Here is a 1,012,376-nt window from a genome sequence, read left to right as displayed (position 1 = left end):
TGTTTCTCTGTAAAAGTGAGCTATTTGCTAGTTGGTTGAGAGGCTCTGTTCTTCAGATACAGTTCAGTTTTTAAAATCATAGACAACAAAATAATCTCTGTTGAACAAGTATATATGCTAGATTCTGCTAGGTTTTGTGTATGTGGTAGTGACAAATACATTCTTCGTAAAATTTATGGTAGTGGGGACAGCATGCTGAACAAACATGTTATAGGCTATGATGGAAAAGTACAGAGTGCTGTGAAGAAACTAATGTAAATTTAGAAAATGTCAAAGAAGGCCTTTTGTGGAAATAGCATTTGAAGAGACCAAAAGGATAAGTATTCGAAGTACAAAGTAGTCAATATGCAAAGACCCAGATGCTGCAAAGAATTTGGGAAGTTTGAGCAACTGAACAAAATGAGTGAGGGGCTGGCGAGGCTGGTGAGGCCGATGAGGTTGGCAAGAAATTGGAAGAAGGCGAAGCCAAACAACCAAACCATGTTTTTTGCATGAAAGAAGAGGACTGTAGGCCAGAACGTGTAAGTATTCTCAGGAAACGTAGCAAGAGCATGGAACAACTGCTGAAACAAAATGTGCACTCTCACCTGTGAAACTTAGTGGGCAGGAAATGAATGATAGAATAAGATATTTCAGTGGGGAGCGGACCTAGTTAGTATATACATCTTATATATGAATCAAGTGTACAGTTGAATGGGGATGCCAATACTTCACAAATGAGTATACGAATATAATGCCATTCCAATCAGAATTACCATGTCAGATTCTTCGTAACTGGACAAAATTATATTGAGGCTTTGGTGGGAAAAGGAATGAGCAAAAACTCCTAAGATATTTTTGAAAAAGAAATGTGGAGAGACAGGGTTTTCCCCACTAGGTATTAAAACATTGTAAAGCTATTATAATCAAAGTATGTGGATTGTCATGGGGAAGAACAATATATAAAGGAAATGGACTGGACATTTCAGAAATAGATGCGGTATGTAGCGGAACTTAATAATGGATATTTCATTTCATTGGAAAAAGAATACATTAAAAAGTGATAGCAAAACAATCTCAAAATATGAACTTAACCTAGAATAAAAATCTAAATTATAACAGTTTTAATTAATAAAAGTAATGTAGGTAAATATAGAATCTTAGAAAGAGCCTTCTAAAGAAGAGCAGGAAACTTGGAAACCCTAAAGAAAAATGTACAGATTTGACCAAATTCAAAGTTTTAAAAATACTAGGGACAAAGTTTAAAAAAAAAAAAGCCAACCTGAGAAAGCAGAAGACAAACTTGGGAAAAACATTTCAACACATAACCTTAAAACACAAAGAGCTGGCACAGATAAGACCATGACAACTAACAGAAAGATGGGCAAAATTACAGCAGTCAATCCAAAGAAAAATAAATGTAAATGGCCCAAAACATGAAATGGTGTTCACCTTCCCCTTACAGGCAGGAAAATTTAAGTTAAGGCAATGAGATGCCATGTTTCATCCCTCAGATTGGTAAATGTGAAAAATAAAATCAGTACTACCAAGGGTATGGAGAAATAGGCATGGTCATAAACTGCTAGTGAGAATGGAATCACTACTATTTGGGGGTAAGCAATTTGGCAATTTCTATTACAATTTGTATTTGCAAATCCTTCGACCCACCAGCAGTCCCACTACCCCACTCCACCCCACCCCACCTCACTTCAAGGGAGAAAACCCCCTATTTAGCATGTAATAGCGTAATTAGACCATATGAATATCCATTAATAGTGTAGTAAGGTCTTCTATGAAACCTTTAAGACATATATGCATATTGACTATAAAGATGACCATGACATGTTGACACGAACACAGCAAGTTTTCTAGGTATGACACCATTTGGAAGGAGTTGGGGAGGGAGGAGGAAAATTTTAAACTATATTTGTTGGTCTAAATCTAAGACAAAGTATGTAAGGCTATATGTCAAACAGTCAACACCGGTCACTAAGAGAGGACTTTGTGATTATCCTTATACATCTTTGTATTTTGATTTTTTAAGCGTATAATTTAAAGTATTTTTTGTTTGTTTTTTGGGGGGGGATTAGGTTTGTTTGTTTGTGTTATTTTTTATTTAACGGATGTACTGGGGATCGAACCCATGACCTCATGCATGCTAGGCGTGTGCTCTAACACTGAGGTATACCCTCCCCTAATTTTAAGTATTTTCAAGAAATGAGATTTACCATTTACTGAGAATAAATTGCCATTTCAAGTATACCTGAGAACTGAGTATATTCAGTGATTAATAATTTTAGAAGTCCACATCACACATTGTAATCAGTATGTATCAGCGCTTTACATAAATACAATTGGGATGTTGGCATTCGACATCATTTGAAAGGCTTGATCTTAGAAACCCTGTGAGTGAACATCCACAGTGAACACAAAGGTTGTGAAAGAAGGGAAAACTATGCTTTCATTAGATTCTGCAGTTACATATTATATAAGCTGCCTATTTGGAAACTGCTTCTGGAATTTTGGGGAGACTATTAGCTCTGTAACTAGTTTCCCACTGTTTATTTATTCATTCGTTCACTCACTTAAAGTTAAAGGATAGTTTTGTTTGAAAGCACCAACATATACCATTAGCCTTGATGTTCATTTAGAACAGCATCCACCTTCATAGTATCTGCCTAAGAAGGAAAATAAGATTTGTATCACTTCTGTGCACAGCATCAGTCCATCTTTCTTCCTTGCCTTCCTTAGGAGACTTCTCCTGATTTTGTTTTATTTTTTATCAAAACATACATATGATTTTTACTTAAGCAACTTTATTGAGATCTAATTTATACCATAAAATTTACTTGTTTAAAGAAAACAACTTGATGATTTAGTAAGTTTACAGAATGGTGCAGCCATGACTGTAATCTCTACTTATAGAGCGTTTTCATCATCCCATAAAAATCCTTTATGCCCATTTGCAGTCACTCCTCTTTCTTACTTCCACCTCACAAATCTACTTTCTGTCTCAATAGAATTGTCTTTCCTGGACATTTCACATAAATGAAATCATGCAATATGCAGTCTTTTTCATCTGGCAATTTTCATTGAATATAATGTTTTGAGCCTGTACCATGTACTTCATTTCTTTTTATTACTGAATAGTTTTTCATTGTATGTATTTCTTCATTTGTTCAGGGACAATTGGATTATTTCCAGTTTTTGGTTCTTATGGAAAATGCTGCTGTGAGCATTTGTGTGTAAGTTTTTGGACATACATTTTCATTTGTATTGAGTAGATATCCGGGAGTGGAATTTCTGGATCATATTGTACATTTATATTTACATTTTTGAAGAAACTTTCAAAGTGACTGCAGCACTTTACATGCCCACCAGCAAATGTCTATGACTTCCTGCTTCTTCATATCCTAGTCAATACTTGTATCTTTTGATTATACCTATTCAAGGTGTGAAGTGTTGTTTTAACTTGCATTTTCCTAATGTGACTTATGATGTTCCAACATCTCTTCATGGCCATTTGTATATTCTTGGTGACATGTCTATTCAAAGATTTTGCCCATTATGGAATTACGTTATTTGTTTCTTGGTTGTAAGAGATTATTAAATATTTTGGATACCAGTTCTTGATCCCATTGATCTGCTTTGGCAACTCTGTTTTGATACTTTAACTTTATGGTATGTTTTGAAATTGGGATATATAAATCCTCTAACTTTGTTCTTTAGCAATATTATTTTGTCTATTCTAGGTCTTTTGCATTCCATATAAATTTTAGGATTAGAAGTGATGTCAATAAAATGGCAGAATGCACAGCTCCAAACATCCACAGAAACATTAAAAAAAAAAAGCAGGAGCTATTAGAACTTTTTCAGAACATGGAAAGCATATTTAAAACAACAAAGAAAACACTGAATCAGGGAAAAGGCAAATTAAAACTAGGAGAACTTTGTAGTGTTTTTACTTGCCCTTGTCCAATTTCTTCCCCAGCTAAGTGACAGTCTTGAAGACAGCAACCTTTGTTTCCAGCATGGGACCCTGGACATTGGTTCTGGAAAGGAGTAGAGCAGACCTTATCTGTACATTATTGTGTGTTTCTGTTTAAACCTGTCAGGTAATCTGAAGGACTAACGCAAGGCATTCATCTCTGTTTTGCCTAACTTGGAACTCAACTAGGGTGGAAAGTAGAGTAGACATTGTAAGGCAAGTGAAGACCCACAGCTGCCTAGGATAAATGATTACAGTGGAGGCATATAGCATGGTACTGGCACACATCAACTGCCCCTACCCAGCAAAAAAAAAAAAAACCCAGATAGATGAATGGGACAGAATAAAGAGCCCCAAAATAAATTTATGGTCAGTTAATCTACAACACAGGAGGCAAGAATACACAATGGAGAAAAGACAGTGTCTTCAAGAAGTGGTGATGGGAAACTGGACAGCTACATGTAAAAGAATGAAATTGGAACATTTCCACACCATACACAAAAATAAACTCAAAATGTATTAAAGAGATAATTGTAAGAATGGAAACTATAAAAATCCTTAAGAGAACATATATTTAAAATATACACAAAAGAAGCTGATAAGAGAATCAGAACAGAACACTACAGAAAAACAACTAAACAAGAGGTGACAGTAATGGAGGAAAATGAAGGATGAAAAGAGGTATTAGACAAAAAAGAAATAGCAAAATGGCAAAAGTAAGTCCTTCTTTACCAGTAATTAGTGTAAACGTATAAACTCTTCAATCAAAAGGAAAAGACTGGCAGAATGGATCTTTTAAAAAGTGATCTTATGGTATGCTATCTGGAAGTGACTTACTTTCAATCCGAAGATACAAATAGGTTGAAAGTGAAAGGATGGAAAAATATATTCTAATATCACACAAAATAGGTTGAGTCAAAACTATTACAGGAGACAAAAGACATATATTGATAAAAGAGTCAATTTATTGAGATGTAACAATTATAAACATGTTCTCACCAAACAACAGAGTCTCTAAATATATGAAGCAAATGTTCACAGGTTTGAAAGAAGAAATAGTTCTCCAATAATAATAAGTGGAGGCTTCAATACCCTACTTTCAATAATTTATAGAATAGTTAGACAAAAGATCAATAAGGAAATAGAACCACACCATAAACCAGCTAGACCTAATAGACATTAATAGAACACTATATCCAAAAATAGAATATACCTTCTTCTCAAGTGTACGTGGAACATTTTCCAGGACAGATCATATGTTAGGTCACAAAGCAAGTCTCAGATTTAAAAATATTAAAATCCTACAACATATCTTCTTTGATCACAATGGCATGATGCTATAAATCAATAACAGAAGGAAAACTGAAAAAATCACAAATATGTGGAAAGTCAAAATTAAACAGATTAGAAGAAATCACAAGGGAAATTAGAATATACTTAGAGATGAATGGAAACAAAAGCACAACATGCCAAAACTTACATGGATGCAGCAAAGGTAGTGCTCCATAGTAAATTTATAGTAGTAAAAAGAGATCTCAAATCAACAACCTAACTTTACCCCTTAAGGAGCTAGAAAAAGAAAGTAAACTAAACCCAAACCCTGTAGAAGGATGGAAATAAAAATTAGAGTGGAGCTAAAATAGAGAAAATCGATGGTATCGAAAGTTGGCTCTTTTTTTAATTTGAGGTTTTTAATTTTTTCATGTCCTAGGTAGCAGCGTAGGCTCTTTCATTTGGGAGGGTTCTGGTCTTAAGCTCTGTGAAAATATTTCCTTGATAATTTCTTCTACTCGAATTTTTCAGCTCTGTCTCCAGAATGCTTTTTAGTTAGATGATGGACCTCCAAGATTTATTACTCAATGTCTCTTTCTTTAAAAAAAGTCATTTTCTTTATTTTTTTATTCTCCATAAAGTATTTCACAATTCTCCCCCCAATCCTATCAAATTTAAAATTTTAGCAATCATATTCCTCATTTCCAAGAGCTTTGGAAAGATTGCTTTTTCATGTTTATGGATGTAATTATTTTGACCTATCAGTTGTCAGAAGTTATTTTGTTAGCTTGTTTTAGGTTCCTTTGTGTTCCCTAAATTCTATTCCCTCTGGAATAATTTCTTCTGCTTAATTTGGTCTTTGTCTTTCATGCTGCAATATTTTTCAACTCTCTGGTGATCCTTGGTTGGCTCTTCATAACTAAGACTAAGGAAATGGAGAGCTCTAAGTAGATGTTCTTGGGGAAGTTTGCTAACTGGTATACTGTATTTTGCGGTGTCAAGTAGAGAACCAACTAGTATGCTGGTGATCCCTAAGGAATAGAATGTAGGATTCTTTGGAATCATTTCATTTCTTTAGAGAAGCACCTCTAGCTTTTTGCCTAAGAAGTTGATGCCTGGTTGTCAGGTTTTCTTTTTGTCAGGATACGGATGTTAACTCTTCTGTATAGAGACTTTCAATTAATTTTTTTTACGAGTCCCACATCCCACTACAGCCCTATGCCATATCTGGGTTTCTGCATCCTGAACACCTTCAGGGTCTGTGATGCTGCTAATCTTCCTCCTTGGCTACATCCTCAGGTTCTTCTCTTTCTCCTTCTCCTTCTCCTCCTCCTCCTTCTCCTTCTTCTTTTTTTTTTTTCCAACAATGATGCAATTATTGAGCAGATGCAATTCTTAACTGGTCCCACAAATAACCTTTTAAGTAAGTATAAGATGGTTTGCCAACACCAGCAACAAGACTGGTAGTGGAGCTAAGAACAGGCGACAAGCCTTCTTAAGGCTGATCTTGATACCCTGCCCTAGTCTGACAAACTTAATTGAAAAGAATTTACAGCATGTGAATATTTTAGGATTGTAGTCATCCAGACACACACTTAAAAGTAGTCCTCTTACCATTATTTTAGTCAGAAAGAGCTATATAAAAACGTCAAATATTGTTTTGTTCAAATGCCATGCTATTTTGTTTTTAAAAGCCTTCTTTCAAAGCCACCTCTCTTCACGACAGTAATGCTCTGGCAGTGAATTAAGTGGTCTAGGATTTGCTGAAATGGTGGCTAATTTCTGGTCCCAATCTGGAATTTAAAACAAATAAATTATTTTAATATTACCCACTCTGAAATTTTAACACATTGTCCTTTCAGCAAAAATTGTATGCAGTAACAAAATAATTTACGGGATTTAAGACAAAGGAATATATTCAAAAGATGTAGAGAAAAGAACTTGGTCAAAAGTTTACTTCTCTGCTTCAGTCTCTGATCAAGACATACTATTGAATTATGCCAAAATGTTAATAAAATGAAATAAATTTACATTTTGACATCCTAATTCTAGACACTCCCTCAAAAAAAAAAACCCTCTTTAAACCCTACATTATAAACAGGCCACTTTGGATCATCTTTTGTATTAAACTACAGTTGTTACTAGCCCTAAATTCATACCCATTGGAGTCCCCTCATGTCTTACAACCCCTTGTCTACAATCAGTAACAGTTCTGCTTATCTAAAGGTAAGGTTCAAGGAGCTTGGGTTGAATACTGCAGTCATCACATCTATACCTAATGAACCAAAGACTAGAGCGTTTCAATGATAGAGCTGTAATCAAACTTTATCACATACAGTGCTATGTCCTGTATTAGGTGTGTTACTTAAATTAACCCTATTATTCACAGTAACCCTCAGAGGCTACCGACATCATCACCACCTCAAAAAGATTAATTAACTTGCCCAAGTTTACAGAATTTGTGGGAAGAGCCCACATTTCACCCAGGATTAGCAGGCCCCAAAGTTCCTAATCTTTTCACTGTTCTATTCCACCTTCCACAGCACTTCAACAGCATGGAAAGAAAGAAACATTTCTTGATATTAAGAATGGGTAACATGTTGTTAACCCAGGCATTAAAATCTGCCATCTCTGTAAGACTTTAAAAATCTAATTTAATTAAGTGTGATCTTATCTGTAGTCAGTAACCATGTGACTTCTCGAAGTTTACTGTTGGGTTAAACAGTAACTCTGACCTATAGGGGATTTCATTGTATTCCAGGGAACTATATGAAAGTAGTTCAGAAGTGTTAGGAATACTACTTAACAGCCTTAGTGATCCTTGTTGTAGAAGTTATCATGGAGCTGAATCATATACACATTTAACCAGGTAAATTCTACAATAAATGTTTTGAGACTACACAGCAACATTTTGGGGGGATTCCTTCTGCCATTGCACTTAGTGAGTACATACGTCCACAAGTAGTGGATGCTATCAAGCCTGAACTATACTGTACAGATTTGGGGGCGGGGAATACTATGGAAAGAACTTGTGATATGATTTTTTGGATTTCCTTATCGTTTGACAAAGGGAAATTATTGTTCATGTGGATTTGTGGTGATGGCTTTGAAAGTCATCACTGAAAAATAAAGTGAAGAATTAATTGAGAACCAAAGATAAAATTTAACCAACTTGCTGAAGAATCCCATGTGTTCCAAACACTTTAATGATGTAATATCATTTAATATTATCATTTTGAGCAATTTAAGAAATTTAAATGATGACTTTGATTATATGTGATTAATAGCTTATGCACTGATTTAAGAAATAAATCCCAGTATAAGATGTAATTCTCTTTTATTAGGTTTTTTAAAACAAATATTTATTATGTTTATTCTTGATCAATAATAATAATAATAGCTAACATTTTTGGAGGCTTTTTAATGTTATGTACAGGTACAATGCTAGAGTCTTTAAGTGGACATATCAATTCTATTAGGTAGATACTATTTTTATCCTTTTTGCACGTGAGAAAATGGAAGGTCAGAGAGTCTATGAGTCACATTGCTACAAAAAGCATATATTTTATTTTGGAAGAATGAATTTTTTTGAATTATTTGGCACCAGGTTGCATAAAATCAGGGCAACTTTCATCTGAGGGGCCATCTCACCCTCCCAGGCTCATAACAGAGTCTTCATGTCTTCCACTGTGTCTTGCTCATAATCAGTACTTAATAAATATTTCCTAAATAAATAAGTGAACATCTATGTGCTGAGGAAACATTTTTACTGAGTGAGAATTTCTAAGGTAATAACTATGATCTGTCATGATCTATATAGAATCTGTTCTTCAGTCATTCCCAAATAAGAAATAAGAACTGAACGTGAAATACAAATCATTGCTAATCTAAACATACGCTCTGCCCTGAAAATCTGATGACAAAGACTGGTCAAATGGATAAGATTTAAAAAAAAAAACCAAACTTACCCTTTGATAAACAACCAACAATATTTACTTTATCTTATCCTGTGAAAATCCCTTCCTCCAAATACTCCTCTAAAGAGTCAGTTTCTCAAATTCAACAAAAGCTCAATCCAGTCCCTGCTCCTTTCCCTGTCAAGTGCTCAGATTTGTGGCAACCCTCTGTTAGGTCCCTGGCAGACCAGCCTTTGCCTACTTGATTGATGTTGTTTATAAAATAATTGCCACCTAAGTCTCTCTCAAATCCATCTAAATTTCCCATCATCAGTTGCCTAAACCACTGGTCCCTAACTTGGCTGCACGATGGAATTATCTGGGTAATTTTAAAAGTCACTGATGCTTGGAAACTCCTCCCTCACACCAGGAGATTCTGACTTAATTAGTATTAAGTGCATCTGGATTTTAAAAAGTGATGTAGCCAAGGTTAAGAAACTTCATCCTAACTACTGCAATTACATCCTGACTCTCCATATTCAATTTTTGCCCCACTCTACTCCCTATCCTGCCTGCTTCTTTTCTCCAGTTAGAGTAATCTGTTCAAAATGCAATTTTAATCAAGTTCCCTCCACCCTCCTTAAAACTTTTCACTAGTTTCTCATTAATCTCAGGCTAAAGTCCCCAAACCTGAAAATGGCCTGTGAAGCCCTACTTGTTCTGATCTTGCTGCCTCTCTGGTCACATCCTGCTCCACCCTTATTGATTTCTGTGCTCCAACACATTCACTTTTTTCTTTTAATTTCCTCAAACATGTCATGATCCTACCACAGTGCCTTTGTACATGCTGTACTCCCTGAGAAGCTCTTCCCCCATTCCTTGCATAGTTTACTTTTAGCTCATCTTTCAGCTCTCACCTCATCATTTTTCTGACCTATTATATGCTGCTATAGCACCTCCTGTACTCTGCTTCATAGGACTTATGGCAGGTGAAATTTTATGCTGATTTCTGTGCTGGTTCCCCACCGAAGCTCCTTGAATGTAGAAACTTTGTGTTTATTTCTTTCTCACCTGGTATTGCACACTGACTGGCATATAAGTAGGCTCTCAAATTATTTACTGAAAGAATATGTAAAAATGAGTGAAAATGTACTTGACATCAAATCTATCACCAAGTCCACCTGATGTCACCTCCAAAATGTCCCTGGAACCCATTTATTTCTTTTTCATCCTTCCTGCTGGTCCAAGCCACCATCATCTCTGGTCTCAACTACTAGTTTGGTCTGCACACCCTCCCTTTTGTTTCTCTCCAAACAATGTTTATTTCTCTCTTAACCACAGCCAGACTGACATTTTTTAAAATACAAATCATGTGTCACTCCTCTGTTCAAGATTCTTCCAAGTCTTTCCATTGCTCTTAGAAGAGAATCCAAACATCTTACTGCTCTTATCCTCACTGAAGACCCACCAAGCTACACTGGCCTCCTTTCTGTTCCTCAAACCTGCCAAGCCCTTTCCAGCTGCCAAGCTTTAGCACTTACTGTTTATTTCTCCTGAAATGTTCTTTACATGATTCATTCTTATTTTCCAGGGCTCAGCTAAAATTGTATAGTGGTTTTCCCTGCCTGCACTAATAAAAGTAACCTCCCTTAGCTACACTCATCACTGTTTATTCCCTTTACAGCCCTACTACCATCTAATTTTTTAAAAAAGTGTACCTGGTTATGCTTTCTTTGCCTGTCCATAATGTCAGCTCTAGGAAAGCAGATGTCTTGTTTATCCTGATCACTGTACCCTCGGCAGACAGCACAGAATCTGGTTTGTACTGGGTGTTCACTCAATGACTGAATTGTCTTATGGTTGGTTGCCAGCTTCCAAGGTGGATCCCAATGATTCTTCCCCGCCTCCCGGTATCCCTGCCTTGGGTTCTCCCCTCACACACTGATTCAGGGCTGGCTGTGTGTGACTTTTGAACTTAAGTCTAAACTGATGGCTTACCAGCTGCCTTCTTGAGTAGGTTTCTATGTCTTTAAGCCCCTGTGTCCTCTTCTGCTAAATGGAGTTCATAACAGTGTCTCCTTTGAGGAAGCTATGATGACTCACTGCAGCCATGACTGTGTGTACACATGTGTGAATAAGTCACTGAGCAGAGTTTGGGGCCTATGACAGATATTTTAAATTCTAACAACTATCCTATAATGCAGACTTTGACTCTGCATTTTACAGAGCCACAAAAAGGTTTGGGAAGTCAAGTGTCTTGGCCAACCCCACATAGCTAGAGTGTGCCAGGCCCTTAGGGCCCCCCAAGGCCTGAATCCTGCTCACTGCTTCACTCAGCTGCGTCCTGTGGTCTTGCCACAGCCTCCCAGCTGCTCTCCTCACCTGCTGCCTGTGTCTTCTCCAGCCCAGGCTAAGCAGCCTGACAGACCAGCATCCTCTGATCCTGACTGGGTCACTCTCTTGACTCTGATTGGACCACGGCTCTGGTTGTCCAAATTCAATTTTCCAAACTCCTGCAGCTCCTTTCAGTCCAGGCATTCTCTCCTGCTCTGCCAGTCCGCACTGTATGTCCCACTCCCTGGTCTGCCTTGCCCAGTCAGGCCAGGGTCCTCACGGCTGGGGGCCTCCCTGCTCTCCCACTCCCCACAAATCTCCTCCTCCTCCTCCTTATCCACTGCTCCTGTTACAGTGTTCCCATCTGGGGTTTCCCCCGGTTTTTCACCGTGCAAATCTTTTTTTTTTTACGTTTATAACTTTATAACACAGACTATTTTACTATTGTCAGGAATTGTACTTATGTGGCTTTTTAATACAAAATCACATAGTTACAATTTAAGTAAGGGCTAATCAGCCTTTCACAGACTCTAGTTTTTACCAATAGCATCAAGTTTTCTTTTATCTTTCCTTTTAACACCTTTATTGTGGTATGGTTCCTGTACAGTAAACTGCACATATTTCAGATGTACAGTTTGATGAATTTTGATAGCTGTCCACACCCATGAAACCACCACCACAATCAAGATAGCTAACATTTACATCACTCCCCAACAGGTGCAAATTTTGAACTCCTGATTCATCCCTTCCCACCTGCTTTACCTCCTGGTAACCGTAGTTTGTTCTCTGCCTCCACCATGCAAATCTTATCCGTCCAGGCCCGGTTTAATTCCCCACTGGTGCATGCTGCTTTCCTGGCTCTTTGAGGCCCCAAGTGACCTCATCTTTCAACTTCTGCTCCCCTACTTGGTACTTCATGATTCTCTGATAGTTTGATTATTCCTTCATCTTCCCAATTAGATTGTGAGCTCCCTGTGGCTGAGGTCACAGACTGGACTTCCTTTTACTTCACCCCACCTGGCCCATGTGGGGACATAGTAGACGGTAAATATTACTTTGCTAAACATCCATCTGGTTCTTCAGGTTTGGAAAGAATTAGGAATTGTCTTCTAAAATAAGCAAGGGAGAAACCTTTTGTGTCTGTCTAACAGGATTTTCACACAGCAGGAGAACTGTAATGAAGTGTTTACTATCACTTTGGAAACTAGAGGCTACTTAGATTCCCTCATGCAAGGGAATCAGATTTCACATTGGATCAGTCTTGGTTTTTTTTTTTTTTTCTGCTTATTCTACAGGGACAGGAACCCCACTGACACTTCCTGACCACCTCATCTTTTCAACCTCTCCCCAGCACCTGGCAGTGTCCCCCATCTCACCCCGGCTCCCTTTAACCTCACCTTCCCAGGGTGAGGGACCCTAACTGCTACCATTCTGCCCCTCCTCCTCCAAATGACTTAATCTCAGCCCTCCTCCCCTCCCCTCAGCAACCTCTCTTCTCAGGCTCCAACCTCCCCTCCCCTCCCAGAACCCGGCTTTGCCCTGCTTGTAACCTCTTATCCTGAACTGTCCATCTCCAGCCCCAGTCCCAGCTTCATCTATTACCACCCGTATGCCTGGCTCAGCTCCCCCAAGATCTGCCTTGTCCTGTCAGGTTCCCACTCTTCCTAACTCCAGTTGTGTGCTGCTGCCTTGGGAACTGAATCAGTCCCAGCCCTGCTGGGGAGAAAAGAAGGCAGGGCAGATTCTTCCCATTCCTTATGCCACTCCTCCACACCATCTTTCCACTAGGTTTCTTATTTTTTATTTTAAAAAAAATGGCTCGCTTTAAAGAAAATAGTAGGACAAGGGATGCTCAGCTGTGACAGAGGCTATCCAGCTTAAAGATCAAGCCCAGAGCCTGGCCTGGAGCTAACTTCTGTGTCTGAAATGGCCTGGGTCTGAATTCTGCTTCCATGTATTGCAGGGTGATTTGGGGCTAGTGAATTAACTGTCTCTGCAACTCAGCCCCTGTAAAGTGGGGAGAATACTGTCACTTACCTCAGAGAGCTGTTTTAAGGACAAAATATGTGCCTACCACAGGGTTAGAGCCCTAGAAATATTGGGGTATAGTAATTTAAAAAGTCTGTCAATGAAGTAATTCATTCTGTGACTAAAATTCAAAGCATCAATGACTATAGGTAATTAGATTGATCAATTCACTCATTCATTCGTTCATTTATTTTAATGGCGACACTGGGGATTGAACCCATGACCTCACGTATGTTGAGCATGTACTCTACCACTGAGCTATATCTTCCCCCTGGAATACAGGTAGTCTTTAAACTGCTGTCTGTGTGTACCCCCAGGATCATATCTTGGGGAGCCTTGGGCCCTCAGTCCACTCACACATGCTGCAGCATAGAGAAAAAGGGAATTTGGAGTTTTTGAAACATAACTCCCAACGTTGAATAATTGTCATAAACCCATTTAAAATAGCTGAATGGGGGGAAGGCCCCCTCAGCAGTATGTTTAGTCACAATAACAAATGTGTTGAGTGACAAGAAGGCCCAAGGAGTGGGCAGACTTAGGCTTGCTTCCTGCCGAGAACATTTATGCATTTTCATCCTTGATGTCTCCCGTACAGGGAGCTAGGAAAGGAGGAAGCAGCCCAGGTGTAGATCTCTAAATTCTTCTTTCTGCACCCAAACACACACATACTCCTCTCCCCAATGTGACTGGTCCCAGACATGCTCCCTGAGATGGCAAGATGCTCAAGGGAGATGCTCATCTGTGGCGCAGGCAAGGTTGATCTCAGAGTCAGAGCACTTGATCTGACTTACCAATCTTGTAAAATGGCAGAGAATAGTCTCTTTGGTAAGTGGTTTCTTTATACCATGGTTCAGCAGGCTTTGAATGTCTTCGAAAACAAATATATCTAGTGAGAGTCTGTTGGTCTAATTGAGGTTGATACTGACTTTTTCTCTTGGATGGAATTTCCAAGTCTATGAGAGGTCTAAATGAAAATAGAAACAGCTTGCTGAATACTCATGCAGTAGAAGAAAAACATTCCATTTTTTTCATCAGCTGAAATCCATTCTCCAGAAGTGGCCAGGAGACTACCTAGATAGTCTTGGCAATACCCCATAACTCCAAGGCTAACCCCAGCAAAGTTGTCAGTAGGTGGGATTTCAGGAATTTCAGATGCCTGTTCTTCCCTTTAACATCCTTCCTCCTTCCCAGTCACAGGTCACAGAAGGTGACCTGCATCAAAACTTCCACTGGATCTGCTCATGCATGGCTACTGCCCATACTCCAGACCTTCCCATACTCCAGACCTTCTCAGTGCTCCTTTGGAATGTAATTTTTCTATGGATGTTTGGTTCCATCAAGGAACCAGTGCTTTCTTTTGACTAGACTAACCACTATGGTATGGTGTGTACTGGTATTCGATGAACTTGAAATTGATAAACCCTTCCTGTACCTCCACTCAGATGACTAACCTCTGAAGGTGAAGGTAAGTGTAATACCGAAATATTTTCATACACTTGTGGGAGTATACATTCAATGGTGCAATTTGTTTGAGAACACTTCAGTGATATGTAATAATACGTTTAAAATGTGTATATATGTTGTCCTAGAAACCCCAGAAATTAGGAATATCAACAAAGACTTAGCTCTAAGTTGCTTGCCAAAGTATTTTTATGATAATTAAAAAGAATGGAAACAACCTTTATATGGGAAAAAATAAGGAATTACCACAGACAGGAATGCCATTCCACCATTAAAAGTGATGCTGTAGAACTATAATTTTTGAGATGGAAGAAAGTCCACAATATATTATTTTATCTAAAGAAAGATTGAATTGTACAGTTTAAATGAATGAATCATATGGTATGTGAATTATCTCAATAAAGCTGTTATAGAAAAAAAGGTTTCAATCAACAAAATATTAGAAAATGGATTTCAACAATACATTAAAAGGATCATATACCATGACTGAGGGGGTTTAGTCCAGGATGCAAGGATGGCTCAATATCCACAAATCAATCAATGTCATGCACCACATTAACAAAATGAAAGAGAAAAATCATATTATCATCATGCACAAAAAGCACTGACAAAATTCAAAATCATTTATGATAAAACTTTCAACAAGCTGGGTATGTACTTCAACATAATAAAGGCCATGTATGCCAAACCCACAGCTCACATCATACTCAATGATGAAATGTTTTTCCTCTAAGATCAGGAACAAGATAAGGATGCCAATCTCCCCACTTTTATTCAACATAGTATTGGAAGTCATATCCAGGGTAATTAAGCAAGAAAAATAAATAAAAGGCATTTAAATAGGAGAGGAAGAAGTAAAGTTGTCTTTATTTGCAGATGACATGATCTTATATATGGAAAACCTTAAAGATGCTATCAAAAAAGTGTTAGAACTAATAAACAAACTCAGTAAAGTTTCAAGATATAAAATAAATATAAAATATCTATTGTTTCTTCTATGCACTAATAATAAACTATATGGAAGGGAACTTAAGAAAATAACCCCATTTGCAATTTCATCAAAATAATAAAATACTCAGGAATAAATTGAACAAAGGAGGTGAAAGATTTGTACACTGAAAGTTACAACACTGATGAAAGAAATTGAAGAAAAATAAATATAAAGGTATTATTTGCTCACAGATCAAAAGGATTGATATTGTAAAAATTTCCATACTGTCAAAGCAATCTACAGATTCAGTGCAATTCATATCAAAATTCCAATGGCATTTTTCACAGACATAGACAAATAATTCTAAAATTTGTATGGAATCACAAAAGACCCCAGAAAGCCAAAGCAATCTTGAGGAAGAACAAAGCTGGAAAATCACATTTCCTGATTTCAAACTGAATTATAAAGCTATAATAATCAAAATAATATAGTATTGGTATATAAATAAACATATATATCAATGGAACAGAACAGTGAGCCCAGAAATACATCCATGCATATATGGTCAATTAATTTATGACAAGAATCTGAGTATGTGTGTGTGGTACTGGAAAGGGGAGTGACAACGGATGGGCGGAGAGGTGCTCTGTGTGGATAAGTGTGGAGGTGAACCAAGAATTCCCTCCCACTTCTACTTGCTATTGTTTTTTTAAAATATATTTTTATTGAAGTACAGTCAATTTATAATGTTGGATCAATTTCTGGTGTACAGTATAATACTTCAGTCAATAGGGAGATACATACATTCTTTCTCATATTCTTCTTCACCATAGGTTACAAGATACTGAATACAGTTCCCTGTGCTATACAGTATAAAACTGTTGTTTATTTTATATATATTAGTCAGTATCTGCAAATCTCAAACTCCCAATTGATCCCTTCCCACCCCCTTCCCCTCCTACTTGCTATTGTTTTGTGCTTAATAGGTACTTGGTCCTGTAAAGTGGGTACCTTATATGGTGGGCAGGAGCACGTCTTTCCCTACAAAAGCTTGTCTCCTGCTGTCAATCAAAACATTAGCTGTCTGATGAATGTGTCAGTCTCTTTGTGAGTTTGGGTTCTGTGTGACTGTCACTCAGTCTGGTCATTTCTTTGCTATTGACAGCTGTGGCTTCTGAACCAGACCCTGGCGATTGCCCCTAGACCTACCCCTGCTGGACTGGCACCTTCTCTGCCTTTGCTCTGGGTGTTTCTCCAGAACCAGAATATGCTCCATTTTCAAGTAATACATTAGTATTCTGAAGACAAGATTTTCACTCAAAGGAGAGACTTTAGTTCCATCAAGTTGTTGGAGGAATATATCTGAGGAAGGTAAGCCATTAGTTTCTCTAAGGCTAACCTTGGGCAGGCACAAGTCTTGTCAGAGTCAAGGAAAGTCAAGATTCCCTTTGCCTGAGCTGTCCTGTGGCAGGAGGAGGAGGGTGAGGCATTGGAGTTAGGAGAACGGTCAGAGTCCACAGAACACACGTGGGGAGTGCCCTGGGGAGCCGGCTTCAGGCAGTAGGGCTCGGCTGTTTCCTTCTTTGGTTTCCCCTGGCAGGGGACAGCACCCTAACAGGAGTTTAATGTAAGTATGTATCTGAGTTAGAACAACGAGTCTAGAACTGGGAAGCAGAAAATGTGGATCAATTCACGTCCCAGCTTTTACACAACCAGCTATCCTTCAGGCAAGACGTGTCACTTCTCTGGGCTATGCGTTGTTTATCTAATTAGATCGGAATGTCCTCTAAAGCTATTTCCAGTTTGATCGCCTATTACGTTTGGACTATGTGCTGCTTTATAGTTGCCACGTCTCCTTTTCTTTGGAGAATAGTCAGGACATGACTATATCAAATGCAATTAAGAGAAGAAAAGAAGTTTGTAAGATATACTAGATGATGATAGCAATTTTTATTTTCCTATAGTCTGGAATTTTACATCAATTATTTTATTTAACAGATAAGACAACTGATTCTCAGAGAAGGAATGAAAATTGTCTAAGATTAAACATTTCCTAAGTTACTCAGATTGCTGCTTTAAGTGCTGTGGTTTCCAGCCTCCTCAAACTAGAAAATAACATCAAAGGGCCATTTTTTTTCCCTTTTTGTTAAAATCACATACAGGAAGGCATAAATCATTTAGGCAAAATTTGTAATTTTATTGAGGAGGAAATTGAGTCTCAGGAAGTTAAAATGCTAAACTCATGATATTTCTTAAATTTCTTTAATGGGTTAATAAAACTTAATTTTTATTGCTAATTATAAAAGTAATATAAGTTATCAAGCACCCAATATTCATAGTAGCACTATTTACAATGGCCAAGACATGGAAACAGCCTAAATGTCCATCAGCGGATGACTGGATAAAGAAGATGTGGTATATATATATATATATATATATATATATATATATATATATACACACACAATGGAATGTTACTCAGCCTTATAAAGAATGAAATAATACCATTTGTAGCAATGTGGATGGACCTAGAGATTATCATATTGAGTGAAGTAAGTCAGACAGAAAGACAAATACCATATGATATCACTTATATGTGGACTCTAAAAAAAGATACAAATTTTATTTACAAATCAAAAACAGACTCACTGACCTAGAAAACAAACTATGGTTACCAAAGGGGAAAAGGCGGGGAGGGATAAATTAGGTGTTGGAGATTAACAGACACCTATTACTATATTTAAAATAGATAAACAACAAGCACCTAATGTATAGAACAGGGAACTATATGCAATTTCTTGTAATAACATATAATGGAAAAGAATCTGAAAAGAAAAAATATATATGTATTTATATGTATAACTGAATCCCTTGGCTGTACACCTGAAACTAACATTGTAAATCAACCACACTTCAACAAAAATTTTTTAAAAGTAATACATGTACTTTTTGGAAAAATCTGGAAAACAGAGAAAAATAAAATACAAATATCTATATCTCACCACTCATAAAAGAAACCATTGTTAATAGTCTGTCGTATTTCCTGCCAAACTTTTCTATCCATTACATAATAGTAATTAAGACTGTTTTTATTATCATTACAAATTGTGATTCTTATTTTTTATTTATTCCAATTTTAGTGAAATTTTTGGAAATTAAAATTTAAGAAGGTGTCTCACCTGGGAGATCTCTTCACAGTATAATCATAATGGACTCTTGCGAGCTGCCCAGGGTAATAGCCTTGGAGATCCTTTCCTTGATGGGGGATGAATATACTAGTGGGGAAAGTAAGGTGGTGAGAGAAAAGCAGTTATTATGATTAGTTCTTTACAGAGGAATACCAGCTGTGGTAAAATAAAAAATACATTCAGTCTTTATCCCCAGTTCCTGGCACAAAGCTCCTAAAATCCTTGGACTCTCTTGATAGGAGTGTCTTCTGTTACCCATTTTTTTCAGGGTTGAGTTTTCAGGATTCATAAGGAACTCTCTGACATGTCAGGTATTACATTCAAAATATCAGGGGAAAAAAAAAAAGAGAATATGTAAGACCAGTGAGGCAAATGTTGATAATTGTTGAAAGATGGGCATGGGTAAATGGGGCTTCTTTACAGTTTATTTTTTCACTTTTGATATTTTTACAGACTTCCTCAATATTTCGTTTGTTTGTTTTTTAAACTCTGATAAGCATATTGAGGCTAAAAATGAAAAGGCATTGTGAAGGTCAGAGCACAAGGCGCCTGTAAGCCTGGCAGAGGGACTCTGGCCCTGCCTGTGAGGGCTGGGTTACCAGAAGTTTGGAAGCGCAAGCGTAAGTGAACCGGATGGACAGTGGGAGGAAGTGCTTCTAAGGCGTGAAGGCGAGCAGGGTGTGGACAGCTGAAACCCAGCGGGGTCGGGGGAGAGGGGGCAAGGGCTAGAGGTGCCCCAACGTTACACTCTGAAACGCATTTTATATTTAATCACTCTTCTTTTAGATTACAGTGATAGCATTATATTGATATTTTAAAATTAGGTGTAGTTGGATGATGTTATTGAGACAGATTTTATTTCAGAGTAGTAGGGATATGATAAAATATTTGTTAAGGGAAAAAGGGAGTGTGTTGTCTGAAAGGTTGAAAAACCACTGATGTAGGAGATAGGAAATTTCTGCAAGATTTTTAAGAAGATTAATCATGTAAGGCAACTGTTTAAAGAAAGATTTGGCCAGTGGCAGCGTGGAAAACAAATCTGAGGACAATCTGACCGGAAGTAGGAAGACTGGTTTGGGAGGCAGTGGTAGTGATGCATGTGGGACGTGGGAAACTTGGAACTTTGTGGTAGGGAGGAGAGGACTGACTGAGGCTGCTATCAGGAGGGAGGAAGGAGGGTGAAAAGGAAGGAAGGGTCCAAGACAAGGCGGAGGCATCAGGTGTTGGGCAGAGCGCTGCTGTTTTCCAGGAGAGGGAACATGGGAAGGTGAGACCTGTCGAGAGGATGACTATAGCGTTTGTGGTATGTGAGATCTTCCGGCACCTTCCTTCCGCAGATTCTGAGCGCTTAGTAAGTGTCATAAGAATTCAAGGGGAAGGGTCAGTAGGAAGTAGTATGTAGTTTTGCATGAAGTAGCTCGCCAAATACATAGTTTTGATGATGCCTGGAACTTAAACTATGCCTCCCGGCCAAACAGCATTTATTGAATGTACATAATGTTTCCTGCATGTGTGAGGTTCGCAGATTCGAAACTGACTGAGAAGCAGTCCTTGACCTCATGATGCTCTTCATGTGCGGAAATAGTGATCTGAATGAAGGGTCAATGGGAGGAGGAGGGTGCAGCTCAGTGATAGAGCGCATGCTTAGCATGCACAAGGTCCTGGGTTCAATCCTCAGTACCTCCATTAAAAAGCAAATAAATAAGCCTAATTACTTTGCCTCTCCTCAAACAAATTTAAAATAAAGGGTCAATGAAGCACAAGGGAAGGGTGTCTAGGGTTTGGCAAGTAAACGGGAGGGGGAGGGAATTATAGAAGTCAAGACTTGGACAAAGTTGGGATCAGAGGAGTGTGTGTGGGGGCCAGGGAGGACCTTGCTATCGAGCTAGCATGGAAGGCAAGTGCTGTAAGCAGGGTGGGTCTGTCTGTCTATTCAAACAGGACCTCGGGGAGCTCAGATTTTCAGAAAAACCACAGGCTGTCTGGGCCTGCCCAGTGGCTGGGCTAATATGACTGAGCCCTGAATAGTAAATAGCAGTAGGGGATTAAGACAGAAGAAGAAAGAGGAACTGGCACCATAATGGGGAACAAATGACGTTTCTGACGTCCTGGGAGTAGGAGACACAGCTTTCTCGGGCCCCCATCCAGTTTCTGAGCCCCACCTTGGAAAGATTACCCAACAGGCATGTTCTGCTTTGCTAGGCTTCCAGCTGGAGCTCCAGAGTGACTGGTTTCCCACAGCTGCTGTCCAGTTTGAACTGGGCTGTGCTTTGACTGTGGGTTCTTCACTGGGGTGGGTATAAGAAGTACCTGCTGAATCCAAGGGCTGACGCAGGCACCGCTCCTTGGAAGCAGGATGTACACGCTGTTTTGAGAATGGAAGCCGTTCTCCAGCACCAGGTAACACGCCCTGCCTGAAGTCCCCAGGCGTCTCTCTTGGGAGGTTTTGGAGGGGAGAGAGAGGAAAGTGTGTACGCAGGTGGGTGTTCTAGACCATTTTATTGACTTGGCTTTCAAGGTCCCTGAAGCAGCTGTAGAAAGGCCTTTCCTTCTCCTTGGGTGGGAGCAGGAGTCCAGGTGCGCCTGATTCCACCGCACAGTGTTTACCAGTCCCTGACAACTTGGCTCTTTGAGGTGATACGTTCAGTCCAGACAAGAGCAAACCTGTCCCCTGGTGGGGTGAATGTAACCGGAGCAGGATACGGGCTTAGCCCAGACAAAATCCAGTAGCACAGCAGGGGTCAGGAGTGGTCATCCCTCAAGGGCCTGAGGTGGCCCGTGCTACCCTAATGATGCAGCCGTTACATCTGCGTCGGGCCTCCTGCATTACAAAGCGTCTTTACAGAGATGATCTCATCTCCTTCTTACAGTCGCCTTGCCAGGGAAACATGATCAACACCTCCTTACAGAAGAGGAGACTGAGGCTCAGAGAAATTAAGTGGACTTTCTATCACCCGCTGATAAACGCCGGAAGCATGAATCAAACCCAGTTTCCTAAACTCCACGTCACAGCCAGAGCCATCTCTGGGTTTGTGCGCTGACTTCCGAAGAGTTCAGTGTTATTTTTGCGTGAACTCTGATGCCTCACTCATAGGCAGACAGGAAGTAGGTGTCCGGTACCAAAGGAATAGGAGGAGAAGCAGACATGGCAGTGTAACCAGAAGCTGCTCTCAATTTAATCAAACACTAAAACTTATTTCAGGCTCTGAAGTGTCTGCAGTGTGCTAGCTAGGGACGCAGTGACGGTGAATATTGCCTTTCCACCTGAGAGTTCACCATCTGGTAATAAAAGCCATATTCCTTAACCAATATATAGCATGCAGTGAGTGCTGTACCACTCAGGAAATGGAGGCTCAGGGGAATAAGTAGCTTACCAAGACATGGGCTAATAAGCACAGAAGGTGGGAGACCAGCATCCCCATGCTCTCATCCCCCAGTCTCTACTGGCACCACAGTGTCTCCTCAAGGAAGAGGGGAGCCCCAGTTTCCTCACCAGTAAAGTGGGGGTGATGCTATCTCATGATGATTGCATGAGAGTCAACAAGTCATGTGTAAACGTCCTTGGGGACGAAAGTATCGCCTACGTGTTAGATGTTGCTGTCCTTCAAGGCAGGAAGGTCTGACGCCCACAGCTGCCCCCTGATCTCTCACAGACTGCTTCAGTCGGTGTTTTAAAAATCCATTTCAGTCTGACATGAATTCCACATCCATTATCTTCCACACCACACTGGGTTTAGTCCAACTGAAGTGATCTTTTCAAGGAGCATCCTGGGCTCCACCAACCAGCCCAGAACTCAGCCTTGCCCCTGAGCGACAGGGGTAATAAAATTTGCATCTGATATATTTCTTATTATGAGACTTTAGTGTGGTCAATGCTACTTGTGAACCGTTTCATATTTAATTTTATTAGGTGCCCCCTACTGGTTTGTAATCCAGTTTTCCCTCCTCTAGCCCAAGGGTTAGGCACTCAAGGATGAACAGGATAAATGCTTCCAGAGAGGAGCAGCAGAGGGCAGGCCTTCTGCAGGTACTGTCAGTCCCCAGGAGGCCAAACCGCAAAGACATGACAGAAATGAGTTTTTCTCATTGATTCATTCATTTTTATTTTTCCAACAAATGTGCACAAAGGACCTACCAAATGTGGCAGTCTGCTAGGGAAAGTGGCCTACGCCGGCGGGGTGTGGACAGACAAACAAGCCCTGCCCTTGGGGTTGACCCAGAGGTGTCAAGGGCAGTGACCAAGAGTGCAGGTGTTGGCGCTGGACTAGTGGGTTCAAACCCTACCTCTGCCAGTTTCCTACTATGTAATCTCAGGACGGTTACTTTCTCACTCTGTGCCTCAGTTTCCTCTCAGTCGCTGTGAAGATTAAATGAGTTAATATGCACTTAGAACAGTGCTTGCCAGTAAGAGCTGCACAAGTGTTAACTATTATTCCAGGAGGTGAGGCAGACAGGAAATAAACACAAAATAATTGGAAGCTGTGACCAGAGTCACAAAAGGAAACCAAAAAGGGTGTGAGATAGAGAATAATGAAGGTAGAGAGTGGGGCAGAAGGAGAAGACCTCCCCCGGCCGGGATGGTCAGGGTGGCCCCATCTGCCCTCTGGGAGCTGACAGCAGAGCTGAGCCGCAAGGGTGGAAGGGGGCTAGGTAAGCAGAGTATGGCTGCAGGAGATGGTGGGGAAGGCAGTGAGCCAGGGAGAAGGAACGAGACCAGAAGCCCCAAGGGGTAAGAGAGTGTGGCCTGTGGAAGGAAGAAAGACAGTGGGGCTGGAGCTAAGAGAAGACTGGAGAGCCAGGCAGGGCCAGTTCATGTAGGGCTTTGCTGGCCCTGGCCACAGGTTTGGGTTTCATGCAGAATGAAATGGTTGCAGAGCTTTGTGCCACAGAAGACTTTGATCCCATTTGCGTTTTATGGCGCTCACTCTGGAGAATTATAGTAGGAGGACAAGAGTGGCGATGGTTGTAGATGAACGGGGACGAGGCAATGGTGGTTTGGATCCAGTGGTGGCAGTAGAGGTGGAGAAAAGCATTCGATGGGAGACAGATCCTGGGGGCAGAACCGAGGAACTTGCTGAAGGCTTGGTCCCACTACTGTTGCAAAGGCAGGAAAGGCACAGAAAGTGGACAGAGATCCTCCCTACTGTGAGCACTGCAGGTGGAGGGTCATGTGCATGCACAGTGGGCCGTCTCCCGCTCTGACTCCCCACTGCCAGGCTTGGGCCAGGCCCGGGACTCTGACTCCAGGCAGCAGCAGCCAATGAAGGTTTGTTTCCATTTTCCCCAGGAGATGAGACCACAGTTAAAGAGGCCCAACAGTGGACAAAACAGACGCCAAACACACACAGGAAGACCGAGGACTTGTAGGGAGGCAGAAGTCAGGAAATAGTGGAACCCATCCCTGTTCCTCTCCACCCTGCTCCCACGACATGTGAGTTACAGGGAGGGAAGAAGAGGTGCTCTGCTTTCTCTAAGAGGGCTCTTGAAGCATCTAGGAATGGAGCATCCTTCCTTCACCCCTCCGGTGACTTCTGGAAGCAAAAGGACTTATCTTTGTTGACTAAACATTGTTAAAAATAACTAAATACTGAAATAAACATGAAGCTTGGTCAAAATCACAAAGTCAATATGGCTGCGGGAGGTTGACCCCAAAGTCACTTGCTGTGTGAGCGTTTCTGCCCCAATTCCACAGCTTCCCAATCCTTGCAAGACCCCACAGCCAGTGGTGAAGGGAGGGTGGGGTTAGAATTTAAGACTGTTACCCAGTATCTCTCAGAAAGTTGAATTTAGCACACTAAAACATGTCTAGGAGTTTTATTCTTGGGCCATCGATGATCTTGGGGAAAGAGTGAAACTCTGCTTAGTTTCCGTCTGTGCAGTTGCCTCCCCATGTTGCAAAAGTGTGGGAGGGGTTTGTTTTATCCCAAGCAGAGCAAATGGGTCCCTTCTGAAATTTGGGCTTGGGTTTCTTGCTAGAGCTCTTCCCAAGCAAAACCCACTATCCTTCTAATTGTTTGGGAATTTGGAATTGCCTGTTTGCTTGGATTCTGCCATGAATGTGGGATTTTTTTCCTTTTTTTACTACTTTCTCTAAACTCAAAGGAACTTCACTAGAATCTCTGGCAGCATTTCTCCCTCAGTCAGGGAGCAGCAGGGTGAGGAATTCCAGTTCCCCAGGTGTCATCTGTCTGCCCTGCTGCAGCTCTAGAGGCATCTTCATCTGGAAGAACATTACCTGGGTGGGATCCCCGGGCGGCGGTCAAAAAATTCTCGTAGCCGGATGGCAGCCATGATGGATAGGATTCTGGAAAAAAAAAATTAGAGTGAAGATTCATGCTGCAAGTTTACACACATTTGCAGGCGTGAGCTATCTGGTACTACGAAGTCTGTCTTGAAAGTAGAAGGACTATCCAAAGCTTCTGCTAGACTATTTAAGGAAGGAAACAGACTATTAAAGAAGCAAGAAGAAATGGAAAGCATAAGCCAATACATGTAGATACACCTTTCCTTAGAAATAAAGAGTCCTGTGTGAGTTGGGCACTTAGCCTCCACCTCGTCCTTCTTAGGGCGCCTTCCTGCTGCACCGGCTTGCAGGCTAAGCGCTGCGTCTTCATACTCTCTCACAGCTAGAGTTCTGGAAATGAGTTAGGGTCCTCCAATCAGATGTCATTGAGCGAGATTTGGAAGATGAAAACGAGACAGAGGCTGTGTCCTGCTGCTTTGACTTTGTTTTACTGGCAAGCAAGGCTGTGATGATGTGGTATGTCTCTTTCTGCAGCAGAAATGCTAGTGTCCAATCTCCAACTTTGAGGGTGTTGAGAGGCGATAGTGTTGAAGGCAGCACTGGAGGCTGTGTTGTGGTGTTCAAGCGTGAATGTGGAGGGGGGCTGCAGTGGCAGTGCTGGTGGCTTTGGGACTAGGTTCTTGAACTCACTTGTTTGGAAGTAGTTTCCTGATCAGGACACATGTAGCTGCTTCCACAATGAGTCAGTTTTGTGAAGGTGTTCTAGAAGCTTCCTGGGCGCTTTCCCCAGAGCCTGCTCCTCCAGCCCTTCCCATGATTTTGTGAGCACCTCATTATCTACATCCAACCCTTTCTGTTTTCTATACTGACCCCAGATTTGAACATATAATATATAATGTTTCTAGTCTAAAATTTCGTATTGCACCTGACTGTCCACTGGAGAGTACTTGCCCCAGAAAACCTTGTCTAAATATTCACTTGAGAAAGAGTCTACAAATGGGGAGGAAACTGAGTGCCTGGGGGACAGAGGCAAGAGAAAGCCTTACTTTTTTTTACAGTTTACCTTTTGTGCACCTTAGGACTTTTGTACTATGCATATATATTACGTATATGCAAAGATAGCTGGGCCTCTGATCTGCATAAACATGATGTAGCCAGAGGACATTGGACCTGTGGCAAGTCATTTCCACACTGCAGTGAACTGAGTGTGCAATTCATATGTTGAATTTCCTATGTTGAAATTCCTGTGTTGAAGCCCTAATCCCAAGGTGATGGTATGTGGAGGTGGGGCCTTGGGGCTGTAAATACGTTATGAGTGTGGCGCCCTCATGAATGGAACTAGTGCTCCTATGAAAGGGACCCCAGGGCGCTCCCTGGCCGTCTGTCTGCCATGTGGGGATACAAGAAGTTGGCAGCCTGCAACCTGGAAGGAGTCTCACCAGAACCCGACCACGCTGGGCCCCCGATCTCCATCTTCAAGCTTCTAGATCTGTGAGAAAGAAATTTCTGTTCTTTACGAGTCACTCAGCCTGTAGTAATTTGTCACAGCAGTGTGAACAGACTAAGGCATTTGCTTAATGCCTTACAGTATTGATGACTGATGATTGCAAAATATTGACAATTACAATATCTTTCTGGAGGGTTAAGTGATGCAGAAATGTATTTGTGAGTGTTTTGTAACCTAAAAAGCACCCTTGAGAAAGGACAATATATGAGTTTCTGCTTATGAGCTTGTATTATGTATCAGGGAAAATGTGTTAACTCATAAGAGCATCTCAGACACCCTACAAAGTGTTATCACTACTGACAAAAGACTGAGGCACTGAGAAGTAAAATAACTTCCGAGGGACCAAGGTTAGAACCCTCTGGCTCCAGCAGCATTAATCTTAATGACTACACTAAATTGAAGCAACCACGGAGCACCCAGACCTTCAGCCAAAACAAAACTGGGACGTCCCCAGACAAGCAGTAACCAGGAGGAAGAAAGAATTGGAGAAAAGAGTGTGATGCCTCCCTCTCTTCCCTTCTATAAATTGTTAACTTACTGTCCACAGGCCAGCTGGCTGCTTTATTTCATCTCTGTGTTTTCAAGCAACTTGAAACATTTCAAACAAGATTATTTTATAACAGAACAATTTGGCTATCCAGCAGAGCCTGTTTATTACAAAGTGTGTTTTTACTTTTATCACTGCTGTTATTATTTACAAAAAAGAAAGGAAGAAAGAACAAAAGAGAAAAATCTGAGTAAACACAATTGAGTTCTTGCTTAGACTCAGAAAACATGGTGACTGCTGGGATTTGGGTTCACTAAAAGTGACATGCTGGAGAGAAGAATGCAAGATATTCAGGACATTTGTGCTTCTAACAAAGACAACACCAAGTGTGCCTTTGATGAGAGAGTGATTGCTCAGTGCCTAGGAATTCTGAATCAGCACCATAAGGAACACCAGTCCTGGGTGGCCGTGACTTGGCTATGGGGTGAAAACATTTTCAGAGGAACACATTAATAGCCCACTTTAAGTCTAAGTCTAAGTTTCCAGAATAATCAGAAGACCTTCTCTGGAAATGGTGACATTGCCATTCTGCACCTTTAGCGAGTGCCTCTACCATGTGTATAGAGTACCAAATCACATTTTTTTGTGATTAGTTATCATCTCTTGAACACGTAAGAAAATGTAGTTTGCAGTAAGTTATGTCAGTGCATTTTATTTCAGTTAATCTTAAAAAATAGGATCACATACCAAATCCGAATGCAACAATTATGAACACATGTTAAACTTGCATTCGTGTCCGAACACACAACCAACATCGCACAACTGTTGTTCTCGGCACCGTGAACAGTGCAACTTTTATTTTCTTTAAAATGTATAGTTTTAAAAGATGCCTTAATGGAAGATTCTCCCTCTGATGTTTCCTTCAAAAAATTCTTCCAGAGCAAACAGGAGTTCTATCTATACCTTCATCCTACCTTTCATTCAGGTTTTCATATTAACCCTAGGAAACCTTGGACATTTTTTTTAAAACTGAAATACAATCTGCTCAGAGTAAATAATGCTGTAAAATAATATGAAAACCACCCATAAATAACTATTTTCATTCTCTCTCTCTCTCTCTCTATATATATATCTGTGTGTGTGTGTATATATACATATATACACACATACATATATACACACACACACACACATATATATATTTATTTACACACACACACACACACACACTTAAATACTTGAAACCACAGCAGACATTCTATTTTTTTTTTTTTTTGGTTTTCATGTAGCAATTTATCATGAAAAATTCTGAATTCTGATATTTAATGTTCTTTTGTGTTGTTTGGTGAGACCCACCCATCACTCTGTTTAAAATAGTACTTCCTCCACTCCCACCCCTGGACTTCTTATCCGTGCCCTATGCTTAATTTTTCTCTGCAACTTTCACCGTCCTCTGCCAAACTGTATGTTTACTGATGTATCCTGTTTCTGTCTTGTCTTTCCCATTAGAGAGGGATCTCCAGGAGGGCAGGGAGCTTTGTCTGTTGTGTTCACTGCTGCATCTCTAGGGCCAAAGATAATAACCAGCACGTGGTAGACTTGTAATAAGTATTTATTGAGTAACAGAATGTGCCGTCATTTATGAAACCCAGTCCCCTAATGTTGGACATTTTGGGCATACTGAACATCTACATGAATATATTTTGATCTTCTTCAATTTATTTCTTAAGATACCTTCCTAAAAGTGAGTCAAGATTTAGGCATCTTCATGGCTCTTACTTAGGAGGATTTTGGCCACCTCCATTAATTAATGCTGTCTCATAAATCAGTATGGTTATACCCTCAAGGCACAGAAATTAAAATTTAATAATAAAAATTTTTATAATGCTGATATTCAGAAGGTGAACTAAGGTAAATGAATAAAAGATGTACCTTGCAGCAAACTTCCTCAACGTTAAAACTCAACATGCTGACTTCAGGAACAAATATGTGAGATTTATTTTGCCAACTTTCTCAGCAACTTTTTGGTCTTAGAGAATATATTATGGATCAAATCAGAATACAATAACATAGTCAAAACCCTGATAAAATCTTCCTATTTATGGTAATATTTCTTAGCAAGCCATGAAGGAACTTCCTCAACCTGATAGGAAACATCTGTAAAAACCTACAGCTAACATCATAATGCGGAAAGGCTAATTTGTTCTTAACATCAGAAATGAAACATGACCATTACTCTCACCACTCCTGCTCAGCGTGGTCCTGGAAGTCCTATTCAGTGCAATACGTCAAGAAAGTGAAATGAAAGGCAGACCGATGGGAAAGGAAGAAAACTCTGCCTGTTCACAAATGACGTAATTGTCTGTGTAGAAAATCTCAAGGAATCTACAAATACATTCTTAAAGACAACAACTGTTTTTTTTTTTTAAACAAGATCACAGGATACAAAGTCAACACATGAAAAATAATTCTACTTTTATACTTAAACTAAAAATTTGGAACCAAAATGTAAAACACAACTATTTTCAATAGCTCAAAAAACGAAAAAGAAGCTTTTGTCTTCTTGAATCACACAGGGTCAGATACCTTAATACAAGCATACCTTATTTCTAAGAAAAAAAAGTTGAGCTAAAACTATTCAAATAATTCAAAGTTGAGAGGTATGACTGTTCACTTTTCAACAGAATTCTTGGCTTTACAAAATGTTTTGCCACTAAGTTTCTTTAGCTTGTGAGCTCCTTGTCTCTAGAGCATTCAAAGTGCAACCGGCCATTTAGTAATACAATCACGAAGTGAGAGGAGAGAGAGGCAGGAGCAGTAACAACCATAGAGCTGTTACCTGCTTGGGCTGCAGTGGGTGGAGGCCTCCTTGTTCTTAAAAGCAGTCCTCCGAGGACAGCAGTTACTTTAGCTGCCTCCTGGTGTTGGAGGAACTGCAAAGGCTCACTGCAGAGTTATAGGACTTGATCCTTTTACATCACTCAGAGGGTATTGTGATGCACTGTGGGCTAGAAAGTTTTGCTAGGTAATGCCTTTCAGGTCTTGGGCTTATAAAAAGCAGAGATCCTTTGGTCTTTATGTGAGACCCACATAAAAGAAAGGTCTTTATGTGAGACCCACATGAAAGAAAGAATAAAAATTGGTATGAAAAGGAAAACCATGTGGGCAACTAACCCAGATTATTTAAACACAAGAATTCTCTTTTTTTAAAAATAAAGATTATTCTAAAGGCAGCAGAAGGTCAAAGATCTGGGAGGTGCTTTATTGCAAGCTAAAACTGAGGAAGTAGGGGTTGGCATGAGGGACAAAAATATCCAGCTCTGCTTGGTCCAAGACTAGATCAGGCTCCATCCTGCTATTACTGAAGGCATCAAAGGAGACATTTAATTGTTTAGAAATACAGTTCAGAACAATTCACGGAGCGTCCCAGCAGCACCACCATACAGAATAGCAAGTCATAACAGAAGAACAGATTGGCAAGTATGTTCATTCAGACAAACTTTTATCAAAAACAAAAACAAATAAAACACCAGTGTTATCCACAGTAGGCTGTGGATACAGGAACACTTTTCAGTTAAATAGTGTAAAGTTTTTTTTTTTAAAAATTGAAGTATAATTGCCTTCAATAGTGTATATGATAGGTGATTCAGTATTTTTATATGTTATGAAATGATCACATGGTAAGTCTGTCTCCATACAAAGTTATTACAATATTATTGACTGAATTTCCTATGCTGTACATTACACCCCTTATGACTTATTTTATAACTGGAAGTTTGTACCTCTCAATGCCCTTCACCAGTTTTGCCCATCCCCACAACCCTGTGGCAACCACCAGGTTGTTCTCTGTATCTGTGAGTTTGTTTCTGTTTTATTTGTTCATTTGTTTTGTTTTTTAGATTCCACATATAAGTGAAATTGTTCAGAATCTGTCTTTCTCTTTCTGACTTATTTCACTTAGCAAAATACCCTCTCAGTCCATCCATGTTTTCAAAGAAGAGAAGGTTTCATTCTTTTTTTATGGCTGAGTAATATTTCGTTATACACATACACACACACACACCACTACTTCACCCATTTGTAGAGCAGCGGGCACAGCTATCTTCCATGTCTTGGCTATTGTAAACAATGCTGCAGTGAACATTGAGGTGCATATATTTTTTTGAATTAGTGTTTTTGTTTTTTGTCAGGTAAATGCCCAGGAATGGAATTGCTGGATCACATGGTAGTTCTACTTTAAGTTTTTTTGAGAAACCTGCATACTGTTTTCCATAATGGTTGCACAAAATTTACACTCCCATCAACAGTGCATGAGGATTCCCTTTTTTCCACATCCTTGCCAACACTTGTTATTTCTTATCTTTTTGATGATACAGGCAGAGATTGTTTGATTATGCTTCACATATACTTTGTTTTTTACAAAGTATAGGTTTGTGGCAACTCTGCATCGTGGGTAGTCAAGGTTGACTACCACTTGAAATGATGGCTGAGGATGGCTAAAGAACTTGTCTGTAGTCAAATAACCAGGCTATAATGAATCTAGGATTTGAACCCAGCTTTGTCTGACACTGAAGTCCAGGTTGAATTACATTTTAACTAAAAATGTTTTAATTCTTAACTTTAAGAATAATAACTTATGTTCTTTATGAAGGAGAAAAACCAACCAACCAAACAAAAAATTCCCTTGTTCTTCATGAAAATGTACCCAGCACAACAAGAAAGAAAGGTAAAAGATGAACACAAATCTTATTAGTTAGAAATTATCATTGTTCACAATAGGTGAATATCAATTTAGATGTCATGTTAAACCTATAAACAGATTGCCATCAAGAGTTGATAGCTTTATAAATAGGAATAATTTTGGAAAACTGGGGTCATAATATACAATGCCATATAAGTAAAAAATTAAAATATAACTTAAGTAATTAAAAACTACTTAAATAAAGAGTCTAGTCAAAAGTTATGACGACTAATCTACACAGTATAAGTCATCATGTGGATTAGTCATCTAAACCCCTCTCACAATAGGGACTGCTTTTACATAAAAATGCTCACTGATACAAATTTTTTCAAGCTTGTGTCAAGCTTACTGACCTCTAATACATAGTTATCTATTCTCTTTAGCTTTACAATATCCTCCAAATTAAACGTCCCCTCCTGGGTTTTTTGTAAATAGTAAGCTAGAAGGGCGCTAGTGGTACCATTCTCCAAAATTCGGTTGTAAAGCTATCAGTCCACCATTCCATCATGTCCTATTGTCATTTGACTCCCTTAAAAGTCAAAGTATTGCTAGGCCATCCTAACCACTCTCCAGGGAAGCAATCATCACCTTTTCTCATGATGCCCAAATCTTACCTTCTAGTCATCTTCTCTCCACTTAATCTCACATTTCTTCCTGGGTGACATCAGAGAGCTCTGAGCTCTCCCTTCCTCATCTGCACAGAGCATCTAAATATTATTGTAAAATAGCACATGTTCTCATAATTCAGATAAACACAGTTTGCAACATTAAAACAATCAGAAATCCTTCAATCCAGGAACACTACTGTTAATATTTGAGCTCATTAAAAACATCCCAGTCCTTATTGGGGCAGGGTGCCGTGGTCTATTTAGATCCCCATGAGGGTTGGAACAAGAGCAGCCTCCACTTCTAGTGACCCACACTGTGTTCTAGGACAGAACAACTGTGCTGAGTATTCCTCAGCTACTTTCCTGAGACCTCCCCTTTCCTTGTCACCTTGAATATGGAGCTAGCCCTACGTGGCAAGTTCCCCTGCCATTCCTTTGGTCCCCTTGCTGGCTTTCTCTACTTCTCTATCCTAAAGGTGCCTTTCAAGCAAATGAGCCCTTTAGCCACAAAGAGGGTGAGGGTCCCTGGAGTGGAGAACGTGGTATCCTGCCCAGGCTCTCCCCCTTGGGACAGAGGCATTTCCACATCTGCTTAGAGTATATATTGCCTCTCGCTACCTCACAACTGAGTCTCCCTCCACAAGCTGCCCTTGGCTGAAGAATACAGTCTTCCAGACTTTAAGCTCCCACCTGTAGGCAGCCTACCTCCAGTGACACCTGGCCTCAGTTTGGACAACTCTGAAGGGCCAGCCCAGCTCCCATGGTTCCTGTGAAACCAACTGGCTGAGCTTGAACTGTGGTGTCTGAGCTCACTTTCTCCCTCTACTCAGTCCTGCTCCCTTTGTTCCAATACAGAGGTAGTTCCTGAGACTCTTCCCCAATAAACCACCTCCATACAATTCTCTGTCTCAGGATCTGTTCCCCAGTGAACCTGACTTAAAAGAGTTGGCTTGAGGAGTTGTCAGAGGAGAGGTTTTGAAGTGAAGTTTGGAATTTCATCACCCACTGGCAGACTATTGGTGAGGACTTCAGCACCGGTGGCAGGTGCAGCAGGCATGGCTGTGGCATTCTGTAGGAGAAGAATTGTTAGGACTTTCATTTACGGGATAGGGGAGGAAGGGAACCTACTGGCAGATGCAGTTTCTCAGGCAATAGGGAGGTTGGAGGAAGAAGTAATTATGACAGCAAGGAAGCTGGATGGCTCTTGATGTGGACAGCTGTGTTTTTCAGTAAGACAGTGAGCCTCTGAGGGTCATTAATCATTAATTTAGACAAAATGTGGAAGCAGAGGACCCCTTTTGCAACACATAGAAAGGTGCTCAATTGCTGTGGCAAGAGGGTAGAAACAGATGAGAATCAAGCTCAGGACTTAAGTGTAATGGGGGTGGAGCCCAGAGAAAAGCGCCAACAAGTTTGCTGTGTCAATGTCAAGGCCATAAATGGAAAGGAGTGGCAACCTAAGATCTGGGATAGGAAAAAGGGTCAATGCACTTGGGAACCTTGAAAAATCAGACTCATCGGAATTTCTGGGCCTGCGCAAGTGGCTCCTCCCTTTTAAGGGTTATTGTTCCTCTCGTGCTTAAAGGCAATGCAGAGACCATCTTCTTTCTTCAGAATCTACCCATTTTCCCTATTCTGGCCACCAGACAATACTTAGACCAAGGAAGAATATAACCTTCAGGGGAAGTGCTGGACCTGCTAAGAGAGGAAAGAAATTATGAGTCAAAAGAATACAACCTGAATTCGAATCATAAGGACAAGACTAGGCAAGCTTAAATATTTCTATAAAATAACTGGCCTAAACTCTTCAAAGACGTTACAGAAGATACAGAAAGGCTGAGAAGCTCTTCTAGGTTAAAAGACTAAGGAATAAGACAAACAAAAGCACGATGTGATCTTGGACTGAATCCTGGCCAGATTGTCAGAGGGCTCTCCAGCCGATCCAGGCTGCACCTGCTGGAGCCCCAAGTCAAGGCAGTGCCCGCGGACATATCCCAGGTCAGCCCTTTCCCAAGAATTTCCCTCCTAAAAAGAGTTGCCTCTGCCAAGACACCACATTCTTCCTGGCGCAGCCCACATCCAGTGGCCCGTTAATGTTGGCTATGAAGTCCAGACTCCTGGCCCCCATTGGGAACATCTCCAAGGTTCCCATTCCAGCTCCCATGCCATTGGCTGAGGCCTTTGAGGCAAGTGACTCACAGCTCAGCTTATCCCTTTGCCAGGTCCTGTTTCCTTCACTCCCTTAGAAGTGTTGCTACAGGAACATACGCCAAAACCTCCCCCAAGCAAATGTCTGTCTCAGATGTATTTTCTGGGAAACTCTATGTAAGAGACCAACCCAAAGCTGAAAGACCACTCCCTTTAAAAGAACCACAGCTCTTGGATTCTCCATCTGCCTCCAGCAAATGCTGGGGAGGGGAGGAGGAAATGGTGGCCAAAGATTATTCCATTCAAACAAGGCTTAAAAGAAGAAAAAAAAAAGTTTCTTCCCTGTGATGAAAACAATTCTTCTCAAGCTTCTGGTGTCTTGCAATTGGATGAAAAACAATCTGAAATTTTAGGAACTATTTGACACAATACTCCTCATTAACAATTAAAAAATTTCTGTTTGTCAGGCAAATATTACATAAATATTTAAGGAGCACCTGCCAGGTGCACTGGCTGCAAGGAGTGAGGAAAAGCTAGGAGGGCTGGAGTCACACACAGGCCAGAATTGCAGCTCTGCTGGTCGACTCTGCACCGGGCTACAAAATAAGGCAAAAAAGCTCTAGAAAGGCAGGCACCAGGACAGGTCTCGGGATCCAGAAGTGGGGTTCCTGGCCCCCTGGGCACTGAAATTGATATGACGATGACACAGCTCATCTGTCGGGGTTAGGATCACATAGCATGGACACAGGCCCTGGGGAAATAGGATCAGGCAGCCACTCCAACTGCCTTCGACTTACGTAATGATGACAATTACTGTTTTGTTATATGAGGCTTATGTAAGAGTGATTTACTTGCTTTAATTGTTTCATGTGTCAGCAGACCAAGAGATGGGAAAGTCTCTGAAGAATCCCCAAACAATAGGATGTCTCCTGAGTCATAAAATCATTGTATGCGTGTTATGGACTGAACGAGTGTGTCACCTCGAAATTCGCGTGCTGAAACCCTAGTCCCCAGTGTGATGGTTTTGGGGTTGGGGCCTTTAGGATATAATTTGCGTTAGATGAGGTCATGAGGATAAGACACCAATGATGGGTATAAAGTTTTTTTAAGGAGATGAAGTGTGAGAGAGAGGGAGCGCTCTGCACGTACACGGAGGGAAAGCCCCGTAAGGACACAGCAGAGGGCAGGTCAAGAAGAAAGCTCTCACCAAGAACCAAATCAGCCAGCACCTTGACCTTGGACTTCCCAGCCTCCAAACTGTGAGAAATACATCTCCGTTGTTTCAGCTGCCCTGTCTGTGGTCCTTTACTACGGCAGCCCGAGCTAAGACCATACATATCATTATCCTGCCTTCCAGCCCTGACCCTCTGCCCCCTGATGAATTAAGTCCCTGACAGCTCAGTCACCCAGGCCCTACATCTGGGAATCGCTGATGAGTCCCGCGCTCTCTGCTCTCACCTCCAGTATCTTACTGCCTGGTTTCAGTTCTTCCTCTCACTCGTCTCACTGTGCTGTTCTCACCTCCCCCTTAACTTTGGTGCCAAGGACCAGCACAGGTCTCAGGATCCAGAAGCAGGGGTTCCTGGTCCCCACCTCCTGGCTGCCTCCCCACCACACAGCCCCATTCCTTCTTGGCTAACAAAACCCCAGTTTTGTCAGGGCTGCAATTGGCCCAGCCCCAGTGGATGACTCATGACTCATTTCAGCCAGTGGTGGCTTTTCTGTCCTTCCTCTTGGTGCCTTGTGATGTAGTTCAGGTCAGTGGGACATAATAGGGACTGCTGGGGGTTGCTGAGCAATATTGTCCTCACTGTGGGTGAGACATCTTTCCCCATGCACCCCTTCCTTGCTTCCTGACTGAGACCACATCTCGGAGCCCGGCAGACACTTTGGTGTCGATGAAGGCCATGCTGTCATATGTGCTGTCGCCTGGATCTGGGACACTTCTCCCCCTTTGTCTGCCTGGCTGATTTCCATTCATTCTTCATCTAGGGAGCCTGCCCCACCCACCTGACTCTGTACACTCCTGGGCACTATGGACTGTTTATTTGTGTCTTAGCCCATGTACGCCTGACATTTTTAAAGTCCGCATGCATCTTCTCATCTTTGTGAGAAGCAGCATAAGTTAGTCAAGTTAGTTAAGAGCAAGAAATCTGGCCTTTCAAAGACTTGGGTTCAAATTCTCACTGTGCTACTTTAATGGTCTCATTGGTCATTTCTTAATCTCTAGGCCTTCATGTTGCCTTTGGTTTGAGAAGTGGTAATAACAATATGGTCTATATCAGAGGATTTTTGTGGAGAATAAAGAATCCATGTATATAAATTATGTAGCTAGCATGTGCTTGGTTCATGGTAACATCTCATCAGGCTTTAACTACTGTTACTATTTCTGCTCTGGTACCTACACGAAATCACTTGCTGAGTGGTTGAGCTCTGATTCCTAATTCAGTTCAGAACCACTGACTCCAAGTCCAGTGCTCTTTTTCCTGGACTGTAGTTTAGGGGAATGTAGTTTAGGGGAATTAAAGAAACGAATGCTTTGCTGATGTCTTGGGCTCAATGAGCTGCTGTTGTGGGCTGTGTAGTGACACGTGCATGTGTCCTAACTGGCATCACTCAGTTAGACCCAGATGTTACTTGATCATCCAGGCACTTAGAATCTGGGAAAGAGTGCCTCTAGCCCAATGCCATTACATGAGGAAGCCCAAAACCCTCTCAAGATTTCAGTGAATTGGGGCTGGAGAGGTACCAGGGTGGTTATGTTCTTATGTCATTTTTCACTTTAAATTACAGCTTCTTCAATTTGTGGGTGTGATATAGACTGCTATTTGTCCCCCAACATCCCTTCTGTCCTTCCTCCATGGTGACAGAATCTTAATTTTTAGCTGAGGTCAGGATTGACAAAACCAAAATTCATATATTTTCTCAGCTTCCTTTCTATTTGTTCAAGAAAATATGTATCAAGACTAAGACACTGGGATGGAGCACAGGGTGGGGAAGTTGTTCTCTCTGGCAAGGAACCCGTTCCAGCATGGATACTAGACTCTGGGAATCAGTTTTGGGAGATGAGAAATGTAGTAGGTTTTTTAAAGCCAAAAGAGTAAGTACTACTTCCATCTTGTATTAGAAAATCAGGGTCTGAGGCTGCTGATTGGCTGGTGACATGTAGAATTTGCTGGTTAAGGAAGCACTGAGCTGTCTGGGAGCTATGCCGTCTATATGGGTCCCCACCTTGCGGTCGTGGCCTCCAGTGGCCTCTGCTCAAGTGAGGGTCTCAGTGCCCAGTGAGTGAGGTCTGCATCAGTGTCAGAAGCTGGGTCAATGTTTGTGCATCTACTTGTGGCTATGTGTCTAATTCTGGCCAAAGAAATGCGAGTGGAAGTGTTCTGTGCCATCTCGGGAAAATATCTTCAGAGAAAGAGGCATGGTCTTCTCCTTCCTGTTGGATACACGTGAAGATAAGATGCAGGGATTTGAGCAGTCCTGGGACCATGTGGTAGAAGCTCTGCATTTAGGATGGTATAATAGTACATTTGAGGAAGGCTCGCTCCCTCACGATTGTGGAGCCACCAAAACGATGCTTGACTGCTTTCCCTTGAATTTTGTTTAGGTGAAAGTGCACTAAGCTTCGGTCTTCTTTAAGCCTGTCTCTGCAGAGCCAAACCCACGTACGTGCTGAGCAGGACAAGAGCCACCTTCCTTAAAGGTAATCTTGTTTTTAAATAGGACTTTTCCATTCACTCACTCCTCTTCATTCATTCATTCTTTGAAAACTGTTAAGTATTATATACCAATACTTCCTTCACCATATACTTAGGAAAAGACAGGAAGCTGAGTATAAAACCAGTGGCACTTGAGAAAGAGTTGGGTGTCATTGTGACTAACATCCTTTTTTAGTTCCCAAGCCTAGTGTGGCCTCTAGGAAGCAAAGATTGACTAATCACATGGTTGTCACAACACAATCAGAATTTACAGTCATGGTTAGAGCTAATAATAACCATGGCAGGATATGAGCATTTGTGCCGTTTTATTGTGGGAACTTGTTTTGTTTCTCTTCCTTTCTTTGCAGCTTCATGTAGCCTGGTAGGTGAGAGCAAATGCTTCCCCATGCCTCCTAGGAGGCTTTGAAGACTAGGTCCAGCATTTGGGATGATAATCACTTGAATTTTGGCTCCTTGCTACCATGTCATTGGAAGGTGGCAAGACCCTAGAGAAAAAATGCCTTGGATGGGAACCTGGAATGTGGACCACCATTAAAATTAAGTGCATGGAAAAGCAAGAAACGCGAAAAATCCATTTATGTAAGTTTTGGAACAAAAGTTATACTCGCTCTGTCACTTCCATTGGTTGAGCACTTACTAAGATTCTTTTTCTTAATTCTCACAATGATATGAGGTGGGTGTGGCCAAATCCATTTTGCAATGGAAGCAGATGAAGCTTGGAAACATTCAGTAACTTGCCTGTAGTTACACAAGCAGTAAAGATAAAGGTAGGCTCTGAACGTAGGTCTGTAATACCCAAAGGTCTTGCTTTGAACCCTTATTTTTCTCTGCCTCCATCAAACATCCTTTGAGTACAGTGGGGAGACTGGGTCAGAAGACTGGGGTTGGAAATCAGTAGCACTTTAACTTTGGATATTTAAACTCTCTGGACTTACTTCCTCATTGGCAGCATCATGTCTTCCTGTGCCCATTGGCAGTAGGAATCATTGTCCCACGACCCAGTCCTCCTGCTTCCGTGGTGTCCCATCTTGTAATCTCATGTAATGGCTAAGTAACATGGAGAAAACTCCTGGGAGGATTTTACTGGGCAACAGGATAGATGCTTTGTGGGGGGTTCTTGCAGAAAGGAACTGCAGGTAAATCACAGTTCCTCTCCCATCCCAGCTCCCTTGGACCGCAGCCCTGGTCCTGGAGTTGGGTGACTCAGCACTTGTGATGGGAGACAAGGCTGAAGTTGCCAGAGGAAACCAAACAATTCTTATTTACCAAGCTGTCAAAATCCTATCATTGCAATTAAGGAGATAGGCAATTAACTGTGTCTTAATTACAGCAGCTGCCACTTCATCTGAATGCTGTAATTTGCACAGAGAATGGGAGGAGACTTTAAATTAATGTGTGTCTTTAAACAACGAAAAACATTGATGGAGCCTAAAGAAAATTGTCAGCAGTGGTCGCTGAGGCCCCTCCTGAAAAGAGGCATTGTTACAAGATGTGCTTACAGAATGCCACGATTTTCCTCTGCCTTTGTTGCCTAATGGTTGCATTCTTAATAAATGCCAGAATGACATTATTATAGCCTATTTTGTATACAATGCAATTTAGTGATTTCAATAGCAATATCATCTGTGAAACCCTCTGCGTGTGTCATCTCAGTTGTTTTTTCAAAGTCAGCTTTAAAACAAAGATTTTTTTCTTTAAAACAGTGAGTCCAGACTCATGGACAGAGAAACCAGCTTTTAAATTTAAGATTTTAAAGGGCAGTCTGATTTGTGTCTGTACAAGCACCCTCTAAGGTGAGGTTTATCATCACACTCTATATACGATGACACAGAGGCTCAGAGTAGCTAAGAAACTTGCTCAGGGTCACAGAGCAAGTTATGAAGTGGCCAAGCCTAGGCATGACTCCAGAGTTTGTTTTTTTTCTCCAAAGGCTGGTTGACAACATGAGCTCAAGGTACAACAGAGAGGGACACCCCAAACAGGGGAGAGGACAGAACTGTGACAAACCTAAGGTGAGCAGCACTTAGAAGCAAGTTGTAGGGCATCAGGGAGGGTGGCTGGCAGGTCAGGCCAGACTCAGCTGCGTTTAGAGCTGTGCTTCAGTTCCTGGAGCCCCCCATGGGGAGTGATGGGAACAGAAAGGCTTCAAGCCAAACTGGCCGTGCTTCAGCCTCTGCTCCTCCACTTCCGAGCTGGGTGACCTTGGGAAATGTCCTTATTGTCTGTCAGTTTCATTGGCTTCCGTGTTCTTCCTCTGTATCTGGGGACGAGATCAGCCTTGCATGACTGCTTGAGGACAGACAGGGATAATGCACCTCCAAGTGGCCGGCACACTGAAGCCATCCAGCACAGGTTAGCTCATCCCTCCTCTTCCCCAGAAAGGGACCCAGCTCAGATCCAGGAGACATGGGTGCTGGGGCAATGTTTGGGGCAGTTGCCAGGAAAATGAAAAAGCCAGGGGCCTATGGTAAGAACTAGACCATGTGCTGGGGGAGGGGGACTCAGTCTTAGGAACAAAGTTGGGGGGGGCATGGCTCTGTGCCTGCAAACCACCCCACCCCAGCTGGGACCATCGCTTCTCTTATCTGATTGAACTTTGATTTCTCTCCCAGAAAGACAGAGTTTTCAGTACAATATAATAACTTAGAGATTACATAACAGTAGAGTTGATGCTGTAAGAGTTGAGAGTTGAGAGTTACAGACGGGACCCTCCCTGACCTTGCCAACCATGGGCCCTAATGCTCTACTGCCTTCCCGGGGCCCCCTCTTCACTCCTCCCACCAAGGGCAGTATCCAGGAAAAGAGCTAATGTTTATCATCTGGATCCTAACGTCATCTGAGGGTTGGTTTGCCTCTCCCAGAAGAGTGAGCATTTTGGCTTCTCAGTTTGTAAGCCACATAATTATAGAGGCGTCCTTCATCTAACCACCAGCAGCAGTGCTGAGCCAGGAGACCGTGACGCTCTGTCTCGGAGGAGCTTCCCAGAAGGGGAGGGCAGAAGATGTAAGGGCACAGGTGGTGGTGGCACAGAGGGTGCAAGACGGAGGAAGGGCCTGGGGGAATCACCCTGGTGAGCCTGCTGTCTTAAGAACCGATTCTCTGATTCTTCAGTTGCAGGGGATTGCCCGTGCTGGGCACGACTCTGCAGCTTGTTAGTCTCCGTATATTGTATATTCAGATTTAGCACAGAAGAAACAAATGTTTACAGGCTCTAGCCAACTAGAATCCGCATTAGGTAGACTCAGGGTCCCTGCCCATCATCCTGTCACTCAGCTGTATGAAGCCACCAGAAAATCTCCCTTGTCTTTACAGAATCACAGGAAGTAGAGCTGGATGGACCTTGGAGAACATCTGGTTAAATGAGGAAACTGCGTAAGACCACAGTAAAGTTTATTCATTCATTCAGTATTTATTACTGTAGCACCTACTATGTGCTGGGCCAAGTATACTGTGGTTACAAAACAGGCTGCAGGCAGATCTAGAGCCAGTCCTCGTTTTTCTTAACCCTGTCTTTCACTTTTTTGGACCTCATGGGAAAGCCAGTGAGCCCCCTGAGGGTTTTTTCTAAGGGGTTTTGTTAAAACAATTTAATGAGATTCCCAGGACGGGAAAACCCCTTTCGCCTGCTCTGAGTGAAAGGCTTGGAAACAGACCAGGAGAAGAAACAGAGGAAGGTTTGAGAAGAGTTAAAGGATTTCTGAAAAAGGGGTCAGAAAACTCAGAAGCCTTGAAGTGAGGGGCCAGGCAGATGTGTGTCAGTGACAGAAGCGGTCATGAGCCTGCAGGGGGCGCTGCGGATTTGGAGGTTGTGTAGCCGGGTGGAGGGGCAGCTGCCGCTCAGCTCTGCACTATTGTGGCTCCTGTGGGAAAGTGGGCCCAGTGTAACCAGGTCTTCCAATTTTTCCAGAGAAAACAGATTTCTAGTGGGAACCTTCCTGACTTCCAGTACACTGAGTAAGCGGAACAGGGCATGTGGTTGAATTTGTCCCATCAGCCAGCCATCCGTTATCACCTTTGTGAATCTCAAATTTAAAAACTACTTAGATACATCAAAGAAAAACAGACTACCTCTCTTCTTCTTTAATCCCATTCTGCATATCCTGCAGGGTTATATTCGTTTCTTTAAGAAGGGTCTCCAAGTTCATTCTTCACAGTGATGTAAATAAAATTTTTAATTTAGTGATAATACAATGCCATTAGCAGAATTCATTCTAGGAGGGATATTGGGGGGGGGGCTGCAACAACTGAAGATATGGGGCTTCAAATGCCAAGGAAAGTCCACCTGGTTGAGACATGTGCTCATGTGAGTAACACCGTCCTTTCACGCTCTTTTCTCCTTAGGTTCCCACATTGCCCCTTTGACAATGAGAAAATATTCAAGAGAATCCTACCATCTTCCTAGACGACGAAACTGGAGCTGCTTCAGAGCTATCTGTCAGCCTCTGCAGACTGGCACTCCTAGCTAATCCCCAGGGCTCCCGGGGCCAGGGTGTCGGAGGTTTGTTGGTGCCCTGGGAGAGGTGACCCTAGGGAACAGGTGTGGCCCTCTCCAGTCAAGCAGAAGACAGGGGCTTGTCCGGGATGTCAAAGATTTTAAATATTTGCAGAGAGTTAATCCCTTCTTTATTTGTGAAGCTAAGACTATTATTTTTAAAATACTTTTTACCTGCCGATGTGGAATTTAGGAATCCTAATTTAGGAATTACTTGGGAGTCACTCCTCACAAGAAGCAGTGGGTGCTTAGAGATGGCCGCTTCTGTTAACTCGCTTGCGACTGTCATTTTAACATCTTTTTTTGAGTCCTTCATTGTCTGCTGAATAATGACCAAAGTCCATGATCTGACATTCTTGGCCTTCTGTCAGCTGGCCACAGTCTCATCCACTCCACCTCTCCACAGACCCCATAATCCAATTATCCCTGACTATTGACAGTTCCGGAACACATCATAAAGTTTCAGTGCTTTTATTGCTCCAACCTGATATGCCTTGTTTTTTTTTTCATTTTCCAGTTATTAAATTTCACTTATTTACTTTCTTAAACATTTAATGAGCATTGGGAATACAAACATGAATGGACCTTGTCCTCCAGAAATTTAGACTCTAAACAAGGGAGACTGACATAGGAATAAACAAACTCTCTTACTTGTCATCTTCCTCAGGGTTCTGATATTCCTGTCCTCTGGAAAGTTTTCAATGACCAGTGAAAACTGGGTCATGTGCCACAATTATAGTAATTGCCTGATTCTCTAGTCTTTCTCTCCCCCTTAGGCTGTAGGCTTTTTAAGAGAGGAGATGTTTTTATTCATAATGGCTTTTTCCTTTCTTAGGAGAGTGGTTGTTCGGCACCTGTTATTGGGCAAGGAGTGAGAGAATGAATTGCTCGACTGGAGGAAGCACAGGGTGTTAGGAGAGCAAATAGAGGACATGCTCCTCCCAGGCATAAAACCAAAGAAGATTGTCCAGAGGATGCCTAAGCTGAGTTCAGAGGATGGCCGAAAGTAAGAATCATCAACCAACAACTTCAGGTTTCTGGTTCCACAAGTAAGGTGCTTGGAAATTGCCACTCGCTCCACTATAACAAGTAAAAAGCTGAACAAACTGAAGAAGTGACAATTCTTAGTTCGTAAGAGATGTGAAGTCACAGGCCATACTGCTGCGTCCAAAATTAGAGAGACAGAAAGGTGAATACAGAGAATTCCAACTTATCAGAGCAGAATCTTGTGAGCAGAAACTCCTCTGTACTTAAAGGATGCTCGATGGGAACCAGGGCTGGGGTAGGAAAACCGGAGCTGTGATTGACAGTTACTGGAGGCTCAGTGTGGACAAGTATATGCAAGATAAGAACTCCAGGGGAACCCAATCTTATGGGCCCATACTCTTGTGAGAATACTTCTAAATTCATTCTGTGAGGCCAGCATTACCCTAATATCAAAACCAGACAAATACATTACAAGAAAGAAAACTGCAGTCTGATATCTCTCATGAGCATAGACACAAAACTCCTCAACAAAATACTAGCGAATTGAACCCAACAATGTATAAAAAGAATTAAGTATCACGACCAAGTGGGATTTATCACAGGTATGCAATTCTGGTTCAACATTTGAAAATCAAGTAATGTAATCTATCACATCAACAGACTAAAGAAGAAAATCTCAAGATGAAATCAATAGATGCAGAAAAAGTAGTTGACAAATCCAATACCTACTCATGATAAAACTCACAGTGAACTAGGAATGGAAGGGAACTTTCTCAGTCTGATCAAGGATAACAATCTACAGCTAACATCATACTCAATGGAGAAACTGGAAGCCTTCTCTTTAAGATCATGTACAAAGCAAGAATGTTCCTTCTTACCGATTATTTTCAACTTAGTATTGGACGTCCTAGGTCATGCAATAAGATGAGAAAAGGAAACAAAAGGTATACTGATTGGGAAGGAAGAAATAAAACTGTATGCAAATGACATGATCATCTATGTAGAAAATCTGAAAGAACTGATTGAAAAACCAAAAACACCTCCTGGTAATAATAAGCAATTAGAACAAGGTTAAAAGACATAGGTTACTATACAAAAGTCAATTGCTTTCCTATATACCAGCAATAAACAAGCAGAATTTGAAACTGAAAACACAGTACTATTTACATTAGCATCCCCCCAAATGAAAAACAGGTATAAATCTAACAATGTATGTATAAGATTGATGTATAAGTTCTTTTAAATAATCTCTGAAGGGGTTACATAACCAGGAAAATACATAAAAAACATAAATGAGTATGCACTGAGACATAGAACTTCAAATACAGGAAGCAAAAGTTGACTGAATGGAAGAGGTAGGTAAACAATTCCACAATCATTGTTAGAAATTTTAATACCTCTTATATCAGCAATTAATCATAGAAGAACTAGACAAAAATCAGAAATAACTTACTTGTTACTGATAGAACATTAAACTCAAAAATAGTAGAATATAAATTCAATTGCAAATGACATATTTACCAGGATAGTCTATATTCTAGATAATAAAATAAATCTCAATAATATTCAAAGGATTGAAATCATACCAAGTATATTGTGTGGCCACAATGGAATTCATTACAAATTGATAAAAATAAAATAACTAAGAGAAAGCCCAAGTGCTTGAAAATTAAACATTAAATTTCTAAATAATTATTAAGTTTTAAAAACCAGGATAAATTAGAGAATGTTCTAAACTGAATGAAAACAAGTATACAAACCATTAACACTTGTGAGATTCTGCTGAAGCAGTACTTAGAGGGAAATACATAGCTTTAAATGTCTATAATAGAAAAGGAGAAAGGTTTCAAATCAATGATCAGAGCTATAAGCTTAGAAACTAGAAAAAGAAGAACAAATTTAATCCAGATAAAGACAAGAAATAATAAAAATTAAAGCAGAAATCAATAAAAGAGAAAACGGAACTATAGAAAGAATTGATAAAACCAAACCTGACTCTGTAAAAAGATTTTTTTTAATTGATAAATTTCTAGCCAGACTGATGAAGAAAGAGCAGAGACATAAATTCTCAATTTCAGGAATGAAACACAAGACATCACTACAGATCCTCCAGACATTAAAGAAATAATAAGAAAATACTATAAACAATTTTATGCCAATAAATTTGACATCCTAGATGAAATGGACAAAATTCTTGGAATACACAAATTACCAAAATTGACCAAAGAAGAAATAGAAAACTTAAGCAGCCTTATATTAATTAAAGAAATTGAATTCATGATTAAAAAAAGGTCTCACAAAGAAAACCCTAGGTCTGGATTGATTCACTGGTGAATTTTTTTAAACACTTAAGGGAGTGATAATATCAATCTTACACAAACCCTTTAAGAAAATAGAGGATGGAATACTTTGTAAGTAATTTTATAAAGCCAGCATTGCCTAGATTCCAAAACCAGACAAAGAGCTCACAAGAAAACTTCAGAGCAGTATTTCTCATGAACATAGACATGAAAATCCTCAAAAACATTACCAAATTCAATTCAACAATATGTAAAATGAATAAGCTGTATTTATCCTGGGAATACAAGATTGCTTTAACATCTCAAAATGGATCCATGAAATTGAAACTATTAATAGAATAATGGAGAAAAACCATATGACCATTTCAATAAAGGCAGAAAAAGCATGTGACATATTTCAACACCCTTTCATAAGAAATCTAGTAGGAAACTAAGAATAGAAGGGAACTTTCTCAATTTGAACAAGGCTATCTGACTAAAAGTGTGTATGAAAAAACCTACAGCTAATGTCAGTGCTTCTGCCTAAGATCAGGAGCAAGGCCAGGACATCGTCATTCACCACTTCTACTTAACATTGTATTGGATGTACTTGGCAGTAATAATTAGACCAAAAAAGATACAAAAGGTATATATATATATATATATACATATATATATATATATATATGTATATATACATGTATATTGGAAAAGAAGTAGTAAAATTCTGGTGGGAATGCAAAATGGGACAGCCACTTTGGAAAAAAGTGCGGTGGCCTCTTGTTAGTTAACCAGACTTACCGTATGACCTTGTAATTCCACTGCTAGATATTTATTCAAAAGAAATGACAATGTATTCCACACAAAGATGTGCATATGAATATTCACAGCCACATTATTCATTTCATCTAGGATGTCAAACAGTGGAAGCAACTCAAATGTCTGTCAGTTAGTGAGTGGATAAATAATTATGGTATACCCATATTATAGGCTACCACTTAGCAATAGAAAAGAAAAAAAATTAATGCATGCAACTAAATTGGTTGAATTTCAAGGACATTAGGTTGAGTGAAAGAAGTCAAACTGCAAACTGTATGATATTACTATCATGAGAGAAAATAGATCAGTGGTTGAGGGTAGGGTGAAGGGAAGAACTATAAAGGGGGCACAGGAATCTTTGTTTTAAAGTTTTTTTGGGGAGGGGAGGTAATTAAGTTTATTTATTTAATTTTTTTTTAAATGGAGGTACTGGGAATTGAACCCAGGACCTCAGGCATGCTAAGCATGTGCTTTACCACTTAAACTATACCCTTCCCACTAGCGAATTTTTCAAAGTGAGAGAACTATTGTATATCTTATAGTGGTGATGTTTCCATGGTTTTGTACCATTATCAAAGCTTATCAAACCGCACACTTAAAGTGGATGAATGTTTTGATATGTAATACCTTAACTTGGAAAAAAAGAAATTTTTTAAGTGATTGAGCAAGAGCTTGGCTACAACAAATCTGGTCTGACTCACTAGCTGTGGGCAGTGGGAAATTTATTTATCCTCTTAGAGCTCAGTTTCCACTTCCATAAAATGGAAATAAGTGATCTATTTTACAGTTATTCCAGTGAATAAATGGGGTGAGGAATGTACCTGCCACCAGGTAGATGCTCAGTACACATCAGCCATGGAAATAGTGGGAACCCAGCTGGAGAGGTAGAAAGCATGTCTCAGGCTGAGCAAGCAGCAGGTGCAGAGGCATAGAGGTGAGTGAGTGGGGACAGCAGGTGGTTCAGTCTGGCGGAGGGAGTGGAGAGAGTGGGGAACTTGGGAAATGAGGATAAACAGCAGCCAGGAGGCAGCCTTCCATGGCCTCTGTCTACCACATTAATGAATTAGGATTCTGTTCGGGAGGAGAGTTAGTCAAGTGGTGGTAGATGTAGTGCTTAATTGAGTCTGGGAGCCACACTGGACTTGAATCCTGGTTTTGTCACTTACTAGCTGTGAAAATGTAGGAAGTGCCTTAAGTTCTCAGTAATTTTCTCACCTGTAAAAAGGAAATAAGAGCCGTGTCAACTTCCCTAGATTGTTACGGGGATTAAATGAATGATGTGGTTTCCACAGTCCCGGGCACATCAGAAGCACTCAATGTGATTCAACTTATTTTCTGGTGTGGAAAGTGGTTTGCAGACATCTGGTGGCAGGGAGATCTGGGAGAAAATGTTTTCCTTATCTAAGTGAGAACGGAAGGTGATCCGAGCTAGGATTGTGATCATAAAGACAGAAGAAGAGACAAGCTGGAAACATACCCAGGAGGTAGAATCCACACAACTCTGGGACTGACTGGACAGTCATGAGAGCGGGGAAGCAATCAAGGATGACCTCAGTGGGGTTTCTGGTCTGATGGGCGTGCCCCTTGGGAGACAGAAGACCTCCAGTTCCCATGCCAACTCGTCCCTGAAGGATATTACTGTACTTGCTATGAGCAAAACACCTTTCTCCTCCCTTCCTCCCTGGTACCCCAACAAATGCATATTACGTTGGATGGTTGCTTGGTGGAAGTAAGAGGGTATCAGTGAGTCTGGAATGAGCAGTGGCAACTCTTGGATATTGAGAAAAGGAAAGACCACATTTAAGATATAAAATGAAAGGACTGACTTCATCATGAAAGGAAGTTTACATCATCTCACTGTATCTCCTCTGTGTTCCCCTTTGTGATGCCAAGAAATACTGAAAAACAAGCTAAATGAGGAATACCTCTGGAAAAAGGGAAGGGAATCTTATTATAATACAAAGTGAAACCTGCAAGTCTGCCCCTTGGAAAACAACAGAGAAGATCTAGCTCCTTCTGGCCAAGTGTGGCTACACAAAACATCACAGCAGATACACGACACTCAAGTGTCCTGTGGCCTCCTATGTGGAAAATGACTCATGTATTACATGAATGTATAATATATAATATTATATAATAGATATACTATGTTATATTTGTTGCTTGCTTGGCTGAGTTTCCTGAAATATTTACTTTTCCTTCATGTACTGATTATCTTGTATCAGAAGGTTAGTTTTTAAAAAATATGTCCTTGAAAATTGGCTTGTCACAATCTGTTAATATACATGCTTGTTTGGCTAAGTTTATTGAAATATTTACTTTTCCTTCAGGCACTGATTACCTTATCCCAGAAGGTTAGTTTTCAAAAAAAATATGTCCTTGAAAATTGGGTTGTCTTTTAAAATCTGTATAATGTATATATCAGAAATAGAATGTACTCTAGTGAGATAGACAATTTAACCCATAAAAACAGACTGGGAGAAGATTTTCAACAAAATAATAATAATAATAATAATAATAATAATAATAATAATAATAATAAATAATAATGGGAAACATTGGTTGAACTGTTGTTTTATTCTCAGTACTTGGCATATATTAGAATATTTGGTCTTTACCATTTTTACAGATTTGGAAATTGAGGCACAGAGAGCATACTTTGCTCAACTTTGAAACTTTCCCACAATTCCTCCAAAATGGATTTGCTTAATGAGAAAAAAAGGAAATGATGACGAAAAGTCACATTTTCTGTGGTGCAGGGAAGCTGCTTTAATCAGCTTTCTGGAAGCCGGCTTGATGCGACTCCTCGTTAAGCAGCCTGAGTTGCTTTTTCTCTCCTGCAAGTCAACTGGTCAGGGAGATTTGAGTCAGGACTGACTCACAGCTGTGGTATGTTCTGCAACCAGAAAACAAACTTTGTTTTTTAAGCCACCAAGGAACTGTCTGTATAAACTAAATGGACCTCTGTCATTATATGTCATGTCTGATTCATGGTCTTTTGAATAGTTCACTTGTAAATGATCATTCTGTTTATAACAGAGTTGGTACACTAGATAGTCTTTGCATTTAAATTGGTCTTTCCCAGTCTGTCCTGGCACCATTCTTTGACTGTCTCCTCAAAAGACAATGAAAAAATTTACGGATAACTCCAAAGCTGGACAAACCAGTTCAACGGGCCTCAGTGCAAGAGGGAAAAGGAAGGGGTTCAAGCAGCAAGATGATTCTTTTCTGATTATTGATGTAAGAACTGTGGTTTTGTACAAACACTACCTCTGGTCTTTTTGAGTTACTCCTAAAACCCAAAAAGTCCAACCAGGTCTTGGGACAGAGAAAATCCAGGGAGGAAAGATCAAAATTATTCCTATTAAGGTTTTTGGTTTTTTGTTTCTGTTTTCCCAGACTCAAGAACACTACCCAAAGATGTTAACAGTAATGACAATGTTCTAAATAAAGAGATTGAGCAGCCTTGTCTAAATGCCAACTAGACCATCAAACAACGCACTTTCAGTGATCATAGAATCACAGAGTCACGGGTTAGAAGCACTCTCAGAGAGCCCCTGGTGCACCCCCCTGTGTATTAGGAGAGACAGAAGCCAAGGAAACAGCAGTGACCTGTCAAGGTCACAGAGCTTAATCTTCTCAATCAGACTCCATACTCTTTTGTGTATTGAATGTCCGTGATTAAATGTGATAGGAGGATAGAGAGCTATAAACAAGAGGTATAAGATAGCTCTTTTAAAATAACATTTTTATATACCATTTTCTCATTAGAAATTTGTCCGAGCTGGAGGCACCATTGAGCCTTTGAGAGACTTACAAATCGGGAAACCCTTCATATATTTGAACACACATTGGTTTATATACTGGCCTAGGAAGGCAAGTTTAAGTGTCTCAGGGTCTGTAGGTTGAATTTCATGATTGCTTTCTTTAGGGCTGTCATTTCTACACACTTCGTTTATGTTCTTCTCCTCATCTGCCCGCTTCACGGAGTTGCCATCCTGCCAGTGAAGCATCCAGCTTAGAGGTGGCCCTGAACCTAGTTAGGAAGAAATGTTGGGGAGAGTGGGCCCTCTAGAAACCACATCCAGGACCCAATGCCAGTTTGGAGCTTCCTTTTTTGCTCTGAGTTTAGATGAGCAAGTGAAAGACAATTATGTTAATCCTCCTCAAAGGAATCAACTTCCAATATTTTCCTCTAAATTATGAGCCAGGTGTCCCACTATCATTGATTGAACAACTGATGCTTTACTTTTATCATATGATTTTATTACAGAGAGTGAGAGAGTCTTTTTTTTCCTTTTTCAGTTTTATTAGGTAGAATTATTACAATTCGACCGCACATACACATTATATTGCATGTCAATACATATAGACAGGATACTGCACATTTTTCGCTTACATGTATGTACTGATTATTGTTTCTAAGAACAGATTAGAGCTTTAACTTGTTAAACTTACATAGTTATCAAAGGAATAAAGCCAATTACAAAATAAGAATCAACAGAATGCGGTAATCCAATCATAAAGGACAGTCAAATGTGCTTACACATATTCAAGAACTCAATCATCTTAGTTATAAATAAGTATATTTTTTAATACTATTTCTTTCATCTGGCAATTCTGCAATTATTGTACACAGTTTTAGTTATTGTGGTTTTGTGGACAAGGCCCCCTCATTAGCTGGACGGGCAAATAGAGACAGAGTGTGTTGTCCTGAGAGACCTGTGGGTACTGGCCCCTTGGCACTGATTCGTCGTGCACAAGGACCCCCAAAGAATCGCTGGGATGCTCTGTTGCTCTAGTTTGACTGTGGCCAATGGATCTTTCCGCCAGACCTCTCCACAGAGAGTAAGTTAATCACAATGGAGGCTTGCCCTACATTTTAAAATTCTAAAACTGCAGGTCAACATGAACACGATCCATTTCTCACTGGAAATAAACATGGCAACAGCCCTCACACCACACCCCGACTCCTCCTGGGCTGCAAATCAGGACATGTTCATCATAGCAGTTATTTGCACTTTGTCTCAGGTGTCTGCCAAGCCAAATCCATTGGTCTATTTTGGCATGTAAGTTCCATTTAAAATGTGTTTTTGTTTAATTGGACTGTCCGCTGTTGTTTGCTGTCTGACTCAGTTCTAGCTTCCTCTTTGTCACTTCTCCTTTCATGGTTCCTTGAGCTCATTACCTTTCTTCTTGTCATGGGCAGCCACATCGTTGGTCCTACTCACCTCACAAATCCCCTGAGCATAACCCAACAGTTTTCACTTGAAAATACAACAAGGTTGCCAGATAAAACACAGAATGCCTTGCACTATTTGCAACATGCTTCACATAGGGCACCATGCAATATTTGGGATATACTTGTACTAAAAATTATTTGCAATTTATCTAAAATTCAAATTTAACTTGGCATCTGTATTCTTACTTGCTAAATCGTGCCACCTGAAAACACAACTACCTCTGTCCCTCAGATTTATAATAATGTTCAAATAGTGCTAATGTCCAACTCATGACCTTGGCCTCCCTTCACTTCTCTGTCTCCAAAAACCATGTCCTTTAACTGTTAAGAACACTGGTGTATGTATGTGTGTGTGTGCGTGTCTGTGTGTGTGTACAGGAAACAAATGGGGTGGGGGGACAACAAGATAAACCCAAACATATATTATTAGTACACTGTTGATATTTATAATAAAATTTAATGTTATTAATTTGAAAAATTGATTTTTTTTCTGACTTACAAGCAAAATGGTAAAAAAAGAAAACCCACAATATCTGGCCTCCTCTTGGGCTCTCTTGCCCACAGGCTGATGTTAACTGCCTCTGAGCACCTCTGGAACATCATCCCGAGGGAATGTGCTGGAATTTTTGTGGGCCACGAACGTACCAGGGCTACTGTACACATCATTTTGGTCTTGGGAGTCACAATGACCCCCTATTGGCCTCCCAGTGTGTGAGTTTAGGCTGAACTTGAAACAGTTCCTTTTATTCACATCTGAGATGGCCTTGCTCCAGAGAAACCAGGCAACCTTGACACTGATCAGTGGCTGTGGAAACATAAGCCAAATTCCTTTGTGGCAAGACTTCCTGTGAAAAATATCTTCAGGGCCTCGCCAATGATCCACTTGCACTGAAAAATGTTTTCTCATAAATGCCCTCTGTGTTGGAAAGGAAATACTCCTCCCCACAAAACTCTTTAAAAAATGAGCCAGGATGGTTGAAGGAGGGTTTCATTCACTTTTTAACCTACTTTCAGAATCTCAAATGGCAACTCACTGATCACGTGATGAGTGTCTCTAAACAGGTGAGATGTTAACGTGGCATCGCCTTTGTTCTCCCAGCTGATGACCAAACCTGGTGGGTAAGGTTGGCCAACAACTTCTTTCCAGTACTTTGAAACAAAATTTCAGTCTTCTGTATTGTGAACTTTCAGATCCTGCTCTTAAATAAGTGTGAGAAAAATTCCATTCAGGTTAGCATATCTGTCTCCAGAAAAATTACCTGTGGGAAGAAGGTGCTCTCAATCCTACTCCTTGCCTTTTAGATCCATCACAAATCCAGGTAGTTAAGGTCCTCAAGTTAACTAATTCTATCTTGGGTAATGCAATATAAATACAAGTTAAATATTCATAAAAGAGAGACCATATGTCCAAGCAGACAGCATGCACTTTGATAGGGGAACGAGCATGTTAAGATAAATCATGTCCAGATTGCAAGATGCAGGTCTCCATCCTCATTCCCCTGCAGATCTGAAGGACTCTGGGAGCGCTGCTGGCAGAGAGCCTTCAGATGCCTGCCTTCTCTAGAAATTACCCTTGATTACAGAGGGCTAACTTGCCCAAGGTCGCATCCTCTTCCTGGGGCAGCCTGTATTCAATGACTGTTCTTTGCAGGGGTATAAAGGCTCAGACGCCTTGTCCCACGTCATGACAACTCTGAAGGGGCATCCCAGTATCAAAGCTCCCCATGGGGTTGACTCAGGTCTTCTTTGTTGAGATCACAGCACAATCCAACTTCTCCTTCCAATCATTTCCTTCTCTTCCTCCAGGAATGTTAATCCTAAGAACACTCTGTAATAAGCTTCCTGCATGCTGATCTCCATCTTATGGTCTTTTTCCTAGGGAATCAACCTGTAAGTGTTGCTACCAGGAACAGCCCAAGAGGCAGATGCTAAGATGGGATTCTGCAGCTGAACTGTCTGCTGTCCAGCTGGCAAAGTTGACCTCGTAACTGTTGGTGGTTGGGGCACAGCTTAGCCCTGGTAAAATGTAGCAATGCAGTTGTTAAAACTTTGGCCAGTCATGAATTTGAAATTTGGATGGTAGATCAGTGGGAGGAAATACACTAGTAGGTGAAATGTAATAGACATTTAAGACACATGAGGGGAAGGAATTAGAGAGACAATGGATTTGGATGGCTGTTCCAGGGGGCAACTGATGCTTTGAAAAATAAAAGGCTGACAATGATTTCACAGATTACAAGGTGGGTATGAAAGTCAGAGGCCTTCTTGGGAGCATATAAAGGAATCTGTAACTCCCGTAGCCTGAGGCCAGAAAAAGCTGAGGCTCGCTCTAAGGTTTAATTGTAAGAGCAGCAGAGCCCTGGAGGGGCTTGGACACTCAGCCTAGGTGGCTTTGCTCTGTCCGGGTCAGGACTCTGATTAGTAAAAAATGGAATCTGGAAACATGAAGTGGGACAGCTGGTTTGATGCACTTGAAAATCCCTATTCCCTGAACACTCTGAACCTGTGGAGTTGGCTCCCTCCTCCACCTGAAGGGCTAACATCCAACCTACCTGCTTGAAGACACTGCAGAGGCCAGTCCTCTGCATTGGCATCAGGCACTCTCATAGTGCCTGCCCTCACCTGTCCCCCTGGCCATCAGGCCAATAACTAGCATGAAGTGACATTGTTCCCCAGCTGGGGAAGTGCTGGACTTGCTAGGAAGGAAGGAGAGAAAGAACCACATACTGAAGAAGCTGCAGGGCTCAGAGTTTTCTGTCTTTCATGTCCTTCAGGTTTATGGAGTATAGGCCTTTTGTTCTGTAAGATGACCACAGACTTGGTTCTATTTGATACTTCCTTTTAGTCAGAACTTGCTGTGCATTCTTGGCAGCAACACCACAGAGAGGATGCCGGGCTGGGCTTTTCCTCTTATAGCACGTGACAACACATGATGTCATCCTGTCCCACCAATGGTGACATTAGTCCTGATCACTGGTTCATGTTGGCATCTTCCAGATTTCTCACCCATCAAGTTACTATTTTCTCCTTTGAAATGGTAAGCATTTTGTGGGGAGACTTTCTGAGATGATACCAACACCCTGGTCCTTATCAATCTCCACTCATCAGCCTTAGCATGTTTTTTTTTTTTAAACACTTTTATTGTGGTATGGTTCCTGTACAGTAAGCCACACATATTTCAGATGTACAATTTGATGAATTTTGATAGATGTATATGCCCATGAAACTACCACCACAATCAAGATAGCTAACATTTCCATCACTCCCCAAGAGGTGCAAATTTCAAATTCCCAATTTATCCATTCCCACCCCCTTTACCCCCGGTAACCATAAGTTTGTTCTCTATGTCTGTGAGTCCCATCAGCCTTAGCATGTTGACTGCTATCGGAATAAGTCATCACCATGATGGTGTCATCTGGTGGTTTTCAATTTCCATCATTCCTTCCACACTTATTACTTGGCAGCCTATTGTAAGAAACAGCTTTCACACACATACATGTCCTATTTATGTATTTATTCCTTTATTTATCAATACAGATTCCTATTTTATTTAATAAGTGAAAATAAGATATTATATCATTTTGACGTTTAGGTTGTCCCAGATTTAGGCAGTGGGATCTCCTGCAGCTGGCCGCTCTGTCCTTCGACATGTCCTTGTCATTCTTTAAGCATCTCCTTACTTTCTGGTACAAGAAGATATTCCAGGCTCACCTTGTTCCTGTTCCATCCTTGGAATCAGCCATTCCTCATTCCTTTTAGTGAAGAATGGTATTTAGAAACCAGAGTTAGAGGTTTCCTGTGCTCATTACTACTGGGATGTTATTATCTCTGAGCCCTCTCAGCTGATGCTTGACTTTGCACTATATATATATATATACACACAACCCCTGCCACATATATAACTGTATCTGTGTGTGTATCTCTGTATCTGTGTATCATCTCTATCTATGTATATAAATCTATATTCTTATATATTTAAAAACTGTGAATTCATACTGTACTTCCTATTCAAGCCAATGCCTCAAAAATTCCTCAAGTTTCTTTTCAATCTTTCCCTCTCACTTCCTGTCACTTCTCCAACCTGGCTCCCACTATCCTCTCTACACGTACGCACCTGCTCAAGTGACTTGTTTGCTCATTGTACCCTATTCCAAGCTCATCGCTGCCTCTGTGGGGACAGCTCCCACCACCACCTCCATGCAGCTCCCCCATCAGACACAGAGGCCTCTGAGAGAGGAAGGGAGGGGAAAGAGAGCTCGAAAGCAGTTTCAAAGAAAAACATGGAAAAGATAAACTCAACTCTCCAGGAAGCCAATTGCAGAATGTGAACTTTGATTTTATAGCATGTGTTTTGCCCTTAATGAGAGGAGGTAAAAGGCAATACGTGATATTCAGTCAGAAGCAGAGAGGCCTGAATTACCCCCTGGTTCTGCCATGATTTTCACGATTAAATAAAGCCAAATAGAGAAAGAAAGTGGGCCGGTGTGAGAAGAAAGAGGGGGAAAGAAGGGTGGCAGAGATAAGGCACTGACATCGACTTTTCAGAAAGTCCTGGAGGCAAAATTCCTTCCCAGGTCCTCCTCCACTTGACACTGGGGCCATCCAAAATCTGCCTGTTACCCGCCCTGGGCCCAGCCTTTCCTTTTCCCAGCACCTCTCCTCCTAGACCACCGACACTGATGTCCGCTCAACACAGCCCCTCCCCACAGGCCCTGAGAGCCGACCCATTTTCCTTTCATCCTCTGGGCTCACACTGCCATCTTTAGCTCTTTGGATTTTCCTCTGCCTGAATTCTTGTGCTGTAGAAAGCAAGGTACACTTGGAGTCAGGCAACCCTAAAATTTTAAATCCTACCTTTTCCACTTTCTAACTCTGTGTCCTTGGGCAAAGTATTCTCTGAATATCTATTTCAATACCTTTAAAATACACATGACCATAGAGAGCTCACAGGGCTGCTGGAGTAGTGAGTGGTAAAAACAAGCTTTCCCTTTTTCCTTATTCAAATCAAGATGGCTGATCTTGGGCTGCTTTCAAGTCCCCATTTATCAGAAGCAAAACTCCAGTGCAGTCTTGGCAAAGACTCAGAGAAATGACCTTGTTTGTCTACGGTGAAAAACTTTCTTAAGAAAACATTAGATATTAGGAAGGCGATAGAGCTAGTGGCAAGAGAAATCTTAGCCAAAAGAAACGCCCATGACTCAGTGACCCGGAGAAAACTGATAAGGAGGAGTTTACTCTTGTTTTGAAAGAAAGGAGAAACAAATTACACAATACGACAAGAATTATATACTGAAGTGTGTAATTAAGTGGTTTCTGGCAGAAAGAGTCTAAGGTTCAAAGAGCTATGTCTAGTCCTAATTCTCAAATCTGCTTCGGTACAATTTCTAGTATTCCCTATTCTTATTACTTCCTGGGTTGTGCTGTAAATCACAGGGCCATTAGGGGAAAACGTTACTGGAAAAACCTGCGTGGGCTAACAGCGGGGGCTCTGGCTGCCACCTTCCCTGGGACAGCCTCTTTCTACTGTCTTTGTCCGAGAGACACTTTCTCTTTCCAGTGTGGGCGAGGACTTCTAAAGGAAGTGAGACCAGGCACCTGGAATGTGTCACTAGAAACAAGAATGAATCCTCTTCCTTCCTCTGAGCAATGACCACCCTTTGTTTTGGCAAAGATGCTGATTTGCAAATCTGATGTAAGGGGTGGGGGGCGGTGTCTCCAACCCATCCTGGGAGGTTTCAGGACTGGAGTAACTCAAGTCTCCTTATAAACCAGCCTGCCCGGAGGAAGGCTTGGAGGCTCAGGCCGCTCCTAGAGTCTCTAACATAGCCACCTCCTGACGCTTTGCTTTTTTCGGCGCGGTCCAATCAAAGAGCCTGATTTCTCAGCAGCACTAAAAAGTTGCTCTGTGACTTTCTGACGTGCAGATTTGGTTTCAGGAGGAAATCAAGTTGCTCTCAGTAAACTGCTTCTGTAATTGAGGCTGGCTGCCTCCAGGTGGCACCAGTGTGCCATCGTCCTGACCTGGATCTACCCTGGGATAGAAGCAAGAACAGTTTTGGGGGGACACAAACGTGGACCATTGCAGTGGCCATACACTTTATCATCCTGGGAGATTTTATTAGTGAAGTAACTCAAGAATCTCCTTACTGTAAACTAGTGTTTCCTGGAGACCTGCCATTTAATGATTAGAACAAAACTTACTTTTTTTTCTATCACTGCCTTCAAATACAGTGGTATTTGAAGGTATTGGTCAGATATTCTTTCTCCCTCTTGAATAATCTCTTAGGCAAGGCCTGTAATTTTTCCAGTCACAAAAATCCCAAGCTTTCAAGAATTGGAATATTCTCGAGGGGGAAGGGTGGGGCTCAGTGGTAGAACGCACACTTAGCATGCATGAGGTCCTGAGTTCAATCCCCAGCACTTCCATTAAAATAAATAAATAAACCTAATTACCTCCCCCCAAAAATAAAAAAATAAAAATACAAAAAACATTAAAAAAAAATTGGAATAGTCTCACTTCCAAATGCGAAGTCAGAGCTCTGTTTACCAGCTGATTCTAAGCTGAATTCTGACCAGCAGCAGCAGGGAAGTTCTGACCTTCCCTGTGGGTCCAGCACCTTGGCTCACTCTGCTGCCTCTGGGTTCTCCAGTTGGGTGGAGGAGGGGTGAGAGTAAACTGACACTTCCAGTGGGGAAGGGGGTGCTAGTAATAATTATGCGAGGGCAGCTGGCGTAAGCGCACACTCTCCACCAGACGAGTTGTAAAGCCAGCCCTCAAGGCCTCTGTGGCCAGGCCCCTGCTGTTTTTGTGGCCATATTTGGCCCCCAAATATTTGTCCCTCTCACTTCTGAGAAATAAAAAATAAAGATAAAAATAAATGTAATATAGCATAAATAAAAATACAATATAATAAAAATATAAATAATTTTAAAAGTCCCTCTCACTTATGAGAAATAAACAATAAAATGAAAATAAATATAATAAAAATAATATAAATAAAAATATAATATAATAAAAACATATAAATGAAAAAATTTAAAAAATATTTGTCCCCATCACTTCTGAGAGGAAAGTTCCGGTGTCTGGGCCAAGATACACTGCCTCTCCCTGCCCCTCCAACTCCCTCAGGCTTCCTTGATTCCTTGGGAAACTGTGATAAAGTGTGAAGACACAAGACCAGGATGCTGGTGATCTGGGGAACTTAGTCTTAGCTCTGTATCTTCTCTGCTGTGTGACTGTGGGCAAATCACATGTCCTCTCTGAGCCTTGCCTTCTTTACCTATAGACGGGAAATAATGCCATCTACATCACTACTAAGTGACATCAGTTCTGGGAAAGTGTGATGTGAACCGCATGTGACCATTCAGCGACTAAGATTATTTTCCTTGCCCTTTTTTTCTGGTCTCATCTATTTCCAGAGGAAAAGGGAATCATGAAATTAGTGTAGAGGGAGTGGGGGAAACAGCGCAAGGATCTGTGTTTTTCTTTCTCTGACTTTCTTGCGGATTCACGTGATTCCTCATGTCCCCATCAGCCCACACGGGGAGGTTAACTCTGCAGGATGGAGGGGTCTCAGGAACTCTGGCAGACTGTCCAGTGATTATCACTTGTACCCAGAGCAGTGCCAGGCACAGAACAGGAGCCCAGTCAATATTTGCTAAATGACTGCAGTTTGTAACATAACAAACAAAAGTATGTTGACTGTCCTATTTCTTTTCTTACATTTTTTTCTGTTTTATTGAAGTATAGTCAGTTTACAATGTTGTGCCCATTTCTGGTGTACAGCATAATGTTTCAGTCATACATATACATACATATATTCCTTTTCATTATAGGTTACTATTGACATTGAATATAGTTCCTGTGCTATACAGTAGAAACTTGTTGTTTATCTATTTTATATATGGTTCTTCATATCTGCAAATCTCAAACTCCCAATTTACCCCTTCCCACTCCTTTTCCGCCCTGCTAACCATAAGTTTGTTTTCTATGTCTGTGAGTTTCCTTCTGTTTTGTAAGTAAGTTCATTTGTGTCTTTCTTTTTTGTTAGATATCACATATAAGTGATACCATGTGCTACTTTTCTTTCTCTTTCTGTCTTACTTCACTTAGAATAATGATCTTCAGGTCCATCCATTTCAGCAAATGGCATTATTTTATTCTTCTTTATGGCTGAGTAGTATTCCATTGTATAAATATACGACAACTTCTTTATTCCAGTTGTCAGTTGATAGACATTTATGTTGCTTCCATGTCTTGGCTATTGCAAATAGTGCTGTTATGAACACTGGGGTGCATGTATCTTTTCAAATTAAAGTTCCCTCTAGATACATGCCCAGGAGTGGGATTGCTGGATCATAGGGTAAGCCTATTTTTAGTTTTTAAAGGAATCTCCATACTGTTTTCTGTCATGGCTGCTTGACTGCTATTTCTAAGCCCATCTCCAACTTCCTTGCCTCCATCTGAGAGTCACTGCTCTGAGCTTGTTCAAAACATGTTTGTTAAGTTCCAATTCTGTGCCAGATTCCAGTGGGAGAACCAAGGAGGGGCAGATACAAAGATGAATGAGAAGACCTTTGTCCCTTAAAATTTAAAGTCTAAAAGGGGAGAAAGGATGCAAATGTAAATGAATATTCCCCTTCCCTTTACTTTCTCCAAATGAGAAAGTACCACAAATGTCTTTAGCCCTTAGGAAACACAGAAGGTCCATGCCTTTCCCAGACTAAATCATATACAAAAATGTACAGTTAAGAAAAACTTTTTAAAACTCTCGTTTTGTAAACATTTGATTTTGCCTTTTTATTTTTTGTCTTAAACTATCTGATCAAGGCTTGCTTGCAACATATTTCTAATTTTCTAACAGTAGTCAGCCCTAAAAATGACATCGGATACAAGCTCTTTATATTCTCACCCTGGTTGTTAACTTGCAGTGAAGATCCTTCAGAGTTTAAACAGCCGTCTAACTCAAAATGGGAATTAAGAACAGCCAATTACCCTTGATTGCCAAAAAGGTCCGGGACTCCTGTGATGAACAGCTTCTCCTCTCTTACTGTGACAATCAAATGGACAGAACCTTTCAGCTGGAGACAGAAATGGTTTTGTGTGTTAAATGTACCTGCAGATTCATAGCAGGTAAGATGCTGACTGGGAGGAAACAGGGCAACTGCGAGCAGGCAAGGTGGCCTTCAGTATAGGCAGAGGTGGGAGACGTGACGTCAGAATGACAACTAGAGAAATGACTTGAATTCAGTCGAAGAGCTAAGGAGGCAGCAGTGGGTCTCGAAGAGATATATTGATAGTGAGGCAGTTTGGATACTTTGGAAAGAGATTGATCTCAGAGCCTGTGGGAGTCAGGGATGCCAGGCAGCACCTGGTCTGGAGTGTCAGGCATCCCCTTGTCTGAATTTTGTCTGGGTTCTAGTCCTGACTCTACTCAGTCACACTGATAGTCACGGCAATTTTCCAGACCCTAGTGTACTCAGCTGCTTAATAGATGGTTAGGTCAGACCAGTGGTTCTCAGCCTTTACCACAAATTAGAATCACCCAGGGAGTTTCCAAAATCTTCTGCCTCATGGGCTCCATCTCCAGACATTCTGATGTAATTGGGGTGGGGCAGGGCACAGGTGTGGGTATAACTTTAACAATTGTATTCAGATATAGTTCATATGACAAAAAACTCACCCTTTGAAAGTGTACAATTCAATGCATTTTAGGATATGCACAGAGTTGTATAATCTTCACCTCTATGTAATTTTAGAACATTTTTTTCATCCCAAAAAGAAACCCATGTGCCTATTAGCAGTCACTCTCTGTCTCCCCTTCCACTAAGCCCTAGGCAACTACTAATCTACTTTGTCTCCATAGATTGGCCTATTCTAGACATTTCAAAAACAGAATCATATAATACGTGGTCCTTTGTGACTGGCTTCTTTCCCTTAGTATAATGGTTTCAAGGTTTCCCATGTCGTAGCCTGTATCAGTACTTTATTTCTTTTTTATGGCCCAATAATATTTCATTGTATGGATATACCATATGTTAAGCATGGATAGATTTTTAAATTACTTTAAAAAAATTTATTTTTTTGGGCAGTTTTAGGTTCGCAGAAAAATTGAGAGGAAGGTACAGAGATTTCCTGTATCCCCTGGGCCCTACACATCCATAGCCTCCCCCACTATTCACAACCCCCATCAGGTTGTATGTTTGTTACAACTGATGGGCCAATAGTGACATGTCATAATCACCCAAAGTCTGTGGTTTACCTTATGGTTCACTCTTGGTGTTGTACGTTCTATGGGCTTGGACAAATATGTAATGACATGTATCCATAATTCTAGTGTCATACAGATTAGTTTCACTCTAAAAATTGTTCTGTGCTCCACCTATTCATCCTTACCTCCCCTTGAATTCCTGGCAACTGCTGATCTTTTCGCTCTGTCCATAGTTCTGCCCTTTCCAGAATATCATATGGATGGTTTTAAAGTTCTAATGTTCAGCCATGATTAATAACCAGTAGCTGGTCGTTAAGACCCTGTGAGCTCCACAGTGCTTGTGGGTGGGACAGGAAAGCCAACCAGAGCGTCTGTCTGGCAAAGCCAGTCTCCAGCATTACCGTATCTGTGTCCTCACTTACTGCTGAGAAAGGAGCTCATACCTCCAGTTTGTGCCCCGTTTTGCAGTGAGGTTGTCTGTTACGCCCGGGGAGTTGCCGGTTGTGAGGCTGTGGATGAGGAACAACATGCAAGGGCCCAGGCTGAAGACATCCCAGTTCAGTGTCTTTGGTGAGGAGCCAGAAAGTCACAAGTCCTGAAAAAAATGTACTTCTAACACCTGAAGATGATTCCATGGAGTTTAAGAGGCTCCCCTGTTGTGTAAAACACAGATTTAGTTGTGAAGACATCCAGATAAATTCACTGGCCGAGCACATTTGCAGCTGTGCTGAGGTCCTCTCCTGGAGCCTTTGTTTGGCCCTTTGGCCTGCTGTCCGTTCAGCAGAAGACCCCAACCGGGCTTTTACCAGTTAGAGGGGTTGGTGACAAGTCACTGAAATTGCCATTCACCGGGTCAGAAAAGATGGCTGCATCTGTTCCCATCATGTTTGGACTTTTACTGTAGCCAGGGGTGTTTCAGCAGCTTCAGACCATTAATGGGAAGTGGGTTAATACTTCTGTCTCTGCTTTTTATTTTTTAACCTGGGAAGAACCTCAGTGACTTCCAGCACTGTCACAAAGCAAGATGAAGACACATGAAGGCACAAAATTCACCAAGGGGGCCGTGAAGGCCTCTCCCATTGTCCTGGGGTTACTGCCTCCTGCTTTTCACTCAGCCCCACTAGCCTCCCCTCCAATCAGCAGTCCCTGTGATCTTCGTAAAATATACATCAGAGAATGTTTCTTCCTCTTCTGGGTTTAATAACCCCTCAATGGCTTTCCTATACTTAGGATGAAATCTGAGACAATTAATCTGGCTAGACAACCCTTGGGAATCTGGTCCCTGCACTTGCTTTTCTCTCTCTTTTTCCACCAATTTATACACAACCTTCTGTCTCCATGTCAATGTCTTTCCCTGAGAGACACCTTCTCTTTCCCCTTCACCCACTGTCTAAATTAAACCCCATTTTTACTTTTTCTCATGGCAGGCTTTGATGGCTTTGCACAGCTCCCCACCCTTTGTGATTCTGTGTTTCTTTGCACAGCTCCCCACCCTTTGTGATTCTGTATTTCTTGTGTTAGACAGTCCCCACTGGTTGGTGAGTTCCATGTTGAATTTGTTCTTACTCTGTTCTCCTGCGCAGGGCCTGGCTGTGATTTCAAACTCAAAAATCCTTGTTGCAGAAGGGGTTGAATGCATTAATGCATGGAGGGATTCCTAGGAATCCTGAGTCCTGGAGGTGGGTGCTATTCAGGACTGCGAGCGCTTGGGAGAGCCAGGAAGGTTATAAGAAAAGAAGAGAAGTGAGGCCCAGAGATATGTTAGTTACCTACAAACAGTGATAGAAACAGGAGGCCAACACTGAGTGGGTGTTTAGGACCAGGGAACAAAGGGTAGGACACCAAACAGGTTGTCAAGAGAACAAGTCACGCAACCAAGGCAGCTCCTGTAGTTAGGGCAGGAAAGGTGTGTCAGGGAGAAGGTAGGAGAAAGTGTGTCTGTGAGGAATTTAGGGCAGCTCCGCAGGCCTCAGGACACAGCTCTGTCACCTGGGGAGCTGAGTGGAAGGTCAGAGGAAGCCTTGTGGATATTACTGCCATTGGAGTCATAGGAGACTTTCCTCTGTACATTGAATGCCAGAACATAAACCTGGCATTCCAAGGATCTACCTCGTCTGTAGGTAACTTGAAGCACTGAGGATGGTCAGAGGCCATAGGAGCCCAGGAGCCACAAATTGGCACCCAGTGCAGAGGGGACTGGGGAACATACGGGTAACCTGCTCTTAAAGTCTCCTCAGGGGCCAACAGTGTGGCCGTGGTCTGGCTCCTCTGTATCTGGATGGCGGAGGCAGCCTGATGTATTGGAAGGCCCCTGCTAGAGATATCTGCCAGGTGCGTGGGTGGGTTGGACATGGCGCGGAACCCCCACTGGGCCTGGGAGAGTCAGGGAGAGGCCTCAGAGGAGTCTGGGCTTGGCTGATACCTGAGGACTGATTTGTCAGGAGCAGAGCTGGACGCAGGTGAGCAGGAGCTCTGAGTTGCCCGGACAGAGCAGCTGAGGCTCCTCCTACCCTTTTTCCGAGGAGGATGGGCTACACAGGGGCCCATCCCTTGGGAGAGAAAGGCCCTCCTTTACCCCGACTCCCCACTTCCTTTACCCACAGGGGGCCTGCGATTTTCCCAGACAGCCCCTCTAAACAGCCGGCATCCAAGGCTGGCTGCCTGGTCCCAGCAAGCCAGTGCAGAAAGGACACCGTGGAACCTCCTCTGAGCCCTGATGCATGGAGGCCCAGGAGGGACCCACCTTGCACAACAAGGGCAAGGTGGGAAGAGCATTCCAGGCAGAAAGGTGCAAAGGCAAAAGCGAGAGGTGGAGTCTGATGGGGCCATGGTGCCCATTGTTTGGGGGGATGTTTAGAATTATGGACAAAAAGACTTCAGTACCATTGAGGATCTCTGTGGGGAGGAAGGGAGGGAAGGAGGGAAAGAGGGATATGGTCATGTTCCTGTATGCAACATCTTCATTTCTTCAAATAGCTCTTTCAGCTAGCTAGTGGGGTTCTCATTTTGAAAGATGAGGAAATATTCGAAGAAGGTGAACATCTTGATCAAGCTCACACAGCCAGTAAGTTGCAGAGCCAGGACTCAAGCTTATTTTCCTGACCTGGGCAACTCTGTTCTCTTTCCATGGCCCTCTGTCACCAGAGAAGGACATCATGGAAAACAGGTGTGACGAGAACATAGCATCAATTTGTGATGTCTTTGTCAAAGATGAATAAACTGAACCCACTCATAAGGAAATGTTGGACAAACCCCCATTGAGGGACATCCTACAAAGCAGTCTTCAAAAGTGTCAAGGTCATGAAAGTCAAGGAAAGACTGAGAACTTTCCAGACTGAAGGAGACTAAAGCCACCTGACCAATATATGCAACTCATGATTCTGAATAGGATCCTTTGTTATAAAGAATGTTACTAGGACAACTGGCGAAACTTGGATGAAATCTGAGGATGGGTTAGTACAGACATAACAATTCCTGATTTGGTTTTTTTTTAATTGAGGTTATATAGGAGAATGTCCTCATTTTGGGGCAATAGACACTAATATGTTTGGGGAAGATGGTGCTGTAGGTGGGCAAATCACTCTCAATTGGTTCGGGAAAATGTTTTTTGTATTGTGTTTGTATCTTAGTCAGTTTGGGCTGCTATATCAGGATACCACAAACTGGGCAGTTTAAAAAACAGAAGTCTATATTTCTCACAGTTCTGGAGGGTGGAAGTCCAAGGTCAGGGTGCCAGTGTAGCCAGGTACTTGGCAAAGACTGCTTTCTGGTTTGCAGGTGGCCACAACCTCACGTACGGCAGAGAGCAGAGAGAGACAGCAAGCCCAAGTGTCTCTTCTTATAAGGGCACAAATCCCATTCAGGGAGGCTCCACCCTCATCACCCAGTCAACTCCCAAAGGCTGCACCTCCTGATACCATCACCTTGGGGTTAGGGTTTTAATACATGAATCTGGGGGGACACAAACATTTGGTCCATAGCAACTTGCAACTTTTTTTGTAAAATTTTAATTGTTTAAAACATTATTCAAAATTCTGGTGGTTGGTTCCCAATTAAATGTTGATTTAATTGGTAGGGGGTATAGCCTGGTCTGCAGGATTTAAAAAGTCTCCCCAGGTGTCTAATGTGCATTTGGAAACTACTAGGTTACATCATTTCTGCAATATAATCTGGTAATTTTCTATGATGTGATCTTTCTCTTCATCTGAAAACCCTACACTGGTCTATGTTTTCAGAGGGTAGCGAGCCATCGCCGTCCTTCCACATAAGCTCAGGAAAAGGCCAGCCTGTGCGAGATGGGTGAGGGTGAGCTTCCCTCTTGGGCACGTAAGTGCTGGCAGCTGGCCAGGACAGCCTCATATGGACCAGGAAGGCCTTGACACCTGCGACTGAGCCCTACATCAATGACAGTATCTCAGATGATGGCTGACAAACTCACTTGTCTGGTAGGACCGGGCTGCAAGTCCTGGCTTTGTCACTCACTGGCTGGGAGACATGGGTTATTGCCTTCCGTTCACGGGGCTTAGATTCATCCCACATACATCCTCATAGGATTACTGTGAGGATTAAATGAAGCCATTAGTGCATGAAAATCACCTAGCACAGTGCCCAGAATGGAATAAACCATGTGGGCTATGTAACAGAATGTAAGTATAATGCACAAAAAAGGTATGTGGTTTCCCGAAAATATTGATATTACCAAGTTTTTGACTCTGTGTATGTGTGTGTGTGTGTCCGTGTCCTGGGAGGGGCTTCAGCCCAAGAAGGGGAATAATTTTCTGACAGCTACATCAGTTAAGAGAGCTAAGACCCCGAGTAGGGGGGAATCACCTTGCCATCTGTCCTTCCCTCCCTGCAGGCTAACCTGGCAAAGTCTTGAGAGGTGAGTGTGGGGCCCGAGATGGGAGCCTAGCTGTGGCCAAACTCCCTTTGGCTGCGCTCTCTCCATGACCCCAGCATTAGAGAAAAATCCCTGCTCTCCGGAGGTTTAAGGTCCACAGGGAAGTGGTGAAATTAGTGAAGGAAACAGGGCAGCAGTGGCAGAAAGACACCCCAGGACACTCTAATCTGCCTTCTCGTCTGAAGGTTTTGAAGGGCAGGGAGAGTCCACTTTGGACTCTGTGTCTTCGGGGTGGATCTTGCCAGTGGAGAGCTGCGAAGAACAGTTGTTTGAAGGGGAAAGGAGGTTAATTGTTTTAACTTGAGCAGAGTAAACTTGGAAAGTGAGAAATCCTCCCTCTTCCAATAGGTCTCTGGTCCAAAACCACACCTGGCCTCGCATCCTTCTAATGATAGTCCCCACAGAGTTCCAGGTGTTCAGCCCAGTGACGGATGGGGGAGCCCTGCCGACTTCAGAGGGACAAGATGGAGGCTATATATAAATCCGACCAAGTTTCAAAAGGTAAAAAGACGCATGCCCGATTACGAAAGCTTTGACTGCTCTGGGAGAGTGCCGGCGCTTTTCGTCCTGCCTTTGTTCCCTCTTGGAAGACAAGGCGGCCCCGTGGCCACAGTTCCCCATCTGTGAAATGGGGTGAGATTATCCGCCCCGTGGGACTCATCTCTGTGAGGTACCCCCGAAGGCCCCTGGGCACAACAGCTCGGTGCACTCTGATGAGTCGGTGCCAGCGTTTCCAATGGCAAAGGTGCCAGGGCCAGCGGACGCCTCAGGTGGTGTCTGAGAGCTGGTGGCAGGCCACGCCTGCGCGTGGTTGGTGAGGGCTGCCAGGGAGGGCTGCAAGGTGGAGGCAGCTGTGGGGAGAGGTCAGCGGGTGGCCGAGGCAGGAGGCAGGCAAGACGGTGCCTCTTGGACGGTGGTGGCTGGCACCTGGCTCAGCTCTCAGGCTCCGCTGCAGTCACTGAACCACACGTGTCGACAGAAGGAAGCTCGCACTTGATAGTGCCAGGAGGAGGAAACCAGAAAAGTCGTGGAAGGTGAATGCAAAGCCACTTAGCAAGACACAGACTCTGGAATTAAGATATGCCCTGTACCATATCACTCATATGTGAAATCTAAAAAAAATAAAAAGGAAAAAGAAGACACTATGAACTCATCTACAAAACAGAAAGACTGGCAGACATAATAAACAAACTTATGGTTACAGAGGGGGAGAAGAGAGTAGGAAGGGATAAATTGGGAGTTCGAGATTTGCAAATATTAACTACTATATATAAAAGAGATAAAACCCAAATTTCTGTATAGCATAGGGAACTATATTCAATATCTTATAGTAACCCATAATGAAAAAAAATATGAAAACAAATATATGTATGCATATGCATAACTGGGACATTGTGCTGTACACCAGGAATTGACACATTGTAACTGACTATACTTCAATTTAAAACAAAACATGTGCCATGTTAGAGCTGATGGTCTGGGGCAAATCCCAGGCTCCTCAGAGGAACGAAGGGCGAGAGACCACCTTTCCTAATTTCTTTATTTTCTAAAGGAGGGAACTCCGGCTCAGAGAGCATTGGTGACTTGCCCAAAGTCTCACAGCTAAACAGCAACAGAACAACTAGTGATTTCCTACTTGTTTACTCTTTTCACTGTAACTCAGCCTCCCTGAATGGTGGAGCATATGCCAAACTTTTGGAGTCGGTTTTCTCCCGAACGAATGTGACTTAAAGAGGCAACGTGGACTGGTGGATAGAACAAGGAATGGAACTCTGGTCTTTGGGTCCTTGCTCATACTCTGCTCCTAAACCAGAAGATAGTCTTAGAAAGGGCATTTAGTGCAATAATTAAAAGCTTGGCTTAGCCACAAAGTCTTGCCCAACTCCTGGGGGGACAGGGTGCACCTCCCCTGGAGGAGCACTGGCCCTGAGTGGGAAGGCGAGGGCTGCGAGTGACACGGCCCGGGGAGGACTTTCCGGTAACTACCCCTCAGCCCTGTGCCTGGAACACACACTTCACAAGGAAAACAGGGTGACCTTCCAGGGAGCCCAAGGGCTGTAATCATTCTTCCTCCAAGCTCAGGGCCCCGTGGGCAGCTGCTGCCCAGCTGGTGGGCGTTATCAGGAGCTGTGGTGACAAGCCTGGTGGCAGGAGTGGTGGGGGCTCAGCAGTGCTGCATCGCAGCCTGGAATGACCATAGTGACAAGGTGGCACCACCCCGCCCACAACCAAAGGCCCTTCCCTTAACCTGTACTGAGCTGTCAGGCCACAACATCGGAGCGATTCCAGGCACTGTTTCTCCCCTGGGATGCCTGTTGGTTGGATGAACTTGAGTAAGTCACTTTACGTCTCTGAGCTTCAGTTCCCCAAACTGCAAATGTACGGTAACATCTTAGAGGAGTTGAGATTATCATAAGAATTAAAGGAGATAACATGTAAAAATACCTAAAATAGTCCTAGAATCTCAGAAGTTGCTTAACAAATAGTATTTCCTTCCATTTCCCTTTTAGGATTAAATATCACTGAAATTGTCACCCATGCCCTTGGTTGTCTTCCATGGGGCAAATAAGCACATCACACACACACACACACACACACACACACTCTCTCTCTCTCTCTTATACACCAGTTCTACAAGGAATCCTAGCTTGTCAGTGCTTCTGGGCACCTTGGCAGTGCCCCAGGACAGAGGTCTCATCACACAGGTGGTGAGGCTTGGCCAGGGTTGTGCAGGTACAAGTTCCATAACCTGCGTTTCATGCGAAGTCACGCCTGGGTCTCCAAATCAGTTGTGGGATGTTTGGGGAGTGTGATCTTACTGTTTGGTGGTTGGTGTTGAGAAAATGTGTTTTGTCATCCTCTTGACATCAACCAGGGCTAGTGAGGGCACATGAGTGCTGACCCAGAATGTCTGATAGAATTTCCCCCTCAAATATTTCTCAGGTTGTAATAGGTCAAGCCTGGCTTCCTGCAGCTCAACCTGGCAGCAGAGAGATTTGAAACTATGACATTACAACCTTCTGTGCACGTTGATGAGGTTTGCTTAGTTTTGTACAGGTTGGTGGGAGCAGGGGCAGGAGTCAGGTCTCAGAGAATTTGTCCTGGCTCATACCAGTAATTCATGGGGGACATGGAAAGGAGATGTCGTCTCACCCCCACCCCCCACAGGCACACGCATGCACATACGTGCACACACGCACGTTCTCCTGGGTAGAATTGCCAGCACATCTGTAATCCAGCTGTCACCTCTTTGACTTGGTAAAAGGGAACTCATTTCAAAAAAGAGCCTATGTGTATTTTTTTTTCTATTTCCTATCTTTCTCCTCTGGTTTTTCTTTCCTTTCTTGTTTTTATCCTTGATAGGAGATTGAAAATCCCTGAAAGTGATTGGCTCCTTTCTTGTCTCTGCTAAACAAATGTTGCCTCTACCTAAACTGATATAAGTAAATCAAGACCAAACATCACTGAAGGGCAGCACCCCTCTTGCTCTCTCTCCTGTGCCTGCCAAGTAAGCCGCCTAACACAAACACGCTCCACTCCCACGCTTCAGAAGGGATGTTGATTTTTCCTAACTGTAACAGAACTTTGCTCATTATGGAGAACTTGAAAATTATGTGTAAGGAAAACAAAGCAAAGACAAGTCGCGAATCATCCCACAAGCTCCGGAAAGCTCTGGATTAACACTTTGGCCCTTTTTCTTCAAAGATCACTTACTGAAACAAAAAACAAACCCGAAATATTACCAACAGTAACATTTTCATTTTGATTTTTTTTCTTTTCTGACATTAGAGCAGATTTTCCATGTCATTAAATAGCCTTAACAATGTCATTTATCATGACTGCATATTATTCCTTCATTTAGCTTTCCCTCTACTTCTTTAACCGGTTCCTCTTCTTGCTTCCACTTTCCAACACTATATGTAATTCTGTGATGAACATCCTTGCACACAAACTCCTGTCCACATCCCAGACATCAGTTGAGAGTGTCCAGGTGAAATGGTCTGAAAACTGCCAATTCTGAGGCTAGTGGACGCCAAAGTCATCTTCAAGGTGGCTGCTAATTGTTGGGGTCCTGGGTCCCCTGGGCTCCTCTGCCCTGTGCTGCCTCAGTCTGGGACCACGTTAACCCTGACGAGGAGCTCAGCTCCTTCTCTGGTTTTCACAAGAGAAATCATGCACACAAAGCAGTGTCTGTTTGGAAGATGTTGCTGAAGATTTTGGGGGAATCCTGGATGGTGCCGCTTGGCGGTCCTTTCTCTCCCTCCCTGTTCCACTCGTCTTGGCCCAGTCCTCCACTTCGATCATGTAGCCCTATGACCTCGCTGTTGGCAGACAGGAGGTCACCTGACACCCAGGCTCTTAAGACTGGGGCTGACCGTCTTCCCAGGCTCTAATCAAGGCCTTTTTTGTCAGCAAAGACAGTTCTCACCCTGAGAGGATTCTGGTGCCAGCAGTGAATTCTCACTTGTGGAAGAGATTGGAACAGAGCAGGGAAATGACTGGGTTGAATGATACGAAACTCAGCATTGAAAGGTGTTTAAAGGCAAGAATTGAAAAAGTCAGAAGAGATTCTAGTCTCTGGCTAAGCCACCCTGCACCCCAGCCCCCTCCCCCCCCCCGCCATGCCCAGGGGACCCAGTGATGTGTCATGTTACTGGTGTATATCCTCTTCTCTCTCCAGAAGATACAGGATGTTAACTCAGCTTATTATGTTCATCATTTCCCAATATGGACATATATCAGATCATTATATCGTACACCTAAAACTAATACAATGTTATATGTCAATTATAGCTCAATAAAAAAATAAACTTCCAGTTCAAATGAAGAGTCTCTTCAAACATATCAGACTCCTCTTTTTAGTAATTCCCTTCCCTTTCCAAGGAAGAGAACTGGCTCTCTAGTTTTGTATTGTTATTGGTTTCGGACTCTGGTGTAAAATGCCACTAAGTTCTTCTTCTGGCCCATATGGTGGGAAAACAGGCTAATGAGAGTTCATTTAGGAAGAATTTGGGTGTAAAAGTGAAGACAGAGAGACAGATAGAGAGATCCTCCCAGGGCACTCGTAAGCTTCAGGACACAAATGACACTTAGAAGAGTGCAGGTGGGGATGGGGCCGATTTCAGGGTCAGGTGAGGCATGATCCACACCGTATACTGGGCAGTGGGTACTGAACCCTCTGTTGCATCATTAACTCATTCATTTGACCCACACGCATTATGGGCGCCTCTTGTATAGCATGGGAGGCAAACGTGAACAAACATTAGGACCCATACCGGTGGACCCTTGTGAATTTCCCTAGGGTTCTCTAGGATTCATTCCGTAACGCAATGCAACTCACAAATTAAGTAAGTCACACCCCTCCACAAGACTTCTGTCACTTCAGACGCCAGCCACAGCTGTGGGGGTTCCCAGGTTCTGCACCTTTGAACAAATGGCTAAAAATGGGGGGGTTCCCACTACTATCTGAGGTTCCACAATTTGCAGGAATGACTCATAGAACACAGGGAAGTGCTATATGTACCATAAGGCTTATTGTGAAGGATGCCTCTCAGGACCAGCCAGGATGAGGCTGGGAGGGTCTGAATTGTGCATCTGGTGTCCTCAGGATGCGTTACTGTGCCGGCACTTCAACGTAGGACTGCCACCTGGGGAAGCCTGCCCATCTGGGGAGTCCAGAGTTCTTATTGGGGTTTAGGTACACTAGGGGTATAGGGGTAATTAATCAAATCATTGGCCACAGTGATTGAACCCCATCTCCCCTCCCCAGAGGCCAGGCTGCTGTCACATGGCTCAAAGCTCCAACTCTCTAATCACCTGTCAGTCTTTCCAGCTCCACCAGCCCTGCTCCTGGAACCAAATATGAACCCACCACCAGTCACCTCATTAGCTGAAACTCAGGTGTGGTCCGAGGGGCCCACATGAATAACGACTCCCATGACTCCAGGAGTTCCAAGGGTTTAGAGGCTTCCTACCAGCAACCAGGGACGAAGAGCAGTCAAAACTTCATTACACAACACGTACCACATTTCCTCTACTTCTTCTCCTTAGACTTTTGTGAGATCTGATATATAGGACAGGTATTTTCACTACTGGATTGTATCAATAAGTGTATCTTAAGTAAATCTTTAAAAAAAAAACCCTAAAAATAAGTGTATTTATCCAAATACAGTAGTTCATTGGTTCGGTTTTAAAGCTAACCGTGCCCCCTCTTCCACTGTCACCAATCACCGCTGAACGTGTGCCTGTGGGAGCAGCATGTCTGACACCCCCACACTGACCCTGTCAATCTCTTGCACATGACTGGCACTCAAACCCACATGCCTGAATTTCCAAGGTCCGTCTTTTTCAACACATCACGGAAAACGAGTAATTTTGTCAGCAGGCTCACTGTGCCCGACAGTTACCTTTGTCTTGTCAGGTCGGAGGAACTGCGGCTCAGAGTTTGGCCACCACGCCTTTGACTCCCACTGTCACTTGGCTGAGGGTGTGGGACAGCTCTGAAGAAAAGCCTCACCCTCTGATACCTTCCTGGAGGATGACCCCGACTGCCACTCCCTCCCAGGGACAACAGGAGGTAGAACCACCCATCTACAGAGATGGCCTGAGGAGGAGAAAGATGCTGGAAGACTCTGGGGCAACCCAGTAAGAGTGAGGTGGGGGAATGCATGAGCTCTCTGGTTTTGGAGTCCTGACATGTCACTCCTAGGCCCTGGGAAGGTGACCCTCATTCTGCAGGGTGGGGACACGGCCTTTCCTTCCACCCTCCCCTTCCCCCCGTCATGGAGACATAGTCTGCTTCCCTCCTCTGTGTCCCTCACCTGCTAACACACAGGCCCACAGGGGACAGTCAGGAGGGTAAAGGTGGCTTCCTGAGGGCAGGCCTGATGAATAAAACTTGGAAACAGGTGGAAGGAGCCCAGCCCTGGGGGCAGATGGCCTCGAAATCTGAATCACAGCTCCTCACCACTCACCCAAGGATTTGATGTCTCTCTGGCTGGCATGCTATTTTCTCTCTGCAAAACTATTGATCCTACTGCCAAATGCACCCTGAGCCTGCCGCCTGCATCGGGGAGATGAGTGATAAACTGTGGAACTGGAGGACATAGAAGGGCCGGCCCGGGGCCTGGAAACCTCTGCGCTCAGACTAGTGCCTTGGACATTTTTACCAGTAGACCCAGCACTGGCTGGTCTGCCGACGCAGGCAGGATGAAAACTGAGCACGAGGTGAGGACTGCAACATTTGGGTCTGTTCGCCCGTCCAGAACAACGCACTAGAAATTCTCCGCTTCCTCCAAACAGCTGCGCAGAAGCAGCGGCCAAACTCATCTGTGTCTGATGAGTCATCTTGCATCACTGCCCGGTGCCGCGCAGGCATCCCACGGGCGCTTCCCTAGCCGCTGTGTCTGGCTCCGGCTTTTTCCAGCAGACGAGGGAGCCAAATATCCAAGCCCCAGCACGAATCGAACTTTGCGATTCCAGGTGAGCAAAATTTAACCTCCAAAGACTCATCTCTGTTCCTCATCCCTCATTATCCACTTGCTGGGCCTAAGAGGAAAGGCGGAAGAAACTGGTTTTACTCAAATCGGGAAAGTGGAAGCTAAGGCGATTGGCCGTCTGTGCATTTAGAAAAGCATACGACAGTGTGATGTCCTCTGCTTTCTTATCCTAGGCCTGAGGCTTTATACCCACGAAGGTCAGGCAGCGGAACAGGCTTGGAACCTCGGACAAAGTTTTACCAGGTATAATGAATCTACTTCTTTAGAGATAAAGTTCACAGGCCACTTTTTAGATGCACGGTTTTATTTAATCTTCTCAAAACTCTCAGAACCAAGCATTTATTATGACCTCCACTTTACAGATGAGAAAACAGGTTTGTAAACATGAAATTTGCTCAAGCGTGATGTCACAAATGGTTGACTGGCACTGAGATACAGAACAGCACTGTGACTCCAAAGCCAGTCTATGTTTTCCCCGTACAATCCAGGCTCTCTCCCCAAGATGTCTTAAATGAAAGCCTGTCTAAATATTTGGAAGATTCCTTCAAACAACCTGTGTTTTATGAGGCTTAGAGATTGATTTTATCCAAACCTGCACATCCCCATGATGGCCACAAGATGGCAGGGTAGCCTCGGTGATCGGGGAGTTGGCGCCATTCCTTGCGCCGGTAGAGGGCTGCAGATCCTTGTTTCAAAAAGTGAGATGTGAAAACAAAAAAGGAAAACAAAACAAAACAATAAAACTTCAGTGTCTACACTGATGAAATGGGATGGTGGGAGGTTTGTTTTTCTTCTTTCTTTTTCTTTTTCAAATTAGGCAGCGAGAGTCCAAACAAACAAGTCTCCATTTTCACCGCTGTGTTTGCTTTTGGAGGCACGAGGTCAGGGCTTGGGCCAGCGCCTAGCCTACATTATTCATCGTCCAGCTCCAGCGCTGGAACAAATGTGAAGAAATGAAGTGGCTTCAGTCGAGGGGAAACAGTGTTGTTATTGTTGCTGGTGACAGTTCTATTCGCCAACAAACATAAAAACATACTTTGGAACCCGGAATGGGCTTGTCAGAGGGAACTTTTGTTCCATGTTTGGGCTGGGACGTTTCCAGATAGAAATCAGGCTGGCATTTGAACTTCAGGAGGCAGGGAGAGAGCTCGGCACAGCAGCCGCTGACCCGCAAGGCCGGGCCATCAGCTGCAGTTTTCGTCTGGGTGTTGTTTGACTGCTGTCCACGAGGCTCCGCGCTGCCAGCCGGGGTCACTGCCCTGCATGGGTATTACGGGGAGGAGTGCGGGGCATGCGCTCCAGGACGATGTGCTGTCCACAAAGGGGAGGAACAGTTGGGATTCTGAGCTTTTGGAAGGTGGTCCTCACTTTGGGGCTTTCGGATAGGGACAGCGGTCCTGATTCTGCAGGATTTATTTGCTGGCAGGTCCCAATCATCCTGAGATTGCTGGCAGCACCCTAGCCAGGGCCCTTTTGCTACGAGGACTAATTACTCGAGGGATGAAGCCGTCCTTGCTGTGTCTGCTGGTGCCAGGTGAGGGCAAGTAAACTCATGTTGATGTCCCCCTAGAAGGCATAACTCAAGGGCCAATCCCCATATCTCCACTCTTGCCACATAAATCAGGGTGAAGGGCCTGTCTAGAGCTGTCCGGGGCTGCCTTCTCTCTCCACTGATGGACTGGACTTTCACTAACATGGCATCTATTCGGAAAGAAGAGAGCGTGCTGAATTGTGACCCCGGCGAAGTCACTAAGACACCGTGGAACTAGAAGCACCCCGTGAATGTAAACTCACTGCTTCTCACATAGCCTTGCCCAAGGCCACAGTCACACAATGTCAAGTCTCACTTTACATTAAGCTTTAAAGCAGGAAAGGCATCTTAGAGATGACACAGCCCAAAACTTCCATGTCTGTGTCAGTGAGATCCCCACTGGAGTAGTTCAAGAGGTGGTAGATGAACTGAGAGCCCTTTATTTTACAAATAAAGTGACAGCCCCCCCAGAAGTGTGGCGATTGTCCCAAAAATACACCCAGCTGGTGACCAGCCAGGGACTGGAACACAGTGCAGACTCTCAGGTCGGGGCTGCTTCCACCCCATCTTGCTTCCTCGCATCTTAAAACCCTCATGATTATTTTAAAGCCTTATTCTAATCTGCAGTTTGCTTCAGGACTACACTGTAGCAAAACAGACACCACCCCAAGACAGACCTCTTATTTCCAACCTCCAGATTCAACGAAGTCTCAATTCCAACCACAGGACTTTGTAACCCTCAGCTGACTCTAGAGCTAAAAAGTTTAATTTCCAGCACTCGGCCTCAGATTTATGGATATTTGTTACAGAGGAATGAAAGGTATTCAATAAAGCAGAGTTGACAATTTTTTTTTTCTGGAAAGGGCCAGATCATAAATATTTTAGGCTTTGGGGGCCATACCTTCTCTGTCATAACGACTCAGCTTTGTGGTTCTGGCATGAAAGCAGCCATAGAGGACTCATGGATGGATGAGCAGGACGGCAGTGCAATAGAACTTCACTTACAGAAATGACCAGAGGGTCGGGGTCAGGGTGGGGTGCAGATTTGGTCCTTGCTCCAAAGTTCGCTGACCTTCTCCAATAGAAGACTTGGTCCCTGACATCTGCAGCAAGCTCCACATCTAGGCAGAGGACACGTTTCATCTTGGCAGAGTATATTGGCATTCAGCTCTCTCCACCCACCTTAGTAAATAGAATTCTTAATTTTTTCAATCAGGGACTTGATAGTCCTAATAAGGTGATTTATTGTGTGGGGCTCTGGTGTTGATGTATTATGCAATTTGAGCCTGTGAGTTAAGTTGGTCAAGCCAACATGATAACAAACCTTAGAGATGAGGAAATTGAGGAGGAGGATTGGGGAATTGATGTCTAAGACCTTTTTGACTGTCTACGGTGTGCCTGAGGCTGGGTTTATGCCAGGAACTGTCCTATAGCATCTCATTGAATCCTCACCACTTCCCATTAATGGTCTGAAACTGCTGCAACACCTCTGGCTACAGTAAAATTCCAACCAAGTTGGGTACAGACGCAATCATCTTTTCTGACCTGGTGTATGGCAATTTCAGTGTCTTGGCACCAACTCTTCTAACTGGCCAAAGCCCCATTGGGGTCTTCTGCTGAATGGACAGCAGGCCAAAGGGCCAAACAAAAGCTCCAGGAGAGGACCTCAGCACAGCTGCGAATGTGCTCGGCCAGTGCGTTTATTCGGATGCCTTCACAACTAAATCTGTGTTTGTCGATACATAGAAAGATTAAATAATGCGCTCATGTCTTACTGTAGTGAGCAGCAGAATTTCCCCTGTACCATATTGAATGTTTTTTAAAAAAATATTTTCTTCTTTTTATTTTTTTTTGGGGGAGGAGGTAATTAGGTTTTATTTTATCTGTCTATCTATCTTTCTTTTTAGAGGAGGTACTGGGGGTTGAACCCAGGACCTCAGGCGTACTAAGCATGTGCTTCACCACTGAGCTCTGCCTCCTCCCCACCTTGAATGGCTAATTCTTGGGAACAATCACCTGTTCTAGGGCAAGGTGGGCATATTAATAACCTGTGTGCACTTAACTTCTGCACAGTCAGAAGTGCTCAATATGTGTTTGTTGTGTGTTAAGTGAGTTCTTGATGGAATGACAAGACCTTTTCATTAGAAATGTCTAATGTTTTCTTAAAAATAACTGTCTGCTCCTGCCCCACGTTGACTTGATCCCAGCTCTGGGCTTCTAGGTGCAGGATTTCCTCTTTACTGCCCATGATGTAGGAGCCACCCCACACCCAGAAACCTCCTAGGCCGCAGTCTGGGCTGGGGGTGCCGGGTCGTGGGAGGAGATGTCTGGATGCAGGGCTCCTGGTTCCCCCAAGGTCCCACCTTCTACTCTGAGTGGGCAGGAGAAACGCACTGATACAAACAGAAAGTGCCATCTGGAACCTCAAGGGCGTATGCTTTCTCGAAATTGGTGGCAGGTTTAGCCATTCTCTGATAAACATGAGGGTCTTCAGGCCAGTGTGGATGTGGGCGTTGGGCCCTGCCGCCCGTGTCTTGTGACTTTGGAGAAATGGGTGGTTTCAGTTTTCTCCTAGGTGGGCCTGGGCCATTCCCGGAGCTGTGTGTTCTCCGCGTGCAGGGCCAAGGGGTGGTGAGAGCTTTTCAGGTAGAGATGTGATGACTGTGTCTGCAGTGAGGATGGGTGTTCCCACGGGTCCAGGGCCATCCTGTGTATGACAAGCTCCCAAGACCTATCTGCACCTGCACTGCTTTGTCTGGGGACCAGACCTCAGTTCAAGGGGAATCTGAGACAGCAAAGAGATGGGGGACTTTGGGTTCTGACAGCATTGGGGAAGACGCACTGTTTCAGGATTTTGTCAGGGGAAGTGATGGAGGAGGTGGGTGTAAATTCCTGAAGCTGCAGGGAACTGCCCACCTCGACCTCAGCCCCCCCCCCCCCGTGACAGGACCCCGACAACGACAGACCCACCATCTTTTGTTTTCTGTCTATGAAATAAGGACACAGGATGATAATTTCAAAAGTATCTCCACTCCAAAGACTCTGAGGCTGAATGCCTGGAGGGTCAGTCCTCCTTTATTTTTTTTCAAATGTATTTTTTTATTTAAAAAAAGTCTTAGTTTAAAAAATTTAATCATTTTTGGCCGCTTTATGATAGAAAGAATGAATCCTTAGTCATATTTGGTGTTATCCAGTATTTATTAAAAACAAACAAAAACCTTACAAATCAAGGAGAGACAGATGACCCAACAAGATAACCCAACAGGAAAAGGGGCTAAAGATGCTTTACAGAAGAGGAAGGCCAAACGGCCACTTGACAAACAGAGCCGTGCCAGACGTCACCCATCATCAGGGACATGTACAAAACAGCGATGAGACATGGCCCACAGGGTGGTGAGGACGCGCAGGGTGGGGAACACCAAGAGCGGGTGCCCATAGCGTGTGAGCGCCTCGGTCTCCCCACGGCCTTATCACACGTGGGGTTGTCACTGTCTTGCTTCATCTGCTTTCACAGGGGTCCATTCTAGGTAGTTCCTTTAAAAAATGTTTCCTGCTAAAATTTGCTTTAAGAAGCGATGAATATATATCATGTGAAGCTTCTGTTTCTTCGTGAGAATAAGTAGATTTGATCAGAGCACTTTGATTTCAACACTGACTTATTTGTTTCAGATCTTTTTTTTTTTTTTTAAGAAAAAATGAAAACAGGGGCAGCCCTCTGTGAAGCCTTCCACAGCCTGTATCTGCTGGCTCTGTGATACCTGCTTATTCTGACTTGTGTTATCATTTCCACGAATGTTTTAATGTCCTCTCTACCCCTAATGGTACATAATACTGGTTTTCACGTTTGAGGCTGTATCTCCATGTTATCATACTGTACATATCCTCAAATGACATGTTTTTCTTGTTTTTTAAAATTTGGTGGGTTCTCTGTGTTATAATATATAGCTCTGGTTTATTCATTTTAATTACTATATAGTATTCTGTTGAACCACAGTTTATTTATCCATTATCTCACTGATGGATTTAAGCTGTCTCGGTCTCCCCCAGCTCCGCCCATTACGAACAGTCCATCTCTGTGCATCGCCCGGAGTGGAATTCCTGAATCACACGTGCCTCTAGCTTGCTAGCTATGCTCTTCAAAGGGCCTGTACAAATGTTCACTCCCCTTGCAACGGATGTGAAGCCCCGTTTCTCTTGCCTACCTCCTCACCAGCACTTAATGTTGTTAGCCTTCTGTTTGCCAATCTGTTTGGTGGGAAATTGTATTTCAGTGGTGATTTAATTGGCCATTTCCTGATTGGCAGCTTGGTTAAGCTCTTTTCATGGCCCCTTGGTGGCCTCTTGTGAAAGGCACGTCCACATCTTTTGTCCATTTTTTCAACTAGATTGTTTTTCTTACTGATTTGAAGAGTTCCTCATATATTCTAGATTTTCATCCTTTTTCACTTATACATATCACAGATATTTTCCCTCAGTCTGAGCAGCCTGTAATTTGTCTCTTACTTTGCTTAAGCTGTCTTTTTTGGATAAAAGTTATTAATAACAATATAGTCAAATTTATCAGTCTTTTTCTTTATGATTTGTCCTTTTTGTATCTAGTTTAAAAATCCTTTCCTATTCTGACAATGTAAAAATATTCCCTTCTATTTCCTTCTAAAAGTTTTGAAGTTTTGATTTTTTTCATTTAGGTATTTAATCCATATGTAATTCCTTTAAAAAAATTTTTCATTAAGGATCTACTTTTGTTTTTCCAAATGAGATAACCTATTTGTCCAGTACCATTTATTAGATAGTTTATTCTTTCCCCCACAGATGCAAAATGCCATTTGTGTCACATATATGGAGTTTACAGATATGCCTGGGGCTGTTTCTCAGCCTCTGTTTGTCTTTTTTTTTGGCCTCTGCACACTGATTCCACATTCTCTTAAGTACAGGAGGTTAATAAATATTTTTAATATTTGATATGAATTGCTGCCTTTCTTTGTTTTCAAAGTTGACTGTAGCTGTTCTTGGCCTTGTGTTCTTCCATATGCATTTTTGGATCAGTGTGTCAAGTTTTATCTAAATGCACTAGATACAGAGAACTCTGGAGAATCTGTGGATAATTGACATATTTATGAAATGTAGTCTTCTCATCCATGAATGTGATCTAATTCTCCATTTATTTCGGCTTTCTTTTATGCTTTTTGATAATATTTTGTAACTTTCTTCAAAGGACCTTGAACCTTGTTAGAGGGAAAATTGTCCTTTGATCCTGAGTTCCGTGAGGAAGAATTTCCCGAAGTGCACTCTGTTCTTTCTTCCACTTCACCTGGGAGAGGTGGAATGACTCATCTGGTGTCAAATTTGCAAAGACCAACTCAGTTTAGTGCCATCTTGTTTTCTTTTGGGGGAATAAGAAGCCTGTAGCAAGCAGACAATTTTCTTTTTTTCTCTAAAGTGGGCTTTTTTTTTGCTGAAAGTTCTGTTGAATACAAGTCGTGACAGTAGCATCCTTCTTTCATTGCTGGCCTCACAGAAGTCTCAACAGTCTCAAGGGTGATGTTTCCTTTAGGTTTCTTGGTAGATACCTTTTATTAGTCCTTTGATTTCTAGGTTGCCAAGAGTTTACATCATGAATGGATGCTGAATTTTATCAAATTATTTTCTACATTTATTAAAATAATCACATGCTTTTTCTCCCGTATTCTGTTTACAGGTGAATTAAGTTGATTTTTCACTTGTAACTTTTAATTTTGGTGTGATTTAAAACTGATATAAAAGTTGAATTGTACAAGGAAATCTTATTACTCTATTCATATTTACCAGTTGTTTATCTTTTGCCTCATTTGCTTTATCATTTTATATATATATATATATATATATATATATATATATATATATATGTATATAACTTATGTTTTTCTGAACCATTTTAGACGAGATTGGAGATATTGTAAAATATTATCCCTAAATACTTCGGTGAAATTTGCTAAGGACAAAGACATTCTCTTATGCAACTAGAATTCAATAATCAAGTCAAGTAATTTAACACTGATCCGTTACTCTTCCTTTGTGTGCATATTAAACCAACCCTGCATTCTTAGAATAAACCACTAAGACATGATATTTTATCCTCATTTTGTGTCATTGGATTTTACTAGCTTTTAAAAAAAATGTGTTTATGAGAGAGCTTGGCCCTATAATTTTCTTCTTAGTAATGACCTTGCTCGGTTTTAAAAAGTTGGAAAGTATTCTCTTTTGTTCCATTCCCTGGAAGAGTTGTTAACCATTGGTACTTTTTCTTCATTAAATGTTATAAAGAATTTACCCCTGAAGGGGAGGGAAGGTTTTAAATTTGGGATTCAATTTAATAGATACAAGACTAAATTTTATCTCTTTCTGTGTCTGTTTAGTAAATGTTTTTCTAAACTGTCATTTAATTTTCTAGTTTATTGTCATAAAGTTGCTCATAATATTATCCTATTATCTTTTTAATATATGAGAATATATAGCCATGTCCCCTTTTTCATTCCTGATGCTTTGTGCCTTCTCTGGCTTTATTTATTTATTTGTGCCTTCTGTGGCTTTTTTCTTTGGTTAGTCTTGCTACAGATTTATTATTTTTGTTAGTCTTTAAATAACCAACTTTTGGCCCTGCTCTTTCTCTATTATAAATAGAGAAACATTATTTCTGTTTTTCTGGTTTTCTTTTCTTCTTTTTGCTTTCTTTGGGTTTAATTTGCTATTCTTTTTCTTTTCTTAACTTCTTAAGCTACGTACTAATAACATTGATTTTCAGCCTTTCTTCTTTTCTAATATATGCTTTAAGGCTATAAATTTTCCTTTAAGCACAGCTTTAGCAGCTTTCCATAAGTTTTGATATATAGAATTCATCATAATTTCAAAATATTTTCTAATTTCTAATATGATTTCTTCTTTGACTCTTAAATAATGTAGCAGTTTATTACTTAGTTTCTAAATATCTGTGGGGATTTTCTAGTTTTTATGTAACGAGTTTAGTTTAATTTTACTGTAGTCAGCTATGATTTCTATACTTTCACATCTTTTGAGACTTGCTTTATAGTCATTATTGGTAAAGGGTGCAGGTTATTTGAAAAGAACACATACTTCAGTTCTTAGGTGCAATATTTTAAATATGCCAATTAATACAGCTTTGTTAATAATTTTGTTCAATTTTTTAATATTCTTACCTTTTTTTTGGGGTCTTCTTAATCGATCAGCTAATGAGAGAGATATGTTAATACCTCTCTATGACTTTGGATTTGATCATTTCTCCTTTAGTTATGTCAGTTTTTGTCTTATATACTTTTGGTTTATGTTATAAGCTATATATAAATTAAAATTATTGTACTTTCCTGATGAATTGAACTTTATATATGGCTGAAAAATTTCAATCTGATAATCTTTGTTTTTTGTGAGTTTAATCAGATTTCACTTTGGTGATGTATTGTGACTTATGTTTTCCAATCTTTTTCTTTAAGTACTTTTTTTTGGCCTATTTTTTCCCCCTAATTCTTCATAAGAAGTTGATTGCTTCAACTTTGTTCCTCTTGCTGGTTTGGAATTCTTCAAATATCTATTGATCATAATCACATCTCCTTTTTGCTATAATTGTAAACAACTTCAGCTTTACTTTTTAATTAAAAAATGGATTTTTTTGGTATTTTTAAAATTCTCCCTAGTTATAATTGATATTCCATCCATTTCCATACTCAGTTTATTTTCTTGCTTTCATACCATAGTTTATCATTGGGTTTAGTTTTATTTCCTTTTCTCTTGCTAAGGAACATCTTTCAGTGACAATCTGGGAGTGTGAACAGTTAATCTTGTATATCTGAAAATATCTTAAATCACTTTCGTTGTAAAATGGTAGTTGAGCTCAGTGTAAAAGTCTCAGCTGATGCTTAGTTTCCCTCAGCACTTCGAAGATTTTACTCATTGTCTTCTGACCTCTTTTGGGGCTGATATGAAATTTGCTAAGTGTCTAATTATTATTTCTTTGTAAATAATTTTCCCTTTTCTCTTGTGACTTTTAAGAGGTTATCTGTGTAGTTCTGTAGTTTCACTATGATGAGTCTAGATGTATGTTTATTCTAGAGAGTTGAAGAACACTGCTCTTATACTCCCTCTATCTCTTTCTACATATATATAATATATATAATATATATGTTATATATGTATATATTCTATATATATATTATATATGTAGACTTTTTTCCTCTGTGTTTTGTGTGAATTCTTCAGTATTACTTTCTAATTAGCATATTCTCTTCTCTATAGATTCCAGTCTAGAATTGATTTCATATATTGAGTTTAAAAAAAAAAGAACCTATTTCTGTACCCTGAGCTTTCAGGTTGACTATTTTTATGTATGCCTGTACTTCTTTTATTTCTTCCTTCTTCACATTTTCTTGGTCTTTTAAAATGAAAGTTATTATTTCATTTATGTCTTTTTGTATTATAAACATACTTTTTTAAATTAAAAAAAGTATTTTCTAGGCTATTCCATAAAATTGATTTAATCAGAAGTGAATCTGCATTTAGATTCTTAATTTCATTCCCACTGGATTTCTTCTTTGGTTTGGGATTTTGGTTTGTACACTTACTGTGAGTGGGAGATTTTTGTCTGTTGTTTTTTTTTTTCTCTCCACCCTACCTTCCCCACACTTTCCTCTCCTTATAGTGATTTTACAGTTGGCCAGAGCTATTGTGATCCAGGCCTCTAATCCTTAGCCATTTCTACTATTTCAGGACTTTCCTTTCATTGTAATATTGGGGATATCATATTCACAGTCACTAAATTTGATTGAGGTTCTTTGTCACAAAGCATTTTGCTTGTCTTCCTAGCTCCCTAGGTTATAAAGCCAGAGCCCTAGACACTCTCTTGTCAGCAGCCTCTTTTTTCAGATTTCTTTCACGAAGAAGGCCCATTCCAGCTCTTGCCTTTCTCAAAGAAAATGACTCTAGTTCCTGTATCTGGGAGCACCAGTAATCCCCTCATTCTGCAGGAGTGAAATTCTAGACCATTGCTACCTGCAGGCCTGTGGTTTCAGCTGCTGCTCACCACTTTTGTTTCCATTACAGGGGTATTATTCTGAGGCCAGTTATTTTGCTTTTGTTTTGTTTCTTACCTGCCATTGCTATGTCTCTGCAGCAAAGGGGTGTGGGACGCAGCGTGAACTCACTGCACTGGCTTGATCAGAGTTCTAGCCTGTTCTTGAAGATCTCCTCATCCCTCTTCCAGTGAGTGTGCACCCTTATGTGCAGGTAGTTTTGGGATGGCCTCGATGCTGGGCCTGGGTGATAACAGAAAACCCCTTCTTCTACTCTCAGCTCCCAAAGGATATCCTGTGTTATTTTTCGGGAACCTCTGCCTGGGAAAGGAGAGATCAGCTGCAAAGGCCGGTACTTCACTGTAGGGGTGATAGTGGGAGTTGGGGGTGGTGGGATGGAGGGTAAGGGGTGGGCTTCTTCATCACCCTTCTCTGACCCCCCAAACATTCCAGAGAAAAACAAACTATAGATATGGAAATATTCAAGGAACAAGAAATCAGTTGTCTAATTGTGTCGCTTCTTTATATTTCTTATGACACAAGACAATCTCAAAAATTCCCAATTAGAAAATAAAAAGGAAGAAACACAAACATTTTTTATGTAATTGACTAGAATATGGAGTTGAATTGGAAGTTATGATTTCTGCTGGAGTTATTTTATATTACTTGTTCCTAATGAATAATTTTCCTTAAAGAATATTTGAAAGAAACTAGCATATCTAAATGATCTAACTTGGTTAATAATTGGTTCATGATATTTCTTAAATGAAAAATTTCTAGCTAGTTTGAATTATAACTAATCACTACATTGTGTAAAAATCTGTAATTGGAACAAATCTAGATGAAATCTTTTTTCCAGGATAAAGCTGAATATAATGGCTGGTTCAGCGTGAACTCTCATTATAGCCTATTAAGACAATATAGAGGCACATTCAATGTTGTGTGTGTGTGTGTGTGTGTGTGACTACAAGGGGTTAAAAGCCCAGGTTCTCTTAATTCTGAAAGCATGTGGTGGCCAGCCCAGAGCCAGATTGAGCCACGTTAATTTCCCAGAAGATTTCAAAGAATTATCTTTTGAAAAGGGGAAGTTTGGCTAATAAAAACCAGGATAACCTCCGGCAGTCACATGGAGAAGAATAGAAACAAATTACTCCTGGCTTGTTCAACATTGTTGCTGGGGGCTTTCCACGACCAAGCCAGACTGCTTTGTTTTACTTTACTCCAAAGAGAAAAGTTATTTCAGTAATGTCCTGGGAAACGTAAGGGTGCAAAGCTGTGCCAAATGCTCATCTGTGCCCCTTTTCTTAGCTTTAGCTCTTTGGGAGGACTGTAAGGGCTTTGGTACCATCAGGTCCTGAATCTGGATTCCTATTTTGCCATTGATATTCAGAAAAATCAGAGAAATCTATGTTTCCACTCTGAGCTTCAGTGTCTGCATCTCTTATAGAAGATCATTGATGCCTACCTCATGGCCATGATGGTGAAGATTTGGGTATGATATGGGCTCTCATGCACCTGGATATAGAAGGCACTGAAAAAAATGCATAGGGATTCCTGGATTCCCCTTGTGGAATCAGCTCCTCTCTTCCTCTCTGACATTTTTTCCTGAAATCTTACCTCTTTTGTAAGTAGATTCTTGAAAGTTGGAGCCAGACGATTATGATAGGTTTTGTGTGAAGATTAAGGAGTTTTAAAATAAAATATCAGTTATCTATTGGCTGTATAACAAATGACCCCAAAGCCTAGCATCTTAAAACAACCATTTTACTATGCTCATAGATTCTGTAGGTCAGGAATTCAAAAACAGCTCAGGTCCATGATGCTACGGCCTCAACTGGGAGAACTCAAAGAATGGGGGTGACTCACCAGCTTCAGGAAGAAGTCTTGTGCAGGTTTCCTCACTCACATGCCCTGCTAGGAACACCTACACATGGCATCTCCATGTGGCTTGGGCCTCCTCAGAGTGGCAACTAAGTGTCTGAAGGCAAGTTTCTCAAGAGAACCAGGCAAAAACTGTAACACTCTTCTGGTCCTAACCCTGGGAGTCACATAACATCACTTCTGCTGGGTCTTAGTTCCCTCCAGGTTCTAGAGGAGGAAGAAAAGACTCCACCTCTTAATGGGAGGAAAGTCAAAATCCCATCGTAAGAACACAAGGACTAGGTGCTCTTGTGATAGAGTCTTTGGAAAATCCAATTTGCCGCAGGAGTGAGTCAATAAGAAGTCCTTGAGATTTTTGACGGGATCTGGTAAGAGTGTGAAAGATACATTTGCAGAATAGCTACAAAGCCATTGACACAGTGATTCAGGTGGAAATAATGAAGCCTGGGGAAAAGCAGTGACAGAGAGAATGGAGAGAAGGGGGTGGATGTAAGAGTAGACATTAGGATAGGACAAATCTCCTGCAGGCAATGAGGAAGAAAATGAAAAGGGAAAAGAGGAGACAGGAGACTCTGAGGTTTTGTACATGGATGCTCAGAAGGGTGGGGTGCCGTTACCTGGAATAGGGAAGTCACAGAGAAAAGCAGGAACCCCCTCTTCCTTCTTTACTCACCACAGACTTTCTCATCTTCCAAGAATTCATGTACGTAGAGTCTCAGTCTGTTTTGCAAACATGCTCTTTACTCTTCGTAGATTTGCATGTTCACTCAGGTCCTGAGGTCTCAGTAAGTCCCTAAAGGGCTGGAATGATGACTCTTTGAGAGGTGACATCAGGGTTTTGAGTCAAGATCTTGTGTTAACTAGGGTTACCTCTATTACTAAAAATCCAGGAAGAAACATCTGCCCATGTGGAGCCTCTACAAAATGTTTTAATACCATAATGAAAGGTAGGATTCAAACATTCCTTGGGGAAGAATCTCGGGTTTCTTTCTGATAGCATCATCTGTCCTTGGAGATCAAGCCCTTGGGAGGTGCACATTTTGTAGCATTTTTGACTCCGCTGGCAGTATCCTCTTCTTCCTTGGTCTCTGCTATCCAAGGTACAGAGATAGTTTAAATGATGACTTTGTTTCACTTCATTCCAGAGTATTTTGTGTTCAAAAGAGACGTCACAATGAAATTAGTTATAAGATCATTCTAAAACATTCCAAACGAATGGCATCCTTCTGGTGACCAGGGGAAGCTAAGCAGTTATTCCAAAGAAATTGCCACTGCTCAAACGTTTCAGGAACTGACCTTTACGAATTGCTTGCCGAGTCACCCCATGAACATCATCATTACATACCTTGTTTTTGACCCCAGCTGCCTTACCCACTCTAAAGTCAGAATTTTAAAATTTGCAAGTGACAGGAATTAACTCAGCTTAAGTAAAGAAGCACATTTATTGGTTCACATAACTGGAAAGGCTAGAATGAACCAGCGTCAGGTATGACTGGACTCAGAAATTTAAATGGTATCATCAGATCTCTGTCCTTTTCAGTTCTCTCTGTGGGTTCAACTCATTTTCATACAGCTTCCTGCAATGTGCCCGGGGAGATGGCTACCAGCAACCCCAAGACTGCGTCATCCCAGGTTAGTGACCTCAGGGAAAGCTGGGCCTGCTCCCCACAACCCCCACTTCCCCATTCCCACCATTGTTCTTCTGTCATTCCCAGGCAGGAACCGGATTGTCCCAGGCTGAGCCAAATGTGCCTTGCTGTGGCTTAGGGGAAAAGATTTGTTACTAGGAAAAAAAAAAAGCAGGCAAAGCACATGCTCTAGGAAGATAAAAATAGTAGTGGCTAGTGTCTGTCTCATCTGCTTTGGTCAGCACTCTTGACACTGATTAACCTTTAATTGTCCCCAAAACCTACCCTGGGAGCTTGTTAGAAATGCAGACTCTCAAGACCCATCCCAGCCCTAGTGAATCAGAGCCCGCAGTTCAGCAAGATCCTCTGATGAGTCTCATGTATGTTGAATTTGGAAACAGCTGGGCCGAAGGAGAAAGGCTGGGCCGTGGCTCGGAAGGAGCATTTGGAAGAGGAGTCGGAGAAGGTTCTGGGTGTGGCAGCCTAATAGGAGCGGGCGACCAGCCTGCCTGGACTAACACCACAAGGAAGGCAGTGGCCTGGGCACCGCTCTGATGCCCGAGTCAGGGAGGCGGAGACTAGACTGTGGCCCGGGGTCCGAGTCAGGCTGAATGAAAGAGGCGATGCTGGTTCTATTCACCTTTTGAGCCAGGCGCTCTTGGAACCCCCGGTGCAGTGGAGTGGATCCCGGAGCCCGGGGCTGGTGGTGGGGGGGGACCGAGTCTGCCGAGGTACCTTCAGTGGCTTCCACAGAGAAGAGAAGAAACTTCAAGGCCAGGGGAGTCCATTCTAGGGCTTTTATCATGCAGGCAAAAGGTGACTGGACTTCTCTCTCTCTCTCTCATGTTTTTTAAAAAATAAACCTTTACTACAGTCAGTTATTAGCGTGATTCTGAAATTCAGATCTGATCTAGTTGCAAATAGAGCCACTTTATGCATAAGAGTTTATGCAAAACACAGTCATACCTAGACAGACTTTACCCTTTCCCGAGCGCCTTAGTCATAGGAGTTAGATGTAAAAATTAGATAAATTCTCAGTACAATCAGGTCCCCTCTCTTTTCTCTACTTATTTGAAAGAGAGTATTGCTGTCAGAAGGGCTGCAGAAATGAAAGCCAATGGAAGTGTAATTAGATAGAAAGGTTTAGAGGACCCAAGGAGGTCTGGACCAAAGACTGGAATTGCTTCCTGCTGCCTGTCTCGAGGCTATGAGGTCTTGGAAACACAACACTGGAATGTGGTACAGGCTGTCATCCAAAGTGATGGGGAGCAGATTTTCCCTGGGTCTCCAGGCTACTCCGTCCTTTCACAAATGAGTCTCCTACACAGTGTCCTTCCCATGTGTCTCTGCTCGGGTTGCCACACAATCTTAAGAGCATGGGAGGTGCTTTTGCATTGAGAGTCCTACCAAGTCCAAGAGTGGGGGGTGAGGGCACAGTTTCCAGAATGAGACCCATTGGGTTTGAATCCTTTCTTTGCCACTTATTAGATGCATGGGCAATGCTGGGCAAATTATATAACTTGAGTCTCCTCAATGATAAAATAGGGTTAGCAAAAGGAGCGTTGTGAAGACTAGATGAGGAAATGTGTCTGGAATGAGGCACCTGGCACAAAGGAGGTATCACCTCTGCTCGTCAAAGCACTTAGCTCCCCGCTCAGGGCTGTTATTATCCCCTAACCTTTGTTCAGTTTTGTCTGATACTCTCCCTCAAGATGCTGCGTGATCAGCATTCCACTCACACATGGTGAATATGAATTAACATGAACTTAGGCTTGAGAATTTCAAGACGTCCCTTTTTTTTTCAGATCACTGGAGACACTTGGAGGTTTTAGAGAAATGCGGCATCCTGAACGAATTCAGAATCCACAATATGTAGTTATTGGTCTTGATCGCATTAGGAAGAAGGTTCTGGCACTCACATGCATTCTTTCAGGGCCCTGTGGCTTGTCTTGCAAACCACCTCTTCCCTTGCACAACCAAACAGGACTCAGGGGACTGGGGCTTCGTGCTTCTCTTAGAGAGATCACTTTATTCCCTTTTGATATTTTTAGTGGGCCTGTGCTCACAGGCAACAACTATTTGGGTTCCTGGCGTGTTCATTTTTGCTTTATTCATCCCACACAGCTGTTGAGCGCCACCTCTGGGAAAGGCAGGGTGCCGCGCACGGCGGGGAGAAGAAAATGCCAACTGGAGGTGCCCACTCCCTCCTGCACCCTCGGTCTCCATCACTGCCTCGGCTGCACTTGGGAACCAGCATGTAGGACTCGATGCATCTTCCCTTTACTCCGTACCGCCTCTTCCCTCAAGGCTTCCCGGCTGCCGGAAAGACGACGATTCCCCAAAGCAGCGTGCTGAACTCTTTTCCAAACCCAGGACGTAGGGTCTCAAGTCTGGTGGCCACACTCACTGGCTGTTGGCTGAGCCTCATTGTCAGGGCCCTTTGTGTGTCTCTCTGGTGAGCTGCAGCCAGTGCCCGCCCACCAGCCTTTCTGCAGGGCTGCGGGGATCTGGGCTTGGGTTTGTTTGCTTATTTGTTTCTTTACTGGCAGTTTTTTCTGAGAAGACGTTGGCCCACTCTTCTTTACTGACTTGCCCAAGCAAGTCTCTCCCCCCAGAACGTTCTGCTCCTCTGACTTCCCTGCCCTCATCTGTCTGTTAACGTGACTTCCTAGCAGGTTCAGTTCAAGTGCTTCTGCGAGAAGCCTTTTGAGCACAGCGCGCGCGACCTGTGCCAGAAACATTTCTTGACCTTGAGCTCCCTCGAGTCTGCGTGGCCCGAATGAGTCCAGGTTCAGGACTCTTTAGGGTCCGTGTCGGGGTTACCTGAGTGCCAGCTGCACCCCCCCTTCCCCTTTCGGGAAGCCCCCAAAGTGCAAGGAGCATTCTGTATCTATCTCACAGAGCCTCCAGCAAAGATTTCATCAGCTGGGTGACCGTAGGCGACCGACTTTCCCTCTTCGTCTGTGAACCCAGCCTTGTTGATGAATTCATCTGACAACCTGGCTCAGGGCTCCCCACACTTAGCACTGGGGGTTTTCACTTTCCTTGCTCTCACTTTGTGCTTCTTTGATGTTCAACGTAGATTTCCTAAATGAATGAGTTAATTAATAAATACGTAAACCAGATGGTTTTCTATTCTGAAGTGCTCACAGCCCCGTTGATGTTTATCTTCATTGATGCCGAGAACGTGATTACTACGTGGAAGACTGTCACTGTGGGCGAATTCTTCTATCTCTCCCTCCTGGGCATTGGTTAGGGTTTAGGTGGGGCAAAAGAGTAATTCAACATATGTAAACACTGGCTGTGATTCTTTTCAACTCTTGCAAACCTGATAGTAGAAAAAGGCTATTACATTGTTGTTTTAATTTGCATTTCTCTGATTACTGGTGATGTGAAGCACTGGTGAAAAAGAAACAGAAATGAGTGTTTTAAACTACTTGGAAGCTGAGGGGTACTTCTGTGAGAAGCCAGGCACAGGACTTAGAATGGCCAGGCATGCAGGCTGATTCACTCAAATTCCCAGCACTTTCCAGGTGGTGAGGTCACACAGAATGCAGTAGACCAATTGTGTGGCCAGAAGAGACTGGTGTTTCAGCAAAGGCAGCTCCCTGGCAAGCCCCAGGGACACTTACCTGGTCCTCTGACCTGTCTGTGTTGTGCTTTGTTTCTGTCAGCAGCCACAGCCCTCCAGAAACTTCCCTCCTTGGAAATCTTTCTCCTGGTCCCTGGCCAATGGCCACATTCCTGGGGCCATCTTACCTCCACTCACCGGGAGAACCCTTGAGCCTGTCTCTCCTGCCCAGAGTCGGGACTTGACTCTTCAAGATCCAGGGAGTGAGTGACCACCTTCCCTCAGTCCAAGGGTCACCTTTTAGGTTCTCACTCCTATGTCAGGACTGACTTCTTCCCAAGATGCATGACAGTGAGAGCAAATACACTGTCCCCCTGACCAGACTGCCCCTGCTACCTGAGAAGTCTGGCCTTAGCTTTGGCCTTTTCCTGGAACAGCCTTCACAGTACAATGACCTGGGAGGATCCTGCCTTTGGATCTTTTGTAGAAGGTCAAAGTGGGCTTCAGCAACTGCTGTCTGGCCTTTCTGGGGGAGTCTTGCCTGCCTGAAGTGATGCCTGGCTTCCTACCCTCCCCCCCCCCCCCAGTGTCTGGTACCAGTCCCCTGTGAGCCAGTACTTGGAGAAGAAACTTACAAACATACTAACCAAGAGCCAGAAAATACATTTCAGAGACCATATAATCTAAACCCACTTTTAGGAAAGTTAGGAGAATGTGCCCACCACGAACAACCTTTTACATGATGACACATAGCAATTCGACCTTCCTGTTCTGGAACTGGATCTGGAACGGCCCACTGAAGTCTATTTTCCTAATATAAGGGAGCAGAGATGAATTCAAACTTCTTCATGTCTAGACAAATCAGTTCACTACAAAAGATGTTGGCTTTTCCCTGGCTTCTAATGATCAGCATTACACACATGCTGGTAGACAGATAGACAGAGATGGGTGTACACACACGTGTGTGTCTGTGAGGTTTCTTCCAGGTTCCACATTTCCATGTGCACCTCACTCTTCATTGTCATTTCTCGTGGTGATTCCGTCAGGCAGGAAGCAGCTAAGGTCAGCGTTGGAACTGGATTCAGGATGCCCCTGAGGAGGGTTCCCACCTGCCCAGCGCCAGACCTGCCCACACTTGAATAATGGGGACCGAGGTGCTATATGGCTTCAAGGATGGCTGTCAACCTGGAGCAGCCCCTGACCCTCTCTTCCAGGTGATCACCATGTAGCAAATCAATCAATAAACATTTTTTAAGTATCGTTAAGTACCAGGCACTGACTTGGCCTTGGCGAGAAATGGAAAAAGGAAGATGGAACAATTGAAATTTACCTTTATTCATGTAGAAAGAGAGCTGCCAGAATTTAATCAATTTCATGGAAGGCAGTAAATTGTGCACCTTAAACACCTTTCTAAGACAAGCATCATGACTTCTGATAACTAGCTGAGTGAGGCACTTCACCCCAATAATTAACTGCCTGGGCTGAAATTCTGGCTGTGCCACTTACTAGCTGAGTGGCCTTGGCCGCGTTAATGCCACTGGGTTTCGGTTCCACCTCGGTAGAATGTGGTGAGAGGAGCTACTTCAGCCTCTGTAGGGCTGCTGTGAGGATCCAAGGATATTATTCACATAGAGCACTTCAAGTGGTCCCTGAATGTGAGTTACAATTACCATTAACCTCCCTTCTGGCTGTGGACGTCCAGGTCCTTGGCAACCCTGACTCGGAGCTTAAATGGAGAGGGAGGCAGGGAAGGCCGTGGATGGGCAGAAGAAGAGAGCTATGTGATGCCAGAGATCAAGGCGCTTTCGGGCCAGCTCTGCCTTGGAGTTTGTCTTTCTTTGTTGTGAAAATGTTCAAACACACAAAACAGTGGAGAGAAATGTGCAACGGACATTTACCAACCCATTTCCTGGACATGACAGTGGTTAACATTTTGCCATATTTACCTGACCTATTTTTTTTGAATTTTACTGAAGTATTTTAAAATGAATTGGAAATATTACATTTCACTCCTAAATTCTTCACTGTGTTTCTTTAAAGGACATTTTCTTCCAGAACAACCATATCATTGTCTCGCCTAACAAATTAACCGAACACCCAGGCATCTTGGAGGGTTTCAAATGAACCTTTTGATTTCAAGATCGACTATGCTGGGGAGGAGACCACTTTGAGGACAAGATACGAGTGACTGTGTGTAGGAAAGAGTGTTCCAGGGGTTGGGATCGGGAGGGGCGTGTGTTAGCCAGTGTCCCTCTTGTCCTGCTGGAAAAACATAACCTGGTCTGAGGTCCTTTGTGTGAATGTGCTCATTCCAATTTGCTTCTTTTGAAAGGAGGAAAACATGTTTTTGAAGGCTGCTTGACAGACAGGGAAGATATTAATAAATGACATGCAAATTTCTTAATTTCGCTTTGGCTGGATATGTGATTGCTACTTCTGAAATACAGGCTGGTGATGGAACTTCTTTTTTAAAAAAGATTTCTTGAGCTCTGACCGTGTGTGTGTTGGGTTGTCCAGCTCAGCTCGGCCAGGGGCAGGATCATTCTGACCTGAGTGGAGGTAAATAAGGACACATTCGAATGAAAACTGGTCCTAAAGAAGAAGTGGAGAGCTTAATTTTGAGACTGTCTCTTGGGTGGAGATACCACAAAGGTTTGACTGAAAAGCTGGAAAGTTCTTTTTATAGCTCTGTTGCCTGCCATGAGGAAGGCGACTTCATTGATTGGCCTTTTGCACTTAGCTCCTGTTTCTCCTTCAAGTCCACGTGCAGTGGGATGGGAGCCACTCTCCACTGCCCCGGCTGGGGTGCCCCGGGCTTCCTGGTTCAAACCACTCTTCCCCCTTCTCCCAAGAAGAGGTCTGAGGCCCCTTCCCATCAGTGTATGAAATATACAGGGTCCCCTCTGGTCGAAGTGTCGGCCTGTGGTGTTGGCGTGGGGGCCCCGGTGCACAGTAGTTCAGGACATGAGCTCTGGATGGAGACTTCTTGGATGCAAAGCCTGCTTCCACCACGTCCTGCTGGTTCCCCTTCTCTCCAGGGCAGTGAGGAGCCAGCCTTCCATATATGCTGCTCTCTTATAGTTACATGTTTGGGAAGATATTTTCATTTGTTCTGGAAAAGATTATTCTTCCCCAAGAATGAGTGAATCACTTTCTTCTGTAAAGAAGAAACACTGCAACTACAGTTGAGGGTGAATCTTAACACAAGATGACCATGTGTTTCCTGCTGGGTGTTCTCATCTGCCTGGCTTATTTAACTTTAGTAGAAGGAACTCAGTTTTCATCTCCCCTTCTTTTAATAGACATGTTTTCTCTTGCCTGTGGAGTTTGCATACTTAGAATAAAACCCCACGGAATCTCAGGTTAAAGAGAGAAAGACGACTGGTTATGCAGAGGAGGGTTTTGGGATGATCTGGAGGTCATGACCAAGCATAAGCCAAATACAATTTGATTGGGTAAAGCTATTATTTAACAAACAACCCAGCACTTATAAATCCCACTACTGGATTTGTAAGTAATCCTGTACAGTAATCCGTAAATTTAAAATGATATCGCCAGCTATTAACAAGTCATCAGCTTTGAATAATCTGTTAAACAGTGTTTGTAGATGCCAATAATGACTTGGAAAAATGTGAATATTTAAGTTTAGGCCCAGCCTTTCTGACATTGTTCAGTAGTCTGCTGGTCTTGGGCAGGAATCTCCTCAAGTAAGAGGATGACGAGTGAGGCCAGGGCACAATTCTAGAAAGTTGCTTATGCAGATCATGAGAGTACAGGCTTGTCAAAAGATTGAGAATTGGGAGTCAGTTCTGAGAGGTCTAGCCCATGGTTTAAATCATTGGGAAAGGGAAATTTAAGTAGACTTGGGTAATATTCAGCATGAGGGAGAACAAGAGCACACAAAAGGGAAAAGGAATCCTTTTCTTTACTGAGCCATAAATGAAAGCTATGTACTCAAACGCGAGCCACATGGATGGACTGCCTTATTGGCAATGTCTGGTAATGGCTTCCTTAAGTACCATTGGACCGGAAGTAGGAGATGCACCTGTAATCTCATTCTTTCCTTCATTTAAGACCACGGGCATCATAGACCTTGGGTTTCTTGCCTTTGGTCAGATGCCATGTCACTGTAGCCACGGACTGTCTGTGAACCCAGTGGAAACTGTCTGGTAGGAGGGAGCCTGACTTACACACATGTATCAAAATTCCTTGCCAGCTCCCAGCCACTGTGGCAGATCCTGCTAACTATTCACCCAGCATCTAGGACTTCTTCAGACTTCCTGTCTTCGAGAGCTTTAATTTTATACGGGGTAGCAATACAGCTGACCAGCAACACTCCTCTTATTCTTCATCGCACCTGCCAGGATCCGCTTAGCACAGTGAGGCTAAGGAGATGTGGGAAGAAGTCCCTGGGAGTGCATCCTTTTTAAAGAAAAAGGCTGAGCTTTACCAAGAAAAAGCCTCTTTTACCCTTAGTTCCCCACCTCACCCCCAGTATGCAGATGTCAAAGGTAGAGGTGACAGTTGGCAAATGAGTAGGAAAGCCTGACCATGTAAAGTATAGAGTGAGGAGCAGAAGGACGGAAAGGGTCCGGTCACTGAGAGCATCACTGAGGCGCTGCACCTGCCGTGGACTGCCACCTCCGCACCTTGTTGTGGGAGAGAAATAAAGCTGATTTCTTTAAGCCACGTTAGCAGTGTTTTCTGTTCACTGTAGCCAAATGCGTTTGTAACTGATACTGATCCAAAGAAAAGTTCTTCCAGAAAACCTGAGCCAAAGTCACTTAGCAATTTATTAGCTGCTTTTTCTAGGAAACAGCCCATTTTTCAGCCCTAAAAATCCAACATAAAGGAAGATTTTACTGTTTCTTTTTGTTTTCCTTTTCAGACCAGGTGATTGCAGATATCAGTAAGCTTTCAAGTGTGAGGAGCAACCGTTCTGTGCTTTTGACACTGTATCACTTCATCCTTCTGTTGTCACTATCTTAATGAAAAAAAGCAAGGTGACTGCAAGATCTCTGCTTTGTTTCTTTACTTTCTCCATTGCTGCCAAAGCCCTTCTGTAAGGGGCACCCAGAATAAGGTCACATCCCTTTATACAGCATGACCTTGGCCACAGGTCAGACAGAGGAAAAGCATAAAGAAGACCATCAAACTTCTCCGTGTATGTTTCCATTGCCTCCGCAGATCCTTTACCGTTCACAAGGGAGGTGTGCTCATCCTGAGATGCTTGACAACCACCTAAGCTGCGCGCCAGAGAGACGGAGGTTTGTGACAAAGTCCACGATAACTAGACGGATTCGTTTCCCAGCATAAATTGGCCAGAGCTGGTCTTTTTCAACCCAAATAATTAAACCGTGTTGTCAGACTCCGGATGAGAACCAGAAAGTATACCAGAATGCTTCTATGGACATTTGATCAACTTTTCATCTTTATTGGCTATGAGAATAACCCCAGAGCAGGATGGGTGTCACCTGAAGATAGAGTGCTGTGTGTTGACTGTAAGTCTGAGGAAAGCCAAGGTCTGTCGACAGCGCCTGGGCTGTGTCTTGGCCATCTGTCAGTGGTGTCAGCTGTTACTCAAAGTGGCTCATCTGGGTCACAAGGGCTTAAGGACTAATGGTCATAGGACTGGCCAAGCAGGTTTTGCAGGTCCAGAAAAAGCAAAAATAAGTAAGTAAGTAAGTAAGTAAGTAAGTAAGTAAGTAAGTAAGTAAGTAAATAAAAGCCAAGAAATGTAAATCTTTAGTCCAAGGGGCCAAAGGCACGCCCAGGACATCCACAGGCTTTCACAAAGACTGGAGTGGAATTATGGAGGCAGCAGTGTTTCCAGAGCCTGGGAGCTGTTTCACAAGCAACTGTCGTTGAAGAATTCTGATGCATTTCAAGAAGCCCATTTTAAGCTCATCCCACCAGCACTTCAGATTTAAAGAGCCCCGCCTCGCTTGCTGGGGAACCCTTCCCGGGAGAAGACCAGCAGAGGATCTGAAAGTCTGCAGAGCCCTGATCCAGACCCACTGCCACCGCCTTGCTGCTCTGAGAGACTCTTGTCCTTGAAACCCTACCTGTCTACACTGGGCACATGATAAACCTGGAGTATTTTCCTGGAGCATTAATTTTACTTAATGATGAATAATCAAGAACATTTTTATGCTTAAAAAATAGGTTGTGGACTATAATGCAAAATTTGCATGAATTTTAAGGAGAAACATAAGTCTTCAAAGAAATCTGCATTGTTGGTGAGTTATGTCAGGGACTCAGCTCCACTGTCCTCTGGACCGGCAGGAATGCTCTGGTGGAAAAGCTTTGAACATGGTAAACGGGGGACCGTGCTTTATAGGATGCAGAAACCTGTACGGATGTAATCTTTGGATTAGCTTCTCCTCAAGGAGCGAGCCATGTGCTGTTTGTCTTTCTCTCCCTAAAAAATACAGAAGATAACAAGGAAAATAAGAGGAAAATCACTCAAGACCTCATCCTCTCTGAAGACAACCACAGGTGACATTTGGGTGGACAACTTTCAGGGTGCCCCCAATATACACGGCAGAGATGTGTGGATTTCATTTTGCATGAAGTGTGATGGTATTTGTCTGTGTGCTTCTACAATGGGCAGGAAACTTTTTAAGTTTTCAGACGAGTTGAACATTTCCAGATACCCTCTCACAGAATACCAATGCGAGTAGAGAAAGCCTTTCACATTTACCGAGATGTAATAAATACTATCTCTCGCTTTCTTTTTTAATCCACAGCAACAAGATGGGACTGTAGGTGCTCCATGCACGACTGGAGGATGTGTTTCCAATGCTGAAAGTTAACATGCCATCGTCTGCCAGGTCAGGACAGTGCACGGCGGGAAGGGGCTCTCTGGTCTTTCTGGTTGTGTGGCCTGGATGGCCAGCACATTACTCCTCAGCATCCTGCTGGGTTTCACTGTCACCAAAGGCCTCCCGTGGCCTGCAGTGGTGGGATGAGACCCCTCGGGGTGACCCTAGAGAGCCAAGCCCATCTGCCCTCGCTGACGCTTCCCGATGTGACACCCGCCTGCTGGGGTGGATGCGTGCCAAGAGCAGCCAACTGTATGAGGCCCAAGCGAGGGGAGTGGAGCAGGGAGGCAGAGGGGCCCTGCACGGAGGTGCTGATACAGCTGCTGCCCACATGGCCTGGGCGGCTCTGCTGGGAGACCCCACCTGGACCCAACTGCCCAGCCTGAGGGCATGGGCGGCTTTAAACAAAATCTTTGTTCTGAGAGTGACTTTACAAGGTGGTTTCCTAAACAGTGGCGGGGCTTCAGGTGGGGACAGTGGCCTCCAGCCTCTTTCCTCTGTGTTCTGTGGGTGCTGCTGGAGGGTGAAGGCTCAGGCTGCAGGCTCTGCCCTGACTTTCGATGCCTGCTAGAATGTTCTCCCCACACCCTGTCACTTCTCTCACACCCTCTCTCTCTGTCACACACACACAATGCCTTTCCTACCCTGAAATCCATGAGTGGGAATTTTAGGTGCCAGCTTTCCTTTGAGCTGGTAAAAAGGATGATCTCCTTAAAAGCAACCCATAATAGTGAGTCCTGGAGGAAAATGGGGAAACTAACTCCCAAGGCCTGGAAATGATGCAGTATGCATCAGGACCAAGATGTGGGCTTTTGCGTCATCCTGGAGAGGGCCGGAGTCATTCCATCTATAAGGTGAAAACCAGGGCCTCCGCCCTCACCTAACGCATCTGTGAAAAGGGGGAACCGCCTCAGAGGATAGGAAAGATCTGATGCATCAGTACCCTGAGCACTAACAGAGGGCCTGATCCACAGAAAGGGCTCGGTAGGTGGCGGCTGGCTAGAAAAATCTACCTAGGGCCAACTTTACCAAGCCCCAGCTCCAAGGAACTCGGCTGAATCTGGATGTAACCCTTGAAGCCTTGTCCTATGCCCCCACTATTCCCCAAACCTCCCTCCTGCTCCTGGCCACACCTGCATCCAGTCAGGGCCACACACTAGCATGACTCCACCCCCCAGCATTTTCTGTGTTGGTTTTGGCTCTCGCTGGCCTTCCAGCTCTCCAGCAGCTAAGGTTGATACTTGTCTGTCCTAGCACAGTCATTAGCCGACGACTCTGTATTGGGGGCAGTGGAGCTAACTGGCTAAGAACACAGGAATTACATTTAGACAGGAATAGATTTGAATTCCGACTCTGCCAATAGACGCCTATGCAACTGTATGCAAGGTTTTGTGACCTTTCTTGGATCTTAGTTTCCTGTACAGTAAAATGGGAGTAATACTTGCATATTACTCATAATAATAATTTATACTTATAATGCTTATAATAATTAAGTTAGCAATATTTGCAAATATTTGTAAAGCACATGATAGACAATATGAGGTATTATTCATCTTATCAATACTTGCAGTATTACTGTATTTAAATTAATTAAGTGCTGAAAATGAAACGTGACGGGACTGGTGGGTTTTGACCCACATAAAAGAAAGCCGGAGCTGGTTACCATGTGCACATGCTCAGGGTGCACCTTGGGCTCGTTCTCATTTTTAAGGTGGATACAGAGGAAGGAGAGGGAAACGGCCTCAACTCTGGCAAAGTGGGGACAAGTCCTCTGTGACTCGAAGGGACTCCCTGCTTTGCTCAAAGTGCCCCTTGTTGCCTGGTGGCAAGTTTTGTTCTCCAAGACCAGTGACTGACTCCTGTTCATGATGCTTTTGGGGAAAGACATTAGATCCATACAAGGTTAATTACTATTATGCAAAGAAATGAGCCCACACACCGTTCACAATCCTTTTGGGTGGCACACGTGTTCATTTCTCTTTCTTTTAAAAAAAATCATGCCTCTTTTTATTTATTTGATATCTTCTCTTGTCTTCTCCGCTCTGTTTCTGTAAAGAATGAAAATGCAGCCTCCACCATGGTGGATCATGTAACTCTGTATAAGCTCTTCCAAGGGTCTCCATTCCGTTCAGGCCCTAACAATAGCCCACGAAGCTGCAGGACCTGGCCTCTCACCCCTGGCTCACCTCCGACGCATGTATACAACAGAGATGCCTGGATTTCCTTTTACGTGACAGGTTCACATGAGACATCTTATAGAAGCTGCTTTCTTCACCCAATGCTGCACACATTTCTATGTCAAGGTACATAAATCTTTAACCCCGCTTCTAACAGCCTTTAGTGGGATAATGGTCTTCCACTGTATGGAGCCAGTCTCCACTGATAACATCTTTAGGCTGTTTCCAGCTCTTTGCTATTAGATGAGATTGTGTATATAAGCTACTCCTTGGGCACATCCCAGGCAGCTCTTGTCACCTATGGCGTTACCACTATGGAAATCTGTCATCATCATCATCTCCCTCCCCATGCCCAGCCCTGAAAACACTGTCTTAAAGGCTCCCCAAGCCCAGTTCTTAGTATCAACCAAATCGGGTCTATTTAGTCCATCTACCACATCTGAGGGAGGGCTTGTGTACTTATTTTTGATTTCCTAGAAAAAATCAGAATACTTTTATATTTTATCTGGCCTCAATTGTCTGTGCCTCTCCCTTACTCCATCCACTCCCTTTCTGATGACTGTAGGTCCCAGAGAATCATGCCTCTCCTGCTGGATACAGTCTTGATGAACCTGGGGTGGGGGTGGTAGGCGGACTAGTCATTAAAACTCAGGGTGAGAAACCGCCAGTCTCTACTTCCATTCTTCCTTCTGCGCTCCTGGCCCCACCAGCCTCCAGGTCGCAGGTCTGGAAGCTCCTGGGGTTGGTGCAAAAGCCTCTCACAGGACTGATCCATCTTCAGTGAGGGTACCAATGAACCTCCAGCAGGAGGTGTGTGTTATCTCAGTGGCCTTAAATATCCCCTTTCCTTTGTTTCAGGATACAGTGGGGAGCAAAGCTTTGACATAATAGACTTCAATGCCAGGTGGACGGACTTCTTTTTTTTTTTTTAATTTCCTTTTATTTTGTTCCATCATTGAGCTTGTTAGGGTGACTTCTTTTTGCTAAACCCTGTGGCACTGGGTCCAAGCATGCCTCACTATTATTAACCTATTGGACAGCTGAGGGCGTAGAAGCACCCAGAAGCTACATGACCCGCCCAGGATCATGTGGCAGTGCCCCACAAGCCTGGGACTCAGGCTTCTGATGGCGGACCTGCCCTTGGCTCAGGAGGAGCTGCCAGCAGGCACCAGAGGCGGCTCATGTTACGTGACCAGGTCGCACGCTGAGGGTGGGCTGCCCTCCTCCTCCTTGGCTTAATCTCAAACAGCCGTGGAAGGAGGTGGCAAGGAACCCTGGTGGTCTTGTTTTAGGAGGTCTCTAGAGATCAGTGTTGACATCTTTCTTAGGTCTGTCATTGGCATGGGTGGATTAGGAGATCCCAGGCTGGGTAACTCAATAGTGCACCGTGGCCCTCCGCTGACAACACAGATACTGAAGGGCATCAGCTGTTGAGCCCCGAGTGATAAAGTTATAGGGAAAGAGGAGGCGGGGGCTGCCAGAGGGGAACTAACCCACTGAAAGTTTGCTCTGAGCCAGGCACTGTGCTGGCCCTTTCATGTGCACCTCTCCTCTGCAACCCCAGGTACCCAATCAGCCGACTCTTCCCCCTCCTTTGGGTTGAGGAAATAGGATGATTGAAACTGCTAAGTGGGAAGTAGCTATTATGCAATGGAGATAGACAGGCTTTTAATGCATTTGTGTCCCGAGTCCAAAGTTAAGCTCTTTCCTCGTTACCACATCGCCCATCAGAGGCACCCCAGGACAGCCTGAGTTCTGCAGTAAATCTCTTTGGAGTGAGCCACCTTTCTGCGAAGGAGTGCTGCTAAATCTCACACGGACTCATCAGCCCCACTTCCTTCCTTTCCCAGCTGCCATGTCATCTGAGGAGAGCAATGTCAAAACTTGGTGCTTTTCTTTGAAACTCTTAGTGAGTCTCCCTCCAGACTGCAGTTGGCTCAAGGGCATGATTTTGGCTGCAATCCCGCAGAGTTTCATTTTCACTTTTTTATTGAAAAATCGAAATCTGGGGAATTAGAACCTTTCCATATTGATTTTTCAGGGGCAAGTGAAAATTACATTCCGTACGGAACCAAGAAGGTGCCACCTTGAGTGGCGGCGGGGCTGACGTCGGAGTGGCGTGCAGAAAGGGGCACACGGATACAGTCTCTGTGTAATCTTTCAAAGTGTTGAAGCCACAACTCATTTTTGATCTGCATAAAATGATTTCTGAAATCAAAACTTTATTTTGTTTCTTCAGTTGAAAAGAAAATTGAAGATAGAGAGCTAAGTGGAAAGAGGTTTGGAAACTGAGTCTCTGATTTCTCCTTCCAGTACATCAGGGGTGGGGTTGAGTCCACGCTTGGCTCCTCACCTCCTCTAAGCCTGGTGCTGGGGACTGTGAAGACAGAGTTGTGCTTTATTCATTCACTTTGAGACTCGGACAGTTCTGAGCCCAGATCTTGTTCTGCCCTTTTGCAAGTTATTCAATGTCCTGAGCTGTGTTTTTTTTATCAGTGTGCATTAGGGATAGTACAGAAACTACCCATAAGGCTGCGGCGATGACTGACTGAATAAACATTTATTGACTGACAGTGAATAAACAAGACCCATGTAAAGCGTTTGGGTTTGATAAAATAGGTGTCTATTGTGTGCCATCACCACGTCACCTTTCTCAGCAGGGCCAGCCCCCTAAGAAGTTTGAAGTATCACAGAGCATTCAGGGCAGGTGGACCTATCTGAGGCTTGCACTGCCATTTTGTGTTTTATTTCCTTTTTCCTGTTCCATTAGGGCGAATGCGGAGGAAAACCTGCCACCCCGTACACGCAGGCTTCTCCTTGGGAAAGATGCTCTGTGAGTTAAGATTTGGAAGCAATTCCATATTCTTTTCTTTGCCTCCTCCCACCGCCCTATTTAGCACCTGTGAAATATCCTGTCTTTCCCTTTTTCGTATGCAGGCTAATTGTGAACATCAGCCAAAGCCCTGAAAGTGATTCTAGCTGGAAATGAGCAGGTCTCTGAAGCGGAAGAAGAGATGGACTCTGGAGAAGAGGGTGTCTGCAGCCGTGGGGGTGAAGGTGACCACCCCGGGGAGAGGGGCAGTGCCGAGCCAAACTTCAGACGCCTCTGGGGGATGCCGGGCACCCCATCGGCCTGGCATCCACAAATGTTTCAGCCAGATGTGCAGCCCTTGGAATGAGCAGTCAGCAACTGCTTTGAAGATAAAAAGCCCTGGGAGCCCACAGAGCGCCTCTGTTACTGGCGGGAGTGCGCCTTCTCCGCACCAGCACTGCTCACGGCTCTGCTCCAGCTGGTGAAAGGCAAACCCAGCCGGAAATGCCAAGTGCAAGGAAGGGGAGCAAGTGAAATGCTGGGGGTGGGAGAAGGGAAGGGGTGGGTGCCTGTGCTTTGAAATTCTGTCCCGGAAAGGCCTCTTCAGTGGATCCCCTTCCAACCTGCCCCAGTACAACAACTGGACGTGGCATGTGACAGGCGCTGCCGACAGGTCACATTTCACACACGCAGCTGTAATATCTGGCACGCAGGTGTTTGGTTCTGTGTTTGCCAGCTGCTCTGCAGCGCCCTGCTTTTCTGGATGGGATGGGGGAGGGGGAACCTCACACTTGTTGCTGCCAAAAGTGAGGAGGGGTTAGAAATTCCTGCCAGTGGGCCAGGTGCTCAGCGTTGGAGTCAGTGCTTGAGTGTCCCCGTGCCTGCCTCAAAGGTCCTGGGGACAGGGAGTGGGTCTGCATGGGAGGGGGAGCAAGGTGACCGGGAAGCCTCCAGCAAGCCGGCCAGGCCCCAGGAAGATCCGTCGGGAGCGAGTGAGCAAGAGGAGAGTTGGCCCCTGGGCTCTCGAGTTGGGAAGATAAGAGTTCAGATCCCAACTCCACCTCTGAGTAATTGTGAACTCTTGGCCAAGTTTCTTAACCTGTCTGGGCCTCAGTGTCCTAGTCTATAAAATGGATTGTGGAACACCTGGTCCATGGGCCGCTGGAAGGATTCCATGAGACAGGGTGTAAAGCACGCAGGGAAGCAGTGCTGCTTTTGCTGTCCCCACCTGGAAAGCGGGTCAGGCAGGCGCCTCCCAGGCTCCTGGGCCAGCACCCTGGACCATTGCGCACGGCAAGCAAGCCTGGCCCAGCGGTTCTGCGTCTCAGGGTGGATGGGCGGGCCCAGGTGGTCCCAGTGTCCAGACACAGATACTTGGTTTCCTGCTCTTTCTTCTTCCTCAGAGAGGAAGACGACTGTGTACTCAGAAAACTAAAGTCACTGAGAAAGCACAAAGCAGGGCGTTTGGGCTTGCGCCTCCCACCTCCAGCCCCCCAGCCTCCCCAACCCAGAACTCACCAGAGATTGTTCATGGCTGTGGCTGTTACTCGGAGGTGTCTCTCCCTCCTCCGCTGGACTCTCTGGAGGCCGTGGGCCACGTCCACTTTGCCCGCCACTCCTTTCCATTCTCTGCAGGCAAGAAGGTTGGAAAAACGTTTGCTGAGGGAGCAAAGGCCTAAGTGTGTGGATGAGTAGAAGGAGGTCCTCACTTCTTCTGCCTCTCTCATCCCTATTTAAAAAAAATTTTGGGGGGCAAATTTATGGTTACTAGGGTAGGGGGGAGAGGAGAGGGAGGGATAAATTGAGAGCTTGGGATTGGCTTATTAAACTACTATGTACCAAACAGATAAAAACAAAGTCCTAGTCTATATCACAGGAGATTATATTCTATGGCTTGTAGTAACATGTAATGAAAAAGAATATGAAAAAGAATATATATATATAAAACTGAATCACTATGCTGTAACCAGAAACTAATACAATATTGTAAATCAAAAAATAAAAATTTAAAAAATTTAAAAAATTTTTTATTGACGTATAGTTGATGTACAATATTATATCAGTTACAGGTGTACAACACAGTGCTTTACAATTTTTTAAAGGTTATACTACATTTGTAGTTATTATAAAATGTTGGCTGTATTCCTTGTGTTGTACAGTATTTCCTCATAGCTTATTTATTTTATACATAATAGCTTGTACGTCTTAGTCCCCTACTCCTATATTGACCTTCCCCCCCTTCCCTCTCCCCACTGGTAACCACTAGTCTGTTCTTTTTTGTTATATTTACTAATTTGTTGTATTTTTCAGATTCCACATGTAAGTGATATCATACTTGTCTTTGTCTGACTTCTTTCACCTCACTTGGCACAATACCCTCCAAGTCCATCCATGTAGTTACAAATGGCATAATTTCATTCTTCTTATGACTCAGTAGTATTCCATTGTGTATATATATATATACACACCACCTCTTCTTTATCCATTCATCTGTTGAGGGACACTTAGATGGCTTCCATACTATCCCTATTTAAGGACAGGAAACACGCATGTTCAAAGGGTGGGCTGTGGCCATGCGTCCAGCCCCACATCACTCCCAGCTCTCAGACCTGCCCTCACCACCTGTCCCACCACTTCCCCCTGCCTCCTGATACTGGATACCAGGATACCGGGAGATGGGGCTGCCCAGGTCAGCAGGAGGTTGCAGGAGGCAGAGAATGATGGGGATCCCGTGGGCAGGGGCCATGCTAAGCTCTGCATTTGGACATGGGGCTAGTATTGTCTTTGTTTTTTGTTTTTTAATTGAAATATAGTCAGTTTATGATGTTGTGTCAATGCTCTTTCTGAGTGCACTTTCTGGAAGTTGCAAACTGTTGAATGAGCATCCTCTGTTCTCGATCCCTCTCATGCAGATTTAAAAAAAATCACCAGTGTCCCATTTCTCTCTAGGACCTTGTTCCCCCTCTAGTGGGGCTGGGCAGCTAGGAGCGCGCCTGCTGCAGTCCCCTCCACGGCCAGGCCTCGTTCATGCCTGACTTGTACGCTCTAAGATGTCCCTCCCAGAAGGGCCTCTCTCTCTGGCTAAAACTCTCCCACTGCCCCTCTGTGATCACTGCCAGTGCCCAATTAATATTCTCGTCTGGCAAGGGGGAGAAATCCGGGAAAAGGACACTGGTGTTTATTTAGCACCTATTATGTGTCAGACACTGTGTTAAGCACTTCGTAATCAGCATGTCCTCGAGGTGGTTGACATAACTGTCCCCACTTTACAGGTAAGAAAACTGAAGAAAAGAGATACTAGACAATTTTCCACATCACGTAGTTGGTAAGTGGTAGGACTGGGGTTTGAATCCCAGGGTGCAGGATGCCTCCGCCTTTGCTCTTTCTGTGCCATTCAGCGTCGTCACTAAGCAACCTCACACAGTAACTCATGTGGATGAACTAACTGCTGGGACCATGGCCTGAATCCTTTCTTTCCTGGTACCAGTGTCTTCTTGGGTGATAATGCCATTCATTTCTTCAGTTATTCATCCAACAAGTAGATACTGAGAACCTCCTGTGTACCAGGCTCTGGTCTAGTAGCTGGAGATAAAGGGGTAAAGTGAGTCCCCTCCAAAGAACTTATAATACAGTTGAGAGGCAAGCACTAGATGGATAAGCGCACGACTCAGTTAATTGACTGATTATCACTGTATTAAGCGCTATTAAGAAAACGTACACGGTGCTGGGAAAAGCTTATCTGGGAGAATCAAGGAAGGCTTCCCAGAGGAGGAGAAATTACTCCCATTTTTGCTATCAACCAGGCAAGTGTCTCGAAAAGCAGAAATTTGGGGTGAGGACAACCCCACAGTGGGGAGAGAAGCGCCCTAATTGCCCATTTCCGACAGAAGTGGGCTGCTCAGGCATCGTCCAGCTCCCTGGTTTTAGCTCTGAAGGGAGTAACAGGCACGTTCTGAAATACCGAAGGAAGGAAAAACCCACACCAGGGCAGAATCAGGGCTCTCTTGGCACCAGCCCGCCAGCGTGGCAAGGCTGCTTCTGTTGGGTCTGTATTTTTCCTGGAGCCTGAGGGATTGTCTCAGTGACCCTCACACGCCACTCCACCAGGAGTGGAAAATCACTTGTTGAAAACATAAACAGAGCTTATGGTAATTGGCAAGAGACAGCTAGTCACCATTCTCTCTCCCCTTGCCCTTGCTCTGGTCCTGTTTGTGAGACGTACTGTCTGTGTTTTCTATCACATTTTGCTTCGCTCTTGAAAACAGAACAGCTCCTATCAGTCCTTGACTAACCCATGTGGAATCCCTCTGTGTCACAGGCCGCAGAGCAGCCCCTTCGGTGAGGTGACAGTACAGAGAAGAGAGAAGCAGGGGACAAAGCCAGGCTTCCCCAGCCCCTCCCTCCATCCCTGAAAGCGTTGGTTTCTGATGTGGTAGGACAAGGCCCCTTGGCTTCCCTCCTCCCCACCGAGTGAAAACTGCCAGGATTCCTCTCCTGCCACATCCTGAAGCCTCCCCCAGAGTTGTTCTGGGCACGCTGAACGTCAGGTCACTGTTCGTTTTTGTTCCTTGAAAGGTAGGAGCTAGCCAGAGGCACACAGGTGATGTTCAGCCCCCTTTCTTATCAGTGAGCTATATGGGGTACTCCGGGCTGCATAGAGGAAACAGCAAGACGTTTTCCACAGAACCCTAGACAGGAGCAGTAGTCTCCAAATGCGTCCTCCACAAGCAGGGCGTCCAGCCGGGTCCAACACGGGCACGCGCGCTCCCCCTGCCCTCTCAGCCCTGACTGCTCTGGGACCGTAAGGACTCAGGAGACCACAGCTGCTCCTTCCACCGCGACTGACAGCGCCTGGGCTTCCAAGCAGCCAGCCGTCCTGAACTTCAGTTCAGTCCCAGGAAGGGAACAGGGTGACTCAGGTTGGGTTCTTGGTTTCTAGAAGACTTCCTGGTGACCTTAGCTGACTTAGGCTCCCCCACACGATGCTTCCTGACCTGGTGAGACAACAAAATATTAACCCATTGGCTGGTCCAGTTGTCTTGTTTCCAAGGTCTCGAGTGGCTGTTTGGATCTAGCCTCTTAGGACTCCTGTCTCTTCTTCTTGGCTTGGACGCTCATTCACACTTCTGCTTTTAGCAATCTTTCTAATCTATAAGCCTCAATATCCACGGCTATAAATTGGACTTTACCCTGAAGATGAATGAATTTTGCCAAGTGTTCCATTTCTGAATTGAAAGATATAAGGACTGCCCGGTCATCTGTCCCAGTAGTTACCCTGTGGATGCCTTTGGTTTTCCTCGGGACCATTTCTTCATACCTCAAGGGGCTATCTTTTCTGTTGGTGACTTTACAGATGGGGGTAGGGGTGGGACAGGGAAGTCTCATGAGATCTTAAGACAGGAAGAATTGATGGCAGGTTGTCTGCCCTACACCCCAGCATACTGTGAAATCGGCCCAAGTTTAAGCAACCATCTGATGTGTCTTCTCAGCCCTCAGGATCTGGAGATTTGCAAGAAAAATTGCTTTTGGGGGGAAGGGAGACTTAAGTCTCCCTTTTTCCCTTGCCTTCTATACCTGGCCAATCTTTGTGGTCTGTAAGTATCCAGGAAGAGCTCTAGAATTCTGTTTATGGATCCTTCCTCCTTCTAAAAAGGATATGCGTGTGTGTGTACAGATACATTTGACTAAGTTATTAGCAGGGGAACTGATGACTCTAAACAACAAAAGACATAGTGTCCTGGGACTGACTCTTGAGGCCTCATGTCTTCTGGGCACTTTCCAGCTCGCAGTGAGAAGGGCCCTGTGAGGATCAGACTTTTGGTTACATCCAGCCTCTTCGAAAATGAAAATTCACTGTTTGGAAATTGACTCATCCTTTCCCAGAGAAGAATGGAATGGACCACTCTGTAGAGCCACGTCAAGGGGACATACCAAACACACTGGGCATAAAAGACTTTTCTCGAAGCGGACTTGTGTGTCTTGTTTTCTGCTCTAGCGTTTGCCATATTATGCATTTGAGATCACTGGCGAGTTCTACTTCCTTTTTGCTTGAGAAAGTTAAGAAGACTGACTGTCTGTTGAAGTACAGGCGGAATTGGTTTGTAATCAACTCCCAGTGATAGACAGATCTGCACTATTAGTAGGACGTCTCTGAGACTTGCCACAGATACCAGAAGTTTTCTTCAGTTCAATAAAAATTGAGCCGAAGTCTATCACTGACCATTCATTCTAGGTCCACTCTTCAGAGCTGCAGGGAATTAGCCTCCCCACCCCCTACCCAACGCCGCCCCTGGATATTGGAGACAGTCATGGTGTGTCCTGAAAACCTAAGTGCTCTTCTCCAGGACGGCTATCATCCACGGAGTCCAAACCACTTAGAAAGGGCTCCTTCCGGTTTTCTTCCTGACCAAGGACTCTTGCTGCTGGGCGGGATCGGGGCAGGGGGTGTGCGGCCGGCTCCAGGATCTCTCTGCTGGGATTCCAGCCCTGCTGAGCAGACTTCATTCCTCTTCCACCAACTCTAATGCTTCCTCTCCTCACTGCAAATAATTGAGAATTGATTACACGGCCTTAATAACTGGACTGTTTGGAGGCTGGGGGTTCTCAGCTCCATCTCTGGGTTTCTGTGAAAGAGCCAATTAGGATAAAAGTCTGCAGCAGAAACGTGAATGCAGGGAGACAGAAGTGTATAAGGACTCTTGGATCAGGATGCAACACCTAAGTAAGGAAAAGAGGAGATTCTGGGGGTGCCCTTAGTCCACAGAGTTTGTAGTTAGCAGGAGAATGGAGCAGTGTTCTTTCTCCCTTGAATCATTTTGTTGGGGTAGTGGTGAATGTTCTGACACAAATGCTCAGAAATTCAGGCCCTTGACCAAGGAGATTCTTGAGAAAAGAGCAGTCCCACATTAACATGGGGCCATGGTCTGGCTGTTAATTGCCCTTCAAAGCCTTCAAATCAGCATCCTAATTCCTCTTTAATTCCATCACCACAGTGATTTAAATCTGCGGATTTCTCATTGCAAATGCTCCTATTTTTGACACGTACAACCACAGGGAGAAAGTTGCGTGCATTTAATGGTCAGATTTTATTCTACTTCTGGGTGCTGTCAACTTTGGGGAGAGTAGACAGTATTCTCTGAGTGTCCTTAATCAGAATTCTCAGAGCACACAGGGCTGGATCATGGAACCACCATTAGCAGAGGCTCCTTTCTCCCTGGCGGAGGAGCATGTCAGCTTTCAGGTTCCCTCCTTCCCACTCTCACGACCCAAGCCACACCCTCGAGCTGAGACGATCAGCCCTATTACTACACTCCTTCCAGACCTCCCTGCTTCTCTTCTTCCCGATGCGCTCTTCCCACTGGTCAAAGTTTCTTAAGCATTGCTTTGTGTAGGTCACTCCCCTCCTCAAATGACCATCATAGTAGCTTTTCTTAAATTCTCTAAAGATTAATAAGCATTCCATGAAAAAAAGATTTTGTAGACAAAACAAAATTAAAGAGTTTCTTTACAGCAGGACTTTTTGGAGCCTTAAGATGCTAATAAGCATTGCGAATTTTCAAGCATTTCCCCCAAATTTACTTGACTGGGATCCTGGCAGGAAACAGATGGCTCATTCAAAGGAGTAATTGCAGGGACTATTAGCAAAAGTGTGAACAGATTAAGGAAACCAACAAGGGGATGATGGAGCACTCAGGGACTAGCAACAGAGGGAATTTGGGAAAAGGACGAGGGCAGAGCCCAGGACAGGGATGGGCTTGGAAAGGCACTGCCTGACGGGAGCTGAAACCTCCCATAGAGGCACTGGCCACTGCTAAACTCAGTGTGAAGGGAGGGGCCAGGGGAATAAATGCCCCTGCCTCTTTCTCCTCTTGCTCCAATCCCAACCCTAAGCCAAAGGGCACAGGAGTCCAAACCATAGAGGTCAGCCTTATAGGGCACAGGTGGAAAACAGAGAGAGAAGAGGGTGAAAAGGGGACATTTGGCACAACTTCCACCTCCAGGGAACATCTGTTAACATCCGATGGAAGACTGGGTTTTCCAGAACAGCATTGTCCAATGCCGGCCGAAAACATCCAGTCCACACATTTAGGTTAGGTGTTTCAGCCCCTCCATCAGCTGCTCATATAACTAGCCGCCTAGCTCTTCACCCCCGCCCTGCTCTGCCTCCGTGTGGCCTCAGGAGCACATGTTGTCTCCTGTCTCAGAATTCTCCTCTTCCTGCTGAGAGACCCTTTCATTTGCAAGTCCTCAGCTCAAGCCCACCCCATTTCCCTCCTCCTTGGGGGAGTTTCCGTGGCCACCTTGGGTGCAAGTTCGTTCTCACTGTCCTTGGCAATAGGGACCACAGTTTCCAAATTAGAATAGACACTGGAAAAGGATTTTGAGTGGCTTCCAAAAGTGAGAGACAACCTGAGAACTAGTGCTTAGATGCTAAATATCGGAAGGGCTGGATATTGGTGGCTCCAGGGGCAGGGCGCTGGAGACCCGGCTCTCCTGGGAAACTCAGAGGACTTTCCATCCAGGATACTGATTTTGCGGTTTACACTCAGGGCCCGGATTTCCACTTAATCTTTACCAATGTTATGTCTTTTCTCTCTAGAAAAAGCTCTGTGATCCCCGAGTCCACAGATGTTTGCCATTTTTCTCCTTGCCCTGAGTTGCCGTAACAGCACCAGTGCGTGCCTCGCCGGGGCCCCAGCGGTGCTGGGGACAGGGCGGAAAGAAGGAGCCAGCAGTGGAGCTGCGACCCAGAAATGAGATGCCGTCCCTATCTGGGCAGTTAATTTGGGAGGCCGGGCTGAGGCAGCGTCCAGTCTCCCGCCACGGTCAGAGCCATGTTGGGGAGGGTGGGGCGGGAGCTGCTTGGGATGCAGGGGAGGGTCTGTCCCCAGCAGCAGCCCAGCCTTGCCGGCTTGTCCCCTCACCTTCCTCCTTCGCGGCTTAGGAGCGGGAACAACGCTCCCTTTCACAGCGCTGCTCCACGCCATTCTGCTCCCTTGTCTGAGTCGCAGTCTAACTGGACGGCAGGCGAAAGAACCTCTGGCCGCCTCCTCCCTATTCAGCAAGAGGCTGTTGGGGGAGAGTGTGACATTTCGTGGGAACTGGGGACTCAGGAATGTTAATCTCCCTTCCCTGTGCTTACGTAAACACCCCCGCTTCAGTATTCCAATGATTCCCACATTATCTGAGTTTTTCCAAATTACCTGGTGGGCGGGTGTGCGAGGCACTGTTCACCTGGAGCTTAACCGCTGCGCCGAGACCTCCCACCCGAGGGCTCCCCCCACCTTCGAGGTAAGGCTCACCAGCGAGGTCTAGGTTTGTAAGGGAATCAGCGAGAAAGAATTGTGCCCCCTGCATCACCAAGGTTTTGATGAGACTTGAGGCCCTCAGCTCTACCTGGTTGTTTAGGAAGCTCTTGTCTAAACCTCAGTCTTGATGGTCGTGATGAATCTGGGGAACACGCTTTGCTTGGCAACGAGCTGACTGTGTAGGGGTGGGGGAGGGGTGGACAAGCTTGATGCAAAATAACCCTTTTTGTCCCAGGGACTGATTTTCAACTAGGAAACTCAAAAATGGCTTTTTGCTACTTTTCCCTCTCCTCTTTAAATGCCCCTTCCCCTTTCGGGTGGGGTTAGAAGACAGAGAGATCATTTAAGGGCCGGGCTGCCTTCCCCCACCTGGCAGAGGGCGTCATCCGGGAGGCACTTCTGCCTTTAGTTGGACACAGAACCCTCCTGCCCAGGGTGGCCCAAGAGCAGAGGGACTGCCCTCTCTGTGTCACTCAGGCTGCCCAGGTCTCCTTCCCCGGGACAGGGAGCGGAGGAGAGCAGACCCCTGACAGTGGGACAGGTGCCGCTGTCCTGAAGTTTCCATGGGGCGCAGGAGTTAGCGGAGACCCGTGTCTTCCTCCGCTCTGCACAAACCTGGGGACTCTACCACCCAGCCCTGCAGACAGGGGACGGCTGCTTAAGCAGCACAGCCAGCTGAGCTCCTCTCCACCTCTGGGGCAGGAAGCCACCTCGTGCCAGTGGATTTCCAAGAGGAGTGATGCTTCCCTGGTGTCAATACCTCACCTGGCTTCTCTCCTTCCTTGGTTAAAAGTGCAGGAAGCTCTGGCCCCAGGAGCCTGGTGAATCCTCCTCCCAACATGGGCACAAATGGAACTACTTTTCCTGAAAAGAAGGTGCTGCTTCTCCCCAGCCCAACCCCACCCCTGCCTGTCTCCTTCCCCCGGGAGACACGTCTCCACCCTGGAGTGGCCCCTCCTCCTCCTCTGCTCCGTCCCTCTCCTGGTCCTTGGGGCACCCTATTTCCCCAGCACTGGCTGCCACCTCAGTCTTTTCCACATAACTGGACCTGTTCATGTGCTGTAACCCAGGGGAAACCTGGGGTCCTGTTTTCCTGGGGGACTAGTTAGAGACTCCACACTCTTTGGTAAGCTCTTTCTTGGGATCCGTCACCCTGTGACTTTGTGGGAGAGGGGCGGGACAGCAGCTTGGAGGCTATTTGTGTACCATTTTCCCATTCCTTTTCAACTGAGCACATGTTTTGGATGTCAGCCATTCGCAAGGCACTGAGCTCAGAACTTCAGGGGAACCCAAAATGCTTAAGATAGAGTCCCTGCTCTCAAGGAGTCTGACATTTAGAGGAGATAATAAAACAAATGTACTAGTACCTCCAGGCCCAGAGAGCCAGTCCCAGCCCCAGGGATGAGAGCCAGCCTAGAAAGGCGGGCCTTGGGGAGGTGGTGATGTGGCCAAGGAGGGACTGCAGGAGCAGCGGGTCTGGAGGGGCAGCCTGCTGTGCAAACAGCAGCCACCCGTTACTCAGTGGGAGGGAGTAGCTAGACCTCAGAGCTGCGACTGTGAGTGTTTTTGAATTCTGCAGCTCCCCAGTCCCACTGCCCCCTCCCAGGCACATTCCTGCTCATTGAAATCCAAGACAACGTGATGGGAGGGGGTGGGGAGGGCACAGCTCAGTGATAGAGAGCATGCCTAGCATAGATGAGGTCCTGGGTTCAACCCCCAGCACTTCCATCAAAAAATAAATAAATAAACCTAATTACCCCCCCCCCGCCCCCAAATAAAACGAAAAACCAAGGCAAACGGGATGAGTACAAGTCCTGTCTGGGGAGCTCAGAGGGAGAAGTTCTGGATCTGAGATGGAGCCAGAATGTCTGTTTTCCTGGGAAACACCCTTGGTAATGTGGGAACTCTTCTGCCAACAGGAGATGCACAAATTAAGAAAGAAGGGCTTCCTCTCTTTCCTTTTCCCTTTGTGGCGGGATCTTCTTACTCTGCCCAAGTGCAGTGGTGCAGGTGCAAAGAGCACTGCATTTTGTTTCTGTAGTGATTCTGCTTCGGTCACCCTCTGGCCTCTTTAATTTGACAAAGAATCTCAATGCAGCAAATGCTGCACGTCCCCTCACTTACTACAGTGCATTCTTCCTCCCAGACCCACGACTGGCAAGACTTGGTCTCCCAGCTCCTCCACACCCAAGTCACATTCGGCCTCCGCTCACAAGGGCACACACTGTAGTCCCCTAACAGATCAGTGTGGCCCGACAGGCCCCTCTCACAGTCGGCACTTTGTGCATCTCCGGGGGGGGGGGGTCCCTCTCGCTCCAGACAATCGGCAGGTGGAATCAATAGCCTCACCGTCTCCTGGGAAGGGCGCCTTCGTTCATTCCAGCCACACTGGAGCCTCCTCACTCAACCCTGCCAAGGGTTTCTCCTGCAAGGGCGAGGTCAGAGCCACCCCTGGGTGGGGAGGGGCAGAGGAGGGTTTCTGATGCCACAACACTGACAAAAGGACTGGGAGGAGATGGCGGCTGACTTCTAACCCTCCTCCAATGACCCAGGCTTTGTGAGTAGGAAACAAAGAAAAAGGGAGCGGTGGGGGAAGCCCATGGCTGTTATTTCTTTATTTATTGAGATATAATTGATATATAACATTATATCAGCTTCAGGTGGAAGCATAATGATTTGATATTTGTATATGTTCCAAAACGATCAGCACCATAAATCTATTTAACATCTATCACCATATATAAAATTACACATTTTTTTGTGATGAGAGATTTATTTTATTTTGATTATTTGGTTAAGAACTATTGACCAGAAGGATTGAGTGAAATCTCTATTAATTGGATGTGAAGGAGGATGAGTGCAAGTGTGCCGAAGTCTCGGTGCGCCCCGGGGCCGTATTTCCTGCTCGGTGGTGCTGTGACATTCTGTGCTGTTCCTCAAACTTCTCTCCCACCTGTACCTGCCCACAAGCTCCAAAAAGCACTGGATGGCATACACTTTTACATTATGTAGAACATGTCTTATTGTACAGTATTTCTATCAACGCCCATCCCACATTTAAATTCCATGTCTTTTTGGAATCGTTCACATTTAAAAACCAAAAACAGAAATTGATTTTGAAAACTTTTTGAGAATTTCAGCATTCATCCCAAGATAACTAAACCCCTTGGCCCACTGGTGTCATGAGCCGAAGGCTGGGAATCCGTCCTCCAGGAGGGCAGAGACGGACCCCAGCTTGGTGTCTCAGCTCCCTTAGCCGGCCTGTAACAGGCCTGAGATGTGCAGTGTCTCCGTCTGCTGAGCTACCAGAACAAAATACCACAGACCTGGCGTGCTTAGATAATGGAAGCTGATTTTCTCACAGTTCTGGACGCTGGAAGTCCAAGATCAAAATGGCAACATGGTCGGGTTCTGGTGAGAGCTCTCTTCCTGGCTTGCGGAAGGCTGCCGTCTTGCTGTGTCCTCACATGGTCGGGAGACAGCAAGCTGTCTGGTGTCTCTTCTTATAAGGACACTAGTCCCATCATGGGCCCTACATTCATGGCATCCTGCTCATTGAAATCCAAGACAACGGGATGGGAGGCGGCGGAGAAGGCACAGCTCAGGGGCAGAGAGCATGCCTAGCATGCATGAGGTCCTGGGTTCAACCCCCAGCACCTCCATCAAAAAATAAATAAATAAACCTAATTATCTGCCCGTCCCCTGATACCAAATACCAGCACTCTTGGACTTAGGGGCTTCAGCATACAAATTTGGGAGGACACAGTTCAGTCCATAGCAGGCAGGTTTTGTGTGTTTTAATGTTGCTCTGGTGGTAGTGGCAAAATGCAAGCTGATTTGTCAGAGTCCCTGCGGTGTGCAAATCCCGGGAGGAGGTGCATGTGCACAACGTTTTATTGATCATACACACACACACACACACACACACACACATACGGTCTCATTGGATCCCCACAGGGCAGGTGCACTTGTCCTCAGTTTCAAAGAAGGGTACTGAGGTTCGCCAGGGTAAAGGGTCCATAGTCCCCCCTGAAGTTGGAGCTGAGGTGCCAAGGGAACTCTGTCTCTTGTTGGCACCTTTATTTCCTTTTTACCAGGCATCGTGCTTCTGGAACCTCCTCTCTAGATGGGAGGCCAAGATAAGAACAAAAGAAAAGTGGAAAACAGTGAGAATTCACTAAGGACAGCTGCACAGAGAACTATGTCATGTCCCGCGTTGTGGGACAAGTTTGCTAGTGGCATAGCTGGGACAGGGTCGTTTATTAGGAAAATCCTCACTCCTTCTGACTGCTTGGGTTCAAACTTCTTTCCTCCTAAAGCTCTGGGAACCTAACTCCCTGGTCAGGGGAGGAAGGCCCAGGAAAGCAGGCGACTGTCCTCAGCTCATGACTGGCCCCCTGGGCCACCTAAGACGCCCCCTGCCTCAGGCTCCACACAGCCCTCTGGCCAGAGGTCATGGGCAACTTACTGAAGTTGTTGCTTGCGCCCTTTAGCTACTGGTTCCTGATGGAGTCTCCCCTTAAAGACTCTTGGCAACAGTTATAGCTTCTAGTTTCTGTTTTTAGAAATGGCAAAAACAACCAGAAGGGACAGCGCTTCTCTGATAAGGGGCCACCTGACAGACATCAGCTTCCCATCCTCACAGCTGCTACTAGGGGGCTCATGTCATCGCCCAGGCAGGCACGGGCACCTGGGGTCACACTCCTGTCTCTGCCAACAACACCTGTCTTGCACAGTGTCCCCTCTGCCAACTTTGCCTAGTCTCCTGGCTACTCAGTGGTCCAAATCAGAATATATATCTGCCAATGGAAATATCACAAATGTATTCGCATATAACTTTATAGGCTGATATATGCAGTACATACACATATGCAGGTATATGTGTACCTTTATGTATATATGTACATACACACATGTATATGCGTGCATAGGTAAACATGTACACGCACATGTGTGTATGTATCTACCCTAACAGTGTCTGAATGCACCCTGGCACTGTGCTAGACCCTATTCTCATGCCATCTCTGTGAAGCAGGAATGGCCCATTCTACAGATGAAGAAACTGAGAGTGGGACACATTAGTTGGCTGCCCAGGGTTATATGGCCAGTATGTAGCAGAGCGGGATAGAATCCAGTGTGTCCTTGCTCCAAGGACAGTGCTCTACTCTGTGCCGGCTGCTGGGATGAGACCCCCGCCCTCCAGGCCCCCAGGCAAGCGCAGGCTTGGAGTCCCCTCAGGGTTAACCGATGTGGCTGAGCAACTCGCTCTTTTCCCCAACTTGACCGCTTTTCATTCCTACTCTCTCACGTTAACCAAACAAACAAAAAGCGTGGCTTATGGTGCACGGGGCTTGATTTGTCTTAACATATAGTCCGCACCTATTCCTCAGGAATCCATGAAGTTTAACCGGGCACAGGCCCTAGACCATGTCCGAGGACGGGCCTGAGCCACCGGGGCCCGGGTTCATCCACAGTTCACGTGGCAGAAAGGAGTGAGTCACTCGTCAATGGCACAGCCAGGGCTGGATTACCCTGCGGCTTCCTTCCTTAAATGGGCAGAGATTCCAACTGCTGCGTGAATAACAAAGACCGTAATGTCCCGCTCGCCAATGGGGAGCAGGCCAGCCAGCAAAGGAACCGCAGCAGCTGTTTTTTTCCAGCGTGCTGAAGGCTGCAACCCTAGCCCCCCTCAGCTGTCACGGTCGGACCTTGTGGGGTCCGGCAGAGAGCACAGATGGCCCAGGGCCACTGGTCCCAGCCCTGGAAAACCGCAAGCGGAATCCGTGTCCTGCGGACAGGGCTCCCCCAGCGAGCGCGGCGGCCAGCTCCCTGCCCGGGGAAGCGCTGCTCTTTCAGTTGAAGGGACACTGTTAGTTGGCGATGCTCTGGCAGTGGAAGGACACTTAGGATGCCCAGGACACAAACCTTATCTTTTCCCTCAAACCCTGAACGCCTTTTCTATGCCTCACTTTCTCTTTCCTGCCTTTTCGTTTCTGAGTCTCCCGTTTGTCGGTTTTTGGAGTACTGGCTCAGTGTCAGGTACTTATGAAATGTTTAATGTAGTAAACGGTCTTGGTGCATTGTGTTTTCTTGTTAATTAAGCTACCACAGAGGAATACAAAAGATCACCCCTTCTCGACTGACTGCAGATTCTTTTCCACAAAAAGTCCATGAAAAACCGAGTCTTCACATGTATTACAATCACCTATAAAAGCTCATCATTCTTCTCATGAAAAGGAAAAAAGGATCAATGGTATAGCAGAAAGAACACTAGAAAGGGGGGCATTGGGATCAGAACAGATTAGAGGTTAAGAACACGTGTTCTGGAACCAGTGCCCAGGGCTCCCAGTGCCAACCACATCACTTTCGTGTGGGACCCTGGGCAAGTCCCTTAAGCAATCGGAACCTCTGTCTCTCACCCGTGGAATGGGAACGGTAGTACTGAGCCTCCTAGGGCTATTGTGAGGACGACATGGGGAAACACGGAATACTCCGTAGTGAGCAAGAGCTCAGGACACGTGCGTTCCATTCCCTTCTTCCCCAGCGCCCCCAAAGTACTGATGTTTTCCAACTCGAGTGCAGACGTCACTTAAATAGGCCTTGGCAGATAATTTAAGGTAAGTTGGCTGCCGGGAGGAGTCTGCTGCAATCCTGAGGCCTCTCCATATTAATAGGACTAATTGTGTCAAAGCTGATGGAGCCTTTGGTTCCCGGCCAGAGTGCGGAGGCATGAGGCCCTCTTTCATGCTTGTGAATGGCTGGGTTTGGTGAGCTTCTTTGATGAGCTTTTTTTGTCTGTATTCAATGGGGTCAGTGTCCCTTCCCTAGAATGGGAATGAGGTCAGTGTCCCTTCCCTAGAAATACCACACCCACATCTTTGCCCCTCAGAAAGGCTGCTTTGTTGTTGTGGCTAATGTTTTATCTAAACTTTCTTTAAATTGACCTCCTTTCTCCACAGTGTATGTTAAAATTCTGGGTGTTGATCAAATGTTTCTGAAAGGAGCCCTAATGCCTTTGCTTAAATGCTAAAGAAACAACTCTCTTGCTGGGGGAGGGCCCTCCTCTGACAAACCCAAAGCTCTGCAGAGCACAAGGGACCTGACCACTGTGCTTTCTGCAGATGGACAGAATCCCAGGGTCTCTCCCCGGAGAAGCGGGCAAGCACAGTACCTGCTCCTCCACATTCTAGCTCCAGCTCCTCGCTCTTCGTCAATCTGCCTTGCAAGGCGCTCCTGTACCGAGACTCAACTACTGGTCCAGGATGAACGAACATGTTGACTTCCAGTAAGTCCTTGGCTACCCAGCTCCTTGCTCCCACCCGGTGCTGAGGGCTGTTGCATGGCATTAGTGTGTGGCTGAGAACCCAATGAAGCTATTGTGGTTTGAACCTAGTGAGCATGACCTGACACTCCACAAGGCTTGTTGGGTTTCAGTGGCTAAAACTGTCCAGTGTGCTCATAGTTATTTCTTGACACAGATTTCACCCTCTAAAATCACCTCGCAAATAAGGATTGTGATCCCATTTTGAGGATGGACTTGAGAAAGAAAGAGAGGGCTCTGTGAGAATACAAACCGAAATGTTAGGAGTTCCATCTCCATTGTGGGACTGCAGTTCATCTAACTGATTAACTAATTCATTTTAGCTTAGCTGTATTTTCTAAACTTTCCCTACTGGACATGTTTCATTCTTGTAATAAAAAGAGATAAAAACTTATGTTTTAAAGTAAAGATTACTAAGCCAGTAGCCCCCAAATACATTATTCTTTCCTCTTGGATGAGTTGAGTCCCACAGCTTTCTCTTTCTTCAGGTATAAATTATGATTTGCTCTGTGTGAGTTGGTGAGTGCCATTTACAAGGCTATTTTAAACTAACAAGCTTATTTTGGAAGGTTATGATAGACTTAGAGGGAATTACGGGATTTGAGTTGGGCAATGTCTTGGATGCAGTGCCTGTTTTGATGGACAAAGAGAAGAAATGACTAAGTGCCTTGCTGGCTGAAAGGAAGTAGGATCAGGCCTCCTCAGATTTACAATGGATTCAATATGTCAATGAAAAAAGTCCAGCACCCCTTAAACAGGCTAGGCATGGACCATAGCCTCCTTATATTTCTTTTTCCAAGACTACTTGGTTATGGAAGGTGTTTGGTTTGATTAGGACCCTTGCAAGTGTGTCTGATGAGGTGTGTCTTGTGCGGGGCTAACTCATTTTTCAGAACCTCAAGGCAGTATTTGTAACATAAGAGAGACATGTTAAGGGTGACTTTCGTCGATGGAGGCTGAAAGCTCTGCACGGTGGTACTCAGATCGCACGCTAGGAAGGCACGGAGGTGCTCTGTGACCGGCACTGAAGCCCGGAGAAGGTAGGGGGCGCTGTGGTGGGGTTCTCACTTGTTCCCTGTACCCGCTGTCAGGACTGTGTCTACTCTTTCAGCTCTGTCCATAAATAGTGAGACTTGCTGATCCAGTGTTTCATTGAGTCTTTTCTGTCTGCCTTCCCTCTGTCCCAGAGAGATGCAGACACATCAGCCCGTGCTCGCAGGCTCCGGGTGCTGAACGGCCGGCGCTGAGGGTTGGACCTGGAGAGGCAGCATCCGAGCCTGGGATGCAGGTAAGGCTTGATGGACCCCGGCTCTGGGCGGGCTGGGTGAGCCCTGCATTTTGGAAAGGCTTAGGAGGTGTTGGGAGAAATTGGCAAGGTTCAGGCCAGCTGCAGAGAATCGGTGCTTCTCCACCCGCTTGGACTTGGTGAACTTCATAGGGGTAGGAGGCTGGAGCCAGGATTATAACTAAATAGGCTTCCAGAATATCATGGGGCTAGCCTAAGGGAGAATTGCTGCAGGATCGCTTTCAGAATGGCTGGGGAAAGGGTTTTGATGTTTTGACTGGAAATGGTAATTTATTGTCTCTGTGTAAAAAGCACACATGCAATCACATTACTGCTACATATTTAAACGGTTTTGTGTGTAGAACCAACAGGGAGGCTTGGGATCTAGTGCTTTCAGAAGAATCTTAACTCTGGTACCTGTATGCTAAGGCAATTTTTAAAAAGAGAGCATTTAGTATCAGACACTGTTCATCCAGCAATTAGAATTAAATGGAAAATTATTTCCAATATCTGACCTGATATGGCACATTGGTGGCACTTTGCTTTATGTAATAGGAGTTTCCATCAAAGTTGCTTGTAAATTGTTTTGTGGAGGTGGTGGCAGTGGAAATGCTGTTTTTTTGTTGACTTACTTGCAAGTTCATAGACTGCCAAAATTACAAAAATAAATCTTAATTTGGCCCATTATAAATTTGGAATTTGTGATAACTCAAATGCGGTCTATGAAAATTTATCTTTGTCTGCTTAGCTCGCTGTTTCCTCACAGAGGATGCAAACTAATAGAACCACAATGATGAAAACACCCTGATGAACAATGTTTGAAATTCTAGATGGAAGAAATTATTTCCAAGCAACTTCAAATATTTTAGAAGAACTAATTACAGGAAAATTACTATTGTCCTAAGTAAACAAACATGTATTGAATACTTCACGGGTTTTATGAGAGGGATTTAAAGAGAAATAAGACAGTTTCTACTCAGCACTTAAAATCAGTGCCTTGGGCTCAAATAAATTGAATACAAGACAGAATGCTTTAAATCCATTCCTTTCAATTCCCAACCTTCTTAAAAGGGGATACTACAGTTCTTGCTGTATCTGCTGCACCTCATACCTCAAACCAATGAAGCCTGATTTCTAACCCTACCAGTCGACATATTCAGCTTTCACAAGCCAACAGGCAACCAATAGCCTATCCGCAGTTCTCTTCTTGCTTAGAATTTTAGTATCATTTGCTGCTATTCACTGTTTTCAACTTCTTGTTGCTCTTTCACAGTAGTCTGTTTTCTCCTTTCTGATTTCCATCCGACCTCTGTAAACACTCTTTTCGAGTCTTTTACTAGTTGTTCTGCCAGTCTTATTAATGCCACTGTTTTCCGAGGGTTCCATTCACATGTTTCTCACATCACTTTCTCTGAAGAAGCTCATAAGCTCCCGTCACTTCAACCACAAGGGATATATACCATGACGCAGAAATCAGCCCTTAGCACGAACCTCTCCACAGACCCAAAGCTTCTGTGCAGTAAGTGACACAAAAAGAGGAAGGCTGATATGGCAGCAGTGTGAGTAACAGTGACTGGATGCGGGGCACGACAGGGAAGGCAGGAAGGCTGAGTCTTCTGTGTTTAGGGGAGAGGTTACAAGATGCTTCATACATATTAATCTGCGGTATCATTTACTTTACTTCCGTTATGCCCTTTGCCACGATATCTTGAGTTACCTGTTTGTATGCCTGCCTCCTTTACCAGTGAGCTTTTTGGACTATGACTTTCATTTCTGTATCTTTTCGTCTGTAAGTGTAGTAGTATGATTTGCTTGTATAATAAGGAAGACCAAATCTAACTCCGCAAGGGATCTGTTTCTCTTACTTTAACCTTTGTGTTCTACTGCTTTTGCTGCAAGTTGGTTACTAAAGGGATGTTGCCTATGAATTTAAATTATACGTAATGGCCCATCTCTGGGAACCTGAGTGTTAAGCTGAAAGACTTTTGTTTGGCTCACAGGAAACATCCTGACCAGGCCCACCTATGAATGACTGCAGGCAGGAAGAAATTAACACATCCCCTCTGGAGGCTGACCGGAACCAAGAAATGTTTGACTTTACTCCCTCCCCTTTTAGTATAAAAGAAGCCTGAATTCTGACTCACGCAAGATGGTTCTTTGGTTCACTAGTCCACCATCTTTTCTGTCTGCTGGCTTTCCAAATAGTCATTATGCCTTGCTCCAACAACTTGTCTCTTAATTTATTGGCTTGTTGTGTAGTAAGCAGTATGAGTATGAGTGGGATGGAAGGAGGAGCGAGGGAGGCATTGATACTGATAGTACTTGCTGACCAGTTGGATGCGGAACCTGAGGCGGTGGGAACAGATGAGGACTCAGAGCATCAGATCAGAGTGACTGGCAATGGTGAGACCATTAACCGAGATCAGGGGCACAGAAGGAACGGGGCAGTGGAGCCAACACATTGGGTTTGGGATACAGAGAGACTGAGGCACAGTGAAATTTGGATGCGGAAATACTGGTGAGGCAGAAGGCAGCACAAAACTGTACTAATCGATTGTGAGTTATTCCATAGATCTAAACTCACTAAAACTAGGGAATTCAAACAATTATATTGCTGATTGAATGATGGCATCTGTGGGTTTAGGTAGATCCTTGCAAATCATCTAGTCCAATCATCGGTCAAATGCTTTAATCTTCTCTAGAACTTTCTGCCTGACCTTCCTGCACCGTGGTCTCAGTGGGTGAGCTTTCTCAGTATTTACAGCCTTTCTCCTTTTTGATTCACCTTTAAAGACTGTGGTCTCTTTTACTGTCAGTTTTAAGTTTACCTGGCCTTTTAAAATTTTTATTTTTAAAAATCAGCCAGTTGGAGAAATCTTTTCTTGAACATTTATTTACCTGACTTGGGTGTCCTTAATTTTATTATTGGACCATCTGAAAATAAGGTTCTCCAGAAGAGAAGCTTTGGATGAATTGGCAGACCAAAGGTAAGGACTGGGTTAGCTCATAGCAACTACATCTTCTTATCTCCAAGGTTTCTACTATTCTTGGATTTTCTTAGGGGAGCAGGAAGCAGACTGCCTGGGAGGGGTCTCAGCTGCTTTACCTACCAGCTGAGAGATAGTAGGCAGGGGAACTTAAACACCCAGAGCTTTGGCTCCTTCCAGTGAATGGAGATACTGCTGGGATTAACCTCATAGGGCCATTGGGACGACTGAATGTGAAATGCTTAAATGGTCTTTGTCACATCGTAAGTCTAAATAAATATTAGCCCTTATTATTCCTATCTTGGGCATACCCACCTGCTCAAGAGCAATCAGCACTAGGGGAAACATCAAGAGAATGAGGAAAAATGGCAGAAGCAGTCCTTGCTTCATCTAAGGACAAAGAAAGGAAATGACTAGAATCAGTGAGGTCTAAATGAAATGGAGAGGAAGCTTCAGCCCTGAGCCAGCAGCCACTCCTCTCACAGTTTTCCAAGGGAGAGAATTACGGGAAGATGCAGCTTCCGGCATTTAGAAGTGAGAATGTTTTCATCGTCATTGTGAGCCTATTTTAAATAGTTTGGCTAATTAGGTGATGATTAAATTACACTGCTCCCATATGTTGGTGCTTTCTTCTGCAGAGTATGTCTGCCTGAAAAATTGTAGGTGAATTATATGTTTGGGAAGGAATTCTTTGACACTTTGCGCGTAATAAGCACTCAAGTATATTGAATGGTACATTATTTTATAAAGCCAACAATAATAATAACAGCTAACATGTTTAAGCACTTACTATGTGCTTTGCATAATTATCTCATTTAATCCTATGAAGCTGGTACCATTATGATTTCCAATTAACTCTTGAGGAAACCGAAGTCCACAAAGCAATGAATCCTTTCTATTGTCAAGATCTCTTGGTCCTATTTTCATTTGCATGTTTGGATTTTTGTTGTTGGGTATTCTTAGAACAGAATGCACCTGCAGGAGAAATGATAGAAATGACTTTCGATGGCTGCTAAAGAATCAGGAGGCATGGCATATGGCTCAGCTGAGGATAGGAACCATGGAAGTGGTATGTGACTCTCAAGAGTAGGACGGGCAGAGAAGGCATGAGGAGGAGGAAGGATGAGCACGACTGAGCAGAAAACAGGCTCACAGAGCGCCCTGGGCAGAGCAGTTCTGGGTAAGCTCGAGTGATGCTGGCCTTCTCGTCACTGAGAAGAGTACTAGCCCGTTACCCAGTCAGCCTGTCCAGCTTCATCTATCATTTCCTCCTTCAAGCCCTACTTTCCCAAAGCAGCAAACTACTAATATGCCAACTAATATGTAAATTAATGCCAAAAGACACTATGTCTTTTCACCCGTCTCTGTTCTGACACACGGTACACCTTCTATCTAAAACGCACTTCTTCACGGCCCTAGATGGTTAACTTGATAAAGCCACTACTGATTTTGTGCCCATTCCCTTACCAAACATTTAACATAGATTATCTCTAACGCTTATAACAATTCTGCAAGGTAGGCATTATTATTTCCACTTTGCAGACAGAGGAACAGAGGCCCACCAAGGCTAAATAATGAACCCAAGCTTACACTATTAGGTCAGAGCTAGAATGTAAGTCTACTGATTTTATAGTCAGTCACTTTCTCCTTTTTCTTTCTGTTAGAAAACCCTGGTCACCCTTTGAAAATGCAGCCCTAATACCATTTTCTCTGTGAAGCCTTTATAGAATTCCTCAGATAATTGCATATTTCCCTATAGTCTTCTATTACTCTGTTCACACCAGTAAAAACAGTCTTATTAAGGCTGTATTTTAATAATATGTCTGCATGGCTATCTTGCTCCTCCAGGATAGGTTTTATAAAGAGAAGGGGGTATATCTTTATGTATCTTTATAACAGTATCTTCCCTCTCTCCCTTCTTCCAACCAAGCCTCCCACATTGTCTGTCATATAATATGCCCTTCATAAATTATTATTGAATTAATGAGTAAATTAATTAATGCTCAGGAGCTCATTTGTGAAACTGTGAACTTCCTCCTCTTTGTCAGATTATTGATTCTGCCTCTAAGTATGTTCCCTGTCTGCATCCCACACTAGCGTGATGAGCATTAACCAGATGGCCAGCCATGGAGGCGTCCATCCTTGGAACCCAAAGCCCACTTCCCAAGCCAGTGTGCTGGAAACAATTGGAGAACGTACCAGGCCCTTGGCCACCTCTTCTGGGGCCCCAGCAGCAGCAGCACCAAATCTAAAGATTGTGTGAAACTCTCGTTAACCCTTCAGCACCTGATTTGGCAGTAGAAGTCCTCGGCTTCCCTAACCCAGACCCATCTTATAGCAGTTGCTGCGTCAGCTCCCGGCAACGGTATTCAGCACAGACACGCGGCAAGTGCAGTGGCTGCTCTGCCTGATGCTTTCCCCAAATGTATGCTGCAGCCAAACATCCAAGCCCCAACACTAATCTGAAGATTATGACTTAATGTAAGTTGAGTCACTTAATCTCCCAGAATTGCACCCACGTTTCTTGTCAATCATTCCCTGGCCTCTCTGTCCGTCTTTGACATACACGTTCTTTTAGATTCCATCCGCCTCTCCTTCTTCAAAACAGGATGTGGCATGTTTCCAGAACAGTTGTCCAGAAACAGATGATTAGATAATGAACTGAGCCAGCCGCCATCATCAAAAGGGTTAATACTCCCTCCCCAGCGACTGGCCAAAGCTGAGCCGCCGCTCAGCTGCACATAGTGACACGTCTATACAGTCAAAATAGTGCCCCCTGGGTCCTGAAGGGGTGTTCTCACCAATATTTTGGCCATAACGTGCAATGGAATAAGTCATTCAGCTTTGATTCTCAGAGTTGTTCGACAAGGAACACAGGCTTCTTGCTAGAGTGACTATCTAACCTGGTTTATGCTGGTTGTCCCCGTGTCACCCTGTCCAGGTTTGCATTTATCACAGACAGAAATGTCCAGATTTGGAAGATATCAGTTTCCCCGTTTCTCGCTGGCTCCTCACCCAGCACAGAGCACTCAGGGGGTACAAGTCCAGCTGTGCAACAGCTGTAGCCAGGGAGTGTATTGTACCATGCATCTGGGCGTGGGAAGAAACCTGGCCAACAAAGGGCAAGCGATTCAGCAAGTGTGTGCAGACAAATGGGGGTCTTGTCAAGTCAAGCAGATCTGGGTCCAGGCACAGGTAGGGAGGCTGCTGTTGTGGGATGATGGAAGAAGAGCCACCTAAAGGTGGTCCCTAACCCCACACTGGCACTTCCTGGGAGCCTTTGGAAGGCTGTGTATTTTTTTCTAGCTAAAGACATGATGTAAATGCTTATGGAGGGGCCATTAATTGATTAACAGATGAGTATGAATTAGCTGTTATGATTAAGTGATTAATACCTATTGTGAACTAGCTGAGCCCAAAGAGAATAGAGTCTGATAGAAAGAGACTAAATATTTTGCCTATGACATGATGAAGTTTTTAGGTAAATGTGTGGCATCTCATTTGCGTGTGATTTCTTCTATTATTTTGTCATGGGGAAAGAAGAAATGGTGAGAGGGAAACCAATCTTTAATAAACTGAGATGCATGGTCCACACTGTCACACTAATTCTCCCTGCAGCTCCGTGAGGAAAGGGCTGTTATTATCCCTTTATAGATGAGGTGGCGGGGCTTGGGGACACCAAGCAAATTGTCCAAGATGGCAGAACCAGGACTGACAGACAGGATGGACCCAGATTCCTTCACCTTCCCACAGGTCACTGGTGATGAGAAATTTAAAGAGAAATTGTGACTTGTTCTTAAAAGTGTTGTGAGAATTGGTGGTGATTGTGAAAGTGTTAAGGAGGAAAATGTGAAGTTGGTGATGATCATTTTAAATACTACGATGATCATATTTAAATACTGAGCTTTTCACATTGATTATTTTATTTAATCTTTACAAAATGCCTGGGTGGTAGGTGTTATTAATCTAATTTTTGCAAATGGGAACACCAAGACCGTGACTGGATGGTTGTGCCAGAATTTGAGCTCAGCGCTTTCTGATTACAAAGAGCTCAGCTCTATCGGGGTTCCTGGCCCCGGTCTGCATGGACCCCTGGTCGGCTGAAGAGAGACCCAGGGACAGAAAAAAAACTTCCAACTGGAGCCTGAGGCCAAGAGAACTTGAAGTGACAAACTCTAGGAACAGAGCTGGAGACAGAACTTACTGTTCTCCATTAGGATTTTTGACTCAAAAAGAAAAATTCTATAACAATGTCTAGCATTAAAATTAGTGCCTTATATTATCTGTAAGAATGAAGAATTGGGTCTAAGAATATGTATTTTTTCTTAAATTTTATTCTCTGTATAATTTTTGTCAATGAAGATTCATGATCATGTTTAGCTAACTTGATTACTATTGACATAGGGGGAAAAAGATATCTGAACCCTTTTAAGGTCTCTTATAGGAAGAGACTGAGTACCTAATGGACACTATGAGACCTGTGGGTGCTGAGGGGTGGAGAATCCAGGATGAGTCTGGAGTGCTGAAATACAATGTGTTTCTTTCTAAAATTGCCTACGGATGGGGACACAACCCAATCCAGAATATTGTACTTGAGAAAAGCAAATCAAATGCATAAACACAAAATGTGATAGTACGAACTTTCTTAAGTGAAGGAAGGACAAAAAGTGACCTGGACAGACATCATTGTCATCAGCGCATCAGCATTAGCAAAATTATGGAGGGGAGGTACTTCCCCTCCCATTCTTCCTGTTCTGGTTTTCAGTGCTCCCTTCCCTGAGTGTTAAGTGCTCAGGGCTGCCTCTGGGGATCCCAAAGCCTCACTGAGTGAAGATTTTGCCTTTGCTGCAGGCTTCTTCCCCCATCATCAGACACTGAATCTTTCTTTGGGGACAGATTTCAAGTTAACTCATCAGATAAACAAATCCATACAGGTACTTAGCAAGTTGCTATTAAGCATTAGACAGGGAGGAAGGTGTAGCTCAAGTGGTAGAGTGCATGCTTAGCATGCGTGAGGGCGTGGGTTTAATCCCCAGAACTGCCTCAAAGAATAACTAAACAAATAAACCTAATTACCTCCCTCCACCAAAAATAATAAGTAACCAAACATTAAAACAGGAGTCCCTTCAGTCCTTAGATGTGCCACTAATGCAGTTCTTTTTACAGACAAGTGAAGCTGGTGAGGTTTAGGGTGCTGCTCTGTGCAGGTTGGGACAGGCCCTCAGGGAGGTCCTGAGCCAGGGAGAAGTAGGGGTGCTGGCAGGACAAAGAATGTGGAGTTGGGGGGATGGGGGTGTGAGCACCATGCGGAACGGTAGGTAGAGAATCCGTCGAGAGCACGATTCCCACGTATACCCAGCCTCTGACCTCAGACAAGACACCTTGCTGACTCCAGGCTTCTTTTCTGCAATAATTTGTGTCACAGCCCCATTTGGATAAGGGCCCAGAGGAGGCATCCTGGTTGTTTGCCTCAAACCCCTGAGCTTCCAGAAGGCGGGAGCACGTCATACCTCATGTGGAGTTAGCGCCTTGCTCACACTGGTGGTGATGTGGATTAACGCCACCAGCCAGAGTGAGCAGGCAAGTGTTCAGAAATCACCTGTCCTTAACTAGGGGCTCAGTTCTGTTATCTGAGTAACTCTGTGATCCATACCCCTGCAGGCCAGATTTTCCTTCCTGTCGTAAACGTTTGGGCTCTGATTTTCCACGTATCCCTATGTATCTCTAATTTTATCACATATATTCTTGTCATCCACTCATAAAATAAGTCTATGTATAAATAAAGCAAAAATAAAGTGCTCAGATTTGTAGGTTTATCACAAGCTATCTCCTGGCCATATTTAAAATCTTTTTAAAAGAAGCCCGACAATGTTATGACAGACCGTTTGCTGGACCTCCTCTTTGTCACATTATATTGGGATGAGACCATCTAGACGCACTTGTGGTGGGCATGCTTTCCCCTGGAATTCCATCTACCCAGTCCTTATTTTCTACACTTAATGCCTTAGGAAATCTCTACAAAAGTCCCCTGACAAACAGTAGTGCTCTGAATGCCACAAATGCATTTGAGCTTTGGATTTTTCAATATTTGCAAATAAGTTTGAAAGATTTCTTACCCCAAGGGATAGGGCAGAAATTCTGTGGAAAACTAGGGCACAACAGCATGAGGGGACCGGGGCCCAGGTCCCTGGAGCAGAAGAGCAGGTAAATCGAAGCCTGGTTTGTGCCAGGGTTGGCCACACTGTCCCTGTCACTGGGGTTGGGAGGCAGCTGAAGCCAGGTGGGTGAGGAGCGGAGCGGCTGCGAGCTCTCTAAGGTAGCCAGATGGCAGGGAGCTGCCTGCTGGGCACGAGGATGGCCAGCCGAGGCATGGGCACTTTTTGCTGGAATTTGCTCTCTGTTCTCAGGGCGCCAGGTGACACAGGTCATCTTCCGCTTCAAGCCAAGTTACAGGACAACAGGAGAAATCTGCCACCTGGCCGAGACACCTCGGTGAACAGCCCTCGCACGGACTGAGCTGCAAGTCAATTCTCAGAGAACAAAACTCTTTCTTGTCTGGTCCTAAAGGGCTCCTCCTGTCTCGTCCTGTGCATGAGCTTAGCTGCCTGCAGGGCTTTGAGAGCTGAACTTTAAGATCATCGACCAGCTGAACCTTCCAGATGACCCTGAGGTGTCTCACAGTTGTGCTGCGGCCGTCACTCCATCCCCACCCCGCGCCCACCGCAGCCCCTTTCTCCGGCCATCTGTTTGCTGGGGTGCTGCTTCTTGAAGGACTGGGAGTCACAATAGATTTAGCAGGGGTTGAACAAAATGAGTTGATGAAGAAAGACAATTTTATACGAGGAATAGTAGCCTCAAAAAGAGAAGGTCGGTGTGAAGGCAAGAATGCTGTCTGACAGTGGCCACCAGCTCTTCTAGCCAGGGAATCAGGCCCCCGTGGTTTGAACCAGGAAAGGAAGGATTTCAGTAAGATTTGCTTTACAGCCAAGTTGCCTTCCAATATGAAAGACCACAGCCTTTCTGACCTAAAATTCCCCAACTCTAGTTACTTCTCAGTGACTGGCAGGTGCTAAAAATAACATTGGAATCGGAGAACTGGACCAGGATCTTAGGGTTACTCAGGCCAACCCCTCCCTTTAGGGATCTAAGGCCCAGATCAGTGTTAGGTGCTTATAATGGAATTTTCCCCTATAGATTTTATTAATATTTATCAATGTTTGCATATGTTTTCGGGCCCTCCCCTACCTTCCCATCCCTACCAATAATTGAGAAAGGCCCTGTGCTCTGCAAATCACTGCAGAGAAAATGGATGGTCAACTTCTCATTAAGGGATTTGTGAGTTTATTGATCTGAACTCCTCGTGGTGGGCAATAAACCTTCAAGGGCGAGACTGGGAACTGTGGCTCAGGATAAAGTCTGGATTCTTAGTCCTGTGAGACTAGTCCTCTGTTTTCACGAACACATCTCTAAGTCACTGGAGAATACATCCTGACTTGGGGCCTAAGGTGAGGAACCCTTATAGGTGTTAGTCAATCTAGGAATAAGACCAAAGATGGGACAATCAGAGGGACACCTGGGAACCAACCTGCTGGGGCTGAAGAGAGTTGTCCGAGTTGGAGGGGGATCCTGGAGATAAGAGAGCTGCAGGGGCACGAGGCGTGTTCTGAGGAGGGCCGAGGTGCCGGGGAGGGTCTCCCTGCAGCACCAGCAGGACACAGGCCCTGTGCGCCAGGCCTCCGCGTGCTCACGTGTGTGTGCTGCCGGGAAGTGGCCAGGCTCCGACCCCAGGGAGGTGCCCAGCAGGTGAGAGAGAATGGGCATGGCCTCCAGACTGAAGGACAAGCACATAGATGAGGCGAGATGAGGGTGAAGAAGGGGCCGGCCACGTGATGGCCTTGGGGAATGTCCTCTGCCCCGCCGGTTCTGTTAGAGCTCAGAGCACTGCCCCAGTCATGTCAGCTTCCACCTAAAGGACGCCTGACAGGCACCGGGAGACTTGGGGTGTGTGCAGAGCTGGTGGGAGGGCTGTAGTTTGAGCAGTGGGGTCTCAACAGCCTCTGGGGCTGGATGCCTTCGTCCAGGGGTTCTCTGAGGCAGACACCCAGAAACCTCAAAACAGCATTTCTGATGTGTGGAGGCTCCAGGCAAGTTGCCCATGAGAAAGAAATCCCGGGCCTAGCTGGAGCCACCAGTCCAGAGCTGGAGCCAGGTGACCCCCCAGGAAGCCATGACGTCACAGGCACTGCTGGGGCTTCAAGAACTCGGTAGGGGCACAGGTTTGTGGACTGACCTGGATTGGGAGGGATACAGATTTTTAATCCCATGTGAAAGGAATGGCCTAGCATTTGGGGGAGAGTGGCTGTGCCGTGTAGGGTGGTGGAGGAAACACTGGACTGGCAGTCAGACCGCCTCCCTCTCAGGGTCTCCGTTCTCAATCTGTAAAGTGGGCTGTTGGTCCAGGCAGATGGCATTTAAGAACTCTGCAGTTCTTGAAGTCAACATTGTTCCTCATCACATGGGATCCATCATTCTGAACCTGGAGAAGCAGCAAAGAACGTCTGGGAATGCTAGATCAGGTGCCGAATAGACAGCAATCCCATAGAATGGACCCTCAAGGAATTCAGACTTCTCCAAGTAATAGCAACGTGATACTCACCCCAGCAGTCTCTTTTCAAAGGTAGGGGAGGGGCAAGGGATGGTAAACACCTGGAGAGGGGCAACCTTCTCTGCACAAGCGCTGACTCCAGCCCAAGACTAGCCCATAAGAGTTGGTGTCCGTGATGTAAAGCTTGAAACTTGATCTTTAACTAGGGAACAGAATGGGGGTGCAGTTCCTGAGAAAGCAGACTGAACAGAAATTAGCCTTCACCAGCTGCTCCTGTAATTACATTTAAATTCAGTTAAACTAATTTCTTACACTTGATAAAAGCAGTTGTCTTTCCAAATTATTCTTAGACTCTGCTACTCCTAACACAATATAAATATTCTATGGTCAGGTTAGGAAAGTCTTTCTCTCTGGGTCTCTCCATCACTCCTGTTCTGCTGGGTCCTTTGCTGGGACACAGTATTTTGTTAAGAGCTCAGAAAGCTAAACTGCCCCATTAGCATAAGATTTTGTGACTCATTGACTCACAGATTGTAAATCAGACTAATGTTGGATTTTAATTAATTATATTAATTTTAGGGGAAACAACAAAACTGAGAAGTCTGCAGTGCTTCATTTACTGAGAAAGCCTGAAATGTCTTTTATTTTTAGCAAGAGCCATAAAAACATCTCATCCTGAAATAATGTAAAAATCAAGGAAGGGTTGTATTACTCAGCGTGATCACGCCCTTTAAAAGGCTTTGACATTTTCTTTATTTTTGTAAGTTTTTTTTTGAAAGAAAAGAATATATATATATATTTGTATTACATACACATCCACATAGGCATACTCTACACCAGACCCTCTCTGTCACAGTATTCACTACTGACTGTAATTCAGTACAAGGTGTCTCTGTCTTAGAGCCTCTCAAAGGGAGGTTAATTACTTGAATTATCATAAAGAACTTGCAATTAGTTAGCTTCATATAAGAGACTGCCCCAGGGTAAGAAAGGTGTGTGTTGTATACACATACATAATTTATTCATTGTTTATTATTCATTTGCATTTATTCATTTTCTCAAGCTAACCTGTATTAGCACTTTCTATGGAGCTGGTACCTGTGCAGGCACTGAGAGCATAAAGGTGAACTTCAGGAGACCGTAGTTTAGAAGTGGAGATAAATTGGGTTAAACGTGGTTAAGTAGCATAATGGAATTAAGGACACAAAGCTTTGGGAGCCAGGAGAGAGCATCTGGGAGCACCTAGGAGCAATGGGGAAAACTCAGAGTTGGTGCACAAGGGAAAGCGAATAGTGAAGCTCTATAGATTTTTAGCTCAGGGAGTAACTATCACCCGCCTTGTGTATGCCAGATGCTGGCCAGGTGTTTGGGAATCCAGAGGTGAACAAGCTAGACACCACCATCCCTCTTTTGGAGTTGACAATTGAATTGGGAAATGTTCATCAAATTTTAACACAGGAATTCAATTGCTATTCTGGTAAGAGCCTTTAAAGAAAAGCACAGGTGTTTGAGGAGTATACTTTGTGGCGGAGCTAAGCTGTATGGTGAAAGTAAGGGCAGGTTTCCCTGAGAAAGTGACACTGGAGCAGAGACCTGACCGGTAAGTAGGGAGGCCAGTCAGGAGGAGGGGTGGTGGAAAGAGCACTCCGGGCAGAAGGAACAGATATGCAAAGCACTAATGCATGAGGAAGCTTGGTCCTTGTTAGAAACTGAAAAGAAGCCAGAGAGATTAGAACATAGTGAAGTGGGTTGGTGTCTTAAAACCAGGGCTGGAGAGGTGGTGGCAGCTGGATCATGTAAGACTTAGGCTTTAAGGTAAGAGCAATAGAAGCATAACAACACACTCAAAAATAAAAATTAATAAGGAATTTGGGAAGGAGAATTATGAATTTAAAGGCACCCAGCATGTGCCTGAGGTTTAAGAAAATTAAACCTCATTCTCCTTCTTTCTATACCAAGCTTAGGTCCTTCTAGGCTAAACTATGTACTCTGGAATCATGGTTTCTAGGAGTGTATTTGGTTCTGTTGGTTTTGATTTTGATTCCTAACCTAGTTTTCAACTTGTCCCTAGCCTCTGTGACAACCTATGATTTCTGTTGTGGTTAGCCAGCTGGCAGATGGAATAGCTCACTCATTCAAATATTCATTCAACAAATGCTTATTGAACACCACTTTTGTGCAGCAATCCATTCCTAATTGAGCTTACAGCATCACAAAGGTATATGATACATGCATAAAAATTATAATATTGAATATTATAACGAAGGCCCTAGGCAGTGCACAAAGGCAAAGGAAAGAGGAGAAAAAGGTAAGAATGTGTTCATAAGAAATCTAAAATAACTTACAGATAAATTATTAGGATTAATAAAGGGCTTTAACCAAAGCATCTGGATGCAATAGCAGTATACAAAACTCAATTTTATTCCTATAAATCAGCAAAAAAATGTGTAAAAAAGACGCAATTAATGTACATATTTTTAAATATATGCAAATATCTATGGACGAAATTTTAAAACTGAGTTGAGAGATATTAAAGAAAACCTAAACAAATTGAGAAATATACCATATTCATGGATGGAAAGACCCAATACCAGAAAGAAGCTAATTTTCCTAAAGTGACTTGTGGATTCCATGTAATTTAAATTCTAGTCAAAATACAAGCAAGGTGGGTTTGTTGTTGTTGTTGTTGTTGTTGTTGAATTTGACAAGTTGATTCTAAAACTTAGATGTAAACACAAAGAATACCTGACTCTCTTGAAGAAAACACGATAAGGAGGACTTGCTCTACCAGACACCAGGTTTTGCTTTAAGTTCTTGTAGAGGCAGTGTGATATTAGCACAGAGATAGACGAATAGACCAATGGAGTAGAATAGAGAGAACAGAAAAAGGATATGCATATGTGCGGACACTTCATGCATGATAGAGGTGCACGGTGGATCAGTGAGGAAAGGAATGCCTTTCCAGTGATGGGTTCAAGTAGATTAAAGATCTAAATGTGAAAGGGAAAACTATACGTTTTTAGATCATAAATACAGAATATCTTCATAGAAGAAATATAAGGAATATTTCCTTAAACAAGATTCAAAGATGAAAGATTTATGAATTTGGCTACATTAGAATTAAAACCTTCTGCTTATCAAAGGACACCATAAAAATAATAAAAAGGTTCAACTTTAAGATGGAAGACGATATAAATATTATACTTTATAGTATTTGTAATTTATGACTGATAGCAAATTGAGAATATATTTTAAAAACTACTCCATATCAGTAAGAAAAACTCAATCTAATAGGAAAATGAGCATAACTCAACAAATTACAAGAGAAGAAATCCAAATGGCCAATAAATATGTATAAAGTATTTTATTAGTAACCAGGGAAATGCAAATTAAAACCACAAAGAGCTAACATTATACACTTATCAGGCTGGCAAGAATGAAAAACTTGACAAGGCCAAGTACCAGCAAAGATATGTAACACTGAAAAGTCTCATACACTGTAGGGAGGGGAAGGACCTGGAGTATAAACTGGTATAACTGATTTGGACAACTATGTGGCATCACCCACTACAGCTGAAGATGTACACAGCTTATAACTCAATGCCTCTATGACTACTCATGTCCTAGAGAAACTCATGTGTGTATTCCCCAGGATATATATATCAGAATGTTTAAGGTAGACTTGTTTATAATTAACTAAAGCTGGAAATAAGCCAAATTTTCTTCTACCAAGAATGGATAAATAAATGGGATATTAATACAAAAGGAGACCACATATCAATAAAAACAGATGCAGCAACAGAAAAGACTCTCAAATAACCTTAAACAAAAAATATAAGATAAAAAGAATATATGCAATCTGATGTCCATTCACGTAAAATTTAAAAACAGGTAAAACCAAACCATATTGTTTATGGAGACATAGCAAAGTGGTAAAACTCTTAAATAAAGCCAGAAAAGAATTATCACAAAAGTCAGAACAGTAGCTCTTTCCAGGGCAGAGGGAGAGTGATGTGACGGGGAAGAGTGTCCAGGGGGCTTCCAGACTGCTGGCAACCTTCTGATTTCTGACCCAAGTGGCAGTCACAGTAAGTTCACTTTATTGTTATATGTTAAACTGTACCTATGTTAATTATTTTGTGAATGAATATCACAACAAAAAAATCTTTTGAACCATATGTATAATTTGAGAGTTCCCAAGGATTTCCTGTATTCTGGAATTACTCTTCCCTTTATTGATCAAATAAGAGTAGTAAGTCTCCATCATGTGTGACTCTGAAGAGTCTAGCCTTCTAGACTAAAAATGCTTTTAAGTCTCCTGATCATTTTAAGTGGCCTCTTATTCCAAACTACCACCCCAGGCTACACCTGGGCTACTGATTGCTGCCCACCTTGCAATGATGGAGCTGTAACAAAGGGGCCTCAAAACAGGAGACTGGGTGCTCTCCACTACTCCCATTCCAAGCACAGGCACAGCAGCTACCAATCTTTTTTGATCAGGCAACCCATCATTGAGGTATTTTTGAGCATACACAAATACATGAATATTTACTTATTTATAATTTTTATCCATATACCACCATTTTAAACTAACATTTCAAGTGGATGTAAACCTGCATTTCAAAAATGTTGACTTTTATGGTCACTATCTTGACAGATCTGATTAGTCATCATTATTTCCTTCCTTTAAATATGTTTGATGAAGACCATTTTCTTGCAGTCAGTTTTTTGTGTTATCAGTGGTAACTTCAATGCTCAGTTTCTTGCAGGACTTTTTTTAAACCACTTGCTTAATTTTTTTTTTAATGAGGATGAACTTAATTAAAACTAGATGATATAAGCCATAACCTCACTCAGCCGCCCATGTGTAAATTGCAATACATCTCAATAGGTCAGAAGTAATGGATGATGCTATCCTAGTTATCTTTTGCAAGTACACTCAAAAAACTTCATGACTTAAAAACATTTACTATCTTGTAGTTTCTGTGGGTCAGAATTCCAGGTATGGATTAGTGAGGTGCCTTTGCCTCTGTCTCTTGTGAGGCTGAAATATCATCCAGGGCTGCATTGTCATCCAAAGGCTTGCTGGGATGGGGGCAGGGATAGGGAAAGGGCTCTTATCTATTTCCAAGCTCACTTATGTGGTGATCGGCAAGCCTCAGTCCCTTGCCAGCTGGCCTCTCCATGGAATTGCCTTATAATATCCTCCAGGTGAGCAATTTAAGAGAGAACCCAAAACAACAGTCATATTTTGACCAACTCTCAGACAGGGCCAGCTTCATGATCATATTGCCTATGCAGTCTCACGGGATCCAGGGCTTAGAAGGGCCCTATGCATGGTTTAATGCTCTGCTGTGCCATCTTGAAATTCTTAACAATTTTTGAACAAGGAATCCTACATTTTCATTTTGCACTGAACCCTACAAATTACATACCCAAGAAGCCATATTTTTGCTAAATGTCACTCAAAGATTATAGCTACTTTTCTCCAGGTGAGGACACCTAAATAAGGGTAATCAGATCCTCTCTCAGGAATTTCCACTAGAGTTGGAAACTAGGAAGAGGAGTCAAGTCACAAAAATGGAAGAACTCTGGAGAAAGGATCCAGAGAATGCTGCTTTTGAAGTCACCAGAGCAATGGTGGCACTTCCCAAGTCCTGGACATTCAGCTCTTCCTTAGAGTCTGTGATCTATCCCAGGCTCTTTCCAATAAATTTCTATTTTTACTTCAACCAACTGTGTTTGGGTTCTGTCCCTAGTAAGCAAAGAATCTTAATGGATTCAGCCAACTTTGTTGGTTGGTCTTGCTTCAGCTAAAACTGTACAATAGCTTCCCACCCACTTGGTGGTGCGCTGGGGGTGGCTTGCTCACACTTGAGAGAGTCAACTTTGTGCATTTCTTCCCCATATCATGTTCAATGATGTCATAAAGATGGCTTGAAATCAGTCTTGGTGGGATGATTTACACCACAGAAATCACAAAATGCTGCAAATCAGGAATTTCCACCCTGCAGAGAGCCAGTTGTTAACCGTTATCACTGAATCTAGTCCTGCTTTAGGATACAATGAAGGAGTTCCCTGGGACTAGACTCTGTTAGAATACAGCAGAGAGAAAAGAGACAGCCCCACAAACCTAACAAAAAATCCAAATCCTTAAAACTCAGGGTGCAGTGGCTGCCTTCACGTAGTCTTTCCAGCTCATAGTAAGAATCGCTCTTACCACACAGTTGCCTTTAGCAACCATGAGCCCTCCCCTCCCATTTTTTGGAACAGGGGTGAACACATCACCTGAGGCAGACCAATCAGATTTTAACTCCTGGAACTTGAAATTAGGAATTGATAATTTCCTGTTCAAGATGGCAGGAGGAACAAAGTGTTTGTTTCTATTCTCTCCTGAGAGTCCAACAGAATATATAAGAATAAATCCATAGATAAGAGAAAAATCATCAGAAGTTGAGGTAGTTCAACAAATTTCTGGAGCCTGAAAAGTCTGGAAGCCTATGGACAACCAAACAGAGTGAGGAAGTCTTAGCCCGAACAACCCAGGGGCTACTACACAGAGAGGCCGACTTGCTGCAAGCTCAGTTGGTATGTACACAATCCTACTTTCTAAATGAACTGCATCACATGTTCCCACCCTCTCCTCTCACCCTCCCTAGGAAGGCAGCTTGGTTCTCTACCCATAAGCAAAACAAAAGGGGGCTCAACCTAAGAAAATGAGGGTTTCTAGGATAGACTCAGTGCCTCTGGATGAAGAAAGCACCATTCTTGCATTTGAAGGCTGTATCCCAGCCCCAAATCTGGTTCTCCTCCTTGCCAACTCCTCCTTCACTTATTCTGTCAATTGTTGGGCCCTGCTCACATCTGTAAATTTCCCAATCATCCTATTTATAAGACCAGGAAAACAACAGAGAAAACCAGCTAGCAACCTAGAAACAAATCAAGCTACTCTCCCCTTAATTATGAACAGATAAGCAAAGCTAACTAGACCTCAGGAAAAAAAATGAGTAGCATGCAAAGGAGACAAAACAGAATGAAACACAATAAACTGACCCTGAAAAAAAGAGATAATTAAAGGAATACAAGAGAAAGTTGAAAAGTGAATAAGTACACAATAGAACAGCTCATTCGTATTCTAAGCGAGATATGAAAAGGACAGGATTCATATAGCAAGAACAGGATGCTTTGAGAAAGGAACAAAGCAAACGGACAAGAAGTGCAAACGAGACAAGAAGGAGCCCTGGCATGATGACTGCATGGTCGCCAAAGCAAAATTCCAGTAAGGAGCTGGCCATTTCCTGTGTATAGAATGGAATTAAAGAACATTTTAAAACTCAGGATTCGGGATGACTGTCTGCCGGCTGTGAAGGCAGCAGCAAAGAAAGTCCACCTTCAGAGAAGAGTGAGAGAACAGAGCGAAAACAGCAAACACAGAGGACGACAGAGCAAGGGCACAGCTGGATTCCCAATTTCCTTCCAGTTCCTATTTCTTGCTCCTTGACAAGTCCTCCTGCCTTTGGGTTCTGGGAGATACCCTGCTAACTTCTTAATAAAATGCCCCTCTTGGCTCAAACTAGGTCAAGTTGGGTTTTGTCAGACAGGAGACAAAAGAGTCTGAACTAAGACAACCAGGTTGGGAAACCGGAAAGCGATCCAGTCTTAAGTCCCCAAGGATCAAATGTAACTAAACGGAGGTTCAGAAGACGAGGCAACCCCAACGACAATCTTGCGCCCTTGTTCTCGAGGTCAGCTTTTCTTAAAGACTACACCGACGTTCAAATGGTAAAGTTGGACAGCGGACGCCCCACATGCAGTGTTTTCTGCATTTACATTTATTTTCTTAACATCTTGAAAGAAAGATGGGGCTAAGCCTGCCAAATCTCTAAGCACCTTATAACAACCTATTCAGACATCATAGGGGAGGATTAATTTAGCCGTTTCACACATTAACGCAGGAGCAAACAAACTAAACCACCTTTTCATGTATCTTAGGCAGCCTGAGAATTTTAAATGCAAGTGTGGATTTGCCTGAAGATAATACATTTTCTTCCTTAAAGCTAAACTTTGGTGGGGGGTGGGGTGTGGGGTGGAAAAAAACCCCAAAGAAAAAGACCTCTGAATAAGCAATATGAATCGGGAGGATATTCCATCAGCCTCCTAGTTCTCCATCTTTCTCCTCCAGATGTTTTCCCAAAATGTCCTTCCTTCACTTGGCCCTCTGGAAGGCCCTGTAAACAAAGTGCAAAAGAGAGAGAAGGGGACCTTGCCATGTTCTGATCACGAAGAACGTTTGTGGCCCTGGTGTGGTCCAGGTAAAGAAGAGAAATAAAGCTCTGGTGGGAGAAAAAGAAAAAAAAAAAGTAAGTTATCGTGAAAATGGAGATCTCACAAAATGAAAAATGCAGCTATTGGGGGAAACAGGGCTTTCTGATCCTAAGACCAGCTTTGCCTTTTTCAAGCACACAGTCATTTTATTTTTCTTTGTTGCTTTTGGTCTTGTTGGTTTGTTTACTTGAGACGAGTTGCCTTCTCAGCCCAGCCACAGTCCATGAATTTGTTGTTTAACCCCAATCCAATTGAGAGTTGCAGGAAAGCGAAGAGGCAACATCTCACACCCAAGTGGCCTGCACCGTAAACAAAGGGGAGTCTCGCTGTGCCAGCTCTTGGCTTCAACCGGGCCCAGCGGGAGACTGAAGTCCCGGTGCCAGGGTGAGCGCAGCCACCAAAGCAGATGCTGGGCAACCAAGAAGAACTATTGGTTTCAAATGTTCAGATTCCTCAGGGTGGCCACCCTCCTCCCCGTAGTGGGAGGGCGGAGGTAGCTGGGAACTGTGTTGCCCACTGCTGGCTGCCAGCACAGCTCTAGATGGGAGAGTTGTCACCAGTTCCTGGCTCCATGCAGGAGGTTTGTTAGGACTCAGCATTGTCTCTTTATGAAGATTTATGGAGAAGCTGATGAACATTAGGCTGTGAAGCAGAACTCAGGTGAGCTCTCTCCCCCACGTGGAGGATTCAGGAAGGCGGTTTGGATGATCAAGAATGATTCCCTTTCCCCTCTGGTTCCCATTGGTATCCCAGCCCTGGGCTTGGCCCAGGAGGCAAAGCCAAGGTGAAGCGCGTGTGGCTTTCTGGCTACATCCATTCTTCTTCAGAGAGAAAGAGAGAGATTGGCACTTTTCGTGGCATCTCACACAGAGGGGAAAGGCCAAGATAAATGGATAGTTTCAAGGTCATTAGCTTCCTGAGCTCACAGTTTGCTTTTTTCTGCCAGAGGACGGCTTGGAGAGGTTATAAATGTTTTGCGGCTGGACCAGGGGAGTCCATTGTTGGACCTGGGGCTCTGAGACCTGCTGCCAGTGGCAAATTTGGACCCTGGGGCTGTGAAGTAGGCCTTCCCTCCCTTCACATGCATGCCCTGAAAAAGCAGGAGCAGCAGAATGTGAGGTACAGTCTCTTGGAAATTCTAGAGCGCCCCACCACCCAGGTGCCTGGCCTTTGGAGAAGGGGCCTAGGAGAGACCCAGGGAAGAACTTAGAAATGCTCCAGTAAGTCTTTCTAACCTAAGAGAAGGTGGGGCATGAGTTAGGCAAGCAAGGATTTACAAGAAGAAGGAATAGAAATGGGTGGCCTGAAAATGCTGGGGTAGAGGTGAGGAGGAAGGGCACGGGGGAGGGAGATGGGGACTTAGGGATCCTCATTCAGACTCCATTGTGATCCGAGGTTTAGTGTGTTTCTCTCTCTCTCTCTTTTTTTTCAATTTTTATTTATTTATTTTAATCTGGGGGGGCGTTAACTAGGTTTACTTATTTATTTATTGTTAGAGGAGGTACTGAAGATTGAACCCAGAACCTTGTGTATGCTAAGCACGCACTCTACCACTTAAGTTCCCCCTTAGTTTTGTTTCTCTTAATCACTTCCTGGGCTCATCAAATTCTCTTTTAACTATATACCACATCCTCACTTCTCTTTATAAATTCAGAATTTTTATTGTCATAAATATATGACAGAAAAGAAAACGCAAAGTTTAACTTTCAGCTGTTTCCATGGTCTCAACTTTATCCCCAAGGCTTGAAGTTGTACATGGACAGTTTCCCACCTGTGTGGGCAAGCTATGACGCTGGGCTTTCTTTTGTCCACGTTACATGATTTATGTACATGTTTCCATAGTTTAGCACAGACTCCATTCATATCCATTTAAGTGGCCATCAGATAGTTCACTGTGGTGATATCATAGGGCCTTGGTCATTCCACGATTTCTGGATATCTTGGTTGAATATTTATATCTGTGTATCTATACCTACAATTTTTTCTCAAGGTGAAATTTATATATATACATACATATATATGTCATTGTTTGTTTTAATGTGCATATTTGAAGAAAATTTCTTATGAGAGTTAGTCCTTTTTTTTTTTTTGCATCACTTCTCTGGGTTATATTCTTAAGAGTTTCAATTACCAGCTCAAAAAATAGAAATCTTTCATAACCCTCCTTAGCTACCACCCCTTGGTTATTGGAGAAACAGAAACCAAACCCTGGTGTGTGGTGCTGGTAGCAGCATGCAGATGAAGGCAGTTTCTCTCTTCACGGTCAACATTGGTTGTTCTCGTCTTTCATTTACTTTTGGGAAGGCTGCCCTCTTCCAGTTCTTTTTCGTTCCAGGTGCCTTTTCTCCCAGGCACTCATGTTTTCCAGCCACCCTCATGTGTATCGTTCCCTCTCCTACAACTTGCTGCTTAGTGAGGCCCAGGGCGCCCTGTGCGCTTGGCAGAGGACTGGCCGCACACCAGCTGCCACTAGACTGGCCTAGGGATGTGCTGCCACCCATTAAACAGCCACACGTGAGGCATGACCTCCAGATGCAGGGTTTCTGGGCAGGAAGGCCTCCTCACTTCTGCTCTGGGCTTAGCCTGGGTGTTTTCCAAATTCACCTTCAGGATGTGGAAGGGGAGTTGGTGGGGGTGGGAGGTGAAGCGCTGACCATGGCTCATTTCTCCTCTCTGCTTCACCGTTTTGGAGATGGATAGGCAGGGAGCAGGGATGACATGATTTCCGGGGGCTCTGACTCCTCCTGGTTCACTGCTCAGAAGAGAAAAGGTAACCCTGCAGATGCAGGCATGCTGCTCCCATTGAGATGAATGGGGACAGGCAGTTCCCACACATTCTGCAGGACTGAAAATGTGCACCAGGGCTGGTTTTTCTCTCGTCGGTGGTGAGGGTAGGGTGGGTTAGGGCCCTGGAGAGAGCACTCAAACCAGAGATTTCTTGCAGTGTGGCGCCTTCCCAGGATTCTAGATCCACTGAGAATTTCACTCAATCCCTCACTCACAGTGTTGACCACTTTGGGATTCAGCCAACGAGCAGGCACTGATAGAGTGAAAACAAACAAACCACGCTAGAAATGGCGCTGCCAGGGTCCCTGGAGCCCGTTGGTACCCATATATTGCTTGGATCTGTCTGTAATTGTGGGTGTATGACGTCCATAAATGTGTAATCTGAGCAATTTAATTTGTGGGTGTGTTAGGAAAAAGCAGCTAGACCTCCAAAGTAGACCAAGGGCGCAGCATTGGGCCTGCAGAGTTGCGGCCAGAGCAGCCCTTTCCATCTTCCTCTGGAGCACATCATCGGGTCTGTGCATCTCACTATGTACCCTGTACAGGCGGATGGAGGAGGAGGGTGCAATACACAAGTGCAGAAGCAAAGACATAGTTACTGTCCTCACTTTAGTGATGAGGAGACTGCGGTCAAGGAAAAGATCAACATCTGGCCTCAATGAAGAGGGTATTTAACTGGACACCTGGACCAGAATCAGGCCTCTGCCTGTCTTATAAGGTGGCAATTACTAATTCTTGCTCACGATTTCATAGGGCTATTTTTGAGAAATTAAAGCAACCTAAAGAACTTACATTTTGTAACTATGTATGGTGATGGATGTTAGCTAGACTTACATGGTGATCATTTTGTATATATGTTTCATGATATATACAAATATTGAATCACTGTGTTACATAACTGAAACTAAAATAATGTGACATTTCAATTATACTTCAATTAAAAAAAAAAAAGAACTTCTCTGCTATCAGGGTAGCATAGCATCAGACTGTTCCAGGGGCAAGTACTGGAATCTCTTCTGGGAGAATTTTATAGGAGGAACAGATCAACTACCTGGTCTAGACTGTCTCACCCAATCACCAGACGTCACATTATGTTGTGTAGCTTTATGCTGTTCCCAGAGCATTTCCATTTGTATCACCTCATTGGATTCTTGTAACAACGTGTAGATATAGGTGTTATCGCATTTACTGATGTGGAAACTGGGCTGCAAAGTAGACTTGTTTTCTCTTTGATCACTCAGCTAGTAAGCCTCAAAACCAAGGTCAGAATATTCAGTGTTTCCCATAAGCAGCCAACACGAAGGATTAGGCAAGTCCCTGACACTGTGGTGGCCTGGAGATCATTATAATAGCTAACTTCACTGAAGCACTGATGTGCCAGGTGTTAAGTCAGCTGATTCTCACAGCAACCCAGGAAAAGGCACTACCCTCATCTTTATTTTTCAGATGAGAAAACGGAGGTACAGAGAAAGTAATAATTTGGTCAAGGTCACCCAGCTGTTAGTTGCAGAGGCAAGATTTGAACCCAGGTGGTCTGACGTTAGATCTTAACCACTAACCACCGTTTCCAAGAAGATGCGTGTGATCGTGATGATCACGTGGCTTCTGGAGGGTCTGCTTGCTTCTTTGAGGACAAGATCAGATTTGGCCCTAAAAATCAGGGGAATGCCTCTCCCACAGAGGCAGGATGGGCCAATACAGGAACTGGTCCCACATATCAGAAGCCTTTGTGATCTTCAGCCCTGAACTCCTCAGAACAAAAAGAACAGAACCTTTAAAGCTGAACCAGAATAAGTGAGAATGAACTGGGGAACTGTGGTCTTTGCTCAGCCCTTGATGACAGTCAAGATTCTCAAAGGCAAAAACAGCACAGGCAGCACCTCAGAAAAGTGTGCCTGGGCTTGGCTGTGAGGGCAGGTCCTGCTGCAGCCTGTGGTGTCCCTCAGGGAGAAGAGACAGCCCTATAAAACACAGCAACACAGGCAGAATAACTCAGAAACAGTTAATAACTCGGATGCATCAATAGTCAGCTAGTAGCCCTGACCCAGTTGGGGACTCCGTTAGCCAAAAGAAAAGAAATGGCTTTTGCAGTTTTTTTGAAACTGCTTGCTGTGGGCTGGGAGCTGCCATCCCCCAAATGTCAGTGAGGGACAGGGGTCTGGAGAGTTGCTGGATGAAGCGACTTGGCCCTGGGAGCGGAAGGTAACTTGGCACAGCTCCGTGAGGCCTGAGCTGCTGAGGGAACACGCATGACTGCTCCCGGCAGCAGCATGGCTTCTGACACCGAGCCCAGGAGGCCTGGCGGCGCAGAGATTGGGGTTTGGCGCGAGAGCCCCAGAGTTGGACAATTGGATTGTTCACAGTTTGGCCACTTTGGGCTGTGACGAGTTCCGGCTTCTGCTGGATGCCTCTGTTCCTTTTCAGAATCGTCTCCACTCAGGGTCCCCTTACCTTTCCTTCTGTTTTCATCCTTGTCTTACACAAAAGATGAGGCTAAATGTTCAGGGAACTCCTATCTCCATATCCAGCCCATTAGCTTATTCGTTTATTAACTCATCCATTAATCAGTCACAATTCATAATTCCATCATTTACTAGCCCCTGACTATGTGCCAAGCCCTGTGCCAGGCACCATAGATGCAGCACAAGTATGAGTAAGACAGAGTTCCTCCCTCCAGGTAGTTTCTAGACTGTTCATCTTGGAGGTCCAAAGCAAAAAATCAGTTTTAGCAAGAAAATAATTAATCAAGAATCTGTGAACTACCATCAGAGTTGGAAGAGACAGTGGATTCTAGTTACTTCATAGTCCCCGAGAGAATTGTCCCTGGTTGCTGTCCCACGACATGACCATCCTCACTTCTCTGTGAATTCAGAGAGGTGACATGAGTTGGAATTGGAGCAGTTCCCTGGCTGTCCTAGTGACTTCTACCTGAGGCTTGCCTGCCTCTCCTGGTTGGATAAGGACCTCAGAGGGAAGACGATGTGGAAGCCCGCACACCCAGGTCTCCCACTGGCAGGGAGGAAACGCGGGAGTGCGTGGTAGCAACTAACTGGGAGGAAGCATTTTTTAAAAGACATCTCATTACGGAGAATACTTTTATGAGTGTCTGCTACACTAAGGGATTTTGTATCCATTGCCTGCAGTCTCGGAACAAGGCTGCCCGGTGAGCACGGTTCTCTCCATCTTGCACGTGGAGCAACTTGAAGCCCAGAGAAGTTAAATAACCTGTTAAATAACCTGAGTAGTTAGGGACCTAGCAAGTATTTGAACTCTTGTAGCAGAGATTCCCCAAAGATAGACAGGAGGGTCTGGTCAGCTGTGATTGTATAACGAGGCCACCTAGACTTGGGCAAAAAGGTTCAATAAAAGAATTTCCATGGAGGGATCAGCCCCCTAAACTGAGATTCTTGATGAAAGGAGGATTCTGAGTTTTGTTTTGTTGGCTTCTGGTTTCTGTTCATTTATTTAACGAGAGGGTGTGGAGAACCAGAGCTCGGCCCTGTGATCCTGGATGAGAGAAATAGCTGGAAGCTGTCTGAGTGGCTATAGCTGGAATTAGCTTATTAGATTTACCTGATCTGTTGCAGGCCAAGCACCTCAAGAGAGGACATGTAAATATGATGGAGACAGAGGAAGGGCCTTCCTGAGAGTGCACACGCCAACGGAAGGGGCCTTGGGGGGCTTGGCAGCCGGAAGAGGTGGGAGAGCCCTGGGTTACAGAACCGGGGGTGAGGGATATTCATGACGTCAGGTGAAGTGGATGGTGCCAGAAAATCCCAGTGGTGTCACCGTTCTTAGAGCTAGTCTTCGAGATGGCAGGGCGTCTCCCGCTCACAGATCACAGAGCTTTAGTCCTTGAGAGAAACATTCCCGTAGATCATAATCCCTCTACCTCCTAAGAGGAATCACCTTTAAAAATTTTAAGACTCGGGATGTCCTAGAGAAAACATTCTAAAGGAGTTCAGTCTCGTGGTGTTAGGCTCACCCAGAAGTATCTAGAATGTAAAGAGCAATAGAAATAAATCTTATAGGCTCGTTCCAATTCTGAAGCTAAACCCTATATAATTATTCCAGCCTTTCCCAACTTCTTGTTTTCCCACCTTGGAGATTACTAAGGGTTCTAGGCGCCTGGAAGACACCCAGCTCTCTGAATTTCCCAACCCTGGTCACTACATCTAGGAGCAGCAAGGTGAGTGGTGGCAGCCACCATGGTACTGGGCATTTTGGAACTGATTTTAAGTTTCCATAGATGCACCATTTAAGGGGACACAAATATAGCTTATAAGTTCAAAACAAAAAAATTTTCATGACTCTTTCAAGAACTTATAGGAGAAGGGACAGCTGATACCTACTATTACAAACACTGAACTGAGAAGCATCATGCTAGTGGTACTGGCTATCGCTCTTGAGTTCTCGAATCAACTCTTTTCAAGCCCAGAAACAGCGATCTCTCAGGCATTGTGCTTGTGAGTCTACATTGCTCATTTGAGTACCTCTGATGCTCACTTTATCAGTTCCTCATCTTCTCCTTATTGGAATGCTGATGACTACTCTGAAAGGCAATTTAAAATGATCAAGGGGGGGAGGGTATAGCTCAGTGGTAGAGTGTGTGCTTCGCATGCACAAGGTGCTGGGTTCAATCCCCAGTACCTCTATTAAAAAATAAATAAATAAAAAACTTAACTACCTCACCATCCAAAAATAAAATAAAAATAAAATAAAACGATTAATTATCCCCTACAGCCGATCTCAACTTACTTTTGGGTTCTGTGAACTGAATTTTGATTGCTAGGAGCTATTTCCTTTTTATCCAAGTCGAAAGAATATGGAAACATTTCTGCCTTGCCCTTCACATTTGATTGATACTTTTCACTTTGAAAGCTAATTATATCTGATGCGAAGGAAAAATGGGATTCAGAAATATGGATGTTCTTTTCATGAATTTTCACTCTGAAAATGTGGGTCATCTGTTCGCTTTTTTCATACCTCAGGTTACTAACTGATCAGCTAAGGTCACATTCCACTCCTTATCCTCTAAGACGAGAGAGTGATGGAACTGACCATTATAACCCATGATCTCACAGACTCTCAGCCCAGGAAGGACCCCCAAGGTCACTCTGTCTGACCCTTCACTCATGGCAGGATGCTCTCCACAGTGTCCGTGGCACGTGGTGTTCAGCCCCTGGGTAAACTCTTCCAGGGATTGGAGCCCTCCATATTCAAGGCAACCATCTCATTTCTTAATAGGTCTACTTGTTAGAACCTTCTTCCTTACACTCAGACACCTTCCTATGATATCTACCTATTGGTTTTAGTTCTGCCTTTTGAAGCAAAGCCAAATAGATGAAATTTCCACTCTTCATTTGAATTCTTTTACAGCCATATTTGTAAGTTGTCTACGGCACATTTTGAGGAACAGTCTGAGAAAAATAAATGTATTGTCACTTCTGTTGTGGTCATTTCTGTTATTAGTGAAATCTCAATTAAACAAACAAAACATGTTCTAATGAAGCAAGAAGCCTATTGAGTATGCTTGTTCAATACATTAGACTTCTGAGACACAGGTAACCCAATTTCTGTAGCACACATCACTAAATTCTGCCTGGATGGTGGCTTCTTTTCCATCTGCAATGTTTACACAGCTAATGAGATAGCTGCATTTTCAGTCTGACCAGGAAGCCAAGTCTCAAAAGACTTTTAGATGAGATATCTTGGATATGTTTATAGATGTTAGCACTTACCATCAAGAGATTATAGCACCAGCTGGGAGAGGTTTTTTTTTTTATCAAATCCTCCACCTTAAGGAATGAAAGAAGTATTGTTCATTTATTTGCTCAACGACTATTTGTTGAGTATCTCTTAGGTGCCACGCAATGTTCTAAATGTTTGTGTTACATCAGAGAACAAACAGACAAAAATCCTTGTCCATACAAGGCTTACATTCTGGTGAGGAGATGTTTTTAAATGTGCAATAAAACATCAAAATAAATAAGTCAATTACATTGTAGGTTAAAAGGTGGCAGGTACTCCAAAGAATGAAACCAGAACAAGGTTAGGGGCAGGAACACTGGGAGGGTGGGGGTGAAGGTTGCAGTTGTAAATAGGGTGTTAAGGTGGGCCTCCTGAGAATGTGACAGTTTGACAAAGAGATTTCTTAGGAATGACCAGGAAGTAGGAAGAAAACCACGGGAAAATAAAATATAAAAATGTTGTCTTGAGCGTTTTAAAAGTCAGGATAGAAATCATTGAAGGGTTACCTTTAAAATGTTTATTGTGATTTGGCCATTGTGAACTAGCTTTGTGAAAGGAGGTCTTGTCTTGGGTGTGAGTGTGGGTCTGCAGGCTGAGAAGGGAAGATTGCTGGGTGGAGTGTGGCGATGTCCGTAGGGTAGAGTGATACAAAGCCAGGAGGTGTTTTTGTGACACTCTGGAAGACGAGAGAGGTAACCGGCATGGTCAGAGTCACACCCAAATGAACAGCTGACAGCAAGGAGGATGGACCTGATCCAGGCTGGGGCCTCTGCAGCACAGAAGAGGAGAGTGGGGCCCACCAGTGTAACAAAAGACGAGAGGAAGGCAGAACAAAGAACTCTCAGTTCTGCCTGTTTTAACTGAGGGGGAAGTTAAAATATACACCTCTGGTGATATCTTTCTGCACTGTTCCGAATAAATTAGGGAGATAAATCAGAGACACTCTCCCAAATTGAGCTGAGAAGGAGGTGCTGGCACATTCTCTTAGTTTCTACCAAGGTTAGAAATGTTGTGCCTAGAACCTAAATCCTCGGGAAACTCACTGCCAAGCCAGTACACAGGATATAAATTCAAAAGCAGGCCTTGGGTCGAGAAAGAAGAGGGTGGAGCCTTTGCCAGGAGAAACCATCATCTCAAGAGTTAAAGGTCTATCGAAAAAAAGATTTAAAAATAGGGAGCACAAATGAGGGACTGTCATTCTTTTGAGTCTTTGGAACCATCCTCATGTCAGATCACTACAGCGACTGCATGGGATCGTTTCCTTGGGCACCTAAATGAGTTTTGAGTGCTCTATTGCGAGAGACCCACAGAGAAACCAGGGCTCTAGGGGAACTTAGGTCATAGGGATGCAGAGTTTAATGAATGGAATCCCCCTAAACGATGCTCTTATTCTTCAGGACTTAGGACAGCTCATTCAAACCATTAGACGCTCTTACAAGGTATTCAGGGGCCAAGAAAATACTTGAGAACTGAAAAATGCATTGTTTCAAAAGAAAACTATAAAATTGAAATGGATAAATCCTTAATGTGTGGAACATGACATGAGAACCACCACTTCTTTAATTGCTAAATTTAGTATTAAGAAAAATTACACTGTGCTTGAAACCGATGTCTAGATTTTCTCTTTACAAAAATTCCTGTGTAGAACCAAGGGCTGCCAGGAAACCATCACCAATCATGATTTAAATTACTCAGAGCCGAATAATTTCAAAAGCAAAGTTGCAATTTAAAAATTTATTTTTATAGCAAAAAAATACTCTTTAATGTGGGATGTGGGTACGTTATAATCTGTGTGGCATACAGTGGGATTGGCACCTCCAGGAGCAAGTCTAGGGACTAAGAAGGGGTAAACATAGCCCTGACCTGAGGCCATATGTTGGATGTCTGTGGGACCAGCACCCATTTAGTCTGTAGGTAGGAAGCCAAGGTAAATAAAGAGAAAAAGAACAGTTACATGACAGGCTCTAGAGAGAAGGTCTTCAGTTCACGCACGAGGGTTCTGCAGTAGGAAAGCCTCTTTACGACAGCTTCCTGTGCGTTAACTCTGCCCAGTCTCCACCCTCACCTCTACCCCGCACTTCTTCCTATAACATGGTCTCATTCAGTAGCTCCTTTCTGGAGCACATTCTCACATAGCAGTCCTTTCCAGAATGCTACAGTGACAGAGTTCTCAAAGGCTTTGATGGATGGGATTTGAAACGCTCTTTCTTTTTGGAAATATTTATATTTGATCCTTTTTGGACAGACCGCACATAACTGGAGCTTATCACATTGCTGGAAATCACGGGCAGGCTCTAAGAGGGAGCAACTCTGAGTCGGTCCAGGCCTGGGAGAGTAAAGATTAATATCCACTTGTGCTTTGCCATCCTCAACCCGTGATAACTGTAAATAATGTTTGGAAGAGATTGGGGTGCATCACGGTCTATTACACGGTGGCGGTGATTTTGATTATTGTGTCTTCAATGGTGATTTATTATTCTCCGCAGTAACACAAATCATGGGCCTTTGCTGGACACTCTGGAATGTACGTGTGATCTGCTGATGGTAGTGGTAATGAATTTGTATTTATATCATAACGTTTTTAACCTGAGCTAAATCTGACCTCCTGCCCCAATTTGGAAATGTATTGAACATAAAGTTTTGAAAATTTCTTTGGTTTTACTGGTATTATAATACAACCCTCTCTTCCACTTTTTGGGAGGACTAATGAAAAGCACTACAAATAGTGAGAAGGTCAAATTTGAGATAAAAACATTTTTCTCAATTTTCCCTTACCTGTTATTCTTTTTGCATAAATATTTTAGTGAGTACATGATGAGTAAAGACTTGCCTTGGCCCAGCAATCAACATCTTTGTCAAGCAGAAGGGAGCCCTGACAGTTTGATCTTTCCAAATCTGAAAATTAAGAAGAGTCTACTACTAATCTCTCCTTGGGTCTTTACTTGAAGTATTTGCAAGTTTAGTAAGAAGTGTTTGCGTCTGTGTGTATAGACACTTGTCCCGTGAATGGGGCAGGCAACTGAACCCAGGCCTTTCTAGGCTCCCTTTAAAGCAATGATTTTCTCTGAAACAGGGCCTGGGGACTGGAAAAGGTCTTTGGGAAGTGTTACATGAAGATGCTATGTTTCTTTGGATCACTTTCCTTTCTATGAAGTGTGAGAGCAGTGAAATACCAAAGAAATAAAAATAAAATTTCCTGTCTGGAATGATCTTTCATATTCTATTCAAATTGATTGCCTTTTTCTATTCATATGAGAAACCCAAGGCTTTTGGGTTAAGAAATAATATTTGAGTTGCAATGATTACGTTTAAATGGATCACTTAGAGAGGAAACAGCTGCCATTTAGACCAAAAACTTGTTTCTTTTACGTATTTGTCCTAGATGCTCAGTTTTGAGACAGAAAATGAAACGAAGCTCCAACCTGGCAAAGCAATGAGGAGGGTGAATTTCCCCCCAGGTCCCACCTCCTTAGAACACTGGGCTCTACATCCCTCAGTCAGTGCCGGGCCCCAGGCTTGCCTTACCTGACGCCCTCACCATGTCCTTGCTCGCCCACACATTGTCCCTTGTTTTCAAATGCCTGTCAACAAGCTAAGATGACAAATTTGCCTGTGATAATGTGCCGAAGCATTATGCATTTTAGCCGAAGCCTCCTGGAATCAGCTCTGTTTGTGCCGCCGAAGCCTGCGGTGACTTCGAGGGCAGAATTTCAGGTGAGCGTGAATCCAGGGAAAAGAGGAAGCACTTAGGTATTGGGTAGTCCCCTCATCTCACCTGGCAAAGAAGAAACCAACCCTTTCCTGCCTGGTTTTTCTAGTTTTTAGATGTAGAATTCGGAGTCACTCTCAAAACAACGGAAATTTCACCAGGATTATCAAAAGTGATATTCACTTGCTAATTGAAACAGATGAAGAGGAATGACAATGAATTTTCACTGAGTACCCGTACTTTGCACAGTACTCCGTCATCTATAGTGGGTTATTAATACCACCCTGGAGCCTTGGCAAACACAATTCTTCTCCACATTCTACTTTTCCATAAACATCTTGTCTCATCCAACCTCACATAACTCCTAATACTTTATATAACCATGAAATTCAACACTCCACCTTCATTGGCTAGTTCTTCTTTTGCAAAGCCCAATCTTTCTTAAACTCCCTTCATATGACAACAACATTAATTGCTATTTTATGCACATTCACAGACAGACTTCTTCACAACTTTACTTCTTGGTAACTTACAAGTGCACTAGTTGACAGCATCCTCAATTAGCAGAGTCATTTCCATATCCTGGACATATACATTGATCAGAAAAGATGACAATTTATTTTTAGACAGACGCAGACTGCATATTTTAAATATATTTCCCATTTGGCAAAAATAGTGTTGTAGCTAATGTATGTACAATATTTCCAAAAACATTGGTACTTTCCCATAAATATCTTCCATATTTTTTTTCCAGTGAGTAATAAAAAAGGTTGAGGTGGGATGTGTTTTATCCCACCACATTATATCATTCCTATTTTTCCTCTTTGTTGGATGGCAATCAGGGGCCCTGATGCCAAGCTTTGGAAGCAACAGCATCTGGCTCCTTGGCAGATCCTGCAGGCAGACTTGTTGCCAGCCTCTAAGCTGTGTCTGGGTCTGTTGCATGGTTTGGCTGCAGATGGACTCTCTGGGTTGCCTCGTGCTTCTGGAAGCCAGTCCTGGCTTTCCTTTAATTCTGAGGACTTTACTCATTTTTATTCATTTGTGAAGAAGGGCCCATCCAAATGCTTTATGAAACCAACACTGGAGAACATTAATGGATCAAATTTTGCCTTTGAAAAGGCAGAGGTCAGTGTGTATTTGGACAGGAGACACGGCCTTCTGAAGATGGGTCTACACATGTCCGTGTGTCTTTCCATGAACTTCTATTCTAAGGAGTTGGAAAGAGTCCAATTATGTGTTACCATCCCCCAGGATGAGGTTGCGTGGTTACCTGGAAAGACAGAAATATGGGAGAGCTCAGACTTCCTCAGATCAGCACAACCTCCCATTTCATTTGTCTTTTCAATGAATTGGACCCTGAGGAAATGAAGATGGAGGTCCTCTCATCTTCACCCCTGTTCTAATCATTGCCCATATGAGTCTGGGGTTCCATCATGGCTAGAAAGAAGAGTGAGTATTAAGTCTTAATTTAGTCTCAACTAAGCACACATATCAAAGCCAGATCACTTCCCTTAGTGTTCCCCAAGACTCCGGCCTCTAGGGAAAGGCTACTAAATGTTCTTATTGGCCATTTGTATGTCTTCATTGGAGAACTGCTTGTTTAGGTCTTCTGCCCATTTTTGAATTGTCACTGTTGATTTTTTTATCACTACAACCCCTAAATATCTTTATGCCCTGTACACACAAACATATCCACACCCTACTTAAAATATAATTTATTTTTGTTTTAAGGATCATAAGAATTTTATAAGTGCATTCACTCCCTCATCGATCCATTTGTTAGCAGCTGTTTACTGAGCACCTATTACTTGCTAAACAGCAAATCTTGCTCTCATGGAGTTTACATTCTACTGGGGGAAGTTGGGAAATAAAACAATTATCAGATCAATTAACAAGATAATTTTGATAGCAATAGTGCTTTGAGGAAAATAAAGCAGAGTCATCTGATGAAGAGTGTTTGTAGGGTAAGAGGAAAGCTACTTAAGATTGACTTGAAGGATTATTCAAGGAAGCAACCTTAGAACTAAGACCTAAATGACACGGAAAGGGAGCCAGCTAATCTGGGAGAATAGTGTTCCTGGAAGAAGAAATACAAGGGCAGAGGCACCATGGTAGGAATAATCTTGGCACATCTGAGGAACAGAAGGACATGAGATATCACATTAGAGAGTGAGCGAGAAGTCCTATGAGAGAGGTAAGCAGGGGTAGATCATGGAGGAAGTGCTGTGTCACTGTGGGTCACAGTGAAATGCTGGGAGTTTATTCTGAGAGCAGTGGGCAGCCACTGGAAGTTTTAAGCAGGGGAATGACATGATCTCATTTATATGTTTAAAAAAGTCACTCTGACTACTCTAAAGGAGATGAAGAGCAGAAGCCGTGAACCAGTTAGAAGGTTTTTACAATAGTGCCACAGATGGTTTCATACAATAATGCTAGTAATACCTATGTTTATTGAGTGCTTACCATGTTTTGGGGGCTGGTCATGCTTTATATTAGATCATCCTGGAAGATAACTTAAGAGAGATCTTCCCTATTTAGAAAATATTTGCAAATGATGCAAATGACACAGGCTTAAGTTCCAGAATATACAAACAGCTCAAAAAACTTAATAACAAAAAACCAAACAACCCAATCCAAAAATGGGCAGAAGACCCAAACAAGCAATTCTCTAATGAAGAAATGCAAATAATGGCCAATAGGCACATGAAAAAATGCTCAATATTGCTAATTATCAGAGAAATGTAAGTCAAAACCACAATGAGGTATCACTGAAGTATCACATCATACCAGTCAGAAAGGCCATCATTAAAAAGTCCACAAATGATAAATACTGGAGAAGGTATGGAGAAAAGGGAACCTCCTACACTGTTGGTAGGACTGTAGTTTGGTGCAGCCATTATGGAAAACAGTATGGAGGTTCCTTTAAAAATTAAAAACAGAGTTACCATATGATCCAGCAATCCCACTCCTGGGCATATATCCAGAGGGAACTCTAATTCATAAAGATACATGAACCCCAATGTTCACAGCAGCACTATTTACAATAGCCAAGACATGGAGGCAACCTAAATATCCATTAACAGATGACTGGATAAAGAAGTTGTGGTATATTTATACAGTGGAATACTACTCACCTATAAAAAATAATAAAATAATGCCATTTGCAGCAACATGGATGGACCTGGAGATGGTCATTCTAAGTGGAGTACACCAGAAAGAGAAAGAAAAATACCATATGATATCACTTATATGTGGAATCTTGAAAAAAGACACAAATGAGCTTATTTACAAACCAGAAAGAGACTCACAGACATAGAAAACAAACTTATGGTGGGGAAAAGGGGTGGGAAGGGAGTCTGAGATTTGCAGATACTAACTACTGTATGTAACATATATTAAACAACAAGTTTCTTCTCTATAGCACAGGGAACTATATTTAATATCTTGTAGTAACCTATAATGAAAAAGAATATGAAAAGAAATATATGTATGTATATGGATGACTGAAACATTATGCTGTACACCAGAAACTGACTCAATTAAATAAATAAATAAATGAGTTATCTTCCCCATTTAATAGGTGAAAAAACATAAGATTTCAACCTGTAAATGTCTAATTCAGGTAGGCATGCTGCCTCTTCATGCTATGAAACCAAACCAGAGTAGAAAGCCTTTCTGGGGATGCCTTCAAATAGGACAGATACATAGGTAAAAAGGACATGTTTAGATATCAAAGCCTTACCAGTAAAATGAACAGTTCTTTCACAAACCCTAATTGGGATTTTTAAAAATCATGGCAGATTGCTCTCAGAAAACACAAAGAACTCAGACAGCAAGCAGTTAATCACGGCTTTGAACACCTTTTTGTACAATGGTAAGAGTCATGAATGAAATTCTGTTTTTAGGTCAGAACAGCTGGGCTTTCCTAGAAGACTTCACCTAGGCTTCTCCTTCATCCCTAAACTCCAGTAGCTCTTTGAATGCCTCGGTATACCCCTGGGGTATGGAAAAGATGAATTTCTTTCCTTGAATTTACCAGGTGATATATTTCACATCTCTTTTAGTCTCCAAAGTTATCCATTTACTTGAGTTGAAAGCTTCTGGAGATTTGAGGAAAGTAAGTTCTAATATACCACAAAATGGGAAAGGGCTCAGTCAGCAAATATGGATATTTACTGTTGACTGTGGTTGCACATGTAACCAAACCCACAGAGGAACAGTAAGAGACAGGGTAGCTCACGGGGGAAATCTGCAGCGCAGCGTGCGCATGCCAGCTGACTTCTCTACCAGATTTTCCTGTCTGCGCTGACCTTGGACGAGAGAACATTGCTCTCGGATCATCACAACGTAGTTAGCTTCACCAACCCTTTTTTCTCTTTTTAAAATCATTACAAATGTCAGTTGCCCATTACCTTTATATTGGGTCCCACTTCTGGTTTCTTACCATTTTCTAAAATAGCCGATTTGTTCTCTTAAACTTGGATTAAACATCATCAACCCCCTTCAATTAGTCTGAATGAGTCTAACCCAATTAATGTAAAGTTTTTATCCTTATAAAGCAAGTAGAGGCCTCTATCAAGGTGATGGGTTCATTTGAACTACTTATTATTTATAACTAAGATGACTGATTTCTTGAATATGTGTAAGCACATTTGACTGTCCTTTATGATTGGATTATCTCATTCTGTTGATTCTTATTTTGTAGTTGGCTTTATTCCTTTGATAACTATGTAAGTTAAAAAAGCTAAAGATCTAATCTGTTCTTAGAAACAATAATTAGCACATATATGTAAACTAAAAAGAATGTGCAGTATCCTGTCTATACATATTTACATGCAATATAATATGTACGTGCAGTCGAACTATAATAATTCTACCTAATAAAACCGAAAAAAGAGAAAAAAATGATGTGTTCATTTAGACTCAAGTAATCAAATCCATTGACTCAATCAGAATCTTTTAATCAAATAGTTGACTGAATTAACTGGTCATTTGCCTGAATATATCAATTAATTTAATCAAGAAAATAGAATCAAATATCTATCTATCTATCTATCTATCTATCGATAGATAGATAGATAGATAGATAGATAGATAGATAGATAGATATATATAGATGCTCAACCCTAGTATATAAATCACTTTCATTTGAAATCCAATTTTTAACTAATTGGACAAAATCTTTTCCTTTATACTAAAGCTTTGTATACTCCACCTAGGAGGGAATACTTCCTCAAAATTCTGCCACTTGTTTTCTGTCAGTTTGAAATATTACAAAATCTTCCCTACAATTTAACAATGAAATGTAGCTAGTTTCATAGCCTTATTACCACAAACTTTAATGACCTTGAGATTACTCATTTAAGCATGAGCAGTAACTATTACTATTCTAATAAAAATACCACAAAGTAAAAATGGAGGATGGCTTTGAAGACTGAAGTGTCTTTAATAAATGGCTCAGAACCTTCCTAGGACATTTAACTTTTCTGGCCTCAAAACTAATAGCTTTTGTGTTTCTTCCTTTGCATGTGGAGTTCTTCAAAAACATGATATTTAACTTAAGGTGGTTAGGATCAGTCCAGGAGAGAGGTCTGGCCAGATAGGTGGCTGTCAGGGTCCCCAGCATTCCACAAGGTCTTTTCCATCATTGATGGTAACTTTTGGTTGGGTTATAGCATGTGTTACGTGGGTCCCACACGATGGCATTTTCCAGACAGCTTTGTAGCACTGTTTACAATTATAAATCTTTCAGAGCCACTTGACCTCCTGGACAGATCATCCCTATGGTATGATCTTTACTCCTAGGAGACCCCGCAAACAAACACCATAGGATCTGTGGAATGCTCGGAAGGTCTGTGGCTCCCCGCAAAGAGCCCTGATGACACTGGAGCAATAGGTCAGAGTACATGCTAGTTGTCCCGATGAACTTTGGTAAATATTAAGAAACTTGAAGTTTGCTCTCTTTCCCCACCTCAAAGTTCCCATCAATTTCCTGCTTTCAGTGACACTTGTGATGTTCAGAGGACCCTGCTTTTGGGAAAGATTCGAGGAAGCTGTTTTTATTCTACACCTTACATATCATAAGCCTTAGAGGTGCAGTCAGTGTCCTTGCTCCCTTACCTGCTTCCTCTTTCCTCCTCAAAACCTTCCTTTGAAATAAGTGTCATCAGACTTCATTACTTATTACTCCTCATTTCTTGAGTTTACTGACCCCACAGGGTTCTCTTGGTCATTCAGAGATGGCGTGGGCAACTTGCTCACACTGCCCTCTCCCCCACTGACATCACTCCTGGTGACTTCATCCTCTATGTTGATAACCCAGCTAACATCCAGGCCTCTCATTTCTTTGGTCTCCTTTTCTCTAAAGACCTTTTCCTCTAGAGGTCAGCTATACACTCCCATGGCCATATCCTTGTCATTAACAATCACTGTACAACTTCCAAACTCTCAAGTTGATGCATCTCCCTCTTTGACCACCATCTCCTATCCCTCCTGCTAAGGTTCTACTACCCCCTCCCACAGTACTGTGACGCCAGCCCGACTGACAATCCATTGGCCTCCCTCCACTCCTTCACTATTCATCACCACCACCACCACCTCCCCCACACACATTCTCACTTCCTTTCTTAGCTTGGCAGTATAAACACTCCTTTGCAAATGTCCTTAACAACTGGGCTTCTTTCTTCATCTATCATGCATGCTTATTAAAATTCTAATACTTGCTCGACCTACCTATCCACTTATTCTTTGCTGGGTCTCAGGAGCTGAAAGTTACTGGGCTGAAAAAACTTTGCTTCCTTTTAGGTGACGTATACCTGCTCCTCTCCAAGGCTAGGTCCTCCATTTACAATCTGAATCTCACCCTTTGTGCTCTTCTCTTCTCAAGGACTTTGAGCTCCTGCAATTATTTCCTTTCTCTCTTTCTTCTTTAATTTCTATGTCTTATATTCACTTCCATCAGCCAATAAACAAGAATCGATAGCATCCATGTTAAAAAACAGTCTTTTGACGACTCTTCCCATTCTAGGTGCAGCCTTATTTCTGGACTTACCTTCAGAGGAAAAGCTTTGAAATGATTGTTATGACTATCCTTTCCCTTTGCTCACTTCTCAATCTCTCTTAAAACCAGTCCAATCAAATTTGTGTCCCCTTAATTGACCCAGGTTACCACTGCCAAAACCAGGAAATAGCTCTCTGCCTGCCTCCCACCAGACCTCTCAGCAGCATTTAGCATGAGTGACATCTCCTCCCTCTGGAAGTACTTTCTTCCCTGAGCCTCCAGGAAGCTACTTAGCTTGACTGAACTCCAACCCCAGCGGCTCTGCCTTATGCCCCTCTCATGGCTCCTCCTCTCCACTTTTCTCTAAGTGTTGGGGTGCCCAGAACTCTGTTCTTGACTCTCTAATTAATCATCCAGTCTCATAGATTTAAGACTTATCTTTATGCTGTTGACCATGACATTTATTTATCCAGTTCTGATATCCTTTTGAGCTCCAGATTCAAATACTTATCTCAGCATCCTCACTCAGATGACTAACAGGTACCTCACCATCAACAGTGTCAACAGTGAACTCAGTTTTTTCCTCCCCTTGGATCACTTCCTCTCCAACATGACCAAGCTTTCCCTCTTTTCCACAGATAGCATCATTATTCACTCAATGGGTCTGGCTAAAGACTTTGGCGTTTTGATTTCTTCTCCTTCTTTCAAACTCTATATCCATGGTACGATTTCTAAAATATATCTCCAGACTGACCACATCTCACCATCTCAGCTGCTACAATCATAGTGTCCAATGTCCCATGGTCTCTCACTCTAATTAATTGTTTCCCTGCCCTCTATTGTCTATCTTGCACAGGGTAGATGAAGTAATTTTTCTAAAGTATAAATCGGATTTATGTCACTCCCCTGCTAAAGTTCTACTATGTCTTTTATTTTTTCATTTTTATTTTTAATTCTTTTTTCTTTCTTTCTTTCTTTTTTTTTGGTTGAGGAGAGGTGATTAGGTTTATTTATTTAATGGAGGTACTGAGGATTCAACCCAGGACCTTGTGCATGCTAGGCATGAGCTCTACCACTGAGCTATACCCTCCCCCCTTACTATGTCTTTTAATCATGCTTAACATGAATTCAATGTGGCCACTGTAATCCAGAGCCTGCCGTCTGCTCTAACCTCCCTGAAGCCCCTCTTCCTATTGCTCTCTTTCCTCCAGCCTCACTGTCCTTTCAGCCACATTCTTTCTCATCTCATCATTGCACCTGCTGTCCTGACAGTTCGGAGGACTCTTCTTCCCTCAGATCTTTGAGTGCCAGTCTCCCTTTCATTCTAGCTTCAGCTCACATGCCCCTTGGAGGAGACTTCCTCATGCCCCTGCTCAGGCAGTGCCCTGTCTTCCAGCCCCATTCCCCAGGTGCTTTATCTTATAGCGAGCACCCTATTTCAGGGCACTTAGAATTACCCAAAATGATCACATTTGTTTGTTTCTTGTGTTTGCTCCCTGTGTTCCTCAATTAAAATGTAAGATGTCCGACAAACTAAAAGCTAAGCTTGTATTTTCTTCCATCTATCACAGAAAAATGTAGTAAGGTTGAATAACATGGACATGCCTCTTTCATATGATTATTCTCATCAGCAATTGTCTCACTAAGGAAAACATAAGAAAACAGCCCAGGTACTACCTGACAAGGCTCAGAGTGAAATATGAATAGATCATAGGCGTATCTATATACGTATAATTGGTGTCTTTTGTATTTCATGACGATTAATCGGCAAGAACAGATGTTCAGAGAGTAGTGACCACCTCCTTGAGAGGCTTTAGTAGAGTCTACAGCTTAGTTTGGCCTCAATCATGGGAGAATATTTAAATACACGATTAGGATGGGTGTGTTGCTGTGGGGTCCTCCAGCAAGGTTTGGCTTGCTTACTTTCCAAATTGTAACTTTTGTTCAGACTGACACTAAATGTACAGTTGGCCCTCTGTATCCGCAAGTTCAGCATCCATGAGTGCAACCCATCATGGATCAAAAATATTTTTTAAAAATTCCAGAAAGTTCCAGAAAGCAGACCTTGAATTTGGCACAGCCTGACGACTATTTACGTAGTGCTTACATTGTATTTACAACTACTTACATAGAATTTACATTATATTAGGTATATAAGTAATCTAGAGTTAATTTAAAGTATGTGGGAGGATGTGCATAAGTCAGTATGTAAGTACAGTAAGTATTACACATATATTTTTACTGTATATGTTATATACATAATAGCAAGTACCATCTTCTATAAGGGACTTGAGCATCTGCAGATTTTGGTATCTGTGGTGGGCCCTGGCACCCATCCCCTGTAGATATGGAAGGTCAACTGCAATTGATACTTCCTGAAAGATACAGGGCTCTCCCTGGTTTGGGGGGTGTGTAGGCCTGTCTGCCTAGGCTAGGGGGAGCCTGAGTTCTGACAATGGAGATTCCTGAAGCATGAGACAAGGTAATCTATGCCCAGTGAAGCCTATGAAAGGTGCTTGGTGACTAATCCCCAGGGACTACCCTAGAAGCGAGGCCAGTATGGGCAATGCCAAAAGCTAAGGAGATGGTGTCATGTGGCTAGAAACACCTTCAGCAAGGCCTAAGAATATTAAGAGATACGAACTGCAGAAGCAGGGGTAATGGCAAAGGCATTCAAAAAATCCCTCTGCACTGGGAGTGCATGCAAGAGGAAATCCTATCTAGGAGGGGAAGTGAGTCAGAGTTTGCTTACAGCACTGGAGAACGAGGACAATGGTGTTTTGTAAGAGACTTAGTTTATATCCTTGGATTTTAAAAAATTCTCAGGTTTTTTTCATCTTCCACTGTTGAACCCTAGAAAAGGTGTCTCAGGAAGGGTCTTAAGGAGAATCTGTCTTTGGAGGGAGGAACAGGTCAGGGGCCACACTGAGGGGCAGCCTCTCTGGACAGGACTAGGAGGGGCCCTTGAAGGCATTTCCCGTGTACCCAGGGCCTTTCTGAGGAGCTGGCGGTGGTTCAAGAACTATGCTTTATCCCATCTTTAAAATATAAAACTGATGCTGGCTATAGTGCATTTAGGGAGGTGATCTCTTGTTTACATTGTACTTAATTCCTAACGCCACTTACAGTAAATGCTTGAAATAAATTGTGGGAAATCGCTTAAATAACTTGCAAACATTCATCTAATGCTTAAACAAAGGCCACCTAAAGACCAGGAAGAGGAAGCAGTGTGCATGTACCTGGTAAGCCCCAGGGAGCAGGGTGAGGAACACGCATGGGGAGATCGCCCATCTGGGCTTTAAGCAAATTCTATCCTATCTTCCTTTCTCAGAATGCTTTATCCAGCTTCATCTCAAACTCACTCTCAGAAAGAGAGGAAGAATCCCTTTTCATTGTTCATAAAGTAATCAATGGAAATACCTCTGTGAATGCTAGGGAGCTCCCTTTATCCTTTAAGGATAAACCCTGCTTGTACCATTTCTTCCTGGCTGTGGAGGTCTTGTGACTCGTTCTGCCATTTGGTATGAAATTCTCACGTGAACCATCGACGGCCTTGGAGGAGAGAAGAAGCCTGATGCCAGTGCTCATCTCCTCAGGAGGAAATGGCAAACTAAGTGTAAATGCAAGCAAACCAACCCACCAGTGCTGGAGCAGACAGCATGCAGGGAGCCACGGAGGGAAGCAGCACCTGCCCCTCACCTCCCCTCACATGGCCTTCCGGGGTCTTCCCATGTCTACCTCTCCCAGTCTCGTGTGTAGGACTTCAGATGTCCGTCCTATTGAGACAGGAGGGAGGGCGGCAGGGCACAACCACTGAAGGAATGAGACCACAACTGAGGACAGGACAAATTGGTCAGAACCAAGATGGCCGAAGAGTCAACTTCCAGTAGACCTCGAGCCTCACGGCACACCCACAGGCACCATGACAGTTCCTAGGTTGACCATAAATGGTCCCAAAGTGAGCGGGGGCCCAATTCCTGGAAACCTCTGACCCTTCCCCAAAGTAGCTGGAATAATCCTCCTGTTCATTAGCACATGAAATTACAAAGCCTATAAAAATAAACAACTCTGCACCTTGTGGCTGCTCTCTTGCTTTCTGAGATGGCCCTCACTCTGCCTATGGAGAGCATATCTCTCTAAATAAACTTGCTTTCACTTTACTATGCCTTGCTCTTTCCTGCGTGAGGCAAGAACCTATTCTCCGGCAACACTATGATGTCAAGGGGTGATAAGAAGCTATTAATTACCCTGATGGGTTCAGGCTCTTACTATGTGCTATCACCTTGAAAGATGATTTTGAGTGTGATTTAGCAAAGCTTATTTGATTCAATAATCACTTGCCACTCTCTATGGGTCAGCTTTGTGGAATCCCTGGGGATCCAGAGAAAGAACAGGTACAGTGCCTGCTCTCAAGGAGCTCATGTCAGTGGGAAACACAGCCCAGCTCATCAACATGACAATTTTGCGGACCATGAGCTATGCAGCGTATGGGGGGGTGGTGGTACAGAACAGGGTAAATGTAAGGATGCTTAAGCTGAGTTTTCAGGGAGAGATAGAAGTTATCCAAGAGAATGGGAGAAAATACACCTTGGACTGGGAAGAACTGGCGCTCGAGCTGGGCTGTGTGAGGGAACCAGGCCCTTTCAGAGATCTGGCTGGAGGGCAGGTGGGTGTGGGCGCCTGAGGGAAGCTGAAGTAGGCAGGGGCAGAGATCCTCCCAGGCTATCCCAAGAATGTGGGCAATTACACTGAAAGCTGTGGGGAACCTGGTATGCACAGGCTTATATTTTTAGAAAATTCATCCTGGGAGCAGATTAGACACAGAATAGAGAGGAACAAATTTCAAGGTTTAGGATAAGGATGAAGGTGTGGGATTGAAAGATACTTCATGAATAGAAAGGCTCAGAATTGATTATCCACTGTAGAAAAGAAGGAAAAGGAGTTGCTATGGTGCCCAGGTTTCTGATTTAGAGAAGCCCACCTTTGCTGATCAATCCAACATTGAAAGATATTTTTTAAAGGAGACAAGTCAACTTGAAAAGTTTCCAAAGTTTCCCAACATTATAAAATTTCTAAGATAAACTCAAATATCTTAATTGGACAAGATTATTCTGGGTTTCATTCTGACTTTGAATCAAGAAGCAGAGAGCTTTGAGTACCCAGGAGGAATTTGGATTGCAGAGTTAAGTTATGATGGCTTGATGCTCTCACGGTATATTCCAATCCGCACTCAAATGGGGTGTGACCTTGAACGCACAAAAGACGGGGATCCCAAGAATAGAGATTCTGTGGTCCCTCAAGTGAGGTAGATAAATATGAATGTCAAGCCACGCCACTGCATGAAAGGCTTTAAAATGCCTGAGAGTTCCGAAGCGCCCTGGGCCTCACTAGAGCACAGCGAAATGATAATGAAGACGACCAGTCGCGGGACCACCCACCCGCGGCTTTATTGCTGTAACTAGGAATGAAGGGTCTCCCTGGAACTATTGACACTGGATGGCATTGTCATTTTTAGCACATGCTAAAGCTGTGCTAGTGAAAGGAACTGTCTCTGTTAAACCAGAGCCAGACTATTTATGGACAGGCCTGCTCCCACCCCATTCTTGTGCCCTGGCCATAGGTAAGAGAAAATGGAAAAATGGCTGCTTGGGTGCCACACATTTTCCCCTATCCCCTGTCCATGCTTAATTAGCCGAGGAAGAAATACGCTTCAGAGGCTTCTTTTTGGAGAGCCTCGAGCTCAACTTCAACTCAGGCTCCTACTTACCCCTTTACTCCCTTGTCTTCGGGCAAACCTTCAGTCCCAGTGCCCACTCAGGCCACCCACAAAGCCACAGGTCAAAGGACGACCATTAACCCTGACGCAAGTGTCTCTCTCCACCTCTAAATAGAGACAAAAATCACTTGTTTTAGTGTCTGGAATGCAAATATTAGATAATAACTTCACTGTCCCTGCTTTAGAAATAATCACACGTGTGTTTGTGAGCACAGACAGGCGTGTGTCCTCATAGCCCAAAACGCTCCCACAATCTATGCTCTGGAAAGTGAGTGCAAGGAAACAGATTTTGTGTCTGTCTTTTCATTATCCCATAGCTAAGAATGCTCGATGCATGAAGAGTGTGGTGAAGCTGTAGTGGTCTTTAAGTGCTTCCCGCTGACTTTTCAACTTGACCGTCCACATAGATAGACAGGAAGGAAGGCGGAGGGTGAGATGTAGGTGGTCACTTTTGGTTTCGGCACAGTCCTGGGGGCAGGCCAAGGAAAAGGACTTTGGGGTCAAGTAAGTTTATGCATTTTCTTTTCCTCTAAGAAGTTTCTTTCATCTCAAGTGTTCCATTCAGCTGAACACATGGTTTTTTTGTTTATTTTTTAAGGTGATTTCTAGAATGAGGGTTACGTTCATTCAAGGAATGCTGGAGTGAGTGAGGGCTGACAGAGCTGCCCCAGTGTGGGGTCCCTTCACGGCACCTCATAGGGTTGCTTCACATGGTAGGAATTCTGTCAGGACTGACAGACAGAGAGGAAGTCCTCAGGACCAAGAAAATTTGCAAAGATTGAGAGCTATCTGATAAGAACTGAGGCCAGAAACACGCTGGTGTAAAACAAGAATGAACAATCTCTGGCGAGAAGGTTCATCATTTCACTGGGAGCTGGGGGATGTTAACATGAGGGGTGAAGGCATCAGGGAACAGCAGTTTCAAGACACCCATGGAGCCATCGCTCATGCCCCTTACACTGTAATCAGCCACGGAGACAGTGCCACCACCACGGTGAAGCATGTTGGCGGGAGGAGTAGGCTCTGGGGTGAGACACATCTGGCTTGGATTTTACCTTTGCCTTTCAAGAGCTGTGTAACCACACATATCTCAGTCTTGTCAAGCCTCAGTGTCCTCATCAATAAAACTGGGTATGAAAATATATACTTTCTCATGGAATTACTGTGAAGTGCTGTAAAAGACTGCCTGGAACATCACAGTTCAATAATGTTAGTTATTAGCATATGATTATACTAAACGGGGCCAGAGACAGGGACACGGATAGCGGATGGTCCTGGGCTGGGGCACAGAGGAGGGAACACATGCGTGAGGGTCCTGAATTTTGATCAGATTTGTGACTTCCAAATTAGGCACAGCTTTGGAATAAGATACCTATTCTGGATGTCACTGGCCTTGTTCCTCTCCGACCTCCCACGCGCACTCTGCCCACCTGCTTCACTGCTAATCCCACTGCATGAGGGTTCACAGGACCATGTCAGGTTCCTGTCACCACAAGAGAGGCAATCTCTAACACATTTTATCTTCAGTTCCCTAAACTAAGAGGAAAAGTTCATGCCTGAGAACCCAGTGCCCTTACGTCGCCACTTTCCGCCATTTTTCACATTGTCTGCAGCACAAAGTTTGCTATGTTTCTAGCAAGAGCCACATAACCAACAGGCTTGAGGTTATAGACTGCTAAGAAAACTCCCCACTCTCCTACTAAGAGGAACTTTTCTTTGACTAGAACTCAGCAAGAAGCTTTCTGGGTTACAGTTCTGACTTTGAATGAGCCTGGATGTGTCTACAGCTCTTGGACAGGAGAGTTAACAGGTTGGGAAGAAAATCCTGGCAAATACGCATAGCTTCCCATTTGCTAGGACTTCAGGATGGAGGAGAAGGGATGGGGCATAGGAAGAGGGGTGAAGAGGAGAGAGGAAGAGGGTAGGTAAAGAAGGCAGTCAGGAGTGTGACAAAATTACATATGGACTTATGATAGATGGATTCTGACATGGCTTTAGGACAGAAAATCTCTGAGTTGAGAAATAGTAACTTTTTTTAATCTAATGACTCCAACTGATAATTTTTATTGGTAAATTTGGTTATTTTGACACCCATAATTTCTAAAGATGAATATGTATTTCATCTCTGATGTGAAAAATTGTGCATTTCATTACAGAATGCAAAATTGAGGATACAGGATGGTAAAAAAACTTCATATTTGTACCAAAACAATGATTCTCTCTTACCTACTGTCACGTAAAACAGTCTGGGCCTGTGTATAATGTCTGGATTTTTCTTGTTACAATATTGGGTGCATCTAAAAGCCATGGGGTTGTGAGATTATAACTAAGAATCCTTGATATAAATTCTATGGTGTTCTCTGATTTTTTTTTTTTGCTAGCTTTTGAAATTTAAGGTTGTATAAAACTGAGTTAATAGGCACTTGCATACATGCAAAGTCTCGGAATACTTTTAATTGGTTTAAAAATGTCTCAGAAAATCCTCAGTATTCTAAACCAACACTATTGTCACCTATTAGATCTAAGCTGCTCAACAGCAGTCAGACATAATCGCATTATTCACAATAGCCAAAAGGTAGAAACAACCCAAGTGTCCAATGACAGATGAGTGGATAAACAGAATGTGGTATGTGTACAGTGGGATTCTATTCAGCCATAAAAAGGAATGAATTCTGATATTTGTTACAACATGAATGAATCTTGAAAACATTATGCTAAATTAAATAGGCAAGTCACAAAAAAGACAAATATTGTATAATATTGTCACATCTATGAGATGCCTAGAATAAGCAAATCCATAGAAACAGAATGAATGAAGATTATTAGGGGCTTGGGGGAGGGGAGGTATTGTCTAGTGGTTATAGTGTTTCTGTTGCAAGTGATGAAAACGTTCTGGAAATAGACAGTAGTGATGGTTATACAACATTATGAAAGTACTCAATGCCATTGCATTATACACTTAAAAATGGTTCAAATGGTAAATTTTATGTACAGTTTACCTCAACTAAAGATGGGGGGGAGGGAGGAAGGAAGGAAAGAAGGAGGGGAGGAAAGAAGAAAGAGAGGAAAGACAAAACCAGAGAAGTGCTACTTGACTCTCACTACTTGGGACCTGTTCTTTGCATCTAAAATTTCTGAAGGACAGAAGTTTGTTTTGTACCTCTGTGTTCTAATAAAAGGCTAAACTACTCCTCACAAAACAGGATCAGGATCCCCAGAGAGTGAACTAGGCAAAGAGATAAAGAAAGATATTCCTAAAACATTCAGATTGCTGCTCATTAAGGCTGAGGGAAAAAGGTGGAGGATGGTTGGGTCTAAAATAAAGACAGAAAAAAAAATTTAAAAGAGAAAAGGATCAGCAATGAGAAATACAGCGATGAAAACTGAGTAGGGAAACTAGCTGTGGAATAATATTAGACGCTGTGTACGTAGCTCTAAAGTTTCTTGCCCATACATTTTTTCTTAGTCCCTTGGGGAGAAGCTGAAGTTTTTCCTTTTCAAACATCTAGTGCTATTTTTTTTTTTAAATACCACTAAGCCGTCAGTATCTTAGCCTACTCTAAACATTCACTCGTAGTGGTTAAGATTATGTATACAAGGGAGCCAACTCAATTTCCCCTCAAGGTCACTGTGGATGAGACCTCTAAACTTGGGAAACTGCTCAAGACCATCAGTCTAGTCAAACAAACTTGGAATTACTTAGAAGCAAAATTCTTCAGTCTAAGAAATATGTCCCAAACTACAGTTGTGGTTGGTACCCTTGGAGATGACATCAGGAAGACCACAGTAGGCAAGACTGAGAGAAGATTGTCTGATGGGCTTTGAGCATTCCAGCTAACATCAAGCAGTTCACTACTAGGGGCTAGAGTTTTGAGTGTTCATTTAAATAACAAGGCAACAACCAAGATGCAGGGTGAGTACTCATTTAGAAGGAACTAACAAAATTCAATTAAAGTTAGTTTTTGGTGATGGGATGCCCATATGCCTTGTTACTACAAACTCTCACCATCCCCCATAAGATGGGAAGAAGGACAATAAACAAATCTACCTATGATATCTATTCCCCCTGGAGACCCTGGCTTTGGGGAAAGAACCAAGAATGCAGGCGGTTGGAGTTACACAGCAGAAGAGCTCAAGGAAGGTATGTATCCAGGCTTTCTCTGCTTAAATTGATAGCTACCATAGCTAGAGTCCTATCGGAGGTTGTTAACCATGAAACGGGGCCATGCAGATTTCGAAAGCACTCTAATGGAGTTGAGCAGAAGAGGAACAGCAGAATTGCCTCTATACCCATTACAGATACCGGTGGGATTTTAGAGATGTCCTTCATGCTGACTGAGCTGAGAAGGAACTCCTCTGTGACCAGAAGCCTTGTCCGAATCACTCACACGTGAAGATCACTTTTGGCTGGTGGTTGCAGCTGCTATCGACAGAGCTTTGTGGGCTCTGCCTGCTGGCCTGCCTTGCACAATGGGGAGTCATTCTGTCCCTCCCTACCGAGGCCTGGGTCAGGCGGTCTGTTTGCTGCTACCGCTGCAGCCACTGCTGCTGCTGCTCCTCAGCTGTCCAGAGCAAGGCCATGTGTGTGAAGCTGGGCACAGTGTGCCTTTGAGGTGGCTCTTTGGCCCATTCATTGCAGCTGTTCCACCTGTGCTGGCACGGAGCAGCTGCTGGCCCCTACACACATCCTGCCCACAGAACCCAGCATGGGCTCCATGCCCTTCAGTTCCGGGAGGCTGCTTAAGGCACCCCTTGCTGTTCACTGCGACCGTGTCTTGTGGCCAGCACTTGCAGCGAACTTTCTGCCAGCTGTTTAGCATTGCACAGGCCCAAGTCATGAGTCTGATGTCTATGCGGGCTGATCAGTTGCCCACACTGGTTCTGTGACCCCAGAAGGTTCAATTAACTAGAAACCTCATATATGTGAGCCCCTGATTGCAGGGGAGAGTGGCCCAGAGAACATGCAAAAATGACCCAGAATTTTCCCTCCATGAGCAATGGGATGGTAGGAGCTCTCCTATTCCCCACGCAGCATACTGGCCTCACTGTCCCTCTGGTGACCTTCAGTGGTGCATTTGGTCATGCCTTAATTAAAGGTTCTACCTCTTAGCAAATTTTTGACTGCACAAAAAAATTTATTGATACTTTAAAATCTTATATAATTTGTGTAAATCACCAGCTATGTGGAGCATTTCACTGAAGAGAAAACGAACCTAGTTCTTGCCTAATTTAGTAATGGACTGAAGTTATAAATTAGATAAAAGTAACCTTCATGGACTCTATGTCTATTACGGACTTCAGGATATATACTGTTCCTACAGCATTGTCTCAAGGGCTAAGAGTTATATTTATAGTATATTGAATTGAAAATATTTCCTCAGAGGGAGTGATATTACTAAGAGGACAACATAGGTCATTCTGACTTCAGTTCCCCTCATAGAAAGATCAACTCTCCACCATCCATAAACAAGACAGCATTGTGAAAATCCCAGAACCCAGGAGTAAGGCCGAAACATCCCCCTTGGGGAACTGAACTGAGAAAGACCACATCAGAAGGGTAAGAGGGGCAGCTACACTCTGACTGCACTGCCCCTCCCCCAGGCCAGCACAGTGCTCCATCAGGAGGGCCCCCAGGCCTCAGTTTCTCCAGTGTAAGAAACAGAGCCTCATAAGGTGGACATCCAGCTCCCTGAACATTGCAGGATGCTTTCCAGGGTGCCCACCTGGGTCTCACTTTCTGGGGATTACTGGAGGAATCTGCAGGGCTTGACCACTGGGGATCAGACAGAGATGGAGAAGGGAGGTAGGGCTTATAGAAATCAGCACTCGGATATTAGTAGATCACATTTCTGCTTGCAGTGTCCCCTAAATGGACATCCCACCAGTGGCTCTGCACATTTTCAGAGCCAAGTCAGTGTCCTTGTACAGCAGAGATCCTGGTTGTCAGTTCTGCCTGATTTGGGTTCCCAGCTAATGAGCTGTACTGGTCATGGTTCTACCTGGGTAGGGAATCAAATTTGCAGCACCACTCAACTGCCGAATATAGCTTCTAGTACTGCCTGACCAAGAAGCCTGGTCAAAGAATTCAGGCAGCTGTGTAGCCAGTCCATCCGACAGCCCCATTTGGGAAGGGAGCCAAGCCAGCAGCCCTGTTCAACAGTTAATATGACCTCTGATATAGTCCTGCATTGCCAGAGAGCTGAACAGTGGCCCTGTGCAGCCTTGGAGCCCAGCCTATGGTAGCATCCAGCCATGCAGCCCAGCCTCTGGCTCGGCTGGATTACTAAACACAACCTGTAGCCTTGCCCAGGCAGACAGCCTGGATGGCAACCCTGCCCAGCTGTGGACTACAGCTTCTAGCCCCACCGAACTGAGAATATATCTGGAGTCCCCTTTCAACCACAGAGCCCAGCCTGAAGCCATGACTAACTTTAGGGCACAGTCTGAAGCCCCATCTAATTGCAGAGCACAGCCTAGGGCCCCATCCAACTGCGAAGCCCTGCCTGTGGCCCTGCATGAACACAGAGTCCAGCCAGTGGCCCCACACTACTGCAGAGTACAGCCAGCCTGATCAATCAAGGAGCCCATTCAGTGGCCTTGCTTGAACACAGATCCCAACCAGGAGACCCATGGAACCACAGAACTCAATGAGTGGCACACCCCCAACCCCAGAGCATGGGTTGTGGCATTTCCCAACTAAAGATACCAGTAGCAAATCCCATTTGGCCACAGATGCTGCCAGCTGACTCATCTAGTAACCCAAGCTGAGCTGACTGGTGAAGTCAGCCAAAATGAACCTGCGAAGTCTGGAAGAGGAGACAACTTGCTCAAATGCATCAATACAAAAAGGAAGGAATCAAGGATCATAGAGAATTAAGTAAACATGACAACACCAAAGGAAACTAATAAAGCTCCAAAACTGACCCTAAAGAAATGGAGATCTATAAACTGTGTGACAAAGAATTCAGAATAATCCTCTTAAAGAACTTCAGTGACCTCCAAGAATACACAGACAGACAACTAAATGAAATTAGGAAAACAAAGCATAAACCAAAGAAGTTCAACAGGAAATAGAAACCACAAACAAATAAACAACAACAAAAAACACCAACCCCAAACAGAAATCCTACACCTGAAGAATACCGTGACTGAAGAATTCAACAGAGAGCTTCAATAGCAGACTTAACTAAACAGAATAAAGAATCAGTGGACTAGAAGATAGGCTATTTGAAATTATCCAGTCAGGAGTAAAATGAAAAAAGAATAAAAAAAAAATGAAGAAAGATTACAGAACTCATGGGACATCAGTAAAAGAAATAATATACACATTATGGAAATCCCAGAAGGAGAAGAGAGAGAGAGAATGGGACAGAATGTCTAATTAAAGTAACAATAGCTGAAAATTTTCTAAATTTGGGGACAGATATGGATGTCCAGATTCATGAGACCCAAAGGACCCCACATAATTTGAAACTGAAAAGGGCCACACTTAAGACTTCTTATAATTAAATTGTCAAAAGTCAAAAATAAAAAGAGATGTTCTTCAAGTGGAAATAAAAAGGTACTAATTAACATTATAAAAACATATGAATGTATAAAACTCACTGATAGTGACAAATATGTAGTCAAAGTCAGATTCTCTAATATTGCAATGGTGGTGTGTAATTCACTTACAACTTTAGTTTAAAAGTTAAAAAAAATATAAAAAATAACTAAAACTACAATAATTTGTTATTGGATACAGAATTTAAAATATATATAAATTACAACATCAATAATCTAAAATGTGAGGAAGAGAAAAGTAAAAGTATAAAGTTTCTGTATGCTATCAAAGTTAAGTTTTATCAGCTTAAAATATGACATTATAAATATAATATATTTTAGGTAAGCCTTATGGTAACCACAAAGGAAAAGCCTATGGTAGGCATATAAATCACTATGATAAAGGAGTCAAAGCATATTGCCCCAAAAAGTCATCAGATCACAAAGGAAGACAGCAAGAGAGGAACCAAGGAACAAAAGATTTACAAAACAATCAAAAAAAGTTAACAAAATGGCAATAGTAGTAGTAGTAGTCTTTATTATCAAAATTTACTTTAAACATAAATGGATTAACTCTCTAATTGAAAGACATAGAATGGCTAAATGGATTTTAAAAAAAAAAACAAGATTTAATGATATGCTGTCCACAAGAGACTCATTTCAGCTTTAAGGATGCACATAGCCAGAAAGTGAAGATGGGAAAAAGATATTTCAAGTAAATAATGCTGAAAAACCAAACCAAAACAAAACACCTAGATGTAGCTATACTTACATCAGACAAAATAAACTTTAAGCCAAAAATAGTCAGAAGACTCCACCAAAAAAAAAAAAAAACCTGTTAGAAATAATCAACAAATTCATTAAAACTGAAGCATACAAAATCAACATCCATAAATCAATTACATTTCTATACACTAACAATAAAACACTTGATATAGGATTTAAAAAAAAATCTCATTCATAATAGCATCAAAACCAAGGAAATAGTTAGGAGTAAATTTAACCAAGAAAATGAAAGATCTGTACACTGAAAACTATCAGACTTTGAGGAAAGAAATTTAGGAAGACACAAATAAATGGAAAGATATTCTGTGTTCATGGGTCAGAAGAATTAATATTGTAAAAATGTCCATACTACCCAAAGCCATCTATAGACTCAATGCAATCCCTAGCAAGATTTCAATAGTATCTTTTAAAGAAATAGAAAAAGCTAATGTTTGTATGGAATTACAAAGACCCCAAATAGATAAGGCAATCCTGAAAAAGGAGGACAAAGCTGGAGGCATCACACTTCCTGATTTCAAACTACATTACAGAGTAGTATTAATCAAAACAGTATGATATTGGTGTAAAAACAGACACATAGACAAATGGAGCAGAACAGACAGTCCAGAAATAAAAGGATGTGTATCTGGTCTATTAATATTTAACAAGAGAACCAAGAATACTCAATGGGGAAAAGAGATTCTCAAAAAATTCAGAACAGAACAACCATATGATTTAGTAATTCCACTTCTGGGTGAAAAGCAAAGTCATCAATGGAAATCAAATCACTGTCTGTCAAAGCTATCTGCACCTTCATATTCATTGCTGAATTGTTTATAATAGCCAAGGAATGGAAACAACCTAAGTGATCATGGATGAATGAGTGGATAAAGATATGATATATGTATATATAGACACACAAACTCACACAACAATGGAATATTGTTCAACCATTAAAAAGAAGGAAATCTTTCCATTTGTGACAACATGGATGAATCCTGAGGGCATTATGCTAAGTGAAATAAGGCAGACAGAAAAAGATAAATAGTGTATGATCTCACTCATATATGGAATCTAAAAACAAAAAACAAAAAATCCAAACTCATAGAAACAGAGAGGAGATTGGTGGTTGTTGCCAGGGGCAGATTAGGGCAGAGGTGACGGTGGTCAAGAGCACAAACTTACAGTAATAAGATGAATAAATTGGGGGTGTATAGCTCAGTGGTAGAGTGCATACCTAGCAGGCACAAAGTCCTGGGTTCAATTCCCAGTACCTCCATTAAAATAAGTAAATAAGCAAATAAATAAACTTAGTTACCCCCTCCCCCCAAAACAAAACAAAACCAATAAAAATAAAATGTTAAAAAAAAGATGAATAAAGTATGTATGGGAGACAATAATTAACAATACTGTATTGTGTATTTGAAATTCGCTCTTTTAAGAGACCAGATCCTAAGTTTTCACCACAACAAAAAATTGTAATAATGTGAGGTGATGAAAATTCAAACTAACCTACTGTGGTAAGTATTTCACAATATATACACATATCAAATTATTACATTGTACACCTTAAACTTACACAATGTTATATGTCAATTATATCTCAGTAAAGTGGAGCGATAAAGAAAATATTTCCCCAGAATTTCAGATTCAGTTTTTTAAAACAAGCTAGCTTCAAGGCCATTAGTGTCTTAAAAGCTGCCTGAATAAAATAAGAAAATTGATATTAACAATCCTCTTTATATAAAAGGAGCTCATCCAGTTATAAAAAGGTGAAACAATCGAAGAAAAAACATATTATTCAAAAAATTATCATTTTAGTGAGACTTGACCCTTATCTTCAAGGTACTCCCAGCAAAACAAGAGAAAATGTTAATAAATCACTGAAAATTGCAATTCTTAATTTGAATTTTCTGGTCGTTACAGAGACTTAAAAATTAATACTTGATTTGTTAAAACTAAAAATTCACAAGTTCAAAAACCTAATTTTAAGCTTTTAGGTTCCACTTACAAATCTTTTTATTCTATTTATATATCTACTACATTCTGCAACCACTTACATTATGAAATTTTTCATGAGTAAATTGAATTCTCTTAAATATTTTAAATAGTATTTACAAAAATAATACAGTCAATTTCTTTTTTTACTGCTTCAATTGTCCGATTAATAAACAAAAATTTCCCAAGTACATATGTTGTTCTTTTAAATCTAGTAAAAGGAAACTTGCATGTATGATGAATCTTAAGCTCTTATGAACTTTTTCCATGTTGTTTAGAACTTTGGTAATATACTTGTCAACTTAAAAATCATAATCAAAATTATCTAAATTTCATATTTTGAAACAAAAAGTGAAATTAGAATGACATTCTGTTACATATTGAAATGTTTATTTCTCTTAAACATTCCAATATTCAATAGAGCAAATATACATAAATTATTTCCAAATTTAGCTAAAATCTTAATATATTTTATTTATTTAAACATTTAAAATATTTAATTCTGTGTCTTCCCAGAATTTAAAAAAACTTACTAAAGTAACAGCTTTGTCATCCCAACCCAAGCAAGTATATTGAGGCTTCTGAACTTTTTGTCAGACCCTGGGATTTGATCCTAGGCAACTCTTAAAACATTACGTGAAGCTCTCAAAACAATCAGAAGAAAAGTAATTCCTTGGTGAATCATGTTAACAAAACGATTAAAAGTAATACTAAGTTGGAAACATTTTAAATGGTAGGATAATGGAGGGCCTGTGGGTAATTTAACCCCAATGTTTCATATAAACATTTGTCACATACATTCAGCATAATTACTTTGGGTATGACATTTAAAAAGTACAAAGTGTAGGAAAAAAATTTTTTTTTATCACTGGGGAATTCTGACTCCAAGTCTTACATGAAAGGTAGATAAGTTTATTGCCAGATTTATGATATTCTGGTTTATAGCAACATTTTAAAAAATTCAGATTGTAAACATGGTAAATATCACCAGAGGCTTCTGACTCCTAACCTTAGTCTGAATATGTCCTGTCAAGTTTATCGATTTATCTATCTATCTATTCATCTATCTATTCATCTTTTAAATCTAGTAAAAGGAAACTTGCATGTATGATGAATCTATCTATTCATAGATTTATGATTTTATGATGCCCTGATTTATAGTAACTGGAGAACTTACTATATAGCACTCTGGCTTTTATCATAATCATCTTTGAATGTTTATTTATGATCACATTAATACTGTGCTTTCATATTTCGGTGCTTCTGAAAATTTTACTGCCGGTGAGGAAAGAATCCATGGGCCATCTGCTCTGCGGATAATCCCTGGCCTTCTAAAGTGACTGGTCTCATCAGAATTTATTGCTGTGGTGCTATAACTTCACATAAGACAACAACGAGGGGCTGTGGATTTTAATTAAGTAGATATAAGCAACTGACGAATTCCATAAACCGCATTCCTAGATTATTACAAATATGAAGAGTAAATCGAAACCTGAACTCAGCGGCCACACGCAGCCGTCCACAGATCACATCCTGAGACGATGGTGTTGTAGAGCTGTTACAGGAAGTAAGGGGGTTACCCAGTGGGCCAGGTGCGCAAAGTGTCACCCTTAGTCTGGGACTTGTACGCTATTCCCATTCCGGCTGGAAACACCCACAGGGAAGTGCTTTCCGGGGACCAGGGGCCCGGCGCGGGGAAAGCAGCTCCGAATGTGCCGGTTCTGGCCTGCATGGACTCTCCACAGAGGTCAAATTAATTCAGGCCGAGATGCGAATTAAAACCCAGAGCCAACCCCCTTCGCCTTGTGGGAAAGCACACAGAACTCAGAATTCATCATGTTCCCTGACTCGCCGCACACGCACTCGAAGGAGAAAGCAGACCTATTTGCCGTTTTCTCAGAAGTGTGGGTTCTCCGAAGATAAGGCGCCCGAGTCACTGTCATGCCTGCATCTTCGCTTAGTCATACTGAAGAGGAGTTGGGTTTTGAAATGTCAGAACATTGGCCTCAGCCGAGTGGGCGTGGTCCCCGTTTGTGCAGCTCGGCATTTGGGGAAGCAGAGCTGGTTATGAGATGAGTGGTTCAGCTGGAATCCCTACCTGGGTCTCCAGCTCTCCTGAGGAAGTCAGTGCGCCTGTAGCGACTCGGGTAATTAAACAAAGCACAGAAAACCCACACAGCCTGCTGTGCCTTTAAGCGGGGGTGTGACTTCCGGACTTACATTCGCTTCTGGAGCTGGTCCTTCCCTGAGGCTTCTCCCTGTGCCTTGGAGTCTGAGCTCTCTCCACTGCTGCTTCTCAGAGGGTGAATCAGATAGATTCAGGATAGTCACGCTCCATCAAATGAGGCATCTAGCCGACCACGCTTGTTGGTATGTGGGGTGGACTGATGGGCGAAGCCATAGGCTAAAAATTCAAAGTTTGTGGGGTTTGATCCCTGCTGTGCTGTGTGTGACCCCAGGTCAGCCTCTTGCCATTCCTTCTGCTTCGGTGTCCACATCTGTAAAAGGGGAGGAAGGGCTGCACAGCTGGGAACTATTAGGAACGTGTTGCTGTTGAACTGATGGATGGGAGGCCCTCAGCACTCTGTCACCTGCTCCCTAGAGGATGCGGAATCCAGGACATGACGCTCCCATGGTTTTCTTAGATCCTCCACATAAATGTCTCATCCCACTTCTGGGTAAAACCTCATCTTATTCCTCCATTCTTGGGCATCTCTGTCCAGGCAGTGCCCTTGATGCAACCACCATTGGAAGTCAGTGACAGGCTGAAATTACAGCAAGGGAGGGGCTAACATGGTGAAGAAAATGGAAGACTACAGACAGAGAGGCAGAAAATAAAGCTGTACCCAGGCTGGAGAAGCGCTCAGTGTCTTAGGGACACCATGGACCTTAAAGTGAGACAGACCTGGGTTCGAACCCCCATGCAGCTGTGACTCAACTGCCCTCCACCTCGTTTTCTCCGTCAGTAAGATGAAAATGACAGTAGCGCCTACTTTAGGGCATTGCTGGGTAGATGAGGCCCTGGGTGGGTGAGAGCCCCAGCATGTTGTTGGCATTTGATGAATGATATCTAGTTAGGATTATGACTATGCTCACCCAATGCTGCAGTGAAAATGTAGAGGGTTTCTATTAGTTGCCATTCTGCCTTTTCTGTATTCATCTCGTGCTCTAAACTGGGAAGCAAGATCTAGCTGGGAAAGGGAGGTCTGGTTTCATTGTGCATTCTGTGAACACCTTGGAAATTCACCTGCCCTCTCTGTGTTTCAGTGTGGCTCCATTCACAATAGAGCATCAGCTTTTGCTCTTCTGTGGGAGCTGATTTCCTCTGGAGAAAAGACACAGAGTGGCCAGAGCAGCCTCTAGAAGCAGCTGATTATAGGTTCAGATGTGCCCTGGAGGGAGGACATGGCCGGGGAGAGTGTTACAGGGAGACAGCCCACCACGTGACGTTATATAGCTTGTCTGGTTCACTCTCTGAGTTGCTAACTTCTTAGGGGCAGGGATCCAACTTCGCAGGAGCTTGAAAGAGGTATGTATGTAAAGTACTCAGCACAGTGACTGGCACAGAGTTCTCATGAAATGATGCCTATTCAAATGCTGATTATGATGTTCATGGAGAATATGATGTTTATATCCTTAGGGTTTGGCTTTTAGGAGGCACTCAATAAATGTTTGTTGAACTTTTTTTAAAGTCTGTGGTGATCAGTTATAGAGTCTATTCCTGTACTGACTAGCTGGCTTGACATTCTTGATCCTACAAAGTAAAGAGTAATGGAAAAAAATTCTATTTTGTCTGAAACTCCAGGAAATGTGGTGGCTAAATCTGGGGGGATGGTTTTCCATCATCCAAGACTGAAAGGCAAACACAGAGGAAATCCCTCACAACTCTCCCTAAGTCACCCAGTGCCTAAAGCGTCCAGATGCAGTCATTTCTCAGCAAAGTGGAAGCTGAAAAGTTGTTTCGTTTCCAATGAACAACGTTCTTGCATATCCATTAATATTATGTTGAACTACTTCAATCATCCTTTATTTATAGGTCAAAGATGGTCAGATTTTGGCATCATAACAAGAGGTGACTTTTCACATTATTCAGTTGAAGAAGAAATTGGTTGCTAACATAAATGATTTCAATGTCCAATTTGTCAAATGAGAACCTTGTAAGAGTACCATCTATGCTCACAGTGTTGTGACCAAAATGATCTACATTTTCCCTTTCTTAACAACAACAGCCTGGATACATGTTTGAAAAGATTTTAGCCTTAGTTTTATGATTTATTATTTTCTAAAGATTACTGTGGGAATTACATTATCATTGAACGATTCTTTTTTAGGTTAGCAGAGACCCAGACAGAACTTAGTACATACCAGGCTCCGTTCTAGGCTCTTTGTACCTATTAACTCATTTATTCTCTTCACAATTCTATGAGATAGGTACTACTATTACTCCTGTTTTACAAAAAGGAACTGAGGCATAGAGAGGTTAGAGTAACTTCCCTAAGGTCACACAAATATTATTAAATAATCGAGGCAAGCTACACTTCTCACTGCCATACTCTTTGTGCCAAAGATGGGCACTAAAATAAGGATTAATGAAACACATGGGTGGGCTAAAACGGAATTTTTCATGTCTATCAAAAACTGTCAAATAAATCGGGAGACTATCCAGTCTATATAGCTTAATATATTAAGGTAAATAGCCAAGGAACAATTCAAGCATTTAAAAATGGTTTTATTAACATGTATTCTGGTTTTGGTGTGATATTTGTGTTAAATAAAAAGATCCCAAAGAAATCTAAGGAAGCTTGGGGCCAGAGAAAAGTATCGCTGAATTGCAGCTCTACTACTTACCAGCTGCAAGACCTTGGAGAATGTCCTGGCCTTCCTGAGCCTCCATTTTTCTTCCGTAGAGTGGATGTCAAATAACACTTAACTTAGAAAGTTGTAGTGATGATAAGAAATAACTTATACAGTGTCTGGCACGTGGATGGTAATTAATACATGCTCATTCCATCCCCACCAACTTCCAGAACTATCAGGATTGGCACATAATATGTCCACTCCACTCAAAGCAAATTCTTCTTAAATAAAATTCTAGCACGTGATGTTTTTTCTCTGAATGTCTTCTCAACAATTGCAAGAAGTTGATTCTAATACATTAAAATTGTGAATTGTTTGTTTAGAGGATACTTGGCAAAGAAGGGAGTTTGGAAATTTAAAATAAAGATGCAAGAGTAGAGGTTTTGCAACAAAATTTTAGGAAAGAAAGGCAGCTAAGAGAAAGGAAACTAGGTTCTTAAAATTAGACTTCTTTGTTAGAAAGGAGGGAGTCAAGCTATGCCTGTGAGGCTGGGAGGCGTTCACAGCCAGTGTTATGTGACCTTATAACCAGATGGGTTGTGGCAAGTTGCATAAAGCCTTTTCTAATTCAATAACCCTAACTTCTATAAACACTGCGAAACCTGGAATGTGGGAATCAAAATGATACAATTTAAAGTATTTGGGTATTTGAAAGGAGAATCAGGTACAGAATTAGTATCATTATTATTGTAAGAAGGAAATACGAATATACAGCCATCTGATTAAAATGTTTGAAAAAGAATTCCTAGCAAACAAAGCATTGTAGATAAAAGTTAATTTCGTAGTATTTATTATTACCAGTTTGAGCAATGCCAAAAAACACCATTGGTGTTTATCATTCATTGCTGTGCTATTCCATTTTAGGGGACATAAAAACATGTACAAAGCTTTTATAAATTCAATCTGTGACCTCTGTCCCAGTAATCCTACTTTTCCCACAAGATCTTCAGTTTCTCGGCTGTGGATTTTCTCCCCTTCAAAGTAGGAAACTAACTCTCACCATCTGAGGAACCACTAAGTATTACATCATATTACTTGTATATTTCAGGTGACTTGGGGAGATGTTTTGTGACACTTAATTGATATATCACATGAAAGCTTTGAAATTCTATGACTATGAGGAAGGACACTCCGAATGAGTTGTTCACCCCTGATTTGGATGCTCAGTAAAGACTTGGTGAAAGAATGGTGTTCGACTGTTCCTTTCCTTTGGTCACTTGAAATAGCTCGACATCATTAGATGACCTGCCAGGAAACTTAGTGCCAACCTCTATGCTCCGTGGGTAAAGCTTTCTCAACAGGATTTCTTGACCTAATTTTGGTCTTTCTCTTCTTGGCTATTAACTGTCTTTTTTCTTCAATTGTCTGTTAATGGTTTGGGGCATTACTGTACCTATGCTTTTGGTAAAAGTTGCTGAAATCCTCCACCCCTCTTTTTAAAGATGCTCATCATGTATAAATAATAAACAGCCATTTCAAATCCTAATATAGATGAGCCTAGGAGACACTTTTTAGTTCAGGTCTTTGTATTTACTCATTTCCTTCTTCTTCTTCTTCTTTTTTTTTTTTTTTTTGAAAGTTTTGGTTTTCAGGACATTTATGGAAGATCCATGTTTCACTGTGCATTTATTTAGTTGACTGAACACGTTTACATGCAGTGGTTTTGCCTGCATTTGTAGTCTCGGTTTTTCAGTTGTGCTGTTGATATTTGCAATTCATATAGATGCAAATCATAGTTTAGCAAATAGCATTTTAGTCTGTGGTGAGTTACAGACTCATCATGAATAGCAGTAATAGCATGAAAGAAAAATTTCCAAATTTATGTACAGGGAGCAAATGCTGAAGTCACAAATTAAAAGACAAGAAGCAACCAAAGTAGCCATAAAAACTTTTGGCTTGCCTTCAACCCAAATCCTAACCCATATCGGAACAAAGGGTATATCTAATCAAGTAATGAAGCTTTCTGGAGAACCAGACCCTGCATCTAACAAGATACTAATTTCTAAACAGCTTAATTGAATTAATGGGAAGATTATTCACTTGGCAGGACGTTGTGTGTGTGTGTGTGTGTGTGTGTGTGTGTGTGTGTGTGTGTAGAGGGGGTGGAAGTTGTTGATCACAGAGCAGCCAGATTCAGGCGCAATTGGCTACTGCTGTCAATTTAATTAGTAGTATAGATCCTGTCTCAAGTAGTTCTTCATTCCAGTATTTGGTGTTAAAAGAAGTATCAATCATCCTTAGTCTGTTTGGTTGAGTGCATAAAGTTATTGTCTGCTTTTCAAAGACATTGTGTCTCTCCCATTCATTCACTCACTCAAAACAAGCACCCACCATGTAGCTAGGAACTAGGGGTGCCAAATGATGCAGAACCTTAGAAGGCAGATGTTCAAGGTCATTTAGACGGACTCAAAGGAGATCTCCTTACTTTGCCTCCAAAGAGACTTCCTTTATGGCTTCCCTGATCATTTGGGGTTTTATTTTGAAAATGTGTGCATAACAACTTATCAAAATGTTAATGTCAGACTCAGGAATTAAAAAAAATCTTTGCTTTACCCTCTGGTTTGTGGCATTTAAAATTACGTTTCCTGAAATGCTTTGAATTACATTTTCCCAGATTATCTTTTAACATAGCAGAAGTAGAGTTGAGATTTCTCTTTGAGGTAGTCCCACAGAACAGTCCAGCCTCATAGCACACTGAGCTGATGACAGCCAGTCTGGTCTGATTTGAAGAGGTTCGGGGCACAGCTCCCTAGTCCCCAAATCCCCAACTCTCGCCTTAGCCACGTACATACAATTCTTTTCAATGTTTAAAGTATAAGCAATAGCACCTAAAAGTGATTTATGCCATAATGTCAACTCCTTAAACAGGATATCCTGGTTCTCTACTGGTGCATAACAAATTGCCCATAAGTGGTCTAAAATGTCAAGAACAATCATTGCTGCTTTTCCTTCTTCTTCTCCTCCTCCTCCTCCTCCTTCCTCCTCCTCCTCCTACTACTACATGATGATGGCTGTCTCTCACAGGTTTGGGGGTTGACCAAGCTCAGAAAACTCAGAAAGACAGTTTTCACTCAAGGTGTCTCTCCTGGGACTGTAGTCAGACACAGTGACTAAGGGCATCTCAAAGGCTTCCTCCCTCACATGTCTGGTAGCTGATGCTGGCTGTCAGCTGGTATGTTAAACATACCTTTTTATTCTGATGCTTTGCCATCTGGGGCCTTACTGACCCTGGAGGGACTGCCCTCCCAGAGCTCGCTGGGTCCTAGAGAGGGTAAACAACTTTCACAGGCAACTTAGCCACCTCCTTTATGGGCTCTCACACTCTGGACTTCTAGCTACCTGCCTTCATCACCCCAGGGGCAGCTATCAGACAACTAGAGACAAGTCCTGCATCCTAGAGCCCACCGAAATTACTCAGACTAGCCATTCCGAAGCCTGATCACCCTGCCTCACCGGCTCCTTCTTGTGGAAACCTCAGTAAAGGCTCTTGCCCACATTTTCCCCTCGCTCCCTCTGCCTCCTGACTGCCCTGGTGCTTCCGTGTCATCCTGTGTGGCCTCCCATGTCTTCTGTTTCTAGAGATCTGTAAATAGAAAAACTTCTTCCTTCATGACTCATTCTTGTGTCTGCAAGTCTTAACATATCTGATTAAAATAAATCCTGGGTACCTTTAAAAAATCTGGAACCTGAGCTGTTAGCCAGATCAGCTACACGTGGCACCTCCATGTGGCTTGGGCTTCCTCACATGATGGCAGCTGCATTGCAAGGACAGGACTCCCAGGAGAGGCAGAGTTAGGTGGGAGCAGTATCACGCCTGTAACCGAGCCTCAGAAGTCTGCCAGCCTTCCTCCTGTCACATTCTCTTTGTGAGAAGTTAGTCAGTAAGCCCAACCTTCAGTCAAAGGGAAAGGGACGGAACTCCGTCCTCTCAATGGGAGGAGTGCCAAGGAATTTGCAGCCATGTTTTAAAACCACCACAGGTGGATTTTATTCATGATCTGTTCATAGCTCCCTGAATAACTAATGAACTCAGGTTGAGAAGGAGAGTTTTGCTCAGTTCAGACGTTTCCACATGTGGAAGTCAGGTTCAGTTTTCTAAGTGCTGTTTTTATCATCCAGCCTTCACTATTTCATTGTGGCAATGTACATATTTTTAAAATTATACCTCTTTAAAGATTTTACCATTCCTCACATTGGGATCGTTAATGCCTTGTGTTAAATTATTTAAAATAATTCAAAATTATTCTCAGTTCAAATTTGAAATTTTATTTTTCATCTTCCTGTCAAGCCACTTTCTTAACACAATTTGGAGAAAACTATTCACTTCGGGAACTGATTGTGGGCCAAAATTAAAAATAAACAAACATTAAAAAATCAATCAATTAAAATATTATTAAAATTAGGTTCTGTGGAATGTGGGAAGTGGAAAGCAGGATTATAGCTGTGTTACTTAGAAGAATTTATGTTTTCCTACTTTAATTGTTGCTTTTATTTTCATCAGTTTATTTCAAAGAGGAAAGAATTTGAAGAAAATGGTAGCGAGAGCATCATCCAGTCTCCTAACTGATACTCAAGTGATAATTCAAATTCTTTTTAAGACAGTAGATAGGGAGAGAGGATGGCTGCTGCATGGTGGTTTGGTTTCATTGTAAGCAAGACGGAGTAGCTGAATTTTCTTCGAGGAAGTGCGATAGGAGCATCAAAGATGGTTGAATAGCCAAAATGAAATGAGCGTTAGGGTTTGGAATGAAAGAGGACAGTCGAGGCCTGAGTCATGGAGATACATCAGTAAAACCAAAGCAAGAAGGGAGATGTGACTTAGTAAAGTGCTGAAGGGAGAAAGAAAACACTCTCCAAGGAAACATGCATGAAAACTAGAGAAAATCGCTCTCCTCTTTTCAGGTGGGTCTTATGGGCAGAAGACTTTGAAAAGGCAAGCCTTTTTAGTAACAGCTTGGTACTCCGTTTAACAAAAGGATATTTTTTAAATCTATAGGTTCTGAAGGCTTCGCCCTTTGAGGAATTTTTCAGATCATTGTGGAGGTAGTGACTCTCCTCCTTTTGACATAATAAAGTAAAGGACAATTACAGAAGGATCGAAATCATGTTTGGTAACACTGAAAAAAATGAAAGGAGGAAGTCTCCTAAGAAGTCAGTCTCCCCAACTCCAGGATGGACCACATCCAAACTTAGATCCCTTGGCTGACGCCGCCCTCCTCCTTTCAAGGCTATGAGAAGCACAGGGAGAGATGGTGCCAGGAAGGGACTCAAGTCTCCTCTATGACTCTCCAATAAGAACACATCTTCCTTTCTTCATCCAGTCAATGAAGTAGCGTTACTTTAGCCTTTATTAGGAACCCTCTCTTCAGTTTCATTTGTGAAATGAAATGTCTCTATTTGTTTTAATTTTCCCTGAAGTCATGAAGACCAATCCTAGTTCTAGAGAGCACTGATTCCCTTATGATTTTCATTTGCTGACTTCTCTTTGTTTGGACATCCAAACGTCAAGTTCTTTGTTTAAACTAGGGGGCTCTCTGCAGATTATTATCTTTGACTCACAAGACACTCTGACCCTCAAGATCTTTTTCTGTTCTACTCCAAAATAATAATAACCACTCTCCATCTTTTCTTATATTTATGAGGGAGCTTCTGTCCCTCATTTTTTAAATGCTGTAAATTACAGAGTAATTCAGAGGAAACGATTTTACTTTGCATTAGAATTTTTGTTGCCTTATGGCTCCTACTAATTAAAGCTCATAATGGGCAGGAACTATTATTATTATGTCTTTTATCATGTTCAGTCAAGAGCCTTTGACAACAGTACATAATATGGAGTCTATGTGGATGTCGTGTATCTATTATACTGTAGCGTAATCACTATGTATACTTGTCTATCTTCCTAACTAGACTGTGTTTCATGTGACTTCCTGCACCCAATAACTGGCACCTAGAACATGGGCAAAACATGATTTTGAATGAGACGTTGGTTGATTAAACTTTTGTTGGCTGGATGGACAGCACATTAACTTGTAAAACTAACCAGAACTCGAATAAATTTGAATTTACACAGGTTTACTCTCCCTGTCTTCTTTTGGCAGTCTTTAATCTGATTAAAATTTTCTCCATTTAATTACCTTTTCATTAATTAATCAATTTTAATTAATGAATCCATTTAATTAAGCTAACTTTTAAATGTTTCGTTTACAAATGAAAAGGGAGGGCAGGGAGGGGCTGGGAACCTGAGCGGGCGCCGGCCTCGCTCTGCACTGGGTGTGCCTGGGCGCTGGTGCTCTGGTACATCATACGCTGCAAGTCAGTGGGCACCGAAATAGCCGCAGAAACACGATGCTTCTGTGCTCTTTGTTTCTAAATAACAGCAGCAGAGTGCTTTGGGGAGAGGTCGTGAGCTGCGTGGAGGAGGAAGTGGATGTGCAATGCCTAAGGAGGTGGAGATGTTGGAACGAAAGGCCTGGGGATGCGGTGACGAGGGTCCAGGGCCCTGCTGCCTGCCGCCTCGACCGCGCTAGGGCACTTTCCTTCACTAGGGACGTCTAGGGGTTGAATTGCTTAATTTTTTAAAATATACTTTTATTGAAGTATAATAAGTTTATAATATTGTATCAATTTCTGGTGTACAGCACAATGCTTCAGTCATATGGGAACATACATATATTCATTTTCATATTCCTTTTCACTGTAAGTTACTGCAAGATATTGAATATAGTCCCTGTGCTATACAGTGTGAACTTGTTTATCTAGTTTATATATATTAGTTAGTCTTTGCAAATCTTGAACTCCGAATTTATCCCTTCCCACCTTCTTCCCCCTGGTAATCATAAGTTTGTTTTCTATGTCTGTGAGTCTGTTTCTGTTTTGTAAGTAAATTCATCTTTTTTTGTTTTTTTTAGATTCCACATGTAAGTGATGTCATGTGGTATTTTTCTTTCTCTTTCTGACTTACTTCACTTGGAATGACAATCTCCAGGTTCACCCATCTTGCTACAAATGGCAGTATTTTATTCCTTTTTATGGCTGAGTAGTATTCCATTGTGTAAATTATACCACAGTTTCTTAATCCAGTCATTTGTCGATGGACATTATGTTGTTTCCATGTCTTGGCAATTGTAAATAGTGCTGTTGTGAACACTGGGGTGCACGTGTCTTTTTGAATTAAGGTTCCCTCTGGATATATGCCCAGGAGTGGGATTGCTGGATCAAAGGGAACCCTCCTACACATAGTTTGGTGCAGCCGTTATGGAAATCAGTATGAATTGCTTCCTTTTTGAAACGCCTTCCAGCTCTAAATGATCTTGATTCTATGTGAAGTCAAAATAAACAAAATGGATATCTCCTTATGCATATGTTCTTCTAAATAACCCAGCAGGAAAGATGAGGCCTGTGTTTCCAGCTCACTGCTTTAGGGGCACCAACTCACAAACTGTTCTCTGGTCTGAGAGACATTGTCTGAGTGCCTTGTGAAGGTGAGTGTAGTCGTGTATGGGCCACGGTGCGTATGTGTGAGAGACCGACAGACAGGACCATGGGGAGGTCCTCATGTCTGGTCTACTTTCCTGACTGTAGGAGAGTATGGCTCTCAGCACCATTCCATTCATGATCTGGTTGAGTCTATCATTTGCAAACCTCTACAATATTTTAGATGCAAATGTTTCCGAAACACTGCCTCTCCTGATTTCTTTTAAGAAGGAAGAAAAGAATTATCTGCATCCTTGTAACACTCCATTCCAAGAGGTGGATTCTTCACCTCTTTGTCCTTAATCCTACAGTGGCAGAGGTCTGCCTGCACTTTGCTGTTGTCATCTTTGTTTTTTTATCTTAAAATGCTAGTCAAGAAAAGTGACCAACAGATTCAAAGAAAAAGAGTAAAAAGAATATGAAAACAAATACATGCCTGTATACAGATGACTCAAAACACTATGCTATACCCCAGAAATTGATACATTGTAAACTGACTGTATTTCATTGAAAAAAAAAAAAAGAAAAGAAGGAGGTGTGGTTAACACAGAAGCTGGTATTGGGGGGAACACTTAACAAGTCCAAAATGGAAATCTTAAGTGCCATTTGTCTGGAAAAGAGAGGGGCAGGAAGACAGATGTTTCTCTCGGTATGTTTATTTGCAGACACCATCGCTGCTCTATGTCACCACCTGAGAGGCCAGTGCAGAGCAAGACAGCTGTGCATTACCTACTCTTGTGACCTCCCCCAGGACCCAGGGAAGGAAATAGTAGCTTGCATTTTCCCCCCTTTAATTTAGAGCCATGGCTTTTAGAATAAGGATATTGAACAATCATTTGTTTCTAATGTCATGAGACAGACCTCCCTTTTCTTTCTTTCAGACCAGTATCTTACCCTGTTGATCTCGGTGGGTAGAAACTTTGGAAGCAGCTGAAAATGAAGCAGGGAAAATGGGCAATGTCAGGGTCAAATATGTATCTCCCTTCTTTTAGTCTATTTTGAAACATACATGTCATTTTTTTTCACAGAGGCCCGACTAATTCATGCCAGGGTTTTGTTGTATGTTGGCATCTTTATACATTGGTCATGACTTTCAGATTTTCTAATTCACTGAGAATGTGAGCATCTTTTCCAGGCTCATTCAAGCCCACCCTTGATGGCTGGACCTGAGCAACTGACGGTCCAGGAAATGCTGCATTCTTGTGTGTGTTGGGCAGGATTTCCTGCAAAGGGTCAAGAAAACATATTTTCCCATGGCTTTGTTTCCCAAGCCCTTGGGTCCAACTGGAGACCCTGTTAGTTGCTGCCATGGCAACGAAGGAAGATGTGCAGGTCAGTCATTGGCACTGATGGTCACCATCCTAACAAAAGTAAGGGATAAGAAAAGGTGTTTCTGAATCTGCCCCTGAGGTCCCCACACTCTGCTCCCCTTCCATTCACCTACTTGGTAAAATGGGAAAACCGCAGCTTGAACAAAAGGAAGCAACAAAATATGAACCAATACGCTGGAGGCGCATTTGGTTTATTAGCGCTCTTGCTTGATAGCATTTTTATGATACTTCTCCTTACGAATAGTAGGAAAGAGTATCAGTGTGCAGGTAATGGGAGGAAAGGGTTGGAAATGACTCTGTGGATCTTGAAGTGATTGTCTCAGTCTTGCCTATAAGAGATAGAGTTCTAAAAGGGTTAATGCGGATGTCGTGATGGGGAGTCAGAAGATGGACTAATGATCTAGAATGTGGGATGTCTGTCCCCGGTTTGTACACTGTCCAACATTGAGTTGGCAACAATAAAACTATCAACAGAAGCAGTGAGCAGAAAACCTTGGATATTTCAAGCTCCACCACCTGGAGCTTGCTCCCTGAACTGCAGGCTTCTGTCTGCTGGCTTGTCCCTGATCATTCAACCACTGTCTTCCTACTCCCTTGAGGCCCTTTAAGCATCTTGAACTTCTGTGACTTTACAGAATTTGTTTGTGGCGATTTGGAGATGGGCATCCTCAGGGAATACGCTGGGGCCATTTGCTAGGTCAGTGTTTCCCAGAATGGCTCCATAGGGAAGCGACATTTCAAGGGCTTCCTTCCTTATGTCTGAGAACAACTCATTTGCTACGGTCCTGAGGGCAGAGTAGAGGTCAATACCCACCAGAATACTGGGGATTGGGAAGGCTGGTACCAAGGCTGAAAATGAAAGTAAGCTACATAGAAAAATATTCTCAGGAGGGTTGCATGTTGGTTCTTGACAAAGGACCTGCCTGGCTTTTAGCAAGAGTTAATGCTGATAATCTGTCAAACAAATAACAAAAGAAAACAAAAAGGAACATGAGAATAGGCCAGGAGTAAAAGGATCTTTCACTAGCATTATGGCAGCTTGGTGTTTCCTAGGTTGGAGAGGAAGATAAATCACCTGTCACACCATCACTAATGGGACCCCGTGACACTCTTCTCTTGTCAATCAATAAAGTCACAAGAAGGAAGCTACGAGGCTAAGAACAGCGTTTAAGATAAACCCAAAAGGTCAGCAGTAAGGTCTCCAGTCTGGAGAACTCTCCATTAATACTATTAGGATGGAAAAAAACACCTTATTTTTTATTCTCATGCACATTTTCAGAAATGCTGCTTTAATTAGGCAGTGATAAATTGACCTGGAATAATTTTACATACATGTGCACTCACAGTAGTATCCTGCAATGATGACTGGAATAAAAAGCTAGATCCCATTCTCAGACAAGTTCTTAAGTCTGCATCTCCAGGAGCTTGGGTGAAGGGACGAGGCTGAACAGCACTCAGTTTAATGCTTTCCATCCAATACGTGTTCCAGATTCTGATTTTTTTCTACCAAAGTTACATAAAGAAATTTGCATTCTCATCATTAAAAAACCCACAAAATCTAGAAATTAAAGCAACCCAGGCAGTAGGTTATAAATGCCTAAAGATGATTCCATTAATAAAAAGTACAAAACAGTCAAAACTCCTCTGTGCTGTTACAAGTCAGGATAGTAATCACCCTTGTTTGGGGGACTGTGGTTAAGGGACTACTGTGCTGGTCGCTTTCTGGGTTTTTCCAATCTGGGTGATGATTATATGAGTATATTCAGTTGTAATCATGTCAACTTATGTATACTTTTTGCACATATGTTAAATTTCAATTAAATTTTAAATAATTACCCAAAGATAAGGTAAAGGTGAAAGTACAGGCATTCAGAGGGATTAGACACCAGGATCTGGCTGATAATTTGGAGAGAGTAAGATTGAAGCTGGAATTAGACTGATGGGAAGGATTTGAATCTGCGGAGCCAAACTCAGTCTTGAGACCAGAACAATTCCTAGCACACGGCAGGCTCTCAATAAATGGTTGTTAAGTAAGGGAGTGAATGAATGAATTAAATATGCACTCTTTACAAACAAAATATTCAGTAACACAATTTTATAGATGAGGCAACTAGGTGAAGCTTCCAACGTGTCAGAGTCTAAACCTACCTCTCAGTGACTGCAGTATAGGAAGTCAGCTTGCTCTTGTGATGCAGTTTTTCTAAAGTTCAAGCCCTCCCATGATGTGCAAGTATATATGTATATATGTCTAGTAACACTTAGAGATACACGTAATCTCTCACTTGGAGCCAGTTTTTGTTTGGCAGGTTCACGCAAAGCTGTGAACTAGGCAGACACCTGACACACTCTCCAAACCGATACACAAGCTCATCCCAGATCCTGAACTCTCAAGGGCAGGGACCCTGTTTTTTCCTTCTGTCATCACTAAGACCTGACACAGAGGCTGGCACACAATGAATGCTCAGAGAATTTTAGCCGAATGAATGAGCGAACCCGAGTCCTTTGTGCCGGCTGATCCCATCCCAAGATCTTGTTCCACCTCCTTTGTGGGCTCAATCGCTAAAGGCAAAAGCTAATGGATTTTTCCAGTGTTTGGGGCTGGAGAGGAGAGGATGGGGAAACATACAAGTCCTCTGCCCGAGTCTGAGATTCCAAAGGTATCTGCCCTTAATGTGGTCATTGCAAGTCCAGGTCTGGTCCTCAGATTTGTAAGTCTAGGAAGCTGGTTATTTTATATTAGTTCACCCAGGAGTGATAGCCTCTGGAAAATGACTCACAATAATCAACACACACAAACACTCAAAACTTGATTTTTAAGCAAGAATCTGGAAGCAAATTTGCACTTAAGATGAGAACATTCACATCATGACACCAGTACTTTTTACTTCTAGTCCAGAAGTTTTCTTGAGAAATTAAATTAGCCTGAGACGGTTGTTTGGTGAATATGGTCAGAGCAAAGGGAGCTGGATGATCGGCTGAACATGGGTTTAAATTTTATTAAACACCTACTGTATGTCAAGCACTGTGACAGATTCTAGGTACTTTCACATGTTATCTCACTCAACCTTATTTAACCCTCATAGCAATCTTGTATAATTAATGTTCTCGTGTTATAGGTTAGTTAATCAAGGCTCAGAGTGGTTCATTGATATTCCTAGCATCTCCATTGAGCGTAAATAGATAAGCAACAAATATTTACAATATGAAGGCGTAAAATAGCCAGTAGAAACCTGTTCCCCAGCAAACAAGTAGTAGAGATATAAATTGAACCCAGGTCCTCTGATCTCAAGTTCATTACTCTTGAGATTGTGATAGCCTGGCATGCTCACGGACAAAAGAAAAGCTGACCTGCCACCTAGATTGGAATATCTCTATCAAGGGACTCCTTTCCCCAGCTAGTGGTAGAGATACACTGACAAGTTATTTTTCTCAGGTATGCATTCATTCATTTCTTCTGTAGGTTTTTTAGTGAACGCTCATTATGCAACCAGCACCACAGTTCACTGTTCTGAGGTCGATGGTATGGAAAGCCCAGTAACTTCTGTTCTGCATGGTTGTTATAAGTAATAATATTGTCAGGACAAAGAGATTAAAGACACAGTTCCTGACCACAAGCAACTCAGTCCAGTGGGGGAAAGACAAGAAACCAAGTAAATATGGCATGGTTTCCTAGGGAATTTGCCTTGGACAAATTTGGGTCGCTATAACAAAGTGCCGTAGACTGAGTGGCTTATAAACAACAGAAATTTACTTCTCACAGTTCTGGAGGCTGGAAGCCTGAGATCAGGGTGCCCATATGGCCAGGTTCTGGCAAGAGCTCTCTTCCCAACTGCAGACTGTGACTTTACATTGTGTCCTCCCAAGGCGGAGAGCAGAGAGGGGATGATCACAACTCTTATAAGGGAACTAATCCCATTCATGAGGGCTTCACCCTCATGATGTCATCTCTAACCCTAATTACCTCCCACAGGTCCCACCTGTGGCAGGGTTTCAACAAACGAATTTTGGAGGGACACATTCAGTCCTTAACAGAATTCATGGATGAGCCTTGAGAGAATATTATTTTTCTGTTGTTTTGCCTTTCAATGGCTTTGATAGTTGCTTTTATTTTTTTTTAAAAATCATGTTTAATATCAACCTTGTTGTTATGGTACCATTTTGCTTCTCATAAATGCAAACAATGCTATGGAACATGGTCATGTAAGGCAAAAATCGTCATCACCCCCATGATACAGCAATGAGATTAGTTTCCTATAGATAATAATGAAAGGAAATATATCCTGGCATCTCTGCCTTTTTAATCAGGCCCAAGTTAAGTTGGGGGAAATGTCATGGAAAAGAAACAACTGATTAAGTCTTCTGCATCTTTGTTTCTACTTTTACTACTGACCATCATGGGATACAAAAGCCACAGAGTTCTTATGTGGCCCAGATCCTCCCAGTGGAAATACAAATCCCATTAAACTGTCCATCCTCTCAGCACATCAGGCAAGCTAGATATTTTTGGCTGGAACCTTACCAAAATGTGGCTGTGCCTCTATAAACACAAAAAACATTGTTTTCATGCGTCTATCAAAGCTGCTTTTAGTATTTCTAAGGAAAAGAAGCCACATACAATTATGAAACCAAGTGTCCTGGAAAATATTTAAAAGGCTTCTAGTTTGGATGAGAGAAGGAATATTGAAACTGTATCCCTGACATATAAAGTCATCTATTCCAGAATCACCAGCAGTTCTTTCAATCATTTCTTTTAGCCATTTGACGAATGTCATGGAAGATTTGGCTAATACGCCATTGCCCTTGAAGACAGTTACTGACATCTTTCAATGCATCTAACTCTTGGCTTTTGTCCATTAAGTATACTCCGATACAAGAGAACTCTTGTATTGTGAGTCCCTTTTGGAACCTCAGAGGCCATTGACATCTCCCAAATTGCTAAAAGTTTCTTTGCCAAACAAAGGTCTGATCTGGATGCAAAATTTTGGTACTGTACTTGTTGAACTGATGAAGCACATGCTATGCTTGGCATCAACTTGGTTTGGCTTCTTTGGCAAATAACGAAACACAACATACCATTGTGTCTCATTGCTTTTGGCATTGGCATGCACTCACATCTAAAACTTGGCCAACAGTTTTGAAATTGTGTCCACTACTGTGTAAAATGTATCAATTTCATCAGCTTCAGAACCTTGATTATCCATTAACTATGTGTAATGGAGAAGAGATACTACTCAAGAGACTTTGTTAAGGAAGTGGAGAATATGGCATTCCTCCTTTACCCATATAAAGTCAGTTTCTCCCCAGATCTCAAGTCTTAAAGTATTTGGCTGAAACCCAGGCAGAAGTTATTTGTTATTGTTTGCTTGTTTGCATTGAGAAGAAAGAAAGGCTTTCTTTCAGAGCACAGAGATTATTCATGGGCTTGAGTTACTTGGTAGATTTTTTTTTTCATGATAACAATATTAATCTTTCCAGTCAAGGCCCTACAGTCATCACATGGGTGCTACCACTCTGGAGGAAGAGAATGAAGGCAGACAATTGCATAAACTTGTCAGTTCTGGAGGAAGTATTTCTGTAGGTTGAAGTCAAAAGGGCCAAAACTAATGAATGTCTTTGAAAAAAGATAATCTGTTGGGTGGTAGTTAGCCCCCCAGAATGGCCCTCCATGAGGCTCACCTCCTCACTGTCATGTCCCCTCCTACAACAAGTAAAGATGATCCATGTAATCAATACAATATTACAGATACATTGGCATGTAATTTCTGATGCTAGGTCATAAATGAAATTTGGCTTCTGTATTTATTTATGTTGATTCTTATGAGCTTCCATTCCTAAGTGTGCTATTTCATAGCATTACACTCCCAAACAGGAGGTGCATCTTCTCTGAGGCTTATTGCTCCCAATACACCAGGTACCTGGAATCCACAAGAAGGAAGTCCTGGTAACCAGTAAAGGGGTTGGGGAAAGACAAAAGGTGGCTCCAGCAACCGGTGACGCACTTGGGGATGCTGTCTAGCAACACAGCATTGTGGGAATTTCCTCCGTCTGCTCTGACGTTGCCCAGTTGTGCCTGCTCCTCTGTCTGGGAGAAAATCTGTTCAAGAAGAACCACTGAGACTAAGCTTTAGGGTCAGGATTTTATAAATCTACTTTTAGTGTAAAACATGATCAAATTTTGTCTAGATATGAGGAAAAGAATTTTTGATCTTTCTCCTAGGCTGAAAGCTATTTTATACATTCAAGCTTCACATTTTACTTTCCTTTATTAATTAGCAGGGGCATCTGCATTAACATAGGATCATTAATTTATGATCTAGTGAATCTTGTCTACCTCTGACTTCCCTGATGAAAGAGAATGAAGCAAAAAGGAACCATTTGATCAAGGCTTCTCCCACAGATTTAAAAGATGGCCCTTGAATAACATTAAAGATATTGATTTTGTTTTTGTCTTCTTAGTTTGTTGTGAGATAAACATATTAACCAAAAATGCAGGCATTAAAATTTAGATTTTGTATTACTACTTGCTAAATCATTAACATGAAAGCGTGTTGTCATTCTCTTCAAATTCTAAATAAAACCAAATGTCAGTCATGCCAACCCAAGGTGTACCATTCTTGAAATTCAAATCACAACTTCCTCTGAGGGACTGTCATTAAAATATAATTAAAATGATAAATAGTTTTGTTACACTTACTCATTTGGGGCACAGTCTCATCCTTCCATATCCCTTTTCTTCTCTGTCTGGGTATGAGTTTTAGTGAGTTTTCCTGGTACAGCATTCTGGCGTCATTAGTCAGTCATTAATTCCAAATAGAATCCTCAGAAACAAAAAGAAACATGAATAACAAGTGTATTAGTTTCTTCTTGCTGCTGTAACAAGTTACCATAAACTCAGGGCTTTAAAACAACTGTTGCCTTATGGCTCTGGAGGGCTGAAGTCTGACCCAGGCCTCACTGGACTAAAATCATGGTGTCCACCGGGTTCTGTTCCTTTCTGGAGAGTTCAGTGGACAGTCCACTTCCTTGCCTTTTCCAGGTTATTGAGGCCACGGCATTCCTCGGGTCATGACTTCCTTTCTCCATTTTCAAAGCCAGCAACAGTGAGTTGACTCCTCATACCACATCTTCTGACCCTTTCTCTGTAGTCACATCTCCCTCTGACCCTTCTGACTCCCTCTTTCACATTTAAGGACTCCTGTGATTACTTTGGTTCACCTGAATAATCCAGGATACCCTCCCCATCACAAAACACTTGATTTAATCACATCTGTGAAGGGTTTTTTTTGTTTGTTTGATTTTTGTGGGGTTTTGTTGTGTAAAATAACATAGTCACAGTTCTAGGGATTAGGGTTTGGGCATCCTTGGGGACCTTTATCCTGCCTCCCACAACAATTTTTAGCCCGTCTAAAAATAACATTCCAACATTCATTTAGAATGCAGTGCATTCTTCCTCCTAAAAAATTGTGTTTCATAAGTTAAAAGAAGCAAATGGATCTCCAGGTCTGCACTCACTAAACTTATCAGAGACAGAAAAACCATACGTAAGCAGACCACGGCTGCTGATGGCAGAAGTAGCCGCTTTCTTTGCAGTGGACGTCCCTCTGATTTGACCATGAAAAGAAGAGCAGGGAGTGCACAGTCCATGAAATGGCACTCTCTGGAGAGACCAGGCAGTTCACAGTAGAACTACTGTTGCTGTTTTTAAGATTCCATTGCAGTACAATGCATTAGTCCTGTAAGTGTTGCTGTTACATTTAGAAATTTTTATTTTTAAGAATATTTGATCCGTAGGGAAGAAATATATGTCTTGACTTTGTTACACATGAAAGAAATAGAAAGGGTGGCCAAAACTTCTTTCCCTTTGGCATCATTTTAGTCTCTTTCCCCGAGAGGTAGGCACATACAGATCCACATTTGGGATTATGTTAACCATTTTCTTCCCAATAGTCATTATTTAGGGACTTGACTAAGCAATACATTTCTTAACCATGCCCTTTTTCTAATAATATGTTTAACATGTTTCATATGCAAAGTCATGTGTTCTTAGTTGCATGATGTACAATTGGTATTCCATAAAATTAGAGAGGTTGCATAACTCCAACGGTATGGTATTTGTTCATTAATATACATATATGAAATTATATGTAATTGTCTATTTGAAATAAATATGAAAATCATTCAATTTTGATGAGATTAGGAAAACAATCAAAATTAAATAGCTACAATTACAAAGGACACTTGTTTAACCAGCCAAAAGTTTCTGTTAAATATACATTCCATATGTGTATGTAATATACCTGAAAATGCTACCTTGAATTCCCAATGTGACATAAGATGAAACAGTGTCCTTTTGGGCTTCTCTGACAGAAATCAAGGCAAAAGTCAGTAAAGAAAGATTTATTTCTCTGCTGGGCAAATGGTACAGATTTCCTTTTGATGCTCAATGGTTTCCAACACAGTTAGAAGGAGCTCTGGTGTTGCAAACTCCACCCTTGATCATAAACATAAAGTTACAACGAGGAGAAATGTAAGACATGTGCAGCCCACATTTCTATTCCTATAAAAGTATCTCGGACAAATGAGAAAGAAAGAGTGTTTTTTCAAATCCTACAGGTGGTTTCAGTTACTCAGTATGTTTGTCTAATTGCTCAGCTGTTACCTACACAATATTGAAAGAAGATATTCTTTTGTGAAGTTTCTTAATCAGCGTCCCGATATTGCCCACATCCTCTTTAGCATAAATCCTCATTTTTTTTTTGCATACAAAAAGCTGAATTATGCCACGTTCTTGTTTTACCCTTTGCCATCCAGTCTCAAGAAGCTGAACCTGACAAGCATAGCATTAAAAAAAAATGGTCAGGGGACTGCCACCAGCTGTTGCTAATAAAACAACTGTAGCTCCTGCATTGGTGGCTTCATTCTCTAACTTCCTATCTCCGTGGTGCTGGCAGTAATTGGGATGGGGGGTTACAGGGGCATTTCTCTCTCTCGAGGGAGACAATAAGAATATTAATATTAATGCAATACCTGCTCCTTCAGATGGGAATGGATAAGATGAAATGATTTAAAGAAGGCTTGATCAATCATTCCACTTCTTGGCAAGAAAATGATGCCTTTGCATGTAAGAAAGAACATCTGGGGAGAATCCCAGTGGTTAAAAGAACTGGGTGGTTGGGAACCAAAAATTCACCTCCTAATAGAGTTAGATACCCCCTTCCCAACCCCCTTTGGGACTTCTGGCCCTGCAAGGGGGCAAAAGCAAAACTTTGAAATGCTTCACTTGAAAATATGTGCTTACATTTCAGCACTCTTTTTGTGACCTTGCTGTGTACTGATTTATGAGCAGGGTCTAGGAAGGCATCTGGGGAAGCTGGGCAACTTGTCTGATTCTGAAGAAAGGGTGGCCACCCTGGGAGCCTCTTTGACTCTGTGACCCCACATCTGGCCCACAAAGCTCTTTCTGCTCCCATGGCGGCTTGAGAAGTGTTTGCAACCAAGAGCTTTTTGGAGCAATGTAGACAGTAAGCCAAACCTTTCAAGTTTGGGAGAGCCAAGAGGTTGCTTCTTGCCTATGACAGAGCACTAGCAAGGCTGCAGCTCAAAGGACTGTGCCCACGGCAGAGAGACACGGGTCTCTTAATACATTAAATATTTCAAGATTTTGCTACTGACAGCACAGTGGAGCCTTGTGCAGGAGACAAAGATGTGTGGCCTCAGGGAGGGGGTGGGACCCTCTGCTCCTTTTACTGTTCTCTCTCTGAATAGTGGTGACCCTGCATGGAGACATTTGTGACCTGCATCCCCTTGCCAGATGCCAGATGGCCATTAGTTAACCAGTGACATTCCTGCCCCCGCCATCCACTCTCCCAGCTCTGGGAATTGGGGCTGGGGGTACACAGCAAAGTGGGGCTCACCAGCACAAAATCAGCACAGGAGACAAATGTGGAAGATGGCAGAAAGGCAAAGGCACCCAACTCCAAGTCAGAATGAAGAAGAGGGAGGTATTCAAAGGGAGTCTTCCAGCCTAGCATGAGTTTTAGAGACCACAGTCGCACAGTTGTAAGGATGCAGCCCATCTTCCCCAAAAGCATCCGCTCACACAGAGCTCACTCCCCAGTCTTTATGTTTGTTTGTGATACCTTAACTAGACGCCCCCCTAAAACACCCTTGGTACCTTTAATATGTGAGGCTCAGCCTGGGACTGCCATCTGCGTCCCTGGCAGGACAACCTGGGAACCACTTTATCAGTTACCACTGTTCCTGGCCCTCTCTCCTTGTCTCTTAGTCCCTCCTGTTCCTTACCTTATCAACATGCTATTCTTTGATGTTGTATTCTTGTGAAGTATTTAAAACATCACGAACATCATCCAGGAGCACTTTTATATGTCCCTTTGTACATGATGTGACATTTCTTGTTTAAAGAGAATTTCCTTGTTTCCCCCTTTGGAATGTAAGCTCCACACTGTCGCTGAGTTCCCAGTGCCTAGAACTGGCATTTAGGTGCTTAATCCATACTTGTTGGCTGAATGAATTAATGAATGAATATAAGTCAATTGTCTACCGTCTAAGAGCATAGAGCCTAAGAAAGTGCACATTTGACCAAAGGCAGAAGGCTGACATACAACCAGGCAGTAAAAACTGGCCAAGTTCCATTTCAAAGGATGATGATTGATTCCACTAACTATTGTTGTTCCATTTTTGGACCACAAGCAGGTGAGATGCTTCAAAATCCTTCATGGAAACATGCATCCATACACGTGATTTCTAAAGAAACACTATTCTACTCTTTAGTACATTATGTTATTGCTATGGAAACAGCAATATTTTAAAGAACACTGGAACTTTCCAAATACAGTATTTATTCTTCTTGTACCAGCAAAATAATGTGTTTCGCCCAAGAACTTGTTAGATGGCCTGCAGCTAAATATAAAGAGACAGATTCTCATCATGTGTAAGTCTATGGGAAAATTTGGACACCAGCTTTTCCAGATATATTTTAAAATAAACTCAGTGCTAAACTCTAGACATAATTGGGGACTTCAATGAAACACTTAATATGTTAGATTTGTTTTTCAGTTGGAAAAACTATTTATACTTGAACCCCAGAACCCCCTCTGCAGGATGGCAAGCTGGCATTGCCTTTGAATTTTCAGAGAATTTTCACTTCACTTGTTACTTTTGTCTCTTAGTTCGTCAGTACCTCTGTCATGCTCAGCTGGCCAGTGTGGCCCTGGCTCTCCTGGACTGGCATCAAGTTTTTGCCAAAAGGTTATGAGAAAAAGTGTACCCCCCTATCTAGGCTCTAATAGCACAAAAAAGAGGGACCAGGTGGGACTGGATGAGTGTTATCAAAGGTCACTCAATTCTAGTTCACACACATGGATGTTCAGTAAGTACCCATTGACAATATCCACTTGTACAATTTTGCCTTCCTTACTGATCTGTTTCTAAAGCAAACCTAGATGGATGCATTTTAAAAACCTCTCTTTCTGCTGATAAAAAAGTGGGAGCAATCTGTTAGGATGTACAATTCCAGCATTGTGGTTATCATAATTTCTACCTCATATTATGTGCAAAACTGATACTGTTTTAGCATTTATTTTTAGTCCAAATAGGTTATCCATGTGCAGAGGTGGTAACACTTCTTTCCTAGTGATGGAAGGAAGATAGACTGGACGCCAGCAAGACCTGGGTTTGGCCTCTACCTTTGCCACTTGTGAGCCTTCTGCCTGAGCAAATCACTGCCTCCCTCAGCCTCCCACACTACCCCAACTTAGCAGGTTACTCAAATGAGAACATACACAAAGAACCTAAAGTAGGTCTCAGCAAACACTCATTCTCTTCTTGTCCTTGGTAATATAAAATAACCACTGCATTTCTCTTTATTTTTATCAGCCTGTTCAAGTCCAAGTGTCTTTAAAGCTTCCAGCAGTTATAAGATATTAGAGTCATGTTTCCATGGACATAGTTCACTTAAACCAAGTATTTCTCCTGTTAGTAATTTAGTTGGGGTAAAAGATAAGACACATTTCACACAATGTATTGCTGGCATTATTATAATTTGTAATTATGTGGCATCTTCTATGCAAGAGCTCAGAGGGCTTAACAAATAAAAATTTTTGCAATCTATATAGATATACAATATATTTCATTTCAAGTAAACGAATTAAGTGATTCGCACATGATTTTATACTACTTTGGTAACAATGTAAGAGGAAAGGCAAAACTTTTATATTCTATCTATACTGCATGGATGGCAGGTACGTGCTGTATATTCCCCACTCACCTCTTCAGTGACCTCACCAGCCATCACACATTGACCGCAACACTATTTCATGTTGATCCTCAGAATTTTTAACACAAAGCTCCAAGCAGCCACCATCAAGCAAGCAGAGTTGGTTTATTAGTTTAAGTATATTTGACTTTCTTGAATTAGACTATTTTCCAAGTGTTGTCTACGTTAGGAATGAATTCACGAAAGGGAGCAAGAGCTTCATTTGAATGCTTCCTTGCTATTATTTTCTAATGTTCACTAAAATGTATCCTTGAAAATTTACTTACTTGTCAGTTTTAATTGGAGCTGGCACAATTAAATGCTCAATATATTAATTCTCAGGGAAACAAAATTTGCTGAAAACCCTCCCTCCCTCTTATTCAAAGAAAATAGTAACTATCTAGTTCTCCAAGACGTCCCTCAAACCCAGCAAGGGCTTCCATCTTTTTACTTACTGTGTTTCAGTACTGATCCCTTGCTCCTTCCACTTGCTCCATGGCCTGGCTCCATCATGTTTCCTCCATCTTCATGTTTCTTTTTCCTGGATCTTCCCCTACTGAGATTTTTAGAGGCAATCACCATCCTGTCTGGTTCCACTGTAAATGCGTGATTCTAATTTCAGCCGGGCCCTCAGGACTGCTCAGCAATTCTTCCACATAAACAGAGTTGGCCTCTTTCCCCATTGATTTCATCAGAGGAGTCTGAATCTTCATCAGTCTCAGCCTTCACCCCCTGGCTCCTTCGACTCAACAGATGCCAACCTGTCATTGAGAACACAGATGCCATTAGGTATGGACTCCCAGCTCCCCTGAGCTCTGCCCGAACCCCTGCACACACTTGTTCTTGGCTCCACCTCATCTTATTTCTCCACAACGTCCCTCCCCTTGGCCCCGTGCCCCACACCTGATCCAGAACTCTACGACTCTATGCCATTGTTTTCCCACCCCTCCCCCAACACACCTTTAAAATAGTTTCTTGGACCGATGCCCCGAGCCTAGAAATGAGATCAAGAGTATTCCCCACCAAAAATAAACAAGCAAGGAAGCAAGCAACAAGGCACTTTCTTTGAACTTGAGCCTAACCCTGGTGCTTCATCCCACCTCTGTGCTTTCTCCTCATGCTCCCTCTGCCTGAGAGAAAACCTACCTATTTCTGTACATCCAAACCCTGCCTATTCCATAAAGCTCAAACTGAATGCATTTTCCTTTCCCACCTCCCCAAATGCAAATAGTGATTTGCTTCCCTGAACTTGCCTATCAACCTGTGCCTGTCTTACCAAGAGCACCTCTTCTCTCTGGTGGTGTCCTACGTTTCTGTCCGCCCTCGTAACTACTGGAAGTTAAACAAGGTCAGAAACTGTGTCTGAGTATCTTTGTATTCCCCAAAGTGCCCAACACATGCTTATACACTGTCGGTTGTTTTAGAGAGATTAGGACTCTGAGGCAGGAAGCTGTTAGAGACACGCCTCACATCGCAAAGCAGGCAAATTACAAAGTTATCACTGAAACTGTTCTCTTTCAACTCCTCATACAAGCCTTGTGGTCTTAAGAAGTTCATGGCAACTAGGTCAAAATTACATCATTTTTGTGGTCTGTAGCAAGTTTCTTTAAATGTCTGTTTTCCAAAGGCTTTTCAAACACTTGTGTTTCATGTTGCACATAAATAAATGTTGAATGAATGAGTAAGAGAGTAAGTTTTGGATGATGACAACCATAAAACTTAAATTTGTCAAGGGTAGAAAAATCAGAAGTGTTTTGGCGAGAGGGAACCCCCAGGGGATCAGGCTATGGACTCAAGACTGCTAGCAAAGAGAAGAGCTGCCCCCCTGGCCAGCTGCGAGGCTGCATTCTTTTTGTCGTGCTCCGTTTCCACATTTAGGATTTCGACAGTTTAACACATTTTGAAAATTACAATGTAAGTGTCCTTTGTTTTCTGAATTTGGTTGTCAAATGCTGATCTTAAGGTCTGAGATAAAATTATTACCTGTCAGAGGGGAATATTAGGAGATGATTTATTTTCTGTTCCCAACTTTCATACTGAGGAAGCATCTTCAGACGTTGAGCCAGGAGAGCAATTTCAGACAATTAAAGAAAACAGGTCAAGACCACTTTATTACCCATTTTCCACGAGGCCAGGTGGAATGTAAATTTCCACATGGGTACAGTTGGAGACATCTCTGCCAAAGAGAATTCGGGCTCCTTTGCTGCTTTTCAAGTTATTTACGCTAATTGATGCTCACCTGGATCTAAGTTTTATTATGTTTGACAATGATAGGATTATGTAAAAATCTCATGGCACCACACGTATTTTCAGGAGATCAAAGTACAACCTGTGGATAATAAGCAGGTTGTCAATGCTGAGGAATGTACACTTTGCTATGGGTGGTACGTTTTGTGATTCTGAATAGAGCTGGTTTAAAACATTCACTTGAACCCAAAAGAAGAGTCTATTATCCAAAGAGTATAAGCATTCTATTGCATCTTAAGAGAGAGAGAGAAAAGAGGTTTAGTAGCAGACAAGAAAAGGAGTGTTAGTTAGCCCTCAGCAGAATTTCCAGTAATTGCCTCGCTGAAAAGGCTCTAAATAGAGTAATCACATAACGGTAAACTTAATGGTATAAAGAAATGATGGAGCACATTTAAGTGGGACAACTGAAGACTGGACGTATTTGTTTTTCATTCCTCACTGAAAGGCAGGGGCTGTGTTCTGTTATCCGTGGGAAGGAGCTACTGGATTGAATATGGAGATTAAAATACATCATAATAGCTTTAGTCAAATGAACAGATTTTATATATAAGAGGGATCTGTAAGCATAATTTAAGGGATGTTTTGCATCGAAATGAAGTATCAGCTACAACTCCAGTTCCCAACTACCTTATACAACTTGTCTGCCCAAGATGGATATTTTAATCTCTAATTTATTAAAAGATGAAATGTTGGAATGTTGGATAGATTGAAATCATTTGTCAGATCACGAAGTCCTCATAACATTTCTCAGCCTTAATAACACATCTGCTCTTAGAATGTGGTCTCTTGATAATAGCTGTCTGAAAGTGTCTGAATTTAGGGATTATTTGAGACAACAGATTTCCTTCTATTTGGAATCGAATGAGGCATCTGCTCCCTCACCGTTAGCTTTGTGCGATAGTCTCAAGGCATTCATAAAAGGGCAGATCATTTTGAACATTATGAGGAGGGAAACAAAGACCTTTGTTGACAACATGAGATTTGGAAAGAGGAAATAAAAACCCTTAAAGGCTGTATTTTATGTTTAGAAATATTATTCCATCGTTCCTTATTCCATAGGGACAACAAGGTAGCTATCATTGAAGGGGTAATACACACTCACAAACCAAAAATTTGGAGAAGACCTTGATAGAGCACTAAGTAGAAATTTGCAAAATTTTATCAAATTTGATTCAGTACCACCAACAGAACTCAGTGGAAATGGATGACTCTACTCCTTCCAAAGACCATAAGCCAAATTAAGTGTCCAACTGCAAGAGTAGACTGAACAGAATGAAAAATAATATGTAAAAAAACCTTCTCCATTTTACTTCCAAGAGAGAATATTCCAAAAGATGAAACCATAACAAAACCTTTACACAACTTCAAGGATAAACTATATATATATATTTATATATATGTATATAAAGAAAGGAAGAAGGCACCCACCACAGCTGCTTCAAGACACTAGACAGACCCAGCCTTCCTGCCCGCCCGTGTGCCCAAATGATAGCCATGCAGCACGGACCCTAATCACAGAGGCAGCCTGCAATCCCACCTGCTGGAGCTGCCAAGAACTTGTTCTGTGGGGGTAAAACTGGGAAATGCTGCTCACTGACAGGATTAAAAAAAATAAAAACCAGTTTAAAAAAAAGAACAAACAGGAAGAAATACAGGTCAAGAGCTCAAACATCTTTGAAGGTACACAACTGATAAGAAAGACCATTATCACCTTCTTTACTGCATTTTGCTAGAAAAATTATTCTTGACTGCATTTCATTATAAAAATTATCATGTATCTAGTTGGGCAAGTTCAGCTTTAAATCATGGCGTTGCCCTTTTATTTCCACACACACTCACAAAAATAGTCTTTACATTTAGAAAAAAGTAAAAGGAAAATGTTAGCTAAGTTTCCAGATATTTGCATATTGTCATCCCACTGCTAGCTTCGCAGATGGCATTAATGGGTATATAACAACAATGAGATAACATTTTTTACTATAAAAACCAAGCTCTTCCTGTGAATCAGGCCATATTACAGATACATATACAAATATATGTACAAATAATACATACATTAGACATATGGCATTTTTCACAGAGCTAGATTCTCAGATTGTATAACTGTCCCAATGTGAGCCTAACAGTGAAGCGTAAAAATTGGGTCCTGTCTGAAAAAATACAACTGTCCAATAACTTACCGTATAGGACAAGACCTGACTGTTTGGGAATAACTGAAGGTGTTATGAGAAACACCTCCCCAGGTGTCTTTTGTTTTTCAAAGTGTCCTTATTCTTTGATCTTTCTGTTACATTTGACACCTCTGAGTACCTTCCCTTGGGGAACCCTATTGCCTTTGGATTTTTTGCCACACTTGTTATTTCTGGACAACTCTTTCTCTGAATCCAGGTTTTCTTTTTCTCCAGAAGGGTTCTCAATGGGCTGAAGGGGCAGGAACCACATTCTGGGGGGAACTTGAACATATGTGGGGCCCTTTCCAGTTGTCCAGTGAAATGCTACTGGCATTTAATGGGAGGGAGGTGGCAGGAAGTGAGAGGAGAAAGAATGCTTATCTTCTGGGCTACACAGAGCAATTCCACAGGACGAAGACTTGTTATTCCAAATGCAAACAGCATTATATTTTGGGGGAACACTCAGTGGGAAAAGCAAATTCTTGACCTTTCATTCATTATTTCTGAGTCCCTACCTTTGAGCAATTGGCTTCAACTGGGGTCAAATCTCCCACATACGCACAAGACCCCCAAGACTGTCTCTCCTACTCAGTTCCTCAGTGTTCCTCCAGACCCTCCATGCCAGTTGCTGCTGAAGATGTCCTCGTGGGCAGTTCTGACTATGATCCACCCAGAAGTCTGGCAGGTGGCTATTCTTTCTTCTTTTCCTTTCTCCTCGCATCCAAATGATTTTTCTGCCAGTTCTCTTTATCTGTAATGTCTTTTGGAAACGTTTCTTTTTCATTGCCACATTAGTCCCTTAGCAGGCACCTCTGTCCACCCCATATCTATCCTGACTGGCTTCCCAAAGGAAATCTCTGCCCTTTACCACCCGTCCTCTACCCTATGGCTATAGTGATTTTTATGGAACACTCCCTGGCCTTTTGGATAATCTATTATGACAGATCTTGCCTATTATTTCTCATTGTGACTCTCCCTCTCACCCTCAATGACTGTCATATCTCTTTCCCCCTTTCCCTTCTTTATCTCTTACTGTCCCCTTGTTTAGACCTTCTGTCCCAGCCAAGCTTATCTGCTTAACAGCATACTGTGAGTTTTTCATTCCTCCCTCAGTCTCTCTGTATCTCTCACTAATGCTAACCCCAGCTCCTCTCCTTCCTTAAGGGATCAGTACCAGTGCTGTGCGGAGTCAAATGAGAGCTTGAGAAAAAAGGCAAAATCTGTAATACCCATCCTATCTTTCTTTAAATGTTTGACATTTTGTTGATTATTAATTTTTGCATTAATTGTGATCTTTAAAATATGGCACTAAAATATTCTTTATGTTGATTACTGAGTTTTTGGCACCCCCTTAAATTTTTTTTTAATTGAAGTATAGTCAATTACAATGTGTCAATTTCTAGTTTACAGCATAATGTTTCATATATATATATTATATACATATATTCATTTTCATTATAGGTTACTACAAGATATTGAATATAGTTCCCTGTGCTATACAGAAGAAATTTGGGGTTTTTATCTATTTTTTATATATAGCAGTTAATATTTACAAGCCTTGAACTCTCAATTTATGCCTTCCTGCCTCCTTTCCCCCGGTAACCGTAAGATTGCTTACTATGTCTGTGAGTCTGTTTCGGTTTTGTAGATGAGTGCATTAGTGTCTTCTTTTTTTTTTAGATTCCACATAAAAGCGATATCATGGCATTACTCTTTCTCTTTCTGGCTTACTTCACTTAGAATGATGATCTCCAGGTCCATCCATGTTGCTGCAAATGGCATTATTTTATTCTTTTTTACGGCTGAGTAGTATTTCATTGTATAAATATACCACAGATTCTTCACTCAGTCATCTGTCAATGGACATTTAGGTTGTTTCCATGTCTTGGCTATTGTAAATAGTGCTGCTATGAACATTGGGTGGCACCCCCTTAAATTTGGCACCAGAGGCAAATTCCTCACCTTCCTTGCCCTAGTCCTAGTCCTAGTGTGGTTTCCTCTCCTCCCACTCTGCTCCTCCCACAAGGCAACCCTGGGGAAGACTTTCAGTGCTGAGAGCCCCCTTGATCTAACCCTTGCCTGCCGTCAACTGCAGTGTGGTTGGTTACATGTTGCCGAGGTTATATGTTACCTACCTTGCCATCCGCAGGTTTAGGGTACTTTGTCGCCCTCTAGGACCAAGGCTTCTATGTTATGCTCATCACAGGGCTAAATACCCTGCCCTCCACTCCATGGATGCTTAATAAAGTTTCACGAGCATCACAGAATGTAAGAACCGGACAGCAACTGAAATGACAGCAAAGACATCAGGAAGCAGTCATAGGAATGCTGGCTTCAGAGAACATCTGAGAAACAGACAGAACATCCTCACGTTCCTCCGCTGTCATCTGTGAATAGGTTAGGTTTATCTCATCGAGAGGCCTAGGGGATCCCTTTTCCAGGAATAGAAATGTAGAAGAGGCATTGGTACCGTCATTGTGCTGGTGGTCACGTGGAGGTGAGTCCAAGCAGCTCCTGAGCTGTGCTGGGTCCCCTCCCATGAGGAGCTTCCAACACTGCCTCTCCCAGCAGCCGGGCACACTTTCAGTTCCAACTGGCCATCTCTTTCACGGCGACGAAGGTTTAGAACAGCGACTCCGACCTCAGCACAAAAACACATGGCTGTCCAAGAACAAGGTGAAGCACTTCCGAGGCATGTGGCAGAATAAATTAGCTTCATCTCAGTAAAGAAAGAAGACGTACCATGGAAGACATACCAAAGCATGTGAAACTGAGAGTGAGACTTGAGGCCCTGAACAGGCCTTCGGTGACAGTTTTGAAATGAATAGAATCAGGTGTCTGGACTATTTAACTCCAAATTTCTAAAAGTTCCGTTCTCTGCCCCTCCCCCCAAACAAGATTTAATTGAGTCCTGATACTCAAAGGATGGGCAGCTGGGAATCTGGGTCAAACCTGCTTCCTTTCTCCTCTGTGCCTCCTTCTCTGTCTGCCTGCCTCCTCCTCGCTCGCTTCCCTTTCCAATTTCTCTTCTCTTCCTTCCCACCCAAATCACCTTTCACCTCTCCAGACACGGTTAAGAGCTCTAACAGTCAAAGAGCAAAACTGAGCGCCCTTGGTGGCAGTAAATGATTTCTCTCCCTACATACTTTTCTAAATAGTTTCAATGTAAAGTAATTTTTATGCTGAGCAAACACATAAATTATCTATGGGGCCGTTCCAGGAACTTTGAAAACACAGTAACTTCTTTCGGGTTTGATTATTTTGAACATTAGACAGGTGGCAATTTAAAAAAATCTTTTTCAACTAAAAAAGAACAAGAAAAAGGATATCAGTAAATATGAATTCTCTGTTGCTTTTACATTGGGACCCATCCAACGACCCGGTTCTGATAGGGTTGTTCAAAAGGCATGAAGCTGTCTGCCCCGTGTGAAAGGCAGTGGATTTAGGCGAGTTCCCTCGGGATGCTGGGGGGCGGGGCGGACAGCAGGGGAGGGTCTCCACGCGCTCTGTGTGACCCATCTCCCCTCCCCACGGGGTCCCTCCCCCCAGGCGTTACTAGCTCACTGGCAATAGAGCTTCTAGCGCAAAATGTTGAATTTACTGAACAAAAGTTCTATTTAAAAGCAGCTGGTAAGCATTTCTGTACCGTCAATATTTGAAAAGCCAAGAAGGAAGACATTTGACAATCATTACATATCTGTCCAAACAATGTTTTGTATTTTCTGACCTCCAAACGAGGACATTTATAGAAACCAATGCAAAGCATGGATAGCAGTTTGGCGAGCTCAGATGTTAAAAGGAAACACATGGAAAGTGGTTCGTTACAACATAAATAATACGTATACAGAAAAAAAGGGAGGTGGAGCACACGACCCAGGGAGATAACCAGAGAGTTTCAGGGACATATGAGAACGATGTAAGGGAGTGCGTTCGTGTCCTGTGGCTGCTACAACCACCAGCTTGGTGGCTTCAAATAATAGCGTGTATTCTCTCACAGTTCTGGAGGCCAAAGTCCAAAAATCAGTGTCACTGGGCTGCCGTCAAGGTGTGCTCCCCACGGGGACTCCAGGGGAGCATCAATCCTGGCCTCCTGCGGTCTCTGGGGACGGCCACCATTCACTGTGCAACGGCAGCGTCGCCCCAGCCTCTGCGGGTCACATTGCCTCCTCCTCTTCCATCTGGGTCAGATTGTCCTCCGCCTCTTTATCAGGACACGTGGGTTGTATTTAGGGCCCACCAGGAGAGTCTCTCCATCTCAAGATCCTTAGATAAAGCACAGTTAGAAAGCCTCTTTCCCCTATAAAGTAACTTTACAGATTTTAAGGATTAGGACCTGATATTTTTGAGGGCCGTTGTTCAGAGGCTGAAGCCCAGGATGAGCTTTGAAAACACCAAGGAGGACAGAAGTGGCTTTTGGGGCCACATTTAGAGAGAGATGATGGATGATGGACAAAAACGGCTTCTTTGTCAGCAGTGAAAAAAGGGGGAGCTACTCATTTCTATTTGGCTTCTGGTTTTCCCAAAAGGGAGAATGGTTTTCACATTTGAAGTGGGTGAACACATCAGCAGACAACTAAACACCAAGTTGAGTGAGGAATCACTAAGGGTGGGTTTGGCCATTTTTTGTGAATTCAAAAATCTAGAAAAAGTGACAGGTGTGGCCTCAGGAGTCCACTGTCAGGAAACTCTCTGTGTTGTGTGATTTCTCATTCTTCAGGTTGTGGCTCAAATGTCATTTCTTCAAAGAGGGGTCCCCGATCACCCTAAGGATTTATCTGTCCCACCACTGGCCTGTGAACTCCACAGGACAAAAATTATTTTCTTTTTAGTCGCCAGTGTATAGCCAGCACATGACACAGTCCTTGGTACATAGGAAATGTTTCATAACTACTGTCAAATGAATAATAGTAGCTAACAATGTAGCACTTTGTACGTTAACACTCTTCTGAGTGCTTTATAGGTATTAAGTCACTTAGGAAGAAAGGGAGGGGAAACAGAGGGAGGAGGAAGAGAGAATAAGAAAAAGCAGGCATAAGAAGATAGAGGACAACAGGGGACTATATTCAATAACTTTTAGCAACCTACAATGAAAAAGAGTATGAAAGGAATATGTGCGTGTATGTGTGTGACTGAAACATTATTCTGTGCACCAGAGACTGACACAACACGGTGAATGGACTAGACTCTAATTAAAAAATAAAAAGATTAACAAAAGGAGGACGACCAAGAAATGGAAAACCTAAAAATTGGTAAATCTCCCTAAAAATCTAGAATGAATTACTAAACAGAGAGAGAGACTGTGAATAAGCTCAGAATGAATCTATAAAAAGGCCTGAATTTAGGTTCCCCCAAAACTTTTATATGAAAAGGATGACTAGGACTATATGGGAAACAAAATAAAAATGGAATCCAGAGCCCTGAGCCTGTTGTAAGCTTACCATGCCGGGCGAAAATGTCCTCAGCATCTAATGGGCCAGTCGCTGGAGCAGCGTCCCAGCGACGGGGATAACGGAAAGCACAGGCCACACGGCAGAGCAGGAAGCCCATGAGCCAAGGTGACGAAGGTGCTGAGAGCAAATGACTTAAAAATTCTCCGGTTTTATTTATTTACCTATGTAATACCATGCCTGAAAATGTTATTATGAGGATTGAAATCAATCAAGAGTGAAGGGCCTGGTGCACGGTAAGTTATAAATTATGTGAGAAGCACACTTCCTTTCTCTTCCTTTAATTTCTGTTGTGCTCTGTGCAAGGCCAACCATGGATGGAGCCGCGAGTTTACATTTGGTTACTACACCTGAAGGAACAGAATGACAAACTATAGGTATTGCCAGATGAAGAATACTAGATAGCTGGAAACTACATCTTATTGGGACAATAATATCTTACATTTCTGTAACATTTCACAATTTTCAGAGAGTTTGATTCTCAAAACAAGTAAGCAGACAACTAGTAAGATGACGTTTTATTCATGAACCTATAAATGCCCAGAGAGGTTAAGTGACCCACCAAATGTCACGTGGCTCATAAACAACCAAAATGGGACACAAATGCAAGTTTACTGAGCACTCGCCTAGCGATTTCTTTATCGCCTCCCTTACAAGCAATACAAGAAGGGACTGGAAAATATTCTGGAGATGTCTAAGGAAAGACATGATTACTGCCTTAAAATATTAGAAAGACTGTCCTGTAGTGAAGGGAATAGAACACTCCCCTCTAAGTACAGACCAGGATTAATAGGTGGAGATTACAGCCAGACAAGCTTTGGCTCAATATCGGGAGAAACTCTGGAACCATTAGAGGCAAGATACAGTAGACTAAAGTTGACTAGGGAGATAGTCAGGGATGTTTGCTTTGGGATATCAGTTGAATCAGATCCACTCAATTATTCCATTGTTGAATACATAATTATTGAGCAAAACTGTACGCTACGCATTGTGGGAGCTAGAGAGATAATTAAGATGCTGTCCTTGACTATGCAGATCACCTCAAACGCCCCCTGCAACTTTAGAAATCATGTGAGTGTTTGACATTTTTATTTAAACAGATTTTAAGACATTTGGGAAAACACAATTGGCATAACAGTGGAGACTTCAGCAACTGACAGAGTGATGCTTACATCCACCTAAATGTTGCTTTATTTTCCAATATTGAATGGCCATATGAACCAGCGGGGCCCTGTGAGCACTGTGTTCATCTTGCTAAATGAGAAACAGACAATGTGACAGGGTGACAGTTGTTTTTCTACGTCCTCCTTCTGAGGGACTCATCCTACTTGCTCTTGGACAATCTAGAATGCTGGCTGTAATTTGTAGGGAGGGCAGGTCAGTGTATTTAATTCTCCATGCTTTTGAAATTTAAAAATGTAACCATGTGCTATTCTAAAGCATTTCAATATTTGCATTTCTAATTCCTATAAATTACAAGCGTTTATTTTATGAAACTTGGAAAGATCACTATTTGTCTCAAATTATACCAGTTATGCCGGCATCACACCAGAACACAGAATTATGGAACATATGAGATAGAAACCTGACACTCAGTTCTCCGCGATGTGTTAAATGGAGAAAAAAAATTGTACTGCTGTATAAAAAGCTGGATAATCAGTCTCTCAAATCTTAAATTTTAAGATTCAATCAATAAAGAAAACAATTGAAAAGTTACACTCAAATCAGAACCTCTGAAGAGGGTCCAGACATAATAGAAACTTGAGTAATGAAATGAAAACAAACACTCTTTCAAACCGCTATGGAATTTATCAGCTGGATTAAATATGGATTTTGCTGAAATCCACAACTCATGTATATTTCTCTTGAAATAATGTGTTGAAGTGTGTCTGGGTGTTAGGGAATTGTTGTTGTTGCTGCTTCTTAAAAAAAACAAAACCAGACTAACGCACTTAATGGCACATGGGAAATAATATATTCTATGATCGAAAGGGAAAAAGACAAAGATGATCTTTTCCAGTAAATTAGTTTTAAAAGCTAGACCTGGTCCACAGGCAATTCCCAGGTCGCTAGATTTTCCCAGGATTTCCCACATTTATTAATGTCAAAATAATGATGCATCTGGTAACCGTAAGCCATCAGAGCCTTGAGATAGTACCAAAAAAGAGCTCTTTGGATCAGCCAAATTTTATTAAAATTCTTACTTCCCACGACTGATTTATCTCTGGCATGCTCTCTCATGTCTCCCCCCAGAATGCCCACATGTATGATGATCACAAATTAGAGTAGATTTCTTGCCACAGTGGGACTAGCAGCACCTTCCAGAGACGTTGGTTAAGTAGACCTCGCATTCCTGATTCAACTGGTACGGGCATTGGGATTTCTTTTCCTCGAATAATGATTAAGTACTTTAAGGCGTGACAATTTAAAATCTTCTTTATTTCCAGAGACTATTATTTTATTTCTCAAGCTTTCTGAATGGAAATGAGCTACATACGTTTGGTTACTAGGATCTCAAATGACTTGTTGCTAAAAGAACAGGAAGCCACGGGACTAGTTAGAACTGTATGATATGTGCAGAATCCTATAGCAGAAGACCCTGCCCTTGAATCGTCTCTACTTCTGTTCAAAGGAAAATCTATCCTACAGTGAAGTAGATTCTGTCACTTTCCTTCAAGACGCATTCCTGTTACCCACAACTCTGTACTGTGGGAAAATATTTGATGTATTTAGTCTAAATCCTTTATATTCCAGCAAATGTTTATTTATTCCCCTCCAGTTTAAGAAGAACATGTTACTGTCCTCTGTGTGTGATCACTATGTCCACGAAGATTAGAATCAACCCTCCAGCCAGCAGTAGAATCTTCCCCTCAAAGTCCTGCTCAGATGTTCTCACTATGAATGATTTGCTTCAAAGTCTAAATTCCACGGTTAACGCTTTAAGAAATCTCAACTACACATTTTTATGTTTCACGTAATAATTAAAAGTACTGTTTAGGTGTCAGGCTGTCGTCCCTCTTCTGACTGTGATTTATTAACTGTGTGATCTCAGGCAAATGACAGCAGGAGTAACACCAGCTTGCACAGTTTGTTCAGAAAATGCAGTGAGATAATGCACAGAAAATGCTTCTCATACTGCCTAGAACATGGTGATTAATATCACTTCAGTAATTTATAAGCTTGATTATCCAGTCTAGATTCAGATGCTGGGTTGGAATTATCGTGGGCTGGAAAGTTAGCCTCCTTGTGCACCAACTTCAAGACACAAATGATATCCAGGTTGAGATTAAATATTGGTTCACATCGAGTGATTGTAAATCACTCCTTAATAACATTATAATAACACTATAAACACCAACAATACCCTAGGACCTTGGAAAGTTTTGAGCAGACGTGATCTAAGTGATCTGAGAAATGATCCACTTTTAATGGATTTTACTGGCAGGTGGGGCTTTGGGCTCTCTACGTCAGTCCAGTGCTTTGCAAATGTTTGTTTATTGACAAATGTTAACATTTTCTTTAACTTGTCTAAGGGAGAGTAAGATGAGTGTCCCTGACCAAATCAAGTGACAAATAAGGGAAAGTAAGGCCTTAGAGAAGAGACTTCCAAGCTGTAGTTAGAAATGTGAGGACTGTAGAAAGGGTTGATGTGGCAGGGAGTGTGGCAACCATGAGATGGGGCCCCGGAAGGTGAGATGGCCAACAGCCTGACTTTGAGTCCAGTCTTGATTTGGGAGGACAGACAGAAACATGGGTTGAGTGGGAAGGATATCGCTCAAGTGGTGGAGCACAGGCTTAGTATGCACAAGGACCTCGGTTCAATCCCCAGTACCTCCTCTAAAACTAACTAAATAAATAAAACTTTTACCTACCCCCACCGCAAAAAAAAAAGAAAGGAAGAAAGGAAGAAAGAAAGGAAGAAAGGAAGAAAGAAAGAAAGAGAGAGAGAAAGAGAGAGAGAAAGAGAGAGGGAAAGAAAGAAAGAAAGAAAGAAAGAAAGAAAGAAAGAAAGAAAGAAAGAAAGAAAGAAAGAAAGAAAGAAAGAAAAAAAGAAAGAAAGAAAGAAAGAAAGAAAGAAAGAAAGAAAGAAAGAAAGAAAGAAAGAAAGAAAGAAAGAAAGTGTGAGTTGACCAATGAATGGAAGAAGGGAGAGCCTCAGAAACGCAGTCACAAGCATCCTTGGAGTTGGGGAAAGCTTGGCTTCTCCTTGCCTCTCAGAGGGGGCTTCATGTATTGAGCTGGGGCTGGGGAAAACACTGCACTAAATGAACTGTCCAAAGAACCAACTATCACACGATACTTTTAAAGAGACTCTCTAGGCTACTTTATATAATTGGGGCACAACACTTTTAGTGTGCTGGCAAGGAACCTTGCTTCCTTATACTGTTCTTGCAGGATCTAAGCTCGGGGTTAGTAATGGAGTCTGCCCTCAACCCTGGGATCTGGGATCTCGCTCAGATCTGCACAAATGCAGGTAAGAGCCATTATCCCTAGCTGTCTGCTTTTCTTTACATCCTCCCTCCTGCCTTTCTCTCTTCCTTCCTTTCCTCATGCAGATATGGAGTAGCTTTTCTCATTATTCAGTTCCGGGTCCTCCACAGGTTTTTAAGAGTCTGAAACGTACCCCGATGATGAGAATCTTTTCAACACAAAGTGCTCAATATGGAACATTTATTGAAGCAAGAGAAACAGGAGCTTTCCTAATTTTATTTTAAAAATAGTATAATATGTATGTAAATGGATAGGTAGGGAGTGAGAGAGAATTATGGATAGATCTAACTATAGCTCGGGAATCAGAAAGGAAACTTTGCTTTTTTAAAGCTATTTCTCAGAATGTCATATACTTTGTAGTATTTACCAGTAAAGTAGACAAGATTGTGAAGCTGATCATTTTTAAAATCTATTGTATCTCACTCTACAGGCATTGCCAAAAAAAGGAAAAGACTTTTGGTTTCAAATTTTAAAAAATAAAATTTCTGAAGGTAAACTGTACTTTCAATAATTATTAGATGTTCTTCCTAGGGAAGCCTTGGCAAAGGAGGTAAAATTACTTTTACTGGAAAGTAGAATACTAAAAAGATAGAAGGCTGAGTTATCTACTCACGGGGGCATCGAATCCTGGTTTTGACGAAAGTCTCCTTTTAACATCTCTGGGTCTCATCTCCTAGACTCAGGGAGTGTCAGGACCTTGAGTGTTCCCTGGTTCCATCTTGTGCTTTCACACTGAGGACCTAAGACCCCCAGATAGTAGGTGACTTGTACAAGATCCCCCAGTTAGTGACTAGTAAAGCCAGGACTGGTGGGGAGGGGAGGCGTCTCTTGAGATCCAGTTCAATGCTTTTCCCACTACAATATGCATCTTCTCTTGACAGAAATGGAACCTGCATCAAAAGCCTCCTGGGAGATGCCATGTGGGTTGTTTTTTTTTTTCAAGTGTGATGCATTTTTTATTCCACTTTGAGAAAAATGCTGCCAAGCCATTCTCTAGGGAGTGGGGCTTCTGTAAGGAGAGGAGGGCTTTCGTGCTTGGAGATCACAATGAATAATCACTCATTTAGCACCTAGACTGCATCCCAAAGGCCACAACTACCCTGGGGAAGATGATCAGATGGAGAGCATCCGAACTGGATTCAGGAGAAAAAGACACAGAGAAAAGTTGAGGAATTTAGCAGCCAAGGGATGTTGAAGTAGAATTGAAAAGTGAGCAAGATGAGAGAATGAACGCGCTGTGGGTAACAGAAGAGAAGCTCAGATTATCTTTATCTCATATAAATATTATCTTTATAAGTAGACAGAAAATATTTATCCTTTATATCCATTGAGAGCTCAGTAAAGAACTAGACAGATTTTTTTTTTGGCTATCCTAGGGGCTTGGGAATCCAGGATTTTTCCATGTGTGTGTTTTTCATCCATTAAACCCTTGGGGAGTGAGGGACCGTGTAGGAGAATAAAGGAGTCTGGATGGCATCAGACAAGAAGAAAAGCAAAAAGAGATGATAGAACTGAAACATAACGGCCCGATGGGGACAAGTACAAAGTGTTTTGTGCCCAGATCAGTAGTGAACCGGTGATCAGTTTCCTTTAAAAAAAGAATTCTGAGGATTTTCCCCTTGTTTTAGAATGATCTCAATTCAATTTCCTTTATTTTACCAAAAAAGATAGCTTTAAATTAATCTAAGCTTACAGAAAATGAGTCCAGGTGTTCCACTTGGTACACCGAAGTTTCAGGTAAGACTTTTTAGGGTTGTTTTATTTTACAGACAGTATTAGATATAACAACATCTAGCATATTTCTTCACCGGTAGTAGAGGCCGACTAGATACTGGTTAGTAGCCGTCCAATGCTTTGTTAATGGACTTAAGATAGTAGCACTTGTGTGATGCCAAGTTCCTGGCATGTACATATTCAGGACATATCCCTAAACATTGACCCAGAGTATAAGAAATCTCATGAGATCTCATATCTAACTGATTTTGTCTTTCTTTTTTCACCAATGTTGAGAGAAGAGTCTTTTCAGCTATTCTGAGGAATCATGCTATTTGACACTTCTGAAGTTTCTCTCCACACCCCCTGACCACAGAACAATGCAGTGGTGGGAAAGAGCACTTTCTTTGGACCAAGCTCACATTTATCCCGGGAGTAAGGCTACACATACCCTCGTGATGGCTGCACAGTGTAAGACGAAATAAAAGACAGGTCTTGCTGAAGCTTCTTCCTAAGGGCCTTAGATCCTGTCTCTAAACGCAGGCTGTCTGGGTCCCTCTTGGACAACTGCCTGTTGCCTGCTGCCTACGGGAGAGCTGGGCAAATGCAAGCGCCTGCAATGTTCTTCAGGTTTCCAGAGTGTTCCAGGGAAGGGTATGAGTTTGCATTGAAAAAGCATTCCCTCGTTCTGACCAAATTTTCGGTTCCAACTTCCCCAAAAGAGAGTGTTGGAAAAACCAAAACCATTTCTATTGACATGAAAACACACTCAATAGATAAAAAATTTAAACCTCCATCCGGATACGTATGACATTTCCACTATACATTCGACAAACCCACCAACCCCGCACGTGGCTTTTTGGGACCCCCGCGTCATTTATTTCTCATCCCACAAGTCCCCTAGGCTGAGACAAGCAAACTCCTGAGATTTACTGAGTAACCACACCCTCTCACAGTGAGGGGTTTCCAGAAAAGTGAAAAGGTGGCATTACATCTCATCCACGACTGGGGCAAAAAGTTTTCTTTGTATCTTAAAATTTACTTTTGATGAATTTTACTTTTTTTCTTTTATTTCTCATAAATAGCTATGAACAGATAACTTACGTCTTTCAAATGCAGCCTTTTAAGCAGTCCTAGCAGTTCTTGTCATCATCATCATCTGACCCCCATCATCGTCCTCCTCATTATTCTCACTGTTATTCCCAAATCCAAGGAACTGTGCTTCCTCGTGGTTTATTTGGAATAGTTTAAACTAGATCATCCTTCAAAACACTGCTATATTTTGTGGTCCATTTGAATTAAAATGCTTAAGATTCAGTATCAACAAGCAGCAAATGACCTTTTTAAATACACCTAATTTACTGAGTCCATTAGGTTTATGATAATAAATAAAACCTCTGCAATGCTTCATAATAACAATGATGCCTTTCAAATGATTCTGTATTTAATGGTCAATTTCAGAGCATTAAATGTGTTAACAATCAATTTCCTGGATACGATTGTGCTTCAGTTTATAAATATCAAATTATATAGGTCATAGTGTTACCTGGGCAGGCCAGTTACAGGATTTATACTGATGTTCTGTAGAATAATTGCCAGGCATTATATCATGCATATTTTTTTTTAACTCTGATTCTCAGCAGGTTACTAGGCTTTTGCACTGACACTTCTCTCTAACTTTTTCCCCCTCAGGATCAGGTAATTAAAAGGGTATTGATGCAAAGGGAAGCCGAGCACCACATGGCTTGGCAAAGTGTCTCCATAAAGTCCTGTCCTGTAGCTGTGGATACAAACTCAAGCTGGTCGTGTGCAGAACTCCAGCATGCTGAGCCCCCTACCCCTCGGCACAGCCAAATGTTTCAGCAGCTGCCCTTTTGTCCTGTTTCTTAAATAAACAAAGAACAGATACAAATTAATGACCTAGATTTATGGCAAAACACACTGCCTTCCCAGAGCAAATAGCCTTAAAAGAACAGATGCTAAAATCACATTTCTTACTCACAGACCCCCAGAGAAGATAGTTCTGTGAGCACGTTCGTTCCTCTTCTACAGAAATTAATAATCGGTAGAATGTAAGCGTGATGTGCAATGTCTTGCTTACCCCGATTTCACAAGCTTCCAGGCTGGGGCAGAGCCCATGGTTTGTTCCATGATCTGCTGCCCCATTTTGCTCAGGATCTTAATAGTTTTGTTTCACTTTTTCATTTTACGTGACTTTTTGCTAAGAATGATCAAAAGATCATCTTCATAGGATTTTAAATAATACTTAAAACGTAGATTTGGCTCACAGCATTGCCACAATGCTTTCTAAAGAGTGGCAGGAATGTCAGGAAATTTCCTTTGTTTTACTCTGAACCACAGGAAAGAATTATATGAAGATGGGGTTATTTCCTTCACATTCGGTTCAAAATTTGCTTTCTGCTTTTCTTTCTTGGTTTCTGTTTTAGCCAATGCCAGCTACACATAACAAAAACCTGACAGAAACAATGAAAACCTTGCTGCTGATTTTGCATCCAGAGACTTAGCAGCAGCTTCTAATTTATGGCAAATGGGAACGAAGCTAGGTCACCTCCAGGCAGGCATTAGAATGAAAAGGTACAGTATGTCATTGGCCACACATTGTGCATTCCCTTTATCCCACACTGTACAATATTTCCAATCTTATTCAATAATTTAATATACATTTTCTTGTCAAGCTTCTTGGCAGCAGGCTATGCAGCTTGCAAGATGGACTGAGAATGCCACAGGTGGGCTGATTAGCGGGTGGCATTTCTGAATTCTAACAAGCTGTTAGCATTATGTCTGTTTGCTTTAGGTACAGATGTGAAATGATTTGACAGTAGATTTCAAAAGTGTGTGAGTACATTTTTGTATGTCACACTATGGAAATGCGTTTTTTTAAAATTTCACACATTGATGGTATGTATTGTATTTATTAATTTCAGAAAGTATATGTCACTGACATGGCATAAAAATTAAAAAGCACTATCCACAATGTATAAAACGAACAGATTGAATAAACATCCCACCCCCGGTTAATCAGAAAGTCTTATCTCGTGCTTCAGAAAAAGTCAGAGGTTGGAAGAGCTCAGCCAGGAAATAAGAGTCTTCGAAAAGTTTGTTTTAATTGGGTTTATAGTGTGATGGTGGTTTTTCTTAAAGGAAGAAAAAAAGAAGAAGCAGCAGCAGCAGCAAAAGGGAAAACAACGACCACACACAGCAAATGGCGTGCGGAACCCTTGCCAGGCACGTTAAGTGACATCTGCCCTTGTCTAAAATTTCAAAGGTGATTTCAGGATTTATAAAGGGAAGTCTGCTTAACATATATAAAGGAAATTTAAAATAAATCTTAGAAATTTACATTTTGGGGTATGCTTAAAGCTATGATACAGGTTTGGAATCAGAGACAGATACTCAAAAGTTAGGGATGGTATCTAAAGGTAATTCCAGGTGAAGGTGCAGGGTGGGGGTGGGGGGTGTCTTTCTGAGGACGGGTCTGCAGGGGCACAGGAGGAATTCAAAGGCAGATATTTGTGAGTATGGATATGCACGACTGGGACATTGTGCTGTACACCAGAAATTGGCACATTATAATTGACTGTACTTCAGTTAAAAAAAAAAGGGGTCAGATATTTGTGTTCAACCTTGTGGGGGCCATTCTGCTTGGAAGCTATGGTAGAGGATGATGATGGCTCCACTGCTTTCCCATGCATTTCTTCCCCAGTCCTTGGGGAATCCATCCCCACAAAAACAGCCACACCTGTGCCTATGGACTAGCTTTACAGTAGATGTTGGTGAAACGATGCCTCCGTCTTTCTCTGATAGGATCTGAGAAGTGGATTACAATCCAGTAGGGTCAGAGGAAGTCTTCAGTATCTGAGCGCAGCAGATACTCAGAGTAATCCCACTGCCCATAGAGGACACCAGGGAACGTAAGGAGGAAGCCCCCGGAGACCTTGGCCAGAATCTGCAGCCCTCGGTTCCGAGCTGAGGCTGCAGGATGGAAGTGCTGGTGGGCACTTACACACCGAGCGTCAGACATCACCGCAGCCAGCACCAGGCAACGTGAAAGGGGATTTTGTCTCCCTCGTTATCAGGGATGTAAAGAGCTCTAACCTCTATTACAGAATAGCTGATACAACAGTCTGATTTTAAAGGTGAAAAAACCGTGGCTTAGAGAAATCAAATCATCTTACGAGCAGTGCTTCGTTCGTTCCTCCCAGCAGTGCTGTGAGGTGAGCTGACATTGCATGCTTCCTACGTGAGAAGATCGACTCGGGGTGAGCTGTTTGTTCACGGTCACACGGCTAGGCTTTGAAACTCCGTGTCCACTGCTGCAAAGCAGACACTGAACATCTATGTAACAGTAACTGCCATTCAACCAGTGTGTATTGGGCACCAGCGTTGTGCCAGGCACTTTTTGAGGTACTGAAATTAGGTAGTGAAAAAAATCAACAAAACCCATGCCCAGGGCAGCCTACCTTCTGATGGGAGAGACAAAATGAAGTGTCTTATGCCAACTTTGAGAAGGTGAAAGGACTCGAGAAAAATGAAGCCGACAAGGGTACTTTGGAGTGTGGTGGGTGGGATGACTGTGGTCAGGGAGGGTGTCCCTGGAGGAAGAGAGGCAGGAGCCAGGCAGAAATGGGGACCCAGTACAAACCCTGAGGTGGGAGCAGGGCCAGTAAGATCATGGAACAGCAACGATGCCGTGGGGCTGGAACAGCATGATCGGCCCCAAAGGTGCTGGGTGGGCCTGAGGTCTGAGGTCATGGTAGAGATAGAAAGCATGTGAAGGGTTACAGGAACCTCGCTGTTGTGAAAATTCCTTATATTCCATTCCTATCGGGGAAAGCATTTCAAATTCTGCGTAAGAGACTTCAAAGTGAGTTTTTGGAGCCCAACTGACTTTAAAATGGGAGCCTGCCATTGGAGCCCATAGAAAATGGGCTGAAAACAATCCTGTCCTGAGTTCAAGCACCTTGCATCCAAAACATACTCTTACACAAAGTGGCTCTTTTTAACTTTTGCCATGATTTTCCCCAGTGTATCACGCCTCCTTCTCTTACCAGGTAAGGGTGTGTTCCTTAGACATTTCCATCCATCAACATCAATAATATAAAAAAAATAATAATCCTGGCTCCTAGACCTTAGAGACTGGGTTTTCGTATCTTTTTTTTTCTACTACTTTTTGTCACTAATTAGCTTTTGGCTAATAAAATAATTTTGTGCACACTTCTATATTCTACCATATCAAATATACCCAAATCTCAAAAGTAGGAAGAAAAAGAGTGCAAAAAGGAGCTCACACAGAGATCCTTGACAGCCCGGCCCAGGTGCGGATCTGTGTGGCCACCCTTATCCTTGGTGCCTGGAGTATTGTAGGCGCTTGGTAAAAATCTCCTGAATGTTAAAGGCATTTTCATCAGAAAAAAAGGAAAGCATATAGAAAGGAAAGTTATTTCTAATTTTACCTTCTCAATACAACTGTAATGCGGGTTATTTCCTCCTTCACGGTACAAGATACTTCCAGAAATAGCACGTGCGGGAGAAATGCGACACCACCTTTGAAGGGCCTGCAGCCAACAGAAGATCTGTCTCTCCCAGGTCAGCATCTTGGGAGGGGTTTATAAACAGAAAGTCCATTGGGTGTTATTCCTGGGTGACGGGCTTTGATGTCGCCTACTGTCCAGGGACGCTCAGGGAGAAGTCAGTGTCCACAAACATTGCCTGACCCCGTGCGTTTGTCCAGCTGCTGCAGGTTGTCTCCGCCTCCCTGCTGGAGCCCAGCTGCTTCTTGCTGCTGTCGCGTGCCTGACATCACTCACCCTAACGGTCAGTCTGGAGGTCCCAGCAAGTACTGCTCCCCACCCTCAACATCACCACACATGATACCTTTAAAGTCACGAAATAAATATCAGTCTATGTTTATTCTTGGCGCGCGCGCACACACACAGAATCTCCCTTAGAAAACAACTCTGATAGTGTTAAAGATGTTTCTTAATTGCGACGTGCCCACGTCTGTGCAGAAAGAGACCACTGCTGGTTAGTCTTGTGGAGGACCGGCACTTGAGTGATGCATTTGGAGAGATGATGGATTTGCGCTGCTCCATCCCACTCCCAGCTTGCCTGGTCCCCTCTGTGACCAATGGCAGGCATTTGCGAGACAGCTGGCGAGGTGAGGGGTACAGGCTGAGGCTGTGCGAGAGCTCACTGGCCTCTGCACGGATCAAAGACTCATTAGCTTCCCGCTCTCACCAAATCAACTTATTGGCTCAGACAATCTGTATTGCTTTAAGCCTTTAGACAGCCAAAAGATTGATTTGTCAGTGAGGCAGGGTTAGGATTTGATTTTTGACAGGTCCCATCCAAAGAAAAAAGGTACACATTATCAAAGGCATCCATATTGCATATGTTGTAATTCTAGTTTTTCTGGCAAATACAAATTAAGAATTATTTCCCAAAGTACCGACTTCGGGTTATAAAATATGACAAATAGCACACAAGGAAATTCAGAAAGTATTTGACCAGGAAGATCTGGTGACAGACTACTTAAAATATGACTTTATGGTGTATGACGTTTCAAGAATTTCCTGAAAGATTTATAAGATTATAGGATTTACAGCGTGGCTCTGCATGTTTTCTACGCTATTGACTAATATTGTGTGTGTGGCTCAGTGGACAAAAGGAAAGTTGAAAATTCAAAAGACATTGAGCTTTAATTTAGATTTTACCACTAACTAACTGTGTGTCTCATAGGAGTTATTTTTACTCCTTTGTCTTCTAATTTCGCTGGAAATAAGATAGGAATACAATAGTCAGTCATTAACCTTTTAAAAGGTAAACTGTGGAAGAATAATTTTAAAAATTGGGGGAAAAAAACTCTTTATGAAATATTAAAGTCCAGCTACAAGACAATGAGAATTGCTTTTATCCATCGGAGGAACTTTACCGTTGATGTGAAAAGCTTCACGTTTTGGCTGTGTTAAGTTTGTCCATCCTGACAGTTCTCTGTGTAGGCTGTTCGGTCTGCTGGAAATAGCTAAAGCATCAACCTTTCTCCTGCTCACTTTCCTTTTAAGAATCTTCCAGTTCCCATTACGTGATTGCCTGTTTTCCAGTGGGAGCCTGACACATTCTGGTTGGTTCTCAGTACTCAGAGCGCCGGGAACCACGCAGACCCTCCACAGAGCCTCTGGCAGTGGTGCTGCCCAGGGAGCTGGCACCAGGGGAAAGCTCATGGGACAAGGTCTGCCTCTCCAGTGCGTGGAGATGTTAAGCCTAGGATGGCCAGACTCTTGGTTTTGTGCTGTCAAATATAGTAGTTGGGGAGGAGGGAGGAAGAACAGTTGTTGGGATAACAGTGATATCCCAAAAGGAAGTCATGGAAGGTATATAAACATTTTTATTTTTTAAGATTTTTAAAAACCCTCACGTTGCATGGAGTGCAAGCAAGAAACAGCTGTTGAGTGGAGGGGATAATGGATGGAGGGTCTGGTGAGCAGCTCAGAGGAGATGGCTCTGGGGTCCTGGGCAGGAGCGAGGATGCTCCTGCCAGGGAGAAGGGAGTGTGTCAGGCCAATAAATCAAGTCTGGGATTCCAACCTTTGGGTTTGCAGTGAGGATTTGCTTCTCGGTGGGTTGCATTTTCTCACTAATAATTTTCTTCAGTGGAAAAGAGAAAAAAAGAGCAAGAAACTTGAGGACCGTTTATATTATGAGCCACTTGGGGGTCACATCTGAATTAAACACTGCTCATTTTAAAGTCGACCTCTAATGCAGGGCCTTCTGCCTTTTCACTCTTTTCTAAGCCTGTAATTAGGCACTTGAATTCCTAACCACACTATATTTGCCAGAGAATGGGTGTATAGTTGTTTATATGACTTAAAATTGACTTTACAATTGGAGATGCTCACGCTATGAGTCCTTAGATGTCTACTGAGCCTAGATGTTTTAGATTCCACATTCTAGCATCTTTTTTGCATGACTCCCTGTATACTATTTTATGCAAATTAGTTTGTCTACAGGCACATTAGCATTTTTAATAGTTTAAAATCCTTCATTTGAGAATATATAAATTAGATTTTTCAGATGTCTTGCCATGTATTCATACTTATTTATACAAGGTTAAATTTCTATTAGTCTAATAAACCAGTTCACTTCTTAAATGATAATGAAATATGTAAAAGGGTTTTTAGTGAACAACATGCTCTCACATCCAGATTGAGCATGTTTCTAGTGTTGGGTTGGTTTTTTTCTTTTTTTTATCCTATACATTTGACTAAAAATAGTTTACCACAAGCAAAGTCTGCTTTCATTTAATTATACTTTAAAAATCCATCATCTGCCTGCAATTAGTTACAGTAACATTAGAACTTGAAACTATAGTCAGCAAAAGAGAAATCCTAATTAAAAGGAATTTCACCATCAGGCTGCAGAAATGCATCCATTTACTGGTCTCTTCACCTTCACTTCCTGTGCTGGGTATTTCATAGTTAACGGTGAAAGGGAAGGATTTGGAGGCAACCTGGTGCTCCGTGAGGTGGGGCGGAGGGCTCTGCTGGGCGCCGAGGGATGACGGCATCCTCTTGATGCTGATACAGAAAGAAGGGTCATAGCCATGCCAGGACAGTGACAGCAGGGGCAGCTGCCACCCCCACTGGCACATGCCACTTGACTCAGTGCCTAAAGATAACAAAACAGAGCCATAGGAAAACAGAAGAATTCCATTAGCCGGAGCAGTCATCCTCCGGGAGAGGTGAGCAGGCTTCAACCTGCCAAAGTTCCGTGAGTAATGAACGCGGCCCCAGAAAATTCATGGATTCCACAGTTTTCAACCACCCTACAAGGTTTTTCTATGCCTATCAGCAATTTTAAATGTCTGCTTCTTTGTTGCGTCCTCCACTGCCATGCTGAATTGGCAGCTTGGAAAGCCGAATCTCCTCTTTCCTGGAGGGGCTGCTCCCCTTGGTGAAAAGAGCTGGGTTTATTTAGTATAGAAAAGGAGAGGAAAAGGGAAAAGGAATAAACTAAGTAGAGGCAGCGGGGATGCAACAGAGAAAAGGTTTGGAACAATGAAGTTAGTCTAATGCAGAGGAAAGGAATGGACAATAGGCAAAAAGAATCGTACCTGCCTTCTTCCAGACAGCTTCTTGGCTTATTCAGAAAAGATATGGAAAAGGGAAATCACAGTGTACAAAGCGAAAAATCCTCCAAGCAAAGAGAAGAATGACTATGGCACTGAGATAAAAGGGTGAGGTACACGAAAGTCAGAACTTTGAAAGAACAATGGGAAACACCACCCGAAGTGCACTAGGTATCTAAATGTATAAACGTGAAAGTCAAGGAGCAGAAGGAGAGCATTCAAAAGGAGTTTAAATCTTAATCTAAATTATCTGGCAATTTTCCAGTTACCTGAGCTTCTGGATAATTCAGGCTTAACCTGGAAACCATTAACTGTCTGGGTAATGGCAGATAACTATTTAACACAGCTAACTATTTTCTTAAAGACTGAGGAATTCTTGTTGACTTTAAGTCATCATAAACTCCAGTTCTTATTTTTTCTCCAGAAACTCATTTCCTCTAGTTGAGTGCAGTGTTTACGAGCGTGAGCTCTGAAGTCGCACACTTTCAAGCTCAGATGCCAGCCCCATTCCTCCTAGTTGTAGGAGTTACAGTTATGTAACTAGTCATGCTTATATAACTAGTTATAGGCAGGTTGCTTAAAATTCATCTGTATAACAGGGACAATAATAGTAACTTATTTATAGGCTTGTCATGAGGATAAAATGAGATAACGGATAATTAACGCAGTCAGCACTCAATAAATCTTAGTCATTTTACTATTATTATATTATTACTACTTCTATTCTGTACAAGGAGACATAAATGAGCTATTATCCATTAGCTCCAATATTTTTCCGTATCATTTCTTGCTATTATAAACTTGTTTTCTTGGAGGTGCAATTGTCTCTGTCTTTAAAATGGAATATACCAGGAGATGGGCTAGACAGGACAGGACAGGAGGGAGAATTTGATCAGTTCAGGATTACAGAGAGGCAGGTTAATTTTCACTGATATTTCCAATGTGATGAATCATAGTGTATTTAGGCACAAAGTCATATTTGCACATTTTTTTTTTGCCATTGTCCTAATCGTAAAATGGAAATCCACCACCACTCTCTGCTTTATGTCTGTCTCCCAATACTGAGTTTTCAAAATAACTCCATGTGTGGCCAGTTAATTCTAGGAGAGCCTGAAATTCTCAAATTATTTTTAAAACATCGTGTAGCCTATATCACTTTCTAAAAAGAATACAAAAACACAGTGAAAAAACAAACAATCAAAACTTTACTCTGTCTAATTTTTTGTGAGCCACCAATTCAGGGGCCGCTACAGAGAGCCTGGCTTCTCAAGAGCCCAGGACTCCCCTCTGCCTCTGAGAATGGAATTCAGTGTGTGTGTGCTCGCAGGGCCAGGGAACCAGGGTCACTGGGTAGACAGAGACTAGGAAGGTTTCCGCTGGAATCAGAGACCTGACTAAACTCAGTGTACATACTTGTATGATAGGAAACTTGACTTCCCAGCTACGACAGGATCTTGGGAAAACACAGGTTTGCAGTCTCCATTTAGAAGATGGCATTTCACGGCCCAGAGACTTCTCACACGACACGGGGAGCAAGTATCCTCTGAGCCCTCCAGGTGCATCCTCCTTCCCCAGGAGCATCCCGACCTCGCACTGAGAAATCGACAAAAATCACAGTGCAAGAGGGTATGACAGCAGCTTGATTAATGAGGAGTGTCACAACAGATGGAAACTTGTAGATGGAACTTTCTGTAGCATGAGTCTATCACCGAGTCAGCCTCTTGATGAGACAGAAGGATGGTTAGCTTCCATGGAGTTAGTCCTTACTTAATAGACTCAAACCGCTGAATTTTTACCCACCCCTTTTGATCATTTTCACAAACCTCCCGTGACTTACTCCGTGGGCGTGTCATGCTCCTGAGGGCAGCAGGCTGTGCGCTCCAGGCGTGTGCCTGTGTCCCTTGGAAAAGTGACTGCACGAGGGGTGTCCTCAGCCGTTCATCTTCCCAGCGGGTCCACATGCGTGGACCCCTGCTGCTGGGAGAAAGCGAGTTTTACACCCACCCCCAGAATGGTTTGTGATCATTTGGGTTGTTTTGCTTCATCCCTGCTTTTTGTTGTTTGGGTTCGTTTACAGTGCAGATCCCTCAGCAGACGCTAGCAGTGATTTCTGGAAAACAGAGCCAGTCTCTTCTTATTCCCTCCCTCCCCGCATGGCCCAGCTCAGCATGGACTAGAAAGGACCTGGCCCTCCTCCTTTTGCTGCTGCCGGAAGGAGAAACAGCCCTGTGGCCCCTCACGGGAAGGCTGGGGAGGGCGGGAGGGCCCCCAAGAATCAGCCTGGAGACAGAGGGAGGTGATGGCAGCCCAGGCAGCCAGAAGTGTGGAAGGCTTCTCTTTCGATCCAAAGAGCCTTCCAGAGCTGGCTAAGGATGTGCATTGGTGCCTGAGTCTTCAAACACCCCTCTGCTCTCCCTTTCTCAAACCAAGGGGAGCGCCCTCCAGCAACACTACTTAATTACCCTTTTCTTCTGAGAAGCTAGAAAACTCCCTCAGCCGAGTAGTCAACAAATTGAGCCTGAATTGCCAGCAGATTCCTGTCATGCAGACAATTCAGAGTATTAATTATACTACAGAATGCTGTGCCCCACTCCCAAAAAACTGAAACCAAAGAAGACTACACTTGCTGAGAAAGCTGAACACAGGGGCCCTGTCAGAGAGGGGCTTCAGGTGGAGAAGAAGAAGAGCCATTGCCTTTCTGGACCAGTGAGTGTTAGACCACTCACCACCTACCAGTCCTGGGTAAGGACCACGGGGCTGAGCTGGGGACCAGAAGATCTGGATTCCAGCACCTGCCCTGCTCCTCGCCTGCATGCCTTGGACCTGTCATTCATCCCTGCTCACAGGTTCCCCAACTGTAAAATCTGAGTAAGGACTTCATGAGACCAGGGGGGAGAAGGCACGAGATAACACAAGTGGAAGTGCCTGGTAAACTCTAAAGGGCTGTGCACACCTAAGGTCTTTGTCCATGCCTAGAGCGCATGGCTGTGTTTCCTTGGCATGAACCTGTGGGATGTAGGAGCAGGTGAGGGAAGGAGGGACCCTCCCAGGCTGCACCATCCCCTCTGTAACTTGTGTCTGCTTCTCGGGCCCCATCAGTGGTGAGATTGCCAAGGCAGACTGTGAAAAAAAGACGGCAAGGGCTATTTCACATTAAATAAAGAAATGGAATGGTTGAGACTGGATGTAGGAATTTTGGAATCAGAGACACCGAGTTCAAAACCTTTCTCAGTCCCTCGTCTGCAACATTGGCAACTTATTTAACCTCACAAAGCCTCCATTTCCTCAACTGTAAAGTGGGGGTGATAATGACGTTGCCCCTAAGGGATTGTGGTGACGACTAAATGAGAGAATGCTGATTAAGCACGGGCCCCAGCATTTGGCACAGATTCGGGGCCCATAAGTGTCACCCGGCCTTCGTCCTGTGGAGCCCTTCTGCTCTGCTCGTAAATCCAGCAGGTTTGGTGGTGTTCATTCTCTGAGCTACTTCCTCAAGCCATCCAAAGTTTAGTACAAATGACACCACCACTGTAAAACTTGCCTTGATCCAGTCCCAAACCATGCTCCCAGGCTTGTGCTAACCTCAGGGTTAAGTTCAGGGCCAGCTTCGTGGGCCTCGGACCTGAGCAGCTGGACAGGGCCCCGTGCTCTTCAAGGCCCCACACTCGGGTTAACGCTCTGGTGCTGCCGCTGTCTTTTTGAACCTGTCTTTGACCCGAGTACAAGTGCTGTGAACGTTAGTATTCAAAAAAAGTTAACTGAATTAAGTTATGATCCTGGCTTTGAAGAAACATTAACAGCCAACTGTCGATTCTCAGGTTTTACTGCCGGTTCCCTGTGAAATCAAAGTCTCCTTGTGATACTGTGGCTATATGAAAGACACACGGCAAAAGCTGTAAGTTTCTCTCACTTCAAGCTATGTGTCTGGCCCTGGTTAGAATACTTTGAATTGAAAGGGTACGGCCGCTAGTGGACATGGACTAAAACTCCCAGATTCTTCATGACCCTTAGACAAAATGCTGAAGACCCAGACTTGAGATTTGTTAAGAAGGAAGTTGTCATAGAGTTCTAAAGGACACATAGCAAATTAAGGGGTCTGTATTTTCAGAAAAAAATAATTTTGAATATAGGAGACTTCTATTTTTAACTCCCTCTCAAATGAACCATTTATAAAAGGTTAGCTGAAATAAATAGCCTGGCAAGAATGGTGCCCACTACTTGGGACAGAAGTTAAAGGCTTCTAGAATAAGTAATATACTTACCATCTTTTAAAGCAGATAGGGTTACTGGAGCATAGGCTGGGAGTGCCCTAGAGTCTACAAAATGCAGAAATGGATGAAATAATTTGCCCACTTGTCAACAGGATGATGGCAATGCTCATTTAGTCATAGATGAACCTGTCCCTAAATCTGAAAAACAGGCATTTTTTATTGGCTGAGTCCCAAACCTTCTTCTGAGATCTACCCTGATCTTCCTTGGGGGGAAAATGATTCGACTTAGTTGTTTTAATCACTGCTTTGGAAGAATAACATGTACCTAAAGGGGTCAACATAAGTGAGCAGCTGGCACCACGACACGGTCACTCCTCCCACTGGCCCCACCACCATCCACTTCCACGTTCTTGGCTTTCGGTCCCCAGCTGCTGGCTCTGGCCTCTCTTTCCTTCTTGGGAAGCATGTCCATAGCTAGACAGGCCGCTTCTAACACAATCAGCACAGATCACTAGGTAAACAAGTAAGGCTGAGACAGGTTCAGATTTGAGGGACAAGCCATCGATGAAACAAGCACAAAAGCATAGCAGGTAGTGAAGCAATTATCGATGTGTCCTGATAGCTAATGAGTACAAGGTGTCAGACAGTGCATCTTTTGAGAAGAGAAATTAAGAGGTCTTCACCACCCTTGATGACATGTCTCTTTGGGTTGGACTAGCAAACAGCAATAAGGTTATCAGAATTGAAAGGCAGGTGAGAAAGAGGAGGTTCCAGCCGAGAAGAGCTATCGGGAAGGCCTGGAAGGAAGATGGGGAACTGTAAGTAGCACACTTGGATTAGGGTGGAGAGTATGAAGTTGAATGGGAGAGGGGAGGAGGGAATAAAACCTAAGGAATTCAATCGAGTCATATGATAAATGCCCATGAATTCAAGGAGATGAAGTAAGTACTCCAGCAGGCAATGGGGGTCCACCAAAAGTCTCCCAGCAAGCGACTAATACTTTTAGGACTGCAACTAGAAAATGAAGGCGACAGTGGTGCTTGATGATTGGAGAAAGACAAGAACAGGGAGAGAGGCCAGTGAGGAGGCTTTGGCGACAGCAGACGGAAGGGGAGACTGAGGAGCAGAGTTCCAGTGGGAATGGCATGGAAAAGGTTGAGTCTGTGACCTTGGAAACAGAGTGTGTGTGGGTGAGGGTCCTCAGGGAGAAGGGGGACCCAGAGACGGGGATTTTGAGCCCCAGGGACTGGGAAGCAGAGGTGTCTGGTGAATGAGGTAGATGGGAGGTTTTGGCATGTGGTGTTTAAGATGCTGGAAGCAATTGAAAATTGGCAGAATCTAGATATGACTTCATCTGAATTACATTTCAGATATTAACACACCAACTGTTTCAACTTTATTTCTTTGTTACCCACCAATGTTTCTCCAAGAGAGTATGTCCAGGCTTGATTTCTCAGACCTGAGGTAGCCTCGGCAATGTTTAGTCGGGCTCTGATACACTGGGCTGTCTTAGAGGTGAAGTTTCCCCAAAAAGACTCCGAGCGGAGACTGTAACGCCTTTAGACCTCAGGTAACTTGTGAAGTTAGCACAATCGCTATTTTTTCCTCTTTACCCCACTTCCCCTCCCTCAATCTCATCCTTCCAATTAAACAACACATACACACACTACTGAGTTTCTGTTATTCCAAGCCCAGTGGTAACATCTGTGAGGGATAGACACAGACGGGAGTAAGACGCTGTACTCTCTTCAGAAGAGCTTACAGTCTGGTAAGGACTCCAGGAGTTGTCTTCGCTGATGCTTACTGAGCACCCACTACACACTGACACAGATTTAAAGAGGCAGTGCTGCCTAGTGGTTAGGCATGGATTGTAGTAGCTAATGTGCAGACCCTGGAGCTGAATGATCTGGACTCAAAATTCTTGCTCTAGGGCTTATTTATCATGAGAACTTCAAAAAATTATTAAGCATCTTGGTGCCTCAGTTTTCCTATCTGTAAAGTGGGAGTAATAATAATTACTTCATAGGGTTTTATGAAGATTAAATAAGTCAATAAACTTAATCTACCATTATGTGTTAGGAGCTCATACTTGTTCCTAGAACAAGATAAGCACTCAATATATGTTCGCTCTTATTGTTAGACAGTGTCTTCATGAATGTGATCTCATGTAATCCTTGTATTAGTTCTGCCAAACTTGTATTATTTTCCTCATTCACGAATGAGGACTGCAAGACTCAGAAGACTAGCTGACTTGCTCCAGGTTGCCATTAAATGGAGGAGTCATGACATGAATCAAGGTAAGTCCACAGCTCATTCAACAGTACTGCAATACATCTTGTCACAGGGTAGAGTGACTTAAAGAAGGATGCTGTAAATCTCAATATGATCTAAAATCTCAAAACTGAAGACATTTTAAAATGGCTGATAATGAAATAATCAAGAATGATTAGAGCTGCTAATGCAATTTCCTAATTTAAACTTACTCCACAAATAACCTTTTAAGATTATTTCATTATGATAATAAATTAGATTGACCAGGTATTTTCCTCTTTGATTTCATGAACTATCTCTGGAGACATAGTTTATTGAAAAATCAGCTCCTAGTTTCCTATGGCTGAAACCGGTTTGCCAAAATTAATAAATAAACTGATGAAGTTTTACAAGATGTCAAGTTATAGTCAAGTGTCTTAAGGCTCTGTATGCATGTTAACAAGGAATATATATATACATACACACACAGAGGTACCTAAGGTCAGTTATGAGCTGCGAGCATGAGCTCTGTGTTACACAAAATGAGTCACATCATAGGAGTTGGCTCTTCCTGTCCACTGAGCTGATGTGAAGAAGTCCAGGCCAGGATGACTTTCCCTTGGCCCCTCCATACCACTTTTACATTCGTCCTTTAAGGTTCCTTTCAAGCACTACCTTTAATTTGCCATCTGGTCATCCTCTAAGGAGTCAGCTTGCTCAGCAGAGGTCAGGTAAGATGTTTGCCTGAAGTGGCCTTCAACTCACATAATCCAAAGCGAGAACGTCAACCCCAGCCAAAAGTGAAAACCAGCGGTCAGTACAAAAGAGTTGTACCAAGACAAAGACACAAAGATGAAACTACAAATGACAAGTGGGAGAGAAATCTGAAATCAGGATGATTCAGAATGGTTCAAGAGAATGGGTGTGTTAAGGAGAAATCATTCCTTACATGCAGGAGAAATTCCAGGCTCATTCTTACTGAGTGCTAACCTAGATCTGGACAAGAGAGTAGCTATTTAAATACATGTCTTCTCTACGCTGAACTGTAAGCCTTTCAAAAGCATGATGTGTATCTTGTCATTTTTGTATCTCCCATAGAGTCTGACATATGGCAGACACTTCGCAAATATTTGTTGAATGAATTAAGGAATGATGGATAGAGCTGAGAACGCATTACCAGCACAATTACTACCTCAATCAGTAATAGCACCGATCACTTTTTAGACATTTGCTATGTGCCCAAAATTGTGCTAAGCACCTGACATGTATAATTTTTAAATTCTCACAAAAACCTTGTAGGCAGATACTATTCTTAGCCCCATTTTACAGATGAAGAAACTGAGGCTTAGAGAAGTGATCTTTTCTAAAATTGCATACTATCCCACATCTGTCTGACCCCTCGGTCCATGAACTTGACCACTTAATTATATTGTTTTGGAAGCCCAGCCTTGTTTGACCCTAAATTGGATTTTAAAAACTGTAGAGAATTCCCTAATTTCCCCTTCAACCCTGCCACCGAAACTGAGCTCAGTACTCCTCTTCTTTTTGGGCAGGTCTCCACCAGTAACCTCAACACATTGTCAAATAATTATGCTTAGATGAGCATCTTGACCATAGGAACTCTTGAGCACTTGTGTTCGCCTACCATGAGCAGCATAATGTCTGGAAAAGAGTAAATGCTGAATAAATGTTCATGGAGTTGATTAGTTATTGATTTCTGAATAAATGATGTTCATCTACAAGACTATATTTACTAGCTACCATTTTGATTTTCAGCCACGGATTCCCTCACATAGATACTGAAAGGCCAAGAGATAAGATAATCTAGGCTGTTTCAGCACCTCTCAGCAGCTACCTTTGGGGCTGGATTTATTGTCTTCTTGGGTGAAATGTTGGCCTTCCACTTTGCTGAGCTGTCAAGAGCCGTGATTTTAGGTGTGGGGCTGTTGATTGCCCCCCAGACTTTACTCTTTGGTTCAAAAGTGTCATCTGGCACTGGACTAGATCTGTTACGAAGTGTTCACAGGACCTCTGGACCCCCAAGGAGGTAGGGCAGGACAGGCTAGCAGAAACAAGAGTCACCCTGTTGCCACCTTTAGAATTAGAATAGTAAAATAAAGGAAGAAATTTTAAACTATAAAAAAATTCAAGCTTTTAAAAATAATGGTAGTAATAAGAGCATCCTAAAGTACTGGTTAACAGCACAGGCTTTGGAGTTAATCAAACTTGTTTCAAATTCTGATTCCTCACTCATTTCCTGTGTTATGTAGGGCAAGTTACAGTTCTAAGCCTCAGTTCTCTAGTTTGTGAAATGGAACTGACAATGACTACCTGGTACGGTAAGCATTAGATAATGCACATGAAATATTTAACTCAGCACCCATTATATAGCAAAGGCCCAATAAAAGACAGTTGCTATTCAAACAGTTAAAGTTTATTCATTTACTTAATAAATATTAATTCAGCACCTACTGCACACCAGGCACTGTACTTTACCCGTCAACATAGACCAGCAAGCAAATACACACAGGGTCTGGACCCTCACAGAGCTTTGTGGTGAACTGTAAAAGTAGCTGCAAACTCCTCACCGCCTTGTAGCCACACCCCCACCACACTCTTTGACTTTAAACTTGCTCATGTGACTTGCTTTGGCCAATGGGATGTTAGCCAACATGATATAAGCAGAGGCTTTGATCCATCCAGCTGCTCTTAGAACCCCTGCTGCCTGGTACCACCATGTGAAGAAGCCCAAGCCAGCCTGCTGGATGCTGACAGACTTAAGGCCTAATTGCTGCTGTCTCCTTACCCAGCAGCCGCCAACCTCTAAAACGGGAGCAGGGCCATCGGTAGGCTCATTGCCTCCAGTTGACCCACCAGCCAACCACAGAAGAGTTAGAGTGCTCAGCAGAAATCAGCTGATCAGGGCAAGACCAGAAAAGCTATCTGGCCAGCTCACATGACTGTGAGCTAAACAAGTAAGTGTTCGTTGTTTTAAACAGTTCAGTTTTGGGGTGGTTTCTTACACAGCCAGAGCTAAGTGATACAAGCACAGAGGTCCAAAACCTTTTTCTGCAGAGGATCAGATGTTAATATTTTGACTCTGTAAGCCACCAGGTCTTTGTTGAAACTACTCAGCTCTGCTGTCGTAGCCAGAAGGAGCCACAGACAATATGGAAACAAATGGTAATGTCTGATTTGGCCCGAGGGCTATTGCTTGCTGACCCCTGCTCTAGCACAAGAAACAGACATTACTCACATAATCACACCAAAAACACATGCGTATAATCTGCAATAGCTGCTGAGCAGCAGGGCTCACCATGCCTTCAGAACGAGTAACTGGAGACCTTGTCCTAAGCTGGTGGTTCACTTGCAGTGTCTTGGTTACATGTCTCCAGAAGCAAACCTTGAGAAAAGAATTTGAGTGCAAGGAGTCTGTCTGGGAGGTGACCCCAGGAAGTATGGCGGAAGAGTGGAGACAAGAGACAAAGAAAAAGGCCAACATGAAGCAAGTTTATAAGCAAGTTACCCTGGTGGCAAGTGAAGCTGGGCCTCTGGGCGATGTCCTAGGTCACTGCGGGGCGAGGAAGCTGGGCTGTGTGTTCTCCGGCTGCCATTGCTGCTGCGAGGTGGCTCCCAGAGGTCTTCACTCTCCGATGTTCTGACCTGGCCTCACGCGCCCCCCCCGCAGCCAGCAGGAGCCCTCAGGCAGAAGGTGACAGTTCACAGTGAGAGCCTGAGCTGGTCGCGGGATGTGGCAAGGGCTCTGGGTGGGCACCCAGAGCAACTGCTGCAGAGGCTTCCCTGTGGGAGTCCGGGTTGAGAGACAAGCAGGATTTCAGGTGGAGAAACCACGGCTGAAGCAAAGATGTGGAGGAGGTCACCTAGGGGGAAGGATGTGTAGAGACATGAAGTCTAGCACCAGGTGTTTCAGGGAAACTGACACCACACGTAGGATGAGCCTGAAAGGGGGTCGTATTAGTCCCTTGGCCGCCGAAACGAAGTACTGCCAGCTCCGTGCCTTTGAATAACAGAAATTTATTCTCTCACCATGTGGTAGGCCAAAAATCCACAGTCACGGTGTCAGCGGGGGCACCCTTTCTCTGCAGGGTCTACAGAAGGGTCCCTCCTGCTCTTCCCAGCATCTGGCCACTCCTAGCAATCCTTGGGAGTCCTTGTTTTATGGATGCATCACTAAAATCTCTGCCTCCATCACCACATAGCCATCTTCCCTTTGTTTATGTCTGGCTCCAAATTTCTCTCTTCTTATAATGACACCAGTCGTTGGATGAGGGCCCACCCTAGAGACCTCATTAACATGATTATATGTGTAAAGACCCTATTTCCAAATAAGGTCCCATTCCCGGGTACTGGAAGTTAGGGCTTGAACATACCTTTTGGGGGACATAACTCAACCCACAACAGTGACTGAGAGGGAGCAGCCACAGAGAGGAAGAAAATCAGAAGAGGTCACCCAGAACAGTGCTTTGAGGAGGAGGGAGCGATCCTCATAAACAAGGTGAAGACCATTCATCGGGTTTAGACATGTGGACAGTGTGGTTCTTACCAAGATCTGATTCTGTGGCCAAATGGAAGCTTAACAGCAGTGAATAAGAGAAGAGGAAATGGAAGTAGCGAGCAGTCAGCTCTGTCAAGATGCTGGATAGTGAAAGGGAAGAAACAGAGAAGCAAGAGTTCGTGGGGTGGAGGGAGGATATTTTTTAAGACGGCAGAGATGGGAAGACAGGAAGGACCCTGTTTTGAAGGAGACGCTGAATACAGAGGTGACTAGTGAAATGCCAGATCCTGAAGAGACAGGAGGACGTGGGTTCCTGGGACCAGGCCTCTCTGCTGTAAGAGGCAGGAAGGACGGTGGAGGCGTGAGGAGTGCTGGCCCCAGAGCCACCTCCTCTACGCTTTATGCCCTTGCTCTTTCCACCCAATGAGCTCATTTGCCAGTCTAAGGACAATCCACCTGGTAACAACCACCAACGGATCTGCGCCCAGGGCTCCACATTTTCCTAGTATTCCCTTTTCACTTGTGATCCTTTACCAACGCTTATCAGTAAATGTCTTTTGTGTCTCCCAAGGCTCTAGAAGGATTACCCTGAGAGGAGGGAGCAGAAGGGTGCAGGGCTTTGGTAGAGGCATGCATTATTTACTGATCTCAACCGGAAGGCAGGACAGCATCACTATCTGCACTTTACACAGAAGGAAACTTGACTCCAAGAAATCAAGGGTTTTAGACAAGATCACGTGGATTTAAACCTCCATCCTTCGATATCTTCTCGGGGCCCTTTCTACTGCAAACAGCTGCCTCTATCGATGTGATATTAACAGAAATTTAGAAGTTAGATTGGAAGGAGGGTGTAGCTCAAGTGGTAGAGCATGTGCTTAGCATGCATGAGGTCCTGGGTTCAACCCCCAATACCTCCTCTAAAAATAAATAAATAAACCAAATTACCTCCCCCGCCAACAAAAAAATCTTTAAAAATTAAAAACAAGGAAATTACATCAGAACAGGAATACCGTGGTTTCCAGGAGGAAATGGGACTCTTTTTTCTCTAATATTTGTAAAGTAACAAGAAGTATTTATGGCCTTGCCTTTTTAGGAATAATGAAGGGGGCTGATGTCTTGGGAACTAAATTTGCCTTCTTTAAGAAGGCCATACAACCAAAAGATCCAGGTGAAAGTGAGTAAGAGCTATTTTCCCATAAGCTTAGAGCATGATCTATCCTGCGAACATTTACTCAGCTCCTACTATGTGCCAGGAATTATTTTTGAGACTAAGGGATAAAAGTGAGGCAGGCATCATCACTGTTCTCCAAGGCCTCAGAATCTGGGCAATAGGCAGACACGTGTGTGGCCAGGCTACCCTGGTCATGTGGAATCGTGAGCCCTAGGATACACGCATGTGTTTGGGGAATAAGGATACTTCAAGGATGTTGGTGACAAGAGAGGGGAGGGAGAAGATTGGCCCCAAGAGAGAAGGAAGAGAAATCAGACTAAGGGGGTAATAATAATAACAATACTAGAATACATCTGTGTGGCATTTACACTTTACTAAACACATATAAATTTTTCTCCACTTAATCTTTACAGCAACCCTTTGAGAAGTCTCCCCACACAGGTAGCTCTGTGCAATGAGCTTTCCCTAAACATGTATTCAAAATGAATAAAGTAAGAAATCTACCCATATTATACTACATATTCATGAGGCTTGTCTTTCTGAATTTCACTTGACAGATTTTGCCTAGTTTGGGGGGACTCTAATTTGCTCCACACTGCCTTGTCTAAACGGTTCCTAATTCTGCCGACTGAGCTCTGAAAGCTGGTTGAAGTCAGCTTCCTCAGCCAAACGAGTGTTATCCACTATCACACGGATGCAGTCCTTCCTGGTCTTTTGTTACCTGATCACCGGTGTGGACACCGAGAGCTGACAGCTTCACCTGGAAAACTCATTTAGGTGGAGTTCTCAGCGAGTCTCCTAATGATGAACTTCCTTCTTAAGGAAGTGATTCACACACCACAGTTCATGCATGCATCCATTCATTCAACAACTATTGAATATTGAATGCCCACTGCATACAAGACACACAGACAGACCTTGTAAAGGGCTCAGATAACAAGATTTGCACAAGGTCTTTGGAGTCTCCTGGGAGAAGAGGATGAGTGTACAAATAAATAGCTGGTGTGCAGGTCAAACTGATAAGTGAGAAAAGGGAGCTAGGGTCATATGTTCTTTTATTTCTTCAACCATCATTCATTAAGCCCCAGTGATGGGAAAGGAACTATGCCAAGTTCTCTCCCATGTGCTACCCTATTTAATCCTCACAACAAGGAGACAGAAGCTCTTAGCTCCATTTTACAGATGGGGAAACCAAGGCTGTCCTTACTTCCTTCCATTTGGATGGGCTTCATGGAAGAAGGTTTTTGCTTCTTTGTTTGGGGCTTTCTTTGCTGTTTTGTTTATTTTTGCTGTTGTTTAAGTCTGAGGTTTTGAACAGGATTTGAACATCTCAACCTAGGAGGATTTAACATGAAGCTGAAGATGCCTGACCTTCCAGGACCCGAGCTTTCACAGGTTCCTTTCAGGGTCCTAGGAGGAGCCATACACATGTGTTCACGTTTCTCTATGTTTTTGTAAAATTTGCCCAAGTGATGTCTTTTAGCATTCTTTTTCTTAAGAAGATTGTCCTAAGTGGTGCAAACTTCAGGTCCCACAAAATCTGGATACATCTCTGCGTTTAAAGATAGAATGAAGGGCCTGCAGAAAAGAGGAAACTGCTGATCAAGGCAGTGAAGTGGAGAAAGGTGGGCGGCCCACGTGGGAGGAGTGCGTGTGGCCCTGTTTGCGTGGGAGCAGGTCAAGGCAAGGCTGGAATGGATGAGATGAGGACCGTCCCAACCCTGCATCTGCCCGGTCCTGGGCTGATCTCTCTACGCAGGTGCAGATTCCCCCGCCGCCAACAACATTCTCTGTAGATCGCCCGTAGACCCCTCCCTCCAGAGCCTTCGCCTGCTCCTGCTCCACCAGCCCCTTCCCAATATGACGTGCTCATGGTTGCCCTTCTGAGGAAGGAAGGGAGGGAGGGAGGTGGCAGGGAGAAAAGAAAAAACCTCTTTCGAAGATGTTTCCTCTCCAGACTCAGTCCTTCCACTTCCTCCCCAGTCTTGGCTGAAGTTCTTGACAGAGATCGTCTTCTCTTAGTGTTTCCACTGTCTCACCCCGGATGACTTCTCAGCCCACTGCAGCCTGGCTTCTCCCCCACCAGCACCACCTCCTCCAGGAAGGAAACTGCTCCTGCCAAGGTTGTCAACAACCCTCTTGCTCAAGACAAGGACCTGTGCTCTTCCATCCTCATCATCTTGGCGTCCTGACTTTGACGACCCCTCCCAGGCTCTCCTCCTGCCTCTGTGCCTCTTCCCTCTTCGTCTCTGTTGCAGGCTCTCCTTCCCATATCCAGGCTTAAACCCTGGCGTTGCGCAGGTCTGCTTCCGGCTCCCTGCTTTTCCCCAGTCATGAGAAGTACTTCTCCCATGTGTGTCACAGGTGCTGAATCTCCCTACATCCGAAGCTGAGCTCAGCATCTCGTACCACCTCCCTGACCCAGCTCTGCCTAGACCTGTGACCTGCCCATGCGATGCCCCCAGCCCAGGAAAGTCATTGTCCACTAGCTGCCCAAGCCAGAAACCTGAGAAATGGGCTCGTGACCCACCTCACCCTCCCCCTATCCTTGCAGTCATTGCCCAGACCTGCCCTCGCCATCCCAGATCTCTCACATCTGTCCCCTTCCGTCCACTTCTAATGCCACGATTCTTGCCTAGATTCCTGGAAGCGCCTCCTGACTAGTCCCCTTGCCTGTCTCGCCCCTTGTCCTCGCCCCTTTCTCCCAACTACAAACAAAAAGGTCTTTCTAAAATGCGAATCTATTCACACTTCTCTTCTGCTTTCTTTGGGGGCCTCCCGATGCTCTCAGGACGAGCCTGAACTCCCCACAGGGCCCTCAAGCCTTCTGTAGTCAGGACCCTTCCCTGCCGCGGTCACTGCCCTCTCGCAGGCTGGAGCCCCGCTGAGCAGCTCATAGGCGCGTGCCTCCGGGGCTTTCGTTGTCCTGCGCCCCCTCTGTTTCCCTGCCCACTCCTCACCCACCAGCCTGGCCTCCATCTCGCTCCTCCTGTGCCTTCTTCAGGTGACTGCACGTGACTGTAGACAAGCTACTTTTCCCAGGAAGCCTTCCCTGATTTCCTGGGACCGGATTAGTGCTTGGGCTACGTAGTTCCAAGCACCTCACCTGGGGACCCTGCTACCCCCTTAGATCCTTGAGAGAATGCCCTGGGAGTTTATCGTTTTGTATCCACAGCGGGGACATGGCCTCAGTGCCTGGCACATGGAGAGATATGTGTTGACAAAACAATGGATGAAAAGTTGGAGGAAACCAGTTGCCCATGTGCACTGAACGCCAGGCTGGGGCGTTTGGGTTTTCCTCCGTAAGTGAAGTGAGTCGATGCAGGATTTGGAGCAAGGGAGAGGGCTGACCGGGGCTTTAGAAAGTTCACTCTGGTGGTACAGTGGTTGGCAGCTTGGTGAAAAAACAGATGACTCCTAAAGCAGGAAGTCCAGTTAGCAGGGCCTTGTGGCAGTCCAGGCAGGAGGTGACCAAACAGGGACAGAGGCAGAGAGACGGCAGCAGGGGGGAGAAACAACGCGAAAATCCCATTGACAGACCCTCATCGCTGAGTAGCGTGCAGCTAGGGGAAGAGGGGGCGTGTGCCGAGCAAAGAAGCCGGCGTGGTGAAATTTCAGTCCCGGTGACCAGGGGACGGTCTGAGACCTGTTCTCTTTGTCCTCTGAAGTTTCAGGGTCCGAGACTTTCTGCTTCTGCCCCAAATCCTTAAGTGGAGAGCAGATATGTGCATAGCATTGGGTTTTTATTGCTGTTTTTGTTGTTATTTATCCAAACAGAACCTGAATTAGGAAATCAACAGTGGCTGCCCTCATGTCTCTCTATACTGGGAATGTACTCTCAGCCCCACCAGGGCTGGAGAGAATATCTATGGTAGAGGATTGTGGGCTTGGTATTTATTTAGTTTTTCAGTCTTTAAATGCTCTGCTCATTCCATTTGGGTGGAGCTGTCCCCCAGTTCACCTTTCCTGGGCAGCCACAGGGCCACTATGCCACAGCCGGCCAGGGGACAGCAGCCGCCACACCCGCCAGAGACTGGACTATCGTCAGGAGGTCCAGCAGGCTCTCCGCTGGGTGGAGTTGGCAAGGAGCTCACGTCTTCTCCTCTGCTTTCCACCAAATGCAAACTTCAGGGCACAAGGTTAATTCGAACACGATTTGTCGTCATCCGGCATAGCCTCGCCGGGGTTCCCGTGTTCAGCTGTTTCTCCAAGCTCAATGTTTCAGAAGCACTTATCTCTGTTGGACAAGCTATCACTCATGAAAGCAGGAAGGATAAAGGCAGGAATGTTTTCACTGAGTTAAACTGCTCTGTGCTGCCCTCCCAGGTAAGAGCACAGGACACACAGGTCTAGGAGGGCGGCAGTCAAGAGTGCGGACCTAGAGATCAGCCCACCTGGAACTGAAGCCCAGTTTTGCCTTTTACTGGCACCAGGACCTTAGGCAAGTCATTCAACTTTCTAAACCTCAATTTTTCTTATCCGTGAAATGGGTGTGATTAAAGTAATCGTGCCCAGGGTTCTTATGAGCATTAGGTGAAACAATCTGCATAAAGCACTGAGCATTCAGCATGCTGTACCCCTTACACAGTGTGATTTCTCAACCTGCAGATCCCTTCAGTGGGAGAAATGATTCTAATGGCCGTCTGATCCCCATTCCAGATCTTTAAGGTTCCCCATCCCCACTGGCTGCTGCTGCTTCTTCCTTTTTATTTATTTTTTTTAATTCATGAAGTTGTATTTCTTCTTAAAAAGGGCTTCCAAAATGTAACAGCCTCTGGAGAGGATTAGTAATAGTCTTTTCTTGTCTTTTTTTTAACTTTCAAAAATTGTGGTAAAATACAAATATAAAATTTACCATTAGTGACATTGAGTCCATTTATAATGTGCAACCAATACCCAAAAGGAAACCCCGTGCCACTAGCAGTCACCCTCCCCATCCTCTACCCCTGCCCCAGCCCCTGGCAACCACTAATCTGCTTTCTGTTTCTATGGATTTGTCTCTTTGGACATTTCATATGAAATGGAATGCTTCTTTTAGTCCTAAGGCAAAGTTTCATTTCCACTTGGAAGCAGTAAGCTCAGTCAGGAGGGGTCTTCAGCCTGGCTCTGCCACTTTTGACTGTGTGATGTGGGCAAGTTATTTAACATTTCTACAACTTGGTTTCCTTCCCTAGAAAGCAAGGAGGACGATCATAGGACCCTCACGCAGGGCTGTGTGAGGAGTAAATGACATGACATATGTCCAGTACTGTGTGCTGTCTGCGATCACTAATGTTATTTTCAATCACACAAGTCATGCAGGCTCTTTGGAAAAGATCTGGAGAACAGAAATGTACACATAAGACAAGAAAACTGCCCACGTCCCCCAACTACACTGCTTGTTGAAGGTCAGTGACCACATCTTACCTTAGTGTGGGTGGCGGCAGCCCCAATAGCAGGTGTTGGGGCAGTGGACCTGAGCCTGCCTCTCTGCACTGTCACTCCAAGGGTGACCTTGGGCAAGGTACTTAACTCCTGTGAACCTTGTTTTCTCATTTGTCACACATGGGAAAACATCTACCGCAGGAGTTCGATGTGAGACGTAAAAGAGATGTTCAACGACAAGGGTCTGACCACAGCAGGATCTCAGCAGCCAAGGGCGTGCGTGCCTGGGCCCGGCCGGGAGAGGTGGCATGTGAGGAGGGCACTCAACTACAGGGACTGCATGCAGCGGTCATGTGGATGCAGGGAGAAGGTGGGGATGCGGAAGGGCCTTCAGGGTTTCCAGAGGGAGAGACAAGAGAAAAGACTGTGCAGGGGAAGGTGCTGACCACGGCAGGGCTGGGAGCTGTTTTAACCCCTCACTGACCTTCATACTCATTGCTCTATCCTGCTATCTCAGTCACCCTTCTCCAGCCCCTGTGTTCCTGGGAAAGTGGGCAGTGATGGTGCCGAGGATGTGAGAGTCATGGGCATGGCCGCAGCTTTAGCAGTAGTAACAGCTGACATCAAGTGGAGGGTTGCCGGGGGCCCCCGAGCTGAGTGCTTCCTGTGCCCTTTCTCACTTCATCCTCAACATCCTCAAAGGAGGCGGGTTGGGGCGCTCCTGCTATAACAGCCCTTGAGGATGGGAGACCATACAGTGGGTGCTGAAGTGCTGAAGTGGGGGCGCTGGTCTCCACGGGCTGCTCTCCCAGCCACACATCCGTGGAACCAGAGGAGCCAGAGCATCTGAGCTCGGAACAACAAAGAAGGCCAACGCACAGACTGATGTTCGATTCAGAAAGACTCTAGAAAGTAACAGGTCGGTTTCCCTCGGGTATTGGAAACTGCTCTTTGAAACTCAAACTCCTAGGCCAAAGCCACATGCTTCTTTCAGAAAGCCAAAGCAAGGCCACTTCGGCTCAGAATATGCCAAACTTCAATTAAATGTAAACTGATCCTTTAATGCACAGCAGACCTAAAACGGCCAAGCTTGCTCGCTGGGTTTCACCCACAGGGCACTGGGGAATTCTGACTCCTGGCAAAGGAGGGGCCTATCGATTGGCTGTGGGTATCCCAGAGCATGTAAACTGTTGGAAATAATTGCCCCACAGTTTGCTCCATCAACTAGGAGGTGATGCGACCATTCCTAGCACTTCCATAGGTCACAGATGATGGTGACCTATGGTACAGTCTTGAGTAGCACTGGATGGCAGAAGGAGCACCAGGCAAAAGCAAGTTTCATCTCCCCACCATAAACCAGCTGTGTGACCTTAGGCCAGTCACTTAACCTCTCTGGGTCTCAATTTTCATCCCTGATAATGAAGAATTTCACTGAAAGAATCTAACTTCACGTCTGGTTCTAAATTCCTTTTTTAGGCCTTCTCACATTGCCCTCTGGAATAACAAATGAGGCCAAAAGAAGCTGCGGTTATATACCCTTCCACCTGAGCCACACACCCAGCCAGCAAGGCCTCATGCAGCCCACTGGAGGCATACCTAAATTGTGGGGGTATGTCCAATGAATGAACACTGTATCACAAAAGTTCTAGAATCACTCAAATTTTTCAAGTATAAAGAACTGAATTCTTGTGCAGAAGGAAGAACATTTTCATGCCCCATATTCCCTTTCATCTGTTTTTAAACTTGAATTTTCACAAGTGGATTTAATAGACTTCGGAGTTAGCAGAACTGCATGGAACCCTGGTTCCTGGAGAAGTTACTTTCTGAACTTCAGTTTCCTCATTTATAAAATGAGTATTTATACCTTTCAGAAAACACTGTTGGAGAGATCAGTAGGGACTTACATTGGGTGACAAAGAATGCATTAAACACGAGAAGCCCATTAAATGTCTGGTTTTTTTGTGTTGGTTTTAAAGCAAGATACATGCCTGTGTACTCACCTTTTTCTCTCTAGTCTCTTTTAGATCCTCCAGGATAGGGACAAATTTCTTCTGTTTCTTGGTAAAGCACACAGTGCTCTGCACTACGCTGAGTGGAATAAATGAATTCGTTGATCAATGAAATTACTCTTTTGTTCTTCCCTAAGGTTCTGACTTTCCAGAGTTCACACCATTTCTTCCTCTTCGAAGTGGCAGGTGTAGAGCTGTCTTTCATGACCTTTACCACAAGTCTTGGAAACTGTTCCTTTATGACGAAGACTCCTGGTGTCTCTATCTCCCAGCATGCCCATGGAGAACCACGAGGCTCCAGGCAGCCTGAAGGTGGAAAGCAGAGCCCCCCCACACACTGCTCCAAAGAGCATGCCAAGTCCCCTCCGCAGGCTTGAAGTGTGGCAGACCCTTTACACTTTGTGCTTGTCCAGTCTCAGAAAACCATACAGGGTTTTGTGCTCATGATCCCAGGGCATCACTGTAAGCACGTCCAGTTTTAGCCCTGCCCTCTCCATTTCCCAGACTATGAGCAATAAGAGCAATGGGTGTGAATAGGGGGAGGTGGCAAGAGATTGGGTGAAGGAGAATGTTGCAAACGGGATTGGGAATAGGCCTGAGAGGTAGGACGCCAGGCTGTGCTTTCCAAGGGGAGACCGTTCCACCTCCTGGGACTCGGGTAGCATTTCCTGTTTCCCCTTAGCCCAGGGTTAGACTAGAGGAGCTAACTCCAGCTCCTCCTCATTTAGCCACAGAGATTTCCAAGCCAGAGAGTGAAGCTGTAAAAATCAGTGGATCAGGAAGGTCCACAAACTACTTGGTTGATATTTTTAGGACATAACTTCTCCCCAGAACAGAATATACATTCTTTTCAAGCGCACATGGAACATTCCCTAGGATAGACCACATACTTGGACACAAAAGAAGCCTCAAAAAATTTAAGAGGATAGAAATTATTTCAAGCATCTTTTCTGACCACAGTGGCATGAAACTAGAAATCAACCACAGAAAAACAAATGAGAAAAATACGACTGCATGGAGACTAAACAACATGCTACTAAAAACCCAATGGGTCAACGATGAAGTCAAAAAAGAAATTCAAAAATATCTTCAGACAAACAACAGTAAAAACACAACCACACAAAATCTATGGGATACAGCAAAAGCAGTCCTAAGAGGGAAGTTCATAGTGATACAGGCATTCCTCAGAAAAGAAGAATGATCTCAACTAAACAAACTAATCTACCACCTAAAAGAATTAGAAAAAGGAGAACAAACAAAACCTGAAGTCAGCAGAAGGAAAGAAATAATAAAGATCAGGGAGGAAATAAATAAACTAGAGATTAAAAAAAAATAGAAAAAAATCAATCAAACCAAGAGCGGGTTTTTTGAAAGAGTAAACAAAATCGACAAACCTCTGGCCAGGCTCACCAAGAATAAAGGAGAGAGGACCCAAATAAACAAACTAAGAAAGGAACGTCCCAGAGCAGAGGGAAGGTTGGTTGCCGGTGGGATTAGCAAACAGCAGGAGTTGGGAACCACAGTGATAGCCAGCTTTGTGTGCTAGCACAGTGCCTGGACCACTCTGGATGTTTGTTGAATGAGCAGAGGTGGAGATGCAGGAAGAAATGAGCGAGTAATTGCAGCTGGAATTAAATTAAACAAGTGCTTCAGGTCCCTCTTCAAGGGGCTGAGACCACTGTCTCATAGCTCATGCTGCTTGGGAGTGACAAGTGGGAGAATATTTGTGAAGGTTCTGGGACTGTGGAGAGGGGAACTTGTGGGCAGGTCCCAGGAGACAAAAGCTGCAGGTGGGGGGAGCCAGCTGCCCAGGAAGCAGGTGGGAGAGAAGAAGGAGGTGGGCGTGCAGCTGAAGCCCAGGGGAAGTCCCGGCAAGAAAAGGGGCTGGTCAAACAGGGGAAGGAGGGTAAACTGGCACATTTGGGGCATCCACATGGTCCTGGGCCCTGGCCAAGCACCCTGGGTATGTCATCAACTAGTTCCCCAGGCCCCTGTGAAATTAATATTATCATCTCCATTTTATTGAGGAGAAAACTGAGGCTCAGAGAAAATCAGAAATAAAGGTCAAGAAGCTGTAAAATGGAAGTGTTAGGATTTGAACCCAGGTTTAGCCAATTCCAAAGCCAACATCCTTTCTGTCTCCCAGGGCTGTGTCCTGTCCTGGGAAAATGTAACGTGGAGAACACACAACAATGATGCACATTGTCCATGACACTCTCTCTGTCTCCATCCTGCTGCCCACCAGCTACAGCCATTCAGTCCCACGGACTGTTGACCGGCTCTCCTGAGTAGATCTACGGTCCACTTTTCATCCCTGGCTCAGCCACTGCCTCAGCCCAGCCCCCCTCACTCTCACCTGAACCACGACAATAGTCTCCTGACAGACCACCACCAGCTTCTATCTCACTGCCCACCCACAGTCCCCTTCCACCAAACAACCAGAGTGTCTTCCAGAACGCAAAGTGCAATGTCACTGGTCTACTCCAGGATGACTTCAGATTCCCTAGGACCCAGCCTTGTCCATCAGTCCAGAGTATCTGGCACTATGCTCCCCTCTGTACTGGACTAGATGGAAGCCCCCAAAAAGACATGTCCACTTCCTAACACCCTGACCCTGTGAATGTTACCATCTTTGCATATGTAATCAAGTTAGGATCTGGAGATGAGGAGATCACCCTAGATTACCCAGCTGGTCTCTAATCCCAAGGACAAGCATCCTCATGAGAAGCAAAAGAGAAGGAGACACAGACATGGAGTAGAAAAGCCACGTGAAGATGGAGGCAGAGATGGAGTGTACAGCTCCAAGGAACTCCTGGAGCTGCCAGAAACTGGAATTTAAGAGTCAAGGAAGCACTCCTGGGCATATACCCAGAGGAAAATATAATTCATAAAGGCACATGTACCCCAATGTTCCTAGCAGATCTATGTACAATAGCCAAGACATGAAAACAACCCAAATGTCCATCGACAGATGACTGGATAAAGAAGCTGTGGTACACAATGGAATACTACTCAGTCATAAAAAAGAATAAAATAATGCCATTTGCAGCAACATGGATGGACTTGGTGATTGTCATTCTAAGTGAAGTAAGCCAGAAAGAGAAAGAATAATGCCATATGAAATCGCTTATATGTGGAATCTTTAAAAAAAAAAAGGACACAAATGAGCTAAGCTACAAAAAAGAAACAGATTCACAGACATAGAGAACAAACTTATGGTTACCAGGGGTAAAGGGGGTGGGAAGGGATAAATTGGGAGTTTGAACATTTCACCTCTTGGTGAGTGATGGAAATGTTAGCTATCTTGATTCTGGCAGTGGTTTCATTGGTGTATACATCTATCAAAATTCATCAAATTGTACATTTGAAATATGTATAGTTTACTGTACAGGAACTATACCACAATAAAGGTGTTAAAAAAAAGAGAGAGAGAGAGAGTCAAGGAAGGAGTACGGCCCTGCTGACACCTTGATTTTGGACTCCCAGCTCTAGAACTGTGAGACAATAAATTCCTGTTGTTTGAAGCCACCCAGTTTGTGGTATTTGTTATGGCTGCCCTGGGAAACTCACATGCCTTCCCCTACGGTGCTCTAGCCTTATTGACTGGCCTGAGAAAGAACTAAAGTTTTCCTGAAAGCTGCCTGGTTCTCTTTCTGTGCCTTTGCACATGCTGATCCCTCTGCCCAGAACACTTTTCCACCCTCTTATTATGCGAGTAACTCCTCTCTTACCACTTCTGCTGAAAACTCTTCTCTGACATGTCAGCCAGGCTGGATGCCCTTCCTGCGTGTCCCTACTTACTCTGTACTACTCTATGCATAATACATATGATATTTACCATGATTTTTTGTTTGTTTTATTAACCAGTAACTAAGTTCTACGAGGGCAGGGATGCTGTACCCTCTGAGTCATATGCACAGTTGTCACTTAATAAATATTTGACCTCTACCATGTCACTTTTTCCCCTATCCTCCCACATCCAGGTAAAATTAGCCTTCCCTAGGCAGGAACCCATAAATATAAACTACCCCTCTCCTTGGCTCCCTGGGGAAATCTTCCTCCCCTGTGTTTAGGCCCCACAAAACAGTTTCACTCCCAGCTCTGGGAGGCTTGAATGAAGGCTCATACAAAATTGGCCATAAAGAAGTCATTATACGGCTCCAAGCCTGCCCGAGCATAGCATCCCACTTCTCGGGTCACAGTGACTGGCTTGTGGATAAGCACATCATCTAGGTCAGGTCAGAGCTCTTTTATTGGGATTTAAACACATGGATGTTCAGAGGATGCCATCCTCTCCCTTGGGGGTCACTGGCTGGGACAAAGCCAGCTACCACCATCTCCATTCATACCCAGTCCCCACATTGTGTGAGGAAAGCTTGTTTTAGGCTATAAATATGGAAGTAAACCCAAGAGTGGGTGGGGAGGAAAAAAGAGCTGGTCATCTGAGTCCAGTGCCCAGTCCCCCCTAGACCTCCCCAACACGTGAGTTAATGAATTCTCTGCTTTTTTCAAGCCAGTCTGAGTCCATTTCCTATTGCCTGTAACTGAAAGGGTCCTGGCAGATGGAATGCTTCTGCTGCTGGAAAGGCACCATCTCACCAGTCCACATGGCCCTTCCAAAGCGGAGCTGCAGAAACACCTGTGTTAGTGCATCAATGCCTGCGCGAGCCCCCAGCCATGAAGCGGCTCTGCCTGCCTTCAAAGCGCAAACTCTTCTCTATCCTGGCTTCCCACGTGCCTTCACAAGGCAAGTGGTGGGGGAGGAGGGAGACCAGCAAAGGCTGGAAACGAGGTAACATCTTTTGCCAGTCCCTGATGTTCCCCAAATGCAGGCCACGTGACTGAGCAAAACCAGCAACAATAAAACCCACGGTGTCTAAAATATTCATCTTCAAGTTCTACAGTCTGTGACCACCTGAATCAATTAGCCTTATGCTTCTCCACCTTGGCCTTGAGGACAAAACTCTAACCAGGAACTTCGTTCCAACTCTGATTATTTTGTATCTTTAAGGGAATGCTGTAGGCATCTCCCTAATGCAATGAGTAGCTAAGGAGTGACAAGAGTGAGGAGTGATGAGCCACGTGTCCACACAGTCTGTACCTGCCATCTAAAACAATCTGAGTGTTTCTCTGGCATTGGCATTGAGGAGCCAGGTCTCCCTCCCACAGGCAGGTGCATTTCCCGACTGGGACAGTGGGACACTGTGACAGGGGAAACACCTGAGAGGGTTAACACAACTTTGCTGGAAGCCAATACTCTGGCTTGGAGAGCTTCATTTGCAGTAACCAACATCGGCAGCCTCTGGCCCCTCCACACTCTAGACTCATGAGTTCCTGCATCCCCGGATTGAGAACACACATCTCTTGCCTGCTACAGAGCTCTCCAGTGAGCCATCTCCTTCCTCCATCCCCAACTAGGAGAAAAGGAGAGGCATCTTCTCTCTTCATTGTGCTCCACTACCTGATCACCCTCCTCCCATGCCCACAGGGCACTTGGATCACTGCGAAACACCTGAGACATAAGGCCAGCAGCTGAGTTCCATGGCCTCACCAGCATGAGTTGGGTAAGGATTTCCTCAAATTTTCATCAACATGCTCCAAGATTACCAAATGACAGGCAACTGGAGGGAGATTCGATGAAGTAAGTTCAATGAAAATTAATTTCTATTTTACAGTACTTTAAAAAACATAGATGAGTTCACTTAACCGTTGGTCATGGGTTAGAAATTAATAACTGATGTTAGACCACAAGGATGAATATATTATTATTATTCTCACTTGCAGATAAATAATAGTTCCTCTTTAATTTAGTACAGACATATAATGGGCCCCTATTATTTTGTCAGCTCAGCACTAGCCTCATTTCAGGGAACTACCTCCCCGTCCCTTGGGGACTGCACCCTTGCCCCTCCAAGTGCACACGGCCACCACAGGGACTGCAGGTTAGTACAACGGCTGTGCCCTTGGCACAGCCCATTGGCCCAGCAGTGGGCGACCAATCCAAATAGGCCAATCAGAATTCTCTCCCAGAATTTGGGAACTGCAACTGACAAAAGAAGTCAGCCTTTCCCTGGGTGTCTGAAAATGAAGACATATAAATGCAGAAGCAGTTGGCAGCCTTGTTCCGCCATGTGGACTGAGGAATAGAAAATGCCAATCAGCAGAAAGAGAATCGGAGGCAAGGAAAGGAGAGCAAATCCTGACAGCCTCTGAGCTCCCACTTCGAGCTGCTCCCAAGGCCTGTCCATATTCCTCTTTTGGATTCCATTGAATCCACGTAGACTTATAATAAAATTCTTGTTTGGCTTAAGCCAGCTTAAGTTGGATTCCAGTCCCTTGCAACCAAAAGAGTTTTAACTAATATAAGAATGCAGTCCTATTTCAGTCTCACTTACATGCTAAATCTTGAATTCCTCAACCATTTTACTTTGTGACTTCAGAATGAAAAAAATAAAAGCGAAAATATTTGAGTTAGACTCTAGTACAAATTAGTCCACGATCATTCTCTTGGGCTGTTGTTTTTTTTTTCACACAACAATCTAGTAGGGTTTTCCTCCGTGCCGAAATGTATTAAGTACATACCAGAAAGACAGGGAATGACTAGGTCAGTGGTCTGGCTTCCAATGACAGGACATGGAATTTTTATGACAGCCACCAAGAACTTACACCTCCCTAGTTTTAGAGTCCATTTCTGAGTGTGGTGTGTTCTCTTTTCGCGATCTGCCTAACTTCCATGATCTTTGATCTCTAGACCTATGTATGACCAGTCCCCTCAGAAACTCCAAATTCCGTGAACCACGCCCACAGCAACGGCCCTGGTGCACTCCTTCCTGTGGAAGCTGCCTGTCTACTAGAACTAGCCTTTTCATGTGCAAGGCCCTGTCCTGTCCTAAGAGGGTGGCAAGGGAGCTGTCCAAACAGGACTCCATAGAGTTGCTGAACATGAGAACCTTTGCGGGACAGACGGGGATGACTCCTTAGCCAGGAGCCCTCTGTACTTGTTCACCGATAGTTAAAACAATGAACAACAACAAAGGTGGTATCATTCCCATCTATTTTCCCAAAAGTAGTGTGTAGTGTAAAACAGCACAGAACTGCATAAGCTCTTGCCTGATACCTAGTTGGGACCTCTCAAGTTTCTCCCATGAAAAATTAGAAATTAGCACAAAACACGCTGGGCTGGACCAAAGACAAGGAGGCGTGTGTCCAGTGTGTGCACCTATAAATATAACTTGAAATGAAAAATCCAAAGGCCAGTGGAAATGCTCACCAGCCCTGCCAGGGCCCTCCCTTGTCTGAGTGAGTGTGCCTTTGAGCACCATGAGCCTCAGAAGCCTGAGTGGCAAATTAGTCACCATTTCCACTTTAATTGGAAAATATTTCCTTGTTAGCAGCCCAAGTTTAATCAGCATTTCAGTTAAACAGGTAAAAAAAAAATCTGAGAATTAAGAGCTATAAAGAACCTCAGAGTATTTGACCCTAGAGTTTATTTTAAAGATGAAGAAAAAGAAGCCCAGAGAGATGAGGTCACTCCTCGAAGAGGCACAGCCAGTAGTGAGCAGAGAACTGGGGAGCAGAAGTGCCTCACCCCACGCCTGGCTCCAGGCTCGGAGAAGCAGGCACCAGGGAGAAGCATCGCCCTGCTCCAGACAGCCCCGCACACGTGGAGGCCCAGATATCCAAGAAATTAAGGGTACTGGCCCTTCTAAATTCTCCAGGGACGAAGTTCCAAGGCGCTGGGGGCCAGTGCTGAGGATTTTCAAAGGCCTGCAGCCGAGCCTGGCTCCAGGGACACGGGCCAGATGTCCTCATGTCCCCTCTGCAGACGCAGGGCCGCCTGCTGCAGGCCACCCCGCGCGGCCGGCGGCACAGCCGCATCAGGCTCCCCCAAACCTGGGCACGCGTTCAGAACACACCTAGGGGGCCGCGGAAAAGTCCCGCCCCAGGGGGAAGTGCAGGGGCATCCCTTGCCTCCTCCGCAGCCTTCCTCCCCTGCTCCCTTGCTCAGGCAAGCAGAAGAAAACAAAACCTTGGGCAAACCGAAGTCAGGCTGACGCATAACCACATTATGAAGAAAGGGCCCAATTGCTAAGCAGCTTGAGTGGGATCGTGAGAAAATGTGGGGCTTTCACAGGGCAGGTGGAGTTTAGTGCAAATCCAGAGGGTCTTGCTAATCATTGGAGATGGCACCTTTGTTCAGTTTCAGTACGCGAAATTTCAGGGGCACTTTTTTTCCCTTAGAAAAGAGACTAAGAAAAATATAAATTTGTTAAGCTCAAGACATGAAGCAAACGGATGCCAGGCCTTCTCAGCTTTCTGAGTTAAAGATGACGATGAAATTTGGCATCACCTGAAGCCAAAGCTCACCTGAGTAGAATTCTGGATTTTCAGTGAATCCCCACTTATGTCTCCAGAGAGAAGGCTGATTCTCCTAGACACACACACACACAGAGAAATAGTTACTTCCTTCTCCTTGGCCTTGATCTCCTAGTGAACAATTGATATGCCCAGGACCTGTGGGGTTTGGAGCTTCTGCCCAGAGAAGAAGGATGTGGAGGGTTTATGTGCAGGATTTCTCCATCCTATTATTCCACTCTCCATGTAGGGTTTGAGTGTCAGCCACTACCTGAACAGAGGTGGCAATTCCATATAGGCTGGCTAAGAGAAGAAAACTGTTCTCACTCGGGTTCTATAAATTACTCATATTCTCACTTTAATATCAAGTATGATATGTATTAGAGTGCATGGTTTTGGCTAGAATCAATTTGGAAGGCTGTCAAATAAAAAACAAAATAGGAAAATAAATCCAAAGTAAAATTTATGACATGATTTTATTCCCATTACATTCCACTTAACAAATGCATATGTTTTACAATATCTTTAATAATAATTATTAAACATAGTAAAATACTTCCAAACTTGGCTCATTGCATAATTGTACTTTGAGTGAAAAAAAAAATTATCTGAAGCCTTGTCAATATGCCACTTCCTCCTCCCCCAGCTTTTAACAGAAGCAGCCTCCAGTGGAATAATCCAAGCTGTGTTCAAGAAGTTGGCAAGTAGGTCCAATTAAATGTGGTTTTACTGTATTCTGGCGTTTGCATATCTAGTTTGCCAAGAAGTAATCTTTCACAAAAAAAAAAAAATCTGTACTGGCCCAGACACAGCCTGGATGGTGCAATGCATCACATAACTTTACCCCATGACTAAGATAATCTTTTTTTCTTCAATAGCTGTGGAAAACGTATCATCCATCCATCATATTCCTATATGAATCACAAAACACTATCCTTTATGGAGCCTCTTACATTTACACATGACAAACTGAAATTCATCTTAATAGCTCTGTTTATTTTAATTATTAAACACAAAGGGGGTTACTTGTAAGCCACCTGAGCTCAATGTATTTATTCAGGTGTACTCCAGTCGGATTACCTGAATGAGGCTATAAAAGACCCTATTGACTATGAAATGCCGGCTTGTCCAAGCAGCAGTCATCCACATTCACAAACCCAGGGACCTGAAACTCAGGGACGGACTTGCTCCTCTGAGCTGAAATCCTGGGCCATTCTTTGCTGATGTTTTACACACCCCTGATCCCTTATGGAGGAGCTGCCTCTCATAGCCCCTTCCAGCTAACCCACGCACTCCGTGAACCATCAGCCGTAACCAAAGTCCAGATGGAAAGCTGTCAACAAAGAGACTCCTTCCGCTCTGCCTACCGCATGATTCGTCCCTGGCATGAAGACAGGCCGGAGATGGCCCCACCACCTTGACTCCCATAGGTGAGCCAGGGAGGAGCACAGGTGCCCATTCCTCGGGTCAGCAGGGAGGGATTGGGTCAGAAAATGTCGAAAAATAAACAACCTGGCCCTTGTTATCCACCATCGCAAGCTCATTAAAAACACATGCAGAAATGGTTAAACAAAATCCTCTAAACCTTTTACAAAATTGCCAGTCTATTAGAAGGACTGAGCTCACAGCAAACTCTCCTTCCAATGTGTGCAATGGAGCAGCTAATGTCCTTTGGACTCTGGTCTATGGCATCAAGCAGAGGGAGGTGGGGGCGGGGGGGCTTGTTTGTTTTTGGTTCTTGTTGTTGTTTTTTTTAACTTTTTAAAAACCAAACTCTTAAATATATCAACCAAACGGACTGTTTCACCAAACATGTATTGTTGAAGACTGCCTTGTAAAAAAAAAAATCTATAAAAATTATAAAATAAAAAGGGAGATTTGTGTCATTTTATCAAGGAGAGCAAGAAGGAAGAGAAAACCAGATGACTGTGGCACAAATGCTTTTGTGAAGTTGCACTGCATCAAAGAGCGAAGTGGACACGCTGAACGGGGATTCTGAAGCCTGTTACGTGGAACAGTTGGATTGTAAGCTTGATCTGGGCAATATTTACTCAAAGTTTCCTTATAAGGAACAGAGCATTGCATTCCATTGAGTCGTGGACTTTCACCAGGTGCATCTTCCTCCAAGCGGATTTATTCCCCGTGATGCCATTTGATCTTAGATTTGCATTGTACCACAACGTGCCTCTAACAACACATAAAATAGCACCTCGGTGATGTGAGGCCTGAGATGGAGATGCTCTGAGCTCAGATCTGACATGTGCCACCTTCTCCTGGTGAGATCGGAGTAACTCATTTAAATCTCTGGGTAAATCTTTTAATATGCGTGCTTCCCTGGGGAGCTGTGCTTGTTCGTTATCATGGTATGTATTAATCATACTGTTTTTTTTATATTATGATGCAAGATTAAACACAAGCTGAAGCTTTTGGTCTCGATCTCTCAAGCCATCAGAGAAAAAAATACCTGTGTCCAGCTTAGGTTTCTGGATTAGATTAATCAGATAGAGAGTTGAAAGGGCTTTGGAAGATTTGTCACAAGGAACCAGAAGTATGATGTAAGTTACATGAAGTTCACGGCAAACCTAAGCGTGTACACACCTACAGACCTACCTGAGACTGCAGGATCTTTTTCATTCCCTATTGGACTTGAACTTTCACGTTTCATGTAGAAATTGCTTCCCTCAGGGCCGGCTTAAAACTGAAATAAAGTTGAGACTATTAATGCTCAATGAGTTTAAATCATAAAAATCCACATTAAAAAAATCCACCTTGGTAAGAAGGCTTTGTGATAAGGAGAAACTTCATCTTGGTGTAAAAAAGAATAATCATTCTAATAGTGATGTCACTGCAAATGTGCATAGCACCTTTTTTCTGAGAGCCGAACGCTTCTGCATAGTCATTTTCACACTATTCTGAGGAAGGTGAGAAGGGCGTTTTCCCGGTCTTTCTTACAAACGGAGACAAGAAGTAGCAGGGTGGGGTTCCTCCCATGTCACATTGGTAGACCTTCCCTCACTTTCTCTGAAGCCTTCATTCCGGCAGATGATACTGAGACAAGGAGGTCAGAAACATTCCAAGAAACCAAGGCCAGTTTTCAGATTAAGTGGAAAATTATTCAATTCTCCCGTTTCAGCAGCAAACAAGTTTTGAGGTTCTTGTCTGGCTGCCACCCTTTGCCGTACATCCATGTTTCTTCTCTCCCTCTTGGACATCCAGCAACAGCTCTGTCAGCCCTGCAGTTACTCGCTTGCAAGTAGCAGTGCCTCGTTGTGGTTGAACAAGAAAGATGTTTGGAAACCCAAGCAACCCTTTCGTGGCTGGGAGCAGAGAGAGAGAGCGTGTCAGTCAGTAGAATCCTGCCAGGGTCTCAGTTCTTGGGGACCCCAAAGTAGAAGGGTCGAAATATGTCCTCCTCTGACACCAGGAGAGAGTACTCTGCTGTAACTTTTTTTTTGAATAGGATAGGATCCGTGTCAGGAAGAGAAATAGCACAATTCTGCTCTTCGGTTCAATTTATAAATATATAGAGCAGACAATGGTAAGTGTGGTAAGTGCCATCGTGGTAAATATATATTACATAATGCAAACTCTACCACCTGGGCATCACCAGAATGTTGATTTCAGATTCAGATTTGATCAAAGATGTGCCCCGAACAAGGCATTCAACCTCCATGTGCCTCTAAAGAGAAAAAAACCCTCATGCCTAGAATAACAGATAACCAAAGGTTTGGGGAACATACGAAACACTTGCAAAGTGCTCCAGACCCCTTCCCTTCCCTGATGCCTCGCCCCGCCCTGCTCCTCCACTGTTACGATGAATAAACTGGAAGTCACTTTTGCCCCTGCCAGCTTTAAGTTTTTGTGATTGTAGGAAGAACATGTGATAAAGCAATCCATAAGGGGAGACTGTCAGACATACAACATAGGTCTTCAAGGAATGGGGAATAATTGGGCCGTTCTGATCATTAGATTTTTACGATTTCAATAAAAAAATTAACTCATTATTTCAAAAGCAACCAGTCCAGGATGCAAATTTTAAAATTCAGGATACAGATGTAAGCTAGAAACTGTTTTTGCTTATAAGACTTAATAATTTTGTTATTTTAGGAGAGAGAGAAAAAATTATATATGTATTATTAAAGAAGAATAACAATGTGAGGATTGACTGCCTCACACTTTGAGGGCGTTGTTTGACTTTGAAACAGAAACACTTCAATCATTTAAAATCCTTCTATGCTGGTCAAGCCTACCAACTGCCTGTATTTTGACTCGAGTATTCTTTTTACTGCAAGATAAGCACCTTTACAAAGCACATAGAATAAATGTTGACAAACCCACCCCCCTTCCGCTTTTGCACAGAAGTGATTCTAGTACTGCTTTGAGGCATCCCTCAAGTAAAATCACATATAAATAGAACGTGAGAAATTACCACGTTTTCTAGACTTCACACTTAGGATGAAAAACAAAACTTCATTGTGCCTCAACGTATCTTTTAATTTTTTTTCTCTAAACCTAAGCATTTCATCAAGTTTGATGTGGCTTATTATAATGAGCCCCTGGAAATGCCTCAGCTCCTGGGTCCGCAGGCTCCAGCCTCCCTCACTGGCTATATGTATGTGGTTTGCTGATGCAGACCTGTAAATGGGGCCAAGCTCAACCGTAGTTTTCATTTCAAATGTATGTCAGTTTTTTTCAGAATGATAGAAATTCAGACACAAAAACAACTTGGTTGGAAAATTCCATTGTGCGATGGTGTCAAAATCACTCAATATACAAAGTTTACCCTCCTATAATTAATAAAAGGACATTGAGAAAAACAGAGCAGGCTATAAAGTATGAATGTAAGTTTGAGTCTCGACAAAAGTAAAAACCTAAAGGAATAGTCCATCTGCCAGCCTTCGGCTTCTTTCCTGTTGATTCAGATGCAAAATCATGGGGATTTTGAAGAGATAATAAATTTTACAGTAAATGCATGTGTATAATGTCTATGCTTTGAATATAAACCTATCCCATTTCTCCCTCTTGTCTCGTGCTTCAGAGACCCTCTTTCTCAAAGGCAGTTATAGAAATAATCTTAGAAATTAGATTTTCTTGGAATACAATTCTATGCTCAAATTTATTCTATTTGATGAGGATTTTGAGTACACAGAGAAACAATTTTAAATGAGAAGACGTGGATTTTTTTTTTAATACTAAATACAAATAGATGGCATTAACTTCTGTGGCTATGACTCACAAGCAATAAATGCTTTTCTTAAATGTTTTAATTATCTATGATTGTCCCATTGTGCTTTTCTAGAACGTATCCAAACAGAGCATCCTAGGAAGCATTGTTGTCTGTAACTAGTAAATTTGCAATAGGCATATCAATATTATCAAACAGCTCGTTTACATGACACAGTTTCAAAGAAATGGTTCACAGAAAAGGTATATTCATATATGTATCTTTTATATATTATATGTATATATACATATAAGTTTTAGTCTGTTTTTAAGAGCAAGTTTAAGAGATTCAGATGAAAACCTTAATGCTCGTACTCTGATCACAGATCATCTCAGAGCAGTAGACGTACACAAATAAAAGTCAGGGTGTTTAGTGATCCTCTCAGAGGTGAAGTGTGCACTGCACTAAGTATGCTTTTTTTTAATGAAATCAATATGTCCTTATTTATATATAGTTTTAAGTCATCTATATATTTAAATTGTACATGGTTAAGACATATTCTTTTAAGCTCTGTCACATATCAAAAGTTAGCTTTGGGTTGGCACAGCTCACGTCATTTAGGTTATGCTATTCTTTCAAGTTCAGTGTCGTTGCACTATATGCATAATATATGAAACAACAGAGTTAATCTATCTTACAAATGTTTACCAATAAGCAAATACATTTTCCCATGTACCACTTCATATTAACTATAAATATACTTTTTATAAACTTGAGAATTCAGGCCAGTATGACTTTTTTAAAATTCCTATATAGTCATACTAAACATGCATATTGCCATTGAATAAAAACTACTTGATTTAATGATTAACTACAGAGATTATAACAAACTGTAAATAAGTCATTTCTGTGAATGGACTCTCTATCTGTGTCACACGGCCTCTCAAAGCCACTCTAAATATCCTCACTGAAACTGTTACTGACTAATGTGCTACATTTTAAAGCCAAATTGGGTTTTCACTCCTCTCCTGCCAAACGAACTAGAGAGAATTGCTTCCTATAGCAAATTGTGAGCTCAACGGCAAACCCATTCCTGAAGACAATTAGCAAAAGGGGGCAAGTGCTTGAAAATTCAAGAGCAATTTCAGTTTTGAAAGAATTGTTTTGCAAACTACCCTTCACTCAAAGGAAAGTACCATGTTCACAGAAATCTAGGGATCGTGATTAACAGAAAACTAGTAAATGTTAGAATGGAATCAGGAAAGTTAACTGGGTAATTCATTTCCCTCAAAAAAACCAAAAATCTGAATTCTTTCAAGTGCTTGAATATTTTAGGAAAAAGCTGTTCTATGAATCTGAATTATCTGGATAATTAATTCAACAAATTATTTAGTGTAAACAGATAATTACAAGGTAATTGGGCTCCAAAGAAAAACTTTTCAAGTTACCATTTCATTTCTATGATCTCTTGCCTCCTTGTTACAACGTTTTAAATTTGGAATTCAGTTGCTGTCACAATAAATTACAAAAATTAATTAATAAAGATTTTTAAGAAATCAGTTTTCAAAATACTTAAAGTTTAATTTCTAAAATGTCTCTGTGAATGAATTAATATTCCTAAAAACCTCCGGTGTCATCAGCATGATCTGACTGCTTTAGCTCTCCTTTTATAATACTAAGAAAATCTAAGAAGGGGTGGGTAAGGCTAGTAACATAAAATGTTTCTTTTTGTGTAATTACAGTGATGAAGTCAAGAGATAAGTGGTTCTACATTTTGGATCAAAGGATCACATACAAAGATACTTTGCCATCTTCCTGCAAGCCAAAGGTGGAAGATTTTTATAATGTAAGGGACAAATTCCTGTCAGTGTGATAAACTTGGAGGATAGCCAAAATAAAACTCCTAAAAGCTATTTGTTTTTTAAAAAATAAAGTGATTGCTGTAGATTTTAAAATGGTATTATCTCTAGCAGTTTAATGGCAAATGACTTTAAAGAAAAGGATTGAGCTCTTCTGTCCTGGAATTCAAAATTCACATTTACTCAACTCATTGTGCCTTATCAGCAATTTTAAACATTGGAACGATTATAACGAAAATTTAGATCAATGTCTACAAATTAAAACTAGAATTATCTGAGTTTCCTATCCAGATGCATGGAAAAGTTTCCTTCATTATATTAGAAACCAAAGAATGTTTTTAAACTTTGTAAGAATAAACTGTAGTCAATACAGTCCAGGAAATTTTGAGATCTTAAGATTTTTAAAAACGTATCTGGTACAATGGAATTTTTAAAGTCAAGTTTTATATATTTTGTGTTTTATTGATAAAACTTAGGAGATTCAAGATTTTTTAAGTAATATTGCTTCTTGGGTTAAAAGGCAATTGCTTTCTTTGATAACAGTTCAAAACTTTTGTTTACCTGGATAATGAATATTTCAAACATTTTAATGTGAGCTGTTATATAGTTTTAATATAGTGTTCACTTTTTCCTAACCTTACAATAACCTGTTTGTAGATCATTGTGACCAGTCTGTTAAAGAAAAACTACCTGATTCACCTATTAATCTGATAGCATAAGTAACTAGAAAGGAAATCCAAAACCAGTATCCTTAACACTGTGTATTTCTTGGATATTCCCTAGGGTACACCTTGCACACAATTCTGGGCCCACATTAATGTAGGGCATAATTGATTAGCTAAAAGAAACAGATGTTTTCAAGAATAAATGAAACCACATATTTAAAATATGTATCAGTCAGATGTCAAAGGGGAGATCAATTTGAATGGTTTCCAACATGATTACATGAAAAATTAATTTCCTTTTTTTTTAAAATGTAATGAATAAACAACTGATTCCTTCACTGACCAAATATGGTGATTTGTATAACTTCCAGTTTTGCAAGGAATATTTTAAGACATTATTTCTTCCTAATTTCATGTCAAAATACTGGTTTTATAAATGTATCTAGTTGAGTTTAAGTCAACGCTCCTCATTTAACATTAGATGTTAGTCAGTGGAACTACATTGTAACTCTCAACATCCTCAGAAAGCTTTAAGATACTGTGAACTGAAAACAGATTCCCTCCCACCCCCCATCATTTATCTGCTTATAACTGCCCAAGAAATTTTTTTTGTGGAGCTCAAATGTACATTCCCCTTTCATGTGAAAGAATGTTTGATTGGTTAAAACCAAGTGAGTTGCATGTAACAGAAATCCCGTTTCAACAAAAAAAGAGAAATGTAGGATCCCAAATTGTAAATTACTGATGGTGCTTTATGATAAAATCTTTTGGGATTCCCATCCAAAGCTATCAGGGAACTTAACAATTGGTACATTTTCAAGCTCCAGACCTTGTATCTCACTTCTATAACCTTACTATAGGTCATTTAATAAAAATGTATTTAATTTTGACAATAATCGTGTAAAACAGAATTTCCACAGGTAACTTTAAGGCTGGAAGTTATAGATTTCAGGATTTACAAAAACTCTCTCAGGTCTGAGATGGCCCTGCTCACACTTAGGACCACATGCAACAATTCCTCTACAGGACCGATCGGCACGTGAGTGTTCTAACAATCCTATAGGTCAGCCAGCAGTGTTCTCACCCTGATACTCCCAAGTCAAGCATGAAGTTGGGATGATCACAAAAATTAGGAAACAATTTTTCTAATGATTGCATGTACTTACAATTTTAAGTCAAAACTTAAGAATTAAAACCTGAGAACTTTCGAGTTCTCCTTGCAACAAAAAGGATGTGTAACAGCTAATCTTGAACAATCGAATGCCTGCTAATTCGATTGCCTAGAATTCCAGTCATTAGCCAAGCAGTTTTCCAAATTAAGACATCCGGTCTCCTTCAATTTTCCATTTAGACAGAACACAGAAGAATAGATTTGACCAATCAACTTAGGATAAAATTACTCATGAAAATGACTTATGGTGAATGGATTAGTAGTTGTATGGCGAACTATGAAAACTCTCTGCTGCCCACTTGAAGTTTCATGGATTTACAAATTTCTAGGGAATTACCTTAATGTTCTTGATGCAGACTATAGCAAATGGGTCACATTTTTTTAAATGTGCATTTAGTATCTTCTTAAATGACTAGAAGCAAAATGTTTGTACACTTCCATTTGAGTGATTTAAGGCACTCTAATAATCTATAAGCTCTGAATAGAACTGATATTAAAAATAAAGATGCCATGTATGATACACATTTAGGACCTATGTAGTACATAATCACAATTAAAAAAAAAAAAACCACACCAGAAATTCTCAGTTCATATAATTTATTGCAGTTAGCACACAGTTTAAAAATTCACCAACACACCAATAGTACAAAACTAAACAGCATTATAAGTTATTCCCCCCTCAGGAAAATAAAACATACTATGATTGTCAAAGCTAGATGTCAGTCTAAGTTTTAGAACAAAGGAAGAATGTGGAACTAATAAAAGGAAAAAGCAATCACTCACAATGACCACAAAAAAGAAAATCCCAAAGAAAGTCCGTTTTCTCACAGACATTGATTGTCTTCTCTAAATTAATAAAAATTATTTTAACATAAATTGTATTTTAAAAAAACTAGAAACTCTTCAAGTAACTAAAGATAATGCTCCAAGGCCATTTTCACAGCTTTTTTTTTTGTTTGTTTGCTTTAAATGCCATTACAGCCAAATTAACACACATTTGACCAAATATTTCCAAAACAGTCCAGCAACACACAATGGAGTTTTCCATTCAGTATCTTAAGCACAAAAATAGGCTATGTTTACAGTAGTTAAGGCGATCAAATTTTAAACAAAAGCAATCAAAAAAAAAAAAAAAGGGAAAAACAGCAAACGTTTTCCATGCTACTCCCATAGACCTTATTTGTAAGTGCAAGACAGGAAAACAAACACTGTGCAAAATGCTTTTGCCCTGGGTGCTGGTCATTAAAACCACACGTTGGGCTGCAGCCTCTGCTGCCGTGATACACATAGTCTACTAACCCCCTTCCCCATGTCAATCAAGGCAGTCCAGTCCTTTCAGCCTGGGGCTTTTTCAGTCCATAGAATCTTTTCATGAGTTGAGGGAGGGGGGATGGGGGTGGGGAGGGGAAGGGAGGGAGGGAGGAAGGGAAAGGAAGAAGAGGAGAAAAAGAAAAGAGGAGCAAAAAAAAAAAAGAGAATGACCTATTGTCAATTTGTGCAGTAGTTACTCTAAAAACGCTCAACTGGGTAAATGTGTACACCTAAAGTTTGAGCTGGCCTGGGTTTTGTGCAATTAGGAGTTCTGTTATAAATGCACACTGCACATGCAAATCTTTAAGCCGTTTGTAAACATTTATATTTTCCTTGTTATATAGCGAAGTTATCAATTTGCAGCTTAAGTTTTTATTCAGCTTAACAGTTTCAACTTAAAGACAGTGGGAAAGTCAATTTAAATTATATAAAATAAAAATAAAAACAGTGCATTAACGTTCTTCATAACACCAGGGTTTTTTTCCAAATGGTGCTATTTTTCTAAGGAAATTAAATAATTTTAAACTCACTCGTTAAAGTTATACAATGCAAACAAAGACAAAAAATATATTGAAACTCATGCATTTCTGTAGCGTTAATATTTACTTTTCAAGACTCAACTAAGAGCATCAACACAACCTGTCAAGTCCTTTGACACCCCCCCCAGCCCATGTAATCAGTTACAGTATACAATAACAGTAATTCACATTTTTCAACACACAGTTCAACACTGCTGAAGCTGCAATATCCTTTTTCATCCCAAGCAAACCTTCACAAAGACAGCGTCCCAGTGATCCCAGTGTACTTTCAGAATTTCTCTCATTGGGAACCGTCAGAAAACCAGAAGTTGCCACAGAAAGTTTTAAGTCAACTGCTTGTTTAAAAATAGATAATCCAGCATTTCAGAAATTTTCCATTTGGGTCTAAAAGCATTCAGGTTTCCAACAGCCAGAAAAGATTCATGCAATTTGAGACATATAAAGAGGCTCATAAAACTGGAGGGAGTTTCTACTTTAAAAAAAAAAAAAAAGAAAAGAAAGTGGAAAAAAAAAAAAGAGCTCAAAAGACATCGCAGTGCTGACAAAATTAAGCCCTATGAGAGCATTTTGTGATAGGACCATTTGTTTCAAAGGTTCTTACTGGCTTACTTCCCCTACCCCCTCGAAAGAAAAACACCTCTCTATTCTCTGACTTGCTCTAAAGTTTCTTTTATCCGAATGCTAAATTAGTGAGATTCTCATGCTATTCTAAAGTGCAAAAAACAAGTTAATATCCCAACCTTTCAGTTCCAGGAAACAAGACTGCTTTTAGACCGTACCACAACTATATAGAGATCTATTTATATATAGGTATATATATATTATTTATATATATATATATATATATAAAATTATTTCCAGAGTTCTTGAGAGCTATCTTCTAAGGTCCAGTCTCTGACAGCGGGCAGGCTCAGCGCCTCGCTTTTGACCGACAAGGAGTTCACCAACTCACAGTGGAACTTGCGGATGTGCCGGTACAGGTCCCCGGACTGCGTGAACCTGCGCTCGCACCACTTGCAGGCGTGCGGCTTCTCGCGCGTGTGCACCACGGCGTGGCGGCTCAGGTTGTGCGAGTACTGGAAGCTCTTGCCGCACTGCGTGCACGTGTAGGGCTTCTCGCCCGAGTGAGTCCTCTCGTGGCGCTTGAGGGTGTACATGCAGGAGAACGTCTTCCCGCACAGCGAGCAGGTGGGCACGTTGACGTCGGCGGCCGGCTTGCTGCGCAGGCCGTCCTGCTCGCGGAAGTGCGTGCTCAGGTGGATCTGCAGGATGTGCGGGCTGGGGAAGACCTTGTTGCACAGGGGGCACATGAAGATCTGGCCGGCCGGGCTCAGGATGTTGGAGACGTAGGGCAGCAGGCTGCTCTCCATGCCGCCCTCCACCGGGACCCGCTCGCTCTCGGGGGTCATCATCTCATCGTCGCTGGCTTTGTCCTCCCGCTCCAGCTCCCTCAAGACCGAGTCCTCCCTCAGAGGAGCCAGATGGGCCGGCTCATACTGTACCCTGTTATTAGTGCTCACACTCTCTTTCACAGTGCTATGTTCCATGTCATAGTCATTAGTGCCAACATCACTCTCATCACAGGAAGCCTCTTTCTCCACCTTCACCTGCACCAGGTTGCTTCTCAGCACGTCCTGTGAAGAGAAATAAGAGCTGTTCAGATTTTCAACTCCTGAAAGGCTGGACTTGACAGACAGGTCCAGCACACAGTCAACATCTGCTGAATCCCTCACGGAGGTGACAGACCTCTGGGACAAAGACTCTGTTGAGCTGCAGGGGCTGGCTACTGTTTTTCCAGCTGCTGTGGCGTGTGGCTCTGCCTCTCCGCCAGCCTGGGGGATGCCTGCTGAGTCCGAGGGCAATCGCATCCACATGTTCCCAGGCTCGGCCGCCAAGTCCCTTTTGCTGGGCAGGATGTTCAATTTTTCATCTTCCCCTTCATCTTCATCACTGGGCAAATCGCCTGCCATGTGGCTGCTGCCATCGGAGAGACTCTCGACTTTGTCCGAACAACTTGAAGCATCTTCTTCCTTTTTGGTGCTGTCTGCCTCCGTGGTGGCTTTCTCTTTCAGCTTCTTTTTGCAGACTTTGACAATGTCATACATGTGGAGATAACTGGCAGCTGCTAGCACGTCTTCAATGGGCAAGTCTTTGAACTGGAGTTTCCCTTCATACATGAATTCAAGCAGGAGAGCGAAGGCTGGGGCTGTAACAATGTCGCTGTTCAGATGAACAATGTCTCTTTTGTCCAGCTGGTCCTTGTAAAAGAGGTGGAAATACATGCTGCATGAAGCCAGTACAGCTCGGTGCGCTCGGAACTGGGCATCTCCCACCAGAACAGTGCAGTCACAAAGAAAACCCTGATGTCTCTGCTCGCTCAGACACTGCAGCAAATGTCTACTATGGTCTGGAAACTCCATACTGTCTTCATAACCTGGAATGAGAGAAATTTCTCATGAGAGCCTGGTCAGGAACAACTTTTCAATGCTCTAGTCCCCATTTAAGAAAAAAAAACAAAAATCAGCTTGGGCTGTTGAGGTACACGTCCCTGAATTTTAATCAGGCTTATGACCCAAGCACTACCAAATCACACACAGAAAACCTAAACGCAAGAAGAAAAATGCACACTTTTGAAACTTCTTACCCCAGCCAAACAGTCTGTGATGCATCTCCACCTTCCTTTAACTTTAGTCAAGTTTTTAAAGCCTTAATTTCAGTACAGTCTCTTACTGAGAAGACGAATTTAGGTCTCTTTCAGAGGAAATTTAATTAACTCTACTCATCAAATTATGTCCTACAAAACCTACAAAATAGCTTTAATTTCAAAGGGAACGACACATATAATGAACAAAGAAAAGTCCCAAACACATTCTGGAAGGTTCAGAAAACTTGTTCAATCATCCTTTTTTTTATTTTATTTTGATACTCGACTGCACTTAGGAAGCACAATTTAAACACACACATTTGGCTGAATCAAGAAAAAAAATGAAATCACATAATTAGTCCAGAAATTAGCAAACAACTTACTTTTAAAGTCAGAGTGTTACAACAACAAAAGCCCTGTGTATAAAAACAGATGTTAATGCCTTAAGATTTGCAGGTAGAGCACACATGTACGAGATCAGAAGGAACTACACCAACAGATGGAAAAGATCATCTTTACTATGAACAAATCCAAAAAATTTTTTTAATGGAGAAAAAAATGGTTATATTTCTTTGTAAAATCTGTACATCTAGGCTATTAGGAACCAGAAGGGCTTTATTTAACTCTGAAAATTCTCACCTAAACTTTGATCTGGTGCAAAGCAAAATGAGTTCCATATTAAAATTAATGCAAACTTAAATAAAGGCATATTACGTTCAAATGAAACTCAAAAGCTTTACAAGTTCGACATCCCCCCCCCCAAAAAAAAGCCTTGCTAGAAAAAGAGAAACTATTTTTTTTGACTCTGCCTTACCTCAGTCAACAGAAAATACTTTGTTTCAACATAACTTGATATATTTTGTTTTCCAACTAGCTTCTATTCTTTCAAATATGCATTGTTGCCCTTGTTTTCTGGTGAAGGAGGGTGAAATGGAGGCAGAGGAGAGACGCAGACATACAAAGGGGCAAAATAAAACTCCTTAAAAATAAAGAACACCCGACTTCCCCTTTCCTATGGCCAGAAGCAAGATTCCACACCATACATCTCAAAAAGTGCATTTGGGGAATGGTTACGGATTAATTTAATATTTAAAAATTACTTCCCTGCTTCTTCTACACTTTGCCCAAGATGGACTAAAACTTTCATCCTAACCCAATACATTCTGCAAGATGCCACAGCTAGAATAAACCAAGATTTACAATACAATCACTTTAAGTGCCCCACAGCTAACATCAATCCTAATCCTTGAGAGGGCTAAAAATAAAGATTGGAGGGCAGCTCACAAGGTAGCCGTGATCAAATTAGGAGGCTGAGAGGACAGAGAGGGACGAAGAAGGAAGCTTATAAACATCTGATCCAGCTGACTGTGGCCATATGGCAGCTGCTGCCCAGATAAAGAGATTAAGAATAGAGGAGTGCGATTACAGCTGTCTGGCCAATTCAGGCAGCTCAAATCTACAAGTTCTAAATTAGTCGCTAACACAAAAACTCCTGCAAATAATTATCGTTACGCTGAAATAAAAGATCTCTTAAATATATATTTGAAAGAGAAATGAGGAAACTCGTCAAACTATTCTCCAGGGGACAAAAGTTTTTTTTTTTTTTTCTTTTTAAAAAACCTTCGGTTTCAAAAGCACTACAGCTGTATGTTTCAGTAGTGCTGCTGAATGTTTTGAAGAATAAAGTTTCACAGTGGAATTAATTACACAATCTAGCTTCTTAATGAGAATAATCTTCTCATATAAGTTTGGATGCTGGATTCCAAACAGTTTACTATTTCTCCCCCCACCCCACCCCCCCGCACCAAAAGCAAAAGGAATCTAAATAGCAGTGAACAACAACAAAAAAGCATTTTAATCCAAAGTGATCTCAAAAAGCAATATTTCAAAGCCTTTCTTAACATTTCAAAACTTGAAATATTTTTGTGTATTAAAGGTATTTACCCACTCAAGCAAAAGGGCTAAAAATTAAAACTAAACAAGCCCAAGACTTTCAACTCCAATAAGATGTTCGCTGAGTACTCGATTTCATATTTTATTCCTCAACTGGGTTAGAAAAGTAATGTGATTTTTTAAAATTCAATAAACAAAACACCAAAACAGAAATATGCTCAATCTAATCTCTTGCTACTCCTACCTTTAGGACACATAAACCTGATTAAGTCCTTTCCTCTGAGTCTTGCTGGCTCCAGGTCTGTTACATCGGTGGAAAAAAAGCAGACTAAGAGAGACAGATGCAAAGTGGAGATGATGTTAGAGAGGAATGAGATACCTTCTCCACCACAGATCCGCACACACTAACTCCCTGTCTGTGTGTTAGAATAAAAGGCTGAGGGATGGCAGGCTGTCAGCTGCTCTGACATCATGTTCAGATGGAAATGCTACCTCCAGCTGTGCTCCTTTTAATGCCATATGCTACTCCTCTACACTCCTGCCACCAGCTTTTTCTTAGGAGAACTTTTCTCTTCTGTTAGTATAAACAAAATACTTCAAAGTCTCCTTTTTTTCCCCAAACTTTCTAACAGAAGAAATTGAAAAACTCAGCATATGGAGTTCTACTGTATTTATGGAATAGCAACACTTCTGTCTTAAGTTGGTGGACTGGCTTACATACTGACAGCACACTCAAGCCACGGTGCTAGTCAGGAAATCCAGATTCACTTTTATTCAACTCCAACGTTTAGTTTCAAAGGCCGTATAGGGATATTTTTAAACCCACCCATTTGACATCTCCAGTCCCATTTTAACATTTTTACGGCACTTTCATTTTTTCTTTTCTGCTGAGATAATGGCATACGTGTCTCAGAATGTTGGAAAACTATTCAGAACTACTACTTCAACCTGGTTCACCTTATGATTTCACTCTTACATAACTACTTATCTACAACTACCTTCTCAGTAAAATTTCTCATACTGCCAGTTGATGCAAATTTCAACTCTCAGTATCAACAAGCCGAAACTGCACTTTCTGAAATCCTGGAAAGTACTTCAGTTCAACGAGACAAATTAATAAACTGACACAACCTGCTACTGCCACTTAAAATGAAAGCTGTATCTGCCTATCTGTCTATCTGATCTGACTTTCTGCTCAGAAAGAGCAGAACTTTGTCTTCCCCTTGATCTGTGTCCCATAGCAATCTTTTTCTTGGGTCACTCTGTAATGTTCATGATCACAAGAAAACCTTTCAGGGAGAAAGGGGCAAGGGGTGAGGGTAGCCAGGGCTAGTAAGCTGGGGAGCTTTTTTTAGCGAGATTGGGGGTTTTCTTCGAATGGCTGGTGAAATTGTAACGTAACCCCGGCTGGCCTGACCAGTGCCCTGCAAGGGGCTGCGACATCTGTGAATGTCAAAGGCGTCTCCACAGACTCTGGGGAGGGTGAGGAGCAGAAAAGGTGCTGGGGCCTGAGGCGCAAGTATTGCAGTCCTGGTGATAACCACTCCGTTCTCATTAGAAAACCATGGCAAAGAATCCAAGAAAGAGTGGCAAAGAATCCAAGAAAGAATAACAAAGACCAAGGTTTCTATCCTCTGCTTCTTGCCTTCCCAAAGTCACAAGCCCAACTTTCTCTAACTTCGCGATAAATGGTGTAATTATGAACGCCTATTTCAGGAGGCACTCTTTGGAAATAAAATTCCTTCTCAGTCACACCGCCTATTCTGCACAAATGCCCTCGCCCCATTCCAATATACCAGACATTAATCACCCCATTTACCCAGTGGGGTGGGGGGCGAGTGACAGTTTAATGAGTCCCGAGCACCGCAATGGGCCAGCGACTCCCACTCCACAAATCAACCCCTCTGCGCCTCGTAGCCGCGGGTCCGGAGAGGTTTTGTGAGGTTAGGTTTTGTTTTTCAAGGAGGTGGGGGCGGGGGTGCGGAGCCGGGAGGGGGGAAGAAATGCAAATCTTTACGTAGTTGGCTGTGCAAAAGACACAGGGGAAAGAGGAAGGTTAAACCACAGGGAAGGAGGTGGAGGGCGTAGAGCCGGTGCAGCAGGAAAACACCTTAAACAACAGACAAGAAAACAGACCCGGGTCACGGCAACAACAAAAGAAAAGTCGTAAGAAGCCGGGGGAGGGTGGCTGCCACCGCTTCCCTGCCGCCACTGCGCGAGCCCCCGGCAACTGCCCCGGCCGGGGAGGGGCCTCCCCCCGGGCGCCGCCGCAGCTGCACGGGTCCCCGGAGCCGCGGCCGTCCCGGCGCCTTGCAGCTGCACCGCTCCCAAGCCCCCGCCCCGCGCCCCCCGCCCCGTGAGGCGCCGCCGCAGCTGCACCGGCCGGAGCGCGCCCTGCGCCGCAGCTGCACCGGCCGCACCCCGCCCGACCCGCAGCTGCGGCGGCCCGGCCCCCGCCGCTGCGGCGCCCCCCGCCGCCCCCAGCTCCACCCGCACAAACTAACTCCACTCGCGGGGCCCGGCCGCCCGCCCGCCCGCACTGCCCCGCCGGCCGGGGCCGCACAGCCCGCGCCCCACTCGCCAGGGCCCGGGCGCGGAGGGGGCGCCGGGTCGGGGCCGGGGGCCGGCGCCGGGACTCACACGGAGCGGCCCTAAGTCACCGCGTCCCCGCCGCCGCCACCGCCGCGTCCTCCGCCTCCCGGCCGCCGCCGCTGCCGCCGCCGGACTTGGTGGGCTTCCTCCTCCGCGGGCCCCCCTCCCTCCCTCCCGGCCCCCCCGCCCCCCAAACCCGGCACCGTCGCCCGCTCCCCCTGCCCCCTCCCTCCCTCCCGCCCGCCCACCCCCGCTGGCAGCCGGAGGAGCGCGGCGGAGCGAAGAGGCCCCACTCTCAACGGCTCCCCATGGCAGCAGCCCAGCGGCGGCCGCAGCCTGCCAGACACAGCGAGGGAGCGAGCGAGCAAGGAGCGAGCGCGGAGCCCGGGCCGGGGGGCGGGGGGGGGAGGGGGGTGGCCGGGGGGGAGGGGCGGGGGACGCACCACGCACGCACGCGGCGGCGCCGGCCAGATGTTCCCCCCCTGCCTCCCTCCCTCCCGGCGCTGGGCTGCTGCGATTGACCGAAAGCGGCCGGACCGGGCTCCCCGCCCGCCCCCAGCACACAGTCTCCTCCAATAGGAGGGCGGCTTCTCAGGGGGGCGGAGGCAGCGGCGGGCAATGGTCCGACTGACAAGAGGGCCCAGCCAATGTGAGAGGCGAACCGGAGCAGCCGCTCGCGCGTGCCAATCGCAGGCAGGAGCTGTTGGGGTGGGCGGGCCCGGGCGGGCGGGGCTGGTAGCGCGGCGGTGCGGGCGGAGTCGTCGGGCGGGCGCAGCGGCGGTGGCGGCTGCGGCGCCCCTCTGGGGGACTTGGCCGTGAGAAAGTGAAAGGAGCCCGCGGGCGGCGGCGACAGCTGCGCTGGGAGGGGCTTGTTTCCCGGCTGGGAGGCCTCGCGCGCTCTAGGGGTGCGGAGCAAGCTTTTCGGTGTGCGCCGTGACAACCATAAATACACTTTTAAACGTAGTGGGGCTGGGCTGCTCAAAGTTACGCAGGTATCCGCGGAGGCAAGGCATCCGGGACACAGATGACCAGAGTCCGGCATTAGTCCCTCTGCTCCCGCTGCTGTGGGTGGCGACGCCCAGGCCTTAGCCTCCCGGAGCGCAGAGGGTAGGACGAGGGAACATCCTCGCCGCGTCCCGCGCTGTCTCAGCTGCAGGTGCAGGTGCGCGTCGGGCTCTGCGGACGCCTCCGGCTCAGATCGGCAGTTTCTGGGCGTCATTCTCGTGGCATTAGGCACAGGGAAGCGTCCGTGTTTCTCGCAGAACCCTCATGTCACGTGTACTTAATCTGTTACAAGTAGCCATTCTCAAGTGACCAAATTCTAGAGAACTACAGTAAAATTGATACTTGTAGAGGCTCTAGCCTGATTTCTTAATTGGTGGTCTCAAGCCACAAAGTTAAACTACCGAGAGAAGATGTTAAGACTGTTTGAATCGCTTCTCCTTTTCTTCAAATAAACTTTTATTCGATTCCTATTCTTTGCCATTAAACTGTGTTTATCATGGCCACGAAGATATGTAGAAACTTCTACTTCAAGAAACTGAAAATCTTGTTGAAGAGGCAAGAATTACAAGTAAAAAGTTGAAATAACAAGGGGAAAATTCGCTTTAAGACTATAAAATAGAAAACTAAAGAGTGAGGAAATCAGTACACTAGTTAGTAATAGTCAAGTGGAATGTGTTTATTCTTTGCTAACTGAACTGGGACTGGTATTCTGTTGCTAACCAACTTGCCAGGAGACTTTTCAACTGGGTAAAATGTGCTTTCACTTTGTTCCAGGTCAAATGGATAAACTAAGTTCAATGTGTTGTGTGGGCAAATCAGACACTGAATTACTAACGAAGTAAAAACTGGAGTGCCCAAAATTCCTGGAGCTGAAATGCTATTGGAATATCCTGTTAAAAACAATAGTGATGTTCTCTACTCTTCACTCAACTTTTTGATGTGCCCTTGTGATTGATAACAGATCAAGGCCATCCTGTGACAATTAGACTTTTTTTATTCCATGAATCATATTGTTGTATCTGTGCTTTTGGTGAATTCTAGATCTTTTAGTCTGTTGGTAGAAGGCCCGATTTCAGTCTGACCTTGTTTCAAGTTAGGGAAATGCATTACTGTTCTTGGTGAAGGAAATACACTATTTAAAAAACAGGTGAAAAGAAGTAACATGCTTTGCCAGCAAGTTCAGGAAAAAAGAGGAAAAAGAAATATTTGCATTCTCAAAGTTGTTTCTCACCTACTAAAAGTGAAAAATAAGGAAAGTAACAGATCTCTGGACAAAAAGACAAAGTAATTGATAGTGTCACCATATTAAATAATAAATTCATGAGAAAGAGCAGTTAGATTATCCACAAAAAATGTGGAAACTCAGCTCTGTGGCATGTAGAGCAAAGTCACATCTCTAACAAAAGGTTTTACCAAAGGCACCTACAGGTAGAGTAACAGCCCCAGAGATGTGCGGGGGGAGACACTGATGCATCAAAAGTTATGAGCACTGTTTTTCAGATTTAACAGTCATCACTAGGATCCATCTTGGAAGCTGAGTAATGTCGCCAGGAAATATAGATAAAACAGATATTTAAAGAAACAAGTATGTAGTCCCTCAGTTATGTAAAAGATTTTCTAAACTTATGAAAATGCATGGAATATTCAAACATTGTCCGAATCAATAAAAACATTTCTGGAGTATTTATTGTGTTTAAGAAAGGTACTCTGATACAGAAGATGACAAAAGTATGAGACAGCTTCTCTCCTTCTTAGGGTTTAAATTTAGTTGGGAAAGAAATGGCGTAAGTATAGAAAATCTGAAACAATACAGAAGCTAAATAATATAATGGGATATGAATATCAGAGCTAAATTTAATATTAAATTTTTATAACCATCTTGTCCCTAGTCTCTGGTTACAGTTGCATTTTCTCTGCCCATTTTTTCACATTAAAAACATTTCTTTACTCTGACTTTTTATGTGTCAGTAAATCATAAACTTACATAGAAATGATGCTTTTGATCATCTTTGGAAAGTCATCAGCATACAAATTGTAAATAAATAAAATAAGACCGATGTCAGAGGTATCACAATACAGAATGATGCCTATTTTTACTGAGCACCAATTGGAACCATAGAAGGTAATAAGTCAGACTCTAAAGAGCCCCCTCAAGTCAACTCCTCAAAATAGGGTCTCTTTACCTCTACACAACAGGCTTAGTAAGGTAGCAAGATCCAGGGCTACCTGACAGAGTTTGAGTGCCAATAATCTTTTTTTCCCTTCCACAGTGGAAAAAAGAAGTGCAAAAATTACAGTCTCTAAACTATTAGAAAAAAATATACCATTGCTTCCCTCTGGGGGAGTCCCAGTCCTATACAGTTCCAATTAATCCATACTTTTCTGGGAGTCCTGAAATTAAAAATGATACAAGTCAATCTAACCATTCATGGTTAGATTTCTTGCAAGAGAACAAGATTTATGTTTTACAAACACATGCACTTCAACCAATAACAATTTAACACTGTAAAACATCGAAGGGCCAAATAAAATTTAATTTGATGAGCAACTCCTTAAAATAAGAGTCTGATTTTTAAATGTGAACAACAGATCAAATCTCTGGGGAAAAGAAAATCAGTGTCTTTATTATACTTTGTGCAATAAGTCATGTTGAAGAGGTTATCTATGAAATGAATTTTTAAATGCTGACTTTATAAACTTCGAGTGTAATTGGAGTTTTTTCCTTAAAAAATATTAGGGAGGCAAGCATTAGTAATAAAAGACCAGATATTCCAAGGTATAGTATTTTAAATATAAAAACTTTAAAATGTAGCAAAACGTGAGTAGAAGTTAACCTGATTTTGAATCTAGAGAAAAATATGCTAAAATGAAAATTTTGTTGAAGCTTCCATTAAGCCCACTCACTTTCAATGTCATAGCACACATGAAATTTTATTAACCTGTTTAGATACTCTCTCATTCTCTTCTCACTTTTAGAAATGAACAGTTTGAAATGGCCTAAAGGGAGAAATACAGCTGAGACAATAGTAAAAAAAGCAAAACTGACTGCAACACATACCACTATGATAAAATGAGCAGGGAGAGTATTTCCTAAAACATAGTTTTAAATATATTTATATTTATATTTATAATTCTGCAAAGCACATTATATACCAAATAATTTCCTGGGTTATAAATTCTGTAATACTTGAATCTATTAAATTTTTGAACTGTGATAAGCCATAAATAGAAGATAACTCATCCTGATTCTCAGCCCTGAAGACAGAAATAATGTTATCATAAACACTTGAGGAAAGGCCCTTAGCAGATTTACGCAGGGCACTGGGGATAGACACCCCCCCCCACCACCACCACCGCCCACCACTCCCGCAGCCCCCACCCTCCATACTGAAAGCAGAATGAGCCTACACCAGTAATTCAAACCTGTTTGAGGTCTGTTAAGGGCAGAGAGGAGCAAAAGATACAGTCTTCCCAGACTGCTTTTCTTGTGTAGCCAGTTTTCAGTTGCTTACTGTAATTCAGTGCTTTTACATGACCACCATAAATCCAGAGACAGCATAAAGCATAACGGCCAAAGGGCTGATGGTTCAGACTTGGTCTCAACTAAGCCTGGCCACTCTGGACAATTTAGAAAGAAAGTAAAGAACCACCGAGTCCACACCTCCTCTTTCTCTCCCTCCATCCCCTCATTAAATGCATTATACCGTAGTGCACATGGAAGGAAAAAAGTGCCTACAGTGGTGCTTTTCCACTTTGTGCTATAAGATATTCATTATTCTATTGGTATACGATCCCAAGCAACCTTCGAACCCCAGGTTGGCTCTCTTCCTTGCTACACAGAATGCCTTGCCTGCCATCCATTGATTGAGTTCAATCAGTTAAAAACGATTTAAATACCTTCCTAAACAAAGTAAAATTTGTATAGACAAGTCTACCACCCTTAAAAATTGCACAGTACCTCCAAAATCCAAATGTTGGAGTTGTTCGGCTGTTTTGTAAGTTATATTAATTTGGATAATTAAAAGATGCATTCATTTTATCTGTGGATTTTCTCGATTTAATTATTAAAATTAATATGATGAAACATATGACTTTTTCAGATGAATAGATCCTGTTAAAGAAAGATTTAATATGAGCCTATGATATTCATGCCCCATGTTTTAAATAGCACAGATCTTTGAGTATTGATTGTTCTAAAATTCTGTAAAATACATAGAGACAGATAGTTTGTTTTGTTCAAAATAAAAGAATAAAACTTTCTAATATTTAAATATTAATATTCTTAATTATATCAGTGGCTTAAATTGGGACTTGTAGAAATTCAGGTGCAAATGAACTTAGAAAAGGTAAACAGAACAAGAGATTACCAGTAAGCATTGACACTGCACACCTACTATATGATAAATGTGCTTCTGACCAAAAGAGAGAAAATTTGTCTGCATTCCAGTACAAGGAGAAATTTCTCCCTCCTTCTAGGCCTGCTCCATCCTCTAAAGCAGGACCTTCTTGGACTTTAAACCGGCAGAAAGGAAAATGTTACATCCAAAAATTATCTGCTGAGAACTTACAATACATCAGAGAAATATGGAACTGCATTCTCACAGTTCTTGCAAAATTTCCACCATGTACTAGATGCCAATGGTACATATTAAGGGCTTCATTATGCATAAATGTCATTGTGAACCTACTAGACAAAGATAACATTTCATTTCTCATTCATGGCTAATAAATACATACCAACCCTAACTATCATAATAATAGAAAATTGTCACAATAAAAACCTTTCTTATAAAGAAATTCTTAAAAATTTAACACAAAAGTCTTGATACATACCAAATTCAAACTATTCCTGGTAATAAGAGCAGACAGAAGGTTAAATCTCACTCCAGAAATTTACTTCGCCCTTAGCGATAACATGCAACTCAGGAAGTTACTTCCCTTACAAAGAACTAACATCTATGCTTAAGACTAAAATGATTATTTTTAAAGTACCCATTTTACAATGCAAATGTGTATCTAAATTAAACTCAGTAAGAAAAAAAAAATAAGCATTTTAAATTGAAGCTGCAGTAATGACTTTATGGGAGACAATAGGAAAAGCGGTTCCTGCATATGAACTCAGAAGAAAACAGATTTCAAATTTCTTCTGTGTGTCTTGAAGATTTCTTTGTTCCCTTGCTCTGTACCTTAATGTTTTGGCACATGTTTAACTGAGAACCCATTGCTCTGAAGTTGTTTTACAAAACTAAGGCTGTTAACAAGGTCATAGCGGCGGGGGGTGGGGGGGGGAGGCAAACTGACAGCTCATCTACATTGCCAAGCTATGCCTTAGCACTTGCAATATGGGACAGATGCAGGAACACAGACTTACTAAGGCGGAACAACAACAAAGTCTTTGTAACATTGTAAAATGCACAGTTGAGCATTTTAGACAGAAACAATTGACAGGGATGAGCAATTTAAGAGAGGGGTAGGGCTAAAGGTAACATAGAGGGGAGAGGTAGGCTGTAAAGGAAAGTGAGAAGATAGTGGCAGTTAGAGGGACAATTGAAGAGAGGTGGAGAAAAGGAAGGATCCCAACGGGAAGTCTGTGGAAGAGGCCTTGGTGGTGGAGATGCTGCTGATGGAGGTGGTGGCAGCAGAAAGGTAAATAAAACGGAGATGTCGGCACTTCCTCCTCTGCTCTGATGAACCTATGCCAGTATTATTTGTCAAATCATATCTTGCTCGTTGTCCTTAAGTCATACTTTCTGAAAGCGCTAGCCCCAAAGTAAAGAGAATTAGAATATACTGGACATTTAACTCTTTCCAGAAATTGAGTTGCCACAATCGGGGCAGCTCTGTGTGTGTGTGTGTGTGTGTGTGTGTGCACATGCGCCCATGCACGCACCCACCTTCATGTGCATTTAGGTCGGTCATTAATTTGGCTGGTTTTTCTGTTAAAACCTGTTGATATAAACTAGATTTTCTTAACAGAGAGCCAGAGCTTCATAGCACACTCATTACATAGATTTGGTTGATCTTACAGAGAAACTGTGTGGATGTACTGACATTTCATCGAGGCATAGGAAACATTTATTAACCTCACTAATCACATATCAGAAATTAATTCATTCAACAGTCCCCAAACATCTAACACACATAGGGCCTGGTATTCAGCATATCAGCCTCCACATAAAACATGTGGCCTGGATCATAACCAGATGCATGAAATAACACTGGAAAGAAAGAGGATTGAACAACTTCAATAAAGTGAACCGGGAGAATTCCCATGAGCTAAGATACCAGCTCTGTTTTTATTTACCATCTTCCTTGATAATATATAAGATCCTTGAGGATGAGAACTTTTTCTATGACATTAACAACTGTACCTTTCACACCTAGAATGGTGCTGGGCACATAATAAGAATTCAAGATTTATGGGCAGAGAAGGAAGAAGGGCAGAGTAAGTGTCGGAGAGGGGGGAGGGAAAGGAAGGAGGAAGGGAGACCTTTGTATTTTTCCAGAGACTGGAGGGAACAGCAGTGCTTTCCATGTTCAACTGCTCCCTTCAAACTCAGGAAAAGGCCAGAAGCATAGCTTGCTCTGTAGACGACCAGACAAGTGTCCGTTTACTTCTTAGAGGTACTCTGACCCAGTATAGACAACCCGGGTGGATGAGGTGGAAACTTCACTCCTGGTAGAATCATAGCAGTTTTCTAGCATATGTAAGTAGTATTCCATCTGTGAGGCGTTTAGAAATGAGCTGTTCCTCAAAACATCTCTTACAGGCAGGGAATGTGTTGTTATTTTCATTACTTGGAGGAGAATGTTGATACAGAACTGCTAAGTGGCTTATCCAAGGCCCCAAATTAGGATAGATGCGTTGCAGGGCTAGTTAGTCATCGATTCATTGTCATTGCTCTTCAGATATTTAGGCCACTCTGAAACTAAAAGAAAAGCTTCCGTTGTTTTTAAACAAGTCAAAATCTGCTATGCTTTGGAAAAATACAATCTATTGGGTCTTTATGTGTAAGGATAAAGCCCGTGACCTAAACTGAACCAACAGACAAGCTAAAAACATAACGAAAGAACTTATTCCTGACTTTTCAAGTGTAACTTCAACTAAAGACATACGCCATTGGTGGACAGAATTGAAAATGCCTCTAAGCAAGAGATGTTTTCCCTTTCTGGGAATCCTATTAAGACCGTAGGATCCTAATAGCAGTAAATCTGGTGCAGAGGTGTCTATAAAACCGTATATATGGGTGCATCCCGTGACTATGAAAGATAAAAGATTATATTTTCATTTGCATGGTTTGCTGGGTTTTATTTGGCAGATACAATAACACAGGCTACGCAGAGCCCATAAAACAAAGTGAGAACAGCAGCTCGTTTGGTGGCAGAATGTAATGGTTATGGCTAAAGGGCTTACATAATTCATCTCAAACCCTTATGCCTATATTTACTGTTGTTTAAATGAAAACCAAACTCTCAGGGCCGTTAAGGGGGGAACCAATCAGAAACCTGAGATCCTTTCTTCTTGCACGGTTTCTGAGATGATCAGTCTGCAACACTTACAAACAGCTACAGAAATAGCCAAGAATAAGCATACGCTACCTAAGCATGTTAGTACTTCATGTCTCCAATCCTGCTCCTGTAAACAACTCTAAAACTCCCTGCTCTTTATTCTGACTCAGAATTCCTAGTTAGACTCAGAGAAGCCTCAGAGCAATTGTAAGTCATGGTTAAAAGATAATGTTTAGCTTTCAGATGATGTTTCATACAAAGTAATACTTTGACAGGGGGAAGGGTACAGTGAGAAGGGGCAATATAAAAGGAGGGTTGAAGTATGTGATATTAGCCCAAATCATTTCACGCAAGCATAGTGTCACTAAATATTTTCTGAAGTATTTCTATTAGACAATATTTCTAAAAGATTTTAAATTCAGGATTTTTAATCTTGTCATTTTGCAAGAGTGAAAACTTTGGCTCTCAATTGTGAGTGCTCAAGACTGGATTTTTCTGTTTTAGAGGATTTTGTTTGTTTGTTTTGGGTTTTTTTCTAAGAATCAGCTCTGAAATATAATTTGTATTTTTTTAATGGTATTGTGTTTTCAGTTTGTAGGTTTTTTCCTTTTTTTTATGGAGATACTGGGAATTGAACCTGAGACCTGCATGCTAAGCATATGTGCTCTACCACTGAGCCATACCCCCACCCCTCTGAAATATAATTTGTTAGGGAAGTCTGTACCGTATTATCAAATGTATATTTAGATATGGTTTAAAAATATCAGTGATTATCACACCAACTTAGTGAAAATGGAATGGAGCTATATGACTTAAAACAGGTCTGTAAAATAACTATGATTTTGTTTTCTGCAGGTCTCATAGACAGAACATATATCAGATTGATATATAAACATACATTTTATAATGTTGATTAAAATTGTATGCTGTTCAGTGAGATAGAAATGTTAACATTTCTGGGCTATTGTAATATTTGTAACTAAAGTAGTCTTGAAAAGAAAAGAATTAACTCAATCATTTTAAATGACCAGCTTATCTTCTCCATATAAATTAAATAAATATGAAAATAAATAAAAACATGTGGCCTAAATTTTACCCACCATGAGCAAGTAGCTATTTTTGAAACTGGGTCATCCCTCTTGATTTTAGAAATTCTTTATTATTTTTAGGTAAATCAATATGGATATTAAAGTGATTAGCTTTCCAAATTTGAAGTTTTTATACCATTTAGATTGTCACAATATACATACACGCACCAATTTGGAGGGGAAAAAACAAATTTCTTTAAAAAGTTATTTTAAACCACTACTAACTACAAATAAACAATTCATTTTCTAAATAATGAGATAATCGATAGACTTCATCTTGCTTTGGTAGTAAGCCCGAGCAGTTTGTGCGTGTCTGTGTGTAAGCATCACTGTAATTGCATATTCCTCAAGTTTAACAGGCAACGACTTTGAGGAAAAAAAACAAGGAACATTAAGAAACAAGTAGGATATTATACATTTTCTTTTGAGGGGGAATAATTAAGTTTGTTTATTTGTGTATTTATTTATTTTAATGGTGGTACTGAGGATTGAACCCAGGACCTCATACATGCTACGCATGCACTTTGCCACTGAGCTAGCTATATGCTTCCTGCTACATTTTCATTTGAAACCAAAATGTTGTCATAAATGTATTATAGCCTTGTGTACTGACTCTTGTCAAGAAGATGTTTTATTGCTAATCCATCTTCATCTTCCAATCAACTGATTTGGATGGACTTTCAGTGGCTACAGGGAGACTCTGATGAGTGGAAAGAAAAAAAAATGGTAAACTAACACTGATTAAGAGATTTTCAGAAAGAGAGAGAAGAAGATCTCAAAAGGGAAAAAAAATAAAGGAGAATGGAGAGAACCAAATAAAATTGGCAAGGTTTTAGGAATAACAAGTTTGCAGTTAATTCGTTTTTTCCCAATATATAAATTTTAATTGGAAAAACATGCCCTAATATTTTAATGTAAAAGAAAAGCTCCCTTCACTAAACTAAAAGCAGGAACTTAATACCTTGTAAACATGAATAGGCAAATTCTAAATCTTGACAGCTAAGTGGGCTCCATTCCACTAAGAGGTATGTGGACTTCCGAAACAGGAGAGAAGCGAGGAGGAAAACCATTTTTTTTTTCTTTCAAAGACATTCTAGCATGAAGCAGCATCACATTCTGAAATGCCTGTCATTGAGGCAAGTAGGTGTTAATTTGGTCAGAGTGAATATCCAGTCCATGATCCTAAACGATTGATTTCTGTTTTTCTTCCACCTCCATGCTATATGCCTTCAAGCCTCCCCTCATCACAAATATTTTTCTTTTAGTTCTTTTATTTTTGAATGCTTAAAGCATATTATTATTATTATTTTTAGTATTGCAATCTCCAATAGTCCTTATTTTCACTCAAAATTACAATACAGGGGACTATGGCCAATGCTATGCAGATGGTCAAACAGATAATAAAGACTCAGTTCATGAATAATATCCACTCAGAAAGAGGACAAAAGCAACAGGAAAAAAGAGCCCAAATTGGACAAATGTGCATGCTATATTTAAAAAAACACACACGCAATCATTGTCAGAGATCATTAAGGGTGCCCTGTAGTTTTAATAATATGCCAGTGGCACCAATTTGATGTGACTGTTTGCTCTTATAGTCAATAAAAAAAGTCATAACTGCTATCAAATTTAAATTTAATTTATTTTCTACACAGCCCTTTCTGTTTTCCTTGTTTTTTTCTCTTTTATAACATTAACACTTTTTTTGTTAAAAAATGTGTGAAAGATTAATTTGTAGAATGAGGGGAGCTGTGGGTGCACAGCACAGGACAGATGGCGTGGGTGGGACGTGACAGTTTTCGTCTGTGGCATCATTTTGTTGTTGCTATTGCAAGTGAGCAAAATAAAGCTACTGCCACCACGATCATTTCTTGGGGACCCCTCTGATAAGGTGTGTTGCTTTCTTCCTGTCTGGCCCTGCAGCTTGGGGGCACAGTCACCCTGCACGCTTTAACCAGCCTGCTCGTGACCGTTGTTAGCCTGAGAGCACTGGAATTTTTAAATTGCATGTATATAGAATCCTACCCAACTTTTGTATACAACAGAATGAAAAGTACTCTTTCTTGGTGAGCTATTTTGAAACAAATTAATGCTCTGTCCTCTCTGAGATCCTGTCTTATAAACCCAAACGCATGAAACGATAGATGCTAAAAAGAATGATTTTTTAAGGAGGGGATTTTTTTTTTGGTTTTTGTACCAGTCTAAAATTCTACTCACACTCACGGGGAGGAGAAATGGTGCAGATTTATATTCCAAGGTTCCCTTTTTGCCTTGGAATAACCCAAATTTACACATAAATGTTGGAGAAGTTCGCTATTGTAAAGGTTCTTATTGAAGAGTAAAGCATTTCCACAGAAAATCACTGTCATATGGCACACACAGACATTCTGGGAAAAAGTAAAACTTTGAGAAGGAGGAAAAGGGGAATTCAGGACAGCACGTGGGAGGGAAGATGCGAGTTCTTTTTAAGCACAAAAGAGATCCATTAACAATATCTTTATCAGTTTTCTTCTTCCTTGTTAACTGAACCAACTAGCAGTGCCCAGAATACACGAACATGATTGCAAATAAAAAAGAGGGAAGTGAATAGGGAAGGCATATGAAAACGGTTGGTGGTTAATTCATGGCAAGACAAGATGTGCCTGAAGGAAAATCTTCACCAAAGCTTTGCAGCAACTATTGCTTCTGTCCAGGAAGGCAAGACGGTCCACAAAAGGATGTTAGCGGCCGTGGGGTGGACCGTGTAATTCCTCAGCTGGTGGAGAGGGTATCCATGTCTTTTTATATTATTATATTATTTTAAATTATTTTATAATTTTTATATTGTCACTTTATATTGTCTTTATGTCCTTTTATATTATTACATTATTTTTAAAGTTAGACTGTAGGCTTTCCCAGAGAGGGATTGCTCCTCATCTGTCTGTGCCCCACAAGTGCGCTTACTGGCCAACCGGCCCCCTGGGATCATGGATATGGTGAGGGACCAGGACTGAGGCAGCACGACTCGGTGGTTACAAGCATGGGTTTGAGGGGCTGACCATCTGCACTGAATGTCAGGCTGCCCCTAACTCTGGAACTGTAACCAAGTGACTTTAACATGTCCCTTAGTTTCCACGTCTGTAAAAACAGAGATGCCAATAATAGAATGTACCTTCATTACAGGGTTCGCGGGGAATTCAAGAAGAGAGTCCTTTGTAAAGCATTTGGACAGCGCCTGGCGGGGAATTAATTAACTGTTGTTTCCTAGGAAGGAGGCCCTTTTTGGACTTTCCCAGCACCTGATGCCCAGGGGCACACAAAACTCCACATCTTTGGTGTGAAACGTCTTTTCCTCTGTTTCATTAGGGACTAGTGCGGGCAGATACAGTGTTGGAATGTACATGAATGGATGGTGCATGAGGGAAAGTAGATACACATTTAAAACCAAATATACAGGGGGAAGGGTATAGCTCAGTGGTAGAGCATGTGCCTAGCATGCACAACGTCCTGGGTTCAATCCCCAGTACCTCCATCTAAATAAATAAATAAATAAAAACATAACGACCTCCCCACAAAATTAAAAAAAAGAAAAAAGGGAGAAAAACCCAAATATACAGTATTACATGGGGGAATGGTGTCACTGACGTCATAGAAAATAGGGGAGAATGGGATATATGTGGTTTAGACCTGTAAAATAGAGTACACAGAAAAGAAACATGATAATGAAGATTGTCTGCTGCATATCTAATTTAAAGAGAGTTGTCTATTTTGCATTTGTTCTACCAGAATTTCTCCATGATTCAATACACTAGTGGGTATTATAGAAATGGGGGATAGCAAGATTTTGCTGTTTCCTCAAACACACATACAGGCGTCAACAGACTCAGAATACAGAGGACCTGTCCCTAAGTCAATACCACGGTCACAGCACTAGCCCTGCTTAAACTGAAACAGTTGCAGACCCTGTTGTTTATACCCATACGTGCATATAATGACTGATTTCTATGCCTCCTAGTGCACAAATGTAATGTCCAACGCAGTTAGGTTTATGTCCAAAAACGCTGGAGAACAGTTAACTCACTGACTCCAGAGGAATTCTGATAGATTGAGACTAGGGTAGAAATGATAAGCTATATGAATTATACTCATTTTTAAATAAAAATAAAAATGTCTGCCTACATACACAGATGTATGTCTAAAATTGCTTTTGTATAAGTCAATTCTTCCTTCACAGTAAGAAGTCTGTGTTAAATGTGATAAAGGCTTCTGGAGGTCTACGTCAGTAGCTGCTCTTCCTTTCTTCTTTAGTAATAAAACTCTCAATCTTTGCTAAGCACATGGCAGCTTGAAATAAAAACTACATTTCCCAGCTTCCTGTGCAGCTGGATATATCCATATGATAAGTCTGGGACAATGAAATAAAAGTGGAAGTGTTTTGGGGCAGTTTATAAGAAGCCCCCTCTAAAAATAGTTATTATGTCTTTAGACTCCTTTCTTTCTTCTTTGTCCCTTTCTACTGGCTGGAAAATGGATGTGATGGCTGGACTTTGGGCTGATATAATGGACCACAAGAATGAGAGCTCCACTACATGGAGGCTGGAGAAGGGAGCTGGAAGAAGCTTTAGAATTTAATGACTTCCTACAGTAACGTATCATCCCAGGACTCCTTACTTCTCAACTTTGTTTCTCTAGGAGATAAATCATGTTTAGCTTGTTTAAGGTCTGGTTGTTGAGACTTTCTTCACATGCAGCTGAATTTAATTCTAACTGATGTTTTCTATGTGACTTTTCCTAAAGCACAATGGAAGGTAGGTATGTATTACCACCAAGATTTGCACCTTTAAATGGAATATAACATTGTGTAAATATAGCAACTTAACAAGGGCTAAATTTAAATAGTAGATTCTAACATACTTACAAAAACGCATAGTTAATACACATAAAATTATTAGAGTAAGTAATGCTAGCTGTTAAAACAATCAACCCCTACTCCCTACCTTAGTGGCTTAATTTTAAAAACAGTTACTTCTGACGTAGTAGTCCACTGTTGGGTTGGGACTGGTTGGGTCAGAGGAAGGACCTGGAGCCTCTGTTCCATGCAGGTATTCAGACACCAGGGCTTTTTCTATCTTAAGCCACCAGAGACTCAGGCCATTTCCATACGTGGCCTCCCAAGTCTCAACAGAACAGAAAGAGAGTGTACAGGGTCAGTTGTGGGAAACATTTAATGGGCCAGGCCTGGAGTGGGATTTGACACTTCTGCCCACATTCCATTAGCCGGAACTCAGTCACATGGCCTCAAACTGACTGCAAGAGAGTGTGGAAATGTAGTTGAGTTGTGTTCCCAGGAAGAAGAGAAGGAACAAGCACACTAGCTCCCTCTTACCTAATAGATACATAGAAGAATATAACTTCCAACATCCCTGTTTCTAACTTCTTATCTAAGGCCAGATTAAACAGTCTACATGCTCAACACAGTTCATCACGTAACAAAGTATTCTTCATAGGCCATTTTGATGTTGTTGAACATCTGAGAGTCAAACAGTTCTGATTATGGAAGATGAATTCCCCAAACAGCATGGCTTCAGTCACAACCCCTGGCCAACTACTGCTCTCTTCGTTCCTACTATTTCTCTTTCTCCTTGTTCATGTGCTTTTCCCATGATGAGAGGTAATTCATTTTTTTTTTTTAAGGAGTATTGGGGATTGAACCCAGGACCTCATGCATGCTAAGCATGTGCTCTACCACTAAGCTATGCCTGCCCAAGAGGTAATTCTTTAACATTGATGGAAGACATTAAGAAAAATTTCCACAGGGATTTATATGCCTGAGCAAAACAGTTAAATGATGGTCTGGGAATTTATTGCTGGAAATGACAATGGACCATTAAGGCAATTAGAGCTTTTCCATTTCCTCTTATACTACTTTTGTATATTTTGTAGGCTTTGTGATTTTGTGCTCCTGATATTTGTATAAAATAAGATCATTTAGGACATTTTTAATAAGGCCAGACCCTCCAAAAAACAAACAGATTGAGAGAGAGAGAGAGAGAGATAATAGATAGATAGATAGATACAGATAAGTGGATGGGTGTGTAGGTAGGTGGGTGGATAGATAGACAAAACTCGATTTTTAATTTATTTAATCATGATGGTTTTATTGAACCAACATTCTCCTGGAATTCTAGGTAATTATTAATGATACCCCATTTGAGGAAACATGATTGGGATAAAGAATAATAGATTCAAGAAGAATAAATTCCAAGATTCTGTTTCAGCTGAATTACTAGTTTGTGGCCTGTGTAATAAGACAAGTTATTTCATCACATTTTATCTTGAGAATCTTCATTTTTATAAAAAATCTGAAACTTCCATTTTCAAAACTGTCCTGAAGGTATTGTTACTATTAACTATTATTTACTTTCATGACTTGATTTTGGAGTTTAGCTCTTTTCCAGAGGTTTGAGGCATATGAAAGGCAGAAAGTAAGTTTTAGAGTATTTGTCTATTTCCCAAGTGAACTATAAAGCAAGTTTTAATGTTTGAGATTGTTTACTGGAAATATGAGTGAACTTTGAATTTTTGTATTAATGAAATGTGAAGTGTTGATGTTCCTATAGAATAAAAAAATGGACACAAATGATTTTGTAAAACCAGGAAGAATTTTAAGTTAAAAATGAGAAGACTTTCGATTGATTTCTGTATGTTTCAAGGAAAACACAATTGAGGATTATTGGATTTAGGGTAACTGGGGCCACATGTTAGGATTATTTGTTACATGTCTGGGAGTCTGGCACATAGTAAGCACTCAAGTAGGTTTTGAATGAATGTGTGAATGACCAGGACCCTAGAGGACTAAGAGAAGAGGGCGAGTAGGGAGACAAGAGTTGGGGTGGTGGTCTTCACCTTCAGAGAGAAGTGAGAGAACCCTCAGGGATGCCTGGGCCCGCAACTCCAGCAGGATGCACGCTTGGACAAATGGGACTCCAGCATCTCTAAAGGGCTGTAGTGAATAAGGTTCCCAGTATGATTAGAGTCAATAGTCCACTCTTACCTACCACAAGGAAGTCACCAAGCACCTGCCAGGGTTTTGTGGCTTGTGGAAAGAGATTTCTCAGCCTAAACCTCTGAGGTTTAGGAAAACCATTAGGAATTCTTTGGTGGTGCTTTTTTGTGTGGATCCAGAACTGAGCTAATCCTGTTCCTTCAAAATTTTTCCCACATGTTCAGGCTTGGAGAACTGGCCACGGGCATGGGTCACTCAATCACAACCCTTAGTACTCAGTAGAATTACCTGGGAGCTTTTCCCAAAATACCAATGGCAGGGTCCCACTTCAGACTCATCGAATCCAAATCTCCAAGAGGGTCTGGACATAGGATCTGGGGATGTGCGCTTTGAAATCCCCCTGTTGAATCTGCTACTTGCAGACTGGCCTGCCTCACCTCTGCAGCTGAACAAAACCTAACGTCATTTGGGGCTTTGAAGGCAGTTGTCACAGCTTTTGGTCACCAGCTTGATATAAAAGGACTAAATCCGTGTCCTCATTCATCAGCTATTGAATGATCACAAGTAAAGTGCTAACCTTATTGCAGTCTCTGCCCCCACCTTGAAGAGCTGGGTAGTCTGAGCAGCTCTGGAATGTACCATTGTATTAAACACTTCCAACTTACCTATCTCACTCCTAATCATTTGCACTGAGTTCCTATGAACATATGGGCACTAGAAAAAAGAAAGACTGAATAAGCGTAGGTGGACTATTAATAATTAGAAAACCGTAATGAACAGTCTGGGTACTCATTTAATACCATTAAGAGAGTGAATGTATTTCTTAGTAAATGAAAGGTTAGAGTATGATGAAACATGATCAATTTTTTCATTTAGACAATTCAGAAAGTAGATTATATCTAGTTAAGACAATCTGGTTTATAACCAAAGGTACTTTCAAACAAGAAGCCAGTCAAAGTCAAAATATTGAATTGCAATTATAAGACTATCAAATAACTAAAAAAAAAAGGGACCATTCCCATCACCATTTTCCAGATTCCTTTTATTATCACCAGCCCTGCAATAAAGTGCAGACAGAAAGAAAAAAGGACGACTTGGGATTAATGTTGTATGGTATTTTTTATTTAGCCCGCTGTCTTTTTGAAATACTGATTTCCATCTATTCTAAGTCTTTTGATATAGATCAGTTAAACTTGAATGAACAGAGTCTGCCCGTCTGGTTTGCCTTATCCTAATAACAAGAATGGAATGTGCTTTTTTTTCCCCTTCAGTAGTTTATAAATAGTCCATTATAAAAGTGCCCATTACCTTTTTATACGTACTAAGCTCCTTATTGAAAAATTACACCCCCTCAAACCTGCAGGCCTTTCTGCATCTAAATGAAGCTCTTTGCATTTAAGTGTGTATGGCAAGAAAAATCGGCAAATACTAATGTTCAAACCCCAAGGGGGCAGCCTGCACACAGATGAAAATATGACCATGCATGTATACAATTTTTGTTGCATGGCACCAGGCCTGGAGGAAAAAACAAAACCTGCATAAAGATTTCACTCAGAGAAGTGAAAGAACCCAGTACTCGGGTGTATTCAAGCTCATATGTAAACTCAAAAGAGAACATTGTAAAATGACTGTAACTCAATAAAAAATGTTAAAAAAAAAAAAAAAAAGAGAGAGAGAGAGAGAGAGAAAGAGAACCTGGTACTTGGGTGTATCCAAGCTTGTGTATAAACTCAGAAGAGTCAGTAGGAATCCTGACACTGTTTCAAACCACAATCTAAGATTAACAGTGCGTGAACCACAGCACATTTTTGTTAAACTCGCATTTGCTTAATAATACATATCACCAACTTCGCAGGCAGATGTTGAGGCAACAGAGACAACAAGTTATTTTTAGGAATCTAGCGGAGAACCATTTGCTCACTCATGAGTAGGTTCTCAGAAAGCCAAAGCCAAAATAGCAAGACAGACCATCATTTGGGCAGTGGTTATAAGGCCAAACCGCCTCACAGAGGGGGTGCCATCAACCGCACAGGAAACTAGCTGAGAGACAACGTGTGGTTAACACAGGCCCATTACCATGACGAGAAAAACAGCCGGGAGCCTAAACGCTGAGGCGGTCTGTGCATTTTATATTCAAAGAATGGCTTATGGATGAGTTTGGCTAAAGATTTAGCCAAAGGGTCTACCACGCAAAATTTGTCTGAAGACAAACTTTGTCTGAAGACAAATTTGCTTCTTAGGAAAGAGATTTAGGTAAGGGGCAAAACAGCAGCAGCAACTACGTCTAAAACTGAAATGCAATTTGCCGAGTTCCCATTGTTTCCTAACTGCTACCAGGGCGGCAAGAGCCTAGCTTCCAGTTCTCATCCGGATGAATTATGGCAAGTCCGAAGCCATTTCAGGCTTATAGAATGCCTTTTCGATGTGATGTAACAGGGGCCTGCTGGGAGAGAATAGCAGGAAGAAATTGCCTCATGAAGTTAAGGATACAGGATGCCTCATTCATTCAGTTTATTCGTTCAAGAAGGCTTTGTTTAACTCTTTCCAAGGGCAGGTGTGAGGGGCACCAAGACCCACACACACTGTCCCTGTCTTCTAGGCTCGTTTATTCATATGGTGGTTGAAGAATCACCACCATCATCACCACCATTATCATCACGTAAACAAATACTCCACACAGCAGATACAGTTCCCTGAGTTTCCCCTTGGAGAAAGGGGCCAAAATATCTACCTTGACTCCTCATTGCTGTTCGCATTTGGATTAAGGTCCTCATTTCAACGAGTACAACAGAAACAGGGCTGATGGCCACACTTCCCCTGAGGGAGAGCCACGTGACGGGTTCTGCCTGATGGGCTGTGCATCTGTGACTCTTACACGTTGAAACTCAGAAGAGGCAGCACTCAATCCTCCCGCTGTCTCTTCTCTGCCAGGACAGTTAAGGAGGACTCACAAAGAGATGGCAGAGGTGCAAGAGCAGCCTTGATAGTCGAGTTACAGCTTGTGGACTGGGAGGGCCACCAGCCCACAGTGGACTTCCTGAGTGAGAAACAGACCTTTGTGGTTAGTCACTGAGACTTGGGGGCTGTTTTTTTCCCTGCAGTTTAGCCCCCAAATAAACATTTGTTTTGCCTAGGACTTTTAGATGAGATAAGAAATCACCCACTCTGTAGAAATAGAAGGAACTTTACAGATGAATAATAGACTCACCCAGTGCAGAGAAATCTCCCAATAGAAAAAAAAAAATTCTGCTTGTGTTTTATTCCCCTTCAATCAACCCCACCCTCTCGGACACTTTCCAGGATGCTAGGCGGTGGCCGGGGCCGCCTCCGTCGTGCCTGGTGTCCTGGGGCACTCAGGTACCTCCAGGTATTCTGGCCTCATTGTGCTCCTGTCTCTTTTCTTGTAAGTTTAGTGAAGGCACTACTGGGATTTGCCAAGCGAAAACTTATGACTGAGAAATGAAGATTAAATAAGTACAAATGGATAAAACACATGGATTTGTTGAGTTTGATTTCTAATCAAAGTGTATCTGACCCTCCTCTTCCAAAACATTGGCAGGATGGTTTTTGATCCTTGTGTCCTGAATCCATTTAGTTAAGACCAACCTGAAACAGAAAGGGGCAATCTGAAACACCTCGTGACTTGGCTAAAGGCTAGTTTTATTTATTCACCCCAAATTATGACAACATAAGACACACTCCTTTCTATGGAACAATCATATTCCTTATGAACAAAATAACTCTCCGAGAGCAATATTCTCATCAGTAATTAATTTGTGATTTTAAAGCACTTTGTATGTTGAAAGTAATAACTACAGCATTGTGAACAATAATAGTCATCACCATATTTTAAGCCTATTCATGCACAGAAGAGAGTAAGGAGGTTCTTTATAATGTAAATTACTCCTGAGCTCTAGAAATTCGGTTTAGTCTTATAAACATCACTTAATTTCAAATTCTCCTATTAAGATATATAATTGTTGGGGCAACAAGCTCTATACTTAACTGCCGATTCTTTCAAAATAAAACGGTATTGAATCTCACTCTGGGTGAGAGAAAAGTGACCACGCTGGAAAGTTAAGACGCTTAGGGCAAAGTTTAACACCCTGGAAGAAGCAAATCACATGTATTACTTGTTAAAAAAAAATTTTTTAAGTGCTTGTCTTCGTGTCTACTATGTTAACCCACAATAAACCCAGTGTTTACTAGGGGTGTGCTATAGTGGTTAAAAGCACAGATTCTGAAGTTGAAGTGGGTTTTAACTCTGCCTCTGCCACATAAGTAGATGTGTGACTCTGACCAAGTTCTTTAACCGTCCTGGGCCTCACCTTACTTGTAAAATGCAGATTATAACTGTCCCTACTTTAAAGCAGCCCCTGATACAGTACATGCGATTATAGCATTTTTTAAGGAAAAATGCACTCATAAACTAGCTGTGAAATAGAAAAAAGGTGAAAAATACCAATCCTTGATTCTCTTAATATTCCAAAGTTGAATGCAGAAAAGTTTCCCCTGCCAGTTCCCATTATAGCCTCCAAAAAGCAATGGACACAGAAACTGGCTCTTTGGGAAACTCAAGTTCAGGGGACTCTCAGATTTTGGGTAATTACATAAGGGTAAATCATTCCCTCAAATATGCCAAAGTTGAACTAAAGATTTTCCAGGGCCAGCAGAGTCTGCTGGGACACCGCTGGGGGAACTGAGCCCCATTCCAGCAAGTCCTGCACAGGGGCCGCCTGAGTCCTGGCGTCGGGAGTGGAGGTTCACACTCACATAGCTGCAGCTACAGAATCCAGAAAGTTCTACAACCAAACGTTGCCTGTCTGTTTTTAATAAGGGAAGAACAAACTCACTTGGCTTCAAAACTCATCCAGAATGAAGATGAGGCTCTTTGGAGTCTTTATTCACCCCTCGTAGTGTGAACCTCCGTATATTTCACCACTGATATCACAACGCATCTATTTATGTATGTTTCCCCAGACCTTGTTGGAATGTTATATGATTTCTGCTCCATGTTACCTTCCTAAAATCTGAAAAACCCTGAATTCCATCTGGCCTCAAGGACTTCAGGTAAGGGACCCTGACCTCTGACATGAGATGCTTTCTGCTTGAAAATGGGGAAGTCATTGACAACTCTGTGCTCTCTCCAGTGTTGAGATGTGAGCGCTGTGGAATCTTTTCTCTTGCCTCCACAAAGCGAGAAGGTGGGAAAACAAGTGAGAGAGAGAGAGGAGAGTCTTTGACAAACTATTAGAATTGTTCTGGATGTCTTTTCTCCCAGACTGCTGCAAGAAGGTCGGTGTAGAGATTTACAAGGAGTGCCTGGATGGGGACCAGGACATAGAAAGCACAGATGATCAAACCCAAGAGGCTCAGCAGCAGCGATACCCCCTCCTCAGTAAGCCACGGGTTGTGAGTTAGCCCTAAGGAATGTGAGGAGTGCACTGGCCAGACACGGACCACACAGGGGTCTAACAGAAAGGCTCTACTGCCACCCAAACCACGTTTGTGTTTGCATCTGATCACTCAGCTCAGCACTCTCTCCACCTTTCTTACTTGGAATATCCCAGAGGGCAACCAAGTAGTTAAAGAGATGGGCAGCCAATTCCTCCTGTTCATCATGAGGTTCTGCATCCTGTTACTGCTGATCATTTTTAGCAGTTGGACCAGGTGGCCTCTAAACTTGTCATCTCTAAGCTCACAATTTTTACAAAATGATGTATCCCAAGATGCCCAAGGGGCACTGCTACTCTTGAAATCTAGATGATTGAGACTCAGACCCCCAAATCCACACCGTGTCAAAGTCAAAACCCCTCCCCAAGGTGTCTCTGAATTCCTGCTGGAGAAGACCTGTCTTTCTCATGATAGCCTTTTCCTACATGTGCTGTCTCTGTTCTGTGACTCACATGTGAAACTTGATTTCTACTCTCAGAAAACACACGTACAGAGCAAATTAAGTATGTAGTAGATTTCTGTAAAGTTCTGAGGGAGGCAAGGGGCAGGTTTACTTTGCTATACCTCAAATAAGTTCAAGTGCATCAAAAATAAAACCATCCACCCTATTATAGGGACATATTTAGCTGGTCCTCATCATCTTACTAATGACTCTAAGCCAGTACTATCCAACAGAAAAATAATCCACATAACACAATTCAAGATTTTTCTAGTGGCCATATTTAAAAGGTAATTTATTAATATTCACATATTTTATTCAACCCAATGTTATTATTGGGAATTTTAGAATTTCAACATGGAATCCATATTTTAAAAGTATTAGTGAGATCTTTTACTTCTTGTTTTCATAAAATCTTCCAACACAGTGTGTATTTAACACTCACAGCACATCTCAATTTGAACTTGCCCCTTTCAAGTGCTCAGTGGCCAGATGTGGCTGTGGCCGCCTTATTGGACCGAGCAGGCCTCACCTGGTCTCCCATCCAGCCCGCCTCTCTTCCAGATCCCTTCCTCACCCTCCCACAAATAGTCCCAGGGAATTCTCCGTTCCTCTCGATGATACAAAACCTTTCTCCAGCTTCTGTGCCTATATTCCAAGCCCGTTTCTGCTTAGTTAACTCCTACTTTAAAAGAGCCACTTTACTTGGAAGTAAGTTGGGCTTTCAATAGCAAAGTCTTTTCTCCTCTTACATTAGATAGGGACACTTAAGTCCCAAAGTTAAAGATTCATCACAGACACACGGCAAGACCATGGCAGTGCGGGTAAGCTCCTGAAGGGTTGCCTTTCAGCTTTAAAAGTGAAGAGCACAGGGCCGTGGACTCCAGTCCTGTTCTCCTGGTTCTCTCTCTGGGCCCATCATCGGCCTCTCTCAGCTCTCCAAGTCTTGGGCTCAGCAGGGCCTTTGCTCTCTTCTCTCCGTGTACTCTCCCAAGTGATTGAATCTTCTCAGTCTTCAGCCTGCACCCCAGCTGTCTGTGGGGTTCACCTTCTCCCCCCCAACCCTGCCCTTCTTACCATGTGCCCACACCTGCTCCTCTGAGGCCATCTTCTCTATCAACCCAGAACCTGGGTCACCTTTGGTCCTGGACCTCTGGGGCCAACATCCTGCCAGTCACCACGCCACATTGACTACCAGCTTTAAAGTAATTTAAAGACTTATAATGGAATTTTCACTAAGTTTGTCAACACTATTCAAATGTCTCATAGAACTTGAGTCATAATATTAAAACTCCCAGTTTACTAAGTTAAAAGAACTTTAAAATCACGGGAAGGCTTTGGTTGTCAGATTCATTAAATTGCCAGATCTGGCATTTGAAGTTGCTTAGAAGGAAAATTAAGGGTGTTAAACGTATCACTGTAGCTTAAGGGAAACGAACAGTTCGTGTCAGTGGCACTAGTGGGTTGAAGGGAATTTAGTCCTTTCTGCTGGAGATGATCAAAACTAATGGAAAATGTTTCTTCCTATTTTATACCAAATATACTAAATTTACAAACAGAATAACTAGACTTGTACTATAAACGTAAAGGCTTTAGGAAACCGAGCTTTCAAACGTGTCATTTTAGTAAGCTGAATATTAATTTAAACCCCAGGTCTATTGTGTTCTTTGAATAGGGCTGGGCAGCTTCTCGCCACTTCAAGCATCCATGACGGTTCCTGCTGGGCCTCTGCGCTGCTGAGTTTATCAAAGAAGGCCAGGGTCAGGAAGTTTCCAGTGTGAATGATGGCTTGGCGGTGCCACAGGAAGGCAAGGAGGGGGGCCGGGGGCTGGGGCAGGGAGGAGGGGGTGGAGCAGAGGAAGGTTAGCTACCCAAGCCCAACTCCCCTCAGCCTTGAGAAGAGCTGGAATCCAGAAAACAGAAAGTCTTTTATCAAAGTGCTCTTTCTACACATGCTTAGGCTTGGCCTTGTCCTCAGAGCTCCTCGTGGGCGCTGTCTCATCGGCTCTCACGGACACTCATTAGCTCCAGTTGTACAGTTGTGGCAACTGAAGCTCTGTGAGGTGAGGTTTAGGACATGCTGTTTTTGCCGATTTGAGCTGCTAAAAACATCCCAGCCTGGTGGCCTAACCGACAGGCATTTATTCCTCGCAGTTCTGAAAACTGGGAAGTCCAAGGTCTTGGCAATGGCAGAGCTAGTGCCTGGTTCATAGACGGTCTCTTCTCCCTGTGTCCTCATGTGGTGGGAGAGATGAGGGAGCTCCCTGGGGTCTCTTTTAAAGGGCACTCATCCCAATTATGAAGGCTCCACCCTCATCACCTAAGCGCCTCTCAAAGGCCCCACGTCCAAATACCATCACACTGGGGACTAGTTTTCAATGTAAGAATTTTGGGAGAACACAAACATTCAGTCTATGACACACACTCAAATCCCAGGACAGGGGCAACAGAACCTGAGCTGAGTTCCTGGCCTCCTGGTTCTCCTGTCACTGCCAGCACATTGCACTGTCTACAGAACTCAAACACGCTTTAATGGAGATGCAGAAGGGTCCTATCTAGACAAATAAATCCGTAAGTAAATATTATGTAGCCATCCTGAGATAAGGCTTGAAAAGTACTCCTCATGGCTTCAGTGCTTCTGTTCAATGAATGTGACTATTGTCTCTCTCAGTGGATTCCATTTTAATGACACAGCACTGTCCCCAGCAGGAGACTGTCTGCTGAGTGCAAGTAGGGCCAACGGTATTTAAATCACATTAGACATCACAGACACTCCAAGATGGAAGGAGAATTCCCTAATTAAAGTTTTGTTAGATGGCTGTCCTAACCATTATTAATTTTTATCAAAGCAAGACTTCTATAGGATGATTCAGGGCACCACCTTCACAGATAAAACTCTGCTTTTGAGGAAAATGGGGGGCATAGCACAGAGGGAAGGATATTTCACAGATGCTTAATGAAATAAGAGGCGGAAAAGAAAATAAAGCAGGAAAGCAGTTAACCCGTTCATATTTTTGTTTCAAATCAATTATAATTAGGAGACAAAATCGAAGATTAATAAATTAGACCCATTATCAGTTGTCATTTTAGTCACCAAGCCATATGCCCATCATGCCTCTTTGATAATAGCTGAACACAAGAATAGGGACAAGAATGACAAATTGTCATGTTACTGGCAAAAACAGTTTTTCCTACCCCACAGAGCAAACCTTTGTCACTTATCTGAGTGATAAAAACAATGTTATAGGTAGGGTTGTTAGTTATAGCAAAAATAATGTAGGACATTCAGTTAAATTTGAATTTCAAGTAAAAGACAGGTACTTTTTAGTATTGGTATATCCCAAACATTGCACAGAACATAATGCAATATTTAGGACAGATTATACTAAAAATTATTATTAAAATTTTTTTACTGTTTGTGTCCAATGCCATTTTAGCTGGGAATCCTGTATTTTATCTGGCAATCCTAATTGTATGGCCTTTGGGTTTACGTGAGCCTAATATGTATTTTTTTTTTGAATTAGCGTTAATAGAAATAAAAAAGAAACTTGTAGCACAGGCAGTCCTCTTCAGCTGCCGTTTCACGGTTGGATCAAGAGATCTTTCCTAACCTTGTAGAGTTTCCATCCTAGGGAAATGGGGCGTGGAGGGACTTGCCCAGGGTCACCCTGCTCATATGCCACGGAGCTAGACCCAGGTCTGCAGGAGTGCAAAGTCTGCTCTTCACCATGGCCCTGCATCACTGCTCAGATGCTAAGTTAGTAATGCAGGCGACCATTTTTTTTTTCTTCCAGTAAAATACATAGAACATAAAATTTACTGTCTGAACTACTTTTAAGTGTGCAGTTCAGTTGTGTTGAGTACATTCACATGTCTGTGCAACCAATCTTCAGAATTCTCTTCATCTTGCAAAACTAAAACTCTGTCAGCATTAAATAACACCCCATTCCTATCCCCTGGCTACCACCATTCTACTTTCTCTGTCAATGAATTTTGCTATTCTAGAATCCTTCATATAAGTGGAATCATACGGTATTTGTCTTTTTATGACTGGCTATTTCACTTAGCATAATGTCCCCGGAATTCATCCATGTTGTAGCCTGTGTGAGAATTTCTTTCCTTTCAGTGGCTGTGTGATATCTCATTGTGTGTATATACCACATTTTGTTCGTCTGTTCATCTGTCAGTGGACACTTGGATTGCTTTTAGTGTTTGGCTATTGTGAATAATGCTGCTATGGACATGGGTGTACAGATATCTGTTTGAATCCATGCTTTTAATTCTTTTGGGTGTGTACTCAGAAGTGAAGCTGTTGAATCATATGATAATTCTATTTTAATTTTTTTGAGGAACTGCCGTACTGTATTCCACAGTGGCTGCACCATTTTATGTTCCTACCAACAGTGCACAAGAGTTTCCAGTTTCTCCATATTCTCACCACTTGTTATTTTCTGGGGTTTTTTGTTTGTTTGTTTTTTATAGTAGCCATCATAATGGATGTAAGGAATCATTGCCTTTTGTGTCCATGACAAAATCAAATACAAACTATATTTGATTTTTTTAACTGATTTAACTATTTATTTTGTTGGAATCTGCAGAGACTGTTTTACTGAACTATTTGTTCTATTTGATACTAAAATCAACACCAACATCAGCTATTAAAAATAATTTAATTATTATTAAATTACCTAACAATATAATAATTTATTATGAAATATAACTGATGTTGGTTACAGACTATTTTAATATAGTATTTAAAATTTTTTCATTGAAGTATAGTTGATTTACAGTGTTTCAGATGTATAGCCAAGTGCTTCAGTCATACGTATATGTATAAACCTATTCTTTTTCAGATTCTTTTCCATTATAGGTTATTTCAAGGTATTGAATAGAGTTCCCTCTGCTATACAGTAGGCCCTTGTTGGCCATCTATTTCCTATATTGGTTATCCATTCCATATATGTTCATCTCAAACTCCTAATTTATCCCTCCCCCTCCCTTCCCCTTTGTCAACCATAAGTTTGTTTCCTATGTGTGCTATTTCTGTTTTGTAAATAAGTTCCTTTGTATCTGTTTTTTTTTTAGATTCCACATATAAGTAATATGTTATTTGTCTTTCTCCGTCTGACTTACTTCACTTAGTATGATAATCTTAGGTTCATCCGTGTTGCTGCAAATGGCATGATTTCATTCCCTTTTATGGCTGAGTAATATTCAATTGTTTATATATATATCATTATATATATATATATCTCATATCTTCTTTATCCAGTCATCTGTTAATGGGCATTTAGATTGCTCCCGAGTCTTGGCTATTGTAAATAGTGCAGCTATGAACATTGGAGTGCATGTATCTTTTCCAGTTAGTTTCCTCCAGATATATATCCAGAAGCAGGGTTGCTGGGTCATATGTTAAATCTATTTTTAGTTTTTTAAGGAACCTCCACACTGTTTTCCATAATGGCTGCACCAAATTCACATTCCCACCAACAGTGTAGGAGGGTTCCTTTTTCTCCATACCCTCTCCAGCATTTATTATTTGTAGACTTTTTGATGATGGTGATTCTGCATATTATTAATAATACAAGCCAGTGTGCACTGAACTGAACCATTTCATAATTTCACTAGCTATATATGAGGGTTTTAGTTTTCCAAATCCTTTGCAACACTTATTATTATCTGACTTTTTTATTTTAGTCATTCTAGTGGCTATGAAGTGGTATCTTGTGGTTACAATTTGCATTTCCCTGGTGACTAATAATGTCAAGCATCTTTTCATGTGTTTATTGACTATTTATATATCTTCCTTGGAGGAATGTCTATCCAGACCCTTTAACCATTTTGAAATTGGGTTATTTGCCTTTTTATTATTGAGCTGTATGAATTATTTATATATTCAAGATACAGATCCCTTGATACAAATCAAACATGTGATTTGTATATATTTTTTCTATTCTGTAGATTGTCTTTTCATTTTCTTGATGGTGTCTTTTGAGCATAAAAGTTTTAAATTTTGATGACGTTCACCTTATCTGTTTTTTTCTTTTGTTGCTCATGCTTTGGATGTTATATCTAAGAATCCTTTACCAAATCCAAGGTCACAAAGATTTCTCCTAAGAGTTTTATAGCTTAGCTCTTACATTTGGGTCTTGGATCCCGTTTGAGTTAATGTTCGTACACAGTGTGAGTTAAAAGTCCAGTTTCCTTCTTTGGCATGTGGCTATTCCAGTTGTTCCAGCACCATTTGTTGAACAGCTTGTTCAATCCCCATGGAATGGTCTTCATACCCTTGTTTAAAACCAGCTGACCATAGGTGTATGGATATTTCTGGACTCTCAGTTCTCTTCCCTTGACCATATGTCTATCCTGGTGCCAGTACTACACTGTCTTGATTACTGTTGCTCTGTAGTGAGTCTTAAAATCAGGAAGTGTGAGTCTTACTACTGTGCTCTTCTTTTTCAGGATTGTTTTGACTATTCTAGGTCTCTTTCAGTTCCATATAAATTGAGAATTAACCTGTCAGCTTCCACAAAGAATTCAGCTGGGATTCTGGTAAGGTTTGCCTTGAATCTGTGGATTAGTTCGAGGAGTATTGCCATCTTAACATTGTCTTCTGACGCACGGACATGGGGTGTTTTTTCCACTTATTTAGATCTTCTCTAATTTCTTTCAAATATGTTTTATAATTTTCAACGTATAAGTTTCGTACTTCTTTTGTCAAATTTATCCCTAAGTGTTTTTATTCTTTTTAATGCCATTGTGAACTGAATTTTTTCTTAATTGCAATTTTGGACTTGTTTGTTTATTGCAAGTGTATTGGTATACAATTGATTTTTGGTGTATTGATCTTGCATCCTACACCTTGTTAGATTTATTTATTAATCCTAACAATTTGAGGGCTTGTTGTTGGGTTAAGTGATTTTTTTTAAGATCAGAACTTTAAATCTTCTTGATTTTGTGGGAGAATGATTTATCTCATGAGATGTGCTTTCAGAGAATAACTTACTACCTTTGTGGACTATAAGATGAGACCCAAAATCTAATTAAAAATGTGAAGAAAATCTGAAAACCATCAATGCAAACCCTAAGATAAAAGCTAATAGGCCGTTATGGAGAAATCTCTCATTTTTGAGTAATATTAGGATAGAAGGTACTGGTTGTTGCTTAGGAAAGGTAAAATGGTTCACCAGAGCAATATGATCCAATCCAACGTCCTGTGATAGATGGAAATGTTTCATATCTACCTTGTCCAAAACAGTAGCCTCTGGCCACATGTGAATATTTAAATTTAAATAAACTGAAATTTTAGTTCCTCAGTCACACTGGCCACATTTCAAGCGCTCATTAGCCATATATATCTAGTATTGGATAGCCCAGGTATAGGATATTTCCATCATCACAGAAAGTTCTATGGGAGGGAGATGAGAGGAGAAAAACATTTCCATTTTTAAATGATTCTTAAATAGAGCAAATTGAGTACATAAGGTAATCCAATTAATGCCTATATCTATCACTATTACAGAGATGTTAGAAGAAAAAGATGTTCACAATTTAATGGTGCTCCTTTACTCCTCAAGGAAGGTGGAAATGTGAATGAGGGAGCAAAAAGAGTTGTATATTCCAGAGTCACGATTTTGAAAATCTAATGTTATTTTAAGGAAAAAAGGAAAGAAAAAAAAAGTCGTGTTATAATAATTCTTTGTGAAGTCCTGTAGCCTTTTGTTGCAGTGACTAAGACCTGGGTTCAAGCCCAAACTCTGCACTTACAAGTTTGACTTTGTCAAATTACTTAACCTCTCTGTGTTCAGGTTCTCTCTTCTATAAAATGAGAAAAAGCATGTCAAGCACTTAGATGTGAATCTAGCGAATGGTAAGCATCAATACATATGAGCTATTATTATTACTAAAGGGTGAGATGTTATTGTACGTAGGAGAGATTTGTGTTTAAAACCCTTCAAATGGCTTCTCACAGCATAGACCCCAAGGTCCTCAGTATGGCCCGCAGGGCACAAGTTTGGTCTGTATTTAATGCTCAAGTTTCCTCTCTCTGGGACCCACCCTGAGCTTTATTAACCCCTTGCAGCTTGTAGTTTTTCCAGACACCATGTTGTTCTGCATTCCCACGACCTGCTGACGCCATTCCTTCTGTCTGGAAGCCCTCTCCAGTTTTCTTGGTCCAGTCAACATGTCCTGTTCTTTTAGTACTCAAAGAGGTTGGGTTAGGGGCCTCTCCCATGGACTTTCATTGCTTCCATACCTACTGTGTTGATTGAAATTAACTGTTTAGGTGCCTGTCTCCATTAATAAGTAGAGAACACTAACTACGTGCCAGATATGGTGTTATGCTTTGAGGGTATAAGGAGGAATGACACATAATGGTCCCTGCCCCTCCCTATGAAGCAGAATTTGGAGACAGGAAAGGACCATATCGGACCATATCTCCGGTGTCTCTTTTTATCTTCAAAGCATAGCACATACTCTGCACATAGTAGGTGCTTAAAATGTCGAACCAGCCAGAATCTGACATGTAAAGGACAGCCTAGCCCATTACCAAACTTTCTCCTAACGTGTTCTGGTGAGTGTTTTAAAGGAGGAATAAGAGTTAATGAGCAGCGTGAAGTCCTGGTAAAACTACATAGTGTCTCAGGCACACTCCATCCTTTCGGCTCTCTCTAGCACTGCGTGAGGCCACCAGTCCTCAGATACCCAGCATTGTCTCAGCTACCTGTGGGCTCCTGGCTCCTTCTCCATGACAACATTTTCTCCCTTCTGCTGAAATAGTTTTATTAAATAAATTAATTCCTTTCCAATTAAACAAAAAAACTCACTTAATCAAAAATTTATTATATATTGCTTTTTCTATAGCATCAACCTTTCTGACATAGAAGTCTGGATGTAAAATCTCCTCTCTTACACCAAACATAGAGCTCTTGCTGTCTGGGATACACAGATGACACTACCTCAAATCGAGAATTACCCCCTTGCCTAGTACAGAAGCAATATCAAGACCATAGCAAATTTCTAACAGAATTACTTCAGAGTCCTGATGATTTAAAGTTAATCTGGTTAATACAAAGTGAAACTGGTTAAAGAGATAAGCTTCCTAAAGAAGATTCACTTAAGAGGAAATTATAATGCTGGCAATAAAAACTACCAGCCATATGGAGAGACAAGGCTATAAGAAGAGACATTCCAGGGGCCAGTAGAACCTTTCAGCATCTTCAATTATAGCAATTTGTATTTTTCCTGGATGGGCATTAGTGGGTCAGTGCACACATGTAATATTGGATGAGTAATAATATTTAACATTTTCCTGGATAATATATTCTTACTAAGACAATTCATGGGCCCCACAGGTAGTGAAGGTTACTTCATAATGACTAGAGAGCCACAGGACACCAACTTCTGGGTTTTTTCTAATACACAGCCTAAAAGAATCAGCAACAACAAGTGTGTGACATGTTGGGTAAAGATGCATAACTGTCCCCACCATGCTGTCAATTCCATGAAGGCAGAGCCCCAGGCTCGTCCCTCCCTGGACCTATAATGCCTAATGTGGTGCTTGGCCCAGAGAAAGAACCCAGAACTTCTTGCTGAATGGGAGATGGAAGAAGCCCAGGAAAGAAGAGGAGGGATAAAACGGAATCAAGAATCATCTGATAGTCACTACCCAGGGACTTAGAGAGAACGTAAGTGGTACCATCCTTGCCAACCAACTATGAATGGAATTCCCTTTGGCAAATGGTATAACAGTTAAATTAAATCAGTTTTTACCGAAAGCTCTGCTGTTTCACTTACTTATCTCTTCAGAAGTTGCATAGACTATTGTACATTTTATCATCTCTAGGAGCAATTAACACTGTTATAATTGAAAAAGTTGTCATAACAACCCTTTCCAGTTGTTCATAACTTTCTAAAATACCAGCCTTTCATTTAGTTTTCTCCATTTGTTATAAATTCAAAGGCAACCCTTGGAAATTTGAGAAATAATTCTCATGTTACTATTAATTTAATAAAAATTAAATCCAAAACACAAAGTAAAAATGAATTACCAAACCAAATATCTTCCCAAGGTGAAACAACAAGAATCTGATGCTCAAGTCAAGAAATACGAATGATTCTCTTTTTCTGAATCTTCAAAAATACATTTTTGTTACAAATTCTACTTTGCCTTTTTACACAGGCCTAATGATATTTTATCTTCAAACTACCCCAAGCTGTGGTGCTAAGTAATGTTTTCCTTCAAGAAGGATATAATTTCATATTCAACCAGCACAGCATTTTCAGGCTTACCAATTAGGTCCGCAGAAGGAATTATCACCCTTCTCGTTAGGATCTGTCTTACCTAGCAAAACTGCTAGGAAACGCCTACAGAAAGGTTAGGGAAGCAATCCTGTAAAGCGAAGGAAACTGGATGCTAAATTTTGAGAGCACCATTAATACTTGCTGTGCTCTGCATTAATAATTAGTATTCCTGCCTGAAGAGGAGATATTTCCAAACTTGGATTTTGGCAATGATTAAATTTGGAGTGTAATTTTGCCTCTTCATCTTTGTTGGCGCTGGCACTGAGCTGGCTCTTTTATGGCTGGCTCTGTTGAACAATAAAAGTAACCATTTGAAAAGTCAAACAACAGGAGTGGTTTTTAGGAAACCAGCAGCCAAACTGATTCACCGCACTGGCCTCCTTCCCAGGGATAAAGCCAGGTTAGGTAGTTGGAGGAGCAGTTGTCCGGGGTGAGAGCAGAATGGTTACAAAATTCAGGATTCCCAACTGCCTGGCTGGGCAGGCGAGTTCAAGAATGTCTAGGATGAGAGCAATAATGGAGGTGACTGGACCAGAGCAAGCCCTGAATTAAGTTGGTACATTCAAAGTTGCCATAGAAACCTTGTCTGAATGTCCTCACTTCTGCAGAATTGATTTGATGTTTAAATGTTAATATGCCTTCTTACATTTAATGATATGTGAAATAGAAAGCAGATGAATATGGACAAAGGAAAACATACCCCAGTGTCTGAACCACTCAAGAATGGAATACTTTTCTAAGTTGTCCTTTTAAACTGATGACAGAAGAGGTGGCGTGGGGAGCTGTTTGGGAGAGTCTTTCTGCCTTTGCGTCAAACGCCGCCCTCTGAAAGGCACTGCTGTAATTCAGCCACCCAGCTTGCACTTGAAGCCAAATGAAATGCAAAGTTGCCTTTCAAAAGCAAACCTCACTGAGGAAATGCCAGTTAGCAATTGTGAGAAGTTCCAGCTACTGTATTTTCGCATATTCCGTTTTATCACTCAAAGTCCGTGAGAAAACATTTGGAGGCTCTTTAATGCTGGTTACATTATCAATTAATCCATAGTATGTTTTAAATAAATATTTCTATTAAATGTAACAAAAACCAGCATTTGAATGGCTTGCACCTAAATTATCATCATCATTGCAAAGCAGATGCGGATCGCAAGACGAGGCAGACAATCGGCACTGTAATTTGCCCAGTAACATTGTTTTAGATCTAATTAGTGCTTATGCAGATCCTTTACAAAAATGTGAAAACTGCACCAGGATGTAATTGTTTAATGAATTTAGTGCAAAGCACATCTGCATAAATTCCATTTTCGCTGAAAAAACGAAGTTCAACTGCTATTTGCTCCAGAGCCAAAACATTGTGAATTGTGCCCACTGTGCTTTAGCCCTGCTCTGCTGGCTTGGAGATTTCAAATAAATACTACGAAGTTAAAGCCTCCAGCTGCAGACCAACCCATCTGTAGATGTTTGTTATATTTGGCAGTATTGTAGAATGATTGTGCCTTCCTGCTGGGGGAAGAAAAAGAAGGGGAAAAACAAGGTTCTGTCAGCATAAAAAAAAAAAGGGTAAAAGTTTGAAATGTGCATCACCCAACAAAACTACAGTTTTGCATCTGCGTCTAGTTTACCTAGCTGTGAATCGTATACACCTGTTCACGTTTAGCCTACCATGTAAGCTGAATAATATCCTTTTTCTTGGTTCTCCCCAACATTTAATTTTCTGTGAAAATCACAGAAAACTAAATTGGACACAAGTTTGATGCAAGTGGAATCTGAGCCTCTGTTTTGAGGTTTTCAGAGATGTTACTAGTCACTTTTGCGATCAGTGTTTGAATAGAAAAATCCGTGACTTCTACAAAAAGAGGTGAGTTAGTCCTGGATATTTCCATGATCTGCTGGAAAGGTAACACTTCCTAGTGTCTGGTTTTTTGTTTTATCTGTTTGGCTTCTGGTTTTTACTTGTTGGTTAGTTAGTTTTGTTGTTGTTGTTGTTGTTGGTTTTCATGCAGCATAAATGAACTGCAGAACCAAAGCTTTCGTTCTGTGAAATGACTCCTGTACGGAGTCATGTGGGGCTGCAGGATGGGCAGTGTGGAGATGTTTGGGCCGGAGCTGGAAGAATTTTGTCCAGTGATAAATTGCAAATACCGTTCTCCACCACTCACCTGAATGTTCCAATTAGGCTTAAAACAACCCTGAAAAGCTTGCAGTCAACGTTCTGGTTAAACCATTAGTGTTTATTATGTTTTTGTTGGTTGTCAATTGAAGGTCCAGTCTCAGGCTGTCTTCAGTTAAGGTTCCCTGGGAAACAGACTCTGAGGAGGCAGAGATGTGCCTGCAGGGAGTTTATGGGGGAGTGAGGAAGGGGGAAGACCCACACCTGAGGGGGTGGGGGGAGGAGCAGGACTGAGTAGAGGAGGTGACAGAGGCCTCAGCCAACTGCACTTGGTGCTTGGAAGCTGGAGTGTCTGTCCCTTGAGAGTTGGCTGAATGGAGGCAAGAGCCCTGGGCCTTCCCACCTCCATATCAAGCAGGCATTACGTGTGGGCTTTCCCTGGGGGGCATAGCCTGGGTGAGGCAGCTCTGCTCTGCTCCTGGGGGCTGGGCGATGAGTGCCCGGGCCCCGAGGGGGATCTTGGCAGTGAATCACCACATGCGCTCCAGTCCTGTCCTTACACTCTCCAGTCCATGTTGTCTAGTAAATTCACCCCATCTGGGCACCAAGCGTCCAGATTCTCATTGGTCTCTTTTCCTGCAGAAATGTCACGAGGAAGATGAGTGTGATGAATAATGGACTGCAACTGCTCCCCGTCTCCGCCCGCCCCACTACCCACCCTGTGTTCCCCTCCCTCTCAGCTGGCACCCTTGCTAGTACAGCTGCTTCCCTGCGGAGTGAGCCCGAGCCCCAGGTCTTAGCCCCCGCTCACCTGCACTTCCCGGGCTGTTGGTGCTGAGCTTGTCTCTCGTCGGTGTTTCCCAAGGGCACCAATAGACACCAACATAGGTCACCCGATGGCAAGCAGATTCTCCCCTGCCCCGCTGTCGGGCAGCAACCCCACCTCCCCCTGATGGTCAGAGTCTATTACTCCCACCAAGATGGTGACCCCTTGCCTTGCCTTGCCTAATAGTCTCTGGACACAAAGATGCTAGAAGAACAGATGTCAGCTGTACCTTAAAGTTCAGTGAAACTCTGTAATCTGCCCCCTGGTGGAAGCATGCCCTTTCTTGGAACCAAAACCTCTAACCCTGCAGAATCCAGCGCAGAAGGGATGGAAGGCACCAACTCCCCAAGCAGTCACTGGGAGCTGTTTCCCACTTTTGCTCTATGGTTCCTAGACCAATGTACCTCCTAGGGACACCATACCATATAATTGTCGTTGACTTAAGGTCCTCGAGGATGGTGTCCCATACTTAAAAGGGATTATCTTCAAGCCAAGTGACTGAACTGCCCCTTTACAAGACTGGGGCATCCCTTGATTGGGCCGGCAGCTTCTAGATGGTGTAGTATGTGATAGGACTAGTAGAGCCCGCCCGTGGTCAGATGCTTCCTGCTGATATTTGCTGAGGCCCTGAAGGCAGAAACACTAACCCATACCTGGAATATGTGTCAGTTCTAATCAAGAGAAACCAAGAGAAATCCAGAGTGGAGAAAATGCAGTGTAATTAAGCTCCCACTAAGTGGCTATTTGGTCTCTCTGAGGCCCGGTGCTCCATCTGGGTACAGCATTGGTCTCTGTGGTTTGTGGGTTGGACATTTAGCAGTGGCAATGACCCAGCTAGCCTTGGTGAGCCGAATCTCGTGCTGCTGAGCCCAGACATGGCCTCCATCCCTAAAGTGGCAGCTACTGTGTTTTAAGCAGCAATGGTACCAGCCCTTGGGTAGCCAGTGCTAGAGGCTGGCTTCCATCAACTGGTAAGTCGTCTTATTTTAGTCACTTAGGGCCTCTTCTGTAGTATGTGCTCCCTGGTGGGCATTAAAGGCTGATAAAAAGCTCTGCCCACTTGCATAGTGCTACACACATCCCCAGAGTCCTTGTAGGGACTGGCTTCTCCCAGGTCGCTGGCCTAGCCTTGTGCCATTGCTCATGAGTCTCTGCACGGGTTACTTCTTTTTCCTCAAAAGGAGATAATCACAATGAGTATATTCAAAGCTCTTCCTGTTGGGGAGCGTTTCGCCTTACCTCTGCCATTCAAGGTCACTCCCAGGAGAGGCTGTGTTGCAACCACTGTCTACTTTCGGCTTGCACCCACAAGCTAATCTGACTTGTCTATAAACTGAGCTCGGCCTTTATCTTCCTCTGTCAATTCATTATTAAGGGATCACCCAGCTCTCATGAGCATACAAGTGATCATCACAGGTTTGAGCTGAGGGAGAGGAGCTGGTATGACAGTGGTGGGAGACATGAATGTCTTGGCCACCTGCTTATGAAACTTCCTTCTGCCCACTTCCCCTGCTCATGCCTCATCCTGAATGTAGCACTGCTGTCTTATGATGGATTGCTCCTAGGTCTACCTGACCTTGTGATTTGGTGAGTCAGACAGAACCTGGATTATCATAGGCAGTTCTGGCCGCATGGTCACTCAATGCCCCATGGTTAGGCAGTCCATCTCAACTAGGGCCCGTTAGCATGCCAGGAGCTATTTTTTCAAATGGTATATAATCCCCTACTGCAGATGGCATGGCCTTGCTCCAGAACCCTAAGGGTCTGCATCATGAATCTCCCATTGGGCTTGTCATAAACTCCACGTGGCACCTTTTCCCACCACCGATACCTCTAATGACAGAGGGTCTGCTAGTCGTATGGTCCAAGCAACAGGGCTGCTTGCATCAGAACCTAGACCTGACACAGAGCCCTTTCCTGACACAGTCTTCCATGTCACTTGGTAAATGTGTCAGAGTAGTATTTCCATTAGAGGAAATGCTGCCTGCAGAACCCAGAGAGGCTTAATACCAAGTGATATGCTTCCTTTTAGCAAAGGGCAGCATACAATGCAATAACTTGCCCTTTACTAAATATTCACAAATCCAAGGGGCTCCTGAATCCTCTTAGGTTTTATCTCCCACCTTCTGGAGCACATGCATCATCAGGGTCTCTAATTACTTATCACATCTTGCTCATGTGGACCGATTAACTCGATGTCATCAGATCAGTAAACCAGTGTGATAGTCTCACGTGTCCAGATAGTTCATGTCACCTTTGGACTAAATTATTGCAGAGAGCAGAACAGGTTCACTCAAGGGCCTGCAGCAAGACTGTCGATGTGTATTGTGGCCCAGTCCACATGAATGTGAACTGCTTCTGGTGATAGGACTGGGTAAGAACACACTTGCCAGATCAGGGCCACAAAGCATGTATGAAGTTGTGTTTCTCTGCTCTAAAAAACTAATAAAGGGGCAAAACAAAAAATGAAAACAAAAAAACCCCCAACATACGTGGAATAACAGCAGGAATTGGGACGATTACTTGGTTGAGTTTGCAATAGTTCATACCCTCCAGAATCCGTCTGGTTTTTGTAGGGCCCAGACTGGTGGATTAAATGGGGGCTGTGATGAGAACCACTGCCCCCGGATACTCTAGGTCTTTCTGGGTGACGCTAATCTCTATTATCCTCCCTAGGATATAAGATTGTTTTCATTTAATATTTTGGCTCAGGAAGGGGAGCCAGTTTCAGAGGCTTCCTGTTTGGCCTTCTCTACTACAATAGTTATTGCTCCACAAATTCACAAACTAAAGAGTCAACATGAGGTTCTGTCAATGACCAGTATGCCTATTCCAACTCTACATTCGGCACTGAGGAGGTGATCACTCAATGAATCCATGGACCCAGCGGGCCCACTGTGAATCAGACCAAGTGGCAGTGCCCATGACATGACAACATCTGATGGAAGGGAAGGAACTGATTTTTGTTGTGTTTCTTTGCAAGTGTGAGGAGTGGAGACCCCCTGGCCAGGGTTGGGTGACATGTCTGTTCTTGAGCCACTCCCTGAGAAGGGACAAGATGACCACAAGGGCCCACAGGAACCAGGACTTCCCCGGAGTCTCCTGGAGGGGGCATCTGAGCCAGCTGGGCTCTTTCAGCCCCTAAGAAGAGGTGAGCAACAACAGGCCATGCTCCTTCACAAGCGAACACAAAAACGCGAAGCTAAGGACCTTCCTGCTCCTATTGGTCACATCTGTTTCCCCGGGCCGACTACACCTCCCTGGTCCCTCTTCACTCCATTTTGTTTGCTGGACCATTTCTCCAGCTCGTGCAAGTCATTTTGAAGGTTAATCCTTAAGGATTCTATAAGCAGCAGACATACTGTTTTTTCTTTTTTGTGGCTGCTGAATGGCTGTACCACTCACTCCAATCAAACGGAAGAAGGAAAGCTGCTTGGCTCTGCTCCCTGCATTGGGCTAGTCTGGAGGCACTCATATGCAGTGCTTTCCTGATAAGCTTGGATAAGGCTGAAATATTCCCCACCCCTGGCTTTTCATCAGAAAAACGTAGATGACCTGTGCATATGAACAGATCCTCCATGAAAATCCCTAAACATCCTTCCAGTGTCTCAATCCCACTACGCCATTGCATCTTGTCAAGTTCAGTGTCTCCAAGTGGTGTAAATGTTACTAAGTTAAGTTGCTAGGTTTTCTACATGCCTTCTAATAGGTTATAGAATAAGCATTTGTAAATGATTACAACTAGCTACCTGGGTCTTACAGTCCTACCTGTCCTGTTTTTTTAATTGAAGTATATTTGATCTACAATGTTGTCTGCCTATCTTCTTTTGTAAGTGAGATGACACCTTTTTAAAAATAATACTTTATTTTTTAGAACACTTTTAGATTTACAGAAAAATTGAGAAGATGGCAAAGCGTTCCCATATACCCCTTTACCCAGTTTTCTGTTTCTTTACTATCTTGCATGACTATGGTGCCAGTGTTACCATTAATGAACCAATATTGATATGCTGTTACTAACCAAAGTCCATAGTTTATTCAGATTGCTCTATTTTTTACATAAAATCCTTTTTCTGTTCCAGAAGCCCATCCAAGATACCACATTACGTTTACTTGTCATGTCTCCTGAGGCCGTGACAGTTTCTCAGACTTTCCTGGGTTTTAAGACCTTGACAGTTTGGAGGAGTACTAGCAAAGGATTCTGTAGGAGGGATTTTCCTAGTGTTCAGCTCATGATTATACCAGGATGATGAGTTTAGGGGGGAGGAAGACCACACAGGTACGTGCTGTTTTCCTCACATCACATCAAGGGTACACACGATCAACAGGACTTAAGACTGTTGATACTAACCTTGACCTCCTGCCTGGGGTTGTGCATGCCGAGTTTCTCCACAGTACATGGACTTCCCCCCATTTTCCATACTGTCCTCTCCACAGACATCACTACAAGCAGCCCACACATTCCCCTCGAGGGTGGAGTAGTTACATAAATTGTTTGGAATTCTTCTGAACAGGAGATGTGTCTCTTTCCCCCATTTATTTATTTACTCAATCATTCATTTATATCTGTATGGACTCATGGATATTTATTTTATTTTATGTTTTGTACTAATACGACACTTTTTTTGTTGCTCAAATTGTTCCAACTTTGGCCATTGGGGGAGATAATACGTTTTTTTTTAAATCTATATTCCATTGAGTTTTATGAGAGCTGTTGTAACCAAAAAATTCTAATTGATGTAGCTTTTCAAAAGAAGATCTTGCTAGAGCATAAGTTAGTAATAAATTAGCTGTGTAGTGCTTTCCAAAAATTCAGCAAAGTATACATAAAGAGGTATGTTACCTGAAAACTTCACATTTACCCTTCTTTCTGTATTGCTTGGCCTGATCTAGGTATAAACAACAAACAAATCATCTTGCTCAGGAATAAAATACTTGTCCTTGACCTTCTGCCAACTGACTGAGAGGCATCGTACATACACTGGTCGGCTTAGCCAGACCAAAAATTGAAACAGCATAGTCAACCACGTGATAGTCCTCCATCATATGTATAGATAACATTGGTAATGAACTATTTTTGTTAAAAAGAGTGAAATAGCAGGAAGAGAGACATAATTCTGGGAAAATACACATCAACTAATATCCTATTTTAATATTTGACATCAGGATTTCTTTGGAGACCCTCATGTACCTGATCCCTAACGTCAGGCAAGTCTCTGAGCCCAACAGGAGTTTCCTGAGCTAATCAAAGAGGGTGCTGCTATCTCACTACTAGAGCCACAGAGTTTATTTGTAACGTTAATTTAAAATGATAACTCCAAAAGTGCTTTTAGAAATTTAAATACTATATAAATCCCCAGTGCAAGTACTATGATAAAGTTAACTTTCAATTATCCCAATTTGTGGACTGATCAGGGGAACGGATAGAATTGAGAACCTATCACTTTGGTTTCTTTGCAGCCCTGGAAATCTCAGACACACCAGGAATTTTGTACAGATGAGATCAAGAAAATGAACAGTGAGAGCAGGTGAGAAACAGAAAACAAGTCAGGAAATGGTAGCAGTGTGTGTGTGAGTCTGTGTGAATGTGTGTTTCTATGTCTGTGTCCCTGTGTAAATGGGTGCATGTGAGCCTGTGTGTGAGTCTGTATGTGAATGTGTGTGTGTCCATGTGTAGATGTGTGTGTGTGTGTGAGTCTGTGTGTGTAACAGAGATGTGCCTTTATCTAGCCCTGCCTGGCGCTGGTAGTGGCAGTGGAGATGTCGGACAAATAGAGGGTGAGGGGACAGTGAGAGTGAAAAGAAGGGAGGAGAGGATAGATGGAGACTAGAATTCAGCTGCTCTTTTTTTTTTTCTGGCCTCAGTGGGCAGAGCCACCTCTCTTAACCAGCTACATCCCCACTCACGGTCCAGAGGCTCGCGGCAAAGTGCAGGGCCAGGGGCACTCACCAGCTCCCAGGAAGAGCTCTGGTCCCAGTGCCTGAAATGGCTGTGAGGGCAGAGAAGGGCTCTCCTTCCCTAGAGACTTACCGGGTTACTGCACACGTCTGAGCCGAGTCCGGAGGGAGTGGGCAGGGGAAAAATCAGAGTGACATAATCAGATGTTAATGGAAGCAAACTTGGTTAAAGCATGGGTATTTCTAGTGACTTAAGGACAGTTGACAGGGAGGAGTAATCTTAAAATATTTTAATAATTGGCTATTTTAAAAATCACACTAAAATCTAGATTTCTGACTTCCCTTGAAAGTGTGAGATCTGGCCAGTCTCATGATGCATTCTCCCATGAGGACTCCATGCCAGAGCTGAATGGTGGCAGCCTTCACATCAGCCAGGAGTCTCTGGTTTCCCAGTGTCCCCACACACCTGCTATTGTTCCCAACCTATTCACCCATTTAAAATACCTGTGTGGCCTCAAGTAGCATTTGGAGCTTACAAATCCCGTTTCGTGAGGGGGGGGGTGGAGGTTAAAAAACAGTCATGAGAGGCAAGAGAAAGAGCTACTAAGAGGCTTGTTAAGGGAACCAGGATGATGGGAGAATCAGCTAAAAGCCTAAAAAAAAGAGGAAAATGGAGCCTTTAAAAAGTTAGAATCTTATAGATGAATAATACAAATTAGGTATTGGGAAATACTTCTGACTAAAGATTTTTGAGAAAGAACTTTGGGAAAATCCAACAGTTATATTTCTGTGGTGCTAAAACACAGCTACACAGAAAGGGAACTAGATGTGTTTCATAATGATGGAGTTTGTAAAGGCACACATTGACAAAGTTTAATTAAGGCTCAGGAGTGTAAGAAACTCTGAAATGAGAATTCCTCTTAGTTTGCACTATTATTATAGAAAAAATCTTTTTCAATTAGCCAGAAATCAGTTTCCTGTGCTCAGTTCAGCAGTGGGTTCAAATCAATTGGGTAGATTTCAATTTCTGAAAAAGAAAGAACCCAAGCCCTGGTGTGTATCTTTCCATCTTAAAAAAAAAAAGTGATTAAATTACAGTCCTGGGTATTAGAATTGTAAAAGAAAGAATATAAAAGGGGTATCTAAGTAAAACAGCCCAATTTGATTTAAAATATTCCACATATGCCCACAAAGCTCTTAATATTTAGGCATAAAATTACTGCAAATGAACTGGAGCCACATGTGGCCAGAGAGGCTGACGGTGAAATCAGCAAGAAACTGCTTATTCAGCCTCTTCAAACAAAAATGAATTGTTTTGATGAATGAGAATTCTTTAATGAATTACCATATGACTTGCCAATAATTTTTTCAATGTCAGGCAGAGAAAGTTTTCATTTGTCTTTTGTTCCGGCTACAGGCTGCAGCTACTTAAAGATAATGGAGGGTCATGGAGGCTGGGACAACACACCCCATTACGGCTCCCCAGAGGCAGGCTGTGCCTACAGGGAACCCAAGAGAAGAGGGTGGGGTGGGTGTGGCTCTCCTCAAACCTCCAAATCTCTGCCTGGTTTTTGTTTCCTCTTCACGGTGATGTGTGGCGGCATTTAATGAATCCAGCGGGCAACATCTGGATACCAGCAGGGTTGAGCCCAGCGTTCATACAGTCCACCTGTTAGCACAAGTGCTGGGTCACCATGTTTGAAACTCTAGGTTCATAGGTCAGGGACAGTGTATGAAAAACTTGAGGCGTGACAGTGAGAAGAGGGGTGGCTGCTGGAGCCAGAGTTGGAAAGGAGAACTGAAGGGCTCCTGAGGGCCCCAGCAAGGCCCCCAACTCAAAGCACCATCACAGCCAAAGGTCTAGAGCCAGGAGGGCAACATGCAACCAAGACGTGAAACCCAGATGCCACACCAGGCACTTCTCGAGGGCTCAGGTGAGCCAGAGCTCGGTGTGGGCACACACGGCATTGAGTGGATCCACCGTGTGCATCCTTTTAGGCTTGACCTTTGAAGGCTGCAACCTTAGCCCCTCTTTAATGGACATCTATGGTCTTTCCTGCCCTGTATCCATTCCTCTCCCCACTCGGAGTCCAACTGGGTTTTGTGGGGCTGGCCACAGCCCTGGCTTTTGAGGTGGTTTGTAACCCAGGCCAATTGGAACAAATGGGACTCAAAGCTAGGACTTTTGTTAGAACTGTTGGGGAAGGGAAATTTTGCTGGGCATCCTGAGAAGGTAAGACTTGGTAAAGCCATAGCTATTGACAGCCATTTGTTACCATGAGCTTCCCTAGAACAAAACTGACCCACAGAAAAGATGGGCCGGAGCTCCTAAGAGACCAGCTGCACCCCATACCCTAAGTACCTGACGTCAAGCTCCCCTATATGAATCCTGAATTCCCATCTTCGCTCCAGTCATTCTGAACTGGGATTTCACTCCTTTGCAACTAAAAAAGTCCTGACTAATGCTTTATCTTGGAGCTGTGGAATCCTAAGAGTGAATCAGGAAACAGTGCTGGACAAAAAGGGGAAATTAATAGTGAGTTTGAGAGAAAGAGATGAAAACACATGTCTTAGGTGAAATGCTACCATCTCAGCGAGCCTGCATCTCTGTCAGAGGGAATCTTTATGGTTTACTCCTTTACAAAACGTGCTCTGCATTTCATTAGGCTGATCAAATCAATTTAAGCTCATCAGTCTTAACAAGAGACCCGCCTTGGTTAATGAGAAACAACCACAATGAAACATGACATAGCCATCACTTAGCCATGAATTATTTCCCATTTGCTAGAAACAAGGGAACTATTTAACCAGTTTGGTGTTGTGACTAATAAAATGTACTGATCAGTAGAAATTTAAAACTTATCGTTGTAGGGGCAGGTATAGCTCAGTGGTAGAGCACATGCTCTGCATGCACAAGATAGACAGACAGCTAGGAAGATATCTCTAGAGAACTCTAAGACATAGGGGAAGCCTGTGACCTTATAAATTAATTGCAGTGATTGTGAAATTGTCCCATAAACTTTCTGCTCATGAGGGAAATGGTGCTGCTCTTTCTCTCTAGTTGGTTGGGACCTCTGGGCCATTGTGAATGTTGATGTTGATGGATATCAGGGATGAGGCTTCATGGTCATCAGTGAATCTTGCTTTGGAGACAGGAATGTGGCTGGAATGATGATAAAAACAGGATCCAGCTCCCAAGAGGTGGGATGAAGAGCTGGCAAGAAGCAAGGAAAAGGGCAGCCAGGCTGGGCTTAGGGGCCAGCTTTGTCCTGGTACGAACTGGAGAGAAAGCCAGGACCCAAGCAGGAGACGGTTAAGGCCAGCTATGACACAGGCTGGGGCTCTAATTAAAAGCTTCTAAAGGAGCACAGTTATGACCACATCGGAGTTCCCTGGTATGGAGATCAGTTTTCAATATCTTACCAAGTTGGGATTCCATGGTTTTGGATTTGGACACAGCAACGCATCTGGGAGCAAGTCACAGCAGGACCAGGGACTAATAGACACTAAAGGAAAAAGGGACGTGCATTAGATTACAAACTTTAGTTGTCTTTCCTTGCCCCATCGCCCTCTAAAATATATAAATATACATACACAACTTTTGTGGCGAAAACACTGTCTTAACTAAATCCCAGAAGAAATTCATCACATGTGTGAGTAAGGATACAGGCACATCAAGTGATATCATGGATCAAGTCCAGAATTTTGAAGACAAAACAAGCACTTTTTCAACCACGTTTATTTAGAAAGTCTGAACAGACAGCCTTAAGTTGTGACATATCAAAGGCATTCCTTAAGGGGGCTGAGATAATATGATCCAAGAGCTTTTCTTTCTGATTGTCTAATTTCACACAGAAATAGTTCTTGGAGGAATAAATACCAGTTCTCAAAGTGTAGCCTGTGGATGACCTGGAAGGGCTTTTTTACAAAATGTGGCTTCCTGAGTTTTATCCCAAAACTACTGAATCAGAATCTCTGGAAATGGGGCCAAACATGCATTTAAACAAATCCTCCAGTTGATTCTGATGTGCAGTAACGTTGTGCATAACAATGTGCCTACGGACATAAACATGATCATTTATCTGTCTCTCAAAGATCAGGTGCCTACAAGCGAATCCTGGCAGCCCCTGGTTTTCACTGATTCTTGAATTAATTTCTAATCACTGTCTTTAGTGCAGAGATTTGGGATTGTTTGTTCGAGTGAGAACCATATGCTTTAAAACCAGACGTGAAGGAGGCAGAGTTGTCATTCTGTTGTGAACGTTCAGGAATAAGACATATATTTTCACCAAGTGAGAAGTTCAACTTCCTGCATGAGCTGGAAACCGCACTGACTCATCATCAAGTACTTGGACAAGTTCTTGGTCCGCATCTGCAGTGAGCCTTGCAGAAGAGAAGGCTGGTGGGCTTACCAGTCTTTCTCAGCGGAGGGCAGTTTCGCCCTCCAGGAGACAGCTGGTGACGCCTGCAGGAATATTTGGTTATCATAACTGGAGGAAGGCATCGCAACTAGAGTAAAACAGGCATCAGGTGGGTAGAGGCCAGGGAGGCTGCTACCCATCCCACGATGCAAACGACAGCAAAGAATTACAGATCCAGAATGTCTGCACTATTGCTATTGAGAAACCTCCAGGGTGAAGGGTGGTTCACCCGTAAGGAGTGAACCCATAAAGAGTGGATTGATCCGGTAGATGGACAATACACCTTCCCACGCTGGAAAGCCAGGGGCGCGGTGGGACAAGAAAGTGGAGTCAGGCAGCCAGACACTCCCAGAATGACGTCATGAGCCCTTGTTTGCAGGTCCATTTCCCCCACTGAATAACGAACTCTTTTAGGACAGTTTACTTCATCTCCAGGTGGATTTTGTTCATCATTGCTAATTGTTTGTTCTTTCAGAAAATATTTATTGTTTGCCCATTTTATGCTAGAGGCTAGAAATTCAACCGCAAACTTGCCCCATAGCCCACGATCGAAAAACTCTTGTTGAACAATTTGCCCATTAAATTTGAGAATTTTTGCTGTGTAAGAATATATGATGAGTCAGGTGCTATAGGGTTGTTGGATTTTATTATGTAGTGACACCGATGTTTATGGTGTAGAAAATGCAGGTAAATATATACTGATCCAATGAGAGCCGACAGACAAACAAGCCAAACTGGGAATCCCTATTTTAAGAGTCCAGAGAAGTGTCTCAAATCGATGTGCAAGCAGGTGCTAGGAGTGAGTCCAGGACCACAGGCGCCTGCCGTTTATCGAGCTCTTACCTTCACCCTCACTCCTCCACCCCCACCCAAGGAAGCATAGCGCCAGGCAGCTTAAAATATGACATCCCGTGTGGCAGATACAGACCTGGTCACAGCTTCTTAGAGGCCTTCCCAATGAACAAGGGAGGGCGGCATGCATACAAAGGCAGGACAGGGGATGAAGCATAAGAATATAGAGGGCTGGCTGGGGGAAGAGAGGTAGAGTGAGCCCAGCCCTATGGAAGGACATCTGATTAACTCTCAGGATCAATTCTCTGCTTTTCCATTCAAGAACCAAACTCCCCAAATTTTAGTGGGGCAATGGCTACCCAGATAAACGACTTTACTTCCCCCACCTCCCTGGCCACAGATGTGGCCCTATGATCAGATGCTGGCCAATAGGATGTGAGTGAAAATAGCATCTACCACCTCGGGGTTGCATTATTAAAAGGAAGCTGTTGGCCCTGGGCTGTGGTTTTAGTGTTGGTTTCCCCCCCAAATTGACCTGTTGAAGCCCTAAACCCAGGTGTGATATTAGGAGGTGGGACCTTTGGGAGGTAATTACGTTTAGACAAGGCCGTGAAGGTAGGGCCCCACGACAGGATTAGGACCTTTATAAGGAGGAAAGAGATCAGAGCTCTGTCCTCTCTCCATCATGTGAGGATGCAGCAGGAAGATGGCCATCCCCAAGCCAGGAAGAGAGGACCCTCAGCAGAACCCCATCCCGTCGCATCCTGATCTCCGACTTCCAGCCTCCAGCCTGAGAGAAACAAGTGTCTGTTGTTTAAGGCACCCAGTCCATGATGTTCTGTTACAGCAGACCGAGCTGACTGACAAGCACTCTGCTTCCTTTTCCCCTCTTCCCGAGGCCTGGCCTTGGGAGCCAGTTTTGATCCTGCACATGGAGACAGCACCCCGAGGGATGGCAGGCAACATGAGAGAAGGGACCTGGGCCTCGGGGTGGCATTGTGGCTCCAGCCACTACACCGATCCGGATGCCCACTGAGCTCTGACTTTTCTGTAGAAGAGCAATGACTCTTCTATCTGGTTTAGCCCTCTTTCTCATCTATGTGAAAACAGCCAAACCAATATACTAATGAATAAAAAATTGTTTCAAGCTGTAAATTTTTAATGAAAATGCACACAAATCCCTGGTGACCCACCCCCTGCTGGTCCTGATACAGAGTGGGTGCCCATCATACCAGAGAAGTCAGCAATGGTTTGCAAATCGCGGTGTAGGGACTGGCTATGTCAACCAGCCAAAGCGTTCGTCGCAAACTTGGAAGGGCTCTGACCTCTGTCATTTTTCCCAGATGATCCTGATGTGCGGCTCCTGGCCCACAACGCTGGTCTCAGGTGTGTGCGGGCCCCTCTCTGCTTTCCGCCCCTCGTGGCGCAGGCTGCCCTGGAACATCGCTTCTGCCCTCCTCCTCTGGCTTGGCATCTGCTGGTGTTCTTCCCTCTGGCTCATCATCTTTGGCTCTCCACCTGCTCCTCAGCAAGTTCGCAGCTTCCCCAGGGGTAGGATCACTGCCCCTCCAAATACGAGGCCCTGGTCCCCCCAGCTTCAGCCTGGACAAACTCTCGCCAGAGCAGTCTCCCCTCCAGGAAGAGGACTGGAACATGGAGAGAAGGTGACAACCAGGGCCCCGGCTGGCCGATGTCTTGCCCTGCAATGGTGAGGGAGAACCGGCCAGCCTCTTTTATAAGCCCCAGAGAGCCAAGGCCAGCTGTCTGGGGCTTGGCAGCCCCCAGGGTGCGGGGGTTTCCTGTGGTGCCAGGGGCACGCCGCAGGCATGGTAGAGGTCCCTGTGCCGTCCCTCAGGAAATGCGCTGCCACCCACAGAAAGCCGAACCCTGGAGGGTTCTCGATCACTTCCTAAATTACTCCAGGGTACTTCTTGGAGATGCCCTGGTAAAGATCCCCAGGGAAACCCTCCAAGTCACTGGTCTCCTCAGAATCCCCTGGAGGGTTTGATACCACCCGGATTGCTGGCCCCCACCCCGGGGTTTCCTAGTCACCAGTTCTTGGGTGGAGCCTGAGAATGTTCGTGTCTGACAAGTTCTAGGTGACACCAAGGCTGCTGGTCCAGGGACCACACTCAGAACCACTGCTCTCAGTGTCTGATGCCTCGGGCGGAGAAGGTAGCCGTGGAAACTCCTCTATGCAGCTCATGCAGTTTTAGGCTGAGTAATTCTCTACAGGTTAAAAAAAAAAAAAATCGTGCAAAGGAGCGGGAAGGGAACCCAGAAAGGAGAGGACATCACAGACCACAGAATCCGACAGAACTCTTGGATCTGATTCTGTCCTAGCCTGGCTGTGTGATCAGTATCTCTGAACCTTCGTATTCTTTTCTGTGAAAATGGGGGGTACAGAGGGGAGGGTATAGCTCAGTGGTAGAGCACGTGCTTAGAATGTATGAGGTCCTAGGTTCAATTCCCAGTACTTTCATTAAAATAAATACATAAACCTAATTTTCTCCCCTCCTCAAACATAAGAAATAACCACAATAATTAAAAATAAAATTTTTTTTTAAAAAATGGGGATACAATACCCGTTTAATAGGATTGTTGAGACAATTGAATTACTCAGTGTCTAGGAGGCTCATGCCATACGGGCCTCAGGCACACAGCTGGCAACCGGGACAGGGTATTTAAGCCACTTCCGTTTCCCACAGTGTTCCCCAGACAGTTTTATGACAGTATTCTGAAAATCCTGAGGCACTAGACCCCAGGTATGGATTGACCCCTTTCTTATTTCTGAGTGTCAAAGTAAGGGGAAAGGCTTACCTTCTTAATTTACACTGTAACATTCTCTAGACGTTACTTTCTACTTAATATTTGGTGTGATCAACTCTCCTACCAAACAGAGAGAATTAATTCCATTTGCTCTAAAATTACCTACAAAAGGTATATTTTCTAGGAGGATGTGCTTATAACGTCTGTGATTTACACCAGCAGCTTGCTCGCCGGGTGGGAGTTTTAGTGATCCTCTCCAGCAAAAGAGTGAGAGGAAGAGAAGTAAAAGTCTGTAAAGTTGAAGTCTATAAAATTCTAGCCCGATTCTCCCCAACAGTTTCAAGGGACCTGCTGACACTCACTCCCAAAAGAAGCCACTGAAGCAAGGGGCTCAGTCCCCTGCTTCTGTTGTGCTCCCAGCTCCTGTCCCTAGAAACTCTAGGTAATCAATCACACCTCCTTTAGGATTTATTTTTAGTCTAAATTAATCTTTTTAAATCTCGTTTATCCTTTTACATTCTATCTTATTTTTTTTGCATTCTTTTTTTTAATTGAAGTATAGTCAGTTTACAATGTTGTGTCAATTTCTGGTGTACAGCATGTTTCAGCCATACATATACATACATTTATTTGTTTTCATATTCCTTTTCATTATAGGCTATTACAAGGTATTAAATGTAGTTCCCCGTGCTATACAGTAGGACCTTGTTGTTTATCTATGTTATATAGAGAGAGTATTTAGTACCTGCAAATCTCAAACTCCCACCCTCATTATCCCCTGGTTACTATAAGTGTGTTCTCTATGTTTGTTTCTGTTTTGTAAATATATGTCTTTTGTTTTTTTTTTTTGATTCCACATATAAGTGATATCATATGGTATTTTTCTTTCTCTTTCTGGCTTACTTCACTTAGAATGACGATCTTTAGGTCCATCCATATTGCTGCAAATGGCATTATTTTATTCTTTTTTATGGCTTAGTAGTATTCTAGTGTGTGTGTGTGTGTGTGTGTGTGTGTGTGTGTATACACATCACATCTTCTTTATTTATTTATCTGTCAATGGACATTTGGGTTGCTTCCATGTCTTGGCTATTGTAAATAGTGCTGCTGTGAACATTGTGGTGCATATGTCTTTTCAAATTATATTTTTCTCTGGATATATGCCCAGGAGTCTCCCTTAGTTTTTAAGAGTTGATTGTACAGTGTATGGACTACCGAAATGTTTTGCTTCTGCTTTTTCTTTTCCTGGAAGCCATTTTTTTTACATCTTCAAAAACCTAATAGTGTTTTGTACACATTGGGCTCCATAAATATCATTGTCCGGCTGAATAATCTCTTCTGCCTGCCTTTTCAAAATTTTCCTGTTCATAAGCTCTAGAGGAGTCAGAAAAGACAAAAGCAAAAGACACTCCAAAGAGGCAGTGCTTGTTAGCCAATTCTGATAGATGTGTGGAGGAGGGACTTACTTACAAAGCCAGAGAGGTGGAAGCTAGTGGCTTGGTAACCCTATCAAAGAATTTCCAAAACTAAACCATTCAGGTTCTTCTCTTCCCATCATCACTGGGGTGGGGCTCAGTAATTTCATGGCCCTTCTCAATTATTTTACCTGACCTTCCCATACTGGTCATCAACTAGTTTAGCAAACTTTTTTCTCCAGAGCAGGGCCCTGAGCAATGAGTTAGTGCTCTTCAGAGGTAACCAAAGTGGTCAATGAGAGGCACAAGGTGGAACCCAGGTTGTCTATCGGGGTAACAGGGGAGCAGAAGTAGAGAGAGGACATAGCTTGACTATAAGCATCATAATTCACAGCCTAACTTCTTCCGTTGTTCGCCCTCTCAGTGAATAATAGCACCATCATCCATCAAGTTGATCAAGCCAGAAATCCAGACGTGATTTCTGGCACCTCTCTCTCCCTAAAAATCTCCCCATATTCAATCTAGCATCATGTCCTACCAATGCAATTTTACCTCTTAACTATCTCTCATATCTCCATTTCCTGTTACTTCTACACCACCCAGTTCAAACCGTTGTCTCTTCTCTGGAAACTGACAGTCTCCCATCTGGCCTGCCTGCAGCCATGCCTGTCCCCTTCCAATCTCTCCTCCACACTGCAGCAGAGTGGCCTTTCAACAAGCCATCTGATGGTGTTACATCTCTTCTTAGAATCATTCAGTGACTTCCACGTGCTTTTAGGACAAAGGCAAAACTTCATCTAGCCCTGGATGGTTTGGTCTCTGCCTACCTTTCCAGTCTTACCACTCACACAGTGCCTGATAGATACCCTCAATATTTGCTGAGTAGCAAATACTCCACATCTAGCCACAGATCAAATAACTAAATCAATAAACGAACAGAGAAATGAGTATGCCACCTTCCCCTTAGGACTTTGCAAAATAATCTCTCTATCCACCAATGGAATCTTGAAGGGATCTTCATATATGACAACAGACACAGGGTTCTCATTAAAAGTTAAGTTCTACTGTGTTCCAGTATTCTGAATCTTAATTTGCTTCACTCATCCCACACCTATCTCTTGGCTCCCTTTTCAAAACCCATCCTGGTGACAGTTCTATCATCTCATGCATTTATCTTGATACATAATCTTATTTCTCAGGATTTAACCCAGCTGTCTTCTGAATACATTTTAATTCTCTATCATGGCTCCTGTGCCCCTCCAATGTTGCCTGTCGCTTGGAGCCATCCTTTCCTTGTTCCTGCATGGGCAGCTCTGATCTGGTTTGCCCTAGAATCACAGGATAGACCCACACATAGCCAAAGCCCTGAATTTTTTGGATGCCAGGGCCACCAACCCTAGAGACACTAGTTCAGTGTCTCTTGGAAAGATCCTAGAATCTGCATTTTAACTAGCTTTTTGGATAATTTACTGCGCTGCATCTGGGCTGCAGCAACCCCAGAATTTGCCCAGGAGCCCCTCTGCTGATGCTCTGCTCTCAGCTCCATGTGTGCAGGCCAGGATGCCAACTCTTCTATATCAGAGTCTAAAAGGATAGTCTAAAGAAATAGCCATCCCTCTGATACAGTATTTCTTAAACCATCAAAGTGTTGTTGAACAAAGCTTCATAGATAACATAGCCCAAACTTCAACAAAGGCCAGAATTTTAATAGAACAAGAAGACAGTAGGACTCTTTTTTCAGGCTCTATGCTCAATGTCATGAGATATATGATCAGTTTGTACTTTAAAACTCTGGTTATCACTCACATAAAAGAATGTCTTGTGAAGATTCTTAGCATAGAGGCTGGCACAGTATAGGTGATCAATAAATGTTTTTTGAATGAAGAAATGATTCAAAAGTATAGTCCCCCAACAAAAACCACCCTCTCCAATGATAGAATTAATGGATTGTCTTTGAAATCAGGGCTGGAAATGGCCCAGGCAGATGTTCTTACAGGCATCTTCTCATTTTCTATATTTAGAAGTTGAGACCCAAACACCAGCCAACTGAATCCTTTCTGTCTGAGAGTGGACTTATTGGTTGGGCTCAGTATCTGGGCTTCTGCTGAGATGAAATATTAATCAGATCATTGAGTTTTGAAATGATCTCTTTTTGTATGTAAAAGCTATTAAAGTACACTTAAAATCCAATGGCTTGCACATTTTACTCTGAATGCCCTACCAATCAATTGTTGGAGTAGCCTTGGTTTGAAGTCAAATGAATGTTTCTTTCATATTTGGAAAGACAAGTGATAACATGTTAAGACTGAAAAAATGGCAAAGTAGCATGTGCTGCTGACTCTCTCTCCTGGATCTAATCCTGGATGGAGACATTGTAGAAGAGATGGAAAGGCTTAGGTGGGAGGGCCATAAAGTGGAACTCAACAAATAACACAGGAGGAGTGTGGTCTGGAGTCAGAGAAGGCCAGAGCCACTGGATCTCTTCCTTCCTCTTGTTTCCGTTCCCTTCCTTGCATCTGCCTGTGAAGATCATTTCTCGCAGCAATATTAACCCTACACCTAGGAGAGGTGGAACTGGACAGGTAACCCGAGGGCAATGTCAGTGCCCACCAGAATAGGAGACACAGAAGAAAGGCAGGCTGGTTGGCTGGCAGGAGTCCAAGTTCTCCCTGTCACCCAGCCATGACCACTTTCCTGGGACAGAAGTACTGGGAGATTCCCTGAGGGACAGATGATGCTAAAGTAGGGAAACAGGGAGTGGCTGAGCAAGCGTGCAATGCAAAGGTCTGTTCACCTGAGGAGAAGCCCCATCCTCCAAACCTAAACTAGCCTAGAAAACACAGGCAAGGTTTTCTCACTCCTCCAAGGCAAACATTGGTAGTCAACGCAGTTGAGAGCCCTAACAGAAGACAAACTCAGAGAAAAATAAGACAACTGTTTCCCGGAAGAAGCAAAAGTAATAGGAAAGACAGAACAAGAATTTAAAATAAGCATAATTAATAACCCCCAACATAAAGGAGGAAATTGGACACTTGTGAGAGGAACAAGTGACTATGAAGATAAAGCTATTAAAACATTGCACACAGAAAAATATAATTTTCCAGGTAAAGGATTCAATGGGTAAATTAAGTTTCAGAATGGATACGGTTGAAAAGAAAGATTTAATGAGCTGGAAGATCAAATCAAAGGACTCTCAAGGAAAGCATCAAGAAAGGGAAGAATCAGAGAAACGTTAAGAGGTATAGAAAACAAAAGTAAACACGTCACTATCTGCATAATAGGGATCTCTAAAGGAGAGAAATAAATAAACAAGGAGAAACAATATTTGAAGAAATAATTTCCAAGAATTAGAGAAAGATAGAATGTTTAGATTGAAAGGTCTCAACCAGTGCTAAACAAGACTAAAAAGGGTGGGGAAAAACACAACTAGATGCATCCTAGTGAAATGTAAGAATATCAAAGATAAAGAGAACATTCTGAAAGCTTACAGGAAGAACTAGCAGGTCCCCTTAAAAGGAATGGGAACCAGACTGCTACCAGGATTCTAGATAACAGTGAAGAGCTATCTTTAAATTACAGAAGATAAGAAGCTTTGACCCTAAACACTTCTATTCAGCCAATCTTTTGTTTAAATATGAGGACAAAATGAAGATATTATGAAACATACTGGGTCTATGGAAAATTTATATCACAGATTTATACCTCTTTGCAAGACTTCTTAAGGGATACACTTGAAGAAGGAAAATTAATCCAGAAAGAAGCAATGACACGAAATTTTTTTTAAAAGTACTAATATGTGATATATATAACATGGACGAACCTTGAAAACATGATGCTTAATGAAAGAAGCTAGTCTAAAAGGCCACATATTAAATGATTCCTTTAATATGAAATGTTCCGAAAAAGAAAATACACAGAGACAGAAAGCAGCTTAGTGATTGGCAGGGGTTGAGGGAGGAGGTGAGGAGTGGTTGCTAAAGGATATGGGGTTTCTATTTTGGGGTGATGAAAATATTTTGGAATAGACAGTGGCAACAGTTGCACAACCTTGTGAATCTACTAAAAGGCACTAAATTGTACACTTTAAAGGTAATTTTTAAATAAATGAAAAAACAACATTAGGAAAGTTTAAAAAAAAAAAAGAGCAATGATAACGCCTGTCCCACCACACAGCCCCTCTATGGATGTAGAGGCTGAAACAGCTTCTCCCAAAAGCCAGGCGCTTCATCTGGAGCCCCCACAAAGCAAGGATGAGGGGACTGAAAGCACTTTGATTCAAAGAGCCCTGGCACGTTAGCTAGATTCCTTCTACCAACTGTAACAAGGAAGGAGCAGCCCGCCTTTACAAATACACCGATATAGAGAGAACCGCTTTGGAACCAACGGCTGCTCCAGGAGCAGTGGGCAAGCTGTGCACTTTGGATATGACTCCTAGAGAAGCCTCTGCCCAGTAGAACTTGTCCCTCTGCAGCTGAAGGCACATTGGGATCCGTCACCCCCACCCCATCACATCCACAGGGAAATTCCATCAAAATCCTACTGAGAGGGTTAGAAGACAAATAGATGGGCATGTGGAGGGGAGGGGACTCAAATAATGCACTGCCTCTGGGGGCCGAGTGGCTGTGCTTTATCAGCAACCCAAGCCCTGTGGAAGACCACCCTGTTACACAGGATAATAATAACTCATCCCTAGGGCTTGTCCTATGGGATGAATGAGAAAGCATATTTAAGTGGTGTCTGGTACACTGTCATAATCAATAAACAACTGATACAGGGATGAGGAATGACCGTGCCCAGCCCAGTGTCTAACTCACGGCTGTCATTCAGCAAAGGCAGCTCTTAGGGCAGGGAGAAACAGAAGATCCAGGTCTGAAGGAGGAGTGTCAGGGACAGCGAGGAACTTCTGAGGGTTCTCTACAATATCCATGAAAATACCATGTGTAAAATAAATTCATTTGGGGAAATGTCATTATTTAATAAAAGAAGTCCTTGCTGATAAAACATTCATCATAGATTTGTTTTAAAAACTAAATATTTTTCCAAAAAAGAATACAACCCAAAGCACTCTAGATTTAATGAAATGCCTTGATGATAATAAAACTCTTGATCAAGCCCCTCCAAAAAACTAAATATTTTTCTAAATAACATTCCACAAATCACAAATTTATTTACATCCCACTTCCCTAAGCAAATCTATTGCTTTGAATAAGTCTCACCTGTATTAATATTTTAAATATTTTAATAACATTTTAAAAAGGTGAATGAATGCTTACTACTTCACTGTGGAAAATGAGAAGAAATCAGCTTAATTACCATAGGAAGGACTTAGTGTAGGCATGAGGAAAAGCAGATTAGGGGCAGCCATGAACACGAAGAAATTCCCAATTAACTTTGTTACGTGAATATCTTCACATAAATCATTAAAGACACCACAAAGACACCTGGTTTCATGGGTTATTTAGGAATCAAGAGTCAATTAGTGGAAATTCCTTGATATTGACAATTTTTATATTTTACAAATGCACTTCCAGTCTGGTTTTGATAAACATGTAGATCTGAAAGGAATCTGGTCATTTCATTGAATTCTATCATTTTCACAAGTGGAATCTGAGAGCCCAGCAGACTGAGCTGATAAAGGTTGCACCGCCAGTTAACCGTGTGCTCAGGACTGGCATCCAGTTTTCCTGATCACTATTTCAGTGCTCTTTCGGCCACATGATATTATTACCACACTTTTCTTCTCTTTCACTGCTGTTCTCCTAAGTCTTTATTCATTCAGTTACATCCTCTACATTGAATCCAAATTCAACCCAAATACTTTCCCTTTTCAAGCTTTCTTGCTCAGCATCAATGGTCCCCTGTTGCTCAGAACCTAATCTCACTGGGTAAGGGCTGTTATGTCCTCCAATATTTCACTTGATGGAATATATCTTCAATATATTTAATAACAATATTCATGATATTTGATTATAGTCATGAGGTGCTGTAGGTGTAAATTATGACTTTTACCATTGAAACCCTAATTTTTAGAAATGGGAAGAGTGGTGTGGGAAAAATATTCTCACCACTGGTGAAAAATCACGTTTTCACAGGGTTTGCAAACAGGGAAATATTTGTGGTTTTGTCTCATATGTTTTGCTTTTTTTGGCAAAAGCAAAAGGCAGTTTTCTTTGCAATAAAAACGGCCTTTCGTTTTCGCCAATGCTTCACATCCATTTTTGCCAAGCAAAAAGCTGTTTTCCCAGGAGAAAACAGCTCAAGCTGAAATAAAAGTGAAGCACAATTTATAAAATTTCCCTCTTTGAAAACAAAAATCATTCCACTCAATGCAAATGCCACCTAAGGGGCCTTGCACAGAGAAAGATAATGGGAGGACCATGGCTAAAACACACATATAAACAAGCTTTCTAGGAGATACAAAAACAAGTCCAAAGTCATATGGATAGAAGGTTTTTAATCATGCCCAGAATTAACACTGAGAGCCCAGTTTTCACCTCTGTAATCAAAAATGTGCCTCAAATTTAACTCAACACACTCTTGGTTGTATCCATCTGTGCCATTCACTTGGGATGGCTTCTGTGTTAATAACATCTTCCATCTTATTATCATACCATGATCCATTTTGATACTTAGCAAAATCATACAAATTAGAAAGAACAGGCATTGTCTCCTGTTTATATAATTTTCACCAGACATTTAAGGGAGAAGGTGTGCTGTTCAGACAGTCAGCCCCAATGAGGAGACTGAAGCTCACTAGCATTTCTTTGTCACCGTGATAGTGCCAGAACCTGGACTAGAACCTAGGTGTTTTGATTCTTTCTTTGTGCTTGACCCTGACACACTTTACAATAAACTCTGATCAGAAGTTCTTAATATGGCCATGGAATTTGTTTTTATTTTTGTTCCATTGTGTTTCCTTTACATTTTCCATAGTGTGTTGACATTTAATATCCTCTGATGTGTCATGGTATATTTGTCAGCAGGTAATCTCTGCTGTTAGAAAGACAAGTCCCTTAGAAAATTTTTGTTTGGAAAAAACCAGAAATTTCAGGCAGCCATGCCAATTGCAAATAGATGATATAGCAATGGTCACCTTTATTGGCCATTTATTTTTATGAACAGCAATATATAATGAGCTATTCCTTGAGACTTAGCCTTTGGGGAAATTTTTTTATTGAATGTTTTCAAACAAAAGATGTAATTCAATTGCAAAATGATCCTCAAGTTCTTAACTTATTTTGAAAAAGGTTTTTGACTCTAAAATTCCACATTTATCAGAACTATTAATTTATAACTTGTAATGTCACATTCAAGCAACCACAAAAGATAAGAATAAGTATTTTACATATATTACAACCTACATGTGGACATTCAGGTAAATCTTGCTGGTGTGCCACAGATGTATTTTTACTTTTCCCCTCTATTTATCCTAGCCCTAGACACTTCTTTTGAACAAGAGCTTGAGTTATATCTGCTTGAAAGTGTCAGACTTCTCTGATCTTCTATCTTTCCGAATTTCTCTGCCCATTATAATCTGTGCTACAAAACTTCCTACTATGTCACAGAAATTTATTCTTAAAATGGTAAATTTTGTATGTGTATTTATCACATCAAAAAATTTGGGGAAAATATGAATTTATTTTAACCAAGGCCATGTTTAAGTCTAAAGAGCTTAAAAATAAAGCATTTTTGTAATTGTTTCCTTAAAAATTTACCACTTAATTGTATTACTTCTTGGATTGTTTCACGTGTGTACATTATTTATTATAGCTTCTTAACTAGATTGATTGCAAGCTTCCTGAAAGTTTGAATCATGTCTAAACATTTCTAAGTCTTTCTCAACACTTATAAGAGTGCTGTGACAGAGCAGATAATAAATCAGTAATTGCTGATTTATTAAGAAGGATTTAGTTGGACACATCTCAATTTGATGCTTCTCTTAAAGTTTTATTAAATATTGAGAAGATAGTCCCATGGAAAGTCACAAAATCTCATTTTATCTCAAAACCCTCAAAAATTATTATCTAATCACTTGATTCTGTAACAAAATTACCCTTTATATTTGTAAGGAGGAGATCTCACAGAAGCAGAAATGGAGCATACCCTGTAGTAGTAAACAGCAATTTGCAGTAACTAACTGTAGGGTGTGGTACCTTGGACAGCGCCTTGGCACGTTTTGTGATACAACACTCACTTGAGTGGTATATTTGATTAAGTGAGGCTTCAGAAAGCAAGCAACTAAGAAATGGGCAGCGGTGGAAGCAGCATGACAGACAGCAGAACAGTAACACTCAATTAGTGCATTAGTGCACTTCAGAAGCCCCTCGGGCACCACTCGGAAGCCTTGGGCTTCCTGTCTCCTTGTGTATCTTGAGAGGCTGGGGGCTCCCTAGAGTCTACATCAGTCAGATGATGGCAGGACATCTGGAGCATGTCTGCTGATGCCGAGTCGCCCTACACTGACAAGAGGAGAGGAGATCGGGCCAGCTCCAGCCACATGGCTCTAATATGAGTACACTGCTTGCCCTCCTGCATGCACTGTAGAAAGGCCTTCAGTTCAGCAAGGGCAGGATGGTGCCTGTCACCCTTCCCTCTCCAAAGTGAATGTTAAGAAGCTGACATTTATCAAAGTGAACAGACACCTGCTGCCAGTAAAGTATACCCTGAATAAGGGCACATAGAAAAGCATCTAGAGAGTTTGTGATGAGAAACAGGGGCTCTTGAGACCAAGTGCCTCCAAATGCAAGCTTTCCCTCACATTGTGCATGACATTTTATTACAACTAGCTATATCCCTGCAAGAAGGGAATTCTGTGTCCATGATCTTACTTTGCGGAGATAGAGGAAATGAATGCAGGTTTCTTCTTGAAATATATTCTAGAGTCTCAGCCTTTTGTTTCTTCTTTCTCACATACAGCAGTTCATTTATATTCTACTGGGCTTCTGCACATAAAATTCATCTCTGTGTAGGTGGAAGTAGCCCCAACTTACTTCCGTGCTGTTCACAGAGTTATTTTCATTATTGGTACATGATGTGCTATCTCTGTAACTCACTGTACTTAGAGGAACAAGTGTTGGACTCTGAAGGGGTAAAATCCAGTTTAATTGCCTTAACTCTCCTGCTGCCAGCAGGGTAAACATTGCTTTTCATCGCTTCTCATCAAATCCCTCTACCACCAAACGTAGGTCTCTACCTTCAATAATAAAACTGGTGTGAACTTCCATGACTTAGAATTCAGGTTGTGCTCAATGCTCTCCATTTCCATCACATATAACAGAAAAAGTAAAACTAATTTGGTGTGTTCCATAGCCCCTGCTGAGGAACTCACTTGGGCATCATGAAAGATCTGAAACTTAATTGCAACAGTCTACAGGTAAGGATTTGGTCTGGTTTTGGGAGAGATAGCTAGCGCTTATTGAGTGACTTCCATGTGCTAGACATTTTCACAGGTTTTAATTCATTCATTAGGTTCACAATAGTTCTGGAAAGTGAATATTACTAAGCTCCTCTTGTGGATGAGAAAACAGAGGCCTAGAGAGGTTAAATAACTTGCCAGCCGTCATGCAGCTGAAAAGTGGCAGAGCCTAGATTTAAAGTCAGGACTGCCTCTGCCAGGGTCCAAGTCCTTTCCACTCTGCTATGCTGCCTCTCCCGGTTGGTGCAGGCCCTGCCAGACAAGTGTCACATCAAGCATCATTTGGAGTGCAGCAAAGGAGAAAGCCGAGTGCGCCCTGGTCAGAAAGTCATAAATGCTCTCCGTTCTTCCTTACCCATAACGTGGTGGCACTTGCAGAAGGAAGCGGGCCTCCTGCCCATCAAACCCCTTTGGAGGAGGCTGAGTACAGCTGGGTCACTACACATTCTTGCTATCATGTTTCTCAGGCACCATAAGGTACCATTAGCCTTCATTTAGTCTTTAATGTCTGACTCTGGCTTTCCAGCTTACTGGGATAAAAGGAGATATCTGAGAGGGATGCAAAAAAAAAAAAAAAATCCCTCCTCAAAACCAAGACCTCAGATCAGAGAGCTTGAGAGTTCTCAGTCTCCATGGGCCCTGGAACCAACCTGTCCAAGTTCAAACATGGCTTTGCTGCTTACTAGATGATTAATTTCAGGCAAACTGCTTCCCTTTTCTGTGTCTTGGTCTCCTCATCTATATAAATGGGAAGAATGACAGTATATATTTCACAGCATTGTGGTGGAGATTTAATAAGTTAGTAAATACACAGCACTTAGATGATACCTGCTGCTTAGAAAGGGTGTTTAGTTATTGTTGCCTCGTAGGCAGATTGTCCCTGTGCACTGTGGCAATGACCCATGGAGAGATTTCCTTGCTTCCCCTAGAACCACAGCAAGGCTGATCAGGAGTCCTTACAAGTACCTGGGAAGTTGAGCTTTTGTTTTCTGTTTGATATGCCCTTGAAGCAGTCCTGGATTCTTTCCTTTGTATCCATGGGTGTATTCCTCATTTCAGGCTTCTGTTATTTGGAAATGGGAAGGGGCAATGCTACATGCCTTGTGCTGGTAACTCTCTTCAGTTGAGAACAGAACCAATTTCACATCCTTCCCACTGGCCTTTCCCTGGAATCCATCGTGATCATATTCCATTTTATTCAGCCTATTTCATGGGCTGTGGATCTGTTCTATGTTCTACAATATTTTTCGAAGATCCAGAAGAATCACTGAAATGAAAGATCCTGAGATCTTGACCTCAAGGACCTTCTGGCCTGTATCCTTTTGTCAGCCTTCCAATTTCCTTTGCATCTACAAGAATTCAATCTATTGATTTGTTGCTTTTCTGATGATGGTACCTTAGCATCCACATACATATTCAGCTGAGCTTGCTGAAGCTGGCAGCATTTATTATGTCCTGATAGTGTGGTGCAGCTGTAGTTAAGAAACATGACTGAGTGTATTCTAAGACAATTATTTTTAATATCTCTTTCCTCCTCCATTTATACAAGTAGAAGTGTTTGGAAAATGTGTAATGAGAGGTTTCTGTAAAATCTTATCCAATATTTAAGAATTATTGGCCCATCTTTATGGGCCAAGTATTGTTCTCAGCACTGCTCTCATGCTTTGCTCTCATGGAACATGCATTCTAGGAGAGGAAACAGCCAATGAACAGTCACTAAACAATCAAGATACTGTGGGTAAGGTACTGTGGAGAAAAAGGAGGAAGAGGTAGAGGACGAGGAAGGAAAGGGGGCAAGGAGATCCGGGCAATAGGACAGAGAATAAGTTATAGAAAAGGCGGCAGCACAGGGCTATTTAAGCTAGAGGACGTGGGGAAGTCCTTTAGGAAGCAGTGACATTTGAGACCTAAAAGAAGAGAGAGCCAGCCACTTAAGTGTCAGGGGAATAGTCTTCCAGGGTGAAGGGACAGCAAGTGCAAAGTCCCTGGGGCAGAAAAGAGCATACTCTTCAAGTCAGAGAAAGCGTTCCAGTGTGGCTGAAGTAGGAGGAGAGTGGTACAGCACACAGCTGGAGGTGTAGAAAGCAACCAGATCAGGCAGGGCCTTGGGGGCCATGGTAAAGAGTTTGCATTTGGTGGTGAAAACATGTCTGGCATGTTAGCAACTTGTACTGCATGCCAGGAACCACACACAGATCTTTCCTTCCTTTGATCTGGCATACTCTTCCTCCAACTTTCACAACCATTTGCTACACCAAAATTTTCAACAGTGCTAAAGTAAAGAAGAAAAAGCATAGGAAGGAAGCAAGTTTTAGAGAAACATTGCCAAATCTGGATGGAAAGGGAAAAAAATAAATCTTTACTGAGTGCTCATATTCTTAAAGCTGTGGTGCCTTGCATCTGGTCTGTTATGAAGGCAAAGATTGGTCAGTTAACAGCAATTTAAGTTCCTTTGAGTAACAGTTTTAATTGTTTTAAAGCAAATCATTGGTATCAGATAGGGCAGTTTATCTGTTACAGACACATTCAAATTCCCAGACATAATTCATAAATTAAGTAGTATAAATAACATAGATTTTTCCTGGTTCCAGAATCTGAACTTAAAATCGGATGAGACAAGGGCAGCTAATTCCTCAGTTATGTGCCCAAAAATCCAATGTTCAGAAGCAAAAACTGGAGTAGAAAGGTAGCAGAAACCCCTTAGATAAACTAGGTATTAAACGATGCCTTAGATAATTGCTCTGTGTAATTTGTTAGTTTATGCATTAACTGTTATTGCACCATTAAGACAGCATCTATTTTTTTGTCGAATGTGGAACAAACTGCTATTTTAAATAGCTAATCAAACAGTATTTAGAAAATTAATGTCATTTATTTTTAAGGTCTTTCCTTTCATTGTTTGCTTTAATTTATTGAAGGTTCTGCTCTGCTCTCTGTAACATTCAGAATGAAAAGAATAAGAAAACCTTCAACAGCAAGACCACATGAGAACAAATCACTTCCTCACCACAGTGAACAGAAGAAGGGAAACTCCTTGATTTAGGAATAAGAATGTCCTCACTCACAGATTTAATTAAATAACTAAATGTTAATAAAGGTTAACATTTGCTTACTTAGGAAGCGATACATTCCCCATGCTCATTTTCCAAATAAGAAACTTAAAAATCGTAAGGATTCAGGAAATAATCTCCAAGACAATGCATTTTACAAACTCTAGCCAGGAAGAAGTCATCCCACCTTCTTCTCTTTTTTGTAAAAGTAATGCTATTCATTGTCCTTCCATGTATTTGGAGCCAGGAAGTAAAGATCTCCCCAAATTTAGAGAATAAAATCCCTTTTCTAACAGTTCCTCTTAGAATGGGCTCCAAATTGCAAAATAAAAAATACAGCATACATCTCTTCTCCGTATTTATATCTTCTGTATTTACATCAGAAGTGAATTTTAATTTAGGAAGCACAGTAACTTGTATTTTAAGAACAAATTAGCCTCATTAGCTAGTGCAAAATGCTGCTTCTCCAGCTATCATTTTGAGATTTTTTAAAAATTAGATTCATCCTTCCTTTGCCTTCAGAAGCCAATCATCAGACGAAGTGACAGCCTCCAGCTACGCATAGAGAATATGGTAGATCAACTGTTGCTTTCGGTCACTGCCTTTGCACGTACCGGAGCACCCCAAAGGGTGGAAAAGATAAGCCATCTGCCACAAGCACTTACACAGGGAGTATACTAAAACTAAATTTAAAAACGATCACCTCTGAGTGGAACTTTGCAGAAAAACAGGCATCCGGGGAGATTTCTGGGGTTCTGACAGATGAACAGTTCCACTTAATTCTTCAGTGTTGAAGGGTCATGGCCAGGGTAAATCTAATAGCTTTGGAATGAAAAGTATGATAACAATGTAAGTCATATTTTCCCAGCCCTGGCCCTCCTTTCACTCTCCTAAAAAGATATTTTAATAATCTCATAGCTGTTATTCCCAGGAAGTTTTCCTTCTTGTAAATGTCAGTCCTGCATTTTTGAACTACAGTATATACATTCATGCTAGTTACCCTTTAGTAATTCTTAACTCATAGGTAAAAGGTCAGGAAAATACCCTTAAGTTTAAATGCTCCATTCTTGTTTTCTTTTAAGCCAAATCACCCAGTCCATTTTTCTCATAAATCAGCCTATTGCTTGTTGATCACTGCTGTTGCTTTATGCTGATTTCCCTCTGGTTCCTCTATATCTGTCTACTCCCAGGATACACAGACCTGAATGCAATATTCCAGGTATGTTTCTGCCAAATGCACTAAATTACTCCACCTCTCCCTCATGATGTGAAGTCTCTACACATACAGCCCCAAATCACATTAACTTCTCTGGCATATTGCAAACACGTCTAATTTGTTGTCTACTCTCTCTCGGTCTTTCTGGCATTACTGCTTTCTGGATATTTCCCTCTTGCTGCTTACTTTCATAGCTTGTTTTTTCCCTCCAAAGCACTGGGGCTACACCTATCTGCCTTAATTCTCATTTTGTTTGATCTTTTCCATATTTTTAACCTCAGAAACCCTGTGTAGCATTTTTCTTTATTCCCTGGTGTTTCCAGTGCTTCTTGATTTAATTTCGTCTGTAAATCTAATTAACATGCTGTTTACTACATTTTTTTCCAGGTTACAAATGGACATGCTCAGAAAAAAACAGTACTAGCAGGGATTCCCTTCCCAGCCCTCTCCTACTGGGAGAGCCTCAGAAAGTGCAATTAACTTTCTCCAGCTCAGGGACGGCTGCTTCAGTCACTTTGCACCATTTTGATGGACAGCTGGGTCTCTCCCCTAATCAGCCAATTTGGAACTAGAACAATTACAAAAGATAGCAATTACTGAATGCAGTCTGTTATTGTAAAGATGGAGGTTGAGAGGAGGAAAAGGAAAGAAGAAATGGCCCGAGTTTAGAGTCAGATGATTAAAAAAAATAGATCTCAGCTCTATTATGGGAGTAGACCTAATCAGCGGGACTCTGAAAAGCAAAGACTCTCCTAGGTTCAAGGAGGTGAAAATGCAGACCTGGTTATTTTTTTAAACATCTTTATTGCGGTATTATTCCTGTACAGTAAACTACACATATTTCAGATGTACAATTAGATAAATTTTGATAGATGTATACACAGTGAAACCATCACCACAATCAAGATAGATAACATTTCCATTACTGCCAAAGAGGTGAAAATTTCAAATTCCTAATTTATTCGTTCCTACCCCCTCTACCCCTTGGTAACCATAAGTTTTTTTTCTATGTCTGTGAGTCTGTTTCTGTTTTATAGATAAGTTCATTTGTGTCCTTTTTTTTAAGATACCACATACAAGTGATATCATATGGTATTTTTCTTTCTTTTTATGGCTTACTTCACTTAGAATGACAATCTCCAGGTCTATCCACGTGGCTGCAAATGGCATTATTTTATTCTTTTTTATGGCAGAGTGGTATTCCATTATATATATATACATATATATATATACATATGTGTATACACACACACACACACACACACACACACACACACACAGCTTCTTTATTCAGTCATCTGTTGATGGACATTTGGGTTGTTTTCATGTCTTAGCTATTGTACATAGTGCTGCTGTGAACACTGGGGTGCATGTGTCTTTTTAAATTATATTTTCCTCCAGATATATGCCCAGGAGTGGGATTGCTGGATCATATGGTAAGTTTATTTTTAGTTTTTTAAGGAACCTCCATACTGTCCTCCATAGTGGCTGCACCGATCAGACCAGGTTTTCCAGCAAGCCTCCAGCTCATCTCCTGGTCTTCTAGTAAACAAAGTCCGATGACTGGTATTCATTTTTGTTGTTCTTAAAGATTCCAAGAGTTTCTTACAGTTATGCTCTGATATTTAAACAATTACTCTTAAGTTCTTTCCTTACGTCTTTGATTATTTTTGTTATAATTTAAATATATTTCACTTTTCAAAATGTGGATATAAAGACTGGCCAGATCTTTTTTACAATGATTATAACCATAGAGCTTTGAAGAGATAGTCTGGCAGGGTGTCTTCTTTGGGTCAGTAATTCTCGATTCTTGAAATTTCCCTAATTTTACTTTAGCAGTTGTCTCAAAAGCACAATATACCTTCTCCATAACCAGTGAAAAGACCCCAAAATGGGATACTAATCAATGAGAAAGCACTATTTCTCACCTTTAATGGTCATAGTCTTATAAAAACATCATAAGAAAAAAAGTGTCTCTATTTAAATATGAAATTAATTGGAATGGTTTCTAATTTAAATGTTTTTTTTTTCTAATTGAGTCAGTGGAAGAAGTCATGTCAAAAACTAGTGAAGCTTAATAAAGACATTTTTCCTGATATAGGTTGGATATTCACCAGGAAAAAAGAAGGAGATGAACTAAAACAAAATGGGTTGAAGGTTGAGGGGGAAGATACCTCACTAGAAGATCTTATGAATATTGGACAAAAGTGTTGTAACTTATTCCTCTCCAACTTGCTTCTGTTCTCATAAATGAAAGAAAAGGAAGAGGAAACCACATAAAATCCGGCTTCCTGTGAGTGAAAAAAGGAGGAAAAGGGTTTTAGATGGGAGATGCCCATGAGAGATGGGAATTATGAAGGTAATCAAATGTTCTCTGTCAGGTTAACAGAAAACAGATCGTGGAAGTTTCTGACACCAAAACTTATGGGACCCCTGAAGCAGGTAGAAACTGGAAGCTTCCACAACACTTGGCACAGGCCTGGACTTCAGAGTAACTGTAGCTCCACAGGTGAAAGTAAGTTAAATATTTTCTCCCTAGAGCAGAATGCAATAAGTCCAAATTGGATTTAGTAGTGATCCTAATTACTGGCTTTGTCCTTTATTGGTTTTGTGGCCCTGCTTAAGACATTTGATCTCTCTCCATCCATATCAGCTTTCTTCTCTGTTCAAATATCCTCCCCTACAGGGTTGTAGTAATGATCAAATGAAATAGAGGAAGTAAAACCTCAAACTTTGTACAGAACTAAGATGTTTTCTTAATTAAGGTTTCACAAAAACTAGAATGTTTTATTGTTTAAGAGTGTTTATGGTTACTATTTTATATTCATTAGTTCTAGATCAGTGATATCAACACTTTCATTTTCAAGCAGACCAAGAAATTGAAAAGAATGAAAAATTTTAAAGCATTTGAAATGTTTGTTAAATACATGATTGTATATAACTCCGATTGTATTTATTCTGTAACAATCTATTAAAAACAATCAAATTTAGTATGCAGTTTTTCATAGGCTTTCAATCTGAATGCTGGTATTTTGGAATATTCTCTCATTTAAGTACTTCTAAATATTTTGCTATATTTCCATTTATTCCATTTCTTTCTCAATGATGTGAGAAAAAAAAGCAAGTCATGTAATATCTACCACATTGGAGTTATCAAATATTTGACAATCACAATGATGAATTTCCAAACAATAGGATAGTTAAATTAACTCAGTCATCAGCATTCCTGAAACAACTGGACCTATCAACTAGTTAAATATAAATGAACAGTTGACCCACTTTGGTTGCAAAGATGACTGAAATTAACCAGACTTCAAATATGTACTCTGATTACTGCAATTGCTAACTGATCAGTGATCTAATCTATTAGTCAATCTGGAAATGGCCTGTGCATTTGGATGCACAAAGCATATTATAATTTAGATTTAGCCTCCAACAATGTATAGGCTAGTAAAACACATGTAAAGCTATGGAAAAATTCTGTGTGTGTGTGTGTATGTGTGTACATGGAAGGTTGATATAACAGTTCTCTAATAAGTGAATATCAAAGAATTTTTGTTAAAAATTAAAGGACTCTGCAGAAATTATACAAAGATAATGATATATCCATATGTGAAAAGAAGCTTGGGAATAGATTAATATCATCTTAAGAATCAAGAGCACATACACTTGAACTCACGGATCAGTCTTAGCATCAATAAAAGAGGGAAAGCAAGATATTATATGCCCCATAACATGAGGCAATAGGAAGTAATGACACAGCGCCAACTATGAAATGCTTCCAAAACTCTAACCTGAGTCCGATCAAGCCTAGAGCTCTAAACACAGGTTTACAGGAGACACTGGGATAGAAGATACCAGGAAGTGATTGGTCAGACTCACAATGTAAGACATTCTAAGGACAAATGACCTGGTTTATCCCACTAATCAGTGAAATGGAAAGGAGAGAATAAAATAAACTTAAAAGATATAATTAGGACCATGTTTGGATCCTGATTCAAGCAAACTAATAAACACACCCTCGAGATAGCAGGGGACTCTGAAGATAGATTAGAAATTAGATGACATTGAAGAAATAGTTATTTTTGGTCATTGTGTTTATAAAATTGCCCTTATTTGCTAGGAATGAATATTGACATATTTTAAGGTGAAATAATATTTTGAATTTTCTTTAAAATACTCCAGGAAAGGGAGAGTGGGAAAGTGTGTGAGTGGATGGCGGGGGAAAGATGAAACAAAATTGGCAAAATGTTAATCATCATTAAGTCTTGGTAATGGAAACCTGAGAATTCAGTATTCTAAGTCTATTTATTTCTTCTGTATGGTTTAAATTTTCTCATATGAAAACATTTTTAAAAAAGTAAATGTATCTAGGCTTCAATGAATTATTAATTTACATAACAGAATGATAGTTACTAGCACAATAGTTTTGGAGAATAGGTTATAGCTTATGTCTTGATTGCCTTGCAAGTTCTGAACCACAAATCACAAAAAATAAGCTCACTTCTAAACTGTAATGAAACAATAGCCTAACAGTCTCCATGGAGACCTACTTTTGTTTCTCCCTTCAAAAAAATTCCACCTAATTTGTACCTGCCTCTCCGTCTCTCTTTTCCCGCTTCTAACAGACCAACAGGAGTGGGTCATGTTATAGTTATGTCATTGCATCCGGATCGTCAGCACACAGCCTCTTGGGTTGGGGCTAGGAAGGGAAAGCATGCTCTTCTTACAAGCAAGCTTGGTGTGGACTCAACACACAAGTTGATGCTCATGATGCCAAAGAAGAACTGAGGCTGGGGTCTAGTTAGGGACATGTAGCTGAGGCATCAGGAGACTGCAGGGAGGTGGAAGCAGATGATGTCCTAATAGAAAATGTCCTCGCTTCTTGACACTAATATATCATTTTCCCTTGAATTTTTGTTAACATTTACAAATGGTTTTATTTCCGATGGCTATGCTGTATTTTTGTTCACCACTTCTCCAGCGTAACAGAAATTTTTTAAGCCTAGGGAAAAGATATATCCCAGGTTGCCATGTGCAGAGAAAAGAAGCTGCCCTGGGGACAGTGGAGAGGCAGAATGTGGAGAAACTGTTTGAAGGGTGGAATGAAAGCACATGCTGATGTCTTGGAGCTAGAGAAGGAAAAGGATATTTACATAAGATGAGACGCCAATAAATTGGAAAGTTCAACGTGCTTAGAAATAGATAGTGGCTGGGACAATGCTAGAGGAATCACATTGCTGCAGCAGATTGCATCCTTCATGTTTAATTTTCATTTAATTCCTGAGGAAGGCAGAGGCTCAAAGGATGACTCACCCTCATCCTCATCTTTCAGAGAAACTTTTGCCGACCCATCAAACGTCAAGGCTTGGAAATACCCCTATTTGTTACTCCCCTAACAAATTTCCAATGAAATGAAAATAAACTGATCGTTTTTCTTAAGGCATTTGTTGATTAGAAGTAATGTTCATCTGAGTTTCAGCCACGAAACGGTATTTCAGAACAAGTGAAAAGGTACAGGATGGACATTTCCAGCCTGTTCATTGAAACCGATTCATATGTTAATCATTTTTGTGCCTGGAGAGAACAGGAAGCCCTCTACATCCCCTTCTATCTCTTAGTTGCTCTATGTCACAAAAGTACTGTTAACAAATTAAGGTATTTTATCTTTTTTAAGCAGAAGTCATCTCAGTCAAAAAATGAACTAAAGTTAAGTGATAGAATCAAAGTTCTGAATAATAAGAATAGTTTAATTAGGTTCAAGATGAGGTTAGAACAAAGTAGAAGTAAAGGAGAACTTGAAATCAAATATTTAAATAACTTTAAACAGTTTTTTTTTAAATTAAATATAGGGACAATATGCAGAGCCATCTGGAAACAAAAACAGCATGTTTTTAATGATCAAGAACTTGACATCCAGTGAGAAATAATTAACCTTTATTGTAGTGGTTTCCCCAGAGTCTCAAAACACATATAAGACATTCACTGCATTGCATTGATCGTGAATAGAAGCTGATTTATTTTGCTGATTCTAGTTCAAGATAAATTGGAAATCCTGAAGAATTTTGGATTTACTTGGGGACATAGAGTAGATGACATCCAACTAATCTTTCTCATCTACAATTTCCCTTGGGGAGAAGTTGACTAAAATGTGTGTGTCAAGTTTGAGGCTTGAAGGAGAACCAAGACCTGATTACTTTGTTTCTTCCTACTAGAAAATTATTCATTAAAGTGGAGGGTAATTATTGATTTTTTAGAAGTTCTGAATATTGATATTTCTGAGACCATAAATTCATTTATTCAACAAGAATTTATCGAGCATCTATTGGGTTTAAGAGACTATGCATATAGATTTAAGAGCCCACTTCTTAAACCTTTGCTTTTATTATTTTATAGTTAGGTGATAGTTTTGGCTTTCCTATAATATGAACAGACTTTTGTTACAAAAAAAAAAATTAGAAGAAAACAGTGATTTCCAGCCACTAACAAACAAGTTGCTTCCAACTTTTTCCTGATATTAAATGTCTTTGCCCAAAAGATTATACTATATTGTATTTTTAATTCGAGCCCAAATTATAGCATTTTAGATGAAATTAGAGCCAAGTCCCATTGGTATTTGAAAGTGGCAATATCATGATTTCTCCGTATTATGTATTCCAGCATTTTTTTCTTATCCCAACCTGTTCTGTAGACAGGTTTCCAATTCTGCATCATGTCTTCAAGTGTGATTCTGCAGGAAATTTCATATAATTGGGAAATATTCACCATATTTCAGAAACAAATAGCCCTCTAATTTGACAACAAATTTTGGGTTAAATGCAAAGTGTATTTTTATTTCCAAGAATCTGACCTTTAGTTCCCACAAAACTCCCATGAAGAAATTCCATTCATAAATTTTATCTATATCAGAACAAAAATATCTAATTGGCTCTTCTATGAATTCTGTATTTATCAATTATGGCTTTCTCGGGGAAATTCTAATTTGCAAAAATGCTCTATATTCCAAGCTTTAACAGTTGGAGGTGGATGTCCTTAAGGATGGAGGGGGAAAAAGTTCTTTTTTAAATGGCACATTTACTAATTATAAAATGCTCTTATCTCCCCGCAGCCAAAGCCAAAATGAACATGTGCCTTGTACTAAGAAATCCCAGGATTGTCACAACTTGTGCCAGCTGTTGAGGTTATGACACCTGTGCCAGCATCGCCAGCTCTGCCCACTGTCATCTGTTCCAACTGTTCCATCTGCACTGTTTGTACCAATTCTCCCATTTCTGCATCTGTACCTTCTGCAGAAATGTTTCCAACAATGCCAGCTGTGTCATTGGTGCCAAATATGCCAGATGTTCTATTTGTCCACCCTGGGCCAAATCAATGCAGTTTTGTGCTCATTAGTTTTAGCTGGTAGATTTCTATTTTACAATTTTTGATATGTATTTAGATTGAATCCAGGCAAAACTCTCCCTTACAACAATTTTACATCAATCTATCCATCTTTTGCCACCACAACTTTTTTATCTAATGACATTAAAGTCAGTCCATGTCGTCTTGATCGTATTAAACCAGTCTGTGATAACCAGTTCAGCATTTATTGTGGTAGGGCATTTCCCACAATGTAAAACTATATAGAAGCAAACATTGCAAAAGCCATGGAACACAACAGTAAATTGGCAAAGTAATTAAAAAAGAATAAACTTTGTTCTGATAAACAAATTGAGGATGCTCAAAAATCAATATGTCAAGCCGATTAGAGTAATCTATGGCATAATGTTCTATTAGGCTGCCTGTTTATTGGTCTTTTAATTGACAGAGTTACACATGCGAATTAATGTGTTTGTCATACACTCCCATTTTCTGGGTTCTGCTCTGCAGAGTATTAACCAAGGGTGCACACGGGTGGTTGGGCCAGACCTACTGCTCTTGCTCCTTCCTGGTAGAGCTAGGAAAACTCGGGCCTGTCTCTGGCCAGAAGCTAGCTTCTCTTTCCTCTCTCAAAGGTCAATTCTACCAGTGCCAACAGAAACCATTCTATGTATAAGAATGCTCCCTCAGCTTCAAAGTTGAGGGGGTAGTATTTTCATATTCACAACCTTATTATTCCACATCACCACAAACCAAAAAGTAGTTTTTCTCTTTTCTTAATTCAGGAAAGCTTTTTTTTTTTTCCTTAAGGAGCACTAACACTTAATTCCTGAATTTTAACCCAAGTTCTTTCCTCTCAAGTCATTTTCCAGTGTGGAGGATGAACCTAGAGTTTATCCTTTGTAACTGATGCTTTATCAGGAATGTGCGGTCCAGAGGACAGGATGCTACCTCTTGTTTACTCAGTCTGGATTATTGAACTTGCCCTTTCCAATGATGAAAGTTGCATCTGTTCACTGTGCTTGAAAGTGTTAATGATGGAGTTCTTGATAATGGGTAAGATGTCAATTCACGATTACATCCAGGGAAGATTTGCATTCAGTCTATATATGGGACAAGGTATAGTGAGGAAATGTCCCAGTAGCTTTATTACATTTTCAAAATCTGTACTGAAAACAATAAGTTTCCACAGTGAATCACGAAATCACCCTAAAACAAAAGAACTCTCTAGGTCTTGGGCTGAAAATTCTAGGGTCTTCATTTCATCCCCAACTAAGGTCTGTATGTTGAGGCTGCAGCCCCACATGGGCAACAGTCTCAGTTCATGCCAGTGTTCTTGTATTTGTCGAACACCCCACACTCTATTCCATGACATAGCTCTCTTCTGGGGTCAGTGATTTTTCCTCAGTATTCCAAGTCCTTCATTCTCCTACCCAAATTTTATCTGTTTCTAATCTTTTCACTCTGTACCTTTTCCTAATCTTCTCTGAACATGGAAAGAAGGTTGAATAAATATCAGTTCATTAAAATGGTGGTTTTCTATCAAAATATGCCCAGTTCCCAGGTTGGGGGATCCAGCCTGAGTCCGCTGATCCTACTTCTAGAAGTGCCGCAAACTTTTTGATTCTAATTTCCTACGTTACTAGATGCCAGGAGGGAACATCCTTAATTAGGTTTAAAATAGTTTTATGATTCGTTGGGAGTGCACCCTGTACCTTCTCAGAACATTTTAATTAATACAACTTCTGCTCCCTGCTGACAAAGACATTTCCAAGGGAGCTTTGGCCCGACAAATTTACCGCCTTCATTGATGTGAGTCATTTGAATACTTGGAGGAATCCATAAACTTCATGGTTTCATGTAGAAGAGACTGGAGGAATCCATAAACTTCATGGTTTCATGTAGAAGAGACAGCTGAGTGTTAGACGTGCCAGGTAGACCTATACAGCTGAGAATATCCTTGACCATCTATCTGGCCTCTTTTGCATAAGTTCTTTTTTTTTATTATTGAAATATAGTCAGTTTATAATGTTGTGCCAATTTCTGGTGTACAGCATAATGTTTCAATCATACATATACATACATATATTCCTTTTCATATTCTATTTCATTATAGGTTACTACAAGATGTTGAATATAGTTCCCTCTGCTATGCAATAGAAACATGTTGTTTATTGATTTTATATACAGTAGTTAGTATCTGCAAATCTTAAACTCCCAGTTTATCCCTTCACACCCCCTCTCTCCCTGGCAACCATAAGTTTGTTTTCTATGTCTTTCAGTCTGTCTTGTTTTGTAGATTAAGTTCATTAGTGTCTTCTTTTTTGTTTTTTTTAGATTCCACATACGAGTGATATACAGTATTTATCTTTCTCTTTCTGGCATACGTCACTTAGAATAACAATTTCCAAGTCCATCCATGTTGCTGCAAATGGCATTATTTTATTCTTTTTTATGGCTGAGTGGTATTCCATTGTATAAATATACTATAGCTTCTTTATCCAGTCATCTGTTGAAGGATATTTAGGTTGTTTCCATGTCTTGGCTATTGTAAATAGTGCTGCTATGAATATTGGGGTGCATGTATCTTTTTGAATTAGAGTTTCCTCCAGATATATGACCAGGAGTAGCACTGGGGGAACAAATGGCAAGTCTATTTTTAGTTTTTTGAGAAATCTCCATACTGTTTTTCATAATGGCTGCACCAAACTACATGCCCAACACTGTAGGAGGGTTCCCTTTTCTCCACATCCTCTCCAGCATTTATTGTTTGTGAGCTTTTTAATGATGGCCATTCTGACCGGTGTGAGGTGATACCTCATGTAGTTTTGATTTGTGTTTCTCTGATAATTAGCGATATTGAACATCTTTTCATGTGCCTACTGGCTTCTGTTTGTCTTCACTGGACAAATGTCTCTTTAGGTCTTCTGTCCATTTTTTGGTCAGGTTGTCTGAGTTTTTTGTTTTTGAGTTGTATGAGCTGTTTGTAAATTCTGAAAGTTAATCTCTTGTCAGTCCTGTTGTTTGCAAATATTTTCTCTGATTCTATAGGTTGTCTTTTTGTTTTGTTTATGGTTTTCTTTGCTGTGCAACATCTTGTAAGTTTGATTAAGTTTCATTTGTTTATTTTTGCTTTTACTTCTATTGCTTTGGGAGACTAACCTGGGAAAACATTGTTATGATTTATGTCAGAGAATGTTTTGCCTATGTTGTTTCTAGGTATCCTAGCTTATGTTTAAGTCTTAATCCATTTTCAGTTTATTTCTGTATATGGTATTAGAGTAAGTTCTAATTTCATTTTTACATGTAGCTGTCCGATTTTCCCAGCACCACATACTGAAGAGACTGTCTTTTCTCCATTGTATATTCTTGCCTCCTTTTTCAAAGATTAATTGACTGCAGTTGTGTGGCTTTGTTCCTAGGCTCCCAATTCTGTTCCATTGATCCATATGTCATTTTTTGTGCCAATACCATGCTGTTTTGACTACTGTATCTCTGTAGTATTGTCTGAAGTCTGGGAGGGTTATTCCTCCAGTTTTGTTCTTTTTCTTCAGTATTGCTTTGGCAATTCTGGATCTTTTGTGATTCCATATAAATTTTAGGATGATTTGTCTTGTTTCTATGAAAAATGTCCTGGGTAATTTCATTGTTTTGGGTAGTGTGGTCATTTTAACAACATTAATTCTTCCAATTCAAGAACATGGGATATCTTTTGATTTCTTTAAGTCATCTTTCATTTCCTTTATTAATGTTTTATAGTTTTCCATGTATAAGTCTTTCACCTCCTTTGTGAGTTTTATTCCTAAGTATTTTTTTTATGAAATTTTAAAAGGGAATATTTTTTTAACTTTCCTTATCTGATATTTCATTGTTAGTGTAAAGAAATGCAACCGATTTCTGTATGTTCATCTTGCTACCTTGCTGAATTCATTTATCAGCTCTAGTAGTTTTTGTACAGTCTTTATGGTTTTTTATATACACTATCATGTCATCTGCATATAATGGCAATTTTATCTCTTCCCTTCCAGTTTGGATACCTGTTACTTCTTTTTCCTGTCTGATTGCTGTGGCTAGGACTTCCAACACTATGTTGAATAGAGGTGATGAGAGTGGGCATCCTAATGTTCTAGATTTTAGCAGAAAGGCTTTCAGCTTTTCACCATTGAGGGTTGGCTGTGGGTTTGTCATAAAGAGTTTTTATGATGTTGAGATATGTTTCCTCTGTACTCACTTTGGCAAGAGTTTTTATCATGAATGGATGCTGAATTTTTAAAATGCTTTTTCTGCATCTATTGAGATTATCATGTGGTTTTTGTCTTTTCTTTTGGTGATGTGGTATATCCATTGATTGATTTACATATGTTGAACCATCCTTGTGACCCTGGGAAGAACTCAACTCCTTTGTGATGTATGATCTTTTTTATGTGTTTGATTCAATTTGCTAATATTTTGTTGAGAATTGTTGCATCTATATTCATCAAAGATATTGGCCTATAATTTTCTTTGTTGGTACTGTCTTTGTTTGGTTTTGGTACCAGAGTAATGGTGGCTTCATAGAATAAGTTTGGGAGTGTTCCTTCCTCTTCAGTCTTTTGGAAGACTTTGTGAAGATCATTATGAGTTCTTTGTATGTTTAATAGAATACCCCCAGTGAAGCTATCTGGTCCTGAACTTTTGTTTGCAAGGAGTTTTCTTTATTACAGATTCTATTTCACTTCATAGTGAGTGGTTTGTTCAAATTATCTATTTCTTATTGATTCACTTTTGGTGAACTGTATGTTTCTAGAAACTTGTCCATTTCTTCTAGGTTGTCCAATTTGTTGGCATATAATTGTTCATAGTATTCTCTTATGGTTTTTGTACTTCTGTGGAGTTGGTTGTAATCGCTCCACTTTCATTTCTTATTTTGTTTGTTTGAGTTTTCTCTCTTTTCTTCTTGGTGAGCCTAGCCAAAGGTTTGTTGATTTTGTTTACTCTTTCAAAAAATCAGCTCTTGGTTTTATTGACTTTTTTCTATTGTTTTTTAAATCTCCACTTTATTTATTTCCTCCCTGATCTTTATTATTTCTTTCCTTCTGCTAACATTAGGTTTTGTTTGCTCTTTCTCTAATTATTTAGGTGGTAGGTTAGGTTGTTTATTTGAGATTTTTCTGGTTTTTTGAGGAAGGCCTGTTTTGCTATGAACTTCCCTATTAGAACTGCTTTTGTTGCATCCCATAGATTTTGTGTGGTTGTGTTTTCATTGTCATTTGTCTCAAGGTATTTTTTAATTTCCTCTTTGACTTCATCATTGACCCATTTCTTTTTCAGTAGCATATTGTTTAGTCTCCATGCAATCATTTTTTTCTCATCTCTCTTTCTGTTGATTTTCAGTTTTTTATACCACTGTGGTCAGAAAAGATGCTTGAAATAATTTATATCCTCTTAAATTTGTTGAGGCTTGTTTTTTTTCTGAATATGTGATCTATACTAGAGAATGTTCCATGTGCAGTCAAAAAGAATGTATATTCTGTTTCTTAAGGGTCTGACAGCTAGTAAACAGTCTATGTTAACTATTATCATCATCATTATTAGAATGCTTGAATCTGTGTGATTTTCACTTCTCTAGGATCATACTAGCTGAAATCTTGCAAACCTCAGCATCAATTTAAAGATACCCTTTTATCCTTGGCTATAAATCATCTTACTTTCATATTTATATTTTGACTATCAACTATGTCTTATGAAAAGTGAATATGAGTCTAGAATTAAGCCACAGCTCAGTTACTTGGTTTTTGGTATCTACCTTGCACATAATGCAGACATTCAGTCTGTGCAGAGAACTCTGAGGTACCCATGTGAATGGAAGAAAGCAAAGGCATGATTAATCTAGACCAATAAAGGACACAAAACAGCATTATTTGGCTTTAGAAAGAAAGCACACTTTCAATCAGCAGCCCACTCACTCACTCATTCCTCTACTCATGCAGACACTTTCCAGTTACCTCTTTTTGCCAACCACAAGCATGTGGGTTCTTGCCCAGCAATAGAAAGAATAAGGCCACAGGGGTTCCAGAAGAAAAAAATCTAGCCCAAATAGATTGAGCTAGCCATGTTGGGAAATTAGGAGAAGACAGAAAGGAAGTATCATAGTTACGTACTAAGACTAATATCTCATACTTGTAAAGCACTTTACACTTAGTTTTTTACTATCATCTTCTGATTCTAGGCTTTAGTATTTGGTGGCACATTAGAATCACCTGGGTAAAGGGAGTTTGAAAAATAGGCTGCCAGACTAATCAAGTCGGAATCTCTTGGGGATGAAGACCATGGATGTGTGTTTTTAAGAGTCTCACCAGACCATTTGGATGCACTAGGATGGTTAAGAGACCATCCTTATAAGCCTAGTCAATATACTTCCCTCTTCATTAAAGCAACCTCCTAATATAGGAATTTAAATAAATTTAAATTAAATAATTAGAGGTTCAGAATTCTGAGCTTCAAACATGAAATATTACCTCATTAGAAAGGTTTGGGTTAGACTGGGTTAATTTTTCTAGGCTTCTGTTTTCAGATTCATTTCTTGTCTCATCTTGATACATTTAAGTTGGACTGAATCACAAAGCCAGAGATAGAACATTAGCTCCTGAGTTTGCTCCATATGCTCCTGGAGGAGTTGGCCTCATTGTTAACCTTGTTACAACTCAAGATCCATCATAACAAGTGTTGTGATGAGTGATGATACAGACGGAAACGTGTTAGAGAGAGAGGTCACAGCGCTGGTATTTAGTGTTATCACAAATACTCAGCAATACCTAAACCTCACTCTTAGTATTGTAAGTATCAATCTGCAGTGTGTAGGACATAAACTAGATAGCTTTTTTCAAGCAAATCTTTCAAGTCATGTTTAAAACAGTCTTCAGAACTTTTATGCATGGAAGCAGAGTTTCCCAACCTGTGGGCAATGGCATACCACTGTGTCCCAAATGGCTCATGGGTGTGCCAACAAAGTGACCCTTTTAATCTTGGGGCAGCCAGAGCTTCTGGCCAGTTGCCTTCAGGCATTAGCAGCTTCACCCATTGGCCTTATGAGTATTACCATTTTCTATATGTTCCATGACATGAAGAATATTGGAGAACACTGAGTAGCACAAGCCAAGTACTAGAGCAGCATGCTCTAGACAAGTTATTTTGTTTAATGTCCCAAGTTTTAATTTTAGATATTAATACCAAGCAGCTATCACCTATAACTGCTAGTTCACAAAAGGAGGGGATTATCAAGCTCTTTGTTTAGAAAATGCTTTTGTTTTAAAGTTGTTTACATCACAAAAGTGAGTACAGTCCAAACATAGAGTACCAATAAAACATTTTATCAAGAAGAATTGAACTTTTCTTTCTGGTTTTTATTCTGTCAAATTGTCAATCTTACTGAAAAGCTGAAATAACATCACCATGAATATCCACGCCTCCTTTACCCACAGTCACAAAGTGTTTCCATTTGGCCACATTTGCTTGATCTCTAACTTTTCTTTCAGTGGAACCATTTGAAAGTTGCAGATGTCACACCACCTTGCCCCTAAAAACCTTGTCATGCTCCCCTAAGAAAAAAATCCTCCAAAACAACCACAGTACTGCTGGTCCATCTGAGAAAATTAGCCTGAATTCAATGTTATCTAACAAACAGTTCATATTCAAATTTCCCCAGTTGTTTCCAAAATTTCCTTCATAAATTTTTTCTCCCATCCAAGATTCAATCCAGTTCCATACATTGCATTTGGTTGTTACATATCTTTGATATTTTAAAATCTAGACTAGCCCCCCCAGCATGTTTTTTTTTTTTAAATATCATTTGTTTTTCACTACGATGACTCTTTTTAAAAATCCAGGCAAGTCATCTTGCAGAATATCCTACATTCTGGATTTGTCTGTTTACTCAAGCTTAGATTCAGTTAGAAAGAGCATTTTCAAATTCCTGAATATACAGAAGAGATATAATCTAGACTAAGTGAATACATTGAACTTAATGGAGAAACCCTCTGCACAGTCTCTATTTTACTGCCTGGGGAGTGTCAGTAACTTAGTTGCAGAATGGTACCTTCCACAGGCCAGCATTAGGTAAGCATCATCCTACAGAAGAAAAATGACTCCACCACAGACTATCTGCCAACACTTGGTGCCACTAGAAGAAGATGCCAGGTCTTCAGAAGAACAGCCTAAGGTTCTACTGGGTTTTACTTTCAGGTGCTGGGGCAGTTGCTCATCCCAATAACTTGGTTAGGCTGAAATGGCCTTATCTTATCCTGGATACTCTCTCTGATCAAAGTGAAACGTGCCAGGGCCCAAGGTCTACTAAACAGTTAATAAACATAGACAAATTCAGCACCTGCTGACTTGCTGAGGAGCTCTACACTGTACCAATGTTCAAGAGCATCCATGATAGGACTGGAGCAAGGCTGACATCACCTACCTGCCTGCTTCACAAACTTGCCTAGCACCAGGAATGTCCTAAGTATCATATGCCCCATTTGTTGCAGGCCTTTTCAGTCATGGACAGTAAAATGAAACACATTCAAGCATTAGCAAAAAGCTCAGTGGTGGTACCCTGACTTTCATCAAGGCATTTCCTTAGTTACGCTGATTAGGATTACAGTGTATGACCAGAGTTCAGGATGGGGACCGACTCCAGGATGGAGTCCAGGCAGGGCTATTGTTTCCTCCCTGGGGCAGACAGGTTCCTCCGCCTGCGAATCTTGTGGGGTTCTCCTCCCAGGGTATCTGTCCTTCACTCCATCAGGGACTTCCCCTCCACCTGATGAAGTGCATTTAGTGGCCAGGGAAGAAGAAAGAGCTGCAGCTGCCTCTCTCTTAATGGCTGGTAGGTCCACTCCACTACCGAGTCTGCGCCTCCACCCTGGTGATGGGTGTGCAGAGCGGAGCACAAGACAAGGCCAGGGTGCACCCAAGTTTCACAACACAGATGCCAATTAATTTTAAATGGACTCTCATCTGCTTCTAAAAAAAAAAGGATTTGTCCAAGGCTTACAATAACAGATACTTCTCTACAACAACCAAGACATGGAAACAACCCAAATGTGCATCAACAAATGACTGAACAAAGAAGATATGGTATATATACAATGGAATACTACTCAACCATAAAAAAGAATAAAATAACACCATTTGCACAAAATGGATGGACCTGGAGATTGTCATTCTAAGTGAAGCAAGTGAGAAGGAGAAATAAAAATACCATATGATATCGCTTATATGTGGAATCTGAAAAAAAGGACACTGCACTCCTCTCTAGCCCATCCATTAGGTTGTTTCACAGAAGTCCAGTAAACTAAGACTTTAACTTTTAGCTGCTGATCCCTCGAATTCTGTGCATCCCATGAGATAAGAAGTCATTGGTACCATCCAACTTGCCTGTCTCAGAAATAAGCATAGGTATTTGTAAATCCTTCAAAGGCAACACAGGATTAGCGACCCAGCATCTAATATATTGGGAGAAGGGAGGTGTATTGGTTCTTAAGGCTGCCACAATAAAGCACCACAAACTGGATGGCTTAAAACAACAGAACTGTATTTTCTCACAGTTCTGGAGGCTTGGAGTCCCAGGTCAAGTTGTCTGTAAAGTCATACTCCCTCAGAAGTTTCTAGAGGAGGATCCTTCCTTGTCTTTCTAGCTTCCAGTGGTTAACAGCCATCCTGGGCATCCTTTGGCTCGTGGCAACCAATCCTGTCTCTGTCAAGAACATGTGGTTCTCCTTGTGTGTCTGTGTCTTTACTCAAATATCCCTCTTCTTATAAGAACACCCGTCACTGAGTTAGGGCCTGGCCTAATCTAGTATAACCTCACCTTGACCTGACTGCACTTGCAAAGACCCAATTTCTAAATAAGGTTACATTCACAGGTAGCAAGTGCTCGAACACATATTTTTGGAGGACACAATTCAATCCACAGGGGAAGGAAACTGCAGTTTTTTTGGCCTTTCCTCTTTGTAATAAAAGGCGACTGAAATGGTTTGTAATGAACCCAGAATGCTACAAATTTTCTCCAGGAAAATAAAAATGTGTGAAGTTATAGGAAATAGAGATTTTGCTTATAATTTTAAGACAAACCCTAAAAACTTAAAATATATAAAAATCTGAAAATGTTATTAGCAGTATTTGATTTTATTTTGAACTTTTAACATGTGAGTCAAACATGCTAATCGGATTGATGAAGACTTGCAGAGACAGAAACACCATATGGTGACACTTGGGTAGATAACTGTGCGGACATGAAAGTGGAAGCGAAAACTATTCTTTGGGCCCCAAAGATCAGATATTGGCAGTAATGCTTTTAGCACCTCCAGAGATTCAGTTATTTCAAACATGTAAGATTGCCATTGCAGAAACACAGCACCTAGAGTCAGAAAGCCAAGGTTAGATAGTTATTTGCAACCTTGTGAACGATCCTCGCGTCAAGCATGAGAAATGCAACACGTGCCTCATGTAACCAAACGCTGGGTCTGGATGCCCAGATCAGATGCATGATCTAAATGAGCAAAGGCAATGCTCCGTATTGCTTTGAAAAAATTACCACAGGTGTTATGCTTTCACCCAATCACCTTTTTTAGTAAAACCAAATGGCTGTATCACCTTTCAATCCAGATCATCACGGTAAAATGTTTTCAAAGCACTTTGCCGTGTTTTACTTCCTGAGACCACACCCTGCCTGGACAGGCACTGTTGCAATCGTCATTTTCTCAAAGAGCCAGAAGGATGAGCATTAGCCCCAGGAGACTGGGATCTTGAGCAAATGGATTTATAGTCACTTTAAAACTGCAGACACTGCAAGCCCCTCCAGTTAACACCCACATATCACTGCAGGTATAAAGGGCAACAGGGCTGGCAGAAAGCAAACTTTGCCAATACTGTTACTCTACCTTTGGCTTTCTCAAAGCCAGCATCCCTGTGCACTGCTCTCCACCAAGGTAGATCTCACAGATAAATTAGCATTCACCTGTTCTATCATTCATCTGGGCTCCTCTGAAATAGTTCCAACTTAGCTTCTTCAGGGATCATCTGGTCCAGGGCAGAAAACACTCAAGACTTGTGAGCCAAGCCTCCCAAGTCACTGGCCATCACCTCGCTTGGTCAAGGATACTTTTCACAGGTTGTCCTCTGGTGGATATGCTAAGATTTCTGTGTCTCATAGGGTTTCTTTTGCCAGGTGGAACCAGCATTGAAGATTCTCAACTTTTAAGTCACTCCTTGCTTTCTCCCAGATCCTCCTTCCAAATGCCTGACTGTGTGCTGCGCAGCCCTAACTGCACTGAGCACTTTTCCCGCTGGGTGACGGACTCCCCCAGGGAATCCACTCTTAGCCATCCCTGCCCCCAGGGCCTAATTCAGCGTCTGGCACACGGTAAATGCCCAGACAGCTTTTGCTCAATGAAAAAATATTTCTGGAAAGAACAGTACCCGAGGCCTGCCTTTACAATCAGGATATACATTCACTGTATTGAAGTTTATCAAAACAGTTATGTCACAAGTCACTAAGGGAATGAGATACGATTTGGGTGTATGTCTTTTCATAAGGACCACAGGATGAATGGAGTTAGAGGTTTAGGGATCTATTTAGGAAAAGTAGAGATTTAATGGCAAATTCCAATCATCAACCAGGTAGAAAGAAGGGTTGGGACGGGGGTGGGGGGGGCTGACTACCGGGGCCGCCTGAGGGCACTGGGGGCCTTGAAAGGTGGGCAGAGACTTCAAGATGGAGAAGTCAAGGGGCCTGGAAACAAGCATTTCTCCACTTTCACAAGTGCCTTAAGGCTGTTCCTCCTATTGCTCTTCTGAGCAGATCAGGCTAGTTTAAATGGAAGGGGTTTAACATGCTTTGTACTTTGTGTAGCCTAAGGAGTACCTGTCACTTGTTAATTACCAACAGGGATGACAAGCCCCTTTTATGGGGGAAGTTACTTTTAAGCAAAGGCCCTGAGTCAAGAAAGCATCCAATTAAGTAAATAAATAAAAATCTAATTGCCCCCCCTCAAAAGGAAGCATCCTGCTGCCCTTCAGCAGAGGGGACGGAAGACCCCCCCAACTTGTCTGGCTTGGTTCTCTCTTCAACCTTTCCCCATGCAGCAGCCATATTCCAGTTTTGCTCTGGTGGCTTCTCTGGCAACTAACTCTGACCCATCTGGCTCTTTCTCCTCACCCACTGTCTACCACAGTAGGAACAACATGTGACCCAAGACTGGTGCCTTTTTCCTGTGTTGAGTAAAGTTAAGTCCTGACTCGTGCGAGGGGACTTGCACACAGTCAGAGGTGCCACGAAGTAAACGAAGTTTAAGATTCAGGGCTCTTCTTTTGCCCAGGATTCCTCTGAGAGGGTTCTGGGAGGGTCGTTAGCAGTTCTGCATTTGTCCTTGTGAAATGTTCGCATATGTGCACACATCCACATACATACATAGACTTACATTCCACAAACTTTGGGATCCGTCCCATACCAAGATCTGTCCCATCTCACATAAAAGCCCCGCACTACACTGTCAGGCAGCCTAGAAAATTCCACTCCCCAGATCCACTCCCCGTAGGCTCTTCCCTGGGCCCCTCCACTGACAATAGCCCTCTATGTCTCCCCATCTGTTTATCACAGATTACGACTTGTCTCTGATCTCTCTGAGCTTTTCTTGACCAGAATCTGGGGTTGTGCAGATAAGAGCTTTGTCTTCGCCTTGGCTTGCTTCTTTGTTTTTTCTAAGACTTCCTCTTTCTAGTCATTTTTCCCCCACTGAGAATCCAGTTCTCTCTTGCTTTTAAAGGCACATGTCATGGTACAAAATAGAATTCTATTAGGTAGTTAAAATCACTCCCGAATGAAAGTCTTAATGTGAAACCAGGCAGCAGAATTCAAGGTCAGTCTGAGAAGACAGGTTCCTGAGCATTTTTACCTCCCTTTCGAATGATAACCTGAATTAAATTCCAGATTACTAGATAACTTCTGTTACGCAGTTCATCTTCACGTGGGCATTTCTCCCTGCCCTTGGGTGATATTAGGGAAGCAGCTCTCACAATCTCATCTTCTAAAAGCCTTCTTTAAATCCATCGAAGGAATAAGCTCTTTGCTGCTCCAGGGCATTTGAACCCACTTTTCCCACAGCCCAAAGCACTCTTATCCCACACTTATGAGGAGGCTGATTCCTTCTCATCCTCCGTGACTCAGTAATAAACATGACTATCTAAACTAAGTCCACTGTCCTCTCCTTGCACATTTTGTTTCCTTATCAGAATATGTAACTTTTTTTTTTCTTTTCTGTGCTTTCCTTCAAACCATAAGCTCCATGCAGGTAAGGACAATGACACTGCATTTGCAGCACAAAGCACAGTCTGAAGACAGACTGTCATTGTTACAACAGGCTAGATCACCTGACTTGTCCTGGCTTTTCTCACAGTCCAGACAAGAGAGGTTTAGAACATTGCCCCAGGCTCCTGGGAGAGTTCTTCCCAGGTGGCTGGGAACAAGGGAGCTCTGTTACTGTCATTGTCTCTTTCAGAGCCCAGCGTCCTTTGGGGCATTACTGTGATGGCATGGCACCTCCAGGGCCTCCCTTCTCTACTTCCCATGACTTCCCCAGGAGGCTACCTCTGATGCACTTGCTCAGTGACTCAGAAAGGGTGGGCCAAGTGCAATGGACACCACATCAGACTGAATGGTCTTACCAAATTCCAGCTAGGACTTCCCTCCACTTAGGACAATGGAGTTTCGGGAGACACAGGCGTTATTCACACAAGGCTTCTCCCCAGCAGAGACGGGGTGCCAATGGTCCACTTCAACTCCAGGGACAGTTCCTCTGGGCCTGAGGTGGTCCCTAGTGCTGAACAAGCTTTCTGGGATTCAGACCCCTGCCCCACCTGTCCTTTCTTACAGCTTTGTGCCACAATTCCTCTATCATAACTTCAGAGGTTCAGAAAGCCATTAGCAGGTTATATTGGATTCAAGGCCAGGCTTCACTCAGCCCTGGTGACCTGGTGACCCTCCCATGGAATCTGGTACTTCAGACTTACACCTGGGTACACTGGGAATGTAGAGGGGTGGCGGGGAGCAGGCTCAGAGTCTCAGCTTATTCCATTAGGAATTTATTGGTCAAGTCTAGGTTAGTCTTGGCCAAATATTAACTTGGAAGTTGTCTGTTCTGACTGCCTTCTCCTTCTGTTCCTTCCTCCAGAATGGAATATTTATATGGATGTTGGCTCAGAATATGTTAGAAGCTAGGGCTTGCCTCTAAGATTAATGGGAACAAGTAGGGTCATTAGATGTATTGGAAGTTTCTAGGACCAGGTCATCCATTAGTCTTTAAGGATCTGAACATCTTTAGACACTTGGTGTCAAAACAAGGCTCAGAAAGAGGGACTGTTCCCCCTGAAACATTCACCCTAAGGCAGCTGCATCATATTTAGTGGTTTTGAGGCCAGTCCAACTCTGTAGTCAATGAGCCTCAGGATAACGATGGAGCTTGCTCAGAAGGCATCAACCCAGACATCCCTACCCAGAATAGCTGGGGAAAAACTGCCAGCAAGGGTTCATATTTGATGCAGAACAAACTGTTTCTGGGGAGTTTTGCCCTGCAGTCAGAGTACTTGCAACCTAAGGGAGTTAGCAGATCAGTGACAGCTGGTTAGTGCAGAAAGTAAGTGCAAAGAGGCCTTTCTTGGACATCAGCATCTCATTGTGTTATACTTGTATTTTTGGTATCCATTGATTGAGAAGAAACATATTGACAAAAAGATGCTATGAATTCAGTAATGCCTTTAAATGGATTTATATCTAGTTAAATTAGATAAGAAGAGTCTAGACACATTTTTCAAACATAATGTGGACATTTACATATGACGTTCCACATTTAGTCTACATTCAATTTAATTCAGTCTATGATGGACACACAGATGCCTGAACCCTTGCAACACCTCAGCACTGTCCAGGCATCACAACCCTCTTATTCTGACCATCAGTGTAAGATGCAATGTTCAAAGGCCTAGCCCTTCAAGCATGACACAGACAGACATCAACAGATTTGTTCAATGGGTGACAAACCCAGGCAGTTGTCATGCCCTCAAGAATCAGAAACCAGGTGGATGCTGACACTGTTGACCAAGCTAGGGGAGGAAAAGGGTGCATAGATCAGCTCCAGGAAGGAACTGGCAAGAGCCACGTATGGTATGAAGAAATCCATCCGGTGGACTAGGGCTCAGGGCAGGATTCTGCTTAGTAGAGGCTACTGGAGCTAGGAAGGCCAGAACAAGGGAAGCATCTGATGAATGAAGCATCATGGGTTGTGGTGGCAAGCAACACTTCTGGGGCAAGCAGCAACCCTCTACAGGAGGCCAGGGCCTACACTTCGAGCTGGTTGGCAGCAAAGGACATTGGTGGACTTGAAAAGCTAGCAGCCGTGGCATAGCAGGGCATCTGAATGACTTCTCGGAGATACTGGATGGTGCTTAGGCTGAGATCCCAGACACCCTTCTACCACCAGGATTGATTCAGGATGTGGGGCTAGACTGAGCCAGCCAGGCACTGGGGCCTCAGAACATTCAGCTGAGGGACTGAAGATAATGATTTCAGAGGCAACAAGACACTGCTGACATGCCCGAGAGCCTGACAGAGCATCCCAGCCTCGTAACCCAATGTCACCAGGCTCAGAACACATCAGCACACACACTCCAAGATTCTGAGAACTCAAGCAAGTTACTTTGGAAAAAAGAGAGAGAGACATGGAATATATCTGAGTCTCCTCTCTTTTTGCACTTTCTGTGCATAATTGCATTCAGTGGGGGAAAACATTAATACTTGGGGACTCACTTCCAAAAAAAGAAAAACGAGAGTGAAACAGCTTTATGGGCAGAATCTTTGTGGGCTCTCTTGATTCAAATCCTTATTGTAATTCAGGAGCCAAAAGCTTTTCCACACCGCCCCCACAACTCAGACTGAAGCTGCCTCTCCAGACTGGAAGAAACAGCTCCTAGAAACAGCCCCCCTCCCCAAGCCCTACAGAAACCGTTCCACATCCTTTGTCTGTGCCTCAAAAACAGGATGATTAATGTGGATGGTGGTGATGCTTAAAAAAGAATCCCTGAGACCCAGGGATGTTATCTAACTGCAAGTGTCTCAAAAATGCTTTTCACAAACCTCAAAGCACTCTCCATCAAACACAGCCAATGGGGCAGCCACGAAAGGCCAGGACAATAAACTGAGATGAGTAGAGTTCAGAATAGTAAAAAGTTCCAGGAATGGCCTAACGTCAAAACAATGCATCGGGGTAGGGAAGAGATTCTGCCCTGAGGCTAGCAGTCATGGATGATAATAAACACAAACTTCAGAAAGAAGGAAAAAGCCCAAGCAGGGCAAGCACATGGCTGCTCAGAGCCTCATTAAGACTCTGAGAGGCGAAACCCACTGCCAAACTCACTTGAAAAGGATCACTTTTGGGCAAGAGAGGATGATAGTTAACTCAAGCGGAAATTTTCAGGTGAATCTCCTAATCTTCTATCTGTTCTGTGCTTGTTCAAATCCGTTAGAGACAGTAAAGAACCCTACTTAGACTGAAGTTTCCACACGGCCCATGCACTCAGGGAGTCACCTTCAGGTGGAACCCTGACCCAGGCACCCCTTCTTCAACTCAGATGGGGTAGTCTTCTCAAAGCATGAAAGAAAGCCTGTCCTCTTTCCTTCCTGCCACTTGCATCATTGGACGGAGAACAAGAACAGCACCAGGAGCTGGGCATTTGCTGTCTGCTGAGTGTGAGCTCTGTGCCACGTGCTGTCCGTGCGCCTTCGTGGTTTCTGATGTACCTTCCCTAACCCCTCCACGCCTCCCCTCTTTCTTCCTAAGGGAACCCTGATCAACCTCTCCTTCATGAACTTAATTAGGCAACACATGAGAAACTGACTCCATCCCCACCTCCAGAGGCAGGTGCTGATAGAGGTAGGCTCAAAAGAATCATAGTGAGCTCATCCTCCTGGCCAGAGATTGGCTCAGGAACACAGACTCATGCTCATGGTTTCCTCTAGTGGCTATTACTGGTCTAGGGGTGAGCTTGTGTCCTCAACTGGCCCGCTCAGCCTGAAGGGGGGGACTTCCGACTCGTGCTCTCTCTGTCCCTTCCCCTCCTGCCCTCTCTCTGTCCCTCCATCTGAGAGTGAACGTGGAAGCCCAGTGCACCTGTTGCCGCTGTCGTCACCTTAGCATCACAAGGGAAGCCATTCTGAGAACAAAGCTGACACATAGACACAGGTTAGGTAAGGAATCACTGAGAAGTGGAGCCGGGAGCCCTAATCAGAGTATTCCTGCAGCCTACCTGGATCCGAACTTCCTGATATGTGAGATGCCGTGTGCCTTATTATTTAAGCCAGTTTGAATCAAATAGGATGTTACTTGCAACCAAAAGCATCCTGATACATCTAGAGTACAAGTTTTCCTTTTCCTCCCTCCTCCACCAGCCCCTGTATTTTTTTTTTTCATTCCTTTCTTCCATTCTAAGGAGGCAGTCTAGCTCTGCTGCTTTTCTAGCTGTGTGACCTAAGGCAAATCCTTCAACCTCCCTGGTCTTCAGTGTCCTCATATTTAATAAAAGAGTAGGACTAGAATGATCTGTAAGATCTCTTTAAACTCTAATATTTCTAGTACAAAGATTAAATAATATGATATTTCTCCTAAAAAGACAAGGGTCATATCAAGTAGGTAAACCACTGAGATTAGTTCAAATTAGTTCAAGCTTAAGGCAGAGAGTGGCCAAGACAATTAAAAAAGATGGCTTGAGAAGACATGAAGCAACCTCCCATACACAGCAAACTTCAAGTCAATGAACCCAGAAAACCAATGAGGTGAAAACCATGTACCCCTGGGAATGAATGAGGTGAAAATAAATTGACCACAAAATCATATGTTCCCATATACTCAGCCAAATGTACACTTCATTCCCAATCACTCTGTTTTCCTCCTGGCTCTGATTACCTAAAGAAAGACAAGGAGAAAAGGATCGAGTGTCTTATTCATGAGAAAGACAGCAGAAAGCATGGGAATGATCAGAGAAAGAAGGAACGTTATATGAGCCAAGGGGCTCTGAGAGTCAATCTCTGCAGCATTTTTTCCTTCTGCATTCACATGGGCATTTTTTTCATTTTGTGTCTCCAGTTATTGCAGACCACAAGGACCAAAGGCTGTTTCAGTTCAGACTAGTTCAGTCCAGTAAAAGATTGTTTTGGGAGGCATGCTGCCCCTACTTACATATTGCCTCCAAAAAGACCGAGATGTAGCAGAGGAATAAGGAGCACAAGCAATTGGGTGGCAGACAATTTGGGGGTGAGAGCAGGACAATATTGTGTTTAAGGATCCAGGGGACAAGCAAGGCATTCTATGTCCTAGTAGTGACAGCAGTGAGAGCTTAGGAGCAGTGCCTTTGGGACCCAAGTCAGGAGGGGAGGAGGATACTTATTTGCATGGTTTTGGATCCCGTACAGTGGAGACACTCCATCATTTAGCATAGTCCTGGCATAAAAAGTTCTACAAATAGTTGTTGCATTGATGACTACAGTGAGTAAAAATACATCTAGGTCAATGAAGATACTTTATGGCAACAAAGTATAGGGGAAGTAGAAACAAGGTAGGAGTAGTTGGAATTGTACCTGGAAAGAATAATGGAGTCCAGTGTAGCAGAAAAATATTTATACTGTGGTTTTCAACCTGCATGTAGAATCCCCTGGGGAGACTGAAAAGATAACAGTCATGATGCCTCAACCCCACCATAAGGATTTTGGTTCCACGGGGTTAACGTTTGCAGGGATTCAGGGAGGGAGGGAGCTATTGGTTCAAATTAGCTATTACTGGTGGCTCTTCACGTTCACAGGGTTCTGACAAGTAGCTGCAGATGCTTTTTATAGTATGAGGGTGTCTGTACTTCTGTCTCTGCACACCACCACCAGAACTACCTTCCCAAAGCCCTCTCCTCCGTAACCTCAATGGTTTCCCACTACTTGCAGGTTAAAAAAAAAAAAAAGGAACAAATTAATGGCTTTCTTCTGCCTTTCCTTCTTGTGACTCATCAATAGCAGTGTCTCTTTACACTTAGACTTGTCCCAGGAAGATTTCTGAACTCCAAAAATAAAGATTAAAAAGAAAAAGAAAAAAAAAACAGAAAATTGAGTTATGAGCATTTGCTTCAAAGGGCCAGAAACAGACCAACTTAAAGATTCCTCTCTTGGTGGACGTATCTGTAGGAAAAAAAGAAGGACTAGAATAGAAGTTCTGGTTAAAGATCATTAGATTCTTGACTGACAGTCAGCTGAGCGGGTGGGAAGCTAATCTCCCAGAGGCAGGCTCTCTTTAAGCTCATTAAAGTTTATTTTAAAATTACTTAAGCATTTTATCAGGAATATTAATTTCTTCCCCAAAGGAACTTGAGAAACACATCATGCAAAAAGGTCTATCCAGACTAGGTTTAGGACAATTTTTCATTTCCAGTGAAAATCTTACAACTCTCAGAGAATACTCCTTCTTTGAAGCAAAGAAAATCATTCTGGCACCATCTCATACTCAATCCTAAAACCAATGAGCAATGTTTTCAGACTTTCTAGAAAAAAAGTTGACTGATCCAAGATTTCTATACCTGACAATAAATTATTCATATGTAAGGGTAAACTAAAAATATTTTTGTTATGCAAGGATTCTAAATGGATCTCATTTTATTCTCTTTCTGAAAAACTCACTCCAGGAAGTGCTCTGGCAAAACAAAAATTAAATTGCAACAACAATTCTAGAAAGAGTGAAGCAAACTGTATAAGAAGTATGGTAAGTAATTGACTAAGTAAAATTTAAAGTTAAATATGTAATGATAATGTTATTGTAAAATGTAAAATAAGTGCTAACAAACGATAAATGCTGGAGAGGGTGTGAAGAAAAGGGAACCGTCCTACACTGTTGGTGGGAATGCAGTTTGGTGCAGCTGTTATGGAAAACAGTATGGAGATTCCTCAAAAGACTAAAAACAGACTTATCATATGATCCAGCAATCCCATTCCTGGGCATATATCCAGAAGGAACCTTAATTCAAAAAGATACATGCACCCCAATGTTCATAACAGCACTATTTACAATAGCCAAAACATGGAAACAACCTAAATGTCCTTTGACAGATGACTAGATAAAGAAGCAGTGGTATATTTATACAATGGAGATTGTCATTCTAAGTGAAGTATGCCAGAAAGAGGAAGAAAAATACCATATGATATCACTTGTATGTGGAATCTAAAAAAAGACATATGAACTTATTTACAAAACAGAAACAGATTCACAGACATAGAAAACAAACTTATGGTTACCAGGGGGGAAGAGAGTGGGAAGGGATAAATTGGGAATTTGAGATTTGCAGATAGTAATATATATAAAATATATAAATAACAAGTTCATACTGTATAGCACAGAGAACTGTACTCAATATCTTGTAGTAACTTATGGTGAAAAAGAATATGGAAATGAATATATGTATGTTCATGTATGACTGAAGCATTGTGCTATACACCAGAAACTGACAACATTGTAAGCTGGTTATACTTAAATAAAAATATATATTAAAATATAAAATAAGAAATGCTAAAAATATTTCTTTAAAAATAGAAGCAGCATGTAAGAAACAGCAGCACCACTCTCTCCACTGTCTTCTGTGACATCCATTCCCTCTCTGTTGTTTTGTAGTGTGGCACAAGGGAATATATGGGTAAGTGGCCCATGAGTCTTCTGCCTGGTGGACTTTTTTTTTTTTTTTTGCATACTGGTCTTAGCTTATAGCAAAATACCTCCTTCCTCCAGCAGCACCGAAGATAGAGATGCTTCAACTCATTCCTAGACATAGCATTCTTTTTAGCCCTAAAAAGACATTCAATAAATAAAGCAAGAGATTACTAAGGATATAAATATGAAAATAACCAGCATCTTAGAGTTTTGCCCTCCTAACCTCAAAGAACAGAGCAAAGTTCAACTCCTCCAAAATGTCTTCTATAAAAAGGCCATAGGAGGAATTACCTGACAGAGTGGATAATCCATACACACACACAGACACACAGACACATACACACGAAAGGAATTAACTAGGCACAACCAACTGAGCTGATTTACCTTTCCACTGCAGTAATTTGGAAGGATACATTTGGTAGATCATGGGCAACCACAGTGACTCAAGATTCTTTTCACCTGATTTGTCAGAACAGTTAGAACCCCGCCTACTTTAGTAGGAGCGCTCTGCTCCTTACCTGTAAGCTTGGAGCAGAGATGTTTGGGTGAGGAGAGCCAGGTGGGAGGGGGTTGTGAATACCCCACAGGAAGTGGGGGTGGGCACCTGCCAGGCCATATACTGTTCAGTCTCAGGCTGTCTCAGCCTGTCCCAGCCATACCGGTGGAGCCACTCCCTACTGCCCGCAGCTGACAGTCTTCCGCCCTACCCTTTATCTCTAGCTAAAGAAAATCTGAAATTCAGAGGACCCAACTGAAATGCGGCAATGGTTGTAAGTTACGAATTTATCTTGCTTCATACCACTCACAGGCGTTGAAAATGTTAAGCTAAGAACCTCATTCCTTAGATGCACACATACACACAACACCCCCCCCCCAATACTACTATATTAGTCCGTTCCAACATTCTGAATAACCAAAGGCTACACTGACAGAAGCAAAAAGTGACCTGAGCTCGTGTGGCTCCTACCAACTAACTTTCAATTCAGCTTTTTAGTAGGTGCCATAGGCGGAGATCGGGTTCTAACCCCAGTCCTGTCGGTAACTGTCTTCTCCCCTCGGCCCTCTCATTTGTAAAAATCATAGCTAAGGTCGCTTTCCTGCGACAGCGAGTCTTTGAGCGGTCTGCAGGAGAGTGGAGCCACTATCCCAGTACATCTGCATCTGCTTGGCGTTTTCTCTTCGGCATGTTTTCATCCGCCTTTTTCACTACAGTCTCTCTTAAGCATCCAGCAGTTCAGCCCGCATGCCGTGTAGCGGAGGGCGCAGTCAGAATTCAAAGCAGGGAGAAGAGAGCCCCCAGCTCCGCTCGGCCCGCGCTCCGGGAGGCCGAGAGGGCGGACACCGAGGGCGCGGCGGGAGGGCGCCGGGGCCGCGGGGCTCCGCCGGCGCTTGGGCGGCCCGGGTCGGGAATGTTCCCCCGCTGCTCCCGCTCGCACCACGGCGATCGTGGAAGGAATGAGAGGAATGAGCCGGGGTGACAGCCCCGCATTATCAGCCGCCTGCCCCCCCTCTCCCCAGCGGGACCGTAATCCCCTCTTTGTGCTCTGGGCGGGCGCCGAGCCGGCGTAATTCTCTCCCTCCGCGGGCCCCCGCCTCGCGCGGGGAGCCCCCTATGCGGAGCGCCAGCAGCTGGGACGCTGGCAGAGATGCCAGCGAGTTCCCGGGCCCACCGGGTCCGCAGCTCTTCCCACACCCCCTGCCCCGGGCGACGCGTTCCCAGGAGAGAGAGGAAGTTGCCCAACCGGATCCTGGGCCTGAGAGAGCTCGGACTGACGCCTGCCATCCGCACCCACACGCGAAAACACTTTTAGCCCCTTGAAAGTGAAAGTGCCTCTGCTTCAAAACAAACAAACAAAACCCTGATTCCTTGCTAAGAGGTCCCAGGGGAAGGGCTAGCATTAGCTCTCTTTCACATTGCTTATTGCTCAGGATGACAAGAATTGGTCCCAAATTCCAGGGACAGGAATAGAACAGGAGCGCTGGGATTGAACTTTGCACCCTGAGATGACTATGGGTCTGTGATGTTCTATGGATGCAGCAGCGTAAAATTTGGGCTAAAAAGGGCCTGCAAGAAAGAAAGGAAAAGAAAGATTCAGAGGAAGGTGAAGAAAAGCAACCAGTCAGTAAAAATGATAAACCATCACTGAACACTACCTGTAGTCCAGGTGAACTGCTCAAACGTGCTACGACGTCATTTAATCTCACTGCAATGCTACAGTCTGAGTTGGATAATGTCGTGAGTCCCATTTTGCAGGTGGAGACACCAAAGCAGAGAGGTATTAAAAAAACCGTGCCACTGAATGAAGATTTGACCCAAAAGTCTAGCTCCAGAGCTGTAAGGAACTCCCCTTAGTACTGTTCCTTTTCAATTTTGCAAAAACAGGCCCTGAGGAATTTGCCTGAATTTAGGCAAATTCTGGCTCCACCAATTAGAGGAATCACTTAATCTCTGAGTGCCAGTTTCTGTATCAGGAATGGTGGCTTTTCAGGAATGTTGTGAAAATCAAATGAGATCATGTATTTGCATATATTTGCAAAGTAGAAGCCATTTACCAAATATGAAATAATTTCATGTTGTCTTAATCCATCCGTGGAGTGGAGGCCTTAAAAATATCTCCTGAGAAGGGCACCCAAGTACACTCATTAACCCTCAGAGAAATTTCCACTTCTGCCTCCATTATTTATTACACAGACCTTGAAAATGTTTCTATTCCAAGTAGTTCTCCTTCCCCTTTAACTGACTTCTTTGTTCAATACCTTGAATATACTACTGAATTTAGGTTGCTTCCCACAGGTATTGCCTTGCAACTCAGAAACAAATTACTAAACATCATATTGGTTCTACGGTTAATATCCTGGTTGGAGTCGGGGTGGGGAGGGAGAAGCCCAGTTTCTCTTTTAAACTTGGGGCCTGAGCTTATTAGGCTTGTCTTTTGTTTTTGTTTTTTTTTTTTTTAATTGAGGAGGGCCTGAGTTTAGGAAACCACTAACTACTTTAACTAGCTTTTTTTTTGGAGGGGGGAATTAGGTTTAATTATTTAAATATTTATATGGTGGTACTGGGGATTGAACCCATGAGGTCATGCATGTTAAGCATGCACTCTAGCACTGAGCTACACCCTACCCCCCACCAACTAGTTCTTTATTCACTGCCTAGGTATCCACTCCATTCTATTGTGTGTGTGTATGTGGTTGGCTGGGGTGAGGGGTGGCCTTAGGCACACACCTGCTTTTTTAACACTGAATGAAGGAGCCTCTGAGAAAATCAGTCAGGAAAGCTCAGTGGAGAGCCTTCAGGAGAGGAGAGAGGGGGCATGCACATGGCTGGAATTGTGGTTTCCATAGTTCCATCCTAGCCATGGTTTGCTAGGGCTGCCAGAACTATGTACCATAGACTGAGTGGCTTCAACAACAGAAATTTATTTTATTTACTTACTTCAGAACTTTTATTAAGACCTGAGAGTTAGGTAAAATTTGCATCTTTTTAAAAAGTGGCATGCTTTTTCCCCCATGGAAATGTGAATTCTGAAATTGAAAATATTTTATAACTTACTATATTTCCTTTTTGACGTGGTAACCAGGAAACTTAGATCCAAATTTGTCAGTCTTGCTAGCAGTATAAGATTTTATGACCCTGTATATCACATATTATCTTGGATTATGGTCTTCCAATCGAATCCATATTTTCTCTAGCTCTGATTCTAGATTTGTGTTTTCTCTCTTATTAGACAATATACAGTCAGCATACAGCACCCAGTCCGTTGTGGAATGTGGTAAGGAATATAAATAAACAAAATTAATTAAGTTTTCTACAGTTCTCTAACTGGGACCAATAACAAACATCACCCAAGGATGAGTAGCCTGTGCTATGGGTCTGGTTCTTCCATTTACCTGTGAAACACTGACATATAGGAATTCAATGAGAATTAACAGTATCGCTGCTCTAGAGAACTTTAAGCTACTTCAGAAGCAGAGAATTTATTGATAAAACTACTACAACCAAGGAAGTCAGTATTCTTTTGAAACCAAGTAACAGTTCAGCTCAATGTCTTCCCCCAAGCCCTGCCTGGCTCTGCTCCCATCCCAGCCCCAGTGCTCCTGTGGCTTTATTTTCACAAGGTTTTGTTGTTGTTGTTGCCCCCCCACACCCCACCCCCTGACCATAACTCACAAATTTGTCCCTTGAGGCTTTAAATTCAGAATATCTAGTTGGCAAAGCTAAATCCAAATGATCAGAAGCAATATAATTTATTATTAGTGTTATTAGACACATTGCAGAGCCTGCTTTTGTCTCATAATGGACTACAAGAAAGTAAGGTACCGCTGTCCAAATATTTTCCATTAAGATGGCAGGAGATCAGACCGCATGAGGGCTAGTGCCACCTGAAGCTAAATTATCACTTAATATACATAGTGAGCAGCTGATGTCCAGAAGTCAGCATCAAGCTTCTTGCTAACATGATGAGCAGTGGCCATCTGTCCCCACAAAGCCCAGCAGCGTGACCTTCAGTCCCAGGCGTTGCTAGCCTAGCTCTTTCCCATGATGAAGGATGGAAAAAAAGAGCTGCTCTAATAATTTTCTGTTATTAGCAACCACAAAAACCAAAGTGCTCGTCTCTATTTTTATTACAAATTTTCTACTAAAAAAAAATAGAGGAAGAATCAACAGGAATCTGGACAGCAAGTTAAAGCTTAGAGATGTGTGATTCTATTTTCTTAAAAGGAAGATGTATGCATATAATTAATATGCCATCAAAGAGCAAAGCAGAGCACCAGAAATTCCTTCATGTTTTATTAATCTAAACTACATGAAAATATCTAGCTGGAAAAAAAGCCACAGCTCAAAATCTCAGGCCACTAAATCTCTATTGACAAATAGCAAGTCACTCTAAACTCTGTGACTACTGTTGTTGGCATAGAGAAAGTAAACAATGACAGGGGTAGGTGAGAACAAATCACTACAAAGATATAACCTTGCCAGTGAGGGGTTGGTAATCTAGATTGACTCATTAAATTCTTATGTGAATTGAATGCATTCCCCCATTTGTCTCCTGCATTCTTCTCTGTGTCTGTCATACAAGGGATCGTTAGCATCATCAGAACAAAAAAGAGGGGGAAAAAAAGTAAGCGGCTGCTTCTCAGTGGGAATCCATCATTTGACAGAGAGGAAGATAACCATGTCCAAGATCAACAAAACCAGACATTATAAGATGTTTCTTTAAGCCTGAGTGGTTCTCACAATATCAAGCAAATATGTATGCAGTGTGTTATTTTTGTAAAGAATTCCATTTTTCCATAACCTTTTGCTTAACTCTCAGGATTAAAAAAAAAAGTTTTTTATTTTTCATGTAAGTCATTTCCTAAGAACTTGGTTTAATAGATCATTTAAGGAAATAGGAAACACATAAGAGTTTTTGGTGTATCCGTTAGGATGAGTTGGAGCATGAGGAAAAAAACAATCAGCCATGGCCTAACTGTTGGTCTCACAAGAGTCTAGAAGGATGGGTGGCTTCAGCGCAGTTCCGCAGCTGGAAGATACCCTCGAGGGTCCAAACTCTTTCCATTCTTCTATTCCACCACCTCTGTGTATTGGCTTTGCATTCTCGTATTTGTCAGATCGGAGACCAAGGTTGGCTAGCAAAGCTTCAGGCATTGGTTCTCTCACTGGCATTCCAGCAAGGAGGAAAGGGCAGAGGCGTGAGTTTTGTCCTTGCTAGGCTCCCTCTTATTCAGGAAGAGAAACCCTCTCTAGTTATTCCCTTGAATCTTCCTGGTAGAACAGGGTCCCTTGTCTATCCATAGGCAAGTCACTAGTGAAAATGAAAACAGGTTTAGGCCAGTCATAATTCACTCCCCAGTGAAATCTCTGATACCTGTCTGAGGGAAGATATGGGCAAATGGCTGTTGGGAAGGTAAGGAATACAGTCTATGCCAGTGGGACGGGTCCCCACTCTCCACCATCACGTGGAATTTCCTTAGACCTAGTCAAAAACGGCCCCTGTGAAATAGCTGCACACCAGATAGGGTATTACAGTCAAAATCTGTTCCCTTTCTGTCTTTCCAGGCATTTTCCTACCATTTTGTATTCTTCTGCTGGTTATAGCTCTGTGATTTTTCTTCGGGCAGCATCTGTCTGTGACTCCTATGTTTGCCTCTGAGCCTTCACTCCTATCACCTCCCATGTTTGACTAGCTTTGCCCTTGTACATCTACTGATCCACTTCTATTCCACTAAAAATAAAAGACTCAGGTGAGTGTGCTTGTAGTTCCTCCATTCAGGTTGATATTGTTAAAGCTGGGACTTCAGTCTCTAGGATCAGAGCTGACAACAGCAAGGCGAGTTCCCTCAATAGCAACAGAGATGAAGGCAGAGGGCAGAGATCAGGACTCTGAGGGAGCTTGTTACTGGGCTGTACAGACTTGGCCACGAGTGGCCCTTGCTCATTTATCTTCCGTGACTGTCTCTTAGATGTGTTTAGTTGGGAAGAAAACAATCTTCTTTGAAAGAAGGGTTCTTAGCAGACTGTCAGTCAGCAGCTGCTGCCTTCTGCTCCTTCCCTGATGGCAGGACCCAGCTCCACACCAGGACTCCAGGACAAACCTGACCTGAGGCAGGACGAGCTCCGTCAGCTCTGTTCCACACCTGTGGCTCCTATTGCTTGTCTGATCCTAAGAGAACATTGTCAGAAAACTGGTAGTTTCAAAAAAAAAAAAGAAGAAGAAAGAAAAGAAAAGAAAGAAAGAAAAAGAAAGCCAGCCAGCCAGCCAACCATATCTGATCTGTCTGGGTGGTTTGATGGCAAAGGAAGATTCTTCCTGTGGGAAGGGCAGCGGGATCTGAAGCCAGGAGTGTTCTCTGTGAATGCTCTTGGATTATCAGCCTCACCACAACCCAAGCTGGCTTTGCTGCAACAGATCGGGGAGGGGGCTGTACTCCCACCCCAGGGCCTGAGTGTCACCACCTCCAATTTCCTTTTGCTATCCAATGTCCCAGCTAAGGCGAGGGTGAATAAGACTCTTCTAAAGAAACCAGGAAAAGGAAATAAACAGAAATGATTACCACTAGATGACTTAGCTTACTACAAATGTGGCTATTGTCTCTTGGGGTCCACTTCCAGCCTGGCTCTAGCTCACCTTCGGATATATCCAAAGCCATCTGCCACAAAATGCAAAATAGGGGCTCTCTGGAGGGCCAGAGGCTGACAGCAACACAAGACTCTAAAGAAGTGCTTCTCAGCCGAGGGTGGTTTTGCCCCCAAGGGACATTTGGCAATGTCGGGGCCATTTTGGTTTGTTACAACTAGGGTGATGCCACTGACATCTAATCAGTAGTGGCCAAGGCGCTGCTAAACATCCTGCAGTCACAAGGCGGGCCTCACAGCAGAGAATTACCTGCCCACATGCAGCGGTGCTGAGGCCGAGAGAACCTACCCTAGAGACACTGGCCCTCCTTCTCAGGAAGAACTGGGGGGCTGTGGCCTTGGCTCCCCCACATTAGCCCATCATCTACCTGGAGGCTTCTTTTTTTAAAGACCTTTTTAAAGATCTATTATTTTTAAAAATTTATTATTATATTATTTAATTATTTTATTTTGGCCAGGGCGAGGAGTGGGTAATTAGGTTTATTTGTTTTTAGAGGAGGGATTAAACCCAGGACCTCGTGCATACCAAGCATGCACTCTACCACTTGAGCTATACCCTCCCCTCACTACCTGGAGGCTTCTAAGGGAGGTAAGGGGGCACAAAGACTATATTCAATATCTTGTAGTAACCTATAATGAAAAAGAATATGAAAATGAATATATGTATGTGTATGTATGACTGAAACATTAGGCTGTACACCAGAAATTGACACATTGTAACTGACTATACTTCAATTAAAAAAAGAAAAGAAAAGAAAGTCATTGGCAAACTCTGAGGTTCATGGGAGAGGGAGGAAGGGCTTCTCCATCACCTTAAGTCTAAGTAAGAGGCAGTTTCAAGAAACCTATTCCACCAGCTTGATATGGATCTTCTGGACCTGAGGGGAAACTGGCTTTTCCAGAGTAAAAATCTAAACATAAGAGGCTGACTAGAGCTGGCAGAGCAGAGAGAAGTAGCCACACAGGGAGCAAGCTACACTTCTTTCAACAGCAGAGTAGGGCTGGCCTGGGGTTGTCTTAAAAAAAAAAAGGAAAAAGACCCTAGTGACAAGGACCCTTTGGAGGAGTAGACTTCTTACCCCAGCACAGGATGAACTGCCAGAATCTCAGGGGAAGTGGCACAGATAAGGTGGGCTGTAGGATGGGCACAATTCCCTGGGGTCTGAAGAGAGCCCACCGCTTTCTCTCCCACAGCCGGAAGTGAACACACTGGAACGAAGTTTTCATGAGTGCTTTACATAGGGATAGCCTTGAATCTGCCCATGTGTGTTCCTTTTTAACTTGGTGCTTGGTCATTAGTAATGAATTACTTGTGAAAATACCTTACAACAAGTATTAACAATCTGACAATTGAGAACCAATGTCATCTATTGACAGAGAGCTTTGACCTGTATTCAAATCCTGGCTCTGCCAATTACTAGCAGGGCCTTACCCTTGTGTTTCAGACTATTTATCTGTACAGCAGTTCTTCAGTTGTTATGTGGATTAATAAGATAAAGAATTTGGCACAGAATAAGTATTCAATACACAGCAACCTTCTATGTGTATGGATGTGGCCTAAAATGGAACCCATAGATTTGCAACACATAGAAATTTTCCCTACTTCCTCCTGGGCTCTTATTGTAGAAAAGAAAATTATGAGACTCTCTGCTCCTGTTGCCAGACTAATGTACATGCCACAGTGTGTCCCAAGGCTACATGTATCTGCTAGGATGCTTTCAATTACAAGAACAGAAAACCAAACTAAATGTACCTTGAACTATAGAACATTTACTATCCCACATAACAGGACCAAAGGTGGAACAGCTCTAGGCTCAATCAGCAAACAGATCTATGCAATCAAGAGTCTTTCTTTCCACTCTCCCCTTCCCAGTTCTGTGCTTTTGTCCTCAGGATTATCGTTTCATGTCTTAAGGTGGCTGTAGTAGCTTGGAGAATTCTATGCTTACACAATAACATAAAGAGGTAGGAAAATGAGGACATTTCCTAGTGTTTTCTTTTGAAAAGCAAAGAACTCCTTCACAGAAGATCACTACTCATAAATCTTCCTTTCACATCTAATTGGTTGGAATTGTATCACATGCTCATGTTTAACCAATCACTGACAAAGGGAAACAGGACCACCAGGAAAAGCTTGGGCCAATCAAGATTCATCCCAGGAGTAGTATATGACCACTTCCCTGAGTAAAAGGACAATGGAGAATGAGTAGACAAACAATTGTGGTTGTTACACCATTCAAAATATTTCTAGGCTAAGACACTGTGAGAGCCCCATCAATCACATCCTCCATGCTGGCTAAATAAAGTCTATTACAATGGCCACAGATAGCAATGGGGTGGGAATATGTGAGCTTGGAGTTTTTACCAGCAAACTGACCATCGGAAAAGTTAGCTTTCTTTGTCTGTTTTTGGATAGCCCTTCTCGACTTTGTCTAGTTTGGCTAGACATGTGGTGTTTTTTAAAATTTTCATTTAAGTAATGACTTAATTGCTTTTATCAAAATGATATATACTCATTACTTTTTCAAATGAGCAATATAGGATAGTACAAAGGGAAAATAAGCAACAAATCACCCCAAATCCCACTCCCCAGAACTAACCAGCGTTAACATTTGATGAGCAAAATTGAAAACGTCACTATGCATGTGAGATGGATATGGAAATGGAGAGCTAAATAGAAAGAAATAATTTAATGAAGATGGCATGCTATTTATTCTCTTAATATTAATTTAAATATTAAATTTAATTTTACTTGAATTTAAGCAGCAGGAAAAATAACTTGAAGTGACACTGAAAGTATTGTGGGATTTTAGACAAATATTTCTTGCCCACAAGATACATTGTTTCCTAAAATAGCTAAGATTTTTTAAAAAAGAGAATAAAGTGGGGGGGGGTATAGCTCAAGTGGTAGAGCACATGCTCAGTATGCACAGGGTCCTGGGTTCAATCCCCAGCACCTCCTCTAAAGTCAGTAAATAAATCTAATTACCACCCCCACCAAAAGACAAACAAAACAAAAATAAAATTAAAAGAGAATAAAGTGTTTAAGAAATTAGACTATCTTTTATTTTTTAAATACAAGTTTAATTTTAGATGGTAAGGATTGATAGATGAGATAATTAGCTTCCTCCCATTGCTATCCCCAAGTTTCGACTGGTGATATTATTTTCATTTTGTCCTAGTTTTGTGATGTTTGCACTATTCTCAGTCACCATAATTCTGGGGCCAGGTGTTTTGAACAAATCTCCCCTTCTTCCTTCAGGCCTTTTTGAAGCAAAGTGCCTGGAGGCAATGCCTCCTACCCAGACTTCATTCGCTCTTCTTGGATCCTCCAGGTGGGCAAATGGCGATCTCACTGATGTCCAGCTGCAAACTGTCATTCCTTGTCCTGAGCTTTTAAATATTATTCTTTTCTCTCAGACTAACCAGGTCCTATCTGTTCTTTGAAGGCTATTTTAAGTTCCACATCCCTAGGATGTCTTTTCTGCCCACTCCATTTCACATCTTAATTTTTACCTTTTCTCTAAAGCCCTCCTAAATTTCCTGTCTGTATCATTCATTTTATTATTCAAATATTCTACTGCTTGTTTCCTATGTCTACATATCACTTCCTCAGGGAAGTCCTAAGTTCCTTGAGGGCAGGGACCAAATCTAATGCTGCATTTTTTGTCCAAACAGGGCACTGAGCATTCAAGACACACTCAGTAGACCTTTGCTCAGTTGAACTGGCCAGCTGCAGAGTAAAACAAAAGCAACAGACTCTGGTATGAGAGACTTAAAAAAGGACAGATATATCCCTGCTTGCTAGCCACAGATAGCAAATGGCTGCCAAGCTCCCAGAAACCCTTTGGTAGAACACACAGAAGCATGTCTCTTGGCCTCTTGAATGGAGATGATCTATCACAGGAAGTCATAAGTTGATTGGATCATTTTCTATAGCACCCACCTGAAGAAATCCAGACATTTTAATGCTGAAAGTTATTGGTCAATGGAAGGATGGTATTTTTGATCTAGGAAAATCCATATTTATTCACTAATTTGACAAATATTGAACAATTACAATATTGTAATTGAACAAGTACTATGTGCTAGATTCTTACATTGCTGGACTTGATATATATAAATGCTAGCTTCTTGTGTCATTGAACACCATACATATGGTCTCTGTCCTCAAGGAGAATAAGGGAGTGAAAATGACAGACAGTAAACAAATAAAAACCATGGGGTGGGTAATTCAAAAAACAAAACAAAACTGCAAGTGCTAACAGAGGCCAGGATCTAAGGGAACCCACCTGGTCTAAGGATCCAAAAAGCCTTCCCCAAGGGAGGGCTACTAACCAAGAGCTGAAGAGGGAGTACAGTTCCCTTAATTGAATTAGAGAAAACTCCACTGAAAAGTTAGATTTAAGGAAATCTTTGCATGCAGGTGTGGAGTTAAATGTTAATGCAGACAGAAGGAATAGCTTCTTTAAATGTTCAGCAATGAATTAAGGATAAGGAAATGAAAATAACCAGAGGTGACATGTGTTGCCTTAGTATTTGTCAGAAGGCTTGAAGCTTTCATTATGAAACAGAAACTCAAGCTTCAGTATTTCCTTAGTTGAGAAAATTAATAAATCTCTCCATATATTTCAACACTAGATATCATTGGCTAGTTACAAGGCTTAAAATAGAGAGGGTCAGTTGATTATCATTCAATTCTGTACTATAACTTTCCCCCATCAAGTATCTTGAAAGCTTATTCTGTCACTGTTGATAGCATGAAAAGCCTTTATGGCTACATTTAAAAAATAATGTACATACAAAATAAGTATATTTACTTAGAAAATAAATATTCATATATTAATCCAGCTTTTTATTAAAGAAAAATTTACCTTTTATCTAAGACTTTGCATCAAGCACTTCACAGTCCACAGAAAAACAGGTATCTCTCATTATGTTAACTAAATATATTCCATCAGTATGTGTGTATGTGTATTGCTGGAGTGGGGCCCTAAATCAAGTACTATAATATGTGTTTTCTCCGCCACTGATTTCTGCGAGTGATAAAAATATCAAACTAAAGGAAAAAATAAATTCTAGAAACAAAGACCTTCTATACGTTTGTTGCAGAAATACCAACTATATGCTTTTGGAACAACACACCATTGACCAAATAAGGTCCTTCTCACCTCTGCTCTACTTGAACGTGCTTTCCATTAGCCCCAAACCATCTTGCTCCTACCCCCAGTCACTCTGCTTTAAGTGGGATCAAAGGCTCAGCTGACTGGCACAGAGTCAACTAATTGGCTTGTTAAATACGGGTTCCTTACCCCCCCTCAGAAATTCTGAGTCATTGAGTGGGGGATGAATCCATGGAATATGAATTTTGGTCACTTCCCTAAATCATTCTGAAGTGTGGGCAAATTGGGGGACCAGCCCTAAAAACCTCCTCAAATGACACTTTTCCCTTGAAGCTTTGCCTAATCCTCTCAGCTGCCATCTCTCTTCTCCCGAACCATATATATATATATATATTTGTGTAGATAGTTATACATATAAAGCAGAATCTCCGTCACATTACTCTTCCTAGTCTTAGCACGAGGCTCAGAATATTGCAATCCTTCAGACATGTTTGTGGATTGAATCAATAAATGAACAAATCAGGAAAACCAGTTCAGGTCTTGTGAAGATGAAGAGGTTAAGATGGGCGTGGTCCTTGGGCACTCAGGCGGGCTCTTCAGCAGCAGGTCCCTTTCCTGCAACCCCGGCCCTTCTTCTAGGAGCCCTGACTTCAGGCTCAGTTCTCAGGACTGTTTTCTCTCCTTTTGACCAGCAGTGGGGTTGCAATATGTAAACTTCACAATTTGCAATTATGCGCAGTATTGCAGACTTGAGATTCCAGGTCCTGAACCAGATCACATTTGAATGAAAGAGAAACACGTGTATCTGTGGGGAGAATTCTGAGTAAATTTTGATAGGGTTCTACCAATAAATTTATCTCCTGCTTTCCACAAACGCCACAATCCAGTTGTCTTTTTCTGAGGATTCCCTGCTTAAGGAGATGTGTACGAACAGTTATCTACTAACACTCTTCTGAAATCCTCACAATAATAGGAAGGCAAAAGGGACTGCAGAAAGAAAGAAGAATACAAGAGAGATGACGGTGTAAACAAGAGCGTCGCAGCATCCCTGAACTAAGTGGGGTTTCAGTGGGCGCCAGGGCAGCGTCCGCGGCACCTCTGCGGCGGCACTTCACTGCGCTGCTGTCTGTGAGAGGACTGAATAAATGGGAGGGAACGGGGCCCCTTCCAAAAACAATTTCAAAGCACCGGGAGGACGTAGCTGTTTAGGAATGCCTGCATCGCGATTCTTATTTACCACTGCAGAGCTTAAGCCTGGCTGCGTACGCGATCACAATATAAACAGGAAGGATTAGAGTGACCCCACGTCCCGAAAGACTGAAGCAGTCCGGGAAAAGCTCTGGTTACCTCGCATCCTGAGTAGCCTGCCCCTTGATGACAAATGTCCCAGATCCGGGCGTTCTTTTGTGGTTCATGGGAAAGCACGGCTAATCCGTGCAGCCCCGCGCGCACGCACATCGCCCATTCAGGCCCTCGCACAAAGCGCCGGAGCCCCGCGCCGCCCCGGCCCCCTCCGGCCCCTCGGCCCGCTTCCCCCGCGCGCCTCGGCGGCTCCACGCAGAAGGGGGCGGCCCCGGAGAGCGCAAGAGGGGAGAGCCGACTGCGTTTCCACATCCTCCGTCGCGAGGCTTAGGAAAAAAGAGGGAAAGAAAACATCGGGTGGGTCTTTTTCCTCAAAGCAGTTCTTGCTCTGTTCTCCCTGGGATTGGCCCCACTTTTTAAGCCCTCCACCCTCTGCTCCCCTCTCCTTTTCCATCCTCTTGGTTCGTTTAGCACTTCCAATGCTCCAGGCTCTATTCTCAGAGTTTTACAGAAAGTGAACTAGTCGTCCTAAGAACTCTACGAGGTCGGTCTATTTTACAGATGAGGAAACCGAGGCACAAACTAACTCTGGAGGCACTGGACGCGAAATCGGGTTTCTTGAGCGCATGTCGCTCACCACTAAGCTGCACGTTGCTGCGGCTGTCACTGGCACAGAACTTGTCTGTAACCTGCACGGGAGTCACCTTGACATAAACACATCTATGTTTCCATATCAACTGCCTCATTTGGAGAGAGTGAGGAGTTCACATGCCAGTCAAGTGGAGAAGATGAGGTGGAAGAGGCAGGAGAGATGGCTCTCAATTGTTCACTAGCAACGCCTGGCGCAGATGGAAGTTCCTTGCTTCTGAAAGGGCACAGGTTCAGTGAGAACCTCCCCATCCACCAGCCCCCGTTTCCCTGTTAAAGTCTCCACTTCTGAGAAAGGGGCTTAAAAACCAAGCTGCAAAGACAGGAGCCCTCTGTCCCAGACATTTTCAGTTACGTGGATGAACAGAGGGTGCTTTACAGAGGTTTCTTAGTTGTCGACAAGTGATCTCCTTGGCATCTTGGAAAATGCCCGAAATAGTAAGCTATGTTCCTGGGAATAATTTGATAACTCAGAAAACAAACAGGCAGTGAACAAAATACAGAAAGTCCAGGCAGATTTGTTAAGATTTGAGGGTATATGTATCAGGAAACTGTACTGAGTAGGTGGGTGGGGGGGAGGAGAGTTTCACCTTCATTAGTGATTAAAGAAATGAAATGACACAGCAAAGAGATGCTGAATTTTAATCTGCCCGTCCTTCCAAAAAATACCTAATGAAGTAGAGTATGCCACCTTACACACCGCTGGTGGAAGTGCAAATTGGAGCAAACATTTGAGAAATGATGTGGAAACACTTATCAAAAGACTTAAAAGGTGTATATTTTTGACTCAGCAGGTCTATTTATGAAGTTTTATCCTAAGGTAATAAATTTAAATATGCCAAATAATTTGGATAGAAGAAGAGTCAATACAGCACTCTCCATAATACCAAGAGTGGAAACAGCTGTATATGTCCCTCAGTAGGATTCTGTTTAAATAAGTTATAGAAATCCTTGCAAAGGAAAACTGCTTACAACGTATTGATAACAGAAGACAAGCAGATGTTAAAAGAATGTGCCTATCCCAATACTTTTTTTTGAAAGAAGAAAGTCTATAGAAATATGTCAGGAAGGGCGTGCAAAATGTTTGCTCAATGATTGTGAGTTTTATTTTCTGCTTCCTGTTTTCATGTATTTTCTAATTATCTTCAACTAATTTGCATTATGAGTAATTAAGAAAAACAAAATGTTTATTTTTTAGAAGAAACCAATTTCTCTGTTTCGTCCATAATGATTAAATAAGAGCAGCCTTTGAGTCCAACGTGGGACAGTCCTCCACTTGGCAAGCACATTCCTCAGGCTTTATGACTTTCATCATGGGACATAAATCTTGCCACACGGTGTCTGGTACCCAAGCATAAGAATGTCCTTCAATCAGCAACAGAGTACATATGCAGGGCTTAGGCTGTCATCAGGGAACTTAACTGGTAAGGGTTGATATCTGACGCTTGGCAAATCCCATCCAAGAGCAGTGAAATTGAAAGAAGGCAGTCTAAGGGGCTGCTGCCCACTGCTCCTGTGTAGGTATTAGGACAGCACCACTCCACACCAGTAAGACCATTAGCTTTGCACACAGACCTCATCAAATCAGTGTTCCACAGAAATGCCTTCGCTGAGTTATGTTATCATGTTCTACCCTAGGCTTCTATCTGGGTTTAAAATGAAATGGTCACATGACGAATCCCTTTCCTATAAATCCTTTGCTGCAGATATTTATGTCTCATAATAGCTCTGTGTATTGATTACCTCGTGATAAAAATCCCTTCAGAGTAATAGTGTTTAAACTGGCTCTCAGGAGCTACTGGGGGTGCTGAGGGACCAAACCCCTCTTCCACTAGGGGACTCTGCTTTTGCTTGTTCTGCCACAGATACCAAATATAAGGCAGTCCCCGTCCCCCAAAATTAACTCTCAAAAAAGAGGAATTCCCCTCATATGTAAGCCCTTAAAAACTTTCTCATATTACCAGCTAACTGAACCAATTATTTTTACCCACGAAATATTAATTTAAAAAGGATGTGAAGTACGACCTCACAACTGAAAGTCTCTGGATGCCAAAGAAATAAACCTTTTAAAGATCATTTTTTTAAAAGCAATAAAATAAGTGATTATGTTGGAAGATCACAAATACATATTGCATTTGTTTCCTAGGACTGTCTTAACAAAATATCACAAACTGGGTGACTTACAGCAACAGAAATGTATTGTCTCACTATTCTGGACGCTAGAAATCTGAAACTAAGGTGTTGACAGGACCATGCTCCTCCTGAAACCTGTAGAGGGGAAATACCTCCTTGCCTTTTGTAGCTTCTGGTGTTTGTTGGCAATTCTTGGCTTTCCTTGGCTTATACTTGCAAGACCCACATCTCTGCCTCCATCACCACACGGCCATATTTCCCCTGTGTATCTCCCCACTGTTCTTCGATATTGGATTAAAGGCACATAGTATTCGGGTATGACCTCATCTTAACTAATTAGATCAACAAGGACCCTTTTCCGAATAAAGTCACATTCCAAGAGATTAAGAGTTAGGACTTCAACATATCTTTCGCGAGGACACAGTTCAACCATAACATACACCTACAGAACAAAGTTTTAAAAACCAACTGTCTGGTTTTGGGTAAATGATATTCATGAATTGTGGCAAAGTTCTAATGATTGCATCATGCGTAGATGCAAAATCTGCTGTATCCCAAATAAATTAAATAAAAAGATAATATTCTCTAAAAACATGTTGTAGGTGATTCAAAAAGCCATTCTCTTTGGTGATGACACCATATGATAGTTAATTTTTTCTGTCAACTTGATGGGTCACAGGATACCCAGATTAAATGTTAATTCTGGGTATGTCTATAAGGATGTTTCAGATGAGATAGCATTTGAATTGGTAGGCTCAGTAAAGTAGACTGTCCTCTCCAATGTGAGTGGGCAATACCCAATCTATTGAGGGCTGAAGTAGAACAAAAGGTGGAGGAAGGAGGAATTTGCCATTTTTTTCCTGCCTCACTGATTGAGCTGGGACATCTCATCTTTTCCTGACCTCAAACTGAGATTTACTCTATGGGTTCCCCTGGTTTTCAGGCATTCAGACTTAGACTGAATTATAGCACCTGCTTTCCTGGGTCTCCAGCCTGCAGATAGCAGATCATAGGACTTCTCAGCCTCCATAATTGCACAAGCCAATTCCTTGTAATATCTCTCCCTCTCTATCTCTCTCCATATATATACATATCAAAACCACATTGAGATATCACTTCACATCTGTTAGAATGACTATTTTCAAAAAGACAAGAAATGACAAGTGTTGGTGAGGACGTGGATAAAAAGCAACCCTTGTGGTTGATGGGAATGTAAATTAGAGCAGCCATTATGGACAACAGTATGGAGGTTCCTCAAAAAATTAAAGATAGAACTATCATATGATCCAGCAGTTCCACTTCTGGTTATTTATCCAAAGAAAATGAAAACACTAACTCAAAAAGATATATGCACCCTTATGTCCATTGCAGCATTATGTACAATAGCCAAGATAGGGAAACAACCTTAATGTCCATCAGTGGATGAATAGATAGAGAAAATGTGAATAAAATCTTGCCATTTGTGATAATATGGATATACTTTGAGGACATTATGCTAAGTGAAGTAAGTCAGACAGAGAAAGACAAATATCATATGATCTCAGTAAAATATACGTGGGATCTAACAAACAAACGCACAAACCAAGCTCATAAAAACAAGAACAGATTGATGGCTGTTAGAGATGAGAAGTGGGAGGTGGGCCAAATGGGTGAAGAGAATCAAAAGCTACAAACTCCCAGTCATAAAATAAGTCATGGGGACATAAATGTACAACACAGTGACTATAGTTAGTAATACTATATTGCATATTTGAAAGTTGCCATGAAAGTAAATCTTAAAAGTTCTTATCACAAGAAAAAAGTTCTATAACTATATATGGTCACAGATGTTAACAAGACTTAATGTGGTGATCATTTTACAATCTGTACAAATATCGAATCATTATGTTATATACCTGAAACTAATATAATATGTCAATCATATCTCAATAAAAGAAACTACAAAAAAACTGTCTTCAATTCTGTTTAGAAGTGGATAAATTAATTCACAAGGCGTAATAAGAGGTAAGTAATAAGAGATTATGAAAAGAAAGGACAATTGAATGAGGGATTATTGGTATGCAATACTTAGCATCCCCAAACTGTTAATCTTTAGGAATCAATGATATGGCTAAGAATCAATCATGGCCAACCTGCACAGAAATGGACTAGAATAGAAAAAAAGAAGAAAAGAGTGTGTTTCTACTCAATCCATTAAAACAAACTCCCAAGCCATGATTATGGACACAGGGATTGAGCAATCCCCAGGATTGTTGGCCTCACTGTTCTGGGTCCCAGAGTCCATGGTCTGTCCATATGATGACTCACTGGGTGAACTAATAGTTTTTTCTCATCTTCTTCCCTATCCTTTATCACAAACCTACTCTTTCACTATTCTCCTTGACAGAAAATGGCACACCATCTTGGTTAGTCAAACACACAAATCAATCTTGGCTCCTCCATCTGCATCATTCCTATCAAATTAATCTCCAAGACCTGGCAATTCTACCTCATCAGTATCTTTTAAATCTACATGTTTGTTTCCATAAACACTACTATGGCCCTCGTATTAAAAATAAAGAGTAGCGTTTATTGAGCACTTAATTTATCTCAGGCACAATTTAAACTCTATTTGTATTGACTGTTTTAATTCTGACTACAGCTCTCCATGGTAGGTACAATTACTACCCTGATTTTACAGATGAGGAAATGGAGGCACATAGATATTAAGTTACATACTCAAGGTCACACAGTAAAAAAGTGAGAGCCTGAATTCAAACCACAGAAGACTGTCTTCTGAGACTTAATGACAGTCCTATGCCGCCCAGCGAGCCTACTGCTCTTCCCTAAAGTTTGCTTCCTCTATGACAGCTGAGAGAGAGCTGATTTTATTCCTCACACCTCTTTACCCTTTTTCTCCCTTGTTACTCTCAGGTGATCACCTTGTCTTCTTCAAGAAAATAGAAGCCACAGAATCCACAAACCAGCATTCATCAGTAAGTACCCAGCTTTGCTATCTCCCTGGTTATAATGGAAGAAGTGTCCATTGACCCACAGGGAGTCCATGGAGAGATTCAGGAGTTCTGTGAACTTTTTCTTCTTTTTTTAGTTTTTACTTTATTTTATTTTTGAGGGGGAGTTAATTAAGTTTACTTATTTATTTATTTATATTTAGAGGAAGTACTGGGGATTGAACCCAGGACCTCATGCATGCTAAGCATGCGCTCTACCATATGAATTACATCCTCCCAAGAGTTTTGTGAACTTAAATGGGAAAAATATTAAATATCTATTTTCAAGGAATTTTGTGAACTTAAATGGGAAAAAATGTTAAATCTCTGTTTTCATTAATTGAACAAGTCACAGAAATATTAGCAAGACTTTTTATCTTTATCACCAGTAGAAATCAGAAATGTTTTGATTATCTCCAAATAGCATTGATGCTTCATCATGACTTAAAAATTATACTAGTTATTAAATCCACTGCTAGATCTCATAACATAATACATTAATAAACATTCACATTATTTTATAAAAAACTTCTTTTTTTTCCTTTTTACTATTTTTACTATCAACCCCTTCCCGCAAACTCCAGATTCATAGCCAACTGCCTCCTGTCATCTCTAGTTGAGTGTTTAACAAATAACTCAGGGGGGAGCGCCATGCTTAGTATGCATGAGGTCATGGGTTTGATCCTCAGTACATCTATTAATTTAAAATATAGTAACAAGTAAATAAATAAACTTAATGACCCCCCCCAAAAAACCCCAAAAATAAATTTTAGAAAAGAATGCTGAAAAAAAAACAATAAAAAAACAAATAACTCAAGTATATCCAAAACAGAGCTTTTGATTCTCCTGCCCAAACCCGATGCTCCCTTGGTCATCCACATCTCAGTAGGAGGCTCTGACTTGCACTCAGTTGCTTACACTAAAACCTAGGAGCCCCCTTCATTCCTCCCTTTCAGTCCTCATTACCAATTTCAGTAAGTTATGTACCTGCCAACGCTTTAGTTCCCCCTCAAGCTCCCCCTACCCCCCAGCATCCTGCCCTCCCCTAACACTACACTCAGCCTCATAGGTCTTCTTTCTGTCCCCAAACACTCCAGGTTGGCTCTCCTTTTGGGATCTTTGCTCTCATTGCTGCCTCCATTGGTATGTCCGGATTCTCACATGGCTTTACTTCCATATCCTTCAGGTCTCAGCTCCAATGTCATCAGTAGCATATTTTACAACCTGTAACTTGTGCTTCCATGTGTCTTGCTTATTCCTTTTTTAAAAAAATTTTTAGAACATTTATTTTTTGTACAATTGTATTTATTTATTTATTTATTGAGGGAGGGAGGCAATTAGGTTTATTTACTTATTTTTAGATGGAGGTACTGGGGATTGAACCCAGGACTTCATGCATGCTAAGCACTCATCTGACCACTGAGCTATACCCTTCCCCCGTATACCCTAACATACCCTATTTCTTGTCTGTCTCTGCTCTAGATCAAGATCCACGAGGGCAAGGATCTTGTCTGTCCTGTCCACTGTTGTATACCCAGAGCCTGGATGTGGACACATAATAAATCAATAACAATGTATTGAATTAATAAATGTTCAATCAATGAATTACTATGTAGCCATTTTGAAGAGTCATTAAAATAGTGCAAGTTCACCCCTTGGCACGATCCCCACACACGAGCTCCATCACTTTTCCCCACTGAATCCTCACTTCCTCACTGTAACACCACCGTGGGGGTGACTTAAGGGGCCCTGACAAATGCCTTCTCCTGATGATACAAACATAAAGCTGGAATTCAATTTAAATCACAGAAAAGGACACTGTGTGCACAGATAAGCATCCCTTGGGCAAAAGTAAACTAAATGCAGGATGAATATATCAGAATAAACGCAGGCCAGAAAGAGTATGGATGTTGGAGGGAGGTTGTCCTGCATTCAAGTCCCTGTTCTTTTCCTTCTCAGATTTGCTTGTTGGCAATTTCTCCAAGGTCTCTGAGCCTCAGTGTCCTTAGCTGCACCCAAGGACAACAATACCTATGTTGCAGGTTGTGATAGCCTAGTGATGTAACAGATTAAGAGTATTTACACATAGCAGATCCTTCAATAGTATCATTTTCATTGGCCACTATGGCAAGTCCCCTTAAAAAAGCCAGCAGTTAGAGTTACAAGTAACCTGACAGAGCTCCTGTTTTGTCTCATTTTTGAGATTTAATATCAAACATAATAAAGTTTTTTGGTTTTTGTGTTCAATCCACATACTTCACAGAATAGGCTGCTGCAAACAAGATTTTACCAAATATTTCTTTATGTTACAAAAAGCTTTTTTCTTTCTTGCCAGCATTGCATTTGAATGAATCCTTTTCCCAGTAATTCATGTCTGTATTCAGCTTAGAGTCCCACTGTTTGTTAGGGATAATTTTCAAATCTTTTGACACAGGGTGACATGCAGTTCCCATTGATAAATAGCAGCCTCGATGCTTTTACTGCCTGTGTACTATTTTGGCAGATCACCACCCTGAAGAAGTTTTTGTGTTTAAGAAAAATAATTTGTCTAACAGGAGAGAGTATTTTCAAGCCACACTTCTAAAAAATGTCAAATAACAAGAATAAAGGGGAAAAAATGAGCTTCAGAGTAAAAGAGATAGCAGCTGAATAAAAGAAACCTCAAAATAAAAAGAATAGAAAAGATCAAGAGAAAACAGAAAAAAGAACAGGAATCTAAACATGTATTAGAAGTAGGAAATGAAAGTGTAACTTCATTCTTATCCAGTTGTGAGAGTTTTAAATGACATGACAGTGTTCGTGAAACAGGAAAAGAGATATTTCAAACTAGTGTCTTCACCCTTTGAAAAACTGTCTCTTTCTGAAAAATTTCAGGATAACAAGAACCAATGGCTAGAGTTAATACACAGATACAAGACCTTCACTGCAGGTGATTTTCCATTTGTAATTTTGATAAAAATTATAACTTCAAATAAATGAAGATAAGAAATTAAGTTATAGTCGAACCCCTAGCTGTACCAAAATGGTAATTTAGGAGATTCTGTTTAGTGAAATAATTTTATTAGTGCTCAAAGGTAAAATCTGTAAGCCCCACCACAATTATTCATTCACAATTTTGACCTGCAGCCTTTGTTTTGTTTGTCTGCTTATTTTCATGATAATTGGATTTTTTTTTAAAAAGAATCCAAAACAGTTGTTGACTTAAGAAGGCAGTTTCTTATTGACCAAAGCCCCCAAGACCCATTTCTTATTTAAACGGAAACTCTTTCCCCAAGAATTTATTTCTTAGCAACTTTTCTCAGTTTACGTAAATCTATCCTTAAGCTTCTTTTTTAAGATCTCTTGCCATTCCACTCCTTAATGTTGGTTTATTAATGCTACTCCTCATTGCAGCTCCTTGTCTTAAAAAATGTATCATCTTTCCTACCAAAAACACCTTCACAAGGGCTACAAACTAGGACTTTCATCCAAGCAACCCACTCCTGCAGCTATTTAAATCTACATGCACTGAGTTTTGCTTATACATACTAAAGTTTTTACTAATGAAGCTCTTTGGTTTTGCAGCTCGTTGTGGAAAGGAGGTTAATTTGGGTGAAGACTTAGGAACCCTCTAAGAATGTTATCCTTAACTATCCTTCCAGGGTAGTTAACACTTCAGTTATTTTGTCTAAAGTCAAGACATTCTTAGAACTTCTGAAACATTTTGGCAGAATTACTTAGGTGACTAATAATTATGCATAATGTATGACTGTTATACATACTGTAGCATTAAATAATACAGAAAAAAACAAAAGCCATGTCAAACCATAAAGCAATCAGTTGCAATGAAATTTGGAATTTTCAGAAAAGTGTCAAAGGATGCTGGCTTCAAGTGAAAGATTATCATATTAATTCTATCTCTATGTCTGTTATGGTTCTCATGATGAAATCGTCCAAGAGACTAATATTATTGGTCCAAGCTGATTTTTATCATAAACTGTACAAAGCACATTGGTTCTATTATCTATTAGACATGACACAAGTTCTTGATAATAAAGACACACGTATAATGAGAGAGACAATCACAGCAGCTGGAACACTAAGGATCCCAAGTCAGGCACTCAGTTCTTTGGGGGGGGGGAATATTTTAAGAATCATAAATGGAGGCATTTATAAACAGGAGAGGAAAACATGAATTTTGATTGTTTAGGACCATACTAGCTAGTTGCAAGAGCTTATAATAATTGCTCACAACCTGTAACAAATTTCTTGAGAGCCCTTATACCTAAAAATGCCATATCTGTATATATGTGTTGCTTAATATTAAGTTGAAATTAAAAATTAAGTTATTCTGATGTATTCTCTATTTAAGATTTTTTTTTAAAAAAAAATAGGTATCTGGAAACCTCATTTAATGCTCTGAACACAGAAAGAAATTAAAATTTACTGGTCTAAAGCTGGCCTGCCTCCTTATAGCTCAATCACATTCTCAGTAATTGAAATTATATAAAATAAATTGGGTCATTTTCTTCAGAGTTTGAGTAGTGTATGTTATAGTCCAGACCTTCACTCATGACTTTTGCCTTCTTTCTCCTGCCCTCATTTATTGGTTTTAAATGCATTAAGAGAGGCTAACATACCTTATACATCTACTGTGTTCTAGAGGTGACATGATAAGCACTTTATATATATTCTTTCACCTGCTACAGTTTCCATTTTATACATAAGAAGCTTGAGGCTCCTAGAGAAGCCTCACTTGCCCAAGATCACCCAGGTTCTAAGGGTGGACTTGGATTTGAGTCTCTGGTGAGGCAGTCAAGATTCTTAGCTATAAAAATAAAAACTGACTAGCTGGTTTTTGCAAAAAGAAATTTTATTAAAAGGAAAATAGGCTATGTACAGAATTTCTAGGAGGGCTACAAAAACAGCCACAGAAAAACAGCCTGGAGTGAAGGAAGTTATGCAGGCAGAATCACAGCCCAAATCATGCCCCAAAACTCATCTGGCTGATTCCTCTGTGCAGTCACGTTAGACACAAGTCACTTGCAGCCCCAACAGTGCCAGCACCAGGCACCATACACTGATGTCAGCCCCACTGTTCTTGGAGCCCTGGAAACTGGGTGTCACAGCTACCACTGCTACCACCAGAAAGAATCTGCTTTTTTGGATCCCCAAATCCCAATCAGAAGTCTGAGGCAGGTGAGCCCAATTAACTGAATCTAGGTCGTGTGCCTGGGCCCCAAGAGCAGAGAAGGCTGAGAAACGAGTAGTCTGGCCCTTTTAGCTTCAATAATGGGAGGTGGGCTCTAACTTGTACCAAGACTCCTATGGTGAGAAATTTCCTCCAAAGAGGAAAAAGATCATTTCCTTTTGTTCATCACCATGTCTCAAGAATTTAGCACAATATGGACACTAAGTAGATGCTCAATAAATTTGTGTGACACGAACAAATAAATGTATGATCCAGTTGTCTCTGAGAGAGGCACAAGGCAAAGCAAGGCAACATCCTCAGTAGTTGATAACACTATGGGAATGGGCCAACAGGTAAACCATGCTCACTGAAGTTCTGGGTAGTGGAGTGGGAGAAACCAGAGCCCCTGCTCTGGACGATGAGGCTGAAACTGACAAGGCTGGGACTGGGCTGCTTCCTTATTTCCTGGGCATGCTATTCTCCTGGAAGAGAATGCCTGAAAGAACCCCGAAACCTCGGTACTTGTTCCTATCACTGTTGTCAACTAGATCGGAAAAAACTCACTGGAAAGTATGGAGAAAGCAGTCAGTTCTTGCTATGTCCTTTGGGTTTTTACTGGCATTATCTCATGTAACCATTAGAACAACCCTGTGAAGTAGCTATTTGCAGCTCCATTTTACAGAAAAGAAGAGTTGAGGCTTAGGGGGCGTGCCTACAGGTACATAACTAGGAATTGGCAGGACTTGTCTTATTATTAATAACTAGGCAACACTATACAACGGAAGCCTAAACTGTAAAATTAGGTTATTGTGAAAGGCATTTCTGTTACAAAATTTACTAGTTTCACTGTCAACTTATCCCATTATTTGTTATTTCATATTTTTACAGAAGAAATCAGCCTCCGCTTGAGCTGGCTCCAGAGAGGGAAATGGAGAGCTGAGCTTGATGCTCTCCAAGGTTCTGAAAACCAATGTTTGAAATTTAAAATTTAACTGCCTGAGTAAAGGTAGCATCATTTTATATTGGCTCTTCAATTTTTACACCCAGGGCAAAGCCATCTGTGAGCGGATGAAAATGAAATAATTATGAAATTTAGGCAGTTTTTAAGAAACTAAGTTTTCAACACACCCACATTCATTCACTAAAATTAAGGGATATGAACTCTGAAAACAGACTTCCTTTATACATTTTTGGCTTTCCTCCACAGTTATGAAAGTCAATCCATGCCAGCAATGTCTAAAATCACGATGGGAATTTTCTGAGTGCTGCAGTAAATATATTCTCCTGGTTATGCATCATCAGTCCTGGAACGTTGCAGAGGCCAGGGTAAGCATCTGGAACCAGAGTACCTGGTGGCATAGGCAAGTAACAGCCAGTGAGGTAAGGATCAGAGTTAGAATTGGCAGCAAAAGAGTTTGGAAGAAGAAAAGAAATCAAAAGGAAAGGAAGGGAGTAAAGATCTGAAATAAAGAGGAAAAAAATCTAAATGCTTGAACGAGGCCAGTCAGAAAGGAGCTGTTGCTGTGGCCAGTGGCAAGTCGTGGCTTTCAATTCATGGGGAGAAAGGTATCATCTGCTCTCTCTTTACGCCTAATACCAACTGCAGTGATGCTGTTTCTTTCCAAGTCTTTCTACATAGCTCCACGGGGGTTGACATTGGGCTGGACTGACATCTGCTGCTACTTCTTGCTACATTCTGTGCTATTTGGAGATACTCTATTGATATCATCCTTCTCTGACCTTGCTTCACTCTGCCCCTCCCACCCCTCCTTCCGCTGTCCTATTTGTAGCAGCCGCTTTAGTCCACTAACAAGAGAGCTCATTTATCTATTGGTCCTGCTCTTGCTTTTGTTTCTCTTGTCATTTGGAGTTTAGCTTCTTGATATAAAGCCAGCACGAATTCTCTCTTGTCCTTGAGAAACTGTTGAACATAGCTGACTTGCTACAAACAAACAGCAGGTAAAAGCAGAAGCTAATTCTATATTTCATCATAGTCTGTTTAGCAGCCTTAAACTTCAGCTAAGCAAATAACCATTTTGCTTTGCAGAAATTGTCATCCTGCCCTTATAATCACAATCCCAAGTCACTAAGTTACAGAGACCACATGTGTTTAGAATAAATAAATAAAAAGGACTGAGCTCCTGTCATATGGATTCTGGCTTAGGCTGCTTGGACTCTGCCATTGCAGCTGAAGATGGGTTGCTGCTTACAGAATACTAATTGCTATTACTATTCTGAACTGCTCTCTCTTGTGAAAGAAAAAAATATGAGAGAAAAGCTTATTTGGGTGGTCACTCAAAATCATAAGCTGAGCTGGGAGAAATTCTGTGTACCAAATATATATATCTCCAGAATTTTTACTGAAATGCCCTTGGGTTTGTACCAAGTCAGAAGTATCATGACTTTTTAGTTGTCATTTAAGTTTTGTGTGCTAATTTGTCACAGCAGTCTGTCAGCAATATTTACTGAGGACTCAATGTACACAGAACAGTAGAAGACTGATCTTATTGTTTGCTTGACTCTATTTAGATAGAACAAACTGATCTAAAAGTCTGTTTACCAGAGATTCACCACAGATCATGTATTCTTTGATGTATCTTCTCTTAGTGGCTTTAGCAAACTTGATAAGAGGAAAAGTATTAATTCTTGTACCTGGATACAGGTTTTTTCTGGTTTGGTGACAAAGCTATGAATCTGGAGTCAGGGGACCTAGGATTAATTCCTCGCCCTATTATTTACAAGTTGCTTGAACTTAAACAAGCAACTTACTATTTTTGAGCTCTAGTTTACCATCGCACAGAATTATCATGAGGATTAAGTAAGACCATGATGTGAAAGCTTTGTAAACTGTAAAATATCTTACAACATAAGGGATTAGAAACTATGATGATAATTTAACACAGTGACTATGAAAAGTACACGCTGTTAGGAATACGGATCACATTTCAGAGGATGACCACTCTAAGTTGTCAACCTACTTCCCCTCAAATACAAGTTAACACTATTATAATAAATTCAAAATATGCTTCAATTTTCTCCTTCTGGGGTTTCATTTCATAGGATGAATTAAAACGGAAAAATCACCAGTAGGGAAAGGAAGTAACTCAGTTCAGCAAAGCTCTTTTCTTTTTAACAATATCTTTTATAAAGCACATACTGTAAAGAGGATCATCAAAATTATCTGGAATATATCTGAAAGTGTCTCACTAAGAAACGAAGCAGTTCTACACATTTTCTGATTAGTTACCTCCTCCCGGGCACCAGTGTCAAATAGGACCATTAGGGCGACTTCTAGAGAGACACATTCTCAATGAAGAGAGCTCTAAGAGGCACCAAAGAGCATTCTCTTCAGATGCATGTTCTCCGGGAGACAGTACATTCCCTGTTTCTGGCAGTGATCTGGCAAAAGCTAAGTGAAATTACCACTGAAGAATTGAGAAGGGGATTGAAATACCGGCCAGAAGTCTGGATTAGATCAGCAGTTCCCAGTTCAAGTTCGCCATCGCCCACCCCCCAAAAAGCCAACTATCACCATAATTTCACTTTAAAAAGAAAAGGATTATCTTCACACAAAAAAGGAAGATAGCTATAATCACAGAATAAAGAACAGCCCTACAAATGTAATCATTTAGTTTATTTTAAAAAATCACTACACTGTCCTCAGATTTTCCTTTTATTGCAAATCAGAAAGACATCCTCTGAAGCTAGTACCAGTTGTTGGGTCAATATTTGGTAGCAGTCCAGGAGTCCTTTCAACTTGGAGATACTATGATCAGAAAAGTGTATTAAAATTATTTATTATTCTTTGAGCACAAAATAATACTTTTTGGTTAGAGTGTGTGAGCAGCTATTTGTAAAACTATGGATAATTTCAAATTTTGAGAACCTCTGCAATCATTCAGAGTTTGATGAAAGGACTAGATTCTTTGATCACTTAATTCTGGTTACTCACCACTATACAATGAATTCACTTAAACAGCTAACAGAAAAAGAGGAAAAGAAAAATAAACTAGAAAAAAAATCTGTTGTTGATTTTTCTATTATAAAATTTCACAAGCTATTCAGATACTGTAAAGGAGGGCATTTGACATTTTCCCCCAGGTGGAAGGTCCAACTTCTTAGGATGCTGTACCAGTGATTTCAGTTGCTCTTTGCCAGGAGTGTGGGATTCATCTGCTGTTTTCCATTTCTATTAGCTGTGAGTTTCTCCGCATTCAAGTTCCATCTGAGACATTGACTAAACTTAGCTCATTCCAGAGAGAACAGCTCCCACTGGGAAGGTGTCACTAGGTAAAATCTCATGACCTATGTACCTGAGAAATGCAAAGCTCTGCAATTTTGTTCATTGTGAAAGAGAAAAAATATGTTAAAATTTCTATCTTTGTTTTTCCTGTTCATAACCAGATATCCACTAGGCTGGACTATTTTATATGGAAGCTCAAGAATCAGGGTAAATTGTTTCTCAACAGAACAAAGAATTTTTTAAAAAAACAAGTGATGTATTTCCTACAAATGGAGTGCACAAGGTATTTGAATAATATTTCAAAACTTTTCAAATGTGTGATACATAGCACTTCCATTTAGTGTCCCCGGCACTCTCTGCCCAGTGCAGTGGCTGAGATGCACAGTAACTGTTTCTGTCCAAATCGGGTTTGCTTTTTTAAAGCTCCTGAAGGGACCGAGTTGATTTCTTGTCCTTATTTTCTCCCTGTTTCGGCCTATCCTGAACATCAGCAAATGTAGGATAATGAGCTCAGGGAAAATTAACCCATACTACACTAACTCTCATACACTCATTCACTCACTCCTTTATGCTACAAGGACTTGCTTAATGTCTACGCCATGCAAAGTAGTGTGCGAAATTCTGGGATCTCTTAAATGAAAAAAGAGTTCACAGCCACAGTGCGATGGGATCTAAGTTAGCATCTATCAACCCAAAAGTGGTCAGGATGGCTTCCCAAAATAAAAATTTATTCCTTTTACTACAGTCCACTGTAAGAAATAAAATTTTTATCCCAATCCTGTACTCAGAAACACACATACACACACCTCCACGCACACGCATACAAACATATGCAACCAACACTCAACTGAAACAAAAGGATAAGTCAAACTTATCCTTCTATGTGTTATACAGTAATATTTTCTGTTCTATTTCATTTAATTTTTTTAAAGACTGACACAACCGACTGAATAGATTTCACAGCCCACTTGTCACAACCTGCAGTTTGAAAAACAGAGGTCTGGGATAGGCGAGCATGCAGCTAAAAATATCAGAAAAGTTGCCAAGAACTATATTGGAAATAAAAACAAAAACATTGCTAAAATAGTGTTTGAGTACTTAGGCTGATGTACCTTTACAAAGATTCTAACCACAGGAAAACATGGGACAGTCTTTGACTTGGAAGTGATAAGCTTAGATTTAATGAAGTACCATTTCACAAAGGGCATGAACTAAAGGGTAGTAAACCTAACACCTTGATTACACTGCAAGTGGTGGTAAATATAGGGAAAAAATGGCTAAAAAATCATTCGAATTTAATCTCTTCTCCTACGTCTGTTCAACACACTTGCACACGACATACTACATCTTTAACAGCCTAAAGAGAAAATGAAGGTGATGCAAATATCTGGTACTGTTGAAGATTTCAGACACACATCCAAATCTTGCAAGAAGCAGCAGAGAGGAATCGGAGATGTAAATATAATTTTTACAAATACATCTGGAGACTGATTGATAAGCTACCTCACACAGGTCTAAGATACCAGTGCTTTATTTGCATCATATTTTTCTCAGGGGTGGAACTGCCTTTACTTCATCTCCGTCTCTATTGGCTTATCTACCTCGGTTGCTCCCCGGACTGCTTTTCTTCCGTTCTGCACATTCTCCGTAGGTGATCCACCCATTCTCTCGCTTTGAACTTTCTCCAGAATGCACTGACTAGATTACCAACCTAGTCTTCCCCAGATACATTCGTCAGCTTCCTGTTGGGTCAATCAATCCAGAGGCTCAATGAATGTCTGAAAAGCAAACATATCTAAAGCCCAGCTCCCTTTGTCCCCCATAACGAATCAGCGTCTTCTTTTTCTCTGCTTCCCAACAGACTAAATATTACTGGATAGAACCAGCCCATTTCCACCTTGGAGCCCCTTCTTCTACATATACATTGTCTCTGTTTTGTTCTGGATCCTCCCCACCTCACACTGTGCAAAAGTCTTTCAGCTGGTCTCCTACGTCTGGCTTGTGCCCTGTAGCACAGGCCCAGGGGAGGAGCCTTTCGGAGCCACTCTCCTCTCTGACCAGCATGAGAGTGCCTGCCATGCCTACAGCAACCTTCCTGGAAGTTTCTTAATCCAATTGCTTATGTGTTTTACCACATCCCCACAGCTGAGGAAAGAATCTGACCCAAAGGCAGCCAACTGTAGGCCTCTGAGGAGGTTCAGCATCAGAGTGCCACCCAAACTGGAGTAGGCAGTGAGAAGTGGGGTGGTCCACACTGGACTAAAACTGGCTGCCAATCAAATCTTCCCTCTTGAGGAGCCAACACACATACACAGAGGCTGCATGTCTGCATAGGAAGCACCAGAGACAGCCTAAAGCAGGACGGGCAATGAGACAGTGCAGGGACCCAAGCACAGAACGCTGTTTTGACTTTCACAAGGTCTTGCTGTGCAGTGGTTGACGTGGTTACATGTCTTCCCTACTTTCCCCATGAATTCTTCAATAGTCCCACATGAATGAAGTAAGTCTATCACTGAAAACTTGGAAGAGCCTAACACTGCTCACTTTTTCCAATCTGTCTCCTACACGGCTGCTAATGATTCTCTAAAATACAAATGTGGGGGTGAAGTCCTGTCTCACAATTCTTTACAGCTTCTCCTCCACATAGGAGAAGAATTTCAAGCCCTGAGCATGTCATGACATTGGCCCTGCCTTTTCTGCCTGGGCGTCAGCTCCTGCTTCTCAGCCCAGGTGAACTCTAACGTATGCTGGAACCTCTCACACATGTGACACTATAGACACCCTTCCCTCTGCCTCGATCCCACTCCAGGAGACTTACTCAGTTGTCAAGTTTCAGCCTCCACACTTCCCATCAGGAACACCTTTTCTGTCTCCCAGACAGTACCTTCTATAAAATTCCATGCAGGCAATCGTCACATACATTGTTAACTTTAACAGATCTGTATCTACTCTGTCTGCAGCTAGGAAGGGAGGGCAGGACTTTGTTTTGTAATTCCTAGCAGTCTTTAATTATTTCCCTTACTAAACAAATGCTTACTGAACATTTTCTATGCACCAGCCTCTGAAAATACAACACTAAACAAGATGGGCACAGTCTTTGCCTTCCCAGAGCCTGGCAGGGAAGATGAGCGTCAAACAGCACCATGTGATGGTATTATGTCACAGGTATATACAGGGCACCATGGCAGACAGCAGCACAGTTGGCCTAGAGATATTCACAAGAGACCTAAGCAGGGAGCAACAAGGCGGGAGCGAGCGGTGCACAGTGGTCAACTCACTGAGGGCTGTCTTGGTCATGCTATCAATGCGGCATTTTATTCTAAGGGCAGTGATGGCTTCTAAGCAGGACATCGAGTTTTACTTTTAATAACCAATTGCTTGAATATCAATCACAGGGGAAAGGCAGAGAGGCAAGTCAGAATCGCTTGGGTAAGCTATGGTGGCAGTGGAGGTGAGAGAAGTGAGTGCAATTGGGAGATTAAGAAGTTGAATGATCGACTGATTCAGTTTAGGTGTGGTGGCTCTGTAATGTGTTGACCTGGCTGGGTTGAACTGCCTTTCCTAGAATTCCCTTTCCTGCATGTGTCCTGTCTTGTGAGCCACAAGAGACATTCTTATGGGAGAGCTGGAGGATGGAAGCTGTTAAACTGATTAAACAAGGAGGCCATTAGACTGGGGTGGCTCTAATGCTTTCCTGGCCTACATAAGCAGACCAAAACCTATGTCTGTAAATGCCTCAAGGTTATGAAATCCAGACGCTGAGAACAGCCAATCACAGCAGCCAGCTAGGCCTTAAGCCATGACCAAAAAATAATTTCCTTTCTTTGCTTTCAGCACTTTGTCTGTATAATATCTTTCCCTTGGCTCCTGTTGGCACAGTGTTGCTAACCACTGCCTGATTGGAACTGATAATAAATAAACTCTTAAGATTTTCAATATGCCTCACTTCATATTTTAGCAACGTGAAGCAACAACCATTTTGTAACTCACACACGTTGTCACTTACCTGCAGGCTCATCATAGTGTTGTGCGAGGCAGTGGCCCAGCCAGCACATGCCCCACCCCGCCCTGGACCCCTCTCTGCTCCTCACACCCCTGGTCCAGCTGTGGTGGCAGCACTCTGGCTTGTGCAGATACTCACACCATCAAGGTTAGAGGCAATGAAATCTGGCATGGGGTTCAGTTTGTCCTGAGAAGCTCCAGATCATGCTTATGAGTTCCAGATTGCTTTTATTCTTTCTTTACATTCATCCTTCCTTCCTGGCTGCCCACCTGTGGACTTTAAGCTCCAACATCAGATGCAAAGAAAATAGACTTTCAGAGACTCAACCCAGATTTACATTGTGTGGGATCAAATTCCTGTAAAAAATCCCTTAATATATATGTGTGTACGTATGTATATGTAAATGTCTACGTACTTCTATCTATAGATAAATATATGTGTAATGTACAAATATGGCAGTTCTTTTCTCTGTTTTGAACTCAGATTGATACAGTACAGGTTAAGGGAGAGATGGGAATCAAGAATAATTTCTAGATTTCAGACTTGGGCAACTGGATGGATGGTGATGTTACTTATAGAAATAGGGCCCCTGGGCAAAGAACGGGTTTGAGGGGAAGATTAAGAATTCCGTTTTGTACCTACTGAGTCTGCAGAACATGCAAAATGTTCAGATGAACAAGGAACCCAACAGGGCAGGTCCAAGCCTGACACTTAGGCAAACAGCATCAAACAAACCCAATTGCCATAACAGAATTTCAAAAGAAAAAGAACCCAACCAAAGCCTCTTTAATAAATTTTAAGAATTCTATACAATAAAAATCTTAAGTATTAATTTTTCCTCTTATTTAGTGTATAGTAATCCTTTGAAAACGTCAATTATTTGAGAAGCTAGTTTAGTGTTTTGGATCATGGTAATGGCACTTAGTTTGCTAGCTGTTTATTGATAACCCAACTTTCTAATCATTTGCATAACTTACAAGTTTCAGTGAGCCTACAAAAATAATATCAACCTTTATGTTTAATAAAGATAGCATCCTCCTGTATGGTCCTAATTAGACATTTGATAGTCTCATCACATTTCCCCTCCCACTTCACCAGGTTAAGAGAAGACAAGAATCTGCTTTTACAAATGTCCTCTAAAGATCCCTCCCAAAGAGAGATGCTCATGGTAATAAACAAATGGAGTAAGAAGAGAAGGAAAGTATACGTCTTAACTTTATTATACCCATTAACCTATTTTTATCATGTCTGTCTGATGTCACATTTTTGAAAAATAATTGTGCCCTGAATTATTTTAGATCTCAGGTTTTCAGAATAGGGTTCCTTTATCAAGTGACAACAATGGCCTAGCAACTTGTCCAAATTATTACATCTTTCAGAATGTTTTTGTTATTCTAAGGGAATAGTATACACTTGGAGAGCCTGTCTGATTACAAAAGTGCTCCTAAGAGTTTCTTTACAGCTTTAAATAGTTGCATGGTTCGCATTTGCATGTAACCACTTTCAATCTCAGAATTCCAATATAAAAAGAACCCACCCCAAAACTCCTTTAATAAATTTGAAGAATTCTGTAACATAAAAATCTTAAGCCTTAAGTTTTTTCCATATCCTTTTGCATAGTGAAAATACTACACGATTTCATGATCCTTCATAATAGATACTTAGTTCACTCTCATTGCTCTGCGTGAGAAAGGTCAGTATTCAGTTCTCATATTTTCCAGGGAGAAAGAAATACTCAGAAGTTATGTCACATGCGGTAACATAGTAAGCAGCTGTGTCAAAACTAGAATTCACAACTTTTCATTCACAATACCCAGGGTACTCAAGCCACAGTCCTCAAAATTACGCTTACCCAGTAATAAACGTCAACTCTATTATACATCTGAATTGCAAAATGAAATCTGCTATAGAATTCCATCTACTGCTTCCACTAGAAAATCAGAGAACACATCTAGGAGAACACAAATATCAAAAAACGTAGATGATCTTTTTGGAAATTGAAAACAGCTTAATTAAACCAAGGGGCAGGTAAAGCAATTCTGTTATTTAATAACAACCCTCAGCTGTTTAAAATAACCATCTTAATAATCAATACTGTGTTGAGACTTTCACTATAGCATTTATTTTAAGGAACGTCTTGTTTTGAACAATCATTTTAAATCCTAGTAAACTGAAGAATTAATTAGCAAGCACGGAGGCTCAGTACACTAATGCTTTAGTCTGTCCAACCATCTGCTCAGGAGCACCCTCCTCAAATCTTGGCATTACTGAGGATGGGGGGGAGGACAGTACTGTCAACGCTTGTGCTGGTAGACAGGTTGCTCCTCATGACTTAACCATTCCATCTTCCAAATACTCAGGAAGAAACTCAGTCTCAGGAATAAGCTCATGCAAGTTCTGCCTCCTTCTGCACTTACAGTCAAAACCACAGTAAGGCCAAGCTTTCTTTTAGGGTGAGGACCTGTTTAAAAACGACTTATATACCCAATGAGTAATGTCCCTTTCAAAACAGGTACTGCAGGAAGTTCTAGTCTTAATCCAATAATTATTCTACTCAGATCAATTTTTAAATCCCCTATTTGGAATTTTGTTTTGCATATTCATTCTTAAACAGGGGGGAAAATGCTAATCTATTTAATAGTTAGATATTAATGTAAAACGTTACATAATCATAAACCAATGAGACAAAGTCTATTGTATAGTTTGTAAACTGACTCGGGAGGCAACTCAAAAATGGAGTTCAAAGAAAAAAATGTTGAGTAAAAGACCACATGATCTGAATAAGCACACAGCTTCCTATGGTGGCTGTTCATATTTGGGTGTAAAGAACTGATAGCTTTGTTGAAAAAAATTCTCACTGTCCTTTAATAAACCCAACATATTTACCAATTGAAGTGTACACTGCTTCGTCTGTTCACCCCCATCCTCTCCTCTCCTGATGACAGAACAATGCTTTCCCTTGGGAATGATCCCCTCACCCACCTTCAGTCTATTTATAAATGCTCCTGGGGAGGGTAGACGACTCAGACCAGACCAATCAGGCACATTCCATCACTATGGCTACAATTCAAAGATAAGCCCCAGACCCAAGCCTGAGATTTAATTCCAGGACTTTGGCTAAAACTACTGGGAGAGAGAAACTTGCTTTCTTTTGGGGTTACCAAGTTAAAATATAAATCTGTAACTGCTAGGAACCATTGTATGGGGCGACCTTCCTGAGGATGAAGTCATATAGAGTAAGGCAGAGCCGAAAGATGCAGAAAGCATCCTGATGACATCATTTGAGTAGTTGGATCCAGCTCTGCCTGAAGCCAAGTTCCTGAACTTTTCAGTTTTATGGGCCATTCATTCTTTTTTTTCCCCCATTTATACGCACTTAAATGTGTTTCCCAGTGTAATGGGTTCGGTCAACAAGAAGAAGAAAAAACAGGAAATGTTACAGCTTATCGGTATAATGTGGTTTATGTTTTGCCCACCTACCTTGTCATGAAATTTTAGCTTGACATCTTTAATCATGCATGTATTTTTCATTTTCAATTTCATAGTTACACAAAGTGTTTTCAATTTCTGGTCTGGAGTGCTGGAGTTTTTAATTTTTGACCTACAGTGCTGGAGTTTTATTCGTAGGGGTAGGGAGGAAAAGGGGATTAATTTGAAGACTATTTTCATCAGCGACTCCTTAAGTTAAGAAAATTTTGTATTAAGATATATTCAAAGTCAGCAATGACACTATAAGAGGCTAAAAGAATTTAAACCAGAAATCAGCCTGACAACTTTTACCTTCCCTCCTCTTTGCCAATCAGAGTAGTAGCCCTTAGAGTCTTTCTGGCAGGGTATTTCCTGGGCTATCAGGAGAAACACTCCTGGTCTATCATATCTCAGCACAGTGAACCCATTGCAGGCTGTTTTCCTCTGAAAATCTGATCAATACATCTGTTTCCCCACGGGTAGAGAAAGAACAAACAGCAAGTCCTGATAAACTTTCTCTGGCATTGCTCATTTCCTCAAATGCTATACATGGCGCACACTTATTACTTTAGTCCTCTGCTATTAATAAGACTTCTTGAGGAAATACTAAAAGCTCTAATTCTGTCCAGATGCAAGCAGAATGCAACACCAGCACCTCATCCCTGATGTTCTAGCAAAATTATCAACAGTACAACGTGACTCATATGTTCTCAAGCGTTCCTCTCTGTCCTAAGATCTGAAACCAGGGAAATTGGAGCAGGTTGCCTTCTGGAAATTGATTTTTCAGCTACTGTAACTCATATCATGGCTGTAATATATTTTCTCTCCTTGCAGAGGAAGCAGTTAGCATTAAAGAATTAGCTCAGGAGTTCAGTTCCACATCCTTACAATCCCTTGGAGGAAAATTATGCTGCTACTTGCTGCAAGCACGGAGTGTCAGCAAAACAAGATTTGCAAACAAGTCCTTTGCTGCAGATTCCACAATACTACTACTCCACATACGAAGAGTCAAAAAAGCATTCTGTCAGGCCCTATGCAGAGAAATGCGCACGCATCAGGCAGTGTCTTTTGTGTTGAACCAAATCCTCAAAAAGATGCAATGCAGTGATGAACCTATGATTTCCATCTGTTCCTTTTTCTGCAGGAAACCGAATCTCCTGGTGCCCAGTTGCTCAGTGAAAACTGCCCACACCCTCTACCCCCTCACCCCTCGTCATTCCTCCCACCGTTCCCTTCTGTAATGGTACTCTGGAAAGTATGTGATTCTGAGAGGTAATATTATTGGATACCTTGAGTTAAATTTGAGTTAATATTATTGAGAGGTAATAGTACTGGATACCTTGAGTTAAATTATAGCTCCCAGAGGAAAACAGCAACTCCTCGGAAGTTTGAAAAGGGCAGGGTTTTTCCAGAACATCCTTTTTCTTATTGAGTCATTTTGGGGAGGGTAGTTAAAAGATGGGGAAAGATAAAAGTTTTACAAAAAGGGTGATACAAAAAGATGTTGATACAAAATGTTGTTAAGGAAAATATTGTGCAGTCAAAAAGCTGCAGCTTCTTCTTGAATTCATTTCAAATAAAGCTCTCTGTTAAAGATCTTTGAAAATAAACTTATATGTATCACCCTAATAGTTGGTTTGAGTTTTCTTTTGTCATTATCTAATTTCCAATTTTGAGGAAAATACTAGTATTTATAGATTGTATTCACAAATTATGCAAATCGAAAATAAAATAGACCTTTCATTACAATGTTCATATCACCACATACAGTGACTAATTTTCAAATTAGTAAAGGAAGTTAGAACTATGAGTCAGTGAGAGGATCACCCTAATGAATGAAAATAAAATTTATGCTTCTCCCGGATGGGCTGTATTTTATTTTTAAAATATTTATTAAGGCTTATTACTTTCAATCCTGAATTTTGCTAATAGTTTTTCCCCATATGCGTCTGAACTCTTCAGTATGTTTAGTGTTTATAAACGCACGATCTAATATTGAGTCAGACATGAAGTAGACCTTGACAGATAACACAGATTTACAAACAGTACGGTATATTCTAATTCACACAGGAGTACAGGAGATCACCACATTCTATTGCCACACTTGAGAATCATTTCAATATTTAACACAACCCTTAAGGCAGGAAAATAGTTCTGTGCTGCTAACCTAATCAGCACCTACTAAGCTATAAAAGCAGTGATGAAACCATTTATTTATCTATATTTTAAGATCTTGTCAAATTTTACATGTACTTAGATTTGTGTAGCAGGTCTTACTCTACTTAAAATAAATAAGCTTATTATAGATGGCTGCAAGTGTTCGAATATACTTAAGCAGTGTTTATGTATTCAGCAAGCATTCTTGAGCATCTACTATGTGTCTGGCACTATTCCAGGTGCTGTGATGACCAAAGAAAAAGGCACAGTCTCTGTGTTCAAGGAGGGGTATCCGGTGTAGAGATGATTGTGTAGACTGACGTGACACAGGAACACCACGATGTGCTTTCCAAAAGCAGAAAGAAATGGCCACTGAGTGAACAGTGCACACATTAGAAATGATAAGGCTCAGTTTCAAAGAGCAAAGAATTGGGCTGATGGGGGGTCTCCCTTCAAGTTAAAAAAAAAATAGAACTAAGATTCTTGTGACCAACATATGGAGATGAATAGCACGGCTGCAATCTTTTTCTTAAAGAGAAAAGAGAAAGATGTTAAGAATCCACAGGGACTCAATTTAGTAGCAAAGTGAAGTAGAGGCTGAGAGCATATGACATGTGCTAGGAAGGGGTCTGCAAGGACCTAAAACCACAGTTCAGGAGCCGTATAGAAAAGCCCAAGTATATGTAATACAAACCTAAGTAGATGAACAGTGTGGAATCAGGGAGCACAACAAAGTCACCTTTAATGAGGGCAGCTGAGTATTGTACCCAGAAACCTTGTAATGCCAGCATGGCTCAAAGTTCTGGCTGAATGTCTCAGAGCCTTGTAGAAGCGGTCTCACTCCAAAAGAGATTCAGGATGAGTTTCAGTTTCCTTCCTTCTATTGGCTATTGATGATTTTTAAAAGAAAATTGGGGCTGGGATAAATGGTGATCACAAAAATTTAATATAAAGCTGCTACAGTTGCCTGAGTTATTATATTTCTTTAAATTTTACTCTGATATAGTCAACAAACTGCACTGTTTTGGAACACACATGCAAAGTCATCGCAATAAAGAAATATATCAGCATAAAAATATATGTGATTGAAATAAATAAACTTTTCAATTCAGTAACTATGCTTACGGGATGCCTGGATGTTTGGGGGCCATAGTACCATAAATCAGTAAGCCCTCTGCACACCCATACCTATAAAGGCAGCTTAGCTCAACTGCAGGCAAGATGAAAAAAGCCAACATTGCTGATTTTTGCTACATGCCAGCCACTGTATTAATTATTTTAATGCTGCATTTTAGTTAATTAACTCAATTACCTTAGGACATAGGAACCATAATTCTCATCATCTTATATATGGGGAAATTGAGAAGAAATTTGCATTTGGTAAGTGGCAAAGCCAGAATTCCAGAACCCACAGTGCAAAGGTATCTCCTTTTTTGAGGTATAAGCAGCAGGTTGATACCTGCTTCTGAATTAAAAAAAGAGAGAAAATGATTGAGAGTAAGAGCATGAAAGTGGAATAGGAAGGAAAGTAGTGAAGAACAGAGAGACAAAGAGCAGAGATCAAAAAAAGGAACATTACAAAAATGGTGTCACCGAAATCATTTTAGCGGTGATTTCCCCACCTTACTCCCTTCTTGCCTCATCCCATCACTGATCTATTCATTTGCTCCAAGACACTTATCACAATCTGTAGCTTTCCTTCATATTTAAACTTGATTACCCCCCACACTTAGAAAGTCTGTTTTCCCCCTAATGAACATACAGCACAGAGCACTGCCTAGCAGTTATCAGCAAGCAAGAAGCATTTCTTGAATTAATTTAATCAGTCAATTAAATAATTTTCAGAGTTAGAGGCTTAGTTGCAGTCACATTTTCACCCATCAGCTAAGAATTACACCTGCTCTTCTCCAACAACAGGAGGAACTCCCTGGAGCCTAGTCTTGGTTTCTGCCACCTGGGCTGGTCATTCCTACTTGCTTAGCTGACAAGACTCAAGGACACATGGAAAGGAGGGGGTTGTGGTAAAGGGAAGAAGTATGGACCTCCTTGAGATCAAAGATGGATTACATTGATTAGCAGATTCTACACTCCTCAAATTTGTCCTAAAAATAGTTTCAGAATTGCCTTCCCAGAAGAGGTGAGCTTTGTTTGAGGAGGTAGGAGAAAGGAGATGTCACATGCATGAGAGGACTGTGTTAACACCACGTAGGGCCACGTGGAAGCACCTGAGGAGGTGGAAGTATGAGGGGAGAGTGGGAGTGGTGAGCAGTGTGATTTAGAGTAGAGGCAGCAAATGTGGGAGGGGGAGGAAATGACAGCACACAGTTGAACAGTGGGCTAAACAATCTGGCAGTAAACTGGGAGCTAACAAGGCCCACCTGGAGCGGTTAGTGACAAAAGAGACATTTGTAGCTCACCAAGAAGATTTAATTGAGGAGAAAATAATATGATGTTTGGCTAGCATGAGACTCATGCTGTATCTTGGACTCAGCTTCTTTTGGAATTTTGAAATGGGCAAAATGACTGACAGGTTTGTGCTTCTGGACTGAAAACTTGTTTCTTTGGTGATATTTTAGCACCCATGCCAGCACCACTGTCATTTGCTCCATAATGATTTTGTCTTGACTTTCATGTTTCTTAACATGAGACATTTTATCACTACTATCTTCCTTATTAAAATTGTTTTGTTTTATGCTTTGATTAACTTCTTGGCACAGATGTATTTTTTTATGCTAGTCATAGATTTGTTCCTTTAAACTTTTTATTTTCAATCTTTTCCATGGTATTCAACTTTGCCTAGTTATTCTTTTTGCTATATACTTATAAAACCTGTCTTCCATTTTTAGTCAGAGAGGATTCATTCACCTTAGAGATTCCAACACTCATTTTTTTAAAAGCCTACAGTCCATCTGTTACCATCTCTTCTGATATTAAATTTTATTACCCTTTGTTGTTTCCTCCAACTTTTGGCAGAAGAGACTATTCTACAATAAGCTCACTTACTTCATATGACAAGAAATGTACCAAGTTTTTATCAGCTTTCACAACAGACAAATCATTAAGCATGCCTCCAAATGTTTGCATTCACCACTTGTTTCTATCACGGATGCAGTGTGTAGGGTGAGGGAGAAGAGATCATAAATATACAGGAAAGACTTGGAAAGTGGAGTGCTGTATTAGTTATCTATTGCTCTATAGCAAAGTACCCCAATTTAGCAGCTTAAAACTACATGCACTCATTATCTCACAAGTTCTGTAGATTAGGAGTCTGGACCCCGCTTAGCTGAGCCTTCTACTCAGGGTCTCATGAGGCTGTAACCAAGGCGTCAGCCCGGCTGCTTCCTTTCTGACACTCAAGGTCCTCTTCCAAGTTCATGTGGTTGTTGGCAGAATTCCACTCCTTGCAGCGATAGGACTGAGGTCCATTCTCCTGCTGGCTGTCAGCAGGACTGCTTCGACTCCTAGAAGCCACATGTCCTCTCACAGGCCCTCTCACATGACAGTTTACGTATTCTAGGGCAGCAGGAAAATCTCATTCCATTCTGATAAGGCAATCTTACATAACCTAAGGTAATCACCAGAGTAACTATCACCATCACCTTTGTGACACATCACTTTTGCTATGTCAGTGAAGACAATCCCTTTCAGTAGTAACATGGTACTCCTCCCTCTCCCCTTTGGGGTTGTATCATCGAGAGATACAAGACTTCCATGACCATCCATCATCCTCTGGACTGAACTGTGCCCCCCAAAATTCTTATGTTGAAGTCCTAGCTCCCAAATGTGACTGAACTTTCAGATGGAGCCTATAAGGAGGTAATTAAGGTTAAATGAGGTCATAGGGGTGGGACCTAGATATAATATAATTAGTGTCTTTATAAGAAGGGACCTAGAGAGCATGTTCTCTCTCTCACTCTCCCTCTCTCCTATGTGAAGACATAGCAAGAAAGTGGTCATCTGCAAGCCAGGCAGAGAGCTCTCATCAGGAACTGAATTTTGCACAAACCTTGAACTTGGACTTTTAGGCTCCAGAACTGTAAGAAAATAAATTTTTGTTGTTTAATCCAACCAGTCTCTGATATTTTATTACAGTAGCCTAAGCAGACTAAAACATGTCAGTAATAAGGCCAACCTCCCCCAACCTCAGTGGCAGTGGAGGCCAAGTGGGGAGCAATAATGGGACATGGCTGCAGCATCTAGCCCTGGTATATCAGCAGAGATGTGGTGAGCAGCACCCCCCCCAGCAATAATGAGGAACCCTCCCCAATAAGGAAAAAAACTGGAAAGTCTCAGCAAAGAAATCGAACATCTCAGCAAAAAAAAAATCATAAAATATAAAGAAGAAATAAATGGAGATTTTCAGACTAAAAAATACAATAACTGAAATAAAAAACTCAACTAATGAGCTCAACAGCAAAATAGAGAGGACAGAGGAAAGAATTAGTGAACTTGAATGTAAAACAATATGAATAAGCAATCTGAACAATTAAAAAATATACTGCAAAATTTTTAAATGAACAGACTCAAAGATCTGTGGGACTACAACAAAAGACTTAGTATTCATATCATTGGAGTTCTGAAGAAGGGAAAGGAAACAAGGTTGAAAAATATTGAAAGCAATAATGCTGGAACACTTCCAAAAGTTGACAAGAGACATAAACCTACAGATTCAAGAAGCTGAACAAGCCCGAAACCAAATAACAAACAGAAAAACAAAGCAAACAAACAAAACCCAAAGAAACTATTGTCAAGACACATCATAAAATTGTAGCAATGTTTTCTTAGGTCAGTCTTCCAAGGCAATAAAAATAAAAGCAAAAATTAAAAAGTGGAACCCAATCAAATCTATAAGCTTTTGCACAGCAAAGGAAACCATAAAGAAAACAAAAAGACAACTTATAGAATCAGAGAAAATATTTGCAAATGATGTGACTGACAAGAGATTAATTTCTAAAATATACAAACAGCTCACACAACTCAATAACACAAAAACAAACAACCCAATCAAATGGACAGAAGACCTAAATAGACACTTCTCCAAACAGATGGCCAATAGGCACATGAAAAGATGCTCAACATTGCTAATGATTAGAGAAATGCAAACCAAAAGTACCTGAGTTATCACCTCACACCAGTCAGAATGGCCATCATCAAAAAGTCCACAAATGATAAATGCTGGAGAGGGTGTAGAGGAAAGGGAACCCTCCTACACTATTGGTGGGAATGTAAATTGGTGCAACCACTATGGAAAACAGTATGGAGGTTCCTTAAAAAACTAAAAACAGTGTTACCATATGATCCAGCAATCTCACTCCTGGCCATATATCCAGAGAAAACTAATTCAAAGAGATATATGCACCCCAATGTTCATAGCAGCACTTTTTACAATTGTCAATACATGGAAACAATCTAAATGTCCACTGAGAGATGAATGGATAAAGAAGATGTGGTGTGTGTGTGTGTGTGTGTATAAAGTGTATGTATGTATATGTATATACACACACATACATACATATATAATAGAATATTACTCAGCTATAAAAAAGAATGAAATAATGCCATTTGTAGCAACATGGATGTACCTAGAGATTATCTTATTGAGTGAAGTAAGTCAGAGAAAGACAAATATCGCATGGTATCACTTATATGTGGAATCCAAAAAAATGATACAAATGAACTTATTTACAAAACAGAAAAGAGACTCACAAAGAAAACAAATGTATGGTTACCAAAGGGGAAAAGTGGGGTATAGATAAATTAGGAGTTTGGGATTAGTAGATACACACTACTATATATAAAATAGAAAAACAACAAAGTCCTACTGTATAGCACAGTGAACTATATTCAATATCTTGTATAATGTGTAATGGATAAGAATCTGAAAAAGAATATATATATATTTATATATACCACATCTATATGTATATATACATATATACATATACACATATGAATCACTTTGCTGTACACCTGATATTAACACAACATTGTAAATAAACTATACTTCAATATTTTAAAAAAAGATTATTATAGTCAAGCTTTTGAAAACTAAAAAGAAATAAAAATTGTTGAAAACAGTGAGAGAGGCATAACCTCACATACAGGAGAAAAACATTTCAAAGGACAGAGACACCTCATCAGAAACCATGGAGGCATAAATGGCATAATATTTTTCAAGCTGTCAAATCAAAAATCGTACACTCAGCAAAAATATTCTTCAGGAATGAAGGGAAAATCAAGACATTTTCAGACTAAGAAAAATAAAGGAATTTGTCACCAGAAGACCTGCTCTAAAAATGACTGAAAGGAGTTCTTTAAACAGAAAAGAAATGGTAAAAGAAAGAATCTTGGAACATCAGAAAGGAAGAACTCTGGAAAGAGTAAAGACGTGGTAAAAATAAAAGATTTTCCTTCTCACTTTGAGTTTTTCTAAATTTTGCTTGATAGCAGAAGCAAACATTATAACATTGTCTGACTTGGTTCTCAGCATATTTTGGGGAATATTTAAGCCAGTTATTGTATAAGGAAGTAAGAGAATGTAAGTGGAATGTAATGTAAAGGGAAAATAAGACTTCTACATTTCACTCAAACTAGTAAAATGTCAAGACCAAATGGTCTGTGATAAATTATGTATACACAGTTGGCTCTACTATTCCACAGGTTCCACATCCATAAATGTGGAAAGCCAACTGCACTCCACCATTTTATATAAGGGACTTAAGCATCCATGGATTTTGGTATCTGTAGGGATCTTAGGACCAATCCCCTACAGATATTGAAGATGACTGTATAATGCAATACACAGAGCAACTGCTGAAAAAAGCTACACATAAAGATAAACTCAAAAATACTATAGATAAGTCAAAATGGAATTCTAAAAATGTTTAAGTAACCCACATGAAAGCAGGATAAAGTAACAGAAAAAAGATAGAACAAATAGAAAACTGGAAATTAAATTGTATATTTAGCTTTAAAAATCAGTAATTACCTTAAAGGTAAATTGTCTAAATTTACCAATTAAAGATAGAGATTGGCCAAGTGGATGAGAAAGCAAAATAAACTATATGCTGTGTGCAAGAAGCTCACCCCAAATATAATAATGTAGGTAGACAGAAAGTAAAATAATGGGGAAAGATATACCATGCAATTGTTAATCAAAAGAAAGCAAGAACGGCTATATTAATATCAGATAAAGTAGACTTCAGAGCAAATTACCTATTAAAGCAGACTTCAGAAATAATTACTTATGAAGTCTATTAAAGTAGATTTCAGAGCAAAGAAAATTTCCAGGAACAGAGAAGGGCACTATATAATGATAGTTTTAAAAAGTCAATCCACCAAGAAGATGTACCAAACAACAGAACTGCAAAATAAGTGAAACAAAAACTGATAAAAATTAAATAAGATACAAACAAACCCACAGTTGTTGGAAACATTAACACACCTCTCTTACAAAATGATAGAACAATTAGGCAGAAAATCAGCAAGGATATTAAAAAATTCAACAATACTATCAATCACAGGACCTAGCTGATACTTACAGAACATATCATGCAACGACAGCAAAATACAGTCTTTTCAAGTACCCACAAAACAAATATCAAAACAGACCCTATTCTAGACTATAAAACAAGCCTCAGAATTTTTAAAGAATTGAAATCATACAAAGTATGTTCTCTGACCACAATGGAATCAAAGTAGAAATCACTAACAGAAAGATAGAGGAAAATTGTCAAACACTTCGAAACTAAACAACACACATATAAATAATCTATGTGCCAAAGAGGAAGTCTCAAGGAAAATTTAAAAAATATGCAAAACTGAATGAAAATGGAAATACAACACATCAAAATTTATGGAATGCAGCTAGAGCAAAGCTGAGAGGGAAAATTATAGCACAAAATTCATATCTTAGACAAGAGGGGAAGTCTCAAATCAATCATCTAAGGTCCCATCTTAAGAAATTAGAAAAAGAAGAGCAAGAAGAAGGAAGGAAGTTATAAATATATAATCAATGAAACCCAAAGCAGAAAAACAACAGAGAAATTCAAGGAAACAAAAAGCTGGTTCTTTAAAAAGATCAATAAAGTCAACAAACTCCTAGCAAAACTGACAGAAAAAGAGATATGTAACTTACCAATATCAGGAACAAAACATGGAATATAACTACAGATCCTGCAGGCACCAAAAGGATAAGTCTTAAGATGAAATGAGTCAGTTCCTTGAAAAGCAAGAAATATCATAACTCACCTAACATGAGATACTTTGAATAGCCCTACAACCATTAAGGAAATTTGTGATTTCAAAACTCTAATAAAAGAAATCTCCACGTCCAAGTTGTTTCACTGGGGAATTCTACCAAGTGTTTAACACCTACAAACACTTATTTTACACAATCTCTTCCAGAAAGTTGAAAAGAAATGAACACTTCTCAGATTATTATGGGAAGTCAGTATAATGCTGATACCAAAACTGGACAAGGACAGCACAGAAAAAGAGAACTGCTGTCTGATATTTCTCATGAATATAGAAATCCTTGATAAAAATATTATCAGATAGAATTCAGCAAAATATAAAAAGAATTACACACCGTGACCAAGGAAGTTTTATTCCAGAGATACAAAGCTGGTTCAATATTTGAAATCAATAAATGTAATTCATGTTAATAGGTTAAAGAAGAAAAAACATGACATTGTATAAATTGATATAGAAAAAGCATTTGACAAAATTCAACAAACATTCTTGATTAAAAACTCTCAGAAAATTAAGAATAGAAGGAAAACTCTTCAACCTGATAATCTACAAGAAACCCTAAGCTAACATCATACTTAATGGTGAAGACTAAATTCTTTCCTCCTAAGATTAAGAATAACATAAAGATGCTAATAGGACATAGGGATTGTGTTGTAATAAACTTTAGTGAACTAGTCTGGGTCCTATAAACTCTCAAAATTAATAAAACAATCCCCCACCACCGCCACATTAAGACAAAGCCCCACATTTAGGACAAGCTGCTGAAAGGAGAATCCAAACTGAGCAGGATACAAACCAGAATGGCAAATAAAGAACCAGTTAAAAGTCAGGAAGGGAAGTAAGAGACAGGAGACTTATATCAGAAATTACTTTCAATCATTTTGGAAAAAAAAATCACATAGAAGCAAGAGTTCAAGAGCTATAAAGTAAGAAAAAACCTTTTGCCTCTCTCCTAAAAGAACAGGAAAGCTCATTTCATTTAAAAATAAGCATCAGATAAAAGATTATAGCTGAATCTTACACAAAGAACTTATTGTAAGGAAAAAATCAGAATGAGTAGAATAGCATACTTGTGGACAAAAAAAAAATCATACCATAAAAAGCCTATAAAAATGAAAACTATATTCTGATACTTTAAAAAACTAAAATTAAAACATGATAGAAATTATGAAAAAATATAAATAAGAATTAGAAAAATTTAAAAATCAAGTAATTGCTGAAAACAAATATTTAAAAAGCCAGGTGACATAACTCAAAAAAGAATGAGAGAGAAAAATAGTTTTTAAAGCAACAATTAAACCAGAGTAACACACAATGGATAATGCTTTAAGAGAAATAAAAGATTGAAAATAGAAAGTTTTGAAAAATAAAGAAGAAATTTAAAAATGGATAATAAGGATTTGAAAGAACTAGACACAGAAGATAGACCAAAAAAGACAACATACATATAACAGGAAAGGAGAAAACCAAAGCAATGGAACAGAGCAATGTTAAAAATTAAAACATTATAATATAATAACATGATACACTAAACCATTTTGTAACAAAGAATGAAAAGGCAGGTTATCACCTGACTTTTCTACAGCGATGTTTTATGCCGAAGAGAGTGGACTTACATGTATAAGACACTCAGAAGAAAACTGAAATCGTGGACTTAATATCCAGGCAAAATTAATTTCAAGAATGAAGGTCACAGAGAAACTGCTATAAACGTGCAAGAACTCACATAATACTGTTCCCATAAGGACTTCCAGAAAAATCTACTAGAGCTTCAAAGAATCAAAAAGACCAAAGAGACATCAAGGTAAGGACTAGTGTTGAGCATTATATAAATAAATATTCATATGTAGAACCAAGATTAAATGATAAGATCCACAATCATGGTATCTGACAAGGTTGAATTAAGAACAAAAAGCATAAACAGATATAAAAAATTTATAATGGCAAAGACTCTAATCATGATTAAGATATAATAGTTATTAATAGTTATATGCCCAATGTAACAGCAACAATTTTCATAGTTTAAGCCATAAGTGATAAAAGGAGAATTAAGGCAGAAACACCCCAATCAACTACACTTCAATTTTAAAAAATGACTTAAACAGGAAGAAAAAAATACACCAATATTAGAAGAATTTAACACACTTCTCAGTCCAAAATAGATCAAGAGGATAAAAAATTTAGTGAAGACACAGAAGACCTAAATAACAAAACAATGAGATAGATTTTTAGATATATGTATCGAGCTCTCATGTCTAATGCTAGAGAATATACCTACTTCTCCAGTATAAATTAACACTCATGAAAATTTATTGTATTTTAGGCCATAAAGAAATCAATAAATTCCAAAAATTATCTGACAATAATAAAATCCAACTAAAAAATAAAGGGAAATCTTTTCCTCCTGAAAAATTTAAACATGCCAGTAAACAAGACTTGGGCCAAAGAGGAAACACAGAGAGAAACTGTAGAATTTATTTTAAGTCATTATCTTGATACAAAGATGTATCAAAATGTGGAGTAGAACTAACATATTCATCAATGGAAATAATATAGCATTAAATACCTATACTAATAAACGTTTTAAAAAAGTAAACAAAAACCCCACTTAAAAAACTTATAAAAAGATAAGCTCCCCCCAAAAAAGCAGGAAGAAAGAATAAAAACAAAAGTAGAAATTTATGTCAGAAAACAGAAAAGCAATAGGATTAATAAATAAACCCGAAACCTGATTTTATAATCAAAAATTTTTTAAAAGACAAACTATGTATTAGTTATGGATGACTGTGTAACAAATTATCCCAAAATTTAGCATCTTAAGACAAGCAATATTTATCATCTCAGGCATGGCTTACCTCAGTGTCTTTAGATCAGAGACTCTCAAAAGAATACAGTAAAGGTGTCAGCCTGAGCTGTAGTCATCTCAAGGCTCACTTGGGGGAAGATCTGCTCCCCAAAATGCTTGCTTCTCCTTGGTATCCCCTTCTTTCAACTTCTGTGTTTTTAACTTTACAGTCGTCCTTCCTTATCTGAGGCTACGCATCCCCAGATTCAACCAACCGCAGATCGTGTAGTATTATAATGAGTATTTAGTGAAAAAAATCTGCATATATGTGGACCTGCCCAGTTCAAACACCATTGTTCAAGAGTCAACTGTATTACTATTATCTCTGTTTTACAGATGGCAAAACTGAAGTCTCATTATATATTTTGCCCAATTTCACATAGCTGGTACATAGTAAAGCTGGGACTCAAACCAAAATCCCAAGTCTTCAATCCTTTGTTCATGCCACTCTAGTATATATTTATTTGCAGGCTTTTCTAGAAAACATACTAATAATCCTAAGCCTTCTTCCTTAATGCTCTGAAGAAGCTAATGAACAAGTAACCTCAAACTACATTTATCTTCTCTTTTCCTTTTGACAAAAGTAGTCTTAAAACTGTACATGGTATCATCATACTTTCCCTGAGTTCTTTATATTTACTGAATTTGTAATAGTTCCTCACATTTAAGTCTTTCCCCAATCCAAGTTTGTGTCCTTAGAAATTTCTTAGTGATTTCTCTCATTTTGTACCCCTAGGATTAGTCTTTTACCTTAATTAAAATATATCATATATATTATCATATAGTGTAACATGGTAGGCAAGGTTCTCACCTCCATGATATAACTAAAGATAAAGAAGCATAAAATGTTATATAGTTAATTAATATTTTATCGTTAGAAAAAAGCACTCCTTCTCCATAGTATTCATTGGAATGTGGGTCATTGGAAAAGGAGTTATTTATGAAATGGCAAAATAATGCAAAATGATATTCATTAATAAGACAAATGTAACAATTTATCTGTAAATTGTTACATTTATAAATATGCATACACACATGTGCCGCAGAGTTACTCTACTGAAAACAAATTTGGAGCTTAATAAAATTTATATTAAAGTTCTGAATACATTTTTAAGTAAGAAGTATTGATCAACCTAGAAAAAGTGAAAAGTTCTCTCGCTACAAAATATAAATGCAGTAACAGAAGTTCCAGTTTCTGGTACAGGTGGATTTCCACATGAGGAACTTCTTTGGCATACATATCCTGTGACCCAGTATTTCTGTTCTTAGGTATCTACCCAAATGAAATGCATACATATGTGTACCAAACAACATACAAGGATGTTCACAGAAGCACTGTTGATAACAGCTCCAAACTGAAAATAATCTAACTGTCCATCAACAATGGAATGGATTTCATTTCTCAATGTGACATATTCATGCAATGGAATACTGTGTGGTGCAGACTGTATGACAATGTACAGAATGTTGCTATGGGCAACAACACATGAATCTTACATACTATTGAGAGAAATAAGCCAGATTTTTAAAAATATATATAGTATGTTCCACTTACATAAACTTAAAAAATCAGGCAAAACTAATTTATGATATTAGTAGTTAGGATAGTGGTTATCTTTGGGGAGAAAGGTAGGGTGAGAGAAAGAGAGAAAATCAACTGATACCAGGAATGAAAAAGAGGACACTACAGATTCTTCAGACATTAAAAAGAAAAGGACGTATTATTTTAAAAACCTTTATGCCATGAAATTTGAAAGTTTAGATGAAAAAGATAAACTCTTAAAAAATCATGATACATTCATACAATGAAATATTGCATAGCAATAAGAATGAAAAATACAGCTGCTCACAACAATATGAACGAATTTTAAATACATACTACTGAGACCAAGGAGAAACTCCAACAAAAAAAAAACTTATTTATGGACTGACAAATTGGAGGAAACACTATAATGAAAACCAAGGAAGTGATTATCCCAAAAGACAGGGTAGTGGTTACACGTGAGGAAGGAAGCTATGTGGATGGGGAAAAGCACTCTGGATTCAAGGTTGCTGCAAGGTTATGTTCTCTTTTTTGGACTTGGACGGTAGTTACATAGGTGTTTGCTTTAAAATCATTGGTCAACCTATACATATGTTTTATGTACTTTCTGCAAAAATATTATATTTCACAATTTAAAAGTGAAGATAAATAGTCATTACAGGACTAAAAAGCCAGTCCTATGTGCACTCTTCATTTTGCACATATTAATTTGATCTCTCTCTCTGTCCCTCTCATGTAAATATGTGTTGCACACTCTAACTAAAATACATTCTCTTCTAAGTGAAGCAGTTGAGATGATTTTGTCTCCTCTTGGAATTAGAACTTTGATTCCTATAATAAGTATATAGCAAGTGTATAGCCTATACATATATTTATCTCAGCAGTCCTTTTAGTTACGAATTTATGAAGACAAGAGAATCAAATGTTAATTTAAGCAGATATAGGTATTCTTATAAATTACAAACATTGTTTTGATGTTAAATTCTAATTTCTCCTCACTAATGAGCTGTTGAAAACTCTCAGCCAAGAGGGCTAAAGTAGATTCTTTCTGTGGTCCAGTCCACGCAACTCTTCTCTTTCTGCAAAGGTTCTGCTATCTCTTCTATGTCCCACACCCTTATTGGACTACACTGTTCTGTTACTTTCTTATATTTGGTTCTTATCACTATTTGTGGAAAATGCTTGCTATTTCTATAACTGCTCAGAGTTCACTTATTTTAAATTTTTTTTTTTGGCAGGAAGAGAGCTTCTAGCTGAGGGTTTAAGTCAAGAAAATGTTTTTCTATCGCATATAAATGTGGTCACCTTGACACCCTGGCTCATTGTTATTCATCCCCTCTTGGGCTTGCTAGTTAACCTTTTTCTTTTTCAGTTTCTTGGTGTTTTCCCTTTCTTTTTTTGTAATTTTATAAACTTGACATATAACATTGTGCAAATTTAAGATGTACAGTGTGTTACTTTGATACATTTCTATGCTGTAATATGATCAGTATTGTAGCAATATTTATCACATTACATAATTATAGTACAATATTGTTGTGTATATTCATTACACCGTACGTTAGGTCTCCGAGGTTTATTTAGAAATTTGTACCCTTAAATAACATCTATTTTATTCCCCAATGCCCTACATTTTGTTCTCTGTTTTTTACGAGTTTGACTTTTTCATTTCCACTATGCTACAGGCTCTGTCATAGCACAATTTGACAACTGGAGGGCTGTTTTTAATGTGGTAGTTAGAATTAAACACCAATTAAATTGGAGAAAGGCATCAGGTTAATAAAAAGAAAATTGAGAAAGAAAAATCTAAGTTGATCTAAAAAGAAGTTTTGCATTTAAATATACTGTATTGTTGAGCTATGTCTTCAATTGAAGTTTGAATTAAAGTCTATTTCAAAGGATCGGCCTCTATTCTGTGGCAAAAGTGTTGTTTTTTTCCCCAAAGTCAGCACACTAATCATGTAATTGGTAAATGAATATAAAAAAATACTCTAGGGTCAGGATTAAAGAAAACCTTCTGATGAGCATAGAAACAAAGAAAAAGAAAGTGAGGGGAAAAGATCAGGTACTATTTGAAACCTAATGTTTTGGAAAAGAGCTTTGGTTGTTGGGGTGGTAACCCTCTAAGCAGTCACTGGGCAGTCAGGAGGGTGCTCTGAAGGCATATCTTGACAATTTTGAAAGTAATTCTGGCATTTGCAATGGAATAAAGTACTTAATGAGAAGCAGACTTACCTCTTGTTCTGTTTCCCACAGCTTGGGATATCCATTTAAGAATAATTGGCAATAGGGTAATTATTATTTAATTTTTAATGATTTTCTTAGAGCTATTTGGGTTAATATCTTGTACACCTAAAAAAGAAAACCCTCTTCCTCTTTTTGAATTATGATTTTATCATTTGAAAATACATTGGTTGAATTGGGGAAGTACTCAAACGTAACCAGATTCAAATGCTGAATAGATGGGTTGACAAATGAGGACACTGTTACCAGTTTAATCCCCATATGGACCAATTAGTTTCACATAGAGAAGAACTCTGTTCCAAAGCCACAGATTGCACCATTAACCCCAGTCAGCCGTCTCCAAATTGTGTGTCATTGATCACAAGAGGCCCAGGTATGAGTGTCAATAGCTCAGAGCAAACCCACCATCACCTCTGCGAGCAGAGCCATTCTCTAATCTCATACATCCTTTATCAAATAGATGGCAAGGAATATTACAGTAAGATGGAGAAGTTGAAGGCCTCTCTGTTCCCTCATTTCCTGAACCCTGTCATCTTACTATGAAAGGTGAAAAATTACAAAAGCATTGCTTCCATTTTTGTAGGAAATCTTGATGAGGAAACTGGTAATAGCATTATCGATAAGAAATATAACTGGCAAGCAACAAACCGTTTATGGATTCACTTTGGATGGTGCCTTAGAAATCCTGAGATTGGCCGAATCAGATAGAACAGCCAAATACAAGCTTGCTAGCTCTCGAAACCTTACTGCTCTAGGTTAGTTTGCGAAGTAGTGAAAATGAGTATCAGAAGTAGAACTATATTAAACATGAAATCTGTAAAATATGACACCTGAAATAATCCGTCTAAAATGTAAATGCTTCTTAAATCTCATTCATTCTCAGAACAAACGAAATCTTACCTAATTAAATTTCTTGCTATGGAAAAAGCTTCAGAGCCATCTCTAACTTGGGACTAAGCCTAAAAAATTATCTCAAAGGGTAATTTGGGATGAAATGAGGTCAAATTAAAGTAATTTAAAAATAGGCACTAATAAAAATAGTGTCATCCTTACCAACACTTCTGCAAACCTATAATAGATGTTTTGATATGTGGATCCATTTAGCATACTTATCTTTTGGTAATAAAATGTAATTAAGTTAATGGCAAAACTAATTTTAGCAAAAAGCTGATGCAGTTCTTCTTTGTAACAGAGCCAACACTCTTGATTCTTTATGAATCTTTTGAATTAAGCCAAAAATTTGGAGAATAAGGAACAATGACTTAAATCTAATGACTGGGAATCTGAGTAGATTCCGTTTGTGATTCACTCCTTCTCTCAGGCAGGAACTGCTTTACATGTAGGACTAAAGTTCATGGACACTTTCGAAATGTTGGAACCATTATATTTGGCTGTAGCTTGTATTCCACATCATGTTTACTTTTCACATTCCTTGTCACTCTTGCCATTTCTTACCTCCAAAGCCACCCAAACACTAAAAAGTGTTTCTTGACCACTTCCCCTCTTTCCTCGTGGATTTGGATCTCAATTCAAAAATACACACAAAAGATAGGCATTGGAAGAGAAAATAGCAGCTTTATGTTAGCACAAGTTGGGTTGGAGAATGTGCATTTAGGCCTGTAGACAAGTCAGCTTGCTAATACTTCACCCTCAAACCAGAGAACCACAAGGCACACCTGAGGGGTAGGCCTCTTTTGGCATGGGGGGGGGCAGGTCCCAAACAGAGGACCTGAGAAGGAACTAAGTACCTGCAGGAAGTTTTGGGGGAATGCCTGTGGGGGAGCAAAAGACATAGGACTGGACAGAGGGTAGAGTGTAGCACAATCACATCTAAGACTTCAGCTGATCCTGTGTGTGCACGTGTGTGTGTGTGTGTGTGTGTGTGTGTAATGGAGGGTGTGCTGGGAGAGCAGCAGAGGGGTCTCGGAGGATGCATGGTCTTGTAGACTAGTCCTGAACTGAGGCAAGGAGCTAGACCTTACATCCCCGACTGAAGAGTCATTGGGAAGAGGGTGTAATCTGGGGTAAATCTGCTCTCTCAGTAGAGGGCAATTCCTGGAAAGGGGACTTAATTAAGAAGTGTCAATGACCAACATTCTGAGCAGCTGGAGAAATGTCTGCTTCAGTCCTCAGAGGAGGGGTTGCAGATCTGGGCATAATGCCACTACAATGTTGAAGGAACTCAATCAAATGCATGACATATACCACCTTCTGTTCAAGGCACTAAAACACAAGTTATGATTCAGTTTTCGTCCTACATGCATCCTACAAACATTGCCACTTGGCCCTTCCTCTTTCATGCCATGAAGCACTGATGCTTTCAAATTTCTCCCACCCGTCTACAAAACTCTATCTATGCAAATCCTTTCCATGTTCATGCTTATCTTGGAGAAGTACCTACCTTCAATTCAAAGCTTATCCCTTTATTTTTATTCACCTCCCACATCCTTTAGAATCACTCCTTGATATATATTTCCCCTTCTTCATTTTCAGTATCTTTCCCTCAACTAGCTCTTTTTGCTTTCCCCATTTATATTCTCATTCTTTAAAACAGTCTCATCACCCTGGATTCCCTTCTGGATACTCCTCCTCTTCCCTGTCAAACCTTTTGAAAGAACAGAGTGGTCTGGTAAAAATAACACTGGCTTTGGTGTAAAACAGACCCTGGTGTGAGCCCTGGCTTTCCCCCTGCTAGCCTGGAAAAGTTCCTTAATCTCTTTGAACCTATTTCATCACTTATAAGGTGGGAATGGCAACTCTGATTTAATGAAGTTGTAACAAAGGCTAGGTATCATATGTCATAGAATAGATATGGTCAGCATGAATTTAATTTCCCAAATTCAAGTAAAGAAATGTAACTTGATTTCTAGAACTGTAGTTATTTCTATATTGAATCTCCATTTGGCCAGGTGGGTTAGGAACTTTCTTTCTGGGGTTGTGATGAAGTTCTAGACAAGGCAGTGGGGGGAATGGCTCACGCACACGGTACCAACTGACGAGAAGAGAAAGGGCTACTGGTCTCACTGTACACACTACCGTCCTCTGAGATGCTGGTCATCTCAATTGCCCTTTGCTGCTGAGCTATCCCTTGGTCCCTTCAGTGTCACTTGCTGATGTGCTGACCCTGAAGCGTTGATCCTGCACTGTAGTCAGGCTTGGGGATCTTAGATGTCCGCCTAAACCTCAGAGATCCTGGTTGCCCAGGAATTGCTGTGTTGCTGCCCGGGCCACACTGGGCCCCAGGAAGCTCTGTGGGGCCTGAATGCCTACACGAACCATAGGGACAAGTCAACCTCTGGTCCTTCCCTCCAGCCAGGCTCTCACAAAGAAGGAAACACAACTTTCCTCTTTTTTTGGAATCCTGAATGCTGTCAGGTTATTCACTCATTTCGCGCTTAGGCTGGCCCCATAGGACAGGGTATAGAGTTAGTCCTTCCCCAGAAACCCACCCAGCCACTCCTATACTCCTTTCCCCTGCTGGCCTGAGCTTCCTCGTGGGGATAGTGGTAGTTCTACAGAGTGCGTGAAACCTTGTTTTCGGCATCACATATTCTCTCAAGTTTGCTGTCTTAAGCCCTTGAGTCATTTCCACAACCCCCTGAAGGCTAGACTTTTGAAACTGAAAAGCCAGGAAAGGATTCTTTTTCCATAAATCTGCCCTGCCATCTCTTTCCTGAGGCAATGATCTTCCAGCTCTCTAAATGGTGAGAAAGTGCTAGGGGAATCAAAAACCAGAAAACAATGGTTAATATTTCAAAATAGTGTCCTGTTACACTTCAGTAAAGTGCCAGAACAGAACTTAGACCATACCAGATTTCAATAAATATTAGTTCCTATTCCCATCACTCCACTATCCCCTCTTCCTCAGTTGGCTACTTTCTCTTTAATCAGCTTTCAGCCTTATTACTTTTATGAGATGGCTCCATAAGAGTAAGCAGTGACTCCCCAGTTCTAAAATTCAGTAGGGACTTATCAGATATTCTCTTTTATTTGATCACCTCTGCAGCAGCATTTCTACTGGCAAATACATTCCCCCCTTTTGAAACTCTCTTTACCTTGGCTTTGATCATTTCTGTTCTCTCCTTACTCATTTGGCTATTTTTTTTCTCCATTTCCTCTGCCCTCAAGTATTGGTGTTTCCTAAGGTTCAGTTGTTCCATCCTGCTGCTGCCTGCCATTTACCCCACGCTCTGATGCAGACCTATACCTTCAGGCCAAGTCTTTTAGTCAGACCTCCATATTTGCAAATCCCTAGATGCCTCTGATATTCAATCAGTTAATTCCTGTAGAGTGCTTAACACAGTGCTCGGCACAGAGTAAGCACTCAATCATGTTAGTTCTTGGGTTTATTATTATATCTACCTGAAAGCCTCACAGGTCTATGCCAATTCTAATGTCAAAAAATGGCTCATTTTCTCTTTTCTCCCTCATAACCTCGCCTCTTGACAACCCTCCTCCTCAAAATAAGCAGTAACAACCATAGTGTGTGGATGCTTTTTCACACACACACACACAGACACACACACACACTCCTCCTCCCAGGGCTAGGAGAGCAGAATTCTGGACATCATCCTTCATTCCTCTTCTCCTCACTACCCCTCTGCCCGTCTGCTGATCATTCTGCTCTGATGACTCTACATCATCAGTTACTCTAGAGATTCTTCCTTCTCCTGCTCCATTGTTCTTGCATAAATATAGGCTCCTTGTTTTTCTCATGATTTCAAGCCCAACTCAAATGTCTTCATGTCGCTGAAACCTTCCCTGCACTCATTTTCTTTTCCTGGGGTCCCTGGTGTTACTCTCTCTTGCTTTTCTCTGTGCTCCTTTCACTACCTGGAGTGTCTCCCCATCTGATCAATGTCTGACCTCATTGTAAGGCTCAGCTAAAATGCCATTAACCTCTCTTTAGGTTGATTTGACTGTTTCCCTCTCAGACTACTGTTAATTATTCCGTGGAGTGTTCTCTTATCCCTTTTTACATCTTTCTATTCTTGCACTGATTTGAATTATAGCTGCTTATTTATGTTGGTCTTCCAATAGGTGAAACATCTTGAAGGTGGGCACTGGGTTGCAGTCATCTCTCTCTCTCTAGATCTTGGTATAAAGAGTCAACATGCGTTTATGGAATCAAGTTGAAATGAATGTTAAAATGTGAACAATATGATCTGAGGAGTGAAACATTTCAGTAGAGATGACAAGAGGACTAGGCAAATATGCCAATTAGCTTTATGAAAACTTGACTGGAGATTTCAGGAAAAGAGCTTATGATAACCCATCAGTAAGAAGAAAGTACATGAAGAGTAACAAAGTTGGGGACTTTGCCTTTTTCTTCATTCTTTGTAAGTTTTCCCTTATGGATCATCTAAAGAAGTTTTGGCTCATCAAAAAGATTTCCAGATGTCATGTAACTTGAGGACCTTCTCATATGTTTAGAAGCAGACATCTATAAGGAAGTAACTTTTCAGATAAGAGATAGAAAGAGATCTTCTGTAGGGAAGTGTGACGTTTTATAGTCAATTGTTATTCTCTGACTTGTATGCTCAAGGCCCCCAATAACATTGTGAATGAAACAAGATTAAGGGGTTTAAACTAGATACTAAAGCTTAATCATTTTTTGAATCTTTCATACTTTGATATAGAACAAAGGAAGGCAACTCATCTTTGGTAACCACAGACATTAAAGGAAAATCAAAGCAGACTTACACTGTTTAAAAAAAAAAAATCCACCTGATTTGAGATTCATTCCAGTATCCAGGGGTTTTCATAGCTCAATGTAACTTAAGTCCAAGAGACCAACTCTCAGTACAAATTGTACTTCCATATTTTTATTTTTGATTTTGTGGCATACTTATATATTGTAGGCTCATTAGAGACAAAATTTCATAGTGTTCAACTTTAAATTTTTCAAGAAAAAATTTTAAGAAACTAACCAAGGGCAAGAACCTACATATTTAATATCATTTATGTGGGTAACAATGTATGAAAAAGACAGTTTTGGTCACATATCTGTCAAACAAAAATACTAAGAAATGTAGAGAAAATACTATTTTAATTAATTTTGTGCCTTGAACACCTGTTAACCTCAATACTTTCTTTTTTTTTTGTAATAGTTGATAATTCTTTTTAATACATGTGAGCACACATCTAAATAAAGAAACAGAAAATATTTATATCACAGAGAGAATATGCTTTTGGGAGGGGCAGTAATTAGGTATTTATTTATTTATTTGTTTGTTTGGCGGTACTGGGGATTAAACCCAGGACCTTATGCATGCTAAGCATGCGCTCCACCACTGAGCTATAGCCTCCCCCACCACTCCGAGAATATGCTTTTTAATAAGAATTTAAAACAAGTTTCAACTGAGATCCCCAAACACAAAAAGTATGAAATTTCAAGTTAGGTAATATTTTGAAGGAAATATTTCAAAGCCTATTCTATGACTCAAATGCTCTTACTCACTTTAAAAATATAAAATGTTAAGAGAGGAGACTTGTGTAAGGGATTTTACTAGGGAAGGTTGAACTCACCTTCTCCAACTGGGAGGGGATGGAAGATGCTTCTTCAGCTCATGCCAGAAGGCTTCCATGGGCTTCCGTGGGATCTTGTAAAGAGCTTGGAATGTGTCAGTTCCCTCAGTGAGGGTATTCTGTGGGCACTGGGAAATTAGCGGCTGTACTACTTCTGTGGCAGAACCAAGAGGGAGAGAATGGCCTGCAAAGCAAAGGACACGTGAATGTTTTCCATGGCCCAGATAAACTCCCATGGGAGACAAGGAGCTGATCAGAAGACCTCTGCCAGAGAATGAGAGGAGTCCAATAGGGAGACTCCAATAAGGCTGAGGAAACAGAATCTAAAGGGTGATCAAGAGCAGGCAACTAAAGAAAAGGTGCACGACTCATGTCACAGGGGCTGCAGTTAGAGAAGCCCAGAAGCGACTCTTCAAAGAACCCCTGGAGATCCGGCCTCATGCCAGCAGCTTCACAGCCCAGCAACGTGTACACACCTGTGCATAGGGGCCTTATTTAATGCTCTGCTCTTGCTGTCTTGAAATTCTTAATTTATTTCTCAACAAGGGGCCCAGCATTTCCATTCTGCACTGGGTCCTGAAAATCCCATGGCTGGTTTTATGTGTCAGGCAGAGACAGGGCAAAACTGGATTATAACAGTATCAGCTAGGTAAGAACTATTTTGTTCTTCACCAAGAAACTGACTTGGGGAGTGGAAGAGGAAAACAAGATGGAGAAATAGAGAAGCTGAGCTCACCTGCTTTCCCCATAGAGTCTTGAAATCTATATCAAATTCAGTGTTTTGATTAAAATCTAATTTCTGATTGAGATAAGTGTTTGCTACTGATTTGAGATGTTTGCCACAGTTCTGTCTAGTAACTAAAGATCAACAGAAAAATTCTGATCCTGAATTCCCTCCTACTATAAAAAACTAGTTATTATTTAATGACATTACAAATCCAAAAGTTAGATGACTTTGTAGTGGGTTTTTTAAAAAGTCAGGTGTAGATGTGAACCTTTCTGATTCTGAAAATATTTTCATTAGCAGAAGTTGTGTTTTAAAATGGATGGGGAAACTTTCTGGAACAGAACTGTATTAACATGAGATAACTGAGGAAGGAGTTGAGGCAATTAACTAGGTGAGGGTTGTAAATTTACTGTCATTGTTTCGTTGCTAGCTGTTCTGTTGAAAAGTTCAGTCCCCACAAAGCAGATTCTAAAACAGCTAGCAATGCATACCACCTCAAGAAGTTAAAATTACATCTAAGATGAGGCTCTGGGATTATAGCATGTATGTATTAGTATTATTGCAGACCCTGATTTGTCTGCACAGTTAGAATAATAATATGCATGCTTGTTGCTTTGGAATTAGAACATGAATTCTAGGTCAATGCCTCATTAACAATTATTTAATTGTGGTCAGTAATTTTCTGTGACCCAAGTGTTCTGAAATATCAAATGTAATATCCAGAGATTGCTTAAGATGCTCAAAGAGAGAACATGACAATATGAATGAAAAAATTTTCATTCATACTCTAGTAACATAGCAGAAAAGAAATCTGACAATGAAATAAGATTAAGATTTTCAGAGGGCTTTCAGCATTCCAGTTGCACACAGCACCATATCAGTGGCACATCCGTTCCTCAGGTATATGCATGTATTACTAATACAGACCTGTACCTTAAGAAAGATGTCTGTGAAAAAGAGAAAAAGACAGTAAGTATTGATAACTATTGCAACTATTGTACTCTTCTGCTTCTTATACCTGGGTTTAGACTATGTTCATTTGGAAATTGCTCTATTAATCATTTAGGGATATTCATTAGTTACAGCTATAGACTGAGCATGGTTAATTCAGAAACCAAATATAGCGGAGACTGACTGACTGTTCATCAAACCAATTTCTTTTCTTCCTGGGTTAGACTCCATTTCATGGGCTGCTTTGAAGTTTGGTGGCTTCAGAGGAATGTGAATGAAAGTGATGTGCACAAAACCTTCCTTTAGTGACCCTTCATGTTTTGCCCCTCTTGGCCTGCTTGATGTTGTGGTTTTATGTTGAACATGTCAGCTCTAACATGAAGGAACTTTATTCTTGTAAGTGCTTAGAGGAGACTTGCCTGCCATTCAGAACTTTACACGGATGAGAAATACACTTCTATCATTGTGTGCGAGGATAGACTTTTGTATTTATGTGTTGTACCAGCTAGTGTTATGTTAACAAACATACTCACATTTATGGTGAAGGAATTTTAGCTTGACTACTCACTATGTTTTGAATACTAATATTACATCACATTTAATTCTCATAATAAGCTGTTGAAATAGTTGTAACTGTCATTTCACAAATGAGGAAATTAAGGCTTAGAAAAATTAAGAAACTTGTCTGAGACCTAACTTCTGTGGAGAGAAGATTTGAACTCAAGTCTCCAAAGTGTGTTCAGGATCTTTCCAACCAGACATCCCAAGAGGAGAGTACTGTATAAAATGTACATAGGACACAGATTTATTTGTCCATTTGTTCATTCATTCATTTAACCAACAAACACTTTGTGTACTTTGTGTCATGTTCTATTCTAGACACTGGAGACAAGAAACCCTTGTTATTAAGGCAGAGAAGTAATAACTTGATTTTTGTTTCCTGATACTCTGAAATTCTAAATGTGCCTTCCAGTTTAAGTTACTCCCAAGAAATGATGGAAGTACTAAGAAATAGCTCTCAGTATCTAATTTACTCATTGGTAGTCAAGAAGAGTGAATGCTTTTCTTAAGACGCATAAATTACTATTAGAGAGATTTTAGCCTTAAGAATACCTGGCTTAGCAAAGAATGAGGGCTTTCTCTCCAAGGAGGGACATTCCTGTCCTGTTGCTCTCCATATTATCGGAATGTGATGACAATGAAGAGGAGAAATCAGCATACACTCTGTGTGGAGTACCATCATACAATTGGCAGAGTCTGCTAAATTCAGGATGGCCCTGCCTAAGAGAAAAAAGTGATACTATTTAAGTAAATAATAGTTCTACAACAAATAATAATTCTATAGTAAAAAGTGACAGAAATTTATGAAATGACTGTTAACAGAAGAGCAAAATACAGCAGAAATAAAAGTTCACAACTTTTCAGATACATGAAGCCTAGAGTAAATAATCCATTGTAGTTTATATAATACTTACTTTTACGGTTTAATCCAGCTAAGATTTAATACAATCTGATGAAACTAGGAGAAATATTTTGAGGCAGTATGGCTCACAAGACAAACTTGGTTCTCACAAATATGTTGATGTTAAAATTGGAAACAAATGAAAATTGTAATTAGTAAGAGATATATAGTCAGTCAGAATACCATACAACTCTCAGAGTTAAATATTTAAAAGAACTAAAAAAAAAAAAAAAAGACACTCTTTTTAGTGCTGGTGTCGCTAAAAAGTATGAAGTGGGTTGGGTTATTATAGAATAAAAACCGGACTTATTTTTGTTACACCCAAGCACGAAGCCTGTAACGGAATAATTTTACCAACAGGAACTGTTAGAGGTAATCAACTTGTATCTGTTTGTAATAAAAATATTTTATACACAGATATACTGAGTAGAATTAGGATACAGTCTATATTTATTAATCAGTTCATGATGCGCTGGGAAATATGGGAAAAGGAGAAAAGCAGCAGTTGAAGACTTTCTGGTGGATTGTGTATCTTAAAAAATGGCAAATTTTGTTTTGGAATGGTCAGAGAAATGTTTCCCTTACAAATGGAGAAAATTGACTTAAAAAGCCCTTTTCTTTCTTCCTAGGTTTCGTATGCCTGTCTGTAATCCCAATAGATGAGCATTTCGTATAAAGTGTGGATGTAGACGTATAAATACAACTCTCTCTATAAACACCAGGGATATAGTGTAAAAGAACGGCTGCTATCCCAATGTTGTCAGGACATGGAAAAGCAGAGTAAAAAGTGCATGTCAGGAAGAACAACTCTTCCACGGAAAGAAGCCAAAAGCACTAACAAGAATCTTGCACTGGGATAAGTAACAGGTACACCAACAAGGCTCGAGCCACATAGCTAAATAATACGGTTTTTAAAAAGTGTTCCAGAATTGACAGTACATGGTGTCAGAAAAAAAAAAAGCTTCTTTTATAACTTTATGGAGTATGACGAATGGTACAAAAAAAAAAGGAGCATTTTGCCAAAAATCGTCTCTCCATTACAAATATTCTCAGGAGCCATAAACTTCAAAAGAAAGAAACGGTATCTTCGTAGTGAATGCAACACATCATGGCTTCTCCAAAGTCAATAAACTAATCTTTCTAAAATGTGTGAAATTTTAAGATTGAATTACGACGCTACCGCAAGCTGTATACTGTGTGGCGGTGACTGCTTACAGGAAGCTCTGAGATGGCCTTCCGAGATGTGTTCTTGGAATGGACGGTAAGGTCTCCCGGGAGTCAGCAACCGTGTCAGGCTTTGGACTGACCCCAGAGGTGTTGAGGGGTGGGGTCGGTTCCGGCCCAGCTCCAAGCTCTCAGGGTCGCGTCCCCACATGGCACCGCCCACCTCGAGGGCCTCAGGTCCCGGCCCCTCACGAGCCCGGCCCGACCTCCCCGGAGGCGTGACGGGCCAGAGAAGAAGCCCCAGGCCCGGCCTCAAGCGGAGGAGGGCAGCGAGCCTCCGCTCCCAGGCCTCGGGTGCCTGCCACGGGCCACGAGGGCGCGGGGGAAACCCATAACTTCCCGCCCAGGACGACGCCCTGCTCCCGGCTCCGGTTGGGGGGTGTTCTCGCGAGAGGAGAGGGGGCGCGGGCCACCGCGGACTTGGGGGCGCAGGGAAGCCCGTGGACGAGGGCCCCGAGGAGGGGGCAGAGGCAGCGGGCCGGCTCGGGACGCGGGGAAGCCGCTCCCGCCAGTCGCCGAGCGCCAACCCCTGACGTCAGGAGTTTTCCTCAAAGTCAACAACAAGCCCCGCGGCGGCGAGAAACGATCCGCAGCGGCCCCAGGGGGAGGAGGGGGCGGGGAGGCGGCGGCGGGGCCCCCGGCACGGCGCGGCCCGAGAGGAGGCCACAGAGCCCCCGACCTGCGCCAGGCCGCCGGGGCCCAGAGCCTCCGCCCGCCGCCACCGCCGCCCCGCCTCGCCGGCGCGACCCGGCCCCCGCCCGAGCGGAGTTTTCTGGTGATGAATTGAATTTGTAGCCGAGATCCGATTCCCACGTAGAGTCTCCGCCCCCTCCCCCCCGCCGCCTCCCTCCTCCCGCCGCCGCCGCCGCCGCCGCCGCCTCCCGCTCCAGCTCCGCGGCCCGGCCCGGCCGGCTCCCTCCCTCCCTCCCCTGCAGCCCGCCGCCTGCCCTCCCGCCGGCCGTACCGGGCTCCAGGGGGGCCAGAGGCTCTGCGGGGTGGGGGGAGGACAGGAGGGGAGGAGGAGGGAGGGGGACCCCCGAGTCGCCCCCTCTCCTCCCCCCGCCCCCCGGCTCCATCCTACGCCGCCGCCGCCCGAGCAGCTGCGGGGCCGCCGCCGCCGCCGCCGCCGCCTTTGCAGGTAACAGCCACCGCCCCCCACTTTCTCGCCCCCTCCCCGCCGCGGCCGCACCCCCGCCGGGCCCCCTTTAGGCTGGGGTGGCGGTGGGTGGGTGGGGCGGGGGCGTCCGGCTTGTCATCTCGCTGGGGGCGTGGGCGGGGTCTGGGTCGCTGGGGTCTAGGGTGTGGGTGAGGAGGCCGGGGATGCCCGACGCGGACGGACCGCACCCCTCACTTTGCTGGGGAAGCCGAGGCGGCAGTGCGCGGGGGCTGGGGAGGGTCTTCTCGGCCTAGCGGTGCGGTCCGGGTCTGGGCCGCCTCGGCCCGGCGCCTCCGGTCTCTGCGCCACTCTCGCTCCCGCCCCTCACCCTCCCCGCCGGCCGGCGGCGTGGGGAGGGGGCCCCGGCTGGGCCTGGGGTGGCGGCGGGGTTATGTAACGCGGGGAGCGCCTGTGTCACGGCGTTTGGGTGGGGGAGGGGGCTGTCTGCGCGTGGGTGGGGGAAGGCAGGGATGCACCGACTCCCCGGGGTCTCCTCCTCCACCCCCCCCCCCACGCCGCGGGCGCACAGGAAGAGACGGCACTGGTGGGATGGGGGTGTGTGGGAGGTGGGGAACGTGCTTGTCTGTGTTTTTAATAGTAGTGGGGTTTTGATCCGCTCGGGAGTTGTGTGCTAAGAATAGAAATGTGCGGAAGATGCTGGCTTTGGCGGATCCAGTGATGCTGTCGCTGCTGGCGGCGGCGGCGGCGGCTCTGGCTGCAAGTAAACAAACCAGTCTCTTCCTCGTCCACCTCCTGCGCATCGGTCTGCATCAGCCATGATGCTGTTGGGGCCCTTCGGAGCCCAGAGTTGAAGCCGAGCTGGTTGCTGTGTTCACCCTCACTTATAGGCGGGGTCACCCCTTGTTTGGGATTTCCCGGGAATCTACAGTTAGGCTAGTTTGAATCTCTTTGGGGCCAGGTTTTGAATACCAGTATTTACTGTTTATCTTCTGAAAGCAGAGGAAATGCTTACCCTTTAACTCATGGCTGGAATGCTCACATTTCTTCCATCGAAATAATGTTATGCAAATAAAACCAACTCGTTTCACCCGTGTGGTAATTGATTGAAAGCCCAGTAGTTTATAATTGATAACGTTTCCAAATAGAAATTCAACAGTGAAACCTATGTATTTGTGTTGATTAAGTACTAGTAGTAATAAAATGTTCACTTTTTTTTGTTTATCTTCAAGTTAAGGAATGTGAAGTGATGATTTTTTGCAGTTAATACGTTGCCAGCTGCCTCAAATTATCAATTTAAATACATGCCCCATATTTGATAGAGATAGTCATTATCTTTTAGTGAACTATACTACCTAAATCATTTAGTGTTTAAATCATTAGACAACCACTGGGTTTTGGTTTTGGTGGATACTCGTTAAGTTAGGTTATACATTGTTAGAAAATAGTTGAAAAAGCCAAAGGAGGAAAAGTCCCATAAAGATGGTTTAGGAAAATTTGTCGTAAGAATTTGTCATTGTGAAAGGTGTGTAAATGAGTAGGAATATTCCTGGAGGTGGTTGTCTAAAACATGAAAACATCTGTAATTAAAATATCTACTTATTGGTGTTACTCATTTTCCAAGGTATATAACTGAATGCACAATTATTTGAAAGATGCATCTCAGGACTGTAGTTTTGTTTTGTTTTTGCCAATACAGAGCCTTGACTTTGAAAGTTTAAAAACATGAGGCTGCATTTGAAGATCTGCTTTTTGTTTTTCTCACTAGATTTTACCCCAATATCTTTGATTGGCTTGAGTTTTTAATTTTAAAGTGAGGGAAGTGCATCACACGAATGAGACATTATGAGAATGTGGAGTTAGGTGAATGTAGATTTTAATTTTATGTTTGTATTGTATATTTGCAGTATGTAGTATATTCTCTTAAAGTGTTTAAAAATAGTATCTTGTCTAGAGTAATTCTGGAAAAAGTTATGAAACTCTAATTTGTATTCATTTGTCCTCTACATTTAGATTTTCTATAATGATTAATGACTTGTTTTTCAACTTAAAATTGATGTTTAGTTTGACTCTTAGTTTAAGTTGTGTATGTTAGAATATTTAAGGGTTTTGCTTTGGACTTTTTTGTTTATGTAATTTTAATAGCTGTAAAATGTTTTCAATGAGATTTCATTCATTCATTCAACAAATATTAGAGTGTGAACTGTGTGATAGGGGCTGATTTGATTAAAAACTTTTGCTATTTACATTTCATCCAGAAGGTCACTCCCATTAGAAAGTGAATTTGCTTTCAGAATCACTGCAAACCTAAACATGTTTTGGTTAAATATAGGACAGATGTACTTAGCATAGTCTTGTGCAACATAAGAATTTAAGATTTTTTAAACTCTTGCTTTTTATTTAAACATATGAGAGATTCTCTTAACAAAAATTCAATGGAAATTTCCAACTATTTAGGTTTTTTGGAAAAAAGAAGCCTGTTTTACAAATTGATTTTGTGGAAGTTTAGAGTTTACTTGAACTTTGCATATTTTTGTGAAAAGATAGCTGCACTTTCTTTTGTTGTTATACCTTTTACTAATAGAATTCACCCTTGGGAAGATAAGACAATTACTGTTAATGACATGTTAATTGGATTTTTAGCATGATTTGATAGGATCTGGTCTTTAGTGTGATTATGTTTAAAGCACTAAAAATATTTGATTTAGAACTGTTTAGATTTGAATAAAATAAGATGCAAAACAGAAAAAGAAGTTTCATTTTGACTAAATGAGTCTTGTAATTTGACTTCCATTTTTATTTTTCCTAAGTTAATACACATGATTCATTTTTGTGGATTTGTGTTAGAATATTTAAATTATTTTAAATTTCTCTGTTTTTAACTCCAGGTTTCAGGGTGAGCATCAGTATTCTTGATCTTGGTTTCATACAGCATGTACTTTTCTGTAGTCGCTTGAATCATCTGGATGTTAACTTAAATATTTTCTCCTGGTTTTCTACATATGATAGAGCTAGATTCAATTTAGAGTTACTGCTGGATGGTGCCTGATGAGTATTTGCATATGCCAGGCACTGTTATATGTGCTTAACACATATAAATTCATTTAATCCTTGCAACAGCCCATACACTTTTGAAAGTGATTTTCATAGGAGAAAACACTTTTTCTGGCATTATAAAAATCTGTTTTAACTTTCCTAATTTTGAAACACTTTTAGTATTTTTCCTAACCTGTTTGTACCTTTTATTAGAGTTAACAATGGCAATGCTACGTTTCAGTACTGTTGTACAATAGAATTTCTACAGAAATCAATATAGTTAAAGAAGTTAAACCGACTGATCCATAACTTTTTTTTTCGTTTTTGTTGTTTCAAATGCCAAATTAAGTTCCTCAAATGTTTACATGTCTTATTGTAACACCATAGCCTTTCAGCATGTTAGTTGTAAACACATTTCTTTTGCTAGGTAATCTTCAAATAGTCGATAGGTAAATTAATATATGCTTCTTGCCTGTAGATTTGCTTTCTTGTTCTTTTTCTTTTCAATACTCTGTTTAAATTTATTTGTCACCAATTACAGATATCTCACATTTCTAAATGGGTATATTTTGCTAATATTCGGAGGGAAAAGTAAAAAAAATTCCTGGAAGAAATCACTAGAAGACTTTCAAATGAGAATTTTTCTTTCCTATGTTAATTGAAAAAGCCTCTGACTATATTTAGGAATCTAAGGGATGGGAGGGGAAGGAATATGGTATTTTGTCAGTATTGGAATTTAGTCCAAATTTTGTCTGAGTTTAACTGATGTTTGAATGTTTTATCTTCCCAACTACATACTAACCTTCTGAGGACGGGGACTGTGTCAGGATACTGCCATCCGATACTGAGTAGCTTTGAACTTGAAGAACCTCAAACAAGAGCTATTTAGAGTTCATCTAATGCTGCACTTTTATTTTTTTGGCTAAGGAAACTGAGGCTCACAGGCTTAAAGTACCTTATAGAGCATCACCCTGGGCAGGGCAGAGTTGGGAACAGGGACCAAAGTTTCCTGGCCTGACCTTTGCTCTTTCTAATGCACCATTATGATGGACTTTGTTATTGGATTCCATACCTACTGGTTTAACTCTCAGTTTAATCAGGAGTAAAACCTGTCAAGCTAATTCTTGGCATTTAATGGACCATATACCAGTTGTATTTTGTGTGTATATGTATGTGGATTCTTTTTGTTTTATAATCAGGGAGGTTCCCAAGTTAGATAGCAGGAGGACTTGACATGTGTATTGGAAAAATATGGCCAAGTATGCAACTGAGATTGTTTTATTACCAACCTTTAACTTGTCTCTGTGTTATTATATAAGTGCTTTCAAGACACATTTTACATGAGAAACGTAGAAGCTAATTTGTCAATAGCTTGTTAAGTAGTTTAGGTGAGCCAGGAGACTCCCAATAGGCATTTTCTTAGTTGTTTCAAATCACAATGTTAAGTATATCATCCAGCACAAGTTGGTTTTAAATTTGATTAATAATGGATATGTTGGTTGAAATGACACTCAAATGGCCTAAACAGGAGTAGGGAAGAGGGGGTAAATGCTTTGTTTTTGTATATATTATATTTCATAGTTTAAAAAGTTGATTTTTAAGAATTGGCAGTTTAGAATAACTGATAATTTGTGTGAAAGTTAGAAATCTTGCCTATGCTTATTCAGGTATTTTCCCATAGTGTAAAACAGTAGAAATATTTATAGAAAGAGTTTTAAGAAAGTCCCCAAAAAGTATTGGTCTAAAGGGAGGACAGGTATCTAAAGTACATTGTTTGTATGGTTCACTTCCCTATATGACATATGGTTTGCAGGGTAATAACTCTTAAAAGGACAGACTGGCTTAGAGTTACTTGAAGTGCAGATCAGGTTACCTTGAATTTTTCTTCCACTTCAGTATTTTTCCTTTTCCTCAAATCCTTTTAAAAGTTTTATATAGTCTTATGCATTTATTATGGCATGTATTAGTTTCACCTATTTCTTAAAATCAGTAAATACCATGAATTTATATTATAATTCCCTTGACCATCGTTTGTATTTCATAGTAGCAGCATTCTGTTGTATTTGGACATTAGTTCTTCATTAATTCAGTTTGGTTAGCATATCTAAAGTAAAAAATATGGTGCAGAGCAAATATAGTATTAATTACAGCCAAAGTTATAGTAGTTTAGACAAGGTTGTATTATAGAATTGTATCATGGTTTTTAATTTAGAGATTAACATACAGGAAGTTATTAACCTATGAATTTTATTCTTATTTGTAAAAAAGAATTGCTGGGGGTTCTTTTTAACTTCATGTCAACCTACTTCTAGTCTTGTTATAATTTTGTTTGTGATGCAACAGTTATATTTAATTTTTAGCTTCTTTGAAAACATTGTGCTTTATTGGATTTCTGAAATACAGTTTGTTACAGACAAAAAAGTTCAGAACTATTCCCAAAATGTTATACATATTTTTGAGAGTTCATGTTGTGTTATTTTGTAGAAAGTATGCCATACTGATGGAAGACTTGAATTATAGGTAGTCATTCTTGTTACTTGTCACTAACTTGTTATGGTAATTGTGGGGAAATAATGTCATCATTATTGATTGGTTATGGTCTTCTTATGTTCAACATTGTAGATGCAATAGCTGCTACACATACTCATTTGTATAGTTAAATGAGGAAATATATGTGAAAGCACTTTGGTGGCATCATTATAGGTTTGGAAAAGATTTTGAGATACTTTGTTTTACTTGTCTCGTCCTTATCCCAGAGAAGATAATCAATACATATTTATTGACTCAATAAATACATGTATGTATTATATTTTCTTGGGTGAATGATATTTTAAAAAGGTGTTTGAAGAAGTTTAATTATTGCTTAAAATTGAATGATTGGCTGCCATAAGCAAGTATCTTTAAAAAATTCCTCAAAGTATCATTAAGAAAATGTGCCATTCTTTTGCTTTTTTTCTCTCCTAATGGGTAATTTTGTCAGTGTTGATGCTTGATTTGTTTGGGAATTGAAACTTGATCATCTCAACAAGAAGAGTCAAAAAATGTTGAGGAAAAAAGGGATAATTTTAATGTGTGCTAGTCCTTAAAATTAATGGAGGTCTATGGGAAACATACTTCAATGAATAGGGAAGAATATTATCATTTTAATTATTTATATGTAGGTGCTTCCATAATGTTTAAGTTCAAATTTGTTTTTATCATAGCTTCATACCATTCTCTTTGTTGACTTACAGTATTAATTTGCTTCATCATTGATAGTTATCTAAAGCTACATCTTCTTTCATTCATTCACTTGTTCCATATTTGTTGAGCATGTCTTCTGTGCCAGGCAATGTCAAATTGCTTTACTAAATAATATTGCTACTGAATGAGGTAGAAGATGTGAAAATGTTTTATAAATCATAAAATGATGATTCAGGGTAATTATAATCAAATTGTGAAGTAATTCTGAATGAAAATACCTTTAGTGTAACTGCTTTGTGTAAATTCTATTGAACCTAACAAGAGTTTTGTATGAAATTTTTTATAAGAATAGGAAAAATTAGATTATCCAGCAATAAATGTTCAATGCAGTAGGTTTAAAAGAAAAAGAAACTAGATTTTGTTTATTAAAGCTTATTAGAGAGAACACATTTCTAGAGAAGTTAGGACTATAGGAAGAGGTGAATTTCACTCTACCTTAGGAAACAGATTGCAGACTTAAAGTCCAGGCCATCATTTTGCCTGTGTTTTCAGTAACATGGGAGATTAGTGCTTTCAGTAACATGGGAGACTGAGTGGGAGAAGGTATTTGACTTGGTGCAGGAGGGTTGCCACTGTAGGAAAAGTAGATCAAAGAATGTGGTTTACTGCTTGAGAGTCGGTAGCATTGGTTCCGGACACTAAAGACAGCATTTATTTCTATCTTATTGATCATAATTCTAGAGTAGTATACCTTTGAATGTCTTTTGAATTGTGTTCAAAGAATGTATCATTTTAGCCAGTAGAGACCCAAGAGCAATTTTAAAGCTGAAAATTATGATTATGAGTACTACTCGGTAACATTTTAAGATGCAAAATGGATAAAGCTGTCTCTGTGATGCCTGGGTTACCTGGCCCTGTTGAAGATACATTTTGTCCTATTGATTTAACATATATTTTAACAGAGTTTAATCTAAATATATAGAAACTGATAGATATCTTTAAATAACTTGATTTTGGAAACGGTTTCATTATAAACCAAAATTCATTGATTTGGGGTTGATCTGAATATTTCAGTGTATTGTTTTGTACTGAAGAGGTAGTGCTAGTGGAAAGTGTGTGCCGGTTTCTCTGCTCTTGATTCTCTTATAAAGTAGCTGTGTGACGTTGGGCAAGTCATTTCATCTGTCTTGACTTCTGTTTCCTCAGCTGTAAAATGAAGGTCCCTCGTAACAATGAAACGCCCACTTAAAAAAATAGAATCAATTTTGAAAATACTGTTTTTCTTCTAATGTTCTTTATAAGGGTATTATAGTGCGAGTTATTTCAGTAGGAAATTATGTATTTTATATATGTTAATTGGATATATATTGTTTCATGGTTATCACTAAGTGTTGATCCCTGATCTGTTGCATTTCCAATCCCCTAAATATTAAGGTACGAATTTTCATTTTATAGTCAGAAACCAAGAATGGCTTAACAGATGTGAAGCCCTTGCTATAAGTACTACCAAAGAAAAAACTCTCTTAAGTTCAGTTCTTTTAAAGACATCGTTTTGCACTAATGTTCCTAATATTTAACTTCCTTATACAGTTGACCCTTCACCAGTGCTGGAGTTAGGGATGCCCCCCACCCCCATACTTGTGTCAAAAATCCATCCACCACAATCCTGCCTCAAAAACAAAGATACATGACTCATTCAAGGGCAGGAAGCTGAAACAGTTTGGATAGAATTAGGACTCAAATTTTAATTCTTTGATACCACATATTGTGATCTCTAATTGAACACAAACTTTCCCCCACACTTAGTTACTTTAAAAATCTGTAAAATGAAAACACAGGTACTATATTCATTGAAGGGAAAAAAAAAAAAACCACATATAAGTGGACCCATGCAGTTCAAACCTCTGTTGTTCAAGGGTCAACTGTAATTATTTATGCTCTATAAAGAGTTAACCTTTTCATGTTACCTAGCTCTGTATTAAGTAGCCAGTTGACTATGTTGAGTTCTTCAGGAAGTTACATAAATCAAATTATAATGATGTTTTGATTCTTTACTGAAGGTTTTTTTGTTTGTTTTGCCTGTTTTAATGATGAAATAGATCTTGACTTGAATTATGTGGCCACTTCATATATCTGTTTCTCACAGCGTGTTCCTCTGGACTTCAATATATATTAACTAAAGGAAAAAAAAGCCTTTTGTGTTGAAATAAATTTAGGATTTGCTGGGATAAATAAGGTTATACGTTATATATTTTGTACCTTTAATACGGTAATAGTGATGTTTCAAGAGGACATGGTTATAGAATTTCCCAGCTTTATTTGACCAAAGAATTTTTTTTTCTTTTTTTAACTCTCTTTTCTTCTTAATTTTTTGGAATTTCTCTTAGTATTCTGTCAGGCATATTTTCAGAAGATACAGCCAGATTCTAATATCCCTTTTGACTCTGTACAGTAGCAGACACAATGATTTTGAGGACAGTCTTGGCCCTGGCTGTAGTTATTTCCCTCAGCCGCGTGGGACAAGATGGGCGTGGTCTTTTATTCAGCCACACAAATTTTGTCAGGCTTAAAAGAATGTTAGTCTTGATTCCTGATGCTAAATGATTATTAGGCTCTGTACTTAATTTGCATTGGAGAAAGAACTGTAATTCAGTTCAGTACTGGCTAGGGAGTCTAATGTTGAACTTAACTTCTATACCTACTAATCAAAACCCAATTTGAGAAAATTAGGATAGTTATATAGTTCATCCATCCATATTTCTGGTTATCTAAAATTTTGGCCTGGGTTCCTGTATCAAGTTTTTTGGTCCCTTTCTGTGGAAATGCTTTAACCCAATTTTTTCTTGGCATTTTCCTTTTTAGATTGAGAGGGACAATAAGAAATAGCCCTATAAAACTCGTTGCTGCATATATGTGAGGATATTTTTGAGGACTTTCTGACACTGCAAGATGTCTTCTAAAGATTTGTGGGTTAAATTTCAGATTTTTGTCCTAGGAAGAATTGTTTTTCTGAGTAACTTCTTTTTTTCTTTTTAAAAGTATTTATGGATACTGTAAATATTGAAACCAATTGTATTTCCTTATTTACGTTGCTTCCTGAAAGCTTTGTGCTAAAATTGTGACCCATCTTTCACAAATATGTAGATTTTTACTCTGGCTTCTTTTTATCTTTACTCAAGGCAGTATTAGTTTTGGAGTTAAGAATGCAGGCTCTGCAATCAGCTTGTGCTCAGCTCTTGGTGCCATCATTCATTAGCTGTGTTGAAATCAGTCAAGCTGCTTAATCTCTGTGAGCATCTTTTCCCCATTTAGGAAATGGAGTTAATTGTACCCTCATAGGGTTGTTGCAAAGATTTTCTGAGATTAATAGATGTAAGCACCTGCAATAGTTCTTGACATGTCTAGAATACTCCATACTGTTTCCCACTTTCATATTCCCTTTGTCTCACTTTATCTACATTAAAGATAATTGGTTTTATATTATTTATAATATTTTATTTATTATAACCTACGTAAAATATTTCTTGAAACAAGGCAGAGCAAGGATACATAAGTGGTGGTTTCTTAGTATGTTGTTTCTTACATAAAATCCAGCAATTAAAAAAAACACTCACAATTGCTTTGCCATAGCTATTTCTAAATTTACAGGAATTTTGAAACTAGACATACACGAAGATTTACTTTTAGTCCACCTCACTTTCATTCCTTTCTCTTTTCGCCTCAAACACACATCACCAAGCAAATCTTCTGTATTATTTGTGTAGGTGTGACAGTAGTTTTCTTAAGATATTTTTTGCTGCAGCCTCTTAGGTTAAAAGTTTCACTATCATTTGAAATCTGTCACAAGATGAAGGAAGTGCATTCATTATAGAACTACTTAATAAATAAGTTCTCCAGTTTGAAGAGCTAGACTTTTATGTGAGGTCAGGCCAGTTGAAGACATTTACAAAGAATTAGTTGTTTGTTATTGCTATATGAGTTGCAAGAATGGAAAAAAAAGAAATTCTTTCTTCAATACTTCCTTCCAGGCTGAGTCATCACTAGAGAGTGGGAAGGGCAGCAGCAGCAGAGAATCCAAACCCCAAAGCTGGTATCACAAAGTACCATTTCTGCAAGTTGGGGGCTCAGAGGGGAGCCATCATGAGCGATGTTACCATTGTGAAAGAAGGTTGGGTTCAGAAGAGGGGTAAGTGTTCAACAAAACCGAAAATAATATGGTTGGTAAGTGTGCTAACATTTAGTGGTGTCCTGGAAATTGATATTTTTTTCTGATTCTGTTAACAAAGTAAACTACGACATACTATGTCCAGTAAGATAGAAACGGTATTTAACATATGTGTTAGGAATTTGCTTGTTATTTAGGGATTCTTTATAATTCTTGATTTTGATCATTTGTAAATTAAGTTATGAAGGTTTAGCTTTCTGGTATGTTGTATGCATATTACAGAAAGTTTGTGTTGTATTTTTCTGTATTGTCCACAAATTCTACAATCCAGAGAGACGTCTTTAGAATAATTTACTATTATTTACTCTAGAAAAGTGTCTAACTTGTATACATTTAAAGACATGTAAATATATAAATATATTTGATTAAGCCAATTTGGGCAGTGGCCGGGGAAGGGTTTAAAGTAGTAAAGGGGGAAGAGTTCACCCACAAACTCATAGATTCAATAATCTCATAATTAGATAAAGTCCAGAAGTAAAAGACCGAAGAGGAAAGGGATTTTGTGTGTATGTGTGTGTGTGTGTGTGTGTGTTTACGCTTAATTTCAAATTTTTGCTTTTCATGTTCTACTTTCAGTATTTCTTGTTCACTCCTACTTTAGATAAATAAATTCAAATGCATTATTGCTCATTTTCAATATTAAAGGAAGAACTCTTCAATGTAAAACTTAGTTTATCTTCCATGAGATTACCTACTAATGTGGGTAATGTGTTTATTAGAAATCTAGAGTTTAGACTGGTTGCCAGGCAACTACTGTTTATCCACATGGCCAAATTTAGTAGGATGAGGACTGTTCCATTCTCAGGGCTTTTAAGTCCCAGTATATCTATTTTCTGGTTAAAAGTTACCTCTTAATAACTTAGTGATTTTAATATTCTTTGAAGGTCTGTAGGTAACACTAAACAGCTGTTGTCAGTAGTTAAGCCTGATTATGTATTAGTGAGTTTTGAAAAATCAGCCTTATTGAGTTATAATTTACATACTATAAAATTCACCAAAGTGTACTCTTTGATGAATTTTGCTAAATTTATACAGTAGTGTAACAATCATGATGTAGAAAATTTCTGTCACCCCAGGTAGCTCCCTCATTCCCTTACGCAGTCAGTCCTCTTCCCTCAACCCTGGCAAGCACTAATTTGCTTCTACTATAATTCTCCTTTTGTAGAATTTCATATATGTAGAATCACAGTGTGTGGTCCTTTGCATCTGATTACTTTCACATGGGATAATACTGGAAAGATCCATCTGTGTTGCTGTATATATCATTAGTTTGTTGTATATATCATTAGTATATATCATTCCTTTTTATTGTTGAGTAGTATTCCGCAGTCTGGGCATACCACAGTTTGTTTATCAGTTTACTAGTTTTGATGGACATTTGGGTTTTTAGTTTTTGGCTATTATGAATAAAACTGCTATGAACATTTCAGTGCATGTCTTTGCATAATGTGTTTTTTATTTTTCTTGGTTAGTAACTTAAGAATGAGATTGCTGAGTCATATGGTAAGTGTGTGTTTAACTTTATGAAGACTGCTAAACTTCCAAAGTGGATTATTTGTATTCCTAAATTTAATTTCTTTTGTAGGATTCTCATTTATAAATTTGGAAAACATTTTCATATTTTAGTGCTGTATGAAAGTTATTTTAAAAATTAATTTGTCTATTACATTCATATTATTTTTCCTATTTTTGTTTTGGGATGGCAGATCATTAAACTTTTTGGAGTTTTATTTTTTTTAATCTCAAAAAGTGCTCTCACAAGATTGTTGGTGAGGATTAAATGAGATAGTGGGTGTGGGTGTGTTTTGACAGTTCTAACACAGTAAGCTATTACTATCACTTTTTTTTCAGTGATTTAGAGTGGTTCTTGAGTCTAATTAATTATGACTTCTCTGGAATACTTCTCAGAATAGCAGGTTGGTATTTTATACATGGGATATAGAAAAAAGAAAAAATGAAAAAGATTTTCTCGTTTTTCCTGCATTGGTTAGGGAAGGAGAATTATAGTAATTGTGTGTGTGTGTGTGTGTGTGTGTGTTCTGGAAAGTAATAGTCATATAAACATGAGATTTTAAATAGTACACAAAGACATAGAATGAAAAGTAACTCCACTTCTTCCAACTAGTTTCTCTCCTCAGAGGTAACCATTTTAGACCTTTTCTATTTTTACATCTTCTGATGATGATAATAATCACAGTAATTTTATATGTAATATGCTAAACTTTATTTTTGATGATTCCAGTATATCTCCATTGTGAAAAATGAAGAATTTGAAATTTTAATACCTAGTCTCTCCCTTCTTCCTTTTACTCATTTCGTTTTTGGCATTTATGGTTAAACTTCTAGCTGTTGCACTGTTAATTCTAGAAAGCTTTTAAACATGTCTAAACTTGCTGCTTTACAAGTTGAGAAAAATTGGTACCCTCTGACAGTCTTTCCCTTGAATTCCACATTTCCTTTCCAATTGATGTCAACTGTAACATTTATTTTACATTGTCAGGGTTTGTAATAGTTATACTTACTGATTCTGAAAAGCAATAGTAATCTATATTATGATTATGTAAATACTACTGTCTGCTAAAGAAGAGTAGTATGATTTGTATGATGAGATCCATAGAGAATGAGTGGATTTTTTATACTCTGTTGGTACTCAGAATCATCCCGTACTGCAGTCTGGCTTCTAGTTTAGAATATAACTTTTTCCTGGATTTTCTAATTGCCACACTTTGCCCGTATTGGTGGAAGGGTGTGTGCCTTCTTCATCATATCACTTGGTTATTGAGCTTTTTACTTTTACTATTTGTTGAAGTTCTGATATGAACTGACTTTTTTGAAGATGATGCTTAGCTAATATCATGCTATTTAATTGCATTGTTGGATAAGTTCTGTACTTTCTTAGATCTCACATTGTTCGTCTTTTTGTTTTGGATTTATTTTGCAGTTTTCTAGAGCACATTCTGAAGTAATTTTTTTGGAAAGAATGCATGTAGGTACTTGTTAACACAGTGTTTGAAGTATCTTTTTTACTTTTGCACCTGATACATACCCTGGCTGGGTATAGAATTCAGGTTTAAAATAAGTTTCCTTCAGCATCTTGAAGGTTGCATTTCATTACCTTTTAATGACCAGTTTTACTGATAGAGGCTTGATGCTACTATGAATAGTGTTTTTGTAGATAGACTGTTTTTGTTCTCTGGAAGCTTTTTGTGTTGATGCCTCTTTATCCTTGGTGTTATGAAATTTAAATAGGATGAGTTACAGTCCTTCTAAATTCATTGAGTGAATTAAATTCATTTAAATTCATTCAGTAAAGCATTTTGTGGGCCCTTTGAAAATGCGGCCTTATGTCTTCAGTTCTGGGAGATCTGTATTTCTTTCATTATTTTTTCCCTTCTATGTTCTCTATTCTTTCGCTTTTCCCCCCCATAGCTTCTGTACCAATACTATGTTTTGAAGTTGTTTTGTTTGCCATGTTTTTGTTTTTTCTCTTCAGAGAGCTGAGATTGAATTACTTATCTCAGCTATTACTTTATATTTCTGGGAATTCTCTCTAGTTTGTGACCACCTGCTTTTATTTTATGTAAATAATATAATCTTTAATCTTAGAACACTAAATAGATTTTAAGTTGTTTTTCCTCTGTGAATTATTCTTCCAGTTTGTGCTTATTTTGGTTCTTTTTTGATGGTGTTTATTTTCTTCAGGTGTCTGGTGATCCTTGTTTGTCTATGTATATTTCTGAATTAAAGTCTAAAGTTACATAGTGTCCTCTGTTTTTATAGGTCATGTATTTACCTTATACTTTGATAAATTAGATCCACTGAATGAGGATTTGTGATGGTAGTGTTTAACTGTACTCTTGAAAAGACTACTTGAAATTTTACGGAAAATCAAATTGAGCATTACATTTTTTTTCTTCCACACTTAATTCATTCCTTTAGAGATTTTTCAGTATTACTTTAATAATAATTTTGTGTTTTCATCAAGCATATTTTATTTTATAGTTCGTTATTTGGCTATACTTTGGATCAAAGAATTTCTCCCAAAAGAGTATTAATTATTTGCCTCTTAACTTGTTACCTGGGGAAGATTATTATCACCTGAACTTTGGTGTCTTGTTTGAAAATAAATATATCTGCCTTCTTTACCTCATGGTGTGGTTGTATTATGAGATAATGCATTATGCATTATGAGATAATGTATGTAGAAGAGTATTTTTAAACTATTAAACTATAAATAAAAGGTATTGATAAAAAAAGTTATGATACGGTCCTTACATTGAATATCAGTCCTTTTTCTTAAACCTGTATTTATGAGTCAGTTCTTAGCTGCTATCCAGATATAATCTTATTTTACTTGTACTTTTAATGTGAGTAAGTTGCTCTTCAGTAAATATCTTTCTAGAAAAGGGAGAAAAGGATTTAAAGATAATTATTGTTTTTATGTAGGATAGATGCTTTCCTAACTTTGGTTAGTAGTGGTATATTAGTAGTGTCACTTAATTTTTCTGTACTTTTCTGGAGCAGTTGAGGTAATTGAGATAACACATCAACATGGTATTGTTGGTGTTAGAAGTGACAAAAGAAACATGAGTTGCAAACTTGAATAAAGTATTATCTGTATTTTCCTCTTGATGGTCCTAGGAGAGCATCTCACAGTTCGGCTGCACATCAGCATAAGAAGCATCTGCATATGTATTAAACATTTGTTAAAATGTCTTTTGTGTTAAACATTTGTTAAAATGTCTTTTTCAAAGACCAGCTTTTGGTATACTTTAGGTAACTCAGAATCTCTAGATGTCAAAAATTTTGCTTTCTTAGTTTGTTCCAGTACAGCTAGTGATAATTTTCTCTGAAGAAACTTACTGTATAAATAAAATGGGAAATTTAACCAGCTTAAAAGGTTTAAATTATAGAATTAAGTGGATTTAATAATATTACATAAGGGCTCATCGTAATTTATAAAATTCTGTTTAGTTAATGGTACTATTTCTTAAAAATCTAAGTAGTCTCTTACTAATGTGAAGAGCCAATTTCTTGATAAGAAGTTAAAATTTATAATGTATTTCTAGTAAACTCATAATCTTACTGTTTTGAAATTGACACAAATCTAAGAGGTGCTTTTACCATTAAAACATTTTGATTGATGAAAGTGCTGCATGCGTGTATTAGTTTCTTACACTTTTCCTCGTGTTAGTGCCTAATCTGTTGAACTTTCATGTTGTGTTCTGTGCGTATAACCAGCTTGTGCTTCCAGAGAACTTTTTCCCTAATTTGTCTTGTACTTAATGGTATCTAATTCAGGATATCCATAAACTGTGTCCCTTGAATTATATATTTTTTACACTCTATGAAATGGTTTGTTTAGATGAACTAGAATGTTAGTATTTGGTAATTCTAAGCTAAAACTTTATAGTTTTTTGAGTTTTCTCACAAAATAGCTTAATGCCCACTGTGTAAAATATAATTCATTAACAAAGTTTGTAAGCTGGATTATGTTTTATTGTGATTGCTGTGATCTAGTCAATTGTAAGTTGTTACAGAAAACAAAGTGCACATTTTTGGGGGTGCTCATCTAAGTCCAAGGGCCTTTCCTTCTCCTTTAATTTGTGTGTACTTGTGTACATTTTGTTCATGTTTTATTTAGATTACTTCTGAAGTAAATTATAAAGTGATTAAGCAAAAAGAAAATGACAGTATCATTTCCTGTTTACTACTTACCAGCAAACATTTTCCATAGAGAGTAAAGAGCTGTGGTGGTGACTATAAACCGCATGATAGATTAGAGAAGCTCACTTTGACTATTGATGTTACAAATGGAGAAGAAACATGGAAAAATTAAATTTGTTTTCTACTGGTATTGAAACTCTGAGATTTAATGTATTTACAATAATGTGAAATTTGTTTTTCCTGTTGTTTCAGTATTTTTGTATTGAAAAATTTAACCAAGTAAACCAAATGGAGAGAACCATCAAATGATAAGCCTTCATATGCATTCTGTAAAGTTGCTGTTATACACCATCCCAATCAATAATTGAGTTTTGTGTATTGACTTTGTATCCTGCAGCCATATTAAATTCACTTATTAATGTTAACTCTGAAGGTTTTTTATGTTGATGGTCAAGTTATCTGCAAAGAGCCACAGTTCTGTTTCCTCCTTTCCAGTTTTTATGCCTATAATTAATTTTTCTGGTCTTACTTCATTAGTTAGGACCTCCAGTACAATGTTGAGTAAAATTGGTGAGAGTGGACATTTTTGCCTTACTTCTTATCTTATTGGGAAAGCATTTATTTTACTACCAGGTATCACATTAGCTGTAGGTTTTTCATTGCTACCCTTTATTGAGTTGAGAAGCTTCCTTTCTATTCCTGTTTTCCTAAGAGAACTTATTTGTTTGTTAACAAAAGTTTTCTTTTAGTACCAAATAAGGGAGGTACTCAGAACTGTTGGTCAGGATTTAAAACTCTCTAAGAATGGAAGAGGGAAGTATCTTCCATCTAGTGAAATCCTCATGCTATTTGAGTAGTGTCATTCACTACTCTCCGCCCCGGTGGGGAGTGCAGGGAAACTGTACCTCTTGAACTTGTTGGGGTATTTCCCTTGGAGAAGCTACCTCCATAGTTTCTATATCCTTTGAAACAGAGAAACTTTCTTTAATTGTCTAATGGCATTCAATAATCAGTCACATTGGTCTTAACTGATGTGACAGCTGTGCACCTACCACTGTATTTTTTTATAGGTATGTTTCGCTTATGCTGGTTTTTCTATTTGGCATGTTTTATTTTTGTCTTCTGTCTTTGTTGAAGAAAATCTTCCATGATCCACAAGGCCAAATTTTAATATCATCTTCTCAATATTTCCCAGATCACAGTCTCGCAAACTTAGAATGATTCTTCTTGTCTGTCAATATTCTATCACTTTCATGCCTTTCCTTCCTTTGGCTTTATATTGACTAATTATTATGTAGATCCATTATTTTACCTTCTCTGTTGTAAGCTCCCTGAGGGGAGGAACTGTGTCCAGTATAACTGTATTTCTTTCTCATATAGGATCTACCAGTACCTTGAATATAGTAGGCTCTTGTTCAGTCTTTGCTGAATGAATAAGGAGGAGGAAGAAAACAATCTAGGAGCTCAGACAGCAGTATGTCACAGATTTCAGGTCAGGGATCTAGAATTGGGGCAGCTGAGGCAAGGCAGGGAACACAGAATAGATCACAGTTATAAAAGCAGCCTGTATCTAGGATACGATCCTGGGGTTCTAGAACAGATCATATATCTGTCAAGTTTTTGTGCGTAGGGACTTAAAAGGGTAGGAAATGATAGAGCTGAGTGAATGGTTATTCCTGGCAGAGGTGGCTGAACAGAACCCTGATAGTCCCTGCATGGGTTAGTGTATAAGTTATCTAAATCAGTTAAGTATGACACTGTAGGGAAAATATAGTGGTGATCATATACGATGTTCTGGAAAATTTACCCATATTTTAAGGATAATTTTTGCTTTACTGTTAAAACTGACAAGTACTTCTGAGTTCATGAAACTTAAGCCTGTAGGAAGAATCTTTTCTGATGTGTTTCTGGTAAATCACTGATCTCAGATAATTGTGAGTGATTAAAATCTCACCGTATAAGACATAAGTGTTTTAATCATTTAACAACTCTGAGCACTAGTAGTGGTATTTGTTTTGCCATCTGTTTTCTATGTGATAGGCCTTCAGATACTTCAAAATCGCTATGATGTCTTCTTTGAAATCATCTTTTTAAGCAAAATGTTTTCTTTTGTTTACTGTATGACATGGTCTTTAGCCCTCTTATACATAATCTTGGTGTCCTACTGTGGAAATACCTCTTTGTCAATGTTTCTCTTAAAATGTGGTCCCCAGAAGTGAGTGTAACAGTGTAGCTGTGGTCAGGGCAGGGAGGATCACAGCAGGACTGTTAGCCTCCGATGTCTGTCTTGGCAGGACTATCACTGCAATTTAAGGCTGCAGTCACCTTTTAGAGGAACTTTTATTATGTTTTGTTTATACAAGTTATTTACGTATGCCAGTTTGTTGTCCAGATGTTACTAATTTACTTTCCCATCACTAATTTGTAAAAGTTTGTGCATTCTCATACCATAGCCATCACTGGGTGTTATCTTTTTTAGTTTTTGCGATTATATTGCTATTTTATTTTACATTTCTTGTTACTTAGATTAAACTTTGTTGTTACTGTTTTTTTCTCAAATAAATTGCTTTTCATATCCTTAGTCAATTTTTATATAAGAAGCCTATGTCTTTAGTCAGATTCACAAATAGTATATATTCTTATTTATTTACAAGAACTTTTTACATATGCAGAATACTGTTAGTTTATTAATCATTTTGCTGTTGTTGCAAATATTTCCCTGGTTTGTTTATGCCTTTTAACTGTATGGTATGTTTTTGTCATGTAAAGGTTTTTAATTGTTGTGCAGTCTGCTATATCATACTTCTCTTCCAAGGAGGCTGTTGAGGTCCTACTTAGAAATTTTTGCCGTTTTCTTTGAGCACTATTATGATTTTAAAAATCTGAATTATGGAAGTTAATACATGAATTCTTTTTGTAAAAGATTAAAGAGGCGAATAAATAAATATAGTACCGTATAATTCCTCCACTGTATTTTCCTTCTCAGAACAAAATCACTGTCAAGTGTGTTATGCCAATATAAAGTCAGATTTTTCCTCAAATATTTAAGAACCAGAAATATAATGCCAAACTGTAAGTAGTATTTGCCTCTTGCCAAGAGACTAGGATTCAAGAGATTGGGCAAGGGACAGGAAGAGGGATAATTAAAGTAATGAGACTTAATATGCTTTCTGTAAACATTTGGTTCTTTTTGTTTTATCTCATTTTGCATAAATGGCATCATAATCACCTAACAATATATCTTAGAGATTTGTCTATGCTATTGCAACATGATAATTCAGAACACAAAAATGACTAGTTTGAGGTAACTTGCTCTTAGTGAATCTACTGTTACTTCTCATTCATTTACTTTTCTCATTTGTTGTTGTTGGCGGGAGGTAATTTTGTTTTTTTTTTTGTTGTTGTTTATTCATTTGTTTAATGGAGGCACTAGGGATTGAACCCAGGACCTCTGGCATGCCAGGCATGTGCTCTACCACTGAGCTATACCCTCTCTTCTACTTTTCTCATTTTTAAGTACTGTCAATTTAATCCAGTGTTTAAGAGAATGGAACTTAATTTTAAGTCAAGTCTTTGCCTTTTAATGACTGTGGGCAAAATACTCAATCTTAATATGCCTTAAATTTCTCATTTATAAAATGGAGATGATAATAGTATTTACTTTATTTTTATATGGTCGTAAGACTCAGAGGTCATAATATTTGATTAGCTTTTATCACAGTACATGGGATATATTAAATAGTTAATAAATAGTAGTTGCTAGTATTATTTAATAATCTAAAATATTGCTAAATTTGACATCAAGTTTACTAATATTAATATTTAGGCTCAGTCGTTGTTTTCTTCTATAAAAAGAATAAGGATAGTTGCCCTTCCAGGGTTTTTTTTTGTTTTGTTTTGTTTTTAATACCCTTCTCATGCTCTATATTTCTCAAAGATTATTGTTGTTAATTGGAACTCAGAGTGATAACTTCTCTATCTTCTCAGCACCTTTGGGCATCAATGCTTGCGTTATGATGGTTCTTTTTTAAGAAGACAACTGTAAAAGAGGAGTTATTAGTATTCCTTTTCTGTTGTCTGGTCTGAATGTTGTGCTCTCTTCTTCAGTCTTCTTTTTTTATAATTTTAAAATTTATGTTTGTCCTTAACATTTTTAAAAATTCATTTGTTTTTTCTGTATTCTCTGTTATGATACATCTGTCTTTTCCAGCACTTTTTCTTGAATTAAATGAATTAGTGCTATAGCAGCAAGTACACACACTTTTTTTTCTTTCTCACTCAGGATTGGGTGAGGCCAAATAATAGTTGCATTTTAATCCTGCGTCTTTTGACTAACAACGTTTGTTATATAAGAACACTGATTCTTTATCTTCCACAATAGGAAACTAAGACTTTTTTTTCTAAAATTAATGTCAAGAAATAGAGGCTTAAGTCTTTTTTTTTAATGTTACGATATCAACCAATAGAAAAATTGAAAAGTAGTGAAAATTAAGAAAGGTGAAGGGGAACAATTTCTCACCTTCATAGTGGAAAGTCAGTTGATATGGTTACAGGTGATAAATCAAGAAACAGCAATATACAGACACCAGTTCCATTTCTTTATACTAACAATGAAATATGAGAAAGGAAAGCAAAAAAATACATATCCCTTTTAAAATTGCATCAAAAAAATAGAATACTTAGGAATAAACTTGATAAAGGGTGTGAAAGAGTTATACACAGACAACTATAAAATATTGATTAAGGAAATTAAAGATGATTTAAAGAAATGGAAAGATCTCATGCTCTTGGATTGGAAGAATTAACATTGTTAAAATGACCATACCATCTAAAGTAATCCATAGATTTAATGTGATCCCTATCAAATTACCCAGGACATTTTTCATAGAACTAGAACAAAAAAAAAATCCTAAAATTTATATGAAATCACAAAAGACCCAGAATTACCAAAGCAATACTGAAAGAACGAAACTGGAGGCATAACCCTCCCAGACTTCAGACAATACTATAGAGCTACAGTAATCAAAACAGCATGATACTGGCACCAAAACAGACAATGGAACAGAATAGAGAGCCAGAAATAAACCCACACTCGATCAGTTAATCTTTGACAAAGAAGGCAAGAATATACAATGGAGAAAAGACAGTCTTTTCAGCAAGAGGTGTTGGGAAACCTGGACAGCAACATGTGAATCAGTGAAATTAGACCACTCCCTCACACCATGGACAGAAATAAACTCAAAATGGCTTAAATACTTAAGCATGAGACACCATAAACCTAGAAGAGAACACAGGCAAAACATTCTCTGACATAAATCATAGCAATGTTCTCCTAGGGCAGTCTTCCAAGGCAATAGAAATAAAAGCAAAAATAAACAAATGGGACCTAATTAAACTTACAAGCTTTTGCACAGCAAAGGAAACTATAAACAAAATGAAAAGACAACCTATGGAATGAGAGAAAATATTTGCAAACAATGTGACCAACAAGGGCTCAATTTCCAGAATATACAAACAGCTCATACAAGTTAAAAAAAAAAACCCAATCAAAAAATGAGTGGAAGACCTAAACAAGCAAGTCACCAGTGAAGATGTATAAATGGCCAATAGGCCAATTAAAATATGCTTATTATTGCTTATTATCAGAGAAATGCAAATCAAAACTTGAGTGAGGTATCACCTCACACCAGCAGAATGGCCATCATTAAAAAGTCCACAAACAACAAATGCTGGAGAAGGTGTGGAGAAAAGAGAACCCTCCTACACTGTTGGTAGGAATGTATTTTGGTGCAGCCACTGTGGAAAACAGTATGGAGATTCCTCAAAAAACTAAAAATAGACTTATTACATGATCCAGCAATCCCACTCCTGTGCATATATCCGAAGGAAGTCTAATTCAAAAAAGTACATGCACCCCAGTGTTCATAGCAGCACTGTTTACAATAGCCAAGACTTGGAAAAGCAACTTAAATGTTCATTGACAGGTGGTTGGATAAAGAAGTGGTATATATATATAACAGAATACTACTCAACCATAAAAAGAAATGAAATAGTAGTATTTATAGCAACATAGATGGCCCTGGAGACTGTCATTCTAAGTGAAGCAAGCCAGAAAGAAAAAGAAAAAATACTGTATGATATCACTTATATGTAGAATCTAAAAAATAAGCACACAGATGTACCTGTTTATGAAACAAAGAGAGTCACATAGAAAACAAACTTACGGTTACCAAAGGGGAAAGGGGATGAAGAGGGATAAAATGGGAGTTCTGGGTTTGCAGATACTAACTACTATATATAAAATAGGTAAACAACTTGGTCTTACTGTATAGCACAGGGAACTGTATTTAATATCATACTCTATACCGAGAAGAAAAGGAAAAGGAATATATATACACACACACATATGTATATGTAACTGAATCTTTATGCTTTTTGTTTTTTTGTTTCTTGTTTTTCTTTTGGAGGAAAGAGGTAGTTAGGTTTATTTATTATTTTTAATGGAGGTACTGGGGATTGAAACCAGAACCTTTTGCGTGTTAATCACGTACTCTACCACTGAGCTATACACTCCCCTGAATCTCTATGTTGTACAACAGAAAATAAAACAACATTGTAAATTGAATACTTCAGTTTAAAAAATTATTTAAAATAAAGAAATAGAGCCATAATGCCAGAAGTATTAAAAATGGCTATTTTTTGACAAGTGGAATGGTGAGGGTGTTTATGTGTGTGTGTGTGTGTGTGTATTTGGGGGGGAGAGTATGATTGTGGAAGCGACACTTTCATTTTTAAGTCATATTTTTTCATATGTTGATTTATTACTTTGTGCATGTACTAATGATGATAAACTATATTCTGCATGATCCCAATTTATGAAAATAAAACAGTGTTGTATATTGATATGTATCTAAAAGTTGATCAGAAGGAAATAAACCAAAATATTAAAAGTGATTGTCTTTGGGTAGTGAGTTCTTTCTTTATTAAATTTTTCTGTATTTGATAAAAGTTCTAAGGTGAATATATTACTTTTATAGTCAGAAAAAAATATTACGAAGGGAAAATATCTGGTACCTCCAGTGTTTAATTTATCAAACTTATTTGGCATTAGTATGATGGTTTTTTGTTTATACAAGTACTGTAACTTTTTTAAATGCTTTTTTTTGGAAGTATAGTCAGTTTACAATGTTGTATCAATTTCTGGTGTACAGCGTAAAGTTTCTGGCTTACACATACATACATATATTCATTTTCATATTCTTTTCATTGTTGGTTACTACAAGATATTAAATATAGTTTCATGTGCTATACAGTACAAACTTGCTGTTTATCTTACTTTGTGAGGATTTTCCTTGTACTTTTGAGAGTTAAGAGATACTCTTCTAAAGTTCCATAGGTATTTTGTGCTAATTGTTCCGTATGTAACATAGATGTAATATTTGTTGCGTTCATGGGAGAAGGTGAACACCATGTCCTTCTACTCCACCATCTTGGCAGTCCCCTGTAACTTTTTTTTAAATTAAAAGAATTGTACACCATATTCTGTAAATGTTTGTAACTGTAAGGCAAGGATTCTGTTCAAAATACAGAAAGCCCAGCCAATAGTGACAAAGACAGATTAATTTTTTTTTTTACTTAAGAAGGGTAAAAGTGGGCAGTGGCTGATTGTTTATCGATAAGGATACAATCATTGAAGATTCAAGCTCTCTCTGCTTCTTCACCTTTTAACTTGTTGGCTTTTCATTCCTACACTTGTTGCTTCAAGGTTTTGAAATGGCTATACTGACGAACACTGCATTGCTGTTCAAGGCAGACAGTTGAGAGATGGCTACTATCAGCCACACTATCCCTTTTGTTAGGAGAGCACTAACTTTCACAGAAGCTCACTATCAGACTTCCTTCTATGTCTTGTTATCCAGAAGTGGGTTCTGAGTTACCTTAGCTGCTGGAAAGGGAGTGTCTGGTTTTCATTCTCTGTAGTGGGAGGTGGCCAAGGTAAAGGGGATTTGGGAATTGATACTGCATTAGCAAACCAACAGTGTCTGTTGTAAAAAGTTTTATGTATTTATTAGAATGTTTGTACTTCAGTTCTCAGTCAGATTTCCAGCAGAGACAGCAGCCTTTCTAGTGGTCAGATTGAATATTTGGCACATAGCATTCTCTAAAATTTACCCCTGTGGAAATTATTCTAAAATGTAGCCATTCTGTCTGTTCATAGGAGTACTAGGCTTATGCTCCCTTCTTATAGAAAGATAGCTTGGTATTCTGAGGTGATAGTGAATTAGGAGGCATGTTTACAAAATGATCCCAATTTGACTTGATTCTCCTTGCAGAATCCAAATTTCAGTTTCTGCCCAGTTTTCTGAGGATTGTGTGTTTAGTGTATTAAATCAATTATGTACAAGTTTTCAGTTTTGTTTTTAAGTCAAGAATATGCAATGAAATTGGTAGTCACAGGTTTTATGGCTGATTCCAACTCTACCAAACCAAATAATACAGGGTCAGCCAACAAGACCCAAATTACATCATTCACAGTATTAGGTCTTACATTTACTTGGATTTTTTTCTTCTGTATATTTTAATGGGTATTACCCCTTATTTTCTTATTCCTCTGTCACTGGCTTCTTTTAAAAATGCAAATTTGTATAGATTTCATTGTGAAATTTATGGGTTTCAGCATTAAAATGTTACTAAATAAAAGTAAATTACTATCAAATTAGACTTCAGAAGTTTAGCTCTTAATGGTTGTCTTTATCAGTGAGTTGATAAACTATTTTTTTTGGTTAATTTTCTTGCTGAGTACCCAGAGATGTTTAATAGTCCCAAGCAGTTTTGTTTGTTTGTTTTTTAGTTTAAAAGAGTGTGATAACTTTATGCTTTTGAGGAGTGAAGGATTGTTCCTGTAAAATAAATGAGCATGTTTATCTCTAGTAGTTGGTTAAACTAATTTCTTTATTGAGTTTTAGAGGGTCTATCCAGGGTCTAGTCGGCTTCCTTTTTCACTGCTAACTAGATGAGTGATGGTTGTATATGTTACTTCCCCACTTGGGTCTCATTTGTGATTTAAAAAAATGAAAATGTTTTATTGTAAGGTAATACCTAGAACTTTTTTTTCTGGTTAACATCATATGATCCTGTGATCTGTGGATGCTGAAGTTATTTTGAGACCCGGCTTTAATGGGGGTTAAGGCTTGGGATACATACATTGTTATAAGCACTTGAGATGATTGGAAATTGCTAGACTAATAGCTGATGTTTAGCTTTTTCATTGGAAAAAGCTATGAAACCTATTTTTGACGGAAATACCCAGGGGTGGCCATTGCTTTTTCTTCCTACAGAGATAAGTGATCTCTTGTTGCTGTTGGCATGAAGCTATCACCGTTATTTTCAAAGTCATATAGATATTACCATTGCTCTTATAAACCCTTTCTTCCCAACAGTTGTGGGCATTCTTACTCCTGGGATGATTTGGGGTATATGTGTGTATGTGTGTGTTTTAAATCATGTTTAATGTTTGTTATGCTAATGTCAGCTTAGTTGTCACTACCAAAGGAATCTTTTTCTGACCCCCCAGGCTAGATCACGTTATTTGCTTACATGGTGTTTTTAAATTTTCATAGTCTGGATTATGTATATAGTCTGATTTTATAATATCTTTCTTTTCAGCTAGATTGAAAGCTCTTAGAGGGCAGTGACCATATTTCTTGTGCTGACTTTCATCTATAATGTCCAACACATAATTGGTATTCAGTGTATTTTCTTTGAATAAATGAATAAATTCATATTGTTTCCCAACAAATATTAAATGAGTAGAAATATAATGTAAATAAAAACTCAAAATACTTACTAGAATTAATGATTGTTGCCTTTGCTATTACCAAACAATGATTCTGATTCTAAAAGGAGAGGAAAAAGTAATCAAGGTAGTTGTATAAATGGCTTTTATTATTGTTTGTGCAAGAACAGTGAACATTCCCTAGTACAGGAAGCAACTTTTAAAAACTGCTGGCAAAACTAAGAAGTCAGACTGTCCTTGACCATTAGATCAAATGTTTTAGAGCCTGAGTTTCTTTAAATCTTCATCAGTTTGTAATAAACATTTTGATGCAATAAAAGATTTATTCTGTAATTTTTGGTCTTCGTAAACAAAGAGCTTAACTAAATTTGCTAAAACAAAACTTTCTAATTTGTACTAGTTTCATTTTTAAGAAGTTCCTTTCCTTTCAAGTGCACAATACTTTAAAGTGAGCTCAGCTGTATTAGCAGATAAACATGTTGATTCATTTGGTCCAGAGCTACTGAATGAAGCCGGAGGGGCAAACTTTGTTCTTTCCCCCACCCAGTGGCAGAATGTTTTTCTTCCTCTTCTCCTTGTGGGAAGGGGAATGGAGTAAGTGACTCTCTTTATTTAGGTTCACCTGAATTGATTAGGAGGTAAGTGGAAAAGATTTCCTCACTATTTACTTCTCCTTTTTCTTCTTTTAATTCTTATCATTAACATAAAGCATATGCTTCTCATCCAGTGCTCATACTTGATGAGTATGTGGAGTAACAATTTGCTGTTATGTATTGGTTCACAGTTTTTAGAAAGCCATTTTACTTAATGCTGTGTTTTGAGTATGAGTCAGGTATCTTCAGATATGTTGCATTTTGAGGATGGACTTAATTTTGGAAGCAAAGTGTGCTATATCCAGTGATACTGGGATAATACTCATAATTTATGGTAAAGATTTTATGAAGTATATAAAGAACTTTTATAAGAAAACTAGGATGATCCTTGGTATTTTGGAATAGTTGTTTTTTAATTGACGTATAGTCAGTTTACAATGTTGTGTTGGTTTCTGGTGTTCAGCACATTGTTTCAATCATATCTGAACGTACATATATTCATTTTCATATTCTTTTTCACCGTAAGTAGGAAAGGACCAAAATATGTAGCTTTTACTATTACTTAAACCCTAGAAGTAAGTATTTCAGCACACATTGTTTCCTCTGTGTTTTATACAGTGTTAGGTACAGTGAACATGCAAAGATTAATAAGAAATTCTCTCTGCCCTCAAGTAGCTTACCATCTGTGTGATATTTCCCAAAGTATACATCGTTATAGGATGATATTCTTCAAAAATAGATTTCTGCTTTTGAATAAGCTTGGAAAATACCTGGATTAAATAAAATAGAAGTTTTCCTTAGGATTCTCAAAATTGTCTGTTGTATATTATGGAATTCCAAAAAGTAATTATACTTTGTAAGATTCTCCAGATGCAGTTTCTTTTTTCCCTTATGAAACCTCTGGGGTGGGATCTTAGGGGAGGAGACGGTGGGAAGGAGTGGCAGTGGCATGTTCAGGAAGAGGATGGTTGATCTATTATGGGACACCCTTTGGGAAACATTGAACTAATGTAAATTCTTAACTAGCCCATGCCTTTGAATGCTGTCTCAAAAGGCTAGCGTTTGGTGCAGAATGTCTATTTATGCATCTTAATCCTTTCTGCATTGGATGAAAGACTTGGCTCTTTTGATTGAATTAGTTAATTGGAAATGGGAATTAGTAATTAATATGAAGAATGGTACCTGTTATCTCAAATTCAGCCTGTCTGAAAGCAGACTAACCATTTCTTGGAAAATAGTTATACCTCCCAGCTTTCTATTTGATTGTACTGTTTTACCCCCTTTTCTAACCCTTAGACATGAGACCACAGTCATTGACCTTTTCCTTAGTCTTATCAAGCCATAGTCTCAGTGGCTATAACCAAATACTGCCTAATTTTTCCTTAACATTCACGGGTGTTTTTTCCATTCCCATTGCTATCATCTAGCTTAGATACACATGAAGTAAATGACCAGTAAATTAAATATTTGTCAAATGATGAAATCTGTATATGATTCCATCAGCAGTGATAACACTCCAATGACAGATGTGTCTCATGGCACATTCCTCCTTTTAGTCCTTTACCATTTTATGTTGCACTGTATGGACTATGTTGAGTTTCTGCTCTGAGCTCTCAGTAGCTCACTGTTGCTTAGGAAAATGGTCCAGAAGTCTTAATCTGGTGCTTATCCGGCATCAGTCTGCCCTTCCAGCTTAGGCCTCACTACTTTTTGATTTATACCATATGCTCTTCTCACTGATGCTATTGGTCACCATTTTCCGAGAAGTCCCTACTTTTATGGCTTCTATCTGGTGGCATGTGTCATTCCTTCTAGTTGAAATGCCTTTTTTTTTTGGCCACATTTAATTACTTAAATCTTAACCGTCAGCGAGACTCATTAAATGTCGATACGCCCATGATCTCTCCAGCTGACAGTGCTGTTATTTTTCTCTGAACATAAATTTCTATCTGTAAATATAACTTTGTACTACTTTTTTTTAATGCCATTTATGTATTATAATAGATGTTAATATGCCTGGTTTTTCTCCTCTAAACTTAGTTTTTTAAGGCAATGTGGTATAAAGTATGACTGCAGTAACAGATAAACCTACAAATCTCAGTGGATTAATATAGTTTAAATTTTGTTTCTTGCTCAGTAAAGTCCCAAACAATCAATATTTCTGATTGGTAGGCTCTTTTCATCTTGCGGCTCCACCAATTTTAGCAAATGGTTCCTATGAGCATATGCTTATCTGCATGAAGATGGAAAAGGAAAGAACATGGAAAGATCAGCAGGGGAGATTTGTAGTGGGCCAAGCATAAGAATGGCACTCCTCATTTCTCATATTTCATGAGCCAGAACTCAGTCACATGGCCATGTTTGACTGCAGGGGAGACTGGGAAACATGTGCCTAGGAAGAAGAGGTTTTTGTGAAGACAGGTCAGTCTGTCAAAGTCCTTAAAAACTTGGGCTCTGAAGTCAGAACAAACCTAGATTTTAATTCTGGCTGTATCACTTAGCAGCTATGTAAGCTTGAACAAGTTTTACTGTCTTTTCATCTGTGAGATTTAACTGATAATACAGGTAAAATACTTGGCATATACTAATTACTCAGTAAATATTAGCTGTCATTACCATCTTTACTGACATATCTTGTACTTCTGTTGCATAGGTGCTTATTAAATATAAATATTAAGTGAATTTAAATATGGCTAACTTAAGGAGTTTCTTGTGTCATAAATTCTTTAGTTAATAGTATTATGGTAAAAACTATCAAGAGATCTATCTATACCAGAACTTGTAAATTATACCATACTGAATTATAGTATTCTTGCCAAATAGAGTGTTTCATAAACATACTTTAAAAAGATTGAGCAATACTTTTGGAGTGGTTGGAATATAAAGTAGGAAAATCTCCTAGGAGGTAGGTCAGTAAAACAAAGAGATGGAAATAGGAGGAAAAACGGTAGGAAAATTTGAAGACCGGTTCAGAAGTTTTCAACATCAGAATTACAGATTTTTCAGAAAGAAATCAGAAGAAACAGGGGGAAAAGTTAGTAATGAAATAAATCAAGAAAAATTTTTAAGAACTAAAGGACATGATTTTTTTCAGATTGAAAGGGCCCATTGAATATGTTACACAGTGATTGATGATAGACTCCTAGTAAGGTACATCACTGTAATTAAAGAACTAGACCCACAGATAAAGGAGCAAGAATCAATGCCTTCAGGCTTCTCAACAGTAGAAGCAAGAGTACTGTGGAGCTGCTGTGCCTTTAAAATTCTGAAAGAAAGTGATATCCTAACTAGTATAAACTATTACTCAGATTTGAGAGTGAAATGAAGGTATTTTTCAAGGTCTCAAAAAATTCACCCCCACCAACCCTCAGGAAGCTGAGGAATGTACTCCATCAAAACAAGGAAATGTATCAAGAAAGAGGAGGACCTGAGAGGAAAGAATTCAAACTCAAGAGAAGGTGAAAGGGAACACTCAGGATGGTAGCTGTGCAGCTGGCCCAGGGTGATCAGTCCAGACTGGGGCAAGCCATAAGACAAGGGAAGACTTCTTCAGGAAGGTGAAAGTGACAGAAACCTGATGTGAATGAATATATTTGAAGGAGATTTGTCATACTCAAGAGCCTGGGGTTAATTCAGGATAAATATGTAGCCGATAAGTGTATAGGGACAAGTATACAGAAAACTAAGTAAATGTGAATCTAGACAATGCCATGGAAGACAAAATGTTCTGCCGGAAAAGAAAGGTAATTAATACTTACTGCTTGGCTTAGCTCTGAATACCCAATGTAATCACAGTGATACAAGCCTTAAATATTGATCTAACCAAAGTATTGAACAGTGAGGGTGGAAACTGTGGAGTGGGACAGGACTAGGAAACAGCTCAATTCTAAACTTCCATCAACAGGCAGTCACTAGATAATACCCCAAACTGATCATTTAAGAAGCAACAATATGTTTGTAATATATTACTTAGAGATATGGAAATGAATTCCAGAATAGCTAACTAAAAGAAAGTTTTCAGGGAAGGAAAATGCTGATGAGGGAGCTAGAGACTAGTTTTTCTTAATAAACCTTGTAGATCTAGTTGGTCTTTGAAAAATTTATGGGTGCACATTTATTTGTGACACTAGAGTTTGGAGAATCCATTAACTTTAGCAGATTTTTTTTTTTTCTAGATCAGAAACTTCAACTGTTTTAGCTTCTCAATGTAACCTTCTTATCTTAGGTTAAAGTTCTGTAGTGTATAATTGGATTTGAAACATGTAAATCCGTCTTGTCATTGTCTTCATTGTTTGGCTGACCTTATGGATGAGGCAGTTCTTCATATCAACCATTCTAGGATCAACATTTCCCGGATTAGTCTAATCCTACAGTATTTTTATTCTTTGTTTCTTACTCCTGAATTTATGTATTCTATCTGTAATATGCTGTCCTGTGTGCGTTATTACACTGTGTTCTCAAATCCATTCTCATGTGGACCCCCACTCCCGCATTTCTGCCTTCCTTAATTTCCTATTCTTTGCAGCTTCTGTTTCTTCAGCATCTTAGTAGCAGGGGTACTTTGATGAGAAGCTGCTGTGCTCTTCTCGTGACACTGCTCTCCAGGGCATGAATAGAAGGGCAGAACAGGAGACCAGTGTGTGAGTTGCAAGGACTGAGGAATGCCGTCATCCTCCAGCGTTTCTGGTTCAACAGCTTTTAATCATTTTTGCCATCTCCACCCCCAGTGGTTTTCATACCTTCAGGGTTCATGATTGACTCGTTTACTATTATTTGCTTATTGCCTACTTAACCTGTTAGATTCAGAGTTATCTTTTGTAAAGACTAAGTTACTGCTTAAATTTTGCTAATTTAAGGAGAAAGGAGGTCTCCCTGAACTGACTGATGGAGAGGCCAGGCTGTCAGGGCTGGGGCTTCACAGCTGGGAAAGAACCTCTGTTCCTAGAATAGCTATAGAAGGACCCTCAGTAACTGAATAGTTTGCTTTTTTTTTTATTATTATTATGTTAACATAGCTTTTATGCTCTTTAATTATAAGCTTGTAAGTTGTGAAATTATTACTTTTCAAGTAAAGGTCATTGTGGGGGAAATAATGGGATGACTGGATTTGTATGTTCTGGCATTTTAAATCCAGAGATAGGGAGAAAGAGGAAACAGAAATTTTCAGAAGATGAAAGCATAATTTTGGTTTACTTTGTGCTTAAATACCCCTATTTAAGCAGGGTTACAGGATAGCCTTAGGTCAGTACATTTCTTAGTGTATTCTTGTTAAAACAAGATCCCTTGATTAAAACTCTCCACCAGTTTCTTACCTCTTACAGAAGAAAAAAAATTCCAAACTGCTATCACTAATTTTCAGGGCTCACAATGATCTGGACAGAGGTAAAATTACCATGAAGCTGATTAAAGCCCAAGGTCTCTTGCTTGAGCAGGCTGTTTCCTAGGCTGGACCTAACTTAGTTAAGGTCACTATAGTTTTACACTTTGACTTCTACCCTGTCACAATTTCTGTCATTTCAGGTTATGTTGGAGTAGACACAGGCAATCTTGAAATCCTAAGGAGAGATGTGTACAATACATTTATGTGATTTGAAGTGACTTCATAGTTTAATTATTGCCTGCTGAGCCAGTTGAAGAATATCTCCCAGCTGGCATTCTCACGAAAGTACAGGGCCAGAAGCTGAATGGTGATATGAACTTACCTGTTGCACCCAGCCAGGACTGGGAGAATGTGGGTGTAATAGAGGAGAAACCAAGATTGACCATTTGTAAGTTTGTTGAAGATTTCTTCTACTCTTAAAGCTCATATATGAAAGAAATTTAAAAGAGGTTTTCACACATTCAAATTTGAAATATTTACATGGCATCACCAATAATCAGTTGTGAAGTTGAAGGGATCTTTCTAAAGAGTCAGTTATAAAAAACAAATTTTTACTCTCTATTCCAGATGGAAGACAGGGTTATTCTCTCTGATCTCTTTATAGAAAATGATATTGCAAAGTCATTGTCACATGAAGAGGCAATCAAGGACAACACAGCCAAGATATGTAGGAAAAATGATCATGAAAGTGTGCCAGGGAGTTAATTATTAAAAATACTATGTTGTTATTTAGGATTTTTTGATGTGCTTGACAACTTTTTAAAAATTGTAATTTGATGTAGTTTCCTTTCTCCTTCTGAAGAAATACTCATTATAAGGCCAAATTTTGTTTTCATTGTTTTGTGTTCTCTTCCCCCAATTGTATAAAACTTCAGGCTCCGTTAAAACCAGATTTACTTGGGATTTCCTCTTGTCTGCTTCTTGTAACCTCATCTCATACTCACCCCCTCATTCACTGCAGTCCAGACATACTCATCTTTTTGTTCCTTAGACGGATTGGCCTCATGTCAAGCCTTATTCATGTGGCTCTTCTACCCCTTGCTTAGCTTTCTTAAGAATTTTTCATTACTTATTTCTCAGGACAAGTGTGCTTCTCCCAGAGTCTTTGACCACCCAACATATCCTTTTTTCCTCCCTCATCCCTACCACATCATCTATCTTATTTTCAAAGCATTTACCAATACCTGACTTTTTGTTTGTTTATATTTTTATTGATTGCCTCCATCTTTGTGATTATGAGCTCCATGTTTGAGAGTTATATATTAAACTTTTTCTTTTGTATACATGCGTATATAAACCATAGAACTCGTATGTTTTTAAACTTTGTATTTAAATGATACCATATTGCACATATCTTCTGCAACCTTTTTTAAAATGTTACATGTTTTTATAAGAGGTATTTATACTGATACATGGAATTCTGATTTCTTCATTTTTACTACTGTGCATTTTGCATGTATAAATCACATTTTAAAAAATACTGTCTCTGAAGTAGTTGCCAGTTTCTTCCATATCATAAAGAGTGCTTCAACAAATGTTTTTGTACACGCCCCATGTCCCTGTGTGTATGTGAAAATTTTTTCTAGTATATGTTATTGCAAGTAGGAAAATACTAGGTCATAGGGTATGCCCAGCCTTCACCTTTACCAGATTCGGTATAATATTTTCTAAAGTGGTTGTTACCAGTTTACTTCCACCAGCTGTTTGTGAGACTTGTCATCTTGTCAGATGTAATTTTTGTCGTTCTGACATGTGAGAAGTGGTGTTTGGTGTTTTAAATGTGCATTTCTCTGATTACTAGTGGGGTTTCTAGTTCTTTTTATATGTTTATTGCTACTTAATTGCTTTTGTAAATTAAATTTTCTACCCCTTGCCCCACCCCCCTTTTTGTATTAGGTGATTTGTCCTTTTCTTCTTGATTTGTAGGAATTCTTCAGGTATTGATACTAATTATTTGTTATTTGAATTGCAAATACGTTTTTTCAGTTTGTGGCTTGTCCTTTAACTTGTATGTGTACAACTGTTTGTTGTACCAAACCTTTGATTTTCAATACAGATATTTGTCAGTCTAAAACTGTAACTTTGCTTCTGATACCATATTTAAGAATTTCCTTCTCTACATTGAAGTTATAACAGTAGTCTCTTTATTATTTATCTGTTGTTGCAAACAAATTACCACTAAAATCTATTTGCTTAAAACAAACAATAAACGTTTATTATTTCTCTCTGTTTCTGGGAGCAGCATGGCTGGGTAGTTCTGGTCTCGGTCTCTTATTGTCGTTGCAGTCAAGATGTCAGTCAGGGCTGCAATCATCTGAAGGTTTAACTAGGGCTGCAGGACTTTTAAAGATAGCCTACTCAAATGGCTGGTGAGTTGGTGTTGGCTGCTGGCAGGAGGCTTCAGTTCCTCCTCATATGGTCCTACATGAGGGGTACTTGGGTGTCGTTATAATTTGGAGGCTGGCTTTCCCTGAATGAGTGAACCAGGAGACTACAGTGGAAACTAATGTCTTAATGAGCTAGTCTTTGAAGTCACAGACTATCACTCAGCCCATTCATTGTGGAAGGAAGCTATTAATGGGGCTGGAATACCCAGAATGTGAGGATCACTGAAGGCTGTCTTAGAGCCTACCTACCGTAAGGTCTTACATTTTAAAATAAAATACCTGAAAGTTCTTTCATATTTAGGTCTTTTTACATCCAGCTTGATGATGTTGTGTTTGTGTGTGGTGTCAGGTAGGGGGTCTAATCTTATTCTCCCAAAAGTATAATAATTGTCTCAATGCTATTTATTGATTAATCCATGATATTGTTCTTTTTATACATAGATTTGTTTCTGGGCTCTCTGTATTCACCTTTAGCCTGTTTTTTAATTCCTATGCCAATACCACTGTACAAGTGCTAATCTCTCAAAGGCAGGTCTCAAGCTCTTTTTGCTCTTCTTCATGATTGGCTTAGTTCTTGTCTCCGTCAGTTAAGAGAGAAATTGTTAAGTAAATCCATTTGATTTTTAGAATCAATTTTCCAGGTTTTATGAAAAGTCCTGTTAGAATTTGGTTACTTTAATGAATATAAAAATATAACCCTTTATTCGTTAAAAAAAAGTAATAGGTGCTCAGTAAAGATTTGTGAAATACAGATAAATTTTAAAAACCTTAAGAAAATAAAGCATCCATAACCCTGTCACCCAAACATCACCGTTATTAGGAACTCTTTACAAAATCAAATCTTTTCTATGATAAAAGGCATCATACATTGGGAAGAAATAAGGATTAACATTTTTATTGGTATCTTTCCATAAATCATTAAGAAAAAGATAAATTATCCCATAGAAAAATGGACAAAGAATATGAACAGGCATTTGACAGAGGAGAATATACAAAGAAATCCAAAATCCATATGCTCATTCCTCAAATGTGAACATTTTCAACGGTTGCGTTTTTCCCTCTGCCTCCCCTTCATTTCCTGTCTCAGTGCTTTGTCCATCTTCCCCCCTCTCTATGTGGTATTTTAAATATGCAGAAATATTTAAAATATATTTAAAGATATTTATATTCAAATATGTAGTTTTTTTCTGAATCACTTGAGAAAATTCAAGATGTGATACCCTTTTTACTGTTACATACTTAAATGTGTTTCCTAAAACTAGGACATTCTCTTACATAATTGTGAAAATCGAGTAGTTACCAAAGTCAAGAAATTAATATTGACGCAATAGTATTATCCAGATATCCAGATACATTGACAATAATAACCTTTACAGCCTTCCCTCTCCAAAAACATCTTGGATCATCATGCAGGAGTCTTGCGACACGTCTGGTCATGCAGCTGAGGCCTCAGTAGTCATGCCTCTTGAGTTTCCTTTCATCAGGAAGCACACAGTGTTGATTTGTCTCAATGCTGGTGATGTTAACTTTGATCACAGGTTGTAGTGGTGTCTACCAAGTTTCTTTTCAGTTATAAGATTATTATTCTTCCCTTTGTGATTAATAGGAATCTTATGGTTTGATACTTTGTGACTGTGTAATCTGGTTACTCCTCAAACTTTATTTGGCCTATTAGTGTCAGCCTTCAGTTTCGGTTCTTGTTTGAATCAGCTATGAATGATTCATGGTGATTTTCTAATTTTGTTGTTCCTTTGTGATTTTAATTGGCTTTTTACCATAAAGAAGAAATTTATTTCTCCCTCATGAATAGTTTTATTATTCAATGGATTATAATCTTTTACTATCATTATGAATTGTTAAATGCTCAAATTGCCCTAGATTTGTCTCACAAAGGCCCATCAGGCTAACTCTATATTCTTTTCAACATGTTCCCATCAATTTGTGAAGACTTTCTGACATCGTGACACAATAAGATATTCCAGGCTCATCATACAGTTTCCCAGCTCTAGAATCAGCCATTTCCTCAGGAAGCTCTGGTTCCTTTTCATAGGGCATAGCTGTTATCTTTCTTTTATTCTTAATTGTTTTACTCTTAATTGCCTTTATTCAGTGCTGTATTTTTTATGCTATCCTGATTTGTTCTGTTTTGTGTACCTTACCATACTGTTTTAATTACTTAAGTTTTATAGTTTAGTTCATTAATTATTTGATCTCTCTGTTACATATTCAACACTAGAGAGCAGTCATCTTTTCTTGTTTGTCCTCCAGAACCTCGTAATTCCTATTTTTTTCTTGACCTCTTTGACTGTTTATCTCATGATTCTTCTGGATTCTTCTTCCTTGATTAGGATTTTAAAGGGTTGAGTTCCCTAGGATTCTTCCCTTCCTCCAGGGAACCAGGTGCTGTCACTGCTCAGTCATTGCTGGTAGAGAGTCTATACTGGTTCCATCCCTCTGGGGACAATTTGATAATATATATCAAAATTGTAAATTTATATTCCCACTTCAGGGATTGTATCCCTCAGTGTATATTTTCACATTTTGTAATGGTGTAAGTACAGAGTTTTTTTTTTTTTAAATACAAGTATTGTAAGTAATAGCGAAAGATTTAGAGATTATTCACAATAACCTGAAAAGTTTATTACCATTTTTCTCCCTTTTTCTACTCATGTTTGCGTATGGCTAGATTTTCTTCATATATGTCAGCCAAAACAACATATTGTAATACAGTGGAAAGTAAGTCCAAATGTCTGTTAATAGTGGATAGGTTAAGTAAATAATGATACGACAGTACAGTGGAATATTATGCAGTTGAAAAGGAATAGGAAAAATAGTATTTATATGGAAAAATCAACTGCAATTGAAAAGGAAAGGTAAGGTGCAGAACATATTATACAATGCTTTTGGAGAATAAATAGATTATATAGGATTGTTTGCTCTATTGGCATAAAGGAACTCTAGTGAAAAATAAGAAACTAACACTTTGCCCCAGGAAGCAGGGTATGAATTGGGCAGATGACAGAGGTGTGATGAGACTTTACTGAATACCTTTTTACCTTGACTTTTGACATGTGAGAATACTATCTGTTTCATTAAAAATTTTAAATGACTTCTAGTATAACTTATACCTAGTTGTGGCACACTATGAATTTAGACTTTCTACTAGTTCTGAACCACTGACTCACAGCATGAAATGTTCCTCAATACATTGTATAAAGCCTTTTGTCTCTATAGCTTTGTACTTTGTCACTTCTGGGTCCATATTTTACATGTTAGCAACATTGAATTTCCTGTAATTCTTCTCACACGTGGCACTGTTTCATACCTGGTGTATGTTTTACTTGTGTTTTCTTCATATTCATCTTTTAAGAATCAGTTTATCATCTCTGGGAAGCCATTCTGCACCTCTGAGGATGAGTTAGGTGATTCTCATAATACTCGGTGTATTTGTCTAGTATTGCTCTTACCATGTTGCATTTTAATGATCAGCTCCTGTGTTGTACCTAGACATAGACACACAAAGATTTGCTTTCATTTTTTTTCTTTAAATATCTCTGCCTTTAGGATAGAGGCCATCTTTCAAATGGCTTGTAGTCTTTAACGGAGACATACATGCAGGATTGTACTAATATAAGACAGAGTAATAAGTGAGATGATAGGCAAGGTTATACTTGTAAAGGAAATTCTACGTGGGTCTTAAAAGATGGGCCACAGTCCAGATGGAGGCATTTTAACAGGACCTGTTTAGGAGCAGTAAATAACCAGTGTAGCTTCAGTGTTGAGGAATCATGACTCAAGGTGAATCGAGAAGGAAAGGAGAAACAGGGACAGATTGTGAGAGGCGGAACATGCTAGTCTAAGGAATCTAAATAGTATCTTGTATGTAGAGTAGGACTGTTGAATGCTTTTGAATAGGGAATCAATCTGATCTGTGTTTTAGGGTGATTACTTTTATGCTTTCTGTAGAGTGGTTTGAAAAAGGAAGAGATGAGAGGCAGGCATCTGTTAAGATGTTTCATACTATAAACTGTAGTGTAGAATATGGGATCAAAAAAGGAACAGCCAGACACATTTTCAATTCCATATTTTTGTCCCTATAGTTCATCCAACCTAGAATTAACTCTCATTGCAACAGTGAGATTCTGTTCATCTTTGAAGAGACAACTTGTATGTGACTTCTGATAAGCAGTAATCCAAATGTAATTAATTATACCCTGCTCCAACTGAATTTTCATTTATTTATAATTTTTTTTCATATTCTGCCTAACTCATAGTAGTTGTTTTACCCCAGGAATTAATTGTTTCCTTCTGGAAATCCTCTTGTTACTTTATTTGACCTACTCATGTAACACTTACCATATTGTATTATTGTTTGGTGTTTTTCCTGTTTATTTCAGTAACATTTCTTGGGTACCAAACTTTGAGTAATTCATACTTTGTCAGTCCATATGTTTAATGTAAGATTATATGTATGAGCTTTTTAAGGGCAGTGTTACTTTGATCTCTTGCACTTAGTGTATTGGTGACATGGATTAGGAACTCAGTGTTGTAGAGATGTTAGTAGAACAGTCTTAGCTAAAAGCCAGGTTTAAATCATGGTTCTGCTACTGTAGCCTGGGTCCTTTGTAGAAAAGTTATTTAGCCTATTTAAGCCATAATCTTCTCATTTGTAAAGTGAGAAATTAGTCAGCTTTGAGTGCCATAACAAAATATACACTGGGCAGCTTAAATGACAAAGTTATTTGTCACAGTTCTGGAAGCTGTGAGATCTGAGAGCATGATGCCAGTATTTTTGGATTCTCATGAGGACTCTTCCTGGCTTGCTTCTCATTGTCTCCTCTGGTGTCTCTTTTTTATAAGGGCACTAATCCCATCATGAGGGCCCCCATCCTTGTGACTTGATCTAGATCTAATTACTTCCCGAAGACCCTATCACATTGGGGGTTAGGGCTTTAACATATGAATTTGGGAAAAGGAGTGGCACAAACATTCAGTCCATAGCACTGTCTCATACAGTTGTTATGAGAATTTATAATTTATAGAAAGCATTTAGCAGTGTGCCTCTAACTTAAAAAGTGATGTGTTTATTTAACCTATTATCATACCATTATCATTCTTTTGACTTGCATATGAGATAATGGAGGAAAATTAGAAGTGAATTGGAGAATATGTGATAATTCTATTGATTAGGAAGGGAAATGTAGGAAGAAGAACAGGATTGCAGGCATTCTGATTAAGAACTGCTTATCAAAAGAGAAGATGGATGCAAATGTCAGGTTTATAGATGTAGCATACATATTCTAAGAGTAGAAGAAAAGAGAACTTTTAGTATTCTTTTTATATATATGACCTTTCAAATGCATATGTTTTTATTCAAATCTTTATTTTCTTTTCCCTGAGTTCATTGATAGAATGAGTTTTTCCGTGAGCTCAGGAAAACAGAAGTATCATTTAGATCTTTATCTACAAATAATACTAAATTTTTTTCCTGGATTTTGAAAAGTTCTGTTTCAAACATTTTGAATCTTAGATATATTTTGACATTTTAAAATTGAAGTATGATCTTTTCCTATCCTCTAGCTTATGGATTACTTTCCCCTCTCTCAGTTAATGAATCAAGGACTTATTAGCCTTTCTAGAACTATTAAGAATCTCTAATTCTTTCACTTTTGGCAATAATTGTCTCCACATTTACTTTATAGAGTCCCCTTTGGTGGAATCCACAGGCGGAGAGGAAGCACAGGATTCATAAGATGGCGGGCGGGTGAGTGACTAAGCATTTGGGCTGGAATTGGAAAAAAAAAGTGGTAGTGGTTGCTCCTTAGTAATAGGAACAAAATTTGAGGTATAAGTTTGCACATTACATTGTCTTGGTGAGGGCTGTAAAGACAGTGTAATGGTTTTGAATGTCTTTATGTAAGTTTAATTAATAATTTATATGGCATAGCTATCATGCCATATGTACTATGATTTATCAAAATTCGCACTGATTCAACACACAGTTGACAGTTTGAGGAAACATAGAGCAAATAGTTTATACTGGAGTACATCTTTCTTTGGTAATGGTGGACAAAGATACATTATTAAATTGCGGTTTGGGGCTTTTCTTTTTTGTTTTAATAATAGAAATTTCATTTCTTAATAAATACCATTTTTGATTGTGATAAACAGATACGCTTCTGGAACCACAGAAATGAAACTTGAAAGAAAATGAGAAAACTTTCAGGGAGATGGTCTCTAATTTATATTAACATAGGATAATCATCAAGTGACATCATTTTCATTCAGAAGAAAAATGTTCTGTGCCCAATATTAACAGTATTATAGTATATATTATATAAACTAAAAACTTACTTTTGCACAGTAAAATCAGTGTAGCAATGATGTAAAAAAGGAAAAAAGACTATAAATTGAAGTCAAGAAAGGAGTAGAGCCTGTAAAAGTGGACATACAAAAAAGAGAAAAGTCTGTGGATCTTTATATTTCTCAATGGAAAAATAACCTTAAATTGGAGTACTGATTTACTGATGAATTTATGAATTTTTCTATGAATGTATTGGTATGTACTTAGATGAGATTGATTGTAAATAATATTACATAGAAGAAAAAGTTCATCTCTAGGACTCGTTCACTGCTTTTTTTCTTATTCCTTTAACCTCCTCATTTGGTAATTACCCTCCATGGACCTTTCCCTGTTTTGTCACTATCAGAAGAGAGCCCCAGTACTTTTGGCCTTGACAGGTTGTCTTTGAAAGATGAATAGACACATTAAATGGTGGATTATTTTACATTTAATTGAGGCTTTTGAAAATACAAACAGAATTTCCTTATGGTGAAACTTGAACATTGACATCTGTTGGGAGAAATATTTTTAGAGAAAAGAATTTTTTGACTCTGCTTCTTAAGTCACAGCCTGTTGCTGAGTAGGAAGGGAATGAACACTGTTACAGGCCTTCACTCACCAGTGTCTGAGTATCTGTTCCCTTTATCTGTACAGCATCATTTCATCCTCACGGGGAACTTCTGCGATAGGCATTCTTATTTACACTTTGCAAAAGAGGAACTGAAAGAAGCACAGAGAGATGACGTGACCTTCCTGAAGAGGTCACAGTTGAGGCACATCTTAAAATCAAGACTTTCAGACTCCAGAGATTTTGCGTTTACCACTAGACAGGTATTTGATGTCATTTTATTCTTTTGTTTAATCTATAATTCTTTCTGGTGAACATGATATCTTGCCCTCAAAAATTCTTTTACATGCTTCTGTAAAGATGATTCCCCAGCTCCTTTGTAAGTCACCACACTAGATCATGCTGCTTGTGGTTGATTGGTCTTTGAACTTTTTACTGTGTTTTTGGCTAGGAGTATAGAATTGCCTTGTTAGCAGAGGTAGCCAACAACTATAACATTCAGCTCTAACCATACTGAGTTAGGTGTTTTTTTTTTTTTTTTTTTTAGCAAATTGGCCAACTCTGAAGTTTGTTCTTAAAGTAAGGAAGTATATATGCCAACTGTATACATGTGAAGCATTTATGTGTACTGTAATGTTTGGGCCTTAATCATGACAAGAATGAATAAATTTTTTGTTATTGACACTTTTAAACAGATGTATTCAGCCTTACAAACAGTTTGAAAATGTTCATTCAACACAGAATTGTTAAGTGCTTACTGTGTGGCGGGGCTATGCTAGATTCTTCACTGAACACAGCACTGAAATGGTTTCTGCCTTCAGTGAGATGATCGTTTAGAAAGGAGATGAACATGTGAAGTAACTTTTGGAATACACTAATTATTACAGTGATGGAGGTGTGTAGAAGGAAGAATGGGCATGCTGTAAAAGGAAGAGTTAACTGTGCTTGGGTGACTTGGAAGGATTCTGAGAAGAGGTTGTAGTTTACACTGAAGGCTGAATATATTTTGACTAAAAAAAATTCATGGTCTGCTTATACATATTGCATATACAACATTTGGACAGACAGCGTTTCCCTCGCCTGTACACATAAATGTACTATTAAGCTTGAACACTTAGTGTCATCTCTTTTCTTCTAAACCGTACATTCCCCCCCACCCCCAATATATCTTTTAGAAGATTTCTCTTGTAGTTACTTCTTTCCCTTTATTTTTCTGTTCTCAGCTCTTAAATTTATCTGGTTTTTGGAAACAGGCAGACTAATTTCTGGATGGTAAAGGAAAGTCAAATTTATGATCATTGCTGTATTTCTACATTCTTTACAACATTTAGTAGTGACTGAAGCATCACAATGGTAGTGGAAAATGGTGAAGAGAGTAGGGTAATGGAACTTGACACCTGACTTATCATTTTCACTGTCACACAAATTGTTTTCTTCTATTTAGAATAATCTAAGAACTGAAAGTGTGACTAGCTACGTTTTTGAGCTGAAGATGAAGTTAGAGGACAGTCAGTCTGGAGGTAATTACACTGAGGGGTATTTCAGGCCCATTTTGATTGTAAGGCTTTTTGATGAGTTATACTAATGAAGGGTTCTCCTATGATTAAGTAGCCAGGTACATGCTTATCGTTGTCTCTTATATACATGCTGATTCTCACAGGCACATCAGCAGATGGTAAAGCCATTCAGTTTAGATGAGAAGCCGCATGATATTATGGAAAGAGCTCTGCACCAGAAGTTAGGAAAGCTGAATTCTGGTCCTACTTCTGCCTCTAAGTAATTTGTTCTCTGCCTTTGAACTAGTCAGTTAACCTCTCTTAGGTCTCAGTTTCTTGCTTTTTAAATACTGGGCGGGGATAATGCTCCATAAGATATTGCCCAGATCACACTTTAATCATTTTATTGTTGACAAGGGTACTTATTCAACTACCAAATCTTTATCAACTGCTTCCCTACTTCAGGTTCCTTGCTAGGTCGATGCAGTCAAAAAGAGACATGAAGGATAGGCACATAGATCAATGGAAGATAACTGAGAATCCAGAAATAAACTTATCACAAGTCTGATGAATTTTCGACAAGGGTAGCAAGACTATTCATTAGGGAAGAGTAGTCTTCAACAAATGATGCTGGGACAGCTGGATTTCCATATGCTGAAGAATGAATTTGCACCCCTACCTCACACTGTGTACAAAAAATAACTCAAAAAATAGGTTAAAGAACTAAACATAAGACCTAAAAATATAAATCTCTTAGAAGAAAACGGGTAAATCTTGATGACCTTGTAAATTGGACCTCATCAGAATTAAAAACTTGTATGTCAAAGGACACTGTTAGGAAAGTGAAATGATGACCCACAGAATGGGGGGAAATATTTGCAAGTCGTATATCTGATAAAGGTCTAGTATCCAAATTATATCAAGAATTTTTACAACTCAACAATAGAAAGCCAAAATTAAAAATGGGCAAAGGGTCTGAACTGACATTTTCCTAAAGAAGATACACAAATGACCAATAATACATGAGAAGATGCTCATCATGATTAGCCAGCAGACATATGCAAATCAAAATCATGTGAGGTACCACTTCACACCCATTAGGGTGGTTCTAATCAAAAAGATGGAAAATAAAAAGTGTTGGTGAGGATATGAAGACATTGGAATCCTCATACACTACTGATGGGATTGTAAAATGTTGCTTTGGAAAATGATTTGCCAGTGCCTTGAAGACTTAAACGGTATTACTGTATGACCCAGCAGTTTTGTACCTAGGTATATACTGAAGAGAATTGCAATCATATGTTTATACAAAACTTGTATGTGAATGTTCATAGCAGCATTATTCATAATAGCTCCAAAGTAAAAATAACCCTGATGTCTAATAACTGTTGCGTGGGTAAACAAAATATGGAATAATCCATAAAATTGAATGTTATTTAACCACAAAAGTAATGAAGTATGCATGCTACAACAGGGAGTAAGGTTAAAAACCTTACGCTAAGTGAAAAAAGTCAGACGCAAAAGGACACGTGTTATATGATTCGATTTATATGAAATGTCCAGACTAGACAAATGCATAGAGACAGAAAGCAGTGTGAGGGCTAAGGGGAAGAAGGAAGAGGGAGTGACTGCTAATGACTGCTGATGGGTTCAGAATTTCCTTTTAGGGTGATAAAAAGTACTGAAATTAGTGGTGATGGTTATACAAGCTTGTGAATATACTAAAACCCCAGACTGTACACTTTACAATGATAGTTTTTATGGTATGTGAATTGTATCTCAATAAAAAAATTTTTTGTAAGTCATGGTCCTTTACTTCAGGTGCTAAAATGAACTGTTTATGTGATAGGGATAATAAAGGGTTCTATGGGAGGATTCTGTCCTATTGTGTGGGGTTGGGGGTCAGACTCTTGGAATAAGTAACATTTGAATGGAGATCTGACGAATGAATTGGAGTTACTCAGATGAAAAGACTGGTATAATGGAAATTAGGAAACAGGGGAGAATATATCAGAATAAGCATGTTAAGGCCAATTTCTGTTCTAACAGGTATGGGCTCCTACATCTGTCACTGTGTAAGACTGTCAAAGACCTTTTGCCTTAAATAATTTAATTATCCTGTAGTGTTTACATCACATGTCTCTCTCTTATTGGAATCAAGCTCTTCAGTGACTAAGATTGGATTTTATTCATGCTGGGACCATAGTACACTAGGCATTGTAACATTCATTAAATGTTAATTGGATTGAATTGAACTTCTAATCTCATTACCTACTATATTCCTGCAATATCTACTTAAAGTCTTGTCTTTCCTTTGCAGTGCATCCTATATAAAGTAGTCTTAACCCTTTGAGAATCCAGTAAAAGCAGTAGACACTCTTGTCAGAGTGCCCTGTAAATTTCCATCATGGAACTTACTGCAATTAATTATTACTGTCTATCTTCTTTTTTATTACGGTTTTTCCCCCAGAATGTATTTTCTATGATGGTAGGGACCTTGTCAGTCTTCTACATTTTTGTGTCCTTTACTATAACCTTGTGAATGGTAGGTTCTTAATACTTAATTGAAGATGAATAGGTATGCTCCCTTTTTAGTTGAGAGTAGTGTATTTATTTATAATACAAGTAATTTTATAACAGTAACAAGCCTTAGACTTTGAATCTTTGTTTTATTGTTAGCAGACTGATCTTTCTAAAGCAGTACTTTTATTAGTGAAAAGTCTAGTCAAACTCTTGTGCCAGACCTGAGAGGGTTTCTGGGACTACAAAAATAAATAACATCATTCCTACTTTTTATGGAATTTTAGGATAAACAGAAAGAAACGCTTAAATTTCCTCAAGGAGGTCAAGGAAAGCTTCCTAGAGGGCATCTGGTATCTCTAAAGTTTTTTCAGCTCAAAAATTGTATAATTCATAGATGCCATTTTCCTTTGCAGTGGCAAAAACCTGGGTAGCTGCAAAGAAAAGACTGATAGTTACCAGCAGGATATGCTTGAGTCTTCCTGTGGCTGCCCTCATTCTAATTAACTTGAGTATTTACTTCAACCTAAGTAGTAACTTTGGAATTTAAATCTAATTCCTTACTAGACAGAGATTATTTATAGATTATCCATTATTTTGTTCGATAAAGGAAAGGAGAATTGAGCAGTGTTCTACATGGCTTTACTGGAGCAAGCTTTCATCGTTCAAGTTTTGTTTGATTTTTATTATATTTTATTTTAATTTAATTTAATTTTATTTTATTCTTTTGTTAACAAAGGAATCAGGAGATAATTGCGCTAAGCACTACTAATACACTATTATTTTACTTATACTTACTTATGCTACTAATTTACATGCTATGTTTATTTTCTCTCTCATTCCCATTAGAAGGTAAGCTCTATGAGAGCAGTATTTTGTCTGTTTTATTCGTTGCTCAATAAATATTTGTTGAATGAATATTTAGCAAGTTATTGGTAGCCTTAACAGAGTAGTTTGAATAAAATGGTGGGGATGAAAGTTGGTTTACATGGTTGAGGATAGCCTGAGCTGACTGATTTTAAAATCAGTAGGAATAGTTTTTTTCTCTTTTTAAAAAATTCAATGAGGAATATTTATGAAAATTCTCTTAGTCAATTTTGTTTCTTTTACTGCTGATAGCTTAAAATCTTTTAAAAATTAACATGTCCTATTAGGTTTCTTTTTTTTGGAATTATATAAGTTTTATAATTATTAAATTTATTGCCACAAATTATATTTTCTCAACTTCTTAGACTTTTTAGATTCTTAGGGAAAATGAAAATGTAAGGTTTCTCCTTTAAGCTAAACACTGCTGTGAAGTGTATCAGTAAATAGTTTTAGACCTTAGATTAATTTTATTTTTAAAAATTACTAAGCAAATGTACACCAAAAGTAAATACATGTGTAAATGACTTTACATTATTTGAAATGCTAGAATTAGACATCTGTCTAATGAATGTTGTTCTAAATGTTGCTGAATGATTAATAGTAATTAAAAGGTTAAATATAAGCTGAAGAAAGCTTTGAATTTTGAAATGTTTGCAACAGCTAGTAATCTGACTGATGCAGACGTTTTTGTCAAAGTTGAAAAAGTTAGAGCTAATTAATTTCTTGGGAGACATATGATGAAATTGTAGGTGTGATAACATATTTGAGTAACATATGGTAGTTATGGGACACCTTTCTAATGATTGAGCAGCCAGTTAAATATAGACTCTTTTTGGTGTTTTTCTTTTATTATCATTCTTTGTTACGGTGTATTTTTAAACTAATTTTGTTTTCTAGAGGTCAGTACCGAGGATTTAACAATTGATATTTAAAATTTTGATATGAACACATTGCTCTATACTAAACTGGCATAAATTTACTAAAAAATTTTCTTGAAAATACAGCCATTTTTTCCCTCAGCATACCCATGTGTTATACTTATCATTAAATAAATCCAATGTATGGGGCATTATTTTCTCAGTATTGTTTAACTTTACATTTAGTAAACCTTGTTTAACTCAGATTACCTCTGAATGAAGACCCCTTAAAATATTATGTGATTACCTTTGATAAACAGCATTTATAGATACATATTTTTAAAATTTAGCTGTATTTTTCTCTCATAAAGATTCACTATTTGCATTTTGACTGATTTCCTTCCTTCCAATCTTAACTTTCTGAACGCTGCTTGATTATGACAACAGATTAAAAAAGGAATTAATTCTGTTATTAAAATAGTATCTAGCACCTTGGTAGAGGAAATTTTGAGTTAAGGATTTTACAATAGAGGCAATTTAAGTAGTGACTTACAGTTTGTTTTCATTTTTTTAAGTTGAATTTTTACCAACATTTATATGACTGTAATCTAGTGTATAAATCTGAAGTTTTCTGTCATTCACAAATATGCACAAGAAATCAGTTCAGGGTAAACATGCTTCGGCCGTGCTGCAGAGCCGGCCCCCAGGGGTGTTCACGCTCACTCCCCTTAGTCTCAGTGTTCTTCTGATGAGGCTGATGAAGTGAAAACTAAATGTGAAGACTATGCTTTTCTGAGTTCTCTATTAAAGCAAAATTAGTATTTGTGTCTAAAATGAAATAAACTGAAAGGGAATATAATTTTAAACCTTAAAGGAAAGATGATGTGTAAATTCTAGAATTATCAAGGATATAAATGTAACACTTCTTTGGTTTCTAATCTAGAAACTATTCGGAATATTACTGTATTTTTTAATCTTCTTACCTAAAGAATTACCAAATGCATTTGGGAGTATCTAACATGTCTAGAAGCCTCCCAAATTGATTTACTAAACCTTTTTTTTATATCACCACAATTGCTTTCATTTAAATTTGAGTATCCTACAAAGATTTTGGTATGGACATCTGTTCTGTGAGTTCCTCCTTATTCTGAATGTGCTGCAGAATTTTCATTGTCAGTTGATGGTGCTTTTTTAGCTCATGGTGACAAAGACAAATACCCATTAAGGACTGCTGGATCATTTTGATCCAGGTGGCTCTGAACTTAAGCCTAAAGTTAAATAATAAAGGTGAACTTTCAAGTGATTCACAGTAAGGCAGTAACTCTCACACATTTAATAAAATTTGTAAAATTTGGATTATTTCCTATTTATCTGTCAGTACTGAGTTTTAAATATAGCAGAATTTTCTGGAATATAGCATACCACTTTGAAAAAATGACTTTAGAGATTTATTCTGGGGCTATAAATTTGACATAATTTAATTGGTAAGATTGTTACAGTGATTAGATTCTCCAGAAAGAAAATCTTAGTGAATAGCCTGTTTACTTTTTAAAGCTTATGAGAGTTTCAGTAGAGTAAAATGATGGTTTAAATATTTAACTTGTTTATTAATTACCAACAATAATAAAGTAAACATAAAATTGCATCATTTTTCTTCATTAAAGTAATCCATATAACTATGTAGCTAGTAGGCAATATTTAATAAGAATGGAAAGATGATTTTTCATTCAGTTGGAAAACTTGATATTTGATTTGATTTCATAGTTGAGTAATTATACTTAGAAATAGCATTTTTTGCTTTTATAAGTTGCTAAAATATTTTTTATTCAGATAAGTCTGTCTTTATGTCATAAAGTAAATGACAGATAACAAATCTATAAGCCAATATGAAAATTCACTATAAAACTTGGCCCTAATCCTGAAGGCTATGGTTGATTCTAGAAATGTTTCTGGAACAGTGGGTGAATGATATTGGAAGGTGAGATTTACATTTTAAATACAATGTCAACAATCTTTACTTTGCCTTGCGTAATCTGTATTGCCAGATGTGCTAAGGTCCGTGTTTTAACCATTCACATATCTTATTTTCTAAAATTACTTGATAAGTCTTGAAGGGACTTGTGATTGAAACGAAGGTTTTGAAAGAAAGTATGTTGAGTCTTTATAGTTGGGAAAACAGTCCATTTTGTGGAGCATGGTGCACTCTGTCACATAGAAACTTTTTATTTTTTATTTTTTTGGATGTTTTCATAGCCATCTGTAGAGGGTGCGATCATTGATTATACTTAAGTCAGATAAAAAGATAATTTTGATACTGTCTTTCCTTCTCTAAATACTTCGTTTCTGTGAAATGGTGTGTTAGCTTGATCACATCATCACAAAAGGAGTTTCATAGTTGGCAATTAAAGTTAGGTATAGTAAGGTCATTGTTTATCATTTTATTTAAGTATTTTCTGTTGACATGAAAAATTTTAAGAACAGATGATCAGCAATCTAGCCTGAGAATAAATGTTTTATTAAATATCTTTAGGAATGAAAGATTAATTTTAATAAATATATTTAAAATCTATCCATTTCACTTAATTTAGTTACTAAATAAGTGCCAAAGCATCTCAAACTCAGAATTACTATGAAGATATTAAACTTATTCTTCAGAAACTTGGGGGGAACTGTAGATACTTTATTCATTTATAATTACCAAGTATACTAAGAAAAACGTTATTTTGACTTTTAGAAACTATCTTAGTGTCATAATTTCTTATGAGATGTTGGATTTGGATTAGGTCAGGTAACAAGAAAGATTCCAAGATTAAGGAATCAAAATTCTATGCATTTTGGCTTTAACAATGAAATACTTGTTGTATTTCTTAAATGTGTGTGTGTGTGTGTATATATATATATATTTATATATATATAACTATATTCTTTAAAATATGTTCATATTTTTTTTTTGAAAAAATTCTTTCATAGTTGCAGCATTTGCTATAGTTGTTATAAGATTGAATAAATGTTCTGTTAGGTATATTTCTTATATTTACTAAGACGTGGCCTTCAGATTAGTAATATCAGAAATAAACTGATTTAAAAAATAATGAAACCTGAAAGTTGGAACAAGCTTTTGAATTTTTTATTGTTTTCTTTTTCTTTAAAAAAAATTTGTAAAGTAAATCTTGAGCCTTCGTACTATTTTGGAAAGATATGGTATGTAATTGACTTCTTAATTTAGCTTTCACTTAGGTTTTTTTATTGTATTCTATAATATGTGACTGGCTATTGTGAAGAAGTTAAATTTGATTAATGTTACCCTCTTATCAAAACTGTCTTTGTCCTTACTCTATTTTTAGCAGTAACTCCAGAGATCCTATTGAAACTTAAGTCACATGATGTGGCTTCTCTGCTCAGAAACCTCCTGTGACTTCCCATCTCACTCAGAGTAAAAGCCAGAGTCCCTTCTGGGATCTTCAAGGCTCTAGATGATCCCGAGCTCCTCATTACCTCTTGGACCGTATTCCTGCTAGTCCCTCCCTTGTGCCTCCGCTCTTCATGCTCTAACCATTCCAAGTTTTTTGTGTTCCTGGAACATGTGAGGCATGTTCTCATCTCAAAGTCTTGCTATTCTCTATGTCAAGAAAGCTCTCCCCCGACCCTCCCAATATCTACCTCTAACTTCCTCATACTTTTTTCAATTTTCCTTAAAATTTACTTTTTCAATGACATCTATCGTTGGTTACCTTCTCTAAAATTTTAGCTTCCCCACCCCCTCCAAACTCTTTATATTCCCTCCTGTTTTGTGTTTTAGTCCATAGACTTACCAGTATTTAGCATGGTATACACTGATTTCTCCCCCATCAAAATAAAAATTTCATGAAAACAGTGATTTTTGTCCACTTTTTCCTACTGTGTTCCCAGTGCCTGTCCTAAACTGGGCACTCAATATTTGTTGAGTGTATAATGAATGAAATTTATTACTAGAACCTATTTAATAAAGAGCTTTACTTATAGATAAATCTGTATCAGAATCCAAAGAGGGAATACAAATGTAGAAACCTTCATATTTTATTTATTTTTATTTATATTTTGAACTAATTTCAAACTTACAGAAAAGTTGAAAGAATAACTCAGAGCCTTTTTTTCTGACCCATTGGAGTGTGAGATGCTCCATTACCCCAGAATACTTTGATGAATTTTTCTTACAAATAAGGACATGCTCCAGCATGAGAAGAGTATAATTATTAAGTTAAGAAATTAATATTGATATATCAGTCACTACCATCCAATCCTCAGGCCCCATGCAGATTTTGGCACTTCACCCAATAATGTCTTTTATTGAAAAATTCTACTATGGGGTCTTGTGTTTGGTTGTTAGGAGGTCTCTCTTTTAATCTGGAATGGTTCCACAGTCTTTACTTCTATGACCTTGATGATTTTGAAGATTACATGCTAATTATTCTGTACAACATCCCTCTATTTCTGGTTGTCTGATATTTCTTCATGATTAGATTCAGGTTGTACATTTTTGGCAGCAGTATCACAGAAGTGTTGCTGTGTTTTTGTTGTATCCTCTTAGGAGGTGTTCAGTTTTGTTTTATCCTCTTATTCAGTGTCTGCAGATTCTTAACTCCTTTGGTTGTGCCTAATGACTGAAGGAAGAGTAAAAGTGCCTTCACATTTTAACGCATACTATGGAGTTCTGTAGCCTCATGCTGTGTGTTTTTAGGTGAAATTGTTTTATAATAAGGGCTTGTTTTAGTGTGTTAGTAACTATCTTTGATAAGATTAAGACTTTTATTCTGGTCTTTATGAACATTGTTTGTTATATCTTGAACTTAACCTAATGGCTAACCTACAGCAAAACTTGTTATAATAAAATTATACTGTACTTCGTAAGAAAATGGTTTGGAGAATCCTGAGAAATTTTTTTATAATTTAATAATTTTAATAACATGGAGAACATAATATTTAGTTAATAAAAACTATTTTTAGCGCTTTTGCCAGCTAATCTATCAATATATTAGTAATTGGAACATTTCAAAGATTTACTTATACTTTAACCTTTAATTTCTAGTCTCTCATGTGGGTTTGCAGATGTGACAAAAGGCAGGCAAGGACCAAGAAGGAGCCAGTATGAGAAGAATTAGTAAAGGGTCTTGAGTGATGCATTTATTCATTAATTTGGTAAGTATTTATTGACTGTCTTATACACATCAAACACTTTTTCTGGGAAGATTGTAAGTCAAAATAGGCAAGGTTTTTGCCCTCATTGAATAGTTTCTCAACCTCAGCCCTCATGGAGCAGATAATTCTTCTTTGTTGTAGGAGGCTGTATTATGTATTGTAAGATGCTTAGCAGCATCCCTGGATTCTACCCACTAGATACCAGCAGCCAGCGTCTACCCTTCCCTACTCTCTGCACCTGACAATAACCAAAAATGTCTCCAGACACTGCCAAATGTCCACCAGGGGCAGGGAGCAGAATCATCACTCCTGGTTGAGTGTTGCTGATTACAGAACTTAAAATCAAGTGTAGACACAGATATTAAACAGCTAATCATTCAAATATATGTATATATATATATATATATAATAAATATAAATATTTGTATATATTCAATTATATATATAATTATCAACTGTGATAAATGCTAATTAAGTGAAGTACAGAGAGCCGTGAGACTGTAATCAAGAAAATATACTGAATTTGGAGTTTAGTCAAACTGATAAAAGTTTTTATTGATTATATATTTGGTACTTGATGTAAGGAAAGAAATTTAAGACATGGTCTTTTACTTCAAATGTAGGCTGACTATATAATATATCTACAAAACAGGAGGCTTTTAAGAGTATATAAGGGTATGTTATTAATAACCAAGTTGGAGCAACAGGTAGAATGAGACAAATCCTACATAAGAACTTCCATAATCTACTTCCGAGTTTCCATAATCTACTAAGGGAAAAAGACCAATATGTGAAATACATAGAGAATAATTCAAGGCAATGTATCAATTAAGTGCTTAACTTTGTCACATTATTAGTACAAGAGGTGGTTCATTGTTATTTCTTCATTTTGACTTTATAGAAGGCTTCATGGAGAAAGGTGGGATTCCAAGTCTTCAGCTTAGTTCTTGAGGTTCTAACGTGACTCATTTGTTACTATTCAGTTCTTACGCTCTGCTAGGTAACTCCCTAATCTGTTGAAGAGTTTGAACTTGATTGTAGCAGACAGTAGAGAACTACTGGAGAGTCTGATGAGGAATGTAATGATGAAATGGTTGCCTCTTCTGGAAGAAACTGTTTCTTTCTATACCAACTTTGATAGTATCAATATTGGGTTATAAAAGAACAATATTATGTAACTATCAAGTATATATACTAGAAGAAAATTTTTTCTTAAACCAAATAAGTATCTATAAATCTCTTGTAAACAGCGGATTTCCTAGGATCATTCTTATACCAACTTAATATCCCCCAATTTTCTTTATTAAACATTGTGTACATTTTAATTTCTTATTCTACTTAAGGCCCTGTAAATTATAACTTTGTTAGTTGCCAGAGTATTTAAAATTTTAAATTACCTTTTAAAAGGTTTAGGCATGTCTTTTCACTTATTTCTTTGAATCTGTTTGCATTCTTTTTGTTGCCTTGCTGAGATCAGATATTGGGAAGATCATAAACTTTGAAATATGGAGCATTTGGGGAAGATAAGGCAGATAAAGATGGTACAATATGATGGAAGAAGCATGGAAATTTGAAACTGATAGAAATGAGCAGGATGTGGGAGGAAAGTATGTATTGGAAAAGGAGGCAGGAATTATGCCGAAGGTACGCTTGCCCATATCAAGTATTTGTTTACTGCCAATTCTGTTCCTGGCAAGAGGGCTAAAAACTTTCACTTCCTCTTCCCCACCCTTCCATTCCAAGGACCTTGATTTAAGGCTGGCTTAGCTGGTACCGATTAGTACTATTTAACCAAGTTAAATAGACCTTTGTGACTACATTCTCAACTTCAACAACTATTTATAGTAGTGTTCTCTGCTACAAAGCATCCAGAGTACCCAAAAGCTACCAGTGAACTTAGAGTTGAGACCACTTAGAAACCAGGGGGTTACCTGCAAAATATTTCTGTCATTTAAAAGTTTAAAGTCTATTGAGTTTGAAAAAATAAAAAATTGAAAACAGCTAATCTAATACTTGTGTATAATTGAAATGAGGTTTTTTAGGAAATTAAATTTGGCAAGTAATTAATCCTTAATAAGGAATAATTGTTTTATCTATTTTAGGGAAAATTAATTTAACAAACATATTATTATGTGAGATTTAGGCAGTGAACATGGGCAGTACATAATTTTTGCAATATTTATAGCATCAACCACAAAAAAGCTGAATTAATATCAAATACAAAGAACGTTCACCTCAGAATCAAAGCTATTCATAAGACAATGGTCATGGTCACTATGATTGATTCAGTATTTCAGAACTATTTGAAATGCTATACCATGTCACTTTACTAGATACACTTTGCAGGTGCTTATGTGCTTGATACTGGATAAATATCACTTTCTTTATACCTTCGAGTATTGAGTAGAATTTTTTTTTCTTAGTTGAAAATGTTCTCTCATTTGGTGACTTCTGGTTTTGTACTAAAAGTAAGGAAACTTGTAGTGATGTTAAATAATAAAACAGAGGCTGTCCAGCAAGCACTGTTGCAGACTCCGTACACAGAGGTAGGCCTGGCCCAGCAGCCGGCTGTGATCAGCCAGCCAGGCTTCTCTTGGTGAGCTCTCTCACCTTTCCCTGGAGCCCATGGAGTTTGGGTTGGATGGAATATCAACGTGAACGGTAGACCGGCTTAGGCAGTTTCAGACCCCAGGGATGAAATTCCTAGAGACTGTCCAACCTCCTGATACTCCCTGGGTACCTAGGAGCTTAGCCCTTACTATCTGTCTGGGTCCTACTTTTCTGTGTCCCTCAAACCCTTTTCCTTCTCTGTGGACTGGGTGCTGTTTCAGTTCTTGCATGTGTATCTCAAGCCTATTCCTGTAGACAAAATTTCATTCTGCAATAAATACATATATCTTCTCCATTTTGCATTTGTCAGCGTCCCTGTACCTCTCAGATCAAAACACCTCTCCCTTCAACAGTGGACTAGATTTGCCAAAGCCCTTTAGAACATGGGCACATAGCAGAATATCCTGTCTTTCTTTTGATTAGACTAGGATGAAAACAAAACAACAAAACAAAAACAAAAACTTTTATCATTTTAAAAGATGAATATGGCACTTCTTCCAAAAAAGGGGGAAATGATAGTATATTGTATACATGAAATTTAGATATAATTACATTTCTTAGAGTTTTTCTCATTTAAATTTTCTTGATACTTAAATCCGAAGTCAAGCATTTGGTAGAAAAGTTCAACTTACTTATCATTGCCTTGGGTACACTTTAAAAAGTCTGTCACGTGAATGGGTCTTTGTACATACCAAAACTTGTCTTGTGGCAGATGTCTTCACATTATAGAAGTTGCATAGATACTTAAAATGTGTTGTTCTGCATGATTCTGTAGTGATAATTTTCTAGAAGTTTCTTCCTTTTAGTAGTCTTTCTTTGACAAACATTAAAAAAAAAGTGTGTCTGCTTTCATGTAAATCCAAGTTGCAACATATTATAGAGCAATTTCACAAGTAAATTGGATCAGATAGCTCGGAATTAATCTTTTTTTCCAAAACATTATCTCCTTTCCTATATGGATTTATAACGTAACAGTGTGAATACCAGTAACTAAAACAAAGGAAGTCAGTTTTCTTTTTTAAAAAATAATTTTAAGTATGATTCTATTGTTTCTTAGCAGTAAACTGACTAGTTATTCAAGTATTACACAGCCTAAATCAACAGTGTTTACTAAGAACTGCATATATAAAGAGTAGTATGTTTAGAAATAACCCCAGTTGGAAGACAAGGGCATTGAGCTTGCTATCTTTGTAAAGTACTCTGTGTGTGTGTGTGTGTGTGTGTGTGTGTGTGTGTGTGTATAAGAGAGAGAGAGGGAGAGAGCGCGCGTGCACGCACACGTACAAGGTAGGCAGACAGAGACAAAGACGGAGAGAGAGAGGGAAGAAGGAGGAGGGTGGGGTGGGGTTGCATATAGTAGTTGCAAGTAAACATGATGAAATTGAAAAGACTTGGGACTCATCTAAGGATGACATAAAATATATATTAATATAATGTAAAATTTGGTTTATTAGAGACAGACTGGAAATAATTGAGGAAAGTTTTAATAAAGTGGCTTTAAAGCAGTATCTTGAGGGAAGGAGGCAGATTAGCAAAATGTAAATTTCAGCTAAGATCATAGGCAAATTAATTTCCACTTACTAACTGAACCACTGGATTCTTAGAAACAATACTTTGGCCTCTTTATATTGAAGTATATAGGAAGTCATATTGTATTTAGGCATTACGAGAAGAAGTAGTCAGGGAAGGAGTTATGAAAGAGATAGAGAATAAAAAGATTGCTGTACTGTAGAAGCCAAATGAGAGCAGTTATCACAACATCATGTAAGGATTTAAGAAGAATGAGACCTGAAAAGAGGTCATTGATGGCCTCATTGTGATGTTCTAGAGATCAGTTTCAATAGAATAATGATGATAAGCAAATTGCAAGGAGCTGAAGAGTGACGGATATTGAGGAAATGCAGAAAGTCACTATAGATCATTCTTTTGAGTCATTTTTTGATAAAGGGAAAGAAAACATTGCAGTAGGTCAAAGATGATGTTTGTTTGGGGTGAGCATGTTCATAGATTATAGGGCCAGAGAATGCAGAGGGAAATTCTGAAGATTCAAGAGAGATACAATCATAGACATAACGAAATTTTACAGATAACAACGAAAATGGGACACGAGCAAGGGTAGCCCTTGAAATGGAGGATGTATATTTCCTCCTTTGAAATAGGAAGTATTCCAAATAAAGAGACTGTTTCAAATGGAGAATTAGAAAGTTGATATTATTTATATTCAGAAGTTTCCACGTCTTCTAAGAAGTAAGATTTTTATAGAATGAGAGAGATGGTGTATGGAGGAGAGAGGTTTGAATAAGGTACAGAAGATGTCTGCTTTTGGTAAATGATCATCTGTCAAGTCAGATTGATAGATGATTAAGTCAACTAGAGGTGAGTTAAATAATTTCCCAGGGTTACATGAATTACAGGCTTTGGCTTAGTTTCATAATTTAATATACCAGAACAATTACACAGAAAATAGATCGGATAGTATACCTAGGGTGGAGATTGATAAAGTGTGTGTAATGAAAGCAAAGTAGATGAGAAAAATACAGACTGACCAAGGATTCCATAGAGAATCAGACGAGTGAGGGTAGAAGGGAGCTTGCAGACAGGGAAACTGAGAAGAGAATGAAGGACTAGAAATGGTTAAGGAAAAGGAAGGATTGGAAGTGCAGTGGGAGTAGGGAAATTGGAATATTAGCTTAAAATAATAAAGGTAGAGTAGTTTATTCCTGCAGCAGTATTTGAGTGCCCACTATTTGCTGGGCACTGTTCTTTGTAGTTTCTTATTTCTTACAAGAAATGGGAGTACCAAATAAGTATTGTTCAGCAGACTGCCACTAGATGTCACTCTGATTCATATGGCAAGGCTAACCTTGACATTCCTCAAGATAAGGGCTTTGAAAATCAGACTTAAATAAACAGGCAATCCTTATGAGTTTATGCAGATTGATTTTTTAATATACAGGTATCTTGTACAACTACATTGAGAGAATACCTCCTTTTTAGAACAAAAACAAACTGAAAAGTGTGTCTGATTAATACTGTCGTTGTATTATTGATTTATTTTTACAGTGGTAGTTGCACTAAATAGTAGTATTTCTCTAGTGAACTTAAAATTTTTCTGAAGTTCTACCTCAAAGTTTGTGCAGTTATTTTCCTTCCTTAATACTGTTTTACTTGTTTGTCTGCTAGATTGGTTCTGGTTTTATAGGGAATAAATGAGTTTTTATAAGCACTAACAAAGCTGCTTTTTTCTAAGTGGTCAAGATTGTGCATGTCTACACCATATCTCTGAGTGTGAAGTTTTGCTTGATGAGACTTTTCTGTTCTCAGCTCTAAGGAAGCACACAGTATCTATCCAGCTCTTGTTAATCTCAGTGTTATTTTCTATCCCAACCAGATAGGATCACCAAGTATAGTTTTGCTTCTTTATCTTCATGTTAAAATAAAGGAGTCACGTTTAGAAAGGTTGTCAGACTTCCTACCTACCCACAAGGTTTACCAACTTAGTTCAAAACCTTTGAACGATTGTGGACAGCTCTGTAATATAAACATTAATCAAGTATGCAAAAAAAGACAAACCGACAAACAGAAAACCATGCTGACTTCCCCAGAAACACATATGTAAACGATACACAGGCACACTTTATATTTTATAAAATCTGTTTATGTTTTTATGTTTCCATTTATGTTAATTTTTCCTTCATTAGACTCGGAGAGATTGTTAGAACCATTGGATCTCAATATAAACAACTAGAAGACCATTATAGTAGAAAAAGCGTAGAGTTAAACATTTTCTGCATGTGGTATGTCTAACCATACATCCCAGTGCTTTTTACATGCGTCATTTCATTGCTGACCCTTAGTTAGCATGTGATCCATTATGATCTTGAATAATTTTTAGCCATGTTTGCAAAGCATCTATGCTGTGTCTTAACTATGCTGTTTTAAATTTACCTTTTGACTTTTATTGTGTTTATGGACAAAGTCAGTTTATATTTTAAGATAGTTTTCTGTTGTGCTTCCTAATGTAATATTAATGCTTTCATTTGAAAAGGTACCTGTTTGCTAACATCATTATAATCTATATAAAAGCAGGTATTAATCAGGAAAGCTCTTTGCATCAAGGGGCCAAAAACAGAACTTGTGGCACAGACTTGGTAAGCTGCAAAGAAGGAAACAAATACATTATTTAGAATAACTGGAAACAAGCAGAAGACACAACTGCAACTTGCTTTGAGAATTTTACATAAGACTTTCTCTTGACTGGAAAAAGACTTACTTTTACTTTGGTTCTTAGACCAGATGTTGCCAGTAATATTTTTGTCTATTAATTGAAGATATCTTCTTTTAATCTCTTCATGTTTCTTGAAAAAATTTTATTTTGCTTTTTGGATAAGTGAACATGACCATTGAATTTACTGAGGTGTACTGGGTAGAATGGTAAAGCAGGAGAGGAGGTCAGTAGAAACTTCCCAGCAGTTGCATCATAATTTTGCTTTCTCAAAATTACGTTGAACTTATCATTATGAATTATAGCCTCTATGGTAAAAAAAAAAAAAAAGCATTCAGCTATGACGCAGTAATGCTCCATCAATGAAATTCCTCGGGAAACTATACTTACTTTTTTATTCTTAAATTCACTTTGCCATATTATTTTCAAAATGAAACTTTATGATATTTTTAGTGGTGTACAGGAAGTGTGTTCATCTCTTCATTTGGAGCTTTATAGAGAAAATGTTACACTTTTTAGGAATATATTCCTTTGTTGTGCTGGGAATAATAAGTTTATTTAGATAATGACCATCTACACTCTATCTTTAATCCCTAAAGGCCTTAACCTCCATTAGGAACAAGGGTCGATTTTTGTTTGCTTGAAATAGCTTCCTAGGTGTGTACAAACTTTGGACATCATTGTTTAAGGGCTCCCGTCCTCCCAGTGGAATCAGAGCCTAATACAGAAACTTTGCAGCTAGTGGGCTCCCAAAACCCATTTTGATGATTGTTTGTAAGCTCAGTTTGGCAGTTTAACAGTTGTTCTTTCCCTGTCCTGGTGCCCCCACCCCACCCATGTTCATGTTCTTCAAGACAGTAAGAATTCTCCAGTGGGAAAAATGCAGGGCTCAGAATTTCTGATGCCATCTTCGTCTGTTCCTGATAATTCTTTTCCATTATAAACATATTCATGAAGTTTACCGGGGATTTTCAAAGGAAAGATCTTTTTGCCTTTCTTTCTCTTCTCTCTCTCCTTCTCATTTCCTATGTCTTTTCTGATGCCTTACTGTCTTAAACTCATTTCTTAAATTAAAAAAGTAACAGCAGTAAATATCCAAAGGTTATGGGACTCCTTTTCTCAGTAAAGTGTTGGTTTGAGATAGACTGGGAATCAGATATTTAATCTGCAGTTCTGAATATGGCCTAGTTATTAAACTTTGAAGTTTCTTCACTTCTTTATTATGTTGTCTGTTGAAAAAATAAGGGTACAGATAACCCAAGAAAATGGCAGTTAATGATTTCACTCCCTGAGAAACTGGTTGACAAGATATTGTCTCTAAAGTTTTTTGCTTTACTTTAACTAGCTTTATCCTATTTGCCCAAATAAGCCTTTGTATTAGTATCATTTAGAGAAAAAATGTCACTCAAGATGAATCATATTTAGCTCATTGAAATATAAATATGGAATATATTTTAAATGAATAATTCAATAGGATATGACTTAGATATTATGAAAATATTTAACACAGCCACAATTGAGAAGACCTAAAAAGACATGGCTAGGCAAAGTTAGAGATGGGTGTTGAACTACTGAAAAAAATACAGAGAAACATGTTGTAGTACAAAGTACTACCTATATTTGAATTTAGTAAAATCAGTGTTGAACTAGGGAAATAGAAACAAAGTAAAGTGAAAAATTGTTTGTGAAAGATCTTTTCAACCTTGGTTCTGCATTAGGAATTTGTGTTTTTGCAGTTTGTTGATACATGTATTAAAATTATGTTCCAGAGTCAATGCAGATTTTCCTAAATTAATTGTTAAAGGTCTACCTAATGCATTTTTTAATTGAGATAAAATTGATACATATCACACTATATTAATTTCAAATATAGCATAATGATTTGATATTTATATATTGTGAAGTGATTACTGTAATAAGTTTCATGCATTGTGTTTTGAAAGGTATTTTTAAGATGAGTACTACTAGTACTGCAGATGCTCATTTTATAAAATTATTATATGTCTTGAATTTACTAAATCCAACCTCAAAGGCATCTTCTAGGAAATCCCTAGAAGTAGTGAAACCTCCATCAGATGGACAGGAGAATAGTCCAGAGGTAAGAGTAATAAACTCTCATTCTGGAGAGCTGAGTACTAATGTGATCTATTGCCACCTATTTTTCTGACCTTGGGCAAATTACTTTACCTTTTTTTGTAAAATGAGAGAGACTGACGTAAATCATCTCGAAAATCCCTACATGTTTTAGTGTGGTATGATATTTTAAAATTAATGTTTTTGGTGTCATATTTCACTTTATTATATAGATATACCCCATGCTTCTGTTTTAGAACTGAGATCTTTAACAAGATCATTAGAAGAAATTTCAAAACTTCCCCTTTATTTATGAAAGAAACATTTTTTGAGAATTAATAAACATATATTTTAATAAGGACTAATAAGTATAGCTATCGTAAATGAGATCCCCATATGGAGACAAGAATAGCCATTTCAAAAATTACCACTGAGCACTGTAAGGAGTATTGGAATAGATGATGGTGTTAAAATATAGTAAATCAAGAGATTCTGTTTCTTTTACCAGTAATAATTTTATAAGGTAAAGATTTTCTTAAGGTAGTGAGATGCATACAGAAAAGTCAAAGAATAGGAATAAGAATACTCCTCTATGAATTTTTACAAAGTGAGCACACCATGGTAACTAGCACCCATAAAAAACACCAGATATTACCAGTACGTTCTAAGCTTTCACCTCGTACCGCCTCCAGTCACTATCCTCCACCAAGCTAACAGGATGGCTTCTACACCATAGATTAGTTTTGACTGCTTTTGAATATGGAATCATGTGGCTTCATTTCTTCATCATCTTTGTTAGATTCACCCATGTTGTGTATAACAGTAGTTCTTTCATGCCTGTTGCTATATGATGTTTCCATTGTATGACTACATTATAATTTATTTATCTGTTCCATTGTTGGATATTTGGATTATATTTTCTTTTTTGGCTCTCTGTCTTTTGGTGTGCTACGTACACATTTTTGTTAGGTATATAGCTAGAAGTGGGACGGCTGGATCATAGGATCTAGTATTGCTTTTTGTGTAATACTGATTTGTTTTGAAAGAAAGAAAAACATTCAAGGAAACAAAAATCAATAATGTCTAAAGACCAACAAACATTTTACAGAAAATACAGGTATAAGTTTTTATAAAACAAAAGGCCTAACACAAATTTCCCAGATGCAGGCCAACATTTCCTTTAAAAAACAGATTTCCAGGTATTTCATAGCTTGATCAAGTACTTGACTAAGACCCCTTCCCTCAAATTTCATATTTGATCTTGATAAATATGCCTAGAAAATATATATAGATGAAGTTTTAGAAGTTTTAGAGGGCACAGTATAAATAATTAATCTTTCCTATTTGGCCTTCTATACAATATTAGACATAAAATGAAGAGTAAAGATGGAGACCACAATATACTGATGAAGGTTAAATTGGAGGTCTTAATGTTTAAGAGCCAAATGGCTTGCTGGCTGAATTACAGAATTAGACAGACTTTCCCCAGTACATTTCAGACAGTACAAATAAGACAATGCCTTAGAGCATGGGTCTTTTTTTTTTTTTTTTTAAAGGGCCAGATAGAAAATATCTTTGCAGGTCATGTGGTTTCTGTCACAACTGTAGCTGCTCAACTCTGATTTAGTGCATAGTACAGGAAAGCAGCCACAGACAGTACTAAACTAATGGACATGGCTGTGTTCTAGTAAAACTTTATTTAGAAAAACAAACTGCAGGCCTTGTGTAGTTAGTTGATCACCTACAGATAGGAACAAAGGCAGCAGACTAACTTCAAAAGGAAGAAAAAGGGCTGAGCTTAACTTTGCATACTAAGATTTTTTCCCCTACTGTTTATCCACCAGATAACCTTGTCTCACCAGAATTAGAGTAAGTAAAGGGAGAGAAAGAAGCCTGGAATTATAATAAAGAGCTTCCCTTAGAGGAAGTGGGGGCAAAGTTTTCCTCTCGTCTTCAGGTGTACTGCCCTTCCAGTGGACACTCAAGAATCTGTTAGACACAAAGCGTTACTTACTGAATATTCTAACTTTGAGAGTTTTGATGTTTCTGTGTTGATTTTGGCATAGTTCCTTGTGGTCCGTCTATTTCTGGCTAGTGATAGCAAAACCACGTTAGTGAGCTTACAGGAGGACCCTTAACTTCCTGCCACATGTGCTGACACGTGGGCATGCTCTAAGATAGCTCAGATTGCTCTGTTGATTGATTCTTGTTTATTGAATGCCTACAGAGTACCAGGCATTTTGATAAATGCTAGGGATACAACAGTGAACAAGAGCGACATGGTTCCTGGCCCCATAGGGTTTGTGTCTTGTAACAGGGAGGAATCTGAGGAAAGTGATCACTAAGTGGAAAACTGAAGGATGAGATGGAGGTGGCCAGTTGACAGGGATGGGGAAGAAAAAAGAGTGTTCAGTAGAACTAACAGCATGGGCCAAAAGGGACAGAGTTTGGCATGTTCCCTGGAAGAAGCATTATTTGACTGGAACAGGAACAGGGGAAAGTGGAGATAGATGAAGCTGGTTAAGGAAGAGGAATCCAATGTTGCAGGGCCTCTGTAAGAGCTGGGTTTTGTCCAAAGATCACTGAGAAGTGATCAAAGGACTTTTAAGACATAAGATCTTAAAAGTTGCAGTTTTGAACATGTTGGGTCTGGATCAGAAGAGACAAAGATTGAAACCCTATTGCTGCACTTCCCAGCACTGTAGCCATGAGCCACTGGTGCCTGTTGAACACTGGAAATGTGGCTTGTATGACTGTGGAACTGGATTTTAAATCTTATATAATTTTAATTAAAAACAAAAATGATAAAAACATTTTTCCTTTAACTTTTGTTAAAGGATTGTTTATTGTTTTGGTAGGATTATATTTCACTTAAGCTGTTAAAAATACAGCATCTGAAGAGTTGTGCTGTAGGTGTAAAACAAGTACTGGGTTTTTAGCTCATACTTTGGAAAAAAAGGAATGTGAAATGTCTCAGTGTTTTTACTGATTACTTATTAAAATGACAATATCTTAGATATATTTGGTTATATATAAATACATTATTTAAATACATTTAACTTAAATATATTATTTAAAATATTGTTACCTGTTTCTTTTTACTATTTAAAATGTGGTTTTAGAAAATTTAAAATTGCATATGCAGCTTGCATTATGTATCTGTTGGATTGCTTTGGCTAGAGATCAGTTAGGAGGCCCTTGGAAGAATGCAGATGAGACATGATCATGTGAGTTAGGACTGTGGCACAGGGTAAGGTTGATAAATTTGAGAGCTGTCCAGTAGGTAAAATAGATAAGATTTGGCATTGGATTAAATAAGAGAGGTGACAAGCTAGTTATAAGGAGAAAAAGGGACCCTCCAAGCACTAAAGTATAAGGAAATGCATAGTAGTACCGGAATAGCAAATTAAACAAACCAACAAAAAACAATAAATATTATTTTTCATTGATAGTTTAAATAAAACTGTAGTTTTAAAACAGTATTTTTCTGTTTCTATTATTGAAATTCTTTAGTGTTTGCTGTTTACTTGGTATTACCTAGGAATTGGTTCTTTAGAGTTATGTAATCTTGCATTTCTTAGGTTGTAGCTGGAGACCAAATGTTACAATGTAATGGTTTATCATCTTTATATACTTGCTATTAATCTTCTTCCATCAGTTACCTAGTGGGAAGTGGGGCACAAGGTTTTTATATAATTTTGAGTATATAAATTCTCTAGACACCTTCCAATTTAATAGGATAATTGAAATTTATTTACATGTTTTAAGATTAAGCTTAGCACCTTTTAAAAGAATAAACACTTTATTTACATGTGAAGGTTTACTAGACCCCTCTTTAAAGTTGAAGACCTAAAGTATCTGATGAATGTTAAACGTTTAATACTTTTTCCTGTTGTCCTCCTAAGAAATTGGATGCATTTCTAGCTTCATTTTCCAGTCTCTTAAGCTTATGAAAGTAGTCGAGACAGTTTGTTGACCCCAAAGAGACCTTTTAGTCTCTGGCTTGTTAGACAACGGGGTCTGTGCTGTTCATTGGCATTCAGGTCACAGGCAGCCACTGGGCTCAGTGCAAAGCCAAGCACAGCTTTAGGATTTAGACAAAGCCACTCTGGCAAAGGAACCCAGTCGTCAGGGAAGCTGGCTTTATTGTAAAGAACTGTTGCATAATGGGGAGACCAAGTAGAACTATTAGGATGCAAATGTGAAAAAAATGGTGGAGCTAACCTGCAAAAACAAACATTTCTTTTTTGGTGAAGAGTCTATTCATTGTTGCTTTCTTCTGTTTTAACTTCTCTGGGCTATAGATGTAGTTGGTGCAATTTGAGTTTATTAGTTTATCTTAATCTCTGGTCAGAATGCTACTCTGTATTGTTTTTAAGTGAACAGCTAATTTGTATGAAGAGACCAAAGTAATACAGTAGTTTGGAATCTTTTCATAATTTACAACTGTGTCCTACTTAGCATGGATCAGTTTTTTTATGTGTGAATTTAATTCCCACATTAGGATGAGATATCTTCTTGACTCTTGATTTTATTTGTTTGATTTATAGCAAAATATTATTCTCATGATTGACACCCAGTAACTTTCCCTAGTAGACTCTAATTGTTTTGTTTTAAGTCTTTGTAGGTTCAGGAGGAAAGTATTGACATTCTTAAAACAGGAGTTCAGTTTTGTTTTACTAATGTCTTATTAAGGAAATCTACCCTTTGTCTTGTCTGTTACTCTGTTCGTCCCTGCCTTGAGTGTCCACTTTTCCTTTTGCCTTCTACTTCTTTCTTCATTTTTATTTTTCTCTTTCTGCTTTTCGTCCTCCTTAGCTAAATATAATGGAATCCACACTTTGGTAAATGATGTGAAGTGGCTTGTGCAAGCTCATACATCTTGTACACAACAGAGTCAAGAAAGGCTTTCTAGAGGTTGTGAAGGTAAAGCTGAGACTTAAAGGAAAAGTTACCTGTTACAGTGTGAGGAGAATCAGGTTACTGGAAGGGGACCAACAAAAGTGTGACAGAGTGGAATCTGGCACCTTTCTGCAAGTGAAAGTAGATCTGTAGGGCTGGGTAGTCTTGTGAGGAAAGGGACTGGTGAGAATGAACCACTCTGTATGCAGATAATATATTACATGTGCTATTTAAGTGTGCCACAGTTCATTTATTCAGCAAACATTTTTAAGTACCCACAAAGTTCCAGTTACATAGGTGCTATGCATCAGGGAGTTGGAAAGAAAATAGAAAAATATGGGTAACATTTGTCTGAATAGATTAGGATGGACTTTGAGGTTTTTAAAGTAGATGAGTCTTGATCACATCTTTGTACCTCTCTCTGTTTTGTTTTAGATTGGCATATGCCTTGACTTTTCTCATTTTGTAGTTAGGCTTCCATTTCTTTATCTTAGTACTTAGTACTTTCAAAGGTTCCTGACTTCCTTAAGATTCTCCTATTACTGTGTTCTCCATTCTTGTTTTGTTTTCCCTTTGAGATTTCTTTAAGACCAAGACTGCTGTACAGCTGGTGTTTTCTTGACTTTTAAACTTTATCTATAGATATGTTTTCTTCCTAATTCTTGCTTTTCATTTTCTTCAGGACTATGCTTTGTTCAGCCTTCTTTAGTATTTTTTTTTCCTAGAGAATTTCATTAACAATGGGCATCAAGCCTAGCCATTTGAGACTTTTCCCCCCTTGACCTCAGTTTTTTAGAACTTGAATGTTGATTATTATTATAGCTGATAATGGTTAGTGATTCTAATACCTAACATTTATCGATCACTTGATACAGTATGTGTCAGGTACCATGCTGATTACTTTATATGTATGTTACATAACTTAAGTCTTACAATAACTTTATATGGAAAGCATTATTATTGTCCATCTTTATAGTGAAGAAAATAGAGCTTCAGAGAGATTAACTTTATTTAAGATACATTGATATTGGAGAGCCAGGATTTGAACTTAGGTATCGACTACAAAGAGCACGCTTTTTAAACTCATCTCAAGCTTTCACTATTTATATTTTCTCATGTTTATAGATATGCATTTTAAAAATAAGTATGTAACAGAGAGGTTGGACTAAATATAATCAAAGCTAAATTTATCCCCCCAAATTACCATTATACTTAAATATTTACTTAGAACTATTTTGCATTTAGCACTAGCAAAAAGAGGTAATTTCATTTTTTGATGACATTTGAATCATTCGTTTTCAACCTCAAAGTCATCCTTCCGTTTTACTTATTTTCCCATGGCACCATCTCAGATACCCATCATTTTTTTCTTCTCCCTCCCGGTACTTCTGAAGTGTGACCCTTTTATTGAATTTAGATTTTGTTTTCCACATATGATTGTGTCAACATGCATTTACTTCTGCAGCTGAGTCTAATTAAAAAGGATGGAAATAGCTGGAAAAACTAGTAATAATGTCAGTGATGACAATGACAATGATGACTTTGAAAATGGTGGTGATAGGAAGACTTAGCTACTTAGGTGCTGAAGTTTGTTTCTGGATGTGCTGTGGTAGTGTCTGATAATGAAGAAAACTGTTATGATGGGAACTAGAACAAAATATTTTTCTGGCTGTACAATAATATTACTAATTATTTTCAGTATGATTAGCCTGTTAAAGTTTTAAATATCTTACTAAAATGATATTTTAACAAATATTTTTAAAATAACAATTGTATGATCTACTTTTCCATAGCTCACTTTTCTAAAACATTTATGTGAACTTTATTTATGTACTCACTCATTAATTCATGAATTCTTGTTCAGTCAGGTACTGTTTACTGGAAGTGCTGGCTAGTAGGTACTGGAAATAGTCTCCGTCCTCACGGACTTCATGGTGTACCTATTGCTGTATTGGATTTTAGGAGGATCAGCCCAGCCAGAGTTTTCCTCTTGGGAAGTTCTGCCATATTTGACTTCTGTGGGTTTTGAGCTTTGTATTAATATATTTGAAGATCCTAACTTTAGACTTATGTTTTTAGTTATATAGATACTGATTTGGTTACTGCATATTTTTAGTGATGGTTAGCTTTTACTTCTTAGCATTCTGAAATTTTCTTTTTTTCACTTAGTATTGTGTTTTTCTTTATTGAAGTATAGTCAGTTTACAATCTTGTGTTAATGCCTGGCGTACAACATAGTCATTCATTTATACATATGTATATATTCCTTTTCATATTTGGGATTTGCAGCTACTATTATATATAAAATAGATAAACAAGGAGGAGCTCCTGTATAGCACAGGAGATTATATTCAGTACCTTGTAATGGCCCAGGAAGTGTTGTGTGTTTGTGCTGTATCCATGCAATGTAGGTATAGCTGTAGTTATAGCTTTGGTAGGTCATGCCTTTTAACTACTATATAGTATTCCATTTGAGTAAATAACATTTTACTTAGCCTTTAATTGACAAACTTGTAGACTATTTCCTCCTTTCCCCTTCAAATAGAATCAATACTACAATAATTTGGGTCTCTTTTGAGTCAAAAGTTTAAATAGCTTTTAAAAAGCTGTATTTTGTGTCATTAATGTGTGTTTTAAAACAAAAGTTTTGAGTTTTGCCTTTAGTAGTTTTGACTGGGCTGTTTTGCAGAGAGTTCTAGTTAAATTAGCTTAAATTGACTCTGGTATGTCCTCTTTCTTTACCGTAAGAGTGAAAGCCCTAAAATGGTCATTTTACTTAGAGTACGTGAGTCGGCATTGCGTAGTACTGAACAGGTAAAAGGAAACAAAGTCTAGGAAAGCAGCTAATTATAGTGATTGCAGCTGGTTTCAAAGTACTTCTGACAGTTTGTGCATAATGCTTACTTGAAAGCATCAAATGGGTGCTAGTTGTGAAACAGAACACCTGTTTGTTGTTGAGCATGTGTTTATGCAGATGATTGCTGTTGTCAAAGCACCTTGATGCAGAGTAGTCCTGTTTACGTTTACATTCTCCCCAAAGGATTAACAGTGTTCTCTCAATAAATTTGCAGTCTATTCTCCTCTCAAAGGCTGCTGTTTGGAGGGTGGTGTGAAAGAGTCAACAAGTGCTTGCTAATCACTTGAATATACATAATTAGCTACAGTCTGGTGCGCTGGATTCTTTGTAGAACCATAACAATATTGGTTGGAAAAAACACGTAACAGTAGATGTGTTACCAAATAATTGTTGAGGGTACTTGTTGTTTGTTCATTGGTATTTAGTTCTTATTTTTTAGATCTTGAGTGAAGTTTTTATTTAAAAGTACACAAACTCTTGTTTATTTTAATGAACTGATGTCTGTTACACAACAGCTCTTTAAAATCACCACTAGGTAGTAGTGTAGCCAATTTCTAGACCAACTAGAGTCTGAGGTTATTATATAAAAACATATTAGACATATTTACTAATTCCAGAGGACAGCTAAACTCAATCTACCTTGGAGGACATTTAGACCAATTAAAAAAAACTGTAAGTTTAATGTGACTAGATCTCTCTTACATGCAAAGGAACAGAATACAGTCTTATTTCCTAACGTTCTAACATTCATCACATTGCTGAATAGCTTTAAGGGAATATTTAGACCTCAAACTTTGCATCTTGAAATATTAGTGCAGTGAGAGTCACAGGCATTTTCAGTAGCCTTCCATGAAAGCTATGAGACTGGCAATTGTTTTCTTTCCCGTGGCCTTCCACACTCAGGTCCACTCGGGATTCCTTGCCTAATACCTGTAAAGTTGTGGACAAATGGTCACTCACTAACTTAGCATTATAGAGGTCTAAGTCTGGTTTCCCTCCCTGCGTAAAGCATTCTGGCAGTCCCATCAGGATTCAAAACTGTTAATAAAAAAGAGGCTTTTCTCTTTATTATTTATGTTATTTATTATTTTTCTCTTCTTTATCGGCTTGTTTATCTCCCTATGAGGTCACAGCGTTGGTCTTTTTGGCTGAGACTCCTGCCATGGCCAGCAGTCCTGCCATAACCTAGGTGCTGTGCAGCAGTTTAGGTGGTACATGGAGGGACCACTTTATTGGCAAAGTATTTATTTTATATATTAGAAGAATATGACTAGCCTGTCAGATCTGTACTTTCATGGTGTAGAAATCAACACAGACTACCCCTAAAAGAGAACAAGCAGACTATTTAGAACTTGCCCAGCAAGGTCAGCCACTCTCACTTGCAGTTGGTTGATATTCCAAGGCAGGCAAGGGAGTGGGAAAGCTTTATATTAAACACAGGGAGGCTTCTAGGTGTGCCCTGATTGGAGGTTATTGGCATAGAGAAGCTAGAGGTGGGCGACTTATGTGATTGGTTTGGGGAGCATATCTGTAGCTTTCTCTGGTTGCTCCTCAGTTGGAAGCAGGGGCAAAAATTAGGGGGGCTAGTAGTCATTGCTCAGGTCCTGGCTGTTATGGGCTCATTGCTGTAGACCTTGTGGTTTGGCTTCTGGGGCTGATCACTGGGGCTGATCACAGAGGTCAGTGTTCTGTTGTCATATGTAGTCTGGTCATTATCTGTTTTCATATTCAGCCTCTCAGTGGGTAGTATGGTTAAGGTGAGACTAAATCTATTAAGGGAAAATATAGGAAAACCTTTAAAAGAAGAGTATTAAGTAGATAATAGAGAGGGCATGTGGAGATGACAAAAACTGTGAAGATGATAAATGAATGAAATTAGATAAGGAAACTAAAAACTGTTAAATGTACCTGGCTTTTCATGAACTTTTCCATGTTTGATTTCATTTCATCCTCTTAATAGATCTACAGGTAGACTATTACAATCCTAAAGTTAAAAATGAGGATCCTAAGGTTAGTGAAGTAAATGATCTAAGGTTCCACAGCTAGTAAACAGAGAAATTAGAATTCTGACCCAGAGCTTTTCATTCGAAAGACATTTCTCTAAAAAGAGGCATGCTCTCTTATTTTACAAATGTGATCATTTCATATATTTGCCTATATAAAAATTATTTTTCACAGTTTCACATCTGGTACTTTTTTCTAATTTCTTCGTAGAACACTTTTTGGTTAAAGGGGGTCTAGAAAATAGTTTCTCTATTGACTTAAATATCTGTGACTGCTGATTTTCAAGTCTGTGGCTATGTACTTCCTTGTTTGAAGTTGGCCTTACTATGTGCATAGAGGAAACTTCGTCTCACCATTACTATTGCTCAACTGATATCATTCAGTAACAGTAACTTGGGTCTTGATCATTACCTCTTCTTAGTCCTTCAGTTCTTGTTGCTATATCAAAGCAAATGTTCTCTAAGTTCTTGAAGGCTGTTCTTTATGGCCATTGGTGATCTTTTCATGTCATTTAACTTGGAAGTATGGTTAGTAGGAGACATGAATGAGCTGGTACAACATAATTTATAGCTACAGCAGGTCATTGCATTTTTTGCTTTCATTTTGGTTTGTAGTGATGCTTTTGATGTCCCAGATACTTAACATATAAATTTTTATGTTATAAAAAATATCCAAAGATGTTTTTGAAACATAAATATTTAATGTTCTTAGGAAGGGGTAAGTGGAGAGGGAGACACTAAAAATACAAGCAAGGTGAGAATTAATTATTTTATTCTGGTATTTAAAATTATCTATTTCCATTGGGGGAAAATTAAAAATTTATATACAGAAGAAAATTATGCTCTTTAATTTTTCCATCTAGAGATATGTTGTGAATATTTTGTTTCCTTCATTTTTCTGTCTGTGCACATACTGATATATATTTAAAATCCAGCATTTGGAATTTTGAATCCTACTCTTTTCTCTTAACACTGTAAACATTTTCCCATGTCATAAGGACTTGTCATAAGTGTTTTATCCTATAATTTACCTAACAGTTCTCCTTAATCATTAGATAGTTAAGATAGATTCTGGACTTATTTTTACATAGAATTTTACAAATGAGATTAATGAGTCAAGGGTATGATTATTTTCATGGCTCCTTATAATCTATGAAGCACTAGATTTTTATCTGGGAAGGTTATACCAATTTATGTTCCAGCCATATTTCAATGTTTAAGCTCAGTATGCTCTTCCTTTCACCTATATTTTGGATTCCATCACTTTTTGTCTTCTCAAAGACATCTCAATGTTAGTTATTCCCTCTCTTGTGTCACCCGACTCTCGCTCTTAAATTTTGTCATTCACACCAGCAAGTACACATGCATAGGTAACTTCCACATTAAGAAGAAAAGCCTCCCTTTGCATCTTGCTCCCTTCCAGTTATTGCCTTGATTTCTGCTTCCCCTGGTAATAAAATTTCTTGAATCTGTTTATCTACACTGCCAGCTTTCACTTCATCACCTCATGGTTACCTTTCTAAACCACTCTAGTGTGCTTGCATTTCTTACTATTACATTGAAAAAGCTCTTGTCAAAATTGCTGGCATCCATGCTTCCCAGATCCATTGAACATTTTTTATTCTTTTATCTTTCTCCCATTTCTTAATATTATTCATTCAGCATAATTAACAACTAGTCCTTCTTGAAACATTTTCTTATCTTGGCTTCTTTGAATTCATTGGCCTTCCATTTTTGATTTTTCATGGTTCTTGAACCTAGCTGATGCCTAAATATTGGACTACCTTGTGACTCTAAAGGAAAACTGGATTTCCCTTAGATGCTTTGTTCCCTAATAATTCCCTTCCTCTCTGGGGAAGTCTAGCGTTTGACTCCTGCCTTAAAGTCTACAGACTGTAAATGTAAATGGGTTTGTAATTTTAAGAGCATATACTTTAAACTCATTCATCTTAGAAAGCTTTAAGATTTTAGTGTTTTAAAGTTTTCTTTCAACTGGTTATCCTTTGAAACCTTGAAGAATAGACAGTGTATGATCAGAAGTTTTTCTAAAAGAGCACTGTGATTGCCTGTCTAGCCCTGTTTCACAAAGTTTTAGGTAAAATAAGAAGCTTTATAATCCAAATATATAATTGCTAATATGATGCATTAGCAAGCTGAAAGTTCCTAAGAATTCTTTAAAGTTTTTCCTGATAATTATTAAAATTTATAATTAGCATAGTGTCAAATTCTGGCTTTCCAAATATCTCCCTCACAATGTGTTGATAAGACAAAGCTGAGTTGATTGCTTGCTACAGTGAGAATGCCACATGGACTGAGCTGTGGCAGTGTCTTAGAGGGAAGAAGGCAAGGTTAATATGTACTGAGGGCCAAAGTTTGGTTTAAGGCAAGTCAGTACAAGGAGGGTATGTGTGTGCGTTTGTGTCTTTGATTAGGATTGTATGAGGACCATGATACAGCAGTAAGGGACTCAAAAAATCTTAGCAAACTCTGTTGATACTTTCCATTGAATAGGTAACGGGTGTTTCAGCAAGTGGCTGTAATAACAGTCAGACCATTTGACTAGGCCAAGGTCTCCAGGAATAGAAAAGTCCTGTTAATGTAGACAGTAAGTTGTTTAGGGAATGGGTAGTTTGAGTACCCAATTTGTATATGATTTCCGTTAAGCTGTTAATGTCATAGGATTACAATATTTTACTTGTACTATGGCCCTCATACAGTTAGGTCTGTTCTTTAAAAATATCAACATTCCCCTATGGGTAACTATCAAATCAGTATTATAATAATTATAAAAAATATAAGCCCTCATACAGTTAGGTCTGTTCTTTAAAAATATCAACATTCCCCTATGGGTAACTATCAAATCAGTATAATAATAATAATAATAATAATAACAACAACAACAACAACAACAACAACAACAACAACAACAATAACAATTATTATTATTATTATTATTATTATTATTATTATTTTAACTCAGGTCAGGGTCAGATCCATTAAATTTTTGAGTAAATATTTCTAAAATATTTATGATGCCTCATTTTCTTGGCTTTACTTTTTTTCTTTACTAGAAATACTCTGAAATATGAGGGTGGAGTTTCCTTTTCTGTTGACTAAGAGGATATGAAACTTGGTTTCATGAGTTCTAAATACCGCTAAGGCATTGTTTCAAGGAGAATAGAGTTTCAGCTTTGCATGTTTCAACCTATAAATTGCAGTTAAGGGCAAGAATCCTTATAATAATAAAGCTTTGGTATTATAGGCTGATTTATGAAGGCTGACCCTAGGATTAAATGTCTGTTGTCTGTCATTTATTTTTATTCCTTTAACAGATGTCAAGTTGAGCTCCCTTGTCCTGATTTTGACCAGAAGTGTGTATTCAGCCTCAGTGTATATTATCTAGGTTGGGCTCCTTTTGAATGTTAATGCGTTCACATTAAACAAAAACATTTATACTGTGTGAATTGCTCATTTTCTGTCATGACCTGGGGGTGTGGAAGGAATCTGTTTGAAGACTGACTGGGCCCACCACAGGAGGCAAGTTTTACCACGGCTCTGACATTTCTCCCCTCAGCTCAGGCAGGGAGCCTTGGCCGGGCCACCTGTGCAACTGCCTAACCAGGATAGGATTGGCAGAACCTTATCTGCCTTGCTTTGATTTTATATGGGTAGATTTGTTGAAGGATGCCAGGTGTTTGGGTAAAATGAATTCCTCTTTGCTCTCTATCCTTATCACCAAATTACTTGCTTTTCATGAGGATACTTTGGCTTTTGAGGACTATGAGAACCATAAAAGAAGATAACTTGGACTTTTAATTTGAGCATTTTGACCCATTTGAAATCTTACGTCTTTGGTATTTTTTTTTTTCTTAAATGTTGTTTTGACAACTCTTTTATGGCTGTGGGACTGAGGACTTGCCCATAGATAAAGAACTTTCTCTACGGTTGAGAAGGAGAATATTGGTTAGTAAACTGAGCAACTATAAAGTTTTTCAGGAAAATTGTTTTCTGTAATTTCGAGAAATTACTGTTGTAAGTTGTCACAGAAACTGAACTTAGATTATTACTAAAAGACTATATTAAATATTTGCTATAGTTTTAGGTTTTTATCTGCATTAGTTGACTTCACTTTATATGTGTAAAATATTTTTACATATAGTAGGTAGGTCAAATAATACTAACCTCACTATTTTTAGTAGATTAAAAAACCCCGAGTCTTCAGGGAGTTTTTCCAGATGTTACCATTAGAATTTACTTAAGCATCCTCTGACACATATAGAACCAGTCTTTATTCTTTTTTGTATACCTTTCACAAATAAATGAATTGGATTTTGCTTACATATTAGGGAGTAGGTCATCCCCCAGTTGGAATTGCAAATTCATCAAACTTAAGATCTGTCACAATGCCCAGCAACAGAGTAATCAAGACAGACTTGAAAAGACCAAATATCTTCTCCCAGTAAAAATTTAGCAGTGACTTAGTATTTCTTAAAGGATAGGCCGTAGTCTCCCTGTATTAGGATCCCTTGGAATGCTTATTAAAAATGTAGTTTTCCGGAAACTAGAATTAGAATATGTAGGTTTGGAATCTTGTAAGATAGGTACATTTACAGTAAGTGCCTCTGGTAATTCATATTTACACTAAATTTTGAGACTCATTCTCTTAAATTATGATGGAATGCAATAAGAAAAAATGTACTTCAGCTTGGAAATATTTAATACATAATTTTGTCAAAAATATAAGTAACTTTAAGGTACAGTAATGTGGAAAATTTTTCATTTTTGTATTTGAAAAAAAATTATGTCTTTGGAAACTAAACTTCATTATTGATTCTCAGTTTTTGTTCTTGACTACTAATTTTTTCACTTAATAGTTCCTAATGTGTGCAGATTTATACAACTGAAAATAGAGAGATAACTAACTGATTCTATTACTGTGTAAAGTAGAAAATAGTAGTCTTACCTTTCTCTGAATTCTTAGTGTTTGTTTTTTCCCTGTCTGAATTTTTGTCCTGCCTCGTATGTTTCAGTTGTTTTCTGGCAGTGGACTTTTTCCTTTCAAGACCTCAGGGACAAGGGCCCTGTCTTCCCCACCAGTCTCACAGAGTATTAAACCAATGGCTCAGAAAAATATTTTCTTTTAATTGAAGTACATTTGATTTACAATGTTATATTAATTTCAGGTGTACAACATAGTGATTTGATAATTTTATAGATTATACTCCGTTTTAAGTTATTATAAAATATTGGCTGTATTCCCTGTGTTGTATATTATATCCTTGTATCTTACTTACTTTATACCTATTAGTCTGTTTACCTCCTAATCCCCTTCTCCTATCTTGCTCTTCCCCCTATCCGCACAGGTAACCACAGGTTTATTTATGGTATCTGAGTCTGTTTCTGTTTTGTTACATCATTCCTTTGTTTTATTTTGTAATTTCCACATATAAATGAAAACATACAGTATCTGTCTTTCTCTGTCTGAATTATTTCACTAACCATAATACTCTCTAGGCCCATCCATTTTGTGGCAAATGGCAACATTTCATACTCTTTGTATGACTGAGTAGTATTCCATTGTGCATACACACACATGCATGTGCAGACACACCCCACATCTTCTTTTTCCATTCATTTGTTGATGGACACTTGCTTTCGTATCTTGTTGCTATAAATAATGCTACTGTGAACATTGGGGTGCACATATCTTTTTGAATTAGTGTTCTCATTTTCTTTGGATGTATACCCAGGAGTGGATTGTTGGATATGATAGTTCTATTTTTAATTTTTTGAGGCACCTCCATACTGTTTTCCATAGTGGCTGTACCAATTTACATCACTACCAATAGTGTACTAGGGTTCCCTCTTCTCCACATCTTTTCCAATGTTTATTATGTGTTGTCTTTTTGACTATAGCCATTCTGACTGCTGTGAGGTGATATCTCATTGTGGTTTTGATTTGCATTTCCCTGATGATCAGTGATGTTGAGCATCTTTTCATGTGCTGGTTGGCCATCTGTATGTCTTGGGAAAAATGTCTATTCAGGTCTTCTGCCCATTTTTAAGTTGGATTATTTGGTTGTGTGTGGTGTTTGTTTTGTTTTTGATATTGAGTTGTGTGCGTTCTTTATATGTTTTGGATATTAACTCCTTATCAGACGTAGCATTTGCAAATACCTTCTCTCATTCAGCAGGTTGCATTTTTGTTTCTTTTGTTGATGATTTCCCTCACTGTGCAAAAGCTTTTAAATTTAAATAGGTCCCGTTTATTTATTTTGATTTTGTTTCCCTTGCCTGAGGAGACAGATCCAAAAAATATTGCTAAAACATACGTCAAAGAGTATACTGCCTGTTTTCTTCTAGGGGTTTTATGGTTTACAACCTTACATTTAGGTATTTAATCCATTTTGAGCTTACTTTTGTACATGGTGTGAGAAAATATTCTGATTTTATTCTTTTACATGTAGTTGTCCAGTTCTCCCAGCATCACTTGTTGAAGGCTATCTTTTCCCCATTGTTATTTTTAACTCCTTTGTCGTAGATGAATTGACCATATGTGTGGGAGGTTTATTTCTGGGTTCTCTTTTCTGTTCCACTGATTGATGTTATCTGTTTTTGTACCAATAGAACGTTATTTTGATTATTGTAGCTTTGTAGTTAAGTGTAAAGTCAGGGAGTGTGATACCTCTAGCTTTGTTCTTTTTTCTCAAGATTTCTATGGCAGTTCAGGGTCTTTTGTGTTTCCATACAAATTTGGGGTATATTTGTTCTAATTCTGTGAAAAATGTCATGGGTATTTTGATAGGGATTGTATTAAATTTGTAGGTTGCTTTGGGGTGGAATGGACATTTTAACAATATTAATTCTTCCAGTCCATAAACACATAATTATATTTTCATTTATTCATGTCATTTTCAGTTTCCTTTATCAGTGTCATACAGTTTTCAGAGTATAGATCTTTTACTTCCTTGGTTAAGCTTATGCCTAGGTGTTTTATTCTTTTTGATGTGATTATAACAGGGATTGTTTTCATTTTTTTCTTTCTGATAGTTTATTATTAGTATAAAAAAGAAACAGATTTCTGTTAATTGATTTTGTATCCTGCAACTTTACTGAATTCATTATTAGTTGTAATAGTTTTTTGATGGAGACTTTAGGGTTTTCTATTATAGTATCATGCAGTCTGCAAAATTTGTCATTTCCAATTTTGATACCTTGTATTTCTTTTTCTTGTCTGATTGCTGTGGCTAGGACTTCCCATGCTGTGTTAAATAGAAATGGTGACAGTGGGCATTCTTGGCTTGTTTCTGATTTTAGAGGTAAAGCTTTCAATTTTCCCCATTGAGTTTGATATTAGCTGTGGGTTTGTCATAAATGGCTTTTGTTTGTTAAGATATGTTCCCTCTATACCAATTTGTTGAGTGTTTTTATGAATGGGTGTTGAATTTTGTGAAGTGATTATTCTGCATCTACTGAGATGATCATGTAGTTTGTATCCTTCAATTTGTTAATGTGGTGTATCGCATTGATTGATTTGTGGACATTGAACCATCCTTGCATCCCTGGAATAAATCCCACTTGATCATGGTGTATGTCCTTTTTATAGATGTATCATCCTTTTTATATATACATTTGCTAAAATTTTGTTGAGGATTTTTGCATCTATATTAGGGATATTGGCCTGTAATTCTTTTTGGTAGTGTCTTTGTTTGGTTTTGGTATTAGGGTAACAGTGGCCTCATAGAATGAATTTGATAATGTTCTCTCCTCTTAAATTTTTTAGAATAGTTTGAGAAGGATAGATACCAATTCTTTATATATTTGGTAGATTTCCCCTGTAGAAGCCATCTGGTCCTGGACTTTTTTGTTTGTTGGGAGTTTTTTGATTACTGATTTAATTTCAGTTCTAGTAATGTATCTGTTTAGATTATCTTTTTCTTCCTGATTCAGTCTTGGGAGAGTATATGTTTCTAGGAATTTATCCATTTTTCTCCATGTTGTATAATTTATTGGTATATAACTGTTTATGGTATTCTCTTATGATTGATTGTATTTCTGTGATATTGGTTGTAACTTCTCTTTCATTTCTTACTTCGTTTATTTGATTTTTCTCTCTTTTTCTTAATGAGCCTGGCTAAAGGGTTATCAATTTTGTGTATCTTTTCAAAAAAACAGCTCTTGATTTCATTGATCTTTTCTATTGTTTCTTTGGACTCTATTTTATTTATTTTAGCTCTGATCTTTATTATTTTCTTCCTTTTGCTCACTTTGGGCTTTGTGTGTTTTTCTTTTTCTAATTCCTTTAGAATGGTAGATTAGGTTGTTTATTTGAGATTTTTCTTTTTCTTTCAGGCAGGCCTTTGTCACTGTAAACTTCCCTCTTAGAACTACTTTTGCTGTGTCCCATAGATTTTGATAAGTGTGTTTTCGTTTTCATTTGTCTCAGGGTATTTTCTGATTTCTGCTTTGGTTCCTTTATTGACCTATTGATTTTTTAGTAGCATGTTGTTGAGTTTTCATGTGTTTGTGTTTTTCCCATTTTTCTTCCTGTAATTGACTTCTAGTTTCATACTATTGTAGTTGGGTAAAGTGCTTGATATAAGTCTTATCCTCTTAAATTTGTTGAGACTTGTTTTGTTGCCCAGGAAAATATTTCTGAATAATTTGAGGATTATCTATATGTTTGTTATGAAATGTAATTTGTTGTATATGATGTGGAGAAAAAGGATGTACATTTCATAGGGGTCAACTTTAAATGAAGTTTCCTGAGGGAGACAACTTGATTTAACTTGAATTTTCTAGTGTCATATGAAAAGGAGCCAATGAAAATACTCTTTTGTTGTGCCGTTTTCCTTAGAAATTTCCTTAGTCATCACCGCATCGTGCTTTTATTCTATATCTGGTTATGAAATTAATGGTGAGGTAGAGGCTTTGAGTATAGGGATCAGATCCTTGAATTAGTAACAATTGAAAGTGAGAAGTATTAATAAAATCTAATGAATTATCAATGCAAGAGAAAATTTAATTTGCATTCTTAGATCTGGAGGTGGAGGGGCAATCAGCTGGGTTCAGAGTGATAGTATTTACCTCTACTATGTCATATAGAAAAAATTAGTTTTGGAAGTGTGACTTTTTATTTATTTATTTGCTCTTTTTTTTTTTGAATAGTGACAGTAATTTATGAATAATGATGAACTCAGAAAAACTACTAGGCTAGACATTATCTTGACAGTTGGTGGACAGATGCTCCTGATTTGAGTGTGAGACTAGGGTATTCAAAAAGCACTTTAAAACACTCTCCTATGCCAGCCAACTTTATTTTTCTTATATTAGGATTGAGGCTTTGGCTGCTTTGTAATACTCTTATTGATAAGGGACCTGCTAAGAGCTAGGTCAAATATTTATGGTTTGTTTATTTTGAGTATAGCAGCATCAAGTCATTCTTGTAAATTGTCTTTCAGGCCTTATTATTACTTGTAAACTGATATATAAGAAAGAAAAGACAACATTTACATATCAACAGTTTCACTTTGAGTATTTTAAATGAAATGTGCCTTTGATAATTTTTAAAACAAGTGCCCAGATTTATTTCATGAATTTCTTGAGTAACATTAATTACTTCCTAGACAAGATACTTCTGATACTTGTTTTTGTATTACTTATATCTAATAATAATATTTGAGGTGTGATTTGTTATGATATTTCTTTTTCTGAGTTGGTTTAGTCTTTATTTTTCTGCATTTTGGAAGAAATTTTCCTCTTCCAGTGGGGACAGGGCAGGGCATTCTCATTCACGGTTCTCCAGTTTGGAATTTTTCTTCTTTTTAGTTTGAAAGAATTTGTTGGCTCTCTCTGTGTTATATAACAGCCCTCTGACTTTATTTAAAAGGCTTTGGCCGGGGGTCAGGGTGTGGTGGTCACTGGAAAAGATGAATTTTAGTGATTGAGGAACATCTTTTATAAAACAAATTTTGACAGCTATATTGTTTTCTCCTTAGCATTTTTATTCATATCCCTAAACTCAAAAGCATGAACAGAGAATATGGCTTAGAAATGTAAAAAATTAGTTGGAACTGCTTTGATGGACTTATGATTGTATATTATGAAGTCAATTGAGGTAATTTCTATTTCAGTTATAGATCTCTTAAAGTTTTGTATTATAGCATGTTTCTCTTTTATGGTAACAAGTTCAAATGTAAGCATAATAAAACAATAAAATCTTAAGCCAGAAGTCTTAGTACTTGGGACATGAATTTAGTAGATGTGTCAAAATGTATGAATTACTCTTAAACATTTTGTTCATGAGAATAACATAACACTTGCCATGACCTTTTAAGCTATGTAAATTTTAGTGACTGTAAAATTAAAATGTATTCATTTCTAAAATGTGTTTGGAAATTATTTGGAATGTTTTATGCTGGGCCCTTCTAGAGGTTTTATTATGTTAAGATGAAGAAATTCAAATCTGGTATAAAACCTGAAGCATATCATAATTCCTAAGTGTTTAAAATCTTTTAGAAAAAAGTTATCTGTACTGTAATCCCACCTCTTGATGTTCCTTGTCCAGGAGCAACCAAAAGTGCTACCTTATACCACACTGATAGCTGCTGCCCTGTAGTACTGACCGTCTAGCGCTCTATGAATATACTGATACCTTGTTAGAGAAAGTATCAAACAGATAGGATCACACTGGAATAATAAAGTTTCCTGGGTTATTAATTCCCTTTTCTCTCCATGATATAAAAAATAGTAAGAAAATACTAGAATTATAAGAATACTACTTATTTATATTTGTAGCCCAGTTTGCCAATGGAATGTGTTGCAGCACATACTCCAAAAGATTTACTTGCTAATTTTTTTCTGAGAGATATATTGTGAGCTAGGAAGATGTTTAAAAAAAAAAAAAGACAAGTGATGATTACATTTTGATTTGCCCCACGTTGCATTAACCCTTAATGTCTATTATTTTTATTAATTTTGAAAGGTACTCATATTTGAGGAGAGTACCTCTTTAACTGGTTAAACTCTTGAATTAAGGCAGTATTCTGAGATTACCAAGTATGCTTTTTTATCCTCACATCCTTTAGACCAGACCAGCCAGACTGTCAGGTTGAGACCCTATTTAGGATAAAAATCATGTAACTCTGTGTGTGATACGTATGCTAAAACACATGAAAACTGTACCTGTGTTTGACATTTGCTTATATTTGACGTGATACTTTTTATATTGAAATATGCTTTTTGACTGTCTTTTGTGTCTGTATATCTTACTGAAAAGATATTAAGCTCCTTAGTAGCAAAGACTGATTTAGTTTCTTTTTTTCTTTTTAAATATTTTTTAATTGTGGTAAAATACACATAAAATTTACCACTTTAATAACCATTTTTAGTTGTATATTTGCTTTCATTTCTTATGTCCCTTGTAATAGAAGATAGTTAAGAATTTGTTTAGAGTATACATTAGATGTTCAATATAACAGAGATTGGCTACTTGTTCACTGAACTCATTTGAATATCCTTCTCACCTCTAGCCCCCACATCTAGACTCTGTTTCCCAGCTGTCTTGATATTAAGTGTGGCCATAAGTCTAAGTTCTAGCCACTGAAATATGAGCAGGATTAAGTTTTGTGACTTCTAGACATGGCTTATAAACATCTTTTGTGTTCAGTTCTTTTTCTCTTGTCTCTTCTAATGGCAATCCTGAGACCAAGGAGGTGGTCAAGCCTCTGGAAGGAAGGAGTCTGTGTCCTTGAATCACTGCCTGGAGGAGAGCCATCCAAAGATAAGGAACAGTTGTTTGACTTTACATGAGCCTCAAATATAATTTTGGTTGTGTTAAGCCAGTAAGATCCTGTGGTTCATTGCTTTAAGCAGCTCTCTGATACACTCAGTACTTGTTAGTATGAATAATTTACTCAAAATTTAATTCTCTTTGTTAGAAATTGAAAGTGGGAGTCAAGAAAACATAGTGAAATTGGGAGTGAGAAATTGAGTCTGTCTCCAGTTGGAGGAGGAGTCACTGTGGAACTAACTCAGAGAGGAGAAGTGAATAAAGGATAGTGAGAAAAATTTGGAATGATGTGTTAAGGGACTGATACGAAAAACAGAGAGAGCAGGGAGTTATAGTCTACACACATAGGAGTCCTGGGAGCTGGAGGAGTAGGGAACATTGTGAAATAAGAAAATCAAATTTAAGAGTTGGATAGGATTTTAAACTCTATTGGTTTTAAGTACAGGAATTTTGCCTCGTTCCATATGCAGTTCACAAATGTGTTTTTTGCTTATTTCAGGTTTAGTTAATGAATATCTTGTCAAAACATTTTTGGAGAAAGGTGTCATGTTTAAATGAACAGAGTTGCAAACCTGTGTGTCTGTGTGCTGCAATTCAGGTGCATTACTTGGATTATTTCTGGAATGAGTCATTCTTTAGGCACATGAAAAGAATTTAATTATGGCTATGTTTTAAGCATGTATAAAACACAGTATATCATACTTTTATAAAGCCTCAATATAGCTGATATTTACCTTATGTTTTAAACATGTAAAATATTGCATAGAATGTTTAAAAAGGAAAACATTTATGAATTCATTTTATTAACATTTACATTTACTTTTCTCATTAAGTTGATACCATTTAACCTTTTGTGCCTCGAAACTGGATTCCATCAGCCAATAAAAAAATGCAGATGGGTAAAATATTTGTGACTTAGGTAGCTTTTTAGGACTTTAAAAATGAAGAGATAATAATACATATGATTTTATAATATATTACATGACTGACCTGATGGTTCCAATTTTCCATCTCCTGTGTAAATGATAACACAGAGAATATAAGCTGTCTTGGATTTATGAATACCCATGTCCTAGGTCTTGCATATGGTGGCAATGGCTGTAAGATTTTCTTAGCCACTGTTCCTAGCAGCTCAGCTGCAGATGAAATTGCCTTTATTCAAGTGGTAAGAGACTATCTGACCTACACCTTGGGCATTGTTGTGGAAGCAAGGGTGACCTTTGATTGGAGGGAGAGGTCCTCTTTCTTCCTGTATATAGTGTCCAGCATGAAAAGAATTTAGCTCTCATCTTTCATCCTACACTTCGTCCCATGCATGTCGAAGATCATGCATGTTGTATATTGAGTGTCCTGGATTCATCATAATGCATTATAAAAATTGAAATGCTATTAAAGATGACTTGAGTTTCCAAGATATTTTGTATGTATGATGTAGAGTGTATGCTCTGTGATCTACAAGTTAGCAAGAACTGCACTGGACTTGAAGTCAAAAGAGCTGGTCCATGTCTCTTAATAGCTCTAAGTGTCGGTTTTCTAATCCATAAAGTAATATCCTGAAATCTTATGTTAAAAATAAGTGACCTAAGGAACGATTTGGCACAACCTTTCACTCAAATTTCTTTGATAGTATCTTTACTATATGGCCATCTAATGATAGGAAGTGCAGTATCTAATTTCTCTTCTCCCATCCGGCACTTACATTTTTGAAACTCTAGAGCGAAACATCTCCTAGTTCTTTGTGTGCCATGTACAGGGACAGAAATGCTGATGGGAATATTAATACTGACGTGTCTGTCTCACAAGTTGAGGGGAGGATCACATGAAATAACAGGAGTGAAAACAAACTGATGTATTGTAAAAATATCAAGTCTTATGATTAATATCAGATAATGCTTTTTCAACTAATGACTTATGTAGAAATTAACTACCACTTATAGTGGTAAAATTATTTCTGTGATAAACTAAGTTTTAAATCTCTGACAAATTAAATAACCTTTGGAACTCTGTCTGTTTGTCAGGTGGAGTCTGCCATTACCCTGGTATTTTTGGTACTACCTAGTCTTTGAAAATTAAAAATCTTGATCAACAATTTTAAAACTACTGGATAAGACTTTTGGGGAAGCATTTAGATTCCTAATGTACAATGGTAGTATCCTAAAGATCGGAGTACAAACTAAATTTATCATTATTTCGAAGTTACATGTACTTTTTGCCACATGATTAGTGTTATTCTCAAATATATGATGTAAAAACTATTCACTAGTATAAAAACAAGACTGTGTTTTATGTACTAACAGCAGATGACAGACTCAAGTGAGTTCTGCCTGGATGCCTTAATAGTTCTATATAGCTATTACATACAAAACAAAGCAGTTTTGGGTAAGTTAATTGTTTTTAACATATTAAGTGGCTTATTCCAGAAAGCTTTTAATTAGTAATTTTTCCAATTGCTAAAACTAATCTAGTAAACTAGAAATAATGTTTCTTGAAGCACGCACGCACACACACGACTAGTGTGGCTAAGTGTACTAGAGACACCAATGATTTATTGCTTTCTCTGTACGCCTTTCTAAGGAAAATTTCTCTCCCCTCACCTCCTATTATTTGGGATAAATACCCCAGCCCCAGTGAAGCTGGCGAGTGGACGTGTGACCCAAGAGTTCCTTCAAGGTGATGGAGAGGTAAAGCCATAACATTGTGTTGGGGTTGGAATTGCCATTAACTTATGAGGGAAGCAAACGTATAAGCAAGGTGAGGAGGTAGTAGGTAGAGAGAATATGAAAATGCTGGAGACATACTGGGAGAGATGCAGTGGGGTGGTAGGAGGAATGGGAGGGAGAAAGAAGAGAGACCAGAGCATCCACAGTCCCTGAACAAGACAAAGGGGAAGTGATGTTTGCCATTTCCCAGATCTAATTTACTTAAGTTCTACCGATATAACTCTTTTCCTTGGATGAGATTTTTGTGTTCTCACAGTAAGTGAGAACCCTTTGCTTATATTAGCTTCAGTGGGTTTCTGTTCCTTGCAATTGAAAGAGCCCTAAAAGAGCATTCTAAGGTAGAGACAAAATATCAGGGGTATGTCTTTGGTTGAGGCCTGCTTTTGAACACTGTTCTACAAATAACCTCTTTTCTTGCCTTGTTTTATACACAATCATAATAACATTTAGTAATCATTGTCTTTTAACTTCTAGGCCCTCTTGACTTGAAATCCTGTGATAGGCATTTTTATTGCTTGATGTGCTTTTATTACAGAAATGGGAAATTTGTTGTAAACTGATGCATTGTTTTTATTTCCTCTTGAAGAAGTCTGTATGAATATGTTAGTCTTCTTGAATCTTCATGTCTTGGATCAAGTTTGCCATCGTTAGGGCATCAGTAGATACTGCATTATTTTCTTAGTGGTGTGTCACAGACTTTGACGAGATATTTGCAAGTATTTAAGAGTACTCTGTACCTTATAAATTGTATGTGGTACCTGTTAAACCTGTTACGATGACTTCAGTTATTCACGTTCAACAAGAAACAACTTTTTACTTCTGTGGCATATATGAACTCTTAAAAAAAGATATGTTGTAGATATATCAAATGAGAATATTTATTGGACATTGTAGTATCACTTGGCTGTATAATTCTAATTTGTGAATATTTTCTTAACAGCTTAGTTCAGTCTGAATTTCTTTCTCCCCTTTGCCATCCCTCCTTGGGTAAAATCTTCAGAATTCTGATTACACAAACAAGGCATTCTTCTTAAACTACTATTTGTACTCTCAACAAATACTCTTATTAGAAGAGGCTTGTAAAATAGTCTTAATTTATCCCCGTGGACAGTTAGATTTTTTCGTATTATTATTGACATACTACCAAATGGTTTTAGATAGTATAGAAGTTGTTGGTAGATTTAGCTCAGAGAAACTGATGAAATGCTATAGTGACAGTTTTCATGAAGTCAAGCCCATAATTATGAAGTTTTCAGACCTTATTCACATCTAACATTCCAAGTATTATAGCTAAATGGAGCTTTCAACTTAGAAAAATTTCCTTCCTCACCTTGACTTTTCTAAGCAGAATCAAGTTGCTGTTTCTCCACAGAGTGGCTTTGTATTGTTACACGATGAAGAGATCAGTCATTTGATGGTCACATCTTTGAACCTATTTTCCAAACAATATTATCATATACTTAGAGCTTTTGCTCATTTAAATAACTGGGATAATTATTATGTAATTCTGTACTGTACGTCAAAGTAAATTCTAATCTAGCATAATGAGCTTTTAGGACCCATTTTAGTATTTGGAAATGTTTAGTAAACTGTAAAGCAGCCTACAAAAATGACATTTTTATTTTAAGGTAAATTGTTCTTATGACCCAATACTAGTAGCATAAAGGGAAACTACAGTACCAGTAGTGAGTGATGAAGGTTTTATCTTTTAAGTTTATATCTTCCGAGGCAAAGATTTATTACAGAAAATCATTGGTGGAACTTGTTGAATGGGCTGTTCATTCTGAATGTAATTATGCCTGCCTGCCTTGGCGGGGGTCACAGTGTTGGGATATTATTTCCATTGACATATACACAGTTAACTATAATTAAAGACACATTACTTCAAGCTTGAGTAGAGACTCTTGAGTTGTATTTGAGCTAATAGTTCCTTAAAATATATTATTACTTTTTCATGTCCTCAAATATTGATCAAAACAGTACTTGTGGATACATGTAACTTGTGGAAATTCAGACCTATGATTTCACTTCACTTGAAATTTCAACGATTCTTATGAGTTCTAGTTGAGTATTTCAGTGTTTAGAATGTAGTTCATAGACGATAAACACTACATTTTTATCTAAAGAGGCACACAGCTGGCATTGAAACGAATTTAGAGAAAAACGAATCTTAACAATTTTTTTCAACACAATTTTTTTTGTCATAAAAATGTCACTGATGCATCTTGGATTTATAAGCAATGTACTAATGTTATTGAAGACTTTTTTTTTAATACTAGGTGGAGTTTTATAGAATTTTGAACTAGACAAAAATATTAGGTCAATTTATGTTCAGATTTTATTTTAGAAATATGAGAACTTTTTGATATTATATCCATCCCCCTGTACCTATCATGGTGCTTGGCACACAGTACTTAATAATTATTTAATAACTGACAGATTTTCCTGCAAATTTTTAGGATACATACAAGAAAATTCTGCTAAGTCTAGGTCTGCTAATATATAGAGAGGAGAGTTATATCTGCTTCATTGAAATACAGACTTGAACCAGATGATCATAATGGAAGGTCTTTTGGTGATTTGGTATCTTGAAATGTGTCGGTAGAAATCTTTACAATAGCCACGGCTTATTCTTTTGGACCATTTTCAATATATACTGTATCTTAACTTAGTAACACTCCATTGAACCTGTATTCATTATTTTTTATTGAGTTAAAGAAAAAACATTTTACAAAGTGGACACATTGTTTAATTTTGTTTTGCATTTGCTAGATTGCAGTGTAAGGCCAATAAATTAAACCCAGGCAGTTCTGTTGCTAATTACACACAACTTCTCTTGAGTATCAGATATTCAAATCCATTTTATGAATCTGGTAGAGAGAATAACAACTGTAAAACAAAGCAGTGTGCATGTAAGTGACTGTTAGCGTGCATTTCAGAAAGGATAAATGCTCACCATATGGTACAATTACTGTGTCCAAGTTTTCAAATTAGCTTCTCTCATCCTCCTTATTACTGTCTTTAAAAAGAGAGGAAAAAACCCAACATGATTTATCTACTCTGCAGCAGAACTCTTGACGCAAAACAGCAGCCCAGTTCTGTCCAGTTTTTTTTTTCCTTTAGCATAATAGAGGCTGTCGGACTTTTTTATACTAATTACTGTGTGAGCCTCAGATGAACCCCCTTCAATTCACAGGGCTTTGTTAAGGGAGGAGCTGTCAATGTGTCTGCCCGTTTGCAGCTGTGCTGTGGCTTTAGCTTGCTTAACATTATGCTGCTTTTTAGACTTGACAGAAGGGATTTTTTTTTTTTATTAAGGCAAAGCAGCCTTGTAGCGAAATGGTTTAAGCAGCTGCATTGTAGGGAAGCACAAAGAAGTTATTATTGTGTCTGTTTAGGGGGGGTAGAATGGAGGGGGAGATATTCGGCTGCTGTTGATGCCGATTGTTGACTTGCCATCTGCCAGATAGGGAGAAGAAAAAAATGACAGCTCCAGCAGGGTGTTCAAGAGGTTGTTTGGAGAGACGCATAAACATGTGCAGATGTCGAACTGAATAATGGCTGGAACTTGAGACGGTTTATGATGCTGCTGATGTTTGTGCGTATACAGAATGAATGTATGTGTGGATTTGGTTAACCAAGGGTACATACTAATTATCATTGTTTCCCTGCATGCCCCTTCCCCTTAGTTTGCTAATTAGTTTAGGGGCTTAGTACTTCCTCTTCCTTCTCTTATTCACATCTAGTTTTAGAAAACAGTTTCTCTTTAAAATGGCAATACCAAATTTATTATTTCTCCTTATAGATGGTAGCCAGTCTATTTGGTTAATATTAGGTGTGAACTGCTACCTGATAATAGAAGATTTTGATTAGGAAATAAGTCAGGTGAATCACCATGTTCTTAATGCACACGTTAACAGTTTAACACTAGTCTCAGTATGTGAACTGTTACTTGAAACTGAATTGATTTTATAGCCAGCCACTAGGGGTGAGAGAGAGAGTATCAGATTTACTAAGCAATTCCATCATAGTCTGAACTTCGATGTTATTAGTTGTGAAACAAAGTTGTATGAGAACCCGGCCTTCTAGGTTAACACTCTTTTTCTCTTGGTTGTCTTTGATTCTGTAAATGACAGTCCTACATTTTCATTATGGAGTAATAAATTGGCTATATATTTCCTTCTGATTCATTCTTGTCATTAGATATTAGAGATTTGATATATTTGTCATTTTTTAAATGCTGTGGTAGTACTTAAATTTAGGATGCAGTAAATATGTTTATTTAAATCTCTGTTTTTTTATTACTTGGACCTTAAATAATTGAGAAGGAATAATGATGTTAGGTAAAATTTCTCAAAGGTACTTATGTTGTAGGACACCTCAAATTTTTGTAAAACATCAAAAACCATCACAACATGAATGAAATTATTAGAAAATGAAAAGAGAAGCCCTGACTTTTTTTTTTTTCCTATTTGGATTTATATTACCAAAATTGGGGAATTAAAGAGTTTTTATTTTGACTTTTGGTGAACTCATGCTTTCCTAAAATATTTAGGGTTTTGTTGCATAATTATTGAGCAAAAAAGCCTTAAGTGTGGTTGAAAGGCAGACATACCAACAGAGCTTTGTGTCCAGAGTGATGTCTTTCTGAAAGGACTAGAGGGAGATTATCTGTTACTTTTTTTATTCTTCATAAAGGAATAGGGGTCAGATCTATTTAGAAAACCTTTGTCTCACTGTCAATTTTTCAAATGACTCTAATCCGTATTCGTTCAACAGGACCATCCAGCTACATTGGACCTTTCCTTTGTCTGCTATATCTAGTTTTTTCGTTTATTTGGAAGGCCACGAATATGTCCATATTTCTGTATGTGGAATTATGTACATATGTTTATAATTTCCATAGTCAGTCCTGATATCCCTGCTAAGTTGGGAGGAAGCGATATGCCATTTTCCAGGTGGAGGTGTTAAACTAAGAGTGTGGTTTGACAGCGGCCAGGATAGGATGTTAGTGAGAGGCTGAGCAAAAGCAAGCTTGTATAGAGACAGACTCGCAGTTCTGTGCTTTGTTGATCATATTACTTCAGAGCCGTTTGCAGAATCTTAGTGCAGGCAAATACACATTCTTACAGTGATTGAAATATTCAGGGCAGAGTATGTTTGAAGTTATACACATCACATTTAAATATCACTTAACTTAGATAAGTGACTTTATGAAAGTCCCTTTAGCCCGTTTAAGTGTGTTTCTTCATGTGTTAAAAGAAGGAAACAGTCGCTGATATTCAAGATCTTGCAAGGACTAAATGAGATAATATATTTGGAATGTCTGGAACATATGCAGTAGTAGCTATTAGTAATATTTTTGTTGGTTGTGATGTTTAAGTCTAAAGGCCTGTAACTGTTGTAATTGGAGTGCTTATATGATACTCTCTTGCAAAGAGCATAGAGTTCTAGAGGCCATTTAAGAGATAGAAGGTTGTTTTCTTAGAACCTTACGCTTATTTAGCAATTTGTGATTATTTCATAAATCTGAAGGGAAATCCATTAAAGAGAATACAAAGAAAATTGTTGGATGTGACTCAGGGGTATGGGATCAATGATTATTCAGCAATTACGATTTTATATTGTATCCTATAAAATAATTTTCTACTTAAAAATTCAGCACAAGATTGCTGAAAATTGTATTCATTCTCTTAGTTCAATATTAATCTCTTTATCTTGGAGCCACATTTTCCTCTGTTGTGGCCAGTAATTAAGCTGTATTTGGGTTATAATTATTTTTAAAATAAGTTTTTTGAACTCATTACAGTTAATAAGCATAATGATTGTAGTGAACGAGGAGCACTAAAAAGAATGTCTTATCTCCTCAGGGAATTTTAAAGCATTATTTGATTGTTCCAACTCTTTATTTGGCAGACAAAGAAACTGATCACGCTCATGGTGATGAGAGTGCTGGGATAAGCAGAAGTGTTTTTTTAGAGGAGTAAAGAGGAAATGGCTTTGATTGACCTGAGGGAATCAATTAATTCAGTACAGGATGGTTAATTCCTACTCAGATGTAGGTGGTTCTTTAAGATTTTACTTCAAAAAGATTTTTTTTATCAGGCATTCTCCCTTTAGTAAATATTACTCAATAATTTTGGATGAAAGTCATGGGATGTTGCACCTGGAAGAGCTGTCTGATCCAGTTTCTATGAGTGGTTAATAGGACTGGGTATAGTGAGAAAAGACTTCTCTTTTGGTTTTGAAGAATAAATTGGTTGGTTATATTAAAAAAAAAAAACACACATGCACACACAATTTAAGCAATATTAGCTAGCTTCATGCAAGGATATCTTAATGTTTAATAGCACATGGTAATGAATGCCAGTATTCAGATACTCTAATTTCTTTTTTTTTAAAGCTATGCCTACCAAAGACAACTTACAGTACCAAAAAAGTGGAAATATCCCATAGCCTATGAAATGTTGTATTACAGATTAGGATGAAAGTGTTTAACAATGAGGACATTTTCACCTATGAGGAAACTGTACTTGATGTATTTTCGGTATAATTAAACTTTAAGAACTTCTAGCTTTTAATGTTATATACATGTATTTGAATTGTGCCTCAGAAGAATCCTGCATGAATAGTAATTTAAAAAATATTGGCCAGTATGTTGAAAACAGAAGAATATTTCACTGTCTGACATTCTTCAAGGCATCTTGCTAAATGTTTTGGCTTAAAGTTTTTAATGTGTTTTATTTTAGTTTTAAGAAAATCTGATTAAAGATGTTGGTAAACTTGGTATCACTTTTTAGAACAGAAGATGATTAAGATACAAAGGCAGAAAGGCATAAATCATGAAGTTCATGTATTTTTTTGGCTAGGCAAGTCACTTACCTGCTTTGAGACTGGAACACAGCATTAAAGTTCATAATTTTATGTTTTTAAGTGAAAGCACGTAGAACAGCAGCTGTTGTTTCCTGGCATCTTTCTGAAGAGATATTTAAACTTAAGTATATATTTATTATGGAAAAGAATTTTATGAAATGACCTTCTTTCCTGTCTTTGCATTTGCATTATGTTCAACTGACTCTGTTAAGATAGCTCTTTGTACTTTCTGTCTTAGTAAAATAGGACTTGGAATTTATTTAAAAGTGTTTTCTTTGACCCTAAAAATCTCCATGGTATAGTGTAATTAAAAGGAATAAAACTGCCTAATTCCAGTGGTATGTATTTTTAAAACCTCATTTATCCCAAGTTATGCCAGGTAATGACATAGTTTCTGAGTGGAGAAATACACCTTAAGTTATAGAAGCAAGGACTTTTCTTAAAAGTAAATAGAAATTCTAAATACAAGCAGATTTCTACAAAGGAGAAACTACGTGTCAGGAGATCTTACTGTGTAAAAGAAAATTTTGCTATTTACCTGCATGTAATAATTTTTAATCTTCTTTCAGTAGGTCACCCACTATAAGACAGCTCTGTTTTTTAGGCTGGGTTTATTTGCGGGGTGGCAGGTGTGGAGGTGGTGGTGGTGTGCAGTTTAGACTGGATAGTCACTACACGTAAGACTCTACATGAAGGTTAGCAACTTTCTGTATTCTTAGAAGTCTGTCAGACCACTGGACTATATAGGGTGTTTTTCGCTGTTTTGTACATCCTAAAAAATCTTTTGACAAGTGTATGCCAGAAAACTTTTTTCCTACTTTGTGTGAAATAGATACTTTCTGAGGAAAAGGAATAAAGTACTGAATGCACATTGCATTAGATTCTAGAAAGTAAATTGATTATCTTTATGCTATGTAAAGATTTTTTATAGTTTCAGAGCCAGTATGGAAATTAAGAGGGACCCTACACTGCCAGTTTGTCATTTGTATTATATTTTATTAATAAGTGAGTAGTTTATAACAAATGAGCCTGTTTAGCTGTTGGCTTCTTATAAGAAGAAACCAGAAAAACCATAATTTGGGGCTGAGTGTTAATCTCTATGAATACTTTATCTTCACTGAAAGATTTGTATGCTCTTATTTCCTGCAATTTTTAAAAAATAAGTTATTCTATGGAGATATAATAGAAACTTAATAGACTATTTAAACAGTACAGAATCATTTATATAAGGTTTCATTTTATTACATTTTGAATGACATCCATGATATGAGACTTCAAGTCTTTTTCCTTCACGATGCCTTGGTTTTAAAAGAAAATCTTTCCTCTCAAACTTATTGGAAACATTTGAAAACAAGCATTCTTGTGCTTAGATAAGTATGGATAATGATAAGGAAAGAAATGTTTATGTATAATGAACAGATACACCCATTTCATGTTGTTTTATTAAAATGTATTTTTATTAGAATGGTAGGTAAAGATTGTTTTCTGAAATTTCTGTCTGTGTGTTAGGTAATACTGCCCTCAGAGGGCCAAGGTAAGTAAATTCAATTTTAACATTGACAAGCAGCTTTTCTGCTGTTTATCTGATCCTTAAGCTTGCTCTGGGGAGGAGAAATGGACTTCTTTGAATCATTGAATAGTGTTTAATTTGTAGTTGCATCTCTTTGATTTGTTCTGTTCTTTAAACGAGTTAGCTGTATCTGTGCACCTCACTTTGATGACAGCCTCTAAGCATGTTCAGTTCTTTTCTAAGAAAATTGTAACAGACGACTGGCCACAAATTAACAAATTAGGTTGGTTTACAAAGAGGATGAGAAAATTACCTAGGAAAGTTCAGTTCATTTTACTGGGTGTATTTTACTTTTTGTCACTTTGATAGCAGATATTCTGGTATTCAAAATGATTTGAACCATACTTTTGAATATATGGCAGCATTCATTGAAATGGAAGCATTATAGTCCATTCAGTTTTATAAACTTAAGCATAATCACATCTTTAAAAAAGAATGATGTACTTCACTGGATATGTAACTGTTATATGTAAATATAAATATACTAGACGTTAAATTACATTATTATTCCATTTATAAAAGCCTAACATTAATGTGTGGTTTAACTTGTCTCCAAATTCAGAGTTTTTGAGATTAAATGATAATTAACTTGTACAATAAAAAGGTAGAGTGGGAAAGGCCTGATGTCAGAATAAGTTGCATGCTTTTGCTTTTTGCTTTTTGTATGTAGTAACTTTCTTGAGATAATTTGAAAGAAACAGTGAGATGTTTAGTAGTAAATCCAGTGGAGTGCTTGATTTTTCTCCCCCTAAAGTTAATTGATATTGAATTAAGAAAGACTGTTCTATGACAGCAGTATCAGTTTTTAATGAAAGATTTCAATTGGTTGAGCATAATTGATACATAATTCATTATTATCAGTAATAATGGGGGGTGAAAATAGGATGTAAGTAAACTAAAAAACAAAAATTAAAATTTTATCCACCAAAAAACCCCCACATATTTTGTTCTTCTGATGTGGAACAGTGATAGTCTGTTAATGAAATTAACAAAGTTTTTTTTGGTGACCTGTACAGGGAATGAGCCCTACATTTGTAATTAAAAGAAGTTATTTTTTAATTACATAAATTTCAGGTGTACAGGCTTATAATTCAACATCTGTATATACTACAGAGTGATCACCACCACACGTCTAGTTATCATCACCTATCACTGTGCAGTTGATCCCCTACACATATTTTACCCACTCCTCAGCCCCCTTCCCCTCTGGCAGCCACCAGTCTGATCTCTGTATCTATGAGTTTGCTTTTGTTTTATTTTGTTTGCTAATTGTTTTTTGTTTGTATGTGTGTGTGTGTGTGTGTGTGTGTTTTATTCAGCATATGAGTAAAATCATATGGTATTTGTCTTTCTCTGTCAGACTTCTTTCACTTTAGCATAATACCTTCAAGGTCCATCCGTATTGTTGCAAATGGCAGGATTTCATTTCCTTTTTTATAGCTGAATAACATTCCATTGTTCATGTATACCACATTTTCTTTATCCATGCATCCATTGATGGATACTTAGGTTGTTTCCATATCTTGGCTATTATAAATAGTGATGCTGAACATAGAGGTACAGATATCTTTTTGAATGAGTGTTTTTGTGTTCTTTGGATAAATATCCAGAAGTGGGATAGGTAGGTCAGATGGTAGTCCTGTTCTTAATTGTTTGAGAAAACTCCATACGTTTCCTGTAGTGGCTGCACCAGTTTACAGTCCTACCAACAGCGTACCATGGTCCCCTTTTCTCCACATACTTTCTACCATTTGTTATTTCTTGTAAAATTACATTTTATTTCAAATACTCTATTTACATTTGTGTAGTTTAATATGTTGTACGTATTAAGCACTCAATCTTTTTTGATTAGCTGTACTTTAAGAGGATTTATTCATTTAACTGATGTTTGTGTAAAGCTTACTAAGCCAGATGTTGTATATACTTTACAAATATTAATTTGTTTCTTCTTCACTACTATTGTCCCCATTTTTCGAAGAGGAAGCCGAGGCACAAAGAGATTAAACGACATGGCCAAAGGCACATAGCTAGTGAGTGACAGAGTTGCCATTTGAACTCTAGACTTCAGAATGTGTGCTCCCCACACAAATATGCTGGCCTCATTTTGAAAGCTTGAGCAGCATGGCAGAGTAGAACTTTACTGATTTCAGTAGAGTTTTATTCAAATCTCAAGTTTGTTCTTTACTTGTTACCAGTGTCTTAGAGCCTCAGCAGGGCTGTCTGAATAAAGTGGGGACACCCTAGCACCAGCCTCTTCATACCTGTGTGAAAAGGTCTCTTATGCATAATGCCTGAGCACAGTGCTTGGTTGAGTACATTCAAGTGTCCTTGCCTTCCTTGCTTTCACCACTTACATACTATGATATAAGTCTCAGAGAGTAATTACCTACAAAAAACAAAGGAGAACAGAGTTATGAAGGCCATGGATTCACTCTCAGAATAATAAGGGTTTGTGATTTGATGCAGTGTTATTTTTGGGTACCACACTATTGGAAATTTATTACAGAATACACTCCATTGGTGAGCGTCTAAGATAAAACCTGAGTCTATTTTGTTGAGTTTTATTCTACAAGGCAGTGATTTTAATATAAGGTGGGATGGTTGAACCATCTGAGGATTTTCTCAAAAGGCACAGGCTTTGTCCTGATGAGCAAGCGCTGCAGCCTTCTCTGCCAACTCCTGATCTCTGCCATAGTGAGACACTGTTATTGTTGTGTGTTCTACTGATCAGGTGTTTTATAACTGGGTTGCGGTATCATGGGATTTCTATTTGGAAGAGCTTTTCTGACATGAGTGTAGTCCCTGTTTTGCATGGTAGTAGGTTTATTCATCTATTCAGTTAATGGAAAATGGCAGCCTTCTCTGTGGTAGGTGCTTAGAGGTACATGCAAGTAAGTTTGCAAATGGACTCAGCGCTGCCATGATTGATATTTATTAAGGCTGTTACTGCAGTGTTGGATTCTACATTGATTTTAATATTTAAAGAACACGATATAATGAAATGGAAAATATTTACAGTAAGGAAGTTATAAAACATTTCTAATGAAATCATCTTTTTAAGTTGGTCCATTTCTTTGAAATAGTTTAAAATTCTGTGGCCCTAGCTACTTTGTTAAAATAGTTCAGGAATAACTTTGGGTCTAATGCAGTGTATGGAGTTGGAGACTTTTTGCTGTAATGCAGAAAGCAGATTAAAAAGAAAGCTTTGATTTGGCAATCTACCAGGGCATAAATGTAAGCAAAATAATAATTTAGCTCACATTTAACCCAGCAGGAAGCTGAGTACAGATTGAGTAATTCTCCACAACATATCTACTGCTATGTAAACTTATCTCATGGTTTATTCTTCATTAAATTGCCAAGATGCTGTTTTTTTCTGTTGGCTAGTTTGTATGTGTGCTTTGTTCTCTCTCTCTCTCTCATTTTCTTTGCTTTTCTCTCAAAGTAAAACTTAATACTATAACTCTATTAAGATGTTCTTATGTTAAAAGAATAATTAATAAGTATCACATTTTTGGCTTACAGTGTAATGTTTGCTAAAAACAAAGGGAACCAGGATTTGATTAATTATCTTACAAAATAAGTACCATGCAGCAAGTACCAGAATGCTTAAAGGTAGATGGTAATTGTAGGATTTTCTGGATAACAAAGGAAAATTGTAAAGTAGACTAAGTACTGGCAGACCAGGCATTCTCAGATCTTAGAGAAGCTGGCATTCCAACATCTTGTGGTATTCAATGCATAGGTACTTTTCTCATTATTGCTTCAGCTTCAAAGCAAAACATGGACCCCAGCCTTCTTTAGGAAGTAGATATGAAAAGTGTACTTAATATAAAAATGGCAAGTTCATGCATTATTCAGTGGAAGCAAAATTTCTTGACTATAATACACGTTTCAAAATAATCATGAAGGAGCATATGTGGTAAAGCAGAGGAATGTGGGTACATCTGGAAAGCTTTTAAAGCATCTTGAAAGCACAACGCAAAATCATCAAAATTGTAAACATCTTCCGTCTGGCCAGTTGCAGTGGTAACGTTGACCAGTACAAGAGCATGCAGATCTCTCAGTACCTCATGTGATAGCTAGACATCCTGGCTGAAATCATCATAAAGATTTGAGTGTTTCGCAGTATGACCTCATTAATCACTACTATGCAGAAACCATGAGAGAAGAAGACAAGCATGGGCAGTATTTTGAAATATGAAAGGCTAAGGTATGTTATCTGGTGTGCTAGATGAAAGTAGCATCATAAACTGTATTACTGTGCTTCTCTGCTTGTATTGTCATGCGACTTCAAAGAATGGGTGCATTGCCTCATCTTGAATTAACACAGCAGCAAACCTGGCCAACACAGTTCTTTTCATGAAACATTGAAGGACTGTATGCTGATACTCCTCCCGGTCCCTTCCCCCACTGTAATGCATCCGACAGCAAATACTATTGAGTTCCTTTTTCACAAGGCACATAGGGTGCTATTTGGAAATGTCAAGGCATAGGAGATATTGCCATTCCTCAGTATGACTTCCTGGATCATTACATATGATTAAAGAAGTGGAAGAAATTTTCATTTTGAATTTTATTTGCTCAATCACCTGCTTTCTCTAGCTCTCGATTCTCACAGCTGCCTACTGTACTTAAAGCTCTATGAAGGCAGGTACTGTGCCTATATCATTCATTGCTGCATTCTCAGTGCTTTTTATTAGTGGATTTTTTCCTCCCTCCCTCCCTCCCTCCCTTCCTTCCTTCCTTCCTTCCTTCCTTCCTTCCTTCCTTCCTTTCGTTAAGTATTTTGACACTTACTAAGTATTTTTGAATGAGTGAATTTAATTAGAAGCCCACTTCCCCAATTCTAAATAAGAATGTTTAAAGAAGCTTACTCTTTGATTTGTGATGCTTATTGAGGAGTACCTTAAAACAGGTGAGCTGGGCAGGAGTCAGTAATGCTTTTTTCATGTTTTGCAGACATCACCTAATTTTCAGAGTGTCAACACACATCCAAAGCTGGTTAATGACAGTTTGTCAAAGAAATTGCATAGATGACACCATAGAACTTAACATTTTTAATTTACCCAGGGCAAAGAAAGAACATACTTGAAACAGACTTAATAAAAGAGGAATGGTAAGCTAAAAATTTAGGTTTGCAGGAGCTGGAAAACTGAGTCAATATATATTTAATAAGCACCTACAGTATGCAGATGCACTTTCATTTGTTAAAAAGTTAAAATTAAACTTTTTTAAAAATTTCAAAGGACAGTTTCAGATTGTCCCTATACAGTTGAAAATTTGTTATTATGCTAGCTCATTGCCATGTAGATATAAAAAAAAACTTAAGGATTATTTTCAAGACATCTATAAAAGAGGATGATGACAATTTCAGTGAGAGACACATTTCTTTTACTCCTTTAGAGACATAAATATGGCTTTTACTTAGAATTACTTGGAATATGATACTTGGAATCTGCTATATAAAAATGTGACAAGCAATTTCAAAGATTGTAAATGTTTTATTGTGTTTATCATCATGCATTTCTTCAGTAACTATTTAGTTTTAAGACATTTACTATATAGCATACTATGATGAATTATATACTCAGTATTTATTTGTTTATGCTGCTAATATTTATTTATGAAAATCCACTAGTGTAAAAGAGATCCTGCTATGCTTTCTTTGAGGTAGTTCATATGTGTAAATTTGGTTGGCAGCTGTCAACAAGCAGCAAAATGTTTTCTATATTGTAAACCATACAATTAAATTTTACACTGAAATTAACATTAAGCTTTTTTTTTGTCTTAGTTAAAAATTGACCGTGAACACTTATTTAAGACTAATGGTTTCTTAAAGTGATACAAATTTATTTTTATTGACAGCTGTCATTTTTTTGGTTTAAAGTGCATCTTTGGAAATTCTTAAAATATTTGTATTTTCATGGTGCTATACCCTGTAGGTCATTTAATAAAAATAATTCAGAGATAAAAGTTTTTTTTCTTTGGAAGACTAATTATCCTACCCTTATCTTAAAAAGGAAGTAAAAGTATTAATGCTGTGTTTTGAAATTGGATAACTTTTTATTTCTTTAGATAGGATTCAAGTTTTATATACCTGACACTAGTTAAAGAGACTTTTTTGGCTGATGGAGTAAATTTATTTCCGATTGTTGCCTGTTGCCTCATTTTTGTAAATACTCTTGAATAAGTGCAATACTGATTAATAGAATATTTAATATGAGGTTATAGATGGACTGTAAATGATATTACCATAAATGATAATGGCTCCATTTAATAATAACAATAATAATCCAGCACTTGTTATATGCCAAGTAATGTTCTAAGCCCTTTTACATTATGTTCTTACAAACCATTTGGGTAAGTACTGTTTGATTCTTATTTTTCTGTTGAGGAACCTGAGATGTAGAGACATTAATTTCCTGCAGCTCATAAATTGAAAAGTCAGGATTCAAACTCAAGCTATGTGACTCCAGAATCCTTCATCTTAAGCATTACATTGTTTTAATGCAGCAGGTATAAATTTAGGTGTAAAACATGAGCTATGGTTGACATTTATCAGTTCATCTTAAAAGTATTGGTGGCAGAGAGGGTACCTTTATTCTAGGCCCTTAGCCCCATAAAAGCCAGGACTTTTTGGTCATAGTTTTAGAATAGAACATCCTGAGATGTGCCTTATTTGTACTCTCACTGCCTTAACTGATCAGGGAGGAAAGTGTTCAGTTCCTTTTCCATTACCAGCTGGACAAAATCCAGGTTTGGGGGGAACTCCAAGGCTACAGAAACAATTTTACTTTGCCATTAGTGTGCACAATGTCTTGCCAAAGTATTGTGAAAATCTATAACCTTTGTACCTTTTAAGCTAGAGGTATTCTCCTTCTCTACTGGGTCTAGGAGGTGGCAGTAGCTTGCTTTTTTGTTTTATTAATACCTTATGAGTTTGTGTTCTCTGTAAGGCTCAGTTTCTTTGGGCCTTGTTTCCACTTTTGAAACTAGAAAATGAATACTTAATTAGGCCAACCATGACGCTGTTATGAACTTTACTTGAGAATGTTTATAGGGACCTATTAAAAAAGAATCTGCTTTCAGGAAATATTCAGAACCTTTCCCCAGATTTTAGTGGGCACCTAAAATCTGGTGTAATACTGGAATTAGGCTTTATAAATTAGAGACCACATCCCTGCCCCTCGCCCTCCTCCCCCTTCCCCCCCCCCGACTACTGTGTCCCCAGCACCTGGAACAAATTAATAAATAAATGAATATGCTCCATTCATATTATAGATGAAAAATAACAAGAAAATAAAAATTGGATTCAAGGGTCTTCACTGAAAGTTTGAAATCCACTAGATTAACTGAATGAATTCAAAATTATTAATAAAATTTTGTGAGAGATACTATATTTCTGTAATCAAGAAGGGAAATTTTCCATTTTTCTTCTGGATAAATGACTATCTCACAGTCTTTTTATAATGTATTACGTGTCAGGGATGCATAATAGGTTTATTTTTAAGAACTTTTTGGCAACCAGAAGTTCACATAAAATATTTTAAATTTTATTTGATGTTTTAATTTTAATATTAAATATTAATTTAAATTCTTAAAACTTAATCTAAAATTTTAAATTAGTTATTTAAATTTAAAATTTAAATTTAATTATGAATTTTAAATTTAATATTTTTAATTTAATATTTAAATTATATTTTGAATTTTAAATTTCTTAATACTTGTTGACTAAAAATGGTAAAATTTATATGGCGATGTTTTGTGTCTTTCATCTGAGCATGTAAGACTGATAGGAAATTATTCTTAGATTTGAAAACTTTTATTTCTTTTAAATACATGTATTTTGAATAAGTATATTTAATAATTTTTTAAAAATAAGAAATGGTGTTATCCCAATTTTTTCTTCTTTAAAATTTTAAAAATGAAATTGTTTCATTTTACCTTTCGTATAATTATTAAACTATTACTTACTATTTAGCTTATAAAAATTACAGCATTTCGTACCACTGTAAATGTGTTACTGTTTTAAAATAGCATTTGAAATCTGAATGCCGTATCACTAGAGAATTAATATCTAGTGATTTTAAATTTTATATAAGAATACTTAAATATGAATGGAAAAAAATAATAAGTACAATCAAGAAAGGAACTGTTTCATTTTTTTAATGGAAACCGTGGGTTTAACATTCTGGTTTTATAAATTTGGCCTGTGTTTGTTCACAGTAAGACCATATATTTTTAGTAAGTCAGAGTGAAGAGGGGTGTCAGATTTTCCTTTCCTTTCCCTTAAATTCCTCTTGTGTGCCTTTACATTTGTGGAGATGTTCGTATATGTATTTATTCCTATAGTAAGTTATTATTGAGAGAGTTGGTCAAGTGGCAGGCACTAGATTGGATGCTTGGAATATATCAACCCTAAGGAAAAAGAGCTGACAGTATTTATTGCCGTTGATGAAAACTGAGTTTAAATCAAAAAGTAGAATTTTGGGGAACATACCTGCCATCATGCACTTCACTCCCAAGGCTTACTTTTCTAATGAGATTTATAGTGCTCATCAGTGTGATTGTATAATGAAACATGTCAGTATCTGGAAGATCAGTATAATTCGGTGGACCAGTGTTTTCTAAACAACCAATGTGTGATGTTATAAAATTCTGCAGAGTGTAAAAGACTCATTCAGTGTGCAGTACAGACCAGTGGACTTCACACAGCAGAGTACAGAAAGTTCATTGAAAATGGTTTCAAATGCTACATTGCAGTTAGCCTTTCGGAAAACAAGTACTTGTCAAATGCTGGCATAGTATCAAAGAAAGACATCCATAACTATCTGAATGCTCTTCCCATTTCCAGCTACATCTCTTGTCTGAACCAGATTTCTTCCCTGTATTTCGAACAAAATAATGTATTGTAACAGATTAAATATAGAAGCAGGTATGAGAATCTGACTATCTTAAGCCAAAGATTAAAGAGATTTGTAAAAATTTAAAGCAGGTCTGCTCTTCTAATTTTTTGTTATCGAGATTAAAGTTATTTTCATAGAAATATTCATGTTGCATGTAATGAGTTTATTGTTACTTTTAAAGGAAGTAATAAAAATTAAAATTTTCTTTTTTCAATTTCTAATATAGTAAACATTATAGATGTAATCTACATAAACAAAAATTTGTCAAGTGTATTTAAGTATTAAAAATGTTTAAGGGTGTAAAGAGATCTGAGAAAAGGAGTTTGAGAATTGCTGATTCAGAGGAATGATTCCACATCTGAAATACATGTTGGGAGTGAGATTATGGAAGAGCTTACGTTATATGCTAACAGACTGTTACTTTACAGTAAACAAGAGTTGGAATATTTTTAGCAGAAAATTGATGTAATCAAAGCAAATAGACATCCACAGTAGAATTACCGGGAGGTGATAGATGCATTAGGATGGAAGGGAAATGAGTAGAATTGGGAAGCAGTCACAGTGCATTAGCAGAAGGGCAGATGTAAGGTGTTAGGGCAGTTGAGGTTGAGCTAAATGAGAGAGACTTGTGAAGGGAGTATTGACCTAGCTACTGATAGGATAAGGAGAGGGAACATTAAAATGTCAGGTTTGAACTTAGATAACTAGTGTCAAGGAAACTGATCTGTAGGGAAAGTTGAACTGCTTTCAAATTTTTGTAGTTCTGTAATTGAACATTTGAGGTTGAATAGCCAGGTTAGAAATATCCAGTAGACAACTGAAAATTGGGACCAAGTAGCCTTCCAGCTCTTATAGTATCATGGAGCCCCTCTGTCGCTTAAAATTAGAGATTCCTTTATGAAGTAAGCAAATGGTGATCTGGTTGCTGAAATGTTTTATTTTGGTGGCTAGTTGATAGCTTATATCAAAATCCGATCAAATATACATTTATTGACTGTTATGTGCTTGGCACTGTACCGTGTATTCTTAGTTATTACGTTTGTATGTATGAGTGTGTATGGTTTTTAAAAGCTTTATTAACCTCTGTTCTTTCATTTCCTTGACTTGTTTGCAGCATTTGTACAGTTATTTTTCTATGCATAATAATAAAATCTTGTTTAAACAAGTTATGATCATGATTTAGCAATGAAAATAGACTTTTTCCCTTTCTTTTTGAAAAATGACAGAATTAGTTGTGGTACATGGATGAGAAACATCTATTTCATGTCCCTCTTATGATAAGTGTTTTTCATTGAAATTCCTTGATACTGTGTGGATGATTTACCAAGGCTTTTTAAAATGACTGAAAATATGCTCTAACAACCATCTGATAAAATGAAAAACTGAACAAAATGTGTACTCAGATGAATGATTCTCTGAAGAAATAATGGTGCAAATGAATTATCAAAGTGTGAAATCATTAAAAACAAAACATGTTTGGGTTTTTATTGAATCTTAATTGCAGGCTTGTGCATTTTCTTTTGTAAACTAAGTTAAAAGAAAATTGCCTATCTAAATTTTGGGACGCCAGTGTTATAGGACATATATTGTACCATAATTTATTTTTCACATGAAAGCTGCTGTTCATTTTTCCCCCAGCATTAACATGCATGCTTTCCTCATGTAGGAGAATATATAAAAAACTGGAGGCCAAGATATTTCCTTTTGAAGACAGATGGCTCATTCATAGGATATAAAGAGAAACCCCAAGATGTGGATTTACCTTATCCCCTCAACAACTTTTCAGTGGCAAGTAAGTTAATTATAATTGTTGATCCACCTTGTATTTATTTATTTATTTGTATGGCCTTATCTGTCAGATATCTTAGGATATGTGAGAAGCCTATGAAAAAGTTTAGGTTTGTATTCAATAGAGAAATTTTCAGCTTTGATAGAATTTTAGTTCCTTAGTATAGGGTTTATCGATAATATGTGAACTTATATAATGTAATATAATTTAATATTTTTAATAGTTAGAACTTGAATGTGATGAATATAATTCCTCAAATACATACTTCAGTTTTCCTTTATAAAGTATAGACAAAGACCTTTGAACTCGGTTATTGGACTAAACTTGGTTGTAAGATGTATTACAGTACTTAGTGCATTTCTAATCAAAGTTTCCTATCATATCTTAGCTCTTGTAATTGATTATATGATGAGAAACAAGTGATTTACATTAGAAGTTATTTTCTGGGGAGATTTTATGTTTGTAGTTAAATTTTTCTGCCTTACAATTATCTAATAAAAATGTTTGTAACTTAAACTCATTTAAAAATTATGTATTTCCTTGAACATAGCACAAAATAAACTGACATGATGATTGTAATTGTTATGACTTGGCTTTCAGACTGTTCAAATTACTGATTAATCAATGAAAGGGGTTTTCTGTGTTAATTCAGAAGTAAAGCATTTTAAAAGTTACATTAAGTTAAAATCAATGTGCAAAAAAGCTAAAATCTTTACCATTGATATAAAATCTTTAGACACCATTCTTAATTTTGATTTTGAATGTATGTTGTGTGTTCGCCACATTTGGAAAAAATAGGTAAAATCAAAGCGAAAAAGAAAATTAAGAAATACAATAAAATAGCAACATCAGAAAATTCAAGATAATAAAAGTCCTTGAATATTACAGAAGTCATTTTATCATTATATAGAGCCCTAGTCTTTCTTATGGATACTGTCTTTCAATTTTTTAAACAATAGGTTTTGTTAAAACAATAAACTAAAGGGTTTGTGAAATCATTTGGAAAATAAAGATACTTAGAGATTCTCTGTTTATATAAGTGGCTTCTTCTGTGCGACTTTATTTTTTAAAAGTGAGAATACTGTTATACGTATGTATTAAGAAAATAATTTTCTCCTCCACCAAAATGCTCATTAGATATTTATGGCTTTCTTTCAGTAGAAAATTATTTTTTAAATTTTGTTGTCAGTTGAAATAATATCTTGTATTTGGTATTAACTTAAAAGCACATTTTCATTCTAAAGATATTTTGGGTGAGCATTTGCTTTAAAGTGGTAGAAATTGGCTTTTGAAACATTAGCAGCATACATTATCATATCCGACCTAAAGCCTGTATGGTTTCTTAGTTTCTCTGTTTTACTAGCAAATGCTATTGGTTGGTCTGAAATAATTTATAAAGTACAGAACTCCTGTATTTCTTGATCAAAATGCAGCATTTTTGACCTTATGAAATTTCACACCCCAACAAGTTTTAAAGACATACTGTATGTCACAGTCTGCCAACATCTGCTCTGACACTTCCACTGGCAGAGGCTGAGATGAATGCTGCGCTCCTGGGGAGAGAACCTATTTAGTGACTGACAGTCAGCTTATCCATGAAATCAATATTAGTCGACATCTGTAATCTTTACTTGTATAGTCAAGTAATTGTGGATAGTTGACTTAAACTAACAAGGGAGGTTGTAGATCAGCTCCTTAATTTTAGGAAGTGTGTTAACATGGATCTTACACTAAATAAAGTATTGTAAATTGATTATTTTTAATGTTTGAGTTACTGCAATCATAAATTGTATAAATAACAATTTATCTGAGGAAATAATGGGCCCTGGTTGAAGAAATAGTTCAAATTTCAGCTTCACTGAAAGCCGGGAGTATGACTCTGAGACTCTGGTCTTTGGTTCCTTTATCAGCACAGTGAGAATACGTGGGTTCAGTGAATTTGTAAGGCCCTTTTTTGTCTCTAACACTCTGTGATTCTGTGAGGGGAGTTTGAGCAGGTCCTTGAAGAGTGAGTAGGAATTAAGCAAATTAAAATAGAGAAAAAGGATATTCCAGGTAGAGGATCACAATGTTTTTGTGAGATACTAAGAGAAGGAACAGTTGGAGCAAAGCGGGATTACTTCCCCAATAGTTTCTCGTTTGTCCTAGCCCCTTTTATTATATGAAAAAAGAAACTTTTACAAGATATTGCTAAGGTATGTTGGGAAATGTTATCTATATATATATTCCATTGATAGCTATGAGTCCCCTATTTTTTCTGATAATTAAAAATGGTACTTCAAATTTAATCTTTGTGGATTGTAATGAAATTTTACCAAAATAGACTTTTATCCATATGAAAAAATAAAGTATGAGAATTAGAAGATACTTGGAACTGATCTTTCCAATCTTCAGTAAGATTCAAATTCCTTTTCTTCTGATTTAGAATTTCCAAAAAGATAAGTCGTTATGCTCATTGTTTCTACTTCTCAATCTACTGCAGTCTAGCTTTCTTTCTTATTCACTTAACTGAAACCACTTTTAATAAGTTCTACTGTGACCACTTAATTGCTAAGGCTAGTAGTAGAGATTTTTCAGTTCTTCTTTTCCTGGATTTACATCTGGGGTGCATTTTATACTTTGAGTGTACCGCTTCCTTCTTGAAATAATCTCTTCCATTGTGTTCTAGGATGCTTTTTTCTACTGGTTTTCTTCCTTTGTCTGTTGCATGTATTTTGATATCTAACTGGGTTCCAGCCACTCTGTGCTACCTCCCTGGGTTGTCACATTCACACTGAGGTTTCAGTTACTTCCGGTATGCAGCTTGCCCCTGTCCTCCTGTATCTTCAGGGCAGGCCTCTTTCCTGAGCATCAGATGACTGTATTCAGCTAACTGCTGGACATCTCTACGGAAATAGTTTTTTGGACTCAACATATCCTAAGCTGAAGTGAAAGTAATTTTGTCAGCTTTCCCCCCTATATTTGCTATCTCAGTTTTGTCTTGAGCAGAAACCTGGATCTATTTCATGCCTTTTTTTTTCCCTTCACGTCTTCACCTCATTTCCAATTCATTTCTAGTCCTGCTGGTTTTGTTTCTTATAACTTGAACTTATTTCCTTCCCTATAATTACCTTAGGACATGCCCTCATCATCTCTGCGGTAGATTTTTAACTGTAGATCTCTGCCTGTAGCTTCTACCACTCATATTCTACCTTCACATGACTGTCAAAGTGAGCTCCCTAAAATTAAATCATAACCATGCTGTTCCCCAGTGAAAATCCTGCCCTGGATCTTCATTGCCCACTGGATGAAGTCCAGTTTCCTTAATATATCACACAAAGCTCGCCTCATTCTGGCCTCTGCTTTCAATTCTTGCCTCATTTCCCTTCTGCTGTACGATTATACTGTGGCAGCACTGAACTGTTTATAATTCCCTATATAAACTATGCTGTTTTTCTACTCTGAGCCTTTGTTTATGCTGTTCCTTTTGATTAGAGTATCTTTCTGTCTTCTATTTGCCTGAATAATTTTTTTTCATCCTCTAAGACAATTCAGATACAACTCCCTGGTCTCATTCCTTGCTAAGTTCCTCTTCTCTGCCCTTCACAAAGCTGTTATCTTTTGTTGTTATCACATTGTTTCTTGGCTGTCATGTTCATGTGTATGTCTTATCCACTCATCTGTGAGTCATTTGGAGGACGTGTCTAGTGTTACTTCTCTTCTATCATCCAGTACCTACATATTAGGGTTTAATAATTGTTTCTGAATGAATGTCTGAAAATGTCTAGTCCAGATTTCTCCTTTTTTAGATGAGGAAAATGAGGTCTTTGAAAATTCAGTGATCTTTGTAAGGTTGCTTTACTAGGTAGTAGTAAAGAATCAAGATTAAAACTCAAGATTTCTCTGCTGTCATTTAAGTGTTTCCCTACCCCCACCCCCACTTCCACTCTGTGACATTTTCCTTATCTAGAGCCTTGAGATCTGATTTTGGGTTGGAATTCCAACACTGAGATTGCTAGATATCCTTTGGGAAGAAGAATGTAAACTCTTCAAGACTTATAAAATGTGGGTAATAATATTTGACCTTTATCCTTTATTGGGTAGATCTAATATGAATTATATGTGAAGGTGCCTTTTAAATATAGCACTATACAAAAAGGTAAGTAACATAATGTCTTTTTCAAGCAAAGCATATCTCTAATCAGAATTATGGTTGAATAAATTATTCATTACATATTGAGATTTATCTTTGCATAGGAAACAATACATTTTGACTGAAAAAATACCGAATTTTCACAAGCATCATTGCGAAGCTGTGTTCAGTGGTACTTTGAGCATAATATCTTGTCTCCTCAGTCAGTGGTTATGGTCTCTGACATTTTGATAGTGATTAGCCCAGGTCAAAAGTGGAAACAATAGCTCAGTGGAGAACTTGAACATTTGTCTGTATGTCTTGAGGCTCAACTTACTTTTGATCTAATCCTTCTTAGTCACAAAGGTGGAAAGGGAGGAGTGCCAGCCTATGTTCCCAGAAGCACTTCCTAGTATTCTGCCTCATCCTATGTTGCAAATACTGGCCCTCTCTGATAATATCCCTTTCCTCTCTGAAACCTTTCTTCCATCCCTTTTTACAAAAATAGATCAGTCTGCATTTCACAGGCCAATTTTAAAAGTTTACTCACTAACCTGTTTTTCTTCTCCTCTTGGAAAGAAAGTAAGGAAATTATCGGACTTAAACTTACCAAAAAACATTTCTACCTCTGAATGAATATTAGACTCTGAGATTTTAAATATATAGAAAAATCGGTTGATTCCTATTAATGCTTTCAATTGTGGTTGTTCATGGAGTTGGAGAAATTGCTTATGACTTGATTCTTACTCTTTTATAGCACGTAATACAGTCTAGAAAAACAATTGTATAAACCTAGAATAACCGTATGCTTATACAAGGATAGTAGTAGATCAGGATAGCTTACTTTTAAAGGGCTTATTGATCATTAGAACTATACTAGATACTGAAAGTATAAAATAAAACTTTTGTATGTAGGTATTTGTCATTGACTCTGGAAGACAATTGCATAGAGCATATAGCAATGGAATGAAAAATGAGATTAATTACCAAAATTGATTTTATAGAAAATAAATGCTGTAGAAGTTGAGAAAACAGGTAAAGGTAAGCTAGGGTGACTAGATAAGAATTTATGCATAAGATAAGGTTAACATGAGCCCAGAAGGATAAGTGATATTTAGATTTTTGGAATAAGAAAGAGTTTCTCAGTGAGGTTAATATGAGTAAACATATGAAGTCTGAAATTAAGGAGTAGCATTTTTGTCAATAGTATAGTCAGTATCCTAGATGGATAGAGATTTATGTTGGAAAAAGTGAAAAAGTGTAAGTTAAGATTACACAAATTGTATTCAGATTGTGAAAAATCTTGAGTCCCAGTTTAATGTTTTTAATGGAAACCCATTAAACCATTGGAAGCTTTTGGACATTAGATGTCCAAATCAGTATTTGATTTAAAAAGGTCTTATTTGGTTATAGTATGCATCCACAGACAGACAGTTCTCTTTCTCTTCCTAATGCAGGTCATTCAGTCAGCAAGGGCTGTCTTGTTTCCCCTACTTTCCAGTCTCACTGCTGTCATACTAGTGCAGTTCTTCATCGATTCACCCTGGATTATTTTGATAGTCTCTTAATTGATCTCTTGCCTTCAAGTATTCTCCTCTCTGGAGTATTTGAAAGCAATGCATAGTATAGATTCATCTTTTAAAAAAAAGTTCCTTGCAAATACTATCTGGTTCAGAAAAATCTTCAATTTTCTTTATCTTTCATAAGACGAGGATGAATTATTATTTTTTGATATTTATATTTATACTGTATATATTTTCAGAATTTCTTTCTTCTTCTCCTCAATGTTCCATGTATATTTTTGACATAAATTGCCACATTTTATTACGTTCAGTTGCGTGCAGAATTCCTAACCCTGTTTTTGTCTTGAATGATTTTTAGACCATTTTATATTCTTGATTATTTGAAGATTTGGTGCTTTCCCCCCTCTAATTGTGTTCAGATTTTTAGGCAAACAGAATGTTGTATCTAGTAATAGGTGCATCTGTCTCACTGTAAGGAATAGATGTCTTAAAAATTCATTCTTAAGTGAATTACTGTAAATTTAATTAAAATCTATCCTTCATTTTTATGGGTAGTACTATATTCATATCTTGTAAAATTTAACCAGTAAACCAAGTTTAGAATTGGAAATGGGAAAAACCTTTTAAAAATCACTTTAAGAGGAAATTATTTTCAGAAAATTTTGAAGTAATAATGCCATATTTAGTCACATATTTACTTCCTCTCATTCAAATCACACTTCAGTCTGACAGGACAAAAATTGTCCACAGAATTTCTGCTCTTTCCTCCTTTTTTTCTACATTGTACATCAAATTGTCACAAAAGAAAATGTATTATCTCATTTTAATGGTTATGACTACGGCCATCAAGAGTTTAAAATCCAGCTCCTACATGTGAGGACAACCGTCTATATCTCCGAAAGATCTGATCAGTTATGTGTCCTTTGTAAACATAAATTTACATGTTTATCATTTGAGTTTCCTACCAGATAATTTCACGATTTTAAAACTTCCATCATTGTAACACCATAGGTGACCTGCTCAGATTTCTGTTACAGCCTGTATCTTCCCTGGTAGCTCTTATGACCTTTCACACCTCTTTCCTGATTTACTCTAGAGCTAATCTGTTTAGTTGTAGTCTTTACCTTCTCAGCCCTATTTATAAGAATATAACTTAGTATGGGGACTTATGTAGAATCAAGGGGGATGATAAACTTCCAGAACGTAGTCATTATATATACTCATTTAAAATTTTTCCTATAACATTTAGCACAAGATCTGGTATACTAGATCATTGGACTTGGAGTCAGGAGACCTGAGTCTGAGTCTTGGTTCTGCTACTTTACTAGCTGTGTGACCTTGGGCAAATTGTGTAACTTGTCTGATCTTCATTTTTCTCATCTTTCAGCATGAGGTTAATAATACCTACTTCTCAGGATTATGGTGAGGGACAAATGAGATGATATATGTGAAAACACTCTGTAAATTATAAATGCTATGCTAATAAAAGTAACAATGTAAGATACAAAATGCTCAGTACTACTTGCTCTGTTGAGTTAAATGGCAGCCATTTCCCCCTCTCCAGCTAAATTGCAGTTGCAGTAGGATTTTCTTTAAAGACCATTACAAATTTTAAGTAGAACCTATCTGTAAGAATTCTGTTGAAGTTGAGACCAGTTGCTTTTGCTTGGTTTGAGGAAAAATCCCAGTTTCATTTAATGCCAAGGATTTTGATATGTAGAGGCTAGCCTTTCTTATAACTTAAAACAACATGAGCTAGACCTCTAAACCATGCCCATAGCCTCATTCTGGAAAACAAAGAAGACATCATTGCAGCTGTGAAAGGACAGCACCACTGGATTGACCTGGAGGAATTGGGTGCAGACCAAATTCTTTAATCAGAAGTTTTAGTTAGAAGTTGTTTTGTTTTTTAATAAAAGCAATAATACCTCAGGTATCTTTCTGACTCTTATAAGAGGATCCTTTGGTTACTCTCCACTGGGAGAAAAATTAAAATTAATTTGGTTCTTCCGTTAGGTAATTACTTTTTTGTAAAATGGAAGATGCAATGAGGATTATCCTTTGGGGAAGGCAGGCAAAGAGTAATCAGCTTCAATAGCTTACATTAATGTGAGGACATAGAAAAGATTCCAGCAAGACCAACTTTCTTCCTCCCTTCCTTCATTCGTTTCTTTTTCCTCTCCCTCCTTTCTCCTCTTCCTCCTCTCCTTGCCTTGCTCCCTTCCTCCCTCATTCAGTGTCTCCTAGGGTCAGCAGTCAACTCTCACTTATCCAAGGGTACTTCTGTAAGGAATACCATACATGTAATGATTTTCACTGAACTGTTCTTAAATACTTTTACCTCTGATTCCTTTCTCCACTTTTTTTCCCGGCCATCCTAAATAATAACCTCACACATACTCTGTTTTGGAGTTTCCTACCTTGTATGCGTATGATTTAAAGTAACAAAATTTGGAAACATAGAAGTTACCACAGTTAATATTTAAACATGTTTTTAGGAAATCTAAGTTCAAATGAATATTTAGAAAGTTTTTATTGAGGGTTTATTATGTTCTCAACATTGTACCAGGTACTGAGGGAAAAGAGAAGGAAATAAGGAAGGAAACCAACCTTTCTTTGAGCGTTACTATGTGCCAGGCCCTTTCACATATGTTATCTCATTTAATCTTCACAACAACATTCTAAGGTAAGTATTATGTTCTCCATTTTAAAGAGACTGAGAGAGGTTATGTCACTTTAGGTCACTTATCTGGCAAATGGCAGAGCCAGAATTTCAACCCATATCTAACAGAATGCTGACCTCGAATTATTTCTGAGAAACTTTGGCTGAACCTATTATTGTTGACTTAAATGGGTATGAAATCCTCAGATATGAATGAAAGCTCCTATAATATGTTATTTCTTTATCCCTGTAGAGAATAAAAAATATCAAAGGGGGAAGAAGGATAAATGATAGGAATAAATATGGCACTTGAAATATTTAGCAGAATGCCATCATCACAGCAGACACTATTTTCTCAGTGTTAGAGTTAGGCACTAGGTCGCCTGTTTGCTTACCTGGCATTTTATGTGCAGTTTCTGTAGGAACTTTGCTGTTCATCTTCTCTCCTAGTTGAATATAAAATAATTTTACTGTTGCAGATAAATACCCTATTTTAAAATATCTTGAAGTCAGTATTTTTTCTCTAGCTAAAATGATTCTTTAGCTTGGAAAAGAGCACATCATCTCTTTATTTTTTAAATTTTTTCTAGAAAGTAAGAGGTTTATGTGTAATTACGTTTTTAAGATATAAATTAAAAATGATTATATGCCCTTCATATTTGGTGTTTTAATCTCATCTTAACTTATGATTAACATATAGGAAATTAAGAGAGACGTAAGGAAGTAAAGGAAGAGAACTAACATTTTTAAAGAGCCTATTACATATGAGTTGCCTTATTTATATGATGTTGACAAGAACAGCATGAAATAAGTATTACCTTTAAAAAAACAAAACTAGATACTGAAACTAAGACGTAGAGAGAGGAAGAAACTTTCCAAGAGTCTCAAACAAGGACCTGGGAGAACTATGAATTGGACTCTGGTCTGTAAAACATCTGACTTGAATGCATTTAGTCATATCTGGGGTTCAGAGATGACAACTCTCTTCAAGTTAATGGTTAGCCATCACCCACAGAAACTTTGTGGTATATCAGGCATTATACGCAGTAGGTTAATAGCAGCCTCTCATTGTTCTCGAGAGGTTTGTTTTATGCAACAGTGATATTTATTTATGCGATAGCAGAGGGCCAAGTGTGGAGGTGATAGCTATGTGGCTGATGATGTGACAGAAATTTGTTATGTAATCTTGGGTCTGTCACTTAACCACCCTGGGACTCAAGAGTTTTATCATCTGTGGTGTGAAGGAGTTGGAATGAAGAATCTCTAAAACCTTTTCTTCTAAAAAGTCTGTGATCTGTCTATCAGGAGCAGGTAATAATTTCTTTAAACATTCAGTCTATTGGGAAATAATAATAATAATTACCACTTGTTGAGCACCTATGTGCTGTGTACTTTATATGTGTGTTTTTAGTCTTGCTGACATTTTTGCAGGATACATAATATCTCTATTTTATAGCTGGGGAAACCAGGCATATGGAATTTACCAGTGGTAATACATTTAGTAAGTGTTAGAACTGAAAGCTAAACTCACAGCTTTTAGGTTTCAAAGCCAGTGATTTTTTTACACCACTGCTTAACTAAAGCTGCTCTGGCTGCTTTAGTTCTTGAGGTTAAGCGGTTGTCTAACACGGGCAGTTGAGAAGGTGTGGGCTTTCCTACCTCAGTGTCAGTGTCATGAATCAAATCTTGTCATCATCAACCAGTATATGAAAACATGTTTCAGACCTTTTAGATATTTCCGTTTCAGGCAACTGAAGTTTAATGCAGGGAATTCACTGGTAGATGAAGATTTCATCCTTCCCCTTCTAATTATATCAAAGAAGTCATGGGAGAAATACTAATTTTTAGAGGCAGAATCATCTGGATATTAGTATGAGATATATGATCTTTGCGTTTTTAACAAATTAGTTTTGAGGGACGCTTTTTTTTATCTCTCTGCAGTTATATACTAAATCACTGCCTTTCTGTTTATTTTCTTATATCTTTGTTATTTTAAAAACATTTATTATATTTTGAGTAAAGTTAAATGAGGCCCAAGGCCACAGTGAGGGAAAGGACCTTTAAGCCTTGGAATTTAGGAAAGAGAGAGAGGCATTCTTTTGGGTTGGAAATAATACATAATCAAGCAGATGCTAATGAAAAAATGAAATGCAGAGAAAGAAAAGAGGCGAGGGTGCCTGTTTGAAAGTTTTATGGAGGAGAGTACATTGCCCCTTTATTACAATAATGTTTCTGCACTATAATAAGGTCTTTCATTGCAAGTTCAGCTTTTTTCATTCATTTGTTTTGTGCTCTGCTTCCTGTTACTAATTGTCAGCACAATGGTCTTCCAACTATGAAGTCTCAGTGTCCTTTTGGACCAATTTGTTATTGTCTCTCTCCCTCACCCTCAACCCGTGCATTATTACTATGGTTGCATTTTTAGACATTTTTTATGTTTTAAAATGGCAATGCTTTTGAAACATGCCAGAATAGTTCATGCTAATTGAATCATCCAACCAGCAACAGTTATTGCTTCCAAAAGCACACTGGTAAAGTTTCTATCTCTTATAAAGTAATTAAAAATATATAATACTTGCTTTATGGCATTATTTCATATGCTTTGTTTCCTTTGAGCTTTACAATCATCCTGTGGAAATAGGACATTTTGTTAAAATATTTTTGTTTTAAATAAAATAATTTGCATTATTTACAGATCTGCTATTTATCTAATAAATTCTTTGAGATTTCTGTGCCTTTAGGAAGTTACATTTCTATTGTTTTTCTACTAATGGCTTTTTATTCTTCTAGCTAGATTATTTTATCATGAATAAGGAACCAACAGAATTGGGTTAGGCTGACAAACCTGAACAAGTTCCGCTATCAGATTCCAGGCAGCTCTAGTTATATGTTAATTCATGTTAGGTTTTTAACATTTTGATCAATAAATATTTCAAATGTCCTCTCAGCTTTGTACCAATAATCTAATATTGACAGAAAGACATTTTTCAAATGTAACTTTGGTCAGTTGTCTTTGGGGGAAAAAGTGTTTCAGTACTCTGCATGTCAGCTGTTTCTGTCACTTTAGTATTGCAAAAAACTAGAAAGTGAAGTATGTAAATAAAGCTTGTTAAAAAGAAATAAAACTTTTACTTCCTCTCTTATAAGCAGCTAACATTCCTAAAACAATATGTAACATACTAAGGTCCAAGAATTGAGAGCTAGAAAACCTGGATTGGAGACTTAGTTTTACAACCTTAATAACTTGATGATTTTGCCAACAAGTGACTTGAAAGTCAGACAGCTTTCATTTTCTTAGTTTTGAAATGGAAGTGATGAAAGTACTTTAGAACTTTATTGGGAGGATTAAGTGAGAAATAATTTATATAATATTTTAATGGTGTGGTTAAGCAACTGATAATATGCTAATAAAATAATGACAGTAGTTAATTATTCAAAAAATAAATTTTGGAGAAATATGTAATGGAAAGCGTAGTTTCCTTATTGACCTAAATTGACAAAGATGAGATTTTTTTTCTACTCTGCTAGAGATGAATGACCTGATTATTCCAACGTGTGCTCTTCATTTAGCTTGCAATGTATTAGTTAAACCAGGTTATAAATTGTTTTCGTACTGTTGTAAAGAATCAGAGACCTCTTTATGGCTGTAGTTGAAATTTTTAAATAAGAGTTTGAGTAAGACTAATCAGGCTAAAAGTATGCAGGACAGTTTGGATAAGGGGAAGGCTGGAGAAAGAGAGACCATTGGGAGAGGCCATTTCAGGGATCCAGATTTCGGTAATAAATTTCTCTGGTTGGGTACTAGCAGTGAAAAGAAGAGGGATGGTTCAAGGGACATTACAGATCAACTGTTAAGATGAATGTTGCAGGCTTAGCAGTGGGTTGAAAGAGTCAGAGGTGACTGAGAATGTGTTTCTTGGATGATTAGGAAAATGAAACAAGTACAGTGAATAGAAACACTGTGTTGATGAGATAATTTGCAGTTTGGAAGATAAAAGAAAACCTATTAGATATGTTAAGAATGAGATAAAAATAGATCCTCAAAAGAATGATGCCAGTTTTGCTGTACACAACTTAGCTAAATGGTTAAGGAATACGTAACAAAGGCCACTCTTGTAAATAATGATTCTTAGAGGGAGAGAAAGCAGCATTCGGTGCATGTGCATCTTGCTTTCCATGTACATTTATTGTTTGTTCATCCTGGTAGGCATTGATAAGCAACTGTGAAGATACATGAGTAGAAATTGTCCTATGATACATGGAAGCTTGAGCATTTAAGATATAAATTAGAGCTGATACAAAATAAATTGATTACTCTAGTAGTGATACCTTTAAACTTCAGTGCTCAGTGAAATATTCCGAAGTTTAACTTGTGTTCAGTGAATTTCATTAACTAGAATGGTCTTTATTTTAGCTATCCATCGATATATGTTATTTTTTAAAATAATTTTCTTTGCATATTTTTGGAACATACTTTGAGGAAAGAATCTAATAGTATTTTGGAGGGGGGTTTCTATTTTTAACTTTTTGCCATGAAGATTTTCAGACATGCAGATAGAGAAAACAATTTATTGAACTCTCATGGATACTGTACTGCAAAAAACAACCAAAAGCAACTTGCCTAATGATATATTAGATGTCTCTTACAACTCTCTCTGTTAGAAAATGCCTCATGTTCTCATTATCTTAAGTTATTGTCCCACAGTGACCACAGTATATTTTTACCTGAAATTTCAACTCTGCAGAGTACAATTGTTCTAGAAGACTCTTGAGGTGTTGGTGTGTTTGTTTTTTAACTAGAGGCAGGATATGGTGGACTGACGGATTGAGATATGTTGCTGGGGAAAGTGTTGGCTCTCGTGCTTTTGGTCAGTGGTGGTATCTGTGTGACTGTATTCATTAAGGTAAAACATATTAGAAGAAGTTCACATAAACACATTGTGATTCCAAATTCAATTTAAATCCACAAGTAGTATCCCATGTTAAAACCAAAGTAGTAAAATAATATGTCAGAATTCGAAATATGTTATCATAAAATGAAAAAATCTTTTAGAGTAGAATATAAAGTTAGTAACCCAATCTTACTTCCCTCACTTGCAGAATTTTTTATGTTATGAAATAAAATGTGAGAACTTCTTTGTTTTCTCCTCTATTTCCTTACATACAGAAGGATATGTTGACTCTAGGTAATAGGTAAATGATTCAGACCCAACAGCTAGAAACGTGCACCTGGACTGATGCAAGTTTGGGAATCACTTTTCCATAATCAGTAATTGAAAATTTTTGTTATCACGAGCTTTATTGGTTTTGCAAGGTGTGAGACCCAGCAGTGAAAGGACTGGAGGCTCTGCTGCCCTCCTTGCTACGTTCTTTCCTTTCTACTCCTCATTTGAATCGACCTTTCCCCTACATAGCTGCTTGGAGAAATAAAAAATGCCAGGATCAGTTTCCTACTAGGGCGTATACTCATCCCTGACTGTCCCTATGTTGTGTTCAGAGCTAAGAACAAACACATTGGGGGCCCTCCCCATTCCTCAAGCATTGTTATCAGTGAAAATTATCCTGGATTTCATTTTAGGAGAAAAGATGTCACAGAAGGGAGAACAGTCAAGCACAGGAAGGTGTGGGGAAGGCACAGAGGAGGGATCAGATAGTTCTTCACTCTGACAAATGACTACTAACTTTTTAAAGACAGTTTTCCTAGCACATAAGATGTTAGTACAATTATTTTTGAAAGAAATACAGTTCACGTTTAAAGGGTTCAAGAGTTTGAAATAAAACCTAATCTTTTAAATAAAATCTGAACAGATGATATTCAAAAACTTCTTTTTGGTATGTATTTTTTTGATCTGGCATCTTGCAGTCCCTCTATTTATTTGGCTTTGAAGTTTACCGAATAATAAGAGAATTTGAATGAACTTGGTCATCTGTGGTTCATAGTGGTCTAAAGTAAATAGAATGTTTAAAATTCAGCTTGTAGTTTAACTTGCTCAGGTGAGTTTAGCTAGTATGACTGTCTAATTTAAGTAGCAAAAAACTGGTATAACAGAAAACTTTACTGAAAAGTATCCTGAGCTAAGATATAATAAAAATTGGCCACCTGGCATTTTATCTAAAAACACTTGCTTTATTCCTGTGTATTAAATGGGTCCAGAAATCATAGATGATCATTTGGTTAATAGCTTTTTAGAATCTCCATCTGAAATTTCTACTTGTGTTTTTAAAATTTAAATTGGCCTACCTGAATTAGGAAATCTTTACATAACTAAAAGGAAAGTATTCTTCTAAAGAAACATTGGCCAGTGCATTTATTAACCCTCTACCCTTTAAGAATTCACTTTAAGAGTTTTCAGACATGTTCTGAAAACTTTCATGGCATATGTTTCTTCATTTTACAGAGAACTGTAGGATGTGTTCATGTTTCCATATTATGGCTAACATCAAAGAACCCAAAGTGTTTCTGTTCACTGGCTCACTTATTTTAACATGGTAATTTTTAGAGTTTCAACTGTCCTGAGTTTGGATTCAGCTCTTCAATTACATTTGTTTATGTTCAGCAATAAACCGTGAGGCATTGTGGTACAGTATTCTCTTCTCTTGATGTTGACTCAGCTGTCATTTGAATGTCTTCAGCTGGCTTTTGGTAGCCACTTCTCTTCTACAGTTTCAATCTAATGAGTATTATTTAGAACTTGGATTCATTTATAGAGTATTTCATACTGAAAACTATAAACATATAAGTTTATTTCTAATATACTACCTGTTCATAATTACATGTAACATTTTTGTTGATTTAGAGGTTTCAGAAGGTATTTTAAAGCTTACATATTCAAACAAAAATATAAATTGTCATACGGTATTTGATTTTTTAACGTTGATGTTTCAAAAAGCATGTGATGGTAAGTACTTACTATGAAACAATACATTTTATGATCTGTCAATTTTATTACCTTTTCATTATTTTAAACACCACCGGGTGCTTACTTCCCTCCTTACCCATTTTAAGTACCTTAGTTGATTGTCTAAACCACTCCCTTGTCCTGCATCCTGTATTCTATATTTCACTTTCTTGCTTTGCCAAACTTAGTTAAATTACAGCTTTGCTTAAATCCAGTCCTCTGTGTTCCCCATCTGCACCCATGGAGGTAAATATATGTGGGGGAAAATTTGCAGCCATGATCCCTAGTATTACTTTAAGTTCTTGGTCATTAAATTCCAGTGGACCCTTAATGCTGCTTAGCAGTCATGGATATTTCCCTAGTCTGTTCTTTCAGTCTCCTAGAAGGCTATTACATATCTTTTTTTCTCAAAGCCTTGGTGCATCCTCTGTCCACCTTATTCTTAAGGATGGCTTTACATCCTAATTCATTGAAAAGTAGAAGCAATGAACAAATAATTTCAGCTAGTTCATACTTGCATCTATACCCCTAACTGCATTTGGGTCCTCTTACCCCATCTTCTCTCACGTTCCTTTGCTAAAATGTCTGTACACCTGACTACAGCCAGTATATCCCATCCCCTTTTGCTATATAAAGAAGTAGCTCCTCTCCTCTTTTTTGTTTCACCAAATTACCCTGTTGTTGGATTATTACTGTCAGAATTCATTCACTTGGAAAATATTTATTATCTGTTATACGTTAGGCACAGTTCTGGTTGCTGAGAATATATATTAGTAGAGCTTACATTCTAGTTGAAGAAATGGACAGCAAGTAAGAAAGATATGAAGTTAGTCATCTCATGTGTCCAAAGATGATAACATGCTATGGGAGATAAAAAGTAGAGCAGGTAACAGGAATTGGGAGTCCTGGGTAAGGGACGCAGATTACAATATTAAGTAGCATGGTCAAGGTGGGCTTCAATGTGAAGGTTAGATTTAATCTAAGGCTTGAAGGAGGTGAGGGAGTTAACTTTGAGGATATATGAGGGGAAAGAATGCTAGGCAGAGGGCACAACTAGATGAAAGGCCCTAAAGAGAAAGAGTGCAGTACATTGTTGAGGAAATTCAGGGAAGGCAGGTAGCTGGCAGAGTGGCCAGAAAGAGAGCACTAGGGGAGGAGGCCAGAAACTTAAGTGGAGTGGGTGGGAGGCCCACATCATGTAGCACCCTTCTTGATCATTTGTGTTCTATTCTTAGTGAACTGGAAACATTGCAGAATTTTTTTTCTTTTTCTTTTCTTTTCTTTTTTTTTGTGATTCATTTTGAGAAGGTTTCTGGCTACACATCTGGAGAACAGACTGCAGTGAGAGGCAGGGGAGAGCTGTTCTAAGGCTTTTGGAGTATTCATGCAAGAGATAATGATGGCTTGTTCCAAGGTAGTAGAAGAGGTGAGAAGTGATACTGATATATTTTGAGAGCAGAGTCAACAGGATTTCCAGAATGAGATGTAAGAGAAGAGACAACTTAGAGATGACTCCACAGTTTTTGACTTGAGTAATTGAAAATGGAGGTGCCATTATCTGAGATGGAGAAAACTATAGTACAGCTTGATGGGGGAGCAAGGGTGGGAGAAATCAGGAGTTCAGTTTTAGATGAGTTCAGATGTCTCTTAGCTTCTGTATTTAAGTAATTTATCTGGCCTTTCCACATCTCTAAATAGGAAGACCTGGGGAGCTTTAGGCACTGGGCAGAGGGAGTCTGAAGTAGAATGTCATCAATGGAAAAACCAGGTAACAGCAAATACTATCAGTGTCACAAAGATCACCCCATGTTTTCAGTCTGGATGATGGAAAAGTTAGGAAAGCCAGGAGGAAGAATAGTTTTAAGAGGAAAGATAGATTTGGTTTGAGGTGTGGCACCAATAATTCAACCAGGTGGAAATATCCACTGTATAATTAGCCATATGTATCACAAATTAGAAATCCAAGATAGAAATTTAAATTTTGATGTAAGTAAGCTGAGAGATGATGGCTGAAAAGCTTAAGAAAAGAGAAGGGAACTAAGCAGAGACTCTTGATGAATGATATCTTTTAGTGTAAAGAGTCAGTAAAGAATTAGTCTAATGTGATTAATGACTTGATCCTATAAAAGCCTATGTAGTTGATAGTTGCTAATGATAGAGCAAGGTAAAGCAGATAAGCATGGAGAAACACTGTGAATTTGTCCACTAGAGGTAAACTAGTTTCTTTCAAAAGAGCAGTGTCAGACAACCCTATCCTGTTTTCTCTTGTTGTCCAATGCCATGTATCCTTTAAAGTGAATCTCGGGTGTTTATTGAAAACTTACTGTGTGTCACACACTGTGCTAAGTATTATGCTGACTTATTATTAATACCCACACCAATTTTATGTTGTTGGTACTCTTATTGTTTCCCATTTAATACTTGGAAGACTAGAGAGATTAATGAACTTGTCCAAGGTTGCATAGTTAATGGTAGGGGGAAAAAATTGAATCTACAAGGTTGGGTTGAATCCACAATTCAAAACTAGAATCCACAGTGGTGTTAGCATAGTGACTAAAAGTATTGATTCTATGCTTCTTTTCTTTGAAGTCTTCCTAGATAATCCCTGACAGAATTTATCACTTTTCAACTGACTTACTCTAGGTGCTATGATTTACTAAGAGTTTTAGGAAGCATATACTGCCAAAGGCTTACAAGGTAGGTAGGGATAAGGATACCTTCTAAAATGATAAGTAATGATATAAGATACTCTATGCTTAGTGAAAAATGAGGGATACAGTAATAAGCAATAAGAATATAGCGTGGGGGATGTAATTGAATGTTATGAGAATATAGAGGGGGGAATGGCCCAGTCTAGGACCAGGTTGTTAGAAAAGACTTTGTGGAAGGAATAGAATTTGATCTGGACCTTACAGGACAGATGTTGTTTCAACTGTTGGTGAGTGCATGTGGTTAGGGATAAAATAAATGGAAGATATTCCAAACAGCGGTATCAGCTGGAGCAGAGGTATAGATATAGGAAAGAGCAATATGTATTTGGGGAAAGTGTGTGGCTGTTAGTAGAGCATGTGACCAAAATGGGCGATGGGTTGGAATGGAATGCTGAGGTCAGGTTGTGAACAATCTTGAGTGGAGATCCATAGAAAGCTGTGAGGGTGCAGTGGTTTTGTTTAGAGTAGAACTCTGATGTTCTTAACTGTTTACTTTTTGGTTTAAATATAAGTATATTAAAAGAGACATTTTATTTTATTTCTAGAATGCCAGTTAATGAAAACAGAACGACCAAAGCCAAACACATTTATTATCAGATGTCTCCAGTGGACCACTGTTATAGAGAGAACATTTCATGTAGATACTCCAGAGGAAAGGTAAGAAATTCATTTTTTTCCATTTTGTGAAGAAGCAACAATTAATCTAAAGATGTATGTGTATCTGACTTGATCATTTGTAAATATCTGTAAACACATTTGTAAAATGCTGTAGTCCCTTAATCTATTTCTCGTATAATAGATAAAAACAGACTTTCAAAATACTAAATGAAAACCTCTAGGAGTGGTATAAGCTATACTTTTTAACACAAAGCAGAACATTTAAAAGTTTAAATAAAAACTAAGGAGGAAGTTTTTAATCACCAAGTCACCTTTTTAAAAAGATGTGTAATTGATTGTGTTCATATTTGGAATTCTAAGGCTAGTGATAAAAAGTTCAGGTAGCATGCCATTGTGCAAGTGGCTGCTGGAGTGTTACGCTGAGCATTCTAAGACTGGGTCTAAGCTCAGTGAGCAAAAGAAAATATCAGACTTGACTGCCATTGACTGTCATCATTGCAAAAGAGGGGAGTGCAAAATGTTAGTAACTAGCTCACCAGCTTCATCAGGGCCACATTTCATCCTCCTGATCTTTCAGTTTCTGCAGACTCCTCTTTAGCCTCTAATTCTCTCTTAATGTCCTTTTATCTGGGCCTCTGATACTGAGTTAGGCCCTACAACTACAGTCATTTTTGTACACATTATCATATTTGATCCAAATCAGAAACTTTGTGAAGTTAAATGTTATTAGCCTTATTTTCCAAATGAATAAGTTAGGTCCTAAGAGCTTTGTCTTTCGATTTAAAACAAAAACAACTGCCCCCTAAAACATAGTAAATGATTATTTCAATAATACTTTCTTGGTCACTAAATAGTAAATGGGAATATGTGATTGATGACTTTAGAAACTATAGAAAAGAAGAGAAATAGAAAAGAATGAGAAATCACTCAGAATTCTAATTCTGTAACCAAAATTAAGGACTGGTAATATTTTCTTTTATACACTTCCAGTCTTACTCTGTGTAGATGTGTTTAGGTCTTTGGTATACGTGAAACTTGGTATGTCCTCCCTCCCCATGCACCCGTTTTCCCCTGAGCATTTCTACGTGCTGGGTCCTCAGTTTGCTTATACCTTCACCCATAAGCATGATTGGGATAATTACCATGTATCTTTCAGATCTGAGCTTAAAAGTGTCACATTTCCTACAAAACCTTCTGTGACTGTTGTAGACTGGGTCAGACTCCGTGCTGTATACTTACACAATCTCCATGTACTTTTTGTTTCAAGTGTATCTCCACTGTAAGCTTTGTTTGCCTTTCTCAGTAGACTGTAAGATTCTTGACTGGCTAGTATCATATCTTCCTTGCTCATTATTTTATCTTTAGCACATAGCCCAGGGTCTGACGTAGTATTTGTTGACTGACTGAGTGAGTAGAACTTTTCCCAGGTCAATATATATTCTTTGAAAATATTACATTCCATTCAAGCATGACTCATTTTGCCATTTATGTTTGTAAAGCTGGACTTAAGCCATATCTTAAGACATTTTTGAAATTTATTTTTTAATTGAAGTATAGTCAGTTTACAATGTGTTAATTTCTGGTGTACATACAGCGCTGTGATTCAGTTATATGTGTGTATATATATATATATATTCCTTTTCATATTATTTAAAATACTTAGTTTGCTGTTCCTACAATATTATCACACTACTTTTTGGAACAGTTAGTTTTCATTTGTATTTAGGACTTAGCAGAAGAAAGCAGTTTTAGTGAAAATGAAAAACAGCATATTTGTATTTGCTGTGGAGTGTGTTTTTCTATATTAATGTAGAGTTTGGGGTTTGGAGACTTTATATGACTTTAATGTTAATGGAGACTTTAAAAGACAGTTACAGCTAGAAACATTCTAGGTTTTCTGTAGTCTGCCTGCCAGTCTAAAATCCTTACCTGTTTAAAACTAAATGTATATCTTTAATCTACCTTTAAAAAACCTTACATTTATTTCATTGCATGATATAAGTTTGGAGTCTGGTTTTTTTTTTCCCCAAAAGATGAGATTGTTGTGTCAGCTTCATTTATTGAATAATGCATTATTTTCTTACTGATTATGGGTGGCATATATACATAAATATTTGTACTTTTAGGCTTTTCTGTTTGATTTTTCTGTCATTCTGGCACTAGGACTGCATGGTTTTAATTTAGAGAATCCTTATAAAATTTTAACATGTAATAAAGCAATACTTAAATTATTACTATTTTTTCAAAATATTCTCAGCTTTTTTAGTACATTCTTTTAAAAGTTATGATTAAAAAACATAATATGGAATCTAGCCTCATAAATTTTTAAGTGTCGGGTACATATAAACTATTATGCACATTACTATATAGCAGCTCTCTATAACTTTTTTATCTTGCATGGCTGAAACTCTATAGCCTTTGAATAGCAACTCACCATTTCCGTCTCTCCCACCCCTGTTGACCATCAATTCTGCTTTGTACTTCTGAGTTTGACTATCTCATGCCTTACAGATACCTCATATGAGTGGGAGTATACAATATGTCCTTCTATGATTGGTTTATTTCACTTAGCATAATGTCCTATGTTTTATCCATGTTGTAGTGTATGAGAGGATTTCCTTCTTATTTTTTTAAAGGCTGAATAATATTCTATTGTATGTTTAGTCCGTATTTTCTTTGTCCGTTCATCCATCAATGGACATTTTAGGCTGTTTCCACCTCTTGACACCCTTGTTGAAGATCATTTGATCATGTGTGCATGGGTTTTTTCCTTGGCTATTTTCTATTTTCCAGTGGTCTTTATGTCTCTTTTTATGCCAGCACCATACTTTTTCCATTACTGCAGCTTTATAGTATGTTTCAAAGTTAGGAAGTGTGTTGCTTCCAGCTTTGTTATTCTTTCTTGAGATTGTTTTGGTTATTTGGGATCCTTTGTAGTTCTGTATGAATTTTAGGATTGTTTTCCTATTTCTGAAAAAAAAAGCCATTTAGATTTTGATAGGGATTTCATTGAATCTATAGGTCATTTTGGGTAGTATGGACATTTCAACAATATTAAGCCTTCTTATCCCTGAACATAGGATGTCTTTCTATTGATTTCTTTTTTTTAATTTTTTTCAGCAGTATTTGGTGGTTTTTGGTGTACAAGACTTTTGCTTCAGCTTATACCTTGGTTAAGTTGATTGCTAAGTATTTCTTTTTGATGCTATTGTAATGGGATTGTTTTCTTAATTTCCTTTTTGAATGTTCATTGTCAGTGTATAGAGAAATAAACCTGATTTGTATGTTAATTGTGTATCCTGCAACTTTGCTGAATTCATTCATTAGTTCTAAAAGTTTTTTGTGAAATCTTTGGGGTTTTCTGTAGATCAGATCATGTCATCTGCTGAGACATGATCCTTTCTAATTTGGATGCTTTTTATTTCTTTTTTTTTTTTTCTTTTTTCTTCTTTTTCTTAAATGCTGTGGCCAGGACTTCCAAAACTCTGTTGAATAGAAGTGGCAAGAATGGGCATCTTTTTCTTGTTCTAATCTTAGAGGAAAAATCTTTAGTTTTTCACCATTGAATATGATGTCAGCTATGGCCTTTATGTGTGGCCTTTATTATGTTGAAGTAATTTTCTTCTATTCCATGAAAAAGAGTTGAATACCGATGCTTTTTCTGCATCTGTTGAGACAATCATGCAATTTTTATCCTTCCTTGTGTTAATGTGGTATATATCACATTGATTGATTTGCATGTATTGAATCATTCTTGCATCCCAGGGATAAATCCCACATGGTTAAGATGTGTGATCCTTTTAGTGCACTCATAAGTTCACTTCTGTTGAGGATTTGCATCTAAGTTCATCAGGGATATTGACTTGTAATTTTCCTTTCTTGTGTATGTCTTTTAAATCTGGCATTGATATCAGGATGCTGCGGGCCTTATAAACTGTATTTGGAAGTGTTTTCCCGTCTATCTTTTGGAAAACTTTAAGAAGGGTTGGTATTAATTCTTCTTTGAATGTTTGATATAATTCACAGGTGAAGCCATCTGGTACTAGGGTTTTCTTTGTTGGGAGGTTTCTGAGTACTGAGTTAATCTTATTTATTATTGGATTGTTCAAGCTTTCTGTTTTTTCTTGATTCAGTCTCGGTAGTTTGTATGGTTCTAGGAATTTATCCATTTCTAGGTTATCCAATTTGTTGACCTATAGTTGTTTATAGTAATCTCTTATCCTCTTTATTTCTGTGATACCAGTTTCAATGTCTCCTCCTTCACTTCTGATTTTATTTATTTATTTGAGTCTCCTCTCTTTTTTTCTTAACTAGTTTAGTTTAAGGTTTGTTAATTTTGATCTTTTCAGAAAACCAACTCTTACTTTGAATTTTTCTGTTCACTATTTTGTGTTTCGGATCTACTCTTTATTATTTTCTCCCTTTTCCTATCCGTAGGCTTAGGTATGTGTGTATAAAGTTAGGTTGTTTATTTGAGATCTCTTGTCCTTTTTAATGTAGGCATTTACCACTGAAAACTTCCCTCTTACGATCACTTTTGCTGCATCCCCTGTTTCGTTTTGTTGCATTTTTCTTTTTATTTGTCTGAAGATATTTTTTAAATTTCTCTTTTGATATCTTCTTGGACCCATTAGTTGTTGAAGACTGTTTAAGACTGTGTTGTTAAAATGCAGCACACTTCCCAGCTATGTTTGGTTATCAGTGGTCTTTGGGCATCTAGAGTGGACCAGGTCTTGTCAGCACTTTGAGATAAGCAAGAAAGAAACAAGTTACTTTAGGAGCCCTTTGAAATGCCAGAACATTGGACACTGGCTCCAACTCTTCCCTCCCCAGGGAGGAAGCTGAGAGTTAGAGGTTTTCTCCTGCCATTCTGCACTGAGCCAGGAAGAGGGACTATGGTGAATGAGTGGGTGGTAGTCCATACCATCACCTTTGTTCTCAGAAACTTCTGAACTGGTGCCCATTACTGTCCACACTTAGATTCAGATGAGATAGAAGGAAGCCTTATAGGAAGCTTCCTACACACACACAGGCACACACACACACACACACCTGTGTAGTTCACTTATAGTTAGTTAAGTAATTTAGGCCATTGGAAAAACTGGACAGAATTAAAAAAAAAAAAGCATTGAAGAGCCAATAAGGTTGTGAAGAATTATGGGCCAAAACTATGGAAGAAAGAAACCCAGAGAGGTGAGCCAGCTCTTTCACTGGGGTTGTCTGTCAATTCTAGAAGACATGTATGAGATATTAAAGATATGGAGTAACCGTCAGATGGGGAGTCATACTCTGGCATACAGGGCCTACCAAAAGGAGTAATCAAAAATGACTGTTCTAGATTAGCACTCTAAAGGACTATACCCTAAAATAAAAAGTAAACTGAGTATAAACTTACCTTTAAGGAATTAAGTCTAGCATTAAATTATTTCAGCCCTTAAATTTGGTTAACATGATCCACTTTTGCTAGTCTCCTTGGTGCCTGCTAGAAACAAATCTCTAAAGGAAGATTATATCTTATACCTTACTAGGCCTCAAACTGTTTCTTTACTTTTTCATGTGCATTGTTCAATACTTATTAAAAAAAAAAAAAAACAAGTACATAAAGATTCAAGACAACATGGCTCCAGGAAATGGACTTGTCAGACAGATTAAAAGAACTATGTATTAGTATGTTCAAGGAAATAAAAGTTGAAGCTGGGAAATTCAGCATAGAGATAGAAATGACAAAAAATGAATAAAATGGGAATTCTGAAATTGAAAAATAAAATATTTGAAATGATTGGTGTTAGTGGGTAAACTCTAGTTTTAACAGTAAATTCGGCTTAGCATTAGGGAAAGTTAGTGAACTCAAAGATAAGTTTTAACAATATCCAGATAAAACATGAAGAATTAAAAGGATGTGAAATTAAAATAAATAAGAATAGAATATAAGACAAAGTGAGATGGTCTCACATAATACACAATTGGAGTCTCAAAAAGAATGAAAAAATAAGGGCAGAAAGTATTTGAAGAGATAATGGCTGAAAACTTTCTAAAATGGTAAAAAAAAAAAATATATCAGACCACATATTCAAGAAGTCCTATAAGTCCTATGTGGAAAAAAATAGAGTGAAAACCCATCTAGTTCCATTAGACTTTTGAAAACAAAAGGCAATAAGAAAATCCTCAAAGCATATAGAGAAAAATATTATTTTGCCTTCAAAAGAGCAAAGATTAGATTGAGGTGATAGATCAACAAAAACAATTGACATGGAATGTAGAGAGGAACAAAAAAGAACTACAAAACAATGAGAAAACAGTAAAACAAAATGGCAATAAATAAATACCTATCAGTAACTACTATAAATGTAAATGGAATAAATGCTTAATTCAAAAGACTTTAGAGTGATAGATTTAAGCCAAGGGTTCTTGTCAAAGTGGCAGAATAGAAGGACCTTGAGCTCACCTCCTCTCCTGAACACAACAAAACCACAACCTACTACTGAACAACTGTTGATAAAAAAAAGACTGGAACTGACCGAAAAGGACCTTCTACAATTGGAGACCTAAAGAGGGGACCACAGTGGAATGGTACAACGGGTGTGCTTGCGATATAACGAGGTCACATACTCCCTGGGCGGGTGATGCACAAGCTGGAGAGTGATTATATTGTGCAGGTTCTCCCATGGTCAGGCACCCCAGGCCAGGGGTCTGGGATTGGGAGGAGGAGCTCCTGGAGCATTCGGCTTTGAAGGCCAGTGGAAATAAATTGCAAGAGCTCCACAGGACTGGGGAAACAGACTTGATACTTAAAGTGCACGGTGCAAAATCTTGTATGCACCGTGGCCCAGTGCGGAAACAGTGATTTTATAGGAGCCTGGGCCAGACTTGCCTGCTGGTCTGGGAGGGTATCCTGGGGAAGTTGGGGGAGAGGGGGTGGCTGTGGTTCACCCTGGGGACATAAAAACTGGTGGCAGACATATTGGGGAGTATTCATCAGCATAAACTCTCTGGGAGGATGACATCTGATTGGGGTCACTAGAACCAAGACCTGGACCTAACCCAACAGTAGGCTTAAGTGATGGGACACCTCAGGCCAAACAGCTAAGTGGCTGGGAATATAGCCCCGCCTATCAGCAGACAGGCTACCTAAAGACTTCCTGAGCCTGCAACCTCATCTAGTCACGCCCCTAGACACAGCCCACCCACCAAATGGCCAGGAAACAGTTCCACCCACCAGGAGGCCTGCGCAGACCTCCAGACCAGCCTTACCCAACAAGGGCAGACACCAGAAGCAAGAAAACTACCACCCCACAGCCTGCAGAACAGAATCTGCAAATGCAGGCCAGACCCCTACCCTGGGACCAGCTGGCTCCTCACCCTTGGGTGACAAGAGGCGAGTATACTGCTGGGGCACATAGCACAACTGTCAAAAAATAAGAGCTTGATACTGCTGCTCTTGAGACTTACTATTTAAGCTATAAACTATGCTTACCATGTTTTGAAAAAGAAAATTACCTATGATCATTGAACAATGAAATGTTTTGGCTTTGAAATCTTATTCTTAGAACTTCTGTTGGACCACAGTAAAGAAACTGAGTATGTCAATGATGGACTTAGAGTGGCTAAACAAAACATTAAAAAAAAAAGTAGAGCAAACTTTTGGGGGTCAGTACTTTTTAGATAAGATGTGTGCAGCAAATTAAAATTTAACTGTACTTTTAAAGGATTTTACTCAACCTTTCCTTCTTTTTTCCTTTAACATACGTGCAAATAAATGCTACTACAAACTTTAGGCCTGTAATGTAAAATGCTTTCAAGATTAATTCCGTTTTGGAGTAAAGGTGGAGGATATGTATTATTCTAGAGTGGACTTTGTGTTGATTTTATATTTTATTAAAGAGTATTTGAATCATTTACCACTCCTTATTAATGGGAATTTTTACTGATTTTTATAGGGAAGAATGGACAGAAGCTATTCAGGCTGTAGCAGACAGACTTCAGAGGCAAGAAGAAGAGAGAATGAATTGTAGTCCAACTTCACAAATTGATAATATAGGGGAGGAAGAGATGGATGCTTCTACAACTCATCATAAAAGAAAGGTAGAAAAGAATAACTTGCTCTCCTACTCACAACATTTATATGTGTGGAAGAAATGTACTAACAACTGCCATTCGCAGAAATTGTCAGACAGTTATCTTATGATATGCCATTTTATGGGTGTGGGTGGTTTTATTTAGGTGAATCTTAAACCTGTTGTTTAAAACCGGATAACTGAAGCATCACTTATTTCAGTGTTTTAGCAATTAGCACTGCATGTTGATAGGGCTTGTGAGGAAGACGTGACTGATATGCCTTCATACTATTTTATGATTTGCATTTTTCCCTTATTGTTTTTTAATACCATTTTAGAAACTTGGAAATAAAATGTTTTCCCTAATGAGTTGGTCCTTTTCCATTTGGCATTGTGTGTTCTCCTGAAAGCAGAAGCTGAAATAGCTTTGGTGTACTTCCTACTTGGTGCCCCAGCCTCACTAATGTCAGCAGGAAAATGAACAGTCTTGGAAATTACAGCTTTTTATTTTAATAGTTGCTTCTGATCCAGTGAGGGAAGCAGCTTTTTCCTTCCCTCAGTGCTCCGGAATAATAAACGCCAATTTATATATTTATGGGAATTGTAAATTATGTTTTTCGTTGCTACAGAAAACTGTAAAACTCCCTTATGTAAAAAATGATATTTTGAGATTAATCTAAAGATACAGGTGTTCAAAATAGATTTAACATACCATTTTTCATGTGAAAATATGTTTGTTGTAATAGATTGTAAATTAATCTTTAGGTAGGAAAACACTAATTCTTAAGGTAATTTTCCATGTAATTTGGAGTTTGCACCATGATTAAGAACTGTTTGGCGTTAGACTGAGTTAAAATCCTCTTTTTCCTATGTGCTGACCATGTGAGCTATCCAGTCACAACTTAGAGTTAGTTAATTGTTCTTTCCTTATCTGAAATTTATATTCTAATTAGAGTAACATTCTATGTTGATCTTGGCGAAGTGTAAGAACCCTATGTGTCTTGCCTGAAGGCTTACCTTAGCCTCTTGTTGAAAAACTGAATCCCTTTTTTCTTTGAGTCACCTTAACCATCCCCTGCCCTTGTTCTCAGTCATTGCAAAGAGAAAAACACAAGTAGCTTTACCCACCTACTCAGAGAGAAGAAAGTTTCTTTTGCATGTGTTTGTACACGTGTACACTTAATTTGAAATCTGACTGTGCTCATAAATTTAAAGTCAGATCCCGATTATTCTCATCCTTTCAATAATAAAGTACATCATTCAATAACAAACTATACCAGCTATACGCTGTTTTATTCTGTATAATTCCTAAAATTCTGCTTAATAGCAATGATTAATAATAATGCTTTTGAGGCAGTTACAGGTTCAAAGTGGGGATTTTATAACACTAACTAGAAATACTATTACTGATGGATGTAAGAATTTTGCAACTGAATATAGAAATTTACTTAAAGGAACTTTGAAGTGAGACAAACATTTTGAAAGATATGAAAATGGAAAAGTATGATAGATTTTACTTTTTCTGTAAAGGTTGATTATAAATGATAAAAACATAATGTATTTTCCTCTTGCAATTACTAGTGTTGATTATCTTAGAATTTATCATCTTCACTAATTATCACTTATAAGCATTTATTATATGGCTATTTTGTGCTAGGCTCTGAGCAGTATCTTTTTATATATTATCTCATTTAATCCTCAGTGGAATCATATGAGATAGGTACTATTATGCCATTTTACAGTTGAGTCATCTGATATTTAGAGAAGTTAAATATCTTGTTTAAGTATATAATGACTTTATATACTGTGCAACTTCAGTGTGTAGTTCACTTCTTTTTATTGATTCGTATATCTGGAGCCTCTGTAATCTCTGTAATTGTTATACTCATAAAATAACCAAGCCATATTAGAAACAAAATTGTACAGATAATTTCTCTTATGATTGTACTCTGTTTCTCAAAATATTATGTCAAATTGTTGCATTTACACAGTGCTTGGATATTAGTTAACTTCACTTTTTATGAGAGTACTCTTGGAAAAATCAGTAGAATTTTAATATTAGAGAATACTGGTTAAAAGTGAGGTTTTTGTTGTCCTACTTCCTGGGTTTAAGTCCTCGGTCTACCATGTGTGTAATGGTGGCGAAAGTTTCTTAATCCTTTAGTTCCTTCATCTATAAAAGGGGGATAACAGTGGTACTTAACTCATAGAGTTGTGAAGATTAAGATGTAGTTGGTAGTACATGTAAAGTGCTCTCATACTAAGTGCTCAGTGAATATTAGATATTATTAGCTGATATTCTACTTTATCCGCATAAAGATAATTAAACATTCTCATATTTTTAAAGCAGAGTCTTAGGATTCTGTCACTGAAATGAAAAATTGGTAGAGTCAGAAGTATTTTGAATTTTAGGGGGTCCATTGTGTTATTGGCCTATATCTTATTTTCATTGTAATTTTATATTTTCATTTAAAGTGAAATAGTGTAAAATAGTTTGAAATAACAAACAGTATAGAAAGGGAACATTTGTACACTAACTATTCTATAACGATCATAATAACTTGGTTCAACAGGTAAAGTATTACTATCACTTCCTTAAGATAAATGGCTCTGGAACTACAGTTGACTCTTGAACAATGTGGGGACTTGGTGACTCCACCCTCTACACAGTTAAAAATCTGCATATAAGTTATAATTGGCCCTCTGTGTCCTTGGTTCCTCCATATCTGTGGTTCGTCTGAAGCAGCAGTTCCTCCATATCCAGGATTCCTTTGTATCTGTGATTCTTTGAATCTGAGGATTCAACTAACAGTGAATCATGTAGTACTTACTATTGGGAAAAAATCCACATATAAGTGCAAAACCATGTTGTTCAAGAATCAACTGTATGTCCTTTATGTCTGTCATTCAGATTGTAAACAAATATTCTGAGATAAGAATGTCCTCATAATTTATAAAATACGTTTTCTTCTTTGTTCACTGTTTGACAAATGGCCGTTAGGATGAGGAGAACAGCTACTGATTATGGTAGCTTTGCAGAGAATTGTCCTACCTGCTCTCTTTCGCCTGGATCAGGCAGATGGTTACTTTCCTTAGTGGTCAAATACTGCCACAATATCTGCTCTGCAGGTTGAAAACTCTTGGAGAGAGAAAGATCCCGGGGAGGCGGGGGGGGGTGGGGTGGTGGAGAGAAGAGGCAACGGCCTTGAAATAAGATTCAAGTGCTGATCTTTTTTTTTTTTTAATTAAAAGATGATGATGTTTCAAAGGAATTTGATTAGAGGACTCAAAGGTGCCTAATCTTGGTCTGCAGGCTGCCATTATCTATACCCATGTATAGATAATGTATGTGAAGGAGCACAGCATAAAAGGATCAACAGCCAGTGAGAAACAAAACTCTGCTTAATTTTTTAGTGACAAATATCGACCTCTCTGGGAGCAGCTGATTATCATCTTATGGCTTAGGTATAAAGTATAATCAGTATCTCCTATCTTCCCATTAAGTCTGAATCCAGTTCTTGGAATTTTATTACTTAATGCCTGGTGCCGTAACTCAGCAATGGCTAGCATACAGAGAGGGAGAGAAAGAAAAGAAGGGATGGTTGGACCTACTGAAATCCATACCCAGAGGGAGGAGCAGCATAATCGGTGTTGTAAGAGTTGACCAATCAGATTAGAGCTTCCCCTTTCTTTGGGAAAAAGCAGTAGAGCACAGAGATGTGGGCGGAGAGGTGAACTTCTTGAGAGCCTCCTTTTTACCCCATGGACTTTATTTGGTTTATCTCTTACATTGCAAATGTATGTGGAATTGATTTTTTTTTTGACAAAATGTACTAAAACTACTGTATTCTTTTCCTTATAGTCCTCTTCAATTATATATTCATATTTTTGACTAATTTTGGGGCTAGACAGTCTTTTTCTTATATTCTAGTGTGTATGATTGAATTCATTCATTAAGCACATGTATGCACATGCATCTCTCAACCTAAAACAGCCACATTTATATGTTAGAGATTATGTAAAGGAAAGAGTGTAACTCTGTGAATTATTTTCCTAATACCTTGTTAGGTTTCTGTTTTAGAGGATTAATTTTTTTGGAGAGTATCTTATGCTCTAATGTTTAATTAAAATCTCACAGTATCTTTTTCCCTTAATACTGTCCAAAAGAGTAAAATAATTTGTAATAGGTTACATTTCATTTGTAAGGACTAGGTAATTACTGTGTATACCACACTGAAGATGACATCTGGTATCAGATACTTTTTAAATTTTTGAAGTTTCGTCAAAATAGATACGAGGTCTGTTTCTGATTTTGTCAAATACAGTGCTTCTTTAGTAATATAAATTTCTATGCAGATTCCTTTTTTTTAAGATTGATAAACTAACAGAAGCTGTGAAATTTAGACTTAAGGGTGTCATACTTTTTTTTAACCTCTTGTCCCCAATTCTTTTCCCTAAGAATTGCAGTTCTTAAAGAATATAGAATATTTTATAATTATATATTGCTTTTCATATGAAGATATCATAAAGCAATTTATAAATTCTTTTCTAATTTTTATCCCCACAATTCAGTTTCAGTTTATGTGATATTTGGTAATGGGACACAGCAAGCATCAATTTCCAGTGCTTTTAAGAAAAAAATGAGGAGGGTACTTCTCAAATGAAGCTTTGAGCAATAAAACGACATTATGGCCAAGTTATGAGAATGACGCTTCTTAGTTCTTTATTGCTGTGGAATAAACTACCCACATTTAATGTCTTAAAACAATTACAGTATATGTTTCTCATGATTTTGTGTTTTGCCTGAGCAGTTCTGTTGGTCTCACATGGATCTTTCAAGCAGCTGCATTTGGCTGGCACATGGGCTGGGATGGAAGATCGAAGAAAGCCTTTCTCACATGTCTGGATTCTTGGTTCTCCTCCAGTGATCTCTCTCTTCATGTGTTGTCTCATCTTCCAGGGCCACTCTGTATGACCTCTCTGTAGCAGATAGCCTGGACTTCCGTGCAGCATGAGAGCTGACTTTTAAGAATGACTTTTCCAAGAGGTAGAAAGTATAAGCTGCCAGACTTAAAGGCTAAGTCAGGAACTGGCACAGTATCACTTTGATCATAGTCCATGTTCAAAGCTAGGCAGAAAGCCAGCCCAGGGAGAGGGAGAGTTGACTCTTCTTCTTCATGGAAAGAATGACATACATATATGTATAGGGATGGAGGGATTAGGGGCAATCATCTTTGGAGGCTACTAGCACAAGTAGCTTTGTGGTAATATAGTATTCCTTGATTTTTAAAAATCAGTTAATGAAAATAAAATGACTTAATATTACCCATTATTTGTTCAAATGACATTGTCTCTATTAACTGTGTTCTGTAGATTTAGTGCCACATCTTTGATTTTTAGTTGAATTCATAAATATACTTGATTATTTTTTTCTGATATCTCTTGCTACTTTTCTGTTGGATTAGAGAAATTATTGAATGGTTCAGACAGTATAACTTGACATTTGCAAAAATTATGGATAACAAATATTATTGAAAAGGTGGGCATTCATTTCTAAAATTTTTAGAATTTTTACATGTATCTACAGACATTACAGGAAAACTAGTTTTCTTATTATGTTTTTGTTTGGTTTTGGTTTTAGGGTAATGATGACCTCATAAGATGAATTCAGAATTATTTTCTCCTTGTTAATTTTCTGTCAGAGTTTGTATACAGTTGGTATCATTTCTTCCTTGGATGTTTACAGTATTCATCATTGAAACCATCTGGTCCTGGAGCTTTCTTTGTTGAAAGGTTCTTGACCACAAATTCAATTTCCTTGATAGATATAGGACTATTCAACTTACCGGTTTCTTTTTGAGTGAGCTTTGAGTTTGAGATTTTCAGGGAATTTGTTCATTTCATGTAGGTTGTTGATTTTTCTGGACATAAAGTTGTTTGTAATATTCCCTGTGATCCTTTTAGTATCTGTAGAGTCCGTAGTGATGTCACCTCTCATTCCTGATATTGGTAATTTTCATCTTCTGTGTTCACTTTGCTAACTTAATCTGGCTAGAGGTTTATCAGTTTTATTGATTTTCTCAAAGAACCAGCTTTTGGTTTCATTGGGTTTTCTCTACTGTTTTTCTTTCTTTCTAAAATTTAATTGATTTCTTCACTGATCTTTTTTTTTTTCCCTGCTAGTTCTTTTGGGTTTAATTTGCTCTTTCTCTAATTTTTTAAGGTATTAGCTGAGGTTGTTGGTTTGAGGCATTTCTGACATTTACTTCAAATGGGTGGTACACCGGAAAGAAATAGTTCTAAAAAGGCACAAAAATCTTCAATAACTTCTGATTGTAGGATGAAATCCCAGACCCTTAACTCATTATTTATAAACCCCTCTAAACTGAATTTAAATTTAAGATGGTAAACTGAGCATACTCAGTTACCTCCTGTTCTATCAAAAAGCTTATTTAAATGATAACAAAGGAATTTTTAAAAGGGACAAGTCTATTTGCTTATTGGCCATTTGTATGTCTTCATTGGAGAATTGCTTGTTTAGGTCTTCTGCCCATTTTTGGATTGGGTTGTTTTTTTTTTTATGAAGTTGTATGAGCTGTTTATATATTCTGGAGTTTAAGCCCTTGTCATTCTCATCTTTTGCAAATATTTTCTCCTATTCTGTACGTTGTCTTTTTGTTTGGCTTATGGTTTCCTTTTCTGTGTGAAAGCTTATAAGTTTAATTAGGTCCCATTTGTTTATTTTTGCTTTTATTTCTATTGCTTGGGTAGCTTATGGTTACCGTGAGGGGGGAAGAGGGTAGGAAAGGATAAATTGGGAGTTCGAGATTTGCAGATACTAATACATATAAAATAGATAAACAACAAGTTTATACTGTATAGCACAGGGAACCATATTCAATATCTTGTAGTAACCCCTGGTGAGGAAGAATATGAGAACAAATGTATGTTTGTTCCTACGTGAGTGAAGTATTGTGCTGTACACCAGAAATTAACACAACATGGTAAACTGACTATACTTCAATAAAAATATGTTTTTAAAAAAGGGACAAGTCCACAAAAATGATAAAGAAGCTGGATGGAGGAAGGGCATTTGTGAATAAACATTATCAAAATTTTGGAAGTTTGTGGAAGAATGTTTGTAAATAAAGCAGAGCAGGAAAAGCATGTATTTGGAAGGGGCTGTAGGAGCAAGTAGCGGTCTTGCTTGGCGAAATCTTAGTAGTCACCTTACTTAGAAATGGGAATGAGAAATAAAACTGGAAACAGGCGGATTATAGACATTCTTAGAGTTCCATGATGTTCTGTTCTGAATTACACCCATTACTTTCTCAGAAGTTGTACTGCTGTCACTCAGATTTCTTTACATTGGGCTACAGTATTGTTTTCAACATTTTGTATACACATATTTTTCTCTTTCCTGGAGTCCATCATTATTTTGATAGAGTACATTCTCATGTACTTCCATCAAAAGTACTTTTTCCCTTAGGTGTATTTGGAAATGTTTATGGAGGAAATTTTTGATTGTCACATTGTATGGGGGTAGTGTTACTACTAAATCCTTAGCAACTTGAGTCCTTGAAAATGATTGAAAATGATTTTATTTTTCCCTTTGCCCTTATACTCACTGATAATTTGAGTATTTGAGGAATTCTAGGTTCAAAATTGTTGTCTCCATTATCTGAGAATTGCTTAAATTATTTTCAACATTCCATAATTGCTGATGAGACAGTCAGTGCCAGTCTGATTCTTATTCATTTAAGTGTGCTTAGAAATTGGTAAGATTTGCTTTTGCGTAGATAATGCAAATTATACTTATATGTTTAAAAATAAATTGCATCAAATGTTTCATATTATATTTTTTGATTTGTATTTTTCAGACAATGAATGATTTTGACTATTTGAAACTGCTAGGTAAAGGCACTTTTGGGAAAGTTATTTTGGTTCGAGAGAAGGCAAGTGGGAAATACTATGCTATGAAGATTCTGAAGAAAGAAGTTATTATTGCCAAGGTAACTGATTACTAGAGTTGATTACTAAATTTTTATTTTTGGTGTGCATGTGTGTGTGCTCATACATGCTCAGGACTACAGTGTAGAAATTTCACTGAATAACCAAAATGTTGATTGTAGCCTACAGCTACAGTGATATTTGTATATTAATATTTATTCATAGTGTTAAATTTTTCAAAAGTGTGTTTGGGGGAATGTTTTCACTATATATTTGTGACCTGTATCACTAATCACAGTAGTGATCCTTTTTAATATTTTCCCCCAGCATTTAAATGAAAGAGTGATTAGAATTGCATAGATTATTTATGCCCATAAATGGTACAGTTTATATAACATTGGCTGGAAAAACATCCTTGGTAGGTTTGAGAATACTAGAGTAATAATACTAAAATGATCACTGCAATGCATCAAATTGTATTGATCTAGTTGATATCTGTAACCACATAGTTACAAACTTTATTTCTTGTGATGAATACTTTTAAGATTTACTCTCTTAGCAACTTTCAAATACACACTGCAGTATTATTACTTATATTTATCATTCTGTGCATTAACTCCCCAGGAATTATTTATTTTATAGCTATACTTTTGTAACTTTAAAAAATTTTTTATTTTTAACATTTCTGTTTATTTATTTATTTAATTGAAGTATATAGTTGATTTACAAATATTGTATTAGCTTCAAGTAAACAGCATAGTGATTCAATTACTTTCTGATTATATTCCATTATAGATTATTACAAGATATTTACTATAATTCCCTGTGCTATACAGTAAATCCTTGTTGCTTATTTCTTTTATGTGTAGTAGTTTATATCTGTTAATCCCATACTTCTAATTTGTCTCTTCCTTCCTTTCTCTCCCCTTGGTAACCTTAAGTTTGTTTTCCACGTCTGTGAGTCTGTTTCTGTTTCATATATAGATTCATTTATATTATATTTTAGATTCCGCATAAAATGATGTTAGATAGTATTTGTCTTTCTCTGTCTGACTTACTTCATTAAGTGTAATATTCTCTTGGTCCATGTTGTTGCAAATGGCAAAATTTCATTATTTTATGGCTGAGTAATATTCCATTATATATGTATGTGTGTATGTCTGTATACACACACATACACATACACAAACATATATACCACATCTTCTTAAGCTACTTGTCTGTTGAAGGGCATTTGGGTTATTTCAATGACTTGGCTATTGTAAATAGTGCTGCTGTTTTGATTATTGTAGACCTGTAGTATTGTCTGAAGTCAGGGAGCATGATACTTCCAGCTTTGATCTTTTTCCTTAGGATTGCGTTGGCAATTCAGGGTCTTCTGTGGTTCCATACAAGTTTTAGGATTATTTGTTCTAGGTCTGTGAAAAATTTTGTAGGTATTTTGACAGAAATTGCATTAAATCTGTCGATAGCTTTGGGTAGCATGGCCATTTTAACAATATTAATTCTTCCAATCCAAGAGCATGGGATATCTTTCCATTTCTTTGAATCTTCTTCAGTTTCCTTCATCAGGGTTTTATAGTTCGTAGTGTATAGTTCTTTTGCCTCCTTGGTTAAGTTTCTTCCTAGAGTTTTTTTGTTGGTTTTTTTTTTCAAACATTATTGTTAATAGGATTATTTTTTTACTTTCTCTTTCTGATATTTAATTATTAGTATAAAGAATGCAACTGATTTTTATATGATCTTGTATCCTGCTACCTTGCTGAATTAATTTATTAGTTCTAATAGTTTTTGTGTGGAGCCTTTAGGGTTCTCTATATAGTTTCATATCACAAATGGTGACAGTTTTACCTCTTACCTTCCAATATGGATACCTTTAATTTCTTTTTCTTGTCTGATTGCTGTGGCTAGGACTTCCAATACTGTAATAGAAATAGATAAAGTGTTCATCCTTGTCTTTGTTTTAAATTTAGCACATAAGCTTTTAGTTTTTCACTGTTCATTATTATGTTGGCTATGGGTTTGTTGTAAATGGCCTTTAATGTGTTGAGATATGTTCCCTGTATACCTACTTTGGTGAGAGGTTTTATCTTTAATGGATGTTGAATCTTGTCAAATGCTTTTTCTACATCTATTGAGATGACCATGTGGCTTTTGCTTTTTTTGTATGTATGCCAATGTGGAGTATCACATTGATTTATTTGTATATGTTTGAACCATCCTGTGATCCTGAAATGAATCCATTTGATCATGGTGTGTCATCCTTTTTATGTATTGTTGGATTTAGTTTGGTAGTATTTTTATTAGCAATATATTTCAGAATTTTTGCATCTATATTGATCAAAGATACTGATCTATAATTTTCTTTTTTTGTAGTGTCTTTCTCTGGTTTTGGTATCAGGGTGATGATGGTCTTACAGTGACCACTCTCAGGCCTAATGAGGACTCAACGGATTTAGGAAAACTGATCCTAGTGATCAGTGATTATGGCTTATTGTTGCTATAAGATGCAGATTAAAAACAGCAAAAGGAAAGGCACACGGGACAAAATCCAAGAGAAACCTTCAGGTGTCCTTTTCCAGTAGAATCGCATGGATGCGCTTAATTCCCCCAGCAACGACGTGTGACAACCTGTGCAAAGTGTTATCAGTGAGGGAAGCTCACCCACATCTTGATATCCAGGCTGTTTATTATAGGTCAGTCATGTAGGTAAGCAGAACCTGCATGGCTTCCTTTAGCTGCTCAGATTCCAGCCACCCTGAGCAAAATCTAGCACATAGCTTTCATCATTCTTTCTGTCGTTTGGATGAACTATCTAGTCAGACTGGTGTCAGGTGTGGCCCAACATCTTTGGTATATAAAAATGCTCTTACCAGCCCGAATATTCCAAACGACCAGAGCTTATTTCCCAGGGGCTGACCAAGGCCAATCCTGAAGACTGACTTTCCTTGTGAATGTACAGGGTTTGAGCAACCCAAGCCTGCTGAGTTTATTCAGCCCTGCACATATACCCATTAAAATATCATCCCAGTACTATGACTTGACTACTGACATCTCTCTCTCCCTGTGCTTTAAAGTTATTAACTGGTGACCCCTAACCAGAAGCTCTTACCATGATCTGCAAGCTTTTTTGATGCATTCTTTCAGATTCTTTTGTGCCTCTGTATTAAACTTTGTGCATATGATTGTGGTAGGAAGCACATAATGAATGTATTTACTTTGATCTACTGCATCTTAATCAGCTGTCATTGTGCTGTTGGAGGTATGATTTTATCAATTTGTGTTCTGGAATTGGTTCTTGCAGTTCATGAAGCTTCCATCATTCCTCAACAACATATGCCAAGGTTGTCATTCACTTTCTGTTTACTGATTGATTCATTCCTTCTTTCAGTAAATATATATTGAACACCTAATTATTTACTAGGTACTGCTCTAGGCACTGGGAACATGTGAATGAATAAAATTGACCAAAATTTTTTCCCTATCAGAGATCACATTTTAGTCAGAAGACAGACAGTAAACAATACACATGCTAAAGAAGTAAATCAGATAGTATTTAAGAAACTAATACATACCATGGAGAAAAATTAAGTAGGGTAGGGAAATAAGGAATATCAGTAGTAGTGATTTTTGTGGTTTTTGCAATTTCATAGAATGATCATGGAAGATCTTACTGAGAAAGTGAAATTTCAGTGAACATTTAAAAGAAATGAGGAAACAAGCCATTCTGATATATGGGAAGAAGATATTCCAGATAGAATGATAATCAAAAAAGCACTGAGGGAGTGTAATACTTAGCAGCATGTTCTTAGATTAGCTAGGAGTCTACCATGGCTTGTATAGAGTAAGAATAGTGGAGAATTGTTTAGGCAGTTGTATATGTTGTGAAGATATTGGTCTTTTGCTCTGAATGTAGTAGGAGGCCATTAGGAAATTTTTAAGCAGTATAGGTATATGATCTAGTTTTCATTTTAATAGCATCACTTCCATTGCAGTGTTGAGAAAAAGCTATGGATTGGAAGCAGGGAGCTTGTTAGAAATTAACTGCAATAATCTAGATAACTGATTATAATGGCTTGCACCAAGGTGCAAGTGGAGGTGGTAAGACATAATCAATCCTGGGTGTATTTTGATGAATAGCCATCAGGATTGCGTGATAGATTGAATGTAGCGTGTGAGAGAAAGAAAGGAGTTGAGGATCATTGCCAGGTTTTTGGCCTGACCAAATGGATGGATGATATTGCCATTCACTGCAGTGGGGATGGGGTGTGTGTTGGAGAAATAAGTTTTTTGATGGCAAATTAGAAATTAGGTTTTGGACATGTCAAATTTGATGCTTCTGTTTGACACCTAAGTTGAAGGCATTTATTAGATATACATGTCAAATAAGCATTTCTGGAGTTTAGGGAAGAGGTCTGGGTTTGAGGTACAAATTTGAAAGTCCATCACCATGTAGACTATTTAGAGTCATAGTCTGAATGAAGTCACCAAGGGAATGAATGTACCTATGAAGAGAAGAGGTCTGAGGACTGAATCCTGGGGGCATTCTTAGAATAGGGTTTAGAGATAAGAAACCAGCAAAAAAAATTAAGTGAAGGTAACCATGACATAGGAGGAAAATTAAGAGATTATGAAGTCCTGGAAACCAGGAGAAGAACATGTTTTCAGAAGGAGAGTGACCACATGCATCAAATATTACTAGTGACTTCTAGTCTGAGTTGGAAGTAAAGTCACATTTTGAAAGGATGAGGGAGTGAGGTTGACATAAAGGGAGACAACTTAATGAAAAGCTCTAGGACTTAATGAAAGTCAGGTAGACCTGGGCTCCAGTCTCCACTCAGTAGCTTAACTAGGTAAGGGAACCTTGTAGGGTTGTGTGTACATTTCAACATACATACCAGACATGGTAAGAGGCCTGGGAAAGTTTTGAAATAACCATACTGAGGACTGAAAGAGTTACCTTGGAAGGGGTGAGTTTAAGAATTCTTAGAAGATTCAGCTGAGACTGGAGAGGGCATTGTAATGGTGCTAGGCAGTATGTAATTTTTTTTCCCCTTTAGATGTGTAATTATAGAAGTGAGAAAGTAGAGACTGACTTATTCCAACACTGGGAATTGGAAGAGCCATAAGGAAAGAAGGAAATTACTGAAGGGCAATAGAGACAAGCAACATACTCTATAATTTAAAAGGCTTAGGTGCTGAAGGTTATATCATGGTTGAACTCAAAGAAGTTCATATCTAAGTAATATTTGGAAAAAGAGCAAGAACAAAGTATCAAATAACAGCATTCAAGAAGGGTGATGTAGTGTTCATAGATAACAAGGAACAACTGCATTTTCATTTTCTACATCAAGATGTAGAAGATCTTCAAAAAAGGGAATAGAAATAGAAATGAAGGAGCAGTGAGAAGACAGTGTGACAACTGGAGAGTGGAAGAAGTATTAGAAGTCTGCATCTGGGCCAATGCTCAAGTTTTCCAAAGAAGGGAAGGTTAGAACCCAGAAATTTAGAGCTTGATAAGTATGACATTTTTCCTATGGAGAAAAATTATAGATTGCTAACATACGACTTGCCAAAACAGAGAACAAGTAAATAATGATCACTGGTAGTCATTGTGGTTTAATTAAGAATAAAGGTGCCAACACATTACTGTACATAAAATAAACAACAAGGACCTACTGGATAGCACAGGGAACAATATTCAGTTTCTTGTAATAACATATATTGGAAAAGAATCTGAAAAGAAAATGCATATGTATGTGTATGTATAACTGAATCACTTTGCTGTACACCTGAAACTAACACTGTAAATCAACCATACTTCAATTTTAAAAAGAAAAGAAAAAGAAGGGTGCCAAAGTGAAAACTTCTCTCTTCTCCCTGCTTCCCCACCAGCTCCATCTCTTCCTCTGGGTCTCATTTATTGCTCTGCATGAATAAAGGAAATGCTGTAGACCTGACGTGTCTTGATTTCAACTAGCTTCTGATAGAGGCAGTCATTATAGTCTTGTGTTCGAGATAGAAAAAATAATGTGAACAGAGTTAAAGTATTTAGTTAAGTTGCTACTAAGCTGTTTGAAGATGGAAGGCAGTGTTGTGAAGTGAAAATGACCACTGATGTTGGACTTAGATGTGGGATCAGTATTGACTTTTTCACCTGCAACTTGAGCAATTTAACTTCTGTGAACCCCTGTTTCCTCATACAAAATGGGAATTATCAAACCTATCTGCTGAGTTGCCACAGGGATTAAAGGAGATGACACCTTTAGTGTCCTTGGTAATAGAGTAGAGGTGTTCTCTTCCTCTGCATCTCTGCTGTCATTTACTCCTCCCCACCCCTCCTGACCCCTAGAAAACTTAACTACCACAAACAGTAAGTGGGGCAAATGAAAGGAGATAGGCCATTTGTAGTAGAGGGGGAGTGATAAGTTGGAGAGAATTGGGAAGATAAATATGAGGAAACAATTCTTCTGCCTCGTGTTTTTAAGAAATAAAATCCCATTCTTCCTAAGCTTCTTCCTATGAAAGAAATAACATTTAAAATTCATCATTTAATATTTTACCATGGATGAATATATATGAAACTGTATTTCAAAAGCTTTTTCATAAAAACATTATATTTACACCATATAACCAAGCATTTTTAGCACTCTTCATTTGTGATCATGATCAACAAATGGATTTTTTAAAAAGCATCATATTGTTTTAGCCACTAAGTTTTATCACTGTTATTTTTAACTTTTTGTTTTGACATATTGCTTTTAACTGTAATTAAAAATTATTGACATCTGTGTTTACTTTTTATCTTGTACATACCTTATCTTCATAGAAACTAATTAGTATGTGAAATACTGTGCCATTAAATTTGCATTAAGGGGGAAAATTCTAATTTGGTCAGATGTAAAATATGGTAGAAAGTAAGTTTTAAATTTTGTCTGCATACATCTTTACTTGACTCCTTTAATGTGGTTAGAGATTACAGAATTTAGGGAAAAAATAATCTTCTTTCGTGAAGTTTACTAAGTGATTTAGAGAAATAACCATTATATGTAATGAGTTTGTTTTAACAAAATAGGGTGAAATATCCCCCACAGATATTTTTGGAAGCTCTGGAATATCTTTTCTGGACAATAGGTTTCATGCTTCCCATTCTTCAGTCCTTTCCCACTTAGTTACTGCCTCAAATCACTTAGAATCCTGAAGTGTAACAGGTAAATATTATGTCTTCTGTGAATCTTTCTGATTGTGTATAAGGAAACATTCTTTCGTTTTATCCTCTTGTTGGAAGCACGTAACTTCTTAGATTATTACTGTTAATTTTACATCTCAAAAATATTTCCAAACTGTGTCCTTTTTTCTTGTTCCTGCTCCACCATAGTAGTCCAAGCCATCCTCATTTCTCTCTGGGAGCACTTCAGTTGTCTCCTGCTTGAGCCCTCCTGTTTTTGCTGTCCCTCCCAGAGAAGCCTGAGCAAACTTAGAAACAGGAATCAGTTGTGTGCCCCTGATGCTCCCCCTCCCCGCCGCCCCGTCACATTACCTATCCAGCCTGTTCTCTTCCAGGAACATTGATTTTCCTTTATTTATCCCATTTATTTAGTAGATAACCCAGTTTTCTCTTACTGCCACTTAGCAGAATCTGTAATTATTTTCTTATATTGGATATTTACCGATTTGTTTATTATGTCTTCTCCACTAGAATGTGAACTCCACGAGCAAAAAATCATGTCCTTTTTTTAAATCACTTTTTATGTGCACTGTCCTTAGCATTTAGCAAATACGTGTCAAGGATTTTGTTTTCTAATCAGTGAATTCAGTTCTATATTTTATAAAATAGCCCCTTGTATAATCCTTAATCATTTATTTTATATTCATTATATGATGCTAATAAACTGCAGTGTCCCTCTCTGCTTTGTTTTTTCTATTAACACTGACCACCATCTGACTAACTGGAATGAAAGCTCCATGAGGGCAGGATTTTTGTCTTTGTTGTTCAGTGCCCTGTCTTCCGTGGATAGAACAATACCCAGAATATATTTGTTTCATATTTACAGAGAGAGTGAATGATTGAATAAGTTAAGTCCCACATACCTCATGACATCTTGGAATTTAGTCTGATGATAAACAATTAAGTTCAACAAACATTTATTGAGTATTTACTGTATGCTAATCATTATGGTAGGCACGATGGGTACAGAAATTAGTTATGGTATCATTTCTACTTATTTATTTTGTATTAAAACATTTGCTATTAAAAATTTTAATTAGATTCAAATTAGAAGTTATAGTATAATATGACAGAGGCTCACATATTGTTGGAGCACTTATCCTGGCTCTTATTAAATAAACAAGACTGGAGTGCTTTCATACCCATGTTTTGTTTCACTGATTTTAAATACTGTGTCATTACACTTTACTTTCTGTTCAGACAGAATTGGTCTCACCCTCTTGGAATGACTTTTGGATTTTAGCATCTTTGATCAGTCTGTTGCTCATTTATCTTCTAAGGTCAGATGCGTTTGTAAAGATAATAAATACAATGCATTGTCCTAGTATTTCAACATCTTATAATCCTATTGTGATTTGCTGACAGTGTTAAGAAGTTGATCCAGCGAGGGCTTTGTTTTGGATCTTGGCAGAAGCAGAGACCAGAAATGCTGTGTTAGTTTTAGCAGTTCTCTTCCTTTCCTTTCTTCTTTAAGATAGTGTTATTTTTGAAATAGGAAACATTTTTCCAGTTCTCCGTATGTTGAAGGAAATCTCTCCTAGTTCACTTTTGTTATCAAGATGAAATTTATGTACATAATTGGGGAAATACACCCTTAGTGTTTTTTGGTTTGAAATATATCCATACTTTAAAATTGTCACCTACAGTAGGTTGTGACCTTTTAAAAAAAAAGCACACTAAAAAGCCACAAGCAAAAAGTTACAATATTTTTTACTCTTTTTCTATTCCTAAAATGTGTAATTTAGAATTAAATCTTACATGTGTACTGTGTTCACCTTTTCTATAACTGATTTTTCTTTTAAATAGGAGACTTACAAATTCCATGATCTTTACTGAAATATATCCTTTATGTCTCACTTAATAAAATGTGTTACAAACATGAAAATGTTAATTACTCCATACCTAGCTATTAGCTGATAAGGCATTCTCTTCAAGGAGAAAGGCTTTCTATTTCATTTTCTGTGTCCCTGCTAGTTTTTGGTGATTATTACATCATTATTGCATATTGATACATTTTGGTTAAGTATGACTGAGTTTATATGGGTTTATAAGCTAAAACCATCCAATTTAAATTGTTAATTTGATCCTTTTTTTTTTTTGGGTGGAGGAGAAGCTTAGCAATATAGGGAGCATGCTATTGTCATTATGTTTTGAAAAATCTTTTTCTTTCTCTGTGTTTAATCTCTTCTGGTCTTAGAGAAATAGTGACTTTTTATATTATTAGCACTTAGAACATATATTGAAGATTTGCCTTTTTCTTTTGTAGGATGAAGTGGCACACACTTTAACTGAAAGCAGAGTATTAAAGAACACTAGACATCCCTTTTTAACAGTAAGTGACTAGAGGACAGATGTTACAATCATAACATTTTAAATTTAGGGGAGTTTTATTATGGAAACTAAACTAGGAAAAAACAGCATTTTAAATAACATTCATTTAGGTATGCCATTTTCTTTGTGGATAATTCAGATTTTTTTGCAAATTATTAGAATGTGTGGATGAAGTTTACAATATGCATGCATTTGTAATGCTCATTATAAACCCATGAGTATTTTGAGACTCCTTTTTCCTTCCCATGACTTCAGCTGCTTCAAAAAAAAAAAAAAAAAGAGCAAATAAATCACTAATGGCGTTGAAGACCACTGAGGAAATGGTAGACTTAAAAAAGTTTCTTCATATTAAATATAAGTTTTATGTTATTTTTGTTTATTGGCTTTGATAAATATTAAATGATGAGAACATTTTTTTCAGTGATATAAAGACACTTTACCTAATTTTTTTTATAGAAATGGAGACTTCTTTTAGATATAAGTACTTTAGAAATTAAGGAATATAGAATGCATTAAATTTATATTTAAAGATAGCATTTAAGTTAAAGATAGGCTAAGTCATGGTGTGTTTTCTTCACTAGGCATAGTATAAACTGTGACTTAAATGTATATAACTTAGTTGTTTTGAAACCAACTGACTTTTTTTAGTCCTGTTCATGGATTGCTTGTAATAGAGGCATAATTTGCAAAGTTTTTGTATATTTCTAGTTCCAGCGAAGTGTATTAAGATTAAAAATAACAGCTAGACTTTCAAAAGGAAGAAACTTTTAAAGATTTAGAATTATTGAGTAGGACTTTCCAGAAGTATCACTAGATACCTAGGCTTACTTTGTTACATTGTTGTGTATTTATTGTTCAGTGTAATAAGATAGCTAGCTGTGAAGTTTTAATAGTTTTATAACCTATAAAATTACCTGAAGCAGCTCTGTTGGATTATGTCATGTTATACAACCTGTATGCAAAAAAGTGATGTTGAAACTATGCTAGAAACCCAAATATAACTACTATAACTGTATTCCTAAGACTTCCCCCAAAATAAGTTGTAGGCCTTAAGTTTTAGGGTCTCATGGATAAGAACTTTGGGGACCAATACAATTTCATATAGATGACACGGTAGATTGAGAAGTGCTCATCACAATTACTGTTTATTTTTACTAAAGATCTTAGTTTTAATTTCTCCTCAATTAATACTCATTGCTAATATTCAAAATTTGTTTTGAGTTTCTTATACACTCTTATTAAGTACTCTTAAAGAATAGACTCTTAAGGAAAAATAACAATTCATTTTATCAATCATACTTACTGTTTCTAACTGTTCTAGGATGTAGGATTTTAACATTTTTTTTCTTTTTCATTTCAAGTCCTTGAAATACTCCTTCCAGACAAAAGACCGTTTGTGTTTTGTGATGGAATATGTTAATGGGGGAGAGGTGAGTCAAGAAGTAAACTCGGCACTTGCATTTGCATGGTAGTATTGTCATTATTTTTAAAATTATTTAAAATATTGGTTATAATAAAATAGTTCTCTACTTCTTGATAGAGATTTTTATAACTCTTTCTACTCCTAAATGGGAGCTGAATAATTTTCTAATTAAATATAATGATCTTTTATTTTAATAACTACTTTTGTATGTAAGAAAATATAATCATATTCTTTTTTTTAACACCTTTATAGTGGTATGATTCCTATTCAGTAAACTACACATACTGCAGATGTACAATTTGATGAATTTTAATAAATGTGTACACCAATGAAACTACCACAATCAAGGTTGCTAACATTTTCAGCACTTCCCAAGAGGTGCAAATTTCAAATTCCCAATTTATCCCTTCCCACTCCCTTTACCCCCTGATAACCATAAGTTTGTTCTCTATTTCTGTGAGTCTGTTTCTGTTTTATAGATAAGTTCATTTGTGTCCTTTTTTTTTTTAGATTCCACATACAAGTGATATCACATGGCATTATTCTTTCTCTTTCTGACTTCACTCAGAGTGACAGTCTCCAGGTCCATTCATGTTGCTGCAAATGGCATTATTTTATTCTTTTTTATGACTGAGCAGTATTCCGTTGTATATAAATGTACCACGTCGTCTTTATCCAGTAATCTATTGATGGATATTTGGGCTGCTTCCAAGTCTTGGCTATTATAAATAGTGCTGCTGTGAACATTGGAGTGCATGTGTGTTTTTCTATATTTTCCTCTGGATATATGCCCAGGAGTGGGATTGCTGGATCCTGGACTTTTGTTAGTTGGGATCTTTTTAGTTAGTGATTCAATTTCAGGAGTGGTAATTGGTCTATTCATATTTTCTATTTCTTTCTTATTCAGTCTTGGAAAATTGTACCTTTCTAAGAAATTGTCCATTTCTTCTAGGTTGTCCGTTTTGTTGGTGTATAGTTGCTCATAGTAGCCTCTTATGATCCCTTATATTTCTGTGGTGTTGGCTGTAACTTCTTTTTCATTTCTGATTTTACTAATTTGGGCCTGTTCCCTTTTTTTCTTGATGAGTCTGACTAAAGGTTTATTAATTTTGTTTACCTTTTCAAAGAACCAGCTTTTAGTTTCATTGATTTTTTTTTTTTAGTCTTTATTTCACTTATTTCGGCTGATTTTTATGATTTCTTCCTAACTTTGGGTTCTGTTCATTCTTATTTAGCTGCTTTAAATGTAAGGTTAGGTTGTTTATTTGAGATTTTTCTTGTTTCCTGAGGTAGGCTTGTATCACCATAAACTTGCCTCTTAGAATTGCTTTTGCTGTGTCCCAGAGGTTTTGCGTTGTAGTGTCTTTGTTTTCCTTTTTCTCAAAGTATTTTTTGATTTCCTTTTTGATTTCTTCAGTGATCCATTGGTTGTTTAGTAGCTTATTACTTGGTCTCCGCGTGTTTGCAGTTTTGGGGTTTTTTCCTGTAGTTGATTTCTAACCGCATAGCATTGTGGTTGGAAAAGATGCTTGGTATGATTTCAGTTTTCTTAAATTTACTGAAGCTTGTTTGGGGGGTCAACATGTGATCGATTTTGGAGAATATTCTGTATGTACTTGAGAAGAATGTATATTCTTTTGCTTTTGGATGAAATTCTCTGTAGATATCAGATAAGTCCATCTGGTCTAATATGTCATTTAGGGCCTGTATTTCCTTACTGATTTTCTATCTGGATGATCTGTCTATGGATGTAAGTAGGGTGTTAAGGTTCCCCACTATTGCATTATTGTCGATTTCTCCTTTTATGTCTGTTAACAATTGCCTTATATATTGAGGTGCTCCTATGTTGAGTTGCATATATATTTACAATTGTTACATCTTCTTCTTGGATTGATCCCTTGAGCATTACGTAGTGTCCTTCTTTGTCTCTTGTAACAGTCTTAATTTTAAAATCTAGTTTGTCTGATACTAGTATTGCTACTCCAGCTTTCTTTTGATATCCATTTGTATGGAGTATTTTTTTCCATCCCCTCCTTTTCAGCCTACATGTCTCTCTAGCTCTGATGTGGGTCTCTTGTAGACTGCATATATATGGATCTTATTTTTGTATCCATTCAGCCAGTATGTGTCTTTTGGTTGTAGTGTTTAATCCATTTACAGTTAAGGTAATTATCAGTATGTATGTTCTTACTGCCATTTTGTTAATTGTTTTTGATTTGTTTTGTAGATCTTTTTTTTTTCTTATTCTTTTTGTTCTCTTTTCTTGTGGTTTGATGACTAGAGAAGTTCTTTTAACATTTGTTGTAAAGCTGATTTGGTGGTGCTGAATTCTTTTAGCTTTTTTTAATCTATGAAGCTTTTGATTTCTCCATCAAATCTGAATGAAAGCCTTGCTGGATAGAGTATTCCTGGTTGTAAGTGTTTCCCTTCCATCACTTTAAATGTATTCTGCCACTCCCTTCTGGCCTGTAAAGTTTCTGCAGAAAAATCAGCTGATAACCTTATGGAAGTTCTCTTGTATGTTATTTGTTGTTTTTCTCTTGCTGATTTTAATATTTTCTCCTTATCCTTAATTTTTGTCAGTTTGATTACTGTGTGCCTTACTGTGTTCCTTTTTGGGTTAATCCTGTGTGGAACTCTCTGTGCTTCTTGGACTTGGGTGATTGTTTCCTTACTCTTAGGAAATTTTTCCACTATTATATGTTCGAATATTTCCTCAGGTCCTTTTTCTCTCTCTTCTCTTTCTGGGGCCCCTATAATATGAATATTAGTGTGCTTCATGTTTTCCCAGAGTTTTCTTAAACTATCATTGTTTCTTTTCATTCTTTCTTCCTTTTTCTGTTCTGTGGTATTGATTTCCACTGATCTGTCTTCTAGCTCATTGATCCATTCTTCTGCATCATTTAGTCTGTTCTTGATTCCTTCTAGTATGTTATTCATTTCAATGATTTTATTCTTCAACTCTGTTTGGGTATTCTTTGTATTTCCTGACTCTGCTGAAAAACTTCTCCTGAGTACTCTGAACATCTTTGCTGTCATTACTCCAAACTCTTTCTTGCATACATTGCCTATCTCCTCATCACATTTCTTCTTCGGGATTTATCTTGTGCCTTGGTCTGGAAGACATTCCTTTGCCACCTCTTATTCTCTATCTTTCTATTTGTATTTTTAGGTAGGTTAGTTATGTTTCTTGACCTTGGAGAGGTGGCCCTCTGAGGGAGATGTCCTGTGTGTCCCAGCAGTACACTCCTCTCTCGTGACCCAAGGGCCAGGATCCAGACAGTCCCACTGTAGAATCTGGCCTGTGTTTGCAGATCCCTTCCACAAGCTTTGGGATTGTTGTTTTCTTATTTCTGGTATCTGCCCCCTGGTGAGTGCAGCTGGACCATAAGCTTATGCAGGTTTCCTGGCAGGAGGAGTCAGTGTCTGCTCACTGTTGGGTGGAGCTTGATCCTGGCCCTCTGGTGCAAAGGGCTGTGCTTAAAAAATGTATCTTTTTTTCTATATTTTTTACATGTAAAAAAATTTTTACCACAGGTGTAATTTTTTAAATCATGTTACTTAATTTTGGAAACCAGAAATGTAGGATTTATGATGCTTTACATGGTTCTTCCTCAAGTTTCAGTGACAGTTGTAAAACATTATTTTACCCATTTAAAATTCAGTTTTACAATGGCCATGCTGAAGAAAAACTGTGTTGGGCCTAGCCATAGTGAGACAGTATGTTGGTTTCCAGTCTAGTCCCTTCATGAGGAATTTGCAAAGGTGACTTTGATTATATTTGATAATTTATATATTAACTTTAGAACCCACTCCATTGTGGTCCATTTGCTTATTGAATACCTAATGGGCAACTACTATGGATTGGACCTCAGGGGATGTAGAAATAAGGAAATATGGTACTTTCCTTTAGGGGATGAGTGTCTAATTGGATAAATAGACAAGAAAGTATGCATATACTTTATAATATCATTACTGCTGTGAAAACACTGATTGCTATGAGATGCAGAGAATGGGTACTTGAATCAATCCAGAAGGAAAAGAGGAGGAAAGGGAGAGAATGCCAGGGTAGGAAACCTTCTTAAAGTAGTTGCTAAGCTAAGTCTTAAGTGTAACTGTAAGTTAGATCAGTAAGGATGAGAGAGAGGACATTCTAACACAGAGGAAATAGAATATTCAGAATGTGAAGGAGCATACAAGCTCTCTCCCACCTCCCTAGAGGTAGCATAGTATGGATAAAGCATAGAGTCTTGCAGAGAAAAGTCAAAAGAGTCTGACCAGGTAGTCAGGATCATGTTAGGACAGATTTTTCTCTTCCAAGTGTGTAGATTTTATCCTAAAGGCAGTGAAGCATCATAGAAGGATTTCTATGTGAAATGTTTTAGAAAGAAGACTTCGTAGCAGTATGAAACTTGGATTGAAAGAGATAAAATTGGAAGCAGGAAAATTACTTGGAAGCTACTGCAGTTGGAAGGTTTTGGTAATCTGATCATAAAAATGATAAGGTTGTTAATTGAAGCAGTATTAGAAGGAATCAAATTCTAAATGATGTTTAGGTACTAGAATTTCCAGGATTTAATAACTCAGTGGAAGGAGATGGAAACCATACACTTTCCAATTTGCTGCTTGGGAAATTGTGTGGATACTGGACTGTTTATAAAGGCAGGAAACACAATAAAAGGTTTGAGTTCTGGTGGTGATCATCCTGTGTGTGAAGTGCCTTGTGGGGACATGAAGGAGACAGGAGAGTCAGGTCATAGGTGCTTCATCGGCAATGCTAAAACCAAGGAAGTGAAGGTGTGAGAATACTGTAGTTAGAAAATAAGTGGCCAAGAATGGTGCCTGAAGATACCAACATCATACATGTTGGTGATGAAAGAAGCATAAGGAGGATCCTGGGTAGAAGGAGCCAAGTAAAAGAAACCTTAGAGGTTAAGGAGAGTATATTAAGTAAGAGTATAGTAAAGATACACAACTGAAAGATAGCAACTGAATTCATTGGATTTGACATCTGCTGGTTCCTAAGCAGAGTACCATGGATTCTTCTTTTAACCCCCCATTGGTGTATTGTGTGCATCTTGGCTGTAGCACAGGATGTACAGGGGTTGGTTTGGAGCTCAGTAGAACAGATTGTGAAAGTGAATTCAGTGCAACCTTTGGTGGACGGTAAATCAGCATCTGGAGAACTAATAAAAAGCAGTCTACTAACATGACAAATCACGCTGCTGCTGACATAGCCAAGTCACTTTCTTTTTTTATCTTGGGTATTGTCAAATTTATATGAGAAGCAGAAAAATATTGTGGAGTAAGAGTAAACTGAAAACTAGGGTGTTGTTTGGTTTAGAATGTCTCTACTTAGGACTTTCCCCCAAAATCTTACTCATAGTCTTACTTCTTTCAGGCCTATAAACTGGACCTCTGTGAATCTCTTTCAAGGCTGAAATCTCCTGGAGGTTGAGATTCACTAGTGGGGAAAGTAAAATCATTACATAGAAATGGTTCTCATCTAATAAATTTTTCACATTCTTCTGTATTCTTAATGTGGATGAATGAACCTAACAAATGAACAGAACACTTTCAGTTATTTACTATTCTTCTCCATAGTTAGCTCATTGTACATGCTATAGTCAGTTCTTTGATAAAATTCACTTTATTTTTTGCATATGATTTCCAGTTTCATGCCATTCTTGAGATCCTCTCATACTTTTTTCAGATTCTCATTATCTGGCTGGCATTTTGTCTTCAGTGAACCAAAATCATCTCATTTTAAATTCACACAAGACAGAAGTACAGGCAGTCAGTATTCTAGTTCTACTTACTAACTTATGGAGGTGTGATTTGGGTGATTTTAAAATTTAAAGTATCATTTCATACTCATAGTGATGGTTTTTAAATTTTTACTAAATTTGTAGATATATAAATATCTTTGTTGTTGTCAGGAATTTGACAAGCCAATTTCTTTACTAACTGTTGTAATTATTAATATATTTTTTGGTTCTATCAGAATTCTATTGCTTTCACCCAAAGCTTTTTCAAAAATTCTCAAGCCAAGAAGGATGCGTTACAATACTCACATTAACTAGCATGTAAAATTCAAGGCAAAATAAATTTGGGGATATTTTTAGTATATACCTTTATAATATTTCAAGCTTAGTTTCCCAGAATTCATTAAGCCAGTATATCACTGCATCTAAAGTAATAATGCAAAGACTTGACTAGCCTTAACATCTGAGATGCTTACTTTTATATCTAGAGTATCAGATGAGGTGACTAGAACTGCAGGAGGTGACCAGGATTTTATCTGTTTTCATGATTCTTCTCCATGTGGTTATGGCATAGGGTGGCAGTTTCAGAGTAATTAAACTTATTACACAAAGATTGGATTACCCCAGAGTGAGCATTTCAAGAGAGTGAAAACAAAGTACAATATACTTATGATTGGAGACCTTGAAGAAAAGAAAAAAAAGATAATGGAACAAAACAATATTTAAATATTAAAAACTGTGTTCCCCGCAGTGTATACTCATTTGTGGTCTGCATCTTTCACTTAACATGATACTTTTAAAATTCATCAGTATTATTGCATATATCAGTAGTTTATTTCTTTTTATGGCTTTATTTCATTATATGGATAATGTATTTATATACATACATGTGTTTATAATCACTAGTACGTAGACATTTGGTTTTCTTGCAGTTTGAGGCTATTGTAAAAAAATTCTTGTGAATTTTCCAGTACAAATCTTTGTGTGGATGTGTAGTTTCAGTCATCTTTGGTAAATATCTAGGAATGCAGTTTCTGTGTCATTTGGTATGCTCAGCTTCCTAAGAAACTGCCAAATTGTACCATTTTGCATTTCTTGGATGTTACTTAATATCATCACCACACTTGGCATGGTTAGTCTTACTTACTTTTACCCATTCTAGTGGTATGTAGTGGTATCTTACAGGTTTAATTTGAATTTCCTGAATGAATAATGATATTGAACATCTATTCTTGTGCTGATTTGCCATGTTGTGTCTTCTTTATTGAAGTATCTGTTAAAATCTTTGGTCCATTTTTGATTGAGTTGTTTGTCTTCTTAATATTGAGTAGTCAGACTTTTTTATACATTCTTGGTATAATTACTTTATCATATATATGTTATAAATATATATGATATATATATATATCTATTTTCTCCCAGTTTGTGGTCCACCTTTTCCTTTTTTAGTAGGGAACTTTTTTCCTCTGTATATTTTTGTTTAAATTTGTTTTTTAAAACTCATCTTGTTCATATATAATCTACATTTTTTCCCATATGGATATTGGTTATTCCAGTATCTTTTTTGTTGAAAAAGTTATTATTTGCCCCATTGAATGACCTTGACACCTTTGTCAAAAATTAATTTGTCATATGTTTGTAGCCTTTGCTCTAACACTAATATTGCTGCACTATAGAGGCAGTATCCTCAAGGACTCTACTGGGTGCCACATTTCTTAGGAAGTTTTTCCATTTTTCCTCATAAGAACAAAAAGTATTTTTGGCTCTGTGAGCCTGTAATTCTTTTTCACCTGATTCTTTCCAGTGGTCCTTTTCCTGGCATCAAAATTTTCCTCACATACGTAAGTGCTCATTAGTAAAACATAAGTCAGACTCAGGAAGTCCATTGCAGATCGCTGGAGATCTCTCTGTGGTTCTCTGACTCATGTATCATGACTACTTTGGTCTCTCTAGCCACTGAACTCTTTATCCTTAACTCAGGGATCCCTCCAGTTTCTGATTTGGTTTTCCCTCCCTTTGTTACGTTCTGTACGGTCTCCAGGCAACAAGCTGAAACAACCATAATTATCATATTGTTTCCCTTTTCTTTGGGATCACTATACCTTGAAGGCTAATGTTTAATGTATGAAAATATTTGTTTTATTTATTTTAAATGGTTTTCTAGTTGTTGAAGAAGGGAGTGTAAATCTGGTATGTGTTACTCAACCATGCTGAAAGCAAAGTCTCTAACGATAATAGTTTATGAATATTTCCACTGGATGCAAAATTTTAGGATGCATTTTTTTTTCTTTTGGGAACTGGACATATTGTTCCATTGTCCTTTGCTTACATAGTCTCTGAGGAGAAGTCTGGGGAAATTCTCCTATTTGTTCTTCTGTATGTAATGTTTTTCCCTTCAGAAATTTTTTTAAAGATTTTCTGTTTATCATTGGTTTTTAAGTAATTTTAGTGTGATCTGGCTGGTATGTTCTGAGTATTAATGCATATTTGTGAGTTTTCATCTTATTTGGTTTTATTGAAATACTCTGTCCATTTATTATTTTTGTCCTAGTTTGGAAAAATTCAGGCATTAGTTTGTAGTTTTCCTCCCCTTTAAGGATTTGCTGTTTTATATGTTAGACTCCTTGATGCTGTCCAACAGGTTACTAGGGTGCCTTTTTTTTTTGGTACAATTTATATAGTTTTCTTCTATAATTTCATGTTCTTACAGTGTCTAATCTGGTGTTAATCCCATCTAGTGCATTTTTTAATCAGATATGGCATGTTTTATTTTTGAAAGTGCCATTATTTCTTTCCCATTGCCTCTTTATGTTCATGTACTGCTCTAAAGTCACTGTCTATTAATTCAATCATCTTTTTTTTTCTTAAGGTCTGTGTCTAATGACTGATTTTTCTGTTGTTGATAGGTTGTATCTTCCTGCATCTTCTCATGCATAGTAATTGTTGATTGGATACTCGATAGTTTGAATTTTACATGAGTGTCTGGATTTTGTTTTCTTCCTTCAAAGAGTGTTACATCTTGTTCTAGAAGGCAGTTACTTGCATATATGATATTTTCCACTCTTGTTTGTTAGCTTTGTTAATGTATGTTTGTCTTTATTCTGACTTCTTTGAAATACCCACAGAATGCCTGGGTGCTCAGTAATGACACTGTTCTGAGTGATAAGAAATTGAATTTCTGTCAGCTCTGTGGGGAATTATTTAGCACACAGATCTCCATTCCTTTTCTGCTTATTCTTTTAGAGTTTGACCTTACACATGCATTGCTTGGTCTCAGCAACAGACTCTACTGTGTAGATTATATAGCTTCTTCCTTACTGGTGTTCTGTCCTACAAATGCCAACAACTTCACCTTCCTCAAAATCTGATATTTATCTCTAACAGCAAGACTTGTATGTTATGCTCAGAACTTCCTTTCCTATATAACATTCTAGAAAATGTCCCCAGACAGAAGACAGGTGATTTTAGGGCTCATTTCATTTGCTTCTGTTATCACAGGGATCATAGTTCTGCACTGCCTGTTGCCCACTATCTAAAAAGAGTTCTGTGGTAAATTTTCCCCAGTTTTCATTTTTTTGTTTTATATATTTCTGTTCAATTGTTTAGGACAAGAGAAGTCTAGTCCCATGAATTTTTTATTCCTGTTTTCTAGTGTTTAAAGTTAGTTTCATATTTTATATTTAACTGTCAGTTGCATCTGAAATTTATTTTGTTATAGTGTTGGATAGAAATCTAATTTTTAAAATTTTCAACATGGTTGGAAAGCTGTTTTCACATTTTTGTCGAATATACTCCTGCAAGAATGTCCTTATGTAGAAGACTTCTACATTGTCTTTTTTTAAAAAGAAATTTCTAGAAGAACTATTGTATTTTAAAATTATATTGATACATATTGTGAATTGCCCTGCAAAGAGTTTCTTTTTACATACCAGCCACAAGTGTATGAAATACTTATCTCACCGCACTTTCACTAATAGTGCTATTTCTTGATGTGTTAAATTGTCTCATTTATGTTTTTATCTCTACTGCACTGATTATTATAAGGTAGCATATTTTCATTTCCTGTAATAATTTGTATTCCTCTTATGTTTATGTCCTTTCCCCTTTTTCCCCTTGTGTTTTAGTCTTTTTTTCATATGATTTCTTTATATATTAAGCTTATGAACTTAGTCATATTTGTCATAACTATTCAATTTTATTTATATTTTTGCTATTTCATGTAGTTAATTCTACCAGTTTCTCCTTTTATGATTACATTTCTTTTCTTCTACAAAATCTTTTTTCATCCTGAGATCAGGTAACGTTTGATCCATATTCTCTAGTTTTTAAAACTACATCAGAGATTAATTTTGTTAGGATGTGAGATGAAAATCAAATTTTACTTTACTCTAGAGTTAAGCAATTATTGTTGCACCATTTATTAACGTCATTTTTCCCATATACTTATCAACTGTACCATATTTTAAATTTTTATAAAATGATCTGTTTCTGGATGCCTGATTTCATTGATCTTTCATGTAATTTTTGTGCCTATTCCGTGTGAATTGTAGCTTTGTAGTATCTCTCAGTTTTTTTCAGGCAGTTTTTCTTGAAGGCATTAATATGTTAGAGCAGAAATCTTCTGCTTCAGTAATATCTTGGCTTCACTTTTTCAGAAGGAGTCATGTACCATTTCTACCTTTACATTCTCTTAGCCCACCTATGTATGACATTTCTTCCCTGAAAAGTAACAAGTACCCTAATTCCTATGCCTGGTAAACACTAACTGCTCAAAACTTTCTTTCCCTTTATTCTTATGGTATATTCGTGTTTCCTTTTGTACTTCTTATAGGACTCTATCTCAACATCCTATCTCCTTATACGTAGTGATATGCTAAGATTCTGACCTTAACTCTGTTTTCAGTTTCTACTAAATTTCTGGGCTAACATTGCTTCTTTGGTGTTAACAATACTTTTTATATAAATGACTTCCATATCTACCCTTGGATCCCATAGTTCTAAATTTGTGCTATCAAGTTCTCATTTAAATATCAGCAGATCAAAATAAAATCCATTGCTTCTCTGTTACCAACCCATTCATTTCCTTTACCCTGCTGGCAGCAACATCTACTGAGCCATCCATAGAGAAACTTCAGCAGTGTTGCCCAAAGGTGCAAGTTAGTTCTCTCAGGAATATTGACTCTCTCGAAATGTATATTAGTACCACTCTAGGTGAAGTCCCTCAGAAGCTCTTACCCATCTCAATTGTAACTTCTGATATTACCAAACATGCTTACTTCTTTAAGTGTGCTCTCTATTTTATAACTGCGTATTTTTAGTGGAATTGTTTATGTATCTGGTTGTTCTAACGAACCAGTGGTATTCTTACAGATTTGTACCATTTGCTCTTGTGTCTGCAGCTTTTTCATAGCAGTTGTACTAAATCAGCGTTCAATAACTTTTCTTGCACTTTATGAATTATTTACCTGACTACTATAGTCTTCGATTTTTTTAATTGATTTTCTAATTGCTGCTAGAGTTGTTTTTTTAATTAAACTAATTTTTAACCCAAATGTCTTTGACACTCCTTATTTACAGAATTAATCTCTAAACCATATCATGGCAGTCGAGGTCCTAAACAATCTAGCCTCATCTTTTTCTTTAAATTTTTTCCTTAAGTGCTGTCACTGTCCTTAATGTGTATTATTGTTCTTAGGCTACATGCGTTCCCTGCATGTTGTTTCCTTCCTGTTACTTTTTTTTTCCCTTTAGAATTAATTCCTTCTATAAACATTTGTTAATTACCTACTCTCTGCAGGTACTGTACTAGGCTGTGTTTGAAATATTAAGATGGAAAAAACTTGCATAGCACTCTTTTGTAGGCTTCTCTTATATTCTCTATTTGTGAAAAATCCCAATTTTCAAAAGCAAAGTGAAATAGTACCTTATCTGTGAAGTCTTCTCAAATCATCCCAGGAAAGATTAATCATCCTTTGCCTCCAAAGCACTTTTTTTAAAATTAAAGTATAGTCAGTTGACGATGTTGTGTTAGTTTCTGGTGTACAGCATAGTGATTCAGTATTACATGTATGTATTCCTTTTCATGTTCTTTTTCATTATAAGCTATTATAAGGTATTGAATATAGTTCCCTGTGCTATACAGTAGGACCTTGCTGTTTATCTATCTTATATATATAATAGTTAGTATCTGCAAATCCCAAAGCACTTTTAATATCAGAATTGTAACATTTATCACAGATCTCTTGTTTCTTTGTCTATGCATGTATCTCCTTTATTGGGTTGAACTTCTTAAGGTCAGGGGTTATGTCTTAATCACCATCGTATGCCCTCTTTTTCTTGTCCCACTGCCCAATACAGTGACTTAAAAATAATTGATGCTTACTAAATGGGAAGTTGGTTCAAAGCCAAGGTAGAGACTGAAAGGGACTATTCAGAGAGTTAAGTAGAAAATCAGGAGAGTTGTAGTACCAAAGCCAAGCAATAAGGACAGGGTAATAGCTTCTAAGCTCTAGAACAAGAGGTTCTTGGTTATGTTAAAAAGAGTAAGTCCCATAAAGTAGCAAGGACAGACATCAGAGGACATCAGATTGAGAAATAAATAGAGTCCTCCTGAAGCATTTTTTTTTCCTAGCTGATGTTTTTTATAGAAAGTGGCTGGGAGACAAATTGAAGATTCACTGTCTAAATAAAAATCTAGAAGCCTTCATGTATTGTGTTGATTTAGGGAAGATCTGTATCTTCTGTACAATAGATGAGTAGGTTCTAGGCTTGACATTTTAAGAAAATTTAGAAATCTAACTACTATTTTCATCCCATTAGAAGACTGCCATAAATCTGGATAGAGGTCACAGAAGTTCCTTCAGTCAAAATTAGTGATATTTTGTATAAAGGATGGCAGAAATTACTTTAACCTAGAAATTCTTCCTTTGGTTTTCCTGATAATCCGTGCTTCTTTCTACTTCTTGTCTTTGTTTGAATGATAAGGCGTTAATCATATGCATATGCTTCCATAAAAATGAACGAATTTTGAAACATATCTCTGAGTAATAGTTCACATTAGTTTGATTTTTGGCATACTATCTTTGATTGTTTGTAAGACACATTGAACTTTTCTGCAATCAAAATGGCTTTTATATTTGACGGTGTGTCATAGTTTTAATTGACATTTTTTTCTTTCTTGGTGTTAACATAAAATATGATGGAGTTGTAATCTGTAGCACCTTAGACTTGATAAAATATGACAATATAGTAGAGAACATTAAAGTTTAGAGACTATCTGCCAGTATTTTAGTTGTACTATAACTATAATGTTGAGCCGATCTTTTTTGGCAAGAGTTGCCAAATGGGTAGCAAGATGCTACCTCCTTCTCTGTGCTATGACAATGTGTTATGCGTAAATTTTATCTTAAAATAATGATAGGCCCTTAAGTGGAGGTAGAAGTGGGAAAGGGGAAGAAGGACTCTGTATGGAACCTCTTTTACGTTACCTAAATTATAATTTGGTGTGTGAGGAACAAATCTCGGTTAAACTGTAATTCTTATAAATTTGTAGAAGCAATTTGTAGAAGTAATCCATGTAAAGGTATACTTAATGCCTGATCTTCCAGTCAATGTTACATTGACTGATTTGATCATTCCTTTAATCAAAGATATGTATTGAGTACATACTCTTATGTACTCAGCACTGCCAACAATCTTTTATTGTTCTTGGCAAGTTTCTTAATACAGTGAAACAGTACAACAAAGGTCAGCAGTCAATTCATAGTGCCTGAGGCCAGCTCCTTCCTTCCCAAACATTGTTGAACTGAGAGATGAGACAGGCAGTTTGTTAAAGAGCTGGCCTAAATAGAGAACTGGAAGCTTAACCACAGTGAGCAACCAATAGATACTTGTTAACTGTTGAGTGAAATATCTTTTAGGTGCTATGACAGGAAATGGATGGACTTACAGTTTTAAATGATTATATGAGGAAAGATTGGTGTCGTAGTTAATTATTATTGAAATAGAAAGAATATACATTGAGAACTCTTAGGGAAATAATGGGACCTTCTCTGTCCGTTTTGGATATTACTAAGAGAAATTGAAAACTTAGAACCTCACAGTTTCTCACTACAGAAAACACTGATTTAAACTTTGAAAACATGTCTAGAGATACCATGATGAGTCAGAAGTTGTAGACTTTCTAAGTTCCTACAAATCGGTTTTCACACATCAGCAGTCCTTTCTTTGAAATCAAATGTAAATCAAATAATTAAGTAGAAATATTACATCTATGCTTGTGTTCATTTATTTTAATAACGTCTCAGTACCTCCTCATTGAAAGAGTGAAGCAACAATATACTGAGGAGGAGATGTAATCTGATGATGCATACTTTTTTCCTCTGGTAACTGAAGGTTAAATGGGTAGCAAGCAGAATGCCTTAAACAAGATTGGTATATTGATTAAAACGCTGATTTAACAGCCTGCAGTCTCCCCTTGGAAACCTGGAAAAGATAAGCCAGCTGCTGTCTAAGAGTGCTCAGTGTCCACTGAGAGTACAGTATCTATCATCACAATATGGTGATGAGAGGTGTTTTATGTTTGTGTTAATTTCCCCCACTAAATCAGTAATTATTACAATCCTGTCCCTGCTGTTTACCCTGCAGCTGTTTTTCCATTTGTCGAGAGAGCGGGTGTTCTCTGAGGACCGCACACGTTTCTATGGTGCAGAAATTGTCTCTGCCTTGGACTATCTACATTCCGGAAAGATTGTGTACCGTGATCTCAAGGTAAAACAGAAAAGTAATCAGAATTTGTTTTTGCAGAGACTATGGGGACAATCACAAAGTAATTACAAAGTTACACAGTTTGGAGAAAAGCAGATTTAGCTGGGAAAAACCCCACTCTGTTAAAGAATGTAGTTCACTGTATTTGACAGCAAATTTCATTCACCGAAAGGTGTGTAGTTCCTTTATGTCCGAGTTTTTGACATACAAAATAAGTTCTGCTTGACTGCTCTGATCAAATATGAGCTACTGGTAATAGTTTTGTTTTTCTGTAAGTCTTATGAGTAATGTTAAACGTCCGATTAAAAGTCAAGTAACTTTGCAAGTAACATTTTACTATAGATTTTATTATTATGTTTTAACATCCTATGAGGTATTATGAAAAATCTTTTATAATAAAGAAGATTATTTGGGGGAAAGAAAATATTTGATTTTGGTATTAACTTTTTAGTGGAGTTAAATACCTGAAGTATTTTAATATAACCTTTTATTGATTCGTTTAGTTTCCATTTTAAAAAGCACTGTATTTGTTTTTATCAGTTAAATAGTGACTTCATTTCTCTATACAGTTTCTTTCTGGGGAAACCCTCAGAATAGCTCAGGGTTTGGCAAGCTTTCTGTGAAGACAACTAGTAAATATTTTAGACTTTGCTGCCCTTTACAGCTTCTTTTGCAGCTCTTCAGCTTTGCCATTGTAGGATGAAAGCAGGCACAGGCAGTGTGTCAATGAGCACATCTGGCTGTGCTCCAGCAAAACTTTAATTACAAAAACAGGCAGTAGGCAAGATTTCACCCACAGGCCATAGGTTGCTGACCCCTGGAGTAGAATGTAAAAGGTAGTAGTAATTCTCATGACATTGTTTTGAATTAGATTGGCCATATTAAGGAAATTTGTACCATGACACACTCTGAACAAATTGTAAATGTGACTGTTTTACTTTCTTAAAAAGTAAATCATATAGTAATCTTGACTTATTAAAGTTTGACATAGAATTGCTTTGTTTATCAAATACTACTTCATTTAAAATATAATTTGATTTGTAGAAATAGAAATTATGAGAGTCTTTCATGAAATTTGTGAAATGAGGTTTATGTCTACGTATTTCGGCATGTAACAGGAATCACAATTATCCCCTCACTCCCACTCATTTGTTTAAAACATCTGTGATTCTTAACTCATCTATTTAGGCAGTTGTCTGGATTATTTGAAGATGTTGCTGTCATGTACCTTTATATTGTGAAGGACCCTAAGAAGTAACTGTCTCAAAAAGTATCATTTTACATGGTGACAATGAAATATAGTATGTATGTTTGTATAGCATGTTATTATTTATTAAAGGTTTTTATTTTATATAGTTTATATTTTTATTTTATGTTTATTTTATTTAACATATTATTGTTTATTAAGGAAGTTAACAAAATTATGTTTTTAGGAAAAATGGACTGTGGCCCTATACTCTAGATCAGGGATGATCAACTGTAAGTGCCAGAGTGGACCAAAGATGAATATAATCAACTGTATGATTATGTTTAGCCTGCAGCTTTTTATAGCCAGGAGTGGTAGAATTCAGCATCCGTGTATCTGATGTCTGCATGGCCAAATAAGCCTATAATTTTTAAATGCCTTGAATCTAGATTTTTTTTGAAAAGGATTTAATTATATGGTATGACAAAACTTACAAGTTTTATAGCATTTCCAAATTTGCTTACAAGCAGTTAGCTTTTTTTCTGCCTAATTCTGCTCAACTCACTCCCACTTTATATTGTATGAATTCTCTTTGTAGGGAAAAAGGAGGGATTTCCTGGATTTAAGGAAATGAGAGTAATTTTGAAGTACTCAGTAATATATCCAAAATGCTTAAAGTTGGAAGATAGACTTGTTAGTCTAAAGAAACAAAGAAAAGAATGCTCATTTGATTGCTAGCATTGATTAAGAAATGATATAATTGGGATGATCTTGGTCAGTATTCTCCATTAATCGTTTGTCATTAGATGAACCAACATATCAATAAGTTGAAATTCATTTAACATGGGTTTTTGTTGCTCCATCCTTTCTAATGATGAAATTAGACCAAATTTATTAAAGCTGCAATATAAAGTACCTACTTTATATATGAATATCAGTCATATAGTTACCATATGCATAGACCACTAACTTTGCTAGACAATTCAGTGGTCTCTGCTCTCTAAGTCTGTTTTTTTAATACAGCTTTAACTTAAAGGTCTAAGTATAGCATAGGATAGAATCCATGGAATATACACCAAGAAAAATGCATAAAGTAAAAAGCCAGACATTCTAAATTTATACAAGTGTTATTTGTATCCATATTGCACAGGATTATGCATGATAGAATGAGATCTTTTAAGTAGGATCATAGAAACTCAGAGGTGATTCATAGTTTACAGGTGAGGCCATTGAAGCCTGTAAGCCTAGTAAGTGACTTACTCAGAGTAATGGACTAAGTTGGTGACATAGACAAGATTATTGGAAACCATGAATCCTAGCTCCAGGTATAAAGTTTTCATTACACGATTCTGCCTTTCTAGAGTTAAAATGAACTTAGGTGGGGGAGATGCCTTGGATTAACTCTAGGAGATCATTGTAAATCTAAAACTGGAATAAAACTGCCAAAGATGAGAAAAAGAACATCTTAAATATATTTATATAAAATATATTCCAAAGAGCATTATCAAAAATTGAGGTTCCCACTTTGATTGATTCATCTCAGGTTTGTCTCTGTCATCTCCTTACTAATAACCCTGTGTTTATTCAAATACAAATCCATTTGAGATGCCTATGGGTAGCTGCACCTCTCAAGTAAATCCGTACCTATTTGCCAGTCCCCCATTCATCACTGGAGGCAAAAAGCCTTATTTCATGTGCAAGTTGTTTTAAGACATTTTATCAGTTCATAGTTCCTAATAACTTGGTGTTCAGAGCAACAAATAAATTATTGCATACTTTTTTGTACTTTAAAAAGTAAGTTTGCTTAATTTGTTAATACATCTCATGATACTAATTTTTTTTTTCTGGTAAGGACCCAAATTCCTTGTGATTAATTAGGAAAAACTGATGTTGCTTTATAATAGCCTAAAAATTTGAAGAAATCTCTTCTAAGACTGTGTCAGTAGTGCAGATTTTGTTAAAAATTCCTTTTCCGCTTAGCTCTTATTTTTGCACGTGTAACCTTTCTTTCCAACAAACATGGCCATCCAAGTACAGAATGGACTAAATAGGGACATTTGCAAAGGAACATATAATGATACTGTAATTCATTAAGGATTAATTTCTCCCAAGAGTTTATGACAGGGCAAGAGGCAGAAAATGATATATAAATTGCTTCTGTATTTTACTTCTGGAAAATTAATCTTGTTTTCTACCTAATCAGAGAGTTTAATGGTTAATTTAACCAGTTACATTGTTAATGTGAGAAACTACCAACAAGATTTAGATAATTTCTAAGACTCAGTGATGGATAGCACAAAGGAAATGGTTTCAGAGAGTCTTTTACCACAGCCCTCCCAATCTGCATCAGCTCCCAAATAAACCCCACAGTCTAAATGAAAACAGCATGCTTACTTTATATACTGAGTCTCAAGACACATCCCCCAACTCCTACTTCTAAATAGTCACTGTGGATTCCCTCTTTTATGAAAATTTTAAGCCACTGCTACTAAGAACCGATTCCACTTCTAACATTAAATTGTACTATTGGGCTATGTTTCTTATGTGTAGTAAATTCTTAAATAGCTTGGCAACCTGGGTGGGGTCTCTGCTGCTGTATATAGTGAACCTTTTCTAGGTAGGAAGGTTTAAAGTGAAGAAATATTTTCCTTTCAGTATTTTAACACACTCTCTTAATTCCACAGTCATGAAGTTCCTGCAGGTCAGCTTGTGTGACATTTTGGCAGTCTGATACTCATAAACCTCAATATGCAGTGTGCAGAGGAGGAATTTCTTACTGTGTTGTTGGGCCTGAGGTAGTCTTGTTACAGAACCCTGAGTTTGATATAACTGTGCTAAAATGGGATTGTAAGAGTGAATGAAGGGACTTGTTCGTTTATATTGCTACAATAGTTGTCAGAGCCCTTAGGAACTGCTGTTTGCATTCCTTTGTTTAATCACAAAATGTCAGCCATCTAATTAAAATGCTACCTAAAAGATATGTGTGTGTGTGTGCCTATATTATAGATAGATCTTAGAATATATATATGAATTTTATATTAGAAACTTAAAAAAACTGAAAGTTAAAAACTTTTAAACTTTCTAATAGCAACTTGGCTTGTTTAGAGCAGGGCTTCCCAGGCTGTATGCTTAAGCCACAGCCTCTCTCAACCCACCAGGCGATTAGAGGAGCCTCTAGGCCAGTCAGTTCCAGTGACAAGCAGCCAGCCTACTGATCCTGGTGCACCCTACGCATTTCATTTTTTACTGTACTATGAAGCCTAAAGGGTTGGCAAGCAGTGTATTAAAAGCAGCTCAGATTTTAAGAGTTTAACTTTATTCTAGGTACCAGCAAGAGCAGAAAAGAGCATAGTGCTTTCTTGCTATAATTTCTGGTTCACAAAGTACAGAGGAAAAAAGATTTCAAAAGCTACCAAATCAAGACCCTCTGTCAGTAATGCCCATTCACTTCAATTGGGTAAAAAGTGTTGCCTTTTTTGTAATGGAAACTCCATGAAGTATATGTCAAAGATTTTTGTCTCTTCAATGTGTGAGCTGTCAGATAACAAACAACCTTCTGATACAAATAGTAAGCATTAACTAGATTTTTAAAATGTAATCTTTTCTTTAAAAACCTACTGTTTGACTCATACATTGCTTTTGCCAATGGGTGCATCCATAAAGCATAAACATAATGCCCTGCTCTCAATCGTAGACACTAAGACAGACAGTGGAGATAAAACAGATGCATTTGAAGTTTTATGATAGAAAATACCTGAACAGTCAGTGGCCATATACATTTTTCATTTTGTGGCCAAAAAAAAGGGAAGAAGGAAAGCATTAGATTTAGGAGAGAGACCAAAGAAAGATCATTTGTAAATATTTTTATTCCTCCTTTACACAGTAGAAGGGTTCCTAAAAGTGTTTGACTAAATCCCCTTTATGTTAGTGTCAAGTGCACTAAGGAAGTTATTTCCAGGTGTTTTTGATATATCTAAGCCATTGATCTGCTTTGAAAAGACTATGCATCCTTCACATTTGTGAATTACAAAACTAATGGTTTTTATATTTTATGAAAACTTGGTTATGCATCTTCATAAAATTATTATTTTTTTTAAAAGACTGGATATTTAATTACCTCTGATCTTTATACAAGATAGATTTGGGAATATCGTTTGTTTTATGGTGATGCATCTCTGACTATTATTCACACTTTTGATGGACAAGTTGTTTTTGTCATGCATGCTTATTAGCAAAATGATGTATCAGGATGGTGAGAGAAGGAAGGTAATTAATGGAATAAGATGGATACTATTATAAAATAACTGGCTCAAAAATTGTGAAATATTTGTGTTCTGTTATTTATTCAAAATAAATTGTTGTGTATTGAAAGTGTTTTTAATGAAATTACCAAGTTGACAAAAGTGTCTTATCCATTTCTGAACTTTGCTCTCTCCTTTAACATACAGTGTTGTCTAGAAGAGCACACAACATTTTGATAAGTTACAAATCAGCCATTAAACTCTCTATGTTGAATAAATGATCAGTACATTTATTGGTTAAGTTCTACATTCACCATCTCATTTAATTCTAAAGACAATACATTGGGTTATTTTATAGAAGTTGAGGCATATAGATATTAAAATCATGCCCAAAGCTATAGTGAGGAAGGGGTAAAGTTTGAATTTACATATAAGTTCTCTGACTTGACTCCATAATCTTATCCATGTTACTCTACTGCCTCCCATGCAGTATGCTACCTTTCCCCCATTATCATGACCTCTGCCCCATTTCTCACAGTCATCCTATAGGTTGACCTTATTTCTGACTATATCATGATTTTTTAAGCTGATTTATAAAACAAGTAGAATGACCAACTGTCCTTGTTTGCCCAGAACTTCCCCAGTTACTGACCTTTTAAGTCCCGTATTCCGGGAAACCCCCTCATTTCTGGGCAAATTGGGACTCTTGGTCACCTTCACACTATTTCTTTCTCCTTTTTTCTTTTTTTTTCTTTTTTTTTTTTACATTTTTTTATTGAGTTAAAGTCATTTTACAATGTTGTGTCAAATTCCAGTGTAGAGCACAATTTTTCAGTTATACATGAACATGTATATAGTCATTGTCACTTTTTTTTTTTTTTTGCTGTGAGCCACCACAAGATCTTGTATACATTTCCCTGTGCTATACAGTATAATCTTCTTATTCCAACCCTATTCCTGCATCTCATTTCATTTCTCATCCCTCAACCCTTGGTATGTTAGAGATAAGATATGAGATTAGAGAATTAGGTACCAATCAAGATTTTTCAAATTTATGTACTTCTTGGTATAAAAAAACATTGTTTATGCATTTTGATACTTCTGTACCCATTCATTTCAAAATAGTCCTGTCAAAATGTGGAGAATTAGCACATTAGTGCATGCTGTCATGTTTCCATGAATATGTTGCAGTGCATATAAAACATATACAGACAATTGGCATAATATGCACCAAACTGCACAATTTATTTGCTATTATTATGTATTATTTGAAGTTTTTATAAGAACTTTTATGTGTGCTGTGCACCAGAGATAGACACATTGTAATTGATGGTACTTCAGTTAAAAAGAAAACTAATGTATTATAAAAGATCTTACATTTTAAGAACTTAATTTGATTTTGTTTTTATATATTATAATGTATTTATATATTAAAACAATAAGCATATTTTTTTTAAATTAAGAACAGGGCATATATATTTTTATTCAACAAAACAGTGGACTCTCCAGTGTATACTACTTTTTCTCATTACGGCAAGATAGGAGCAGAAGAGGGTGTTGTTTGAAAGAGAAGGAAAAGAAGGAAAACATCAGAAGCATGAAGAAGAAAAAGGTTTCCAAAACAGAGAGGAAAAGAGAAATAGAGATTCTTTCTTGATGTTTCTGATTAGTTTCAGTATCCAGGACTCATTGCCATTTGTGCAAATTGGGTTTGATTTTTAGGTTCCAGTTAGTAAGAGAATCATGAGGAAGATGCATGATATCTGAATTTTATAAAATAAAAGAACTTTTATGTTTGATAGATTCAGCAGTATATTTAGGGTTCATTCCACTCTCTCAAGACAAGTCAAAGACAGACACACTTCTCTGAAGTCTGTGCAGTTCATGAAACATGTACTGAGCGTTGAATTCAGTGGATAGCACATTTAAGTACTATACTTGAAGGCTTAATGTCTGTTCTGAGCTTTCCTTCACTGAGCAGAGCTTGCTTAACTCTATTTACTTTCTGGTTTATAAGACATTGGATAATGCGACAGAGCATAACGTATTTTGTATGATTGGCATCTGTTTATGTTCTTATATGGAATTCTGTTTTGAATTTGATACTGACTTCAGAGTTTGGGTAAGCACTTTCATAGATCACGTTAAGGAGTAGAATAACTATCTACTCCCTAAATAAGTTAATTATCATTCATCCTGCTAATGTATTTTTTCACATGTGTTTTTTTGTGACTGCATTTCTTGTTTATTCCCTTAGGCTGTAGCTCTATGACTGGGCCCCATCTATATATAAGGCTATATAAGATCACAGTTCAGAGCTCATGTATTTCTGCATGGTGATAATTGTAACTTTGGATTCAAATGGGAAGAAAAAGATCAGTTATTGTTGCTCTTTTTAAGTGCATTGGCTTTGCACAAACTCTTTACCCCCTTGCATTTCATAATTTTCACTTGAGGAAGATGATCTTGCTATTTGGTTACATCTTTAAGATTATCTTTGGTGTTTTTGTATTAATAGGCTCAAAGAGATTCCAACTTTATCATATCTGTGCTATATATTTTTATCAACTGTTAAGTGTTTAACTTTGATATTCTTATGTTTAAAAGGGTTGGTATTTCTTTATTACAAAGAACTGCAAAAGGGGATATTGCCTTACCTTACAAAATAAGATTTAGATTTGACTTAACAACCACCACCAAAAAAATTTTCTGTAAGTGAATGTTTTATAATAACAATAGACTCCTAAGAGAAATTGTTGAAATCCATCTGTATGTATCTAGAAGATGGTTGTCTCTTTGGGATTGTTTAGATCACAATTTATTTAAAAAAAAAAAAACAGAGAAAAATAGGATTGATGTTTGCTTTGGAAAGTTAATTAAGCTTTAGTTCTCAGAACTCACACAGTAATGGCTCTTACTCCCATTGGTTTAAAAATCAATAATTTTATTATCATAAAGTATCTGATAAAACATGTTTCTTCTTATACACATCAATAAGAAGCTACAGTGTTTGTAAGTACTCAAAATTCTATTAATTCCAACTGTGCTCTCTTTCCAAAATATCTTATTCAGCATTCAGTTATTTTTCAAAGCAGTGTTTTCCTATTTTTGACGACTGTAGAACAAATTATGTCATCTTTCTTACTACACAGTTGGAGAATTTGATGCTGGATAAAGATGGCCACATAAAAATTACAGATTTTGGACTTTGCAAAGAAGGGATCACAGATGCAGCCACCATGAAGACGTTCTGTGGTACACCAGAATATCTGGCACCAGAGGTAGGCTATGGCTCCATAGGAAAAAAGTAACACTGATGTAATATTTTGCAAAGTAAACCATTTAGGCATTAAAAAAATTGTAGCACCTACTACTTTGACCTTGATTTCAACATGAATCAAATCTATTTTGCTCCCACTTGTTTAACATGGTATTATAGGGCAAGAATTTATAGAAATTAAATTTTATTAACTTTATGAGCACAAAGTACTATACAGTAGAAGTCAATATTTATTTCTTGGCCATATGTGTTTTATTTCTTGGTTATACCTTTTTTGATTTATTTATTAAAATAGAATAGTCGGAAGACTTCAGCAAGAATACTAACAGTTTTATAAACCACCTTGGATTTTCCTTAGAAACAAAGAAACAGTGATAACTTGGATTTGTAGTATTGCAGGTTTTCATACTTAATTCCTTTGGGAAAGTTAATGAAATGACAGTAACTACATTTTGGAATTCATGTCAGAGCAAGTGCCAGCTGGTAACCTCCCCATGCTGATGATTCTACAATAATTCATTAATTTGTTTTTTCAACAAAATATATATTACTTGTCTACTATATACTGGGTATTTGTCTGGGTGCTGTGGTTGTAGGAACAAGACACAAAGGACCCTCTTCTCAGGAAACTCACTTCTGGTGGAGAGAGACAGAATAAAAATAAATAAATAACATAATGTCATGTAATGAATAAGTACCATGAAGGAAAAAAGCTAGATAAAGAGAGATTGTGGTGTGGTGACTGTGTTAGGTAGTGTTCTCATTACTGTTGCTGCAAAACAGACCACTGCAAAACTGGACCATTTTATGTGATTGAGTGTTACTAAGTCAAGACAGCAGGGGAACAAGAACGCTGTTCCATGGTACGTAGGGCACAGCAGAGGGTGACTCTGTGGCTAGAGGCTAAAGTCTGGAAGCTCTTCCCTTCATGTGTCTGATGGTTGATGCTGACTGTCACCTGGTACCTTACAGGTTCCCAAAAGCTATAGCTTTTCCATGTGGCCTGGCTTCCTCGTTTCCTGGTTGCTTCAGGGTAGACAGATGTCTTTGGCTCTGGGTTCTTAAAGTGAATGTCTTAAGGAACAGTTTGGAAACTGCTTCCATTCTTTTTTAACCTAGCAAACTATCAAGAAATGTTTTGTTAGTTTTTTGAAAATTTTTCTTATAGTATATCTTCTAAAATTTTATCATCACATACCATAAAATTCAACCTTTTAAAGTGCACTGAAGTGTTTTTAGTATGTACAAAGCTGTGCAACCATCACCACTTCTAATGCCAAAATATTCTCATCACTCCAACAGAGAAACCCCACACCTGTTACTCCCTCCAGTCTTCCCTCCTCCCAAGCAACTGCTAATCTGCTTTCTGCCTATAAATGTGCCTGTTCTGGACATTTCGTCTGAATGGAGTCATCACACAATATGTGCCCTATTGTGTCTGGCTTCTTTCACTTAGTATGTTTTCAAGATTAATCTATGCTTCGGCATGTTGTTGGTACTTCATTCCTTTTTATGGCCAAATAATATTCTATTGTATGAATAGAACACATTTTGTTTATCCATTCAGCAGTTGATGGATGTTTGGGTTGCTTCCAGTTTTTGGCTAATAATGCTGCTATAAATATTTGTGTATGCATCTCCTTTTATGGCCTAGTTTCAGAAATCACACATCATTTCTGTCTTACACTTAGCAGTTAAGCAACTTTAAGACTACACAGGGGTAGTGACATAGACCCCTTTGTGGAAAAAAAAGATCCATTGTAAAAGATCCTGTGAGGTGGGAGATACTGTTGCAGCTATCTTTGGAAAATAAAATCTTCTACAGATGAGATGTTCAAGGAGAGTTTGACCAGAGAGCTGAATGCTAAAGAGGCAGCTGTTGCAAAGATAAAGGGAAATAACTTTCCAGGCAGAGAGCAGCTAGTATAAAAACCATGAGGCAGAAACAAGTTCAGTTCTTCTGTCAAACTCCAGCAAGGTTAGTGTGGCTGGAACCAAATAGAGAGGCGTTAATCTTTGATGAATGAAGATTAGTAGTTACTGGACATTTTTTGTGTGTCTCATGCTATATAAGTACATTGCATATTTGGAATAAACTTCTGTAATAGCAAACCTGATTTTTTAAAGGTGAGAGAATTGAGGATCAGAATTTTTTAATGTGATCTGTACACAGCTAGGAGGTGGTAGAGATAGAATCAAGATTCAACTAGATGCATCTTATAAAGCCCACTTTTACTTTTTTAACTGCATACATCATGGGACTAAAAAAGGTAACTTCAAGGCCACTTAGATGTAAATAATTGTTATTTTTTAAATAGATGCTTTGTAAATGCTTAACAGGACAAGATAATCAAAAGAATTAGGAAGTAGGAATACATTCAGAATGATACTAGCATTCCTTATACACACATTAACTCATGCCAGTTTGTTACAATAGTTCTTTTCAGTTAGGGATTAATTTACATTTCAAAAATGTTGAGTTATTGTAAACAAATGCTAGGAATTTGAAATATTAGTACTATTTTTCACAGTAAGTTTCCAAATATTATTGAGGGCTGCCAAAAATAACATTTTCTCTGTTATAAAATCTGAAATTTAAAATATTCCATTTTTGTGGCTAAATTAGGTAAAATTTCAGAAACATTGTTTCTTGTTTATTTAAATACAAGATCACATTTTCTAGAGCAGGACGGTTTTTGTGAATGTCATGAGAAACAAATTCTTTGTTTCTCTGGGGTTCCGGTTGCCCTTGCTGTACGTTTGCCGTGGATGAGGATATCCCGTATTTAGAATAACAAAATTAATTGTGTCACAATGAAGGGAAATTATTTCTGAAGAAGATAAATACACCTCATTTCAGTAGCAGATGATCTCCTAAGAAACAAAGATACTGTTTTATATGCAGATGTTATCAACTAAAGAACAAAACCAAGAATTTAATGCAAGGAGAGTCCAGTTATTTCTAAATAGAAAGTTTGCAATTCATAAGAAGTTATCCGTTTCTTTTTTCAGACAAGTAAGAAAACATATTTGTATACCTTTCTAAAAAATATTGCAGAAGTCTGGTCTTTAAAAGCAGTTGATACACCCATGGCTGATAGATGTTGATTCATAATTAAATTCTTGACACCTTATTTTTATAGGAGAAAGTGATCATTGTGCTTACTGTTTGAGGACGACAAATCTTGAAACAACTAACTGGTCATGCAATTTTAATGTTCATATTTTAAGTACTTGTGTCAGACACTGCATTTTGTTACATCAGGGTAACTTTGTGTTTCCGCTTCTTTTAAAAACAAGAAATTATGTCCTTTTTTCTGATCTCTGATATGGATCATTTCACTGAAGCTCCGTTCATAAAAGAAATACTTATTGAATATTTATTAGGTGTCATGCATTATGTTAGGTGCTGGAATACAAAAATTGTTAAGAAATAGTTTTGTCCTCAAGCAGCTTTCCGTATTTACTAATGTGATAGGATATGGAAAATAATCATTACTGTGCAAAAAAAAAATTGCTTTTCTGGAGTTGCGTACAGTAAGGTGAAAAGAAAAGGAGATGGGAGGGTCTGGTGGCAGCAGACAGGGAACAAGAGGAGAGGACACGGGACACGTAGATCGGCATTGGAATGGAAAGAAGTTTAGACTTGACCTCGTGCACAAGGGAGAACCACTTTTGAACTGAGAGCAGGGCAATGTGATCAGATATGCACGGTCAGAGTTAGAGAGGGACTGGGCAGGAGCTGGAACTAGCCCCTTGCCTTTAGTACTGATGCTGTCTTTCACTTTCCTTGAACCTTGAAGTTTCTGGTACTTGTCTTTGTTATTGCGAGACTTTCCTCGATAGTTTATAACTAGCAGCTGTTTTTCAGACCTGGAATACATTCCCGAGTACTGCTTCTCTTTTGAAGGGCTCATTGTCAAGGTTTTCCCTTCTCCTCTTATAGAAGACTTGGTTACACATAATGGAGAGATCTTACTGCAACTTATCATTCATCTAGCAGTGGCCACCCTTTACCTTGTAAACTGATTTAATCTGGTGGGAATGTTTTGCTGTTAAAGATAGATGAAGGGTATTTAAAAGATGCTTCAAAAGACTGTTAGGAATCAGTTCAGAACTGATAATTAACTGTCCTGTATATCAGGCTCATAGCTGATTTTTAAGTAAACTTAAGTTTCTTCTTCTGGCAAAGACCACCAGAAAAAGATAAGTTTTATAGTATAAAAATTTCATTTGTTGATAGAAGGATCTTTTTTAAAGCATTTGTTCTCTCCTGTTGATGAATAATTATAGATCTTTATTATTAAAGGGGAAAAATATCATGTCTTTATTTTTTAAGGGGTTGCAGAGATACAGTTCTAGCAGGCATGTAAACTATACATTTAGTGTGCACATCTCTGAAAGTGCATTTGTGTATGTGGTTTTAAAGTGTTTTACTGTTTCTTATATTAGAAAGAAATAAATTTGACCTTCCATATATTATGGACTGTTAGATATTTTGAGGGTATTTTTTTGTTTTCATAATCTACTATGTTTTCACACCTAGAATTATAGAAGAAATTAGAAACCACATATAAAATCTTCCTGTTAAATTTTATTATTTGATTTGGCTCTCATTGAATCCAAAGCATTTTATGCAGTGCTAATTATTTAGAGTCTCAGCTTTGCTCTTGAGTTAGCAGTACCTGATCAACTTTCCAACTGTAAAACAGTTTGAAAATCAAATGTAGCTTACATGCAAGACCCAACAAAATTAAAAGTGTTAAGTACGTTTTGGCAGTTCACTTTTATTATGCCCAGTCCTCAAATGTACCAGCAGATAATCATCTGAATGTTAGTTATTTTTCACATGCTTATGTGATCACACAAAAAGTACATGCTAAAAAGAAGCAGATGGTGACAGATGGGGAAGGTTGAATAAGGTGGTTTTGGAAACCTAGATAAATGCACTTCTGTAATAGTGTAAAAATAAAAATTATTTGATAATCAAGTTAGAACTAACAAAAAGATTGCAAAAAAATGACTTAATTGTTGGAAAATACGTAGTATCTGGTTGTGGTTGATACTCAGAAAAATATGTATAATTTTATTTCACATATGTAAAATATTTTTCTGTGGCTGAAAAATGCATTTTTGATGTATTCCTAGTTTTCAGAACCTCATTTTTAGTAAACTCACTTGATATTATTTTATTCACTTTCGTTTGAAGTCGACAAGCTTTATTATCTTTTATAATATGTATTTTAACAGTATCTGAAATAGACCACAATATTTTGATAACCAGTTTGATACAAAGATTTTCTCAGTTACTGTGATGCTGTGTGGATAATAACGCAAATGGAAATTAAGTTTTGAATAAATGTAAGGCCAAACATATACGTTAACTTCTTTGTAATGAGTTGAGAGAATCATATGAGTTAAGAATTAAGGTAGTTGCTAATGTGGAGTAGTGTAGGTGAGGGGAGTAGTTAAGAACCAAACTTGATTTAAGTATGCTGAATAGAATTTTATGTATTTATTTTAAATACAACAAAGAATAGATGTAAAAGACACTATTTATTGACTCTGTCAATATTGTCTTTAAGAGATCTTAAAAGAAATGAATGAGGCCAAAGTTGTATATGTTTGCATATTTAATCTGTAGATAAAAACAGTAGCACACATAGTTACACTTTGCTTAGCCCTTGGACAAAATTCTCCTGATTCTAACAGATTGTGAAACTAAACCTTCAAACTTAAAAGCTTTTTGTAAGAATAAAAAGTTGTTACAGTAGCCTTCCTAAAACTGTGTACATCTCTAATATTTTACTTAATGATTAATGACTCACGTAATATTGTTCTCTTGAGGTATTTTTGAAAACCTTTGTCTTCCTGACAGTTCTAAAAAGTTCTCGCCACCAATGTTAAGGGGAAAACTAAGTGAAGAAGCACAGTGATTAGTTCAGATAGAAGTCGTCCGCTTTACAGTTGTCTCATTTAAGAACTTCTAACTGTGATGGGTTGGCTTACTATTTATACTGTTTCTGAGTAATGTTAAAAATCATCCCATTTTGTCCCCAAGTTGGGTATTGTTTAAATACGAACAAAAATGGCATTTTTAGTTGTACGTTAATGTCTCAGCGTTTATAAGTAGCAGCTTTTACTTCCCTAGAGTTCTGTCAGCTCTTGTAGGAGCTATTTTTCACCTAAAGTTCCTTTCAATGTTATGCAGTCTTTTGGTTTTAACAATCAGAATATTTGCATTCAGTATTTTGGAATAATTCTAATTTAAGCACAAAGTTTAATTTTAAATTCTTTGAAACTTAAGAACATAGAGAAAACCAACCCTAACTGGAAACACTAGTGATTACTTGTAGTTACAACAGCCGTTTTTACTTTGGTTACAGAGACCCAGTTTCTTAGAATCCCATAATGTCTGTTGCTTTAGGATAAAAAAGAAGTATAGAAATCTCTAGGAACTTAGGTGTGAGTATAATTTAATCACCAGTATTGTATCCATTTAGCTTTTCTCTTATTCAAGAGCGTTGCATATTCTAGCCAGAGAATGCTTTCAAAAGTACGATGTTAGCTGTGTGCAAGTACTTGTGTGTACATAGCCATAAAGATTAGAAATATATTAATTCAGAACAAATGGCACTTACAGTTTCAGTCTCTTTAGAATCATTATAGCTGTTGAAAACTGGATATAAAATATGTATTTATGAAGATAATACCAAGAAACCATGGAATTTGTAGTTCTTACAAAATACATAATTCCCCTGAAGCTGCAATACATTTAGAATCTGAATTAGAAGATTTGTGGGTCTTTTTTTCTCAGCAAATTCCTGTGCTGTTAAGAATATGTAAAGGATTTCTGTAAATGATACATAAATAAAAATGATAAATATATAAATATGTGTTTATATAGAGAGCACACACATACCAGTTACCTGAAATATAAGGTTACCAGAAAAACAAATTTTTTTTTGAATTAGCGGTAAATTGGTTCATCCAAGTTCGCAGTTTACTTTCACAACATAGGTGTACAGACAGTTTGTTTAGATGTTTAATTTTTTCCCCATCTGTTCTGTCAGGATTATTGATTGAGCAGTAAGCCACTCCAGGGCACACATAGCCTCCTCATAACTGCTTGCCTTGGGTGCATTGTGTGGCCTGGCGAACAAACTGAGGGAGGTGTTCCTTTAGCCTCCCAGTGAATCTTAATTGGTAAAAGAATATTGGAATGAATACACTTTTTCAAAGTGCCCATTAGCCAATTAGTATTTACACTGGAAACTTTAACTGATGATATGATTTAAAATTTTTAGTTTATTATGTAATGTCATTTTTTGAAATTAGCAACCAGTAAAGAGCTGTTCATGGTGGGGTTTGTTTTTTTTAATCTCACCGGCTGTGACTTCCTTGAATCTTAGGTTTTATTACGCAAAAAGGAAAGCAACCTCTGACATCTGCTGGAAAAATTAAAACTGAGTCTTGTTTCCTAGGTTTTGTGCTCTGTTTGGGTGTTTATTGATGTGACCTCTCATCACTTTTTAAACATTTACATTCTTTTAGTGTCCCAAATCCCCATTTGGGGGGGGATTTACCTCCATTTGGTCATTTGTGTTAAATGTTGTTATAAAGTGAAGCTACATCTGTGGTTACACAGGACATTAGGTATAGAAGAAAATACCAAATATCTGCATTCATATTTAAACTTGATTTTAGTTAAAACATTACTAATATTGATTTAATGGAAAAGAGACTCTTTAGATTAATTCTTCAGGATAAGTCTTTAAGTGGATTGTGTCTCTAGGAAAAGGTTTTTGATCTGCATATATTTCCAAATTTTAAGATAAGTTGCATTATAATGGAGTTGAAATGTACTTTACCATTGTGGTACCTCTATATTACCATTTATCCTACCCTTTGGATCAGCCCTTATGATAACCATGAAGTAAATTAGCCTTTTTGCTAAGGTTAAAAAAAAATTCGTCAGAGGTAGCCAGAGGGAATTGCAACTCTTAGGTTAAAGAATGTAAATTTTATATGTTACTGTAATTTTAGAAAAAGAAGTGTTTCAAGTAAGGGAGAAAGATTATCTTTCAAAAATAATATAAAAGAAGGCTGTGGATTTTAATTTCATTCTGGAATTTCTAGAGTATTTCAAAGTATTGTATTTTGAAATAATCTAGATATAAGTAGAGAGAAAGGATGTTGTGTGAACAGTGGTAACATGTGTTAGAGTATATATCCACATGTAGAATATTATAATCACTTTTATTTTTAATTCTTGTGTATTCATCTTCCAGCTGTTTGGAGGTAGGAGTTGAACAGAAATCCTTCTTTTTAATTGACAGTGAAGACTCTTAGATAAAGAGGTCTGGCTGAGTTTTTGGGATATTTTCTCTTCAACATTGCCTAAGTTTTACATGTCAGTAAGATAATATATTACATCAGAACAACAGTAACACAACAAACAGTTCTAATTGTAGCATGATGTATCATGTATCAGTTAAGGCTCGTATGTTTAGAAGCAAAACCACTAATTTTGAGAATCAGTGTTCATTTTACAAAGCTTAATAAAATATATTTTATTTTATCAAACAGATTTTTTTTATAATGCAGTTTTATTCTTTAGTTGCTTGTTTCTCTTCAAAAATAAAACCTTTTTTTTATGTACTCACTTTCCCTTCTGGCTGCAAACCAGGTATTTAAACAAAAATAAAGGATTGCCAGTTTTGCCAGCTGGGGATGAGAACCCGGCTGGTGAAATGTGGGTTCAGGAGGCAGTTAATCCAGCTTTTATGCTTTTTATGGTTTTATGAAAAAAGAGGTTAAAAACCACATTTGGCTCTTTTTCGTGTGTGCCACTGTTTTGTTGGTGGTGTAGGAATGTAGTAAAAGATTACTTAGATTTAAAAAAAAATTTTTTTGTTACTAGGTAAAATCCTGTATCTAGCAGATAAAGATCCACAAACAGTACATTCTGCTAATTGGGCATGAGAAGGATTCAAAAGTCACTGGTATTTAAAGATTTTATATATAGCATTTCCTTTAAGTACACAAGTAGAATTCCTTCTGCTTCTTTATTTCTTGTTTTCTATATGTTCTCACATTACTCATTTGAAGCAGGTAGAGATTTTAAATATTTTTGGCTAAAGATGAAAAGTAGAATTTATTGTTTTCCCAAAAATATCTAGCTTTGTTTGTCATGTACAAAAGATTTGTGGAAAAACATAAAAACTGGACTAGTGTTTATATCTTGCTAATGCAATTTCTAGTTGTCTTTAGCCACAAAACAATGATACAATTGAATTAGTACTAGGGATGTAACATACATGTTAAATATGATTAACACTGTTGTGTGTTATATATGAAAGTTGTTAAGAGAGCAAACCTTAAGAGTTCTCATCACAAGGGATAAATATTTTTTCTATTTCTTTAATTTTGTTTCTTTATGAGATGATGAATATTCATTAAAGTTATTGTGGTAGTCATGACATATGTAAGTTAAATCATTATGCTGTATACCTTAAACTTATATCGTGCTTTATGTCAATTGTGTCTCGGTAATGGAAGAAAAAAATCTTTTTGTACCATTTTAAAACACTATGAATAGATCTTTAGGTAACGTAGTTTTTGTGGGTTTTTTTTAAATTATATTCTCCATTTTTAGATATATCCTGTCTACCAAAGTGCCTTTCGTAGTGTGTATAGTAATCATAGTGGAGCTGTGAAAATTCTCATGTGTGATACTATGAAATTATCGGTAAATTTTAAGTAAAAGTCACATGGCAGTAATCTTCAGCAATGTATTCATTTAATTAACTAAGAAAGTTTAGAATACTACTTTGTTCTTTATGAAATTCTCTCTCATATAATCAATTATAAGATTTTTTAATTGATAAATTTCCAGTGTATGGTTTTCTTGATGTGTTTATCCCAAAGCTAAAAGGATTAGATAAAGTAAGCTTTAAGATTATTCAAATACAGTAACTTACAATAAAATATTGAAAGACCCAAATATATAAAGAAAATTCCATTGGATGAGGAACATATCTAGGTAAAATCAAATTTTTCCTAGGACAAATGGGTTTATCATATTTCAGTTTGAACAGATTGCTCTAACATAGCCTAACTCATACTCATATATTATTTCTTACTAAATTTATTTTGCATGTAATATGTTTTGGGAAATAAGTTTAAGGACAAATACCAAACAGATATGGAGTCCACGATTTTTATTGTTTGTGTTTAATAGAAATTTTTGTTGTGAGATACTAAAGCTTTGGATATTAAAGTTTATTCCAACCCGAACAGTAGATCTTTATATTCACTTTGTTGACTAAATATTTCCTGAAAGAGTTTAAGCATGTAGGTGCTCCAAAAGTTTCATATTAATTTTCATGGTTGTCATGCCCTGGACTTTCCTCTGGTACATTGCATTTGTTTACACTTATCTTTCAGTGTTTGATTTGTATTAGTTCTTCTCAGTGCAAGAATGTGTTGGACACATTATATGTTCTGTAATCAGCACAGTGTAGCTCTAAGTTGTTACTTAAAGTGTTAGTGGAACCAGAATGAAAAATTAAGTAGGCCTAAGAGAAGATGTGCAAATATGCACATGGTCTTCATTTGATCTTTAGGATTCACTTATACTCATTTGTTTAGAATCTATTGCATGACCTTTTCTTGTACCCAATCATTTTAGGATATATATTGAACATTTCACATATTTGGTGTGATTTATATCTTTTGTAGGTTGCTTCATAGTTTGAATGTCAAGATCTCAGGACAGCCTACCTAGGCTTTGAAAGTTGGGATTCACTTTTAGATAAAAATCTTATGTTTTAGGAATAATGCTGTAAAAGTTAACGTGTAATAATTAATCTTTTGCTGGTTTCACTTTTAGGTGTTAGAAGATAATGACTATGGCCGAGCCGTGGATTGGTGGGGCCTTGGGGTTGTTATGTATGAAATGATGTGTGGGCGGTTGCCTTTCTACAACCAGGATCATGAGAAACTTTTTGAACTAATTCTAATGGAAGACATTAAATTTCCTCGAACACTCTCTTCAGATGCAAAATCATTGCTTTCAGGGCTCTTGATAAAGGATCCAAATAAACGGTAAGCCACAAATAACATGCAGTGAGCTACTGATGAATATGGTTAGAAAGTGTGATGTGGAAATTAATTCAAATATAACTAACTCCCAGAAGCAATGTATTTGGTATAGACATCTTCCCATGAGACACTGACTTATTTTTAACTGCTTAATATGGAGCATTTAAAAATTTTCGTCAATTCATTCCCAACTTGGAAGTTTTATACAGATTTTACCAAATAAGGATTTGGGGAATATTATGCACAGTTTCTTAATTGCCATGGTGCTTATTAGCATTGTGAGGATAGAAAGATCCCTTTTTTGCCTTTCACTCTGGGCTCTTATATTTCTACTGATTTACAATATGGAAAGAATAGGACCATCTCTGTACCCTGTCCTCCCACACCAGCTGATCAGCGTTAACATACCTAACTACCTTTTTTGTTTGTCGTTTGGAGATAATTCTTTTCCATGTCTGGCTGAAAGGATTAATGGCAAAAAACTCTTCACACACTTTTGTAGCTAGAACTGTGACCTGAAAAATCCTGCAGCTCTTTGCTTAATGAGCTATATTCTTTGCTCATGTTTATATAGTTATGTACACATACATTTTATAAGTCATGCATGAAATGACTATCAATTTTAAAACATCCCTTAATATATGTGTTTGTGTATACATGTATATCTCCATCCTTCCATCCAGATATATATACATATCAGTATTTCTCTGAAAATCTCTTAAATCCTAAGCATCTTAAAGATAGACCATTTCATGTATTGTTTAATCTTCTGTTAACACTTTACATAATTTTTTAATGTTCTATTTATGATTGATGCTCAATATGTATTTGTTGTCAGACCAAATTAATAAGTGAAGGAATAAGTGAATCCTACAATGTGGGCTTTGTCTGCCTTAGGAGATGGTTTCCACCACTTACTTCTAGCTTTTAAATTTATGAGGAACATGATTTTACCTTTGGTAGAAATAAACGAACATAATAAAAGAAGTACCAGCTTTTTGCTTTGTGAAGAACCATTAAAAATGTGTTTCATAATCTTAGAAACTGAGATCTTACCTTATAAAATAGAAGTGATTTTGTTTTCTTTTTCAGAGCATTTGCACATCTCTTGTTTCCCTTACTTTTTCAGTAGCCTGTGAAGTAGACAGGATAGATACTTGCATTTGCATTTCATTGAGGGGAAAATGAAGCCCAGGGAGGGTTAAGTGACTTATCCTCGTTCTCACAGAAAATTCAGATGGACCAAGAATAGAAGTCACGTTTTCACATGCCTATTTGGTATTTCTGTTGTATTTTCTTTTCAATGTACCACTTCTTAGTTCAGGTTTTGAAATGTGTGTCATTTGATGTGATTATTTCACAATTATTTTAACAAGTGGTACTTGGCTAGAGATAATCTTCAAACAGAACCAGAATTCCCATTTTATCTGCTTGACTTTTGGATCTAATGTTTGCCTTAGATTTCAAGGGCAGATAATTTTTAACCCTTCCATTTCTGACTACTCCAGGTAACTTTGACAACCCTTTCCTTTGTGGTCCCCTCTGTAGGTGGCTGGTAGAACAAAATTGTACTTGGGGTTTTCATGTCCATGTCTCATTCATTTTTAACTGTCATTTCCCACCCTCTACCTCCCCCAACCCCCCTAGAGATAGCACATAGTAGGTATTTAATAATTGTTGAATAAACATGAAGTATATTTCCAGCATGTTAGTGGCCTGGTATGTAGGACAACTCTTAAAAGTTTTGTCAACCCAGAAGTTGCAATTGTCTAAAGAGAAGATGTGGTATTTTTATTTACTGTTTCCTTGTAAGGTGGTTATGTCATGCCCCTCCACTGCTGCATTAAAATATTGGGAATGCAAGGATGAATAAGATGAATAATCTCTGCTCTGAATTTTCATAGAATAATGTGGGGTACAAAACATACATTCACAGATGCTCAGGTTAAACTGCATACAAATGCTATTGAAATGATTAGCTCTGTCTAGGGGATTGGAAAACATGAGCCGCCTCATGAAGGAGTTGGAATTTGCGGTGATGTTCATGCAGAGAATTTTACATGTAAAGAACACCTAGAATTGCAAATGAACATGGCATTTGAGGACTTTAGCAACTAAAGTGTAGAATATGAGTTGGGTAACATTGGGAGATGAAGCTGGTATGTGAGATTGTAAGGACCGTATGTTTCTTATTTAATCTTTATTCAGAAGGGAATGAGAAGCCACTGAATTATTAAAAGTAAGGGATGGTATAATCAGATTTATATTATGAAAAGATAACTCTGGCATCTTTGTCATGGAAGGATTAGAACAAGGAAGGGCCAGGGACAGGTAGGCAGAATAATTAAGAATGCATGTGGAATTGTCCAGATAAAGGATATGGTCCTTCCTGAGCAGTGGCCAAGGGCACTGAATAGAACTTTGTGAATGATTAAAGAGAAAGGGTGAGGAAGTGAAAGGAGTCAGAGATGCCTCTAAGGTTTCCAGCTTGGATGCCTAGTTTGGAGAATGGAGTATTATTAACAGAGAAGAAGTACAGGCAAAGGGGGAGGCTTGATGGTGTGGATGTGGATTCTAGCTTTGGCTATGCCGAGTCTGAGGTTTCCATAGAAAACCTAGATGGAAATGTCAAGCAGGAAGCTGAAAATAGTGCTGGTGCTTAATAGAAACACAGTGACTGAATATATGGATTTGGGTCTGTAGATACCTAGAAGGTAGCTGGAGCTTTGAGAATAGTGGGAAGAGTAGAATATAAAGAGAAGGCAGCCTAGGACAGATGCTTGGGAAATGTCGAAATTTAAGAGGTAGAAAGAAGAGAAAGAGCCAACAAAGGACCCTGAAAAGTCTTTGGAAACATAATCAAAGATAGCACTATAGTATACCTCTTTATTATTCCTACTCAACTATTTTAAATACTTGCCTGAATTTTTCTGATATTCTTTACTGAATTGCTATCAGTTCTATCAAAGAGTCAGCTGTCATCTAGCTTTTACTTCTTATTCTTTATTACTTTATAATTACTCTATTACTATCTCCTTTATCCTCCTATGCAAGATTTGTAGGAAAAGCATGACCTCTTGTTGCATTCAGTAACACAAGGAAAATGTGAATTCTGTGATGTTTCTAATAATGAAGAATCCATAGTAGCTGAGGATTTAGTCTGGCTTTCTGATCTGAGAGTTTGGTATTCTTAGACAAAAATATCTTAGTGCAAATCTTATTTTGATATTATTTTGAAGTCTTAAGTTGTATATTAGGGAGTCATTGACATTGAAATTTTTGACAGTTTCACACTTTGAGGAAGCTTGTGTTAAAGAATCTCTCCCAACTTCTAAAATGGCAGTCTAAGATTATATTCTTAGACTTTGTGTAGTATTCATGGCTGATACTTTAGTTTTATATGTATTTGACAAATATAGATTAAATGCTGGCTGTATCCAAAGCCAAACTATTGCTAGAGAACTGAGGAGTGACATGAAAATGAATAACCAAAGTTGGATTAAAACCTTTTATTTACAAAATAATTAAGATACTCCACTCCAAATCCCACCTCACCCACCATCTCATATATAATTCAGAATGAAAGCAGTATTGAAATAAACAATAACATAAGTGAAAGAAAATACAATGAACGTCTGTTTTTTTTTTTCTCATGCATACTACTTTGATGCATACTTTGAAATGTTAAATAATTCTTTTCAGAAACATGTGTTTTGGTGTTTCTGCTTTTCTGGCTCCCTAAGCACAAGCTTAAAATGCTTTTTGGATAATCCAGTACTGATCTCTCCCCTCAAAAGAATTTGCTTTCTACCAGGGGAGAGACATACACAACTTGAAATAGAATGAAAAAGAGTGAGGCCAGGGAGTCCAGTGCTGAATGTTAACTAGATACGGAGTTGCCAGTCTAAGACTTTCAAATGTGAACATAGCTGTTATGATCTGACCCAATCTAAGGGTTCCCTATCAGGGATGTGACTTACTCTGTGGATCTGGGATAGGAACCATGGATCATCACTGCAGATAATTAAGGTGTCAGCTACTTGTTTTATTTTCCGTTGACAGTGTGTCAGAGGATCCTGGATTCTTCCCAGTCATGTATTCCTTACACCCAGTAATAAGCAGTATTCATTAGAATTGTATAATTGTTTGTTTTCTATGACCTATTTGTTTTTCTTCCTATCTGTTGGTGTGCTGGGAGTTGGCATGTACAAGCTTATAAAAGCCAGTTGTTAAATTTCAAGAATTTTGTGAGCTGGTTGTTTAATACAGTCATTATTAAAAATTAAATTATATAAACTTACAGTTAAATCAAGAACATTAAAATCAAAGGTAAAAAGTACTCAAAACTCATCAGTCTTTAATAATGTTATGTTTACTATTATCTCTATTATTACTATTATTTTGCTTAAATATTTTGAGGGTAGAAATACTATATAATGTTTTGCCTCTGCACATCTCTTACTTCTTTGTTGAGTGACATGTTGATAACTTGAAATTGGCCATGGTGGGAGTATTTACATCACCAAAATTGTCAAATACTGTAAGTCAGGGCTTCACTTACTTGCTCTGTTGATTGTTTAGACTTAAGAAAGTGATAGGGAAATGTTAATAATACAGTCTAAATTTTAAAGTTTGTTGTATCTGTATCTGTTACATTATGAATAGCACAAAAATGAGGAACTATTCTTCCATTCTTCCTAAGCTATTAACCATTCAGTAAAGAAGCTACTCACAAAACTGACAAGTGAAATTCTGAAATATGTCTGTTGCATCACCTTCATCTTAGTCTTTACTATAAACAAAATAGAGCTAGTGTTCATGTCAGAACCACTCATAAGTCAGTTGGTGGCTTAGGAGCTCAGCAAAAATCAACAAAAGTTTTCTGTAAATATCAATAGTTAATTTACAATAAACAACATTGTATATTTTATTACTCTTTATAAATTTTGTGCTTCACATTTTATATCAGTAAAATTAATAAGTATATAATATACATATATATTGTGTATGCATGATTTCCACCAGGGAGCTTGTTAAGCATTTATCAGCACACATCATTCCTAACCATGAGTAAGATCAAGTATAATTTGCTATATCAAATTTAGATTTAGATAGATTTCCTTTACTTTCTTTTCCTCATTCTTTCCCTGTCCTTTCTTTTTCTTCTCTCTTTTCCCTTTCCCTCTTACCTTACTTCCTTTTCTGTTTTTTCTGTTTCTTTCGTTCTTTCTTCATAGTGACTAGTATGCACTACCTGATACTGAGGAAGCCAGAAAGTAGCTGAATTTCATGTTGTGTCTCGTATCAGCTGAATAAGAGTACCTTCAAAGATGGGATGGGAGATATTTTTAAATGTTTAATTTATATTGAAACTTGCATAGAAAATTACATTGCAATGATATTTCATAGATTAATTATATCATTTCTATAGAAGTTCATTTGAGATATGAAAATAGTCCATGAGTTTCTATCTGTTAGCAATGCTCTACAAATTGTTTTTTCTAACCAATTGTCTAGTCTTTTCAAACTTTATGTTAACAAGAGTACATTTTGACTAGAGTTATTCTGAAATAAATTTGGTTTATAGAATTGACAGCAGCTACCATTTGCTGTGTTAGGTACTTACTTGCGTGATTTCTAACCCTTGCAATAATCCACCAGGCTATTAGTATTATCCCCACTCTACAGATGAGAAAACTGAGATCAAGCAACTTTTTCGTTGTCATACATCTCATGAATTCCAGAGCTGGTTGCCTGTTTCAGCCTGTGCTCTTTTCAAATACCTGAAGAGTTCTGAAGCTAGTTCTTACTAATAGCATAAAAGGGAAATTAGATCTTATAGCAAAAGCTTATTTTTATAGCTATTTTATCACAAGAACTATTTACACACAGAAAGTGACATTTCACAAAAGATTTTTGTTATGCATTAGGCTTATGTAAATGTTTTATACTCATTTAATTTTATTTCCTTTCTTTCAGCCTTGGTGGAGGACCAGATGATGCAAAAGAAATTATGAGACACAGTTTCTTTTCTGGAGTAAACTGGCAAGATGTATATGATAAAAAGGTAAGTTACCTTTGTGGCATCGTGTTTATTTATTTTGGCTAAAATGAATTTACAGCAAGAAAATTTAACTGAATAAAATTTAATGATGTAATGATATTTTTCATTTTTACTGTCGTTTAATTGAATATTGAACTTCTTACCACAAAATTGTATTGATAATTTTGACTCCCTAAATGCATTTTGAAATTTTATTCAATATGATCAATTAATTTTTCTCTTACTTTATCACAATAATTTGTTAGTTAGCTTCTCTTCATTTCCTTAATTCAGAGAAAGTAAAGACATTAATGTTACGTTATATTTCAGGAAAATTAGCTAGCAAAACAATCATAATTTTAAAAATTTGTGTCTATGCCTTTCATTTTACAGGGAACTCTTGATATTTATTTATATAAGTCCTTATTTTAAGAGGAATTGAAAACAACTTAGTTTTAATACTTAACAAAGCAATACATTTATTTGCCTTATTTGGAACTTCTCTGTTACTTGATATAGAGCTTCAAGACCCACTAAATGGATACTAAAAATTATATAACTGTTTTTACTGTCTGGTTGGTATTTGTTTTTAATACTACAATTTTTACTTAAGTTCAGGAACAGGAAGTTATTGTGTCTTTCAAATTTTTGTTTATTTGATCTTTACTACTTCAGATATTGTTAGTACAGTCATTGATTTTGATTTTTTGACTTTGGAATGCTCATATAAAAATTTTATTATGAATTTTATTTAATTCAGCATTTGCTTAGAATTTTTATGTAGTCATTTTGTGTGATTAGTCCTTTATTTCAATTTGTTCCAGTTTTCCATCTTTTTCTCTAAAACATATATCAATGAACAACATTTATGTAGTGTCTGTTTTGTGCCAAATATTCTTCTCTAGTAATCCCTAAAGTAAAGGTAAAATACTCTCATATCAGTTATGAGAAGGTAAGACAAGTACTTCATTTTGTATTATGTTATGATAACAGGGAGTGGAGTGATTTTCTAAGCATTTCTTAAAACTAGGTGTTTAAAACAGTTGCACTATGCTAAGTTTACATCTCTTGAGTTTCTACCATGTATAAAGAAAACGCTGAATCCTTCTCAAACCTTATGAGAATCATGTGACCATTTTTAAATGTGCTCAGCGTTTATTAACTACATGTAGACAATTATACATCCACTTTATAACACTGATGATAATCTTTGTGAGTTGTATCCATATATAGCCCCTTAGGAGCTATGTACTTATGAGCTATGAAATTTATCATGTAAGTATGTTATAAAAGAACTTGAAAAAGAAGTCTGAAAAATACCAAGATCTTGTTATGTCTCCAAGAAATAATACATGAACAGAGGTTTTCTTTGATGTACAAAGTTATAAGCCACAACCAAATAGTCCTTTGATACATCCTGTCCAAGGAGGACTCCACCAACAGCAGCAACAAAATACGACAGAAAGAAACACTTCTTTAAGAGACACTGTGGAGCACCAGTGGAGCACTGCTCACTTAACAAAGAGGCAAAGCATGGACTTTCTTCAGTCCTATTAGGAGAGTAGAATATGCTACAAAGATTTCCTCATCAGTGTTTGGCTCTTAAATTGTAGTTTGGCATCACCAGGAGATTTCAAAGCAAGTAACATTACACTGATGAGGAGGATCATTTCACCGTAAAAAAGGGATCCATTCATCAAGAGGGCATGACAGTCTTAATCATTTTGTATCTAATAACAAAACATAAGCCAAAACTAATAGAACTGCAGGGAAAAATAGATTGTAGCTGAACATTGCAATACTATCTTCAAATAATTACTAGAAGTAGAGGGAAAAACATTAAGGTGTAGAAGACTGTAGCAGTACTGTCAACGAGCTTAATCTAATTGACCTTCATAGAACAACACCCAACAACAGAACACTCATTCTTTTCAAGGTCACATAGAACATTTACCATTATATACCAGATTTGGGCAAAACAACTCTATAAATCTAAAAGGATCCATATAGCTTACAGCATGTTCTCTTTGAATGAAAGAGAATGAAATTAGAAATCAAAACAGAAAGATACATGGAAAGTCTCCAAGTATTTGGGAACTAAATACAATTTAAGATAATCCATGGGTCAAAGAAGAGGTCAAAAGGGAAACTAGGAAGTATTTTGAACTGACTGAAAATGGAAACAAAATATGTTTAGGTATGGGATACAACTAACAAAACAGTTAAAGGGAAATTTACGGTACCAAAAAAGAAGGTCTAAGATCAGTGACCTTATCTTCCATCTTAAGAAAAAGAATTAGAAAAAGAACAAATTAAACCCAATGTAAGCAGAAGAAAGGAAATAATAAAGTTTGGAACAACAGTCAATGAAGTAGAAAACAGAAAAGCAGTAGATAAAATTGATGAAAGGAAAAGCTTTTAAGCAATCAAGATTAATTTCTAATCAAACTGAACAGAAAAACAAGAAGACAAATTATTAGTATCATGACTGAGAGGGGTGACTTTGCTACAGATTTTGTGGTTATTAAATGGATCTTAAGGAAATATTTTGAAAAAAATAGTCAAATTCAACAATTTTGCTGAAATGGACAAATTCCTTGAAAGACACAAATTGCCAGAAGAAATAAAAATCATAAATAACCTTATATGTGTTAAGGAAATTATATTTCTAAATAAAATCCTCACAAGGTGAATTCCAGATCCATATGGCTTCACTGAATTCTACTGAACATCTAAGCAAGATATAGTTTCAGTTCTATCCAAATTCTTTCAGAAAATTGAAGATGAGGGAATATTTCCCAATTCAGTCTATGAAGCTAGCTTAACCTGATGCCAGAAAAGGCAAAGATAGTTTTAAAAAACTATAAACAAATTTCTTCAATGAGCATGTATGTAAAAAATAGTTAATATAATTTTAGTAAAATCAAGAAAAGATTTTTAAAAATAGCACATCATTACCACGTGGGGTTTATTCCAGGAATACAAGGTTGGCTTAAAATTCAAGTAATCATTATAATTTATCATATGATACGTGATTATCGCAATGGATGCAGGAAAAGACGCATTCAAGAAAAACTCAACATCCTTTTCTGATATAAGCAAAAGCAATCAAACAAAAATACTTGTAGTAAAACTAGAATAGGAAAGTTTTTTAAGCTGATAAAGAATATCTGGGGGAAAACTGTGTTCAATATCTTAATGGAGAAAGGCTGAATGGTTTCGCAAGGCAAAGATGTTCACTCTATTCAACATTGTACTGGAAGTTCTGGCCAATGCAGTAAGGCAAAAAAAAGAAATAAAATGCACATATTTTGGAGAGAAAAAAATAAATCTGTCTATTCATGGACAACATGATGACATATGTAGAAAATCATATGGAATCTACAAAAAAGATACTGAAGTTTAATCCATAGGTTTGCTTGATATAAGATAAATATATAGAAGCAGGTTACAAAAAGAACTTTAATTTTATACAGCAGCAACAAACAGTCTAAAGTGGAAAGTAATAAAAATATGTATGATAGTAACAGAAATGTAAAGTACTTAGGGATACTTTTGACAGAATATTTGAAAGACCTTTATGCTGAAAACTAAAAAAATATTATTGAGAGAAGTTAAGAGACAACCTAAAGCAATGGAGAGATATACTGTGTTCATGATTTAGAAGACTCAGTATTTTTAAGATGTAAGTTCTCTGAAAATTGATATAGAAATTCAACACAACTCTAATCAAGATCCCAGCAGACTATTTTGTAGAAATCGTTAGGTTGATTCTAAAATTCGTATGAAATACAGAAGACTTGAAAGAGCTAGAATAACTTGGCAAAAAATGAAATTGTAGGACCTACCTACTGACTTCAAGAATTATTAAGTCACAGTAATCAAAAAAGATTGTTACAGACGTCACAGATTTTTATTTACCATTAAGGGAGGCAAAGAGATCAATGCAACACAGTAGGTGATTTGGAAATAGACTCACATATGTGTAGTTAATTGACTTTCAATAGAAGTGCAGAGATAGTTCAGCAGTGGTGCTGAAACAACTGGACATGCATATTTTAAAAAAAAGATTTTACAACATATATAAAATTAACTCAAAATGGATTGTGGACCTAAATGCAAAGCCTTCTAGAAAAAAATACAGGAGAAAATCATTATGGTATTAGGTTATTTAGAGATTTGTTTGATAAAGGCAAAGCATGATCAATAGAGAGAAACTGATAAATCAGACTTTGTCAAAATTAAGAATGTTCTTCAAAAGACACTTAAGAAAATGAAGGGAATAGCTACAAACTGCAAGAATATTTGCAAATTGCAAATCTGATAAAGTACATGCATGCAAATGGTATAAAGAGCTCTCTAAACCTAATGGGAAGAAAAAATGGGCGAATATTTGAAGAGACCTTTTGTCAAAGAAGAAGTAAACTCATGAAAAAGATCATTGTTCATTGGAGAAATATAAATTAAAACCATAGCAAAATGCCACCATAAATACTAGAAATGTCTAACATTGGAAAGACTGACCAAGCCAGCATTGCAAAGTTGTTCAGTAACTAGAACTCTTCTGTACTGTTGGTAATGCACAGTGATGCAACTGCTTTGGGGAACAGTTTGGCAGTTTGTTAAACAGTTAAATTTACATCTGCCATATGACCCAGCCATTCTACCCTTTGTATAAATAAATTAGTTAAATATTTTTCTATGTAAGAATTTGGGCATAAAGATTACTGGCAGCCTCATTTGTTACAACCCCAAACTAGAAGCAACCCAGAATCCATCAACAGGTGATTGTACAAATTGTGGTACATCTGTGTGATGGAATTTACCCAGTAGTAGAATGGATGAGTAAAATGGATACATTCAGTGACGTGGATAAATGTCATGATAATCATCGTAAGTGAAAGAAACTAGACAAAAAAATGTATACTAAACAGTTCCAATTACATAAAAGTCTAGAAAATGCAAACAAGTCATTTGTAGCAGAAAGCATGTTAGCCATTGCCTGCGCGGGGCTGGGAGAGAGGACAGGGTACACAGGGTTATAGAAAACATTTACAAGTGGTGGAGATGTTCACCACCTTGACTGCGGTGCTAGTTTCATGTGTGTGTATGTACATCAAAGCTTATCCAGTTGTACGCTCTGGTAAGATACATGTGCAGTTTACTGTGTGTCAGCCACACCTCAGTACAACTGTTCTTTAAAAGCACTTGCCCTCGTGGAACTTACATTTTTGGGGAAAGGAGGTACAATGGTGATGAAAATAAATAGATTTGTGTGTGTGTGTGTATAGGAGTGTGTGTGTCAGATGTTGAAAAGTCTTTTGAAGAAAAGATAAGGCAGTGTGAGGACAGAAAGTGATGGGGAAGGAAGCTGTTTGAGAGAGGACGTCAGATGAGTGCAGTACCGTGACATTTACAGAAACTAGTTTAAGGTCCCTGTAATCTTTCGAGAACTGTTTAAAGATCTGTTAAGTTTTTCTCAGGTTTCAAGTGACCATTCTCTCTGTCATCTAAAAGAATAACAGCTTTCCCCAAACTTAAAAGAAGATTTAAGTTTTTGCCATTAGAAGGAAGCAGGTGGGCAGAGGTAAGCAAAAAGCCTATACCACATGCCCAGAAGAAGCCATTTCTGCTTGAAGAATTTCTTGTGGTTAATATTTGATTGGAAGAATGTAAGACCTATTTTTTGAACATTGTAGACTAGTGAATCAGAAGGAAAGTCACAACCAGAATCCCTGTCTCCCAGGTGCCTGCCAGGTAGAGGCAGTTATCCCTCAGTTTTCTACAAGGAAGACCAAAAATTCCTCAGGCTCTGTCATCTCTGGTGTGCTCGTGTGCACGTCTGTGGTGCTGGTGAGGAACTTTAGAAGTCCTTGCCCTCGTGTAACTTGTTTTATTGGGAAGAAGGTGTAATGGTGATGCGTGTGTGTTTGTGTCAGATGTTGAAAAGTCTTTTCAGGAAAAAATAAAGCAGTGTGAGAATGCACTTTGTCTGAGTGAAAGAGGGGCGATTCCCATCAGTGAAGTGAACTGCTTGTTTGTGTCCAGTCATCCTCACAGAGCAGCCAGAAACAAGTTCTGGCACCTTAGCAGCCATTACAGCTGATCAGGGGAACCTGAATTTAGTCAGTCCCCGAAAGAGTATTGCTAGTAATAGAGACTAGGATAGCTGTGTGTTGGGGGCATAGAGAAAAAAAAATGTTAAAAATAAGTAAGTTTAAAATGCTTTCTACATGTGCCATAAATGGAAATGTGGTCCTTTATTTTGAAAACATGCTTTTAATTCTGCTCATTCCTTGGTTTTTTAAAACATTGTCTGTCTACAGGATAATTAAAAATTTTTGCTCATTATTTAGCGTAAATTTGGTAAGAGTGGAAAATGCATTGATCTAAAGCCAGTTGTGTATTTGTTTCTGTAAAGTTTAATATAATTAGTATGAAATATACTAATTTCTGTTGTTCTGTTTTCCTCATGGGAATTTTTTTCTAAAAACAGCCTCCCTTGTTCTGAATGGCACTCATCAGAGCGTGTACTCTGACTCCAGGCCTTGGGCCTGGGCTTCCTATGTTAAAAAGAAACTTGAGGGCTCTACCTGTGAGGCTGGAGCCCTGAGCAGCAGGAGCCCCCTCCTGGCTCCAGCCCCCTCCCAGCCAGTGGAGGCGGCAGAGGCAAAGATTCCCAGGGCTCCGGCTTCTGTCACCTTCAGCTAGCTGCATAAGGCCTTCCCCCATCATGCCTGCTGCTGGCCAGAGGCAAATGAGTGTGTCATCCCTAAAGCAGTTAGTCTTTTGGGTCATGGTTCCCTTTGAGGAACTGATAAAAACTATGGGCAAAACGTTTGCACATAGCTTCAGGGGCTGCCGTGAACCCCTGTTCCACAGTAGGGGCAGACACTAATGCCCAGCTCAGGTCGGCAGAGTTACAGGCCTTTGCTAAGTGCAGAGGCAGCACGCTCTCTGTGACCTAGGGGATAACTGTGTTCCTGAGCTGCGTTTAATAATAACCTGTTCAGCCGGGTACCGGGAGAGGTAGAGGAGAGCCAGCAAGCTTGTGCTTTCGCTGACTAGGAAGAGCCTGCATATGGTTGCAGCAGTCTGCGTCCGTGTGGTTTTGTATGTACGTTACTAGGAGAAAATATTAGGACAGACTTTTCAATATCCTCTTCCCACCCTGTTCTTTGGTTTTCATTCATTCTATTTCACATAATCCCTCAACTTTTATATAGAACAACCAAGTGCTGTGTTGAGACTTGACTGGGAAGCCAGACACCACATCTGCCTTACACAGGGATGAGCGGTCTGGTCTCCTGGACTGTTCCTTTAGTATTTGCTCAAATTTTATCGAAGAGAAGACTTTTCCTACACTGAAGTATGTTAACAGTACTCTTTCTTCTTACAGCTTGTACCTCCTTTTAAACCTCAAGTAACATCAGAGACAGACACCAGATATTTTGATGAAGAATTTACAGCTCAGACTATTACAATAACACCACCAGAAAAATGTAAGTAAATCTAGAAGGCAATTGATAGGATTCTAATATAATTGAAGAAAACGGTCGCTTTTTTAATTGGATATTTTCAACATTAAATTCCACAGTGACTTATTCCATTCAAGAATAGGGAATTCTCAATGTGGAAAGACAGGCAGCTAAGGGAAAAGTTTTTTGAGTAAAAAAAATTATATATGGAAAAATTATAGACTTGAGAATTATAGACTAATTAGCCCTTTCTGGCTGGTCTCCAAGAGATTGTTTTGACAACAGCTGAAAGGATTCTGAAATAGGGACTCCCCCACTGCTCATTCAGGCATCACCTTCCGAATTTTGCCAATTCTCATCTCCTGTGGACTTAGTAGTTTTTAAGTTCACCTTAAATTATCACTCTTTTTTACTTGGTTTTGTCTCAAGCAGTCATTTCTGTGAAGACATAATGTAGTTTGCTAGTAATTTTTGATACTAGAAATTAAATTCCGTATCTGTTAAAACTGATGCATTCATGCATCCCACGTGCACTGTGTGTGCCCCTCACTTTGAATAAATACCCTTCCCTCCAAGGAAGGCAAATGTGATCAAATATAATTTATAAACATTCTCTCTACTGATGATCTGTATCATCAGTAGTGTAGGAATGTGGATCAAATTGTGTTTCAGGGACAAATTTGGATAGGTAAAAGATTTCTTCAAGTTGCACATCTTTTGACTCACAATAACATCATATTCGTCGTTTTTTGTTTTTTTTTTTTATATCCTTTTCTACATTTCTTCTCCTTTCTTTCCTTTTTAAAAGGCAGGTTAGTTGATAGTGCTGATTTACACTGCGTGTCCATGACAGGGAAGATTGCAGTGAAGTCCTGTTCCAACTCTGGACGTAGTGAATCGATGACAGCCTTGAAAGGCAAATGAGGAGTCATCTAGGCCAAGAGTCTTTAATCTGGGGCCTGACAGCAGGAGGGACTGAAATGAAAAATATGATTATGTGTGCATATGCTCACTTTTTTTGGACTTGAAAGAAGTTAAAAGCCTCTTAACTTTCATTTTATAAGGGAAGAAATTAAAACCCAGAGAGAAGTGAGCTCCCCGGTCCCACAGTTAGTGTTAGCCGTAGTCCAGAGCAGGAATCATTGCAGGGCCTGTGCCCAGGTTACGTTGTGAAATGGCAGTATGTTGAGGTGCCACTCATGGTATGTCACCAGTGGTGGGCAGAAGGTTTCATTGCTAGAGCCAGAGTCTCTGAGAGTTGAAGACGATGCTAGGAGCCTGTGGAGTTGTCGGCAGGTAGCTAAGGGGGAGCAGTGGGCACAACCTTGGCACAGCCTCCCGGCCCAGCGTGAGCTGCTGGAAATTCTGGGCAACACCAATGAGTTGTTGGATTGGCCTAGGGGTACTTCCCGCCCTAGAGCAGGGCCTCATCATTTGGATACAATCTTATTTGTAATTAGCCCACGTCATTCCCCTGCTTAAAACCTTCCAGTGGGTCCACTGCACACTAAGGCCAAACTCCTCGCCCCGGCTACGCAGCAGCGTCTGATCTGAGTCACGTCCTCTCTGGCCTTGTCCTGTCCCGTCTCCACGGTCCCTGGGCTCCCACCCACCTGAACACACCTTGCTTCGCTCTGCTTTGGAACTTGTGTTTACCGTTCTCTGCGCCTGGAATGCTCTTTTTCCTAGACATTGCGTGGATAATTCTTAATTGTCCTTCAGATCTCTTTAAATGTCACTTTCTCAGAGTGATGATTGATGTCACTTTCTCAGAGAGCTCTCTTTAGCCACTCAACTTAAAAAATAGTGCAGCCCATCGGGCACCATCCCTCCACTCCTTAATTCTGTACACTAATAACTTTACTTGCTAATATTCTTCTGGTTAATTAGTTTGTTTCTTTGTTTACTGTCTGTTTTTTCAGCGAGGAGGCAGTAGCTTGGAGAAGAAGGATTTGGTTTGTCTTAGTCACCAGTAGCCCCAGCTTGGAATTAGGTACCTGGCCCCGTGTATGTATTCAGTGACTTCAGTGAATACGTGTTAACTGGACAGAGATTTTGGTGAGGCCTGGTAGTTTCAGCGCCAGAGGAGGCCAAGCTCTCTCCAGACAGTGCTGTCACCGATCGCTGCCCAGAATTTGTGTTCGGCGCCCCTCCTCACAGGGAGCATGGGAGGGCCAGGTCCTAGCACGTCTCTGGCTCACAGCCTCTCTGAGACACTCCTGTTTGTTAAATAGAGCTTTTGGAGTTTGTGAACTGTAGTTTTTAGGACAACTAAATGAGTTATACTGGAATCCATAGAGATAGGTAGGCTCTGTAAATGCAAAGCGCTGAGGACATACTTTACTCCAAATACTTAAAGGTAAAATCCCAGTGTGGAAGAGTGATGGGGTTGAAAAAGCCCTGGGCTCAGACCCCACTTTGTGTCCCGACTCTGTGTCTTGCTAGCTCTGGAAGGTGGCGAGTCACTTTGCCCTCTGGAAGAGGTGGGTGCGGGCCGATCATCTCTGGGAGCCCCATCTTTCCTCTGCCTGTGCCTGAGAAGCCGTCTCTTTAGGAAAGGCATCCAGAGTTCCGTAGGTTTGAATAACCCTATTTTTCTAATTGTATTTAAGAACCAAGTTAGCCAATCCATAGTGTTTTTTGTTCTGTGACCCACTGCCTGAAGATGGCAGGCCCAATACAGTAAATACCTAGTGGAAAGGAGTGGGCAGGGACAGAGGGCGTGGGGGTGGGGCTCCTACCAGGGCGCTGCGAGTGGGAGTGGCCCTGCCTGATGCTGGTCGAGAAACGTGCTTCCTGTGGCGCCACCTGTGACTGACCAGGACATACACAGTCAGGGCCTGAGGACGCTGTGGACCTGCCATCATACTTCGCAGTTCAGGGTCTCTTGAGAGAAGAATCAGAAGAAAGCTCAGCGGGGTGAGCTGCGGCCAAGCGTAGGCACCAGCAGCCTGTCCTCTGCGGCTCAGGCCAGCGCAGCTCTCAGCACCAGGCCGCGGGCCGGGCTCTCGCTGCAGGGAGAGGCCTCAGCGGTTGTGGACTGCAGCACCTGGGCTCCCCTGGGCTCTCCTGGGCACCAGGGCGGCGTTTTCACTTGGATGGTCCCTGGATGTAGATTTCCCTAAAGATGCAGATCAAAGAAGCCACAAAACCCAGAACTGTGATTACATTTAACATGATCTTTTCTTCTTGCGACTTTGAATGGCGTTGCTGGTGAGAAACCACTGCAGCTCTCTCGCTGCTAAAGGAGAGGTTTTGTTCATAAAAGCCCACAGTAGGACCATTATGTTAGCGATGGTCTTCCCACTTGCCACCTTGCTTTTATAAAACAGAATGGAGTTATTTTTTAGAACAAATCAGCAGTTAGAAAGGCAAATGTTCCTTTTTTACAAACAGCTGCAGTAACATGCCAGATTGTCCTCACTGGTGTTAATTAATTGAACAGATTTTGGAATGTGTCGTCTTGCATTATATCCATTAATGGTCCTCTGCCTTCCTCTTAGAGAAAAAGAGGATTTCTCTGCTTTCCTAGTAGCTTTTGCTGCCATATAATTACATCTGTTAAATGTTCTAAAAATTAGACAACTGATGCTGCCTGGATCCAGGGATTCAGATGTACAATGCAGTTGATCATCTAGTTTTCTCTTTCCAGATGTGTGTGGTGGTTGGGGTTTTTTGCACTGTTCATGTCCGTTATCATCATTATTCCTTCTGAACCTCCTTTCAGAGCAGGAACGTATTTATGTACCTTGATGGATGCGAAGGGCTGGCTGGGGCAGTTGGCTACCCTGTCAGCTGTCACTTCCCTGGGGCTCCCCTCCTTCCACAGCCCCACTCACCCATGCAGCAGCCAGGGCCCAGGGGACCCCTCATTCTTGCCCATCTCTACGGCCAGACTAGAGCACTGGAGGGAGCTGGAGGGAGAGTGTGATGTAATTGGCTTTAAAGGAGATCAAGATGTGGGGCCCACACATGGTTCTCTATGAGATTACATTTCTTTATGTTCAGAAAGGGGGTGAATTTGTTACTAAAGTGAGAGAATGAAGACTCTCTTTTGACTCTCGGCTAACAGTGCAGCCTCATAGCAGTAAATACTCCTTGGAAAGGAAGTCCAGCCTCTTCCCCTGTCAAGAGCCTGGCTGCCTGGGCTCCAGGCCTCTCCAGCCTGGTGCAAGGCCTGGTCGTGGCCAGACAAGCACCAGGCTTCCTACACTTGCTGTCCAGGGCTCTGCGTGTTCACTGTGCAGAAACACACCCAGCAGAACAAAGCTGCTAGTGGGGCAAACCCTTTCCTTGAAATGTGATTAGTACTTGTCAGAGTCTGAACATTAAGATTTCAGCCACCTTTCATATAGAGAGTTTTTATACTTTGTGACTCAAAACAGATATGCCATCCTCAGGTCCTACCGTCTTTAGTATATCTGAAAATACTGTGAAAGGTATTTGATTTAAAAGGTGGATGTGTTTTGCTTGATACCTAAGCAGTATTTTATAAGCAGGCAGAGATTTCCCTACATTACAGTACTATCTGGAAGTGCTGACTGTAGATTAAAAGGTCTGCTCGCAGAAGGAGGGCGGTTTACACAGAACAGAGAGACACAAATCCTTGATGGATTGAGCACCATATAGTACAGGGCTATAAATTTCAGATAGCAACTTGATCCTGTTTCTATTAAAAATAGAATATTGAACAGAACACTGAGGAAAAAAAAAAAGCAGGAATGTGTGCTGTTCTTCAGAGGCGTGCAGAGCACCATCATTTGCTGTGTGACAGGGTCAGGGCATACCACGCAGTGGGTCTGGCCCATGTTCTTTCTCCCGTTAGGCGAAACTGATACTCCCTAGAGAGGCCGGGAAGTACAGAATTGGTAATGTATTTCCTATATGTATGGAGGAAATAGAATTTTTTTGCTTGAAGAAAAGACAGTTGGGTATTTGAAAGACTCTCACTTATTTCATGCAGGACAGTATATGATCAGAGGCATTTTGAGTGGAGCAGAGGGATTTAATGGTTGCCTCCCCTACAGACAGTGAGCCCTGAGGATGGGAAGGACTTTGCCTGGAGCCCAGAGCAGATCAGATGCACAAGGAATCTGGGCTGAGTGACTGAGTGCATGGCCACATGTAAGGAAGAGCATCCTGGCAGTGCAAGATTTTAATCATGGGAATTGTTATGGGAAGACGTTGAGTGATTGTTTGTAATCTTTCTAGTGCAAGGAAACAGGGAAGAGGAAAGTTGAGGAGCAGCTTCAATGGAAACAGTCTCTTTCCATGCCTTTCAAGTCTCCCCGTTTGTTTTCTGATGAGCTAGTACTTAGCTACTGGCATCTTTCCCTCTTTTTCCTTGTCTTAGTCTCTTTTTTCTTGTTTAAAGGTTTATTGTAGGAAAATTAGGAACAGTGAGTTAAGACAGATATTAGATGTGGAGTAAAGAGTGTAAAATCTTAAACATGTAATCAGGGGCTCAGATGAGATGGAATCACAATAAGCTTTATTTTGCAATCACACCTAAAGCACCATGAAGAAGAGATATAGGCATTTGGGGGACAGATTGATACTGAATTCTAGGCAGATACTTTGGCTGCCTTAGGATTCACAGACTTTGTAATTTTGATGTACATAGTTTTATGAAATTGAAGGTTATTGAAGATCATTTGTTCCTTCTTATTTTAAAAATCTTGTCTTCTTCGATAGTAGTTTTCCACAGTTTGAGTCCTGAAATATTAGTGTCTTGAAGATGATTTGATAGTATTATGTCTTCGTAGGTCATGTGTTTGAAAATGACATTTTTGAAGTAAGTGTAACCATTGTGTGTTTTAGTGATTAACACAAGTTTCTGGGCGCTTTTGCCTCTGCTAATCTTTTTATGTCAGGAGTTAGAACTATGTAGATCAGAGATAATGTTGCAAGAAATAAATATGAATTAAAATAGCTGTTTGTGCCGGCAGATGATGAGGACGGCATGGACTGCATGGACAATGAGAGACGGCCGCACTTCCCTCAGTTTTCCTACTCTGCAAGTGGCCGGGAATAGGTCTCTTACTTCTGCTACTTCACCGTCATCGTAGAGTTATTACTGAAAATGATTCCTGGACATCACACCAGTCCCAGCTCTTACAGATAGCAGGAGCACCTTCAGACGCCCCAGACCAGTCCAAGGTCTTCACCCCTCGCCGCCTTTCACTCACACGAGAACACACATATACGCAAACACTCGACTTTTTGTTTTTGCATGAAATTGTATCTCAGTCTAAGGTCTCATGCTGTTGCTGCTACTGTCTTACTATTATAGCAACTTTAAGAGGTAATCTTACAGTCTCTGGAAGTCATGAGCCCACCGTTCATTTGTGCACCAACTGTCATCTTCTGACCTTTTCAGCTTTTGTTTCTCCCTAACAGTGAAGGCTACATGAGATACACTGATTCTAGGTACATTTTTTAACTTTCTAGAAGAGAAATCAAAAACTAATTAGACTAAGAAGATTTAGTTTATAATACAGAACAAGCAGTTGAAGTGTGGTCATGTGCATATGCAAAATTTTAATAAAGCAGATCAGATCAGTGCATAAAGTAGGTATGTATCACTGAGATCCGGCTGGAATTCATTAGGAAGCATTTGAGAGAAGGACTGAGCAACGGTTAAGACAGAGATATACATACATAAACTTACATTCCTGTTGGATACTGCAGAGGAAGCCTGCTGTTCAACACGGACGTCCAGATTCCATGGGCAGTTGTTGGCAAAGGAACACTTTCTGCCGAGGAAGGAGGCATATGTACAGCAGAGTCAAGGTCACTTAAAGGGTCTGTGATACGATTTGCACCAGAGAGTATTTCCCCCGCCCCGTGCTTGGAAACCTTTTTCCTTTCTTGCTACTATCACCTCTGATGGCTGAAGAATGTAGACAGGTGTAATGATCCTGCTTTTCACCAAAATTTGTACACCAAGGTAAACAGGCGTTTGCCTTACTTGTTTTAATTTTTTTATTTTTAGTTCTACGTGAATTAGCTTTTTCTCGGATGTTAAAACTTTGAATGTCCTTTTATGATTTTGTTTATATTACAGTAGTATTTATTTTTTAGTGATAAGAATTGTATGTCATGTTAGCAAATGCAGCTCCAACTTACATAAAATAGACTTACTGCAGTTTATTTTGACCCATGTGCAAGGAATGTACACGCTGATGAGAACCATGCACTTTTTCTCCTATATAAACAAATTTTGATGAGGCTCTGAAATTGTACATATAGGTTAGAGTTTGGTTTTGGGAGAAGAGATGCTGTCACTTAACCCCTTGGTGCTAAAAATGAGAAATCCCCAACTCTCCATGCCAAGGGGTTGAAACCAGTGAGTGTTGATGTTTGCTCTTCTGAGAATGGAAGTGTGCTGACGGCCTGGCAGTATACTGTAATGAAGCAAATTGAGACCTGGGTGATAAGAAATGAACTTTACTTGGCAAAATGAACACATCTCGAGTAGTTAACGAAGTGGGCAGTTAAAGGATAAGGACCTAGTGTGTTTATTCTGATCATGGTACATTTATCACTGAATTAAGCCATCAGGGAAAAAACAAGACAAAAAAGAACACCTCCAACTTTTCTTTTTCTGTATATACTCATGTCCTCAGATTCCAACACTTCTCACTGAAAGGGGACATGTATGCAAACCTCATCTTTCTCCTTCATTAATGATGATCTTCAGATTAAACCCTTTGGTGCTAGGAGCTGACATTTTCCAAAGCAGCCTATGAAGTCCAGGGGACGGGGGGCCCTTCCTGTGGCAGTCAGGAGGCTTCCCGACTCCATGGAGCAATCGTGGAGATGTACTTAGTTAAACTATCTGACAGCTCCCAAATGGAAGACTACAGCATGGTGTAGTGCTGTGATTGCGTTGTATGAAAGAGCAAGTGACTTTCTGAGCAGGATGAATCATATTCATATGCAGATGTCTTAGCCTCTTGACGCTGGAAGTGTGGATTTATAGATATGAAACCACTGCTGGCGGTGGGTGGGCCACTGGGACTGACGGGGGGTTAAAGGGCATTTTACTAAGGCAGCTAAGACATATTCAGACATAGATTTTATCCTAATTTTTCATATTTCTACCTGAGTGAAGTTCATCCTTAATATTGAGTAGGAAGTTACAGTAAATGGTAGTTCATTCTTTCGTACACATATAGCTCAACTTTTTTTTTTTCACTTGGAATTATGTTGAATGTTTCACTTTGACAAGAAAGTAGACTAGGTCTGTCCTGTAAGTTGTCTTGTATCCATTGTATAAAAAGGAAACATGAGAGAAAGAGAGGACAGCTGAGCTGGGCTGGTGTTCAGAGCATTCATTTATTCAGAGGGAAAGTATGACACCATACACTAAGCACACTGAGAGTTTGGGCTTTTTTCCAAATCTTAAGGTGATTTCCATGACCTTGGCCAAGGACACTTCCTAAAGATTCAAGGTAGCGTTGACTGTGCCCCAGGCTGGCTGCTCTGCACAGCTGGCTCCCCCTCCCCAGCCAGTGCCCGGGGCTCAGTCCTCAGTTCTGTACCCACTCTGAGATTCTGTGAGTGTCACACAAGGTGTTTTCTTGGCTTCAATCTTGAGAATTCCTTACTTTCACTCCCTGACCTCAGTCAGCTGGCGTAGAAAAACAAATGTGTTTAGATGAAGATTCTGAAGCTTCCCTTGTGTCTGCCCTTAGCTGAAGTTTTGGATTCTGGCAGATGGAAAGGCCTGAACCGGGAGCCACTCTCTTTGAGTACAGAGTTCCGGCTCTGCGGACTCCATCCTGTACCGAGTCTGCCTCTTGCCATGATGCAGCTATCTTGGAGGAAATGGGCCGTTTCTGCTTGGATTTTCAGGAGGGCTGCTCACAGCTTTGCTTTCCACACTGACTACATAGCATTATTCCGGTGTTTTCCATTTCCCATACCTGATTTCCGGCTTCTTAAAGCTGACTGTTCTTGCAGGGGCCACTTGCCTCTCTTCGAGTCCAGAGTAAGGGCCCCCCCACTAACTGCAGGGTCTCTGTATCACACCTCAGTGTACACACTTTGCTGCTACTGTTTGTACTGTCCACAGTAGAATTTCCTTACCTTGCTCCTGGTAGTGCATTACAGGCAAGCATGAAATGTAAAGTATTTATTTAAATAAAAAGAAAACCTCTAAATTGGTAATTGAATTACCTCCCTGTAGCTTTATAGTTTGTGACATTTCTTGACCTTGCTAGTTCTTTCATTAGATCCGCGCAAGATCTAGTCATCTGGTTAAGGATTTTAAGCAGACGCAACTATGAACCCAAGAAACTGTATTACTATTACTGTTGGTCATACTAAACCTGTTTATTTCCTTACGTATATGACCCACAAGGATGTGAAATAACGACAAGAAACTGTTTTTGTACACTGTACATCCTTAGTATTTTTACACGTATATGATAGGGATGCACATTATTTTCCTTCGTACAGACAGCTTAAATAAAGCACTATGTCAATCTGCTACTTCTCTGTTTATTGTTGTTGGACGTGGTTCTGCAATCTCAGAAAATTAAACATTAGACTTTTCTGGAAAAAAAAAGATTAATAGCTCCACCTGGTATGAACCTATTCTATTTAAAATGTGACAGGAAAGTATGTAAGTTTCTTATAGCTCCAAACACAGAATTATTTTGTTTCTTCAAAAAAATGGCAATAGTGCAGTTATACAAACTTTGATGAAGGGATCCTTCCAAAGGGGAGATGCTGACCTCTCAGCGATGGGTTTAGGCCAGATCTGTGACACCAGAGACGGACTAGGTCTCTTTGGAGATTGGTTAAGCCCAATCTTTACACCATGTGGTTTGGACCCAGAATTCTTAAGAAGCATAGCTCACTAGTAATGTCTTCCTGATAATGTGTTGCTCTGCATACTTCTTTCTTAGAATATATTTTTAAAACTTCAGGGCAAATTAGCCAACTTAGACATGGGTGATAGATGGATAGGAGGGCTGGCCTATGGTCTGATTTATCCAGGAGCATTCTGGATGGGGCCTTTTTCTGATTTTACCTCATAAACCTACTGTTGTAGAAACTTGGCTTTGCTCCTGTGACTGTGCCAGATAGGGGAAGGCTTTGGGACCAGAGTTGGTCAGGCACGTTCGTGTATGCCACACAGCCAAACGGGAGGGCCTCCTCACACGGGCGCCTCTCAGAACCGCTGGGGTTGACAGATCCAGGAGGCTAACATAAAGTGACCTCTGTAATTATTTAAAGGTGCTATTTTTAGAATATTGTGTAATTTATTTACTGTTCCTGAAACAGAATTAGGGACAATTAACATGTGACAACCTTTATGTCTAGCACATTTGATGAAATCAAAAGGCTTCTAAATTTGAACAGAAGTTCTGTCCTTCCAGGCTGGAACCGTGTCCATGCGCAAGAGGCTCAAATGGTCTTTGTGGGTGTATCGTCCCACTGCCTCCGAAGCCTAAGCCAAAGCCACGTCCATGAGAGGCCATGGTGATGGTGGTAGTGGTGGTGACGGTGTTGGTGGTGACAGAGCGCTGCTGGGAGGACGGCCTGAGGTCAGGGACTAGTCCTGACTGCAGCCTTGCCCTTGCTGTTCCAGTGTCATCCTCAAGAACAACACAACACTTTCAGTGCCCATTTTTATTACTTTAAAGCAGTTGAGGGTTTGTGTATAGTAGAAATACTATTTTAAACTAAAACAATGATCTGTGTACAGGTATTTGATAGAATTCTAAGTAAATTTTGTAATTTCATGAAGTACGTTTTTAGGCTCCCTCTCAGTTACTGCATTTTGAAGAAGAAACCTGACGCCACCGAGCCAAAGATGCTTTTTGTCTGTTTTTGTTGTTAACAGAGTGGAGAGGATAATGCTTAGTGCTTCCTGGTGTCTTCTGACTGTGCACAAATTAGCAGGATGATAAATAATGGAGGCTTACAGGATGTTGATTAAAAGCAAAGGTGAAGGATGCCATGTGCAGATCATCAAGAGGGAAAGAAGCAGGAAAGGCAGGAAGAAGGTTTGGTCCTTCACACCCTTTGGCCTAGTTAAAATACGTGCCTTTTTTGGTATTTTTTTCATCATTAAAAGATAAAAAGGAAACATTACAATTCAAGTCTTCAAAAAGTTTATTTATTGAAATTCATATGTGTAACAAAGCATACAAGTGAGCAGATATAAAAACATACTAACTTCAAGCCATTTTGGAAAACATACACCAGGAGGTCTCCTCATCTAGTCTCAGACTTCAGCTCCAACCCGTCTGCCCTGCAGGGACCACTTGGCAGCGAATGTGGCAATGACGACGCAGCTCACCGCAGTCCGGGGCGGTGTCCACTGGGGAGGTCGCAGTGCATTGTGGCATCTTACGTACAAATCAGATGAATGTAAATATCTCTTTGTAAATCATTTATTTCACTCTGTTTCATCCAGGTCAGCAATCAGATTGTGGCATGCTGGGTAACTGGAAAAAAATGATAATAAAAAGTAAGTTTAAATAGATCATGTTCTTCAATGTGATTTGTCTTCCTACTGGTTTAGTCACTTCTTTCCAAGGTTTTTGAGAAAATTCTTTTGCTAAAAATACAGAAATTATATTAACCAATTGTATGCAAAATTTATAGGACTATAACGTGAACTCTTGTTTTAATGCTTTAAATCTGAAAACAACCTGATTCTGGACATTTGTGTGTCTCTTAAATAAGGCTGATCTGATGACAGGACTTGGCCAAAGAGCCATCTCTGTCCCCACAGGCATGGGAAAGGAGACACTGATACGTGCTAGAGTCTGTTTACTGAAAATTGCTCAGACATTACAGTGAGTAAAACTAGACCAAAAAACAGGATATAGATCAGGTGTCCCTGAGAAATTCCTGGTGAAATGATACAAGCTAAAACCTCCTAGTTTTTCAATGCAGACTATGTATTTTAACATATATAAAGGCATTTTTACATGGAAACCACCTCCCACAGGCTGGAAGAGGGAATTTGGTGTATGTGGTCTCTCAGTTTTAAATAGAATAAATGTTTCAAAACTAGCCCATGAAAACTGGGTTGAGGGAGTCACAAGTTAGGAAATCTGTATTCACTGCTGCCTGCCCTGGCTGACGTGGCTGTTCAGATTAGTGCAGAATAAACCAGGTCAGGAAGTGGTGTCAGAAACCACTGGAAATAGTTACATTCCACAAAACATTTCTCAAGTACCTTCTATGTACTATGTGGGAAAATGAGTCAGACATGGTCCTTGCCCTCCAGGAACGTGACATCTCGGAGAAGATGGGGACTGGGCAGAGGGCTAAGGTGGTAACTACCAAGTCCCCATTTTCACTTCAACAGAGAAATCAGAATGCAGAGCAGGGTCATAGGCCTGCCCTGTCTCTGGCTGGGTGAGACTCGTCCTCAAGAGAAACAGGTGGACTCTGCACTCCCAAATAGAGACTTGCTGAGCTAGAATCAGAGAGGGCTCTTGTTAACCCAACCTAGGCCTCGATTACAGGACAATGAGTGAAACCCAGATCAGAGTTTGCACAAAGAAACGTGAAAATCAGTCTTGCCTTGCCTGTTTACATTTCAAGTAGATTTCCCAGTGTATGTGAGGCACTCCTCATGACTTTTTTTGAAGTATAGTCAGTTATAATGTGTCGGTTTCTGGTGTACAGCACAATGTCCCAGTCATGCATATATATATATATACACACATATATTTATTTTCATATTCTCTTTCATTAAAGGTTATTACAAGATACTGAATATAGTTCCCTGTGCTATACAGAAGAAATTTTTTAAATTTATTTTTGTAGTGGCTAACATTTGTAAATCTCAAACTCCCAAATTTATCCCTTCCCACCACCCCCTTTCCCTCCAGTAAGCATAAGATTGTTTACTGTGTCTGCAAGTCTTTCTGTTTTGTAGATGAGTTCATTAATGTCCTGTTTTTTTTCTTTTTTTAGATTCCACATATGAGTGATACATGGTATTTTTCTTTCTCTTTCTAGCTTATTTCACTTAGAATGATGATCAGTAGGTCCATCCATGTTGCTGTAAATGGCATTATTTTATTCTTTTTTAATGGCTGAGTGATATTCTGTTGTATAAATATACACAACTTCTTTATCCAGTCCTCTGTTGATGGACATTTAGGTTGCTCCTGTGTCTTGGCTATTGTAAATAGTGCTGCTATGAACATTGGGGTGCATGTATCTTTCTGAATTAGAGCTCCCTCCAGATATATGCCCAGGAGTTGGACTGCTGGGTCATATGGTAACTCTACTTGTAGTTTTTTTAGGAATCTCCATACTGTGGCTGCACCAAACTACATTCCCACCAACAGTGTACGGGGGTTCCCTTTTCTCCACACCCTCTCCAGCACTTACCGTTCGATAAACCTCCTAGAAGAAAACCTAGACAAACATTCTCTTACATAAATCTCAGCAATGTTCTCCTAGGGCAGTCTACCCAGGCAACAGAAATAAATGCAAAAATACACAAATGGGACCTAATTACACTTACAAGCTTTGGCACAGCAAAGGAAACCATGAGTAAAACAAAATGACAACCTGTGGAATGGGAGAAAACATCTGCAAATGATGCAACTGACAGAGGTTTAATTTCCAGAATATATAAACAGCTCATACAAGTTAATAACAAAAAAAAAACCACCCAAGCCAAAAATGGGCAGAAGACCTAAACAAGCAATTCTCCCATGAAGACATACAAATGGCCAATAGGCACAGGAAAAAATGCTCAATATTGCTAATTATCAGAAAAATGCAAATCAAAACTACAATGAGGTATCACCTCACACCAGCCAGGATGGCTGTCACTCAGAAGTCCTCAGGACAAGTCTGTGGGAGATCAGTTTAGCACGTGTGCAGCCCTCTCCCTCTGGCAGGGCAGGAGGCTCCCCTGGCGCCCTGAGGAAGTTGTGTCTGTGTGCGGCCTCAGGGGGGCCCCACAGGGCTTCTGAGCAGCGCAGGGAGGCCGTGGGTCCCGGGGCCCCACCGCTGCGGAAGGGGCACCCTCTGTCCTCAGACGGCCACCAACTCCATCTGCCCATTAAACACAGGATCTCGGAGAGCCAATCTGCCTCCAGTCTTGATCAGTCGGCTCGTGGCCGGCTTGAAGGACCTCCTGGCCCACAGACGGACAAGCTGCAGCTGACCGGGAGCCCCAGAGATGGTAGCTTACTTTTTAACTCTAAAGACTCAGGGGTGTCTCTGAATACGAGGGCAAGCATAAACCACAACAGCCACATTTCAAAAGAAAAATTTAACTGAACTTCAGGTAGGAAACACACCCATAACACGCACAACAGAGAACAGTTAAGACATTAAGTAGAAGGAAAATGCATTGCGGGAGTTTTTTAACCAAGCTCCAGGAAACGAGCATTTCTCATCAGGGGTCTTTGCGGTTCCTGTGACTCCAGGCTCCCCAGGACCTGACCATCACCTGACCAAGACCCTGCTGGGGGAGGGGTTCAGCCTGCTTTTCTCTCCCGGGAGCAACTCGGCCATCACTGTCTTTGGTCGGTTTCCTCTTTCATTTGGTTTTGAGGCGAAGCCCAGTATTCCTCCCCACTTTCATATCACAGTACTTACCATTCACTGCTCCGTCCCCTCACCCACCACTGCCCAACCACGGTGACCATTCAGTAAATGTGACGATGAGTAATTGACCCTAATTACATCAACTTGCCTGCTAAACACAGCACTTGCTGTCACCCTCAGATCTTTACTAAGGAATGTTTCTGGGTTCTTCCCCCCGGCCAGTGGCATGTCCACAGAGAAGCTTTAGTTATCGCCCAAATCGGGCTCATCTGCCATCACTTCTTAGGGATACTAGCCATGCCTGCTCCCAGAAAGTTGGTTCACTGTCCACACCACAGTGGCCACAGTCTGGCTGTAAGGGAGACAAGGGCGTGTGTGCCGGTGGGCATCAGCCGGTTTGAACTGTGGGTTGAGCCCTCAGCCACCATCCTCCCACCTTGATGACAAGTGTGCCTTCAGACTTGTTACCAAGGCCCCTTGCTGTTAGCCCTCCTAGGTGGTGTGGCCACAACTGCAGTGGCCAGTGGCTGCCCTCCAGACTGAAGAGGGCTGAAGGTACCCTGGCAGCTGCTCTTCTGAAGTGCTGTCCGCAGATGACACAAACGCTCCAGGACTGCAAGCCCGCGATCACTGACCTGTTTTCTTTGTTCTCATTTTAAACCCTAACAGAGCCTTCTCTCCACAAATGCTGGCTTCCGTGTCTAATTTGTTTCTGAAGTTTAACTTTAAATTCAGAGTTTAAAAAATGAGTCTCTCTGGGTGACCTGAATTGTTCCCCAGGCAACCACGCCGTGGGGTCCAGCAGGCCTTCTCTGCCGCTTTGTTCCCAAGCCTGTGGCCCAGGGATGTCACAGTCCAGCGCGGCCCTGCCCACGGGGGTGCTAGCAGCCCCTGCAAACGGAATACCCATCCTTGGTCTCTCCCTTGCTCATCTGTAGATTTTCTGTTGCTGTGTGGCCAGGTCAAAAAGTGGGCTTGTCCTGTTTTTAACTAGAGAGGGCAGGATCCCTCCCCCAACCTTTGTCTGAGGCATTTCAAAGGTTGGCCTCTGTTGACAGAGATCCAGGGAAGCCACCAGTACCTGCCCTCACTACACCCCCACCTTGAGAGCCAGGCCACTGCGCTGCAACTTTCCCAGCCAGGGCCCAGCTGCAGGCCGCTGCCCCGGGAGAAAAAAGCCTCCCTCCCCTTCCAACCAGCCCAAGGCCCAGGGGATGAAGACCAGTCTCTCTGGAAGTTCATTTCCCAGTTTTCTTCACTCCACTTCTCCAGGCCTGATTTTTCTGTTTGTGTAAAAAGGATGTTAAATGATTTCTCCAAGTGGCCCTTTCAAGCCTGCAGGGATCTCAGTGCCACCCTGCTGTCTGGCCATCTCTTCCGGGCTCTGGTAATGCAGGGAGCTCCCTTTTAAAAGGAAGCTGGTTCTATTATTAGTTAGGTTTTTTTGTTTCTTTGTTTTTTTAGAGCAGAAACTGAGTGATGTGGAAGCTAAAAACTTCCCTGAAGGGCTACAGAACGAAGGTTTGAACCTGGGCAGTTTGACCTCAGAGTCCGGCTCTGTTTCATGCTGTTCCGGGCAGCCTGGGGGAAGGGCACGCAAGCGACCAGGGCTGACGTTTGTGGGATTCAGTAGGAATCGGATGTCGGGCAGCCTGGAACCAACAAGCCAAGTGGCCTATGGATGGTCACCGATTTGTCCTCACCAGTCCTCTGGGGAACCTGGTGGAAACGTGGCCTCAGACATGACTGCCAACCTGTGAGAAGGCGATTCTCCGCCCAGGGCTCACGGTCATGAACTCCGGGGAGAGGCCTGGGCCCGCCTCCGCCCAGCACAGACCACCGAAGCTCTGGCTGAGCTGCCCCTCCCTCGGCCTGCGCAGCTGCCAGGCGGGCAGGAGGTCACAGCAATGTCACCGCAGACCCTCAGCTCGTTCTTCCCTCTGGGCCTCCGACAATAAAAGCTCTGTGGCAGTCAGAGTGCAAGCCCCATTTTTTCTGGACTCCAAGGCCTGGCTTTGCTGCCTCCGGGGTCCGAAACAGGAGAAGAACTATAGAAGCCAGAAGAATGCAAAGGTAGAAGCAGGACAGACTTCCTTGCAGAAAGAGGCTGAAGACGGGGATTCCTGGGCTTCCCGGGAACCAGCGTCTTGAGCTGGACGTGGGGGGAAGCAGGGAGCCCTGCGCACAGGCAGGCGCGGTCCGAGCTGGAGGACACACGCCCGGGGCTGGCATCTGCTACGCCAGCCCTCCTCCCCAGCGCACACTCAACACGAGGTTCCTTCCAGAACCCGTGGGATCCCGGGTTTGTCACCTTCCAGCTTTCTTGAATCCCATGAGTCACGAGAACTTCCCCTGCACATGGGCAGGGGTCTGTGTTTTATAGGAACCATGTTTCCATGGTAAATAGATTTTAAGAATTCCCAAAGGACAGACAGTGTCACCAACAGCAGAGAGTGGAGCCTCTGGCTGCCTCATGTTTGAAAGCGTTAAAAATAAAGACAACATTGACATTTGGGGTTGTAATGTGACGGAATTACAGTCTTTTAAAGGCAAGAACCACTTATCTACACTACATGTAATATTCAGTGTTTTGTTCACTTGTCTAATTGGATTAAAATATTTAGCTCCCTTTAAAATCTTGATTGTGAATTTATATTGCAAAATGTAATGTCTGACTCGGGAAGCAATAAGTGGAGCAAATGTATCTGAAGCAATGTAAAAATTCAATTTATTTTTCTTCCATGAGTCTTATCCTGAAATTATTCACTCTTGGACAAACTGAACTCGTAACAGAAGAGTAAGTTTGGCTTAAATGAATCTGCATGCACTTTTCAATATTACCCATGCACAGGGCCTTTAGTTAAAAAAAAGAAAAGTTAAACTATGCTATTTGAGTTGCTTGGGGAGGCTTCTCTGAGGGTCACAAGACCCTGACGTTAAAAACGCAGCACCAGGGGGTCTTACGTCACTCTTAACCACACTCAGGCAGCAGGGAGTTAATGACATTTTAGCTGCATATGTTCAAGTTTATTTAAAAAAATATGCAAGTCACTTTGGTTGACAGTGTCTTGTACACAGTTTTGAAAGAATCAGGGCAAACTTTAACAGAGTCAGTTTTTATTTGAAAAATATTTTCTGGGAATGTATCAGTGTTTATTTTTGAGACTGACAATTCGGGTGAAAATCAGGATAAAAACAAAAAAACAACAATTTGGTTGAAATCAAATTGTTTGTTTTCATCTATTTAGAATTCTTTCCAAAAAATCTTGGTTCAGGAGGAGGCTTTTTAATTTATTTTATTCAGTGTATTTGCTGTTCTATTCAAGCACCATCTGTCCTGCAGGTAGCTAGCTTTGCAGAAGCTCCGACGTTAGCTGGGTGAAGCCCCCAGGGCTCAAGGAAGGACACCACAGACCCGGTGAACACCTCTGAGTCCCAGCTGGGCTCCTCTGAGGAAGCCCAGCCGAGCGGCCCTCAGGGGAGCTCACATTTCTGAAGCCTCCCCTCCCTCTCCTTCTGGTCACAAACAGGCCTCTCCTCCCTGGGTCATCATCTGTGTCTTTGTTTCGTGTGCTTGTTTTCAGCTCTCTTCACGAGTCCTTTGGTATAACGAGATAATGTCCATGATTTTGAATATAATCACATATGGCTGCTGGATCCACGCACAAGTTTAAATCAAATTAGAAAGTGCATTCACTGCCAAAAATGCTCTGAAGTCATAGGGCCAACTGATTAATCACCAATAAGTCGGCTTCAGATGCTGTTTTCTAAACTGTAAAAGTGATGAAGGGACTCAAAAGGCAGCCTCCCCAGACTGAACCCTGAGGACAGACCCAAACAGCCTGCTGCGACAGAGGCTATCAGAAAGCGAAAATCAGCTGGAACCATATTCATTGCCAAATAAATACATAAACAAAGAAAAGAATCTTGATGTAAATGCCAGTCCTCTAAGTGGACAGTTAATTTCCATTCTTTCCTGTCTCTCAGATGCCATTCTCCCCAAGAAAAGACTCTTACTTCCTAACCAGCTGGCACCACCTTCCCGGCCAGATGTTAGCACCCTAGGCACTGGGTCACAGACCTCTGACCCGGCTCCCAGCTGTCAGGCCTTTGCCGGAACTCCTCTGGGGCCCTTACCCTGGACACCACTCCCACCACTGCTGCCAGGGGCCGTCCTTCCCCAGCTGGGCCTGCCTCCCAAGAAGTGAGTGCTGCTCCTCCCGGCTGAGCTCTCGAAGGGTCTCCTGCCCCTGGAGAGAACAGAGGGGACTCGTGTTTGGAGCAAGGCTGGGCCAGTGCTTTCATGTCTCTATCTCTGTAAGAACCAGCAGAGCATTTCATAATGTTTTAAAAGCTCTTTTCTAGAAGGTTCCCCTCAAGAATGAAGCAGGAGAATTCATAAAGACATCGTTTATTATCAGTCCTAAACTAAGAACAAGTCCAAAAAGCAGCCTTGAGCTTGGCAATCAGCGCCCCGAGCCACGCCCACTGGGTCCCCGCAGGGCTGGCCCGGCTCTCGCCAGGCTGGCCACCACCGGACGGCCGCGTTTCAGGGCAAGACGGGAATTCTCACGGGCAAAAATGTCAGTGCGGCAGTTAGGCCTGGGACCAGCTCCCTCTGCCAGGCATGTTGTTGTGCATGTTTCAGAAGTTAAGCAGAAACAATTTGGAATAATGAACCCTTCTAAACAGGCTAGATGTTTCCTGTCAGAGGCCACAGGCCAACCGGAGGCCGGCATCTGCTGCAGGGCCCAGGGCTCGTGCACAGGAGCGAACTGGGGGATGTGACTCAGCTTCAGAGCAGCTGCCCAGGCCAGAAAACAGCCATTCTCTTTTGAGAATTGGGTAGACAGAGTTTTTTGGGTTTGACATGCAGAATTAAGTTATTATGCTTAATTCATCCAGGCTGAGGAAACAGAGGCCTTTAGCTAAATCACCTCGAAACCAGAGATGAGCCACAGGACTCTCTCGGGTAAGGGTGGGGTGGGGTGGATGTGGCTGGTCACTCCGAAACTCGGGGGGGAAGCGCCCTCCAGACACCTGCTGGGGGCAAACCGCAGCCTCTCTCATCCCCAGGGCTCACTGGCAGCTAAACACACGGCTCATGTTTATTCCATGGCACGAGGAGGCCTACGCCGCACGTGGGTGGAAAGAGCTGGCCTTCGGTTGAGATGTTTGGCCGAGAGCTTGCAAAACCGGGTCCCTGCCCCATCTTTGAACACTAGTATTTGCTACTGAAACCACTATTTCCTCTACCAAATTTTTCTCATAAGGTTCACATTAAAATAACTCCAAATGTAGTATCTGAATCTGAAAGATCCCTTTGGAGATGAGCCAGATGGGCAAGTACCAGACAGCACAGGGTGGTCAAATCATTTCTGTTGTTCAGGCAAGGGAAGAAAGACCTGCTCGTTTTTCTGAAGAAGTTTGAGGTTTTAGAGGGGTTTTTTTTAATGCATTTTATAAAAATTTTGCAATTCATTTGGCAATTATCAGGGTTTTAAAGCCCTGGAAGAGGTTTCTAAGCGTCGATAACCCATGTTAAGATCTGAGTAGATGTAAGGGAGGCAGATGGGGAGTTAAAAGGCAAAGCCCACAGGACAGTGATCTGGTCCAGGCTGGAGAGGAACCTGCCACACGCTCAGAGCTCATGCAGAAGACTCTCCACAACCTGAGTCCTGGGTCATTCTTGGCTCTTGGAGGCCAGGAGGTTCGCTTGTGCCATGAGCTGCAGTCCTTCCACCTGCCTGGATACCCGCTACCCTGATCTTTGGTTGGCACCACCCTGGACCCCTCCAAGGACCTGCCCAGACAGCTGGGTTCTGGTCTAGTTTAGGCTGCGCCTGCACACGTCCAAGGAGCTATGGGCACCACAGGGTGCGGCACTCCCTGGGCTTCTCACAGGACCTTCTCCAGTTTGGAGAGAGGGAAGGAAGAGAAACATTGACCTTTTTTTGGCCTGCAATATGCAAGAAATCCTGCCAGGTACCTCACAGCTGCCCTCACTGAACACTTCCAGTGTCCTTTGAGCGAGCTGGTAGAGTATCCACTGTGCACGTGTGGAAACTGAGGCTTAGAAGAGACTTCAATGACTTGTTCAGGGCCTCACAACAGTGGTGCACCCTGGAATCATTCTCTGTTCTTTCTGCCTCTAAACATTTTCAGAGGTTTTCAAACCCTAGTGTCCTCCAGAATTATCCAAAGAGCTCATTAAAAATGCAGGTTCCTGGGCCCTGCTCCCAGAGATGCTGCCTTGGTGTTTGCAAGGAAAGGCCCTGGAATCCATGTTCCTTCATTTATTTGTTCACAAGCATCCCAGATAACTATCTGACTGCAGGCTGTGGGGCTCACGCACCACCCGACCCTGCGAGCAGCCTCAGAGGCCCTGGGGAGACAGACACGCAGGCGTGTCTCTATCCCTGGGCCTGCGCTCAGTGACTGGCACCTGGGGTTGCTCACTTCCTATTTGTGGAACAGAGGGTTTTGGTGGGCTGAGTGGGAAAAGCTGCTCAGAGGATATCCATTTGGACACATGGTCATTTTGAAAATAGAACGAGATACAGTTTCTTATTATTTTCATTTCCAGATACATTTTCTCTATTAATCATTCCAAACACTCACTGCAAGACGTCCCCCGGGCACTCATGGAGCACCTGGGTGCAATCCTAATTAGAGGCCAAGTCCACAGCCAGCCCATGGACCACCTCATTATCCTGATAAATTGCTTGAAGGGGCAAAAAACACAGTCCCTCTGATGGGAAGAGAAGCAATTTAGAGGGAAAAGTTTCATTCAATAATCCAAACTCACCTGGAGACTTCTTTCCTCCACCATCCCTGCTGGTGGCCCCAAACCTAACCTGAACAGGGAAAGCCTGGGTTGTGGAGTCAGACTTAGGCGCCATTTGCACTGTCCCTACCTGCTAGCGGTATATGCTTCTGTGAGCCTCAGTTTCCCTATCTGTAAAATGGAGACAGTAATCAATCGTGCAGGCTTGTTCAAAGAAAGTTACTGCGTGTTATCTGTGTAACACCACTAGGCCCTCTGCAAGCACTCCAAGCCTTAGCTCAGTTGTCTATCAGCTGATTTAAAACAAGACTCCCGCATTCCTCTCACAATGACTCTCCTAACAGGAAGCACCTCTTTCTTCAACCAGTTCAAACTGTACATATCCTCCAGGGGCAGTTCAAAGCCAGCCTCCTCCAGAAAGCCCCCTGAGCACAGCGGCTGGCCCCACTCCCACTTTGCACACCCCCACTGCGGCGCCCGCACGGTGCGGCTTAGCCCTCACTCCGTGCGGCTCACTGATTCACGCCTACTCTCCCACACCAACTTGTGCTCCCTAAACGGGGAGCTTCTGTGTCCTCTGCTGGGCCCAGCACAGGCTTCAGGATCACCCCCCACCCCTGCCAGCTTATTCGCTAACCACGGTGACCCTGGGGACTTTAGCCTCGTAAGACGCGGCTCTGGGAAAGGAACAAGAAAAAGACCACGGGCACCCTGAGCATCAGGGTGGTGAGCCCGCCACGAGCGGTACCTGCAGTCTCAGACGTCCCACCTCTTCCGACAGGCTCTGTCTCTCCAGCAGGAGCTGGTTCTGCCTGTTGAGGAGCTGCACCAGCTGCTGGGCGGTGGCCTGGCTGTGCTTTTCCAGCTGCTTTAGCCTGGAAAAAAAAAAACAAAAAGCCATGGCAGTTTAGTGATGGGTCCTGAGAACTGAGGGCAGTCGGCATCAGAGAGCAGAGGGGCAGAGCCTTCAGCCCTTTCGCCGTCTTCCATTGCTCTGCGTGCTGGAGGGAAGCTCCTGGCAGTGAGCTAGCAGCTCTAAGTCGGGGGACCCTAAAGCGAGGTTTGGTTTGGCTTGTGATGGGCCCTTGTGATGGAACACACTTGTTAAGTGAATGAAATTGTATCAGATGAGGATGGGAATTGGCGCCTCCTGGGTGAGCTGTCAATCAGCAAGCACAGGGAAGTTGGATAAGCTGAAGCAAAATGCAAACCTTAAACTTACAGAGGTCAGAGATGAGGGGCCTAAATGCCTCCATTGTTCAGCTGGACACTTCTCTGGCCGGCTGGAGCAGACGGCCGCCCCGGCTGGGGAAGTGGGCGAGGGAAGGCGGAAACACTGAACTAAGGGTTTTCCATTATTAATCACTCAGTCAATCACGAGCTCCGGCATCGCTGACCAGATGTCTTTAAAGATCCTAAATTTGTCATTCTGCTGATGGGCTCTCCTCTCCAGAGCTGCTAATTCACTCAAACTATCATCCTCATTTGTCCGTAGACGGCTTCCTACAGCCAGCAGCACACTCACCCGTGGAAATGTCGGCTTTGGATTCAATTTAGACTTGAACAACTACCCAGAACTGTTCTGGAAAGAAGCTGGATGTGTCACACGCCCTTCCTCAAGGTCCTCACAGACCAAAGCACCAGCAGTGGAATTAGGTTGTCTTCATAGGATTTTAAAAGTTCAAGGTGCATTTCAGACTCCAAGCTACACGTTCCCAGCTGGAATCAAAGACCTCAAAGGCTGTTCTGCACACAATGGGCTCGGCCTGCCCTCGGTTCAAGCTTTCCTGCCACCGTGTTTCTGGCAGGTGCTGAGCACAAGCAACCACCTACAAGGACAGATTGAGGACTTCAGGACAGGTGGGCAGACGCCCTTAATAAACATGATGCAGCATCTATAGACAGGTAAAACTGCACCCTGGGAAACCTAACAATGTTCCTCACGCTCTCCTCATATTCTTCTGGCAGCTGCAACCCTCCCCATTGCCCAGAGGGCACCTACCCCCTGGCCCTTCCCCTTCTTGACCAGGTTCAGTGTCTCCCTGGCCCCAAGCCTGGGCTGACCCACTCATCTGAGCAGCTACTCTGCCGCCTAGCTCTGGAGTGGGTACTGTTGGTGACGCAGAGATGTAGAGAACAGCCTTTTTCCTTGAGAAACAGCCAATCTAAGGCTTTGATATTTAAATCAGACAGGTGAAAAACATCTTATTTGCAGTTGAGCTCCAGGAACCATTAGGTGGTTTTCCCCCTCCAATCAAGGCCTGGGTGTGGCGAGCCCACAGGCTACGAGCTACTGAAGTGGTAGCCGACTGGCTTCACGCTTGCTGGAAACAAATGGAACAGAAACATGTGATAAATAGATGTCACCATTAAGGCTAAAAAGCAAGAAGGTACCAGGAGGGGCCACCCTCCACATAGTCCCTTGCCCTGTGCTTTGATTAATGAGAAACGTTCCTGCTGACTGACGGGTTCCGTGTGTATTTTGGGCTCCTTGAAAGAGATGGCCGCTTTATCCAGAGCCATGGGCTAAGCCAAAGCCTGTGTCCGCAGCACACAAGGCTGGCCGTGGGCTGGCCACACCGTCTCACCGCCAGAGAACCCTCCTTCAGTGGAACCCTCAGCACCTAGATGAGGCTAAGCCGGGGGTGTTCTGCAAACTGGGCCTCGGGTCCCTGCACCCAGCCCCCACCCAGACCAGATGAATCAAGTCCCCAGGTGTGAGCGCCGCATCAGAGCAGGAAACTAGCAGCCAAGCGTCTGCCGGCAGAAGCACCGCTGATACGGGAGCAAGTCACCGGGAGAGCCGTGACTTCCCTTTGGAGGCTGAAGCCCGCACTGGCTTCACAGCTGAAGAGCTAAGGAGGATTCACTTCAACTCAGATCGAACACTCCGAGCAGTCCCTCTAAGGAGTGTTTTTCTCCTTTTAAAAATCACGCGCCCTCCTTTTTCAGAGTCGGCTCCTATTACGCCACTCCACGTGCAGCCGCACAGTCAGTCCCAAGCTCAGAAAAGGTAAAAAAAAAGCCCAGGCTCGCATTTGTCAAAAAAACAAACAAACAAACAAACAAAAAACCTACAGCCCAGATTTTAGACAAAAGGGACTTAGGTAAGGAAATGGACTTCAAGGCAGCTCTGTCAACGTATACTGAACATTGGGAAAACAGATTTTTTTTAAAAAATTAAGAAGTTATTCTTTGGGACAGCCTTCCCCAGCCCACATCGTTCATGGATGTTCCATCACCATCAGAAGAGCTTCCTTGCAGTGTCCTACTGGCGTATAAATCGTCTCTTTTTTTCCGTGCTGGGTATTAATCCCATTTTTGTTGTCCTTCTAAGTTCACATCTTCAGCCAGCCCCAGCTGCGACTACCACCACCGACAACAGTTCACACTTACTGAGCCTCTGAGCTGAGTCCTCCACACTCATCATCTAAGTCAAATTCACTACCATCCTAAGAAGTAGGTGCTTCCACCACCTTCCCATCTCACAGATGAGAAAACTGAAACTGAGGTCCAGTTAACTTGCACAAAGTCACACGAGAAGTCAGTGGTAAAGCGGGGAGGCAACGCTAGACCATGTCCAGGTGTCCTGAACCACTACCGATGTTGGTTAACTCACTGGGTTAACTCAGCAAACCAACCAACCCCCGGTAAATGCCTCTCATGGGTTAAAAATTACAAAGGTCCCTGCCCTCACGGGGCTCCCAGCTAACTGAGGAGACTAAAAGGGGCTGCACTGAGGGCACCAGCGAGGCACAAACGCGCAGGGCCAGCAGGGCAAGTGCGGGGTCCCGGAAGGCTTGCGCTTTTTCGGGAAGGAGATCACCGTCACCGCCATCACCTGCCGAGCGCCTACCATGTGCCAAGTGCGTGCCACTTACTACCTTTTTAGTGCTCATGACAAGCCCACGAAACAGGAACTGTTGTTATCCTCAGTTTAAGGATGAGGAAACTGACGCAGAGACAGGATAAATGACTAGTCCAAGGTCACCTGGCTGGCAAGCTGGGATGTGAAACGGCGAGTGGGTATTGGTTTGGCAAGGGCCAGGGGCAGGGCCTTCTCAAGTGAGAGGCGGTCCTGGAAAGGCCGTGGTGTCTGGAAGCTTGGAGCTGTGCAGTGTGGCCCGACCAGAAGCTGCCGGCTGCTGGGAGGGAGCTGATGATGGACCCAGGAAAGCTTTAGGCCAAACTCACAAATATGGGTGTTGCCCCTCAGGCAACGGCATTGCTATTCACCAAGAGAGGATGGGAGGAGGGACAGGCCCAGGGTAGAAGTTCTGGGGTCTGGGTGAGGTATGCATGAGACACCCACCCACCGGCCCAGCAGTCATGCGGCTTGGGGCCTAGGGAGGGTCAGGCCAGGTCCCCAGCTGTGCTGGCCAAACCTGCTGAGAGGCAAGGCCATGAACATGGCGCAAGATTCATGCAGGAAAGCCTGGGAGAGATTTTCGAGTTTGTTAAAAATACAGACATTCAGGCTGCCCACAACCCACTGGCCAGTAACCTGTGCTGCAGTGAGAGGGAGTAAGGCCGGGCCGGGCCTTGGGGAACACCGCGTGGAAAGGCTGGCAGAGGGCGGGAAGCCAGAAGACACTGCACTGAGCCGGATGACCAGATGACCCGGAGGTGGGGAGGAAGGCTGGGAGAAAGGAGAGGCTTGCAGGAGGAAAGGGCGGCTTGTGGGAGCGAGAGCCAGCCGGCCTGCCCTTCCGTAGGGAGGTGTGGTGGAAGCCGATTACAGGGGACGGGAGAGAGGAGACTGTCCTGGAGAGGGGCTTGGCTGAGCACAAGGTGGTAAGAATGTGTGTGGAGGCTGGAAAGACTTGACCCCGAGGGCAGGAGGCCCTGGAGGAGGGAAGGGAAATCTTCAAGGCAAAGATAGGTGGGCTTCCGGAGGGAAGGCATGTGGGCAGCAGGCAGAGGCCTCCTCCCGGAGGCAGAGGGAAGGCAGGCGAGGTGAGCCTGAGGCTGGACGAGCTCCCACCCAGCAGCCTCCTCGCTCTGCCCCAGGTGGAGGGCACGAAGTTTGCTGAGAAAGAAGCAGTGCGACAGGGTGCAGAGCAGAGCTGCTCTGAAGGGCGAGGGCGCCGGTCCGGGGCAGGGACACGAGGTCCAGCTGAAGGGATGCTTTCTCAGGCGGACACAGGCATCCTGACCTGCCTTCTGGATGACCTCACCCCTTCTGGAATCCGGCCCCTGCAAGGCCTGGATCAGTGGCCGGTCGCCTGCCTTCCAGCCCCCCAGACGCCCAGACGCCCTTCTGCTCCTTTCACCTATGACCCTGGCGGTGCCCTGTGCCAGAAGCGTGACTCCTCTTGATCTCACAGCGCTGGCAGCAACTTGTTTTCAATGTTCAGGTCTCAACAACATTGTCCTTCTAAGAGGCTGCAATTTCTTGTTTTGTCTGGGCTCTTTGTTTTGAGCCATTTCCTCTACAAGGCGTGAAGTAATTAAAGGAGAGAGTGGGGCTGCTCTCAGCCGACCAGACCAGCGGTGGAGCCTTTCAGGCAGCAACCCCTTCTGCAAGGAGCCCAACAGCCTGCAAAGCACACAGAGGCCCCGCACAGCAGCAAAGAGAGACGGCATCACCGGATCTCAGACCTCAATCTCTAATTTGGACGTTCCTTTCCCAAGGCCTGTGCCTCATCTCCGAAACAGGCAGGTATCCCATCCTCTCACAGAGACCCCCAGGACATCTCACACTCCACACCGCACTGTCCCAGCACCCGGGGAGCTGAGGCCAAGCCAGGCCCCAGGAGGGGTAGGAGGCCATCCCTCCCCACGGAGCACTGGTGTGCCCCTGCCCTCACAGGCGGGTGGGCTCAGCCAGACCCCAAGGAAGGACAGTTACAGACCACTCTGCACCCAAGCTGGGGTCACCATCCTGATCGCAGGGACAGGGCCCATTTCCATTTCCTTAAGGACCTGCCACCACTGGGCAGACCGGGGCCTCTCAGAGAAGAGCCGCTGCACCATGCTGGCGCAGAGCGGTCAGCGGGGCTCGCCTGCGCAAAGGCTCCGCAGGAATTACAGGCCGGTAGGGGCAGTGGTTACCACGGGAACAAGCAGGCCCAGGTTTCTGAAGCCCAGGATGCAGATAAAGCTAAAGGAGACTGAGACCTGGGCTGGGCCCAAGCACATCTCTATTGGTCCAACAGTGATGCTCTCCGCCACACCCCACGTGCATGATTAGAACCAACATTTTTTTTTTAAATATGCAAGACTTCAAGATAAGATGGAGCAAGTGGTGAAATACAAAACAACTTTACGGAGCTGAGTGGGCTGGGGAAAATATCTTATGCAAAACAGAAGCAGCGCAAGCTGCCAGCTCTGGTCCTAGGCTTCAGATACTCATTTGCTATGAATACTGTGAAAGCAAGTGAATACATATATTTAAATTTTGTATGTTGTATGTGATACATACAAAATATATGCAGTGTCTAAATAAGTTATGAGGCATAATAATCAAATGAACACTTGTGAACCCGATGCCAGTACCACGGGGCCATTCCTAGTATTTCTCTCCAACCCAGCCTCCTCCTTACTCCAGAGGCGGCCAGGACGCTCATGCATATATGGCTTTTGATCTAAGGTTTTAGTTTCACTCAACATTTCACCTGGGAGCTTCCTACAAACTACTGTGAGTGATTTTTTTTTTTTTTTTTTTTTTTTTTTTTTTTTTTTTTTTTGCTGGTAGTGGTGGTGGCAGTAAAATGGTTTTTGTCCTGAAATGTGTTGATGACAAAGACCCTTCCTTTGGCCACTGCCTACAGTAAAGACTTTCCTTCCCCTTGTTAGATAAGCATTCTCTCAACACTCGCACCCACAACTTCCCTGGGAGAGGGGGGCCTCCTCATGGAAATGGAGAGCATTTTTCAACCAACGTCTGCATCTAAAAGGTGCAAATGTGGTGACTCTGAAACACACACTCAGTTCCCTACTACTCCCAGGAGAGTGCTCTGATATTTACTGACGTTTACCAAGGACCAGGGACTACACAGTACGTATTGTTATCATCCGCATTTTGTGCCTGAGAAAAGCAAGGCACAGAGAAGTTAGTCACTTGCCCACGTTCAGACAACCAGAAGGGGGAGAGCCAGGATTAACAAGCCACAAATGGCCCGCTCCTCCCTCTGTATCTTCTCGCAGGGGCGGGACCATCCCCGGTCACCTTTCTCTGAATCCTTCTTTCCTCCTCCCCGTCCGTCCACATGGCTCAGACTCCAGCTTATGGAGACCCAGCCCCCAAACCTTCTAAACCTGTTCTATCCTGCGCACCCCACCGGAGCACCCATCCACGTTACTATGGTCATTGTCAGTCCGCCTCTCCCAGGGAACAATGGCCTTTAAGGACAGGAATGGGATCTTGTTCAGCTTTCCATCTGCAGCACTTAGCGAGGTGCTGGATGCATGCATCAGCATGAGGGAAACACTCACAGTGGATAATACTCACACCCAATAGAAGACTTCCCATTTCATCTATAGTGTAAGTAGGCCTTAATACGTAACAACTTTGTTCCCGAGAGAACATATACATGAAATAATTGTAAGTATGCAACTGATATTTGTAACTTAATTAAAAGAATCCTAGGAGCAATGAATGAGTGCTGGACTTGGGAACAGGAGGCATAGGTTCAAAATCCTGTCCCAAACTGCCTATTTCACGTGAGCAAGAGGCTTGATCTCTGTCAATCTCAGGTCCTCCACTTCTAAAACTGAGCACAGAACACTTCCTGACCTCCTGAAGCAGAAACCCTGGGGGTGTGGCCAAGTGGTATCTATTTGTAATAAATCTTCTAACTGATTCTGATGAATTCTGAAGTTTAAGAATCACTGGTATGCTATATTCACAATATCAATTACACATTCACAGTGAGTTCTTCAGGAGATTTTTTTTTTTTTTGCATGGCTCCAATTTTGACCATCAAAACAGCCAACTGTCTAAAGAAAAATTATTCTAAGTTTTGGAGTCAGTCATAAAAACTTCAGCAAACTGTGTGATCACTTGGAATCTCAGTTTCCTCCCATGTGTAAGGACAAGGTAAGCTAGAAGCTGGTCAGCAAACTTCACATCACAGGCCAAGTCCAGCCTCGGCCACTGCCTGTTGCTGTACAATCTGTGAGTTAAGAATGTCTTTTGTATTTTTAAATGACTGAAAAAAATCAAAAGAAAAATAGTATTTTGTGATGCGAACATTCTATGAAATTCAACTTGTAATGCCCCTAAATAAACTTTCACTGACACACACCCACTCTCATCCATTCACGCGGTGTCTGTGACGGCTTGCGCCCTGCAACAGGGGAACTGGGAGCTGCAGCAGACAACACGTGGCCTCAGGGCCTAAAATATTTATTACTTGACCCTAGAGAAAAAACGTGTGCCAGCCTCTGGGCTAAAAGATGACAAAGTTCTCTCCTAGATCCAAACTTCTACAATACTATGACTTTACAGAACTTTACTACGCTCCTATCTACAAACACGCCCCCCGCTAAACAGTCGTAACAATACGCCTAGGTTGCCCACGTTGATGTCTGGGAAACCCAATGCCCCTAATTATTGCTGTAGGTAATTAATTTTGGTGAATAAGCCATATCAATTTCAAGTTGTACACTTTGCTCCAATGCTTAAAAATCACTGCTGCATTTTACGAAATCCCATCTCATTAATGTGGTCATACAGGATCAGCGAGAATGAGCCACATGCTCAGGAATGTGCAACACATTGTAGCTGGTTACCCTCACTTAGAAAATTAAGGCAGTTTCAATGGTTGGTTTACTGTTCAAATTTCCTTTGCCCAAATCCACGCTATTTAATAATGATTTCAATGGAGTAATTTATTCCAAGTGTGTATGTAATTCTGGGGAGTGTTTACATTTCCAACAAAGAGAATTCACATTCCTCTACTGCCCCTTTCATTTTTCATTCTCTCAAATTTCCAAGGAGCCTTCGCTGCCTTCGGAGTGGAGCAGGGCTGCTTAGGGGCAGAGCTGGGGGAAGGACCCCTGCTCTTCTCTTCAAAAGGATCAGGTCATGTTAGAGCTGAGAGGCACCTCAGAGGTCATGCATTACAGGCCATTATGGTGAATCTGTGGCCCAGAGAGTACAAGTGACTTGTCCAAGGTCACACAGCCTGTCTGTGTTAAATCTAGGACTGAAATCCAAGTCTCTTGGCTCCAAATCCAGTGCTCTGCCTGACCTCTATTCCCTACTGAAAATAAGAATTTTAGGCAAGGACCTTGTGAAAGGTAGCACACTGGGCAAAGGACTGGGAAAGGGCTGACCTTTGCCCCACAGAGCCAGGAAGAAGGAGGCAATCCCCAGCTCCGGGCTCAGTGAAGAGGACCAGTCTTGGTTTTGCTGTACTTTTTAAACTTCCACTCTAATGCAGACTGATCGTTCTGTGAAGGACAATCAAAATGCTGTTGCACCACCTGATTGCTATCAAAGTTTCTAAACGCTCTCGACCTCTGTTCTTACCTTGTCCCCCACCTGGGAGGACTCCTCAGTCTGGAAACCATACGACCTAGTTACAGACTGGCATTGGCATGAAGGATGCAGGACTGAGAGGCCAGAAACTCCAAAACCAGCTTGGGAAACCTGCTGCCAGTGGCCCCACCGAAGCCCCCGACGATGTCGCCCAGCCTTCGCTGGACCAACAGCTTACCACAGAGCCGCCTCTGGAAACGAGGCACAGTTTCCTCTCAGATCACTTAGGAACACCTGCCACATCGCTACCTTGCAATCTTAAAGGGCACGTAGACCCGACCGGGCTGAGCTTGTAACTGTTGGAGGGCTAGGCACGAATAAAGGATCCACCCCATGAAACAGTGCAGATGAGAGCCGACAGGGCAAGAATCTTAGACTCTGAAGAAACTGGGAGACCATTTGCCTTAAGCCCAGTTACCCTTAACCAGCTCTTTTTAAAGCAAAAGCAGAGTCATAGTGAGCACAGCCCCACTGTGCAAAGGAAAACAGGACAGAGGAATGAAAACCACTGAAAATCACCACCTTTGCAGAGTAGAATCCAGGTCACATCTGGCTCCAGGCCACTCAGAAGTCCTAGCAGAAAAGTCCACACTGCCTCTCCTGCCACACCCCGACTAAATGTAAGCCTGGGCACCCTCTTTTCAAAAATGGGTTATTTGGAAATAATTTCATACTTATAAAAAGTTGCACAGTGTGGCATTTTCAGGAAGATCCTGTTCTGAGGAGGTCCTCCTGGGGCTTCAAAGACTCAAACCCTCTGGGAGGGTCCTGGGGTGTCCCAGGTTCCACACTGTAGTGAGATTCCTTCTAGTTCCTTCCTGTTTGACCATCCCCATCCTTGAGGTAGTCAAATCGGTCACAGAGGTGTGATAAAATGAGAGAACCCACAGCGGCTAAGTAGCCAGATTCAGTCACTACGGTGGGCTTACGGGCACACATTTAATTAGGTTTTAATGCAAGTAATTTGATAACTACTCCTGGCCATCCACTCCAGAACTGTCAGTGCTGAAAGCTTTTTTATTTAGCTCCTCTTCTGTCTATATGGAGGCAGCTTCCCCGCTGACCCTTATCAAAGAACCCCATCTGCTGGTTGCCACGGTAACTGGAGGCGACCAATTGAGCTGAACAGAGTGACTCAAATAAAATCTGCAGCCAAAGGAATTCTGCTAAGAGTAATAAATCATTTAGTAAAAGGGGATCCTCCACACAGTGATGAGTGCTGGGATAATAGGATGGCATAACTCTTCCAGCTAGAAGGTCCATGGCAGATCAGAGCGATTAGGCCTGCCCGAGGGCTCATTTGGTTTTTAGTGGGCTCCAACAGCCGAAAAGTCAGCTCCTGCCCGTTTACGTGGCATCGTGGGGGAGAAGGAACCAGATAAATCAATTGTTTAATGTTTGGGCTGCACAATTCCTAATTTCAAGAAATGGCAAGAGAACCAGTCTAGACTTCTAACACTCTCACTCTACTTACATTTTTAAGTAGCACAAGTAAACAAAATGCCCCATGTAGCCCCGGAAACCACTGTGGCCTCGAGGAAGGTGGCAAAGAGAACAAATATGAAGACTGTTTTGAAATAAAAATGTCTGGCACCATCTCTTTGTCATCAAGCAACTTTTAGGTGCTCCAAGGAGAAGCCATCTAAGTGCGCAAAACATAGGGAGATGGGGTCCAACTCAGAGGGCTGGTGGTCTCAGAGAGGGTCAGGCTCTGAATAAGAGGGGCAGAAAAGGAAGGAAAGAGAGGCCCTCAGGGGGCTGCTCTGGGTGACAGGAGGCAGCACATTGCAGGCCCCTGGCAGTGGGCTCACACTGTCCTGGAGCCCCTCACAGCACAGGACACAGTTCCCAGTCATGGCCCCCGCGCCCAGTGAGCACCTGCTGTGTAGACCAAGAATGCCCTGCAGGCAACAGTGCCTAGATTTTATGGGAAAAATCCAGACATGCGCCATCGTCATATAGCATTTAACCTGTCTGTGGCAGTTCCTCAGTGGTTGTGATGGGAGAGGCAGGGTCCAGCGCACTGGAAACAACTGCCCTGAGAGCCAGTGACAACAGGGATGAGGGGCTACAGGACACAGAGGCAGCGGGGCTGTGAGCTGGGGGCGGGGGTGGGAGGGTCGGGGGGCTGCAGCCCATTACCAGGCGTCCAAGCAGGAGATTGACACCTTCCCCACCCTGACCCTCAGAGCAAGGGGAGTACCCAGTATCCTCAGTCACCCCCAGAGATAATTTCCTGCTTTAGAAAAGAGCAGCTGCCAAACAGAAGGTAGGTATTCCCCCCATCCACGATGCCGCCAATGAAAGATTCCACTGACGGCGTCAGGAGCGGCTGTGCACGCCCAGGACGAGCCTTTTCTGGTCCCCCGCTAGTCCAGAGGGGCCACCAAGCAAAGCCCTCCCGGGCCCCGGCGCGTCCGGGGACCGCCAGCCCGGCTCCCACCCAGCGCGGGGCGGGTCGTAGGGCCCCACACTTGCGCTCGGGCGCCTCCGGGCGCCTGCGGCGGGCGGGCAGGCCGGCCTCGCGCTCCGGCTCGGCTCCGGCTCCGGCTCCGGCTCCGGCGGCGCGGCCGCGGTGGGCCCCGCCCGGCCCCGCGTCCCGCCCTCCCCGCGGCTCGGCCCCGGGCCGCCCCGCCGGCCGCAGGCTCGGGCGCGCACCTGGCTGGGGGGCCGCGGGCAGGGGGGCCGGTGCCCTGGCGTCTGGCTCCGGAGGCTCCGCGGGGGCTCGCGGGGCCTCTGGACTTTGGCAGAAGGAGAGGATTAAGCCGAGATGGCAGTTGAGGGAAGGAGATGGATGAAAGCTTCATTAACTCCAAGCTCACGTCCCAATTTCTTTCCCCTGAGAAGCGATGTGAAAAAAAAGTTCGGTTTCTCGTGATGGGAAAGTGCTGCGTGATTGTATTTGCTTTTTTTTTAACCTTTTAATTCCTTATTTGTAAACAACAACAAAACAATCTTTGTCGATCATGGAGGACTCAAATTTTAATTAAACAGGAAAAAAATCTTGGCCAATAGAGAGGCTGAAGATAGATTACAACCCGTTTTAATGTCTGTTAGTGATAAAGCTTTTCTTGTGACTTAATTGAGGGTGGCAAATATTTTAAGAACTCCCAGAAAGGAAACTTAAAAAGGTGCTGGGTATAACCTGTTTTCCACTACTCCACCTCTCATTCTTGGCCAATAACTGAGTTGACTTTTATGATCAATCCGAAAATGTGCCATGGAAAACAGGACTTCCTGATTCCATAAAAATATCTATAGCACTGCTCCATGACACAGTTGTTCATGCTTGAATTCCCTCCCTTCTTACAAAGTTACCATTAGTTTCACTTCTAAACCCTACTTCCAATTCTTTGTCTCTGCTTACTCTGCCGAATTCTCCTCCATATTTCAATTCCCAGACACTCTTGAACTTTTGCACATGCTGCCAGTTTGAGCCTGCACAGAATAATCAGTATATTAATTCCACTCGGAGACAGTGAGATTTTTCTAACACAATCTGCCCAACCTGAACTCTTTCCTTCAGAAACACTTTGCCTTTAAAAAGAAACTCCCAGCATGAACCTCATAAGAAGCGACATGTAACAGACAGTGCATGTGGCGCTGGGCGTGCAGCTCAGAATTAAAAGAGAATTTTTTACTTTGTTTCTTTGGTGCCATGTGCATAATGTACATGTGGACGAAACTGACATCAGACATTTAAAGCAAAAAGGAGTTGGGGGGAGGGGGATGTGATGGTGGCGGGAAAGAAAGAAAATATGTTGATAAAAACAGTAACTTCTGTTAATCTACATTTTTCAGTTACTGTCTTAATTAAGAATGTTAGGAAATATGTTGCAGTTTAATTGCATTGTTTCAAGAAATTCTAATGCTGACAAATTTGGGACCATGTATACTTGGATGGTGAAAGGGATTAAAGTGGTAATTTCTTCCAATTGGTAGATAATCAAAATTATGCTTTCCACAGACAACCCTCCCCCCTCTCCCTGACCCTGATCCTAAATTCAGAAGACAAAGTAAGAATAGCCTAACACTTAATGTGCTCAGCATGAAATGAGCTCCGGGGGCAGGGGGTGGCTGGGAGGAGGGGAAGGAATGTGTTTTTAACCTATGTATATGAAATAGGAATAATTTTTTAATATAAATACAAAGACTTCACAAAAACAAAGTAGCACTTTATCTGAAATTTCTGGGTAACACTGTTATCCTTGTAGAAAATAGTTATTTAGAAAGAAGTTGGTAACAATCTTCAGATTATTCTCCAGTGACCTCAAGACAGTAAAACTCATGTGCCTCGGCCACAAGCCACAAGTACATAAACATGATGACAGTCTGAAGACACATTTGGAGTTCTGGACTCTGTGTCCTTTTCTTCTACTGGGCCCAGTCACATAAGCCCTAGGCTTTGCTTCTCTTTGGGGGAAGACTGCATCCTTCTGCAGCAAAATAAATTAGAATGTATTTTCCTTGCTCAAAGAACCTCTGACAGAAGTTGTAGTCGACACGGTAGCTTCCTATTTTCTACACTCTACCACAGCAGACTCATTTTCACCCTGGATGTTACATTTCTTACTTGATCCCATTTTCTGGGACCTGTAGAGTTGAGCTCACTGCCTGGCAGAAGGGAGGTGGCGACTCACTCAAACCCTGAAGGAGACTAGGCACTGACCAGGGACCCGAACAGACCCGACTGACTACTTCATTCAAACTGGTTTGATGATTTGGTCAGATAAATCGACCAGTTCTTTGACTGGATCAACTATTCATTTCACCTTCCATTACCATGACTTATGATATGCGTGGGAGCCTCAGAGTTAGTGATCTCTCCCATTGAGGAGGTGGGCCTAACTTTTCTAGCAGCTAATGATGTTGCACTGTATGTGCAATGGCCCTGAAATGATAATAAAATAAGATCTGTTTGCCCTAAAATGTCCGAAGAGCTTGGCTCAGAGAACAGCCTTAAAGGATCTGCTCTTCCTGGGAGGTCTTACGGCTCCTTCTGCCTCAGCCTCTCAGAACAGGAATGGTCCGAGAACATGGCCACAGCTGAAATACTGCCAGTGTGCTGCCAGCATCAGTGACTCCATTCTTCAACTTGCATTTACATTTTGTAATAAGGAGTAGAATCCTGAGGTCTGAAATTGCTGGGTAAAATGGCATGTGTGACTTCAAATTCCAGACGGGTCACTGCTATGGAATTAGCATAATGTTTTTTTCTTTGCTCAGAGGAGGTCCAAAACAGTGAAGGGGCATATTTCTCATGTGCTCAACACCCAGGACCGCATAAAACTCCTAGCTGACTAAGAAATGGAAGATTTTCCATCTTTGGGGTTTCTGGAACTTCTGGTGGGAGAGGCTATATCCCCCCAGTAGCTGAGTGATCGCCCCAGAAAGGCCTTTGTCAGGCAGCACTGGAGGCCGATGCGCGCAGCCCGGACCCCTGCAGAGGGCCGCGGAGCGGACGCTGCACTGAGCAGGACGGAGCATCGTTAATCACCAGATCAGACAGAGGGAGAGTTCCGGCGGACACAGAGGCAGGGAGAACCCACGAGCGTAATTCTAAGTTGAAAAGTTCTGAGTCAATTCTCAGAGTTTAGAGAACATTAAAAGAAGAATACACAATACTGGGGGGGAAATAGGGGAGCAGTACCCGCCCGAGGGCCAATTGCCTCTCCAGCAGCGGCAAGGCTGTTCCTGGGCTCGCAGGACCATTTGTTCCATTACACAATCTCCTGAAGCCATTTAGAGAGAGCTCAAACAACTGCCTGTACCAACACGACACATGGCTTCCCATCCCGACTCTTTGCTAATCCAGACGCTCCAACCATCTTTCTTTAAGATGCCATATGGTTGGCAGAAGCCTGTAGATCTAGCAGCACATCTGCTTGTGCGTTTCTTCTTCCCTCCATCCCCCCAACAAAAGAAGGATAGAGAGACAGACCAGGGGGAGGGCACGCGTGTGTACCTCTGCCTATATCATTATTTCTTTTTAAGGATTCTAAACAAAACTATTATGAGGATGATCAGAATTATTCAGGGCTCGATCATTTTTTACTAGACAACATTGACAAGCGAGTTATTTGCTTGTCAATTATTTAAATCAAGGTTAGAAAAACAAACGATGGATGGTCTCCTTTATCCTAAGGATGATTACTGGAGAACTACTTCAAAGCTCTCCCTCTGGGAAGCCTTGCAAAGCTTTCTTGCCGCAGGAGAGGGACAGCACCCTTGCCTGAAGCAGTTTCTACTCTTCTTTTCGGTCAAGGAAGACAGACAAGCTGAGAAACTAGCAGATACTCAGAGCCTGCTTTGTTAGCAAGCACGCGCGGCTGTATGCTAATGAGTCGGCACCGACACGCAGCTTTTTTGGTATGATGAGCAAAGATTGTTGACACTGTTGAAATCCTGGCTCTCCTGGCCTGTGAGCACACGGGCTGGCTCCTTGGAATCTGGCCCCCAGTAAGACAGGCTGCAAAAAAAATAATACATTCGACTCTCTGAAATCTGGCCATTTGCAACTTAGAGCAGTTGGGTGGGGGGCGGGGGGCATTAGAAAAATATTCTAAAATATTCTATCAGGCCAGGAATCAAAAAGACACAGGTGAAAATTATGTTTTTTTTTTAAACTAAAAGTTAAACCTGGTAGACACATGTGAGTGATCAAGCCAGGATGCTGGCTTTAGGAGCAAAACCCTGAAAAGTAAGGGTGAGGTGCAGCTGATGTAGCCTCTGCAGTGGGGCAGACAGGACATCCCGTCACACCTGGGCAGAGGGCACTCTGCAGATGAGACGGCCCCACTGATGGCACCACCTCAGCTACAGGGGAAAGGCTAAGTTACTGATCTTGTAAATTCGTCTGAACCATATGCTGGTTGACCAGACATGATTTTCCAAGTCTGCGGAAATAGAAGACAAAGCAAATATCCCATTATTGCAAAAGCAGAACTTTTAAAGTCAAAGAAGAGTGAGGGAAACTACATCTTTTGAGTGCTGAGCATGAAATATCGTGTACTAGCTCAGAAACTCTAAGAGATAGGTGGTATTATTATTATTATTATTATTACTATTATTATCATTACAATTTAATAGATAAGAAGACTGAGGCTTAGAAAGGATTTTTAAAAAGAAGTCAAACCTCTCGAAACTTTAGCAAACCTATGCAGCTAGGAACTGCCAGAGTCAAAAGTCCACACCTGTCTCACTACAGCCCAGCAGGCCCCAGGTGTGCAGCTGTACTGGTACAGAGAAGCGTCACCTTGTAGATATGTCCACGGTCAAGCGTGCCAGTCTGAACAGATCACTATTAGCTGGTGAGCAATAAGTTAGTTCTAATTAGTATGCAGGCAGGGGCATCAACTAGTAAACCCCGTTTATTTGTCATCTACAGTATGAATAAAGATTCATGTAACTGCAGTGTAAAAACATGAGGCATGACCAAAAAACATTGAACATTATAATAAAAATAACAGAATTTACCCATTCAAAAGGTACGCCTTTTAAATTATTCACCTTGGGGGCAGCACATGCATTCCAACCACACTGCCATCACCTAGGACTTGCTGACATGTTCCTTCGTAGCCCAGGGCTTAGTGGGTAGATGCACACGTAGGTTTGTGAATGAGTGGATATTAAGTGCACTTCATCAAAACCATGTGTTTTAATATAATATTAAGTAATGTAGGCTATACTGTGCAATGATGACGCAAGAGCCCAGATTAGTTATGAGCCTGATTCTATTACCAACAGGGACAACAAACTATCATTAACCGTTTTATTATTATCGAGTGTGGCTATGTAGCATGATGAATTTAAATTAAAAAAAATGTATGTTGAAGTCTGAGCATGATCCAAAGCAAATTCTCATAAGCTTATTTCATTTCCAACGTAAAATGGATCTCACTGGATTGTTGTGAACATTAGAGATAGTCTGTAAAGTGCCTGGTAGCACTTAGTAGATCCTCAGTAAATGAAAATACAATCCTTATTGTTATCATTTTTCACAGAGGGGTTCAGAGCATGTACAAGGCACGTTCACGTACATTAGCTCATTCAACTCTGAAAACGGCTCTGGAATGTAGGAAGTTTTTCTTCTATCTAATGAATGAGGTAATTCAAAAATAAAACACCTAAAGCAATAAGTAATATGAGCTATTATTATTATTAATTATTTATTGAGCCCTTTATTACGTGCAGTGGCTGTGATTTCTAGCCATTTTTTAATCGTAGCATCAACCCTTTGAAGAAGGTACTATTATGATCCCCATTTTATAGACAAGAAACTGAGGCTAAGAGATGCTGCCAATATCTTACCTAGATTCACAGAGTAAGTGGCAGAGCTGGAACACAATCCCAGGTCTGTCTTCTAAACCCATTATACTAACAATAGCTGTAAAATAGTGAAGGCGGGACTAAAAGCCAGATTTCTCTTTTTAAAAATCCAGTGCCCTTTTGTCTGTACCGCCTTGCCCTTGGATGGGGCTCACCTACTACACATTTGACGAAGAAGTTTCCTAGCATAAAAATCCTTATCCTCACCAAATTTCCCTGTATTCTAACAAATTCTGTAGGGTTCATGGTTCAAGTGTCATAAACAATGCACCCTCACACAGAGCCTGAATGCGGGCTGCTTCCGACAGCACAGTGAAAAATGAAAGCAGTGTTCTTTTACAAGATGGCAGGACATGGCATATGCATTTGAATGCATCACACACATAAACACACACCAACAAAGCTGTCATTATGTATTTGGAAACTAATTTAATATCACTGAAATTGTCAGAAGTTTCTCATCAAGAGACTAGTCTTTCAATAAAAATTAACTATCACTAGAAGGCTTCCAAATCAAAACTATTTGCCAGGGGTGCTAGAATATTCGGGGGTTGCTGATCAGATGCTGACATGGAGAAATGGGAACGGATGCAACTAAAGTCTGGATTTATGGTTCACAAATGTGCTTAGCCAGACAACTCTCTCCAAGCAAAGCCACGGAGCTGCTCTCTCGAGCTCTCCTCTTTTTTCTGATGCGGAGGGAAAAGGGGGCTGGCATCTCAGGTGGGCTTTCCTTGACCCCTCTGCTCTCTCCCTCCCTGTGTCTCCGGGATCTGATTGGACTGGACTGATTTCTGCACGTCAAGTTTCCCTGCTTGTTTTCTCCTCCCTTACTCCAGCTTCCAGGCTCCTAACTGCATTGCTGCCTTCAACCCAGTTCAAAGCGGAACAGGATTTCCAACGAATGAACAAGCAAAAGCCTTTGCCATCACTTCATTGCTCCCAAATTCATAAATCTTTGGTCATATTTTCAGTCAACGGTCAAAAGCAGGAGGGGCCAGCTCAGTGGACTGGAAATGGAGATGTGTACTTGGAATTTAGTGCTCTGCAGGGCATGGTGCCCCACGGGTTCCAGAGTTCAAGGATATAAGATAAGTCTCGAAGGTTTCTCAAGAGTATTCTGGAGGGCACCATTGTCAGACAGCACTTAGATCTATCAAGAGTGGAGCCTTGCATATTAACTGTCCCACGAAAGTGGGACTAAGTGACCAAGAGCCCAAGAGGCAGACATTTTAAATGATTTGGACTTCATTAATTCCATAGGCTGGTGCAGTCCTGGGTTGTAGCATGTGAACAAAAAATACCCTTTTATTCTGACTTTGCTAAAGGTATGAGTAGTATGGACTTCCGCTATCAGATGTGAGCATGCGTTCCTGAGCCAGCTTATCCACTCTGAACAGGACCTATTTAACCCTCACCTCCTGGAGCACAAGCCAAGCCGTCATTTCCTGTTACACCCTGTTCCCTGTGCTGAGCACTGAGTGTGTGCCAGGCACTATCCTGAACATTTCTGTGGAATAACCCATTCCATCCTCTCAAGAACCAGTTCTCATAATTCAATAAATGAAGATGTTTAGACCTACATTAAGGCGCTTGCCCCAGATCACACAGCACAGAAATGGTAGAGTCAGTATTTGAAGCTCAGCCCTTTGGGTTCAGGGTGCACAATCTTACCCCGCCCCCAACCCTACGCCGACTCTCAGAGATGTTATGTAGGAACTGGGGTGATGCCCAGCCTACCAGCCAAGGGAATTTGGTGACAGTTAACCTCTCTGAGCCTGAGTTTCTTCAAAATAGAACATAATTTAAATAACACCTGTCCCACTTACCTATGTCCCAAGGACGGAGACAGACAGGTGTGTGTATATTCTCCTGCATGTCTACTGCTTTCTTTTTCTCATGTGCAGAGGCCTTTTCTAAGCCCAAACGGGTTGTGATCTGTTTGAGGGGAGAGGTCAGTACCTAATACATTTTGGAGCTACTGAAGCCAGAGTTCATAGTCTTCACCGTAGCTTCACAAATAATCCACTTTGGATGCTAGTTGGGGCCCCCAGAATGAAAAACCAAGGATCCTTTGCTTTGTTAGTTAAAGACAGGGGCAAAGACTCGTTCACACTGTATTTGGTGTTTAAATGCCTTTCCTAAAACAGTCTCAGATGAATCGAAAAGGCAGTGAAATTAGCCAGCCCCACCAAGACAGGAAGTGATGGTCTGACCTGGAATAAAATAGAGCAAATGAGTGGTATCTTCCCTTCTAGAAGCCCCCGAGGTCAGTTTGTCACCTGCCCATGGTATACAGGGGCATTAAACACAGTACCCCAACAACTGACTAAGCACAGCTAACATGATGAAAAGGGTGATGAAATTATATACATAAAAAGAAATGCTGCCTTTCTAGAGACAGAGAAAATTGTTAATACAAATGAACAGCTGTTTGGGAAGAAAACATTATTTCCAAAACCCAGACAAAGCTCCATTTATTACATTTCAGAGACATTTAAATTATAGTGTCTGAAAGCTGTTCTATCATGGGTATCTGTGACACCTAAATTATCGAAAAATCGGAAAGGTTAAGCCAAAATAAAGACTTACTGTGAGAAAGTCTTATAGAGGAAAAACCCCTTTTCCTCAAAGGATCAGGTGGATGAACCACTGTGCAGCATAACCAAATGAGTACTAAGTTCCAGCACTGAGCCTTATGGAAATCCAATAGAATATTCATTCTGAGATGTTAATATACACTGTTTTTACATTGAAGTGCAAAATTCACTATTCCCAGGGTCTGCTGATAGTCTTGTGTTCACACTGGCTCTTTGGGCCCCCACGGCACCGAGCGCCGGGCCTGCCCCCGGGTGCTCCACACAAGACCCGGGACCTTCCCTGTGCTCACTGTGCAGGCCAGGCCTGCAGTGGAGTTGCTGAGCATGGCATCCACTGAGCAGGCTTGGGCTCAGATTAGTTTCCATCAACCCTGAGCCTCCCAGAAGAGAGCAGGGCTCACCAGTGCCTTTCCCCTTGACCAGCATGTGTCTGGCTGCCTCTAGGCATTTCCAGAGAATGGACTGGCACACACCGGCTAAGGAAAAGCACAGGAGATCTTGTCAGTGGGGCCTCAGGAAAGTTAAACAATGAATCAAGCGACCAGGTTGGGAGTCACTGTCACATTGAGTGTCGATGTAACTCTAATAAATCTTATCAGTTCATCATTCCAGTCAGTTCAATTCGAGTAAAATACAGACTTCAGTCCAGATTGGAAAGACAACAAAAACAACAGCACAGAGCAGCTCACTAAAACCCGTCATCGCCTGTGACGTGTACAGGTACTTTCAGTCTCTGTTCCCCTACACGGGGTGACCTGCCCTCAAATGCGGGGGGCCGTCTGGGAGGGGTCTTCAGCCCTCTGTGCGAGCGCGCTTGCCTTTCTGCCTTCGTCTACTTCTTGTTTATCATTCCACCTTACTTCCTACACACCTCACCGAGTGTCGTGCAGCTTAGTAAGTTAGCGGAGGCTTGCGATTTTTCTAATGAAAGGTGTTATGGTGTCATGTAAATACACAGTATTATTTTGTCTTTATTCCAGCATTTTGAAATAGTTCAGTTTGAAATAGTTCAGTGTGTGTAAATATGTTGAATAATGTGTGTTAATTGGATTTTTTTTTAGTAATTCCCTGGCATCCCAGTTAACTAAGAAGTAACAGGCTTCCTTGCACAATGAAATACTGAGTATAGGCTCAGACAACTGTTCACTGGGTTTTGTGCCTTTCAAATCAAATTCTAGCTAGATAAATCCACCAAGCACTTATATTCATTTGTTTGACTACTAGACAGAACCACTAAGTTGTGACCTCCCCTGAGAATAAACAGAGGCAGATGCAAAGGTTAAAGTTCACAACACAGCAACCAGCCCACTGCGGAGGATGGGAACCGGTATGTCAGCTCCCTGTAAACAATTAGCATAACTGAGGAGCCCAGGTGTACAACATTCAGTAAAGAACTCTAAAGTGCCACCAGTACAACCACATGGTTTAGGTTGAAATTTCCAATAAATAAATATTACTCTGAGGATCAAGTGTCAGTCAGAGCCATGCTAGCCCTTGAGAGCCACCTTTGTTCCCCCTATGAGCATCATTTCCTCCAACCATGTTAGCACCTAGGGCCAAGAGGACCATGGCAACCCATGGCAACCCATGGCAACCAATGGCAACCCAACTTTCCTCACAAGGTTCTGATTAAAGGGTTATTTCCAGACTCCTTTCTAGACGATAGCCCCCTACACCTGCTGGCTCTCATAGGAACACAGAGTTCACATCAGTTACCTGGACAGGTATCAGGAGCCATCACTATTGAAACAGCCTGGTGGGCATGGGCCCATTTGGCAGAATAGTCTCGTATCCGCTCATCACAGATGACAAAGAATACCTCACATGCAAACGGAGTCAAAAGTCTAGGCTCTAGAATAATCATAAAGATGGGGAGAAGGTGTCAATGGATTGCTGAAAAATGTACAAAGCTCATCAAATGGTGAGACAGGTGAATAACGTTACCATAAACAACTTTTTTGTTATATATGTTATTTTTTCCCTCCAAAAATAAAAATCTGCCTGCAAGTTCATACTGCAGTTGGATTGTGCTGGCATTACAGGAAGTGGCTTGAGTCAGGATGGTCTTGGGGCTGGACAGTCACAGGAACACTCCAGCCTAGCTGACTGGGCTATCAGGCAGTCCAGCAAGGCACAGAACCGCGCCATGATACTGGGAACGTAAGGGCCAGGAGGGCGGTGCTGCTCCTCATCTTGGGTCTGAAGTCTAAAATGAGCTTCCACAGTGGGGATTCCAAAGAATGGTATCGGAGAAAGTGCCTTATTCTAGTCTCTGTAAACATCCCACATCTCCCTAGGAGTCAAATATCCCTCTTCTACGGACCCATTTCTAGTTTCCTCTCCTGTTCCTTCCTCTGTGTTCCCCATTATGGCTCTTATCACCGCATCACAGGCATCATGACTGCCTGTCCCAGCTCCAAAATGTTAGCTCCCTGCGAGCCCAGGCTGAATCCTACTGGTACCTGTGGTGAGCAGCACAGTGCCTGACACTCGTAGGTGTCGAATGAAAGAATGAGTTGTAACAACAGCATCACAGCGGACTTGACTGTGCTTCTAGAGCACTGACTCGCCCAGGATCAGATGGCACCATTCTGTAAACTTAAAGATTTGTTTATCCTTTTTTTACATCGATGGCTTTCGAAGAACCACTGGCAAAAGAGGCATCTTCACCTTCGGTTGAAGTAGAGAGTTGGGTGCATTTGTGGCGGTCATGTTACTTTTGCCTTCCAAAGAGCCTGGACTTTTTTTTTTTTCTTCCTAAAAGAAAACTGTATGAAAGAGGGCAATGCCCTGGTGTAGAGAAGGCCTTGAGGACTGTCTAGGAAAGCAATTTCACTGGCGGCAGCTGGGGACCCAGCAGCACCGAGCTTTTGCTAAAGCTGTTTAAATGCCACGCAGGCCATAGAAGCTGGCATCTTCTAGCTGACCAAGAGGCAGGGACTTTAATAAAATATCACAGGATTCATTTGTTCCATTATTCAGCCATTCATTTGTTCAACAAATATTTACTAAACTCCTATAACAACACCTCTACTGGATATTGGGAAATAATGGAGAACAAGACAGACAAGATTTCACTCCAAGGAGGTTGTATAGTTGTTAACAGGATCCACAGTTGTGGGAATTTGGCAAAAATGGAAAATGCTAGGAGAGAAACCTCACTAGTGGGAAGGAGGCAAGTTGAACTAAACTTCAGGTTAAGGAATCATTAAATGGTTTCACCCTAAAGATGAGGTGTTTCATTTACCTTTGTTTAAACAGAAGTCCAAATACATCTTGTGAGCTCTGGCCACAGTGGCTACCAAAATATGTGATACTGGCCTCTTTCCTCAAAGAGGTCACAGCTCATTTGGGCCTAGAAAAGACCTTTACACGTGGGGAAAAGAAAGCAGTAAACGTGTGTGAGGGGAATGGTCCAGGCACGAGTGAGCGGTCTTAGAATTCACAAGAATTCAATCAAGACTACTCCTCCAGTGACTCTAAAGCACTGTCTTACTGATTTTAAAAATGCACAGTGGTGTGTATTTATATGCATCAATAACCCAGAAATCAGGAAGGGGATGGAAATGCAATAGAGGGTCTCACTGGTAACAAAGGTTTCAATGTAATAAATTTCAAAACACAGTCAAATGGAAATGTAGCTCAAATCTGACTGAATGTACCAAGAAGGAAAAAATGTTTCCCATTAATGCAAATTTTTTTGGAGACTAAGAAAGCGGACTTCTAAAGCTTCTCAAAGACTGCAAGTCATGCCACAGACGTTTACAAGGAACGAGTAACTGCTGAAAACCATGCTGCAGATTGCGACAAAGACTTCAGATGCTGCTCTCCCAGCCAGAATCCACGGGCTCATGAGGTCAGGGACACCTTTCAGAGCACATGCTGGAATTGTCAGACTGACCCAACGTACTTTCTCTTTGATCAACCTTACATTTGACTGTATTTTAGTAAATTATCCATGTAGTTGTATTTTGACAGCTCTCTTTACAGCAGTAAAACAAAATGTGTGCATCGCAAATGGCAAAGATTCAAATTTCAGCTATGTTTATCCAAAATAGCACTGAACTGCTTCTGTACTTATGCTATACTGCCTACAGCTTTACGGAAGGGAAGACAGATGGGATGAATTTAGCAGGGAAACATCTGTGGCTTGAAGAAGAGACAAGCAAAAGTTTTGCTATCAGGCTTCGTTATGTATCAAGGTACCAGTAAAATGTGTATCCGTCAGGCAGCCAAAAAAGTGTTTTTCATTTGACTAGTGATAATTACCTTTTCTCAACAGCTGACAATGTTCTAAGTGGCATTAAATAGGTATAGTAATTAAGCAGGAAGATACAACAGGCCGTGCCTTACTGAGAATTGTGGTTCCCCTCAAAGGTGCTGGGAGGTACAGGCTAAAGGATCACTGACTTCAACCACCCGAGAAATGCAGCAAGCCACGGAATTTGCTGCTGGGAGCGCACACAAATAGGAAAAAGGAAGAAAAAGACTATTCGTGCAGACCGGCAGTTGGGAGCTCATTTGTGTGATTATGACATTACTGAAAGAAAGCCAACAAGCTCGCACCTCTAGCCTTTTCACCCATTGCTTACTGACAACTGCGTGTCATTCACATCGCGGCAACCAACTCGACCTTGAAATGGAGAGCTTGGGCTTATTTATTTTCTGAATCATCTTTGTCGATTTTAAAATGTCCAATTAGATGTTCTTTAAGACTGATCTGCCTCAACTCTGAGGACAGGAAGTTTTCAGGTTTTGCACTGTTGACGGGGTGATCAATCCTTTTGCTCAGAGTGCCTGTTCCTGGGGGCCCCAGTTCCACTGTCTCCCGCAGCCTCAGGAAAAACTAGCCAGTGTTCCACTGCATATCCTACAGATCCTCCTCTGTAGAGTAGGGCTCACTGCACAAACTTTGAGTTTAAAATAATAAACCATGCATTATGTGAAAAAAATGGTCCCTCTGTAATAATTCCTTAAGTAGAGACCTCTATATTGGGTGACACCCCCCCAATTACATATAATATATGCACATTATTACCCCTGATAAATTGCCCTATTAAGTAGTTTTTTGTATAAATCTGATTTATGCCATAGTGGTGAATCACATCATTTTCCACCCAGATCAATAACATTATTATTGCCATGGTAACAGAAGGGAGAAAAGCAGAGAAAATCTACAAAAAAGGAACAAACAAAATGCAACATATATACAATAAACCATGGTGGGACCCTGCTATTTGGTTGCAATAAAAATTCTTAAAAAGTCTAGAATTACCACATCACCACTGAATGGCAATAAATGAAAAGCATTAACACACCCCAAAGCATGTGCAAATTTATTAGAAATTTACTAACTTCCAAAGTATTTTACCATCACTTTCCATTCCTACTCTTTCGAAAGGCGGAGTATTTTATTTCCTTTTATGAACACCTAGCTTCCTCTCTGGCCCCACCACCCCACCGCAGGCTTATTGTAACGCTCCTCCACTTTCTCAGTGACTTTTGCCTCTGGCAGCACTTCTCAAGCCTCCATCTGACTGCATCTTGACACCCACCCTCCCTCAACAGCCACTGATTTTCTGGGTTCATTTAGCAGCAGAAAGACAGTGAGGTATTGAGGAGAGAGCACAGGCAAACCAGGAGGAAAAAAAGCAGAGGAGAGTCAGGCAAGCCTGTATGAATTCTAGCTTCACCTCTTATGGACTATGCAACTGTGTTCACATGTCCTTCCTCTGAGCCTCAGTTTCCTCATCTCTAAATTGGGGTAAACCTTGGAGGCCTGCCTGTTATGGAGCACCCAGTGTAATGGCAGAGAAAACTGTCAATAACTAGGAATGACTGATGATGGAAAGGAAATATTTGACTGAATTTTCCTTTCTGCCATTGTCTTATTTCAAATGATTCCTTCTCTTTCTTCTCACTGTTCATCAGTCTGCCTTAAATTTAAGGAGCATAAACATATGTGAAACTGTTACTATTTTACTCTCTTTACCATGTTTTCTTCCATGTATCAGAACATAAGATTTTCACATACAGACAGAGGACACTTATACTTAAGATACACATGCAACAGCTTAAAACATGCATGTTGGGACTCAATTCAGAAACTGATGAGATGCTCCTTGTGGGACAGTAGTAGCAGTTTAACAGCAGGAAAGCAGCTCAGAGAGCACAGAGGGTGGGAACACAAAACAATATGGTATCTTGTTGGAACCACAGGAGAAATTTTTAAAATTGCTATTTATGGGAACTAAGCTATTCCTAAGATTCTTCACATCAGCATCCCTTCTCCATAGCAACTCTGCCTGGGATCAAGTTCAGCCTCGGTCATGTAGTACCTGGGTGACCTTATGCCAGTTAATAACCACACTGTGCCTCAGTTTCCCCATTGGTACAATGGGGACAATGCTAGTGTTTGCCTCATAGGGTTGTGATAAGAATTAAGCGTGTTAATGAAGGTCAGTGCTTAGAGTAAGAACAATGGCTGGTGCGTGGTAAGGACAATCCACGTTAGTTGCTGCAATGGTAGTGGTAATTACACTGGTAACTATTACATATTACCTGTTGTGTAATGATATACCGTATAATAATTATCATTATTGTAAGGAGTGTCTGGAGATTTGTACATCATAGTGGGTGGTTTAATACAATGTCCAATGGCTATCAAACTGTGCAAACTGTGGAATCAAGGAGATGGCCAGGAACCAAGAGGCCTTGAAGCACAAAATGGGAGCCGGGACAGGGTCCTGGGCCAGGCAGGCTAAAGATGCGAATGAGTTTCTCTTCTAGCAATGACCCTAAGATAGTCCTTGTTGAATGGTCAGACTTCTTCATAAGGAGTAGGGTCCTAAAATTAGTAACTTGCTCAGACCCACACAAAAGTCAGGATGAACTAGAACTCTGCCTTGTTCCTCCTGAGCACGATTTTGGGATGGATCCTGAAGGTTCCTGCAGGGAGCTCTCTATCCAGATCAGGATACTTGACAATTATATTTCTGACAGAGAGATATACCTTGGGTATTACAGCCAAAAAGAGAAGAAAACATATAACAAGTCTAGCAGCAATGCTGTTTCACAGTATAAGTCAATAAAATCTCTGTCTCTTGGATTCCTCACATTATAAATGATAATAACCACCCTTGGTAATCACTTAAAAAGAGGGATGGAGGGTGCCAGCTGAGATTCATAAGGCATGCTTGCTGTTGCAATTATGTAAACACAGAAATAATCTCCCTTTTAAGAATCAATTTTGAGTGACTTCAATGTGTTAAAGACAAAAGCTTTCTAAAACTAATGAAACATTGGACTTCAATACTGTACTTTGACATCAAGCATCAACATTACAAATGTCACATTTGCACAAGAACTGTTACCAGCAGAAAGTTCAGAAATAAATACACAGTGTTTGAAAAACTATTTCTCCACGCAGTGATACCAGTCAACAATGGGAAGCTGCTGCAAATATGGATCCTGATAGACCAACCGAAGCAAATACATTCTTAAAGGGTGGATTCTTTTCCTATAGTTTCTATAGGGCTCCTATATTACATGCAAAGCTATCAACTATAAGTGATCAATTTAAAAGGAAAGAACTATGTCCAAGACTAGCTATTAAAAAAGGTGGACATTTAAATGAATTATTTTTAGTTTTGTGATAATTTTCACTGTTGATGTGACACTGAGAATGAAATTTCCTTCATGTCTTCAGGATCAACAGAATAGACACATGCTGAATTTAAGTATAAGACTCCTTCCAGAAAGAAAAATTATAAAATAATAAACTATTTTTTATAGAGCAGGATGCACCTGGCCAAAAAAGAATAGAAAGTCCCTTTATTACTCACAAAACATTAATGTTTCTAGCAGGTGTGATACGTACCTATGATTCCTCCACCTAGCTTCCTTCTTGGAAGTTCATCACTCTATATTCTATGACAGTCTGCGCCCCTAGAATATGGAATTTGAATAAAGCAGAATTTGGTTGCTTCCCCCCCCCCAGATGAATACACAAAGACCCTTAACAATGACTGTTCTTTAAAAGACAGCATGATGAGTATATTGAACATTTATTACAAATATAGCATCTACCAAAAGATCTTGAACTGAACTCTAGCTCTTCTAGCCCAGCTCTGTAAGAGAAAGGTATATATAAGATCAGAATAAAAGGTCCAGTAAAAGCACTGTAAGACAGAGAGGCTAAAGATGGAAGGCTGCCTCCCAAAAGGAAAAGAAAAAGAACCACCTCCCTCTCACCCAAAACAAACAAGTAAACTGCTTCCTCTGCGTTTTTTTTTTAAATACTGGGAATGATCCTCTTTGACCTAGGCACACTGGTATAAAACTAAAAGCTAAAAGGCTGGTTTTCCTAATGTGTTTACATGAAAAGAATTATAGACACAGCTGACAGCTCTGAATTTTTTTTTTTTATCGTTTCTTCTAAGTAGGGTCTCCCATTCTAGTTTCGTTACATTTAGAGGCATCCTTTTTTAAAGATGAATTTTATTTTGCCGCTCTAACCCCAATCTATCATCTGACTGTTTCTGCAGGTTCACTAAACTAATCCCCTGAAACGCCTCTCATCTCTTAGCTTTGAATAACCTGAGTGGCCCCGCGGCCCTGGGTCACATGCACGACCCAGGCCAGCCACAGAGTTAATAAGAGAATTTCCTCACCATCCAGGGCAGCATCAAGGATGAAAACAGAACCTCTTCTCAGGCCTAATTATGTCAGGCTTTCCCTCTCAGTGAACCAAACCCAGGAGAGGAAGCCGAGGAGCAGGGCTTTCTGTCAGGATAAACAGCGTGCTCCTGGTTCATTCAACGGATAAGCAGTGGAGGAGACAGAAACCTAAGACGATGAAGACAAAAGAAGGGGACCGTGCTCTGAGGTCCCCCAACACCCCGGCACAGCCATCACCCGACTCTACCGGTCCCTGCTCCCTGAACATGCATCCTTGAGTACAGAGGCCATTCTGATCCAATCTATTTTTTCCTTTTCCCCAGTGAAATACTGTGACAAATTTGAAAATGTTGGTTTGTTGGGTAACATTATCAAATGTACTCTGCCCTTGAAATGTGGCACAAACAGAGGGTCTAATAAACTGAATCACATTTACAAGCATTACAGGGAGAACTTACTACAACGGATTATGTTGTTAAGTGAAGAATGTCCACTTAACTAATCAATTTTGTAAAATTGGATTTAATATATTGGGTTTGCCTAAAGTGAGATATAATGACAATAGCTTGGCTTTCTATCAAGCTGTATTTGGAGTAAGACATTTGAATTAGGGCCATTTATTAAATTTCAGAGCCTCCAGTCTCTTTGCACAATTAAGTATGATTAAGATAGATGGAAGCAAAGCAATTAAGTGTTTAGCAATTGGCCTACTTTTTCATGTTAGGCTAAACTAAAACCTCAAAATTCCCTAGGAATTTTTTCTTACAGTTTTTATTTTCATTCCTTCATTCTGAAATAGAAAGACTCCTTTTAAAAAAAAAATTGTACTTTCCTTAAAAGTGTGCCCCAGATTTTTCTTGTCTTAGAAATTATGGCTTTTTTATCCTAGTAGTGTAATTAACTTTAAAATTAATATTGATTTTAGGTATTGCAACTAAAATAAACACTGTTAAAAAAATTATGTGATGGTGGATTCTATTCACTTGCCAAGCATTTATCTCCACATCCTTTAGGGAGTTTTTCTCTGACCACCTAGATGCCCAGCATGGTGGATGACACACTTACATTTATTGAAATCCTGATCAGTTAATGGCCCATCCAGTAGGAAGCACTATGTTGCTCACCATGCAGAACAGAGGAACAAAAGCCTTTTAGTTTTTAGTTTTATACCAGTGTGCCTAGGTCAAAGAGGATCATTCCCAGGCTGTTTCTCTCAGGCTGCTCACCACCCAGTGGGGACCACAGGTCTTTGTAGCCAGGAAGATAGTGCAGGTTACAGAAAGACCATGGGTTTCAGCAATCTGTCCTTTAATCACTTAACCTGTGACAAAGGTTGATATTTGATCAACCCAGATCAAAATTCCTTATCTTTCACCACCCGCCGGGGTGATGTCTGATCACCTTGGCCTGTCTTCAGGAAGAATCCTGTTAGATCTCTTTAGCCAGAAACCTCCTTATCACTGATGTTTCTTCTTGGTAATTTTCTATCTACTGATTCCACACTCCTCCCACCCCCATCCTGCTCCTTGGCCACGAACCCCCACACTCTTGTTGTATTTGAAATTGAGCCAAGTTCTATCCTATTGCAATAGTGCTCCAATAAAATCTGTTTTTACCACTTTAACTCCTGTCAGGCTCTGGTTTCTTTGATACCTCTCTAAGATTCACTCTGCTCCTTTGGAGAACATGATTATTATTATCAATAATAAAAATGAAATCAAATATTACACTTAGCTGAAGCCAAATCCATATTAGTCATTCAGAAAACTACCTCTTTTCTGACTCATACTTAAAATACATGTTCTAACACCCCCATATGGGTACAATAACATAGATTGCAGAGCTCTAGGACAGCGGGGAAGGAGAAATACATTTCGAGTGGGTGCATCACCTCCCACAACTCCAAGAGAACCAAACGTGAAAGAGGCCGCTCTGCCCAGATGACTATGTGTGAGCCTGTGAACAGGAAACTATGAATTTTAGCTCTGTTACAACTAGTTCCCAGATGCTCTGCTTGGCCCCTGTGTCTCAGACTCATTGTCTCAAAGGGAAGACAATAGTAATGATCCATCTTGCACAGCAGACATGAAAAAAAGTATCTATTTCATGTTTTAAAGGTCATTGAATATATAACAGCGAGATACTTGAAGCAAAATACCATATTCATCAGTGAAATAGAAAAGTTTAGCAGCATTCATCTGTTCTCATTTTAAATTTACCACAGTATGTAAATGAGAGGATTTAAAAAAGCATCAGGCAAAAATCTGAGCTAGGTGCGAATGAAAAGCACAATCAGAAGCAAATTTGTGATTGCTTGAAGTGTAAGAGTTTGCCAAATGGGCTGGTACTTAGATTTTACTACTAATCTGAGTTTATATAAAGCCAATAGAAAGATCCCAATTATTGTTAAATACCCAGAGTAGAAATTTGCTGCTAAACTGCTGTGTAGTATCGGTCTCAGGTTGGTTTTTGTAAACATCTGATTTGATGCACTGGAATTATCACAGGAATACCACACACAAAGCTGAACTTTAAGTACACAGCCCCAGTCATATATACAATCTGAAGAAAATAAACCAAATACAATTTGGATTAGAGACAGAATTACCTGATTTTTAAAAAGTATATTGCTACAGTGGAGAGAAACTACTTGGCCAGGAACAGCAGCTTTTCTACCGATGTAACATTTCAGAATATGACTGATGGCAAAAAGAGATAACCTGATCATTCTGAACAGGATTGTCTTACATCCAGAACATTCACACTGCATCAGAAGTGTACAGAGGCGGGTCTGTGATTCACACTCTTGTAGATCTCAGTGGGCCAATATGTTACACTGAGACAACAGCCTACTATTTCAACAGCACCCTGTCTGGTTTCTATGGAACAAATTACCTTCGAAAACAAAAAGGAACTACATCAAGTGAAGCCAAGGGAAGGTCAAAATCAAGAATGCTGCCTATTCTCAGAACCTAAGAGATAGGAGACCTGCTGACTTGGGCTGGGGCTTCAAGCCAAGAGCGAAATGTTGAGTCAGAAACAGCTTAGGTGACCACCAAGTCCAGCCTGAGGGACAAGGAGACAGATACCCACTTGGATGCCAAATCCAATCCTGCTTCAAGACCAATTTTGTGATAAGACTGAACATAAACCCCAGTCTGAATTCCCAGCATCTCAGAATGCTTTTGATTACTTCTTGCTTCCTCAAGTAACATCATGATATTAAATCAACTCTGAAAAATGGAGCTAATAAAATGTCTTTTCTACCTCATAATGCCTAATCATTCAAAATGTTATACTTTTTGAGTGCCTATTATGTTCCAGACACTGTTCTAGGCAGTAGGGAATTGGTGATGAACAAGACAGACAAGTCTTTGCCTTGAGGCACTTACATTCTAAACAGGGAACAGAAACAAACAGGGACACATAGAGAACAATGGGCCAGGAATTCTTCAGTGTTTTGAGATTCTGATTAAAGACCAGATCTAGAACCTTGCCTGCTACAATGTAGGGCACCCCAAAATTAATTAGAGGTACTTCAGAGAAAAGAAATGAATAGACATTAAATTTTGCATCTATTTTCTGGAGATTCACAGCCCATCTATGGATTTCAGCTTGAGAAGTGGTCTATGATGGTGATGAACCAACAGAAGAGGAAGGGTCTGAGAACTCAGGGGGAAGCATGATAAAAACAAAGCAATGGTGTAAGAGCAGGACGCGAGAAATCAACAAGGCAAAATGGAAAACCGGGCAGAGGGCTCTAACTCTCTTTGGAAGGGGTTAGTCAGGAAAGGATTCATAAAAGAGGCACAACCTGAACTGAGCATTATTTTTTTCCTTACTGTTTACATTTCCTTTTACAAAAATAGCACACACTCAGAGCAGCAAACTTAGAAATTATTGGAATATGCAAAGGAACAAAATACACCAATAATTCCACTGCCTTTATACAGTTAATGTATTACATTCTCTTGTGTGTGTATATACAAGGATGCAATGTTAAATTCAGTTTGTAATCAAATTCCAGGTGAGTTTTAACATACGTACATTTGAGGCAAGAGCCAGGGCAGAGCTAGATTATTCTGCAAAATACAGGGTAAGGAATTTGTGGTCCGCAGAACATGAGAAAGCCAAGAATTTGAAAGCTATGAGGAGAGGGGGAAGCAGGAAAGAGGAAAAATGTTCCTGTGGAAATACAGCCTAGAAAGGACTTGGAAGGAGAGAACTAAGTATCAGTGGGGATTGTTACGTTGTTTCCAAGGGATGTGTGGTGTCAGTGTTCTCCACTTCCTTTCTTACAACATCCCAGTAAAGTCCATGCTGATCAGCGGTGCTTTTGTGCATACGAAGTCTTTGGGGAACTCTGGGAGATGATGCTGAGTTCCACGTACAAGTTGGCACAGGGCTAACTTTGAAGACTCAAAGTCTTATACATGTGAGATACAAAAACTAGAGTGTGAAGAAGACATGGTATTTTGAGTACATATCTACATCTTTTTTGTGCAAAAAAATGGAATCATATAATATCTATTACTTATATCCTATTTCCTCTTAGAGATAGACATTTTAACATTTTTCACATCAATAAACACTTTTCTTCCAGTAAGTGATTTCATTGGCATTTTAGATTCCATTGTAGGAAATTCATGTACTGTTTATGTAACTATAATCTCCTGATGTGGGACATTTTGATGCTTTGATTTAATACCTTGACTTGATTATTTTTAATGTTCTTCTCTTAGAAATAATATTACTGCTTGGAGTCAAATTAGGAGGACTGGCCAAAGAAAATTATTATTATACTTATTACACTATTTTTTTAATTGAAGTGTAGTTGTGTTAGTTTCTGGTGTATAGCATAATGACTCAGTTATACATATATACATTTTTTCATATTTTCATTATAAGTTATTAGAAATTATTGAATATAGTTCCCCATGCTATACAGTAGAACACTGTTGTTTATCTATTTTACATACAGTAGTTAATATCTGCAAATCCCAAACTCCTAATTCATCCTCCTCCCTTTTTCCTTTTGGTAACCATAAGTTTGTTTTCAATGTCTATACGTCTGTTTCTGTTTTGTACATAAGTTCATTTGTGTTATTTTTAAAGGTTCTACATATAAATGATATCATATAGTATTTTTCTTTCTCTTTCTGGCTTACTTCACTTAGTATGACGATCTCCAGGTCCATCCATGTTGCTGCAAATGGCATTATTTCATTCTTTTTAAATGGCTGAACTATACACACACACACACACACACACACACACACACAAACACACACATATCACAATTTCTTTATCCAATCATCTGTCGATGGGCATTTAGGTTGCTTTAGGTCTTGGCTATTGTAAATAGTGCTGCAATGAACATTGGAGTACATGTATCTTTTCAAATTAGAGTTTTTTCCAGATACGTGCCCAGGAGTGGGATCATATGGTAACTCTATTTTTAGTTTTTAAAGGAATCTCCATACTGTTTTCCATAGTGGCTGCACAAAATCACATTCTCACTATATTGTATTGTCTAAAGGACTCTTGTCCCTAGCACCAAGGACAGTGAACAGTAAGTGTACTACAGGGAGCAGAGTTCAGCACAGCTGGAAGGTGAAGCAGAGCTAAATGATGGCAGGGTTAGGGTTGATAAGTCAGCTACAATCTCTCTTCTGATACAATTCTGGACTCTTGTTTCTTGGGATTTAAAATATCTTATTGTGAAAACTATAAATCTAGTTTGAATGGTCATAGAAATAAGGGATGTGCAAATTTAAAAATAAAAATGTACACTTGCTTTAGGGAAAATTTAAACCAAATGAAGACATGATCAACAAATGTCATGTTAAAATCATTTGCTTCCAAGGCATTCTATAGATTCACTCCCAGAAGTATCAAAACTGTCACTGGAATTTAGAGCAAAGACACAGGTACTAACAGGGGCAAAAATTATTTGATTCTTCCCTTTTACTCATTTCTCATATCCCATCAACTGCTAGCCAATCTTACCTCCTAAATGTTTCTCCAGTCCGGCCCCTCCTCTTCCTGTCTGAGGCTGGGTTTGTGTCTCTCCTAGGGATCTTAGGCTCCTATGTGCATGTCTCTACTGAAGCCCCAACCACATGAGGCTCGTGGGGCTAGAGTGAGGGCTTTCCGCCTCTTTCTCCAGAGGACAAGAGATCAGTGATTGTTTAATTTACCTTCTATCTCTCCATGGCCTGCAGTTCCTACCATGTGATAGGTATTCAATCTTTTGTGCATTTGTTTTTGTGTGTGTGTGTTTGTTTTTGTTTTAGATAGACTAAACCATACTTGTAGCTTTTCAAAAGGGTTGAAAATTGAGAATAAAGCCAGGTGAGTTCAAATCCTAATGGATCGGTGGAAGGAAATGAGGACACAAATGGAATCAGCATATATTAATCCTAACCATTAGCTAACAGCTTTTAAATTAAAACAATTTCCGCTCCTAGATAATTATTCATTAATTCAGCACAGTTCTATACACTGGACTTCAGTGATTGATAGCTCATGGTTCACACTGAAGATGTCACAGTATAATAAGAAAGACATAAAATGCCATGAATACAGTGCTCTAAGTGCTAGAAAATAGAAACATTTACTATAAGAAATAAGACAGAGCGACTAACTGCCTAGAATTAAGGAATGTTGGCCTCTGGGGAGAGCTCAAATTTTATGTTGGCCCCGCCCCCACCCATGCCCCAAGCCCTGAAAATAGTTCTCATGGGAGACATGTGGAGATCAGCTCCAAACATTTCTCAGCCTTTCCTTGGGGTCATTCAGTCTCCATTTTGAATTGGGGGGGATCTAGACCCCCAAGATGGGCGTATGGACCTGAGGGAAAGGAGGCTGTCTGGGCTGCCTCATTTACAGTCATTTAGGCCTCCTTGTTCTGGGTAAAAAGCCAAAAGGAGACCAGGACTCTATGACTCAGCCAGGCCTAGCAGGACATAATCTTGTAGGTGAACACAGTGGCATAATTCAAAACAAGAAATATGAGATGCACCACTAACACTCTGTTCTAAGGGCCATGTGAAAAAACTGGTTCACTTTCAGATATAGGCCACAAAAATGATTATTTAAGAGTAAGAGAGAGATAGAAATTAAGCATATTTGATTTGAGCAAGAAATGATCATTTCTTTCCAAGATCAACTTCCAAGGGCTATTCCACCTGGCCATGTAAAAAAAGAAAAATGTTTTCTATCCTTAACTCTATATTATCTCCTTCCCTTATGACACAGAAATCACTAGCATTATGCAAAATGCCAAATTTAGCTGATCAAAAAAAAACTGCCACAAAAGTTGCATCGTAACAATCATTCTTTAACATATTAAGCCACTGGGGAAACCAAAAGCTTGGAAAACGAATAACTCATTCCAAATGACTGTCATAAAATTTGTAAAGTCAAAGTCATTTATGTAACTGCTAACAACCTTAACAAGCAGCTCCATTAAACATGACCTACAAACCTTGCAAAATAAGGACCAACTAATAACACAATGAGTAGTTAAATGGCCTAAATAGAGTGAGGGAGCCATTCTAGTTTTAATGAGATCAAAGCATATTTAATAGTTGTAATTAATATTTATTGAGTCATCACTGGCTGTACATCATTATACAATAAAAATTTAGATTTACATTATTTAATGATAGTAATTAGACACACATATACTGAACAGTTTTTCTAAATGTGAGGATGTAGATAAGAGGTTATACATTTTTTTTCAAGTTGTACATACACATCAAACTCTGCCTTTGTCTCATTTTTTTCCCTTCTACAATTTTAGGAGACTGAAAAAGATGAGTTAGATGAAAAAATGAAAAAATTCATTGAGTGAGTGCCTTCTTAGTGCCTGGCACTGGGCTACATGCTAGAGAAACAGTGATAACTAGGATATGGATCCTGTAGTTAAGGAATTCATTCTAGTGAATCAGACATTCAAAGAATAATTATGATGCCCTGTGCACATGATCAAAGTGCTGTTTGAACAAAGTGTTGAGTAATGCATAAAGTGGGGTTAAGGAAGGCTTTGCTGAAGAGATGACAGCTGACCTGGCTCTTGAGAAACAAGAGAGCTCTAGGTAGACAAAGGAAAGGTATTTCAGGCTTTGGGAAGCACAGGCAAGAGCATTTGGACTGTGAATCCTCAAAGACAAGGGTTAAGTCTTATGCCACTTTTTAATCCCTAAGCTCACCCCAAGTCCGTGTTGGCACTCAGTAAATATCTGAAGGGTGTATGTACAAACAGGGAGTGAACAAATTAATAATTGTATGAACACACATATAGCATTCACAAATTATTCCAGATCCCCAAGAAGAAGGAAAAACATAACAACAACAACAAAAATCCCTTTTGAGAGCCCATGAACTGAGGCAAAAAGTAGATGTTACTTTCCTTGCACATCACAGCCAGACAAAGATAACCGAGACTTCCAGAAACTATTCCTCTCTAACTCCATTACTTGGCATCGTCTCGGTAGCCTGGAATAACCACACCTCATCTTTCACCTGTAGGGAACAGAATCCCCTTGTTTGGCAGCGTGGGTGTATGCAACAGCCAGGAACAGCTCTTCCCGCCTGTGAGTTAGAAAGCGTGGACTTAGTATTCATGCTACACACTAGAGTATGAAGGAAAAAGATGAAAATAAAAACCACGTTTGGAATAGGAGGGGTAAGGAATGAAAGGTGATCAGAGTCATGAAGAAGCTATGTAGGTCCTCCATGAAGTGCCACAGTGGGCCATTTCCACCCTTAGATTAATGATATGTCTCCAACAATCACCCTACAGGGCAGTGTGTAGCGCTTCATGCCACACCCTCACACCATTATCCATAAAGTTTTACAGTTTCACAAATATCTTAATTTATATTATTATTTTAATTAAAGCCAACTTAAACTTTAAAAATGACGAATAGTTTCCAAGGCTTATCAAGGCTTTTAATATAATAATGTGCATTTTGACTTTCCAAAGAGAGACAGTCTGTGCAATATATCCCAAACTAAAACACCCTGCATTCCTTTTTTCAAAGACCATTTTGTAGGACTGATTGTCCATACATATGGAAAAATGCTGCCCCACCTCGTGGGGCCACAACAAATGTAGCAAGGGAGTGAAGAGGCAGTGATACAGCACATTTGTTTGTTTGTTTTGTGAAGCAGCTGTGTGCTATAAATACCATGACCTAATTAAGAAAGGAAAATGGAATGGATGTTCAAACCAAAAAATAAAAAATAAACAGAAGGAGAAGTGGAAGGATTATATTCATAACCCAATTTACAGGGAGGATAGTTGTTCACTACTTGTTGCTCTGTTCATTCATTATTTAGAAATGAGACTTAACTGCCTTCAAAGTACCCAGATGTGGTTTCTTGACCCAAGGATTTACTGAAAACCCATTTTTGAAACCACTGGTATTTTCAGCAGTGCCATCTGATAAAAAGCAATTCTTCCTGGACTCTATGCAAGAAGTAGACCAGCTGCCTAAAGAAAGCAGGGCCGCATCCCTGAGAATCACCAGCTGCGGGGCAGGTCACTTGAAAATAAGTAGGTGTGGGGTGATTCTCTAGGCTGAGCTGTAGCAGCCGCTGCTTCTACCGCCAGCAGCTGCGGAAAGTTTGCTTGGTTTAAGAATGCTCCGTTGGCAGGTCTTCTGGGTGGTGTGAGTCTGGCCTAAGACCCAGGGGTAGAGAAAGCAAAAAGGGAACTACGGAAGTTCCCTTCCTTCTGCCTCCACGTCGGTTGCCTCCTCCCTGGTAAAAGGGAAAGAGCCGTGCACGGAGAATGCAGTGCAGGCTCTTCAGCTAGTTTGTGGACATCTTAACGTGTCTGACTCTAGCAGCTCCTTCCAAAGTACAGCAGGAATTGTCAGAATGGAAGGCCCTTACCCTGATTACCAAGTGAACTGACACTTTCTTCTTCTCTCTAGTAAATGTCTCGAATGATGTCCAAGGCACACTCAGTACTCACGGCCACTGGCTGCTGCTCTCCAGTGTGACTGGACACTTCTGCTCTTGCCAGCTGTATTGTGTTTCTCAAAGTCAGTTATGTTTCTTTGCAAGCCTCTTTATGCTGCTTACGTATGCATAACTCAATGTTCAGCGAACTCAGAAAGACGATTGTTAAAAAGAGTTTTCTGATTCTATGAAAATAATGTAGGATGATTTAGAAAGAATCAACAAAGCTGAGTTGAAAAAGAGTCTGTCAAAGTAGGTGTGCATGAAAGAAAAGTAAAAGACGTGGTGGGAGGACCAGAGGGTCATTTAAGACGGCACGTCCTGAATGGAGGTTGTTCCCCAAGTGTCTTTATGTCCTCAGTTGTTTCAGAGAAACCAAAATTGGGTGCACCCGAAGAGGCACTTTGGGTATGGTTTATTCAGCAAAAATGACGTGACGCTCCAAGTCAGGTGAGCCGTGCACGAGGGAAATGTCTTGGCCTGACGTGTATCGCCTGCCATGATTTCCCGACCTTTCAACTAACCAGTCCACTTCCGGTCTCAAGCTTCCTGGAGAAGCCAGTTTCTGCTAAACATCTAATTATCTGCACTTAATATTTTCCTTTTGATTATTAGTACTAGCTCACCTCCCTACTTCTGGGAACATACAAACTATTGAAGAAGACAGTAGAAAACACTAGAGCAAATTAGAAAACACAGATTCTAGTCCGTACCTGAGCCTTAGTCTTAGAAGTCCCCTTATCTCTTTGGCCCTCAGTTTCCTCATCTATGAAGTCTTCATGTTATGGGTGGGGCTGGAGGCTGAGAAGGTGGAAAGAGAAGGAGTTGCACTAGATAACTTTCCAGTTCTCTTCTGATTCTTCAAAATACCATTCTAGGCAATTCAGCTCATAACACAGATAGAATTCCTTAAAACAATTGTTAATCTTTTTATTTGGAATATGAAATATAGATATTCAGAAAATATATACAAATTTATTGCTAATGTTAAGAATAAGTAAGTAAATTTACTTGAGAGAAGTAATATTATTTAGGAATTTTAATTACAAAGAAAATACGAAGTTTTATATGTATATACATATATATGTGTATATATATATATATATATATATATATAAAATGATTAAAATAAGATCTAAGTTGTTAACCTACAATTGATAATTGATATCCCTTTAAGTTGAGAATGGGAAAAAAGTCTCTAAGATGTTACACCTCAAATGTACATGCTTTCTGTAATAAAAAAAACTTTTGGAAGAATCTATTCTTATTAATTTATATTTCTAAAGTGGATCATAAAGCTACAGTTCTGGGAATAGCATGTAATACAAAATTGTTTATATAATTTCCAGTATCAATTTTAATTTTACAAATACAAAACTACAATTACTGATTGGAGAAAATAAACTACTGAAAGAAACAAATGTTGCCTCCTTTAAATTCTTTAGTTCTACAACAGAACTAAAATGAAAAACTAAGCTCAAGACTCTATTTTAATCACAACTGAATTTCTTTAACAGCAATGAGGCTGGTAAAAAAAATGTGCTTCTAGAGAAAAAGAAAATTATTAGAAAGCACTGGCTAACATACTGTTTTGGTATTTCTTTCATTTTCATTAGAATGATGCTGGATGACTCCTATGACACAAAAATAATACAAATTAGACTCATACAAAGACAAAAGATTTCAATCCTAAGTACACATCATCTTTTCAAATAACCATGTGCCATTTGTGAGTGGGAAAAGTAACTGTAACACTCAGTTTATACGCTCCCTTGGAGTCTGCATCAATTTCAAGTTTTCTCTTATGATTCAGCTATTCCTGTAGTCTGAAAACATTTTATTAAATATTAATGTGTTATCCACACAAATGGCAAATATTGAAAATAGGAACATAAATAAAAAATAATAAAAATAGTAAGTCTACTAATACTGAAGAGGAAGGAAGGCAGGAGGGGGAGGAGAGCACATGAAAGGGAGAGAGATTTTTAAACATCCGGTTTCTATTCTGGACCGTTTATAGAAACAGACAGACACAGCAAGCGGAAGCCAAATATATTCTCGGGCTCTGACAGGATTTGTTTTCTAGCTTGTCATTATTTTTACGATATTCTTCCTAATAATATTTCTCCAGTGTTCTAGATTTCCTGACCGACGAGACCAGTCTCGTGAATTGCTCACAAGAGAGCTGTGGAGGCTCTGGGCACACTGGTGTGGTCTGGCTGCCTCGAGAGCCTCCTCGCTGGGGGTTTGAAGCTTTCCCAGGAACTCTTCGGCACAAAGGCACACAACCATGGCAACTTCACCCCCATCCTATGCATGCTTCCCAATTTTCTTTGAATGATTTTCTTAGGATCTAACAAACAATCCCTGGCAGAGTAATAGGTACTTGGTCTATTGCAAAAAGGGAAAGATATATCCATTTCATTACTGCTGGCACAGAGGCAACAGACTCACTCAACATGCATCCTCTTTGTTTGTTCTTTTTATGAGAGTGATTCCACGTCAAATCGTCCACAAGTACCTACCTTATTCGACCTCAACCCTTTCAATCTAAATGCAATTGAAAGTCACAGTGCCTATTAAACATGCAGCGATAGGCACACACTTGTCCCTCCAACAAAATAAAACACAATAGAATTCCTCTACACCAAAGATAATGAGGGAACTATTTTGAAAATATGAAAGATTTGTTTATGCAGACTATAAAAACATCCCTTTGCATCAAAATAAGTGTCCCTCTTTATCGCACACAGATTATTTTCTATAGAATTTAAATTGTACATGAAATTATAATTGTGCCTTGTTTAATGTAAATTGATTGTCTCAATTATCGGGAAAGCATTTGAATTTTAATGGACTACTTTGCTGGAGATGTGCCAAGCAAATCAGCAAAAACTCTAATAGCTCTTAACTGTGGATGTACGCAGCCAAACATTTATATAAATCAGGAAGTACTGTGTGCTCTCAAGAACTGATCCTAAGTGGCCCAGAACAGTTCATAAGCTCTTCTCTATGAAGAAGAAATTAGCTGTTGACTTTCAATGTTGGAAGATTCTGTAACAATTAGGCTGTAATTTGGTTTTTCTCTCTCTGAACAAATGGTAAGATCCACTATTAGTAGAAAGGATTTTTGTGGCTTTTTTTTTCAAATGTTCTTTCTGCAGATTAGTTTATTGATGAAAATCAGGGTTTTATCCTGAAGGCAGAACGACAGAGAATCTAGCAGCAACTGTGTTACCAGGCACTGACTGACACACTGAACGTGACCCTTGGACGTCTGAGGGAAGGCCACCCCAGGAAAGTGGCTGCAGACACATCGCAGCAGCACATCAGAGTTACAGCCCGACACTTCTCCTTATATAAATCCAGTGTCTCCAAAGTCAAACAAACATCCTCGTATGTACAATCACAGGCAAGAGCAGACCTCAGCCGCTTTGCTGCCCAGATGGTTGCAACATTTTTATAGTTAAAATATAACCAGTGACGTTGGAGGTACAGATATGCATCTGCCTGGAACTGCCAGCCTTATGAGATCTTTTTTCACACCCTCCGCCTCAAGAAGCACTGTTAATAGGTATAAAAATCACCTCTGGGTATAACATGATAAACTACTTACTGCATAGCCAAATTTAAACCTCAGCTATAAACCATCATGAATTTACTTTAACTGATACCTATTTGAGATATTTTAGGAATTGAAAATACAAGGTTTTACTCATTTCAATTTTGAAATGATTTTGCAGTATTAATCTAGACATACATGCAGATGTTCAGTACAGAGTATGAACTAAGATTTGAGCCAGTGAATAAAGACTTCTATTCATCAAACCTTCCTGAATGAACTTTTCTGATGCTAAAGAATCAAGCTGAATGTAAGGTATTTCCTTCTATAACAAAGTTCAGAAAGGGCAATAAATTATGACCAACTACAATTTTGATTGATTTCTTCCTAAGTGCTGATCTGACTTGGGTAACACCCCTCAGTGTTAAGATGCTTCAATATCTATGAGTCCTAAAACTTTTTTTTTTTTTGAAGAACCCAGAGTTTCCTGGCCACTAGATGTTTGATTAAAATCCATAGTTAGTAAGTTTCAGATTTTGGATAATAAAGCCTAAGGTGAATTCTAATAAAATGCCACACCCAACCAAAGTCCACCATTTCATTGTGTCAGGGTGTGAGATCTGGCCACAAGTGGGTGTCTAGAAATAAAAAGCCAAAGCAAAGCAACAGAACCATGAAAACAGAGAGGAAGAGTACCGTAAAAGTAAGGGGCAGTACCAGACAAAGAAGAAGATGAAGGGACAGCAGATAAGCACCACCAGCTGGTTAGAAGGCAACTCAGCTTGAACTGCATGTTTGGCACCTTAATACCCACCCCTTCCCTGTCCCCACATTTGTAGGGGCCTGGCTGAGCTTCCTTCACTTAGTGGCCAGAGTCAGCAGTGCATCAGCTGGATGGATGTCTACTTTCTTTTAATGACACTTGCCTAGCATATAAACATTAAAATTTGCATTAAGGGGAAAAGAGTGATTCAAATGCCATGTCAGTGCTGCTTTTCTATATTTCTGCAAAATGCCTTTAAAATATCTGCTCTTTAAAAAGCTAACTATTTTCCATAGGTGATTAGGAGAAAATGGCTCTGCCCCTGTTCTCTCTCTCTCTCTCTCTCTCTCTCTCACACACACACACACACACACAGAGATTCCATGAGTACTAGCCATTTTAAAAACCAATTAGTTTATAGAAAACAAAAGCCCAGAAAATATCCCACTATATCATCAAGATAATATTACAAAACCAAATATTCTTTTTAATTTCCATCACCAGCAATCCACATGTTACACGTGGAAAAACCAATGAAACTGCTTCCCCCTGATTCATGAAATGTTTAACTAAACAAAGAAAACACTTTTAAAAGGACTAAAGACATTGCTCTCCTGATGTAATCACTTCAGAAGTAATTTTGTTCAAAATTATCAAAGAAATGTCAAAAACAACATGAAATCCCACTAAGGAGTTAATTCATTATGTTCGACTGATTCTAGATGTCAGTCTTTTGTGCAACATGAAAGAGCTAAAAGAGCACAAAAAAGAATGCAGCCCTCAGGGCTGCGCACACAGCCTCAGCCCCAAGCACCTGCCGCCGGGGCTGGGAACCTGGCGGCTCTTCCTTGAGCTGACGGGCAGCAGACTCTGTCGGGCAACCTGACTGCCCCTTCAGAGTCAGGTGAAAAGGGTCTTCCTCGGAACTCCACAAAAGCAGTCTAAGACTGAGTCTTTTGTGAGAGAAAAGTAAGGTTTCTGCCGTCTACCTACCAGTGGAGATTGTTTCGTTTCGAAGGAGGACCTGCTATGTTCGTTTCTACTTTTGTTTAGTACATTTTTTAATTTAATAATGATATACTATTAAGTTTGAATTGTAAAATAAGATCCAAGAACTTATGATTACATTTGACAAAAATATCTATTGTTTCCTACGTGCCAAGCAGATTCTCGCTCATTTCGGCCTCAGAACGACCCTAGCAAGGCAGATCGCTTTCCCTCCTTCTGCAGGTGGGGAGGCTGAGTCCCCAAGAAGCGCAGTGACTTGCCCCGGGTCCGCCGCCTGTGCAGTGCTGGGGCGGGGATTAGAACCCAGGCCGGAAGCACCGAAACTGCATGTCTGTAACCGCTGGGCACCATACGCTCTATTGGTAATTCACAGAATCTTTTAAAAGCTCGTTTAGTCTCGCTGTACCCTGGAGAGGTGTCGAAGGCCCATGAGCCTGAAGGGGCTCTAAGCAGAGGCTTTGACTCATAGATGCCACACTGTCACTCACAAGTCAGAATGGGGAAATCAGCCAGGGAGCTTTGTGGCCCGGGACTCTGGAGGCCCGGAGTCCAGGGCCAGCTCAGGTGCTGGCTCCCCAGGGACCCTTGGAGGGGCGCTGCCGCGTACTGAGAAGGCACAGGCCCCGGCATCAGACAACCGTGTGTTCCTAGGCCGGCGAGGTGACATAGGAGCTAAGTGACCGTGGGTAAGACACATAGCCTCTTGGAGCCTCACTACCCCTCTCCAAAACCCAGGGGACAAGAATATTATCGCAAAAGAACTGATCTGATGCCTGCATTACCCAACACCTCTGTGCTGCAGATTCTTCAGTGACAAAACTGCAGTGCTGTCTTAGAGATCACAGAGTTCCACCTTCCTAACAGACACTGATTCCACAATGCTGTGACCATAGACAGCTAATATAATCCTGCACTGTATTTATATAGTGCTTATGCTTTTCCAAACATTTTCACACCTATGATCTGATTTGATCCTCATTACCAATCTGCATGGTATTCAACCCTCTTTTTACAGATGAGGAGGTTGAGGCCCAGAGTTCATTTGGCTTTGTGCAAGATCATATGTTGGCAGATGACATGGCTGGCCCACAAACTCTGAGCTTTTGTTTTTAATCCAGGGTTCTTTCCTTATAATTCGCTATGTTTCCATAAAAGACATAATACCTGCTTGCAATGAGCTTATAGTACAAACGGAGAAAGATAAAGAACATGAAAAAGTAGAAATAAATATGAATTGCCCTGAGATCCTCGATTAAACGGAGTAGCAGTCTCTGGCTTGTGTGTCGGTAGCTTGTACTGAGGGGACCTCCTACACATCCAAAGAGAATGCAATGCCCAGGCTCGCTTGGAGCCCAGAAGCCAAGGTAGAGATTCCATGAGAAGAATGAAGAAGAGAAAACAAGAGACATTTAACCAAGACACAGTCGCAGGAATGCTCGCAACCAGTGGATGGTAACCAATAGCTCTGGAAGGGAAGAGAAGTGAAGCGAAGCACATAATGAAGTTTTTCTCAAGGGCGGCCTCGAGGTTGACATAATTCAATGTTATTATCCATGACAGGTATAGCAGATTCCCTCGGTGCCATCCTCTCCTGGGCCCTCAATCCCATGCCGCTGCTACTGAGTTCACTGATTTCACATGACCCTCTTGATTCTGCCACCTGAGGCTCACGGCACACACCTCGAGATTCAGGCTCTCCCTGCCACTTGGAGTCCAATGATGTGCCAAATTCTAGAATTTAGGATTTGGCTTCTGAAGCAGCTGCTAAAAGAACTGGTAAATGTAATCTGAACTTCAGGGGAATTGTCTCCCAGGAGGAAAAATTTGGATCCACAGCATACATGAGATGGAAGCTGAGCAAATAAATTCCACCGCCTTTCCTCCCTCCAGTGAGCTATTTGGAAGCACAGTTTCTCTGTACAGCCTGTCCAGAAACAGCCTGTGTGGCTGTGTCTCTGTGGCTTATTGTGAATCAGTCACCAGTAATGGTATCACACTGTCTTACTTTATTTTCCATTCCTCCATGCCTCACCTTCCTTTCCCTCACTCTCACTGCCCTGGGACTGCAGCTACAATAAACATCAGCATTTAATCCCTGCTCAAGTTCCAAGACAGTAAAGATGAAGGAACTGGGCAAAGTCTTCATCTTCACCCAGTTAGTTAATTTTCAAGGGTTATTTTAGGGTTATAACCCTACATGGTAGCATTTTTCAGATAAAGAAAGTGAGGAAGTAAGGAAGATTAAATTTAAGATTTAAAGAATTTGTTCTTGATCACGTGGCTAGGAAGAGAGCCTGGTTCTAGGGTGCATGCTCTTAACTACTGCATGTACTGTAAAAATTAATAAACAGAAAGCTCATTTTGAATGGAGTCAGAGGCTTGCAGAAGGAACTCTCCCGCCCTACTACTCCAAGGCAGTTACAGTCCCAAGAGGAAAAGACATATTTTGCATCTCCAACAGGAAGCCTGTTACTGGTTTACTACCTAGCAGGACAAAGGAAAAATAACTCCTTGAGAGGCAACAGCCTAGCCAACTAAGGACTATCACAGCTCAGCTAATGAAAAGCCACTGCACTTCAAATTCCCAGTTTCCTCCAATGGACTCTTTCTTTATAACAGTCCCTCCCAACCTCCCCTCTCATCTGTAAAGGAATATTCCTCTCCTTTGTTCTCTGGACTTGCCTGTGAAGGTAGGCAAAAGAATGTAAGTGCCACAAGGGCAGGGATGTCTGCTTGTCCAGTGACTTATCCAAGCACATCAGTGCTATATAACAAGCACTCGATAAATATTTGGTGAATAAGTGAGAGGGAGTTTTTTCCTTTTTCTGGACACTACATTAAAATGCCTAACATTTTCCTCATTCTCTTTTGTCGAGTATATTTCCCGTTTAATTTTCTCCCAGGTGATCAGTTATGATAGTGCCTGCCTTGTTCCAACCATGGTAACTGCACAGGCTGCTTTATATAACTTATTATTTACTCTCAGATCAACATTCTAAATCCTATAAGCCAGAACCTCTTCTGTTATTGAGAGGAAAGCAATCTGATTTCAGATCTTCCCAATAAACGTAACTGAAAATGCCTTCCAGTCTTCTCAGGGGTTTGCCAATAATGCATTGACTTAATGGATTTTTAAAGAAGCTGCTTGTTGACCCCAATTGGTTTACAGTTTTTGGTACAATCTAGGGGGAAAGGGTCAAGGTTCTAAGCTGTTTATAGTTTTCATAATTTCCTCCTTTCCTCTACACAATACTCTCAGATTGTCATTCTTTACACCTCTTAGGGAGGAAATCTACTCAATCTACACATTTCCATGGTCCAACAAAATGAAAGCTATTGATAACAAATGAACATTTCAAAATAAATGAATCGAAATGAGCTTCTTTCCTAGCAACATATGGGTTATTTATCAGTTTCTATAATGTGATATGATAAAATAACAGCATATAAAACTAAAATAACATAATGATTACGTTAACTTACTTTTTAAAATTTGCATTCTTTTTATTGAAGTGTAGTCAGTTTATAATGTGTCAATTTCTAGTATACAGCATAATGTTTCAGTCACACATACACATACACAGATTCATTTTCATATTCTTTTTCATTGTAGGTTACTATAAGAATGTTAGTTTTACTTTTAAAAGTATGTTGTCAGTTATTTAAAAACATGTGCATGGAGTATTCTCTAGGATAGAACACATACTAAAACACAAAACAAACCTCAACAAATTTAACAGGATAGAAATTATTTCAAGCATTGTTTCTGACCACAGTTGCAGGAAACTAGAAATCAACCACAGAGAGAAGTGAGAAAAAATGATTACATGGAGACTAAACAACATGCTACCTAAAAACCAGTGGGGGAATGATGAAATCAAAGAGGAAATTAAAAGATATTTCAGGACAAATGACAATGAAAACACAACCATACAAAACCTATGAAATGCAGCAAAAGCAGTCCTAAAGGGGAAGTTCATAGCAATACAGGCCTTTCTCAAAACATAAGAAAAATCCCCCCCTAAGCAATCTAATTTATCACCTAAGAGAATTAGAAAAAGAAGAACAAACAAAACTTACAGTCAGCAGAAGGAAGGAAATAATAAAGATCAGAAAAATCAGTAATACCAAGAGCTATTTTTTTGAAAAGATAAACAAAATCAACAAACCTCTGACCAGATTCACCAAGAAGAAAAGAGAGAGGACCCAAATAAACAAAATAAGAAATGGAACAGGAGAATTAACAACTGATACAGCAGAAACACAAAAAACCATAAGAAAAATATTATGAACAGTTGTACACCAACAAAATGGACAAGTTTTTAGAAACATATAGCCTGCCAAAACTGAATTGAGAAGAAACAGATAATTTGAACAGACAGATCACTAGAAGTAAAATAGAATCTAAATGATAATAATTTAAAAAAAAAACTCCCTGCAAACAAAAGTCCTGAATTGGACGGCTTCACTGGAGAATTCTACCAAACTCACAAGAAGAACTTATTTCTTCTTAAACTCTTCCAAAAGACTGAAGAGGAGGGAACACTCCCAAAGTCATTCTATGAAGTTATCATCCCCCTGATAACAAAACCAGAAAAAGACATTACCCGAAAAAGAAAATTAGAGGACAATCTCTTGGCCTGTAATATAGATACAAAAATACATAAATACACATGTAAAAGTATATAAATACAGATTCAAAAATCCTAATATTAGCAAACTGAATCCAACAACACATAAAAAGGATTATACAGCATGATCAAGTCAGATTCATTCCAGGTTCACAAGGATGGATCAACATACACAAGTCAATCAATGTGATACACCACATCAATAAAAGAAAAGACAAAAATCAAATGATCATCTCAATAGACACAGAAAAAGCATTTGATAAATGTTGATAAAATTCAATAGTCATTTATGACAAAAACTCTCGCCAAAGTGGGTATGGAGGAAGCATATCTCAACATAGTAAAAGTCATGTATGACAAACCCACAGACAAAATAATACTCAATGGTGAAAAGCTGAAAGCCTTCCCACTAATTCTGAATAAGACAAGGATGCTCACTCTCACCACTTCTGTTCAACATAGTACTGGAAGTCCCAACCACATCAATCACAAAAGAAAAAGAAGGTATACAAATCAGAAGATAAGAGGTAAAATTATCATTTGATGCAGATGACATAACACTCTATATAGAAGACCCTAAAGACTCCACACAAAAACTATTAGAACTAAGAAATGTGTTCAGCAAGGTAGCAGGATACAAGATTAATACACAGAAATCTGTTGCATTTCTTTACACTAACAAAGAAATATCAGAAGGAGGAAGTAAAAAAAAAATCCCATTTAAAATCACATCAAAATAAAATACCTAGGAATAATCCTAATCAAGAAGGTGAAGGTCTTATACACTGAGACCTATAAAACATTGGTAAAAAAGTCGAAGATTATTCAAAGAACTGGAAAGACATCCCACAGTCTTGGATTAGAAGAATTAATATAGTTTAAACAGCCATACTCCCCAAAGCAATCTCTAGATTTAATATGACCCCTTTCAAATTACCCATGACATTTTTCACAGAATCAGAACAAATAATCCTAAAAATTATATGGAACCACAAAAGACCCTGAATTGCCAAAGCAATCCTGAGGGAAAAGAACAGAGCTGGAAGCATAAACTTTCCAGTCTTCAGACAATACTACAGAGCTACAGTAATCAGAACAGCATGGTATTGGCACAAAAATAGACATATGGACCAACGGAACAGAATAGAGGACCCAGAAGTAAATCCATGCACCCATGGTCAATTAACCTTTGACAAAGGAGGCAAGAATATACAATGGAGAAAAGACAGTCTCTTCAGCAAGTTGTGTTGGGAAAGCTGGACAGCTGTATGTAAATAAATGACATTAGAATACTCCCTCACAAAAAATGAACTCAAAATGGCTTAAAGACTTACATACAAGACATAACACAATAAAACTCCTAGAAGAGAACAGAGGCAAAACATTCTCTGACATAAATAGTGTCAATATTTTCTTAGACCAGACTCCCAAGGCCAAATAAAATAAAAGCAAAAATAAGCAAATGGAATCTAATAAAACTTAAAAGATTTTACACAGCAGAGGAAGCCATAGCAAAAGAAAAAGGTAACCTACAGCCTGGGAGAAAACACTTGCACACTATGCGACCAACAAGGGCTTAATTTCCAAAGTAAACAAACAGCTCATACAACTCAATAGCAAAAAAAAAAAAAAAAAAAAAAAAAAAAAGCCAACAACACACAAGCCAGTCAAAAATTGGGCAGAAGCCTAAACAGGTATTTCCCCAACAAAGACATAGAGATCGCCAACTGGTACATGAAAAAATGCTCAACATCACTAATTATTAGAAAAATGCCAATCAAAACTGCAATGAAGTGTCACCTCACACCAGTCAGAATGGCCATCATCGAAAAGTCTACAAATAAGAAATGCTGGAGAGGTTGTAGAGGAAAGGGAACCCTCCTACACTGCTGGTGGGAAAGGTTGGTGCAGCCACTATGGAAAATAGTATGGAGGTTCCTTAAAAAACTAAAAACAGAGCTACCATATGATCCAGCAATCCCACTCCTGAGCATGTATCTGCAGAAGACAAAAACTCTAATTTGAAGAGATACATGCACCCCAATGTTCACAGCAGCACCACTTACAGTAGCCAAGGCATGGAAACAACCTAAATGTCCACCAACAGATGACTAGATAAAGAAGTTGTTGTATACACATGCAATGGAATACTACTCAGCCATAAAAAAGAATAAAATAATGCCATTTGCAACAACATGGATAGACCTGGAGACTGTCATTCTAAGTGAAGTAAGCCAGAAAGAGAAAGAAAAATACCATATGATATCAGTTATATGTGGAATCTAAAAAAAAAGACACAAATGAATTTATTTACAAAACAGAAACAGACTCACAGACATAGAGAACAAACTTATAGTTACAGGGATAAAGGGGATGTGAAGGGATAAATTGGGAATTCAGAATTTGCACCTCTTGGGGAGTTATGGAAATGTTAAGTGTCTTGATTGTGGTGGTGGTTTCATTGGTGTACACATCTATCAGAATTAATCAAACTGTACATCTGAAATATGTGTAGTTTACTATACAGAAATTATATGACACATTTATAGTAAATAATAAGGGGCTGTAATTCTTTCCCCCCCAAATGCTGCATAATAAAGAAAAGGAATTGGAAGCCAAAAGATCAAGATTCAAGTCTGAACTCTACCACTTACTTAATCTGTCACTTTGAGCAAATTCCTTAGTCTCCCTGAGCTTTAGCTTCTGTATCTAGAAAAAGAGAGTCAGTAGCACTGATGCCACTGAGTAGGTGGCTATTATGAGCCAGGTGCTTTATATGTATTACATTTGATCTTAAAGCAAACTGCAAAGTGGCTATTGCTAGCCCCAATATACAGATGAAGAAACTGATGCTCAGAGAGGTTAAATAGCTTGCTCAGAGTGACACCACTAGGAAGAACCAAAGGGTCTGGAATCAAATCCTGACTCTAGCAATACTGTCAGTACAACCTCTGAATAAGGTATCTAACCTTCTTAGGCCTATTGCATGTTTTAGCTCCCAAAAATCATACAAAACCTAACTTCTAGAAGTTTTGAAATTTTACGAGTATTATATTACCAACTTACACCTTAAAGTAGACAGTTTACCTACAATGCTCTATATTAAATCTAATTCTACGTCTTTAGAGATTAGTAAAGAGGGAACGTGTTCTCCTCTCTGTATACTGTAATAATCTCAGTTGAGAAATCATAAATATAGAGAACTATCAGATTTTGAGCATGTTCCTTGAGTACAACAGTAACCATGAATTCTCTTCATTCTGCAGCAATTCCAATTCTGTTTTTGAACCAAACACATTCAATATATGGCACATCAGTTGATTATTAAACTTTCATTACCTTTGCTTCATTATCTCATGTAGTCTCCCATGTTGGACACACTGTTCCTCCAATTCATCATTTCTTCTCTGTAACTTTTCCAGTTTGTCATACGTATATCTTTTCTCTTGACTGAGCTGAGCTATTTCAGATCTTGAGAAGTGGAAACACAGAAGTGATAGATGTTAAAGGTCCTTATTATCAGAGCATGTTTTTACTGTATAACTTTATTTTCTTGAACTCCATATGTACACATGACAGTGTCAATAAAAATTACTTTATGTAAAATAAAAATATTTCAGAAATTATAAAATGTCTAGTAGAAGGATATATACACTGCAGGAACTCAAGTGGTAGACAAATAAAGGAACAACTTGATCTAACAGAGATGGCTTCCTCAGGGAACGAGGCAAAAATGATGATCAAATCCCATTGTAAAAAAGACTATCATTCATTTATCAAATATTTACTGAGTGTCTAGTATAGGCCAGCCACTATGCTATGACAGGGATAACCCCAGGCCTAACTTCTATGACAGAGAGTTATTTCTTTTATTTAACATCGCTAATTTAATGGCACATGATTAAATCATATCCTTTTTTTTTAAATGGCAGGTCTCTGCACCACTCCCTACCCCATCTCCAGCTTGTCAATGTAATTACCAATATTTGTTTGTAGTTACATCAGTATCAGTATTTATAACTACCTAAATATTGGTCCTTGCATTTGTGTACTTTTATTTTCCCCAAATGAGTGAGCTTTAGTGTAGGGTGATTGAGCGGCAAGCCGTCTTTCCTGACGGGAGATTCCTTATGTCTGTAATTCTTTCTCTTGTGGCCATTCCGTTTGTCAAAAGAAGGATTCTCCAGTTTTCTGCTAGTATATAACCCTTAACATCAGGGGTCCAAGAGCTGGTTGAAAGTAGAGGGGTGGTGAATCTCACCTTTCAGAATGTAGACTGTCTATTAACCCCTCTATTCTAACTTCAGTGCACCTATGTTAACCAGTGCCTGTGAGGTTAATCCCTTCAGAGAGGAAGACTCTAGTTTTCCGTGTGGAGGAGGGACAGTCACCTGGCAGCATGGGAAGGTGGGAGAGCTTTTGATTTTGGTTTCAGTCCTATGTTCCACTCCTGCCTTCCAAGTTCTTCTGGAATCCTGAGGGTAGATCAACTTTCTTCACATACAAGTACCCCTGTCTGCAGATAATTAAGATTCACCTTCCTCCACTTTGCTAAGTCAGGCACCATTCCCTGAATTTTCTTTTTGTCTTCACATATTTCATTTGGGATCACAGATACCTACTTTGGTGATGGTTGATGACGCTCAGGAAACGTGCTACCCCTCCAGGGTCTTGGATGACATCTCAAGTCTCAAAATTTGAAGATCAGAAAGATAGCTATCTAAGAAAAATTATATCTTTGTCCTTGTTTTAATTAAACACTGCTCCTTACTGCCACAATCTCCTCATACTCCACTGCCTCATAGGTTGGAAATGAAAGTTTAAAACTCTTGCAAATTAAAAAACGAGTAATTAACAATTGATTTGTTTCTTGAAGTTTACGTAATAAGACACCTGATATAAAATTACTTCCCTTCAAAGAAAGGATTCTTCCATTAGGCAGGGTAGTCTTTTTTTTTTTTCCTGGAAAAGATTTGGATTTGCTAAGGGAACTCATCCCAAGGACCAAGCTGTTTCACATGACACGAAGCAATCACTTGCTTTTAGTTCACCTCATTTCTCATTTTGTTTTCATCTTGGTTCAAGTGTCATCTCAAAGGAAGCTTGCTTTGATTAATACCTTGCAGTTCTCAAAATGTCAGCACATTATCTGAAACTACCTCTAGCTTTTATGCACACATTAGCTTGTAATTTATCCCCCTGAACTGTACTCTGTGCCTCATCCTTCTTGCTAGATTACACATGAGGGCATGATTATCTCATTTTCAAGCTCAGATCAAGCACTCAATCTATATTTGCTTCTTTTAATAAGAATTTACTCATATTTGAAATATTCCAAATTAGTTAATAATGACTTATGTTTCTCTTTTCAAAATCATCTACAATATAAAAGATTTAGGGGCAATTTTTATGAGATTGTTAATTTAGTGTTCTTCCAGGATTAGTACCTCTTATCACAATATATACTCCACACTAAAATAAATTCCAAAAGGACAAAAAATATCCTAAAACCAATTAGAAAAAAAAAAAAGCAGAATATTTACCTGCTCTCAGTTACTTTTCCAGGTAAAAAGTCACTTTTTAAAAGAAAAATTACAAAGGAAACATAGAATTTATAATACAAAAATATAAAGCATTTACACCGCAAAAATCATGTTTTCATAAGAATGTTCACTGTAGCATTGTTTCTAGAAGCAACCTTGCTCTGCAACCCAATATCTAAAAACTTAACCCAGAAATTTATCAACAGAAGATTAGTTACAGCATTTAAAAAAAGAAATATCAAGATGTTATTCTGATAATGTGGTTATCTATTGGTGTTATTTATTGACTTAAAAATATGACATACTGGTAAAAAAGGAAAACATTAAAAAGCACCATAAAGTAATCCAATTTTATAAAATAAAAAATACTTTGACATGTATACTACATATTAATACTGATTATCTCTAGGTGTCAGGATTAGAAATTTTTTTTAAGTTTTCCTTTTCTGTATTTTTTGACTTTTTACAATGGACACGTATTTAAAATGAAAAAATATAGTCACTGTGATTTTGAAAAAAATTCATAAGAAACAAAAAGAACTGGGAACAAACTTTTCAAAATAAACAAAGAAGAACACATAAAAAATGAGACAAATATTAGAAGCATCATTTAATAAAGTGCTAACCCCACTTTTTATCAAAATTTCAATTAAAAAAAAGTACTAGGACTATGAACAATATTCACAGAGGAAGAAACATAAGTGGTCAATAAACATTTATAAAACATTTAATTTCACCACTATTCAAGGAAATGCCTACTAGAACCAGATTACAGCCAAACGTTTATTGCATGCCTACATTATGCCAGATAGTGGAATTCATTCTTTATACTAGTGATCTTAATTAATTCTACAAGGTAAGTGTTTATTCCCTTTTCTCTGTGAAGTAAATATGAGGTTTAATGATTTGCCTAAGGTCACCCAAACGGTGATTAGCCAAGCTCAGACACATACATTGGTCTGTTCAACTCTAAAGGGGTTGTTCTACCCACTGTGCAACACTGCCTCTCATTCCTTTTTTTTTTTTTTAATCTTTCACTTCTCTTTGTCACACACTGGTATGCATACATATATACTGAACAGAACTTAGTGTAGTACCTGAGCAAAGTCATAAACATTAACAGCCTTAAGAGGGTTCAGAGTCTTTAGACCAGCAATCCCCTTTTAGACAACTCAAGTGAGAATCATCAAAAATTCAGATCTATGCATAAAAGTATTATTATATTATTCATTACAGTTAGAAACAGCTAACAGTTCTGATGAATTATTATACACACAAATGATTCAATTAAAATGTTGGTTCCAGAGGATTTACTAATGTAGAAAAATGTTCATCAGATAATATTAAGTCAAAAAGCAGAATGCAAAACTGTGTACATAATATAAGCTCATTCACAACATAAATGCATGCGAACACATTTACCTACACATGGAAAATGACTGAAAGGAAATATATCAAAAGTTAGTTGGATGGTAACGTCACAGAAAATTTTTTTCTTACACTTCTTCGTACTTATATCCAAATGCTCTACATTAAGGATATCTTATATACATAATTTCAAAAATGTGTTATTTGTAAAGTACATATTACTATCAGGTACTTTATTGCTACAGAATTTTTCTGCTTTGCATATTTTATGTGTGTGTTTTTCTTTGTTTATAATGATAATTTGTCTACCAACTTCCAATGTTCAAGAAAAATTTCGTATATGTACGCGGACATCATCTTTTATCTGTCCAGAGCCCATGACATATTGAAAGCACTAGCAGTTTGCAAGTTTCAAAGAGTAAACTTATAAGCTTCTAGTTATCTTGAGGTTACATTTGTGGCATGATTATCCTAGCGTCATATAAAAGGATAATTGACTTTAATCCATTTTCATAGAAAATTTAGGTAATTTCTAGCTTTACAGAAGCATGAACTTCTCGCTGCATTTTTATATACCAGTTATATTGTGTAATTACATTTGCATGAAGTATAATATTTTACTACTATAATTAGCATTACAGTGATAATTGCATTTTAAGGAAAAACATGACCCCTTAATTTTTTATTCTTTTAGATTCTCATTAGACTTTTGGTAACAATTAGCAGAGGCCAATATCAGTTTCTTCTTGTAGAATATAATTTTGTAGCATCCCAATCTAACATCATCTAAACATGCAAGGGAAAAAAAAAACTGTTCAACGGAGTCTGTGTTCTTTACTTCAATTAAACTCACACAGTTGGATACCTACTGTTGCCAAAACAGTAATATAATTTATACATTATAGTCCACACAGTAAAACTACACTAAAAGTCATTTAACAATATTTATAACACCATAAAATACAGTGTTAAAATATATGAACTGCAATATGTACCAAAATTATAAAATTTGTTTCTCATCATCAGTGATTAAAACCAGGATCATTGCTCTAGCCTCAATACTCACAACCCTGGTGACAGATTAGAATTCAAATCTTAATGATCAATTTACAATTAACAAGATAGAAGTGAAACAAATTAAACCAACCATTATATATAACGAGACCCAGTGGACTCCCATTGTTCCTCTTAATTACAAAGCGCAAATCACAAATACACAATGGGTAGTGGTAGACATCAATCCACAAGCCTAGCAACCCAGAAAGCGACAATGACAGGAAAGAAAGAAGCGAAGTAAAACCACATAAACCCAGGTCTACGCTCTATGCCCTGCTCTTTGCAGTGGAGGCACAAGGGTTGTGAGGTGAAAACCCAGCACAAGTGGGACCTTCGTTCTTGAGCTGGCAGAGGCTCACTCCTAGCCAGCACCCAACCTTTCCCAGCTCTTCCCAGGCCACGTTTCAGATCGCACTACAAACTACACTGCAAACATTTTAGTGCTGATTCATCTAAACGCCTGGGGAAAGGGAACACTTCCTTCACTTTGATAGAGAAAAATCACAGTCGCACCAAAGATATTTAAATATCTCCATTTACCAACTTCAAAAACAACCTTATCACTGTAATAAGCTCTCCGAGTCCTGGGGAATAAAGACAAAAGGGAGCTAACGTTTGTGAGTTTCGTCTAAAATCAAACAGAATGTCTATCTGGTGCTAATTAAAAGCAAAATGGAATTAATTCTCTTGTCTGATCGTCAAAAACAGGCTATATAAAACACATGGAATTGCCAGTTCACTCTTAGTTTTAAAATGGGATGTGCCATTCACAAACCCTGGGGTTACAGACACCGCAGAGCAGTGTGGAAGGCACACAGCGCAGGAAGCACTGGCTCAGCACTGTGGAGGGCTTGCTGAGAACAGAAGTAAGAGGCACTGCCTCTCACACGATGCGACTCACGTCTCCTTGCGGGGAAACACATACAACAGACACACACGGGGAGGAACCATTTCTAAACACTTTCACAAAGCAGCCTAGCATGAGGACGGGGTAAAGAGCAAGAGTGTCTGGGAACGATGCTCCCAGACTGTCAGCTTTCCCAGTGATTCTGCAGGGGCTCTAGTAAAAGGACTAGTTCTCTGAGCTCCAAAAAAGCTATTTTAAATGGTTTAAATGGTATGACTCTGTTTGTTTAGTATGGGATTTTGAATAACATGAAACTCTTAGACCAAAAAAAATGTTTTAAATTGTTGGTCAACATGGAATAAATACACCTACTTTCAGGAAAAATTTTACTACAGTTTATTTCGAGGAAAACCTGGATTAAAACTAACATATGGTTTAAATAATTATTTTGGAGACTGAGCTTCCACAATGACAACACTTTAGAAAGCTCAAAAAACTTCAAGATTTTCTCATCTCAAAACACAAGGAAAATGAATTATCCCAAAAGTTGGGTAGAGGGTCTGGAGAGCCTCATTCCTGGAGGGCTTCTACAAGGCTTAGTAAGTTTATGGTTTTTATATATTTAAAAAGAAACACTTGGAGACTGTCATATTTTACAGGTGCTTTCAAAGCAAAGGTAATATCAAAATGGAATGTCTTCGTGTAGGAAGCCACAGGGAAATGAGACTGGACTGACCAGAAATTAAGAGTAAACAACCAAACAAACAAACAAAAAACCCAAATCATACAATTTATCCTATCAATTTCTTGTGAGACACACACAAAATGCATATTTTTGTAAACTTCAGGGGCCCTTAAAAGTTTTAGCAATAAGAAGTAACAATTTATCTCGTCTTTACTATTTGCTAGGTTTTTGTTTTGGATCAATTTGTAAAGTTACAGTAAATGCGTATTTTGACTCTTCAGATTCACAAAACAAGGTGCCAGAGCAGGACCTGGAACACAATCAAATCCACATTTTCCTGATCCCGTATTGCCTTGAAAAAGGTTTTCATTGTGGTACAGCCCTTACGTCTGTCTGAAAACTACGACACTCAGACGCTGGCAAGGCCAGTAACACCTCGGTGAAGGGGTATCCTAACTGCCAGTCAAGAGCCTTAAAATGATGCCATCAGTGACAGCAACAGCCCCTGCTGGATACTTCTGTGCGTCAGGCACTGTGTCAGGTGCTGTGTGTACGTATGCACCTATATATTTCTTTCCATTTCTCATTCCCACAACAATTCTCAACGTGGTTTTGAAATGCCTTTACAGATGGAGAAGCTGAGGTCTGGATAGATTAAGCGATGTACCCAAGGTTATGAAGCTAAGTGGCAGAGCGAGATTCAAACCCTCTTCTTTCTGAATTCCAAAGTGTCTTTTACTGCACACTTCCTGTCATCAACAAAGGAATAGTCTGGAACCAGAGTCAGATCAGGATATGGGGGGTAGCACCACACTTGTCTATTTCATTCATTCGTTCAATAAATATGTATGGAGTGCCATCTGTGTGTCAGACATAAAGGAACACACTCCATTTACAGAGTAGCAGTCAGGAGCTAGGAGAATCAGAAGTGAGAGGGGCTGAAGAGAGGTGGAGATTCAAGTTCACTAGACCAGAACGAAGTAAGCTGATAGACCTAGAGCCTGGAAGGCGTCGGGGCAAGGGCACAGGTTGACTCAGACTCACAGGTTAACCCTCACATGTCAAATATGTTTACTTCTCCACGGGAATTTTAAGATTAATTTTTCTTTCCTAAACTTTCCCATCATAACTACTTTGGCCTGAATTTTCTTTAGTAGTAGATATAAAGCATTATACTTATTGTAAGAAAGATCACAGGCTTTGAACCAGAAATATCTAAGTTCGAACTCTAGTGCTCCCACTTGCTAGCTACTTAAACACTCTGAGTGTTAGTTTCGTCATCTGTAAAAGAAGATAACAATTCCTGTCTCAAGCCGTCGTGAGAATTAATATATACCAAGCATATAGCATCTTTTTCTCTTTTACATACTTCCTGAATTATGTCTCCTTAGACATCAAGATAAGTAAATCAATGATCAACCCCAAAGCAATCTTAACAGAATCTTTTAAGCCCCAGTTCAGAATATTTTTTCTTAAATTACTAATCCAGTTTGTTTGTTTGTATCTATGTGAAGCAAATAAAATATTTCTAGTTAGGAATACCTGCCGTTGATATGTTATGAGGGTCTCTTCCATGCAAAATCATTTGAGTTTCCTAATCAAATTTCCTGAAAATACCAGGTATTCTGGCACCTGGAGCTTTTTCCCTACCCAAACAAGATATTTAATTAGTATTTGCTAAGAAGGTGCATGGTCAGAGTATATCTGGGGTGGTTGTAAGAGCTTCTGCCTTCCTGTGAGCAGAAAGAATTGAATTCATAAGTCCCAAAAGATTCAGGGAGGGGGATTCCATCAGCTAAGCCAGCTCATTGATGCAGGAACCAAAGACAGGGGTCAGAGGGATCAGATATACTCTGACTCTCATGAAAATTCTTTCTGAATGAGACACTTAAGTCAGTAGTTGGTTTGCCGAGCCCTATTGGTTGCTCTTTGTAGATCTAAGTGAGTTTCAGAAAAATGCAGAAGAGAAGATATACAGGTTATTTTCTCACTAGGTTATACTGTAACGTGATATTTGATTCCTAGCTATTTAAGTGAATGATTTCTTTTGAGTTCAACTCAAAGGGATTCTGTTCAACATCATTCATATACAAGAGGAAACCACAATCCAAGCAGGTCAAATGAATTTGTCCAAGATTAGTAACTGTCAGAGCTGAGAACTCAGGCTTCTTAGAATCTAGAATATAAAATAATTCATTTATTGAGATAGCTTGATCTAAAAATATGCAGAAAAAATTCATTAAGATTCCAGTCAATGGATTTATAAAAGAGCAGTACACCTATAAAATGAATGATGGCTGTTTCATTAAAATAAAACAATTTTAGGAAAAGGAAAATATGACTTTGGTTTATTTCAAAGTATCATCTAGTTTTATTTATTTTTTTTTTATCTATTACCATTTGATTTAAAGACAGCTATTGTGCATTCATGGAGAACTATGATAATAGGTTAAAATATATTAGCTGTGTCAAAATAAAACTTATTAGAATAATTGCCATCTTGACCTTTGTGTTCTGAAATTTCTGAGTTTTCAACTCTGAACAGGAAAAAAGTCAAATAATAGTATGTATTCTTAATCATGAAAAGACACCAAGGCATCTGTATGGACAATTAAGAAAATGTTCACAGAGAGAAAATATTTTTACAAGAAATATGTCAATACACATCTAATTTTAACATTAGACTACAAAATAGTGAAAATGTTGTCTTCTAAGAAAAAAAATTACAGTATTCACACAAACAATGCTCTGAAAGTATCATATAATATTACCTACCTGCTTTTCTGAGACATTTGTTCCAGTTTCTTGGCTAATGTACAGCACTCTTCCTTTAACTTTGTCAGACATGTATTCTGGGAGGTCAGCAATGAGTACTGTTCATTTTCTAGAAATAACAATAACCCCCCCCAACATCAGATGTTTATGGCTGTAGATCTGCAGTGCTTCCACATGGATAGTGGCTGACACTAGATCACTTTCAAGGTCCTAGGTCAAAGGGCTGCTCATCCGGCAAGACACTAAACCTTGTGAGACATTTATTTTCTTAATAATTAGACACCAGAAACATTTTTGACTATACGAGCTTTGTGTGATTGTTAACTTGTTAGTAAACTGTCAGACACCTCGAGTGGAGACACAGGTGCTTATGTAATATGCAAGATACTATATTTTTATTTTGGCAATTTTACTATAAAGAGAGTATCAAAAGTTATCACAACCAGATAATTCAAAACTGAAATAATTGAAGAATTCTCTTCTATACTGTAATTTATGCTTTGTTTCGTATTTGCTTTCATAGTTCACTACTCCCATCTCACATACACTTCTCTAATTATGAAGGCAAAATAAATCATTTTCCATTAATTTTTATTTCATTGTCAACAGTGTGAGCTTTAGTGAAAATCTGATCAAAGAAACTGAAGAGAGTGTCGTATTTTTGTGCAAAATAAGAGGATGTATTCTTGTGGTGGCTCAGTTAATACTCTTACCTAGCCCTCAGAGATACTGCCCAAGGCTCCGTGATCACCAGGACCCTGCTAGCAGCAGGGAAAACTACAATTCATCCTTTAATTTCCTCTTTCTGTATTTAGTGGGAAAACCACCACCAAGTCTGGTGAATTTTCATTTCTTCTGGCCAAACACTGTGAGAAGAAAATCTACTGAAAGTGCTGGAGTGAACCTTATGGCTCTATGTGACATTTGCCTCCTTATTAGTAAATAGATTATTTAATGAATTGTATGTTAGCAATTTTTCACCTGGAGGATAAGCAACCGTTTTTTTTTTTTTACCACGTCATCAAATATAGTATGCATTAAATCACATGAAAATTATCTTTAGGTGAAAGGTTTAATAGGCACTTTCTTTCTTTCCAGTTTTAGCTAATGATTGGCAAAAAGCACACAGCATACCAAGCAAAATAAATCAAGGCACTAAAAATTAAGCAACATTTTTCTGGAAGAGACAGGATCAATTAAACTTTTGTTTCAATAGTACAATCAGCTTGGAGTATGTGGTGTGGAATTATAATGACTGGCACTGTCTTGTTTTGACTAACACTGTCTGTGAACACACAACTCAAAAGTGAAAGGAACTACATAATGCTCCGACGGAACAAATCAAACTGCCTATTTTCAAAGTGCATTTTACTTTCAAATTAAAGGTAAAGAGTTACTGGCCAACTCAGTCTGCAGAATAGCGCCAACGTGATGAAAGATGGCAATTTTTAGCCAAGCTGCCAGCTGTGGTCAATGCCTTATATTAGTGAATTTCAACAGCAGTTGTGAGAACTTGAAGAATGCAAAGGATTAAACATCACTCTGGACTGGGTTGGGGGAGGTGGGGAAATCATACAAATGCTAAAAATGTTCGAAGCTGCAAAGATTAAATAAAGGAACATATCAATTTGGAGCCACTGAATTACATCCAGCTGCGACAGTGAATTAAGAACCGATTAATGGCTAAAGCTTTTCTCCAGTTTGGATGCTGAAGCAAACTCATTAGGCTTTTAGAGCAGCTATAATGTGTGTACTGTGGGAACTGTTCAGCGCTATTCAGGAGGCTCTAACTGTAAGCGCGGAGCGTTTCCCGCAGAGATTCTGATGCTTTTTTCTTTATATAACATGTGTGCCTGAAAACCCAGCCAAAAACAAGCCCTTTGTTTTTCTACTTTGTTGTGGTCTCTCTCAGCTTTACGTTTCTTGAACACAGGTAAATAAACTCATAATCCAGATGGTGCAACAGATGTGAGAGCAGCACTCTGAAATCAACAGACAGTGGGCAATACTTTCCATTTTCTCTTTTAAACGCTAACTAATATGTAATTCGGAATCTCCGGTGTAGTTAGCATCTGCTCCCTTCGGCCAGCCAAAGGTTACAGGTGTTCCTGATGTCATTTCACAGTAAGGCGTGGGCCTGGCTTGTGAGCCAGCGCCCGGGCTCTAATCCTTCCCTACCACCTACCAGTTTTGTCATGCTGGGCCTCCATTTGCTGTATCTTCTGTGTCAGCTCCTGCTCTCTTTGCTGGGCCTGAAGGGCTTGGGCCTTCGCGTCGTTGCTAAAGCTTTGCTGAATGCTGTCTTTTTCCAGTCTACAAGGCAGGGAGGAGACAGACAGAAATTTAATCTACAGATGCACGAACCCCCATCATTTCCCCTGCAGACCACAGAGAGCTTATATGTAGTAAATTGTTAAGCCTAAGTAGCTAACAATCTCTCTACAGACTCCCCCTGACTTGAAGGGGAAAATCCAAAGAAACTTTCATTTCATACAGCGTTAAATACATACCATAAATCCAAATGGACGAAAGCAAGCAACTTTAAAAACCAAAAACCCGTAACAACTGAATTAACAGTATTTTATAATTTTAAAACACACACACCGTTTTCTATAACATTCTCAATGTTTTGTACCACCCACTCATCTTTTTTCTCCTGAATGGTCAATATTTCCTAAAGATCTGGGGCTACAGGAACAGTATGACTCAATACACCAAACCTTAAATTCTTGAAACTAAGCTTTGTAGATCACCTCTGCTTTTCCTCTCAAACTTAAAATGGAATCTCAAATATAATGTAGGAGAGTCTATCTGGAGGCAAGTAAATGATTCTGCAGTACCACATGCATGCTTTGGTTAGGTATTTTCACACATTAGGCCATTTAATTTGAATATAAATATGAAAATGAAAAACTTCATAATAAAATCTCTCTTGGGCCACACTGAAAGAAACTGCAGGGCGAGAAGCTTCTGCAGTCAAAGACAGTATCTCATCCCACTATGACTGGATATTGACCCAATGGGATGGGTCAATATCCAGTCACAGTGGCTCCTAAAGAGAGAGAGAAACTTCCTGAACAATTAGAACCTGAAGAATGCAGGGGACTTCATCACTGGCCCCACCGTGGCTACTAACACTGTGTGCCAGCACGCATGCATGCGTGCGTGCATACACACACACACACACTAGACTGGTTTCCTCATACTCTAAATGTGGGTAAGTGACATGAGGGTTTCCTTCAATTAACTGCCTTAGTAATTCCTAACTCCTAATCTCCTTGTGGGCATTTCTCATCCATGCTGCTTTAGTTTACTAATTGAGATATTTACTGTCTTGCCTTTGCCAAACTAAAAATAAACAATTCCATAAACCTATCACTACTAGTCCATGTACCGCTGTGGAACTTCAATGCACTGCCTTCTAATTATAAAGCGACATAAGGAAAGCCTGCATTGAAATCGGTCAATGCATGCTGTAATGTTGTAGTATAAAATTCCAGAATGAAAACACACCCACACCTCACTCAAATGGATCATCAGGGTTCCTCGCTAAACATGAAACAAGGTTCCTTATGGTACTTCTAATAACAATACCCCTTGGATCTGCTCCAAGGTCTTGCCTCACACGCAGCTCCAAACTGGTACATTGAAACAAACGGATAGTCAGACTAGGCCACTTTTTGCCTCCGCAGCCACACTATGTATTTTCTGGCCATGGATGACTTCACATGTTTCTGTGTTTTCCTGGGATGTCTCCCCCACCTCCATCTCACCTCCCTCTGCCCCCCACCAACCCCTGGCCCCTCTGCTCAATGTATACTAGTCCTTTGGGACCTGCTCAAAATTCTCCCTCTCTCTCTCCTAAATTAACCCTTCTTTCCTCAGTGACATCAAAATACATTGAGTATGTGTGCCTCTACCTACTAAGAGAGCATTCATCACACTTTGGTTATTGGTTTATTGTCTGTCTCTCTACACCCTGAGCCCAGCTGAGTATGTGGCACATAGGAATTGTGCAGTGGATGTTTACTGAATGAACGTACACTTGCCACAGGGGGAACAAAGGCCGCGGTATTTAAGTGAGGCTGCAGAATCTGCTCGTCTTATATGAGAGGCAAAAACTTTTCAGACATGTTTTTAAAAAGAGAAGAGAATGGCTCTAATGGTGTTGCCAGCTGGAGATGCTGCTGCCGACAGGGTCAGCTTAAAGAGTAACCACCTCCAACACAGACCTCAAACTACAGCAGGGGACACACGGAGGGGACCTAGGACGCTGAGATTCCTCAATAGCCAGGTGACCATAAAATGCATTGTTCAAAACCAATACCCCTTTGAGAGTGGAAAGGGGCACAGTTAGTAATAACACCAAGACAGTCATAATCAGGAGCACCCTTTGTAAACTGCGGCTTTTGGTTCCCTTACACAAAGGGGTTACAAGTCTCACCGATGATTTTCAGAATGAGGAGCTACCTAATTACTGATCTCCTAAATCTCCTGAAGAATGACTGTCTTACTGTAGTTCTCCCTGTGAAACAGAACAACTTAAAAGAATGCCCTACCAACAGATGTTTCTACACGTCAACTTTTGTTTCTTGAGTTCTCCCCCAACTTTTATTCTATTTAAGAAACGACACATTTTATTTTTCATTGCATAGAAACATGGCATAATTTTGCTTTCCTACCTCCTTTTCATACCCTTTTCCTCCTCTGTTGTCCTCTCCCCTTGCAGGTTCTTTATGACTTAATAGGCGTTAGAACCAAAAGGGAATCTCAAATTTGTTTAATCAAATCCTCTCATATTACAGATGGAAAAAAAAAAAAAGAGGGCCATAAAGAATTAGAGATCTGCTCAAAGTTTACTGTAAGTGCTGTCAAGGCAGAAGTGGGATTTGAAATATTTTGATTTAGGCAACCTATTTTATAATACTCTAGAGGTAATGCATAGTGGGTTGAAAGAATTAATAAAAATCACTCAGATATTCAAGGAAGGGATTAGAGAAGAAGCCAAATCAATTCATTTAATATTTATCATAACTCCATTATGTGCAAGACACTCTGCTAGCCATGGGTCAAATAAAGGTAGATGAATACGGCATAGTCCTCGCCCTCGCAGGAATTCAAAATGGCCAAATGAGAAAGTAGAACTTGAACTACACCACAAGAAAGGTACTAAGGGATTAAACCACCAAAGCACAGGGAAATGAGAGTCCAGTTCCAGCTGGGTGTGAGAGCCTCATGAAGGAGAGCTGGGGCCAGTCTTCCCCAACTGTTTTTCATTCAGTTCTCACTCAAAACAGCGATGATCTCATCTAACCACACTTACAGTTAGCCATGTTTTGCAAACCGGAATGAAAGCAATGGTAGGAAAGAACTTTTCGGTTGTTATTAAAATACGGCTGAAAGATTTATTCATAATAGCTGAGACCTGGAAATCACCTACATGTCCATTAACTGCAAAATAGATAAATAAATTGTGGTAAAGCCTTCCAATAGAATAGCAGGAATAGCAACAACAAAAAGGAACAAGCTACTGTTATGTACGACGCCTGGATGAATAGCAAAGGCAGAATGCTTGGTTAAAGCAGCCGGGCACCACAGACATATACTAGGATCTCATTTACATGGCATTCTAGAGAAGTAAACACTGGAGTCACAGATCAGTGTTTCCAGGACCTGGAGGTAGGGGGTGGGGGCAAGGGAGCTTTATGTACCTGGGTTGATACATTTAAAGTTTTGCTACTGTATTGAAGGACTAAAAGTCTTCGATGATCCTAGGTTCATCAGTGAATGTGGGAAGGAAACGATGAAAGCCTGGACTCTAACCTGAGGACAAGGACCTGGTAGTGGCAGTAATTTGAGCCACCAATCCTGTCTGCCATGCTTCTATTCGCCTTTTTACTGGAGACTTAAGTTCTAGCAGTAGACACAACCCTTTTGGTTAAAAAGTGTCTCCCTTTTAAGTACAATACAGAGAACTTTGTGACAGTACCATATTGGTGTAACAAAATTTACGACACCACTTTTAACACGATTACTAGTTGAGAGCCATTCTTGATGGAATTACAGAAAGAAGCAACAGGGAGGTGTGGGGTGCTAATGTGAATTAAGACACATAATGTCCACTTGTCCCAATCTTGGTAATACTATCTTCGATCACTGGGTTGATGTTATTGGTGTGTTGAAAATGTTTCAAAATTGGTTTGGGGGCATCCCTCATTTGCAGTGTTTACCAGTTTTCAGCATAAATACTTCCACGAGGACCGATTTTAAGCTACCATAGTGACATTGCTGAACAAAGCTGGGAAGAAGTACACACAATTAGCTTACATGAGCTGGTACAAGCCAGCCTCAGCATACCACGGGTTAGGTGGTCTCTCCTGGGCTTCTTTACTGTAATGTTACTATTTCTCTTTCTGTAATTAATAGGTAATTTGCTAGAGATGCTAAGACCGTGCAATTATCCTTTTCCTCATCCAACTCTTAGCTACTAGTTTTACATCCAGTGATGGCTTTTCTACTCTATCTTTCTTATTTATTAGTTAACATTGTGCTGTAAGAAAAAACTTGCCTTTCTCTCCCCTGTATTAATTTACTGCTATCAGCGTGGAGTCATGGATTCGTATTTTATTCACTGGGTTATAATCCATTATAATCATTACTTATTTTTATGTTCAACTCATCATAAATTTGGCTGGTGAGAGCCTCATTTAAGCTGGCTCCTGTGTGATATATCTCCATTATTCTTGTGCACCCCTTGACATTCTATCCCCACAAGATGTTCCAGGTTCATCTTGTGTTCTTCTTTACCAGTCTTGGAATCAGCATTTGCCCCAGGAGCTCTTGTCCCTTTTAGTGGAAAATGATATTTAGAAGCCAAGATCTGTCACTAGCTGGTGCTCATTGCTACTGACAAGTCTTTGCTTCTAGGTCACCTTAGCAGACAGAGCCAGTATATAAACAAACATATAAACAGATAGATATGAATATGAATATGAATATTTGCCTATATGTCTCTATATGAATACATACACACACACTCAAACTGATGTCTCTAATTCTAGTCCAACAACACAAAGAGAACCTAATCTTCCCCCTTTCTGTAAGTGTAAGATTCTTCCTCAAAATTGAGAAACTTGGGACCCATTATCTTTAACATACTCATTTTCTGAAACTTAGTAGACAGAGAACATACTTTCAAAACAGGCAATCCACTGTGGGAAGCAAATCTATGAGTAACTAGAATTAAATATTTAAGTACAGTTTTGTTTTAAAATGCATACACATATTTTTCACTTGATTCTTGATTCTCTTTGTGTTCTGTGAAAACCACACTTTTTTTTTTTTAACCGTATCTTGAGAGCCAATGGAGCACAACAGAAAACTCAGAGCTAGCAGGTCAAAGTATAGCATTTACCTCCTTATTACCTATGTGACCACGAACAAGTAGCTTGACTCTTTTAATCCAAGAGCTCTTCGTGAAAATAGGGCAGGAAAAAAAAATCCTACCTTAAAGGGTCAATAATTTCAGTAACCTATTACTTATGAATGTTCACCTTTACATATATTATTCTATTTAATCTCACACAACTCTAAGAGGTAGGTTCTCTTATTTTCCTTACTTTATTAATGAGGAAACTGAGGCCTAGAGAGGCTGTACAATTTGTTCAAAGTCCCTCAGTTACCAAGGGACATAGTCAGGAAATTTGGGCCCACCTGAATCTAAAGTCCACAGTATGAATCTCTATGCTTCAATATCTTACTCTATCAGGGATGCAGAGAAATGAGATAAAGGATAACCAGAGTCTTATTTCAATTACCCATGTGTGTGTGTGTGATTTAATACCTATATTATCCATCTTGACTGCCCAACCCCAAGCTAGCTCTCCTTCTCCTTTCCCATTTGTCTCATATGTTATTGGATCACTTCCTCCTACAATGACACCATCAACTGGTTGTATCCTGAACTTAGCAAAGACTGAACTTAGCAAAAACACTAAAGCACAGAAATACATCTCCTGCTTCAAGCTGGCCACAGACTCTGAGGGAAGGTAACACATGCACATCTTACTTGGGACATAACTGACAGAAGAAGAGACACCTTCGTTTTGCTCACTGATTTATCCCAACAGCCTGGAATGGTGCGTGGAACACAGTTGCGTGGCCAACAAATATTTGATGAATGAATGAATGAACGACTGCTAAGAGACAGAAGGTACTAAGTGTCCTTACAGGCCTGCGGATCCTCCTGTCTACTGATCAGAAGAAGAGAATGGGATGTGATAATCTCTATTCTAGCCAATAATTTAATTTTGTTTTATTATTGCTATTGACAACATAAACAAAATAAAAATAATAATCACGTTATGGGGTCTTCCACGTTTGAGAAGAACCAAAAGCCCTGTACTTGTTTACCACTAACGGGGACTATGTTCTCATATTTGAGCAAATGTAGAAATACATGCATGGAACAAATGGGAAAAGGAAAATACAAGAGGACTAGGATTCAGTAACCCCTACTTCCTCAAGTATGGAAAAAACTTCATGGCATCATACACATTTCCTAGAGTAAATTATTTCTATTTTCTTCACTGCAAAATATGTCCAAATTTTAAGTACAATGTTGAAAGATGAGTTATCAGATCAGAGCATGAGTCACTTCTAAGAAAGGAAGCAGAAACAAAGGAGGTCAAATTCTTTCAAAGGCATAGACACAAAAGAAAAGAAGTAATTAACAGAACCTTCCCTAAAAATATCCTCCCTTCCAAAATATTCTCTTACAGTATCTCCAAAATAATTTGAAAATGCTAACCTTCAAAGCCAAGGAGGGTGTGCTTGACTAGCTAGTGCTTGCTTCTACTACACCTTCTGCACAACTCACGTCACTTAAGACAAAACCACAGACTCTTACCATCTCATCGTCTTTCACATGTCTGTTATTTCTATGTTGCAAAGCACATTCAAATGCACTGATCCCTCTGTTCTTCAGAACAGGTCTATAAGGCAGGGAGACGGATATCCTTGTTTGACTCAGAGAATTAAGATATTTGCCCGACGCCACACAGTTAGAAGTAAGTCCAGGGTCCTTCCCACCCCATGGCATCGACTTCTATGAGGAGTCTAGTCCAACGCTATTGCTCGTCCAGTCAACAAACACTTAAAACACCTACCGTGTGCCAGGCACAAAAGGGTGGAGATGCATCAAAGCATGAAAGACGTAGACCACGACCATCCCTTCAAAGGGTTCATGGTCTAGTGAAGAAAACAGACAAGAAAGAATAACTAAATTAGTAAGGTAAATATTAAAGTGGGAACAAATTCCTGCTATCATACAGTCAATGGGACAGGAGCAGGGGATTGGTTACACACTGTTGAGGGAGGATTTCAGAAAGCTGAAAATATTAGAGGCTTAAAATGAGTAGTAATTAGCCATATAATGAATGAGAAGAATACTGTTTCAAGTGAAGTGGACACTGTGTGCAATGGCCCCGGAAGGAGAGAGAATTAGGTGCCTTCGGAAAACTGCAAACAGCTCTGGCACGACCGGAGGGTGGGATACATGTGCTGTGGGGTGGATGTGAGCAGTTGGTGGAGGGGAGACTGAAGAAAGAGGAGACTGGAGATGTAGGCAGGAGCCAGAACATGAAGCTATTTTTAAGGACTTCATCCCGAGGGAAATAGGGAGCCAATGTAGGGTTTTAAGCAGGGGAGTGTTGTGATCACACCCGAGCTTTAGAAAGATCACTCTGGCGGCGGCGTGGGGAACAGATGGGGAAGGGACAACATTAGAAGCAGCGAGAGCACTTATTACTACAGCAAGAGCAAGAGCAATTTCTGTAATCGTTTCTTAGATAGAGTAGCCACCACGGGTAGACCCTGAGACCGAACAGCCATCAAAGGCACACTTGAGAATTTTCAGCCTTAAATTTTTTTTAAGCAGCTCATGAGTCTCACAGGCGTTAAGTGCTTGCATGGATCAAAGTTCCTGGGAGAATGTCAGGCCCTCCTTACTATATTTTACAACATCATGGGCCCAATTCTAAAGACTAAAGAAGATGAACAAACATGCTATTGCATCTAATAAAGAGGTCAGGATTTTTGCCTTTGCACCTTCGTATTGTCAAAATACTCATATTTCCATCTCTGACTTTTCTGTGTAAACTAATCACTTTGGACCACCCTTGCCTTTCCTTCCTGAAAATATCAGCATGTCTGCATACTCCCAATAATTAATCCTTCTGACGACTAACTGCAAATTAGACATTAGTAGGATCAATATAGGTATTATAGTGGCATTTCTGTAACCTGTCAGTGGCTCTGAGTCATTGTCAAATTACAGTACAACTGATTGAAAAGAATTTCTATTCTATTATAAAAATGTTTTTGAAATTAATTTGTAGGTTCCATTATTAAACGGGGAACAAGCTGCTTACTCTGTGGCTATTAAAATGATTCAGAAATATGCTATTATTATTATATTACCATTGTTAAGTACATTTCACTGTATATCTTATTTCTCAAGCATAACAGAGTAATGCTTCATTTATCTGGAATGTTGGGAGATGAGATGCTCCACGAAAGATAATTTTCCAGGCATCAGACCCACAGAAATCTGACTATATGCAGTATATGCAGTAGAAATATGTCTAAAATATACTAATTATGTGTCTGCTCCCTTAACTACACCGAATACAACAAACTCTTCATAATCGAGGCTTATGCTTTCAAATGAGGTTGGCTGCTTGCTGCTGCTGCTCCCTCTGCTAGGACGCTCTTAGGAATCGCTGCTCACTGTTGTATCTTCAGGAGTCTAACACAGTGGCTGGAGACAGCAGGCACTCAATACTGTTTGCTGTATGAAAGGACTCAGATGCTACTCGAAAGAAACAGAAAGCATTCACAAGCACCGATCTGCTTCTCATAATTTTTTAATTGGTTGTTCTGCCATGATTTGCTGCCATGTTTTCTGTTTTGTTATGTTTTGACTTTTTTTTTAAATATATAAACGTGATGCTCAGGATAGTCCCATTGATTCTACACAGAAATGTGCAAGGACTTTGCGATAGTTATTTGCTTCTTAAAGGTACTTCTTAATTTATACCTCAGTTCATGGCTGTGTGTCAAACGGCTGAATTTTCCAGAAGTCTGAGTCTGAGGAAGTGGGGAAGTGCTGTAATGAAGATAGAAGGGTTTTCATTGTTCTGAACTGGTGGCCTTTGGTCAAATATCCAGCATCTTTGTACAAAGAAACTAGGATTGTGATCTACTGACTGACCTTGGCCTGATAACAGAAACACAGTTCGTTCATTTTTGAAGCCTGATTGAGATCTCTGTAACCTTTCCATTGTTCCACAAAATTCTGGAGCTGAAAAGTGCTGCACTTGAGAAAAAACTGACCTGAGGCTAAGTTTTCAGATTCTTACTCCAGTACAATTCTCACCCTTCTAAAAAAGACAATCATTGTTCTTGTCACAGTAATTAGATCGTTTTCCTCATCAAAACATTCCTCCTTTTAGTCACTTTATGATACAATGTTATTTCTATCTGGCTTGTAACACTTGCTTGTCGCCAGTCTTATCTACATCCTTCACTGCTTCCTCTGCTTCAGCAACATAAGTGTTTGCTGGATTTGCTTCTTCCTCAAGGCGGTTCTAAGCCACCGTCCTTGTCACTCCTACAGCCGCAGAGCTGCCCTTCCAATTCCTGAAAGCCTGCTTTTACCTTTACTGTAAGTCTGTATTCAAACTCATCTCTACCAGCTAGCCTGTCCTGAGCCTACCCAAACCAGAGAAATTTGTGCCCTGAAAAAGGAATATAAGCAACTAAAATCCTAAAATACATGTAAAAACAATGTCGTACTTTTGGCCTTTATCCCTTAGTACATAAGCTCCATTGCCAGCAGGGCTGGGATGGTTATTCCTTTGTACACAAGAAAGTGGGGGTTAAGAACACAGAGTCTGGTGTCAGCCCGACTTGGCATCAGAATCCCAGTACCTCCTCTTACCAGCCGTGTACGCTAATCCAGTCACTTACCCTATGACTCAGTTTCTCGAATGTGAAACGGGGTTAGAAACAGCACCTCTCCTTATAGGACTACCAGGATGTCGTGTGTGAAATACACTTAGTGTAGCACCGATACACCACAAGTGCTCAAAAATATTCATCAGTGCCATTGTTACTGCCATCCTTACTACTTCCTAAGAGGTGACTACTCAAAATGTAACAATCAATGTAATTATCTCAAAGACAAAGAACCCTGAGGAAAGAATTTAAAACTTATGGATAAAAACTACACAGAGGGAGGTGTGGGCTTGGGCTTCGGACACACACAGTCTAGATTTGAACCCTGACTCCACCACGTCCTAGGCATGACATCAGAGTGGATCCTCAGTCTACGGTTCATTTTATCATTTAATAAACTGATATTATCAGAATATGTGAGATAGTCTACATAAAGCAACCAGAAATGTCCAGCCCAGACCACCATCTGAAAGGTGTCCAAATTCAACTAATGGGCTGGCATCTAATTATCTGTCAAACTTACTTTCCACAGCACTGAATACGGCAAGGTAAAGGTGGGGCAGGAAGAGATGGAAGAATGCATCGTGATGGGCCGCGGCTATAGCTGACTGTTCGGCTGCTTTCTCTAACCTCCTCCTCCTCCTCTCAAAGTAACAGCTCCTCAGAAGAAAAATGAGCCATGAGCCAAAGTTAGTCCTGGCTACCCGCTTCAGATTCTTTAAAAAGCTGACATGATTTTCTTGTTTGTATAGAGTGGCTCCAATAATTGTAGAAATAGACTTTAGGATTCATGACTGCATCTACGCTGGGCATTGTGGGAAAGCCAGGGAAACTGAGGAACAGAAGGGCCAGTCAGTGGCTGGTGCTGCAGCCGCTGGCCATACGGGGCTGCTGAACACTTGAAACGTGGCAAGACTGAGGTGAGATGGGCCGCAAGTGAGAATACTACCGACTGGGCTGCTGTGAAGAATTAGGAAAAAAAGACAGTAAAAGAGGTGTAATTAATTTATACTGATTACATGTTGAGATGATATTATCTTGTATATATTGGGTTAAATAACCTATGCTATTAAAATTAATTTCACCTGTTTCTTTTTGCCTTTTTAAATGTGCCTCTTTGAAGATTTTACGTTAAATACGTGGTTTGCATTTTGTGGCTCTCGTTATATTTCTACTCCACGGCGCTGGTTTGAGCATAACTCCTTCTTCCCTCCTTCCCTATAGCAAAGCATCATTTTTAGTTCTGATGTTCCACAAATCAGAATAACTACGCTGCCAGACACTGCGAACTATAAATGCCTCATGAAGATATAAAAATCTCATAATTTTTATAAAAAAGAGAAAACTATTAAATAACACTTTTTTATCTTGATACATTTCTTATTTAAGTCAGCCAGTTACTCTTCCTTGAAAGAAAAAACAAAGAATTCTGATAGAAAACTAAGACTAGCTAAAGCTGAAGTGGTCACCATACTACACAAATCGAAGCAATACAACTTTTTTCTTTTTTTTTTTTGTAAATCAGATTTGGATTGAGTCAACTCCAAAAATACATATTCATATTTAAAATTAAATTATAAAGCATACTTAAAAATTAGTCCATACAGTCAAGCTGGCAAATTATAGAAAAATGTCCAGTTATGAACATGGATTATACATCCCTAATAAGTTGATGTGCATATAATTAGAAAATCTTTATCACTTAATAGTCTTTCTACAATTGTTGAAAGGGAAAAGGCAGATTTTCTAAGAGATTCCCCTTCCCACAGATTTCTTTCCTGATCGTCAGCAATCATCCTCATATCATTCATTCCTTATTTGTTTCTAGTCAGAAACCAACAGTGTCAAAGTTTATCATGAATATTAGTTAGTCTATCTGTCAGCCAGTTCAATAAACTATCCTACTGCCTGGTGAGTTAATCTGTTGCCTTCATCGTTTCCACTTATTGCAAAACATTATCTGCACTTTGTGGAATACAAACAAGCTGCTGAATGGCTTCAAACCTCTACAAACATGGCTGAAGTTTATTTATTGGAAGAAATATAATTCGAGACTCCAGAAAGGGGAATGAGTGGGAAAGCCAGGACCACACGTAAGTAAGCCCTTCTGAGAATCACAATTCCAATCATCCTTATCATTACAAGATCAATATTCCTGGAAAAATCTCACCCGAAATACTTATAAATTATAGGCACCTCCAAATGTATTGATAGAAACATTAACACATGATAAGTGCTCAACTTCTTGAGTTCTAGAGTTGCTGAATTTCTTCAGAATATCAGAAAAGCTATACCATGAAGAGAGGGGTATCCGCATGCCGAGAGTTAAAGAATAAAGTCTATTACAGAGTCTGACTTACTGTCTCTCATATTTTAAATCTGTGCTAATAATCTCTATCAGATTCTCTAAAAGAATTTATACCCATAATATTTAATCCTATAAAATGTTATGTGAAGAGTCAAGCTTTGACAGGTGCCTAAATTCAATCAGCTGACTGGCACCTAGTTATTTACTTGTCACACTTACTTTCCAGAACTCTTAGCTGATAAAGGCAAAGTTGGAACAGCCGATGTGGAAAAACGGACTGTAATGTGGCTCTGGCGCAGCTAACTGTTCTCACAATGGTCACTTCCATTTCAGAGCACTGACTACGTCTGAAGTGAAAGTTACCCACCTCCCTGCTGTCTTCCTGAATGAAAGTGAAGTGGGAGGTGGGGGGTGGGGTGGGGGTGGGGGTGGGGGACAGGGAGTGAAGTTCCAGAGGCACCGATAAATAAAAACCCAAGTAATGGCCATGTAATAATTCTCACTTGTCCTACCACAAAATAATTTAGATTTTGTGTATTCCTCCAAACCTGATTCCTGAGAGATATGTGGAGACTTAATAGAAAAGTTTCCCTAAGTCTGACAAATTTGGAAAACAGTAAAAACTAAATTCTTTTCTAAAAAGATTCATAATGTGTGTTAGCATATTAATAGCTCTGAGAAGCCCTAGACTCAAGAAACTGATTTAATTCAACTTTTCAAAAGGAATTTTTTTCACACCACCTACCACCATCAGAGGCAAATAGTATGATGGAGTCTAACTGCCTACCTAGGCGCCAATCTCAACTCTACCACTTGGTGGCGCTGTGACCTTGGTCATGGCAGTAACCTCCAGCTACTTCAGTTTTCTTACCTGAAAAATGGGGCTTATGGTAGAATCTACTTGGAAGGGTTGCATGGAGATTGAGTCAATGTGAATAAAGCGGTCATCATGCAGTAAGCAGTGTGTCTGAGGAGCTATCTTTACCAAAACCCTCAAGAGGAATGTTCCAAGGAGTAGGAATTGCTGTTTGTAAGCTAAGCTCTTCGCTTTTTTGTTTCAAAGAACTAGTAACCATTTGTGCAAGTCCAAAAAGAAAATTATTTTCCCTTGCAGCATTGGATTGTACAAAATTTCTACAGAAAAAATTTAATGGGTTTATTCAGACAAGTCATATTACCAATATACAATTACAAATTATCAATACAAAGGAGTAATAAGTAGAAAGCAGAGGAAAGCACAAGACTAGAAGAAAGGAGATGAAGATTCTACTTTTAGCTTCCGCTAAATAACTGTTGATCTTGGGTAGGTCACTGAGCTCCTCTGCACCTCAGTTCTCACATAAAGAGTATTGGCCTGGATGGGCAGTTTCATTAATTCATTCATTCAAGATGATCTTGAGTTAAGGAAAGCTTGAAATCTAAACACACTGTTTTCTAGACTTTACACACACACACACGAAGAAAGTAGTTACATAAACCTTGTCCACTAAGTTGTAGGATACCTATAAGGGAGGATCATGCTCTCTCCATTTAAAAATTTTACAGTGCCTACCTAGTATAGCTGGAGTAGAGCATGCACTCAATGAAGGTGAATGTACGCCTGTTTGCCTGGTTAGCAGCAATCAGCCCTTCATCCTTTTATTCAAAAAAAAAAAAAAAACTCAAGACCCCTATGATGTAAGATACTACGCTGGGCACAACTAAGTATACGTGTTTCTGGAAAGCTATTACTTCTACCTATAAAGAGCTTGCAACTTAATTTGCAGTATGAATATCAAACGATGACACTAATTGTTGCAGTTTCTTTTTACTACCTTCCAGTTTGAATCCCATAATTTGCGTGAATTTTATGGTATTATTTCACACAGCAGCACCATTTTAGTAGAATTATTATTAAGGGTGTTCAGTAACTGTGATGGAAGACATGGCAAAATCAGTACACTACAATTAAAGCAAGTATGCGCCGATCAATTTTATGTAAAACTTCACATTAATAAGAATATCTATTAGCTGAAATTTTCTTAATAAGTTGGGGGAAGGAGGCACATTTTGAGCTGATTTTAACAAACAGGTTATCAATGTCCTTCTGTCAGAAGAAATCGTTATTTTCCCTTCAAATGTGTAGTTGTGTATAGCCCTGGTCCAGTCTTTTAAAAAAGGTGACCCACAGTGTTGATCTCTACAAGCAATACAGGCATAAATAAACATCTGTAACTGATAATCAAATTTCAGGTTTTTCTCTTTACTGACAAAAGTGGATCACAGACATTTTCTGTAAAATCAGAATATCTCAAAGCACTCCACCCTAATCAAATGTAACCCACTTGATCCAGGCTGGTCTGATCTGATGGGGAATGGGGATACAGTGCTCATTAAATTTATTCTGAGTATTTGATCTTTGTGAGAAGTGTATAGATACTCTTGTGGATAAATTACTAGATTTTTAAAAAATCCCCAAATAATTATGCATTTTCATTGTTTTTCCTGGTGATTGCTTTGTAACAGCTCCTCTTCTATTGGCCTCTCTTTATCAGTAATGGAACACAGGAAGCTTTTCAAGGACAAGGAGGGTAGACAAGAGCCCACATAAACAGCATGCATGATGTGACCAGCCAGATGATTAGTAAAGACATTTTATTTTGCAGAGAAAAAGTTATAGGTCTAAGAAAATAAGAAAGTCCTCCTTCTTCGCCCCACTATATACTGTTCCCATTGTAAATGATACTTAGTTTGCAGGTGTCTGCCTGCAGGCAGGTCACTGAAAGTCAGCGAAAATCAGGGCGACCTCAGCAACAGAAATTAACCTGCAGATCATGGCAGGCAAATCTTTTTGTCAGGGAGTATTATCCCAAACGAAACAATCAAATCGGACTTCACAAAATGAACAGAGACTTAAAACAACAAAAGCACCAACGGCATCTATTTTAACATTGCAAATTTCTTAGATATTACAGATGTCACCCAACAGTGCGTGCATTTGCTTCCCATATGTGAACAAAACTGAGGCATCGCAAGATAAATTTGAATGGAATGTTAATCTTCAACTTTAAATTTTTTTTCTTTTCCTAGCTGACGACACGATTTTAGTATTATCACAACGGAGCTTCTGGCTGGAAAAAATTAAATTAATGGATGGATAAAAAAAGCTTAGAAACTTAAAAAAATAAACAACTTTCAAATATCTATACTTGATGGTGTCAAGCGCCAAGATGAATGTATTTCAGTTGCAACTTCCAAACTAAACTCACAAATTACTACCATTATGCTAAGTGTTAGCTACCCCACTGTGCAGTTTTGCTTTGTGAATTTTTACCTTCCTCTATGAACACTTTTAGCCACTGATCGCACAGCCTTTCAATGTTTTCTGCCTTTTCCTTTAAATAAACTGGCTCTGGCTCCTTCCATCTGGTTCCCCTTCCGTCAGCAACCCTGCACCTGTTCACACCTCCTCTCCTGTTGGATTCCACTGAACATTTCCTCCTCTGCCAGGGCTATTCTGGCACTCGCAACCTTTCTGTCATTCAATCCATCTGTCAGAAGTGAACTTTGTTTACCGCAAGCTTCTGCTTTCTTCTTCAAGAAGCAAAGCCCCTCAAGGTCATTGTCAAATGAACTGTCGGCATGGATTTAAATCCTCTGCTGCTAACCAGCAGAAGATGAAGTTCTGTTGTGTAATGTACTTGTGAAAATTACTTTTGGGTTCGGGAAGACAATAATTTGGAGTCAAAGTAGTAAGACATGGTATTTTAATGATCATTTGTAAAAGCAGACAGCTGATGTGTATTTACATCATGTGTGTCTGCACTTCTTATTATATCGAGTACGAACTATATGTATAAGAAGCAAAATAAAAGTTTTAAAGTGAAATCAAAATATCATAAACAAGTTTACACTATGTAAAAATTGCTTCATACTATATAGCATTAACTTGAGGAATAAATATTTTCACTAATGAATTAGCCAAGGGAAAGAGTATTCCAATTAAGAAATTTTACACTGAAATGCTTTAAATGTACAAATATGTACCATTTCAATTATAAGCTATATATTAACACACAGCTCCATTACTGCTTTGAAAACCTTAACCCATGAGATACAAATCAATTCATGTATATTTTAAGTACCATCATTTAAAAACTAAAGTTCTGCTTAAATTAATACTTCAATATATGCTACAAAACAATTACATAACTTATCTAAAGAAATGTAAGCTGTATCAATGGGCCAATTTTGTGAAAGAAATAAGCTCATGGGTGTTAGGTGAAAATGATACTCTCAATAAAATCTATTCTGTGTAATTTATAGCTATCAAGTACTTACCCTCCCTTCATAAATTGTACATGAAATCACTTTCTGGTGAATTATTCGCCAGTATTTTAGACAATCATATTCTTTAGGAAAAAGGCAAACCAATGACTTGACTCAAGTTTTGTATAAGAAAAAGGCAGATCACTTTTTAGGAGAAAATACATTTTAACCAAAGCACTGTTACAAATGTGAAGCTAAAAGGCACCTGTTTCATAATATTGCTTTTATAATCTGGAAGAATTACCCCAAGGTTTAATCTTATTGCATATGCTTTTATGAAGTAAAATTAATCTAGTCTAAAATTTTCTAAATCCTTTTTGGAAAAAATAAAAATTAAACCTTTTTTCATTGACATAAAATTAAAAGTAGGTTTTTTTAGTAGAAGTTTAAAAAACATGTAATTTAAAAACTGACTCCTATAGGTCTTGACTGAGTAAATATTTATAATTTATTAAAAAAAGACTTAATCAGAGCAACTTTTCAGATGTGCTTTAAGAAAATTATTGTGACACTAAATATAGAAGTAAAAACAAAAACAAAAACTTAAAATCCAAGTGCAGAGACATTCTTTTTTAGTTCTAATTTCAAATTTTATTACTAATCTCCAAAATACTCTATATCTTATAAATCACTCTTATGTAATATAATTTATATATAAAATGTATATAATTTATTGAATGTAATTTAATAGATGGATTTTGAACACAAAATATGAATTCTAAGAGGTGCTTTCTCTTTCATCTTCCTAAAACATAATTTCTAAATAACTTCTTTTTATGTGGAGAAAATTGCAAAAATAACATCTAATTTACCCAGCAAGTTTGTTACCACTGTTCGGGTATTTTTTTCCCTTTCGTGTAATCTGTGCTGGATGGTAGTTTGTTACCTGGATCCCTGTTTCTGAAAAGGATGGAAAGAATACTGGTAATTTGATCACTTCTATGGTCTGATTTGCTCTATAAAAAAAAAACAGAAGTATTAGCAAAACGCTAGTTTAATAGAGGCTGCTTAAATTACCGGGAAGGAACTTTTCATTCTTAGCAAACTGCGTTTGGAAGATACACTAGCAGGCTTGCTTTGGAAGTTTTGTATAATAAGAACATACACAAATAAAAACCACTCAGTTTAACATCACTTATAATCACACGCAGATGCATGAATGTGCATACACACAGACATACTTTTTCCTAACAGAAATAGGAAAGAAAAACAACAGGGAAATTATACTCGGATTACTTTTACAATGTACTAATTTAAGGAATTCAGAGAATACTGTTAATATTAATTTGCCCAGTGTGTAATATGCTTATTTTATCTTTTAAATAGAAAAAAACTAGGGAAAAGTTTTAGATAGTTTGATACCAACACCTGACCCACAGATTTCACAGAAAAAAGAAAGAGGCCTCGAAGCAGTGTTTCCAGTTGCACCAGAGAACAGGGAAGCCGTCTCTGAGGGCTCGGTCGGGCTGAAGACCAGAAGCGGATGGCGTTCACGTTCCTTAACGTCAGTTTTCCTAAAACAGCTTGTGGACGGAGGATGGAAGGTAAAATACTTGAACGCCTTAATAAAGAGTTGACCTTAATTTATCTACATTCTGAATGAGACTCAGTTCTGCTTTTCTAAGAATTGCAAATGATGAAAATACTGTGATTTTTCTTTAGCTTAGTGATTTTTCTGCCTCTATCTGCATGAAGTCTTTTAACAACAGAGGATTTCATCCTTCCACCCCCTTCCTCAGTTACCTTAAGGCAAGACCTTCTTTCAGATGTGGAAATTTCTGCAGGACTGCAGGACAAAGAACTGAGACATTTTCATTGAGTTGATCAAGGGGGAAAAACGGATTTGCGAGATTCAGGGAAGAGTAAGAAGAGACTAAGTGACAACTTTAAATCTGCCACAATCATTTACTAATGTGCTGCGATATCAAATAAGTCTAATTTTTTGACAGCACCAAATTAGATTTATTGCAGAAACTGCTGCATAAATAGCATATGGCTATGTTATACCACCTATTTCAAATCCTGGTAATGTTTCCCCCTCCCCCTTCAAAATGAATAAATTGAGCCAAGCTACAAACCTTCTGTGAAAAAAGAAATACCCCAGTTCAAAAACAGATGTAAGCGATCTGGATTTCTTTGTTAAAGTCATAGTTTTAGCCCGAATGTCCTGACTCTATATTTAAAAAACCATGACTCCTTAATAAGTTATTAAATTTACCAGGTCAGTTTTCTCTTTCATTTCTTTCAGAATGACTTAATTTGATTTCTGTTTTAAGGTTTTAGACTCTGAATTATGCTTACATTTTGATGTTCAAGCCACAGTTACATGGGGAAAAAAAGAAGGGCAAGCAGCTCTGAATCAAATATGACTTAAATCAGGTTTAGGAGAAATTATTAAGCACAAATGCATGTATCGTACGGTTGTTTTTGGTTTTCATTTGTGAAAGACACATGTGGTAGAAATCGTATCAGAAAGTCTTCTCTAGTTTTAACTAGAGCCTTGATACTGCAAACTCTCTCATGCATAAAATATATAAAGTGATCATTCCATGTGCCACACTGTACACATTAGGACGGCAGAACCACACAGACAGCAAAAATCCAAGTTCTGCGGAAACTGGGATGGAAAACTCACACAATTCCGAGATGGACAATTGTTCCTTTTGCCGTCTCTGCCCTGATACCACCCCACCCCCAACTGTGATAACAATTCAACTCAATTTTTCTTTTTGAACAAAAGTTTCAGTTCTTCCGCAGACGGGAAAGACATTGCAAGGTCTTATCTCAGACCAATGGGCACACCACTGCAAACATCGTGGCACTCAGCTTCCCCGCAGACTCCCTCTCTGTGGTCAGTCTTCCCAGCTGCCCTATCCGTTACTGTCTGATTAGTTCTGCAAGGAGCCCCTCCCCGGCCAGCTTTCGGTGCCATCTGTTCCACGCAAGATGGCTGCTGCCCAGCAACCTAACACTGCCCTCCTACCTGGCACCCGGCTACCATCCTTACCCCAAAGTGCTAACACAGGTTCTCACTGCTGGCAGAGTCAGGATTTCATTACTACTACTTTGACAAGTGCAGGGTTGTTTGTAATTTCTCTTTTATCCTGATTTTGATTGTACAACCACCTCCCACTGATTCAGTTTGCTTCAGTTTTGTTGCTCACAGATTTTACTCTCCACATTAATCTCCCTCTGGCATGTTACTGCATCTGTTCCCTTTTTTATTATTAATTTTCGAATTCCCACCATTTTTGACAAAAAGGAGGTAATCTACACTCTGTTTCTGCCCATTTCATTTTCTTTAATTTGGAAGATAAGTATGAAAGCATGCCAAAGAAGTTAATTCTCCGTTAACAGTTTATTTTCTGGCATCCCTAAGCCTTTGTATACGAAAAACAGATAGGAATAAATGTTGACTGAATCACCACAACATAGTCGCTACCATTCCTGAATTTAATGAAAAGCAAACATATGAAACAGCATCTAAAAAGTTTATTAGTTAACATGAGTTGTCGCATGCTGTCATTCTTTCTTCCACTTTTAACAGATAATTCTTTGTGCAAATGAGTCTGAGTGCAGGATCTGAGTTTGGGTTCATCTATAGTTCCGACATGGGCTCTATTTTCACTGTAGATGAACTTTATTGTTCCTTAATATAATTATCATCTTTTCTCAACCCAAACATTGATGATTAATTCAATAGTGAATGATTCTGAATAAGCGCCTTGTTTCAGAAATAGGCTAAGAACAGAGAACCGCCATCAGTGCAACAAAGCAGAGCTTAAAGAGCCCCCAGGTTGAGAGCTGCTTCCACTGGATCTTGTTTAACAAACATTTAATATCAGGAATGGCAAGATGGTTTTTCCTCTGAAGACAAAGAGAGCTATTTAAGATTCGAGGAAATAGGAAGTCTTATATTTAACAACCTGCTCTCTTCATGCTTCTAATTTGTCAAGCCCACTATGTTGCCAAAAGGACTTGGGTAATTTGATCAGACCTCAGTTGCCCTAATGTTTTCCAGATTGAGCAATGCATTGTGACTGATTATTAATTTATTTTACATGAATTCATATTAATAGCACCAGAGTCCCTGTATAGATGAGCAACACCTCAGATTTACAAAAATTTGAATGAGTTCAAATGGTTTTCATACTCATATATATCCTCATAAAATCACAGTTACAATCTGTAGGAAAGAAAGCACAGAAGGAGAGCTTCTCCCAAGGTGACAGAAGGTAATCATAAACAGGACTATACCCAGCCAGAACCACACTTCAGATCTGCCTCTGGAAAACCAGAAAATCTCACACACTGCTAAAACCCACTTTCAAGGCCTGGTCTTGAACATCCCCTCCCTCGTGCATAGATCCCAATAGTGCTGTGTTACTTTATTTTATATACTTCTTTTGTGGGTACAGCTATGTTTATAATTACTCCCTCAACACAGGGTGGATTCTTGGGGTAACCCCCCGGTCAGCGACAGGCTTCTGGGAGGCAGACACACCTAACTGTCAGAGGGATAAGTCACATAGACACCAGGACTCTTCCTGCAGGAAACCCTCTGACACTCTCCCTGCGCCCCACCCTCCCCACCGCTTGGTCAGGCCAGGAGATGCTCGCCAGCACCTGCAGGGGACCTGTGCTTGTGGGGCAAGGCCACACAGAGCCAAGGTGGAGCAGTCTTTGCTCAGCTGGACATTGGCTTTACTGGCTGCTTCCAAACATCTTCTGACCCATTTGGTGTCCCCTCCCAATTCCTGAGTTCAGGGAACGGTCTTCTCTCCTCAGCCCATCTAACAGAGTAGAAGCTCAATAAAAGTTTGTTTACTAGAATTGGGGCCTGGATCCCCACGAGACATGGCCCAAGATGGGCACCGAGGAGACTGTCTTCTACATGCCTCTTCCTTAAAGTGAGCTTTGATTCCAGGATTTATCAACCAATGACTCTACCTGTGGGTATGAAGGAAACATTAAATAACAAGCAAGTAGTGCCTAATAATTGGCCTAACCAACACATCCAATTCAGAAGAAAAGAAACATCATTAAGTTGATTTTTTTAAATACTTCTTTTATCTTAAGTTAATAGTGGAAAGCAGAGCTTTCTTGTAGAAAATACTCAGACTCAGAGCTACTGGGATAACAATTCTGCTCTTGCTTTTTTCCTCCTTCTATTTTCATTGAACTTGATGTTCATTGTTGTTGAGTCAGGCAAGTGGTGTGGGCAATACTTTCTCGGTTTCCTCTGGGCTTCTTCAGAAAATGAGCTGGCAGCCGCCACCGCCATGCTCCCGGCTGTGGGCCTGTGTGTCAGGGAGAGGAGTGCATCCCCAGCGTGGATTTTCATTGCACACACATTCGGGCTTCACAGACTGAGAGGAGCGAGCCAGGCAATGTTAAGCAGAACCTGCAGAGACACATTCTCTGGCAGCCTCTGCCTCTAACCTCTCCCACCCCGGGGCCACACCGAGACCAGGGTTCTTAGCCCGTCAGACAGGTGGAGCAGAGTGGGCTCAGGCAATGTGGCGTCCACCAGAGCAAAATGAAATGCCTTTCCTTCCTGGCTCTCTGACAGCCTGTTCTCTCTGATACTGAGTGGGGGAAGGAAAAGAGGACGCAATTTAAAACAGTACCAAGGCCGTCTATTTCAAGACTTGAAGATGTTGGTTGCACATATATCCATTTAAAATTATTTTTGACACATTTTCTGCTTAATTTATTCAGGAAAGGAGTACAAGAAAAAAAAATGAGCTTAACTTTTAAATGGAAACTTTAGGCTAAAAATTCTTCAATAATTTGGGGGATAAAAAGATTCAGTTCACTATGGAATAGCAAGAATACATGTCAATGTTACACCATCCCCTTCAAAGGAAAAGATATTGAAAGCTTGGTCTTTTGACCTAAGCTGGTTGTCACCTGGAGGAGTACAGTTCCTTCTGAATTTTCACTGACAACAGAGAGGAGAGACGCGTGTATCCAGCACTTACAAAGATCCTGCCCAACAGCCTGCTGTCAAACTTGGTGCTGGCGACACAGAGAGGCCTGCTTCCTGGCTCGTGAACTGAGAATTTACAATCCAAAAAGTATTTCTATTAGCTCTGAAATATGTTTTTCTGCTTATTTGTGAAAATGAGTTCCAGAGCACAGGCCCTGGAGTTTGATGGACCCAGTTCAAACCCTGCCTCGTCTAGTCTCCCCTCCCTCCTCCTCGCTGTGCACCTGCAGGCTTCACCTTTCTAAGACTCAGCTTCCTTGGGCTATATGTTTTGACTGAGAAAGCAGGGTATCTCAAACTTTCTGTATAAAATATCTTTTTTAAAAAACAATTTATAATCTTTTTCAAAATGTTAGCTTTGTAAAATGGAAAAAAATAATTACAAGAAAAATTAAAAAATTTTAAAGATATTTTTTAAAAAAGCCACTGATCGTGTAACTGGATACTGTGGCAATTTATAATTGATATCAAAGTTTCCAAACACTCTCAATCTTTGTACTTACCTTGCTGCGGACTAGGAATGTACAGCCCATGGGGGACCACACTCATCACAGCACTGCTGCAGGAAAGCAGGCACAGTGCTTGGCACGTGCTAGACACTCAGCTGTGCTACCTTTACCGGTCTCACTATATTCTGAGAGTTCCCTAAATAAAACAACAATGCAACCCTCTGGAGAACTGACCTCCTCAGACTTACGCTGACAACAGAGAATATCACTGTCAAATCACCATGAACAGAGGATGTTCCCTTCTTTCTCTTCTTTCCACTTCAAACCTTTCCTTAGTCAAAGGAAATCTCAAGGACTGTTAAAAAGACAATAGAGGCAACAGAGGGGACATCTGCTGTTTTATTTACCCAGGGTCCCTGACGCCCTTCCCCTAGTAAGAACACCTCCCCTTGTGTTCCCTTAGTGTAACTCTCCTCTCTTACTTTTTGGGGTTCTGCCAGGCTGCCAGCCACAGCACCCAAAAGAGGGTGTGTGTGCATGTGACTCAGTTTTGGAATTTGAACTGACGGCTCTGAATGGAAGTGGAGGAGCTAGGAAGTCACATTCTTACAGTTTGAAATCAAGGGTATCTCATTCATCTTTAGTTCAGACTGAAGAGTGTGGCTCCATGGTGTGGAAGAACCTGAAAGAATGAGCCAACATTCAGACAGAAGTCCAGCCCTGCGATTAATAGAAAATGATAGCACACTGGTGCTGCCCTGAGTCCGTGGCCCAAGAAACTCCCAGGCCCAGCCGCACCTGGGTTTGACATGGTCTGGGTATCAAACTAATCAACCCCCCCTTTTGGGGTTTCTATTACCTCAACCAAAGACTCCTGACTCATGCTGATAACCTGAGAGGTCAAAGGTCACACCACTCATTCAAGAATGCACTTAACAATAATTATTATATGGAAGCTAAATGCTCTGGAATGGAAGCCCTAATCACCCTTCCCCAAGCAAAGCACCCGTCACAATGCGATAACCTGATGACTCCTTTCTTATCCTCTTTTTCACTTGCAAAAAAAACAAAACACTATAGTTCAAGTTACTATCTCTCTAGGTCATAAGGTCAAATCTTTCCATCTGGATCACAAAGTAGGTCAACGCGTAATACCCATTTCATGGACTTCCCTGAGATCCCTGCTCCGAGAAGTTCCTTGAAGTACATAGCATTAAAAACATTATTTACGTAAAAGGGGAAATACAAATTTTAAAGGTAGCCCTGCTTATAAGCTGGAGCCTGCAGGTTCAATAGCACGTTGGCCTCTCCTTTGCACTTCATGCAGTTCAATTTCTAAATTTTCTGGAAAATAAATTCAAGACTTCCTGTAGTAATTCCCCTCCAGATCAGATCTGAGAAAAAGACACAGGATTCAAAAGAATGTGCTTCAATACATGTACAATAGGCATGGAGAAAAGTGTTTGCTCAGTAAGTGATCAATACCAGTCACAGAAACATTCAGAAGTGTTTGTTCTAATACACAATATCATAAGGTAACCTGCCCACATGTATGGAAATGGAAATGGTAGTCTTGTGAGTGAGATTTAAATCCAACAGCTTTTTAAAGATGTTTGGACATGTTAAAAACAAATATGTGAAGGATGTTCCACTCTTTTATAAAAGGCTCTCTTTCCTCTTGGGTAAAAAAGAAGTAAAGGAGAATGATGGTTAAATTATGATACATTAAATGACTAAGGCCACAGATGAGCCAAAGGACACTGTTTCTCAGGAAAAGCGCAAGCCAAGACTACAAGTCACTGATAGGTATCAGTGTATAAGGGAGCAGCTAACACATTTCTACTATAAATTTAAGTTACTAGTTTTCTTGGTTGTCTTCTGGGAACAATTGCATTAATCCATTTCCCTACTGATTCACACAGAATCACAGACTGATGGATAACAGTACAGGCTTTGCAGGAAAACTGGTGGGTTGCAAATACATATCAGCTATGTAGCCTTAGATGAATCATTTTATTTCTTTGTGCCTTAATTGCATCAGCTGTGAAACAGGGAAATAATAGTGTGCACCTCATAGAGCTATCGGGAGGGCTAAATGCAAAGCACTCAGCTCAGTTCCCAGAACACAGTAGAAGTTCAGTAAATGATGGCCACTTGCCTTTAGCTACTATCGCTATTATTTTTTTTTAAAAAGCTACTACACGTAGTGTGGTACCAGGCAGATCCTGAGATGAATATATTCTTAACCTCAGAGACTGATACTTACATGTGTATAACTTATACTCTTGTATACATGCATACTTCCCAAAGACCATTTTTCCCCTGAAATTCCCCACAACATTTCCTTCATCTTCATTTTCCTATATCCAAATGCTACCAAGGATCAGGAAGAAATTATCCGTCCCTCTATCCCTGTAATACTTTACCTGTCATCTCCTTTCTGGATCTTACCATTTACATTACCAACTCTTTATTTTCTCCTCTTCCCCACTAGCCTATAAGCTGCTAAAAGGCAGCATCTGAAGCTATTTTACATTTATATTTCCCATCATCCCCAGCACAGTGTCTTACAGCAGGAAATGCTCCATGAGCATTTACATGAACAAATACACAAACAGATATTTTAAAATGTACTTGAAAGTTTGCTATGGAAAAGAAAGAAGTTGTTTTGAATACTGCTACCAGCAAAGATATAACCAGGAAGGGAGTAGCCTTGCTTTTGTTTTTATGAATGCTAAGCTGTGTCTGCTTAATGGTCATGTTTATTAGGCACTAGTTTCAAGCACTGTCAGAGGAGCCATCTTTTAATTATAGAGAACTCTAGTTTAAAATTCTGTGTGTGTGTGTGTGTGTGTGTGCGTGTCTGAGATTTTCAACTGAGTATCTTTAAGTGAGAGGCATTGTACACTTTACCAGTCCTACCTGAATTGTTAGAATGGTTATCATTTGATTCTGCTATACTTAAACATATATGTGCATACAAAGTTAATAATAAAAAAAAATTACAAAATCATAACGTAATACAACATGGACACAGAAAATTCTTAATTCTCAAAAATTTCAGTCTTACCTCCATCTCATATTTTTAACCCTGATACACCCGAGAATATATATATCTATATATAGATATAAATACTGGGCTTTGAATAAATAGTCATATACTTGTAATATATTAACCAATATATTATTGAGCTCTAATTCTTTGTAAAGGGCTGAGCTAGATGCTCTGAGATATATATTAATAAGACCCCTCCTCTCACTTGAAGAATAATACATTCCAGAAAAGAAGATAAGCAGGTACATAATTTTTTTTCAGCTTTCATTTTTCCTGTTTTGAGGAATTCATTCAGCAGTAGTAAGCGCCTTCGGCTCTAAGTGGGAAGGAAGATTCAGAGGGACACATGCTCCCTTCTGGCAAGGGTTATTAGGGAGGGCTACAGCAGAAAAATTAGGATTTCAGGGAGATCTGGAAAAGGAGATAAGACTACAACAGGGCTAGAGAAGCTCAAAGAAAGGGGTATTCTAAATGTAGAGAACAGCAAAGGGGGAGAAAGGTCCAAAAGCTGAAGGAGGGCTGCATCTGCTTAAATCACATGCTGGAAATCAGCACATGAGAAGATGAAGTTGGTAGCAATGAAATAAAACCAGAGGGTTGGGAGCCTGTCAGGAAACCTTAAAGGTTGGTGGTCTGGACTGTCTATAATACACACCAAGGAAGGTTTGGAGCGCACAGAGTCAAGGCAGTGCTTCTGAGTACCCACTTGGCAGCAGCTGGCAAAGGAGATTGGAAGGACTTGAACAGAGTATTTTCATAATCCTTATGAGATGTCAGCAGAGCCTAAGCGTAAACGGCAGGTATGAAGGACATTTCTATTAAATCTCTCTGAACTTCAAACTAAGGAAACACCTTAAACAAAGGATACTGCAAGCAATCTAAATGCCTAATGTCCAGAAATAGAAACTTACTGACGCATTGTCTTAAATCATTGTTAGAATCATTATCAGAGCCAGAAGGAAAACTAGAAATCATCATGTCTAACCTCATTTCACAGGTAAGTATGCAGGTGCAAAGAATCAAGTAATTTGCCAACAGTTGCAAACACAGTGAACGCCTGGGAAAAGATACCAAAACTCAAGTTTCTTCAATCCTAGGATAATGGCTCCCACCCCCTCTCCCAAGTACAGTGCATCATTATAACTGGTACTTCACCAAAAGCAAACTTTGAGCCATTCTTTATTCTCCTCCTCGGCACTGACGGCCCCATTTCCGTCTCCTTGGCGCTTCTTCCACAGTACTTTCAACTGTGCTCTCACCCACTCCTTTGGCTACAGTATCTTTACGTCTAAGCATCCATATCTAAGCTGCTAGTCATGACCTTTATCCTCACATTAGACCTACAATGGACATCTCCACTGGAGGTCCAAAGTAAAACACGTTTTTCTCTGCTACACCTTTTTATGTTCCCTAGTTGAATTAGTGGATCACCCAGTTAACACAAGCTGGAAAATTTCGAGTCACCTTTCACTCTGGCCTCTCTCATCACTTCCCTAAATGCCTCTTGGACATGCCATTTCCTCTCCACTTCACTGGCACAGTCACGGCCAAGGACTACTGTGCTTATATTCTAACTGGAGTCCCTGCCAATCATCTCTTCCTCAACCAATCTGTTTTCACAGTGCCTTTCAATTACTTTCTTTAAATAAACATTTGAACCTATCATAGTTCAAGCTCTCCTGACTTCTTGCTTGAGTGAAAGAGCCTTCTGACGGAGGGGTTGTAAACTTTTTATGTAAAGGACCAGATAGTAAATATTTTAGGCTTTGACGACCATGCTCAATTCTGCCATGGCAGTGCTATACATAATACATCAAGGAAAATCATGGCTGTGTCCAATAAAATTTTATTTATGGATGTAAAATTTTTATGTGTCATAAAATATTATTTTTCTTTTGTTTTTTCCCCAAACTATTTAAAAGTATAAACATGTTCTTAGCTCATGGGCCATCCAAAACAGGTGATGGGCCAGATTTGGCCTATGGGCTACATTTGCTGACTCTGTCCTAACCGGACTTATATTCTCCTACATCAACTCTCCAAGTTCACTCTCCACACTGCTCGCTGAGTCAGCATCCCAACACGAAAAGTTTATCATGTTGGCAGTCCTGATGAAAATACATCAAGAGTAACCCATTACTTTCAGAAGAGCCCAGACTCCAGAATATGGCCCACAAGGCCTTCCCTCTGGTCCGTCTCCTCGTTCTAGGCTTATCTCCTGCCAAACCCCTAACCTGATTGTCGAGTTTATGTTCTCTCCCATCTTTATGTCTTTGTGTATATTGTTCCCTCTACCTGGGGTACTCACCCTACCTTTCTCCACTGTGAGAACTCATATCCATGAGCTCATTAATCAAGACAGCTACCCAGCATCTCTTTCTCCAGAAAGTTTTCCTTATCACTTTCACCTATAATGCAGAACGAGCCAAATCCCCTTCCTATGTGTGCCTGTAGTAATCCTTATTTGTCATTACACGGTTACCACTCTATTATAACCATATAGATAGATCTAGCTCCGTAGTAGAATGTGAACAACTTAAGGGTAGGAACAGAGTTTTTCTTCCTGTCTGTCCAGGACCAAACAGTGTACTTAAAAGATAGGAGGGACTCAATGAACATCTGTTGAATAAGCAAACATTATATTTACCAACTGGGTCCTTCAAAAAATGATGAATTTCTATTTTCCAGTTTTAAGTCCAATTAGACAATAAAGGGAAATTCCAAAAAAGTGATAGGCTATTTTTCTTTCAGATTAACCTACAGATTTCTACTTCAGTTTTAAAATGCTCTTTGCCCTGAAAGATTTGAAATCCTTATTTTATCCTTACTTTATAACATCTTTTTCCTATTTAATTTTAAACTTTGTTTAGAATATGCCATTTGAAATGTTTAAATTAAGACTAAATGAAGCACTACCTGTGTGGGATTTATTTATTTCAGTTGGTCTACACTGAAATGAAAGACGTAAAGATTCTCAGCCACATTCTAGAGTATACGAATCAATAAAGAATGGTGAGGGAAAGCAAACTCTTTAAAAAAAAACCCCAAATGACATATCAGAAATATTTAGCCCAACAACCAAGTCATAATTTCAGTGCAAAAGAGAGATATACACAGTTCCTTGCATTCTTCATTGTCATCTTTATATTTATCAATGCAGATTTAATAAAACATGAGCATAGACTAAGTATAAAATGCTCACAACAGAGTACTGCGCTTAGAAAACAGGGAATTAAGTTTTATTTTTCTGTAAAGCTAGATTAAATTTTTGTAGACTTGTTGTAAATAAAGCTCAACAGAAAAGGCTTTCTGTGGAATCAAGCAAAGCCGTCTTTCTTAAGAACAAAGGAATTAGTTACCACTAGTCCATTTTCAGCAGTTGCTGCATCTTCATATGCTCTACTTTCAAGAAATTGATCTTGTCAGACAGTACAAATTGATACTGCACAGGAAAACCCTCCATGGACTCTGACTTCAGAAATTAACTCTCAGAATAAGACAGAACGGCAAAGGGGACAAACCAGCATTAATATTTATTTACTGAAGCTCAGCCACACTGAGACAGTAAAAGCTGTCCTATTTCTGTGGGTTAGTAAGTGCTCAGCACACAAATGATTGGTTCTCAGTAGAAGTCTGACAAGAGAAGAAAAACTACTAACTATCATGATGAAGCTAAATTCCGAAACTTCTAAGATTAAATAGTCACAGGAGTTAGGTTAACATTACATTCTCAGTGCTACAATACTTTAAATGGGCATTAAAAGCATGGTTATTATTCTGCAGTATCAAGCAATTTTTTTTCTCATAAAAGTGTTTATTCTATTGGGATTTTTCTAGGTATCACATGTATAAATGATTTATTTTCTTTCTTTGCTTTTTTCCTTTCTCTCTTTCTCCTTCTTTCTTCTCTTTTTCTTTCATTATTTAAAAGGGAAGTTGGCAAACCATTTGGAATATTATCATAACAAAATGTTTTTTTTAACAAAGTTTGATTGTAACAGAACTAGAGGCATCTTAACACTAACCCAAAACTTTGGGAGGTTCACCAACCTCTAGAATATTTTTTTCTCCAAATGCAGGCTGTTCAAGTGGTGCTTTTCTCCATCTGTTACCGTACCGTGCTCAGAATTACATTGTCATATTTAATGTAAAAGGGATCAGTCCCCTTTCATAGTTTAAATTCAACATATCACTATGAATAGAAGACCAGTGTTTTTCTAATTTATGAACTAAACCAAATATTATAAACTTACTTGTGTATTTAGACAAAGTTCTCTCTAAAATCTGAAAAACTCCAAGAATTAAACAAAGGCTTGATCCGAAAATTGAAAAATTGTACTAAACTCAAAGGGAGAAAAACCATTTATATGGTAACGTGAAATATCTACAAACTCAGTTTGCATTTTTCTCTGTGTCTGTGTGTTTATGTGTATGTGTGTGTGTTTTCAATATAGCAAATTACCCAATGCTTACTACCTAAAATATCTTTATTGTAATTTAGGGCTAAGCTGTATGTTTACTAAAGTTTTGTGACAATGATGATCACACCACAGTATCTCATGATGGAAACAAGGCAATTTGAAACCACGATGGTGTAAGCGTGGTTATGGTAATGGTTTAAACATGAACAGTGCCAATCAATTTCATCTCTAAATTTTACACCTTCTTAGGACTCAGGTTGCTTATTTTGTATCAGTTCCATCTCAATTTGCATCATAGAATGCTTTTTACTTTGTGTCTTTCACCACTGACAGTATCTGATTATTTTCCTAAATATATTCCTCAGATACTTTAGTTCAACATTTTTACTAGACATAGAATTAAAAGGAGAGGTAGTGGTGGTGGTAGAAGAAATATGTCATTTTGCTTATATTGATAGAGAAACTAAATATTTGAGCATTGTAGACGAAAGACTTTTTAATATATCAGTAATTCTCTGCCACACTTATCATTCACATGTCTGGCTGTTTTGCTTACCACATCTCCACTTTTCTTAATATGCCTAAAAGCTGTGTGTGAACTGAATGACTAAGACTTAGCTCTAACAACTGTTTGGAAGCCTGCGGCAAAAATCAGTGGAATGAAATTGGTACTATGGTGCATAATGGGATTAGGGAGTACCTGGTGAGGTGCAGTTGGTGTTCGGATTCGCCCAGCAGTGCTGTCAGTTGCAGGCACTCCTCTCTGGCCCGGGCTGCCTTCAGCTGCTCCTGTTCCCAGTGCTGCTTGCTTTCACTCAGTTCTAATCTCAATTTCTCTATTTCCTTAGGTAGGGAGAAGAGGGGAAAAGCATCCATATAAAATATATGTACTTGAATTCAAAATTATCTCATTTTTATTTTTGCCATGAATTTTAATGTGATGAAAAATTATTAGAAAATTTAGGCTAGCTTCCATTTTATGACAAAGGGAATTAGCACAGCCAAAAATGCACATTAGTGAGGTTTTTTTGGATCGTAAGATGCAGTCTAATTTAAAAAATGAAATGATTAGATGAGAGAAGTCAAAATGGATAATCTGCACTTTCATTCTAACGCTCAGTTCCTTTAGAAAATAATATTAATGTAAAAAGCCACTACTGTTAAAATATAACATTTCCATTTACAAGATTAGATAAGAACACATGCAGTGATTTACATCAAATATGGTATTCTTTATTCTAAAAGATATATGTACGGTTTCATTTTGATGTCTTGAAAACCAAATTAAAGGGTAAAATAATTTAAGGTATCTTTTAGAAAATTTGTGAGGTGTAAAAAAAGGCATCATTGATGCACAACATTATTTGGGAAAAAATAAAGCATGAGAACCTTCAAGCATTTTGTATATATGACATTTCTGAGCTAAAATATTACACTAAAGCTGCATTTTAAAAAGGCAACAAAAGCCCTCAAAGATTAATAAATATAAACATCCAAAATACATGAAATTTATGACAGTTTATTCTTTGGTCTCAGAATGAAATTATCCTTTTCTTACTGAAACTGAAATATTTCAATCCAAAATTACTTTATATATAGAACATAGTTTTAAACAATTTACATGTTAAAGTAGAAATAGTTATTTATTATAGAACATCTATAATTTTCTTAAGGAAGAAAACAGAAGAGACAAACATTCAGGCTACTAAGAAAAGAAAAACAAAAAAAGGGGAAAGTAAAGGGTAGAATTTTCAAATTCAGCAGGAAGCAAGAAGCAGTTTTAATACATAAAAATGTAATCCCCTTTTGGAAAACAAAATGAAGTCTAAATAGAGTTTTACACTTAGGATTTAAGCACATTTCAAATTTCCTCCTGTCATTACTGAATATTCTGAATAACTTCCAACTATATTTAACACATCAGGCAAGATAAACTAAATAATTTTTTTACATTTATTACACTATAAATATTCAGTTTATTCCCATCAAAATTGTACATTACTAACAATATTATAAGACAATTTATTTTAAGTTGTTCATTTAAAAAGACCTATGTAATAATGAGTATACAGCTTTCAGTTGGAGTAGATTTTCTATATCTTTCAGATTAGAATACTAAATGAAAATGGCTTGTTTAAAATATTTTAAACTGTTACAGTCATATCAATATATTTTTCATCTCATAATTAAATATAATTAAAGAGATGAAAAACATAATAGAAAAGTCTACTAAATTTTAGCAAACACTTATGAAATTAACAAAAAAGCAAAGAAGTATAGAATTGAAATTATATGTTAACTTTAAAACTTCAAAAATTCCCTCATTAATTTTTTTATGTAGTGCTATATGTAAGAAACATTAAACATTATGGTGGACTCAGAGTTTCTATCTCTTCATTCAGGAGTTAACAATTCAGTTGCGTCAGTGAGACATACATACACACAAAGACTATCAAAATATAAAGCATGTAGAAAACAACAAATGAGTCTTTGAGAAAATCTGTGCTTTACCAGGCCAGTTTAGGGATATCCTAGCATGAGCAAGAAAAGTGGGAAAGAAGGTAAGGGCAGACAAACTCACGGACTGACAGATTAGACCACTCATGAAAGGTCTTGAATTCTAGATTTATAAAGCTGTGTTTTTCTTACAGGTAATGAGGAAATATATAAAGTTCCAAATTGTCTTCAAAAGAAAATGTGCAACCATTTTTATAAGCACTCTCCAACAACAACAACACATTAGAATTAGGTTTTAAGTTTATAGTAGCTGCCTTCTTAATCTCACGTAATAAAAAGTCAGAGGCTACAATGAAAGCCAGTCAGAGATAAAGAACATCAGTCCAAGAGTCAGCACAAGTCAGGGTTTCAGACACAGCTCCGGCACTTTCCAGCTCTGTGATCTTGGACAAGTCGCTCAACTGTTACTCAGTTTCTTCAGTCTACAATGGGAGTGATAACTCTAGCAAGCTCCTAAAACTACTACGAAGATTAAATGAGATGATGAGTACTTAGCAGAGTGCCTAGTTGAATAAGACAGCTAGTATCACTGTTACTACTGATTTTTCTGTATCTTTCCAGAGCAACAAAGATACAAGGAGAGAAAAAAATGACCTGCCAAAGGATATATGGTATTCACTGAGGACTAAAGAATTCTTGATTTAATTCAATGCAATTCCCCCCTATAAAGCACTATTTTGGTGAAAACAGAATAAAACTTTATTTTAATTTCAAAAAGCAAAAAAGTACTTTTGTTAGAAATACGGAAAGTTACTGCCTGCTCCTGATTATCTGTGCCAGAGAAAGAGCTTATTGGTGCAGATAATCAAAATCAACAAATAATCTAACCAGCTGGACCAGGGCTCAACACTTACTCTGAGTCAGGAAAATCTGCCATGGCACCAACTCCAACAGTTAGAAGAGGAATCTCTTGCCAGAAATGCCATGGTCCCACTGGCAGGATAACCCTTTGCCTCACCCAACTAGGTCAGGGCTGCTTCCTTGGCTGTATGTAGTGCCTCACGGATCAAAGACCAACAACAGTCAGAGGCCAATTGTACATTACTCTCAAAGTACACTATTCACCTGCCATGTACAGTGCAGTCTCATATGGCCATCTTTTGGCTAGCTGGGCAAAAGACAAGTCAAGATAGCTTTACATTTTACCAAAAGACACACTTCAAAGTGTCTTTTGAATGTCACCACCAGAACAACTGAAATAGAAACTGTTAAAAGGGGCCCCTGAGGAGAACAGTACCAGGGACGGGACATGGAGGATGGGAGACTCATTACTGTTCATTTATAATTCACACTGTAGGAAGTTTTCTTCTTAATCATGGACTTATGTAAACTTTATCTTGATCACTTATTAGATTTTCTTATCAAAGTAATGGACATAAGTCAAAGAGTACTCAATTGCTCATCATAACAAAGAAGGGCCAGTGCCCATGCTCTACCTCCCACCCATCACTGAGCCTGATCCTCACTGGCACTCACCATCCACTCCTGATGTTTATCTTCATATCTTAAAATAACATGCTTATAATGCTATTTCTTGATTTTGCTATTTTATTATCTACTGACTTCCTATATTAAAAAAAGGTAGTCATTTAGGTCTCTTATACCATCCACCCAACATACCCACCTCAGCCTCCCAACACAACAGTTTTGGTTAAATCATTAGTCATTAGCTCATCCATATTATAATAATTATAGAAATATTATTCACCACTAAGACATGCATTATTTTGCTTAGATTAATTTTCTTGTGCAATATTTTAATATTTCTGGAATTAACTGCTTAGTTTTTAATGGTTTATTCTTCTAAGTAACTGACACTTTTTTCCTCAAATGTTTAAAAAGATCTGTCAAATACTTAAAAATTTTTTTCAAATGATGAAGCACATTAGAGAAATTATCAGTTCCTTCATTTTTTTCCCCCTAGATACATCCTTCTTGGTGCCTTATGTTTAGCCTGGCTGATCTCTGTCTTGGGTCAAGCCTTACCCATACTCTTTATTAGAGTTCCCTGTTTTCTGGGTTTTAGGTCATCCTGTTTTTCAGTTTACTCCCTTTTTTGGTTGAAATACATTCTCAAGGTAACTTTCACAAGAAATACATTAAAAAAAAGTATCTGTAGCCTGAAAATGCTGTTATTTTATGCATACACTTGATAGTTTGACTAGGTATAAAAATCTATGCTGAAATTAATTTTCATTCAGGATTTTTAAGCAGCTACTCCTCTGTCTTCAAGATTCTAACATTACAATTGAAAAGCCCTATGCCATTTTGATCCCTAATACTTGGTCTATGATTTGCTTTTTTGTTTCTGAAAGTTTTTATAATCATTTTCTCCCCTGGTATTTTGGAATTTTATAATGTAAGACTTTGGAATAGCCTTTTCCTTTGCTTTGTACTGGGTTTTCAGTGGATCCCTTTCAATCTGGAGGTTTGCTTTCTTTAGTTTGGAGAAATTTTTTTGCATTATTATTTTACAATATTATGATGTCATACATTTTAATAATTCTTCTGGAACTCCTGGACATTGGTTTTTGGCTCTATTGGACTGATCATCTCATTTTCTTATATATTCTGTCTTTTTGTCTTCTGATTCTAACTTCTAGGAGATTCCCTTGACCTCATCTTCCAAAACTTCTACTAAATTTAGGAAAAACATTTTACCACATTTTTTGTTTCCATAAGCCATTTGTTTTCACTGTTTTTACATATGCTATTTTAATCTTAGAGCTATAATATCTCATCCCTCCATTAGAAATACTATCACATTTTAGATGTTCTCCTCTGCTTATTATAGATTGCCTTAGTTTCCTTTTTTTCTGTTTGTTTTAGACACTCTATTATGTCAGAGGCTTTTGTCAAACATATAATGATACTTGACTGTCCTTTCATATTTGAGAATAAAGTACTTAACACAAGTTTGAATGTAATGGTTTCAGGTAATGTGATAGTTTATTGTTTGGCAAGTCCTCATTTTTAACTTCCTTCCACTTACTGAAATACGGTATCTCTCCTGAATGACCTTGGGCATAGTCATTTGATTTCACTTGGCCAATGGAATTTTCAGGTCTATAATGAAAGCAGAAGTCATAAATATGTTTACGTGGTTTGGCTTTGTTTTTATATTCTGGTATTTCTCCACAAGAAAAACATGCCCTGAATAGCTGCTGCCCCTTTTGTCTGGATCACACAATAAATACACATGGAACTTCTAGAACCAAACCCAAACAACAGCCCAGACAGCCCACAGCCCACAACCTGAAGCAGAACTACCCAGTCAAATGCAGCACAGATCAGCCAAATCTCACTTGACCTTAAGAGTCATAAACATGAGCATAAGTGATTGCTAAGTCATGAGTTTTTTTCAGTACAAAGTGACTGACAAGCCACTCTAAAGGAACAAAGCGTGCTACAACTGTGTATCACCTTAGAATTTAATTTCATTTTTGAAACAACTGTATGAAGCATATAAGGCAGTTAGTTATCCTTGTTGATACAAATAAGAAATTGAGGGTCAAAAACATTCCAAAGAAGTAAATCTAAGCCTTGAAGCAGATCTTCTGACATCGTTCCTCCATACTATACCATAGACTAGACAACAGCTTCCAATTCTTTTTCTTTTCTTTTCAACCAAGACCCATTGTAAGAAATCCATTTTACATCACAATTTAGAAACATAAACATGCTTGCACACATATGTATAAGTGTAACTATCATTTCATAAAACAGTATTAATCCTCACATATCCGTGGAGCACTCAGTTATTTCCTATTCCTTCTTATTCTATTCCAATTCTTTTAAAAAAACTTCATTTTACTACATAAAATTGATTTCATGATTCTACAATTTGAAAAACAAGAGTATATTTCTGCTTTTTTAAAAAAATATGTATTTTTACATAAATTTAGTAAAATGAAATAATTTCACTAAGAGTCCTAGTATATACTTCTCTTGATTTCCTGAGGAAAAAAATATCTTAAGAAATGAAAGTACAACCTCTTTTAAAAAGTATAAATCATCTTAATCCTAAAGGATAACTTTACTTGGAAAGAAAAAGTAGCGTGCAGTAACTATTGTAATCCAATAGTAGTGATTTATCCCTGCTACTAAACATTACGTGACTGAAAACTAATTTACTAATCTTTAATAGGGTAACTTATTTGTGTACATAACAAGAAAATGAGGAGAATAGAAAAAAAATACTACAGAACAGTAGGAAGACTGGAACCCTAAGTCCTTGCACAATGAGAAAGAAAAACCTGTGGTTTAGAAGCTGATGAAATTTGAGAATGTGAATTTATCACTCAGAAACCAATGGATGAATTCATAGAATATATTTAGGAAAGTAAAGTGGTATATGATATTGAAGAATAAAATGTAACAGTCTATCACTTGGGACAGACATAGTAGTTTCTATCAAGTTCTGCGTGGGTAGAATGAATGTACTCATTAGAGACTGAGTATTCACCTGTCGATGCCTTAATTAACTCATGGATGCTAACAACTTTACCAAATCGTTAATAAAGCTTTGTCTGGAGCTACACCAGCTACCTGTGGCTATTTAAACTTAATTTAATTAAAATAGAAAATGTAGTTCCTCAGGTGCATTAATCATAAAAGAGGTCAATAACCACATATGGATCCTGGCTGCCCGATTAGATGGTGCTGGTATAAAATATCTCATCACAGAAAACTACTGGGCAACACTGATCTAGAACATAGCAAAATTTACTTCACACACAATGTGCCTCTTAAAACCCTTGGCCTACAACATGGCATGGGTAGAAGACACAAACAGACATTAGGAAAAGACTAACTCAGCTTGCTATACCAAACTCAGGTTCGGCTGCTCGCTGCTCAAAAGCCAACAATCAAGAGGCAAATGCTGGCAGAAAGGAAAGTTGCTTTAATTAGAAAGCCTGCAATCTGAGGAGAAGGTGGACTTACATCCCAAGACCAACTCAAAAGATTCTGCTCAGCCATGAACATTTTTAAAGGGAAAAAGGGGAAACAATTTCAGTCATTAGAACAGGAAGTCAGATTCTTCATCCCTTTTTTCCACTGTGTGCAGACCTGCTGACTTTTCCTGATCTTCCTCTGGATGCTACCTTGCCCATGCAGTCTGCCTGCAAATCTGCTAATGGGGATGCTGGGGGTAAAGAGTCAGTCATTCTTTAACTACTTAATTCTTCATTCTTACTCCTTTTAATCCAGGAAAGGAGTCAGGAGGTTAGGCAATCAATGCACTGTGTACATTCAGTAGAACAGAAGCCAGGAGTTAGGTGAAGTGTTACCTAGTGATCTCATTTCTATAACTAAGGTTTAAGGGGAGTAGAAATAGACAAACAGGAAAGGGGCAAAAGAACTGCTTACAAATCCCCACTTGTCAGACATCATTCCATTTCTATGGGATTAGGGGCAAAGGTCCGTCTTCTGTAACTTCTTCATGCTGGTATAGGGTGCTGAATTCTTAGAGTGGAAGATGTTGACATGGGTCTGTAGCATCTCTTTGCTGACAGTTTTAGTTGCCCATTTGCATATATGGGCAGAACAAGCTACAATTATTTTGATGCCCACAAAGATAGAGATTATTATGAGCAATAATGTTGATCCCATTTTCTTGAGGCCAGTTCTTAGAATTGTGCTGGCCATAGATTCAGTGCTGCTCAAGATGGAGCAGCTTATGCCATGGCTACAGTCATGGCTGGTCATCATGCAGTTTTTCCCTCTAGTGTCAGTTATAATATCTGTAAAGTGACTCAAGAATGTGCATCAGACACTGACTCTGTGACTCTATTGTCTTAATCACTGACTGCTTGAGCATAATCTTTTATGACTCAGGGAGGCTTGGGAGACTTCAGTCTTTCTACAAAACAAGAGGTAGGAAATGTGGAGGGAGGGCCTTGTACCTGGGGGGCCCTGCAGGGTTCTGCTCAGTTCCAAGATAGTCTGGATCAAATGTCACTCTAGCAAACACAAGGCTCTTACTTTGCAAAGCTGTGGCCAAGATTCACTTTGAAGAAGCATTTCCCCATGAGACTTTACGGGTAGCCTTGAAGAAGTGGAGTTTGGATGTGCTTAGCCTCAGATCTCAAAGTTTACATCCTTTACAACACAAGACTCCACACAGCATGAGAATCAACACCGCACTGGACCTTTTAGCCTCTCCAACACAATATGTAACATTTTGGTGAAACTTTTCAATTTTCTAATTGCTTCTAAAGTGGCTACTAAGTCAGTTCTTACTCTAAGCAAATATTTTTAAAATAATTTTAAGAATAGTTTTTTTGTCTTTCCATAATGTGAAGATAAGTAGCATTAACTAATCACCCATACTCAGAAGCACTACCTTAAAGCTAAAATAGCCCTCAGCCAAAACAAGTTTTCAAAACAGATGAAATGGGAATACCGCAGAAAAGAAGAGCCTTTCTAAAAGTATGTATCTAAAGAAGAGAAGAATTTAAGATATCTGATACAGAGTTGATTCTGCTACATTGTAACAATACAGCAGACTTTTTGGTTAAGCCAAGCTTACACCTCTGTTCTGTCATGCCAGAAAATTCAGGGGCAAAAATAAGAATCACTGCAGCGCTCTGGTCAGTTTACAAAAAAGAGCCCGGGCGATAAGACTACTTTTTTGGGCTGGTTTCATAAATGTTTTATGCTTGCAAGAGAAAGGCTTGCTTTGCACTCTCATGAATGTAAGTTTCTGCCCATCACAGAAAAAGTATCAGGCCATTCATAAAGTCTATATTTTTTTTTCTTTAAAATATTGAGGTGCTTTTTTTGGCCCCAATTCTATCCTGCTCTTTCAGTGGTCTAAAATTGCTAAATGTCTAATGACATATAGATGGATAAAGAAAATGTGATATATATATACATACATATACATATATATAATATTTGTGTATATATACACAATGGAACATTATGCAGCCATAAAAAGGAAGGAAATCCTGCCATTTGTGACAACATGGATAGACTGAGGACACTATGTTAAGTGAAATAAATCAGATAGAGAAAGACAAATACTATATGATCTCACTTATATGTGGAATATAAAATAAAACTAATTCAGAGACACAGAGAACAGATTGGTGGTTGCCAGAGGTGGGGAGTGGGGTGTGGAGTGTGGGCAAAATGGGTGAAAGCTACAAAAGGTACCAAATGGTCAAAAGGTACAAACTTCTTGTTTTAAGATAAGTAAGTTCTGGGAATGTAATGCACAGTATGGTGACTAAAGTTAACAACACCATATTGTATATTTGAAAGTTGTTACTAAGAGAGTAGATCTTAAGAGTTCTCATCACAAGAAAAAAATTTTAACTATGTAAGGTGATGGATGTTAACTAAATTTATTGTTGCAATCACTTCCCAATACATACATACATCAAATCATCATATTGTCTACCTAAAACGAATTTAATGTTATATGCCAAATTTTTTCAATAAAACTAGAAACATAAATTTATATTTTTTCATATAACATTTAAATATACATATATTTTAATGTGCATATATTATATATTAAATCATGTATGTGCACATATATTAAATATATATTACATTCAAACTAATTTATAATGCTATTAAATAAAACAATTAGGGACACTAGTGAAAAAAAGCTAAGAAGCAACTGTGACTCCTTCCATTCTCCCTTGAGGATGGAGCCATCGTGCTTTAGTGAGGGACACAGAGTCGGTGAAGATGATCTCACTGTTTCTGAGGTCAGAGTCACCACTGCAAAGGAGTCTTTGACTTGCATTTCCTAACAAATTAACACAATTCTCTTTTTATAGTGATTCTAAATTTAATTCATGTTTAAAAATGTTAGACCTAATTAACCCAATCCTTTTGAAGGCACTTCAAAAGTATTTCTGCTTGCTACACTAAGTACATTCAAAAGAAAAATAAACTTGCAGTTGTTTCTCTCAAAGTGAACTGTAATAAAAACAGGAAGGTCTCCTTTCCGATGGGATATCCTTATATAAAAAGATTAGTATTTTTAAAGGCCAAAGATTATTTGATACGCTTTTCTCTCTCATGGAAGAGGAACAATCTAATAAGCATAAAAGATGGAAAATAAAAAATTACAAAGGAAATTTGTAAAAAATTACAAAGAAAAAAGGAAAAAAATCTACAAAGTTACTCAAACTCAAATGTTCATTACAGTTGACTTTTATCACTATTTGAAAATTGTTTTATTATCAATTGAGAAAATCAGTCAAAGTAAAAATAAAATAATGCTAATTTAGGAAAACAGACTGTTAATTTATTCCTTTAAACAATTCCTTCCCAAGCCCTCAGTTCAACACAATAAATATTTTTGGTTACCTCTGTGCCTACTGTGTGCCAGACATTGTATACTATGTATATTATGTATTTTATACATATATATATAAAACCCAAATTATATATATAATCCAGATGGCCAACCAGTTACAAATATATATATCCAATCTGTCCACTCTTCACCTCACTCTTTCTTATCCCATTTAACTATTAAAATATAAGCTAATTTTCTACCATTTTGATAAAAAAGCAAATCCAAGGATACATTATTATTTCCTCCTCAAATTTATAATCATCTGGGCTATAGTAAATAACAACTTACCACAATACTCTGGTTTAATTCTTATAAAAGTTTATAGTATAAAATATCTTATAAGCATCAATATTAAGGCTTCCAGATTCATGTTAAATGAACTCTAACTATAATTTTCACATTATATTACTGTATTTTGGGTATTATTTTGTTCCTTATATCTCTGTATATTAATATTTTCCAATAGAATAATTTAAAATGCATTAGACTATATAATTAGAATAACTGGTCATATTGCCCACTCCTGTTGCTATTGCAACATTCCCGACATGTAGAAATATGACTGAACACACACACACAAAGACTAAATATAAAACCACACTAAAACAATTTTAATAAGCCAGAGAATAAAAGGCATTTTCAAGATATCTTTATGTCTTCATACTTATTATATTTCTCTACCTATAAAGATAAATAAATTTAAATGACCCCAAAATACTATTCTTAAAGTATTTATCATTAAAAAATTTTTTTTTATTATTAAATGTATTTACAATAATTTCAGGTTCTCATTATGAGATTATTTAAAAGATATCAAGGATAACATTTATAATTCTAAATTAGTTTTTTTAAAGTTTTTTTCAAATTGACAGTATTACCTTAAATGAATTGCAGCAAAAAGGTGGAGCTTCAACAACTTCCTATTATTTTCCATTTATGATTTAAATGTAACATTTTTTTCAGACACTATAATTACAGGAATACCAACACAATATTCAAGTATGCTTTTCAAAGTCAAAAAAATTTTAGAGTAGATATAAAAGTACTGACAATTACAAAATTGCAATTTCCAAAAAGAGCTTGTTAATAAATCTGCTATTATTCCAACAGTAAGCATGTTTTTTCAGTTATTTTATTAGCTATTAAAAATTGTCAAAAAAAATAAATTGGTCCATTTATTCTTAGCTAGAAAAACGGGGAATTCTGACATAACCATTTTGTCTCTTAGATAATGCACATGTTTTTATCATTTTGCAGCTAGAACAGATTAAAACTCTTATACTCAATGCTGCTTTTATAGGAGTTGTCAGAAAAATATGATTTAAATATTCTGATTCCTAAAAGGAAAATACAAGAGAAGGTTTTGGGTTATTTGGCACCTAACTCTCAGGACTTTGGTGTACACTTTTAATTTATCAAATAAAATTCGTCTTCCTTAAATATTGTGCTGGCTATATTTCTTCTACAAAATTGTATTCCTACCAAAAGGACCCTGAAACATTTGGGTGTTTAACTCCCCTGGTTTACATCAAGACTTCGTTTAATAAAAACACAGGCCTTTAAAAAAAAAAAAAAGGATACAGTTAAAGGTAGAAGTCATCTCAGTCATCATCTTTGTCTGTCCCCTCCCTTTACAGATGAGAACACTACTGAGGCCCATTGAACCGGACTAGAACCCAGGCTGATACCTAGTTGCTTTCAAATGTGGAACAACGCCAAACCACAAAGCTAACTCAGTTACAAGCACAAACAAGCCTCTATTGGCAATAATTAATTTTTTAAATTGCAATAAAGAAAACACATCATCTGTTTCTTCTCTGACAACTGTTATTCAACAAGGAGTTTTTCTTTTGCTCTGTGCATTCTCTTATTAGCTAAATTACGTCAATCTTGACAATCAGAACAAATTTAAGACTCAGACTCCCTTTTTTGAAAACTAGTTTCATAAGACCATAAACATCATTTCTTAGTTTAGAAAAAAAATATTTTCTTGGGTTTTATTTGTTTATCAACATTACCGTTTAGTATAAAATATTTCTTTTCTCTCAAACCAAGAAAAACTCAGACATTTAGACCTATTTAAGATTGCCCCACTTTTCACTTCAAACTGAACAAATTTTTAATAGGAAATCATATTGTAATTTCTTACTAAACCAGTTTCAAATGACTGAGAAAGGGAAACTCCTACATAAGGAGTCTGGACACAGCACAGATGATGGAATACAGCGCCCCTTTTCCCCCATGCAAATATACTGAGGTCACCTCTGTCTACCTATCCAGTTTCTGTTACTTCTTGGTGTACCTGATTGCAGAGGACATTAATATCAAATCATCTGGCTCTAAAACTCTAAAGACAGTAAATGAGATGGAATATTACTGAAAGCACACCTACAGCATTCAGACCTACAGGCTCTTCCCCGAACGCTTATGCTTGGATTCAAAATATTCTGACCTCTGAAACAGCATGTCTATCTTCCACTCACCTCTTTGCTGCTACTCTGCTTGTGACACAAAACAGATCCTCTTCCACTGGAAAACTGGACAATTTAACCTTATCTTGTTGGAGGATTTTCACCAAAATTAATGAGATGTTCTTATGTGAAGAGGAGACAGCAAATTTTAACAACAAAACTAGGTTTATTTTTAGAGGCACAACTGATTGAAAAAAAAATCCTTCTGTACTGAGACATGGTGTACGTGATCTCACCTTATGGGGAGTTTTTAGAAAATTCACTTTAGCTGTGAATTATATATATATATATTTCTGTAAAATACTATTTGGGGAACTGAAGAATTTATTGTACTTAGCTTTAACTCTGAAACGACCTATATTTTCTAACTAATTTTGGCAAGAAGCTTTCAGTATAGAGTAGATGCTTTAGTTAATAAATATTTTGAGTATGATTCCTTCAAATTAACAGCATCCACATACAAAGGACTAAGTTCCTCTATTCAATTTATTGACCATCTATTGAATCATAAAAGCTCTATGTAGGTATACAGCTTTTCATAGCTTAGAAAACACATTCATATGCAGTCCTGAATTTATATGTTGTGACAACTAGAAAACACATAGTTCTTGCTTTCACTCATATTCATACAGAAAAATAAGATAGGCATAGAACAGATAAATAGAGGGTAGTGATTACAAAGGAACTTTTTTGTATTGAAATATAATTCACATACAGCATTGTTAATTTAGTAGTACAACATAATGATCTGATAGTTGTAGACAGACATGATGCTCTTAAAAGGAGAGTAGGTCAACAGAATGAATAGAAGAAATCTCAAAAAAATGATCTTATAGACTCTAATTCCTCAAATTTCCAATTTAGTCCATTAACATTCAGACTATTTAGATGAAGAAATTGGAATTTCAGGCAGGCCCACTTCCCTTCCATTGGGAGTTTCCCAACACAAGTTTAAATCCTGCCAACTACAAATCTGCTTCATATTCACAAAGACACTTGGATTTCTTAGCCATCTATGCCTCATTTTTCACTATTTGCCATCACCGTAATCCTCTGTCTCATGGCTCAGCGGTACCTAAGGACAGTTAATTGTACATAGTAGTTACAAAAGTAAATGTCCTTTGACTTGAACAGAATTATTTTGAAGAAGGAAAATGGTCTGGTTCTTAAACAGGAAACAAAAAATCAGTTAAAAAGCATATGGAAGCTAGCATGGAAAATATCAAGCCATAAGAGAGGCCTTCAGCTACAGGTTGCAGGGCTCTGCCCTGTCATTCCTACTATACTGTTTAAGCCACTGACTTTAATGAAGACACCAATGATACGCTGATCAAATATGCCTGTGACATAAAACTAAGAAGACCAGTTTATCATGGTCAAATGTTAAAAACAAGAGTCCAAAAGAGTTCGGACAAGCTAATACCATAGGTCCAAACTAAAATGATCAAGTTTCAGAGAGACAAATGAAAATATCTGTATTTACTACCCAATTGTAGGGCAGCAAACTTGTGCCATTAGGGGTTTTAATTGAATTTAAGCTCAGTAAGAGTTCACAACGAGGCATGTTTGATAAACACATAATGCAAATGATAACTGGCTCTGAAGCTAGATTAATACAAGCTGAGATGACAGCCCCACTTCTATGCACTGCTCAGGTCATACCAAAAATATCATATTCAGTTATCATCACGATTCTATGAAGCAACTAGATAAAAGGGAACACAGTCAAGAGAGAGAGATGAAGATAGAGAATGTAAATAATCATCATAACTACATTAGTAAAAATAGTAATTATTAACATTTATAGATCAGTTATTAACGTCATCTCAAGGTTTTTACAAAACCCTATAAAGTGGTAATTTTATCTATCTTCATTTTACACATAAGAAAACTAAGGCTTGGAGATATGAAGTAATTTGCCCAAGTTCACCAAGTAGTAGATAGTAAAGTGAGAATCTGACCTTAGGCACTCTACTTTCAGGGCCTGAACTCTTGGCTACCTATCCCCACACCCATCCAGTTACTGTGACCCTAATTTCATGCTAGGCACTGACGCACTGGAATATCAAAGTAGATGAGACATGTAAAAATCTCTGACCTCAAATAATTTATATTCTGATGAAACAGACAGTTTTTTTAAAGTTAAAAAAAAGAATTAAACATTATAATAATTTCCATGAAGGAAACAAACAAGGTACTATGAGAGAATAAGTGGGCACTGTGGCGGGGTATATGTTAGTAGTTAGAGAACTGGAAACACTTAAGTGGAAACCAAAGAAAGAAAGAGCTGGCTAAGCACAGGAAGAGTTGGGGAGAACATATAAGGCAGATGTTTGTCCAAAGGCCTTGGTACGTTTGAGAAGCTAAAGGAAAACCATGAGGCTCAAGTGAAAGGAGACAGAAGAGTCAGTGAGAAGAGCAGGTGTTAAGACAGTTGGGGATCAGATTGTGCAGGGTCTGGTAAGCTATGGAAAGGAGTTCCGATTTATGTTTCCAAACGCAAATGGGAAGACACTCCAAGTTGCTAAATGGAAGAACAATGCAACTTAATTCACATCCATACACAACACATAATGTGTTGTGTATGGATGTGAGGGGGACTTGCCTTCACGAAGCTAATATTGTGGGGGAAAGAAGTCAGATAACAAACACAATAAATGAGGAAGTAAGACACGGAGTAAAATAAAGCAGAAAGAGGAAAGGGAGCACTGGGGGAAGAAGGTACAATTTAAAATAAGGTGGTCAGGGAAGGGCTCACAGAGAAGATGATATTAGAGCAATGACTTGAAGGCATTAAGAGACTGATCTCTAAAGCTGTCATGGGGAACAGTGTTCCAGACAAAGGGAACAGTAAAGACAAATGCCCTGAAGTAGGATTGTATCTGATGTGTTTAAGGAAAAGCAAGGAAGCCAGTGTGGCTAGCGCAGGGTGATGGAGGAGAACAGTAGGAGATGCAGGCAGAGAGGTAACAGGAGGGCCAGACTGGGCAGCACCTGGTAGATCAATTCTAAGAACTATGCCTTCCACCATGACTAAGCTGGGGAACCACTGGGAGTTGCAATCAGGACAAGATTCGACACAGGTTTTGGCAGACATCTCTGTCTGTGAAGGGACTAAAATGGCTGAAGCAGGAAGAGGGAAGTCAATTAGGACATTATTACAGCAGCACCAGTGAAGATGAGAGCACCTAAAACTAGAGAATAGCAGTAGATATAACTGAAGAAAATACACAGATGGCAAGCAAGCATATGAAAAGATGTTCAATATCATTAATCATTAGGGAATTACAAATTAAAAGTCACAGTGAGATACCATTACACATTCATTAGAATGGCCATATATAAAAAGACTGATCAAACACTTTAAGCAAATATAATTGCTAAAATACAATTATTGTTATAAAAGAAGTTATTTTCAACCTGATTCTAAAACTTTCTGCCTTATATAGCACAACAAAGATGAGCCAGGAGTTACAGGATCTGTCGCCCAGTTTATTGTCATACAGGCACTATTAATAATTATTTAAACTTCATTCTTTAGCTCACTTAGGCAATCGTTTACTTATTCATTCAACTAACAGATAAAACCTGTGGTAGGTCTTCTCTGTGCTGGGTACTAGAGATATAATGATGAATAAGATATGCATTCTGACTTTATAGTGGTTTACAGCCACTTCTGGCAAAAAAATTTAGTTTTCTGGGGCTCAGTGTTTTCCTCTTATCTCTTATGTCTCCATTTGCCCCCCAGGTCTATATGGGACAGTGTCTTTGCACACTCTGTTCCTTTTGCCTTAATGGCCTTCCCTTCCCACTCTCTCTGCTTCCCTCCAGACTAGGATGAAATATGGATTTTATGGTAGAATCTTTTTTCTAGCAATAGTTTTATTGACATAATTCACACACAACTCTCCTATTAGAGTGTATAACTAAACATGTTTTAGTATATTCACAGAGTTGTGCAACCATCCCCTCAATCAATTTTAGAAGATTTTACCACACCAAAGGAAACTCCATACCCATCAGCAGTACTCCTTATTTGATTCCAATCCCCTCAGCTCCAAGCATCCACTCTACAGATTTCTGTCTCTATAGGTTTGCCCACTCTGGACATTTCACATGAATGGAATCATCCAATATGTTGTCTTTTGTGACTGGTCTTTTTCACTGAACGTAATATTTTTAAGGTTCAACCACACTGTAGACTGTATCAGTACTTTGTTCTTTTTTATTTCCAACATATGGATAATAGATAATCACATTTTATTTATTCATTCATTAGTTGATGAACACTTGGGTTCTCACCAGTTTGGGGCTATTATGAATAATGCTACTATAAACACTCATGAACATATTTTTCTGTGGACATGTTTCATTTCTCTTGATTATATACCTAGTAGTAGAACTGCTGGGTCATACGGAAACTCTACACTGAAACTTTTGAGAAATTGCCAGGCTATTTTTCAAAGCAGCTGATAGTTTACAATCCTACCAGCAATGTACGAGGCTCTAATTTCTCCACAATCTCATCAACACTTGTTATTATCTGTCTTTTTGATTAGAGCCATCCTAGCAGGTGTGAAGTAGTATCTCATTTTGGGTCTGATTTGCATTTCTCTGATAGCTAATGATGATAAGCATCTTTTCACGTGCTTATTTACCATCTGTATATCTTCTTTGGAAAAATACCTATTAAGATTCTTGCCTGCTTTTGAATTGGGTTGTTTTTTGTTATTAAATTGTAAGCATGCTCTATATATCCTACTTAAAAGTCTCTTAGCAGGTATGTGACCTGTAAAAATTTTCTCCCATTCTGTAGATTGTCTTTCCACTTTCTTGATGGTGTCCTTGAAACAAAAAAGTTTTTAATTTTGATGATATCCAATATACCTGTTTTTTTTTTTTCTGTTGTTGCTTATGCTTTTCGTGTCAGATCCAAAAAACCACTGCCTAGCCCAAGGTCATGAAGATTTACGCCTATGTCTACTTTCAAGAGTTTTATAAGTTTAGCTCTTACATTCAGGTCTTTCATCCACTTTGAATTTATCTTTATGTATAATGTAAGATAGACTGCCACCTTCGTTATTTTACATGTGGATATCCAGTTTTCTCAACACCATATGTTGAAAAACTATTTCCCCCATTGAATTTTCTTATTATCCCTATTAAAAATTTATTATTGACTGTTGAGTAGAATCTTTTTGAACCCTCTCCTACCACAGTAAGCTACCCTTCAACTGAGCCCTCATCTTCTTATTACACTTAACTTCCTCACCAGACTGTAAAAGTTGTGTCAGCAATAAATACATTTTATTTCTCAATGCAACCCCAATACCTATTTGTCAGTGATATATAATAGGCTATCAGTAACTATGAGTTACATAAATGAATGCATAAGAATGAGGTAATCACTCTCCGCTCACTCACAGTCTAATCATCTATGAAATGAAGGGGGCAGACCAAGTCATGAAAGTCTTACAGGCTCTCGGTGCCCACCAGGTTATTGTTCTTTTCTATCTGAGGCCCTCCCTCTGATCTTTCACAGGCAGCCCTTGAAACAAGGGAAACTAAAGATAAAAATTACTGTCATGAATTTTATTGCTATGTGGTTGGAAAGTAACTTCTGAAAAATGGCAAGCTACGTGAAGTTACTCTCAACCACCAGCAATGGTTGTGGGGAAGGGGGCGTGGAGAAGGAGCTATAGCAATTATAGTTTAAAAAATCCATAATTACAGATCCCTCCTGAAAACACTGATAGAATATAAGGCTGGATCTGCGGTCATGCTGATCGCTCCTGAGTTATAGCTGAATGTGAAGCAGAGTAAACGAGGCAAAAGGCCAGCTGTGTTCTCTGCGTTGAGTGCCTTTAGACTGCCTTGCAAAATTGTTCTCCTTTCCTCTACTACTTTCTGTTTTGTTCTGCTTTATTTTTTCCTTTTCCTTTACTCTTTTCTTGTTTTTATAACTGGAACAACTGTAGGGTCTTTCTTCCTCTCCTGGCTGTTGAGGCAAGTCTAAGGTATCCTAATTTCAGCATTCAGAGAATTCAGACATCAGGGTCTGCTCAAGAAAAGCCTGCTCATCAGTAAGTCACACTTCTTACACTGCACATTAGTAAGATAGATATATACACACACACATAAAATTATAGATCCACATGTAGATTTTAAATTATACAAATAAATAGATATTTGATCAATCCATTTGCCTTAACTCCCCTTTTAGACCAAAATATACCTGGCTCTTGTTCTATAAACCCTTTAAATGGCTTCAATCACTGAACCAGCCCTATTTTTCTATGATAAACTTAAGTGTAGAAACAAGATGAAAATGACACCCTAAAGTTTCTACCTCAAATTAGGGTGAAAATGACCTCTCAGTATGAGTGAATTCAGATTTCTCTGCAGAAAATTCTGAGCAAGTGAAAGAAGGGCCCGAAAGAAAAGGCAGTCCTTGCAAGGATGCAACACTCTTTCACATAAAACAATTCAACAACTGTTTCTCCTCCATCTTCTTAAGATTTCCCTGAAAGTTTTTACCTCCCCTTTTTCCTTGGCTGCCACTCTCACTAAGACATGAGTATTCTCTTGTACTTCACAGGGAACTTTCAACCATAGCTTGACTCATAACACTTCTGAAGCCAGGCTAATGCTATTATTTGCATGTTTTATTACCATGGGGGTGGTGGGTGGGTAGGAGGTGGAGTGGGGAAAGAGAGAGAGAGAGACAGAGGAAGAGAGAGAACGAATATGAATGAATATCAGAACTTCAGCTGTAAGTAGAGAAATTTATATAGAGAAAATTTTGTTCCTCACGGGGAATGCCAAAAATTCTCAGGGAAGTCAGAAAGCAAGCCAGAAATAAGGACACCACTGCTTTCTTGTCTTTTCCATAAAATCTAAATGTTAGTGTAACGGATCCACTTAAATACAGATGTTAACACCATAAAGGGTTAAATTACCTTGACCATCTTTTAAGAATAGTAATATGAAAATCTAAACACCTTGCAACTTATTAACAGTCATAGGCAGCCTGTAGTTGTATCTAGAATTTCTGTCTAGAGCATCTCACACTGGATTCCAATGATGGTCAGGGAAGCATGCCAGAGATATGTAAATCCTCTAAGAGAATTAAAAATTTGTTTTTTTTAATTATTTTTTCATCTTTTTGGTGGGGAGGCATTAGGTTATTCATTTTTTTAAAGGAGATATTGGGGATTGAACCCAGGACCTCAGGCATGCTATGCATGTAGTCTACCACTGAGTTACACCCTCACCGCCCAAAATTTGTTTTCATTCTGATGATTAAAAAAAAATCAAAATACAAAAACTTAACATGATCATCTTCCGGGTCATCTACACCCAGAACTGCCACAGCATTTCTTTCCACGGCTGCATTTATCAGAGCACCAAGTAAAAACTGAAAGTGAAAACATTAACTATCATTGCCACATTTCTCCAAAGGAGTTACAGATGTATTCCTGGGGTTCATGCGTCCACAGGAATATGTAACTCTGGCTGAGGGTATCTAATTCCGCAGGCATCCTGAAAACTCACTACTCCTCCAAAATACTGCCTTGGACAGTTTGCTGCTGCTTAAAATCTTTCCAATAGAACTTCATTCATAATTCAGAGTAGGGCTTTAATCCTTATTGCAGATTAAATGGTGTCTGTCTTGTAATTAAATTCAGCTGTTTAAAAGGCTAGACATTTTATTGTTCTATTATTAATCTTAATGAAAAGAATATAATCTAAAATTGATGACAATAGAATTTCATTCCTATAATCATAAAAAAGTGTCATTTTAATAAAATCAGGAAATAATTGAGTAATTTGGAATGACACTTGAGACTCCAAGTAACTTTTATTGATTTTATTAATGCTTAATTCTTAGTTAAGAAGAGCAGAGAAATATTTCCTATGTTTCTAGACACATAGGCTTTTAGAGATAAAGAAAACCTTAGCTTCCATTTATCCAAGATTCTTACTTCACTGGGAAAGAGAGCAAGGCTCTGAGAGCTTTGCTCAGGAAGTTTAGCTGAAAAGTCAAATCAGGAAGTCACGTCTTTGGACTTCATAGGTAAAGTAGTATCCTGTACACTCTGTGTTTTACCTTCCACTATTAGTTATGCAGAAACCTTCTACAAATCATTAAGGTAACTGTCAATTCTCTATTTCTAGAAAACTAACACTACTTGATTCTAACACAGTTAATAAAGTGACATTTTGTATGTTATCTGAAATTTGGAAATCTTAAAATTGTTCCATTACATAGAAAATACTACAAAGAAAATGAAAAACTTGTGCAACCATTCCCAAAACACAAAGTGCCCTCCGTGCCTGCCTGCCGGACGTGCAGCGATTACACTGGGATTCTGATCCCGACAGAAGCCCATTTTCTATGGGCAATCTTTTATAACAGAGACGTGGCACTTGAGATACTGAGGTCAGTGATACAAGTATGCTATGAAATGAAGACACATGTGTTCTTTGAACATCTCCCTCTTTCCCACCTCCCCATCCTCAGTTCTTTGCTCAAGCTGCCATGCCGGACCTTCCAACCTAAGTGTCTTTGTCGCCCATCTATGTTGGGCAATATCCTAAACTATCCTTCAAGTTTGTCCCGTTTCCTTCTCCTAAATCACCACACCCTTTTGTAGTTTGCTAATGATAGTTACTATGTTTTTGACATATTTATTTGCAAATCTGAATTACATATTCCCTTTTTAAAGAACCAAAGTTCATTCTAGGCCAGCAGAATGCATATGATGTACGGTTGTTGAATTAAAGCAACAAGTGAAGTTTAGGGCAAAAGGATTCTAAATTTATAACAGTATATGTTCTCTTCAAAATCTGACTTATCAGTTTCCTTTGAAAGTACATGCCAATAGCCATATTAAAGTGATCTAGGAAGAGCATACAACACGTTAAATGCTTAAGATACTGTTAAGTGAAAAAAAATAAAACTCAATATAGTATCTAGGCTATGTTTACTACTTGCAAATATTATATATGCATATGGACAAAAAGTGGAAGGTAAAACAGAAAAATGAAAACAATTTGCTCTATTGGGTGATAGAATTACTGGCTTCTGTGAATGTGTCATGTTTATACAATAAATATTGTTTCTCAAATATATACATATGTAGTAATTAGTAATATTTATGCTTGATATTGGTACTAATATTTCTGGATTGTAAAAAAAAAAAAAAGGCGTCTGTAGCTGTTCTATGTCTAATACCGCTCAACTGCAGGCCCGCCTGGATATATATTCAAAGAATTGCTGCCACCTGGTAGCCACCAGAATTGCAGACTTGGCATCTGACATAATCTGCAAGGTTGGAAGGTCGGGTCAACTTTTAAAGTCAAAATAAGCATGCAAAAAAATTAAGGACCAAAATATCTGTCATTCACTGAAACTGAAATACAACAAATGTTATATTTCTTTAGGGCCAACAGCTGATAAGTCTTACGAGTTCCTTAAAACACAAAACTGTTTCTTGAGTTCACTTTACAGTTTTATATTCCTATCCAAAGGCAAACATTCTTAATGTTTATCCTTTAAGGCATATTATTTCTAAAAGGGTTTTTGTTTCCTACTTGTGCCCTTATCTTTAAACAGCCCTAAATAGCTATCTTCAGATCTACTGTTCTTGCTTATATATTTAATTTTTAAAAATATGCTATTATGGTGAATAGCATTCTCATCTTTGCTGGAAAAACAAGTGACTTTTTTGAGCATATAAATTTCTACAGTGTTTTTGTGAATGAGCCATACATATATGGCCACCTAAACCCATTATCCAAATCATTATCCAAGTTCCTGATGCTAAATGCCCTGAGGATCTCCTTGGTATTACTCACTTGATTGATCTGGAACTGTTTCTTTGTTAAAAAAAATCAAACTCACTGTCTTACTGCTAATTTGTGACCTTACCGACATAATTATCATTTTAAGTGAAGAAAGTAACTTTACATGGTGCTTTAGAAAAATAATAAGTTAATAACAGTCTATTAAATGGAGATTTTTTAATTATGTACATAATTTGTCCCATTCAGGCATCACACAGCACAAGAACAAAAGAAGCTGATTTATTAGACATACGCCAGGCTGAAGAATTTTCTCAGAATTCTTGGTTAGGCTGTGATAAGAACACAAATTTATCTAAGTATGCTGAACAATGCTTTAGGGCATACTTAGGGAAGATGCTATTAGGGAAAAAAAAGCTTTATTGCATCACACACGGAACCAGATTCTCCCTCTCATGGGCTGTAGCCAGCATGAAGTTCACACTACATTAATTTGCACTTGTCGATATGCTGTTTTGCAAGTATTTTTAAGGCATGCTCAAATGTGTACTCTGTCTCTTCAACTAGAATATAAACCCCCCAAGGGCAGGACCTGGGTCTTCTAGCCATCACCCCCGCAGTGCCTAGTTTGCTGGTCTAGGGAGGGCAAACCCTCTCCAGTGGCTGTGGCCTGAGGGAGGAGCAGGAACGAATGTGCTAAGCCTCCAGCACTGAAAGACGGTGTGAAGAACACTGGAGAGCAGCTCTGTCATCACCAGGACCAAGTGATTACACGCACTAACGGCAGCCCAAGTGGCCCCCTCCCAGTCATTTTTTAGAGATAGAAGTGAGACTGCAGGTGGTAGTTGGATAAGTTGCTGAAGTTTAGCTCTCGGAAGCCGTCCATGATCTCAACATATTCCCCCAAAGCCTCCTGAAAGAGACGGCACAGCACTGCAGACATGCACCAGGGAACGGAACCAAACGGGATTTCACTTCCATCTGTGGGTGCTAAATTCGGAGGAGAAAAGACAAATGCCACTAGGAGCCACTTTAACACGCACAAGAAGTCTCCCTAGGATGTTTCCAGAATCAAAAAGAAGACAGTGAACCTCAGAGGTCCGTTAGCTGAGCCTTCAAGTAAAGTATATTGCTGCCACTGTTTACAATTAAAAATCTCAGGGAAGAAAGTTCCATGGCCCGCTGCAGCAATGTACTGCAACATCCTTCCTGTCAGAAAGTTATCTCAGGCTACTATGATTTCCGGTTGCTGTAATTAAATCTCCTCATTCTTATTCTTTGCATACCGAAGATCAAGAACAGGTATTCCATTTTCTCCTTGAAATTATCTGTCAAGCCCTTGAAGGTAGCAGAGCAATGCTTCGGTCTTCTCTAAGTAGAAAGGTGCGGTTCTTCAACTTTTCTTTATTGCTTTTATTTCTCTGGCCTTAAGTAGACTTACTTTTAGGACATGCAGGGCTTCCTCTCATCTTTACGCAAAGCCACACAAAACAGATGCACCTCTCCCAACAATCTAATTAATTCAGTTGAACTTAGGAAATATCTCCTGTGTTGACACAGTGCATGTTATTCAATTGTAGCATTCAAGTGCAGAGTCATATTGCTGTGTATAGGAGGAACCCTCAAATCCTTTTCTGTCCTAATTTTCTAGCCAAAATCTTTTGATCTATTTCTTTTGTATATGTGCTCTACTCTTAAATATTTGCTTTGATGACTTCATTCAGGTAATTTTGAACTTCAACGCTTTCTACTCCTTTTAGAGTGTAGTAACAACTCCAAAGTTATAACTTAATACGACACCAATAAAGTCTTCTTATCTCTAAAAGAAACTGAACCAACCTAAAAAAATTGTAATATAAAATAATTTATATATTTATATTTGTACTCCCATCTAAGCCATTATTAAGTCATGTGCCACTAATAAGATAATAACACTATCAGAAGTCATACTCACTGGACAACACCATTAGATGACTAAGAGAGCAGGGATCGGACACATTTGCTGTACTGTAAAATACTCTAAAAACCTTAAGTTATAACTTAAGATTGACGAGTCTTCAATCTCAAAGCTCCACATTCTAGTAGGGCAGGGGAAACTTAAAACATTGTTGTATCTCTATACTTAGGGCAGGGGTTGGCAGGTTTTTTCTGTAAAGGCTCAGATGGTAAATATTTTAATCTTCGTGGGTTATGTGTTCTTTGTCGCAGCTCCTCAACTCTGCCTTTGCAGCAGGGAAGCAGCCGTAGACAACATAGTAGCAAGTGAGTGTGGCTGTGCTCTATCGCAACTTTATTTGTAAGAACAGGCCACAGGTCAGATTTGGCCCCTGGGCTGCAGCTGGCCAGCCCTCTTTTCCAGATGCAGGGCACCTGCACGTGTTAAGCACATGTGCGTGTCTGTGTATGTAAGCAGGAGTGCGCTGGCACACCACATCTCCATCTGCCTGTCCTCACAGCCATGCAGCTTGTGTTCCGTACAAAAAGGCCCTGCTCCTACACTTTAATGCTCTGTAGTTAACGTCTAGAAATCCTTAAGGATTGTACATTGGAATCTGTGTTTTATAAGTGAAGTGTGATGGACAGTGGAAGCCCTGCTCACATCGTGGTCTTAACTCTCCAGTGTCTTATGGCAGCCCCACGGCAGTTCTCAGACACTTGTTATCTCCCAGCTCCCTCTTCTTGGCCCCTGCCCTGGGACCTTGCTGCTCTCCACTTTGGGTGGGACCAGGTCATGACAGTGTTGGGGCTCGGAGGCATGTGTTCTGCTGTTATCCTTTACCCCTATAGGGAGCCCAGATGTGAGCCTGGGGCAGGCTGAATTGAGCGTATACACCCCTGACATCTCTGCACAGGACGCAGAGGTAACCACCCTCCTCCAGGCTGGCAGCATTCACTACAGTACACTCAGTGGACTCAGTGTGGAGCCTCTGGTCACCCCGATCCCAAGTGTGTCCCTGTGTGGAGGCTGCAGTCTCTAGGAGTAGCCCAGCTGACCACCGTGAGATGAGGAAGACTGACTGTCTCCCCTCCCACTGTGCATGGTGAATAGGTCCTTGGCTGGTGGTGGAGAGAACACAGAAACCACAGACACATGTGCACACGTGGTCATGGGGCACCTGTGGGGGTCTGACTCCTCCCACCATGAGTATCCCTGTGCTGAAGGGAGTTTGACATTAAACAGCAAATCAAAACACTGTGACATGCAGAGGGAGGGAGGGAGAAGGGCAGAGAGAGAGAGAGAGGCAAAGGGAGAGAGGGAGAGGAGGATTGCAGAAGAAAGGAAAACATTTTGTAATCTAGTAACTTTAACATCACTTTTATCCTGCTTTTGAACAAAGGGTCCTGTATTTTCACCTTGTACTAGGCCCCGATCAAAGGTTAGGGGCTATGAAGAATCATCTTCTGAGATCCATCTGCCAAAATGGAAGTTAACAAAGAAAAACCTCACTTACGCATCACTCATTTCAGAAGCAGCTAACCTGTGTGCTGCCAGGGTAATGCCAGGGCTCCCTGCAGCATTCCTAACTCTAAAGTGTAAGGCTCTGAAATTGATTACGTATTTTGGATTTCAGGCTCTAAGGGGTTCCTTTCAGACTATGATGATTGAGGTTGCTGCCTGGGAGCCATTTCCTTCAGGTAGTTTGCTGCAGGATTAATACATATTTCTTTAGAGTGATGATGAGGTACCTCATAAATATAACGCGCAATCAAAACATTATGCATGAAATTTAATAAGACAACAACAAAGAAGGCTGAGATTTTTCTAAGATTTCCCTCTATTTCCTATTAAAGAAGGTATTACCATAATATTCTAACATATAAAGACATACCTGTTTTCCTGATTTGAATAAACCAACTGTAAAACAAACATTGTAGAGATGGTCAAAAAATCTCAATATGGGTTGGGCATTAAATGAGATTAAAGAATTCTTGTTAATATTGTTTGGTGTGATGATGACACACTGATTGCGAAAAAAAATCCTTCATAGATACACACTGAAGTATTTATGGGTGAAATAACATAATGTCTGAGCAAAAGGAAAAGAGGAGGAAGAAGATAGAAGAGGAGGAGGAAGGAGAGAAGATGGAGAAGAAAAGGATGACAATGAAGATGACAAAGAAGATGAAGAAGGAGAAGAGAAAAAAAATGTGAGGTAGATGGAATAGGATGGGCAAAATAAGAAGCCTCGGTGATGGAGACATGGAAATCCATTGTAATGTTCTCTTTGTCTTCCTATATGTTTCTAAATTCCCATAAGTTTGTGAGTGTGTGTTTGTGTATAACTGTTGCCTACAAAAAATTTCTAACAGAAATCAGAGTACATATTTTTCATTCTCCTCCATACCAAATGTCTTTTTCTTTCTTTTCTTTCTTTCTTTCCTTTTCTTTTCTCTTCTTTTTTTTTTTTTTTTTTTTGATGCAGGAAGCTTCCTCTGAGGCTGACAGGAGCTCTCTAAGCTAAAGAGATACAAAGGAGTTGATGGGAAGGAGAATTCGCCCATCGGTTCATGACACAATAAAAAAAAGAAAAGGAGAAAATGGGAGGAAGAGATTGCCATTGTTACTCTTCTAACCTTTCCTTCTAATTATGCCAGAGTCAGGACTCGGGTCAGGAGGAAAATGATTCTGGTGGTCAACCATTTGCCCTATTTTGTATACATCAAAAAAGCTCTTGTTTTCACCACATTCCAATCTGACAGTTTCCCACCTACTTAAAAATGTACCAAGAGGCCAGATTAACAAAAATATAAATAAAATGACTATATTGCAAGGAACACCTTGTTTGTAAACACAGACATTGCTTTTGCGTTATTCTGAATTGCATGATATGACACTTTAAAAGTAAAATATGCTTTATACTCTTAGAGGTATTTCAGATAAATGTTCAACATGCTCAGCTTTTAAAAGTTAAATGTAAATTTCTCTCCTGAGTGCAGATGGTGGCCAAGCAAAGTAGCTCTTGGGCCTTAAAGACAGAAGGTCAGGTCATGGCTGAAAGACAAAGAACAATTGCTGCCTTGCTCCTCCAGATCACCCATGGAATGAGACACCACTACTTTCTTTTTTGAAACTGTCTGTTCAATACAAAACAGTTACAAAGAGTACCTATAACATTTCCTCAAATTCTGTCCAAAAAAAAAAAAATAGGAGTAAGCACATCACATCACAAATATCTTGTAACTGTTCACAGGTTTTATTCCTAATTCTCTGATCTCCTAAAAAGGCACATCTCTATCTAAAAATAACACTAAAATTATGAAGAATAACTGTTAATGTTCCACTATTTAGCAGGAAATATTTACAAAAGAAAACTGTTCCTTTTCAAATCCTGCAGCTTTAGCCTCCACATCATTACTGGTTAATTAAAATGAGATATAGTAATAAGAGACAAATGTTACAAATACTTCTACGTGTTATTCATTTACAAGTGATACTATAATCTTACTGCTCCTCTAGTGTTTTTCCTCTCTGGAATAATGTAATGTAATTTTTAAATAACTCACAGGCTCTTCCTTACTATATTTTTCTAGTTAGTCCAAAATGTTATGGTAGCAGATACCACAGAATAACAAAAAAGGTATCTAATAATGCTAGTCAGCAAGCCAAAACATTATCTTTTTTAAAAAAGTCATAATATATCAGAAAAGAGAAGTTCTGTGTTGGTTGGTAATACCAGACCTTTAGTTTCTGATAGAAAGGATTTTTAATTCTATTATCAGGCACGCCCCCAACTGGATGGAATAAAATAGTCTCATTATTTGTACATGTTAATAATGAAAATCCTTCTGAAAATTTAAAACTCATTATACTACTTTGAATATAGTGGTACAAAAGCAGAATTTGATTTTGGTTGTTTAGATTTTAATTTAGTGCCAGAGATTTCACTTACAACTTGAAAACCTTTTTGTACTTAGTACAAATTCATTATCACTTTCATTGTCAATACTTTTCCCAATTATCTTTGCATTGTTTGCAAAGAGAGTTGATTGGCTTGAAAAGGAAATATGTTGGAAAATATGGTAAAAAGTGTTGAACTAGAAATATATATTTTTGTAGAAATCTACTTATGGTTACCTAATTTTAAATTATAGCGATTTCTTTAAAATAATAACACAGAACTCAGTCTTATTTTAATTGAATAGATTTAGCAACCCGCTTTCACTGAATACAAAGATTGAAAGCTTTCAATGCTTTGTACTATAACATAAAATTAGAAAATCGAAAGTCACTCTATTAGAACTGCCTCTCTAGAAACTTCATTTACATTGTCAATTAAAATTAGAATATCTACATGATCACAAAAAAGATGTAATGTAAAACAGCTGTTCCAACTGAAATTAAAGTAAGCAGCATTTTTCCCTTAACATTTGTAATTTCACTGTATTTAGGCTTCCTGAGCAAAAGTATTCATGGTTATCTTAGTTAAAACTGGTCTCACTCTGCCAACAATCAATTTGATTGACATATTTACATATCAACTCATCTCATCTTACAAATTTTAAACTTTTTCACTTAAAATTGGATTCAAGTTGGCATCTTTCAAGAACTTTATGTACATATATTTTAGGTTCAAACTGTGCATTAGAACATTTTTTTTTTACTTTTGTAAGTAATAGATACACATATCCAAATGTATATTTATGACCTGTCAGATTGGAATCGTATATTCATGCAGTTGTAGTCTCATAATTTCATATGGAAGGTGATAATTTTAGGCAACTGTAAGTGAAATTCTTTTACTAGTATAAACTGGATCACTCCATTAGTTAGAAACAATGTGATAGAAATAAACGACTTAAGAATAAAACCACAACAACTTCAGAAAAAAACATTAGTTATGTCTTTAATTGCTGCAGTTATGCTTTTATCATCTCTTACCTGATCTTTAATTTCAAGATCTCTTATAGTTTTGGTTCTGTACTCTCTCTGCTCCTTTTCTGCCTCATCTTTCTCCATTTTGGTTTTATTCAATTGATAACGCATTTCTTCACACACCTGTTAGATTATAAAAACTAGATCAGTAGCTGCTGGAATCTACCAGGAAATGCCTGCAATTAGATCTTTTGGTGCCCCCTAGAGGTCATATAAATAAAGTACAACAGAACTTTTCTAAGAATGGCATTTTCTATTAGCATATTCAATATATTCTGCTAAAATGAGGCAATATCAGGTATTAGTGAGTCTAACAATTTCAGATTACAGATAAAGAAATACATGGCTAGGGTATTTAAATAATATTTCTAAGATTTTTTGATGTAAAATAGTTTCAATTGCATATTATGTAAAATGCACTATCATCTCACTTTGAACCAGGTAAAATTATTAATTAAAGTATCAATTATTTATTTATGTTATTATTCTATGTTATTATTCATTCAAATTATTATGGTTAAATAGATACTTTATATTATAAGCTTTTCCTTAATAGACTTTATCAGCTAAGTTTTTATTTAAGGAAATTTATAAAGGAATTTTTCTGCTAGTAAACTATATTATTAATATTCAGGTATAGAATACCCAGTCAGTATTTACCACAAATTTTGCAGATAATGTCAATCTCACCATGTACAATACTATGTATTTAAGTTAAGGAAGGTTGTCTAGTGAAAGTCATAGTCTGGAACTAAGCCCACTCTGCTTTTATAACTACGGCATTTGATATAAAAGGAAAATATATACTTAAGTGAAATGACTTTGATATATCATTAAATAACAAACACATATATTATCTTAAAATTGTGTATTACACTTTAAACAATTTTTTTTCTATCTAGGGCATCTTCAGACATAAATATGTTTGGAAAATGCAATCAGCAAATAAATATAAATAAAGAAGTTATGAACCTTTGAGATAACTGAGAACCTGCAGAGAGATCAAGTAACACAGAAGTCTCTAAGTCAGCTTCTAAGCTACAAATACAAGTTTTTAAAAATCATGTATCATCCAATAGCTATACTTGTTCGAAATTTTTGAATTTTGGTAGTTCTCCAAAAATGATCATTAGAACTTCAGAAATTAGTTTCGTCATTATTGAGGTGTTAGAATATTATAAAACCTATATGCATTTCCTATGTTCAAATAAAAAATATTTTAAAAAATGAATCTGTATTCAAAAGTTATATAAGACATAAGAAAAACTCAGTAAGCTTCTCCCCAGTGATCCTAAAAAAGCTAGAAAAAGAATATAATTACTAAAAACTGTATTTGAAATTCAAATGCCTTCAGTGTGTTAGTTGACCTCTCGCATTTCAAAAAAATAATTCACAAAAAGTTATTAGAGTGCAATAAAATTTAAAAATTAGGAATGACAAAAAAATCAGAGGGGCCCTAACTGACTTTTTTCACTGTTCCAATCTATTTGGATTTACATATAGGAATGAAATTAAAGAATCCAAATTGTAATAACAGAACATAATAATTACATAGCCATGGTGTTTATAACCCAACACCAATACAAAATTATTGTAAGTAATAAATATTCAAACATTGGGTCCTATTTAGAATAATTTCATCCCTTAATTTTAGTTTTAAGTCTCCTTGCCTCACTAATTTCTGTTTAGCATTTCTAAGTTCATCTATAACATTTAAATTTTACCTAAAATAAATCAACAAATTAAATTGAACCAGAATTGCACAGGTAAGGATACCATCAACAAAATGAAAAGACAACCTACAGAATGGGAGAAAATATTCGCAAATGATGTGACTGACAAGGGGCTAATTTCCATAATATACAAACAGCTCACACACTTCAATATAGAAGAAACAAGCAACCCAATCCAAAAATGGTCAGAAGACCTAAGCAAGCAATTCTCCAATGAAGACATACAAATGGCCAACAGGCACATGATAAAATGCTCAGCATCGCTAATTATCAGAGAAATGCAGATCAAAACTACAATGAAATATCACCTCACACCAGCCAGAATGGCCATCACTGAAAAGTCTACAAATGATAGATGCTGGAAAGGGTGTGGAAAAAAGGGAACCCTCCTGTACTGTTGGTGGGACTGTAGATTGGTGCTGCCACTATGGAGGACAGTATGGAAGTTCCTTAAAAAACTAAAAACAGACTTACCATGCGATCCAGCAATCCCACTCCTGGGCATATATCCGGAGAAAAATAAAATGCAAAAAGACATATGCACCCCAATGTTCATAGTGGCACTATTTATGATAGCCAAGACATGGAAACAACCAAATGTCCATCAACATATGACTGGATAAAGAAGATGTGGTATATTATACAATGGAACACTACTCAGTCATAAAAAAGAATAAAATAATGCCATTTGCAGCAATATAGATGGACCTGAAGACCATCATTCTAAGTGAAGTGGGCCGGAAAGAGGAAGAAAAATGCCATATGACATCACTTATATGAAGAATCTAAAAAATAATAACATTAATAATAAGGACACAAATGAACTACTTATTATTTATAACTAAGATGATTGATTTCTTGAATATGTGTAAGCACATCTGACCATCCTTTATGATTGGATTACTATACCATTTTATGATTCTTATTTTGTAGTTGGCTTTATTCCTTTGATAACTATGTAAGTTCAAAAAGCTAAAGCTCTAATCTGTTCTTAGAAACAATAATTAGTACATATATGTAAACTAAAAAAAAATGCAGTATACTGTATATATGTATTTACATGCAATATAATATTATGTGCAGTATAATATAATATTATTACAGTAATAATTCTACCTAATAAAACAGAAAAAGGAAAAAAATTAAACAAATTGAACCAGAATTATATTATCTCAGGGTTGGAAGCAACTTCAAGACCCTTCTCTGATACTGAGTCTTTTTGGACAGTCCTAAAGACAGAGTATTCTTTACTATACCACATTTCAACAGAAAGTTTTCTCCCATAATGAACAGAAAATCCTCACCATAGCTTTCACCTATATATCCAGGTTAACCATTTCCATCTTTCTCCACCAATTTTCTTACTTCGACGCCTACCTCGATACAAACACATCAATTACATTGGCAAATCTGACCCATTAAGCTTCTATATTAGCTAGCTTGAATTTTAGAAAGCAAATGAAGAACTACAAAAATTCAATGCAGAAAAAAAGAAAAAACAGGCTTCCTTTCCTAATACGTATTAAAGTTAATTTAAACCGCTGAGTTATGAAGCAGTAAAGGCATTAAAAATGTGTCAACATTTAGGAAAAGATATTGAGAAGTAAAATGCTATATGAAATGGGTATGCATTTTAACAAAATTATCTGTGTATGCATTAATGAAAAATAAACTCATTTAATTTATTACATCATGAATGCATATATTTAGTTACTTAGTTTTAAAGCAATGATTACTGAAGACTACATAGACTTCTATTGTTTCTTAAATATGTTAAACATTTTAGTTCTTGGTTTGCAGGTTTGTGATGCCCGTAGTCCAGGCAGTGTGGTATCACAGTGTAAAGTATAAATTTAAGGACCAATAAAATAAGAAGTTGGGGTATTGGAATCTTGATTTTAGAGACCAGGTCTGAAAAGGAATGAGAGGTGGAGAATTTTTTTATGTTAAGTGCATTTTTCATGCTATAAATGTTTGTCTTTTAGTGTTAGTAAAGACCAAATCTATGCTATACCTGGCAAAAAATTACTCCTAATGGACTAATTTAGAAATACAAGTTTTACCAAATATTCAATAATTAAAGTAATAAAACTTACTTATTTACAAGTTTGTCTCAGCACCCAGCACCCAGCAAAGGGCCTGCTGATAATAAGAAAACGTCTGCGGAATGACCATTATGTGGACCTTATTATCTTGACATAAAATTTTTCTACTCCAAACTTCCTTCTGAGCTTTCTACATTCCGAGAAAATTTTCAAAGAAAATACTTAAGCAGTTAGCAAACTAAAGTCTCTCTTTGTACCTTTGTGACATCCATTTCCTGGGAAGCAAGCTGGTTTTTAATTTCCTCGAGTTGATTAACAGCTGAAATCTTCTCTCTTGTAAGCTTTTCCACCTGGGCCTCCAGTTGGGCAACATTCTGAGACACGGTCAACATCTGTAAGAGGAAATAAAAGTCCTAAATGATAATGTCATTTGACAAAGTAATTATTTAAAATATCTTGAATTTAATAGAGTCTCAGCATGGCGACTGGGCCCTCTCTGTAAGTAATTTCTCTGTGGATTGAGTATCTCCATTACTCTACCTTCTCAACTCATCTAACTTTTTGTTTTGGTTTGGGGGGGTGGTAATTATATTTATTTATTTGGCTAGCTATTTTGATGGAGGTACTGGGGATTGAACTCAGGACCTCGTACATGCTAGGCATGTACTCTACCACCAAGCTACACCCTCCCCACTTCAACTATCTTTCCTGATTTAAAGATACACTTCCCTCCTATTCATTCCCTAGTCTTCACCCTCATTTTGGAAAACATATAACAAGATGATAAAAGCAAAGTTTGGGCTGAAACTCTAAGGTGACAGATATCAGACACCCAAGTATGTTATGGGAAAAACTGACATGAATAAATTTCAGAGGAGATGCCAAGAAATCAGATCACTCTTAAACTTCTCCCACCCACATGGAAGATATAAAAGGACAGCTTGGGAGAGCTGCAGAGGCAGGTACTTTTAGAGAGAGCAACCGGTGTTCTATGAATCCCACTCCTCTTCCCTCAACGCCAGCTAAGACCAGGGTCTGTGTGGCTCTGTTTGTTGGTATAACCCCTCCCGCCCTCTCATTCTCCAGCTATCAGTCTTCCTCTTGCCGGGTTCCTTTCAGCCACTATCTCCTCTCCTCCAGGAAGGCTTTCTTGACCTCTAGCTCCCAGCACAAAATAGGAACCCCTTCATAACTCTTGGCTGATATTCAGCTAATGTGTATTGGGACAGTCACGCCCATGTTTTGCAGCTGGCATCCACCCTCACCGATTATGGCCCATGCGGTCCCGGCGGTTTGATGTTCTGACTCTCACTCTGGCACGCGCTCCTACAACAACCCCTGTATATCTCTACGTACGTGCCTCTAGCACAGCACTTATCACACCACACTGCTTTTAGTTGTCTGTTTCCTCATTAGACTGGAAGTTCCTCAAGGACATGTTCCTCAAAAGGTATGATGTTTAATGTTTGATGAATGAATGAATCATTAGAATAAATGGCTTTTCTGGGAGACTCTAGGGATATCAGGCTCTTAGTTTCTCTTCCCAGAGTTAGAAATGCTTTCTAGACCTTAGATTTAACTTTTATAGTTTTCGTTTGCAATTGTATTATACTCTGCTCCAGTAAGTTGGATTTTTCTAGGCCCTTAATTTCTCATTTACATTAGCAGTTTTAAAGTGATTAAGAAGTACTACCTCACCCCAGAGCAAAACATATAGCAACATCTATCAGTTTTCAATCAGTCAAAACAAAAGCTGGTAACAAATGTGAAATAATAATTTTTGAAACCTACCATTTTATACTAATATGGGTGTGAATTCAGTTTTTTATATAAATATAAAAATACATTTATTTTAATATAATATGCATTTTATAAAAAGGTGATCATATTGTGTGCTGTCTTGTGTGCTAATCTTTCAAAGAAATGTTATGCATTTATTTTACAATATCATATTTTTTAAATTGAAGTATAGTTGATGTACAATATTATATGTTACAGGTATACAATATGGCAATTCACAAAGTTTTAAAGGTTATACTCCATTTATAGTTATTATAAAATACTGGCTGTATTCCCCATGTTGTATAGTACATCCTTGAAGCTTATTTTATACCTGATAGTTTGTAACTCTTAATCCTCCACCTCCATCTTGCACCCCCCCACCCTCTCCCCACTAGTAACCACTAGTTCCTTCTCTACCTCTGTGAGTCTGTTTCTTTTCTGTTATATTCACTAGTTTGTTGTATTTTTTTGGATTCCACATGTAAGTGATAGCTCATAATATTTCTCATTCTTTGTCTGACTTATTTCACTTAGCATAATGCCCTCCAAGTTCATCCATGCTGTACATCAGAAGCTAATACAATATTTTAAATTAACCGTACATCTGTTAAAAAGCAAACAAACAAATAACCAACCCATTTAAAATATGGGCAGAAGAATTGTGCAGCTCCATTTTTTCTAAAAGAGGAAATGCAGATGGCCAACAGGAGCATGGGAAGTTGCTCAACATCACTAATACCAGGGAAATGCAAATCAAAATCACAGTGAGATATTATCTCACCTGCAGAATGTCCATCATCAAAAAGAACACAAATAACAAATGTTGGCAAGGATGTGGAGCAAAGGGAATCCTTGCACACTGTTGGTGGGAATGTAAATTGGTGCAACCACTATGGAAAACAATATGGAGGTTTCTCAAAAACCTAAAAATAAAACCATCATATGGCCCAGCAATTCCACTCCTGGGAATACATCCAAGAAAAACAAAAATGTTAATTCAAAGATATATACACCCTGCTATTAACAGCAACATTATTTATAGTTGCTAAGATATAGAAGCATCCCAAGTGCACATCAATAGATGAATGAATAAAGAAGATGTAGCATATATATGTAATGGAATACAACTCACTCATAAAAAAGAAGGATATTTGGCCATTTGCAGCCTTTCATTCACTTTTTTAAAAACTTTTTTTAACTTTTAAAACCAGAATTTTATAACTGGCATAAACATTTCCATTACATCAAAAACAACAAAATACCTAGAAATAAACATAACCAAGGAAATTACCTATACTCTGAAAACTGTAAAACACTGATGAAGGAAATTGAAAATGATACAAAGAAATGGAAAGATATCTTGTGGTCTTGAATTAGAAGAATCAGCATTATCAAAATGGCCATACTATCCAAAGCAATAAATAGATCCAATGCAACCCACGTCAAAATATTCAGGACATTTTTCACAGAACTAGAACAATTCTAAAATTTATATGAAACCATAAAAGACCCAAAATTGCTAAAGCAGTCTTTTGTAAGTCTTTTTTTCACTTTCTTCTTTTTGTTCTCTTTTCTTATAATTTGATGACTAGAGAAGTTCTTTTAACATTTGTTGTAAAGCTGGTTTGGTGGTGCTGAATTCTTTTAGCTTTTGATTTCTCCATCAAATCTGAATGAGAGCCTTGCTGGATAGAGTAATATTAGTTGTAAGTTTTTCCCTTTCATCACTTTAAATATATCGTGCCATTCCCTTCTGTCCTATAAAGTTTCTGCTGAAAAATCAGCTGATAACCTTATTCGTTGCTTTTCTCTTGCTAATTTTAAAATTTTCTCCTTATCTTTAATTTTTGTCAATTTGATTACCATGTGACTTGGTGTGTTCCTCTTTGGATTGATCCTGTGTAGAACTCTCTGCGCTTCCCGGACTTAGGTGACTGTTTCCTTTCCCACATCGAGGAAGTTTTCACTTATTATCTCTCCAAAAATTTTCTCAGGTCCTTTCTCTCTCTCCTCTTTCTGGGACTCCTATAATGCAAATATTGGTGCACTTAATGTTGTCCCAGAGTTCTCTTAAACTATCCTCATTTCTTTCCATTCTTTTTTTTTTTTTTCTGTTCTGCAGTAGTGATTTCCACTAATCTGTCTTCTAGCTCATTGATCCACTCTTCTGCCTCATTTAGTCTATTCTTGATTCCTTCTAGTGTGTTACTCATTTCAGTGATTTTATTCTTCAACTCTATTCGGGTATTTTTTATATTTTCCAACTCTTTGCTAAAAAACTTTGCTCTACGCATCTATACTCCTCTTGAGTTCTCTGTACATCTTTGCCATCATTACTTTAAACTCTTTCTTGGGTAAATTGCCTATCTCCTTTTCACTTATTTTTCCTTCTGGGATTTTATCTTGTGCCTTGGCCTGGAAGATATTCCTCTGCCAGCTCATATTGTCTATCTTTCTATTTGTATTTTTAGGTAGTTTAGTTACATTTCTCGACCTTGGAGAAGTGGCCGTCTGTGGGAGACATCCTATGTGCCTCAGCAGTACACTCCTCTCTTGTTACCTAAGGGCCAGGGTCCAGCCAGTCCCAGTGTAGAGTCTGGCCTGTGTTTGTGGATTCCTTCCATAGGCTTTGGGGTTGTTGTTTTCTTACTTCTGGTATCTGCCCCCTGGTGGATGAGGATGGACTAGAGGCTTATGCAGGTTTCCTGGCAGGAGGAGTCAGTGTCTGCCCCCTGCTGGATGGAGCTTGGTCCTGGACCTCTGGTGGTTAGGGCTGTGTCTAGAGGCCTTTGCTGCTTAGAAAGGCTGCTGATGGGTGGGGCTGTGTTCCCACACAATACATTGTTTGGCTTGAGGCTTCCCAGCCCTTAAGCCCATAGGCTGTTGAGTGGGGCTGGGTCTTGGTGCTAAGGATCCAATCAAGATGTCAGCCTCTAGGAAAGCTCATGTAGATGAACAATCCTAGAATGTCTGCCACCAGCTTTTATATCCAGAGGAGACCCTCCAAAACCAGCAGGAAGGTCTGGCCCAGGTTCCTAAGAAATCACTGCCTCTGCTCTTAGACCTGGTGCACACGAGATTGTACATACATTTTCCAAGAGAACGACATCTCTGTTTCCCCTAGTCCCGTGGGGCTCCTGGAGTTAAGCCCCACTGGCCTTCAAAACCAGTTGTTCTAGGGTCTCCTCCTCCTTCCAGTGCTGGAACCCCAGGCTGGGGAGCCTGATGTAGAACTTAGAACTCTCACTCCTGTGGGACGGCCTCTGTGACTTAATTATTCTTCAGCTTGTGGGTCGCCCACCCAGGGGTTATGGGGCCCAATTATATCATGAGCGCACCCCTCCTACCGTCCTGCTTGGTTCCCTTTATGTTTCCAGGTGCAGAAGATCTTTTTTGCTCAGTTCCAGTCTTTTTTCCCTGATGGTTGTTTAGCAGTCAGTTGTGGTTTTGTTGTTGTCATGAGGAGAGGCGAACTCACAGTCCTCAGTTTTACAACTGAAATCAATAACTAAAATTTTGTAATAAAAATCAAGATTACCTTTGAACTATACCTAACTAAAGTTGACAATATGAAAATAATGAGCCCTTGTAGTGTTTTCTAGTTTAGGCCGTAGATGTATTAATTAGCTTTTCTGGGAATTATGCAGAATTGTACATTTAACTTATGGTTGTTTACATGTCCTTTTTATCACCAAAAGATTGGCTACAAGTCTATTTGCATATAAAATTACTTTTAATAATACCAAGCCACAAACTATCCTTATGTATATTATAATCTGAACCAAAAATTAAAGGTCAAAAGAAGTTAAATGTAACAAATAAAAAATGTTAACTGAATTTCCATTAATTTAAACATTCAAGTTCATGAGTATCCACATTATGAGTATATAATTATAGCTTTTCTGGAACCACACAATAGCAAAAAACTTTAATCACTAGCTACTAAAAATTATATATTCCTTATTTATGTGGAGCTACACCTTACGGTAAACATACTAATATTGTGTGGTTTTTTCCAAAATAAAGGTGCAGATATTTATTTTGCTAATTGTAAATTCTGAGTCAGTTTCTATGGCATGTAACAAATTGTACTCCTTCCATATGATTCCCTCCCTCTGCCACCCATCACTTCTTTCCTCTGCCCACTACCTGTCTGCTCCCTCCTGTCACCCACTTCCAGAGGCCTCCCCTCCTGTTGTCACACCTTCTTTTTCCCCATGCCCACCATCTGGAAGTCAACATTACACTGCAGGAGCTTCTCCATCCACATCTGTTGCAGAGACAGAAGTAACACAGACAGCTGCAACACTGCTGGATGTCCAGGGTGTTGACATCAGGTAAGTCCTTTAAACTTTGACAGGGGCAAGCAAAAGACAAGGACACCCAGGTTGGGGGAGCTTGATAGAAATTTCTACACTAAAGCAGCCCCTAATGTACTGAATGTGGTATAAAGTTGTACTCCCCACACAGGAGGTACAAGAATTAAGGATTCTAGCAATTGACTATTATCAAGGGAACCAACTGAGAAAAGTCATGAACCAAAGGGGGCATTCAATGAATAGATGATGAAGGACTGATTGAACTAACAAACTGAGTGGCTCAGTGCAATGAAGGACCATTACTGATGCCAACAGACAAACTCACAGCAAGTACTGCTCATGGGGGAATGATTCAAAATCTGTCTAGGTAGAAGGCATCTGTTCTCTGAGAGCTTCCCACACAAATGATATTTTAAAAGGAGTAAGAAGAGAGGAAAGAAGAAAAATAATAAGAAAGAAGGAAAATCTACAGGTCTAGTGAGCATTCCCACCACTAGGAAAACAAGGATGCCTGCTCCTGCACTAACTATGGGCACTTACCATGTTGTGATTAATTGTTCAGACTCCCTATTAGATTAACTTCCTGTGCTAGGCAGTGTGATATACATTTTCTCTTTTAACCCCCTTGAAGAGGAAATGGATTAATTTTCAGTTGAAAAAATGAGATTCAGAAAATTAAGTAATTTGCTTAAGTTCATTCAAGCTACTAACTAAAAAATAAAGCTGGGCTTTATATTAAAATCTGTCTGCTTTTACTAACACAAAGGTCCAAGAAATCTACCCAGTAAGGCTACTTCTCTGTTTCTCTAGATTAAGAACAATAGCCACAAGCTAAAATTTTTTAAATGTCTACTCTCAGCCAGGTGTCCTACTAGGTCCTTTCAAAACATTATCCTATTTAAACCTATCACTTCCTTGAGTAGATCAACTCCATTATTTACTCCTGTGAAATTTGGAGTGGTTAAATGAATTGTTCAAGGTCACAGAAAGGTCAAATTGTATTCAATGCTAAATCTTTTTACTCCAAAGCTACTTTCTGCCATTTCCTGAGAGAAAACCTGCTTCAGTGCTAGGATCACTTTCAGCTCTCTGTTCACACATCTTTATTTAGGGCAGGACATTGAGATTAAATGCCAACTAAGGCTTACTTGGGGCAAAAAAAAAAAAAAAAAAGACTCACACTCAGAAATGCATTGTATTTCATAGTACAGACTCCCAAAAATTCATCATTGGGAGACCATGAGAAGAGGTGGTATCAAGAACTCTGAAACATCAGTCAGAGAGGCCAGAGGAAGATTCTTCCAGGCAGTTGGGGGAAAGGTGGTATGGTAGAGAATCTGAGGAGAATAAAAGTGATCTGAAATAGTCCTTGGAAAACAGGTCTAAGACACCATCACTTCCCATCTGGACTATAGTAATTACCCACTGCCCCTAATCTCCAGGCATTTATTCTGATTCTCCTTCAAATTTATTGACAGACGATTTTTCTTAGCTATAAATGGTATCATGACACTGCCCAACTGAAAGCCATTCAATGGCTTTCCATCACTTTTTGGATAAACTTAAAAATCCTTCACACGGATTTAAAGACCATTCATGATTTGGTCTAGGCATACTTCTCCAAATTCATCTTCCACTACTCTGTCCCTTACGCTCCAGTCACCTGAGCCTTCTCTAAATTCCTAGAAAGTATGATACTTTCTAGCTTCAGAGCCTTGGGAGTCTTGTATTCCTCGGTCTGAAACTTCCCCTCAGCTCTTCACCTGACTTCTACTCAACCCTTTTGAGTCTCACTTGCAAAATGTCCTTCCCAGGAAAGTCCCTCATGACGGCTAGACTAAGATGCATCTGCCTGTTACACATCCTCACGGTACTCGATATTGCACCTTCATGCCTTTATCACAGTGGCAAAAACCCATCTGTGGAAGTATGTGTTTACTGGCTACCTCTCCCACTAGTCTGTAAGCTTCATGAGGGAACTGCATTGGTCCTGTGACTACCACATATCCAGGACCTACAATTAATATCTGCTGAATCCTGAATGAGTAAGAGAGACAATGCACAGGAGGACTGCTAGAGAGCACCGAGAGAACCACGGACATAGAAGACCGTAAGTGCACGGTGGTGACATCTGCAGGATTTTCTTCACCAGCTGAGATCACCAGTCCAGGTCAGAGAAGGTAGGTAGTTAGACTGATCTACAGTTAGGTTTTGACAGGCACAATTTTTTATAAAAGGATAAGGCAACAAGGATAAGATAACAAGGGAGTTTACTGTAAATGCCTCAAGTACGCATAAGACTTAAAACTCACTGGGCAGAACTTGGGATTTTTCTCTTTATATGGCCTCAGGCTTGCACACTGCCTTGCACACAGCAGTTACTCAGTAGCTATTTGCTGAATGAGTTAATTATCACATGGTGGAATATAATAAGACAGCATGTAAGGTATAAGCTGTGAGCCTGCTTTGAAAAAACAAAACAGGTAACTATTACTTGGGTTACTTCATGGACCACATCTTGCTCGATTTTACTCTATTGTAGGAACTTTAAAGCTAGGTTCCAGTAAACTCTGTATTCTAGTTTGTTACTGTTTTTCAAACACTGCCTATTTCATGTAATCTGTTCCTTTTGCCTCTAATTTCTCCCTTCCATTTATACTCATTATTCATCATGCAATTTGTGAGAACCTATTTTGCACAGAGTATATAATCACTTTTTCTTGGTCACTTGTTTTGTCTTCGGAAAGTCTGATTTGGGAGTGGGGGATGAAATGAAGGAGTCATTTCTCCTTGATTTAGCCAAGGTTGAGCTAAAATCTCAGTATCTGCAGAGCATCTGCTCTCCTCTGACAGAGAGGGAATCAAACAGGAATGGCAGATGAAAGTAAATTCACATAATGAAATCTAATTGATTAGTTTCTTTGGAAAGGTCAGAAAATATAACTTTTATTGAAAAATACATTGAAGAATAGAAAATTTTTATGAACTCTAAGGTATAAGCAACTTGATTATTTAAAAGATTTTAAAATTTGAAGATCTTTCAAGAATTGCAGTCTATAAAATCATTAGTTACATCACCACAAATATTTCTTCTGCAATGTGGATGACAAATTGAACCTTAAGTACCTCTGATGCCCTGTCCTCTTTTTCTTTTGTTATTTCTTTTTTCATCATCTCTTTCTCAAAATCCCTTTTTTCTTGCTGAGATGCAAGTTCTTTCTCAAGTCGCTCTGTCTGCCTTTCCAGTTCATTCTTCAACTGTTCGCACTGTATTAAAGCCTGTCAAAATAAGACAGAGTAAAACAGGACCTTACAATTTAGAAGAAATAAGGGGGAAATGAGACAATTAAGTTTTAATTTTACTCAAAATAGTTACAACTCACTGTGAAGTCTATTAGAATACTTTTATGTTTGTTTTTCAACACCACCTACTGATCTAAGATAGTATTCAAATGTTACATTTATTCACATATTTCAGTTTTCACAATTAAGGCTGTATTAACTCATCAACTAAGAAAATTCAGGTAATGAACCTTGATGAGGGCCACAAAAGAGCTCGAATTTTGAAAAAGGGGATCAGAAAAGCCAAATGTTCTAGTATTTTTAATTACAAATCATGTTTATACTACATGAAATGTATAAGTATCTGATTTAGCTGATTTTTCATTTGGTTGTGGTTAAAAATTATTTGTACTTTAAATGACAAACAGATCAAAATTTTAAGATGAGATGTATTTATCATTACATACAGGCATCTGTTGCCTAACATTATATAATAATCAAGCTTTCTGAAATATAATTAAGATTTAGTTCACCAACTTTTAGGAGAGTGAACTAAATCACATATAACTAAAGTAAAAGTTAGGTAATAATCAAGTTTAGATAAGGAAAGACTCAAAACAGCATTGACTACCTCGTTTCATAAAATAAGAAATGTCATCTTTCATTTCTGGAAATTTAAAAGTCCATAATTGACCTTTAGTCTAAATTTCCCACTCTGAATTTCCAGAAGTAAAATCTCTCTAACTTCCTTTTGACTACATTCCTAATATCTTTATGTATAATATCCAATAATAAACTAACTTCAAAATCTCAAAAAAAATCCCAGTAAAATTAAGGTGCTTGGCATAGAAAATCTGAGTCATTCTATGGTGTCTTAGTTTTATCAAGTGGCTTTTATCTACAATATCCACCCCTTTCAACCTCTATGTTCCCTTGAATTGGTAGAAGGAAACTCCAGTCTCATGACTTATGTACTGTGCAACATGTAATCCCAATGAGCACTGCATGTTTTATGCATTGCTATGCTTCCCTCTGGTGAAAGCTACAATAAGTACAGGCAATAAACATCTAGGAAATGTGAATTTTCTTTTCTTTATCCTGAAATTTTTCTTTTTTTAATCCTGAACTTATGTATTTTTTTTAAATCCTAATTTCTTACAAACTCCTCTGGAAACTTTCTATACTCCTGGGCATAAAATATGAGAATAAAATTCAATTGACTGAAAAAAAAGATTCTGCTAGGGAGTTAGTTCCAAGTCCAGTTCTAGTTGAGAATGTCTGGAAAATAAAATTTTACATTAGATTTTAAAAGAAATGAAAAAGCCTATTTGTTTTCTATAATTTAAGCCCTTGGAGCTTGAAATATTATGAATTAGAGTTTTTTTTGTGCTTCAGAATACAATTGCTATTGTGGTAAGTATTTTATATGAACCTATTAAGATGTTCACTGATATAATGAATATCATAAAAGAACAAAATGATTATTGAATATAATATATCCAATCAGAAGCTTTTCATTGAACAAAACCCCAGAAATCAACATTATAAGGTATAGACACAGCGGAAAGAACCGCTGAAGATCAAGCTAACATGAAGAACAACTAGAGGGTTAATTCAAAAATTCAGTCAATTCAGGAATAAGGAACAGTAGATGATCCTGTCAGGATAAGAGGTTTGATGCCAAGATGATAGAAACAAAAAGCACAATCGAGGAGCTGCAAATCACTTAAACATAACTGTTGCTGAAGACTTGGTTTTGTGGATGGCCCTCTATTCGGAGCAGCCACCACTAAGAAGTGATGGTGAGTAAGTATGAAAGCAGTAATGAACACTGAATAAAAATATTAGGTTGAAAACTGGGTATCGATGGCTCTTGTTGTGTAACCAATGATTCTATATAAAATAGCTTTTACTTTTTTATTTTTTAATATATATGCCTGGTCACAATGAAGAAAATATTGAGGATTAGTAGCATGTAGAATTAGAACAGTTATTTAATCTTTCTAAAAATATCTCCTCCAATGGGCCTCATATAGAAGAAGACTTGGGTCTACTACATAAATATTTTTATATTCTTTCCATTAAATGATTTACATGGATTAATTAATATAACTCTCTCACTAAATTTTAAGTGGTTTTTAATCACTCCGTTGATAAGAAACTGAGGCTTTGAGACATCAAAGATCACAGACCTAGAAAGTGACAGAATTGGTATCTGCTCCAAGGCAGAACCACAGCTAAATCTCTGCATGGCATTATAATTTTCTCATGTTATAGATTTACTTTATTATAAAATTCTCAGGTGTTTTCACTGCTACTATAAAAGTATATACTGCCCGCCCTCCTTTTCCACAGGTTTTACTGATAGGTTCCTCATCTATGATTTCATCCAATTGCAGATTTTGGTCCTAGAGCCAATCCCCCGAGGACCATATATGACATGATATGATATAATGTAATATGAAACAATTGCGTCTACTTATTTAGCATGCATTACACAAAATAGAACACTAGATGGCAACAAATGTCAAAGAACTATAGGAAAAAAGCAACCATTTCATAACTCAGTTGTAGTCAGTTTTAAAATTAAAATATGCATGCTGTTTCACTTTTTACTCTCAGAAAGCAAAATTCCTAATGTTTTAAGATACCTTAGAGATTTTGTAAACTGCTTAGAAATGAATTCTTGCATTATTACTAAATCAGTAAAAAAGAATCATAAGACACAATAGCCTCTCTAGTTCTTAACATTTAACTATTTTAAAAGCACCAATTACAAAAATTCATGCTAATATTTAAAGCCAAAAATGAATTTTAACTTAAGAAACATTTCTTGTACAATTGGTGCTATAGACTGAATGTTTGTGTCTCTCCAAAATTTGTATGTTGAAACCTAATCCCCAGTGTGATGGAATTAGATGGTAAGCCCAATGGGAGGGGTTTGGTCATGAAGGTGGAACCCTCATGAATGGGATTCATGCTCTTATAACAGAGACCCCAGAGAGCTCCCTTGCCCCGTCCGCCATGTGGAGACACAGTGAGAAGACGGCTGTTTCTGGACCAGAAGGTGGGCTCTCACCGAACACTGAATCTACCAGTGCCTTAATCTCGGACTTTCAACCTCCAGAACTGAGAGAGATAAATGTTTGTTGTTTAAGCCCCTCTGTCTAAGGTATTTTTGTTGCAGCAGCCTGAAAGGACATAGACAAGGGGGGAGAGGAGTCAGAGACTAAAGCTCTTAAAAAGTGTCAAAGATCTTAACAGCTATTTTATAAACCTAAGTTATAAAATGGATGATTTTCTTTTTAAAAAGTATTAAATAATGCCTTCTAGATTGAAAGTTTTTATTGATTAAAACTCGACAGAGGAGAGAAAAAAAATGATTTCAAAGAAAAGAGGTAACCCAATTTCAAAGAGGAGTTAGGAGTAGGTACCAAGACAAAGGCCTGGAAATGGCAGTAAGGGGTGAAGCGAATGCTGATTCCTCCATCATAGTCAGATGAGATGAAATGAATGGCAAAAGGGCTTCACCAGAGGATTTAAGGGTCATGATATCATCAAAGGACAGCTAGAGTTCCGTACAAATGAAGAAATAAGAGTGTTTGAGGAAACAGTAAAATATGTTAAGGCATTTGGTTAGAATGAACGTAAGTTTCAAAAGGCACAGGGGCATTATGAGGATCAAATAGTCTAGGAAGAGTTAAAGATGAACTGGATATAGACAAATGGATAAGGCAATGACTAGAAGAAGCTTAATATAAAGTTGATTAGCCCAATGCATTAATAAAATAGTAAAATAAACATTTTATTAAATATTTAATAAAATATTAATATTTTATTTAATAAAATTAGTGGTATTTGAATAAAATACTTTAATAAAATAATATGGTGATACTATATGGCTTAGACCAATGCTATCCAATAGAATTTTTTGTGACAATGGAAACGTTCTATATCTGCATTGACCAATACAGTAATCACGAGCCACTTAATAGACACATAATGTGTCTATTAAGTACTTGCCGTGTGGCCAGTGTCTAGGGGAAACACATGGCAACTTTAATGGATTAAACTATGGCCCCCAAACGCAGCAATGAATCAATAGTCACCTCTTATTTTTCAAAGTGCTCAGATCACTAAGCGTTAACTATTGCTGTCACTGTCATTATCGTTAAGTGTTTTAGATTTAGCATACAATGGATCCAGACTCATAGCTAAAGACGCTATTAAATACACATACATTATTATTGCGGTGTGTTTGGATGTTCTCAAAGTCGCCCAGTATAGAAGAAAAACATCTGTCTTTAGTCATATATGAACATACACAAATGGGGGACCAGGTGTCAGTTTCACTTAGCATTAAAGATCAGCAAATAAAAAGATTAAGCACACAAGTCCCTCGGAGTACTATATCACATTCTCTCAATAGTGATACAGCAAGAGAATCTGCAGAGGAATAAGAATTCACCAAACAGCAAATCTGTTTAATTTAGAAAAGTCAACAATAACAGATTGGTGTTCACTTTGTGCGTTTGGAAAAAAAAGTTTGGTTACGGAAGAATAACCAAAGAAATACTCAGAAGAGAAAAAAAGGCCATTATGGTGTGCCTTTATTTTAATCGTATTAGACTTGCCTTGGTTTTTTCAAAATTGGCTTCCTCAGTCATTTGCACAGCTTGTTTCACCTGCTCGTAAGCACTTGCTTCTCTTTGCTGCATACCCGTCAAGCTGCTCCTTACGGAAACTAGCGTAGACATTAAGTCATCTCTTTCTCTGCCAGCACAAAAAGAACATTCAAAACAAGAAATGATCAAACGATCATGTATTCATAAGTCGGTAAGAAAAAAAAAGCATTAATATGTATTAGAAGAGGAGCCAGGGCAGTCTGGCTCAGCACATATCCAAGCACCCCCCAGAGAAAGCCCCTCTGTCCTCACTTGGCCAGGGGCAGGCAGAACAGCGAGAAAAGCCGTGAGCATTCACGGTAGGACTGCATCCGCGTGGGATAATAACCTATTGTGGAGAAGACTGGCACACTGAGGGCTGCAGGAGAAAGCCCGGAAAAGAGAAAATTAGTTTAAAAATAAAAAGGTAGGGGGCTGAAAAGGAGAAAAAAGTTATAAAGTAGGGAAGGTGGGGAGTGTACCTCATAGTAGAAGTAAACATGGTAAGAAGGGACTACTGGGGTCTGTTTACACTGCTGACTCTCCTCTCTACTTGAACAAACATGTGTCCTTTCCTATTCATATTCCTTCACAATCCTCTTTCTCACCCTCCTCTTTGAGTTAAAACCTTTCATCTACTTATGAACATATTTCTTCTTTCAATGGATACTACTGCTGAACCTCTCAAATGCCCTGGTTCCACATATAATGCTCATAATTTTACAAAATCTTATTCCACTAGGTTTGACCATGGCCTAGCTCCACCCACTCCTTAGCAATTCTCAGAAGTACCCTAAGCTAAGCTATTTCTTGGGGATAGAACTAAACTGAGTGCCAAAATGCTGTGGCATGTAAACAGCAAGGATCCAATCTCATGGGTTAAATAAATTCCATATAAAAGGTTTCAGGATACTTGGAACTTATCCACTGAATAAAAACGACCCAGTAGACTCCCCCAAAAATAAGGTTGGAAACTTCCTACACACACAAAGCCAAGAAAAAAAAAAAGGTAAGTTGGACTATTATACTATTCCATGCTTTGTTAAAGAGCCCAAATTTCAAAGTGTGGTTTCAAATTCAGTGAAGTAACTGCTGCAGTTTCCTTTTCACCACCCAGTTCTGACCTATTGGTAAAGAGCCAACTGTGTAAACTATCAATAAAGAGCAAACTTTAAGGAGTCCTAATTTAAAAGATTATAATCTGAGTTTAAACTGCTGTCACAATTAACCAGTGACTACATTTAAAAAAATCTCTTACGGATAAAAAAAGTTTAAACTATTTGTGGTATTTGGAAAGCAGCCATATTTTAAGAAATATGTAATGCTGAACAAAGTTACAATTATTAGCAGTTTCATAAAAGCTCTTTTTGTTAAAAAAAAGAATAAATTGCCACAAGTATCATAAAATTCATGGGAACACGGTGATCTTCATTTTAGAATTTCCTGATTTGTTTGTTTTCAATTGAGAAAAATATTTAATTTTTTTGTTCTAACGAAAATGAGGAAAAAGTTGATCATTTTGATCAAATATAATCAAACAATGCTTAAGTGAAAAAGTGGAAGAATCAAAGCAAGACCAAATTATTCTAGTTAAGAAAAAGATAAGTAGAATGCAAGTAAAATTGAATTCATATATATCTGCATTTCAAAAATCAGCTTTAACATAAAAGGAGACTAGCTTCATTGAGAATATGCAATCCAACTAGAACCTATGATTCTAGTAGAAAATAAAAATTCACTCTTTAAGGGTAACAAGCCAACATGGGCATCACACAGTCCCCTTTCTTAAAGTTCTAAGACCTACTAAAAAATCAAAGCTATTATTCAGTGATACTCTCATCTGTTCCTAATGCCATGCCATCAACAAAGCTGAAGCTTCAAATAAAAAGAATTAACAAAACAGCTCAGAATTTATGTTAATGGACAGACCATAGCAGGATCAAAATCTAACAAACTTGCTTCTTACAGGAGACTTACGTTTAATATATTTAATCTCTTTTCAGTATATCCTTTTGCTAAGAGCAGTCTGTCACACAGTAGATACTCAATGAAATAAAAGACAAAAGAACAAATGAATGAATAATGACTCAGCTACAGGAGGGCATCAAAGCGATGAAGTAAAACTCGTTCCCAGCTCCAAAATGTTATGGTCTAAATTTTAAAAGTCAATAGACTGTTTAGAATTGGAAACTAAAGAATCTAATTGCTCTGGATCAAAACATTTTCAGAATATTAAGTCACCAACTTCAAACTATTGAATCAGAGACAATTACCAAAGATAACCCCCCAAATACTGATGTTTTGTTAAGGTCGTCATTTAACAGTGAGACCAGAAAATGATTATACTAAAAATCTGTGCAGCCACTGAACTGACATACTCCAATTTTCCATAAGAGAAATATACCATATGCTTCAAGGTGGCCCTCAGACCATCTGGGAAGCTCAGGAAAGATGCCTAAATTACACATATACTTAAAGCGCAGGTAGTGATTTTGAAAATTTAGGACTGTCCACTCAGTCACTGCATTTTTTGGTTTTGTTTCTTTTGTTTCAACTCAGCCAGCCCATTTACCAAATAGCAAGCACTCGGAAAAACAGCTCTGGGCATGTTAGCCGTATCCTCAGCACAAGGCCTTGCTTCCTGTCCCATTTCTATGTTCATCTGGTTGTCATCTTCTTGAATTCACTCCCATTTTTTTCAGCCCCACACTATTACTCACTATCTTTCAGAAAGGTCAGTTCTGGCCACCCAGGGTAACTACCCAGTCAGATGTAGTCCTGCTCCAGAGTTCCCAGTCCACCGGGCCACCCCAGAGCCAGGCCTGAGTGAGCGTCTCACAGTGGGAAGCTGTATAAATTCACACGATGTATCAACGTGAGGGTGAGAGGGTAGTTCTGCAAATTCCCTTCCTCCATAGCAAAAGTTCTTTAAGTGTTTAAAAACACCATGTGAAAGTTTTGATGAGTGTGATCAAAGTGTTCTTCAAAGAAAGCAAGCAATACAGCATTCCTGCAACATGCCATGATCCAGAAGAAAGAGCAGCTGAGGCAGAAGATGAAGTAAGAATGAGTGTCAGTTCTAGGACGAACTAACTAACGAGCAAGCAGTATTTAAGGAACTTAGTGTGACAATCAGAGCAAAAAGGACCGAGAAAGTCCCTGAATAATCTTGGCAAATGTTTAAAATAAGGAAGACAGAGAACTGATCTGGTATATACATGAGCTTCACTTCAAAATATGGAGTGCCTAAGTTAATTCCTAAGTTATTCCACACTTATCAACAATTTTAAGCTTTCATAAGTAAGCATCATTAGTATTATCACTGTTTTTAAGAAGAAAGTCTAGAAAGCTGACTGCAGCATTTCCTTGTTCCTCATTTCTGGGAAATTCCTACCATAGTCTTTCAAAGCCAGCTATACAGAAAATTGCCAAAGACCAACCCTCAAATCACAAACTGGACTGAAGTCCCAGGATAGTACAGTAGTAATCATTTCCCCTTTCTGAAAAGTACACTAAAGTTCCTCCAAGGCATTACGAGCTACAGATAAGAATTTAATATAAGTCAGTTCCGTCCGGATTACCATTCGAAGGTATTTTGGTCATTAAGAAAGAAAGAGAGGTAACCGTTGCTCTCACCTTCTTCATGACATAATGAGGCCTAAGTGAAAGGCAGACACTGAGAAACACTATAAGGATCAATCAACTTTTAAAATACGTACAAGTATACATACTCTCTCAAAGTCCCAAGTCTCCTAACAAAGCTCCACAAACATACTGGCGGTCAGGTCTCCAAGCTGTGTCTGATCCCCTCCTTTTCAAGTGCCCAAGTCATTCTTGTGTCATACAGTCAACACATTACATGCTGAGAGATCAACAAAGTAGCTTAAAGCTGGTGTCACAATACTACATTTTGAGTAGAGGCCAGGAAGTTTTTTTGATATATCATATCTGGGATATAAATTTTCAAAATTCCACATTAAAATCATGCAGGAAATACTATGATATAGCTTAGTGAGGGTTCAGGCTTCTAATTATGCTTAAGACTAGAAATTCAAACCTGAAAGCTTTTGGCCACTCTTCAAAGTCAGCATAGCACTCAATATTCAGCATTCTGCATTAGTAAGCTAAAAGTAACTGAACACCAGCTTAGGCCATGGGAATGATATCGACAAAAGTTTTCATTGACAATAAAAGCCGAGACATTCCACAGTATACTGTTATTAAAGTGGAACAAGGACATGCTGACAAAGCAGAAAACTGAACTGAGAAGGCTGACATTTATCTTAGGAGGCTAAGAGCTGAAATTTAGGATAGAGACAAAGGACTATATAACTGAGCAAGGATCTAATTTCTAAATGACAGCCAGTCTTGGAATCGATGTAAACATTGTAGCTTCCTTTTAAAATATTCTTCTCATGACCTACAAGGACAATATGACATGCAACATAATAGGGGGAAAAAACCCTTGTTTTGTATTTGTTGATTGGTTTTGCTAGACTACTTAGTTTATCTTAAGACTATCCTCCTTATCTGCATGACTCTGAATATGCTTTTTCTGTTTTTAAATTCATTTTTCATTACATTCTCCTTATAATAAATTAATTACTAGTACAGTTAGAGACTTGTGAGACACATACTTTCAATTTCAATGCCTTCTTCTACCTCTCCTATCGTAATCACTGTGAAATACTGCATGTTCATTCTTTCACATCTTTTTCTATGCATATATACGAACTCAGAAAAAAATAAATAGTAAGATTGGGAATGGACCTCTAAAAGAATACAAATAGTTTCATACCAGGTATGTCTTCCTCATCTTGTTTTTTTTTTTTCCTTCAACAACATATTTTGGTGCTTAGTCTTGCATTAGCACATAAAGATCTACTTCATTCTTTTTTTTTTTTTTTGCTAGGGTTTTGCAATTACAGTAGTGAAAAGAATTATCTACTTCAGTTCTCTAAAATTATCTACGTCAGTTCTCTCATTTCAAGATGAGGCTGACACCAGAAAAGATAAAATGATTTGTCCAAAATGACGTAGTTACACACAGTTGACAGAAACCACCTATTCTGTCTTTAAGAAAGCTACAATGAAGGAACCTTTAAAAATCTATTTTATTTGACGCTTAACATTAATCACACATGATTTAGCCTGGGGATAAAAAAACCACAGTGCCCCTCTAAGGACATGATTTTCCGTGTTGCCAAAGACTCCACATATAGAAGCATACTTACTTAGTCAGCCTCTCAATGGTGTGCATGTGAACATTATTGTGAGTTTGGGAAAGAACAGCTTCATGCTGAGCACATTTCAAACAAAGACCACCAACACGGTTAGGAATATTAGCAGCAAGAAGAGACTCTTTATGCTTTAGTCGCTCTTTAAGATCTTCACAATTTTTCTGAGACTCAGCCAAATCTTTCCTAACAAGAATGGAAAAAGAGTTTCAGCAAATGGTCAGGTAAAAGTACACGACTCTTAAATGTATCATCATCATGATAACTAGTACTATCACTTACCATCATTTACTACTATCATTTACCATTATCATTTACCATGTTTTATGTACAATACCACATTAATTCTTACCCTGAAATGTAGGTGTGATATGACACTTTAAATAAAATGAGACTTGATAATATTAAGTAATTAGCCCAAGTGCCTGTAAGATTTTAACACAGATTATTCTGCCTCGATACCAGCTCTCTTTTCATTCACAGGATCCTGTCTCCACAAAACAAAAATGAAACCCCAAATACAAATCCTAAATAGTTTCTCTTAACAAAGGGGTTGGGGCAATATAACAGAATATCCTTGAATCGAGGGAAATATCCTACTTCAAGTGTTAACCCTTTAAAATTTGTAGAGAGCACCTTAAAAGATCACATAAAGGACATGAATTTATGACTGTCCATTTTTCTTCCGGAAAAAAAAAAATTAAATTATCTAACCACCCAGCCCGACAAAGAACTGTTTCAAAAGAGAGTGCGCTATATGGAAAGAAGTTACATAGAACTTGACAGACATAAGATTTCATAAGTAGCAACTATTAGCTGAAAATATGCAGCTTGATAAAGAAAGGGTTAAGGAATTGTGTGTGCGATCTTTGTGTGTGTGTGTTTGTCTTAATGGGATAGCTCCTGCATGAGGTTCTTCTCCAAACTGACTTGTTAAGGATAAAATGACTAGTATATGGGTTGTATTTTCCTCCCCCTCTCCCAAAAGCTTTGGTAAAGTCAACTTGGGTAACTGAGCTTCCTTGCATAGACGTTCCTTTCACATCGTCTTTTAAAAAAACTTAACTTAAAAAGGAAAAAAGCTGTTCTTAAATTCTTAGACTGCTGAAGGCAGGCACTTTATCTCCAACTCAGACTGCTCTCTGTTGTTTCTGTTATGTCCAGGGATCTATCGCTATCCTAACTTTCTCACTGTCACAAAAGAAAAGCCAATAATCAAGGCACCTGGCTGTCACACATGACCTCCACCCTTGGGGTCTGGGAGGCGTGCAGGCAGCCTGGGGGAGGTGGAAAAGATCCACAGGCAATCTAAGGGTTAAAAAGCCAATCTAATGACAGTCTGAAGTTGAAAAAAGAAAAAGGAGCTGTTTTTGTCCTACTCTCAAAATGGTATCTTCAACGTAATGTTTGCTTTTTAAGTGTCATGTAGAAAAAGCCTGATTTTCAAAGAACTTCAGAAGTACATTCCAAAGCCAAAGGGTGTCCATTACTATTTCTGTCAGGTTCAAATTCAAAACGCTCAAGTAGATTTGGTTACTTGAAATGGTAAAAAGAAAATTAAAAAGAAATAGGTAACATAAAGCCAGAGTTTCTAAGAGCAGCGATTTTATTTCTTTCTTTAAAAAAATGCTTCTTTAAATAATCTTAAATTATACTAAAAATATGAAGAAACAGAAGGATGCGGGGAACAAAGTTTGGCTCGCTGTACTTAGTGATGTTTTAATGTAGTTAAACATGACATAGTTAAATTTTGAACGAGATAAGGTAAGTTGCATTCCCATTAATATAATGACCTGGAAATCTACTGCTTTAGAAAGTGAAGAACCAAATCACAACAGAAATCAAAATATAACAAAGCAAGGAAGCAAAAATTAGACAATCTCTTATTTTATTTTTTATATTTTTGGGGGGAGGGTAGATAATTAAGTTTATTTATTTATTTTTAGTGGAGGTACTAGGGATTGAACCCAGGACCTTGTGCATGCTAGCTAAGCAGGCACTCTACCACTTGAGCTATACCCCCACCTCTGCCAACCATCTTTTAAAAGTTAGGTTTCTTCACAAAAACGTAAAAATCTTTAGAGAAATCCTAAAACTAATCAAGATGAGGTATGAAAAACATAAGAGTATATTAAAATAAACAACAGCATGTGTAGTAAAAGCCATGAGTTTCGGTTCTTTTTTTTGAGTTTCGGTTCTTAATATTACTGTAGTTATGTCTCTAGACAATATGTAGCCTAGAAGATTTAAAATTTTATTTCAAATTAGAACTTATTAAAATAAAATTATAAAAAATAATTTAAAAGTTATTTCACTTAAAAATATTTTATTATGACTTTAAATTAATGCTTAATAAAAAAATTAATTCCTGTATTTTTTCCTACTCATAATATGTAAATCATTAATGGTTAATCTATAATATATAGGTTTTATTGGGATTTTTGAAAACATATCAAAAAGTACATGAAAACTCATGTACCCTAAAATTCATCATGTATAGAAATACTCAAACTATTATATTATCACGGCAATTTTAAAATTAGATGAAGAATATCCACAGAGAAAAAAAGAATACTTGCTTATAATCTGAAAATTAAGAGTGCTTTATTTCTACTATTACTACTATTTTAAAAGCAGCTACTGATTCTTTTTTCTATGAGAAAACACAAATATTTTACAATTGATGAAGGGATAAAATTTGTAATTTAGCTTGCAGTTATTTGAAATGGATTTTAAAAAGGATTTTACAATGTTATGTCCCCTTATCCTTTACTAATCTGAGGAAATTTCACATATTGCATATAAAACATCATTAAGTAGTTTCTACACTGACTAAAACTGGCATTTTAGCAAACATTCAAGTATATTTTCAAGGTCATTATGGTTTTGTCAATGACTTCAAATAGATGATAATACTTTACCTCAAAAACTTCAATTGAGATTCCAGGATTTCATTCTTTTCCTCATAAATAAGTTTTAGCTTCTCCTTTAGAAAAGAAAAAAGGTACATTTTCTCCATGTCCTGTGTTTTTATAAGCAAATTTTAATTATTAATATTAAATTCATTTTTTAATTTTTACTCAAGATGAAAATCAATGTGTCCTCTCTGGAAACACTTTTCCTAGTCCACCCCAAATATTCTATTTTTTATTGAGTGAATGCCTGTGAAGAACTATTAAGTCATAAAATGGTGATTACTGACAACATTTTTTTTTTCAAAATTGCATACATCAGGTCTTACGTTGAAAGTGTGACTCTGAGAAAAAACAATTACAACCTGTAAAGTCCATGAGGAAAAGGATCAGATCTTACTGGAATCCCCACATGTGATGGCTGCATAGCTGACACACAGAAAATATGTGCTGGAGGAATTATACATCACTGGCCGATGGGCCAAACTGATGCACAATCTACAAGCCTCTGCTGATATCCAATTATCCTTTATTTCAATAAATATTTATTGGGTATCTAAGATGAGATGCCTCTAACCTCCAGGACCTTATATTCTAAGGAGTAGAAAGACAGATAAATAATGTCAATTACATATAGTTTACTCTAATGAAGAACACAGAGGTAAGATGAAATCAGAGAGGCAGGAAGTTATAATACAGTTGAAGAGAAGTAGAGAAGGCTTCCTTGGAGGAGGTGCTGAGACTTGAAGGATAATTTCCAGTAGAGCAAAAGACACAGTCTGGAAAAAGCATGATACATATTTGGCCAATAAGGTGGCAGGCAAAGGACTGTCTTTTTAACAAATGGTGCTGGAATATATAAATAACCCTATGGGAAAGGAAACCCCCTACACGTGACATCAGATACAAAAATAAATTATAGGTACACTACAGTTCTAAATGTAAAAAGCAAGACTATACAGTTTCTGAAAGATAATGTAGAAGAGTCTCTTTATGACAATGGGGATAGGGGAAACACTCTTTATACAGGACACAAAAAACACTAAAAAACAAAGGGAAAACACTGATAAATTGGACCACATTAAAATTAAGAAATCCCAGTCAAGAAAGAAAGAAAGAGAAAAGAAAATTATTGACAGACACAGAGTAGGAAAATATGCTTCAATAGATATAACCAACAAAAGGGCTATATCCATAATATACGAAAGACCTTCTGAAAAATGAAGGGCTTCTGCGACATAGTAATGTTATACATCTTACAGGTGATAATTACACGGTTGTTCATTTAGAGATAAGTCATTAAGTTGTCCATTTCTGTTTTGTATACTTTTCTAAATTTGTGTTAAATTGTGTCATTAGAAAAATCAAAAGGATGGCGTGATAAACTAATGTACATATTACAGAATGCTGCTGCAAGGTTCAGGAAGATAAGGACTGATACGTTGAGGTTATTAAGGACCTTGGAAAGAAAAGTTTAGGGGCATATAGGAGGTTGAAGCTCAAATGAAGTATGGTGAAGAGAGAATGGGAGGTGAGGAACAGAGACATAAATATAGACAACTGTTTGGAAAGATTTTGGTATGAAGTGGGAGCAGTAACTGGGTGATAGTTCAAAGGAAATGTAGGATCAAGAGAATATATTTTGTGTTTAATACAGGAGCTAGAAAAACATATTTTGCTGAACATAACCTAGTAAAGGGGGGAAAAAAGATACAGGAGCTAGAGAAGATAACTGCAAGAGTGAAATCCTTGAAAGAAGTGAGAAAGATCTGGAGCATAAGGCACACAGATGCAGAAGAGGGAAATTAATTCTAATGTGGGAAAAGGAGGAATGGACGCATGTAATCAGGAAGGGTGGAATGGGAGGGGCATCTGAACCAAGCTTGGCAGGCTGGGAACATTTCAGTAGGTAGGGGATAAGAAGGACACATTTTAGGTAGGGATGACTGCATAAGCCAAAGCCAAGGCTTCAAAGAGAAATGGAGTTGGGTAATAAGTTTATGAAGTAGCAAGTAGCAAGTGGTCTGAATGTTTATAGCCAACATTTGTGAGAGAGACAGAAGAGTGAGAGTCTGGAAAGGTAATCTGAGGAAAATTGCAGATGGCTTGGGGGACTGGTCTTTACCCTATGGGTATTAAGTAGCTATCATAGCTTATTCAGATGGAAAAAAGCCACACAATGTAGTCTTTCAGGTTTTTTTTTTTTTTTAAAGAAGGAAATTCTTTCCTAAATAGTAGAATAAAGCTTGGAGTAGGGAATGAGAAAGATGAAGGAGACTGGGGCCAGAAAGAGCCTTTAGAAAACTATAATAAAAATACCTGTGGATGATAGAGAGCTGAATTATGACTCACTCCATCTTCCTCTGGACATTCCTTTTACAGTGTTATTTTTACATAGATCAAAGGATTTAAAAAGCATCATTTCATCTTAAAATAGAATTACTTTAGACCCTTTTGGAAATTAGGACATTCAAAAGTAGCTGTGTATATGGTATATATGAGGAATTTAGAAAGCTACAGACATGCCCAGGGAAGATACATGCTCAGAAAAGTCCTGAAAAGACCCATGGCTTGCACATCAGGTTGATCTCTAGGCTTAGAGCAAGCCTAGCTGAATGGTGAAGGAATGCCCCAGCAACAGAGCCAGACTGCGAAGACTGGGAGAGTTGGTTGTTCTATTTTGATACTTTTGTTGTTTGTTTGATTCATTCAAGGAAATCTCTGTCAAATGTTAGTTGAACATGAGCTAGTGAAACAGAGATTTCAATGACCACACATGACAAGGAATAGTTTTTACAGAAATAGTTTGGAAAACTCTCAAAACAAAAGGATTACTACAGCCTTTAACAATAAAAAAAAAAAGACAGCAAACCTTAGAAAAATGGGGTATCTGACTTCCAGAGTACCACAGTATGACAGTTCAATGCCAAATGTTCAACAGCAACAAAAATCACCAAGCATACAAAGAAATAGGAAAGCATGGCTCACTCAATGGAACAGAACAAATTAACAGAAACCATGCATATGAAACATCAGACTTACTGGACAAAAACTAAAACAACTATCTTAAAAATGCTCAAAGGGCTAAAAGAAAACATGGGCAAAGAACTAACGGAAGTCAGGGAAACAAATTATAAAAAGGAACCAAAACAAATTTTAGAGCTGAAAACAACAAAACCAAAATGAAAAATTCATTGAAGAGACTTTAGAGCAGACTTGGGCAGCGGAAGAAAGAGTCAGAGAATTTGAGGACAGGACAACTGAAACTACTGAGTCTGAGAAGCAGAAAGAAAAAAGAACGAAGAATTACCAAACGATCCAACAATTCCATTTCTGGGTATATACACAAAAACCTTGAAAGCAGGGTCTCAAACAGATACTTGCCCATCAACATTCATAGCAGCCTTATTCACAATAGACATAAAGTTGAAAAACTCCCAAATCCATTAACAAATGAATGGATAAACAAAGTGCGGTATATTTGTACAACAGAATATTATTTATCCTTAAAAAGAAGTGTTTGATACATGTTACAGCATGGATGAGTCTTGAAAACTTTATGGTAAAAGAAGTAAGCCAGATATAAATGGACAAATACCGTTTTGATTCCACTTATGTGAGGTACCTAGAATAGGCAAATTCATAAAGACAGAAAGTAGAAGAGGTTAGCAAAGTTTAGGGGGAGAGAGGAGTGGGATCTACTGTTTAAAGGGTACAGAGTTTTTGTTTTGGGATGATGGAAAATTTCTTGAAATGAACAATGTTAGTGGTTGCACAGCATTGTGAATGTACATAGTGCAAATGAAATGGACACTTAAAATGGTTAAATGGTTAATTTTTAAATGGTGAAAATAGTAAATTTTATGTTAATATAAAATTTTGGAAGTACAAAAAAAAGTAGATGCCTAAGGGAAAAGTACTCAAATGCCCACCAGTTCTAGCTTCCATTTCGCAGCCTCACCAGCAGATGCAGCTTTGATAATATCCACATTGCCATGGGAAAATGATCTCTTGGCATCTTCATCCACCCTAGAATCTTCACCTGCAGTAATCCAAGAATTCTGCACGTTTCCCTAAAATAAAATATGACAGTAATTGCAATCGACCTTTAATTTTAAATCAACATGCATGCTTTACAAATGAAATACTGATCATTATCTGTGATGAAAGGTATAAAAAAAGCAGACGGTTCTAAATATAAATCAAGAATCATTTTCCATTTTCGGCTATTAGGGTCATATTCCACAACAAGTGTTACAAAGTCAAATTCCTACAGGTATAGGCAATAAAGTAAATGAGCAAAGAGGGCTGGATGTCAGTGTATTGAACAAATGGACTTAACTCTTACTTCTCTGAAGACAAATACTCTTGAAACACAAAAGTCTTTCAGATTGTCTTTCATTTTCCACATTTCATAAAGGCATGACTAATAATAATAATAATAAATACATATGGTGTTTACTATGTGCCAGACACTGTTTTATGTGCTCCACATATATTAATTCATTTAATCATTGCAACAACCCTATGAGGTAAGTTTCACTGTTATGTCCATTTCATAGATAAGGAAACTGAATCACAAAGAGTAGTTGCACAAAGAGTCACAGGGGTAGAAAGTGGCTAGCAAGTGGCACAGCTAGGATCTGACCCTTGGCAATCTAGCTCCAGAGTTCACGTCCTGATCCACTGCCTTTCCAGAAAATTATTTATCTTCAATAAGAAAAACAGTGCATGGTGATAAATAGAACTGATATGCAGCCTGCTTGTTAAGGATTCAAAAAGGACTGGTAGGGGCCATGACAAACCATCCAAAGGAACGAGCCACTACTCAGTTCCAGTCAATTAGTGTCATGTGTGAATGCAAATTCATATTACAAAATAAACTTTTGATTCTTAAAAAGATAACGCAGATATCCAGCTCTTCATCTGAAACATTGTTAAATACCGTGTCAAAGTTTTTCAAACAAAACATGTCTACAGACTGAATGTGGTGTACCCACTGTCAGTTTGCGAACTTTGGCATTCTCTCAACATTCAATGAAATAAGCAGCCCAAAGATCTGGGTGATTTATGTGGGCATCAGGAACTAAAATACTTACATTAATTTATTTAACAAGTAATTTTCGAACTCCTGCTAAGGGCCCAAGGACATGGTAGTACTCATATAAGAGGACATGTCCCCAAACACAGAACTATCCTGTGGTGTCATAATCATGTTAGAATGTGGTAAACTGCACTTATCCAAAGTAGCATCCTGAGATTCTATTCCATATTCTTTGGGAAGTTCAGTTAAATGCAAACATCTGTATAGTAACTTCTAGGTTCAGGCATTGTGCTAAGTGCTTGGGGGTGGTGGTGTGAAAATGAGCAAGACCAATCTTATCCTCAAGGAATCTACAAGTTAATGAAGAAGAGAAACACCTAAGCAGATACTTCGAATTTAATAAGGCAAGTGCCAGGCCAGACGTGCTCATGGGGGGGCTATGCCAGGACAGAAGAGGGATACTAAGAGCAGCTGGAGATTCAAGAGATTCAAGGGAAGTTTTCTGGAGAAGCTTCAACACTGATGTGATATCTTGAAGAACGAAAAGGAACAAGCTAGATGGGAAGAGCATGCCAAGAAGAACATCATGAGAAAAGTCACAGAGGCATGAAACAGCATGGTGCCTGCTGGAGACTTTCAGGCAATTCATCATTACTGAAGGTTGAAGTACAAGGTAATGAATGTCAGAAGATGAAGTTGCCTTACAGAGTAATGGAGGGTGACACTGCTTTCCAATGGAGAAATCGGAGAAACTATGTAGACTACAGACCACTGACTTGTGATATAAAATACTATTATTCTTGGAAAGAAGTGCTAGTCTAATTGACACTTTGTTTCTTTACAGATAGCTTTTAAAAACTTGAATTTGACCAAGATTTTTAAAATCTTATACTTTGATATCCCTGAAGATCACTGAAAATCTTTGATTTCTTAATTGAGGGTAAGGATTGGTAGTTGATGGGGATGAGAGGAGATGTGGCAAGAAATGGCTTAGAAATTTTCTTCTTAAAAAAAAATCTTCTAGATCTTTGATTGGGTACACATGCCAATATTTCTAATAAATAGTGTATTTTAATATTATAATGTTTGAACTCTTGAGAAAAGCCCTTCAAAAAGGAACAATGATGAAAACAAAGATGGAAATGAAATACTCTTTGAACAGTTTTAGTTTTTGTTTTAAAAAATAAGCTGCTTGGAAGAGGGTATAGTTTAAGTGGTAGAGTGTGTGCTTACCATGCACCAGGTCCTGGGTTCACTCCCCAGTACCTCCGCTAAAGAGGTAATTAAATAAACCTAATTACCCCCCAATAACATGAAATAAAATAAAAATACACGAGAATAGTGCTTTTTAAAAAAAGATGTTATTTTTTAAAAATTAAAAAAAAATAGGCTGCTTGCTTCTTCAACTGCTTGATCATAAACTAGGCTAAAAGCTAGGAGTCATGTTGGTTACCATCCAAGCCCCATGATAAACAAAGATGGTTTGGTTCAATGTTGACAAGTTATTCTCAATCTAGGCAGAAAGGCAATATAATTCAAGGCCAGGTGGATGGATGTGGGGAGTCAGAGAGTCGGGTGCTGAGTTCTAGCTTTGCCATTTTCTAGCTTTGTGACATTAGGCCAGTTACTCTGGTTACTTAACTGCTGTGTACCTTAATTTAATTCTCTGAAAACAGACATAACAACACCTGCCTTGTGTGGCTATAACAAAACTGAAATAATGTAATGTAAATAAAGTGTTTGATACAGTACCTGGCACATCATAACCACATAGTCATCAATATATATTAGGTACTACTATATAATTATTTCAGTTGTCTTCTAAAGAAGGCATTAAGAAACACTGAAAATATATATTCAAACCTGCCAATAGCTTTGGCAAGGTTTACCAACAACATGGTAATAGAATCAATAAAAAGAGTTCGGAAAAAAGAAGATAATATCTTGATCTGTTTATATTTAAGATATTCTAATAGCTCTCAGTACAGCTCTATGAATAGGTTGCTGAAATGCCTCAACTCACCTACACAAGTGAAAAGTAGGTGGAACAATTCTGTAACATCAAAATAACATACAAGACTAACATTAAAATAGATAACATGGTCACCTGACATTCTGCAACAATCATTTCAATATTTGCATTCTATTTTGGCTCATGTGAATGTTAAAAAAAACCCTCTCTATATCTTTGTCCTTTCTGAAAAGAATCTGTATTTCTGTAGTTTCCTTTAGCAAGTTCCCTTTGTTCATACGGCAAAGCATGTGTGCTTTTACCATCATTTCCTTCCCCTTTTGCATTACTCACTTCTCTTGCCCTCTGATTCACTTGTCTGCCTAATTTCCTTTCTTACTTCACTTCCCCATCTTCCACTTCTTTGCCATTGTATAAATATTGAAGACTCTGAACAACTGATTCACTATTACATATTTGGAGGAAAAGCAAAATATATTTTAAAATATATTTATTTTAAAAATGAGCTACTTCTAAGTACCTTTTATATGGCTATATCATTTTCAAATTTCATTTCAAATTGACATCAAAATAATAAGCCACTAAGATGAAGTTTTTAAGTACTAATATTACTAATAATATAAATATTCAGAAAAAGTTACATAATAAAAGAAAAATTGCTGATAACAAAGTAAAATGTAATTGCAGAAAAATAAACTGAAAAGCTAATCAGCACACTTTATTATTCAGAGTTAACACATTCATGTACTTCTAAATAGCAAATTCTAACACAAAGAACTCAAGGATTACAGAAGAAATCAGCCTAAATTTCAAAAAAAAAAATTAGAGGACACCTACGTAAAACATTGAAACAATCATTTTTTTTCTTAACAGACCTGATTTACTAATAACAACTAAGTCAAAAACCACTAAAATTCACTGCAATGTCAAGCTGCAACAGGCAAGTACTAACACTTCCCCATGGAAAGCTGAAGTCTCAAAAAGCAGCACAAGCTGTGATTAACGGCATCCTACAGCAAAGAGTGAAAAATATTGTTAAGGCAAAAAGTATCTCTGACAATTCACAAGGAGATACTAAGTTTAAACACTACTTAAATATCATCCCAAGAATTTTATGTCACAGTATTACAGAGATCCTCTAATTCTCTGTTCTTCAAAATATGGTCACTGATAGACTCACTTTGGCAACTTGTTAATAATTCATATTTTTAACTCAAAGACTTAACCCAGACCAACTGAGTTAGATTCTCCAGGGGATGAAACCCAGGAATCTGCACTGTCAACAAGTATCCCAAGTGACTGTCATTCACATTAAAGATTATGAACTGTTAATACTGGTGAACTTCTCAAATTGCCAATAAACAAACAGAGGACCCATGAGGTTAAGCCATGCTTGAAAGTCCTATAAAATTACTTGCTAAACACCCAGCTTGTTAGGGACAATAGGAAGCTAATATTTTGACTCATGGCCCCTCAGGCCAGTGTTCTTCCTGCTACACCATGCTGATCATTAGACTTATTAGAATTCAAAGTTCAAAGAAAATTTAGAGAAATACAACAGAAGTCTAAGCTACAGTTCTGGGTAGTTGCTGGATTTAACAAAATCCTTCCTATATAATATACTTCCTGCTTTCAGACCTGCTCTTTCCATATGGAAAAAACATGAACGGTATGCTCAGAGAGGACACGGGAGTAGATATTAGGCATCACTACATCATTCCATCTGAGGATTCATTTCACCACAGTGAATCTTAATTTTTGAGGCCCCAGGTGAACACCAGCGTAGTACTTCTGCCAAACTTCAAGAAGAGAATCTAAGTAGTTCAGAAAGCTAAGGGAGAGGGCAGGAGGCAACATTCAAACTATATATTTTACTTCTATGGTTTTTAAAAAATGCTCACAGATGCATCCAGAAGTGTTTGTTCCCTCATCGTTTCCTCGAGTCTTTGAGATTTCAGCTCTTGTTGGAGCCTTTCATTTTCAAGCACAACTACTTGTATCCTATTTTTCATTCCAGAGAGTTCCTCCTATAAAAAACAGAAATAAATAACAAATACATCAAGCATTTTTAAGCAGTGCTTTTATTTGATGATTACTAGACAATCTAACATGATATAAAAGCATGGAGGACTTATGTTCTCTATCCATTTTCTGAAATTAACTATAGTTAGACAAACAAAGCAACTCAAGCATTCGTTAACAAAGAGAAGGCTGGGGGAATGTTGTAGAGTGCCTGCTAACGTCCATATCACAGGACCGTGTGGTTTCTGACAATTTTCTGTAGGCTTACAGAAAGGCTTTAATTAAAGAACTTACACTTAACTTTAAAGGATGAGGTTGAATGCTGAAAAGTAAGGTAAGATATATTAGTCCTCATGCTTAAATGCCAATAACTTGTTGAAAAGTGACAGAGGACTAACTACATAGATAATAGAAGACTATCTCTCTGAAACAGAGAGGTATGGAAAGTTACATTGATTATCTATGAACCGGTAGCCAAATGGAAGGAAATTATGAATGCAACAGTTTGGTGGAGAGTTCTGAAAGAGTGTTTCCTTGGCTGTGCAGGGTGTAATAAAAGGGGTTACAAATATGTAACAATTCGAAGAGCTACTGAGTAGCATCTTACTCTGAAAAAATGAAAAATATCAATATATTGATGGTGCAATATTTAATCTTCATTACCAGTATAATAAAAAAACTATTCTGCAATATATGAAAATTCCATTCAATTATTTTATTCAAAAAAAATCAAAGCTGTAATTGAAAACTGTAATTAAACAAATATTGCAGACTTTCAATTTTCTATCTGGCATATAATAAGCTTGGAAGACATCCCTCCCACCTTCATAACGAGAGAAAAGCTGAACAAACTGAAAAATCAGCCGCTCTTCTTAGATCCATCCTAGAATTAAGATCACAGGGGAAACTGTTACCCCCCAGACTGGAAAGACACACAGGCGTTCCTGAGAATCACAGCACACCAGAGCAGAAACTTCTGGGGGAGTTAGTTGCTGGGGTTGAAAAATGTAAAGTCACTGATGAAATGATGGAATCTCAGTGTAAACCAGCTTGGGAATTAAAAACTCTCAAAGGACCTAGTCTCTGAGAGGATGGTATCTCCTACACTTTTGTTGAGTTTTATCTCCAGGACACAACCAGGTTTTTACAGCAAAAACTAGAGAAAAACCCCTCCTGCTTCCTCCAGCAGGAGAGAAAAAGTAACCAAAAAGCATTCTGTTCTTTTTAACCAGGCCTTCCTCAAGACAAAATATTTTGCCAGAGCCTAAATAACTGGATTTTTTCAGAACCTAAGTGACCTAGAGGAAGAGAAAAATGCAACGCCAGCTTCCTAGTCTTCCCATCTTACTTGTAAGAGGAAGGGGAGACTGAGAAACATTGTGAAGGTCATAGCCAAGGGGCACAGGGTCACTAAAAGACGGACCTAAACAGAGGACTAGAGAATGTTTCCCCTACTCCCTTACCTTACCACACCAAAGGGCTCCTACATTGTAACAAGGGGATACACTAAAATAACTGCACATCTCAGAATATGTTTAAGATAAATTCTTGAAGGAAGCCCAAAGACAACAGGGGAGATCAATTATCGGAAGATGACAATCGTCAATGTATTGCTATAAACATGAAGACTGATAACAGAAAATTTTCATATAAGACATTATTAATGTAAACTTAAATTTTTAATGAGAAACTTACCTTGCAGAACTTGACCTCTGCCTCTAAATGGTGAATGTACTGAGACTGGTCATTGATGATAGGAACAAGATTGTGTACAGTAGGCAGACTGGTGTCCTCATATTCTGATGACTGCTAAGGCAAAGAGGAAAACAAATTAAGCTCGCTTGGATTTAGCAAAGAATCTGTTAATACCATACTCAGTTTAGCACTGACGTCATATAAACATAGACTAGACCACAATGCGGCTAACAGTATTTATTTCTCTATCCTGTCAATATCACAAATAGATAAAATTCAGGGATATGACTATAAATATGGAAAGTGAAAGTCGCTGTAAAAAGCACATAGCAAGTGGACAATGGTGGCGTAGTATAATTGGCTTGGGAAGAACTGCCTACTTGAGTGATCTGAAAATGTGGAAGAACTGCCTATTTGAGTGATCTGAAAATGTGGAAGAACTGCCTACTTGAGTGATCTGAAAATGTGACATTGTATTCAGCAATTCTGAGATAAAGGAATGGCTCTTCAAGAAACCACCATGGAAGAGGACTGCTAGCTACAACTGAAGAACAGTTGCCTGAAGGAGGGATTCTTTAGACAAGTGTTGGATGCCAAGCGTGGGTTAGTGAGGTAAAATTCTATCTACAAAGGAGTACATTAGCAAAACATGGTTTTTGACTTTTGACCCTAGTACTCAAGGCAATTCGAGACTATGCTGTTCTGGAGCATAGAGCCTCCAAGACTACAGTGCTAAAGCAGATACACGTGAAACTGAGAGATACACCACACTGAGGAGTCAATGAAGACTTCAGAAAAAGTGTTAATTCTCTTTACTTCTGTAGCATTCCTATAATTGATTTTTAATATATATCATACATTATCTTAAAATGATTGTAAAATGGTTTATAAAATCATATATTGTATCATGATACTATTTTTAAAGAACAGAGGAAGATAGGAAAAGAGAAAATGAGAGTCAACCAGTTAGATGATCCAGACAAAAACTTGAGACAAGACACATGATTAGTTTGTTTTTCAGTCCAGCAGAAATTCCTAACAATGATGAAGTACCAGCTGTCATGGCAGAATAATTAAGCAGACCTTTGCTTTGGGGCATATTTAAGACCTTTAAAAACTAAAGAGACTTTAATTAAATGAGTTATCTGTGGTAGGTAGAAAGCAACTAATTACAATAATTTTATGTTAATAGAAATGGGTCCATAGCAGGGGGAACAGAGGTGGGAAGGGATAAATTGGGAGTTAGAGGACTACAACTATTAACTACTATATATAAAATAGATAAAAAAACAAATTTCTTCTGTATAGCACAGGGAACTATATTCAATACCTTGTGGTAACCTATAATAAAAAAGAATATGAAAACAAATATATGTATCTGTATGTATGACTGAAACATTATGCTGTATGTACCACAGAAATTGACACTGACTACTTCAATTAAAAAAAAATGAGTCCAGAACATAGGCAAATATGAATTATTATTATGTGTATACAGAAGATAGTCAATATGAAAATTAAGCACTCAAATTAATATCATGTGTAAACGTTCATGTGAAATCATTCATATGTACTTTACAGGATTTATTACAGTTTAGATGCCCACATTTTAAAACAGTAAATAACAACAGTTAGCTATATTTTCTACCCCAACACTTCCTCAATTTCACTCTTGATACAGCCACATATTTCTCATATGTCATACTGGCTGTGAAACTGCATTCTAAAGAGTACAATCTTCAAAAGCTACCTATTATCATGGATTGTAATCATCACATGTAGGTCGTATACATTTTGAGTCTAAATTCCATTCTTTCACACAGCTCCACGTAAGCAGACCCACATGTTGGTAAAGCATACACCTAACTGATGCCCTTGATGAGGGTATTCTTGCCTATTTAGGGTCCATCTGCTCAGTTTACTCTTTAAAATGCTAATAAGCATGTCTGAGCATTCACCAGATAGAGCAACTTAATCAACTAGGCTTAAAAGTACCCTACCCACTGGGTGCTTAAGGGCATTCTAGTAACTAGGTGTCAACAGTAATAAATTCACTGAATAATAAAACGTTTTATTAAAATTATAATTTATACCTATAAATATTGAATAGGAGTATGTAGTACTTTTCTCTAAAGTGGGAATTGAGCATGAATGTATGTGTCAGGCTGGAATGAAGTGTTAATATGGGGGTAACTGTTATGACATTTGAGTTGTGAGGAAAGGAAAGTGACATGTCTCCACAGTTTCTAGCATGCAGCCTTGGTATCCAATTGTTACATACATTGAAAATGCTAGGTGGCTATTGTTGCTACGACATTTTATATTAGTGTCATATTTCATAGGTTTTTTAAAGAATTTTAAATATATGATCTTATTATTACAAAAACCCTGTGAAAGAGTCCATGACAGACCCCAGATAGACCTAAAGCCGAGACTATTATTTTGGCCCTTTAAATCTGGCCAAATCCTCCCCTCACGCCCACCCTTCCCTCACACCTATCTTGGGCTTTTTGTCAAGTTGCTTCAATCAGAAATAACACTCTGTCAAAGCAATAGCAACAGAAAGCAGCTTCAGAACAGACAGTATAGCTTCTCATATCACACAATTTTATAACCATATATTTTAAAAATAGATAAGATTATATACTTCAGATTTTTAAAAAATATTTTTTTGTTTTTGTGGGGGGAAGTAATTAGGTTTATTTATTTATGTATTTTTTAGTGAAGTACTGGGGATTGAACCCAAGACCCCATCCATGCTAAGCACACACTCTACCAATGAGATATACCCTCCTCCCTAACATTCAAAATAAAAGAGTAAAGTTCTAAAAATAATAAAATACAGATCTTTTTTCTAAAAAAAGCAATAGCTAATCTTTTCCACACATTGTTCCTTTTCTATATTTGCTAATAGTTGTAAAGTAAATTTGTACTATTTCTTTACTCACATTCTTCAGGTAAATAATAAATTTTAAAAATTACAATTCCCTGAAGAAGTCTCTCTTCTTCAGCCAAAAAAATTAGCCAGAAGATCATTTCTTTTAATGTTTTACGCTGTTACCAAGGCCTGTTCAGAATCTGTCTACAACATGTACTACAAAAATAACACAGTAAAATTAAAGCATAGTTAGAAAAATAATACTTTTGTCAGACTGCAAAAGTTTATACTTACCGAAGGAGACATTTTTCGTCTTCTTGGAGATACTTCACCTTCCCTAGTTGCTTGCTGGTGCAGCAAAGCTTTTAGCTGATTAACTATGGAGCAAAAGTGATGGGTTTATTAATCTTATTTTGATCCAAGGTTTATCATCACCCATCTACCAAATACTGTTCATCTATTCATCTAAGAAATACTGTTTAAACATGTATTATACATCACAAAATGTGCTACTGAGTGGGGACACAAAGACAAACATTAGAAAATCTCTACCACTTAAGAGCTAAGACTCCACTGAGCAAGAGAGATATAACTAACAGATATAAAACAGTGTAACAAGCTCTAGGTAGACCTAGAGCTATACACAGTGCTAGAAGAAGAGGAAGTGCCTAACTGTGCCTTTCTTCACAGAGGAGATAACACTAGGAAGGATGAACAGGAGATCGTCAAGCAGAAGAAGGTGAAAAAAATCCAGTTAGAAGGCACATGCAAAGCATAGACACATGGCTAGTAGGGTGGTATGATTAGAACGTGGCTTGCAAGATGGATAGTTGAAAGGAAGACAGAAAAATGAGGCTGGAGAGGCAGTTTGAATTCATCTTTAACAAAATACTGCTATGACATCCTAAGAATCTTGGATTTCAACCTACAGGCATTGGGAAGCCTAAGGAAAAAAAATAAGCAAGGAAATTAGATTAGCTGATTTGTGTTCCTCAACTAAAATCTTAGCAGTAGAATTACAGATGAGTCATTACTGTACAGAGTTTAATGACGCTGTGCACTGTTCAGGTTAGGACTGACCTTCATACTCACCAGCATGGCTGTGTTGCAGCTCATGCCAGGCAGCCCTTGCATCTTCATTCCCTACACTGGTATTAAAGGAAGGATCCAGCCCATCTTCTCCAAGAGTGGTATCACCTTCTTTCAGGGCACATTTCAACTGGTGAATGCTTCTATTTGCGCGTTCTGTAACAACAACGTGATGAAAATCAGGGTCGGTGAAATCTGGGGGACCAAATATACACTGACTCAAGGAGACAATTTCTAAAGGAAAAGCAATTATTTCTGATGCTTCATGGGGAAAAAAAGCATACTTTTGTTTTCAACTTGCTAAGGAACATGCCAGAGGAAGTGAGAGATTAAGTTCATGGGTAAGAGGTTAGATTTGATGATCTCTCAGGTCCCTGACATCTCAGGGGTTGACAGTCACTATACACAGCTCTACCACCAAGGAGGCCTGAATGGGACAGCTTCTCTCCCTTTCCCTCCCCGAAACAACAACGCCATGGGGGAAACAGCATCCTAAACGTCTCGATGCCTAAGACTTCCCTACCCCTCCTCAAGACACTGGGGTGGGCGGGCAGAACTGGTAAGAGGGACTCCACTACACCAACTTCCTGCCCAAGGAAGCCTTCTTGTCACTGTGAACCGGATGTCTGCCCCCACCAAGAGACATCTGACTGCCTGGCCTAGTGTTAATCATGATTTGAACAGCTAAAGAGCTGACAGTGGCAGCCTCAGTAGCACACGTGTACTTGTGTACTGCTGGCTGCCCACATCTTACGTGGGAATTCTTGGTTAGTCACCTGACTATCCCTAGGATTGAAGCTTAAACTCACTAACACATACCTAACATAAATAGTCTAAAATGAAGTTTTTAAAGGTATATTACTGTAGTAGTTCACCTGTAAAAATAGCCCCCAAAGAACCCAGCCTCACATACTTGTTCCCTCCCAGGTTGAAACTGAGTGGGCCTGTAACTTGCACTAACCAAGAGAATGCAGTGGAGGTCACACCATGCTAGACCAGTCACATCTTTAAAGCATCTGGTAGCTTCTGCTTCTACCCTCCTGGAATGCTGGTTTTTATGAGCCCTAAGCCACTAAGTAGGAAGTCTGGCTACCTTGCTGGAGAGATTTTGAAGGGGCCATGTGGGAAAAAGAGGCCCTGAGACCAGAGGGAAGAGAGAAGCTGAGCCCTGCTAACAGCCCAGGGGAGCCTCCTCATGACACCAGCGCCAGAGGCTGTCTACTTACAATGGCAAGAAAGAGACCCAAAAACTGCCCAGCTAAGTCCAGTTAACACACAGATCTATGAGAGATGCTAAAAATGCCTTCAGTTATTGCTTCCTGCCACCAAGTTTTAGAGTGGTCTGTTAAGTGGCAATAGATAACTGAAAGAATTATTCAGTGAGATATTCACCCAAAAACGTCTTCAGCAAAGGATCCAAGTCTTACCTTAATAGCAAAATGATGCTAATACAGTAATATTATGCTGTACTATATGCTAATACTATAATAATACACTAATGACACTGGTGATGGCATTACTAGTAACTCTACCCCACTTTATGAATTTTTTTATGTGTAACAACTGGAGAACCAGGCAATCAACTGGTAATTTCATTAATTAAAGTCCAGTTACTTTTTCAGATTTAAACTTTGTTATTTCTGCTAAGCTCCTATGATTATATTCACTAGTTCCAATCTGGAAAACATTAACTACAATAAAAAAGATGTTTCTTGTACATTGAAACCCAGATTTCAGTCATTTTCAAATTCTGACATCCATTATTTGAAAGTCATTTTTAATTCATTAATTTACCAAATATTTACATATACCTAACATAGAATTTATGTTATAAAAATATGAATTCCCATGCAAGTTCATGACAGCTATTATCTATGTCAAATGGATTCTACCTAAACAATTCTTAAGATCTTCAGAGGAGATTTTTTTTTTCCTCAATAAAAGCTTTCTCTAAGTAAGAGCAACACATAACAATGATGCCAATGAAATTCTTACCCTCTTCTGATCTCGGCCCTTCCCTGACAACTTAGATCTATTTTTTCTTGTATACGTAGGAGAAAAAGCTCCTATTCCTTGGAGAATATGGGAACCCTAAAAAAGCTATGAAACAACTATCTTTTTCATTACCAATCACAGATGGAAATATATTTATAAACATATATCTTACAGGATCTTGAAAAATAGATTCTACTTTCTCCAAGCTTATTAATTTTAAAGTTTGAGGCAGAAAATAAAAACCTGTAACTTAAAACGAAAAAACGTGCTCTATCTCTCTATCTTACAAAATCTCTAACATATGTTCTTCACTTACGGCAACTCATTTTCCACCCTGATTGAACTAAAGAAAACAGGCCTTTTAGGTTAGGGTTCAACAATGAAATTACACTACTATACAAGAGACCCAGTGAATTTATCACTACAGTTTTCTCCAGATCTGTGCTATTTCCATACAGACCTTTCTCTGACAGGAACTTGGTACTGATTAATAGCCAAGCCTGGCCTCCTCTTAACACCTCATGAGTTTAAGGAAAGTCCAGATGAGATGCATTCCTGGTTTTAGTAAAATAAGAAGCAGCAATAGTTGCCCAATAACTCAGAATTTTCTAAAGAGACTTGGTAGTGGAAAAGGAAAATCAAAGGGTTACATGATAAGCAATTTAGGTCACAGAGCTTTAGACTTAACGCACTGAAATCTATGAATAAAGCACTTATCTTTACAGCATCCATTAGAAAGGAAACAGGGTTTGAATAACACTAAAGTGTGCTCTGTGGAGCCATCAAATGACTTCATCTCTAGGACAAAGGATAATTATTTATTTATACCTAGTCTGACTAAAAGCTAGTAAACTATATTAGATAAAAGAAAGGAAATCTGAAAAACGGTGGTGGAGTTTAAAATCCCTGTAGGTAGTTTCTTCATTAGCGTACAATGATGGCAGAGTCTTACGAGCCCATTTAATCCCTTTCGTAATATTCTTGTTTGATCTTTTAGAATTTATAACACTCAAAGACTAAGGGTTAAATTACACTATAAAAAGTATTATGTGAAATACTACGATATTGAATTCAACAACCATCCCAAAGAAAAGTGATACAGGAGGTTTGGGGGTTTTTGTAACCAGTGACTTCAGTTGCTAGGATCAGAGATGATGAAAAGGAATTTGTAAGAGCTATGTCCTAAAACTAAAACTAGAATTAAGGAAGTGAGTGATATTTTAAAGTCATTTCAATATTACATTTCAAAATAGGCTAAGTGATTTTCAAATATATACATAGTAACATAACTATACACTGCAACAGAGTAATCCTGAGGAAAAACAACACTCAGATCATTCAAGACAGATGAAACCTCACCGCTCTTCAAATGGAGCCATTGCATCTGAAGGCCCCCAAATCCTCATTAAGAACACGATTCCCCAGATGCACGTATCTGCTGCTTACATGTAAGGAAACCACATTAGACAAGACGTTCCAGTTATTGTTTCCTATTCTACTGCTAATGGGCACAGCTTTATCTGTTTATAATTAAGAGATGGAAAGCATACTCATTTCCTCTTCATTCCTGAGAGCACAGTCAGGGTACTCCACATGCATCCTGGTTTCTTCTCCCCAGCACCCACAGGCTAAATAAACTTAATCATGACCACAAACACAATATAACCTCTGAGTCCTACAGAACTGCATGAATTAATAATCTTTCTGCTAGCCCACTATCTAAATACCAACCAGTACAAGAAGCATGGAAAAGGTTATTAAGCTGATGACTGCCTACAAATTTAAGTCTGTTTTATTCATCTCTGTAATCCAGTTGCCCTACTTTCTAATTCCTAGCTCAACATTGAGCCTCTTCATCAAGATGTTTTTGAACAAAAGGCAAATACATCCCTGTCTAGGAAGGTTCATCACTTATATATGTACTATGAATTATTAATGTCTACATTCTCCATCTGTACTGGGAGATGCGAACAAGAATTATCCTGAGAACAGGGAGGCAGAACCACACCCTATGAAGTGCACAGCTGTCTCTGAGGAAACATGCAATGAACCATACCTCCCTAGACTGAGCACAAGATGTGCGCAGTTTTCAAAACAAGCCGACACCAGGGCGGACGAGCAGAACGAAATCATAGCAAGAGGAGAGCTGCATGTGTCTCTTCACACTTGCCTGGGCCTCAGCTAGTTCAGAAGACTGCTGCCACTGTTTACTAGGGGACTGACAGGTAGTGCGACCAAGATGAAAACAGCACAATCCAGGACCAGACAAAACCAGCTTTGGAGATGGTAATTACAACAGATTAAACAGTAACTACACAATTTCAAGGGAAATACTATCCTAAGACTCTAAGAGCTGAAAAATATGCTAAAGTGTTGGCGCCAGGAGCAAAAGATAATCTGAACAAGAATGTAAACATCTTAAGAAAGCAATGTCTGCAAGATCATTAATGATGTATATACATCGGCAAATCAAAGAGACTGGCTATATGCATTATGAGGGATATACCTGGTATTTTTTTCTTTTTTTTGGCACCAACAGAGACGACTTACGCACCTGTCACTTTCCACTACTAAAAAGTGATCCTAGCTAGACTGACAGAACCTAAGTAAAATCACCAGCCAATACAGTATGTATCCTTAATTGTAATTCCTCCCAAGTATGATTCTCATAGAGTAAATGCTATGAGCAAAGCCTTGCTACTTCTGAATCATGGTTCTCAACCTTAGCACTATTGACACTTGGACCTAACAATTCTTGGTTGTAAGGGGATACGTTGGGTATGACAGCAGCATCCCTGGCCTCTACCCACTGGCTGCCAGTAGACATCCCTCTGCCAGTTGTGACAACCAAAAATGTTTCTAGACACCACTAAATGTCCCCTGGGTAGAAAAAAAAATCACCCTGGTTGAGAACTGCTGGTTTAGATTAATAAAACAAGATAGCCAGCGTTCAGTCTCACGAAAAGACTTCCCCAATTACTACATTGTAACTACAGCCACCTCTTGATGAAAAGTGGGCAGGACAGTGAGCTGTTCTGCCACAGCAGTGGTGGTGTGCAGTGCACAACCCACGGCCATCACTGCCATGATGAGCTGTTTCTGATCCAGGTGTGAGAAGGCATTATAGGCATTGTAATTAAGAACTTGGAATTTATATTTAGTTTCATTTTGTTTCCAGGCCTAATATATGAAGAAATGGTTATACTCTAAGGCCGTATTTCAGAACTACCTTCGTTGATCATGCCTTTAAATAAATGTTCCAGTGGGCTTGGCTGAAGCCCCCTGTAATCAAGTACATTAAGTGCTTATCAAGCTACCTTTCCTAGCTTTTGACCCTCAGAGGATAATCACTAAGTAAAAAGGTGGAAAACCTTAGCAGAAACTGATGAAATGATCAAAGCTTAATTCTTTTAAACATCCCAGGAGATAATATAATTATTTTCAGTATCTCAATACTTGAGGACACCTTTATCTCTTTTTTCTGTCCAAACATATCTGATATGTTAAAATGCCCTTACAGTCTCTTGACACTGAACCATTGTTTTGGTTCTACATTATTACAGATGACTATTTACTTATAAAACATCATTTTCTGGCTGCTAAGTCTTGTCTTTTGTCTATTCTACTTCATTAGTTGTAGGGAAGGAAAAATTGAATTCTACTGGCTTTTTGTTATTCTGATAAAAGAAATGGTTGTAAAAGTTAAAACTACTATGAAAAGTCATATGAGTATATAAAACAAAAAATAGACATAAGTAATTTAAATTTTATCAGCAAAAAATAAACTCAAAATGTTTAGAAATTTTGCATTACCAATCCTTATTTATTAATAGCCAAATCATTCCATTTCTTTAATTTTCAGAAAAGAGAGATGTCTCAGTCTGCACTGAAATGCCAAAATAATTTCATGATGAATGCTTCCAGAGTCTTTATTACACTGTCGCCTGTGTTGGCCTTAATGAAGCTGATAGTAAAAGAAACAAGCAAATATTGGCTATGGAGAGTATGTGTGAGTGTGTGTGTATGAATAAATGTATACTACACATGGCAAAGAATATAAAAATATTTAGAAAATATTTAAGAAAAGCAAAACAAAAAGAAAAAGAAATTCAAGTTTGAAGAGTAAAACTGAGAAAAAGAACTTTTACTTAAGTTTTCTTGAGTTTGCCAAAGGCCTGGATGACATCACTGCTGGCTAATTCAGTGACCAAATTATTGACTGGTAAGAGTGACATCGACTTTCTACTGATTTGAGCCCTTCTCTGGAATGAAAAACAACAAAGCACTTTGTAGGATCTGGAAAGATGTGCCAGTTGTACCCAAGTGAAATGTAGAACATTGACCTTATCTTCAGTTTCATCAAACCAGGTCAACTTGCAAAGAAAAGGATCACCCCTGAAATTTTATATTTTCTTCCCATAATCAACCTCTCACTTTCTATGAATGTAGTTCCACTTCTAGTTCCTCAGGGAGAGGATGACAGGTGAGTGTGGAGTCTGCAGACGCGCTTCCTATTTCCCTGGCTGCTCTGGGGTCATCAAAGTCAAGGAGAGGCAAGGATTCCACTCACATTTTAAAAGCAAGAAAGCAATATTGACTATGCTTTTCACATCGGAACTTCAAGTTCTTCATATACTATACTAGTACCAAAAATTATATTTAAAGTAAACAAATGCGGAAAAGCTATTAAAAATGAGGGATTATCATGGAAAATTGTGAAAGCATTTTGCATTTTTATATGACTACTTCCTGGTTGAATACAAATGAAAGGATGAGTGATGATTACACACGCAATTATTTAGAAACCAGAGGAATAACTTGAGAAGAAACACCAAGAGTACTTATACCTTTTCTTTAAGCATGAACTAGATGAGACATTTTGGGGATGTAATGGCAGACAAAACCAAACCAAAACAAGACAGAAGAACTTTAAATTGCATTTTAGCTGATTGTATAGTAACACCATTCTCAAGTTATTAGATACAAACACTTAAAATAATGAAGTTTCACATATATAATGATGTTGCCATATTGTATTTATTCAGAACCACAAATTTTGACTTTAAAGAGAATTACTCTATTTAAAAGTGATAATTTATATATGTGAATTGAAGAACTTCTGATTGTGCTTCACTTCAGTATTATTTCTGTTTTGCTTCCTTCCATGAGCTGTTATATAAACAACACAAACATAAAAATTAAAACCCTACCAAATAAATAATAAAATAAGTCCTGCAAAACTCATGAAAAATTTCAAGTTTCACTTTGTGATTCATTGTTAAAACTATCATTAAATTTTTTTAAAAAATCAAACTTTAAATTCTTTCTTTGCTTTGTTTGCTCTTGATTAGAAGTGCTTTCACTATTTTATATTGTTATAAAACAGTAAAAACAATAATACTAAATTTTTAAACTTATTTTGAAATGTGTTATCTTTAAGTAAAAATGTTTCACGTAATTATGGAAAGCAGAATCATGGGCATTAAATATAGTACTATAACAGCAGTTTGAAAGTAACTACTGCATTAAAATGTCTAATATTAAATTGCCTCTAATGCTTAAATAAAGGTTCAAATTAAGAGTAAAGGAAGAGAAGCATTACACTTATAATGGAAAACAAAATTTTCTTTACCAGCCTCAAAAATTAAACATCACTCATATTATCAGTGTCCACAGTATTTTTCTTGTTTTTAAAGGGAAAGTTATAAGTGGCTATTTCTGTATCTAACAGCTCTTGAAACATCAGTAGTTGATGAAGGTATTCCTCAAGACCAGTTATTTTACACTCGCAGTTTGAATACTGAGAATGTTGACAGTTTGTAACACTATTGACAGATGTAAATAATAACCCTTACGTTTAGAGTCACTATAAGATACACGTGCTAATCTTCTCAAAAATCTTCACTTTGCTATAAGTACCAATTATAAATAGCAACTAACATTTAATGAGTGCTTACGTCTCAAGCACTAATTTTTACTTCTTTTCTATCATAGTAATCTGTAATTATTTGTGTATTGTCTTTCACCCGCACTAATCCAGAGGCTCTGTGGGGTCAGCAATTTTTTAATTTCTTATAGTATCTCAAGCATCTGTTATGCTTAACACATAGTACACACTGAATTAATAGATGAGTCTGGTGAGTGTTTTAAATGCCTGCAGTATTTTTTTAAGCTGTTGGTCATGATCTAGAAGGTTAAGAAAATGCGAAAGAACAGAAAATAGAGTGAATTACACTAATAGAATAAATATTCTTTAATGAAACTTTTATTTTAGTCCTTATATATATGTCCCATATAAAATGTATTTCTTACTTATGGGTAACAGTTTAAAAATTTTTTTGAGAATCATTGCTTTATGTGGCTTATTTCATTTGCTCCTCACAAGAACTCTGTAGACAATACCATAAGTTCTATTATTAAAATAACAGAACTGAAGTTTCTAGATGTTATATATGGTGTTCAAGACGACAGAACTATCTACATTACTTCCATAGATACTCACCCACAGGGTACTATAGTAAGAAAATTTGAGTTAACTAAGTAACATTTCAGTAATTGTGACACGATTAACAAAGAAAAATATATGCTTTTAAGGCAGACAGGCATTACTGAACTTAATACCTGGCTCTACCACTAATCAGCTGTGTGGACTGTGGCCTAAATTAACCTCTTTGCACCTCTATTCCCCATGTGTAGAAGAGAGATATTCACAAGGTTGTTGTAAATTTTAAATGATTTAATGTTTGTTAATAGCCTAGAGCACTAAATAGGAGCTATTGTGATTAAAATAATTATTAGTGTTTTTCCCCCCTGGTCCGGTAAATCACAACCAATCCACTCTACACCATAATCTGAATGTGTAAAGAGAGTGCATCAGGAATTTACTGGATTAAAGAGCGAACTATAGGAACTGGGCAACACTAGCACAGAGCCCTCCAAGAGTTTCTGATGGCGTTGGGTGAAAAAGATGCCCAAGAGGAGATCAGCCAGTTGGTTCAGGTAAATACGGGAATCAAGGGAAACGCTGCTTAACCGGAAAAACAAACACGACTATTTAATCTTTCCTCAAAGATAACAGCAACATCCATCTTCCTCTGCATTCTGGCTGGGGCCGAACCTAGGTGTTAGGAAACGCACCTAGTCAGCTCCCGCCCACTAGGCCCTAGTATCAGGGGACTAGGGCACAGAGGTTCGGAGCAACTCACCCCGGAGACTCCGTTGATACTGCCCCAGAATCTCCTCCAGGGTAGAGTTCTCCGGGGACTTCGCCATGCACAGACTCGGGGCCCAGGGATGGGAGCTGCGTGGGGAAGTGTCCAGTGTTCTCCCCTCCAAGAACAAGAGGCCTCCGCGCCCGTCAGGCGCCGTCCTGCTCCCTGCCGCTGCTGTCACTGGGGAGCAAGGACTCCGCGACGCAGCTCTCCAGGCTTCTTCCCACCCACGGGCCCTCGTGGTGGACATCGGGAATTGTAGTCCCAAGTCTCCGGGCCTGCAGTCTCGAAGTTCCTAAGACTCCTCCCAACGACACTACAATTCCCAGGGGGCAACGCGCTCCAAGCTCAAGCTTTGGCGGTTTGGTGGCCAGATCCGGTTGCCAAGAGACCGCTTGGAGGCTCCGCCCGTTTCTGGAGCCCAGCCTGGCTTAGTCTTGCCTTCATCCCATCCTGCTGTTTGGACCACCCAACTGACAGAAAGGGCTCACGGTCAAAGTTAGGCAGCTGCTAACCTGAACTCTTCAAAATTCGCTAGTATGCAATTGATCCTTGAGGGTTCTCAAGAACGCAAATAACAAGCTCTACACCCTTCAGCTGCGACATTTGCCAACAAGGCCAAATACATTCTCAAGAAAACGAAGCTCTGAAGGTCCCTGGTGGGCTGACACTACAAATCTTAGCAGCCCAGCGACCCCACCTCAGCTTGGAGTTGGCGCACTGCCCGCTGGGAACTGTAGTCCTTGCGGGTTGCGGTCCCTGCTAAAGCCCGGGTCCTCGTCATTGTTGAAGCTGGTCTTTGGTGTACGCCTGCGCAGTCGGCAGCTGGAGCGGCCTGTGGGTGAGACCCCCGTACAATCCCTTTTCATTGTCTGTGCTCGGCGCCTGCGCAGTAGGAGTTCGCCGGGACTGGGCCGGAGCTGGGGTAGGGCCGGGCTCCTCGCCCTCTCCCCAGGCGCTTGCGCACTGGGCGGCCGCTCCTTGCCGTTACCGCTATGTGCGGAGCGTGTGTGGAATAACGTTATTGCCCAGCGGCGCCGAGGGGCCGGGAGCTCGACCGCGGCGGCGACGGGGTGGGGAAGGACGCTTGCGAGAGACTCACAGGACGCGGTGCGCCCCGCCCCCCCGTCCGGTCCCTCTCAGCAGTGAGGGGTAAGTGATGCGCTTCGATGCCGTCGCCTTTCCACATCTTGCTCCTCCGGTTTGCAGCAGAGGCTCGGGCGCGGCCCGCGGCGGGCGGGGGTGCGGGCCGGGCGGCCAGGCCCCTTCCCGGAGGCTCCTCGCGCCGCCCCCGCCCCGGACCTGGGACTCGGTGGGGCCGCCCCTCCCCCCGCCTCGCGTCCCCCTGTCCTGCGGCCCGGCTTCCTCTGCTTGTGTCCACGTATTGAGTCGTCTTCGGCTCTCCAGGCTTTGTGCAGCCCTGTCTGCCCGAACAGTTTGCAGGGGTGCGGGCCAAGCAGTGGAGGGAATGGCTGCGTTGCCGCTGGAGAAGGGGTTTTTCCCGATCGGGGCAGCTCACGGTGTCGATCATTTTTCTGTGTCTGGTTTTGGGGTGTAGGGCGTCTTGGGGAGATCCGGCGAGAAGCTTTTCGGACGCGCGGTGGGAGGGCGTGGAAGACGCGGTGTCATGCACCCCGCCAGGCGACTGCACCCGCGCTGGCTGTGGCTCCGTAGTAAACCGGGGGAGGAGAGTGGCTTCCTGTCGACTTCATTGTCCTGAGATTCAAATGTGGCCTTTCGTATGGGTCCCGTCATTTTATGCAAGGGAAAGAAGAATTAGCAGCTGCCGAACACAGGGCGGGAAGATGTGGGATTTGTATCCTAAAGCACGAAATCTTTGGTTTTTAGTGTTTAGCGGAGTTTTATTTATTTGTTTGGACAATGTAAGCTCCTGGAAGACAAGGACAGAGCCTGTCCAAGCATTGCCAAGATGATCAACATAAAATTACTAGATGACGATGAAGAATGAACTAGGAAGGGCCTGACGACAAAGCTGCTGTGTAGCAGAAAAATGAACCAAGGAAATTGTTTTTTCATTGGGTGGGTAAGGCATTTACGTTCCTAAGGGAATAGATTAGGATACATCTTTCCATTTTGTTTTTTAAGCATTGGAAACAAAAATGGGTCCGGTCTATTTCTGTTTCTGATTTTTTAATTCATGCTTTTATTCTCTTAATGAAAATTCATCCACTTGGGAGAAATGTAGTGAAGCAGGTGATTAATTTCATGGAAAAATGCATCTTTTAAAATGATTGGGTTATTAAACGTACAATGCTTACAACTGTTTGCTGGCGTTAAAACAAGCAGTAGAGATATAGAAGCAGGATGGGGAGGAGCAGGTGAAGGGATAATGTGAGAGGGGAGAGTTACGTTATGAATACAGTATCTCCATCTTCACTGACACATCCGTAGCAGGGTATGCTGCAACTATTTAGGAATTCAGCTCTGGAAATTTACATTGCAAGTTACAAAACCATGTTGTATCTTTCGCCTATTATTTTTTAAGAAGTAAAACCAATTCTGCTTTTACTTTTTCCTAACTTTGTAGATATTGTAGAATTTTGGTGTTTTAAACTGAAGAGTCTAAATGAACTTGACAGAGACAGAGGAAGACATTAAAACTTGGAAAGTTAACTGACTTGTTCGTCCAAGCCAAACTGATAATGAACGGTAGAGTCAAGTAAAACCAGGGTCTCTTCCTCAGTGTGCTCTTTCAAGTGTGTCCCCAACACCCCTACCCTGTGAGAATTTATGGAACGCTTCCCTACACGCTTATTGAGTTGTCTGTGACAATCAAGCTCATTGATAACCTCACTTGTGTTAATCTGGTCTTTTCTTTTAATGTAAAAATAATAATTCTAATGAAGTGGAACTTCAGTTTCATAAATTAACTTACTGATATAGGAAAAGAAGCCTTAACATGACCTTTTCATAAAAACAGAAACTGTTGGAATTTTTCCCCTACTTCTTATTAGTAACCGTATTTTGTTTTTTGGTGGTTTTTTTTTGGTATTCATTAGTATTTTATAGTATGATCAACTCTATAAACTCTGTTAAAAATAAAATCACCACATAAAAAGAATCTGTGAAGTTCATTTTTATTCAATTAATGAATTTTATTGTTTTCAACTTAAATAAGAATTTAGTTTTTGAGGAAGAAATTCATGTTGAACATTTTATTAAAGTTAAATTTATGCTTTTTTTATTGAGTTGATTTTGCTTTCTTGGATTATATCTTTCATCATTTAATTCTGTATTGCATTTAAATAGACTTTAAAAAGAATTAGTATATCTCTTAAATTTCAACTTAAAAATTAATCTGTAATTAAATTCACCATGTGGAATTATACTAAATCAAATTTGAAATATGTTTTACTGTTAAATTTTGTGGGGTTCTAAAATTACTTTTTAGGGAATTAACTATCTGTGTGTTTTCCAACTTAGAATAGGGAAGTTTACACTATAAAATTATGGTATATTATGCCTACTAATATAAGTATCAAGGTGATTTAAAAATTCTGTGCTTAGGGATTTGTTTTGTTTGTTTCAAGTATCAGTTTCTTGTTTTATCACTGAAAAAACAACTAGTTTTGTTGCATCTGATTATAATCAGATATCACTTACCTAGTACTAAGTACTGTGTAGTTTAAACTTGTTGACGTGTTTTTTAGTGAAAATTCTATTCCTGAAAAATAACTTTTCTATTTTAATTAATGTCTAATGATTTTTCTTCTTTATCATGAACATTGTAGGGTTAAGCAGTGCAGTCTTGTAATAAGTATCTAACAGACAGCATGATATTAAATTGCTAGCTAAAATATCTGTACAGTTGTGAATTATTCTGGGAGTAAAACAAAAAAGAAATTACATACCATCTGAAAAATTCTTGGTAGGTAAATAATATTGGCTGGAGCATAAAGTGTTGATGTATTTCAGTAAGAAATGGGTTTCCTCTTATGAGGGGAGAAACCTCTGACACTCTTATTTCATAAACTTTTGTTAATAACCAAGATTTCTAAAAATCAATTACCCTTAGTGAAATAGATCTTTATTTACTCAAATATTTCTGAGGGAAGTGCTCAGCAATGATTTAGCCAGTGTGGGCTATATTAAGCAATAAGAAAACATCTGTCTGATAGTAGGTTGAGTAAACTGTATATATAGTCCAGTATAGTTGAAATATAAATATATTGTTGCATTTTTATATGTATATTTATATATATTTATTTATATATATTTAGGCATGTGTGTGTGTGTGTATATATATATGTATATATATATATTCCAAAATGAATGACATAGCTGACAAGTACTGAAAGTAAAGCCCAGTTTTGTGTCAAACAAAAAGAGGAAATCAACAAAAGCAAGCTTAAAGAAAACCTTATAAAAATTACTTACATCCAGTAGGAATTTTATGAAGCATAGAAATAGAGACAAATGTCAAGCATGTATTGCTTAATTGTAAAACAGAAAACGAGACACAGCCGAGAATGTCATTGTTTAAGTGTATCAGTGGCTAATAAATAATCTAGAAATTATTACCCTTTGGGACATGATAATTATTGAATAAGTGAATAATACCTACCATGTATTGAGCACCTACTAAGTGCCAGACGTGTGTGTGTGTGTGTGTGTGTGCGTGCGTGTGTGTGTGTGTGTAATTCATGCAGTAGTCTTGTAAGTAAGGTATTACTTTACATATTTTAAGTTGAGGATATTTGAGGTCCAGAGTTTGTGAATAATGCCTATGTGTCACATGTTTAGTCTTTCTGACTAAAGCCAAAATTCTTTCCACTCATTTATTTTCAGTAAATTAAAAAGGCAACATTTATTACCTTCTATTCACAAAATCTTAGAGTTACAGGAGACTTTGAAAGTCATCACATACACTGTGCCATTCTCTATAATATCCCTGAGATCTTATTGAGTCCAGCATCTCCATGAATAACACTTCCATGAACAAAATGGACATAGGATGGCGCATTTAGCTTTGAAAAAGTGTAATAGAAAGATCTTTCTTAAACTGAGCTAGTGTCTGCTTTCTATGTAACTTTTTCCGTTGGTTGCAGTTCTGTCTTTAAGATACAGTAAGGTTTTTCTCAATATATGGAGCCTCTGCTAAGTTTTCCCTCTTATGAATTAAATATTACAACCCCTACAACTTCATATGATACTGTTTCCTTCCTTTTCTCATCTCTGTCACTAGATTCAGTCAGTCTTGTCAGTGATAGTCTTTATGTTCTGATCCAGTTTCCAGATTTAGTTCTGCAGTTGTGGTCTGAATGCAGTGTAGTACAATTATTCCTTTCCTTAACTCAAGCCGTACAGTTGTGTTTACAGTCTAAAATTGTGTTAACTCTAACACCAATAATAGCTTTGCCACTTCTAAGCAAAAAGAAGAGAGAGAGAAACATTATGTGGCTTTTCAAGTTATATTTGTCCAGTTCAACAGATTATTTTTTTACTTTGTGTTTATCTGTTTTTCTAGTGTTAAAATGACCTTTCTTTATGAAATGGTAGTGTTAGTAGGTGGTAAGTTTTTTTTGATATTTGTCTCCCGTTTTTGTTTTGTTTTGTTAGTGTTTAAAAATAAACAATGAAAAGTTACCTTGTTTCCCCCTTTGCTTTTTGAAAACTTTGTCTGGAAATCACTGATATAGTCAACATAAACCTGAATCTTTTTATGTTAAGATCTTTCCTATTCTGTATGTACACGTAGATGACGTTTTGAAGCAATAATTACCTCTAACCTTTTAAAATAGCATCTACTTGAATGTAGTTAAAACTTGAGGTCTTCGTGAATCATGATTCTGTCCTCTAAGGGGCTGGCTTCCCTTCCTGGCTTTTTGACGTTTATAAATTTAACAAGCAAGCTCTCTTATGTCTTCATCCTGTGTATGTACTAGATATAGCCAATGACAAAGCTGTGCAAATTTATAAATAGGATAAATGTTACATAAATAAAATATACTGGAGGAAAAAGATAATAAAAGATAATAAAAACAATTTGAATACTTTTTTTGTTTGTTTGTTTTCAATTAAGGAGAAAACCATTGTATCCTGTAGTACTAAAGGAGTTGGTTGAAGCTTACAGTCTGGTGAGGATATGGATAATTATATAATTATATGCTGTAAAGTCAAGTAAGCTTAGGTGCTGTGATGAAAAATAAATCAAAGTAAAGGGATAGAGAGTGATGGACTGTGATTTTTCAATTTATTTTTAAGTAGTCATTCAAATAGTACATTCAAATGGTTCAAAAAATCAAACAGTATCTTAAAAACAAATATTGTGAGCAGTCCTCCCACTCATCTCCCTGTTCTGCTGATTTACCACTTTCTCAAATCCAAAAGGTAACTTTTTATTATTTCTTATGTATCCTTCCAGTGATTTTTTTTTTTTTTGCAATTTAAGCAAAACAGTATATATTCTTAACCTACCTACCCTCTTTTACTCAAAAGATAGCCTCTTTGTACAATATTCTGCATCTGGAGGGCCACTATTTTAGTGACTGGTTAGGGTATTCTGCTCTTTGAGAAGGTGACATTTAGCAGAGACTTAACATTAGATAAGGAAGCACACCATGTAGGTATCTGGTTAGAGAGCACACTGGTCCTGAGACAGTAATGGGATGAGTGTATTCAGAGAACAAAGAGGCCACTGACTTGAGGTGAACAAGAAGAAGGAAGATTAGGAAGAAATGATGTTGGATAGAGGTTGTATTGATTGATTTTACTTAAAGTGCCTGGAAGTTCATTGGAATGTTCTGAGCAGGGGAGTGACAAAAGAATTGGGTTATATTTTTAAAGTGTGGTTCTGGCTGTTTTTTGGATGATAGAACTTGAGAGGAAAAGAATGGGAACAGGAGATGAGTGAAGAGACAATGGGAATAATCTCAACTGAGAGATGTTAATAGTTTAGACTAGAGTGGTAGTGGTGGAGATTCACTTGAGCAGTGGTGAAAGTTATCAGGTTCTAGTTTTAAAAAATGAAGAGTTTTGGATATGTTAGGTTTGAAATATCTATTAAACATCCAAGTGGTGGTATCTAGTAGGCAGTTGAATATTCAAGTCTACAATTCAGAGGAGAGGTTGGAACTGAAGATATTTAAATTTTCAGCATCACCAGTAGAACATAATTAAAGCCATAGAACTGGAAGACATTGCTTGGGTTGAGAGTATGTTGATTAGGTTAAGAAGAGGTCTAAGAATTTTACCTGATACTCTCCAATAGTGAGAGCTTAGCAAAAGAGAAAGAGCCATCAAAGATTGAAAAGTGGCCAGTGAGGTCATGAGTGTGGTGTCCCAGAAGACAAATAAAGGAAGTATTTTTAGAGATAACGAACGATCAACCAACTGTACCACCTTCAATCACTTAACATTTCTTAAGAAATCAGGTGATATCCTCTTTCCTTGAAAACCGTCTCTGAAAAAATTTTATCAGACCCCTCTTTATTCTCGTTTATCAGTGAAGATACTCGTAATTATTCTCCCCCAGCAACTGCTAAAATTTAAAGCTGTGAACAAAGTTTTACTCACAGATATGTTGTTGCTGCTGTTTCTTAGGTGGATGAAGATGGCTATTGCTAAAGTTTGAACAGGAGAGGCAGCGCTGTTCAGGGAGAAGAATTTGCTATCAGGAATTGCCTCAGAGTCACTACTTCTGTGATTCTGTCACTTAATTTCAAAAGTTTAGTTTCTTCATCTATAAAATAAAGTTGGTGGTAGTCCAGCTACCTCAGAAGTTTATTTTGTAAAACAAATGAGATAGATGTAAAAGACATGAAAGTCATCGTTGCAGGTAGGGATCCCCTTCCTAGTGCCCCAAGTGTGGTACCATTTGATAATGTTAGATTTGAAGAAATGTTTGGTTGGGGTGACAAATAGAGATATCTTTTCATTCTAACTCCGTAGGAATATTTTTTTTTCACTTCTTGTGCATTCCATCCCCCCCATAGGCAGTTTTATCCATCATTTTACAGTATTCTTGAAGGTGGAGAAAAGGACATGATGCTAGGAAAAGGCTTTGAGATACAACTTTCTCCATCCCTAACCTCATCTTTCAATTCTAAGTAGAGTGTCTAAACAAGAATGAAGCCTGCTTACTGTTTTTCCAGGGCAACGAGGAGAATTTTCCTCTTTTAACTGGCTTTTTACTGGATGGTGGTTTGTCACATGTTGCATGGAATAAAAAAGGACAAATTTTAAGCTTAGGGATTGGTTAGGGGTCATGAACGACAATCAGCCAGCTAGAAACTGATTTCACTAAACAAAAGATAAGGAAAATGATGATGGAGAGGTAAGTGTAAAATACTTATTTTGGTGAAAAAGGGATCTTGCAAATGGAGGACTTTCTATGGGAAGCTTTTTAAGGCAGTAGCACTATAACTTCAAAATATGTATATCGGGGACCTTTTATAGTATTATTTGCTTGGTGGCTATCTTATGTTTCACACTATTTTATTTTTTTATATAACAAAACTAAGACTTACCCATTGCAAAATTTTGGAAAACCTCATTAAGTCGAGAAGAACACACTGTCGTAATCCCGCTAGCCAGTAACACTGCTGTTACATATTATTGTCTTATTTTGGTTTAATCAGTTTTATACTGAGATTAAACTTTCATTTTGTGAAGCTTGTAATTTACTTATAATTTATGGAAATTAACGGTATTTTTTAAAATTATAAACAACCCTGTAGTGGACATTTCTAACTGAATTTCTATGCAAATCGATATTTTTCTTTGCTACTATTTCAAGAAGTTAACTAAATCAAAGAATATGTAAAATTCAAAAACTTTGCAATTTTCTAATGTAATACCCACACCCACCCCCCACAGATATATTACCAATGTACACCTCCTTCATTGGTGTATGACTTTGTGTTTCCTCAACCCTTCACCACTGCTGAGTATTACATATCTTATTAAAATTTTTGACAATTTGATAAACCAAAAAACTTATTTAAATTTCTCTTATCAGTAATACATCTGAATGACTTTTTAGAAATGTTTATTGACCATTTGTATTTCTAATCTGGATTGCTCATATGTGTACCTTAGCTCATTTTTTTTGTAAAGGAGAAAGTTCACCATTGTATTTACTTGTAACAACTTCTTTGTCATATGTGTTGTAAAATTTTTTTCCAAGATTTTCATTTGCCTTTTAAGTTTATGTTTTTTTTACCCAACAAAGATTTTTAACTTATGTATAGCCTGATTTCTTTTTTTCATTTTCCTTAAGTGATTCCACTGTAAAAAATTTTGTTAAATACATACCTATATTTTTTCTTATAGAATTCTAACATGCAAATGTGTTAATTTATCTAAAACATACTTAGATGTACATATAGCCTTTTTTCATTTATTGCGTTAACTCTTCGTTATCTGTCACAATTTGAAACATCTTAATGTGCATAGATTTATTTCTGGATCTTTTATTCAATTTGTCTTTCTGCCTATTTCTGCACTGCTATATTATTACCATGTATTATAACAAGTTTATAATACCTGTTTACAAATGGACACTTCTCTCTCTACACTATACTAGTTTTATAGAGTTCACCTAGTTATCCTTGTATGCTTATCTTTCTTGGTGTGTTTTAGAATTATTTTATCAAGTTGATTTGAAAAAATCCTTTTGGGTTTTGATTGAGATTAAACTGAATTTATTGATTTATTTATGATCTGAAAGATGACAAGGAGACTCTGGAACAAGTTTTTAGGGCCTTAATTTTTAATAGTGTTTTCCATTCTGTTCAAGTTTCTACCTGTTTTTGAGTCAGTTATGTCATTTTCATCTACCTAGAAGTTTATTCACTTGAGATTTTTAAATTTAGAAGCATAAAGTTATAGATATACTTATTTTGTAAATTAAAAAGATCATGTCTGTGGTTACATGTTTCTATTACAAAGCTAAATATTTGTGATGAATGAGGAAGGCAAAATCTGTCAGAGGTCTTAGTATTTTTTTTTAAGAATGTGCTTTTTATCATTTTTGTGATTATGTTTTTAACTTATTTATCTTTAAAATCTTCAATATTTATCTCTACTAGTTATCATAATAATTTTTTTAAAATGTTTTAGTTCAATGGAAAATACTTAAGGCTATAAACTTTTCCTCAGTACAACTTGGGTACATTCTTTAGATTTTACATATATTGTTCTCAGAGTTTTTACTTTTTAAACTTTTATTTCTTCTTTTCACTAGAGTTAATTTGGGAGACAAGTTTTTGTTTTTAATACAGAGCCTGTGTGTGCATGGTTCATCATTGTTCTTCTCGATTTTTTTTCTAGTATTTTTAATGAAAATTTTCAAACATACAGGGTAATTGTTTCAGTTTCATAATGATTACTCATATACCCACCATCTTGATTCTCCCATTAATATTGTATTAGTTTCATCACATATCTGGCCATAAATCCATCATCTATTCATTAGTCCATTTTATATTTTGATGCATTTCAAAATAAATGATGTAATAGGAATAATAATGTCATTGGGTTTAACAATTATAAGGACATTTTTGACTATGGTTCTCTAAGGCAGTTGAGAGGAAGAGAAAGGAGAGAAACTCAGTAAATCTTGGATACATAGCGTGAATTCAGGAATGGCTGAGAGGTAAAGAAGTGGATTAATAAAAACAGACTATTCTTTAAAATGTGGCGCTAAAGAGAAGAAAGGAAAGCTCTTGGAGGTGAACTATATACTGTCTGTACTTTATTTTCTTGTTCAAGGTTTTTAAAATGTTTTCGTGCTTTCTGAATAACCCATTTAAAAGCACATTTTTAAGAATTCTATTGTAAAACAAATTTTCAAAATGCAAAAACTTTCATTTAAAACAGAATAATCTTACAGTCCCTTTGTTTGAAAGTTCATCAGTTTTAGGACAAAGCCTTCTGAAATGCTGAGGATCCTTAGGGTCTAGTGGGCATTTGTATTTTTAATGGCTTATATTTAAAAAAAATTTTTTTTGAGGTGGGGAGGTAATTAGGTTTATTTATTTACTTATGTTAATGGAACCCAGGACCTTGTGTATGCTTAGCATGCCCTCTACCACTGAGCTATACCCTCCCTACCCCTCATTTGTATTTTTATATTCCAGTTTTGCTGCTGGTACAGGAAGCCAGTCATAAGAACTAGATTAACAGCTTCTCAATAGGAAATAAAATTTTTTAAAAATAGTAAACCTACTTTTTAAACTTAGTTGCTCTCTAAGGGTATAATGTTCAAAATCTGTAAGTTATTTTGGCCTTGGAACTTCAAATTTACTAATATGGGTACCGAGTTATCTTACAAAATTACTTTCTGATTAGGGGGTTTGAGTTTTTCTTTGATATGTATATATACTCTAAAAACTAAGTTTACTATTTGGCAGTATTCAAATATAATGATCAAAATCACTTCTTTAAAAATGTATTAGAATTTGGGTAGACCTTCTATTGCCGGATCCAACATAAATGAAGGAAGCAAAAGTAAAATTTTATTAAACGTATCAGTGTCAAAACTAAGGACAGAATAAGAGCTAATGTCCAGAGCAGTGAAGAATAATTATGAAATTTATGAATCAAAGTCCCTAGGCACTTACTGTAAATTAAATTATTTACTTCTTTTCATGTTTTGACTATTTTTATTTAATCATGTGAAGGTGTCTGATCTAAACCCCCATAGGATATGCCTATGAAATTAATGGATATCTATGAATGCAAGATTATAGTATTTTATAGGATTCTCGAACATCTAATGGAAACAGTAAACTGCTTCAAATAAAAAGCCTCATAGAAATCTCAATAGTAATCTTATAATAGTAATAGTAGAAATCTCAATGAATAATCTTAATTAATTTAATATATATTTTTCCTTTTGCTAACTTTTCCCCCATAGACTGGTCTTACTAGTGTGACATGATTTTATCTGTTTAATGCAGTGATAGGAAGGTATTTTTCTGTCAAAAGTTGCAAAATTACAGAGAAAAAATGGGGATCATGTGAATGTGGGAACCAAATACAGTTGTTTTGAGATAATCACTTTCATAAGCCCAAGTTTGTTTTACAGCTATTGTTTTATTAGTAGATACTCTCATCAGATAACCTGCTGCAGAAAAAGCAGATGGCTTAGTTATTTTCTGACACAGATGACTTTTGAGGTTGTTTCCTGATCCCAGAATAAAGACACACAAACACACACAAACACACTTTGTCAACATGGTGTAAAAAAGGAATACTTCGCACAAGGAATTGGATCTCCATTTTAGTTTTGACACTGTTACTATCTAGCTACATAGCATTGGACAAGTCATTAGTCTTACTATCTCATTTTGCTTATTTGTAAAAATAAAAGTCTTAAACTATATAATATTTAAGGTTACCCTGAACTTTTTAAGTTATATTGTGTCTGTGAAAAATGTAGAATATTCCTCAGCTTCAGTTTTCTGGTTATGGCCCATTGAGTCACAAAGAAATGAGAAGGAGCCAAAGGAATTAGAGAGTGTGTTTGGTATGCAGCGCTGTAAAGAAATGAAAAATAAAAAAAGAGGGTTAGGCAGAGGAGGAAAGAAAGGTAGGACTGAAGAAAGAAAGTTTTTGAAAGGTCAGTTTTTTTTTTTTAACATATCCTGATATTCATTTGGGCTCAGAGTATTATCTCCTAGTAGTAATTGTTCTTAAACATACCAATAATCTTTTAATCTCTTTTGGCCACTTTTTATCCTCAAACTTGCAGAGGTTCTTCTCCAGATGAAATAAATGTCAATTCTTTAGCTGTGCCTGGAGATATCCTCCCTTAAGAAAATTGCTGAAAGAATTGTCTTCTCAGAAATATTCACACTACAGAATATTTCCAGCAAACCATCACATACCTCGTGGTGGTCTGGTAATGATGAACCTAGTTACTGTGAGCATAGTAGTTTGATGAATTACAATATATGAAAGAATAGCCTTACAGACATAGTAGCAGTTGAAATGACTAATTAAATATTAAAATTTTAAAATCTTCTGAATACATTTGCTATATTTCAAGTGCTCAGTCGTTCACATGTGGCTTGTGGCTCAAGTGTTAGGGTAGATACAGAACCCTTCTGTCACTATAGCTCCATTGCACAGTACTGTTATATTTATAAGCATTGTAATTTAACATGAAAGTAAAAATAAGTAGTGCATAATTTAAGTTAGTAATTAACTTGTTAGTCAATAAGTGCATTTGTGATGCATTCATAAATATATCCTTGTCTAAAATATACTCTGAGATTTTTTATTCTGCACTTTTGATTTCTCTTTTCATGTGTTGTACTGAAACTGGTGGAAATGATTTAGCCCTACCTCTGAAAAGGTAAATATCTGGTGAATTGGAGGAAAAGGGTAATCATGATAAGCAGAAAAAATTTTTAAAGGGCATATCGGGCAGTTATATGCCGAAATTTATTACAAATTAATGGCAGAAACAATGGAGATCATTGCCATAGAGTGAATTAAGGAAGGTGAATCAAAAACATTTGGGTTTTGGGCGCCTATTGTCCCTTAGCTCAAGCTGATTTCTTCCCGCTGTCACTCCCTCCTGTAGGTTCTATTTTCAGTTCTTTGAGGCTGCTTTGTGTACCTTTTCCTGCCTGTAGTGATATTTGACCTGACAAAGGTTTTCAGGTTCATAGTTGCTCAGTGAGCCTAGAGGTAGTTTACTGTTCTTTCAGATTCTGCGTTGTACCCTCATTTGCTAAATTTTACCATTCCTCTAGATGGGTCATTTTATTTTTGGTCTCTGATTTGAATATACACAGATTGATTCTTATTTGTCATGGGCTTCTCAGGGAGAAAACCTTGGAACCTACTGATAGCCCAGCAGGAGGGTAAAAGGTAGATTGAAAATAGACTCAATTTTGCCTGAAGTCAGTGTTTACTGCATACAAAGGCAATGTCAGAGAACATATTACTAGGTAAAAATATGTTCTCTTCAGTCATATTCAATCTCTTGAACCAAAATCTTCATCTGTAGAAATTTACATTACTAGCATCAGTTTAAGGCATACTTGGGAGAAACACAAAGGAGATGGCAGTTGTGGGAAAAGCCCAGAACTTGGTATCTGAAACCCCAGGTTTGAGTCCTGATAGCTCCTGTTTACTACTACTGGATTTGTGACCTTGGTTAAGTCATTTAACTTCAGCTTTTTTCAAGGGAAAAATGTTTCTCACCTGCTTGTTTGGGAGTTGAATGAAAGCATGAACATGTAGCACAGTTACTGGCACAAAGGAGGTACTTGATAAATGTTTGAATCTGAGTCTTAGTTGATTTGTTGGTGTAAAACAACAAAATTATGTTTTAACAGTTCTATATTTCTACAAAGAAAGCAAGTCAGCTTTTACATTTTTCACAAACTGGCAGAGAAGACTTGGCAGGAACTTTTAATGCCTAGACAATATATGGAAACGCATATCAACAAATCTAAGTCTTCTTTTGAAAATATATGATAAACTCAGATATGGAATGTGACATTGATATTTGGGATATTATCTTCATTTTTTAATGAAAAATTTTTTGACTCTAATGCTATTTTAGGAAAAGTTGTAAATTACTTTTTTTGTCAACATATATTTGTCTTTTTAAAAAGATTTAATTAATAATACATGTGGCAGATGATAAAGGTAAAATTTGGAACACTCATTCAAAAATAATCAGGAGTATATCAGAGCAGAAGTTTCTCATTACAATTTGTTCACATGAGCATGGAACAAGTATCTTGGTAGGTATCCAGAAAAAGCACAGCTGTGTATTTAATTTTTTGGATTAACTGTGCAGTTTCAAATAGGGGTGGGGATTTTAAAAGAAAGAAAAATTTCCCAAGAGTTTATTTTGTTATCTCCCCCAGATCAAGTTAGTTATACAGCAGAGCTGAATTTTTAAATAATGTGCTACATGTGTGTCACTTTCTCAGAGATGTTCCTGGACTACCCAACCTAAACAGCACCACCCTAAAACTGTTACTAAATGCTGTTGTCTGTGTTTTTTTCATCTTCCTATCTTCCCATCGTCACTGAAGTGGTCTTATTCATTTACTTAGCTTCTGTTTATCTGTTTTTCCTCCTATGAGCTTATGAACTCTTTCTATCTTAATTTTTACTTCTTCCCTGTTATTTGTGCTTAGTGATTAAACACTTGTGAATGAAGAAAAAATAGATTAATTCATTTTATTGTACTCCATAAAATGGAGTTCTCCCATGCAACTCATACATAATATTTGTCCTCTCTCTAGAGCTTACATAATTTTTGTAGTTAAAAACAACTATGTATATGTGTGTATATGAAGTTCTTAGAACCGTGTCTGCCATATAGTAAATGGTCAATAAATGCTATCTATTGTAAATAAAAGATAATAGGAAATTAACATCTGTTTGCTTTTGTAACATAACATCAGTCATATCTGCACTTTACTTGATCCTGAGTCCGTAACTGAAATGCAGCCCTAATGCTTTTTTCATTTTCAGAAATATAAGGAATCAAAGGCAGAGCCTGTAGTATTGAGGATATTTTCTGTTAGGGATTTAGTAATGGGAAAATGTGAAATTAATTCTGAATTTATTGTTTAAAATATAGTCACTTACCTTTTGAGTACTTGGTATGATAGGATATAAAAGACATGATATTTATAGCAGTTTTATTCATAGCTGCCAAAACTTGGAAGCAACCAAGATGTCCTTTAGCCAAGTGAATAAATAAACTGTGGTACATCCAGAGAATGGACTATTATTCAGTGCTAAAAAGAAATGAGCTATCAAACTGAAAAGATACGGAGCTATCGAACTGGAAAAGATATGCGATAAATACATATTACTAAGTGAAAAAAGCCAGTCTGAAAAGGCTACGTACTACATGTATGTATATGATTCCAGTTACATGACACTGGAAAGGTATGGAGACAGTAAAAAGATCAGTGGCAGCTAGGGGTTGGTACTGGGAGGGATGAATAGGGGAAGCATAGAGAACTTTTAGGTCAGTGAGGATACCATAATGATGGATAAATGCCGTCATACATTTGTCCAATACCCATAGAGTGTACAACACCAATCATGAATTCTAATATAAACTAAGTACTTTGATAATGATCTGTCAGTATAGGTTCAACAGTTGTTAAAAAGAAAAAAAGCATCACTCTGGTGGGAGATGCTGATAGTGGAGGCGGCTCTACATGTGTTGTGGTTGGGGGTGTTGGGAAATCACTGTACCTTGCCTCAATTTCACTGTGAACCTTAAACTGCTCTAAAAATAGTATCTTAATTAAAAAAAAGACATAGTGCAAGTTATAAAAGCCAGTATGGCAGTTGATTCAGTAACTTAGTTCATTTTAATTGATAAGCTTTACTTCCGGTTCAGATGACAATTATATTTCAGGAGATGAAATTGATCACTTTTTTCTTTGTTGTAAGTGTTCATTTATTTTGTTATGAAAATCATATCTTTCTCCTACTGTTCACTCATTCAGGAAACAAAAAGCTAGACACTGGACCAAGCCTATGGAGATCATTGTTACCTTTTTCATGCCTGCTGTTACCAGAAGAAAAGTTCAGTGCATAAATAGATAACATTTTATTAACATGAGAATTGCACAGGTTAGAGGGAAGCATTTTCAACTGCGTAGATTGATAGTCCTTATGTGAGCCCAGTTATTTCTTACAGCAGGAATTGGGGGGTAAGAGAACGAGGTTCATTCTCTGTAAAGTCACCTGTTGATGAATCAGCCATCCGATTGCCAGAAGCATAAGGATAGACTTTCCTTAACATATTGTTTTAGCTCAAGTAATTGCACACACTGATGGTGATCTATGTAATAGGTTTTTTTTCTCTCAGATCTAGTAATATGAGTGAACTGGTTCTTTGCTTTGCCTGTTATGTGATGCATTATTTCATAGTTCTGTTGTGATGTTATTAAATATCAAGTACACTGTTGTTGCATATCACGTGGCTCTGTCATTATAGTATTTAACATGACTCAGACTCTTGTTGCCACCAGTCCCCGATTTGAGCTATAAGTGACTGGAAGCAACATTTTTTTAATACAAGTAGAAGTAGTAAAATTAATGTTGAAACTTGAGTGAGACTGCTCCGCTAAACATTTGCGGAGTTTTTGTTATGTTTTTTTAAATTTAAAGCTTAAATACCACGTTTTGTAATGTGTTAGGTCCTGAAGTGAGCTCTGATCTAACAGGAGAAACAATTTTTAAAGCTAACTGTAGCAACCAGGGACGTAGAAATGGGACTGTGATGCTGGCTCAGTGTTTACCTCTATCTGACCTCCAAATGTCAGAGCTTTAAACTTTTGTCAGCTGCTGAAAAAGCCTGTCTGACCAGGAGATAAAGAATATGAGAGAGACAACTGAAGCTGGATGGGGGTGGGGGAGGAGTTAACCAGGATTTAATAGCTAGATTTAATTGTAGCAAAGGTTAAATGATTAATTTCTCACCCCCTATCCTTGGAGATTTCCAGATTATCCTCAACTCAAGAAGATTTGTAGCAGCTCCAGAGCTACTTGTTCATCCATTAAAAATAGCTTGTCACTCACTCACTAGAGGCAAAACATTGGACTAGGTTCTGGGAATACAGAGATGAAGAAAGGTTTCTGTATTTCAGCTCTGTACTGACTCAGAATGATGCTGCCCCCAGTGTAGCCATCCCAGTCTGGAGCAATGGCCCTTCTGGTTTTAATATCACCTTACGCTTATCTCTATCATGGTATCTACTGACCAGCATTCCCTTTGGACTGAGTTCCTGGAGCAGGATTTTCTTGTTTGTTCTCTCTTTGTGCACCCTAAATGCTCAGAGTGCCTGAATTTATTAGGTTTCTCGTAAGTGTTTCCTGAAAGAAGGGGGGTGGGAAGAAGGATTAGGAGGAGAGAAAAGGTGACCAGCATAAATCGAGCACCCCTGAACATGCCAGATACTGTAGGACACCGTATCTGTATCTCATTTTATCTTGAGGAGCTCTCTTCTCATTTTTTTGATTTTCTGGCCTGATTTTTCTTTTTACAGTTAGGATACCTGAAGTGTCCAAGTCAAGACTTGGACATATTCTGTACAATCAGCAAGCCCAGGGTCCCTTTTCCTGCCCCCTAGGGGAAGCTGAGCTGAAACCCCTGCCTTGGCCATTGAGGAAGCTCTCAAAAGCTTTCAGTTTTATTCATGTGCAAGTGTCAGGATTACTCAGTGAGTAGGAAAACAGCATTGCACCTGAGGGACCAGTGAGGAGCTGTGCGAGACGGGGGAGAGTCCCATGTGAAAACTGAGGCAGAGTGGGCTTATGTCGTATCCCATTCCCTCCTGTTGGAGAGAAGCTAGAGGATGACTCCCAGTCAGTGCTCCACCCAACGAAAAAATAAATACCTTCCTCTTGACGATTACGTGTTTTATTTGTGTTTTTTCAAAAATTTATATTTTGTTACCTTTTAAGCCTTGTTGAAAGTCAAAGCAAAATACATGAAAAGTCCTTATTTTAATTTTATATTATTTTATGTAGTTTATTGTATGTTTACATTGTGGAGTTATATATTACATATTTGTATATTGTATAATTATATTTGATATTGTCTAAATGCTTAAAATGTTTTTGCAGCATCTGAGTCATGCTTACATATTACTTTGTAATTTCAAAAATGGTAAGAAGCTCTTCCTATTGCCCATGGTTGGCTCCGGGGTTTTGTTTACTGTGTTTAGGCTAATTTGATTTACTTTAACATGTCTGATGGACATGACCGGTACAAATGGTGCAAAAACATTCTTTTTTTTCCACTTCTCTTAAATGAGTTTATAACTTTTGACTGACCTATTCATGTCATGTTTTAAAAGTGGCCTCCCTTGAAAAGGCAGTATGCAGATTATATACTAGGTTGATGGTTTTTTCCTCGGGTGAAGTTACTTTGATTCTCTGTTGATTTGGCCAGGACATACATGTGAAATGCTAAAAACCAATTTGGCAGACAGACAAATGAATACTAACAACAACACCTGCATCAAGGAATCAGGTGGATGTCTGGGATTTGCGGATGTTAACTGCTGTATGTAAGACGGATAGACAGCAGGGCCCTACTGAATAGCACAGGAAGCTGTATTCAATACCTTATAATGGCTTATGGTGGAGAAGAATGTGAAAAGAGTGTGAATCACCACGCTGTACACCAGAAATTAGCACAGCATTGTAAACCCACTATACTTCAGTTAAAAAAAGAGGGGGGTGGGTATAGCTTAATGGTAGAGCACATGCAAAGTCCTGGGTTCAGTCTCCAGTAAAATAAATATGTACATACACATACATACATATACCATATTAATTCAATAGCTGAGAAGGGAATAAAACTTAATTACAGAAAGTTATTTGCTTGTTTTCTTGAAATTCATTGTTTCGTGTATGTGTAAATAAATTCATAATATATAGGATTTTTACCTTATCATATAATTCTATATTTTGCAGGATTCTTTTTTTAATCTTTTTATATTTTTCAGTTTTATTAGGTAGAACTGCTACAATTTGACTGAACATATACAGACATTGTATATAAATATATATACACAATATACTGCACGTATTTTTTAATTTACATATGTATAATGTTCATTCTTTCTAAGAAGGTTTAGAGCTTTACCTTTTTAAACTTACATAATTATCAAAGGAGTAAAGCCAACCACAAAATAAGAATTAATTCAAAAAGATACATATACCCTGCTCTTAACAGCAACATTATTTATAATTGCCAAGATATAAAAGCATCCTTACTGCACATCAATAGATGAATGGATAAAGAAGGTGCAGCATATATATGTAATGGAATACAACTCACTCATAAGAAAGAAAGATATTTTGCCATTTGTGGCCCTTCATTCATCTTTTTATTCCCTTCACTTCAAAACCAGAATTTTATAACTGGCATAAACATTTTGATTACATCAAAAGCAACAAAGTACCTAGAGATAAACTTAACCAAGGAGGTTACCTATACTCTGAAAACTGTGAAACATTGATGAAGGAAATTAAAGATGATACAAAGAAATGGAAAAGTATCTTATGCTCTTGGATTGGAAGAATCAACATTATCAAAATGGCCGTACTATCAAAGCAATCCACAGATCCAGTGCAACATATGTCAGAATACCACGATATTTTTCACAAAACCAGAACAATTCTAAAATTTATATGGAATCATAAAAGGCCCCAAATTGCCAAAGCAGTCTTTTGTAGTTCTTTTTTTTTTCTTCCTCTTTCTTCTTTTTGTTCTCTTTTCTTTTAATTTGATGACTAGAGAAGTTCCTTTAACATTTGTTGCAAAGCTGGTTTGGTGGTGTGGAATTCTTTTAGCTAATGTGATTATTCACTTAAAGGTTGTAGACCTTTATAAGCTATGCTCAAAGCCTTTCCAAAGTATGATAGTTACTACTTGACTACCTACTTAATTGCCTGATGTCTTTTACATTGAACTGTTAGTGAAGTTCATGTGCTTACTTTACTGATGAGAATTTGATGGACACATTGTTTGCTGGACCCATGGACTGTCTGTTTACTTAGTCAGGATTAAATGCTGAATGCAGTTCTATTCCAAGGCCTACTTAGAGGATTTGATGAATAGATACACTAACGTTGAAAATATCTCAATGTATGTTTTTCTGAATCTCTCTCCACAGAATGACGTAGCTTTGCCAGAGACTTAGAAGCTAAGCAAAAAATGAGCTTAACATCCTGGTTTTTGGTGAGCAGTGGAGGCACTCGCCACAGGCTGCCACGAGAAATGATTTTTGTTGGAAGAGATGACTGTGAGCTTATGTTGCAGGTAATTGCATCCACCTTCTCTATGTGTCTATTCAAGCCCTGGAACTGATATAAAATATTTTTCTACTCCTTTGGAGAATAGTACTACTTAGATTAGAACTTTCTGGTTCTCCCTCTTTTTAGCTCTAGCTGCTAGTTTAATTAATTTCCTACCTCTAGTATCTTTTAAAAATGAGTTTGAAGACTTGGAGATTATGTTTTGAAAAATGAGAGCTTTGAGTAGAGAAAGCTTTATTCTTAAGGAAGAAGTTTCACATTATACGCTTTGAAAATAAGACATGTAAGTAATTTGTAAAATTAGCATAGCATAAAGTAAAACTGAATTTTAATCATGGATACTTAATTGATACTGAGATTAATCTCTCTGCTTCTTTTAGAGGTGTTCATTATGATATCTTCCAGTACTTTGAGCATATAGATTGTTAGTATTTACTGAATTATGTATAAAGGAGTTACTTTTAAAAGATACTTTTAAGACATCTTTGAACAAGGTGATTAGCAGAAAAATGGATCTCCAAGTTTTTGAGGATTTAGTTATTTAAACAGGTCCTGACAATCTAGAATGAAGTCTTATTCCCATGCCCTCATTCTCTTTGCTTTTGTTTGAAAACTGTAAACAAGTACATAAAATAGAAATGTTTAGTAGCCCAGTGATTCTCAACTGGGGTGGTCCTATGCCCCCCACCCCCCCCAGAGGATATTTATGCATGGTAAAGGGTTGGAAGTGGTTGCTACTGACATTTAGTCGGCAAAGGTCAAGAGACCAGGGGGTTGCTAAATATCCTACAGTGTATAACATACTTCTTCATAGCTCCCATCCCCCCGTCAAGCATACGCAACAAAGAATTATTTAACCAAAAATACCAATAGTGCTAAGAAACCCTACATTATCCCTAGAAAAGTCAAATTTGCAATTTTTATATACATTTTTACTTTAAAATTTAAGAATTCATTTTATAGTTTTGATACAATTAAGGTAAAGCCACTATATGGTATTTGAGAAAGGTACCAAGACCATTAAGTAGAGGAAAGAATGGTCTTTCCAACAGATGAAGCTGGGAAAACTGGATTTCCACATGCAAAAGAATGAATTTGGACCCCTACCTCACACTATATGCAAAAATTAACTCAAAGTGGATCAATGACCTAAATATAAGAGCTATTGCCATAAAACTCTTAGAAGAAAATATAGGGATAGGCCATCATGACTTTGGATTTGACAGTGCTTTCTTAGATATGACACTGATAGCACAAGCCAACAGAAGAAAAAGTAAGTAAGTTGGACTACATCAAAGTTAGAAGCTTGTGTATCTCAGGTCACTATCAAGAGAGTGAAAAGACAACTCACAGAATGGGAGAAAAATGTTTGCAAAATCACATGTATAAGTGTTTGATATCCACAGTATATGAAGAACTCTTACCATTCGAAAACAAATAGACAAACAACCCACTTAAAAAAATGGGCTAAAGACTTGATAGACATTTTTCCAAACATGATATAAAATTGGCTAATAAGCAGATGAAAGACACTCAGTATCATTTGTCATTAAGAAATGCAAGTCAGAACCACAATGAAATGGCACTTCATATCTACTGGGATGGCACTGATTTTTTTTTTAAAAGGAAAACAAGTGTTGGTGAGAATGTAGAGAAACTGAAATTCTTGTTCTTTGCTGGTGGGAATGTAAAATGGTGTAGTCACTGTGGAAAACAATTCAGTGGTTTCTCAAAAGCTAAACAGAATTACCTTATGACCCAGCAATTCCACTAGTAGGCTATGCCCAAAGTAGTTGAAAGCTCGGAGTCAAACAGATACTTGTATGTCAGTGTTCATTGCCGTGCTGTTCACAATAGCCAAAAGGTGACAATAACCCTAGTGTCCAACAACAGATGAAGGGATAAACAAAATGCAGTGTGTACATATAATGGGTTATTATTCAGCTATCAAAACGAATGAAGTTCTCATACATGCTGCAATATAGATGAACCTTGAAAACATTATGCTAAATAAAATAAGGCAGACACAAATGAAAATATTGTATGATTACACTTATTTCAAATATCTAAAATAGACAAATTCATAGAGACACAAAGCAGATGAGTGGTTACTGGTGACTAGGGGTTAGGAGGGAAGGAGGGTTGGGACTTACTGCTTTACAGTTTCTGTTTGGTTCTGTTTAGGGTGATGAAAACATTTTGGAAATGGATATTGCTGATGGTTGCACAGCATTGTGAATTTAGTTGCACAACATTGTAAATTTTAATGCCACTGAATAGTACACTTAAAAATGGTTAAAATGACAGATATTATGTAGTATATATTTTACCACAGTGAAAGAAAGAAAAGGAAATTAGTGGCAATAGAATTCTAAAATATCTTTGAATTGATTCAGGTATCATAACTGTAACAATGCCTTTATAACATTTAAGCAAAATCAGTCTTTTTTTTTTTTTTTAAAACAAATGTTAAAGGACCTTTTCTAGTCATCAAACCATAAGAAAAGAGAACAAAAAGAAGAAAAAAAAAGACCTATAAAAGATTGTTTGGGCTTTTCGGGGTCTTTTGTGGTTTCTTATAAGGTTTGGGATTGTTTGTTCTAGTTTTGTGAGGAATGTCACGGGTATTTTGATGGGGCTTGCTTTGGATTTGTGGATTGCTTTGGATGGTGTGGCCATTTTGGTTCGTTCTTCCAATCCAGGAGCACGAGGAATCTTTCTATTTATTTGTGTCTCATTTCAGTTTTTGGAGTATAGGTAACCTCCTTGGTTAAGTTTATTTCTGGGTGTTCTGTTGTTTTTGATGTAACAGAAATGTTTATGCCGGTTATAAAATTCTGGCTTTTGAAGTGAAAAAAATTTCCAGAAGCATGTAGCTCATCTTTGAACTACTTTTATCTGCAGATAACTCAGTTAAGCTCTGGAGAGAGAGAGTGTAATCAGTTTGCTGTTTTAATTCCTTTTTCTGATTTTCTTTTTCTCTCTTAGAGCTCTCCTCTGAGGTTTAGATCCCATGTTTTAAGTGAGGATAATTTTATTCAAGAATGTATCACACTGTATCCATTTTCTCTTAATCTTTGGCCTCCTTAAACCATGTATGTTACAGTTTTTAATATTGAAAGATGAAAATTCTATAGGGTAATTTTTCTTATATATAAAACATTATAATTCAGATGATTTCCATGTAAGAATTTTGAATTATGAAAAAATTATTATTTGATACATTCAATAATGTTAGCTGATTTAAATTCTCTTAAAAGTAGAACGTGTGGCTTTGCTAGAAAAGAATCTTAAAATTTTGGCCGCTTTCCTTTTGGGGAAGTAATGACAAATCTATTGTTGAATAGTAATAGTTTAAATTTCATTTAATGCACTTTTTCTTAGATATTTCCCTATGTTTGTCTACTATTAATATGAAGTATGTGGCCAAAAATCTTTGGTTTTATTATTCTAGAATTTTCTTGTATTAACTGAAAATTTTTCTTTCAGTCCCGTAGTGTGGATAAGCAACATGCTGTAATCAACTACGATGCCTCCACTGATGAACATTTGGTGAAAGATTTAGGCAGCCTCAATGGGGTAAGTTAAGAGTTTGCTTTTTGCCTTTTTTGAATTTTTTTAATATTGTAAGAAAACAAATCAGATTACATTTCCTGTTTGTGTTATATTTCTTTTTCTTTAGTTTGCATTTACTTTTAGTTTTTTCATTTGTTTATTTTATTGTTATTATTTTTAATGGAGATACTAGGGTTGAACCCAGGACCTCATCCATGCTAAGCATTTGCTTTACCACTGAACTATACCCATCCCCCTGCATTCACTTTTAAATGTTTGGTAGGTATAATAGCACTTTGAGGACCACACAGTAGAATATGAATGTAGCTCACATTCCCAAGAAATGATATATGCAATAAGTACTTACAGGAATTCAGATAGTGGTTGGTTGTTATTATCTTATGGTTAAAAAAAAAAAAAACTTTTTTAAGGAGATAAGGTGAAAGCTTGCCCTCACTGAATGGCTTGAATTTACATGTTGGAAAACAGTCAAAAGTCATGACAGTAAGAATACAAAAAAGCACTTTTGGGAGACAGAGAATTGTGTGTTAACTTAAGAAAATAAAAATGCAAATGTTGTTTTGTGCCAGATGGTTGGAGGAACTTCTGTACTTGAGTAAAAAAAGAGTGAAACACATCCATTTACCTTAACAAATGTGGTATGTGGTCTTAACACTAGTGTTAATTATTGCTTCTTTGGATTCCTACATTGAAGATATTTTTGTGTTACTGCAGTGAATTTTTTCCTGATTCTCATTTGATCTTTCTACATTGACAGACTATAAGAAGCTGCAGAATAAAAGAATGCTGAAGTATTGAATAATTTCTAATTTCTTCTCAATTTTCTTATGGCTCTGCTAACATAGCAAATACAATTTTGTTCATATCTGTGTTGTTGAAATTCTTAGAACAAATTTAACAGAAACTAAATGTATCTCAACTCTTTTAACTGCTATTGCTTTTCAAAATATACTTTAAACGTTATATGGAAAAAGTATGCAGAAATTTGACAAATAAGGTGAAACTTTTTTTTCTTGTTATGAATTGGTCTGTTACTAAAGGACTTTCTTTTCCCAGTTTTATTAATGTAGAATTACTATAGTTCGACTGCACATACACATTATATTGCATGTAAATAAATACGAACAGTATACTGCACTTTTTTTAGTTTTCATATATGTACTAATTATTGTTTCTAAGAACAGATTAAATCTTTAGATTTTTTAATCTTATACAGTTATCAAAGGAATAAAACCAACTACAAAATAAGAATCAACAGAATGTGGTAACCCAATCATAAAGGACAGTCAAATGTGCTTACACATATTCAAGAAATCAAAATAATAATTAGTTCATTTGTGTCCTTTTTATTGTTATTATTTTTTAGATTCTTCATATAAATGATGTCATATGGCATTTTTTTTTTCTCTTTCCGGCCTGCTTCACTTTGAATGACAGTCTTCAGGTCCATCCATATTGCTGCAAATGGCATTTTATTCTTTTTTATGGCTGAGTAGTGTTCCATTGTATATATGTACTACATCTTCTTTATCCAGTTATCTGTTGATGGACATTTGGGTTGTTTCCATGTCTTGGCTATTGTAAATAGTGCTGCTGTGAACATTGGGGTGCATGTGTCTTTTTGGATTCTATTTTTCTCTGGATATATGCCCAGGAGTGGAATCGCTGGATCGCATCATAAGTCTACTTCCAGTTTTTTAAGGAACCTCCATACTGTCCTCCACAGTGGCTGCACCCATCTACATTCTCACTGACAGTGTAGGAGGGTTCCCTAAAGGACTTCTATATTTACTCATTGAGATATTTTTTTTGTAGGCATTTTTCTGATAGTTTTATTCACATCTTTTTTGTTTCTTATAGCATAAAGAATTAAGTCTTAATTTCTTGGGTTTGAACTGAAATACCTCACATTGGCATCACCCACTTTGCCAGATTCATGCTCCATCACGTTTTCCCTTGCCAAACCCCCAAAACAGTAGTTTTCCTACTATCCTGTTTCCTTCTCCAAATAATTTGTTACATTTTCTACAGCCTAATAGTCCTTCCATCTGCCTTGTTGTTTATAAGAGTTGTACTTATTTTTAAAAGTAAATCCAACTTCCACATACTCCTAAAGGGAGCAAAGAAAAGGTATTTAAGAGTGTTAACTTGCTCATGTTGTTAACATGTTGAATGGATTAAAGTAGAAAGAACTAGGCAGATGAGGTGGAAACTGTTTTAACAAGAGGCATGGAAGTAAGCAATTTTGATTCACAGGTCCTACTTAACAGTTGACTGTCTTCCTTGTTCAGACCTGTGAACTTCTGTTTTAATCTCTATTTTCAGTACTTTTCTCAGCCTTGTATTAAATCTGCTTGTGTATATGTGTCACTGTGCTTAGATCATGTGCCTCTGAACAGTTCAAGTGCCCTTTGCTTCTGTAAATGCACTGCAGTGGCAAACACAAGGCTCTCCACAGTGTGTGAACCCAACAAAGCTTTTTGAACAGAATTGAATTAATTTTCTGTAAGAAGGACTTTATAAAGGTTTTAATCCACTCCTATATGTGGAATATTTTAATAATGTTACATTCCGTTTTTAAACCTAGAAGGTTTCGTCTTGACCACAGTGATGTTCTTAGGCTTCTCTGGATTGTATCTTGAAAAATAATAAGTGAAAATTATATCACAGTGTTTTAGTTTTTTAAAAGATTGTGATCAAATATAAAAATTACTGATGTTGGTTATTTAAAAATACAGTGAAATATTAATTTCTGACTTTCTCTAGGCTGACCTTTCTCATAATTTGATTGTACTCAATAATTGTCTGAAATCCAATAAGTCACAGAGAGCAACATCTGCATTTTGAATTTAAAATCTAGGCCTCGATTTGAATCTGTCTGTAATTTACTAACCTTATAACCTTGGATAAATTACTTAATCTCTGAAATTCAGTTTCCTCTTATATATTCATATTAGTTGCCAAAGTCATACAAAAATGTAATGAGTTGAAGTTTATGAATGTGAAGACTCAATAAAGAATTTAGTTACCTGGCTTCAGCTTTAAAATAGTGAAGCAGTAACTCCTGCTTTGTAGTATTGTTATGAGGATTAAATGTAATTGTACATGTGAGTATGTGCTTATTTCAGAACTTCAGAGCATTACACAAATGATAAATGTACTATTACCCAAATAGACAGCCTAGGAAATACGCTGGAATGGACTTTGGTAGCCAAAGTCTGTGAACTACCAGCTATCATGCATTTTATTCATAAGAGAACTTGTTGACTATTATTTACAGCCTATTTATTCTTAATATTCATATAATTCTAAAATTTGAGCATCAGGTTAAAAGTAGTAATTTCAGATAGGGACACAATGTAGTGGCTATGTTTGTGAAGCCATTATGGAAAACAGTACGGAGATTCTACAGAAAAGTACAAATAGACTTACCCAGCAGTCCCACTCCTGGGCATATATCTGGAGGGAACTAATTCAAAAAGATATACGCACCCCAGTGTTCATAGCAGCACTAAATACAGTAGCCAAGACATGAAAACAACGTAAATGGCCATCAACAGATGACTGGATCAAGAAGCTGTGGTATATTTCTACAATGGAATACTACTCAGCTGTAAAAAAAAAAAGAATACAATAATGCCATTTGTAACAACATGGATGGACCTGGAAATCATCCTTCTAAGTGAAGTAAGCCAGAAAGAGAAAGAAAAATACCATATGATATCACTCATATGTGGAATCTTAAAAAAAAAAAAAGAGGAAGAAGAAGACAGAAATGAACTCATCTACAAAACAAACAGACTCACAGGCATAGTAAACAAACTTATGGTTACTGGGAGGACAGGAGGTGGGAAGGGATAAATTGGGAGTTCAAGATTTGCACATACTAACTGCTATATATAAAATAGATAAACAGATTTCTTCTGTATAGCACAGGAAACTGTATTCAGTATCTTGTAGTAACCTATAATGAAAAAGAATATGAAAACAAATATATGTATATATGTGTATGACTGACACATTATCTTATACACCAGAAATTGACACACTGTAATCTGACTATATTTCAATTTAAAAAAAAAAATGTAGTGGTTATGATTCCAGCTTGAATTCTTACTAGTAATGTAATCCCAGACAAGTTAGTTAATTTTTCAGTTCGTCAGTTTTTTTTTTTAATAGAAACAGTAAAATGGTACTCCTCTCAGGTTGTTGTAAAGCTATAAGTTAATAATTTTAAATGCCTATAACTGTACATAAGAAGGACCCAGTAAGTGTTAGTTACTATTGTTAATTATCGTAAGGAAAGCAGTTAAAACAAGCTTAGCATCCTATAGCCTACATACTTTTCAATGAATGTATATATATTCACTGAATATATATATATATATATATATAATTGAATTTTTTTAGATAACACTCACCACCTGAACTGTACCCACCTGTGACCACTTCCTCTTTTGCTCCCTTTCATCCTACCCTAAAATATACTCCCAAGTTACCTAGATCCACATTTGATGTTATTATTACCAGAAATGAGGCTGTTCTGCTTGGGGAAGCTGGAACTGGTTCTACAGCTGATGTTACAATGGGCTGTTTCCCTGCAAGCCCCTTGAAGCTTCTCTCTCTGAGAGCCCTTGTTTGCCTTCAGTTCTTCCTGCCTCCTCCATCCACTGGGGCACCTACACCTCTGAGAGCCGCCATGGCCTCTGCCATACCACTCCCACCCCATTCCATCTCAGCTCCGTGGTCCAGCCCCTGCTGTGTCCCCTTTCACACCACTGTTCCTGTAATGTCAGACCAGTGTGGCATAGGGTGGGGAAGGTATAAAAGGTTAGGTTAGGAGAAGAGGAGATTCTTGTCACTGGCAGCATGACTGAGGTGGCTGTGCTGCTGGATACTCCCTTCAGATTTCCTAGAGCATTAATGTTAACGAATTAATATGGTGGTTATATGATTTTATACTGTCATTATGTAATTTATTTGTATATAAATTAAATATGTATTTGGTTCAGTTTGCTTCTCCTGAGGTTAGTGGTTTAGATGGAGGAGTTTGAGGAGCTGGCTTGGCTACCCAAGTTTTCTTGATATGGAGAGAACATGGGGTTTACAGTTCAGAGACCTGAATTTGAATCCCAGGAATTCTGCTTCTGAACTCTGAGATCTTGCTTGTGACTTCACTCTGTCCCTCATTTTCCTCATCTGCCTTGCCTGCCAGGTAGAGGTGTGATCAAATGATGTTGACACAAGAGACAAAACCTATTTTTCTTTCCATATGTAATTTATTAAAATGCTTCATAATTGATTTATTAAAATGATTTTTTTCCTCTTGCTCTTTAAAATTTTCTCTCCTTCTTTTGTAATTTTAGACTATCAGAAGACTTTTTGCCCCCAGATGTTTTCGCTTACATTTTTGTGAGCTGAAACTTTGTGTCTGTCTTATATTTCTTAAGCCTTTTTAGACTTTAGGGAATATTTCTGTCACAAATTCCAGCATATTACAATTATATATTTCTTAATCTCTGAATGTACTTAGTACATATGTTAAAAACAATAGGTGTTTAATATTTAAAAGAGTTGAGCATTAGCTTTAAGTGGATCTCATATATGTCAGCTTAGTTCTTTTGAGTAAGTATGATTTTGGGGGTTGAGACAGTTTTAAATAAAATTGGTTTAGAACTATGGCATCTCTCATACTGTGTACCTAATTGTTTGTCTTCTGCATACTAAATATCACTTAATTCATCTTTTCTTTTATTCTTCTCTTTTCCATCCTTTTCCTCAGATTTTCTGTTTTGTAATTAATAGGGAATATTTTGGTAAACTCAAGATACAAGTTTTGAGACACTTAAACATTCATTTTGGAAAGGAACCTGAAATTAGAGCTTATCAATGCCTGAAGCCTTTGAATTTTCTTTGTATTAACATTTCAGCCTTTTCTGTGAAGCATGTTGGAAGCTTGTTTTTTAGGATTACTCATAAATCATACTAATGTGTGGTCTTGAGTTTTAGCAGTATTCCACTCTCTCCTTATATCTAGAATAAGACGCAACTTCTAATGTTTTATTTTGTTTTTGGTAGATTTTGATATTCTGTGACATATTACAAAGTGTCAGCTATACATAGGTATTTGTGAATTTAAACATGATAACACAATCCCCTTATGTATGTTACTGTATGACATTCAGGACCCTTCTAAATTTCCTCATTATGGAGGGAGACTTCCCAAGTAAGGTATCATGGCCATCTCAAATCCAATAAAATAAAAGATGGGAAAAACAAAATTCGAAAGGAACACGTAAAGTAATTTTTAAAATTTCACCTTATCAAAAAAAAAACTTACTGGGTATTTATATGATGTCTGCATTCCAGGCAATTAAGTATAACATTATTCAATGCTTTATGAATCTAGCGAATTCTAGGTCTTTAACTTACAGTACGCCAGGAAAAATAGTCATCAGTATATACCATCTATGTCCAATGGACACTTTTAAGTCTTTCTACAAATAGTTGACACAAGTAAGAATTAAAGGATAATGAGAAAGCAATGTGAAATTTTAATTAAAAATTAGACATGACAAACTCAAATTTTTATTCCATGTTTTCCTGATTTGGAAAGATACATAATAAAATGGGTATTGTTCTTTGAATGCCACTAACTGTTCATCAGTTGTCATGCATTCTCCAGGATATATATTCATTTTATACATGTTGATTCCAGTTTTCAAGTACATCTCTAGCTGGTTCTCGCTTACCATTATTTCTAGTTTTTCTTGCTCTTGCATTGTCAAGATGCATTATTTTTAAGACTTTTGAAAGCTTAAAATTTTTAAAAGAGGAAAGTTGTCTTCTTTCTTCCTTAATTGTAAAATGTACAGCATTTACAAGATCGATTCAATGATTTTATTTCTACATTATTTCTTTCCTCCTAGTTACCTTTGTATAGATACCTGTCTTGATGTTAAATGAAAAATTCTGAATTCTCAGTTGTGCTCTTTGATAGCTTTAAAAAGGTGGGGAGGGGAGAAGATAGTGTCTCCATATGTCTTTTATATCTTTTTGGAAAGATGGTGCAATTTTGGGTGGTAATGTAGTAAGAAATCTGAAGGTTGATGCAATAATGATGATTTATTTCCCGATTGCATCATCCTTCTAGCTATGTGCTGTTTGCTGCACCAACCTCTAGCCACATGTGGCTTTTGAGCACTTAAAATGTGACTGGTCTTAAAAAAAAAAGAATGCAAAATGTCTTGTTAATTTTTATATTGGTTATTTGTTGAAATAGTACTGTTTTGGTTTTATGGGTTAAATTAAAAGTCTATTATTAAAATTAACTTCACCTCTTTCATTTCCCTTTTGTGCCTGCTAGAAAATTTAATAGTATATGTGTAGCTTCCATTTATGGCTTGCAATATGCTTCTGTTGGATAAAGATGTTCTAGGTAATTCTATTCTTCTGTTACTATTTTGGTCATTTTCAGCATAGTTAAAAAATAATTAATAAGATGAAATAATTATGGGATGATGATGATGAAACAGTGCTTCAAGATACAGGAAAAATGATGTATCTTATATGTATCATAGATTCATATAGAGGTCCTAAAATGTATAATGTACTTTAAATTCATAAAACAGTCCAAAGGACTCATATGACAATTTTAAAATAGAATGGGTTTTATTTAATTTTTTAAGTAAGTTTTCTTTTTGTTCTTTGGAGAACTTCTAAGAATAAAAATAATGAAATCTCAATCTTCACAATTACAGTTGTCCAAAAAAGCAAAAATTGAATCCAGTAAAACCTTGATGATATATTGAGAGCTAAATATTTCACCCTTTATAATTTCTAGCTTTGGATAAGAGCTTTCCTTTGGCATCATTTTTAGATACCTAAATTTGTCTTGGCAGCATGAACTTAGAGGAACTGCAGCCTGGTTCTTTGTATGTTACTAGTAACAGTAATAAAGGGCTTAGTATGAAATCATTTATTAGCCTATAGGATGCAAGGCACATTTATCATAATACACAAATTAGTGTTAGTCACCATATGATGTATACTTTAAAGTATCAGATTTGAGTATTTGCTTGTCGGAAATATAATAGTACTTTTGTATATAACTTAACAACTTTTTTTCTCTTGTAGACTTTTGTGAATGATGTAAGGATTCCAGAACAGACTTACATCACCTTGAAACTTGAAGATAAGCTGAGATTTGGATATGATATCCTTACATGATTTTGTACATTTATTAAATTTATTCAAAAATCTTTCCTCTGGTGTAAATTAACATTTCTTGAGTCATAATACAGGCATGCTAGGAGTCTCTGCCCTTCCATACTTAAAATACATGTTTAAAAATAATATATATATTTTTTTTGGTTAGTAAGCCTGTTCCTAAAAATAATCCTGGAAAAGTTGAAGGATTCTTTTGTTCTCCTCTCTCTAGTTTGTAGTTTAGATAGATGTCTCCCTGTGGTGCTATTACATATGAGGTTTGGGTGTCAAAGAATGTAACTGAGGAGAGGACAAGAGAGTGTTCAATAGTAGCCCAGTCCAGGGATTTTTTTTTTTTTTTGGTTAAATGATAATGGCACATATCTACCTCCCAGAGGAATCTAAAAAATTTAACCCTACCTTTCCTTCTGTCCTCACTTTTACTCCATTTATGCATTCCATCACTGTTGCCTATTTAAATTTTTCAGTATCCTGTGTCTTCTGAGACCCATGCTTCTTGATTAAGTATATTATGCATTTTGTGTGTATTTAAAATTCTTTTGCTTAGAAATAGGATTCTAAGAACTGAATAAAGACATGATGGTATTCTATTAGTAAAGAATCACTAGTGAAGAAAAGGGACATGACAGAAGAATAAAAACAATTCTATTCATACAAGGCAAAAAGCTTTACAGATAAAGCTTGTTTATATTTAAAACATAGGTATTACACATACTGGATTTTTTTAGGGTATTTTTTCATTTAATTTATTTAACTGGACTTTGATATTAAGGAATGTATCAAATGTATTATCAGTCTAGCAGAGGAAGTGTAGTCTCAGCTAAGTAGAGTTGATACTTAGATAAGGTAAATGTACTAACACTTTAAAATGGTTGTTAGAGCATGACTAGTTTTTATTTTAGATTTAACTTAAAATTTATGAAAAAATCATTTTGTAGCACCTCATATAACACTTATACTTATAGAGCCAAAGCAGCATGTGAAAAATGAAACCATTAAACATTAATGCTTTTGAGTTGTGTATTTTAAATCCTTTTTAAAGCATGTTATCACATAAAATTATTGAGAATTAGCACTAAAACCTTGATCCATGGGTCATTGTCCACCAGCATAAGTTTCTTCAAAAAATAAATAGAAGTATATTTTGAATTTAAGTAGCTCCTTAATCCATTTGATACCAACTGTTTCAAAACATGAGAAAACAGTAGAGAATTTCAATGAAACTCTGTAAAATTTACTTTGAGTTTTAAATCAAGAAGAAACTATTGAGAAACAACTTACCATGCTTTTGCAGATTGTATAATGATTTCTTAACAGTGAACTAATGTTTCCTTGTATATGAGCTCACGATGTGTCTGTCGAAAACTGGTGGGACAAACGGTTTTGTTCCAAAGGGATTTTTTCAGAGTTGTAAGCCAGTGTTGAGCCAGGACTACTGTCGAAATCTTCAGTTTAGGCTCAGTTGATTTTATTATTTAAAAATAGCATTTCATATTGCTTATGATTTTTGAGCACTGTATAAATGAACATTGGGCTGTTACCGTGACAGAAATTTTATTATATAGGATGAAATTTTAAAAACAAATTTTCTCTATTCACTTGTTCTGATACCAGACTGAAGTAATTATTGTGCTTTATTCACATTAAAATTAAGCTTAATAATTAGCTAGTCTATAGGTTGTTACACCTTAGAGTTGAAAACTACTCTATTTAATTAAATTGCCAAAATAATAGAAAGAACATTTTACCATTTCTGACTAAGTCAGAAAATTTCTGACTAAGAAGCAGAATTTATCTGCCAAAAGTATTTTTTCTAACCAGAGAAATTAAGTGATTTGGAAAAGCAAGTCCTGAAATATCCAAATTTTAAAAAATGACTGAAAACTTAGGAGGTATAATAAAGTGCTGCAGTAATCAAGATAAACTTCAAAAAGAGCTAATACTTCTCCCGGTGACCGGAAATGCAGCAGATATGGAAGCCTAAGTTTGCTCATTTTACAGTTACTTATTAAATGTCTCCTGTGTGCCAGGCGTAGACTCACAGTACTGGGGATACCTCGGTCTCTGTGAGCTTACATTTTAGTGGGGTTGAAGGGTGCTGGCAGCATACATAGAAAGAATAGTAGAGGGTGATAAGTTCTTTGGAGAAAAAGTGTGAATGGGATACAGAGGGCTAGTGGTGGGGACTGAGAAGTTAACAGTTGTTAAAAGGCTATTCACAAAGACCTCACTGAGAGGCCAGCTTTGGAGCAAAGATGTGGAGAAGATGAAAGAGCTGGCCATATGGATAATTCTGGATAAACTGCTCTTCAGGCAGATAGATGAGTTAAGTGCAAAAGAGTTAAACCAGGAGCATGTATGACATGTTTGAGGAAGAGCATTAAAAGTCAGTGTGACTGGAGCCAGTGAACCGTAGGAGGCGTTGGGGGGCAGAATGTATCAGCCACTTAGAGGCCACTAGAAGAATTTTGCCTTGTATTTTAGGTAAAATGGGGAGCCATTAGAGGGTTTGTTCAGAGGAGTGACATGATAATGGCTTACATGTTTAAAAGGGTCCTCTGGTTACTGTTGTTCAAAGACTAAGGTGGAAGTGAGCAGGGGTGAAAAGCGGGAAGCAAGTTAAGAGGCTGTTAGCGGTTCCAGGTGAGCAGTAACGGAGGTGTGGGCCAGGGGGACAGAGGTAGAGGGGATGAGAAGTGGTAGGGCTCCATGCATATTTTGAAGGTGGGGCCAGTAATATTCTTGATTAGATTGGATGTAGAGTAAGTGAGAACAGTCAAGGATGAATCCAAGACTTTGCAGTGGATTAAACAGAAAATGGAGTCACCATTAACCGACAGCAAATTCTGTGGGGAGAGCAAATTTAGTGGAGAAAATGGAAAGATTCGTCTCAAAAAACCAAGCTTTTGGTTTAATTGAATCTTTCTGTTACGGTTTTTTATTTGATTTCTGCTGTCTTTATTAATTTTTTCTAGGTGAAGAAACTGCAATTATTCATTTGAGACATTTCTTTTCTGATATAGGCATTTGGTGCTTTGCATTTTCCCCTAAGTACAAGCGTACTTCAGAGAGATTGTGGGTTCGGTTCAGACCACTGCAACATTGCAAAAAACAAGTCATATGAATTTTTGGTTTCCCAGTGCATATATTAGAGTTACATTCAAACAATATTGTAGTCTGTTAAATATGCAATAGCATTGTCTTTAAAAATGTATATACCTTAATTGAAAACTACTTTATTGGTAAAAAATGTTGACCATCATCTGAGCCTTCAATGAGTTGTAATCTTTTTGCTGGTGAAGGGTGTTGCCTCGATGTTGACAGCTGCTGATTGATCAGGATTGTGGTTGCTGAAGGTTGGGTTGGTTGTGGCAATTTCTTAAAATAAGACAACAGTGAAGCTTGTCACATCAATTGATTCTTCCTTTCATGAACAGTATTTCTGTAGCATCAATGCTATTTCACAGCATTTTACCCACAGTAGAACTTCTTTCAAAATTGGAGTCCATCCTCATACTTTGCAGTTGCTTTATCAGCTGAGTTTATGCATTCCAAACTCATGTTAATGTTGATATTTTGACTTCCTCCAATAATCATGAATTTTCTTAATGGCATCTAGAGGGGGGAGTCTTTTCCAGAACTTTTCCAGTATATTTTTCCCCAGATCCATCATAGGAATCACTATTTATGGTAGCTATAGCCTTATGAAATGTATTTCTTCAATAAAAAGACATTAAAGTTGAAGTGACTTCTTGATCCTGGGATGTAGGATGGATTCTGTGAGCAGGCATGAGAACATTAATGTTGTACATCTCCATCAGAGCTCTTGGGTAACCAGGTGCTTTGTCAGTGAGCAGTAATAGCTTGAAAGGAATCTTTTTGATGAGCAGTAGGTCTCATCAGTGACTTAAAATATTCAGTAAACCATCTTGTAAGCAGATGTGCTGTCATCCAGGCTTTATTGTTCCATTTATAGAGCACAGGCAGAGTAGACTTAGCATAGTTCTTAAGGGCCTTAGGATTTTCAGAATGTAAGTGAACACTGGCTTCAACTTAAAGTCACCAGCTGCATTAGCCCCCAACAAGAGAGTCAGCCTGCCCTCTGAAGCTTTGAAGCTGAGGCATTGACTTCTCCTCTCTAGCTATGAAAGTCGTAGTTGGTACCCTCTTCCAGCATAGGGTGTTTTCACCTACATTGAAAATCTATTGTTTAGTGTCACCACCTTTGTTAACGGTCTGAGCTAGAGCTTCTGGAGAACTTGCTGTAGCTTCTACATCAGCACTTGCTGCTTCACTTCGCACTTTGGTGTTGCTGAGACGGACTCTTTCCCTAAGCCTTGAGAACCAACCTCTGCTGGTTACAGACTTTTCTTCCTCAGCTTCCTCACCTCTCTCAACCTTCATTGAAGAGAGTTAGAGCCTGGCTCTGGATTAGGTCTTGGCCTAAGGGAATGTTGTGGCTGGTCTGACCTTCGAGTGGTCTAGACTACTCGAACTTAATCTATATCAGCAGTAAGGCTATTTTGCTCTCTTATCATCTGTGTGTTGACTGGAGTAACACTTTTCATTTCCCTCAAGAGCTTTTCCTTTGCATTCACAGCTTGGCTAACTGGCGGAAGAGTCCTAGCTCTGAGCCTGTCTTGGCTTTTGACATGCCTTCCTCACTAAGCTTAGTTGTTTCTAGCTTTTGGTTTAAAGCGAAAGGCATGTGACTTTTCCTTTCACTTGAATATTTATAAGCTGTCGTAGGGTTATTAATTGGCCGAATTTCAGTATTGTCGTGTCTTAGGGAATATGGAGGCCTGAGGAGAGGGTGGAGAGAGATGGGGAACTGCCAGCTGAAGCAGTCAGAACATGCACGTCTGTCAGTTAAGTTCACTGTCTCAAATGAGTGAGGTTCATGGCGCCTCAAAACAATTACAATACTGACATCAAAGATAACTGGTCACAGATCACTGTAACAAATACTAAAATAATGAAAATGCTTAAAATGGTGTGAATTACCAAAATGTGACAGAAACACAAAATGAGCAAATGCTGTTGAAAAAATGGCTCTGATAGACTTGCTCGGTGCGGGGTTACTTTTGTAACTTACTGACATCGTAAGTAATTGTATTTTAGATTGTCATTTTTCTGAATTAGCAAATTAAAAACAGTTACCTGGGTCTGTACTACTAGGAAGATAGTGGCTTTGGCAATAAAAGCTGAGATCAGGACAGTCTCAAAATCTCATAGCCATACCTGAATTCTCAGGCAAATTCATGTCCTAAACAAGAGCATTCTTGAGTTCTTTGGACTCACAGAGTTTTTAATAAGGTAAAGTGTTTGAACATAAGAGTTATGCCCTCTTTTAAGTTTTCCCTACTCTTATAGAAGTCTGAATCTCAAGAGGATACCCCTAGGCTAACCTTGGGGAATAGCCTTCAAGCACTCCCAGGAGAAACTTGAAGCATCAGAAAACACTCATAGCAGGCTAAAATCATTTGTTTCCCATTGATAAAATAGAAATGGCTTTTCAGTATTTTTAAGCTGCTGTGTTTTCTGTTGAAAATGTAGGAATACTGTGAATCTTCTCCAGCTATTAATGAGTTTCTTGGGGGTAAAACAAAGTTATTATATTTTAATTTTTTTATTAAATATAGTTACTAAATCTATATTTTTATATATACCACGGTCTTGTATGTACCAAGGTTTCATATATACCAAGGTATGTATTTCATATATACTAGAAAATGTGTATCAGCATGTGTACATAACAAAAAAGGTCGATTTGAATTTATTTTCAGTTACAGGAAGCAGTTTAAAGTGTAAAGCTCTGGACTGGTATTCAGTTAACTAGATTGTTATCTTGGGTTCTGCCCCTCTAGTCCTCAAGTTCCTCATCTATAGAACAGGAAGACAGGTTAATGGAATTTAATACAGTATTCCCCAAGGTACTTTACAATTCTAAAAAATTTCTGAGGTTTTATTATTTTAATGAGTTAGAAATACGGGTTAAATACTCATAAACAAGTTTATTGCTTGTTACATATGTGAAGTCTAATTTCCCCCCAAGTGGTTCTAGTAATTACAGCTTTCTACCCTTGAAGTCATAGGTACTCTAAATTGGTAAAGAGGACTAGAATTTAGTATGTGGTTATAAAAGTCCTTTCATTATGAGGTTAAGTAATGGTGGAAAATGTGACCCCTACTGTTTAGTGAAAGATCTTTTTAATAAACAGAGGCATTGTTCTTTTGGGCATAATAATGAAAGCATTCATTATATCTAGCACTTGGTTCTAATCTGTATAGAATTAGTTGTTTGATAATGTAATATGACCCTGATCACAGTTCATGAGGGGAAAGGGAATGTGGTCCCTGTAAAGACCCTAATTACAGCATTTCTTTTGCACTTTCAGGATGAACTTTATTTTATCAATGCTCGTGAAGTCTGAGTCATCAAATTCCTTCAGGGTTTACTGTTGAGTAATCACTGATCACATACTTCTTTTTACATTTGAAGGCCGTGATTACCTAAGTTTAGAATTACTTGCTAGATTTTAAGATTTTATCTAGGATTTAAAAATGAAAATTTTTATATTTGTGAGCATATTTTAACTTTTAACTCAAGGGGAAAAATATAGTAATTCTGCTGTAATTACGTGTTGAAAATAGGTCAGTTTCTCTGTTACCTTTGATCATTTTAAACTTGATTATCAGAATTTTGAAATTATATTCTTCCTTAGCCCCGTTTACATACAAATCTTTTCACTGTAGTACGAGGAGAAATGAGGGTCCCTGAAGAAGCTCTCAAGGTAAAGAGTCTTTACTTATTTCTTTTGTAAACCTACCATTTTCTAGGGTTGATTTCACTCATGGGTGTTTCACTTCCATTTTAAAATGTTTTATAGCATGAGAAGTTTACCATTCAGCTTCAATTATCCCAAAAATCTTCAGAATCAGAATTATCAAAATCTGCATGTGCCAAAAGCATAGATTCAAAGGTAGCAGATACTGCAACAGAAGTGCAGCACAAAGCTGCAGAAGCACTAAAATCAGAGGAAAAAGCCATGGGTAAGTTAACCTCTTTGAAAATACCATGTTTATGCTTGATTATGAAGAAATTGCATGCTTTGTTCTAAAAAACTTGGCCATGTCCTTATAAAAATAATAATGATAATAATGACAGTTTCAGAGTGGGTTTTAATGCAGCCAGTGCTTTATTAGCAAGTATTATAAAACACATACTTATGTGGCAGTTGTATGTAGGTATGTTTAATATGTTTAAATATTTGAGGAAAGTAAATACAGTTTGCCTTACAGTATTTTTATTATTTCATGTTTGTCTGCTTTTTCTTCTGGGTTATAATGACTGAAATGAATGAAAATGAAATTTCTAATTATGGCTACATGATCATAATTATTATCACGTTTATTATGTTCCAGGAACTGTAAAAAAATGTTTTACATGAATAATCTCATTCATACAAAGCAATTTTTAAAACTACTAGACATTACCAAATTGCTCAAATATAAGTCTATTAGTCAAGTTAAAAACTAGTTTAAATTTGGTTACTGTGCAATGTCCTTAGGCTATCAAAAATTTTTTAAATGGTCACTTATACCAAAATTTACTTTAGCTTTGTCATTCATTTTTAGACTTAATGCGCCATTTCTATATACCAAAGAATTGATTACACTTTAACAAAAAGCTATTGAGCTAGGGCAGTTTACATTACTTAGGTACTAGGCAGTGCAGAATTTCATTTATTTTATCATGTCCAATTTTGAATGAGGTCCTAACACAGATACTAAGTTATTCAACTTTTCAGTACTTTTCAGCTATCTAGATTATTAAGTTGACCCTTGAACAGCACAGGCTTGAACCATGCAGGTCCACTAAAATGAGAATTTTTTTCAGTAGTAAATACTACAATACTCCACGATCCATGGTTGAATCTATGAATGCGGAACTGCAGACATGGAGGAACTGTGGATATAGAAGGCCGGCCATAAGTTATCCTCGGATTTTCAACTGCAGGGAGGGTTGAGGCCCCTCACCCTGCGTTGTTCAGGGGTCAGATGTACTGTTTTTCATTTGACAAATCAACCAGGCAATTCCAGCATTCTGCAGAAGCGTATTTTTTTTTTCTGTTTCATATGCTTTAGACAGATTTTTTTTTCCCACCTCTTTCCAGATACTTCTGCTATGCCCCGTGGCACTCCATTATATGGGCAGCCATCATGGTGGGGGGATGATGAGGTGGATGAGCAAAGAGCTTTCAAGTCAAATGGCAAACCTGAAGAAAAAAATCATGAAACTGGAACATCAGGTAAAATACATCTCAGACTATGACATTAACTGGGTATTTTATTTATTTTTTACTTAATTGAAGTAGAGCCAGTTTACAGTGTTGTGTTCGTTTCTGGTGTAGGGCATAGTGATTGGGTACTGTGCATATATATATGTATGTATGTATGAATATATAAATATATATATATTCCTTTTCAGATTCTTTTTCATTATAACCCATTATAAGATACTGAATATAGTTCCCTGTGCTTTACAGAAGGACCTTGTTGTTTATCTATTTTATATATAGCAGTTAGTATCTACAGACATAGAAAACAAACTTATGGTTACAGGAGGAAAGGAAGTAAGGAGGGATAAATTGGGTGTTTGGGATTTGTAGATGCTAAGCGGATATTTTAGGAAGAACTTATTATCAAGGTAAAAATCTGCCTACCCTTAAAAGAAATAGCTACTGTTCTTTAATATGATAAAAAATAGTTGAATGTTTTCATGACATTATCATTTTAATTTAAATTTATTTATTATGAATGATTCTCTCATAAAATATTAATTCTAACATCTTTGTAAATATCTTTTACTTAAAATATTTTAAATAGTAGAGCTCAGTGATACAGCACATGCTTAGCACGCACAGGGTCCTGGGTTCAAGCACCCAGTACCTCCATTAAAGAAAATTAACTTAAAAATTTTCCCGCCTTATTTATGAGAGTGTTAAAACTTGGTATATAGATTAATAATGTAATTGGGCATTTTATGTATTTTAAAATAATTGTTAAATAATTTTTATTACGTTCAGAAATGTGGTATGAAATTGAAACTTCTTTAAAATCTCTGTGTGCCCAATTTATTGGGATATTGTAGCAACAAGATCAGCTGTTCAGCAGCCAGAATGAAGAAATAGTTATGGGTCACATTCTCAGATTAATAGTCAAGGAACTGTTTTGTTGCTGGAGGAGTTTAGTAATGAAATAAATGAAAAGCCAGAAAAATCAAGATTTCCAGGAAATAAAGAGAGGTGTTGATTGTCTGTCACATGAGGACTTGACAAGGATATCAACACTGAAGAATGGAGCAGCCAGTTTCCGTGATAATGGCAGATAAGGATTCAGAACTGATGGAATTAAATACAGGCACCAGAGAGCAGTATGGAAAGCCACCTCTGACTCTGGGTCAAGGATAGATTCCATCAGAACGCTTCTCAATTTTCTGCTTTTGACCCTAGTTCTGCAAGATAAACAAGACATTTTTCTTAGCTGGAGAATAAGAACACTAGTTCTTCAATATGCTCTGATTTTACCAGGATACAAGTCTAAGAAAGCTAATCAACTTGACCTTAAAATGCCCCAAACTGAAGTTGTCGACTTTGTAAATAAATTCCCGTTCCAGTTTCTATGTTTCTGTAGCCAACACGATGTTCTCTTCTTGCCAATGTTCAGAAACGTAGTATTATTTAGCATACCCTCAGATGCAAATAACAGAACTGCTACCTGAGACTAAACAGGACGGAGATCCACTGGCTTAAATACCTGCACCTCTTCAGGACTGACTGGTGCAGCGGGGTCAGCGGAGTCATCCTCTAGCTGCTTTCTCTCCAGCTCTCAGCCTCCTGTCCACAGTGGCTGCATACTGAGGGACTTGCCCCTCATACCCACAGACTGCCTGTCAGGAGCAGTCGAGGCGCATGCTACTATGATCACATCCAGCGGAAAATAGCAAAAGTTGCTTCTGGAAGACCCCCTGGAACCTTTCCCCAACATTTTCAGCATATTTCTGATCTCACTGGCCTCTCCGAGGTTCAGGAGTAGGTCGCCTGCTTGTTTCTGAACCAGTCCCCGGAAGGGTAATGAAGTTATCCTTAAGCCAGTCTTACGCATCCAGAAGCTGAATGTGGGGTCAGTTTTTCCCTAAGGCACATCATCTGTATCGAGGAAGAGTAGATACCCAGGAATGTTGGAGTTCTTTTAGGAGGGAGGAACAGGAAATGGATTTTGGAAGGCAGTCAAGAATGTCTGCTTTATTTGAAATCTTTGTGTCATCCCTTCCTTTCACCTCATCTAATATATTACTACTTCTATTGCCCTTTTTTTCATTGAATCATAATTGAGCTGTTTCCAGTTTTAACCCTCCTGCAGTTCCTTTCGCATAATACGTCCACATCTAAGCTATCCTTTGTTTCCTTGTTTCAAGTAGTTTCCTTTTGCTTCCCAAATAGATTTTATGTCAAAATTCTAATTTTGCCGCACTTTCTTTAGCCTCATGTCCCACTCCCAGTTGTTTAACGCTCTCCCAGTGGATCCCCACGTGAATTATACTAATTCCTGCCTGCTCTTTTCCCACAGACGTCTGTACACGTAATATATCGGGGTGATAGAAAAATTCTAAAAGATGTGTCTGTGTATACATATTGCTAATATGTGACACAGTTTCATTTAGTATTTTGTGTGTATGCTTTCTCATCTAAACTATAAGTTCCTTACTTCAAGAATCACATATTATATTATCATAGTACACTAGAGCCAGTTAGAAGAGAGGGTGGAGGAAAGAGATAGAAGGGGAGGAGAGGAGGGAGAGAGAAAGAGAGAAAGGGGAGAGAGAGAAAGAAAAGGACTAAGTATTAGGTGGTTAACTTAAAAAGGAACACAGCAGAATGTAACTACTGCCAAATTCTGAAAATAATTGTGATAGTGATTTTATCTAGCCATGCAAGATCTACCCTTCCACCCTTAAACATAAAACAACTTTTGAAATCTGAAATACGTAACTTCTAGAATACAATGAAATATAAATGTAATTTTTGTACTGAAGACAGAACCATGATTTATTAATAATAGAAAACCCTTCAGTGGTGCTTACTTTATCTAGACACTCTTCTAAGTGCCCTACGTATATTTAATCGTTTAATCTTCACAGCAATACCTGAGGGTACTTTCTTTTATTTCCCGCACTTTATAGATAAGGAAGCTGAGGCACAGTGATGTGAATTTACTTCCCAAGGTCACTCAGCTAACAAATAGGATAGCTGGGATTCGAACCTGGGCAGCCCAACTCTAGAGTCCATGCTCTTAACCACAAGCAATTGCTGTTTCAGCAGTGATTACGTGTGTGTGTGTGCATGCGCGCGCACACACACACACACAATCACTCCAAAAGAATATACTTCATAGAGTACAAAGATTTAAACACTCAAAAACAAATTAGCATAAAAAATTGATCCCTCACACCTCAGCATAATAAAATAAATTTCAAACTGTGAAGCATCCAGCAGTAATTTCCTCTATGTGAATGAAACTAAATCCTTAAATGATTGTCAGCTTGTGTGACCTGTCTCATTGTCATTTCTGCCAGATGACAAAAGCCCTGTTTTATAATCTTGGGATTATTCTTGAGTTAGAAGGAATTAAGTGATTTACATCTTGAGTTAAATAGCTTATAGCACCCTGTGAGATTCAGCTGATTAAAAGCCTTGATGAGATTCTCATTTGCTTTCTTATGTTAGCATGAGGAGTTTATTGTTTCCGATTTATCATCTGTAGTTTTTTAAAATATAGGATGAGGGAAACAGTTTACTGATCTGAAATAATTTATGATGCCAGCAGATTTGTTGAATCAAATTTGAAAATATATACTAATTGTTATTTCATTTGATCATTTTGAAATTAAAGTTTTTTTAATGTTTCAAATGATAAAATAAAAATTGTTATTTATGCTCTAAGCATGCTTTTTTGTTAAAAACAAAAAGTGGTTTGCTTCTTGGTTACCAATTTTTAGAATGTAAAATCTTCATTCTTATTCCAGAAAGGATAATAGATTATCTACTACCTAGTAACTTTTTAGGTTCCTTTCTGTGGGTCCACGTGTATCCAGAATGTCCTACAGATTTACCTTAAAGCCTAAAAGACCCTAGAAGCAAATATTAGCACAGGCAGGTTCTGAAATTGTGGGAATATTTTGAGTCCTTATATTAAGAAGAAGAATTTGTTCTCATTTTAGTTCACGTATGCTCTTCTACCTGCTAACTTAGTTTAAACAGTTTTTTAGGTTACAATTAAAGGTGTTTAAGTGTTGCATACATTTTGAAAAGGTGTGTACAACTATGAGGAGTAGATTTTTGGTTCTTTTACATTGATTTTTAACCTAATTAAACTAAACTTGGAAACTTTTGAGTTTTAATCCCTTTTTAGTAAAAGGGATTTCCCAGTCTTTGTAATTTGAAGTAGTTGAATATGCTCGGTTAGATGTATATCTTAAACAGAATGTGCCTTCATAATTATAGTCTTTGTCATCTCAGAATAGTTTAATATTTCATTTAGTTTAGTCCAGAAGAATGAAGGGAACATTTTTTCTGGATTGTGTGTGTTACAAGTTTCCCTGGCAGGTTATACAGTCATGAAATACCTTAAGAACTTGAGGATATTGCTGTTCTGATTTAGGTAAACATAATTAATTCAAGCATAATCAGTTGTTAAATACTTTAAAATATCTAGCAATTGAGATTAATAACAAAACATTTGTATAAACAAAATATTAGTATATTTAGTATATAGTTTAGTATAAACAAAATAGGTTTTGAAGATAAATGAATGTTAAATTCATAAATTTCAGAATATGTTTTGTCCGTGTTCTGAGAGGAAAGCTGTTTCATTTTTCTATATTAATGTAGAAGACCCCTAATAATTTGTCCAGTAGGCCTGCAGTTCCCAAGTATAGTAGGTCCACGCTTGACCTAGTTTTATCATCTTCAGAGAAATGAATTTCTCTACATAATGAATTTTCTAGATGGCTGAACCTTACTTTTACAACTGACATTTTTTTAAGAGTATAACTATTTCCTAAATAACTGCTAAATGAATTAGCCGTATCACTGCCTTTTTACGCAAAGAAGTCCGAATATAATTAAAGTTTTTGCTTTGTGACTCAGAAGCGTCATTATGAATACCAGTGATTGAACTATGATACATTCCAGTGTACAGTGTGATACGTACACTGGGAGATAAAGTAGGTGAAATTATTTGCCCCATATACTGAATGATTCTGAACTACATTTTTGAGCCATGTGTCTACTCGTGTTTTTTGTTTTTGTCTTTATCTCGATCACTTGACTCTTAACTTTAGTGCACTGTGTCTGACCTTAACCCTCACTTTTACATCCCCTCCAGATTTGCTACATGTGATCTGAGTAAATAGTCAAAAACGGTTCTCAGTGAGGAACTTCCCTGGTAGTAAAGATCACGAATATGAGAGTATAGGTGCTGTCATATCTGTCTTGGGTTTTTTAGAGTTAGACTTTTGGTTTTAGTTTCTTGTTTCCCTAGTTAGCTGTGTTGGAGAGTTGGGGGAGGAAAATTCATTTGTGTGCCTACGTAGTGCCAGACTTTCTCTGAGTATTATCTCACTTACTACATGGCTCACTAAATCTTCACAGCAATCTTTTGGGTGGATATTATTTCCCTATTTTGTGATGAGAAAAATAAGGACTAAGGACTGAGAGAGAGAGACAGGACTTAATCTGATTTAAAATCTTATCCCTGCTTTCCACTAAACCAGGCTGCCTGGCCATAATCATTAGATTATAACCTACTGCCTTTCTACTCTGTTGTGCTGCCTGACATTGTTAGATAGCTGATTTCTAGATAAATCAGGTGTCAACTTGTGTAAATCTCAGGTTTCTAGTTCTTGAAGTAAAGGCAGTTTTGAAATAGGACCAACTTCGGAAATGATAATCTTCAAAATAGTGATGTTCAGTTGTTGATTTCTGCTGTTTTAATGCGTCATAATGTGAAAACATGTTAAAAGTATGTCAATATTACTATGAAGTATTTTTCACAAGGGAGGAAAATTTGGAACGTGTTCCTTTGAATCATGAGTAACAAGAGGCTGGTAAATGCTATACCCCTGGGCTTGCTTTTTGTGGTTATTGCTTCATAGTTCAGCCACATCATTTTATCTGGGTATTCAGGTGGTGGTAGGAAACTACTGTTCCTTGTCCTCAGTGTTACTCTGTTACCTGTAAGGTTGGGGAAAGCAAAAAGAATGACTGAATGAGGATAGATAATATAGATAGATAGACAGATGGGTAGATAGAGGAGTAGGGTAGGTTTATAAACCGATTGTACTACTACATGGAGTTGATCAAGTATAGTACATTATGCACAGTAAACAAATCAATGTGAAAAAATTAAAACATGTATTAATGAGTTTAATATAAGGAGAGTGGTTAATGCATTTTTACTCTCATGAAAATTTTAAATGACAGGCTTTTAAAATAAACACTCTAAGTCCAAGTGACATTTTATTAAGAAAAAGATAAATGAACTCTCTAATAAAGAAATTTTTTAAATGTGACTTAGGTTATTAAGAATCCTGTGCGAACTTTTCCTCCAGATAGCATGTAAAATTATTGCTTTGATAATGTAGTTTTCTGATACACTTTACATTTTCAGGGGTGAGAAAAACTAAATAGATTTTGAAAAGGATAAAGGATAAGTTTCATATTGAAAATTGTTTTGTTAGATATTCTGTCTATCTTCTGTGTAGTTTTTTTTTTTTAAATGGAGCATGATGTCTTCTATACTCTGTTCTACACAATTGATTACAGAGGTGTTGCTGTCCCATTCTTCTGTAACCTAAGAGCAAACAGTTTTATGATTGCTTCTTATTCAGGGTACTGCCACAAAACTGACTATAGCACCTGAAGAGTCCCATCAATATTTAATATTTGAAAAGATGTTTCAAAAGGCCAAATAATTCACTTAATTAGAAGATGATTGGAAACAACCTCATCTCCCTGTATTGCCTTTCCTTCCTAATAAATTATCTGCAAATGGTTTTTCTATCAGTGTTTTTAAAAGGAATGCTTTTTTGAGCTTATGGGAAGTATTTTTCATTTGAACTCATTCTTTACCATCCTGCTAATAGACATGGTTCCTTTGCTTCCTGAAAAACAGAGCAGTTTAATCTTTAAACTTTTTTTGCATTTGTACTATCTGATGATATGTATTTAAAAGAAAATATTTCAGTGATCATTTTCATTTACGTGCTTTTATATGTTTTATGTATAAATGCATTTATTTTTTATCTTTATATTCACTCTGAGGCAACGGAGGAATATAGTGTTCCAGAGTTTCTTGCTTTTGCGAACCCCGTTGTTTTTGATGTGAGATTTATAATTCAGCTTTCCTCCAAGGATTTTTGACACTTGGACATATTCTGCTGTATAGAAATATACATGAATTTCCTTTTGGAATTAATTGGCTGGCAACTGAATTTTCTATTTCTGCTTATTTCTTTCACACTGCTACTTGGATTGCAGTGCTGAAAGCAAACTACAAGTCTTATCTTCACTCATTCTTTTATTCTTTATAAAATACGTCTATCTTCTTGCAAGGATCACACATTAGTAGTATTTTTGTCATTCTAAAATTAATGTCTCTGATGGTGGAGAATGGTAAGTGGAATCATTATTTCCAAAACATTGCTTACATATTGACATCATGTTTATTGCCTCATTTGAGCACCTGTTCCCCTTTGGAACTTTACTTATATTTGTAGATATTTCACATATCTCATCCTCCTTACTTGATAAGGAAGCTCATATTTTTTCTGTCTCTCTAGGTATATACATTGAGCATCCGTCTCCATCTCCATTTGATTTCAGTTCTTTCATACTTAGATGATTTCTGGATCTAAGTTGGAAAAATTATGGACCTACCCATGCAAGGTCCATCTCTTAACTGCTTTGCTATCCTTTGCCATTGCTGCTGCTTTTTCTGCATCTTCTATTGGTAACTGAATGCCATGTTTATAATCAAAATTATTTCTTCTCTGTGACATTTGCCATTGTTTTTCATCCAGACTATGGTCTGCCTTCTGATTCTCATGGAGTAATACAAACGGCCATCAAGTGCTAGAAACTCCCAAATATTTTGAATTTTCTCTTATTTTTCTTATTAGGGTGCAGCATAGATGCCAAGCAAGTTGAAGAACAACCTGCAGCTGCAAATGAAGAAGTACTTTTTCCTTTCTGTAGGGAACCAAGTTATTTTGAAATCCCTACTAAAGAATTTCAGCAACCATCACAAATAACAGAGAGCACTATTCATGAAATCCCAACAAAAGACACACCAAGTTCCCATACAACAGGTGCAGGGCATGCTTCATTTACCATTGAGTTTGATGACAGTACCCCAGGGAAAGTAACTATTAGAGATCATGTGACAAAATTTACTTCTGATCAGCGCCACAAGTCAAAGAAGTCTTCTCCTGGAACTCAAGACCTGCCGGGGATTCAAACTGGGATGATGGCACCAGAAAACAAAGTAGCGGACTGGCTAGCACAGAACAACCCTCCTCAGATGGTATGGGAAAGAACAGAAGAGGATTCGAAAAGTATTAAAAGTGATGTTCCAGTTTACTTGAAGAGGTTGAAAGGTAAAGTGAATTAATCATTTCAGAACTTCATATTTTATGATAAAGTTCCATCTTCAGTTACTACTATTAGATAAATAAATAATATGATAGAAAACTTCGGCTTTTTCAACGGTTTATCAAAAGCAAGCCATAATGCCCACATCCAACTTGCTCATTCAAAACAGTCTGCCTTCATTTTCTTGCCAAAACCAGACTGATTTTGTGTATTTCTGTTTAAGCCATTAAATATATTTCTTTTTCCTGTGGAAGTAAAAGATTCATTCAGTTCATCAGGGAGCTCCCTAGAAGACAATTCTCATCATTTTCTTTACTCAAAGAAAAGATATGGTCAACTCTATTCTTCTCTATTGTGTGCTTCCTTTAGAATGGCAGTATTTTGATTTTGAAAGAAATTTTAAGCCATTGGATAATGGGCTTAAAGTTCTGCTTTGGTAATATAATGCACAGTATTTCAACCTGTTCTTAGGTTGCTTATGAAACAAAATTTTTTTGTTTAGAGATACTACGAATTAATTGAAATAAAAATTTTTTCACTAGTAAGACTTTTTAATGAAAATTACAATTGAATGTTTATTTGTGAAATAGTTATTATAAATGTTTTATTAGTATAACATGGCCACAGTTAGTAAAATCTTTATACCTGTACATCAAGGTATCAGCAGATCAATTTTTTTTCCACTGGTTTTGCTAATTAAATTTAATTTAGAATTTACTGAATAAAGATTTATGTTAACTCTATCTTAATTTTATTTAACAAGCTATATAAGGGAATGATTGTATGTTAATCTGACCATTCTGTTACCATACAAAAAGTTAGAGTTAAAAAAAAAACTCATTGAGGTCGGAGATTATATATTACTTACCTTATATGTCTAATGCTTTACCTGGGACTTGAGTATGTGATAGGTGCTCAGTAATTTGAATAAACAATGAATGACTTCACTATCATTGACAAGACCCTGTACTTTATGCCCTGGGATTCTGACCTAAATCTACATTAGTGATTAGATATTTTAAAACCTTATCAGAAATTATACAATCAAATTACTATTATCCCTCAAAGTTGATTTAGACGTAGGCATACATCCTAATATGTTGCCATTGCTTAGAACCCTGTTTTTGGATTTGCCATCAGGCCATTTTATGGACCATCCAAGAAAATGTTTTTTTGAATGTAACTCATTTTTGATCCAAGATAGATCCATTTTATTTCCTCAGACATATTTACAAATGACATATTAGGTAAAAATTTTCCACAATTTAGTACATCCCAGAGTATATACCTAGACTCTAAATAAATTTACAAAAGTAAATAAATAAATAATTATAATTAATTAATTAATTTACATATAGCAAATCATAACAATTTTATAATAATTAGACTTTCAGTAACTGCTTCGATCAATCAAAAACTTGAAAGTAGACAAAACACAACAAAATACCTCTGCTCCTGCAAGCATAGAGTGCATGCGCTTTGAGAGAGTGAAGAAAATAATGTTTACAAAGCCCATACGCTTTTACCCTTCAGGAAAGTTGCAGCTTCTTTTGGCCACAGCTACTGACTGGGTACAGTTAACCTATTCTAAAAAATACTAAAAGAACTCCAGCATATTTATGCCTGATTAATGATAGATAAAAAAGAAGGAAACTCAGTGAGACCAGTTCCTAGTGATTGTTTTTGTTGAGTAAAAACAGAAATTGGAGTTCTGATCAGGTGTCTTATCTTGTGTTAACACTGAGAAATGCAAAATGAATAATAATTTTTCAAAAAAGAAAATGGCTAATCCAAACAGAATTTTAACCTACAACTTAAAGAAAGGATACTAAAAGGACCTGACACCAGATAAGTGCCAAATTTTATATGTTGGTACAAGAGCTAAATTTTGTAAAGGTGGTGTTTTCATATTGTAGATGTGTGTGATATGGGCTACTTGGTCTTATTACTTAGGAAATATGTGAGTTCATTTATTTACAGCTCTCGCAAACTGGGTTCCTTTTCAATATAGCCAGTGTAACATGAAATTGGTTGTGCAATGTCATGTTTTTAGTGAGTTTTATACTTGAACTAGTAAGGTTTTTGGTTTTGCATTCTTTCTGTGATACCCGATTCCTAGTTTAATTACTGAGGCAGGAATTCCATTAATTAAACACCTGGGTTTTTTTTTTCAGATTACATTTTAAATAGTTTCTAATTTGAAAAAGGATTTTCAGATTTGCTGTTGTATCTGATGTTTATAATATTAATCACTGTCACTCTGCAAGAAGTGCTCCCAGAACCCCTTCATTTTGGTCTTATTCACTCCCTTTGCTTAGCTTGCCTGTTACCTTCCCAAAACGTCACACTTTTCTGTGTGCTCCACTCTCTTCTGAGTCTTCTCACGCCCTTTATGTATCACATTTTTATAGCCAGTCCTCTTGTGTTAAGTCACTAGCACCAGTTGGTAACCTCTGCATTCATTAGAGACAAGCCCATGAGTATTAAAACTAAACTTTTCCTTGGACATATGTCCTTTTCCCTCCCTAGCCCCAACGTCATTCAATTCTGATCATCATCTTGTTTGATACCACATTATTCAGCAGGTATTCAGATTGAAATTTGTAACCCAGAAAAATTTAAAACTCAGATTTAGTCCTGAAATTATTGGAATACACCTGGCTGACTAGATTCATTTATAGCTTTCTTCTCAAACTGTCATTTAAGTTCTCATTTGTGATTCAGTCTAAAAACATACATAGAGTAACTCTTGGCTTTCCATTAAATTCATGCTATAATATTATAATAATTGTCATTTGATTATTTTTTCTAATGTACTTATCATTTAGGTAATGAAAATTCTAAATCAGTGAAAAATCAAGTAATTTTTATAAAGTTTCACATTTAATCCCTGACTATGAAGGTAACAAAAACCTCTTTTGGGAGCTGTACAAATTCAAGTACAGTATTCTAATTTAACTTTATATGCTTGATGGAGAAGACACATTTTATCTTGTTAAATTTAGCACCATGCCATTTGTCCAGGTTGATTTATGTAGGATTTCGTAACTACACTTTTCCATGCTAGGCCTCTTAGCATGCTTTATTTAACTCTTCAAAGCCACCAGTTAAATGAGCACACATGCAAAATTTCAAAAATTATCAGAGCTAGAAAAACGCTTGTAAAGAATTTTGTATTAATTGGTGGAAACTACAAGTATGCATCTTTTTATTAAAAAGGGAATGTATGCTATACTTTTGGAAGTATTGAACAATCACTGAAAGTTAAGATTCATCACCTTTTTAGTGACATTTCTATTCCCTTTTCCTGTGTAATGATAAATATTTCATTGGGAATCACACTTTTTTTCTGTCTCTCTCTCTCTAGTAAGAAAGACAAAATTTTGATTGCTTAAATAAGGTATGAGGTTTGAAGGCAGGATTAATGGTCAGTGTTGTAAATACAGACTATCACAGATGATATAGCATTGCTTACCTGTTAAAGCACTGATGAATCATTATAAAGTCAAAATTTGCAGAAAGAAAAGTAATCCTATTCAGTTGTTTATAAAGGAGTCATTGTTGGTTGATAAAATTTGAATGTAAGCACTGCAGTTCAGGGAAGTTTGCAGAGCCTGTTACTGAAAAGAACATATGACTTTGGATTGAAAAGGGGGAGGGGAACAAAACAAATAGCACTTTTGTATACGCTTCTAATTTTCTACATGGGATTTTTTTCCTTTTCTATTATGCGGTTTCTTTTTTGTGTCCAGGAAATAAACATGATGATGGTACACAAAGCGACTCAGAAAACGCAGGGGCTCACAGGCGCTGTAGCAAACGTGCAACTCTTGAGGAACACTTAAGGCGCCACCATTCAGAACAGAAAAAGCTACAGAAGGCCCAGGCTCCTGAAAAGCATCAAGACCAAGCTGTTGTAAGTCAAACTGCTTTTATGATTGCATTCTTTGATGAAGACAATCCCAGAAAAAGAAGGTCATATTCTTTTACTCAGAGTACGGGCATCTTGTGTCAGGAAACTACTTATTCAGCATCACATACAAAACTTGAAAAAACAAAGACAAAATCTCCAACAGCAGATGCCAAAGTGGTTTCTTTGTCTTTACAGACTAGCTCTGCGCACCACAGAGGGGGGCATGGTGTTCCACATGGGAAGTTGTTAAAACAGAAATCAGAGGAGCCATCGGTGTCAATCCCCTTCCTACAAACTGCATTATTAAGAAGTTCAGGGAGTCTTGGGCACAGACCAAGCCAGGAGATGGATAAAATGTTAAAAAATCAAGCTACTTCTGCTGCTTCTGAAAAGGATAATGATGATGACCAAAGTGACAAGGGTACTTATACCATTGAGTTAGAGAATCCCAACAGTGAGGAAGTGGAAGCAAGAAAAATGATTGACAAGGTAAATAATTGAAATTTGGGTATGATACTAGTTTTCTCGTGGTATATTTGACTGTTGGAAATTATTGGAGAGAGACAAAGTTTTCTCATGTAGTCAGTGGTGTTGAAACTTCAGGATTTTGCTAGGGAACTGCAAGACTAACAATAAGACCAAAATGCAATCTGATTTTATTCTGCGTATATTCTGAATATACCTGAGTTCATAGCATAAAGTCCTGTACATATAAGCTATTTGGACCTTATAAAGTTATATAATTTTAGGATAGACTTTTAAAATGCTATACTTTGGCCATTTTCACTTTGCATTTATTTAAAACTAAAAATCAAACCAACCCAGATTGCTATGACTCTGTTAATATAAACATAAACGTTAGCTGATAATAGTTAAACAAAGGTTCCTGCCTACTAATTTCATTTTGGAAGCACATGAAAATACGTATGTTTTACTCAGTTTTGTTCTTTGTCCTTATTTTCTTCTCTTAATTTTTATTCACCACTGTCTGTGGTGACAGAAAAGAAGTATATGAAAACAAAATCAGCGTGTTTATGATACTCTTGAGTTTAGCCCAAGTGTATACCTAGTCATGATGATTATTTACATTTCAGATTTGTTCTTTGATGTTATTGGTTAATGTATATGATGATTGTTGTATGGTGTAAAAAGTAGTTTTTCTCAATCTGGCTCCCAGTAATAGAAGGTAGACTTTCGAATTGGCTGTATGTTTTATCCCCTGGGAAACTGCAACATAAATTTTGCTAAACATTAATCTCTTGTTTAGTTCTTGTTATTTAAGCATGTGAACTTGTTAGAAATACAGAATCTCAGGCCCATCTTAAACATACAGAACCAGAATCCGCTTTAAAAGCAAAATGCATGTTGCCCAGTAACATTTGAGATGCACTGGTTCAGATGATGAGTTCACAGTGTAGTCTTTCAGGGTCTTTCAAGGAGTAAAATTATTAGGATTTATATTTACTTTGGATTTCATGGTTTTCATTTCCATTTAGGAGTGTGTTCTATAGTGTATGCAGTCTATTGCTTGGTATATGTATATAATTTCTAAACATACATTTACTGAGGAGCATATGCTCAAAATTTTTTACTGTTGGGGTGTACAACTCCAAACTTTTCAAGACCCATTAGTTTAGGAAATAGATGTTATGTGAGCAAGGTTATAATTGTTAGAGAAATAAAGCAATTAAGAAACAGATTAAGTGATTTTTCTGATTATATTAAAGGAAATTTAAAGACACAGTGTTAGCAATAGAAAATGACTCTTGGTGATTTAGAATTATTTTCATCATTGGGAATCAATAATGACATTTCTTTCAGATTACTTTCAAGTTTATAATTTTTCCTCTGATTATTGAGAACAAGTATACTGCTATTTAAAATACTGTCAAATAGAAAATAGAAGGATAGGTTTTGAAAAAAAATGCTAAGAAGTTTTAAAATTCAGATTAACATGCATTTTATCCTATTATACCTTTGATTTATGTATATTTCATTCATAGTTTTTGATGTTTTCTCTATTAAAAGACTATCTTACAGTGAGAGATTATGTTACAGTATTTAAGAACATCAACACATGCAGGAAGATAGGTCTGAGCTTAAGTACAAACTTTGCATGTACTAGATCTATGCCCTTGAGTAAACTAACCTCTTTAAGCCTGTGTTTATTTTTTCAATAAAATGGAGGAAATTTCACTAGGTTATGAACAGAATTAAATAAAATACACAAAAGGTTTATTACAATGCCTGTCTTATAATGAAAGGTCCATAAATGTTAGTTAGCTATGTTATTACCCTTATTAGGAGTTGCCACAGATGGATCTTTACACTAGGTATTGATAAATGCTGGCAAGTTCCTCAGTATTGAAATGGGCAGATCTGAGCTCAGGTGGAAGTTAGAGTGTAGGGGCCAGAACTGCGGAAAGCCTGGAAAGGAGTCTTTATTGCAGGTGAGCCTCTTCAGTAAACTGCGGGCAGAGAGGAGCACCACAAAGCCTGGGGCGTACTTGCTGTCTGTAATCATCATAAGCATCTTTTTTTCATTTTCAAAAAGAGTCCCAGTTTCAGTGACAGATTATATGGTCACATTATGGATAGGGAAGACCAAGATTTTAAAGCAAGATTCATTTAAAGGAGTAATATCAGAATGTGACTGAGTGGATAATTCATTTTTAGTTTGTATAAGCGAGAAAACAAAGCTAAGGCCGTAACTAGGCAAAAACAAGAGTCACACAAATATCACCATTTGATAGTTTCCTATTTATTTATTTGCCTCCCGTCTCCCCCATAACACACACACACACACACACACACACACAAGAATATAAACTCTATGACTGTAGGAACCTAATGCCCAGCATATAAAATATCCTCAATAAACACGGAATTTAATTGCTAACTGAGCTCATTTTGAAATGTGGAATTAATCTCATAACAGGCATGGTCAAGTAGGGTTTTCTGAAAATATGGACCAACCTGTTTAAAAGCACAGGAAGTGAAAGTCTTGTTCAGACGACCACAGTCACTTTTAGAGAGGTGAGATGGAACTAGATGTTGCAGGCCCCTTATAAATTACTAAGGACTTTAGATTTTTTAATGCTGAAATGTTTAAGTATAGCAGACAGGATCAAATAACTCTCATAAATGTGAAGAATGGATTGAAAATTGGAAAGGCTGGAAGCAGAGAAGGCAGTTAAAAAGCTGCTGACATGTCCAGTAGTCAGTTGGATATAAATGTCTGGATCTTAGATAAGAGATCTAGGCTGGAATACAGATTTTGGAATTAAGAGAGTAGCTGAATGCAAGATAATAGACGAGATCACCTGGAAAGAATGTATAGCATGAGAGGAGACAAAGTATGAAATTCTTAGCAACACCAACATGGGTGGACAAAGGAATAAGAGTGAACAGAAGAGGATCAAACAGAGAAGAAAAGCCAAAAGAAAATAGCGTCTTGGAAACAAAAACAGAGTCAAAAAGGAGTAAGCAGCATTATCACATGATGCAATGATGTTAGGTGTGTTAAGCCCTAGAATGCCTTTTCAGTTTTTCCCAAAAATATATTGTCTTCCTGGGTCTAGAGGAGATAGGCAGAACATATATTTGCATCTTAACTCAGGAGAAGTTGCACCCTGTTTAAACAGGATCTCTAAAAAGATGACTATATTAAAACGCCATTATCTTTTTCTGTGCTGGTTATAGTTAAAACGTACTGCGATATCCCCTCCCCTAAACCCTAAATTATGGGATTACAGCATTTTGGTTTGTATTTTTGTGCTGTGTGTTTGTCAGTAGATAAACTTATTTTATGCTTTGTCCCAGAATTTCCCTTTTATAGCATTAACACAAATGTCTGTTATTTATAAAGACCTCTTAAGTTTTACATCTAAGCTTACATGGAGATGCGCTATAATAAGAAAGTGCTGTTAACTACCTGGATTAAAGGTAATTATCTCCCATAGCAATGTTAATTTCCCCTAGACTTCCTTCCTTAGACTTCCCTGTGACACCTAGAGAACCCATCATAGCACCGGTTTCTTTTCCCCACTCCTTCACCCAAGCACTGCTGAGGGAAGAGGAGGGTGTTGTCAGGGCTACTTCCTAGCCTTTCAAGCTAAGTGACAAAGACTTGTAGTGAAAACAGAAAGCTAAATATTAAAACAAACAAAGAAAATGATCATTATAGAGGGCTTGAGGCTCTGTCTTGGGAAAAAAGTGTTTCTTCTCTCCATAAATTTCATGTCATCATAGACCAGTTCTTCCAGATACTTCTGTCCTGAATTTTGATTCTCCAGTTACCTCTTATTAGCATATTCTCTCCTTTCATGGGGCCTTGTGTCTATCAGTGCTGATTTTGTGGGAATGAAGCGCGGAATGAGGAGCATCTCGAGCAGTCAGTCAGCCCAAAGCAAGTCAGTGCTGAGGCCTTGGATCAAGGTGTAAGCAGTTTGGAATAGAGATATTCCAAACTCTGCTGTTCACAGCCAGATTTGAGATTAGGTCCAAGTCAGAGCCAGGGAACTATGATAAACCAGAGTCAAAATATAAATAGACAGTGCCAGATAGAACACAGAGGAAGGCAGCATGTTCTAAGTCCACTGAAACATCAAATCAGATGTATGGGAACTAAAACATAAAAGATCAAATAAGAGCCTTGAGTGGTGAGAGAAGACCTTGATAACAGAGGTTGCATTTGGATTTTGGCTTACAATTTTTCAACTTTCTGTCAATCCAGAAATAATCTGAGTTAATGGGCTAAAGCAAATAGTGGTTCTTAACGGTAAATTCTGACAGCTTGATTTTTGTTCCTCTTATACTGATCTTTTTTTGCCATCTCTTCACTGAGCAATTTTTTAAAAAATTTTTCTATCAGGAGGATTCACTTTTGGTCACTCCGATGGATGCTCCTCTCACCTTCTTAGAACTCCCATGTCCTTCATAGGTATAGGAAACCCTATCCTGCTGTGTTCATTTCCAGAGCTTCCTAGGGTAACCCTCACCTTTTTTCAGTCAAGAGCTTAACATTTAATAGGTTTGTGCTGCCCCCTCTTTTCCTTTCTCTATTAGTGTATGAAATCTTACTTATTTTTCTGCTCTTGAGGGGTTTTCCACTTATTGTGCCCTAGGCTAATGAGCTCTTCTTTGTGTGGTTTTTTGGTTTTGTTTTGTTTTGTTTTTGCAGGCATATCTCCTTCTCACAATTCACTTTCAGAGACACTCTCTGAGCACCCTATCTAAAATACCCCAGCATTCCCCTCTTATTACCACATTTTATTTTCTTTATAGAACTTACCGCTAGCTATTTATTTTCTCTCTGTCCTTTCTAGAATGATCTTACTTATCTTGATCACTTCTGTATTTCTTGTGCCTAGAACAGTGCCTGGCATGTAGCAGCCACCCGATAAATATCTTTTACATGAATGAATGAATGAGAAGGAAGATTTTGTGACATGCTTTTTCATTTTTATCAACATTTGTATGTAGTTACTTATAGATTAGTTAATTTATTTCAGTGAATTTATTATCAATTGAGTAAATCCAGCTAGTCCTCCACAGTTTTTCTATATTTTACATGCTGAAACTAGTTTATATTTTGATTCCAAAATAACTTGTTAAAATGTATAGTTTAAAACCTTGTATGTTTTATAAGCTTATCTTTGTAATAAGAAATATGAAAACTGCGTGAGAATATAGGTTGTGTCAGAAGCAATGTATAAGTTATAGGGGAATTGCCTTGATTAATAGAAAACTAGAAGTATCTTTAGAGTTTCCAGCAGTACCCACCTAACTATTTAGTGCTTAAAAATCTCCTTGGCAAAGAAGGGGTTAAGATGGTCCTTGATGAGTGGCCAGATTTTAGGGATGAAAGAAAAGAATGCATGACAATGAAATAAGCCATAAAGAGGAGAGAGAGAAAGTGGACATTTTAACTATAGAAGCATTAGGTTAGACCAGAGTGTAATTTGAATATACAAAAGGAGGAACTAATAGGAAAAGAATGCTAATCAGTGATGGAAGAGATTGTGACCATAAGACTCATAAGGAATGGGAGGGATCGAGAATATAGGACAGATCCTGGGAAGGGACAATGATTTGAGACCATGTTTTACCCAGAAAATGTGAAAAGGAAGAAGCCAAGGCTGGAATGGTGACTTTTTTTTAAAAAACTAAGGTAAAATTCATCTAACAGTCCCCATTTTAGCCATTTAAAGCATTGTGCGACCATCAGCACAGTCTAATTCCTGGACATTTTCATCACCCTAACAAGAAGTCCCATACCTGTTAAGCAGTCACTTCTGATTCTCCCCTCCCGCAGCTCCCTGGCAACCAACCACTAATCCACTTTCTGCATCTATAGATTTGCTTATTCTGGTCATTTCATATAAATGAAATCATAATATGTGGCCTTTTGTGACTGGCTGCTTCACTTAGAATTAATCTTTTAAAGGTTCATCCATGCTGTTGCATGCATCAGTACGTCATTCCTTTTTATGACTGAATAATATACCCTTATGTGGATATGCAGCATTTTATTTATCCATTCATCCATTGATGGACATTTGAGTTGTTTCTACCTTTTGGTGATTGCAAATTATGTTCTATGAGCATGCCTGTACATGTGTTTAATGTATACCATGATTGAATATAAAATGTCTCTCCCATCCCCATTCTGAACTCTTTTTTTCTAGCAATTTGGTCTAAATTTTAAATTTGAAAGTTGATTACAAATACATTATGTTAGATATGGGTGGAATCACCTAGGGACAAAGTCTAGAAAGAAAAGATGAGAAAATCTAGCAAACTTGGTCTCTGCATTGAGGAGCGCTCATGTTCTGTTTAAGTATTGTATGTCAAGTTATATGTACTTCACAACATTTTTATTGAAGTATAGTCGATTTATAATGTGCTAATTTCTGGTGTACAGCATAGTGATTCATTTATACATACATATATTTCTTTTCATATTCTTTTTCATTGTAGGCCATTACAAGGTGTTGAATATAATTCCCTGTGCTATATAGTAGGACCTCATTGTTTATTTTATATAGTAGCTAGTATCTACAAATACATACTTTTTTAGATGTGAAAATTATTGTAGCTTTAAAGTACACAGATAGCCCGGCTGTCTCTGTCTTCTTTGTTATTACCTGAAAGTTGTGGATTTTTTGTACCTAGACACGAAAGTGACGGTTTGGATTTCAGGCTGAGCTAGTCATTACTGCCATTAAGATTTCAAAACACGATCAAAAATACAGGCATGGACTTTGAAGGCTCCTTTACCCATACAGCAGTACTTCAGGCCCTATCACTTGTTTGGAAAATAGTTACTTCTCTGACAGATACATGGATAGCTATCTCTAAAGCTGTAAAAGGAATCTGTAGAAAGTCATCTGAGTACTCAGTAGTTCTGTACAACTCCAGTCCCCTTCCCTATAAGCATCAGTTCTCTGAGTGTGGGTCTTTTGTTATTTCAAAATAGCATCAGAAGTGATTTGGAGAGATTTCATATATCTTATTTGAAACCACTCGTGCTTAGATGTTTGAGGGACAAGTTCTGGCAGTCCATTTTGAGTATGGATTAGAATTAAATATCATCAAATCAGAAATTAACAGAAGGTTAAATTAACATGCCAGAGAGATACAACATGCAAGTAATCACATACGCTTTTTTTTTTAATCTTTTACTACCAAACTTGAGTTAGAATTTTTTCCTAATAATTATACAAAGAAAGAAATAAACTTCAATAAACCTGGAGTTCAGTGACTTGAGTTAGATATAATTTTAAAATTTTACTTTTAAGATAGTCTCAAATAACTTAGGTCTAATTTCTTTCTTTACAAGTGGAGTTGAAGGCAAGGCACATAGAAAAGTATACTTAGTATGTTTTAGTGCTCTTCTTGTTTAACTAATTCTTAAGCTTGGCAAAATGAAGCAGGTTATTTTTTCCCTTGAGTACACTGTGCTTCCTTGTATTACGAAAATTCATATTTGAGGGAGGAGGGTATAGCTTAGTGGTAGAGCACTTACTTAGCATGCTCATAATTCAATCCTCAGTACCTGCATTAAAATAAATAAATAAAGGCCTGATCACCTCCCCCCCAAACAACCCCAAAATTCATATTTAATTTAAAGTTAATAATATGCAGTTTGCTCTTAAAACAAAAATAATGTGGTGGCTCAACTGAATATTAAATTACAATTCTTACAAACTACAGTTATATTTGAATTAAATGTTAACTAATGCCATCTAGTGGTAACATTTCCAAGTTTAGTGAATTTGAAAATCTGATATCTACTTTACTAAATGTGGACTTTAGGATTTATCAGATAAGTGTACTATATTATTAAAAAGTTTTCTGGAAAATAGTTTAACCTAAGGGTTTTTTTCTTTTTTGTAGAAAATGAAGGCTCTTTGGTTATGTTCTAAATTAGTGCTAATTCAAAGTCACATGATTATTCTTCATTGTAATAATTAGAGCCACAGCTAATACCTAGAAATAATAAGCATTAGGAACATAGTAGACTTAAGAATAAAACAGTAAAGTTTATTTAGTTATATCCTTTTTCCAGTCTGTTTAACAATATCAGGGCCTATTATGTGCCAATAAATGAAAAAGACTCAGGTCCTGGTCTTAAGGGCACATGATTGATTGATGATCTCTGTGTTTAGAATATTTCAGAAGTGTTAACCGTAGACATCCTCCATATTGAAAACGCTGATCTGTGTGCGTAGACCCAGGAATCAGCAGTTCAGAGGCCTTGAAGTGATTTTTAGGAAAATTAAGTGTGAGAGTTATGTTATATTCTATTCAAAGATCATACAATAAAATCTGTTATTTGGTACCTTAGAAAATTTTATAAATGTAACTCATACATGTAAATGTAAAATGTTTGTTAGGGAAGGAAAAATATAAAACAAGCTATACCCTTAAGCTTCCAACATGCTTCTCAAAAATAATAGAGCAAAGAGACAAGCTGAAAACAAGCTGAAGTGGTTTGGTACTCTTTCCTAAGTCTTGGCGTTATTATAATGTTTAACATTATTAACATCTTTTTTGTTGAAGTATAGTTGATTTACAATGTTGTGTTAGTTTCTGGTGTAGAGCACAGTGATTCAGTTATACATATATAAATTCTTTTTTATATTCTTTTTCACTATGGGTTATTGCAAGCTATTGAATATAGTTCCCTGTGTTATATAGTAGGACCCTGTTGTTTATCTATTTTGTATATGATAGTTGGTATCTGCTAATCCCCAAATCTTAATTATCCCTCCACACTCCCCTTTCCCCTTTGGTAACCATGTTTGTTTTCTATGTCTGTGAGTCTGTTTCTGTTTTGTAAAAAAGTTCATTTGTGTCACTTTTTTAGATGCTACATATAAGTAACATCCTATGATATTTGTCTTATTCTGACTTACTTCACTTAGTATGATAATCTCTAGGTCCATCCATGTTGCTGCAAATGGCATGATTTCATTCTTTTTTATGGCTGAGTAGTATTCCATTGTAGATACATACACCACATCTTCTTTATCCAGTCATCTGTCAGTGGACATTTAGGTTGCTTCCATGTCTTGGCTATTGTAAATAGTGCTGCTATGAATATTGGGGTGCATGTATCTTTTCAAATTACAGTTTTCTTCGGATATATGCCCAGGAGTAGGATTGCTGGATCACATAGTAACTTTATTTTTAGTTTTTTAAGGAATCTCCATACTGTTCTCCATAATGGCTGCACCAAATTACATTCTCACCCACAGCATACGAGGGTTCCCTTTTCTCCACACCCTCTCCTGCATTTATCATTTGTAGACTTTTTTATGATGGCCATTCTGACCAGTGTGAGGTGATACCTAATTGTAGTTCTGGTTTGCATTTCTTTAATAATGATATTGAGCATCTTTTCATGTGCCTGTTGGCCATCTGTATGTCTTCATTGGAGAAATGTCTGTCTAAGTCTTCTGCCCATTTTTGGATTGGGCTGTTTTTTGTTATTGAGTTGTGTGAGCAGTTTGTATATTCCGGAAGTTAAGTCCTTGTCAGTCACATCATTTGCAAATATTTTCTCCCAGTTTGTAGATTGTCGTTTCACTTTGTTTATGTATGGGTTCCTTTACTGTGCAAAAGCTTCTAAGTATAATCAGGTCCCATTTGTTTATTTTTGCTGTTATTCCTATTGCCTTGGTAGGCTGACCTAGGAAAAAAATTGCTACAATTGATGTCAGAGAAGCTTTTGCCTATTCACTCTTCTGGGAGATTTATGGTGTCCTGTGTCATGTTTTAGTCTTTAAGCCATTTTGAGTTTGTTTTTGTTCATGGGTTTGAGGGAGTGTTCTAACCTCACTGATTTACCATGCGACTGCCCAGCTTTCCCAACACCACTTGCCTAAGAGACATAAATCCTGAATATCTCTTATTTATTATCAAATAGCGCATTTGCTAAATATCAAAAAAGGATAGTTGCATTTACATAAGCTGTCACTGCCCTGTTTTCTTCTTTAGCTATTAGTCCTATTGGATGTTACCCTGTCATTAAACAAGTTTCCCTCATTTTTGAAAATAGCTATTGGAATTAATTTAAAATACTGTTATTTACCTCTGAAGTTACTAATAAGAGTCACATTAATCTGGTGCTCAGACTTTTCATTTATAAAATAATTTTCTCCTCTTAGGTATTTGGAGTAGATGACAATCAGGATTATAACAGGCCTATTATCAATGAAAAAGACCTGGTGAAAGACTGGGCTCTCAGTTCTGCTGCAGTCGTCATGGAAGGAAGAAAACCACTGAGTACGCCTGGATTTCACAGCTCAGAGGTATATGTCTCTTCCTCATATTTTTTTAACATGCACAAAGTATTAATTTTTATCATTTGTAATTACAACCAACCCTTGAACAACACGGGTTTGAACTGCGCAACTCCATTTCATACACAGATAACGTACTACAGGAGTACACAATCCAAGGTTCGTTGACTCCCAAGGATGTGAAACCATGGGTACAGAGGGCCGACTGTAAAGTTATACATGGATTTTTTGACTGCACAGTGGATTGGCACCTCTATTCCCCCCACCTCCCACCTTTGTTCAAGGGTCAACTATATATTACCTTAAGCAATTGATATGTCCTCTTGTAAAATACTTCTGAATTAATATTCTTTTGTCAGTGAGGGAAAATGTTAAATTTCAGTGAGTGATTAATGAGCTGTATGCTCACTGCTCTAATTGGCATTATGAGATAAAATAGGAAAAATACACTGCTTCTGCTTTCTAGGAGGTCATGTATTTAGAACGGGAAGATCTACCATGCCAGGAAACATGTGCAAGGTTATACCTTATAGATACAACTTATAAACTCAAATAAGTGCCCTAATAGTACAGCCCAGTATGTAACTAGAAAAATGTGAAATTAATTAAAGGTGGCTTGGTTCCAATAGCCATGAAGTCAGTATGGTACAGTAGAGCTTCTAAGACCTGAGTGTAAATCCCAGAAATTCCGTATCTAAGAGTGCCTTTGAGTCAGTCACTTCCTGTCTCATATCTTCAGTTTTCTCATCTGTAGAATGGTAATTTTGAGAAAATCTATTTACAGGGAGTATAATGAAGCACACATAAAGCACCCAGCATAGTAAACTGTCTGAGATTTATGCATACAACAGATGTTTATTCCCTTATTGGAAATGATACTAGAATTTCACTTTATCATTCTACACTGATAAAATGTCAGAAGGAAATGTAAAAAATGTGTATAACTAAGAAGTATTAATTAATTATAATTTCTTCAACTAGTAAGAGCTAACATTCAGTGGAAGCTTTCAGTGTACTATTTTACAGATAATGAAACTGAAGTATGTAGAAATTAACTTGGTCAAGGTCTTAAGACTAGTTCCTGTGGAGCCAGAATTTGAATCTTAAGAAGCATTGATTTCTTAACTCATTCTCTTACTTTTTATTCTATACTTTCACGAAATACGTTAATTTAAAATATATAAATAGTAAATAGATATAAACATAAAAATAATCTTAAGGTATAAATAAAACAACATAAGAAGTGTTATATTTGTGTGAAATGTAAGTAAAATATTTTTCCTAAACAAGTAAATACACTTTTAAATTTGCCCATTAATATTGATGTTGTCCCTTTATGGTCTGCTATTTCCTAAAACTGTCAGAACAAAACAAGTTGTATTTTAGAGTTCTTTTTCCCTCCTTGATCTTAGAGAATGTTTATTCTGATTTCTGTTTTACAAGACGCTTAATTTACTTATTGAAAAGCAAGTGATATTTATTTGAAGCAATGTTTTGGTATTCTGATTCGTCTAGAAAGGGTGCTGGTGGCTGTGAACTTGTAAGACTCCCTGTTCTCTTCTCTGTCCCCTCGACCCCTGCCAAGTAAATTTCTATGTAGCCCGAGTAGGTACCTGCCCTTGAAGGGGTCACCTTAACAAGCCATTAGAACAGTCTTCACAGAATGGTTCTACATTAATGTGTGTCACTGAAACACACCCTATTGTGAGTATTCCTAGCATGAAGTGAATGGCTCCGATACTTCCTTCAGTCTCAGGACTGTGGGCAGCTCCCAGAAATCTTTAAGGGAATTCAAGGATTCAGCAGGCTTCACTGTATGTATGTTACTATGTATACAACTTACTCTTTGAACCTATTATTCTTGAAATCATGTGGTATGTAGCCTGTATGAAATATGTATCAGTGTCTAGCCTGTCATTTTAATAAATTTTTTGAATAATTCAGAATGAAATTTCATCATAGCTTTCCATTCCTTTGTTGTCATTACAGGTTCAGTACTAAGCCTTGGCTTAGATTTTTAGTGAGGAAACATTTTTTTTTATACTCTCTAGATCTTCTATATTAAATGCCTTATGGAGCTGGTCTTAAGAATTACCAGTATGCATCCATAAATCTGTGGAACCATATCATGAATTAAATTCTATTTCTCACTTGACTAAGCACTTGCCTTAAGGACAGATCTAGACAGAGGCAGGTCTAGGTTCACTCTGGTTACACAAAAATTCTTAAAGGTTGAATGATTTCTAGCTTCTGGAAATATTAGTGTTGTAGAAAGACGCCTAAAGCTTTGGAGTTGTTTTTGAAATCCCTGAAGACATGACCTGGCAGATTTAATATTCCTTGAGAGTCTGGAACCAATCTGATTCATAGAAACATTTAGAGGGCTGGAAAACAACTTAGGAATAGGTCTTTAGACTCTCTGTTCTGTGAAATGGAGTAGAGCTAACTTTACTGTGGTAGCCACAAAGCTTTAACAGTACACCTGAGTTTATTTAGCAGCAATACATTTTAAGCTCTAAGAGTTTGTTTTAGTACCATTGTTAGTATTTAAGTAGAGAGAATTCTTCTACATTCACAGTAGCAATGTTGTAGTTAAAGGGGCACCTAGAAAATCTTCATATTATATATGAGGAAATTTAATAAATGGTAATATAGCAATGGGAGGTTTAAATGTTTTGTATAATAGATTAAATGTAATTTAATGATTAACTAGAATTCTCTGAACATGAGAATCAGACTTGACCAGACTATGTCATTTCATTCCCTTATGTTTCTCCTTTAGGAGGGCACATCTTCATCTGGAAACAAACGCTGGGTTTCACAATGGGCTAGTTTGGCCGCCAATCATACAAGGCATGATCAAGAAGAAAGGATAGTGGAGTTGTCTGTACCTGTTCCTTTAGAGAATGGTATTTTCTTTCCTTCCTTCTTTCCTTTTTTTTTTTTATTGACTTATCCATGAGTTTTTAAGATACTGTAAGTTAAATCTGTATAGTGAGAAGTAAGTTAAACCTAAATAAACATATTCATATATTCTCAAGCTCTTACTATATATATGATTTTATTTTCACTAATTATAACCTTAACTGAAGATACAAAATACATCACCCTAACTGAAGATGAAGAGATAATCTGTAGATGAAACATATAAATAGATACATACACACAAAGATAGGCATGTATCAATGAAAATGTAAAAAGACTAACAGTTCCAAACTATCCCATTTATTAATACAACAAATATTTAAATGCCACTTTCTGCTATAATTCAGTAAAAAAGAATTTACTTAATACCTATTTAATTTACTTAATATATCTTTTGTAAAGCTATGTAATGTGATTTTTATTACCTTTTCATTATATGTCTGTGAACTAAAATGTAAAGTTTCCTTAAGAAAACACAAAATTATATGCCTCTTTCGAATTTATTAGTAGATTCAGTTAATTACGTTCTTAATTAAAATCTCAAGGAGAATTTGTATGTAGCTTTTTATCTGTATTCGTAATTGTTTTGTCATTGGAAATGGAAATAGAAATTTACTTTGTCTTTGACTTGTGGCATCCCAGAAATCTGATTTAGGAGTATTGTAAACATTAGTCAGCAAGTATTTGAGCAAGGTACACAGCAGTGTACTAAAAAAGCTATATAATTTATCCTGAAAACTAGAAGTAGCTTTTAGTATTACCAAAAATCTTTGAAAAGAGAGTAATTTGCTGATTGGTTCACATAAACTGATTACTGTTTGGGAAACAAAGAAATCAGAGAGGATGGGTAAATTTACAAAAGAATCTATTATAAAATTATTATTAACTGTGGAAAGGAAAATTCTACCCTTGTTGTAAAAATTAATAGACCACATGTCCTTCATTGTCCCATTCCTGTTTCACCATGTTCTAAGTGAACTTACTTAGATAAGCTGATAAACCTACTTATATCCTAAAATGTTCTTGTTAAATATTCATTAGATATGTATTAGGAGCCAGCATAGTATGAGAAATGCTAGAAAAATACAAAAAAATAAAATAGCTACTATGGTTTAGTGTTTCAAATAGCACTAAGTAGATAAGACATAACAAAAATAATATAATTAATTGTGAAATTAAAGTAATATCAGTAACTTATGAGGTTTTTGCCTACATTATAACCATAGTATTGCTATGAAATTTAAATGCTAAAATTTTAGAATTATAAAGGAAAGAAAAGACCCACAGAAGCTATATCTAGTATTTTTTCCAACTTATCCCCAAAAGATTAAAATGCTTTGTACATTAATTTATATTTTTTCCTAAAAAAGATCCCTTTTCTCAAAAATGCATTGTATTTATAGGTGACAGGAGAATCCTCCTTAAGGATTTTGCTTTCTCTCACATGGAAACATCAAAGTTATATATTTTCTCATTGGCTTCTCAGTTTGAAAAAGAGAAAGTGATTGTGTATTTCTATATGAGGCCTTAATATACCAGAAGGTCATAATTTAAAAATCTCTCAGTTTGTAGAATTATGACAAGTCCTGTCACCTTTTTCTAGACTTATAATTGTAAAAAATCTTTTAAGTAGCTTTGGGTTTTTTGTTTTTTTTTTAGAGAAACTGCTTAAGGTTCTGCATTTTCCTTTTTACTTAGGAAACCCAAACTTGTCATTCTTTGAGTAGGTAATAATGCTTTTATTAAAAACTAGGTATATTATTATTCTTTACTGTCTATTTTAAAGTCTAGCAAATCAATTTATTTATTAGGCATTATTTGTGCAATTCTATATACACTAGGTAGAGTCCATTTCTTTTTGAGCAAAACTTCACAGATGGGATAAGTCACAAAAGCAAGAATGAACACTGAACTTCTCTACCATAAAATACATTAAAAGAAAAATAGAGCAACTGATGTAGCTTTAAGATCAGATGACCCTAACCTTCATCTCATACAGTTTGCTTTCTTGACTCACCTATTAGTAACCTACCTATATGTGCATTTTGGCATTGTTATTTTCTTTTTAAACTACTCTGCCACAGTGTTGGCTTATTTATTCCAAGTTTTACTTTATACTTAAGCCATTTCTTAACTTATACTTCCAAATCTAAGGAAATATGATATTCTTTTTATTTTTACTTTTTGTCCCAACTAGTTTTTTCTTTGTGGTTTTATTTTATAGATGCAGGTATCAGTGAATCTGGCATTTCAGTGAGAAGCACTGGCCCCGCCCCTTCCTTGGTGAGTCAGGGAGAGAGAAGGAGGCGAACCCTTCCCCAGCTTCCCAACGAAGAGAAGTCTCTTGAGAGCTCCAGGGCAAAGGCTCTGCCACAGAGGTCAGAGATAGGAGAGAAACAAGACACAGAACTTCAGGAGAAAGAAGCACCTGCACAGATATACCAAAAAGATAAACAAGATGCTGACAGAGCCCTGAGTAAAATGAGCAGGGCAGGAAACGGTGAGGCTCTCAAAACTGGTGGAGATAATAAAGCCCTGCTTCACTTGGGCAGCTCTTACTCTGGAAAGGAGAAAAGTGAAACTGATAAGGAAGCTTCTCTGGTGAAGCAGGCGTTAACTAAAATCCAGCAACAAGAACAAAAGGAGCAGACACCGTGGACGCCGACTAAAGTATCTTCTTCCAAAAATGTTTCAGGTCAGATGGATAGATGTAGGGAGGAATCTTTTAAACAAGAGTCACAGCCTCAAGAAAAAATTCCAGGACATTCTGCAAGTAAAGGAGAAAGAGTAGTTCAACATGAGGGCAAGCGAAGAAAAGCTGAGGAAATTCTGAAAAGTCAGACTTCAAAGGGAGGAGACAAGAAGGAATCCTCCAAGTCATTAGTGCGGCAAGGAAGCTTCACCATAGAAAAACCTAGCCCCAACATCCCCATCGAACTCATCCCCCATATAAACAAACAGACTTCGTCTACACCCCCTTCTTTGGCATTAACCACTGCCAGCAGATTACGAGAAAGAAGCGACTCTGTGGATACTGATTCTAGTATGGACACAACCCTAATTCTAAAAGACACAGAAGCAGTAATGGCTTTTCTAGAAGCTAAACTGCGTGAGGATAATAAAGCTGATGAAGGCCCGGATACTCCCAGTTATAACAGAGACAACTCTATTTCCCCAGAATCTGACGTGGACACAGCTAGTACAATCAGTCTGGTTACTGGAGAGACAGAAAGAAAGTCAACCCAAAAGCGAAAGAGTTTCACTAGTCTTTATAAAGATAGGTGTTCCACAGGTTCTCCTTCCAAAGATGTCACGAAGTCATCATCTTCCGGTGCTAGGGAGAAAATTGAAAAGAAAACAAAAAGTCGTTCCACAGACGTAGGTTCTAGGGCAGAGGGTCGTAAATTTGTGCAGTCCAGTGGGAGGATGAGGCAGCCTTCCGTGGATCTAACGGATGATGACCAAACCTCTAGTGTACCCCACTCAGCCATCTCTGATGTTATGTCATCTGATCAGGAAACTTACTCTTGTAAGTCTCATGGAAGGACTCCACTTACCTCAACCGACGAACATGCACATTCCAAACTGGAAGGAAGTAAAGTAACTAAATCCAAGACTTCTCCTGGAGCACTTGGTTCATCCAGTAAATCAACCACTCTTCCAAGGCCACGACCCACCAGGACTTCCCTCTTACGCAGAGCCCGACTTGGTGAAGCTTCAGACAGTGAACTTGCTGATGCTGACAAAGCGTCTGTCGCTTCTGAAGTGTCCACAACGAGTTCAACATCAAAACCTCCCACAGGAAGACGTAACATCTCTAGGATTGACTTGTTGGCTCAGCCTCGCAGAACAAGGCTTGGCTCATTATCAGCTCGCAGTGACTCTGAAGCAACAATCTCTAGAAGTAGTGCCTCTTCACGGAACACAGAAGCCATCATTAGAAGTGGAGCCAGATTATTACCTTCAGATAAATTTTCTCCTAGAATTAGAGCTAACAGTATCTCTCGACTATCAGACTCCAAGGTCAAAAGTATGACCTCAGCGCATGGCTCGTCTTCAGGTAAATTGGATCCAGACCTCTAATAATATTAGCATATTTCTTTTATGTTTTGGAATTAACTCCTTTTTTAAAAATTTAAGTATGTGTTAATTCTCAAATATTCAACAGAAAAGTTATGCTATAGAGGGGGTTTTTGTCCCCTAAAAAATTGATTTATCTTAGTAAATGGAAAATTCCGAAGTTATACGCACTTCTAAGTAAGGTCCTGGAGCAAAATAGTGATTTCAAAATTACAAATATATTGAACCAATTTGGAAATTTTGATTTTCTAGTTGATGAGGTATCTGGATTTGTGTGTCAAAATTAGATTAGGAATTATTATCTGGCTTAAATAATAGGAATTAATACTGTGCTTCTAAAAACGTATTTAACTTTAAAATATCCTCACAGAATGGAAAGTTCTTATGAGCGTGAAGAAAAGCAGTATATCCTTCATTAATCCTTTCAGAACTAAATGAAATAATCGATTTTTATCCTTTTTCCTACTTAAATTGAAATGTCTTGTATTTTTTTAAGTTAAATCTGTTTATGGTTGGGGCAGGTGAAAACTAATCCTTAATTTATTTCAGTGGAAGAAGATGGATTCGTGAGAGTCACTAAGCACATCTGGGTGAAACTGAGCTATAGACATTTAACTGGTTATGAGCATTATCTCATAAGGTGCTGTAATATCATTTAAGTAGAGTAATTAGCTGTCATGGATTGTAATAATTACAAAAGCTGCTTTCTCCCCACCAGAGTTAACTGTTGCTGGCATATTTGCCTGTTTATATACTGCATATTCAGAACAGTAGCCAGTGAGAAAACACGTGTGACCAAAGAGTACTAAGACAGATGTTTGTGCCTATCCTGTAAACATGATCTCATTACTTCATAATCAGCCTCATATGTGGGTGTGGCTGCAAAGGCCAGGCGAGGGGAAACTAGCTGTTAAAAGACTCAAAGATTCATTTTTGTCAGTCATCTAAGTGAGCCCGTAGTCTTGAGTGAAGAGTGAAGGGGAAGTTGGTATGCCATCTTTTTTAAATTCTTACTTCTATCACAGTATAGCCCACAGGACCCAAAATTAGTGGTACTTGGCACATGTTATTTTTTTCACTGTTTGTTCCTCTTCACTGCTGCTTTTCTCCACTCCATTCACATTTCCATCTCTCTCCTGGTCTGTGGGTATAGTGATGATGATCACATCTGTGGTAGGAATGGATGGAGGCTGAGGATCGATAACATACAGTCATGATTCCGAAAGAATATGTGACATTTTCCATATTACTCCTGTCCTCCTCCTTTCTATACTTCAAGCTTTGTTTGACAGTTCAGGGACTTGTCGCCAAGTATTTTAAAACTACTGTCTTTTGATTTAAGTCTACCCAGTGTTACCTATTGTTCCTTATGGCTCTGCCTCTTCCGCTCACATTTCCTTTGTGCTGCATTCTGTGATGTGTACTCTGATCAAATTTCTTCTGCCACATTGCTTGTTTTCTCACCTCATGTCTATTTAAGTACATAAAAACGTTTGTGTTCTCTTGTCTTAACGTAAGTTGTGTGTTACCATGTAGCATGGCACTCTTGGTAACTCCTCCTTCTGTATTAGCTGTCTAGCTCTTAATACATGAGTGATCTCGTTTTTGTTCCTCAATGTTTGACACGAGGGCCTTATTTGAGATGGAAACCAAATACGATATTTCAGCAAGTCTAAGAAACAGCTGTAAGATGCTATATATAAGTATACGTATACATATATATACTTCTCTTTACAGATGCATTTTGTTTTCTGCTTCTTTGAATATAGAATTTAATAGACATGTAGATTTCTATGTCCAAAAAGTACCTTGAATTGCTTAATGAAATTTCCTAGGGCAAATTAAGGTATGTGATTTTAGCTTTCTTCATACTAAATAGCAGTATATTAAATAATTAAGTCACAGAATTTAATAGAAGGGTTATTCAGTTTGGGGAACTAAGGCCAAGAGATGAAATAACCTGCTCTGGTCACATAGATGACGGCACGGATAGGATGAGAATCCAACGCTTTTAATTCCCAGCCTGTTTTTTTTTTTTTTTTTTTTACCACAACTAGTCTAACTGTGAGAAGTAGCCTGTACACAAGTAGGTAGTGTGTGCAGGCTTCCAGAGGGCAGCTAGACTCTACTGGATTATTATCAGGAGTACATGCAAGGCCAATATATGATATAAAGATTTTGGTGTTGTTCACTATACTCTTTGTAATTCTGATGTTTCACCACGTTCCTGTTCTGTATTTCACCTTATTGAGCCTAAAGCCACATTGTGATTCAGGATTATACATTCAGATTCTCTTAAGATGCCCATTTACTTTTTTCTATCCTATCTAAGACGGTGACCAGGATCTTTCTGTCAGTGGTAACATACTAAAATGGTTACATGGGGTAGGTAGTATTAAAAAAAAAATACTTTTTTGATTTTCCTAATTGAAGTGACATTATGACAATTCTACTCAATATAGTTATAATTTCTTGACTGGAAAAAGAAAATAAAAATTCTTAGCTTTTGAAATAAGATTTAAAAGAATGTGAAACTGTACTGAGGGTCAGTGTTGCTATGCACACTGTAAAACATCTTAGAAATACCTGAACTTAGAGCCTGTGATATTGTCCAAATTGTCATATGTAAAAATAATTCTGCAGTGCTTCAAATTCTGTACTTTAGGCTATGTTGAAATTTTTTTCAAAGAAATATACATGATAAAAATAGAAGGGTGGAAATCTGATTTAGAAAAATTTAGAGTAAGGGTTCTTTTATGCCTCTTTAATTCTGACACAACTTGCTTTCAGGAGTTTAGTTCCCCGCTCAAAATTTCTTCAGTGATCCTTCAATATGAAGTTATATTAAAATACCCAGATTTATTTTCATAAAATATGTTTAAAATTAAGTACCCTGAATTATCAAAATAAAGCAGTTGATTTTCATTATGGCTTAAGTATACATTCTAAAAAATTTTTTTAAATCATGTTAACATTCTTCAAATATTTTTAGACTGTTTGCTTTCCCATTTTTATTCTAATCCTCAAAATTTGTAGATGGCAGGAATTAAATGTTTGAGTAGTTTGAGTTGTTTCTTCTTCCAGATCAAAGACCAGTCCAGAAAACTGTCAGATGTTTTTTCCCCTAAGTGATCTTACTGCTGCATGCTCATAAATATACATGTACAACATGTTTGCAGCTTAATTTCCCACAAAACTATTCTGATACAAGTATGAAGATGCAATGTTTGTTTTCTGAAACGTACTTGTTACATTTGTAGACATGAATGTGTTTTAATGTCAACAAAATTTTGGTTAACAGTAAAAGAAATCAGAGCAGTTATAAATGATCCTAATAACTCTTTTTCCCTTTTAAAATTATCTAGACATTATGAATAGTACATTTTCATAGTGAATACAGTAGTTTATTACTTCCACAAGAGGGAGTGTTGCATAATTTTGTAACTCAAAGGAGTTTTATAATGAATGTAACTAAAATAATTTTCAGGTTAACTACAAAACTCTGTAAGCCCATCTTGGAACTTTTTCTCAGTTTATTATATATGCTATTCAGCACTTCATCAACCCAAGATGCCTCTTTGAGACTGGCGTTTCAAATAGCTTCAAAACAAAATTTCAACTTAATGGTTTATCCGAAATGCCTTATTAGTACCAATAAATCAAATAAGCTTAATTATATAAAATTACATTTAGGTAAATGATTTTACCTAAGCATAATAAAATCAAGAAAAAGGAAAAATTTTTTTCATCACTGGTAGAAATTGCAAAACTGATTATTCTGTGAGAGATTGAGGATATCTTTTTTAAAAATTAGTCTAACTTCGAATTTTAAAAAAAAAGGTAAAAAGATTTATTTAATTGTAAAGCACTTGGAATGAGTTTTGCACTCTGGGAGTCAGTAGACTTGGCTTAAATTTTGATTTAAGCAAAGCAAGACCTTTCTGGGCCCGTTTCTTATCTGTAAATTGAAGAATTTAGACTGTCTAATGTGTAATGTCATTATATTCTAAAATTCTGTGAAATAGGTAGGGGGGAAAGTTAAAAACATTTTAACTTGAAGTTTCCTCTGCAATAGCTAGCAGATTATAGGGATTTTTCTTCAGATAAAATGTGTAGCTGCTATAGTTTGGAATCAGAGATTGAGAAAGCAAAGTTATTGAGAGGAATTCTTCGAAAAACAACAGGTCAGAGGTCTTGGTCTCCTTTTCCCAGTCCCTGTTTCACCAATAGTCATCATTTCACTTCTCAGCTCTACTCTCTGCTGTTACACAAGCTGAGTTTTGTCCAGAGGTAACTTGAGCTTTGCTGTATAACACACCATGTATGATATGTTTTCCACTAGTAAAGATCACTTTTAATTATTTGAAGACTTATTAATTGTATTTTCATGTCCCTGCTATGTCCAACTTGTTTTCTCTCATTTTGCCCTCAGTTTTAGGAGAAAAAAACCTAAAAATGTTCCATTTTAGTCTTTAAAATACATTTTATTGTTTTGATTGTTTTTCTTTTAAAGTTATTATTAGAAACTTCACTATTACTGAATTCTAGACAGACCTATAAAAATAGACAGAAAGTTTATGAATTTCATTTGGAAAAGAAGTTTTTCTTTTATTCTTTTCTCCCAAGTATAGTGATTTTCTAACCTCGAAACCCAGACTGTTAAAATTAAATTCTAATATGGATCAACTTACATATTGTCACCTGACATTTAGCACTTGGTTCTCATTCTGCTGTCATGTACCACTCATGAAATGTATCAGCCATTGATGCCATCCTCTCTAAATTACCTCTACACTAACTACCTTAGTTCCATAATACCTGCTTATGTTTTCATATCTTCTTCAATTTATTAAAACTTTGTTACTGGTTTTATCTTTTCTCCAAGGAATTTTCAGTTAAAGATGTGGTTGCCATAGTTTCCAAATCAAAAAACAGGAAACTTAATCTAACAAGTTTTTTTAATGTATGAATTTCCTTTTATACATTATATTCTAGAGTAGCAGAATAAAAAAATTTAGCATTTAATGAAATGCCTTTATTAAAAAGTAGAGATTTGTTTGCCATATTTCTGATTGCCTTGCTATATGTCTATTTTTTTCTAAAACCTCTTTGCACTCATTCCTTAGCTTTTACCAAAATTGTTTTCAAGTCTCAGGGTCAGTTTAATTTATAGGCATTTTCAAAATGTTGAGAAATGAGTAAATTTCCGTAGTAAAAGTATCATTTATGTTAGTGAATTATAGTGTTAAAATCAGAAATTATATTTAATACTCCCTTCAGAAATCATTGTGATTAATTACATATATGTATATGCGTACACGTTTACAGAAAGCCATGAAGTTTCTGCATGTCTTCATTCTCTTGAATAGGAGTTTGAATCCAGACAAATGGATAGGCTCTGATTTATGGTGTAGTTATAATTACAGATTTCTCTGTCCTTAAGGCAACTCTGGGAGGCAAAGTATATTAATTTTATTTGAGAACCAACTCAGCCTTACAGAACCCCAGGCAAAAGTGTAGTTTGGGGAGGAAAAGTCAGGAAAGGCATAAAATTCTAATGGAGTAGGATGAAGAATTATACACTTCACCAACCTGTACAGCCTCTGGTCAGTTTCTGTTTTAAAAAAGAGAAAAAGAGATATAAAGAAAACCCTTGTAATATTAACAGCAGTTGGAATTATAGCAGGAGCTAAGGTTTTATCACTTTAGCCACCAGAAACATCTCATGCTTTCTACTAGGTTTTTCTAATTTGAGAAAAGTAAATGGTCAGTTTCCAGAAATCAATTCATTTATTCAAAAATATTCATTAAACACTTGTTAGCCAGACACTCTGCTAAGTGCTAGCTAGGTACATGTTAGTGGATTAAACAGACATAGGTCCTTCCCTTGTGAATTTTACCTTGAATTAGCCATTTATCTCCCTGTTTTTTACTTCTTTATGCTTCACACTTTTATTTGTATGTTTGATTCTTATATTAACAATAGTACTGAACTGTCTGCATTAATTTGTCTTCGGATTTTCAAATGTGTCGGCAGAACCATTTTTTAAGTCTTTACTAACCTTAAGTAAGAAAGTGATTGTCACTTTCTTTAATGTGACTATTGTCAGTATCTCCTGTGCTGTGAATGTCAGTGGTTGTGAGAGTAGGTTGGAGATTTTCGCTCCTTGTAGGTTTTATTGCCATTGTCTATTTTCACCGTATGCTTTCAGTGTCACAGCAGCAGAGTTATACTGAAGATGCTTTGTTGTGTTTTTACCATGTAAAAAGATTTTTTCCAATCATAGCATAACAGGATGTTGAATGACAGAGGTAATGTTTTTTTTTCTGCCATGACGGCATAATTTCCACAGCAGGAATTATGCACATTTGTATGTTGGGAAAAGAGGGTTTTTACCATCTCCATGTTGAAAGTCTGCGTGGCATGAGGAAATCTTTTCCCTTTTTTTTTTTTCTGTTGTTGCTGTCATTAAAAAATCCATATCTTCACTTAAATGAGAAGTATTTGCAATTAAATAGTACCCGAGTTAAACATCTATGAATAGAGCTTGCTTAGCTGTTTGTCACTAGTGAATTTTTCATCTGAATGTTTACTCACCATACTACAGAAAACACAGTCTTTCGATTGTTTTTAATTACTCATTGTTTTTAATTCACCAAAGTATAACGTTTCTATCTCTAAGGAGTTGTAGACTTACAGTTTTTGTGAGGTATTTGTATGTCAGTTATTGGAAATTGTGCTGTGTGTGTTCTCATGGTGTTTTTGAAATCATGATTTTTATTTTATCTCTTTTAAAAGATAACATAATAATTCTTTTTTTAATAATTAAACTAATTTAGTAAATTCAAGATGGAGGCGCTTTCCTACTGATTATGCTTCCACCTCAGAAGATGAATTTGGATCAAACCGTAATTCCCCTAAACATACCCGTCTACGTACTTCTCCAGCCCTGAAAACGACTCGACTTCAGAGCTCTGGGTCAGCGATGCCTACTAGCTCTTCATTCAAGCACCGGATAAAGGAACAGGAAGACTACATCCGGGACTGGACTGCTCATCGAGAAGAAATAGCCAGGTTGGTTTTAATGGGCTCTCTCTATGTGTTGAAGTTATCTGTCAGTGTTTCAACTGGTAGCAAGTTTAGGTTTTACTTGATCTGTACTAGTCAAGAAATGAAACCCACAGATAACTATGGACTTAGTTTTGTCAACAGTATTACTCTTCACCCATTTTTTTTTTCATTTTGTATTTTTAATGCCAGTACTGCTACATATTGTAGAATTACTTTATTTTGGTAACTCCCTTTCTTATTTCTATTAGACATGCTGATGAGTTAATATAATTTTTGAAGGATAGTATCAGCTCCACATAATTGAGAACTGTCATTGTGCAGCTGAATTTTTCATTACTTTCCATTTACCTTCCAAAGAGGCCATAGTGTACTGTTAGAGGGATGTTGCTAATGTTCTCTAGGGAGAATTACAGTAGGCAGATTATTACTCACACTGTTATGAGTTCATTAGGTACAGTTAGGGCAACCCTTTAACAATTAAATGAAAAGATTATTTTGAATATTAAATCGTTAATGCTTATAATAACCTTAAGATTCCATAATAAAAAGTAAAATTTGTGCTTGCAGATGTGATTTTTAATTGGTAACATTGTAGTTGAACGTGAAAGAGTGGCTCTACTGAAACAGATGCTATAATGGTAAAAATATGAGGGTTTCTTTTTTTGAAGTTTGCAAGGTGTTAAATTTTACTGAGTATGCCACATTTTACCCTAAACATTTTCACTTCATACATGCCAAAATTATTTCTGCCTTTAGTTGAAAACCCTAATCTTCAAGTTTTACACTTGACATTTTTAATTTATATATAATAGTCCATAAATGCTTTTTTTTAACTTTTATAATGATTTAATAGTGTTTCTCTCTTTTTTTTTTTTCTTTACTTTATGGCCTTCTGTGATTTTTTTTTTCAGGCTCATTAGTTTAATGTAATGTTTAGGGCTTTTTTGTCTTTAATAACTAGTCACTTGTGATTGCTTTTAATTGCTTTTAGTTCTTAGAGAACATACCCTTCTAATCACCTGGTGCTGCTAAAACATTTTTGTTTTACCATATAAATAAGCACTTTTATGACAACAATTATTGGAGCATTGTAAGCCAGTTCTAGTTAGAGTAAGGGCATATATGTGCTCTGGGATCCATGAATTAGTAAGGGCCCACAAAATTCCTGTAAGCAAGAGAACCTTGACACTACACTTTTTCTTCAGCTGGCAGCCCCGGGCCATGGTCTTGTCCCATCACTTTTTCCCTTCCCGTGAAGAAGTCCTGCTGTATAAGCTCAACAGGTACCCGAGGGAACTACGGAGTGTTCTGCTTTTCCTTAGGTTTCTCCTCTCTAGCTCTCCACTCCAAACTAGAGCACTGAACACCTTCTCCTGGCCAAACCCACTTCCCTTCCCCTAAACAGAAAAGAATTATGATACAAAGGGGAAAGTGAATAGGCTCTATTTATTATATTTTCACCTGGTTCTGTTGTGTTAGTATGTACATTTCCTTACCCTTGTCTACGTGTATTTTATTATCTATAGTAAGGTGCTAAGGCTAGGCCATTTAACCTCTAATGATTTTATGCCTTTTTCCTCCAAAATTGTGCTAATAAAACTTGCCTTTGGGATTTTAATTTTTCAAGGTACTTGTTTCAGCCATGTATCTCAAAGCAAAAGAAAGATTTTTTTTGTTTTTGCTTATTAAGAAATTTTTAAAAAGACAGGGGAGAATAAAAAGTATGGAAGGAAAGAAAGTTACTGTTGATATTTAATGTCCTTCTAGGACACTAAGTTTGCTTAACATGAGGAAATTTATTTTCAAGTAACTATGAACCTGAATCCAAATAGAATGTGAGAAACGTGTAATCGTATTTCTTTAAATTGGCTACCACTTTCACTTAAGAAAACTCACATGTTGAGAGCAATTATTTTTTGAAGAGTAATAGGTAAAGATACTTTTATTTGAAAAGCAGAAAGTGATTTTATTACAAAATGTTTTGTCATATTCTTTTCTGTTTAGCTTTGAGTTGTATTACATAACCAGCACTTTGTAAATCTGTCTATAGTAATCATTTACCTGTATTTCAACTTAAAGCACAGAAATAAAGTCTGTCTGAAATATCAAATGTGTAAGCAAAATATAATATATTTAGTCTTTCAGTTTGAAGAGGAAACTTTTCCAGGTACCCTTGGTACACGTCCTGTCTGTTTGTCTGTTATAGCAGAGATACAGATTTCCTTCCCCTAAGAATTTGTTAGCATATACTTTTATGACTTGTAGAGTAAACAAAGGTACAATACCACCTTTACATATTACCAAATACAGTACATTTAACCTAAAAATTATACTGAAAGATTATATAATTCTCATTTGAATCAGACGAAACTTAAAGATATTTCAGTATTTTAGATTCATTATTACACATACCATTGTAACATTAAATTTTTTAGGAGAGAGTTCCAGTTAACATTTTATTTCAAGGCTTAACAACCAGTTCGTTATAGATGTGTTACAGGAGAGGATTAAAATGATTAAGGCAATACCATATTTTATCCTAATATTGATTGAAGGTCTTATTTGCAAAGGTGGCGTCCTCTTACACCTTTACACCTCTACAGTTCTGTTTTGGATCACATTTTAGTGTGCATAAGTTCTTTATTGTGTATATGCATGTAATCCCCACCCAGTAAACAAAGACTTCATAAGCAACTCCTATGAGCAGAATGTAGTATTTAGCCTGAGTGAACTGTAAAAATGACTTAGATATGGATATCCTCAGAGAGTTCAGAGTCAAAGGAAGGAAGCAAAGGTGTGTGTAGCTGATACCAGGCAGAGTGATAGAAGAGGTTTTAAAACGAATGAAGTTTGCCCAAGTATAAGATGTGAAGGTATGTAGTTAATGGACGACCAAACTGAACTTGGTATAAAGCCAGCTAAATATGGGAAACTTTGAATACCAGCTAAGAAGTGTGCATAATATTTTATGTGTATTGAACCTTGAAGGTTTTTGAAAAGGAAAGTACCTTCAGGTCTGTATTTAAAGAAGGTAACTGTGAAAGACATTCTGTAGAATCATTTGAGAGAGAAGAGAGCTTTGAGATAAATTAGTGATCTGTTCTAAAACTTAATGTGCAAAGTGTTGGGGACCTGAGATAGGATAGTGTTAGTTAGGGTACAAACGGAGATATAAGTGTAACAGTTGACAACGTTTGATGATTGCCGGAAGGTAAAGCAGAATTTAAAAGGATTCCATAGTTGTTCAGGTGGATATTGGTAAGAGTAAGAAGATAAAAGTCGAGGAGGACAAGCTGTATTTTGGAGATGCTGACTTAAAGGTACTTATAGAACAGCCTAGCAGACAGTTGAATGATGGCTCTGCAACACAGGAAGCCGATGAGAGCTAGAATCGTTGTTTTGGAAGTCAAGCAAAGAGAAAATACTCAAAGCTGTGTTCGTAGGTGCTATTGCCAGGGAATGCTGAGTGAACTGAGCATACTACTGAACTCGGAGGGAAAACCTGAATTACAAGGATGCATGGCTGAATGGCCACAATCTTGGACTCCAGGATCAGGTCTTCTAGATTAAAACCCAACTCTACCACAAAGTCTGTGTGACCCTGGACAAGTTAAATAACTGAGCTCTAGCTATCTCATGTATAAAATGGACATAATAATAGCACCAGCTTGAGAGAATTGACAGATAGATACATGTACATAACCTCGTGCTTGACATACAGTAAATGTTACCAATAAATGTTAGATATATTTAAGGAGGGGTGCAGAGAAACCAGTGTGATGTGTGTGTATACGCAAATATGATGACATTTAGAATTTAATTGTGAACTTTCAGTTTTCTGTACATCTCATAGTTTAAACTTGTGAGACTCCAGATATAATAGGAATTTCAGAGTCAATGTTTTACTCTTGTAATTTACAAAATACTCTATAGGCTTACCCTATACAAATGGGAACCTTAAGAATCTCAACCAAGGCTTTGTTCAAATTTTCAAGCCAAACACAATGTTCTTTTGTCCTGAGAATAATAACACTGATATATAAGTGGTCTGATTTTTTTTTAATATTAACGTGATTGTTAGCTAGATGTGTCATAAAACACCCACCTAATCAGTCCTACTCGCTGATTTGATTGACCCCAAAGTAAAATCATCTTACAATTCATGTCAAGAGGAAAAAGCTTTTATTATTACTAAATCTTTTACATGTAGTATTCTTGTTAGTGAAATTCAAAGAAGAATACTGATCAAATATATTTTTTAAAATTTAAAAATAAAACTATGGTTTACATTTTTCAAGTCTAAATAATATTTGCAAAAAAATTATGAATGTGTGAAAAACCAAATTACTTATAATTTTAATACATTATTAAAAGCTTTTTTCTTTTGTTTTTTTTGGTAAGAGCCAGTTTAATTTAGTGGCCAGAATTAAGTTGTGTGGGTTTCCTTATAGTCTGTAAAGTAATGTAATGAAACATCTATGCATAGCGATCTATTTTAAAGCAAAAAAATCTTTGCAGTATAATTAAAGAATATACTCTATTTGGGGATGTTTGTGGGAGTGAACTTTGATAATACTAAAGTATTTTTTGTTTTGGAGAAAAGGCTATAGAGGTAAAATTTACTTTATCAAGAAATAAGGTACATCTATTCAGTCAGTTTTAAGACCTGCTTTATTGGTTCAAAGTAACTGAAGTCTAGGTCCAGCCTGTTTCTTTAATTCTGTTGGCTAGACTAGATCCAAATAGCAAGAGTAGGCACAAAGCATCTGCCCACAAAGCTCAAATGACAGTCGTTCTTCAGTTTCTGTAAAGTTCTTCCCCATTTCCTAGGACTTTATCATGCCTTCCTCATATTCTTTGACCCCAGGGTACCTTATACTGCCTCTTTACATGTACTTTGGCTGCCTCAAACCCTGCTCCTTGGATAAGGGCACTGCTTTCCTGCCAGGTGACTTTCAGCCTTCTTGTCTTAACTTGCAGACTTTGTGTCTGGTGGAGTGGTGGTGTTTGTTTTCTCTTTAACTTTTCGTATTCATTTAGGAAATACCGTTTGTTTACCACAACAATTTGCCAAGACCTTCAAAGTTACCTTCTTACCATTGCTTCTTTGTGACCTGCTCAGTTTACTTGATGTATATTCTTAAGCCTAGTATTTTATATCTTTTAAACTTCCAGTATGCCCAAATCCTGTTATTAATACATTTTCCCTGTATTTCACCCTTCAGTGAAAAATAACCTTTAATTGATTTAAATAAGAAAGGACATTATGAGATAGTTTACATGAGAAGGTCATAAACTTCATTATGTCCTTGTTACCCCACCTTTTTAGAAATAATGTATATGTATTTCTACAAAATTTTTAAAATTGTATTATTGGTTCTGACACTGAGGTAGACAAAACTAGCACAGGTGTTATAGAACTTAATCTGTATTTCCAATATAGGTAAAGACTGTTATCCCAACCATATTTTATAATAAAGAAAATGAAATTAACTGTGAAAACTATCCATTAGTTTTTCCATTTGGAAGGCTTGAATTTTTCTTAGTATTGCAAAGGAAGCAGATGGAAGCAAAACTCCAAATAAAAGATTTGTTTCATTTTAGAATATCCTCCTTCAGCAGATTGGATAAAGGTGGAGACTGAGACTAAGAACAGGGGTTGTAAGCTTGGAGATCAAAGAAAAAGCACAGAATACAAGAGATGTAAAGAAATACATTATTATGAAATATTCCAATAAGTGTAATCTAGAAATATTACAGAATTAATCTGTAAGCTTAGCTTTAAGAACCATATGAATAGACCCATACTCTCTATTGAGTCATAAATCTGTTATTTCTACTTGAAGATATTCATAACGTTGGGTTTTTTCTTGATAGTTTTATGTGTCTTTTAGAATTCCTAATACTGGTTTTAGTAGGTGCTAAGATTTTTGAGCAATGCAGATTTAAATTAATGATCTATATTATTGAGTCAACTTCAAGATAGGAATAACCATGCAATGAAACAGCTAGTGTTTATACAACATACTTAGCAAATTAAAAGCAGGGTTTTTGGATCCCTACTGACTGAATATACGTGGTATATACATTGAGTTCATTTTAATACAATTTTTACTACATAACGTGTTGAGATTGCTATTGTTCGTGTCTTTTTAATTAATTCATACTGCTTTCTACAAACATCAGAAGCTTCGATGTACAAACGTCTGCGTGAAAAACTTTGATAAGAAAATAGATTGTTGGATAAGTAAATGCTTTTCTGTTTTTTATCTCCTCAAACTTGGTTATTCTGTTTCTCATCCTAGCTTAGTTACTACTTCAGGAAGTTGCAGGAGTTGAATATTTTATCTAAAGAAACAGTTTAAACTTCTTCTCAAAAGAATTACGTTAACAGTTAACAAGTTTTTAGAAATTATATGTGGAATGATGTGAAATGTAGCATGACACGTAGAAAGATCTGGTTACGCCACTTACTGTTTGTGACCTTAACCAAAAAATGGTTGCATAACCTCTCCTGCGGCTGATTCTGCTCATCTATTAAAAAAAAAGATGATTAGTATCTCTCTTACAAGGTGGTTGTGAGAATTAGAGTTGATGAATATAAAACTTCTTTATAATGATTTCCACTGTAATGTAATGGTAAATATTGATTTGATTATATTAGAATAGAATTCTAAGCCTCTGAGGCCAGGGACTCTGCTTATTCACCATTGCAGCCCTTAGCGCCTGGCACAATACCCAGATTGGTAAATATTTAGCGATAAATAAAAAGAAATTGACTACTGATTGCTTCTGTTGGGTCATAAGCTTAACTTCTCTTTTTAAATGTGTAGTTAAGTTTTTATGCAATTACTGCATTCCTTGAAAGTCTTTCAAGGTCACATTTTGCATAAGTTAAAAAACGTTACTTTGTGCTTTGGATTTTAAGGTTCTGAAGCTTATACAGATACTTCTATGAATATGCTGTCATTCCAAAACCTTCCCTGTGGAAGCAGCCAAATCGAGATCATGTGCAGTGCATGCAAAACTTAGAAAACTATGAATTGTCACTGATAACAGTTACTTAGTTATTCAGTTCATGTGGCTGAAAATACAAATTCAGTTCATGTGGCTTTATGGTAATGCACTCTAAACCTGGGATCTGGCCCTGTCTTAGCTATTTTTAAGATGTGTGGTCATGAGCAAGCCAGTCACTTTCTCTGAAATTGTATCTTTGTTCATGTTCAGTTAGATAAGTTTTACCTCACAAGTGCTACCTCTACCCTGTGACCCTCAGAGGACACATTGTGTATTATGAGTGTGGTGTGTAGCGGGAAGTGAGTGCCATGCTGTGTCGGAGTTCCTCACCTCTGGTACCATACACACCTTGGGCCGTCTGGGGAAGATTAGGGAGCTCTTCTCAGAAGAACGTTTCTAAATGCATAAACGTGAAATGCTTTGAATGACAAAGAAATACAATTAAATTGAAATACGGTTATCAAAGTAGTTTTAAATATACTAATACATGGATTTTTTGTTAACATACTAAATGGAATGTTACTGCCATGGATTTAATGACTGCAGTAATCTTGAAGTAGTGATGACTAAATGTTTTGAGGTACCTCTAGCAACTATAATGTGATTTCTTTTGCTGACAAAAATCACCAGTACGCTAATACCACTGTTGTTTGTTGATTGTATTCATAATTGGAAGAAAAGCTGAGTTTCAGTTAGAGCTTAGTGAAAATAAAGTTATAATTGCTTTTCTCATTCAAGTTCACAGACTCCTTGAATTCTGTTCATCTCCCCCAAATTTAAGAACTCTTATAGTATATTAATACTAGTCATTAACAGTGTATTTTTAAAAGACATATCACTACTTCAAGGTGGTTTAACATATATTTTTCAAAATGGCAACTTGCAGATTATGTGGAGTTTAGTTTTATTAACTTTTAGAATTAAAGTTTTAAGACTTTGAGTATCAGAATAGTTAATAGCATTTCCAAATATCTTAAGTTTGGGGTACAAATCTTTAACTAGATAGACAACTTATGTAACTAATTCTATCAAAATGATTGTTTAAAGAGCTGTTATTTGAAAGGATTAAACTTCTTTTCTAAAATTATTGCCAGGATCAGCCAAGATCTTGCTCTCATTGCTCGGGAAATCAACGATGTAGCAGGAGAGATAGATTCAGTGACTTCATCAGGCACTGCCCCTAGTACCACAGTAAGCACTGCTGCCACCACCCCTGGCTCTGCCATAGACACTAGAGAAGAGGTAGGAGATCTTCATGGAGAAATGCATAAGGTTCTTTCTTTTCTTTATTTCTTTTGCTTTTAGCTTTTTGCTTAGTTTATTTTAGTTACGTCCACCCTTCCTGTTTGCATGAAGCTCTGCGTTTTCCAACTTTGCTTTAACAAACTTCTTTTATGTTTTTATAACAAAACCATAAAGGCTGACATTTGATCTACTATTAACATGAAGCTTATAAAATTATTTAAAATAAGCCCTTTGTAAAATGTAAAGATAAATGGTATCTGAAAAGCAAACCAAAATTTGATAAATGATTGCATAAAGTCTCTGTAAAATTTGCCTATGAAAATATCCTAGGTAAAAAGGTATTTTTCATTGCTTCTTAACTAGGAATTACCTCTAGTAGCTAACAAAGAGAAAAATTCAAGTTTTTACTACTTAAATTAATTCTGTTGATGAATATACACATACATATACATGTACACAAAGATACTTCGAAAAGTTGAAATATACATATACACATATATTCAAATGTATGTATTCAGTTTTGGAACATTCTTGTGAACTCTGTAATGTCAGCATATATAGACTGTTGCCGTTCCAAACTCAGGGCCTCCTTCTCTCCAACTCCAGGGGGCACCATGTGCATAACATTGCTCCAGAAGTTATCTTTAACATATAATATAAAAATAATAGTACTCTGGCCATGTTGGCTCTCTTGATTTGGTGCAGAGATACAAACAAAAGACTGGCATTTTGAAAGAATATACTTTTATTAGGACAAAGCCATACTGATTTGTTTCATTATCATCTGGCTGTTTTATCCTACAATGTCAGAATAGAGTAGTTGACTATGGCTGCAAAGCCTAAAATATTTATGATCTAGCCCTTTACAGAAAAAAAATTTGCCAGCCTCTAATATTGATAATTCATTTTACTTCCTTAAATTTATAAAATAATGTTCTCAATAGTAGTCACAAATGGCTAGCCTTTTTGACAAATTTAATTCTGGTAAACTGTGCTAATATTTTCTTCAGTTGCTTTTTGTCACATTTATAATCTTGTTCTTTAATGGTCATTTTTTTTTTCCGCCTTCATGTGTTGTCTAATTTTGTAAATGATGTTTCATCAATCTGTGTAGAGTTTTGTTACCACATTGATCAATTGTACATGTATATACAAATCATTCTTATTGGTGAAAAACAAAAAGATCTTCTTGGTGGCAAGACATACACAATTCTTCTGGTACATTTTAAATAATGAAGATATTATTTTCTCAGCTGTCTAACTAAATTTTACCTAACATGATTCACTCTGACCCAGTAAAATTTTTCAAACATTTCATTGAGTAGATTTTCATTTTTCCTTTTGGTTTTATTTCCGATTATTGTACTAGAGTTTATTCCCTCTTCAGTAAACCTGAGTTACTTTGTATTGTATGTATAGGATTTGCACTGTAGATGGCAGTATATCATTTTTACTGAAATATGTCATTTCTGCAGCATTGCTAAAAGTTTATCTAAGACCAAAATACTTATTTTGTAAATTAAATTTTTTTGTAAACTTAATTATTATTTGCAATTTATATATCTGTGAAGAAATTTGGCACCTGGATTTGGGGAGGCAAAAAGGAAAAAACAAGATAGGAAACTAAAAGAAAAACATTATTTTACCCTGGTAAGGCAATGTGAATAAAATAAACTCCTTGTCCATCTACGTGCCTCAGCTTTTTCTATTTATCATCTGTTTTCCTTTTGGGGGAAATCTTATCCATAGAAGAAACAAATTTAACATAATTCTATATTTTGGATTTTGAAAATAAAATCTATGTAGATGAACATCTTTTATGAAACAGACACCTTTGAAGTGGTTATAAAAAGAAAGAGTAATTGGTTTATTGAAGATATAACATGCTTCTGTTACTACTTGAAAGTGGAATAACTTCTGTCTAATCATAAAAATTATAATGCCAATATCTGTGCTTTTCCAAATTGTTCTCATAAGATTTGCTTTTGTCCTGTTAGTTAGTTGATCGAGTTTTTGATGAAAGCCTCAACTTCAGAAAGATCCCTCCATTAGTTCATTCTAAAACGCCAGAAGGAAACAACTGTCGGTCTAATGATCCAAGACCTCAACCAACAGAGCCTCCTGATCACTTGACAATTACAAGGCGGAGAACCTGGAGCAGGGATGAAGTGAGTAAACCGTAAACTTTAACAGACGGCAGGGGAAGCTTTGGCGGGAAAAGGAGGAGAACTGTTCAATATATAGGGCTGGGGAAAAGATCTTTGTCTTTATGAGTAGAATGGAGTTTCTTGCTGACATCACATCAAATACAAATGAATTTAGTTCCTAAAGGGCGAAAGCAAAACTTTTAATTTTTTTAGTAAAATATATGTATCTTTCAACATTGTAGTGGAGAATGATTTCTTAAAAGACAAAAAGTTATGACTTTTAAATAAAAGATTGATAAATTTCATTATATTAAAGGACTTATGTGAAACACACAGGCAACAAAGGATTAGTATACAGAATATATCAGAACTTCTACAGTCAATTTAAAAAGACAAAAACAGCCCAATAGAAAAATTTGCAAAAAACATGTACAGCATTTCACCAGAAATATCTGACATGCAAAATATGAAGAAATGTTCAACCTCACGAGTGTTCAGAGAAATACATTTCAAGACTGCAGTTTTTTTTTAATAGTCATTAAATTGGCAACAAATTAAAAAGTCTTAAAATCCTAGATGTTGGAGAAATTGTGGGTACAGAAGCTTTCTTATTGTTGCTGGTTGAGGTTAAATTGGTGCAGTCACTTTGGCAAACAGTTTGACATTGCTTCCTAAAGTTGAGCATAAACATAGTCCATTATCTGACAGTTTTGCTGCTAGTATATATACCCTTTTCCATTGACAACAGAAGTCACCCAAAAAGGGCATCTGTGAACAGTAACCAAACTTGGAAACAGTGTGGATGAATTTTAGCAATAGAACATTGGGTAAGAAAAGTCATTCTCAAAATGTGATTTGTCATAAATTTTAACATATATATTATATATATATATGCATACACTTAGGATAGAAGTAGATCTAACAAGTTCTATAAAAAGGAAAGCAAGGGAATGATGAATGGGATTCAGGGTATTGTTTACCTTGGGTGGAGGAGGGTAGGGAGATGGGATGGAAGAAACCATATGACTAGAGGAGTCAGCTGTTTTTTCATAACCACAAAAATCTCAGTGGCTTAGAGTAGTATGCATTTATGTATCACACACCTGTGGGTTGACTCAGCTCGACAATTAAAAATGGTCGGTTGGGTCCAGGTTTGCTCCGTGTATCTCCCATGTTACTAAGACCACATTTGTGGATCTCTGGATTTAAGTAACAGGAGCTAAAAGTTAGTATGTAAGAGTATGTGTGTTTGCAGTAGTACTGAGTAGAAAAAGTCTGCCTACGGGAGAAGCATGTAACTAGTTCCAGAGCCGTGATTGCACTGTGCTAGATGACTTTAAAACACACTTTCTCTGTCCTGTGCTGATAGTTGATAATTTGCTCTTGGTTTCAGGAAAAGGACCCTTTCTCTAATCTTATTTATACTTACTCTGTCCTGAGGTCTAGGAAAGTAAATTCCTCTAAATGCAATAAAACCATATAGAAGTTTATAATTTTATATAATTGTTTAACTTTTTTTTTTTTTTACAGGGGGGAGGTAATTAGGTCTATTTATTTAGTTAGTTTTTCAATGGAGATACTGAGGATTGAACCCAGGACCTTGTGCATGCTAAGCATGTGCTCTACCACTTGAGCTATACCCTCTGCCTATAATTTTAAAGAGAATGAAAACATTTAGATTGACAGTTATTTCAAGGTTGTTATGAGAAAAAGTTTTAATACATTGTGTTACTATTATGCGAAAAAGTTTTAATACATTGTGTTACTGAACTCTACTTTTTGTGGTAGAAGTGAGGGCTGGCCTTTTCTGTGTTACAGTCTACCCTGGACTACCCTGCCCTTTCTCATTCCTTCCATTATTAGTTTGTGTCTTCTACTCCTATTTGGCTTGATTCCTCAAGGCTCACAAAATACCATTATGCTTATTTAGGCTTTCATTGTCTTTATGTTGCTTTTCACATACCTAGTCTCCTTTTATCCCCTACTAAATTCAAATTCTTGTCATACTCAAGTTTTAGTTTTCCATAATACCATCCTTAATTAATCCCTTTCATTAGAATTTGTACAGCATTGAATCACAAAATTCAGCACTTATTTACATTGTTTTTTATAAAAATATCTAGCAGTATTTCCTATGTGTTACGATTTATATTCCCTACTGGTTTTTAAAGAGCCTTAACCTCCAAGGCCAAATCTTATTTTCTGGACTTTCTTACAGAGTCTGGATGCAGTTCTGACAACATAAGGAGCTGATTTGGGAATCCACATTTAGCTCCAAGTTCAGTTCTTTATCTAGCAGCCCACAATAGCTGTCTGTGCCTTTCATGCTTTAGCCCTTGGCACGCTACAACATGCAGGCCAAATTCAGCATGCCACCTGTTTTGTAAATAAAGTTTTATTACGACACAGGCATTCCCCTTGTTTGCATATTATCTGCAGCTGCTTTTGCTGTAATGAGAGAGTTGAGTGGTTGTGACAGACCATATGGCCCCAAATCTTCACTCTCTGGCCCTTTACAGAAGTTTGCTAACCCCTGGTTTCGCTCATAAATTCAGCTGGGTTGGTACCAACCTCTATCATAAAAACTGTTATTTTGATTAAATTTTTAAAAATTATCTCTTCCACTGTGCGGAACAAGGATTGTAATCTTCTTGATCTCTGTGTTCATATTATTTGGTGAAAGAACAGATACTAAATTTAGTATTCTAGAGTACTTCTATTTTCCCTTTTATGATAATTTGAACTGGAAGCTTAAGGAACAGGATCATTATAGTAATTGAAGAGTAGATAATATGGATTATTTTTTGAAAGTGATCTGATCAAATACTGTGGACACTTTTCAAGTTACTTAATAAAAAATGCCTTTTAATATTTCTCTTAATTTAATTACAGATGATTTATATTCTTCATTGGTCTTTTATTAAAATTAGAATAAACACTAGATGCCTCTATATAGTGAGTTGTGACTAGTGTTCTTGGTTGTCATCCAGTATATTCGTAATATTTTAATGTCTACTCTTTTCTTGGCATGTTTCAGGTCATGGGAGATAATCTGCTGCTGTCATCTGTCTTTCAGTTCTCTAGGAAGATAAGACAGTCCATAGATAAAACAGCTGGAAAGATCAGGTACTGTTTTACTCAAACATCCTTGCTTCTATTGTCAGCGGTTCCATATTTTGCAAGCCTGCTACGACAGTTGCTAGGAACTAGTGAAGTCAATGGTACTGACTCTTACTGCTGCCACTAGCATGTTCTTCCCTTTTTAGATATTACAGCCATAAACTAGACAGCATGAAGGGGACAAAAAGAGAACAGATAACCCAGATAATCAAGCCCTTTATAATTGAGATCCAACAACTTTAGTCACTTAGATTAATTTTAGTAATAATCAGAAGAATTTATTCTTTTCACTTTGTTGACAGTTCTTCTTGCTCTGCAGAAACTTTCTAGTTTGATGTAGTCTCACTTTTTTATTTTTTATTGTATTGCTTGTGCTTTAGGTATCATCTCCAAAAACTCCATATCCAAGACCCATGTCAAGGAGCTTTATTCCTGTTTTTTCTTCTAGGAGTTTCGTGGCTTCTTATATTTAAGTAAGGAGTTGTCACATTTAAGTCTTTAATCCATTTTGAGTTAATTTTTGTGAGTGGTAGAACATGAAGATCCAGTTTCATTCTTTTACATGTGATTATCCAGTTATCCCAGCACCATATTGAAAAAACTGTCTTTTGTCCATTGAGTGTTCTTGGCTCCCTTATCAAATGTTAGTTGACCTTCTTACATGCTTGGATTTATTTCTGGGCTCTTGATTCTGTTCCATTGGTTTATTTGTCTGTTTTTATGCCAGTACCACACTGTTTTGATGACTATAACTTTATAATATAGTTTGAAATCAGGAAGGGAGTTTTTTCCTTAGGATTTCTTTGTCTATTTGATGTCCTTTGTGGTTTCTTTTAAATTTGGGGAGTGGGTTTGTTTGTTTGTTTGTTTGTTTTTAACTTCTGTTAAAAAATAATCATTGGATCTTGATAGGGATTGCATTGATCTATATATGGTTTTGGTAGTATTGACATTTTAACAATATTAATTCTACCAATCTGTGAACATAGGATACCTTTCCATTTATTTCTTCAATTTCTTTCATCAATATCTGTAGTTTTCAGAGTAGAGGTCTTTCACCTCCTTATTAGTTAAATTTATTCCTAAATATTTTATTGTTTTTGATGCTATTATAGATAGGATCAATTTCTTTCTTTTTCAGGAAATTTGTTGTTATTATATAGAAATGCTACTGATTTTTATATGTTAATTTCATATTCTTCAGCTTTATTGAATTCATTGATTAACTAACAATTTTTTGGTTAACTGTTTAGGATTTTTTACACATAAAATCATGTGCCTGCAATTGGAAACTTCTTCTTTTCCAATTATGATACCTTTTCTTTCTTCTTCTTGCCTGATTGTTCTGTCTAGAGCTTCTAGTACTACTTTAAATAGGAGTAGGGAGAGTAGGCATCCTTGTTTAGTTTCTGAGGAAAAGCATTCAACCTTTCACCATTGATGTTAGCGGCGGCTTTGTTATGTACTTCATTATGTTGAGATATGTTCCTTCTATGCCTAATTCATTAAGAATTTTTATCCTGAGTGGGTGTTGAATTTTGTCAAATGCTTTATCTGCATCTATTGAGATGATCGTTTGATTCTTTTCTTTCATTCTGCTAACATAATGTATCACATTGATTGATTTTGCATGTGTTGAACCATTCTTATACTCCAGTGATAAATCTACTTGCTCTGGTGAATGATTTTTTAATGTGCTGCTGAATTTGGTTTGCTTATACTTTATTGATAGTTTTACATCTGCATTCATCAGGGATATTACCCTGTAGTTTTCTTTTCCAGTAATGTTCTTTTCTGGTTTTGGTATCAGAATAATGATGGCCTTATAAAATGAATTGGGGAATGTTCTCTCCTCTTTAACTTTTGGGAAGCATTTTTTCTTTAAATGTTTGGTAAAATTCAAACAAGCCATCTGTCTTGGGCTTGTCTTCATCAGGAGAGTTTTGATTACTGATTCAACCTCCTTAGTAGTAATTGGTCTATTTAGATTTTCCGTTTCTTCTTGATTCAGTCCTGGTAGGTTATATGTTTCTAAGAATTTGTTCCATTTCCTCTAGATTGTCCAGTTTGTTGGCATATAATTTATTGTCCATACTGATATTCTTTTGGAAACATAAAGATACCATTAAGTGAAATGACCAAGGTGCAAGAGAGTAAATATACTATTAGTTCATTTGTATAAAAATTTTGAGAAATGAACCTAGGGGGAAGAAATATATGTTTATATACATACATAATAGACATTATACATATATAATATGTATTTTTTCTGAAATATTTATATATTTTTTAACATCGTCTCAATTACTTTGGTTGAAAATGTGAATTTATAAAGTGAAAAATAGGTCAACACAGTGCATATTACATTATTTTAACATAATGAGAATTTAAATTAATATTTTAGAAGGCAGTAAAGTGAAGAGGGAGTCTGGTACATTTTAAAGGAATATCAAAATGTGGGCTCAAGGTAACTTTATATAAAAATACTTGAAAAATTTGTTGATGCTATAGCTTAATTTATTTCTCAGTCCTATAATTAAAATTTTTAATTACAATGAAACTATGTCTGAATATGTTTTGTGAATTATAATATTCCATGCAAGTATAATTTTATATTGCTTATATGTTCAAATAATACCTTTCATCATTGTTTGATGAGTACCAATAGTCATGGTAAAAACACATTAACATCATTCTTATTGAATTATAAGTCTAACTAATTTAAAAGAAATAATTTGGATAATTTTTTTCAAAAACTTTTTCAAAAGTTCCTTTTTTAAAATACTATGTTTAAGGGTGTTCTTAAAAAACAGCCATTTTAACATGTTTTAAGCAGGTTGCTTTACCTTCCAGTAAATTTAGAAGGTGATCTATGTAACTAAATTTTACATGGCATTAGTCAAAAACTAGATGAAAGGGATGGTGAGAAATGACACTGGAGAGATGGATCAGTTTAGGCAGATCTTGTTAAGGAGTTTGGACTTCATCATGAAAAACCCTGGAAAGTTAATACATCAGATATTGGTCTTTTAAATATATATATATATATAAAATAAGAGATTTAATATTTTATTACCATTTCTCCAGTTGATTATCTTGCCTTTCTCTTAGGGTATACACATGCCACTTAGGAAAACATAAAATTAAGGGGAAAAAAACCCAAGTTGGCTGATAGTAGCACTTGGCCTGGCATTTAATTTTAAAATTTTATCAATTTCATTAGCTTTTTTTTTTTTTTTAATATGGGTCCTCTTGATACACCAATAATAGTATCTATAAAAATACCATGTAGGTCTCCTCCTGTGGTCATACGGCCTACTGAAATACAAGTCTTTCTTCCCTAGTAACTGCATCCTCATCCACTCAGTCATTTATTCCTTCAGTAGATTTTCATAGAGTACTTGCCTCGACCATTCTCTCTTACTATTGACTATTCCTTACTACAGGGTATCCTTCTCAGTCTGCACTGAGAAATGCAAATAAAGATGTAGTTTAGTTTAAACTTAAATACTGATCAGCTTCTAACAGTAATAATTTACCTACTTGTACAATGTTGATTTTTATATAAGGCAATTAAACTAGATTTCCAGGCCCAATGAAGAAATTTTAAAAGAAATCAAAAAGATACCTAGTATTTACAGCTCTCAAACTGCTGAGTCATTTCTCCTGAGTCATGCAAGAAGGATATCACGTTTGAAAGACAAGTCAAAAATTTGTGGTACTTTATTTTACAAGTTAAGATACTTGAATTTAATTTCTAATGTAAGGATAATTATCTTCATTAGCAATTGTTTTTGTCAAAAGGATAGAGTCTTAACTCCCAACAGGTTAGTATGTACAAATATACTAAGATAAATTAGGATTTTTAAACAAAAGCAGCTTAAGTACTCCAATTTTAAACCTTTGAAATAATGTGCATGCTTTGCTGAATAAATAAGATGCCTCTTCCTGTATAATGAGGTGTTAACAGATACAATTCAACCAATTTTCACCTTAATTTCATTTTATATTACACTGCATATGTTCTATATGAACAAAGTTGTGTTGTCATTATTAATAGTGGTTATATGGCTAATTATAGATATTAGATGAAATATTGGAGTTATATCATCAACATTTGTTTTATATTTGGTTTTCAATAAAGAATAAAATAAATACTGAAGGTTTTATATTTGTATTCATAACCAGTCAGTTACTTTTTTAATACAAATCTCTCACATAAATGAGTTTATTGGTAAGATTGGCTCAGTATTTAATTCACAGTTCATATAATATTTAGTGGTTTTTTTATTCTTGTGTAGCTTTGAAAAGATATGCTTTTTTGTATTATAAAAATGTGATAGATTATTAAAATATGAGAAGTGAAATGTTTATTTCTTCATTTATAGAATATTATTTAAAGACAAAGATCGAAATTGGGATGAAATAGAAAGCAAGTTAAGAGCTGAAAGTGAAGTCCCTATTGTGAAAACCTCAAGCATGGTATGGTAGTTTTTCCTGAATATGAAAACATTTTAAAAGTAGGGTTTTATTTTAAGGGAAATGATACACTTATTTTTTTTTAACGGTTGGTTTACGTTTATAAAAGAAGATATAAATGCACAAATTTGGGAAGTCTTATGCCTTCAGCCATCTCTCACAGGGGTTTAAATTGTTGATTGCTTCAAAGTTGCAGAGGGTATGGGGGAACCTTTTATGTTTCTTACTGTTCTACACTTTTGTTCTTGTAATAATTATACGTTATAAATGAGCAATTTTGAAACAAGAGGCAAACTCAAATATAAGTTAAAATGAGTCATTTCCATTAACTTAATAGATTGCTTGTCTCCTCCTCAAGAATTTGTAGATTTTTATTGTTCAGGGAGTCACCCTAAAACTAAGGTTATAACTTAAACGTTTTCCAGCCTAAATCCATAAGCACTTTTATAGTTGTTCCAAGGTTGACCAGTACAGGTTTTTCAAAGTCTTTGTTCAAACAGTAGTATTATCTTGCACTTTTTATCTTCTGTTCTTATCTCATTGAAAAAAATAATTATTTCAACATTAAAGATTTTAAAATCTGGATCTTGTTTCCTGGATATCATAATTTTATATTCTATTACTACACATTTAGTGCTATGTACATAATATTAAGTATTTCAAATAAGATGAGTTTGAGGTTCATGACTTATCAAATAAAAACGTTTTAATTAAAGTAAGCTAATTTTGTCACTGCTTTCCCTACAGGAAATTTCTTCTATCTTACAGGAGCTTAAAAGAGTTGAAAAGCAGTTACAAGGTAAATTTACTACTGAATTAAGTATCAAAAGCTAACAACGTAGGACAAGTACGTTCTGAGTGTTATTTCTAAAATATTATTATTAGAACACTATTTGATTAAGTGTAATGATGTTTGGATAAAGATATAGAGTTCTGCTTATTCAAATTACTCATAAAAAGGAAGTTTTAAAACCCAGTATAGATAATTAAAAATAGAATAAAGTTAAATCCTGGGCATACAGGCTAGATGTTATAACTCACAGCTTTATATATAGTACCTGTTATTTACATATATAAATACTAGTATATGAAAAGTATACAAAATAATATATTAAAATGTACATATGTACCTGAAAATGCTCATTGACAGTTAACATTATTTACTTGATAATTCTTAAATTATATTTGTGTTATAAACCAAATGAACTTATCTTCTACTATAAACAATAGTTGTTTGAATGAACCACAAGAAATGAGTGCATGTTGGACATAGGGACCAGAGAGAGGGGACAGAAGAAAAAGAGTCAGTTTACCTCCTGAGCTTGAACAAGGACCTTGTTTTTGGTGTGTGTCAGAGCTTTAATTATACATTAACGTCTTTGTGTCTTGACCTAGAAGTCCCCAGTGGTACAACAGGCAGATTCCAGAGTCAGTTGCTAATTCTACTCAGTCCGTATTGATTGAATTATCATAGTCATGATATGTTGGTCCTAGCAAAGTGATTCTTAACCTTTTCTCAGCGTCAGCACACCTGAGGGTTACAGTATACCCCTATGAGTAAAAGTGTCTTGTTTACATGATTGTTAGCTGGTAAGATGGGGATATGCTTTTAAAAAGACCTCTTATATGATTTCTGTATCTGTGGTGCTTCTTCCTCCCAACTCCCCACTCTACCCGATGCCAAGTTGAATATCTGTGTCTTAAGATTCTCCTTTGTCCATTCAAGGATCTTCTGGATTGAAAGCTGCTTTTTATCTGGCCCTTCCCGTGGAAGTAGCAGGGTCTGTTTGGCTGGGGCTGCCGTGGGCTATTAATATCTAGGCTCCGAGGGGATCTTTATGGCCCAGTGGGTGCTTACACACTTGCACATGACAAATACCCTCGCACTGTCACCAGGATGAATGACAGCATGCTGTGGTAGCATTCAAGGTGTGCTGATATTTAGCCTCCTTAACCTTCAGGTTACTCTGAACCCTATCTTAGCAACTAATCCCTAATTATCTAAGTGATAAATAAGACTAGGAGTGTTCCTTTAATTCATAACCATCCTCTCCTAATGATGAAAGCAGATTTTAAAAAGATTTTCCCTAAATTCCGTATCTCCAAATCCCAGTCTTCCTATTGGTTCTGAAATGCCCGTGTAATTGGCCTACTCAAGGGACCAGAGAAAGCATTCATGTCTTTATAATCTGCAATACAGATCAGCCCCAGAATTACTGAAAGTGGGGTTTAAAATACAGAACTGAAAGGGTTAGCCAAATTTAAGTTCATGTAAATAAGCATCAGTAGTTGAAATATTATCCAACTCATAAGCAGTGTTCATCTTCACATTTAACTGCATCAACAATTAAGTCTTTCTCTCTACCATTTCTTTTTCTTTCTTTTAGCGATCAATGCAATGATTGACCCGGATGGAACTTTGGAGGCTCTGAACAACATGGGATTTCCCAGTGCTATCTTGCCCTCTCCACCAAAACAGAAGTCCAGTCCTGTGAATAACCACAGCAGCCCGGGTCAGACACCGACACTTTGCCAACAAGAAGCTAGGGCTCTTCATCCTGCTGCTACCTCAGTCTCAGCTGAATTTGAGAATGCCGAATCTGAGGCTGATTTCAGTATACATTTCAATAGGTTCAACCCTGATGGGGAAGAGGAAGATGTTACAGTACATGAATGACTTTCTCTTGCTTGTTAAAGATAATTACCTGTGGAATGACTAGGAATATTGGAAGCAGCATAGTGTTGCAGTATACAAAATAAGACAGCTTGATCAACTACAATCTTGTTATCTCTGTCTTCTTAATTTTATTTATTTATTTTCTACCTATAATGTGGTGTCATAATAATCCTTTGAGAACATTTAGATTACCATTTGATGCACATATAGGACAAAGCAGATTGTGACAGTTTCACATTTTGTGGTTTTATGATTTTCAAATTGAATTAGATAATTGTATCCTTTCCCTTCATAGATCTTTGTTTTTTTTCTTTAAGCCATGCTGTGACCTACAAGCAAACTAAATACCCAACATTTCTGACCCCCATGTCTCCTGTGCCAAGCTGCTCCCTGAAATGGACTTCCTCTTCATCTGTACAGATTTGTTAAACACTTACATTTGCTTCTTATTAATAGGATTTATATTAGTATTCCTTACCATTGGATACAATAACACATAGTCTCCACAGTCAAACTGACCTTTCGAAACAGTCCTTGTGTTCTAAAATTTTCCAACATGTATGTGATTTATACAACTCTGTTGCTGTGTAAATTGTCTTGGGGTTTACGGAGATGAACTATTATGTTTGCACTAAGATTTGCTGGGAGTGGTAGGTGGACACGTCTATATGTCAATAAGGACTAAACCTTTTTTTTTTTTTTTTGTATATAGGTAACTGATAACACTGTATTTGTTTTAACACCACAGTGTTTTACTCCACTTTTGGAAAGATCAATTTGGCACTTTTCTTCCTTTTTTTTTTTAATGAAAGTAAGCTTTTGTCTCATTTTAGGGCAAATGATAACTAGAAAGATTAAAGTAGACAGCTAGTTTAGGTGGAGTATATTTTTAAAACCAAGAACATGTATATTGATCCTGTGTTACCAAGTTTATACGTGACATTTGAAAAAAGATTTCCCTTGAAATGATCATGAAGTTAGAATTTTACATGTTAGGAAACTTGGAGAACGAGTAGTCATAAGATTAGTGGATAGTTTCACTCCCAAGCAATGAATTGCTTCTGTGTGTTTCCCTGTAGGACCCCATAGTAAATCCTGTCTCAGTCATGTACATTTATAAGGACCCTGCAAGACAACAATGACCAGGGCTTTGGGCCTGTGCTGAACAGGAAGCCTATGAAAAGCATCTTCTATAAACTTCGTTTTTTCTCTTTCCAGTAAGTTCACATTTGGATAAGTTTAAAAAGAAAGTAATTATCTTTATGTTTCCAGAACACTATAATTTGAGTGAATCTTAATTCAGTTAAATATTATTAGACCTGGATTTTCAAAACCCTGACCCCGTAAGTCTACGACGGTTAAAACAGCAACTTTTGCAATGTTAATGAAATAGTCTTTAATGCTTCAGCAATAATCCTGCACTTCATTTGTTTTAAGAAACTAACTCTGTACACTTCAAGTTTTTACAGGATTTTTAAAAATCCTGTACTGTTGGGCCAGTTAATAAAGATGCAAAAAACTGTTTTGTAGAGATGTAAAAACAAAAGCCTGTTGTATAATGGATCTCATATTTTTCTTTAAATTGAAAAAAAAAAGGGGGGGTAAATGAACTATTCTCCTTGTAAAGCTAAATTCCCCATTCTGTCTAATAACGGCAGACTGAAAAAAAATGTTAAAGAGCATGAATGAAAAGAAAATTGCTTTGAAGGAATAAGTGAAACATTAAAACAGGGTCAATCCATTAGAAGAAAAAAGTAAAACAAAATAATCACCAGTGTTTCCTCTTTTGTTTAATGTTTGGGTACTGATTATATCCACATGGAAGTAGAAGGTAAGGAGTTGTTTAGGAAAATATTAGCATCTGTTCTATTTACATTATCATTTAAGTGTTTACACAGTTTTGTTCAATTATAAACATTTGGCCTTTTACTATGTTATTTTTATTTTGTATGAATACGTTATTCTCCTTATTTATTTTTGTTACATTTATTATGTTATTTTGTTATGCATTTACAACTCCATTTTTAAATAAAGTGTTTCTGGAACTTTATACAATTATTGTATATTTTATTTCTTCTACCATCTGGATTACTAATACTTCATCAATTTAATCTCTTAACTTAATACTCTAACATAAAGTGCACACGCACAGCCTATTTTTCAGCTGGCCTGGAATCATCAGAAAGCTTTATGACAGTGATATATTTGGAGGACAAAGAAGAAATTTAAAATGCATCTTAAATGGATTTGGACTCATTTTCATCATACCATTCACACCCAAAGAGTCTTGTAGATTTCCCTATTATTGTTCAACCTTCTGTTTCTCAGCTTGACCAAGTTTGATGCTTTCAGTAGTCTGGCCCTTTTCTTGTGCGCCTGGGTGCACCTGACAGGCTCTCACAAGTGCCTGCCAGTCTTGAGCTTCTTCATTGCTTTGTGTTCTTGCTTCTTCCTCCGCTTCCTTCCTGCTTATGCACATCCCTTCCATTCTTCAGAATCCTAGCAACCTTTTTAGAAAGCTTCCTCACTTGACTGGGCCACAGAAAAGGGCTGTGCCACATACTTAACATCCTTTTGCTTCCCTTCCCCCACTATATATACATGTCTTCCTTCTAAATTAATAAAATAGCCTTTATTTCCTGGATAAACTATGCTTTAAAACGTCTGTGCTGTTTTGCTTCCTTCATCTGTCCTTGGTTTTGCTTGCAGTATTGCTGCCTGGCAGGACCCTCACTTTTGAAAGGAAACTCGACTTAGAAGCTTAGGCTTGAGACCCATTCCTCATTAGCTAGAAATGTGTTTCCCTATCTTCTGATCTGCAAAATGAAAGCAGCATTCTTAATATCCAAGCCCCTTCCAGTCCAAGTGGTGCATGACTGGGAAGTGCTGCTCATTTTTGTCTTGAGAGCCTTCTCTGATTCCTTGTCCTACAAAACCTTCTCTTGATTGTGTTCTCATAACCCTTTGACATACAGCCCAGATCATATTTCTTCAACAAATATGGACTAAGTGCCCGGCACACATCTAGGCACTGAGGTTACTGTCAGTGAGCAGAAGTGAACTGTTGCCTTCACAGACCTTCGATTGTAGAGTAGGGTAACATACTAGAAACTAAAAATTAGTTATGTAAGTTGATGTCAAATGAAGAGATCACAGTCAATTGTTTACACAGCTATTTCCCAATAGATGGATTCTTAATAAAAAGTAAGTGCATGCAGCTCAACAAATGATTAAAGTTAATTTTTATTCTGGTTTCTGGGAAGTTTTTGTGGTCTCACTTGCAGCGTTCCCTTTCCCCCTGCTTCCCCTCTTTGCTGTAGTTAGCCCCATAGTGTCTCTCTCTCTCTCTCTCTCTCCTCTCTCTAAATTAAAGTACAGTCAGTTACAATGTGTCAATTTCTGGTGTACAGCACCATGTCCCAGTCATGCATGTACATATGTATATTCATTTTCATATTCTTTTTCATGAAAGGTCATTACAAGATACTGAATATAGTTCCCTGTGCTATACAGAATAATTTGTTTTTTAATCTGTTTGTATATACAGTTGCTAACACTTGCCAGTAGTCTCTTGATTCACCTGAAAGTCACTTTCACTGTATCACCCAATTTAACACTGGATTTTGGATAAAGCATGAGGCAGCCAAATTCTAGCTGAAGTTGCATGCAAGTTCTCCAAGAAATTACTCCAAGGCACTTTCTCAATTTAGAGAAATCCACGTTTGTTTTATTTGGATGTTGGAATTACCAGCACAATGGAAGGCCACTGGAGGAATATCTGAACTCCGCAGCTCTAACTTCAAAGACTTGTTTAACATCTCTCTGGTCTAAATAGGTGACTTACTCCCTCCTTTCTTCCAAGTGTGGTTTGTTAGCTTCATACTTACCCTTCTTGCTTCTTTTCTGCACCTTGACCATAAGGAGAAGCTCCATACTGGTCCCACATTTGTGACATTTGGCTACTTGGAACTGATTTTTGTTGAATATTTAGTACTCTTTTTATTATACTTATACATACTGAAATGTTCAGCAAACATTTGTTAATTGATTATAGTCTTTTTAGAGTTATAATTCTTTTACTTCTGTGAGGTCTAACCTTGAGCTGAAGGGTGAAAATTCTTTTAATTTTGAGGCATGGCGTATTAGATCTCAAAATGTTAGACATGTAGTTCAACCACCTCATCTATATTTAAAGTTTGAGTCCAAAATAAGTACAATACTAGTGCTGAGTGAGGGATTATTTTTTTTGCCATCCAGTATATTAAATGCTTACATGCCGTATCTCTTTCAATCCTCACAAAAACTCAAACAAGCTGTTATTATTCATATGTGAGAGTTGAAGGAACTGAGGCTTCCTGAGGTTAAGAAATGTATTCAGCAGCCCAGCTGGGATTTAATCAAGATTTATTTAACTTGAAAATCCGTATTTTTTGTAGCCACGCTCCACTGGCTCTCACCCAGCAGACAACTGCTCCAGCCTGAACAAGCCAGAGCCCTGTTCCTGCTCCTCAGTGCTCTGTCTCAGGACAGTGGCCACAGATCTGAAGAGGTCATTGGGCCCTTCCTCTGCTTTTGGGTAGAACTCTTGAGCTGAGGATCCTAATAAACTTCAGTGGCAACAAGCAATGACCAGATGTTAAGAATGTCTTCCTTATGTCGAACACAACAGATCCTTTGAAAGAGATACTGAACATTCTAGAGATCTGGATGTTGAGTTCTTCAGGGAAGATGCTATCAAGAAACATGCCAAGTTATGAGCTAACTCTGCTCTGCCCTTGTTTTAAAGAGGCAAAACCCAGGGCTGCAAATATGAAATAGCTTGTCTCTAGTGAGTCTGTATCAGAGCTATGACCAGAGAGCTGCCTCTTAAGCTATCTGTTCCAATACTTATCTCTGAACAAGGCAAAACAGAGAAAAGGAAATACCCTTTGGATCAACAGAGAGCATGACCCTGGAGCTTTTTTGAGACAAAGCGTGGCTGGAGTATAGCAAGAGCTGCTGTTTCCTCCCAGGAAAAAGCAGCATGGTCTTCACCTGACACTGGTAGATGAATTATAAGAGGGCCTCCTGTGCCAACCATGAGGGCGGGGACTGTTGGATTTTCCCTGAATGAGAAGAGAATTTCTGTCAAATCTGAAATGAAGAAATGTGTAAAATTTTTTCTTTTTATATATATATACATACACATATAATAATATATATAATACATATTAGTCTAAACATATGTATAATATACATACATATGTATCTATTAAATTTTTAGATTTTATATATATACTGTGTGTGTGTGTTTGTATAGAGAGAGAGAGTCCCTCTATGCTTTTTCCACTGTAGTTTTTGCTCCAAATGTCTGAAGCTCTGGCCCTACCTGCCTCCCATTTGATCACTTGACTTTCTACTGTGTCTCCTCAGTGATTATGGAAGCTTTTCATGGCCGAGACCTTCAGCTGTTTCCACTCTTATGCTCAGCACCTGGAGGGTGTGTGAACTTTGCCGTGTCTGTTTTTCCATTACCAGTCTGTGCCCATGGTTGTATTCTAGGGTCTTCCCTCCAAGATAAAAAAAATGTTTTTACCCTGAATTTGTAACTACCTTAGAAGACTTCATGATGTGAACAGCATTAAAAAGGAGCAGAGAAAAATGATGCAACCACTTTAGAAAACTGTGGAACTACTTTATCAAGTTAAGTACATACCTACCTACCACACAACCCAGCCATTCCCCTCCTAGGCATTTACCCAAGAGAAATGAAGTCATATGTCCACAAAAACACTTGCATACAATTATCACAAAAGCCATGTTTGTTCTATGTTCTAGAAACATACCAGTGTTCACTAACAGTAAATAGATAAATAGTGATACTATATTGATAAAATGAGATTACATTCAACCATAGAAAGGAACAAACTGCTGACACCATCTCATGGGTCAATTTCAAAAGTCGCTGAGCTAAAGAAGCTGAGACAAAATGGTACATACTTTATAGTCCAATGTATGTGAAATCCTAGAAAAGGCAAACCATCGGTAGTGACAGAAAAGATATATATTAGTGCTTGTAGGGGTAGGACTGGGGGCAAAGAAAATTGACCACAAACAAGCACAAGAGGGCTTTTCGGCGTGGTGGTGGTGAAGGAGTGAATGCATTTGACAAAATTTAGCAGACTTGGCTGACACAACAAAATACCCTAGGCTGGGCAGTTTAAACAATAGAAATTTCTTTTCTCACAGTTCTGGGGGCTGGAAAAATGAGATCAGGGAACTAGTATGGTTGGGTTCCAGTGAGAGCTCCCTTCCTGGCTGACAGCAGGCTGCCTTCTCACTGTGGTCTCACATGGCACAGAAAGGGAGACAGAGGTGCTGCGGTAGCTCTTTTTGCAAGGGCACTGGCCCCATCATGGGAGCCCTACCCCCATGACCTCATGTACCATTATCTTCCAAAGTCCTAACACCAATCACCGTCACATTAGGGGTTAGGCTTCAACATATGAATTTGGGGACAAACAGTCCACAATAGAGACCAAAGATATCTTTCTAAAACAGATCTGAACCCATCACTTCTTTCTTCTGTCTCTTGCTTACAAGCCTCCTGGGCTTCCTGCTGCCTACAGGCTAGAACACACACTCTGGAACATGGGTCCTCCACCACTAGATTCTGCTCGCTGTTCTTGTCCCACACAAAGCCCCCAACTCAGCCCTTGCCCAGGTCACAGTCCACCACCCTCCAAGCCTTTCCTTTTATGCCTCTAAGCCTTCGCACTTGCTGTGTCCTTTGTCTGGAGCACCCTATTTCCTTTATGTTCTGAAAATTCTCCTACTTAAATGCCGAAGGCCAGTGAACCAGAAGCACAGCTTGAGGTAAGAATTCATCTGCAAGGGATTTATTAAGGCAATGCTCATAGGCAAAACCATCAGGGAATGGGGGAGTCAGGAGAGGGAAAGGGAAGGGGCCAGGCCAAGGTGGGATCTGAGGCAAAGGCCCATGGAAAGTGGCTTCAGCCGGACCTTGCAGGGGACGCTGGGTGTAAGTGATGGCCTGGGGCTGTGCCACCCTGGGGCAGAGATTGGGAATTTCCTACTCTGCATACTCCAGCAGACACTGGCGGAGGGCTGCCCCAGGGACCACTTAAATGTCCAGGCACTGGCAGCTTCCTGCATATGCAAGCAAAGCAGCTTCAGTAGTCAGAGGATATTGCCTTGAAAAAGAGCCAGAGGTAAGAGATATTAGATGCAGAAACGTTGAAACCAGGGTGGGGTGCAGGGAAATGGTAAGAGCTCTCTGAGGGGAGAGATGGAGCACCAATGTGGCCACTACACCAAGGCCTACATCAACCACTGCTTCTGTTACTGCGTCCAAACTCTTATTGCTCACCACACAATAGATCAGTAAATCGGGAGACTAGGTATTGGGGCAAGGAATAATGACTTCATTTGAAAAGCCAGCAGACCCAGAAGATAGGGGACTAACGTCCTGGAGAACCATCTTCCCCAAGTCGGAATTCAGGCTTCTTTTATACTAAAAAGGGGAAGGGGATATGGTTGGCTGTTGCAAATTTCTTGATGTTGGAATCCTTTGTTCTTGTAGCTGTCCACGTGGATCAGGTCATGGTGTCCCTGTAAACCTCCACCAAGACAAATGTTATTTTCTATTCAGTAAATGTTCATCTTTATATGAGTGGGAAAGTGTTAATACCCTTAAAGGTCAGAGCCTTGAGAGTAGGCTCTTTTACATATTTCAGGCTCTAGGCAACCTTCTTTTACTAAAAGTGCAGAATTCCTAGAACAAAAGTAATAGTAAAGATCAGAATGGAAATAAATGAAACAGAGGCTAAAAAATAGAAAAGATCAATGAAACTAAAAGCTGATTCTTTGAAAAGCTAAATAAAATCAACAGGCAATTAGCTGGACTAACCAAGAAAAAAGACAGAGGGCGCAAATAACTGAAATAAGAAATTAAAGAGGAGAAATTAAAGCCAATGCCACAGAAAAATAAATAAATAAAAAAGCCAATGCCACAGAAATACAAAGGATCATAAAAGATTATTGTGAAAAATTACACATCAATAAGTTGGATAACCTAGAAGAAATGGGTAAATTTCTAAGGAACATAAAGCCTTTCAAGACTTAATCATAAAGACATAGAAAATATGAACAGATATTATTAATAAGGTATAATCAAAAAGCTCTCAACAACAGAAGCCCAGGTCCACATGACGTCATTGGTGAATTCTACAAAACATTCAAAGAAGATTTATTACCTATACTTCTCAAATTCTTACAAAACACTGAAGAATAGGAGAAACTTCTAGACACATTTTACAAAGCCAGCATTACCCCAACATCAAAACAAGACAAGGACACCACAAAAAAGTAAATTACACACAAACATCCCTGATGAACATAGATGCAAAAAATCCTCAATAAAATATTAGCATACCAAATCCAACAGTACATTAAGAGGCTAATACACCATAATCAAGTGGGATACAAAATCAATATTCAGACATTTGTGCCATTTCTATACACAAACTCTCCCAGAGAAAAATGAAGGAATAATCCCATTTATAATTGCATCAAAAAGAAGAAAATTTCAAGGAATAAATTTGACCAAGGAGGTGAAAGACTTATACACTAAAAACTAAAAGACACTGACAAAAGAAATTGAAGAAGATACAAAAAAAAAAAAAAAGGAAAGATATCCCATGCTATGGACTGGAAGACTTAATACTGTTAAAATATCCATACTACTCAAAAGCAATCTACAGATTCAGTGCAATCCCTATTAGAATACCAATGGCATTTTTCATAGAAACAGAGCAACTAATTCTAAAATTTTTATGGAAACACAAGAGAGCCCAAACAGCCAAAACAATCTTAAGAAAGAAGAACAGAGCTGGAGGTGACATGCTCCCTGATTTCAAACAAGACTACAAAACTACAGCAATAAAAGTAGTATGTTACTGGCAAAAAAACAGACACATAGATCAATGGAACAGAAAAGAGAGCCAAGAAATAAACCCACACATAGATGCACAACTAATCTGCAACAAAAGACAAAGAACATACAGTGGAGAAAGGACAATACATTGTGCTGAGAAAAATGAACAACCACATACAAAAGAATGAATCTAGATCACTATCTTACACCATACACAAAAATTAACTCAAACTGGATAAAAGACTTGAATATAAAATTTTAAACCATAAAGCTCCTAGGAGAAAACATAGGCAATAACCTCACTGACACTGATCTTAGCAACGCTTTTTGGATCTCATTCCAAAGGCAAAGGTAACAAAAGCAAAACTAAGCAAATGGAATTAGACTAAAAAGCTTCTACACAGCAGAGAAAACCATCAACAAAATGAAAAGACAACCAACTGAATAGGAGAAGATAGTTGCAAATGATATATCTGATAAGGGGTTGCTATCCAAAATATACAAAGAACTCATACGACTCAACAGCAAAAATTAAATTATTTTAAAAATAGGCACATGATTTGAATAGACATTTTTCCAAAGAACACATACAGCTGGCACATGAAAAGATGCTCAACATAACTAATTATCAGAGAAATACAAGTCCAAACCACAATGAGATATCACCTTACACCTGTTAGAGTGGCTATTATTGAAACGACAAGGAAAAACAAATGTTGAAGAGGATGTGGAGTAAAGGGGCCCTCCTGTACTCTTGGTGGGGCTGTAAATTTCTGCAGCCACTGTGGAATACAGTATGAAGTTTCCTCAAAAAATTAAGAACAGAACTACCACATGACCTAGCTAATTCCACTTCTGGGTATACATTTGAGGAAAACAAAAACACTAATTCAAAAACGTCTATGCACCTCTATGTTCATTGTAGCATTATTACAATAGCCAAGATTTGGAAGCAATCTTATTGTCCATTGATGCATGAATGGATAAAGAAGGTACTATATACATACAGTGGAATCCTATGTATATACTATGGAATACTGTGTGTGTGTGTGTGTGTGTGTGTGTGTGGAACAGTACTCAGCCATGAGAAAGAAGGAAATACTGTCATTTGTGATAACACAAATGAACCTTGAAAGCATTATACTAAGTGAAATGTCATATGGAGAAAGACAAATACTGTATTTCACTCATTTTTGGAATCTAAACAAAACAGAACAAAACAAAACCAGCAAATACACAAAATGAAACAAAAGCTAACTCATAGATACACACAACAGATTAGTGGTTACCAGAAGGGAAGGGGTTTGGGAGAGGGCAAAATGAATAAAGGAGGTCAACTGTATGTGATGGGTCTTAACTAGACCTGTGGTGGTGATCACTCTGTAGTGTATACAGAAGTTGAATTATAGTGCTGTATGCCTGAAACTTATATACAAAAAAAAAAAAAAAGAGAGAGAGAAAGAAAACTGTGCTATAGAGAGTTGCAGAAAAGTGCGCTGGGCATTCATGTGAAATTTGTATTCACCCAAAAATGTAAAGGATATATATCATTTATATATTTTAAGACGATGTTTGGTTTTACAAAAGAATTTGCTGTAGGATTCTTTTACATGGCAGTCCTCATTGAGTTAAAACTACCATTTGATCTATCACAATTGAATTTATAAGCAATGCTTTGGCCATTTATTTACCAGGTAAAAGATGCCAGTTTATACCCTCCTTTTATTTGTCCTCAAATTGCATTGAATTTAATAGTGAATGTTAAGTAGCATGAAAAAGGCAGAATCCCAGGGCTGGAGGGTCACTAAATAAAGAATTCCAGTTACAAAAACATAACAAATCCTCTTCTGTGTCTAAGAGAAACTCCTAAACATTCAGGCCAAACGTGAGTCTCATTTTGTCTTAAGTATTTTTTAAAATTTTTCATGCTGGGATATTGTAAACTCTTTTAAAAAGGAGAAATATAATGACATTAGGTAGCTGGTTTCCAATCAGCCTGTGAACACCGAGTTCCAGATGGCAACGCAGAGTTTTAATTTTGCTATGTGCTGGAATTATTTATTGATCTCTGTTAAACAGCCAGCAGCTCCATATTCCGGACTGCACTTCAATAATTCTAAATGACTTAGATCTGCATTGTAAACATGCCTACTGCACTGTGACTGTTGGCATTTCTGGGATGGCATTTGAGTCTGCTTCGCCTTGGCCGACCTCATTTAAGACATAAACTAATTTTCCATTTCTTTCACCACTCCCCAGAATTACATGCTGAAGCTGTGAGAGTTCAGACCAAGTCTTACTGTAAAAAGGGTCTGGTCTGGGGTCTGGGCTTCCTCTGGCTCTAGGTCTTATTGAACAAAAAGTTCAGAGTGTCATCCCTGAGTGTTAGTGGACCAGAGATGGGCAAATGGTGGGAGGAGTGGAGGATGAAGGAGTGAGGAGGAATTGTTACTGAAGGCAGGTTCACGTGCCTGATGCACCATGAGGCCAAACAAACTGAAACATTGGAGTTTGGAGCAGAGAAAGGTTTACTGCAGGGCCGTTCAAGGAGAACATGGTGGCTCATGCCTAAGAAAACCCTGAATTCCTAGAAGGGTTTCAGCAAAGCATATTTAAAGGGCAGGTAAGGGGGGGGGGTCGCAGGGTACACGATCAGCTTGTGCACGATTCTTTCATTGGTTGATGCTAACGGTGGTCAATACTATCAACCCTTTGGTGCCAGAAGTTATGGGGGCCATGTGCTCTCCATCATCAAGTAGTTAATTTCTTCCCTTTGGTGGTGGTTTTTAGCATCTGAAAAACTCGGGAAATATATATGAGATACTATATCTGAGTCCTTCAGAGAGGAGCTACAGCAGGGGATATGGGGGGGTATGGGGGAGGGGCCTGACCTTGGAAGACCCACAGGGTCCCTCTCCGTTACAGAGTCAGAACCTGGATATGGGTAGGTTAGGGGCAGGATGACTCACATTATCAGGGCCGAGCTCAGAGCCACAGGAGTCAGCTGGGCAGGAGCTGCTGTCAGGGGTCTGCATCCAGGCAGGTGACAAGCACATGATTCATTCAAAAAAATATTGGTTGCAGACCTACTAAGTGCAAAACAATATCCAGAGTCCAGGTTGCTCAGATCAAGAGGCGGGGATCAGGAAACAAGGTGAGATGCTGAGAAGAATGGAGCAAGGAAGTCTGTAGAAGTTTAGGAACTGGCCAGAGCTCTACAGATAAGAAACCTAAGCCTGGGTCCATGTAAATTCATGTCAAATTACCCCTTAAAAGTCCCCAAGAAGCTTGCAGCATTGAGCAGGGATTCTCAAATAGTGGCCTGCAGGTTTATAGCATCCCAACTTTGTGGGGCAAAAAGAGAAGGGGGGATATGAAAAATGCAGATGTGAGTGCCCCATCCCAGACACAGTGAATCAGAATCCCTGAGGATTCTGAATTTAAAAAGAAAATAAAATCACTCGCTTTCTTTTCTTTTCTTTTTAATTGAAGTATAGTCAGTTTACAATGTTGAGTCAGTTTCTGGTGTACAGCATAAGGTTTTAGTCATACATATGCATAAATGTATTCCTTTTTATATTCTTTTTCATTGTAGGTAGTAGAAGTGGAAACAAATATTGAGATAAGGTTTTTTCTGCTAAGTCTGTTTAACCTAAGAGCATCCTGTAATTACAAGTCATCTAATAAAAAAATAAATAAAACAAAATACACGAAAAGCCCTGTTACCACATACAATTACTTACATGGGTACTTCATGACTTTTTAATACTTTTACAACCAGAACAAAACAGAAAACTCAATTACACGCCAAGAATGATGTAAGGAGGCTATTAATGTCCACAGCCCCCAATTTGGAATTTGTTTTTATGATTATTTCTGTTAATTCCCCTGACAAGTCAATGTAAATGCATATGCCTCAACCACATTTATAGTAATGAGATGTTCTTTTCATCTCTTATAGAGCGAGATTGTAGCGTTTTCTATAAGAATTCATTTTAAAAAAGCATGCTCTTATGCTTTAAAGAAGTTGAAAAGCACCTGTCTTAGGCTCTGTCATGAAGACTGTTCTGTAGCAACAGTTATTGAAGAATATAGGGCGGGGCAGTTGAGGAACAAGAATGAGGTAAACATAGTGACAGAAAAAGGAAATCAACTGAAAACAATGAAAAGCATCAGGTCCTGAGGCTGTGTCTGGGCAGAGGCTCATTCAGAAGCCGTGCTCTGTAGGTCCAAGGTCTTAATCTTACCCAATCCCCTTTCTCTACACCTAGGATTTTCTAAACTGTGTTTCAGATGTTTTCCCAAACACAAGTTTCAGATACTATGAGGGTAAAAGTGATTCTGGGAATAAATAAGTTTGGAAGAAACTTTGGGAAAACTCTGCATACAATGCCTTATTCCTAAATATGCACAGTACATATTAACATTAAAGGATCTGACGAGTATGGCCTAATTCTGTTAAACCAAACGTTTTATTTTATTTATATTTATTGAAGTATAGTCAGTTACAATGTGTCAATTTCTGGTGTAGAGCATAATATTTAAGTCATACATACATATATATGTATTAGTTTTCATATTCTTTTTTATTATAGGTTACTACAAGATATTGAATAGAGTTCCCCAAATATTTTATTAAACTTATTATTTCCTGAGAGAGAAGTGTTATTTGCAAAATCAATCTGGAAAACTCTGATGTAGACGTTAAAAGTATTTATAATAAATTCCATTATAATTGTTATTATCATTAGGGTCTTAAAGTGTCGTTGTTTTGTCATTGTTCTAATGATGCTCTGCGCCAAATGTGGGTATTTAAATTTAAATGAATGAAATTTAAATACAATTCAAAATTCAATTCCTCAGTCACACTAGTTACAGTTTAAGTGCTCAGTAGCCACATGTGGCAGGAAGCTACCTTGTGGAAAAGGGCTGCTCTGGTCGTTTTGTTTTGGGATTTTTTTTTTAGGTCTGAAGTAAATACCTCATTAATGTAAATATTCATAAATTTCTCAAGCATGCAGTATAGACACCATTACACAGACTTCTCAAACACCTTTGAAAAAATCAATTTATTAATCTTCATAAAAGCTTCGTGATGTACTAAGCATAACTCCTTCCTGGTGAGTGGGCCTCAGGTGCTTTCACTTAAGGGAAATTTTATTGCTGGGTTTAACTTAATTGCTCGATTAGTCATTTGTGAAGGTCCCCTGTGGTCCTCCAAATGTGCCAAAAGCAAAAGCAATGAATATACAAAACCAGAGACCAAATCCCCATCATTTTATGATGGAAAATGGAGGTGTTATTGGCGACTCTAAAAGGGACCGGTAAGGATGGGCATGTGGTATTTGCCCCAATCTTGGGGTGTAACTTGAACTTTGAGCACATCTCTCAGTGAAGGACAGGGCATTTTTCTTGGTCCCTGGTGTTAGAAATCGTCCATATCCCTACCCAAAACCTCTGCTCCAGGCATTGCGGCAGGGTCAAAACTTTAACCCCCACACCGTTTAGATGTTCAGAGAAAAATAAAGCTTCTTCATTTTTTTAAATAACTAATCAAATTAATCTTTTACAGGAATCCCTTCCTGCTGGGGAATGGGAACAACAGCTTTAAATCTGGTGATTGATGGTAACAAAACCTCTTCCTCTTAGTGGTGGGTGGGGGAAATTGCTGCTGGCAGATGGGAAGAGACTCTGAGGTCAGGTTTTATTATGGTGTACCTGGGTATGGTTTCTATGTATTTGTCATGCTTGGGTTTTACAGCCCTTTTTGAATCTGTGGTTTAATAACATCTTTCATTCGTTTGGGAAAATTCTCACTTTTTGGGGAAACAATCTAAAACTTACAGAAATAGCAACACAAATAACTTTTTTCCTCTGAGCCATTTTGGTTAAGCTGCTGACATGATGCCCTGTAACTCTTGAAGAGTTTAATATGTATTTCCTGCAAACAAGAACATTCCACAAACCCTAGTGCAAACATCAAAATCAGGAAACTAACTTTCGCTTACTCCTACCATCTAATCCTCAGATTCCATTCAAGTTTCATCAGTCGTCCCAATAATGCCCTCTGTATCAAAAAGATCAAGTCTAGAACTTTGTATTTAAATTTCACATTTCTTTAGTCTTATTTAGTCTAGGACAATCTTCCATCCATCCAGTTTTTAAGAAACTGGCTTTCGTGCCTTTGACACTTTGGAAAATTATAGGCATTGCTTTGTAGCATGTTCCTCAGTTTGGGTTTCAATTAGATTCAGTGTATGCATCTTTGGCAGGGATGTCACAGAAGTGATGTTTTATTTTCTCATTGTTTCCTGTCAGATGGCTTGTGATTCTGATTTGCTCTCTCAGGGGTGAGGTTCCCCTTGACCTCTTGATTAAGGTAGTTCTGCGAGACTTCTCGTCTGTGAAACTGCTTTCTCCTTGGTAATTGGTGCATAATTTTTGGACAGGTAAATAAAGACTATGTAAATTTCTCATCCCCCCTCAAAATTTCAATGTATTCAGTTATTTTTCAGATTAATATGGTGTCATGAATCCCGACTTTGTTCAGTGGGTCATAGTCTGTTACCATTAACAAAGAGTCCCCAGATGAGCCAGACCCCTAATGGAGACTTCCTGGATGTCCCTCACAGCATTTCCATTTGCATGTCATCAGTCATAACTTATTCAAGTGGCCTCGCCTAAGGACAAGGGGTCCTAGGAAAAGCCTTTTATTCCAGGTGTTGGTGTACCCAGCTAAGATCAGGGCTCTGTTAATAAGAAATACGGAAAGAATGGATATTGGGAGGCAACGAGCAGCCTCTGCTATTGTGGCTTAAAAAGTAAAATCTATATGAGGATTTCTGGTGTATTCTGGAACATTATTTCTCAACAACAGTTATGAAAATAGAAAAGATATGTGTATCAATCACAATTTTAAGACACTATATCCAGAGATTTTTTTTTAAATAATTAACTTATTTTTCAAATAAATAGTACTGCTTCAAAATAGGGTGAAATGTAAAGAAACATGCACTGTGTCCCAGTTCTGGTTATTGATCTGCTTTGTAACATTTGGGAAAGTCACTTGGAATGTCTGCATGACTGTCTCATTGGTAATTGAAAGAATGCCTATGTAAGCAGGTGCTGTTAAGTCTAGAAAGTGAGTAAAAGAACTTCTCCCTGGGGCTAACGGTTCTCTCTCAGTAAACACACATTATAAACACATCATCACTTTTGAGGTGCACTAGCTATGTTTAGTGATGAGTAACTTTATCAAATTATATAAAACAGATCCAATGCTAGGCTTTTCTGGGGGTAAAGCAAATATTAACCTTTATTGTTAAAGTATGTGTTCATGGATAAAAATGCCTCGTTTTCATCATCTATTAACTGACTCAGTAATCCTTGCCTCCCAGAATTACTGTGAGAATTAAATGTGGCAGTATATGAAATGTGACTGTCATACTGTCTAGCACATTGTATGTACCCAGTAAGTAGTATTTATCAATTTTATATTAATAATATTTTTATAATTACAAGATATCTGTGTATGTCTATGTAAAGGAATATGGTGGTGTCAAAAGGGGGATTTACCATTAAAACTCCTGGTTTCTGTGATAGCTTTGAGGCTTTGGTTGTAGATGAATCACGTTAAGTGATTCACGATTCGGATGAAAATTCACAAATGTGAAACTGTACTAAATAGCTTTGTTGAAAGAAATACAATCCCCACTGTGCTTCTAGTTTTCATAAATAAGCCAAGCTGGGAAAGACGTGAACAAGAGCCCCAGGGACCTGTGAGACTGTCCCTCCCTGCAGCGTTTCCCTCACTACCTGGTGATACACTCAATCCCGGGAGTTCTAGCTCATTATTTACAAGGAATATTAGAAGAAAAGATACTATAAAACTTTATGTTTAAAACAAGTTAAAACCTGGTTAAACTGGAATGCGTGCTGTAGCATTTTTAATGCCTTGGTTTTTCCACTGCTATTTGTATAATGCAGAATTCTGAAGTTGATACAAGTCTATAAATCAAAAATACTCTCTTCTGTTTTGATTTCATTGTGGTTAAGATGAGATAAATTCAGTTGAACTAGGACAATAAGATTGTAACAATAGAATTCCTTTTTTGGGTGTTTCCTCAGTACCTGGGATTCAACTTTACCTGAAAAGAATTTAGGAGCTAAAAATACCATATGAATAAAAACCGAAAGCACGCATTCTTTGAAGGGATTTCAATCCCTGTGGAATTTGTAGGCATATTAAACTTACCCAGTTGGAGATGTAATAGAGCAAGTGCTTAACATTGCCAGTATCAAGGTGATAATTCCAGCAGCACAATGGCATAAAAATACCGGGAAGATAATATACAGCATATAAGATATAAAATTTATCTAAAAGATGTTTATGCTTGGGTGATCAAGCCCTAACATTTGCCTATAAATGTAGGAATGAATCAAAGAAAAAAAAATAGTTCTTCAAAGAACATTTTTGGGCAAATGTTGACACTAAATGGAGAAAAAGCAGTTACGACCCAACAATCCAGTCAAGGTGGAATGTAGTTCTAATGAAAGTAACAAATAAACAGAAATCTTCCAGTCTTGCAACCTGTCCCTTACCAGGGTTTGGGGGCACAGGTGACTCATCAACCCTATTTCTACCTGCTAAAATAGGCGTTCTTTCTGAATAGACTGCCTATATTTACACACATGCACACATACACACACAGTGTACATCCATATGTACATATATAGGTATATAAACTTACATATACTGTTTCACAACATTTTCCCACTGAATAGATTATGACAAGTTATCTATTTACAGGATTTTTCTTGGAGACCTAGAATCAGGCATTTGCTCCTCTATCTGGAAAACACCATACTTTCAACAGGCCTTTACTCTGTCTGTTAGAAAGAGCTATCCTGGCTGCAATTACAGCCAAGATAGGAGGTATAAGATGAGGCCTAAGATGAGGCAGAACTGCACTGTTTTGATGAATATTTTGTTTTGAGAGGATTTAGAAGCATGCTAAGCTTCGAGATATTTGGTTGTCATCCATCAGCTTCTCTGGGAAGTGGCAAAACTCAAAGATTTTTTAATGAAGGATTGACAATTCAATGCCTACATGTCAGTATCGGGGAAGACATCTGAACAAATTCAGACTTTCAGGTCTTGTTTTCATTGCCCTTAGTGTGAAAGACAATCATGTGTTTAAGTCTGACTGACTGGTGTGTTTAGTACTGGCATCTGGTCTCTGAGCTGGAATCTTTGAGGTGTAAGGGACATGTTCTGCCATGTGCAAGAATCCCTTCTGCAGCAGCCCCAACAGCAGGTGGCAGCCCAGACTATGACTGAATTTCATAGAGCCTTACTCTTCCAATTGCAATCTGTGTCACGGATAGTTCTAGAGATCACAAACTCATTGCTTATGTTAAGCTTATGTTAAGCTTATGTTAAGCTCTGTTTCCCAGTAACTCTCCTGCATGTGTCTAATGTCTGCTTTCTGGACCACCACAAATTAGTCTATTCTACATGAAGCTTCACTTGTCTTTCCTGAGTCTTTTTCACCCTAAACACCCTACTTTTGCAATGGTTGAGATACCAGCTGGCTTTCTTGGACTGCACTCTTTGTGTACTTCTTCTCTCTGAGTCACTCAGAGTGAACGTAATCTCTAAGTTTGTACTGGTCTGTGTAGAGGACAGGAGCACTGAGATCTCTGATGATCATGACCTAGAATATCTATCAACAGACCTGAGACTGAATTATCTCTTTTTTTAAGCATCTGTGTCACTCTGTTGGGTGAGAGCCAATGTGATAGTGCTGGTTATTCTCTCTTTGCTTCCCCGACAGGTGGAGTCTCCACTTTTCCTCCCTGAGAGATTCCCTAGGAGTCTGACCTCTTTTGAGTGTACCTCTCAGGTTGCCCTGCTCTGTAGCTTCTGTTTGGGTTTGACCCAACAAGCATTTTGAGGACAAGAGCAAGAGGGTATTGAACCATTTTTAAAAAGAACAATGGAGGTGACCTACCTATTGCCTTAGCTCCTGCTAGGAAGCCATGAAGCCAATCCTTGGGTAATTCACTATTACTAGTTAGGTGTCTTAACCTGGAAACAGTTCCTTTATTAAACTCTCCTTAGTTAAATTCTTTGATAATACCACCATTTTCTGCTGGGACACAGACTGATATAGGAGCATACAGGACTAAATTATTGATAAAATTTTTAAATGAGCTGTATCAGAATATATCTTCCTGATTCTGTATGTGTAAAACTATTTTTTAAGTTCCCAAATATGGTATTTTGAACTTAGCTCTCAGGGAGTTCTTTATAACAGGGTCATCCAGTCATTGTTGAAATCATTTGGATCTTGGTTTTATTAATAATCTTAGCCTTCCTTCTCAACAATCTGCTGTCTGTGCAAATTTCATTACTATGTGATCTCTGTCTCTGTCCACGGAGAGGCAGTATAGCATCGTGAGGAAAAATTCGACTTTGGAGTAGATAGAGTTAGGTTTGAATTACTAACCATGTGGCTTTAGAAAAATTACTTAAACTTCATGAACTTCATTTTCTTAATCTATGAGATAAGCATCATATCTGAAAAATTTGGTGTGAGTTTACAAAAAAAGTTTGTAAAGTCCCTATGTCCCACTTGGCCCATGATAAGATCACATTCAATAAATGGTAGCTTTGTATACAGGAGAGAAATGCAAGCTATTTCCAAATAAATAAGGTAAATAATGAGTCAACAGGATCTCAGTGTTGTTAATAGTGGTTCAGGACCACGGACAGCTGCCTCCACCCCCGAACTCCACCCCAAGAACTGTCTTCGTCATTAGGTGTCATAAACATTGTGCATCACAGGGCTAGAGAAGAGATACGGAGAGTCACTTCAAAGTGATAAATTGATTTCTGGTCTTGTGTAAGACTTAACAGAAGGCTAATAAACTATGCAAATCCAGAAACTGTCCAAAGAAGGGAAGTCACTCCTAGTGCCTTCCATCTTACTATGTCATTGGGCAATTATTCCTATTGTGAGGCAGACTGCCTTAAGCTGTTCTGGCTGAGGCACGTTTCTAAGAATGCATCCAGTTAACTTCCCTTGTTGTGGTTCCTTGCTCACCAAACATTATTCTGATTGTGAATCAGCATCCCATATAATTCCATCTTCAGGGAGAGAATGTATTAGGCATGACAATGCTTACATTTCAACCCATGTCACTGCAAACATCTCAGTATAATTTGATAACTTGGCACCTTGGTTCTGTACATTATTCTGTCTGCTTAGTTACATATGACTTCACTTCCAGAAATACTCACCCTTTCTCAGATGTGGGTAAATCAGCTTTTTCATCTATAAGGTTGAGAGTCAGAACTTAAAACTTTATGAATTCACTCAGATGTATCTTGTGATGGTAATCTTCCAACCCACAATCTTACATTACTGTGCACTTTCCCCTAAAAGCATGGACCATGTGTGAGCAATGGGAGATCCCTGTGTCATTCCACCGAATTCTTCTCTCCAAGTTCGCATTGACCCATTAACCAATGCTCACTATCACACAAAACTCTGTAACTAAAGCTGGGTGTCTGGCATAATGAAATGATGTGAGGTTCAAGCAGTAATATCGATATTCAAACATCTGTTTATTTCCTGGGAGAAAAATTTTAGTTAAAGAAGAGCATCTTTAAGTAATTGTTTATATTTGCCTAAAGAAAAGCAAGCAAGCATTTAATTTAAGAGCTTGCTAATTGCTCTTCTCAAGTGAGAACATCGGTGTTGAATATTTGTCATTACTATCCTGGTTTTGAACAGAATAATCTCAAGGACTAAATGACATTGTGCCCACATGGGTGCCTGGAGAAAGGCTATAAAATCAATCCAGGGGTACCAAGGCTGTTGCAGTGGCACCTAGATTTTCTGGGAGCCTTGGAAGCATTATTTCCCAAATGAAATAAAATAAACTTGGTTCTTGTCTCTAGCACATACATAAATACACTGAAGTTCATTTATATTTGAATTAAAAAGAAACCCTGTTACTGGGAGGCACATTAATGTATTTTTCTTATGCTGATAGTAATTAAGGCAGCTCTGCTTTCTTCCTAGGGCATTTTCTTATTCCACAAATGCTCAGTTTTTATGGAGATCTTTTCTTTATGAAGTCATACGGCTACATTTAGTCAATTTCAGTCGATGATACTAAATGCCACTAGAGCAGAAGTGAACACCAACAGAAAAATCACACTTTACAAAGCCCATTGCCTCAGTATCCTGACCTGTCATGTCATAATAAAGATGAAGTTTCTCATTTTTGCTGCAGTCGGTCTCCTGATGGTGGCTGGAGGACTACAGGTGCCCAAGTAGCCTCCTGAGAGCACTTGTATAACCTTTCTAGAAAGGAGGTTCTTGGATAATGAGGAATTTTTAAAAGCTGGAATGAGTCAGCAGCAATAGCAGAAGGAGAAAAATGGAGTGGCCTACCCAAGAAGCCATCTGGCAGGCCAAGGGTTCTGAGGGAAACCCCCGGTTTAGGAAGCAACTCAAGAGTTACTTCTGTCATATTGAGGTGGGATGGTAGGAGATGGGAAAGCTTGAGAATTTAGTTCCCTAATTTCTTGCCTAAATTCTGGTGCAAATGATAAAAAGCACTTCAGGGACTTTTGTTTCTGTCACTGTGGAGATTTGTCACATTTTGGCCCTCCTCTCCTTGAACTCACAAAGCAGATTTAGTTGCAGCTTTGTTTACAGCACCCCACAGTCTACCTGTGTGTGTCCATCACTAGAAGCTGATAAAAAGTAGAGCAGAAAACATTTTTTAAAAATCTTTTTATCCCTTATATAGGCAATCTTAATGATAACCTGGCAAGGGCCACGGTATATTAATTTGATTAGTTTACTATTGCTGCATAACATATTACTGAAATCTTAATGGCTAAAAGCAACACTCATTTATTATCTCACAGTTTCTGTAGGTCAGAAGTTGGGGTGTGTTTGGATTTTCTGCTCAGTCTCCAAGGGCTGAAATCAGGTGTTAGCTGGTTCTCATCCAAGCTCATTTCCTGTTTATTGGTAGAATTAATTTCCTGTAGTTGTAGGACTGAGGTTCCCATATTTCTTTCTGGCTGTTGGTAAGGGGTTGCTCTAAGCTCTATAAAAAAATTAATACACAGAAACATCAATTAAATAGAGGCATGAGACCAGACGGGGCACTCTCATGTCCAGCAACAATAGCAGAGCCCAACAGGAAGGAAAAAGACTCCTCTTCTTTCCTGGCAAGGACTCAGCCAATGAAAAGCCATGGATTCTTTGTTTACTGTCATCCCCTCAACTGCCTTTTTCTCTCCATAAAAGCCTTCTCCTTCCCTTGCCAAGTGGGGACTTGCAGGTGGCTCACAATGGCTGCAGACTTCAAATTGCAATTCTCTGCTCATCTTCAATAGACCCATTCTTTGCTGGAGAAATAACAGACAGTCTATATGTTTTAGGTCTACATTTTGGTGGCCTGTACAGGAACTGGATAAGACCCCTGACAGCTCTGGGGCAGGTAAGCAAACAGGTACCATCCTCACAAATTTAGCCCATGTGCTCCCTCTTATTTTTGCTGATCCTGGAGTTTAAAGGTACACTTCCTGGATCCAAGCTCACACCCTCTTTGCATTTGAAGCTCTCAAGGCTTTATTCAGTATCTAGTTATAGATTTTGTCTTCCTAGTTAAGGCCTTGTCCTGTATGTGAGTACTTGTTTGGCATTTTGGTCTAATTTTGAGATCAGACTATTTCACTGAAATTGGCTGAGAAGCTTCCAGCCCATTCCTTTGGGGACAGGGGCTGCTTCACTGAAACTATGCCAGTTCAGCCACTGGCTCATTCATTTGGCATAGGGACTGTTCTATGGCAACTGGCTGAAAAGCCTTTGGCCTGGCTCCTCCAGGACCAAGCTGTTCCCTTAGAACTGGCTGATATCAGGCCTGCTAGCTATTGAGTTGCAAGCTGTTTGAGATATTTAAACTGTTCATGGTGTTTGAATTGCTAGCTATTTAAGCTATAAACTCTTTGAGCTGTTTGAAAATTGTTCTTTTAATCTAGAGAAAACCCTATGTGAAATGAGATCCCAGTTATCTAAATATTTTGAGGGCTGCCCTCCCCTCTACATGAACTCTGGCTGATTTTATGTTTTGAAACTGTGGTCCTTCCTCATGTGCATTACTAACTAAATAAACCAACCTGACCAAAGGCAATTTAGAATATCAGTGGCCATTATGGGGAACTTTTGAAACCCTCAAACTTAATTTTCTGAAAATTGAATTGGACTACAATAGCTCGAAGTTTTCCAGAAATGAATGGGCGGACTATTTCTACTGGTATTTTGAGACTTCCAGATATTATCAGGAGCCTAAAGTTTCTGCTCTCTGCAAAATGAGATTTTAAGACTAACTGAGGCAAACAAATGAATAAAAAAAGAACATGAAAATAAATATATGGATATTCATGCATGACTGAAGCATTGTGCTGTACACCAGAAATTGACACAGCATTGTAAACTGACTATACTTCAATAAAAAAAAGAAAGAAAGGAAGATCAAATGGCCCCTGAAAACTCAAGTTCCTCTTCCTTGGCTTCTCTGTCTCAGGCTCCACCTCAGGTGTCATCTTCCTCCTTGCTTTCTATGCCACCTTCATCTCCTACATGCCCTCAGTTCCTCCATACTAATTCTCTCACCAAACTTTTCTTTTTCTCTGAAACTCTCCCCACTACCTTTCCTCTGAACTTATCAGAACCTGTCCCTTTAAAATTAAGCCTCCAGAGAATCCAAGGAGCAAATCCCTTAATTTCTTATTTTCTCTGGACTGAAGCTGAATTATGAGCCATAGTCAAAGATGTTCCAAAGTAGCCAAAGATCCTGACACATTCACTGAGGAATTTAATAGAGTTATTCAAACTTGTTCAACTTTGTTCAAAATTGTTACAAACTGAAGCACTTTAGGCGCCTTCAGCCCTCTAACCTGTCTTTCTAACACCCTTGCAATTCTCAGCAGTGGGGCTCTTCCCAATCCTCCTTCTTATTCCGCTTAGAGTAACATCTCTCCAGATTGAGGTTGGATCTTGTCCAGTTCCAATGGACACCAGAGCTATACTCTCAGTGCTCAACCCCACTACTATAAAACAGCCCATGCCTTGGAGTACTAAAATGGTTCAAATAGTGCAGAATGCTGATGATTGTCAAGAGATCCATGCCCCTGAACTGTTCCCTTTTGCTTGGGCCCTTTGAGAGATTCCTGCCCTTTTCTCCTTAGTTCCTCTGCCCCTATCCGTTGACTAGGCCAAAGCTTCTTACAGAAGTGTCATGCCGGAATGTCTTTCTCCCAAATGGGGGAAATGATTCTAGAATTTGACAGTAGTCATCAAAGTAACCCAGTCGGTGAATTAAATGACCCTTGACATCTTCTATTTGTTACTGACATCAATCATATGTCCCTATTGAATCAGCTACCACTTTCCTTATGGGCCAAATCTCCCAGTGATGCTGGCAAAGGTTACAACATGCTGCCCATCAAGATTCAAATAGATCCCTCAAAACCTCTTCCCAGAATGAATCAATATTCTATAAGTAAAGAAGCCCTTCAGGCATAAAGCCCGTAATAGAATATTACAAGACTGAAGGCCTCATTATCCTTGTACTAGTCCCTGAATTACTCCCATTTTATTGGTGAGAAAGCCTAGGGGCTGAGGGTGGAGGTGTGCCCAGGATCTCTGAGTAATAAATGACATTGTTATCCCTCAACACCCTGTTCCAAACCCTCACATGCTGCTAACATCTGTCTTTACTGGAAGCAAACTCTTTATTGTAATTGATTTATGCAATGCGTTCTTTTTTAAAATTTAAAAAATTGAAGTATAGTCAGTTTACAATGTGTCAGTTTCTGGTGTACAGCATGGTGTTTCAGTCATACATACACATACATATATTCATTTTCATAATCGGTTACTACAAGATATTGAATATAGTTTCCTGTGCTATACAGAAGAAACATTGTTTATCTATTTTATATATAGTAATTAATATTTGCACATCTTGAACTACCAATTTATCCCTTCCTACTCCCTCTCCTCCAGTAATTATAAGTAAATAACATCTGTGAGTCTGTTTCTGTTTTGTAGATGAGTTCATTAGTGTCTTCTTTTTTGTTTTTTTAGATTCCACATATAAGTGATATCATATGGTATTTTTCTATCTCTTTCTGGCTTTCTTCACTTAGAATGACAATCTCCATATCCATCCACATTGCTGCACATGACATTATTTTATTCTTTTTTATGGCTGAGTAGTATTCCATTGTACAAATGTACCACATCTCCTTTATCCAGTCATCTGTTGATGGACATTTAGGTTGTTTCCATGTGTTGGCTACTGTAAATAGTGCTGCTATGAAAATCAGGGTGCATGTTTCTTTTCAAATTATAGTTTTCTCTGGATAGATGTCCAGGAGTGGGACTGCTGGATCATATGGTAAGTCTATTTTTAGTTTATTGAGGAATCTCCATATTGTTTTCCATAATGGCCAGTTGATCCCAGGAAATTTCCAGTAATTTCTCTTAAGGATTTAATTAAGGACATGTAAAAGATTATGGTAGTGCAAAATTGGAAACAATCTAAATATTTAACAATAAGGGATTGTTCAATGATACATGAAATATTATTTAAGCATTAACATCCTTTTACATGAAAATATGTTACAGTAAATAGTGTAAAAGGCAGTTTATAGAAATGGTTTGCATATTATGCTTTCATTTTTTTAAGACTTCCAGAAGGATTTTCACCAAAATATTGGCAGTGGTTAGGTGATAAAAGTTTTGGAAGTATTATTATTTCAATTAATATTGAATCTGCATTATGTTTTTGTATTTTTGATTTAAAAAGAAAATGGTATTCAAGTATGTCTATTATAAATACTCAATGTTAAGGATCTAGGTGACTTCCAACTTTACTGAGAGCAGAATCCATTCCTCTTATCCCAAGGGAAGAGCCAGGAGCACAATGGGGCTCATCCTGATGCAAGGGGGTGAGTCAGAGTGATAAGATAATTATCTGCCTATCTCCCAAAGGCTAGTCGTCCTGCTTCCTCTGCTTTTCATCCTCAAGCTGGGCCAGGATTTTTTGAGCAAAATGAGTCAGTGAAGCTTCCAGCACGAAAACTGTCCCTCCTTAAGCTGGGTCCTCTGAACACAGTCTTCTTTGTGATTGTCGCCCTCTGCGCCCCCTCTTTCTGTCACAGCCAGGAGGCTGACATTTCTTGAGACCCAGCTGAAGCAGTGTGGGATCTAGCCTTTGTGCATGCAATTTAGATGAGTTTTGATTTCTAAATCTCTAGTTGTCAGACAGGTAGAGCAGCTTTGATGGACCCAAGGAAGCATTTGTAAACTTGAACTTGTCCATGTGGCACTTCTGATCAAACCATCCTTCCTGCTTTTCCAAACTAGTGTGATGTTCAGCTCTAAAACTGTGGTTCATAAAAGATTTAAAAAATAAATTAAATTAAATTAAATTAAATTAAATTAAATTAAATTAAATTATGGTTCGTGACGACATGACCATGCGCCACAGATCACCAGCTGAGCTGCTGCTGCCACACTCGTCTGTGCCGTCCTGTTCTAAGCTCTGACCTAACGCTTCTCTTCTCTCCTGTGTGGTTCTTGCCACGGGCTCACACTAGGACCAGAAGCCAGTCTTTTAACTCCTAGCCCAGAATGTGAAGTCATGTTTTTCAAAGTGTGTTCCCTGTAGCATCTGCCCCCAACTTGCCTGGACCCTGGTTAAAAACCAGATCCCTGGGTCAGATTCCAGACTTACGGATCAGAATTGGCTGTGGGAATGGCTGGGGATCTATGCTGTTATTAAATTTTCCACATGCTTCTTCTGCACCTTGAAGTCCGAATACCACTGATCCAAGGCTTGGACCCTGAGCACAGGCCTCTTGGATGCTGCCTGTCTCCTTCCTCCCCTGCCTGGCCTGGACTCTGGGGTTGGACGCTCCCTGTTTCTAGGCCTCCGATACTTATCTCGTACTTCTTTGTGTTACTAGTGCACTTTCACTTACAAATGGACCAAAATCTCAATCAAAAATGATTTAAGCAAACAAAGTTTATTGTAAAATTTCAGGAATATACTACTTTCAGGAATGGCTTGATACGGGACACACACTCTGCTTTTCTGTCTCAAAGATGGATCCTGTGCTCACAGAATGGCTACAGGCCCCTGCTCAAGATCTTAAACCCTATCAGATTCAAGCCTGGTGGAAAATTTAAGTCCAGAACTCTCCTCAAAGTCTTACAGGTTCTCTCAGCCTCTGATGTCACCTGGGCACCCCTGTGCCAGTCACAGAGGTCAGGGGGACTAGTGGCTCTGATCGACCCGGGTGTGGGGGTGGCAAGCTTTCAAAACATATTGACTAAGGTGGGGGTGGGGGGTGCATTTCCAAATGAAGATTGGAGGGTTTTCCCAGAAGTAAGGTAAATGGATGCTAAGTGACCCTGGACAGCAAATGTCCATTCATCCCTCTTGTGAAATCTGGACTCTTCCCCGAGACTGCTGTGACTCGGGCCCACAGAGAGCTTTCTGGTGTTCTGATCCTGGGGGTCCGCTCCTGCATCTGTGACAAGGCACCTGGCTTGTGCGGTCCCCGTGGCTTCCTCGCCCCCGTGCCCTGTTCCACTGGAGCCATATGAGCCATGCCCTCTGAAGGCCCAGCTGTCACACGAGGCCCAGCTGCCTCTAACTGCCTTTCATTGTTACCCGTAGTCAAACCCAGAAGCGAAACAGAAATTTCTTTTGAAATCCAGAGTAGAAGGTGATCCGCTGGATTCAGACATAACCGAGGGTGAGGGAACTTCTTTTATTCAAGCCCTTTCCCTCCATCAGAGGTGATTTCACACAAACTCTTAAAAGCTCAGGATAATTCACCCCCCACCAGGCTGCAATGAAAGGGATTGGCCAGCAGGCCTGAGGCGCAGGGTTGGATTGCAAGATGAGAGGCTGCACTTTGTTCCCCAGGAGAGAGCTGCAGGTGGGGGCCGGCCCCCAACCAGCAGAGGTGGCGATGGGTCGGGCTGCCTGGGGGCCGGCACTGCAGGTAGACTGGTAGATGTAAAGGAAAGGATTAAGCAGAGAAGGAGCCTTGGCTGGGGGCAAGCTTTTGTTCTCTGGGCCACAGTCAGAGTCAGACTCGGGCAGCCTGAAGCCCATGGTGCTGGTGCTGTGTGCTGTCTCCTGGTTCAGGAGGGGATCCCAGCCATGGTCAAGCCATCTGCATGTCACTGCATGGCAGGGTGGGGGAAGAGATTAGCTGCTCACCTTCTCTCACCTTTATTTGGGCTGAGACAAATTTCCAGAGACACTATACTTACTGGACAGAGGAATTTCCCACTGGGCAAATGTAATAATCAGGCTGGACAAAAACAAAGCTCCAAACACCTAAACGAGTACAAACCCCTGAGAGGTGATCAGACTTTAAACATCTGAACAACCAGGAATCGGGCTGAGGCCATCCTTGGCGGCCTGGGCGGGGCTCACGCTGAGAGAGAGCTGCCCCACTGCCCCAGGCTTGGCTTTAAACTCCTTCCTTTCAGCAGCTGTGGAGCCTGCACTTGGGAATTGGCCGATGTCTTCGGTGTGTCCAAGGAGGGTCTGTTGGTGCTAGAAATTAGAGTGTTTCAAATAATCATTGTACTAGAATGACAGTGAAGAAGGCAAAATATGGATGTTTCCCCCTCAACTTTAGGACCTAAAGGGACTTGTCTTCAATAGCAGACAGGCTTTCTACCCTCACTCCAGGATGCAGGAAGTGGGGAGGTGATTGAGGCTGGACTGGAATCTCTCAAGACCCAGGATATTTTGCCCAGGAAACTGTGGGATGGGAGCAGCCAGAACACTGGGGGAATGGAGTTCCAACTCCGAGATCTGGGAATTTCCCATCTTCCCCTGGGTGGGAGCGTCCAGCCCCAGCTGAAGGACCAATTTAGCAGGAATAGAAGTGTGGACAGTCAGGAGGAAAAGGAGGGTCACAGCCTTTCTGACTAACCTGCTTTGACCCCACACTGAGGTTGGTCTCAGATGCTGCCCAGAAGCCTACAAGTGGTGCCTGTGATAGCACCCAGGTCTGGGGTGCAGGGCCACAGATTTGCTTTTTACTCACATCTCTCTGACTGCTGAAAATGTAGGAATATCAGTGAGGACTATCTTATAGAGCTGCCTTTGGTCTTCTTGCCAGAGAGCCAGTATTGGTTGTGAACAATGGGGCCACATCTGGGATGCAGAAATATGAATTTTTCATTGGTGTTTGAAAGAATATTGGCATCTTGCAGAAAGCAACATATCGAATTGTTGATTCAATCATTTAAAGTGCATTAGCTGAGGATACCTATCAGACTCAGACATCTGAATGTGTAATCCAGTGAAAAGAGTCCATGTAGGGAATATATGTTAAGATTCTTTGCATCTTTATGTAAGCACAGTGTATGATAGGGAACATAAATATTATTTTTTGGTTTCGGTTTTGCTTGGGTGATGAAATAAGCAAGGGATTAAAATTTCATGTTTGCTTCCACAGACCTACACTGCCCATTGGGAAATAATTTGTTTTCTTGAACACATTGTATGGCTTCTTTGGTTTTTAGTCAATAGAATAAAATAGATTTTATAAAACTAACTGAAAAAATTCCAATGAGCCCAGGCCACAAGGATATTTCCACAAATGTCAGGTCATTGCTGCTCTGATTGCACAACGGAGGGTACAAAAAGCTCAGACAGCCCCAGAAACTCTCACCTACTCACAGTATTGCTCAGAAATGAAGTTGGCTTAAATGTAACTGTCTTAGGCTTTGTACCTATGACATCAAAAGCATGCAGATCAACATTTGAGTAATTAAGTCAGTCATCAAGATATTTGGTTTACATCATGCGAAATAATCATCTCTATTGAGTCTTCAAAAAATTGAGCAGTTGGATGTCATGTCAGCATAGCCTTTATTGAATCCTTTTATTAAATCTTGTGAATTAAAAGGCCCCCAGTTTTGAAATATCTGAGGGAGGTGATCTCACTGTGTTTCCCTTTGGCAATTGAGGATGCGGTCCAAGAAAGCAAAGCTTATTCTTAGGAAAATCTGCTAATTCTGTCTACAAAGGAAGGCAGGGGGGAGAAGAGAGAATGTATTTCAATTTGCTAACTACAGGGTTACTTGCTTGTTTTGCTTCGGTAAATGGGATGATTTTGTATGTCTGGGTGATAGTTGATGGAATAAAGCATCAGTTTACACCATTCCTGAGAAATAAATAACTTCTGAATCTACCTAAGAAATAATAAAGTGGGCCAGCTCCCTCTGGGAACATTCTGTGTCCATCCTTGGAATCCTGCTTCCATTAATACATAAGGATAATATCTGACATTACTTTATAGTTAGGTGCCTGTCAACCTTGTGTTTATTAATACATCCCTAGGCTTTCGGATAGTTCCGTATGGTGAAAACAGTTTCAATAGTGATGCTATATGTTCAGTTGGATGCATCTTTAAAAAACAAACAATCTCTGCTGAATTGTTAGCTGTTTCACAAGGTAGAGGTTGTTTGGAAAGGCCTTCCTAGAATCAGGGCTTGGCCCAGGGCAGGACTGGCCAGTCTGGTGATTCCTGTGAAACCCAGGGCAGATGACTTTGTAATAATCTTGGATTCCTGGGCCAGATCTATGCTGCTGAGTTAGTTCTTGCCTGCCAATTTTTGTCACTTTTACTTTACGACTTGGAGATGAATTGATTTCCTGAATCCTTGGTCCCAAATTGAAAAAAAAGAATAAACCATCCATCACCACCTTGAACCCGAAAGGAATGGTATTAAGTATTCTTTATGTGCCAGCCACTGTTGTCAGCGCCTTACATATTTTAATTCTTGTCATCCTGATAGCAACCCCAATGAGGCAGATCCTGTGGCTACTCCTACATTGCAGGTGAGGGAGATGAGATACCAGGAGGACAGGTCACTTGCCCCGAAGCACACACTCAGAACAAGAGTTCAGGTGTCTGCCAGAACCTGTCTCCTCCAAGCCCCTGCGACTTTCTTCCCTATGGACCGTTGCTTACATGTGCCTGGGGCCTTTGGAGACACAGGGCCCCAGATGCTTCTCGGGTTATGCTGCTAGGTCATCTTTCTGTAGCTCCATCAAATAGCAGTTTCATTGATAACAAGAACAAGCAAATAAAAGAATCAAAAAGTAACCCATCGAGAGCCTCTCAGGTCCTCTAATTGTCTCTCACCGGTCAAGCTGAGAGCTGGCTGCTTCACACACTGGTGGTTTACTTTGGTCGAGAGAAAGACGACTTCTCTTCTGGGCTCAGAAAACTTTCCTAGACCCATGATAGCCTTCCCTGATACCTGAAACACAATGATAAACTCTGAGATCCTAAACAAAATGTGAGGCCTGTTTGTGGTAAGGGGTTTCCCTTTTCTCCTTCCCAGGCTGGTCACTCAGGTTCTTACTGTAGAAAATCTTTAAGAAGGAGCATTCCCACAAGGCTTTCCAGTCATATTTCCAACCCAAGTGTAGAAATTCTGTCTGTAGAGCTGGAATGCTTGCCTGGGCCCAGACCCTGACACTTCCGCTCAGCAGCAGGATGACTTTCAGGATTTTTTTTTTACCTTTTGTAAGCGTTGGTTTGGTTTCCTTTTATGAGGATAACATTGGTAACCATCTTCATATTCTTAAGAGGAAATATGTAAAGAAGTGCTTAGAACACTGCCAGGAACATAGTAAGCACTCAATAAATGTACCTGTTAGTGTTATTAAGGTCCTCTCATCTTTGTTCAAATACTTTCAGTGATGAAGAGCTAACTACTTTATAAGGCATCTTGCTGGAAAGTTCTAATTCAAGGAATCCTACCATTTGAGATATGAGAGAACAATTAGTTCAGTCTCTTTAGCCTGCAGGCAATAAATTTAAGGAACAGAAAGATTAAGTGATTTAACCAAGGCTGTGCCACTAGTCAAGGGCAGAACCAACACTGGAACTTGAGAACATCTGGCGTCTACTACAGTGTCTTTTTCCTTTCTTGAATTATCAAAGGCCACCTTCCTGTAATTTTCCCCCATGGGTCCAAATTTCTCCCTGTCATGCCCCCAGAAACAAATACTGGATCCTTTAAAAACTGAGTGTTTTTTTTTTAAATTGAAGTATAATCAGTTTACAATGTGTCAGTTTCTCGTGTACAGCATAATGTTTCTGAAGCATGAGTGTTGAAGTGAGACTTGACATTGTCCATGATCAGATTTTAATAAATACCAACATTCTTATCTTTTCCTTGGCACTTCTAAGTACTCCATAGATAGGCTACAGAACCAGAAATGCTGCCCTTTATAAACATGGCATGGCGCTATTTCTTCTATTTCCTTTTCACATTCAGTTAAAGTGTCGTCATGACATATAACCACCCTTACTCTCTTACCTGGTCTTATGTGTAACATTTTATTCACCCTTCAGTCTATCCATTTGTTGCTCAAAATTAATTAATACTCTGCCTGTGGCTACCCAAACAAAAATAAATGCTCTCTGCTCTCCAGATGCTAATGGAGAAGTGGAGGGCAGATCCATATGTGATGGTAACTGGGAGATCATGAATACAGTGGAGACAGGTGCACGGTTCTCTAAAAGTACAGAGGAAGGAGGTTTAATGTAACTAGGGTCAGGGGTTCAGGTAAGGGCGGACCCAGGAAGACAGTCAGCTGAGGAGGTGATCTGCAGTGGTAGGAAGGTAAGTGGTACCATCACTGTGACCGACAGTGACTGCTTGATCCAGAATCTGCCTCTCCTTCTCCCTGGGCACACCAGCCCTCCTTGTGGTCAGGGAGGCCACGTGACTGGGTTTTAGCCAGGAATGTGTGAGCGGAAGTCATGAGCTCCACTTCAAGGCCCAGACCACAAATTCTCTGACAGGCTTCCTCCATCTATAGGCTAGACGCAGACGAGGGCAGTAAATTAGAAGCCACACGGTGCAGATGGTAGAGCCACAGGATGGAAGGGGCTGGGTCCCTGGTTGGAGGAGAGCCTCCTGGTGATCAGGAAAATGCATTTCAGACTTCAAAATTGTGAGAAAAAAGTTTCTTTTGTGTTTGAGCCATTACACATTCGGGGGTTAAATTTTTGTTCTAGAAGCCATCAGTGTTACTTCTACAACAGCAATGACTAAACTCAGAAGCTGAGATTTGTTTACACCATGTTGAAACCAACCAAACTAGCCAAGCCAGTCTGAAAAAAGTACAACTAGTAATCCTGGCTTCTTAGTCTACTAGACAATGAGCTAACCCGGGACCTAGACTCACAATACGTTCCTCTCCTGGAAAATTCCACTTGAAATGTACTTGGCCCCTTATCCTTGAAGAAATCACTTTAGCCTTGACTGAAATGTTCCTGTTTCTCATAGATAACATGGCTTACTTTACAGCTGGTTGCGGCTGCTAAAAATTTACAGCTTACTTTTTTTTTTTTTAAGCAAGAAGGAAGGAGCAGGAAGCAAATTTACCCCTTATACAGAGACAGGAAAGAGGACTGGCAGTCTATGTGTGAGTGTGGAAAAGACAAAGGAGGAGAAGTATTTTGTCTGTTGTCAGTGGGATTTTTCAGAGCCTTTCCTCCAATTAGCTTGTCTTTTCATATCCCTAACTTGATCTTAGTCAGGTCACAGCATATTTCATTATATTTTTATTGCCACTTCTGACAGCTCTGCTACCAAATAACCCATAGACTACAGTCAAATAAGAATAAATCAAATTAGGACACAATCAAGTAAGGAATCAATTGGAGAATTCAAAAGGAAAAAGAGAGATGTCTGGATACTGACAATTCTCTAGTACATACATATGCAATGTATTTTCTATTCATTCATTTATGCATCTGTATTAGTTACCTAATGCTAAATAGCAAATTATTCCAAAACTTGATGGCTTACAACATGAGTGATTCATCCTCTCACAAAATTTCTGAAGGTCAGGAATCTGGGAATGGCTTAGCTGAATGATTCTGGCCCAGGGACTCTCATGAGGTTGCAGGCAAAATGTAGGCTGGGGCTTGCAGTTATGTGAAGGTTTGACTGTGGCTGGAGGACCTGATTCCAAGATGGCACACTCACATGGCTGTTGGCTGGAGGCCTCAGTTCCTCAATATGTGAATCTTACTATAGGGCTGCTCATGACATATCAGCTCACTTCACCCAGAGTGAGCAACTCAAGAGAGGATGAATGGGGAGAAAGCCATGGTTCCTTTTATGACCTAGTCCCTGAAACCATACACCGTCATGTCTGCTTTATTCTTTTCATTAGAAGTGAGTCACTAAAGCCAGCCCATTCAAAGGAAGAAGAAGTAATTTCCACCTCTTGAAAGAAAGAGTATCAAATAATTTGTGGATGTGTTTTAAAATCATCCCAGCATCTGACATTTACCTTCTTTGTACCAGCACTGTTCAAGGCAGTGGCTCTCCAGGAGTAAAGAAAACAGTGAATACTTCAACAGAATATCTGTCATAAATTTTAGTAACTGATGTTAAGGACCTGCTTGGAGACCTTTTTCCAGCCCCCTTTTCCCACTATAGGCTGTAATGTCAGTCAGTCAACCAGTTATTTCCGCTGGCTGAACGCTTACTATGTCTTGGACAGTGCAAAGAAGGAAAATATTGTATATAGAATATCTAGTTGAGTGCACACCATATATGTCATTTCCACCTGATACCTTTCAATCCTAAATATAACATACATATTTAGATATGCTTCTTTCTGTGGACTGATTAGCATCAAAGAGACCTTAATGCAACTGAAGATTTACAGTTTTTCCATACAGATTCTGTTTTCTGTCCAAACATTCTTTTTTGATGAGTTTCACATAGAAACTGCACATAGAGGAAAAGGTAGAAGGCAAACTAATGAAAGTCAACATCACTTTTCTGATATCAACACAGCGAGCCCCATATGACTCGTAATAATAATAACTACCAAAAAAATTACGTACTCACTGTGGTATCGACCAATTCAGGTGGCTCCCTTTAAACTTCTCCCTCTTGGTAAAGGAAGGTGACCTTGGGAAACCTTGGGAAACCTTGGGGCTCTGACATGTGCCAACTCTGACTTCAGGGAAGCAACACCTTACAGTTCTAAGATCTAATTCTTTATCACCCCAGCAGTCATGAGCAAAATGGACTGGCTTCACTCGCTGAAGACTCCTAGAATCCCACAGTCAGAGATGGAAAGGGCCTTTGGATGTAAACTAGTCAAACATCTTCCTTCTACCCTTGTAGGAACTGAGGTTTAGAGAAGAGAGAGGACTCGCGCTGCATCACCCAGCGGGAGGTGGCAGATGTCAGTGTACAAGCCAGATTTCCTGGTTCCAATCCTGACTGCTATCTCTACAGTCCACTCTGCCTCTTGCAGCGGCGTCCGCATGGGTGTTTGCTGGGTGGGAGCAGCGCCAGGTTTGCGGAGGGAGAGGCAGCTGGTGTTGGTGCTAGTACTCCTTCCTATTCTTTGCAAATTGCTGCTCAAACATTTTGGGGAGTGCAATGATAGCCAATATTTTTCATTACTCAGTTTTGCCAGGAATTGTTCCTAAACTCACTTAATTCTCACAAAAGCCCAACAAGGTTGTTATAATTATGATTCTGTTTTTATAGCCAGGGAATCCAGGCACAGAGAGGTGTGCTGTAGCTTGCCCTAAGCTGCACAGGCAGGAGGGGCAGAGCTGGTGCCCAGATCTCAGCACTTAGGCTCTAGAGCTCAGGCCCTTCAGCACTAGGCTGTTACTAGGCTGCTCACCAACGTTTCTCCTCTTTGTGCCAAAGCTGTTCCTGGGAGGGTGGGAGTTCTTGGCTCGTGCTTTGCTCTAGCCTGGAACCGTCCTGTGTACTCCTAATTAGCCTTTAGGTCCCACAGCCAGTCCAGACTTTCTAGAAGTCTTCCTGGATTCCCTCCCCTTTGTAAGGCAGTCGTTTCTGGCCCTCGCAGTGCTCCTCACTTAGCACTTCCCTAGCCCTCGCTGCTGCGGGACCTTCCTTTGCACACAAGTGAGCAACAGCCTAAGGCAATGGTATGAGCAATGGGGTAGAAGAAAAAGGCCTGGGCTCCAGTCCCCTTTGTGCCGCCAACTTGCCTAGTGACCCTGTGAAGACTGGAGAGCCGTCTGAGCTTTGGAGTCTGTAAAAAGCAGTGTTGGCTTACGGGAGTCCCCAGCAGAACTACTGACTCAGGTGAAGTTCCTCAAATACACTAAAAAGTCAGGTGAGAAAGTAGCGGGGAGCAGGTCACCTGTGTGCTTTTGCTTCGTCACCCCGCAGGTTACTTCCCACTTGCAAAGGGAACGCATATCATGACTCTGGAGAGATCTGAGGCCACCGTCTTAACCAAAAGGTCAGACTGAGCATCCTTAACTGAAGGAAAACCAAACATAATGAGCCTCATGATGTGATGCAATACAAAACACACAACACCATGTCTGAAGTTTTTTCTTTTCTAATAGCTTTACTGATGTATAATTCACATACCAGGCAATTCACCCATTGAAAGTGTACAGTTGAATGCTTTCTTACATTCATAGAGTTGTACAGCCATCACCAGAATCTAATTTTAGAACATCCCATCATGGCAAAAAGAACCCATTAGCAGTCACTCACTCACATATCCTCCTCCTCCTGCCCCAGCCCTGGGCAACCACTCATCTACTTTATGTTTCTATAGATGTGCTTATTCTGGACATTTCATAAAAATGGAATAACATAATATGTGATCCTTTGTGTCTAACTTCTTTCACTTAGTAGGTTTTCAAAGCCCATTCATATATCAATATTTCATTCCTTTTTGTGGCTACATAAATGGACATTAGACATGAGCTGATAACTGTTACAGCTTTTTTTTTTTTAAAGAACATGACCATGTTTTTAAAAATTCTTTCCTAACATTGGAGATCTGAGTGCCTGATTATTGTTTGATTGCATGAACATACTTCAGAAAGTACATTAAATAACTTCTAATTTGCAGAGTAGTAGTAAGATAGTCATTTCTAAGCAGATGCTAAAGACCTGAACTAGGAGCATTCCCCAGGACCCAGCTCAAGGTTGCCATCATGCAATAAGCACTTGCTGATCAACAGATAGACTTGATGGAGGAACCAGGAGTATTCTAGTTCCAATGTATTTCACCTGCCCACACACTTTATTTTTATGATGGGACTTGCTAGGATCCCAGTATCTTAAGCTAGTCAGTCCAAAGATCTCATTTGATAAGTTAAGACAAGGAGTTCTAGAGATTGTATCCGTCATGGTGAGGTTCAGCGGCTCAGAGTCACGTTCAGGAAAGACATGGCTTTGGAGTCGGACCTGGGTTTGCCTCTATAGACAATAACTTTCTAGCTGTGAGATCTTGAGCTTCATTTAAGTTATTTTGGCTCTGTTTCTTCACCTGTAAAATTGGAACAATAGCAATAATACTTTCCTCATACAGGCGTTGTGACTTTTAAATCAGATGATATATTTAGTAATTATCATTGTCATCACCATCAACAGCATCTTTCAAGTCAATGGTGAGGGTTGCTCATATTCTGAATAACTCCCAGTCAAATCCTGAGTCCTTGTTTCCCAACAAGGAATGGGAAATAGTTATAAAACTAACGGAAATATGTAACTACGAAGCAACCACAATAGTTTAAAGGAGGTGCAAATTGGTCACTTTTGTAGTCTACATTAAGAGATATGTTTTCTCTTTTTGAATAGTCTTTACTAAAACTTGTTTAAGTGACAAAAGTAGGCAATACCACCCTGATCTAGTTTATTTAAAAAAAAGAAATTTGGTTAAATTCTAAATATTAAAGCTTTATCAGTGATGGGTTACTGATACCATAGCTATTATAGATTACTCTTGTTGTAAATGTTTGTAACATTCCTGAAAAAGGTATGTGTGGAGTGAATTTTTACATTTCGAATTCTACTAACTTTAATAATAGCTTTTATGATAATTTTAGAAACATATCACTCAGGAAAAAAAAAGTTGAAAGTGATTATGCAATGATCTTAGGCATCTAAATGTTCCTTTTAAGGAACATTTAGTCTTCATGTATCTTTAATTTTCCTGCGCAATTCCTTTAACGGTTCGAATAATCAGTTCAGATGATTTTAGGCAGTTAATGCATATATACGCTTATAAACTTCGTGTTTTTTCCACTGCCCTGGGATTGTCACAGTGATTTTTTAGGACTTGAAAGAAAGGCTGTCCCAGATATTCAGAAAATTTTGGCAATATAAGCACCTTCTGATTTTCATTCTGGTTATAAGCAGCAAAGAGAGAGTGACATGGTCCCAAGCTCAAGGCTTTGTAGAACTGGAGACCTGGATTCCACTGAGAGAATTATTTCACTTTTGCTAAGCTTTGATTTCCTATCTATAGAAGAGTTTTACCTACTGCAGGGGTTGATTCAAGAACTGAAAGGTATAAAGCATGCAAAGTTTGGCACCTAACATGCTAAATATTAGCCATTTTCAATGAACAATTGTCAAATGACTAATAGTCTTTTTAAAAAGTGGTTTAGCTCGATGGGAACTTCCAAAATGGTGACAAAGCCTGTCAAGTTTTCTTCTACTTGTTTTTCAGCGATTGTCTCCACTGCTGGCCTGCCAGTCAGAAGTGGAATGGTTATATGTCCTCCTGTCCTTGGAGAAGCAACAGTTTAATTTACAACCTCTGCGCTCTGAGAGGCTGAGGAAATGTTTCTCTTTTGTGGACTCTAGGGCTTGGTGTGGTTGTTGGGGTGGGAGTGACATACTCTTGCAACTTTTCACATCCTAAGCCAGAGCAGAAGTCCCTGTGGGGTTCCCTTGACATCACTGCTCTGACCATTGCTGAGGGATGGTTCACGGAAAAAGCTGTTGGACGGCTAAATTGGACAAAGGCCTACATAGTGAATCACCATGAGAACTGAGTACCTTTAAAGAGATTTCTTCTAAAGGCACTTTGAAAATATATGAGTCAGGTTCTTAACCATTTACTCTATGCTTTCTGGTTAGTGACCGGGTTGTTGGACACATTTCCTAGTCCCAAATCCAGGAGTGCTTCGGTGTGTAAAAATGGATGTACCCAAGGAGAAGGTGGTCCTGAGGGTCTTATGATCTGTCTCTGAAGGGGCAGCGGGCTTTGCTTTTCTTCCTTTCTTTCCATTTCTCTTTTCTTTATGGTTTAAACAAAGAAGCAGAAACAAAACAACCCCCCCCCAAACTAATCAGCTACTCGACTGAAAGCTTTCATTTCACTCAAAAAGGCAAATATACGTAGATTTGTTTTCCCTGTTTTACCCTGCAGCTGGCACATGTGGGTATAGTTTATTTTCTCAATGTCAAAGCAGACCATCCTGTGTCATAATAAAATGCGAATGGGTGCCCAAGTTCACAGACACATTCATTGGCTCCACAGGAAATTTCTCAAGTTGCCTAATCCTGAGATTGCTAGTTGTCCATCTGAACTTTAAATACCAGGGAGTTTATTTCACTGTCTTACTGCCTTATTAGAATGGTAATTATATAATCTCAGCCACATATATTCTCTTTCCCTCTTGGGCCCTATTATTTCCCTGAGCCCACACTTAGAAAATGAAAGGAACACAGACTAAAAATAAATCAGTGTAACTAGTAATTGTGTTCTGCACATGTTATTGTTACTCATTGTTGAGACTCGGGGTCCGTAGAGAGAAAGTGGGAGTTGAAAGTGGCTTGTGCCAAATGATGTGTTTTTGTCAGAGCCTGCTCGGGCAAGTTGAGAGCAAATATCCCAGCCCATCTCAAGGACCCAGTTCTCTCCCCAGATGTGAGAAACTAACATGCATTCAACTGAACTGGAGCCTGAAAGCATTTGATCAAATTAGGGTTAGAAACAGTCTGAATCTTCCACTGACAACACAGTGGGACCTGATCATCAGTGGACTCCAGTCACACTCATTTTCTTCCAGGCTCTAAGCGAAATCCATTTCTCTCTGGCCCATTGAGAGTCCAAAAACAAAGAGCTCTTGGCCAAGGCAAGGACAGACGTTAGCATTTCTGCTGTTTACTTCTGATCATCTGGAGTCATTGGTTCAATGTGAAATAGGTTTTGGGTTGGGAGGTTCAGGCCTATAAGTGAAGGGGGTAGGTATATTAGAGAGGCAAGAAAAACAATGCTGCAAGGAGTGGAGGAGAGACTCAGCAAGTTCCAAAGCAGAGGCAGGTTGGGATATAGTTCTAGAAAAATAGGGCTTACTTCACAAGACAAGGGGAGAGCTAAGCAATAAACATGAGGCCAAGATCAGAATGAGCTAGTCCTGTTTGAATAGCCCCGAAGAATCTCCTCTTGGTGAGCATCACCTGGGCCAGGATAAAATGTCTCAAACCCAGAGGAGACCTGTTCCCACCCAACTCATTGACAGGAAAGCTTGTCTAAAGAGCAATGTCCCAGATAAGGCTGATTTTCGTGTCATTATACCTTCAGTACCTGCTGGGTGTCTTTATAGATCAAAAGTATCTTATGTATATAACCTGCTGATCTTTGGGGAAGAAGCAAAGAGACCGGCAGGCTGGACCCTGGAGGCAGAAACAAGCCAGGGAGTTGAGCCTGGCTCAAGGCTATGCCACTGCTATTATTTTCAGGCCAGCAGATCAAACCTATCGGCTACTCTTAGACCATGGGAATGGATCCATAGATATCAATGAGCATCATAAAAAATCCTGGAAAAGCTGTTTGAGCCAGAGCTGTCACTTAAGCAATTTAGTGTGTCCAGCTGCATAGCTACCCTTATTGTCCCACTTGGCTTGTGTGCAGTCCTGGTGTGTGATTCAAAGAAAGATAGGACTGCTGTCCTTTTGACAACATTATCCAGCCACAGAAGATGAGGATATAATTTATTTAAGAGTACAATCCACCTGAACATGATTTGTGGCTGGCTTTCCAGCTGAGCTGCAACTTTCCAGAGAAGCCCCCACCCCACCCTGGCAACAAATACATTCCTTGCCCTGAGAATTCTAAAACCAGTTTCAACCCAAGATAGTAACCAGAAACAAAAAAATTCCAGTGCCTCCTCTCAGACAACGAGAGGTTGTGAAAAGAAACACACAAGGGCAGGACCAAAGCCAAGGACTCCGTTTTGTCCTCTATTCCATGCCAAGCATCCAGCGCCGAGCCTGGCATGTAGTAAATAGTCCAGAACAATCGATAAATAAATGACTATAATAAATGATTGGATGAATGACTATAATTTTTTTAAGCTCTAGCTTCAAGCTTATTTGCAAACGTAATGGTGAAGTTCAATCAAAATAATTATATTGTGTATACTTATTTGCAGAATTTCCTTGAGGTTAAAGAAAAAAAATGAAGAGTAGTAAGGAAAAGGCACAAAATCCTTCTGCTATGAAAACAGGCCTTAGTTTTTCCAGAAGTCTAAAAGCAGTGGTTCTCAAAACCAGTCAATCACTAGAAACCTATGGGGAGATTTAAACACAGGTCCTTATAATTCCTGGATATTCTTAAGTCGTTGGTTTCAAATGGGCTGCAGTTATCTAGATTTAGGAAAACAGCTATCCTGAAACACTCTGTTGATGAGCTAGGTGTTGGAGAGCGATGGCCCGACGGGTGCCGCCTTCCAGATGAATGCTGTGTGTGGGCTCAGTGCTGCTTTGGTGTTTGTTTTGGTTGTGTTGCTTTTGCTTTTTCTGGGCAGTTGCACCATTTTAATAGTGACAAGACCAAGGACAAGAGATCAAAGTGAGAACTGTGAATTAAGTGAGGTTTGTCTCCCATGTTCTGCTTCCTCTCTGTTCTGGGCTAAGTTGTGTCTCCCCCTGACTCAGATGCTGAAGTCCTTCTCCTAGTACCTCAGAATGTAACTGCATGTGGAGGCTGGGTCTTTAAAGAGGTAAAACGAGTACATTAGGGTGAGCCCTAACTCAAACTGACGGATATTCTAATAAAAAGAGGAACTTTAGGATGTGCACACACACAGAGGGATGACCACGTGAGGACACAGAGAAAAGGTGGCCTCCTGCAGACCAAGCAGAGAGGCTTCAGAAGAAATCAGAACTGCCAACAAATTGACCTTGGAGTTCTAGCCTGCAGAATGCTGAGCAAATAAATTTCTGTTGTTTAAGCCACCCAGTCTGTGATGCTTGGCTCTGGGCAGCCCTAGCCAACTAAAATAGCCTCTCCTGTCTGCAGCCTCTCTTTACTGCTCCCCTTCCACAACTGGGGGCAGCTTTCTCTCCCTGCCCTCTCAGGTCTCCCCCGCAGAACGGCTTCATCTGAGGCTGTCTCCACTATGCAGGACTCCAAGTTCTAGATGCGTGTCTTTGATTCAATTCAGAGATCATCTACCCACTCCTGCCCCTGTAACAGGTGCTGTCCCAGGCACTAGGGAGCAGAGGAGGTGCTGTTTCAAGGTTCTCACAGCAGCGTCTCAGCTGACCCCTGTCTAGGTCAGTCCCACTGGAGTCTGCTAGGTCAATACAATAAACTTACCAACAAATTTCTGTCTGCATTATTATGGATCTTCTAGTCTAAATGCTTTTTCTAAGAATGCTCTTCAGTTAGGGATTCCTTGAGATCAGGACCATTCTCTCACTTATTCCGTATCCTCAATATTTAGCAAAGTACCTGGCACATAGAAGATGTCCAACAAATCTTGTTTTTAAAACCAAAATGATCATTTTGCTTCTTTTTATTTTTTATTATTTTTTTAAACTGAAGTAGAGTCAACTACAATGTGTCAATTTCTGTGTACAGCACAATGTTTCAGTCATACATATACATACATATATTTGTTTTCTTATTCGTTTTCATTAAAAGTTATTACAAGATACTGAATATAGTTCCCTGTGCTATACAGAAGAAACTTGTTTTATAATCTAGAGCTCATTACTTACCGACATGGCAATTTCTTTACTTAGCATAATGATTAGGACATATACATGATAATTAATGTGTATTATGAATATAATTTAGAGTAAAATTATAAAAAGGAAATTAAAAATTACTTATTTATAGGCTTGGAACAATCTTCTTTCAATTGCTATTAGTTCTGACATATGAAAATTATTTAATCTCTCTTCCACTTTAAACCTATTATTCAGTCACCAGATATCTTTTGGCACCTACTGTGTATATTAGGGTAGAGAGTGGTGAGCAGATGTGGTTCCTGCCCTCATTTGGGTAGTCTGGTGGTGGGGACATTAGGTAGTCTGGTGGTGGGGCTATATGTATACATACATATAGTCAACTAAGAATGTCACTCACCATCTGGTTCTACAAGAATGAAGTCATGAGCCACGGCAGTGAGTGACCTTCAGCACATCCTGACAAGAGGTCAGGGCAGAGATCAGGAGTGAGGCATCTGTGCTCTTGGAAAAACTGGCAGAACAGGCCTTCAGACCATTAGACAGTTTCGGGAGAAAGTTTTATAAACCCAGCTTCTTGCATCTTTTCATACCTAGAAAACCAGTAAGATCATTAATGGAGACATCTGCTCCTCACGACTAGCAGCAGCCTGCTTGTGACCAGCAGCAACCTTCTGCTGAGATGTGTACTGGATTGCACGTACTCCCTTCCCCAAATCATATACATACTGACCCCCCTTGCTACCTTCTCGGAGCTCTCGGAGAGGCTGTCTCCTGGGCTATAGTCCTCACTAGGCCCCAAATAAATGTTAACTCATAGCTCTCATGTTGTACTTTTTTTTTTTTAGGTCAACAATATATATAACTAAGTTAAAGATAAATGCCATGAAGTGAATGTATAAAAGATGCCATTAGAAAGACCAACAGAAACATTCTGCTTAGAATGAACAGAAACTCAGAGAAAGGAGTTTTGAAAAGGTGAGATTTGATGGATGAGTAGCCGTTAGCCAGGGGAGACAGGGCAAAGAATATTCCATGAAAGGGAGCAGCATGTGTGGAGATGATGAAGTAGGAAGCTTGTCACCTCCAGGAATGAGAAGAAAGCCAATGTGGCTGGGGGTGGGGGGCACATGGGATTGATCAAGAGGCTGGTGGTGAGCAGTGGAGGTTTGCACTGGAAATTATTGCTAGCATTGCAGAACACTTTTCCTGTTCCGCACACTGTAATTTTACCTGTTCCTCTGTAGGGGATGTGGTTTCTGGTCCAGGTGTCCTTTTTGAGCCCCTTTCCTGCCAAGTTTGTGCCTGGCTTGAGCTCAGATGGGGCAATCCTTCCAGTAGCCCTAAGAATACGTGTAGATACTCTTGAGTAGCTAACCTTATATATCATAAAATCCTTTTTTTTTTCTTGTAGACTTTTCACATATGAGATGAGATTCTCAACTAATAAGAGCACATTTACCATATGAAAATTGATCTTGTGGTACTGATCATAACTTATGTCTACCTTTGTTGGTTCCCTGCCCTAACAGAGCTTAATCAGAACTTCACTATTAACCTAAAGTATTATTTATGGCCAAACCTTCACTCCCATCCTAGATTGTAAGCTCCTAGGGCCACCATCCAGGGTACTTGGTACAGACATCACCCAAGACTGAGACCTCATCACTTAGCTGTTTTCCTTGCTCTTTCCAAGCACTCAGTACAGCTGCATAATTGCCCCAGTGTTGGTACCGGGCAAATGCTAGGACTAATGGTCTAAGTCAAGAAAAAAAACCCAATTACGCTCAGCATGTATTTTGGCCCGAGGAGGTTTCATTTTCCGTTATTTTCTGCCTTACTATAAGATATCGAATGGCTTGTGCTACAAGGAGCTAGGGAAGGCGTATTTCTAGTCATACTTTTGGTTAAAAAATAAACAGATCAATCAAGAGAGTAACCTGACACTTGGTTTGGGGAATGCCAGAGATCTCGAGTCTCTATAGAACATTGTTAATTAGCAAGTTGTGTCTTGCATGGGGTTTAGTGTGTTTTGTAACAATAATTGCTTTGGTTTACAGCTTTCTTTTGCTCTTTTAGAAATTCATCACTTTTGACAGAGTTGCTGTCTTATTTGGGCTACTGAATTTCACTGAGACCATTCTAAGGAAAGGGATTATGTCTTATTTAATATTGTATTCCAACACTTGGCACAATGCCTGACACACAGAGGTACTCACAGATATTTATTCAGTTTATTATGGAATTTTAGGGTATGTAGATGTTTCCTCAAAATATTCTTATTTATATTCTTATGTTGGCCACATTGTATTGAGGCTTTAAATGCATCCCATAACTTTGGGCCATGGTAAGTTCTTCTCTCAATCCTTTGGTGGCCTGAGGGTTCAATCTGAGAGCAAGTACTCTGTCCTACACACTCCCTGGGACTAGGAGTTCCTCACTAAGTCTGGGCTGTTGGAGAACAGAATGTCTTCTTACTTATTTTTATAATTATTTGGCAGTCCTTGGTACATAGTAAGTGGTCGCCATATGTTTGTGGATGGCAGTGAATGAATGCGCTAGCAGCGAAGGAGCTGCACCAGCTCCGTGACTGTGATCACTAGAGCAGTGAATGCTGCTCGCTCAGAGTCAGCTTCTGAGGACCCAGTTATCAGCACAGTGTTAGACACTGATGGTAACGCTGTCTGCGGCTGTCTTGACCTGGAGCAGTGAATCCATCTATTGAAGGGGATCATGTAGCTGCCTCGGGCTGAACGCACTTCCATTTTTTTCAGATGGGGACGAATCACATTCTTCTGCTGGGGGATGCAGTTCGAAAGGTTCCTCACTGCCTTAGTGATCTCAGGTAACCTTGGCCAGCCCCACAATCTGTGGCAGAGATCCAACTGTCTGGCTTTGAATACAAACAAGTTCTTGCAGCCTCTAAGGAAAATCTTTATAGGCAAGGCCAGAAAAATTCATGTTTGTAAGAACTGTCAAAATGCAGTGATTAGAGTGAAAGGAAAGCCCTCGACACTCACACACGCCCGAGAATACGTCCCCTGAAACACGGAGCCTGTGAGTCCCATCACGTCTCAAAACTGAGAAATTTCAAGAAGATGACACATTCGCTAGTTTACACAGTAGCAGGGATGGATAACGTACCCATATTTTTTAGAATCCTGTACTGGGTTCAGAGAATAGATATCAGTAAGAGGTAGGATAGGGATTGGGGCAGAGCTTAGAATTGCAGCGGAGAGAGAGAGAGGAAGAGAGGGAAGAAGAAAATGTGTGTGTGAGAGAGAGAGAAAGAAAGAGGGAGAGAGAGGTAATTTTATGCTAAATGAAGCCCACAGGAATTAGAATACTAAATTTACTATGTCCCTACCTCATACTATTTTGTTGTTAAATTTTAAGTTAATGTGAGAAAGGGCACAAATTAACTGAATAGTCCCATTTCAGTTAGCTAAACAAAAATTGGCAAAAATGTTCACCTTTTGAGGGCAGGAACTTATTAACTGCGGTATCCCCAGTGCCTAGGATGGTGTTTTGCACTTAGTAGTCCCTGGACAAATATTTATGAATTAATCACTACTAAATATTTACAGAAGAATTAATACCAAGTCTTTACAAACTCTTCCGAAAAATAAAATCGGGGTAAATATTTCCCATCTCATATTATGAAGCCACGATCATCCTGACACCAAAACCAAAGACATCACAAGAAAAGAAAACTGTAGACCAGTATCTCTTATGAATACAGGTGGAAAACTTTCAACAAAATATTAGCAAACTAAATTCAGTAACATATACAATGGATGATATAAATTCCACGATGAAGTCGATTTATCCTAGGAATACAGGACTGGTTTAAAACTTGAATGAATGTAATATACCATAAAAATAGAATAAAACCCAAAATTCACATGATTATCTGAATAGAGAAAGAATTTGACAAAATCCAATATCCTTTCACGATAAAAACAAATGTGGAGTGGAAGGGAAATTCCTCAACCTGGCAAAGTGCATTCATTAAAAACCCAAAGCTAACATCATACTTAATAGTGAAAGACTGGATTCTTTTCCCCTAAGATCAGGGAAAAACTCAAGGATGTCTTCTCTCACCGTTTCTATTCAACGTCACACTGGAGGTTCTATCCAGGGCAATTTGGCAAGAGAAGGAAACGAAAGGCATTTAGTAAAACTATCTCTATTTATAGACAATCTGATCTTGTATATAGAAAATTCTAGGGAACTCACTAAAATCTATTAGAATTAATAAATGATTTCAGCAATGTCTCAGAATTTAAAATCAACATGTAAATATTAATCATCTTCTTATACATTTGTAATGTATTAACTGAAAATGAAGCAAACTAAAAACAATTACATTTACAGTAGCATCAAAAAAAATTTAAGAATAAAAATAACAAAAGAAGTGCAAAGTTTATACTCTGAAAACTACAAAACATTGTTGCAAGAAATTAAAGAGGCTCTCAATAAGTTGAAAGACATTCCATTTTTATAGATTGGAATGTTGTGAAGATGACAGACCTCCCCAAACTGACCTACAAAGTCAACACAATCCCTATCAGAATTCTCTCCTGGATTCTTTGTAGAAACTGACAAGCTGATTCTAAACTTCATATGGAATTGTAAGGGACCCAAAATAGCCAAAGCAGTTTTGAAAAGAAGGATACAGTAGAATAATTCAGGCTTCCTGATTTCAAAGCTTACTATGAACCAATGGTAATCGAGAGGGTATAGCCCTGTCCCAACTATAGACCTATAGATCAATGAAGTAGAATTGAAAGTCCAGAAATAAACCCATGAATCTATGGTTAACTGATTTTCAACAAAGGTTTCAAGACCATTTAATGGAGAAATAATGGTCTTCAACAAATGGTACTGGGACAATTAGATATCCACATGCCAAAGAATGAAGTTGGACCCCTGCCTCACACTACATATAAAATTAATTAAAAATGGGTTGAAGGACTAAATATGAGAGCTAATTCTATTATACTCTTAGAAAAAAACAGAGGTAAATCTTCCTGACCTTGGAATTAGCAAGTTTCTTAGCTAGACCATAAGCAAAAGCAACCAAAAGAAAAAAATAGATAAATAAATTTCATCAAAATTAAAAACTTTTGTGCTCCAAAGAATACTATCAAGAAACTGAAGACAACCCACAGAATGGCACATTTTTTTTTTTTGCAAATCATATATCTAATAAGGGAGTTATGCCAGAATATATAAAAATTCTTGCAACACAAGAATAAGAAAACAAATAACCCAAATAAATAATAGGCAAAGAATCCATAGAGACATTTCTCCAAAGAGGATATACAAATAGCCAATAGCAAATGAAAAGATGCCTGGCACCACTGGTCATCATGGAAATACAAATCAGAACCACAATGAGACATCATTTCACACCAACAAGGATGGCTACAATTAAAAAGTCAGATAAAAACAAGTGTTGGTAAGGATGTGGAGAAATTGGAACTCTCATACACTGCTGGTGGGGATGAAATTCCACTTACATGAAATGTTCAGAAGTGGCAATTACAGAGACAGGAAGTAGACTTGTGGTTGCCAGTGGGTGGGGTTGATGGAGGGGTTGTGGAGTCATAATGAAAGGGTCTGGTTTTCTTTTGGAGTAACAAACATGTTCTAAAACTGATTGTAGTGATGGTTGCCCAACTCTGTAAATACACTAAAAATAATTTAATTGTACATTCTTAATTGGATGGTATGTGACTTTTATCACAATAATGCTGTTACTAGAAAAAGAGAATAAATCAATAACTTGAGAGTTTGGGGATTTGAATAAAGCCTATCACATAAAGAGGTAAATAGATGTAGTACGTATCCATGTTTTAAATTAATGAATACCACCTTTAGAAATCACAGATGATTTCTCCTTCATTATAAAAAAATCAAATCTATCAGGATTAAATTAGATTTACTCTGAAGTCCTGCCCAACACTCAGATTCTGTGGAAGTAATTTCTAAGGAGGAGCCAATTTTTAGCCAATGTTGAGATAAGTAAAACCACATAATGCATTTAAACACATTTCCAATTGGTAGAGTAAAACTGTGACAACCTCTTTAATTCACGTAAAGCTGAGCTCCCTGGTGGTCCAGGCTTAGAGCAGTGTGGCATTCACAGGAACATCAGGCTGACATCCAACAGCAATCTCTGAAAAGCAATTTAAATGATACGAATAATTTCCCAAAGCATTTTTAATACAGAGCAAGCTTATTATTATTTCTTTCCCCCTTGCCTCTCTTTCTCAGCAACTCAGAAACATGACAACCCAAATCGCTCCCTGTTATCTGAATTCATTCCTTTTAACCTCCTAAAAACCTCTTCCCAATCCTGCCCTGGTGGCTCCTGTTCTTTTCCACCCAACTCATCTTCTGTGTGTGGTCTGTACTCATTGGCCAATAGTTCTTTTTCATTTCCGATGTAAATCTGTTCAACTAATTTTAATGCTTTTTAATTCTCCCTCTCCCTCACCATCCTGTTTCTAGGCAAGAAAGATCACAAAGACAGAATCCACCTTTAACAGGCAAAAGAGAGGAAGAGGATATAATGCTATTTTACTGGTAACATTGGCTAACACATTTAAAAATCAGACGTGACAGGTGAAGACTTGTGGGAAGAGAAAGAGAGCACCACTTGGTGTTTTCTGCAGTCTTCTACTTACCAGAACATCAGTTGGAAGTAGGGGACAGGGAGTTTAGTTCTCTGTATACTTGGAGGTGACTGTCAACCCAATTTGAAGGAAAATTATTTTAAATCTTAGAAGGCATGACTTCTCCATTCATATGAGTCATCTTAGGTGGCCTGACCCCAAGCTTTTGAGTCAATGAAATTATAAGGCATCTTAAGGATCTAAAAGAATCCACAATGACTGTTCTTTAAAAGCCCTGAGGATGATGCTTCAAATGCCAACCTGAAAACAAGATGAAAGGGTTAAGAAATCAATTCCAGAAGCATTCAGACTGCCCTTCAAGTTGTTTGCCAGTCAGCGCGTCAATGGCATTTATTGAGTGATTGTCCTCTGTGTATCAAGCACCAAATTAGCCTTTAAATCGCAAGTTCTGCAAAGAGAGCTCTCTCTCACCCTTTGGCCAAAGTAAGTCTATCTTTCTCTAAAAACAAACCCCTTCTGGGGGTTCCCTGGCATTCTGGAGACCTCTGCACAACAGTTAGAGGTTGGTGCTCTAACTTCACAAATGTAGAGGAGCAGACGGCTCTCCCGAGTCCCTCTGCTATTTATTCTCCTCTGAATTGGTAAGAAAACTCAGAGTTGAAATCCACACTGGAACAGCCTCGGCTGACTTTAGAAAGATCACTGATTGAAGATGATTTCCTGATCTGCCATCCCTCTCGTATGTTTAAATCTTTCCGTCCTGGGACCTTCCTCTGAGAAAGGGCAGCGACAGGAATCCTGTACAGATCTGTGGGTATCACTGTTTGAAATGTCAGTTGAGGTCTCTGAGGGAAGATGCCAGGTAAGGTGCAGTCAGTTACTAAGTCTAAGTCATTTGGTATTTACACTCACTGAGAGAGTAACATTTTAGAGGGGCCAGGAACCAGCCACTCTCATTTGAACTCTTTTTTTTCCCTTCGATTTTCTTCTACCAGCCCACCTTTTGGCCATTTTGGAATTTGTTAGTACCAGTGAATAAAGGTTAAGGGAGAGGAAAAAAACAGCAAATCTTGCTTGGTCGTGCTCAGGTGAGATGTTCGGGGGAGGATGCCTTGAAACACATGCCAGAGTTTTGAAAGAAGTATCCCTGACTTCTGTGCTTTTCATGCATAAATGACGAAGCGCACTAACCAGCAGCAGGACTGGAGGAGGCTGATTTCCCACGTGGGTGTGGGCTGCCACGTGCTCACCGCCCAGGGAAACGCTTGCACACAGAGAGGCTCTACTTCCATTCTTTGTAAGTTGAAACACGCCCTGCTTGGCCTTGGCGGACTTTAGGAAGCATGCGTGATGGAAGGTGACTCTCCGAGCAGGAATTCTACACCATTATTCTCAGGGTCAAGTCTAGTGTTCTTGTTTTCTTGTCAAAAGAGAAGGCAAAGCCTTATCTGCAATCCAGAAGAGACTGTCTTTATGCACAGAATCCGCACCTGGAGACTGGATATCAAGTCAAATCATTCCTTTGAAACTTCTCAGCTGCCTGAACCAGATAAGATTTGTGAACTCCAGGCTCAAGGCAGGAGCTGATCCATACCCCTCATTGCACTCTTCTAACATTCCCGTGGATTTCAAGCTTGATCGGATGTCATCTAGTAAAGAACGGCTTTGAGTCTTCAGGTCTGAGAAAGTCATGTGCCTTAAGAAGTGAGTAGCTGGGAAAACGGGTCATTCTTTTTGAATGGCTATCAGTCATTTCTTTGTGAAATGTGAAGACTCTGAAATAAGGAACTTCCCAAATTTTTAGAATGAAAAGTATTTTCACTTTGGCAACCGAAGAAAGGATGCTCCAGATTCGGACTATCTGGGAGAGGGTGCACACTTAACTCATTCTGCATCCAGTGGGAACAACACACCAACCACGAGGTGTACCACACCCATTGCCCGGAGCCTGATGCTGCCAAGGTGAGGATCACCCCTCCTAATTTGTGTGTTGAGGATAAGGGAGGAGGCAGGAAGAGATCGGGAAATGAGGGTTGACCTTCCCAATGTCTGGCTGGTTACTGTCGTTCAAAAGGGGGCGGGGCTGCCACTGGGGAGGTTGATGCAGCGAGCAAAACAGTGTAATCATGGCTGCCGCAGTGTATTTCCCATTCTCACAGTCCCCGGTAGTTCCTGAATGTTCTAAAGCAATGTTTAATAAAATGCACTGTCTCTATGCTATTGTAATTTTCCATTCTGTGCCGAGCACACAACTGCTAAAATTGCTTAATAGATAGATTATCACTAAGTATGAATAAAATAGTTGTCTCTCTGTGCTACCGCTTTATTTCTAGATTGCCCCAAATTTTATTCGCTACAGTTTTATGATGGTTAGTGCCTGGATTCAGTGTGGCAGCTGATTGTTAATGAGTTCTGAAACACTCACATGGGACATGCCAACGAACAAGGCACAGCCTGTGTCCTCAGGGCTTCATCGTCCACCTGGGAGGCAGAGGAACAGACAACTAGCCAGAAAGCACTGGAGTAAATGCTTTGGTGGCGTGTGGATAAAGAGCTGTGAAAAGTCACCCGAGGCACTTCCCTCGGACTTTTTTTCCCTAGGAGACTTAAAGGCTTGAGGATGTCTGCAGAAAACAGCCCTGTGGGAATACCTGGGTCATCAGGAAAGAATGTTTCCTTATCACGGAATTTAATGCTAGAATGTAATGCTTCCTCCCCGTAGGCTCAAACTTGAGCACATGGAGGATTACTGAAGTCACTAATTATTTAGATACATGTCTATTAAACATACTAGTCACACGCATGAGGTTCTTTCCTTACTCTACAGTCTTCCATCCTCCCCACTCCCAGCAACTATGGGCTGGCAAGTTAAATACCACACACATCAACGATCACCACATTAGTGACGGGTTGTATCCCACCAAACAGAAGAGTTGTGATCTTGCAGCTGTAATGATGTTTTATTTCTCGCATAGCAGTACTATATTTAAACAGTACTGCTTTGATCAGTACTTACACAAGCTGAAGAGTCAGAGTTCCATCAGCAGACATCAGAAGAAAGGAACTGCTATGTGGCGTCTCAGCTGGAAATCATCACGGAGGAGCATTGCCCAGTCAATCAGGGGATTCCCCTCTGTATCCTTGCCCATCAGTTATGCAGGAAAGCTCATTTGGTGGTAGTTTTGGGAAGGGCTGTGGGGATGGGTGTCCAAGGTCACACTCTGGTCCACAGTAGCATGGAAGCTGGGTTTTCAGTCGCTCTAAATCTCTTATGCTCAGGTTTCCTTCCATCCCTGCAGAAGCCTGCTTCTGAAACGCAGAGGTCCCAAACCCCCTCTCCATATGCTCTTCTCCAGTGCTGTGGGCTTTGCCAAGCATGAGCAGGGGATTGCTGAGTTGGAACTGACAGTCTCTAACTAAGCTGGGCTCTGGGGCAGGTTCTCAAGAGTTTACCGTGGTGGCAGTGCCAAGGCGGAGGCTGTGAGCCTGGGATAAGAGTGGCCTCAGCCCTGATGCCAAGCAGGGGCTTAGAGCTAATTGTGCAAGCAGCTGGGGATAGATGATAGAAGCATCGAGTCAGCGGGTAGAGTTGGGGGAGCACGATGGGACAGTCTCTGTCTACTCACTTTCAAGTATCTCTGAACAGGGTCTGCTTCTGTTAAGATCAGAGAATTTTCAGCAAATATTTATTGAACAATGGCAGGCACTCTGATGGTTAATTTCTTGGGCCAACTTCACTGGGCCAGGAGTTGGTGAAACATTATTCTGGGTGTGTCTGTGAGGGTGTTTCTGGATGAGATTAACATTTAAATAGACAGATTGAGTAAAGCAAGTCTTCCTCCCCAATGTGGGTGGGCCTGAGCCAATCCACTGAAGTCCTGAGTACAGTAGAAGGCTGAGTCAGAAAAAATTCTTTCTCTCTGCCTGATGGTCTTGAGTCGGGATTTTGGTCTTCTCCTGCTTTTAGACTCAGATTCGAACTGGAACTTGTACCAGCTACTCTCGTGCTTCTCAGGTCTTCAGATTTGGACTGGAACAATCGGCTCTTCAGGGTTTTAACTTCTTAGCCTCTGTAATGGGCCCTGGGCCCACTGATCAGTGCTTTCCTCACTAAGCATCACCAATCTAGCTTTGGTTTTAAAGTGACAGATGTGCAGCTCTTCCTTCACTTGAACACTTAGGCCGCTGTAGGGTTATTAGGTGGCCTAATTTCAACGTTGTTGTGTCTCTGGGAATAGGAAGGCCTGAGGAGAGAAGAAGAGGTGGGAGTGGCCAGTCGGTGGAGCAGTCAGACACACACAACATCTGTCGATTATGCTCACTGTCTTATATGGGTGAGGTTCTTGATGCCCCAAAACAATGCCTACAGTAACATCAAAGATCACTGACCACAGATCATTTTAACAAGTACAATAACAATGAAAAAAGCTTTAAATATTGTGAGAATTACCAAAATGTGACCCAGAAATGCGAAGTGAGCCGGTGCTGTTGGAATCATGGTGGCAGTAGACTTTCCTGACTGCCACAAAGCTTCGAGTTGTAAAAAAAGTCACAATATCTGCAAAGTGCAATAAAGTGAAGCGCAATAAAATGAGGTCTGCCTGTAGCTGATCCTGGGTTTGGGAGATGGTTTCTGGGTGATGCTGAGAGTGGGCTATGAAAAATCAAGAAAGTGGAGGTCCAGAAGCTGGCCTTTATGGAGATTTTTTTTTTTCTTTGATAGAGCTCAAAAGAGATATGAAATAGAGCTGGCTTATTTGGAACTGTGGGTTAGGCATAGAGGAACAACCATGTGAGCTGAAGAGGGCAGCTTAGCTCCTGAAAATCTCCAAGCACCTAAAAGGACAAGAGTTTAACCTCTGCCGTAAACCTGCATCCACCAGTTACAAAGTAAGTGGGAGGAAAGTGAAGTAATACAATCCATCTGTAGAAACTTGAGCACAGAAATGTTTCATTAAGCTCTCAGGAAACATCTCCAACAACAGCGGATATTTCATGTCTAGTCTGGGGGCTAGGGAGATGTGCAGAGCAAGAAGGATGGACCCCTCAGCCATCAGTCCTGACTTTCTTCTGGATATTGTTGCCCTTTTAAAAACCCAGACCCGGCCACCAGGGAGAAGGCTTACACCACTTCTTTGTTTCTCTCTTACTTTGCAATTTTGCAATTACCGACCCCCCTCTGCCCCACCCGCTGAATGGGTCTGTGAGTTGAGCAGCAGCACAGCTGAAGTTGCAAACTGGAGCTGAGGTTACTCCCCAGCTGCCTGTCACTCAGACTTGTGGAACAGATTCTCTAAGGCACGATCCTGGCAGCCCACTGACACAAATTTGTGGTGGTTTGACTTAAGGGGTTATGGTGTGATCTTTACTTACACTGCCCTCTCTTCCTGCACACTCCTTTTTGTGAGATATTTTACCTCCCAAGCTGGGTAGATTGCTCCCGACTGATGTTCAGAGTGTGGCACATTTAGAGGCTGCAGCGACATCCTGCAGCAACGACAGGGCGGCTCCTCCAGGATGACCCCTGGCCAGGGGCGCTGGGCACTGCTGACCTTTGCTGACCGAAGGCAATTCCCACACCAAATTGGCATCAGGGGAAATTACCAGAGTAAATGTGGTAAATACTTTCAATTCCACTCGGGGAACACAGATCCTGCTTTCCTTCTGATTTATTTTTTGTGCATTTAAATTAGATAACAAATTAACTACTCCTGTACAGAGTCAGCGGATGACTTATTCATAAGATGCCATAGCTCTATTTTTGGAAGAAGCTTCCCCAAACTGATTGACTCAAAGACTCAAGCTGGCCTTTCAGCCTGAGACCAGGAAGAGCAGACACTCACTTCTGACATTTTCTCTGAGGCTGTGGTGTCTTTGTGGTTGTGTGAATCTGCTGAATGTCTGCCTCCTTCAACACATATTTCTCCCCCTGCCCTCAGCTTTATTGAGGTATAATTGACCTCAATAAATAAAGTCATATTAAATAAAATAAATAAAAATTGCATTTCACGTATACAGCATGATGATTTGATGTGCATACGCAATGTGAAATGCTTACCACAGCCAAGTTAATTAACACAGTCATCACCTCACACAAGCTTTTGCTTGCTGGTTTGTGGTGAGCACATATAACATCTACTGCCTTTAGCGAATTTTAAGTGTACAATATAGTATTAGTACCTATCGTCACCATGCTGTACCCGAGATCCCCGGAACTCCTTCATAATACATATTACTTGAGTGCTAACTGCAAGGCACTCTCCTGGCAGTGTTGGTGGTATATGTGTTCGGTGGGGTGGGGGAAAAGCAGATGACATATAAAATGCATCTGGACTTGAGGACCTCCATTAGCAGAAGAGATCGGACATACCTACCCAGCTCTCATGCCAAACAGAATCCAGTTTGTATGGTTACATGATAAAGTGCTCTGGGGGATCAGGAAGAGAGAGGATACTCAGGCTTGGGGAGCAAGGAAAATCTTACCATGGAAAAGGGTGGCATTTGTGCCTGGCTTTGAAGCCTGAGCCAGATTTGAAAGAGGTCTGGGGGATGGATGTGAACAAATGTAGTCCAAGAAAAGCTCCAAGGTATAAAACTTGGAAGAATCAGTGATTCTATACAGCCAAAGAGGACACAGTATGGACTACGGGGTTAAGAAGCATGTACCCCAGAATCAGCCAGCCAGGGTTCCACTTCTGCCTCTACCACTCCTGCTCTGTGACTTTGAGCAAATTCTTTCATTTCTCAGCCAAGGAGACCTCATTTATATGAAGAGCTTCACTGCTGCCCACAGGGCCTTGTAGGTCCTTCCATTCATGACTGGTTAGGAAACCATCTTGGCTTTGGCTGATGGTGGATACTCCGGCATCCAGATGACACCCCTTCATCACCATGCTGGGCTTGGGTGGTGCCAGGGAGCCCTTCTTTCCCCGAAACTTTCCCTCTGTCTCCTCTCCTCAGTCCATTCTGTCCATTTCCGCATCCCATCTCCCTCTGGTGGTTGCCTCCAGTTTCCACGCCCTGTGTTTCTAGCTTAGAGGCTCTAGGCAGGAGTGGATGTAGGGCTTTCATAGAATGTACAGAATTTACAGAGTGTAAATTATAGCATCTGCAAGACAAGCCAACTTTTCTCTTACATCAGTTAGTCAGATCCCCAGACAATAACATGCCCAGAGGTTCTGGCTGTTTACACTATCTAAGTCAGACCCTCCTTCTACTCAGGGGTGAGGGAGGGGAGGAAAGGGGAAGGGTGAAAGGAGCCAGAACTGCATTCTTCCACAGATACAATAAAAAATATTAAAAAACAATACTTTTACAATGAAGTAGGGTCTGACACAGCGCCAGGCACAGAGCACTCCTTCAGTAACTATTAGCGGTCGCAGTGTTGTAGCTGTATCCTGGGGGCTAGATGACCTGGAGAGTTGAGACAAAATGATAAAGTCCTGAGACTCAAGCGGACCTTGTGCATCTTGGGCCACCTCTCTGAATCTCAGTTTCCTCATCTGTTAAAGGGAGGTGACCATAGTAACAGTCCATGTACATAGATTGGTTCTGAGGATATAAACATATATAGAGGAAGCTTAGCACAGTGCCAGGCACACAGTAAACCCTATCTGTGTTTGCTTTATCATTATCATTGCAAGAAGCTTCCAGGTTTCCGTGTCTCTGTGCAAACATCAATTTCCAGAAAAAGAGAATTGAGCTGCCTTCTACTGAGCCAGGTGTCACTTTGGGAGGAGCTGTTTGGGGCAGAAGTGGGAAGATTATTTAGTACAGACATGGCCCACAGGAACACTTATCACTGTGTTTGCAGAGAAGGCAGGCCTCACAGGAGCTGTTTACTGCAATCACTGTTCCCATTTTACAAAGGAGACAACTGGCTAAAGGGCAGATACGTCAGGCTACATGTTCAAGGTCACACTTAGGCATCAGTGAGACGTAGAACTTAGATTAAAATGGTAAATTTCTGTGCCTTTTCCAACCCACACACTCTCCATCTACAGTCTACTGTGTTCCCTCGTGGCCCCCTGGGCAGGGGTAACCAGCTACCTTTGAACCAGACGCCATGATGTGGCAGGTTATTTTTGCTGGAAGAAATCATAAATGATAAATGACAACAAGAAGACAAGAATACGCTAATACTGACTTCACAGTAAACTGTAGAGAGAAAACCTGAAGTTCACTTTCCTATTTTAAATTAGGTTACACAGGCCATTAAGCCAAGATATAATAGATTTTTAGATTTTTGGACAGTGTACAATAGCCAGAACTTATTGTTATGCAAATGAAAACCAGACGTTCAAGGTTAAATCCCAAGCATTCAACTTAAACTAACCTTGCCACCAACATCAGCCATGCAAGAGAGGACGGAAAGTCTTTTAGGCATTTATCTTGACTTTTTTTCCCCACCATATAATTATCTTCTGGATGCTTTCTATTTGTAATGAAACTATTTAGTTTCCTAAACTTAACAAAACAAAACAAGACAAAACATTGTCAAGAAGTAGAAGCTGTTTTGAATTTGGAGCTGGTACTGATGGTAGGTCTTCTTGTGAAAATCATTATCTCAGTGTAACTCTCTCTCTTTTAATTAAATAAACACAGCTCATCCAGCCTCAGGCTGTAGCACTGAATAGATTTCAGGAGGCTGTGTAGAAAATTCTGCAAGTTCTGCATTTTCACAGATTTTTTAAAAATTCTAAACTTTGCCAATGAATAAGAATACACTTGAGAAGCAGTTGTGCGCGTGTTAACGGTAGCTCATACTGGCTTGCTACGGCTAATTGCTTCATTTTCAAGAATTTTGCAAGCTGGTTGTTAGATGCAGCCACTATTAAAACTTAAATTATTTAAAGTGACAATTAAATAATATATTAAAAAGCAGATAATAAATATGTAAAGCTTATCGCTTCCTAATGACTGCGTTGTCTGTTACTTATGTTCTTGGGATTGTTGGTCTATTGGTGGAATTACTATGTAACGGTGTGGTACTGTCCACATCTTCCCGACTCTGTGTTCAGTGATGTCACATTAGCTTGAAATCGGCCTTCGTGGGAGTGTTTTCACCGTGGAAATTGGCAAACTGTACAGAGCAGAGATTTTTCCTCTGTAGAGCCAGCTGTTAAACATTCACTAGCACATCGGGAGGGTCTAGCCGCAGGAGAAGGACACGGTAGGCTGCGAGTCTCTGACTGACAACTGTCTCACCTTGGGGAAGATGCCTATTCTCTCTGAGGTTTAGCTTCCTTGTCTGTAAAACGAATTTGTTGTAAGGATCAAATAGCGGTATGCATATAAGGCACTTATCACAATTCTTAGCTCGTCGTATGGAATGCGGTTTGAAAATGATGGCTAACATAATTGTGAATAGTACCAGCCTTCCCTTCTTTCTCTATGCAGCAGAAGAACATATCTTTTCAAAGATAGCTGCTGCTGCTTCTGTCATCTACAGAAGCAGCATAATTTGACTGACGGGTAGGTTTTTCCCAGTGTTTAACAAAATGCCCTGGTGGAGCTTGAGGGACCTTTTATGGGTGGAAAAGTGAAACCTCCTTTGACATAGCCTGTTTGGGCAACATTAAGTACAAGTTAGGACTGAATTCATCTGCACAGTAAAGGAAGAAGAATTTTCAGATCTGATGGGCAATCCAGAAAGAAGGAGAGAAAAAACAACGGATAGGCAAAGGATTGCAGAGCTCTGAGTAGTCTGTAGGTGGAGGTGGAAGAGCAAGTTAGCAACAGGGAACCAGACAAGGGCTGAAGACTAATCCATCCAGGGAGAAATTCTCTGTGAAGCGGGTAGGGAGGGATGTCCAATTTTCAAAGTGAAGTTGTTTCTGGTCTTAGCTTTACTTGGTATTACTACCACATCTAAAACAAGCATGGGACATTGTGTTGGTGGTGCTTTGGGGAGTTGGAAGGAGCCAATTATGTGGGTCATAGAAAATTCAGTGGAAGGAAAAGGTGTAATAAGGATGTAATCTGCACCCCCATCCCTCACTTCGTAGGAATCCGCAGAAATCTGAGCTCCTTGGGGTTCCCACAGTATGTGACATGAAAACTTGAGCCATTATTCTTAACTATTAAAGGCAGATTTAGAAGACATTTAGGCAGCAGACTTGTGGGTTATAAGTAATAGTCATAATCCAAGTTCCGCACAGATACTGACCCAATCTCTGTTTTAGCCCTCATCTCTCTCAAGCTGCAGTCTGCCTGCGCAACTGCCTGGTTAGTCTCTCTCCTTGTACCTCAACATTAACAGATGAAAATTGAAGTTAGTAACTCTCCCCACAAACATGTTCCTCAGTGTCGATCATTTTTATTAATGGACCGTTTTCTTTCAAGATGTTTGAGGCAAACAACTACTAGAAATAGACGTGATGATTCATGTTGCCCAAACCCAATACACAAGTTAAAAGAGTTGCTGCTGATGAGCAGCAGTCCCTGTTTTCTAAAGGATTCTTGACAGCGTCAAAGCTCTCCCACGACGCAGACTGCTATCTTGTAAACCATCAGATTTCTTCCCATTTTACAGATCAGGAAGCCAGTGTTCAACAGCAGAGAGGAACAGTTTATTCACTGTCAGTCCACGAGCAGTGTGTCACTGGTCTTCTCGCTGCTGGGCCAGCGTTCTCTGGGACCAGTGGCTCCCCACTTGCCTGAGAACCAGCTCTCCCATAAAGAGCTCCTCGGGAGTCAGGGTTGAGCACCACTGTCCTAGAACTTGTATCTCTGGCCATGGGTGGTTGGCTCCTGATACTAGCTAGCTACTGAACATGTACGGGTGATTCTGAACAAAAAAAGTGCATCATATTAATTACATGTAAGTTTTACTTACTTCCACCAGTGCTAGTGTGATTACTGCTATGAGAGTTAGTAATGGCTCACGTAGATCACTGGCTAAGATGCTGTTTCTACTGTTCCCTACAAACCTTTGCTGTTTTGGGTGCTTTTCTTTCAGCAAGGGAAGCTTTAAAGTGAAGAATCAGGATGCTTCCAGAAAGGGTTTGTTTTATTTTGAGGAGGAAAGGAGGAGAACTAAAACCATGGGGGCTGGTGGGCTTGCGGGTGAGGCAGGACTTCCTGCTTAAATAAGACGCTTCCTGAAAGGGCAGATCTGTGATTCTCAATGTACAGAGACCAGGCCAAGTGTAGACACTTGGTGGGGAACACCTAGAGCTTGGTCTAATGCTGGAATTGAGTGGGTGAGAAAGTCTAGTGCCTGATGCAGTTACCAGTCAGTGTTGGCTCCCTCTCCCCTTTTTATATTTCCAGCTGGCAAACACCTATGCTTTCCTCTGCCCCATAGTAAAAAGCATCCTCTCTTACCACCATCTCTGAGGGGACTTTCTTGGCTTATCCGTGCTGAATTGACTTCTCCTTCACTGTGCTCCCATGCATCCCATGGCGCCTCCCTCTTTCACATGATGTTGTGTGATTTGGGTGGGTTCAGTCCATTCCCAGCTAGGCTATGGGGCCTCTGTGGGCAGAGACAATTCATCTTCATGGTCCAGGAACTGCCCAGGGTTTACTACATGGGAAGTAGCCATAAAATGCTACTTGGAACAACTTGCTAAATAAATGGAAGGGTCAGCCAAGCAAGGTGGGAGGAGTTGATAGTAAGAGGGCTTAAACAAACAAGGACAAAGGAGCTGTAGGTATATTTTTCTGGTTAAAACTTATGTTGAAAAACGATGTCTTTGCGTTGGAAGGAGAAGGGACAGCAAGTACAGTTAAAATGGCTTTTATGTGACAACAAAAGTAACTGAAAGCAACTTGAAATCACACTAATGTAAGAGCTCATCTGTGGGTGTAATGGATGTGACCCCCTTTTATGTTGGAATAGAATGAGAGAGGATGAGAAGGAACACTGGACAAATCATATCCATTATCCAAAAGTGTGTGTCCAACAAGTGACCCAGGTACGCAGGACTAACTGCCCTCACATAATTATCTCAGGTGACATAACCGATAACATATCTTCTCGTGGAGAGAGGTGCTCTTTTAAATGGCATGGGTAAGAAATACAGAAATTTAGTCCCTAGAAATACAAAATAGTCAAGTTATCGATCTCTCGAGTTTTTGGAGTTATTTGTACTTTTCATTCCCTTTTTAAATACTAGTGACAAAGGTGAGTCAGAAATAAGAATTTAGTGGCAAACTTTTAAGGAGCACTTTGGCTTAGCCTCCTAAAACTGTGGCAGCCCAGGGTGGTGATGCTGTCTGAGTGCTGCCAAAACTTGGCCTCTGTACCCTGCTTACCGAATTGAGACTCAAGGACAGAGTTTTGGATGAAGTAGAAAAGGCAGCTTTACTTCTTTGCCAGGCAAAGAAGGTCACAGTGGGTGTTATAATGCCTCTAAGACTGTGAGCCTGCTGGGGAGAGAAGGCAGGCGTTTTTATAGTAAAAGTTCAAGAGGTGGTGCTGGTTTCCATAGAGATTGCATTCAGGGTAACAAATTGTTGCAAAGTTCCCTTTTTTCCTGTTTTTTTTTTTTGTTTTGTTTAAATTATTGTAGTATAGTCAGTTTACAATGTTGTGTCAATTTCTGGTGTACAGCATAATCGTCCAGTCATTCCTATATACACATATATGTGTTTTCATATTCTTGTTCATTATAGGCTGCTACAAGATATTGAATATAATTCCCTATGCTATGCTTGTTGTTTACCTATTTTAAATATAGTAGTTAGTATCTGTAAATCTCAAATTCCCAATTTATCCCTCCCCATCCATTCCCCTTACCGGGAACCATAAGTTTGTTTTCTATGTCTGCGAGTCTGTCTCTGTTTTGTAAATAAAATTCATTTGTGTGCAAAGTTGTTCTTGTATTTGCAGATGCACAGTTCCTTTCCCTCTGCTGGGTATGAGGTTCTCTTCTAATATTTTTAAGTCTAGAACAAAGGGTGCATAGGATGGGGGTCTGTGGAAAAGAGCTCTAGAGAAAAACTTGCAGTTTAAAGTTAGCTTGATAAATACGTCTAGCGTTTTAGGCAAGCTGAGGCTTGGGACCTCTTGCTACAGGCTGGGACCTGTGCCTGGAACAACAGAACACAAAGAAACCACAAGGGGCTAAAAATAACTGCAGACATGTACAGTTAGCGTGAGTTACGAACAGTAAGATGCATAAAACAACTGCCTGTTCTGAGATGTTGGGAGCAAAAGCAGGGCACTGAGCATGATCTCTGCACATAGCACCATGAAGGGGTTGGGCAGGCCACCCAAGCCCCCTCCTCTCCAGCCCAACCCTGGTCAACAAAAGCATGAGAAAAAACACTTTAAACTATCATACAGTTAAGCAGTTACAAACACTGTTACAAATGCCAGGTGGTCACCAATAACAATAGGGTCCTGCTTGGTTACAAGAGCATGTAGGGGTTAAAATATCCATGTGTGTAATCTAGAAGTGAAGAAAGTAATGATGATGGCTGACTGTTTCTCTCTTCATCTTTGGAAAAATTCAATTAGCTGTTCTGAACCTGGAGAAGGACAGACTGAGGGTCTTGAAACACTTTTGGTATCTGTGCTCTTCTGTGTGTGTAGAAGATAGAAATAAGAGGGGAAAGAGGGGGAGAAAGGGAGAGAGAAGTGGGGACAGAGAAAGAGAATGAGAAAGAGTGAGGAAAGGAGAGAGAGGAGGGAAGGGAAGGGAACTGCTGTTCTGTTTTCATGAAAGACCAAGGAAGGGAAAATACAGGTAGATTTAGACAGATGTTATGAGTTGTGTAATCCTGGAATTGCCTCCCTGAATGGACATCTCAAACAGGGCTGGTTTGTGGATTACTGTCAAGAGCATATGCTTAACAAGAAAGTTCTCAGGCTTTGCTCAGGATTCAGCCGTTCTGAACAATCTCTCTCCCTTTCATTGACCAAGCAGGACATTTTGTTTAAGATTCTGATTCTTGAGAGAGCAAAAGACATTGAGAAAGGAGATTTGCTGAGGTCTCATGTTTCAAGCCTTAGTAAGTCACTGGAACTTCCATTTGAATGAATTTCCAGTCCTTCCTGCGATCTCACTGAATTGGAGAGCCCTGGGCCCAGGCAGAAAGATGAGGAGGTAGCTGGGCAAGGGCAGCAGGGCTACGGAAGTTGAATTTCTTGATCTAGCTCTGGACCTGCAAGCTTCTCACTCCGGATGTTTGAAGAAAGTGTGAGGCTAGCGCAGGAAGTGTGGGATTATGTTGGCTGTCTCCTCTGTGCTGAGAGGCTGTGTCAAAATCCACCTACAATTTCAAACTAAAGGTGCTGGATTGTTTCACTAAGCTGCTCTCACAGAGTCCATTCACTTGGAAAGGAGAGGACAGGAAATATGAAATAAACTACATTGTCTATATAGCTGCAAGTGTGTTTGATTCATTTTCAGATACTTACCGTTACCTCTGCACGTTGTAGGAGAAATATACAATGATGTTTTTCAAAGACTAACTCTTTTATCTCAGTTTTCTTCTTGCCTGGATTCTTTCTTTGTTCCAAAATTCATTTTCAAGTGCTTTTCTGCGGTCTCCTCCCCCAACCAGAGCAGCAAGAAACAGTGGATGTATAGTCTAGGAGTAGAGAGGGTCAAACCTTGGAGTTGGCTTTTGGGTACCTGAGATTGAATCTTGGTGCTACCATTAACTAGCAGAATACTTACTAGTAGGATTGGTAAATCATTTGTCTCCTCAAATCTTTACTGTGTTCATCTGTAAAATGGGGAAAATGGCAATTATATCACACACAACAGGGTTGTTTTTTATCTATTCATCTGTTCACAGACATTTAGGTTTCTTCCATGTCTTGGCTATTGTAAATAGTGCTGCTATGAACATTGAGGTGCATGTATCTTTTCGAATTAGAGCTCCCTCTGGATATATGCCCAAGAGTGGGATTGCTGGACCACATTGTAAGTCTATTTTTAGTTTTTTAAGGAAACTCTATACTCTTCTCCATAGTGGCTGCACCAATTAACATTCTGAACAACAGTGTATTCCTTTTTCTCACACTCTGTCTAGCATTTACTATCTTTTTGAAGGTGACCACTCTGATTGGTGTGAGGTGTTACCTGATTGTATTTCGATTTGCATTTCTCTGATAATTAGTGATGCTGAGCATCTTTTCATGTGCCTGTTGGCCATCTGGATGTCTTCTTTGAAGGAATGTCTGTTTAGGTCTTCTGCCCATGTTTTGACTGGGGTAGCCAGAGTCCAGGGCTGGTTACCTTCAGCTATGCACAGCCTCGTGCCTGTCCTCCAGTATTCTGAAGATGCCATCAGGTTTTACACACATTATCATGTGAACACATTTGAGAATCACTGCTGGCATCATCCTATATTATTTTTTTCCAAAGCATTTATGACTATCTGAAATGAACACAGTTGTTTACTTGTTTATTTTGCCTCCCTTCACTAGAATGTGACAGACATCATTCTGTTCATCCTTGTATATCCTGCAATGTCTAAAATAGCACCTGCCACATAGTAGGTGCTCAATATTTATTTGCTAAAAGAATAAGCAATCTTAATTGTCTAGAAAGCAGTGGCAAGAATAGGAAACTGGGTTAGGATTTGGGGTAAAATTTAAGCATTGAGCAGGAGAAATAATCCAACAGCTGTTGGCAGTGTTAATTAAAAAATCTTAATTATTTTAAACTGCTACTACAAGCTCAGAAATAGAGTAGATGTAGTTACATAACATTATTCTCAAAAAGAACAAATTCTTAGCAAAATCAGCAGATTTGAATATAAGCTAAGTATGAGGCTGTGGGAGTTTCTGCCAAAATCAGTATTTGTAAGTCCATAATATTTGTTTAATATTTAATACTAAAACCAAACTGCAGAAGTTTACTGAGATAATAACTATCATTCTTTGGGGAATGTAGAAAAATCAACCTATAAAAATAAGCTTCTCTTTTTATTGTGAGTTTCTGCTTCCCATCAATTTTAGCTCTAAGTCGGCAGATAGGTGAATGAAGGTCAAACCTTACAGCTTAATGAGTAAAATTACGGCTATAATTTTGACAGCTAGTACTGATTTTTTCTTTTGCAAGAACATGCACAGAGGTGCAAAAGGAATCACTATTCTATCTAAAAGATAAACCAGTGCTAATAATAATATAAATAGGGTTTTATGGTTGAATTTTTTTAAAAAAATTATCTACTTACTTACTTTATTTTTTGATGGGGGGAGGTAATTAGGTTTATCTACTTATTTATTTTAACGGCCATACTGGGGACCGAACCCAGGACCTCCTGCATGCTAGGCAAGCACTTTACCACTGAGCTATAACCTCCACCTCTATGGTTGAATTTTTTATCTTCAGTTCACTACAAAAGTTTTTATCATCAAAATGCACACAAAAAGTTTACCTGGGGGTTTGTTTTTTCTCACCTAGCTACAAAATTTCTTATGACCCACCCACCCCACCTCTAACTTCTAGAACATACACCTGGGCAGACAGCGTAGCTGTCTTTCATGTAAGGAATGAGCACCATCTCGACTGGCATATTGGTAAGAATATTCTTACAGTGGTTTCTGCCACATAACGTCAGAAAGAATCATTATCTGGGGAAGCTGGGCAGCCACAGATCCTGTTTAAGGTGCTGATCAAGTTTCCAGCCTATCTGTCCTTCGATCAGGAGCTGCGCAAGGGGAATGCATTCTGCTCTCTCACTGTTCTTTTTCATTGTTCGATATTGATTCCCAGGAAATAGGTTTCAGTGTTCTGGAGGCATTACCAGCTGAAGAGGGCCATTAGGAAAGGACAATCTGAAGCTGTGTCTACATGAGTTCTTCACAATTGGTTTCAACGTGAAACATGCAGTCCATCAGTCTTTATCATTAGATGAAGGAATCAACGCACTTTACTGACTTAGCTCCACTGAAGAACTTAAATTTTGCATGAATCGACTAGTGGTTTCAGACAAAGCAGCTTTTGCTTACGTTGCAAATCAAAGGGAGAGGAAAAGAAATTGAGTGATTAGACCGTGTAGCAGGTTTACTTGCAAGAAACTTCATTTGATTTGAAAGTAACACACCTTTCAGGCTCTTTTGCTGCTGATGCCAGAGGCTAGTTTGAGTGACAGATGGTTTGGTATTTTCTTTGTGACCCACAGTGGGGCCAGCCCTCATCTTGAAACTCCTTGGGAGGCAGGCAGCCTCTTACTGTCTTGCTAATAAGCTCTACTCATTTCTGCCACTGTGTCTTTCCTATCCTGAGCCTGCCTGTGCACTGCAAGAGTCATGGGGGCCTTGTGAATGTTAAACTGATTATGTCTTTTGGTTAGATGAGAGGTCAGCTTTTGGTTAAAATAGGCATATTTTAAAGAATTGCTTATTGTTCACTGTAAGAGTCTTAATTAAAGGAATAGATTTCTCAAACTTATCTGAAAATAAAAATGGTATTACATCTGTAGCACTGAATGTGACTCTGGGAGACGGGGCAGGGGGATGTGCAGGTGGGGTAGGGGGTGGGGAATGGGGGATGGTGGTGGTGAAGACTCAGGATCCTATTTTAAATAAATATCCCAAAAGGGTCTTATGTCAGGCAAGTCTGTCAAACTATAATGGGAGCGGGATGTTGAGAAGGGAAAGCACAGATGTTAGCAAGGTGCTTTGATGTCTGGCTGGTAAAACTGCTCAAGGCTATTCCTGGGCAGTGGTTCCCTCAAATCCTCTGCATGGGTCCAACTAAACCAATTCTCAGGGCTTGGGTTAGTCCTAAGGCCAGAAGATAAACTTTTTACGTTGGAGGGCAGCTCACTTGCTTAGGGCAAGTGCTGCCCTCAGCTTATAGAGGCGGTAACGGAAGCTTCAGCTACTTGCTCATGTACAGCATCAGAGGAAGAGCTCAGGTTGCTAATTCAGGGCTGTGTAGTCAGGGCAGGCTCTGTCTCTAAACGGCCCTAAGTGTGGGGTTTAATGCGCTACTATGGGCATCTTGACATTCTTAGTAATTTTATCTTTGAACTTGTGTTTTGAGTGTGAGTGAAAAATAGTGCAAGCCATATCAGTAAACAAAGAATGCTGTGGCCATCATGTCATCGGCCACTACTGCCACCCCTGACAGTGAGCAGAGGGAACTCAGGATGCAGACAAGCAGGCAGCATGGCCTCTGCAGCCACCATCTCCAACAGTGCCCCCTGAGGGGACTCAGGGTGGGTAAGAACAGGCTGTTAGCCCTCGAGAGCTAGGTGCATATCAAAGGAATAATTTCAATGAGCCCAGAACTTGGCGCCTTCCCATACATAGAAGAGCACTAAATTCTTCAACTTGAGGTGTCTGGTTTTCTTTAACTAACAGCAATCTTTTGATGTTCCAACTACCTGGTCTCTGTTATAAAAGCTCCTATGTACCCTGGCCCCTCCCCTGCCTCTTCGGAGCAGTCCCTCAGGGCCATCTGAGTGGTTATTATCCCAGACTCGAGTCCTCAGAAGTGCCCGCTGAATATGACACAACTCTCAACTGTTAGGTTGTGCATTTTATCTCAGCCGACATGAGTGAGGTCTGATGGGGCCACGGAGCATGCCTGTGACGAGGAGAAACACACACTGTGCACGTGCACTGTTCTGTGCCACACCACTGGCAGGCGGCGTGTGCGGTGTAGCACGGGTGGGGAGATCTGGTGGGCCCGCGATGCTCGGGAACCCATGAGACTAGGAATGAGTGCCGGGTAAGTGTGAAGGTCCATGGCTCAGTAAACAGGGGCACTGAGAGCCCCCAAAGGGCATGTTTTCTACTTGAACCATGATTGGCTCCCAGCGTTGAAGTGAAATGGCATTTAAGAAAATCCATATGACAAAGGAACCTACCATACCCCTTCTTACTCTTGTTACCCTCCATGTATTAGTCAACCACTTACGCTGAAAGTGAGGACCTAGAAGGAAGCAAAGAGGGTGACCCCCGGTTCCTCTTCCTTTCAGTCCTTTGTTCCTCGTCAGTAAGTAGAAGGTGGGGGCGTGGTGATAAAATGAGTGCATAGCAAGAGGTGAAAAAGGAACAGCTGAGTTAGTTTCGTGTAGCATTTCTGCTGGTCTGATAAGCCGAAGTACATGAGCGTGTATGAGCCATGAAATAGGAACTGTGTGTTTTCTGTGATTCTGCCTTTGTTAAATGCTCTTATGTTTGCATTTAAATGAGCATGCTAAAGATGAACAATGTAAAGGTGAACAGTAAAATTCATCCTATTAATTTAAAATTTAAATTTTGCATTACTTAGAAGAACATTAAATTGCAAATAGAGCCCTCTGACAAGTTGAGAGAGACTGGAAGGGAGGCTACAGCTTTCTATTTTAGCATCTCTAACCATTTTTCTTGTTTTTTGAATAAGCAGCCTGCACTGTATATTTTTAAATCACACAGCTGGCCCTGACCGGGCCCCCATTCCTATGGTGTTGGGACCTCCAGCTTCCAGCAAGGCGCCTGTCCCCTGGGCGGAGCACAACAAAGGGCGGTAGACTGAAAAGGGGGCAGGAAGACAGAGGCATGAGCTCCTCCTCAGGCATAATGATGTCACTCTGGCTTCCACAAGAAAAATCAGTGCAGCAGCTTTACCTTGAATAGAGATCTCCATGGAAACTGGTAATATATTAAAAATGAAAAGTTAAAACACTTTTCCACGGACTCTCCCTCTCGGAAGGAATCTCCTATAACTAAAAGATGCTAATAGATGCAGCCTGCTACTGGCTCCTGCCAGACCTCAGGGGACACTGTTCTGTCCTTTCAAGCCCAGGCTTCCCTGCAGCAATTACCTTTCTTTTCAGCCTTTCAGTTCAGTGAACAAGAGAAGAGAAAATCAAAACCAATCCATTGTATTCCAATGCGGGTGAGCCTACGGCTTCTCTTCAGAGGCAGAGAATGGAGCTTCTCTGTCTCCGAGCTTTCTCTTAGGTTGTGGTTCTTGATTTTTTTAGGACTGAAAGCAGACATCTTTTGGAAAGGTTTGTTTAGAGTTTGGTCTGAGTCAATCTTGGAAGTCCGAACTCTATCTCAACATCAGGTTTGCTGTGGGGTGGGGGGGAGGCGGTGAATTTCAACATCTCCCCCATCCTGAGCTTCAGAAGCTTCTTCTGTGACCAAAGGAGGAGGCAGCCCAGGGGGACAGAGCGGCCAGGTCGGCTTGGGCACTCAGGGGCGCTGGCTCTGGGAGCTTGGCTCCCCTCTCTGGCTGTGATTGGGAAACTCTGCAAATAGTCCTTGCCGAGGGACACAGCCCGCAGGTTGGTGCACGGGTGGTAACAACATTTAAGAGACAGGGGAAAGTTTAACAGATATGCTTCTATAGGCAACAGAGGGCCACCTGGATGAGAGGTGCCTGTGTGAGCAGCGAGGGTGAGCGTGCAGGGTCTTTTACTGGAAGGAAGGGAACACAAAGGGCAGGGGCTGAGTGACCAGTTCGTGCACAGGTACCTGACTGGTTGTAAGACTTGTCAGGGGCTCCTCTGACTAATGGGATTTATGACTCTGATAAGGGCAGTTTATGCCCTGAGACCAGTCTGTCTAGGGTATTGTGAGATTAGCCATTTCCTGGGGGCAGTCAGTTTTGTTAGGGTAAACACACTTCAAAGGAAGATATTTTTATCTTGCAGAAATGCAGGTATGGGGAGGGTCCTGAGTGAGGGGTTAAGGGTACCAATTGTCTCCAGGTACACAGAGAGCCCTGCAGTGGGGGTTTTATGGCTTTAAACCAGCTTCAGAGAGTGCCAGCCAGCTCCATAGTCCTCCCAAGAGAACCCAAGGCAGGTTGCTAAATTTTGACCCACCCCCCTCCAAAGAAATCCTCAAAAAACCCCACCTCATGAATGCACTCAGGCTGGCATCTAATTTTCAAGAATCGTAATTACTCTACAGAAGGAAGGGCGGCCTCTCAGCATCATTCACAGCGGTTTTCAAACCCCAGAAGCCCTGCCCCTGAGATCCAGATGAACTCCTCACTCCCTTGCCTCCCAAACTGCTTGTGTGGAAAGATGTAAATGAAGAGCAGCTGCAGGTGGGGCTGCAGATGCACAGTGTGCTGTCTGCCCACAGCATAGGCAGTGCCGCCCGACAAAGCCAAACAAAACAGAACAAAATTCCCTTGGCTCCCGAGTCCTCCACAGTAACACACACTGCTGTGCAGCCCCGCACCCGGGGAGCCATCCCTGCAGGAGCCCACAGACTCACCGGTGTTGCTTACTCATCGGGAAAAGAAACAAAGCCGCTAATGGTGCATGTCTGCAGAGAGCAGATAAGTGTCCTAATTAGGAAAGTTTGGAAAGTGAGTGATGCAGGCATTATTTGATCTGATTTGGTTATTGCTCCAGTCTGCAGCCTGAACACGTTAAACAGCGGTGAATTAGAGTAACAGGGCATCTGGGCACAAAGAAAGAAATGGAAAAGGTCTGTGGGGGAAGAAAATCCTTAATGTGTTTTCTATTGAAATCACCTATAAACGGCTCGTTAGAAATAGGTCAGGGAAAAAAATATATTTAAATATTCACTCTCCATCTATCCTTTCTGCCCACCTTGCTATCCAGCTTAAAGTTTTAATTCAATGATTTATTACCATTAGAGCATTGATACAAATAACACTGATGTATTGCAGGTAATGGCTTTGAAAGCGACAGAATTGTCTGGAAGTGTAGTGCGCTGGGAAGCAGGCTGATTTCTTTGCGGGGATTTTTATATCAGCCTTTAAATCTTGCTAAAAATCAGCTCCTCTGTGAAGGCTTATAGGCTCTCCCACCTCCCATACCTCCCATTTCCTAACAGATTAAAAAAAAAACATTTAAATAATTAATACCTTTTATCCTTGCTTCTATGGGAAGGCTGGCTGTCTAGCATACAAACCACATGAGTTGGGGCAAGCTGTAACTCAGTTTCTTCCACTGTAAAGCAAGGATGATGGTTATACTGACTTGGAATTGTTCCAAGATTTAAATGAAATAATGAAATACAGAATGTGCATTATTCAAGCATAAATGTCCAAGATAATTACTCAGGCATTAGTTACCTACATTTTTGTAATAGCTTATGACCCTTAAAATTCACAAATATGTTAATTTACATTGTGAAAGGGATCTTGCGGATGTGACTCAGTTAGGACCTTGAGACGGAGAGCGTCTCCTGGATTATCTGAGTGGGTCTAATCTCATGGGTCCTTCAAAGTAGAAGAGGGAGGCAGAAAAAGGGTTGGAACCATGAGATGTGAGGACTGTATCCACTATTGCTGTCTCTGAAGATGGAGGAAGGGCCAAGAAATTCAAGTGGCCTCTAGCAGCCAGAAAAGGCAAGAAAATGGATTGCCCCCTAGAGCTTTTCATAAAGGAATGCAGCACTACCTAACCCTGATTTGAACCCAGTGAGACCTGTGTTGAAATTTTTACCTACAGAAGTGTAAGATAATGAATTTCTTTTGTCCTAAGTCATGAAGCTTTGGGCAATTTGTTATAGCAGCAATAGGAAGCTAATACACTCATGTATTCTCCACCCAATAGCCAGAGGGAACGTTTGGAAACCTTGGACAGATCATGATAGCCTTCTGCTCACAGCCCTCGAGTAGCACCAGTCTCACTCAGTACTCCAAAGACCATTCATTGCATTACCTGCTCTGAAGGGGTCAGTTTAATCCACCAGAGCTGGGGAGCGACCAAAGAAAAGAGTGCTAAATCAAATTAGGCCGAGTCCTCTGAACGAGAGAGTCAGGCAGCGCCCCTGTAAGCTGACCAGTCATTTCCACAGGTATTATTTCCTTCAGAGAAAGTAAAAATACGATCCTAGAAAAGTGGCACTGTTTAGATAAAGGGGAAAAGTAGCTTAGAATTTCCACGGGACCAACTGCCTAACTGTATTCCTTGGATAATGTAGATACCGGAGGCCGCTGCAAAATTTGTTCTGTATCCCTCTCATTTTTTCCCACTGAGCTACCTGTGTTTAATGTGGAGCCAGCCGGCGCTCTCTGAAGCTGCTCTGAAGTCATAAAACCCCCCACTCCTGGGCTCTCTGTGTGCCTGGAGTTGACTGACACCTTAGCCCCCACTCCCCACTTCAGGATCCCCTGCATACCTGCATTTCTGCGAGATAAAAACATCTTCCCCTGATGTGTTTTTATTCTAACAAAACTAACCATCCCCAGGAAATGGCACATCCTGCCCTTATTAGAGTCCTAAATCCCATTACTCAGAGGAGCCCCTGACAGATCTTAGAACCAGTCAGGTCCCTGAGCATGAACAGATCCTACAGCCCCTACCCTTTGTGTTCACAGCCCCTTCCTCCAATAAAAGACGCCTCACGCTCACCCCTCAGTGCTCACAGGCGCCTCTTGTCGGTGTGGCCCGCTGCCGCCTGTAGCAGCGTATCAATAACTTTCCCTTTTTTCTTTAACTTCTCATTGTGTTTGGTAAATTCTTTCACTGCCTGCACCCCAGCTCACCGTGTCCCTCAACACCCAACACTCTAGCTAAGTCAGGCTGCGCATTCTTCCCCAGTCATGTCCTGAGCATTCTCATTTCTGTATTTCCATATGGCTGCCTTGGAAAATGGATGGTTATCAGTGGTCTGTTTCTCTGAATCCTTCCCATTCTAAAATAGAGCTTCCTACATGGAAGGTCACTGTTTCCCCATGCAATGATCTCTTCCATATAAGCCCCAAGCACTTCCTTCAATTCTCTCCTCATTATCTACTTTATGTGGATATGATTTGTTTTTTGTGTATTTTGCACCTTAAAATCTCTAGCACAGTGTCTCGTGTCTACTGAGTGCTCAGTAAGGGATTGTGGAGTGAATGCTACAAACGTATGGTTCCAGCAGCCGAGGAGAGCAGGAGGGAGACACTCCTAGGTGGTGGGAGACAGAGCCGGGGGTACAGGAGCGCGCGGGAGCATGCGGGATGGCGGGACTGAGGCAGCGTTTCCACAGCGAACACATGGAAGAAAACTTGCTTCGTCAGACACACTGTAAATGTCAGGGCGTTGACGTAGTCCTGCCCTCTGGGAGGGAGAGAAAGATGCGAGCAAGAGCGCCAAGGTGAGATCTGTAGGCCCTGCTCCGTTCTGCTCTGTTCAGGAGCAGAGTTATTCTGGGAAGAAAAAGAACATGACCCTGACTCTCAAGGAGGGTGAAGAAGCCCAGCAGGAGGGAGTCTCTAACATTTCTGACCTTGAACACAGTGACAAGGAGCTCAGCTTTTTCTAGAAGGAGTATTTAAGTGAGTTTGGCAATCCCCAGGGGGCCATTGGTATTTGGAAAAGGGATTCAGGTAAACATAATGTCAGCCATGTGCACTCAGCAGCCCCCCAGCGTCTTGGGGTCTGGGTAACATTTGCTGTTGCTGATGGAAGTTTGATTTGCAAAGTCCACCTTCAGCTCCGGTTCCAACCTTGGGCTCTGGGGTCCAGGGCTGTTATTCATATCTCAAAACTCCTCCAGGAACGTGCATGTTTGCCCATGACAGGCTGCTCAGGCTAACCAAAATGTCAGGCGTCTCTTCCTGTAAACTGGAGTTCGATCCACATAAGACAGGGACAATCTTATACTAATTTGAAGTTGATTGGTAAAACAGGAGCCAATTTTAAAAATGCCATTTCTTTGCTAAACTCGTTCAAACGTGGGTTTTCCACACTATTGGGACAAATACCTTGGAGACTATCAGGACAAAGACTTCAGAGTATTTTCTGCCTTTTGCTCTGTGTGGAGACGGAGCAAAACTTTAACTCCCCAGCTCCGAGGTGCTCTGTTTTCCTGGGTGTTGTTGCGTTGAGGTAGGTCTGACTTTCTCCTCTGTTCCTGTCTTTCATTTCACCTATCTTCTGCCTGTTGAAATAGCTAATTAGTATCAAACTAATTTCTTAGGTACAAACTTGTCAACAATTTTAGACCTTCTATAATCTGCTAAAGCCATTCATCTAAAGAGACTGTTACCTATTCTGATCTGAAAATGTGAAACACTTCTGAAAATGATACAATACCCAAAACATAAAAACCTTTGTAGTAAGGTATTTTCATCCCTGCATATGTAAGACTATGCTGCTACTTTTGTTGTTTCTTTTTAGGATTTTAATTCAAAGGATGAGGTAGCAAAGAATACTTCAGAGAAGAATTGACATACATAATCCCACAATACTAACATAAGATATTTTCATTTTTGTGTCTTATCCTTAAATCCTTGTTCACACGCTTTGTATTTTTCTTGGTCTTGTCGAAGGCACTGTACACATGCTGTTTTGTTTTTGGCAATTTTAAAATTTTAACCCATAGTGTCAAAATGGTAGTTTGCCTAAAACAAAAAGGGCAAGAAGCCAAGAAGATAGCAATAAGACATGGCGTGCTGAGAGCCGGGGAGGGTGCCGATAGGGGGAAAAACAGGGGAGGGAGTACAGGAAGTCGATACTTATGAATTTTTTTGATAATTCCATTTTTAGTTTTGAAATTACATTTGGTGATACATGACAGTATGAATATCTCTATAAGCTATACAGCATAAAAGGACAGTGACTACACCACCCAAGTTAGATCTTGGTCAAACATCCATAATTTGCCTCTGTTCACGCCTCTGTTCCTATCCTTCTGCCTACCTCACAAGACAGTTGTTGTCCTGAATTTTGTGTTAAGTATTCCCTTGTTTTCACTCCTGCATCAGAAGTGGAGGTACCGAGCCACGTAGCTTTAGGCACATAACTGAAAGTTAGAAAACTAAACCCGTGTAGATCCCAGGACAGACAACAGACTGTTCAAAATCTGTCCGGAAAAGACGAACGAACGGGAAGTTATTTCTGATGAACTCCCTGCCATCTCTTTTGCTCTCTTTGAATTCCAACACTCATTGCAAATGGCAGCAGCCAGTCCCAGGCTCTCCCTGCTGCCGCAGACATGGTCTGTTGGCCAGCTCACTTCCCTTACACCCTCGGACCTGGATGATCTATTGTGTCACAAGCTTAGGTTAACCCATGAACAAGGGACCATTGTAGCGGCAAGCTTTTAGTCCCACAGATTATGAAACCGAACCAAAGGAGCTGGTAGAATCATAAGACCAGAGACTGGATGTGTGTGTCATCTAGAGAACAGCCCCTGATGTCCCTTTTTTTCTCTTGTACTCTGGGGAATTTCCAAGCCTCTAATGACTGTGCAGAATTAGTGAATCACTTCTGATCAGCAAACCAGAAGCAATCTTTGAGGATGGATACCCTATTCCTGTGTAGTCAATGTTTTCTTATTTAAAAGTATAAATTTACCTTTTTAAACTTACAGGTGACTAGAATTGTTGCTTTCATCTTTAGCAAATTAATAAATGGAAAGGCAAACCTAGATTTGGGGCTTTGAACTGACACTCTAATGGGCTGAGACTCTTGAGAACCTTGGCAGGAGGTGACTGTATTTGGTATTTGTTAGAAAGATAATCAGTGGGCCAGAGGGTAGCTTGGTTTATAAACTTGAACCTTTTGGTGTACACAGTCTCTGTAGTCTTCTCTCCTTGATTGTAGGTGGACCTGGTGAGTAGGGCGGAATATTACGCCAATGATTAGGTTGCTAATCAGTTGACTGAAATAATTTTTAAAAGAAGATTGCCCTGGGTGGGCCTGACCTAATCAGATGAATCCTTAAAAGTCGTGGTACTGGGCACCTCTTGAAATCAGAGAGAGTGAAAGTAGTAGATACATTCTCTGGCTGGCTTTGAAGAGACAAGTGGCTATAAGTCCTACAACTACAATGGACTGAATTCTACCAACTCTGAATGAGCTTGGAAAGGACCTTGAGGTCCAGCTAAGAACACAGCCTGATTGACACATAGACACAAGATTGCAGCCTTGTGACACCCAAACTGAGAAGTTGATGGAACCCTGCTGGAACTCCAGTGGGAGCTGTTTTAAGCTGCTGTTTGTGGTAATTTGCTATGAAACAATAGAAGACAAAAGGCATAGCTTCTAGTGGAAGAATAATTGGAAATGGCAGGGTTTTGTTTGCTTTGTTTCGTTTCTTTCAAAACAGCAATCAGTTTTAGTTTTCCTGTGTCTTTGTATTCTTCTTACCTGTTCTCTCCCTTTCTTCCAATTTGTATTCCTCCCTCTCTAAATCTTCCTTTGAAGTTTCTCCTCCTAGTAAGACGACCTCTGCTTTTGTCATGCTACATCTCTGTAGTATAGCAATATACGCCTATAATCCATGGAGTCGAAAGGGTACCATAAAGTCCTCGACCATCAGTTAGCCCTTGAGCAACTTGAGCAACTTACAAAACTCATTTGCAAATGAGAAAATATCTGAGGTTCCTAGTTGCACAAATGTTCAAGGATCTGTGTGCAAAATTGGAGATCGTGGTGTCACTGTTTCTGGGGCACTCTGAAGGATGACATACATGGCTATAGTCAATAATTTTTCTTGAACTTACAGCTGCCTCCCCTGGAACAGGCTCGTAATGTTCCTAAATCACCTCAGCCTCGTTCGAAAGCCTCACGTAGGCTGTAAGGATTGGACTTTCATCCCAGCCGGTCTCTGATTTATCCTTCCTGTAATATTGCTTCAATTTCCTTACCAACAATATAGAAGAAATCTAAAAGAACAGATGCCAGAAAAATGAGCACAGATTCAGTTTCAGAGTGATCTTCCCTTCTGATGACCTCCTTTCAGGAGGTTAGAATTAGCCTCTGTCAAATTCTACCCACAAGTAATCAGCATTACTCTTCTAAGTACTGGGGATTAAAAACTGAATAAATCAGACCTTGATGTAGCTTACATTCTTGTTGGTCAAGATTTGTGTATTTGAGTCCTCAATGATACAAGAACATGTCTGAAATCACACCTCCACTGGCCACCTAGTTTTACCTTGAATGTCTGAATCACAGCTGCATAATTTTGACGTTCAAATGCATTCATTCCCCTCCTCAAGGCTAAAGCGGATGTACAATGCATGTCCAAATGGCCAAAAAACAGGTCGCTTCAGTCAGTAAAGTTTAAGTTCAAATATGTATAAGCCAGAATGACTTCCGCATACCTCAATACATGCAGATTTTTCCATCATTTCTCCTTGTGACTGTAAATCTTTTGGTAGAAAGCACTGGTGATCAAAATATTCATCCCTCAATGCTGGGGTGATGACTCCTGCCCCAGGGTCAGATCATGTCCCTCGGCGCTGGGCCTCCTTTACATTTGCCTAGTTATCCACACTGGGGAACAGCTAATCAGACATGGTGAATAGGCTCAGGGGTATGTTAAGGAGGAAACACATTATACATTTTATATACATTTTATCACTTATGCCCAATTGTCACACAAGCACTGTACGTGTGCTTTTAGCAACAGACTTAGAGAAAGCGTTGTTATACATTGTGAGTAACTGTACTTTGACAACTCCATTAGCAAATTCTCTTTCTACCCCAAACCCTAGGGGCAACAGTGTGGTTGGAAGTAAAACAATAACTTTCAATACTGATAGGGAGATGAACATCTGATAAATAATTCAATTAGAAAATGTAGATTAAAAGCCAGTAGTATTTCAGAAAATACCAAAAATTATAACCATATTCACCAGTTTACTCAGTCTTATGTAATTAATCCTTTTTTTACCAACACTTTTACAAAGTCAGAGCGTTCGTTAAACTTTTAAAATATCTTACCTAGTTCAGCAGTATGATTTAAGAGAAACCTGTACTTGTCAAAAAGTCCTTTTTATGAATCTTACTGAAGATGAAGCAGTTTTGTAAAGTACCAGCTTAAATGTCTCTGGATAATAAAAGACTTAGAAAGGCAAGGTTAAAGAACTGGGTACAACTTTTTTTCACAAGGAAGCTTAATCAAGTTGTTGTGGCATACAGCATTTTAAGATAACAACTAGACTAGAACTAGAATTATGACTAGAACAACTAGAATTGTGACTGATAGCATTATGCCAAGATGCATCTAAATTTCAGAAACCTTATATAATTTTCAAAGTGTCTATATTAATAACATTTATCAGTGTTGATCTGAGGCTTACCACTCATTTGACAATGCCGTGTAATTGAACATATCAACCAATCCTAGTTAGTTTAATTTCTAGTGAAAACCAAGAAGCAAGCAATTATGAGCTGTCTTTTACATTAGCATTCTGCAGACTGGCAAACATAAATATTAAGAATTTCTAAAAACATGTCCTCTTTGTAGAATATACCTCAGTGTGGCACCAAACGTATTTAATAATAGTCCTAAACAAATTTAGTTTATCTGTAAAGGGAAGCCAATGTTCAGTAGATACTGTTCCAGTATCTCATTTTGTTTGGGAATAACCTAGCTATTCAGTAAACTTCCCCCATTTAACTTAAGTTAGTACAACTCTAAAATATCTGGAGACATCATTTTTAAGTAGGCATTCCTAAAACAGAATTATTTCCAAAGAGTTCACCCAAAAGCTCTCACGTTATTTGCATTTAATTTACTTATAAGAATTTTGTTGTACCAAGTTAATTGAAGTTTTTTCTTTCTGACAAACTCTGAACAGAAGCAACATGAACCTACTGACCTTCAGTAAACCTAGGTACAATGAAAGACATGTCTGTGTTGATTATACCAACAAGCCTGAGCTAGCTTTAATATCAGATATTAATTTCATGGTGAATATTTCCTAGATCACATGAGCTTACAGTTTGTTGTCTAGCTTCGTTTATACTTAGAAATATTTAATTTGTAAGTGCTTACTTTTAAATAGAGTCAATTAAATAGAGCTCTTTTACATGTTAATTTTTACAGAAAGACAGGCAGAACCGCTGATCTCACAGCTTTTCTGCCTGAGTTTGAAAAAAATTCTTTTCCTTGAGAGCCCAGGTAGACTGTTTACATCTCAAAGGCACAGAAAGAGAAATACAAATTCCTCCTTGAAAGGTTCAAACAAAACCCAATCATCTTGGCTATTTCCAGGGATTTTTTCTAGTTTCCAAATATCCAATACAGTTTAAAGAAATAACAATAATAGACAATAATAAACATACACACACACACACACACACACACACACATAATTTACTCACATTCAGATGCCTCATTTTCAACAAAGCTAGGAAGAGAGAACAGGATTTGGACTCAAGTACCAAGATACACACGCGCGCGCGCGCACACACACACACACACCCACCCAAGATAAAAGCCAAAATGCAAAAGGCCCACTTTGATATAATATCAGAACCATTGGATCATTGTTCTCCAGATCTCAAAGAGTAACTGAGGTCACACAGTGTTACTGTAAAAATATCATTTTCTTTCATTTATGGAAGCATAGCTGAAGATCTCTCAGTTTTACAAAGTATACTCCAGGAGGATTATATATAAGATGGAGTGGAGCTCTGATCATCCATACTTGATTATTCATGGCGGATGTTATCAAATGTCAAGCAAACAACAATTCAAAACGGTCTCTCAGGGTCACAGTTCCCTAGCCCTAAAAGAGAAATTCCTAATCAATGCCCCATCAATCCAAAAGGGGAGAGCCCAACCAATGCCCCATCAGAGATGAAGCTGAAGGAAAGAACAAGGCTAAAAGGGAAAATCGCGACCAAGTTTCCGCCACAGGCAAGGCCGGCACAATAGGGAAGGACACCCTGGTATCATCACACATGAGTCCCGTTACTTAAAGATGTCTCAACCAGCCAGTGCAAGTTCTGACACACACACATACAAACAACAAACATTGTCCCACAAAGAAAAGATCAGATAAAATGTGGCCCAAAATTTCCACTTCCACTCCCAGAAGGAGGCCTCCAAACACACTGGCCCAGCTCTCAAAACAGAACGGAACCAGACTGGCTCCCAGTGAGCCCGAATGGCACATTCCCTGCAAGGGAAGGCGCCTAGATGGAGCAGGTGGAATGTTCCCACCCTCCGCAATCAGAGTGGCCCACCCCAGAACCACACACACAAAAACACAAGCAACAAATAAGCTACCGTCACACAGACAGACATCAAGGAGGCGTAGTTTAAGAACTCCACTTTCACTCCCAACCAGAGGTCTCCAAACAGATGGGCCCAGCTCCCAAAGACAATGGACCCAGAGTGACTCACAGTGAGCCCAGAGCAGCTCTCTCCCCAGTGGGAATAGGCCCAGATAGAATGGAGAGAATTCCCAGTCTGTGCAAGCTGGAGCAACTCACCCCCAGGAGACTCTGAATGTTTCTTGGCTCCAAACAGCCTCATGCCGTAGGGCTGCCGGTGCCTGTCGGGGAGAGTCCCTTCTGGTTTCCTGGAGCTAAGAGTGAGCTCTGGCAGCTGCTGGAACGGAGGGAAGGGGCTGCCCCTGGCCAGGGTCAACCTCCCACAGGCACAGACTCCTGCGCTGACTTGCCAGAATTGTTGCCAAAAGCAGGTTCTTGTGCCCACCATACCTTGAGGCCAAACAAACTGAAACATGAGTCTGGAGCAGAGAAATGTTTATTGCGGGACCCAGCAAGGAAGACAGGGTGACTCATGCCTGAGAGAATCCTGAACTCCTCGAAGAGTTTCAGCAGAGCTTATTTAAAAGCCTGGCAAGGGGGAGGGGGGGTCACAGGATATGTGATGAGCTTGTGCACAGTTTTCTGATTGGTTGATATTGAGGTAACAGGGTGGTCAACACTATCAACCCCGAGGCACCAGAAGATCTGGGGGCCACATGCTCTCAATCATCAAGTAGTTAATTTCTTCCCTTTGGTGGTGGTTTTAGCATCTGAAAAACTCAGGAAGTAGACGTGAGATACTATTATCTTGGTGCTTTAGAGAGGAGCTACAGCAGAGGGTATGGGGAGGGGTCTGATCCCGGAAGGCCCCACAGGGTCCTGCTCAGTTAAATCTTAGTATCTTGATACAAATTCTTTTGACCTTGCAGCCTCCCTGAAAGGTTCTCAAGAATCCTTAGGAGTCTTCGGACCAGACCAGCCAGAGGAGAAACACTTGTCTCCACTGAGAGGCTCTGAATGATGATGGAGGTCCATTGGTAAATTCCAAAAAATGCTATTTAAGTAAGAATTTTTTTGTTACCTTTATCTCTTCTGTGTCCTCAGCTTCCAACCCTCGGAGGGTTGGAAACACAGGTAATCAATGTGGAAAAGGAAAGATAGAAAAAGCGGAAAGAGAAGCACCCCTCCAGTCACCTCTCTCCCAGTGGAATCCTTCCTGCCAGCAACAGTACCGGGGGGTGGGGGGAACCCCAGCTTTAAGACTGAGCCTGTAAGCACAGCATTTTCCAGAGGCCCTTTTGTTGTCTAAAGTGATCAGATAAGAAATGGTGGCTGCCTGAATTGTCATTCAGGGGTGGAGAAGAAAAATAACGCCCCCTCCCCGAGAATAAATTCTAAGGCATAACGAGTAGAAATAAAAACAAATCTGCCTGATCAGCATTTTGGTTGAGTACTCTTTAAACAAATAATTGCACAAGGAATGCACAATGAAAGAAAATCACAGGTGTTTCAGAGGTAAATAATACTGGCCCCTAATCTAGTCTTGGGAAGAGGATCTCTTTTTCTTTTTTTTAAGTTGAAGTATAGTCAGTTTACAATGTTGTGTCAATTTCTGATGTATAGTATGTTTCAGTCACGTATATATTCATTTTCATATTCTTATTCATTATAGGTTACTACAAGATATTGAATATAGTTCTCTGTACTATACAGAAGAAACATGTACATCTATTTTATATGTAGTAGTTAAGATCTGTAAATCTCAGACTGTTGGGAACAGGATCTTGATTGGAGACCAAGCTGAAAAGATGAGATGGCGGGTGGATTGGACAAGGGTTTGATCACCAGTGTGAGCTACCTGTGCTCAGCTGGCTGGGCAGGGAGGCAGACTGGAGCCATCGGAATCTGCCTTAGACAGAGTCGCTTTTCTCCTTTGCATAAGCCATTCATAACCAAGAGGGTCTTAACAGACAATCTGTTTAAAAGCTTTTATCTTTTTCTCTGGGAATATTTCTGAGATTTTCAACACTATAAAATTTGTCTTTCTTCGCACCTTTCAGATATGGGGCTCATTGTCTCCAGTTCTGCTCATGGCAAACCTTGTAGGATATGATAAATGCTGTCAGAAGGAAAATTGACTTTGTGTGGGGTTACACCTGGGAAAGGTGGCCTCTAATCATATTGACAGATTGCTTTCTTCTGTTTTTCCTTCCCTCTGACTCTGTCCTCTCCCTCCCTGGCCCGGGTTCCTGCTTGTCCCCTCCCTACTACACCCTTTGTTCACCTCACCTGCCTTATTAGCCCAGGAGGTACAGGGGGTGGAGGGCATGGCAGACTCACCAGAGCTGCTTCAGGGACTATCAGCTCAGAAGACAAACAGGCAAGATGCAAGCAAAATTAGAGGCTTTGAGAGAGTCAGATCATGGGCTGTACTTGCTTCCTTCAATGCCACCCTTCAGGAAGAAAGACTCTCTGGTTATGACCATAAGACCAGTCATAAGACTGATGGGCATAAACTCATCTTGGCTCATCTGCAGAGAAGGGTTCATGTGAAAATGACCCGAAGAGCTCAGCTTCTTAGGTCGACAAAGCTTCCTTCTTGTTTTATTGTTTGTATTTTTTTGGGGGGGAGGGTTATTCTAGGAAGAGCAACTCATTGAGAGATAAAACCATTTTAAAATTTACATATATGTACTGTTTATTGTTTCTAAGAACAATTTAGAGCTTTACAAAGCTTCCTTCTTAAACTGGTTTAGTTGTAAAGGTGTAGCTGGCCAGGAAGGTTTACTAATGGTTGTTATCTTATGCCAGGCCTTATGTATAAATCATCTCATTTAGTCCTAATGATACAGGAACATGTGGAGTGAGAGGATGGCCATGTCCCACATCTCGGGCAAGTACTTGGGACGTGCCCCGACAGGTGTGGGTCCTTGGCTTTGCACAGGAAGAATTCAAGAGTGAGCCACAGCTGAGTAAAGGTAGATTTATTCAGAGCAATGCATACTCCATAGACCGAGCACAGGCTGTCTCAGAAGGTGAGAGAAAGGCCAGGGGGTGTGGGGGCTGAGTGCTCAGTAGATACATACCCCATGGACAGAGTGCAGTCTGTCTCACTCAGAAGGGAGAGTGGCCACGAGACGGGGGGGGGGGGTTGTTAGTAGTTTTTCTTTTTAACTTTTTTTAAATTGAGTTATAGTTATTTTACAATGTTGTGTCAAATTCCAGCATAGAGCACAATTTTTCTGTTATACATGAACATACGTACATTCATTGTCACATTCTCATTTGCTGTGAGCCACCACAAGATCCTGTATATATTTCCCTGTGCTATGCAGTACAATCTTGTTTATCTATTCTACATTTTGAAATCCCAGGGGGTTGTTAGTTTTTATGGCTCGGTAGCTTCAAATGCTAACAAGTGGGAGGATTTTTCCAACTACTTTGGGGGAAGGAGTGGAGATTCCCAGGAACTGGGCCATCACTCACTCTGTGACCGTTTATGATCAGCCTTAAAACTGTCCTGGCACCTGTGGGAGTGCCATTTAGCATCCTTTTGTATTACAATAAGCATATATTCAAGCTCAAGGTCTACTGGGAGTTGAATCTTCCACCATCTTGGTGCTAATTGCTGTGTCATTTTTTTTAACGGTTGTGCCCTACTCCCTTCCCTCTTGTCTCACTAAGAAAACTCTAGGAGTTAGGTTTTCTTATTCCCATAATGCAGATAAGAAAAATAATATACTGAGGCGTTGAATGACCCACCCAACCCACACTACTAGCAAATGATAGAGCTGCAGATTCAATAGATAATTTTGGTGCCAATGAATTTTACGTACTGTCCAAATGCACAATATTCCCCACTGCTTGTTGTCAGTCATTTTACTGTTCTTATTAAGGTGAACTGCTGAAAAAAGAAAAAAGAAGACACAAATGAACCCAGCTACAAACCAGAAACAAACTCCCAGACATAGTAGACAATCTTATGGTAACAGGGGGTGGCAGAGGGGAAGAGGGTGAGAAGGGATAAACTGGGAGTTCAAGATTTGCAAATATTAACTGCTGTATATAAAAATAGATAAAAAATAAATTTCATCTGTATAACACAGGGAACTATATTCAATATCTTGTAATAACCTTTAATGAAAAAGAATATGAAAATGAATATATGTATGTATATGTATGACTGAAACTTTATGCTGTATGCCAGAAATTGACACACCGTAACTGACTATGCTTCAATTAAAAAAAAGTAAAAAAATAAAAATAAAAAAGAAGAAACTGCTTAAAGAACAGGATGATCAGGTCAAGGTTTCCTTGAAGTTTATTACTCTGTTGTTGGGAATATTGCTTTTCAAGATTGTTTTTAAATTTGGCAGGTAGTAGAGGAGGAAAAGCTGGGGATGGTTATTTTTATAAATTGATTCTGAAAATTATTTTTTCCTTTTAGGAACAAGAGACACCTGTGTGTAGAAAAAAAAACTTTTTCTTCTTTATTATTCTCCCTTCTTCCCTTCCTTCCTTCCTTCCTTCCTTCCTTCCCTTCTTTCTTTTCAGATTTCTCTCAAAAAGATTTTTTTTGTATTAAAAAGTTTGAAAAGAATACAGGAAAGTAGAAATAATAATATAATGATTACTCTCGTGTATCTACACATTCTCCTTTCTAGATTATAAACAAGTTATCTCTAAAAATACTTTTCCCATTCTTTCCCATCTGCTCCCAAAAGGGAGAAATCGACTTCTGACTAAAGATTTGAATTAAGATCTGATTTCAGCTCCTTTTTGACAGACACTTAGTTTCTAATAAGATGTCTCTTCCTAAAGTTTTGAGTTCTTTTTTCCCCGTCTACTTATGTCACCTGCATTCAGGAAAGCTCCTTGGTAGCCATCTTCATAGGGATGTTTCTAGAATTAATAAGCTGAGAGAGATGCCATTTTGAGTTTCTTTAGGAAAAAAAAATTAACGTGCAGCCTATTTCTCCTGCTTCTCCTGAGAAGTATTTTTAGAGTAAGAGACTTGTATTCTCTTATGCTTCCACGCACCCCATAGGCACCACTCCGGGATTTACTGAAGGATAGAAACTAGGGCACAGTTTCTAATTGAATAGTGATAATAAGAAGAGATTCAGCACTGTTCTGAAACATGAACGTATGAAGAATAATTAGCTGATAAGAAAAATGATAAAGCCAAATTAGTTCTTCACTTATCAATCAGCAAGCAGATTCAAAGTGCCCTAAAGTTATTTCTTATACCAACATGCCTTCACTCATTTATTTTTGGCTTTGTAGCTAAATTTTAGTTATTTTCTATGATGCTACAAAAATAGCAAGAGCAAGGGTGTCCCAGCTCTACCTTTGTGAGCTGCAGGACCGTGAGCCAGCATTTCCCTTTTGTACGCCTCCCTCTCCTTGTGTGCAGCATGGAGATAATGGGGGTACTCCCTTCATTGGGCAATGTGAGGATCAAATGAAATCACTAATGCACGGAGCCTGGTTTCTTTTTTTTGTTTTGTTTTTTGTTCTGTTTTTTTTGTTTGTTTGTTTTATTGGAGCCTGGTTTCTAACAGGTGCCCAGTGAATGGCCGCCACTGCTCCAGGGCTGATCACAGGAGTTGTAACAGTTGTTTGGCATGAGAGCTTCATCACTTCTAGAAACCCACTGAATGACTCTGTGCTTTCTATCCCTGTAACTCTGGAGTCTGCAGGGTGACAGGTCCCGGTCCCCAAAGGGGCGTACTTTTGCCGAGGGCCACAGCAAGGTTCCCATTTATTACAAGGTATGGCTACTACCTGAGCAGCTTAGGCAATTCGTGTTGAGGGCAGGAAAGACTAGGTGTCAGTGCCTTGACCTGAGCATCTGGAGGACATAAACTTGCTGTTATACAGTGGGGATAGGGAGGAATATGTATGGAAGCCAAGATGGTCCACTTGGGTGTTTCCTGGTACTATCTTTCACAACTGTGGTTATAAGTGGATGGACAATAACTCCTAGCAACCCTAGGCTGTAGACTTTTTTCTCAACAATGAGGTTTTTTTTTTTTTAGAGTCAGAAAGTAGGGGAAAAGTCACAAACATTAATAATCCATTATGTCAAGCTTCTGGGGAGTAAAAATTTCCTAACCAGGAGGGATATCTCCCTTAGTTTCTGTTTTTTTTTTCAATTAAAAATAATTTTGATTGACGTATAGTCAGTTACAGTGTCAATTTCTGGTGTACAGCATAATGTTTTAGTCATACATATACATACATAAATTTGTTTTCACATTCTTTTTCATTAAAGGTTACTATCAGATATTGAATATAGTTCCCTGTGCTATAGAGAAGTAATTTGTTTTTTACCTATTTTTTATATATAGTAGTTAATATTTGCAAATCTTGAACTCCCAGTTTATCCCTTCTCACTCTCTTTCCCCCTGCTAACCATAGATTGTTTACTATGTCTGTGAGTCTGTTTCTGTTTTGTAGATGAGTTCATTAGAGTCTTCTTTCTTCTTTTCTTTGGATTCCACATATGAGTGATATCACATGGTATTTTTCTTTCTCTTTCTGGCTTTCTTCACTTAGAATGACAATCTCCAGTTCCATCCAGGTTGCTGCAAATAGCATTATTTTATTCTTTTTTATGTTTGAGAAGTATTCCATTGTATAAATATACCACAGCTTCTTTATCTAGTCATCGGTCAATGGACATTAAGATTGTTTCCGTGTCTTGACTATTGTACGTAATGCTGCTATAAATGTTATGAAAAAACAAAAAAACGACATCTGCTCCTTCACCAGCAAGTCCTGTACTCAGAAAGAAACTGACCTAAGTCTTGGAGAACAACAAGTTCAAGTGGAAGGGCTGAAACTTCTGTTTTCTGTTGTGGCAGTTTCATTTCAGTGGTGACGCAGCCCGCTGCCCAGGAATCCCAGGGTGAAGCAGCAGCAGATGTCTGTCGGTGACAGTGGCTCATGGCCTCCAGACTCATGGCTCTGCATGAAGGGCATCTGCCTGCAACAACTGCTATGGAAGACCGGCAGAGATGAAGCCCACGGTGAGGATAATCTAAAATGCACAGTGAAGGAGGGAGATGACAAGTATCAATTGCAGCCTGAGGTCAATTGGTGTATAGTGGTGAGCATAGCTGCCTTCCATCCAGAAAGTCCTCTCAGTCAGGAGCCCAGGGGCCAGATGGTGAGGCAGCCCCTGAAATGAGCAGACACCTGGAGGCTGCCTCCTGGTCACCCCCAAAGGAAGTCCTACCTTGAGGAGCAATTAGGCAGCACAACTGCACTACATACAATAGTCAAGACACGGAAACAACCTAAATGTCCATTGACCGATGACTAGATAAAGAAGCTGTGGTATATTTCTACAATGGGATACTTCTCAAACATAAAAAAAAAATGCCTTCAAGGACTTTTTGGGTGGGCTTCACAATTTGATTTCTCTCTGCACAGTCCTGGTGCCACCCCGTCCCACTCCCAGGTGTTGATTCCTTGTGAACATCTTGCACCCCAACACTTTCTCAGCATTTGTTTCTAGATAACTAGACTTGTGACAGCTCCTGTTGCAGTTTGGAGCCATGACACTGACTGGCTCCATGCACCACCCACCCACCCTCCACTTTTGTCCTGTCCTTTCTAATTTTATTCTGTATGATTGTATTTCTTACTCATAATCGTAGGCTAATTTTTTCTCCTATATCTCTTAGTGTTATTTTCAAGAAACAAATTCAGGGATTCATATGTGTCTTATAAGTTAAGAAATAGAAATCAATTCTGGCCAACTTAAAAAAAAAAAGAAAAAAGAAAAAAAGGAGAGGAAAATTCCAAAGGCTCATGTGCAGCCCACAGAATCCAAGAAAAAGATGATCAGG

At 39.1% G+C, this 1,012,376-nt stretch overlaps 6 protein-coding genes, 3 long non-coding RNA genes and 2 other non-coding genes across 66 annotated transcripts; 6 read left to right on the top strand and 5 right to left on the bottom strand.

Annotated features, from left to right (window-relative positions):
- Positions 1-6,841: 6,841 nt before the first annotated feature.
- SPMIP3 (sperm microtubule inner protein 3) lies at positions 6,842-30,243 on the bottom strand. Its single transcript, XM_006198808.3, has 5 exons — positions 30,155-30,243; positions 25,313-25,381; positions 19,069-19,164; positions 14,289-14,461; positions 6,842-7,032 (listed from the first exon to the last, which is right to left on the bottom strand). The coding sequence occupies exons 2-5, from the start codon at positions 25,366-25,368 to the stop codon at positions 6,941-6,943; spliced, it is 417 nt and encodes a 138-aa protein (XP_006198870.1). The 5' UTR covers positions 25,369-25,381; positions 30,155-30,243; the 3' UTR covers positions 6,842-6,940.
- Positions 21,225-39,083, top strand: LOC116285237 (uncharacterized). The gene is made up of 3 exons (XR_012063539.1): positions 21,225-21,477; positions 38,423-38,518; positions 38,882-39,083. It is a non-coding gene; the product is annotated as an uncharacterized lncRNA (long non-coding RNA).
- Positions 39,084-149,643: 110,560 nt separating this feature from the next.
- TRNAA-CGC (transfer RNA alanine (anticodon CGC)) lies at positions 149,644-149,716 on the top strand. The gene has a single exon. It is a non-coding gene; the product is annotated as a tRNA-Ala (tRNA).
- A 116,353-nt stretch (positions 149,717-266,069) lies between these two features.
- On the bottom strand, positions 266,070-274,612 carry ZBTB18 (zinc finger and BTB domain containing 18). 4 transcript variants are annotated; one of them, XM_072948610.1, is made up of 3 exons: positions 272,121-274,217; positions 269,086-269,773; positions 266,070-268,973 (listed from the first exon to the last, which is right to left on the bottom strand). In XM_072948610.1, the coding sequence occupies exons 1-3, from the start codon at positions 272,131-272,133 to the stop codon at positions 268,964-268,966; spliced, it is 711 nt and encodes a 236-aa protein (XP_072804711.1). In that variant the 5' UTR covers positions 272,134-274,217; the 3' UTR covers positions 266,070-268,963. The 4 variants fall into 4 exon arrangements, with proteins under 4 accessions (XP_072804711.1, XP_072804712.1, XP_072804710.1 ...); XM_072948611.1 differs by having other exon boundaries at positions 266,070-268,367; positions 268,400-269,773; positions 272,121-274,216; XM_072948609.1 differs by lacking the exon at positions 272,121-274,217 and adding an exon at positions 274,519-274,612 and having other exon boundaries at positions 266,070-269,773.
- A 41,012-nt stretch (positions 274,613-315,624) lies between these two features.
- LOC140688747 (uncharacterized) lies at positions 315,625-431,782 on the bottom strand. 13 transcript variants are annotated; one of them, XM_072948599.1, is made up of 8 exons: positions 431,421-431,782; positions 429,857-430,024; positions 427,066-427,249; positions 367,340-367,409; positions 319,508-319,590; positions 318,447-318,596; positions 317,635-317,753; positions 315,625-316,234 (listed from the first exon to the last, which is right to left on the bottom strand). In XM_072948599.1, the coding sequence occupies exons 1-6, from the start codon at positions 431,578-431,580 to the stop codon at positions 318,584-318,586; spliced, it is 678 nt and encodes a 225-aa protein (XP_072804700.1). In that variant the 5' UTR covers positions 431,581-431,782; the 3' UTR covers positions 315,625-316,234; positions 317,635-317,753; positions 318,447-318,583. The 13 variants fall into 13 exon arrangements, with proteins under 13 accessions (XP_072804700.1, XP_072804698.1, XP_072804699.1 ...); XM_072948597.1 differs by lacking the exon at positions 315,625-316,234 and having other exon boundaries at positions 317,378-317,753; XM_072948598.1 differs by lacking the exons at positions 315,625-316,234; positions 318,447-318,596 and having other exon boundaries at positions 317,378-317,753.
- LOC140688748 (uncharacterized) lies at positions 323,402-346,824 on the top strand. The gene is made up of 4 exons (XR_012063538.1): positions 323,402-323,472; positions 341,264-341,455; positions 341,544-341,677; positions 346,271-346,824. It is a non-coding gene; the product is annotated as an uncharacterized lncRNA (long non-coding RNA).
- On the top strand, positions 323,708-323,779 carry TRNAS-AGA (transfer RNA serine (anticodon AGA)). Its single transcript has one exon. It is a non-coding gene; the product is annotated as a tRNA-Ser (tRNA).
- A 578-nt stretch (positions 431,783-432,360) lies between the features above and the next one.
- On the top strand, positions 432,361-641,837 carry AKT3 (AKT serine/threonine kinase 3). 14 transcript variants are annotated; one of them, XM_072948591.1, is made up of 17 exons: positions 450,288-450,373; positions 472,513-472,574; positions 473,808-473,984; positions 475,166-475,241; positions 484,527-484,636; positions 536,836-536,961; positions 555,410-555,521; positions 563,420-563,564; positions 571,417-571,548; positions 580,981-581,046; positions 582,407-582,475; positions 596,880-597,002; positions 605,579-605,707; positions 616,601-616,815; positions 622,792-622,879; positions 630,255-630,357; positions 636,282-639,831. In XM_072948591.1, the coding sequence occupies exons 7-17, from the start codon at positions 555,421-555,423 to the stop codon at positions 636,365-636,367; spliced, it is 1,257 nt and encodes a 418-aa protein (XP_072804692.1). In that variant the 5' UTR covers positions 450,288-450,373; positions 472,513-472,574; positions 473,808-473,984; positions 475,166-475,241; positions 484,527-484,636; positions 536,836-536,961; positions 555,410-555,420; the 3' UTR covers positions 636,368-639,831. The 14 variants fall into 14 exon arrangements, with proteins under 14 accessions (XP_072804686.1, XP_072804688.1, XP_072804689.1 ...); XM_031690072.2 differs by lacking the exon at positions 475,166-475,241; XM_072948590.1 differs by lacking the exons at positions 450,288-450,373; positions 475,166-475,241 and adding an exon at positions 464,796-464,811.
- SDCCAG8 (SHH signaling and ciliogenesis regulator SDCCAG8) lies at positions 641,446-826,206 on the bottom strand. Of its 18 annotated transcripts, XR_012063533.1 has the most exons (21): positions 825,392-825,743; positions 816,183-816,347; positions 815,397-815,479; positions 812,225-812,338; positions 810,409-810,534; positions 805,424-805,564; positions 801,501-801,565; positions 798,577-798,765; positions 793,313-793,451; positions 788,523-788,675; positions 779,553-779,687; positions 775,524-775,640; positions 746,226-746,368; positions 725,516-725,652; positions 722,142-722,223; positions 715,160-715,287; positions 712,975-713,083; positions 704,040-704,171; positions 692,324-692,370; positions 691,450-691,537; positions 668,406-668,461 (listed from the first exon to the last, which is right to left on the bottom strand). XR_012063533.1 is itself a non-coding variant. In XM_072948581.1 (20 exons), exons 3-20 carry the CDS (start codon positions 815,406-815,408, stop codon positions 641,769-641,771), a joined length of 2,079 nt encoding a protein of 692 aa, XP_072804682.1. In that variant the 5' UTR covers positions 815,409-815,479; positions 816,195-816,347; positions 826,098-826,206; the 3' UTR covers positions 641,446-641,768. The 18 variants fall into 18 exon arrangements, 13 of the variants coding, with proteins under 13 accessions (XP_072804682.1, XP_072804675.1, XP_072804677.1 ...); XM_072948581.1 differs by lacking the exons at positions 668,406-668,461; positions 691,450-691,537; positions 692,324-692,370; positions 825,392-825,743 and adding exons at positions 641,446-641,798; positions 652,416-652,542; positions 826,098-826,206 and having other exon boundaries at positions 816,195-816,347; XM_072948574.1 differs by lacking the exons at positions 668,406-668,461; positions 691,450-691,537; positions 692,324-692,370 and adding exons at positions 641,446-641,798; positions 652,416-652,542.
- On the top strand, positions 825,802-924,299 carry CEP170 (centrosomal protein 170). 11 transcript variants are annotated; one of them, XM_072948565.1, is made up of 20 exons: positions 825,802-825,895; positions 846,049-846,194; positions 849,680-849,769; positions 857,903-857,984; positions 864,734-864,789; positions 864,886-865,048; positions 866,173-866,307; positions 874,239-874,715; positions 878,463-878,626; positions 878,819-879,112; positions 889,300-889,443; positions 892,217-892,343; positions 894,584-896,419; positions 903,280-903,514; positions 911,623-911,800; positions 913,771-913,941; positions 916,958-917,046; positions 921,429-921,522; positions 922,267-922,318; positions 923,907-924,299. In XM_072948565.1, exons 2-20 carry the CDS (start codon positions 846,090-846,092, stop codon positions 924,194-924,196), a joined length of 4,782 nt encoding a protein of 1,593 aa, XP_072804666.1. In that variant the 5' UTR covers positions 825,802-825,895; positions 846,049-846,089; the 3' UTR covers positions 924,197-924,299. The 11 variants fall into 11 exon arrangements, with proteins under 11 accessions (XP_072804666.1, XP_072804665.1, XP_072804669.1 ...); XM_072948564.1 differs by lacking the exon at positions 825,802-825,895 and adding an exon at positions 826,164-826,238; XM_072948568.1 differs by lacking the exon at positions 825,802-825,895 and adding an exon at positions 826,305-826,549 and having other exon boundaries at positions 903,388-903,514.
- A 48,250-nt stretch (positions 924,300-972,549) lies between these two features.
- Positions 972,550-973,863, bottom strand: LOC140688662 (uncharacterized). Its single transcript, XR_012063368.1, has 3 exons — positions 973,729-973,863; positions 973,123-973,217; positions 972,550-972,720 (listed from the first exon to the last, which is right to left on the bottom strand). It is a non-coding gene; the product is annotated as an uncharacterized lncRNA (long non-coding RNA).
- Between the last annotated feature and the right edge of the window lie 38,513 nt (positions 973,864-1,012,376).

This window comes from Vicugna pacos, chromosome 23, assembly GCF_048564905.1.
Source record: "Vicugna pacos chromosome 23, VicPac4, whole genome shotgun sequence".
Taxonomy (NCBI): Eukaryota; Metazoa; Chordata; class Mammalia; order Artiodactyla; family Camelidae; genus Vicugna; species Vicugna pacos.
Note: the sequence above shows the minus strand (reverse complement) of the source record. Positions and strands in the feature narration are given on the sequence as shown.

Coding starts and splice junctions, on each gene's coding strand:
- SPMIP3 (XM_006198808.3), bottom strand. CDS start 25,368: ATGGCTGCCATCCGGCTACGAGAATTTTTTGACCGCCGCCCGGGGATC. Junction 14,462..19,068: donor ACTGTGAAGAGATCTCCCAG/GTGAGACACCTT, acceptor ATTTTCATTTAG/ACCTCTCATAGACTTGGAAA. Junction 7,033..14,288: donor TCTGCCATTTTACAAGATTG/GTAAGTCAGATC, acceptor TTTAAATTCCAG/ATTGGGACCAGAAATTAGCC.
- LOC140688747 (XM_072948596.1), bottom strand. CDS start 431,580: ATGTGGGGACGCGACCCTGAGAGCTTGGAGCTGGGCCGGAACCGACCC. Junction 427,250..429,856: donor CTCATTCTTTGCTAAGCCAG/GTATTCTTAAGG, acceptor TTTGCTTTGCAG/GCCATTCTCTCCCTCTTGGT. Junction 426,682..427,065: donor TCCCCTCCCAGTTGGAGAAG/GTGAGTTCAACC, acceptor TTCTTTATTTAG/ATGTGTGCTCACATGTATTA.
- AKT3 (XM_031690071.2), top strand. CDS start 442,737: ATGAGTTGCAAGAATGGAAAAAAAAGAAATTCTTTCTTCAATACTTCC. Junction 581,047..582,406: donor CTAGACATCCCTTTTTAACA/GTAAGTGACTAG, acceptor TTTCATTTCAAG/TCCTTGAAATACTCCTTCCA. Junction 616,816..622,791: donor ATAAAGGATCCAAATAAACG/GTAAGCCACAAA, acceptor CCTTTCTTTCAG/CCTTGGTGGAGGACCAGATG.
- SDCCAG8 (XM_072948574.1), bottom strand. CDS start 825,647: ATGTCCACCACGAGGGCCCGTGGGTGGGAAGAAGCCTGGAGAGCTGCG. Junction 775,641..779,552: donor AGGAAATGGATGTCACAAAG/GTACAAAGAGAG, acceptor ATAATCTAACAG/GTGTGTGAAGAAATGCGTTA. Junction 704,172..712,974: donor CAAATGTCTCAGAAAAGCAG/GTAGGTAATATT, acceptor CCACTTCTCAAG/ATCTGAAATAGCTCAGCTCA.
- CEP170 (XM_072948565.1), top strand. CDS start 846,090: ATGAGCTTAACATCCTGGTTTTTGGTGAGCAGTGGAGGCACTCGCCAC. Junction 849,770..857,902: donor ATTTAGGCAGCCTCAATGGG/GTAAGTTAAGAG, acceptor TTTCTCTTGTAG/ACTTTTGTGAATGATGTAAG. Junction 921,523..922,266: donor TTGTGAAAACCTCAAGCATG/GTATGGTAGTTT, acceptor CTTTCCCTACAG/GAAATTTCTTCTATCTTACA.